General features: G+C 41.5%; 7 protein-coding genes and 2 long non-coding RNA genes across 15 annotated transcripts in view; 4 read left to right on the forward strand and 5 right to left on the reverse strand.

Annotated features, from left to right (window-relative positions):
* Nucleotides 1-6,799: 6,799 nt before the first annotated feature.
* Nucleotides 6,800-484,696, reverse strand: SUGCT (succinyl-CoA:glutarate-CoA transferase). Of its 3 annotated transcripts, none has more exons than XM_006124080.4 (14): nucleotides 484,527-484,696; nucleotides 477,003-477,054; nucleotides 476,832-476,905; nucleotides 465,578-465,663; nucleotides 465,046-465,096; nucleotides 456,860-456,980; nucleotides 421,262-421,353; nucleotides 398,298-398,441; nucleotides 379,740-379,835; nucleotides 285,204-285,275; nucleotides 275,987-276,084; nucleotides 248,485-248,587; nucleotides 70,104-70,167; nucleotides 6,800-8,847 (listed from the first exon to the last, which is right to left on the reverse strand). In XM_006124080.4, the coding sequence occupies exons 1-14, from the start codon at nucleotides 484,624-484,626 to the stop codon at nucleotides 8,684-8,686; spliced, it is 1,317 nt and encodes a 438-aa protein (XP_006124142.3). In that variant the 5' UTR covers nucleotides 484,627-484,696; the 3' UTR covers nucleotides 6,800-8,683. The 3 variants fall into 3 exon arrangements, with proteins under 3 accessions (XP_006124142.3, XP_006124141.3, XP_089632665.1); XM_006124079.3 differs by having other exon boundaries at nucleotides 484,265-484,651; XM_089776539.1 differs by lacking the exon at nucleotides 379,740-379,835 and having other exon boundaries at nucleotides 484,265-484,652.
* Nucleotides 268,099-269,567, forward strand: LOC142827264 (uncharacterized). Its single transcript, XR_012901871.2, has 3 exons — nucleotides 268,099-268,223; nucleotides 268,982-269,126; nucleotides 269,438-269,567. It is a non-coding gene; the product is annotated as an uncharacterized LOC142827264 (long non-coding RNA).
* Nucleotides 484,697-489,215: 4,519 nt separating the features above from the next.
* MPLKIP (M-phase specific PLK1 interacting protein) lies at nucleotides 489,216-498,991 on the forward strand. The gene is made up of 2 exons (XM_075921729.2): nucleotides 489,216-489,680; nucleotides 498,372-498,991. The coding sequence occupies exons 1-2, from the start codon at nucleotides 489,327-489,329 to the stop codon at nucleotides 498,573-498,575; spliced, it is 558 nt and encodes a 185-aa protein (XP_075777844.2). The 5' UTR covers nucleotides 489,216-489,326; the 3' UTR covers nucleotides 498,576-498,991.
* A 26,807-nt stretch (nucleotides 498,992-525,798) lies between these two features.
* CDK13 (cyclin dependent kinase 13) lies at nucleotides 525,799-598,615 on the reverse strand. 2 transcript variants are annotated; one of them, XM_075921730.2, is made up of 14 exons: nucleotides 596,824-598,615; nucleotides 577,120-577,755; nucleotides 572,227-572,397; nucleotides 570,719-570,858; nucleotides 569,403-569,573; nucleotides 556,599-556,788; nucleotides 550,783-550,839; nucleotides 545,478-545,579; nucleotides 545,290-545,367; nucleotides 540,349-540,465; nucleotides 539,391-539,522; nucleotides 535,838-536,043; nucleotides 531,992-532,537; nucleotides 525,799-530,717 (listed from the first exon to the last, which is right to left on the reverse strand). In XM_075921730.2, the coding sequence occupies exons 1-14, from the start codon at nucleotides 598,029-598,031 to the stop codon at nucleotides 529,864-529,866; spliced, it is 4,608 nt and encodes a 1,535-aa protein (XP_075777845.2). In that variant the 5' UTR covers nucleotides 598,032-598,615; the 3' UTR covers nucleotides 525,799-529,863. The 2 variants fall into 2 exon arrangements, with proteins under 2 accessions (XP_075777845.2, XP_075777846.2); XM_075921731.2 differs by having other exon boundaries at nucleotides 577,120-577,752; nucleotides 596,824-598,613.
* Nucleotides 598,616-620,125: 21,510 nt separating this feature from the next.
* On the reverse strand, nucleotides 620,126-659,858 carry RALA (RAS like proto-oncogene A). Its single transcript, XM_075921732.2, has 5 exons — nucleotides 659,744-659,858; nucleotides 630,732-630,876; nucleotides 629,127-629,335; nucleotides 624,691-624,865; nucleotides 620,126-622,005 (listed from the first exon to the last, which is right to left on the reverse strand). Exons 2-5 carry the CDS (start codon nucleotides 630,843-630,845, stop codon nucleotides 621,883-621,885), a joined length of 621 nt encoding a protein of 206 aa, XP_075777847.1. The 5' UTR covers nucleotides 630,846-630,876; nucleotides 659,744-659,858; the 3' UTR covers nucleotides 620,126-621,882.
* Nucleotides 659,859-675,365: 15,507 nt separating this feature from the next.
* Nucleotides 675,366-700,865, forward strand: LOC106732085 (mediator of RNA polymerase II transcription subunit 1-like). Its single transcript, XM_025185113.3, has 17 exons — nucleotides 675,366-675,538; nucleotides 677,445-677,548; nucleotides 680,516-680,588; nucleotides 681,011-681,065; nucleotides 681,476-681,608; nucleotides 683,915-683,943; nucleotides 685,519-685,590; nucleotides 685,668-685,742; nucleotides 688,937-689,007; nucleotides 690,392-690,457; nucleotides 691,676-691,781; nucleotides 692,582-692,706; nucleotides 693,200-693,312; nucleotides 696,600-696,795; nucleotides 697,152-697,247; nucleotides 697,780-697,888; nucleotides 700,541-700,865. The coding sequence occupies exons 1-17, from the start codon at nucleotides 675,406-675,408 to the stop codon at nucleotides 700,863-700,865; spliced, it is 1,881 nt and encodes a 626-aa protein (XP_025040898.3). The 5' UTR covers nucleotides 675,366-675,405.
* A 2,600-nt stretch (nucleotides 700,866-703,465) lies between these two features.
* YAE1 (YAE1 maturation factor of ABCE1) lies at nucleotides 703,466-712,967 on the reverse strand. 3 transcript variants are annotated; one of them, XM_006124077.5, is made up of 4 exons: nucleotides 712,661-712,967; nucleotides 709,878-710,065; nucleotides 706,686-706,807; nucleotides 703,466-705,818 (listed from the first exon to the last, which is right to left on the reverse strand). In XM_006124077.5, exons 2-4 carry the CDS (start codon nucleotides 709,992-709,994, stop codon nucleotides 705,380-705,382), a joined length of 678 nt encoding a protein of 225 aa, XP_006124139.2. In that variant the 5' UTR covers nucleotides 709,995-710,065; nucleotides 712,661-712,967; the 3' UTR covers nucleotides 703,466-705,379. The 3 variants fall into 3 exon arrangements, with proteins under 3 accessions (XP_006124139.2, XP_006124137.2, XP_006124138.2); XM_006124075.5 differs by lacking the exon at nucleotides 712,661-712,967 and adding an exon at nucleotides 712,490-712,641; XM_006124076.5 differs by lacking the exon at nucleotides 712,661-712,967 and adding an exon at nucleotides 712,337-712,470.
* A 77,000-nt stretch (nucleotides 712,968-789,967) lies between these two features.
* The window catches only part of POU6F2 (POU class 6 homeobox 2), a 402,341-nt gene continuing 38,875 nt past the window's right edge, over nucleotides 789,968-1,153,433 (reverse strand). For both annotated transcript variants that reach the window (XM_075921733.2, XM_075921734.2), the window contains exons 2-10: nucleotides 1,114,956-1,115,127; nucleotides 1,011,963-1,012,054; nucleotides 1,010,734-1,010,962; nucleotides 902,745-903,070; nucleotides 851,268-851,414; nucleotides 820,981-821,187; nucleotides 803,514-803,682; nucleotides 798,201-798,369; nucleotides 789,968-794,828 (exon numbers count right to left, since the gene is read on the reverse strand). In XM_075921733.2, the coding sequence (XP_075777848.2) occupies nucleotides 794,324-794,828; nucleotides 798,201-798,369; nucleotides 803,514-803,682; nucleotides 820,981-821,187; nucleotides 851,268-851,414; nucleotides 902,745-903,070; nucleotides 1,010,734-1,010,962; nucleotides 1,011,963-1,012,054; nucleotides 1,114,956-1,115,121 (2,010 nt within the window). In that variant the 5' untranslated portion in view covers nucleotides 1,115,122-1,115,127 and the 3' untranslated portion in view covers nucleotides 789,968-794,323. The remainder of the gene's footprint in view (nucleotides 794,829-798,200; nucleotides 798,370-803,513; nucleotides 803,683-820,980; nucleotides 821,188-851,267; nucleotides 851,415-902,744; nucleotides 903,071-1,010,733; nucleotides 1,010,963-1,011,962; nucleotides 1,012,055-1,114,955; nucleotides 1,115,128-1,153,433) is intronic.
* Nucleotides 920,253-921,230, forward strand: LOC142826808 (uncharacterized). Its single transcript, XR_012901059.2, has 2 exons — nucleotides 920,253-920,423; nucleotides 920,546-921,230. It is a non-coding gene; the product is annotated as an uncharacterized LOC142826808 (long non-coding RNA).

The raw sequence follows: 1,153,433 nt of genomic DNA on the forward strand, positions 1-1,153,433 counted from the left end.
AAAATGAGGATAACTATACTATTTATCAACTTCTATGAGGTATTGAGAAGATGAGTTTCTTTAGTTAATATTTGTCCAATAGCTTGAAAACCTGAACTTTCTCCCATGGACATCAGTGGAGTTTTGTACTGATTTTAAATTCCCTTTCAAATTTAAAAAAAAAAACACCACAAAAAACATGTTAACTCAGCTCCACTGTTAACTATTATGTAATGGGTCAAATTCTGATCTCAAATGAACCTTTGAACACAAGCTCTTTGAACATGGGCAGCTTGGCAGCAGAAGTTGACTCAATCCATCTGAAGTTAATGAGGTTATGTTTTGGTCAAATCCTTTTGCTCTGGATAAGTAGAGGAAAAACTTCAACACATGACTCAGATTTTAGATAACAAAAGCAATTAAGGACTGATCCAGAACTTATTGAAGACAATAGTATGATTTCCATGCACTTCAATGGGCACTTGGGTCAGGCCCTTAAATTTGGGGGGTTTTGAAGGGTGAAGAGTGCAGGTCAGAATACGTCACCATGTTGTTTTCTAAGGTCAAAGTCAATATTCCACTCCGATCAAGGCAAAAAATTCCAGAATGGGACCTGATCTGACTCTGTACCTACAGGAAGCCAATCTTTTCTTTTTCAAGATTCAAAGAGTTCAGCTTTTATGGCTGTTTCAGTTTTGGCAAAACTCCACACTGCTGGTTTGTGGCTGAAGGCAGAAGTATTTCCACTTGGTTCAGAAAGGTAGCAGTACCCTCACCTTCCTGTCTATTCTCCCCACCCCTGTACTCAGCAACACAGGACACCATGAGCACAAGGCAGTGTCCCATTGAATACAGAATAAATGTCGAGCCTTTGGTCTTGACATTTTAAACCCTCTGTTGGATTAACCTAGACTCTTTCTATAGAATGGTGACCATCCACAACAGCTGGGTTCATGTATTTTCCTTTTCACCTACAAGGGCCACTCTTAAGAAGTGTAGAAGGCACAGCTTTCTCAGTGCCTGGAGTCTCCTGACATCCTTTTTTTTTTTATCTTTAGATATAAAGCCATCCTTTCTTATGTCCTCATTCTAATATGGCAAACTGCTTTTTCCCATAGGGTGGATTCTCTGGGAATATACACTGCAGATAATTCCCCTAGAACTCTGATGTCACCATCCCATTCTGAAAATGAGTAACATTTTTCACTACTAGAAAAAAAAAAGACATTTTGGACTTTTTGCAGCCATTGTAGACAGGCCAAACTCCAAATCCTTGCAATGTGAATGCCAAATGAAAGCACTAATGTGCAACTCTGTTTATATCCAAATGATCTGTGGAAGTCTTTCACAATGAAGTGACTGTAGACTTCTGGGAAATTTTCACTCAGTTTCGGTAACTGCATGGTTTGGAATCTGTGGTTTCTGACATTTGTTTGATGAGCAAAATAGAACGTCTCTATGCTGGGAAGCAATTAAGCATCGGAAGGCAACAACTTTATTTTAAAATCATCAAAATACCCCTCAAAATGGAGACAAATAGATTCAATCTGTGTAGACAGAATGGGCTCCCATTATCAAAGTATTTAAGCATGTCGCAATTTAAATTGGATTTATCCATAAACCACCACTTTACAGACAGAGAGCTACAATAGGGAAACTCTGGGGGTAGGGCTACCCTGCAGTCAGATATGTGACCGACCTATGAGGGAGTGAGAGGAGGACCTGGCAGCGCAGGAGTTAAACAAAGCCTTTTTGCCCAACCAGCCCCTCCCTGTTTTACCTGTAGCCAATGCCAGGCCTGGAAGGGGGATAAAAGAGAGGAACCTGGCTCACTTAGGGGCTGACCAGTGAGGAGCCAGGAGCTGGTTCTGCTGTCTGTAGGACCTGAGCCAGAGCTATCTACTGGGTCAGCCACAGGAGCATGTAAGCTTCCAACCCCTCCGCTTGTTGCATAGCGGGAGAACCTACAAGGAACTCTCATTGAGGAAGGAGAAATTGGACTCTTGGAGCCATCCCCCAAATTTAAGAACCAGACTTAGATAAGATGCCAAAAATCCTAGGTTTGGGACCCTGGCAGCAGGGGCTTACACACCTTAGTCACCAGCTAACTCTGGGACCTAACCATTAGATCACCCTGCTGCCTGGGAGACCCAGTCACACCAACCTTCATCTAACAAACAAATAACAATAGCAGTGAAGCCACTGCTGTATGGGTTGTAGAAATCAATTTGGGAACCACAGTATGTACTTGAGTGGCTATCCTATCCTGGAGTCCATGCTGCCATGACATCACTCTTATTGGTACTTGAGCTAGCTATATCAAAACTGGCTTATGTTTGCCCATATGTGCTTCTGTCACTTCTGGTAGCAGTGTAGAAAAGACCCTACATGACTTGCCCAAGAACATACAGAAAAATCTGTCTGTGGCAAAGCAAGAAACATAACCTCTTTCAAAACTCAAGTTAGCACCCCAACTGAAAAAGCCTTTTCCCCCTCAACTGGTGTAGACTGGTGTAACTCCATCAGAATCAAAGGATCTAAGATTCTGACCCTTTATTCCTTGCAATCTTTTTTTTTTTCTTTGAATGAATCAGGATCCTGGCCCTCTTCCTGCATTCAGGAGGCAAAGAACTGCCATTGATTTCCCCAGGATTTACTTGTAGTCTACAGTAGGAGGTAGACAAAGCAGAGAGCTACAAAATTACAGCTGGTAATATTTTAAGTCAGTCAAGTAATGAACTCCTTTAAATCACATGAGACCTACTTTTGATAGCATTTAATGAGCATGCACCTTTCTCTTTTACACCTAATGCATTCAACTGTATAGTACACAACACAAAAGAGCAGCCATCCCAAGCTCTGGGCACTCCTGAAGATCTCTTAAAAATTACATCTAATAAAATAACCTGACTCCAATATTTATCCACCAACATCACTACCCAAGCAGTAATATAATGCAATACAACTTTATTGAACACTGCTAACTAACCACCACCAGATTTCCCTTCCATTCTTTCCCCAACCTCCCCATCTCCCAATTCCCATCAAGTCAGCTCTCCAATTTTAACACAAATATCAGAATATTTGGTGTTTTTCTTAAATCCCCAGTTCCTGGGATCAAGTCATCACATGAGAATTATCACTTTCATTTAGAAAACAATAACAAAATCACACAATCCATCTATATTTCTTGTGCTTGTGGAGAAAAACTGGAAAATGTGATCTAAGTATACAGGCAGTCCCCGGGTTACATGGATCCGACTTACATCGGATCCCTACTTACAAACGGGGTGAGGCAACCCCGCACTAGCTGCTTCCCCCCAGCAGACCAGGGAGACGCTAAGCTAGCGCCCCTCCCCCACTCCCTCCCCCAGCAGACCAGGGAGACGCGGAGCGGCTTTTCTCAGCAGACACCTCAGCTTGAGAATAAAGGACTGAGGGAAGTGACGTGTGGGAGAATAAAACTGAGCTCTGGAGAAATGTTTGGCTAGAGTTTCCCCTACAATATGTACCAGTTCCGACTTACATACAAATTCAACTTAAGAACAAACTTACAGTCCCTAACTTGTACGTAACCCGGGGACTGCCTTTACCCTAAAGGTTCTGAAACTGAAAGGCAAAGAAAAACATCTCAAAAATGTATTATTTCATAAATATCTCCTATTTTTAAGCTAGTCATGATTATTTTAGGCTTGTCTCAGGATTTCTGAATGCTTAGCACCATGGGGGCATGTCTACACTGGGGAGTTATTTCAAAATAACAAGGCGAGCATCCACACTACCAAGCCTATTATTTCGAAATAAGGGGCTTGTTATTTCGAAATAATAACTCCTGCTTGTGAAGAGAAATAAGTTTATTTCGAAATAGTTATTTCAGGAGTTATTATTTTGAAATAACCCGATAGTGTAGACATGACCTGGGGGTTCTGCACACACTTCAGAATCTGGTATGCTGCTCTTAATAATAGACTTCCTCCCCATTCCCAGAATATATTTATTAGCAGAATCTTCTTGTATTTATATTATTATGACAAGTAGAGTTCATTGCCTCCACAAAATATTTATATGGCATTTATTAGGACTTGTTTTATTTTTAAAATTTAGGAACTATATCTGAAAAGGCATGTTTCCCCACTGACATTGAAAAATCTATAACTCAACAAAGTAGTTGCTGCATGCTCCTGGCAGGGCGGGAGGAGACTTAATTGGCCTGGGAATGGGGGAGCGCATGAAGTTTCCTCAGTCCTGCCCCCGCACCGTGAGGAGCACACAGCACGTTATTGGCCTGGGGGTAGGGGAGCACAGCACGTTATTGGCCTGGGGGTAGGGGAGCACGGGAAGTCTCCTCCCACTGCCAGGGGCATGAGTGCCTAGGTGAAACCTGGGGGGGGGGGGCGCAAAGGGGCTCCTCTACCCCCAGATGAATCATGGGCTGTGGGTGGGGAAGCCCGGATAGGATCCTGGCCCTGCCCTTCTGGCACTACCTAGCAAAAAATTATTGCTCACCCCCGTCCTAGAAGATATTTTTAAAAGCAGCTTTACAATGTCCATATGCAAAATACTGATTTTGAGTCAGCTACATTAACAAACTTCTTTAAAATACTTTTAAACAAAGCAAAAAAGATTCCCAAAACCCTTTTAGCCCTTTTAAGAAAAGAATCCACCAACCTCAAGAAAAGCCTGTGTAAACTGTAGGGCAGCGGCGGCGTTTAAAAGGGGCAGCATCGCAGGAGCCTGGGATCAGCTAGAATCCCCAGCTGACCCTGGCTCCATGCAGCACTGTCCCTTTGAAGCGCTGCGTCAGCATTTCAAAGGGGCAGTGCAGCATTAACGCCTGCAATCAACGCATTAAAAAATTAATGCGTTAATCCTGCCCTGTGTTAATCACAGGCGTTAACGCACATCAATTGACAGTCCAGTAAATTGACAGGCTTGGTAACATGCCCTGAATGATCTCAAACCTAATTTATGTTGGGCCAAAGGAGAAACGCTGAAAGTTCCATCTCCAAGAATGTCTTGAATCCACCCCCAAGCCATCTAGGCTGTGCCCCCAGTTTGTTAGCATCTTTAGAAAGTCCTTCTAGAACTATTGCATGTCACCAGCACAGATAATCAGACAATGGCCTTTACTTCCACTGGGTAATATTTTTTATTTACTTTTCAGCAAAATAAATAAATAAGCAAACCTGAAACAGAAAATTTTCAGCTGAAAACTTCAGTTCAGAAATGTTGGTGCATATGCCTCATGTGACTTGTAATTTGGGTGTCTCATGCTCCCATTTCTCTTTGGATAGGACATTTCCCATGATGCATGACGCTATCTCCCTTTTATGAGTTGCAAATAGCCCTGTCTTACACTCTCTCCTCTCTCTATAAAGCAAATAATCACAAGAGCCTTTTAAGGAGGAAAATTTAGCACATAACTCACACATGAAGTGATGATCACTGGGTTACATTTGGCGTTCCTGATCACAGTACTCACAAGTAGTGCAGTCCTGAATGTCATACTTAGGTAAAACTCCTACTGCCGTGCTTAAATTAACAGCAGTCAGCTCACAGTAGCAGTGTTGTCTTCAAGTCGTCATTGTCAAGTCTCAAGTCGAGTCTCGAGTCCCTAAAGTCACTTTCGAGTCAAGTCCCAAGTTGAGTCTCAAGTCTTAATTTTAAAAATGTCAAGTCGCTTTTGTACAAGCCATCAATATTGGCATTTTTGGACAATTTTTTCACCAAGTCGATTTAACAAAATTAGCAAGTCTCAAGTCGAGTCTTAAGTCACAAACAATGAACCCGAGTCGAGTCACAAGTCGAGTCACCTAGGCAACTTAAGTAGGACTCGAGTTCAAGTCATGGGACTCGAGTCAACAACTCTGCACAGTAGTGACTTGCTGTATTTGGACTAAGTTTTGGACTCAAAACTAGGTAGAGTCTGCCAGCTTTTCTGCAAAACAATCAGGCAGAAAGCTAATCAACTTAAAACAACTACCGCATATATGCACACACACAATCCATCGTAGCAGCAGATTCATTTCCAATGTAAGTGGAGGGAAATAAAACCACAAACAGCCTGGTTGTAAGTGGCTGCGTACAGTCATGACTACCTATGTTCAAAATTGCAGGGATCTAGTTTTATTAACCCTCAATTCCCATGTAATGACTGATTCCTATTTTTGCAGGACAATGGAGAATTGTTTAAAACTATATATCCATTTATTTCTACTCAGAGCTGTATATATTTGAGGATTGCTGGGAAGAGTGCAGCATGTTTTCATAAACAATATTTGTATGCTTGGGTATTACCAAGGCAATTGTCTGATGGAACTTTAAACAACAGAAAGTCTAGGAGCCAGATCTTGCAAGTGTGAGCACAAGGATTATAGGAGCAGACCTCTGAGGATTTATGGGAGCTTTCTAGGCTCCTGCACTTCCAACTACTTAAAACTGTTAGCAACATCGAGGTTTCTAGTGTTCCAGCATGCAGACAGTTAGTTGCAGTCTATTTATTTACAGAACTTCCTGTGACTTCCTCACAATAAGCAGAAGTAACAGGATTAGCACTGTCCTTGTTGCAGTGACTACTGCAAGTATGACAAAATCATGCCTCAGGTATCTGAATGTCAAAATATTGGAGAGGAAAAGAATTCTGCTAATGTCAGTGGAACTACACCAATTTACTCTAAAGATCTAACTCTTAATTCTTCCCATAGCTTGGTACACTCCTGAAAAAGATCCTTTAGAAAACCTTGAATTAAATCAAGTGTTATTTTATGGTATCTTATTTATGTATTCTGTGCTTTGAAAATGAAAAAAGAATGGGCCTCCATAAGTAGAAACAACACATTTATTTATGAACATGATTTGATAATGTAAAATAGTTTGCAGTAATAAACAAAAATTAATTTAGCACTAGATTACCCACTATAATCTGAATCTCACTTCAAATCACTATTTTTCTCTGTAGACCATCTGATCCTCTTGGATGAAAGGTGGATTATAGGGTAATGCCTAGCAGCCCTTCTCCCAAATCCTAGTTCTTTCCATATGGTCTATTCTGTTCTTTTGGTTCTCAGTGAACACCTATTTCTATATTTATTTATTTAGCAGGTCACTAGTCCAGAATCTCCATATGACTTTAGCACATGAGCAGAGTGTTAGGTGTGGTGCCAGGAATGCAAAATAAGAAAAAAATACTAGGAGACTATCTGAAAAGAGTGAATACAACAAAACACCAAAAACAAGCAAGCAAATAAACAAAAAACACAAAGCTTCAAAAAGGAGCCACTGCAATATGCTTGCATTTCAACTTGGTTACGTAATAACTTTTTTTTGTTGTTCCCAGAAAGTAATATACAGTTGTGAAATTCAAATGTACTAAGGGGATGTTGTTTCTTAAAGTGGAAACAAAGTGGCAGGCTAGTTATAATGCCAGGCCTGTTTCCGATACATCGGGAAAAATATGGACATTGTTTGCTGAATGTCAGTTTGAGTTAGTTTTATTTAGTTCTAGGAATAAAAGGATCTTGCCTCGCTGCACTGATACACATAACAAAGTTTAGAACCTCCTCATGCAGAGTTTACTTTAGCTGTAAATTATATTGGATATTGAGGCACCGCATTTCTTCTGTGGCTGAAGAGCTGCCAGATTAGTTTGCATAGAAGAAATGGTGTTAATTTAAATCTCTTGGTTGGTATTCATTATGGGCCAGTGTCTATCACTCTTAATAGTTACTTCATGGGTAGATCTACTGCACTGAATTTGACCAAGGCTGGTAGAATCTGGTCCTTTTAAAATCACAGCCCAAGCCAAAAATTTGGATTAGATCTGAATTTTCTCTCTAGTAAAATGGAATTGAGGTAGGAGAAATTAAAGAGATATGTACCAGTCCTGAGCACGCAGAGCCATACCCAAACTCCAAACTTTGGCACATGGTGTTCAGTTGCCTGGCTCTGGTTTGGATCCATGTCCAGTGAAAAATAACAAGAGCCTTTTCCGAATAAAATCACAAAAGACCAGTATCATTCATTCATGTTTTGACTCTCAACTGTGCTTGGAAAATGCTCTTTACGTAACTGGAAAAAATGCAACAGTGAAGGTTTATTTTTGCTACACACTCCAGGATTGCCATAGCAATCCAATGTAATGTAAAGCAAATATTTACACAACTAAACATGGGAATAGAAGTCAGTTTTACAATAGGCACTTCAACGATGGTTTAAATTAGAGATTAACAAAGTGCTCATGTGCTCAGAATTCTGTTTAAAATCAATCACGGCGGCCATCAATTTGCTCACAACTCTGATTTCATACTAAACTGTTTGAAAAAGTCACTTATGTGCAAATGGAGATCACAGCCCGCAAGTGTTTCAAGGATCTGCTTCTCTTCAAAGACTCTGTCTTCCAGGGGACAAACATTTGGGCAATTAACATGATTAAGATAAGAATTACACTCCCCAGACAAAAATATAAGAAATGATTAGCCACACAGGATTCTGTAATCAGAACACTTATCCCCTAAACATTGTTTTCATGCAGTAAATACTGCATTGCTTTAGTTGGTATGTCAGTGTTAGATTAATTTCAAATGCAAGGAAGATTATTAAGAATTAAATTAGTCTCCTCCTTTGAATTTCCTTGGGAGACCTGAAGAGATCCAAGAGGAAAACAAGTAACGTGAATTCAGCATGACAGCCTAAAGTTAAAAGCTCTTCACTTGACTTCATGTTGAACAGCTGCACCAGTCCTGAGCACTTCCTCAATGGCACTGTCCTCATACCCCAATGCATCCTTCAGTACCTCCACTGTGTGCTGTCCAACAAGAGGAGGAGGCTTGGGCTTTGATGCACTGAATTCACTGTATCTGACAGCTGGTCCTGTAAAAGAGTGGACAGAGGAAGAAACTATATGAATGACCAGTTACATACACTAGCATTTAATGGCTATGCTGGACTATTTTGTGCTGGCTTATGTGACGGTTACCTAACAAATACTGCATTTGAAAATAAGCTTACCTTTAAAAAACACGTTTGTGCTTATTGAACAAATTCCACATTAAAAGAACACATCTATAATTCAGTTTTATGTCACTGACATGAATGCAAAATTAATTTACTAAGAGGTCAGTCCAGAGGCCCACGAATGAATTCAGAGGGAGTCTTTCACTGATTTTAATGGGAGAGGCTCCAAATACTTGCACTTGAAGTGTCACCATTCTAAGGTAACTAAGGGTGTGTCTAGACTACATGCCTCCGTCGACAGAGGCATGTAGGTTAGATAGATCGGCAGAGGGAAATGAAGCTGCGATTTAAATAATTGCGGCTTCATTTAAATTTAAAAGGCTGCCCTGATCTGCCGATCAGCTGTTTGTCGGCAGATCGGGGAAGTCTAGATGCGCCGCTGACGACAAGGAAGCCTTTGTCGACTGGCGCAGGTATGCCTCGTGAAACCAGGTTTACCTGCGCCGATCGACAAAGGCTTCCTTGTCAACAGCGGCGTGTCCAGACTGCCCCGATCTGCCGACAAACAGCTGATCGGCAGAGCAGGGCAGCCATTTAAATTTAAATGAAGCCGCGGTTATTTAAATCGCGGCTTCATTTCCCTCTGCCGATCTGTCTAATCTACATGCCTCTGTCAACGGAGGCATGTAGTCTAGACACACCCTGAATGACTCTGCCAGACTTTGAACACTGGCAGAGGTATGCTGGGACTTTCACTTCTACTCACTGTTCAGCCATTGCTCTCATGATTGGTTGGTGCCTACTGTGAAGTGAAATGGTGCTCTCTATTTTCTTCCTCATGAACAAGTGCCCAAATGACAACTGGTACTCCTATTGGCAGTCTCAACACAAAGACCAACACAGAATAGACACGGAGAATGGATAACATTCTCCCTCTGAGACCTGAGTTGCAGTGTAGTTGCAGAAAATTCTATCTGCTTTATGGAGATGTGTAGGATGGTAAATTTCCAAACCAGCCAATACCAAACTTTTCTTCACCACAAAATTCAGTAATAATTTTTTAGCACGATTTTCCAAACGACATTCAAAACCTTTATTATATCACCATAACAGCTGACAAGCTACACCATGCACAGTTATGTCTCTCTTATTCTGCATGTAATGCTAATGCCTCTTTTTAGATAGGTAAACAAAAGAACGGCAATTTATCAGCCCCGAATGCGATCCTTTTGTGTTTGTTCTGAAAGGAGCATTTGGATGAGAAAGAGGAAAGACATAGTGAACTTTATTTATTAAAACTATTTAAAACCAATAATTAGATGCTGTTTTTATGACTTTCCCCTTCACTGTTTTTTTTTTCCTGCAGAAAGAGTTCATTCTTTGGCATATGGAACCTGAAATCTTAACAAAGGGCGAGGGGAGTAAATTGGCTTGAGGACACTTTTCTGCCAACTCTTAGGTCTGACTGGAGTCTAAACAAGCTCCAGTATAAGATATACAGGCAGTCCCCGGGTTACGTACAAGATAGGGACTGTAGGTTTGTTCTTAAGTTGAATCTGTATGTAAGTCGGAACTGGCGTCCAGATTCAGACACTGCTGAAACTGACCGCCAGTTCTGACTTACATACAGAATCAACTTAAGAACCCCAGGCGTCCCCAAGTCAGCTGCTGCTGAAACTGATCAGCAGCTGATTCCAGGAAGCCCGGGGCAGAGCAACTCTGCCTGGGGCTTCCTGTAGTCAGCGCTGGTCAGTTTCAGCAGAAGCTGACTTGGGAACGCCTGGGGCAGAGCAGCTGGGGTGCTACTGGACCAACCCAGCAGCACCCCATCTGCTCTGCCCCAGACGTCCTGATTCAGCCGCTGCTGAAACTGACCAGCAGCGGCTGAATCAGGACCTGGGGCAGAGCAGCTGGGGTGCTGCCGGGTTGGTACAGTAGTGCCCACGGGCGCTGCAGGACCAATCGGCAGCGCCCCAGCTGCTCTGCCCCAGAGTCCAAAACAAAAGCCTGGTCTGCTGGGGGGGGGGAGCACACTAGCTGCGCCCCCCCCCCCCCCCCAGCAGACCAGGGACACGGGGAGCAGAGCCGCAGCGGCAGCGGGGTGCCGCGCCTCTGAGGCTTTGCTCTGGCAAAGCCTCAGAGGCGAGGGACCCCGCCACGGCTGCGGCTTCAGTCTGGGTGCCTGTGGTCAGTCAAAGCGGCAGCAGCGGCGGTTCCCCGCGCCTCTGAGGCTTTGCTTTGGCAAAGCCTCAGAGGCGCGGGACCCCCCTGCGGCTGCGGCTTCAGTCCGGGGGCCTGTGGTCTGCTGGGGACCGTCCCCAGCAGACCACAGGCACCGGGTCTCAAGGGGCAGCAGCAGCGGTTCCCGCGCTTCTGAGGCTTTGCTCTGGCAAAGCCTCAGAAGCGCGGGAACCCGCCCGGTGCCCCTGGTCTGCTGGAGACGGTCTCCAGCAGACCAGGGGCACCGGAGCAGCTTACGAACGGGGCTTTCTCGCCCCGACTTCCGGAGCGAGAAAGCTCCGTTCGTAAGTGCGGATCCGACGTAAGTCGGATCCGCGTAAGTCGGGGACTGCCTGTAGCTGTTACAGAGCTGCTCTAAGGACTGTTCCCTAAGGACTGCTCCAATTGTCCAGGCTTGCAGAGTGTGGCTTGCTCCAGTCCTGTAGCTGCTGAACTCCAATATGCCGCTACATGGAGTCAGGGCCATAAAGCCTGTTGACACTGTAATCAACTTAGCTATCATGTTTAGTTTAAATCAGTTAAACAGATTGAGCTCTTAAAGTATCTCATTGTAAGACATTTTCTCCAGGCTCTCAAATAATGTTGTTTGTTCTTTTTTGCACTCTACCCAAATGTCAACCTACCTTTTAAAAATGCAGACTGCAGAACTGCATCCAGAATTCTAGCACTAGTCTCATCAATACTGTACACAGAGGTAAACATCAGTTCCTTACTCTTACTTATTTCTCCTGTATTTATACACTTACGGATAACACTGGGAGCTCATGTTGAGTTGTTTATCCACTACAATCCCAAAATCCTTTTCAGAGTCACTGCTTTCCAGGATATAGTCACCTATTCATAGTTCCTAGATGTATGGTGTATCATTTGGTTGTATTAGGAGGTATTTTATTTAACACACTTTATGACTGGCCTGTGCTCACCATTATGTAATACACTCCAATCATTGTGTCATCCACAAATATTACTAGCAATTATATTTTCTTCCAGACCATTGATAAAAACACTGAATAGCATCACATACAGTACTGATTCCTTTGGAACCCCACTAGAAACATCCATATTCACTGATGATTCCTCACTGACATCTAATTTTTAACACCTGTGGTTTAGCCAGTTCTTAATCCATTTAATATGTACTTTATTGTTACTGCATAGTGATAATATTTAATTAGAATCTTTTGTGCTACTAAATACAACATTTCACATTGTTTTATTTCTATGTCCTTACCTTTATCAATCAAACTTGTAATCTCATTGAAGAATGAAAACAGATACACTTGATAAGACCTAATTTCTATGAAACCATGTTGACTGACATTATATTCCTTTAATTCTTTAATAACTGAATCCTGTATCAGCTTTTCCATTATTTTGCCCAGGACTGATGTCATATTAACCAGCTTGCAGTTATATGGTTCATCCTCCTTGCTATTTTAAATACATTACAGGATGGACTTCTCCTTAGCCAACACTTTTGAAATTCCTGAATGCAAATTTTCTGGTCCAACTGATTTTAAAAAATGTTTATCCCTAGTAGATGCTGTTTATCATTCTCCTCAGGACTGGAAAATACTTCATCATCCTCATTTGATATGATATATTATCCTGCTGCTGTCCAAATATAGAATAGAAATATCTTTATTGAATACTTCTGCCTGTTCTGCCTCATTACTTTACTATCTTCTTCTAGTAACCAGCCTACTCAGGTGTTAGAATATTTTTTTGTTACGAATATAGTTTAGAAAACACCTCCTTGTTGTACTAAACCTGCTAGCCATTAATTTTTCCTGATGACTTTAGCTTCCCTTATCAATTTTTTACACATTACTACTTCTGGTATATATTGATTATTATCTGCTTCCTCTTTTCTCCATTTTTATGGTAGCAAATTGCTGCCTTCACTTCTTCGCTGAACCAGGATGGACTTTAACCCATAGTTATCCTTTTTCTTGACTATGCAACTGTGGCTTTTGTGACATATAATACAGTTGTCTTAAAGAACTCCCAATTTTAATTCACACATTTTTCTTTCTAAATTTTTATTCCAAGTCCATTTGCTCATAAGTTTCCTCATCTTTGGGAAAGCAGCCCTTTGGAAGCATCAACCATATCTATCAGTGAATGGGACTGTCCTCTGCCTGCCTATAATGAATGTAACATTCCAGCCCAGTGATTCACTCATTTTTAAGATTTCTAAATGAAGTCCAAAATAGAATTACCTCATGCTAGGGGCAATACCTTTATTATAAAATTATCGTAATAATTGTAGGAAAATCTGATGCTGGCACAAAGAGCATGTCATAAGAGAACTCACAAGCAACCATGCTGATGTAAATGCCCAAACATGGGATCGGAATGTCCATATATGTGACACGTTGCAAAACAGGGTTTTTAATTGTGATAAATTGCAATAGGCAAAAGATATTTTATGGAAGTGAAGAGTGATTATATGTGTGGGCATGAAAGATAACCAGAGAGAACCCAAGGTGATATTAATCTAATATGTTTGATCAGAGAGGAGTATATTGCATACCAATGTCTGCTTTTAATTTCTTGCGCGTTCCAGATGTTAACCAAATGATCAATCCTTAAATAAGTCTTTGAGTTTCAGTAACTACATAATTGTTTGCATGCAAGTATACCCCTCTCCAAATCCATCCCTAAGGCCTTTCTAGCCCCACATAAATCAGATATTTTCACCTTGCATTTTATCAGCTCTCATCCATAAACACAGCAAATACAAAATGTTCTGATATGTATAGCAAGAATAACTACGAAAGATTCTGAGGATAGTTCTCCTCTGAAAAGTGATTGTGAAAATTACATTGGGCTTCCATATTTATTGTGTCTCCATTACTTCCAACAGGACATTTTGTACAGTGGGTTTTGGGATCAGATATGACTAAAAAAGGGGGAGAAAAAATGTAACATTCATTTCCTGACTTCCAGGGCAAACGTACTGAGTTGACAAATAGTGAGGCTTTCATCCCGCCTTCTAACCTTTCAAATTCGACTTGAAACTGAAAGGTAACCAGATTTTTTTCCTTCCTGTGCATCATCACGAGTATTAAAGGTTCTACACACAAATCTTTGGTATCACTGACGCCTATTTAAAACCCCAAACCAGCAAATCGTGTGCAGAGAGGTTGCTGAGTTGCCTTGAAATAGGAACGTAATAAACTATCCTGCTGAATTTACTGAAGAAAGAATAGCACCCGGCTCTACTCTGAAAGGATAACAAAAGTGGAAAGCAGCACTGGACAGAAATTTTAAAAAGGTGGTTTTTTTTTTAAATCAGAACATGCCAATTCATCAAAACTGAAATGTTTTGTGGATATGTTGCAATTTTTTCACAAACATTCACTGAAAGAAAGGCAAAGATTCCAACAGAACTCTTCCTGCCTCATGGTTCCCATCAGAAACTTGCCTAGTTTCCTACAGCATGTTTGATGAACTGTTGGAGAACCTGGAGATTCTAGGATCCACAGCTCTGGAGAATATCTGCCAGGTGGACTGCCTAGAGGCTGGGGCCCCAGGGCTCATAAGCTCTCAGTTATGGAGCTGGGAGAACTAGACACCTTAGCAGGGATCTGCAGTACATACTGGAGATCCTGAAAGCAGTGAGAATCCCAGCCAGAGAGAGGAGTCCAGGTAACCCGGGGTCTCCGTAATGACTGCATCACTTAAAAAAAAATCAACACAAAACTCTTTGATTTTTCTTAAATGAAACTATTTTGATATTGGAAATTTCATAATGGCTAGTTTAAATTCTGAAACCAAACCAAACTTTCTTTTAAATGTCAGAATTTCCAACAGATAGGAAGTTTCATGTTTGGACCAGAAATAATTAAAAGTAGCAAAAAAAGTAGTTCTGTCACTTATGCCAATTGCTCTGTTTCTGAATAAGCACATGGAGAAACATAGGAAGACAGCACTTTTATACAGTACTTTTACAGAGCAAAAATGCCCTATGAACATTTTCTGAGCTAAAAACATTCAAATAAATACAACTGTTAACATAATTTCTGCACAAATGAAAAGACAGTTATAAATGTTTTCAGAAGGCCTGAACTCAGCCTCTAAATTTGTGCCTGCAAATTTCTTCATGCACAAAAATCTGAAAACACTCAGAGGATCTACGTAGTTACAGGTCTTCTGTTTGCACTTGATTACGCAGGATTTTGGCTCTGTAAATATTGAGGATATTTTAAAACTGTGGGAGTGTTTGTAGTGACATCAGTGGGCTTTTCATAAGAATCATGAAAAAGAAGTGAAAATGCATTAAATACAAACGATTAATTATTAATTATTATTCTTATTATTTCCTTAGTGCCAAAGATCCACAGTCATGGAACATGCTAAGCACCGTAGAAACAAAGAACAAAAAGACACTGATTAGTTTAATGACAAAGGAGTTTAAGGGTATCCTCTTAACTCCGTACACAATCTGGTCACCATACTACAAGATATAATATGCTTCAGTGCAAAAAAGCCCCATTTCTGAGCTACTCTTAAAAGTTATTCTTACTCTGATTTCAAGAAACTGTATAAATGCATTTATTTTACATAAAACAAATAATAAGCCTAAAAGTGCCATATGATTCTGCAAATTACACTAAAAATAGTGGTACCAAACCAGAAGTTCTAAAGACAAACCAGATATAAGCAACTCAAAACTGTAATGTATACCAAGTTGTGTGCTGTCAAATTGTAATCTAAAAATTTGTAGAAATCAAATGTATTGTATATAGAAAACTAATATATTCCAGTATCTTTTATAGAAAGTTACATTACAAATGAGCACCATGCAAGAAAATTACATAGAAACCATAAAATACATATGTTCCTTGATCATTTATAGTTTTATAGTACACCACTAATGGTTACTGCATTTCATTCTTATATTGTTCTAAATGTAGCTACATTCATCCATAAGGCCTATTTATAATCCATCATTAATTATCCTCTATTCTTTCCTAATGTAAAATTCCACTTCAGTGTTAGTTTGGAGTAGGTAAAGGCTGCAGAATCAAACTTTAGTAATTCCAGACTCCTAGTGGACATCACTTCAAACCTTTCAAAGAGCCAGATTCCAGAAATCAGACAGACAAAACATGCAATTAAACACAACTCACCTCTGAGGCAATGATTGCTACCCCTTGAAGCACAAAGAGATTAATGGCCTTGATCAAGGTTAACCGTGGTACGGGGGTGGATTGCTGTGACCCTGCTCTGCCCAAATGCAGCAGTATGGGCCCTGGATTGGGGTCCAAAAGAGAGCTGCAAGTAAAATGAGCATCCCCAGTCTCAGCCCCTTTCTCTAATCACTACACTGAATGCAATCGTGTTGTGTAATTAATGGTCAAGACCAGGTGAAGAAAATACTGATGTAAACAACAGCTCCTTAGATTTTTTTTTACTTTAAAAATTAGGATTTAAGTGCCACATTTTCAGCCTCAAATAAACACAAACTAGCCATTTCTTTTATTACATCTGAAATTCTACACTCCAGTGGTTTTATTTTGACTTCTTTGGCACATTGCTAAGATACACACTGTAGATACTGCTTAATCTTCAAGGCTTAATAATGCAACAGTTAGTCAAGCTTTGTATCAGTTAAAATTATGATAGCTACAGTACTAAGCTGTCTCACAGTCCTCCCCAGTACTTGAACTCAACATCACCATAATAAATTGTATTTATTTGGCGCCTCTCTGCCATAGAATTCCAGGCGCCAAACAAAGCAATAAAGTTAAGACACATCAAACACATTATAACATAAGATAAAAACAGATAAAACTCCTGAAACATCATCATGCCATAAGAAGGGCCTTAGAGAATTAAAATTAAGTGTCTATTAAAAAGAGGCTAAATATGTGGCACGCCTTGGAATTTGTCATAGTGCATTTCTGAGATGAAGGTCTGCAGAAGCAAAGATAAGACCTGTCCAAGTCATAGTTTGAGCACCAAAATCCCCAATTACCTGTATTAGTGCAAGCACTGTGAGATAAAAGCCTTTTTGCCATTCTGTGAGTTGGTACAATACATAGGCTGCTGGAATTTCAGTAAGATATTTCTGACTCAATTTATTATGGGTATTAGAAGTTAAAGTTTAACTGAAATCCCTTCAGAGATGTAAAGTACATAGTAGTTAGTAAATGGAATCACCTTCATTTCTTCCCCATAAATAATCATGTTGTAGCATTTTGCACTAGCCTCAGGCACTGAATCAGAGTTTTTCTGTTGCCCTGAACACAGCACATTGAAGTAGCCCAACCTCAATTGCACAAGGGGAACCATAGCTGAAAACCACAGTGTCACAGCACCACAGCAAATTATATTACAGGTCTGTAACACTACGGTGTTACTCAGGAAAACAGGCCTCTTCTAAGGAATCATCCTAATGTCGGGTTTTCGAGTTGTGCACTCAGACAAATAACTTCATAGCTCAACAAATAACTCACATTGGAAGGTGGATTCCACTAGGTCCAACCAAGGATATAAGAGGAGTCAGAGTGTCTTGGAGGCAAAGCATATTAGTGACTCAGAAAGCAAAGTTCAGGAAAATATTTAGTTTGAGGTTCATCATGATTATCTGTAATTATTTAAACAATCAATAAGGATAAATGCAAGAGAGGAGAAAATCTGGACATGAGAGAGAGAGTTGCTTCTCAGGATGATGAAGGATCATGGAAAATCCTCCAAAATCAAATTATCAAGGACTCTACAAACACAGCCACTCCAACACAACCTTGATTATTCTCATCCTACTCTCCAAGATGTTTCAGAACACTTTTCTTCAATTCAGTGTGCTCTTCAGATCTTGTCTGGAAGGCCTTCTGTTGGCCCACTAGACTCTCTCATCCTACTTCCCGCTAAGGGCTCCGCTATAAGGATTGTCCCAGTTTCAATCTGCCCTGGGCTCCAGCTCCTCACACTCTGCTGGTTCCAGCTGCACTGTCCCCAAGCTGACCTAGTGAGAGGGTCAGCAGTGGCCAGAACAGAGGGACACAGGCTCTCCTTTCCACCAACTCCCAACCCATGGCTTTGACAGTGGCAGGGTTTCCCTTCCTCCAACTTGGCAAGGATTCTCCCAAAACACACCCAGCTGCTCTCCACTTCTATAACTGATTCCCTGAAAAGTTTTCTTGGGTCAATTCCTACCCATTTCTCCATGTTGTGCCACTTCGGGATTCCTGTGGTAAGTCCTTCTTGTGGTGCATCCAGACTCTGGGGTTCTTGAGTCATCTGTCCTGTGTGTCTTGAAGTGGCAGTAGTCTTGATTTGGTAGCTCCACCACTCCTCCTTTAGCTCTGAATGATCTGGCTTGTTCCCTTTTATACCTGGTCTCCACTGGAAGCATGACCAGCAGGGCCAAGGGGTCATGGTTTCCTCTGCCCCGAGACAGGAATTGACCCCTGCAGTACCAATGCAGGGCATGTATGCCCCATCACAATATGGATTCCCTGAAGCAGGTTGATATATGACCTCTGTCTTTTTTAGACTGTCATTTCATATCTTACAGACTCTAAAAATGTGTCTATAATCAGTATCTCTTCCTGAGTATGTGCCTTTAGAGCACAGCCATATTATGCAGCAGTTCATGAACAATTGCCCCAAACATCTTCATGGAAGATTCCAGCTAGCTCAGATTAAATCATTTTTCACAGGCTCAGAAATACATCCTGATATTGACATTTTGGTCTCTTTTTGCATCATTGGGCATTGATACATAGCTGAGATTAAACAAAAGTGGACCACTTATGCAGCCGTACTATGCACCATTAGCAACAGGAAATGGGTCAGACAGAACATCATCTATGCAGACTTGTCTGAACAGTCTATCGTGGAATACCCCAGACTATTGATGAATTTTTCTGGACAAACTCGTGCAACCATTGCCAAATCCCAGGTCTACTGACCATGTCAAATGCTTTATAAAGGTCCAGAAAGACTATGTAAAGGTCCTATATTGCTGTTCTCTCCATCTCTCCTGCATCTCACAGGCTACATATACCATATCTGAAGAAGTGGGTTTTGCCCGTGAAACCTCATGATACCATCTACATGTTTTGTTAGTCTTTAAAGTGCTACCAGATTATTGGTTGTTGTTTAAGTTTTTCCTGTTACAGACTAACTCGGCTACCCCTCTGAAGCTTTCACACCATATCTGTTGTTTCTTATGTTAGCCTAAAACCACATTGTGATTCCAACAGCCCGTGATTAGCAATGTTATGAAGCAAAAGAGGATATGAAGGATGGGTCAGAGCACAGAAGCTTCTCCCACCCACCAGGCTCTCCTGCCACGAAGTATGGTTGGGATGTGGGGGCTTGTCCCAATCCATCTGCCTGGCACACCTGCCGGGGAGCAGGGGCACCTATTTTTCTGGGGGGGGGGGCTCCAATTGCTGATCCCTCTGGGCTCAGACTCTATCGCCCAGTGGCTAATTCACCACAGCACTTGCTGCAGCACTGTAGAGTGTAACACCCCTATCCCCTGAAACCACTGAGGTTTTTGCTACAAACCCTGCATCGAGGGGCATGGGCTAATGGACACTATGATTTTGAAAAGTGGTTAGTCCAGGGATGTCAATAAGCCTCCATGGGCCCCTTGAGCAAAAAGGGGGTGGTGGCTCCCATGCTTCCAGAAGGGGTGGAACCTAGGACAAGGCAGCCCTCAGCACCGCCCAGAGTGCAGCACTGGCCACCCACCCACTCTCAGAGCAGCCTGGAGTGCCCATGTGGAGCACCACTGCGGCAGTGATTTAAAGGGCCCAGGCCTCCAACTACCGCTGCTGCCGCAGTAACAATGGTGGCAGTCAGGAACCCCAGGCTTCTTTGAATCACTGGGTCCCAGGGCAACTGCTTCCTTCTCCCCCTCAGCAGCAGGCCTGAGTTAGTGATTTTGGAAGTCTTTGCTTTTGCATGCCCAATCCGAGATTCATGATAGGGAACTCATTTTCAAATAGGGCTGACCACCCACCCACTAAAAATCAGTCTCCTTTACAATGTCTCAAGTTGGGCATTGAAAGATTGAGGCACCCAGAATTGTTAGTCACTTGTGAACATCTTGGCTCAGGGTTTCTTTTTTGTTAGTCAAAATACACAAGATGTGATAAAGTCCTTTGATTGAGCAAGCACAATGAAAAAGCACATAAGCAGTTCTCTCAGACAGCTTGCATACCTTCTATTCCAAACAATCATCTGTTTTATTTTAACTTTAAATTCTTAAAAGAAGACGCAGCATTTGGATTTGAGCTTTGGGAGTATGGTGGGGAAAGGGCATATTCCAGATTTGGTCCAAACTCCCATGAATTTATAACTGACAATTTGATCAATACTGTCTCAGTCCAAAAGAGAGAATTATTTTGGCTTTCCATTGCCTCCTGCCAATCCTTGACATGTGATCGCCCACTCATCTAGTAGAAAGCAATATTGGAGGCTCTGTCTCTCTCTCTCTCTCTCTCTCTCTCATCAGACAGGGATTTCAATGTTACATTCTGCCCTGCAAATAGTGAAAGAGTCAAAAATCATCTCTCTTCATTCACAAAAGAGTATAAGGGGATTAAGAGATGGAAATTTAAGAGCCAGATACACCCGTTAAGTGGAATGAAGCATAATGTTAGAAAGCCATCCAAAACTCCATTGCCTATCCCCATATTACAACTAAAAGACTCTTTGTACTCAAGAAGACAAAAATTTGGGAGCACAAATTAAAATCAGCCACCACGCATAAGCAATATCCCATCTCAAATACATACATATCAGTTTCATTAAAACAACTCCCCATCCTCTCTGGGAGTTTTTTTCTCCATCTCCTGATATTTTGGCCATTTCCCTTACTCCTCTTTAACTGTGTAGCAAAGTGCTTTCACTTACTTGTTTTGTAATTCTGAAGCTCTAATCTTAAACAGCAGGTGCTGGTTTTTAATAGAATTTTTCCACCACTGAATGTCTGGGAGTATCAGCATCACCTTCCTCCCACACACCCCATCACCTTTGATCCTTTTCCACTTGCCCTTGTGGGTTTTCATTTTATGGTATTTCTTTTGCTCTCAAGAATCTGCTTTTTCACTGTAATCCCTTCAATCTACACCCCCACTCCTACCCCCTACTCTCACACAATCGACAAGTGCTTTCTCTTAAAAGTTCTCATAAATATTATTAAACGCTTAATGTCTCCTGCATGAACACTAAAGAACTAATTCACATTTGCACTAAGGCTCCTTTTCACTGCTCTGGTGATGTAAAGGGCCCTTAGAATGGGTGCAAATGAACTTGAATTGCCAGCTGTTTATGGCTTGTGTACACAAAACCATCAAAGAAAGCAAAATAATTAATCTGTTTTATTTCAAACCTTTAGTTACGTCAGTGCAAGTCAGCATGTGGACACTTGTTTTGGATTAAGGGTGCCCTCTTTTTAAGTCAGTATAAAATCAATTTACTTTACATTGAAATAGGACAGTCTTTATCCAACTGGAGAGTGTTCCCACACAGAATGCAAACTGAGATACCTAAAGGTGTAATTAAAACTAAAATAGTCATTTTGGTCCCAGGTTACATGGCACTAAGGGTATGTCTACACTAGCCCCCTAGTTCGAATTAGGGAGGCTAATGAGGGCAACCAAAATTGCAAATGAAGCGCGGGATTTAAACATCCCACGCTTCATTAGCATGTTCCCGGGCGTTTGCCATTTTGAAAATTGACTAGCCCGGAATAACTGCTCGCATCTACACACGGCAGTGAAACGGGAGTTCAAAGTAAAGCCCTTAATTCGAATTAGTTGTTAAACCTCATTCCAGTAGAATAACAGCTAATTCGAGTTAGGGCTTTACTTCGAACACCCGTTTCACTGCCACGTGTAGATGTGGGCAGTTATTTCGGGCTAATCAATTTCCAAAAATGGCAACCTCCCGGGAACATGCTAATGAAGCGCGGGATATTTAAATCCCACGCTTCATTTGCAATTTCGGTCGCCCTCATTAGCCTCCCTAGTTCGAACTAGGGGACTAGTGTAGACATACCCAAACAGTTTACCCAGCATAGAAATAAAAGACTCTACAATAAGTGAACTCTAAGTTTGAGGGACAATTTAATTTTTGCCTGTAGGTTCCTTCCAAGTTAAGTATTATTCAATGCATTGAAGAGCCAAGTATTTACCACAGTCCAAAATTGTCTCCCTAGTCCTGTGCTTTAGTTAGGTTTCCAACTTTAGCTTTTCAACTTACTAGGCTCCTTGTTGTATCCAGTTACTATAGGAAAGCTTCTTTCTCTCCACAGAAACATGCAAATTGGAACATAGTTTTTGTCCACAAAGAAACGACATGTTGCTGAAATGACCATATCCTTTCCCCCTAATAACCTGACATTAATTTGACTGAGAACACAATACTCAGCATAATAAAATGTGGACCCATATTGTGAAGCAGTAAATCACAAAGACGTACACAACTTTCTACTAACAACATTTTAATTGAGTTTCTCAGTCTTAACAAGGCAGCCCCACTCCAGAAAGCCATACCAACTGCTTTCTTAATTCATGAAGCATAGAGCCTGTCTTCTGCACTGGGAGCACGCAAAAGTGTTTAAAGCTAACTTAAAGACCTTTCATAGATTATTTGATTCTCAGGTTGATTTGTAAGACAGCTGTTTTCTGCCTGATTCAATGCGCAGATTTTATTTTAACACACTCAAAATTCCCTGGTTACTTGCCATATAACTGGATCTTACAGGTGTAGGGCATGTTTGTAATGCTTGTTCATCCACTTGCAGGAAAAAAAATCATAAAACAAAATACTTTGTGTAGTTTTCCTGGATTCTAATGTTTTCTCCCTAACTTTTAGATATTGTATCAATTGGAGAATGCCAGAAATTACTTCACCCCTTATGTATGTACCTGTTACAGATTATATTCATTTTAAAATTAATTTCAAAGACAGCTGTTCTTTTTGTTTAAAGTAATCCTTGATGGTATTCCTTTAAAAAATCTTGAAGAGGCACTGCTTTCTATGATAGGAGAGCATTTAAATCTACTCTGAATAGTTATCTATCACAGTTTTCCTTTGGAGACTTCATTCACACTTAATATAACTCTTTTTAATGGGGGGGGGGGGGGAGGAGACACCTCTCTCTCTCTCTCTCTCTCTCTCTCTCTCTTCTATGTAGCAAGCTGGATGCACAAAGAGCACCCAATATTAACAGCAAAATAAAGACAGCTATACCAGTACAGTCAATCTGACCTTAGAGATTGCATGGTCTAGACGCTGAATTGGACTAGGACTCAAACGACCTGGATTCTACATGTAGTCCTACAGCTGACCTGTTTTGTGACCATGACTAAGAGAGTCACTTCACCTCTCTGTGACTCTGTTGCCTTCCCCCGTTTTGTCTTGTCTGTTTAGATTATAAGATTTTTGGGATAGGGGTTTCCTATGTGTTTTTTACAAGTGCCTGTCACAATAGGCTGTGATCTTTAGTGGAACATTTAGGTGCTAATGTCAAGTACCTAAAATAATAATAATCAGGTATCCTATCTCCCAAAGTGGCCAGAGGAATGCAAAGCACTTTCCCAAGCCAAATCCTGTTCATTATTTCTCCAAGGCTGTGTCTAGACTGCATGGTTTTTTCGAAAAAAGTAGCCTTTTTTCGAAAAAACTTCACCTGCATCTCGACTACAGCCGCGTTCTTTCGAAATTAAATCGAAAGAACGCAGTTTTTCTTTCGACGGCGGTACTCCTAATTTCACGAGAAAGAACGCCTTTTTTCGAAAGTGCTCTTTCGAAAAAAGGCATTCTTGAATGCAAACAGGGCTTTTTCGAAAGAGAGCATCCAGACTGCCTGGGTGCTCTCTTTCGAAAAAGCGGCTCACTTTTTCGAAAGAAGAGATTGCAGGCTAGATGTTCTTTTTCGAAAGAAGCTTTTTCGAAAGAGGCTTGTAGTCTAGACGTAGCCCAAGAGAGCACATGTCTTTCTGATCTCAGATGGTCTGTCTTGTCTATTTGTCTGTAGCTGATGCAACAATTGATAACATTTGGGCAAAGAACCTGTCAATGCACTATCAACTGCAGAATCAGGATCTTAAGACTCTATGTTCTTTGGCACAGGGCTGTATTTCACTATTTTGTAAAAAATGTATATTTTATTATTTTTATGGTGTCAGCTGCAGCAGTGTTCTTATCCCCTTGGTAGTCTCTAAGTGCTCTGTAATACAAATCAAATTCAAATTAGAATAATAGCAGTAAGGTATTATGGAGCAGTTAGCGATACCAACACTGTAAAGGGTCAGTTCAGTTGTTCACTTCATACGCTGATTCATACTTTTTGTAATGAATGAAGGCAACAGTGTCTCTTCTCCAAATGAGCAACACAGAATCTGTGAGCAAAGAGTAAATCTGCTAGTTTATTAAGCTAAATAAATGTAGAATGGGCCTTTTAAGAAATAGTTCTGTTTGAGTATCCTGTTTTAAGGATCATCTAGCTAATATATGGCTAGTTACTAATCTGTTAAACTTTTCATATTTTTAAAACTCATTGAAAGCTCAGGGAACAGGCACATTAGATTGTATTTAAGTGAAGTTATTTATGATTACTGGGGTATTTAATATATTTATAGTCGATAGATTGTACATAGTTTGACATTGGCAGCAACTCATTTAATCATCTTCATTCCTGTTGGCTAATTTATATACCACAATTCTTGGTTGAAATACCCAGCTCCAAATGCCAGAAAGTATCTCTAAGGACTAATCAGCAAGACTGGCTGTGGAAGAACATAGAGGAGGTTGGGGAAATAGGTAGGGGGAGGCGTCAGGAACAGCTGGATTGTTTGGGCAGGCAGAAATCTGTAGAATGAGCATGAATTCAAACAAGGTTGTTGCAACTGCCATGCCTCCACTCCCTGTATTCACAGAACCATCTACTACTGTTCCTGCTCTACTCTACTTCTTATCTTCCCATATCCCAAAACTGCCCTACCAATCCCATGCCTCCTGCAGCCCTAACAAAGCTTCTCCTTCTACCCAAGGCCCCTGAAATCCCTCTGCCTGCCACCTAATCTTCCATTCTTCTTCTGTGTTCAAAAGCCCCTCCTTCTCCATGCAAACCAACGCTCCTTAACTGTATTCTCCCACATCCCCCTGCATTCCTCTCTACTTCCCCCAGCCTCACCAATACCCATGGTATCCTGAGATTATATTTTTCCACCTTCATTTTCAAAGCCCTACTTCCTTCTCCCTGTCCCAATATCCAGACCATGTCCTATCACCAACAATATCTCCCATAATTCTTGCTCAGTATTTCTGCTGCCTCAACCCTGACACCTACCCCTGTCACCAACCATCACTCGATACTCTTCCTTATCCAGAATGTCCAACAATCTCCCTTTCTTCCCTTTCCATCCAGCATCAACTTCTGTGCCCTACTACTCTCCTGATCTCTCTCACATCCCATCCCCACTTCCTGAATACTCAGCTGGCAGCCAGCACCCTCTTCTGTCCATACCTTCCCATTCCCACACCATTGCCCTGCCATACACATTGTTTAAATAAGCTAACCAGTTTCCCATTGCACATTCAATGAGACAGAGAAAGACAAGCATTTCCGGTTCAACTGAATCTTATTTTCTTCATTTTTCTTTTCTGATCTACTTAAGTCTTTGTGTCTTGGACCCATCTCCATTGTTAACTAAACAGGCTGTACTTTACAGCATGTACTGTAACTAGCATGTCTTAAGTAAGCATGGGCAAACTCACTAAAGAATTAGTGACCCCTAAAAGTGTCAAGATCATCTGAATTCATGCTGCAAGACGGAATGCCAGCTGAATTTACCAATGCATGCTTTGTCATGTAGAATTCTTAAAGGCTGACCTCAAATGCAAGTAAAAAAAGATTCAGATCAAGAAATGAAATCAAGGGGAAATAATGGGTGCATGGATTCAGGCTGGAATGATTTTCATGCCTGAGAGTTTTGTTTATATATTACTAGAACATTTACCCACCATTGCTGAGGTACTTCAGGGTAAAGGGCTACAGGTGTGGGTGCAGAAGTAAGAGTTATGGGATGAGGATGGGCTCAGGGCAAGTAGCTGGGGGCACACAAGCATCAAGGCTGGAAATGAGAAGGAGCTCAGGGAAGGAGAGGGGGTGCAGGAGTCAAAGCAGAGGGTTGGGGGCTCAGTGAAGGGAAAGGGTGCAGGAGTCAGGGCAGGGAGGTTGGAGGGTCTGAGGGCTCATGGCAGGGGATGAAAGGCTCTAGGTAGGAGGTGGGAGCATCTGGCGTCAGCTCCCTGGGTCCAACCTAGGGCAGCAAGGACTGTAGTGCCTGGCTAATGGCTACTCCCCAAGGATGGAGCACTTTCTGCCCCCTGTGGTCATTTAGGAATATTACTGTCTCTGCTATCACAGCTCTTCTTTCCATTTGATAAACAATCTCATTCCAGGCACATCCCATTGTCTTGGCATAATCAAATCCTGACCTTGCTTTAAGTTGTGATAAGAGCCTGCTGCATATAAAATGTGGTGGTCCTAGCTCTTACTGTTTAGGACAGGGGTGGGCAATAATTTTTTGCTGGGGGCCACTTCGGAAATTTTTGAAGAGGGCCTGAGCCACACAGAAAGGGGCGGGACATCAAGTGGAAGGGGCAGGGCAAAGATACTTCTGGGTTCCCCACCCCCAGACAATGACTGGTCTGGGGGTGAGGGAGTGCCTTTCTCCCTGCATGTTCCCCTACGTGCCCATGCCCCTGCGTGGCATAGGAGGAGGCTTCTCATACTCCCCTTCCCCTAGGCCAAATAGGACCCGGGGGTTGGGGAGGACACGAAACCTCCTCCACTCTCCCCCCAGCCTGTGAGCAGTGTGTGGCGATTCAAAGCACCATGTGCTCCTGCAGGACGGGAGGAGGCTTCACGTGCTTCCCCATCCCCAGGCTCCGATTGGCAGACCCACAGACAGATGGATGGACATACACAGACAGACAGACTTACAAACTCTTTCAAATATATAGTAGATTTTTGGATTCTTCACATAATAAATACTGTAATGAAATGCAATTATTCCAGATGGCTCAAGCAACAATCTGTTGGTGGTACTGTAGGACTTTTTTTCCCCTTTGATGGATTGGAGAAATAATATCACCATCTCATCAGATTAATCTGATTGTTTTCATCTATGTGACTCAGAGCAAAAGTGAAACTCAATATCAGTCTGAGTTTTCTTAGCCCAGCAAATTTGCTAATTTTCAATAAACTAGTGGTTATATCAGCTGCTTTTAAGCACAAAGTCTTAGGGCCAGATCCTCAGCCAACATAATCTCTCATAGCCCCACTGAAATCAGTGAAGCTGTGAGAACGAGTAACAGCTGAGGATCTATCCCCCAGGGCTCTATTCCCAATAGCCTCTCCTTTACTTTAACTATTTTCACACGTTTTACCTTAAAGATAAACTTTTTAACCTGTGTGCCTGAAAATAAATATATATATAGTATATATATAAAAGTCTGTTTAACATGATCAAAAATTAAAAAGGGAGATGTAAATTGTATTACTTTAATACAAAAGATTTAGTCTCTATGGGTATGTCTACACTTGCATCCTCTTTTGAGAGAGGCATGCAAATGAAGACATTTGAAATTGCAAATGAAGCCAGGATTTAAATATTCACGTTATGCTTCATTTGCATATTCACGTTATGGCATTATTTCGAAATAGTGCTATTTTGAAATACAGATGCTGTTAAGATGCTGTTAAAACCCTTCTCTTGAAATAACCCTTATTCCTCATACAATGAGGTTTACTAGTTATTTCGAGTGAAGGGTTTTCTCTCGAAATAACAGAGACTGTTAAGATGCGGGTATTTTGAAATAGCACCATAACGCGATTATGCAAATGAAGCATGGGATATTTAAATCCCAGCTTCATTTGCAATTTCTAATTTCTTCATTTGCATCCCTCTCTTGAAAGTGTAGACATACACTTTTTCATCAAGTTAAATGAAGAACAAAATTAGCCAAAAACAAATGGAAGGGACTGAGATACATTAACACATCTATATTCAGATCTCAAGATTATTTTTTGTGATTAATAGAGTTTCAAAATTGATTAGTAATTATGATGCTGTAATAGAATCTATGTTTCAGAGAGGTGACAAGGATTTCTGAAAATCAGGATCCTTCTAAGATGTCTCAAATTGAACACCCCAAACTGAGTGACCTCAAAACACTAATCACTTTTTAGCATGATATCTTGCTATTTCCAAAAGAAATGCTCTTGACATTCTACAAGAAAGGCAATCTCATGGTATTTGCATTCTGAATTGGCATTAACACAATGACGCTGTTTCAGGGAGATCCTGCCATTGCAGGTAGAGAAGTATGTGAGACTGGTAAGAAAAGAAGAAAAAAAAATGAGATACTGGTAAGGCAGAAGCAAAGAGAGAGTAAAGAGAGAGTAATAGCTCAGTAGATTAGATTTTAGAAGTATTATTGTTGATGTTCATATCTGAGTCCTGATTCCAAAATGTGAAAATGAACAGGACTATCATCGTATCTACTGTGCATATTAGATCATATAGCCAGCTTCTCTATCTGCAGCTTGTACGTAGGACTGTGAACATATGCATTTAGCCTCTTTCCATGATTCAGAAATCTTGAATTAAGTGAAAGTATCAGAAAGGTCTGTGGTTTATGAGGCGATTGCCCTGAAAAATGTGATATCACTTGTATGTGTAAATCAAATACTGTCTGTGATGGGTCCCTTATACCAACTCACTGCCTAGAACTGCTAAAAAAAATCTTAGGGAAAAAGTAAACATTGAACATAAGAATGAGTAGTAGTAAAAATTGTTGTTTGTTGTGGGATGCAATCGGTATAGTTCTTTGTCCCAGTACTTCAAATGCATTTAGTAAAGATTTTACATTCAGTTTTGGCATAAATAAATGGTATGTCACCTCAATTTTAGAACTTACATGGGGTGTATAACAAAGCTTTAATGACAATGGAACTGAAACTAATAATGTCACAATTTTAACAAAGCATGTTTTCTTTAGGGAAGGGAAAATGGTGTGTCATAAACCTTGGCTAGATTAGGGAAATAGACCCTACCTAAAATTGTGTTAGCCAACAAGTTTCAAAACCATACAGTTTTAAACACAACCTTTTTGCCTAGTCTAGATCTGATAATAGTGTGTGAAGAGTTGATTGTGAGATGCATTGAAAGTTCTACTGAACACACTTGCGATTGAGAGTAAGGGCTTGTCACTACTTCCTCTTAAATCCGCAATGCTGCGACTGATGCAGCAGTGTCATTTTAGCAGGTCTGGTGAAGCCAAGCTCAGTCGATGTCAGAGTGTATTCCCATTGAAAGCTATAATCCGCCTCCCCAAGAGGCAAAAGGTAAGTTGGGGGGAGCGTGTCTCCTATCAATATAGTGCGGTATAGACACTTATGTAACTGACATAGCATAATGAAAGTTGACTTACAGCTGTAGTAGAGACAAGCCCTAGGATTCTGAAGGAGTAAGGAATGAATCTATAAACTAGCAATAGTAAGTCTCTATATATTCATGCTGAAAGTTAAAACAATAAAGGGAAACCTTTCCAGACTGATCTAATTCTGCATGTTACAGTTAGGTTTTTGAACACCTATTTTACAGAGAATCTTCCTTCATGCAAGGATGCATAAAACATATCATCGACTTCAAGGCAAGAAGCTTGCAAGGGATTTGCAACAGGGATTTATTTGTAACAGGTAACTTTCATCACAGGAACTCAATGCTAGTCACTACTTCCACGGCATTTTCTATCACAGGGCCAGCAATAGGCACTTCATGCCAGGATTTCCTAAAATTAATAATTCTGCTTCCATAATCCTTGCTGCTTCCGCTGACAAATTTAATAAACTACAGGATGCAAAACTCTGGAATACTACTGGGATTTAAGTTTTTTTCTTTTTGCTTGACCAGCTTTACAGAGTAGCACTTCTGAGACATGTTCAAGTGGAATAAACCTAATCCTTTGCAATTTCCTCTTTTCTCAAAAATCTTATGAATAGTGAAGGGTTTCATATATCAGACAAGAGTTGCCTTTTTTGTCAATGCGTCATTCTCAAGGAAATGCACTTTGATGCAATTGAAAACTCTAGCATTTACAAGAGATTCATAGGACACATTTCTAATTAAACCTCTTAAAATAGAACCAAGAGAGGGTTTCTTCAAATCTGAAGTATAAGACACAGCAGTGGGAGAGCTAGAGAAGAGAAGAATTGGAAAGTTTTGTCATTAACTTCAGTGCAGCTGAGATTTCTCTCCTTGTTTTTCTTCCCATCTCTGCCAAAGATTTCTTGTGTCAATTTAAACAAATCACATCCAGTTTTCAGAGGTGTTCAACATCTCCCAATAGGCCAATAGCATTTTCCGTCCTTAGCTCCCTTATTCCTTTAATGTGGGAAATGACACTTAGGCCTGGTTTATACTAGAAAACTATAGTGGGAAATTTTGTATTCTGTTTTCATAGCCTAGCAAGAGATCACCCTTGGTCTTACCCACAAAACCCTCACATCTGATGGCATGATTACTCCTCTTTCAGATGCAACATAAACCTCTGGCTGGTGTTATATTGTCACAGTGTACCACCACAGATGTACATATACTCATACGGATATAATCAATCCTTCAGCAACAATCCCACAACGCAACATTCCCTTCACCAGTGACCTGCCCTGCAAAAGTTCTGAACTCTGCTGCCCCAAGGTCATAGTGCCTGGAAGCCAGACCCCTAATAGGTTCCTGTTAGCTTTCTCACAGACACTGAAAATATTATTTCACCTCTTCCTTGTGCTTCTGCAGGGTCCAGTAGGGAGGTGCTTGATTTTTTAGGATTGCAGAGAGAGGAAAACATTTAGGCATAACTACACTATCATTTTGTATTATCCCAAAAGTAATAAAGGGACAAACAAAACCCTTTGCTCAAACAGCTGAATACAAATGACTGAGTCCATTTGTTTTCTAAGATTTAGTTGTCTAAAAGGAAATATTGAGAAGATCTAATATCTATCCCTCGGCAGGCAGAAAAGCTGCCCCAAATTCCTCAAACACTGTCAAGCAACACTTAAAAAGTTGATCACACGGGGACAATTTTCATTTTGCTGCACATCCAGATCCAAGAACAAATATTACACAAGCTCCAGAAAACTTAAGAAAATGCCCCAGGACACAGAGGAAACAATTAGTATGTGTGTATGTGGGGAGATGAAAAGGGGGAGGAAAAAGAGATGGAGTATTCAGGGGAGGTCCCCACGTCCAAGCCAAATACAGTAGAAGTAGTCAGTGATTCAGCACAAAAGTTCCTTGGCAGACCAGTGAGGAAAGGCAAGACTCCAGCTGAGCCACACAGAGAAACAAGAATGCTATGCTGCTTCAAAAGGGCAGGACTTGAGTTTGCAACCTTTAGAAAGGGCACTCTCCGTTTAGTTCTCAGCTTTCTGAAAATGATATTGTTAATTCACGTTTCCTTATCAGATAATTCAAGCTCAAGCTGTTTTACTCCTCAGCATTTTTTTCCCACCCAAAGTGGTATGTTACCGTAGGGTTGATCATGAGTGCCAAATACTTTTTAAAGAAAAAGAAGCAGCCGGCCGGGTTTTTGTAATTGATTTACTTTTTTTTTTTATGAGGGGGGAGGAATAAACAATGCTACTCAAACAACAACATATCACTGGAGAGGAAAGATTCTGAGACCTAGGGATGTGAATAGAGAACAAGCTAAAATGTCTTATTTGGGGAATTTGGTATGTGAAGAGGGACGGGTGAAGAGAGACTGGAGATGTTCTAGAATGGAGTGGATAGCAGTGGATAATTATGTTCAATGAGCTAGGAAGCATAATTGAGAGGAATGTGATGTGAGAAAGACCAAAGTATGGATGTGGTGTGATAGGAGGGACTATAAGGAGCGTGAGAGGTTTAGACAAAAGGTAATGGAGGGGTAAGAATGGGGGAAGGAAAAATCAGTGGCTAGATACAGTGGTTGGGACCCACCCTGCCCACAAGAGGGGCAACTGCCCCAGAGCTGAACAATTCAAAAGGGGTCAGGGCTCCTGGTCACCTCTACTACAGCAATGGCAGGAGCCCTGGGCTCCTTAAATCACTGCCAGAGCCCCCGGCGGCATGTTTTGGGTGGCACTGAAGGACTGGCAGGGGGAGGCTAACCTTGTCCCTTCCTCGTGAGGCCTCACCTGTTCCAAGAGCATGAAACTGCCCCCCCCCACCTTGCCCAGGAGCCCAGCAATTCTATCGCTCCCTCTTCCCCCCCCACACAGTTGGGCCAGATAAAAAGGTAAAGGATGAAAGCAGTATCAGGGAATGTGGAAAAGAAGATGGTGATAGCGTCAGGGTAGAATAGATTAAAGGTGTATATCAAGTCAGGCACCCAAAAAAATCACTTTAGAAAATGATGACCACACTAAAGTATATTATCAAATATTCATAAACTTGAGGCAAATAGAAAAATTAAATTTACACAAACAATGGTATTTATTCAAAATTTTGTTTTTGACCGTAGATCTGCATTAGCTCTTTCATATCCCGCAAGCATTAAACTTTCAATTGGAAGCAAATGAGAACAATTCTCAGCTACCCCTTTATAAAAACCCTTCAATCATTTGTAATGTTTTTTGACCAGTGAATAACAGAGCTGCTTCACTGAACTATTTAATTCATATTACTTACAGCTGGGAACAAATGAGGAACAGTCATTTTCTAAATGTAGGGAAGCCAAAAAAAAAAAAAGCCCCAAAACCTACTACTCTCATCCAAACCAAACTAGATTAGGATTTCTCCCCATTGGTTGGAGGAGATAAAAGATAACCTTTTCAACTATTTTGCCTAGCACCGCATTTATATTTTCAAATGGAAGATTTTAAAAATTGAACTTTACAAGTGTTAATAGGTTTCAGTCCTATCTCCGGTGCACTGAGACTAAATACAGATGGAACCACTGAAATGCTGCTAGAGTTGGAATGTCTGTGCTGACTTTAAAGATAGCACACAGTGGCACTTAAAAAAAAAAAAAAAAAAAGATCATATGGTGCCAAATTAGGCATCCCTGCACAAAGTCTGGGTAAACAGGCCTATGAGAAGGAATCTCTGCAAGAGGCTGGGATGGGGGAAAAGACTCAAAATCCACCTCTTCCTGAACTTGCCAGCCATTCTTCCCTCTATCTCCCCCCCCCCCCCGTCCTTGTGCACTGAGCACCCATTCAGTTGCAATACAGACCATGGGATGCTGTAATAATGGCACCTCACTACTCTTGTTGGGCCTCAGGCTACTCATAAAAACATTGCCCATGTTGATATCCCAAAGTCCTTCCTTCTCAGATACCATGTTCAGAACCTTCTGCCTTTACTTTGCTCTCTCCGTTTCAAACATACTGCTGTCTGATTTTTCATGATTATTAGTTGATGTATCATTTCTCCTAGGATTGTGCTCAAAGATGTAAATCCAGACTGAGGCTCTCCAGTGATGACCACTGTGCAAACATGCTATATGAGATAATCTACATCGTGAAGAGCATACAGTTTGAATGCTGTATTGTTGGGAGGCAAATAAGATATAACAATGAATGTAACCAGTGGTCTTAAACAGATTGCTTTAAATGAACACTAGAAAAAGGAGGAAGTGTAGTTCAAACCAAAGGAACTAATTCAAAATATCAGATGGAAGCTGCTCACAAAATTGCTGCTAGCAGGGATTTTCTTGCTAGAATTATGTTTAACAAATCCTTTAATTCTTTGGTTTCTTGAGCTATTCTCTTTGGTCATGTCTACACAACAGGGCAAAAGTCAAATTAAGCTATGCAACTTCAGCTATATCAGTTGTATAGCTGAAATCGAAATAGCTTAGTTCGACTTTTGGTGCTGTCTACACAGCAGGAAGTTGAAGGAAGAACTCTCTTCCTTCGACTTTCCTTCCTCCTTGTGAAATGAGTGATACAGAAATCCGAGTAAGAAGTCCTCTAGCTCACCATTTTTTAAAAATAATGGCTTGCTATGTAAACATGCTCTTTGTTATTTTGGAATAACGTCAGGTCCCCCCTGACCCGTGCTGCAGGTTACACCCTGGCTCCCTAGGAGGGGGCCTGAGGGAGCCTTGCTGTTCCCACTTCTGAGAGCCTTTGCTGAGGACTCTGCAGGATGATGCTTATGAAAAAGCTTTATACTGCAGAGTCTGCAGCATCTGTAACCATGTAAGTGCTAGGATTTTTAGCAGTTACACAGTTACATTTTTAAATGACTTCTATGTCCCTAGTATTCCCCATCTAGCTCTCCGTATCTACTCTGTTGTCTCTTGTTTTGTACTTAGACTGTAAGCTCTGAGGGGAAGGGACTGGCTTTTTCTTCGATGTTTACAAGGTGCCTCACACAGTGGACTTCTGAACCATGACTAGCACTCTTTGGTGCAATGACCATACAAACAATAAATAAGCATAAATTCACATTTTTGTGCTCTTCATTTCAAGACCTGTCAAGTCAGTATGTGACAGGGCGCCTGCCCTGCACTGGGCCTTTAAGCCCAAGGCTCAGGCCTTGAGCCTTAGGGTGGCTGGAAGAACCCAGCTGAAGCGGTTAGGCTAATGAGACCCCAGCTGTCAGAGATCCAGGGAAGCCCGGGTGGCTAGGCGAGCCCAGCTGTCAGCTATAAAGAGAGAAGCACAGTTTGCTGGGGGAGAGCCAGTGGAGGGCTGACTGCAGGGGAAGCAGGAGCTCCTTGGAGGGAGACAAGCTGGGGAGGGCCAGCAAAGGCTGGAAGTAGGCCAGCCAAGACGCCCCTTGACTAGGGGCTGGAGACAAAGGCTCTGGTTTGTGGGCCAATCAGGAGGCCAACTAGGTAAGCAGAGCCGTTGCGACAAAAGCCAATGATGAGCACCCATACAGACTGTAACTTGCCCTGAGTGGGGCTATATGAGGACAGTCAGGGGGCACTGAGGCACAGTGGGGGGCTTGCATCCCTGACACAGTACAATGAAATACATAACAACTGAAATGGGACCGACTAAGTCTTTCCACTGTATTCACTAGGCTTAGAATCAAGCCCTGAGAGAACTCCAGAAAACTTCTAAGTGATCCCATCATATAAATATTATTTTCTAATGCCTAACTAGAGAACTTAAACTCTAGAACTAAACAGGTATGTGCAAAATCTGGCTTGCTCAATGAAACACCCAGAAGAGGCTGGATATTGTACTGTACAGGCTGCCTAAAACAATGCAAAAACATCTATAGCCTAATAATAATAATACACTAAAGAAATCAATATTAATACACTACACATTTCTCTTGCTTCTTACCTCCCAAGGTTCTCAAAGCATATTATGACCATAAATTACTGGGCATCTCACTATATCAGGGTGTCAGAAAAGTAGTATTATCCTCATTTTCAATATTGATTACAGAGGTTGTGATTTTCCTAAGGTCATGAGAACCCAGAAAAACAGCACAGATAATCAGAACATGGTGACCAGCTTTTCAAAAGGCAAAAACAGGATACATGCAGGAGCTCCATTGCCTCTGTGGTCCTGCTCCTGCTCCTCCTCTGCCTCCTGAGGCCCCCACCCAATATCCAGGCTTAAAGCTGGAGCAGGCCAGTGGTAAAAGCCAGCCCGAGAGCCCAAACCCCCCACTTGCCCCAGGCAGGGTCCCAGGTGCTCAAGATTAGCCCCCCTGACCTATGCTCCTGTCCCCTGGTGCACACACCCCAAAGCAGGTGGAATAGAAAGTTGAGGCCTACCTATAGTGGGATAAGCTTTCTGAGTGGCTCTTATTTCTGGCTCTGGCTTCTGGCCTGTCTGGAGTTGGACCTCAGGGGGAAGAGGAGAAGCAGAGGGCAGAGTTTCATGGTGCCCAGAGGACTAAGGCCCACCTCAGCTTCTCAGCCACCAGGAAGAATTTGGTGTGACCCCTGCGCCTCAGGCAAATGCAGAGCTGTGCCACAGTAAATCCAGGACAAATGCTTTCTTGGAGTCATTCAGCCCGGGACCAGGACTTAAAATGTACATTTCAGGACTGTCCTGCTCAATTAGGGACAGGTGGTCACCCTACTTTTGAGACCCGTCCAATTCTTTATCCAAGAGACCATCATTCCTCAGAATATACAACCAAAGGGCATGGAAGGAGTCTTCACTTAAAAATAATTGGGGTATATTGATTGTAGGAATTAAAGACAAAATTTCAGCATTGCAAGGCTTGTAACTAAAATTACAGTGAGTTCTAGTGGTTTTGGATAACTCCAGTCTGAGTGTTTGAACAACATATAAAATTATATGAGAGCATATACTACGTGCATCTCCTCAGATAACTGTGTACATCAGTAGAAAATTAATCTCTCTCAGCTGTGGTGCTGGCTGTGGTTTTTGTTTGTTTTGCTTTTCCATTAAGGAACCTGGTATTTGTGGCTGACATTTTTATTGCATTAATGGCCAGAAACAATGTGAGAAGAATGCAGAAAGAAGTGGAAAACATTAACAGAAACATTTAAAACTATCACATGGACACTCTAATTATGATGGTGAGTAACACAGATGGAGCTGAACAGGCCACATTCAACGAACTGTTCAAGGGTACTTCCACATTTGAATTTGAATTTCCCACTTTGAAAAACTACAAATACCTATCTCTTTCTGAAAGTGTATTGTTTGAAGTTTACAAATGTATTCTATATTGAGTATTTCCACTCAGTTTTGCAGTTTACACAGTTATACCGCCTTTTATGGGTCAGATCCTCAAGTGGTGTAATCTTAGAATCACAGAATCATAGAATACTAGAACTGGAAGTGACCTCGAGAGATAATCAAGTCTAGTCCCTTGCCTTGTGGAACTCTACTGAGTAGTCTAATTTTCAAAAGTACTGAACACCTGAATGCTCCCGCTGCAGAGTTGTTGGATGACTTAACAGCCTACCTTTGGTCTTTGCAAATTCTGACAAGTTTTCTAGACATTATGGTTAAAATCTGAGGCACAATGAAAATTTGGGGTCAACATGTGATGATACATGTTGACAAATAGCAAAATAAATACTGAATTGATTGTGTTGATGATTCATTGCCACACTTACTTCCCTACAATCCACTACTTTTGAATTTACTTGAAGATACAGTAGGATTTTCAGTTTGCCATAAAATACAGCAGTGGTGTGTAACAAAGACCTGAGAGATTTGTCACAGAATTTGCATATAGTTCGCCAGAGTATTCACAGCTTTGCCACAGTCAATGAGAACTTGAGCCAATAACTCTTGGAATCAATAGGAGACTTTTCTTTGTCCACAATGGGCATTGGATGAAGCCATGGTTTTTGGGAGATCACCATTCTGGAGCATCTGAGGTTTTTACTGAGAGAGTTTTTTTAGGGTTTGGTGAGTGGGGGAGCATTGGTGGAATGGGACCATGTGTGCTTGCATGATGAGGGTATCTGTTTGTACCAGAAAGTAAACATCTCCACTGAGGTAGCTATCAGAAGGAGAATACATGGAGAAGAAAGAAATAGATGAGTCATGAAGATGCAAAAGTGATTTATTAATACCAGAAATCTAGCCAATGACAAGTGCAGAAGAATGAAATTAATACCAGTGCTTCAACAATGCTATCTAACTATTTGCTTTTGTCAACTTATCGCAGGAATTATTTCCTTTCCTCCCTTTTTGGGAAAATTTATTATGCAATTAAATGTCACTTTAATAAACTGCATGCATGCTTCTGATAACTGTTTGCTCAAAATGTTTAGAACTTTTCAGTTTTTGTTTTAAAAAAGAAAAACACTAGGAACTTCAAGTCCTGCCAAATTTTCCTCCCTGCCAAGTCCTATTAGCATAAATGAATGGTTTATTTTAAGAAATGCCTGATAAATTACTCTACACAATCAGTAATGAGGGTACTGTCAGCAAAGGAGAATCATTTCCAAAATTTACTTGGCACAAATGAGTGGTTGACTCTAGCTCACAACCATGTTATATTGGCTCTAGCCCCTGTTTTATTCCATAAATCTGTCTGACCTCTTCAGGGTGAAAAAAAAATTCTACAGAAAGGAAAGCTGGGTTAAATTTGCTTTGTTTCTACATTTGCTTTTAAAAAAATGGATATATGCAAGCTTCCTTTGTGCAAATATTCCCATGCCTTCATCTATTAAATAGCTTGGGATTGTCCTCCTAGGCCTCTAAAATACCTAGCATATTAAGTACACCCATCCCTGTGCTCTTATGAGTCAAACCAGAATGCTAAGAATGATATACTATCTAGAAAATGAAGGCATAAGGACTTCCAACTTGCTTTACTTAGACTCCTAAAATATTACAGCAATAAAAGCCAATAATCTTTCACCATTTCTTACAAAGAGTTTCTAGTTATGTTCCTTAAATGATTTATTAGTCATTGCTGTGCAATTAGTTACATTATGGAAAACCTTTCAGATAATTATAGATATTAAAAAGACTTACTAGATCATTTGTTCATCCCTCTTATCAGGGCAAGAGTTCCTGTTTTGTATTTTATTTTTAGGTCTTTGTCCAGTCAGGTCTTATGGGGCTTCCAACACTTTCCTTGGAAGACTATTCACAATCTTATACATTTCTATTTAAATTTGCAAAAGATTTCTAACAAGGTTTGCATAATGTTTGCTGCCACACTGCATCAAAACCTTTTGCACTTCCTAGTATGAGACTAAAGTGTCTAATGCAATTTATGCCTCTCATATTTTGTGTTTACTGTGACAAATTCTTAATGGTTAGCTATACATTAAATATCTGGTTAAACATTAAGATCCAGATAGTGTGTCTAACACAATACATTATGCAGACAAGCCGTGTAAAGTACAGATGAAGAAAAAAGTCCCAGAAGCCTTGTGAAGTTACATAGTAAAAGGATACACACCAACTGCTTCCCCTGGGATACACTATGAATCCCATCTTGCTTGTCAACACACAGCTGTGGTATTGTCAATTAGAATCTACCTTTCTATCAACAACAATGAGAAAGGCCCACAGAACTACAGATAGCCCTGATCTCCAGGAGACTGTTGTGCAAATAGAATTCTGGCACTGACGTGCCACGCTGACTGACAAATCCAGACTCTGAGCTCCCCCATCGGTGTCAGGAGATACCCAAAACGTCTATTAAATTGGTGACTGTAGAAGAGAAAAGGTCCCCCACAAATTACACTGTATTTGCAGTCCTGCCACCACAAAGCTTTTGTTAAATGTAGCAACAAGGTCAAAGGCTGCCTCCCATACTAGGGCCCTGTGATTCATAATAATACTCTCTAGCAAGGTTTGGGGGAATGGGGTCATTTTTTCTGTGCCTGGGATTTTTAGGCACATAAACATGCTTGTTCACAGAATGTATACAAATTAAAACATGGCCTGACTTTTAAGAAAAACTCATCTCTGCATAAGTGTAGCAGTGAGAAAGAGCAAGAAAAGCCCTATTCAGAGAGACTAAATTTTCTCAGATTTTTTCCCCTTTTCATATGAAGCAGATTCCAGGCAGCTTTCTAATGAACTGTTTCTTTCTCCAGAGCAGGGTCCTGAACATGAAACTTTCAGTTAACCTGCTTGAAACATATACCACATTTTTTCCAGAAAGTGCGCTGAGGACCAGGCAAAGCAAATCTGCCAAATCACACACCTTCCTGGGAGCGGCCTGCCTCTGATCACTTGGGACTAGAAACTAGTGTTAGAGAAAAAACATTGTTTTTCATTGGTGTAGTTTATTCTGATGTTCAGAAGTGCATCGTGTGAAGGTAGAAGTAGATCTGAAGAGCCTATGGGGAGAATTTTTTTATTTTCTATATGTTTTACATGAGGCGGTTTTAACTAGCTTAAGGGTGCATAGTTTGTCTCTGAATCAGGGTAAATTGGGAGCCTCAACTCCTGCACAAAACCCCAGTGCTCCTATGAGAAGCTGTCTGATGACAGGCTCTGAAAGGGGAGGTTTAAACTGCAGAACACCATAAAAACTCATTAGTTTTCAGCTCTGCATTGGTTTCAATGCCTGAGGATCTTGTTCACCCACTGGGGCTATGTCTACACTGCCATCTCTTGCGCAAGAAAATATGCAAATGAGGTAAAGCGGTGAATATCACCATGCCTCATTTGCATACTTAATGAGTCGCCATTTTGCACAAGGGGCTTTTATTCTTGTGCAAGAGCCGTTCTGCCGTTTTTTTTTTTTTCAGGAAGAACGGCTCTTGCTCAAGAGGGGGGTTTTGCGCAAAAAGGAGCAGTGTAGACAGTTCATTTTTGCACAAAAGTCCCTTGAGCAAAATGGCAGCTCATTAAGTATGCAAATAATGTGCGGCGATATTCACTGCTTCACCTCATTTGCATATTTTCTTGTGCAAAAGAGGGCAGTGTAGACGTAACCAGGGTATGATCTTTCGCCAACCCCATGGACTTCAATGAGCTTTAAATTAGGTCCTACAGAAATGGGGCAGGATTTGTTATAATGTATCAAAGGTACAGATTTTCCAACAATTTTAAATGATTTATGCAGAAAATTCTGAGATTATTCTTTGAAAACATCATAAAAATAGCATATAAGAAAAATCACGGAAAAGTAAGTCCCTAATAATAATGCAGACAACTTTATGTTACTCAGTAACACTACATATTGGCAGGCCTCCTGAGGTTTGTCTGAGATTTTCATGGTATTGACCATTAACAGCTTTTAAGGTAAGAAAAAAAATTGCCTTTTGCCAGATATTTCTACCAGAGTCTTTCCATGGGTGATGGTGACCTGTTTTTATAATCTCCCAGTCTATCTAAAATTATACATCTCTTGCTGGCTGGAAGGGCCATTTGCTAAGCAAATGTAACATCTTACCCACTGCTGGTCCTGGGTAAGTCTCTACAGTAGTGAGAGGAATAGAGTTTTGTTTCTTGGATTGAACTTGGATCAGACTGTTGCACAGCTCAGAAGGATACCACTCCCTCAGAGAACCAAAATCTCAGAATGCCTCCTCACAGGTGGTAAATTACTGATTTCCAGCAGGCCTTCTTGTTGCAAGAGAATGCACATCCAAAGGTGGTGGGCAATTAAATACAACAGATAAAGAGTCAAATCTGAAGGGATGTAAATAAAGACCTTGTATATTACTAGAATAAAGGAAGAATTAGAAGTTTAAAACTCTCAAAATAGAGAGGCAAAACATATCTTCTCATTTAAAATAAACTACTTTCCTGTTGACTAATTTGCATGTTTGTATGTCACTCAAAGGACCTTCAGTGCTTTCCCAGGTATAATGATGGGTTTTGCTGTAATGGAAGTAACATAGATGCAGTGTGTCTGAACTACAGATGCTAGAATGGAAGGGTTGTGTACAACCAATTTAAAAACAAAAACTTTACCCAAAAGGTTGATAATATAAAACTTTTTTCAATCAAGTAGTTAATAACAAAACAAGCATTAAGGGTCAAATAGATCCATCTGTGAGAAAAAATAATATAAGAACATGTTCTGTTCATTGAAAACTGAACCTAAACGTTATATAAGTTCTGGTTATAGACACTGAGAGAAGTATAAATGACAATCACGGCTGGTGACAGACTTCGCTAGGTCCTGGGCAATGGGGAGGAGAGCTCATTTCTGAACCCTGGGAAGGGGGCAGGACCTTGGGCAGAAGGGGTGGGCTACAGCAGCCAGCCCTCAGTGCTGCCCAGACCATTCACTGCTGCCCCCAGCCAGCCTTTAGCTGCCGTACAGGGCTTCAGAGGTGATTTAAAGGGCCCATGGGTCTGGCTGCTGCTGTTGCCATGACAGCAGTGGTGGCGACAGCCCAGAGCCCTAGGCTCTTTTAAATCGCTCTGTCCCAGGGCAAAAGCCCCTTTCCCTTCCCTCCCATTGGCAGCCCTGACATTAGTTCACACTGTATGTGATTTAGATTTCTCCCTAAATATATATATAGCGGGGATAGAAGAAAAAAACCATTGATAGTAATTGGATGTAGGTTTTTACCATTTCTGTGCAGCATGCCCAGTAGCATAAAAACATACTGTTAATGCCATGTCCCAAATTTCATTGCATGGCGAGTAGTCACAAAAGAGTGTTAAGTACTCTAGTAAAATGTACATTATCTTAATGATTTGGCTTTTTTCCACTGGAAAGCTTTTCACTATTACGTAGACATGAATCAGTATAGTTGTCTCTTTTTTATTGCTGGCTAAATGTTACTAGTGGGAGAGCACTGCTGGCAAGCAAACTGTATATCCATTATATCTTGAAGTTTAAGACAAATTTGCATTCTCTGCCAATGTGCCTCAATCATTATGTTTCAAAGTTGCAGTATTTAGAAAAGATTGGAAATACGAACCTTGTGGAATAAGCCAACATATATTCAAAACTCTAAGTATGCACAATATAATATACTTTCTCCCTTAAAATGAGGGTGGGGAGCGGAAAGAGTTGGGTACTGATTATGCTATGTAGATATAAATCTAAGTGTCATACAACAGAGTAATATTAGTGGACTATTAAGGTTGAAAAACTAAATATTCAAAAACTGAGAAATTTCCAAAATTATGGTTGAACATTCAAACCGGAACTCTTTTGTGTGGTGTTTTTAAAATATGGTTCCTCTTTATATCATCACATAAATATCAAACAATATCATATATAATGTAATGTATATTATTTTACCCTGCATACTGTAATATATGTACCATTCTATACGAATCAATTGAGCTGATCACTACATATTACTTCTCATTAACTTGTAGTTAAAAATTCAATCATATGTACACAACCATTGAGAATGATACCCTAACTTTATCATTACCTAGCCAAGAATTAGTCTACTGAAGTTTTCACACTTCACTGTAGTCAAAATATTTTAAAAAAATACAATTACAGGTTGAACCTCCCTGGTTGGCAGCCTCAGCACCTGACCGGTCCCGAAGGACGGAATTTGCTAGACCGGGGAGGTATGTCCCTTGGGCTCTTCTAGGGCTCCCCAGGTTCCTGACTGGGCTCCCCTTCTGGCTTCCAACCCTGCTACTGGCCCCGGCCAGGCTCTCTGCCCCCACCAGCCACCAGACCTGCTCTCCTCCTGGCCGTTTGCCTCTGGCCCCCCAAGCTAGTTCCGCTCCTGCTTGCTGGCCACCAACTCAGCTCCACTCCTGGTCACTAGTCTCTCTGCTGCTGGAATCCCAGCCGGCCCTGGCTCTCTGGTCCAGGGACTTTCTGGTCCAGCAACATCCACAGTCCTGCTTCAGACCCTGGATGTTGCCAGACCAGAAAATCCCACACCAGAGAGGTCCAACCTGTAGCTTGATTTTGAAGCTTACTTAAAAATTCTCAGGCATTTGCCTTAATAAAGCAATCTTCAGAAGTCAGCAGACAGCACATGTACATTCCCTGATGCTATACGGTGGTGAATATTTCAGACATTGTTTGTAAATGGAACTAGGTGGATCTATATGATGAAACTAAATCTAACAGGATTGTTGAGGTCAAGTGCACCAGTTTCACAACTCTCTTCATATTTCACACACATGAATGCTGAAAGACTCAAAGAAAAATGTAGACCCACCAGTAGTAGGTTGAAGAACTGGGACACGAGTCTCAGGCCTGGTCTCTGCCTAAAACTTAGGTCAATGTCGCTACATCCCTCAGGGTAATGAAAAACACCATGCCCTGTGAGACTTTGTTCAACCTAATCCCCTGCTGTAGATGTGGGGCCTAGCACAATTTTTCCTTTGTCCTAGCTATCACCTCTTGGTTGGGTGGATTTATTACAATGGGGAAAACCTTTCCATCACCGTAGTAAATATTAACCCTGCTGCTGAAGCACTTGCAGCATAGATATCTTCTGTCACTGACATTCAGTGTGACTTCGAGCAAGTTATTTCATATTTCTTTGCCTCTAGTTACCCCTCTCTAGAAACAAGGATAATTATATTAGTGTTTCTTTATAAAATGTTTTGTGTTCTAGAGATGAAAAGTGCTATATCTGATATAAGAACTAAACACTGTTATTATAAAGGTAAATGTAATCTTTTTATGTAAAACTTTTATTTTTATATGATGAAATAAATAAAATAAAATAAAATGCAGTTCTTTATTCTGAAACACACAGCTGTCCCCATTAGGAATGTTAACAAACATGTATTTATTTAAACATGTAACCGCTGGATTTTTTAGGGGTTGCATGTTTATACGCAGGGGAGCAGGCAGGAGCTAATACTTTCAGGGACCCAGCTTGACAGCCAGCTTCCCACAAGCACTGGCTTTCCCTCCTTCCCCCCTCTTTATTCCCTACAACACAGCAACTGCCTGCAAGCTATCCCCATTACATCTACTATATAGGTGCACCTCTAAAATCCGGGATTCTCTGGTCCAGCAACATCCGTAGTCCTGCATGACCACAGATATTCCAGGATCAGAGAATCCCGGTGCACTGCAGGTGGTTGCTGGAAAGAATTTGTTTCAGTTACAGATCGACAGAGCCAGACGAGTACTCAGGCATCAGCTTCTTTAAGACAGGGCCAACAAACAAAACAACAGAACACCACTAGTCAGCACCTGTAGCCCCCAATTTAAACCCCTCCAGAGCATCATTAATAATCTACTATCTACCCTGGAAATGATCCCTCTCTCTCACAAGCCTTGGGAGACAGGCCAATCCTTGCCTACAGACAACCCCCTAACCCAAAACAAATTCTTTCTAGCAGCCACATAGCACACCCTCCATCATATTTGCCCAGGAACTTACCCCTACATTCAACTCTGGTGCCAACTCTCTCCACACATTTACACAAGCAACATCGTCACAGGACTTAACAACCTAAGCTTCTACATCAGAGGCTCATACAGCTGCACATCCACTAATGTGATCTATGCCATCAAGTGCCAGCAATGCCCCTCTGCCGTGTATATTGGCCAAACTGGATGGTCTCTACAACAAAGGATTAATGGATACAAATCAGATATTTGAAATGGTAACACACAGAAACCTTTGGAGAACATTTTAACTTGTCTGGGCACTCATTAATGGATTTAAAGGTAGCTATTCTCTTACAAAACTATTTCAGGAATCAACTAGAAAGAGAATCTGCTGAACTAACCTTCATATACAAATTTGACATTATCTCACAGGCCTGAACAAAGACGAAGACATCAAAGGCTAAGTATCAGGCACTTACAGCTCACTCTATTAGCCTCATTTAGCATGGACACTTTAATTGATAGGGTTTTGTTTCCTTTCTCTTCCCCCTTTCCCCTCTTTTTTGGCTTTAAATTTCAAAATCCATGCCCCTTGCTCCATATTTGTCATCTGAAGAAGTGGATTGTGCCCACAAAAGCTCAAGTTACTAAGTAAACACCATATCTAGCGGGTGGTGGAAGGGGGTAATGGGCTGACCAATTTGGCAATAATAATCTAGTTGTGTCAGAGCACAACAAATAGTGTAGATTTTCTCTTCTAATTTCAGTGGGAGTGTCACAGGGCAACTTGGTACTATACTTCACTGCCTGGCCAGTTCATGTGCCATCAGTCATAAACACTCACTGGGGCATTACTTTTTCACCACGTGTGCATTCATTCTTTTTTTCTATAAAGTATCATAAAATCACAGGACTGAAGGGAACCTCAAGAGGTCATCTAGTCCAGTCCTCTGCACTCATGGAAAGATTAAGTATTATTTAGACCATCCCTGACAGGTGCTTGTCTATCTTATAAACATACAATAATGGAGATTCCATAACTTTCCTAGGCAATTTATCCCAGTGCTTAACAGTTAGGAAGTTTATCCTAATGTCCAGCCTAAACTACCCTTGGTACAATTTAAGCCCATTGTTTCTTGTCTTATTAGAGGTAAAGGAGGATATTTTTTTCACCTGCCTCCTTTTAACAACCTTTTATGCTCTTGAAAACACTACTCCAGACTAAAGAAACCCATTTTTTCTGGTCTTTCCTCGTAGGTCATGTTTTCTAGACCTTTCATCATTTTGTTGCTCCTCTCTGCACTTTCTCCAATTTGTCCACATTTTCTGAAATGTGGTACCCAGAACTGGACACAATACTGCAGCTGGGCCCTTATCAGTGCAGAATAGAATGGAAGAATTACTTCTTTTGTCTTGCTTACAACACCCCCACTAAAATACCCAGCAATGAGGTTTGCTTTTTTTGCAACAGTGTTACACAGTTGACTTACATTTAGCTTGTGATCCACTGTGATCCCCTAAATCCCTTTCTGCAGTACTCCTTCCCAAGATATCCCTCAAATTGTGTCAACCTCTAGAAACTCTGAAGTTAGATTGGTTTGCCAGGTCTCAGGCTCACAACTCTCTGAAAGTGAAGGGTTCCCAGGGAAGTTTCAAGGATTAATCACTAAGTTCTCATGCTGTGATAAGGGACTCCCAAGGCATTACTCCCAATTTCTGTGTTTGTTTTCCCTACTCTGCTTCTCAGATTTCCATACAACAATTTCATATTTAAACAAAGGTCAAGACAGAATGGCATCTCCTGACTCTAAACTATTGTCCATCCAGACTAGAGTTTCCTCAATCTGCTAATTTCTAATAAATGTCTTATAATCTGTAAAGTGTAGAATCAATGACTGATATGCAGGGGGAATGGGAGGGGCAACTCAAAAGTAAAAAATTCTCTGATGATTGCATGCTTACTGTCAAGGAAATCCTAGCAAAAAGCAGGATTTGAGGAGCAGGCCATTACACTCCTGCTCTCAGGTTTGAAATAAAGCAACTAATAAATCCTACAACAGGATTTATAGGGACATTTGATTTGTGGGCATAATCAAAGTCAGGAAGTATAAATTCCCTTTCAGGAATTAAACCACTAATCCTTGACTAGCTAGCTAGGAAAGTAGCAGAGGTAAAAATACTACTGCTATTAAAAACCACGTCTCATCCTCAGCTTCTGTATTCCCTGGAGTGGCTGGGAAGAGAGAAATTGGAATACTAGCCAGAGCTGCCTCCCTTGTCAAAAATTAGTGAACCCAAATATGACTCCTGTTGGGAGATTTGGGCCAGATTTTAAAAGATACACATTTACAAGTGAATGCACAGAATTGTGCACTGGTCTTTTGTGCACATAAATACCATGATTGTACAGGTTGGACCTCACTGGTTTGGCATGCTCAGGACATAACCGGTCGCATACGAGGGATTTTGCTGGACCAGGGGAGGGAATTTCTGGTCTACCCCATCACTGCCCCCACAACCCTGTCCCAGCTGCCGGCCTCCCAACCAGCTCCTTCCCACCACCGGCCCAGCTACCCTGCCAGCCCCACCAAACTTGCCAGCCCCATGAGGCAGCCTCACTACCATGCGCCAAGCTCCCAGCCTTGCTGGCAGCTCGCTGCCTGCAGTCCACTGCCCTGCTCGCCCACAGAGCTCCTAGCTGCCAGCCCTCTAGTAGAATAGTGATAGAAATGTAGCCGTGTTAGTCTGGGGTAGCTGAAGCAAAATGCAGGACAATGTAGCACTTTAAAGACTAACAAGATGGTTTATTAGATGATGAGCTGAGGAAGTGGGTCTGGCCCTCTAGTAGGACTCTCTGATCCTGGAACATCCATGGGAGAGTCTCAGTTTAGAGAGATTCAACCTGTAGGTGAAAAATAGGTGCATGTACATGGTTAATGACTTGTTATGTCATTAAGGAAAAGTCCAATAGAATTTAATAGAAAATGCCAAACTAATCTGATAGCTTTCTTTGATAGGATAACGAGCCTTGTGGATAAGGGAGAAGCGGTGGATGTCATATACCTAGACTTTAGTAAGGCATTTGATACGGTCTCGCATGATATTCTTATTGATAAACTAGGCAAATATAACTTAGATAGGGCCATGATAAGGTGGGTGCATAATTGGCTGGATAACCGTAGTCAGAGAGTTGTTGTTAACGGTGCTAAATCCTGCTGGAAAGGGATAACAAGTGGAGTCCCGCAAGGGTCTGTTTTGGGACCCGTACTGTTCAATATCTTCATCAATGATGTAGATATTGGGATAGAGAGTACGCTTATTAAATTTGCAGATGATACCAAACTGGGTGGGGTTGCAACTTCTTTGGAGGATAGGGACATAATTCAAAATGACCTTAGCAAGTTAGAGAAATGGTCAGAGGTAAACAGGATGAGGTTTAATAAAGAGAAATGCAAAGTGCTCCACTTAGGAAGGAACAATCAGTTCCATACATACAAGATGGGAAGTGACTGTCTAGCAACGAGCATGGCGGAAAGGGATCTAGGGGTCATAGTGGACCACAAGTTGAATATGAGTCAACAGTGTGATGCTGTTGCAAAAAAAGCAAATATGATTCTAGGTTGTATCAACAGGTGTGTTGTAAGCAAAACTCATAAAGTCATTCTGCTGCTCTACTCTGCACTAGTTAGGCCTCAGCTGGAGTACTGTGTCCAGTTCTGGGCGCCACATTTCAAGAAAGATGTGGAGAAATTGGAAAGGGTACAGAGAAGAACGACAAAAATGATTAAAGGTTTAGAGAACATGACCTATGAAGCCAGGCTTCATGAACTGGGCTTGTTTAGTTTGGAAAAAAGAAGATTAAGGGGGGACATGATAGTGGTTTTCAAATATCTAAAAGGATGTCACAAGGAGGAAGGAGAAAATTTGTTCCTCTTGGTTTCTGAGGACAGGACAAGGAGTAATGGGCTTAAAGTGCAGCAAGGGAGGTTTAGATTGGACATTAGGAAAAAATTCCTAACTGTCAGGGTAGTCAAATATTGGAATAAATTGCCAAGGGAGGTGGTGGAATCTCCCTCTCTGGAGACATTTAAGAACAGGTTAGATAGACATTTGTCAGGGATGGTGTAGACGGAGCTTGGTCCTGCCTTGAGGGTGGGGGGCTGGACTCGATGACCTCTTGAGGTCCCTTCCAGTCCTATTATTCTATGATTCTATGATTCTATAAAATTTTTTAAAAAATCTCTTCTGTGATTTCATGAAGAATTGCATTCCGGCCATATAATTCTAGAAGGTTAAAAAAAAAACCCACTGAATAAAATTTTCAGATGTGTATAAGTGATTTGCGAGTCAGTCACATTTTCAAAAGAGATTTGGGCAATTATGAGCCTCGGTCTCCCTGTAAAACAAGGAAAATAAGTTTGGGCATAGAAGGAGACCTAGGCACCTAAATCTTATAAAAGAGAGTTCCGGGGGTTTGTTTTAGTTAGGAAACAGTAGGTGGGTATGTTTGTTTTCTGAACTTGTTTCTAACATGTCTACAATAGGAAATAATTTTGAAATAACTAAATTTGAAATAACTCCTGAAATAACTATTTTGAAATAAACTTATTCCCCAAGGAAAGCAGGAGTACAGATTTTGATATAACGGGCTTGGTAGTGTGGACGGGCTGCTTATTATTTTGAAATAAGGAGGGTTATTTTAAAATAACTCCTTAGTGTAGACCAGGGCTTAGTTTCTAAACTTTGTCTTTTTAGGAGTCTGTTAGTTTTAATTGCAAGTTTCAGTCAGTCAGTTAAATTAGCTTAAATAGCTTGTAGTTTTTTCTTCTAAATATGACACCTTTCACTCAAGAATTGAGGAATCTGGACCTGAACTATCCTGGCAGAGGTGACGCTGGTCCTTTGTCCCTTACCCCTGGTTCTAAAGGAAGGGTGTGAGTATATTAACTGAAGCTTCATAGCAATAATACAGTATGTACCTTTATATTAATAATACTGTATTAGCAATTCTAATTTATTTTACCATTTGATTACTATCCCATATATCTTAATAAAGTTTTAAACTATTTTAGTCTCAGTATGAGCATCCATCACATCTCCAAGAGCCCTTCCCATATTCTGTGTAGCCTAATTCTGGGATGGGAATCTTATTATCTTCCTATCAAATTAACTGGTGAGCCTATAAGCCATACCATCCAAAGTAATATGGCTAACTTCCTGAAACAGGCAACAGCTCTCAAATGACTAGGTTACCAGGTCACCTGAGCACTTTTAAAAATGTAGTCTCTAAATCCCATGCATAAGTATAGTACTTTCTTTTAAATCCTTTTAAATTAGTATAAAGTCCCAATTAATTTCTGTTAGATTTTCTCAAAAGGTTGTGCTCATGCAACAAAAATATCTGCATTGCACACAGCTGTGGTCTTTCTGTGCAAAATGAGGTCTGATCAATTGCAAATTGGTATTTGCACATACAGGCAGTCCCCGGGTTACGTGGGTCCGACTTAAGTCAGACCCCTACTTACGAACCGGGGCGGGGTGCCTCCTCCACTGTCGCCCCACTAGTGCGGGGTGCCTCCTCCACTGTCGCCACCTCTGGCGGTGTGGGGGGCGCTTCCCCCCAGCAGACCAGGGAGACGCGGAGCGGCTTTTCTCGCCGCGGAGGACGCGGGCGGTGGGACCGCCAAGACGCGCCGCGGTCCCGCCGCCCGCGTCCTACGCGGCGAGAAATGCCGCTCCGCATCTCCCTGGCCTGCTGGGGAGTGGGCGGGGGGGCGCAGCTAGTGTGCCCCCTCCCCAGCAGATCAGGCTTTTCTCGCCGACGCCTGGGGTAGAGCAGCTGGGGGGCTGCCGAGTTGGTCCCACAGTGCTGAGGTGCGGCGCTACTGGACCAACCCAGCAGCACCCCAGCTGCTCTGCCCCAGGCGTGTCCGATTCAGCCGCTACTGGTCAGTTTCAACAGCGGCTGAATCTGGACACCAGTTCCGCCTTACCTACAAATTCAACTTAAGAACAAACCTACAGTCCCTATCTTGTACGTAACCCGGGGACTACCTGTATACACCTTTGAAACTCTGTCACTTAATGTTTTTTCAAATCAGAAAGCCTCTACTGACAACTGTTCTTTCCTCTATTGTCTCTTATTATGTTTTGGAAAACAGTTGTTCCCCCTGTAGGAGATACTAAAATCACATTCTGTTTTACAAGCTCCTTAGTCTAATTTAGTCTTTACATTTAGTTCAAAATACAGTAAAGCAAGTATTGAAGTAAGCCCTATTTATAGAGAAAAACTGCCACAAAACTTTTAGGTGAAAAAGACATAGGCCCTAAACTGTTTCAAGTTTAAATGTTTCAGAGGGGTAGTTGTGTTAGTCTGTAACTGAATAAACTTAAAACACCACGAATAGTCTTGTAGCACCTTAGAGACTAACAAAAAATGTAGATGGTATCATGAGCTTTCGTGGGCACAACTCACTTTCATCTGAAGGTGCTGCAAGACTATTTGTGGTTTTTTAAGTTTATTCAATTTTAAATGGTAGGTGGATATCAACTTGTAAAATGCATTTCCCTCAAATGGCCTGAATTATCTGTTTTAATTTCAAGGATAAATTGTTTTTACCATTTCTCTGTCATGCTTAGTTTTAAATGTGTTAAACACACTATTTCATAACCTAACTAATTTCTCTATTAGGAGAAACATTTTTTTTTCTCATACAGTCTCTGATCCAATGCCCAATTACTTCAACCAACTTTGGCTCTGGATGTTACATTTTCTGTCTTGACTTTATCCCTTTACCTATACCTCCCTTTTACAAAGTTAAGTAAGTCTTCCTCATTCTTTGGTATGGCAATACTTTGAATATTAGCAGAAGCTGGTGCCCAGAGTAACTGGCAGGGCTGAAAGCTGCCTTACTCATCTGCTCCTATATTCCCCTCCAATGTCCTGTCTTCCTCTGCAGGATGGTCATGTATTCAGAATGGAAAAACTGGGCTATTGTTCAAGGTATTCCTTGGAAACATTTGGTGAGGGATAAAAGGGGTTGGTGGGGAAACAGGAAAAACAGTCCTGCATCTTTGTCCCTTTTCCATTTCATCCTCCTTTCAACATGAAGAACAAGAACACTTTAGCATAAAGGGCAGCCTAAGAAAAAACACTATTTATCCCTTTGTCTTCTCTTCACTATCTCTTCTAGCTTCAACCCCTCTTCCTTTTACCTAACTTCCGCACTATAATTCTCCATCACTATCTCTCACCACCCCAAATCCCTACACACCCTTGTTCCACAATTGACTCCAACACCCCCCTGTGTGCTCTTCAAAAGCCCCCAAAAACAGTAAATAGAAGAACTGAAGACCCCAGGAATTCTGTTATGGGTCTTGCTCAATCAATCTAATTAACGTAGGAGGCACTCAGACACTATAATGGTAGGTGTTATACAAAACTGGATGGCTAGATGGGCAGGCACAAGTATAATACTTTGGATTTGGAGTTGATAGGTTGGGGAGGGGGTAGAATGAATAGATACAACCCGATAAAAATAAAATAATCAAAGTTCACTGGACCACACAAAGATTAGAAGTATGAACATGGGCTCTAGCCTTCTATTCATATTCGAAAAATGCACATCTGAAGAAAAATAATCTGATACACAAAAATTTATGGGAAAGAAAAATCCAGAAAATGAGGACATTGTGATGACACTGGCAATCCATTAAAAGTGAGTGTGAAGTACCACGTGATAGAAGCACAATGCAATGCAATTAGTAACCATGCACATGGAAGGATATAATGTCACTATGCTTGGAAACAATAGTTTTTCTTAACACTGCTTTTATGCAGTCACACCTTGGACTCAATTTCAAGTACAACATTAATAGAAAACAAACCAACCAACCAACCAACTTGTGGTACAAGGAAGAACAGCTAAAATGATTAGAAGATTGACTGAATATTAGGAAGAAAGATTTCAGAAGTTAAATATGTATAACTTGGATAAGCAACAAGAAGGGCATAAGTATTATGGAGAAGTAACAATTAAGGATAAAATTTCAGCTTAATTTATATACTTGAGATTGCCTCCCTCTCCTCTCATCAACCAATTTCTGCTAAAACCACAAGTAAGGAATATTGGCTTAAAAAATTGAGTAGGTCAGGTTAGGGGATGAACATTGTTTCTATCGCTCTAAGGGTATGTCTACACTAGCCCCCTAGTTAGAACTAGGGAGGCTAATGTAGGCATTCGAAGTTGCAAATCAAGCTCGGGATTTAAATATCCCACGCTTGATTTGCATCTTCCTGGACGGCCACCATTTTTGAAATGTACAAGCCCGGACTAACTTCCCATGTCTACACGGGCCCTAGCTCGAACTAAATAAAGCCCTAGTTCAAACTACCTGTTATTCCTCCTGGAATGAGGTTTAACAGGTAGTTTGAACTGGGGCTTTATTTCGAACTACCAGGTCCCTGCTGCGTGTAGACGCGGGCAGTTAGTCCGGACTTGTAAATTTCAAAAATTGGCGACCAGACAGGAAGATCCAAATCAAGCACGGGATATTTAAATCACAGACTTGATTTGCAACTTCAAATGCCTACATTAGCCTCCCTAGTTCAAACTAGGGGGCTAGTGTAGACATACCCTAAGGTAGTTACATGACCTCATCATTGCAGTATGTGAGTGCCTCACAGTCTACCATATTTATTCTCAAAATATCTCTCTGAGGTAGGGCATTGCTATTGTCCTCATTTTATAGATGGGGAACTGAGGCATAAGGGGGAAAAGTGACTTGCTCAGGGTCACAGAGAAAGTCTATGGTGGAGCAGGAATTGAATCCAGGTGCTAAGTGCTATTCTAGTACCCTATTCACTGGAATAGCCTTCCTCGTTTCCTTTTAAATGTGAGATGAGTTAACCTGAAAAATAGAGCAGTACACTATACTCCAAATGTCTTTTATATTGAAAAGAATAACAAAAAACAGAAAGAAAAGAAATAACCTCAGTTTAGTGAACTTGTCCAGTCAACAGTAAATGCAAACTGATGAAGAACAGTCATTTAAAATAATAACCTCAGAAAGAAAAACTGGATCCATTAGTTTTAATTGGGATGCTAAAAAACCTGCTCGTGACCTAAGATTTCATTTTTCAAAAAAAGTCTCCAAAATTATTTTATCAAGAGATAAACCTAAAAATATAAACCAATCATTACAGAGCCCTGTCAACTGAAAATATTAACATCAAAATAGAATTTAATCAATAAAGTTGTCTGTATGTCAAAACACAAAAGAAAGTGGTGGTCACCGCAGACAGAAAATTCTTCTAATGCTTTTCAGTCAGATTCTAACGACAGAGAAAATTAAAATCAAGTTTATTTAGATTCATCTAGATGTCATGAAGAACACCTTACTGTTTTGCTGCCTGATTCCAACTTCTCTTATGCCTCTCCTGCGATCTTCCTAACATGCTCATTTTGCTGCTCAAATCTTTATACTGTACCTCCCTATTAGGTAATTTTTGTATAGGAAAAAAACTCTCTCTCCACTGATACACTGTAATTATAAAACTTTGTGCAATTATGTGCAAAAATAGGTGTATGGGGATTATACATACATTCTGTATGAAATTTAAAAATGTAAATCAGTAAAATGAGCACTGTAGGTAAGTTTTGGGGGAGAGAGTACAAACACACAAACTTCTACAGCAACTCAATCTATCTTGCTTTTCCACAAGACGGATAAGAAGTGCTTTTTTCTCATTAAAGAAAACAATCCTCTTTAATCCAGAGGAGAAAGCCATGAAAAAAATCAATTGCTGAAAGTTAAAGCCAGACAAATTCAAACTGGGAAAAAGGCAGACTTGGAATATGTTTACAAAACAAACAAAAAAATCAACACCTCTCCCCAAACCCTGAACATGCCAGTGAGTCTCAGAGCCTGGCTCAACAGACCTTGGCTTGCAGTGTGGGGCCAAAAAAACTGTGCAGACATCCAAACTCAGGCAGGGGCCCATATTCTAAACCACACACCCCCACCTTGGTCTCAGATCCCAGGTGACAGCCCAATTCACAGGGTTCTTTTCTGCTGTAAAGCTGTACCCATATTTAAGAATGAGCATGATTAACTATGCACAAAAACTACCCAGGGAAGTGGAGGAGTCCCCCATCTTAAGTTTGAATGCTTTATTGCAAGATATGCTTTAGTCAAACACAAGTGAGTGGGCCAGTACAGTGGGTCATTGGATGAAATTAGATGATCTAATGGTCACTTCTGGCCTTAACATCTATAAAAATATGCTCACTTATTATAATTTAAATCTATAAATTCACTCCACTCCTGGGATAGGTAGGGCTCCTTTTGGAAGTGGGGCAATTGGCTTGTTTGTTAGGAAGATACGTGACTTGTACACTCATCCCCAGTGTCCTAGGGATTAAGGAAAATTGTCTAAATGTTTAAAACATATTCTGACATTTAATGATACTACACTTTCAAATTGACAGTGGATTCCTTTTCTTATCCAATAATTATTAAAGATCATAAAGATATACTTGCAATTTATGAGCGCTGAAGTAATTTGGCTGTTTTACAATGCACCCGAGGCACACATATATATCTTTACAATCACACACCATGTACTATGTGAGCACCTGGCTGTGCTTGGTCACAGAGGAAGGGATAGGAAAGTGCTCTGTGAGATGTTTGAATGGGCAGAGGTGACGGTTGTTTTGTGCAAAACAACAAAAATATTGTTTTTATTCTTAAACCATACTGAATTCCAAAGACACATATCACAGCTGCAATAAATGTTACCTTTAGTAAGAGGATAACACCTTAACCAAAATAATTGCCTAAATAATTCTATTTCTTTTGTTTCATGCACATTTATGACTGAGTGTGGAAAAGTGATAATTTTTGTTTATTCATATCATTTGAAAAGTGCACAGTGTAAAACAAAGAAAGCCAGATAGTAACCCACTAAGAATGGAGGGAAAAAAAAAGAATCTTTTCACACTAAAATGACTGACTACATGAAATGCAGTTACACTCACTCACAGTTTTTATTTGTACTCAGTACTGCGTTGTACAGAGTATGTGGGAGTGTTCTCTCTTTTTTTGAAGAAAATATCGTCCTGTCCTTTTGACTTCAGCATCAGAAAGAAGCATATGTTATAACAGGCCTGGGCAAAATACAGCTTGGGGGGCCAGATCCAGCCTGCCAAGCCACCGGATCTGGCACACGGAGGCAGTGAGGAGTCTCGCAGCTCTGCACACCATTCAGAAACACGGCTGCGGGGCACTTTTACTTTCTGAGTCTGGAGAGGAGTGGGGAAGATTTAGATGCTGCTCCTGCCCCCAGCACAATTCTACTGTCAGGTTTCTGGACAGAAACTGGCCAACAGGGACTGCCACCCTCCTGCTCAGTTACTCACTCAAGCACATGGCTGAGCAGGCAGAAACATTTTAAGCTCTGCAAGCCTTTAGCTCTGCAGGCAGACTGGTTTGGCTGCAGGCTGGTAAGTCTCCTGGCCTGAACCTTCCTCTGGCATCCCAGTCGCTGCCTTCCCAACCCACTGCCCCCCACTCCTGCCCTGCTACTCCACTTGCACCCATACCGCCTCCCACATCTGGCACCCCAATCTCCTGCCCGAGATCACAATCCCCTGCTACCCTCGGTCACATCCCAAAACCCTGCACCCCTGTTCCCTGCCCTAGGTCACAATTGTCTCCTTCACCCAAACTCCCTTCCAGCCCATATTCTCCCTCCTGCACCCCAATCCCTTACCCCAAGCTCCCTTCTGCATGCAACCTCCATCCCAAATTCCGCACCTTCTCCATTAATATCATGGAAGAGTGCAGCCCTCGACCACTTTCCAAATTCTTGGCATGCCCCCCCCCATCAAAAATTATTGCCCACCCCTATGCTATAAGAACCCTGCTTTGACTACCACATATATATCATAGATACTCATTCATAAGCTGAATTTTTTTGGCAAAAGAGTAACACATCAAACAGTGGGAGTAGTCTTATCAAGGGGTCTGCATTGCCATTGCAAATTAGGTGTTGACAAACTTCAGTTCCCAGCCAATCAGATAAGCTGCTGGTGCGCCAGGACATGTTGTGTACAGGCAGTCCCCGACTTACGCGGATCCGACTTGTGTCAGATCCGCACTTACGAACGGGGCTTTCTCGCCCCGGAGGTCGAGGTGGCAGATTGCTGCCTGCGAGCTCCGGGGCGAGAAAGCCCCGTTCGTAAGCTGCTCCCGGTGCCCCTGGTCTGCTGGAGAGCGTCCCCAGCAGACCACGGGCACCGGGACTGAAGCCGCAGCCGCGGCGGGGTCCCTCGCCTATGAGACTTTGCCAGAGCAAAGCCTCAGAGGCGCAGCACCCCGCTGCCGCTCTGCTCCCTGTGACCCTGGTCTGCTGGGGGGGAAGGCGCAGCTAGTGTGCCCCCCCCCCCCCCAGCAGACCAGGCTTTTGTTGTGGACCCTGGGGCAGAGCAGCTGGGGCGCTGCCGATTGGTCCTGCAGCGCCGTTCTGGGCACTACTGGACCAACCCGGCAGCACCCCAGCTGCTCTGCCCCAGGTCCTGATTCAGCCGCTGCTGGTCAGTTTCAGCAGTGGCTGAATCAGGACGTCTGGGGCAGAGCAGCTGGGGTGCTGCTGGGTTGGTCCAGTAGCGCCAAGGAGCGAGGAGCGGTGCTACTGGAGCAACCCAGCAGCACCCCAGCTGCTCTGCCCCAGGCGTCCCCAAGTCAGCCGCTGCTGAAACTGACCAGCGCTGACTACAGGAAGCCTGAGGCAGAGTTGCTCTGCCCCAGGCTTCCTGGAATCAGCCGCTGATCAGTTTCAGCAGCAGCTGACTTGGGGTTCTTAAGTTGAATCTGTATGTGAGTCAGAACTGGTGGTCAGTTTCAGCAACGGCTGAATCTGGATGCCAGTTCCGACTTACATACAGATTCAACTTAAGAACAAACCTACAGTCCCTATCTTGTACGTAACCCGGGGACTGCCTGTACTTGGAGTGTCCGCAGGCATGGAGCCTCTCAGCTCCCAGTGGCTGTGGTTCGCTGTTCCCAGCCCACGGGAGTGGCAGAAAGTGGTGTCCAGCACATCCCTCAGTCCATACTGCTTCCTGCCACTCCCATTGGCTGGAAACGGTGAATCTCAGCCACTAAAAAGTGAGGGGCTCTGTGCCTTTGGACGCTCTATGTACACAAAACATCCTGGCACCCCAGTGGCTTACCCAGCTGAGCCAAGAACTAAAATTTGCTGACCCTGCTGTATTTTAAAAGTTGGAGTCACAAAAAACATGAAAACGTTTTACATTTATTTTAATGTAATGTGACAACGCTCCTATGAAAACTCAGTGGTCCTGTGCTTCCTGCCAGATTTGCTTGCCTCAGAGGCTCACAACAGCCTACAGTTTTAGGTACCATGTCTCAGGCTTTAGTTTGCTGCTGTTGAGCTCTTTTCATCATTGGGCAGCGTATAGTAAAACAGAGAATAAACTCCACAGTCCTTTTCACTGAGTGGAAATGGAGAGATGGGTATTGGAAGGAACCCGGGCCCACCCTCTACTCCAGGTTCCAGCCCAGGGCCCTGTAATAGTAGCTGCCAACACTGCTATAAAACAGCTCCAAGACCCCTGGGCTACTTCCCCACAGCTTCCCTCGCACCTTCCTTTTCTCGGTTCATCCTCCTAGTGTTCAGTTGTCATCTCCTTTCCTCCTACTCCCAGTGGCACTCTCCTCCATCCTCTCAGCTACACATGCACCCCAACTGTAGGCTAAGCTTCTTTTATACCCAGTTTGAACTGGTTCTCTTAATTAACCCCAGGTGTCCTAATTAGCCTAGGCTGGCCTGACTCTGCAGGCCTGGTCAATTAGCCCAGGTGTTCCACTGCTCCTGCTTGCGTCTGTTGGTTCTAAACCAGTCTCTCTCTGTTAATCTGGGAACAGAGATCTCCTCAGTCTGAGGCTTATAGATCTCCCCTCCACTATTTTTTTATAGCCTTCTGTTCTGACCCTGTCACAGTACACTAACGAAAACCTTGTTATAATAATTGAAAAAAATATGTATTTACATACCTTCAATATTATAGTCCATAGTCGCATATCATTATATTGAGCATATTTTAAAAAAATCTTAAAATCCTTCCAAGTCATAATCAGTCTTCAAGTCATCAAACAGTTCGTTAAACTCAGCTTCAGTCACAGCTACTCCTGCATTGTCATTGTAGATGACAGCAATGTTGTCCTCAGACTCAGATTCCTTATCAGCCTCCATTGTGCTATCAGCAAATATGGCGTCATCTACTGATCCACCAAGTGCATTACTGATAGAAAAATAATTTTGGAAATGCTGTATCATTTCCAAGGGAATGAGCTCCCATGCAGCCTTGACTCACTGGGTAACCACATTGATTTCAGGCTTCATAAAATTCCCACTTTTTGTCAACTTCGCCTTGTATATCCAAGTCAGACCACATTTTACATAGGCTATCTTTCAAGGGTTTGTTGAACAGACTTCAAGTTAAACCTCCGGAACAGAAGTTAAGCCTCCAGATATTACAGTCCAAGTAGGTTTGGGGTTTTGTTTTTTGGCCACATATTTCACCTCATCTGTCTTGAGTGCCCTGAATATATCCCAAACAACTGTAGAAGGTTTCTTGAGACATGCTCCTGGTCTCTTATTCACTTTTTCCAGCAATAGTCCCACTTTCATCCGTCCATCCGTTCTCATGTGTGCATATGACGACACCCACAGGAAATTTTTCTTTTAAAATAACAGGAGGGAGCTTTGATCCATTGGCCAAACATGATAAAACCACTGTAAAATATATTTTTTTCATAACAGGTGGTTACTTTTTCACCAACACCAATTACCATTCTGTTTTTTGGTAGATCAAATGTCATCAGTGTTCTATACATATGTCTTATTTGTGACAGCTCAAATGCATATGCCTTTAGATGTTTTATAATAAACTTTTGGAAAGATTTTATTTTTAATTCCAGGTCTCAGCAACATTTGTGCTATTTTTGTTTGCTGATGAAAACAGAGACTATGATGGTTCATGAAGTAAGTCCACAAACCTGCTGATGTGGCAAACATTGATGACTTTACTTTGTATTTGTTGTCTTTCCATATTTATGGAGCATGCAGATGAATTCCAGTTCAAGTGATGAAGTACCCATTTTGTCACATTCAACAACACGATCATTGAGATATTTATCCAGCCCAGGAACTGAAACGCACTTCATTGAACATTTTTTCTTACTTCTTGGCATATATTTTAGTGTTTTTTTTTTTTTAGCCATTCTCTTACCTGCTTTTCATTTATACAGAATTCACAAGCAGCAGTGCAACTACTGTTTGCTTCTGCATATTAAACAACTTTCAGTTTGAACACTGCATCATAAGCAGACCATTTTCTTTTGATTTCACCATTGTTCATTTTAAATATTGGTTCAAAAATCTCATACAATAATTTATGTATAGATTTTGTAGGACTTTATAGAGGAATGTCACCAGCTTTATCACTGTCAAATTATAATAATTCTTTGTTTATTTCAAAGCAGCCTTGTAGATTGGCATGTCTGTGATGATAGCAGGCTATTTAAATTTTGATACATATTTCATCGATTCTGTGCATTATATTTCCAGATTGGCTAGAGACTTAGGCGGTCCAGCGGTCGATGTGCAGGAAGAGATAAAATTACACAGTAGCAGACCAACACCAGTACTATCATTCATTGTAATTTTTTTTGATTGACTTGTAAGGTCTACATTTTGTGAAATGGGTGAGTCAAATTTCATGCAGATATAATTGAAATAAAAATAAAAATTCAGTACATTTAGATGTGAGTCCAGAACTGACATTCCATCATTGCTGATTGACAACAGGGATCAGAAAACTTTGGCCCTAAGCCTGTCAGGGTAAGCTACTGGTAGGTCGGGAGGTTTATTTACTTAGAGCATCTGTAGGAATGGAGCCCGTCAGCTTACAGTGGCAGAGATTCGCCATTCCCAGCCAATGGGAGCTGCAAGAAGTGGTGTGGCTGAGGGACGTGCTAGTCGGCATTTCCCGCTGGTCCTGTTGGCGCAGAATGGAACCTGGAAGTTGCAGAGCTCCATGCTGGCAGGTAAACAAAACTTCCTCACATACCAGCAACTTATCCTGATGAGCCAGGAACTGAAGTTTGCCATCTTCTGATATATAGGATCAGCTTATGAAATGGTCATAGCACTTTGCCATTTTTACCTTTTCATCATGGGCTAGTGAATGAGTATGGGCTTATAAATGAATGGGCTAGTGAATGAGTATTTGCAGTACGTAACCTAAAGAGAAACTTAAATAAAAACTCTCTAAGATCTGCGAAGAGCAGCTTCCAGCTGAGACCAGCTTAGCCCATGGGCAGACTCACTGTTGGCTCAGTGGACGCAACAGCTGTCTGCAGAATACACAATTCCTGGTTCCAGTCCATGCTGTAATGATGCACAGGATGCATGCACAGCCAATCTGGATTCAGGGAAAAGTGGGTGTTCCTTTTGTGATAGTCTCCAAGAACGGAAATCACAGCATTGGTAAGAAGCAGGTTACCACTTCTTCCCTAGTATGTGGGGAAAACATTGATTAAAGTAAAAAGGCCATTGCACCTTTAACAAATAAAAACCACTTTAAAAAATGCAAAGAAAACGCATACTAGAGGAGTAAGGAGATTTGCTATTTATTCTTCACTTTAAAAGAAATGCTATCACATTCCAAATTGAAAAAGAGAGTTTTACTTTTCTGAATAATCCCCAAACTTAGAATATTTTCCTTACCATTCCCACTACTTCTTTTCTGGTTTTGCAATCAGTACTAATCTACTGTTTATATATATTTTAAAGATTTTTTTAAACTATTTTGAGGCTAGCCAAGTGAAATGACATACATCATTTCTGAGGCGTTCTTGCCACGGTACCGAATTCCTCAAAATTGAAATCAGCTCTGCAAATGTAAAAGACATAAACAGTCAGTGCTGATGACTAAAAAAGGTGAATGAGGTAACAGTAATGCTGGTGAAGCTGTTTGTCTCCAATGTGCCATAAATAGTGAAGTGAAATTAAAATTTTTCAATCAGCATCAGCTATGCACACGCGCGTGCACAAAAATACACCAAGAATGTGTGATGAGAAGCAGACAGGATCAGAAGTTCAGGCCTGGGCTCTTGCAGAGAATTGCTGGGATTTTTTATTTTGTTGTTGTTCCTGTAGCGCGAGATCTCCTAGCTGCAGGAAACAATGTATTACAGCGCAGATTGCTTTAATTTCCTGCAAAATCCCCCAATGCAGGAGAACACTTTTCAATGAACAATCTCCACCATATATCTAGTCCTACTGAATCTCCCTCCCCCATTCCTTCTCAACATGAAAAAACTGAAAAAGAGATGGAATAGTTAACCACAGTCTGTGGTTTCTGGCAAGTTGAGTGAATACAAAGAAATCCCATAGCAGTTCTCTCCTTTATAATCAGCCTGCTCTGTTTTCCTGGGCAAAATAAATAAATCAAAATAGCATTTGATACTTCAATAACACTTTCCTTCTGAAGATATCCAAGTGTTTTTCAAATGTTAATAATTTAAGACCCACAACACTCCTATTAAATATGTAATTGTTATTTTGACAAAGGTCATCAAAGATGTTTGTGGCACAAAAATGAAGACAATCCGGATTTCCTGACTCCCCATCCTGTCCCTTAACCAGGAGTCCTTTCTTTTTCTGTAACTGTGGGGTTACAGAAAAAAAGCGATCAGAAAAAAACAATATGGTGTCATGGAAGCAATGCTGATGTAACCCTTCCTAGGCTATAACAAGCAAGCATGGGATGATTCTGGAAAAAATCTTCTGTTCACATAGCATATTTGTAATCCATATGACAAGATAGGAAACACAGGAAAAGGGGACAGTTCTACAGTGTGTGTTGGGTAATCAGTGTACATAGCCCCAGTGTACATCAGTTTGAACATAGCCCCAGATTCAAGTGTTGCCTGCTGGGAGGAGTATTTGGCCTGTTTCATGGAAAAGATGTCCCATGTGTAAAGTGACTTGGTTAGATAACAGAAGCTGAGTCTGCTCCGAAAGGGAATACTGAGATGAGTTTGGATACATCATAGAATACTAGAACTGGAAAGGATCTTGAGAGATCATCAAGTCCAGTCCCCTGCCCTCACAGCAGGATCAAGCACTGTCTAGAACAGTGGTCACCAACCAGTAGATTGGGATTTACCAGTAGATCTTGGAGCCTCTGACAGGTGATCCTGATTGGTTTGGCCTAGAAGCTATCAAGTGTTGGCACTTCAGTTGCCCCTCCACCCACTATCATGCTTCTCCTGCCCTCTGCCTTGGAGCTGTCCCCTGGGAGCCTCCTTCTTGCTGTGCAGGGTGTGGGAGGGAGAAGAGGGTAGGGGAACTGATGTCAGGGTATCCCTGCTCTCCCACTTCTGTACCCAATCTCTACAGAGAGAGAAGGGGAGGGAGGGAGCATGGCAATGCAAATCTCTTGTCACTCTCACACATTGTGTGTGTGTCTGTCATTCTCACAAACACACACTGTCCTTCACTCTCCTCTCCCAACCCAACACATACGTATGTGGGGGTGGGGGTTGTTAATTCCACTACTGCTTGCAAAGTGAGCTATTTTTGGTTTTTGACAGGTCTGTGCATTTCATAATTTTCATTTCTCTCTATGCTTACATATAATTCTTTGAGTAGTGAGATCTAAAATGCCTAACCTGTTGTGTCTGGAGTAATTACCCATGTGGTTATTGCTGCTCCTGGAAGGGGCTGGCATGTCCCTGCAGCCCCAGAGAAAGGCAGAGCAGGGGGTCTCCAAATGCTGTCCTTGCCTGCAGACGCCAGTCCTACAGCTCCTATTGATCAATAATGGGGAACCGTGGCTAGTAGAAGCTGTGGGCTCAGTGCCTGTAGACGAGGGGCAGCACATGGAGCCATTGCTGTATATGCCAGCTGCTTTCAGGAGCAGTGCAGGGCCAGGGCAGGGGTAAGCCTGCCTTAACTGCACTGCTCCACCACTCGGAAGCTGTCTCAGTTAAATCATACCCTGGCAGAGCCTGCTTCCTGAACCCCTGTCCTAGCCCTGAACCTTCTCCTGCACCCAACCTTCTCCCCCAAATGTGAGTCCCCCTGCACCCAAACTCCTTCCAAGAGCTTGCACCCATAAACCCCTCCTAGACCCCAATACCCCACCCTGGGCTAAGTCAGGAGCCCCTCCCACACTCCCACTCCATTGGCCCAAGACCAGAACCTGCACCCCAACTCCCTACCCCAGCCTGGTGAAAGTGAGGGAGGAAAGGGGATGGAGTGAGCAGAATGAGGCCTCAGAGAAGGGGGGGAACAGAGGCAGGGCCTGTATGCATTGTTCCTTCCTAATTAGGGCACGTCTAGACAAGTGCAAAGTACTCCACTTAGGGCACGTCTAGACTACTTCCTCCCTCCCCCAAAAGAAGATATGCAAATTTGGTGCTAATTTGCAAATCTTCTTCTGATCGCATTTTCGAAAGCGGGTCTTTCGAAAGTGCAAGTAGTCTGGATGTGCTTTTTTCGGGAAAAAAACACCTTTTTTGGCCAACAGCATAAACCTCCTGAAAAAAACCCATGTCCAGACTACTTTCACTTTCGAAAAAACCACTTTTGAAAATGCGATCGGAAGAAGATATACAAATTAGTGCCAAATTTGCATATCTCTTTTTGAGAAAAAAAACCTGTGGTCTAGACATGTCCTAAGTGGAGTACTTTGCATTTGTCTACATTAAACTTCATCCTATTTACCTGAGGCCATTTCTCCAGTTTGTCCAGATCATTTTGAATTATGACCTTATCCTCCAAAGCACTTGCAACTCTTCCCAGCTTGGTATCACCTGCAGACTTAATCATACTCTCTATATCAGTATCTAAATCATTGATGAAGATACTGAACAGAACCAGTCCCAAAACAGACTCCTGTGGAAGTCCACTTGTTGTGCCCTTCCAACATGACTGTGAACCGTTAATAACTATCCTCTGTGAACGGTTATCCAGCCAGTTATGCACCCACCTTATGGTTGCCCCATCTAGTTTGTATTTCCCTTGTTTACTGATATAAAGGTCATGCAAGACCATATAAAATGCCTTACTAAAGTCTAGTTTTACCACATCCATTGATTCTCCCTTATCCACATGACTTGTTTTCCTATCAAAGAAAGCTATCAGATTGGTTTGACAGGATTTGTCCTTTACAAATTCATGCTGGCTGTTACCTATCACCTCATTATATTCTAGATTTTTGCAGATGAATTCCTTAATTGCCTGCTCCATTATGTTCTCTGTCATAGAAGTTAAACTGACTTGTCTATAGTAGGGATGTTAAATTTAGTTTAGTCAACTAATCGACTAGTCAACGGATTTTTCATTGACTAGTCAATTAGTGTGGGAGCCGCAATGGGATTAGCTCCTGGCCCTGGGAGCTAACCCTTCTGTGGCTCTGCCTTTTAAATGCATTAAGAGCCGGCGGACTCTTAATAGATTTTAAAGACTTGAGTTCAGTGTAGGGGATCCAGCACAAGCTGGGCCAGCTGATTCCCGGCTCGCACCAGGTCCTCTCCCCTCCTCCCCCCCTCACCTCCCCGCCGCTGTGAAACAGCCTTAAATGTAAAAAGGCTGAAGTGCAGCAGGAGGATCCGGTGCGAACAGGGAATGAGTTGTGCTGGCTCATGCTGGATCCCTCCTCTGTGCTTCTGATTTTGAAATGTATTAAGAGCTGGCAGGAGCAGTGCTGGCACAGGTGTTGCACGTCTTCCTAACCATATTGGGACTCTCCCTCTTTTGAACTCCCCCTCAAGCTCCGCTGTTTGCAGCCCCCTGTCTGCTTTACTCCCCTGGTCACTCTGCCTCTGGCTTTTAAAGCCTTCTCACCTAGGTCAGACCTACACCCTTGTTAGCCACACGGGGGAGGCTGATCACAAGACCGAGTGAGGTTAATCAAAGCAATCAAGGGAACAAAGAAACAAATGCTCCTAGACACACAATCCCAACTGCCACAGTAACTGAAATCACCTGATATGAGAAACAAAATGCAAACAGTCAAGCAAACTCATTCATACCAAAGCTAGTACATTCACCTGCTGGCCTGTTCAGTGGCAGGCTCTCTTGCGCTCCCTCTCAAACTCCCATCCGCAGCCCTCTGTCCACTTCACATCTTTCAAACACAGATAATCTCAATATGCTAGAGGAAGCCTCTGCCAGAATGCAATATATAGGACCACTCCCCTTCACTCTAAATGCAGCTCACTCAAAACTAAGTTGCCATTCTTTAAAGTTTCACACATATGTGATGCATGATATGTGCAGACACAATGGGACTTAGTGTTAAACATAATGCAGGCCAGTGTTTACTGGAAATTCTCTATGGCAGTCCCATGTATTTTGACTACAGTAATCACTCCTTGATATGTACCCTGGACACAATGGACATATACTTCTGACATGTCTCTTCATTGCAAACTCCATCAAACTAATCCTCTTGGTACACAATTGCACATGTTCTCCACATCCAAAAAGACCACACTCAGTTGCCTTCTTTTTTCCCTGAATGCTTCCATGAGAATTTGTAGCACAAATAAAGCATCAATTGTTACCATTCCACTTATAGCTCATGACAGGGATTTTCTAGGCAAATAAAGACCACCTTGAAATAAATCTTTCTGGGTGAAGTAGAGCTCATCAGTCTTGGCAGTAAACTCATCTAGGAAAAGGAAAGCTCCAACTTCAAGCCAATGGTGTCAGGATTGGACAACTGACCTGTGAAGCTCATACAATAGAGTGCTCATGAGTGTTTCTACCTGAAAAGTTTAATAAAGTGGACTATATATGTTTGTCTGTTAAGTTTATATTTTTGTTGGTTTTAAAATGATTTTGCAACTTTTTAGGTAAAAAGGCAAGTTTTTAAAGGCCCACACTCTATCTTGGATAATGGAGATGCTAGAAAATTTGTTATTTAAGATTTCAAAGTCGCATATGAAATATAGCATAACTTGGCACATTTTGACAATAATTCATGCCATAAAAACAAATAAGATATACTAATACCCCAACCCCTATATCGTCATTAAAAATACATTGCCCAGTAGCTCTCACAAATCAAGAGAAAAATGCTGCTGTGGTGGAAAATGAATTGATGTTCTTCACCAGAAGATTATAGGATTAGATCAGATTCCAAGACTTCCTGAACACTGTTCACTACTTTAACTTGACTGCCCAAGTACCATCCAGGGAGGTCTGGGTTTTCCCCTATAGCTCACCTCTCTCTGCTATTATTTGTTCTGTCCTCAAAGGGTTGTTAGTATTTCTCTGTGTATCCATCAAACTCGCTAGGATCTTAAATGGCATATAGTTGTGGTATCTGAGTGCTGCACGAAGGTCTTAATTAAGACAAGATGAAAACAACCAACCTGCAAAAATCCAAACATATTTCGATTCGTCTTTTTTAATTCTATTACAGCCTTTTGCACACCATCTCTTCACTCAGAACTTACTTCTTCTGTAGCTAAGATCTGTAACAAAATCTCGAAAAAAAATCCTAACAATACGTTTATTATAGCAGAAACATGTATGCACAAAGATCCCCTTAAAAAGATAGCACTACCAGCCTTCTAGAAGTAGAAAATACCAAACTAGTAAGTTATATCTTGACTAAAAGCAACACAAGTGATTACAAATATATTTCTGATAATGCACCTCCTCCACCAGCACTTGATGTGTGGTTTTAATTCTTAGGTATGTTAAGAGCATTAGAAAACATACAGAACTAAAGCCCGTCATCTCTCATTGACATACAGTACATCTCAAGCTGAGGACTACAACAAGATGGAAGAATTCAGAACCTTGCCTTTAAATGGATGGAAACCCAAATGTAATCGCACTAAGTAATAATCAAGAGATAATTAAGATAGAGAGATGAGCTTACATCATAAAATTCACAGGAAAAACCTGGTTTCACTGAAGTTAATGGCAAAACTCCTATTAACTTCAATGGAGCCAAGATTTCACAGCACATGAGGACTCACATCTCTGTGTGCACTCATTCACAATCTGAGGGTATCTGAATAAGGGTGTTGGTTCAACTTACTATAATAGACAGAAGCTAGCCACAAAATGCAATGATAAAAGTCTTCTAGCACGAGTACTCATACCTAATAAATGTGTTGCTACATTCGGAACTTTACTTAGGAACACAAAAGGTTAACCTCACTCAAGAACTTCAGGTGTGATGTCTGCTTCACCTATTTAATCTACTAAAATGTGTCTAGATGTGGACCAGAGACAATAGTTGTAATGCTGACAGACCCCAGGCTGTCTGCAGGGACCTTTGGAGCATGATGAGTCTTTATGGAATGAGTTAAAAACCAGCTGGCTATTAGCTAAGACTGTAGAGCAGACTCATTCTCTCTGTAAGTGGTCTCAGTGCCATTACATGGGACAGTACACTACCCCCAATAGGTGTGTATGTTACAGTGTCACTCCCTTTTGGTCTTGATTCATAGCCTCCCCAATACTATTATGAATATATGTTTTTGAAATATAAAATGCCTTGTCCAGCATCTATATTGAAATCTGACTTCAGCAACTTCAGGTAGAAACTAGTCACTTACTCGAAGTGGTCTCTATCTAACAGCAGAATATAACTGCACTGGAAACTACCTGAAAATACTTTTAAATTAACGTTGAGGATGTTACTTTAGTGCAGTTTTCACCCTAAGTCAAAGATATATCACTGACATCGAACCAGAGAATGCTCCTAAGGTCTATCATCAATAGTAATCAAGCTCTTAATATAATTTCCAAGTTATGGGCAGAGCTGTACAGTGTTATTCTGTTCATCTGCCTTCCCCTGCTCCATGCCAAGATAGGAATTAATTCTGCTTTTCCTGTTCAACTGTCCAATGATCATTTCAGCCATCTGCTTTAATACAAAAAGCCCTTCATAGAAACCCATCTAAATGGCAAATCATTAGAGAATAAGAAGATTTATTTCAGTTTTGCTGCACTGTCACAAGTTTTTGAGTTTTAATAACGTTAAAAAAATGGGTTTGGAAGTACTGTAGCCTACCTATGTGAAAGCTTTCTTTTCTGCCAGTGCTTTCTATCTCTGCTGAAAGACATTAGAACATTCCTTTCATCTCCTTTCTCTTCTTGCAGTGTAACTGTGCCCCTTAAGGAGTATTTTCTTTCTAAAGATAGATTATATATTGCATGCAACATGAAAATTTACACACTTTTCCTGTTGCCATCTGTAAGGCTTTTCTACCTGTTTTTTAATTGAAACCAAAAACCTTGCTTGCCTTTTCAATTTAGATAGACAAAAGGGATTTTAATTTTTTTCTGTCAGAGTATTTTTCTTCCAGACTTCTCAATCCAGTGAGACCCAAATGTGGGGGATAATGTGTGACAATGAGTAAAATTGAAACATACCAAAAATAATTCATGCGGGAAAATATAAAATGCTATGGGGTTCATTCCTCTCAGAAAAGTCTTTTCTGAAACGCTATGTGACTCCACGATGTGCAACTTAAGAGAAACTTTATGAGTCAAATTCTTCCTGCAGGTATGTGTGTTCAACCAAGCTGACTTTGATGGGAATTGGGTTCATGTATCAAAGGATGGCATTTGGCTCTAACAGTTTTTACATAAGGACATGACATTATAAAAATAAAGCTGAAAGATGCTCTGCACAGAAGGGGGAAAAGTAAATTTGTAAGAAAGAAAGGGGTAGGAAATCATCAAGATTTGAATATTCAGCATGAACCTAATGGTTCCTATTGAAATAGATGTGTATCATTAACGTCACTGGAAGAAGATTTAGGCCAACTATAACAGCCTGTCCATTCTCAATCAAGAAATATATAAAAGGCCTATTCACATCTCCTATAGAAGATGGTGGAGAAGTAAGAAAAACTAGCCTAATAGATGGTTTAATAGTAATATTTCTTACTGTGAGGGTTTTCAAACACTATCAAATTCATATTCATATTTTAGGAGACACGAAATTTATGAACTGGTCCAATACATACTCATTGAGTTGCTATTAGAACAAACATGAGAAGAGACATCAACTGAAAGTCAAACATCTGCTCACAAGACTAAAATGCCACGATACATTACTTCATTTTTTATAGTTATATTTGGAAAGAAAAATTAAATATTCCAACCTGGAACAGCAATCTTCCCTACTGTCGGATGATCCATTTCCATGATAAGTCCATTGTGCAGCACCTAGAAACACATACATAAACCGGGTATGTAATTAGTTTGTAGAGTCAAGAAGAAAATGGGCAATATCAGTACTATGACAGTTACAAAAAGACATTATGGAAAACATATATTCACCAAAAAGTGTCAATTAGCTTCAGTCCAACATTGTCAAAATGGGGTACCTTATTGTTAGATACCTAAAATATATTTATGTATCCAAATAAGTGCTTACATAGGGTAACTTGTGCCTCATGTTAAGTACTTAAGTTTGCAAATGTTGACCTTGTTTTTTGTTTAGTTTATTCCCTGGGTTGTAATATTATAGGAAATCACCAGAAGCCTTTACTACAGATATTCTTATTGAATGTACAGTCATTTAGATCTTGGCTCCAGATGTACAGGGTTAATTCCCAGTAGACGAGTTCCCACCCTCTTTAGCTTTTAAACCCTTCAGGCACTAGAGACTGGTTCTTTTCAGTGTTTGTATAGCACTCATCACAATGGGACTGTAGGTCTTTGTGAAATCTAATACTTTACTATTAATAATAAATAATATTAGGCAGGGAGTGGACAGTAAGTGGACAAAGCCTTAGCTCCATCCTATCAAATATGCCAGCTAATAGGACTAAATCTATACGGAGTAGTAACTTGACATGATGGGCCATGGATTTAATAAGTGACTCTGTATATTTACAGATTCATTGGCACTCTCCCCAAACCATCTTCAATGCAACCATAGATGAAAGCCCCAGTAAGCATATTTCTAGCCAGAATAAATATTGAATTGGTTCATATGCCCCATTATTGGGGTATTTTCGGCTTTAAAGTAATTATTTTCAAATAAAGCATATAAATATTACAAAAGATACCAGTAAACAGCACCAATTTTTTAATCATTTACTTTATATAAAAGATATTAAGACCTATGGGTAACATATATCTATCCGCATTTAGTGATTCCTTCCATTCTTCCTTGATGATATCCAAAAGCTGTTGCTCTTCAGAAAAATGTTTCCTCTGCCATTTAATTCTGAGTGACTCTGAGATAACTGAATTGGTATGAGAAACAGCATAACAAGACAGTGACGTTGACAATGATGGTGACAAGGAGGGGGAGGAACACCGATTGCTCTTGAACTTAATAGGGAACAAACTACCCAATGTTCCATTATCCTTTAAGAGGGCTAAATGTGTAATCTATACATTTTTGGTCTATGTGCAGGTGTTTTAGAAGGAGTATCTGACGTATTTCTGAAAAGGGTACATCTTCAGTGGATCTGTCATCAAACAGAATTTTTTGCTTTTCCCTTTTATTTTTAATCAAAAAACAAATATTTAAGTAACATTAACTTAAAATATTGATGGCTTGTCTAATGCCAAATCCCAGGCTGATATGTATATTCCCTCTGGCTACCAATTTATATTTTTCCCATTGTTCTAACACTGGTATGTTAATGACATAATCAGAATCTTTAAATCCTTTATTTTGTTAATGAAGTCTAAATATAGATAAGCTCCTGCCAACCATTTTTAAAATTTCTTATGCAGTGATCAGTGTGGTAGTGGATTACATTGCTATTATAGAAGAAGGAATCAGTAGAGGAATGCAAAAAGAGGGATGATGTGGTCAAAGTGACAGGTTAGGAAAACTTTTGCCTTTTTTAGTACTCTTCTGCTTGCATTTGTGGGACTTGCTTGGTGTTCCTTCTCCCTCCTTGTCACCATCACTGTCAATGTCACTATCTCATTATGTTGTTTTTCATACCAACTCAGTTATCTCATGGTCACTAAGAATAGGGTGTCTGAGCCCATTCTATCCACATTTAGTGATTCCTTCCATTCTTCCTTGATGATATCCAAAAGCTGTCGCTCTTCAGAAAAAATGTAGCTGATTTATTTCTGTCTGATGATAATCATTTTCCAAATTTTCTGGTTCATGTGTTACAATATCTGGCCAAAATGCAGCTCTGAGCCGATCTAATGCCAGGACTCAGCACAACATCTTTGTCAGAGCTTTACAAAAATCTGTGTAAGATTCATAGTTCATTGATCCCAGTAATAATTGACATAAGAGATTTTGCTTGTATCAACATTTCATGTTCTCCGGGACACCTCCATCCATTAGCAGAATGAGACTTGTGATGTTTGGAGGCAAACTGCTTCCATCTTCCATCAATAGATTTTCAATGGCAGGATGAAAATGATCTATCAGTAGCACAGCTTGGACAAGTAAAGATTTTGATGTAAGGCAATCTTTCACAAGTGGAACAACGTGTTTAAAAACCCAGATGTAGAAAAAGCCTTTTTTTCATCCAAGCACTGGCTGGAGTAATGAACAGGTAGAGCTTCTGTAATGAGGTCTGCAAACGCAGTGAGATGAATGAACAGCAGTCGGAGACAGAAATCCCCACCTGTATTAGCAGTAGCCATCAACGTGACCCGATCTTTACTGTATTTGAAATTGTTTGTCTGTTTTTCTGAACTGTCTGACAGAGTCTTGTTTGGAAGCAGGGACCAGTACAGGCCTGTCTTGTCGAAGTTAAACACATGGTCCTGGCTAATCTCATGCTGTTCAATAAATGATTTGAAAGTGTTTTTAGATTCACAAGTGGCATTTGAGTCAGCTGCCAGAGACTCTCCTTGCATCCCCAACTGCTCTGTTCCATGCCAATTTTTGAACCAACAGAGCCACCCTGTGCTTGCTTTAAAATGTTTCTCACCTTAGTCTGGATACATTTCTTGGTAGAGTAACTTTGACCTTTTTTTTGCAGCTGTCACACCACCACTTATCGGAGCTTTACCAAAAGCAGCAGCAGCAGCAGTTTTGCATACAATACATCTGATTTTTTTTTTTTTTTTTTTGCACTACTGTTTCTGACTATTTTGCAAATTTCTTTATTCCTGGATTTTCTGAATATGGTTGATTTCCTGATATCAGAGTCTACTGCTATTTTGCTGAGGTGTCCCCCCCCCCCCCCCCCATATTTCTAGCTTTGTGTGAACTAAAAGTGTGACACATTTGAACTTCCTGCTGCTTGCCATTTCACTTAGTCAGACAGGACAATGCCTGAGATCATTTCTGAAGCCAGTGAAACTGCCCTCAAATGTGCTTGTACTTCAAGGTCGATAACATGGCACATAAAACTTCCCAAGAAGCCTCCTTGTGTGATCACAGCTAAATACATACTAAAAAGTAAGGATAAGAATGTCAAAGGAACCAAAGAGGTTGAGTCACTTGAGATGTTCTCCCAATACTACCCCCTTTGTTTTTATACACCCCTACAGTCAGTGCCTTCCAGCTGCGATTGAGAGTGCACTCTGCAAAGGCAGACCTGGCACAAAGAAACCTGGCAGCAATGCCTGGTTTGCAATCAGCTTCCTTCTCTGCTCCTGATACTTGACTTTGGGACTGAGTTGGGATGGGACTTGCACTTGAACCCTTGTCATTACAAGCCCCAGCCCAGAGCCACCTCCCCAGGAGATGTCAGGTCAGAGTCCTCACCAATTTTCATCATTTTGTGGTTGAAGCTAGTATCAGGAGGAAATCCACAAAGATGATGACTCGGTCCGTGATGGATTCTGTTGTCATCTTCTGGCTTTTAGCATCAGCCATTTTATCCCACCTCATTTTCATAGATTCGGACATACTAAGGCCAAAAGGGACAAGCGTTATCACTTAGTCTGACCTCCTCCATCAAGCAGGCCATAGGATTTTCCCCCAAATAATTCATTTTAAACCACAGCCTTTAAAAAAAATCTAATTTTGATTTTTAAATTGCCCATGATGGAGAATTCACCAGAGCCCTTGGAAAGTTGTCCCCAATGCTAATTTCCCTCACTGTTAACCGTTTACACCTTTTTTTCAGTCTGAATTTCTCTGGCTTCAACTTCCAACTATTGGATCTTGTTATACCTTTTTTGGCTAGACTGACAAGCCCTTTGTTAAGTACAGTAATTCCTCATTTAACACGGTAGATACATTTCAGAGAATGATCGTGCTAAGTGAAAACGTGTTATGTGAGGTCAATTTTCCCACTGAAAATAATGGAAAAGGTGGGGGGGGGGGTATTTCAAGCGCACGTGCCCTCGCAGCTCCAGCCTGCACTTGTTAGCAGCTGGGACTGGGACATAAGGTTTAGGGAGAAAGGGGACTGGGTTATAGCAGGAGGGGAGGTGTTTGGCTCTGGAGAAGGGAAGAGAAGGACAGGGGAGGGTGCTTGCAGCCAGCGGCTGGGTGTCCCCAACTGGGTGGTCACCGACAGCTGCGCGGGGCTTCCTCTGCCTCCTTACAAAGTGGCAGAAGTTTGCCACTCGCCGTGCAGTTCCCCGGTGATCCCCTCTGGCCAGATGCCTTGCGTCCGGCTAGAGGAGGTCAGGGGGAACAGCGCTGCAAGCGGGAAACCTCTGCCACATTGCAGGGAGGCAGGGGAAGCCTCGTGCAGCTGCCAGCCACCCCTAGGAGAAATCATGTTATTGCGGGGATGGGGTCGTGTTGTTTGAAAAATGTTCCCTAAAAAAAAAAAAATCGTGCTATCGTGAAAACATATTAAGCAGGCACATGTGAAGTGAGGAATTACTGTACTTGTTCCCTATGTAGGTCCTATCTAATGGAAATGTGGCAGTCTGAGAAATTCAAGTGTCATCCTCCCGTCTCTCACTAAGATGAAAGCATGGCGTCTACATGTTTTGACTTGTGTCATTTGTTGTACCATTTGTCCTGTATCAAAAGCAAGCTTTGCATCATTGCTATTTTTGCCTTATATTATAGAAACATGACCATTCTTTTTCTTTTAATATGAGGTTTTAGGTCATTTGCAGTGATATAGATAATTAAGCCTATCCCAGTGACTTGCAGCCATATGATTAAAAGTGAGTTTGGCCTATTAATTAGCAAAAACAAGCTTTGAACTTAGATAAAATATACAACAGATCATTCAACTATTCTGCACATACACATTGACTTCAATGGAAGTTGGGGTTCCTGTGAATCTCTGATAATCAAGCCAATTACCAGTACAATTCCTAGCTTTTCTGTATCATATTTGTTTTATTTTGATACATGCTCCTTATCATTGTACAGTCTGAGGCTCTCTCTACAATTAGAACTCGGGGTATGTCAGGAAGTGTGGGTCTAAAACCCTGTTCCACAAAGCTCTTTAGAGCCAGTAAGTGCCAATCTTCTTCCCAGTGACAAAGCAAATGCTGTCAGAATAGGAACTGAGCTCTGACAGAAGACCCCAGTCCTGGAATCCAATTGGCATAATGCTCAGCATCCTGATTGGTTCACCCTCTGGGGGCATCAAAAAATCCTCGATTGCCCTGAAAGTGGACAATTAATCACTACAGGTCCATGTCATCCAGCTGACCTCAGAGAACTATTTTTGTAGGACCAAGTCATGCAGTTGTTTGCTGAAAAACCACTTGAAACATGGCTTAAGCAGACATGCTCCCCAATACCACAGACATATAGGGTTATCAACCCTCCAGGATTGTCCTGGTATCTCCAGGAACTGAAAAACAATATTTATTTAAAGATCAAATCATGTGATTAAATATCCAGGAATACGTCCACACAAAACTAGCAACATTATTGCCAAAACAGTTTGATGGTCCACCTCCGGCAATTCCAAGTTTTATAAACTCGTTCTGCATCCTGTTCGTGATGCCTCACAGTCCCATAATACTCATCATGCAAAGGTGAGTCTGGTTATCAGTCTTGCTGTCTAGAGAAGCCTTACACTGGACCTCCCCCTTTCTTGTGGTGTGATAGCTCAGTAGTGTCCAATGGGGAGGCCTTCCTCCAAGGCATAAATGAACAGCAAGGTCTCAAATTTTAGTGGCTTTTTACTTGAGACACACAGTAGCATCTTTCCAACACCAACCACAGGAGGTACCAGATTCAGACAAATTTGAAAATGTAATCTCAGAAAGAAAAGCCCACGTTTAAAAACAACAAAACAAAAAACCCAGTGTTCAATAAAGAGTCATATACGCCAAATATGCAGGAGCTCTGATATTACTAGTTTATAGTATTGTAAATGTAAGAGAAGGCACAAAGGAAATGATGTAACAGCGTACTCCATATTTCTGTAGCCACAAAATAGCTGGCTGTAGATAACTGTAATTATTACTCCTAGCTCCAAACCACAGGGAAGTAATATAATTCATGTTCCTGTATCTGCTAAATGAAGAACAATAGTCATAATTACCCTGGAAACAAATAAGGTGGGTGTGGTCTGATAACATCATATTCTAAACAGGGGGTTTAACTCGTTTGAAATTAAGAGGTTTAAATGTTTTTGCCTCGCCATTTCATTCACTGGCCCCGTTCTTATATTTTCACAAAGAGTCAACAGAAACACGGTTGTTTGGTATATTTCTATCAAGCCCCTCTCTTTGTTTATGCAATAGTCCTAAATATTTCAAATCTCTATGTAAATATTCCTATGCCCCTAATCATGTTACTCACCTGTCTTTAAATCTCCTTTTTGTCATTTTTTAAATAGCTATTTTTATGAGATTGCACATTTTTGTTAACTGCTGGCTTCTTTAGTAAGTTCTTTTGGAGCTCTTGAATGCAATCTGGTCTCTTTGCTTGTATCTTGTTGCTCTTTATCAGTTATTTCCACCACCTCTTATAATTACATACCAATTTCTAATGATATCTCATCTACATGAACTGAAAAGAGTAGGTGTAAACTAGGTATTTTCCTAATATTCTCTGTGGTACAAACTAATGAAAAAAACATGTTTCTCTGCAGCATCCTTACTCTCTCCTTAATTGATCCATGTTAGTCCTACTGATGCCCTTGCAGATTTCAAGTTTCTGATGTATTTTGTTATTTTATTTTCTTGGGGGTAGGGACTAGGATCTCTTTCTGCAAATTGATCTTTACACTCTTTCTTTGCCTTTCTATAATCCATCTTATATTCCATTTAACATCATTTATGCCTCTTTGGCTTCACGCAGTTTGATTTCTACTTTCTGAAGGACACTTGTTTGTCTAAAAAAAAAAAGCCACCCTGAAAGAATCTAGATTATTTCCTGCTTCCCGACTCCCTTTCTTGTTTTCTTCTTTTGTGCCTTTGTTCTACTATAGAATACTTAAACTTCTACCCATGCAGGAACTGAGGATTTTTGTCTTTTATTTTTTACTGTAAACTTTTGACTAACTTTTTAATTTTGTGCATCCCTCAGATAACATAGAACTTACTCATTCAGTGGTCCCCACTTTGACTTTTGGTAGCCTGTAGTGACCATTGTGAGTCAACATCAGTTATTTTAGACAAATCCCTATGTTATACATAGGACTAAGTCAAGAATAGCCACTCAATGTGTCTGCTCTAGAGCTAACTGTTCCAAAGAAGCAATCATTTAATGTGATGACTTGAGAAACTATTTCCCTCAAAGCTTGTCCCACTTGACCAGCTGAAGTCACCCTTTATTACTGCCATATTAGACTTAGTTGATTCTTTGATCTCTCTCAATATTGTGCACTCAATATCCGTTTCCTGACCAGAGGGCCAGTAGTGTAACCCTTATGCTACTCCCCCAGCTCTATGACCTAATCTGTCCTTCCTGTATACTTCATAGCCAGGTATTACAATATCCTACTGGTTTTTGTCTTTCTACTATTCTTCTATAATGCTACTATGCCAAAGTCTTCTTTCCTTGCCAAGAATTCTAGATTTTTTTATTTTATATATATATTTTTTGTTTTACACTTCTCACCTTGGTATGTGAACATCTACAGGATTTGTATATGTACAGGGAAAGTGTGTGATGAGAGGAGAGGTAGAGGTTGGCCATCTGCTTCTGTTTTATTTAACTCTTTAGTCTGACACACACCCTGTTATAGCTTTCCAGAATTTCCCTTTGTGGCCATGTAGAGGGGTGGCCTAGTGGCTAGGTCCTGGTGTTAGCTGGAGGCCCGGGGTGTAGGACTTCCAGCCACTTACCAGAGTCTATTCCTTCACAGTTTGGGGCATGGCCCCAAGAGTCCAATTTCCCCCTCCTCAGTGGGAGTTTCCTTCTGGTTCTCCCCCTTTATGCCAGGAGGAAGGGTTGGATAGCTCTGGCTTGGGTCCTGCAGATGGCAGAACCAGCTCCTGCCTCTTTGCTGGTTAGCCTCTAGTTGAGCTACGTTCCCTCCTTTTATTCTCCCTCCAGGCCTGGCATTGGCTGCAGGTAAAACGGGGCAGAGCTAATTGAACAAAAAGACCTTGTTTAGACCCCACACTGCCAGGCCCGCCTCTCAGTCCCTCACACTCTCCTTAATTTTTTGCTGTAATTTCTGTCCTACAAGCACTTTAATACAAAGATACCTTTTGCTGCTGACCTCCCTAACGGAAATCTTTGTGCAATCTGAGTGCTCTTTAACCTTGTCAGCTTTCCTCCAGCTCCTATCTTAAATAATCTACAAAACCTTGTTAATTTTCTGTGCTAGCCATCTCTTTAAGGTGCAGCCCATATCTGTATTTAAGTTTTTTCTCCATTACAATCCCCTTTTCTGAACACTACCTCCTCATCCATGACCGAAGGTGCTGAATTTCCCCTTGTGAGGTTAAACCTCCACTATTAGTCCAGAAGAATTTCAGAGAAATTTACCATCAAGGTCAAGAACCCAAGAATTCTCCATGTTTCCAGGACCTCTCTCCTATACACCCCTGCTTTATTAGTCATACATATATATATATATATATATATATATAGAGAGAGAGAGAGAGAGAGAGAGAGAGAGAGAGAGAGAGAGAGAGGACTAATTAAGGAAGGCTGAAAGAACTGGGTTTGTTTAGTTTAGAAAAGAGAAGACTGAGGGGGGACATGATAGCAGTTTTCAGGTATCTAAAAGGGTGTCGTAAAGAGGAGGGAGAAAACTTGTCATCTTGGCCTCTGAGGATAGAACAAGAAGCAATGGGCTTAAACTGCAGCAAGGGAGGTTTAGGTTGGACATTAGGAAAAAGTTCCTAACTGTCAGGGTAGTTAAACACTGGAATAAATTTCCCAGGGAGGTTGTGGAATCCCCATCTCTGGAGACATTTAAGAGTAGGTTAGATAAATGTCTATCAGGGATGGTCTAGACAGTATTTGGTACTGCCATGGGGGCAGGGGACTGGACTCAATGACCTCTCGAGGTCCCTTCCAGTCCTAGTATTCTATACCCCAGCTGCAACCATGAACACCTTCCCAGTATTCATTAGAAGTTTATCTAGATGTCTCCTGAATTGCCCACCTTTGCACATGATAGGTAAGGGTATGTCTACACTACAAAGTTAGTTCGAACTAACGGACGTTAGTTCGAACTAACTTTAATAGGTGCTACACTAGCGCTCCGCTAGTTCGAATTTGAATCGAACTAGCGGAGCGCTTAGTTCGAACTAGGAAAACCTCATTTTACGAGGACTAACGCCTAGTTCGAACTAGCTAGTTCGAACTAAGGGCTGTGTAGCCCTTTAGTTCGAACTAGTGGGAGGCTAGCCCTCCCCAGGTTTCCCTGGTGGCCACTCTGGCCAACACCAGGGAAACTCTATGCCCCCCTCCCGGCCCCGGACCCCTTAAAGGGGCACGGGCTGGCTACGGTGCCCGTGCCAGGTGCAAGCCTGCCAGCACTCAGCTAGCAGACCCTGCACCTGGCACGGCACAGAGCCACCCACCCGATGCCCCCCAGCCCACCCCCTCTTGCCGGGACCAGGCTGGCGGCTCCCGGGAGCTTGCCCTGGACCGCAAGAGGCGGGCACCTTCCTGGGCTAGTGCGGACATCGTGGACCTCGTCCACGATCTCCGCACTAGGCACAGGAAAGTGGCCGTCTAGGGCAGGAGAGCTGCCAGCCTGGCCACCCAGGACCAGGTGTGCATGAAAATCAAGGGGGTCCACTGAGACCCCCGACACTGAGCCCTGAGCTTACAATGGCCGTACTGGGTCAGACCAAAGGTCCATCTAGCCCAGTAGCCTGTCTGCCGACAGAGGCCAACCCTAGGGACCCTGGAGGGGATGGACCGAAGACAATGACCAAGCCATTTGTCTCGTGCCATCCCTCTCCAGCCTTCCACAAACTTTGGGCAGGGACACCACTCCTACCCTCTGGCTAATAGGACTCCATGGACCCAACCTCCATCACTTTATCTCACTTCCCTTTCAACTCTGTTCTAGTTGTAGCCTTCACAGCCTCCTGCAGCAAGGAGTTCCACAGGTTAACTATTTGCTTTGTCAAGAACAACAACTTTCTCTTACTAGTTTCAAGCCTGCTACCCATTCCTTTCCTTTGGTGTCCTCTAGTCCTTCTTTATGGGAACTCAGGAAGAACTTTTCTGAATGCACCCTCTCCACCCAACCCCTGCTTTTAGAGACCTCTATCCTGTCCCCCCTCCGTCTCCTCTTTTCTAAGCTGAACAGTCCCAGTCTCTGTAGCCTCTCTTCATCTGGGACCTGTTCCCAACCCCTGATCATGTTAGTTGCCCTCCCCTCTCCCAGCCTTTCTCTTCCCCTCTCCCACCTCCTTTTCCCAGTCTCCCCCAGTTTTTTTTCAATAAAGACAGAGTCAATGTTGGAAGAAACGTTATCTTTATTTTGTACATCAATAAGAAGGGGGGCTAAGGAAGGGTAAGTGGAAGGAGGTGAGGGAGGAATGGGGTATGAGCCCCCGATGGGGAGGACTGGGCTGGCTCTGCGGGCTTCTGGGGGTGGAAGCTCTCCTGCAGCCCCCCAATTACTCCCTCTCCCCAGATGGCAGCCTGCGGCAAGTGCAGCTGGGCTGATGGCCGAGTGGTGTGATGTGCCCAGTGTGGGCACTCAGGGCACTCCAAGCCAGAACTTCTTTGCAAGCGGGGCACCCCTTAGAACTGTGTGTCCGGGGTGGGGGTCGGGACCCTTTAAGCGCAGCCCTCGGCTAGCCTGAGACAGCATCTCCATGCTCTAAGTCCTCCTTTTATGCCCTGCCGGCACTGCTTCCGGCCATCCTTAAGCCCTGTTCAGAGTCCACTCAATGTGGACTTGCTAGTTCGAACTAGCAAAACGCTAGTTCGAACTAGTTTTTAGTTCTAGACGCGTTAGTTCGAACTAGCTTAGTTCGAATTAACTAATTCGAACTAAGTTAGTTCGAACTAACTTTGTAGTGTAGACATACCCTAAGTCAGCAAGGGCTTCTCTCAGTCGACAGGTACCAGTAGTTATTATTTCTAGACATTTAATTCACTAATCCTTTCAAATTAAATTGCTGTGGGAATATTTGATAATGACGATATTTAAAATGTTTTCTGGTTTATTTTTAATTTTTCCTTTGTACTCACTTCTACAAAATAAAAAAACGAACAAAAGACCCAACACCCAACCACCTCACCAACCAAGACAAAACAAAAAAGTCAGATTAAAGAATGAAAACAGTATTAATGAAAATAATTTCTAACAGTTATGGTAAAAATGCCTTTACCATTATCTAATGGGCAAACATTCTTAAGAGGAAAAAGTCCCAAATTCAATTTATCCCTAACAGACTAAGTAAATATGAGACAGCTGCTAAATACGTCTATATAAATCTCAAATGTTTTCATCAGCTGTATTGGAAAATAATGAAAGCAAAAAGAGAAGGTGTTTTTATTCTAGCAGCGGATGGCATACAAACAAAGGGCCAGTTGTGGAATTCTTTTAGAGAAGGAACTATTTCAGAAGGTTCCATTACAACAAGCCATAATTAGTATCTATGGGGAATTACAGTGGGATTTGGAAAACAGGAATTCATAATTTAAGCCAAAATTTTCAAACCTCAATGGCTAACATTAGGCTCACAATCCATAATTAGTTGCCCAAATAAACTGGCCTGATTGGTGCACACTTAGCACATCTGAAAATCAAGAGTACCAATAAGGTACTTAAATTTAGGTACAGGCCAAGACTTTCAAAAGTAATTATTACATAAGGTGTTTTATTATTCAGGGATCCCAACTGGACAGACTTTTAAAATGCTTGGTTTTCAGATGCACTTTTTGAAAATTTGGCACTTTTAAAGTATCTCCAGTTGGACACCCAGCGATGGACACACACACACACAAAATCACTAATCACATTTGAAAATCTTGGCTTTGGAAGCCTAATTTTAGGCATCCAGGTTGAAACTTTATAACAAAAAGAAAATTCTCTGTCCGAGTCTTCTCCTTTACTAAGACTTTGGTGGTACAAAGGTGAAACATCCCCAGGTGGGAGTATCTAGCACAGGATTTTCCACAATGCAGTCAGGACTCCGGAGAGGTAAGTGACTGTTGGGTGGGATGGACGCATGGCCAGAGTATTCTGTGCTCTAGCTACCCTCGACTGACAATCTTCTGAGGAAGTAAGTCACTCTAACTTGAACCAGGGAAGGGTAAGAAGTTAGGGGCTCTAACAGGGTCATTGATGGACTGGCACTTCGTAGCACAGAATGGAAACCTGGTATAGCAGAGAATCTGGACTAATGAATTTAAAATATTTTAATTCCCCTTTGTTATCAACACTACCTTGAAAACAAAAACCAACATGTGATTTAAAATCACATGTACTTCTCTAATTGTAAATTTTACATTCATGGTAGCATTTATGCAAAGCGAATGGGTTTGAAACCATCCTGAGACTTTCTGGCTCAGGAGTGCCAGCATGAAAGGAAGGATGTATTTGACTTCAAAGCACAGGACTGACAGCCAAAAGATCTGAATTCTACTCCCAGCTTCCTCTGTGGCTTTAGGCAAATCATTTAGGGACAAGCTAAATCCCTCTTACTCAGGACTGCCGGGGGTTGCGGTGGGGGCAACTGCCTTTAGGGGAAGCGGAAGGGCAGCGAGTCAAAAGAGCTGGAGCTCCTGGTCACTGCTAATGCGGCAGCAAAGGTGGCCAGAGTCCTGGGCCCTTTAAGTGCCACAAGCAGCATGCTCTGGGTGGCACTAAAGGTTTTGTGAAGGAGGCACAATGTGGTGTGGGTGGTGCTGAGGGCTGGCTGTCCAACCTCCTCTCTTCCATCTGAAGCTCCACCCCTTCCACAAGCATGAAGCCACGCCTCCATACATATTGCCCAGGAGCCAGAAATTCTGTCAGTCCTCCCTGCTTCTATTCCATCTTAAGTAGTACTTATACTGGCCATACTTGTACTAAAATTGGAAGCCAGTGGGAATTAGGGTTTACTCAATTAAGAGTTGAATCATCTGGTCTTTAAATCGCTCTCTAACTCATTTTCCCTACCTGTAAAAGATTGATGGTGAAACCTAACTACCTCACCAGGATCTTGTGAGAATTACTTTATTAATACACATAAAGTACATTGAAAGCCTTGTATGAAAGATGCTATAAGAGTAAGCAGTTGTTATTACTGAGACAAACAGGAACAAATTCTGGTCAAAATGTTGTTTATGCCTCCTTGAGTCATAAGAACTAATGATTTACTGCCACTTCTGTTAGTATGAATCACAACTTTCTCACTTTCCATCACCTGATTTAAATCAGTAAAAATATCACATTTAAAATTCAACGTTTACAGTTTGTGTGTTTAAAGAGATAGTCAACAAATCTAATGTAAATGGTAAAGAAAATAACAAAACACTCCCCCCCCCGCAAGCCAAGCAAAGAAATACATGCACACAGATGAGCTGGAGTGGATGAATGTCAAAAAAGCACCACGAAAGGCTTTCATTTTACTTCATTTTCATTCAGATTTCATATGAAACAAAAAAAATAATTTTCCAGATGTTTTCCTTGTGGAAACATCCTTGGAAAAGTAAATGGATACAAATGTATTGCTAAGGCTGAAAGGACCCTAGGCTCCAATTGGGCTTTACTCCTGCTGCAGGAGACTGTAAAGAAAGGAAGATAAAGAACCCTGACACTACCACCACCACACACATCCTCTGTGTGTGCTATGTGTCAGTTGCATCTGGGGTGTAGCCCGATGTTTTATAATGCTACACCTTTCCCAATCCTCTAACCAGCCATGTGCTGGTCTAATAATGATGGAGATGAATTTGTTATGGTTTTTACAGTGAACAGGGGTTTTATATAAATGAGGTTTTCTGCAGTATCTGCAATGCAGGAAACATCACATATTGTTGTGACTCTGAAATGCAAATGTTGAGGTATCTCTCTGTTAGATACAATTTAGAATAACCATTATATCACAACGTGCCTGATTTTCCAACCTTTACTCACATTGAGTAGTTTCACTTAGTAAATATTCCTCTAAGAGCTGTGCTGTTAAAGAAATCATATGCATTTTCTTGTATACACATTTATGTTATGGAAAAATGAATTCATAGAAGAAAAACAAATCTCAATGGTCAGGAAGTCCTGAACACTCACAAACTTACTGCCTAGGCTAATAGTAAGCAAAGGAACCATTAACAAGAGCACTGTACCATTCATGCTAATATTTCACTCAGTTTTTGACAGTCCATGGGGGCCTCACCTGTTTCTCCATGCACAAAGTACATAATCAGTATATGTTTTCCAATCTTATACACCACACTGAGTTCCCAAGAGCCTTACTTTAAGTTCCCCATCCATCTTTCACCTGCTCTGTAACTGCTGTGGTTTATTTAAATATCATTCATTGTTTTGCTGGAGCTGGCCTGTCAGCTGAAGGCACTCACCCTTCCCTACAGCTATAAAACTTGTTCACCCACAGAGGAATGCCACTTAACACTGGCACTGGCTTTGGGTTGTAAAGTACATACAGATGGAAGTGTCTCCCTGCAGACTATAGTCCTGCTATGAGGAGATGGATTCTCTACCTTCCCCTCAGAAGCTGCTCATTCTTATAGAACTTTTAATACTGATCTCAACATAAACAAGCCTTAAGAGAAAGGGACATCTGTCAACCTCATGTTAGGTTAAGACCCAAGAGAGAGAGTCCTGGCAAGGTATCTGCTAAGCATAGACAAACTGTATAGGACTTATAATGGACCAAGGAAAGACAGGAAATTATTACACACACCTTCATTTTTTGAGCCCTCAGGCCTCTTGATGTTTTACATGTTTACATGAAAAGTCTCTCAGAATTCTTCTGTCATAAATTCAGATATGCAAATTTTATGACCATTTGATTGTTTTTGAAGTTCAGAAAGTGATGATTAAATTGGGTTTATAATGAAAAACCACCTACAATTGTGATGATGGAGACACTAGCATCTCTTCCTAATATCACAGCTAGGCCAAACACTATGACCAGATAAAATAAATGAAACTAAATGTAATCTCTCCTAGTGAAAGGATTTTTTTCACAGACCCATCCGACGTTAAGCAGATGTTCAACATAACTAAAATTGCTATCTGCATCTTGCAATTTTGAGACATTTCAGAACTTTCATACTTTGGTATAACTAGGTTTCGCAGAACTGAACTTTTATTTTTGTATAATTTTTATTGATAATATCAATGTTTATTTAAAGCTTTTTTAGATTTTTATCAATTCAACTTTTCCTAGTTGCAGGAAATTATAGGGGACAGACAGTTATTTAATGAAATTGATGCTAAGATTCAAAAAATTATTTTTTATAAACTGTTAAAACACAAATTGTCAATATCACGTCAAAATATACAAAGTATACATCCTTATGTCAACAAACCATAGCTATCTTTACTATTCATTTGCTGGTTCATTTGTAACAACTCTAATTCAAAAGTCTAACGGTCTGTTTTTTCATTTCAGTAGGTCTGTAAGTAGCATTTTTCATACTTTGTTGATCTGTGAACTTCTATCATTATTGATGGAAATATATTTTTTGTCAGTTTATGTGTGTCTGATTAAACTAATGTTTACCAAATATTACAGATATAAATCTAATCCTTACAAACCTAAGCAAAACAATGTTTCACTACATCTGAGTTCACTTTAAGTAGATTCCACTGTAATAAATATTTAGAGCATCTGCCAGAAATGGTTTATCATGTCAAGTCATATGCACATCTTTAAAAATTTCTGTTGCATAACAGCTTTTCATTTTAAACACTGCTATATGGGTGGAAAATAATAAAAGAGAATGGAACTGTACAAATTTTATAGAAATGAGATCTCATTTAAACCTGCCAAAGTAATGGAAATTTAAGATCCCAGCCTTAATTCTGCAAATTGTTTTATGAAAGAAAACCTCTGCTCCACTGACGGGAAGGGTCTTTGGAGCAATTTGCAGGATTAGGGTATATGACTGAAATTTTACAAGCTCAGCTTGTTGTCACAAAGTACAGTAAATATCATCCCTAAACAGTAAACTTAGATACTTGCCTCTGAACCTGCAAAATGATCCTTGTACATGGATATATATGAAGTCCCTTTAACTTAAGTGGGATACCAGGTAGACCACAATGGCTTGTGCAGGTTACCACCTTTTAATTCATCCTTGCAATATTATTTGAAACTATGGTTGTAAAACTGTTTTAGTTTATCAGATTGATAATCGACTACTAAAATTTCATAAGGAAATTCAAACATTAAAAAATATATCATCTCTAAGGGGAAGTTCAATAGCGCTTTGAGATGTGTGCAAGTTTAACTCTGTAACAAATATACTACTACTGGAAGATTTCCCCGGAATTGCTCGAGTCCTTCAGGGTAGGAGATGGAGAGTGTGCGGAGTGCAGGAGTCAGGGTTGGGTGGTGAGTAATGAGCCAGGGATGGAGGCAGGGGGAGAGAATGAAGAAGGCAAGGCATGAGGTGGGGGTGCAGGAGTCAGGGAGGGAGTGAGAGATCAGGAGTCAGGGGCGGAAGCTGGGAGATGCGGATGAGCTCATAGCAGCCACCAGGTGCTCCCCGGGGTCGGCTCAAGATGGTGGGGGCTGCATAGACCAGCCACCCACTGCTTCATAGGGCCGAAACAGGGTGGCAGAGGCTAGCCACCTGCTGCTCCCCGGTGCCAGCCCCAGGTGGCAATGGCCAGCAGGGAGCTGTACTGCCTGGCTGGTGAAGCTCCAGGGCTCTCCACGTGGCAGAAGCACACTTGCTTGCTTACCCCTGTGGTCTCTCACAGCCCTCCCTTTACACTTGATGAGAAACAATCACATTCCAGGCACATCCCATTGTCCTGGCACAACCAAACCCTGAGCTTGCTTTACATTATGATAAGGGTAAGCTGCATACCAAATTTGACGGTTCTTACCATTTAGGAGGTATACCTGAAAAACCGATTCAGAGACAGCCAGACATACAAACACTCTCAAATATATACTAGATGATAAAAGTGTTCAATTATTAGAAATCATAATTTTTAAAATGCACCATCACAAGACACTTACTCAAGAGAAAATATATTTGAATTGTTTATTTGTATTTACACAGTGACTAATAAACATTAATTACTGGTCAGAAAATATTGTTAATATAAAATATGCACTAACACATTATAAAAGCTCAATATGACATAAGCAGTGGGTGGTTCACATGGCACACAGGCCTCTGCTGAAATCATTCATTCGTAGCTTACCAATGAATTCCTAATGAATAATCAGGGAAGTTTGTACCCTGTAAATGCTTTACATGACTCTCCCAATACTTCTTATTGCATATACTCTTGGATCATATACATGCTTCCAAAGAGTTATTGAATATTAGATGAACATATAAATGTCTTGGTAAGACTGAAACGTCTTTTGGAATTTTTCTTCCCAAGGCAACCATTTTCAAAATTCAGTTCAATTTCAGAAAATAAATATTTAGGCTCAGATTTTCAAAGAGGCCTAACAATGATAGGGGCAAGATTTTAAAATACATTGAGGTGCTTGATGCTGCAGATCGGCTTCTGGTGGGACTGTAACAGGTGCCTTGTATTTTCAAAAGCACTAATGGAAAACTACAAGGCTCCTATCCACAACTTTAGGAACCTAACTACCTGTAAGACATTTGTCCCTAGGCACCCAGCTCTCAAGTGGGATACCTAACTCCTTTAGTTTCCTCTGAACATTCCAGCCTTATTCATTCATGTCACTAGGACACAAGAATAGTCAAAAATGTTCAGCTCTCCTGCAGATTTCTTCCAGAAGAGTCTGATCATTAAACCAAAGGGAAAAATGTTAAATTAAAAAATGATTTATGGTCCACTAACTGAAGGATGCTTTAGCCAATAACTCAAAAACTCATGAAGAATGGGAAAAGTATCTTAATTGATTTTTCAGATTTTTTCCTGAAGTTGTCAGGCTTCTTCTTCATTTACATTTTGGACTTACATCTAACTAAAAATATCAAACTATATGTTATTGTCAGTGTTTAGGTGATATTGTAATGCCAAAACGACAAGGTAGAGTTTCTTTGCATTATAGTAATGTATTGTATTTCTCTTTCGATGGTTTTTTTCACAGTCTCCTGTTTGATTTTTCTTTTCAATTCTTTTTCAAAGATCAGGGGAACATAAGGACTCATGAGAAGTGTTGACATGACAAACTACAAAAGAAGGTCTTTTGTTTCTTAAAGAGGCCAATGGCTGCTGAGGCAAAACGAGAACCAACTGAATCTTTCACTCAAAAATCGCCAGGGACCAAAACAACTTTTGGGATTCAAAAGCATTTAGTTAGTATTTTGCTTTTTTAAAATTTTCAGATGCCTCTGCTCCCCAGTGGGGACTAGAAAGCAAAGAACCAACCAACCAACAAACAAACAAAACAAATGCAATGCAATTTATTAAAGACTAAAAAAAAAAAGACTGACTTATGAGGAAAGAATAAAAGAGTTGAATTAGTATGGCTTGGCTAAGCGACAGCTTTGGGAACAACTGTAGTTTACAAATACTCAAGGAGTGTCAACACCAAGGTTGCAGAGGAATTATTTACTGTGCTGCATTGGCAAATAGCTAAAATGAATGGGAAGAGAAAGGGAAAATGTAGGCTGAATATTAAAAACTTCCTGATGCTAAAACCGACTAAGCTTATTAGTTACGTCCCGTCAGAGAAGTCATGGGAGCCCCAATGATTTGGATTTTTAAAACTAGAGTAGACAGAACACTATAAAACATACTATATAAAATAATCCTGAGCTGTCAGGATCTGGATTGGACAATCTAATAAATTGTTCCATCTCTAATTCCTGGGGTCTATGATTATATGAAAGTTCAATATCACACTCATTCCAATCAGGCTGAATTGGGATGCATCAAAAATCTTGTTGGAAAACATCTTCCCATGAAATTCCTAGCCTAAGCGCCACACAAACAGGTTCAAATGAATTTTGGATAAGAATAGCTTTTGGGGTGCTTATCAGAAACAACTGATGTTCATCCCAACACCCATTGCTACTATTTACCATCATAACTGGTAAATAACTGCAAATAGCATCCTTACACTGCCACGGTCAGGGAAAAGCATCTTCTCCATGGTCATGTATTCTCTGGTGTACCTAATGAGATTGCAAACATAAATGTTGGGCATTTCGCAGCATGGATTACCATTAATGCAGACCATCAATGGTAACAACTTCCATTTATTACTAATGTGGGCTGCATCTGAGTCAATGACCTAAAGATCCAGGCATGAAGCGGAAGGTCAGTTTTGTGACTGCTTTGTAGCTAAGGAAATGGACTGCGACTTGGATCCAGGAGATCCTGGGTCAACTGCTGGCTCCATCATAGGTTTCCTGCATGACTTTGGGGAAGTAATTAAATTTCTGTATGTCTCACTTTCTCATCTGTTCAAGGGAGGGAACACCACTTACCTACCAATGAAGAACATTGTGAGGATAAATTAATTAGTGTATGGGGTCCATGTAAATATGGAGGTGGGTGGGCCTGATTCTCTTCTCGAATGTCTCAATTTCATGTAAATCATCTCACTGAGTTACTCTTGTTCCTCAACAGTAGGTATGAGAGCCCCGCCCTCCCCCAAAACTGGTGAAAATCAGTGCAAAAATCTATTAATAATTTTGGGTGTACAGAGAGACAAGGGGAAAAATATTTATTAGATTAATGCTTTGAATTCCGTTCATCAAAGTAGTTTGCTGTGGAACTAAAACAGAACTCAAAACACGACACCTCTAAGTTTAAGAAAACAATATCTCTCTCATTCCCAAATAAAACATTTCATTTGAATAAACAGTTTACTGTTACAGGCTTAGAAACATTAGCCTATAAATATTTACACTGAACGACTGGGCCACACCATTTGCAGCACTTACATTCAATTTAATCCTTTTTTTCCTGCTTTGTTTTAAATTTTTGAATGCTTCCTTGTATTCTGATATAGGTATTCTGATATAGACTTTTGTTTTCTTCCCATTTTTGAGAGTCCAAAACCACTAGTTGCTAACAGCTAGAAATGTGTACCTATGGAGGCACATGCACTTCAGAGCTTGCTTGTGTGCCTGTTTGTTTATTGTGCATACCTTCTACGCCAGGCTTGGGCAAAATATGGCCCGCGGGACAGATCTGACCTGCCAAGCCATCAGATCTGGCCCGCAGATGCAGCAGGGAGCCCCAGGCAGGCTCCCTGCTTGCCCTGCCCCACTTGCACACCGCTCAGAAAAGCGGCTGCTGGGTCATTTTTCTCTCAAAACTGTGAGCGTGGAAGAGGGAGGGAAGGGGTCAGGCACTGCCCTCACACCCAGCACAATCCCATTGGCTGATTTCTGAATAACAGATAGCACATGAAGCATCACGGCACCCTCCCCTCTGGCTCAGTTATTCATGCACACAAATGGCCCTCCAGCTTTTGTGGGGGCAGGCGAGGCAGGTAAGCAGCTTGAGAAACTGCTGGGCTACTGGTAAGTTTCTCACCCAGGTAAGTCTCCTAGCCAGAGCCTGCCTCTGGCACCCCACCACCTCCTTTTCCCCAACTCCCTGCTCCTCCTCCCCTCCACTCCTGGCCCCCAACTCCACTCTCTGCCGCCCTCCTGCACCCATATCTCTACCCAGATGTGGAACCCAAATCCCCTGCCCCAAATCACAACCCCTTCCTGCCCTAGATAACATCCCAAACCCCTGCACCCCAGTCCAGTGCCTCAGGTTGCAACCACCTCCTTTACCCAAATTCCCTCCCAGACCACATTCTCCCTCCTGCACCCCAATCCCTTACCTCAAGTTCCCTTCTACACCCAGCGTCCATCCCAGACACCACACTTCCTCCATTAATATCATGGAAATGTGTGGCCATCAACCACTTTCCATAATCTTGGAGTGGCCTCCCCTGAAAAAATAGCGTCCACCCGTCCTACACTGACACATAGCCTTACTTTAACACTCATCTTTGCATATATATACAGACTAACACCGTATTGTAATACATATAATCACATATAATCTCATGCAATCAAGTTTTGTGTATATTTAAGGGACACAAAAGTGGGTGAAAATAAAACTGCGTAATACTTTTTGTAAAACCTGGGAACTTTTTGATAAAAAGAACTTTCAACTTAAAATAAAGGGGTTTAACGATCTAAAAAACCTCCATGTATTACAGACTTTCACTATCACTTTTTCAGTGGCATAGATATTCCTTATCAGCTTTTCTTTCTACAGATTGCAAAATATTTCAACATTTAAAAATAGCATGCAAAGGATGGAAAAGGAAGGCAGTAATACCTTTCAGAAAAGGAAATTCTGGGCTGAATAAGGTAGATTTTAAAAAAAAAACAGCTCAAACATATGTTAATTCAATTTCCCCTTGTAGCACTGAGAAACATCCCATCTTTAGTCAGGGCTTTCTTGGTTATAGGTAACAGACAGCTAGGAACTGTCTGACTTCTCTCTTAATATTCCAAGAAATAAAAGAGCTCTTACTGAATGCGTCCAGCAAAAATCTGTCACTTTTTCAGGCAGGGATGATGGAGACAGCCCACTTATTTGTCTTGCATAAACACTTCAATGCAACAAAGAACATCAGATAATCCGGTTATCCTAAGGCTGTATTTTTTCTAGCTTATACAAGTATTTAAAACAATTAAGCTTTGCTGAAGTTCATGCAGGTAAACCATACTAAACTGAAAAATTACCAGCCTTAAATCACATGGTAGGAAGGGATAATCTTGGTGGAAACATATTTAAACATGGTACCACATATTTAAACAATATCTGTGTATTTATATACAGAGGTGAGAGACAAATTTCAACTTATTTCTACAGACTTTTTGATAGTGTTTGGGTGATTAAATTACGAAGGCTTAATTTTGATAGTTGCTTCGAATTGAAGGAGGAGAGAGTGGGCTGTTCTTCCTATTCCTAAATTATCAGGCCTTAACTGGGTCCAGTGTGAGTTAAAATGCCCTAATATCACACAAACAAGGAATGAGGATTGGTACCTTAGCTAAACCTCTCCTACCAAATTCTTGATTGTGTCCACTGCTTAATGCCTGAGAAGGAGGAGGAGTAAGGATACAGATGAAGAGTATTTCCATTTGTGAAAACTTCAGAAGTATCCTCCCCTAACAAAGTCCATCAGTACTTCTTTTGGTCAGTGCTCAAGTTTACAATGGGACCTGGTTTCTAGATGCCTCTTGCACTGAACACCACCACACTGAACAAGACCCACAAATTACTGCAATATTGATGTTTTATTGTCACATCCTCATTTTATTTATTTGTTTGGCTATCTCTTAGCATTGCTATCTCACTACTTATGTATGGCTTCTATGAAGGAGGTCAAAACCAGGGGTGGGGAACCTAAGGAACTTCTCACTTATGTGCGGCCCCTGACTGATTCTGATTTTGTGATGGGTGGATACCCCACCAGACCTGATCAGAGAAAAAAACACCCTCCTGATTCCAAAGTGATCTGGCAGATCCATAGTGAATCTGGAAACGCAGATGGAGAGCAGGGAGAACTGCACCAGGCCTCTGAGATCAGGGGAGCCCCCAAAACATCTGTAAATCAGGTGAAATATGGATGAAATGGGAAGTGGTGAGTCCCAGTGAATTAGGTACCAGGGTCTCAATTATTCTTGCCGGGCCTGGTGACACCACCACTACCACCTTTTAAGACAAGCCAGCTGAGCAATGTGAATGGTTGCAACAAGCCTGGGTATATTTAACCAGATAAGGAGGGGACATTTGCTGGAGTCAGCTGACTCCATCATTTCTATGAACGGTCCAATCAAGCTAGGGGAGGCACTCTCCCCAACCATATCTGCAAGCTCACACACACAACTCGGTCATATGTTTTGCGTAGGAGGAGGGATCTACAGGGCAGAAAGTATGCCATGCTTGAACCAAGGTCCTGAGGCTAGCTGTCCCTCTACCATCTGATCAAACCCCTTCCCCACCCTTCAAACATGAGGAGGAGGATTTCAGAAAAGAAGCACACCCCAAAATTGTTTTTGCTACTTCTTATCCTGTTAATCCTCTTTATATGTTGGGGTATCTATAAAACATACTTTATATGTTGTAGTCTCTGAAACTAAGTCATCTAAGTTCCTTAGCTACTTAGTCAGGCAAAAATAAATGCATAAAGTCAGATATTTGCTTAAGAGGTTACAGTTATAAAGCAGTATACCTTTATGAAAAGGGGGATTATGGATAGATAAAGGAACTGAAGAAGTAGAGTGTAAACCATGTAATGTTATTCACAGTCTGCCAGTTGACCAAACAAAACAACAGGTCCAATACTGTTTCCATTGTGGTAAATGGGAGCACGAGCAAGTCCAGTAATATGCCGCAGTTCAGTCATGTTTTGTAATTTAGTGTGATAATAAAGAATATGAGATGGGAATTTATATCTGTATTTTAAACATTCAGAGTCATAAATAAAATAGATCAGAAGTTCCATTTCATTCATTAGCAACCATGAGTTTTAAGTGAAGAGTTAAAATCAGGGCATGTGGCATGGAGAATATTTGTATCTAGGTTGGCAGGTACTGACATTAGACTGTAGTGATTCCTTCAGACTGGTCTAAACTAATCATCACCCAAGTAAAATGACTTAGCAGCCCAAATCCTTTTTTCAAAAGTACTCCTACTTTTATTTTTTACAGAAGCTGCTGAAATGGTCAGTGCTTGAAACCAGCATTGAGCACTGAAAAGGGTTATCCCAAAGTCTAATTAGATCAATATTAATTTTTCAGGGCTTTAAGCCACCCAGCTATTTCAGCTTGAAAAAATATAACTGCAGAATCATTTGATATTTTAAATGGAAAGAACTCAAGAAAAATCACAGCTGAAACTCAAATCTACCAATTAATGAGGACTGAGAAGCAGTCTGAAAGCATAAAGCAAGGGGCTCTCTTTTTTTCAATCACTAGAAACTAGCCAGAACTGCAAAAGTTTCATTTTTCAGAAGAAAAAAATATCATTTTTGATGGATTGTGATTTGGAGAAATGTTACCCACTATATTTTGAAAATGTACACATTTACATACTGAAACACAACACACAATAATTCATAAGCCTCATATTACTGCTCTGTACTTGTGACAACTTTAAAAGGACTTTTCTTCCTTCTTGTTAATTAATGCCAAAATTTTCAAATGAACCTGAGAACAACATGAAAACCATATGTTAAAATTTGACACTTGTGCTCAAATTACAATACGTAAAATATATATATTTTCCCTTTAATTTTGTAATCATCTGTTTAAAATATTTCTCAAAAGCATCACAAGTATCAACAAAATATTCTAATTCATAAAGGAGACAGGGCACTAGAAATCAGCAATGAAAATGACATTAATGCATTTAGCAAGCAAAAGCAGAAAATCTCTAATAGAAGGTGTGCACTCTCTCAAAGACCATGATTTAAACACAAACTATATAACCAAAATTCAACAACTTCATTCATTCATTTCATTCAATTACAAAATATAAGTACCAGCTAATAAATTTAGGTCAAATCCTCCATTACTAAAGCTATAGATTCCAGGATTTGGCCTCCCGCTTTTTTTAGCAAAATCTTTTCTTGCTCTCTAAATAACTTCCACAATTCTTGAAAAATCTCCACTGTCATGTCCGCCACCTGAATACACTGATGCCTCTTTGGAAAAGTCTTATTAGCCTGACTTAACATTTGAATAAAAAAAGCTCTCTCTGAATTCTCAGCACACATTCCAAATTTAAGAGGAATTTCATTCTTGGGGAAAAATCTGACTTAGGCGGCAGTCCATGGCAAAATTTCCACTGAATTTAACAAAGAGGATTTCACCCTAAAGCAGTGGTTCTTCCAGTGGTGGTTCAGGATCCCATTTTAAGGGGGTTGTCAGGGTTGACTTTAGACTGGCTGGGACTCTGGCCCAAAGCCTGAGCTTCAGCCTTGGATGGCAGGGCTCAAGCTACCAGCCCCCTTCCTAGGGCTGAAGCTCTTGGGATTTGCCTCTTCCCTCCTCCCCCACCAGGGCAGTGGAGCTCAGGCTTCAATCCCCCCCTCCAGAAGGGAGTCACAGTGCAATGAAGTTTGAGAACATCTGCCCTAGAATCTCTGATTATGTGAAAAAAAAATATTGCAGTATTTCCAATCAGGATGAATCAGGTTATATCAGAAATCTGACCTTACTAGGTCAGCTCATCCTTGTTTAAATAAAATATATCTATCAATAGTTGGGCTTTAGCATGGCTTCCTTGAGAAAGTAAGGCATGTATTTTCTTCTGGGAACCAAGAAAGATCTAGAAGCTTCTGGGATTTTTGACTTACTCACATACACACATCCTTTTGTATATTTGTAATGTTCCAAATAGGATGCTTTATGCACAATAAATTTAAAAGTTGCATTTAAGACTAAAACAGGATATGTAGAGATTTGCGACCACTGTGAGAGAAGAAAACCAGTAGCTGTCCCTTTAGCAATTAAGAGTGAACATTTCTATGTCTCTCATTCTGCAGCACTGTAATAATGAGGTCAACAGCCATCCATGACATCTCTTAGAGACAGAGAAGGGACTTGCAATATTGGCAGATGCTCCCCTGACTCCTGCTTGACTGTTATCACAGTTTTATGCACTAGCACACCATGGTCACAGAGGAAGGCCATGGTTCTTTTAGAAATCTTTTCCTCTTGAAGGAAAAGTCATTAATGCCATTTAAAATAATTTGGATAATGTATAATAAACATACGCTGAAATTGCCAGTACTGGAAGTATTCAGGAAACAAATTCAAAATCAGTTCTTCTATTCTTGCTTTATATTTTTTTTAAAGAGTCAAACCACACTGGTTTCATATGTGTTCCTTTACTTAGGGCTAGTCTCCCTGTGCAGCAGGAAAGATCATTCTAATGCAGCTTTCCAAACTGCGTGAATGGAGAATCTACCCACGAACCTTCACACATTCCACTGGCATGTCCCACTGTAAACTTGCCCATATTTCAGTTTGTCTGGGGAGGCAACCAGTTGTGTTAATGTGGCCTAATATGTAGCAGATTGCGTTAATGGTGTTGTTTTAATTCTATAAATTCCTGCAAGATTCTTTAAATCAGAGAGAAGAGCTCTGAGGTAGGGGGTGAGGAGGCAGGAAGAAAGAAAGAGGCACATGTTTTTCATTTTTGGGGGTTCTGTTATGAAATTCACTGCTGCAGGCAATACTGGAGATTAAATGGAAACTGGCTGAACCTTACCTTCAAGTTCATAAAGAACATTCACTCTATAAAGTTTCCTTATGGCACCTTTTTATATAATGAGATTTAAATTCTGTCAGCACGGAAAGCAGTTCATATGTTTTAAGATGTGTCTTATTTTCATGACTTCAGATGCCTTTGCTCCCAAAAGGCAGAGATTCAGCTTTGAAGGAAGGTTTGTTTCTGAAGGATGCAGGAGGATTGCCTGGGGAGGAAAAGGGTGTGCCTTTTCTGATGCCTCATGCTTGAGCCTGAAGAAATCTCTGGCTGGAAGGCATCATGAGGCATCGCAGCTTATTTATATCAAACCCCAGTCTTCCTAAGCCTGAATCTACAGACAGTGCTGAGTACAGTGCTCAATGTCATGAGTCAGTGGGGATACTCGTGGTAGAAAGCACTATATTTAGTCGCAAGTGTTGGCAGGATTGGGCCTAATAATGGGTTTTCCAGCGTCATTTATATTTCTGAAAGTTTTTACTGGCATTTTATAGGTTGAACAAAAACAGTTTTAAGTGTAGTGGCCAAGACTTCTCTTTCCACAAATCCACCTGACTCACCCACAGGCAGCCTCTTCCCTTCTCTTCCTTCTACAGCCCTCCAACAATTCTCTGAGAGCTCAGTTCTATTGGGTGCTGAACACCCAGTGAGGACAGTGGGATGTTAAGGTGCTCAGCACCTCACAAGATCATGAACAATTTAAACCAGCTTTTTTTAACAGATAAAGCATACAAATGCCACTGCTAAGTACTGTTATTAGTTATGGTTATTATGGTAACAGCTGGGGACCACACCAAAATTGGGCCCCCATTATGCCTGGCACTCGACAAGCGTAGAAGAAGATGGACCATGACCCACACAGATGCTGACACTCTAAACAGACAAGAAAGCAACGAGGCTTAATTTGACAACTTCTTCGTGTTAGCAACTTTACCAATGTGAGCTGTTTACTGGGACATTAGTAATTTACAGTACTTCTATGTTCATGTGAGACTGTGTTCTTGTTTTTAGAAGAAATACAGAATAATCAAAAGAGTTACACAGAATTTTTTTCTCAATAACTTTTTTTTCTAAATAACAACTGTGCAGATTACGAAGCATTCACTGATGAGGGTTAGTGAAAGCTATTTCCATAGGAACAAAAGGATCATATTAATGAATTGTACATATTAATGAACAATGCTCTGCTACATTTATAAGATTAATATAAGGAGCCTGTGTAAGGAAGAACTTCAGCTTTTATCTTTACAAATATTTTATCTCTGTTTACAGTTGTGATTCAAATGAATATTTGGTATAACAGAAGAGTCACAAGGCATTGTCTGGCTAAGATTTAAAGTGCAGCATTGCACACCTGTGGTCATTAAATATTTTTACAAGAATACAGGTGCTACTCCCTGGACTAATTCCAATTTTGGCTATTACACTAAGCTGACCTAAAGTTCCACCCATTCTTCAACTGGCTGTACTTTTCTTCACTTCACTTCCTGAGAGAAAAAAAAAAAAAAAGCTCTCTTAGGGGATGTCTACCATGCAATTAAAAACCCATGGGATGAAAAGGGATGCCAGTTGACTCAGGCTTGGGCTAAGAGGCTGTTTAATTGCAGTGTAGATATTTGGGCTCAGGCTGTAGCCCATGCTCTGGAACCTGTCCCACTTCTCAGGATCCTAGAGCAATTAAACAGCCCCCTCACCCAAGCTTAAGTCTGTCAGCATAGATAACCGTGAGTTTTGAATTTCAGTGTTGAAATCCCCCTAGTGTTGATATAGTGTTTTGCACCAAAGGTAGCTACAATTCAGTTGGGGGTGAAGTGATCCTCCACATGCAGCATCTAGGGCCTGATTCAGGGAAAATCCAGCTTCAGAACAGCACTTAAGCACATTTTTCAAGTTAATCCTAGACTTATATCCAACTGAGATCAATGTAATGTAATCAGGTGCTTTTAGGTGCTTTCTGAACAAGGATGTGCTGAAACACATGCTTTGCTGAACTGGAATCTTAAAGCACTTTGGGATTTCTTAAAATGAAGAAATCTCCATAAACATAAGGAACTATTATTATCAGGTATCAAAATGAGCTCTCTGAAGACCTGTGCATATCTGCACACAATACATTATTCTGTGTATGTTTTTACACAAATACCGAAATTATTGATAGGACTACTCAGAAGCAATATAAAGATTTCAAACTACAGGAATATTTGCACTGCCAAGCAAAACAGTTAGGGCTCTGCTTACTCCTTGTAAAAATATAAAATCAAAGGGCCTGGTTCTAATCACACTGATTCACACTGCTAGAAATTGAAAAGCATGACAATGGAGTTGCAAACAACGTAAACCAGGTGAAAGTGAATATGGAATCAGCCAAAAAATATTTTAATGATCCATATAAACATTTTTTTTAATTTGGCAGTCTCAGAGAGGGATAGTCATATTAGTCTGTAACAACAACAAAAAAACTTAGAAAACATCAATGGTTCTGTAGCACCTTAGAGATACTATCTATATATATTTGTGGTTAGTCTCTAAGGTGCTACAGAATCTTTGTTGTTTTTTTAACTTGGCAGTCAGAATTGTTTCCTTCAGCTGCATCACACAATTAGAAAAGTTTCTGGCATGCTACATCAATGAAGGGAGGAAGTTTTTGGGGGAAAAAGGATTTACAAATGTCATGTAAAATGTAACAGTTATACTGCTTTCCAGTAGCAATCAGCACGGTGTGATATGCAACTAATTTGCTGGGTGCCAAAGATGCTCATGTTTGGCTAACACTTGCTGGCTGATTTTACTGAAAGCTGCATGTCATACCAGGAATCTGGTTGCTTTTAAATGTTTGATGTGGGTAGGTGGGTAGATTGCTTCTAGAGATTGAATGAACAATGGCTCCTCTCAGCAGCTATTTTCCTCTCTTTAGTGGACTTCTATATTCTGAGAGACCCTCTTGTTTACAGTCGGGGGAAGCATGAGATGCTTTATGTCTTTTTAAAATATCTCAGTTCCCTGATAAATTATCCAAAGGAAGCAGAAGACGACAAAACAATACTCACAATTCAAATTATTAAACAATAATTCTGAACTAAGTAAGAACTGCACTTTGCCCTTCTAGACTTTCCTCCTTTCCTTATCCTTGACTCAGCTGGTTGGCACACTGGAAGGAGGAGGGGGTGAATCTAAAGCTCATTCACTCCCCATCTCTCTTCATCCCAACTCTACCGCTACCTGCTTGTGGGAAGGAAATGCTGGGGAGACAGCTGCTATTCCTGTCTCTTTCCCACTCTCCCACCCCAGCCCCCGGAATTGCACTGAAGGGAACAATAATGAGAGGAAGGGTTGTCTTAGACCCTAGTGTGGATGAGAATGGACAGGGTCATAACCCAGCCCTAAATGATATACCAGAGGCCACACAGGAAGTCTGTAGCTGAAACTGGAATAGAATCCAAGCCTCTTGATGCACAGGCCTAACCCTTCACAAGACTATCCTTCTTTCCTCACCCGAATTCTGTGTGTTAGTTTCAGCAACATGATAGATTCCAATCTACTCTGTGACCCCATTAGTGCTGCATGCCAGTCTCCCACCCATCTGCACTCCCAAAACCGCTTCAGATGGCACTTTTTCAAGAAACACTAATCAAAATGAAATCTCTCTCAATTAATTATCTCTCTAAAACCTGCATTCCGATCCCCTTTCCCCCCTTTCACTAATTAAAAATTACTTGCCCTTTGTTCCTCACAAAGCCTGGAGTAAATTGGGTAATTTTAGTATTCAATTTATTTGGAGTACTCCTAAATTTAACGTGGGAAGCTCCTTTTCCCTTTCTTCCTCTGTTTTGTTAAAACAAGTTAAGTAAGAACCAACTCTTTTCAATCAGATTTATATCAAGAATCTAGAAGATGAGTGGCTCAACTATTTTCTGATCTCATTATTACAGTGTGTGTGTGTGGTTACTTCCGATGCCTATTTCTGTGCCTTACATTATTGAAACAGTTACGATACAGCATTTAAAGTGAAAAGAGACAACGGTTTCTTCTCCAGGTTCCTCCAGATCAACATGCTTCAAAAATCTTTCCCAGTTCTTATTAGATGCACATGAGAGTATGTGCACTCATGATTAGGAATCAGTTCTTGACCTTACAAAGTTGTATTGTTCCCCGAAGAGTGCTCTCCCTCAAATTCCCCAGAAGGCCATGACCTGCTGTCTGCCTTCGGTCATTTAACATTAAGGCCTTCAAGCTTTTTCATATGAATTCTAAGATGTTTTCTGAACATCATCGCTTCAGATTTAACCCTTTACTATGTAATATCTTTACATTATAAAAATTTTAGCAAGCAGCAGAGCAGGCCACATTATCTACGGCTCTTTCCCTTCATAAAACAGTCCTTATGGCTTCTCCTCCATTTGTGTCTCTCTCTCAGAATCACAGTAGAGAGGGTAAAGAGCAGTTCAATCATCCAGTATGATGGCTTGTTCCCTACAGCACTGTTCATATTCTGGTGTTCTCTCCACCTCATTTTAAGTGTTCCAAGTGATGGGGCTTCTATCACTGCCCTTGAGAGACTGTTTTGCAGACTGACAAGGCACATTGTCAAGTGAATTTTTGATATTCCGTATCAGTTTCCCTGTTCACACTTTAAGGTCCCTGCTTCTGGATTTACCCTCTTAAATGCCCATGTTATCTTTCCCCTTATAACGTTACCATTCACATATGTGTAGACAACCACCACACCTCCCCTCTAAGAGTGTGTGAAGGAATTGGAAAGGTAACTGCTGAGCAACTAGAGATGAGAGTAGGCGGGATGAAGGAAGTGAAGAGGTGTCCAGCTCAGAATCTATGGAAGCTCAAAGGAAAGATGCCAGAATTTGTGTACCCAGCCCCACTAGGAACAGCATATATGAGGAAACAGGGGAAGAGCTGGACAGAAAACTGCAGGAATGGACGGTGGAGTTCTGGAGAGAGGGAGCTGAAGAGACTATTGGCCTGGGAATTGCAGAAGCAGTTTGTGCACAGGGGTTTGAGATAGGGATGTAATAGTGTAGCCAATTAACCAATAAGGAAAAGCTTATAGGTTAATGCTATAGACCAATGTTTTTCCATGAGGAACACCAAGGATTTTTTTTTTGTTGAGCAACAACAACAACAAAAGGGTCAGAGGAAAGTTATTGAGCAAAAAAAAAAAAAGTCACCTGTCATTTTGAACTCCGTTGTTCAACTGCTTTCCAGCACAGCAGTATGCCTTGGAAGAAACACTCCTATAGGTTTAAGAAACACTCCTATAGGTTTAAGACCTACCACAGCTGCAGCTCTGCATTTAATGTGTATTAGGAGTCAGACAGGCAGGCAGCCCAGGTCAGTTCCAGCTTGTGCTGTGTCCAGGAGCTGAGATCCTGCCTGCCCCTCCCCCGACAAGGGGTGCTGCCACCCCGTGATGCTGCCTTTAATATAGTGGCTGCTGGCCCTGCCAGCAGGGGGACTAGAGACTAGTCGACTAACCGATAAGAATTCATTAGGTTACCTGACTATTCAATTAACCAATATTTAACATCCCTAGTCTGAGAGAGCTCATGATCATCCTTGTCCACTCAAAGAGCTGCAGCATTTGAAGGGTACTGCCCTGAGAATAAATAGCTTGGTGAAGTGGTGGATCACGTGAAAGGTTTACACCACAAAACACCCCTAAGAGCAAGTGGTATTATTTCCATTTTTCAGACTGTGAAACTGGATCAGAGAAAAAGCCACAGGCTTTCATTTTCAGAATTGGGATTTCAAATCAGAAGTGCTTTATTTAGATGGTAATTTCATAGGATTAGAATATAAATCACAGGATGTACTAATTAATGTTGAGTTTGTGTTAACACGCGGCATGGAGTCCGCACTAGCAGACATTTAAAAATGGCGGCGCCCGGCTTTATGCAAATGAAGCCCGGGAAATCCAAATCCCAGGCTTCATTTGCAACTCCGGTTGCCTACATTACCACCCTAGTTCGAACTAGGGTGGTAGTGTAGACATACCCATAGTGACATTAGTTGCCATCTGCAACCACAGATACACAAGATTCAGACAGAAGTGTGATTTTCAAGTAACAGGTGATACTTTCATGTGGAATGACATTTTAAAAGATCAGTTTTAGTTTTAATCCCTTGCAAGACAACATTAACATTACACAGAAGAAAACACCTACCTATTGGTTGGTATATTACACTGTGATTTCAGTTATAATCTAGGTTGGCTGTAGCAGTTCAAATATTCACTTATGTATACAAGTATTCAGCTGGCACACAGGTGTTTGACTTTCTATTTGCCAGTTAGACACAAATCTACCAGATGCTTCTCTTTACTTCTACAAAACAGGAGCATAGAAGAAGAGAGAAAAAATCCACTAATGCTGGTAAAATGTAGCATTTATTGTTTTGCTTCACACTGTGAGAAGCATTTCTTCTCAGGTTAAAAGTGTAAATGTTGCACATACTATATATTATATACAGTATATGAGCCCTTCACCTAAGACTCTGAAATCAGTTTACAAAAATAAAGCATAAATAAAATATTGCCCCTCCATAATGTGATAGTTTTATAGCTGGTAAATCGAGTATTACAGCTGGTAAATTGAGCCACGAAGAGGTTAATGGCAGGACTTTCAAATGTGCTGAGCACCCATTGCTTTCAATGGGAATTTTGGGTGATCAATACATATGAAAATCAGGCCATCAGTGACTTGTTCAATGAACCAGAAGCAGAGCTTGGAACAGAATTCATGGACTGAGTTCTGAACTTAGTTAGCCACCAGTAACTCAAATGACATGAACTAAGTCTTAATTTACACTGATATAGCTAAGAATCTAGACCCCCTTACCTCCTGGCTCTTGAGCGCTTGCCAAACACAACCCTTTTATGCAGTAAACTCTCAGGGTACATCTAGACTACAGGCTTTTGTCAACAGAGGCTTTGTCGACAGATATTGTCGACAAAGGTTCTGTCAACAAAGTGTGTCTAGACTACATCCAGTTCTGTCGACAAAGCAAGCCACTTTGTCGACATGAGAGTGTAGACGCAAAGAACAGTGTAGATCCATCTACACTGAACAGAACTCTGTCGACAAAAGGCGTTATTCCTCGTAGAATGAGGTTTACCACCGTCGACAAAACTGCCAAGTTCTGTCGACGTTATGTTGACAGAACTCGGCAGTAGTGTAGACACAGATATAGTTTTATCAACAAAAGGCCACTTTTGTCGACAAAACCCTGTAGTCTAGACATACCCTCAGTGTAGATCTATGATCTCTTACGACTGAACTCTCCAATTGTTTCTATTTTGTTTTAGTATCTTCCCTTCACGTGCCTCATCTCAGGTGCTCACCTGTGTGAGGCTACACTGGTAACTGTGGACTTCACTGCAGCTAGAGATTTTCCAGCACTGCGCAGGTGACTGCAATTTCCATCACATCAGGACAATTGCTTAGGAACAGAAAGAACCTTTTCTCCTCCCCTCCCCACTTTTTTCCTTTACCTCTCCCCTAGCTTAAGTTTGCACATTGTGATCCAGAAATGTTCAGATAATACTGTGGCTGTGATTCTCAACACAACCAGTGCTACAGGAAATTGAACTGCAAGACAGCGAAGTATTTTTAAAAGGAAATACTATTTGAAAGCTAAGCCTGGGAAATAGATCATGGAAAATCTTATGAATAACCTCTTGATTCTTTACCTCTTGAGCAGGGAGATGGTACTGTGGTCCCTGTAGAATAAGCTTTCAGAAACAGTCCTTAAACCATGTTAAAATGTAAGGTTTAATTTAATACCAGTAACACCCTTCCCTGAAAACAATGGAAACTGAGAAGTAGGAAAATTGAAACATGCAGTTAAACTGTGTGCACTGAAAACCTCCAGAACATCACAATGGAATTTATTCTCAGGGCATTTTCAAAATGCAGGAAAGGTTTTCATTTCCCTGAATCATCTTCATCTTCCTAAGCCAAAACTGAGCAATAAATCATAACTGAAACCATTTATATCAAGAACAAAAATCTACAAATGAACATGGTAAGAGAAGGGCAATATACACCAGGCATCCAAATGTTCCAATTATTGGTCTGTCATCTATGACTGACCTGACTCCGTTCCTTCACTATCATTTGAGACAGATGTGCACTCATCCAATCCATACCTGAAATACCACAGTAAAAAGGATGGCTTGACTACTGGGATCTATTATTTCTAACATTGCCACTGCGTGGCTACATAACCTTGACTAGTCCCTGGATCCCTCTGTGCTTTATCTTTCTTATCATATAAGAAGTTGTGACATCAGATGTCACAATTGATTCTTGTATAAAAGGCACAATAATATTGTGATGTACTGTATTATTTCATGCTGGACAACAGAAGATTTTAATGTCTTCAAAAAACTGTCCTAATAAAAAAACCAGCTACCATGTGTTTATCCTGGGATTTCTTAACAGTCTTTGCACAAATATCAAGCTGCAAAACACCATATCTATAAAAGAATATAATGGTGCCCAGAGGTCATGCCCATATCGGAGGTTTCTTTGAGAAGTTAATTTATAGCCCTGACATCTGGCTGTCACAGAGCGAGTAGCAAAACTCATGCCAGCTTGGATGGATGTGGATTTACATCTCTGAAAATCTTGTAGAACAGGTTACTACACAGTAGTTGACCTTACAAAATGTGCATAGGGATGTGTTCCCCATATTGAACAGCAAGAGACAAGCTGCTAACAGTATTCTAAAATACATCCATGTGGGAAAAATGGGGGAGCCCACAGGGGAAACAGCACTTTTGTATTTAAGGTCACAGACCGGTTACTGGTAGACGTGTGTCACCTTCAGGGAAACCATCAGCATTACATAACTGGTACCATTGGCTGTCTCAGCAGAGATTACAAGTATCAGATGAACTGGAGATATAACAATCCTATCTTTGTAGTGGCCCTTCCAGAACTGGATTGAGGCCCACTGATGGAGTAGCACTGGAAGACTCTCCCTGCCATTAATTGTGTGATATCTGTATTGCATGTAAACGTGGGACCTTTCCAAAGCACTGCATTATAAAATATTGTGACATTATACTCCATAGTTTTTATAATAATTTGATGATATGAATTTGCAATAAATAAGATAGACTTTAGGCAAAGTAACTCATATAAGGTGTCATTGGAAAGGTTGTGATTTACTGAATACGATTATCCAATTTGTATGCATGTATCATTTTTAGATCTGAAGTTAAGAATACTGACCATGTATCTGTATTTCAACTATGCTACTCTGTGTAATGCCTAATGCTAACACTTTATGTACATTAATGGAAAAGCCAGACAGGGCTGATGGCCCATCAGTGAGGAAAGTGGACTGAGAAAAAGTTTGACTTCCTGAAGATCCTCCATACTTCCACTGACTTATAGATGCTGTGATACTTCAGAGTTAGGTGACCTGGTGTATTGATACTAACCTCCATTTTGTTTTGCTAAACCTTTCCACTGGAAGGTAGGGGGGAGATAAAGGATTCCTGTCTTATGAAAATCTTATATATGCTGGGAAATAAAACAATCAAGGTCCTCAGTTCGCTTCTCTTCTACCTTCCCTTTTCAAAGAGATTCTTGAAAACACTTACTTTTGGATACTTTGGGAAACAAAAGGATTGGAACTAAGGGGCGGGGAGAAGAACTAATTGACCCAGGCTGGAAGATAGCTGGCCTGTGATAGAATCTACCTAGAACAATATCTACGGTGAGGAATTATTATTTATAACCAATTTCTTTCTGAGAATCAAACTTATTTTGCATGCTTCATTTTCTTCATAATCTGCTATGCTCTGTTAGCTCTTTAGCAACTTAAAATCTAGTTTAATAAAATCCATCTAGTTTATATTATAACACAGTTTATATAATTTCTAATTGGGAAAAGGGCAAGAAGTTGTGCATACCTTCCTCCATTCTGAGGGAGGAGGTGAATTTCAAATAATTTTGGGTTTGCACTTCTAGGGCAGAGAACACCTAAGTGCTGTGGCAAGTCCCTTAAGCTGAGCTTTCCCAGAGCTGATCTCAGCATCTGTACAATTCTGCAGTTGAGTGTGGACCTACCTCTGTGCGTGCTGGAGGAGCCTTGAGAGCTTAGCTCAGCAAGAGAGGGATAAATGGTGCCCAGGCTGGCAGAAAAGTCTAGTTCAGTGGTATCTCAGCATACCAGGTGGCATCCCAAAGGGTCCAACCCATAACAAATATAAAAGATTTACATTTAAAAACAGTAACATAAATTTAGCCTATGAGCAAATTCACCTGTTGTCCTTTTGCCCAAGTACATATAATGCTTCCTTAACTCAGAGGAGTACTCAGAAAGGTAGTCATGTTTGTCTACTGTGAGGCATAATTAAATGGCCTCCCAAGACAATCCTTTTACTAGCCAATCTTCCAATATGTTTAAAACATCCCTTGTCTTCTTATATATGCTGCTACCACCGTTTTTACATTTCATAAACACTTTGGGTACCATAGTCCACCCAAAAGAGAGGACCATGTATTGAAAACGGTCTTGCATAACCACAAAACAAAGATATGTCTGTTGATAATGTCTCACTGACATTCAGAAATATGCATCTTTTAAATCCAAAACTGAGAGGCTGTGTCTAGACTGCATCCCTTTTCCGTAACAGGGATGCAAATTAGACACATCGCAATTGCAAATGAAGTGGGGATTTAAATCCCCCCTGCTTCATTTGCATAAACATGGATGCCGCTTTTTTCTGGCTCGGAGCTTTGCCGGAAAAAAGCGCCAGTCTAGACGGGGATCTTTCGGAAAATAAAGCCTTTTCCGAAAGATCCCTTATTCCTCTTAAACAGGTCCTGCTGGTGGGGGAGTGGCACTATATGTGAAATAAAATGTAGAATCAAATGAAGTAAAAAACTTTAATGAGCCTAAATGTTCCATAGAATTCAATGCTCCAATAATAAGAATATAGCAGTAGGGATATATTATCGAACACCTGATCAAGACAGCGATGGTGACTATGAAATCCTAAAGGAGATTAAAGAAGTTATCAAAACAAAAAATCTATAATAGTGGGGGATTTCAACTATCCCCATATTGACTGGGTAAATGTTACCTCAAGATGGGATACAGAGATCAAATTTCTTGATACCTTAAATGACTGCTTCTTGGGGCAGCTGGTTCTGGAACCCACAAGGGGAGAGACTATTATTGATTTAGTCCTAAGTGGAGCACCGGATATGGTTCATGAGGTAAATATAACTGTACTGCTAGGAAACAGCGACCATAATGTAATAAAATGTAACATCTCTGTGGTGGGACAAACACCTCACCAACCCAACATTTTAGCATTTAATTTCAGAAAGAGGAACTACACAAACATGAGGAAGATAGTTAAACAGAAATTAAAAGATACAGTGACAAAAGTAAAATCTCTGCAAGCTGCATGGAAACTTTTCAAAGACACCATAATAGAGGCCTAACTTAAATCTATACCCCAAATTAAAACACACAGTAAGAGAACCAAAAACCAGGTAAAAGAGGCAGACACAGATAAAAAGATATCTTTTAAAAAGTGGAAGTCAATCCTAGTGAGGAAAATAGAAAAGACCATAAACTTTTTTGAATTAAAATGTGTAAAAATATGGTAAGAAAAGCCAAAAAGGAGTTTGAAGAACAGCTAGCCAAAAACTCAAAAAGTAATAGTAAAATATTTAAGTACATAAGAAGCAGGAAGCAGTCTAAACAACCAGTGGGGCGCTTGGATGATTGTGATGCTTAAGGAGCACACAAAGATGATAAAGACATAACGGAGAAGCTAAATGAATTCTTTGTTTCAGTATTTATGGCTGAGGATATTGGGGAGATTCCGAAACGTGAGCCATTCCTTCTAGGTGACAAATCAGAGGAATTGTCCCAGATTGAGGTGTTGTCAATAACACAATATACCTGCCAGCAAGTTAAGGGAATGTGGATTAGATAAATGGACTGTAAGATGGATAGAAAGCCGTCTAGAAGTCCAGGCCCAGTAAGTAGTGATCAACAGCTCGATGTCAGGATGACGGTTAGTTTCTAGCGGAGTGCCCCAAGGTTCGGTTCTAGGACCGGTTTTGTTCAATATCTTTATTAATGACCTGGATGAGGGGATGGATTGCACTCTCAGCAAGTTTGCAGATGACACTAAGCTAGGGGGAGAGGTAGATAAGCTTGAGGGCAGAGATAGAGTCCAGAGTGACTTAGACAAATTGGAGGATTGGGCCAGAAGAAATCTGATGAGGTTCAACAAGGACAAGTGCACTTGGGACGGAAGAATCCCAAACATTGTTTCAGGCTGGGGACCAACCAGCTAAGTAGTAGTTCTGCAGAAAAGAATCTGGGGATAACAGTGGATGAGAAGCTGGATACGAGTCAACAGTGTGCCCTTGTAGCCAAGAAAGCTAACGGCATATTAGGTTGCATTAAGAGGAGCATTGCCAGCAGATCCAGAAATGTCATTATTTCCCTTTATTCAGCTCTGGTGAGGCCACAAGTGGAGTATTGTGTCCAGTTCTGGACCCCCCACTACAAAAAGGATGTGGAAATATTGGAGGGGGTCCAGTGGAGGGCAACCAAAATGATTAGGGGGCTGGAGCATATGACCTATGAGGAGAGGCTGAGGGAGTTGGGTTTGTTTAGTCTGCAGAAGTGAAGAGTGAGGGGGGATTTGATAGCAGCCTTCAACTTCCTGAAGGGAGGTTCCAAAGAGGATGGAGAAAGGCTGTTCTCAGTAGTGATAGATGGCAGAACAAGGAGGAATGGTCTCAAGTTGTGGTGGGAGAGGTCCAGGTTGGATATTAGGAAAAACTATTTCACTAGGAGAGTGGTGAAGCACTGGAATGGGTTACCTAGGGAAGTTGTGGAATCTCCATCCCTAGTAGTGTTTAAGTCTTGGCTTGACAAAGCCCTGGCTAGGTTGATTTAGTTGGGATTGGTTCTGCCTAGAGCAGGGGGCTGGACTTGATGACCTTCTGAGGTCTTTTCCAGCTCTATGGTTCTATGATTCTATGAATGGCCCCCTCCCTCAAGGGGTCCCCGTGGGAAGACAGGTCAGCATTGAATATTGCCAACGCTGTTGCAAGTATCGCAGGGCATTTTGGGGAAGGGTCAAAGGTGTGAGTGTGGAGTGAATGAAGGATTCCTTTGAAGGTAGCGACAGGCTAAGGGGGGGGGGAACGAAGAGAGCAGAGAACGGGTAACTCCACACTTCTGCTAGGCCCGAAGATAAGATGTTGGCTCCAGCCAGCTCAAGGCCACAGCACAGATCTGATTCTCGGCTGCCAGCCAAGAAAAGAGGGGCCTGGAATCCATTGGCCAGCCATAAGAAAGACATTCAACTGAATAAATCTGCAGAACCAGCCCATAACAAGCAAAACAAGCAAAGGCCAACACAGAGGGAAGCAAAGGGAATAACAGAGTCTAGCTGGTGCATTTTGGGAAACTCAAGGAGACCACAGAAAGCCGGTTTGGATGGTCATGAAGAGCACCAGGACCAGAGGTTGCAGAACAGAACACCCCCAAAAGGAGCCCAGGTATTAAAACCCTCCTGAGAGCTGGAACAATTTGGAGAGATCACAGGGGATCCTGGATGACCTGTGCGCACAGGACTGAACTCCCGTCCACCCTTCTGTCATTACACCCAAGCCTGGCTAGCCTCGGGTAGTGAGTGTGTGAGTATGAAAGTGGGTTAGGGCTTTGCGCACTAACGCTTTCTTCCTTCCTCTGAGTGATGTGGGAAGCACCCATCACTCTCTGCTGTTATTTTATTATTTTATCAATAAAGCTTTAACATTTAGACACTTGGTGTGTTCCGTCATCTCCTCTCGATCACCTGACGCCTCAGGCAGATTGGTAACAAAAATCTGTCACAGCATCATTACAAGAGGTTTTGGAACAAACTGATAAACTTAACAGTAATAAGTCACCGGGACTAGATGGCATTTACCCAAGAGTTCTAAAGGAACTCAAATGGGAAATTGCGGAACTATTAACTGTGGTTTGTAAACTATTCTTTAAATCAGCTTCCGTACCTAATGATTGGAAGTTAGCTAACGTGATGCCAATATTTAAAAAGGAGTCTAGAGGTAATCCAGGTACAGACCAGTAAGTCCAACGTCAGTACCAGGCAAATTAGTTGAAACTATAGTAAAGAATAAAATTGTCAGACACATAGCTTAATATCATTTGTTGGGCAAAAGTCAACATGGTTTCTGCAAAGGGAAATCATGCTTTACTAATCTGCTAGAGTTCTTTGAGGGGGTCAACAAACATGTGGACAAGGGGGATCCAGTGGATATAATATACATAAGATTTCCAGAAACCTTTGACAATGTCCCTAACCAAAGGCTCTTAAGTAAAGTAAGTTGTCATGGGATAAGAGGGAAAGTCCTTTTGTGGATTGATAACTGGTTTAAAGACAGGAAACAAAGGGTAGGAATAAACGGTAAATTTTCCGAGTGGAGAGAGGAAACTAATGGAGTCTCTCAAGGCTCTTTCCTGGGACCCATTCTATTCAACTTATTTATAAATGATCTAGGAGAAAGGGGTAAACAGTGAGATGGCAAAATTTGCAGATGATACCAAACTGTTCAAAATAGTTAAGACCAAAGCAGACTGTGAAGAGCTTCAAAAAGATCTCACCAGACTAAGCGACTGGGCAACAAAATGGCAAATGAAATTTAATGCAGATAAATTTAAAGTAATGCACATTGAAAAACATATTCCCAGCTATATATACAACATGATGGGAACTAATTTGGCTACAACTACTCAAGAGAAAGATCTTGGGGTCATTGTGGATAGTTCTCTGAAAACATACACTCAGTGTGCAGTGGCAGTCAAAAAAGCAAATAGAATGTTAGGAGTCATTAAAAAAGAGATAGAGAATAAGACAGAAAATATCTTGTTGACTCTATATAAAACCATGGTATGCCCACATCTTGAATACTGCATTCAGATGTGGTCGCCTCATCTCAAAAAAGATATATTGGCATTGGAAAAGGTTCAGAAAAAGGCAACAAAAATGATTAGGGATTTGGAACGGATCCCATTTGAAGAGATTAAAAAAGCCTTGGGTTTTTCATTTTAGAAAAAAGGAGACTAAGGGGGGGGGGGGACATGATAGAGGTATATAAAATCATGACTGGTGAGGAAAAAGTGAATAAGAAAAAGTTTATTTACTTATTCCCACAATATAAGTAGTAGGGGTCACCAAATGAAATTAATAGGCAGCAGGCTTAAAACAAATTGAAGTTTTTCTTCACTCAGTACACAGTCAACCTGTAGAACTCCTTGACAGAAGATGTGGTGAAGGGTAGAACTTTAACAGAGTTCAAAAAAAGAACTAGACAGATTCATGGAGTTTAGGTCCATCAATGGCTATCAGCCAGGATAGGCAGGAATGGTGTCCCTAGCCTTTGTTTCTCTGGAGGTGGGCAACAGGGGAGGGATCACATGAGGATTACCTGTCTGATCACTCCCTCTGGGGCATCTGGTATTGCCCGCTGTCTGCAGACAGAATACTGGACTAGATGGACCTTTGGTCTAACCCAGTATGGCCATTCTTATGTTTTATAATACTCCTTCCACAGAACCAGGCTCCAAATCAAATTATTTCACTGATCCAAAATTGCTCTTTGTTCTGACATAACTGGAGATAAAAATTCCCTTGTAAGAACAAGAGAACTAGAAATTGGAGAAAAGTTTTTTTTCTGGGAATCCAGAAGTTCTTAGAGGTGAAGGAAGAGGAGACTCTCCAAACTCCTCTCCATGTCCTTTCTCTTCTGGACACAGACATATTTGAAACTGTTGGGAGTATGGTTTCTCCTTGCTCCATTAACATACCTAACTCCACACCTGGTAGATCTGATGTATGAATCTGTGTCTGAACAATTATGTGCTGAGGTGCCATACTGTAAGTTACTGGTATCACAGCATACCCTTGCTTGACTGGTTTGCTCAGACCCAAGGGTGAAAGGTTCAAGGAAAACAGCATTGCCTCCCTTCAGTGCTCAGTTCATTTAAGAGAATCCTTCACTCAAAGATTGACTCTCAAGTGAAGCTGATACTGTTGAGGGCTGACTAGTCACAGCTTCCTGGGTAGATAAATTATCTAGAGGGTTGGCTAGACATAGAGGCTGACACCTCAGAGGTTTTACTCTGTTTCTGGTCCTTCTCACCAGTAATTATAATCCAAAAAGATGATTCTCTTTTTTACTCACAGAACTATCCTGGGCCAATATTGGTCTATGGATCATCTCAGTAGCCTGTTCCCTGACAGTTCCAGATAGCTTTTTCCTTTGTTCTTGAGGTAAACATAGAGCAAATTGAGCACATAGAGGGTGAGCGTCCTTCCTCTAAGTATGATAGGTACAAAGAATGTGTGTCAGACACTGGGAGCACTGCTGCACAAGATACACGATTTAAACCCAGGTTCCTTTTTTTGGTCCATCAAAACCTGTCTATACACTATTACTAATTATAATACTAAACTAGCTATAACTACAACTAATAACAATTAAGATTTTAAATTATATAACTAATGACAGATCCGAAAGGATTCCTGAGCTCTTTCTAACATCTCTGCAACAGCACACATATTTTAAAAATTCCCCAAACCTAGAACTTACAAAACACTAGGGGGGAAGAGGCTGATAGAGGAGCAGGCGATAGATGTTAGTCACGTTGCTTAAGAAGGTGCTCGGATACTGTGGTAATTACTGTGGTAATAAGTGTAGAACAAGAACCGATATAAAACAGAATACATGGGGTAGCAGAGCAAGTTTCTCCATACTACAGGTGTGTCCCATCTCACTTTTGATTTATTAGTCTAAATGCACTTTTTAAAAAAAATCTGCATTCCAGCTTTAGCTCAAGAAAGGTCCCAGGGACATTCCCTAGAAGAGAAGCATTATGTGTTTGTCAGGTGGGTTTGGATCTCATGACTTGCACACCTTTGAACTCTTGAAGTTATACTGCACAATCGCTTGCAAGCTTTTGTTTTTAGTTATTTACAACTACATCTTTATACCACCCAAAACCAAAAGTCTGGTAGTGCATTAGCTTGTTCTTGTTTAAAAAAATAGTGATGAAGGTGGCCCATATATCTATACATATATTTAGATATTTGTGCATCTCTCTGCCTGTGAGTTCATCTGTCTATCTATGAGACCATTTGTTCAAAAATCCCTCCTAAACAGTAAAAGCTAGCGCCACCTAATTCAATATGAAGCTTCCTCTTACCCTAACAAAGCAAGATCGGGGTTTGGTTATGCCAGGAAAACAGGAAATACTGGGAATGGGGCTGTTTTCTAAAACATGGAAAGAAAGGGCAGAAAGAGGATACTCTCAGTCATCACTGGGGGCAGCAAGCATAAGGGACATCTATACTCAGAGTGACCACTGAAGGCATCTGCATCAGTAAGAGAATGGCCAGATGGGGGTGAGACTATGCAGTGGAGTTGGTAGGAGCCCCTCCATCCTGAAAACAGTGCCAGGGAGAAAGCTCCACACCCCCAGTCTCTCCAGCTCCAGCCTCCCCATGCCCTGTCCACATCCAGGAGCCCACCCTTCAATGAAGAGAGGTTGGGCTGGGAACAGGCCGGGTGGGTGGGGAGCAGGCCGGGTGGGTGGCGGAGTGGCACTGTATGTGAAAGATAATGTAGAATCAAATGAAATAAAAATATTAAGTGATTCAACATGTTCCATAGAATCGCTATGGATAGAAATTCCATGCTCCAATAATAAGAAATTAGCAGTAGGGATATATTACCGACCACCTGACCAGGACAGCAATACTGACATAGAAATGCTGAGGGAGATTAGAGAGGCTACCAAAATAGAGAACTCTATAATAATGGGAGATTTTAATTACCCCCATATTGACTGGACACATGTCACCTCAGGAAGAGAAGCGGAGATAAAATTTCTCAATGGCTTAAATGACTGCTTCTTGGAGCAGCTAGTGCAGGAACCCACAAGGGGAGAGGCAATTCTCGATTTAGTCCTGAGTGGAGTGCAGGATCAAGTCCAGGATATAACCATTACAGGACCGCTTGGGACTAGTGACCATAATATAATAACATTCAACATTCCTGTGGTGGGAAGAACACCTCAGCAGTCCAGCACCCTGGCATTTAATTTCAAAAAGGGGAATTACGCAAAAATGAGGAGGTTAGTTAAACAGAAATTAAAAGGCACAGTGACTAGAGCCAAATCCCTGAAAGCTGCATGGAAACTTTTTAAAGACACCATAATAGAGGCCCAACTTAAATGTATACCCCAAATTAAAAAACATAGCAAGAGACCTAAAAAAGAGTCACCGTGGCTTAACCACCATGTAAAAGAAGCAGTGAGGGACAAAAAGGTATTTTTTAAGAAGTGAAAGTCCAATCCTAGTGAGATAAATAGAAAGGAACATAAACACTGTCAAATCAAGTGTAAACATGTAATAAGAAAAGCAAAAAAAGATTTTGAGGAACAGCTAGCCAAAAACTCAAAAAGAAATAACAAAATGTTTTTTAAGTACATTAGAAGCAGGAAGCCTGCTAAAAAGCCTGTGGGTCCCCTAGATGATCGAGCTATAAAAGGAGCAATCAAGGACGATAAAGCCATTGCGGAGAAACTAAATGATTTCTTTGCTTCAGTCTTCACGGCTGAGGACGTTGGGGAGATTCCTGAATCTACACCGTCCTTTGTGGGTGATGAATCTGAGGAACTGTCCCGGATTGAAGTGTCATTACAGGAGGTTTTGGAACAAATAGAAAAACTTAATGTTAACAAATCTCCGGGACCGGATGGCATTCATCCAAGGGTTCTAAAAGAACTTAAATGGGAAATTGCTGAGCTATTATCTGTGGTTTGTAACCTATCCTTTAAATCGGCTTCCGTACCTAATGACTGGAAGGTAGCCAACGTGAAACCAATATTTAAAAAGGGCTCTAGAGGCGATCCTGGCAATTATAGACCGGTAAGTCTAACTTCAGTACCGGGCAAATTAGTCGAAACAATAGTAAAGAATAAAATTGTGAAGCATGTAGAAGAACATAATTTGTTGGACAAAAGTCAACATGGTTTCTGTAAAGGGAAATCCTGTCTTACTAATCTATTAGAGTTCTTTGAAGGGGTTAACAAACATGCGGACAAGGGGGATCCAGTAGATATAGTATACTTGGATTTTCAGAAAGCCTTTAACAAGGTCCCTCACCAAAGCCTTTGACAAGGTCCCTCTTGTGTAAATTACATGGCCATGGGATAAGAGGGAAGGTCCTTTCTTGGGTTGAGAACTGGTTAAAAGACAGGAAACAAAGAGTAGGAATAAATGGTACATTTTCAGATTGGAGAGGGGTAACTAGTGGTGTACGCCAAGGGTCAGTCCTGGGACCAATCCTTTTCAACTTATTCATAAATGATCTGGAGAAAGGGGTAAGCAGTGAGGTAGTAAAGTTTGCAGATGATACCAAACTGTTTAGGATAGTCAAGACAGAAGCAGACTGTGAGGGACTCCAAGAAGATCTCACCAAACTGAGTGATTGGGCAACAAAATGGCAAATGAAATTTAATGTGGATAAGTGTAAAGTAATGCACATCGGGAAAAATAACCCCAACTATATGTACAGTATGATGGGGGCTAATTTGGCTACGACAAATCAGGAAAGAGATCTTGGAGTTATCGTGGACAGTTCTCTGAAAACTTCCACACAGAGTGCAGCGGCGGTCAAAAAGGCAAATAGGATGCTAGGAATTATTAGGAAAGGGATAGAAAATAAGACCCAGAATATCTTACTGCCCCTGTATAAAACTATGGTACGCCCACATCTTGAATACTGTGTACAGATGTGGTCTCCTCACCTCAAAAAAGATATTTTGGCCTTGGAAAGAGTTCAGAAAAGGGCAACTAAAATGATTAGGGGTTTGGAACGGGTCCCATATGAGGAGAGGCTAAAGAGACTGGGACTTTTCAGTTTAGAAAAGAGGAGACTGAGGGGGGATATGATAGAGGTCTATAAAATCATGAGTGGTGTGGAGAGGGCTGATAAAGAAAAGTTATTTATTAGTTCCCATAATAGAAGAACTAGAGGACACCAAATGAAATTAATGGGTAGCAGGTTTAAAACTAATAAAAGGAAGTTCTTCTTCACACAGCGTGTAGTCAACCTGTGGAACTCCTTGCCAGAGGAGGCTGTGAAGGCTAGGACTATAATAGAGTTTAAAGAGAAGGTGGATAAATTCATGGAGGTTAGGTCCATAAAAGGCTATTAGCCAGGGGATAAAATGGTGTCCTTGGCCTCTGTTTCAGAGGCTGGAGAGGGATGGCAGGAGACAAATCGCTTGATCATTGTCTTCGGTCCACCCTCTCTGGGGCACCTGGTGCTGGCCACTGTCGGTAGACAGGATACTGGGCTAGATGGACCTTTGGTCTGACCCAGTACGGCCATTCTTATGTTCTTATGTTCTAACCATGCCCGGGCCTTGGACAGGCTGGAGGCATGCAGGGGGGCTGCTGCAGGCTAGGGCTGCCCCCTGGAGTTCTGCCTCTCTCCCCACCCCCACAGAAAGCCTGCAGTCTGTGAGTCTGTGGGGAGGGAGGGCTCTGGAGGCCAGGGATGACCCCTAGAGCCTCTCCCTCTTCTCTCTCCTGGACAGACTCCAGACCATAGTGGAAGGGGGACATTGGAGGCTGTGGACAACCTTTGGAGCCTGCCCCCTCATCCTGCAAACAGCCTACAGGCCGTTAATTTTATTTTCCAAAAAAAAAAAAATGAATTGAGTTAAGGACCTGAGCCATGCCAGGCAAATCTTCTAGAAAATAAATATATATGCTCCTTTGACAGGATGGGCATACGCTGTACTAGAATGGGAGGTGTGAAACCCTGTGGGCGGAGGAAGTCCCGCCCTTCCAACCTGACTGGGCATGCTCCAAGTGCTCATGAAGTATAAAAGGCCAGAGAGCAGCTCAGTCTGGGCTGGGCAGCGAAGGATCTCTACACAGAGCTCCAGTACTAATGTAGCCCGCATCCCAGACAGAGGGAGCTGAAGTGACAGGAGGCTGCCACTACTCAGCCCCTGCGGAGACCTAGAGAGAAACCACTGCCAGGGAGATGGGAGACCCAGACACTACGTGGGATGATGCCCCCGCAGACCCAGTAGAAGTGACCCAGGGAGGATACAGGAACATGTACCTCCCACCCAGGTATTCTCAGCCTGTTTCGGCTGGATTCCCCGCCAAGAGGGAATGGTAGGCAGCCCTATGGTTCACAGGACCCTGCAGGGTGGGCTCAGGTCCTCCCACCAGGAGCTAACCCCAGACTTATGGACTCTGGCTATTGGCCCCTATGCCCTGAAGTAAGGGACACTTATTGACTTCAGCCAATAGGCCATTTTGCTCAGCGAGTAGGACTATTTATGGACTTAGAGTTGCTCAGGGAGTAAGTGAGTTATGAACTAACGAGTTGGCTGTCGGTTCGGCAACCAATGAAGCGGCGACCGCACTCCAGAATAGCCATATTCCAGGGATGTGGTGGGCATACGCCACCATAGCTCCACAGTGTAAACTGCTAAATAATCAATTTGAAACATTTGTTGGCAAAGTCCAGAAAGTGTGCAGATTCTATATGGAATTTAGAAGGAGACAATGATATGTGCAAAGCTTCATTTATGAACATTAAAACTATTATAGTAGAGTGGAAACAAAAGAGACATCCTTTAAGATCTGACAGCAACATTACACAACCCTAGCATTGAATGTAAATATGTTTGTAGGGCTGACACTTTACATATAATAGACTAGGACAGTATTGTAAGCTAATGTCATTTCTGGTGGATGTGTCCTATCAGATCATCCTGGAAAGACTATGCACAAAGCCCACCAGTACTATTAATATTAGGGGGGAGTTAGCAGAAGAGGTTTAACAGAGATCTTACAACACTATGGAATGTTTCAGGTGAACTTCCCAAAGGCTTAAACTTAGCCCTCTTTTGCAGTATGCAAATATATCCTACTCTGCTGGGTTGGACAGATGCCCTCCTTTGCTCACACTATGCAGCCTGTATCTAACTAAAACTCTGATAATGGAAAAGGTGACTGCAGTGAATAAAGGCCACATATTGGATTTTTACAACATCTGGAGGCCCTCCTGAGAACAATACCTGACAGAGGAGCTGTAGTGCAGAGTCTGTGCTACATGAACTTGTGTGGGAATTTGTGAAATGCTGGACAATATATCTTACAGAAACAGATGTAAGGATACTGACTTATTTATCAGAGCTGAGCAAGGCCTTCGGGGGTCTGGAAGCAGGTAGGAGATGAGGTTTGCAGTTCTTTATCAGGAAGGAAATTATTTTAATTGGATACACGATCTTGATCAACTGCTATGCACCTCAGTTAGGAGACAAATAGTAAATATGCAGGATATATATGTACTAAGAATACAGGGAGGTTAGACAGCAGGTAAATTGTTTTATCAAGAAGACTGAAATTGACTAAGAAGAACATGTACAGCTGTGTGTGTGCAGAGATTAGGGTAATCAGAACGCACGGTTCACCTCATGCCTCCCAAAAGAAGGAACCGCACAACCAGCACATATATACACAGAAAGGCATTCTTGTTGTGATTCAGGAGAAAGGTGACCAGGAGAAAAAGGGGAGTGTAAAGGAAGCTTAATATGTTGCTGAAATTAGCTAAAGGGAGGAAGAGTGACTATGATTCCAGGAATAATTTATGTTGGATTAGGAACAAGGCTTGCAAAATTAGACTAACTGTGTGGGAGAGGTTGCCCATAGGGCTGGACCAGGCACCATAGCAATGTGCATGCCCCTCAAAAGTTTTATTTAGCCCAAGGCAATGAATGCCCATCTCTATACTCCACCAAGGGGGAAGGCCAGGGAATACAGGCACCTGTGGTGTGAGTTTAGCAGCTGAGCTCTGTAAAGCTCAAAAGCTTGTTTCTTTCACCAATAGATGCTGTACCAATGAAAGATAATATTTAACGCCCCCCGCCCCCATCTTGCCTCTATTCTGGGACCAACATGGCTACAACACTGCAAATAGCCACAGCAAAAGCAGAGTTATAATGTCCTTCCTATCTGAATGCCCAGCAGCATCCTTTCCCAAAACATTCCCAAATGTGACCTGTGCTGGGGTGAAGATATGTACATAAAATCTTAATAAAAAATAAATACTGTGGGGAAGGCGCAACAGCTGCTTACCACAGATGCTTCAGATAATAATGTGAGTCTGAGTGATAATAGATCAGAATTAAAGTAATGGATAATATATAAAACAATATTTAATATATAAAATTAAAGTTATAGGAACCAACTAGAAAATTAAGTTCTCTCTCACGCTCTCTTTCTTCCTCATGTACAGGTAAACAACATTTCTGGTGCAGTTAAATACAGTGTTGATCATTTAATAATAGGGATGTGATGTGATAAGGTGGTCACATTCCATCCTATTAAAAATACAATGTATTTTACATTTTCCAATGTTTTCGTTCTCAGTTGTGACTGTCAAACTACAATAATACTTTCCCTTTCCTCTTTAAATAATTCTCGCCCTTTTTTAGGACTATACGACTGCTTCTTGTATAAAGACCTGTCATAAAACCTCTGCATTACTAGTAAAATTACACAAGACCAGACAGAAAACCAAACTCTCCAGACATATAAAAATTCCGACAGCAGGAAAGCCTACATCAAAAAAGAGAAGAGGAAATTCAGTTCAGATAAGCACAGAAAAATTGGACTCTCCTCATCTCAGCCATCTGAACGTACAGAAGTCACAAGGCCCAGTCAAAGAAACGTCTTGTTCACACCTACATAGTACTGAGTCTGGAGAGAACAGAGCATTTGTTTACTTTTGTATCTTGGTAACACAGAACTTTACCTGTATTTGCATCCCTCGACCCCCATTTCTCTGTATTGTCTCCAGTCTGCACAATCAAAGACTTGGGGAAAGGTATGGAGTGGGGAAGGAGGCAGAGCAGGGGCAGGAAGAGGTGGAACGGGGTTGTTTCGGGCCCTGAAACCTCCCCCCCCTCCCCCGACAAGGGATGGCCCTGTATATCCCTACTGCAACATTCTTTTTATTCAAGCAGGGAATTCTTATCCATAGAAATTCTATGGGAGAGTTTAGTTCATTTAAGATTTTTATTTCATTTGATTCTATGCTTTCTTTTAAATATAAGGACCTCCCCCACCAGCACAACCTGTTCTGTTTTTCTGATATATTTTTTACCCTGGTATTACTGTGTCCCATTGACTATCTCTATTTCACTATTTTGTGTGATGCCTATTATATCAATATCCTCATTTAATATCAGGTGCTCTAGTTCACCCATCTTATTATTTAGACTTCTATGATTTGTAGACAAGCAGTTTAAAAACTTGATGCGTTTTAGCTGTCTGCCATTACATGATATAACTGGACTCTTTCATTTGACTATTTCCCATCAAATACTACCCATATATTATCATCTTCTATCCCTTCCTCTTTACTAGGACATAGATAACCTCCATTAATAGCTCCTTCCCTAAGGGATGCCTTTGTCTAAACCATGTGCTCCTCGGCATGTGTTGGCTTTCTCCCAGCCCTTAGTTTAAAATCTGCTCTATGACCTTTTTAATTTTAAGTGTCAGTAATCTGGTTCCATTTGGTTTAGGTAGATCCCATTCTTCGCATATAAGCTTCCCCTTTTGCAAAAGTTTCCCCAATTCCTAATTAATCTAAACCCTTCCTCTCTACACTATAATCTCATCCTCACTTGGAGATTATACAGTTTTATCTATCTAACTGGCCCTGTGCATGGATTGGAAGCATTTCAGAGAATGCTACCATGGAAGTCCTCCCCAGCACTGCATGTAAGTCTACCTAGATGTCTGAAGAGATCTGCAAACTTTGTACCACGCAGTCACATCAGTGTGTGATTCTCCCAGTCATTGCAAACCCACCTATCTATGTTTCCAGTGATTGACTCCACAATAATTACCTGTTTCTCCCTAATAACTGGAGTTCCCTCTCCTGGAAAGGTATTCGCAGTAAAAGAACACCACCACGTTACCCAAGTGTGCCAAAGGAATGCAAAGGTGAAATTGCAGAACCACTCACTAACTGTGCTATGTAAATTACAGGAGGTTAATTAATGACACACTAATTTTTAAAAAGGGCTCTAGAAATGATCCCAGCAATTGAAGGCTGGTAAGCCTGACTTCAATACCAAATAAACTGGTTGAAACTAAAATGAAGAACAAAATTGTCAGATACCTATATGAACATGATTTGTTGGGGAAGAGTTAACATGTTTTTGTAAAGGGAAATCATCCCTTACTAAGCTACTAGAATTCCTTGAGGGGGTCAACAATCATGTGGACAAGGGATACCCAGTGAACAGGGTACTCAGATTTCAGAGACCCTTTGACAGGGTCCCTTACCAAAGGCTCTTAAAGTAAACTGTTGTGAGATAAAAAGAAAGGTCCTCTCATGGATCAGTAACTGGTAAAAAGGAAACAAAGGATAGGAATAAATGGTCAGTTTTCAGAATGGAGAGGTAAATAGTGGTATCCACCAGACGTTTGTACTGGGACCAGTTCTATTAAAGATATTAAATAAATGATCCGGAAAAGGGAGTCAACAGTGTGGTTGCAAAATTTGCAGATGATACAAAACTACTCAAGATAAGTCCCAAACAGACTGCAAAAGGATATCACAAAATTGGATGACAAATTGGCAGATGAAATTCGATGTTGAGAAATACAAGGCATCGCACATTAAAAAACAATCTCAACTACACATATCAAATTATGAGGTTCAACTTAGCTGTTGCCACTCAAGAAAAAGATCTTGGAGTCATTGAGGATAGTTCTATGAAAACATCCACTCAATGTGTAGCAGCAGTCAAAAAAGTAAACAGCATGTTGGGACTCATTAAGAAAGGCATAGAGAATGAGACAGAAAATATCATATTGCCTCTATACAACTCCAAGGTACACCCACGTCTTGAATACTGTGTGCAGATATGGTCATCTCATCTCAAAAAAGATATATTGGAATTGGAAAATATACAGAAAAGGGCAACAAAAATTATTAGGGGTATGGAATAGCTTCCATATGATGAATAAGACTGGGACTTTTCAGCTTGGAAAAGAGATGACTGAGGGAGAGGGGGCGGTACGATAGAAGTCTGTAAAATCATGACTAGTATAGAGAAAAGATAAGAGTGTTATTTACTCCTTTTCATAACGTAAAAACTAGGGGTCACCAAATAAAATTAATAGGCAGTAGATTTAAAACAAATGAAAGGAAATATTTTTTCATATAATACACAATCTGTGGAACTCCTAACCAGCAGATGTTGTAAAGGCCAAGACTATAACAGGATACAAAAAAGAGCTGGATGAATTCAAGGAGGATTGATCCATTAATGGCGATAAGCCAAGATGGGAAGGGACAGTTTCCCTAGCCTCTGTTTGTCAGAAGTTAGGAATGGGTGACAGGGGATGGTTCACTTCATGATTATCTTTCCTGTTCCTTCCCTGGCACTGACCACTGTGGGAAGACAGGATACTGGGCTAGATGGACCTTTGTTCTAACCCAGTATAGCTGCTCTCATGTTCTTATTCTTTAAAACACCAAAATGATTCACAAGAGATGAATGGACACAGCTCAGAATACTATCTGATCAAATGTTACCTTTTGTGGTGTTTGGCAATTCTCTTTTCCTTAAGTCTTTATCAGATAAGCAGCACCCATATGTGCTTGTAGGCACATAAAAACAGACATTCACAATTTTCAGTCCCACAAGTTAGCCAAAAAACTGGTTTATTTCTTTCTGGATGAATATGGTTTATTTCTTTCTGTGTTTGTGATGGTACATTTAGCTGAACATGATTAAATTGAATGACTGAATGTGATACATGTTGATTGATAAAATGTTTTCATGCCTCGTTAATGCTGTGTGGAGGGCTTCTTTCTTCCTGCTGAAACCTGATCTCGACTAAACCTTCTCATGAGGAAGGAGAACTTTGTATATGAATGTCTCAGCAAAGTGAGAATGTCTTACAAATTGCATCTAGTGAGCTATTAGCCTGTTTACAGCTTATGTTTGAGTTCCCATCTGATATTTATGAGAAAACATGTTTTTAAAGGGCTAATACCATTCTTAGGTCAGAAGTATAATAAGATTATCATTTGCCTCCAAAAGGTAACACTATTATACACATATATGAGGAACCTAAAAAGCTGTGGCTTGACTAAAAAGGGGAGATTTTAACCCAATACTCCAGTTATTCACATAAGGCCTAATACAAAGCCCATGGTATTTTGCAGTGTTGTCTTCGAGTCGTCATTGTCAAGTCCAAGTTGAGTCTCAGGTCACTACAGTTCAAGTCTCAAGTAGTGTCTCGAGTCCCTAAAGTCACTTTCGAGTCAAGTCCCAAGTCGAGTCTCAAGTCTTAATTTAAAAAATGTCAAGTCACTTTTGTACAAGCCATCAATATCGGCATTTTCGGACAATTTTTTCACCAAGTCAATTTAACAAAATGAGCAAGTCTCAAGTCGAGTCTCAAGTCACAAACAATGAACCCAAGTCGAGTCTCAAGTCGAGTCATCGAGGCGACATAAGTTGGATTCGAGATCAAGTCATGGGACTTGAGTCAACAACTCTGGTATTTTGTGGCATTATTGTTTTCATATCACTAAGTAATAAAGGGAGAAAGATTGCCGCACACCAAAGACTACGATCAGGGGTAGCCAACAACCATGCTTCATGTCTCAGTTAAATATATAAGTCCAGATAACAGAATGGATCAATGGTCTACAATTCCATTTCAGAGTTTGTGTTTCTCCTGCACAGGAACAAAACTAAGGATGTTAAGTAGCAAGTAAATGAATAAATAAATTTGTATCGAGTACACGATTAGTCAATAAGAGGCCGCTGTGGTTCAGCAGTTTAAATGTAGTAGGAGCCAGGCGTGTAGGCAGGGCAGCCCAGTTGCTACTACATTTAAACTTCAGAGCCTCAGCAAGTATTTCCCTAATTTATTGATAAGAAGGTCATGTGAGACCATGTCAAGAGCCTTACTAAAGTCTAGGTGTACCATGTCCATTGCTTCTCCCTTATTTTGCTAGGCTTGATATCGTATCAAAGGAAGGTAGCAGATTTGTTTGACATGATTTGTCCTTTACAAACCCATGCTGGCTGTTACCTATCACCTCATTATCTTCCAGATGTTTGCAGATGAATTCCTTCATTACTTGCTCCATTATCTTTCTTGGCACAGAAGTTAAACTGACTGGTCTGTAGTTTCCTGGGTTGTTCTTATTTCCCTTTTTATAGATGGGTGCCATATTTGCCCTTTCCCGGTCTTCTAGAATCTCCCCTGACTTCTATGACTTTTCAAAGATGATAGCTAACGGCTCAGATACCTCCTCTATCAGCCTTTTAGGTATTCTAGGATGCATTTCATCACACCCTGGTGACTTGCCGACATCTAACTTTTCTAAGTAATTTTTAACTTGTTCTTTTATTTTAACTTCTAAAAGTTAAAGGGAATGGATTACCAGGTCCATGTCTTTGCAGAGGTTATCTCTTCATCTCCACACTCTTCTTTCCGTGGTTGGAAACAGCTTATCCTTACCTGTCTGCACAGTGTCAAAAAGCAAATACGTCCAAGGGTGCTGCTGTTCACCTACATAACCCAGCTGCCTCCTATCCCTCAGCTACAGTGCAGGAAGGAAGGGGTTAAGCCCTAAGGATGCATTGTGCACCAGGGCCCAGGGAATTTGCCTTGAAGGGCTTCGGTCAACAGCCAGAAAAGTGGTTCAAGCAGGAGAGGGTTGCTAGGGGATGGAGAAGCCCTATGCTCCTTGAGAACAGGACCCACAGCAAGGAGAGAGAAGGGGGAAGAGGTTGTCAAGCTCCTGCCTCAGGTGCTCCTATGAAGTCTGCAGGATCAGTGTGTCAACTGGCAATTACTTCCCTGCCACTCCAGAGCTCAGCTGAGGGGAAAGAGGCTTCCACGTACCAGTGCGGGGCTTTAGCACAGGCAGGTCTCAGCACCTCCTGGCCAGCGCTTGAGGCCAGAGAATTATACAGTTTCCAAGGGTGCCTGCCCAGCCACAGGCAGTGGGGGAAGGAAGGAGCCTGCCAGCCAGGTAGTGGGTGAGCTGAGCTCTCCAACCAGGGGCTGGTCCTCCATACAGCACTGGGAGCAGGACACACCCTCACATTCTACTCGGGGAGGAGAATATGAAGGAGCAGTAGGGCTGGGATGGGAGAGTGGAGGGGTATAGCAGGGAGAAGACAGCAATAGGGGAAGCACAGAAAGGCATGATGGGTGTGCAAATGAGGTGACAACTGGCCACTGCTTGCACCTGTCCACACTCACCAGCCACCACAGCTCACAGCGTGTGGCCAGTGCCAGCCAGAAATGATACGAGTGGCAAGGCCCTGCTGGCCAAGCAGCGGCATGCAGTGGCAGATGTGATGATGGACCAGCACGGGGAGCAGCTGGCCCTGTGCATTGCATCTTTACCCCACCACCAGCTTTGCAAACCTACCTCTATTATCAGCCATTGGAGCCTCCCATTCCTCCCTTCTCCCCCCCCCCGACCCTCCCTCCACACACACACACACACACACACACACACACACACACACACACCGCTGTTGAGAGGGTGGCTGGTGATCTGGCTAGCAGCAGGAACTGCTAGCACTAATGTGGAGAAGATAGAAAATAAAAGACAATTTGCCCATTTTTAAGAAAAAGTCAGGATATTTTCAGGAGGGCTTAAATACAGGACTGTCCCTTTAAAAAATGGGATGCCTGGTCACCCTATACATGCCCCATTACTAATGCCGTAATTATCTGAGTTTACTGAATGAATGAAAAAAATACAAGTTTGAAAATAAAAATCCTATATGCAAGAGATACTCTTGGCAAAACAATGAGGGCCTCATACGAACAGCAGGGGTAGATGTGGATAGCCTGTTCTATTAAAATGATTTACAATACATACAAAATGGTCTTACGGTTTATGTACAATACATACATAAACAGTCTTTGTCAATAAAAATAAGTTACTTAAATAAGCAAACGTCCAATGAAAACTATGATGGACAGAGACAGACAATTTTACAATGCAATGCAGAACAAAGAAGGATTTATTGTGGTCAACTTTTGCATGCTCTGATAATCTTTATTTAGCTCTATGCCCAACTGCAACATAGGCAAATGTCTTAATGTTTTCATGAATAGAATCTTAAATTCTTCAGTTGTACCTACATATGTGTGTGCAAGAGACCAGAGTGGAAAAATGAGAGACAGTGTTATAAAACAACAATCATAAAGACAGCCAAAAGGGAGTTATTCCACGGAGTTAATCAGCCAGACTTTCATGCCAAGCTACACATGTTTCTGGTCTCTCCCATTCACTCAACAGCAAGGGATCAAATATTACAGTTCCTTTTCCATAGCTATCCCAAACAAGCAAAAGCATAAATCCAAATAAAAAAGGCAAAATGAAATTAAAAAATTGGAACTCTTGGGTTGTATGGTGACCATATGCATCAAATCTCAAAAACACAAAGCAAAATATTCATTTCCTTTTTCTGTTGGAATACTTTCGATTTCTGACATGAGGAACTGTTCCCATTAAGTGGTAATTTACAGTGGCTTTTTATTGCTTAAATGTGGAAAAATCTAGAGAGGTAAAATATGGGAGTTTAAAGATATTATTCCCAGTAATTTGCAAAGTTAATCCTAAAAATGCAAAAGGTCTGTTTTTTAACAATTAAACAAAGAATGCCATATGGAGTTTTAGTGTTGGGTGCAACATCACCACCGCAGCTAAAATGTGAGAAAAAATAATATCCTACCTCATGGATGACTCTTAGTAATTATGACTTTCAGATAACAGAAACAGTCTTTGTTATGGCACAAGGGAATGGGATGTTTTGTCACAGAAGGATTTAATCTTTATTAAAAACCAAAAGACTGTGCCAATAAGATTTTTTTAAGCTAGCTTTTCCACTGAGATTCCCAAGCAACATTATTTTTTTCTTTTTTCCCCCTGCTTTTCTTTTCTTTGCTTAGACTTTGCATAGAAGTTAAACTTTTCTTCTGCATGACAACAGAGTTCTTGGAAAAACCATATAATTCTTCTTTCACTGGGAAATCTGCATTTCCATCTGACTAGAGACATAAAGCAGATATAAGGAATTAAGTATTCATCCAACTCCCCAAACCTCTCCCTCCCCTTAGACTGAACTAAGTTTTTTGGGTACGCTGTTTGCCATTCAGTGCACATCTGAGCCTTCAGCTCCAACAATGAAGCCTATACTAGATGTAACTGGATTTTCAATCATTCAGTATGCTGAAAATGAATAAAAACAAGAAAAAATGCAATATGAAATGATGGAATATGTATTAAAGTAGTTCACGGCCTTCACCAAATGTCCCACTTACAATGAGTTTTAAAGAAGACTTGAATTTGGGTCTCAACACCATGGAATAAAAACAGCTTATTTTTTCCCCTCTGGGTTGCCAAATGTGAATAAAGCAGACACTATGTAAAAATCACATTTCAGCTCTAGTGCTCGTCATGCTGACTCTCTAATGAATCCCTCCTTCAAAGAATATTTGTCACAAACACCCATCACATACACTTGGTTTGTTTAGCAATTTTGTTCTAAAACGCTAGCCTTAGGTTGTTTGATTTTCTTCTTTACATGATTATAATATTGATTTCTCCCCAAATAATCCAATTCAATTAAATCAGACAATTTATCCATCACTTGGAAAAGACGGATTATATTTCATTTGGTGAAATACTCCATTTCATCTGGATTCGAAATCCCAGCTGAGAAGTGAGTGCATCTGTTGTAAAGAAAGCTTCTCCCTTCTGCCACTCAAGAGGTCTAAAATGATCACACACTACTTACGCCAGGTCTGCATAATGAGGACTTTTTTTTGTAATTAGGAAAGTTATAATTTAAGGTCAGCAAGCAGCTAATGAAAAGGGAGCTTTTTATTCCCTTTTGCAAACTGTATGGCAGCACTGTGTACAAAAATAGATTACTTTTGTTACTTGATTTACTTCTCAAAAGGAGAGGACAAATGTCAAATATGCAAAGTATATTGCTAAAGGCCCCATCAATTTTTTAAGGAATAGAGCATAGGCTTTTGGGATGGGAGGATTTACGCCACCCTCACCCCCTTTTTTCCTATTTCTGAGGAGGCAAACTGAATATTGCTGTGAATAAGGGGCGCAACCCCAGTTCTTACATTGTCTACTTAACCCTGTAGCCCTATTTCTTTTTAAAGCACTGATTCAAAGATTTTTTATTTTGTTTTGTTAAATTCTGATGACATTTTACAGCTTTGTTCTGTTGTTGTACTGCATTGGCTGACATCTTGAGCATGGTGCCAGCAGTCTAATTAAGAAGCAATCTTTTTTCACTTTCTTCTTTATAAAGAAAGAGCATTCAGAGCTTTTGGCCTCTTTTAGAAACCCACTACACTCCAACAGTCCTAGCATTTTATACCTCTGAAACATGAAAAAAATGCTTGCAATTGTATTGATCATGCCACACTAAAAAGAGAGAGCAAGTGAGCAAAAGGACTTATGTAACATTAGCAGCAACAGGAAGAGTAGTATTTTATTGGGCCAAACATTTACAATACACAATTCTTTCAAAGAGAACATGTCCTCCTCTCACATGATGACAAGCTTGTTTAGAACTGGATTCCATTTGTCACTGTAAATCAGTAATTTTTAGTACTATACACTGGATCCGCTTACACAGCCAACTAGCTTGCTAGATGGAGAAATCATTTTCTATTTCTTTTACTTCTACATTATTGAAGTTGAAAGGTGGACTACATTCTGGTGCAGGAAAGACCTTTACAGTTATCGCAACACACACACCTACATACGAAAAAGACACCGGCTGATTTCCAAAATCTTTCCTACTTGCCAATAACAAACATGGGACACTAGTATTGTCAATGCACCATATGATAATCTGGTTTAATGTCTGTGCTTAGTTCCATTTTAGGAGTGCCCCTCTCCAAGACATATGAACTTTCCAGGTCAGATCAGAAGGAGACCTGAGTTTGTCATTACTCTCACTAGTGCCTGTAATGCTTTACTTATAAAGAATTAGCTCCACGAACCTTGCTAGATTTTATGTATTCTATGAAAGATCAACATGTCATTATCATTAATGATTAAGAATATTACTGTGTATCTCTTAAAAACCAAAAATGCTTCTAGCTTCTTTGAAAGCCTCTTAGAAGGACATGTTTGGGATCAGGGTGTACAAGAGTCTCTTCATGAGTACCACGAGGATGAAAAATATTGAGGAATTGCACTCTCTTTCAGGTGTGAAGAAAATGCTATGCTCACCTGCCCATCTGTTACTAAGAAAGCAGAAGAAAAGCATGCTTTAATATCTCTCTGTAAATCAGCAAGAGGCATGTATCTTAAGGTAGTCATCTCAGCCAGTTTTAATTTGAAGACAATGCTAACAAGATACAGGGGAAAGTCACAAAGACTATTTGCCTCCTCTTGTCCTGCATCAGCAAGTTTCATACATTAAAATTACAACAAAAATAAAAAATAGTTAAGCTCTTTGGGGGCAAGGATAATCTTCTTCTTCTGATTTCGTACAAAGCCTAGCACAATGGGGTTTTAGTCTGTGACTGGGGCTCCAACCTCCCACTGCAATGCAAATGATAAACACTACTACTACTACAGATATGAGCACAAGGACAGATTTCTTCTCTGTCAATAAGTTAATTAGATCTAGCTACAATACAATTGTGTACTATGCTGATACACTTCTAAAAGGGGTCTCTACATATCCCTGATGGTGACCTGTGAGGTCTTTTGTCAGTTTGGAGGCTATAATAAAAAAAGAGGACCCACCACTATGACTGCCACTCTAGTGGAAAATCGCACTGATTGAACACCTAGTTCTTCTCTGTTCCACAAGACAGTAGAACTTTTGAAGCTAGCCAGATTACTCCAAAGCTGGCCCCAATGGATCTACTTCCTATCTCTCTTCAATATTTTTAGGTACCCTAATCCCACTGTCTAAAATCTAGAATCGGTGTGCATGTGTAAAACTCTATTGAAGTCAATGGAGTTGCACTCACACAAACTCTGAATTTTTTCAGGTTAGCCTTGTCAAAGTAATAGGTTATTTTCCATGAACTCCTGGAATGAAATCTAGGTTCTACTGAAGTCAATGACACAATTTCCATTGACTTCAGTAAAGCCAGGACTTCACCCTGGTAACCAGAATTTGCTGCACTTCCAATGAACCTCGAGTGCTGAACCTTTTATTCAAACTATCCCACTCATGACGCTCTAGAGCAGAGATGGGCAAAATAGGGCTAGTGGGCTAGATTTGGCCTGCAAAGCTACCACATACAGTATATAGCCCAGCAGGAGCCTGGGGCAGGTGCCCTGCCTTTGCTCGCTACTCAAAGCGGGATCATGTGTTTTCTGCATGCCACGGTGGGTGCCACATGCTGCCTTTGCCCCAAAACAATCTCACAGCTGCCTCAGCTCAGTGAGTGTCTGGACACAACCTTATCATTATCTGCAAATGCAGATTATACTTATCCGAGGGCTGCTCCACAAGGAATATGTGCTGTAACATCCATCAATCAAAAGAAAAAGTTAAAAGAGAGTCTGCACTTCAGTGACTCTTAATCTTTCCACATCAGAACCTCCTCCTCCCATCTCACTGGGATCTAGTCAGCTCAGGTGACCATATGGGAAAGCAGAGTGACTGAGACCACCTGACACTTATTCATGAACCAGAGGGTCATAACTCTCAGCTGAGAATCTGCTGCACACAAAGGTCAAACTACCATTGTTTTACAAAACTGGGACAATACATTAAATAAAATAAATTTAAAAGTATCAACATATTTTCATTACGGTAAAGGCATTTTCACTCCATCAATGGGGGAGCAGGTGGCACAGTAGGCTACCCTACTACCTTTTCCACAGAAGGGGATCTGGATTCAAGTCTGAATGCAGGAAACAAGCAAAACCGAACATTACAGTCACTATCACTAGTAGATATGTATCTGTATCAGAAAGTCACCAGGTAGCTTTATGCTATTTCATGCCACTATCAGCCTGTGCTAACAGATTTGACCTACAAGCGGCACAGCAGAAGTACTATAGAGTGTCATTAGGAAAGAAGTTGCATGGGGAATGTGGCACAGGGACTGACTGCTTCACATCTGGCTATGTTCAGTGCTATTGTCATCTCTTGTTCGTCATGAATGTGACAGACCTCCATTTCGCTTTGTTTTGTTTCATCTTAAAGGACAGTATTTTATAACCATCTATATGTTGTGTTCAGTAAGTGGCTTTCTAACTTTTGGGCCTGCAAATGGAAATGTGGCCTTGGGAGGGACCTGAAGAGGTCATCTGTCTAGACCCCAGGTTGCAGCAATAGCATGGTGACTGTGCTACCGAGATACCAATTTGGAAGACTGCTCATGGCTATGTAGCCATTAAAGATCACATTGTTTTTGCTTAGCATGCGTTCGACCCCAGTTTCCCTCCCAAATCTAACTCAAGTAATTATATTTTGTTTCCCTGAATTAGTCCTGCAATTCTACTTGGATTTGCTATTTTCTTTTATCTCTGCTCCTAAATCATTGAAGATGACTGCATTTTAGTAGTGGGTGAAATGGTTTCCATACATAAGCAGGAGGATAGTCTTGGTGCAAGGAATTAGAGCAAAGAAATCTGAGTTCTCTTCCCAGCTTTACATGGTTTGTGTAACTTGTTCCAAAGTTCCCTTAACTGCTCTGTGCCTCAGTTTCCCAAACTATTAAATTCTACTTATTTGGCTCTTGGGAGCCTCAAGGAAAGTTAAAAGCAGTAAGTGAATTCAAAGGCATGTAACAGAGTATGTGACATTTCCAGTTATTGTATCAATACATGGCAGAGTGCTCAACAGCCCCTTTACTCATAATGAAAAAGAATTTGCCATTCAAAATCTGATTTTTGCAAATGGACTTTCTGTTATTTTTAGTAATAGGAAGAACTGAAAAGGGATGTAAAAGAGTAGTCGAAACCACTACTGGCATTCCCTCTACCCTCTTGCTGCCTCTATATTAGAGGCATCAAGGGGCGGGAAGAGGAAGCAGGAGCCGGTGCTGTGGGGAGCCGGTTAAAAGCCGGTTCCCCCCAGCACTGTCTCCACGGTGCAGGGGGTGAGGCTGGGAAGAAGAGGAGCAATAGTGCTGCAACTCTGCCTTTTAAATGTAGTAAAGAGCCACTTGGTACATTTAAAAAGCAGAGTCACAGCAGTCTGGACCTACTCCCACGCTGAGTCCCAGACCTACTCCCACTGTTGAGAGAGGGTGCCAGGGTTCTTTTATGTCCTCCATTTTGATTTTCTCTTCAAGATGGCGGCCAATCTCCTGGTCACCATCTCCTGTCAGAAAAGAGCAGGAAAAAAGAGAAAAGGCGGGAAAATGGATCACGGGACTCTAATCTGCCTCGTAACCAGAGGGCTCATCGGGGTGTTCTCCCATCCCTCAGGGCTGTGTGTGTGTATCATCGGAACAACCCAGCGGTGCTACCGCGACAGCTAGCAGGCTATTTGTCTTAGTAAGCCATCTGGGGCAAAAGCAAGTATGGTTGTTGATACCCCTTTGTGGTGTAGCAATCCAGTTTTACAGCCGTAACCACTGCTATCTTATTTGTTTTTAGTTAGGGAGTCTGCAGCAGGGCCATTCAGACACACATGCATATGTACCATCTTGTCTTCCGATCCACACACCGCACACAGGATGGCGTGTCAATTATAGAAGAAAGAAGATAAGATGCAAGACATCTGTCTACCTAACTGGGTCTCTGCAACTCCGTCCCATATCTGCTTGTTCCCTTTCCTCAGCCTGAAGACGTTCACCTACCTCTCTTTTCTGGACTTAGAGACAGTGGTACGACTGTTTAGACTATTCCCATTTTGGGTTCTGGTTTCACGCCATGTTTAATTTGTGGCAACTGGATCTATGCTTGCTTTCTAAGTTTAGTATTTTGTTAAAAAAAAACAGTTGTTACTTCAGCCACTTCTGTTTGACTTGATTAATTAATGCTGATACAGATACGGTGCAGGTGGACGATCTGCGTTCCAATAAGCAGGATTCAGTCCTGGTCTAACACCGCTGCATCTCTGCAGTTTAAATGTAGTAGGAGTTTAAATGTCCGGCTCCTACTATATTTAAACTGCAGATCCACAGCAGCCCATCATTGACTAATCGTGTATGTTATACAAATTGTATCATGCAGACGATTAGTTATTTACTCGATACTTAATATCCTTAGAACCAAAATCTCAAATGCAAACTTCCAAAACTCTGGAGTATCTGAAACCAGTATCCAGATACACATATTGCAGCTTAAATCCATTTCTAATTAACAAATTTTACAAACAGCTGACAAGTTCTGCTCCAAAAAAACAGCCTATTACGTTATGATGTTAAAATATGCCCTTGATATTTCAAGGTAAAGGTATTGGAGAACATTTTCAGCCTTTTTTTTTTTCTCTGTGTTTTGTGAGTGCAATATCTTTTCTAAACATTTGGTCTGCATATGGAGAGACCTGTGAGTTAAAATTGGTTAAAATGCATCAGACAGGCCTCCAAGTAACACACACAGAGAAAGGAGCCAGGGCAAGGACATAAGAAATCTTAAAAATCCTTCTTTTCTTTCTCCATTGTCCTCTGGGCATTCAGTTATTTCTATGTATGTTAATTTAATGTACACTGAATATTTTGCAGTTATTAAATAAACAGAATATTCCTGAACAAACAACAAAACCTTCATCCTTCCCCAATCTAATCCAGTAAATATAGCTAATTAATGTCAATCCTTTCAAAATTATCTAGTGTTTCAGGTGCCTGTATTTTAAAAGCCATTATTTTCAGAGAATAGGTGCTCAGAATGCATAGCAGAGAAGTGTGAGTTCAGGGACCATGTGCTTATTATCATCATCATCATCATTCAAGCTGCTTTGTTTCAGGATTTCTCAAATTTTATTGCACCATAACCCCCCAAAATTACTACACAACCTGGGGGAGGGAGACTAACGCCTGAGCCCCACCACCTCAAAAAGGAAGATCATAGCCAAAGCCCTGCCGCCATGGGGACGCAAAGTTTGAAGGCTTCAACTCTGGGCAATGGGGCTTGGACTTCAGCTTCAACCCCAAACTCCAACAAGAACGCAAGACCTGGCAACCCCCATTAAAATGGGGTTGGGACTGACCCACAGCACAGGAATGGCTACTTTATATTAGTAGCCTCATACTGCAATTTCCTACCCATTTCTTGAATATGAACTGTGATTCTTTTTTTAAACCTGGTAATATCCAAGAGTTGTGTATGTATGTAGCATGAGGTAGCAAAAAATCAGGGTGGAAGGAATTAGGACTACAGCCTAAGCCATTACGGTTAGACTTTATCTATGGGAGAAGTGAAAAGGTTGCATTTATTAAATTGCACATATATTCCCCTCCCTCCTGAAAAAAATACCCCAAACACCAAAGAACCAGCTATTAACAATGCACAAAGTTCTGTAAGTGGTCTATATTTTTAATATGTAATTTTTTAGAGGTCGCTGTGGTCACATGATTGCCTTCCTCTGGAGAACAGGGCTACATTACCCCCACCTTTACTAACTTCCTAGCCATCTCCGAATCCAATTCTTAACTGCTTTCCTTGTTTTTCAAAACTCTCCAAGAACTCACTCCACCCTTCTCCCTGACCTCATATTCACCTACTTCCCCACTCACTCACGCAGCTTCTCTGGTCTTGGCCTCCTCTCTATCTTCTCTCTATGGCCTTTCACAGTTGTATGTCTCTCTTTTGCGTGCACTGATCCATCCATCTGGAATGCTCCCCTAAACCACTGAGTCACTTCCTCTTTAAATCTCACCTTAAAAGCCTTCCTTTTCTCTTTAACTCATGATTGAAGCATTTTGTGATTCTGTGCATTTAAGACACGATATAAATAACATTATTGTCCATCAAGATTTCTACTGCAGTAAAACATACAAATGCAGGATGTAAGTAGTCACAGGCAAATTTTGCCATCATATATCACAAAATAAATGTGAAAATTAAATGTAAATATTGTCTTAAATGCATACTAATCATTCCACGAGGATGGTACTTGTTAGCCAACTGGCTACTAGTAACCAAAGTCCAAAATGATACATGTATTGTAAACCTGCCCGTCTTTGCTCGTAATCAGAAACCGTGAGTATGTCTGCACAGCAAAGTTATTTTGAAATAACTTTACTAGCGTCTACACAGCCAAACCGCTATTTCAAAATTAATTCAAAATAGCGGAGCGCTTATTTCGAATTTGGTAAACCTCATTCCACGAGGAATAATACCAAATTCGAAATAGCTATTTCGAAATAAGTGCGCTGTAGACACTTATATCAAAATAGGGGGCCTTCAGCCTTCCCAGGGTGCCCAGGATGCCCACTCCAGCCTCAACCAAGAATACTCCTCTCCCTCCCCCCTCTCTGGAGCCCTTAAAGGGGTTGACTCTGGCCACAGTACCTGTGCCAGCTCTAAGCCTGCCAGCCCAGAGCCAGCAGTCACTGCCCCTGACATAGTGGCCCCAAAACATAAGCCAGAAAGCCACTGGCAGCCAGCCTTCCACCGCTCCCCAGGAGCAGTCTGCCAGCTCCCAGGAGCCTGCCAGGGCCTGGAGAAGGCGGGCACCTTCCTGTTCCAGGGTGGAGATAATGGACCTTATTCAGGTTTAGGGGGATGACCCCAACGTCCATGATCTCCGGACTAGATGGAGGAACGCGGCCGTCTAAGGCAGGATAGCTGCCAGCCTGGCCACCAAAGGCCACATGCAAACCCAGGAGCAGGTTTGCATGAAAATCAAGTTGGTCTGGCGAGACCCACCCCCCCCCAACCCTGAGCTTCCCCTGCTCCTTCTTCCCCTTGCTTCCCCCTTCCAGCTCCCTCCTCCCAGGTTTCCCCCTCCCCTTTCCCACCTTCTCCTCTCCCGTCTCCCACCTCCTTTCCCCAGTCTCACTAGAGTTTCATTCTCCCCCCCCCCCGGGGGGTTAGGTTAAATAAAGAGAGTTTGTGTTCATTTAAAATACATGTATTTTGTTTGACATCAGGAAGGGGGGTTAGGGAGGGGTAAGAGGAAGGACATAAGGGAGGAATGAGGCACAAGCCCCCAGTGGGGCAGACCAGGGAGGCTCTTAGTGCTCCTCAGGGTGGAAGCTCTCCCACAGGGCCTCCTGGATACTGACAGCCCCCCAATGGACCTCCCAGATGGCAGCCTGCAGAAAGTGCAGCCAGGCTCGCAGCAATGCATCCACGAGAAGCACCAGAGTGCCCAGGGGCAACTCTGGCTCCATGTTGCAGAGTGCTGTGGTGTCCCGAGTGAGGGCAACCAGAGCACGCAGAGACAAAATGCTTTGCTGTCCCTCATCAAGGTTGGCAAGCAAGCAGGGAAAGCTGAGAACTGGCTGTACGGAGGGGGGGGGGGGGTCCCTTTAAGCACAAGCCTCAGATAGCCTCAGGCAGCAGCCATACAAAGTAACTCCTGACCTGATGCCCTGCTGGACCTGGTTCCAGCCAGCCTTAAATGCGATTCAGCGTCCACTCAGTGTGGATGTGCTATTTCGAAATAGCAAAACTCTATTTCGAAAGGCATTTTGTATGTAGACACATTATTTCAAAATAACTTATTTTGAATTAACTATTTTGAAATAAGATATTTCGAAATAACACTGTAGTGCAGACATACATACCCTCACTGTCAAAGTTAAGACATTTTCTCTACCTTAGAGGATATTGTGAAGACCACAAACATTAGTTTTGGGAACAGTGGGAAATATGTAAAGATTCTTTTAAATGCTAAAAGGGGTTCATGACAAACAAATCTGTCCATAAACACTAAATTAGATTCAGTGGAATCTATATTTAAAAATCTTATTGTATATTTTGGTGTGGGACTGGGGTTGGGATTTTTTTTAAGTTTGTAATTAGCTGTCAAAGAACAAAATGCCATTTGTGTCCGGAAAGTATGTGTTACTTACAGAAAGTGACTGCTTAAGAAAGAAGCTTTCATCACAGGATATATTCTGTGGAAACATACAGCTTACCTTGTAGCCTGAGCTGTTTTACTGCAACTCGATTCCTGTCTTGACACTTTGCTTTCAGCAAAAATTCCCCATTACTACCCACCACACATACAAATAAAACCCCAAGCCCCTCAAAAGAAATGTGCAACTATTTTTAATTTTTGTTGAATTAATATAGGGCAAAAGCCAACAAGTATTATTTTCCAGTCACACCACATCATTCAAATACTTACTTGAAATAATAGATTGATATTAACATGTAATTAGTGACTTTTTACAGGTCACGCATAATATCTAAAGCATTTTAAAAAAGCAACAAGCATTATGGTATCAAAGTGTTAATTTCTAATAACTGACCCTTGAATACAGAAGAGAATACAACTAGGGAAAATACCCATCTGCATAAACATAAGCATTTTATATTAGGAGGAACTTAACTTATCTGAATTTCCATTTAACCTGGATACAAGAGAGTTATTATAAGTGCAGTTATTGGGGTAAATTATGTAATTTTCACTGGCTAGGCTGATGGCTCCCTATCCTGCCATCTAACTTTCCCCCTTGCTCTCACAAATATTATGGAGCACACAGCAGGCTGCCACCACAATGGGAATACTGTACTGCATTCTCTGAGGTTTAACCTAATCAGTAGACTGTGGAAACTTCCTTTTAAATGCCCAAAAGCACATTCTACCACCATTCTGCACTTGCTCAGCCTGTATTTGAACTGCTCCTTACTGCAATCCAGGCTGTCTGTGTACAAATTCGTGAGCCATGGCAGCAAAGGGTAGGCTGGGTCGCCAAAGATCACTTTTGGCATTTCAGTGACTCCAACGGTAATTTTCCAGTCTGGGGGGAAAAGTTACAGCTTTCTGAAGAGTCAGGAGTTCCTAAAGATACACGTGTCGTGCACCCTTCCTGACCATTCCACGTTAATGTTACTGAAATTGACCTTATGATCCACCAACATCATCGAGCAGTTTACCTACTCTTTGGCAAGGTGGTCAGGTGCCAAAATAGGGATATGTGTGTTCCAGCTATTGCCCTACCGCAGTTAGGGAACCCCATCACAGTAAAGCCCTCCACTACGTCCTCCGTATTTCACAGGATTACTATCAGAGTCTGCAGTAGAAGGGTATTGATTTCCTTGGCTTCTTGGTTCACAGCAGCCCTCTCTGTAGATTTACCCACTCCAAATTGATTTCCAACTCACCAGTAGCTGTCTGGTGTTGCAAACTTCTACAGGGCAATTGCTACTCACTTCTCCACTGTCAGAGCAGGTGTCATTCTGGTACTTTTTCACTTTGTGGCCTTACACATGCAAAAGTTTTGCAGCCATACCAACATAACTATGCGGTCCCACCATTCCATGCTTCTCTGATGGCATCAGAAGATGTGTTGCACTGTGTCCAGAGGATTGAATGCCAGTGGCATGTGCCAGTTATTCAATTCAAGTGCTCACACAAGAGCATGTTCACGGCTTCCTGAGATTCTTCCTCATTCCATCAGACCTTGGATATGCTCTGGATATATTCCAGCATAAATCTCAGTGTAATTAATAATGCTTTGATGCTCAACGGGACCCATGATAGGTTCCATGCTTATGATACTATGGCATCTGTGTCCAGAGGATTGAATGCCAGTGGCATGTGCCAGTTATTCAATTCAAGTGCTCACACAAGAGCATGTTCACGGCTTCCTGAGATTCTTCCTCATTCCATCAGACCTTGGATATGCTCTGGATATATTCCAGCATAAATCTCAGTGTAATTAATAATGCTTTGATGCTCAACGGGACCCACGATAGGTTCCATGCTTATGATACTATGGCATCTACATAGATAACCCAGGTGAAAAAGGGCACAAAGACATTGTTTGCCATTGCTTTCAAGTGGTGGGGGAGGAAGTAGCCGAGTGCATTATGGGATGCTGACGGCATGTACTCAGAGCCACCTGCTTCACAGTTTTGGCCCCAGCATGGACTGGGAGCATAGCCCAGAAAGCAAAAAAGCACAAAAACTGTGGGATAGCTACAGTGCATCACTCTCATAGTTGACAGTAGCCACTACTATGGATGTGGAATTTCAAACTGCCTCAAATTCTTGCACACAATGGGGACGTGCATGTTTGACTACAAAATTGGGTGCTAAGAAGGTGACATACATTCAACCTTATCTTGTAGCGTACACATGGCCTAAGCCATGCGAGAATAAAGACGACACAAGGTTTGCAATCCATGGGGAAATAACCATTCCCCCTTTCCCTTAAGCATCCAGTTTTACAGGAGCAGGGGTTATACATACATTGGATTTCCAGTTCACAGAGCTGTGTCAGGGGGTATGTGTCTCATGAAGAGCAATGGGCAGTTGCCACACCAACTGCTGTGACACCAGGCATTCTTCCTTCAGAGAACACATGTAGGGAGAATGCCTCCTGAACCATTGGTGTGCACATGCAAGAGCTGCAATTGTCAAGTGCTTCTAAAGGGTTTAGTTTGCATTCCCTACCAAATCAGTCCATCACCGTTTGGGGGTGGCTAATGCCAATGAAGTCCCTCCCTGCCCATTCAATCTGGATAAAGAAACCCTTGTGTAACTCCTCCAGCTTCAAAATACAGCAGACTTTGGCCCAGAAAGTTAAAAGTGCAAGATTCGCAAGGGACAGGACCCTGTGTCCTTTCTTCCCCCCTTGGGCATCAGAACACAGACCTCAGAATTGGAATAGTATGGCTCCAAATAGTTTGATTAGCTAACTAGCCCACAAAACACCCTTTGGTGGTAACTCCAATAGTTACTATTATTATCCCGATTTGACCTACAAGGAACTGAGATAGAGAAGGAAGTGACTTGGACAAGATTACACCATAATATCAGAGCCAGGGCTAGAATTTAGGAAGTCCTGGTTCTCAGACTTGTGTGCACAGAGTATAATAGTAACTGGGAAAGTCAGAATTATGCAATGCAGTGTACCCAAAATGAAGCAAACAGGACCAAATCATGCCTTTCTTTTGTAACTTCATGAAATCTTAACACAGCAAAACCCGATTAAGAAAAAATCAACACAATAGTTTAACAGAGTAAAATTCATATAACAGAGTAATATTGTCTATTTCTGCCAATTAATTATGTTTTTTAAAAAGACTAATCCAAATCTCTTTATGTAATAGTTAGTTTGCCAATCAATCTATCTTAGAATACGACAAGCATGTACAGGGCATAGAAACCACAAGCATAAAAACATAAGAAAGTTCATTCTACAACAGACCACAGAGCTATCTAGCCCAGTAACTTATCTTTCAATAGTATCTAATGCCAGAGGCAATGAACAGAACACGTAACATCAAGTGTTCCTTTCCCTGTCACTCATTCCCAGCTTCTGACAAACAGAGGCTTAGAGACACCATTCTCGTTCATCAATAGCCACTGATGGACCTATCCTTGCATTAATTTATTTTTAAAAAAAAACCTTAAAAAACAACCAATAGTCTAGTAGCACTTTAAAGACTAACAAAACATGTAGATGGTATCATGAGCTTTTATTAATTTATTTAGTTCTTTTTTGAACCCTATTATAGTCTTGGCCTTCATAATAGCCTCTGGCAAAGAGTTCCACACGTTGGCTGTGTATTGTCTGAAGAAATACTTTTTATATTTAAATTTCCCGGGTTTTTTTCACCCAGTTGATATAGCCAATCTTCTTTGCTACATCTTCTTTACTACAAAGCTTATCACTTAGATTAAATAAGACTTCAATTGAATTTAGTGGGCTTTGGATCATTCTACATGCTTATCAATAAGTTAGTTACAGAATCTGGCCCTAAGTCCGCCTGTATGAAGCTTCTCTAGCTACCTCTGAGTATTCAAGTCTGTATCATTACTCGCTTCCTGTTTCACTCAGCCAAGTGAAGTATCTCACAGCACTCTCTGGCTATGTGTATACTGCAGTCTTTTGTTGGCAGAGACAATGCAAATGAAGCGCTCATTAGCATTTGTCGCGCTGTCATTTGCATATCTCTGCCGATGCTTTTTGTGGAAGACATTTTTGTACAAAAACAAGCAGCATAGACAGGGCCATTTTGTGCAAAAAAACTCTTTTGTGCAGGATGCTATATACCTCCTTTTTTGAGGCATAAGTGATCTTGTGCTAAAGGTCCTTTTTCCGCAAAACGGCTCCGTCTACACTGCTTGTTTTTGTGCAAAAACCTCTTCAGCAAAAAGCATCAGCAGAGATATGCAAATGATAGCACAACAAATGCTAATGAGTGCTTCATTTGCATTGTCTCTGCCAACAAAAGGCTGCAGTGTTTGTGTGTGACACCTGATGGTGCCGAAAATATATGCAAGAAACACAATACAATGGCTCACAACCTGTCGAAGGCTCTGTAGGTAGTGGTATATTTTAATTTATATGCACTTTCCTTTTGCCCAACTTGATGTTGATTCTCTAATCTGAGGATTCCTTTTCAGACAAAACAGTTTCGGAAGTTCATTATTTTGATCATTGTACAGGAAATAATTTAGATTTGTAATTAAAATGTTAAATGCACCTCATGGTGTGTGAAGTTAGTAACAACATTTCACTCTTAAGCTGGGCTGTGACCTGTCAAGGGAACACGTCAGACAGAACTTTTACCTCAAGTTAACACCACTGGGCAAAGAAAACAAGTAATTATTTCTGCAATAGCCATACAGTAATGCTTTCTCACTGAGTCACTCTACAAACTTAAGTTAATTTTCTGCATACAAGTTATGCTTTTTACTCCTAACTTTTTAGCTCCATCTAAAAAGGAACCAAAAACTGGGCAGACAAGATCCATACACTCTCTGCCTTGCAACATCCTCCACAACTTGCTTCATAAATAAAACTTCCTTGTGAAAGCTGAGATAAGGTGCAGTCGAAAGGGTGTGGGGACGGGGGGAAGGGAGATGACATTTAAAAATGCTTTTTAAAACACCAGATGTTGCAGAACCAACAGAGTGGAACAATGTATTTGATTTATCAAAAGAAAGGGGTTGTTTGTCTACATTTTTAAAAACTCATGGGATACTTTTAAGGCACTTAGTTGTGGTCTTTCTGTGTGTGAAGAACATAGCAAACGCCCTTATAGATTTGATATTTAAATGACATGCACGACAAGGGAACCGCTTGATGTGGTTCAGCATTTGCTCTTGTTACACTCTGTTCTGTCTATAAACATTCCAGCTGTGTGAATAATATAAAAACTATGTACAAGCCTTTTGCCATTCTTAGTACATCTCTCTCTGGTGCATTTTTGAGTTCTATAAACTTGCCATGGGCATGTCACAAAGCACCAGTGAAAACATACTACTGTACAATTCCAAGGGCAGATGTGGGCAGCTAATGAGAAGATTCTGCTTTCTAAAGGTATTAGCTTGCGTCTACAACTTCAGGGTAAGAGAATTTTAGCTGGAGGCCTGACAGTCATTTAAAACTTTACCTCTCAAGAGTTCTGAGGAGAATCATCTCACATTTTTGTCAGGGGGAGAAAACCTTTCTACACACATGCACGTGCATACACAGCCATTCCCCTCAGTCAAGGAAATAACACGGCCATTTAAAATCAATCCATTCTTGCAGGTTTACAGAGCTGCGGCTGACATTTCATGAGAAACTGACAGATGTTTTGTTTGGAAACAATTCTGCTTACATATTACATCATTTCTATATTTCTGTAGGAGGGTTCTGAAACAGTTAGGAGACAAGAGTCATGAATTCTGAGTTCTATGCCTGCTTTGTTATTAACTCGCTAGACACTCTTAGACATTTATTTAATCTATGTGCCTCAGTTTCCTCATCTATAACACATAGATGATAATAAATACAGAGCTCTCTCATGGACATGCTGTGAATGTCAAAGTACAATTCAACTCTGAAATGGGATTATGAAGAAACTGCACCTTTTTGCTCAACACAGTTACTTCCTAAGTGAAATTCACAAGACTTCATATGGACTAGGCACCACAAAGCCCTATTCTAAGGGATCGAGAGGGATTTAGGTGGTGCACTGACTTTATGTCTGGAGCAGTGAATTTCACCTCCTGAAGGCATTAGTCACATGCACCAACTTTAGCGACAAAAATTACTTTAATCTGATTTTGCTCCCAATAAAAGTACAGAACCAACATAGCTAAAACAGAGTTAGATGACGATTCCATTCCGTATTATACTAGGGATGTAAAATTTCGATTAATCGGCTAATCGAATAGTCGATGCAATTGTCATTGACTATTCAATTAGTCAATAAGAGCGCCTCCAACTTTGAAGTGTAGCAATCCCAGGGCTGTTGCTACACTTGAAAGGCAAAAGCGCTGCGAGAAGCATGGGGCCAGTGGGGGGAAATCAAGCATTCCCATGCTGGCCCCATTCTCCCCGCCGTGTTTCAAAGCAGCAGCACTGCATGGAGCCCGGGGTCAGTGAGGGAGTCCCCAGCTGACCCCAGGCTCCACGCAGCGCTGCCACTTTGAAATGCCACATACAGCTGGGGAGTCCCCAGCTGCTTTGAAGCACCTCCTCCTCTTCCCCCCTTCCTGTCTCTGATAGAGGCAGCAAGGAGGGGAAGTGACTAGTCCTTCACATCCTTATCTTGTACTCTTTCAAAACATTTATTTGTTACATTTCAATCAGTAACACTTACAACTACACTGAAATTAAATTGGGATTTCACAGGTATCACTGAGGACATCGCCTGAAAGCATTCAATGAAATGAAGAAAATGGTATGGTGCAAATGAGGGCACAATTTGGCTAGCTGGCCTTTTTTTACTGAATGTTAGGGCAGCACCAGTTTTGAGACAGAGCATCAGAGACCTGGGGGCTGATTCTCACTTCCTCCTCTTTTCCCCACTCCTGAACTATGCTGGATGGCCGCTTGTGGGAGAAATACCATGCTTTGGTACATTCTCCTCTCCTGCTCTGTCTGGGCTCCTATAGCTGATTAAAAACCAGAGTAGAATCTAGCTACTCTCTGCTCTGCGATTCAGTAGGCTGCCATCAGGGGAGTTGCTAAACAGGTGGAGCATGGTGGGGGAAAGCCCAGGTGTGAGGGGAAGGATGTGATTGGTATATGAGGGACATAGGTGGGACAGGGAGTTGCGAGGGCCTGGCAGACCATTAGCTCCACTAGTGTAAGATTCCTGCTCCCTATAGGACTTCATGCTAGTGGTATAAGAGAGAGATCTGCCCCTGTGCAGCTACAATTTGCACTGACACCAAATGGCCTCCTATCAGAGAGTTGGAAAAGGTTCCATGCATCCCATCCTATCATCCCTGCTGCCCTGTTCTTATCAGAGAATCAAAGCCATAATGTCAGAACTTGATCCATCCCTGTATGAGTGTGCCAGGGAGTCCAGGGGGCTTAAAGCCACTGGCTTACCTGGGGCCAGTTACAGTTTTGGCACTCAGGAATTCCCTCCTGTTATCCAAAAGTCACCCCAAAAGAAAGAGAGAGGAAATGGAGTCCCAACTTCCTTCCATACCCACTGGTGGAAATGACTGGGCACAAGGGGGAGCATGAAGCACCCAGTTAAGAGGATGGTGCAGCAGGATTGTTCTTTTTGTGGGAGAGGAATTTCCACAGAGCACAGTTGGTCCTAGAGCCCAGACACAGGGCAGCTCCAGCACAGACCTATACACACATTATCCAGTCTGGCATCCAATTTCAGCTTCTACATCATATCGTGTCTCTTTTCTTTTCCTCATTATTAAGGTAGAAGATTTTTATTAAAAAAACATCCCCAACTTCTTTTGTTTCCCAGTTTTTCATCAGCTCCTTCTTATATCCCTCATCTCAAGCCACCATCCTTCTATTTTTCATAGAAATTCTTACGCTACAAATACAAAGAGTTGGGGACATAAGAAGATGATCTCTTAAGAAATGAAGACTATTTTCATGCAAATGGACTACACACAAAAGAAGGGCCATAATAATACATTCTGCAGTTCCTTTGATCTCAGAATTTCACCATATTTTACAAATGGTTAAGTGCAGTCGTACTCTGAAAAAAAGGATCATAAAAATGGTGCTGGGAACTTTCATGCTTGTTTCCCTCAGCGACTCCTCATCAATTGTATTCACTTTAGAAATAACAACATGTGGGGTCTTTTCCTTGATAACTGAACCTGTGCTCTGAGAGCTATCTGGGTGCTTTCCATCTTATCCATCACTAGTAAGAAAGGTTTCAGCAACTGGAACTACCCCCTAGGGACATTATATCTACTGAGTAAAACTACAGCACATCAAACTCCAGCCATTTCATAGAATCATAGAATACTAGGACTGGAAGGGACCTCAAGAGGTCATCAAGTCCAGTCCCCTGCCCTCATGGCAGGACCAAATACTGTCTAGACCATCCCTGATAGACATTTATCTAACCCACTCTTAAATATCTCCAGATATGGGGATTCCACAACCTCCCTGGGAAATTTATTCCAAGTGTTTGACCACCCTGACAGTTAGGAACTTTTTCCTAATGTCCAACCTAAACCTCCCTTGCTGCAGTTTAAGTCCATTGCTTCTTGTTCTATCCTCAGAGGCCAAGATGAACAAGTTTTCTCCCTCCTCCTTATGATACCCTTTTAGATATCTGAAAACTGCTATCATGTCCCCCCTCAATCTTCTCTTTTCTAAACTAAACACACCTAATTCCTTCAGCCTTCCCTCATAGGTCATGTTCTCTAGACCTTTAATCATTCTCGTTGCTCTTCTCTGGTCCCTCTCCAATTTTTTCACGTCTTTCTTGAAATGCGGTGCCCAGAACTGGACACAATACATTATGAAGACCCCTGAGTGGATACAAAACTTTTATCATCATCCGCATCTGTAAAAATGAGCTGCAGGACAGCCACATCTGTATCCAGGGATGAGTATACTCGTGGATATCTGCAGATTTGCAAAGCTCTTGCAATATGGATTTGGAAAGGCCTATTCTTCCATCAGTGTGAGAAGAGATTTACGTAGAAAACTCCTGTTAACATATGCCAGTCACCTCTGGAAAGGAAAATAGCACTCTAAAGACTCTCAGGCCTAATAATACAACTAACAATCCAATCCCTATCTGATGCAGTTATGCCTGTGAAAGCTCTAATACAGGTGTACAGGCAAAAATGTCCTTTTGATTGTGTAGCTTATTCAGTTTGGGGTACTGATACAAACTACACCAACAAAAGAATTCTTCTGCCAGTATAAAGTGCATCTCTGCTAACAGGATGTGTAGGTATAGCTATATATTATTAGACAATCTCTAGGACATGCCTTAAGACATTCCACTGACAATGTTAATTAAAATGGAAAGAAGTCATTGGGAATTTTGCCATGGGCACTACCAGGGGCCAGGATTTCACCCAAAAAGCCCCACTAACAATATCAACACCTAGCTATCTAAGTAGTTTGGACCAGAAATCCTTGCAATGACACGTGCCAAAATATGCCATATTTGAATGGCTGCATTTGCCCCATCTGTGATCAGCAAGAAACCACATATGTATGTATTTTTGTGCCCTTTGCTCTATGTATCGGGCCCTTAATATTCATACAACCCTTTGAAATTCCAATAAGTGGCATGTAAGTGCCATGTATAGTTGTCGTTATGTTGATTTACTGTATCCAGGTCTGAAAGATACCTAATCTACTGTCAGTGCTTCACAAAAAGGTAGTTTCTTGACTGATGTTTTGTTATGTGCCGTAATGTGGGTGATTTTCACGTTGGGTATATACTGAGTTAAAAGTAGATTTTTTTCAATTGTAAAAACAAAGATAAATTTCATGTCCACTACCTCCACTTTCCAAAGAAATCTGGGCAAATAATTTCTCCCCCTAAAAGGTTTTGGATGTGAATTTTATGCTTTAAAGGGGCAATATTGTGAAAGCACTGTGAGCTGATGGTTTTTATTTACTCACTAAAGAGAACAGGGCACCATATTTGATTTCTCCGATTAGTCTGCCTTAACTACCCACAAAATTAAGGACTCGGTTTCTAGGTAGAAACTAAGTTTTAAACAGGAAATTCCAATTGTAGTGTGGACACCTGTTTATTCTATGCTGCATGGAGGCCATTTCACTTAAGCCCCAGACAGATAACTTTCACTTACTACTGACTCAGAACGTAAGCTTTGTCTCTGATGTAAATGAGTTTCACCATTGGCTTTAAAGAAGAATATGTTTAGAGTTGCATTGCTCCCAGTCACCTAGAAGTTAGTAGCTCCATATCCAAGTCATCCTTAAACTTCCAGTAGTGTACAAAAGATTTCAATAAATCATAATCCTTTTCAAAAGATATCCTTGGGTTAAATCACAGGAAAGGTGAGCTATGATTAAAAATAATTCTGCTGGTATCTTTGAAAATTTTAACCTGGTATGTTGGGAAACCAAACATAACTGAACTTGTGTTTTTTAAATAAATAAATAAAGCCCTTAACATCAAAAAGACCTTTACATTTATCTTCAGAGTAGTGTATTACAGGTGACCTCTACAGATTGGAAATAGGATTACATTAACAAACCTTTCCTTTTAAAGTGGTGGATGGTGCAAGATGAAAGGGTGCACCCACTAACATTTTGCAGTGCTACTGGCTCAGGTTTAAAGAAAGTAGGTAACCAGGTATTTGTGTCATAGTCTAATCTGTGATACTGACATGGCTGTGAAAAGCAAAAGCCTTTGAAAATGATACTTTCATATGATGAAAAAAATCTGGAGCGCTGTGTGCAAAAGGGTGTGAGAAATGTGAAGGGGAGTACAGATAAGGAGATAAAGGGAAATCTTTACAATGAACACTGCTGCATACTTATACCATCAACAGTAACTCATGTCTGTAACTGTGTGGATTCACATCAGATAAACTGATATTGGGGTTTGAGGTTTTGAATTAAATACCAGTGCCTTTTTATTCCTGTAAACATTTAAAAAACGCAGTTGTGTTCACTCCAGGGAAAACATGGTGTTACATGACTAGACTATGTTTGATGAATTCATTACTTATTTAGGGGTATAGACAAAAAATTAAATTATGTTCAACACTGATATTCCCTCAAAAAACCTGGCTCTTTTCCCTGTTGTGTTGGCTTACATGGCCATGTGTATTAATATCACAGAACTCAGTATACTCTCTTGTATGCAAGTTTGTTGATTTCCATCACCTGGAAATGAAGGACGCATGACCTTGCATCTGTCTACCTTAGGGTTTATAGAATCATAGAATCATAGAACTGGAAGAGACCTCAGAAGGTCATCAAGTCCAGCCCCCTGCTCTAGGCAGGACCAATTCCACTCATCACCATAGTATCAAAAGGCCTTACATTTATTAGCAATTTGCAAAACCTCAAATGAACTTAGAATCATAGAACACTAGAACTGAAAAGGACTTTGAGAGGTCTTCAAGTCCAGACCAAGTATCTTCATGGAGTTGCTGGCACATTTCCCTTCTCAGAGAGAAAAAAACTACTTGAGGTAAGATTTCTCTCCCTCGTGGCTTTCTGGGGCTGCTTTTGGAGGACAGCGTGAGTGAAGGAGTTGGCGTAGGGTTGCAAACAGAAGTGGGTGATACACATCTATTCCTAAACTAATTCTGCTCTTGATTACACTCAGTTAACCCTACTGAATTGACTTTTGATTGACTTCAGTGTTGTAGTGGACCGGAGTGGCCGCCCGCTGACCTGGAGGCGGAAGAACCCCTTTGGCAGCCATTTTGGGCAAAGCCTAACCCCTTCCCATCACTGGACCAGAAACCAGGAGGTATGGCCAGGGCTATAAAAGCCCAGCCTGGGATCTCAGTCTGGGCCCTGCCTCCGGAGGAACTAGAGGCCTGCTCAGTGCTCCTTGCCAGGGAGGCCGAGGCTTGGCCTGGACCTCCGAATGTGCTTGACCCAGAGGACCAGCCTGAACACCTGCACCTGGGAACTGTGTGGGACCGCCGGAGCTGCCAAGGCCAGAAGGTCCAGGGCTGGGATGCAATGGAGTGGGCAGGCCTGCGTCTAGTGTTGCCAGATAGTTGAAACAAAAATACCAAACACTCCCCTCTTCCCCCCCCCCCCCACCAAAAAAATCCGCAACTGCAAGGAGTACCGGTGCTGATCAGGGGCACTCCCTGCATTAAATGTAGCAGGTCCTTACTAGACCTGCTAAATTAACCACCAGAAGATTGATTTCAGCACAGAAAGTGGAGACGTGGTCTAACACAGAATTATCCAGATACCCTCATTATCCTCTCCACAGAATAAAAAGCATAGAATAGGTTAAACCAACAATAAGAATCAACATAAGCTCTTCACTGTTTCCCAGTTATATGGAAACCAGTTCTTTGCAGTATTATACAATACTGTTCAATATTTTTAGCGACTTTGTAATGTCCCCATGCTCCAGGTTCCACATAACTTGGCAGAAAACCAGTCTCTGCTTCTCTCTGAAAGGAGATGGAACCCTGCGTTGCCTGATGCTTCCTTTATTCTTCATAGCTTGAGTTTCCCTGGCAAAGATTTCAAATATGACCACAACAGTAAAGAAAAAAACCTTACATTTTACTATAAAATATACAAATCAGGAAATATAGACAACTAACAAAAACAGTTTCAGTACTACTTGATGAGAGAATTTTTTTCCTCTTCCAACATTCCAGTAATGTAAAACCACTGTATAGAAAATCATTTTTCAATTTCAGGAAACATCGTTACTAGCTGCCAAAAGTCGATCCATATAATAAGAACTATTTGCTAAAGCTGAACACCTGCAGTTTTATAGAAGGCCTCTCAGGACAGCTGTAACTAAGTATTCCAGTCTACAGCAGCCAATTACAACTTTAAACTTTTGTCTAAGAAACAATGCCTTTTCCTTGCTGTGGAAGTGTGTTTGTGAGTGTGTGTACACAAGTGCATATACACAGACTTTCTGAAAATGACAAGTGTTCAATAAGTGAAAGTCGAGGTTAGTGATGGAGGATTAAACTAGTCCTAAGAATATGATTGCTTGCTCTTGGAAGTATGCCAGAATTCTAAGAGTTCACACCCTACAAAAGAGGCTGTCAGATAAATATGAGTGCATTACATGCATTCCCTATGCTAAATCAGGATGTAACTGTAAGAGTTCAGGTGAAAATGACTAGCCTAAATTAAACACCTCCCCACAACAGACACAAATCACATGATCAACCACTCAAAGTAAGTCTATTGGCTTCTACAAGCAGAATCTTGTTGAGCTGAATCTTTAAAAATTCACAAGACTCATTTCTGATTTAAGAAGTGGGTGATTACACTGGCACAGAAAACTATTAGTAAGGATCAGGTACTACCACTGCTTCTCACAGTCTGAGAAACACTATTTCATTTGAGTGTGCTGCCTAAAATTCAGTCCCAGATATCTAAAAATCCTTATGCGTTATCAAAGTGCTCCCAAGGCAGGGAGCGCACACATGCTCACTTGGACAGATGCAGCAGTATAGGGCTGAGATAAGAAGAAGCAGTGAGAAGTACAGCTCCTGTTTCTCACCTTGGCAGGGGAGCAGTGACCCTTTTGCAGCTCACCATCCTCCTTGGCTGGCGTGGTGAGAGTTCTCTCTTCAGTTTCAATCTACTTTCACCATCAGGCAGAAAGTATTTTGCATGCACTAAGTGCCTGCACACTTGGCACACAGATGTTTAGAAATGTGGTCCTTGTTGCTCTCTGAGTAACTAAGCCAGACAAAACCAATACTTTTAGACTTGCCAAGAAAGAGACAGATGCATAGCTAACTAACAGAGACACTTCTCTTAGATTCTGGTCCTGCTCTTTGGAGATGAGCTGAAATGACAGATGCCACTTGAGGCATCTGCTCGGTACACTCTCACCACCTGCATAGGAAGAGGTCATAAGTAAAGAAAAACTGCAATACAGAGGGTTATTTCCCCCTCTCCCACAGGGTAAAGAAAGCAAACTAGCTTTGAAAATATGTTCCTGAGAGCATACAATTTTTGCCAGCTGCAACAAGGCTGCATGCTACACAAAGGACATTTAGCATGGATTTCAGATAAACTGGAATTCAACACACTGCACAGAATTCCCTGCAAAGAGGAGGGTCTGGAAAAATCAGTTGAGAAAAGCACAGAGACTGTCGTTAGACTTCGACATTCACATACCATGGTTTGGAAGTGGAAACAAAGAAAAAGAAACCCAAGGCGTTCAAACCACCAAATGGCTTTAACGGGTGTTTACAAAACCATGAATAGCATTCATTCCTGAATTAAAAACATAAATTCTCCACAATTTTACTTTTATGTAAATAAAACCAGTTCAGCTCTTATCTCAAGTTAGCAGACTGAACATTATTCAGATCTTACTAAGTTAACGGCTGAAATGAATGCTGTTAACTGCACTGAAAATAACATGCTTGTCTGGAAATCTGAAACTACATACGCTTGCAGATCTCAACAGCGCTCCATGAGCTATGAGGTCACTTGAGCCCATACACATGGTTTGGTTAATGGAAGCATTTGAAGCATGAAAACAGTTTCGAGGAAAGTTTCAACACGTTCATACCTTGACTGAAGGATTGCCTATCAGGATTTGCTCTGAGCTGAACCATCAGCGCATCTGCATCTGAGCAAACTGATAGATAGTACAGCGAGGATAAACTGTGATAAATTGAAATTTGCACCAGAAAATCTTTTCCTAGTTTCAGGCAGGGGGAAATTTTGTTTATACTATGAAGTGGTGGGTTGGATCACAGGGGTCTCTTCCACAGTCAGCTAGTGTACTGGTCATGCCACTGAGCCCACCTACCTGCTTTCTGAGGTACCCCACTATCCTATCCTGATTGGCCAGGAGCTCTGGTCTCCCACAGCCAAGGAACAGAGTTTGGGGTAACAGATCCCTAGCAGTGCAACACAGATACTGGACCAGCTCAGCTCTGGGAGGGCTCAGCTATAAGACTGTTGATAGCACTCAGGAACACAGCCCCAAAGAGGACCAAACCCCCAAATAAATCTGTCTTATTCTGTATAGAAGTTTTATGTAAAAAAAGTTTTTACATAAGTTTGCCCTCTTTATCAATTAAAGATAGATATGTACAGTGGTTACACCTTGCGCCCCCCCCTCCCCCCCGTAACAATTATCTACACAGGGCTTGATATTAAACCAACTTGTTTTATTAAGTATAAAAAGTAGAATTTAAGTGATTGCAAGTTAAGACAGACAGATCAAAGTAAATTACTAAGACAAAATAAAAAAAATGTCAGCTAATTCCTAATACATGCAAATTCTTACCCTAACAGTTGTTCTAATAATCTCTTTCACAAGCTAGACAGCCTCCTAGCTTGAGCCCAATCCTTCCCCTTGATCAGTATTAGATGCTTCCAAGCATTCATCTAGGGCGGTAAGTGGGAGTCTCCTGATGTCTGGAAACTACCTTTATTGTTTGGTTCCCTCTTTACATCCTTTTTGCTCACCATAGAAATTCTTTGTGCTCAGTCAAATTTGTCTCATTTTGAGTGGAAAAGTACCAGATCCAAAATGGGTTCCAGTATCAGGTCACCGGGCCACATGTCCTGACATGACCAACTATAATCCAATCTTACAGGAAAAACAAAACCATTCAAAGATTATGACCTTGAGTACTAGGCCATTAAGTTTCCAGAGAATCAGTAATGGCCCTCATTAGGAGCACATTTAGAATTATAAACACATCCACACTTCATAATGCTCAGCAACTGTTCTTAAGCTGAATAATGCTTGTGCTTTTCAAATAATGTCAGATCACATGGTCTACGTTTCAGACTAATCCTTTTGGATGAAATCCTGGCCTCCCCTGAAGGCAATTGCCATTTTCCTCAATAGGTCTGAGATTTCACCCTTGGTAGTTAAGAAAGGTTCAAATTCAGGTTACAATGCTGCTCCAGATAAGCACTGGTGTAACAAAGCACAGAATCTGGAATTCAGCATGCATTAAATAAATACCTCTTTTTTCATTGTACTGTACAAATCAATAGTTTCTTGTGACTTCTTTTTTATAACTATTTGTATGTACATTTTCAGAATTTCGGTAATTTAGAACCACACATTTTTCTTGAATGTAGAACTCCTCTTGACCCCCAGCTCAAGAGTTGTATATGATCCCAATTTGTTTTTATTCTGATATTTCCATTTACTTCCATAATTAAATCCAATAAGAGACTGAAAAACTAGCCCCAATATGAACAGTCTATTGATGACAGTTGTCCTGTATTCCCACCATAGATTATTAACTAGTATCTAGTTTGTCCATAGAGTTATTAATTGTAAAGCACTATCAAAGGGTTCAGCACTGTACAATACAAAGGAAAGATACAATCCTAGCCCAAAGCAACTTACAATAGGTAGCCAATACTGGTCAGATACATAATGGTCTGGAGACCAGGGTTCTTGAGGGCAGATACGTCTGGAGAGAGAGTGGAGATCTGAGGTCTGAATCTATTAACATCAATGAGCTTTGGATCAGGCTACTGTTAGACAAGGGGAAAGAGGTTGTCCTAGGTATGGAGAAAGGTATGAAGACAAGAGTACAAGGAAAGCCAGTAATCAGGAAGGAGACATAAGCAGAGAAAAAGGAGAAGAGGATGCCTAGGTCTAGGTACCTCAAAGGTAATTGGGACCTAATCATAAAACATCTAAGTATCATCTCTTTGCCTGTTCCATCTTAGATAAAGTTTAAGTATCAAATAAGATATCTGTAAACTGAAGTGGAACAATGAGGCCTACTTTAAAAATATTTTGATAGTTACAGAAAAATGTGCATGTGTGTGTTTTCTCTGTGGTGACAGTCATCATTTTCTGGTTTCCTGAAGTTAATCCAATACTAAGTCAAAATCTATGCAACATCACACAGAAAGGAAGCAATCAACAACATTTACCATTAAAATTACACCACCACCTGTAGAACACAAACTATTCAAAGAAGGTGGAACAATTTAGTAATACCCAAATGATTCATGCTTAAAGGATCAGTACCCTGTTTTGATTCTAAAAATACAGAAGGAGGTTATTTTTGAAGTACAGAATTGTTTCGTTCCTTCTTTTATATTCTTACTGATATCTCTGCCCTACACTGGCATGTGCACATGGATCCTTTGTAAGTAGTTGTAGCATAGTAGGTTCAAGCTGGATGTGCTTCAAGTAAGTGAGAGTATCTGTGGACCCTACTAGTATCTAAAAACTCATGTTTAATAGATAAGATAAAATACAGGCATGGTAGAAGCCACTAACAAGTTCAGGCAAAAGTATATCTATGTTTTTAGAGATCCCAGAAATGTAGTGAGGTATTAAATGGGCCTATAGATCAAAAACTCAAGGTCCTTACTCAATATTAATGTTAAGCTGTAAAACTAAGTAAATACTGAGAATTTGACCCATAAAGTGAATCCTTTATCTAGATAACATACAGGCAGTCCCCGAGTTATGTCGGATCCGCAGTTAAGAACGGGGCCCGTCTCCCTGGTCTCCAGCAGACCAGGGAGAGGAAGCAAAGCGGCGGAGCACGCGGGCAGCGGACAGCCCAGACGCGTCTGGGCTGTCCGCTGCCCGCATGTTCCGCGGCTTTGCTCCCCGTCCCCCTGGTCTGCAGACCAGGGAGACGGGGAGCAAAGCAGAGCAAAGCCACGGAGCCCGAGGGCAGCAGGATAGCCACGGCGTGTCTGGGCTGTCCCGCTGCCCCCGTGCTCTGCGGCTTTGCTCCGGACGCCTGTGGTACAGCAGCTGGGGCGCTGCCGGTTGGTCCCGTAGCGCCGCTCTGGGCGCTATTGGACCAACCCGGCAGCACCCCAGCTGCTCTGCCCCAGGCGTCCTGATTCCGCCACTGCTGGTCAGTTTCAGCAGCGGCTGAATCAGGACGCCTGGGGCAGAGCAGCTTGGGTGCTGCTGGGTTGGTCCAGTAGCGCTGAGGAGCGGCGGCACTACTGGACCAACCCAGCAGCACCCCAGCTGCTCTGCCCCAGGCGTCCCCAAGTTAGCTGCTGCTGAAACTGACCAGTGGCTGACTACAGGAAGCCCCTGCCCCGGGCTTCCTGGAATCAGCCGCTGATCAGTTTCAGCAGCAGCTGACTAGGGGATGCCTGGGGTTCTTAAGTTGAATCTGTATGTAAGTCAGAACTGGCGTCCAGATTCAGCCGCTGTTGAAACTGATCAGTTTCAGCAGCGGCTGAATCTGGACGCCAGTTCCGACTTACATACAGATTCAACTTAAGAACAAACCTACAGTCCCTATCTTGTACGTAACCTGGGGACTGCCTGTATTGCATTATATCAGACTCCTTACTTTGATCTGTAGGTTTCAATTCAATTCAATTTAATTCAATGTATTGGCATGACAAGCTCCACAAGTATTTCGAATGTGTCAGAAAATGACATACTCTCCAATTGGTTCCAACTACTGAGGATAAAATCATAGACAGATTCATAAGGGTGGAGTCATCAGCACTGGATCAACTTGATATTGAGGGGATACATTCGCTGATCTATTTTTTTCCTTACCTCTCAATTTCAATAACCATGGGTATTTCCCCCCCAAAAAAAAAATTGGGTAGATACATTCGGACTTTGAAGACTGAATTCCTTCTTAGAGACTGGCAAGAGGATTTGCTTATTATTAAGTCTATTGAACTGAAACTAGATATATATTTCACTGAATGCCAAAATTTATATTAAAATCGCTATTTACTATTAATTTACTCCTACTACATTTTGACTGACCTATGAAACTCCAACTGGATTCTATGTATTGGAAACAATGGTGAATGCAAGGAGGTGCTGATTTTAGTGGCACACCCAGGAGGAATTCTAAGTGCTCATGTAACATTGCACTGGTTCTGGTGTGCAGGTATGTACTCATGTGCCCTCTTTCAAGACTCGAGCTAGCAACTGAGTCATGTGAGTACCACAAGGAATACAACTGGGAAGCAGCACCAGAGACTGTCACAACTCTGCCTCACCCCATCCCACTCTCTTTACATGGATAGCCCGTGTGTAGGTAGGCAGCAACTGTGTAGAAGGCAGAGTAACAGGGAGCAACAGCTGTTATTTCCTAATGGGATGCTGACCCTTTGTGCAGGGGTGCAACAGGAAAAGAAACCTGCTTGCCTCTGACACAAGGGCTTGTTAGACTCTGCTCCCTTAGAAAGGGTGCAAAATACAGCAATCAAAATTCCAATGAAAGAGTACTTGAGGAAATCACAACATAAAAGTGCATGCTATTCAGGGAAATACTTAAGATGACACACAATGACACAGTTACTCAAAATCCCAAGGAAACTGGTGAAAGTGAAAAGCAATAAACAGTTCATACTGAAAATTGAGTCAATCTACAAGGTAAAAAATAAAGCACTGAAGATTAATTAGGAAATTATGATTTCAAACATTAAACAGGTGAAGTAGGTTGGCCAGTGAAATAAAGTAAATGATACAGATGAACTTAGAAGATACTCATACCTTTTTTATGGAAATTGGGAGTGGGAGTGAGGACTGAAGGATATAGATATAAAATAAGTAAGTCGGGTTATACTAGGCTTAAATGAGAGGCTTCTTGTACAAATGTGATTCTCCTGGCCAGAAATTCTATTTGCCCACTACCAATGACTAAACAGATACTACCTCCAAATAGGTATTACAGCTGCATTGGCAGTAATTTCATTAAAATGAATGGAATTATATCAATGGTGGGAAGCCTGTGCACAGCCCATCAAGGTAATCAGATTGCAGGTTGCAAGATGGGTTACCTCTCAACTGTGGGACAGCAGAGCTTCACATGTGATTAATCAGCCCCGATCAGTCATCAGGGCTCCCTGCACTGAGCAGACTGACTGGGCGGGGTTGATTAATCACCTGTGAAGCTGTACTTCTGGGCAGCTGAGAGGAACACTGGTCACAAGACAATTAAGACCTTGACCATCTGCAGGCACCACCCCCTACAGCTCCCAGTGGCCCCAGTTCATTTTTCCTGTCCAATGGGAGCACCTTCCTGTGGCCCCTTTGCCTGGAAGCACCACCCCTATAGCTCCCATTGGCCAAGAACAGCAAACCACATCTACAGGAAGCTGGGGGGGGGGGGGTGAGGAGTGATGCCTGAAGATGGTCAACATTAGCAAAATGTCTTTGTGGCTCACAATCCACAATCAGATTACCCTGATGGGCCATATACAAACTGGAGGTTGCCCACCACTGAGTTATATTGATGCACAACTGGTTTGAGGCAAACAACTATATGCTCTGTTTTAAGTAAAATAAGTGAGTAACTTAACTGACAAAGATCCCACATTCGTCTTTCAAACACACAAAGAACAGAAACAGTGGAGTGTAATACAATTATGCCAGAGAGTAAAAAAAAATTGTATATTAAAAAAAGTAAAAGCTATAGAATTTAACATATATGATTACACCAGTGGTATTTCAGATTTTTGCTTCAGCTTTGTTAAACAGCTTCCCAATACTCATATATTACTATGTAGCATTTCATGCTAAGGAACAGCAGAGCTTCATGAACTGTAACATCTGGTCCTACATACAGGCAGGATTTCTGATAGCTCTTAATTGATTCAAAATTGAAAGCAAAACCCATTCATTGAGTCTCAAGAGAATGTTCTGTAATTTCAGGGCATGAGTCCTAGTTGTCCTACTGAAGCAGAGAAAGTGCTGCTTTCAAAGGATACTAGAGAAATGGAGGATGGATGAAATAATAAAACATGTAGTCCAGCTGAATCCCCCGTATTATAAGACATGTATGGTTGCAAATCCTAAGTACAATAGATTAGATGGTTGGTCGATCATATCTGGTTTGCTATCCCTAGCGGACAACTTCTGGTAGTTCATAGGAAAAGGAAACCTATCACACCTCCTACCCAATAATCATTTAGGACAGTATTATGGTCCCACAAGGGAACCAGCTCTTTCACATACGGAAGGAGATGAATGATTCCCCTTTAAAAAAATCACCACCATGGGGTTTCATAAAATTAACTTTCCTTGTATGGGTGGATGAAATGCTGAGATCACTCCCAACTGAACCATCAATGAGCTGATGGAGAGACCAAATGACTAAAAGTACAATAGATATTCCAAAATATCCTGAACACAGACCAGCAATAGCTGAATTCCCCAAGCAAGTGACCAAACTCAAGAATCCTTCCATTTGGACAAACAAGTTGCCCTAGTAAAGGGCTTTCTGTTGCTAAGCAACACCTGTCCAACTGCTTCAGAACACTGCTCCTCTTCCAGCCATGTACCATCTACTCTGTGAGATGTAGAGGGCTAAGCCAGGGATGCAAAACTCAATCATGGCAGTGGGTCGGGATGAAGGGTAAAAGATATGGAGGCCAATCTGATAGATCATGAAAAAGCTGGAGAAACCACACTGCCTAAGCTGGAACAATGAGAATCAGTTTGGCATGAGCCAGCTTTGACTTGAGAATGACCTGTGGGTATGATTGGGATTGGAGAGAAGCCATACGTTGGAGCTGACCCGCAATTAAAGTGGAAAGCTGTAGTTAAGGAGCCTGGACTGAGACCTGTTTGACAGCAAAACTGATGGCACCTCCTGCGGTCATTTGTCACAAAGGGATTGATAATTGGAGTGGCCCATTCTACAAGGACGGACGTCAGCATACTGGACTTCAGTGACCTCTTGTGATTCTGGGAAAAATTCCTGTTAAGGTGATCTGTCTAGTGATCCTTGAGCATAGGCAAGTGAGTGGCTATGGGAATGATGTTCTTTCTGATGCAGAACTGCCACAACTTTATTGCCTCTGGACATATCAGTTTGAAGCAGGCTCCTCCCTATTAACTCACATAGTACATTGTGGTGGTACTGTTGGGGAGTACATGAACTGCCATGTCCCTAATGTGATCCCAACAGCATTGTAAATGGCACAGAGTTCTAGTACATGAATATGGAGGATATGGAACTTCCTGTTCCAGCCATAAGCCCTGAATCTTTAGTTCACTTGCATACATTCCCCAATCTATTGAAGTGGCATCAGTACTACTGTTTTGGTTGTTAAACAACACATAAAAGTGCTGCAGGGAGCACGGGGCCAGCAGGGGACTCAAGCAGACCCCACTGGCCTTGTGTTCCCTGCAGCATTTCAAAGCGGCAGCACCGCATGGAGCCCAAGGTCAGCTGGGGAGTCCCCAGATGACCCCGGGCTTCAGATGGTGTTTCAAAGCAGCAGTGTCGCATGGAGCCCAGGGTCTGGCCCCAGGCTCCATGCAGCACTGCCACTTTGAAGCACCCCCTCCTCCATCCCCTTCACTTCCTCCCCCTACCTCCACTTGCTGCCACTTTCTGAGAGAGGCAGCAAGGGGAAGGAAGTGACTAGTCAACTACTGTATTGCCTATCTGATAAGCATTTGCTTATCGGATAGTCAACTAGTCGTTCACATCCCTAGCAAGTAGTCATTTCCCATTTTGAATGTGTGCAAGTGATTGCTTCTTCCTAAAGTAGAGAACTTTGCATTTGTCCTTATTGACTTTAATTCTGTTTACAGTAAAACCTGTGTTATCCAGCACGCTCGGGGATTAGGACGTTCCGGTTATCTAAAAATTCCAGTTATCTGAGGGTCCCATCAACCTAGGAAAAACCAATGCACAATAATAGTAAAACTCAAGTTTTTAATATTGGTAGTTTTGTAGTGTCAGGCAGTTGGTCTCACATTTCTATTTTGAGTGAAAGATAATTAGTACTTCTTAAATAAAAAATTGTTAAGCCAATCATGGTAAACCAAGCCAGGACTGTGCACCTGAAGATGTGACAGTATTGTAGCTGGGGGCAGTGCAGGATAACAAAGGTTTCACTGTACTTCAGACCATTTCTCCACTTTGTCCAGACTATTTTGAATGTCGACTATCTTCCAAAGTGCTTGCAACCCCACACAGCTTAGTACTGTACACAAACTTTGTAAGTGTACTCTCTATTCTTTTATCTAAATAATTGATGAAGATACTGAACAAAACATCAGACCCAGAACTAATGCCTGTGGAACCCATTTCAGCATGACTGTGAACCACTGATAGCTACTGTCTGGGAATGATTATGCACCCATCTTGTAATTGTCCACCTAGGTTGTTAATGTGAAGTTTATTAATGTGAAGATCATGCAAAATTATATCAAATACCTTATTCAAGTATAGATATACCACACATACCCAATAGTTAGTTTGACATGATTTGTTCTTGACAAATCCATGCTACTACTTATTTTATTATCTTCAGTTTTGGCAAACTGATTCCTTACTTATTTGCTCCATTATCTTTCCTGGTACAGAAGTTATTATGATTGGTCTGTAACTCTCTGTGTTGTCCTTATTTTCCCGTTTAGAGACTGGCACTATATTTGTCTTTTTCCAGTCATCTGGAATCTCTACCATTATCCAGGACAGTTCAAAGATAATAGCTAATAGATTCAGCTATCTCTTCAGTCAGTTCCTTGAGCATTCTAGGATGCATTTCATCAGGCCTTGATGACTTGAAGACACCTCATTTGTCTAAGTAACTTTTAACTTGTTCTTTTCCTACTTTAGCTCCTGATCCTACCCTTTTTCACTGGCATTCACTATATTAGGCATCCAATTGCCAGCAACTTCCTTGGTGAAAACAGAAACAAAGAAGTCATTAAGCATCTCTGACATTTCCACATTACTGTTTTTCCATTTTAACTGAGTAATAGCCTACCCTGTTTTTGGTTCTTCTCTTGCTTCTAATACATTTGTAGAATGTCTTCTTGTTACCCTGTATTTCTCTAGCTAGTTTCATCTCATTTTGTGCCTTGGCCTTTCTAATTTTGCCACTAGACACTTGCATTATTTGTTTATATTCATCCTTTGTAATTTTACTTTGTTTCAATTTGTTGCAGGACTTTTTACTTTTAAATCATTCAAGATCTCCTGTTTAAATCGGAGTGGTCTTCTGCCATCTTTCTATCTTTCCTATGCAGTGGAATTCTTTGCTCTTGTGCCCTTAATAATGCCTCTTTGAAAAACTGCCAATTATCTTCAATTGTTTTTCCTCTTGGATAAGCTACCCATGGGATCTTACCTAGGAACTCTTGAGTTTGCTTAAGTCTGTCTTCTTGAAATCCATTATAATTATTTTGCCATTCTATCACTTCATGATCACTTTCATCCAAGATGCCTTCCGCTTTAAAATTCTCAACCAGATGCTCCTTATTTGTCAAAATCTAACCTAGAACAGCCTCTCCCTTAGTAGCTTTCTCCACTGTCTGAAATAATTCCCATACATTCCAAGAACTGGTTGGCTAATCTGTGTCCTGTTTTATTTTCCCAACTGATGTTTGGGTAGTTGAAGCTAGGGATGTTAGCGTACAGCCGTTTAAATGTTTAACTGATAAGCCTATCCTTATCAGTTAATCCAAATGACTATGCACAAACTTCCCCCCGTTGCTGCCTCTGTATCAAAGGCAGCAAGAGGAGAGAGGCTTAAAAACTGTCTCCCTACAAATACTGACTATGTGGAGCCACCACTCCTCCCCTCCCCCACATTGCTGCCTCTGTATCAGAGGCAGCAGCACAGGGCAGCAGGCAGGAACCGATCTGCACAGGGTGATGATTTTTAAACCAGCTCCCCTCAGAAATTGGCTTCACCTGCTGCCCTGTGCTGCTGCCTCTGTTACAGAAGCAGCAGTGTGAGGTGGCAGAGGGCACCCAAGAGTGGGGCTGGGAGCCAGGAGCACACTGACTGCTAGCCCCACCCCCCCAGGAGTATTTTAGTAACTGTGTAACCACTAAAAATTGTTGCAGCTACATGATTACTACTATCTAACATCCCTAGTTGGAGCCCCCAACTCTACCAAGTTCTGTGTTTTGGATACTTTTTTAAAGTTGTTTTAAAAAAGAAATTAAAGCAAATTAGAAGAAATGAAAAACACTCAGACCCAGCACGGGATATAATACCATTTTTCAGAATACTTAGCAGCAGATAAAAATGAAGCTAGGGTATTCCAAAGAGACTTGCCAGAGGATCAATCTCCGGAACGGAAAGTGGACATCTGCACTAGCACATTGAGCAGGGCCAGCTACCCCAGAGTCACACACCACGTCTTTCCCTTTCATCCTCATGTGCTAGCAGCAACACTGAAAAGCTCACTTTTCCTAGGTATCCTATCTTTCAGTGTACCTCCCGTATGGCACAGTCCCCCACCACTCCTCTATATAGGGCTGTGCTTTAACACCCACAGTTTTGCCTTAATATTCCATTAGAATTCACTATTTCTACAGACATTCCTACCACTCAGCTCACTGAAAACAAACACTGAATGGGCAAGGGAATTTTTTGTGTTTCCTTTGGACAAATATTTTTTTCCACTGTCCTGCAATGGCAGCCTCCAAAATATCTGAGAGATTCTATCAGAAACACTGGAGCTTTGCAGAAATGGATGAAAAAAAATCCAGAAACTTCCATTTCAAATAGCTGCTCCGTTTCATGTGAAACTGGCAGTACAATAAGTTTAATCCCTCCAGTACTTCAGTGGAAAAATCACAGCATGCAGCTGGATGCAACATCCAAGGCCGCCCCTTCTTGTGTTTTTTCCATTTCTGGCAGCAGACTGTCATACATACAGCATCTGTCCATTTCTACAGACCATAGCTGTATGCTCAATTTAAGAAAAGAAAAGAAAAGAAAAGAAAAGAAAAGAAAAGAAAAGAAAAGAAAAGAAAAGAAAAGAAAAGAAAAGAAAAGAAAAGAAAAGAAAAGAAAAGAAAAGAAAAGAAAAGCCAGGACTCCTAGAATGTTGCAGGTGTGGAACTCAGCTCACAGCCAGCTATCCCTGCTCTAGGAAAGACTAAAATTAGTTGCAGAATTCTCATATCTGTCTTCTTCTATCAGAATGACATCTGAATTACAAGAGTTTGATTATGCTACCATAACAGGCTATATAAAAGTGATCCTCAATCTGGTGTATGACCCTGAGATTTGTGGATAGAAGGGGGAGGAACAGTTATCCTTCAGGAAAGGCATTATTATTAAGACAGCAGCATGAATGTGGGTTAACTAGGCACTGAATATTGTATTCAAGACATATATGAATGCATATAAAGCAAAATTTTGCTTTTCATGTGACAGGCACATTTTTTCCAATCAATATCCAAATGTCATATAGTCTAGTCAAAAACCTCCTTTTGTGTACTGTGGAGCTCTGACACATTTGAGAATTATGTTCAATAACTTGCAGAAAAGTTAAAAAAAACACAAGAGGAGAAAAGAGGTCTTTAAAAACGTGTTAATTATCTTAGAAAATAAACAGAAATTTCCAGTTATTCTAGTAGCAAGTAGAGAGATGCCAAATAATTATCATCCCTGTTGTGTGAGGACTGTGCAAACACACAGCAAGAGACAGCTGTGACATTGCACCCCATATTCTTTATGGAAATATGCTTTTGAATATGAATATACCTAAGTCAAATATGCCTTACGCAAAATGTGGCATGTGACCTGTCATTAAAAAGCTAGTAATCCACTGAATGTGTTTATTCTACTTGTGTGCATGTATCATCCATATATTTGAAGTTATAAATATGAAGTATAAACCTGTTCATATATCTAGATGTGCTAATGAAGTCCATTAATAGTACTCAAGGAGCTTAATGTCCTGGCACTCATGACAATAGTCTAGCTTTTCCTATAATCCTGCACTATAGCTGGTCCTGCCAAGACATGGGGGCAGGTCACCTGATGCTTGAACCCATTTTGGATGTGTTACTTTTCCATGGGACTGTGAAGAAATTGAACTGAACACCAAGGATTCCCACCTTGGGCAAAATCTATTTTTAGGCAGGGATCCAAACAATAGGGACAATGGGAACATCTAAAACTGAACAGGGGAAGGATTGGGCCCATGCTTGGAATGGGCCCAGGCCTAACTTGTGAGAAAAGGTCATTAGAACTACTGTTAGAGTAAGAAATTGCATGTAACAAGTTTCTTAGAGTATTAAGCTTAGCCAGCGTGTTTATTTTCTTTTGTTTTGTAATTTACTTTGATATGTTATCATTTGCAACTATTTAAATTTTACTTTTTATACATAATACAATCACTTTTGTTTATTATTAAACCCAGCGTAAATAATTATTACCTCGGGGTAGAGGGGGGACAATAGCTGTGCATCCCTCTCCTCCACTGATAAAGGGGACAAAAAACTTATAAGTATAAACTTTATGCATAGTGAGCCAGATCTATCTGGGGTTCTGGTCCCACTGGGACTATGCACTTGGGTGCTGTGACCACTTCCTCTGACTGAACCGTTGGAAAGCTCAGCTGCTCTCGATGTCTGTGTTGCTCTGCTTGGACTGTGACCCCAACTCTGTGACTTTGCTGGGGGAAAACCAGAGGTTCTGGCTCAGCAGGACAGGGTGGTGGGACAATCTCAAGGGATTCTCAGTGAATGAACCCATCACAACAGTCTCTTCTCTGAAGAGGTGCCAGTCTAACTCGTAAAACCAACAAAAAGGAGGGAGAAAGGAAATAGGCTTATCCCATTTTTTCCAGTGAGGAACTGAGCCACAGAGAGAGTAAAAGATTTGCCCAAGGCCACAGAGGAAGTATGTGGCAGAGCTGGGAACAGAGCCCAGGTCTTGGTCCAATACCATAACCATACTACCATCCTCCTTCCCTAATGTCCACCAAATTCATATTATTTCCTATAGTGAACTTCTCATGGCTCTAAATGACTAATCCAAGTTAGAAAAAAAACCCTGGAGCTAATGCAATGACAGCCTCCTGTTTAGTATCCAGCAGCAGTCTAAATCACATACCCACTTTTGCAGAGAAATCAGAATATGAGTGTTACTTTCTGCTCAGAGTTAATGGCTGAATGTATTTCTGCAAACTTAAAAGCTCATCTCACTGCCTTACGATAATGAATAACAAATAATACATTTTATTTACGTAGTGCCTATCTGCCAATGGCATTCTTGGCACATGCATTAAAACAAACATACAGAGTAAAGAGACAAAGAGTCACACATTATTAAAAACAGACAGCCAATTAAATGCAATTTAAAACAAACATGTAGCCATTGTGCCACGGTGAAGGACTTTGAAAGGTTTTAAAAGTTGATTTAAAAATCCATGATTTTTCATAGATCAAGAGGAAACAGAGATATAGAAACAAAGATGCAGCTACTGCCCACTCTGCTCGTGGACTGGTTGCAATAACCAGAAACCCTTTGACCTTATACAGATGGAGCAAATCTAAAGCTCAGAGAGGTAACCAGAAATTAGTCCACAGAAGGGGTTGGAAACTGTACATTTGTGTAAAACTGGCATCTTCTCACTCAACAGATCTGCACCCTGTATATAGGCTGATCGTATCAATTTACTTTAATGATTAATTAATCTTGCACTGTGTTTTTACTGCTGCTAGTTCAGCAGAGACACTACAGCTAAGAGTGGGTCTTCTCTACAGTTATACTAGGAGACTGTCACCTGAGCCTGAGCACCAGGTTAACCTAGCTCAGGTATGAATAGCACTACTCCAAAGCCACACCCAGAGTTACTGTGCTTCACTGGTGCTGCTCTCACTCACATGGGTCACTAGGACTTCTGGGGGCATTCTTGGGTTCTTGGTGCTGTAGCAAGTTGAGCTGCTCTATGAGTCCTTCTCAGAAGACATACCCTAAGAACGTGTGGGCTGGGGCTCTTTATTATGCATCATTAACAGAATTGATTAACTAAGAGACAAGTAACAAGTGAAATCCTGCCCACAGTTCTGAACATTGTAAACAGTGAGGTTGCAGATGTGTAACTGAGGGGAAAATTTGAAGACTGAGCCACACCAGGTCCTGGAGAATCCTCATCATTTGTGAAAATGGGATGGATGCAGAGACTCCAGATTGACATTCAGGACCCACTTTAAACGCTGCCAGATAAGGGGGGAGAAAATAATCTTTTTACTTCTAAAACAGTGTTCCTTAAACTGTGTTCCGTGGGACACTGGTGTGCTGCAAGGCAGTCGGAGGTGTGCCACGGAGAACAACAGAATTCAAAATGGCCACCCTTAAAGGGGCAGGAATCCTTTTTTTTTTTGGCTCAATAACTTTCCCCCCAACCCTTTTTCCCTCCAAAAATTTTTTTTTTGGGGGGGGGGGGGGGGGGGGAGGGCGCTCGACAAAAAAAAGTCCTTGGTGTTCCTCATAAAAAAATATTGTTTGGTGTTCCTCGGTCTTAAAAAGTTTAAGAAACACTGTTCTAAAAGAAGCACCTCTGAATAAGCCACAATAAAAACCAAGCCTCCCAAAGCCATTTTATAATTTTCAGAGAAGAACAACACTTCAAATGTTCAAATTTAAAACTTAAAATCAATATATGAACAACCAAGTAAGCTAGTAGAGTGATTAGCTACATGTACCCCTACTAGATAAAAAGTTGCACAAATGTGATCAAACAGAATCCCCATCTGGAATAAGGACAGATGGTCAGGAACATTGTTCACCCCCCAGTTCTAGTTTTCCCTTTTGCACATCTCATTAACCAACTTTAAATGTTGACTGGTCTTTAATAATTCACTACATTTTCTTCCACATTAAATCTTATTTCACAATCAGCATGTTTTGTATTAGAGCTGCTTTAAGGAAAGTTAAGGGATCGTGGGACTCAGAAATGAATAGTTATTATATATTTTTCACTAGAGGAAAGGGGAGGAATCCAGTCTACTGCGTGAGACCCAAAGGTTTATAAAAAGGGCATAAAGGATCACTATTCTCCTATTACTTAGGAAACTACATCCCATAAGTTAACTTATTCACCAGTGCTAAGTAGAAAAAGAAAAACTCATATTTTACTCAGAAATAACCCTGGGTGGTTGCCTTGAGTAACCCAAGGTCTGCAGAGCGCTATCTTTCCTGTGTTTGCAAAGCCGCTGAGTTTGTTTTAATTACTGAAAGTCAAAGAAACCTGATACTCAAGCCCAAGCAAAAGGTGAAGCCTTATTTCTCTGGCAAATTGGGAATTATTTTTTTGCACCATGATTCTATGGGCCTCCCCCCTTCATTGCATTTCCAATATATCATCAAACTATACAAAAAAGACAATAAATTCCTCTGAAAATAAACTTTCTAAATAAAGCAAAGGAAAACAAGTTTAATCTTACAAACAAAATCAAAAAGGTTAATAACTAAACAGGACAATTACTACGTTTGGCTCATTCCTACCAAGACTTGTACATAACTAATGCATTGGTAAATACTTCAAGAAGGAACCAGAAATTCACTTCCTGACAAGTCGTCCTGGTATTTTCATAGGTACCTGAAGTAATAAAAAATAGTAATAAATAATATTTTGTACTTCTGTAATGTCCTCCATCCAAGGCTCATGTCATCGATAACTGTAGCTAGATTTAAAAGGGGTCCGGATATTTTGATAAGCAATGAAAACGCTGAGAGTCAAATTTCAAAAAAGACTTAGCAAGGTCTCATTTTGAGCATGCAAATATTTTAATGCATATTTTTGAGAACTATCACCTGCACACAGATGCTGGATTCTATCATTTGTTATGTGTGGGTGAGAGAAAGCATATTTATCAAGCCCACCTGAACAAATGGGACTTGTATAGGTGATCTATTTCTCCATCTTTGCAAACATGTGTAGAAGTGTACCTGTTCAGGTGTTTGCATAGGCAAAGCTACAAAAACACAAAAGGAGAGTGACATCTGAAAATCAGATCCTAAGAACCATGCACTCTAAGAAAAAGGTAATCAAATCTTGCATGTCTGTGTGTCAGAGATGATCACAAAAGTCATCAAGAAGAGATTCCTCCTCTCACATTCTCAAAAAATTATAGTAACATATGTCTGGCAAACTCCTGTGAAAGGAATTATCACCTTCACCTGGATCACGCATTCTATCACTGTCATAGGCAAGAAACCAAATTCAGTGGAATACAGGTGCAATGTGGTGTAACAAACCATAGCTCTGGCCAACAAATCGTAGCTCTCACTCACACTGGTGTAATAGATTTACATCACATCAGAATCAGGAAGCTTATTTTCCTAACAAGTTAACTTTTTCACTTGGGAAAAAATTAGACTAAGAAGATGATTTAAATTAGGAAGCCCATATACCCTTCCTGGAGCTATCTGAAAGTATTTCTGGTGTGAGAGCTATTGCTTCCTTCTTCCAGTCTTTTCCATTCCCTATGGATAATGGTGGGCAATAAATTATTTTGTTTTAATGAAAAATATCGAAAAGCTTAACCATAAAGACCAGCTTTTTATTCTTTTCAGTGAGTAGCTGTATCCGTGTAAGAGGCAACAAAGGGGCACTGTGGAGAAGAGTTTAAAGAACTTAAAAAACCCAAAAGAGAGAAATATATCCCCTTTCTTTTCTTAAAATCACCAATGCTTCAGAAGTATAAAGCTGTGGTACTGTATTGCCTCCTGATAGCTAGACACTGTTTCCAAAAAGTGCTGCTCACTGAATTGATTAAAAAAGTGACTCTTTTGTAACCAGCAAAAATAAATGAACAAGGGATACTGATTATTTAAAATAAATGAAGACAAAGAATAAGATCAGTATAGTGGGATTGGGTCACTTGCTTCCATTAGTAAACGTATCTCATATCACAGGGCTCGGAGTGGAGATGGGGATCCCTGCTCCCCAACCTCTGTGAGTGAAACAGAGAAGAAAATGTAATTGTTTCCCTTCTCATTGTACTTGTTGCTAAGCCAAGATGCCAGCCACATGCTGATTGTATCTTGTGTTACATAAAAGTGCTCTCCTGCGGTGCCAACTGCCTTCCGTGTTGTCCGTATCCTGTTACATAAAGTATTATCCTGTACTGCCATGTGTTGTGCCAAAGTGCTGTTCTTTGCTACCATGCTCCCTGTCTTCAAAGCTCAAATGATCTTTGTTTCTTCTGCCCACATCTTAGCAGTCGCCTAATGACTCAAGTCAAACACAGCAATTTCTCAACCAATAGCGATTTTTCTGTAATGCTGAGAAATGAGGAAGAACAGAAAATAGCTATTGTTTGGGTACAGGAGGGTTTGTTACAGTGGGGAGACAGCTGTAAAAAAAGACCTATAAAAGGCAGAGTCATTGCATTGCCCTTATAATTTAAATAGATACGTTACTAGCAATTTTGTATAATTTAAGGACCATTCTAGAGTTATTATGCTATCTATCCCAGCAGTAAACAAAGCCTGTTCACAGATCAGCCATTCTAGGTCTGTGAGTTTGCCATTTAATCAAAATGGCACAGAAGGGCTGGTATGTTATGGGAAAGATAGCATCATCCAAGAAAGAACACATCTAGAAACGGATTTCACCTGACTATAGTCAAAGAGCAAATTCACACAGTGCAATACAATGCAAACTGCTCTTTTGGGTGACCTAGAGAGAATGAGACTGCTAAATCAGCTGGTCTGGCACTACAGTTTCTGGCAACTTAAAATGGCAAGTCAGATGAGTGTGTGTTAATGCATCTCATTCACACAAAGAAGAAAATTAGGCAAGCTGATTCTCAGTTGAGGAGAAGTAGAGAAATCACATTATCAATTATTATTTTTGCTAAGGCCATACAATATCATCTCTCATTTTACAATATCTTCCAGAGCCCAGGTCCTCTTTTATAGGGCTCAGTGTGCACTGACAGAGGACTGACCTTCCAAAATGCCAAGTTTGGGAGGGGAGGGTCTCTTTAAGTGAATATGTTCAGGAGTATTTTGGCAAATCTTTCAATCTATAATTACAAGTGTTTTTCTTTCAAGTATTAAAACATTTTTTAAAAATCACCTCTGGATTGGAATTGGTATGCCAAGTTTCAGCCTGACAGAGTTCCAAATTGCTCAGCTACCAAACCCCAAAACCTAGGATGGTAAGGAACATCTTCACACAAACTTAACAATAATGGTGATATGTTAAAACCCTGGCCCTACTGAAGACAATGGCAAAACTCCCGCATTAAAAAAAACACTATGTAACTTTGCATTGACATAGTGAGTGGATGAGATGGACCAGCACAGAAATATTGCCATAAAGGCCCTGATCCAAAGCCAGGTGAAATCCATGAGAGACTTCAACAAGCTCTGCATCAAGCTCAGATTTTTCAAATATTTATATTGCACATACTACTCCCCAGACTAACCTGAAAAAGCATGGAGGGTTTGGACCAGTTTGTCAGAAAAAAAATTATTTATAATTACGTAGTAGCTTCGTGGTGCATAAATACCATGCCAATGACTTTTTTAAAGTGGAACTAACATAACGTATCTGTCTGTTGCAGAGAAGCTTCCTAGAATCAGCAAATCAGAGAAACTTCGGACTGAAAGGTACCACAAGAAGTTAAGTCCAGCATCTGAACTTTAGTAGGACCAAGTAAACCTGGACCATTTTTGACAGATTTGTCCAACATCTTTTTAACAACTTCCAATGATGGGAATTCCACAGCCTCACTTGAAAGTCATTTCAGAGCTTAACTATCTTTATAGTTACAATTTTTTACCTAATGTCTAACCTGAATCTCCCATGCTGCAGATTAAGTCTGCTGCTTCTTTGCCTACATTTTGTTGGAGAAAAGTGGAAACTTGGACAAATGACCAGGGAGGGGTTTAAATGTATAGCTCGAGAATGCCGGGGAGTTATCAGGAAGGCGAAAGCGCAAATGGAATTGCGACTGGCTAAGGATGTGAAGGATAACAAGAAAGGTTTCTACAGGCATGTTAACAAGAAGAAGGTGATCAGAGAGGGTGTGCGGCCCCTACTGGATGAAGGAGGTAACCTAGCAACAGATGATGTGGGGAAAGCTGAAGTACTCAATGCTTTCTTTGCCTCCGTATTGACAGACAAGGTGGGCTCCTGGACTAATGCGCTAAGTGACGCAAGATGGGATGAAGACGGACAGCCCTTGGTGGGTAAAGAACAGATTAGGAACTATTTAGAAAAGCTAAACATACACAAATCCATGGGTCCAGACTTAATGCATCCGAGGTTACTGAGGGAGTTGGCAAATGTTATTGAGGAGCCTTTGGCCATTATCTTTGAAAAGTTGTGGAGATCTGGAGAAATCCCAAATGATTGGAAAAAGGCAAATGTGGATGCATTGGAGAGGGTCCAGCAGAGGGCAACCAAAATGATTAGGGGGCTGGAGCATATGACTTATGAGGAGAGGCTGAGGGACTTGAATCTGTTTAGTCTGCAGAAGCGAAGAGTGAGGGGGGATTTGATAGCAGCCTTCAACTTCCTGAAGGGAGGTTCCAAAGAGGATGGAGAAAGGCTGTTCTCAGTAGTGATAGATGGCAGAACAAAGAGGAATGGTCTCAAGTTGTGGTGGGAGAGGTCCAGGTTGGATATTAGGAAAAACTATTTCACTAGGAGGGTAGTGAAGTACTGGAATGGGTTTCTTAAGGAAGTAGTGGAGTCTCCATCCCTAGAGGTGTTTAAGTCTCGGCTTGACAAAGCCCTGGCCGGGTTGATTTAGTTGGGATTGGTCCTGCCTAGAGCAGGGGGCTGGACTTGATGACCTTCTGAGGTCTCTTACAGCTCTATGATTCTATGAAAAGTTGATCCTCCTCATCTTTACAACAGGCCTTAACATAATTGAAGACTTACAAGGTCCCATTCAGGCTTTGTTTCTCAAGACTAAACATGCCCACCTATTTTAACTTCTCCTCACAGTTTTCTAAACCTTTCATCAATTTAGCTGCTCTCCTCTGGACTCTTTCTGATTTGTCCACACTTTTCTTAAAATGTGGCACTCAGAATTGGTCACAGTACAACAACTTAGAACTGAGCAGCACCGACAGTCCTGTTAATATACACCAAAATGATGTTAGCCTTTTTTGCAGATTCATCACATTCTTGACTCATATTCAATTTGTGATTCACTATAATCTAAGATAATTTTCAGCAGTACAGGTTGAACCTCTCTAGTCTGGCATTCTCTGGTCCGGCAACATCCATGGTCTGGCATGATTTTAGTTAGCCAGATGTCCACATCATGAGTGTGGCCAAGCTTCCCATGGTCCCATAAAGTTTGTTTACAGCCACCAGTCCTGGCTCTCAGTGTTCTGTGCTGTTATTTAGCTCTAATTTACCCATAAATGTCTTCTAAGAGCTCAGTAAGCAGTGGAAGTGTTAGTGATGCTGCTACACAATATTGACTTCCACCATTTTGGCAAGTTCTGTGGGTCAGCATCAGTCAGGTCCCCAGGATGCCAGACGAGAGAAGTTAAACCTGTACTACCATCTAGCAAGTTATTCCCCATTTTGTAGTGGAACATTTGATTTTTTTCTTCTCAAGTACTTTGCACTTTGTGTTTACTAACTTCAGACTAACTCTCCAGTTTGTCAAGGTTGTTTTGATTTCTGATCCTGTTCTCCAATGTGCTTAGAAAATTGCTTTTCCTGTATGGAATATTGGAGCATGGCAGACTATACATCCTTCATTCCTCTTTCTATCACATCCCATGAGTCAAAGGTAGAATGCAAAAGAATTCCTGAAATACGATCCCCAATAAACTACTACTAACCATTATAATGCAATGTGGGCATATAAATGGCACTTTAAAGAAAATTGAATTTGTTGAAAATTAAAGCTAACCCAACATTACTTTGAACAACGGTCTGGCTGATTGTTTTCAGATTTGCAGCATAAAACAGGCTTTTTGGTTTATATGTTATATACCCTCTGAGGAAAGCAGTTGTACCTCAAAACATATGGGCATTCAAAATTTTTATTTTTGAATACAATGCACCATGCCTATAAAACTTTGCTTGGAAGCCAAGGAATTTATAAAAGGTGCATAACAGCAAAGCTTAGTAAAATCTATTGCAATAGGAGCCTTTGGATAAAGATGAAGTGTGCTCATATTGATTAACTGAATTCAATATGAAGAGAAATTCCAAATGAAAATCCCTTTACTTTGGAAAAATGTCTGTATTTTAATTTAATGTCACTTAATAGCGGTTTGTTAGTTCTGAAAAAGTGTTAAAATGCTTGACAAGACAGATCATGTTTGTAAATGTATATTTATAGTGAGGAATAGCCACATCTTTTTAACAATCTACTACATGGTGTTTCTATTTTATTTTACTGCAGCAACATATTTCACAAGGACCACAGACACAATCAGTCCTAGTAGGATTTTAAGAAATACTTTAATACAAAACTTTGATAAAGCACATGCTCTTTTAGGACAAGTATACACACTTTTTGTTTTAAACTACTGTACTATATAAAGAGAAAGTTATTAAATATTCTCTATTCTTATAGCATAACAAGTGACAGAGTGCGTGTTAGTAAAATGCAATGCATGTCTTGGGTATTTTTAAGCTTTGTGTCTTCAAATGCTTGGGAAAGCCTGCTAATGCACACCCTAGAGTATTAGTATATTAGGGTATGACTCACTGAATTTTACATTTTAAAAAAATGTAAGTATACAGTTTTGTGTGGGCTTATGCAACATATCCTTCCAGTACTGAAAGTAGTTTCCAGTAAAAGATAAGAACAAAGAGGAGGTGAAAGAGTACAGCTGTCTTCTTGCTAATATTTTTAATGCCTTTGTGAGCTAGTTTTTTTCAAAACCTTTTTCTAATGACTTCCTGATTGGTCACTTTCCCTACTGCCCTTAGTCCCAGAAGTTTTACTTCTCCTTCAGCAATAGTTGTTCGTGACACAGTGACCGATTTTGTATCATTAAAGTTTTTCATTAGAATTTGAATTCAAAGTGCTGAAAAGACCACAAATTGCAGCTGAAATGTGAGCCTCACATATTGGCAGAAGGGGCACTTAATGTCACTTTCCCCTACAGCTCTCTCTTGCCCCCATTCTCTGACACAGCTGACTCATTTCATTTCTTCAAAAAGTCTCCAGCATGCACACACTTAATATACTGGGATGTGGCAGAAATTGTTTCTCTGTGGTGCAGTGTGTGACGAGGCATCTCAGCCCCGTACTGGAGAACAGACTGGGCCTAGCTGTCTGAGACAGCCCCTCGCCCACGGCCCTGCTGGGCATGCTCACAAGCAGGCCTGAGTATAAAAGGCCCTGAGGCAGCTCACTCGGGGCGGACCACAGAAGGGAAAGGACCTGCTGAGAGTGCTCCAGAGCCAGAGGAGCAGGTGGAGCCCGACCTGCCGCAGCAACCGCCATGGCCCCGGAGGCAGCCTGGAGCTACGGCGACGGGGAGACGCGCAAGGTGGTAGGAAGTGGCCCAGAGTCGGGAATTGAAACCCCAAGTGCTCAGTGTGTTGCGGTGGGAATCCCCACTGAGCAAGCAGTGGACCGAGCCATTGCCCACAGGGCCCTGGGCTGGGAGCCGGTGGAGTGGGAGGGCCTAGGTCCCCCTACTCCTCCCTCTGCAGCGCTCCTTGGCAGAGATAGTTTCCCTTAGGCCTGTGGACTAGGCCTCAGAGCCATATTTACCCCTATAGAGGAACATGCTACAAGGATAAGGCCTCCAGGCTGTATTTACCCCAGTAGAAGGGAGTGATACAAGGACTAGGCTGCAGGGCTGTATTTACCCCGATAGACAGGAGGGTTATGAGTATTTGGGCTGCTGAGCCATATTTACTCCCACAGAGGGGAATGCTATAAGGACTAAGCCCCAGGGCCATATTAACCCCCATAGAGGGGACTGGTATTTGGGACACTGATGGGTGGGCTATATACATCCTGGTAAAGGACAATTGAGACTTGGACTCCAGGCCTTGGCCTGTATGGATACTGATAAGCGGACCTGTGGGGGTCTTTGAACACGGGAGCCCGCCCGAGGGGAGCACACCCCTTGACACAGCACTCTACTCTGCTCTGGTTAGGCCTCCATTGGAGTACTGTGTGCAGTTCTGGGCACCGCATTTCAAGAAAGATGTGGAGAAATTGGAGAGGGTCCGGAGAAGAGCAACGAGAATGATTAAAGGTCTTGAGAACATGACTTATGAGGGAAGGCTGAAGGAATTAGGTTTGTTTAGTTTAGAAAAGAGAAGACTGAGGGGGGACATGAGAGCAGTTTTCAGGTATCTAAAAGGGTGTCATAAGGAGGAGGGAGAAAACTTGTTCATCTTGGCCTCTGGGGATAGAACAAGAAGCAATGGGCTTAAACTGCAGCAAGGGAGGTTTAGGTTGGACATTAGGAAAAAGTTCCTATCTGTCAAGGTAGTCAAACACTTGGAATAAATTGCCCAGGGAGGTTGTGGAATCTCCATCTTTGGAGATATTTAAGAGTAGGTTAGACAAATGTCTATCAGGGATGGTCTAGACAGTATTTGGTCCTGCCATGAGGGAAGGAGACTGGACTCGATGACCTCTCGAGGTCCCTTCCAGTCCTAGTATTCTATGATTCTATTCCTGACAATATCAGTTAAATATTAATACATTCTAAGAGAGGTATGAAACCTATGAGGTAAAATTTCTCTGCAACGATTCATTCCCTATGCACCACTTAGATGCTACAAGAGGCATGCATAGTAGTTCTCTGCTGTTGCTTCTCTGCTGCCATTTCAAATGCCACCATTCTTGCAGTCTCTGAAGCAGAAGGAAAGGGTGTAGCTGGAGGGCAATGTTCTCCAGCAATACTCAAACTTTAGAAATGGATAGACATTCAAAAGTCTGTTTTCAGGCACTAATATGTAGTGTGTGCATACAATGAAATTAATTTCACAAGCAGACTGCATGCTCAAAAGTGCACACACTTCTATAAACAGCCTTGGACTTCTCTTGTTTTGAAAAGAAGCCCTACAAGTAAAACAACTTATACACTTGACAAATGCTAGTAGCATAGGAAACAAACTATAATTAAAACAGAATACAATGTACTATTTTCACTGCTTTTTAGACTTACTTCCCTAGAGCTACAAAATGAGCTTCTAATGAGCTTTGGGTAATCACACAAATAGAAAACCTAATGTTACAATGCTGGATAGTGATCTCAACACTACTTAGATATGTTTTGTATTATGCCACAAACAGTGGTTTGTAAATGAAATGAAACAAAATTTCATGTGTTACTTATACTTCAGCCCTAGGCATGCATGTGTTGAAACCATAATCCCCAGTGCATTTCAGAATATGTTTAGACAACCTACGTTGCTCCATGAAAGCCACCCAAAAGGAAAACCCCTATTCCATTAAAAACACAAATTGCCAGTTCAAGTGTAGAAATAGAGATTTCCAATGTACTGCTTATTTCTCAGGTTTTTTTAAAGTAGAGGACAATGCATTCAGACTCACCATACAGGAAAGCTGCATATTAGTTAAATGCTGATCTACTGCATACATGTTATATTATACTGTCCAAAAGAAACAAAATAGTCTCCGCCGAGACAGGAAATCTCTCCACTAAAATGTCTTTGCACAGAACTCTACTGATGTGTCCAAAATACAGAAAAGGGGTCTTTCCCCAAGGTACACAACAGGCATATTCACTTTTTTTCTTTTGGGGAGGTTAGGACCAAAAGCCGTAGGTGAGAGGTGCTAAAAATAAAATATATTGGTTTCCCCTCAGTAAGTAACTTCTAAATGTTATCTGTACCCTGGTATCACAAACATTAATGGGGCAGAGAATAACTGGAACTGAGGCATAGGGAAACAAAGTCACTTGTCCAGAGTTTGAGGGAGTCAGGACTTGGACCTAGATCCCCAAGTTCCAGTGCACTGCTTTAAATACAAGAATATCCTTCCAAACCAATATTAACTTACCAGATGTTAACTAATAAATTTATACTATTACTTGTTAGCCTAAGATTTTATTTGCAGCCACATGAGCTTTAGGAGACAGTTGTGAAGCCTGAGAGGAACATTTTCTGCAGATAAGGGTCCAGAGATGGATGTGAACATTCCCCAAAAGTCTGACTATTCGAAAAAATTGAGTTTTCATTCAGGTCCACCTTTTCCTTCATGATAACTTTATCTGAAATTATTCAATCTTGTATTCACGTATAAATTTCCATCAGTGAACAATAAAATCCAACACTTAACTATAACCCCAAACAAAACAGAAACTAAAGAAATAATATTATGTACAAATGACTGGACTAATTTCTTTTGCCGGTGCCATGAGTGATTCCCTTTGGTGAAAATGCATTTCACAGACCAAACATCTTGTTGCACTGCTTGAATGAGCATCGGTAAGGAAATAAATAAAAAAACCTCACGCACGTTTTAATAGAAATTCACTGAAAGAGACGGTAACATTCACAAACTATAATATGATCATGAACCACACAAGCAACCAATAAAGCTGGAAGCAACAGAATTACTCTAGAGAAAAGTCGTCTCTCCCCCATAAAAAAAATTAACTAGCCCTTCACAGAGTATTTTATTATATTACATTAGCAACAAGGCATGGTATTAATTAATGAAAAATAAGAAACAAGTTACCATGAGAAATTCTACTGTATATTTACAATGAAAAAGGTAAAAAAAAAGGAAAAATTGAAATGGAAATGTCACTTGGATGTGCATACATGGTGGCTGATTTTCGTTTACATTAAAGCCTCTTATGTGGCTCTATCTGTGTAAAAGGATCGTTAGTGTAATTACATAGATTTTAAGGGTTACCACAGCAATACCATAGTGTAAATGAAAATCTGGTCCATAATGTGAACACTACTTAAAAGTAAAAACTTTATCATTTAGAAAATTATGTGAACCCACTATAGAATATAAAACATGCACTTTGTAAACACACTGTACCCAAATTCAAATAAGTATGCACAACCCCAATGACTTCAAAGGAACAAGTTGTTGAATACAGTATGAGGCTAGATGACAGAACATAACTAACTGAACATCTATGTCAATTTAAATAGGATTGAGGTGTAAACTAATATTCATTATCAGGGTGGTAGATTCGGGCCATCAATAAATTCCTGTAATAGCTATCAAATAGTTCAAGTATTAGGAGAGCCATCTCTGCATTAAAGAGAAGTAAAAAAAAGAAGAGGGGGTGTTGCAATTCCGAAATGTCACATCAAAGCAAGATGGACCACCATCAATAAGACAAGACAGAAAAGAGAAATCCAATATTCCACTCATCAACATTTTCTTTCTGGAAATAGGCATGCCATACAATCAAAATATATTTATAGAACTGCTTATAACACAAAATACAGTAAAAGTTTTGTTATCCAGTATATTGGGGATGGGAAGTGTCAGTCAAATATTTTGGTTAACTAAGAGTTAACTGAAATAAGTGCAGCAGGGGATGAGGGCTCCATCTGGGTGTACAGACTTCCAGGAATGAGAGTCTGGTGTGCTGGAGGGGTGTGTGGGAGGGAGTTTGGGTGTGAGATGGGACTTGAGGGAGGGAGTCGGGGTGGTTTTGAGGTACCAGATCTGGGCAATGCTTACCTCAGGCAGCTCCCTGCAAATGGAGACAGGTTCCTGCTGCTCCTTGTTGGAGACGTGGCTAGACAGCTCTGCATGCTGCCTTTGTTCACAGGTGCCACCTCCACAGCTAAATGGGGCTGCGAACCAGTGCTCAGGGTGGGCTGGGGTCATCACAAAGAGCTTCTATGGCCGTTTCTCCCTTTATGAGCAGTGGATACATGTTGCCATTTCTGGGGACCTAGTTAGGGAGCCTGCTGGCCCTGCATGGACTGTACTATAAATCAGACTTTCCAAGATCAGAAATGTCAGTTTATAGAGCTTATCAGTTGGTGACATGCAAGATAAAACAGTTTTTACTGTATGCTAATAGTATTTAGTCCTGCCATGGGTGGGAAGGGTCCCTTCCAATCCTACAATATATGAGTCTATAAAAACTAGAAATGGACTTTCTGACATGTTCACATGTAACACTAGGTTCTCACCAACGCAGCAGTTCTTACACTATGGACATTTGGTCTGCAGAACTCTTACAGGTGGCGTGCAAATTATGAGTCCCCTTTCTTGTTTCTATTTGAGAGTCTACATGCCAGTACAATACTGGTGAGAGCAAAAAAAGGTGGGAGCAGCCTGGTAACCTCCTTAATTGCCTAGGGAGGTAGTAGAATCTCCATCACTGGAGAAATTTAAGAGGTTAAATAGACATCTATCAGCGATGATCTAGATGGTGCTTGGTCCTGCTTTGAAGGCAAGGGACTAGACTTGATAACCTCTTGAGGTCCCTTCCAGTTCTACTATTCTGTGATTCTATAATGTTATTGGCTGCTAGCAAACACACTACTGGACTAGATAGACCACTGCTCTCTTCTGATATTGCAATTAGTGTGTTCACATAAGAAGGAAATAAAAAGGTACAAGCATAACAGAGAAAGGAGAAGGAGCCCAGAGCCAGCATAGATAGGAGCGGAGTCAGGGAATGGAAGAAAAAGATTAATCAGCATGTGCAGAGAGGAAGACCAGGAAATTATAGACAAGGGGAAGACAATACTAATCTCACATACTGTTCGGCTATTAACCACTAAAATGCAATTGCTTTCCTCTTGTGAGGGAAAAATGAATTTTTCAAATGATCTCTGCTCCACCTTCCAACTATTCTGAGTTTTAAGGATAATTAACTGTATACTTACCAATGAAAAGTGATTTTGGAAAATATGTACAAATGATAGTACGCAAAGACAGACTGAAGAAAACAGCTACAAGTTACATTTTTCTTTTTACCAGGACTCTTCATAAAGTCTAGAATCATCTGCGGGTAACAGATGTAGAAAACTGGTAGCCTGAACCAAAATGTCAAGGAGACTAAGTGAAACAAACCCCAGGCCAGCGACTTTGCTGGAAAAATATCTTCAATAGTGGAAGAAAATATAAGTGGCAAGAAAAGAAGCTCTATCGCATAAACTAATGGAATCTCCAGATGAGCCACACCTCAGGTCTCTATTCTTGAGTATTAGCCAACAAAAGCCTTGAACCAGCAAAGTTACTGCAACATTGAGAATCAAATCTTTCTTCTGTGAAGGACAAACATGCATGGATTTTTTTTCTGCTGTACAGATTAATAAATTATAATCAACTCTCCAAAAATTCCAAGTCTTTAATCTCACAAGCTTTGGAGGCTTCTTATTTTGTGATTCTTCAAATTACAAAAGCATTCAAACCTTATGATTCTTTCAGCAGCAAAGGAATGTAGGTGATTTTTAATGTCAGGATAAATAAGGGACTGGCTCAATATTGTACCTCTAACAAATAATACAAGAAGAAGAAGAAAAATCTGTGACCTGGCTGAAAATGCAAAATAATGTAAAATAACAATGTTCTCTAATTCACTGAGGCCTTTTTGCAATTTAGCTTGGCAAAGCCAAGAAAATGGCTTCAAATCCACTTCTCAATGACAGATATAATTCTGTTGACAAAGTGCAGGAAAGCCCAGTATTTGCCACTTCCATAGCTGCAAAGGCAATTTCCCCTCCAAATTCCAGATGGATTCATGCAAGAGAGTGGCCTTCAATGGCTATGCTGTGCTGGGATTTCCACAGAGCAAGCATAACATATGCATATGTCTAAATGGGTGGGAAAATCTGCCACCTCCTGTCTTGCAATGACATTTGTTCATATCAGGAGGGGAAACACTGGCGTGACTATTTGACTGTCCTGAAATACAATCCTTGCTGTCTGATCACTCATTTGTGTGGTCCCATTCTTTGAAGGCCTCTCATGGCTTGTACAGCTGGCTCACTTATTGGCTCCTTTTGTCAATTTGAGTGTTGTGAGAATGTTCAATCCGCAGGACAAGACTGAAGCCATGCTTTTAAAAATTGATCTTATGGACAAAAATGAAGATCATTTTGACAGTTTCCTGCCTTGGATGGATGCCAGTGGACATTTTCCATTCAAAATGAATGCACATATTATTCAGGAAAATCTGACACTGCTGAAATAATTTCCCTTTGTATACTTCTCCAAAGACTAATACAGTGATGGGTAGATTAGACAGTCATTCGCTGCAGCAAGGAGTGAGATTTAAGGCTTGTCTTCAAAAGAAGTCAATCACCTGTGAAAGGTGCTAAGGGTCTCCTGCAACAACTAAGTTCTAAAATAAAAGGCTGCAGCTATAGATAAATATCTAGTACTTACAGATCAAGCTCTGAAATGTGTGATGCCTTTCATATCAACATATCTATGTGACAATGAATTTTCAATGTTTGTGGCATGCAAGATAATGTACAGATCCAAACTTCAGGCTGGCAAAGATGTGTGATCACAGTCCACTTCAGCATCACAGCACTATGTGCAAGAAAGCAATCCATTAATCATATTACAGATATCCACTCATAAAATGATACTAGTATTTTTTCATGTAAGTGATTTCTGTAGTTTCCACAGGGAAGTTGAATGTTCACAAATGAAAGAGTAACTGGGAGGATGGAAGAGACAATTAGTATCCATTTTTGAGATGCGTGCTCTGACAAATAGACCTACATTCAGTTAAGACTTTAGATGCTATATTATAACATTGAAACTGCTGTAACTAGAATCCTGTGTATGAGAATAGCCTGCTTAGAATCATAGAATACTAGAATTGGAAGGGACCTCGAGAGATGATCAAGTCCAGTCCCCTGCCCTCATGGCAGGACCAAGCACCCTCTAGATTATCTCTGATATGTGTCTATCCAACCTGCTCTTAAATATCTCCAGAGATGGAGATACTTCAACCTCGCTGTAAGGTTAACATCAAATACTAAATACCCAGTAAATCTTAACTTACATTTAATTAAGATTCACATATTTTGCTATGTGAGAATGTATTAGGAATTTGTATTTTTATATTTATATTTTGACTGCTTATGCTGAACCCAGCCAATAAATGCCCCACTCCCAAAGACCAGGTTAAAAAAGTTGCCGTGGCAGCAGCAGCAAGTGTCTTGAAATATTTTAATACTAACGCCTATGAAAGAGGAATACTGGGAAAAACAATGAGATTTGTTCCTTTGAAATGCACTGTGTTGAATGTTTCTTAAGATATTGGTTCAATTTGTAGAAATCTTGCTTGAAATCTAAGGTATCAAAAGAGTTTCTAGCTTTTGAATAGCAAAGGAAACACAGAAGTGATCTTTTCTCTCACTGTTGACAGTAATAAAGTAAATAGTGGTCTACCATATGTTGGGAGTTCTAAGGCCTTATTTTGAAGGAACACAAGTGGAGAGATTAATGTAATTTGCAAGATTTTAATCTAAGATGATTCTACATCGTGTTTAGCTTTTACATTGCAGACCATGCCCTAAGAGGGAAAAAAACTGAAGAAATTAATTCTTGTTACTACCCGTTCCTTGTCTAGGGTAGTCGTTTCTGAAACCATTTCAATATATAAGCTGTGTTGTTCAGGCCATAATCACATCCATCTTGAATGCGCAGGTAAGGAACACGGTGTTATCACCAACAGCAGATAGTCCTAAGAGTGCTCATCACATAGAAGATACATGGGAATTACTCACCTCATACTCTCCCGGAAGGAAGCCTTATACATTGCTCTTTCCAGCAGAGGGCGCACCACCACTGGTATCTAGTGTACATGCTGCACCAGGAAAAGCAAGCCTGGCTAGAGTTAGAGCACTAGTTCAACAAGTTACGCATGTTAATCTGGGTCACTGCACTGACCTTCTGTCTTCTTGTGTTCTATGTTCCTTTGTAGAACAATTCCAGCTCACAATGAGGTTACAGTCAACTTCTAGATCTCAGTCACACAGACTTTGGAAAAGGAGGGAAGGAAGAAGGAAAATGAGGGGGTTTCACTTCGGGTATAGAATGTGGCTATTTCCAGAATGGGGAAACTTTAACCCACCTCTCTCTCCTGAACACTGTGATTATGCCAAATCCAACATATAAATTCCCTAACCTCAGATGTACACCTTAAAAGCAACAGCAGCAGCCCTGAAAAAAGTATGCTTCAGCTAGTCCCTGCTTCTATAAGCAGATTTTGCTGTTAAAAAAAAATATGGGTTAAGCACCTCTAAAAACCAAACACACCATCCAGGCATCAGCATTAAAGTCATCTAACTTCAGCTAAGAAGTTGACTGTGCCAAACTCTTCTGTATAAAAATAATCCTCATTGAGCTGGAACTATTAGAAGCAAGGAATGGAATGGAATAGTGTTTAACCTCTGATCAGGGTCCATAAAGCCAGAGGCAGGAAAAATATCCTGAAACGTTGATATCCGGTAGTGTGTCCCAGAACTATTTAAAGTGTGTTTCAGTTTTATTTAATGGGCATTCTTACTGCCACAGTCACCATTGATCTCAAAAGTCTTCCACCTCCCAAGAATATACTTTTGAAAATACTTAAACGGGAGCACTAGGCTTGTGGAAAATAAAACACCTACATGGCACTACGGTGCCTTACCTGAACGCGGTTCTTTCAATGAACACTCCTTTTAATTTCCTGCATGTGCATTGGGTTCATGGACAAAACGAGAGACGTTGTCCTTCACAGGAGGAGTGCCAAGGCAGAAGCCAAATTATGTAATGTCACAAAGTATGGCAAAAATATTAACAATTTTTGCTGAACTACACTTGAAAGACTAAAGATGGGCCAAAGTCATCACATTGTACAGTCCAAGGATTTTGCACAGTGCAAGGTTCAGAGATGTCCAAATTTGGATGTTTCCTTTAGGCCTTTTTAAAGATGTGTCATTTGCAAAGCTCCGGTCAATGTCTGGATTCAGAACTTCATGGTATGAATGTTTAGAGCCAGAGTTTTGGTTCAGGCCCCACCTATGTTAAAAGGAGAGATTGTGCACTGTTTAATGTGGTTACAGTGGAAATACACTGGCTTTATTCAGAGCATTTTTAAACAATTCAAGTCACTGGGAGTATCAGCTCTTATGAGAGCATCCCACAGTATAACACTTCTTGCTATTAGTATTTTTTACTTGACATTCAGCAAAACTTGAATTCCTATAATTCCTTAAACCACCCTAAACAATTTATCTTGTTTCTTTATGTTTACATCCTTCAAATACTTGGGCTAAATACAGCCCTTCTTAATGATCATTTGGTCAAGCACAGTGCAGCAGCATTTCTAAATACTTTCTCACAAGTGTTCTCGAGGCAAGTCAATACCGGCTAAGAGAGAGGTATAACCTAAGATTTGCAAGCAGACAGCTAGGGAAAGCCATCTGTCTCTGAAGAGTTTTGTTGAATCTTTAGGGATGAACCAGTTAAGTCTCAAGAGTCAGCTCCACCACCTAGGGCATGTCTAGACTACAGGCTTTTGTTGACAGAGGCTTTGTAGACAGATACTGTTGACAAAGCCTCTGTCGAAAAAGAGGCTAGACTGCATTACGTGGATCAAAAAATCGATCCGCTTTGTCGACAAAGAGTGTCCATAGAGCCGGACACGCTGTCAACAAAAGAAGGCACCCAGAAGTGCTTCTGGCAGATCACAGGGGCAGCCTTAAATTCCAGGCACTGCTTCATGCTCTTTGCAGAGATGTGTGCTTAAAGGGATCCTCCTGGACTGCTATTGCTCTGCTCCTGCTTCTGGCTTGCCTACCTTCTAGAGGGAAAGCAAAGCGGCTGCAGTTTTTGCTCTGGTTGCCCTGCTTCCTCAGACACCACAGCAGTTTATTTTCAGGTTTGGTTTTTTGCTTTGCACTGTGGTTTTGGCCATGGAGCCTGAACTGCCCCTGGGCAGGCGATGGCCCCACACTGTGATGATGGAAGTTCTGCTGCATCTCCATGAGAGCATCATGATGTTTGTGGCAAAGCTTGATTCAGAGCTCAGCTTTGAGCCCTTCACTCAGGCTGCAGCCCTACTGCCTTTGCCCCTGAACTTATTCCTGGAGAGGCGAGTTTGGAGGCTGGACACCAGTTCCGACTGGTGGTACTAGCTTGTTATGCAGCAGTGGAACGACGACCAGTGGCTCCAAAACTTCTGGATGCAGAAGTCCACCTTCCAGGAGCTCTGGCCTGGCTTGCCCCTGCCCTGCAACACCAGGACACCTGCTTGTGGGTCATCATTCCCCTGGAGAAACGCGTTGCTATTGCTCTGTGGAAGCTGGCCACTCCTGACAGCTACCGCTCCGTGGAACATCAGTTTAGCATGGGGAGGTCTACTGTCGGGGCCGTCTTGATGGAGGTAAGTCACTCTCGGAGGACAGTCCGCGGTGGCAGGCAGATAAAGGAGATGGTCAGGACCGGGCACACGGAATGGGGGATGGGGTGGGAGTGGTAGAAGCCTGCCTGGCCTCACCCTGCGGTGGTGCGGGGGCTACAGGAGAGTTGCCTGAGGGGGGATTCTCAGGGTCTGGGAAGGGAAAGGGTGGGGGAGCACCTCTCATCAGCTCACGCAACTCCTCTAATGTCCTGTTATGTGTGTTTGTATTTGTCCCTTTCTTCAGGAGGTGACAGCCATCAATTCGGAGCTGCTACACAGGACTGTCTACCTCAGAGTCCTGCATACCATCTTGGCCGGGTTTGTGGGGCTATGGTGGAGCACTCGACGGGACTCACATACCGATCCACGCACCACCCCATCGAGCAGTACAGTATATTAATAGAAAGGGTTACTTTTCCATGGTGCTGCAGGCCCTGGTCGACCACCGGGGACAATTCACAGACATTTGTGTCGGGTGGTCAGGCCGGGCACGCAATGCCCATATATTCCGGAACTCCTACCTGTACCACAGGTTGGGGCATTCTTTCCGGAGAGTAACTATGCAGTTGGTTATGTGCAGATGCCTATGTGCATCGTGGTCGACGTGGTGTACCCCTTTATGTCCTGGCTCATGAAGCCCTACACCAGCCCCCTGGCTGAGAGCAGGGAACTGTTTAACTCACACCTGAATTGGGCTCGCTTCCGGGTGGCCAGTGTAGGGCTTCGTGAGTCAGGGCATAAGGAGGTACACCGCATCGGTCACGATGCACGTAGGCATCTAAATATGCCTGTCTGAAGGGCATATTTAGATGCTGGACATGGGGGAACACAACATCCCCGATGTGGTTGCAGCATGCTGTGTGCTGCACAACCTAGTGGAGAAGAAAGGGGAGGCCTTCCTTCCTGAGTGGGGGACACAGGCTGATATGAAAGGGAGGCATTTTGAGCAGCCCTGCACAACTGCCATCCAGCAAGCCCACCAGCTGGGCTAGCGTATTCAAGAAGCCCTGAGGGAGCAATTCTCCCAAGGAAGTCGATATTTTTCCCAGGGCCTTCCAAATGTGGGATTGCCCCATGCCCCCAGTGCCTTCCTCCCAAAACCCCTCCCAGATCCACATTCACAAATTCTACTCATTCATCACACACTGAAAACAGAGACAGGAGTTGGTGAAAAAAAATGTTTACAGTTTATTTCATTAGAGAATAAGCAAAGATTTCAGCCCCCTAAAGCAGCCATTGTGTGTCATCTGGCAGAGTGCAGGGAAGATCTAGTGACTACACTTCCAGTTAGCTCCTTCCCCACCTCATTCATCCTGTAATGGATCCATGATCCCTTCAGATCTTCATTTTGTACGACAGAAAGTGTCTTGGAGCCATCAACGGGGGTTTAAAGCTGGTTCACCTAGTAGTGACTTGAAATCCACTGTTATATGAAAGGAGCATGGCAAGAGCACAGTCTACTCACAGCTCCTTCCATTACTTTCAACCAACTCCACCATCTACCTTCCTCCAGAGCATACCACACACAGACTTCTGTGCATATCTGTACTCCAGAAGAGAAAAATGCAGCAGAGCTGATGCTCTTATCCCACTATGTGTTGGAGAAATACCTGGCCAACATTTACTATCTTCTGCCTGCAAAAGCAGAGGACAGAATGACAGACAAAATGAGGGCTAATATGAAATATTTAAACATGGGGGGAGGGAGATGTCAGGGAAAGACAAACATTTCTGGTCTATGGGGTTATTTGAATGTCTTGAGACCACAAATTAACTGAGGGTGTTTGCATGTGTATTCTGACAGTCACCTTTTATGAGAGTGAATTCAGTGAAAACAAAAGCTGTTAGACTGGCAGCCATGGACTATATATCCTCCACCAACCAAGCAGGTGTAGCACAGGCAGCAGCAGTGTAAACTCCCCAAAATGTTCTGCCAGGGTTCTGGAAAAACCATTTCTAAAGGTGGAATGATGTGCCACCCCACATGATTTTCTAATCAGCAGGTTTTCTGTATCTGCATTGCCATTGGATGGTTACTGTGATAGTAACTTTTGTTCTATGGACTCTAGCTCACTAGAATTTATCAAAGTCCACCATTTCATTTCACTCTAGTCCCCAAACATCCACCAGATAGTAACATACTCCACCTTAACACGGAGTATCAATCTATTAGCGGGTGTCACTATGTTAGGCCTGAGCAAGGGGCCTTGAAGAAAATTGCCATATCATTATCAATCCTCTAGTACGTAAGTCAGTATTTTATGACCAATTGCTCAGGGCAATAATAACGTACTGGCCAGCCTTGCATAAAGTGAAATTTACCACTTAAAAAAGGAAATTTACAGCGCATATTTCACTCTGAAGGATACTCGGAAATTATGGCTGGGCCATGCACGGGATGCAAAAGGGACAACACCTCCTTTTCTCAGACACTGCTGTGGGTGCCAGTCACAAATGGCCTCTTCTGCAGATGGGGAAAAGGCAAAACTATTTTCAAAGAAATCAACAGAATTCCTTCTGAAATGAGAAACAGATCATATCTGCATGTTCTACTCTGTGTTAGGAATTGGTTTTCCTGAAACTAAAAGCTGGATGTTCTTAAAAACACATCATAACAAAATGACAGGAGAATAATGAGAAGTGAGAAATGAGGTAAACTCTTGCCAGATCAGTATCTCAAACTGGCTTAGTGAACGCTCATTCTCTAACCCACATATGAATGAAAATACAGAGAGACTGCTGAGCTAAAATAGATCTCAGGAGAGGCTTATGCCTGATAAGATGTTGCTTGGTCATTTGTGGATACAGAACAAAGTTTGTTTGCAAATAGTAATATCATTTAGCTATAAAGTTTAGTAGATACTGACCTGTGTATCTTGCACTCAAGTAGCCAATCTGTCCCTCTCACACAGGATAATGAAGGGAATTATTTAAAATAAAATTAAATATGAATGATTAGAGAGAAGGAAAGAGATTTAATCATTGCTACAGTGAATGTGTAATTTATTGGTGAATTCTTAAATCACTGTAAAAGGCTTTTCTTGATTGATTGGTTTGGGGGTCTCAGTTGAATATCTTTATAATAGCATCTGTCTTGTATCAGGGACACATTCTGTCTCCTGCCTGACGAACTGTATTAAGAAAACATTGTCAAAGTCAAATCACTATTTTGTACGTGTATTTTGTACATTAACCACTTACGATGTTTGTTTAGTTTTGGCAGCTTAAACTGTAAAACAAGGCAAACCAGTTAGTTTCACTCACCAGTTAGTTATTTTCACTTTCTGGTTCTAATACTCTGGCAAAACAAGGTTGTTGTCTGTGCGTTTCCAGTACTGGATGGGAATATTTACATTATTTTAAAACACCAGTTTTAATTATCTTGCTTTAAAATAATGTAAGCAGCAGGTGGCTAAGAATAAGGACTCCTGCCCCCAGTGAAGTCAGTAAGATCTTCTACTCCCAAATCTACTGTGAAGAGGTTGTATGATATCAGACAAACCACTTAACTTGTTAATACATCCGGGGTATTCACACTGTCCTTGGTACAGACACACAGGAAAATGAGTTTCCTGCTCCAATACACTTACAACGGAAGAGATGTACAATATACAATCTTCAATAGTGTTGCACATCCAACAGTGCTCACTGACATCAATGAGTGCGGATCAGCTCTCAGCACTTTTGACAACTTTGTCAATTATTTAGATACCTAATTTGGTGATTGAGCAGCCAAACTTTAGCCTCCTGTTTTTGAACAGAGAAGGCTGAATAAACAGACTTGTCTAAGGAATGACAGAGAGGAGAAGGGCTGGTTCTCCAGTCTTATGGTAACATAAATAGCTTGCCTTCAGGTCACACCAGATCCAGACATTTACTCCTGAATCCTAGGAACCAGCTTTTTTCAAAGAAACTCAGCATTCAGGAGTTCTAAGTGTGAGCAGCTTGGTGAGCAGCATTTTTGAAAATCTGCCCCTAATCTCTGAGCTATATGCTGATGTACCCAAATATACCAGTCTTTTACAAATTAATCTATAGTACATTTAGAGAGAGACATTTAAAATGTATTACATTGAAAATTAACACTATCTTATTTTTTTATTCTACCATAATTATTGTCTAGCCTCTCACAAAACAGGCTATGTGGATACTTTTGATCATTCTCTTCCTTAATTACTAGTGATCAGCGAGAGTGATCAGCTTGTATCTAACTCCTAGGAAAGAGTTTAACTGAAATACTCCACTTTACCCGTCTCGTTGAGTGAAATAAGGAAAGTATGCTATGTTGACATTAATGTATTCGGCTTCCTCCCAGAAGATTTCTATGGATTGATCTTACAAAGTTATATCAAGAGGAAAAGTCCTATACTGTCTCATAGTTTATTAAAAGAAAGTTATGGATCATATTAACTTTATTCAGCACAATGATGTAAAAACTCTAGGGAATACACAGATGCATGGAGGTTCTCACATAAAGCTCTTAATGCATTTGAGCTAACAAAACTGAATTTCATATCTTGGGCACTTATGGGTTGATTCTACAGTCCCCTTCTCATGTGATCTCCTTGACCATTGCACAGGCAAGGGCTATTCCTGTAAGAATTTGCAAGGCTACGCATCTAGAGTATGGTAAAGTAAATCAAACCTCTTAGACGGTGGTACCCTCCTATTTCTCAGAAAGGGAGGGCTGACCCATAAATGATAAAGCTAAATTATTTCCAGTTTCCACACAGGAAATTTTGGAGACTAATGCACGTTTATAAAATAGTTACAATCCTGAGATTAACTTCAGCACCAAAGAGGCCAAATTAGACCTCTAAAGGCTTTTAAGAAAAAGTTAAACAGCAGCGATTGTGCCAATAGTCCTAATATCACCTGCTGATTTCCCTTCCACAGCAAATTCCCTCATGAAAAGGTTTTACTCTACAATTTACAGAAAATAACCTGTCTTGCTTCTTCCTAGTCAACACAATAATGTAGTGAAAATAACAGAAAGCTGGCAAAATAATTATAGTTTAATAGAATATAAAATATCAGCAGTCAGGCTTCAACAGTTGGTAGGAATTATGGTCTAGATTCCACCTCAGGTATGTTAGTAGAAGTCTAGAGTAACTATTAACTTTAAGTTATTCCAACTTAAATGGTGTATCTGATCAGAATCTGTCCCTCTAGTTTTGAGAGTTATATTAATCATAACAATATACTGAACTTTTTGTAGTGCCCATCACTATAATTTCTAACTCCAGAAGAATATTGGCTGTAACTAGTCACCATTTCAATTATTAAAACACAAATATTAAAGGCACAATGTTGGCCCAAAACTTAAGTTTGTGTGTTGCATCTGCGGAGTACACCTGTTTTGGAACATCTGTATGATGAGGTTTCTGAGATAGCCAGATGAGAGAGCCATTCGCCCTTTTAACTTTCTGGGATACATCCAAGAGGATGAGAAGATCCCCTGTAGTATTATCTCATTTAATCCTGCTGGTCAGATATAAGCAGCATATGAGCTTTAGAGTCAATAAATGTCAAAGCCAATGAGAAAATTAGCAATATGAGCGTGGAAGTTTGTATTTTATCCAAAGCCAAAAGAAGGTCATATGTCAAAGTCAGTAGGCAATCTCTGCTATGTGGTGGTGTGAGATCCTTCTCAAATGGTTCAAGGATGTTGACAGAAGATGGATACTATAGGAGTTTGGTTGCTCAACAGGCTAAGTACATCTTGTGAGATATCCTGTGGAAACTCATAACCTGCTCATCAATACTGTTTTGATAAAATACACTTGGCAACATTGTATGTAAAGTTATAAAATTCAACTGTACGGTGTTACTGAAATCTGGGAAGTGGCTAAACCAGTTCCTCCGAGGGAAAAGACAAGCTTACATCTCAGCCAGTGGATTTGGATGCTAGCTTTTTTATTCTGGTTCTTGTTTCCTTGGTCCTAACAAAATACTCTTGTAAAATCAGATGAGATAGAAGGTCTGAAGAGAGGTATTCCATGTTAAATGATCAATTTCTGTACAGAAGTGTTTGATCCATTATGAATTAATAGCCTCAAATGTGGCTTTTATAAGCTTACTTATGAAGCATTGTAAGTATTACAAAATGGAACATGTATTTATTTGGAAATGGTGATAAAGTAGCTCATTACTACACAGCTTGCAAGTACATCCTAGACAACTGAGTAAATCCTACATTCTTGATTGTGTTTCACATTTTTTAAAATTTAAAAATAAAACAAAGAAACAAAATACAAAGAAATATTAATGGTGCAACACAGACAAACAACTGACTCAACTCCTTAACTCAAAATGCCCTGTTTTCTTTCCCCTTGTGGAATGAGCTAAGAAAGGAATTAATTTAACTATACCTTTTTGTCAGTCAAAGTCCTAAAGTTACTTACATATGGAGAGTTATGGGTGGGAGCGTGCATTTAATAGTTAATGATAACTGATTTTCCACTAAATGCAATGACCACAGCTAAACAGATTGAGGGACCATGCCTTATGGTAATCATTTATTTTCTATCAGCTCATCTAAACTCATTTAACTACACCAGTTTGAAAATTAGCTATGTACTTGTGCGTATTTATACACAGCACAGCATGCACAATTATTTGTACCAGCACAGATATACTTTCATGCCAGAAATAATGTTAGCTTTCTGATACAGAAATAAGAGTTTCTCCAGTTGATGTGAATTACTTATTTTAATACAGGATACTAAATCATGCTATAGGACATGACAGTCATCAGTCGACAGCTCCTTATTATGTACTGGAAAGGCCAACCTAATAAAAATTACTAATATACTATAACAAGATTGTGAATGAATAATGATTGCACAAGGCAAGTGCTCTGCAGTCAACCAAAGTGAAAACCCAAATCAGCTGAATGAAATCCAACCTTTCAGGGTTAATGCACACGTTTTAACCAACTTGTATGACAGAACACATAAGGCTCTCAAAGTCACTTGTGACTTTTTTCATAGATTCCAAGGCCAGAAAGGACCACTGTGATCATCCAGTCTGACTTCCTGTTTAACACAAGCCATAGAACTTCCCTAAACTAATTCTAAGAACATGTCTTTTAAAAGAACATCCAATCTTGATTAAAAAAATAAATTAATGCTAAAAAAAACCCCTCTTCTCTTTGAGCCTTTGCTTCATTCTCATATTTTCATGCTAATAGAAAAGGCTCAGCACTTTCATATTTACATGGAGCTCTGCCTGCTCTCCCTGAGGCACATGCTTAACACAAGCTGTGAAGGACGGCTGACTTTCTCAAATTAGGACAACTTCAGGGCTTAGATGTTTCCGCTTATTTTCCCTTAACCTAAGGAGCTAACTTCCCTCCATAGATTAGGCTCTTTGTGTTATTAACTAAGTCCCAATCACACCTAAAGACTCACTTCTTTGGCACTGTATTTTCATATCCTGTTTGGTTTAATTTTTTACATTTTTTTGTAAAGTACTACAAGATGTTTGCAAGAAGGGCATTCAATAAATGGGAGTGTCTCAGATATATTCTGCACAGAGCATAAATACATGCACTCATATTCCACATATGAAAATTCATATGCACATTCTACACTTAATGTAAGCATGGAGAAACATTTGTATTTGGAAAAATTACTAATAATATTATAAATAGCTGCTGCAATTCCCAGCTATTTTTTGTGTTGTAGCAAAATATACCCCTTATCTGCCCAGATGAAAGTGGGGGGTGGAGGAGAGAGAAATGGGGCTCCTTTAAAGAAACCAGCTCCACAAACTTATAAAACAGAGAAGATATAAGCGTTTAATTCAACACAGAGACAGTATTTCCAAGTGAAAAAAGCATCCTGGCAAGAAAGCAGTCCCCAGTGCCTCAAACTCTCACAAGACAATAACCATCAGATCCTGAGCTACTTCTTATAAGCACAATTTCCTCATTGTTAGCAGCTGTTCATTGGTTAGCATTGCACAATTGGCCAGGTGCATTAAGAAGGGGGGGAATGAGAAGGGAAAGGGATTTTGCCTTCCTCTGAAGCCTTAGATGGACTAATCGTTTGCTCCAATACAGCAGCTATTGGCAGACATCCTGGGCTGCATGTGAGTCGTTCAAAGGTGGCTTTAAGCCACCTGTAAGCCACCCACAATCCTGGGCAATCTGAGCACTATCCTTAGTGCTGCTCTAATATGTGCCCAGTTGCTTATGGCACCAAGTAACATTCTGGAAGTTGGGGATCACTGAGATGTAGGACACATTTTCCTTCCAGACACCTAAGACATCTTCTCACGCCTGCGAGTCTCTCTCAAGCCAGATCCAGAGTATCCATTATGAGCAGTGGGTGAAGCTCCCACTTTGGGAGGCAAGCTGCACAGCTTAAGGCCCTGCCTATATGCCATCCCTGCTCTGCCCCAGACTCCCCCCTCACTCTGCCCTAACCCCATCCCCTCCCTATTGTCTCTTCTCTTCCCTCCCCTCTCCCAGCTCACCCCCATCCAGCCAAATCCCTGAACCCAACTGTAGCAAATGAGATTTGGAAGAAAAAAAAACAAAACCCCACACACTCTTCTACAATTTCTTTCTAAAGAAAATGGAGTCTCTTTTCCAGTGCATGCCAGATTGTGAAGACTGGATATGCAAAAGGTACTTTATTAAAAGTACTACATTTGGAAATAAAAATTGTCACTTGTGGGTTTTGATGTACCGTGAAGTTTGTCAGATTTATTTACAAAAACTTTGTAGGAAGGGCAAGTCACTGGTCTTGCTGAATACAACGTTAAATATTATAGCCTACATGATGCAGCTCTTCTCTGTTTTACATTTTCTTAATTAGTATTTCTAAGACTATTTTATATTTTACATGGACTCTTAAGTCTTTATAAAGTAATCATTCTAGATTACTATATATTTAATGCACTAAAACAAAGACATAATTTTAAATTAATCAGACAGAGCAGTTTAGTGTGTTTATAACAAAGTTTACTGCTTTTAGAAAAAGGGAACTCTATTTTGTGTGATCTCCAGAGCAATACATTTTTATGAAATTTCACCAAGTTTGTTAAAAAAATGTTTCAACAGATTTTAGGCATAACTAAAAACGTAATATCTGACTAAGTTACTGATTTTGGTGGAGGGTTCTCTTAAAATTAGTTTATCACTCAAGTCAGAAGTAAAGAAAAGGAAAAGAAGCCTATTTGTCCAGATATATGGGGAAAAAGGAGAAGTGTTATCACTTTAAGGGGTCTCTAAGGCTACGTCTAGACTGTAAGCCTCTTTCAAAAAAGAGCGTCTAGACTGCAAGCAGTACTTTCGAAAAAGCAAGCCGCTTTTTCAAAAGAGAGCTCCCAGGCAGTCTGGATGCTCTGTTTGCATTCAAGAACGCCTTTTTTCGAAAGAGCACTTTCGAAAAAAGGCATTCTTCCTCGTGAAATAAGGAGTACCGCCATCGAAAGAAAAGCCGCGTTCTTTTGATTTAATTTCGAAAGAACGCAGCTGTAGTCTAGACACAGGTGAAGTTTTTTCAAAAAAAGGCTACTTTTTTCGAAAAAACCCTGCAGTCTAGACACAGCCTAACAGGAGGATGAAGGAATCACAGTAGGAATGGACAGAAAGGACAGGAAGAGATTGGAAGCAAGTTTTTTGTTCTATAGTTATTAAAAATTAAAATGTTTATTGTAGATAAGGGTGGTCTTTAGAATAATTTATTTAAAAGATTATATGTCTGAAGATCCAAACATTTAAGCCTAAAACTGAATACTCAGATTTTGTATCTAAAAATCTATGCTTGGATTTTTAGAGATGTGATTTTATAATCTTCAGTAACTAATGAAATATTTCCAGCAACTTTTAAATTAAGTTCTGTAGACATTACAATAACAGGAATCCAGAACTGTTTTTAATCAGGAAATTCAGAAACTGGCAGTATATACCTCTAGGTTGGCACATGCCTGTTAAAATGCTTCATTACCACTTAATGGCTCTTTCATAGGTTCAATGTAGTGCTAATAGGTCTGCAAGCTGGAAGGCTTTTCATTTTTAAGTTAATAGAACCACTCTGGAAGAGGACTCACTAGGCTGCAACAGCCTGCCTTGGGGCCTTGCAGAAAAGGTCAGAATAAGGATAGGAAAGGCCCAGAGGAGACAATGTCCTCTCTTGCCTCTTAAACCCACCACCCATGGTTTCCATCTGCTTTGGAAAACTGAAATCCAGCTTCTTATGATCAAAATTATCATGATTACACACGCTGGATAAATAAAAGTTATTTTAATTTAAAAAACTGTTTTAAAGTCCATGATCAGATTGTTGGTGGATTTTATTTTCAAGTCTTTTGCACAACATTTAACAGATTACATGTGACAATATCCAAGGAAAGGAGAGCAGCAAGGGTTAATGACGCTCTGCAATAAAACTATGTAGCATTTAATCTTTCTCACAGAGGTTGAAAAGGAAAAATAGAGCATTTTTAGAAAAATGTTGCCAATGTCCATGGGTTCTCAAATAAAAATGCACCCATTTTCATTGGGAGAGCCTTTGACAGATGGTAACTTCTGCTTCAAAAAATCAAGATTTTTTAAATTTTGAAAATATCTGATGTTACAAAAAATGAAACAAATGATGCAAAATTAAGAACATAGAAATGGAACATTTTGACACAAGTTTGTGAAATAAAAAAGTTTACTCAGCTCTTGAGTTTGCTATACGACCCTTGGAACTGTCAGTTCCTGATTGTGGGAAATGAACTTTAAACTTTTCTTCTCCCTGTCAATTACACTTAATATTAATTTCTGTAGGGTTATTGTGAGTCAAAGGTAATGCAGATGTAGGGTTAGTACTCAATGAATTGTTATATAAATGATATAGTAACTAGCAACCATACTGATTTCATCACAAAATCTGTACTCATTGAACAACGTAGTGAAAAGAATAAAGATAACACAGAGTGGGGATGAACAAAGGTCTCCTGGGTGAAGGTTTCAAATAATGGAGCATTCATATGACAAACTTCATTATATACATACATATTTTAAACCTGTTGTAGTGCTTTGATCAATACATACATTAGGATTTGACAGTTAACTGCTATCCCACCCTATAATTGAGAGTCCATAATTTATTAGCCTCTATTAATATATTTAAGAAGTCTGAATTAAAACCTGTCCCCTGTGTAACAATGTAACAGTGATAAAACATCCACCCTCTTCTTGTTCTCTATTTCACCCCACAAGTCAAGCATGTGAAGGACAAAATGTCTAAATATACCTGTAATAGAAGGAGCATCAAGATGTCCTGATACGGTCTGATTTTTATTGGAGATTTGGACAATTTCCTATTTGAATTTCCCTGGTATTTTGTTTTTAAATCCTTTTCGGGACATGTTTAAACAACTGGCTCCCACTGCTATTACTGAATGATTAATGATTCTGTGTTCAAGAAATCCCAAATAGTGATTCACCGGTGATGATAACCGATACAAGACTGCTAACAACAAGGAATTGATACTTTTAAGAAGTAGATAAACATCTGATGGCTATTATCCTGAGAACAATAAAAGCACCGGGGAGTATTTCCTTGCTGTAATATTTGTTTCCACTGAAAATGCTGGGCCAAATTAATCCTCGAATACAATGAAGTTACACCAGGAATTGTTTTGGCCCATTGTCTCTAAAGCAAATTAAACATTAGTAAAACATTTTCCAACCCAGGCTTAGGCTCCTGAATTAATATTTAGGCACTTAAAATAGTCTGATTTTCAGAAGTATCAAGCACAAATGCTACTGAAGTTCCTGTTCAGCAATTTCAAAATAAATAATTTTATTATAGGATTTAAAGGTGGACGACTTAGCCTAACTTTTGACATCCTAGTTTAAATATTTTCAATTTTATCTTTATTTAAGACAAACTGCACCTGATTCTGATCTCACAATAGCTTGCAGTACTCCTCGGTGAACAATATCAATTTGTTGTGAGTGGTTCCAATCACTGAATCTCATGGGCCTCTAAGCCTCCTGATTCTGGATAGTACGTAATTGCTGTTCCTAGCTTTGGGTCTCTTAAGCCAACTCCTGAGTCAAGACCCCGTATTTGACACCCATCATTGAAAACCCACAGTCCGTCTACCGAGACCAGGGTTGGGGAGGTTTTTTTTGGGTCGGAGGCTGCTGAACCCCACACACACACACACACACACACACACACACACACACACACACACACACACACACACACACACACACACACACACACACACACACACACACACACACACACACACACACACACACAGAGTCAGTCAGTCAGTCAATCACTGCACACAAGTGAAAAGGGAAAAAAAGCACCTCACTGACGTGGACCCCTGACTGAGAAGAAGAAAGACACTCCCCACATTCGCCTCACACACCAGACCCTACAGGGGCCCAGCCAAATAGATTTTGTGTGCTCCAACTCCATGGTGGAGCAGCGGGGAAACTAGAGTGCCAGCATAGGCATAGGCAATGCTGGGTGGAGGCGGCCTGAGCCTCGGGGGCCGGATTCAGGTGAGCTGGGGGCCACATCTAGCCCCTGGAGCTGAGGTTTCCCACCCCTTACCTAGACTCTCCACGCACTCGAGTCTGATCTCAATCCTTCTGGGAGTCCTGGATTTGATCAATGTCCTTAGGGTAGGTAATCCTTCCTGTCTTCTCTCACCCTTTCTTCTAGTATTCAACAATATACTCTTCAAAGAGAGGGTTACCACTGAAAATAGTGTCTGACACCTTTTGGTATATGTTAGTATTAAGACAGTCCAGACGCTGTGCTCATCCAGGTTTCGGTGTCAAGTTCAGCATGCTATAGATTGACCAGTAGCTGAGAGACAGGGTTGATGGCCTTGGATTGCTCTGAGCCAAGTCCTCAGACACATTCATTCAACAATCCGCTAATGCAAATCCTTTAATCCACAATGAAGGCTGCAACACAACATGAAGGTCATTCTCCAAAATGAAGACTATAATACTAAGCTTGGAGCCCATGAAACAAAATGGCATTTCCACATTGACAAAGACATGTCCCCTAATTGGTTATAAAATTTTCCACATAATTACCTCTCTTACCTCTACAATCATGCTACTTTACCAGTCTTCCACAATTGTATTTAAAAATTAATACTTTTTGTACAAGCTGGTAGCCACAAAGACAGTACGTGAAGCACTTATGTCTGGTGGCTCAGCCCAACCTGTAAGAAAATCAAGTTTGCCTGCAAAGAAGTCTTTAGCAGCCTAAGGAAGAGAGACAACCTTTGTTGAGGATTCAATAGCCAGAAAAATCAAAAGAATTTTGCAAGGGACAAGCAGACAACAGGACAGTATATTGCCTACCAAGAGCCAAGATACAGGACTTCATTCTCTGACTAAATAAGCATCTGAAATCAACAGGCAATGATCCACTGGTTTGTACCAAAACTAACAATGTTGCATCACATGACATGTTGCAGATAATAGATGACTTCAGGGAACTTTGAAGCATGCTAAGGAAGATGAATGTCTAAGCAATCTTCTCTGGGATCCTGCCAGTCTCATAAATTAAGAAAGACAGAGGGAAGAAGATTCTGAAAGTGAATCACTAGTGGCCTGGATGTATAGTATTGAGTTTTATGAACATTGGTTGACTTCTATGGAGAGAGGAGGCTGTATAGTTTCAATGGCTTCCCCCTCTGCAGGGTCTCCTAGGAAACATGATGGCTAACAGTGTCAGGAGTAGATATGAACATTCAGTTAGCAAATCAGGATGTTGTGAATAAAATTAATCAAGGAATCAAAGGATATGAGGAGAAGAAACTCTTGAATTGCTTCTAAACCACTGCCAAGAGCCTCAATAACAAACAAGAGGAATTGGAACAGTTCGTATAGGACCATAAATTCAATATAGTAGGTATTATTGAAGCTGTCAGGATGATTTGCAAAACTAGAATGTAAAAATCAATGGGTATAATCTATTTAGGAAGGATCAAGTGGGGGAAAGGGTCAGAGGAGTGGCATGCTATGTAAAAAATGGTATTATCTGTTTACAAATCACTGATAACTTGGAAGAAAATGATGCTGAATGTTTATGGATCAATATACAGATAAAACACAAGACAGAGTATTAGATGGTGTCTGCTTCAGACCACCAAAATACACTAGGAAACAGGAGAATTTGTTAATGCATCTCTCAAATGTGTAGGAAAATCAAACTACATGGTTATTGAGGACTTCAATTTGAGTGATACACACTGGAGGTCTTATGCTACCAGTGCTAAAACAGCCTTGCAATTTAACATTATAGGAAATTGTCATCTATTCTAACTTAAGAAGTATACAGCTAACATGGGGAAAAATAGACTCTGTACTAACAGATATAAAGGAACTCATCACGGAATTAAAAATGAATGGTAGCTTTGATGCAAATGATCTTGACTTAATCACATTTATAATGTGAAGCATGATAAAGTCCAGACAAGTAAAATTATTTACACACACACACACACACACACACACACACACACACACACACACACATATACTTGGTGCTTTAATGGGGCCAGTTTCACAAAGCTGAAAACAATTATGAGCCAATCAGCTGGGAGGAAAAATTTAATCAGAAAAATGTGAATGGTAATTGAGAATCATTTCAGAACACCTTGGGAATCATTTAAGAACACCCTAACAAAGGCTCAAAAACCCCACAATCAAGGAAGAAGCCAGTACTGGTTAAAAAAAGCAATCTGATTTAGAGGGGAAGTGGGGGCAGCTGTAAAAAATAAAATTATATAAAAAACAAATGGACGAAAGAGGAAGTTGATCATAACAAATATAAATCAGAAGTTAGGAACTGTAGAAAACTGATAAGCAAAGCAAAGGACACAAGAAAAAAAATCTATGGCCAGCAGGACAAAAAACAATAAGGAATTTTTAAATGTATTAGGAACAAAAAAATCTTGTTAAGCATAGAGGTCTATTACTAGATGGAAATGGAAGAATTATCAATAATGTGAAAAAAGCAGAAGCATAAAGTGAAAATTGCTGTTCTGTATTTGGGGGAAAACCAATAATGTAGTCTTATAATATAATTATGACAACACTCTTTTCATTACATTAATATCTCTGGAGGATGTTTACCAGAAGCTATTCAAGTCAGACATGTTCAAATCAACAGGTCCAGATAACTTGTGTACCAGAGTTTTACAAGCTGGCTGAGGAGCTTGTTGCACTATTAATTCTGATTTTCAATAAGTCTTAGGACACTGGGGAAGTTACAGAAGGCTAAAAGAAAATTAACATTGTGACAATTTTTAAGAAGAGTGAACAGAATAACCAATATAATTATAGGCCTGTCAACCTGACACCAATTCAAGACAAGATTTGCATGTCATGGTGGATCTCAGCAGACCATGAGTTCCCAGCGCAACACTGTGGCCAAAAGAACTAATGTGATTGTGGGATATATAACCAGGGGATTTCAAATAGGAAGAGAGTTGTTATTTTATGTCTGTATTTGGCACTGGCGTGATTGCTGCTGAAATACAGTGTCTAGTTTTAGTGTCCACAGTTCAAGAACGATATAGACAAAATGGAGAAGGATCAGACAAGAGCCATGGGAAAGATTAACAGAATAGAATGCATGCTCTGTAGTGAGATACTGAAGAATTTAGCTTAAAGAAAAACTATTTAGCTTAACAAAGAGAAGGATAAGGTGTGACTTGATGATAGTCTATAAATTCTACATGGGAAACAACTATTATAATGAGTTCTTCAATCTATCAGAGAAAGGTATAAAATGATTCAGTGGGTGGAAGATAAATTCAGACTGGAAATAAGCCATACATTTTTAGTGGCGAGATTAATTAACCATTAGAACAATTTACCACGGGTCATGGTGGATTATGTATTACTACAAATTTTAAAGCAAGAGTGCATGTTTTTCAAAAGATCTGCTGTAGTAATTATTTTGAGAATGTTCTGTGTTATACAATATCCTCAGATTAGATGATCACAATGGTCCATTCTGGCCTTGTAATCTATGAAGTAGTAATGTATTTTTAATAAATGATATGTAATGGGGAATAGGCAGATCAGATGATTAATATGGCAGCAATTAATGTCACCTATAAATCATTAGTTGTAAAATAGCTCATAACTATAATGACTAAAAGCTGCTATAATTTAATGGCTGTTTGATGTCCTTATGCTTTGATGTTCTCAATCAATCTCACAGTGGATAACTGTCCATGTTGCAAAACCACAACAGGTGTTGATTAGGGTGCCAATCTCAATAGGTAGGCCAGGGACTGAATGTATTTAAGAAATGTCACTGCACTCTCAGTCAGGGTTCTGAGAACTTGAACAGCTGCTGCCTGTGTTGTACATGTTTGCATGGCTAAACCAACTGATTTTATTATAAGGAGCAGGCAATCTAGCACCTGCTAAGATCACTAAATTCACCTGAAGAAATGGAACCTGGAGTATGTTTTAATGTTTTATGTGGTTATGCTAATGTTTTCACCAAGTTGTGGATAGCCCCACAGGTATACAAGGGAGGGAGAACTTCTAGAACAGTATTTCTTAAACTTTTTAAGACCGAGGAACACCAAACAATTTTTTTATTTTTTATGAGGAACACCAAGGATATTTTTGTTGAGGATAAAAAAAAAAAAAAAGGTCGGGGGGGAAAAAGGGTCAGGGGAAAGTTATTGAGAAAATAAGGTCACCTGCCCCTTTAAGGGCATCCATTTTGAATTCTGTTGTTCTCCATGACACGCCAGTGCACCACGGAACACAGTTTAAGAAACACTGTTCTAGAAGATTTCCTTTCTTTTTGGACCCTGTACCTTGGTCCTGTCATCCTCTCAGAGGGCAGAGAGGAGCCTGGAAATGATTTTTCTCTTCCTGGTTTGGCAGCAAAGTCTTGGAGGGGAGTGGGAATACTTCCCCTGTAAACCTGGGAGCACAAGGCTTTCCAGTGCTCCGATGCCTCTCACAAATACAACCCAGCATGTGTCTGATTCAATTTAAGGAAGAACCTACTATTTGTTCTCTCCAATTCATGTCAAATAAAATCTCCATTCTATGTTTGTCATGATGTTTCTACAGAAGCATGTTGTGACACCGCACAATGTTATTCAAATGAAGAGGAAGCAAGACAAAGCAATGCTGCTATGGGGAAAAAACGTTAAGAGGAATTGCATATATTTTATATAATCATCATCATGAAAACACACAATCAATGAATTAATGACAAATGGAAGACAACTGAAAAACCTTTTTAAAGTGAACAGGTTCAAAACCATTGTACTCAAATAATCTTCAAAACAGGATGTTCTACCTAAGGAATAATGTAATGTATTTGTCTTTCACAGACCAATTAAACACTGGATGATGGAGTTAAGACCCAATCAAAATGTAAAGGTGTTTATGGCTGCAGCTGGTCATGAAATTATTTCTATAAAGAAACTTAATCACTGGCTTTTATTACAGATCTGCTCCTATAAAAATACTTTCAAACTTCCTTTTTTATTGTTTGTGGTTTAAGTTCTCATACTTCTGTTAATCAAGTTTTTCATGTGAAACATCAATGGACCTCCCTTCCTCCCAACCAAAACAAGAACAAGAGTATGCCATTCCAGTATCAGTGGTGGAATTGTGACAAAGAGAAGGACTTCCAACTGCAGGAGCAAGTTGCACTCACACAGCTATATGTAATACTGGTCTTTTCAACACGTGGCAAAGGTCTTAAATGCGAGACATGACTCAACAATAAAATGGTGTGTGGATAACCAATTTAATCATTGAGAAATACTGTAACATAGACCACAACAAAGATAATGAACCTAAGATGGAGATGCTGCACAAGATTCTCAACATTCTCTTATAAGAAGGCTGGATGACAATAGCATAAACATGATTTTGAAGAAGTTGATCCAAGCTATGGTATTACAATCCAACTTCATGTCCAGAGCTGTACTGCCTCATGTAACCCTTCAAGACACACAATGCCTCCTGGAGATTCCTGGGGGTACAATCCCTATTACTTTCTAGGAGGATACAATACAAATGTCCTCTGCAACAAGACATATTTGCTCTCCATTTAGAAACAAGGTTGGACAAACACCCCTCCTGCACCTCAAACCACTGCCCTAGCCCTGAGTCTCCCTGCACCCTGGACCCCTCCTGCACCTCAACTCCCTGTCCCATGCTCAGCTCAGAATCCTTTAACCCAAGATCAGAGCCCGCATCCCCCTCCCTCGCACCCCAGCCCTCTACCCCCAGCCTGATAAAAGTGAGGGAGGATAGGGGAAGAAGGGAGGCTGGAGTCAGCAGGGTTGGGGCCTCGGAGAAGGGATGGGAAAGAGGTGGGGCAAGAGTCTTCAGGTTAGAGAGGGATCCTGGACTACACTTAAATTCAGAAAAGTGATCTTGTGCTTGAAAAGGTTGGAGAGCCCTGTTTTAGAGGTAGGTGCTAAGCATCCCCAATCCTGTTGAATGTGAGTTGAGGTTGTTTAGCCCTTCTCGCAGGTGCTCCACACCTTGCAGAATCTGGCCTTTGGTGCCTCTTGCTGCTATGTTTCTTTGCATTGACTTTGTATTTTTAGCAGTGAACTTTTAAAATGAGGAATCACCTCAGTACTGACAAACATTAATTTTAGGAACGCTGTATAAAATGTCATTTTGTGGGGAAAAAAAACGTAACATTTTTACTAAGCTCCTATTTTAGTAATTAATCAGCATTACATTTTAATTGTTTCTATATTTTCACAACCAGAACTGCTCCTAGGATTACAATCTGTCAAAGGTAGATCATGCAAAGCTTGCACCAGAAGAGAAAGAGAATTTTAAAAAACGGTAAAGAAAGACCAAACCATTTCTCTACTGTAACAGCGAAATCATCCAGGCATCATTAAACCCATTGTCTTTCCCAAGCACAGAATTTTACTCCAGTGATCATTCCAACACCTGTTGGGTGCTGCCATCTTCCTCAATAAACTTGCTTCAAATATCTGACTAGCAGTGGATGGATGTTGCTCAACAAACCACCATGGATTCACACAAGGTGATATTTTTATTTCCTTCAAGGCTGGGTCTAAAATGACAGTGTTATGATTAGCTTTTTCCTTTTGCTAGTAAGACTGTTTCATGGAGAATTACAAAAAAATATACACTGCAGATCAAATGTATGCCACAATTTGTGTTGTCGTTATCAAAACTCCATTAAGCAAACCCAAAGAATTTCACCCAGCTTTAATCATGAGAAACCACACACATATCACAGGTGGTAAACTAGCTAAGCTAAGGTATTATTTAATACTAGACAAATTTAAATAACACATTTCTGCCTAAAACAAGTTTTGGATACTTACTTCACCCTCACTGTGGTTCTTCCTTATAGATGGTCTGGCTTCTCCCATGGGAGAAGATCTAATCTAAGTTAGTGATAGATGATTATAAAAGGTATTATTTTTCTCTAGGTTTTGCAACATCATGGGGAAACTCCAATTAAAAAAAAAACTTTACTGTAGTATTACAAAACTATGCACATACTAGTCAACTATCCAAGAAGCAAATGCTTATTGGATAGTCGACAGGCTAGTTGACTAGTCCGTGTGGTGCTGCCACTTTGAAATGCTGCGTGTAGCCTGGGGCCAGGTGGGGTGTTCCCAGGCTCCTTATGGCATTTCAAAGCGGCAGCACATGTGGAACCTGGGATCAGCTGGGGACTCCCCTACTAACCCTGGGTTCCATACAGCACTGCTGCTTTGAAACACTGCAGGGACCCCAGCATCAGGCTGCATGCGGCGTTTCAAAGCAGCATCACTGCGTAGAGCCCGGGATCAGCAGGAGTCCCCAGCTGACCCCGGGCTCCACACAGTGCTTTCGCCTTTGAAGTATAGCAACAGCCTTAGTGCTGTTGCTACACTTTCAAGGTGGAATCGCCCTATCGACTAATCAAATAGTCGATGCAAAATGCATCAATATTCGATATTTAACATCCTTAGCACATGCATAATTGCCCTCTTTTTGTTTTCAATAACAACTAAATCTAGGTGAATATCACATGCTCTGTATAAGATCGATTGCATGTTTCAAACCAAAGAGAAGAAGGCCTAATAAAAGTACAGGTTGAACCTCTCTAGTCTGGGATCTGACCAGTGCCAAACCAGAGATTTTGACAATATTGGTCTATACCTGGGCGGGCAAATTCCAGCCGGTGGGCCAGATCTAGTCCACAGCATTAATCCCTGGCAGGCCCCCACCTCTGTTTGCCTGTGCCTCTGTAGGTGCCAGACGATCACAGCTCTTGTTGGCCACAGATTGCCCATCACAGCCATCGTAAGTGGTGGGAAGCAGCCTTCCAGTCTGCGCCGCTTCCTGCTGCTCCCATTGGCTGCCAACAAGGACTGCGATCATCCATTATCTGAAAAGGTGCAGGTAAATATGGTGGTGGCCCACCAAGGAATAACTCTGGAGGGCTGCTTTTTTTTTTTTTTTTTTTAAATTGCCCACGTATATTGTCTAGCAGAATTACCAATACTTCTACTATTTACTGACAAGATGGTTTATTAGGTGATGAGCTAATATCATTTATTAGATCTGAGGAAGTGGGTCTGGCCCACAAAAGCTGATCACCTAATAAACCATCTTGTTCGTCTTTAAAGTGCTACATAGTCCTGTTTTTTGTTTCAGCTAGACCAGACTAACACGGCTACATTTCTATCACTATTCCACTGTTTACTGACCTCTTAAAAAACATTTAGAGGTAAATTAGAGCTAAATAACAGCACAGAACACTGAGAGCTAGGACCGGTGGCTGTAAACAAACTTTATGGGACTGAGAGAAACTTGGCCACACCCAGGATAAGTTGACATCCAGTTAAAATCATGCTGGAACACAGATATTGCCAGACCAGAGACTGTCAGACTAGAGAGGTTCAACATAGGTTAATTTGCCTGGCTTATTTCTCTAGTATCCTAAGACCAACATGAGAACACATATGCTGTGGGTAAGTCTAGGAAATCTTTTTTATTGATAAATGACTATTGCTTCCTATCTTCTTTCAAACTGATCTGAGTTCTATGCACACCTAATCCAAAGGGTGCGATTATATCCTCAGTAAGGAACCAACATTGCAAACACTTACTACTGAGTGTCGAGGTTCTGAAATTTAATGGAACTGCTCACTTGAGAATGTTTGCAGGAAAATCAAAATTGAAACATAATTTGCTGAAAAATAGATTAAAAATACAAAAAAACTAGAGTAGAAATTAGAACTATGCAGGAGTCTTAAAGACTGCATTTACTCTGGTACACTTAATACATATAATTTACTGATGTTGCACTCTATCTTTAGTAGCAATGGTGGAGGGCTGCAACGTAGAAAGGACCTGGACATGTTTATCACTGTGTTGTCTAACCTAGACTACACAAAGGCCTTCACCTATTATAAACACCAGTTGAACTGCAAGGGTGGAAGTCATATTTTCCTAGTGTTGACATGGCATGAGAAACTGGACTATGTTACAACATTTCTAACATTTCCAAGAAAGCCACCTGGCATATGATATAAAACAAGACCATAGTCATTTTTCCACATCCTAAAAACCTTGACAATGCCCCAAATTTTAATTAGGATCTGTATAAATAAAGCCTCTGGAACTAGCTGAACAAAGTTAAACTATGGGAGATAACTAGTGAAAATGAATTAGTTCTCTATAGTATTTGTCTTCCTTTTCACCAAGTGATTGCACCTATATTCCTAAACCATCTGGACTTCAGGAAATGCTATTTTTAACCACTATGCCTCAAAATCAGCACTCTCATATCAAAATATATTTGCCCAGCCTGTAGCATGGGTGGTTAATGCACTACTTCACAGGGAGCAATTAGCTTTTTGGATGCTGTTGCTTGCATAAGAAGAGGACAGAGCTTTTGGTGAAAAGAGGTGGCAGCCAAGGGTAAAGGTTGTTTACAAATTAACAAAAAGGAACGGATAATTCCTGAGTTATTGCCTCTTAAAGCCAGAAAGACAAAAGGTGGGAAATCTGGGCATGAATGGAAAAATGTTTTCATGTTGTATTAATAATTTCAGTAACTTCTCAGATAAGCTTACACGCTTAATGGTTTCAGTGTGGTCAGGAAATGAACAGTAATGAACAGTGTTGAATTATTTCATCTTTAAATACAGAAAGAACAAAGTACAATAATTATCTAAAGCATCTTAAATCCTATAAACCGCAAACAGATTTGCCATTAGAGAGAGAAAAATACATATACAGCAAAAGCTGAAAGAGTTAATTTGCGGGGGATGGTATCAGAACCCCTGCAATAAGCACTAGTTCAAGAGCTCTTGATTCAAGTTTATGGTAGAAAAGGAAACACGCTTTTATCAAACATCAGTGTTTATAGAAGCAATACAATACAGCATTTTGTTCAATGTACATACTACATCAGATCAAACTATAAATTGAAACATCTGTGGCCCAAGTTAATCTCAGATATAGCATAGAGATTATCTGAATTGCATGTTTCCTTTTGTGACCTTTTTAGATGTGGATTTTTAAAGGTGGGGGAGGGATAATTTTTGTAGCGCTTTTATTCTTGTACAACAATGCCAATAGTTCAACATAAAAGAAATATCTTTAAAATCACCCGGATGAATTGCCAAAGACTTTTAGTTTTTTTCCTCAATATTGTTATACTGGGAGCTCTAAAAAAAATAAATGATAGTGATATAAATTGAGGCATGTGGCGCTAAGCAAGTTACAGGTCATTCATGATACACATTCAATTAAAACTATTTTATTAGCAATACTCACATTCTGGAAAAAAAAGCGAAAGGTGGCTCATAGATTAAATCATACTGATTGGAAAATTAACTTTAAAAATAGATTAACATAGCTTGGATTCTATGCTTTGTAAAGAAAAGATTTTGAAAATCCTTTGTTCCTGTCTGCAGATTACAGAGTAAATAAAAGAAAAGTGAAGACTAAACACTACCTCCCGACCCCCCCCTCCACCCACTCCCTTTTTTTTTTACTCTATGGGATCAGATTATCTATACATCGGTTTCATGTTCTACTGAAACAACTGTTTCAATATAGATGACTGGGAACAGCTGACTGTACTGGGGGATTGATAATAAGTAGAGCCCTGCAGATATAAAATTTATATGTGCACCCGTAGCCACAAAAATGAGCTGTGGGTATCCGCATCCACATCTGCAGATGCAGATATAAAGTGTAGATCTGCGGATTTGCAGGGCTCTAATAATAAGGTATCGAAATTTAAGTTTACAGCTCTACTTCACATTTAGTGATGACCCATAAGTAGCCTATGACACATACATTTAGTATTAGTATTGACTACTTGAAATGCATGTAGCATTCTACAAACTATTCTATGCCTCTAGAACCATGGTTCTCAGACTTCTTATCTTCAGGCTTCACCATGAGCATCAGACTCAGGCTGGCTGATGTTCCCTTGCTAAGATCTAACTGGTGGGATCTTACTTATTCTCTATTTCAAAATTAACCTCATTTGGCTGAAACAGAGCATCTCTGTACTTGGATATACTTCCTCGCATGGGGGGATTATGGTGTTGAGGTGCATCTTCAGGGTGGCAGATTGAGGAAGACCTCTGTGAAGTGATCTTGATAGGTTATGCTGAATAATATGGAATAAGGCACCATGGACTGACAGTAACTAGGAAAAGGGAAATTCTGATTTCAAAGAGCTTGCTAAGCATTTTTAGGCACGTCCATCTAGGAGTCAGCAACTCTGATCCCAAACCTGCCTTCTCTCCTTATAGTGTGCATGTAACAGTTCCTGTGCCTGGGTACAATGGCTGGCATGAGAAGATAGAGTGTGGTTGGAACTCCCAAACCAGCCCCACTTAAATTCGTTCATATGTGAAGTTCTCTCTCTTGATATTAGATTTACCTCTCATTGACAAATGTCCTACAGCAATGGGCAAGTGACATTGGATGCAGGCGGAAGATTACACTCGAAGCATCTAGCCTCAAACCTGCACATAGGCAGCCCGGGTGTGATGGCCATCTGTCTGCTGAACTGGAACAACAGCAAATCCCATCATCCTGCCCAGGTAACAATGCAGTCCTATTTAGGTACAGCGCTGCTTTCTTCAAAAGAAAAGGAGGAGAGAAAACAATCCCTAAACATAGCTTGTTCAACTGCAATAGACTGGCTATCCGGTTTTGCGGTCATGAGAGAAAAATCAATGTCTAAACAGAAACTATGCTCTGCATCCTGGAATATACGCACAGTTCTTGACAGCGAGGATCCCCATGAATGCATGTTACAACACCAATGTCACAGCCTTACGCGAAACATGCATCTCTGGTCAGTTCACAGAGATTGGAGCAGGCTATTCATATTATTGTCTGGGCTTTTCTGAGGGGCATCCAAAGCAAGCAGTATCTGGCTTCATCAGGAAGTCACTACTTCCCCAGCTTGAAACCCAGCCACATGCCATCAGTCCTCACCTCATGACTGCAAGGGCAGTGCCTTGTACTTGTTAGTGGATATGCACCCACTTTGTCTGATACAGATGATGAAAAGGAGGCTTTTTACATTACCCTGAATTCAGTGATCTCTTCAGTATCTTTTAAATCACAGCCATACGTACTGAGTGATTTTAATGCTAGAGTTGGTAAGGGCTACACCACGTGGCCAAAGGTGCTTGGATATCATGGTTTTGGAAGTGAGAACTCAAACCAGGGAGGCTCAGTGAGGGACCATATATCGCTGCCATATTTTGAAACTCAATCAGTTCCATTTGCACTGCCTCAAGAAGATTGCCCACATGAGTTGATGGGACAAAATTCCTAACATGGAGATCATTGAGTTGTGTGGTGTTATGGGTATGGGAGCAATGTTTATGAACCAACAGTTTTGCTGCACTGGTCATGTTTTGAGGATAGATAATGCACGGATACCGAAGATGGTCTTCTACAGCCAGCTTGTTCATGGAAAGCACTCTATTGGTGGTCTGTATAAGCATTACAAAGATATCTTAAAGGCCAAGATGAAGTTTGGTGGCTTAGCTCAGGCCAGATTGTTCTGGCAGCAAACTATTGTACAAGCTCTCAAACACTTAGAGAGTCAACATATCCAGGTATTACAAGTAAAGCACAGGATCCAAAAAGAATGAAGTACCCACAGATGGTGGATTTTTATCTGACATCTGTAACTGGATTTGCCAGTGAAGATCCATCAATCAACAGCTCTGTCCATATTTTATATACACTCACATACTTGGATTTGACAGAGAACAAAACCACATCTTTAGAGTCAGCCGTTCAAGAAGAGATAAAGTTCCCATTTCCTCAAAATGCAGCAAAAAGAGGAAGCAGGAATTAATTCAGAAGAGTCCTGTGACCTGCATTATGAAGGAGTTCAGAACAGATTATTACTATGATCCTTTCTGACCCTATAATCTATGAAACTATAAGTACTGTAGGTGGCAAACTGTGGTACTGTGACAACAGTGTTGGCATAACAGCTTTAAAAAAGTATATAGTTTAAGGGATGAATATCATAAATAGATCAACTGGCAGTTTGGTGCTGACTAACTTGGGTAGAACAGTTCAGATTTGCATCCCATCTCCTCTCAGTTGTTTCCTTCTGGAAACACTGCATCACCAGAGGAGCAGAGTGCAACCTGTCACCTCCTCTCAAAGAGAACCTGATGCCGGAGAGAAAAAGAAAAGTGAGATCATCATGTTTTTTGCACCTCTTGTTGGTAGGAGTATCTCCCCACTCCATCACCAGGTACTCTTTGTATCTTTGGCAGAGCTGATAAGGGGAAAACAAAGCTTTTTTTTCCTTCTTCTTCCATAACAAATGACAAATTCTGGTGAAAAGTAACACACACAAAAATAATCTACTCTGTTGGATGCCATTGATTTGCAGAGGATATGAAAGCATTGATTGAAACTAGAGCAGATGTTAGGGAAATTTTCTTTAAAGAAGGCCCAAAACCCTTCCCTCTATCTTTTCAGGGATGTCAGAGAACAGGGACTCAGTTGAAGCCCTACCGCTATGGCAAAAAAAGTGGCTATTGCTGAAACTCATTTCATAGCCCCCCGCAGAGGATTGATTCCACCAATCAGTGAAGAGATATCTTTGGGAAGGAAGTCCCCTTCGGTTTAGAGGATTGCATCACTGACAAGACTGCATCCATTTTAGGTAAAGCAACCAAGAATGTTTTTAAATTGGCAGACGTTATAGATATTTTGGGCTCCGAGTCTGATGCTTGGCCTTCCTCGGCTTTCACATTATATCTTGGTGGCCCTAAGCTGAGCCTGCAAGATGAGAATGTGAAAGTCAGGTTTAGAACTAGTTGGAAAATATTATTGGGTGTTTTCTAAGTCCTTGAACTCCTCCTCATTCTGCTTTTCATGCCTGTTTGCTAAATGATCAGGAGAAATACCCAAGAAAGAAACCCTATGCAGGGAACAAGAATTTGTGGGTTTCCTCTGCATCAGTGTCAGAAAGTTTACCATGATCCAAGGATGAAGAGTCTTGTCTAAGAGGAACTGTGGCTTTATATCTGTGCTAGTGACCTTTACTCCACTTAGAGCAATTAGTACCAGGAGAACGAGAGCCAGAGATCCAGAGTAGTAAGAATCTGAGTGAGCATGCCTATACTTGTGCTTTCGACTCTTATCCCTTTTTGCAGGGTTCGATCAAATCATAAGCAGAAGAGGAGGGGAATAACTCCGCAGCTAGGCTCTCTCTCTGTTATGATTCCTTGGGGATCTGTTCCTGCAATCTGGACCCTTTTTTTCCCTGTTTTGACTCTGGAAATGGGGAAGAGGAAGTGGATGAGGAATGACCTCTGTCATTTTCTCCTGTGCCTTATTTTTTAAATTGGATGCCTTTGTGGAGACTAGAAGATGACTGCCGAGGAGGCAGTGCCAGGGGGCTGTGGTAACACAAGATCCTGGCTCCAAAATGTCCACTATGACCCTGATGCAAAGGAAAGAGGGGTATTGGCAGGAAACTGGTTCCTCTGGACAGCTGGCAGTTCTCAGGACTCCTGACCTCAGCTTGGATGCTGCCAGGAAGGGGAAGTCCTCAGCAACTTGCACAGCTACTGTTGTGGGACTTTAGCTGGCAGAGAGAAGGTGACCAGAAGGTCCCCTGCACCAGTCCTACTGACTGGATTTCCCAAGCCCCCTGTGGTTCAGCTTCCTGGGTGGCTGTCATGACCATGAAGGATGGCCAGCAGCCTGGGGAATAAAGGGTTAACTATGTCCTTTACCTAGCCAGGTATCTGCTCAGCCAATAGAAATTCAGATAGGGATCTCAAACTGAGAAAGGATTTTTTGGGTTTTCCCTCCTTTATCTCAGGGCAGTTTCTCTCCAGATACTGAGGGAGACAGACATCTCTCTCTCTCTCTCTCTCTCTCTCTCTCTCTCTCTCTCTCCCCCCAAGAAAAGACTCTTCACTATCTGTAAGTAGCGTAACATTTAGATAAATCTGTTTTATTGTTTGAGAATGGGAATCTGATGTCTGTGCATTTAAAAATGGCTTTTCCTCTCCTTTGTAACTAAGCTTTTGGCCCATGGTGGAATTCCCCATGAGTTTATTAATTGGTGACTTTTCCATCTAATCATTATGCTTGTAACAGGAGTGTTGTGGCGATACTAAAAGTTCTCTCTCTTTCTTTTTTATTAACCTGGCACTGGTTAATTTTGTGTGTGTCCTGGTTTTACTTTAGGGCTGAGATTTCCTAAGTGGTCTCCTCCCTGCTTTCCTTATTACTACTTGGGTGGTGGCAGTGGATTTTTATCCCCAAAATCTAGGTTTTTAAGATTTTGGGGGGAAGCTTTATACCAAAGCCTGGAAAGAGGTTTTGGGGTACTTTTGCGGGCCTCCCACTCCTGCATTTATCATGCCAGAGTGGGGATTTAGGCCTTGACAGTGGCACACCCAGTGCTGGTGCCAGTCCACAGTGGCCATGGATTGAATTCCCAATTTCTTGGGTACTTGATTCAGAATCTTGCCTTTCAGAGCCTCTTGCTCAGAGCCTCTTCTTCCCTGCTTGCTAAGAGTAGAAGTCACTGGCAGCTCAAATAATTTGAGACTTATGGGCAGAAGTAAGAGCCAAGAAGTGGATGGCAGCGGATGGTGACAGAGCCAGCAGGAGGTTGGCAGAGAGATGCAACGAGGAGCTGACGGAGCGGCGAAAAAAGGCATAGTAAGCAGTCAGCAGGGTGGCAGCAAAGAGGTGAGACAAATGGCCAGCAGGGCAGCAGCAGAAAGCAGCAAGCAGGCAGATGGTGAGTAACTAGCAGAGTGAGTAAGGTGCTTCTTTACCTCCCCCACTCCGATGCACCTCTGATCTCTGGTTGTGCCCTGACCAAGGGCAGCGACGGTGAGTGGGCTGCCAAGAAGCATTGGGCATCTGAAAGGGAAATTCAGATTGCTGGACTTAAGAATCTGAGAGGAAAAGGACATTGCCCAACCTACTTTGGGTGGGACGTTCACTCCTGGTTTTTGTTTAAGAACTCTGTGAGGTTTCCCAAATTAATGCCAAGTTACTTCCCTCCCTTTTATTTAAAGTTTCTCTTCTACACTCAGGCTCTGTGCCTGCGAGTAGGGAAGCATTGTCTCTCAGAGGCACCTCAAGGTGGTATGTGAATTACCCAACTTACTGGGTGGGGCTCAAGCCCGTTCTGTATTAGATGGAGAGGAAATCCTATATATCGAATCTTGGCGTGGCTGCTGCTGGCTACAACTGGCAGAAGAGTTACATACCTTTGATACATTTGGTCAAGTAATCTGAGCACAGGGTGCAGAACCTAGTCTTCTGCTTTTTCAGACATCCTCAGGGACTAAGTGGGGGAAAGAACTAGAAAACCCCACAATTGGCCCAGCACTCTGTTAAGTAAATTTTTATGAGCCTTAAAAAGCCAGTACCACCTACCAAAAAAAAAGAGAGAGAGAGAGAGAGAGAGAAGTGGGGAAAGACCTAGGAAAAAGGAAGAAAAAAATAATCAGGCTATGGACTGTCTACAGGGGATCTAACTCTCAGACCTTGCTACACCTTTGTAGGCTAAGAAAATTCTGGAGGGGCTCTGCAGTGGGAAGAAAGTCAGCCTAGTCAAACAAAAACATCTGACTGCCTCCTGGAGAGTGGGGACTGAAGAACTCATCACTACTGAATTTATGGGACATGTCCTGTTATAAGAATGTTTAGGAGGATGTTTATATCCTCAGTCTCTAAAGAGTTAAAGGAAAGCCCCTCTTAACTGCTAAAAATCTGAGTTGGTAAAAATATTTTTAACACATGTTTGTTTATAACTGACAAGCTTTTTCTTCTGACTTCAAAGGAAAAAAATCGCTAATGCATTGCTTAAATGTTTCCCTTTCCCGTCTGTACTACTCCACTGCTAGAACTATATATCATAACTAATTCTATCAAGATTTGGAGACAAATAAGGATCCAAACTTTTAATCATAATAAAATAATATTTAATACTTATTCTTTTGAAGGCATGAACAAGAAATTAAAACATACCAAGGAAGAGGAAAGTTGAAAAACAATGTTTCTTAGTTTTGATGCTAGGTATGAATCAAATAAAATAATTTTTTAATTATTTTAGGGTGCGCTTTTTTGTTTGTTTGGGAGAAGGGAGTTTGAGGTATGTGATTTTTCTAAAAATTCTTTGCACTGACATGGAGATACTAGATTAGGGACTTTCCCTTAAAATGATTAGGTTACTCAGCAGTTGCAAATATGATATGCTTCCTAATTTGCAAGGGCAGTATTAGGATCTGATTTTTTGGAAGGACCTAACTAAGTCTCCATTTTTGTATCTCCAATTTTGTGAATGCTAAAAGATTCCTGGGCAATTTGGACAGCTACATATTGATTGCAAACTACACCCAGAGTTTAAAAAATAATTAAACGTGTTTAGAAATCTGAGCCTTTTTGGTGGCTCACAATCACCTCAGCATCATTTTTAAAGAGACCATGGCCAGATGATAACAGGATCTTTTAGTCTGATGGCTCAGATTTGGAGGCCAGATAATAGAGGAATCGCACAAATACATGCAGACACACATCCACAAAAGCCCAAAGAAAGAAAAATTGCTCCCAAACCATACAATAGTAACGGGGGAGGCAGTCCCCTTCAGTACTCCTCAGTGTCAGAAAGAGGAGAACTTCCTTTCCTCCACGAACCAACATTATTGTTCTGTTGATGGTTTTTTTGTATGTTACAATATTTCTGCCTTTCAGGTGGTCCAGACACACCTTCCCACATTCACAGGCCTGAGGTGCACTAATCAATCCCACAGACACTTCAATTTCAGTGTTTGGAACTGGAGGCAGAGGTGAACCAATGAAGTGTGGGCAACTGTGTTGCTCAGAAGGCAATAGGTTCTTTTGTATTAACTCCCTTCACTGCCTCAACTCCCAGCAGTTGTAGAATATCCTGCCAGCACAAAACCCTCTTTTGCCTTTCCTTCCACCACATGACGACCTTTCACCTGGCCTGCCACAGATTACAGTCCCCAAGGCCTACTGAAGCTTGTATGGCTTGGAAGGCCCTATATGATTTGCTGGATCAGACACTTAGCAGGCAGAGACACAACAACAGGCTGTCAGGATAGGGGAAGAGAAGAGGATTACACAGTATTTATAGGGATAAGAAAAAAACAAGAGAAATCATGCTTCGTTACAAATATGCTACTCAGATTAGCCAAACCTTACATTCATAACCCAACCAATTCCTTGTTGGACATTGTTTCATAAAACAGAGCACCCCTCCTTTATATTTCTCTATTTATGATACAAATGAGGATAAACTGGAGCTTTAGAGGGGGGTGGAAAGAAATCTTAACCAATATGTGACCTTAGCAGATGTAATCCAATCTGATCTCCACTACTTTAGCTTACGGATGCTTATGCAACTGCATAGCACAGCAACTGAGAGACAAAACAATGGAAGTTTTAAAGCTTTATTTATTGCTGGTTCTCAAAACATTCAATCGCCATCATGCTTCAACTGCCAAATCTAAATTGGAGAGTTAAAAAAAGTGTTCTTCAGGGGATCATTAGTGCTCTACAGAGAGGTGTTAGCTCAAAGAGATGGAGCATCTGGCCAGAGACCAAATTGCCTCTGAGTCCAGACCAAGTGGACACATATGGATAGCTTTTAGAAAATCGTAAATGGTAACAAGCAGAGAAAACTCCCTCCCTTGCATGTCCAGTCTCCGTTTGGCATGAGCAATTATACTGTACTTGCTGCCATTTGCAGATTACAGTAAATTCTGCCAGACTCTAAACAATTTTCATTTAATCTAATCACTTCCTTATTTATTCATGTTTATCTGCAATTTTTCCTCCTCCTTCAGCTGCATCGCTATTTGATATTACAAAACATTCCAACAGCAGTTTTGCCACTAATTAAGTGCCTCAACGCAGTACATTCACCTCTCTTCCTAAAACACAATAAAATGTGGCAAATCTTATCTTAAAGGTTTAAGGAATGTTAGGATTCGCAAAATATAAAGTGAAAATCATTATTGGATAGATTTTCTACACACAAAATCTACTAAGAGTGGAGAGTAAGCCATGTCACCATCTAAAATATCTGTACTTTTGACTTCTCTATAAATGGCCATCTACTAGTTATAAATACATGCTCATGTCTTAGTATTCTCTAAAGTAGTTCTGGTACAGATAAGTTTCACAAATATTCTTGCTGTCATACCTTAACTGCTCAGTACAAAATTATGCAGTGACGTTTGCTGTTATCTGTCCAATGCTTCTACCCACATAAAGCCCGCTGTAATTGCTACTCAGAAATCATCGACATAAATCTCTCAAAGATTTATTATTAAATACTTATTTTGCACCACTGAATTCTAGGATTTCTCAGTATTTCTAATGTGAACCTTTATTAACAAATGTAAACCTTGACCTTGACTGTAAAAATTCACATTAGTTAAAACTTAGCATAGGAAGTAATAGAAATGAGCCTATATGAATCCTACTCCTGTTTCAATCTCTGCCACGTGTCTCTTCCATTAAACAGTATATTAACAGACTGGTATTTTTCAATTAAGTTTTGAACAAAATATTTTTCACTTGCTGGATGTTTTTATTAAACAGCAATTTTGCCAAAATTCTATACACTGAAAAAGGTGCTGAAAGAGGAGGATGAGAAGGGATAGTAGGTACCCTCAAAAAGCAGATTTTCTGGTGCATTCAGCATGAACCATGAGTCCAGGATTCTTTCCCCTCCACCACTGACTGTTCTGACTTGCACCTGCTACTTATGTAGCTCTTTCAAAAACACTGAGTTATGAACTAACTAATATAAACCTCATCCTACACATGGGGAACTGCAGGCTGGGCCTTGTGTATGCTACAAACGAAGATGTGTTCTTAGCTTGTGTTAGCAAATACACATTAACCAACCTGAAGTAAAATCCTGGTGAAGACTAGGTAGCTGTAGTGCTAACACATATTAGCAAGATAAGGTAAACTCGGAAGTTTACCTTGACCTACAAAGAATATGAAAACTAGAAACTTGTCTTGAAGAATTAGAATTCATGTTTTAGACTGTTTGGTCCATGCCTAATCAATTAGATGTCAGTGTCACCCAGGCAAACTGGCACAACAGAAAAAGGCATGCACTATTCATCTGTTCATAAGAGACACAAGAACAAAACACAACTGTCACATACAAAATAACAGATATGACTATATGAGTATAAATTCCTCATTTATACTCAAACTTGTTAGGCACAAAGGGGTAAGGATAGGTTGAAATTAACATTCCTAAGAAATGTCAGTCCCTGAAGTCTCTGAATAATGGACTTTGATGGGCTGAGGAAGAAAAGCAAAAATAAAAAAAAGTGGTGGAAAATAAACTCAGCGAGTAGCTAGGTCATGACTGAGAATGAGATGCTCTTCTCCTACTTTGCACACTCTAAAAAGAGACTATTGCAAAAGATAACATAGATAGTAGGCCTATACATTAGGGTGAGTTCTAAGTTATCATTGGATGTCTTGCTACACTTTGACTCATTTAGCTATGCCGACAAGAAGGAAAAAAAATAGAACAAACAGGCAAACTCCCATTATGCAAGTTCACCAAAAAACTATACCCAAGTTCACCAAAAAAATTATCGCAGACTTTTCCAGAGTACTATGTTTGCAACACACCAAGAAACTAAAGATGACAGGAACCAGTTTTAAAACTACAGACTTAACTCCAACACATGCTAGAAGGTTGAAGTGTGGCAAAAGAGATGTTTATGTACACACTTTAGACAGAGGAGAAAATGTAAAGCACTGTGATTTTCTTTTATAATTTCCCTGGAAAGCTTCCATCAAGTGGTGTAGAGGGGTGAAAAGCCCTTGGAGGCCCCTCAAATTTACTCTCTTGAATGAATGACCTAACAGCCATCCAGTCTAGCCAATGGCCTCAGTCAATATATTCTCCTCTATTTAGGGTATTATAGCCCAAGAAGCCTCAGTCACTACGTACGTCCCTCTATTCAGGATATTATGGCCCAGTGACTTCAATCAATATGCAGCCACAGTCGATATATCACTGGAAAAGCTCCCCCGTGCAGGGGTATCTAAGGTGGGTGGAGGCAGCCCTCTCTCCTCCACTGGGTCCAGCCCAGGGCTCTATTGGTAGTGGCACGGTCCACTGCTCACACAGCAGGGAATCCTGTCGCAACATGCTGAGCACTTGGGGAGCAATTCCCCGCTCTGGGCTTCTTCCTACCAGATCTTGTCAGAAGTCCTCTCCAGCCATCTGTAATAGCTGCACTTCCTTCGCTGGAGCTCCTGCAGAACCTCCTTCCCTTCGGGCCATCAGCTCTGACTGAGCTGCTCCAGAAGCCTTTATAGTTAGTTTCTAACTAGAGCATGCCCAGCAGCACCATGGGAGTGGGACCCTCTCAGCCAGCTGGGCCCGGGTAACTCCATCAGCTACAGGGAGGGGTTGATATAAAGGGAATTATAATATGCCTTGATTTCATGTTAATTTTTAAAAAAATTGTTACAATTTTTCTATTTTATATGATAGTGTTTCTAAATTAGAGAATTTGACTTGGCTCAGAGCCCTGACACTAAAAAAGGCCTTTCTATATCCAGTCTACCATGTTTTACATCAAAAGCCTCAAGGCAGATTCGCACAGCAACTGAGCTTTTGCAAGTATGATCTTGTGCCTTGACAACTTCTATATATTTGGGATCTACGTGTGAATCGGATGAACTGAAAACAATTGACTTCATTCATAGGTGACAGAATGCCATTGGTCAGCTTTGCCTTCCTTTACTTCCACAAGTAAAGGAAGTAAGGGTATGTCTACACTACCCCGCTAGTTCGAAATTCAAATCCCGGGCTTCATTTGCAAGTGCGGTATGCCTACATTACCACCCTAGTTCGAACTAGGGTGGTAGTGTAGACATACCCTATAGGATTAATATATCTTCTCCAAAGGCATTGTTATATAAGGATGCCCCTTTCTCCTCTTCCTCCTCCCCGTCAAGTGACAAACTTATTACGCATAAAGTTAAAAAACAACAAAAGGTTTGGTAGCACTTTATAGACTAATGAAACATGTAGATGGTATCGTGAGCTTTTTTGGGCACAGCCCACTTCTTCAGATGACCGGAGTTCAGATCCAGGAAATAACCATTACAGGACCGCTTGGGAATAGTGACCATAATATAATAACATTAAACATTCCTGTGGTGGGAAAAACACCTCAGCAGTCCAGCACCCTGGCATTTAATTTCAAAAAGGGGAATTACACAAAAATGAGGAAGTTAGTTAAACAGAAATTAAAAGGCACAGTGACTAGAGCCAAATCCCTGAAAGCTGCATAGAAACTTTTTAAAGACACCATAATAGAGCCCCAACTTAAATATATTCCCCAAATTAAAAAACATACGAAGAGACCTAAAAAAGAGTCACCATGGCTTAAAATCACCATGTAAAAGAAGCAGTGAGGGACAAAAAGGTATCTTTTAAGAAGTGGAAGTCCAATCCTAGTGAGATAAATAGAAAGGAACATAAACACTGTCAAATCAAGTGTAAAAATGTAATAAGAAAAGCAAAAAGATTTTGAGGAACAGCTAGCCAAAAACTCAAAAATAAATAACAAAATGTTTTTTAAGTACATTAGAAGCAGGAAGCCTGCTAAAAAACCTGTGGGTCCCCTAGATGATCGAACTATAAAAGGAGCAATCAAGGACGATAAAGCCATTGCGGAGACACTAAATGATTTCTTTGCTTCAGTCTTCACGGCTGAGGATGTTGGGGAGATTCCCAAATCTTCACCGTCCTTTGTGGGTGATGAATCTGAGGAACTGTCCCGGATTGAAGTGTCATTAGAGGAGGTTTTGGAACAAATAGAAAAACTTAATGTTAACAAATCTTCGGGACCGGATGGCATTCATCCAAGGGTTCTAAAAGAACTCAAATGGGAAATTGCTGAACTATTATCTGTGTTTTGTAACCTATCCTTTAAATGGGCTTCCGTACCTACTGACTGGCAGGTAGCCAACGTGACACCAATATTTAAAAAGGGCTCTAGAGGCGATCCGGGCAACTACAGACCGGTAAGTCTAACTTCAGTACCGGGCAAATTAGTCGAAACAATAGTAAAGAATAAAATTGTGAAGCATGTAGAAGAACATAATTTGTTGGACAAAAGTCAACATGGTTTCTGTAAAGGGAAATCCTGTCTTACTAATCTATTAGAGTTCTTTGAAGGGGTTAACAAACATGCAGACAAGGGGGATCCAGTAGATATAGTATACTTAGATTTTCAGAAAGCCTTTGACAAGGTCCCTCACCAAAGGCTCTTGTGTAAATTACATGGCCATGGGATAAGAGGGAAGGTCCTTTCTTGGATTGAGAACTGGTTAAAAGACAGGAAACAAAGGGTAGGAATAAATGGTAAATTTTCAGAATGGAGAGGGGTAACTAGTGGTGTCCCCCAAGGGTCAGTCCTAGGACCAATCCTTTTCAACTTATTCATAAATGATCTGGAGAAAGGGGTAAGCAGTGAGGTGGTAAAGTTTGCAGATGATACCAAACTGTTTAGGATAGTCAAGACAGAAGCAGACTGTGAGGGACTCCAAGAAGATCTCACCAAACTGAGTGATTGGGCAACAAAATGGCAAATGAAATTTAATGTGGATAAGTGTAAAGTAATGCACATCGGGAAAAATAACCCCAACTATACGTACAGTATGATGGGGGCTAATTTGGCTACGACAAATCAGGAAAGAGATCTTGGAGTTATCGTGGACAGTTCTCTGAAAACTTCCACACAGTATGCAGCAGCGGTCAAAAAGGCAAATAGGATGCTAGGAATTATTAAGAAAGGGATAGAAAATAAGACCCAGAATATCTTACTGCCCCTGTATAAAACTATGATACGTCCACATCTTGAATACTGTGTACAGATGTGGTCTCCTCACCTCAAAAAAGATACTTTGGCCTTGGAAAGGGTTCAGAAAAGGGCAACTAAAATGATTAAGGGGTTTGGAACGGGTCCCATATGAGGAGAGGTTAAAATAAATAAATTAATGGAGATTGCCTATCTCCTAGAAGGGACCTTGCAAGGTCATTGAGTCCAGTCCCCTGCCTTCACAGCAGGACCAAGTACCATGCCTGACAAATTTTTGCCCCAAATCCCTAAATGGCCTCCACAAGGATTGAACTCACAACCCTGGGTTTAGCAGGCCAATGCTCAAACCACTGAGCTATCCCTCCCCCCTAAAGAGATTGGGACTTTTCAGCTTAGAAAAGAGGAGACTGAGGGGGGATATGCTAGAGGTATATAAAATCATGAGTGGTGTGGAGAAGTCTGATAAAGAAAAGTTATTTATTAGTTCCCTAAATAGAAGAACTAGAGGACACCAGAAGAAATTAATGGGTAGCAGGTTTAAAACTAATAAAAGAAAGTTCTTCTTCACACAGCGTGTAGTCAGCCTGTGGAACTCCTTGCCAGAGGAGGCTGTGAAGGCTAGGACTATAATAGAGTTTAAAGAGAAGCTAGATAATTTCATGGAGGTTAGGTCCATAAAAGGCTATTAGCCAGAGGATAAAATGGTGTCCTTGGCCTCTGTTTGTCAGAGGCTGGAGAGGAATGGCAGGAGACAAATTGCTTGATCATTGTCTTCGGTCCACCCTCTCTGGGGCACCTGGTGCTGACCACTGTCGGCAGACAGGCTACTGGGCTAGATGGACCTTTGGTCTGACCTAATACGGACGTTCTTATGTTCTAAGTGCTACCAGACTATTTGTTGTTTATGTTTATCATGTACAGACTAACTTGGCTACCCCCTGAAGCAATTATTAAGTGGTGAAATGCACTGAGAAAAGGGATGATGATCTTGGGAGTAAATCTGTACTATAAAGGCAAAATGTAGGATATAAAAGAGAGAAGTTTCATGTGCCTTTACCCAAATCATCTTTTATCTGAACATGTCCATCTCTTTTAATCTTTCCTAATTAGACCTGGCCTTATTTTTGAAAGGTGCTGAACACGGGAAGCTTCCTTTGAGCTCAACATTGGATTTGTGTGCATTCTTCTCCTTTTAAAATCCAATTTTAGTTTTTTTACTCCTCTGAATGCTAATTATGTTCTTTTCAAAATGTAGACGTTGGCTAAGTTTATATATGCAATGGATATTCTACTATCTAACCAAAATACCAGTCTCCTGAGCTTCAAGGATATGCGTATAAAACCACATACTATTGTATCTCTGAGACAAATGGTAATTCTTCTTCCCTCCTGTCCACCCCCCACTCACCTAGTCCAAGCTCCAATTTATCCAGAAGATAAGAAGCTAAACTTTATAATTTAGCATGCCCTGCACTCTGACCAGACAGAGCAAAAGGGGATGGGGTCTTGCTTTTATATAAGGGTGCGTCTAGACTACATTCCTTTTTCAAAAGAAAAATGCAAATGAGGGAAATCGAAAATGCAAATGAAGCACCGATTTACAAATCTTGTGCTTCATTTGCATAATCCCTTCCAATTGCTTTTTCGGAAGAGATTAAAAAAAAAGCAGTCTAGACATGGTTCTTTCGGGAAAAAAACCCTTTTTTGAAAGAACCCTGTAAACCTCTTTTTTTTTTCTTTTTTTTAGGAATAGGGCTTTTTCGAAAAAAGATTTTTTTTTTTTGAAAACTCCATCTAGACTTTTTTCCCCCCCGAAAAAATCTCTTCCAAAAAAGGAATTGGAAGAGATTATGCAAATGAAGCACGAGATTTGTAAACCAGTGCTTCATTTGCATTTTCGATTTCCCTCATTTGCATTCCTCTTTTGAAAGAGGAATGTAATCTAAATGCACCCTAACTGTAACAATCATAATAGTGCACTTGATTCGGATCAGAGGACTATTTACGGTGCACTGTATACAGTGGTAAACCCCATTCCCACAATGGTCACACCCTGACCTAACACAACACAAGTTACTTACCTCTCCCATCCACAAAAATTCACCTCTTTCGTTTTCACACTTTCTAGATACAAAATCTGGCCCTGACCCAGGAAAATGTAAATCCCTCCCTGTTCAGGAAAGGACTCCAGCACATACTTGAAGTCTCACTGAATTTATGCACATGCCTAAGTGGTGTTTCTGAATAGTGATGCTTTCCTGAACAGGGGCCTGTCAAGGAGCAGCAAGCACTTAGAGGCTCCTCGGCTTGTGATTCTCTTGGCTGAGTGATCTCACAACCTCCAAGTCTATTCACAGCATGGCCCAACAGCCTCAGTCAATATCAACACCCATTTACTCAGGGTGATATGGCCTCCATAGCCTCAATCCAAAAAGTCCACCCCCGTGTTCAGGGTATTACCTCCTTGTGGCCTCAGTCCACTTACACGAGTCCCCCCTCTTCAGGGTAATACGGCCCAGCAGCTTCAGTCCACATACACGAATCCCCCCTCTTCAGTGCATGTATACACCCTTTTAGTTAGGGTATTGGGGACCCGTGGTCTAAATCAATACAGCTTTGGTAAAACTCTCCACAACCACACGGGGGAAAGTAAAGAGGGGGTAAGAGACCACGCCCTCCTTCTCCACCAGGTCCCAGCCCAGCGACAAATTGGCAGTGGCATGGTCCACTGCTTGCTCAGAGGGGAATCCTGCCATCACACGCTGAGTGCTCGGGGCTACCTCCTACTGGTACCTGGCAGATGTCTTCTCTGTATGCTCACTCTGAATCTGCAGCTTCTCTGGTAGCAGCTTTCGACCTGGCTACATTTCCTATATGGAGACCTCTCAGCACCTCCTTCCCTTCAGCAATCAGTCCCTGCTGAGCTGTTCTGGAGGCTTGTATAGTCAGGCTCCAGTTGGAGCATGCCCAGCAGGGCTGTGGGGGTAGGGCTCCCTCTGCCAGCTGGGCCAGTGTAAATCCATCAGCTTCATTAGGCTTGATAAACCCCATCAGAGCGCTTATAACAGTATTTTAACAGCTAGTGGGCTCCCCACTTGTTAGAACACAACCAAGAACAACATGAGAGTGGCTTTTTTTAGGGGGGGGAGGAGGGGATTTCTGCAAACACCACAGCAAAAGGAAGAGGGGAACAGAACAGATTTAGTAATAAGAAATGTGCAAGAATAATAACAATTGTCAAATACACTAGACATAAACACTTTGGATAAATCAAATAAGAATTCAGACAACTTTGAGGTAATTGTAACTTTCAATCTGTGGTGGGTGACCTACTAATGAAAGGCTATGTGGAGTCCTGTGGTACTTTAGAGACTAACATATTTATCAAGGCATAAACTTTTGTGGGTAAAACCCACTTCATCAGATGAATTGGAGTGGAGTTTACAGAGGCATGGCAACAAAAGAAAGAGAGTACTTGTATAAATGAGGATAATCAAGTCACAAGTGGAAGTGGCTCAGTTGAGTCAACTGCTGTGAATGAGCACTTCCACCTTGACTTGATTAACCTCATTTACACAAGTGTCTCTTTCTTTTGTTGTCTATACACCCACACTCACACCTCTGTAAACTCTACTCCAATTCACCTGATGAAGTGGGTTTTACCAACAAAAGCTTAGGCCCTAATAAATCTGTTAGTCCCTAAGGTGCCACAGGACTTTTTGTTTTTGCAGATACAGACTAACAGGGCTATCCCTCTGAGACTAATGAAAGGCTATTATGCATTTAGTTCCCTAAGCATGGCACTGGATTCTATAGAATCCGTGAACTCCCTCCTACCTTATCACACCTATCATTAGGATGATGGAAGTTGGGGGGAAGGAGATATCATATGTTGTATTTCATAAAAAGTGAGAGTGTAATAAATCCTTTAGGGAAATGCAATGGAGAGTGCAGAAGATGCATGCTACATGTGTGTTCCATGTAAACTCCTTGCACAGCAGCATGCAGGAGGCAGATCCCAAGTATCCACCAAACTATGAATCTACTTGCACTGACCCTCAAGGATGTCTGCATAAGAGCTCAGGGAGCCTACTATGTTTTCTGGGAAGAAGTAGCCTCTACAAAGCGGCTACCCCCATACATCAATGTTGTATCCCATACAACTAGACAAGCCAGGTGCAGGGTCCTGGATTTGCTCCACTGCAAAAGTATATAATGAAACCCCATTTCAAGTCAAGAAGAATAACTGTCCAAAACAGTTACTATTCATTACAATGTGCAAGTTGCTATTGTGAACCTCTCTGTTCACAGCAAAGTTATGTTAAAAAACAAACATCATTACAAGAGGGTTCCACCACATTCCTTTGTCCAATTACATGCTGCCAATTTAGGTTTATGAGCCCTGGCAGCTGAATAAGAAGGAAAAAACAACAACAAAAAGTGTTTCTTAAAATATGTAATTTTTTCCTATCTTTACAGCAATCAACTTACCGTGTCAGCTCTTTTTATTTTATAACAATCATCATGATCCACCCATTGGGAATATGCTTAAATAAATATGTGTGCATGCATGTTTATCTACATATACACACACATACTACATTCAAGTCAGAATACATGTGTAAACTTCAGCTGTATTTACTCATTTGTTGTAAGCACCATCCCTAATGGAAAATAGACCATGTCTCCTTTTTTAAGGGGCTGATTAGGACCATATGTTTTACTGTGTCTTATGTATTTGAGGACTTTGCAGATATTTTCAAAACCAAATTACTAACAGTGGACTAAACTTATTTCCCCAGTGAAAACTGTTGGCTACTAACTTAGTGAATCTGAACACATTTGCCCCTAAATATGCAGGTAATCACCATAGAGCCATATGTCTAAAGTGAAGGGGCAGAAGGGAGGGAATTTCATATGTGATGGTAATGTATTTTGTAGTCAAATGACTTTGTTTACCTAAGTAACCCGGTATTACATCACTTTTCCTACAGAGATAATAAAAAGAGTAATTTTTTAAAGAGACAGTTACTTAATGTGCAACTTGTCACCACTATCAGCTTTAGCATAATAAAATACATGTGGAAACTCCCCTGCAACAAGCCTTCTGCAACACAGATTCTTCTCCAGTCTGGGTCAGAGGGTGTGTATGTCTCTGAAGGAAATGCTATCTCGTCTTCTTTCACACACCCACTCACTACAGACCATGAAGCAGATAGCAATTTTGTGATTCATCCGCTGCATGCATGGCATGGACTACATGAAGTAAGGGAAATTACTATTGTTTCTTAAGGACTCATCCCTTAAAAGAAAAAAAAGAACCCTCAAATAAATTTATATAAATTAATAATAGTATTGACTTCTATAGCAGTCTCCAACTCAGGATCATAAATTGCTTTGCGCAGACAGTGAATTAAAGCTTACCTCACACATTCCAAATAGGTAAATATGATTAGCCAACTTTTACGAATAAGAAATATGAGGCAGAAAGAGGTTAAATGATTTGCCCAAGATCAGCCAGAAAATCTGTGGCAGAAGCAAGCTGTCAGAAGCTGAGAATTGGATTTGCCTAGTGGTTGAAGCAGGAGCACTCAGTTGGCCTAGGGATCAGATCCAAGGTCAAAGTAGAAATCAGGAACCAACAGCAAGCTAGGAATAAGGCAGAAGCAAATGCAGTCTGTCAGTAAAACCAAGCATTGGGGGATACTCCCAGTAAGGTAGCAACATTGAGCAGATTAGAGTGGCTACTCTTGTTGGGAGAAGATCTCTCTTGCCTTGGGGTCACCACCAGTTGGACCTTCACCTGTGTATGGGCTAAGCTCTGGTTGATTGACATGGAGGCCTCAGGTAATTAGGCTCCAGGGTGACTCTTCAGATTCAGCCTCTTTGATCAGGCTCAGGTTCAAAGAAGACATAGTATTGGAACTAGGGGTGCTGGAGGTGTGGCTTGAAGTGCTTTTCAGCATATATTAGGTTTACAGTTTGGTTCAATGGCTGTCAGCACACAAATTGTTCCAGCTCCCCTGAATCAGGCTTAGGGATGACTCATTTTACTGGCACTGAAGAACAAACTCCAAACCACCTATCTACTGCTTTAACCACAGAATCGTCCATCCAGTGTTCAATGGGTCATGTTTTGTGCTCACTAATGGCCTGGTCTTGCAAGCATCTGAGTAACTCCTGAGTGCAGCTGGAGGACCTTCAACTCCCTTTAACTTCAATGCGAGGTAATGGTGCTTGGCATCAAGCCCTAATGTTGAGACTGAATACACTTTCTAAAGCTATGGAAATTGCTCCCTAGCACTGTAAAGATTTCCTTGCACAGCTCTGTCAATGCAGTTCATGATTTACCCACATAACTTCTACCACTTGTCCTGGGCTTCTTGCATGCAGATATTGCCAATTATGTTGAACAGAATTCAATCAGAGGGCCTGTAAAACTCCAGCGAAGACAACAGAATTATGTCAGGATAAAACCAGAGAGCATTATATAGGAAATAAATATATAGTAATGCACTGGGGAATTTTATCTTCACCTGGTAATTACAAACAAGTTTTCTAATGCCTAAATCGGAATCTTCTTCTATAAGTTGAAAAAGTTATTTTTCAGTGCGCTTACATATTAACGAACTCATATTTCTTTTCAGTAATGAAGACTCCTTCTGAAAACTCCTGGCAAAATACATTAATGGGCCAGCAGCAGCACCTGGATTAATAAAAGAGGATCCACCAGTACATAAACCTTTTCCAGTTTGCATCTGAAAAGCATCATATAACCTTTTATGTGACAGAAGGTGACAGAAGATTTTCACGGCAGAATTCTTGGAACTACAAGATATTAAACAGATGTACTGTCTGTAAAGTCTTCAAGGTTTAAAGCATGAAAAAGTGTTCTTGCAGTATGTGCATTGTATCCCCAATTTTTTAAAAATAAAATGTGCGTACTATAACTATATTAAAATAGCTATATGATCCGCTCTTTTGGGAAGCAACACATTTTAACAGGATTCTCTCTTTACTAACAAAATTATGCTTTTAAAAATAAGTCTGATAGTCACAAAAGCTACTCTCTTCCTCCACATACTGCAGGTGCTAGCAACCTGATCCCAGATGTTAGTGAAAGGAACCATCCATTATAGATAAAGGCAAGACTGGTAGCAGAAAGCAGAAATAAATAAAAACAGAACTCCCGACATTTCAGCTGATGTATGCTTCTAAAATGTTGGAAATATTTTTAATCCTTTCCCTCCACCTCTACCCTCACTGATGACCTCAGTTTTGACCACGGTTTGTGTTCCGCCAAATCCCATGGCTCAGAATGTCTGTCCTGCTATATATAGATGAGCTGTACTGATTGGGCAGTCATCACAAGCCTGTACCCTCTGAAACATACAACATTCCTTATGTACATTTTTTCTATAGAAAGTGTCATACATTTCAGGCAATGCTGCATGCATTAATTAACAGGGGCACAAGAAGATTCTCAACACAATATATACTTCATGAAAACATATAATTTCAAACAGTTCTATAGTAATTAATATAACATAACTACTAGAAATCACACAACACCATGGAATCGTTTCTTAGCATTGATGTATATCTCGTACCTGACATGACTGAGACTATCATTAGTTATAAAGTGGTGTAGAGATCCATGATGTGTTAAAAACAGTAGGTAGGAGAACGTGTTCCGTAGTCCAAAGAATTTAAATCTAATCTCAGCTGAATACAGAACATGTGACAACAGTTTAGGCACCATGTTGAGAACTTAATGCACCTAGACATTAACACCGAGCCCTTGTCAACAGAAAGTTTCACAGAAAGTGCAGAATTGAAAAGGAAAAACAGAAAGATGGCGTCCGAAGCATGGGAAGTGGAATAAATGTCTCTATGTGCCTAAGCACTCCGATGATGGATCCATTAAAAAAATCTAAAATTATGATAATATCCAGTTCTTATACAAGCAGAGTCCAGACAAATTAAATAAGATAGATAGCTGCTATAGAAAAGAAGATGTGAAGCAAACACAGAGAAGGTAGCAAGGGCTGTAGGGAGAGAAGCTTGATGGGGGTACATAAGGAGAGATAAAGAATGAAGGAAGAAATGAGAACAGAGTTACAGGCATGGTAGAGTTGTGAAAAACCTTAAAGTGGAGGATATGGATAAGGCTTTAAAGGGGAAGGAAATAAGCCAAAGACATTCCACTTACATAACATCACTTTATTTTTCCAGATACACTTCCTTTTGCTTTTTATTGAAGGGAAAACCCTTATAAAACGGGCAAATCTTTTACACCTCCAGCACTACGAAACAACAAGAGTGTAAGTAATCCCGATGTAGTCAATGGAACGTCTCAGGATAAGCACATGCTTAAGTGCTTTGGTGGGTTGGGGTCAGAGCGCTCAGCACCTTGCAAGTTCAAGACCTTTGAGCTGTTCCATTTATGAAAACACAAAGTAATTGAACGCAGGTGGCGTTTCTAATTTGTTCGGAACAAAACATACATAAATTGTGTATTGCCATACTTACCTGTCTCATGGCATGCAGCTCTGCTGACAATTCAAAAACAAGAGAACAGAAACTAAAGTCTAAACTTTCTCCCCAAAGTTTGGCTCTTCCAAGCATTTTCCCTGCAAGACCTCCACTGTCCTAACTTCAAGTTTCCTCTGCCTCTTCTATTCCCAACCTCTTTTATGCCCTTCTGGCTGGAGTTAACAAGATGCACCTGCCACTGTGACTCAGCTGCAATTTCCTTGCACTTTTCTGAATGACTCAACAGACAAGCCTTCGATCCCTCTGCAGAGTCTTAAAGTCTGCCAGCCACTCTGTTACAGTAATAAAGAATGAACCCTGTGAAGAAAGCAACTTAGCCCAAACTGTCCACAGCTCTTTGCCTACAAAATAGATATAAACTATAATATTTTCCTCTTCTGCCATTTACTATTACTAAAATAGCTCAAGCTTAATCTGAGGTTTCCAATCATTTGAACTCTTGCTAAAAATCTACTCCTTGCTATTTGTTATAGAAAACTTATATTAATTGCTGCTTTCTTCCTATTATTACATATAAAATATCTGTTAGTAACTCTGAGCATATTAAATGTGATAGATGAACATTAAACCCATCTTGACATAAAAGTAAAATATACTTAGAATAAAATGTATTAGTTAACATGATTTTAAAACATTTGCAATTATTAATTTGATAGACTCCAGTTATTTACCCAGTACAGAATAATGGTCCGCTGATGTATTCATATTCTTTTTAATACTAACACCTACCTCTTATACATTATTTTTCATCAAAATAATGATCTCAAAGCACTTCACAATCAAGGATATTACCATGCACATGATTAATAAATATTTTGCACAATTAAGTATATTTAATCAATATTATCGAGAGACCAGACCTGTAGCATAAATCTGTATTAAGAATTATATGTATGCATTATCTGTGTAGTAACATTACTAATACAGATTATCTGAACTATAGATGAACACAAATTTCCAAAACATTGAACTTCCTGTTTTGGTTCTTAGCTAATTTTAAAATGATTAAACATAACTTGGAAATGAAAAACAAAAGTTGAGACACCATATGTAAAAAGGTGTTCAAAATCCCCAACAGTAACAGCATTTCATCTTGACTAATGCCACTGCTACATTCTCCCATTCGCTATAGGGGAGAAACTTCATATAAACAACTCAAATAAATGACTATCTTGGCAGCAATGAAGAAAAGTTGATCTGTTGGATGCTTCCGTGCTACAAAGATGAACTGAAGTGACTCACTCAACAAGTTGGTTTGGGGACATATATATCAGCAAAATGCTCCTTTGGTTTGGCCACTGAGGGCACTTTTAGCTCAATGCAAATATATTCGGCATTTCATTTCCCTGTAAATGGTTGCAATGAGGTTAGTACCAGAAAATAAAATGGGAGGGTGGAGTTACAGCTTCGCTGAAATAATTGCCAGATAGCAACCATCTGCAATGTGGGACCACTAGACAGAAGGAAGAGAATATGTATTTTCCACACAACTACCTATCAAGAGATTTCAAGCAAAGATCAGCACTTAGGAACATGATATGGATTTGGGACATAGCAGCTTTGGGGGAAAATACAGTATATGCATTTACTTCACGTTAGCATGCTGACATTTTAAAAGCTAGACATTTGTCAGCCTGAATAATTTCTTAAAAAAAAAAAATCTATCAATTCCCTATCACCACTACAGAGATGATTACATCAAGTTACAATGCATTTTCAATAAACATTTAGATTGCTTCAGAGATAATAATGCAAATATGGCCATTTCTTGACTACAAAATCTTACAGGCTGGGATGCTGTGGTTGCACCCTGCAGTGCTATATTATACTGAAATATTTCTCAAATATGCTTTACAGTGATGAAACAAATACATTACAGGTTTAAAGTCAATATTTTAGTTAACACTCCTCCCCCCGGACCATTTATTCAAATTGTGCAATATGTCCTACTATGTGGATTTAGGCATGGTACTAAATGAAGGTTTTAGATAAACAGTTTATCTACTTCTTTAAGAGAGAGGATTTATCACATACTTATTTAGTTCTGTTGTTACCTGTTGAAATCCTGCCCTGTTCAGTGGTAGCACTGACCGAAGCTATTACCATCTAAACTAGTGAGAATGAGTTAGTGGTCTCCAGTCAACTCTTTAGACATGTCTACACTGCAGGCTAAAGTCAAAGTAAGATACACAACTTCAGCTTCAGCTACACTAATTGCATAGCTGAAGTTGAAGTACCTTAACTCGGCTTTTGGTGCTGTCTACACCGCAGGAAGTCGAATGAAGAGCACTCTTACTTCAACTTCCCTTACTTCTCATGAAATGAGGGATACAGAAGCTGGAGTAAGAAGTCCATTATTTCAAAATTATTTCAAAATAACGGGCTTGCTGTGTAGACGCGCATGCTGTTATTTCAACATAACATGAGTTATTTCAAAATAAGCGTGCAGTGTAGACAAAGCCCTCGTGTCCAGGTTTACAGTGACAACCAGCATAACTGGCATATCTGATGGCATTTCAGCAGAATGACAAGGAGTTAACTGGAAGGGGACTGAATTGTTCTTTCAAGCCTAAAGCTGGTCCTCCTGATTTAGGGTTAAGGCACTTTGGCAAAACAGCTCGGGCAACACTGCATTGCTATTTCCTAAACTGTACCATAAATATTTTGTTCAGGTTCAATAGGATACTTTCATTCCCAAAACCAGTCAGCCCTTTCACTGAATCATTCTACCTCTCAGTGTCACTGCTGTTGTTTTTTTAAATGCTTAGATCATGTAGTTCTCAAATTCTCTCTCACACACACACTTCTTAATGTTAAATAATAAAGCAGGTAAGCAAATATAGGCTCCATTACATACTTAAGTACATGAGTGGTCACACTGACTTTAATGGGACTACTTAGGAGCTTAAAGTCAGAAAGATGGTTCAAGTACCCTGCTGAGTTATGCCAAAGGACCCTTTTTGCCTTTAAGGGGCCCAACAGGTAAAAATTCATCGAGTTCAATAAAGTTACACTTATAACAGGATGAGCGCCTCTTCTTCTCCTAACGAAGAAGTGAAGACTCATGCCCACATGACTGGGCATGCTCAAAATGAAATTATTTAAAACAGCTGTGACACCTTTTCTAAATTTCCTCTATTGTGAAATGACAGCAGTGTCTGTTTCAACATTGTCTTTCAGTCAACTTGTAAAGAAATAAACCATCTCCATATGTTTTTATTTAGTGTTTGTTTTTCCATCAGTAGTCTATAATGAGAGATAGAGAAAGTGTGTGCAGTGAGAGTGTTTGTGTTTATTTCTAATACAACAAGAGAACAGACAAAACTGAAAAGAAGAAAAATTTTATGACAGCAAATATTATCAAAGTACCACAATTTGCAATTATATTTGCAAACCCTCTTGTCACATGGGTCATAAACCCACACATTTACTTGATTTAAAAATTGCTTCTCATTTTTTGCCTTTGATTATGGCTACATTTAGTTAATCACATTTAATTTTTATATGGTGGGAGAGCACATTTAGGGGATAAAGATATGATATTGATTTCCAAGTATTTTAAACTTTCATACAAGAGATGATGAATGTCATACTGCTTTGATTAGTATAAAAATATTTACCAATGATGCTATTGAAATAGACTAATTACTGGGTATGTGGAAGCATATCAGAAAAAAAAAGGCAATTCAAGAAATCAGTCTTTAACTTCAAGGCCAGATATATGTATGTGCATCAAGCTACAGCATCAACTCACTGCAAAACCTTAAGGCTGTGTCTACACTGGCATCCCTTCCGGAAAAGGGATGCTAATGTAGCACTTTGGAATAGGCAAATCCACGGGGGATTTAAATATCCCCCGCGGTATTTGCATTAACATGGCTGCCGCTTTTTTCCGGCTTGATTCTTGACAACCAACCGGGAAGTCACACTAATAACTTCAACACAATGACTGTTGCCGTCCTGCTTTGCACCTTTCAGTAGTTAAGAGAAGTTAACAACATTACAGCCTCCTTTCTTAGCCATATTCATGAGTCTGTCTCTCTTTCCACTGCTGAACTGCGGTCAAAACTTCTGAAACATCATCTTTGCATCTTCTCTCTTTCATTCTCATGTTCCTGTTCTAGTGCTATCACTGGTAGGGTTTTGTTTGCTGTCCTCTTCCTAAGATTATCTGTGAATTATGGGAATCCCCTTTCATGAGTCATTACATATAACACAAATATGTTTTGCGACAGACCCAGACTAGCTGGCTGCTGCACACCAATGGAGGGAAGACATGCTGGGGGGCTTGGGTGAACCACTTTCTCTTCCCTGAGTTTAAAAAAAAAAAAAAAAAAAAAAAAAGCCCAAGCCTAACTGCAGCATAACCAGGCAGGCACCTGGGGTCAATTAGAGCTTGCCAGAAGCTAGAGGCTAGACACCTGCCACCAATTAAAGCCTGTAGTGATGCTTTAAAAGGTCTCTCCACTCCCCGCCACCCCCACCCAAGGCAAAGAAGAGGGAAGGAAAAGAGTGAAGGACTGGAAGGAGAAAATACAGTGTGCAGGGGAGCCCTGTGGGTGAGCATGGAGTACTGATGAGCAGGTACCAAAGGAAAGGTACTGAAAGGGATTGTTTGGGAAGTGGCGCAGGGAAAAGCTGCCGGATTGAGAATGGCAGTGATCCTGCCTATTGCCGCTGCCTTAGCATCTTTGGGCCAGAACCCAGAGTAGTGGGTGGGCCCAGGCTCCCCCCAACCCTCCCCAGGTCATCACAAAAAATCTGCCCTGAGAAGTGAGATGAGGACTCCAGAGGGGAGTTTACCCCAAACTTATGAACTAGCCTGTGAGGAGTATGACTCCGTAGGCTGTGGCTCCTGCCTCTAGTAAAGAAAGAGGCCGTGTGGAGGGCCACAGTGAGCCTCTGAGGCTGAGCACTATCCACCAGTAGCATGAGACCCCCAGGAAACAGTCGGAGCTTTGCTACAGTATGAAATGCAAACACTTAGCAAAGTGCACCTCTACAATGCACCTCTAGGGTCGTTGTAAATATCTGAAATTCATCTGAGGCATCCCCGAGGACTCAATCATTGATCAAATATTTGTGTTTTTTTTTAAATGAGCTTCATATCTCTTTTGTGATTTTTAGGACTCAACAAGCATTGTTTCAAAGAAGTGCTGATGGTAGCAACAATATTAACCAAAGCAAGCATGCAAATCTTTTTTTGTTCTTGCCAAATAAAAATTAACACAACCTCCCATTTAATTTAGATTTGCCAACTAGACAATTGAAGTAAGGTGGAAATGACATCTGTAGGTTTAAAAAGCTTGGTGTTTTACGAAATATGTCATCATTGTTCCTGGCTTTACTGATTGTTTCTTTAAAACTTATTTGCTGGAATCAAAATGAAATCTTCACACAATGCACAGTCAACTTGTGGAACTCCATGCAAGAAGATATTATGAAGTCCAAGACTAAAACAGGGTTCAAAAAAAGAGCCAGATATATTCATGGAGGATAGGTCCATCAATAGCTACTACCCCAGAATAGGCAAGAATGGTGTCCTTGGCCTCTGGGAATGGGCAACAGGGGATGGATCCCATCGTGATTACCTGTTCTGACAGTGGCCAATGCCAGGTGCCCTAGTAGGAATGAACAGAAGACAGGATACTGGGCTAGATGGACCTTTGGTCTGACCCAGTATTGGCCATTCTTATGTTCTTATGAAACATAATTGAAGTCACTCAGGATGAGAAGGAAAATGGCTACAATACAGAAAACCTGCCTTACTTATTGATGTTATTGTGTGGTATTTGGACATTCAAATCTCTAGCGTCCCCTTCCATAAACCTGTAGGTCTCCTCTTGTGTGTCACTTCCTCATTATCAATAAGAAACACACAGTTAAACCAGTATTTTTGCTACAAAACTCGTTGGATAGGTATAATACAAGATTGAGTAGATGAAGCTCACAACTTATGAAGGGGTAAAGCTGGGGAAGTGGTTTGATTTTAAGATTCATAAACTGAGCTGAAAACTCCAGAAAAGGCATCTGGAGAGTAAAGACACACTATAGCTTTGTTCACAAAGTTCCTGTACTATGATTTCAGTTAGAGGTGTGATTATTTTTTTAAATCAAAACAGAAAAAGCAGTACATTCCCTAGTGTGAATGCAGCTATAAAGTATTAAGATGCTTTATCCCTATTATATCTTATTTCCCCAAATTTATAGGAATAAGCTGTAATTGTATAAACACCTTTAACCCAGTATAATCCCATCTACATTTCAGTGGAATAACCTTTAATTATTCCAGTTTCAGCTCAATTTAGTTAAAGCCGTACAAAAAGTGTGAGCAGAGCCCCATTTCAGAGAAGAGGCCCAGACTATCTATTTTCACAGGAAATTCCTGGACACCGTCTGGCAATGAAATTGAGAAATTCAAAAACAAGTCAAAACTCAAGTACAGTTAACTGAAATAAGGGACTTAAAGATGTCTGAAAAGGGTTTTGAGAGTCCAAAGCTTTTGCCTTGATAGCCATGGAGACTCCTTCTGTCCTAACTTCACTTAATTCAGTTGGGATATATGTCTACTTAATTCTGATATTTTGAAAAGGAGAAATAGAGGTTTTTCTTTACCTAACAATAAACAACCCTGTTAGGATGATAAGAACTACACATATTACTTTCTATAACTTTTAGGGGAACAGTGCACAATATGGGTGTGTCTAGACTACATGACTCCGTCGATGGAGGCATGTAGATTAGACAGTTCGAAAAAGGGAAATGAAGCGGCGGTTTAAATAATCGCCGCTTCATTTAAATTTAAATGACTGCCGCGCTGAGCCGACAAACAGCTGATCAGCTGTTTGTCAGCAGATCTGCGGCGCGTCCAGACTGCCCCGATCTGCCGACAAACAGCTGATCGGCAGAGCAGGGCAGCCATTTACATTTAAATGAAGCGGCAATTATTTAAATCGCCGCTTCATTTCCCTTTTTCGAACTAATAAATCTACATGCCTCTGTCGACGGAGGCATGTAGTCTAGACGTACCCTAAGTGAAGAACACCATCTTCAACTGAAATTTCTGGGGGAATTTAAGTTGGTAAAATATTATTTCTCGTCTGATCAGGACACTAATAATATTATTAAAAATGCCTCAGGACAGGCCCAAAAAGGAAAACAACAGAACACCACTGGTTATTAAGGATGTTAAACTTCAATTAATCAGCTAATCGAGTAGTTGCCCAGGGCTCTTGTATATTTCCAAGGGAGAGACGCAGAGGGAACCTGCACCAGCAGGGAGCAAAGCAGTCCCTGCTGGCACGGGTTCGCCTCTGTGCCTCTTCTTTTGAAATGTACAAGAGCCGAAGGCAGCTCTTATACATACCAAAGGGAGAGGAGCAGTAGTGGTACCTGTGCGAGCAGGACTGTTTTAATCCCCATTTCCCCACTGCCCGCTGCCCCCCATGGAGACGATGCTGGAGGGGGGAGAGGAAATGGCTTTTAAGCTGGCTCCATCTGGTACCAACTTGTGCCCCTCCCTTTGCTGCCTCTCTTTAATATAGGCAGCAAGAGGGTGGGGGGGGGGGAAGTGTCTAGTCGACTAGTCGCTTACATCCCTACATCCCCTAGGTAAAACCCTTCCAGCACATCACTGAGAATGTACAACCTATCCTGGAAAATGATCCCTCACTCTCATGGAACTTGGGAAATAGGCCAGTCATCACCTCCAGACAGACCACCAACGTGAAGCAAATAGTCACCAGCAGCCACACAACACACTGTGGAAAATCTTACCCAGGCATCTATCTTTGCAACAAACTCTGTTGCCAACTCTGTCCACATATCTATACAAGTTACACCATCATGGGACTTAACCACATAAACTACATCATCAGGGGCCCATCCACTAAATACATGCCATCAAGTGCCAGCAGTGCCCCTCTGCCATGTACACTGGCTAAACCAGACAGTTTCTATGTCAAAGGATAAATGGACACAAGTCAGACATCAGGAAAAGTAACATACAGAAACCTAAAGGTGAACACTTTAACCTCATTGGACACTCACTAATGGATTTGAAAGTAGCCATCCTTCTATAAAAGGATTTCAGAACTAGATTACAAAGAGACCGCTGAACTGGAATTTGTTTGTAAATTCAAACTATCAGTTTAGAATTGAATAAGGATCTTAACTTGTTAATGTATTACAAAAGCAATTTCTCGTCTCGATATCCACGCTTCCACATCAACTGCTGTGAATGAGCCACTTCCACCTTGACTTGATTAGCCTCATTTACACAAGTATCCTCTTTATTTTGTTGTCCTTACATAAACCTCTGAATCTGTAAACTCCACTCCAATTCATCTGATGAAGTGGGTTTTACCATGAAAGCTTATGTTCTAATACATGTTAGTCTAAGGTGCCACAGGACTCCTCGTTGTTTCTGCAGATACAGACTAACCCGGCTACCTCTATGAGACTTCTCAGGATGTTTAGTAACCAATAGTGCACATAACTTTGAATGCACAGCACGTGTAAATGACTGCTTTCCAGCAGCACAGCATCTATCATCATTACGCAGTGGCACTGGTTCAGTACAGACTTTGCAGGAAGCATGTCACTTGCAGAGTCGCCAGCATCAACTCCTCTGAGCATTTAGAAATACCTTAGAAGACAAAGGATAAAACTGCTTACCTTGCAAAATGTAATGGGATTATAATGTAATCATTCAAGGATATGTTTATGGGTTTCAGTACACATAAGAATATTCACCAAACTATGAGTAACTGAAATTCTTGGAGTAATTATAGCTCAGTTATGACTCAAAACTGCCCTGTACCCAAGAACAAAAATGCTGCTTAGATTAACATGCTGTTAGGAACTTTAATTAGGAAATTACACACAAGCACAGCTCCTTCCAAGCTCCACAGCATTGTCTTCAGATCATTGCAAGTTTGCGGGGCCTTAAGTATAGACTATTTGAAACTGACATATATATGGTTCATGCCCCTAATCCCTCACATGTCCTATCCTCCTTCTACCCCGCTATATATGTCCTGCTCCGGATGGCAGCAAGGGAGAGCATCAAACTTTTCTCAGAAGAGACAGCATCCCGGCTTTCAATTCCTATGCCTTGCCACATAGTATCCCTCAGCAGCCAGGAGCAATCGCAGGAAAAATCTCATATGCAACACATGCTTACAAGCAGACTTTCTAGAGCAATGGCTCTCAACTGAGAATATTAAAATGGTTAGCTAGTGAACTTGTTTTAACCTAAGCTCCACTGTGCCTGGTTACTACTGTAGTTAACTGGCAAAGGCCAGTTAATAAGTAAGCATAACAGTAAGCCTCATATTTACTAGTTGGCTTATGGGTTAACATTCCTATTCTCAATCAGGAGCATGTGTAGATCTGGGGACATACAGAGGTTTTCCAGGATGTACATCAGCTCATCAAGATGTTTGTCTAGTTTTAAAACAGGCTACATAAAAAGCACTGACAAAGTTAGTAAAAGTTAAAATTTCATACAATGAATAGTTTATACGGCACTGTATACTATACACTGAAATGTAAGCACAGTATTAATAATATTCCAACTAATTTATTTTATAATTTCAAGGTAAAAATGATAAAGTAAACATTTTTTCTGTAATAATTAGGGATGTCAACAGATTAAAAAAATTAATCGTGATTAATAGTACGATTAAAAAATAAATCATTAATTGCGCAAATAATTGCACTGTTAAACAATAATAAGAATACTATATATTTAAATATTTTTGGATTTTTTCTACATCTTCAAATATATTGATTTCAAATACCACACAGAATACAAAGTGTACAGTGCTGATCCCAGGTTCTGCATGGCGCTGCCCCTTCGCAATGCTACAGCGAGACCGGAGTCAGCTGCGCAGCGCTACCGCTTTGAAATGCCACTGCGTTTCAAAGATGCAGCGCCGCACACACAAACCTCCTGCAATTAATGCGTGTTAACTTCTTTAACACTCTAATTCTGCCCAGCATTAATCGCAGGCATTAATGCGTTTTGACAGCCCTAGTAATAATATGCTGACATTTCTGTATTTTCTCTTATTTTGTATGCAAGTAGTTTTGTGAGTGAGATGGGGGTATGCAGGACAAATCAGACTCCCTAAAGGGGTACAGCAGTCTGGAAAGCTTCGGAGCCACTGCCATATAGCAGCAATAAGCAATCTGCATGAGTGGTCAATGTTGTGTCCAATTAGCACATACCTCACTTCACATACCCTGGCTTTGTGTGTGTGTCACTTTAATAATACAGGTTGGGGGGGGGGGAACCTACAGGGAGAAAGAAATCAGTGGAACCTGGCAGATCTGCATGTGGGCAATGATAAGCAAAATGCCACACACATTACTCTGATGGGCCACAGGATTGCCCACTACCGTCCTAAAGTGTTTTGGAACCATATTTTTATTAGAAGGGGAGTTGAATAATTTGGAAATCTTTTTCATTTTCAGAACAGAAGGAAAACAAAAAATTCACATTGTACCACAAATCAAATTTCTTTAAACAATTGTATTTGGGGGCAATCAACATGTTGACAAAGTTGAAATTGTTCAATGGATTGCAACTGATGTAGGATTACACTTAGCAGTACAAAATTTTAAAAATTAAAATGAAAAGTAATTCTGAACTTGAAACATTTCATTTGGAAAGGGCTTTTTCTCCAATTTTCATTTCAAAACCATGTTTTCAAAGGCTCCATCCATGTGCTTACAAAATGCTTTGCTTTTAACACAATGGCATTTTATGGAGAAAAAAAATCCATTGGAAAATTTAAATATTAAATTTAAATATTTAAAGGGATACATGCAACATTTAATCAATCTCTTTCACTTATCTACTAGAAATTACTTCCAGAAACAATATATAATCTAAAGGCTTTCATCAACAATTTCAGTTGCAGGAACCACTGTATATAAGAAATTTCCTGAAGTATTACAGCAAGAATATAATTTCACTTGACTTGAATAGTCTTAGTGGACTGCAAAACTGTTTCAGTAACTATTAACCACTAAAGTGATTCAAAACATGGTCCTTTAAGTGCATCCATTAAAAATATATATATATAAAACACATTAAAATGCACTTTGTTTCTTGAGTTGCTTTTTGCGTTCATAACTTCAATTGTGGAAGCTTTTACCAGATGCTAGAAAAAATTGTCAGGATGTGTTCAATTGAAATGACTTACAGAATATTATATATCTAGAGGTTAATAAAATTCACCAATTTCACAGACTTTCAGAAATAATGAGATGAAAATATCAGATAATTTTCAACTATCAAATATTTCAATCCTTAATTTTTTGTTTCTAAGGCATTTTCAGAAGAATGGCTAACAGAACTGTATTAGTCTTCTGGGACAGGAAGAATAAGGTTTCTGTAAAAATGTTAAATTAATTTTTATAGTGATGTAAAGTCAGGGAAGGGTTGTTAAGGGATGGCCTTCTGCCACAGGGTGGAGTTTTGTTTTGGTATCCTTTTAGAGCTTGCAGGTGTTTGGCATGAGCTGAAATCAGAGCCAGCTGTGATATTTCAACTCTGATATTTCCCTCCCAATATTTCTCAGAAGTGATGCATCAGAGTGATGTCTTACACCTGATGTACTCAACTTGTGTGGTATGTCTGTAACTGTTCTGCTAAAAAAAATACCATTTTGGGATTTTCTGCTCACAGCATTAATATGCTAAAATGTATCAAGAAGTGTGGTTTACACTGGCTAACCATTAATTATTAAATTATCCATGATGTAGCCTCATTTTTTTAAATCTGTGCCAGCCATTCAGAAACAACGGCAATATATGGTGACTATAGTAGGCAGTACACTGCATAAAGAAAAGTAAGAAGAATACTTTTATTTCCCTTCCTTAACAACCAGAGAGCTTTATGCTTCATGGCCTATCGGTAGTATGGTGCATACCTGTTTTTGTTTTATCTTTTTTCAGGAATTTGAATTGATTCAGTAAAAAAATATATTCTCTTTTAAGTTCGTATTGTTTGGAAAACCTCAAACCACATTATATTTCATACACATGTTCCTAAGGGTGCGTTAAATAGGACCATAGTGAGGTCATCCAGTGAGTTTTCAAAACTTTTAAAGAATTCCTTTAATGTACTATATGATCTTGGCCTGATTAAAAGAACATATTTTAGAAAGAGGGAACTTGGAAAAAGTCTCAATATAAAATGCTGCAAGCAGTCAGCCTATAGAGTATCTTTATATGAGCTTCTATAAATCTCTCTCTCTCTCTCTCTCATATTTTAAGGAAAGCAAGTTGTCCCTCTAACAGGTTTGAATATTTTCTTAACTATTGTATCAGTGACCCTAACAGAGCAAATGACACTCTCTCTCCTCCCCTCCCACTCCGTTTTTTAAGGAAAGCAAGTTGTCCCTCTAACAAATATTAACTATTTGAATGTTTTCTTAACTATTGTATCAGTGACCCTAACAGAGCAAATGACTCTCTCAGCCCTTTTAACCTCTGTCTCTCTTCTCTTCACACACATGCTGATAGACTTAGTAGTGAGAATGCATGCATGCAGTTTTCATTTTAACACCACAAATGAACAAAGGACTATAATCAACTGGGGAAAGGTATATAACATTTCATTCAATTGTGGAAAAAATATGTCACCTGCTGATCCAGCTTAGTCAAAAACTTAATGTGTTTTGGAGACTGAAGCTGTTAATGATGTTAACAAAGCATCCCAAGGTCAGAAGAGTTATTGTTTTAGTGTGAGCTTGCAAAAAAGTGTACAGGCCCTTTTAGACCCCCATGCCTCCAAATTATAGGGGCATTTGTTTACTAAAATGGGGAGGAGGGAAAGAAACATGCCTACAGTTGATAAAACTATATATAATTTCAATCCTCCCTTTTAGACTTGCTTCCATTCCTCTTCAGTTATACCACATGTTCTTGGTCTTTGGCTACTAAAGGTCTTGTAGTGCACTGTAAAGTATTTTGCAGCATTGTTAACAGCTGTGCTGGCATAATGCTTTGATGGCTACTGAAATGCACTACATTGTAAAGCCTCAGTTACCAGTGGTGTGTGCCCACATCTTACAATGACTACTGAATTATATTAGACTGCCACTCCCCCCCCCCCCAAAAAAAACCAACAACAACAAAAACACCCACCCACCCCCAACCCTGAAGAGGTTTAGGAAACAATGGGGGTGAAAAGGGAAATCTATCAAAAGCCGCTGGTTGAAGCAAGGCAAGTTGATGTTAAAAGTGCGTTAGCTGGTTATGATAAATCCCTGGCTACATCTAGATTGCATCCCTTTTCCGTAAGGGATTGCATGTAGGTAACTGTATGAGTCATTGGAGCCATGTGTGTACCCATGCATGGCCCCACAGTATGCTAATATCTTTATGGCTGACCTAGAACACCGTTTCCTCAACTCCCGTCCCCTTTTACCCCTTCTCTACTTACGCTACATCGATGACATCTTTATGATCTGGACGCATGGCCAAGAAACACTGGAGACATTCCACAGAGATTTTAACAACCTACACCCCACCATCAATTTCAGCCTGGACCATTCTACACGAGAGATCCATTTCCTGGACACCACAGTACAAATCAGCAATGGAAAATTAGACACCACTCTCTACAGAAAACCCACTGACTCATACAGTTACCTACATGCTTCCAGCTCCCACCCAGAACACACCATACGATCCATCATCTACAGCCAAGCCCTTCGATATAACCGCATCTGCTCTAATCCCACTGACAGAGACCAGAAACTTCAGGATCTCTACCAAGCATTTATAAACCTCAATTACCCACCCAGAGAAATAAAAAAGCAAATTAAAATAGCCAGACAAATACCTAGAAACCACCTACTTCAAGACAGACTCAAGAAAATCAACAATAGAATACCACTTGTCATCACCTATAGTCCCCAACTTAAACCTGTCCAACACATTATCAATAAACTACAGCCTATACTGGAACAGGATACTAAACTCCAAGAGGCTCTGGGAGATAGACCCATAGTCTCCTATAGACAACCACCTAACCTCAAGATGATTCTTACTATCAACCACAGGACATACCACACTAATACCAACCCTGGTCCTTCCCTTGCAACAAACACTGTTGCCAGCTGATACCATTATTGGACCTAACCAAGTGAGTTATAAGATCAAGAACACATATTCCTGCGCATCCAGAAATATAATTTATGCTATCATGTGCCGAAAGTGTCCGTCTGCTATGTACATTGGACAAACGTCTCAGACACTTCGCCAAAGGATCAATGCCCACAAAACAGATATTAGACAGGATCACAAAGAAAAAACAGTTTCTTGCCATTTCAACCAGCAAGGACATTGTCTCAACGACTTGCTTACCTGCATCCTGCTTTAAAGGCCTTCTAAGACTACACTTGAAAGAGAATCCTCTGAACTGTCATTCATGCTTAAATTCGACACTTTACATCTAAGTTTGAATAAAGACACTATTTATCTTACCCATTACAAAGATAGCTTCCCCAGTTATCACCTCTAATATCATTAGCTCACAGACATTTACCTCCCCCCCATCCTCCTTCTGTTCTGAAATTTGATTTGTCCTTTTTATATTTGTTCATTTTTTTAATTGTATCCTTTGGTATATATGGTTGTGACTATTTTCTTCCACTATTTGATCTGAGGAAGTGGGTCTGGCCCACGAAAGCTCATCACCTAATAAACCATCTTGTTAGTCTTTAAAGTGCTACATAGTCCTGTTTTTTGTTTCGGCTACACCAGACTAACACAGCTACATTTCTATCTCTATTAATAGAGGCAGCAAGGACAGGATGTAGGAGTGAGTACTTCAAAGCGACAGCACCACACAGCTGAGCCCAGGATCTGCTGTGCTGCCACTTTGAAACGCCAAGGTGGAGTTCAAAGGGCCAACGCCTCACAGCTGATCCCCACCTCGGCATTTCAAAGCAGCAGCGCCGCATGGAGCCAGAGGTTAGCAGGGGACTCCCCAGCTGATCCCAGGCTCCACACAGCATTTCTGTGGAACCAAGAATCAGCTGGTGAGTCCCCATCTGACCCCAGGTTCTGGGGAAATGCTATCAGAGCCCAGGATCAGCTGGGTTATACCCCGCTAACCCCAGACTCCATGAAGGCTCTTCTGCTTTGAAATGCACAGGATCCTCCATTTGGAGACTCTTGTGCATTTCAAAGCTAGCACGCCCACATGCAGCCCAGAGTCAGGGGGGACTGTTGTACATTTCAAAGAAGGAATGCGGAAGTGCCTATAGACTAGTTGAGTAGTCTATGGAAATTCTATCGACTACTCGACTAGTAAATTAACCAGTATTTAACATCCTTTGATCCTGAGCAACTGCTGGATTTTCAGTTTGTCTTGTTCCCAGTCCATTGTAGTGCAGGAAGTACATTGACAAGACAGTCTATGAAAGGGTAAAATTGTTGAAGAGTGAGAAGGTATTTAGCAGGTTGATGGTGTATGCAGGCATGTGGATGTGGTTGAAACACAAGTACAGTGGTTAGAATGCACAATTGAAAACTGGCATCCCCTCCTCTCCCCCAAAAGGAGTAGGTGCAAGCCCATTAACTTTTTCTTAAATTGGCCCTGAACTTCTGAGTCCAAGTCACTCTTTGTATAGTGGATCAGGAAGGGCAATGAAGGACCCATCTGCAGATGTTTGGAGTACTCACCACAGAAATATAAAGTGCAATTCAAAATGTAAACTAAATATTCAACACAAATGGAAGACAGTTTACTGCTCTTTGCATTGGTGCTTTCTCTTGGAGTCACCTCTCAGAGGAGATAAGGGGTGTAGAAAGTATATCAAACCCAGTGATGTGATGCTAATATTTCAACAGGGGATTCTAAAACACATTTCTAACTATACGAGAAACCCTGAGTCCCAGGAGAAATGGGGACTTATTCCCTTGTTTTCCCATTTGAATACAAGCATGCTCTCAGAACTATAAAGAAGGGAAGGAGACAACACCACTCAGTAAACAAGCCCATTAAGCTGAACTAGAACAGCTTATATTGTGTTCCCAAGTAGTGATGAGAGCAGAGTGACAGTGTCATATTGTGAAAAGGACACCATTTTCAGGAAGTTCTATAAAGGAAGTTGTAAAGAAGCATGATCCTTAGTGGGAAAACAATCTGAAAAACCTGACATTTGGTGGAATCTGGTCAATTTCAAAGACAAAGGCATCAGTATGCGTCCCATGGCAGAGATGATTTAACAGTATCCCTCCAGGCAGGAGGAAAACTTGGTCAGAAGCAGGGAAGCCACCAGAATCCTCCCTGCAATTTGGTATGCAGTTCTCCTGGAGCATCTTCATGATACTCCTTCTTTGCCCTCATTAACACATCATTGCTTTAAGCTCTAAAAACCCGTCTCTCATATCATCATTGGATTTTTTTAATCGTGTGGTGCACAAAACAAAATGTGCGGGATCTTCTTTTCAGTATCACCCTATGTATAACTGCCTCCCATCTAACCCTTTAGTAAAAAAAAAAAAAAAAAGCCTCCTGTAATGTAGTATTCAAAATCCAAACTTAATCCCTATGAAAATTATGATGTGAGAAAGTTGGCTGGTTATCTTCCATAGGCAAAGTCAGCATGGTGCTACCTCATTTCAAAGAGTAACACTGCATTAATCTACCAAAACTTCCACTTTTATGCAGCAGTAGTTTTATAAATACAAGCTCTTGCTATACAATAAATATGTTCTTTGATCACACACTCATTTGCTGTTCTTTTTATATTTCTGCACACTTATAGCATGTACTGGTGCACAGCACATACAACATACAGAATAGCTTCATTTATATCAGTAGTCAATCCTATTTTACCATTTTCAGTGGTGCATTTTGATCCCTTGAGCAATCTCATTCCTTTATCAGCTAGTTGATTCAGAGCATGTTCACTGTGCATGCATTTCCATTCACGCACAATAGATTTATAGCTTCATTTAAATAAGATTCACTGAGTAGCAGAATAGGTGCAAATAGCCTGTATCTTTGACACAAACTGAGCTGTTGTATGAACAAGCAACCCAAAAAGCTCCTGTGGGGGAAAAAAATCAGTCAATACCCAGCTTTCCTAAGTTTATGGGCATAAGAAAGGGAGAATATTTTAACTAAATGTATAGTATCTGTTATGAATAAAAGAAACATTTAACTTTGTGAAATACCAAACACGAAAGACAAATTCTTCTTGATTCTTGGAAGTTGCTTGGCAAGAAAAGGATCAAAATATTTCTGCTTTAAATTCTCATTCAACTATATTTAAAGCTTCATCATTTTTAAAAATATACATAATTTGTAGTGATATCTGCTCTATAGAACAGGATGATTGCTTCTGAGAGTGAAGAATTATTTCCTTACACTTCAGTATTTGCCTAGAAAAACATTACAGATTTTTCCCATTCTGTCCTCTGAAGAATCAGATATTGACAACTGAGGACAGCAATTGCGTAAGACTTAATATACCCATGGTCTGATGCAACATGGAAAAGTCTGTATTTCCAAATGTGCAATCCATTTTAGGTTTAGCAGTTAATTATCATTTGCAATGATACCATGTTACTAGCTTCATAATTAAAGCCAATGACTTAAATCCCATTTTTATAGGTAGCTGAAAGCTGTTGTGGAAGAAAGCAATTGTTATTTAAGATTTGCAAAACATGTTACTCGTGTATCAAAAAGGCTCTGTGAGAACTAACCTGAGGATCTGAGAACACTTGCTGCATACTGTTGATTGGACCATATGGAACACCACTACCTTCAAAGAGTTCGAGCCATTTGGTGGTCATTTCTTCTGAAAATCTAGGAACAAACAAGGAGCATGTGGTTTAAACTCTCCATTTTAGATTCCAAAGAATGTAGAACACCCCTCACTGATTTCTTCCCAGGCAGTCAATAATACAACAAAAATGTGCTGCACGTGGTCTTTGGAAATGCAAATACTAAGCCTTAGGGCAAAGATCCTGGTTAGACTGACTTATAATTCTCTCTGATTGTCTGATGCAATACACCATTGATGCAAACTAAAATTATCAACAGTTTCAAATATGGATCAATGGGTTTCCTCGAGACCTTAATTACAGTAATAAGCTGCATATTTTATTTATTTAACAAACGAATAGATATGATATTGGTAAGAGTCTAATGTACAAAAGTGTTCTATTTTTGATCATAAAAATCACTGATTTAAAGCAGCACAATGTTTTTCCTCCATTACATTTGAAACATATGTCAGAATTAACAAAACACAATTGTTGGTCAGATAACAACATCTACTACATATTTATTTGCTGTACGATTATATAATCAGTCCTCAGGACATCCGGCTGAGCATATGTGTGATCTGCTTATCCTGCATAATACAACATTCCAAGTCTTTTTACATCGTTTATAAAGCTTAGCTCATTTCCTTGAAAGCATTCAATTTTCAGAATCAGAAGTCCTTGTCTCTACCATAGTTCCCTCTTATGATACTTGCATCCTATTTCCTAAGTGCAATTCTACGTTTGTCGAGGCAGAGTTTCCTATGTCCAGTTAATACAAATGGTCCTGAAGCAAAGGCAGTAACTAGCAAGTATAAGGTGATATTTTCTATTGGTTTCTGAAGCAGAATAAACTGATATGGCTTCCAGGGGCAACTGGTGCCTCCAGAGGCAGGGAGGAAGTACAGGGAGGGATGGAGGAGTATGTGAGGACACCCCATTTAGCAATTCGATTTTTGGCAGGGGCACAGAGGGGCTGTGCAACTCCAGAGTGCTACGACGAGTCACCGATGATGGATTTCACCTCCCATAACATGATTATGTTACATAATCCTGAAGATACATAACATGATTGTCTGCTAAGATACTGGTCACATTAAAAAGACCGAGAGAAGTAATTGTCATGCTATAGTCAAACATGTGAAGGAACTGAGATGTAGTATGTTTCCTTTGTTTTCCTGCCTAACTGGCATTTTCTAGCTCACCATTTCCAAGTTCCTGATCATCAACATTATCAACACTACTTTTAGTTTAAAAATGCACTGTACATGGACATCTCTGGATAGCTAATACAAATGTTAAAATAAGTATTAAACACAATTGGGTGTATCTACACAGCAAGGCTTAATTCAAAATAAGCTATGTCAATTGCATAGCTTGTTTCAAAATAGCTTATTTCGAAATTGGGAGATTCTACATAGCACTTATTTCAAAATAGAGCACTCTTCTTTCGACTTTGCTTACTCCGCATACAATGAGGGTTACAAGAGTCAGAATAAGAAATCCTCCATCTTGACAGTATTTTCACATTAAATTTTGAAATAACTGTGCTGTGTAGACACGGACTGACAGTTATTTCAAAATAAGGCAAGTTATTTCGAAATAATGTTGCTTTGTAGACGTATCCAAAGGCAATAGAAGCAAAACTATAGCAAAAAATAACCTATGGATAACTTGTGCACATTACATATATTTTCATGTATAGACTGTAACTGGCTGTACAGTATTCTGTGATACTCTGGGATGAAAATGCTATGAAGATAAGCCATGCTACAATGTACTGTATTGCATATTGTATAGGCACCTATCCTAGCTTCATTTATACTTCTCTTTTCTGTACAGAAGGGATTTTATCCAATTTTCATGAAGTATATTGAATGTATATTACAGGCAGTGATAATTATCCAACATGATGGGGAAATTCATCCTGGTGCACAAGGCATTTGCATTTCAAAGCAGTGAAACAAAAGATGATGTTACTTACAGTGCACTGTAACTAGAGTTCTTTGAGTTGTTTTGTTCCTGTGGTACTTCATGCACATTGTCCCTTGATGAGAGATATTCTCAGTGTCCACAGGATGACACCTGTTCCCTATACATCATTCTTATGCTCTGGTATGTGGAAGGCATCTGCCACCTCTCCAGTTCCTTCTCAGCAATGAAACCTTCTTGAGAAATACAGGTTTCTTTATGGGAAGTTCAGTGAGTCTCATGGTTTGAAAAACGGGCAAAACCATTGAGCTGTATGAGACTTGCTGTGTTCCCTTATCACAGGTGTGTAGATGCCAAAGTATCGAGCAAGTCTTTGGTGGGAGCAGAGAGATCTGTACATGAACCTCTCAAGAGCTTCAGCCCTTCAAATGCAAAAATCCTCCACAGTGTTTTGTATTTCCCAGGGAAGGCTGGAGGATTGCAGTCAAGATACTCTATGCATGAACAATGGTGGTAGCTACCGAGAACAAAGCTCCATCAGCCCTTCTGAGTTAATCATGAAGAGAAGCCTTGGAAAATGTCTGTGCTTCTGTGATAAGATCCTAGAACTGCTCCTTCTGGTTCTGTGAAAGACGTTCACCGAAATTAGAAAACCTGAAATATTTTTTTAGAAGTCATATTTTCCCATTGAGGCCTACCAGTTAGTTGGACACCATGAATTGCAGAGCAGCTGAAGAGTAGTTTTGTTACCAAGAAGGTTTATGCATTTAAGTTGCTTGTGAAAGAGGGCTGATCATGACCAATACAGTCTAGTTCTTAGACTGATTGCTTCAATGACTAAAGAGTTAGAGACGGGGTGGGGGAAAGGATACGCTGAACCCTTGGAAGGAATATAGTATTTATCGGTCTGCTTAAAAGTAGGTGGGGTAGGGTTGCTAGTGTTTGCCACACCATGCAGGCTGCTGCTAACTCAAGTGAAGGGCAAGGCAATTTTCTCTTGAGGGAAAGTATGTAAAACATTCATCAAAGAACATTGATCTCCTTTAGCAGGAGCTGTAAGGACTCTCAGATCTTGTGCTTGAGGCCTTGAAACATCTTGAAATCATCTCACAGGATAGCAGGGTGAGTGGGCAGGCATAACAACCTCATCTGGTGAGGAACAGGACATGTAAGATGGTGGCGTCTCCTCCCCAGTGCCTAGCTCCTGCTTTTCTGGAGGTTCTTCCTGTGGAAGGTGTCCCAGTGGCAATGACTGTTGTTCTTGCATAAGTGTAACCATAGAACTGTTCACATACAGAGCCCCACAGTTCCAAAAAGCCCACTGTACTGGGCCATAAGGAACAAGGCAGGACTTCAGGGTGTCTTTGCCAGTAATCACCTGTATCCAGTCTAGGAGCAAAAGGCATCAGTACCAGGGGTCATGTCACTACTGGAAGACAGGAGGAGACAAATAAGTGCACGGTCTCCCGTGGTCAAGTCTTTGTAAAAGGCTTTCCTACTCCTCAAAAGAGGATTCATGTTCTTTTAGATTAGGAGGTCCCCCTCAGAGGGAAGCCTGGATGAGACTGAAGAATCTGGATAATTGTGAGGTACTGGAGATAGTACTGAAGAGTGGTCCGCGTGTTCTTTACTGTGACTTGAGACATTGAAGACACTGACTTTAAGACCTTGGACTTGGATGAGTCCCTGTGTTCAGAAGGTTCCATTTCTGGTACTGACACCAGTGCTGCTTAAGGTTACCTTCCAGGAGGTCTGTCAGTCTGTTGAGATCTTTTTTGATGATGCTGTAACCTCACTACCTGAGGAGGTAGAATCCTCAGTGATACCCCTACTGGGATGGGCTCCTCGTTTCCGAACAAGTGAATGACTTTCTGCTTCTCTGGGTCTCCATTTCCAGCAAATATAATCTCTTCAATGGTCTCAAAGAATCTGATAGGCCCTCATGTCCTTGCTTAATGGAGCTGGGGCAGTGACCAGCACATTCTGAACAACTGAGGGTAAAGAATAGGGGTGGGACAGATACCATGGATGTCAGAGGGCACTCTGTAAGAAGCAGTTTCAATCTGTCCCTTCTCAGTTTTCTGGATCTACTTGTGAATTTCCTTTCACTATGGGAATGTCTACATTTGCCCTCTACTTCGAAGTAGGGAGGCAAATGAAGCATACCAAAGTTGCAAATCAAGGCCGGGATTTAAATATCCCGCGCTTGATTTGCATGTTCCCAGCTGGTTGCCAATTTAGAAATTCACTAGCCCAGAGTAATTGCCCACGTCTACACACGGCAGTGACACAGGAGTTGATTTAAAGCCCTAACTCGAATTAGCTGGTATTCCTCCTGCAATAAGGTTTACCAGCTAATTCGAATTAGAGGCTTTAAATCGGACTCCCGTTTCACTGCCGCGTGTAGACGCGGGCAGTTACTCCAGGCTAGTGAATTTCTAAAATGGCGACCGGCCGGAAACATGCAAATCAAGCACGAGATATTTAAATCCTGGACTTGATTTGCAACTTCGGTATGCTTCATTTGCCCCCCTACTTTGAAGTAGAGGGCAAGTTTAGACATGCCCTTAGAGAGGACACGAGTCTCTCCAAGGCAGTTGGAATGCCTATTGCTGAAGGTGAAGGATCTGTGGCAGGTCTGTCAAGGCAAGAATCCCAGGGTATTGGGCATGCTCTGTCAGCAAAGGTTGGAGATGTAAAGGGTTGAATGGAGAGTAGGCCTTGACCAAACAAGGACTGGGGGAGCACAAAGTTGTCCTAAATTAAATAGAACAAGGTTTCTCAATCTCCATTGCACCACAACCCCCTAACAACAAAAGTTAATATATGACCTCAGGGAAAAGGGGACACACTGAAGTTTGACCCTGCCTGAGCCCCACTGCCCTGGGTGGGGGACCATAGCCAAAGACGTCAACTTCAGGCAGGGGGCTGTAACATGAGCTATGCTGCCCCTGGCTGAATCCCTCTGCCTTCGGATTCAGCCCAGGCAGTGCAGCTTAGGTCTTGACGCTGGTGCCCATTGGGTCCTGACCCACAGTTTGAGATCTGCTGTAATAGAAAAATACCAGTAAAAGGAAACCATTAAAGAAATAAAAGATAAATAAGAAAAATAAGCAAGATGTGGTGTCCAGTAGGCAGCTATACAAGCTGAACATGACAGAGAAGGAATTTCATCAGCAGCAGCTTTACCACCCTCTCCCATTAAGCAAAGACATGTGTAGACAGACCAACTGATACTGCTGACAAATTCTCCAATCAAGAGTGCCCAGGTGTGTGCACAACGTCATGTGGAGCACCTATAGGGACAATAATATGAAGAATACTAGTGCAAGGGCTTGTGCTGGCCTTCTGAACAGGAGGAAATTTTACTAAATCATAATGTTAGAAATTTAGAAGTACAGATAGTAATGCTAGTACTACTAACAGAACTAATTTATGGTCATGAAATCCATATCATATGATTAGCTGAAACTACCTATTTTCAAGCACAACATGTGATAACACTTTTAAAATCTATTTTAAATTGTATCATTTGATTAATACCAAAGATATTTCAAAGCGAATCTTAATCCAGATCAGTATCTCCTCTGACAGTATCCAGAAAGAACCAAATGTTTTAGAGTAAGAAACCCCCCCCCCCCAAAAAAAAAAAAGAGAAATGATGACTCTGTATTCCTTTGAAGGTCACATCTAATCCCTAACAGAAACTTATTTAAGATCTGATGTACAGGATTTCTCTCTTCCAATATACTTTTTTTTTTTTGCATTAACTATTCTAATTCTTCACATTCTTGTTATCCACTTTAATGGCCAATTTTTCTTTGGATCTTACTACATTCTTGGCCTTAAAGACCTCCTGTAGCACTCATTTTGCAGACTAATTACATATTGTATGAAAAAGCTTGTGTATCAGTTTTTAATTTTCTATCTTTCAATTTCTCTCTCTCATGAATTCAGAGAGAAGAGAAGTTACAGATCTACCTTTCACAGACCCTTCATTATTTTGCTTCCTTTTATCATGTCCTCTCTAAAGTAAACAATCCCAGTGTCATTAACATTCATACAAGTGTTTAGCCATTTCCCTTTTCATTTTTGTCCCTCTTCTCTGGACCTAATTTTATACTGTCCTTCTCTTGCTTGGGCAACCAGTACTGCACACAATAATCAAGGTAAGGTCCCACTACTGATTTATATAATGGCATTATAAACTTTTCTATATTATTTTCGCTCTCATTCCTTATGCATCCTAATACGTGGCTAGCTTTCCTGACCAGAGTTGCACATTATCAAAGGTATCCATTGAACTTTCCACCATGGAGGTCCATGTCCTGAATTGATAAGAGTTAATTTAGAACCATATAAGGAATATAAGTTTTTAAAAGTTTTTCCTCCAGTGGGATTACTTTGCCTTTATCAACATTGCTTTAACTTGCTATGGTGTTGCCCATTCACCTAGTTCAAGTATCTTGAAATTCCTTACAGTCTTCTCTGGCCTTTATTGTCAGGAAAAAGATCCCTGGGGCTTATCTTTCTAATATCCGTTGTGGTGAAGCCAGTGTTCCCTCTAAGCTGCGCGCAGCAGAGTTTCACAAGTGATTAATCAGCCCTGCCTTGTCAGAGGCTCAGGGCTCCCTGTATGGAGTTGACTGACTGGGAGGGGTTGATTAATCACCTCTGAGACTGTGCTGCTGTTAAGCTTAGAGGGAACATTGGTGAAGACTGATGCAAAGAAAATTTAGCTTCTCAGAAGTTACCCTATCTTTAATTACTCCCTTTAGTCTTTGGGGATCCAGTGGACCTGATGATTCTTTCGCAGGCTTCTGGCATACTTAATGAATTTCTTGCTGTTCTTTTTAACAAAATGAATATAGATGTGCCTCACAGCAAAACATGAATGGTTACTGAAATCAGAATCCTTTCAACAAGAGTGTCAATTATTTAAGGATGCATAAACATTATGCTCCCATGACAAGTCTGATTAATTTTCAAGGCAAGTATATTTATCATCACCGGAGTTACACAAGTGATCTTGGATAGTCTGTGAAATAAGTGTGTGTCAATTATAAAACATACTGCCTGGGCCGAAGGTCTTCCAGCAGCAATCACAGAGGCGCTTTTGAGAAGTTTTATTATTTGTCTATTCTTTTTTTTGTCAGGCAACAGAAGAGAGCTGAAATCTTTTGAAAAACAAAAGGGGCAGTCTTTTAAAAACATATGCATTAAAAGAAAATCACATTTTGATCACTCTCTGGATCTTCTTTCTTTCTTTGGGGGCTGGAGAGAAGTCCTAAAAGTATTACACTCAGTCAGAGATGTACCATCTTCTCATTCCATCATCCCTAAAGGAAACATCCATCATTTTCTTCTGCAATTGAAGCTCTTGACCTAAATCTGATGTGGAATATCATCCTTTGTCTGTGCTTAAGTGCATGCTTTTTAAAGACAGACATAATTTTTTTTGAAAATAATTAAATAAATAGCCGTTGACATTCAGATTACAGAAGCAAAAATATGTTCTTGCTTGTGTCCTCAGGCTCATTCTGTTGTCTCTGGACATTCTAGTACACACTTTTCAGCATGAAAGAAGTGTTCTACCAATACCTATCTATCTAGATGAAACAATGTGAATTTTAAAAGAAGAAGACCACTAAATCTATATTTCCAAACTTTGGAGTTCAGGGTTTCACATTAGGCCATTTATTTTTATATGGTAACTTGGTTTGTAGTTTTATCATCAGTGATTGCCTACTGTGTAGTAAGTGCAATTTTGTATTAAAGAATTTAAAGTGATAAATGATATAGGTTCTTCCAAGCTGAAGGACCCAAATTGTCAATGAGACTGTTGATGTTAAAAGTTTGAATATAATACAGTACAGTCATGAGATAACAGAAGATGACAGTTTTCTCCCCCAGGAAGCCAGAATTGTGAAATTCTCTCCCCATAAAAGTACTTCTGTGGTAATCTTCAGGACTATGTGCAAATTTTTTTTTCTTCGCACCATTTAAAAAAGTTCCCCAACTTCAGATAAACTCCAATTTGTTAATATTTGCCAAACTACAGTTGGTTGGTTTTCTTTTCTTTTTTTTTTTTTTGGCTTTTTATTTTATTATTAGGGCACCCAAACTCTTTGAAAATGGGCACCAAAATTTTTTTTTATTTATTCTGTTTTCTAAGAGGAAAAATGGCATTTATGAAAACACAAAATAGTCAATAGTCCACCTTCATCAGTAATTTAAAAAAATCCAATGATATAGAAGCATAAACACCATACTGAATAATGTCACAGTTCTGAAATGCAATTGTGAATATGAACCCATCCTTTGCAACTAGGAAGAGCTTCACTGACTTTAAATGATACTTGGTGTGGATGTATTGCCCACACAACTGGGTTCACAGGGATAGAGTCTAATTGTGTATTTAGAGAGGGTTGGGTTGATTTTTTTTAAGCTTGTTCTGCCTTCAAATATATGCAACTTCAGGTGAATTTTTTTCTTTTTACAAGAGACTCAATCATGTAACATATAAATCTGTGGTAAGGAGCCTTGGCTGAAAGAAACAAAGGAGATTTAGACCCCTTACTATAGAACCTGTAGGTCTTTACCCTACCAGAGCAAGAGCTAGACTGTACACTCTCTGGTAAATTTTTGGTTTTTTGAGACATCTCCAGTCCTCTCTGCACTTCATCACAGAGCAGTTACAAAGTTTCTACAGCCATGATATGAAAGAAATGCATTGTAACCTGCATTATTTAAAATTAAAGATATTTCAGATTTTAAAATAAAAAAAAAAAATCTCCTAGCAATCCTAGGTGAAACAACTCAACTTGCACTACAAAATTCCTTTGATATTTGATAACCTGTAAGTTAAAATCCTCATCCAGCAGCTTTAATGCACGTGTGCTCTCCTTGAACTCATGCAGTTATGTAATCATAATTCTACATTTATAAATTCAATAAATACACTAGAGTAAGAAAACCATTTCCGCATGCAACACTGCATCCCAAGTTTATAGCCTGGACAAAAATATTCACAGCTTAGCTGTACAGTGAATTCCTAAAACAAAAGGCAATTCCCCTTATATCAGTATGAGCATGTCTCACGATTTTTTTCAGTTATTCACTCTGCGAGCCAGTATTTCTTGTTTCAACACTGTAGAAGAAATATCTAAAATTCAGAGTACAATTGACCAAATTGGATTATCAAACAAAAAGGATTATAGACATCACCAGTACAGATTGTTCTTAAAATAAAAACCTCTGCTTACCATTTATTTCTACTGAGAGTCATGAGGTAGCTTTTGCCTGTCAAATCTCTAGTCATTAAAATATCCTAATTTCCATCTTGATTCTTGGATAGGAAAGGGTCAGTAGTGTTGCAGAAACACACAGCCCCTGGAGAATGTAGGGTGGGAGAAGCTAGGGAATTTTCTGGTGTACTCCTTTTGCAGCCAGTTAGAAAACAACATCAGTGCTCTAAATAATGAATTATTAAACTGGGGGTTGCAAACAGGTGTCTCTATCTCACAGCCTCTCTGCATCTCCCATTAATTTCTTAAATGCATGAAAACATTTCCATTGCTATTAGGTTTTGTAAAAGTTTACTTCTACTGTATCCATTCTAGATTGTATTGATAATGTGCCCTTAAATACAAAACATGTTTTTAACAACGAAGGACAGAAGCAGAACTACTAGCACAACAAGCTGGTTTCAGAGAGGGGCAAGGCATACACAAGCAAATCATGAATATCCACCACAGCCATTAAAAATTCAGAGCTTATGATCACCTACTGATCATTTGCTTTATTAACTATCCAAAAGCATGTGATAATGTTGTTGGCTACGTCTACACTACGAGCCTCTTGCGGAAGAGTACATGCAAATAGATCACTCATTTGCATATGCTGCGTCCTCATTTGCATTTCCTCTTCTTTTCCCTTTTGCACAAGAGGTTTTTGCTCAAAAAAGCACTGTGTATATGGTGCCTTTCTGTGCAAAAACCCCCCTTTTGCACAAAAACAAGAATGGCTCTTGCGCAAAAGAGGGTTTTGCGCAAAAAGGCGCCGTTTACACACCATTTTGCACAAAAACTCTTGGGCAAAAGGGAAAGGAAGAGGAAATGCAAATGAGAGCATGACATATGCCAATGAGCACCCATATGCATTTGCTCTTCCGCAAGAGGCTCGTAGTGTAGATGTAGCCCCTCTGACAGGAGGTACCAGCCCTTCACTGTGAAAGCTGAGCCTAACCAGCTCACCTGGCTAAAGAAGCCTGCTCCCACAGCCCTGCTGGGCATGCTCAGACTGAAGCCCAGGTATAAAAGCTTGGAGGGAGGCTCAGACTGGGGTGGCTGCTGAGAGGACTGGTGTATTACTTGAGCTCCTGCATGTAAGCTGCCAGACTGGGAGGCCAGCCATTAGGGAATAGCCAGGGAGGCTTCCAGCCCAGAGGAGGAGGAGGAGGAGCAGCAGCAGATGGATGCCGCAGAAGAGGCCAACCAGCAGAGACCAGATGTGGAAGGGCCCGGCTCAACGGATGCAGATTGGTAAGGTGCCGGAAATCCTGGACAGAGTAGGAAGTAGCCCAGGGTGGGGAACTGGAGTCCCCGAGAGCTTAGTGTATTTTGTGTGAGCTCCCTGCTTACCACTGACAGGGCCCTGGGCTGGAACCCAGTACAGAGGAAGGGCCTGGGGCCGTGTACCTCATTATCCCCCAAGGGGGACACTACACCTGGACTACTGATTTGGTCACTAGGCTGCACTGCCCTGGTAAAGAGAGCTTTTATAGAGACCCTGGCTAAGCCAAGCCACACTGCCCTGGTGAATGGGGCATCTACTATAGACTCTGGATGGGCGGGGGAGGCTGTACCTGCTGGGGAAGAGTGGGCTTTGGGGTATATCTGTATCTGTTGCAGAAGACATGGGGTGTGGTGCCAGGAAGCCCAGGGGCTCAATAATGCTCCTTGGGTGAGGGACAAGGAACTACCCCATGACAGTCCTATATGACAGTCTTTGGAGGACACTGGCAGACATGAGTATCAAGCAAACTCAAATGCTCCTGAATTATATGAGAAGGGTGGAAAAACAGAGGGCTTACAGTAGGTTGCAAATGCACAGGGCATTGCAGTGAGCTTGTTTCTCTCCTCTGCACACTGGCATTTGCACAGATGTTCCAGCTTCTCTCTGAGCTATTGCAACAGAAGCCAAGGGTATGAGGTCTACCAATGTTTGTTTGCAAATTGTGATAAAACTATCTTTAATCCTTCTCAAATGTAATAAAGCTTTCTAATAGCACGAACAAAACTGCTGAGTAGTTTGTTAATTTGGTTTGTAAATATTTTGTTTCTTTTTTCCATATTTCCCATTAACTATGATTTGACTATGTGAATAGTGCTAATAAATGCTATAATTCCCTGATCACATCTTGATTTAAAAATGTATTCTCCCAGAGCATGACTCAGGAGAGAACCACAATCTTTCTGATCCTGCTGCTAGAAAGACAGCATAGTGCTTAAAAACACCTGACTCAAAGAAAACAGCACAGACATTAGAAAGATTAGGGAACCATTTCTCCCTAATCAAAACGAACTTAGATTACACCATTGAAGCAGACACTTGAGTTTTCCATGCTGTGTCATTTGGCCTACTACTGAAGTGTAGTGTTGCTGGACCTAGTGTCTGACATTTACTCTATAAAATATTTTTAAAATGCAAACCATTATCTCTAAGGGTATGTCTACACTACCCTCCTATTTCGAACTAGCGGGGTAATGTAGGCATACCGCAATTGCAAATGAAGCCCGGGATTTGAATTTCCCGGGCTTCATTTGCATAAGCGGGGCGCCGCCATTTTTAAGTCCCCGCTCGTTCGAACCCCCTGCCGCGCGGCTACACGTGGAGGGAAATAAATCCAAATAAATTAGCAAACTCTGGTTGGGTGCATCATCCGGGATGACAGGCCCGGCCAGCAGAACTCTAGGCACAGCCAGCAATGTGAGCTCTATTGTGCCTATCTCAAAACAGCAAGGCTGAGGAAGGAAGTCCATTAAGAGGCAGCTTGGGGGTGGAAATGGTGCATTTTCCATGTCAGAATCCTGTTTGTACTATATCTAATACAGCGGGGAATGAAAAGGTCATTTTATTAGGAGGAGGAGTGAGCTACTCAATTGGATTTCCTATTTCCAGAATGATGAGTGCTGTGGCAAAAAAAATTATCTACCTTTGAAGTAACAAATTGTATCAAAGGAATAGTAAATGCCTAGACAAGCACTCCGAGCGTCCCCCTTCAAATTTGCACCAAAATTACCTCAATGAAAATGATCTGTATTAGAGAAATGGCAACACTTAAAAAAAAAAAGAGAAAAATTTGGACCTATTCTGTATTCTTAAACAGATGAAAAAACGGAAACGTAATGCATGCAAAAGCTGAAGTATTTTCTTTTCCATATGTGTACATCAGCGATCATTCCAATTTAACAAAAGGACATGTTCAAGCTATTCTACTTGAAAGTACGTAAAAAAAAAATTCAAGAGCAGGATGTTCGGGGAGCAGGGTTGGGGACTAAGGCTGACAGACTGCATACCTTATTCTAAAAGTAACTCAGTAAACAGCTTTATGGAGTTTGAAATATGTCCAGCCAGGTTCACTTTTTTTCTATTCTTCCATATACATAATTAGGATACATACATAATTAGGATTAATAGTCAAATGTGACACTAATTTAAATCTCTGAGAGGAAATTATGGAGATTGATATATTTTATTCTCCCCCCTTCCCTCGCGACTATCAGTTTTGTTGGTGATGCTGAAAAAAAAAATCAAAACCGTCTGGTGGTCCATCTATTTTTATGGCACCTACCATCTGAATATCTGTTTGGGTAATGACCAGGAAAAGAAGGCTGGAATAGCTGTTTTACTTTCTGAACATCCAACTGATAGGCTACAAAGATTCAGTAGCATCTGCTGTCCTCTCTCCAGGACCTGGAGAATATGTTAGTTACAGGGTCCTAGTCAAGAAGAAAACAGAGGAACAGTCATTTGTTTTCACCTTCCAAGACACTTAGCTACCATGGTGATAGCAGCTTTAGGAAATGGATTAAATAAATCATCATCAACTTTGCCAGATCTTCATAATGCCTTGCACCATGAGCATCACTACTGCCTTACATGGACTGCATTGACCAAAACTGTCTCATTTACAACAGCATAGACAGACTGGTGCACGGGGTGGGGGTAGAGAGCTGAGAATGATTTGGAAAGGCCAGTACTATCAAAGAAAGGATGTTCATGAACAAATATACTCTGCCCGACACCAGTAGGTTTGTGGTGTTACAGCTTCTGGGCCTCATCTCACTGGTGTTCTGGACAAATGTTGGATTTCTGATTAGAACCATTAGGCTTCATGGCAGCCAAGTAACTTTTATTGAAATTATGCAGACTCATGTGTTAACAGACAAGTTACCAACACTGACAATATGAGTAATGGCCATATCTTCACTAAGCAGAAGATTGATTGTGGCAGCATCAACAGCAACAGTCTTCTGCAGTTCAATTTAGTGGTCTAGTTAAGACACACTAAATCAGCCATTTCCAACCCGAGGCTTGCAAGCCACATGCGGCCCCTTTTCCCCCCAGGTGTGGCTTGCAAAGGCCCCCCTTCCCATGGTTCAAAAGCCGCTCTGTGCCCCCAAAAACGGCCCTCTCCTCCCGGCTCCCTGTGCTGACCTGGGCAGGGGAGCCATCCGGCACAGCCATGAAAGCTGCAGAAATAAAGATAGCAGCAGGAGTTGTTGCTTCATAATTTCTAGCTCTTGGACACAAAGCTTCCTTTGAAGAATGCTTCACGTGATAATTGTTATAAAAATTGTAGTATGGTTTATTAAGCAACACCATAAACAGTTATGTAAAACATGCACTAATTGTTAGTTTCTTTTATCAAAATGTTCCATAATTAGGTTTTTTTTTAAACACTTAAAACTGAAAACACAAAAGCTAGAAATATGCCCCCTTCTCCAAGTCTCCTTCTCCCTACTGTTCTAACCAAGAAAGAAGACTGCAATTCTAAGATGAACTTTTCTGTGTATAGAAAAGAAGGAAAATAAGAGAAAATAAATGTATTTTGTGTTTACAAACAGTACAGGTAGAAGCCAGTTTGAAGTTTTTCAGCATCCTCGACTCAAGAGTCATGGAAAGGTTGATAAAATTTTTGTTACTGGTGTTTTAGGACTTGTCTATGCATGGGGTTTAGTGCACACTAGCTCAAGATAGCTGGTGTGAAAATTCCTACAAACATACAATGCAATTCCTTACAGTGCATTAACTCCTGCACTTACCACAAACTCTGGAGGACTCTGTCAAAATGTATTTGATTTCAAAGTGAATTGAGTTAGTGTGATCTACTATTTCACGTGCATGCAATGTAGCTTCATGCTACTATTGCAGTCCTCAAACTTCTATCCCACACTGCTTTTCAGGCATCTGTGACTAGCCTGTTTGTTTACTGGGGTACCCTTCATGTGAATGCCGGGGTGATGACCTATTTGCACCTGGATTCTAGTACAGATGAACTACAATGATATTACTCCAGCAGTCTTTGTAACATACCTCAAGCAGCCACTTGAAGCTGTGCCGAGAGCCTAGATCTCATTGCCATCTGGGAAGAAGCATCAGAGCAGCAAATTCCGGGGGCCAGCTACCACACTAAAGATGTGTTTGTGAGCACTGCATGTCTGAGAAAGAGGTCATGACTGGGACATCAACCAATCCTGGATGAAGAGCAAACAGTTCAGGAAGACTTGCATTAAAACCACAGTATGACTGTGGAAATATAGCCTGTCCATTTGTCGAGGAGCTGGTTGGGATTTTATGTAATTACACCACTGTTGAACCTTCCAGTCTAAAGTGGAAACAGAGAAGATTACTATCCAGCTGGTCCCCAGGTGCCGCCTGCTAACTCAACCAATCCATAGAAGCATCTTCAAGGTACAACCTTAACTGCAAAGGCAAACCAGGAATAATTCTCAATCCCCCAAAAAGCTCCGAGGCACAAATGCAAACCCAAACTGCACACTCTAAAACCCCAATGTATCCCTCCTCATATATGCAGCACTTAGCAGGTCTGAGGTCTCCCCAAGACTCCAAAGATTCTCATGGAGAGGAAAGCAGAAATCATGTTAAAAATCCACTGTACCAGCCCCTCTGTAAAGTGCACAATAATTATCTTTTTTTCCCCTACTCCTCCAAACACAACATCTGCAGTGGTCAAGACCCTGAACGATGGGGGCTTCAGCAACAGCTGAGCAATTGGCTAACCTAAAAGGGAACTTGGATGCGGAACTTGGATGAAATATTTGCAAACCTAGTGGCAGAATCCCCCTCCAAAAATGAAAAAAAAAAACAAAGAGCTGACAGGTGTATGTGAAACCAGAGAAGGAAAAAAGACAGTGAGCTATCCAGAGAGAGTGATAAAATGGCCATATACAGCATAGAAATTACCAGACAGAACACTGCCATGGCAAAAGATATTAGCAAGTGTGAAAAAAATCAGAGTAAGGGATGGGGGGGACTGTTCCTATAAAATCAGGACATCTGGTCACAATAAAAGATACTGTAGAGAAACACTGGGTCATGCAAAATCAACTCTTGTAGGTGATCCAGCAGCAGAATGCTCAGCTGCAGTGCATGCTGCTAGCAGGCACACAAAAACACAATGCCCTCAAACAGTTGATGGATGATACAGGGCAATGGGACACCTGTATATGTTCCCGGCTGTATATGTATATGTTCCTGCAACCATGCTCCCAGATGCCATTGCCCTCCCTGGCCTAAATTCCAGACAACAAGAACTGCACCTGGGAACTCACCTTTTTCAAGGCCTATAACAACGCCAATTAGTGTAAGTCCCAACACTGTACACCAGAATGCAGCTTCAAGCTGTATACTTGACTGCAAACTGGATCCCGCAACTCGTCCCCAACATTATTGCATGGCACCCTCCATTGCATTGTGTCACTTTAAAACTGTTTCACTGTTGTTTCAATCAAAGGTTTATTTCTGGATGCTTTGGAACAGATTGAATTTTCAACTATTTTAATATTAAACAACATTCATACAGAATCTGCAATGCATAGAACAAGAAAATGGTGGCTTTTCCCTACTTATATAAAATAAAGAATGCCACAATGTTTCATTTTTACCACCCATCAAAAACCTGCAATGTCCACAATCCAACTTATCACCACTTCCCCACCCCTCAGGATAACAGATGGATGTGCAGCTGTACAGTTTTGGGCCTGAGACAAAGTAAGAGCAAAAAGTAACCCTACAAACACTGCCCTGGCTGTTTCTATTTTCTAATGGGTGCCTTAGTGGCTGCTCAAACCACTAACCAGGTCCCCCACCAATTGTTAGGCCTTTGTCTCTACTCACAGATATTGTGCAAAATACGACATGCAACTATAATCTTAGCCATTTTTTCCTCCTGCTGCTTCTAACCTGGCCCACAGACAGTGCCAGCTTCCTTTCAGATGGCCAAATGCACGAGTCACTATTATTCTGCAATGACTGAAGCAATAGCTAAATAGTTCTTTTGTGCAATTTGTTCTGGTGGCCTTTCAATGCCTTCATTAGCAAGGGAAGCAGAGAATACGACAGGTCTCCCAGGATAATCAGAGAAATCTATGTTCATAAAGATCCTGGGGGCAAAGCCTCCTTTATTTCTTATGGCAAACAGAGCTGAGTTCCAAAATATACTAGCATCATGGACTGTACCAGAACACACTATATTTCCATTTGTTAACCTGCATATAAAATCAGGCATCAGGTCATCAGAGGCATCACAAAGAAATGCTACTTTCTGTTTATAAACTCTGAACCTTTGTGAGAGTGCAAATGATAGGTCCCGTCAATTGCCCACACACAGTTTGAGGACCCTTTAATTATCTCCTGAGATCTATAAAGCTTTCTAACCCAGTGACACAATACCTTATGCACAGTCCATGCTGAACTGGCTAGTTATGGACTGGTAACATTTGAGTGTGGCTCACTTCTTAGCTTGTAATGGTGAGCTGCTCAACCAATGGTACAGGACACCACCTGCTGCTATACTTTCACTACAGCTTCAGGACTCGTTTGACACAGGTCTCAAAAAGGCTACCTTTGCCATCCTGAAATTCTGTCACTAATCTGATTATCTCAGGTCTGCAGAATGATGCCTTCCCACGAATCGATGCTGATCTCCTGAGCCTAGAAATGATTGCATTGTGTGAAACTGCTCCAGAAACTGCTCATGAATAGATGCTGCTTGATAGAATCCTTCTCTTTCTCATCCTTGTTTTCCTGCCTCTGTTAATGCTGGAAAAGTCATTGATGCAGCCATATCATCTGCCCAGTGATGTGGCGGGCTAAGTCGAAAACCAAAGCCCTGAAATCTGAGCGCAAAATAAAGCCCCAACAGCCTCTGTGTATTTGAAGTTGCCAGCACAGTAGGGCACTGTTGGGTTCATACAGGCTAACAGTAATTCAAATGGTGCTAGCCCACCCAGAAAGAGAGAAAGCATAGGGCAGAAGAAACAGAATCATGGGATTTTTTTTTAAATTTAACCCAATCTACCAGAATTCCACTGGCTTTCACAATGCTTCCCACAGTAAGAAAAATTCCACAATGCACACAACTCAGCAGCAAAGGATAATGAGCTTTTATAGCAGAATTCCACATGCTTGTAACATACCAAACTCCTGCCATGTATACACAATTATGTGAATTACAGGAGGGCAGAGCTCTTAGTGCAACTTACACACTGGACTCCAACTGGAATGCGTCAACTCAGTGTGAACTAAACCACCTGTGCATAAGAATGGCCATACTGGGTAAGATCAAAGATCCATCTAGCCCAGTATTCTGCCAATGCCAGATTTCCCAAAGGGAGTGAACAGAAACACGCAATCAATCAAGTGATCCGTCTCCTGTCATCCATTTCCAGCCCTTGACAAACAGAGGCTAGGGACACCATTCCTACCCATTCTGGCTAATAAGTATTGATGGATCTAACCTCCATGAATTTATCTAGTTCTTTTTGAACCCTGTTAAAGTCCTAATCTTCACAACGTCCTCTGGCAAGGAGTTCCATAGGCTGACTGTGTGCTGCATGAAGAAAAACTTCCTAGTTCTTATTAATAGATCTCAAAGTCACGTACTGTTTCAAGCCAATTCCACAAGCCAAATACACAGGGAAGCCTTGGAACGTAACTTCATTTACAGGTTTAATTCGTATAACAAAGGTATGAATAAAGTCACTGGCTGGATGGTCCACTACATTCCACATCCTAATGACATAAAAAACCAAACAATGGGTACTTAAGAACAATTTGCAACCTCTCTATCAGCTTCATGTAGCATGGAGACTCTAATTGAATACTTCTCTCCCCCTTTTCCCCTTCCTCTATTTATTTTGAAACCGGGCCTTTAATAACTCCATTCATCTGAAGAAGTGGGTTGTGCCAAAAGCTCATGATACCATCTACAGGCAGTCCCCGGGTTACGTACAAGATAGGGACTGTAAGTTTGTTCTTAAGTTGAATCTGTATGTAAGTCGGAACTGGCGTCCAGATTCAGCCGCTGCTGAACCTGATCAGTTTCAACAGCGGCTGAATCTGGATGCCAGTTCTGACTTACATACAGATTCAACTTAAGAGCCCCAGGCATCCCCAAGTCAGCTGCTGCTGAAACTGATCAGCGGCTAATTCCAGGAAGCCCGGGGCAGGGGCTTCCTGTAGTCAGCCACTGGTCAGTTTCAGCAGCGGCTGACTTGGGGACGCCTGGGGCAGAGCAGCTGGGGTGCTGCTGGGTTGGTCCAGTAGCGCCGCTGCTCCTCGGCGCTACTGGACCAACCCAGCAGCACCCAAGCTGCTCTGCCCCAGGCGTCCTGATTCAGCCGCTGCTGAAACTGACCAGCAGTGGCTGAATCAGGACGCCTGGGGCAGAGCAGCTGGGGTGCTGCCGGGTTGGTCCAGTAGCGCCCAGAGCGGCGCTACGGGACCAACCGGCAGCACCCCAGCTGCTGTACCACAGGCGTCCGGAGCAAAGCCGCGGAGCACGGGGGCAGCAGGACAGCCCAGACGCGCCGTGGCTGTCCTGCTGCCCTCGGGCTCCGTGGCTTTGCTCTGCTTTGCTCCCCGTCCCCCTGGTCTGCAGACCAGGGGGACGGGGAGCAAAGCGGCGGAACACGCGGGCAGCCCAGATGCGTCTGGGCTGTCAGCTGCCCATGTGCTCCGCTGCTTTGCTCCCCGTCCCCCAGACCAGATGAATTTTAATGAATTGCAGATGAATTTTAATGTTGATAAATTCAAAATGAAAACAATACTCTACCGCAAAATCTCTTTTTTTGGGGGGGGGGGGTGCCCCTGCTCTGCTGGTGCCCTAAGCACATGCTTAGTCTGCCTATTGGGTAATCTAGCCCTGGGCCAGAGGCCTACAGAAGACTGCTAGAAGGGAAGTATGTTATCCCTAGATTAAGCAGGTCTCTGTTCCCTTGGTAAACTGGCAGGGGCTGGCCTAGAACCAGCAGGAACGTTCCAGAATCAGGTTGGACAATCAGGCCAGTTGGAACACCTGGAGCTAATGAGGAACGTTCCAGAGCCAAAGGAGACAAGCTAATCAGAACACCTGAGGCTAATCAAGAACCAGTTGAGACTGGCTTAAAAGGGCTCCTCTTCTGTTAGTTCAGAGGCATGCAAGGAGTTTGGAGGGGGTAAGGAGACAGAGATCTGTTGCTGCTGCCTTAAAGTCCCTGGCCTGGAAACCAGACTAGTGAGTGGGCCAAGGTTCCCTCAACTTCTCCCACACCACTACATAGTCTGTCCCTGGGTAATGAGACCAGGACTCTAGAGGGGTTCCATCCCATACTATGGACTAGCCTGTGGTGAGTATGGCTCTGTAGGCTGTGGCCCGGGCCTCTAGAAAAAGAAGAGGCCGTGTAAAGGGTCATAGTGAGCCTCTGAGGCTGAACGCTGTCTGCCAGAAGTGCAGAACCCAAGGGCAAAGCCAGAGCTCTGCTATGCTGTACAATTTCTACTTTGTTCCCTATGCCCTCTAATTTACTTGTCTTCTCCGAGTAATAGAAATATTCAGAGATCATTTTTGTTTTGAAGTGTTTGCATAGTTGTGCTGAACTGCAGAAAGATCTTATAATGTGTGAATCTAAGCCACACAGGATGAGGGGGCATGTGGCGGGGTCACCAGCCCCTTCCCTTTTAACACCAAAGCCAGGTCTTTTCTGCGCGAGCCCAGCAGCCCAGTCCTTTCTGGGATCCCCAAATCATCTGGGAGGAAGGGGTACGGGGTCCCAGGCCCTCCCTCTCCACCGAGCCCCAACCCAGGGCCCTATCAGGGGCGGGTGGCTCCCACCACTGGCTCAGCGGGGAGTTCTCCCTGAAACTCGCTGAGCCTACCGGGAGCTTGCCTGGTCCCTGCCCTGGGTTACTTCCTACCCCCTCACCCTGTCCGCAGCAGTCCCACCTCTGGATGCGGATCCGGCGACAGCAACAACCTTGGCAGGCGTGGCTTGGGAGTCTGCAGTGGCTGGGGCAGCAACAGCTTCTCGGGGGGCTGCACAGCACAGGTGGCGGTGCAGTCTGGCTTGACCCAGCGGCAGGTACCTGGTCTAGCGCCTCTGGTTCCAGCTGCAATGGCTGTGGTTCCATTGTCTGGAGAGGAGCTCCTTCCTCTCCAGTGGCCAGCCCCAACTGAGCAGCCCTGCAGCCTTTTATACCTGGGCTGCATTGTGAGCATGCCCAGCAGGGCTATGGGGGAGGGGGTTTTCTACTCAATAGATGTGCTCTCCTCCCTCCCTCTCCCCCTCCCCCCCCCCCCCCCCCAGTTCAGTGCGGGGCTGGCCAGCCCCATCACAGGGCAGCTTTATGGAAACATTCTTCTGCATTCTCCAATTAGTATTTTCACACCTAGATACCACAGTGATTAGGAGCTTTTTAAATGGAGAGAAAGAGAGAGAAGACAGACACCAAATGTTTGAGAGCATTCAACTCCTTTCACTTACAAATGACTGCAAGTATCATAATGAACACCAGAAGTGTTGATCTCCTGAGTTACCTAGGTCAACAATTTGTACTGCTAGATATTTATTGTTTTGTTTAAATGGAGCCCTGAGACTTAAACACAGACGTTCAAAAGGAGAGTCCTGCAAAATGTTAAGACGCTTCCCAGGAAATTGTATTTGAAACTTTTTAGCATTTCATTCTGCACAATTTCACACCCTTAAAATCTCACAGTTTCTCTCAATTTTGGAGCAATGTTTTATTTTGTTTGTTAATCCCTGAAACATGAAAACATTAAAAACCCCACTTCTTACTTAAAGTCCCTTGTGACAAGAATCCTGAATTTTCACTTGCAACATCTTAACATTCTAAGCAAGGAGTTCAAGATTGCTATGCTCCATGACAACCACCATCCTCAAGATCCTATGGTAAAAAATAAGGGGAGGAGGATGTTGTGGAGAATAGGTATGTCTCATCAAACGTTGACTCTAAATGTGCTCTTCAACATGAAAATGAGGCACTTCAACATGGACTTCTCCCCAGAGCCTTACTTCCTGTGACTGAGTGGGAATAATTTAGCAACCTCTCATTAATGGAGGATCATGTTCCCCTGTACTTCCTTCCTGCTCATTTCTTTTCCTCTTGCACTTTTATATGCAACATTCCACAGCTGTGGTGTCCAGGATTAAGACTGAGGTGACTAGAAGCTTAACAATATAGTGTTACAATGCATGTGCTACTACAGTACATTCCAGACCTTACAGCTCTGATTCTAAGTCTATAATATTTCTAAGTCTCCAGATGATGTGAATTTGTTTAGTGATTGCTGTGGGAACCCATATCATGATGAACTGATTTTCTTTTCATAAAGATTCTCTTTGGGTATTTTTTTTAAACACAAATGGAAGGCCTTTCTGGATTGAAATTTTCCAGTACTCATGAACAAGACCTGTTTATTTAACTCTCCTACATTTCAAAGTACCTACATTTCAAAAGGTTGCCATATCAAACTTGGCTACTTTACAAATAACTATCCAATAGCAAATAAATGCAAAGTTTCCATGAAATGTGTATAGAAACTCATGCCTATGTTTTTTGTTACAATCCATGTTTCAACACTGAATGCCAAATTAATTTACAATAACATCACATAAAGTAGTGTTGAAGGGATCTACACTCAATGTGTGTGTACAAGCAACAGCAGAACTTGCACATAAATATTATGGAAATTCAGCCTAAGACTACACATACTATGAGGTAGTGTCAGTTTGCCTTTTTTCCTCTGAGAAACTAGTTTGTGGCTACTTCTCCTGATTTGGAACCTACCTTAGTCATATTGGCTCCCCAGCCTGTGTACTCACACATAGCTCAGTGAGAGATGGCATGGATATAAAAAGTAGCATACCTGTGGTAGCAGAGGCAACAATAGCACTCCTTACCAGTGCCAAGCATAAAGCTTCCCAAAACCCTTAGTTCATAATGTAGACACAGCCTAAGCAACATGTAATAGAAAAAAACCTTGGCAAGCAAGATGTAAACACCAAGGCGGCAATGAGATAACCGATGAAATAATCACTAAGGTTATACAAAGGAATTAAAAAAGCATCACTGAAGCAGATCACAAGTAGGAAATTTGCAGGAGAACCAATGGGTCCACTACTACCCCCAGAATGTATTACATGTAGGAAACCAAAGAGGATTCAGAGATTGCAGAGAATATCATTATTTTCCCTGTAGTCATTTTTATCACTGAAGTAGTGGGAAAATACCTGCGTAGAAGTTACTCTCTATATTAACTGAATGTGAGAGACAGTCACAAAAAGAGCTAACCAGAAACAAAAAAAGCTAATAAAACAATCTGAGAAATTAAATTGTAAAACATGAGGACTTTTTGGCATTCAATAAAGACTTTGAAGAGAAGAAACACCTATTAACAAAAAAGGAAGATTACTGGAATGAAAACAGCTGCTGGTACTTAGACTGCCAATCCAAATGTGCCCTTCATAGGGAAATACATCTGCCTTCAGTGCCAAGCCAAACACTGTAAAACTCTAGAAAACAACAATGCCTGGGGGGGGAAAGGGGAGGAGATGCAGGAACCAAACATTCATTATGAAATTATATAAGAAGTCATACAGTCCCAACTCTATATCAATTGCTGTCCACTTAATCTGTATTCAGTTGCAAACGAGATGTCAAAAAGGCAGGTGGGAAGTATAAATCATCCCAAAGAACAAGCATACCTTGAATACCAGCCTTCTTTCTTTTTCAAGTATTATGTTCATCGAGCCTACATTCAGGAGCAGCTACCAGCAACAGTCCATTTAAGAAGCAAGTATGAGGATTAGCAATTAAACGAAGATGGTAGAACAGCACTCCCAAACTAAGCAACAGATCTAGCCACCAAGACAAGCTACTGAAGATATCAACTGAACTCTAGGTTATTACCATACATATATATCCTTGTAAAACCATGAGACTGTTAGTTTTGGATGCACTAAAATTAAGTCCCAAGAAAGGAGTGGCTCACAAAATAGGTGAGAAAAAATGAACTACTCCATTTTAAAAACATATTAATGATAGTGTGGTGACATCTTTGCTGTTTCTTTAAATCTTTACCAGGAAGCCTGGCAGAAGAGGGGCTAACGAAGTTTTAAGTCAGAAGTGAAAGACAAAGATAGAGGCATGCAATGTAGATAGTATTCTCTTTTTTAGTCTCAATGTCTTTTGTTCAGGGCTTGTGGCTGTTCGGAGATTCTTTACTAAGGTCTCCCAAAAGAATGTACAAAGGTTGAAAATCTTTGCACTGAAGCTGATATGGCAGCCAGATGAATTTACAAAATCCTTGTTGTCAGATTATATGGCTGCCATATGGACTTTGACAGCGCTCCAGAATAATTCAGGGTGCTTTAGTGGTAACAAATATTACAAACTTAGGGTATGTCTACACTACCACCCTAGTTCGAACTAGGGTGGTAATGTAGGCAACCGGAGTTGCAAATGAAGCCCGGGATTTGAATTTCCCGGGCTTCATTTGCATAAAGCCAGGCGCCGCCATTTTTAAATGTCCGCTAGTGCGGACTCCGTGCCGCGCGGCTACACGCGGCACGCACTAGGTAGTTCGGACTAGGCTTCCTAGTCCGTGCCACGTATAGCCATGCGGCACGGAGTCCGCACTAGCGGACATTTAAAAATGGCGGCTCCCGGCTTTATGCAAATGAAGCCCGGGAAATTCAAATCCCAGGCTTCATTTGCAACTCCGGTTGCCTACATTACCACCCTAGTTCGAACTAGGGTGGTAGTGTAGACATACCCTTAGAGAGGCAGTGGAAGCGAAAAGCTAACAATGCTCCTTAAAACACAAAGTAAAACTGGAGTCATAAGTCTCTCCTTCTGAAGGCTCCAAGTGAGACATGTTAAGCTTCCTGGGAAGAGCCCAAATGAGAACTCAACAACAAGCTATAACCAAAGTCCACCAAGAGTAGAAATACTGAATCTGGATGAAGAGCCTCTTTGAGAACTTTTAGGGCTCACATCATGGTAGTATCAGATTATCACGACTTTGGTGTTCTGGACAGGAGATGTGTCAGACCTAGGAAGTCTGAGATTGAGAATCAATGTACCAAGCAGAAACTACTGTATTAACACTGCAGGAACTCTGCGCTGTTTGAACTTCCTGATGACCCAGGTACTGGAAGGAAGACACAAAATCTAGTCATGAAGAAGAACAGACAGACTCTCAACCACCTCTGAAACACAATCAGAGAACCTCCATCTTCTCTTTTGTTGCAAAGAGTCTAAGACATTTTCCCTACTCGTGAAAGACAAAAGTCCTATCGCTCGCTTGAGAAACTATCTGAGCAATGAATTTTTCTCAGAATAAATGTCAAGATGATGTCCATCTTCCTGGAAAATGGCAGAGTTGTGACAAGATGACACACCTACCATTTGCAGAACCTGACATCCCCTCCCCCTCAGTAGCATGGTTAAGAAAAAGCTCTCATCCCTGCCAGTTCATACAGTTACATACATTGTGGCTTAAGTATTGTCCGAAAAGATGTGCATTAGCCTGTTCCCTCATTTAAGCAAAGAAATCATTGCAAGATAGCTGAACTTCTCTTGACAATTTTTATATTTACATATTATTTATTATGATACTTATTCTCTTCAGATTTACAACATGATTGTACTGTGGGATGATCTAAGCAAGCCCCATGCATTCTAAGCATTACAATGAGAGACAATGGATAAAAGAGGATTAAAGGCATCCTTGCGAAATTGTCTACCGCATCTTGACTGTTTCAGGGTATTATCAGAGACCGTTGTGATTGATACCCTATTCATATTTTGCTGCATAGGTATCTGAACTTGACAGAGTGAGAGTCACAAAAGGACTTCTCTCCACCTCAATGAATGGTTCAAGCATGAGTATGTATACCTCAGAAGTGGGTTGAAAGTATAGCTAGGCAATTAGCAAATATGGTTGGAGCTGCTTAGTGTCCAAACAGGAGAACTCTGTATTGGCTATGATCCTCACCCATACAGAACATCTGGAATATGTGCCATATCAACTTAATAGATACACAGAAAAAATAATAATTTTCAAATAATAGCCCCAAACCAGCCTTGGAGCTTTACAGAGGGGAACACAGAATTTGAACCCTCAGTTATACATGCTCAGCTTTCTTAGCATTAGTGAGGGATGCAACCCCATGGGTATGTCTAGACTACATGCCTCTGTTGTCAGAGGCATGTAAATTAGACTACCCGACATAGTCAATGAAGCCAGGATTTAAATATTCCTGGCTCCATTAAAATAAAAATGGCCATCGCACTGTGCCGTCTCAGCTGATCGTCGGCACAGCATGCAAGTCAAGACACGGATCAGTTGACAAGGGAAGCCTTTGTCGACCACTCCTGTAAACCTCGTTTCATGAGGCATAAGGGAGTGGTCGACAAAGGCTTCCCTTGTTGACTGATCCGTGTCTTGACTTGCGCGCTGTGCCGATGATCAGCTGAGCCAGCACAGCGTGGTGGCCATTTTTATTTTAATGAAGCCGGGGATAATTAAATCCCAGCTTCATTGACTATGTCGGGTAGTCAATTGTGATTCTGCTTTCAAAAGCAGAAGCCCCACACTCCCTACAGGATTTCCTTTTGAAATGTAGAAGAGCCTCACCATGGCTCTTGTACATTTAAGGCTCAGTTGCTGCAGGGAGGCAAGGCCAGTGGGGGAGTGCCCCGCTATCCCTGTGGAGCTTCCTTTTGAAATGTACAAGAGCCCTGCCAGGACTCTTATACCTTTCAAAAGCTGAGGCGCTGCAGGGAGCGCTGCTGCTCCCATGCTCCCTGAGGGGTTCTTGCTAAAGTTCAAAGGCCGAGGCACCCTCATAGACTAATCGAATAGTCAATGGAAATCCCATTGTCTATTTGATTAGTTAATTAATCAAATTTAACATCCCTATTAATTACAATTTAAAAAAAAAAGAGAGTTGGTACCAAAACATTCCGTAACCAGGTGAAGTGGAAAGGAGGTTTCTAGTGCACTAATAGAGAATTATAGGGACTGACACATGCCCCATCTTTAAAAAGAATCAAAACTGTTGCAGTGCCTTTTCTTGGATCACTGAGGGCTCAAGACTTAATGTCTCTGCTATTCACTCCAACAACTTCTCAGACCTGGTGAAGTGGGCTGTGTGTTTGGTTATACAGATGAGTAGCCCACATTCTTATTCAGAACAGCACACAAAGCAAATAGATGGCTCTAGCAGTATTCCTCCTTCTATTTTTCATTATCATCATCTTGTTCATCTAAGTAGAGGAGGGTACCACAGACATGACATTTTAAACATACTAGGATGATCTTCAGGGCATTTAGAAAATCTAAAATAAGAGATCACAAGTCTTTCAGGAGCTTTAAGAGACTTTTTCTTAGGAGGGTGACCCTTTATTTTGTGTTCCACATGGACCAATGAGGTCAATGAGTGTGGTGTTCAAAAACATAAGGACTAAGCCAAGAAGGTGACCAGAGACGCACAAGTTAACTTACTGTAGAAACAGAAGATTAAGATCTCCACAGCAGAAGATCCCTTGGGACTGAGGGCCCTCAGAACAAACTTCTAATTCCAGCCCTGAAAGCAGCAAATTCAACACCAAGAGCATTCTGTACAAAACTGACCCTTATCCACAACTCACCAGAAGTGCAAGTGGAAAGCACAGCCTTCCTAAATGAGGTCCAGGTTACTAAAGGCACTCAGTAATAGAAATGCAAAGCTATTACTTAGTGCCTTACTCACCTACTAGTCAGATACTCCTCTTAAGAATACGGTTCATGTAAGTGTCTAAATAAATTACAAAAAGAAAATACTCCAAAAGATTGAAATTTGAAAATGATGAGACATTTACTGTTACCATGTTGATTAGTGTACTACAGTAATATTCTCCACTTTAATAAACTTACCGGGCTGATAATATTTCAATAAGCTGTTTCCTGTTCTGCACTCGGAGTTTGTTAGTCTTATATCTAGGATCTTTACTAACTTCAAGCAAATTCAGGATCTAAATGAAAACAAAAATATAGTGAATAAGAAATGCATTTAGCAGGCAAATGTAAAGATCATTTGTGCAGCCAAGCAAACTCATAAGAGTATACGGTAACTTGCAAAACACCTTCTCTTTTAGGTGGCTGTTTCATTTTAAAAATGTTACGAGGAAAGAGGGAGAGGATACATTACCCAAGCAATGTCATGAGCAAGTTGGGAAAGAGATGGGAACAGAATGAGATTCCCGAATTCCAGTCCATTGCTCTTTATAGTCTCTAGGCATCGATACTATACATTCTAGTACAGTACAAATATTGCAAGTAACTGTGGTCGTAGCGGGGAAGCAGTAGAGACAGATACAGACACATAGCAGTGTAAAAAAAAGGCATCAGTTCTTTCTATGGGACCATGCTACTGAGTTATGTGTCACAGAATCACAAAGAAAGATATGCTGATTGTATTTGATAATTCTGGTAAATAGTGGAAAGCTATGTCTAAGTGAGTTTTTTCTATTTCAGTATTTTGTATTAAAACAATGATTAAAAGCAAGCATTTTCCTCTGAGATGTCATTTTTTCTTCATTATTATTTAACGAAGCATTATTGAAAAAAAAAACAAAAAAAGGTAGTGTAACCTAATAAAAAGGAAAAATACCGTATATTGTCTAAAATAACTCCCATCTGACATCTTGGAAATTTAACTATCATGCACAAAGTGGAATTAGACTGAACAGGGACATTTTAAAATGTGGCAACAGGAATCTGGCAGTTTTATGGGAACTTTAACAGGATAGAAGAAGGCCACTGGGCTATTAAGACCTATCTGTATTAACCCCAATTGATTTGTGTTCCACAAGAAAAAAATCAAAACAAGTCCTATATCATTATAAAGGGGAAAGGGAGAATTCCTAAAAAAGAAAAGGATAATACATGTTCTCTCTGTCTTGCTTAGAGAGAGAGAGAGAGAGAGATTCTAGTTTGCTTATCTTGGTTCCAACTTGGCCATTGTAAGGGGTCACCATCTAAACATGAAAAGTATGTCCACAGGTGACTCATGTCTACTACCATAACAAAACTGACCCTTGAGGATGGCAGTGCTATCTCTAGATCTGGTCTCTAACCTTTAATCTCTATGAATCTGTCATAGATTGACAGCAACTAAGAATCATCGCTTGCGTGTGTGAATGAAGTGTGGTCACAGTCCAGCTGTGAATGAATGACTGCTCAGGTAAGTGATAAACACAAGTACTAGCAATTATCCTATTATGGGTCCCATATGAGGAGAGGTTAAAGCGACTGGGACTTTTCAGTTTAGAAAAGAGGAGACTGAGGGGGGGATATGACAGAGGTATATAAAATCATGAGTGGTGTGGAGAGGGCCGATAAAGAAAAGTTATTTATTAGTTTCCTAAATAGAAGAACTAGAGGACACCAAATGAAATTAATGGGGAGCAGGTTTAAAACTAATAAAAAAGAAAGTTCTTCTTCACACAGCGTGTAGTCAATCTGTGGAACTCCTTGCCAAAGGAGGCTGTGAAGGCTAGGACTATAATAGAGTTTAAAGAGAAGCTAGATAATTTCATGGAGGTTAGGTCCATAAAAGGCTATTAGCCAGGGGATAAAATGGTGTCCTTGGCCTCTGTTTGTCAGAGGCTGGAGAGGGATGGCAGGAGACAAATCGCTTGATCATTGTCTTCGGTCCACCCTCTCTGGGGCACCTAGTGCTGGCCACTGTCGGCAGACAGGATACTGGGCTAGATGGACCTTTGGTTTGACCCAATACGGCCATTCTTATGTTCTTATGTTTATGTTCTTATCTGAAATTCACCCTATGGACATGTCTCCATGGCAGCCGAAATCAACATTTTGACCAGTCCACCGGGGATCAATTTAGTTAGTGGGTCTAGTGAAAACCCACTAAATCAACTGCTGATCACTCAGACATTGACTCTAGCTCTCCACCAGAATGAGATGAGTAATGGGAGTTGACGGGAATGGGTGTCTGGTATAATAGGCGGGGAAAGGCTTTGCCTTCCCAAACCGCCAGCCTGGCCCCGCCCATACTCATACTGTAGGCATTCTGGGGGTGGAGTGTTGCTGCCCCCAGCGCCCACCCTCCCCATGCTCTAGGGCTGGAGAGGCTGGGGCTGTGTGCCACCCACCTTCTCCATGCACCAGGCCATGGAGGCTTGAGCCATGCGCCACCCTCCCTATCCCTGCTCCAGGGTCAGGGAAGCTGGGACACATGGTGCCTGTTCACCATCCTGCCTTCCTACCCCATGCTCTGGAACTGGGGCGGCTGGGGATGCATGCTACTGCCCTCCTCCCCTCTCTGTAGTGGTGGGAAGCATGGCATGCTGCCCAGCCTCCCCCTGGTGGGGCAGTGGGGAGGCAGCTTGGCTTCCATGGGGGGGCAGGACCTCAATGTAAGGGGCAGAGATGGAGGAGGGGTTTGCCTCCCCCAGCCCTACCTTCACTGACCACCCATGTCAATGGGAGAGCACAGTGTGAACACTATGGTAAGTAGATCTAAGCTTTGTCTACTTAAGTTATGCTACTGTCATAACTCAAATTTCATATCTTAGATAGACTTCATCTTGTAGTGTAGAGCAGCCCTTACTGTGCCATCTGGCCAGTGTTGTTTTACTTACTTCACTGTGTTTATTTTGAAGCTGGACTATTTCTCTTATTCCCTAACCTCTCAAGAACACTTGCACTAGAACTGGCTTTTAAAATGCCTAAGAAGCAATATTTTGAGGTTAATAATTTGGGCTATTCTTTTCCAAAAGGTGTTCATTTTCTTTTGTTATATATGTTAGCCCAGTGGTTCCTAAATGCTGGTCTGCGGACTGGAACTTCTGCCTGCCAGGCCATGCCCATGCCTTGACAAGCCCATACATGGGGTAAACACCTCCCCCCCCCCCCCAGTCTCTGAGCTGGTCTCTCCCACGGTCCTTGGACACCTCCCCGCCTTTGCCCATCTCAGTGCCGGGCAGTGGCTTCTGGGGGAGCAAGCAGGAGGCTGGCTCGCAGCACTTCGCCTGCCCTGTGGCGCACTAGGTGCTGCAGCTCTGCCCCTGTGACCCAGTGTTTACTCCAGCTCCTTTCCCCTCGGCGTGTAGCAGCGGCATGGCCTGGGCGGGACAGACGCAACTGTTGCTGGGGCAGCTGTGGAGGGACCTCCAGGGGGACCCTGGCTGTTGACCGAGACCCCCTGTGGAGTCAGACCTTCTCACCTGCCCCGTGTGTGTCCCCCAGTCCTGGAGGTGAGTGGAAGCATCATGGCTTCTCATGCTGCAGCTGCTCCTGCCCTCCCCAGGGGTGCCAGCTAGGCAGGAGCCACTCTGCCCAGTTCATGTGCAGGGCATACAGGCTGGGGGGGCCTAACTGTGCGTGTCTTCCTCTCTCCAGGGGTGGGGACTAGTGCAATGAGGGGGGGGACAGAGGGGAGTTTGGTGTCTAACTTGTTTCCCTCTGGCCAGAGTAACAGTTGAAGAAGGGAAGTTACTTTGTGTCTCAATGTTTTGGCAGGAGCAGAACAAAAGGCCTAGCTCATGTCATTTGCATGATAATTTCAAAGCTTACAGAGGTGTTAATGGCTCAAGATAAGAAAGGAAAGGATTTTTTTTAACAGACTCTTTTTAGTGTTGCAGATATCTGCAAACTCTGATCTGTTACACCAACATGTATTGTGTGCGTACAGATGCAATGTAAAACAAGACATGACCTCTTAAAATTAATTACCATGATGAATGTGCAAATATGCAAATAAAATGCTACCCATCCGCCAGAAGTTTGTGAAAGGGTTTGACGGTTTGTGGTATGAAAAAGGCTGGGAACCACTATGTTAGCCCATTCCTGAGATGACTCTTTGTTTTAGAATTCACATTAAGATCAAAGTCGCCCCACATTAGAACACCGTTTTTTAAAAAAATTGTTGATAAATATGAAATAGGTTGCTTCTGTGTTCACGTATGGAAAACAGAGAAGTTACAAAGAAAATCTTTAGCAATTAATCAAATATCAAAAGATCTAGTTCAACAAATAATTTGTGGGTTTTCTTCTCTTTTTAAGATTACTTTTCAAAAGCATATGGTACAGGCAGAAAGTCTGCAATCATTTACAGCTCCTGGCTGGCTGCTGCATCTCTGTAAGTGAATATCTTCACAGGCAACAGCTTCCGTATGTTCCATATTTTAGCACTGACCCTTCACAATAAGGCTCTTTGATACCAGTTCAAATATTTGAATTAATGTTCTGTGTAGTTGCTGAGGGTCCCTCTTGCAGCCTAAGTGTTTTGAGCCTACTGGCAATTAAAGTACTCTTAATTTATCGCCTCTTCACTTTCTCTACATTTTTTTAGTTCCACAAGTTACCATCATCTTAAAGTGGGACAGACCTTTAAGAGTTTTAATATTGCATCTGGTTCACAACCAGGCATTCCTACTGAACTTCTGAGTTTCTTAACTGCTACAGTCTGTGTCTATAATTATTGTTAAAGAGTAGCAATGTTAATCTTTCTAAATAAGGATATGCAAAACTGATTTAGATTAAAAAGCAATGAGAACTGTTGCTCAAAACCTGAACCGACATTTTTCCCCTTGTGTACAGCATAATTTAATTTTTGCACATCTGTGGTAGGTATATACTGAAATGCCTTACAGAAGCTGATTCTAATAGTATTGATCTTTTTAGATTGGCATATAAAAAGAAAATCTGGGCCATTTGTTACAATTGATGTTCTCATGGCACTTTTCATATAAGTAATAAGCCTGGTTTTCTGGCTTAGCTCTGCCTGCAATGCGCCTGGGCCCACCATGGTCAAAAGTAGCCATGCTCACTGCCCTCCTTTAATTGGTTAACCAGTTAAACATCATGTTTAACCAGTTAACCAATTAAATGGGATTTTACATCTCTAATGTTTACCTAAATTCCCACTACTACTAAATTGGTTGAACGCTTTTTTTTTTTTTTTGGTCTCCCTGCCTTTAACTTTTCTGTAGTTTTGCTGTGCTCTGTTAAAACACCTGTCATTTTATCAACCTAGAAGTAGGAGGACTGATCCCTCTTTTGCCCTTATCTATTTTACAGGGATGTTGTAATATGTAAGTAACATAGTATAACCTTGATTATTCAAAGATCTCAGAAGACTCAAAAACCTTTGACTAATTGGGGTCTTAAGCATAGGTACTAGTTTAAGTTTGAAATCTATAGTCTACAAGCCTATGTTCAGGGTCTTCAGAGCCTCCTGACTCTATACACAGATTTCAAAGACTTCTGAATCATCTCGTTTATTAGAGAATGCCATGATGATGAACTCAAGAATGGCCAGCTACATAGCACTTCAATGTATAATTCTTTAACTGCTGACACTCACAGTGACTGAGCTCCCCCACTCTGCTATGACAGTCCAAGACCTTCTCAAATGTAGCTCCATCTTCTAGGACAATCAGATTGAGACAAGTCGTTGCAGAGACATTGCTGCCAGTCACTAGAGCTGGGCAAAATTTTGCAAGTAGTTTATTCATTTAAAAAGGAAGTTTAAGGACAACCAAAATTATTAGTGAATTCCATCTGAAATTGGAAAACAGTTTCAAATGGAAAAAAAAAGATTTTTTTATTGTCAAAACATTTCATTGCAACACTTTTGAAATTATACATACTGATTTTTATTTATGTTTAAAAAGGCAAAATGCAGGTTAAACTCAGCCAAAAGCCAGAACATGACTACTGGAAAATAGAGGAGGAGCAGAAAAAAACATTTTGTTTGAAAGGTTTTTTTTTGGGGGGGAGGGACAAAATTCCATTTCAGGTTAACCTAAATCAAATATTGAGAAAAGGGGATTTTTCAGTTCAGTTACCAAATCAAAAAATCAATTATTTACTCAGCTCTATTGGTCACCTAAAACACTGAAGTGTGTTGACTTAGACAGCTGTCAGTCTTCTCCATGAGGTTTATAAATTTTAGAACAATGAAGAGATTACAATACACAGACTCTTGTGCGCTGAAAACCGGTTGAGTTGGCCAACCATGGGCCAGCTGTCTGCAACCAGGAGAACAAACTGAAACAAGAGGAAGCAGTCCACAAGAGAGCAATGTGCCAGCCACAGCCACAGTTACCTGGAATTCCTGGGAAATAAGACCCACTTTTTAAGTAGGAGGAGTTTTAGACTATTGAGTTTCAGATAATTGTGACTGCTTTGCACTTTGAGATAACTGAATACGAGGCATTAAACAAGTGCAAATTATTAATTAGTCCAATAAGGTCAAAGCAGAAGAATAATGGAAATCTTGTGATGACGCTTATTCTAATGAGAATGCCAAACCCAAAAGTCTTCAGATAAACTACCAAGTTTTTTGGATGTTCATTCAAATTGAATGTGTAGAGGTTCATAAAACGTTAACTTAAAATTGATTAAATTAGCCATAAACTTTGTTTGTGTAGTCATTCATAATAGGAATGTGGAAACATGTTGAGCCTAATTTCTAGCCCATTTAGACATCATAGATCCAGAAATTTGACTCCAAAACTGATGTTACTTGTTTTGCACTCTGCTTATGAAAGACCCCAAAAAGAGTGAAGAACAAGCAATGACAAAAACAGACTAAAAAGGAAGCAAAGACAGTAAACAAAATGACAAATAAATAAAGAGACTGTGAAAAAGGGGGAACGAACACTAGCCAAAATACTGGTTAAAGGATATTTCGATGAATCAGATATATTCAAATCACCTTGCCAGAATGAAATTCACCCTACAGCACTAGAGAAATTAGCTGAAGCAACCACCAGGAACTCATGGAGAATGGATGAGATTTGAGAAGACTAAAGAAGGGCAAATATAATATTTATTTTTTAAAAGGGAACAAAGGGGACTTGGGGAATTATAATCCAGTCACCTGAACTTCAATATGTGGAAAGATAATGGAACGTATAATCAAACAACCAACTTGTAAGCATTTGGAAGATCACACGGTGTTAAGTAATAGCCAACATGGTTTACCATAAGGTCTGTGCATGAGGTATTAAAAAAAGTATTCAAAGTAGGGATGTTAAATACTGAGTAAGCCCGGGGTCAGCTAGGGACTCCCCCGCCAATCCCAGGCTCCATGCAGTGCTGCTGCTTTGAAACTCCACTGGGATCCCAATGTCAGGCTCCTCGCAGCATTTTAAAGCGCAGTGCCCCGTGGAGTCCTGGTTCAGCTGGGGACACCCCAGCTGGCCCTGAGCAGCATGCAGCGCTTCAAAGTGGCAGTACCGCATGGTGCCCGGGGTCTAGTCCCATGCAGCACTGCTGCTTTGAAGTACCCCCACCGCTTCCTCCTCCCTTGCTGTCTCTTTCTGATAAAGGCAGCGAGGTGGGGGAGCGACTAGTCGACTAGCCTGTCAACTATCCGATAAGTATTTCCCTAATTCAAAGAGTAATAATCAATGGTTCACTGTCAAACTGGGAGGCTATATCTAATGCAACGCACGGGAAGGGGATCAGACTTGGGTCTGATATTACTCAACATTTTCATTAATGATTAAGATAGCAGCAAAGAGCTTACTTATAAAATGTATGAATTGACACCAAGTTATCTAGGGGTTGCAAAGGAGTATAGTACTAGAACTCAAAACAACTCTGACACTTTGGAGACTTGATCTGAAATCAACAGCATGAAAATCAGTGAAGGCAAATGTGAAGTAAGAAGGAAATGCACAAACACAAAATGAGCAATAACTGGCTATGTAATAGTAATGAAGAAAAGAATGTGCAGTGGATCACAACGTGAATATGACTAAAAAAAGTGATGTAGTTGCAAAAAAGGCTAATATTATGCCAGGGTGTATTAATAGGATTGTGGTACGTAAGGCATGGGAGGTAAATGACTCACTCTACCCAGCACTGGTGAAGCATCATCTAGATTTCCGTGTTAAATTTCGATCAAAACATTCTAAGAAAAGTATGGACAAATGGGAGAGAGTCCAGAGGACAGCAACAAAAATTATAAGATTTAGAAAATCTGAATTATGAGGAAAGGCTATAAATGGATATGTTTGGTCTTCAGAAAAAGAGTGAAATGGGACCTATTAACAATTTTCAAGTAAGTTAGAAAGAAGGAAGAGATAAATTGTTCTCCATGTCTACTGAAGGTATGAGAGGAATTTATCAGCTTAATCTAAAGCAAAGGAGATTTAAGTTAGACATTAGGAAAATGTTTCTAACTGTGATGAAAGTGGAACAGGTTGCAAAGGGAGATTGTGGAATCTCTACCACTATCTATCTTGTTCCTAAAAACTTCCAGACAACTGTCAGTAATGGTCTAGGTACACTTTGTCCTTCCTCAGCATGGGGAGTAGACTAGATGACTTCTTGAGGTCCCTTCACGCCCTACAATTGTATTATTCTAAAGGGGGAGGAGGGAATTATAATGAAAACAGTCTCTAACACATAAAAGCCACCATTTCTGCTAAATAGATTTTACTCCTGTTCTTCCTTCTTTAACACTTTGCTGTGGCACAAACTACTCTCTAGATAGAATAACTTTGCTTTCTTTTCTTTGTTCAAATGTATTCATTTTGGTAGTGCTGTATTTAAAGACAGGGTAATAAAAGGCTTGAATATGCAAACGTTAATCTAAGATTCTCTTTGGCACTTCAACCAAACCAGGATATAGAAAATGGATGTACTTTTTCTTAGGCCCAGATTCAGCAAGGCATTTGACCCCATGTATTACTTTAGGCTCAGTTCAGCAATGTAATCCAGCATATCTGTAACTAAGTGTGTGACTTCAGTTGGCCTGCTTTTGTGTTCATAGTCCTGGAAAGGGTGACAATGCCCCTTTTTTAATGTTTTCAGGCTGAATAGTGTTCCAGAGGAATCTGAACTAAACTATCACTAGAATGCCACAAGATTCTCCCATTTCTAGCTGAAAATTCCTACCTGTAGCATACCTGTCGCTGAATTAAGCATTAATTAAATAACACAACTATCTGGTCTTCAGTCTTCAAAAGGGCTCAAGTGTGTGGCTTATATGATGCCCACAAAGCTAGGAATATTTTGGTCAATTTAAACCATCCAAACTTTGAGGTCTGGTTTTCAAAGGTATGCAGCACCCACAGCTCCCACTGGCATTAATCTTAAGCATCATTACCTTACACACGGTGACAAATTGCTGATCATTCCCAGCTCCCACCACCAGGTAGCCATCCTTAGTTTTGAAAGCCTACAAAAACAAACAGAGATATCAAATTATGACTAAAATATACTGCATGTGACTATCTTTCAAGTTTTCACCCTTTAATAAATTTCCAAAGATCTTTCTCAAGTGAACCATTATGCTCAGATTCAATTTATGGTTTTATAAAAGCAGTTCAAAGTGATTGATGGAGAAAAAAAAAAATCAGTAATTTAAAGAAATTGTCCGTTTGATTTCTCCCATTCTGGCAGGTCTTCTTTCAAAGTCTCACAACACATATAGATTTATTTTACATGTTACTCATCTCCTTAGTACAAAGATATGTAGCTTGGCTGTAAGACGGTTGAATTACACCTATGATTTGTGCAAGTATGTGGAAAAACCTTTTTCACAATGTATATGACCTCTATGCAGAACACTAGCACAAACTTGGGGCTTACATGGTACATAAACCTTTCTGATGATTCTATACATAAAAGTAAACTTCACCCTCTGTTCTCACGGAACAATTTTCTTATGCAATATTATGGTCTGGTCTATGCAGATTTTATATCAATGTAACTATTTTAGTTAGGGAGGTGATCTTTTTAACCAAAGTAATTACATCAGAACATCCTCTAGTGCATCTAATTACATCTAATTACATCAAATTATAGGTACCTTACATCAGTGGTTTTCAAACTACAGGTCATGACCCAGTACTGGGCCATTGAATGTCAGGCACTGAGTTTCACTGCTGCAGTAGGATCAGGTGACCAATGGGAGTGCTAAGGCTACCTGCCTTCCTGGCACCTAGGCTTAGCTCCTAGGTGTTGTGAGATGGGGGTGACAGCGCACAGGACTCTTCATACTGCCCTGGCCCCAAGCACTAGCTCTGCACTCCCATTGGCTGGGAACTTGCTGCTTGCTGCCTCTGGGCCACAACATGATCTGTGGTGCCAGGCGAAACAAGAAGCCTGCCTTAGTATCCTGCTGCACCGCTTACTGGGAACCGCTCAAGGTAAGCCCCTCCTGCCCCAGCCCTGACCCCCCACAAAGCCGGCTCCCACTCCTACACTCAAGGCTCTCATCCTCAGTCCCACCCCCCGAGCCAAACTCTAGTGAACTTATATTGGGTCACAAGCATGAATAATTTTTTTCAACTGAAAACCACTGCCCAATACTGATGTAGTCATGGGTGGTCAGTAATGTAGGCAAGGGAAGGCCTTCCCAAAACTGCCTACATGACCGACTGCCTAAGGCTGGGGTCACTGCCAGGGAAGGCTAGAACTGCAAAGCAGCAGCTCGGCTCCATCTGGCCACCGAGGAACTGCAGCCCAGCTCCCTCCAGCCCCCAGGGAAGGCAGCCCAGCTCAGCAGTTTGGCTACTAGGGGACGAGGGAGAGGATGGGGCCACGGTGGGGCAGCGCAGCTTTCCCCAGCTGCTGGGGAAGGCCAAGCTGAGAGCATCATGATAGCCCCAGCTTTCCATGTAGCCAGGCAGGTGGGTGGGTCTTGATTCAAGGGGCGGGGCCTCAGGCAGAAGGGGCGGGGCTGGGTCTTGCCTTCCCCAGCTGGGCTTTCACCTGATGCCCATGGGTATAGTTTATTCCCCACCACACAGAGAAACTAGTTATAGTTGCATAAAGCTCCCTTATACTACTGTAATTGCATACTTCAGGGGATGTAGCACTTCAACTATAACAATACAGTTAAAAGTGTTATAAATGTGTGTAGGCAAAGCGTAAACTGCTTAGACACAAGGGACAACAGAACCACACTTGCTTACTGTCTCTATAAAAATTCACTTTCTAGCAGAAAGAATTAGACAGATCAAAGAGAAAAGTATTATAAGTATTAATCAACTTTTTAGTTGGATAATTAGCCACTTCGCTGTAATATTCTCACTTATAAAATGAGGGCCAAATGCTGTAGGCTTACTTGGTTTCAAGCATTCAAAATGCTGATTTGGCCCTAAACTAATAAAAATATCCAGGCATGCAGAATATATTTAAACTGTTTTTACTGCATGTTCAGCCTGAGAAACAGACAATGAACATAGAGAAACTTTGGGAAAAAGAACATAGAAAAGATTGTCAGGCTTCACCGTTCTTTAACATTTATTATGTTAACATTTATTTATGCAGATTTTAGTCTAAGAGAAACAACATACTGCAGTTATCAAGCACTACTTTTTTAATACAAAAAAACAATAACTAAGATTCCGACTTTTTTTTTTTTTTATCAGCAGTTGTATTTATTATTTGGAATACTACTGTGATTATAAAAAACACACACCCTTCAGTGACAGGATGAGTCTATTTTAGCAATCTCTCCATCCACATAGCAATATTTCTTGGTTGATGCCATATACGTTTTAAACTAGTCACACACCCATTACACAATTTAATGTTTAATTTCTATGTGCTCTTTGTGTGTATAGAACCCAGTCATTTGTTTTATACAATCACACACTATTTCTCTATTAATGCAAACCTTAGTTCTTTGCGATTTCTAATCCTGAGGTCTCCCCTGGTGGCACCATTAGATATAGAATACATACATGCACACTGAAAAGAACTTTTCTTGTAGAGAAAGGTACACATTGCATGAAAGATGACATAACTGCTATAAATACATATTTCAAAATATTCTAAAAATCAGCATTTTGGCTAAAACAAAGAGTTTAGTGCTTATCAACTATTGTCTCAGATGCATGCAATCTCTGTAAGAATTGCAGTCACATGACAAACCATACAGCAGTATTAAACATGCATTCATACCCATAAACTGCCAAGACAGCGGAAGTCACTCAATATTTAAGGGGGTACAGTCATTGGCATTTATGCTTCAGTGGCTTGATGATATGTGTGGGAAAACTGATAATTCTTAATTGTATTGTATCTTTAAAAAGCAAAAACAACAGTCGTGTCATCCTTACCCAACAAAAAATAGTGTCATCATAAATGCAGCAGTGTCTTTTTGCATGAAGCTTACTCAACTTTCTTCAGCAGCTATTTCTGAGCATCCCATTACACAACAGCTGATTATTTGCCAGTCATTGTTGCTGATAAAGCAGAAACTTTCAAATGTTATTAGCACAGCACTGATGCCAACATTTAAGAATGTTAACAATGATTTTATTCATTGCTCATAAATGTACACACACCACAGGTTACCGCAGGTTACCGTCTGGTCACAGGAAGCTTTACTATCGTATTATACAAAGGAGATTCAGGGCAAAGTGCAAACAGATTTTAATGAGATTTTGTTTTGTTAAACTGCTGTCTATCACATTAAATCATTTCAAATTAGTGCAATAAAAGGCATTTCATACAAGGCACACAAGGCAAAAGTCTTTTTTCCTCCCCTATTTTTGGAAGAATGAAGGCTTGTGATAGGATACCTGACAGCATGACATGAATTACATGCAAACTACTACTCTAACTGTCCTGAGTTCTAGGATATATAGTAGGTAAAGACAAGAAGAACAAAATTACTTAAAAAAAAAAACAGGAAAATTATTTCACAGAATCAGTGGAGACAGAAGATGGGAGGGACATCCAAATGCAGGCTTCTCTCCATTGCTTGCAAGTCCAAGGAGCTTCTGTGAAGACAATCTACTTGATAAGAGATTTATGTTCAATGAGATATTTACATTGCACCAGCACATGCAAGTTAAAGGCCAAATTCTAAAAGGTGATGAGCATGAATTCACAACTCCCATTGACTCAGCACCTAAGTTCCTTGTAACCTTAGAGCTTGGGTGACCATCCAGGAGAGATTCAAATGCCATCTAGCTGATTAACAAAGCTCCCTCAGCACCCACAGCTGGCAGCATGTGTTTCTAGTGGTGGTGCACATCTGCACATGCTTTGGTGCACATAGCAAAATTTATTCTGTGCACGGATGGAATAATCAGAGGGAACACTGCTCAGAACCTTTCAGAATTTGACCCTAAATGCTGGTTTATGCTATGAATATGTGAGAATGTGTGTGCTTTCATTGCTCTTTCTAAGACATTACAAGAAAAATTCTAGACCAAAGCAGTTTAAGATAAGTTTAGATAAACATCTAATTTTTGCATGTTTTCCTCAACCAAATCAACAAAACTCTTGGTGACTGACCATTATTAACCCTTACTTGTTTGTAACTGGTACTTTTTAAGACAGAGATATCTACATGATTATGCTGAAATTTTTAATTTTTTACGAAATTATTAGTTACTATTACTGAGCACAAAGTTCTTGCAAAGGTTCCAATTCAGGAAAGCACTTAACTAGATGTTTAAATCTGTTCCTATTCAGGACAAATCTTAAGTACATATTCACATCTCACTGACTTTAAATGAGAGATGGAGATGCAGTCACAGATGCAGTGGCAGCTCAGTGCATAGGTGGCCCCAAAAATCAGGATCAAAGTCGTAACGTGTCACCGAAAGGAGACTAGGAGAAGACACATGAAGAAAAAGGGGATGGGGGAAACATACATTACTGCAACCTATCCTGCTGAGGTGGCTGCATTCCGCACCAGCTGGGTCACAGCAGTGCTTCCACATTCAACGCGGAGTATAGTAAATCAAGGTAATCTAGTCTAGAGAGGAGAAACACATGCATTTCAGGGTTCAAATCTTCATCAAAGAGGAAGGGGCAAGGTTTCTAGCTAGAGGAAGATGGAAGAAAAGTATTTGAGAGCCAATGCTATCTGTTTGTTTAGGAAAAACATAAACAACAAATAGTCTAGTAGCATCTTAAAGACTAACAAAACATAAATAGATGGTATCAAGATTTTCGTGGGCATAACCCACTTCTTCAAATGACAGGAGTATGAGAAGTCCAGATACAAGAATAAATAGGGGAAGGGGAGAAGGAAAAAAAGGAGGGGGGGAGAGAGACAGCCAGTAGCTAATTTGATAATTACAAGAGGCTGAGAAAAACAATTAGCACCTCCATTGGTTGGTTGGTTAAGTCATTAGGATGTGGAAGATAGTGGGAGAGCCAGCCAATATCCAGGTTAGTAAGTCCAGATAAGGCCATAACACTTCACAGTACATATATATTCAAGAAAAGATGCCTCAGATGGAAGGGGAGGAGAGTGGCCCAAATCACAAACAGAACTTCAAAGGGTCTTTCCCTTCTGACCTACACTACTTAGTTCTTGCCCAGGATAAGTTTGACCCAGCCAGTGTTCTTATTTATATTACAGTAGAATCTACAGACCCCAACTGAAACCCTAGCTTCATAGAGCTAGGCACTGTATATACACATAGTAAGGGACAGCCCCTGCCTTAAGCTATGGCTACACCACAGAGTTTACAGTGGTGCAGCTGCATCACTGCAGCGGTACCACTTTAAGCTGTTGAAGGTAGCTGCTCTATTCTGATGGAGAGAGCTCTCCAGTTGACTTAATTAATCCAACCTCCTCCTCCGACCCCCAGTGAACAGCAGTAGCTGTATCAATGGGAGAAACTCTCCTGCTGAAAGAAGGCCATCCCCACCAGCGCCTAAATCACTCTAACTTATGTCACTTGGGAGGGTGAAGGGGCTTATTTACACCCTAAGCAACAAGTTATTCTGGTGCAAGTAGTAATGTAGACATAGGCTCAGTAAGAGGCACTGGCTGTGTACATGAATGCAGCACTTGATTAATGCAAACGGTTTGCTCACAAATTTTGCAATTTTGGAGGCTCCTTTGAGAATCTAGCTTCAAGTGATTTGGACCATAGGAAAAAAAATGACCACTTTGTCTTCAATTTATTGCATAAGCTGTCTTCAACTGCAGTTTTAAGTTACCATTGTGGTATATTTCAGCCAAAGCAAAGGTCATTTAAGGACTAGTGTTCTCTAGTCACAGTACTTCATAAAGGCTGCAATTAACAAGAAGGTGATGTATTCAGAAGTTGGCTGACCTATGCAGAAGCCCTTTTCAGCTGCCAACCAAAAGGATCTACAGCATGTGTTCTTTTTCCTCTCTCCCCCTCAGCAACTTACATTTCCATAAGTTATTACAGAGCAGAAGTTTCCCAGTCACACTTCTGATCCAGAAGTACAGTAGCCCCTTAAAGGGGAGAAAACCTGCCACATCTTTTCCACACCTTTACACATTTCTTTGAATGAAAGCTCCAACTGTACTTCAGCATCAAGAAACTCCCTTCTTTCTCTCTAATGGAAAGGGTACCCCTCTTGCTGCTAAGTGATACCTAATTACACTGTAGCAAATGGGAATGAGACCAAGAAATCTGGCTAATGGTAGTTCTGAGCAGTGTATATAAATCATGCGGACCACACAGTTTGAAACTCTTTGCCTACATTGTGCTCTCTTGTAGTAAAAGCAAACAGACAAAATAAAAAAATGTAAATTTCACAGTCTTGAGCAATGTAGGCTGAATGCCCTCACTTAGCAGACTAAAGCAGGGCATTTGGCATATAAACAAAGAACTTACCTTTTTTTCCTTTTTAGATTTCATATGCACCACTTGGCTCTCCCTCCCCTGCCATGTTACAGCATGAACTATTCTGTCACATCCCCACTAACAGCATAGTTTCCTGGACTGTGCAAATCACTGAGAATCAGGAGGCCTTAACTGCTAAGAATCAGATCCAATTACTTGCTGTGTAGCCATCAGGCCCACAATTTCATAAGAGTGTACTCATTTGATGGGCCTCAATCTTTGGGTGCCCAGCTTGATACACATGTTTATCAAGAGTTAGTGATCACCACAATTCCAAGTAAAGTCAGTGGGAACTGCAAGTGCAAGGAACCTGTGAAAATCCGGTCCTACATTTCCTACCAGATAGTCTGCAAAATACATGATTATGTAAGATCCTTTCCAATACTAAGTCTGGTTCACCCTTCACCCATTGCTTCCCACCATCTTGCACCACTGTCATTTTTGTGTCTATTTTTACACATCCAGAGTTTGGAGAAAGAAGCATAAAAATCAATCTTTCCACTTGTGTGTATAGTTGTTTAGTAGTATCTGTAGCCATATTCTTATAATGCTATGTATGGATAAGATATTAACGTGTGTACACCAACTGCTGTGTCACATGCAATTTTTATTACTGTTAAAACTTTACTAATGTTTACATTGCAAAAAGGGATCACTTGCATTCAGGATTACAGCACATATAGAAAGAACAAGAAGAAAAAAAAAAGAGAGGGGAACCCCAAGCTCCCAACTAAGATGTCCACTCAATATTCCTTTTTGTGTCTACCTTGAAAATATACTGCCAGCCCCAAATATTCAAAAATCATGAGTCACGGCCACAAAATATTCAGAAACTGGCTTAAAAATTAAGAGATTGTTTAAAACAAATACATTTGGGGTTCTCTTTATTTGACCTCTTAGTTTCTGAGTGCATAGGATTTACTCGGTTCACATTTTCAAGCATTTCTCCACCACTATGAGGAACATTTGTTTATTTAACTAAAGCTGAGATTCTCTGCTCCAGGAGCTTTAAGTAAAACAGTAAATACCATGAGAATCACAATAACATCACAAAAGTTGGCAATGCTACACATGTAATAACCAGACATGTGTTTGAGTCAAACTGCTCAGATACAGACCTGATCTGAGCAAGATCTGAGGTTTTAGTTTAGGCTCATTTCTAGCAATAACAGAGATTAAATGTGGTGCTATCAAGACAAATAATTTCAAAGAAAATGTTAGAGATAGGAAGTGAGGAAATCTAATTGCCATCTCTGTTTTGTAGACATTGTTCTTACATTTCAAAGTTTGTGCAGAAGAGTTTCAACATGAGGTTTACAAAATTAGTTTTCAATGCCCTAAATGATTTCATCTCAATCCTTTCCTCGGTATTATAAACAGATCAGTTAGGAAACCTGCTCAGTGAGGAGAATTTCATAATGGTTACTTTATAATAGTTTTATTCATGAAATGGAGCTATGTTTCAGGCTGTCTATATGGTTTTAGGCTTGAACAACCACCTCGGGGAGAAATCTGTTGGCTTTTTTTTAATATTTCATTCATAAAAAAAAGGACAAATACAAGAGCCCAGCTCTAAACATAGATAAAGAATCTCATGTTCATAGCCCAGATTTCTCCCTTTCTGAATGGAATATAATACTAAATTCATCAGACACGGTACAGTGCTGCCAGGTATAAACACTATGTGAAAGAACAGTGAATGGCTTAAAAGTGGAAAACCTGTTCAGTTTCACAATTATTTCTAAAATATGAGCAAACCTAAATTGTGCCCAAATTAAAAATAAGCTCTTGGATATTGTAAACATGCACCAACTGTTTTCGATGGCCAAGAAATAAAACACAGTGCATAGGATCACATTCTCCATTGCAACATTAGTTTTCCATTAGCTTTTCAACAATAAATTTACACAGACACACATGCATATGCAAAGTAAATAAACTTTAATCACAGTATCACGCTGGAGCCAATGTAATTAAGGTTATGTCAGCATTTCCATTTAAGCAACTATTTTCAGGAGGTTTATGGCATGGCCATAAAAATTCAGTTAGGTTGAAATTAAGCAAACAGGGTCTTATACAGTAAGCAATATTTAAGAAAAAATGGCAGACACACATACAGCAGGCATTTGCTACTTATATGGGAATTAAAACAGAAGTTTACTGGTTTTACAGGGCCCGGCTGAGCTATTTTTAAAATAATATTTTCTGCAGTGTTTACAGTAATCTCTCTCAAGCCTGAAACCAAACTCTGTTCTTTACCTTTTTATCTCTCATACAATAGTTATTTTAGAATTTCACATTACATTGTGGATTGCTGATATTGCTCTTTTTGCTTTAGAAGCAAAACAAAGAACAGTGGAATATTCATGATGAAAAATAAAACACATACAAGGACCAATCCTGACTGAGGCCTTACGTTTTACTGTAATGCAAATAATATATCGTTCTTGGACCTTTTAAACAAGTATAGATATAATCCTGGTTGGTCAAAATTGAGGTCATCTTAGTATCATTTGGAAGGCAATTCACCAAATTCTGCTCTCACTTTTCCTAGTGTAAATCTGTAGAAACTTGACTGATTGGATCTGAATTTATACAGGTATAACTGAGAACAAAATTTGGCTCATTATTTTTGCTCTCCACCGCTGTTTCTTGGCTTTCTATAACTGAGTTTGGAATTAAAGGACGTTTGGAATGAATTTTAATATTGAATATGATCCAAACAACCCATACTCCGCCAACCAGACTGGCATTTCAAGGTGGGAACCAGATGTCCTAACACAAGCAATCCAAAACTTACAAAATAAGCCAGCCAGTTGAATTACTTTAAAGATCCTGCTTAAAACAGACCTTTTAAGAAGAATCAAAATGCAGGACTATGTAGCACTTTAAAGACTAACAAGATGGTTTATTAGATGATGAGCTTTCGTGGGCCAGACCCACTTCCTCAGATCAAATAGTGGAAGAAAATAGTCACAACCATATATACCAAAGGATACAATTTAAAAAAATGAACACACATGAAAAGGACAAATCACATTTCAGAACAGAAGGGGGATTTGGGGGAGGGGAGGAAGGTAAGTGTCTGAGTTAATGATATTAGAGGTGGGGAAAGGTAGATGTCTGTGAGCTAATGGTATTAGAGGTGATAATTGGGGAAGCTATCTTTGTAATGGGTAAGGTAGTTGGGGTTTTTGTTCAATCCCCCCGGAGAGTGTAGAATTTTAGCATGAATGACAGTTCAGAGGATTCCCTTTCAAGTGCAGATGTAAAAGGTCTTTGTAGCAGGATGCAGGTAGTTAAGTCGTTGAGACAGTGTCCTTTCTGGTTGAAATGGCAAGAAATTGTTTTTTCTTTGTGATCCTGTCTGATATCTGTTTTGTGGGCATTAATTATTTGGCGAAGTGTCTGAGACATTTGTCCAATGTACATAGCAGATGGACACTTTCGGCACATGATAGCATAAATTATATTTCTGGATGCGCAGGAATATGTGTTCTTGATCTTATAACTCACTTGGTTAGGTCCAATAATGGTATCAGCAGAATGAATATGTGGACAAAGCTGGCAACGGGGTTTGTTGCAAGGGAAGGTACCAGGGTTAGTATTAGTGTGGTATGTCCTGTGGTTGTTGGTAAGACTCATCTTGAGGTTAGGTGGTTGTCTATAGGAGACTATGTGTCTGTCTCCCAGTTATCACCTCTAATACCATTAGCTCACAGACATCTACCTTTCCCCACCTCTAATATCATTAACTCACAGACACTTACCTTCCTCCCCCCCCCCCCCCCCCGCATCCTCCTTCCGTTCTGAAATGTGATTTGTCCTTTTCATATGTGTTCATTTTTTTAAATTGTATCCTTTGGTATATATGGTTGTGACTATTTTCTTCCACTATTTGATCTGAGGAAGTGGGTCTGGCCCACGAAAGCTCATCATCTAATAAACCATCTTGTTAGTCTTTAAAGTGCTACATAGTCCTGCATTTTGATTCAGCTACACCAGACTAACACGGCTACATTTCTATTACTTTTAAGAAGAGGTGTGGAGTGCTTTGTAGTCTTCTCTGACAAATAGCCAATCAAAAAGAGTGGCACATTAAATCATACCACTGCAGGAAGGCAGAGGAATCAGAAGATAGTGAGGCTCTTCTCAATCTCCCTAATTAAATAAGTGCTTAGGTCTGCTACATGAAACCTCATTTACGTTCACACCAAATTTACATGAGTGTGTTTTCTAATCTGGCCCTTTTACAATCTGGTCTAGGAGATTTTTAAACTAAATAGTACTGAAAACTGCAATCCTTCAGTTAACTCAGGGACAGAATGAGGAAAGGCAGAGCAAGAAACGTCCACATTACCCTGTAAACGTACCTCTGACCTATTTTGTCAGTCTCTCAAACAATAAATGATCTTACATACCATTCCATAGACACAATATAGTAAACTAAAAATGGATGCTCATAAAATTCAACCTTGACTCCAAATTTCCTTGATTTGTGGTTTTAAGTCAGACTCATTGGCATTTATTGCATTGTAGTTTGTTGAGGTTGAAAATACTTTATCTTTAATCAAGGATTTCAGAACGGCATTGGTCAGACATTCAGGATACACATTATTAAATCCTGAATTTGTGCTGAAAAATCACTGTCAGACCCAAGCCTCATGCTAGTGGGAAGGATCAACACTATCTAGGTGAGCTGTCAAAGAAACCTTTTTGAGATGAAAATTAATTATTAAGGCTGGATTTTCATATGGATTTTCAGGTAATTAGATGCTTCTCTCTATTGCATATCCAGCCTAACTCACTGTATCTCTTTTCCCCTACATTATTTCATAGTATTTTAATAAATATAATTTTGAAAATGATATTATGGATTATCTTGCCTTTGCCCTGCAATATCCATTTCAAATCCTATTTTATTTTAGTGTCCAATAACTGGGGAATCACTGGAGTTAGAAACCAAGGTGTTATGCAATCTGAAAATTTAGAATGCCAGCTTCCAAATATTTAAAGCATTGATCTTTAACTCTAGCATTTAAAAACTGAAAAACCATTTTAAAATGAAGTGGAGGAAAAATGCATATAGATAAGAAAGAAATAGGCATTTACACAGTTCTTTCCATCCATAGATCTCAACAAGCTTTACATATATAGTTAAGCAGTATTTGACCCTTTTTACAGATGGAAAATTGGGTTACATGGACTGAGACCTTGTCTATGGTAGGTGTTTTTTGCCAATATGGTTATGCAGGTTGAACCTCCCTGGTCCAGCACTCTCTGGTCTGGCAACATCCATGGTCTGACATGATTTTAGTTAACCAGATGCCTTCCAAATGATACTAAGATGACCTCAGTTTTGACCAACCAGGATTATATTTATACTTGTTTGTACAAGAATTAGATATTATTTGTATTACAGTAGAACGTAGAGGCCCCAATCTGGTTTGGTCCTTGTATGTATTTTATTTTTCAACACGAATATTCCACTGTTGTTCATTTTCTTATTAGTGATAGCTTTTGTTGTATCTCCTACAGTCTCCAGCTTACAAGTGGTCATCCTATTTTCCAAGATTTGTGGAAATTTGCCTTTCTTTGCTGAGCAATTTCTTCTACGGCATATCCCAGGAGTTATTTTCTTCATCCATATGGTCAACAGCATGTGAGGCCATTATGGGAGCAAGTGAGTTGATCTGGATTGTGATGCTATCACCATACAGAAAACAAGCAGACCTGGATGAACAGTCTACTTGTCTCCCCAATGCATTGCTGAAATGATGGCATGGGTAAGAGCGAAGTTAATCCAGATAAAACACGGGGGACTGGCAATGTGTTTCAGGAAGGATCTTGAGGGTCACAGATAATTTCAGCGGTAATTTTTTAGGGTTTTGCCAACTTTTATCCTTCTGCTCCTGAAGTTGGGGTGGGATCTGTGGAAGACTGTAATTGTCCCTTAAATGCTAACCCTAAGGGAGAGGGCTTGACAGTCTCAGTGGCAAGATTTTTGACACTGAGAATCACTTTTTGATTGGTCCAACAGACTCCGCACATGTTGACATTTAGAGCGCACAGACTGCAGAGATGTATGACTGGTTAAAGAAAGACAACTAGGAAACTAAAGAAGCTAGCCAGCTGTGTTCAGAGGAGAAAGGCAGCAAGATTGGAGGGCTTTTGTTTTTGTTTTCTCCTTTTAACTTGCAGATACTTTACAATGAAGAACCCACAATGGGAGGAAAATGGTACATCGCCAACAACACTGCTAATTCTTCTTCTGCCTGTACCTGTGGGGCCTCTTGCCAGGCAGGCATCTGGATCCTAGGGACTTCTACTCAGATCCTGGTTTGCACTTTCAGGGAATGCTGCCTGAATGTGCCTGCCACAGCAAGCCAGTAAGGGGGAACCAAAGTGAGGGGTTCAGTGTGCAGGAGATGGTTGCTAAGGAGTGGGATAAGGATTGGGGTGAGGTGGGACTTGGGAGGTAGGGTGCTGGAGCAGGCTGGGAGTGGAGGTCTGGCCAGGAGGGAGGTGCAAGAGCGGGCTGAGGGTGGGGTTCTGGAAGGGTGGGAGAGTGGACCGGGGTTGGAAGAGCTAGGCGGGAGGGAGGACGAGAGGAAGGGATAGGAGTGTGGGGACTGACCTTCAGGGGAAGTGGGGGGCACTTACCTAGATCTGCACTCCCTGAGACTCCCCGCTGCTCCCATTGGCTGAAATCTGGCCAATGGTAGCAGCGGGGAAACCCTCCCATGAGCGGTTTCCAGCACCACATTCCCCCTACCAGGGGGCAGGTGAGTGGCAGCACTTGGTGCCGTGCTTCTCCCCAACACACTGGATCTGGCCCACAAGGCTCAGGGCTTCCCCCCACATAGATAATATATTTGAATGAAAAGGGGTTGATGTGGCTATTAAAAGGCTTCTTCACTGACAGAGTCATTGTGCTTGTTGATTGGTTATTTTTTTTAAATTATCACAGCATGATGATTGGATGCTTTGCACATGCAGCTGGGCTTCAGCCAATCAGAATCCTGGCTGGTTCAACTATCCATGGGGTGCTGAAAGTAGTGAGTAACTAAGCGCTTCCAGAAATGCGAGGGGAGTAAAAAGTACAATATATTCTTAAAAAATGACTTGAGTAAAAGTCGAACTACCACAAAACTAAATTACTTGAATAAAGTACAAATACCAAAAAAAATGTACTTGAGTAGTGAAACAAAGTATTTCCACTTGGTTACTTTCCAGCTCTGCTCCCAAGGCTGAGGAGCTCCCAGCCACTGCATCCCAGATGAAGAGATAAAGGGGAATGGTGCTTGGGGACGTTCTGAGGGGCAAGGATGCACACATCTGCCAATGTGACCCGATGTTCTGGGAGGTGTGTTGCCTGCCTGGAGCCCCCATCCAGGACATCCTAGAAAGGCTACTGAGTCTCATCTGCTTCTTTTACCACTACCCTAGGCTGCTCATCAGCGTGAGCACTAATGATAGTGACAGGTATGACCCAAAGCAGATCAGCAGTGATGACGGGGCTCTGGGAGTCAGAGTGAAGGAGATGGGGCTGTAGGGGGTGTTTTGTGCATTGTCCAGGTAAAAGGTAAGAATAAGATGCACATTTCTCTGCAGGCAAAGAAATGTGCATCCTGGAGATAAATACATGACTATGCAGATTATGTCACCGAGGGGGCTATGGCTTTGTTAGCTATGGGATACTGTTCCAGGAAGGAGGACTGCTGAGAAGACATGAGGTGCATCTCACCAAAAAGAGAAAGAACATCTTTAGATACCAATTCACCAACCTATGGAGGAGAGTCCTAACCTAGGCTCCAGTGAGTGGCAGGTGACAAAAGCTCACAAGTAAACATTAAAAAAGTCAACCGTAACAAGGGTTAGAGGTTAGGGAGGGGGTGAATGGAAATTAAAATATAGGAAATTAATAGACTCTAGATTAAAAAAATGCAAAGAAGTATTTCTTCACACAATGCATAGTCAACCTGTAGAAACTCATTGCTAGGGGATGTTCTTAGGGCCAAAAATATAACTAGGTTAAAATAAGAAGTAGAGAAGTTCATACAGGATAGGTCCATCAATGGCTTATTAACCTCCAGAATAGGGCTTTATTCTGGAGGATCGGGCCAGTCTAGACGCTTTTTTCCGGCTTTTCCCCAAGCCAGAAAAAAGCGGCGGACATCTTTATTTAAATCCCGCGGGGGATATTTAAATCCCCCGCGGATTTCCCTATTCTGAAGTTGAAAATTAGCATGCCCCTTTCGGAAAAGGGGCCAGTGTAGACGTAGCCGTTGTGAATATGAAAACAGGAGACAATGTGAGTAAAAGTGATCGTGAAATAACAGATGTCATGATTCTAAGGAAACAGAACAAAAGCAGCAGAATACAGGCAAGGGACTTTGAAAAAATCAGACTTTCACAAACACAGACAACTGGTAGGTAGGATCCCCAGGAACATTAGCTAAGGGGGAAAAGAGTTCTGGAGGGCTGACATTCTCAGAGAAACAATACTGTAGGAGCAACACCAAACTATTCCAAGGAGAAGGCAAAATAGGAAAAATCAAAAAAAGCTACTATCCCTCGAACAAGAGCTCTTTATTGAAATCAGAATCACAAAGGAATCCTACAAAAAGGTGATACACTGCTAAGGACAAGTACAGAAGAATAGTACAAGCCATAGTGACAAATCAGAAAAGATGTGGCGGAAAGAAAAAAAAAAGAGAGAGAGAGAGAGAGAGAGAGAGAGAGAGAGAATGTGAAGTCCACTACTTACTGGAGAAGCAGAATGACTCATGAAATCAAGAAGTTTAGGTAGTCTATTACCAATTTTCCTTCAGTCTGGACTAAAAAGGTTAACTGTGACCTAATGCTTAACACAATATTAACAACAAGGAGGAAGGAACATAAGACAGACTAGGGAAAGAACAGGTTAAAGCAGTGTTCCCCAAACTTTTCAGCGTTTCCTCCCCCCTTAAATCTGTCCAGTTCTCCCTGGGACCGTGACATAGACAGAAGTAAGGGGGACAAGTCTGGGGCTGGGTTTGGTGTTGGGGCCAGAAGCTGAGCCATGGCTAGAGGCAGAGGCTGGGGACAGGGCCAGATCCATGGCAAGGAGTTCGGGATAGAACTGGGGTCATGGCTGAGTAGCTCTCATTCCCTATGGGGCTGGCTCAGGCCCACCATGCTCTTCCCCAAATACTCCTTTGTATCCTTTAAAGGGGGTGCACCACAATGTTTGAATATTCTTTAACCCTGTAGTCCTTAATCTGAAGGGCCTGACAAGATTCACTCTTCAGTGCTCGGAATCATTAGCTATTATTTACAAGAACTCAGAGCATGGATGAGGTCCCCGAGGACCAGAGAAAGCCAATCATAGCACCTATTTTTAAAAAGGAGAACATGATGGCCCAGGGAATTATAGACCAGACAGCCTAACTTTGACACATGGAAAGATACTGGGACTAAACAATTTGTAAGCAAATAGAGTAATAAGTAATACTCAGCATGGATTTGTCAAGAACAAATCATGCCAGAACAACTTAATTTTCTTCTTTGACAGGAGTATTAGCCTACTGGATGGGGGGAAGCTGTGGATGTGATATGCCTTGAAGGTTTAGTAAGATTTTTGATACAATTTCATCTGACATTCTCTTAAGTACACCAGGGAAATGTGGTCTACATGAAATTACTATGACAGATACGACAATTTCCTGCAATATTCTTGGAAGACCTATTTAATAAAGTTTAAGCATCTTTGAGGTCCACTGTATTAATTAAATGAACGAGTTATGTATTATTGTGGGCAGGGCTTGTACGTAATCTGCTTATTTAGAAAGAGCTGTGTGGTAATTTGTAACTGTGAGTAATTATGCTGTTGATAGCCTCTGGAGAGAAAGTAAAGTGCAGACACTGGCCTTCTAGGTGGTCTGGCTTACTGGAGATATCCAGTTTAGGCAGGGAATTAAGCAGTCTGGAAAAATCCTGGTCAAATGTGAGAGAGATGTGGGTTTTACACAAGAGAGGTTGACAGCTGAGGAGCTGAGTATCGAGAGAGCATAGATGCTGGAAGTAGGAGTACTGCTATACCCCTCCACCCCGGCTCAAAGTGGTTTACAAAGTTTACAGTTTGGTTTAGTGGCTCTCAGCACCCCTGCTCTACAAACTGTTCCACTGCTAGAGAGGCTGGCCTTAGTCAACCATGAGAGAGTAAAGGTCAAGGTGGAATGAAGGTGCAGATACTCTGGAATTGTGACAATTACTATAAGGAGGGTGCATGACTGCTTTAAATAAGGGACATAAAAGGATAACCAGTTAACTGCTTACCAGTATAGCCAGTTAACCAGCACCTGGCCTGACTGGAGCACCCTCTCCCTACCCATGGCACACTGGGTGGGATGCTGCTCCCAGCCTGGCTGTGCCCTCTGCCGGTAGTACAATGCAGCAGGCCAGTTAAGTGTTTAACTCATATATTGTTTAACTCATTAACATTCTAAATGAGATTTTACATCCCTAGTTAAATAACCAGACTCAAAGAGAGTTATCAATGGTGCTCTGTCAAAATGGGAAGACACATTTTGTGGGTCCCACATGAGCTGCCCTTGTCTGCTTCAGAGATAAAATGTGCTATTTATTATGTATTTTGATGTGCTGAATTCAAATATGACAATTAAAACAACTGATTGGCTACTGTTTCCAAGATATTTAAGTTGTTACATTTTGTATATCTGTATATTGTGTAGATAGAGTTTTAATCATAAATTGTAAACCTAGGTCTTTTCATGTGTTTATGGTTGCTTTACATGATAATATTTCACCTGTCCTGTTTATGTAACACTTTAAAAATCAGCAAAAGGGTTATATAAATAAAATTTATTATGAAACAAAAGGCAAAAAACTACTATGTACATAGTTTAGTCCTATTCAGTGTCTACTCGGCGCTTCTTGGCTTGTCTCTTGTATTCATTAAATGGAGCATCTCTTGTCACTGTACAGCAATAGTCTGCAAGCATTGATGGGCTCCAGTTGCCCTGATAGCATTTCTCCATTGTTGCAATGTCCTGGTGAAATCGCTTGCCGTGCTCGTCGCTCATTGCTCTGCAGTTCGGTGGAAAAAAATCTAGATGAGAGTGCAAAAAATGTATCTTTAGTGACATGTTGCAACTAAGGCTTTTGTATGCCTTGAGGAGGTTTTCCACCCACAACCTGTAGTTGTCTGCCTTGTTGTTTCCGAGAAAATTTATTGCCACTAACTGGAAGGCTTTCCATGCCGTCTTTTCCTTACCATGCAGTGCATGGTCAAATGCATCATCTCGAAGAAGTTCATGAATCTGAGGACCAACAAAGATACCTTCCTTTATCTTAGCTTCACTTAACCTTGGAAATTTTCCATGGAGGTACTTGAAAGCTGCTTGTCTTTTGTCCCTGACCTTGACAAAGTTCTTCATCAGACCCAGCTTGATGTGTAAGGGTGGTAACAAAATCTTCCTTGATTCAACAAGTGGTGGATGTTGAACACTTTTCCTCCCAGGCTCCAATGACTGTCGGAGTGGCCAATCTATCTTGATGTAGTGGGAATCTCTTGCACAACTATCCCATTCGCAGAGAAAACAGCAGTACTTTTTGTATCCAGTCTGCAGACCAAGCAAGAGAGCAACAACCTTCAAATCGCCACAAAGCTGCCACTGATATTGGTCATAGTTCATGCACCTCAAAAGTTGTTTCATGTTGTCATAGGTTTCCTTCATATGGACTGCATGACCATCTGGAATTGATGGCAAAACATTGCCATTATGCAGCAAAACAGCTTTAAGACTCGTCTTCGATGAATCAATGAACAGTCTCCACTCATCTGGATCGTGAACGATGTTGAGGGCTGCCATCACACCATCGATGTTGTTGCAGGCTACAAGATCACCTTCCATGAAGAAGAATGGGACAAGATCCTTTTGACGGTCACGGAACATGGAAACTGTGAGGGGTGAGGGGTGCGATCACCCCCTCTCAGCCCGAGAGGGGGGGTCTGTGGATCCTCTTGTCCTCTTTTGGTCCTTCGTTGTACCCCGGGTCCCTGCTATGGGGCCCGAGTCCTTGGGTGCGATCACCCCCTCCCAGACGGAAGGGGAGGTCAGCGAACCCTAAAATAGTCACCCATCCCTGTGGGATGGGGCCGAAGCCCCTAGTCCGGATTCTCCCCCCTCGCGGGGTCCCGACTTGCACTTCACTTTAGCGAAGTTGTTGGGAGCGGGATGCTCCTCTAGGAGAGGGAGGGGGACCCAGTCCCACCCTCTCTCCGGGTCCCAGCCCAAGGCCCTGAGTGTCGGGGCCTGCTAGCGCCCCGGCACGGTGGACAGGGGGTCACTCCCTCCGTAACCCGTCCACCCATGGACGCCAAAAGTGTCCTGCCCCAGGCTCCTTCCTCCCTCCTGGCGGCTCTTGGAGGCGCCGCCCCAAACCCCAGAACTTACCCTGGCTCGGTCGCTCGGATCCTGGGTCATCCGGGCGAAGTCGCCGGGGAGAGCTCCCTTGGCCGGGTTTGCTCTCGGCTTGGCCGTTCCCTCCGGGTCCGGCGCGGTGGGGTTCGGCCGTCGTCAGAGGAGGGGCTGGCCGACCACTGGTGGCGATGGCTGTCCCTATGGCCCCGGGGCCAAGGTCTGGCCGACCGCCGGCCTGGGTGGCGCTCGGGGTCCGTCCTGGGTTGGGGGCCGCTCCTCCGCCGTTGCGGGGAGGCCGCCCTCAACCGCGCCGGTGGCGAGCCTTTTCAAAGTGGCCCGCCGTGCCGGCCGCTGCCCGGGGCCCCTCCCCTTCCGGCAGCATGCCGGCCTCCGCCCCCGCCGCACACCCGCCTCGCTCCGCCCCGCCCCCGCCCCCGCCCCGCGAGGCCTCGAGGGAGGGGCCAACACTCCCTTGCCGGCGCAGGGGCAGCGGCAAGTGGTCCTGCTGGCGCCTCCGGCTTACGCCGGGGTAATGCCGGGGGGCTCGGGACTGGCCGCCGGTTCCCGGTGGGGGGTGGCTCCAGCCGGCCTCCCCCTTGGGTCAGTGACAGCCCGTCACAGAAACCCTAACATCACCTGCCAGGAGATTCCACTGCTGTAGTCTGGAGCCCAACAGCTCTGCCTTACTCTTGGGTAGTTCCAAATCCCTGACAAGGTCATTCAGTTCACCTTGTGTTCTGAGGTGTGGTTCAGAGGAGGAGGATGGGAGAAAATGTGGATCCTGTGACATTGATGGTTCAGGACCAGAAGTTTCATCCTCTTCCTCTTCCTCGTCTGACTCAAGTAAGAATGATTCTGGTGCATCAGGAACCGGCAGTCCTTCTCTGTGGGGTACTAGGCATATAGCTGATGGAATGTTTGGATAATACACAGTCCACTTTTTCTTCTTTGACACACCTTTCCCAACTGGAGGCACCATGCAGAAGTAACAATTGCTGGTATGATCTGTTGGCTCTCTCCAAATCCTTGGAACTGCAAAAGGCATAGATTTCCTTTTCCTGTTCAACCACTGGCAAAGATTTGTTGCACAAGTGTTGCAGCGTATGTGTGGGGCCCACCTCTTGTCCTGATCTCCAATTTTGCAGCCAAAATAAAGGTGATAGGCTTTCTTAACCATAGTGGTTATACTGAGCTTTAGTGATGCAAAAGTCACTTCACCACAAACATAGCAGAAGTTATCTGCACTGTTCACACAAGTACGAGGCATCTCTGCTCACTTTGGCTAAACAGAAATGTGTCCCTTTGCAAAATCAAACACTAACAAATAAGAGAACACGACACTGTATGATTTCTAGTGCTGATATAGGGCAATTTGTTCAGCAGAGTGATGTAAACTTCATTATGATTGCATCATCCATGACTTCTAGGAATAACATGATGCAATTCATATCATGTATGACGCAATACCAGCTTCAGATTGCATCATTCATTGTTTTGCCTAAAAAGCAAGTACTGTCAAACCCAGTCATAGATTTATTCATAGATCCAGTCAAAGATGTATTTTAGTCATTTCTGGTTTAAATTGAGATCCCTTCCCTTTATAACTCACTTATCCTCCGCCACTCGCAAGTCAAGGGTCGTATATACTGACCCAATAGCATATCTTGAAAACTAGAGCCAATCAACAATTTTAAGCATCATTTTCATTCTCAGTGACCCAGAATTAGTAAAGTTTGACTACATTTATTTCAGAAGCATTTTGGCTGTAGAGCAGTGTGATATTCAATATTTTCATGAATGACTTGGATAATGCACTGAAGAGTGTACTTATAAAATCTGCAGAGGACACCAAGCTGGGAGGGGTTGCAGGAACTTGAGAGGACAAGATTAGAATTCAAAACAAGCTTGACAAATTGGAGAACTAGTCTGAAACCAACAAGATGAAATTCACCACAGACATGTGCAAAGTATTATACCATGTAAGACAAACTCTAAAGCACAAATACAAGATGGGGAATAACTAAGCAGGAGTATGGCTGAAGAGTATCTTGGGGTTACATTGGATCACAAATTCAATATGAATCAATAATGGGATGCAGTTGGAAAACATTCTGAGGCTTTATAATGGGGTCTAATCATCTCTCATGAGCACCTCCAGGCTGAACGTGTATGCCTGTACTCTCGCTCTATTTGGGTTGGCTCTTCAATGACACAGCCCTCCAGATGAGTCAGATCGTTTACATGTAAAATAAAACAAAGCAACCCCTCCTGGGGCACAAGCCTAACAGAGGCCTTGCTCACCTGTCCTCAGTAATCTACCTCTCTCTCTCGGTTCCCGCTCTGAAACAAAGCAGTGCCCCAGCACACCTTCCCTGGGGGCATTTCTTTGCCCTCACAGGGCCTTTCAGGTCCCAGCTCTTCAACTAGTTCAGTTCCCACATCTGAAGTGCTTCACTGTTCTGGCCACTTCACCCAGTGGCAAATCCGAGTTGGGAGGAATTGGCCCCACTTTCCACTCTGCAGATAGCAGCTGTCTGCAATGTCCCTTTCAGATAACTGTGAGGCTGCTATAATTCCCCAGGCCATTTCCTCATGGCTCCAGCACATTCTTCACACTTACCTCGGGCTTTGTCTCAGTGGAGTCTCAGCAGCCAGCCTAGAGCACCATCTGCTCTCCTCCAGCTCCAGCAGAGTTGTACCCCCCACCTCCCCAGCAGCACAGCTCATCTTATGCTAGGCAGCTGGACCCTGACTAGTTGTATCCCACAAAGCTGCTCTAGGCAGCTCAGAGGACCTCTCTATTGCCCCTTTCTGCCCATTTTCTGGCTCTGGTAAGGCCACGTGTATTGTGTCCAGTTCTGGCTGCCACCCATTAAAAAAGTTGTGAAGAGAATCCAGGGGAGAGCTACAAAAATGTTAAAAGATTTAGAAAACCTGATTCATTAGAAAAGATTTATTAAAAGGTTACAAAAAAAACCCCAGAAGGCTGAGGAGGGACTTGACAACAGTCTTCAAATATGTTAAGGAATTTTATGAAGAGGACAGTGAACAACTATTCTCCATATCCACTGAAGGAAAGACCAGCAGTAATCTTTTTAATCTGCAGCAAGCACCCCCTCCACTAACCTCTCAAGTTGTCTGAGGAGTGACTTTTTCATTAAGTTAAACAGAAGTAATGTTGTTGACCCTTGCCTACATGCAGAGACTGATGCTGATTGCAATGTTTGGGGGTTGATAGAGATTCTTCTTTCCATTGTTGGTGAAGTTAAGAGTGCTTTACACCTTCCCCTGGACAACTGTGTAGGGATAATCTGATGGAAATCTGAAGCTGAAGAATAATACAAGAAAGTCATACTTGGAGAGCGATAATGAAGCATTGAGGTGGTTGGTCATACTAATTACAGATATGCAGGTGATGGCTTTTTTAAAGAGTGGCATACAGGCAATTTCCCTTTTTGACATAAATTTGCTTTTGTTGTTACAAAGCTGGAACTATTTATTGTCCACTATTAATAAAACATTTCTTAGGAGAAGCCATCATTGTTTGTGCAAATCAGCTATTCTCCACCATATCAAAGTCTGTACTCACAACCTGATTGTAACACAAATGCTACTTATACTCACAAAATGTTTGTTGAGAAGCTCAACTCCCACCTGCCTTTTCTTTCTGAAATCTATCCCAAGTTTAAAAAAAAATCTAAACTGCTACTAAAATCTAACTTCAATGTCATCATGGATTATGATTTCACACAGAAACCACCTGGGTATAGGAACCAATTTGAACTAATTTTGAACAACGGGCCTGAGCAAGATTACCTACGTCGTTTCTCTTGGTCACTTTAAAAAGCAGTAGATAAACCTGAGAGTTAGAAGAGCTGTATTAAATGGAGCAGGGAGAAGGAGAATTACATAAGAGGGACTGTAACACGGTGTCTAACCCCCAAAGGGCTAGAGGCCTGGGACCAACCAACGTACTAAGGCCGACTGAGCAATGTTCACCTGACTTCCTCTATAAAGGGCAGAAAAGTTGTACAGAGGGACCTGGGATGCTGAGGCAGACCCAAGTGAAGCACAGAGGCTGTTGGATGTCAGGAGAGAAAACCAGAGAGAAAGCCAGAAACTAATATGCCATTAGCCTTCTTGGCTACAAGGGCACACTGTTGACTCATATCCAACTTCTCATCCACTGTCATCTGCAGATCCTTTTCTGCAGAACTGGTAGTCAGCCATTCAGTCCCCAGCCTGTAACAATGCTTGGGATTCTTCCGTCCCAAGTGCAAGACTCTACATTTGTCCTTGTTGAACCTCATCAGATTTCTTTTGGCTCAATCCTCTAATCTGTCCAGGTCACTCTGGACCCTATCCCTTTCCTCCAGGGAAACTACCTCTTCCCCCTAGCTTAGTGTCATCTACAAACTTGCTGAGGGTGCGATCCATCCCCTCATCCAGGTCATTAATAAAGATGTTGAACAAAACCATTCCAAGAACAAATCCTTGGGGCACTCTGCTAGAAACCGACTGCCAACCTGATATCAAGCCGTTGATCACTACCCATTGGGCCCGACAGTCTAGCCAGCTTTCTATCCATCTTACAGTCCATTTATCCAATCCATAGTCCCTTAACTTGCTAGCAAGAATATTGTGGGAGACCGTACCAAAAGCTTTGCTAAAGTCAAGGTATATCACATCCACCGACTTTCCCATATCCACAGAGCCAGTTACCTCATCACAGAAGCTAATCAGATTGGTCAGGAACGACTTGCCCTTCGTGAATCCATGTTCACTATTCCTGATCACTTCCCCTCTTCCAAGTGCTTCAAAATGGATTCCTTGAGGATCTCCTCCATGATTTTTTTGGGGACTGAGGTAAGGCTGGCTGGTCTGTGGTTCCGTGGGTTGTCCTTCTTCCCTTTTTTAAAGATGGGCACTACATTTGCCTTTTCCAGTCATCTGGGATCTCTCCCGATCTCCATGAGTTTTCAAAGATAACGGCCAAAGGCTCCACAATGACATTTGCCAACTCCCTCAGTACCCTCGGATGCATTAAATTTGGACCCATGGATTTGTGTATGTTTAGCTTTTCTAAATAGTTCCTAACATGTTCTTTCCCCACCAAGGGCTGTCTACCTCCTTCCCATAATGTGTTGCCTAGGGCATTTGTCTGGGAGCTGACCTTGTCCGTGAAGACAGAGGCAAACAAAGCATTGAGTATTTCAGTTTTTTCCACATCACCTGTCAGTAGGTTAACTCCCTCATCCAGTAAGGGCCTCACACCCTCTCTGATCGCCCTCTTATTGTTAACATGCCTGAGGAAACCTTTCTTGTTATCCTTCACATCCCTTGCTAGCTGCAATTCCATTTGCACTTTTGCCTTCTTGATAACTTCCCTACATTCTCGAGCAATATATTTATACTCCTCCCTAGTCATCTGTCCAAGTTTCCACTTCTTGTAAGCTACCCTTTGTGCTTAAGCTCACCAAGAATGTCCCCGGTAAGCCAGTCTGGTCGCCTACCATATTTGCTTTTCTTGCTGCACATCGGGATGGTTTCTTCCTGTGCCTTTAATAAGGCTTCTTTAAAATACTGCCAGCTCCCCTGGACTCCTCTGCCCATCCCAGTTGCTCCTGTATTCCCATCCGTGGTACACAAGATCACCCTCTTAAGGCTCCCGGCTCTTCAGCCATCACCTTTTTTGGACGGAGTCCCACATCTCTTTCCCTCCTGACCAGAGCTAGGCTGCAGATCCCTGCTTATACTGTGCTATTGCCGGCAAGTCAGACTGCCTAAAATGTCAGTGTGTGCACTTTGCTTTCTCTCCAAAGGCAATAAAAAGCGTAACAACTCTGCTGTTACAAGTTACCACACAGCTTTTTAAGCAAGTACATTTACTCTTAAAGTGAATGCATTTCACCTTATTAAAAACACTAGATGATTTATCCGGCATTGCTCGGGTCAGGTCTGAGGATGTTGAGGGTGTAGGAGTCAGGATAGAGACTTACAAATGCAGGGGGCTCAGGGCAGGGTTATTGTGAGGGAGGGTGGGATAGTCAGGTTTGATGTGAGGAGGGGCTCAGAGAAGGGGGCTGGAGACAGAGTTGGAGGATGAGGAAGAGATCAGGCCAGGAAGTTGTTGAGGAGGTGCAAGACTCAGGGTAGGGAATGAGGAGGGGCTGGGGGCAAGGGATTAGAGGTATAGGCAGTGCAGGGATGGTGGCTCCAGTGGCGGATGCACTGCCCAGGCAGCAGGTCTCCATGGCTGTACATTGTAGAAGAGAGGTGCTGGAGGGGTAGCAGCTCCTCAGGGCTGGCTGCAGCAGAAGGTTGTGCTGTCCATAAGAACATAAGAACATAAGAACGGCCGTACTGGGTCAGACCAAAGGTCCATCCAGCCCAGTATCCTGTCTACCAACAGTGGCCAGCACCAGGTGCCCCAGAGAGGGTGGACCGAAGACAACGATCAAGCGATTTGTCTCCTGCCATCCCTCTCCAGCCTCTGACAGACAGAGGCCAAGGACACCATTTTATCACCTGGCTAATAGCCTTTTATGGACCTAACCTCCATGAAATTATCTAGCTTCTCTTTAAACTCTATTATAGTCCTAGCCTTCACAGCCTCCTCTGGCAAGGAGTTCCACAGGTTGACTACATGCTGTGTGAAGAAGAACTTTCTTTTATTAGTTTTAAACCTGCTACCCATTAATTTCTTTTGGTGTCCTCTAGTTCTTCTATTTAGGGAACTAATAAATAACTTTCTTTTATTAGTTTTAAACCTGCTACCCATTAATTTCTTTTGGCGTCCTCTAGTTCTTCTATTTAGGGAACTAATAAATAACTTTTCTTTATCGGCCCTCTCCACACCACTCATGATTTTATAGACCTCTATCATATCCCCCCTCAGTCTCCTCTTTTCTAAACTAAAGAGTCCCAGTCGCTTTAACCTCTCCTCATATGGGACCCGTTCCAAACCCCTAATCATTTTAGTTGCCCTTTTATGAACCCTTTCCAAGGCCAAAGTATCTTTTTTGAGGTGAGGAGACCACATCTGTACACAGTATTCAAGATGTGGGCGTACCATAGTTTTATACAGGGGCAGTAAGATATTCTGGGTCTTATTTTCTATCCCTTTCCTAATAATTCCTAGCATCCTATTTGCCTTTTTGACTGCCGCTGCACACTGTGTGGAAGTTTTCAGAGAATTGTCCACGATAACTCCAAGATCTCTTTCCTGATTTGTCGTAGCCAAATTAGCCCCCATCATACTGTACGTATAGTTGGGGTTATTTTTCCCAATGTGCATTACTTTACACTTATCCACATTAAATTTCATTTGCCATTTTGTTGCCCAATCACTCAGTTTGGTGAGATCTTCTTGGAGTCCCTCACAGTCTGCTTCTGTCTTGACTATCCTAAACAGTTTGGTATCATCTGCAAACTTTACTACCTCACTGCTTACCCCTTTCTGCAGATCATTTATGAATAAGTTGAACAGGATTGGTCCCAGGACTGACCCTTGGGGGACACCACTAGTTACCCCTCTCCAATCTGAAAATTTACCATTTATTCCTACCCTTTGTTTCCTGTCTTTTAACCAGTTCTCAATCCAAGAAAGGACCTTCCCTCTTATCCCATGGCCATGTAATTTACACAAGAGCCTTTGGTGAGGGACCTTGTCAAAGGCTTTCTGAAAATCCAAGTATACTATATCTACTGGATCCCCCTTGTCCGCATGTTTGTTAACCCCTTCAAAGAACTCTAACAGATTAGTAAGACAGGATTTCCCTTTACAGAAACCATGCTGACTTTTGGAAAGGGAAAGGCTCACTGGTGCTGGCTATGGTGGGAGGCCATAGTGGCTGGGTGACAGGTGGGAATTTTACCTCTACCCCTGCTCTCTGCTGCCCCAATGGAGTTATAGCTGTCCATGTCCCTATCTCCAGCCCCTTGCTGCCCCCTTGTGTTCATTACACAGTATAACTGTCCCTGCTAACAGCTCCCTCCCTATCCATGTTATGAAAAACAATCACATTCTAAGCACATCCCATTGTCATGGCACAAACAAGACCTAACCTAGTTTTAAGTTACAGTAAGAAAAAGCAGCACACCAAATTTGCATCCTCTTAGCTCTTACCATTTAGGAGGAGCTCTTGAACAGTCAGACTCACTCAATCACAAACTCTCTCAAATATATCACTAATATTCCAAACAATTGAAGAATCTACACACATGCTAAAAAGTTTACCAGTGATCACCCCAGTTCTAGTCTCAGTCTCTGGTAGGTCAGTCCTTCAAAACCCACAACTGGGCTTTCCCCTTACGATAACTTTCTGAGATTCAGAATCAGAAATCTTTTCCTTTACATCGTGCAAGCTTTTGAGCTTGGCTTCTCATTGCAGGCAATCAGTAAACAAAGGCCTCATCTAAGAGCATAACATCAAAAGGCTGTTTTTATATCATTAGAGGTGGGGAACTTGCTATCATCTCCCCCTAGATATTCCCCAAGAAACCCACTTGACACCTTCCATTCCAAAAGTCCACTCTTGTCTGGCACATTGTCCATTGAATCCACGGGGTTTCACCTCTGTCGCATCTCCTCCCTTGAAGTTCTGTTCAATAATCATAGAATAATAGGACTGGAAGGGACCTCAAGAGGTCATCGAGTCCAGCCCCCCGCCCTCAAGGCAAGACCAAGCTCCACCTACACCATCCCTGACAGATGTCTATCTAACCTGTTCTTAAATATCTCCAGAGAGGGAGATTCCACCACCTCCCTTGGCAATTTATTCCAATATTTGGCCACCCTGACAGTTAGGAATTTTTTCCTAATGTCCAATCTAAACCTCCCCTGCTGCACTTTCAGCCCATTACTCCTTGTCCTGTCCTCAGAAACCAAGAGAAACAAATTTTCTCCTTCCTCCTTGTGACACCCTTTTAGATATTTGAAAACCGCTATCATGTCCCCCCTTAATCTTCTTTTTTCCAAACTAAACAAGCCCAGTTCATGAAGCCTGGCTTCATAGGTCATGTTCTCTAGACCTTTAATCATTCTTGTCGCTCTTCTCTGTACCCTTTCCAATTTCTCCACATCTTTCTTGAAATGTGGCGCCCAGAACTGGACACAGTACTCCAGCTGAGGCCTAACTAGTGCAGAGTAGAGCGGCAGAATGACTTCACGAGTTTTGCTTACAACACACCTGTTGATACAACCTAGAATCATATTTGCTTTTTTTGCAACAGCATCACACTGTTGACTCATATTCAACTTGTGGTCCACTATGACCCCTAGATCCCTTTCCGCCATGCTCCTTCCTAGACAGTCGCTTCCCATCTTGTATGTATGGAACTGATTGTTCCTTCCTAAGTGGAGCACTTTGCATTTCTCTTTATTAAACCTCATCCTGTTTACCTCTGACCATTTCTCTAACTTGCTAAGGTCATTTTGAATTATGTCCCTATCCTCCAAAGAAGTCGCAACCCCACCCAGTTTGGTATCATCTGCAAACTTAATAAGCGTACTCTCTATCCCAATATCTACATCATTGATGAAGATATTGAACAGTACGGGTCCCAAAACAGACCCTTGAGGAACTCCACTTGTTATCCCTTTCCAGCAGGATTTAGAACCGTTAACAACAACTCTCTGACTACGGTTATCCAGCCAATTATGCACCCACCTTATCGTGGCCCTATCTAAGTTATATTTGCCTAGTTTATCAATAAGAATATCATGCGAGACCGTATCAAATGCCTTACTAAAGTCTAGGTATATGACATCCACCGCTTCTCCCTTATCCACAAGGCTCGTTATCCTATCAAAGAAAGCTATCAGATTAGTTTGGCATGACTTGTTCTTCACAAACCCATGCTGGCTATTCCCTATCACTTTATTACCTTCCAAGTGTTTGCATATGATTTCCTTAATTACCTGCTCCATTATCTTCCCTGGGACAGACGTTAAACTGACCCGTCTATAGTTTCCTGGGTTGTTCTTATTCCCCTTTTTATAGATGGGCACAATATTTGCCCTTTTCCAGTCTTCTGGAATCTCCCCTGTCTGCCATGATTTTTCAAAGATCATAGCTAAAGGCTCAGATACCTCCTCTATCAGCTCCTTGAGTATCCTTGAGTAATACATAAACCACGCTTTTAAAATGATGGGCCCAAGCGAATTACATTGAATTCATTCAGGCCTCCCCAGGAGATTACAGGAAATGACCATATATGTCACACTGGTCACATGGAGAGCCACACTGAGGCTGTGCTTGTAGAACTTAGTGCAACACTAAGAACTACAGGATATGCCCGCTGATATCCTAGGCTATGTCTATACTGCGCTGTTTAGTGCAAGAAATATGCAAATGAAGCAAAGCATGGAATATCGCTGTGCCTCATTTGCATAATTAATGAGCGGCCTCTTCCAGAAAAAAATGCAAAAGTACAGATCTTGCGCAAGAGGGGGGTTTTGTGAAAAAAGGAGCGATATAGAGGGTTCCTTTTTGCGCAAAAGCATCTTGTGCAAAAAGCAGCCATTCAATTATGCAAATGAGGTACGGCAATATTCCGCGCTTCACCTCATTTGCATATTTCTCGCGCAAAACAGCACAGTATAGACATAGCCCTAGTGTCTAACCTGGGTTAGTACGATACCAGTCTCGAGAATGGTTCAGGAACTTGGGGTTAGGTAATCAGGTTCCAATACCCAGATGCCCAGAGCCAGGTTAACTCGAGAAAGAAGACAGACCAAAGAGAATCAGCATGCCCTCACCTGCCTCTGTAGTAATAAATCAAAACAATTGAGCAAACGGAAAACAAATATCACGGCAGGCAAAGCAATGAGTGAAAGCATAGAAGAGTCCACTCTGATACAAATGGGAGAGTGGCAGAAAATGGGAAATGGGGAGTAGCAGAAAAATAGTGGGAAATCCTTGGTCATGGAATTCAGGATTAGAGGAAAGAAAAATTGAGGAGAGGAGGGGGAGAGGGGAGGAATTTTAGCAAAAGAAGCAAGAGAAGCCTTAGTTTCCCGGCACCCTGCACTCAGAGGGAAAACACCAGGATTACGCAATCTATGCTTTATTGAGTGGGTTGCAGGAAAGCTTGGCTCCAAGATGCAAAGGGATCTGTGAAATTCCCAGCACAGCCATTCCCAGTTTCAGCAATTCTTCACAGCAAAACCATGGTGCATGAATGGTGCTGTGGGTCATCCAACAGCCCCCAGGATTCACTCTACACACATATGTACAATGTAAAATGTTTCTCTCTCCTCTTCATTTTTTTCTTTTTAAACTCATCCAGACATTTCAATTTCATCTGTAAATTTCCTTTAATGACACATTCAGTCAGACTGCAGAGTGAAAGATTTATTATTGAACACTTAGACTTTGTCTCTTTGGCTAGAATTTTTCAGACTATGGGTCAGCGGCCTTTCAGTTTCACCGCAACACTCATGGGACCAGTTTATCTGGAATCTGAGTTTCCCATACCTTCAACAACCTCTACTAAGATAATATCACCACCATTCTTGAGGGAATTCAAACTATCATTCGGAACTGGATAGGTCTCCATCTGTTACAGAAAAACAGCATAAATCTTTGCAATATCAATGCTTTGTCTCATGATCTTTCTCCCTTTCCCAGTGCATCGTTCTCTTTCTCAGTTAACATAAAAAGCTTGCCAATGACTTAGGCACTTGGTTTGGTTTGGTTTTCTTAAAGAGACAAAAACACAGCTGGGAAAACTGCAACCACCCTCTTCTCAAGACAGTCTCATATTTTCAAATATTAGATTTTATTGGTAGGCAGACCAAGTCAAGACCTTTTCCTGACTTGACCTGGAGATTAGCAGAGACATATGAATCTCTCTCTTTCAATTCCATGCTATAATGTACTTTGGGTGCAATCCCAAGATATTATCTCATGTTATTGCCAGTCCTCCTCTGCATGCTGCATTGACAATCTGGTACAGTGTTGGATATAGCATTTTTGCTACCCACCGAAATTTCAAAGAACGTGATTCTGAATAATGAGACTGAATTCTTTAAGCAAAGCATGACAAAATTTCAATTAATGACAGACATACCTAAGACCAAAAATCAAAAATCAGCTGTAGCATCAGTTATTCAGTTTCACTAATGTGTGGGGTTTTTACCTGCAATTGTTTGCAGAATCCAGGCTCTCCCAAAGTACTTAGAATTTCTGAATACTCCTGAGGTCCAAGTATGACATTGAGTACTCTTCACAATTTCCTATTTTGATTAGGACAAAAGCTTACATAGCACAGAGCTTCAAGTGTAACTTTGAAAGTCTTATTTATTAGGGATGTGTTTCATTTCAGTTGACGAGAAAACATAAAAGAAACACAAAATAATTCTAAAAAGTCTATTCACCAAACAAAGACAAACATTAAAATAAAATTATTGTTCTGGCTTATACTCATATGAGCAATGAAACTCATAGTTCAGGATCAAACCTTCAGTATCTATTCACAACTGGGTGCAGTTGTGTAAAATTAAGGTTGGCACTACACTGTGCCCAGATATTTGAGGTTTGGATCCTTAGTTATGAATTTCTTTGCTTGTATGATCTTGGGCCAAAGAAAAACAGTTGTATTTTAATCTTGCCTTTTGTGAAATTCTTTGGACTTTAAGTGTTTACATACCATACGACATTGAGTATGGCACAAAGTAACACATCATCCACCAATTCCAGCTGCTTACCACACATGCTATGATATCATTCTAGGTTGAATAATCAAAGTTTTCACTTGGAATTAAAATACAGAATCCACAACAAGGAAGTGAGATTTAAAGAAAACCACGTCACACACCACATCAGAAAATACTGCATGAAAACCTTCATGGCTAGAATTTAGAATGTGATTCCCCTTGCTTATTTTAAGTTATTTTCAAATAGAGGGAGACGATCAATCAATCTCAGAAAGAACCTCTATCAGGATCATCCAGTTTGTTTGGCTTTGCCATTTTACAAATACTGTAAATTCTTATGGGCAGGAACTATGAAACCAGATCTTCACCTGGTGTAAACTTGTTTCCCTCCACTGAAGGCCACAATATCTTGTAAGTATTTACATGGCTTAAAGCCATGAATTTGCATATTAGCTCTTCAAAAGACTTTGCTGACTTCAATGGCGTTCAAACAATTTACACCAGTTGAGTATCTGGCCCCATGTCATCTTTTGTATCATCTACAGCACCAAGCTCATTTTTAGTACTTAAAAAATTAGCAAAAATAAAATTAACAAATGTTAAACTAGGATATAATCTAATCAGTTATCGATGTTGAAGTATGTCGATCAACAAGATTTTAGAATTACATGTGCAAGGGGGAATGGAAAAAGCAAAGTTTTTGGAAGGAGGCTCCATAAAACTTGATGAATTTTCTTTTTAAATTTTTGGCTGCAGGGGGTGGGAGGTGTAGACCAACTCCAACCTTGAGGCAATGCCCAGCTTCATCTTCAGGGAACATTTAGGGCCAAGAAGCAGACCTCTGAAAATAAAATTTTATGATGGAAATACTAACAAACCATTAACTATATGGCAGTTTTAGCAGATACTACTATAATATTTCTTCATCTTTTTATTACAGACATTAAATCTATTGAATCTGTTTCCCATATTCTTCTGAATGCATGTGTGATGAATGGTATGTAACTTTCCTTATTCTTGGCAATGCCCTCTTGTCTTATGAATTTGGAACCAAACTGCCGGTGGTCTTCAACATCATGTTCTCTCTTGCTCTCTCTCTTTGTCTGATAAGTACACCTATTAATAACTTGGGAACAGCTTCCCATTGTTGAAACCCTGTTAAAGTAGCACAGAGTCAGATTTGATACCAATACTAACTGTGAATAACAGACTTAACTTCATGAGTGGTCCAATGTGTCTTAAAGGTATTACAATCAGGCTTTCAATTTAGATGAGAATTTCTTTGTTTTGTAGCCAGATGAATGTGCAGGCCATATCGTTGGAATCATCTGTTTAGCTGGTTTCTATTGTAGTTGAAACATTCTTCATGGAAAAAACTGTTTTGTTAATCAAGATGATTTTGACAGGCACTTTTAAAAGTTACATACTGTGGCTATGTGTTCCTTTCCAGTACATGTAAGAACACATATTCATTTTTGCATGGCCTTTAGTATTATATTACTTTATAATACAGAATGAAGGAGACTCTTTATTTTATATACTTATACAGATAAAAAAAAGTGAATTTGGAGTTTATGAAAAGTGCCAAACCACAGCCATGGAAATGAAGACTACTTTATGTCTACAGAGCAGATGTCAAATAGGCTGCAACAGTGATAGGTTTCCCACACTACCCCACCAATGTGTTTCAGCCAAGAAGGACCTGGAGGTATTGTTTCCATGACTGATATGACAATTCAGTTTCCATAAATCTTTGGTATGCTACTAAGACTATTAACAGGGGGTACCAATGGTGGTAATGATGTTTCTAATGTTATCATCTGACCTCTAAGAAGTGTGCCAAGACCACCAACCTTTTGCACAAGCTAAGCAGCTGTCAGACTGTTATCATTAATTCAAGTAGCAACTTAAGGATGAATATTCCACCACATTCCGGATTCTCTTTAGTGCAAACAAGTATTTTGTAAGATGCTAATGTTCTCACTTAAAATTCAGTATTTTCCATTATTAGAGTCCCTGGTTATTCCAAGAACCCTCTGAAAATACATTAAACAAAGAAGAGGTGATCAGCCTCTCATCAATAAATTCTAATCTAACACAGCCTCTCTCCCACTCAACTCCACTTCAGGATAAGCTTTGTTCACTCATTATTCCTAACAGGCACAACCAACAGTACATGTGGTAATTAAAAAAATGGGCAGGAAAATCTAAAACTATTCTCTTTATTAAGATAAATAGTACCATGAACAGTTGGTGGTCAGAACAAAGAAAAATATTTAGGAAAAAAGTCACTTCAAAATTCCTTTAATATCAGTTTATGCTAATAATAATTTTACATTATACATAAAGATACAACATTCTGTATAGCCTTCACCAGAATGACCACTTAAATATTTTTTTAATTACTGAATACTTTATAATTTTAAGATGGTAAGTTCCAAGATATTTAAAACATTGTTTTTGAAATGGAAGATGTCTATTCTTTAGATTGCAAGACTTACAAAGGCAGAGATTGTCTCTTTTCTATGTTTGACTGGGGCCTTCTGGCACTACCATAATATAAAATATTTACTACTAATAATATTGTTTAAGATATAGGGCCAGATACTCAGTGGAAAACAGTGTTGGCCCACTGCAGTCAAGAGATATACTGTATGTCAGTTTGCACAATCTGAGAAGTTCTCCCCCAAAGCTTTTGTTCCATAGTTAGCATAACACAATAGACCTATCTAAACTACAAAAGGTTGGAAATGAAAATCTGGCAAAAACTGTAGTGGAGAGTTCTCTTATGGGCATAGCTTATATCCGTTTCCTGAATGAAATAAAATATACCAGGAAGAAGTTTTTTTGCTAATGTAACTCCTTCTATAGTAAGGTTTTTGGGGGTGTGGCTTTATCAGTTAGAACTGTGAATTTTCAAACTCCTGTGTCAGCAAAATTTAAGTATAAACCAGGTTGAATTTGTGATGCAACTGTAGAGACTATATTTTCCAGATACCCATGCAGTGAGACAATTCTGGTGAGATAGAAAGGTTATTAAAAGTCTCTCTTAACTCAAGTCACCTGTTTATCAACTGTTATAAAATAATACACAAGATGCATGGGACAACAGTCAGATGAATGTGTCTCATTTTCACCACACTGGATAAATGGGAATAAGGTTGTGCCTTGTAAAAGATATTACAATGTCTTGGTTGCATTAATTACAAGAACATTTGAGTCAACTGTTCCTGGCTTGTATTAATTTCATGATTCAAAATATCCTGACGTTATAACACATGTATATGTGTTTCATATTGGGACAGTTTTCATCTAAGTAAATTAAGAGCTGCAACGTGTGTTTTGTCTTGTTGTATTTCATTACACTTTGTTCCCATATTATAATTACCAACCGGGATTCAGAAGGCTTACCATATTGGCCAGCCGCTTAAAAATAAGAAACACTGGCTTCATTAGGGTACATTACACAGCTGGAATTCCTGGTCCTCTTTGTTCACTAAGGAAGTGCAAGTGTAGTCTGGGGGAAACTCTGGTTTACACATTTGCACCAGCCTTGATGGAAAATATTCTGAGTGGTTTTTTCCCTTCAACATGTGTCAGATACAGAAGGAGTGGGAATTGCTCAATACAAAGGTAAAATAAACTGTCTGCAGCTGCACATAACCCGTTCGTAATAAATACAGAAAGGTCAGAAAGTAGCAACATTTATCTGTGTGTGTAGATCTTTCCTTTGAATATTTCCATTGGTTTCACGTATGCTGCTTCCACTATTTCCCATAATATGGTGACTATGACATACCATTACTAGGAAATTAGAAGTGTGCATGTGGAAGGAAAAGATGCAGTGGAGAAGAGCAGAAGCTTATTTTTTCATGCTAGTTCCTGTATTCCTAGAGAAACTTCCATAGTAAAATTCAGCCTCGGAACATCTATGTTAAAATGTTAAAATTCTACTTTGGGGAAAAAAAGCCAAGTTCAGCATTGAAAAACTTCAAATGGCAATAGACCTTTATGTGGCTGTGATAGTTTAGGGAAAATGTCTTCAATTTGTGAATTCCTTTTGTTTTGTGAAACACCATTAATGATTGTGACTTTTGGTGTGGATTGGAGCTTACACGTTGTAGCAAAAATAAGGGCCTCAAGGAATCACACAATAGCTGCATAGTTCTACCAGTGTTGCTATCAGAAGAACCACTGGCTTCCACAGACTGGACGCCCATTAGTCCAATGGGTGGTTGGAGCACGGAAAAAATCACAGTGGAAGAAGAAAAGCAGAAAAAGGTGTCAAAGACTGCTCTTGGAAGGGATATGTTCTGTAAACAAGGAGAGGCATTACATCACTGAAAAAATTTTACTGGGGGAGTAGGGGAGGAGAGTATTTGTCTTCCCTCAGAGGTACTGACTAAATCCAAGGACTTTCAGGAGTCATGAAGATTCAGCAGAGGGGAGATTCAGCGGCAAGAGAGAAATCGTATTCAGGCAGATATTGTTTTACAAAGGTCTGGAAATCTCCTTTACGGTCTAAGGCTTTGTCTCCACTACATGATAGATCGATGCTGCAGCAATCAAACCACTGATCATCAATTTATCACACCTTGTAGACTTGATAAATCCATCTCAGAGAGCACTTCCATCAATGCTGGTACTCCACCAATATGAAAATATCTGGCATCAACAGGAGCACAGCCCCCACCAACCTTATCACAGGCAAGACACCACAGTGAGTATGTTGACTATATTGACAGTGCAGGTAAGTGTACACACGGCCTAGGAGTAAAGCATGTGCTTTCAATGTAACCCCCAAAGAGCTGAACTGTAAACCAGAATGTCTACTGAAAGGAGAAACTCTGAGGGAGCATGCATAAGTGAGTGGGGGAGACTTGAAAAGTTCAGCTCCAGTTTCAGAGGGTTAGGATGATGTTGGACTGCAGGCTCCCACTTCCTAAGAAGGGCCGGCCAGAGCATGAAAGGGGCTAGAAGCAGAATCAGCAACTGGACCCTTCCAAGATCCAGGTAGCTTCTAGGCACTGTTGAATATGATTAACAGCTCCTAGTGACTTTCTGTTATAGGGACTCATCCAGGGCTGTAACAGTGATACCTCAGTTTTAGACCTAACCATTTCTCCTGCCGTCATCATCATTTACCAATTCGTAAATATACATAAATATGTTTAAAAAAGAAGGCAGATGTTTTCTCTGAATTTCTTTTATTTAAAAAAAAACCTCAACAACCCTGAAGTAGTATAAGATAATCCCTCAAAATGATGCCTTAGCTCTCTGGAGAGATATAGTGGTTTGAACTGTTATTGTAGAGTCAAAGTTCAAGGGCCAGCAGATCATCTAATCTGAAATTCTTCATACCACAGGCCAACAAACCCCACCAGTCACATCTGCCCCTGCACCCGCCCCCCTCCCCCCCCGCCCCCGCCAGGACTGAGCCCAGTGACTTGCATGGATTAAAGTAGCACAGCCATAAAGAGACTAAACTGTTGTGTGCCATAGGCAGGACCAAGGCACACCCCTATAAAACATGCTCCAATGCTTCCATGATGTGGAACATAACTGTGTTCAGGCAGTCCCCAAGTTACGCGGATCCAACTTACGTCGGATCCGCAGTTACGAATGGGGCTTTTCTCGCCCCGGAGGACGCGAGCGGCGGGACGCCCAGATGCGCCGCGGTCCTGCTGCCCGCGTCCTCCGGGGCAAGAAAAGCTGCTCCGCGTCTCCCTGGTCTGCTGGGGGGGACCTCCCCCCAGCAGACCAGGGAGACGTGGAGCAAAGCCGAGGAGGACGCGGGCAGTGAGACAGCCCAGACGTGCCACGGCTGTCCCGCTGCCGGCGTCCTCAGAGGCTTTGCTCCCTGTCTCCCTGGTCTGGGCTGTCTGGGTGTCTGGGCTGTCCCGCTGCCCGCGTCCTCCGCGGCTTTGCTCCCCGTCTCTCTGGTCTGCTGGGGGGAACCCCCCCCCAGCAGACCAGGGAGACGCGGAGCAAAGCCACGGAGGATGCGGGCTGGACCGCGGCGCGTCTCGCCACCCGCGTCTCCCTGGTCTGCTGGGGGGGGGCGCAGCTAGTGCGCCCCCCCCCCCCCCCCAGAAGACCAGGCTTTTCTCACCAACGACGCCTGGGGTACAGCAGCTGGGGCGCTGCCGGGTTGGTCCCGCAGCGCCACTCCTCGGCGCTACTGGACCAACCCGGCAGCACCCCAGCTGCTCTGCCCCAGGCGTCCCCAAGTCAGCCGCTTCTGAAACTGACCAGCGGCTGACTACAGGAAGCCCAAGGCAGAGTTGCTCTGCCCCGGGCTTCCTGGAATCAGATGCTGATCAGTTTCAGCAGCGGCTGACTTGGGGACACCTGGGGTAGAGCAGCTGGGGTGCTGCCAGGTTGGTCCCCGCGGCGCTGTGGGGACCTACCCGGCAGCGCCCCAGCTGCTTTGTCCCAGGCGTCCAAATTCAGCCGCCGTTGAAACTGATCAGTGGCTGATTCCAGGAAGCCCAGGGCAGAGCAACTCTGCCTCGGGCTTCCTGTAGTCAGCCGCTGGTCAGTTTCAGCAGTGGCTGAATCTGGATGCCAGTTCCAACTTACATACAAATTCAACTTAAGAACAAACCTACAGTCCCTATCTTGTACGTAACCCGGGGACTGCCTGTAGTGACATGGATTGGGCAGCACATCCAGGGAGCCAAAAGCCTCATGAAGTCTTTTCACATAATAGTCAAGGATATTCCATAGCCCCTAAGATTTGATCCTAAAATAATACTGCATATCCCCACTCCGGGAGCATTCTGCAGTGACCCTGATTAGCTTTAGCTTTGGCTCTTTTTCTTTGCTGTGTAAACTGAAATGTATTAAGAGGCAGAAATACAGAGAGTTTGTGGGTGAGGAGATGTAGGGGGGAAAAGAGAGAAAAGACATAGCTGTTCCGATTTAAAAGTGAAGTTGTCTAAAATCAATGCCATACATGAGATTTGCTACGAAATGTTTTAAACAAAAAGCTGAAATAGTTTCTATTTTCCAAGTAAACATTTTCCATGCTAGCTGGCAAATATTCTTCCTTAAATTTAATATATTTTATATTTTGAACATTGCCTCATGTTTTTATTCTTCTCCCTTCTGTGTAGTAATGGCATAGAAGTCACTTAACAATACATTTAAAAAATGTATCTACTTTCTGACCTCGCGTGTTCCTAATATGACCTAACTCATTCAATTACGTCAGATAAAAATCAGAGTTTTTACATGCAGATTTTACTTCACTTTCCAGTACATATTTTTAATAAATTGCACCATGATATACCGGATAATGGTTCACATGCAGTTTTGCTCAAGCTGACAGGTCCTATTTTATTCATTAGTGAAAAAACCTTGCATGGGACTTCCTAATTTTAGACAGAAGGTTTTTAATGTTGTTTGGCTTATCCACGTCTTTACATTTTCTGCCAGGTCAGCAGCTCAAGCACTTGCACTTTTGTACAAAACCTAATAAAATTATGGAAAATGACAGCAGAGAGAAAATTAATGCATTTAAAATGTATTTTATAGTCTAGCACAGCCCAAAGGGGAAAAAGAAAATGGATGTAAGAAAAAACACAGGCCACAAGGAACAACAAGAAAAAGTATGCTTAAAAATGAATAAGCTACACAGACATACAGACCAGATACATGATTTGTGAACACAATCATTTCTTGGGCTGCAGCTTCCTGAACACAGTTGCCTCTGACCTATTGGAAAGCAGTTGAAGTCCAGTCTGAGGTCTCAAGTGGAAAGACTGTGGTGTTCTCACCTCGGTCCCTAGAAGACAGTAGTCCTCAACACTAAAACCACATATAATTCAGAAAATTGGCAGTCCTTGTTCAGGAGAGACCAGGTCTTAAGCTGTTTGGAAATTGAACTTCCTCTCACCCTAAAGAGGTTGAGTTGTGTCAGATGAAGGTGAATCAACATGGAGAGCTTTTACAGCCTGTCATTTTTTTTTTTATTTCTTTCAAACTAAAAACCTCAAAATGGACTCATGCTTTCAGCTCTACTTACTCTCCTTTCCACAATCATTTACCATAGCTATTAATAAACTGCACCTATATTTTTTTCTATATGAGATGTTTTAGGCCAATAGACAAAAGCCAGATGCACTTGTAAAATGGTTTTTTAACTAGAAAATGAAACACGTGTGTGACAGTAAGAGACCTATAGCTGGAAAATAAAGCTCATTGTTTCAATGGCTGGAAACAAGTTAAAACTGACTGCTTGTTTCACTAGGGATTGGTGTTGGGGTTTATAATCTTGCTGATAAAGTCGCATTGTTACTCTTGGATAATTTTCTGCTAAAAATTATACAGCTTACTTCCTATTTCTAGCTACATGCATGTGGAAAAAGCAGTCCAAATTTTTCTGGCAATGTTTTTCCATGAGAAAATGCCAATTGCCAAGAGCAATGTAAAAAAAATATATTCTGCCTTTAAGAAACAATTCCATTTCAAAACAAAAAAAAGTGTGCCATTTTGACTTTTTCAGAACATCATTCTGATTTTCCATTATGACAAGATTTGTAATTGTATTTGTTTTGATAAATATAAATATGATCAAATATAATATAAAATGAAATAATGTCAAAATCGGAACACAACATTTTAACACGAGATGTTTCAATCCACTCAAAATGAATTTTTTTTGGCATTTGGCTTGTGGGAAACTTCTTTTTATTTAAGTTAGTTAGTTTGTTTCTGGAACAGAAGAAATATCAAAATTGTGTAACTCCTACAAAATTAAAAATCTGATATCCACTCTGCATTCTGCATAAAAGGTTACCTCCTATGGGTCAAATGCCGTTAAAACCACTTGTGCAAAACCCAAGTAAACGGGCTTTTAAAAAAAGACATAAAAAGGTCTCTCAGACACCTAGAAACTGCATGTGGAATTACGGTATAGCCCCGGAAGAGCCCTTACATAGCAGCTTAGAGGATAGAACTGCTTACAATTCATCTCCATCTCTAGCATCCAGTCCTACAAAACCACCAAGCTCTTCCTGCCTGCTATTATAGAGGAGAACATCTCAGACAAGATCTGTAAGATACACAGGGATTGCGGTACCTTGTACAGCCTGCCTTCATTAATACAGGGAATTGCAGCTTCCCTGCAACATCCAGCACCACCATACTAATGGCTCTCAATCATTTTGTGTTCAGGATGCACGGCTATACTGGAGAAGCAGCCTGACTCACACCTCATGTAAAAGCTGATCTTCCCACTTTATTGCATTTTATTGCAAAGGGCAGGAGTCACCGTTACTTCCCATTTGTTCTCTATAAAGTCTCAATTTAAAAGTGCATTACTGCAGCATATTCATGGAAACCCCAAAGGCCAAAACTTCAGCTAGGAAATACAATGAAATAAGTTTATAAAGCTCTCTTTGGATCAGTTTTGTGCAGAAATACTATTGTATACTTAATTGCTGTGCATTTTCAGGAACAGCCATAGTAGAGCTCACTGTTGACTAGAATGAACTGTTACCAACCTTGTTTACACAATATGAAAACATCTTTCTAATTAGGAGGATACCAGAACCAGCTTTACATTGTCGCCATAACTCATGCAAAAGCTGCTCTCCTGTAGGGTTGCCAGATGGTTTCAACAAAAATACCAGACACACTTGACATTACATCACATTCTACATTACATCTTATTTACAAAATACTGGACATTTATATTTCTCATTTATATTTTCTCAATTTGTTTCCCGAACAGAAAGCTCAAATACTGAACTGTCTGGTTCAAAACCGGACACCTGGCAACCCTACTCTCCTGTGACAAGTCAGACCCATTCTGGTCCCTCTATAATTAGGCCAACTCTTTTCCTTTTACACATATGAATTATATCATCGGAACTACCAGATCAGATCAAATCCAAAGTCTGCAAAGTCCAATATCCCATCTCCAACAATGGCTTGCACCAAATGCTTCACAGACAAGTCTAAGAACTCTGCAGCAACAAATGTGAGATAATCTTCCCCAGACCTCCTGGTCTCTAAGAACACAAGTATCTTACAAGTTAAGGGAATGATTCGTACGCTCACCTACATATGTTTGCATACTTGCTCAAGCCAGTGGACGGACATGTAGTTGGCTCAGCTCCACCTTGTCTTCATTACTGCTACCTTCACCTATCTTGGTGTCTCTTCATGGATTTGTTGATAATCAAATTAAAACAAAATAAAATATAGATTTTTTTTAAAAGTTACCTTTTAGGGTGCTGGCTTTACCCTTCCCACCCATATATACAAATATAATCCCACTGTCTCTGCCTTCATAATGGCCCTCTCAATCATCTTTCCTTTCTCCCACTTTTCCATATGCTGTTATCTCCGCATTTGCTCTCATTTTAATTAAAACTCCAGGATCAGCGTAGGTACACCTTTTATCCATGACTTTGATAGGACTCCATGAAAACATTCAGGCCTCCAAAGACAAGGATCTTAGGTTGCAAGCTCCTCAAGGTAAAGAATTTACCTTTATCCATACTGCAAAGTTCTAGAGAGATCTCCAGCATCTTCAGTGTGTCTTGTGGACAAAATGCTGGTCTGGGACTTAGGAGACCAGAGCTCCATTCTAAGAATACTTCTGGCCTGCTGGGTGATCTTTAGCAAGCCATTCTGCCATTCTGTGCCTCTGCTTCCCCATTTGTAAAATGGGAATAATGATGCTAACCTCCTTCATAAAGTGCTCTTGGGGTTAACTGATGAAAACTGCTTTATAAGAGCCATGTATTATATTACTATAATAATAATAATAATACATAATACATAATTTATAATCATATCATGAGTTTCCAACACAGCTGTGGTCACCTCTACATGAAGTGGCCTCTAAATAAATCTTGTCAGTAGGAGCTAAGCTTTTTTTCCAATCTCAGATCCCTCCTGAATGAGATGAAATTGTGAAGGCCTAAGCATAAGCCTTCCCACACATTAGCAGCAAACTAAAGCCCTTTTCATTCCTCCTACCCTGGAAGAATCCAAGGGAGTCTCGAACTTTTCATTGCTATTCTTTATGTTTCAGTGCCACTGGGGGAAAAAAAAAAAAGGAGAATCAGCATTCCCTTGCATGTGTCCATCCTTAAAAATGTGTGTGTTAACCTGGTGTTTTAAACCCAACATCATGAATAATGTTACAACATATTGTCTGCTGACATTTTAGTGACATGTCGGTCTTCTGGTCCAATCCTTCAGCATGAGGAACAGATACAATACAATGTAAGGTTTCACCCTGCAGGGGGTGTAGCCAGACACAAACCCCATCTTGTTTTTCCACAAACCCCATCTTGTTTCCCCCCCCCCCCCAAAGAGCAAGAGAAAGGCAGTCAGCCTTTGATGCCCTGGGAACACAGGTGTGCTGCCTGTCCCTGACTCTACCATAAACAGAAACCAGACAGTAAATGGGCTAGCTGACGACCCGGGACCTCCCGTCGCCCTGATGGCTAGTACCAGTAATTGACACGCCTGCACTGTCCCAGGAGAGGAATCTTCGCCCATCACATACCAGAGGTGCCCATTGTCTGCATTTTTCCCAGGTGTAAATTATGCTTTGCACCCTTCGTGGGAAACTTGGTGTTCAAAGCCATTTTTCCTAATTGGCCACTTGAAACCAGGAAGAAGCCTACATGACCCAAGGGGTATAAAAGAGATTCAGCAGCCCACCCCATTTGAGCTCCAATCATCTATACCTGCTGGCAGGTATTGTCTGTCTCCCGAGGTCTGTGGGACGCCCAACCTCGCCCTACTTCTTCCCGAGGGATTGAGAGAAAGACGCTGGCCACGCCAAGTCTGGAACGCAGGGGTGAGAATATATACCTGCTATGTGTCTATTTTGCATGCATTTAATAAGAGCTCAGAGAACCAAAAGGTTTCATGGTACCTGTAAGTGACTTATTAGTGTAATTTCTGTCCTGTCCTTTGTAGTGTCTGTGTTATCTGTAACACAGCAGTAGCATTTAACAACTAAGTTTACCCTGTAACAATAAAATAGTAACTGTTTAAGCTTTAACCTGACTCCTTCAGTTGCTGTAACAGAACCAAGCACAATTTAAAAGAACTTCAGCCGGTCATAAGGGACTCACTGCCCTGACCTTCGGCTGACAGGGGGGTAAACTGATCATGCTCTAAAGAAAATGTTAACCATTTTACATGCCTGTGATGGAGTGCTCTCTCTAGACCCGAGAGGCCCGGAAACACCTCAGATCCACAACTCCCTACACTGTCTACCCTTTCAGAATCAGGCTCACCCTCCTGAGTCCATAAACACACATACAGTTCAGGCTGGCCCCTTAAGGTAAGGTCTACAGGCCTGAGTGCATGAGCAAAGTCGCCAAACACAGTCTAAAGAGGGCCCTTTAAGATAAGGCCCCCTGGCCTGAGTCAGTAAGCAAAGTCTTAACAACCGCAGTTCAAGGAGGGCCCTGTAAGGCTGGGCCCATCGGCCTGAGTCCACAAACACAGCCTCAGTGCATCCCTTTAAGACAAGGCCAGCGCTGGCAGACCAGGGTTATAGTGGGGGTGCACTCCAGGTAGGGGGACCTGAGCCCACCCTACTCCACCAGGTCCCAGCCCAGGGCCCTGTGAGTGACAGGACGGCATGCCGCTCCCTCGGCAGGGAAGTGCTGCCAAAACGCGCTGAGGTTCCCAGAGCAGGAGAGGCGGCTCCCGCTCCTGCCCTGGGCCACTTCCTACCTGGGCCACTGGAGCTACTCCCCACGTACTTGTCGGGCTTGCTGTCTTCCCTGGGGCGATGTCTCCTCGGCAGGCGGCCTCTGTGATCCCCCAACTTGCCTCGGTGTCTCCGCTGACTTATTCTGGAGACTCGAGTTGCTGCTGGTCAGGAGCTCCCTGCATAGATTCTTCTCCTCCGGCTGCCAGCCCAGACTGAGCCCTTCCCCAGGCTTTTATAGTTGAGCTGCAACCTGGGCATGCTCGGTAGGACTCCGGGGGAGGGCCCTCTGCAGCCAGGTAACCCTGGCTGGGCCCCGTGGATTCAGTGCAGTGCTGCCTAGCCCCATCAAAACGCCCATATAGAAAACATTTGTTTCTCAACTGACAACCAAGGTATCAGCTAGAAGCCATATGAAGCAGTAAAAATACTCAATGACGAAACAGAGCCAGTGAAACCCTGGGAAAAGTTTTCCGTTAAAAGCATTTTCAGAAAAGAGTGTCTAGATTGGCACGGACACTTTTCCGCAAAAGCACTTTTTGCGGAAAATCGTCTGTGCCAATCTAGACGCACTTTTGCGCAAAAAAGCCCCGATCGTCATTTTCGCGATTGGGGCTTTTTTGCGGAAAACAAATCGCACCTGTCTACACTGGCCCTTTTGCGCAAAAGTTTTGCACAAAAGGGACTTTTGACCGAACAGGAGCTGCATAGTATTTCTGCAAAAACCACTGATTTCCTACAGTAGGAAATCAGTGCTTTTGCAGAAATTCAAGCGGCCAGTGTAGACAGCTGGCAAGTTTTTCCGGAAAAGAGGCTGATTTTCCGGAAAAACTGGCCAGTCTAGACACAGCCTACCAGAACATTTAATACAGAATCACAGTTTGAGATTCTAGAAAGAATAAACAAACACTGTTCCTTCACTATAACACACTGTTTTATAAGTAGGGTCTTAACAAATTCATGGTCCATTTTGGCCAATGTCAGAGTCATAGGATTTTAAAAATCAGACATTTGACAGCTTCAGATATTTAAATCTGAAATTTCTTGGTGCTGTAACTATTGGGTCCCAACCCAAGATGGGGCCGGCCAGAGGGTCGGACGTATAGGGTCATGGAATTTCCACCCTCATTTCTGCGCTGCTGCTGCCTATGACAGTGCTACCATCAGAGCTGGGTTCCCGGTAAATGGGAGAGGTTTCCAGAAGTGGCCCCTGTAAGGGAGCTGGAAGCCCTATATCTCCCCGGCCCATCAGGGACCAGTATCCGGAGACCTGCACATGGTAAGAGCCTCCAACCCTGCCCTCCCCTAGACTAGCCAGATTTCATGGGAGAGATCAGATTTTGTGTTCCATTATGTGCTTTTCAGGTCCGTGAATTTGGTAGGGCTCTATTTATAAAGTTAACACTGAATGTAGGCTTATATACTCTGATTCAAAAATCTAGTGAACTACACTGCATAGCTTCTATACCATTTATGTGTGCAAACCTAATTACAATACACAAATAACTTACCTCTAAGGCATGTCTACTGCATGTGTGAATGAGTGCCTCATAATCGTAGGCATCCTTCGATCCCGAAGGATCATGGGTTTGCGCCCCTGTTGGACTGATTCGAGCAGCGTCTTCTGTGGCTGTGCAATCCAATCCGGGAATGGCAGTCCCTTCCTCACTGTGAGCAGCAGTAGGCAGATGTCACTCTGGTATCACGGGCATGGATCTTCCTGAGGGCTCTCTTGTCTTCCGCTTCCTTCACCAAGGTAGTTTCATACATAGCAAGAGCTTCCTTCACTCCCTTTTTCCAGGCATACTTGTCTAAGGCGAGCAAATGCCAGGTGTTCGCACTGATAGAGAGAGCGCTGAGGTCACACTTGCACGTATCCTTATAGAGCAATTTAGGTCACCCTTTCGTCCTCTTTCCAGACGCCAATTCGCCAAAGAGAAGGTCCTTCGGCATTCGGCCATCCAACATGCGTGAGACATGGCCGAGCACAGCCTCTGTTTGAGAAGGGTGAACATGGAGACGGTGCCTGCCCTCTCAAGCACTGCACTATTGGGGATCTTGTCCTGCCATGAGATACCGAGTATACGCCTAAGGCAGCGCATATGGAATGTGTTGAGCCGCTGCTCTTGTTTTGAGCACAAAGTCCAGGGGGCTGCTGCAGAGCCTGGGCATGGAGAGGCTGGAAATAGCTTCCTCCTCACCACTCCAGCTCTTAGCTGAGGGACAGAGATACTTCCCTGTATCAACATCTTGCAGGACTTTAGCACACACAGGGCTTGTCTCCTCCTGGCCAACACCTTAAGCTGTAAGGTATCGAGCTTTTGCTGGGTGCTAGCCCAGCTACAGGCAGTGGGGGAAGGAAGGAGCGAGGCTGTTGGTGAAGCAGATGATCTGACCTGGGTCTGGTTCTTTTCACAGTGCTGAAAGCAGGATGCGCCCCACCGAAAGGGGGATATGGAGGAGCAGTGGGCTTGGGAGAGTGAAGGGCACAGCAGGGAGAGAACAGTGAGAGGGGAAGCATATAAAGGGCAAAGAACAGGCAGCAGAGGTGACAACTGGCCGCCACTTGCCCACACTCATCAGCCATGGCAGCAAGCAGCCAATTCCAGCTGGAAACAGGGTTGGAATGAGGGGGGCCTGCTGGCCAAGAGCCGGCATGCAGCAGGGACAAGAGTAATGGACCAGAAGGGGAAGCTGCCAGCCCCACATGATTCAGATTTGCCCCAACCACCAATCTTCCATACTCATCCCCATCATCAGCCAAGGGATCCCCACCATTCACCACTTGTGGGTGGCCAACTGGCAAGCAAGAATCCAGCAAGCTTTAGGACCCATTAGTACAGATAGAAGGAGAGAGACCAAAAATATAGGACAATTTACCCATTTTTAAGAAAAAGTAGGGACACCTGCAGGATGGCTTAAATAAAGGACTGTCCCTTGAAAAATGGGACATTGGGTCATGCAAATCAAAGGTAGCTCATCCAAATAATGAGGAGCCAGTCTCACCCTGCTTCGAATTTGGCAGATTCAGGGCAAAAGTTCACAGCTGCAGGCTTACATCTATTGCGTGTTCCAGTAGGAAAACATACAGATCCAGCTAACAAGATAAGTAAAATGTCAGACTGACCATACTGTCATGAGAAAACGTTCATGTGAGAACAAGGATAGGAAGAAATGTAGCCCATCATTTTCAAACTACAGTTAGGCACCTCAACAAATTTTCACGGGCTTTTCATACCCATGCTCCCAGGAAAGTCAGTGGCAGCTTCAGGTGTTCAGCATCTCTGAAAATCAGGCCAGTTTTATTATGGTGCATATATGTGATAATTGCCTCTGACAAGGCTGGTTGTGACATTCCTACAAATAGATCAGTTCAATTCAATCAATAGAATTTGGACAAGTGAGAGCACTAGGATAAGTTTTTCCCCAGAGAAAATGGTGGAGAAGGGGAGTGAATCTAAGGAAACTCAGGAGCGACACCCAGAAAGACATGGAAGAGGAGAGAGAGGACTTGGGCTCCAGCCAGCTATTAGTTTTTGCTTGAAACTAGGTGGGAGGGTGCATGGGGGAGGAGAGTGCGTGCGCATGTGCTTATGCAGGCATAAGAGGGAAATGAACAAATAAAACTGCAAAGCAAATGCTAAATGTGTTTCTTCCCTGCCTCATAGAAGAACATACAATTCATCCTGCTACAGTTCTATTATTTACCTTCTTTACGCCTCACTCAGTGGGGAAGTGAAACCGTTAAATTTTAATGTCAAGGTTTAAAGGAACTGTTTCATTATGAGTTCAAATGCTTCAGTTTGGTGGTGGAACTTCTGCTTCAAATGCTTCAAAAGATCCTGACATTTACTACAGCATGCCCCCAAAAATACAAGTAACTTTAGACCATTACTAAGCACACTATAAAACTGAGCATTCTTTGTATTCTGTGTTCTTTCTCCGTGCTCGTCATCCAGGTGCAGAAATGACAGTAAGAACTTTATGTCATCAGTCAGTTGTAACACATCTTTTATTAAGCTGATAAAAATAACACTTGTTTCTTACTATAAAGAAAGATGACTGAAATGGGCATGCAAACAGGGGTGAGGGGAATGTTCAGAAAATCACGCAACAAATCAGTAAAAAGACTTCACTGTAGACCACTTTTTGTTTTTGTCATGGTTGGACTAAATTTTAATACTGTAATTATTTTCTGATGAATGGCAATGAAAAAAAATCTATTCTAAATCACACATTTTTCCATGTGTTTTATGGAGGTTTCTTAGAACATGAATCAAATAATAGCTGTAGTCAGAAAAGGAATTTTCTCTCATTGTATGGCCTTGCTAATTTCTTTATTTTTGGACTGGGAAAAATGCCAGCTCTTCCCTCCCCAATAAATAAAAAACTATAGCATTTTTTAAAATTGCATCTTTAATGCAACAAAAATTATCCGTAGGATCCCATCATCAAAGGAAGGGAAAGTCTTTTCCAGCAAAATTTACTGAATGTGCTTAGATTAATAAAAACCATATTGTGGAATTCCTTGTAATTAGCAGATCACAAATGCAAAGCACAAATCACAACAATAGCTCAGACCAAACTATTTACTAATCTGGCAAACAAATGTAATATTAAAAGAACAATACACTTCTCAAATTTACACAGTCTGCTCCAACTTAATGGTCTAGAGAATAACTAACAATATATGGGTTATTCAGGTGTCATGTTGAAGCCACAGTGAAAAAAATCCATGGACTGAAAACCACCACCTACCCTTCAAGCTCTTTATTGTGTGTTAACAGAAAATTCAAATTATCAGTGAACCTGGATGTACATTATTAGGAGGAATGAAAAGGGATATTTTGATATACAGTAGACTTCCGATAATCCGGAACCTATGGGACTTAGGTGGTGCCAGATTATCAGATATGCCGGACTATCAGGAGGTACTATAAGCAGGTTATATATATACTGTACACATTATATACTGTATATAAAGTGTTCTTAACCCTTTTTATTGTACATACTATATACAGTATACTGTAATGTTTTAGTTTTTTTAAGCCTTTTTTACCCTTTTTGCTCAGTTCAGCTGCTGCCGCTGTTACCTTGTGACTCCTTTTTTTGCTGAAGCTCACTTACTAGGCTCTTGCCATTTTGATGCCGGATTATCAGGAGTGCCGAACTCTTGGATGCCGGACTCCTGGAGTTTTACTGTATTCATACAAATATGGGAGTAAGTGAAAGAGTTACTGAATGGAGCTGACTCATCTTTCCGGGGAACTTGTAAGCAACATGGTTAATGTGATTTCAGTTTTTCAAGAATATTTGCTACGAGGAAAGGGTAAAGAAGTTGAATTTAATAAAGTTGAACTAACAAAAGTTCTGTGTGCTAACAGCTCTATTATGGCTACCTAATGGGTGTGTTAAGAGACAGCAGAGCGAAACAGACCTCTCCATCTCCTCTTTCAGCATAGTTACACAAGGGGCAATCCTTATGCTTCTATATATGTGCCAAAGGTGTCATTTTAGATGGGCTGCGATCACCAAATATTAGAAAAAAAAGCATGCTAGACCTCCTGTAAAGTTCTAGCAATCATTATCAAACTCTTCTCATAACCTAAGGTAGCACTGTGTCTCCTTTTCTAGTTTTGGAAACCGAAGAAACTCCTACCCCTTTGCTTTCTTCCCCCCCGCTCAGCACCCAATAGCCAAAATTTGGCCTTAAGTTATAACTGTTGTTAAATAATAGGGCGCATTGAACAGCTTCCTCTGGTTAAGAGATCACACACTGCAGATCCCAAATTCTGTATTAGGAAATGAAAAGCAAACAGTGCCATAAGTGTTCCATTTTATTTCTATATGGAACATGGTGAACCAGAGAAATATACTAGTATTTCAACAATCTGACTCCAAAGAAAATACAGAGTTAAACAGTTGTTCTTTTAGTGTACTGCTCAGTTGTTCATTCAAATGGGCAAAGTGCTTAACCTCAAATAAACTGATTCATTTTAACAATTTTTGAAATTGTTTTAGGAAATATAGAATTCAACCAAAGCTATTTCTCTCAAAGTAGAGAGAAAATAGGCTTTGGCTTCTATGTTGGACTCAGTAGTGTTCCACAAACTCCCAGGTTCTGTACATTTTAAAAGAGCAAGTAGCATAAGCGATCATCTCTTTTCAGTTAAAATCTCAGTAATTCCCAGACAGCTTAGGTCACATTCAATTTGGGCAAGCAGATACACCTCATCTAGAAAGAGAGAGAGAAAATTAAATGGGTGAGGCCAGCCACAATTTTTTCTATGGCACGAACAGGTAGAATGTGATTATTGCGACAGAAATTCCAGTTTACTTTTCTCCAAGTTTCCTTTGTCCTTCTAACACAGAAAAAGTGTACAGGAGAGTGATAAAACGCCGTATTTTATGTGATGACGCCTTTTCAAGATTTAGTAGTGAAAATGATAACATTTCATAATGCCCAGAATTTCCCAAGGTTAGGCATGTACATTTATTTTCCTCTCCTTATCACAAGACAATCTAGAAAGACTCTATAGACTGTCAAAGTGTGCACCACAGAAGTATCAATTTACACCATCAGACAGCAGTTCATGGGACAGCAACACAAGTGATAGCATACGAGGAATCTCTCTTTGGCCTGAAGCCAATTTGTCCACTGCTTTAATAATAACTATATTGTTTTTATGTGGATGAATATCATTCCAACATAGAAAATTTAAAAAGATGTTTCCGTTTACCCGTATTTGGATTGTACTCACAATCAAACACTTAAGAAATCATTTTCTATGGATACGTATTTCTGAGATTCATTTGGTTGAAAAATTCATAAGTGGTCTAGCAAATACAAATAAAATATATCCATATAAATCAAATGGTAAACTTAAATACGTAGTTATTATTAATTTAACAATAATGACTAGCTCTTAGTGCTTTTCTTCCATAGATCTCCAAGTGCTTTACCAAGGAAGCCTGTAACTTTACCCCTATTTTACAGATGGGGTAACTGGGGCACAGAGCAGCTTGGCCAAGGTCACCCAGTTGGACCATGGCAAAACCAGGAAAATCCAAGTGTCTCAAGTCACAGCTCACTACCTTCGTATTGGTTGGAGGTACTCTGACTCTAACGTAACCTCTGTTGCTAGAAAAGTGAAACTTTTTGACTATTAAACACCATGGAAAATGAAAACACCCCATTCATTGCATGTACAAATATATGATTTGAAGAGCCAGGTAAAACCATTTGCCCATAGACCTGCATGAACTCTCTCCAGCAGTGACAACTATCCAGCTTCACACAAAGCTGGAAAATTCCTTCTCTAACTGTCACAATCAGCTATATCATGGGTCAGAGATGTGAGTAAGAATTGTACAAGATGCAATTATATTACAGTTGAATTATCTCAATAGCCTTCTGACCACTGGTAGATTTAGAAATCTAGAAATGACTAACAAAAGCAGAACATTAGGCAAGCTTATACAGAGCTTGTGTACATGACAAATTAGTGTGCACCAACATTTTGTATGCTGATTGTCCATGTGGACCCTGCTGGTACACATAAAAGCTCCCTAATCAGCATTGACAGGGCCCCATTTCAAACAGTACTACATCAATTTACAATGGGGGAACTTTTAGTGTGTGCCAGCAGAGTCTACATAAACAATTAGTATGCCACATATTGGTGTACACACCAGCAGATGAGCCCTAAAACACTGTGCAGAGAAGCCCATAATGACAATTTAAATCAAATCTCCCATTGTCTGCCATATGAAGGTTATAGGTTCCTTAGTTATTATCCAGTCACACTACAGTATTACATCCCATTCCCTAAAACTGAGGGATTAAAACACCTTAGAAGGACGCTCTGTATAGGAGAATTCACATTTCAATACCATTGGGGAAAAATAAGGTCACATTCAAAATAAAACCTTTTTTCTCAAGTTTTATATATGCCTACTCTGTATAAAGGTCAATTTCTATTATAGTATATTATAGTCAAAGAAGATTGCAACATCTCAGGTCCTGATCCTTCATTAAACTTGACTCCCATAAGCCACTTAAGCTTTGCATAAGTTTTTGTAGAATTGAGACCTAACTATGAGCACATGAGTAGTCCAATGGAAAATAAACTACTCATGTGTTTATGTATATATACATGATTTGCAGGAATGGGACCTTCTTTGTCTTTAAGAATCCTTTCAAAATTGAATTTCTCACTATGGAAGCTTTTCTGTTTTAAGAAGACAATGGATTCCAGCAACATCTCATTATTCTAACTATTGTAATATAGTGGCACTTTCTTAAACTGAGGCCTTCTATTGTTGTTAATAGTCAAGTTTCCTACAGTAGTTAGAATAATGAGATGTTGCTGGAATCAACAAATCTTAAAACAGAAAAACTTCAGTAGTGAGGAATTTAAATTATTTTGAAAGGATTCTTAAAAGCAAAGAAGGCCCCAATCCTGCAAATCATATATACATAGCACATATATTCATCCCTAATTATTTCAACGGGATTTGAGCACACATTTAAAATTAAACAATATCTCCTGAACAGTAATATTTTCTTGAACTACAGCTGAAGTACTGCCATTCTTCAAAGAATTTTCTAGTTGGCAATTCAACCTTCATTATAACATAGAAGGCATAATACTTTTAGATTTTTTACTGGAGCATATTCAGACCAGAGTACAAGCACAAATACCATATTTACATGTCAGATGTGGCTTATAAGTGAAAAGCTCAGGAATCAATCTTTTGCATTCAGAGATGTTAATAAACTGAATTCAAATGTTTCAATTACTAATTTTCAGGCCCACAGAGGCCAAAAAGGAAATAAAGGCATCCAACAAAACGATTTTTGGCTCATAGGAATACATATTCACCAAAGAAAATACTTTGAAAAAATGTTCAAACATACAGGTGCACGAATTAATTTAGATTGAGGAAAAACGTGTTTGCATTCAGTAATCTCTATCAATGTTGTCCTTCAAATTCTTTTAAGGTCCAAACATGCAAATATTGTATTAGTTCCCTTACATGTCTAATCTATTCAAGAAAGTGTGCATAAATGTTTGCAGGACTAGAGCCTCACAGTGCAAACTCTGGGCTTGAATTGTATCTTTACAGACATTTGTACTGCACTCATCTTGGATGGCATCTGAGAATGTTACAATTGCTACATAAAAGATGGGAATGTACCTGATTTTGAGAAGGACAGCTATGTTAGCCACGTCAGCTGGCATAATGACAAACAATACAGCAAGGTATTTTGTTCATCTTACTATTCAGCCATAGCTAAATAAAATAAAATTTGTACTGGAAAATGTATATTAAATTTCATATATCATTAACCAGTATCATTTAATCAGTGGTCAGTTCAATACAAAACTCACTTTATGACAGCATATTGGATACTTATTACCCATACATTAAAAGAGACAGACAGGTAGGCATGTTATTCTGTAATGGGAAAAACTAAAAAAGAACATATAGTCTTGCAGCACATTAGAGACTAACAAAAAATGTAGATGGTGTCATGAGCTTTCATGGGCACAACAAACTCCCTTCAACTGAAGAAGTGGGTTGTTCCCACAAAAGCTCATGATACCATCTACTTTTTTTTTTTTTTAGGCAGTGGTCCCCAATGCGGTGCCCGCGGGCACCACGGCGCCCACTGGAGCATTTCTGTGCGCCCGCCTAGTGACCAGGGCTGGCCCGAGCCATTCTTGCGTGCCCCAGGTGCGCGGCACATGCATGGTGTCACCCCGGGTGTGTGGTACATGCGCTGTGCTGCCCTGGGCGCACAGCGCATGCACGGCCCCTGCCCCGAGCACGCAGCGCATGCGCGGTGCTGCCCCCATGCACGTGGCGCATGCGTGGTCCCTCTCCCAGGCGTCCGGCAGCCCCAAAAGATTGTGGACCACTGCTCTAAGGTGCTGCAAGACTATTTGTTGTTTTGGAAAGAGACAGTTTGCCTTACAACAGTAGTTTTCAAACTCCTAAAAATATTCAAATGGATAATTCCACTTTGGAAATCTTAAGACAAGGTCTGCAGACCCACAGGGATCAATGGACTACAGGTTGAAAACCACAGACTAACAACAGAGTCCACCACCACTGTCTTAAATGGTTGTAATTATTCCATTATAAACCACACTTTTCAGAACTCTGTAATTCAGCTATAAAAACCCTACTCCAGGCTGAAACTTGGCCTTCAAAAATTTCAGCCCAAAAGCAATTTTTTTTTTGTTTAATTTAGTTTAAATTACTCTTTTTTAAGTTAAAGAGTTAAAAAAAGGTTTGTGGTTTTATTTTATGTGCTCTTGCAACTCAAAAACAGCTTTGATTTTTATCCCCTCCTCTTTGATTTTTTTAAGAACGAACACAAATTAAACCAAGCAATGTACAGCAAAATAAAGCGGTCCTTAATGTCCTTTCTGTTGGTTTAGTTCTCATACAAACTCAGTGACTTTGGTTACATCGGATCTAAATCAGCACAAAATGGGTACTAAAAAGCATGTGTGGATTAAAACACTTACATAATGATGAAATTCAGATATATAAACACTGTTGACCATCTATAAAAATTTGGACTCCTTGGATCTGGACTTCTAACATTCCAGTCATCTGAAGAAGTGGGTTGTGCCCACGAAAGCCCATGAAACCATCTACATGTTTTGTTAGTCTTTAAGGTGCTACTAGACTATTTGTTGTTTTTTAAGTTTTTCCTGTTACAGACTAACTCGGCTATCCCTCTGAAGCTTATCAAAATTCTCTCTCTCATAAGTGTCTACTACACATTATTGCAAATATTCACAATGTATTAAGTATGCCTTCTCTGACTCAGCTGTAATCCACCATCTCAATTATACCAATCAATAGACACAAGAAGGGGTTACCACCTCCCCAGACTAGACCATCAGTCTGGGAGGCTATGTCTTTAGTTGTTAAAGACACATGTTTTAACCTTAGAATAACCAGGGCTCGCCGAACTGCGGCGAGCCCCGCTCGCCAGCCGCACTGTCCGGCGATCTGCACATGCGCAGATCGCTGGAACCCAGCTCTTCCGGGTTACAATCTACTTGCCACGGGCGAATAGATTGTATAATTTGTCGAGCCCTGAGAATAACTATGTGCATCAGCTAGTTCCCTCTAAAATCTTCATGGAGACAAATCACCATCCTTTTACTGCAAGGTAAACTAGGCAAGGTCCACCACAGGTAAGGATAAACTTAAAAAAACAACAAATGGTCTGGTAGCACTTTATAGACTAACAAAACATGTAGATGGTATCATGAGCTTTCATGGGAACAGCCCACTTCTTCAGATGACCAGAGTAAGCGTTAGTTAACTTCGCTGTACTGCACGGTGATAAACAGAAGTGCCTTGTGTTCACTTAGGATTTTACAGCAGGATCACTATTAGGTGTTCCTTATCATTCTGTAAAAAAGCAAATCACTTGTGCCAGCGAAGACCAAGCCTGAAAGTATACATTGTATGCAATGGCCCCATAGTATGTAACTGCTCTGCAGGTCACTTTATAGTGTGTTTTGTGACTATGTTGCAGGTTAAATATCACTGAGATCACTGTGGTTCCTTCATCTGAAGAGCTAATGGTTCTATTAGAAAGAGGGTGGTTTCATGGACAGCCGCTCAAGTGCAATTTAAGAAAGTTTAAAAAAATATATACAATTTAATTCAAAAGTAAAGCCAATGTTCTTTGTTCATAACTCTATCCTTTAAGCATTAGGAAGGGCTCAGCAACAGTCCCTAATCTACTATATATCTGAGAGATATTTGTCTGTGAATTTGTCTGTTCAAGAACTCCTCCTAAATGGCAAGAGCAAGGCCACCAAATTCAGTACACAGCTTCCTCTTATCATAACTTAAAGCAAGGTCAGAGTTTGATAGAACAAGGAAATTGGGATGCACTTGGAATGGGATTGCTTCTTATAAAACCATCCAGAAAAAAAAATCCCAAGGCAGGTGAGATGGGCTTGTTTGGGACTGCCCCAGCCCCAATCCTCCTACTCAAGTGCCCTTTAAGGAAGGCAGAGAGGACGGAAGCTCCTCCTTACCCCCCTCACGTCACACAAGAACATTGCTAGCCGTTGCCCTTCGTCAGGGAGGGAGGGAAAAGTGCACAGTTTGCTGCATTCTTCCCTCTGGCTAAGAGCACAGGAGGCAGAGGAACCTGGACATACTCCTACCCGGGCACATGCACTCCTCCCCCAGCTGTGCCAGCTGGAGCTCCACAAGGCATGGAGAAGCACTTCCCACCTGGCCCCAAGTTGCTGCAGCGAGAGAGGGCTGTGGTAGTCCTGAACTCCTCATCCCCAGAGCAGTGATTTAAATGAAGCATTTTATTTTCCAAAAACCAAAAATTTAGTGAGGACCTGAACAACACTGGGTAAGTCTTTTAGTTTTAAGTATTAACTCTAATCCTATATAGAGGGGTGCCTATAAAAGGGTATAGTCAGGGCTTTCATAACAACTTCACAAAATCTTGTAGTATGCCTGTATACTCTAACTTGTGTTTTGCATTTATACAGGACTCAATGATACATTTCTTGGCAGAAGTCCCAATGAAATCAGGGTTGTGCCAGTCAGGATTACAGGACCAGGCCCACATAATGTTCTACCTTTAGAATAACTTAAACATCAACCTACACATCACCTTTTTCTTTATTTTGTGAAGAAATGAGCTGGCCCTCTGACATACACAGAAAACGTGTTTCCTCCTACAGAGAACTTTTTCAGAATGAGGACCTAACACAAATGATTAGATCTTCACTCCTCCTTCTAGTTTTACTTTTGCAGCTAGTACAATTTTTGTAAGCACCTGTTTCCACAGGGTTCTGCCCAAAATAATCAGTTTGGACTCCCATATATTAGAAGAACAAGCCTGTCTATATGCAACACTTTTGGTACCATATTGTGTAACCTTCATATTTTCTTCAATAAGAATGTTTTGTTTTCTGCTAAGCTATATAAAAGCATTTAAAGCCAATTAAGCTGCCCTATGCCAAGTGCTCAGGGCTGGCCTGGCCCCGGGCACGTGGCGCACGGTGAGCGCCGGCCCCGGGGGCGCCGCGGATTGACCCCCCGCGGCGCGTGGGGCAGGGGAGGGGAGGGGAGGGAGAGAGAGCTCCAGCGCCGACCCCGGGCGTGCGGCGCTTGAGGGGAGAGCGCCGGCCCCGGGAATGCGGCTATGGGGGGGCCCCGCCCTCCGGGCGCCCGGCGGGCGAACGGCCATGCCTCCTGGCACCCGGCAACCCCAAATGGTTGGGGACCACTGGCTTATGTTGTATACGTATAATACTTTGCTCTTGTGGTTTTTTAAAACCACTGTACTTATGCTTTTGTAATTTATATTGACCTACATTTCTCTGAATATATTTTTCTACATACATAAATATTAGTGTGAATAATTAATAGTTATCAAGCCAATCAAAAACAAAAGCAGGCCCATAGAGTTCCTGATTAAAATAATAATAAGAAAAACCATCTGCTGACAAGGACTTTATTTTTTTAGGCTACGTCTACTCTGCAGTTATTTCAGAATAAGCTATTCAAGAATAGTTATTCCAGAATAGCTTATTTCAAAATAGCACGTCTACACAGCAGGGAAACCTCAAAATTAGTCCGAGGCAGGATTCCCTAATGTAGACGTGCTATCGTGATTTAGAGACCCAGGAGGAATAACTTAGCCCCTCACCAGGGCCGTTCTATTTCCAAATAGCAGAAGTGGAGCGTCTACACATGCCTTATTTTGAGATAGCGATTTCAGAATAGGCATTATTCTTCATAGAATGAGGTTTACAGAAGTCATAATAAGATGTCCATTATTTTGAAATTATTTCAAAATAATGGATTTGCCATGTAGATGCTCACATAGTTATTTTGGAATAGCTTATTCCGAAATAACTGTGCAGTGTAGATGTAACCTAAAAAAATAAAGTCCTTCTCAGCGGATGGTTTTTCTTATTATTTTAATCAGGAATAATGGCTGTTATTCTGAAATAACTTTGCTGTGCAGACACGCCCTTACAGAGTACATCAGAACTGCATAAAGAAAAGGGGAAAAACAAAGTAGGTTCATTCGCCCATAGCTTCCTAGAGACCTCTCAGACAACTTTCATGTCTCCCTGGTCACAGGTCCCATCAGTCTAGCCCCGGCCCTACGACGGAATACACTTCTCAACAACCATTGCTCTCCTGGATCTCAGGGAGAAACTGAGCCGGAAACTTCTCTGAACCAGCCTTGTCCCTTACTATGGTGGGAAAAGAAGAGGTCTGGCTCATCCTCCACATAGAACTCTGTTCTCTGACACAAAAAACAGTCAGCAGCATGGATGTTCCCCAAGCCACTTATCTGACACCACTTGCTTTGTTTCAGTGAAAGCATCCCCTGGCTCAGAGGCCTTGTTTTTTAACAAGATATTGGTGGCTACAGAGAATTTCCCTCTTAAAGGGCCAATACACCTGTTACAAATATGTAAACATCTACGCCCCTTTACTAATCTTGCTTTTAGTGAACTCCCATGTTAAAGGACAGAGTTAACAATGATATGCATCTGAAATAGAACAAGGAATTACATTACAGTGGCGCAGGAGAAGATTTTTTTCGGATTCCCTTTATTATTTTTTTAATGCACAAATAGCTAGCAATTTTTAAATGCCTTTTATGATAAATAATGTGCTTAGAGATGTCATTGTTTAATGCATTTTTAAATAAATATATCAAACTCTGATAAAGTGTCTATTTTATGAAGTCATAACACTTGACTGGAATAATAAAGAGGCTTCCTGTCAAGCAATATCTGTAGCCTGTCTTGGTTTTGCAGCCCACCCAGGAACTTGGGAAAATAATATTTTGGTCATGTCTGCGCAAATATAAATATTTTAAGAGATGCTTATAAGTAATATTCATAGTTATTATTACTGCTTCTTCACGCAGTTATGTTAGGTGTATTTTCCACTTTGTATCCTTTAGTTTTTGACAATACAATAGGAATTATGATGTCATAAGTGAAATGACTGATGTAATGACAGCTCTCTTACATCTTTTACCCAAACCTGACACATAAAGCTTGTCCATTTTCCCTTCATTTGCTCCTTCCTGTACACCTGGGTCATATTCCCATCATTAACAGAGAAAAAAATGATGAACTGCTGACTTATAAATTCTTTCTATCCAACAAACAAAAGTGAAAGTCCCAAGTCCTTCAGTCTGATGACCTCTCCAAGGGTCAACTAAGAAGATGGATAAACTCACTTCCACTCTAAAATATTCCTTCCTTTCTACTTCACAATTTAAAAAAAAAACATTTTTTTCTTTTTATAGCTCCAGAGACTACAGCTGCAATTTTAGCATGACAAAAATCTCCTCTTCATAAGGTCAATATATTCATGACTTCTTTTTTAGGTCTATTTTTTGCAGCTTCTACTGGCTGCTTCAATGACTCCTTCAATCTGTCCTCGAGACAAATGACAGACTCGTCCCCACTTTGTTTTTCATTTACATCAAATTACCGTGTATCATCTGTCTTGCTATGATTCCAATAGCCAAAGTTCCAAAGGAGGCAATAGCCACCTAGAGAAGACACAACGCAATTTCCTATTACAGGGCTTATCCATAATGGTGGGAATCATCAATCAGTCACCAGTTTAAAAAAAACATCCAGCTCAGCCTAATCAAAAGGTGAGAAAGGATCTATTTATTGACTCTACATCCCAGAATGCCACAACCAGAAACAAATTTCATATTACTAGCATGCTGGTAACATGACTTAAAAGGTTGAAGAATCATTACACATAACTCAAGTTAGTGCTCTGTGGAGCAACACTGGGAACTTCAGGCAAGTGATTAGCATTCCATATTATTATAAATCTTACTACACACTGTATCACACTTTCCTGATATTTTGGAGAGTGCATGTGTATCATAATTGATCAGAGAAGGAAATCCAGGCAGAACAGTTAAATTAAACTGCCACTCTCTTATACATAACGAGTTTAGCTGTATAGAAAGTTTTAAGAGACCATATATACACCTTTGTTTACAAAATAAGATCAGTAGATAGAATGACACTTTACTGGAACTAGCTGAATCATCTCCGTTCTTGCTCTGATTTACCTGATAAAAGCTAATCTGATTAAGCTAAAACAATTAAAAACACACCCTCTTTGGATATCAAAATAAGGGCCTAGGTTTTCAAGGCATTTAAACATTGATGAAAATGTCATTTTAACAACCATTGTCTTCACTTTTCCAGCTTTGCCCCCATTATATGTTTCTTATCTTTTTCCCCTACAAACAATGAGCAGGTAACCAATAGCCAATCCTAAAGCTGTGAATTCTAGTTTAGCAAACAGCCTGTGGTGTTCAGACCAACTTGCAGAGTAATATCACTCAAAAGTACCAGATTCATAAAAGAATTAACAGTAAATCTAAAACACTAAATCCGATCATATTCAATATAACACCTAAGCAGCAGTATTTGAAAGAGACTAGTTTCATGATTGCAATATGTATCTAAATTAATATAATACAAAAGACCCAGAAGGAGAAAGATACTTTGACACACAGAGATATACCATATGTATATAGAAAATATATACAGTGTGTAGGAAAGCTTTTGGTGATACAGAAAAAAACGCATGTCATGTGATACAAAATTATAGTATGTACTGTTCCTGTAAATCAAATTAGTAAATTTAACATGATACGTTGGCAGGAAATTTACAGTACTCCTAACCCTGGATTGCTGTCACATTAAATAAAACTATGATTTATCAAATACGTCAGACTGACATGACTAAAATCATAACATCCCTCTCGTCAATTGGGTCCACGTATTTAAGAACAATTTGCCCTTTATGTGCACAACTGCTACATACCATGAACAAATTTTATGACTAACACAAAAATGCACTTACAACGGTTTGAAAATATACATTCTATAAAATGTTATTTAAAAACGAAGCCATTAAAGAAACAGAATCTGAGTGCAAGTTGAACTTGTTTAATGAGTTTCTACTGTTCCATCAAAATAGTCACTACAGTCCTGACACAGCAAGATAATTCAGAATGTGCATAAATACCTTGATGAACTGACACCGATAGTTGCCTGAAGCTGGTTTTGGCAATTTTGCTGCCAGTAAAAAAGCAGTTTTTTACTAGTAAAAACATACCATCATGTGTGCATCACAGGAGAAGCTACCTTGACTCCACCCTTTTGTGTTTCTAATTAGAGTTCTGTAGAGTTTCCTTTATACTCAAGTTTCTGCAGGGCCCCTGGTTTTACTTGAGGACTTTTTACAGAGTAAAAGGAAACAAAGAGAATTATAGATATACAATAAAGGTTTGATAGATTTCCTCCCCCTCCCCCTTTAATTTATACACAAAATTTGCTGAAGTCAGAAACTTGGTAAGGATATAGAGGGTCTAACTTAGGAGTGGGAAGTAAAAATGTGGTGACACACCAGGCTTAGTCCCTGGTGGAACCCACTGCTATATTTACCTGCGCCTCCACAAGTATCGGGCGATCATAGCTCTCGTTGGTTGTGGGTTACTGGTCATGGCCAATGGGAGTGGCGGGGATAGGAGTCCCAGTCCATGCCACTTCCTGACACTGTCATTGGATACCTGCGGAGGTGCAGGTCAACTCAGAGGTAGGGACCCATGAGGGACTAACCTTACAGACCGGATCCAGCCTGCAGGCTGGTATTTGCCCACCCCGGTCTAAATCTTTGCTGAACTATTAATTGATGCTTGCAGTATGAAAGAACAGAACAGAAAAATTTTGATTTCTAAGGGGGTTTTCAAGGCAGTAAAATCTATATCAAGTGGCAGCTGTGGGATTGTGCCCTTGTGTTCGACCAAACTCCTAATGAAGTCTCTGGTCAGGTTCACAGTGCTTTCTGTAGAAGACGGATCAGGTCAGTAGCCCTCCCAAGTGATCAGCACCTTTCTTGCATTGAGGTTATATAAGTTCAGAGGGTACTTCCTAAGAGTTAATTTTTAATAGCTTCTAAACATAAGAGGTAAGACGTTATAGCAAAGAAAGGGAGTATTAAAAAGAAAGCACCCTCTTCCCAAATACTGGGCGAGAATGAAATCCTTGTAAAACCAAGCTATGTCTACGCTACAGTTTACATTAGCATAACGACTCCCTCCAAAACAGCAACCACCATTCACAGAGGCTGGACTAGGTAAGCAGATGGGAGAGCTCTTTACTATCGGCTTAGAGCGGCTGCATTAGAGTGCTTACAATGGTGCAGCTGCTATGCTGTAACTTCACCAGTGCAACCTATATCTGCTGAAGATTTTTTTAAAGCAGAATCTAAAGAAACTCCATCTTTTTCAATATCACCAGAGCCGTCCCACCCATAGTAAGGTTTGGGGTGGCTGCCTCGGGCCCGGAGAGGCCCAAGGTGACTAGGGGGATTACCAAGGAGGCCTGGTGCCAGCAGCAGGGGCCAGGCCCAACCCTGCACTCACCAGTGGCGGTGGTAGCTGCAGAAAGCAGAGCAACCCAGCAGCTTGCTTCACTCTGCTCAGTGATCTGACCAGAGCCCTTCACCATGGCAGTGGAGCACCCCTGCCCCATCCTGCTCTGCTTCCCTGAGCAACATGGCTGAAAGCTGGTCTCAAGGGAGTAGAGTGGGCTGGAGCCAGGTTGCTCTGATTCCCCCCGCCATGCTGCATGAAGGGCCAGCCCATCCTTGATCCCACCAATAACCCCCCTCCGCCAGCCCCGGGGTCACATCCCTTGAGGAAAAAGCAGAAAAGGGAGGAAAAAGACAAGGCTTAGGGAAGAAGTGGAGAGGGGGTGGAAAAAGGCAGGGCAGGGGCAGGGACTGAGGACAAGTGGGAGCTGTCCCGGGACCTGAACCCCCGCTAGGGACAGCACTGTGGGGCACAATCTTAATGCCTCTTCTGACCAAAGACTCAGCAGACAAAAGAGATTCTGCTCCCCAGATATTGTTGGGACAATTTGCATGAGGGAGATTGTAGCAGAAAGAGGAGAGACTCTCCAAGGTATAGCCTGTCACCCCATGTGGGCTGGGTGCATACAAGAACCATCAGAACAATCTATGGCTAGCAAAAGTGGTGTGTCAGAAATGGAGAAATGCAGAGGAAAGACATCCTAGAGCATGATACTCATTAAAATACCTAGACAACATAAACAAGAACTCATGAATCAAAACCACTTTGAGGATTCTGAAGTGAAATTATCTGGAAAAACACCCGAGGACCAACAGTCATGCTGGATCCACAGTTATATCGGCCTCCCTCCTTGTTTGTTTTTTCCTGACATGAGATTTTAAAAGGGGAATTCTTACCCCCATCATCCCGCCTAACAAAAACATTCCTTCATTAAACATCTAGGAAGTTACAAGATTCTCCTTCTCCTGCCTGCCTTTTCTTGGCACGTCCAGAGAAAATCTAGGGCAAAATGGTTATAATCCAAATAAATCCCTGGAAACTCCACTGGTTCTAATTGTTACTCACGGATATGCTTGGCTCTATGTTAACGCCTACGTGCAGTTTTACGTGCCAGTTTCATTCCATACAGCATAGCCAAGATCCTTGACTAAAATGACTTTTCATGGATTGGTTTACATGTAGAGAAAAAGAGTCAAGTATTATTGTTGTATTACATAGGAGGTAGAGTCTACACTGCATACTCCTTATGGCAGCATGTAGACTACACTGCACACACTCCTAGCATGGATATAAATAGCAGTGTAGATAGTGAGGGGCACTGCTCCAGTGAAAAAAACACATGCCCAAATCCCTAGAATATGTGACCCTAGGATCCCTTTAACACCAACTGGCAGAGATCCCACCACACAATATCTAACTTGGCTTTCTCACTATTCTCAACACCCTGTTGACATAATATATATCAAAAAGGTGTCCTGTGAATTAGCGTATGTAAACTGATGACACATTGGTCCTAAAAATCACTGTGCTTTGCATGTTTGAGTTGTGTTCAAAGCATTATTTCCAGCTTGCATATATATGTTCTTAAAATGTATTTGGGTGGCAGTGCACAAAAGAGGCCTGCCCTAGGCAAATAATTTTCCTGTCTTACCAGCTTGACTAATACAAGTCTCAGAGGGGAAACCTCGTTAGACTGTATCTCAAACAAACAAACAAACAACAAAACAAGGAGTCCTGTGGCACCTTAAGGACTCACAAATTCATTAAGGATTTGCAAAAAGCAAACAAACAAACAAGAAGAGGAGGAGACCAGGAGATAAAGTCTGCACCCCCAGTTGACTTTCTGTCTCTTGAGGAAAAGCCACTGGACTTTGAGCAATATAAAGAGAGCCAAAAGACATTAAGTTATCCATTATGTAAGAGACAAAAAAGGACAGAGCTCTTGGAATCTATGAAAGATGGATACTTCAACCGTGTATGTTAAAGTCTCTGAGATCTGACATATTGACAGATTGCACAGACCAAGGACAGGTCTACAATGGTGGGGAAAAAAATGATGCAAAATACACAACTCCAATTATGTGAATTGCATAGCTGGAGTTGACATACCTTGCATTGATTTTCTGGGGTAGCCCCACAGTGGGAGGTCGACAGGAGAAACACTCCCATTGATCTCCTTACTTCTTGTGACAGGAAGGAGTACTGGTGCTTTACCAGACCCGCTAAATTGAACCCGGGAGGATCGATCACTAGACAGTCCATCCTCCAGTAGGTGGAGATGTGACCCAAAACAGTAGTCTGTTAAACTTCGGACACCAGAAAGCATGTTTTGCTTTACTTTGTTTGTAACCATATCTGCCTCTCTCTCTCTCTTAGTCGTGTCACTTAAATATCTGTTCCTTATTAATAAACTCTTTCTTGTTTTATTACAAAATCATTTCAGTGCTGTGTATTAAAGTGAAGAATGAGTCTTCAACTAACTTAACAGTCTGGTGTATTCTGGTTTTTTGGAGGCAGGGAACTTGAATTTTTGAGAGTATCCACTGAGAGAGATTGGCCACTTCAGAAACTCCTGATACAGAAGCAGCAGCATAGGGTGGCAGTAGCCCCTGGCTGTGGGGAGCTCCCTGTGGGATGCGGAGCAGTCTCTGTCCGCAGGGAGCTCAGACCCCTACGGACAGGGGCTACCGCAAAGCAGCCTCCACCCACGGCAGGCCCAGGCTTGCCACAGACACAAGCAGCTGCGCAAGGGGAGGGGGGAGGAGAAGGCCACCCCATGCTGAGGGGAACTGGCTTTTAAGCTCCCCCCCCCCTTGCTTCCCCTAATACAGAGGGAACAAGGAGGGATAAATGCATGTAGAAATCCCTAATTACAAATCCCACCCATGTGCCAGCCAGGAAGGGTGGGTACGCGGGCCCCTGCAGTTACAGGAATGAATGAAATTAGAAAATGCAATACTAAATGAACACAATATGAAAAAAAAAAGTTACAGACCACTGTATGGTATCTTAAACTGTTTACCCTTAACAACGTGACCTCAGATAGGCAAATGTGTTATTAATCTAACTCAAATATGACTTCACCATTCTTAAATTTCAAACTGTATTCCACTCTCATGAAAATATTCTGGCACTGCCAACTTTCCTAGATATAGCTATGTAAAAAAAGGATAGTGTGTAACGTCTGTAGGTAGCGGCCACACAATAAAAAATATTCTGGGGTTTACATGCTAGTAAATGTCTTTAAAAATGAGTATTGGTTAACTTTGTTCCAATGGGGTTAAAAATGCAGAGAAATGCTAACTATTTTCATTGTTATTGTTATATTAACTCAGTTTTCCTGTAGATAAACCAAGGGAAGAAAGTAACTTAATTTTCCACTTGAAAGTAGGATCTCCTAATAAGTTTAGTGTTAACATTTCTTCTAAGATAATCACTGCTTCCAGTTTTCCCCTCCAGCTATGACTGTTCATGGCCACAGTCTATTAAAAGGACATACTGAACTTTCAACTTTTATGAAAATGCCACAAACTAATCCAAATAAAGTTATTGTGCACCTGCTCCAAAACAAAATTCTTCTTCTACATAGTCTGTGATGCTGTCCTGTTCTCTTGCTAGCTATTAGTCTGAAACACATCCTGTTTGGTGGTCAGGGGGTTGTTTTGGGGGTTTTTTTGGGGGGGGGAATTTTTTTAAGTCAACTAATGGTACTCAAAAAAACTTCGAGTTTTTATTTCCAAAACGTTATCACTAAACGGGGCTCACTTCTTTGCATACCTCTATAGATTTCTTTTTAAACAAACCCCCACATAATACACACCAGTTTTTGGTGTACAATTCAGACTTAAAACAAAAATTGGTAATGCTGTATTCCAGCTCAGAAACAAATCAACAATATGAAGTGTAGAGTTTATATTAACTCCAGAGAAAGCAAAGAAATTCAATATATCTTCATTAAAAAGTGAAATATGAAAAGCTAGAAAAGAGCAGGACAGGAAGTGCAACCTTTAGCTGAACTATTACAAATGGCAAAAATAAATTCAGAAGTGGAAGGGGACAGTAAAGGGAAGGATGTGAGAGCTGAGATCCTGCAGCATTCTTCCAGATAATTTGTAACGAATTTTCAGACAACGCAAGAACACCTGATGGAGGATATTACAAAGTTATTCTCACTGTGAATCTGTCATCTCTTCAGGTCTTACTTCCATCATTGAACTTGAAAGAAAACAGGAAGGATGTCCAAACAACAACAACAAAAACAGGATTTTAAAAAACTCTGGACAATTAAGACCTTGATCAAAAAGAAACATTTTATTTGAAACACATTTTCCTGGATCCTATAAGTTTTTTTTTTTTTATTAATCTACACTATTTTAACACACACAAAGAAAATAATTACTTTTTCTGTTTATTTAAAATAATTATGCAGGACTTACTGACAATATGATTTTCAAATTAGGGACAAACCAAACCAATCTGAAGATTCTCTGTTTCCTTTATCACAAGAAATGTAGTGGATTTCTATTTAAGTATCATTTTAAAATCTGGGAGTTCTTATCTGTGACTGAGCCATGGCAATTAAAAAAGTTGAGGAAAGCAGTATTCATACATGTATTTAGCTGTTGAAAATATCTTTTAGAAACATTACATTTAATGACTCTCCAGTGCAAGTCTGAGATTTCTTTGTAATCTTCTTGAGCAATGTGTAATATTTTGGCAAGATCCCAATCCTGCTCAGCTAGCAGTAGTAGAGAAAAAGAAAGTCAATAAAGGGAATTTGTCAGGGTTTTTTATTATTAGTTTTAGAAAATTTACACATAAAAAAGGAAATCTTGCTGTACCTTAACTTCACTCTGATGCTGCATTCCAGAAATTTAGCACAGATTTGCATGTGATTTTCTTCCATATCAGTGCTTACCTGGCCTAAACAATTATTATGCATGTGCTGACCAGATGCGAAAGGAAGGAACTTGAGGGGTGGGGAGAAGTTACAGAGTTTTGGATTTGGAAAGCAGAAAGCTGAATTTCCTGGCTCACCCTGTGGCCCAATTAATGTCTTGAGTCAGATGACCAGCAGAAGCAACTCAGTTACACAGGAGCATGTACTGAATGTCAACTCATATATTATATCCATACCCATCCTCTCTTTCTGATCATGATTGTCTTGATTTAAGAGAACTGCATTCTGACTAAACAAATCTTAGTTTTTAATTCTCTCCATGGTCATGTCAGTAGAAAGACAGATCTGTGTATGCAGCTAAGAGCCTGCATAAAAATGCTCCATTTTAGAAAGTTGGTATTCTTCCTTTTAGAGTTTACAAAACTGACAACACAATACTAACCTTCTTTCATTTTAACATATAACTGGGATCATTCTCAATGTATCTGCATAATTAGATAAAAAAACTGAATAGATATACAGCTAGATGAATAGCTTTTTTGTGGGTTTTTTTAAATATAAATTTATTTTAAAAAGTCAATGCTATGCTAAATGAGTAATTTGTCTAGATTGTGTAATAGGATATACTTTTCCAAACATTTGAACCATTATTTTTTAGCATGTGTTTATAAGGAGATGTGTTCTCAAAGGGAGTCTCAAACTTTAGCTTCAGAGAGGTTACAGAATTAGAGAAAAACATATGGTTTGTTTTTCATGTTTGCTCTAATTTTTAGTACATATATCATTAGGAGGAAAAATTATACTTTACAACTAGAATGGCTGAAAACAAATTCTTAACTTATTTCATCTTTGGATGTTATTGTTTCCAGATTTGCTCTTCCTTTAATCCATTTTCCCATCCCATCTTCTGTTTGTTTGTGGCTAATGCTCATGGCTGGAGCACACCGTATTAAATGAAAGAGGAGGATACCGTACGGGGGAGAGGAGGGGAGAAATACAGTTGCTCATAAAAGCCTTGCCTAAATGGCACACAGACTTTCTAGTATCATCCCCCACAAACCCACACGCACTCTCTCTCTCTCTGTCTCTCTCTCTCTCTCTCCGTTTGGAGGTCAGCATTTTTACCTGGTACATTAAAGCCCTGTCACATTCATGGCTAGTGTTATAATTCCAGATCTGATGCTTCATAGTGATGGTAGATTATGAATTCACTGGCTTGTAAAGCAGCTGTCTGTAATATGGGTTGATCCACTGTCCTTGTCTTATACTTCAAATTAAAAAAAAAACCCTGATAATCCCCCTACGAGTGAAATTGAAAAGCAGCTATGCTAACTCACATGTGGCAAGCACAGCATATCCCCTGCCTGTGCTGAGGATGCCATTAAGCCATTAATTTAACTACTCACCAACTGCAGTCAGTTATATTGTGCTCTCTTTCACAATGGTGTGGAGACACCCAGTCTGTGCTATTTTTATTATTATGACAACTATTCTTACATATTTACTTTAAAACTCTGCCACAATTGCATCTGCATGACAAACAAACTGGTTTAAACAAAAAAAAATTCATGAGATACAGTGTCTATGACACTTGCCCCACATTGCCTATTTACCCAAGTTTTTCTTGGGAAGCACTGATTGGGGAATGATGGGGCTCCTGAGGGGTTGTGATGGAAAACTGAACCTTCTTTTGAAGGAATTATAGTAAACTTTGGAAACAATCCTCTGTAGATGGGGTGCAGAGTCTGACTAATACATGTCCAGTCTTTTGCCTTTCAGTTGTACTGATGTTTTGTTTTTAACAGTGTGTGGAACACTGTATGGATGCTACATCAATATCAAAACAAATTACTGTGGTGGACATTGAAGCATATGGCATATGCATCTGTTGTGGCCACAGAGAGAGAGCAAACTTACAAACTTTCCTTAAAATTAGCGATCTCTCTAAAACCACCAAACAAAAACATTCAAACTGAAGGTCTGTCCTCTTCCAAGCATAACACAGTGTTAAAGCTTATATACTCCTCTACTAGTGATCTCAAAAGGAGCAGAAGATATTATGGAATACAGGGCACACAGAGACACGCAAGAAATACAGAGATTAAAGATGGAATAGTAATTTCAGCTATGAATTTTCTTCCTTCAGCACAGTAAAGGTGGACCACTAACTGTTTCAGATGTTTGGGCAGTTGAATTTCACTATGATTTTTTACTTATTTAGTTTTGCTATAGTATAAAAGTGCCATATACCAATATAGTTTATTTCTCTTCCTTTACAGGTGTAATCTATACTTGTATAGCTTTAATTTACAAGTATAATTAAAGTTGTACAGTTTTTGTATTTAGACGAGCACTTATTTACAAGTGCAAGACAAACCAAAATAAACCAGATTTTATATATGCACACACACACACACACACACACACACACACACACACACACAATGGGTGTTTGACCAGGTTTAAAAATCAGATCTTTAGTTAACCGGTAGAATCTTGTACATAAATTAAGCCCTTAGGGAGCACTGACCAGAAATTAATTTGTGGTGAATGCTTCTCAGCTCTAAGTATTGCTCTTACTATCATTAGAGTAAGAAAAGTCCCTTTGAAATCATAGGTACAAGAATACTATCTAGGCTAGATATAATAAAAATTAACAGAGATATGAAAACATAAAAGCAACCTGTTGCCAAAACTCACAAGTTTATCACAAATCTCACAATATCTGGAAATGTATTTAAAACCCCAGGGCTGAGGCTTATTACGTGAGAACTTCAGCTTTTATTATATTTAAAAGTACTTTCTATCTCTCTTGGCTGTGGAGAAAAGCATGAAAATTTGACTCCTCCCTCCCAAAAGCTACAACGGCAGAAGACCAGCTGAAAGACCCAAAGGTTATTTTTAAAACTCTCTTGATTTTAAGTCAATCTCGTGATTTTTAGGGACGTGACAAATGAAGTTTGAATGCTTGAAGTTAGCAATACCAAAGTAGAAAACTTGCACATCAAAATTTACTAACAGGATTGTTGTTTAGTAGCTATTTTTCAAATATCTGAACCTACTTTCACTATGTCTTTAGTAAGGAGATCAATTGTCACAGAGGTCACAAATTCTGTGACTTTTGGTGACGTCTATGATTTTAGCTCTCTCCCCTTCAGCAGGGGACCTCTGCCTCTGCAGCAAGAGGGCTCAGGCTGGAAGACCACTTCTCCTGGGCAGCAGGGCTTGGGTTTCCATAAATTGTTTGTTTATTGACCATAACCTGTCTGAGACATTTACTCAAAATGATCTTTAAAAGTTTGAAAAACACTTTTTTTAGGAACTGTTCTGGGTTTTTTAGATTAGATTAGATTAGATTAGATTAATAGACAGATTTTTCCCTTCCTCTTTTACTACGAAGAATATTTTCTATAAAAACTAGAAACTGAAACAGTTTTTTTAGGAGAGCAGGTGTCACTACTCATTCCTTGGGGAAATTCAACCCTGTGACACTCAAATCCTTACATAGTACTCATGTTACACTAAGGCCCTTTTTTAAAATCATCCATGAGCTCTCTAGGGGAGGTCCTGTCTTTTCATCATTTGTGTATCACGTAGCACAATGGTCCCTTAACTGAACCCCCGAGGACTCTAGGCATAACAGCAATTCAAATATTATAACAATAATAACCACCATAGGCACTGAGTTCCCCTCTAATTGGGGGGTGCTCAACAACCACTTTGCCTCAGGCCTCACCCCCATTCCATCCCTTCTCACAAGCCTCCGTCCCCACCCTGCCTCTCCCTGCCCTACCCCCATCCCTGCCCTGCCAGTTGGTAATGTCCTGATCCTGGTGTGTACATCCTGGTTCACCAAGGAATGTCCTGAGAGGTCTTAAACGAAAGCCAGGGTGACACTGCTCAGTAATACGATCGCTAATGTTTATACAGGGACTACATAAAGTGTTAGGTGTATATACTGAAAGTACATTCTCAATGTCTGCATGAAGGTGTGAGCCACCAAACAAAGTAAAAAAAACACAAACAGGTTTTTTATCAAATGAGGGATATTTATTTACCTATCTCTGCTGTAAGCCAACACACAGGATGCCCATTTACATACAATGTCAACAAAGAGATATGAAATCAACAGGTAAGCAGCACAATGTAAATTTAAGCCATGGAGAGTTATCCTGTCTCTGAGTACAGACAATGAGCTCTGGAGAGTAGAAGTTGAAAGCAATGACAACTGCTTAAAGCAAACTGACAGTGTGTTTACATTCATGAAAATGGGATGTCAGTCAATCTTGGTTGAAATACTGCAGAGGAATCTCGGGGTGGGGGCGTGAAATAAACTTCTTTAGGCAGAAAGTTAACCTGATAATTAGTACCTAAAAAGTGTGTTATGATGTTGTAAAATAATTGGAAGTCATTTGTTTCCAATATTCTTACTCACTACCACACGTGTGTGTGTGTGTGTGCGTAAGGAACTGGATACTCCATGGGAACAGTTCAAAGGGACTTGAAGGACTGAGGTATACCTATTGGTAACCAGCAACGCAAAGTAAGGGTTGGCAGAGTCCAGACTGCTTGGGTGGTTAACATGCTGGTGGTGCCAGGGAGCTGACACCCAGTTCAGCACAAGCAAAACTTCCTCACGCTGATGAGGGGCAGTAACAAGGTTACTCATTGTCCTGGGTATCCCAAGACCTCTCTCACAGAGTTACCACCATAATAATTACTTCAGGGCACTGAACAAATCGATCAATACAGTTCCTGACCTGAAGAAATACCATTATAATCTAAACAGACAAGATAGGTTAAGAGAACAGAATCATTATCCCCAATTAATATAAAAAGACTTAAGTGATTTACCCAAGGTCACACAGAGAATTTGTGATAGATATAGGATTTGAGCCAATAGCTACTGAATTCTAGTGCTATCCCTTAACCACTAAACCAGCTCTTCCTCTCCCTCCTTCTTAGTGCTCAAGAGACGTACAAGGTTTTGCCAAATCAGCATTTTCTGGTGAAAAAATGTTCCATCAGTAAATTTTCACCCAGTTTGACAGGAAGAGACAATTTTTGTCAGTTTCACTGCTAGTCATCACTTAATAGCAGTCATGAAACTATTTCCAAAAACTCTAATCATTGCAGAATGTACATGAGGTTTCCTGACTAGAATCTTCTCTTGCTCACTCATATACACGGTCACCTATAGTGAATAAACTTCATTCTTTCATGATTCACATAGAAAAGCTATTGTCATTTTCATGTCCCCCCAACTTAGAATCATAGAATCACAGAATCATAGAATAATAGGACTGGAAGGGACCTCGAGAGGTCATCGAGTCCAGCCCCCCACCCTCAAGGCAGGACCAAGCTCCGTCTACACCATCCCTGACAGATGTCTATCTAACCTGTTCTTAAATATCTCCAGAGAGGGAGATTCCACCACCTCCCTTGGCAATTTATTCCAATATTTGACCACCCTGACAGTTAGGAATCTTTTCCTAATGTCCAATCTAAACCTCTCCTGCTGCACTTTAAGCCCATTACTCCTTGTCCTGTCCTCAGAAACCAAGAGGAACAAATTTTCTCCTTCCTCCTTGTGACACCCTTTTAGATATTTGAAAACCGCTATCATGTCCCCCCTTAATCTTCTTTTTTCCAAACTAAACAAGCCCAGTTCATGAAGCCTGGCTTCATAGGTCATGTTCTTTAAACCTTTAATCATTCTTGTCGCTCTTCTCTGTACCCTTTCCAATTTCTCCATTTTTAACTTCATTTAAGGATATGAATTAACCAAACAAATCTTTGTCATTTTAACATACTATAATATCATATTACAGAAAGAGGAGAGATGCACACTTAGGAAAAAAAACAAAATTCATTATTAAGTTTAGTCTTCCAGTAGAGCTTACAGGTGCTAGATCAGAATTTTGCTAGGCATGGTACAAAATTAAAAGGCAGCCCCTTATCCCAAAGAGCAAACTTAATTACTCATATACTACCAACAAAAAAAAGTTGCTCTGTTAAAATTATTATTCATGGCCAGAAGTCTGTACTAACGGTCTTAACCACATAGCCCAAGGATAAATTTGGCAACGTCAGAAGAATTCTCTGTATTGGTATGAAAGATTTTGAGACAGGATGACTTTAGCATGCATCATATAAAATGGTTACTCACCCTCTTGTAACTAGTTCTTCGAGAGATGTTGCTCTTATCCATTTCAAATTGTGCATGCGTGCATTCACAGTCATTGGAAAGGTTTTTTTTTTTTTTTTTTGCTTCACACCTCCCATTGTGTTGGCTGTGTAGTGGCCTGGAGTGGTGCTGAATATAGATTCCCTCCCAGCCTGGTGCCTCCTCAATTCCTTCTAGCCAACTGCTCCAACAGAGGGGAATGCGGGTGGGTATTGGAATGGATATGAGCAACACATCTCACATAACAGTTATGACAAAGTGAGTCACCATTTATTCTTCTTCAAGTGATTGCTCATATCGATTCCAATTAGGTGACTTCAAAGCCCCAGCTCTGTGGTGGGGTCAGAGTTACGGAATCACTGACTGGAGAACCACTCTGCCAAATACTGCATCAGCCCTGGGATGCTGGCTAATGAGAGGTGAATGTATGCACTGAGGACCAAATTCCTACTCTACAGATTTCTTGTACTGGGACCTGGGCTAGGAATGCCACTAATGTGCCCTTGTGAAGCGTGTGGAGTCTGGGATCTTGGACAGCTCGTAGCACATCTAGGTGCAAGTCGTGATCCAGGAAGATATTCTTTGAGATGAGAACGGGAGTCTTTTCATCTGCTCTGTTGCCACCACAAACAGCTAGTTCAACTTCCTGGATAGCACAATGTAGAAAGATAGTGCTCACTGGACATCCAAAGTGCAGCCTCTGATTTGCGGCTATTTGCATGAATCTTAAGATAGAAAACAGGCAGAAATACATCTTTACTAGTATGGGAATGAGAAATACCTTAGGAAGAAAGGTCAGGTGAGGTCTGAGTTGCACTTAGCCTTGTGGAAGATGTATAAGGTGGGTCAGAAGTAAGGGCCTTTAGCTCAGACACTCTCTTTGCTAATGTAATGGTAACCAAGAAGGCTACCCTCCATGACAGGTAGATAAGGTAGCAAGTTGGCAGCAGTTCAAATGAGGGCCCCTTAGTCTGGAGAGGACAAAGTTAAGGTACCAAGGAGGAACAGGTTGTCTAATCGGAGGATGTAGTTATTCCAGATACTTGAGGAACTGGCCAACCATAGAGTTGGCAAACACAGAGCATCCAGATGCTCCTGGGTGAAAAGCAGAGAGAGCAGTGAGATGTGCTTTTATGGATGATGCTTCAAGGCCTTGCTGCTTCAGGTGCAGAAGGTACTTTAGGATGACAGATATAGGTGCCTGTAGTGAAGATATGTGATGTTGGTCATATCTGCAAGTAAACCTTTTCCACACTGCTAGATATGTGGCCCTACTGGAGGGTTTCCTCCTGCCAAGTAAGACTTGCTCTTCCTGTTCCAAGCACACAAGCTCTATGGGACTCAGCCATGTAGCTTCCAGGTTGTGAGATGGAGGGACTAGAGATTCTGGGTGATGAAGATGACCATGGTCCTGAGAGGTCAGGTCAGGGAGGAGTGGCACATGATCAAGGCATCCACTGACAACTTCAGGAGAATTGTGTACCAGTGTTCCCAAGGCCATACTGGTGCCACCAGAATTGGTCCAATCCATCCCTGAAGATCTTGAGTAGGACCTTTTGCATGAGGGAGATCAGGAAAAAGGCACACAATATGCATCCTCCAGGAATACATCCATAATTGACCCTGGGCTGTGTTTTCTGGAGGAACAGAACACTGGGCACTTTCTATTGCTCTGGGTGGCAAATAGATCAACCAGGGGAAACCCATAGCTTTGGAAGATAGAGTGTATGACATCTGGCCAGATGGACCACCTGTGATTGGGGAAGAATCTGGTGAGGTGGTCCAACAGTATATTCTGGACTCCCGAGTATATAGGATGCTTTTAGGTGAATGGATTAGGTTATACAGAACTCCTACAGCTCGAGAGCTTCCCAGCATAGAGGAGAGGAGCAGGCTCCACCCTGATATAAAGCATGGCAGTGACGTTTATCAATTGCCATGCGCTGTCCTTATAGCCAGATCAGGAAGGATAGGCACACAAACTGCACTGCCCTCAGCAACTGGATATGGATAGAGAGAGCACTCACCCTGCCTACAGAGGCCCTGCATTTGAAGGTTTCCCCCATGACAGAGATGACATGTCCATTATCAGGGATAAGAAGGGCTGGGGGCTGTTGAGAGGAACTCCCTTGTACACTGTCCAGTGGCGAGCCACCATTGGAAGGACTCAAGTACTTGTTTTGGCACTGTGATCACGGAGTGCAAATTGCAATAGTCTCTGAGCCTCAGTCTGGCATGCTGGATCATGTAAATGCAGGCTGCTACGTGGTCGAGAAGATTCAGGTGTCCTCGTCCTGGAGCCGGAGCCTGAGGCCTTGGATAACGTCAGTCATGGCTTGGAATTAGGTCCTCTGGCAAAAAGTCTTGCCTGTAATGAGTACAGCACTGCCCCCAATTAACTCTATTCTTTGAGTCAGTGACAAAGTTGACTTCCTCATGGTAAGGAGGAGGCCCAGTCTCTCAAGGGTGGATCTGACTAGGTGGTCTTGACACTTCACCTGCTCCCTAATGTTCCCCCTGAGCAGTTAGTGATTGAGGTGAAGCATACCTACACTTGTCTCCTGTGGAGGAAGGCTACTCCAACAGACATGCACTTGGTGAACACTCGAGGGGCTGTTTACAGGCAGAAGGGGAGGACCACAGACTGATAATGTTTGTGGTCAACCACAAACAATAGGAATCATAACTCTCCAACACCACATTTTACAAACCTCTCTCCTCTTATCCCACCTCGGAATACCAAAAGAAACTACACTGTCTCCTTAAAGGCCTTCCTACAGCTACTCGGGAACAAATCCACACAGAAACACCTTCTGAACCCTGACCAGGATTGTTCTATTGGCTTCCCAAAATCCATAAACCTGGACAACCCGGACGTCCCATTTTCTCAGGTATCGGCACGCTCACTACTGGTTTATCCAGCTATGTAGACTCTCTTCTCAAACCCTACGCAACCAACACCCCCAGTTATCTCCAAGATACTACTGACTTCCTAAGGAAACTACAAACCATCGATAACCTCCCTGATAACACCATCCTTGCTACTATGGATGTAAAAACTCTATACACCAACATCCCACATGAAGACGGATTACAAGCAATTAGAAACACTATCCCAGAGGACACCACTGCCAATCTGACAGCAGACCTATCTAACTTTGTTCTCACCCACAATTATTTCCAGTTTGAGAACAACTTATACCTCCAGATCAGCCATGGGTACTCGTATGGCCCCACAGTATGCTAACATCTTTATGGCTGACTCAGAACAACGTTTCCTCAGCTCCCGCCCCCTCTTATCCCTTCTCTACTTACGCTATATCGATGACATCTTTATGATCTGGATGCCTGACCAAGAAACACTGGAGACATTCCACAGAGATTTTAACAACCTACACCCCACCATCAATCTCAGCCTGGACCATTCCACACGAGAGATCCATTTCCTGGACACCACAGTACAAATCACCAATGGAAAATTAGACACCACTCTCTACAGAAAACCCACCGACTCATACAGTTACCTACATGCCTCCATCTCCCATCCAGAACACACCATACGATCCATCGTCTATAGCCAAGCCCTTCGATACAACCGCATCTGCTTAATCCCACTGACAGAGACCAGAAACTTCAGGATCTCTACCAAGCATTTATAAACCTCAATTACCCACCCGGAGAAATAAAAAAACAAATTGAAAGAGTCAGACGAATACCTAGAAACCATCTACTTCAAGACAGACTCAACCAACCATAGAACACCACTTGTCATCACCTACAGCCCCCAACTTAAACCTGTCCAACTCATTATCAATAAACTGCAACCTATACTGGAACAGGATACTCAACTCCGAGAAGCTCTGGGAAACAGACCCATAGTCTCCTAGAGTATGTCTACACTACAGCGCTAATTCGAACTAACTTAGTTCAAATTAGTTAATTCGAACTAAGCTAATTCGAATTAGCACAGCTAGACCTAAAAACTAGTGCAAATTAGCGTTTTGCTAATTCGAACTAGCATGTCCACATTGAGTGGACCCTGAACAGAGGTTAAGGATGGCCGGAAGCAGTGCCGGCAGGGCATCAGAGTAGGACTTAAGAGCATGGAGCTGCTGTCTCAGGCTAGCCGAGGGCTATGCTTAAAGGGACCCGACCCCCACCCCGGACAGACAGTTCTCAGGGGTGCCCCGCTTGCAGAGCAGTCCTGGCTTGGAGTGCCCTGAGTGCCCACACTCGGAACATCACAGCACTCAGCCATCAGCCCGGCTGCACTTGCTGCAGGCTGCCATCTGGGGAGAGGGGACAATTGGGGGGCTGCAGGAGAGGTTCCACCCCGAGGAGCCTGCAGAGCCAGCCCAGTCCTCCCCATCGGGGGCTCGTACTCCATTCCTCCCTCACCTCCTTCCACTTACCCCTGCCTAGCCCCCCTTCCTGATGTACAAAATAAAGGACATGTGTGTTCAAAAATAGAATCTCTCTTTATTGAACAAAACTGGGGGATACTGGGGGAGACTGGGAAAAGGAGGTGGGAGAGGGGAAGAGAGAGGGTGGGAGAGGGGAGGGCAACTACAATGATGAGGGGTTTGGAACAGGTCCCATATGAAGAGAGGCTAAAGAGACTGGGACTTTTCAGCTTAGAGAAGAGGAGATGGAGGGGGGACATGATAGAGGTCTATAAAAGCACGAGTGGGGTGGAGAGGGTGCATACAGAAACGTTCCCATAATAGAAGGACTAGAGGACACCAAAGGGAAGGAATGGGTAGCAGGCTTCAAACTAATAACAGAAAGTTCTTCTTCACAAAGCAAATAGTCAACCTGTAGAACTCCTTGCTGCAGGAGACTGTGAAGGCTAGAACTAGAACAGAGTTTAAAGAGAGGTGAGATCAATTCATGGAGTTTGGGTCCATGGAGTAGTATTAGCCAGGGGGTAGGAGTGGTGTCCCTGCCCGAAGTTTGTGGAAGGCTGGAGAGGGATGGCACAAGACAAATGGCTTGGTCACTGTCTTTGGTCCATCCCCTCCAGGGTCCCTAGGGTTGGCCGCTGTCGGCAGACAGGCTACTGGGCTAGATGGACCTTTGGTCTGACCCAGTACGGCCATTCTAAGCTCAGGGCTCAGGGTCGGGGGTCTCAGTGGACCACCTTGATTTTCATGCAAACCTGCTCCTGGGTGGCCAGACTGGCAGCTCTCCTGCCCTAGACTGCCGCTTTCCTGTGCCTAGTGCGGCGGTCGTGGACGAGGTCCACGATGTCTGCACTGGACCAGGCAGGTGCCCGCCTCTTGCGGTCCTGGGCAAGCTCCCGGGAGCCGCCAGCCTGGTCCCGGGAAGAGAGGGAGGACTGGGGGGCATCGTATGGCTGGCTCGAGCCGTGCCAGGTGCAGGGTCTGCTGGCTGGGTGCTGACAGGCTTGCACCTGGCACGGGCACCGTAGCCAGCCCGTGGCCCTTTAAGGGGTCCGGGGCCGGGAGGGGGGCAATAGAGTTTCCCTGGTGTTGGCCAGAGTGGCCACCAGGGAAAGCTGGGGAGGGCTAGCCTCTTATTAGTTCGAATTAAGGGGCTACACACCTCTTAATTCGAACTAGTAAGTTCGAACTAGGCTTAGTCCTCGTGGAATGAGGTTTACCTAGTTCGAACTAAGCGCTCCACTAGTTCAAATTAAGTTCGAACTAGCGGAGTGCTAGTGTAGCGCCTATCAAAGTTAATTCAAACTAACGTCCGTTAGTTCGAATTAACTTTGTAGTGTAGACATACCCCTATAGACAACCACCTAACCTCAAGATGATTCTTACCAACAACCACAGGACATACCACACTAATACCAACCCTGGAACTTTCCCTTGCAACAAACCCCATTGCCAGCTTTGTCCAAATATTCACTCTGCTGATACCATTATTGGACCTAACCAAGTGAGTTATAAGATCAAGAATACATGTTCCTGCTCATGCAGAAATATTATTTATGCTATCATGTGCCGAAAGTGTCCGTCTGCTATGTACATTGGATAAACGTCTCAGACACTTCGCCAAAGAATCAATGCCCACAAAACAGATATTAGACAGGATCACAAAGAAAAAACAGTTTCTCTCCATTTCAACCAGAAAGGGCATTGTCTCAACAACTTGATTACCTGCATTCTGTTTCAAAGACATTTTAACACCAGACTTGAAAGAATCCTCTGAACTATCATTCATGCTTAAATTTGACACTTTACGCCTAGGTCTTAAAGACATTAATTATCTTACCCATTACAAAGATAGCTTCCCCAATTATCACCTCTAATATTAGCTCACAGACATTTACCTCCCACCACCCATCCCTCTTCTATTCTGAAATTTGATTTGTCCTTTTCATGTGTTCATTTTTTTGATTGTATCCATTGGTGTATATGGTCACGCCAATTTTCTTCCACTATTTGATCTGAGGAAGTGGGTCTGGCCCACGAAAGCTCCTCACCTAATAAACCATCTTGTTAGTCTTTAAAGTGCTACATAGTCCTGTTTTTTGTTTCAGTAGGAATCATCTGTGTGCCGGCCAAATAGCTATATAAAAGTACACGTCTTTCATGTTGAGGTTGGTGCACTAGTCTCCTCAATTCAAAGAAGGGATAATTGTACAGAGGGAGACAATGCGGAAATTAAACTTTACCACAAGCTTGTTAAATCCTTACAGATCTAGAATGGGTCTGAGACTTCTGGATTAGAAAATAGGCACAGAATCTCTTGCCCCTGGACTCCTCAGGAAACCTCCTCCTCCACTCCTAAGGCAAGGAGAGCCCGCACCTCCTGGATAAGGAGTTGCTGATGAGGAGAGGCCCTGAAGAGGGATAGGGAAGAAAGGAGGAAGGGAGAGGTGGGAGCAGAACTGGAGAAATCATCCCACTTCTATCATGTGAGAAACAGTGGCCTGATGTTATTTGGGATCAAGCACAGAAGAAATGGGATGGATGGTACAAAAAGTATAGGGAAGGATCCAGTATTGAGACAGGTTCTTGGGTTTTGGGTACACCTTCAAAAGGTCTGCTTTGAGCCTGTCGAAGGATTGGCAGGCCCAGGACCACCAGATCCTCAGGTTCAACAACATCCTCAGGTTCAACAACATTTTCTACCTGCAAAGCAATGTTATGGTCAATCCTCCAAAGAAGGTCCTGGTGGACCCTATGATCAATTGGGGTGAGGCCCTGCAGTAGAAGTCCCTGCCACAGCTCCATCCAGAGACAAAGATGAGGTGGAAAGGCAGCACAGAGCTCACCTGATCCTTCAGCTCTGATCTCCTCCTGGCTAGTGCCAGGGGCCTCTAAAGTGACCATTGTTGTGGTGGCAGTAGCCTGCCCCTGCAGCAAGTCTTGCACCCGAGTCGTCTCTGCAGTGACCTAGACAGGAAGTGGGGCTTGTGCTGACATTGTCTTGCATCACTGAGGTGTAGGCCAATGTTTGGATTGCTGAGGTGTTTGGGCCTAAGAGGCCACCAAGTAGTATCCCCTGGAGATGGAGTCCTGGGCCTGATTATAAGTCAGGGAGGTCCAAAAGGGCCACTGAGGATGCCATGCTAGTAATTAACACCTCCCTCGGTCATCAGTCCAATCTATTCCTACTGCAGTGGGAATAGGAGGAGTCCCCATCAGAATCAGACAAGACCAATCTCGACCATGATGGCACTGAAGGACATTGCACTGGGGACACGTGACAAACTGATGATGGAGGGGAACATGCCACTCTACCCTCACAGCTGGGGACTGGTGCCGCTCCACCCTTGGTGATAGTAAGTCAGTGGCAGGGAAAGGGAGCTTTGGCCTGGTGGAGATGGGAAGCCATGCCTAGAACCCAGTGCCCGAGATCAGTGTCTTGGCAACAGTGATTAGGAATGGTGCCAGGGCGAACTGTGCCAGAAGGTTAATGTTTATTTTCTCATGATGGTCAACTTTCCTATAGATGGTGCTGCATGATGCAGCACTAGAGGTTTTATCTCTGATTGCCATGGGTTCATCATCGCAATATGATCCCTGGCAGCATTCAAAAGCATCCAGGGTAAAGGGCAGTTCCAGCTCCTCCACTAGGCGCTGCTCTGGGGAGTCACTTGGCACCAGACTTCACAGTCCCCTTAGGGGAACCGAAGTCAGCAGTGCTGACTCCTGATGTTTGAGCACTGAAAGTTCTTCAAGGGACGCACTTGTCTGCCAGTCCTGCTGCTTCCGGCACCAGGAAGCACTCTGTCAATCTTCCTATGCTGCTTGTATAGCACCAGTAAATGAGAGCAGTGCCAGGAAGTGCTGATGTTGAGGGTCTCAGACTAGAGTCCTTCTTTGGCACCATGTTATGTACAGAGGCTGGGGCACTCCATGCTGATGTGCTCACACCAGACCCTGATGGTCCGTAGCAAGCTGGGGGTGAGGAGTAGATTCCATTGGAAATTGCTTCATTCTAAAGTCTCACTCTTCTTTTGTTCTGGGGTGGAAAGCTCTACAGATGTTTGCACCTGCCTGTTTAGTGTAGGGATGTTATATACTGTGTATTTTAGTAATCATGCCATTGCAACAGTTTTTAGTGGTTACACAGTTACTAAAATATTCCCCAGGTGTGGGGCTGGCAGTCAGTGCTCCCCAGGCTCCTGGCCCCACACTAGGGGAGGCCCCTGCCACCTTGCGTTCCTGCCTCCATTTAAAAATCAGATCCCCAGGCAGACCCGTTTCCTGCCTGCTGCCCCTGTCCATGGGCGGGGGGAAGCTCCCACAGCAGTGGGGGGCTGGCAGGCGGCTCCACGGAGCCTGCCGCCCGCCCCTGCTGCCTTTGAGAGAGGCAGTAAGGCGGGGGGAAGAACACAGAGGGAGTCAGCTTAAAAACCCATCTCCTTGTACATACCAACTCCTGATCCCTCCTCCCCCTCCTCCTCCTCCTCCCTCCTTCCCCCCAGCCCTGCTGCCTCTGATAGAGAGGCAAAAGAGCGGAGAGGCAGGCGGCTCCACAGGAGCTGATATGCGTGGGGAATGACTTGAAAGCTGGCTTCCCCGGTGTACCAGCTCTCGCCTGCTCTCCTTACCCTCCTTCCTGCTGCCTATGTGTCAGGCAGCTCTGTGAGATCCAATGCTCGTGAGGCACTGGCTCCCACCTTCCCCCGCCCCCTCCGCTTGCTGATACAGAGGCATCAAGGGGGGTGCACGAAAGTGTTTAGATTAACTGATAAAGCTATATGCTGGGCTATATGCTAACATCCCTAATTTGGTGCACCTCTCCCAGACGAGTTAGACAGAGATTACTGGCAGAGATTTGCTGCAGAATCTACAGGATTTGAAGCCTTAGACTCACTGCAAGTCCTGGAACCCAAGCGGGGAGGGTTAGGGATTGGGGAAAATCCTACTCCCAAACCTTAACACTATATACATTATTACCACTAACTAAGAATTAAAGTGCAACTATCAGTATGTACACTAACGGAAGCACTTGCTAGGAAGATGACTGCAGTTCCCATGACTATCATAAGAACGGCCATACTGGGTCAGATCAAAGGTCCATCTAGCCCAGTATCCTGTCTGCAAATAGTGGCCAATGCCAGAAGTCCCAGAAGGCAGGGACACAACAGGTAATCCTCACATGATCCCTCTCCTGTCACCCATTTCCTGACAAACAGAGGTTAGGGACACCATTCCTGCCCATCCTGGCTAATAGCCATTGATGGATCTAACCTCCACGAATCTATCTAGCTTTTTTTTTGAACCCTATTAAAGTCCTAGTCTTCACCACATCCTCTGGCAGGGAGTTACACAGGTTGACTATGAGCTGAGTGAAAGCGGTTTGAAAGAACTGAGGCGGCACTGGGTTAGCAGGGACCTATATCCAGAGGCACAAAGGTGTAACTCCAGGGGGCTCCACAACCAACACGATGGGAGCCGCTAAGGGAAAAACTTTCCAACAACTCCGCAGATGGCATACACACACCTAACTGGAATTAATGTAAGCAATCACTCAAAGAAGAATTTCTATTTCTTATCTTGTTGAAACTTTTGAAAATGCATTATAACTTAACAGATGCTGCTCTACCTAACATTATAACAATGCGTTTGTTCATACTGTGGTTAATATACATCACAGTGGATTACTACAATGTAAAGTCATATTTAATAATTCATTATAGAACTAATACAACAAAGATTCTATTAAAGAAGATTCTATTTTGCCCATGTTGCTGTTTTATGATATATTTAAAAGGTCTGCTTTTTAAAATGAACTTAAATTGGGGGGGGGAGGGATGTTATCCAGGTTGATTTTTAAGATTATAAATACAATGAATATCAAGCCTGCTCTTCCATAATTTTGCTAGAGGACCTCTTTGGTGTCTTAAGAGATGTGTAAGTCTCACATATTCATTCAAGACAGAGTTATTTAACAAAAACCATTCCAAATATGCAAAATGGTCTGGAATCAATTTGTTATAAATAAAAAGAGTTTTCTAATTTGACTAAAAAAAACCTTTCCCTCTCTCATGGCCTTTGTGTTCAGTTTCTGCACTCTTGAAGTGTCATAATTTTACAGTTTTTAAGCCAGAATTTCACCATAAAGTCTTCCAAGGACGACAGAGCCTGGATTTTTAATTTTTTTTAAAAAAGCAGAAAAAAAATAATATTTATGGTGCCAAAAATCTTTCAAGCCTTCTTTATATAGTTTAAAGAAACAGAAGAGGCATAAATAATTTCTTTCCCCTTTGTAGCTCACCTGCATGAGTCCTTAATGATCCCACTCTAATGTGAATATATCTGGGATAGAGTAAGACTACTATGGTTGTATAGCGATAAAACCTTGCTTCATCTAGTGCTTTTCACTCAAAGCTCTTTACAAAGGAGGTCTATATCATTATCCCTATTTTACAGATGTGGAAAACTGAGGCACTGAGCAGTGATGTCACTTGCCAAACACCAATCAGGTATTAGCGTACTAGACATCAGTGCCTCAATATGTTGCATATCTGTGTAATCTGGGCATGTGAAAACACTAATTACGCTAGGAGTTAATTCTAGGGTTGCTAGGTGTCTGGTTTTGAACCGGACAGTACAGTATTTGAGCTTTCTGTTCAGGAAACAAATTGAGAAAATATAAATGTCCAGTATTTTCTAAGTAAGATGTAATGTAGATTGTGATGTAATGTCAAGTGTGTCCGGTATTTTTGTTGAAACCATCTGGTAACCCTATTTAATTCTCAAACAACTACAGATTAAATATTTTAAAGAATTTTTAATTTTTAAAAATAAGGCTGCCTCCCTTTCCTGAGGAAATGTGTTGTCCATTCTCAGATCTTGCAATACTCCAATACCTTATGGTGCACTGGCAATGTCTTGACTAGGAAAAGAGATTTTTTTTTTAAAGAAAATCAAGTTAGCTAACCAGATAGAAATGCCATCCACCACTAAGCTTAGATACAGTTTACCTTGACAATGTTGTTGGTTGGTTGGGACTGACCCTCAGCTGCCCCCTCTTCTGCCAACTGTCATGGTTGCAAGGGTTTTTAAAACTCCATCTAGACCTCTAGACTAACATGGGTCATGTCCTCAGCTAGAATGTCATAGCTCCACTGACCCAATGAACTACGAAAATATATACAAGTTGAGGATTTCTAGCCCTTGGGGTATGATGGATTAGAACTTTTTCTCCAGTTGCAACTCAAACTGCTTAATACCTTTGTACATCACACACACAAGCACCTCGCATGGATGCAGTTACATAAGAATATACAGGCCACTTTATTTTCAAAAACCCCACCCTTAAGAAGTATGATGAGTTTAGAAAAGAACATATTTCTGGTGGGTAGATACTTATTACAAGGTAATTTGCCCTTCATTCAGTGCTTCATAGTCCTTATGCAGATCAATATGCATTGTCTATATTTCTAAATTCAGCTTCCCAACAGCAGAATTAGAGAATATACAGAGTCCAGTTGGTTGCAGTTATATAACCAGAGAGCTCAAACAACTGGATAGCTTACAAGCAAAAACATAAGAAAAAAGTTTATTAGACAAAAGAAAACTACACACTGTGACTAACAGGATGTTACTTTGAAAAATCCCATAGATACTACATGAAAAAATACCTTATAATTCTGATAATTTGCATCATTCATCCTAAACAGCAGCTAAGAAATATATGCTGCAACATTACTAGATTACGTGAATGACATCTAGTGGACAGATCTTTTCATAACCATTAAGAGCTTCTACACAGGCTTTTCAGTCTCCAAACAGTCAGATAGCAGACACTTGAAAAGCAGTTAAAGTGAGGTCAGACCAAATTCTCCTGTTATTCATTATTATTATTTTAAATTTTTCCTTTCCCACATACACATTATCACCAGGTAGACATCTACCATCCCTCTCTGGCCCTACAATACAAAAATACTTGACATAAAATCAGTGTGTTACCAGCTTCGTACATTCTTATTATGAAAACTGAATACCATACAAAACATTTCTACAATTGTGTGCATTCTTAGACTTTGAGATGCATCCGTTCATATTCATTTCAGTATCTCATTTTTATTTTATTCTCTAGTATTCTTTCAAGTTCTTTTCTCTTGGCGTTTGAGCAAGATTTGACTCTTAGGAAGACACGGGTGTGTGGCATCAGCAAAAGGGCAACAGGACAGTCATTTCAGAAGGCAGGACAACAACGTGCAAGGACTCTAATTTCTCAGTGGCTACATGTACCATAACAAAAAAATGATAAAGAACTTTAAGCCATTATAGGGCCCTGTAGAGTTGCATCTGGATCGGCACATGGATTTGTCCTCCTCTACATGCAAGCAGATGGCAGTCAGCTACATCTGCAGCAGTAGTCGCTACCCAGCATCCTATCCTGTAGTCACTGCTGAGATTCTTCCATGAGTTCAGAGAGCCACATGTAGAAAGGGCCAGGGCCAAAGGGATGTGCAGCAACCCACTCCACCAAAACTCACCACAATCATGCAAGCAATCTACAAGGGTATATTGCTGGAGAGAGCAACACATGGGCATGCACAGGACCTGCATGGAAACAGCCTTCTACTTCTGTGAGATCTCCAAGACCGTCAGATTGGGAAGCCAAACCGCTGACCTTCTTCAAGGGAGTGGGAAACATGGGAGGGACACAATATAAACCCTGTTATTTACCCTACTGATGGAACAATTTGGGTGAAACTATGAATGATATAGTATAAGAGGAGGTTTTGATCTAAGAGAGGAGCTGCCCATCACCATTTGTAGAGAGAGACAGGGGTGGGAGGGACTCTATCCAGCCGGAATTGCTGACAAACCTCAGACTCATAGAAGGGGCGAGATCAGACATGTTTAGGGGAAAACCTGTAACATTATTATTTTTCAAGGATCTGTAATTCTCAAGTGCTTTCCAAAGGTAAAGTTTCTGTGGTCAAGAATTCCTTTGCTAAACCCGAGGTCCTTGCTTACTTGATATGATGTCCCCAGAGGAGCTAAATTAGAAACCCAGAAAGTCCACAGTCTCAACAGAAATCTAGGGGAGTATATGAAAGTGTTCCAGAAGTTTGGGAAAGACTGGCAGTGGTTTCAGAGTCTAGGATTGCTGGATTGCAAAGTCCCAAGTTCCGAGGAAGGGGATCAGACAAGCAATTCTAGCACAGGGACATGGCCTATAGACCCAGAATTAAAAACAGTGACTAGATTCTACTCATACTCAGTTGACTTGGAAGCACATGGGACTCCCTGAATGGGTCCAACTGGAACAGATCAGCATCTATAGAGAAGGGTACTAGGACAGGTTGTAACAACCTCTATATACAACATGGTAACATGACTTCCCAAGAAGAGAAGGGAGGTTTTTCCACAAGCTGCAACTGCTGTGAGCTCACTAAATATCTATACAAGCTTGTGTAAGAACTACACAGAAACTTGTGGTCATCCCTCCTCATTCTCAGAGTTAAAATTCTCTCTCTGGAAAGTTTCTGTAATTCCTAGTTTCAGCTTCTGAAACTAGAATAAAAAGACCCTCAGACTCAGAGATCAAGGCGGCAAGCTAGAAAAATGAAATCTGGAGCATTCACAGAACAAGAGGAGACATGTTTGGGATACCTAAACTGTTCATTAGTGACAAAAACATTGTGGGGACAAGAGTACATTTTCCAGGGGAACAATGTTTCTACTCACTCCATCTTAGTCTAAAATGTATTTTATTGTGAAATGGGTAGCTTTTCAAGCAGTGAGGTTTTTCACTGCCCAGAAGAACATCTGAAGTGGAATGGGAACTACTGGTCTCCAGTAGTAGTTTAAATAGCCTGAAACTGAGTAAATGTCTGGACTAACCAAAGGTTACCTAAGAAAAGTTCTATACAACTAAGAGAAATTACCTTGTGTTTCCTACCTCTAGAATGATTATATGGTTCTTTGACTCTAAGCAGGATTATTTCCTCTGAAAAATTCTATTCCATATCAGACCAACTCAAAATCTTTTGTTAGAATAGTCCACAGAGGGTCAGAAAGAGGTATTCTAGCTGATTCTAGCTCAAAGTAGTAAAAATCTGTAGGGTCGTGGGATGGAAGTGATCCCAGAGGGGACCACCTCAAAACAGAATAGAAAACAGCTGCATAGCTACATTTTCTGATGAAGCAAGCAGAGCTGCGCAATTTGAAATTTCTGAATGGTTGTCATCACTTTCATTGTCGAAGAAAGTCATACGAAGTGTGAAAAACTGGTCTCAAGGTAAACAGAGTTCTGGGGCAGGGTCTAACATAGATTTAGCTGTGTGCGTCTTCCGGAAAGGACTGTCCTGACAAGTCAGTCTATGAAGTAAGGGACTGTTCAGTTTCTTGTGGCATGAGGCTACAGTACAATTGAGAAGAGTGTTCTAAGATCTCTTGAGTTGCAAGACATTCCATAGCACAGAAATGGAGATACAACTGCCAACTGAGGAAGATGTAGCAATGCTGAAGATGTAGATGGCTGGTATGTGGTGATTACTGCTTAGGCTGATCATAATAGCCTCACTGTTACTTGTACCTTTCATCTGATTGTTGTATCCATTTGTTGACTCTCAAAATATACAGACAATATATATTTAGACAATTTATATACAGAGCTTTGATTGTGAGCTCTTTTGGGACAGGGACCCTCCTTTTTGGATTTGGAATGTTTACAAAGCTTAGCACAATGAAGTTCCAATCCATAACTGGGTAACTGAGCAATACACATAACAACTTTGATCTTGAGGAGTGATCAGAATGCACAAAGAAATAGCTTCTAGATCCATAAAAGACAAGTACTTCTGTAAAGCAGCAAACAGAATAACTGACCAAACCTAAGGCAGCTAGAACATTATGGGGCTGAGAGAAAATGTGGGACAATACAGACTATTCTGAAAATTGATACAGACTGAAAACCTCTTATGAACTTCCCATCTGAGGGGAATTATGAACAGCCATACTGGGTTAGACCAAAGGTCCATCTAGCCCAGTATCCTGTCTTCCAACAGTGGCCAATACCAGATGCCTCAGAGGGAATGAATAGAACAGGTAATTATCAAGTGAGTCATCCCCTGTTGCCCATTCCCAGCTTCTGATAAACAGAGTTTCAGGACACTATTCCTGCCCATCCTGGCTAATTGCCACTGATGGACCTAACCTCCATGAATTTATTTAGATCTTTTTTTGAACCCTGTTTTAGTCTTGGTCTTCATAACATCCTCGGGCAAGGAGTTCCACAAGTTGATTGGGCACTATGTGAAGAAACACTTCCTTTGTTTGCTTTAAACCTGCTGCCTATTAATTTCACTTGGTGACCCCTAGTTCTTGTGTTACAAGAAGGATAAATAACACTTCCTTATTTATTTTCTGTGTTCAAAGACAAATAAACAATAGGGAATAAAGGGAAGTTTGGGGAAATCTATGCAATAACAGCTTGTGAAACTGACTATTATACAACAAACTAAAGAGAGAATGTTCCTCTGGATTTAAAAATGAAACAGGGTTTACTGATTAACAGAGTTTCAAGGTGACTGCAATGGTCTCGGTAAATCTGTGATTGCATCCTGTAATCCTAGCCTCTAAGGGTATGTCTACACTGCAGTGAAACTTCAGGGTTAATAGAACTTGAGTTATCAGATTGTAGGTTTGTTAACATAGGGCTTGCACATCCACACTCTTGTAAACCTAGGTTCGGAATTGTTGGACCCCGAATCCCAACCTGAGCATCCACACCATATTATACGGATCCAAGTCCCAGACATTCTAATCCTGGCCCAAAATGAGGCTGCTCTAGTTCCTTCTTTGTGGTTCAGTGGGGGAAAACCTGACTGGCCACCACAGCTGACTGGCCAGGTGAACACTCCTTTTTCCAAAGAACCCTGTATACCTCATTTTTTAAGGAAGAAGGGTTTTTTCGAAATGGGGGGGGTCTTTAAAAAAAACCTGTTTAAACTGCTTTCGCTTTCCAATCCAATCTTCCAATAATGCGATTGGAAGAAGATATGCAAATTATCTCTGAATTTGCATATTTTCTTTCGACAGATGAATGTAATCTAGATGTACCCTCAGGGAACACATCACATCAGTGCCCCAGAAACTGCACTGGTTGCCACAAAGTGTATCAGGAGAGAACAACATCTTGGAACCCAGTCACCTGAGAAATAGTCTCCTTCCATAGAACGTTGTTATAGTACTGATCAGTGGAGGTGCTCAAATTGGAACCCCAATCACTTTAAATGGAAGAGGGCTCATGGCAAAGCATTCCCCAGGAAAGACCCTCACATCTTTGGAAGTCACTTCCCTCCTTGGTCCACTACAGACTGTATATTTTTAGGTATGCTGCAAAATGCACCTCATTTGCAAGCTGTTCAAGTGGATCAGGGGACAGCTAAAAATGGGTTTGATTCAAGACTGTTACTGGGGTTGTCTGGTGGCTTTGTTCTAATACTAGAGTGTTGGCAGCCCATAACCTTGGCCATTATCTTAATATTTGTCTGCTGTGGAAAGACTCCCTAGATTAGCATTATAGAATCAGAATTTAAATAAACATTACTGAAAGTCTTGTCAGCATATAGAGAGGGACCATTAGCTAATAAAGAGCTAAAAATCCATTCCATAAAGATGCCAGTGGACAGCAAGTAAGACAGAACTTAGACACTCATGCTGGTCTCAAAAAGGAAAGCCTACCTGAGGAACCTTAAGGCAACATGTGTTTCCCTAAAACTGTTCACCTGGTACATATTTCCTACTCCCAACACATTTGCTCCCTCTTCCTCTTTGATAAATGAAAACTTGAACACAATCGTTCAGTGGCCAAACGTGCTTTCTTTTAAGACTCTATACACAAAAAACTCTGGGTCAAATCACCCTTTATTAGCAGCTTTGGAGGTGACCTTTAAAAAAAAAAAAAAACCTCTCCCAGTCCTCTCTCTATTTTGTCCTTAGAGAGACCAATTTGCATTTTGAATTACAGAAGCATTTGAATCAATACACAAATCTCATTAGTAAGTGAAGAGATATTTTCCAGTTAATACTCTGAAAATTAACATAGCATGTCTTTACTGCTCACTTCTATCTCCTATATTATACCCATTAAGACCCACCATACATTTCCCCATAAAACATGCTAAGAAGATCACATCTAGGCCTCTGGCTTTTTCTTTAGCTCCCAGGAATAATTTCAATATGTGCTGCTAATGTGCACTCTAGTTAAAGTAAATCATTGAACTGTACTGAATTAAAATATGAAGACATGTATAATAACCTTGTGTATTAGAATTAGAACAGAAGACCCCTCATTATAATTAAATATTGCCTATTAATATATTACAATTAAGGAAGTTGGGTTTTTTTTAAACACCACATTTGGGGACAAATGATGATCTGAGTTACAATTCAGAAGAGACGCTGGATTAAGCAGTATTATGCAGGCAGTCTCAGAGTAAAATTTCACCATGTACATAGTAACAAATAACACCACTTGCAAAGGATACACTGGCCAAAATCATGAGATTTCAGTGTAAAGACCTAGAACTCAAGAGGACACTTGGTACACATGGTTGAATGCATTCACTAAAGAACTCCTACAATGCACAGGCATAATTTAACACAAATAAACTTGCTTATTACTTGCATGTTCAAATGTTCTAATTAAATAGTGCTTGCTTTGGTCAATACTGTGGTGTGACTGTGGTCAGAATTCTGTCACGCCTAGAGATGCAGATGTTATAAATTGTTTACATTCTGGCTTTTTAAAATCCTCAACATCTGTTGAAAGAGAGAGTCCCAAGGTTACCTAATCTGCCATGACTTAACAACATTTTGACTTTTTTTAAAGCAGTGTAGCAAACTCCACATCACTTCAAACTTGTAATTTACTGCCTGTCTGAAAACTCACGTATGCAAAACTTAAAAGAAAAAAAAACACAAGAAAATAACAGATTTTTTTAAACAGAATGAAATTTTCTGGAATGTCCTTTTTATTATTTGACCAAGTTATGTTTAATTAGCTCAAAATATCTGAAAACAAACATTTCTCTGCAAGGATTAATACTTCAAAACTCTGCATATTATTCTAGGAAGTGAAAGAGTATAGTTAAGACTGGGGACCAAGATTCCAGGTTCCAGTATTCTACTCTAATCTCCACTCTTCTTACCTGCAAAACCTAGGTCATTTAATCTCTATGTGTCCCAGGGTGTCCATCTGTAAATAATAGGTAAAAGTATTTACCTCATAGCAGTGCTGAGTGGCATAATTAATGTTTCTAAAGCACTTTGCAATCTTTGGATGAAAGGAGCCATAAAGTGCAAAAAAAAGTTCTAGAAAGTAAAAATTCTCATGGTTAAAACCACTATTGTTCACCAATGGAAAGTCAGCAGATGATTCATCCAAAGCACTGGAAAACCGTACTCCTACCATAAATTACTATCTTAAAAAATATAGAACTCTAATTAGATTAAGATTTCTTATAATATTAAAATCTTATTCATAATTACCCTTAGTCAGTCCACAAGAATATTCCCAATTACTTTTTTTAAAATTGAAAGTAGGCCAGAATATAACTCTTCCACTAATATTTTAGACCAAATTTAAACAAAATCCATATTTATCCTACAATCATTACATCCTAAATAGATTAACTCTGTGGTCATAAATGAAGAAGGGGGTAATAAAACATCTTCTAGGCTTTGTGTTCTGGAGCCATGTTTGTGTGTTTTTTTTCAAGATCACAGGTTTTGGTTGTGTAAAAGCAATAGCAAAACTAGGTGAATCGATCCAAGTTTCATTTTATTCTAAGGATGTTAAAATGTGTTTATCTGTATAAACGTGAATCTGCTGAAATTTTCAGCAGACGCATTTACACACTAGGGCTAACAGAAAAGCTGGACCAGGGATGTTGCCGTACCAGAAAGTGCCAGACTAGAGAGGTTCAACCTGTATCATTCCTCCCACAGAATACCACCTTTACAAAACAATAGAGAGTAAAACCTATCTGTGCCTTGCACATGCCTCTGTTTTAGGTTGCCGGATATGCCTGTGTTTGGTATTGGAGGCCTCTACTGTTTCAGCTACCTGATTACTTAAAGGAGCTTAATAGCTTCTTTCAGCTGCTCTAAATGGAAGGTGGTAGTTACACTTCCCTGTATCTAGGAGCTATAGCCCAACCCATGGCAATATGAACTAGAGTTCAGAAGGGGTTGGATCAAAAGTTACAGGTTTGGCCTAGCTCTATAAAAATACAGCAGGATGTACTAATATGGATAGGTTAGTTTATCCGTACAAAAATGCTCATATTTCTGGTTTTTAAATTTTCCATGTACAGTGGATGAATGCTGGAAAAAGTCTTAAAGTTCACGCCTCTACAAGCTTTTAATGCATCTACAGTTACACCTCAACTACAGAATTTGTTCCCGGAAATGACACAGCAGATCCTTTTGACTAAATTTAATGTGCTGATCTTTACATTAGTATTGGCGTTAGGGATGTCAATGGTTAAGCAATGGCCTGGCTAGGCTGGAGCAGTCCCCACCCACCCCATTTAAGCAGTCAACCGGTTAACTGGATTAACTGGATTTTACATCCCTAATTGCCACTAAAAAAAATAAATGATCTACTGACAAGTGTAGTCTGTGATCACTGGCAGACTTTTCAGTACTGTATAGATGCAATTTTTAGAAAGTTCAGAGTGTGCTCATTTACATAAATAGCATCATGTTACTCCACGGATCTAGCAAAGTATCAGTAGCTTCTGAACTCCAAGTTTAAAAAATGCCACAACTGGATTCTTCTTCCTCTTCTTCCACCTCCTCAGAGCACACATAAGTTAAGAGAAGCTGTTAGCAAAGTCAGTAGAAGCAACCTAAATGTTGTGGGACTTCTGGACCACACTAATGCACTCATATCACTCAAACAGAGGCACAAGGAAAAGGTACTGGCATTCAGTGGTGGTAGTTTGGTTCAATAATTAGCATGCAATACAAACCATCTTTTTTTTTTCCTTTTAAATAGCTGTACTCAGTGCCTCTCTCGGGTGAAAAATAATCAAGCTTTAAAGTCATTCAATTTCAGTAAATGCTTTTGATCTTTTGTAGTGTCCTGTTACTAATCTTCCACTGATGAAGATATATGCAAAATCTTAAAATGAACAACAGAGCCTTGTTCTAGTCAGACACAGATGCATTACAGAATCCTATAGGTCACAGCAAGAGTAAATCATTTCCCAATCTCATATTATAAAAAAAACACTGATTAAAAGCACAAAATACATCCACTGTTATTTTCTTACCTGATAAGGAACAATACTGCCATGAGCAGTACCCCACCGCTTTCCTTCTATTTTGCAATTAAGATAATTAGCTGCTATATGGGTAAGACACGCAACCTAGAAGAAAAGGTAAAGGACAACACTTCAGGGAGACATCAACCTTTCCTGGCATTTTCTTTGATTTTTAAATCTGTCAGACAACTGTCCTCATCTTACTTTAATTCACATTTCACATACATTCCATACATCAATTAGGACTTGTGTGAGTGAGTGCTATTCCATGAACAGGCCAAGTAAACAGCTTCCATTAATTCTAGTCAACGTCACTTAGCACATCTATAGCACTTCAAAGTAGTTTAAAAGCGTGAACAAAGTAAGCATCAAACAACCTTATGAGGTCAAGAAGTATTATCATGACTATTTTGCAAAGAAAGACAAAGACAAACAGGAAGGAGTGACAGATCTGGGAATAAAACCTACATTTCCTGACTCTTATTCTTAGGCTTAAATCACAAAATAATCCTTCCCTATTACAGAATTATCCTTTTCTATTCCCCATCCTTCTCCTTCTACTATATAGGCTAAGCCACAGAAAACATTTCAGGATACTATAGCTCACCACATGATCTGTAATATTAATGATGCAGCAAACCTCAATAAATCATTTGCCATCAGAAGATGAAGAGATTTATTAAGTTGTTACTCAAAGACAAAGTTGAAAAAGGTTAATTCTATAAAAATATGTGATGCTAAATTTAGTAACCAGAATCTAAGGGGGTGAATCTGAAAGTAATTTGCACTTTACAATAGCAAAACTGTACTTTAGAGGGAAGAAAGGTTAACATCTATGATGTGGTCATGCCTGAAAATCAGAGGTTCTCTTGCAATTAATGGCAGATTTGCCACTAATTGGAAGAACGCAGGATGTGACTATTAAGTTTGTAACTATATGTCTGCAATCCAAACAATACATTAGATCATTACTTTCATCAAGGTAATGTGAAGGCTATGTAATTTTAGACTAACTTTCTAAAAAAATACTCTTTAAATTGCTAATAATGAGTCATTTCATTTTAACAGCAACTATTTATTTTAGACAATATTTTATGGGGCAAATTCCAATTTTCTTCAGATTTCTTCCCCAGATGTGTGCAAATTAACACTGTTTTCAAAATGGCCTGTATTCCAATGACCATGAGGCCTTTGCAACTACCCATACAAATTACAGCTAACAGAAGCAACAGGGATTAATGGGGTCTGCACTAAAGCACATAGTCCATGTATTTACTTTAAGCACCTTGCAATATAGTGTTGCGCAAGACCGTGAATTATAAAGCGCCTCAAAGCAAGAAGCCACAACTCTCTCCTAACTTGGCTCTTTTCCCACACACACTGAAAGGACAGCTAATACGGTCTCTCTATATTTAAAGAGAAAAGCAACAGAATGGTGGAACTGCTGCCCACACAAGACATGCAGCCCTAATTTATTCATAATGCAGACCATCAGAACACATAGAAAAATATAAAACAACTGAGTATTCAGTTACTTGCCAAAAGCTTTGGTAACCCACATAAACCCAACTCCAAATACAATACAATTATCTATATCTTTTGTAAAATACACTGTTTTTATTATCCGTGTACTGTCCAGAAAGGATACAATAACTAGATTTCATCTGAACCTACCACATCTCTCTGTGACTTTGACATGTCCAAGAGGTAAACAAAACCTAGCCACAGGGGGGTAGTTGTTAAGTCTGTAACTTAAAACACAAGTAGTCCAGTAGCACCTTAGGGCACGTCTACACAGCAGGGCAAAAGTTGAATTAAGCTACGCAACTTGAGCTACATCAACTGTGTAGCTGAAGTCGAAATAGCTTAATTCAGCTTTTGGTGCTGTCTACATAGCAGATGATCAAAGGAAGAACACTCTTCCTTTGACTTCCCTTACTCTTCATAAAAGGAGTGTTACAGGAGTCGAAGAAAGAAGTCCTCCAGCTCACCTTTATTTCAAAATGGCTTGCTGTGAGGACACATTCTTTGTTATTATGGAATAACATTAGTGTAGACATACCCTTAGAGACTAACAAAAATATGTCTATAGCATCATGAGCTTCTGTGGGCTAAATACTTCCTAGTTGGTATTTCATCAGGAGACACCTTCCCCCAGTGGAAAACCTAGGTGATGTACAAACTGACACCGGTGATTCAGAAGTGGTACTCTTCACATACTGGTGATTCAGTAGAAACACTGTATTGTTACAGGTGTCTTTTCAATTAAATATAAAACCAATGTCCTAAGGACTTGTGATAGTAGGTGTTTTAGCTCCAGTGCACTAAACATTTTTCCAATTTCCCTAGCAAAATTCCCCCTGAAACTGCACGATTCTGGAATTCTTCCCCTATTCCTGTCCCAAAGCATTTTCTTCGTTATAGTACAAAGTTAGACTCCTGCAGTGCTTCACACTGAGAAGTGATTACATTTTATTGTAGAGGAGATGTATAGTATAGGCCATGACAATTAAGCTCGCAACCAAGATTTATTTTACACATTTATCTTTTCTCAGGAATAACATTTTCCCCAAGAAACTAACTTGCTGAAGTCTAAGAAAGAGATGGAGGTGAGGGGTATTAAATCCTGGACTTGTTGAAGTCACCAGTAGTTATGCCATTGCCTTTAATAGAGCCAGGATTTATATTCCCCATAGAAGAAATATTTTTCAAGAACTGGATGTTAGAGGCGGGGGGGGGGGGGTGCTTTTAAATGTTTTACAGCGTCTTCCAATTTTTCCCAGCCTCCCCTAACAGATTAGTAGAAATGGGGCATTTAACAGTGAATGTCAATGAAAATCAAGTAGGATCACAGACTAATATTGGGAAAGAACAAGTTAAAAATTACTTAGACAAAATAGAGGTCTTCAAGTCACCAGAACCCAAAGAAAGACATTCTAAAATACTCAAGGAGCTGATTGAGGAAATATCTGAACCTTTAGCGATTATCTTCAAAAAAACATGGAAAATGGGAGAAATTCCAAAGAACCAGAGAAAGGCAAATATAATGCCAATCTATAAAAAGGGGAATAAGGACAACTCGAGGAATTATAGACCAGTCATATTAACTTCAGAACCCAGAAATATAATGGAGCAAATAGTTAAACAATCAAAATTTGCAAATAACTAGAAGATAATAAGGTGTTACGCAATAGCATGGATTTGTGAAGAGCAAATAGTGTCAAACCAAATTAACAGCTTCCTTTGACAGGATAACAAGACTTGCAGATAAGGGAAAGCAGAAGATTGGTATATCAGATCAATGGTGGGAAATAATTTTTTTTTATATCAATGGTGGGCAATAATTTTTGAACAGCTGGTGGCTCCCTCTAGGTACCCATGCCCCTGGTAGTGGGAGGAGACTTCACATGCTCCCCCCCTCTTCTGCGCCCAGGTTAATCAGGGCCCTAGGAAGGGGAGCACATGAAGTGTCTTGCTCCCTGCCCTCACCCTGCAAGGAAGCACCAGGCTTAGAGTTAGCAGCAGTTGGTGGTTGACTTTAAGTACTGAGCCCCTTCAGGGCAGGAGAAACTTCACCCGCTCCTCCTTCCCCCAACCCCTGACTCGCCTGGGGGCAGGGGGAGCGCGCAAAGTCTCCTCCCACCCTGTCAGGGGTGCAGTGCCTCGAAGCACTGTACACTCCTTTCAGGATGGGGGCAGGAGACTTCACATGCGCCCCCACCCCCAGGCCCTGATTGGCCTGGGGGCAAGGGGAGCAGCAGGGCCGCCGCTAACCAGATCAACTTGTTTGGCAGGCCACATCCGGCCTGTGGAGGCCCTTTTTCCCACCCCTGCTTTAGATAAACTCTAGCATGACATTCTCACAAACAAACTAGGAAATACAACTAGATGGAGCTACTATAAAGTGGATGCATAACTGGTTGAAAAACCACACGCAGGAAGTAGTTAGTGGTTCACAGTCAAGCTGGAAGGGCATATCAAGAGGTGTGCTGCAGGGATCAGTTCCGGGGTCCAGTTCTGCTTAACACCTTCATTAATGATTTACATAATGGCAGAGACGGTACTCTTATAAAGTTTGTGGATGATATCAACCTGGGAAGGTTGCAAGTGCTTTGGAGAACTGGATTATAATTCAAAATAATCTGGACAAACTAAAGAAATGGTCTGAAATAAGTAGACTGAAATTTAATAAATACAAAATTCAAAGAACTCCATTTAGCAAGGAACAATCAGTTGCACACATGTAAGAGGGGAAATGACTGCCTAGAAAAGAGCAGTGTGGAAAGGGACAAATATGAGTCAACAGCGTAATACTGTTGAAAAAAAGCAAACATCATTCATGAGGCATTAGCAGGAGTGTTGTAAGCAAGACGCAAGAAAATTCTAATGCTCTAGTCCACAATGATTAGGCCTAAAATGGAATACCGTGTCAAGTTCTGGGTGCTATATTTCAGAAAGGACGAGGACAAACTGGAGAAAGTCCAGAGAAGAACAACAAAAATGATTAAGGCCTAGAAAACATGACCTATGGGAGAAGACTGAAAAAAATGGGTTTGTTTAGTCTAGAGAAGAGAAGATTGAAAGGGGATGTGATAACAGTTTTCCAGTACATAAAGGTTTGTTACAAGCAGGAATGAGGTAAATTTTAATTAACCGCTGAGGATAAGGCAAGAAGCAATGGGCTTAAGCTGCAGCAAGGGAAATTTAGGGTGGATATTAGGAAAATCTGAAATACAAGGATTACTGACAGTTTCTCTCAATATTGCCTGGATCTTCATCAGCAAAGCTGCTGGGAAAAGACTTTTGTGTCAGTCCAAAAGGGTCCAGGAACTCTGTGCAATTTAGCAGAGCTTTCAATGTACTTGAAGCTAGAAGTTGCCCTCATCCCGACTGAGGCCCTGACTCAGCAAGAGACTTAAGCATGTGCACAATTTTCACCACTGAATTCAATAAACTATTCTTAAGGGGAACGTTGCACACATGCGCAAATATATTTGCTAAATTGGGGCTTGAATTACATGAGGGGGAAGTTTTCAAATGGGGCCTAAGGGAATGAGGGAAAGTCATCTCCCACTGACTTTCAATACAAGTTGGGCACTTAACTCCCTGAAGCCCCTCAAAATCCCAGTTGAAAGTTTTATGACTTTACAAATTAGGCTGGTTTAGAACACAACCAATTCATCGCTTCTATGTTTTATCCATAAACGTAAAATGCTTAACTGGGAGAGTTTCTAGTCACTTTGCTATTTCAAGCATACTTCTTTAATTACTTCATTAGACTTACTACTCCTCTCATAGAAATGTGGGGCTGAAAGGGAACTTGAGAGGCCATCAATTCCAGCTCCTTGTGCGGAGGCAGGATCAAGTAAACCCAGATCATCACTGAAAGGTGTCAGAATCAGTCTTGGGGTGGGTCACACGGGAAACCACCAGCGGTGCCATGGGGCAGTACAGAAGTGCTCGGTGCTAGTATAATGCCAGAAAGTGCTGCTGGCTGGCAGGGGAGCACCACATGGAAGGTGGGCCTAGAAGCAAGCTGTGATGCACAAATATTGCTCCCCTGCCAACATTTTTCTGTTCCCCGCTACGGAGCTGTGAGAGAGGAATGAGGAACACCACCAAGTGCTCCATGCATCCCGATCACTTTCCTGACCTGGGCTTTATTATCAGGTGAACAACAAGAGCTGCTGTTCTCCTGCCTTCTCCTTACTCAGCCCTGCTGGAGTTAATAACCGGAACTGCAGGGAGCACTGATGTCACATCTCACCCTTCCCTCGGCAGAGTAGTGTTGGAAGGGGAGAGCGAGAAGGAATAGCAGCTGCTTGATGCATCTCGGTCAGTCTCCCCACATGGCTGCAGGCAGGGATTGCAGGGATGGGTAAAGAGGACATAGTGTTGGGGTTAGGGCACAGGCGGGGACAGATATTAGAGGTGTAGGGTCTGGGCACAGTGCTGGGGTTGAGGCAAAGGAGAAGAGGGCAGGGATTGAGAAGCTAGGGGACTAGGGCAATGGGGGAATGACCCACCCACAACAGCTGGGGTGCCAAATAACAAGTTAGCCCAGGATGTCATTTTCCCTACAGTTGGCCCTCTAGCCTGTTCCTAAAGATCTCCAGTGGTGGGGATTCCACAACCTCCCTTGGAAATCTGTTTCAGAGCTTAACTATCCTTATAGCTAGAAAGGTTCTCCTACTATTTAATTTTCATCTCCCTAAGCCCATTAGTTCTGATCCTACCTTCAGTGGACAAAGAGAACAATAGATCAACATCCTCTTTATAATAGCCCCTAATGTATTTTACGAGAATTATCAGGTTCCTCCCCACAGTCTCTCTCTCTTTTTTTTTTTTTTTTTTTTTAAGATTGAACATGCCTCTCCTTCCCTTTTTTAACATTTCCTCGTAGATCAGGCCTTCGACCATCTTGTAAAGCTGCTTTGCTTTGCATGGTCTCCAGACTACATGGCTTTTCTACACATCTCTCTCCCCCTCTTGCATACCTTAGCTCTAACCAACAAGACCTACTCACAGAGTCTTTCAGAGTATACATTGTTAACATATGACTTTATGTAAAGCATATAATTAGGTTGGAACAGTATACCCATTTATCTTGTTGATCAGAGTTAAGGCTGTTACTAAGTACATAAAGTGAATTTCCTCATTTATATTATTGCTAGCCAAATGATGAACTCTAAGCATAATGGAATAATTATTTAAAATTGCTTGAACTCAACATTTCCATACATTTTAATTTTCAATTTTATGTGTTTTGTATAAACACAACTGTAGTTGCCTTAACAGTATGCTATCGAAGTATTTTGTGGAGACTCACTGTTATAGATGCTTCATGCACACAGAATGGCTACACTAACATATCTGTATGTACAATACTTCGTAATCTTTACTTTAGGATGAAAGGTTCTGTATCTATATTACGTATTTTTGTGTAGTCTGTACTTAAAGCTGTGTTCTTTAAACAATATAAATCTGTTTAAATTTTAATAAGGAACAAACCCTCCAAAGCAAGCACTCTACCTGTAAACCCTAAACGAGATGTAATTCAACGATAAAGTAATTTCTGTATTCATTTGCCTGCACAGACAGATCTACCTACTGTAAATTATATTATCAAGTGTCTATACACAGACTTATTTTTTAAAACTCAGAGACAGGAACACACACATTTACATTCCTTTGCAAAATTAGTAATGATGGTCAAATCATGTGTTTACTTTACATGACTACCTAAACCAGAACAAAAGATTGCTGCATTAAGGATTGAGAAAAAAAATTCCATCAGAGACAATCAGACAGATGGGGAAACTGGATATTAAATGCCAGAAGGTAAGAGCAGACAGCAAAAAGAGACAGAGTTTCAAAAGATATTTTTATAAGACAGCACATCAAACAAAATTTATTACAATGAGTTCACTGACTCAATCAATCATTTATGTGTAAGCTCGATAAGTGAGCAGGAATAACAGAAAAATGTGATGAGTAAGCAGAAAGATGAAAAAATAACATTTTCAGTTAGACTGTTTCCTTTCTTATCCTTCCAAAGTAGTGTCTATTTTATTTTCATACATCCTTATCAGGTTTTGATTCATATCCAAGTTAATTTTATTTCCTCTCAGCCTTTGTTGGGGGAAAGTGTAGCCTGATTTATAGAAACTTTGATACAAGATACAAAAAGCCATATATGTCTTATTAAAGCACTTCCCTCTGTGTGGCACAGATATCCTTTTACAACACACCGTACAACCTGTTTATAGAATACTCAGGTTTTAATTTACAGTGTTGTGGAACAAAAGCCCTGAATTGTTTCAATGTGCTGCAGTGCACAAATGCTAGTGACTATGCCTCTATTGTACTACACGGGAAAAGGGATCTTCTTCTCACTTCCTAAAAGGCTACTAAAACCATCCAACTGTGGGCCTGATCCTCAGCCAGTGTAAATCAACATAGCGTCTCTGAACTGAAACATGGTAGAATGATTTACACCATCCATGGATCTGATCATTAAGGTTTTATTGATCGTCATGGTGTTTTTCCCCATTTCATGCTTCAAGAATGGGATCTGAAACCAGTCAACTAACAGACAGATTTGATTCTCCTGGGGGCTATGGGTTTGGGGTGGGGTTTGAGGGTTTTTTGGAAGGCAGGAAGGTGGGAGGGTTCATTCCTTTCTCTTCTCCTTTTTCGAGTCTCAGTTGTGCTTTCTTGTGGAAAAAAAGAATCCTTTGATGCATACATAAAAATGTTTCTCCGGAAAGATCCTGGAAAACCACTCAAGCCAGCAGGAGATTTTACCATGGAATTAAAGGAGAGCAGGAAGAATCTCTTAAAAAAGAATGCGGTCATCCCACTGTTTCCACGCAGAGTACCCTTGCTTAATACTGCTTTATGATTCTAAAGGAGCAATGTATTCTTGCCTATAAGGCTCATTTCTCATAATACGGATATCAAGTTGATCCACACTGAATTGCCTCTTGCATGCAGGAAACAGTCCCAGCCACGGAGGTGGTCTTCTCAAGATGGTAAACACATTAACACAGATTAGACCATATCTACACACAATAGAGCGAAGAATAAGGGGGCCTTTTTCAAAAGGCACAAAAGTCAGGCCCATCCAGCCTCTGTAAAAGTCAAAGGGAGTTGGATGTCTAACTCTCATTTGTGCCTTTGAAAATCTACCCCTGGAAGTTTGAGGAAAATGTTTAACAAATTAAGGACAAAATGTTGCAAGAGGTATGCTTTGTTTTAACTGTTTAGAGAAAAAGAAAGATACCAATACATCAGAAAACTTTATTGGAAGTCCACAGGCCACAATGAAAACTGTCCCAAAGTCAATAAAAGGGTTTGAGGCAGGGGGTGGTGGCTGAAAGCTAATGACTGCTATCTAATGACTGTCTAGCAACTTGGGAGAAGTCAGTTAGTGGAATACTATAAATAGTATTATGAGCTTTCAGGGGCAAAAACCCACTTCTTCAGATGGCAGCCATGTGCTTAATTATCTCACGGAATTGGGCCTTATTTAATTATCTCCATTTAATAACCTGGAGGTGGCAGTAAACAATAGTTTAATATATTCACAGAAAATGCTAATTTGAGAGGTGCTATACAAACTGGCTGGGGGTACACACCCCCTGGGGCTGACTGAGCGGGGAGGACCCTAGAGTGCAGGGGTACTGAACTAGGACAGCACTAGGAAGAAAGGGCACCATGGGCAGATAGGAGGCACTCCAGGGCTAGAGAGCTAATTCCCAGAGTGACCCACTGGTGGTGCCGTGGGGGTGAGTGCTTGCTCCGTGGCACGGTCATACTATATATAGTTTTTTAAAATAATTAAGTTAGTATGCACAGCAATGTTTAAGTATATATAAGTTTTGAGTTGAATTTATAAGTAGCTATTTTTAGCAATAAAAAAAAGGGTTATGTGAGTTGTATGAATCCATTACAGCCAGACTGCTGAAAAATCAGCAATTATCCTATGGGAAAGGTTGTGGGAGTTTACAACACTCTCATTCATTTTCAGCAGGAGGATTGTGAATTCCCAAAAGCTATCCCCCCAGGAGTGCCTGGCATAGTATGGAACACTTTCAAAAGAATATTTGCAAATGTGACTGGTGTTCTTACAGGGCAGCACAGAAAAATTAACTCGAGACTGGTAATAAAACAACTAGTGAGTGATCTCTAAAGATTCCATAACCATAATGTTTTCAATACATATAACAACTTTTGCAGATTCCCTTTGCAAAGGATGGGTTTGCTGGTATGATGGGACTTGTCCATAAATAAATGATAAATTTAACAGTGATAAGTCACCAGGATTTAATGGTATTTGCCCAAGAGTTCTGAAGGAACTCTAACGTGACATTGCAGACCTACAGCAATATGATTTGGAAGAAGGAATAAACAATGAAACAGCAGTTTGTAAACCATACTAAATTGCTCAAGATTGAGTCCATAGCTGACTAAGAAGAGTTGCAAAGGGTGCCTAGGCAACAAAATGGCAGATAATGTTCAATATGAATAAGTGCAAAGTAATGTGCATTGGAAAAAAATAATTCCAACCATACACAGAAAATGAGTTCTAAATTAGCTGTTATAATTTAGGAAAGAGATCTTGGAATCATCATGGATAGTTTTCTGAAACATCTGCTCACTGCAGTAGCAATAAAAAAAAAGCTAAACAGAAAGGGAACATTAGAAAAGGAATAGATAATACAATATCATGATGCCACTAAATAATGTCATAGTATGTCCACATCTTGAATCTTATGTACAGTTCTGGTCACCCCATGTCAAAAAAAGATATATTTGAATTGAGAAAAGTACAGAGAAGGGCAATCAAAATGGTTAGGGTATGAGACAGCTTCTGTACTAGGAGAGATTAAAAAGACTAGGACTGTTCAGCTTAAAAAATAAATGATTAAAGGGGGATCTAATATAAATCTATAAAATCGTGAATGCTGTGAAGGGAAATGTTATACACCCCTTCATATAACTCAAGAGCTGGGGGTCATCAACATGAAACCAATAGGCACCAGGTTTAAAAGAAACAGGATGTATTTCTTCAGAAAAGCAAGGTCAACCTATGAAACTCATTGCCAGGGATGTTATAAAGGCCAAAAGTGTAACTGGATTCAAAAAAGAATTAGGTAAGGTTATGAAGAACAGTTCCATTTATGGCTATTAGCCAAGATGGTCAGGAATGCAACATAATATTCTGGGCATGCTAAAACCTCTCTTCTAGAAACTGGACAACAGGAGATAGTTCACTCACTATATTGCCCTGTTCTGTTCATTGCCTCTAAAATAGTATCTGACACTAGCCACTATTGAAAGACAGATCGCTGAGCTAGATGAACCACTGGGCTGACCCAATATGGCCATTGTTCTTCTTTATGTTCTTATAACTTAAAATATCCATTTACTATAGCAAAACAACTTTACGGAGATTAAGAAAATGTGCAATCAGCATACAGCAGGTGGTTATATCTACCCAGCAAGTTTATTGTTCAATGAAGCCAAATACTTTTTCTAATAGCAGAGAGCTGAAGTTCATCAAATAGCATTTTACTAGTAATATCTTCTTAAGTAAATCTTACAAAAACACTTTCAGAAGAGAGGCCTGCTTTTAACTGTTTTGGCATAGAGTGCTCTAACACAAACTCCTTGTTCACATACCAGGGGAGGAAAGAAGGGGGAGGAGAAGAGGGGAGAAGGGAGAGAGAGAGAGAGAGAGAGAGAGAGAGAGAGAGACCTTCATTGTGTTATCTCAATGGAAGAACACTAACGGAGTTATAAGGCTAAAAAGATCTTAGAAGTAGCCCATTAAGTTCTTTGTTGCTAATGCAATCTGGGAATGACATATGAAATAAACCTCTGCAGGTGAGAGGAATGATCAATATAGCATAAACTTTTTAAGAGTGCTAGATTACATCTATGTCTCTGCAATATTCATTCATTCACCGTTCATTCAGCCACTGTGCCTTCTTTGAACTCTTTTATGTTGTCCTCAGCGCAAATGGGGGTTCATCTATTGAGGTGTCAAAGTGTATAGCTCAAAAGAAAAATATGGTCCAAATTTATGTTTTATTTGGGAAATACACGCAGTTCCCGGGTTACGTGGATCCGACTTATGTCGGATCCGTACTTACGAACGGGGCTTTTCTCGCCCCGGAGGACGCGGGCGACGGGACCGCCCAGACGCACCACGGTCCCGCCGCCCGCATCCTCCGGGGCAAGAAAAGCTGCTCCGCGTCTCCCTGGTCTGCTGGGGGAGGGGGGCCCCAGCAGACCAGGGAGACGCGGAGCAAAGATGCGGAGGACGCGGGCAGCGGGACCGCGGCGCGTCTCGGTCCCGCCGCCCGCGTCTCCCTGGTCTGCTGGGGGGAGGAGGCACAGCCAGTGCGCCCCCCCCCCCCCCCCAGCAGACCAGGCTTTTCTCGCGGACGCCTGTGGTAAAGCAGCTGGGGCGCTGCCAGTTGGTCCCGCAGCGCCGCTCCTCGGCGCTACTGGACCAACCCGGCAGCACCCCAGCTGCTCTGCCCCAGGCGTCCCCAGTCAGCCGCTGCTGAAACTGACCAGCGACTGACTACAGGAAGCCCGAGGCAGAGTTGCTGAAACTGACCAGCAGCGGCTGAATCAGGACGCCTGGGGCAGAGCAGCTGGGGTGCTGCCAGGTTGGTCCAGTAGCGCCGAGGAGCGGCGCTGAGGGACCAACCGGCAGCACCTCAGCTGCTCTACCAGCTGCTCTGTTCCAGGCGCCCAGATTCAGCTGCTGTTGAAACTGATCAGCGGCTGATTCCAGGAAGCCTGGGGCAGAGAAACTCTGCCTCGGGCTTCCTGTAGTCAGCCGCTGGTCAGTTTCAGCAGCAGCTGAATCTGGACGCCAGTTCCGACTTACGTACAAATTCAACTTAAGAACAAACCTACAGTCCCTATCTTGTACGTAACCCGGGGACTGCCTGTAAATGGGTTTGTATTAACTATCTGGATGCTTGGAAGCAAGATATGGCACTTCCTGCTGATTCATTTTGCACTCCTGATTGGCCCTGAAATTTCTGGTTCCCAGCATGGGAAACGGAATGAACCTAAAAATATAATTAATTTTGATTCTAAATTTAAAAGATTTGTGATAAATTATTTGTATTTAACTTAGGAAGAACCTGAATGGATACAAAACACAGGTGTATGGTTCTCTATGTAAGAATGATTTTCTTAAGTTAAACCCAGAACTGAGTTTCAGCTGCAGTTATACAACAAGAAACAGAACAATACACAATTATAGACTGGTTTTAATCAGAGGAGTCCAGTTTGGATAATAATTATTCAAAAGCTTTATCATATTTTATTAAGAACTACAACCTACACCTCTCTCTTTTTTTAGCATGTTTATTTTTCTTTTTAATTCTATAATAAATTCTGATCACTGTTACTTATTAAGATTGTATTTTAACAGATTGTGTACCAAACACCAGGTCTGTGAGAGAAGATTATAATTTAACTGCTGAGCTGGAAACAATGCAACACAGAAAAATACAAATACAGAGTGGCATATGATCACTGCATAATTTCTTCAATAGACCAAAGTAATAAGAACATGATGTTTGAGCATCATGTTTTTCCCTCACCCTCCTTGAAATTATTCCTATGGGACACATTCTAATCAGAGCAACACTGATGCTACGGAACTACTATAATAGCCACTACTCCACCCCTGCCAGCATTCCATCAGCATCTCTGAAGGGACAAGCTTGTGGCATTTATTAGACCTGCCGAACATCAGCCTCACACAGAATTCAGTTATTTTACTCACTTACTGGAATTTGGCCTTGGCACCTTCCTCCATCAAGTTATAATCTGTTATCTCATTATTTATATAAAATTACTACACCATACAGGTCTCACATCAGTCAGTGGAAAGATTCCCATTGACTTCATGGATTTGAGATCAGGAGAACATTATAAATCAGTTTATTGCACTGTTGGTTACTTATACTTCTTGGCTGTGTCTACATTGGCAAGACTTTGTGCAATAGCGGCTGCTTTTGTGCAAAATCTTGCCGCCTGTCTACACTGGCCACGAGTATTTGCAGAAGAACACTGACGTTGTAATGTACAAAGTCAGTGCTTCTTGCGCAAATACTTTGACGCTCCCGCTCAGGGATAAGCCCTCTTGTGCAAATATTCTTGTGCAAGAGGCCAGTGTAGACAGGCAATGTTAATTTCTTGCGCAAGAAAGCCCGATGGCTAAAATGGGCATCGGAGCTTTCTTGTGCAAGAGAGCATCTACACTGGCACGGATGCTTTTGCGCAAAAGCAAATCTTTTGCGCAAAGGCACATGCCAGTCTAGACGCTCTCTTGCGCAAATACTTTTAACGGAAAACTTTTCTGTTAAAAGTATTTGTGCAAAATCATGCCAGTGTAGACGCAGCCCTTCTCTTCTTTTCATCTCTTGGCCAGAAACACTTAGTTTACAGTTTTGAGGGTTGCACTTTTTCTTCTAATCTATAGTGATTCTGATACATGATACAGTGAAAATTTTACTATAGTTTGTTACCAGCTTCATATCCAGAGTCATGTCCATAATTCAAAGATCCTCAAAACAATAACCTCACTGTAGCAACTGAAACTAATGTCTAACTTTATCTTCAAGATCTCTCCTTTTACTGCTCTAACCTATCCCTAGGTTTTACTATGTTTTTCCTTTATACTTTTTACTCATCTTTTTTTTCTCCTTCACTGTTTTCCCTAGCTAACAAATCTTCTTCAGCGAACATTTGCACAACTCATTAATCCATTCAATCCAAGATCAAGGTGAAGCATAATTTACTAATGACTTTAATATGTTACTAATTATTCGAAATAGCAGAAACAGTATATAAGCTCTGAGGCCAACTCAGCTTTTCTTCCAAACACTTTAATATTGCCCTCTCAAAAATCTATGTAGCTCAAGCAGAAGAATACAAATTCAGCTGTATCTTATGCTGTAGAGCTTAAAAGAATGAATCACAAGTGATAAACGTGTAGCAAAGAGTAGTATTTAACCCATATTTTTAAAACCATTAAAAGTAACTCTTTTTTTCTACCTCAGAGATATGTAATGAAAGAGAAAACATGTTTCTGTGCACTACTTTTTTTACCATGGGCAAAAGACAGAGAGGAAGAATTTAGTGCTTTGGAAAGCTCATGTTAAATAGCCTTGGAGACTGAATTTCTTGTTCATCCAGAGGCTAGATAAACCCTGGATAGGAGTGTGTAAGATTTTTATCTCCTGTCCTACTAATGTGTCTCAACTTTCACCCTAGGTCAGGTTTATCCTCTATGTCCATTCAAATTATGATCTCTCCTGACAACGCAACATGACCTAGTACAGAGGAAGGAGGAGCTAGAAACTAGAGCAGTAAGCAGAGAGTTAGGGGACCTGGATTGCATTCTTAATTCTGTCACTAATACTCATCATGTGACCTGGGGCAAATCAAAAATTTTGTTTCTCAGTTTCCCTATTTGTAAAAGGGGGGATAATGTTCACCAATGTTGTTAAGTGCTTATAGATAACAGAATGAAAGGTACTATTCAAACTCAAAAGTATTATCAGCAGAAGTTTATGGTTATGGTTTGTGTGATACCTGCCATCGAAGACCTGAACAGGTCATCTCACATAGATGACCATTACATGCTGTCAACATGGTGGGGGGGATGTAACTGGACACCCAAAAGGCACATGTTTCTAAAGCTCACCGCTAATACCATAGGCCAGGAGCAGCCAAACTGTGGCTCAGGAGCCATCTGTGACTCTTTTACCCTTAAAGTGCTACTTGTGGAGACCCCACACCTCCTCCCAGTCTCTATCTTATAGACGGTGGGGGGAGAGGCAGCTCTGGGCCCTCTGCCTTGCAGTGGGGTTGTGAGGTGGGAGATTCTGCCCAGTGGGAATGGAGGTGTTGGGGCTTCAGCCCTGCAGAGCAAATCTGCCACAGCTTGGGGCTTCAGCAGGAGTGGGGCTAAAGCTCTGAGCCCTGTCAGACACTTACTGCAGGGCTACAGTCTTGAATCCCATGTCCTGTCAAAGTGCTGAGGTTTGTTGTCTGAGGCTCAGAGAGCCAGCCATAAGCTATCCTGCAATTTAAACCACATTTACTGATAAAAAAAATTAGTGAAGAAAATAATGTGTTCTAATTTGCTAGATTTTCTAGAGTCATTTAACAATTATGAGAATATATTGTGTATCTTTATAACAAATATAAACTGAAACTCTAATTAGAAGCAGAGAAGTGGCTTGAGAACAATCATACAATATAAACAATATTAACCACATTATCCTGTCTGTGGAATCTGAGACAATACATAATAAAAATTGTTAAATGTTAAAGAAGTATAACACTACTTGCAGAATTTCGGTCCAAAAGAAACAAGCTCACTACATGTTTTTCTGGAGGGAGAGCGAGATGGAGTGGGGTGGGATTTGTTTTTTTGTTTTGTTTGGGGGAAGGGTGCCTGGTTGCAATTAAATACAGGAAGGATATTAAAACTTCCAAGAGATTTTTTTCAAGCCACAACAGAAGAATAAGCACAGTTGCATAATTGGAACCAAATCCAAAACCCACTTCCTTCTTATTTACAAAAAATCATCTAACAGACACTATTTAGATGCTGATGCTAAGAGGTCCAGAGTTGACAACTGTAAATCATCTATGGGGGAAAAGTTTTCAAAAGAACCTTTTGTCAAAGGTTAAAAGTTTATAGTTGACAGGCAACAGAAAGTTAGTGCCCACTGCAAAAACTAGTAGTCAGCCTGCCTCTCTTCAATAAAGTCCTTGAATTTTGTTTTGTTGTGGGGAAAGAAATCTTCCCTATTTAATAATCAGCCAAATTCTGTTACAGCGTAATTTGGTGCAGACACAGAATCAGACATCTCTTTTTACTGGATGCTAAGTTAAAATGACATTTTATTTTACCGGCACACATTTATCATCTGTGCAAAGCAGAACTAAAATTCAAAAAAATATACAGTACTATACTTCCTACTCATCATGCTATATCTCAGGTTTCGGGGGGGGGGATGTTCCATTAACAGATGCATTTCAGTTCAGTGTTGGCTTGTTATCACTGAAGATCTGTGCAGAAAGTTTAGTATTTAAGGTGATCGCTGAAAAAGGTGGACTTTTGCATGGCTTTAAGAATAAGATGTTAGGACAGTGATGGAAGCTTAAATGTTAGACCGTACAGTTGGGGGGGGGAGAGAATGGTTAAAACAACCAAAAGATTATTTTCAACACTTTCAAATTATTTTAGATATTTAAATACCTCTGATTCTTCATGTTCTTAGACAAAGATCCTATACATTTTATCTTGAATACAGGGAATGGAAGAAAAAAGGCAATACTGTGCTCTGAAAGATGTAGTTTAACTCTGCCTTTGACTTCATATCCTTAAATGCTGTTTGTGTTAAATGGAAGGGTAGATATTTTAAATAAGGCAAGGCTGAGGAATGGAAGAAGTATTATGAACAGGCTGTAACGTTAGCTGAATGCCAGAAAGTGTTACAGTTGGATGAAAACAGTTCTCCATAAAGGACACTGTTGCCATAACAACATTAGCAAGAGTGTACTTCAAGAATACATTTGGTTTACCATCAAGGAGAAGCTATCGCTCCCTTCACACTAGAAGAATTAACTAAATTCTAGCCTGACAAATTCTAGCCCGAGTCAATTTAGAATGAAATTTATCATTAATCTGTTTTGGGATTGCTATTTTAGGACTGAATTCTGAAGTCCTCTCAGACAATTTTCACATCTGAACTAGGGATGTAAGCAACTACTTGAGTAGTCAACTACCTGATAAGGTAGGCCTGCTGGTGTGCAGAGGGGTGGAGTGGAAGGGGAGGCAGAGCTGCAGTAGGGAACCTGGCATGAGCTGGGACTCAGCAGTTCCAGCTCATGCCAGGTCCCAGACCACTGCAGCTCTGCTTTTTAAATGTAATAAGAGCTGCTTGAGTGGTCTGGGACCCGGCATTAGTTGGGACTGCTGAGTCCCGACTCACACTGGGTCCCCTGCTGCAGCTTTGCCTTTTAAATATAGCAAGAGCCTGGCAGCCCTTACTACATTTAAAAAGCAGAGCCACAGTGATCAAGGACTCGGCGCAAGTCGGGACTGCTGTGTCCTGGCTTGTGCCAGCTCCTGGACCTCCCCCAACTGCCACTCCGCCGTTTAAATGCTGTAGGGGCCGGGCTGCCTGCTCACCTGGCTCCTACTACATTTAAACTGCAGAGTCACAGCTTATCGATTAATTCTGTACTCAATACAAATTGTATCAAGTACAGGATTAGTCAGTTACCCACTTCTTAACATCCTTATTCTGAACCCAACTGAGCATTTGGCTGAGAAAGGGCCTATGGATTTGACCATTATTCAGGATAGAGTTACAAGGAAACAAATGCGATCTCTGAAATTTTCTACACTGCAATTAAATATCTCCTTAGCTGGAGCCCTGCTAGCCTCGAATCAGCCAGAATGTGCTAGCTGCCATTTTTTAATTACATTGTAGATATACCCTGAAATTATATTACTAACTCTGACTTTCAGGGTGATCCTGTGAAAGTAACTTAGAGCTGAATGCTCAAATGGAGTCAGGCTTCCAATTTCTATACTTGTTGATTGAAATTAGCACCCTAAATAGAAGTTAAAAGCCTAACTCCTTTTGAGCATTCATCCCTTAGTCTTTATGGAAGAAAAACTCCAGTGCTAAGACCCCACCATACTGAGTTGATTTCATTATCTGTGTTTTCCCATACATCACAGAGACATTAAAAACAATTAATCAAGCCTTAAAGTGCTTTGAGAGCCTCAGTTAAAGATGCCATTTAGGTGGCAGACAGAGGTCCTGTAGTAATAATAGTCAACCAAAATAAATTAGTAATTTCTACCAAAATATAAACTAGGAAATTTGTTTATAGTTTCAATGTCATTATATAAAGGAAGTACTTGACCTAAGGCACAAACCCAATAAGAAAAGTAAATCTTCATCAACAAATTAAGAAAAACATTCTTTAATGTCGTACCTGAGATGACAATAGATTGCAGTCAACGTGCAGTCCCTTCCCAGTCTTGTATCTTCGAATCAGGCCAGCCATGATTGCTCCATACGTGTACAGCCCTGTGGCAAGGTCTGTCATGGCAACTCCTGGTCTAACTGGATCACCAGCCTAGCAGAAGAGAAAAAATGAGAATGGGGAAGAATTAACATCTTGTTATGATATATTCTATACATTCCATGCATTACAGAAACTTTCTATGAAGCTAAAATGTCTTCTGAGTGAACTACAGTGAAAAGCCTGAAAATGAAAAAATATACTTTCTTACAAGTATCTGCAGAACTGTTCCTAGCAATTCTGTAACATTACAAACAGTGGCAAACTGGGAAAAAGTTGTTGTGCTACTCTACCCTCTATTAACTTTATCAATTTCATTCAACAGTTTCAACATATCTTTTAAAAATAAGAAATTATTACAGGAAAAATATTCTAAAGGAAAACAAAGTTTAATATACCTGAAAGACAAGGTACCATAGACTTGTTATACATGTTGGCAGTGGCACATGTCTGATTGAGGAGAAAGGAAACTGCCCTCCCCCGTGCCATGAGTTTTATTACTGCATCATAAGGTTTCATAGGTTTTTATAAAAGGTAACAATTTGAGACTTGCTTTGCATGAATATTTAATCCCCAACTCCTTTTTTAATTAACTACGCATAATGCTGATTATGGTTGAAGAATTTTTTGATCTTCCACCACATGCTTCAGGATTGTGCTAGAAATGCTCTTTCCTGACAAGGTTAATAGTGTCCTGAATACCTGTATTTCAAGCATGAAATTGTCTCTCACTAAGTCAATGGCAACATTCACACTGATTTCAACCAGACCAGACCAGACCAAGATTTCACCCCAGAAGTTTAAGATCACCAGATCCAATAATCTCTCACTTTGCTGCATTTTATTTTTGTTGTCTGAGCAAAGAGATTTTCCAACATCACAGACTAATTATAAATATCAGCTAGGGAATGAACAAGTCTAGCAACCAAAAAGATGAGAAAGATTTTATCAAGTCAACCATTACTCCAGAAGCTGCAGTACTTTTTACACTACGAAAGAAAAAATGTAAAGGGTCAGATTATGATGTCATTACTTACAGAATAAGTGTATGTGGTGGCACTGAAATGAAGGCAACTACTCTTGGAGTAAGAACATCAGAATCTGGCCTCAAATCAGTACGAAAAAGGTAAGCATAAAAGGTTGCATCTCATTAAAAAAAAAAAAAAAGAGGAGTGTTCCGTTAAACAGCACACAGACAAGACACCTTTAAGCAATTCTGATAATTCCCCACTGTAGACCAGGGCTACTTGGAAATAACCTCCCTTATCATATATATATAGTAGCCCATTGTCTGTGCGTCTGTAACACTGACATACACAGCCACGCCCCCTGGCCATGTACGGCAGAGCCCTGTTCCTCTTCCCCTCCCTCCCTGGCGGTTCGGCCAGCCCCATGGCCCCCCGGACATGCCTCCTCCGCCAGTGCTGCTTCCCTCCCCCCTTCCTCCAGGCCCCCCCATCATCCTCCCCTCCAGCCCCACAACCCCCAATCCTCCCCCAGCTCTGCTTTCCACCCCCCTTACGGCCAGCCCCGCTCCCTTCCCCTTCCTCCGTGGCGCGCTGCGCCGCTCCCAGATGAGCAGCACTCCCGCCAGTCCCCGGCGGGGTAGCAAGCGGCAGCAAGTGACCCTTTGGGGTCCGCGCTCCCCACGCATGGGGAGCGCGGACCCCCAAGGGCGCTTGCCGCCCGGGCCCAGCTGAGCGCCGCTCCCGCCGGGCCCACCTGACCAGCGTTTGCTTCCCCGCCGGGGCCTGGTGGGAGCGCCGCTCATCTGGGAGCAGCGCAGCGCACCATGGAGGGAGGAGAAGGGGGGGCGGGGAGCCACATAGGGAGGGGAAGGGGGCAGGGCTGGCCAGAAAGGGGGTGGGAAGCAGAGCTGGGGGAGGATTGGGGGTTGTGGGGCTGGAGGGAAGGATGAGGGGCCATTACTCATCCATAACAATAAACCCCCTGCTCATAGCATAGAGCAGGGATGGGTAAACTAGGCAGAGAGACCATGTCCAGCCTATCCGAGCTTTCAATCTAGTTCTCAAACTCCCATTCCAGCCAGGGAGTGGGGTGGAGGGTTTGCAGTGCCGTAACTAGCTAATTTTGCACCTGAGGGAAGAATATAAAATTGCACACCTTCATGTGTATATATTCATAGTAGTTATTTCATAGAAAAAGGGAAAATACATAAATAACAACACCACAACATTTATTTATTATAGTTATAAGAGCAGCATAAACAATCTATACATATATATACATAATTATAAAATTTCACCATATCAGGAACTACTAAGTATTTGTTTACAATTGTACTTTGCACGCTTTTAATGAGGCAAACTCATCGATAATTGCATTGAAATTAAGATTATTTGCTACCTCATGTTCTATTGATAAAATTGATATATTTGATAATCTCTCCTGACCAGTGGATGCTTGAAGGTAGTTCTTAATTAATTTTAGTTTACTAAAACTTCTTTCACAAGAAGCCACAGTCACTGCCTTGTCCCCTTGGTTTGTGTAGCACATTCAGAGCACTTAGCAAGGTGGCTCAGCAGCATGGGCTCCAGTTTTTGGAGGGGAAACCATGACTCCAACAGGGTAAGGGCCTGGACCCTGACCCAGAGAACCCAGGGATCATACCTTCCAGACCCCAAGCTCTAATCACATACCCCTAAGACCTAGAGCCACTCTCCTGGCAGAGGTGAGACAAGACCCAGGAGATCCTGGCTCCCAACTTGACCCCCACCTCATCCCCTGCACCTCTGCCCCTGTGTAGGACAATCTGAGCCCCTTCTCCTCCGGCCCCGCGCCTCGCACCTGGGAACTGCACTAGGACAACTTAAGGCGGCGCTTGGCACGGCTGAGCCAGTGCCCAGCCTCCCGCGCCACTCAGAAGCAGCTGACGCTCTGGGCAGCCGCCAGGGCTGGTGACTGTTGGATCACAGAGCAGCAACGTGCAGCCTGACATGAAAACTGCGGGACAGCCGGTGCTAATGGACGAGGGAGGGAAGCGGCACTTTCTTAAAATAAGCAGCTGTCTTAAAATAATTTGTGTTCTATATTATTTTTTGCACCCCCTCAGCTATGTGCCCAAGGCAAGTGTCTCACTCACCTTTCCCTTGTTACAGCCTGAGGTCTTGCCTCTTTCTGGCACTCTAGCCAGGGAGTAGGGTCAGGGGCTTGCAAGCTGAACTGTTCATATGAATCAAAAGGGCATAGAAACGGGCTAAGTTAAGTTTAATTACTGTAATATATTGGTATTATGGTATATTTAGAATAGTAAGCTTGCTTTTATGTTTATTCCACTAAAATGTATCTTTATTGAGTAACATTCATTTAAATATCTCCTCTTCAAAGTTAAATTGATTAACAGCAACATCTCTTAACTATGGTTCACTTTGAAGCTAAAATGGTTTGCAAATATTTTGATTATTGACACAGCCAAATGCAGAAACACAGATGACTCAAATTACAGATTGGTCAGAAGTCGGCAATAATTGTGAAAACTACCCAACTTTTATGCAGTGCAATACACTGGAAAGTTTAAGCTAACATTCAATTTGTTTTCAGATGGCAACAAAATCATATGCTAAAATTAACAACTGCTCAGTAATATAATTTTCTAATAGCACATTGTTCAACACAATTATTGTACTAGTGTTGATTTTGAAAAAATGTTGTGTTGTCCCTGCCTGAACATGAATTGTTAATTTCATGAGCATTCATGGCCCAGCATACAATTTCCATACCCAGAGGTAGGCCTCTGGTCAAAAAGTGCCCATCGCTGGCACAGAGGCTTATATTAGCACTATGTTAGAGCCCTATCCACACCCTCTGCTAGATATGTAACTCTGGTCAGCCTCTACTCAGTCCCCTTCCCACCAAGAACTTTGGGGAGGAAGCAAGCAGGCAAGTTTTCACGTGCACTTCTGTGCATATAGGCTCAACAGCCAGGACTGGATAGAACCAAATCTGTGCATAAGAGATTTTATTTACTTCCCTGTTCTATCATATAGTTCAAGATATAATGTACTCTAAGTTGTTTCATAGACAACATGAAACAAAACCTATACCTCTTGAAAGCCTTCAGCACATTAAGCAAAATGTATCCATTTTAATCTTAATCAAGATGGCTCAGGTGATAACACAAAATTTCACCAGTTTGCAAACAAACGAGATAGCAAGAGATTGAATCTCCATTTCAGACCTGATGGAGAAAATTACAAAATGGGAGATGATAAAACCAGAGACAATTTTAGCAGATACTCTATCACATGAAACACTCTTGGATCTTAGTACCAAAATCTGCATCATCAAGTACTCCGTTTTCCAGTTTTTGCTTAACGAGACCTCCTTAAGTAGGTTTCCTTAGTTTCTGCACATGGTTAATGTGCAATTTTTTATCTGTGATTCATGAAGAACAAAAAATTGTTGAACATTACTTAAACTTGCACTCATTAATAAATCAAACCATGAAAGAATTTTGTATTTCCTCAGTTAAGGATTAAAGGGTTGCGAAATCAAGGACACTCAAGTTAGGGAAAGCCAAGATGTCTTAACTCAGCCCCCTTGTGCATATGCATTATGACAAAGCCTTTAATGATGTGGTCCTTTCTCATCACCCCTCAGTTCATTCAGAGCACAGGAGGGACCTGCTCAGGACATGAATAGAGGTTGAGAAGTGAAGGACACTGTTGTCTATAGAACCCATGCCTCCTTTGTTGCAGAAACTGGGAAGCTTGAAGTGAACAAGGCAGGGAGCTGGCTAACAGGAACAAGTAAGTGACCCTTGGGATGAGTTTATTGTTTGTAATTGTAGGCTTGCTTGAAGTTGACAGTGAGATCTGTTTTTGGGACTGCGTACTGAGAGAAGCAGTTTGCTAGGCTAGGCTGAGAGTTACTAACAAGACTCTAGCATGCTACTCTTTGATCCTTAATACCTAGAGCCCAGAGCAGATAAACATTTTTGTATCTGTATCTGCATAAATGAGCCACCAGTATTCTGATCAACATCCACAGATGCAGATACCCGTGGATATAAAGCAGATATCTTCAGGGCTGTACAAATCCTTTTAGGGTACCGTGAGAAGTGGGTGTCAGAGAACAGGAATTGAAAAAGCCAGCTCAGAGGCATTCAGAAAAGCTAGTGAACGGGAGTTTGGCAAGAGAATTTAGAGAAGGCATGGAAGTGGCTGGTACACCTAACAAACACACTCTAAACTTAAGCCAATATACCACTCTCTTGCCCCATCACCACAAAGAAAACAACCCTGCAAGAGTTAAAATAATGCAGACAGCTATTCTGTAGCACAGTAGGAACTATCCAGTTTATTGCAGTGAACACAATATATATATATAATTACCTGCCATGTGGGCAGGTTGTATACGGGCATATAGGGCATAAGCAGCTCATGGCCCTCAAACACACAGTCCAGGCTCTTGAGATCATAGGAAGACAGAGAGGCACACAGAGGAGCTTTCAGGGACACAGTAGGAGAAGCTCCATCCCCAGTCTAACAGCCTCTGTGCTGCTGAAAAAAGAAGAAAGTCTGAGGGAATGAAAATACCAAGCTGGAGAGGATGGAAACACACCCATCGCTCCTTCCAGATGATGTCATGGTATCCTCTCGCACTGGCAATACCCCTCTCAGGGAGGGAACCCCTGCTACAAGGAAGAAACAGGTAACAGTAAAGGTAGATTCAATTATCAGAGAAAGAGATGGATTTTCAACGACTGGGAGAACTCTGTGGTGAACTGCCTGCCCAGTGAAAAGCCTTGCAGACCTCTTGAGACCTCTAGGTCAGTGTTTCTTAAGCTTTTTAAGACCCAGGAACACCAAACAATACTTCTTTTTTTTTTCCCTCAACAAAAAATCCTTGGTGTTCCTCATTTAAAAAAAAAAATAATCGGGGCGAAAAGGATCAGGGGCAAAGTTATTGAGGGGAAAAATGGGTTGGGGGAATGTTATTGAGAAAAAACAAACAAACAAAAAGGGTCACCTGTCCCTCTAAGGGTGGCCATTTTGAATTCTGTTGTTCTCCGAGGCACACCTCCAACTGCCTCGCGACACACGGGTGTACCGCGGAACACAGTTTAAGAAACACTGCTCTAGGTAGACGAATGTGCAGAACTGGGAAGGAAATGCTCATCATGATACATATATGTACCGTAACAGAGAGAAAGGTAGAAGAGAAGCCCTGGAAGCCAAATTTACTGCTAAATAAGAGATTAATGCCAGGACCTCCCTGGTAGCAGTCCCTGTCCATGTGCAGGGCCAATTAAACAGGGAGAACTGCAGGGTCTCGTTTTGTGGATGAGGCAATGGATCCAGGAGGAGAAATGTATTTATTAGGTGTATTAGGAAGTGGGGAACCTTTGAGAAGGAAGAATCCTATGCAGGAAGGAAGGGCTTCCCTTAAACCAAAACAGAACCAGATTAGTGGCATGTAAAATTTAAGAAATCACAGAGGAGTTTTTAAACTAAGGGTTGGGAGAAAGCTGACAAGTCTGAAGGAGCACATGGTTCAAAGAAAGACATATCTCAGGGAAAGATTCAATAAAGGGGGGCCACTATATCTGAGGACAGGATAGAAATTGATTAAGCACAGGTCACAATTAGAAACAGTCAAATGAAAAAAAAAAAAGTCCCATTCAATCATATGAAGGCAAAGAACTAAATCTAGTACTGACCGGTTTCGTAAGTGCTTGAATAGAAATGCTAGAAGTCTAAATATCCAGTGCTACTGTACACATTTTGGTCCTAGTACATTAGAAAGAAGTAACATTTTTATAGAAGTGAAAGAGATTACTTCACCCACCTTGTCTCTCTAGAAGTCTAAATACTAAAATGGGGAAACCTGAGTGCCTGGTATTAAATGATGATATTTATATAAAAAGCATCACAGAAACTTGACAATCAATGGGACACAGAACAGGATATAAAATATACAGGAATGACAGAGTAGGTCACACTGGTGGGATAGTGGTTCTATATGTGAAAAAAATTTTACATGAGTCAAGCTGTACCACAGAACTTACATTTAAAGAAATTCCATGTTTAAATAATGCGAGTAAAGCAGCGGAAATATACTACCTGACTATGACAGTGACAGTGACTGTGAAATGCTCAAGGTGATTATAGAGATTACAAAAACAGAAACACCAGTAATAATGGGGATTTCAATTATCCCCATAAGGACTAGGTACATGTCACCTCAAGATGAGATTCAGAGATAAAAATTCCAGACACCAAGAACCACTGCTTCTTGGAGCAGCTGGGCCTGGAACCCTCAAGGGGAGAGAGAACTTCTGATTTAGTTCTAAGTGGAGTATAAGATCCAGTCCAAGTGATGAATAGCAGTGTTCCCTCTAAGCTGAGCCCTGAGCCTCTGACTGGGCACAGCTGATTAATCACCTGTGAAACTGTGCTGTCGCGCAGCTTAGAGGGCACATTGGTGAATAGAGCTGAATAACTCACCAATGGCAACCACTCATAGGCCTTGGTGGAAAAGGCAATCCTCGCCTACAGACAACCCCCTAACCTCAAACAAATTTTTTCCAGAAACCACGCAGCACACCTCTATCTTAATCATCCAGGAACTCACCCCTGCAATCAGCACCAGTGCCAACTCTGTCCATACATCTACTCAAGCAATTTCATCACTGGAACCAACCACATCAGCTAATACATCAGGGGCTCATTTAACTGCACATCCACTAATGTGATTTATGTTATTAAATGCCAGAAATGCCCCACTGCCATGTATATAGGTCAAACTAGACAGTCTCTACAGGAAAGAATTAATGGACACAAATCAGATATCCAAAAACACAACACACAAAAACCTGTTGGAGAACACTTTAACCTGCCCTTGTACTCATTAATGGATCCCAAAGTCACCGTGTTGTTTCAGGCCAATTCCACAAGCCAAATACACAGGGAAGCATTGGAACTTAACTTCATTTACAAGTGTGATTCCCATCACCGAGGTATGAAGAAAGACATTGGCTGGCTAGCACACTACCTTCCACATCCTAATGACTTAACCAACTAAGCAATGGGGCTGTGTCTACACTGGCCCCTTCTTCGGAATAGCCATGCTAATTTAGAACTTTGAAATAGGGAAACGCGCGGGGGATTTAAATATCCCCCGCAGGATTTAAATAAACATGGTCGCCGCTTTTTTTCCGGCTTGGGGAAAAGCCGGAAAAGAGCATCCAGACTGGCGCGATCCTCCGGAATAAAGCCCTATTCCGGAGGATCTCTTATTCCTATTTTCAATAGGGCTTTATTCCGGAGGATCGCGCCAGTCTGGATGCTCTTTTCCGGCTTTTCCCCAAGCCGGAAAAAAAGCGGCGGCCATGTTTATTTAAATCCTGCGGGGGATGTTTAAATCCCCCGCGCATTTCCCTATTCCAAAGTTCTAAATTAGCATGGCTATTCCGAAGAAGGGGCCAGTATAGATGTAGCCACAGTGTTTAGAGAAGATGAAAATTGTTCTTAACTGTTTCTTTTAACTTGAACACTCTAATTTGCTATTTTTCCCCCTTCCCCTTTTTATTCTTGGATCTGGACTTTTAATACTCCATTCATCTGAAGAAATGGGTTGGGACCATTAAAGCTCATACCACCATCTACATGTTTTGTTAGGCTTTAAGGTGCTGCTATACTATTCATTATTTAAGTTTAACCATAATGTAATTCACTTTAAAATCCTTGAAGGGAAGAACATACCAAAGAAACCCAACACAGTATCATTTAACTTAAAAAAGAGGAACAAAACCTAACAATGATAATAAGAGGAGAAGGCTAGTTAAGTGGAAATGAAAAGAAAGAGTGAAAAGTCACAAGAGTGAAAAGCCTGAAATCTGCATGGAAACTATTTATGAATACCATAATGGAGACTCAAAGTAAATATATAACCCAAATTTAAAAAAAAAACAGTAAGGAAAACATAAAAGAGCATGGACTCTGGCAAGTCATGTGTAAGGTATAAAAATATATATAAAAAAAACGTTAAGAAGACAGTCTTTCTAAAAGTGCACCAAAAGACTAAAAATAAAGTTTACAGCTAGCAATGTTGGAGAAAGACTGGATGGCTAAATACGATTCAAAGTAGTTGCTAACTATTAGCCATCCAATCTTTCTCCTGCATTTCCAGCTGCAAACTTTATTTTTAGTCTTTTGGTATGCTTTTAGAAATACTGTCTTTTTAAAAAGTTTCTTTTATATAATTTTTTCAATCTTTTTGGTCTTAAATGTAGTGTGCCTCAGTGATCTCTCACACACACACACTCACTCTCTCTCTCTCTCTCTCTCTCTGCAGGCAACGGTCATCACACACACACACACCCCACAGTGATCTCATACACACACATGCTGCAGGTCATGGTCATCACATACACACACACCACTCTGCAGGCCATGTGATCACACACACACACACACAACCTTGCTGAGGGACGTGCGCACAAGGCTCAAGGTTGGAGCTGGCAGCCTGCTGGCGGGGGCGGAGCTGCTTCAGGGGCAGGAGGGGGCAGCCGGTGCATGCACAGGAGGGGCAAGTTGAAAATCCCATGATAGATAAGAACAGTGACGACTTAATAGAAAGATTGTCTAACTAGGTAGGCCATGGGATGTCCCTAGCAGTTCTGGTGCCCACAAGCACCTGCATCTCCTCCCCCCACCCCTTCCGCTCATCCCCCACCCCTGCTTTAGCAGGGTGCAACCATCCCTCTTTTTGTGGAGAATAATAATCTATTAATCCTCAAAAAGCACTGGTGAAACATGACAATACAAACTCAAAGGAGCACAGCAGATGCTTATCTAAACCCATTCTGCTTTCCACTACTGTTCTTCCTATGACCCTTTTTTGTAATACTGAGTCTTCTGAGGTAAATCAAACTTGCAAAGGCAGCAACTGCCAGGGCAACAGTGATTGTCCGCAAATATACTCATGAACTGGATAGAGTGAGTAATAAGTGACTCTGATATCTGTGATATCACTGTATTACTGTTCAGAAAGCAACAGAGGGCATTAAATGTGCAATGTGTGAAGAAAGAAAATCGGGTGCTCCATGGTTCCCAAATTTCCTGAAAAAATTCCAATGTGAAAACACAAAATTAGCATTGGAAATATTTTCACACACATTAATGAATGTCCAAAATCTGAGATACTGACATAGATTCTGTAAAACAGAAACTTTTGACACTCCCAGAATTACTGCCTTTCCACTGCAAGACCATACTAAGATTGGAAATAAATATCTTTTTTTAAACAAAGCATCACCCCATGATATCAACATTGTTCCTGGAACCAACCACTGAATTCAAATGTCGGGTTTCCTTCCTACTTAGCACAGAATCAAAGACAGCAACTCCACAGTGAAGCATGTAATATATTGCACATTCAGTTGAAAGGCTGACCATGTACTCTTTTTTTTTTTCATAACATCAACTAAATAGCTCGTTAGCCAAAAAGAAAAAGAAATGTATGACAACATTTGGAGAGGCTCAAACAAGCAATTTATGAGATATGAAACATTATTAAAAGGTAGATTTTCAAACTTAATTCTATACTTGAATGGCTTGCATTTAGAGATATAAATAAGATATGGAAAAGTCTACTTAGTTCCTAGTATATATATGATGCTAGTATAAAATAATTCCGTACAATTTAATTTTCTAGTTTAAAAATATTTCCAATACTTCCTTTGGGGGAATTTTCTAGTTTAAAAATATTTCCAATACTTCCTTTGGGGGAATATGACACAATTTAAGAGAACTAGACCATTAATTTATTTTTTCTGATGTTTTTTCTGATTATTTTTTCTAAATCAAATGTTAGCTTGATTTACCTAATTTCATTTCAGTAATCCAAGTTATATGTTTTTATCAGCCCAAGTCATTCCCTTCCTTCTTCGGCATTTACAATGAATTTTGTAAATAGGGTGAAAACTTACAACTATCTCCATAAGCCACTCCAACCCAAACTATCCTATTTATTTAAATTTTCATCCTTGCACATAAACCTATCTCTGACAGGATGCTTAGTTATTACTAGTATATGAAGAGTTAATTTCAGCTTCCTTTTCCCTCCTCATAGCTTAGACCAGTTCTCCAAGTAAAATAAACTTTTATCCTGGGCTTTTGCCAGTATAAAAATGTAATAAAAATATACTTGCAGCACCAACCAACAAAAGTTTTAAGTGTAGACCAGCCCAGAAAGAGAATGCCTAAGGCTTCTGCAGCCAAGCTCTGAGGCGGAGTTGATCCCCATTTTAGATGGGTATTTATTTCTTTTTTGCTTATGTTAACTTGCTGGACTGGATCTTTTTGTCCATCAGTTTCTACTAATGCTTGCATTTCTCTAAATTCCCTGTTACTTGTCAGCATCTTCTTGACACTAAGCTACCTACATTGAACATGGTTTTCTAAAACCCTAGTCACCTGAGTCCAAACAGTGAATGATCATCACTTTCTTGTTCCCTGACAAACTGCTTCTTTGTGGTGATTCCAAATATATATTGACAATATAAGAATAATCAGTTCTAAATAGAAATCATTATGTTAAATGATATGCTTCATAAAATGCTTTAATTCCAGTAGTATTTAAACTACTTTGAACAGGCAAAGGATAGGAAAAAATAAGCAGCCAAAACTAACAGAAACCAGTCATGGCTAGTTTTAACCATTCTGAGCAATATACTATGTGTAGCCTTTTGATGAGCTTGCATTTTGTTTGTTTTTAATCTGCATGATAGCCCCTCTGGTACTGTAGTTCCAAATCATGCCTGACTGTCTTTAATTCAATAAAACAAAATCTTTCTTCAATAACAAGAAATGCCTAGTGACTACACACACCACTACAAAGATTCTCTTAATATCCAAACTGTATGTAATGAGTCACTAAGGGAACTCTTATCTGAATTGGTTTTGAAATTAGACTCGAGTTATTGCCTTAATTAGTCAGAAAAAAATCCTGCAAAGGAACATTCATTTGGCATTGCTGCCTCTGAGTACATCAAGGTTTTTCCCCCAAAATACAAGACTTGAATGTGGTGAGTTTCTATTAATTACGTCTTTGAAAACAATAAATATGTCAGAATGAACGAAGTCATTTTAGCATGTTTTAAATTTGAACAGAGGTATCCACATTAAAGTCAGAAAGGCTGTGTGGTATGGATTTAGACAAAATTAGACACCATTTCATTGTTTTCTATATTCTATAAATACATAATGAAAATACTACCTCAAAAGAAGTACATCCAGAACTCTACAGTTAACTTGTCTAATTCATCTTTTTGTTCCTACTACTAAGGTGATCTAATGAAAGTGTGGGACTCTGAATTACAGGTGTGGTTCAGCAGCTAAGCAAGGCAACATAGACCCAAGATAACATTTCAGCCTCAACACTGAATGTCTTTGTTTCTGCACAATAAATGACCCTTATTAATATTTGGTGTAGTTTTGTGATCATTTGTACATTTGTAATACTATTGTATGATTTTGCATCTAACAATTGGATCTCACATTTCCCAGACAGTAGATACTCAGCAGGAAGCACTAAGTCATTTTAGTACAGTAGATAGGCATTTCTTCTTACTGAAAAACTTCAGGATTTCTTTAAATACAGATATTTTCAGCAAATGCAAAGATTTTTAAATGTGAGGTTCCCAGTGTGTGATCGTCTCTTCTTTTCAGTTCCCTTTTCTTTTCACTTTCTTCTGTACAGCCAAATATGATATTGTACTATATCTCTGATGCATTAGATGTTTTGTATTAAATGTTTTCCTTCTGCAACGTGTACCACTATTTCCTTAATAAAAAAGAAACTTGCAGGGGGAAAACATGCACTACATTTTTACCTAGATTTTCATCTCTCCCGCTGCAGTCGCCTCACTCCCTCAAAATTATAATTTTATAAGAAATTTGAGTATACAGTGTAAAGGAATGCAACACAAGGGACAAAAGCCTTAATTAAGGCTTAGGTTTTGTTCAAACTTCCCTGCTGTTTAAGCCATAGATTTCACGAGCCAATAATAAGAAACAGTTCACTAAGGCACTAAAGCTGCTGTTCAGTGCACAGCGAAGTTCCAGATCATCTGTACCAGCAAATCTTTTTATTCTGGGACAGCAGCTAGATTGTTGGAGTGCATTAAAATTGACCATAAGAAGTACACCCTGTAAGCTGAGTTGGACTATAACTTTTGCTATTACTTCCATTACTGCTTCAGAAACATTCTAGAGTTCTGAATACAACTTCTGAAATGTACTATTAAATGTATAATTAAAATGGCTTGGGTCCGAAATTGAAAATTTGTGTTAATGTTGCTTTAAAATTGAACAATTTTCAGGTGCTTGAAGATGGTATGTGGATATTCCTAAAATTCTAATTTGTGTACATTAAAATCTCCAGTGGTGCTTCCAGCACACTCAATGACCTGTTCACGAGAACTTTTAGAAAATTATAATTCCACTGTAGCCATACTGTGATTTTCTGTGGATATGATACTACATAATACAGAGACTCGCATCTCTCCTCATGTCTCACCCTCACTAGAATTTCTTATAGCCAGAATAAAAATATTTGTAGTTTATCTTAGGCTGTTTCTCAGGATAAACTACAAAGGTTCACAGTCTGGAACAAATGTTTGGAAGTGTCCAGACTGGCTGTTCTTTACAAAGGTATTAATTATAGTGAATTATCTGGCAATCAACACAACATAAAAAAAATTCCTGAGTAAAAATACCCGAATGCCTGTCACTTCATCATTATCAAGATGTTAGCAGAGTAAGAATCCTGCTAAAATTATCAACTTTAGGAGAATCAGAAAGTGTGTATCACAGCCTCTGAACATGCCAGTAAAAGTTTTACTGATCATGTATACAAGCAATTATTTGATTTTACTTTAGTCTAAGTCACACATGGTAGCCTCTTCGGTGAAAGCTTTACATTCTAAATAAACAATACATAACCAAAAGAGAGAAGGAAAAGCCAACACCTGATTTGTTTTGCTTTTTGGCATTTACCCTACCTTCTACATATTTTTAACACTGAAATTTTTACCACTAGTATAAACACAGCTGATAGCACTGTCTCAACTTTACAAAATAAAGCAGGCCTTTGCACATCTACCTCCACATTGCCACTTGGATTTTAGTGTTGTTCAAAATTCCATAGTTCTATTACTTCTCCATAAACAGTGGCATGGGAATCTTGGGAGATTTATTTTAAAGAACAGCATATCAGTAGTAAATTTTCAGACATGTGAAGTACACTTTTAAACCACTGCTTTAAACCAGAATTTCCCATATGAAAAACAGAGATAATAGCGACATCCTTTTGAGATCTGCTGGTGAAAAAGCTCTAGATAATAGCTAGAAATTATTAATTATTATCATCATCATCATGCCAATTCAGAATGGATTTTCATGGCAACACCTACAAGTACATTATGTCTTCGGGGCCACAAAATTCACTCCAATGCACAAAGCCTGTATATCACTTAAGTCTTCAAAAATAGGACTTAAGTAACACTTAGGCACTGTGTTTGCCCTTTGCACATGAGAGAATGTGTCTTCGGGGAGCACTTATGGAATAAAATATGAACCAAAAAGTTCAGATGAAGAAAACTAAGAGCTAAAAGTTAGCATGTTTATTTTAATCAGGCTAGAGAGTGACTGAATCAGAATAAATTGTTAAAAGCCCATGGTGAATACACAGAGCTGTTAGCAACAATGATTAAATGATTCTAATGATCACACTGCCTCAAGTACTGGTGAGGTGATGTGAACATCTGGGTTTCCAGTGTAGATCTTAACATAACCTTTTAATAAAATCCATCTTCATAAAGGCCACTGAGGAATATTACTCCCATAATACAACTTATGTCCAATTATTCAGTGTAACACTTGTTCATTCTGTCATTCACATATCACTGAAAAGTTTTACTAGAGTTCTATTTTGTTAAAGTTTAACCTGTTAAATGTGTTTCCTTTAACTCAGCCAGTATTAACATCATTTGCCCCTTTCTAACAGTTATTACTTCCATGGAATTTAGCTGGCAAAGTTTCAGCTCAGGAAGTTTTGTTTGCAACTTCTGCCATTGTAATGGAAGCAGTGCAGCTCTTCACTCCCCAGGCACTGGGTCAGAATGTTACTTATCCTACAGAAACTGTAGTTCCTTGAAATGTTACAACTAAGTCCAAGGGATAGCGCTGGACAAAGATCAGTGGGGCTAGTCAACACTGCTGCATTACAGATCTCTGTGACTGATGAATCCCTAAACTGGGTGGAGGATGTTACCCTGAGAGAAAGACCTGCAATGTTCAGCGGAACAGACAGAAACATCAGACAGATGATAACACTGAAAAATATATGGTGCTCTCCATTTTGATATTTTTTGCAAGGAAGTGGCGTGACTTTTAGAATGTCTGGTCAAAGCTATAAACAGATAGGGCAACACTGAGTGGTTTGGTCCTGTCACTGGAATAAAGCAAAGTCCTGGATATATGTAGTGTTGGAATTTCATTTTTCCTCATGCTGATTATGTCTCTGGGAAAAAAGGAAAGTAGGTTGATTTGGCTGGTTCTGATTAAAATGTGAGATCTCTTTGGGAATTAACTTTGGGTGTGGATGCAGCACCATTTTGTCCTTTAAGCTAGAAGTGCCTGAAGCTCACTCATTTTCCTTACGGCCAATAGAGAGCCATTCAAAAGACAGAATTCAGAGTAAAGTGATCAAGAGAACATTCTGAGAGTAGTTCAAACAGAGTCTCCATGAGATGAAGAGCACTAAATTGGGGTCCAGGGCAGGAGCTGTTTCTCTGAATGGTCTGTCACTATGTAGCAGCCCCTTGAGAAACTTCAGAAACATGTGGTGAGAAGGATCAAAACTGTATAGACAAATGACAATTGGAAGACTTTAATAGAGATGAACTGAAGGTTGGCTTGTTTTTAATAGAAATAAGCAGTCAATGTATTGTAGCTTGTACCAGACCTAGATCATGCTGGCTATCTATGCCAAGAATCTCTTCCACTGAGACAAATATATATCCATCTAATAGATATTTTCCTATTCTGAATCAGAATTTCCAGGACCTATTGGGACCAGTCTCTATCCATGGTACTTAATCACCCAACAGCCACTTCATCTGGTGGAATAACTCTAGCTCTAGATGGCTTATCTGGTCATGGTGCTGAGAGACCAGGCCCAGTACCTGTACTGGAAGCCGAATGGACATTTGTAACAAGCTTGCCAGCCAGAAGTCTTGACTCACACAGCACAATTTCCCACTCCTCCCCTCCGCCCCATCTCACAGGTACCACCAGGAATGAGGAGAATCAGAGGAATTGCATAAATCAGGCTTCTGTTCCACTGAAGAGGGAAGGAATCCAGTAGCAATCCTGGGCTCAGTCCTCCCCTGAAACAAAAGTTCTGACATTTGGCATTGTCCTTGATGGCAAACATATCTCAATGGTAGAATATTGGGTCTATGACTGATCTGCAAGAGGACCATTTGTGTCAAAGAATTTAAGGTCAGAGGAGACACCAGATCCATAGTCTGACCTAGATATATTTCAAAGGCCACCATCACCTAACACATGCATACTATGACCAATGACCAAAGTTAGACTAACCTATTAAGGCCATCGGGATGCTAAATTATTATGTGTCATAGGCAGAAAAAGAAGGTGCACCAGTACTCAAGGCCTTTCTAATGGCAGGGTATATTTGTTTGGCTTCATGACTGACTGTCTACTCAGGAAATCAACCAGGTTGTTTCTTAATCCCAAGAACTGAAGGGCCATTGGAATTACCCTATAAACTGTGCACTGGTGCAGCTGCTCAGGAGAGATTCAAATGCCACCCAGCTGATTATCTGAAGGCCCACAGCTAGGTTTTCTGTTTCTACTGGTGGTGCACATATGCACATGCCACAATATATACAAAAAATTAATCTGCACATAGATGGAAAAGATTAGACAGAACAGTGGAGTTACTTCCATTCAGAGAGCACGAAGTACAGACTATGATGCCTTCCAGGGCAGGAAAGGGTATCTTCTTGTTGTTCAGCTATCACATTATTTGTGAAGATTTGTATTACCAAGTTCCTACCAGTCTTCTAGAACATCTTTCAGGCTTGTCTGAAGTTCCGAGCTTCAGTGCATTTATGTATAACTCCATGTCATCTTGGGGACAAAGGACCTTGCATCTGTAGGTGATCCAATTGGGCTCCCTAGTGTCTTCTTTTTCAAGATCTTTGGGAGGGAACTGAAAACAGCATCTCTTTCCATATATTTGTGGGATCCAACCACCAACCATCTCTGCCATACAATGCAGGGACACTGAAACTTTGTTGTCTGTTCAAGATTCAAGAATAGACCGTCCTTATTCAGATTTGAAGAAGTCACAGGGGAAGACTGGCAAGTAGCACCACACACATGCATGCCAACATGTGGCATAACACTGCAAGACAAGTCTATACGGTCATGGTCAGGTTTGATACAATTTGGAGGAATGCCTATAGCCACTGGAACCTATCCTCAGGAAGGTGTGCCCTTTCCAATCTGGAGTCAGAGTCCCTATGAACTCTGCAAAAGCGGCGAGGAGTCCTGTGGCACCTTATAGACTAACTGAAGTGTCAGAGCATAAGCTTTTGTGGGCAAAGACCCACTTTGTCAGATGCATGTAGTGGAAATTTCCAGAGGCAGGTATAAATATGCAAGCCAGAATCAGGCTGGAAATGACAAGGTGGATCCAATCAGGGAGGATGAGGCCCACTTCTAGTGGGTCTTTGCCCACGAAAGCTTATGCTCCAACACTTCAGTTAGTCTATAAGGTGCCACAGGACTCCTCGCCGCTTTTTCAGATTCAAACTAACACGGCTACCCCTCTGATACTTGACACTATGAACTCTGTCGTCTCGTATAGTGTGAGTGACAATTTTTTATTGTTCACTAGGCTAAGAGGGGTGAGTAAGAATAGCACACGTTGCAGTCAGAAATGGTAGCAAGCTGGAATCTGGCTCTAAATAGCCAAATGCCCTATCTTCTCAGGTGGGCTGACAACACTGCTAGGCATTTCATAAAAACCCTTGGTGTCATGAAGAGCCCAAATGGCAATGAAGTGTACTTGCAATGATGTGATCCTATCAGGAATGTCATGTGTTTTCAGCAGACCAGTTGGACGACTATATGAAAATACATGTATCGTAAGACAAGTGACACAAACTAGTCCTGAGACTGTAGTGAAGGAGGCGAGCACTACCATTCAGAATCTGAGGCAATGAATGTATTTGTTTGGTGTTCTCAGCTCTAGAATAGGACAAAAATCTCCTTTCGTCTTCAGGAAAAAAATAGCAGTGGTCTTTTCTGTACTCCTTAGGAACATCCCAGATGAATCAATAAGGCCACTTCTTGTTAAAATAGTTTATTGTAAGAAGGGTCTCTAAAGATTTAGGCAAAGGGATTAGGTAGGGAGAAGGATATGGAAAATACTGGAACATCCATAGGCAACCTCTATTCAAACAATAATTGTCTAAGGAGATATTGGACCAAGCCTGATGGAAATGGGCAATACAGACACCAAAGACTGGTTCCCAACTGGCTGAAAGGCAAATATGGGTGACACAGGAAATAGATACTAAATGTCTCTTTCAGTACAATGTCTCAATAAACATCTTGGCTCCTGTTCCCATGCCCAGTGGCCCCAATGCTGAGGATCATGACAGTTTTATTAGGGCATACTTTGGTCCCATAATTGGAGCAAGCAGATCAAGACATGTCAACCTACTTTGCACACTCCTTTGACACTGAATGTAGACACCGATCCTTTTCCATTCTCAGAGGTGGTGCCTTTTTATGCCTGGAGTAATGTCCAGTTTCCATTCCGTGCTGAATGCCATGGTGCCAGGATGGTCAGCATCAGTCTAACCAATAATCAATTTCAACAGAGTTTTCTTCCCTGACTTGTTTTTGCTGCTGAACCCTAACTAAACTGGCACCCAGTGAGGTCATCCTCATGGACATCTCATTTGTTTCCTTGGAGGCACATGTCTCCTCTGGGCCTGAAGTGATACATATCAATTGTACCAGGAGATGATGTTTCAGTTGCACATCCCTCAACATGCAGCCTTTGCCAAGAGAAATTTACACACCAACCATTGGAAACCAAAAATGTAGACACCGTGCAGATTTAAGCAGGAGGGTTTATTACGCACAGCACTGGCGGAGTGTCACCTTGCCACTTGGGCTCAGAGAGCACTGCTAAGCAATTGATTAGAATAGATTATATAAAGAGCTAATGAATGGAGAGCAGCAATGGGGAGAGAGTTTCCAAGCCCCTGGATAGGTTTTAGCAGCAAGACATACGAGCACGGTAAAACAATAGTTTAATTGATTACATAGTAGCTTTGCCCATAGCTCAAGTTAACTTTTCATGGAGGCAACTCTCTGATGGACAGAAAAAGTATTTGATGGGCCCATCAACCAGAAAAGAGCCCATCCTCAGTCTCACAGCACTTAAACCCAAAAGGTTAAGAGTCCACTATGAAGGCTGTTGCAAGGCACCTTTCTCTCCTTCACAAAGGGGATATATTTCTGTTTAGATTGGGGTTTAAAGAATCCAAATTTTAAAAAATAGCAAAAGTACAATAAGCAAAGTATTTCCTCACAGTCTAATCTAGGAGCTGAGTTTGAACCTCGGAGAAAAATGACAGGTGGGACACTCCACAGGTTTCATATCTCTGACATGGATGGTATGAGGAAACTAAGGGAAAGTTTAACATGCTCTGTTCTTTATGCCCTCATTCAGACAATGAGCAGCCCCAATGAATACTATTTTTTTAAAAAAAATCCAATCTCCCGGGCACAAGGCACATACGCAACTACACTGGAATCCAGACTGAAACATACTTCAAGGAAAACCTCCCTGCCAGTGATCTAGCCCACATACTGCCACAAACCTCCCTGCCACATATCTAGCCCATATAAGTATTACATAACAAGCATAGAGCAACAAGGCATATGATCATTGTTATATGAACTAGAAAACCATTCGTTTCCAGGATGCCTTTCAGTATTTATTCTACCTCCTTGTTTCTTTTTAATTCTGTGACCTTTTCCTTCCCAAACTAGCCAGAGTCAATATAAGTCCTTAGGCAGCATGCATATAAAAGCAGCCATACTGGGTCAGAACAAAGGTCCATCTAGCCCAGTATCCTATCTTCCAACAGTGGCCATCATCAGATGCCTCAGAGGGAGTGAGCAGAATAGGGAATCATCAAGTAATCCTTCTCCTGTCACCCCTTCCCAGCCTCTGACAGAGCTAGGGACACCATTCCTACTTATCCTGGCTAATAAGTATTGATAGACCTATTCTCCATGAATTTATCTAGTTCTTTCTTGAACCCTTTTCAAGTCCAGGTCTTCACAACTTCCTCTGGCAAGGAGTTCCACAGGCTGACCATGTGCAGTGTGAAGAAAAACTTGCTTTTGTTTGTTTTAAACCTGCTACCTATGAGCTCCCCACTGCCTGCCTACTACAAGTTACTTGTATTTGAGTGACATCTACAGGCCCTAACCAAGAGTGAAAACTCACAGAGCAAGATGCTATACATACACAGTCATGGCCCAGAAGATATTACAATTAAAATAGCCATGGCAGGCAAAAGATGGAGGAGGAAAAGGAATTTTATCCCCATTTTACAAAGGAGCAAATAAAGTATAAGGGGGTTTCTCCACAACCACATAGAAAGTCTGTGTCACAAAAAGGAACCTAATCCAGATTTCCTGCGCCTTAACCTCAAGGCCATCACTCCTCTCACCTGTTTTTCTTCCTCTCTCATTTTCCCAAAAAATTGTAAGTTTGTTGTTTTTTCTGCTTGTTGGTTGTTTTTCCTGCTACAAGAATTTTGCTACTACCACTGCAAGTACATCAAACCACTACAGGTTTATGTGACTTCATACTCCTGTTCTCAGTCCAGCTTTCACACAGACACTTATTTGTCTGTATTTTCAGAAGTTTTTTAATCTTCATAGGTCTCATGTCAATGACTCACATCTCCAACTTGCTGTCAAACCCTTTCCTATTCAACATGTACTTTTAATTCTGAGTCTCTATTTTCAAGTCAAAATCTTCTCAAATTTCACTGCTTCCTATGGCATGAACCTTACTTATAAGTTATTACTGTAGTTTTGAAATTTGCAGTTTCATCCTGGTATTAATTCTGCACAGTCTTATTGATTTTATTTACTCAGTACATACAAAATCCAGGCCTCTCAACAACTAGCACGAAAGACATATTGGGGACATTCCCAGGAACTTGATGACTTAGTCCTTTTATTAAATGTCAGTGGTTTAGGAGAATCTATATTACCCAATTACCAACTATCCCCCTCACTTGCTGGGAAAGTAGAGGAAAAAGTTCTTGAGATGTGGTTGGACAGTTGAGGACAGATGCTTCTGAGATCTTAGCCAGCACGAGCAATGGTGGTGCCCCATCTGTAACAACAGCCTCATGTACGAATAGGGCTTGGGCAGAGTTAGGAGGCACTTAGTTCCCACCAATCGTATTTGCACATTGCAAACTGGCAGCAAGAAGGGAAGGGTTTTACCTTCTTCAGAGAGACAGGAGATTTGGCCAGTGGGGAAATATTACAATACTGACACTTATTTGTCACAACAAAACAGCACATTTCTAGTACAGGTTAACCGAGTCAGCAGAAAATCATGAAAGGAACCCCCTACTATGCAACACAAGGAGGGTTTCGATGTCTGGTGCAGAAAGAAGGACCCTTCGCTTAAACCTTCACCCACTGCAGGAGGAAAAGGTGTGGAGGGGGAAGGAAATCTGCAGCTTTCTTGGTCTTGATCCCCAGATTTTGCAGGAGGGGATTAAAGATAGTAAATCCTTCATGCTGCCTTTGCTTTTGCAGTCATTTGTTTGGGAATTGTTCTTCACTTATCCTACCACAGAGCTTGTGTGCGCAGAAGAGGCCAGGCTGTTCCTTCCCTACTTCTGTTACATCATAATTAATACAAATCACAGCCTCTGAACAGGATATTTGATTCACCACTGAATACATGGTGTCTAAGCCACTGACAATGCATTAAAAGTTGTGCTGAATACTTGATATTTCAATGTCACTTTTCATGTATATTGTTCACATAAATACCAAGGGGACAGAAATACCTTAGAAATACTTTAGAGATGTTACTTAAATGCCTTTGTTTTGTTAAAGATTTTGAATATGACATTTAAGGCCCTTCAGTCCAGAATGCTTTTCTAGCTGTACACACTCCATTCACACATCAAGGACCAAGGTCACTTTCTAGCTTGTCTCCAGTCCGTTATATTTTATATGATAATTCTAAATGCTAGGCTTTTTGCCAATATTGTCCCATTGTACAGTCTTTCTTCAAGAGATTTGTTTTGCTGACTAGAGCCGGCCCAAGCTACGGGCTGACCAGGCTACCGCCCAGGGCGCCCCATTGTAGGGGGCACTGCACAGGGCTGCCGGGCCAGGCAGGGGGCAGCACTGCGCATGCTCCGTGCACCCGGGGTGGTGCCACGCATGTACCAGGCACCTGGGGTGGGGCCACGCATGCGCCAGGCACCCGAGGTGGGGCCGCACACCCAGGGGCAGGGCCACGTATACATTGCACTCCCAGGGGTGGCACTGCGCTCCCGGGGCGCATGAATGGCTCAGGCTGGCCCTCTTGCTGACTTATTCTTCCATCTTAAATCAAAGCTTACATTTCATTTTTCTTGCTACCAACCTCCTTAATTCTTTTTATTTCTACAAGCCATTTTATTAAGCATACAGCTTCAGTGCATGGGAAAAGCTCTTTCTTATATTTACAACAAAGTTAAGTACCTCCGGCCCTGTGATATGCATAAGACCAGAAACAGCTGCTGCAACAGAGTCATAACCTGCTCGCTGAAACGCTGGACCAGTCTGACCATAACCTAAAAAAAGAAAGAATTATTTTAAATGCAATCCATGACACATACCATGGAGATACAGTTTAGTACTTACTTATGGAAGGAAAATATTGATAAAATAAAATTTCTCATCAGTTTATATGCATATGTTGCCTAGGTTATCCAGATAAGAAACAAACAAATACTGCAATCTTATATTTACATGTGCTTCCTTAAATAAAATAGTGGTTTCTATTCTGTGGCTTAATAATGTATCTTCATAGGTCTTGAATGATAGAATTTTTTAACTATATGGTGAAATTCTGGCCACATTTAATTTACTAGTAACAGTCCTATGCTATTCACTATGGGCCTAATTCTTCCATCCTTACCTCACAGCAGTACTTTGCCCCCACCTGATTTCACTGAGGCTGTATCTACACTGGGCCACTTATTCCGGAAAATCAGCCACTTTTCCAGAATAAGCTGCGAGCTATCTACACTGGCCCTTGAATTTCTGGAAAAGCAACGACGCTCTACTGTACAAAATCAGCCGCTATTCCGGAAAAGCTACGCTGCTCCCGCTCGGGCATAAGTCCTTATTCCAGAACACTGTTCCGGAAAAGGGCCAGTGTAGACAGCCCAGTAGTCTTTTCCGGAAAAAAGCCCCGATCGCAAAAATGACGATCGGGGCTCTTTTCCGGAAAAGCGTGTCTACATTGGCCACAGATGCTTTTCCGGAAAAAGGGCTTTTCCTGAAAAGCAGCCTGCCAATGTAGATGCTCTTTTTCCGGAAATACTTATAACGAAAACTATTCTGTTTTAAGCATTTCTGGAAATTCATGCCAGTGTAGACACAGCCTGAGTGACTCACAGAGTATACTATTTGATGTGATTAAGGCTGAAACAAAACTGACCCTTTAGTAAGAAAATCTACTGTTTATTGTCACAATGAGTTAAAGATGGTTGACATTTTTTGGAGTTTTGATGGGAAACTATTTTTCCTAAGCCCTACAAATAATTATAAATAATTTATGAACACTTCGGTATTACAGGTTAGACCTTCCTGGTCCAATACCCTCAGGACCTGACAGGTTCCAGGCAAGGGAGGAGGTCAGGGCTCTCCCAGGAGCACTAGCCTCCTGGCTGGCTCCTTCCTGCTGTCACCCTGTTCCTGGCCTCCGGCAGCTGCCAGCAAGACTGTGCTCCCAGCCCAGGGACTGCTGAACTAACCAAGCTGCAATCCCTACTCCTGGCGGCTGCCAGGATGGCTGGGATGCTGGCTGGGCTCCACTTCCAGTCCCAACCAGCAGTCTGTGGTCCAGGGTTCTCTGGCCCAGCAACATCCATGGTCCTGCTGGACCACAGCTATTGCAGGACCAGTGTTTCCCAGACTAGAGAGTTTCAACCTGTACTTCTCTTTAGAAGCAGCAGAGAAAAGATACTTGGCTCAGCTTCCCACATAAATTCCTCTTTCCACAATCACAGAATCTATACCTCAAATAAGCTTGTTGCACACCAATTATCCACGAGAACCTTGCTGCCATGCACCAAACATTCCCGTGTGCACCCTGCTGCCTTATGCTAAACACTCCCTAGCGCACTTTTTATCTATTCCAGTTTCCAAGCAAGTTAGATCAAAGTGCAGTAGGAAATATTTAGCGTAAGGCAGCAGGGTGCACACAGGCAGCTGTTGAGCAGCAGAATGGTGTGAAGTAAAATTGACGATCTGTTTGACTAACCAAGCTCTTCCAGGGATAGCACATCTAAAGACTATCTTTATCTGCTATTTCATTCTTTCAGAACAGACCTCACTATCATGCGAGGCACTGGAAGGGAAGCATTTATTATAGGCAGGGTGGAAGCACTGCCCATTAAAGTTGCTTGACACTTCCCATTATCTCACCTTCTTTCTGTTTTACCATTCATTATGATTATATACTACTAGCAGATTTACGCAATGTTGCTCGGTCATTATTATTTTTTGTTTTTCTTCATTTAAATCAATGCTCTGAGGTAGGGTTGGGGATGAGGGGCTCAGTATGCAGCCTGCCCTGTGGAGAGAGCGTTACCCAAACCCCTCTCACCACAACAGCATGGAGCCAGGTGAAAAGCGCCTGTCCATAGCTGCTGCAGCTTCAGTGACGACAGCTGGGGAAAGGGTGCATGTTCCGCAGCCAGGACGTTCACTTGCCCCCTGTGCACACCAGCCAGAGTGAGGATGGCAGCAAACTGTGCACTTTCCCTTCACTTCTTGACCCAGGGGAATAGACAACAATGTTCCCACACAAATCAGGGGCTGAGGGGGAGCTACAGCCTCCCACACTCTAAAGGGCACCTGGGCGGTGGGAGGCTCTGGTCTTGGGCAGTTCTGGACTGGGAGGTGGGGGGGGCTCCCCAGCCAGCCACTTCAACTTGCCTGGTGATTCTGTCTCTCTTCTGTATGATTTTACGAGAATCATTTCATTCTTGCCATAACCAAACCAAGCTATGATAAGAGGAAGCAGTATACCGAATTTGATGGTCCCAACTCTTACCATTAAGAGAAGTTCTTGAACAGAGAGACTCTCACACAGACATACTCTCTCAAATATATAGTAGATTGTTAGAATAGAACACAATGAGGTATCTCTGTTGCTGCAAGACAAATGCATCCTTTTAAATGCCCACAATTCTGCCTTTTACACCTACATTTTTAGGTGCCAGGCCAAGGGTCTTTACAAATTGAATCTGTATGTAACCCATTTATAGTTCTAACAATAATAATAATAAAAAAAAAATCACACGCACACATCATCCCAACCAACATAGTAATCGTGGTGCAAAAACTATGACTATGTCTACACTGCCCAGTCTTGCACAAGAACATGTGCAAATGAGGTGCGGCGATAAAAATCGCCATGTCTCATTTGCAAACTTAATGAGACACCATTTTTGCACAGGGGGCTTTTGCGCAAGAAGAAGTAGTCTACACTCCTGAAAATAAGCGGTAGAACAGCTCTTGTGCAAGAAGGAGCAGTGAAGACTGCTTCTTCTTGCGCAAAAGCTCCTTGCGCAAAAATGGCGGCTCACTAAGTATGCAAATGAGACGCAGAAATATTTACCTCCACGCCTCATTTGCATATGTTCTTGCGCAAAACTGGGCAGTGTAGACGTAGCCTATGGGTAGGCCAAAATGAATTGTCCTTTCCAAAAATGCTGATGAGAGATCCTAGACTAATCTCCATAGCAGCCTAAATTACCACTGATCCAGCAGGACTTCTACAAGCCCTCTTACAACCAGCTTCTTCCAGATGTATTAGCACTTCTGCTGAGCTGCTGCTACATCCTCTAACCATAATGAAGCAAATCAGTAGCAAAGCAGGAACGTGGTCTAGAGAGAATCACCCTGGGATGGACCCTCTATTCAATCCTATCTCTAACATCGATTCCATTTGTCATGACCTTGCCATCTTAGTTTCCACATCAGGGAAATGACAATGGTAATATTTTTGATAAGCCAGCCTTTTCAAAGATCTGCAAACATGCACAAATTCAACAGAGTGTACTCAACATTCACTTCATGTGAATTGTGCCTTTAAAAATATTTTAATGTTTGTATCTATACACTGATGACAGCATAAGCAGATTCTCTATAGCAGCAGAGTAGTAGGCATAAAAAGCTGGGAAGTGTTCATTCTCTCTCCCTATCTTTATCTCCCCCTCCAAAAAACCCCCCACAAACACACAGTTTAATGTAAGAAAAACAATCATTTACTTTCTGAACATAAAAACACACATTCTCACAATGCGATGACAGATTCCAACAATAAATGCTGTTATCTCCTGAACAGTAGCATGAAAATCATTTCAATGTGTTTGGGTGTACTTCAAAAACAAAAAGCCTCGCTCAATAGAAAAACACTCAAAACAACACGGAGTGACTGGACAGTGAAACACACTGAAATAAGTGAGAAATCTTGAAGAACAAAAAGCACTGACCTCAATTATTAACAAAGAACAGACATCCCAAAATGTCTATTAATACAAATATTTTCAAAAACAGGAAGTGTCTGCAAATTAAACATTTAGCATGTAGAACAAGGCAAGCATAAATACTGCTTGCAATGCTATTCTGTTGAGGACAGATTCGCAGACCACAAAACATTCATTCTTCATTTTAAAAAGTAACCAGTAAAGATTTTTTTTTAATTTCTCCAAAAGCTTCTGATATTAGAATATATATTTGGAAGCTCTCCCAACATTTTTTTTACATCTATCACTTTATTTCAAAACATTGCTCATTGCTGTGCTAGCTGCAAGGTTAAAACCAGCTGGTGCCATGTTAAGTTTAACTACTTGAAAGATTTATTACAATAAATCTGGAATGTTAGTATAGAATTATATTTTAGACTTGGATTCTGAATTGGAAATGCCAATATATAACCAAAATCCATTTTCGGTGGAGGAGCTTTGACAAACCACAGGAAATCTGAGGTTAGAAATTGTCTGGAAAAGAGGCAGTAGAGAGGTTAGGGATGTAAGCGACTATCAGAGGCAGCAAGAGAGGGGAACAGAATCCGGTGTAGGGGGAGCCAGCTTAAAAGCCCCAGGCTCTTGTACATTTCAAAAGCAAGGCTCATGAGGCCAGCAGGGACTGCTTGAGTCCCCTGGTGGCCATGTTCCCTGTGGCACTTCTGCCTTTGAAATGTAGCAAAATCCAGCAGGGCTCTTGCTACATTTCAAAGGTAGAAGTGCCCTTATCCACTAATCAAATAGTGGGTGCAAATTACATCAATTATTTGATTAGTTGATTAATCTAAATTTAACATCTTTAAGAGAGGTATCCCAAATTTGAGAGTTAAGGGATGAATAACTAATTCTAAGGTTAAAAGGTCTCGACAAGAGGCAATGGTTACATGTTTTTGTCTTAGTTAACTGCACAGATCACAAACAAATGAGGACTTAGTGATGAGCCTGAACAAAGGTGTGTGTATCTGAGCACGTGCCCACTCAGGAAATTTTGGTGTGTTTTTTTAATGTATAGGGATGATTTTTCAAAGCTGGGGCCCACATCTGAGCAGATCTATAGCATATACACATCATCAGTTTGACCATGTGTTTGCCCAAATACTCAATGCACATTTCCCTACAAATTCACACATACATGCAACTGCACATACTTATTTCTGAAAATAGCTTCCATGCTAATATTACACAGTCTTGAATGCACAAAGTGTAGACACAGTATTACAATTGTTCTAGGCATTTAACAAATCAACTAAGTTTCTTTTTATTTTGTCCATGTGTTTTTGGGGAGGGGAAGGGCTTTTTTTAATTAAATGTAATGATTTAGGGATTCTCAGCGTTACATAAAATTTAAGAAATAATTATACACTGCACAGTTACTGAAGTATTGGTTTCTTCACTGATTTTGCTTTAATACTATGGGTGTCCTTAGAGTCCTGTCAAATGACATTTCTAATAAAATGGGGGAAGGATGTTTCACAACTCCTAAGTTCACCCTACAGGTTATAGTAGTAGGACCAGAGCCTCCAAGGCATTGCACATCCTCCGTTCTCACTGTGCTCCCAAACAAAGCTCAGTGCCTTTCAGGACCATGGCATTATAGGCCATTTTTGTTTCAGTCACACATTTCTAAGTCAGTCACATTATCAAAATGGGGATGAGAAAGTAAGACAGAGAAGCAGCAACCGTTGCCAGTCTAGTCCCCATCCCCAACTACTGTCCCTTAGTTGTCACTGCCAAAGCATTATTTAATCCGACTTGTACAATACATACCAACTGTGTGACACTGCACTGAACACAAACCGGAGAACAGCTTGTATATCCAACACTGCCACTTACATCAGTGCTGGCCACAATTTCCTCTCTCCAGGCTACAGCTGCCACTGTCCTGATTCGTGATGACAAGCCATTCTCTATTCACCGAGGAGCCTGTTATTAATTTTTGTCTTTCCTCTCTTGTGAGCAGGAAGAGAGACATGGTATGAAACAAGTATAAAAGAACAAGTTCACTAGACTGCTGGTGTCAAATACGGCCTGGCGCTCATCTTGAACCACATGTAGAATACTTAAAAAGTCTGGCACAGTTTACGGCCTGCCCTCAGCTGGGGATGGACTAGATAACTTCTTGAGATCCCTTCCAACCCTTCTATGACTCTATATACTTCGTGAACTCCATCATACTACTCCTGCAATCTCAGCTCCCTCCAGATGGGATGTGCCAAAATGCCAGTGGAGAAAGCCACAGATCCTACTGGCTACAATTAGCACTCTTTTCTGCAGAAACTTCCACACAATTACATTCATGCAGCAGGAAAAGCAGAGCATATGACTAAACTGTGTCTCACATGCAACGTTCCCATCATCTCCAGGACATGAAGCCAAGGTGAAAGATACCACAGTCAGCCATTCATCTATCATCTCTCTTGATTTTTGCAGACAGCTAGTACAGTAAACTTCCGATAATCCGGCACCTTTAGGACCCAGGGAGTGCCAGATTATCAGATATGCTGGACTATCGGGGGGGGGGGGCCTATGAGGGGTCTGGAGTGGGGTGGGAGGGGATGCCACCCCAGGCCCCTCATAGCCCCCCCCCCCTTACAATAGTCTGGCTCTGCCCCAGGCGTCCCTGATTCAGCCGCTGCTGGTCAGTTTCAGCAGCAGCTGAATCGGGGATGCCTGCAATAGAGCAGCTGGGGTGCTGCCAGGTTGGTCCCGCAGCGCCGAGGGGTGGCACTACGGCACCAACCCAGCAGCACTCCAGCTGCTCTTGGGGACGCCTGGGACAGAGCAGCTGGGGTACTGCCCGGTTGGTCCCCCCTCGGGGCTGCGGGACCAACCCGGCAGCACCCCAGCTGCTCTTGGGGACGCCTGGGGCAGAGCAGCTGGAGTGCTGCTGGGTTGGTCCCGCAGCACCAAAGGACGGCGCTGAGGGACCAACCTGACAAGACCCCAGCTGCTCTGCCCCAGGGGTTCCCGATTCAGCCGCAGCTGAAACAGATCAGCGGCTGATTCCAAGAAGCCCGGGGCAGAGCAGCTGGGGTGCTGCCGGGTTGGTCACGCAGAGCCGAGGGGCGGCACTTCGGGACCAACCCCGCAGCACCCCAGCTGCTCTTCCCCAGGCGTCAGGATTCAGCCTACTCGTGAAACTGACATTGCTGGTCAGTTTCAGCAGCGGCTGAATCCCGACGCCTGGGGCAAAGCAGCTGGGGTGCTGCCGGGTTGGTCCCTTAGCGCCGCCCCTCGGCTCTGCGTGACCAACCCGGCAGCACCCCAACTGCTCTGCCCTCGGGGTCCCCAAGTCAGCCGCTGCTGAAACAGATCAGCGGCTGATTCCAGGAAGCCCCGGGCAGAGCAGCTCTGCCCCGGGCTTCCTGGAATCAGCCGCTGATCTGTTTCAGCCGTGGCTGAATCGGGGACCCCTGGGGAAGAGCAGCTGGGGTCCTGCCGGGTTGGTCTCGCAGCCCCGAGGGGCGGTGCTACGAGACCAACCCGGCAGCACCCCAGCTGCTCTGCTCCCGGCTTCCCTGATTCAGCTGCTGGTCAGTTTCAGCAGCAGCTGAATGGGGGAAGCCTGTCCGGCTGCCCCAGCACTTCCGGGTTCCTGATGGTGCCGAACCATCAGGAGTCCCGGAGCATTGGATGCTGGACTAATGGAGTTTTACTGTACAAGAGTGTTCAAAGCCACATATGCCTACTGTGCTGTGTGGAGGATGTGGCTGTTCCCGAGTCTGATTTTCTTCAAGTTGTGAGGAGCCATTATGCTGAAAGCAACATATGGTAGGAGGATGAGATGAAGACAAGGCTATTAGGAAATAATAAAGCAGTCCAGTCAAAGTTGATGGAATTCCAGAAGTTAGTAATACTACAAGCCGAAAGGTGTGCATGGGTCAATATTTCAGTACAAAACAGTAAGAGAATGCAGGTGTCAAGGCAAATTCCCCTAGCCCAAGTGAAATATAATTGCGTTAGGTAAAACTAGTGCACTTCCCACAAGTTGAAGGAATTATTGCAGAAGCAACTGAGTATGACAGCCTTTGTCCAGCAGTAGGCTTCAAATCAGATGCAACAAAAGTGAACTCATATCAGAAAAAGTTTAACCTGGAGAATGCACTGCGACACATCCTGACAATCACTAGAACCAAGAAAAAAAATTTCTTCTCCCCAGATTTTTCCAGATGAATTAGTACAGAAAATTATTTTCTAGGTATTTGCCTGGTGGGTCTTACACACTGCTAAGGGTCTAACTAATCAACATATATTGGGTGAGGAAGCAGTTGTCCTCTGGCAGAGGCACTGGGAGGGGGAGAATGTTCCACCTTCCTTGGCAACATGGGGCATGAGTCATTTGCAGGCACCCACTAGTGTAGATGGTGGAATCTATAAGTCTTTAAACTATGATAGAGACTTCAGTAACTCAGCCAGAGGTTAGGGGTCTATTAAAGGTGAGGATGATGCTCTAATCCAACCTCCTGCACATTGCAGACCACTGATAGCCACAATGATCCCTTCTGATCTTAAAGTCTATGAGCGGGATCACAGAATTCAAATCAACATACAGCAACTCTTGTCTGAAAAAACCCGCATGTAAACTGCTTCTGATGAGCTGAGGTGACATTCCTTTTCATGTGAGATGGAGGTCAGCCAGTCAGGGACACAGAGATCTCATCTGGCCTATCCTAACAAAAAGTGCTCATATTGGACCATAGCACAAGAGATAGTAGGATAACAACATTTGCAAACACAACAGCAAAAACGTTTTGTCAAAAGAGCTATTACCAAGAGTCCACAGACAAAAAATGTTCTAACTATGGTCACACATGTCAAATAGCAAGGCTGCTAGAAGGACTTTTGTCACCCAAGACAAATTTTTTTTAAACAATTCTGTTAACCAAGTAAAGGAATCTTTTAGAGTGATCTAAAAGGGTGAAATTATGACTAACAGGACAAAATATTAGGAAGGGGGAAATTTAGTGTGAAAAAAAAAATCAAGAAACATTTCATGACAAAGAACATTATTAGAACTACAAAGTAATCTCACAAGTGAGGTGAAGTTGCCAAAGATCTGATGTTCTGGAGTTTAATTTTAAATATCTCAAACAAGGTAGGAAATACTTTCTACAGTAGAGAAATCTCTACACTTGTACAGCAATTATATTGCATATGTCTTTTCCATCTTTAAATGTATGAAGCCATGTTAGCCATGAAATAGCTTTTCCTTTTTTTTTCCTTTTGCACCAAATGCAAGTGGCATTTTTGCTACAATTATAACAGCCAGACTCTTCATAAATTTTAAGAAAGCTGGCAAACCAAAGATCTTTGCCCCAAACAAAGCCCCATGTGTCATCTGTGGATCTTATGTTGTTCCCAGATGTGTACTGCAACCATATTTAGACACTCTTTATTTGTTTATTTAAGGGTTCCCAAGGGTACGATGAGAAAATTCCTTACAGATGTGTTAAAAAAAAAAACAAGTACTCTTTGCCTACAAGTTGTATGTAAGCAACAAGGGCAAACAGACACTAGAAAAGTAAAATGTTTAGCAACACATCCATTTAAATGGATACCAACTTAAAGATCACATCTACTGAAGTTTATTCTTAATCTACTATTGTTACAAGTAACATCTACAAATATGATACCAGAGAGAGATTACAGAAAACACACTTTCCCTGATTTTTCAGTTTTGTATTATTTAATCTTTTGTAATGCCGTGTTTTGTCAAGTTTCACTGTTTGCCAAGCAAGGTCAGTGATAGACTGTTTGAGTTTTTAAAAAAACAACAACCTTGGTTTCAAATTGATGTCCTTTTAATTAACTGCTAGAGGAAACTCTAAATAGGATATACCTATAAAAATGAGTGTCAGCATTTTTATGCCAAAATAACATGCAAATATTAATATCTTATGCTAAACAAAACTAAAACCACCGTTTCTGCACTTCTTCACAATCCAATAGCAAGATAAAATTTTATAAGATTAAATATAAAACACATTGTATTGTTGGGGGAGGAAGGAAAATGGAGACATGCTGACAACATAGAACAATTCCCTGTAGTTAGATTCCCACATGACAAATGACATAATGTCAGTCTATATAGGATATTCTGAGCAAAACACAGAAAATATGTTCAACACAGGCATTTCTACAAATAGGAACTAAATATCATCACAAATTCAATCCAGATAGATGGATATCCCTACTGAATAACAAATTAATGAGAAACACCTTTAGACTTGTTCTACTGCCAAAAGAAAACATTCAATTAAATACAGCCTACATCTTTATTTAATAAAGATTAATGAAACAAGCAGAAGAACACAAGCAATTCTCTCTTATGAGAAAAGCCAAAATGTAAGAGACACATTATATGAATCTTTGTAATGTCAGAGCTGCCAGATATGTTAGCAGAACAAATAATGACTTTCGGAAAATGCCTGCCATGTGTTGGTCAGAAGAAAAGGAAGTATAGCTTCATGGGCAGGCATACTTAAAGCAGATCAGAACCGATATGAAAGAGGTGTGGCCAGAGCAAAATGTCAGGAGAGATGAAAAAGCAAAAAGTCAACTTGCGAAAGCAAATACAAAAATCTGACTGACAAGCTTGCAAATAAAACTAATTTCATCTCCCCACTGATAATTCCAAATATGTATACAGTCCACGCCCTGTCTGTATCCATTTACTATTAGTAGTCTTAGGCTGTAAACACTTTGGGGCAGAGACTGGGGTTTTTTGTTCTGTGTTTGAACAGTGGGTAGCACAATGGTCTATGGTTAAGGTTTGCAGTCACTACAGTAATTCAAATAAATAGCAATTACTTTATTCCGTATATAAACGTTAACTGAAATACTGTAGGTCCTGTTATAAAACGAGAGCATTGTTTTGTTTTATAAATCTGTGCGCAAAGATAAAATATGATGAGCAAAAGAAATTCAAGAGTACAATTATAAATTGTATTGTGTTTTAGCTACATACAGGCTCAAGAGAGATTTTTTTCAAAGAGACAAATGCCAGTTAAGTACTCAAAGCCCACTGACTTTTAATAGGCTACTCCCAGCATCATTAGGTGCCTTTGAAGTCCCCAACCTCATTTCTGGGCTTGAACCAAAGCCATTTAAGACAATAGGAATATTTCCATGCTTTTCAGTATGCTTTTAATCAGATCCTATAGCCTTCCAGATCATGAATTTTGGCTCCTCAGCAGCCTGTTATAATTGCAAAGACATTTCTAGGACAACACAAGAAGTTTTTTCCTCTGTACACAGTCTAGGGTGCAATGATCTACAAGGATAGAAAAACGTATGCTAATATGAGCCTTTATCCCTCAGCTGGCATGCATTTTAATCCATTACATATTGAATCTCAGCCTGGGAAGCTGCTTGTGCCTTGCCTTGGAGTAGCTCCACTACATGACCTTAGAAAGGTAATGAGATTCAGTGGGCCATCTTTTGAAAAGCATTATTTTTACAATAAATATCTTGCAGAGATTAGGCTTGGTATTATCACAGATTTGTTAAGGTACATTGGAAATAATTTTTCCACTCATGGTTATTCTAAATATTAAAAAATATATTCCAGAAACACACACTTAAAACTAACAATCCACTCCTGGGTTAATAAAGGTGAACTCTATATACCACACACATTTGTAATTACTATTAAGATCAGTGGAGGCAACTGTCTGTCAAACAGCTGGCTGAAGTTGGAAATTGGACATCTATTGAGGGACTCAGAGCACAGGGTCAATGGACTATAACAATGCCTTTGTTACTAGCTCAGTTATCATGTGACAAGAATAAAGCACACTGGCTAGGTGAGTTTCCTAGGGATCCAAGACCAGCAAAATGGTGGCAAGAAGGGCCCTATGGAATCTTTGAGAAATAGGGAATAGAATTACTGAGGGCACCACTATGGAGCTAAAAAGCTCTGCCCAAGTATGGTATCAGAAAGTAGCACTTTGATTCAGTAACTAATTTAATGGGTCATAAAAACAACTCCAATATTTAAGCTCAGCGCGCAAACACACACACACACACACACACACACACACAGAGAGAGATCTTCAGATGGTGTAAATAGACATAGTTCTGTTGACTTCAGTGCATTCCAGCTGTGGCTCTGGCCCAGTAAACCATGCTGTTAGAGATGATGAGCAATGCATTGATTTGAGCCAAACAACTGTGAATTCCCCCTCTAAAATCAATCATGAATATGCATTCCCTTGGAAAAACAAAATCTTGGGAAAGTGCATCATAAACCCTGAAAAGCTGAAGGAATTTCCTTCATTTTTTTCCAAAAAAGATTCTAAAGCATAGCCAGGGTCAATCCCAAAGAGGCACTTTTTCAGTAAGGTGTATGAAAATGTAAGAGAGGAGCAACCATTTTTACCACTTTAAGACTTTTGTTACTAGCACATAACCTCAGTAAACCATTAAAATGTTCAGTGTTTCTTTTTTTCAACACACACATGGAAAATGGACTCTATAACTTAACCTTAACACAGCTCCAAGGTCAAGCATGATACCTCACTTTTTTGACCTGCTGAACTCTAAACTAGATGCCACCAACATTAATTTTGCACCTGTTATGGTGAAGGTATATATCTCCATGTCTGAAGCTGCAAAGAACTATCGATGAAGATCAGACAAGTGCAGATTTGGAAAATTTTTCCAGGATGTAAGAGCCCAGAGAATTTTAGGGAGAGTTCAAAGATCAATTCTTAAATGCACACAATTAAGTGACGTTGTAAATGACAGATATAAACTGCTTTCCTCATAATTAAATATTGAATATTTATAGTATTATTCATTTATTGTTTATAAGGTGTGATAGCACAGTGATATTAAAATGGCCTATTTATTTTATTTATAAAAACATTCAATCTTCATAAGTGATTGCTAGAATTCTCCTATTTTGCACAATTTTTCTAATCACAAATTTAGTTAATGGGCCAGCTAGCAAAATAAATCATATTTCACAGATCATGTGGCTATAACATAATGGAGAAGATCTGAATGGGTCTCAGCTTCAGTAAGTTTATCAAACATGCTTAGCATTAGCTTCCGTTGTACTTATTTTAAACCCGCCTTTATCCCATTTATTCATTTTCAATTCCAGTGGGAATACATTTAAAACAAACAAAATATCTTGAAAGCATGTGGGGGCATAAGAGGACACAAAGTGGAATATGACCCCCCTGGTGGCCAGCTGTACCACCTACTGTTTCACACCCTGGACCACCTAAAACAACACAAACTTTACACAGTATAAATAAACTTCCCAAGCAGTGCATAAGCAGAACAAATCTTTGATGAACATTGTCTGTAGCAGATACAACTGCCATTCCACATCCCCAAATGTTCCTTTTTCATAATGGTATTCTTAAAAATACTTACGTTATCCTCAAATTCTCTCTATCTGGTACAACCTTGAGGAGTGAAGGCCTCTTACAAGATAATGAACTCCATTAATTTTCACTAACTTCTACCATGGCTTGGGGAAACAAATCCCATTTAATTCAAGGCATAAAAAGACTGGGAGAGGGGGGCAGGAGGGAAGAAGCTAATGTTTGAAATCACTGCCAAATAATAAGGCCTTGTTCTAACAAAGTTACGAGTGACTTTGGGACAGATTCTCATTTTCTGTAAACTGTCATAGCTTCATTAATGTCAGTGGAGCTACAACTTTCAGCAGCGGAGGACTTAGTACCTTCATCCTTTATTTTATTCAATGTCTTATATAATGAAGGGTTAAGTATACCTCATGGTAACTACTTAGAATTAAGGTCCTAGCCTTATGCTATCCTAAAGAAAATATAAGAACAATAAGATTGGCCATACTGGGTCAGACCAAAGGTCCATCTAGCCCAACATCCTGTCTGCCAACAATGGCCAATGCCAGATGCACCAGAGGGAATGAACAGAACAAGTAATCATCAAGTGATCCCTCTCCTGTCATCCATTTCCAGTCTCTGGCAAACAGAGGGCAGGGACATCATTCTTACCCATCCTGGCTAATAAGTATTGATGGACCTAACCTCTACTAACCCTTATTCATTTATCTAGTTCTTTTTTGAACCCTGTTAAAGTCCTGGTCTTCACAACATCCTCTGGCAAGGAGTTCCTTCTGTTTGTTTTAAACCTGCTACCTATTAAAAGCACTGATCAAAGTATAGTGTTAAATCCTTTTACTAAATGGGATTTCTTCAAGCTACAATTCTTTCCCCCCTTCCCCCGAATAGCCTACAGTAATCCTTTTCTGTGATGTTTACATAAACAGCTTTCCTGCAGTGTGACTCAATTATGTTTGAAAATCCCATTAACAATCAGGAACTGAATTCTGTCCTGTGGTAATCCATTACAGCAAAGCTGAATGTGACCAGTTTCTCCATTGCGGCCCTTTATTAACTTTTCTCAATGAAGGAAATTTTTCAATTCAGTGAGTGTCCTGTGGCAAAAGCTTCATACAGTCCTTTTAATATGTACCCTTAAAAGGTATTATGAATTAGTACTTCACTCAAACACAGAGTAAAGGTCACTGAAAAAACTATTATACTGTGATTGGTGAATACAACAAATGAACATCAATGAATAAACATCAAGACAAAGGCATTGAACACATTCAGTGAGCATACTCTCTATCCCATGCTTGGATTCTCCTCTTCCTTTATAGAATCTCTCAATCTGACTCATTTTAAGTACAATGGAAAACAAAAAGACTGTCAGTGTTGCTAACAACTCTGCAGCATATCCACGAATGTGTTCTTATTAAAACCTTATTTTGCAGGAAAACCTACAGCTTTTGATGACAAAATTTTCTCCACACTGCGGTATAAAATGTTTTTAACGTTCAAACAAGGGGCAAAATGCCAGACGCTTCCATCATCTTCACTTCCAAAAATGATAAAAAGTTCTTTCTTCAGTGATCACTGTCTTTCTCCAACACCCAAAACTTAACTTTTTTTGTATTGGAGAAATGTTTTATTTTACCACATTATTTTAAATACATAGAATTAATGTAGACCATATGCACATTGGTTTACATTTTCAGGTCAAGAGCAGCTTTATACAGCATTCCTACTAATTTAATATACTACAAAAATATAGTACATGGACTTATCATGGACATTGCACTACAAATCCATTTTGATAAACCAGATGTATCAAAAAGTGATCAGCATAAGCTGAAAAAATTGCTATTCAAAACTGAAAAGCTTCCCACACCCACATTGTGCAATTCCATCATGCAAAAGAGTGTGAGTATCTTAGACATGTAAAATAAACCAAGTTATAGTGAGGGCTTGTTTCCAGAAAAGGAAGATTTTATATTTGGTTTCCCAAAGAATGGTAATAGGGATTCAAATGTTTGTTGATTGTTTTCTTGAGTCATTCTTATAAGAAACTACTAAAACCCAAGTACAATAAGAGCTGTTTCACAAAATTTATTGCAAAGCTTTTAAAGCTGCCTAAAATATTTCCGCTTTTTTTTTGTTAATGTAAATAGGCAATAGTCCAAGTAAAACAGCTACTGAAAAATAAACATTAAGCCATCAGTAAGAGTCTCCATAATTGTAGTGGTTGCTATGTTGCTCATATCCATAACTTTAGTGTTATAATCTAGTTTCATTCACTGTAAACTACACCAATGTTAGATTCTACCACTCATTCTGCTATGGTATTCTTCATTAGGACTGGAGCCAGCAGCCTACAACTTAGATTTTGTATCAAATAGTGCTCACTGCAGGTCACTTATATTTAGATGAAGGTTAAGCTGTGACTGTCAAACCTTGAAAAACTAGTGTCTCTGGGTTTAAAATTCAATATTTGCTTTCAATGGAAGAAAGTCATAATATAAAATATTGAATTTTAATGGAAGAAAAAGTTTGATTAATATTTGTATATACATTTTATTCAGCAAGGAATGAGAGTGCTGACAATGAGTGATATCAAAGTTGCACAAATTCTCTGATGTTTCTTATTCCTAAACTCTCACACACCTTTTTCTGCTGTTCCAAGTATGTGATAGTTGTGGCTGCATAAGAACACAAGGGTGGAAATGCCATTCCTAGGAGAGAATATCAGATGCAAGTTTAAAAGCTAGCTCACTGACTTAGGGTAAAGATGTGCCCTGCATGTTGATGGTGTGTTAGAGAGAGATGTAGAAAAGCTAACTGCAGATGGAGCCACTTGGTCAAAATTCCTCCTGAGAGTTGTACAAGCACATACAGAAAATCAGCATTGCTGCCCATGGAAAAGGTGTAGAGTGCACCCTGCTCTGCTTCACCTCACCTCCTTTTAGACAGTTTGCACCCACTGTGGCTCTGGGAGGGATCAGGAATTATGCACCCCAAAGCATTCATACGATGCACTCTCCGTTCACTACCATACTACTGCAGAGACCAGAGTTTAGCCTATAATTGGTACACTGTGTTATCAGCACCAGCATCAGAGACTCAGGTTCAGTTGTCAAAAATCTGTCACCACACTAAACTTCACAGGAGTGGCCAGATTTGAGTAGAGTTGCCTTTGATTCTGTAAAGCTACCTGTAACTTCGCAAGACCAACAACAAAATAAAAAATGCACTTAGCATGAATTTAATTTAGACAGGAAGTACTCCTTACGTGCACCCTGACAAAGCATCAGAATGCCATTAGTTCTGTTCCATGGGATAAATTTCCATAAGATTTGGTTTTATTTTGAAAAGAGACTCTGTAAAAAACCATGTTGTAGGGTTCCAATTTATAGTGCTTCAACGACATCTAATTCAAATGTGCTCAATTTACGAACATAAAGATACTTTTTCTTGCTGTCAATACAGACTCTCAAAGCGATGTCTGAGTCTTCCCACTTCTTCCTCACATAGAATAAAAGATTCTATTTCTACAAACTAAATTGCACCCATATTTGCACCTGTACAATATCTCTACTTTTACATTCAGCCCTTCACGTTCTGTTTTTGCATGGCTTTTTTTTTTTTTTTTTTTTTAAGAGTACAAACATGCTGGTTTCAAGTAAGAGTAGAGAGTGCTCAGACCTTTCTTACAACAGCATGTAGGAAACCTGTACATGTTTCAGGTGTACAGATAAAGAATGTACCTTCCTCACTGAATTACAACTCATGAGAATTTTGTGTAAAACAACCGTACTGCCAACCCCACACATTCTTCAAGTATGGGTCATACCACCAATACTGTGATAGTTGTGATTTAAAAAAACATTTGAGGTTTCATTCTTCGCCTTAAGATTTTTGAGCCTTTAGATCATACATGGGCCATGCTGTCCCACTTTCCTCTACAAGTGCAAGGAATAGACACTTTTTAAATTAATGTTTCTCTCCCACCTCCAAAAAACTGCAATTCCGGAAAAACACCAAATATTGTGAGATTTGTATTAAAATCATGAGAGTTGGTAACATTGACACTACTACATCCGATAGCATACACACAGGATTTTTCCATATATTTGCATCAAGAGAAGGTAACAGCCTGCTTCCAGATGGATCACTGAGGATATGAAACAGATGGAAAGGAAAATCTGCCTAAAGAGCAAAAAAGAAGATCAAGATCCATGTGCAGCAGAAGGAACATCCAGGTTTATAGCTACTGTTTCAAAAGGAAAACAACTAACACTACTGGTTGAGAATGAATTAAAAAAAAATCTCACATCTTCACTTTTTCCAGTTGAGACCATGACAAACTCTACAGAATACAATTCAGCTTTACCTTTAAAGCTTTTTGCTTTCTTTCCTGTCATTTAATTTTGATTACTTACATTAACAGTAAACTAAGGAGGTAAAAGTGTTTCACATAATTAGACTATTAGGTTGGATTTTGTTAATACTAATAATTTTACCTGGGGAGGAAAGATTATTACAGGGCCACCAGAGTCCGGTGGGTCAACTCAACTTCCATCAAAGGAGAAAATCGTGCCACTTAGTTGGGGTATATTTTCTTAGGTTGTGTCTACAGTGGCAAGATTTTGTGCAAAAGCACCTGCTTTTGCGCAAAAACTTGCTGCCAGTCTACACTGGCCGCGAGTTCTTGCGCAAGAACACTGACATTCTAATGTAAGAAATCAGTGCTTCTTGCACAAGAACTATGATCCTCCCACTCAGGGATAATCCCTCTTGCGCAACTGTTCTTGAGCAAGAGACCAGTGTAGACAGGCAACATGAATTTCTTGCGCAAGAAAGCCTGATGGCTAAAATGGCCATCGGAGCTTTCTTGCGCAAGAGAGCGTCCATGCTGGCAAGCATGCTTTTGCGCAAAAGCACATGCCAGTGCAGATGCTCTCTTGCGCAAATACTTTTAACGCAAAAACTCTTGCGTTAAAAGTATCTGTGCAAAATCTTGCCAATGTAGACATAGCCTTAGTGTTTACTTACAAAATGTATACAAGTCTTTCAACCAGGTGGCCAAAAGTGGCACACAGACAAGTTCCACCTTCAGAAAAGGCACTACAGCCCTTTCTCTTTGGGGTCTCTCTTGGACCCTCTGGAAATCTCACAGCTTAATCACAGTTTCCTTCTCCTCCATCAGCCCCAAAGCTGTTCACCTAAGATCACATGGCCTCAAAAGAGAAGTCTGTTCTTTGGACCTCCTTTGGTCAAGCTGCTTTGCAATACAAAGGATACTCAGGATTTGTCTATGAAGGGAAACTGATCTGTAGAACTAGAATGGTATAATTATACTGCTATAGCTACGATGCTCAACTTCACCCTGTACTCAAGCCCTTAAACATTTCACCACCCTAACCATAACTCTTGACATGGAAGTTTACATATCCATGACTGTTAGGCTAGGACTATATGTGGAGCATATGTGTACAATCTCACAGTGTGAATGCAGTTTTAAAGTTATTAGCACAATTGTGATTTATACCAGTGTCTGGGAACGGAAATACACCACATTGGTATAAGCTACCTTTGTAGTACAGGCTGGACCTCCCAAAACCAGGACTCTCTGGTCCAGCAACATCTATGGTCCAGCAGGAGTTCTGGCTGAGAGCCCCAGTGGCAAAAGGGCTGGCGGTTGGGAGACCGGCAGGGCTGGAGTCCTGGTAGCACATCTGGAGCTGCAGCAGTCCCAGAAACAAGACACGGCAGCCGCAGCAGCCCTGATTGTGGGGACAAGGACGCAGCAGCAAGGCACGGAGGGCAACTGGGGCCAGCAACGGGGAGAGGTGGTGGGCTGCGGAGCTGGTAGCAGAGGACCTCCCACTGTCCAGCAAATTTCCTCCTTCTGGACTGGTCAGGTCCCAAGGTCCCGGAACAGAGGGGTCCAACCTGTAGTGCAAATGCATCTATAGAAAGGATGCATCTCTGTAACTATTCTAGTTACAAAATAAGATTTGTACTCCTAACCAAAACTGTTTATGCCAGGCCTTATTGAAATTTTAAAAAATCATCACCCACTTGAGTAGTCCCGTTGACATAATTTGGAATCTTCTACTCGTGTGACTAAGGATTTCAGACATGCACTAAGAGGCTCTTCAAATTCTACCCCTTCCGAGTCTTCGCACAATTAATTAAAATGTTGTTATAAACAGAAGCAAAAGATGTCCATGGGTCAGGAATATCACGTCAGTTTTTTGCTTTTGCATTTTCTGAACACAAAAAGTAAGTACTAAGGTTTTTGAAACTGTTATTTCCTGGCAGTAAATAAAAGAGCTTCTCCCTTGGCCTTGATTTACACTAAACAATAACATGTAACCATAACCTATTTTGACTAACCACTTTATAACAGCTTTGTGACTACGGCCCTACATTTTTGGTCATGCTGAAGTGCAAATTAAAGTTCTATTTCCAGAAATTCTGAAATACACATTGAGAGTTGCTAGATTTCTCTCTTGAAAAACAGGTATTTGGAACAATTGCACTGTCAAGATACATTTGATACCTGAATTGGTAATGTTTTATTTAAGAAATGGCCCCATTTATTATCAGAAATATTTTAACATTTTGGAAACAAACTGTGGCCAAACATTTTTGTTTCTACTTAGTGTGAGTAGTATCATATATTTCTAAATCCACTGCTGCATGCCAAACAAAGTTAGCCCTTAACTACAACAGGAACTATGTTTATCTAGCTGTGCCAATGTATATTCCCACATGTGTGGTTTCATTTAGAATTGCAAAGGAGCACTCTAATGCAAGGAAGAAAAGCAGCATGATGTGATTCAGAGTTAATTTCACTTTATTCCCAATACGGAATGTTTATTTAAAATTTAGAAGCACGGCAGTGTCTTCTGAAGTTCTTAAAATGAATGGCAGACTATTCTTTGTTCAGTATATACAAAGGACATTTTGCTGATTGTTCTCTAAATAAGTTTTCAATTCTCCTTATAAACTAATGCTAAATGTGACACTAAATTCCTGTGCATTGACAAACAAATTTTGAAACTCTGTTTTTACCAAATGTGTATTCTATTTTTAAAATGGTCTCTCACAATGTCTATTTTAGACATAAGGCTTCCCACTCATTCTCTTGAACTGCAATTTCCTAATAAAGCTTTTTAATACGTTGAGCTCACAATGTACAAAGGAGCACAGGAATGACAACATTAACCCATCTGGTCTGGTACTACAGGCAATTAATGGCTTGACCCAAAGCCCAATAGAAAGATTTTTATAAATATCTGATCGTATCTAATGTACCTGTGAATGTTCGTGTTATTTATCTGAATGTCTAATCCTTTGTGTTTTTTGAAACCTGCTAAAGATTTTCTCTTTTTTCCCCTTCAACAGCATATCGTGGCAGTGAGTTCCAACAGGTTAATCATGAGTTATGCAACAACAAAAAAAATTTCTTTTCAGCCGTTTTAAATATACGGCCTCTCTGTTTCACAGAACGTCCCTTTGGTCTCCTGTTTTTGTAACACAAAGTAGGACTGCTTGATTTACCATTTTTTATTGTATATCCTTCTTCTGCATCCCCAATTCTTTTTCTTCTCTCTACACTAAAACAGACTCATCTTTCGCACTTTCATGGAACTCTTCCATACCTCTATTCATTTTTGTTACCCACCTCCATACCAAACCTCTCTGTTTTTACTAGCTGTGCTGGGGTTTATGAGATGGGGTGATAAAAACTGAATATGTAGCCCAGAGAAAGGTATATAATGATTTATAATATGACATATATTACGCACTAACACATATCCACACATTTATTTGGTTTTTGGTTATTCCTACACACTGAACAGAGTTCACTAAGTTTCAGGAACTATTGGATGACAATCTATGGTCTCTATTAGGCAAGAGGTCAGACTAGTTAATAATGGTCCCTTCTGATGTTAAAAATGTATGAATAATTCTATAACTTGACCCCAATCTTTTTCCTTTGTGGCAACAGTTAATTCAGAAACTAACAATTTATATGAGAAGTTCAAATTATTCCTTTCAATGCATCTTACATTTGTAAACATTGGATGTCATTTACCTCTGACCCCATGCCAACTTATTTTCTTAAACAGCCCCATGATAATCCTTGGACTGTCAAAAAATCTGACAGTCCAAATGAATTATGTCCTTCATCGCTCCTTTAAGCAATATTTTACTGACACTCTCAACGATTTGAATTAGAATTGATTTGAGAGACATGATTTTCCTTCCCAAAAGCTATGCTGAGTTTTTCTATCACGTCAAACGCATTGAGATGGCTTATGTTGTTTGCTTTTCTTTCAACCAATCTGCCTGGTCTTTATGAGTAAGTAAGGCTCACTAGCCTATAATACCTAGAATCTGTTTTAAAAGAGACAAAATATTTGCTCCCTCCACTTCATTTGCTGTCACATATGCTCAAAGCTGATCAGCAAAATCCAACGTCTTTTACCTCTGGGAACAATTCATTTTATTCTCTTAACTACACTGGAAACCAGCTTCAAGTTGTGATGAATAAACACTGCTACTCCAATAGCTCAGTTGGGTGCTAAGGCATTCCTATTTAACCTACTATGGCTTGAAGATGCTGCTAGGTAGGCCTGGTCCTCTGCAAATGTGCCCACAGGAGAACAAATTCCTTCCTGATCTCCTCAACAGGCCATTAGCTGAACCTACAGCATCCGCCAGGCTGGATTCCTATTCCTAGTTTATGTGGATAGGAAGTGCTGCTGGACTGGAGGTACAGGAGTCTCCACCAGGTCCTTCTACTGGACTAAGTTCTAGGCCGGGAATGCTTGCAAATCAGCACCCATCACCCCCCGCTGGCTAATAGGGCAGGAGAACTTCTACCTATTTGTCCCCTTCTGGGACTGTCCCCTTAAATGGCCAATCACATCAATTTTTCCTATTCACAGATGTGGGTGGATGGTATATATGGTATACTTAAGCTAAGGATTTCAATTTTATCTCTTATGGCTTTAGGGTGTTTTTAATTCCTCAAGTTAAAAAAAAATCCTCACTCTAAAGTTTAATGCCATCATGCTAGTTTTGGTATAATTCCAGTCATGGACATCTTCAACTTACATTTTTTGTGGGTATGTTTATTTAGTTACTCAATTATATTTGTTACTTGAACCAACTTCAATACTTTATCCATCTATCTACCGATCACAGAGGTGTCTGTCTGTCTGCAAGTCCATTTGTTCTAGAATTCCTGCTAAATGGTAACAACTAGAACCACTATATTTGATATGCAGCTTCCTCTTATCCTAACTTAAAGCAAGGTCAGGGTTTGGCTGTGGTGGGAAAAAGGGATGTGCTTGGAATTTGAACGTTTTCCATAACATGGAAAGGGAGGGGGCTGACCAGACGGACATGATACTGCCCAGTGACCACTAGGGGCAGTGAGTGCAAGGGAGAGCTATACTGCAGAATGACCACTGGAGGCCGCCGCACCTGGAAAGGAGTGGCCAGCTGGGGAAAGGGCTCACCATTTTCCCGGCCACCAGCTCAGGTAAGTGATTTCCCTGCCCCAAACTCTTTCCTTCTGCGATCCCCTAACCCTCTGGAGCACCACTGGGACTGGGCTGCGCAGCCCCGCCCGCCCCAAGACCCACAGGCCAGTGTGGCCACCCTGGCAGGCCTGTGCAACCTCCCCTCACATGCCCAGGGAGTGCCGCTGGGTGGTTCCACGACCTTCCCCGGTTCTATGTCTCTCCACCCTCCCCTGGGCAACACCAGGTAAATGTTTTAGTTTAGGACTAAATCAAGGGTTCCCAAACTTTTTGACATGGGGACCAGTAAATCCATTCACGAGCTTTTGGAGGACCGGTAAAATTCATTTGCATATTTGCATATTCAATAAGCAAATGATGAATATTCAAATAAGTTGTTTCTGGTCCTCCCAAAGCCCCCAGTGCCAGTGTTAGCAAAGCTTTTGATAGAGTCACCCACAATATTCTTGCCAGCAAGTTAAGGGAATATGAATTGGATACATGGACTTTAAGATGGATAGAAAGCTGGCTAGATCAGGGTTTCCCAAACTTTTTACTTTAGTTGGAACCTGGATTTTTCAGTACTGTTTTTTGAAGCCCAAAAATATAAACGCACATTAAAAAAAAAAAAAAAGAATGAAAAATGAATAAATATTCAGTGTTTCACCCGACTACATTCTCCACCCAGCCTGGGTCAGGGCTTTGAGGACCCGGCGCCTCATGAGCACTTCAGGAGGCGGGAGCAGGAGCAGATTGTGGGTAGGATATCTGGCTAGGAAGGAGGGTGGACGGAAGGGTAGCGTTGCCAGGTGTCCAGTTTTGTACTGGACAGTCTGGTATTTGAAGGTTTTGTCTGGGAAAGAAATTACCAGACATATAAAATGCCTGGTATTTTCTAATTAGGTACATTTTATTATAATTAGGTGTATTAATCCTTAGCTGCCTGGCTGGTAGATGTGCTCACGCTGTCTGAGTCTGTCTACCTGCCAGGCAGTTCACAACTACTCGAGGGAGGGCAGTGGGGGAGGGGGCAAAATGGAATCTCCAGGCTAATATAGTCTGACAGCTCTGTGGTTGAGGTTGGTTTAAATTTATGAAAAGTGGCCAGCTAAAGTAAACGTCATGTGCTGGTCACAGAGGAGTGACCATTTGATGCCGTTGGCATGGTCTTGTTTAGCCAGACTCACTCATCTGCCACAGTCTGCATGTGCCCAGATCAGTCCCGCTCCCCCCCTCTTTCTCTCCCCGATCTCCCCAGTCCAGCCCTGCTTTCAGCAGCTGGTTCCTCCCCCCACCCCAGACCAATCTCCCCCGGTCAGCCTCACTCCCCCGACGACCCCCCCTCCCACCAGCCCCTCTGCCCCCATCCAGCCCTGCTTCCGGCAGCTGATTCTCCCGTCCTTCTCCTTCTGATCTCCCCCGGCCAGCTCCCCCTCCCGCCCGTGCATCCCTGGTTCTGCCGCCTGCCCTCTCCGATCTCCGCCACCGGACAGCCCTGCTGCCCCCAACCCTGCTTCCGCTGCCCGCCCACCCACATGCCCGGATCTCCACGGGACAGCCCCACTCGCCCAGTCCTGCTTTCATCGCCCGCATCTCCGCGGGACAGACCCGCCACTCCCAGCCCTGCTTTGGCCTCCCATCCGCCCGCTCGGATCTCCACCGGGACAGCTCCGCTGCCCCCAGCCCTGCTTTCGCCACCCGTCCGCCCAGATCTCCGCGGGAGAGTCCCGCCGCTCCAAGCCCAGATTTGGCCACCCGCCCACCTGCCCGGATCTCCACTGGGACAGCCCCACTGCCCCCAGCACTGCTTCCCGGCGGCCGGTTCCTCCCTTCCTCCTCCCAGCCCACCCCGCTCTGCTCCCCTCCTGGCAGCCATGCTGAGGCCCGGTATTTTCTTCCCGCAGCCCAGTACCAGGCTGCGGCCCATACTTTGGGAAAGGCTGGACTAAATCAAGAGTAGGTTCTCTACTTGTGTGTTCCTAAATGAGCTGTTCCAAAAAATAATCACTGAAGGTGTCAAGGAATTACTTGTCTAAATAGTGACCTCTAGTGAAAATTGTTTCATTGTGTGATTATTACTGTATTAGATTCTGTTACCTCTTACACCTTCCAATTGCTACTGCCATCTAGTCTGCCCCATAGAAAAGGGGCAAAAACTTAACAAAAGACCTGTGCAGGTTAGCACCTGTCGCAGATCTGCCCCTCCCTATAATGTGTTAACCAGTTGAGATCCTTATTCAGTCCTAAGTTGATAGTGTTGAATTTGCAAATGAATTCCAGGTCAGCTGCCTCCCTGATTAACATATTACAAATGCAATTCCCCCCCTCTCCTAACATTCACATCTCCAAACCAAATGCTACGAATGACCCACTTCCACTCTGACATGATTAGCTTCATTAACACAAGCAACTTCTTTCTTATATATATACCTCTGCTTCTGTAACCTCCACTCCAATTAATTCGATGAAGTGGGTTTTGCCCATGAAAGCATAGGCCCCAATAAATCTGTTAGTCTCTAAGGTGCCACAGGATTCCTCATTGTTTCTGCCATATCCAGAGGTTGTATATAGTAATCTTATACAATCTCTTGGTCAAAACCAAAAAGTTGTGGATGTGTCAGTTCTGGTCTGGCATCTAATTACACAAGACATTTACCTATCATCACCCTAAGCACTTTGCTTATAAGTTGTATCCCTTTCCCCCACTCTTAAATCAATTTTTCTGGCAATTATTCAGGCAAATTATTCAGGCAAACAGCCTTGTCAATAATTATGCACAGGAATAACTTTCATCATGTGAGCAATGTCATACCCTGTAAAGTAATTATCATCCATAACTATTGGCAGCATCACGGCTTTAAACTGAAAGCTGTTTCGAGCAGAGAGTGTATTTTCCTATAGGTCCTTAATACAACTTCTCTACAACTATAGTACAAATGACTTCTAATAATAAATCCTGACTATCACCATATTAGCATCTCCCAGGGGGTTCAATAGAACTTTGGTCATTGAAGAAGGGGACTCTTGAAAGAGATCTCATACTGGCCCCTTAAATAGCACAGAAAATACCTATACATGAAGCAGTGAATGTATCCAGCCTTCCTTGAAAAGAATTTTAAAAAGATGCAATGGGAATACAGAAAATGAAGCTACAGCTTCAATCACCTTTACACAAGAGAAAGGCAAGTACAATTCAGACTAGAAATCTAAAAGATAGAAAATGTTTTAAAATTAATATCCAGGTGATTTACAGGAGGAATTAGTTCTAAGACCAAACAAAAAAATCAAACTAAAATTTTCAGAGAACGCAAGCAGATTTTCTCTCATAGACATGTGAGTTAAAATAGTAATAATAAATCTTAGCAGTTGATCTGAAAGCAATACTCAGTGGTGATTGTTGTCCTTTTAAACATTGCCCCCTACCGTTCAGTAAATGGTTCTTATAAAATGTTCTCATCATCAAGTGCTAAACAAGACCATGCCAACAGCATCAAATGGTCACTCCTCTGTGACCAGCACATGAAGTTTACTTTAGCTGGCCACTTTTCATAAACTTAAACCAACCTCAACCACAGAGCTGTCAGACTATATTACCCTTAGAACTCGTTTAAGGTTACTTCATTAGCAATGAAGCCAACTTGTGAGTAAGAACAGACAATCTGGGTCTCAAAAGTGCTCAGAAAGCAGCAGGAATGTTGGGAAATATCACGAAAATTCCAGCACTATGGCAACAGCCAGAGCAACGCTACACAGATTCAATCAGACATGTTTAGATAAGCAACTCAATTTACTAATCAAGAGTTCCAAAATTCCAAAAAGGAGTTAACATTTGGCTTGCCTATGTGTAAACTCTTCACCCATACATGGCCCTGGCTTTCAGTTAAGCTACTTGTCTCAGAAACTATTAACAATTGCTACTTTAAGCACAGCAATCCAAAATTTTAAGAGAGGCAGTATCAAAGCAGTGTACTGCTTTGTGTAAAAGACTGCATTAACTCAAGACTAGTTACAATACCTTTAATTAATTTAGAGTTGCACTTTCATATCTCCTGGTTTGTTTATACTGTCACTTAGTGTATTCTCTTAATGTTTCTATTGTCCCAGGGCCAAATAAAATGACTCTTGTGGTGACTTCTACAGACCTGGAAATAATATTTAATTAATATAGAAGAGAGATAAAATAACCAGGCTGGGGGCACACCTTCCCTCTCCCACCCCCCACCGCTGCAGATTCATACAAGGATATTCCCCTTCATCAGGGAGCGAGGGGAAAGTGTGCAGTTTGCCACACAGGGGACAGGCACACTGTGCACTTTGCTCTCGCTCCCTGAAAAGGACAGAAAGGGGAAGAGCATTAATCCCTGGTACAAAATTCAGGAGGGGTGAGGTCCGGCCCCCTGCCCATCCTTACACACAGTTCTTTTAACCCTGCCCAAAGCCTCTCCTCACCCCCCCAATTCTGACTTCAGCACCCTCACACACTCCTTTCTTAAAGAGCCCCTCCTTAAGCACCCGAGCAATGCTAGGTAAAAGTGCTAGTAAACATATTTTATAGCAGCAAGCTACAGGAAATTCTGTAAAATTTGCACATAACATCTGGCTGACCCAACTACTATACATGCCTATTCATTTAACACATATAATTTACATTACTAAGGCCCTGAGTCTGTTAACTTACAGGCAACTCTGCTCACATGGATAGTCCCATTGACTTCAATGGGATTATCCAAAAGGGTAAAGTTACATGTGAGCTTAAGTAATTGCAGATTTCAGACCTTAATGTAAAATATCTTTTCTCACCACTAACGTTTTAGCAGAATATTTTTTATAAACAAGGCTTTATGAGAATGGACGTACAGGCAGTCCCCGACTTACGCGGATCCGACTTATGTCGGATCCGCACTTACGAACGGAGCTTTCTCGCCCCGGAAGTCGGGGCGAGAAAGCCCCGTTCGTAAGCTGCTCCGGTGCCCCTGGTCTGCTGGAGACCGTCTCCAGTAGACCAGGGGCACCGGGCGGGTTCCCGCGCTTCTGAGGCTTTGCCAGAGCAAAGCCTCAGAAGCGCGGGAACCGCTGCTGCTGCCCCTTGAGACCCGGTGCCTGTGGTCTGCTGGGGACGGTCCCCAGCAGACCACAGGCACCCGGACTGAAGCCGCAGCCGCGGGGGGGTCCCGCGCCTGCGGCTTCAGTCCGGGTGCCTGTGGTCTGCTGGGGACCGTCCCAGCAGACCACAGGCACCCAGACTGAAGCCACAGCCACGGCGGGGTCCCTCGCCTCTGAGGCTTTGCCAGAGCAAAGCCTCAGAGGCGCGGCACCCCGCTGCCGCTGCGGCTCTGCTCCCCGTGTCCCTGGTCTGCTGGGGGGGGGGGCGAAGCTAGTGTGCTCCCCCCCCCAGCAGACCAGGCTTTTGTTTTGGACTCTGGGGCAGAGCAGCTGGGGCGCTGCCGATTGGTCCTGCAGCGCCCGTGGGCACTACTGGACCAACCCGGCAGCACCCCAGCTGCTCTGCCCCAGGTCCTGATTCAGCCGCTGCTGGTCAGTTTCAGCAGCGGCTGAATCAGGACGCCTGGGGCAGAGCAGATGGGGTGCTGCTGGGTTGGTCCAGTAGCACCCCAGCTGCTCTGCCCCAGGCGTCCCCAAGTCAGCTTCTGCTGAAACTGACCAGCGCTGACTACAGGAAGCCCCAGGCAGAGTTGCTCTGCCCCGGGCTTCCTGGAATCAGCTGCTGATCAGTTTCAGCAGCAGCTGACTTGGGGACGCCTGGGGTTCTTAAGTTGATTCTGTATGTAAGTCAGAACTGGCGGTCAGTTTCAGCAGTGTCTGAATCTGGACGCCAGTTCCGACTTACATACAGATTCAACTTAAGAACAAACCTACAGTCCCTATCTTGTACGTAACCCGGGGACTGCCTGTAGTTGAAGAAGATTCCAAATGCATAGATATGTCAATGCAGCCATCAACTATCAGCCCACTGTTCACAAACAAAATGCAAACGTATTATAAAGAGCAACAAAATAGTTCTTGAAATACCTGAGCTGAAGCACACTGAAGTCAACAGAAACTTTCCATTGAGTTTAACAGACTTTAGATCAGGCTCTAAATTAAAAGTGGCCCTTGCAGAGGCTTTTTTCAGTTCCTTACAACTCTGCCAAACTTTAACCATTTGGGCTGAAGTGTTCTACATTGGGTATTTGCCTCCATCAAAATTATTTTTTAAAGCTTCCACAAAAATGCTTCCACAATGTCCAAGGAAAAGATGGTCGGGGGAGGGGGACCGGTATTGCCATGTAACATACACACAAATTGTTTTGCTGAGAATGGCTACCACGTCTTTGCCACAGACTTGAATTGTGGCAAGGCATGGAATCTCCAAAGCACGGTCCAGCCCCTCACAGTTTCTATCTATGACTGGATCGCACAACAGCCATCTCTCCACAGAGCAACTGAGCATGCTCCAGTTTAGGGCTACAGGGGCTGAAGATAAGACTTTCCTTGCAATTATTGGTCGTGGTTATTGTGGGCCAGAGTGAGGCCAAGCACCAGAATCAAGAGTAGGAACTGTGTGTCTCTGGTGCTATCAGTGACCTCAACTTCCTGGCAGTCAGGATGAGGATGGGGCCAACTTCAAATACAGAGAGGATAAGAGGTGGACTAGATGTGGGAAGCAATAGATTGTGACAGGAGTTGAGATGCAGCAGGACTGGGACTAGGAAGCCGGAAGAGAAACAACAAGGAGAAAGGCTAAGAATGGTGCACAAATGAGGAGAGTGGGGAGAGACTGGCACTGACTGAACAAGGATACTAGGTCCAGGAACCAAGCATATGAGGGAGTGTAGTGAGCAGGGGTGGCCGCTCACTGACCCCCAAGGAGAAAGACCCCATCTTTCAGCCTGGGTGGGCCTAGACGGAGCCTGCCCCTTTAATTTCAGAGTCCCAGGGATGGGGCAGGAAGCATAAAAACCCAGGCCAGGAGTTCAGTAGGGGCCCAGCTGGCGGAGGGAGCAGAGGACTACTCTGAGCCTCTCACGCCAGTGGGACCCAAACGATCTGGCACATGTCGATGACTGGCCTGGACCGCTAGGCCCAGGAATGGAAGAGACTTTCTTTACCCTATTCCCAAATGCAGCTTATGCAAATCCACCAGTGACTGGAAGCCAGGTACAGACCGAGGGGGAGTTCGGAAGTGGCCCAAGGGAAACAGATGATGGTCAGGCTGACCTAATTACTCTTTGACGTGGCTGGCGTGTTGCAGATCAAATTCCCCACTGACCTCAAGGCTGCCACTGCTAGGGCCCTAAGCTGGGACACAGTGGAATAAGGAGGGCCCTCGTAACCCCCTGCCACCCACAGACTGGGTGACAGTCTCCTCCTCCCCACATATGTTGGGAAAATGTTTGCCTGCCCCACCCTGAACCAGGGCCCCGGGCTGAACTGACTTTCGGGAACTGTTTGTTGGCCTGTTCCACCCTGAACCAGGGCCAGGACTGTACTGACATTGGACTAGTGCAGACATTGTGGCCTGCCCCACCATCTGGACTCACAGCCTGAAAGGGGCCACTGGACCATTACTCAATGGCCTGAGCACAAGTCAGGGGCCCAGGATTAAGTGACATTGCTTACAGGGAGAAATTGAAGAGGGGAGATAGAGCTGACAGGGATGTGGTCTACCTAGAAAAACTGTGGTCCATGTGGTCTACCTAGAAGAACTGAGCTGGCTGATAAGTCCAGTATGAGGACCAGGGTGAGGGGGACATTAAGATTGGAAAAAAACAACCTGAACTAGGCACAATTGCGGAGGGGGGAGAGGGAGTGCTGAATGAGGACTAGAGACACTGGAGAAAGGTAACAAGAGACAGATTGGATGAGAAGTCAGAAGGAAGGAACTGGAACTAGCTGCAGATGAGGCTGGGATTCAGACTGGATGCCCAGAAGATAAGACTCGGATTAACCATACAAGGAGAGTGGGATGAATACATGGAGGAGTCAAGACAGGGACTGGCTATGTGAGGGGAATCAGACTGGGATGGGACAGGGATAGATCCCATGACTTTGGGAGACCGCAGATGGAGCATGCAAGATTTAAGAAGTGCAGGGTCAAAGTGCAGCTGGAAGCTCAGGAAGAGGTTGCTACAAAAGGAAAAGGGGCAGGAGCTGGAGGATTTTTTGAACAGTGCCAGAAACACATCCATGCTCACGGCACCAAGGAGGAGCCATCAACTGATATCTCTGGCAGGCCATGAAATCAGAGCAGATTTACAGACTGGCCCCCGTGGTTCTTCCTGCAGGTCCTTCTTTGGTATCAGGGCAGGACACGAGAGCAAGGAAGTAGATAGTATGAAACACGAGTGCATACACATTCGCTTGGCGCAGCTCAGAGGCAAACCAGCTGACTCAGGTGGCAGGCTGGGGGATAGCCAGAGGAGAGTAGAGGGGAGCTTGTCGGGAAGGGCCAGATGACAAGTTCCAGAAGACCATGGATGAGGTGTGGGCAGGGAGCACTCTCCTACAACAGTTGCGTGGTTCTCCCTGCAGCTTCAGATCCTTGCACACTCCTTCCTTGGCCCCATAAACTTGCAGGATTTCACCACTGACTCCCTTCTGGCACTAGCCAATATGGCCATCCATCACCCCAGGAGAAAGCAGATGAAAGGAACAAGAGGCAAGTCTGCCCACATCTCCTGGAACGTACACACGCTAGACAGCTCCATGTGGTCTACCTAGTCCTTATAACCACAGACCAGAAGATCTCCACGTCTAGTGGTACCAGCCAGGACCAACCTCTGACATACATACTAAAGAGCATTCCACCACTTGCATATAAATATGGAAGCTATGTAGCAGGGGTTCCATGAAGAGGTTCCCCCCTCAGCAGTTATTGTGGACCTGGTCACTGAAACTAGCTTCCATATCCTGATAAAAGACCAGCAGGTGAAATCTCTCGAGTGGAGATAACAGAACTGCTGGTCATGTTGGAGCTCTTAGAGGTGGTGGAAGATGACATATGCTGGTTTATCTGCACTGCAAAGGAGTCTCTGCAGGACCTGGAGGTGAAAGGTAAGGACCTGGCTGTGGAGGAAGACCAGCTCCTGGCCACTGGCCCAGAGTTTAACAGACCTGCTTACTCAGCAATATACAAGATCCCCAATTCTGCAACTTCCTGGACATCTCTGCCCCATGCAAGGCACAGTGAATTGCAATGGGGCGCCATGTTCAACAAGTTTGAAGGAGCCACCCTTTACAATCTAGTGTAGCCGGGGATGAGATAAGAGACAAAGCATGATCTCTTGCAGATGTGCAGACCAATGTTCTTCTTATGTCCTTACAACTTCTAAATTTTAATGTGGATTCAATGTTAAGTCCTTGCACTAAATCTCCATTTTTAAGAGAAAAGGCTTTGGCAAAATGATTACCTTACATGGCCTTAACCAGCTGAAGTTGTGCAGAGCACCACCAGCATTATAGGACCCTTAAAAAAATCATACAAATTGTCCTCTTGCAGATGCATAGACCAGTGTTATTGCTTCATTGTTGTCTAAGTTTAAACATGGGAAAAGATTGTCAACAGAATACAAGTATCATAAGTATTCTGCACTGATTAGGTCTCAGTTGGAGTACTGTGTGAAGTTCTGAGCACCACCCTTCAAGAAAGATGTGGAGAAACTGGAGAAGGTCCAGAGAAGAGCAACAAAAATGATTAATGGTCTAGAAAACATGACCTATGAAGGAAGACTGAAAAGAACTGGGTTTGTTTAGTTTAGAAAAGAGAACACTGTGAGGGGACAGGATAGCAGTTTTCAAGTATCTAAAAAGGTGTTAACAAGGAGGAAGAAGAAAAATTGTTCTCCTTGACTTCTGATGATAGGACAAGCAGCAGTGGGCTTAAATTGCAGTGAGGAAGGTTTAGTTTGGACATTAGGAAACACTTCCTAGCTGTCAGGGTGGTAAAACACTGGAATAAATTGTTTAGGGAGGTTGTGGGATCTCCATCATTGGAGATATTTAAGAGCAGGTTGGATAGACATCTATCAGGGATGATCTAGATCAGCGTTTCCCAAAGTATGGTCCACGGCCCAATACCGGTCCTTAGAAAAAAATACCAGTCCTTAAAAAAATTCACACACAATCCTATTAATTTGTGTGACGGGGTAGTAGCACCCCGCACTACCGAGTACGGCGGCGTGGCCCTCTTGGGAGAGAGCCCACCGCTGAGGCATCTCTGCCGGGCATGTTCCCGGGCGGCAGGGCAAGATCCGGCGGGCACTAGGACCCAGGGAGAAGGCCAGGCACCGTGTACACCAACACAGAATGCCTGGCACCAGACGCAGCCGGGGGAGCTGATGCCGACCAATAAAGTGCCCAGGATTGGGGCCGGGAGGGGGGAGGGTAGAACAACCCACCAGGCGCCATGCGCACCGACACCGAACACCCAGCGCCGGACGCCGCTTTGGAGCCAGCAAAGGCTGATAAAGCGACTGGGATTGGGGCTAGGAGTGGGGGCGGAACAACCCGCCAAACAGGTAGGGCCAGCGACACAATTTATTTGCGTATTCATCATTTGCTTAATGAATATGCAAATATGCAAATAAATGTTACTGGTCCTCCAAAAGCTTGTGAATGGGTTTATTGGTCCCCAGTATCAAAAAGCTTGGGAACCACTGATCTAGATGGTACTTGGTCCTGCCATGAGAGCAGGGGACTGGACTTGATGACCTCTTGAGGCCCCTTCCAGTTCTAGTATTCTATGATTCTATAATCTTGGAGTGATCATAATCCAAAACTGAGGCACTTTTGTGACATTACTATTTGTGATCATGGAGTAGTCACACAGAAGGCTAACGTATACTTCTGTTTAAAAATGTGTGTGGTGTCAGCACTGCCAGCTTCCAACTCCACAGCAACACATGGATATTTCTTGGACTGGAAAATAACAGTAAGCTGCCATCTAAACTAGTTTATAAATAAATAGTGAACAAGTGTTAACATTTACTTTGAGCAAAAAATAGCACTGATAATCTGTAATCAGCTGACTTCTATCTTCATTCCAAATCCTGCTCATAATCAAAAATGCTCATTTCATCAGTTTGTAGCAATGTCCACGTGTAGTCAACTACACGATTAACCAATAAGCCTGTATTATCAGGCGGCGGCAGATGCATGTAGCCTACAGCATTAACGTATAAGCTTTTGCTTGTCAGTTAATTGGTTAATCAACTATACTTTTACATCCCTACATTGAACTCCTCATTTTTGGCCCCACCCTAGAGCCTAGGAGTCCCACAAAATCCACTAGCCCTGGAACCCCAGAATTGTTAATCTTGCCTGAGGCTTTGAACCTCAGGTCTCCCTCTTCCTCCAGGGCTGGAGCACCAGGGAAGTGAGGTGTTTCAGTTGGGGGCCACATCATTGAGGGTTGAAGGGCTTTTGGAGGGGCTTTTTTTCCTTCTCACTTGTGTGGTCCCCAACTGATTTTTCTATGGATCAGAGGCCCGTGACCCAAAAAAGGTTCCCCAGCCCTGCTATTAATCAAGACAATGTTGAAACCTTTTTGTGTTGGACAAAATATTTTACTTTATTTAAAAATGAAGCCTGGTCTACAAGCCCCCATTTGGGGCCCAGCAGGCATCGGGCCACAGAAAGGGCGGGGGCGGCATGGATAGAAGGAGAGGCCACAATCCAGCTGCAGCTGACTGAGGGGGGTTGGTGAGCTTAGAGAGCAGGAGGGCACAGACTCCTAGTGTATGTAAAATAAATATCTTAACTGGTTAATGCACTACAAAGTCAACTTCCATGCCCTTTGATATTCACATTTCCACATCATATGCTATGAACTAGACACATCCAGCCTGACTTAGCTTCATTAACACTGGTCCTACAATTCATAGATAACTCCTTTTGCTGTTGTATATACCCTAGATTCTGTAATTTCCACTCCAACTTAATTGATTAAGTGGATTTAGCTCATGACCTAATAAATTTGTTAATCTTTAAGGACACATCTATAATTAACAGACGATTGACATGCCAGAGGTTGATTTTCTGATGTTCGATTTAGCAGGTATAGTATAAAGTCCTAAACTGAACTCTGAAGGCAATCCCTGCCAGCTGCAAGGAGTAAGGGAAGCTGATGGGAGCATTTGCTCCCGTCAGCCTCCCATTATGTGGACACAGCCAAGGCGCATCTTAAGGTAAGCCAACTCCAGCTACAAGTATTGCATAGCTGGAGTTGCATACCTTAAACTGCCCTTCGTGGCCTAAGGTGCCACAGGATTCCTCATTGTTTTTAAAGTTACAGACTAATGTGGCTGCCCCTCTGAGATAGTATGTAGACTTTTATTCCACATCTGATTATTGTGGTGTTTCTTGCACCCCCTCTGCCTCCCGTACTGCCATTGCTAGAGGATTTTAAGAACCGTGGATCTGACACACTATAGCAATGACTATATTGAGCAAATTATCATTAAGAAGTGTGCCCAGTTGCCAACTGCTATCTTCCCTACACCAGCTTTCAGGATACACAGAAAATGTCAGTCTCCAGAAATATTACTCCATTAATCTAAATGAGCATAAATGAAATAGGAACGTTTCTATAAAATGGCATGCCTTCTGTTGCAGAATTTTGGGAAGAATAAATTAAATTATGAGCCTTCAAACACATCTGCAAAGTTAAAATACCTGTTATTGAACAGTACACGATGTGAGGAGCAATCTTGCTAATGTCTTCATACCCCAGGCCCATTTCAGCCAGTTTCCCAGGGACATAGTTTTCCACAAAAACATCAGACACAGCTGCAAGCTGAAAGAAAAGACAAAGATGAGTCAGACTTCTTAATCAACTTCTGAAAGTTCAACAAGTTCCCCACATAACTTAATTTAAAATTTCAGTAAACAAGATAGTTCCTGGCTTTCCTTCAGTACAGAAGTCACAAGGCAATTGTGACTGGTTTAAATAACCTTTGTATTCTGAACAAATGGCTTCTCTACTCTGATCTGTTACATACTATAAGTATTGTATGCCTAGGAATGGATTCAGTATTAAAATACTGAATGTGCTATCTATGTTGTTATATGGTGTAAACATGTCAATTGGCCAAGAGCAGTCTACATTTAACAGGACAAATACTGGCATTTATGTGTCTTTCCTAATTTTGGGAATGAGTAGGGAGAAGAGGAAGAACCCTTCATCCCTTGCAGGTTTTTTTCTGTGGCAGAAACTGATACTTTTGGCAACAGTGATTTTAATTTCCAAACTATCAGTTTCACATATAGTATCTTTTAATAGATTTCATGACCCCGGTGCTGTCTTAACAACTATCTGCTCATGTTACATGAAAATCCTAAAGGCAGCTTCAGGAATAGAACATCCAGCCCCAGAGCCTGACTTTCTGTACTATGGCAGAAATGACAATGCTTATAAACAATGTGAAAGGATGCAGCTGCTTTCTAAACCTGGAAAACTCCAGGTCAGCGGACTGTTTCTCAAGATAGCAAACAAAAGACTACCACTGTTTTCTCAGGTGTATCTGTTTCTTATTCTCTGCAACTAAAGCTTTTAATCTGGATATATTCTCAATATGCCTTTTTAGTCAACCCCAAGGCTCTTGCCAAGAAAAAGCAACTTAAAGATACAGAGATACTCTTATTATTTTCACCTGTTCAGTGAGGGGGAGAAGGTGAGATTTAATACATGTGAATACTCAAAAGTTAATCCTTGGATTTCAGCATTTCCTTTATACTTTATATATTTCCACATAAAGAAGCCTTGCACCAATTTAACTAAAAGTGAATATTGCTAGCTTGTCTACACATAAATTGTATCAATTTATCTTAAATCAATTTAGTTAACTTGGTGTAATTTTCGTGTGTGGATATAGGTTTAAAATGAGTTAAAAAATTTTATACAGATTTAGCTTATGCATGTAAATGTACTAACATAAATTACACAGTAAGCCAAGTTTAAATGAATACATCAACATCCACCCTGAGCTTCATCAGGTAAATCAGAATTTTTAAAAAAAAAATCACATATTTATATTTAAACCACTACATGTACGCTTATAGACCAACCTTAAATCAGTCTGAATTCACACCTTTTATTTTAGTGTCAGTTTTTATGTAAACTAACCCTCTGTTGTACAATATAGGAAATATCTTCTGTTTAGGTATTCTCTGGTTTGGAAAAGGTCTGATCCAAAGCATACTGAAAGCAATTAAAAGACTGCTATTGGTTTTAATGGATTTTGAATCAGAGCCTAAATCATATCTTTATTCATCCCCACAAATGGAAAGCTATATCTGGACATATTTATAAATGGTTAGGTCATGCAAAGTTAATTATGAACCTCTGGAGAAACAGGTTAATACCTAAGAAGATGGTGATGGTCATTTTAAGGAATTTGAGAAACAATCCACTGACATGTACATGTATACACATACATTAATTAAGCACAGGCTTTGTGCAAAAGTGGACTGTTTTAGATTATTTCAAGTTGACCAGAGTCATACTTCCTGGAGCTATCATGTATCTGGCTGATTACTATGTACAGTACACTGGAACTGTTTCCATAAACTAGTGTCATCATATCAGCAATCACAACCATTATTGTTCTAGCATGTAGGCTGTTTTACTGTATCTAAAGCCAAAGAAGAAGTCAAGCCAACAAACATTTAACCTCTCATTTAACTGATTCTCATTCAGACAACAAGGCATGTAACTGATGAATGATTGGATTGGCTGAAAGGTGGAGATACTAATAACATCCAAGATATTCTTTAAGTTCAACATAAGGTAAAAGAGTATTTTAATGTCATGGAGTATCAAGAAAATCTAGGTCTACAATGTGACAGGCTTAAAATTATTACAGTCTTTTGATGAAACATCTCTAGATTTTTAATAAAAAAAATGTTAATGGGGGAGGTTTACAGTTGTTTAATTCACCATTCCACATACTATTTCGTGGAAGCTATAAAAAAGTGTGTGACTGGCATTAGAGGAATCCTGTTTCTCAGAAACGGAACAAGGGAGAGCCAGGGTTCCACAGAATTAGCGTCACTGTCAGCACAAGCCCGCGAGAAGGTAGGCCCATATCCCTCCAATATCTTTGCACAGGTTAGCAGAGCCAGTCCGGTAAGATGAGGCGCATACTTTGAACACTCTTGAACGGCATTTTCACAATCAGAATTAACTCAGGATCTTAATTGGTTGTTGCCTACTCCTTTTTACCCACACACAAATGCATCTCACCAGGGTTTGGTTGTACTTCAGACTTAAGCTGGCTGATCCAGCCGGTATACAGGCAAGAGCTCAGGTACCACTCTCACTCAGGATCACTCATTTTGTAGTGTGGTTGTAGGCTAAATTTTTCAATTGCTGATAGCCCTCCAATGCTTTCTCCTATAGTTTCCTCCCCCTCTCAACCCAAAGTACCCAGAAAGAGAGACAAGTTATCCCACAAGGTAAGAGTCACAACAACTCAGTGTACAGCAGCACAAAGAACCATGGGAAATACCCCCAGGGGAATGCAGCATTAGCAAGCCCACAGTAATTCAGGTTTGGCTTTGCAATGCGGATGCTAACACCTGAGCTAGATTAAGGCTGATTACCTGAAAAAAAATCAGCCAGGTCCCGTACCACACACGTGAGAAGCAAAAGAAAAAAAATCCTCACTGGTGTGGCCCCCGTCTGAGAAGGAGAAAGATACACACACATCAGACATCAGAGCCTAGTGGGACCCAGATTAGTAGATTTTGTGTGCTCCGGCCCCGTGGAGAAGAGTAGGGAGGGGCTGGAGCACCAGTGCAGGCTCCCCAGTGCTGGGGGGAGCCCTAAGCCTTGAAAGCCAGATCCAGGCAAGCCGGGGGCCACATCCGGCCCCTAGATCTTAGGTTTGCCACCCCTGTGTTAACTCAGCAGTGAAGACATACACTAAGGGTGCAGCACTGGTTATACTCTTCCGAGCTCTAGGGCTTGGTCTCACCCTGATGCCTTGCTGGTGCAATCAGAACATCATAACTCCCAACACTGGGCTGAGACTTAACATCAGTGTAATTCCACCACTCATGGCCCCACGTTAGACCTCTGAATACTTAGTCTGGTTCTCTTACTGTGGTGTCCAGCAATGAATGGGAACAAAAAAGCACATGCTCTGGAATTGTACTTAATACAGCTAGTACACTATTTTGTTCAACTTTTTAATCTCAGAAAACGTTGTGATACGCATACAAAAACATAGATTGTTTCTATTTCGCTCTCATAATTACACTAGCTATTTGGAAAACACCAATATTAAAAACAGACACTATTTTATTTAAAGAAGAACATTTTTAGAAAGTAAGACTGCCAATTTATCCTTTTGGGGGAGAGCTTTTAAAAGAATTCCATAAAGATAACTTGTACCTCACTGTGTCTATCAATTTCTCTTCTCTGATATAGACATCAATGTGTGGGATAGCTCTGCTAAATTCAGACAAAGAGACAGCTAGAGATGTCAGGCTAGGACAGCAGAAGAAAAAAGGGCCTCCCCATTAACTTCCTGTCAGAGAGTTCTCCCAAAACTACTGTAACTAATACACATTTTAATGTAACAATCACTATAAAATTATTTATAATAAATGCACAGCAGGAATATATTCTATAGACTTAACCTCTGATGAGTTTTGATGAATTGATAAAAATGACTGCAAAAATATACGCAGACATATCAACACAAAAGGGTGATAAGATATCAGATAAATAGACTTACTACTTTTAGAAGAATGGAAATGACAGCTAACTCACTACTGAGCAGTTCAGCCATTTATCCATCACATACTTAGGAAGCAGCAAGTAGTAACAGAAAATATTAGAAAGGGCAAGTGGAGATATAAACTAAGTAAACTAACAAAGAGCAGGATGAGTTACTGGGACACCAAAGGGTGAATACCTTGTGACTAATTATGTGAGATCGGGCTTTTTTCTGTATATTATCCCAGATAAGTCTCAGAATTCAGCATGGAGCATGCCAGATGTATTGACCACTAAGGTAACTGCCGGTTATAAATCTGCCACTTAAGAAAACAAGTATCTATACATGCACACCCATTTGGCCACCTTTAGAACCCATCTTCTGGTTCCAGTTTAGATCCAGCTAGGATAAATCTGGAAGATTTTAGCACCATATAATCCAAAACAACCAACCTTTTAGCCTCAGACTATAAATTTTTCCTAAATCTAGTTTAGAACCAAAATACACCTCCTTAGCCCATCTCTACTGATATAACACCAGAGCTTTGGTTATCATTGACCGGGAGAGAAAAGTTGCATCTGCCATAAAAGATGGATGCTATGGGAAACTAGTCAGCAAGGCCTATGTGCTTGCTTTTTAAATCTGAGGTGGAGGAATATTCAAATACTGAATTTGCTTTTTTATTTCTTCTCTATTAAGTTTGATTTTTGGGAATAGGGATGTTGGGGTTTATTTTTTGATCTTCTTGTTTTGATTTTTGAGAGGAAGAAATCAGTCTTCGCTGGAATGATTGGTCTCTTTCATTTCCAAAGCCAGGACTCTGTTATCAATTTCAAGCATCTAAACTAGTGGTTGGTTCTCCCAAATCATGACCTGCCTATTAAGGAAGACTGTTCCAATTCAGACCTATTTACTTCATCAACTACAGCACTGAGAGGAAAATCTACACTTTTTTGCTGCTGCTAGGAAACTGTTTGCGTGTAGGAACTTGTTTGGCTTCCTCCAACTAGAGTTCCCAGGCCAAGAGAGGCAGGATGACTAAAGAATGCAGTTGAAATACGCCGGAGGAAAAAACCTGGTTTGGGGAGACCTATTTAAAGTTGTCAGATTCCTTCAAGGGATGATGAATCCACAGACAAGTAGGACACTAAAAAGGATAAAACCACGTTTCCTGAACATATGATTGTTAGCTTTTTTAGTGTTTCCTAGCATTCCTTCTATTTTCTAGATATTTTGTGGACCTTATCTGAAGAATAATCAATTAGTATTGAGGTAGATGGGACGAAATGAGCCCCACGTGTCTTTTTTTAAGCTTTTCGCCTTTCAGTAAAATTATTACTGGGGATCTCAGGAATGATCAATATTTCACCCTAACTGCTCTCTAGACAACAGAGTCACTTGGAGTTTGCCTATATTAGAGAAAAGTGGTCAAGGTAAAGTTAGGGGTCATCCTCATCCTGCCATCACCTGTGTTTACCTAAGGAAAATTACTGTAGTTAAGTTGGGGTTATTTAACATGTTTAGCTACCTCGCCCTAAGCTAATCTTGATAAACCCTGGAACAGGAAGAAACACCACTGTCATAGTCATCAACTGCAGTTCTTGAGAGAAGAGGAAGAAGTGCAAAGACCTCTCTCTTATGCAATTTGATGGATTTCCTGCCCTGCCACTTGTTACTTAAAGAGTTTGTCCTGTTTCCTAGAATCTGTGCATTTCTTGGCAGATGGCTGCAGCTATTATGACTACTAGTTAAAAACTCTCTGCTAACTCACTAACAGTCCTAACAAATTTTTGCTAGTGCTAGAGCTGTCGCCTGGGGCTGGGGAACAAAAGTGTCAGTTGTCCCAGGACCCAGCAATTAACAACAGCCTAGAGCCCTTTAAATTGCTGTCAGAGTCCCATGCCACACGCTCTGGGTGGTGCTGAAAGCTGGCTGCCCTTAGCCCTGCCTAGGGTTGCCAGATGGTTGAAACAAAAATACCGAACACCCCCCCCCAACAAAAATGGGAAAAATTCTGTTGAAGGGGGGAAAAAAAAGGAGGGGGAGGGGATACCAAAGTTGTTGAGAAAAGAGAAAAAAAAAAGGACCATGTCCCCTTTAAGAGTGAGAGCACTAAGACCCAGGGGAAGCATTGCTTCCCCTAGGTCTTTTGGCCGGCAGCCTTGGGGAACCAGGTAAGCATGAGGGCTGGGGTCGGGCGGCTGGGGGTGAACTCAGGGAGGGAAGAGACTGGGCGCTGAGTGTTTGTAGGGTTGCCAGGTGCCCAGCATTTTCGCCTCCTGGCCAAGGAAAATTTCAGAAAATATCAGACATCTCAGGTATCCGGTATTCTCTGAATTTTTTTACCGGACAGGAAGCAAAAATACTGGACTGTCCAGGTGAATACCGGACACCTGGCAAACCTAGTACCTGCCCCTTCCACTCAAAGGTCCCGCCACACATTCACATGTGCCAACCTTCCCACATGTTTCTGTTGAGGTGCTAGGTGCTGATAATGTGGGATGGCAGATGGTGGGAGGGAAGTGTCTGCTTCATCTTGGGATTTGGCTAACTTCTGGCTCTGGTGAGCAAAAACAGGTATTCAAGCCTTGAGGAGGAATGGGAATCTGTACTGCCACTATTTTTAAATCACCAACCATCCAAGGTCTTTGAAGAGTGGAAAAAAACTTCATGCTGCAGGGGGAAGGGCATCAGTAAAAATGTAGAAGGCCGCAAAATAATACATATTAGAAATAGAGAAGCAGCAATAAAAAGATTTCACTTCTGAACTCCCAGTAAATGTTAAACAGGAAAACCCTCTACCAGTTTCTAAACCAGAAGTATTTGACAGGAAGCTCATGCTAGATTTTTTTTGTACTCCAACTTATCCTGACACACAGCTCCAGTTGCCTTAACCTCTTTTCTGAAGTGGACCAGTGGACAGTCCACTTAGTGCATCAGTTTACATTTTTCCAAGATATGTATTTCTAAAAATCAAATACCAACAGTTAATAGCAAAATTAAAGTTACTGGTATGATGGAAATCATTCTTTTATATACTAATTTAGGCATGATTATTTAGCTAAAATACATCCATTTTATATTAAGCAAAATTATTTTAATTGCATCATTTTTCCAAACCATCCATGGTTGGAAACCTATGAAGTTAAAGAACAATCAATATTTCAGTTCTATTATGAAGTGTCTCTATGAAAATTACACTATAGGATTCTTGGTTTAAGGACTCCAAATAATTTCCATATTAAGTGCACTCACTTCTGCATAAACAAAAACAAACAAAAACAAAAAAACCAAGGAATATGTCATTATAAAAATCATTGCCAGCAAAAAAAAAAACAAAGCTGCTCGTTGCTCTTTGGTCCTGCAGGGTTAACAGAGGTAACAAGCAGCAAATCTTTTCTGTCACTATATTAAATAGGTCAGACATAAATAAGGAATAGCTCTATTGAATATAAACATTCTCTTTTTATATAATTTCTTTTCAGAGTTAAACCACATTTTAAGTTCTAAAATGAAAAACTGAAAGAGACACAGAACAGACATATGAAGCCTAAGCTGGCAACTCAACAAACGCTGTGGTAGCTTTGCTATTCAGCGGCTCTGACCAACGGTAAACACGTGAAAAACACTTCACATGGTGAAGCCCAAGCCTGCTCCCACAAACTTAATTGGCCCTGGTGAGCAAAGTAGACATATGCAAATATTTGTTATATAAATACAACAATAAATATAAAGAGAAAGAGATGGATCACCATTCCTAATACAGTGAAATATTCAAAAAGAACTATTTTTCCCCATAAAAGCTTTTCCTCTAAGCACTATAAACGGAGGAGCAATTTCTCATTGCAATGCACTGAAACAATTTGGAACTTAATTTGACTTCACTTTAAAGTAGATTTCATACTATCCAAACTCACTGTCACTGAGCTGCACTGTATATTGAGTCATGTAGATAAACGTTTAAGTGTATAAAAGAAAATCAGCTGTATTGCTATTTAACACTAACTATATCAGTGACATACATAAATCATTAAAATCAGTGTTATATAGTTAATCAGCCATCATATTAATATTTATTCTTTGCTATTACACCAAAGACAATGAAAAATGCATGATTTACATTATACCAGCACATACCTCTCTGATTATCTTTGCTCCTTTTGGATTTTTCATATTGACAGCTATACTCTGGTAACAAAAAAATACAATATTTTTAGTTACATGGAAGTCCCTGTGTCACCCTGTTACCTTTTTCCAAAAGTAACAAATTATACATCCTTAATTGTTCAAAATATTCATTCTGGTTCTTTCAAAGAACTGTTTAGTTTCATATTGCAATTTAATGCAATTTTAATCTGACCACCTTTACTTACAATAAGGATTCCATAATTGTGAACAATTGTATTTAGGGTTTGTATCCTCTTTGTAAAGCATGGTTAAGAAAAACTAGACAATTAGAATTCTTGCTTTTTTAGTTACTGGATTATCCTGAATTGTCACAGTTACCAGATTAGACAAAAAACTTGCTTCTGGTTCACTATAGTCCAGTCTCTAGCACTGTTACAAATATTACCTAAAGAACTTAAAAGGGTTATAAAGTTTGGTCTGAGTTCTTTGTTATATGGGGAAAAAATTAATCACAATTCACTGTAGCGGAGTTTCTGTTTACCTTTTTATTTCGATTTACACTGAGAAAATAAACACTTTCTGTTCCAACAAAAGGTGGTCCCCAGGTTCTTGTATCATCACCAACGCCTGAAAATAAGAGTCACATATTTGTATCTGTCCAGTATGATACTGCACCAAATATACTGACAAATATGCAGAAAATGAACACAATGTTCTTCTCCCAGTTTACCTTTAAAACGGCTTAAGAAACAGTTAGGACAGCCAAAACATCACCTTTAATCACCATTGATAGGCAATGGTTTAGTATCATACATATTTTAAATATGTTTCATTATCTGTGTAAAGAAAAACTCGTAAACCCAATTAAGCAAAACAGACTTGTTTTTGCCACTGCTGTGACTATTTGAAAAATACTGTTGTTGTATTAAAAAATGAAACAAATGAAAAAGGATTATATGAATATAAAAACAGTTCACTTCAAAATGAATATTAACTCTTAACATGCTTTAAATAAATAATAAGAATCTAAATAGGACTGTGTTGCATTGGGCTGGCAATCCAGTACCTCTTTTAATTGGACCTCTTGTCCTTCGCACTCCCAATTTCATCAAAAAATAAGAACATCAATATCTAGCCTTATGATTGTGAAGAAAACCTTCACATTGTGAAGAAAGCATAACCAGTGTTATAATGAGTTTGCAAACAGCCTGAAATATTTCTGGAAAGAACCAATTGTCCTGCTTATCTGTTGCTTAGATGTCCAATCACAATAATGTAAATGCCAACAATATTAACTATTTCATGGGTAACCAAAACATATTAAAAAAAGGAAGGGACGATCATAGGACGAAAATATGCATAATCTACTGAGAGTGACATTTTATGTTGATGACACAAGTTTGAGATGCTTACATGAGTATCACTTTTTTCCCCAGCAAGAAGAATAAAAACCAGGGGGAATGCTAAGTCTTATCAAGAGGGACTGGGATAAGCCTGAAAAGCCCAGCAAGACATCCAACACCCCAAAAACCCACAGTCCCTCAGAGTAATGGGAACCTGGTCTCCTTTGACAGTGCATGAGAGACCAGGCAGCTTCCTCTCTCATTCCAGTGGCTGCTGCTCCTTCCTCTACCAGAGGATGTCTGGAGCGTCAAGCAGGTATCGCTGCCCCTGTTATGCCTGGATTTAATTTGCAAGCCCTTCTTCAATCATGAGTGCTAAAAACATACTTTTAAAATGAAAAATTAGATTCAGATGTAATCACATGACAAGCCCCTACACATGTGCCTACTGTGCTTAGACTTTAAATTCTCACTATCTATGAATAAATCTGAACTGTATAGAAGGGGGAACCAAGCCTGAGTTACCCAGCAGAACTTACAGCAGCATATATTATGGTTATTTCACATTTATACAGCAATAACATCTAAAAGCTACAACAAGGTTGAGCCTCACTGTGCTAGGCATTATGGAAAACATAAAAAAATTACAGTCCCCCAACAGCTGCACATTTTGGTGTCTCCAATGGAAGGAGTTTAGTCTGTGGGTGAAGCTTGGGAAAGTATCATTACACTTTTTCCACACACACCTAATTCAAGCCATGTTATCAATACATTTCTACAGCACCTTCCTTTATAGATCTAAAAATTGGGTTACTAACATCAATAATGGATTTGGTCTAGCAAGAGCCCTGTGAAGTAGAGCTTTTGTCACAGAACAAGTTGATTAACCCACTTTCCAGATTTTGGAAGCGAACATTGAGAGATCAAGTGACACAAGGTCTGTATGTGATACAGCTAGGAATAAAATTTAGGTCTCCCATATCTTAAGTTTGTGCTTTAACTACAAGATCCTGCTTCCTCCTTATGCCCATTATACAGTGTAGTTCAAACCATAATTTTCAGTTTCACCTATTAGTATGGGGCTATCACCTTTCCCAAATTAACAATTTAAAACCTAGTGAACAAAGTTGCAGGAGCAAATCTGAGACGATGATTTGCTGGCTGAAGTGGTAGAATCTTTTACTTAGGTCAGTGGTCTCCAACCTTTTTACGCATGAGATCACTTCTTGAATTTAAGTGCAACCCAAGATCCACCTCAAACCGAAATACCCTTGCCCCCACCTCCTTTGTGCCCCTTCTCCGAGGCTCCACCCTGCTCACTCCATCCTCCCTCCCTCTCTTCTCCATTCTCCTTCACTTTCACCAGGCTGGAGCAGCAGGTTGGGGTGCAGGCTCTAGTCTTAAATTAAGGGATCTGGAGTGCAAGAGGGGCTCTGAGCGGATCTTGGGGCAGGCAGTTGGGGTGCAAGAAGGGGTTCTAGGTGCAGGCTGGGAGGATGTTTGGATGCAGGGGTGCTTGGGGTTAGGGCAAGGGTATGAGGGGCAGGAGGGGGTTCATGACTGGAGTAGGGTTTCAGGACATGGGCTCCGACTGGGCCCTGCTTACCTCAGGTGGCTCCTGAGTGGTGGTACAGTGGGGCTAAGGCAGACTCACCCCTGCCCTGGCTTACCACTCCCAAAAGCAGCCAGCAAACTCTATCCCAAGTCCTGTTGTGCCCCCCCCCCCCCCGGCCTGCTCTGTGGATATAGGATACAGGGTGGGAGAGTGCTTGACATCAGTGCTCCTCTTTCCCTCCCCTGCCCTGAACAGCAGGAGGCTCCCAGGGATGGGGGAGGCAGCTCCAAGGCAAAGGGCAGGAGTTGTGCAGCAGTGGAGGGGTGCAGCTGAAGTGCTGATACTCAATAGCCTCTTGGCCAAACCTGTCAGAGGATCCAAGATCTACCAGTAGATCCCGATCCACTAGTTGGTGACCACGGACTAGGGTGTTCATTGTGGAAAGATTTCCTATTAAAGCATAATGCATGGGTGTGTTGTTTGACTTTAGTGCGGCGGGGAGGGGAGGGTTTCAAATAATAGAAAGAGAAAGGTTTTTTTTTTTAAATGTCCGGAAACTCATGTAGGAAAAACACATGATATAATGTGCAGCTGCTATGACATATCTGCATGCCTCAAGTGCGTAGTGAGGCACAAAACTGGAGACCAAATGTGGAAATACCTCTGAAACAATTAACTCCCTGGAGTTGTTATTCTATTTGTATAATTTTAAAAGAAGCTCAACTAAACAAATGAAATCTGCAAAATTTAAGAAATGAAGCTATTACATTAGGACAAAACACTAGTTATTAGCATCAGAAACAAGAGGAAAGTTCTTAAGAAATGTTTTTCAAAACTAAAAAATGCCTGTATAAAATGGGAAGAGAATATTAGTTGTAATAAATGAAAAAATACCAACGTAGCAGCTTGCTTGTGATCCTACAAGACAGAGCTAAATTTAGGCCATAACTATCATGGTACAACAAACTGTACCAGGCTCAGAGGGATCCATACACAAAAAATGCTCTTTTTTGTTATTTAAAAATTCACTTCAGAAGTCTGTTAATGACAGTTCCAGGGCTAGATGTGTTCTGAGGGAAGATGAAACACTCCCTTTTCTGAAGGAATAAAAGATCCCATTTCTATCTATGCCTGGATATAAAATACTAAACTTTAAAGCTGTCACCATTTTATATATAGAAAACCTTTCAGTAGTACAAAATTGAATTCGACACATAGAAGAAAAAGGAAGAAACATTACTCTAGCAGGTTGTTTTTTAAGTCAGCTCCTTGAAACTGCTCAGTGATTTGGAATATTTGAATTAGCCTCAAGAGAGATGAATCAGAGAGCAAGGATACCTTTTAATCCACAAACCCAAGTGTTTGCAATCCCCATTTCAAGACATATGTAACCAACAAAAAGTGATGAAAATAATTACTGTAATCTAGACATTTTATTTTTTTTAAATGCAGCTCTAGTCTCTTGTTCCTTGCATACCAATCTGTTTCATTCTACTTCCCTATCTCTGACTTATGTGCCTAATTGTGGCCAACCTCAAGAGGCAAGTAATTTGCTCAGTATTCTACCTCTGTGTAGCAAGATGTACTCCTGCTTAAGTTCACACAGAAAAGCTTTAGCTCAGGGCGTATTAAACTACTGAAACATAATACCGTGATGGGAAAACACCTGCTTGTTCTCTACTGGAATGGGATGGGATACGTCCTATGGGTGGTTACTCCACCACAGTGCAAAATACACTTAACAATTTACAGTGTCAGGCTAAGGCAGTATGAATCTCTATCAGTGATTTTCAAACGTGGGCTGCTTTTAGTCCAATCAGCACACAGCTGCAGCCCATGTGACATCTTCGAGACTATACAGGTATATAGTGTGTAGATGTGGACCATATTACACACAGAGCACCAGATGTGTCCCTCAATCATAAATAGGTTGAGAACAGGGATGTTAACATGTGTTTAACTATGGAATCACTGGAAAGTTTCAGTGATTACACGCAAGCAGGCAGCTGGTTCCTTGTACATACCAGCTCCTGCCTTCCCGCATCCCACACTGCTGTCTCTAATATGGGAGAGGGGGCTGCTCTGGTTGGGCCAGGTGCCATTTAACCAGTCACCCAGTAAGCCTCACCTGATACGGTGATGGTTTCCTGTTTACATCCCTAGTTGAGAACCACTCATCTATATCATTTCCTTGGTGGGATAAGGAATTCCCATTTTTAAATGCTTACCGCATTTTCATTCAAAGATAACAGTGTCTCCTTCATTCACAGATAAAACGTGTATGTAACAAACATTGCCAAAATTTTAGATTTTTAAAAATATGTCATTAGAAATATTTATAAATACAGCCTAATAATATCCTTTTGCAATCCAAACACTGCAGCATATTCAAAAAAGTGGGAAAACAACAAACAGTGGAAGCAATGGATTTAATTCATTCAGCTTTGCTTAGGGATGTCAGAATTTAACGGTTTAAACGGTTGACCAATAAGCATCAGCACACTGGCTTTGGCTGCCTACCCTGCGCTCCTGGGAAGCCAGCTGCTGCCCCACGGTGAGGGGTCTGCAGTATAAGGCTTATATTGCAGAGCCCACATCACAGCCAGTTCCCTGGGAGCAGGGCCAGCAGCCAGTGCATGCTGGGAGCTGGTTTATAGTATAAGCAGCCCGCTGCAGGAGCAGCCTGGTGCAACGCTAGCCCCAGTCCCACAGGGCGGCCCAGCGCAACCCCTGCCCCAGCCACGTGGGGCAGCCAAGTGGGATCCCTCGCTGTGCCCCAATCCCAGCAGGACGGCAGAACCCTGCACCTCTGCCATTCTGGAGCGACCCATACCATGCAGGCGATTAACCATTGCAATTTTAGTCATCTAACCGGTTAACTAATTAAACAATTATTTACATCCCTAATTTTGATCATCTAGGCTTTTATTTGTTGTGAATGGGCATGCATCCCCCCGTTGCTTTTCCTTGGCCACCACAGGAATAGGGATGCTAATGGGTGATGCTTGCCAGGGAAGTTAACCAGTATCCGGGGAGCAGCCCCCTGCCCACAGCCTGCTGAAAGCGGAGGGCTGCTCCAGTATTGTTGGGCCCCCATGCAGGGCTGTCACCTCTGCCCAGGAATGGCTCAGACTCTTATTTTAGTATCCATTCTGTATAATTTACTCAAGTTACCTCCACTAACCACTGCATAGTGCAACACAGCAGTTGTAATCTCTATGATCCTCAGCTCCTGCTCATCAGGGCTCTTGGAGGCAATGAGATCTCCCTGCAATCTGGGCTCAGCTAGCCCTTTCTTCTATGCTCTAGAACTTCCTTTCTGCCTTTTATCAAGTGAAGCAATAAATCACCTAGCTTCCTTGTCTGATGAGCTACTTCATCCCTTTTTTCTCAATCAGTTATCGCTGGGGAAACTAACTGAGGCCACAATAATCAGAGTGGTGACCTACTATTAGATCTCAATACTGTCACACCGAACAATATAAATTGGCAATGTCTCTTTAAAATCCATATACAGGTCCTAATAAACATACAATTTCCATTCGCTCCAGGAAGAGCTGAGTTACACATTCAGCTGAGAAATGGTTGTTAACCTTAAAGGATAAATGTTCACATTGCTCCTAAAATAATTGTTTTTTGAAAATATCCCTATAACATCCTGTCCTATACCTACTCAGAGTTTAAGCCAATGTTGGTCAACTTACCATTATGTGTTTCCCTACATGTTATTTGGATGAATTAGTTATATGTATTCTAAGGATGTGTCCATTCTGGTTTTCCCCTCAGAATTACATCTGCATATCACAAAGATCCATATTGCAATCACACGCTACTTACAGCCAAAGGGGACAAGGCTAAAAGTTCCTATTCCTAACCGAGGTAACTCCTACACTTACCATTATACTCATTTTGATCAGTCTGTCCAGACTCTCACAGAGGCACCTAACAAATGATGGAAAAACAAACCCCGCTCCTGTGCAGCAGGGCTCCCTCTATGTTCCTTTTAACAGATGGGCAGAAAGGAGCTAGGACTCAGAGATGCAGCACAACCATAATCTTCAAGGTTTGGGAGTCCTGCAGAGAGGTCCTGGGAGACAGAGCGGGAGCGCCTAGGTAGGAATCGTAAGAGATGTGCAATGCAAGGTTCTGAACCCCAAAAACATCAGCATCCATTTTGTTGTCTTCTTTTGAAATACCACCTTTACTCGGGCAAATATAGTTACATCTAGTGACATTTGAAAAGGACCCAATTTTCCCACTTCCAAAAAATGTCTACCCAAAATAATTAATACCAGTCATATTTCACCTTCGTAGAATTATAATTGAATATCCTGTCAAAGTTTTACAGAAGCTTTCAGCCACTGGAGAGTTTTTTTGAAATGAGACTCAATCATGGTTTCTTCCAAATGTGTAGTGTAAGACTACGTCTAGACTGCATTGCATTTCACAATGCTGCTGACATGTTCTTTCGCCCTGTAAACCTCGTTCTACAAGGCATAAAAGGATCTGTTGAAAGAGCACTTTTTCTGAAATATGGCGCTGTGTAGACACGCCAATTTTCAGAAAAGCCTCTTTCGAAAGTAAATCGGAAAAAGATACACAATTTGTTGTATGCAAATTGTGTATCTTTTTCCAATTTAGCACTACAGTCTAGACGCAGAGAGGAAAGAAGAAATTGGCACATTCACTTGTTAGAAATCAGTAAGAAAGAATTAAGAAGTTTTTATTTAATCTTGGGGGCTTAGTTGCATCAATTTATGCAAACAAGGCGTAATGAGGTGCCTTCTTTTGCATCCCTATTTTGGTGCCCCAGTAACTATGCTCTGACAGACCCATGACTAATAACTGTAACAACAACAGATCAGATTATCTCAAAGTAAATATTTTTTTCATTGTATCAGGAACCGAATGCTTAAGATTTACACAAGCCTATAAAATTCTATTGCATTAATGGCAGTTTCTCTTGGAAATCCACTGTGTATTGATGGGAAATCCACTGTGTAAAGAGCCTAGAGTGACCAGCTAGAAACCTGGTGTTTCAATCACTAACAGATGTCTTGATTAAGATGCCAGAGGCAAATGATTCACTAAATCCAGCTGTAAAAGCAGATGGTGTATTTTATTTCCAAAGGTCAAACAGAATGGGAGTGCTTCTGCAACACTCCCAACCCCTGCTTGAGAAGCAAGTGATGAGACCAGGAAATCAATCAAAGGTCTTTCATGTGGTAATACAGAACGCTAATCTCAGGGCCATCAGTTTATGAGATCTAACAAGGTCACCACATGAAGTGTAAATTCAGTGATGCCATCAGTCTGGTTATACATCTCTAGGTACAAAACCTATTCTGGATTCAAAGCAACTACATTTAGCATATGCTGCTCTGAAACTTTGTAGTAATTTTTACCTTTTCTGTATGTTTTAAATAAGCTGCTTTATTCACAACTGGCTTTGCAGATAGAGCAGAGCATGTTTTAACTACTATCCTGAAACTATCCTCTGAAGCCACCAATAACAGTATATAGGAATCATAGCAGTGTAGAAAAAAATTAGAAGTCACAATATTTCTTGTCCTGCAATAAGGTTATAAACTCCCTGGAACAGGGACCATTTGTCATTAAATGTTTGCACAGCACCTAGCATAGTGAAGCTCTTTCTCCTCTTTGACTGGTGCCTCTAGGGATTCTTATAATCAGGGCTTGACAAACGGTGGCGAAAGCCGCTCGCCAGCCCCGCACTGCGCATGCCAAGCGCCGCCGGTAAACAGGGCGCGCGGCTGAAATCTACTCACCACGGGCGAGCAGATTCTATAAGTTTGTCGTGCCCTGCCTATAATAATAAACAACAGATATTTTCCTGAAGGATTCTATTTGTATAATTCAAACTGCAGCACTCTATCTAAATCTTATTTTAACAGACTTTTGACATGATGAAAAAAACTTTGTAGGCCAAAAATATTTAGTCTGAGGCCAAAGGAGAATCTTTCTAAATAATTTACAGGAAAACAATCTAAATTTTGAGTCACACCTTGATCTTAGAACTTTAGACTTCTCTTGCCACTTCCTCTCTAAGGGCTATGCTTCAGAAAAGATCAACCCTCAGGAAGTTCATCTTCTAGCACTGAATTTAGCGGTTCTACTGTACACTCCCAAATAAAACAATCAGGACAGCCCCCACCAGCTTCCCATAGTCATTCTGTGAGGAGCAAGGCTTCTGTCAGCCTCCCACAGTGTAGTTGCTGTCACTGCTCGGCTTAAGGTAAGCCAAATCCAGCTACACATTTTGAGTAACTGGATGGTTTACCATAAGCCAATCTACCTGGTCTAGTGTAGACCGAGGCTAAAAGAATTAAGAACAGTTTTCAGAGTACGCTGTCTGCAGAAGCTCTAGTAACTAGACCAGCAAGTGTGCCAGCAATTAGTTCTCCAACTGCGAGTCTGGAGGAAACTGAAAATAGAATGATGTCCAGAGACGCTAAAAGAACAAAATCTGTAGGCTGAATAGAAATAATTTTAAAATGAAAGTTTTCCCAAGAGCCTCGCTAGACACACACCACTACTCATTCTAGCATTTTCTTTCACCTCACTTCGGAGGGGAGAGGAAGGAAAAGTGGGCAAACAAATTCCATTTTATAGAATCAACCCATACTGCGCTCCCCAATAGGGATAGTGATAGAGATGCAGCCGTGTTAGTCTGGTGTAGCTGAAACAAAAGACAGAACTGTGTAGCACTTTAAAGACTAACAAGATGGTTTATTAGGTGATGAGCTTTCGTGGGCCAGACCCACTTCCTCAGATCAATATGTGGAAGAAAATCGGCACAACCATATATACCAAAGTGATACAATCAAAAAAATGAACGGGGTTTGTTGCAAGAGAAAGTTCCAGGATTGATATTAGTGTCATATGTCCTGTGGTTGTTGGTAAGAATCATCCTGAGGTTAGGTGGTTGTCTATAGGAGACTATGGGTCTGTCTCCCAGAGCCTCTCGGAGTGTAGTATCCTGTTCCAGTATAGGTTGTAGTTTATTGATAATGCGTTGGACGGGTTTAAGTTGGGAGCTATAGGTGATGTACCAAAGTACCAACCCTGGAACTTTCCCTTGCAACAAACCCCGGTGCCAGCTTTGTCCACATAGTTACTCTGCTGACACCATTACTGGACCTAACCATGCCAGTTACGAGATCAAGAACACATAGTCCTGTTCATCCAGAAATATAATTTATGCCATCATGTGCCTAAAGTGTCCATCTGCTATGTACACTGGACAAACGTCTCAGACACTTCGTCAAAGAGTCAATGCACACAAAACAGACATAAGACTCTCTCACCGGGAGAAAGCTGTTGCCTGCCATTTCAGCCAGACTGATCATTCCCTTAATGACCTTAAAACATGCATATTGCTTCAAAGAGACTTTAGCTCCAGACTTCAACGAGAAGCTTCAGAATTGTCATTCATGCTTAAATTTGACACTTTATGTATGGGTTTAAACAAAGACTCTAATTATCTCACCCATTACAAAGATAGCTTCCCCAATTATCACCCCTATGTCATTACCTCACAGAAACTTACCTTCCCTCCTCACTCCCACTCTGTTCTAAAATTTGATTTGTCAATTTCACATGCGTTCATTTTTTTGATTGTATCACTTTGGTATATATGGTTCTGCCAATTTTCTTCTACATATTGATCTGAGGAAGTGGGCCTGGCCCACGAAAGCTAATAAAATATCTTGTTAGTCTTTAAATTGCTACATAGATCTGTCTTTTGTTCCCCAATAGGGATGTTAGATATCATGTAATTGAATAGTTGTGTTCAATTCTTATCGGTTACATGACTATTCTATAGTTCCCGGGCTTGCAGCCAGTGTAATCTGGCCCCACCTCCGGGGAGCCCCCTGACACCTGCACTGTTCTCTCTGTATCACAGGCAGCAGCGCGGGGTGACAGACGCAAGCCAGTCCAGGAAGGGAGCCAATTTAAAAATGGACAGAGGCTGCTGGGGGTGGGACGGAGATGGGGAAGGCTGCCACAAAGCAGCCTCTGTCCACAGTGGCTCGGGCTGACCATGGACAGAGGCTGGTCCAGCAGTAGCAGGGCCAGACTGAGGCATGGGCAAGCCGGACAGCTGCCCAGGGCGCCAACCGATGGGGGGGGGGGGGCGCCTGATGGCAGCTGTAAGGGGCGCGCGGCGTCCCTTACAGATGCCATCAGGCGCCGCACGCCCGGCTCCTGCAGCACTGGCCCGCCCGCATCCCCGCGGCGCCGGCCAGCAATGCCACGGCCGCAGGGCATTACACAGCCCAGCACGCGCGCCAGCAGCAACAGCCAAGCCGGACTGGGCCGCGCTTTCACCGTGCACCCTAGGGGCGGGCCCCGGGCTGCGCGCCAGCGGCCGTAGCTGGGCCGCGCATGAGCCGCGCACCCAGGAGCGGCACCACATGCCCGTGCCCGGGGTGCCAGAATACCTCAGGACAGTCCTGAGCAGCAGCCTCTGTCCGTGGGGAGCTTGGAACCCCTGCAGACAGGGACTGCTGCTGGAGATCAGCCTCTATACACAGCAGGCCTAGGAAGCCTCCCCTAGCCCCCCTCACCTTATTTGATAGAGGCAGCAGCGTGGGGGAGAGGGCAGGCAGCACCAAAAAGCCAGTGCTGAGGAAAAACAACTTTTAAGCCAGTACCCTCCAGCTCCTGCTCCGCCTAGGTTATTGGATAATCATTTAGTCGACTACACGTTGACATCCCTACTCCCCAAAACTCTAATGGATCTTGACTATAAATTAAAGTGCCCCCGAGGATTGCAGGATACCCTTTAAATCATGACAGAGGAAAAAAAACTATTCAAAAGCACATAGACAAACAATGTTTAAACTGATTCTCATTCTGATTAGAAACCTTACCTGGTTTTTCCACTTTAATAATTTCTGCTCCTAGGTCTCCTAAATTCATTGTTGCGAAGGGTCCTGCAAGTACCCTGAAATATGGAAAAAGCAGTGGATGTTTGTAGTAGTTCTGCCACAGCATTTCAATTTCAGAAAACTATTTCTGAACTTCAAAGAGCAAACACAAACCTTGTTAGATCAAGAATTTTCACACCTTCCAGTGGTTTCACATTATTAGCATCTGGTAAGAAAGCAAAAACAATATTTTACTTATGAATCTCTTTTACTAAGGAGATTGTTTCTCCCTAGAAGTTTGAAAACTTTTCTATATCATTCTCTGCTTTGTTGTGCCCATGCTTAAAACGGGGATAACACTAGCTTCAGGTATATAAAGTCAGTTATCATTTGTAAAATGCCAAATAAATTATTAGTATTGTACAGCCTTTTTAAACCCCTTATAATGCTACAGTATACTGTTGTTTGCTATTTTTAAATATGCCTGTTACATATATACATACACAGACATTAAACTTATAGGCAGCAGCCTGTAGAAAGAGCCAATAAACTCATAGCAGTCAGTGTCAAGAAGATATATGAATTAAAACTAATGGATAACAGACTGATGTGAAGTAAAGACTCCCAGCTGCAGAGTGGTTTGACCTCTGCTGACAATCAAAAGTAGGGTCAGCACTTAAAACACACACACAAAAACTGTCTCTTCACATTTTAAAAGGCACTTGAAAACTGAAGCAGACGAGTTCAAAATATTTGTTCTGTCTGACAGCATTCCTGATAACTATATGTTCAAGAAATTGATCTATATATGTTTTTCCTTCCTTCTCAACCATGACCATCACTGAAAACTATATGAAAGATATTAAAACCCAAGAGGAAGTAACAGACTTGCCACCTAGGTCACAGGTGTCCACGGCTCTCCTGGGTGATCTTGAGCACTTCACTTAACCGCTCTGTAAAATGGTGGCTAATAATAGTTTGCTACAGTACAAAAAGGGATGTTGTGAGGCAGCAATGGGCAATTTAGACTGAGTGGGCCGCATGAGTGGTTGTCCATCTCAATTAGGGATGTTAAAATTTCACCAGTTACAGTTACACGCATAGCAGCAGTCGGCTCCTCGGGAGCATGGGGATCCTGCATGTGACTGTGAAGGTTAACAAGTGAGCCCAGACTCATCGATTAACGCTGTACATGGTTACACTTTCACATTCCTAATCTCAATGTGCTGCAAGATTGTTGTAACCAAGACTGTCTCCTGAAATAGAGTAATTTTACTAACAGCACTTGTGTACCTAGAATCCGTGGTAGCAGTGCTTTGATTGGATGCAGAGGGAACACAGGGCTCTTCCAGTCAATGTTCAGTGCAATGAGCTCACCCCTCGCTTCCGGGGCCCTTGCTTTGTGTGTGTGTCACTTTAATAATACCAGTAGGAAAAAAACAATGTGAACAGAAACCAGCAGAATATGGCAACCCTGACTATGGGCAAGAGGAAACAAAGTGTCTCACAGGCCACATATTGAAACCCAATGGACTGGATGTGACCAATGGCCACAGGTTGCCACCACTATTGACAGGGGTATCTTCCTGAGTATTTTAGAAACATGCCTCTGTCTGTTTGCCCCTTTGTGAGTCCATTTGTTCAAGAACTCCTCCTAAACAATAAGAGCTAGGACCACCAAATTTGGCATGCAGCTTCCTCTTATCATAAGTTAAAGCAAAGCAAGGGAGTGGTTGTGCCAGGACAATAGGATGTGCCTGGAATCTGATTGTTTCTTATAAAATGGAAAGGGAGGGATCTGGCAGGGGAGACAGTATAACTATACTACAGAATGACTACAAGGGAGCAGCAAGAGGACAGAGATGGCGACCAGGACAGCTATAAGCCCACTGGGCCAGCAGGGGGCAGTGGTAGAGAAAGGGACAGCTATCTACAAAGTTTGTCTGTTTGTGCCTGTTCTGTCCCTCTGCTAGGAAACATACACCCTTCCCCCAGCTGTGCCTGCTGCAGCATCCATGGACAAGGGCTCTTCACATGGATCCAAGCTGCTGCAGTGAGAGAGAGCTGGGGTTGTCCTCTCTCCTGGTGAGCCAGCATACTGACACCCACAGCCCCACCCCAGAAAAATTATTTAAATTATTTAAATAAAAACATATTTGAGTTAAGGACTCAAGCAATGCCAGGTAAATTTTCTAGTTATTTAGTATCTATGAGATGTTCAAATACTGTACTGATAAATCCCACAGTAATTTCAATAAACAAATAAAAAATATAAATCAGACTGCTGCTAAAACTAGAAAGGTTACATAGCAGCAGCCAGGAGGAACTCATCTTTACTAATGAACTTTTTCAAACAATGGGAAAAGATATAAATCTGAAGAGAGTGCATTGTAAGACTGTCTCACTCTCTAGCCATCAGTTGCAAAGTATTAGGATGGGTTGGGAGTTTAAGGCCCCTGAACAAATATTTTAATTCACCGCATGGCACTCAAAAAAAAAAAAAAAAAAAAAGTGTCCTCTCCCCCTTCTGCACTTGCACGATATTTTCCCCAATTACCACCAATCTCTCCAGAGGGATTTGGGTGATTTGTTGCCATGGGAAAGTGTGATAATCAGACTAGTGAGCATTTTTTAAAAATCTGTCTAAATATTTGTCTCATGCTTTATGTCGTTTCCCCTTGTCTGAATAAGTACATGAGTAAAGATGAGTTCCTCCTGGCTAGTGCTATGTAACCTTTCTACTTTTAGCAGAGGTCTGATTATGTTTTATTTATTTATTGAAATTTCTATGGGATTCATCACTAGCATATCTGAACATCTCACAAATATTAAATACACCGCCTCTTCCCAACATCCTTATGAGGTAGCAAAATATTATAGGAGTTGGTTTGCACTTCTTAAACCATTCACAGAAGTTAGGTACTCTCACATTTCACTGTAAACACTGGTGAGGTTGGAAAATAGCTACAGTAAAACTCCAATAGTCCGGCATCCAATTGTCCGGCACTCCTGATAGTCCGGCATAAAAATGGCAAGAGCCTAGTGAGTGAGCTTCGGCAAAAAACGAGTCACAAGGCAACAGCAGCAGCAGCTGAACCAAGCGAAAAGGGTAAAAAAGGGTTAAAAAACTAAAACATCACAGTATACTGTATACAGTATGTTCAATAAAAGGGTTAAGAACACTTTACTGCATACATTATATACTGTGTATATATATATGTTATATATATATGTAACCATCATTATAGTACCTCCTGATAGTCCGGCATATCCGATAATCCGGCACCACCTAGGTCCCAAAGGTTCCGGATTATCGGAAGTCTACTGTACTAGGAATTATGTTGGATATCAATGTAAAATATTTGGTTGTACAACCTTAATAAAGCCAACATAGCTTGATGGTGCTTTATCAGCCCCCCATCGGTAAACTCACTCAGACCCCAGATGAGCATAATTTAAGCATTTGCTTAACTTTAAGCAGCTCAATTGTCCCACTTACTTCATTAAGACTGACTACTCTTGTGCTTACCAGTAAGCATATGTTGTTTACATGGTGTTTTAAGTGCTGAATCAGGGTCCTACAGAAGAACACAACTGCAGAAGATGAAAGGCCTACCTTTCTCCAGTCCAACTCCCTTTTTCTTTCCATCCTCTCCAAAGCTCGCAATCTTGTTACTATCCCAAAGACCATATGTAGCCTAGAGCCTGATTCTCTTCCTTTCTCATACATATACTACCCAGCAATAGCAGATTTCCAATTGAAGTTCTCTAGCTGGGGTTGCCAGACACCCTTCCGGAATCATCCCAGGCTTCTAAGGTAAGTCTGCAATGTATTTAGCTTTCCCCTGTAATATATGCATTTACATAAAGCCATAATTAACATGAGGCAGTGTCCCTGCTATTATCATAACATTTATATGATGGTATTATCAATTAAGGACCATGGTTCCACTGGGCAGGAAGCAACGTAGGAGGAAGTGCAGCAGTATTTGCAGGAGAAGTAATCTGTTGGGAAGTTGCATAGTGATATTGTCCCAGTGATAGAGAAATAGATATGAGAGGGAAGTCTGTGGACGACAGATCAAAAGTGTGGTTCAGAAGTCTCAGAAACAACACTATGCCCTACTGAAACATACAATGCTAGCAAGCAGAACTACTCTGGCCTAATCATCTCTGAATTTACATCAAGCCTATTGTGCTTTCTGATAGTTAGCCAATGAGCTGCAGACTAGTTTTACATAATACAAAGCTCATGCCCATTAGATCACCAGAAATAACATATGAACGTGGGAGTCAAAACTGCCAAAATCATTTCCTGAGTCCTACTAATCCCAGCGTCATTGCCCATCTTCATCATCTTCTGAGCTGGTTACTGATTTCTTAAGGAAACCACATAGTCCCAACTTCTCTTTTTATTGAATTAAACCTAGTGCAAAACTTCCAGGTGTAACTTTACCATACTTGCAGATTTGTTTAGCCCTGTAATAAACTGGACAAACACATGCATCTCTATTGGAAGTTGCTCTGATTGACAAAAAAATACAAATAAAAAAACCATGCCCACCCAAAATTTTTAGACTTTGAAGGCATTTTGAACTGAAGAGTCTCCCACGTTATGTTTAGTACATTTTACATAGGCTGTGTAAACACATCTTAAAACAACATTAACAAAAAGAAAACCAGAAGCTATTTCATTGAATCAGAAAGAGTAGCCGTGTTAGTCTGTTTCAGCACAAAATAACAAGGAGTCCTGTGGCACCTTAAGGACTAACACATATATTTGGGTATAAGCTTTTGTGGGTTGGAGTCCACTTTCACGCCTCTGACAAAGTGAGCTCCAGTCCATGAAAGCTTATGCCAAAATTAGGCATGTAAAAATCCATTTAATTAATTAACCAGTTAAACGTTAAATTTAACCAATTAACTAATTAAAATGGGGATGGGCAGGGTCTGCTCCAGCCCTGGGTGAGGGTGCCGATTCCCAGCGCAGAGCCAGAAGTGGCAACCGGATCCCACCCTGGCCGCAAACAGAAAGCTGCTCCCAGGTAACAGTTAACTGGTTACCCACTCACATCCCTAGCCCAAATAAATTTGTTAGTCTTTAAGAGCGGCGAGGAGTCCTGTGGCACCTTATAGACTAACTGAAGTGTAGGAGCATAAGCTTTCGTGGGCCAAGACCCACTTCGTCAGATGCATGTAGTGGAAATGTCCAGAGGCAGGTATAAATATTCAGGCCAGGATCAGGCTGGAGATGACAAGGTGGTAGATGTGCAGGAGAACACCATCACAGAACCTAACCAGATCAGCCATACTGTCACTGGTACGTTCTCCTGCACATCTACCAACGTAATATATGCCATCATGTGCCAACAATGCCCCACTGCTATATACATCGGCCAAACTGGACAGTCCCTACGTGAAAGAATCAATGGACACAAATCTGATATTAGGAATGGCAACATACAAAACCTTTTGGGGAACACTTCAATTTTCCTGGACACACAATTGCAGATCTAAAGGTAGCCATCCTGCAGCAAAAAAACTTCAGGACCAGACTTCAAAGAGAAACTGCTGAGCTACAGTTCATCTTCAAGTTTGACACAATCAACTCTGGATTAAACAAAGACCATGAATGGCTTGCTAACTACAAAAGCAGCTTCTGCTCTCTTGGAATTCACACCTCCAGATCAGCTGCTAGAAGTGGGCCTCATCCTCCTTGATTGGATCCACCTCGTCATCTCCAGCCTGATCCTGGCCTGCATATTTATACCTGCCTCTGGAAATTTCCACTACATGCATCTGATGAAGTGGGTCTTTGCCCACAAAAGCTTATGCTCCTACACTTCAGTTAGTCTATAAGGTGCCACAGGACTCCTCGCCGCTTTTGCAGATTCAGACTAACACGGCTACCCCTCTGATACTTAGTCTTTAAGGTGCAACAAGACTCATTATTTCATAGTAGAATTGATTTGTATTACTTTTAAGCATGAAGATGCCTTTGTTTAAAAAAGTATCTTGCTCCTAAGAAAAGTTTTTTTGTTCATATCTACTCAATTCAGGCAGCCACTAGAGAAAGAGGACAAAAGGAAGCATTCTGCTGGACTGATTTTCTCTCACACCAATTTTACACCACTGTTGCACCACTATTTTCAATTAAGTTACTTCTGAGCTACATCAGAGCAAGAGAGGAGTATCAGGATCCCCACAAAATGACAGAGGATACTCTCTTTCATGTAGATTGCCTCCAGTGGCTACATGCACTCCTTGTGTAAGTGAATGCAATGTCAATGCACTCACTTACACAAGGAGTGATTATTCCAGTTCAGCTGCTTATATTTCTATTTGGTATTTCAAACAAACAGATCAAAAAATGAGGACATCTGTTCCCCTTATTACATGACCACCAGAAGTTAGATTTCTTTATTAAAACTAAAAATAGGGATTACAGTATAGGAGTAAGTAAATCCATCATAAAATCCCCAAACAGTGGAAAGTTTTATTAAATAATAGGAGGCTCAGGTCTAAAGCTAGACCCACAGAATGACTGTTTACCCATAAAATGGAAATAAACAAATAGCTTTAGTAACTGAACTAGAAGTGCAGCACATTATCTATACATTGCTGTTAGTAAGTAGTTCTTCTAGGACACCGGGCCTTCCCACCTGGACATATTCACTGAGCATTCTAGAAAATCTACATTAGAAGCAGAAACTTTTGTGTTCTTCCTCAGCCAGTGTGGAAAAATCCAGATGAGCATTTTCATTTAAAAAAATAAGTCATTTGCAATCAAGAGTTATAGAACTGGTATTGCTGCAGCAAAAACAAAGCATAAAGTCCAATTTCAGATAAACTTAATAAAAACTAAATAAACATCCTTAAAATGCTGGGGGGAGGGGCAACAACGTGAATTTTGTTTGCTATAGTTGCAAGGCACATTATTATTAGTGTCATAGTCTCATGTCCTCCACAGACACTAAAATATCACATTTCAAAAAGCCAAAGTTTCCCTCAAGTGTCCACTGTCCTAGAGGCAATTGTATTTCAGTGTTTGCATTGTGTGGTACTTGCAGAGCCTTTAGGGGGATGGATACATCTCAGAATAGCATAAATCTCAACCAAGCAAATCTTTGTGTTGGATTGCCATAGACCCACCATAGAGCTGGAAGACACCTCAGGTTGTCCCTTCACATCCTGCTCTGTAAAAGCCTGTGTTTTTCTAAACTAAGACCACTAGGCCAGGACACTTGTTGATTGCATAAATAATAAGATGAAGAGACGTTTGCTCTTCCCTACTTTTAAGTAAAACTTCTGGACTTTGGCTTCTTTGCTCCCCACTGCACACCTGCTATGCCGCTGAGAATTAAGACGCAACCGAGGTTTCCATGCCAGATAAAGCAAGGGGTTTGTTACAGTAGGAGTTTAAAAGAAGTGGCTACCTGGCTGGAGATAGCTTCCCTGCGCCCCTCTGCTGCTGCTAGGTGAGGAGAGGAGTCTCAGAGGTCTGGGGCAGAGGGGAGAGGCAGGACAGCTACTGCTGTTAGGAAGAATGGGGCACAGACTCCCCCTGCGCCTGACACAGGAGAAACTCCTTCTTCCCAGCACAGCGCTCAGCATCGCTGCGGCTTGCCAGCCCGAGCCGGGGCAATCAGAACCTCAGAGGCACAGTGGGCTGGGGACGGAGGTGCAGGCGAGACTCACTGCGAGAGGTAGCGGCCGCGCTCAGAGCCGCAGGCGCTCGAGGAAGAGGACTGGAGGAGGCGCCCCAGCAGCGCCCAATGGGACTCGGATCCTCCCCCATCTCCGCGCGTGTGAAAAAAATGACCCGGGCCTGGGTGCTGCGCCGGCGCGATGCCACCCAGCTCCCCTTCTCCCCTTCCCTCGCGCTGCGAAAATTCCCCCCCCCCCCTTTGCATGGCGCGTCGTTCTCCACGGCTCTCCCATTTGTCTTTCGGAGAGTGAAAATGGTCCCAGCTGTCCGCACTACGCAGGCGCGCCGCTGAATCTCTGCTGGTCCCGGTTCTCAGAGCGTCCTTTGCAATAGATAGCTGCAAGGGAGGACATTTCTCCCAGGCCCTCCAACTCATAATCATCCTCAGAAATATGTTGCAACGGGATGGTAAGAGGAGCGTTCCACCAGTTGCACTGAGTCAGCCGGAATAAAGAGCTATAGACTATGTTTTTTCTGGATAAAAGTTTACTATGTTTACCTTTTTGTATACCTTTGAGGAGCAACTTCCAGAGCTGCTTGTATGGAGGAGAAAACAAAACGGTTGTTACAGTCACTTGTACTTTTATGTGTTTGAGAGGGCAGGTATTACAGGGATGAAGCTAAATCAGTACACTGGTAGAGGTATGGGTATGTAAACCTATTACTAGGGATGTAAAATCCCACTTAAGTAACCTGTTAAGTTTAACCAGTTAACTGATTAAAGGGTGATACTTACTGGTTACCTGTTTACATCCCTACTTATCACAGAACATATCTACTGCTGAATGCCACAAATACTTTGTTGGAAATCAACAATTTGAGGTATTCTGAGAGAAATGAAGAAACAAGGTACTAATTTAATACAGTCTCAACTAGGCTGTAAAGGTAGGACCTCATGTGGAGCAGAGTTTAAAGTTCATGAGCAGGTTACTACCTATTTGTCTTTACATTGTTGTCCGCAAGGCTGACATAAAATACACTAATTTATGACTTGCATGTGTAATTTTTTTGCTTTTTTAATGCAAAAAATTAAATTAACTTCAAGATTGTGAATTGTAATAAAAAGTGATAGGTTTTCATACTGACGCAGAAATGGGAGGGGTGTAGGGATGGACAGGTTCACCCACACATAACCAGTTAAAACACTTAGGCCCTGGTTCTCAAAGCAATCTTATGGATCTATGAATCTATGATATAATGAACATGGCTTAACACTTAACACTGTAGACCACAATAGCTCAACAGAATTCTTTTACCTACCTATTTCCTCTCAGGAAGGTGTATTACCTACATCAATGGAAAAACTCCTTGCTTCAGTGTAAGTAGTATTTACAACAGGGGTGTGCAATAAGCGAGGCCAAATGTGGTTCCCAGAGTTAGCCTCTAGCAGCCCACCAGATGCTATCTAGCTACACGTCTGAAGGTACAGCCACTCAGAGCTCCTATTGGCTGCCAGTCACTGTTCCCAGCCAATCAGTGCTGTGGGAAGGGGTGTTCCCAGCCGTGTTGCTTATCGCCGCTTCCATTGGCCAGAAACAGCAATCTATGGCTAATGGAAGCTGTGAGTGGCTGTTCCTGCAGACATCCAAGTAAATAAAGTGTCCAGTGGCCCACCAAGGGCTAGCCCTGGTGAACCATGTCTGGCCCATGAGCCACTTATTTCCCATCCCTGGGCTGTACCATTTTAAATGTAGACAGGCCCCAAATTTGCAGAGTCTGTATGTGCAAACAGCCCTATTCAGCTAAGTGGGGACAGTTTACATCTCCGATATTCAGATTCTCAATGACAATGATAATTTAAAAGTCAACATTGTTGACTATTACACTAATTCAGGCATACCTCAAAGAACAAGAATAAATACTATAAAGACTGGATTTCACTAGGGACAATATCACACACACACACAAAAAAGCTGATCTAAGCAGCCAAAAGGCCAGAGAGCCTCAGCAAGTTATTTCAGGGGGTTGCCAAGTTAGTCTGTTACAGAAAAAACAACAAATGGTCTGGTAACACTTTATAGACTAACAAAACATGTAGATGGTATCATGAGTTTTCGTGGGCATAGCCCACTTCTTCAGATGACCAGGGTTATGAGTTGAGGATATGAAAACTCGAAATAAATAGGAGAGGGAAGAGAGGGGAAAAAAAAGGGGGGGAGACAGAGCATCATTAAGTATCTGGAGAATGGGTACTTAAACCTAAGCAGATAAAAATCAAAGTCAATAGATAGACTCCTAAAACACGAAGGATACCACTCAGGGAGCTGTTAGCACCTTCAGTGGTTATTAAGTAGACAGAGTCCCCACCAGCTCATATCACAATTAAGTCCATTAGCGTGTGGATGAACTGGGATTCCAGTGTGTGCATTTGGCTTGTAGAGCTTGTTTGTGATAAGACAGCTACTTGCAGGTCTGTCAGACTGTGATTAGGCAAGTTGAAATGCTCACCAACAGGCTTCTGTATATTCTTTACATATATCCAATTTGTGTCCATTGATTCTTTCCCGCAGAGACCGTCCAGTTTGTCCAGTATCTATAGCAGTGGGGCACTGCAGGCATTTGATGGCATAGATCAAATTATTGGATGTACAATCAAATGACCCTTTGATTTTGTGGCTTATGTTGTTTGCTCCAGTGATGAATTCGCCAGTGTAGATATGTGGGTAGAATTCTCATCTTTTTTGGTTACAAAGCTGAGTTCCTGGAGGTTTATGATGTGGTTGTGTGGTATGGTTATCAGAAAGAATATGTTTCAGGTTAGGGGGTTGTCTGTAAGCAAGAATAGATTTTTCTCATAAGGCTTCTGAGAGTGAGGGATCATTTTCCAAGATGGGTTGTAGATTGTGTATAATGCATTGGAGGAGCATTGAGTTGTGGACTGTAGGTAACAAGAGGAGTTCTGTTATTTTCTCTTTTGGGTCTGTCTTGAAGTAGTTCATGTCTGCGTTTTTTTGGCTCTGTCAGTTTGTTTTTTCACTTCCCCAGGCGGGTATTTCAGTTTTAGGAATGCTCTGTAAAGATCCTGTAGGTGATTCTCTGTCTGTGGGGTCGGAGCAAATCTGGTTGTAACGTAGGGCTTGGCTGCATACAATCGACTGAAGAATGTGTCTGGGATGGAAGCTGGAAGCATGAAGGTAAGTGTAGCGATTGGGAGGTTTCCGATATAGGATGGTGGAAATTTGCCCATTATTTAACTGTACTGTAGTGTCCAGGAAGTGGATTTCCCTTGTGGACTGGTCCAGGCTGAGGTTGATAGTAGGGTGGAAGTTGTTGAAATCCTTGTGGAATTCTTCAAGAGTGTCTTTTCCATGGGTCCATATGATGAAAATGCCATCGATGTAGCATAAGTAAAGTAGGAGTGTTAGGGGGGCGAGAGCTAAGGAAACGTTGTTCAAGGTTAGCCATAAAGATGTTGGCATATTGTGGTGCCATGCAAGTGCCCTAGGATGTGCCGCTGATTTGGAGATAGAAATGGTTTCTGAATTGGAAGTAGTTGTGGGTGAGGACGAAGTCGCAGAGCTTTGTAAGCAGGTGTGTACTGTTGTTATCGGGGATGGTGTCCCTGATGGCCTGTAATCCGACTTTGTGTGGAATGTTGGTGTAAAGGGCTTCTACATCCATGGTGGCTAGGATGGTATTTTCAGAAAGATTATTGATGTTTTGGAGTTTCCTCGGGAAGTCAGTGGTATCGCGGCAGTAAGGTAACTAGATCGCAAGTGTGAAAAATTGGATCGAGGCTGTGTGTGTGAAGGGGGGGAAGAGAGGGTATAGGTGCCTATACACAGCAGTAAATGTAACTTAACATTTCTTACAGGTACTATTCCATTGCAACCTGGGTTCCTGCCAGCTCTTTAAATAGCTCCCTGCTGGCTTTTGCTGCAGGTCAGCCAGCTCTTGCAGGAGCTGTGCACCAGGGTTCACACACTTACTTTCACCCTTTACCTATAAAGAAAAAGCTCCAAATATCAGGACAGCCAGTCACCCGACCAACAAGGAGAAAGCAATCTTGAAGGGCCGGGGCACTGAACTTCCATCAAGTGTGGAACCTAGCTTGAGGAGGAGGAGGAGATCCTACTTTGAACCAGTGATTAAAGTAGATTGAAACAGGACAAGGGAAGGTCTCAGCATGCCAACCAAGAGCAGCCAGAGTGGTGATGCCTACCCAAATCAGGGGAGTGCTTCCTTTGGTCCTTTTTCTTCTTCCAAACTCTGTTCATCACAGCGGTTGATCTGTGTCTCTGGGGGGTATATTTATTAAAATTGATAAAGCACAGCTGTTTGGGTGTGTCAAAACCCAGCCGGGGGCGATGCCCCAGATGCGGGACACCGCCCTACCCTTGAGGTGGGGTAATGGCAACAGTGCGCTTTGGGGATGTGATTTCACCGAGCCCGCGGGGCCAGCAGTGAAGACACAGGCGGGGGAGACTTACACCAAAGAGGATAACTTCAGCTGCGACACCCTCAGCCAAACCTTGCCCTCCCCCTGCGGGGGCCCCTCTGGGCGCCTCTTCACTGGCGGCGGCAGCTGCCGCCTCCCTACGGACCCGGTGCCCAGCTGCGGGGGGAACGCTGGGCTGGTGCTCTCTGTTTCCCCTTCCCCGGCCTCCCCGGAACCAACGCGCCCGGAACCTCCCGGCGGCGGCACGGCGCGCAGCGGCCCCTAGCGAGCAGCGGCCCGCATGCGCGCTCGCGCTAAGCGCAGGCGCCGTGTCTCCTGCCGGCGGGTAGGAGGGCCCGTGGCGCAGTTTCCCTTTCCCGCTCGGTCTGGTCTCTGAGGCCGGAGCGGGGCCATGCACCGGCAGAGCTTCCGCCCCCCGACGCCGCCGTACTCGGGCGGGGGGCCCTGGGGCGGCGGGTTCCGGAGCCCGCCCTCCCCGCGGGGTTACGGGAGCCCCCATCACACGCCGCCGTACGGCCACCGGCCGCGGCCCTACTCGCCCCGGGGCCCCAACTTCCACGGCGGCGGCGGGCGGTTCGGGAGCCCGTCCCCGGGAGGTCAGAGCCCGCGCCGGCCGCAGAGCGGCAGCCCCAGGTTCTCGGCTCCCTACAGCAGCGTCTCCCCGGCCGCGGCCCAGCAGCGTCCGCCGCAGCAGCATCCGCAGCAATACAAGTCCTCGCCGGGGGGCTACCAGAGACACTACCAGGTATGGGAGGGGGAGCTGGCCCGGGCTGCTGGGCGCCTCGGTGTGTGTGGGAAGGAGATTAATGGCGCCTCGGAACACGCAGCAGCAGCCCTGACTTCCGCGCACACCCTTCTTAGGCTCCTTCTTCACATCCCCGGAAAAGAGGGACGGTTATAATAGTGAAATCTCCCCCACGCGGTACTAGAGAGAGGAGAGAGATTGAGTCACACAGCCAACGCCTTCCACATTTTATGAAAGGCTTGGGGGAGGGGGACCAGGCGCAAAGCAAAATACTCACCAAGCTCCTTGGAGACTGAGACACACACAAGAACCCCAGGAATATTCTCTCCCCCTTTTCCTTGTTCTGGCATTTAGGGTTCTGGGGGCGGTAAAAAAAATCAAGGTGCAAAAAAAAGCTCATCCCTCTCCTTCCTTATATTAGCTTGTTCTTCCCCCTCAATTTTATCAAGTTGGTTTTTGTTTATTTAAAACTCAGATGAATGTGAATATTTGTAGCTTTGGACAGGACGTCTTACTTGATGTGTTGACATAACTGGGAGATTGAGTACAGTCTAACATGGGGTGTTGCTGAAATGACAAAAAACATTTTTGGAGTTGAAAAAAACCTTTCATAGTTACAAAAGGAACTTTAAAAACAAGTTTGAAATACTGTCTGATTAGAGGTTTTAAGTTTCCAATTTTAAAGTGGTGAATTGCTGTGCTAATCTGTGAATTGTAGCTAGTCTCTGTATTGGCCTAATAGTTAAAGTAACAACACCTGTGTGAGTGAAATATTACTTAGCTAGTAATGTCATAACATTTGAAGTAAATAAATTCAGATTTTCTTTTTAAAAGAGACAGGGGTACGGAACTAACTTTACCAGAATGCATATGCACTGTAGAAGTGCCATGGTCATCATCCCAAAAGGTGATATGCAGATGTAGATTAAAACATTTAGCCAAATGTTTACTACTTAATCAGGTACAAAGCAAACAGCATTAAAGCATACAAAATCCAGTTCTGCTGAAATGAGTATTTGTTTTCAACTCAGTTAAAAACTTTTCCATTCTACCACTAGTACTGATAAACTGTGCTTGGACCTTCATGCCAAATCGCTCTGATGTTGCCTTTTCAGAGTGGTTATGGGCATGGGACTATGCTTACAGTATTGGACACTATGGCTAGTTTGTTGAATTTCAGTAAAATTGTTGTTGGTCAAGTTTTGTTCACAATGTATTTTTTTCTGAGAGTAAATTAATAAAAGGTAGGAATTTACAGTGGAGGAAGGACTGAAATCTAAAAGATGGAGGGGAGAGTTTGTGATCTTGAACTGCATTCTGGTAGATACTAAAAATATTGAAGTATCTAAATTTAAACTATTTTTTGAGTTGCACAAGTACATAACTAGACACAGGAAAGAAGTAATGTTTTGGTTAAGTGTAACTGCTCATGACTATGTCTCTACAACTTAGTCTTTAGGGCTTTGTCTACACTGCCAATTGAGAGACAAAATTTGTATCTGTTATAGGTGCTTAATCACCACCACCCCTGAAAGACAAGTTTTGCCACAGTGAGTGGCAGTTTAAACAGAGTATTGCAGCATTTCTTAAACTGTATTCCGCAGCACACCAGTGTTCCCTGAGGCAGTTGGAGATGTGCCGCGGAGATAGGGTGACCATATGTCCCTTTTTTCTGGGACAGTCCTGAATTTAAAAACATTCAGAGCTAGCGCGGTGCAGCAGCAACTCCCCGCCTCCACCCAGCACATAAGTGGCTCCCTTGGTGCTTTGCGCGTGCAGCCAGGGCCAGTACCGTGCAGTGTCCAGAGCTTGGAGTTCCCATGCAACATGCTGCTGTCCGGTAAGCCCCTCCCTTCCTCCCCCCACCATGTGGCCCTTCCCACCTGCTGTGGGACTGCCTCCACCATGCGCCGCCAGCCCAGCATCCTCCATCCACAGGTGGCTGCCATTGCTGCCAGAGGGGGAGGAGTGCTGGCTGAAGCCGGTGAGCCGCTCCTGGGAGCTGCCACCAGAATCCCAGCAGAGACTTCACAGAGCTCGGCTGGAGTACTGCAGAGCGGGGTATGTCTGGGCTCTGCTAGTGTGCTCTGTGCACGGCCCTTCCCCCCCGCTCCTTCCCACTCTGCTGCGGGAGCGATAGTGCACGGACCTGCTTGCTCTGTCACACTCTGCAAGCCAGACCTGGGAGGCTGGGGGCTTTCTTCTATTCCTCCTACCCGCGCTACTCCTAACGGGAGCCATAGCGGGTGTGGGGACTGGAATGTGGCACTAGCATTAGCACCACGGGCAGCCCAGCCCAGGCCCGGCAAGCGGTCCTGCCTGGGAAGCAGCTGGGGCCAGGGCTGCGGGGACTTCTGGAGCCCGACCACAGATTCCAGCCCCGCAATCAGGAAGGCAAAAGGTAGGGGAGGAGGGGCTTGGAGAGAACATGGGGGAAGGAGGGTGTGAGAGGAAGGGGCTTGTGCTGAGGGCAGGAGGACAGGACAGGGCAGGAGAAGAAAGGGGAAGGTGCCAAGGGACAGAGTGGAGGTGAGACAAGTGGAGACAATGAGGAAAAGAGCAGGAGGAGGAAGGGGAGGTGTCAGTAGGGGTGGGAGGGTGGAGGGGTCAGGGTGATGCTGGGAGAGGGGAGGAGAAGAGCATTGAGCGCAAGAGGAACAGAGGGGCATGAGAGCAACTGGGGAAGAGGGTGGTGAGGGAATGGTCATCAGGGAGAAAGAGGGCAAGGGGACGGGGAAGGGAGGAAGCACCAGGAGGAGACAGGGGTAAGGGAAGGTGCAGGTGCCAGGGGATTTTGGGGGTGAAGCAGAAGGGCAGAGATCTGCAGGGGAGAGGGTAAGGAGTAGGATGGGAAAAGTTCTTAGAGGGGGCTACTTTTACTTCTGGTCATGTGTCCATCTTGACCCTGAGAGTCAGGGACTTAGTAAACAGAGGTCAGGGGTTGTAGGTAATTTGTCCCTAATTTTGGTTCAGAAAATATGGTCCGCATACACAGAGAGAACAGAGTTCAAATGGCCATGCTCAAAAGGCAGCAAGCTTCCTTTTTTCCTCCCTCTCTCTTTGCTCAACAAAAATCCTTGGTGTTCCCCATAACAAAATATTGATTGGTGTTTCTCAGCCTTAAAAAGTTTAAGAAACACTAGCGTATTGTCTAGGGTGCTCTCTTGTCAACAACTAAAAGACCCTGCTCAATAGTGTTTTTGCTGCCCATCTTTTAACTACACAGTGGTAGTATAGTGTAGACTAAGCCTACTAATAAGATCCCTGCGTTCAAAAAAAACAGCTATTTCATAATGTCATCTGGATAAAATGACTTAAAACAGTGCCATAATGTGAGTTCTGGAAGAGTTAAGTACAGGTTGAACCTCTCTAGTCCAGCAACTTCAGGACCTGACCAATGCCAAACCAGAGAGTTCAATGAACCACAGGAGGTCAGTATTGTTTAAGAGCATTACCAACACTTCCACTTCTTACAAGACATTTAGGGGCAAATTAAAGCTAAATAACAGCATAGAACACTGAGAATTGGGACTGGTGGCTGTAAATAAATTGTATGGGATGGTGGGAAGCTTAGTCATATCCATGATAAGTGGACATCCAGCTAATTAGTCATGCCAGACCACAGATGTTGCTGGACCAGAGTGTGCTGGACTCAAGAGGGTTCAGCATGTAGTTTGATTCCATCATTGTTCAAAAGTGAGAGTTACCATTGGAGTGTTGAATTTTCTCTGTCCTATAAATCCATCATTGCTGATGCACAGGGATGTCAAAATCTCCAAAGCTTATAATACAGAAATTTTAATAACCCAGAAAAACATGTAAAATCTTTTGTTTAACGGGATTGAGAAAAGGCATTTCTTATTGACAGCGTTTCTTAGAGTTTTTATTTAACATGTAATACTGTGATTTTCAAGCACAAAAATGAGCACAGTTGAATTTTTGTGTTAGGTTACCATAATCTTATTTTAAAAGGACAAAAAAGCTTAAAGGAAAATAGTGTTATGTAGATTTGTTGTAATTATGCTATTTTTCAAAACAGCTTGAATTAGGGGAGTGAACGGGTACCCAATTAACTTTAATGGGTGATGCTTATCGGGTAACAGTTAAACATTACAGTAAAACTCCATTGGTCCGGCATCTGATGGTCCGGCACCATCAGGATCCCGGAAGTGCTCCGGGCAGCCGGACCATTGGAGCTGCTCTGCCCCCAGCTTCCCCGATTCAGCTACTGCTGAAACTGACCAGCAGCGGCTGAATCGGGGACGCCCAGGGCAGAGCCGGACTATCGGAAGGGGGGCTATGAGGGGTCTGGGGTGGCATCCCCCCACACCACCCTAGACTCCTCATAGCCCCCCCTTCCAGTAGTCCAGCATATTTGATAATCCGGCACCCCCTGGGTCCTCAAGGTGCCGGATTATTGGAAGTTTACTGTACCTGGGAGCAGCCTCCCTACCCCATGCTGCCAGCAGTCAGTCTACATGGGCTGAGAGTTGGCAGCCTTGCACAGTTCTAGAAGTGGCAGTTCTGGAGAGAAGGGAAGTTGCTGGCTCACAGCCTGGGCATCCGCAGCACCCTGCCCTTCTTCTGGACCCATGCATGGGCGGTGAGCTGGTTAAACATACAGTTTGACCAGTTAACATTTAAATAGTAATTTACATTCCTAGTTCTAATTCACTAAAAACTTATTGCAAAGCAGATACTTACCCTAAAAACATGTTCGTGTTCTAGGCATAGTCTTCAGGTCAAAGAGGATCTTTTACTCTGACCTGAGTCCCTAGCCTTCATTTGGAGTGTCAGGCCAACAGAAGACAAAGACCTGATAGCTTCTCATTACTTAAATAGTCTTCTCCCCAGGGCAGGAAACTTTTGTTCTACATTCCCTCTTCCATTGAAGAATACCTGGATCAAAATAGAATAGCATTTATGCTGCCCAACTTTAAAGTGCTACCAGATTGTGTTGTTTTTTAAAGACAAACAAAGTTGTTTACAAGTTAAGTTGATTATCCAGTTGTTAAGGCTTCTGGGGAGGCACTGATATGAGTCTCATTAGCATATTCAAAACTAAACAGTTTGATACTTCATATTTCTGACTTTACAAACAAAATGATTCATGCATTAAATAGTACATACAAATACAGCAGTTTGTAACATTAAAATTGATAGGCTGCATGAATGTTGTGTAAAGCATCTTCAGTTATACATATTTGTATTCATAAACCAAACTTCATAAAGCATGTTGGGAACTGTCTCAGAGGTGACGACAAATTTCTGCAATATTATAGGAAGTGCAAAATCTGGTAAAATAGTGTCATATCCTGCTTTCCATAAGTATCTGAAAACCCTGGGCTCTTTGGAGCTGACAGCTAAACTTTTTCAGCAAACTGAAAGGATAGCGACAGTGACAGTATGTCTAGTCATTATTACCACATGTAAAATCATGGTATTAAACCATGTCATGCTAGAGACAGTTTTCCGTGTGTGGACAGTCTTAGGCTTTCTATTAAAAGGACGATAGGTGCAAGGAATAGGTTCACTATATCAGCAAGACAAATTGCATTAGGTAGTGTTACCCACTAGGACAGTGTTAGGAAATTTGTCTCCTTTTTCCCACACACTCTCAGTAATAAAATAAAGAATTAATATTTCTTTATGTTTTGAAATACTTGTTGTGATAAATATTTTAAAGTATAAAGTTCTACATAAACAGTTATTTCAAAATAGTGATTTGTGATTAGTAAAATGGGAAGCTTTACTTCCTGAATAAGTGCTTTATTACACATTAGCTTAATTCAGAAAGGTGCTCTTATTCCAAAATAGTCAATGCAGGGAGTTAGTCAAGAGTAGCTGGCCCCTTCTGATTTCACACCCCCACCTTATTCCAGATTGTTTCATCTTTAGATGAGTCCATTTGTATTTCTCCAATGCGATCATCCTTTCAAAATATTTACAAAACATCCTGTGACATCAGAAATTCTGAGCTTGAATAAATTGTCTTCTGAGTGCTGTGAATTATGGACAGAAGGTTATAAAAAGAATAAACATTTCCCGTGTGTGGTGATGGAGAGCTACTAAATTAGGTTACAACAATTTTAGAGAAATGAAACATCTTTGATCAGTCTTCTGAAAACTAGAATATGCACCTTTACTCTTCAATATACATATTTAATTACTGTCTCTTAATGCCAGTCTTTTTTGCTAGTTTTTATTGACCTGATCTGGGGAGCACTAATAAATCTACTAATGTCTCATGGAAGACTTTTTGAACTATAATTCTTGTTTTTCTTCTTATAACATGGGGCACTGATAAAAATTGAGACATCACTGTTCTTCTACTTGTAGTCATTTTTCTGTTGGTGAGATTCTAGTCCTATCCAATAATTGTGGATATGACAGAGAGAAATAAGGAGGGAGGTGAAAAAAATCTTTAGATGTTCTTCAAAGTGTCTTCTCCATATTCCCATTTGTGGGATTTTACTCTCCATGCCATCAATCTTTGGATGCACTCTGGAACAAATAAGCTATTGTGACCACCCCTTTTGCACCACCATATTTTTAGAATTGAGATTTTGAGCAGATAGATGGGTCCCAGGATCCTCAATTCCTCTGTGACTAGACCTAGGAACCATCCCTGCGTGGAAGTAAAACTAGTTGCTATCTAGAGCCTTTAGATCAGTCATGTCAAACATACAGGCCGCATGCAGCCCGCAACTACATCTTTATAAATCTAAGTGCAACCCTCCTGGTTACGTTGTTTATATCAGGCGTGGCCAACCCAAGGCTCTCGAGCTGCATGTGGCTCTTTGATTAAAGAAATGAGGCTCCTGCTGGTTCTGAGCCATGCAGCAGGACTGCTCATCGCTGGCTGCTCTGAGAATGCGTCCCAGCGCTTGCTCACTGCTGGCCACTCTGTGCGCATATCCCAGCACCTGGAGGGAGAAGCGCATGGCGGTGGCGGCTCCAGGACCCAGGCATTAGGTTAGAACAGGTGGGCTGGGAGTGCCTGGCTCTGGGGGAGTGGAGGGAGATTGGGTTATAGAGTGGTGTGCCTGACTCTGGGGAAGGGGGGGCATTGGGTTGGAGCGGGGGGTGCCTGGCTCTGAGAGAGAGGAGGGGGGATTGGGTTAGAGCAGGGAGTCTGGGCAGGGTTAGAGCGGGGGAGGGGGGAGCTGAAACACCTTAAACTCAATGTCTTCATGGATGCAAACAACAGTTTTACACATCAAATTATTGTATTATATTCAAACAAGACCTGAACAAATATTATAAAATATACCTAAAACATAATCTATAATAATAAATAATTACAACTTTCTAATTACACTTACAAATAAGTACATTTTTTTTGGTGTCCCTGAAAGCTATCAGTTTTGGTTTGTGCAGCCCTCAGTAGTCTTCAAGTTTGACATGCCTGCTTTAGATAGATAATTTCTGTGCTAATGTTTAGATTCATAGACCATCCCTGAGCAGCATGTCTAGTTCCAAGTTTTTATTGCCAAAGTTGAGTTAAAATCTTATCTGTTGTTGCTTGAAGGTCCCAAATATATACAAAAAGAAACTAACCTTACAGAGGAAAATCTGAAATTTACATCCAGTACCCCAGGCTGTCAAATTGGTACAGAAAACAAACTGGGGGATGAAGTGAGAAATCTCTTATGTTTGTTATAGTTCTCTTAGATTATGTACTTGCCACAGTAATCAGTGAGGATAGTTAAGTTGGCGTCCTTAAATGTTGTGATAGCACAGACAAGAAGTTACATTAAAGTTTCAAAAGCACCAACAGACACATACTTAGTCCCTTGTTAAGCAGTTTGTGCTGCATTTAATTCAGATTTATGTAACAACAGTGGAAGAAGGGAATCCTTTCTGTATAATTTGAAAAACAACTGTTTTTTATCCAAATACCATGTTCTGTACTGTAAGCTTCATGGGTTAATTGCATGTGTCTGCTTTGTACAGCATAAATTAAACCTTCTGCCTTAATTATTTTATAGTGTCTAGATTTTGATGTGTGTAAATTAGCGATGACAACATGTAGTTGACTATATGATTAACCAGTAAGCATAGGCTTATCAATTAGTCCTGTATCAGTGAGGGGGAGCAGACAGGAGTCCGTGCCTAAAAGTCTGCTCCCCACAAGCACTGGCTCTGCAGAGCTGCTGCCTCTATCTCTGTGGGGTGCCGGTGCAGCTCCTTTCCCCAGAGAGCTTAGACCTCCCACCGAAAGGGGCTGCTGCTGCCCCTTCCTGCTACCTCTGTATCAGTGGCAGGGGGCTCCACGGGAATGGGGCTGAAGTGCAGTGGCTGCCAGCCCCGCTCCCTGGGGGACTATCAAGTAATTTATGTAACTGCAAAGTTTTGATGCAGTTACCCAATTATTCAGTTAATAGATATCTAACATCTCTATTGTGAATAGCTCTTTGTAAACTCTTTCCTGACCCTAATCTATTTTTCTTTTGTTACGCTGTTTTTAATTAGACATGTTTAAGCCTGTGTAGTCTGTCAAAAATAGTCTTAGTGGTTTTTTTCTACGGTTACATGCCAGTATGAAGTGAACATTTTACTCTAGATAAGCTTACTGTTGTATACAGGCACATCACTGTTCCCAAGAAAAAATTGTGATGAACCTTGTTATACAAACTAAAGTCTTCTGAAGAAGATAATGTTTCTTTACCTGATGGTTTTCTTCCAAAGGGATCACCCAGGACATCTACTCCATTTGGTACAGCGCATGGCAGAGAGAAAAGAGTGTCTAATGATGTGGAAAACTATTACAGACCTTCAATGCTTGAGGACCCCTGGGCTGGCCTAGAGCCAGTTTCTGTTACAGACATAAACCAACAATACAGCAATGAGCAAACAACATATACTGGTAAAAAAGGGAGGTATTTCAGTTAAAATTTCTAAAAGCTAAATAACTCCATCTGTCAGGAAAACTTTTGGACAAAATCTTTACACTTACACAAAATGAACAATAATCAAGACCCTAGCTAATGCTTATATTTGAACAAATGTCCACCCTTTTATCTGACTCTTTTTTACTGCATTGGATATTTTTATGTATGGGGAGGGAAAGGCAGTGATGGAATAATATACATTTCTGGCAACATGGAAGTGCCTACCAGCTTTGAAGAACAGTGTTCTTTAATCACCAGCGATTGATTTGTCTGTTAAAACAGGTTTCCATATAATTACCTCTTCCATGCCAGATTAACTTTTATTGTTTAACTCCTTTAGTAAGTGATATTTTTTTATGTTTCAGTATATTTTAGAATTAAGTGTGGAAACACAAAAAATAAAAACCTTTGTAAATCCTTGTTTGTAATGTAAAAATTATTTTTGGACATTTTTGTGAAGGTGTATTTGTCAAAGAATTAGTGAAATTAGTCATATTCTGTAAATATACCTGTATGCTGTGGTTAAACTGATTTTTGTACACAATTTTCTGTTAATGCTAGTGTGATAAGTGAAACATGATTTTTAGCCATCTCAGGAAACAAATGTATGTGGAAGCTTTAGTTTGTTAAACCAACTCTTTAATGATAAACATTTGTAATGATCTTTGGGTTGGGTTTTTTGCTTAAGCGTTTTTTTTTGTTTTAGTTTTTGGTTGCATTTTAAGGGATTCATATTTGGAAACAATATGAAATTTATGGATTATAGCAAATCTGTTTTAGAGCAAGTAAAGTTTAACCTGCACATAAGCATTAGATAATTAAATGAATGCAAAGATGTTTTCTTCTAATTTTTAAAATAGTGTAGATCTGGTGATGAATCAAACTCAATTTGTATGATTAGATTGAGTACAGTACATACCATAACAGTTTCACTCTGAAATTGTCCGTTAGCATTTATAACTCTTCCGACTATTTTTTTTTTTTAACCAATCTTTGCCTATAAGAGCCTTTTTACCATTGTTTGTCTCCTGATGGGTAATGTGTATATGAAAGCTTTTAAAAGGTTTTTCTACACATGGAGTTATCCCTAAATCAGGGCTACTCAACTTTGGAAGCTCTGGGGGCCACAATGATACTCACAGCACATGCCAAGGGCCGCAACAAGTATGGTTGCAGATAGCTTCTTTCACACTGACAGGCAAGAATACACAACACACAGGCCCCCATTCAAGTCAGTTCTGCTGATATTAATAAAATGCAATATTTACCTGATTTAGACCCATATGACAGCACTTTTAATGAGCACTGACAGCCCAGGAATTTAACTACTAAAACACATATCAACAGAAGACCATTATATTGACTACTTTTTTATTTTGGCTCCTACCCGTGGGCCACATGTTGAGTCCCAAGTAAATCCAAACTACACCGTGGTCTGCAAGCAAACATGCATGTTGACTAGCCTTTCCCTAAATAATTCCCCATATGAATTTATTTATTTTCAGAATAAATAGTGGATAACACCATGTTTAGACAAGCCTTTAGTAGAGGGGTGGGCAATAATTTTTGACCGAGAGCCACTTCAGAAATTTTAGAAGTGGCCCTGGGCTACCCTGGAAGTGGGTGGGGTCTCAGGCGGAAGGGGCAGAGCCAGTACACTTCTGTGCTTCTCCAGTCACAGACCCTGATTGGTCTGGGGGTGGGGGAGTGCATGAAGTCCTCCCTCCACTCCTGAGAGAACCGCCAGGTGTTCGGAACAGCTGACGGTTCCCTCTACATGCTCATGCCCCTGGGAGTGGGAGGAGATTTCACATGCTCCCTCCTCCCTCCCCCCCCCCACCCTTCGGTCAATCAGGGGCGAGGGGAGCATGGGAAATCTCTCAATCCCTGACCCCACCCTGCAAGCAGCAGCTGGTGGTTGACTTTAAGGGCTGAGCCCTAGGAGACTTTGCACTCTCCCCTACCCCCATCCAGCAAGGAGTGTGTGGTGCTTAGAAGCACTGTGCTCCTTGCAGGGCAGTAGGAGACTTTGTCTGGCCCTCCCTGTCCCCAGGCCAATCAGGGCTTGGAGGCAGGGGGAGCATGCCTAGTCTCCTCCTGCCTTGCCAGGAGCGAGCAGCACTTCTAAGCTCTGTGCACTCCTTGCAGGATGAGGGCAGGGCAGGAGGAAACTTAGCATGTTCCCCTAGGCCCTGATTGGCTTGAAGGTGGGGGAGGGAAGAGCAAAAAGTCTCTTGCTCCCTGTCCTCTGATATGCAGTGCTTCGTCAGCCACCATGGTTGTCTCTAAGGGACTTACACTCCACTGTCCCAACACCCTGATTGGCCTGGGGTTAGGGGAGCAGCAGGGCCTTCATGGGCCAGATCAACCTGCTTGGCCCTTTTTTAATGTCTCTTTACCCCTGCCTTAGTATGACTTGTTATGCTTTTAGTAAATCTGTAAATTGCTAAAACATGAGACGTGGTTGGAAATATCAATATTTGTTTCTAATGTTATACTGGATTTTAAATATAAATTATGGGGAGAGCTTATTAAAGTAAAGGAAGTCTGAAGTCAATTTTAAATTGTAACATTTAATCTTTGGGTGCTTTATATAATTCAGAAAAATGACCTTGTTAGTTGTAAGATTCACATATTCATTGATTTTGTGTGTATGTATATTCTTGCTTGCATTTATGATTTGCATCTATTGATGCCATCTTTGGGCACTACTCAATACACCTTGCTAAGTTGTAGTCTCCAAATAATGCGAGTTTTGCTTGAATGAGGAATGTGAAGTAGCCCTTAAGTGTTTGCAGAATTCTTCCATACATCCTGGCTTGATGTCAAGAATACTTAAACCCTCAGTTCAGAATCAAAATTGGTTCTTTGTTAACAGGCAGCTATTAGTGATATAGCATTAGATTGAGCTTGTTTTTATCCACAGTGCACACCAGCAGGACTGAGATGACTTAAAAATAAACAAACCATGGAAAATTTTATGGAATTAAAAACAATTAAATGTACCCATCATGAAAAGTGAAATATTATGCTTTACTTTTTTTAATCTGACAGTGACTGGGATGCTTTAATGAGTCAACCTTCTTTTACTGTGCTATATGTACTTCAGTGTAGTTTCTTTTTAATATGATTTATGCTCTTGAGAAACAGATTTGGTGGCATCTGATACTCTTCAGAGACTCAGATAATAAATGTTCCCAGTTACAGACATGAGAAGAAAAAGGTTTGGGGAAGGGAAAGGATTCGTAATGGAAGAGACTGTAAGAGGTGAGACAGTAGCCCAACATCAGCTGCCATTGCATTGTGTAAAGATGCATTTCGTTCCCTTTGACTTCACCGCTAACCCAGCTACTTTTGGATTTGAATCTGACTTCACAGAAGGTAGATGCTGTTCCAGAAAAGAAATTTTCAGATAAATATCTTGACACATTGTTAAACTAATGCAGGCCTTCAGCAGCGCCATCTGTTATGCTCCTGCACATTTGACTCTACATTTATTGTAAAAGTACATCAAATGTCAGATTCCAGTAACTCAACCAAGAATCAGCAAGGAATACAACCATAAACATAATCTTTTGCTAAACTCCTTCAAGTACAAGCTATTCATATTGTAAGGTCGTCTTACTCTACAATAAACTGATCAGTGTATCAAAATGTCATTATTAACTAGCTGTGACTAAAATGCATACATTCTTGTTCATAGCTGTAAATACAAAGTATTTAAAGCCAAACACTTGTTTTCCCATGGATTTTGCCATTTTTCCATGTGGCAAACATTCCTTCTCCCACCTGCTTCTAATGGAGCTGGAATATAGGCATCCTCATTTGTTTTTGAAGCTTATGTATGGTATCATCATGGCTCTGGGAATAGTATTTGATAGGGGAAACACAGGTGCATCATGTCTTTGTGAGCTCTGTAAAAATGGTGTTTGTATTTTGCTGAGGAGTGGAATCTTCATTAAAGGAGAATATGAGGATATAGGGAATGTTTGTTTCCTAGCAGACTTCAGACATTTTAAGGTAAGTTATTCTTAGAGCTGTTTAATTTATGGTGAATTGATAAACTACTACTGTTTGCCCTCAGTCCTTTTGTTCATGGAGCTTTCCTGTTAACTCATTTTTTCAAGTCTCCAAAGCAATGCAATTACTTTTGACAACCTGTGAATCAAATATCTAATTTGACACATTGAAGTTTACTATTTTATCTCATTAAAGTTAAATTGTTATTGCTTTCACTTGCATATGGTGCAGATCCTCATCTGATTTAAATCATCTCCTTCATTGAGCAGAGTTATGAAAACTTACACCAACTGAGCATCTGTCCCAAAAGTGTATGTTACTTAGCTCTCGTGACAGGAATTCAGTTTTTGATTTTAGGTAGGTAGATTTTATTTTAGAATATTCGTATCTATTTTAGGTTATATTTTATTATTAATAAACATAGGTTAAAGTAACACCCAAAGTGTTAGGCAATTTATAGTATTGAATTCATTTCATGTTCATTGTGAGATCACCAGAATGTGACTATTAATTTACTCTTCCATGTCTAAAATTGTTATTGTTTATATATGGGTGAGTAATCAAACATATTAAATACGATATAAGAGGTATTTTAGTTTAGCACTTATTAAAAATGTTAACACTTTGCAATAGGGAAAAAACTTGGACAGCAGAGTGAAGCATCTGTCTGGTTCTGTTTTTTATTTTATTAAAAATACCATGTGGAAGGAAATGGGAAGGAATATACAAAACTTCTTGTCAGTTACCATTTTTGGGGGACTGTTAAGCACTGAATGTATGTCTTCACATGCTGCATCAGAGATAGGGATGTTAGCTATTGGTTAATTGACTAATCAAGTTGTTGATGGAATTTCCATGGACTGTTCGATTAATAGGGGATGGGGTGTGCTCCTGCTGTGTGTCTGCACTTTAAATGTAGTAAGAGCCCGGGAATTAGAGCATCCCCAGGGTGGCATGAGCCAGGATCTGGAGCTAACTCTGCTATGGCTCTGCACTTTTAAAAGTACATTTAAATCTGTACATTTAAGTGCAGAGCCACAGCAGGTTTAGCTGCCCGGGACCGCTGCAGCTCTATCTCTACTGTTGTCCCCTCTGGCCACCACATGGCAGAGAGGGTGCTAAGGGGAACTGGCTTTTAAGTTCCTGCTCTTCCCTCCTCTGTCCCCCTCCCTGCCTCTGATACTTGATTACCTGACAAGCCTGTGGTTATTTGGAAGTCAGCTACTTGACTAGTCATTTACGTCCCTAGTCGGAGGTCGACGTTCTGGTGTTTGATTTAGCAGGTCTAATATGGACCTGTAAATCGAATGCTGAGGGCAGCTCCAACTGGTGTGTCTAGTTCTTCCAGTCGCAAGGAGTAAGGGAAACTGACAGGAGCGTTTGACCCCCATCTGTCTCCTGCAATGGGGACGCTACAAGCTTGGCTTAAGGTCAGTAGAGTCCAGCTATGACCTGACCTTCCAGTCTAGTGTAGATCTGGCCTTAAAATGTGGCTAACTGAAATTGTTCCCTCCCATACACATCCCCCAAAAATCTTAAGGCCTTGATTCTGAAAAGGTTTCTGAGTGTGGTTAGCTTCTTTACGCAAGAAAATAGACTCATTAACATTCAAAGGGATTGCTTATGCAGGTTAAAATTTAATCGTGTCACGAGTGTTTGTGCCCACAAGCTCATGATACTACTTATGTTTTTGTTAGTCGCTAAAGTGCTACAGGACTATTTGTTTACGTTTTTTAGTTACAGACAAACATGGTTATGCCCCTGTAGCCATGATAAATTTAGTTTAATCAGCTAATCGACTAGTCAATGGATTTTCCATCGATTAGTTGATAAGCAGGGGAACCGCAGTGGGGTTAGCTTCTGGCCTGTGACCTAACCAGGCTCTTATAAATATTTAAAAGGCAAAGCAGACCCTACTTTAGCTCTGCCTTTTAAATGTTTATAAGAGCCTATCGCCTCTTAATACATTTAAAAGGCTAAAGAGCAACAGGAGGGACCCAGCACAAGCTGGAAAAGCTGATTCCTGGCTCATGCATGGCCTCCCTTCTCCACTCCCCTCCCCTCACACACAGTCCTTCTGATTTTTAAATGTATTAAGAGCCAGGAGGCAGAGGCACAGCTTCTGGGACTGGGCAGGAGCCAGGAACCAGCTGACTCCCAGCTCAAGCTGGGTTCCCACTACTCCTCTGCGGAGACCATGCTGGGGGGAAACCAACCTTTAAGCTAGAACCCAGCTCCTGCTTCCCTCCCCTTGCTTCAGCAAGGGGGTGCGGGGAGTGACTAGTTGAGGGACTAGCTGACTAGCTGATAAACTTTTAGTTATCAGATAGTTGACTAGTCACTTACATCCCTACCACTCTGAGACTTTTAGGCATGTGTGTAATTCCCTAGTTTGGAAATTGTACTACTCACCTGTGTTCTAATGGTATTAGTTAGTTCGCTTTTGCTCCTATCTTTCCAGCAAATAATCTTTAATAGTAACAGTTGTTCTGTATTTGACATGGCTGCCTAGAATAAAATTAAGATTACTTAAAAATATTTCTTCAAATGTATAATTAAATTAGTCCTATTCTGCTTTCCAGCACTTCCAGACATGCTGCCTTTGGGGATGGAGGAGTCCACTATATTATAAAGAATCATTTGTTGGATTTGTTTTTCTTGTATATAATTCACACAAACTCAGTTATTTTTGCTAAAGTAGGAAGGTTTGTTTTCTTTCAACATGAACATAAAGGCAGGAAAATATTAAAACTATCGCAACATTCGTGGTTAATATAGTTCTCCAATCCACTCCCAAAATAAAAATGTTACACCAATTTGTTTTCAGTTTAACCATATTCTTGCTGTCAGTGTATACAACATAAAAATATTTCATTGCCTGACCTCAATTTTTGCGTGTAACTTTTGTTATGAATATACATTTCACTAATATATGTGTTTAAAAATATGTAAATATGGAAGCAGAAATCCTAAGGTTAGAAATAGTTGTTAGGGTATCCAGAGCAAGAATTAATTATATTAATAATTAACCATATATTGTTATATCATTAGCATTAAGAGTAAGAGAACTTAAGTCAGTTAGACTTCTATATCAGAAGTGTACAGTTTGGGTGTGGAGGGGAGATTGTTTCCTTAATCCTAACAATTTTTACTCCTGAAATCTTTGGCCAACGTTCTTCATCTGCAATAGGGCTAGGCAGGTGATTCCTGCATTGCAAACCTATAAGCACAAGTTTTAAGCACAGACTTCTGCTGTTACATTCAGAGATGAGATTTTCAAAATAACACTCATTGGGCTAACTCTGCTCTTAATAAAGTCAATAGGCATTTCAGTGTATAATGGGAGCAGGATTAGGCTGATACAATTGCTTTTAAAAATCCGGTCACAGAAATTGAATACTAGCTTTTTGGAGAGGGAAGTTATTAGGATCGCTAGCAAAACAGGTAGCCAAAAGGCCAGGAAAGCACCTCACGACCTACAACACCCCAGAGACCGAGTTCTCCTGTAGGCATCTCATAGTTGGAGACAAGTTCTAGGAGGTAGTTCTTGCTCACAGTTAGGCTACGTCTACATTGGCAAGTTTTAGCGAAAAAGCAGCAGCTTTTGCGCAAAATCTTGCCACCTGTCTACCCTGGCCGTGAGTATTTGCGCAAGAACACTGACGTTCTACTGTATGAAATCAGTGCTTCTTGCGCAAATACCCTGACGCTCCTGCTCAGGGATAAGTCCTCTTGCGCAAGTGTTCTTGCACAAGAGGCCAGGGTAGACCGGTAACATCAATTTTTTGCGCAAGAAAGCCCGATGGCTAAAATCGCCATCGGAGCTTTCTTGCACAAGAGAGCGTCTACGCTGGCATGGATCTTTTGCACAAAGGCACATGCCAGTATAGACGCTTTCTTACTCAAATACTCTTGTGTTTAGAGTATTTGCGCTAAATCTTGCCAGTCTAGACGTAGCCTTAATGTGGTGAACTAGTGAACATTATTAGTGACAGCTATAAGACTGGCTGTTGTTTTAGATGAAAAATGTTCTCTGCTTCTCCAAGTTCAAACCATTACATTTATTATCTCATTGGCAAAATAGTGGATTAACTATTTATTTTACATTGAATAGTGGCATGTTAAATTTAAAAGCCATTTTACACTGGAACATTTAATGTACTGTATATGGAAAATGGCTGTGACCAAGGTCCCCTGTAAGCTGTGCGCCCACTGTTTTCTGAGCTCCACTCAGAAGTTCAGACCTCCAGTATGGGGAGTTCAGATGACTTACTGGGGAGGTGAGGGTAGGGCAATTGCCCTCTCACTGAGGAGCAGCAGCTGCTGTAGCTGCTGCTGCCTGCTACAAATAGAGAAGCTGGCTCAAGCCTCTACTCCAGTCCTCCCCCCTTCCTTCTGTAAGGTCTGTACTCGCTGGGAGTACAATAAGGGAGACAGGAAATATTTGGAGGATCGTGTGACCCAAATAGTGTTGGACCTAGAGGAGCTGCCAGCTGAAGGGGACAAGGGATCAGTGCTTCATTTCCTACCACCGGCCCTGTGGAAAAAGCTGGGTAAGTTATAGGCGCTGCCAGGTCCATTCAACTTCTCTGCTTCACTCCCAAATCCTCCTCTGCCCTGTGAACTGCTAACAGGGCAGCAGTCTCCCCACCTCCCTTTTCAGGAATTTCAAGTACTAGGTGTGATGCTAGCTATTTTGTAATATGAAACCTTATTTGAAAGCTCTTTGAAATGTGGATCTAGCTACAAACCCTGATGCCATGTGTTAATGTGCTCTGGGACTTATATTCTTTGTGCTGATAACACACACAGTGCAAGTTTAAAACCAGGAAAACTTGTGTTTTGTAGAGGTCTGTTTCACTTGTATATGGGGATGTAAATGACTAGTCAGGTATCTGATAAACAAATGCTTATCAGTCAACTAGTCACTTCTCCCCGCCCCCCCCCCCCTTTGCTGCCTCTATCAGAAAGAGGTAGCAATGGGGGGCTGAGGGAGAAGAGGTGCTTCAAAGCGGCAGCACTGTGTGGAGTCTGGGGTCAGCTGGGGACTCCCCTCCTGACCCTGGGCTCCGTGCAGCGCTGCCACTTTGAAAGGTCACATGGGACCTGAGGCCAAGCATCCCATGGCGTTTCAATTCAGTGCTGCCACTTTGAAATGCTGCAGGGAGCACGGGGCCAGCGGGGCACTGCTTAAGTCCCCCTGCTGGCCTCATGCTCCCTGCTGCACTTTCACCTTTGAAGCGTAGCAACTGCTCTGGGGCAGTTGGTACACTTCAAAGGCAGAGGCACCCTTGTTGACTAATTGAATAGCCAAATCGCATTGACTCTTCAATTAGCCAATTAATCTAAATTTAACATCGCTAATTTGTATAACATGAATCCTAAACATTCCCCAGATAAACTGAAGTAAATGCTTTTTAACTCTCTCTTTTCTAGTGGCAGTAAACATTGAATTATATTTTTGCAAGACAGCATGATTTATTCTGGTTGACTCAGGTTTCTTTAGCATCTTAAAGCTGAGCTATGTGTGGAAGATATTCATTTTGGTGTGTTTACTGCTTGAATTGTTAAGATAATACATGTAATCCAAGGGCAGTGTTACTTTTTCTTTTATTTGATTTCATATTAAACTAACACGGAGCAAGGCTTGTGATGTCTATTATCCATTGTTTTAATGGACTGTTTAAAATATATATTTAGGGTTTTTTGTTTGAGCTGGTGGGTGCACATCCATACACTACCTCCATATTGGTGTTGCACATAAATTTCAACCTACCCAAAAGAAAATTGTATCGGCCCAAAGATGGAAAATGTTAGAGGGAACACTTGCCATGACTATCACTTGAAACAACAGCTTATATTTTCTTCATTTAAAAATAGCATAACTTATTTTTAGAATCTACAATACAACTTTTAAGCACCAAAAATCATTCTTAGAGTTCAAAATGATTACTCATTCCCCCACTCCTTTCCCAGAATTCTAAAATTACAAGATTAACTTGTAACTACAGAAAAATCATTCTTCAGTTAGTGTTGCAAGATTGTGAAGAATAAACTAGAATACTTATGCTGAAGTAAAATGTTTAATTACTGCCTTAAATACAAGTCAACACAACTAGACTGTTGTTGCGTAGGCATCTCCTTACGTATAATAATACTTATCCCATTTTAAAATAATTTCAGCCTCATTGTGTGCTCCTTATTCAAGCAAAGTTTCCATTTACTTCAAAACAAACATTAATTCAGTGAAGAGTGGTGGATTGGTTATTTTACTGGTAGAACATTTAACCTTCAAAAATGTACTGAGACAGTAATCTTGACAGGCTCATTTTAAGGCTTAAATCTAGGCTATCTAAAGAATAAAAATGACAATGAGTTGTATCCATATCTTTTAGGGAGTTCAAGTGTTCAGTGAAAGATTTCATGTGATGAATAATCCACCGTCCCAATTGAAGTTTTTGCAGTCAGTAACCTTCACTATCAAAAAGTTTGCACTTTATTTCTAGCCTGAATTAGGGATGTAACAGTGTAGCCAATTAACCAATGGGCAAAAGCTTATAGGTTAATACTATAGACTATATGCATTTTCCTCCTCACCTCCCTGCCAGTAAGTTTTTACCAGGCTGGCCAGCAGCCCCACTCAGTCACAGCTTGCTCTCGGTCTGAGACCTACCCCTGCTGCAGCTCTGCATGTAAAGTGTATTAGGAGTCAGGCGGGCAGGCAAGCCCAGCTCAGTTTGGTCCAGGAACTCAGACTCACTCCTGGATGGGCTGCTGCTACCCTGTGCTGCTGCCTCTATCAGCAGGTCTGTAAGGGGAGCTGGTTTTTAAACTGGCTCCTCTCATGGACCAATTTCTGCCTGGCACCCGGTGCTGCTGCCTCTGATAGGGAGGCAGCAGTGCAGGGTGGCAAGTGGCTCTTTGGGAATGGAACCAGAGCACACTGGCTACCAGCCCCACCCCCAGGCACTATAGAATAGTCAAGTAACTGAGAAGAATTCACAAGGTTAATCGACTATTCAATTAACTGATATTTAGCATCTCTAGCCTAAATTTTCCTAGCTTCTGATTTCAACTAGATGAGTCATGTGCTATCAAGAAATCTCTTCCTTGTATTGGTACATGTAGAGGTGATCGAATTTACCCTTTTCTTTTCAATAAGCTAAATAGAGGTTAAGTCTCATTGATGCATATTTTCCAGACCTTAAATAAGGCTTGTAGCTCTTTTCTGAACCTATTTCTTTTGAGATATGGATACCAGAACTAGACCCATTATTCCAGTAATGATCTCACTAAAGCAGCATACTAATGCTAAGGTACTTATCTTGTCCACACTCCTATTTGACATTCCTATTCTTATGCATGCAAGGATCACATTCACCCTCTTTCACAGCATCTGACTGGTGTAACTCATGTTCAGTTATGTATTAACTCCTTTTCAGTGTCACTCCACTCCAGGATACTAGGTCCAATCTTGTGTGACTTGCATTCTTTGTTCCTAAATATGATCTTGCATTTGGCTGTATTAAAACGCACGCTTAGGCTACGTCTACACTGGCAGCTTCTTGTGCAAGAACTCTTTTGCAGAAGAGTTCTTGTGCAAAAACTCTTCCACAAGAGAGCGTCTACACTGCCATGTGCTTTTGCACAAGAGCATCCATGGCAGTGTAGATGCTCTCTTGCGCAAGAAAGCTCTGATGGCCATTTTAAACATAGGGGCTCTTTGCACAAGAAATTCATGTTGCCTGTCTCCACTGCCCCCTTCTGGAAGAGCTCTTGCACAAGAGGGCTTATTCCTAGTGGGGAGAGGAATAACTCTTCCGGAAGAAGCCCTGTGTTACAATGCTGTACTGTAAATTTACTTCTGGAAGAACGCTTGTGCAGTGTAGACAGCCGGCAAGTTTTTGCAGAATGGCCGTTCTTGCGCAAGAAGCTGCCAGCGTAGACGTAGCCTTACAGTTTCCCTATTATCTGACTTTTCCCTATCCAGCTCTTAAGATGTTTTTCAGGGTTTCATCTAAAATAAACTAAGATTAATATTCCATGGAACAAAGTTGCTAATGGAATGGGGCCCCCCCTTTTTTTTTGAGTCTTTATCAACTGTTCCTCTGTCGTCTCTATGCAATTTGTATCCTGGCAAGTAGCATTCATAATATCCAGCTGCTCAGCAGAGGATTTGGAGCAATTAGTAGTTCTTTGAAGCACATGGCCTTTCATCTCAATTCAGTGACAAGGTAGAGATCAAACCAAACCCAGAGTTCACTCTGTAAAAACAGCATATAAACAAAGACATCTGCTTACCCTTTCTTTGTTCTCCCCTTCCTTCTGATAGAGGAGCTTCACAATTCAGTTTCAATTAGAAAGATCATCTTGAAAAAATAATTTTTCAAAATATTATGCATGTGAAATCATCCAAGCCTTGAGAGCTGACTGCATTAAGGATGCCTATAGTAGAGGTTTAATATGCTTGATGTGAAGACAGTTGAGCTAGATCTGCCTCTAAGAATGAGTAAGACAATTACATAAATTTATTCATGGCTCAGGAAGCATTAATACAGATTAGATGGTAGGACTTCAGGTGATATAGTTGGATGACTCTTAGAGGTCTTTCACAACAACTAATACTTAAGTCCACATGGATTTATTTTACATGCACTACTGCTCTAAATGATTTAGAAATTGAACAGAGAATGGAAACTTAGGGCAGAATTTTTCAAATGTGCCTACAGAGATTAAAACAATTCCCATTAGCTTTCTGTACCTAATTTGCCCACTTTTTAAAATCCCCACCTTAATCTTTTAGGAATAATCTGAGGGAGAGGGGGTGTTATATAGACCATTTTGCAAAACTGACTTGGAAATATTTATTCAATTTTATATTTGCTTCCTCCCCCAATTATTTTATTGGGGGAAGTATAAATTAGTCTGTTTAGGACAATTTTTTAGTTTATCTGATAAGCTAATCATAATAGGAACTTGAGGGAATGATAAAAATAACATGTGCTTTGAAATGTGGCCAGAAGATTTACCATGCTAATCAGCTACGACTGCCTGCAGAGCAAAAACTACAGAAAAACTAAATGTCTGGAGCACTATAGTAAAAATCCAACTTACAGCCACAGGTTTTGCTGGTGGTCCCTTTTCCCTGCCCCCTGCAAGAAGTAGGGAGAGCCATAGGGTAGAGTGGGGGGTGGGGAGCCTTGGGAGGAAGAGGCCAGGAGGGGTGGGACCCCTAAAGGATTGATCCAGCCCTGCAGGTGCTGAGCACATCTTATTGTTTTTCAGTGGGTGCTTTGAGCCCCAGAGCGCTTATGGCATCAGCCCATATACTTACAGGTAAGGTTCTGGTTTTTCTTGCCTTTTCAGCAGACAAGAAGTTCAATCTGGGATTCTACATGAAAAACTCTTGATATGGTAAATATTTAAGATACAACATGTAGAATATTGTTATTACAACAGCTTGAAAGTTCTGAATTGAGAACATGATGGAAACAAAAACTAAGGTGTCAAAAATCCAGAAATACTTAAGTAACAGCATCACTCCCAACACTTTTCTTCCTCCTGACCTCTGTCATTCTCTAATTAATCTTTCAACTACAGCTGGAAACTACATCTCATTGAGTATGTCAACCTGATAGGATCTGGGATGCTGGCTCCATGTATTTCCCACATCATAGGATGGATGCCCTATCTGAATATTCATTAGAGACTGCTGCACACTTTGTAATAAACATGAAAAAGTTCCCTTTTTCTATATTTTAATTCAATCTCCCCAAATCTTACTCTTGCAAATACGCTGAACCTTAGGCTTCTAAGTTCATATAATATCTAGTTCTTCTAGGGGATTTTTGTTACTGTACACAAATCCCTGACCCACAAGCCAGCACACCATTTCTGATTCCCTGTCTGATCCACTTGATGTCCATGCCAATTGGTATTGAGAGAAAATTAACTACTCTCCCAGTTCTCCATTGGGAAGGGTCCTATATGGCTCAATTTTTTGCTTGTTAAACTATGCGAATTGGTCATCAGAGGCAAAGGAGTTGTAGGAGATCAAGAGGGAAGACAACTTTTCCACCACCAAAGCTATGAAGTTGCTCTCTGGAGGCTACTTCAGCAGTTTTCATTCCTTTAGCAGCTTGCACCAAAGCACCCCCACAAAGGTGGGTTGGATGTAGTGTGTGCATGGTCCATGCTGGCTCTCTTTCCAGGTAAAATGCTTTTCCTTCCCTTACCTGGTGAAACCACATTGGGGTGCATTGCCAAGCTTCAGCACTGCAAAGAAGGAGTGACTTACTCCTGGGTTCAAGATGATTTTTTTTTTGGCAGCACCAATTAAGATACACCGACTAAGGTCAAGAAATCTTAAATTGATATTCCTTAAGCAAATCCTCTATTAGAGGAGATGTCTCGGGCTCATGGGCTACCAATGTCTTTATTCCTCTGACTTACAGATTTAAAATCTTGTAGGTGATATTTCTCCTCTGTGAATGAATTATGAATAATGGAATTTCTCTCCTATACTGAAAGAATCACAAGGCAATGATTTTTTTTTTGTTGTTGCCACCTTTGGCTAGCTAGTGCAAGAAGGATATCAAAGGTTCTCACAGTTAATGGGTAAAATCCTGTACAGCACTAGAAATAGTTAATGTTTTAAGCATCATACCGTCTTTTGAGACAGGTCAAATCTATTCCACCATATTACAGATGGGCAATACGGTAACAGCTTTATAAAGATACTTAAGTCTGCGTGCCTCTTTGGTATCCAGTCCAATATTTAGGTAGGTGCCACTGACATTCACAAAACCACTGCACAGTTGCCACCTACCCCGTAATTGCATACATTCCCCATCATGCATAAATTTCTGCCAGTAAGTAGGTATAAGTCATCTTAAAACCTAGTGTTTCCTACAGAAATGAACTGCTCACAGCCCTAGCTCCTATCTAAGCCCCAGTAGCATTCTTGTACTAGGCATTCTTTGGTTTCTTAGCTACAGGACCAATTCTAAAGGTGTGTTCTCAGCACACACAGGATCAGTTTCCACACAAAAGACAGTATATTCATCCAGTAACATACTGATTAGGGCACTTACCTGGGATGTGAAGAGAGATTTGATTTGGACTTGACTCCAGATCTCCCATGTCCCAGTTAGGCAGCCTAATGGATAGCCTGTTGGCATTGCTCCTTAAACTTGCATAGTGAATTTTTTCTAATATAATTAATTGGGCCCCAGAATGAGTGACTCCTATAGCTCAGTGGTCAGGATACTGACCTGGATCGTGGGTAGTCCCAATTTCAAATCTCCTACCTGATCTTGAAGTAGTGACTTGAAATTTGGTTGTTGTAAAACACATTTGACATGTTCAATCTATCTTTAGACAAAGGTTTTCCTATGAAAAGTGTCCTGAAGTTGTATAGCAAACATTAACTTGAGCAACAAAGGATTGCTCTCCCATATCTCAGCTTGCTGCCCTAACCACTGGGTAAGTTCAGAAGTTTAGGTTGCACCATAACTTTTTCAAAGGAAAGTCAGAAATACTTGTGAGTTTTACTGCACCTGGAAATGATGTACACGGAAATCTTTTAATTATTGTAGTTTCCACTGGAGGATTCCCAAACAATTAACACTGAATAAGCTAGTCATTAGCGGTATTAGTCATTAATTTCAAGGGGCCTTCTTTTTATAACTGGTAATTTTATAACTGAAAAAATCTGTAGTGTAACCAACCAGTTGCTCTGTTTCATGGAAAAAATGTTGCTTTCCTATTTTCCATTAGCCTGGAAGCAAAATCTGTGTTTTCTAATATATTCCATAGTCTTGAGTGTTTGCTTGGCATATATAAAAATGTTGCTAACATTCCAGCAATATAGTTTGATTACAGTTGTTAACCATTTAATTGGCAGACACACCTTTTTAAAATAACTGTTCTCTGTACGCCTTTGTTGCTCAAGTTAATGTTTGCTATACAACTTCAGGACACTTTTCCGTAGGAAAACCTTTGTCTAAAGATAGATTGAACACATTAAATGTGCTTTACAATGACCAAAATATACCATGAACTGTTGCGTTACCAGGATGAGTTATTTTATATTGGACCACCTTTTTCCCCATGTCATAACAGTAAGGGTATACAGCTGAAATATACAAAATGTCCCCAATTCTAAATAAAAATGATAGTTTTTCTTCTGTCAAACCTTTATTTTCTTCTAGTCACCAATCCTTTAAGTGATACATATATGGAAGTTAAATAAACAGTGAATGGTTATACCTATTCATAGAACTGGAAGGGACCTTGAGAGGTCATCAAGTCCAGTCCCCTGCCCTCCCAGCAGGACGAAGTACCATCTCTTGACATGTTACTTTCTGCAAGCCATCTAAAAGGAATTTACAATACATGTACACTAACATCTTAGAAAATATTACACATTTTTAGAATGCACACAAAGTTGCATGTGTAAAATTGAATGCACAAATGTCCAGTCTATGGCTGTCAATGGATGTGAGTTAACACCTGCAATTAACGTAGGGAAGGATTAACACGTTAAGTGCTGGCATTAATGCTATGCTGCCCTTTGAAGCACCACTCCAGCACTTCAAAGGGGCAACACATTAGCTGATCTCAGGCTCCTAGAGTGCCCCTTTGAAGCATTGCCATGGTGCTTCAAAGGGGCAGCGCTGCACCAAGCTGGGGTCAGCTGGGGACTCCAGCTGATCCCAGGCTCCTGCCATGCTGCCCCTTTGAAATGCTGCTGCTGCATTTCAAAGGGGCAGCTGCACTGAGCCTGGAGTCAGCTGAAGACTCCAGCTGATCCCAGGCTTCCACATCATCACAGTGTTTCAAAGGGCAATGCACACAATCACAATTAATTTTTTTAATCGCTTGACAGTCCTAGTTGAGTCGTATTAATTGTATGCAGAAATTTAAAAATCTACTCTAAATAGCAAGTCATCTGCATGAGAATAAAAGCTGTTCTACTTTTATATAATGAATATAAAATTAATAACAAGCACTAGATATAGCCATATATATAGGATATACTAAGACCTTGCATGAATGTTTGTTTTGTGTACATTTTTCAGTGTATATTGAGGGCCAGATGCCCTTAACATGAGGTTCTATACTCAAAAGGAACTGTAAAAATTGTCGTTTTACTCAACAGACTTGTTCCATGTCTTTTTCAGTAATATCTACCTGTCCGAGTAAGATGAATTTGTAATATGTTTTATGTCAGTATTACAGAATTGTTAGAGCAATTTAAGAATTCCATACTGGCTTGGGGCATAATCAACAGATTTGTTAAAGGCGAGAGTACAAGATTATGTTCTCACCTTGCTGAGGCCAAAGGAATTTGTCCAGGGTGAAAGAAGGTGGAAGATAACATTGGAATTGCACATGTGTAACAGAGGAAATCTTTCTGCACATGTCACTGCTGACCATAGTTAAAGTTAACAAGAAGGAAAGAAAATACAACTTGACTTTCAGATCTCAGGTTGTTTCCATGCTGGGGAGGATTTAAGCTTGGTAAATTGAGCGAATTTTACATGAGTTATGGAGAAACAAACATGCAATCTCAGGGTAAGATTTAGATCAGTTCTAGAGTAAAATGTATATGGGTTAAATCCTTGGAAGAGCTTATAGAGGTAAGTATACATTAGCAGCTTAAGCATTAACTGTAAATATTTTTATCTTATTTAGAAAAAAACTCAGAAACAAAGTAAAGAAATTATATTATTGAACCATTAAGGTTGTTTGCTTAAAGTCACTTAGATGGAAAGTGCAGAATTTAAGGCTCCAAAAGCCACATGAAAATAGTTGCATTGCATCTATGTATTCTATTTTATGACCATTTTCCAATTCTGTATAATATTAACATGATATAAAAAGATGTATATTATAAGAGACACAGTAGGTGTAATGAAGCCGAGTTCATGTTATTGTTGAAAACTTATGTATTTCATTTTTTGCTTTTAATCACTGCACAGCTGTCATGTTGCACTAATTTGAACTTATTTCCCCTCACCTCATTTAATCATTTAAGAGGAACTTCAAGAAAGAGAAGTGCAAGCCACCTGCTGTTGAAGCTCTTGTTGAAAAAAAACAAACCCTTCCTAATTGCAATTACTAAAATTCCTAAATAAAGCCATAATTCATGTCAGGATGACTGCTTACTTGTTTATGTACCCTAACTGATTCAGAGCCTAAAAGAATAATTTCTCTGAAAGTGAGCAGTGGATGTTTCTCTCCAGCCTATGGAAACCTACAACATGACAATAAAGCTCCAAGCAAACCAATGACGCTCTGATGAGTGAAATCTTGGGTTCACCTGAGTGACTCAGTTTGTCAGAATTAAAACTTGGAGATACAAGGTGAGTGAGATAATACCTGAAGAACAGCTCTGTGAAACCTCAAAACCTTGTTGGTTTCCCCAATAGAAGTTGATCCAATAAAATATACTCTCACCCCCCATTATCTCTGTAATAAGACCAACAAGAACTAAAACGTGTAGTTTATATTACTGATATTGGTTGTGCCTTGTTAAAATTCTCAGTTCCATTATAATATGTATTCTTCATCTTTATATTTCCCATGTATCTCATTGGTGGCAGCAGCAGCAAGATCTTATATATATGGGTACTTATCTTACTTGAGATCTGTAGATTTTACCATAGTAAACTAGCTTCTGTTGAAATATTTTAATTGAATATTGCTAGTTCATGCCTCAGGTATATAATGATATAATCACAGGACTTCACTTAACTAATAATAAAAAGTTTTTCAATTTTTTTTTCCTTTACTGACATGCCAGTTTCATGAAATCAGTGCATGGGATTATGCTGCTGATATGCAGCCATGAAGAAGGGTCGGATTTCATTGAAACTTTTGGTCAAAATTAATAAAACTTCCTTAATCTAGTACTCTAAAGGTTAGACCAACTGCAGCTGAAACTACAGGAATGGCTTTGAATTTTCCTCCATATGTTACAACATTGGGCATACAGAGTTACATTTACAACTTTATTCAGTCGAAGACAACTCATTTGTTCCTCAATACATATTGGTCCCCTTTGCAAAATGAAGTGTTCCTTGGATACTTTTAAATTGTATCATCTAACTCTACAGCCACTTATCCCTTGCTTTAATAGTATCAGAAAAAGCACCTGTATTAGAAATCCCCAAATCCCCTTTTTAAGTAACTTCTACTTTTTGTCTACCAACAGTTCTCAAACTGCAACCCATTTTAATGAGGTTGCCAGGGCTGGTATTAAACTTGCTGGGACCCTGGCTTGAAGCCTGACTCTTGCTGCTCAGGGCTGAAGCCCTGGGGCCAGGGGTAAGCAAAAAGGCCTCCGTGGCATGATCCAGCCCACGGAGGCCCTGCCGCTCCCCTGCCCCCAGGCCAATTAGGGTCTGGGGGTGGGGGAGCACGTGTGAAACTTTCTCCTGCTCACGAGGAGCACGCTGCACTTTAAAGTGCCATACACTCGCGCAGGGCAGGCGTAGGGCAAAAAAAGCCTCCTGCTCTGTGTGAGCGTACAGCACTTTGAAGTGCTGCCTGCTCCTCGCAGAATGGGGGTAGGGCAGGAGGAAGCTTTGGGCGCTCTCCCTGCCCCCCAAGCCAATCAGGGTGTGTGAGCGGGGGAGCTATGTGAAACTTCCTTCACCCTGCGAGGAGCATGCAGCATTTCAAAATGTCACGTGCTCTTCACAGGGCAGGAGAAGGCTTTGAGTGTTCCCCCAAGGCCTTATTGGCCTGGAGGCAGGGGGAGCACACGTAGCCTCCTCCTGCCCTACCCTTGCCCTACGAGGAGCACGCAGCAGGGCACAGTGGGTGCCTAGTGGGAAGGGAGGGCAAAGGGTTTCCCCCACCCCACAGATCAATCATGGTCTGTGGATGGAGAAACAGGGAAGTATCCTGGCCCCGCCCCTTCAGGTGCAGCCCAGGACCACTTCAAACATTTCTGAAGTGGCCCCCGGCAAAAAATTGCCCACCCCTGGTCTAGAAGTACAGCTTTCATTTCATTGTCTCTTTTGGAGCAAAAGATTAGGATGGTTTCTCTCATACACCCTCTCTTGAACAGCCTTTGTAGACTCCTATTTACATTTTATGAAATCAGCTAACTGAATGGAAGCAAACTTCCACCTTTTTATCTTATAATGCAGGTTGGACAAAGGATGAGTTTTGATGCAAATAAATATGGTTTGCAAAGTTTGTTTTCATGTTATCAAAAGGCATTCCATTTTCTATTACAAATTATCATTTAAGTACAAGAGTCCTTGCTACTTGCCTATCTTCCTATGGCATGGTACACCAGGATCCTGCGTTGATCAACGATGGCTCTGATAGTGCCAGCATCGTGTATGCTTGAACATCTCAGAGCAGGAAGATGGAATCCACAACTATAAAAGGGATCTGACAAGATAAAAATGAGTGTCAAGTACCATTCTTACCCTTGCTGCTACAGTATAACCTGAAAGCACACTTTAAAAAAATGCAGAACCCTTTCATATGGACCAATAATGTACTACATGTATAATAGATTTCTGTACATTTAGCTTCATTTTTGCATTTTTTAGTTTTGGGAATGCACTTTTTGTGAAAATAGAAGAATTCTCCTGGTTATTGTTTGCTTACCATTAACCAAGTGTCAGAGACATGTTTTCTCCCACAGTGAGCTTGCCAGTCTTAATAAACTTGTAAATCCTTCACTTACTTGTGGCCTAGATAGAGGGGAAGTTTGCTCACACTGACTACAGGCTTTATAAAAGAATTAAGTGGCCAGATGGAGGAAATACACTTAAGTGTGAATCTGACTTCTAGACTACGCTGTTGTACACCCCACTCTACAGTCACCTCCCAGCAGCAGCTTCTATGACCCGAATGCCATGCAACTTCCTGGGCTTGGTTCCTCACTCTGGGCATCGCCATCTGGTGCACTGGGTTCTAGTACTGCTCAGGTTTGACCCAGTTGCCTCCCTGCTGAATGAGTGATGGTGTAGCAACAATGCTAGTCGCAAATTGGTAAGTTGTGCTCTGAGTCCAAAGGCACAGTGCTCTGAGCAAAGAACCCACACATTCTCATGGGACAGGAGCCCCAGAAGCTGTCCCTATGGTATGCATAGTGCAGTTATTTAATACACATGTTAATGTAGATATTTTAAATTTTAGGTAAGAAATATTTAAGCCAGGTTTGGATTTGTGGGGAGCAGGAGAATTGGATTTTGTTTTCATTAAGCTATTTACTGGAAAGAAGGGTGAACTATTAAGACCTCTTTCATTGAAAGAATTAATGCTCACTTTACAAGAGAGATTTTTCTGTTCATTTAGTTTGTTTTGTTTTTTTGTGGGAGCTAAGACAGACTTTAAACTTATTTACTGTAATAAAAAGCAGCAGTTTCCCATACCAGTGGGGTCTTTGTTCAACAATTAAGTTAATGGACTCATTTGTGATTAATTTAATTTGTAATTAGCGGGATTGCTCATGCTGCGTATCATGTTGCAATAGTAATGTATCAAGAGCTTGATTTTAGGTATGAAACCCAATCAGAATCAGTGTCCACTTCACTGCAATGTGTAACATGAATTTCTTGACAGAATTCTTGTTTGTTCATTTTGGCAATCGCTTTTGTGAGGCTGGAATCAGATCCCGCTTAAGATTTGTCTTCCATAACGGTGGTGCCTTTTTTCAACTATGGAAAAAATGTTATTAAATATTTCAAACCTTAGATTGTTTTATCATTGGTGTGCAGAATCCTAGGCCTGTTGCATCTGCTTTGGGCTTGACGGAAAAGCTGTAACAGATTAACCATAAATTGTAGTTTGAGTAGATTAGCTCATAGGGTTGGACAATTCCTTTCTGGTGGTTTCTTCATGATCAGAGGATTATACAGTGAATCCAACTGGGGGAGAAATCAAAGTGAAGAAAAATGCCTAAGAAGGTCCAATCACTGGAACAGTCCCAAGACAGGAACTGAAGTATCTATATAGCCTAGGTACTCGTGTGTCCCTATTACCGTAGTATCGTGAGTACCCCACAGTCTTTTAATGTATCTATTCTCTCAATACTCCTGTTAAATAGAGTATTATCTCAATTTTACGGGTGGGGAACTGAGGCCCTGAGAGGCCAAATCCTCAAAAGGATTTAGACCTAAGTGACTTACCCAAAACTGCATTACCCAAGGTCACAGTGTCTGTGACAGAGCATTCAATTGAATGAAGATCTCCCAAATCCCAGGCTAATGTCCTAATCACTAGATCATCTTTTCTTCTGCATGAAAAATGCCTTCATGTACATCTGGCATGAGGAATAGAAATTGTTGAATGCCCAATCCTTCAAAAGGAACAATAAGATCAAAGTATAAAAAAAGAGTCTAACAACATTGACTTATTCTGTCATTTTGGGCGAGTCCCTTTACAACATAATTTCGGCACAAAAGTATTACCACCCAATATGTTAAGGCTGTTGGCTTAGAAGAAATTCTAAAAAGAACCAGCCTTTTTAGAACCATTAAGAAAAGGAAATCCCCAGAAAAAGAGACTCCAGTTTTGCCTCAGCTGTTAAAAATTAGGAACAAATTAATCAGTGCCCAATAGATGCCTCAGAAGAAATAAAAGAAACATACACGAGTTCTCATCCCTGCACTGAGTCTCACAACCGGACAAGTAACCACTGAAGTATTCTTACTTTGGGTGCTAGTCCCTGACTTTAATTGAACCTGGTTCTCTGTGCAGACTGCATTTGCCAGAGGTACATCATCTCCCTGCACCTCCTTTCTGAAGCTGTAAAATGGAGCAGCACTTTTCCCCCCCTCTCTTTCTCTAAAGTATTTTGAGGAAGACTAGACATGATTGTGAGGCATTCTGCTAAGTGGTGATCAGGGTCACTTGAGGAAAATAGTCTCCCCTGATTTGGTTGATGCCTCTCCAGCCAATAGCTAAGATATTTGCAACAATCTTGTGATTCTGAAAGAAAAACACCATGCAAGAAAAGTGATGTGGTTGAAGAATAAGTTGACATACCTTTCATGCATTTGGAACTACTTTACAGTGGTTTGAATGAGAACAAAGCATTTCAGTGCATCATTCTGCAACTTCTGCATTCTACCTTCTGTACAGAGCAATAGCATTTGCTTACCTAGATGTCCCTGATCATCTATCTTACCCATTACCAAGATAGCTTCCCCAATTATCACCTCTAATACCATTAACTCACAAACATCCCACTCTCCCCACCTCTAATATCATCAATTCACAGACACTTACCTTCCTTCCTTCCCCCCCCCCCCACACATCCCCCTTCTGTTCTGAAATGTGATTTGTCCTTTTCATGTGTGTTCATTTTTTTTAATTGTATCCTTTGGCATATATGGTTGTGACTATTTTCTTCCACTATTTGATCTGAGGAAGTGAGTCTGGCCCACGAAAGCTCATCATCTAATAAACCATCTTGTTAGTCTTTAAAGTGCTACATTGTCCTGCATTTTGCTTCAGCTACCCCAGACTAACACAGCTACATTTCTATCCCTGATCATCCAGTTACCTTTATCCTTTTACATGTATGTTGTATATCACATCACACACTGATAGCTTTTTATGCCACCTAAAAAGATTTTATCTCTAAACATGTCTTAGAAAAACATGATGTTCCCTAATTGTTAGGCAGGCTAGCTATCATTCCCAACAAAGCTGTAACAGAACCTTACAGAGGACAAAAACTAATATAGTGAGAGCCAGTATTCTTGCAGACATTATTGAAATTAGCTGCTCAAACAGTTCTGCCACACCAGTTCCAGGAACACAAAGCAAATGCCTGTCCTCAAGCCCCATAGCCAGCCTCAGCCTTTCCTCTAGCCCTATGGCCCTCAGTCTTTGGTACTTGCTTACCTGGCCAGGACCTCAACTGTACGTTCATTGTGGAAACACTTCCTTTTGGAAAAGTATACTACCTTGGGCCAGGCTTGGACTGCATCATGGGTAAGCTGTGAAGTTACAGCAGACACTAAAGGTTGAGGGGCCTGGCACAGGATCAGACACAGAGGGTTGACGACTCAAATAGCCCTGTGCAGAAGCATGGAGAAAAATCCTTGTGGAACGTCAAGGCCATCAAATGTTACTTTTCCAAAGTGAACCTCAGTATATTGCAAGAGGAATGCTTCAGCCCATATCAGTTCATGGACAAAGCTGGGCTAATTACAGCAACAGGTGCAGAATCAATGGTAAGTTAGAAAACAACCAGTTTTGAAATTTATAAAAAATTGCAGAGCTACTTGTGATGGAACAGGAGGCAGGCAGTCTGTGACCATGTTACAAAGGTTTTTCCAGTCATTCCAGGCTTTCCACATTTGGAGGACATAACACTTCTTACGATCCCCACCAGGCAAAAGGAGATTAGTTCAAGCTGCTGGTGGGAAACTGTAGTGTATGCAGTCAGTGTTTTCAAGTATGTTAAAAAAAACCTTAAAAAACAACAAATAGACTAGTAGCATCTTAGGGTACGTCTAGACTACATGCCTTTGTCACCAGAGGCATGTAGATTAGGCTACCAGATTTAAATAATCGCTGTTTCATTTAAATTTACACAGCTGCCCCGCTGAGCCGACAAACAGCTGATCAGCTGTTTGTCGGCTCAGTGTGATAGTCTGGACGCGCGGGTGTCGACATCAAAGGTATTTGTCGACCACCCAGGTAAACCTCATCCCAGGAGGCATACCTGGGTGGTCGACAAATACCTTTGATGTCGACACCCGCGCGTCCAGACTATCACGCTGAGCCGACAAACAGCTGATCAGCTGTTTGTCGGCTCAGCGCGGCAGCCATGTAAATTTAAATGAAGCGGCAATTATTTAAATCGCCGCTTCATTTTACTATGTCTGGTAGCCTAATCTACATGCCTCTGGCGACAGAGGCATGTAGTCTAGATGTACCCTTAGAGACTAACAAACCTTGTAGATGGTATCATGAGCTTTCTTGGGCATAACCCACTTCTTCAGTCACTAACACTTCTGTCATCTGAACAGCACAACTGGAGGGCCCCGGCCACCTACAGCTTTCTAAAATGTAACTACTTATCTGAAGTTCATGCTGCAGTAGGAATTTGTATCTATCAGCATTTGGGTCAGATTTCATCAATGAATCAACAGCATAATGTGTTAGGTTCCACTGCCATTCCACCCCTGCACATTTCTGGACACATTTGCAAATCCCAGTATTTCTGCAAATTACGGTGTCACCTATAGACTGTCAGGATTACCTGTACTTGACACGGACTAGATTTGTGATGGAACCTATTTCCCCCACAGACCATTCAGTTCCTAAGTGGCTCATTACACTGCTAAGTGGGTTCAGAGTGGTGTATTTACAAGGATAGCAAGGGAAGGTTAGTATTTTTAAAAAGCAGGAGCAGCTTAGCAAAAACCTGCCCCTTTTCACTTTCAAGGCTTTTTTTGCTGTTTGTATTTTCCAGTTGCCATTTGGAACTCCACATGAGTGGAGGGTGGGAACCATGCCAATGGGATACAATCTTCTGTTAGGTTAGTGGATAGATGCTGCCATCCAGGACTTCTTACTACTTGTGTTGGTGCATAGAATGGAAGTTCATCCCAGTGTTATTTTAAATGGAGTCAAACTTCAGAAGCCACCCAGAGCTACAGAGCTATGTCTGCTGCCGGCTTGAGGCAGACTGTTCCTTGGACAGGAGGCATTGAACTGATCCTCCCAGTATAGCCCTAGGCCGTGCAGCTACTGCTCCTGCAGGCAGAACTTCCCATTGATTCTGTTGCTGAAATGGGTCTTTTTGCTGGCCTCTCCGCATAGTGCTCAGCACCTGGTCGAACGTCTCATAAAACAGTTGCCAGCACTGCAGTTCTGATCCCTGGTTTTCCTGTATCAACTTTTGAGCTGTTCGAGCCACTCCCTGTACGCGTTCTCATATTTGCAATGCCGCCAGCTTCTTCACTATTTGTTGGTATGTTTGGTCATTTTAGTCTCCTTACTGTGGTTTTGCTGGCTTTGCTCCAGAGATTAATCAAAATCTGGCTGTGCTTCCATGGCTATGAAGCAGTATGCTTTGAAAAAGGCTCCATTGCAAATGCAGAAAGCAGGGCTGCATTAAAGACAAACTTGACATAGCTTAGGGCTTCAGCGTAAGAGGACCCATTGCGAATCAGAAAGTGTATTATTCTAACTACAACAAAAATACAACTATTAAAGTTTTATATTTGCACTAGAAAACTTGCCCAGCATTGCCCAGGCTGGGAGCTGGCAGTGTTCAGGGGCAGAGAATGAGGAGGAGGGGCTGGCAGGGCAAGGAGGGACTCAGATAGGGGAATCCCATCACACAGGTGCCTGTTCTCTACCCCAGCCAACCCAGGGGAGCAACAGTCATCTAAATCCCTGAACAGATCTACTCCTCTCCCACCTTCCTGCTTTGAAGTGTAAAATAATTTATCCTTTGATCTACATGCCAAACCTCTCTGGTCTGGTAACATCCAAGATCTGCCTGTTTCCAGACCAAATAGCCCCAGTCACTAAGGTTAACAGCAGCTGGCAGCTTGCAGGGCTAGCAGCCAGGGGACAGGAAGCCCTGCTGCAGCTGGAGTAGGGATGATAGCCTGTACAGGAGCAAGGCCATGCCAGGAGAGCCCAAGGCCTGATCTAGCCGGTCCAACAAACTGCCTTGTTTGGGACTGCTCAGGTTCTGAGGGTGCTGGCTCAGAGAGATCCAATCTGTACAATAGATTCCAGCCCTTCTGGCATTTAAAAAAACCCAAACCTGCAGTTTTCTCTTGTGGCCAGCTAACTCCAACTAAGGAATTCCCTTTTTTCTAACCAAACCCCACTACCTCCTGATTAGTATTCAGTTTCATTATGTAAAATAAGTTGAAAAATAAATTAGGTTCTCTATTCTGACAGTTGACAGTTCACCTGGCTTTGAATCCTGTGAACTATGTGTTAGTGATATCAGCACTGCAGTACTAATATTCCATTCCCATTATCACTAATTATGAAGTGGTGACAGACCTTGAAAAGCAAAGACTCCAACAGGTAAGCACATGTCAGCTTACGGATTTTAATATACTGAATATTACATAAAAAGTGTTGGCTTTCAAAATGAATGACGAATCAACCTACTCCATCAAAATTAAAGCTAAATAGTTGTGTTGGGCCATTTGAGAGCCAAGGAGGGAAAATAAGGATAAGAAGGCTGACGTTCTCATGGTATTTTATTTTCAGGCTACTCAATACATCTTAGATACAAATGGCTTAAAGAAATAACAGTAAGTAAGCTGAAGTAACAGTTTCAGTATTTTCAATTTTGTTGCCCTAAAATAGTTCCTATGATAAATTCTTAAATTCAAACTAATTTTTGCTGAACAAGGTGAAGTTCAGCTATATGCACTTAATTTTTAAATGTAAAACCCAGTTTAGCTCAATCAGTTTTCTTGTCTTTTTTTATTTAATGGCATATACTTAATGACTGCAGAGAACACAAAACTGTTTGAAGCAGCATTAACCAAGGTTTTTCCATCTCTAATTCAGTTATAAGACTTTTCAGCCTTTGGACCAGGTTTATTTTCCTCTTCAACCCTAAACTAAAAATTAAAGTTTGGCTGAAGCTTATTCCCTCTATTGTAAATCCTGATCCTGTAATTTGGGGACCCAGTGGACTTTTAACCTAAATAATAACTGTATGAAAGTTATCTATGATAGTTTAAAAATTAGTTTTACTGCTTATTTATAAAATCTCAGCAAATGATGGGGTTTTAATAACTTTCTTTAAACTGGCACTAACTCCCAATACAAAGATAATAGAGCAAACAAAGCATAGTCTACATTAAAATTCCTTCCTGCTCTGTTCTGTATTAAGCATCTGAGACTGAGGGTGATGAAAGGTAATAGTAATTACATGTGCATAGAATAGATATGAAAATAAATATGCATCTATAAGTAGTTTTTTTCAGAAATTACATTGTGATCTTTACATACAAATCAATTACTTTAGAGGGGCTGTTCTGAGGATTGCTTTATCTTTTATTAATTTGTTTTTAATTATTCTCTCCTTTTTTGTTTGGTTGAAGCTATATAATACCCTATTATTGTAAACTTAAGCCATGTCTTACTAGTACAATGTGTTTTTGATTATTTTATTCTGAGTAACGTTTAAGACCACTTACATCACAATTAAACTCGTTCATCTGTGATAGGTCCTGGATTAAAATAGAAACACTTTTTGATGTTAGTCCAATTCTCTGCAGTACCTCTAAGTAGTACTGTAGCAGAAATAATCTCATGGAGAAAGGGGGAAAAATAAGCCATTTTTTTTACTGCCTATATTCTATCCCATCTGGGGGCTAGCATAGCCTCTGGGCACATTTTAGGAGTAGCATACAAAAGCAGCCTAGGGCTCATATCCCAGAATTATTGTTTGGCTCCTTGCAGTGTGTTTGACATTTCATGGTAGCAAAATGTCATACGTGGGCTGGAAAAGGGAAGATCTCTCATGCATAGATTTTAAGAGGCAAGATTATTGTGGCTAAGTAACTCAGCTTGACTGACTGACTTACTTAAATAGTGTGGACCGATAGTTTTCAAATTCTAGGCCAGTATTGCTCAAACTAAAGTTAAAATCACTGTGTAATATATATGCCAGTAATGGCATGTGAACAGACTTATTAAATATGAATGCATCTGTTGCCAATCCATTTGGAAATCAGCTTTTTATTCTAATTGCTCATTTATTCTTCCTTCAGAGTAACTGATTAATCTAGTCTGTTGAATATCTTATGTCTAAAATGATTCAGATGTTTTAATATCAACCAATACATTAACATACAAACATTTCTAACTACAGGGAACATTGTGTCTCAGTATTTCAGTTCATAAATCCAACTGCTTTATCACTATTGATGCATACAAGAGAGACTGGCTTTTTACAGAAACTTGGGTGAAATGTGTGTTATCTAGTTTGAAAGTTTATCTCTATGCAAAGATGTAAAAGGTTTGATTGCTTCCTTACATTTATTGTTGAAAGTCAAAATTACTTATTCCTGATTTGTTCTTTATCATCTACTTTTCATTTGGACTTACCTGCTTAGTGAAGTCTTACAAGGCTGTATTTTTTTTGAAGTGCAATACATTAATAGTTAACCACGCATTTCTTGCCACAAAGGTTGTATATGGAAAATCTTTTGCCAGCTTAACACCTAGATTCTGCTAGATTTTATTTTTTGACCCTTGCTTTTTATCTGAGCATACATTTATAAAAATGGTAAGATGCTATAGTTGAAGTGTCCAGTCAAAACTATTCTGCTTGTTTTAATTCTCGCCTGCAAAAATATATTAAGATGTGTGTAACTTATGAAAAATTATTCCAACACAGTGTCATTTTATATAAAGTGTTTAATTTCATTTAAACACAGGCTATTCAGATCACAAATATTTGTTTCCAACTTAGCTGCTTTTATTTTCAGACAGCAGGATTCTTTAATGCAGCTGATGAGAACTTGGATAACTTGAGATTTATAGGGAAGCCTGAAGCAATGAGACTCACCATGATTCAACTGCAGATACTGGAACACTGACTAGTTACTGCTGCATAGGGTGTGAAAAACATTAAAATGTAGCTAAATAGTCAGAAATTAGAACCAGCATTTTCAATGAAATAGATAACTTTTAGCTTCTAATCTGAAAATCCAAGAAGTCACTAACACGACTAAACTGGTAATAATTTATGTGGAAATTTTACCTTTTTAAAAGTAATTAAACACTTACTTACATAATGTACCAATTTATCAACTGGATAATCAGTTGGAAAATTGTTTCCAATATGGGCAATTAAACATTCTTTTCAGTACATGGAAAATATAGCCTTATCCCCTCTCTGCAGGAGAGAGGGGCTGCTGTTTTCAGGAAAACATGCTGGAAAGTGTAACTAATATAAAATTGGAGTGGTGGCTTCTGGTAGCAATTTTAACTATAATATTTTTTTTCTATTTAAAGACAGATTCAAATAAAGTATTACAATGATCAATGGAATAGATGAATACAGAACAGATTAACTGGCACAATCCAAGTTTCTAGAAGATTTGACCTGCTAATATTTCTATGTTGCATTAAATACTTGTCTTTAATATGGGTAGCTTTCCATAACGCTTTAGATGTGGTAAAGTGTCAGCTTTCCACACAAAATGCATTAACTATTATCAATGACACTGAAGAATAGGATTTCTCTCATTTTCTTCTTTGACATCTATGGTACCATCCAATAGCTCAGTATAGAGTAGACCGTATTTGGCAGAGGGACTGCAGAAGTCAATACTGCTTTTAGAGGAAGTTGACGGAATCCTTATTTTCTTTAATGTCTTCACAACTACGTTTTCAGTAAATTTGGTTTGGGAAAAGATCATTTCTTCAGTGAGAAAACTAGGTACATCTACTAAACTGGCTTAGCTGGCAAATATGCCATTTTAAAATGCACTTTATCCAAGTTGCCTATAATTACCTGTCTTGTAATGTAGTGTGTCTATATTTAAGAATTAATCTTTGAATCAATCTACAAAATAACGTTAAAGAAAGGGAATTTATCAGAAAAACGTAGAGAATTTTTGCAGACCTTAAACTTACATGTTAAGGCACTTACCATTCAAGTAAAACAGTTTTTATACAAACATATTGAGGGGTGGACATTTTACTACACCATTTTTTAAAGAAAAAAATAACATTGACCAAATATTTATAAAATTGTTGCATCAAGAGAAAGGTTGTGTTTTATTATCTGAAATGAGCACAAAGTACACCTTCCACAATAACACTGAAAGCAGTGCAAAGACTGACAGTGACCTTTGACTAAAGGTAGTTTTGTAAAAAGAAAAATACCAAATAAATCAGTGCCCTGCTTTGATTGTTGTAAAATTTTTTACATAAAAGTTGGTCCAAACTTACAAAAAAAGCACAAGTGTGCATAGTTCAGAAGATCTGAAAGAGTGCCATAAAAAGCTGATGTCCCTAAATTTAGCATCCACTTAAAACTGCCAAAATACAAAATAAAATTCAGAACTAGAATTTGTGAACATGTACAATCAATTAATCTAGTTTCGAGACAGCATGAGTTTTAAGCAGTTTAAATTTTCCTACTGTTTGCAAGACCCTTTTCCACATAAAAATAAAGCTGTTGAATTAACATTATTCAAGTCTGTTGAATTGCTGCTTTAAACTGCAGCTAGAAAAAGTCTTTCCAGATAAAAATGATGTGCCTGAGGAAAAACAGATACTCAGTACGGTAATCCTCTGCCTCGCCCTCTGACTGTTGATGTGCTAATGTGTCCCCTATATCCTTGGGAATATCCAGGTCCTTGGGCTGGAGAAGTCCAAGTTTGTCCATGTATGTGGCTAATACCACCAGGGTTTTCTTGTAAATTACTTCCATAACTATAGCTGTGCATCTTTGTGGACAAAGAATGAGTACTTTCTGACCCTGTGGATGTGTCACCACTGTTTCCCAGAACTGCAATAGGGCCATGGCTATATTCAAATCTATGGTCCTTATCGCCACTAAATAGCATGGGACCAGTGTTGAGGTAAATGTCTCCATAACCAGTTACTGAGCTGGAAAATGGCTCTGAAAAGGCAGAGGGTGGAGGTGCACCACCAGAGTGAGATGAAGCAGTACTGTAGTTATCCAAAGACTGAATATCTGAGTTTCCAATGAAGCTTCTCCTTTCCAGTGCCCCAGATGATCCACTTCCTATTCCATCACTACCACCATAATGGGCAGAAGAGAAGGAAGATCCAAAATTATCCTTGAAATCAGTTACATAGGAGTCTCTTGCCTGATAATCCACATTAGTTGCTACTGGTTCTTCAGTTGTCTGAACCTGATGCTGAGCAAGCAGTTGTAGAAGAGCAGCTTTCACCCCAGCATGAGGATCCATTGCTGAAGAGCTAGAAATAGGCAAATGCTGGTTTTCTGTCCGATAATCTAGGTCCTCGTCATCTTCTTCGGTGAGAGGTGGTGGTTCTGGTGGCTCTGGAGGACGCTGATCTGGGGGCAAGATGCGAGGGCGTTCTTGTTCTGGTGTTAGATTTAGAACCCTCCTATCAGGCTGTCTAACCAAATCATCTTGACCTAAATGTTTTAAAAACAAAAGCATTAGAATAAAATCTGAAATAACTTTAGACCATTACAACAACTGCAGAAATACATAGCAAGATTATCAAAGTTTTGCTACTACATTTCTTCACAAAAAAATAAAGTTTAATCCATGAAGTTTAAGAGTAACTAAGAAACGGCATTTTAGAGAAGCAAAGACATTGCCCTGTGTCACAACCGAGAGTTCCAGGATCCTCTGGCAAGCATGCCTGATCATCCAACTTATAGACAGAGGAGGAGGAAAATGGCACAATACCCTTGTGGAATCTGGTAGCAACAGATGTTATACCAGAAGAAGAGGAAAGAGTGCACTTTTTAGAGAGGTGGGCCAAAGCCAATACTAAGAATGGTTTTGAGAAAGGGACAAAAAGGCTGCTCCATATGTTAATGCTGAGATTTTACGTTCCTTTACAATATTCTTCTACAGAGTAGAAACATTTAGTAATAATTAAAACAAAAATACACTGAGGACATATGGCCGAAGTACTAATCTCACGATATTTAACAAAAAAAATTAGAACTTCGAGATGCCTTAGGAAGCCATTAATTAAACATTTCATGTGTGTGCCTCTCACACTGTTTAAATTAAAACACTTAAGTTGACCATACTCATTTCACAACTGAAAAATTGGCACACACTGGTTAGGTAACTAAAGGAAACAAGCATGGACAAATTCTGATGCTGTAGTTCATTTAACAAAAGGAGTTTACTTAAAAGAGACTGCTGGTAAATCAATCATCAGCAGTTAACTAAAGGAGTCCATCTATTTTCCTCAATTAAAAGCAGTTATTCTTTACACTGAAACCCCCATGAAGATTCTATCAGAAAAGTAAACGGGTATTGTACTACTAGACAAGCAAACTTTCAGCAGAGCTTTTTTGCTGTTTTTTACTGTTTGTACTGCACCTATCCAATGAGGCCCCAACTTTGACCGGGGCATCTAGGTGCTACCATAATATGCACAACAAAGGGACACTATAACTGCATCTCTGTCAGCCTTAAAGAAAACTATATACATGCACTACAATCACAATTAATTTCAAGTTTTATCAAGATAGTGACAAAAGAAAATGAAATTAATTCACACATCCTTGGAGTCATCACTCCCCTGCGTATTTTGCTATTGGGTGTGGAGTGCCCGTGCATAGACAAAGGGTATAAAAGCACGTTGGTAGCTATTCCTCTCCAAGCCAATAAAACTCTCTGGTGATCAAGATACCTAGTTATCAATATTCAAAACTGTAAGTACCTGCACATGAGTATAACGATTTGATCAGATGTGGGTAAACAGATGCTGGAGAATCCACGTCCTCCTGGTTTTCAGATGCAGGAGTGCAGGGCTCTGGAGGCTGCCTGAGTTGTAACGACATTTCATTTCCTGATCCATTCTCCTTCTCCTCTAGCACAAGATCTTTTTGCTTTGTTTGCTGAGTCTTTATTAACTGAGACAACAAAACAGCAAATGCACTCTGCACAGCTGCCTGGGCAGCATCAGTCTCGATTTTAGGCTGAGTCAGCTGAGCAGGTGGTACAGCCGGCTGAGTGACTACTGGCTGTTGTAAAGGCTCCTGTTCTGGTGGTGGTGGAGGCGGCTGTTGTTCTGGCTGTTTTTCACCTGCTGCCAAAATACCAGCAGGAATGTTTATTTTATCTAGTTGCTGATGAGTCTCTGGGTTTACCTTAATATTCAACACTTCGGCAAAATGTGCCATACTAACACTTGTTTTAGACTGAAGAAGATTTAGCAGGATTGCCACTTCATTCTGGTTTAACTGCTGTCCAGTGCTTGTTTTCACTAAAGACAAAAAAGAGTTTTAAAAGCATTATTTAGAACTGTCACACTGTAGACACTCCAGATCAAGCTTAATATACAATGGCTAATATTCTTGGCAGAGCACAGGTTTCTGAGACAATACAGAAATGGACTGCTTTTACAAATTAATTACATTTGGAAGAATAGTAGGAAATTGAATAGCATGATCCAATACAGAGAAAATTATTTGAAAGGCATGCACACACTTTAAGACAGATGAGAAATATCATGTTTGAGCTGAATTTTCCACAATACAGTGAAGCCAAGGTTTAAGGCCACCTGCATTAGACAGCTGTAAGATTTCCAGTCACCATCTATCTCTGACATAATACACCACTTTGCTTAAAAAGGGACCATCTGCAAAACACATTTCCAGTCAGAACCTGACCTTTCAGAAGCTTAATTTGCATGCTGTGACACCTCCTAAAATGACCAGACTGACAGAGAAATTAATAAGTCATCTGAAGGTAATGGCACAAGTGCAAGACAACTGAGAAAGATAAGTTGCTAAGTAAAATCAAAGATAGTTCTGTTGATTTTTGAGGTGAGGAGAAATATGGGTTTTCAGTCTTCTGCTCATTTAAGAGCTGGAGAAAGTAGTCCAGGTTTAAAAGGCACTTTATGGTGAAGCTTCTGATTTATGAGATTTAAGAACGCTGCACAATCAGAACAGACCAAGAGTCCACCCAGCCTAAAAATATAAAGGAGGAATGGAACAGGATCCCTTATTCATGGTTTACCTACCGATTCATCATGAAACACAGACAGTACATAAACCTAGCAGCATGACTGGTGACAGAAAAAAAAAGGTTGCTAATTGGGAATACCATAAAATACTAATAATTTAGATTTCAATTCCACAATGGAATATCATCTCGGAGAAACTTTTTTATATAAAAATTATACAAAGGCATCACATCTTCCTATTTACATAGACAGCCTCCAACAAGTTGATATCAAATATCCGATATCAAAATTGAACTTTCATATGTGAAATTAGAAGGCTTCCAATGTAATGTAATTTCTGGCAACAGCCAATGAAGTCTGGACAGCTGGTATTTTAAAAAACAAAAACATTTGCCCAGAGCATTTGACTCACTGCTAAAGAGGACACAGTTGTGAGCAAACAGTTGTTGCAAAATTAAAATCAGCCTGTTTGTTGATGTAAGCTGGAGCACTACCAGCTGAACGTAGTGAAGACAGTGGGATTTCAAAAACAATTAACTTTTTATTTGGCAATGCACAGAACTCTCTCAGATGTTTTGCACTGCATTCTCTTGATGTATTAATTAGCCACATAACAGATGTCAAGCCTGCTGCAAATTACATGACATCTGAAAATGGTCTGTCCAAGACCAAGAACAGAATTTTTCAAAATGCAAAATTGTAACTCCAGTAGACAATTTGAATAGAGAGAAAGGAAACTTGCAGCATCTTTCTTCGCACCCCCAAACTGTTGATTAGTCAACATTAAAGACATCCATATCATTGTGGAATTCAAATTCTTGGTGGAAATCATAACCGATACCTGCACATATGCCATGACAAGAGCTTCACATAAGGACTAAAATAATAGCAAATAACCCATAACAAATGGTTTTACCCAAAATAAGAAATATTAATTCTCTGTGCATTGTCATATGTGCAGTGATTTAGTTTAGTTAAATTTGGATAAAGTCTGCACCCCCCATGACTTATTGTACATAATTATTTTACATTTGCTCATTCAACATGTACACACTCCTAAGTTTTGGAACATAGACATTTTCCATTTTATATAAAATATGTGCAGTTTTCTATCATACACTAAAACCCTGCTTTCCCATCCTGATTAATGTTTTATATTCTATACTTGCACTTGTTCCAAGAATGACATGGGGCTAAATAATTAATTCTTCAGTTCTTTCGTTAACTTTACAAACATAATACAAAATTAATAAAGTTAATACTCAGATAAGTGGTTAACTTTTATAACAGCATAACCAACATAACTTTAACCACCGGGGCTCTAATAAATTATCCCATATTGAAGATTAGCATAAAATGTTTAGGATATAAATGGAGTTTCAAAGTCATATCAAGACTTGAGACTACTGTTGCCAAAAGTGACAAACATACAGATGGATTACAATGAGAAGTGAGATGATAAGGAGCAAGAGGTAATAAACTATACTGGGCAGGAGAACTGTATCATTACATTTCTACAACATATATTTGGACCTGTGGCCTACTGTTGGAGAGACCCGATTTGAGATTTATTGTCCATTCAGAATTTAAATGGAGGCACTACACACTTGCACACTTAATTCTAGGAGCTCTCACTTTAATGACCCTACACTTTCTAATGTGCCATGTTAGAAAAACTGTCCATGTCAAACTCTAGCCTGTTCCTTTTTCAGAAGTTTACAAACAAACAATCTATACTTTAGAATGGAAGTTTAAAAATGCTTTGCTTATGGTAAGGGAAGAAGTACCACCTGTTTCAATAAGAAGATATCTCATTTGATTATGGTTATAAATTGACATTTTCTTCCTGATGTCTTCAAAGCAGTTCTTTGTACCAAGGCAGACACTCCAAGCTTGGTTTTCTGCTTTAATGGTTGGAATAACATTGAGGTAGCTCGCTAATTTTCTTGTCATAATACAAGCAGCTCCCTCATTAGCTAGTATCTCAGCTCAGCATTACCAGTTAGAGAGACATGCTAAGGCAGATCTGGGCAGATTATGTAACACAGGAGAAGAATCTATTTGTTGTGAAGATGATGTCTGAATTGAAACCCATGTCCATCAATTTATGTCATGATCAATGAGGTTGCTCCAGACCAGTGCTTTTTTTGTGACAGTACTGCCCAGTACACAGTACTGGCACCTCCAGTCAGAGCTCAATAACTTTTCCCCTAGAGTATGGGCACTTTTTTTTTTTTTTTAAATAAAAAAGCACTGCTCCAGACTATGAAGAGTTCTTCAGTGAGAGTTGGAGCAGCTACTCATGTGCATGGTGATAAGAAACCCTGAGGGGACAACATAGACCAAAAATAAATTAATAAACAACAATTATCAGCAAGATATTTAAATACCAAGTGAAAACTCGTTATTCAAGTCATACTGGGAATGCCTGATTACTAGGAAGAAGATGCATTTTTAAATTTTACACTTTTGCTTCCTTTATCAATGCCAAGAGGTTTCAGGATTTTGAAAGTGTTAACATCTACATTTCTATATGCATACTTAGCAAAGTAACAGACAATTTAATGGGACAAAACTACAAAAAAGTTTACTGACCAAGTGCTACACTAGAGTTGCCCTGAGTAGTGAGTTTGGAAGAAGTCTGCATTCCTTGTGGGGTGTTGGTTCTGCTGTCATCCAGGCCTAAAGACAAATCCTTCCTAGGAATTTTAGCTGCTGTTGTGTCATCTGTCATACCCATCTGCTTCTGCCTTCTACGTTTCTTACTCCACAGTTCATGACAATCTTGCCACAAAGGAAGGCTGTAAAGAAATATAGTAAATATTCAGTATTATTTGAGTACAAAATGTGAAATTAATGCTCAATACATAACAGTCAGAAAAGGTTGGTTTCTGTGAATAAATAATTGTAACAAGTGTGTAATACAATCAATCTCAAAAGGGCTTCTTAACTGAAACTGTGTCAACTGACCTTTTACAGAAAGGAAAGTTACTCTAATATAACTCAGCAAGTTGCAATCCTCTAAACTAACCCAGGACTTTTGCATTAAAATAAATAGTTCAGATATGCTGTTCATTCAATGAAGTTAGGAACAAGCCAGATTCTACTGCTTATCAGGACAGGATCAGAGCACATGAAAACCAATGGTCAGACACTTGGGTCCTGCCTCAGACACTGGCTGGAATCCTCAGACAAAGCTACATACACCTCCTGGCCCCTGTGATCAGAGGCAAAGCCAGCTTGTCTATCAAATATCTATTGAGGTCACATAACAGAAGAGGAAGGGAGCACACACAATCTTAAGTAAACCACTGTTCTTTTCCATTTCCCTTCAGAATGACTTATGAGTTTCAAAGCTGGTTTCAGTGCTGCCCCACAAGCAAGTGAAGCTGGAGATCAACTGTTTGACGAGCTTGTTTTCTAGCTTTAACAAATAGAACTGCTTGGGTTTTTTCACATGCTATTTTTCATGTTGCAGGGTTAAAAGAAAGAAGGAAGCCCTTAGATGGCACTCTGTTACATCAGTAGATATTTTAAACATAAGAATTGAGCATCTGCCATGGCATCATCATTCAATCTCTTACATTTAGCTACAAATATAATGTAAAAACAAATTAACTACTTGCTTGTAACATTCTTATATAACAGAAAATCTTCAGACATGTAAATCAAGTGATTAAACTATTCATTGGTAGGGTGCTGAACAGCTGTTGGTTAACATCCAGGATAGCTAAATAAAAAATATTTTGTGTATCTATGTACCATCAAACACAAGGGACTATGGCTTAAGTCAATTTATTTTTATCAAGGTACAGTTTGGACCTCCCTGGTTTGGCACCCTCATGTTAACCTTTGCTCCTGGTCACCAGCCTCAACAGAGGTCCTGGCCCATCCTGTCACTGGCCCCTCTGCACTCTTGGCTTGGCCAGGGGTCCCAGCCACTTGCAACTCCTTCCCCTCCTGACCCTGGCTAGGCTCTTGACCATCAGCTCCCGCCCCCACCCCCGCCCCCACCATCTACCAGATTCTCAGCCAGTGCCTGCTCCCATCCAGCAGGGAGGGCCCTCTCTGGACCATGGATTTTGCTGCACCAGAGGGTCCTGGATTACCGAGGTTCAACTTGCAACATTATAGGAAGGAGTTCTTAAATCTATGCTCTGGCTACAATGACTTTGATGACCTACCCCACTTTTTTATTTCTAATGAATTAAATAACCAATAAAGCCTAATTTTTAGGAGCAAACCCCACCCTTTCCTTCCTGAAATCTCTTAATTTTAAGAAAAAGGGAGTATGGATAGCAGCAAAAGCTGATTACATAAGCACAACAGGACTAGATGCCCAATACTTGCAGTGCTTCCTTTAATATTTGTGTAGACTGGGCAGCCAGGAAACATTCCCTTTTACTACCACCTCTGCAAAAAGAACAAACCAGTGATGAAGCACATCTGCTCTATAATTTGGAGGCCAGGAAGAGATGCACAGGAGAAACCCCCTAAATCTTTAAAGGCAATGGAAAGTATATAGTAGAGCTTAGATGGTGGGAGAGCTCTGTTGAGACTTGACCATGATTCCCATCTTCCCCACCCTCGTCTGTAGAGTCACTCACTCACTCTCTCTCTGATCTTCTGACAGGACAAGAGTGCCTGGGTATTGTAATGATTAGGTACTTTCATAAATACCAAGAGTGATGACTAAGTTTTTCCATGTGTTTTCCCATCACCTACAGAAACAGAGTAGGAAAGGGGAATTGTGGCTGTGCCATGGCCTCCCGCAGAACTACCTGCTTTCTCTTTCCCCACCCCCCGCCTCTGATACAGTAGTATCAGAAATTTTCAGCAGTTACACATTTACTTAAAATGCGTTTATTAAACATCTCTACTTGCAGTTCACTTTTAAACCAAACAGCTTAATTCTGAAGCGTACCATGCCCCTAAATTACCATGTTTGGACCACATTCAGCACACTGATCCTGTAATGCTTACCCATTTTATTTAGTAAGTCCTGTTACAACATGAAACTTTACTAATAACATGAGAATCAACCCAAGCCATCCCTGGAAACTGAACCTTATTACAAGAGGCACTCCTTTTTTAAAAAAACCACTATTTTATGTTTTAATTTTCTCGGAACTGCACATTTGATTTGTTCAATATTGTTGAAGATTTGACAAACTGGAACTTGAGCAGACCATTAACACAGACAAATTGGGGCTTCATATATTGAGAAGGAAACAGCAATCCCCTAATGAGTGTAGATACTGGAGTCCAAGGAAACGAAACAAAAAAAGTGGAATAAATGTTTTTATCCTTGTTATTTAGGGACATTCATTCTTCTAAGTACATTTGGCAGGTCACTAAAGGTACATCTACACAGCAGCGTTATTTTGGAATAACTGTGTGTGTCTACGCTACAAGCTGTTATTTTGAAATAACATTGAGCTGGAGGACTTCTTACTCAGACTCATGATATTCCTCTTTTTACAAGGAGTAACGGAAGTTGAAAGAAGAACATTCTTCCTTTGACTTCCTGCTGTACAGACAGCTTAATTCAGCTTTTGGCGCTATTTCAACTTCAGCTACACAATTAACATAACTGGAGTTGTTTTGCTTAATTCGACTTTAGCCTCGCTGTGTAGATGTACCCTAACTCTAGGAAAGATATACAGAATGCCTAACCAACCAAACATGGAACTATTGTACAGTCCCCTTGTTCACAGTACAGGAGCTACTCAACTTGATAGCTCTCTTAGGCCTTGTCTATATTTACATAGAGATCCATGCTCTAGAGATTGAGCTTCAGTAGTTTGATGTAGCAGGTCTAGTAAGGACCTGCTAAATCAATTGCTGAGTTCAGCAAACCCTGGTACTCCATAGGGTTGCAAGGAGTAAGGCAAGTCACAGTGGGACTGCCCCATAAATTAAATTTATAGACTGCAGCTATGCAATTCTTGCAGCTGGAGATGCACATCTTAAAATTGGATTTATTCCCCCACGACCCGTGTAGACTTCTTTAATGGGGCAATTACTAATATCTAATACCTTTGTGTTATGCTTTTACTATCTTTATTTACACCACTACCCAAACATTAAACACATACTCCCACTTTCGTATCAGGTAAAAGCTAACATGATCACAGAAGTAACTTACTCTGGTGGAGGCATTTTAGAAGGTTCCACATCTCGCAGAAACTCACACTGAAGAGCCTGCTCAGCTGTGCAACGCTTGCTGGGGTCCAAAGCAAGCATATAATCAAACAGATCTAATGCAGCTGGTGGAATACTAGTAAGAAGAGGAGAAAAATAGGGGGCAGAGTTATGTTTGTTATTTCAGATGCCATTTCTTTGTGTTATAAAAAACTTACACTTTAATTTGGCTTACTAGATTTTAATTATATTATTTAAAATTGGGATTTTTCATTAATACATTTGTTTTCCTTTTAACAAGGTTCTAATATTACTATATACTTTGGAATTTAGCAGACAGATTTATATTTTTAATTGGACAATAATTCTATTGCTTTAAAGTTACCCAAGTAGGCTCCACTAATATAAACAGGATAATACATTTTCCTAAGCCCCCAAAATTGTTGAAGGAGAAAAGGCAGCGTAAGCAGTCTTACAGATGTTTTCTACAACCTTCATGTTTGTTATTTCCATGAGACAACTCCACTATCATTATTTTAGGAGACATGGCTTTAGAGAATTAGTCTTGCATACTGTATTTATGACCACCAAGTCCCTAATGTTAGTCACTTTTAATTGTGATGGGCTAAGTCTATAAAGCTGCTTTTAGCTATAGGGACAATGAGCACATGCACCAATGAGCAAGTTTCACCAAGGTCTGAAGAGCAACCATTTCACAAGTACAAAGCTGTCAGGCAGATAACATACTTGGGTCCTTACCCCCTTCCTTGATACATGTACACAGGTCCCATTAACTAACATATCTAGAAGCTCAGCATGCATATCAAAGAAAGGATAGGGTAGGTCACTTCTCTCTACCTTTGACTGAACCCACAAACAAATCTTTGAAAAAATAATGAAATTCTTAGAAGAACTAAGAAAACAATGCAATGCAGATGATTAAATTAAGTCTTCAGCCTTACAAAGCAAACTCTTCTCGCAACTTTCGACGATACTGCTTCTTTGGTTTCATGGTGTTGAAATAGGCTAACTTTATTACATCAGGCCAGACTGCAGGACAAGGACTCCCACAAATTCGGCTGTACACCAAAAACAAAAACAAAACCGTCAATGTATGAGATCAAACACCAACAAGGAATGTGGTTTTACAATCATCAAAGGCATTAACAAACAGAACAAATTCTAGTCTCAAGATCATCTTATTTGAAGAAGTGGGTGTTTGTTGCCCATGAAAGCAGGCACCAAAGGACTATTCATTTTTAAAGTTACAGACTAACACAGCTATCTCTCTAAGACTTCTCATCTCCATGAACGTGTTCACAAGCCTCCTGTGATCCATGCCATGAAGTTTTTCAAGAGTTGGGAAGGAAGTGTTGGTAAATATTCACTCTTAACACTCTATAAACTATATTATTTCATCCACACTTCTCCAAAGAAGAGGCTCTTTATAACCAATTACTGTGTTCTTGAAAATGATAGAAAATCCCACTTAGGGATGTGAAGGTTTAACTGGCTAATCAGTGCACCCTTCCCCACCACACCTAGCCACGGGCCGGGAGGGGAGTGCTCCAGCTTGAGTAGGCAAGAACGTCTTCCCTCTCCCCCCAACATGGTGGGCCCTGCCCAGCTGGAGCAGACCTTCGCCTGTGGCATACCGCAGGCAGGGGGCTGCTCCAGCCCAGCTCTAGCCCACCCCTCATAGTGCCACAGGTGGTTAACTGGTTAAACCTAAAGCTTAACTGGTTAACAATTTACATGGGATTTTACATCCCTAACTCCATTTGGCACACTAAGGTAGTGTCCCATCTACCCTAATCAAAGGTTAGTTTCTTTCATGGATGGCTAGGTGTGAGAAATTTAAAAGATAGGAGTAAATTTGGATGATGGGCACTTCCTACATTTAGGGAGCTATTAGGTTTCTCTCTTACTCTTGATGTGGAAAGGAACTCTGACAAATGACTTGAGTTAAACACTTCATTGCTAAGAATGTAGTTACCAGATGAATGGAAAGGAGCCTTGTGAGGACCAAAAGTGGTGGCAGAGGTGAAACATGGTACTTGATTCTTAAACATAATAAAAAGGACCAGGGATTGAATTAAAAAAAATCAGAACTATCTTTTGGCTAAAGAAGGTCACTAAGCCAAACGCACCTCTCTACCTGTGGTTGCACAAATCCGTCCCTTCACCTGGCCTTGTCTAGAGTAGCATTTAAAATGGGGTGTTCCAATAGGTTAGCTACTACACTTTTCAAAAGTCTGTTGTGGATCCATCAGTGTAGATGTTAATATAAGCAAACCTGACTGAGTTAAAACCCAAACTCTCCTCAACAAATATTGAAGGCAATGGGTCTTGTCCACACTAGGCTTTTGAAAAACATATTCTATCAGTAACCTTTTCATCCTAAGGCAGACAAAGACACCTAATATGAAAACTAGGGTATCTACTTGTGGGTTTCACAGCCAGAAAGCTAATTTTACATAAATGCCAGGTGAACCGTTACATGTTTGTTTTCAAACTTCTACAGGAAGTTTTTCCTATAGTAGGCTCTTGGGCAGAAGAGCCTACGTCCTTTATTGTCTCTAAGTTCCAGAAAGACTGGAAGTATTTTCTACATCACTAACAACTTATCTGTAGACCATCTTTAAACCACTGTAAAATGCTTTTATACCTATTTGTGTGAGGTACACAAGTACACAAAAAAGGCCATACTGGGTCAGACCCAAACCAGGGGAGTGAACATAACAGGTAATCATCAAGTGATCCCTCTCCTGCCATCCATTTCCAGCCTCTGACAAAAGAGAGGCTAGGGACACCATTCCTACCCATCCTGGCTAACAGCCCTTGATGGACATACCCTTCATGAATTTATCTAGTTCTTTCTTGAACCCTCCTAAAGACAGCACAAAGGTATGAATAAAGACATTACCTGGCTAGCATACTCCCTTCCACATCCTAATGACTTAACCAACCAATGGGTACTTAGAGAAGATGCAAATTGTTCTTATCAGCTTCTTGTAACACGAACACTCTAATTCACTATTTCCCCCCTTCCTTTCGTTGCCCTCCCCCGCCTCCCATCTCCTATTTATTTTGGGACTGGACTTTTAATATTCCATTCATCTGAAGAATCTGTACAGGAAAAACTTAAAAAAAAACCAAATAGTCTAGTAGCACTTTATAGACTAACAAAACATGTAGATGGTATCATGAGCTTTCGTGGGCACAGCCCACTACTTCAGATGACAGGTAGTGCCCACGAAAGCTCATGATACCATCTACATGTTTTGTTAGTCTATAAAGTGCTACCAGACCTTTTGTTGTGTTTTAAGTTTAGCCTGTACAGACTAACTCGGCTACTCCTTGAAGCTTCTCGTAGATTAGTAAGGCATGATTTCCCTTTACAAAAACCATGTTGACTTTTTCCCACCAAATTATATTCATCTATGTGTCTGACAATTTTATTCTTTACTATAGTTTCAACTAATTTGCCTGGTAATGACGTTAGACCTACCAGTCTGTAATTACCAGGATCACCTCTAGAGCCCTTTTTTAAATATTGCCATCACATTAGCGATCTTCCAGACATTAGGTACAGAAGCTGATTTAAAGGATAGGTTACACTTGGGTGAATGCCATCTGCTCCCGGTAATTTGTTACTGTTAAGTTTATCAATTTGTTCCAAAACATCCTCTAATGACACCTCAATCTGGGACAATTCCTCACATGTGTCACCTAAAAGGAATTACTCAGGTTTGGGAATCTCCCTAACATCCTCAGCCCTGAAGACCGAAGCGAAGAATTCATTTAGTTTCTCCACAATTATCTTATCTTTGAGTGCACCTGTAGCATCTCAATTGTCCAGGAGCCCCATAGGTTGTTTGGCAGGCTTCCTGCTTCTGATGTATTTAAAAAAACATTTTGCTATTACTTTTTAAGTTCCTGGCTAGCTGTTCTTCAAACGCCTTTTTGGCTTTTCTTATATTTTTACACTTAATTTGACAGAGCTTATATGCTCCTTTCTATTTTCCTCACTAGGACTTAACTTCCACTTTTTAACAATGCCTTTTTTTCCTCTCACTGCTTCTTTTACTTGGTTAAGCCAAGCCACGGAGGCACTTTTTTGGTTCTTTTACTAATTTGGGGTATACATTTAAGTTGGGCCTCTATTATGGTGTCTTTGAAAAGTTTTCATGCAACTTGCAGGGATTTTACTTTGTCACTGTACTTTTTAATTTCTGTTTAACTAACTTCCTCATTTTTGCGTAGTTCCCCATTCTGAGATTAAATGCCACAGTGTTGGGCTGCTGAGGTGTTTTTCTCACTACAGGGATGTTAAATTTAATTAAATTATGGCCACTATTTCCTAGCAGTCCCGTTATATTTACCTCTTGGACCAGATCCTGCACTCCCCTTAGGACTAAATCAAGAATTGCCTCTCCCCTTGTGGGTTCCAGAACCAGCTCCTCCAAGAAGCAGTAGATATCAAAATTTTTTATCTCTGCATCCCATCCTGAGGCAACGTGTATCCAGTCAATATGGGGATAGTTGAAATCTCCACTATTATTAAGTTTTTTATTTTGATTGCCTCTCTAATCTCCCTTACCAGTTCACAGTCACTATCACTAGCCTATTAGCTGCAGCATATTCTGGAAAAGTAGTTAGACTCTGCTAATTTTCCTTCTAGACCTTTTTCTGGTCCAAGTCTATCTGTAGTCTTGAAATATTTGGGGGAAAGGCCACGGAGGAAAATAAAACAAAATGCTGATAGCCACCCATGATACTGATAGAGGCTTTAAATTAAATTAATTAAAAGTGGCTTACAAGCTGAAAATGTACAATATGACATGACTAAGAACTGATTCCATTATGGGTAGTTTATGTTCAAATTAAAATATTCTGGGAATGGTCCCAATGTATTAAATTTTACAAATTATATCAATTCACTCTTTACAAAACTATGTCCAGTTCTGGTAAAGAAAGCCAGAACTGGAATTAAAGTGCAGTGCTGCCATCTCGTGGTTAAAGCAAAAACATTCACACAGCATGAGTTTTGACTCAAAAGTGAAAAAATGACAAGATGTTTTGCACCTTCTAAAAGGTGGTTGTACTTTTACAGACCAACTTTCCTACATATTACATATAGCTTTTACCGCCCACATAGATTTACTGCTTTTCAGAATCAAATATTTCACACTTGAAAAGTGATCAGGGCAAAGGAGCAATTCACTGACTCATTCTCTTTTTCCTTTTCCAGAAAGACGTTTCCTTGCCATTGCCTAGGTTGATTATGATATCAAAAGCAGGAGACATCATTAGCCACCAGAATAAAGAAAAGAGTCTCTGACTAATTCAAGCATCTACTGCCCAAGAAGATCCACTGGGGCAGAAAGGGTCTCTCCCTCCAACATATCTGACAATTCGTTACAGAAAGTAGAGAAACCCTCCCTATGGCAGAACAAATAAGTATCATAGGATCAGCAGTATGCAGAGAACCTAGCCCTAAGCAAAGCTTTCCATTTTAGTCATTCTTTAGTCCCCTATGGGGCTTTTTTCCTGCTTGCTGATGAGAGAATGGAGTAAGGAAGCTGCAATCTCACCTGATTAAAAACTGGGCATGTCAAATGCCCAGTTATGAGATGAGCTTGAGTAAGGTATAACTCCCACTACGCTATAAAAAGTTCTACTTACCACTGCACTGCTATGCCATGGAAAGCTACGAGGCAATTTGCAAATTCATAGTGATTTGTTTTATATTGTCCCAAAAATCTACCACATTTTTATTCTGAGAAGCAACTGTGACAACCTTTTAAATGTTAATATTGTAACTCCATTTTTTCAATGCTTATTAAAAAGTGCTATGGATTTTATAAAGTACCAACTACACTGTGTTATCTAAAAGTTACCTTATTAGTTCCAGCTGAGCAAGTTCCTGATTTGCTTGAAATATTGGTTTTTTAGTAAAAAGTTCACCCAGGATACAGCTGTAAAATAAGATTACATAATTCCATCAATATCATTTCATATAAAATTATTTAAGATTTATTTTGTTTAAATGATCTATACTCAACACTTATGTATTATAACTTCTTACCCACAGCTCCAGACATCTATGGCTGGTGTGTATCTTTCCTCCCCAAGCAGAAGTTCAGGAGGCCGGTACCATAAAGTAATAACTTTGTTGGTATATGGTCGACTGACACACACACACACACACACAAACAAAAAAAAAGACAGATTCAATATTTCTCTTAAAATGAGACTGTAGTTAACTAATCAAAGTTGAGGTTTCATTATTATAATTTTATTTTTAAGATGTTCCAATTTTCATTCCTTTTTACTAATATGGAGGCTGCTGCCACTATCGCATGAAGCTAAATCTTGTCATCTGCCTAAATCTACCAAAGGACAGTGTGAAACAGTATCTCAAAGATAAATGATCATCACCATCCTCATAAGTATTAAATATCATCAGGCTTCAGAATTAAATACCTATACTGCTAACTATCTAATTGCTGATCATTTCAAAGATAAGACATTAGCTAATATGTCCATCCACAGCTGTTAGGTGCAGTAACTGACACAGTAATTTGTTTGCTTGACTGCTAAACAAAAAGAGTTCAACAGTGAAAATAATTCAACTCATCATGCCCACAAAGAAGAGAAGCACACATGCAGCTGTTCCCTACTATCACAAGCTTCAACTACCTCTTGGGTTTCAAAACTCACAAATCTTCATTGATTCCAATAGCCCCAACCTCCCATTCACAAGCTATAAAAGCTTCCAGGCCTCACTGAAAGACTTCTGCAGTGTTTTGGGGCATCGCCAATACAAAAAAAATATATAGTTTAGTTTTAAGTTTGAAGACAGTATAAATAATGAAAATATCACAACAGAACAGTGCTATTGCCAAATCTATTCCAATAGAAGTTTCTATTTTTGCATATCCTTAGGAGATGCCATAGAATATCCAATGTTCAGCAGCCCTTGCCACAGAACACAGTCACTGATTGTTAATGTCCATCACTACATCCCCAATAACCAGCATGATTTTAGCTATTAATATTATGTAACTTGAAATTTTTACACAATTTGAAAGCTAAGATTCCAGTAAAATGTAAGCAGTGAATAGCAATGTTTCAGCATTCATAGTTTTAAAACACAACAGCCAATACTACTGAAGTTACCTCTCCTAGCTTTCCTGGTAGAGTTTATAGATAACTGAAAAGCACCATTTCATATCTGTCATCGTTAATAAAGCATTAGGTTAGTGCCAACAGTTAGGTTTGAACTGCAAATGCACAGAGGTATAAAGTGAAGTATTTCAATAACTTATATATGCTTAAAAAAGAAAGATACAAGGAAACTCTACCTTCTACAACAGGTGAACATTCCACATTGCAAATTACACCATTGTTATGTTCAATATAATTGCCTGATCAACTAAACACAGTGATCTATAATGTAGACTTCTGTATTTACTGAAAAGGACATAAAATTGATAACCTTATACTAAAAGAATCCACTCGTAGTGGCTCCACAAGCATGCACAAACACACACAACTGGTAACATATTCATAAGTGCTAAATGACTTTGGCTCTTAAGTCACTTTTGAAAATTTGACTTCTTGGAAATTTTACCTGTCCCTCCACATATATGCCAGGTTTATCCAGACAAGATTATTTTTTTCAGCAGTATTTAGACAGATTTGACTTTTTTTGTTACTGAATTTCTCTATTAATATTCAATTGTTAACGATTTCTCAACAGAGCTTTGTTTCAACAGGTACATTCCTATGTAATGTCTCACACTTTTTAATCTGGAAAATGTTGTATGTTCATAAGTGATTTTTTTTAATAGTCAGATGCACAATTGTGAGTGCAATTACCACAATACTGACAGGAAGCTGGGTAAATATGTACAGAAATGTACATGCTAATGAATAATTATGGCTAATTACTCCCTTTGTACATTGAAAATCTATTCATGCATGTTAAGTACACAATTACAAGTATGTTTTACCTATGGCTTAGTTATAAAAAGCTTACTTTAAGACTTTTCAAATATACCGCATATTTCGGTTAATTTAGCATTAAAGTAATACTTAAAAATGTTGCTGCAAGGTCCCAAATCTTTCTAAATGCTGTTTAATCAAATCAGTAAATTGTCAAAAAATATAATTCAGTTAGCAAAAACATATGGAAAAACTGTTGCAGCATGCTCCTTAATATTCATTAAATCTCTCTATTACGGAGAAGGAAACATGTACTCAATGAGAAGCTGAATCAGAAATGAGATGCCATGCAGCTAACAAGATTACAAATACCCTTCCAAATGTAATATACGGATATGGTAAAAAAATTAATAAGTTTTACTACTGGATATAGTGACATACAAAGTAATGATGCTGCTTGTGTGTATACTAAAACTAGCTGTTTAGCATTAAAATTGTTGAAAAAAAATTGGATAAATACATTTTTCACAATCCCAAAGAGCAATCTGAATTTTACCCCAGCAATATATTTTAATTAATTGATAAAAAGAGCTTTTAATAAGCTGATATCATCTGTTAATGACAGTCAGTCAGGATTTAATGGAAATTACACACAAAAACTAAACGGCTACGTCTATACTGGCCCCTTTTCCGGAAGGGGCATGTTAATTTCAGCGATCACAATAGGGAAATCCGCGGGGGATTTAAATATCCCCCGCGGCATTTAAATAAAAATGTCCGCCGCTTTTTTCCGGCTTTTAGAAAAGCTGGAAAAGAGCGTCTACACTGGCCCCGATCCTCCGGAAAAAGCGCCCTTTCCGGAGGATCTTATTCCTACTTTTCCGGAGGATCGGGGCCAGTGTAGACGCTCTTTTCCGGCTTTTCTAAAAGCCGGAAAAAAGCGGCGGACATTTTTATTTAAATGCCGCGGGGGATATTTAAATCCCCCGCGGATTTCCCTATTGCGATCGCTGAAATTAACATGCCCCTTCCGGAAAAGGGGCCAGTGTAGACGTAGCCAACAAGTGTGGGGCACATTGAAAAAACTGAGATAAGATTGTATTCATTCACTGTGAGCAAGTGAAAGTCTCCATTAAATTTGATGGAGCAAGTGTCTCCATTACATTTTCTAGCTGGTGCTTCGTTATCCAATCCCACATTTTTCCTTTAACATGTTAGAGATGATTAAATACAAACTTTCAAAATCAAGTATGAGCAAACAAATTGTTTGCGCAAAATGGCCAGATATGCCACTGAGCTCCTATGCAAGTATCCAAAATGAATATATGTTATGGTATAATGGTATAAAGTTAAAGGTGCACATTCAGTTTTGGAAACCAGATTCTGCATGTTACAACATTAGAGGAAAATGACTACAAGTAGGAAACATTAAAGTACAATTTTTTTACAAGTTGCTATACCATATTACAGTCAACAACTATTTGCTTAGATACAGGCATGGTAAAACAGTAAAACACCAGCATCAAACATTTTGTTAAATTTCATCTCCGTGTATTCGTTCTCAAAAGTTTTTAAACACCTCTAGTTAAAAATGAGATGTCGTAAAATCTACTTTTCCCTTTCCATTTGAACCCCTCCCAGATGTACCAACAGGCATAACAATGTCCACATTAGGGATGTTAAATTGCATGTAAACAGCTAATCGAGCAGTCAATGGAATTTCCATCGACTAATCGATGAGTCAATAAGGGGGGAAATGGCCCGGACAGCTAACCCCACTGTGGCTCTGCCTTTTAAATGAATTAAGAGCCATTAGGCAGCTGGGGGGCGGGGGGAGGAGGAGACGAGAGAGACCGGGAGTGAGTAGGGACTGCTGATTCCCACCAGGCTCTTAATACATTTAAAAAGCAGAGGCCCAGTCCCCCACTATGCCTCTGCCTATGCCTCTCCTCTCACTCCCCCTCCTCCCAGACGGTGCTGGGGAGAACCAGCTTTTAAGCCAACTCCTCCTCCCCCAGTGCCAGCTCTTGCTCTCCCTCCTTGCTGCCTCCCTCTCTGATGGGGAGAGGGGGATTGGAGCAACTAGTCGAGTCACTACTAAACAAGCATATGCTTATCAAGTAGTCAACTAATTGCTTATATCCCTGGTCCACAATGGGTCAGACCAAAGGTCCATCTCACCCAGTTCCCTGTTGTCCAAAAGTGGCCAATGCCAGGTGCCCCAGAGGGAATGAGCTGAACAGGTAATCATCAAGTGATCCATCCTCGTTCACACATTCCCAGCTTCTGGCAAACAGCGGCTAGGGGCACCATCCCTGTCCATCTTGGCTAACAGTCATTGATGGACCCGACCTCTATGAATTCGTCTAGTTCTTTTCTGAACCTTGTTATAGTCTTGGTCTTCACAACACCTCTAGTAAAGTGTTCCAGAGATTGAACTGTGTACTGTGTGAAGAAACACTTCTTTTCCTTGTTTTAAAACCTGCTGCCCATTAATTTCATTGGCAATCTCTAACTGTGTTATGAGTAAATAACACCTCCTTATTTACTTTCTCCATAACAGTCAACATTTTAGAGACTTATCTTATTCTCTTGTATATATTTTCCAAGCATTTTAATTTACAGATGCAGGACTAATATTGAAATGGTTATGGACACCACATGCTAAATGTAAATCTGCATCCATCTTGCCAGTTTAGACTTAAAATGAAACTATTAACTGTGATGTCACTAGTTAGAGGTCTTTATTAAAAAATAATGTAATGTACTATTACTGCTAATAGAAATTATCCTTTAACTCAAGAAGGAAGACTCCCTAATGGCATTTTTGAAACCATAAGGAAAACATAACACCACAATTAACTTAAGTTCAAAGTTTGAAAGGAAATGGGGTAAAAAATGATTCTCTTCTCCAAAAAGTTATTTGTCCCTAGTATTCTGGAGACACTATAGCTTCAGTATTGTAGAGAGGACACTCAATACTTTTTAAGAGCCAGGATGAGAAGTACTCCTCTTTCCCTCTGCACACCAATCATTTACACATTAGTATTATGTTTGCAGATTTACTACTATACTGCACATGTACCAGATGACTGACCTCTCTTCTTCGGGGAGGAGGAGGAGGAGAGGAGAGATCACAATTTTTTATTCTAGCTGGTTAAATAGCCTGTCAAATATTTAACAACATACAACTATTATACTTTGACATATCAACTAAAATTGAATTAAAACCTGAATAAAACTGAATGACACAAACCAACCAATGCACAGCTGCGCAGTACAAACCTTTACTTCTATTAATTCAGATATTTAATCAGAACAGAGGATGCAGTATTTAAAAATATGATTTGATTTAAAAGCTTTCCTCTACGGAAAAAGCATCCCTAAGCTCTCAACCACAGAGACATATGCTTTAAATATATAACAGTATGTAGCCATCTTACCTCTCTTCTGAGCTATACAGTCGAGCAAGCCCAAAGTCTGCAAGTTTAATCTGCCCTCTAGTGGAAAGAGTAAAGAATTTTTACTGATTCATCTTGTCAGATTTAAAAACCAAAAATATGTTTAAAATGCTTAAGCTCATCTATAGTTTAACTTGACTAATACACTAGTCAGTAGGAACACCATTACAAATTTACTGCATCTTCTCAATATGCATGCTAACCAATGCCATTTGAAAATCAAACCGTTAGGTATTTTAAAACGTTCTTTTTTCATTTGACAAATGCAGATATACACTTCAAAGAATACTAATGAACAGTTCAGGTATACTTTCTAAACTAATCAAGTCAGTAGTGCATGACTGCACTTACTATGTTGATAATACTTTGAAGAACAAAAACTGCCATTTTTGTACATTTTAAGCATAGTTATAGGGCTGTTGAGATCACCAATTCACAGCTCAGTAAAGTATTACTCATTGTAGGATGACCTATTTACAGGTTGGTAACTGCACCGATAATAAAAAATAGTAAATAATGAATATTTGCATAGCAACTGACTATCAGCAATCATACCTTCCTATGGGAAGCATACAAAACTAAACACTCCATTTGTACCAAAAGCTTAAGTTGGGATTTTAAGGATGATTCTTCAAAAGGCAAAAATAAAGGATGTTGCTGCTCAACAGGCAAAATACCATGCTTCCCTGGAAGGTTGGATGACTTACACTGGAAAAGACATTCGTAAGTTTCTTTAAGAAAGAAAAGGACATGGTGCTTTCACAAAGTCTAGTAATTAAAAAAAAAAAAACCCTTTACTTTTAAATATTATGGAAGAAGTTTATTTTTCAAAAGACTTGTTCAAGGGTTTAAGGACAACTATGGAACAAAAACAGTCTGAATTTCAGTCGAAAGGGTCAATTGTACTTACTCCATGACACACACGGAACTGCTCTATATGTGATGTATGAAATGTAGCTGTACCCTGGTCAGTCCCAGGATATTAGAAAGAGAAAGGGTGCGAGGGTAATAGCTTTCACTGAATCAACTTCAGTGGGTAGTACCACAGATATGTATGTAAACAAACAGTGCATGCATGAAACTTGGATTATCACTGCCCTTGTAAGCAAGAGTATCAGTGCGTATCAAAATTGTGTGTTTGAACACACTTGGTAGCAGATTCTTTTAAATCAAAACACTGTACTTTATACTCCCAAAAGATTAGTTCCTCAGTATTATTCAACATGATAGATGAGTCTACATGCATTTGACTGTAAGATCAGATAAGCAAGAAAACACAAGATAAAAATCCTGTTTTCACATAGTATAATGTAATATAACATACAACAAAAATATACAGAACGTAACACCTGGTTGAAATGGCATACTAACTACCCATTGGAAAAATAATACAGAAAAACATAAGATGTCTAATTATTGGAATGTGAGAGGAATAACTTGTTTTAGAAGAAGGGGGAAGAAACCAGGGAAAACAGCCATCCTACACATTATTCTGGTGGACAAAGAGAAACCAAAATTGTGAATCAGAAGGATGCAGCCAATTTGTGTGGAAGTGATGATAGAAATGCTTCATGATTCTAAGAAAAGGCTGGAATGAAAGCTTAAGGACAAAGGACTCCAAAAAGGCAGACCAATAAACTCAGAAATGGTAGGCAGAGCCCCATAGGAAGGAAATGTAAGGGAAAAAGGAATACAGAAGAACTGCAATTTATCTGAGAGAAAAATATGACAGAAACTATCTCCATGAGTGACATACATAGAAAGAAGCTGGAAGAGGCCACTACGGGCAGTCCCCGAGTTACGCGGCTCCGACTTACGTCGGATCCGCAGTTACGAACGGGGTTTGCTCCACGTCTCCCTGGTCTGCTGGAGACCAGCAGACCAGGGAGACGGAGAGCAAAGCCTCTGAGGAGGCTGGCAGCAGGACAGCCGCGGCGCGTCTCAGCTGTCCCGCTGCCCGCGTGCTCCGTGTTTTGCTCCGCGTCTCCCTGGTCTGCTGGTCACCAGCAGACCAGGGAGACGTGGAGCAAAGACGCAGAGGACCCAGGCGGTGTCTCCCTAGTCTGCTGGGGGGGGTGGGGGGGAAGAGGGCAGCGCAGCTAGTACACCCCCCCCACCCCCAGCAGACCAGGCTTCTCTGCCCCGGGCTTCCTGTAGTCAGCGGCTGGTCAGTTTCAGCAGCGGCTGAATCTGGACGCCAGTTCCGACTTACATACAGATTCAACTTAAGAACAAACCTACAGTCCCTATCTTGTACGTAACCTGGGGACTGCCTGTACACTATGGCTGCATCAGGAGTTCTTGAATAAGCTGAAAATCAAAAAGGAAAATCTTATAAGTGGAAACAGGAACAAATTACTAAGGATGATAACAAATAAACAGCCTATATGAACAAGAATAAGAAAGGCTAAGGCACAAAATGAATTACACCAAGGAAGGGACAAAAGGCTATTTAGAGAAAAGGTTCTATAACTACAGTAGGAGCAAGGAAAAGAACAGGGCCTCATGAAATTACCTTATGGAATGTAAAGAACTAACAAAGCAACCTCAGAATCATTAGAAATGATCTTTGTCAATTCATGGGGGAGGTAAGTTCCCAAAGAATTGGAGGACTGCGTTATCTTCAAAAAGGGAAACAAAGTGTACGTCTACACAGCAGGGCTGAAGCTGAAACAAGCTGCACAAGTTGAGCTATGTCAATTGCGTACCTTAAGTCGAAATAGCTTACTTCGGCTTTTGGTGCTGCCTACACAGCAGGAAGTCTAAGTTAGAGCACTCTTCCTCTGACTTCCCTTACTTCTTGCAAAATGAAGGCTACAGGAGTCAGACTAAGAAGTCCTCCAGTTTGACATTATTTTGACATTAGGTTGAAATAATTGCTTGTAGTGTAGACGTGGATTATGTTATTTCAGAATGTCAGTTATTCTAAAATAATGCTGCTGTGTAAACGTACCCAAAGAGTACCTGGGGAAATATAGGCCAGTCAGCCTAACTTCAGTACCTTGAAAGCTACTGGAACATATAATTAAATAATCCATTTGTAAAAGTACCAATAGCAGGGCTGGGTAAAACATGACCTGAGGGCCAGATCCAATCCACCAAGTAATCGGATCTGGCCTGTGGACCATCCTGCCGGGACCCACAGGCACACAGCTGCAGCAGTTTAAAGCGCAGCCCAGGTGGCTCTCTGCCCTGCAGGGAGAGGGAGGCTTCATGTAATCTCCCGGCCTCCAGCCAAATCCTCAGTTCCTATAGGCTGGAAACAACCAGCCAATAGAGGCTGAGAGATTGGCCTGGGGAATGGGGGCAGCACAACCCCCTTTTCCTTTCCAGAGGTGAGAGCCACGAGGAGGGAACAAGCCTGCAGTTTCAAGTGATCTGGGGCTGCAGCAATCAGGGATCCCAGCCTGTACTGGAGGTGCTGCAGGGCTGCTGGCTTAGATAAGCACCTCCCAATCAAAGCCTGCCTCTGGCACCCCCGTCCCTCCCGCATCCCAATTCCTTCCCCCAGGTCACCATCCAAACCCTCTGCACCCCCTGATCCAGGACACAGTGTCCTCCCAGACTGTGTACCTACTCCTAGAGCCCTTTCTCCAAGTCAGAATCTTCTCCTGCACCCATACTCCCTCCATGACCCTGCACCCCATTCCCCTGACCAGGTCATAACCCCCTCCTTCACCCAAACTCCTTCTCAGACCTCACATCGTCTTCTGCACCCCAGTCCCTTAACCCATGATGCCTTTCTGTACGCAACCTCCACTTGAGGCCCACCATCTCCTCCACAGAAAAGTGTGGCCCTTGATGACTTTCCAAAATCTTGGGAGTGCCCTCCACCAAAAATTATTGCCCACCCTGACCTAGAGGATAACAGGGTAAGTAGTAATAGCCAACATGCATTTGTCTACAATAACTCATACCAAACCAACCTAATTTCCTTTCTTTGATAGGGTTACTGGCTTAGTGGACTATGGAGAAGCAGTAGATAACTTTAGTACAGCTTTTGAGTATATCACATGACATTTTCATATAGCAACTACAGAAATGTGGTCTAGATGAAATTATTACAGTAAAAGCTATGTTATCTGGCATGTGAATATCTGGAAAATTCAGTTAAACAATATTGCCCCCAGACATCAGACTCCCGTATCTTGGGGTACATGTACCTCATTCCTGTCTGTTCAGCTGGCTGGCTTGATGCCTCAAGCAGTTGTGCAGCTTCTGACAGCTGACACTGGCAGCCTCCATCATCCTTGGGCATGTCCTTCCCCCTCAGCCTGCCTTTTGCTGTCGGGAGCCAGCTCTGCTGGAGGGCTCCCAGACAGCTGGCCCATCTGTCTGCCTGCTGTGTAGGACAGCTCAGTGGCTTGGGGGGTAAAGGGAAAAGTCGCCAGGTGTTCTCAAGGGGAAGGAGTTGGTCATTGCTGTTTCCTCCAGGTAGGGGGCTGGGGCAGAGCAATAAGCTCAAGTACCTTGCACATTCGATTAACTGGCAACCTCCATTCCCCATGAGTGCCGTATAACAAAAGCTTTTACTGTATAAAGGTGGGAACACTCTGGTTGAAAACCCACACCTGAAGTCTAGTTATAAATGGTTCTCTTTCTAAATGGCAGAACATATGAAGTAGTACTATTCAATGTTTGTGTTTATGACTTAGGTAATAGAGTGCAAACTAAGCTTGGCATTAGCAGATTCGAAAGCATAAAGTGGTTGTAAACAATTTAAATAAAGCTATTAGAATTCAAAGTGATCTTGGTATTTTGGAGAATCAGTCTGCAATCAACAAAATGAAATTAAAAAAATTCAAAGTGCTAAATTTAGGAAGGAAAACGTCAAGGAAGGCAGAAGTATTGCTGAACATTATCTGTATTATAGTGCATCATAATTTGAATATCAGTCAACATAAGATGCAGATGCAAAAAAGACTAAAATCATTGTGGGGGTGTAATAAACAGGAGTGTTGAAAGTAAAACACAGAAGGAAATTCCTTCATTTTAACAGGCACTGATGAGGCCTCAGTTGAAATACTGTATCCAGTTCTGGGTGCCACATTTTAGGGGAGATATGGATAAATTGGAGTCTAAAAGAGAAACAAAAATAATAAAAGGAGAAAAAATGACTAATGCAGAAATGTTAAATTAGTATGTTTAGACTTGAGGAAAGGGAGATTTGATAACAGTCTGCAAATATGTTAAGGGTAATCAAAGAGAACAGTGAACAAATGTTCTATGTCCACTGAAAATAAGACAAGAGGTACGTAGCTTAATATGAATAGAAGGAGACGTAGGCTAGATAGGACAGCTGTAAGCAGCATTAAGTACTGGAATAGGTTTCCAAGGGAGGTTGCGAAATCCCTATCTCTTCACTGAAAGATCACACAAAAACAGATCAGACAAACACCTGCCAGGGATGGTCGAGAAACACACGATCCTTTCTGCCTAAGCACAGGGAGAGACAGACTAGATGGCCTAGAGGTCTTTGCAGACCTATTTTATGATTCTATGATTTAACTCTGAAAGTACATTTCTTAGTGCTAGCTGCTCAACTTAAGTCCTGACCTTGGTTTTTCCACACAGATAAAGAAATAAGTTAACTGCAGGATCAGCTCCTAAACTGAACGTTACTAGGCTCAAAGTTGAAGCTAATTTTAAAAGTAGCAATAACACATTCTAAAAAATGAAAATCTATTTTTCTAATGCTAGAAGAAAGTGACACCAATTGCTAGAACTAAATTAAACATTTCTTGGCTAGGCTGTTATTTTATAACTTTGCATACATTTAAAGTTGTTTATATCCATACCTATTATTTAATAGAATATTTGAACATTTAATATCTCTGTGCAAGAAGTTCTTCTTATGGCAATAATCCAGTCCCTCCATCAACTGTCTCATAAATGATTTTATGTGATTTTCATTAAAATGAACCAAGCCGGATTCCAGGAGTCCCATCAAGTCATGATCCATATATTCAAAGACCAGGTAAAATGCACCTATAGAAAGAGAGGGGAAAATTACTAACTTTGTAATATCCCAAAATACTCTATTATTCTACATTTCAAACTATAGCCTTCACATACATTAGAGAGTTCATATTTTTGTAAGTTGTGGCTCTTCAAGAATATCCAGCTTATTTCCCATTTCTCAACTGCATTTAAACACAGCTAAAAATGTTACGTTATACTTTCCTATTACTTTTCCATGTAAGTAATTATCAGACACACATTATAAACAAAATCCTAAAGTAGAACCTCAAAATTATGAACACCTCGGGAATGGAGGTTGTTCATTACTTCTGGAGTTTTCATAACTGAACAAAACATTATGGCTCTTTCAAAAGTTTACAACTCAAATCCAGCTTTGAAACTTTATTATGCAGAAGAAAAAACTCTGTTTTTCCTTTATATTTTTTAGTATTTTACATTTAACATTGTACTATATTTTCTTATTGAGGAGTATCAGAGGGGTAGCCGTGTTAGTCTGAATCTGCAAAAGCGACGAGGAGTCCTGTGGCACCTTATAGACTAACTGAAGTGCAGGAGCATAAGCTTTCGTGGGCAAAGACCCACTTCGTCAGATGCATGTAGTGGAAATTTCCAGAGGCAGGAATAAATATGCAGGCCAGGATCAGGCTGGAGATGATGAGGTGATCCAATCAAGGAGGATGAGGCCCACTTCTAGCAGCTGATCTGGAGGTGTGAATTCCAAGGGAACAGAAGCTGCTTTTGTAGTTAGCAAGCCATTCACAGTCTTTGTTTAATCCAGAGTTGATTGTGTCAAACTTAAAGATGAACTGTAGCTCAGCAGTTTCTCTTTGAAGTCTGGTCCTGAAGTTTTTTTGCTGCAGGATGGCTACTTTTAGATCTGCAATTGTGTGTCCAGGAAAATTGAAGTGTTCCCCTACAGGTTTTTGTATGTTGCCATTCCTAATATCAGATTTGTGTCCATTGATTCTTTTACGTAGGGACTGTCCTGTTTGGCCGATGTATATAGCAGTGGGGCATTGTTGGCACATGATGGCATATATTATGTTGGTGGATGTGCAGGAGAATGTACCAGTGACAGTATGGCTGATCTGGTTAGGTCCTGTGATGGTGTTGCTGGTGTAAATATGTGGGCAGAGTTGGCACCGAGGTTTGTTGCAAGGATTGGTTCCTGAGTTCGAGTTATTATGGTGCGGTGTGTAGTTGCTGGTGAGAATATGCTTCAGGTTGGCGGGTTGTCTGTGGGCAAGGACCGGCCTACCTCCCAAGGCCTGTGAAAGCGAGGGATCATTGTCCAGGATGGGTTGAAGATCACTAATGATGCGTTGGAGAGGTTTTAGCTGGGGACTGTAGGTGATGGCCAGTGGTGTTCTGTTGGTTTCTTTCTTGGGCTTGTCCCGTAGCAGGAGGCTTCTGGGTTCACGTCTGGCTCTCTCAATCTGTCTCCTCACTTCCTCGTGTGGGTATCGCAGTTTACAGAATGCTTGTTGATTCTTATTGAGGAGGGGATTTCTGCTGCTGCCTGATTGTGTACATCTGACTCCAAAGGGTGATCAGTCAGTTCGTAACTCTGGGTTCACAACTCTGAGTTTCTACTATACAGAAGATACCTGGATAATGTTATGGTGGCTTCTCCTCATTTTAAGCAAAATGGCTTAAGCTAGATGAGTATTTCTTTACATGAACCTTGTGGTGAAATCCAAAAATGCTAGGATAGAGATGAACTTTCATCTTCAGATTTATTTTTCAACTTGCACTGTGGAACTGTGTCAGGAATGAGCCTATTACTCAGACTGGCAATGCTATTACACGTACCAGAACATGTCAGAAGCAGCTCTGCAGAGGTCCAGATTTCATGTCTGAAGTTAGTTCTCTCACACCTGGAGTGTGGCAGAATCTGGCCTTTTCTCATACTGAAAAGTATATATCATTCCACAAGTGATTCCATTAAAATCAATGGGACTGCTTGCGCAACGAGGTGCTATTCCTTGTGAACCTGATACTTTGAATGTTGAATGCATTTGCTCATTTGTGGCACTCAAGCTCAGGGAGGAAGGAAGAGGAGGATAGAGGGATGCTGGGGGAAGAGGCAGGGTGGCTGCAGAGCCTTCTGGCTGGGGGCCAGGAGGTAAATTAAATCACATAAGAATCAACTTATAACTAAAAAGCACAAATGATGGAGATTAAGACTTCCTTAAATCACCATTACAATTAGTGACACAAATCAATCTCCCTATTTGCAGCTGAGGCTCTGCACTGCTGCAAAACAGATACCAAGATCTCAAATCAGGCACCCAGAAAAGAGGAACAAACAATTTGTAAACACGTATGATAAGTTTAGGACAGAAACTCTGAAACAAAGGGAGGGATAGAATCCAACCATCTAGGGCAGCATTCAGCCACCTTAACCATAACACCCTTTCTTATCCTGTGATCCCCTGCTTAAGTCATTTCACATCTTCCAACTTCCACAACAAAGGAAGCAGATAATCTTTCATTATACAGCCCTGAGCAGGTCTATGCTGTGCCCTGAATGAGGTAGGGGACCTATGGAAAAAACAGTTTTTAATTACATGATCACATACTATCATAATGCAAAGGCACAAGGGAAATGAATTAAGGTTTCACAGGCATTTCTGTCTCCAAGAGAGAAATCATTTCTCATACCTTGCACCTTCTTTCATATAATACACAACAACTGGTATATTTAACAAGCAAAAAAGCTTCTTTCAAGCCAAGACATTTCACATACTTCTTCAGGAAGGAGGAAAACCGACCACCATGTAAAGAAGTGTACGAAAGCTGCTTATACACAGTCAACCTGGGGAACTCTTTGCCAGAGGAAGCTGAAGGCCAGGATTTTAACAGCTTTCAAAAAAAGAGCTGGATAAATTCATGGAGGATAGGACCATTAATGGCTATCATCCAGGACTAGCAGAAAGGGTGTCTCTAGCCTCTGTTTGCCAGAAGCTGGGAATAAGCACCAGGGAAAGGATCATTGTTCTGTTAATTCTCTCTCAGGTACCTGGCACTGACCACTATCTGAAGACCGAATACTGGGCTAGATAGACCACTCTTATGTTTACTATAGAAAAAGCACATCACAGGGTTTTTTTATTTATAAAATGAGGAAATCAAATTAGAGAAAAAAATTAATCTTGACTAGCCAAAGAAAATTGATAGCTGACACATTATTATTCCATCCAGATAGAGGAAGCCTCATTTCCGAGATATTTCTCTAAGAATGTCACCTGTAGTGGTGTGTAGTTTCCAATCACACCAGCCCTTCACTATGTCAACGATCCCTTAGGAAAAAGCAACGGGGAATGATGTTCTTCATTACGTAACCAGATCCATAATTCATGTACCTGTTATATGCTAGCCCACTCCCATTACCAGTACGAAGGGGAGCATGAAAGGGCTAATATAATGACCAGACTGCAAAAACACACTTTTCCTAATAACCCTCCAAACACCACACATTGACTGAGTTCTGCAGTTCGTAACAGACTTCACATTAGCCCTGGAAAGCCTGGTTCAAGTTACTTACAATGGGAACAGAGTCACAGCTCTGCAGTGAAGTATTCTCTGATGATTGCATGACTTCTGTCAGAAAACCCTCACAAGCTTTCAGAAAGACTACAGAACTGCTTGACAGCTGGAAGAAAGTAACCAGTCATACAACCAAGTTCATAGGGACTTTGTTCTGTAAGTCAAAAATCAGAACTGAGAGGTAAAACCTTTTCAGGAATGAAGTCACTTACTACCTGTCTAAGTAGGAGCAGCAATAAGTCCACTGCCACCATGAAGTCAATATGTTTCAGGTTAACTTATTTTCTAAATGGAGCTTCCAGAAGTAAGGACTCTGTTAATCGGATCATCAAAATCTCTCAAACCCGGATTCACTCTCTTTGGGATATTACTGTGGGGCTCAACTATTTAATCTTAATTCATCTTGCATTTTAAGTGATTTAATGCAAAATCAGAATGCCTACTGGTTTCTAAATGCCTAGCATGATCATCATATATGATTCCTGAAAGCTAGTTAAGTCTTAGATAAGGAAAAATCCTAAAAGCTACGAATACTCCTAATGCAAGTAGACAGTAACCCTATAACATTACAGATTAGTAAAAACAAGAACCTATAATCCCATCATATGTCAAAATGCACAATGACAAATACAATGGTTTAACACTTGGTATGGACACTTTCTAACAGATGAAGGCTTCTAAAAACCATTTGAACTGAATTCCATGAAAAATGAAGACCATCATCTTTGAGCTGTGATGGAAACTCATAGCAGCAGAAGATAATTCAGGCAATATTTTACATTTTATGGCAACTGAATTAAAAAAACTCAATGAAGACCATAGTCTGACCCCCTCCTCTGCATTCTTCAAAAAAAGTGAAGTAAGTATATGAACCAAGAAGAGCAGTATTATAGCTGAGTTAGACATCTGAAAGTTATCTATTTAATTAAAGGGTTTTTGTGCTCTTAACAGCCCATCTGTTAGAAAATACAAAGATTGTTCAACCCCTACTATATGCACTAAGTAGAAAAACTGATTTGAAAATTCGGAGTGGCTACACCGGGGAGGAAATAGCATGCGTTTCAGGAGCTGGTTGAGTGAAAATGACTAAGGCAGCCTGACATGGGGATGTCAGAGCATGCAAATGCTTTTAGGCTAAATTTAGGTCACCCTAGCTAAATCACTAAGGGCTAACGAGACACACAGTTAACTCAATGTCAGTCAATGGAAGACTTCCTCTTTCAGCCCAATTACTGCCTCTAAACTAAGGGAGTGGATTTACTTCATCAATGGAAAAAGTTTTTCCATTGCTGTAGCGAGTCACTATATTACACCCTCATAACTATAATGTTGAAACTGCACCATTGCAGCACTTGTAGCATAGACCTACCCTTTAGACTGACACACAAGATCTCTATTTTCTCTGTAACCAAAGCTATAGACTGGTCTACTTGAGAAACTTAGGTCCACCTAACTATGCCTCTTCTCAGTGTGAAATTTTTCTGTCAATCTAGTGGCCATCTCTCATGGAGGTGGAGAACTTACGAGAGAACCCCTCTTATCAGGGTAGCGTCTATGTTGAAGAACTGCAATAGCACAAGTACAGCAACAGAAAAGGTTTTTCCATTGCGGTAGTAAATCCACCCCTATGCGAGGTAATATCTAGTTGATAGAAGAATTCTTCCATTGATCTAAGTCATGTCTACAGCAAGCTTTGGTCAATTCAACTACCGGTATATCTCTCAGGGGTGTGAGCCTAACATGAGAATGCCAGATGTTGGAACTGAAAGTTTTTATTCTTTTTATATTTGTATTTTAGGTTTAGTAATATAGTCATGTAGTTTAATAATGTAATATTAAATTAAGCCCTTTTAGTTAAATGTCTATTTCCTTGCCCTAAAGTTTAGTGAGTTTAGTAAATGGGCCCAAGTAAAAAGATAGTTTTGATACTGTATCTGTGTTACTAGACTAAAGGGTTGTCGAAGGCTAAGGCCTTAATTGCTTGATTTACAATGTCTCTTTGCCTTGTCAATGCAGATGTTGATGTTGTGCCACATAACCTTGAGAGCCCTTGTAACATTGCTTATGTGTGTGAAAAAGGGTATGAATGTGTTGAGATAAGGTGCTAAAGTTATTGCTCAAAACCAGATGGCCAAAGAAGGAGGTTGAGTGTGGGCGAAGACCATACTACAGACTACCCGGCATCCTTACCCATAATAAGGAAGGACAGGACTATTGGCAGATTGACGAGCCTTGAAGCAGAGCAGGCACCCCCAAAAGATGACTGATTACAGGATGAGCCTTCAAGAGATGATTAGGAAATTGACATTAACAAGATAGCATTCTGGTCACAGACTGACAGAGGGGAATCCATTGATTTCAACAGAGAAAAGGATTATAAAAGCAGAGTGCTTTGCTATGGAACTTTGGGTTCATCTTGCCACCAACTCCAGAGGACCATCAGATCGATCAACCGACAAAGGCCCTGCTCCCCCTCTGTTCAATCTAGCTGGCCCACTAGACTGATACAGAATCTGGACTGGTAACTATGACATCGTCTGGCGGGATTGTGTGTGTGTGAGTGATTGAAAAGCATATGCAACTGCTGTATTCTCAATATATGCAGTGTACTGCCTTTTCCCCCATAGAAGATTTTGTGTGCTTCATTTAAGCATAACACAGATCTAGTTTAACTTATAAGAAGTGAAAAATCTAGAAGCATTAAGCAAATACTTTGTCTTAATTCTCTGTTTTAAATACATTTTGTTTTTAATAATATTATTGTTATATGGGTATTTTCACACAGACATACCCAAATATAATACTCTCTTGAGAGATATCAAGGGTTAATGGCTTCTGGAGCTTGCAGCAGTCAAACACAAAGAGAGAAGCCAAAAAAATGAAGATGAGAGCTGGCTGTAGTTTTTAATCACAAGGGCCCACAAAGTCAAATCCATCTGCTTCTGCTATAGCCAGAAGTTGTGACAGCCACAGTTTCTGTAGCCTATTGATCACAAGACAAAAATCTTCAACATAAGGAGGTTCTCAGATGCAAGTTGGCAGCTGGAAGGCTCAGGTACTAAAAGCTACCCAAACACTACCTTCTGCACCAGAAATGTAGCTCTATATCCTGCAAAAAAAGAGTGACTCATAAGAACAGATAAATTTTTCAGAGTGTGTACACACACACACACACACACACACCACACACACACAGGGCTCGACAAATAATACAATCTACTCGCCCGTGGCGAGTAGATTGTAACCCAGAAGAGTAGGGTTCGGGCAATCTGTGCATGCACAGAACGATCTGCGCATGTGCAGATCGCCGGACAGCGTGGCTGGCGAGCGGGGCTTGTCGCGGTTTGGCGAGCCATGCACATACAGCGGTTGCCGAACCGCAGCGAGCATGTGCAGATCGCCTGAACCTGGCTCTTCTGGGTTGTAATCTACTCGCCACAGGCAAGTAGATTACATAGTTTGCCGAGCCGAGCGTGCGTGCGTGTGGGGTCATCCAATCCTATTTGTGTAGAAGAGCAGTTTAATCTTCTTACCTTTTCCCTCCTTGGACATAGATCAAATCCTCAAAAGAAGCAGGCCCATTTCAGAAGATGGAATAATTCACATCAGCTTTTTCCTATTTAATACCCCAGATATCACCTTTAAATATTTCTTCGCCCAGTGATTCCCAACATGTATTTTTCCTTTACAGGTACTGACATATTAGAAATACACTTATTAAATGAAATATTTTCAGCTTTATACGTGTGACCTGGTTTATTTCGGTTACAGGATGTGTTTCATCAACGGGGCAGTAACAACCCTTACAATAAGATTGTCTAACACTTTCCATTACACAATTGACATTTTGTTATGTTTTAAGAGCTCTAACAACTCAGTGATATGAAGCAGTTATTGAAATTTGGTAAGGGGATAGTTCTGGGAGAAGGAAGATGCCTTTTACTGTGTCCATGCAAATCCATTTGGATTTGGCAAAGTTAAAAGATGTGACATGGCCCTGTTCCATCAGTATTTTGCTTAGTACAACTTGCTGAAAACCTGATATAAAAATTCCTTAAATTTTCCATTAGCAATGCAAATGCATCAACTCAACATTTCCTGTCAGCATGTACACAGACCTGACTTCTGACAAAACAAAAAAGTGTATCCTCCTATTTCTCCCCCCTGTTTCTGAACTAGGGATGTTAAATTGTGTTTAATCAGCTAATGGAGTAGTTGATCGAATTTCCAATTACTACTCAATTAGTCAATTGGGGGGATGGAGGGAGAGGGGGAGACCTGCAGAGCTGCAGTGGAATTTGCTCAAGGCTCCAGGAGCTAACCCTACTGCAGCTCTGCCTTTTAAATGTATTAAGAGCCGCCAGCTTATGCTTATGGGCAGGGCTTGATGAACGGCGGCCAAAGCCACTCACCAGTCCCACACTGCGCACGCGCAAGACCCACATTGCACATACGCACACCGCTTATGAACAGGGCGCCTGGCTGAAATCTACTCGCCATGAGCGAGTAGATTCAATACTTTGTCGAGCCCTGCTTATCAGATAGTCGACTAGTTGTTATATCCCTAGTTTGAACAGCCAACTGCCTGGCAGGAAACATGACCTGGGATGGAAACCAGAAGGCCAGGAGCTTTAGATTTCTTCTGAACTGGTGTTAATAATTTGGTGTCCTTGATAATCATTATTGAACAAGGCCTCATGCTCCACTGACAAGTTACAAAAAGTGGAAACCCAACTCTGACCTTTGATATGGCTGACCCAAGTCTCACCCACTTCAGCATATAGCCTTTTAGAATGTTAAATCTATATTCTTGGCTATGCTGTCTAAGATGGCACTATTAATATAAATGCAATCTTTACATGTCATGCAGGTGGAGTTAAATTTTAATCTAAAGAGACAGATTACTACATATGTAAAAATAATTATGTTCCCATCAAAGCAAGATCACCTGTTTTTAAAAACAAATATTTAATTTTATCAATAATCTATTTGACATTTTCTCTAGTTTGACAAACATTCAAACCCAAACTTGTAAACTGAAGTCAGATGGCATAAAGAGCATCCAAAATCATCTGCATTTTTAAATCTAATTTTAACCCAAAGCAGTTTTAGATGATAAACATAGTAGGACTATTACTAGAAAAGCAAATTCAACTACTATACTGTACATCTTGAACAGGGCACAATTTAATGCAACTCAATAATGGCTATTCTTTTAATTTAAGAATCCAGGTTAAAAATATAGTTTGTGACAATGTATCATAAAAACTGAGGCAGAACAATGTACCTGTTTCTAGCTCCTTGCTCAGTCAGGACTGATTTGGCTACAACTTCTCACCAATAACGTACCTCTCTCAAACTACAAACCATGAGGAAAAAGAAATGCTAACCCAAAAGCAAAAATGTTTAATTCAATCTCTTCTCATACAGCCTGCAACAGTAGGAGTGTTTTCTATACCATTTCGCCAACAATGTCTGTCTGCGAAGAAGTTGTTGTCAGACTAATTCTGTTCAAGCCACTTCACAGAAATGCAGTATTAGAAGACTGTCCAAATTCACATTAGTATTTTAACAACAGATGAAGGCATTTATCTTAATAATAAATACCAAATGTAAAACAGAATCAGTAGCACAAATACAAACCCATCCAAAAAGAGGATTCATTAATTTGACAGTACTAAAACATGTGCTAGGCACTTCCAGGGAAAAAAACAGACAGAATGTAACTGTGTGTGTCCTAAAAAGCGTACAATCTAATTTTAGATGTAGCACAAGTGACAGCAGAGAGGGAAGAAAAAGATGCTTTCAGTAGTAAAATAGTAACAGTAGATCAAGACACATTAGGCTAATCACACAAACTGTCCTATGAGCTAAGCAGGGACTCCCGGGCAGACCATCCTCTCCTACAGCCACCAGTCCAGCGAGCAGAGCATGACCCCCAGAAGCGTGATCACCACATCTAGTGGTGCTCTCACGGGGTTGTGTATGCTCAACAACCACCTCTGTAGGGGTCAGAGCTTCAGTCTGGCGTACCTTATCACATATGTACATGCTGCCATATGATTCAGCAGCTTCATATAGGTTCTTGCTGTTGTGATGGGGGACCTTTGTAGGTCCTTGATCAAGGAACTCAGTCATAAATCTGGCCCTCGGAAGAGATGCTCTTGCCACAAAGGAGTATAGGTGGGACCTCGTGAATTCTATTATCTGCGTGGAGTCGAGCATGGATTTCTCCGCGTTTGTTCTCCAGCCTAGGCTCCCTCAATCTCCTGGTCAGGGCTATATAATCTAATTCTTGTTCTCTGGACAAGATCATTATCAACCAATCGTCCAGGTATAGAAAAATCTGGACCCTGTGCCTCCTCAGGAAGGCCGCTACGACAGCCATGCATTTGGAGAAGACCCTTGCGGCTGTGGAGAGGCCAAACGGTAGGACAGCAAACTGGAAGTGAAGTGATCCTGACCCACTGTGAACCTCAAATCTCCTGTAAGCGGGGATTACTGCCATGTGAAAGTATACGTCCATTAAATCGAGCATACCCTCAAAATGAGGACTCAGGTTGCTGGCTGGAAGGCACGGCAGACCCTCTTTCCGCGTATGATCTTGAACCTGCAGGGTGTTCTGGACCTCAAGAGGAATACATGAAACCTGCAGCCCGGTGCTCCTCCTCATCACCACACCCGTGGCCATCATACAGGCTGCTGAGCCTGCAGCAAGCAATGCTGCTTGCAGCGCTGTATGTGCCACTATCCTACCTGGCTCCACTAGGACACCATATTCTTGTCTTGAGAGAGATGGTCTTTAAATTTATCCATAGCCGACCACAAGTTGTAGCTGTATCTACTCAGCATCACCTGCTGATTGGCAATGTGGAGTTGCAGGCTGCCCATGGCATAGGCCTTTCTCCCCTGAAAAAACAAACTTCCTGGGATCCTTAGACTTAGGTATGGACCCCTGTGGTACTTGGTGCTCTTTTTGCCCTGCAGCCTGCACTACCAATCAACCCCCCACTTGGGGGACAAAGGATTACTGAGGGGGCACTTCCTGTGAACGATGCCACTGACATTGATCTCAATAGTGGCAGGCCCTGGGCCTGGTAGTAGGTCAAGCGGCCACTGAGGCTGCAGTTCCACATGGGTGGCCATGTTTGGCTGATGGACAGGCTCCAGTGCCGCGGTCTATGTCCGGAGCAGGAACGGTGACAAAATCTGGACCTATATGAAGATGCCTTAGAACGCACCGACTCCTCTTACAAGTCTAAAGAATATTTGGACATTGACCTCGGTGGTGCTAGTGATCTTCGTGAGTGTCGGTACTGGGCCATGGCCGCTGGTTTCAGTGCCGGTGGGGACATCATCTGGCCGTAGTCACAGCAGGAAGTGACTGGTCTGGAGGCACTAACTGATATGGTGCCGCGGTACGCCATAAGATGACACCAGGGGCCCAGACTGAAAGCCCACTCCTTGCGCCGCCAATGCCACTCTGAGCCCCGGTGCCCCTTGGGCCGGTGCTGTTAGGAGTTGCAGTGTGAGAGCTCCAGGTGCCGAGGGGATAGGCATGGGTGCTGGCAATAGTCCCCACATGTGTGTCATCAAAGCCAGGTGCTCCTCCACAGGGCACACTTTGCGGCTGCGCCTCTCTGAAGATTTCCCCCTGCAGTACCTCTCCCTCCTTGGTATTGGGGACAGCGAGTGGTGCCTCCAGGACTTTGAAGAAGCGGCAGCTTGTCTGGTTGGTGCCATTGAGGACTTCTGCACTGAGACCAGTACGCTTCACACTGATGTAGCCCGCTCTAGTGCTTGAAGCTGCAAAGCGGACTCCATGAGAATGAGTCTGAGCCTAAAGCCTCTTTGTCCTTGGCTTGAAACTCTTGCAACTGCCTGTACAATGACCTTCGCTCAGATACTTTAGGCAAGAGTAATGCGGGTCGCGGCAGGGCATGGACTTCAAGCACTTCGCACGCGGTCTGGGCATCCCCTCCCCTCCCTTTTCTTATCTAAACTATAACACTATGGTTGAGACTAACTACCTAGTCAGTAGCTTCAGCTACTGCCACTGGCAGTAAGAAGGAACTGAGGGGGCGAAGGGCCAGCAGGGGTATATATGTACCAACACAGCAGCACCACACCAGGGGGCTCCCTGGCTGGCCCAAAAGGTACTGCTAAGGGAAAAAAGCTCTGGAATCTGTGTACATAAAGCGCATTACTAATTGGAATGGACATGAGCAAGTACTCCAAGAAGAAGAAAAATTATCACAGAACAGACTAAATCTCTTTAACATTCCCTATTAGACTTAGAGAGAGGAAGACAACACCACAGACACTCAAATTCACTCAAGTGACATTTTCTAACAATTTTGAACAGGAGGACACATACGGCTAGGAGACAGATTACTGGCTTGAGAACAACCTGATGTATTTCATGTGATAATTTATCTCCAAAGATGCAATGACCAGCTCTACTGTCAGTTTTACATTCCCAAAGAGCACCACAAACAGCCCGGAAAAATTTCTCGATTACAGTCTTACTCTTCTCAGCTTAAAGGCTGCTTTAGCTCAAGAGCAAACAGACAAGATGAAAGTCTGTGGGCCTCTGACATAAAAAATAATCCATTTTATTTTCATAAAGCTGTCCTTTGCCCTTCAAAGGTGGCCAGTTTATACATCATTCTGGTGTTTGCACTCATGCAGATTCCAAAAAGTGAAATAAGTAAAAAATAACAAAGGTCTGCAAGAAAGCTTTCCTTAAAGGAAAAGGCTTCAGTATTCCAACAAGGCAGAAAATGGAGAGGAGAGGAGAGTCTAAATGGGATTCCAAACTGACAGCTTCCTATTGTATGTTAGCCTATTTTATCAACATATAACAAGCATCTTTACAGCAATACTCCAAAAAACAATGGTATTTCAGTGTTTATTAAATAAAGGGCTTGTACAGAGAACAAGTCACATTAACCTTCCAACAAGGATTATATCTGTATATGCACTTAAGTAAAAGCTTGTGGATACTGAATTAACATTAACTTTAAGAATGGGATTGCAGAGAAGCAGTTGTCCAGTGCATGTGTACATACCTTTGTCCTTCTTGAAGTCCAAAGCATCTTCCTTATCTGTCACTATTTCCTTCATGTTGATAATGCTTTGGTGGTTCAGCTGTCGAAGAATTTTAATCTCCCGAATAGCTGTAATTGGAAAACCTTCCTTTTCGTTATCCAACCGTACTTTCTTTAATGCCACCATTTCTCCTAGGAGAAAATTTAAATACAAAAACTTGAAGTTCATTTTTCTGTCACAATACATTTTTTAAAAATTGTAATTAAAAAATGTCAAATTATTCATGTTCCAGCGTGTGCAGCTGCACTATAAAGGTCCATGTTAAGAAAATTCTCACGGCTCAGACATCTAATCTTTTGCAGAAGTGAAACTACATGATAACTTTCTCGCAGCTACTAAATGGCTTTCTTCCTTCTCTCTCATCTGCAATCTGATCTGCCTCCTTAGGTTTCCAATCAGTAAGATCACACATAAGAGCTTGAGATTCAACAGAATCTCTATACATAAAGACCTATGCATGTTACAGACTTCATATTACAGGATGCCTGAGGGATTGGAGGAAAGTTCTTTCTTGCATCTTTTTTCCTTTTGATAAGCAATACATCTAGCGCATTTGTAATGTAGCCAAGAACACTAAAGTAAAGCGAGACAATCAAGCAAATAAGAAAATAAAACCATACACATCAAGAAACAATCTCAAAATACTGCTCGTTTAACCAAAATGTTCTTTAATACCCCATGGCTAGTGTTCCAAAAACGCCATAAAACAGACATGCAGCTAAAGGTTCTGCAATATTTCAGCTTTTAATTAAACTATTATGCCATACATGAGAATTATCTGACATACTACAGGAAAAGCAACCTTAAGGCCACATCTCAGGATGCCATTGTACAGGAAAAGCCCCCCCTCCATTGTATCATTTCAGGTAGAAGCTATTACAATGCAAAGAGGAGAACCTGCAAAGTTCCGGAATATATCCTTCATTCAATAGCTTCTTCCATCAACAGTCCTACAAGCATTATTGCTGTGCCTCTCGCTCTCCTTCTCCATTTTAACTGCCCTTTAAGGCATGAAAGCTGAAGTAGAAAATTGGCCAAAATATGCCTACCTTCTGTTTCTAGCAATAACATGCAGTTAACATGATTTTAAACAACACAGGGAAATTACTACTACTATCAACTACCAGGATTAAAAACCCAACACAATTCTGAAGGATTTTCCAAGATGAGGAAGTGAGCAAAACATAAGCATTTTATAAAACACACCAAATTAAATCCATGTAATACTGAAATTCTGTAGTTAACATACTCATTCATTATATATTTTTGCTCTTACCCGTATCCTTATCCCTGGCTTTGTAAACTTGTCCATAAGTTCCTTCTCCAATAATGCCAATTATATCAAATTTATCCACACAGCGTTTTCCCCAGTCAATGTCTTTCTCTTTTGTTTCACCATGGCGTGGTCCACATATTCTAGTAAATAAAAATTAGCTCTAAGAATACATTCATAAAAATATCAAAAAGTTCAGAAACAAGTTGTCTGTAAGAAGTAACCATTTCCATATTACAAGGCATCCCCATTATAAGTCGCTCCGGTACTCATCCATTCCATACTAAAGTTGTTGATGCTTGTAGGAACTGATGTATTAAAAAAGCCCTCCCATTCCCTGCTTTTAAATCGCAAAAATAAAAAGCGCAAATTTTTGGAACGTATCTTGGACTTACAGCAAGGATGGCCTGTACTAATTTCTTAGAACATCAGATTAGAAAGAACCTAATTAATTCAACTTTCAAAATTTATGTTTTTGATTTCACTCAGTCTGGATATAAATCAGGCTAGTTAGTTTCAGTTTCATTGGCAGTCTCTCTTTCCAAGCAGTTTCATTTGCACTTCTCCTGTCATAGAAGGAAGCGGCAACATTTGGAGTGCAAACACCACACAGGAATGCTTATTTGTTTAAAAATAGTCTCCACTGAATTTTCATCTCAGGAAAAAAAATTTTTTTTTGCTGAACAATTATTGCAGCAGACCACCCAAAACATTTCCTTAATCTACCAAGAGATACATACCAAAATGTTTGTACATTTAATTATCATGTGAGATATCTCATTCAATCTCTACCTTCCTGAAAGTAATATAGATACAGCAACCTCATTGGGAAAGGGTGAACAGGTACAAAGAAAGGAACAGCATGAAGCCTTACATACTGCTCCATTTCTTGACAGTTTACAAACAAGGAATTTCAAGAGAAGGTTTTTAATGTGATGCTTTAAGGGAGGGTATAAATCCAAGAAGATATAAAATCATGGAACAGTCTTTACCCTACTCTACACGTTTCTTTAGTTCCACATCTAAAGAGGATCTTCGCAGTTGCTCACCAATAGACCTACCCCAAACCACTTCTTTTTTACTGCAATTTCTGCTCATTTGGTCCCTCATCACTACTGCACATCAGAAGGATGGCACAAGTAAGGGACTAGAGTTCAGATAAATTTAGTATAAATGAGACAGAGAAATGGTGGGCAGGTGTACAAGTCATCTTCTCAAATGGTGCCAGTGCACCTATGGACCGCCTTGCATTTCTAAGACGACTCTCAGAAATAAAACATTGAGTGATTTAATGGCTAAAAAACTGGCTTAAATAGCACAAAGTGGAAGTAAATTGATGCATCTCGGTTCACGCTTTATTAAACCCATTTCCAGTATTTCCTATATTGAACTTTTACATACAATTTCCCTGGCTTTTTATATTTCAAAGTTTTATATTTTGAAGAAACTTGTATCACTTCGTTTTACAAGAAGTTACTGGTTTGTTTTTAAAAAGGAAGTAGTAAACATACTTCGGCCTCCTTTTGCTGTGTGACTGAACTGTTGGTTTCTTTTCTTCAGGACTTTTGGATAAATCATCTCCTCCAGGCAACTCCGGTGGGAGTGGCAAGTCTGCAAGCAGATGACGGAGTTTCTTCTCCACTTCTTTTTTAACTGCCTTTGCTGAAAGATTCCCTCGCAAACTATAAACAAAAGCAATGAAAACAGACAAACATTATTTTCAGTTTTGTGACTGCAAACCTCATAGGGGTGTGATCTCAGTGGAATTTACAAGTGACTATTTCATATAGTCTGCTTTTGCATCGGTCTCTCCTTTTACAGTCTGTTGGGTGTTTATGTTTTACATGTGACTGCTGAACAGAGTGATTTGAGAACTACTCTGCTGACTGCTGAGCTGCTGCAGAGCTATGAACTAAGATGAAGTGTATCTTTAGTTTTTTCCACGGTGAATGTTAAAGTTAGTAATAATAGCAAGCATTAGTGGCCAAGACTGGTCCTAAGGAAACCTGGGTTAAGTCTTCCACACACTTTGTGTGTGAGCTCATACAATTCAATTAGCCTGCCCTTTTAATATTACCCATCTGTAAAGAGAGGATAGCACTCATCTTACAACAGTGTTTCACGATCCTTGTATGAAAGGCACAGTTAGAAGAGCAACATCTCTTTCATTAAAAACATCAAAGACATAAGAAGCATAAGACAACTGCCTGCCTCCATGTAACTACATGTCCTATATTGCCTCAAACATCTTTTTGATCCATATGACTGGCACTGTTTGACTCTCTGCTATTCACTACCACAATTTTAAAAATAAGTTCTCTAAAAATAGTCTTATGGTGGCTTTTTCCACTGTCAGACTGGAACTTTTCAGTTACTATAATATTATTTCATTGTCAAAACTGGTCTATAAACATCATTCTGACATTGATTTAATACAGATCTCATGTACAGGTCTCATCATTCTTCCAAGTTTTCAAACTGCACTGATAGCAGTTTGAACCCAAAATTGGCCTACGAAAATAATATGAAAAGTCTCATATAGAACTTTCAATCATATTTCCCATCATCTAGTTATGTCTTTTTGTACTGTCCCTTACAGTGCTCCTTCTGCTACACTGCTTCACTTGCTTCTAAATCTAGAATGATGTAATACTTATCCTGGAAATGTCACAGGGCCAAAATAGTCTATTCACCCACCCATCTATGAGTGTCCCGGTAGTTGGAAACATTTTTCTAAAAACAATAATTTTGAAATTAAGTGCACAGCCTTATTTTATGGAAAATGAAAATATAATACTGGAAAGAAGGCTTCTAACCAGCAGAGGCATCAGGCTCTGAAATTCTCTCTCAATAACAGTAGTACAGATGTAAACCTAACTGGTTTTAAAATGCAGGTTGGTAAATCCATGAAACTGATTATATGTGGCTGCTTGCAACAGCAAGCATCTGGACTCCATGACCCCGGATGTTCCTACCAAACATTATGCACACTGCACACAAATATAAGTTACTTATATAATTTAACTGTATACTACAGAATAAATATTCTCCAATTAATTTTATTGCTCAAATTAGATTAAAAAATAGAGAGATCAGTTCAACTTTGTACAGTGTCACTGATACTCTTGGCCAGCAAAATGTACATGTGTTTCACCATGTTGTTTGGATGTGCTTGGCTTATTTGTAGCTGTCTTCATAAATGTTGTTTTTAATTATTTTTCTAAACTATGCGAAATGTTTAATATTCATAATGAGTTAATTATGTTTTGTTTTAAATATGGGATCTAAATTTCTTGATAACATTACTTTAAGGCATATATTTCAAAACCAAAAAAAATTTAAGCCAGAAATTTATACTTATTCTCTGCAAGATTGTGGAGCCATATTCTAAGTGGAAGTTTTCCTATTACAAGAGTCAAACCTGATGCAGGCAGCCAGCCAGTTTGGACTGCAAATAGCTTTTATTATCTTGCTAACATTTACTGAGGTATGTATCGAAGTCTATTCCATGATTAAAGAACTTCTTTATTTGCTACTAAGAAAGTCTATTAGAGAAGCATAAAATTGATGAGATTTAAGATTTAGCTACCTAGATAGTTATACAGTATAAGGATGCAAAATATTAAATGGTTAACAGGTAAGTATGAGTCTCACCATTAATATTTTTGAAATTCATGTTTAAAACAAATTGGCAACATCCTCTAATACTGGACCTTGACACCGTCTCACTCACTCACTCACTCACACACTCACACCCCTTGTTCTCTGATCCCTACTACACAGGGCGGGGCAGCAGCCCCTGTTTCTGGACCCTGACCTCATCATGACAACAATTAAATAGTTAACCAATATTATTTAATAGCTTAAACAGGTACTTCAATAATTACATCTCTAAAATGTAACCTATCAACAAGGAGCCTAAGCACCTCAAAAAATACAGACAATTCACTGGTGCTAATAATGACTAGACTGGGGGTCTCTTTTTTCCAGCGACCAGATTCTTAGTAGCTGCACTTCATTAACCTGGTTCTTCTACTTTCTTTCCTGCAACTGCCCCCCTAAAGTATAGTCAAGTTTTGTACAGCATTTGGCTGTAATTCTTTGCACTAGTTATATAGTAGTTTTATTTTTCTTATAGTGACTACAAGGTAATACATCCAGTACTGATTTCTATATCCACCTCTTTCTTATTTTATGAATCTGCAGGGCATTAGCTGCAATTTGAACTGTCAGAATATCAACTTTTTAAGAGATCACATGACTATCCGAATGCGCTACAAGTAGACAGTGCTTAACATCTCAGATTACCATAAATGAAAGACAAATCCCTTTTTAGTTTGTATTTAGTCAGTTTCTGGTTTGTCTTTCACACAGTAGGGAAGAGAACACGTTTCAACAGAAAATTGTTAAATAAAATAAAGGCCAAAAAATTGCTGAAGGGAACCAAAACTTTTTTCAAGAAACAGAAAACTGACTAGATTTTGAACTGACAATGTCCTTAAAAATATTTGGATTTGAATTCTTCTTCAGCTTCTAATAGTGTAAGTACTAGCTATTTTTCCTTTGAGTTTCAATAAGATCTCTGATCATCACCACAGAAATGATTAACATAGTTAAAAGATACAGTATTTGCCATATTTTATCTTCGTAAATATGTTATTAATTTACGAAGATAAAATGAATTGGTAAAACTTTTCTCTAAAATCTAGTTTGTAAAATATTGTGTACATATGGCTGTCCTAATTTTTCAGACTGGTAACAACTATTTCAGAATAATAAAAATAATCTGAATTTTAACTGGCTAAAATTATAATGCATATTAAGCATTATAATTCAGGCAGAAGCTGTTCATCAGCTAAAATCAGGAAGCTTTTATTAGAGTGAAAAAAGAAATTAAGTGTTGCTCAATTGACCCAACTCTTTAGGTTTTGGGTTTTTTTTTTTTTGCTTTCCTCTCTACTCTAGACTAATTTGCAGTAGATATTTGTGGCTGCGAGTCTTATTCTCATTACAACAAAAGGCAGTTTTGCCATTAATCTTTAAAGGGAGTATGATTGAGCCATGCGTTCCTATGTTCATTACACAAATCCATAGTTTTTGGAGGAATGGATTGAATTCTGCTGGCACTTCTAAGGAAAATAATTCTCTTTCCCACAACAAAGGAAGTTTGTCAGATGTTTCAAGTGTATTTCTTTGATGATCTTTGCACTTTCCTCATGATTTTTATATTTACCCAGCAATTTAATTAAGAGAAATATACAGGTATGAATTCCTAGCAACTTTTATTTACATGCAAGACGCACAAATGGGCTGCTGTTACCTAATTTAAAATGATAAAGGAAAGCAGACCAAACAAAAGGAAACACTGCTAAGTTTGAAAGATTATGATGCTACATAAACCACTAGAGAGCATAAAACATTTAAGTCAAGGAGTTTCTTTATGCAATTGTACAGAATCTTTAAATCATCTTATCACTGCAGCATCAATATTGGGATGTCTCACATGCGGACTTTTTTTGCACTATTTTTTTTTAAATCTTAATTTACAAGCTAATAGCAGCCTGAAAACCTTAACATTTTAATGACATAGCATATGAAATTATGCTTTTGGTAATACATCCTCCAGACTTACTTTTCCCCCAACAGTTATAGAAAGAGTGACAAGCTATAATTTAATGGTTATTTGCTATTACTGACTATGTTTCTCTCTCAGAGCTAAAAAGAAGTCTAATACGGTTTCTATGCTATAAAGTGTTTGGGGTCTATAAATATTTTACTATGAACATAAAATATTTCTGTAGTTTATATTCATTTCAAACATGAACTGCTAGGTGCTTTTCTTGCTAAAACAGTGTTCATTAACACTGCAAGCATTTAGAGTGTTGCTATGCCTTTAAAGGAATAGAGAGTTGCATTCATTATAATGTGGTAGGTGTTGGTGCTGTTACTAACCACCAGAGAGGAAAAACAAACCCTGACCTCAAAGCCTTGGCAAGTAAAATTACGGAGGAATTACTTGTTACCAAATGCATTTTTCTGTAAGTCTAGTTGTATGTAGATGAAATTATATGCAGCTGATTTGAAATCTTAAGTACTTTTTGTCAGTGTGCATTTAAAAAAAGCCCCACAACTTTTCAATCTACCTCTAATTTTCAGCTTGTCCTTTTCTAGCAGAACTTTTATGGACAAAATTACCTGAGAACAAACCCTTCTCACACCTTAACTGCTGAGCTACACAAGTAAATTATTCTTACTTGTAAGTAATGTCACTGCCCCCATAAGTTTCTAATATCAATTTAAGATAACTAAAAAGAGAAACTGCCTAATGTGGAGCTTTTTTGATAAATTTTATGGAATTGTGCATATTTTTATTTCTTAAAAAATATACATACGTCATTACTCACCTGTCAGCATCTTTATCTTCAGGCAGCATGGGAGGGAAAGGCAAGGGTGGCAGTGTGGAGGTCAGTAGTGCAACATTTTTATCTTTCTCCTTGGCTCCTACATTTGGTGTATGTGGTTTGTTTTTCTCTTTTACAGTGACTGGTTGCTGTTTTATAGCAGCAGATTTATTCTCTTTTACTACTGTTGTTACTACTGCTGCTGCTGCTGCTGCTGCTTTCTGTTTAGCAACTTTGTCTACAATCAAGTTATTTTCCACCTTTGTCTCCTGAACAGAAACCTTTGCTTTTGCCTTCTCATTTTTCAAAGCTGCACCACTTGTAGGAGAAGGTGTATGTTCAGTTTTTATTTTCTTCTGATCCTTCACATTGTTTGTTTGAGGTGCACTCACACCAGTGTCAGTGTTTCCCTTAGTAGGCGTAGAGGTGTTTGAAACTTTTGCATTGGCTTTGGCTGCTTCTGCAGCTCTAGCTTTTTTGTTCTTGTTCAACTCAGCAGCCAAGCTACTTTTCAGAGTCAGCGTGCTAGGAGAAATACTTGAGTGACGACTTCTAGACCTAGATAATCTGTGCCTGCTACGAGACCTTGAGTGTCTTGATGAGTAAGGACTTCTGCTTCGGGATTTTGCTGATCTCCTGCTTCAAAATAGTAAAGATTTGGTCAAATTAGGTTTAAAAATAAAAGTGTCTTTTTATTTAACCCTCCCCGCCTTCCTTATTATTGAACCGCTTTTGCAATTACAGGCAGTCCCCGACTTACGCGGATCCGACTTATGTCGGATCCGCACTTATGAACGGGGCGTTTCTCGACCCGGAGCTCGCGGGCGGCGGGACCGCCCAGAGCACAGCGGTCCTGCCACTGCGTCCTCTGGGGCGAGAAAAGCTGCTCCGGGTCTCCCTGGTGTGCTGGGGGGGACTCCCCAGCACAGCAGGGAGACCCTGCTGCCCGTGCGGCTTTGCGACTTTGCCCCGGAGCAAAGCCGCACAGGCGGCAGGGTCCCCCGCCTCTGCGGCTTTGCTCCTGTCTCCCTGCTGTGCTGGGGGGGACTCCCAGCACAGCAGGGAGACAGGAGCAATGCCTCAGAGGCGGGGGACCCCGCCGCCTGTGTGGCTTTGCTCCGGGGCAAAGGAGCAAAGCCGCACGGGGAGCAGGGTCCCGCCGCCTGTGCGGCTTTGCTCGGGTCTCCCTGGTCTGCTGGGGGGACGGAGGGGGCGCAGCTAGTGCGCCCCCCCCCCCCCAGCAGACCAGGCTTTTGTTGCGGGATGCCTGGGGTACAGCAGCTGGGGTACTGCCCGGTTGGTCCTGCAGGGACCTACCCGGCAGTGCTCCAGCTGTTCTGTCCCAGGTGTCCAGATTCAGCCGCTGTTGAAACTGATCAGCGGCTGATTCCAGGAAGCAGAGGGCAGAGCAACTCTGCCTAGGGCTTTCTGTAGTCAGCCGCTGATCAGTTTCAGCAGCGGCTGAATCTAGAGCCAGTTCCGACTTACATACAAATTCAACTTAAGAACAAACCTATAGTCCCTATCTTGTACGTAACCCGGGGACTGCCTGTACTGTCACTTCCAGTACTATATTTCAAAAGTGAATATGAATCTAAATAAATGCATGCAAAAAGATTTTCAGAAATAATGAGAGCTTTATCTCTGAACATAATATCCATGGCACAGATATAAACCCATTAGAACCTTAGGATATATTACAATTCTTAATAAGCATAGATTCTTTGTAAAAAGTAATTGGAAAAAATCACAAAATGTAAGTATTCAGGAAAGACACATTACATGCCTTCTGATCAGATCTTCATTTCCACCCTCAGTGTCAGAGCACTCATTTACTTTTGAAAGGTAACTTGATACTAATACACAACTACTTTTTAAATAGCTACATATATACACACACAAGGATAAAAAAATGTATCTGTTGACAGGGAAAAAAAGATATGGAACTACAGTAATATTAATTCTGCACTCCCGTAAATGCTTCTACAGGTTTGATCTCCTTGGTCCAGCACCCTCCGGACCTGAGCAAACCTGAAATAAGGAATTTGCCAAATATGGGGAGGTCAGGCCGCAGGCTTTCACAGGGCTCCCCTTCTGGCCCCAGCCCTTGCCAGAGTGCTGCCCCCACAGGCTGCCTGCCTGCTGGGCTCTGCTGTCTCCCCCCTCAAGCTCTCTGCTGTGGCTTCTCTATAGGCTGCCAGGGCTCCCTGCCCCTGGCCATGATCCTCTCTGGACCCCCAGCCCAGATCTAGCTGGCGGGGCTCTGAGCCATAGTCATTGGGGTTTTTTTCCAGCCAGCCTCACTCCGACCACAGCAGGGTTCCCTGCACCTGGCCGGCAGGTCTTTTCCCCAAGGTCAGCTTCGTTGCAGCTACAGCAGGTTTCCACCCTCAGCTGCTGGCCCCACTCTGGCTGGCGAAACTCTGCACACCAACTGGTGGGGTCTCATGCTCCTAGGCCACTGGCAACCTCTGCAGCTGGGGCAATCTGGTCCTGCAACATCCATGGTCCAGACCAGAGTGTCCTAGACCATAGAGGTTCAACCTGTAGTACATATGTAGCAAACCAAAATATTAAGTTACAAATTTAAACAAGAAAAAGAAGAGGAGAAAATGGTATTTATTAAACCCATTTTGCTGTAGGAACCTTAATCTGTGCATTTTCTATTTTATAAAAATGCATGGTATTAACTATTATTACAGTAACTTTTTATCATTATCTTATTTGAGGAATACTAAATACATAGATATTATTCTGATGAGCAGTGCACAAACTGAAAGACAGCATTCAATCTTAACTTCCATTTCTGAGGGCACAATGATGCAAGCATAATGTTGTATTAATACTTTTCTTAGACAATCCTCCATGCATATCCCTTACATTACATCACAAGCCTATGTAACCCACAATCTGTCATACTACAGTTCGTTATTTATTTACACTGCAGAAAACGGACAATGAAGGAAAAGACGAATGTGTCTAAATCAGTGATTCTCAACCTTACTGCAGCCTGCACCCCTTTTCTCAAAATATGTTCTCACACCCCTTATTAAAAATTGTTGAAATAGGTCAGTTCTTTAAATCTAAGATATATCATAAATATCTGGCATGTCTTGCACCCCCAGAACGGGCATCTTGCACCCCCAGGTTAAGAACCGCTGGTCTAAATCATCTGGAGTTCTGCTCATGCATAGAGAGCAGAAGGGGACATAAGTATCGGAAAATATCCAGAAAAGAGAATGTTGGTGTTTCTTTATCCACTTTAGTGTGCATATTTATCACCAAATATATTCACCATATCTACAATTATCCTAAATTAAATGTACTAGAACTATACTGTAATTCTACTTTTCTTTATTAGATTATTTCAGGAGGAAAAGTTATTTCGGCGGGTCCATTTATCTGGATTTTTTTTTTAAGAAAGGTGGAATTGTGAGGAGTTCGCAGTGTGCTGTACACTTCAGATCATAACAAATGTAAATGCTATAAATGAAACAAATTGAAACTAGAAGCTATACAGATCTCTATTTCATTAGATGTCACAGACCAATGTAACAGTTAAAAACACAGGAAATCAACCAAAAATCTGTACTTCCAAAATAATTTTTAGGAACTAAGCATATTTAACATAACCTGTGCCAGACAGAAGGTTTGATTTTACAGAACCCCTGCCAGAATGGGTATAGGTCAAAAGAGAAGAAAACTAGGGGGAAAATATCATTGTACTGTACTGTACAGCATTTCCAACGGACACTAAAATTATTACATAAAATGCACTTATTCATATAAGTACGCTGCAGTTCTAGCACATATAAAATTAAGGAAAATACTTATTATACCTGTAAGCTTGTATTGTGTTTCCTCCCCCATATTTTTTTCTGCTTGTTTCTGACCTTGGAAATGTAAGAAATCTTCTGGAAGACTTTAGAAACTGGCCTACACTAAAATAAAAGATGTATTTTGCAAAAAATATTGACTAAAATGTTTTAGAACTCAAGCATAAACACCACAAGCAGTTTTTTAAAACTAACTGGTAGAGCTAAAACTGCCAATTAAGGACGTTAAGGAGTGGGTATTTAGCTATTCATGTAGTCGATACAAACTGTATCGACTACACGATTAGTTAATACAGGGAGGCACTCTGCAGAGCCACAGTAGAGATAGCTCCCAAAGCTGGCTCAAGCTGGGACTGAGCAGTCCCGGCTTGTGCCGGCTCTGGAACACTACAACTTTGCATTATAAATGTAAAAGCCACCCAGCTCTTACTATATTTAAAAAGGCAGAGCACAGCGGGGTTAGCAAAATCCCTTGTCCGAGACCGGTCAGGTCCCGAAGGTGCCAGTCCAGACAGGTCCAACCTGTAGTTAAGTACTAGTCTAAAGTTCCAAAAAGCATAGTCACCATGAAGTTTTCAAATATTTCAATTAGGAGTGTCATTTCTTTCCTGAAACATTTATATTGGTACAACCCATGTAGTGACCAACCATACAAATACTTTGTCTTGCCCTAGCTTATTTTCCATCCCATATGGAAAAGGATTTAATGTCATGAGCTAGGGATGTAACAGTATAGCGGTTTAAATGGATAACCAAGAAGCATGAGTTGACTGCCACCTCGCGCTGCTGCTTCTGATACAGAGGCAGCAGAGGAGGGTGGCGGGGGGAGCCGTAATGCACACAGAGCCACCTGCTGCCCTCCAGGAAGCAGACCAGCAGGTGGGAAATAGCTTTTAAGCTGGCTCCCAGACTATCCCCTTGGAGCCAGCTGCTGCCCCGCGCTGCTGCCTCTTATACAGAGGCAGCAGCATACACTGCGTCCCGGAGAGTTGGCTGCTACCCAGGCTGCAGGTCCATGTGCTCCTGGCCCCACTGCAGCAGATCACTGCTCCCACTAGAGCCGGCTGGCATTCTGGTTGCCCTGCCACTGGCTCAGCCAGACTCCCGTGACAGGACTATCTGCCACTGGCCTCCCTGCAGCCAGCCTGGGTTCCCGGCCCCCACAGAGCTCCTGCCTCTGGCCCTCCAGCAAGTCTCTCTGAGGGTATGTCTACACTACCACCCTAGTTTGAACTATGGTTGTAATGCAGGCAACCGGAGTTGCAAATGAAGCCCGGGATTTGAATTTCCCGGGCTTCATTTGCATAAAGCTGGGCGCCGCCATTTTTAAATGTCCGCTAGTCTGGCACGGACTAGGTAGTTCGAACTAGGCTTCCTAGGTTTCATGAGGAGTAACGGTAGTTCGGACTAGGAAGCCTAGTCCTAACTACCTAGTTCGTGCCGTGTGTAGCCGCGCGGCACGGAATCTGCACTAGCGGACATTTAAAAATGGCGGCACCCGGCTTTATGCAAATGAAGCCCGGGAAATTCAAATCCCGGGCTTCATTTGCAACTCCGGTTGCCTACATTACCACCCCAGTTCGAACTAGGATGGTAGTGTAAACATACCCTGATGGAGCAACATCTGTGGTCCTGACAGACGATAGGTATTGCTGGACCAGGGAGTCCCAGCTGAGAGAGGTTCAACCTGTAGTGCAATTAAAATGGTATAACAGTTGTCTTTAGACAAGGCTTTTGTCTTGATAGATTTAATGGGATATCACAGAGATGTTTGTGAGCTAGAACATCTAGATCAGAGGCGGGCAAAATCCGACCTGCCAAACCACTGAATCTGGCCCACAGCCCAGCAGAAGCCGCAGCCATGCTCCCTGCCTGCCCCTGCCCCTGCAAGCTTCTCAGAGAAGGTACTGCAGTGGCCACATGTTTCTCTGAACGTCACAAAAGCCAGGCGAGAGGGAAGAGGAGGCTTTGCATGCTATCCCTGCTGCCAGCACAATCTTGCATCTCCCATTTCCTGGAAACCAGACAATGGATATTGCCTGTTTGCAGAACAAGTAGGGCAAAAAATCTCTCTCCAACCTTCTCCTGGTCTCTCAGCGTTCAGAGCAGCACATGGTCTGCACAGTTTGTTCGAATGGTGTGCAGGGGCATGAAAGACATGGAGCCTAGCTAAGCGACCTGCTGGGCTGCTAGCTGGGAGCTGCCCAGTTAAGCACCTCCTGGCCAGAGGCAACCTCTGGACCCCCTTCCCCTGCCTTACCCCCACCCACTTTAACCCAAACTCTTTGCACCCCTGCTCCCCTCACAAACCCTGTATGCCAATCTCTTGCCCCCAATCACATCCCAAATCCCTGCATCACTGCCCCAGGCCTCAGGATGTTAAAATTAAACAACTAATTGAATAGTTGATAGAATTTCCATCGACTATTCGATCAGTCAATAAGGGCGCTTCCGCTTTAAAATGTAGCAAGAGCCACCCAGAAGTGCCACATGGCATTCAGCCTTTGAAATGTACAAGAGCCCCAGCAGAGGCTCTTATGCATTTCAAATATTGAAACACATGGAGCTCAAGGCCAGCAAAGAGTCTCCCACTGGCCCCAGGCAGCACTTCTGCTTTTGAAATATACAAGAGCCCCAGTGGGGACTCTTGTATGTTTCAAAGTTGGAACATCACTGCTGCCCCCCTACCTCCTCCCACGGAGCTGGAGAGAACCGGCTTTTAAGCCAGAACCTCCTGCTCTTCCACCCCCCTTGCTGCCTCTGATACAGTTTGCAAGGAGGGGAGGGGAGCAACTAATCGACTATTGTGTCGACTAGTCACTTACATCCCTACCCAGGTTATTATCCATTCCCAGACCCTGCACTCCCTCTTCCATCCCTCCTCCAGGTCACAACCACCTCCCAGACCCTGCATTTCCTCTTGCACCCCTGCACCAGGTCATATTCCCCTCCCAGACACTGCACCCCCCTCCTATACACCCTTCCTCCAGGTCAGAACCCTCTCCTTCACCCATACTCCCCTCCCTGACCCCATCAGTACCCCAGCCCCCTTCCCCAGTCAACAACCCCCTCCTTCACCCAGACTCAGACCCCACACCTTCTCCATTAATATCATGCAAGAGTGCGTTCCTTGACCACTTATCAAAATGTTGGAGCAGCCTTCCCATCAAAAATTATTGTCCATCCCTTATCTAAATGAATGGGACACATGCTGAATCTTTGAGAAAACCTTATTTTACCCCAAGTATAGTCATTCAAGTTTCATAGGTGCTAATCAACAAACAGTTTGACTAAAATACTCTTCCTCTTTCAAACACTTAACTTCTACTCTTTTGACTAGTAGTTTCATCATTTCCTTAATTCACAAGTCATGACAGACTAACAGCCTAGAGCTGACTTGAATTCCTAACAATAAAAAGACTAGCAGGAAAGGGGAAAGAAACATAAACCCTTTTTGATATCCCAAAGCAAAGAAAGATGGGCACAAGAACAATTTTCTCTCTTTACACATTACCTTTCGGGAACAAAAGCCTGCTCTCATATGAGTATGCAGAACTCCATTTTTCCAACTGAGGGAAGAATTTGGTCCCAAATATAGAGACTACATCAGTTTAAAAAAGATCATGTCACAAAGTTTTTAAAATGGCCTCACACACGATGTACACTCATTAGCCAGATAAAGTGTTGTTCTGAAACCACCATTCTGATAAACATCAATTTTGTGTACTTTATAATAGGGATGTTATGTAGTCAACTACGTGATTAACCAATAAGCCTGGGCTTATTGGTTAATCCTACTGACTACACGCACCACCCCAAATGCCTCTATCATTTAGGGCCCCCTGAGGACAAGGGATGCTGCCACTCCATGCTGTTTCCTCTGTATCAGAGGCAGCAGCATGGGGGGCAGGAGGCTCCCCAGGAGTGAGGCCAGGAGTGTGCTGACTGCTGGTCTTGCCCCCAGGGACTACTGAATAATTATGTAACCACTACATTTTGATGTGGTTACATGATTATTAAATTGATATCTAGCATCCCTACTGTAAAAGTTAGTAGACATCATGACAGACACCTGACTTTTTAGTCTCCCCAGTGCTTATATCAAAGTCTGATCAATTCTTCAAAGACTATTTCCAGTAGAAAATATATACTGCGTAAATACTGATGCATTTTAAAACCATCTTTGGTTCAGTGTGAAGGGATTAAGAGGTAGTACAAGACTAAAGTATCACATTCAGTCATCCACAACTGAATGAAGTTGCCACAACACTAGCTAATGTTCTTCCATGATTATGGCCAGAAGCTGACATACAGGCAGTCCCCGACTTACCCGGATCCGACTTATGTCGGATCCGCGCTTACGAACGGGGCTTTCTCGCCCCGGAGGTCAAGGTAGCTCCGGTGCCCCTGGTCTGCTGGAGACCGTCTCCAGCAGACCAGGGGCACCGGGCGGGTTCCCGCGCTTCTGAGGCTTTGCTCTGGCAAAGCCTCAGAAGCGCGGGAACCCGCCCGCTGCTGCCACTTGAGTCCCGGTGCCTGTGGTCTGCTGGGGACCATCCCCAGCAGACCACAGGCACCGGGACTGAAGCCGCAGCCACGGGGGGGGAGGGAAGGGTCCCGCGCCTCTGAGACTTTGCCAGAGCAAAGCCTCAGAGGCACGGCACCCCGCTGCCGCTGCTGCTCTGCTCCCCGTGTCCCTGGTCTGCTGGGGGGGGGCGGATAGTGTGCCCCCCCCAGCAGACCAGGCTTTTGTTTTGGACCCTGGAGCAGAGCAGCTGGGGCGCTGCGGATTGGTCCTGCAGCACCCGCTCTGGGCACTACTGGACCAACCCAGCAGCACGCCAGCTGCTCTGCCCCAGGCGTCCCCAAGTCAGCCGCTGCTGAAACTGACCAGCGCTGGCTACAGGAAGCCCAAGGCAGAGTTGCTCTGCCCCAGGCTTCCTCGAATCAGCGCTCATCAGTTTCAGCAGCAGCTGACTTGGGGAAGCTTGGGGTTCTTAAGTTGAATCTGTATGTAAGTCAGAACTGGCGGTCAGTTTCAGCAGCCTGTACTTTGTTTTGGTGTTTGTCCATACACAGGCACCTTTTGTCATACTTACTTATCAAATAGTTCCACAGATGCCCCTAACAAAGGCACCCTGCATTGCTATAGCACAGCCGCACTTGACACCTTATTATCAGCATTTATAAAACACTGTTTTGAAACATCACAAAAGTTCATAAAACTCTTCTGAAGTAGAGTAGGACTACAAGCCCTATTTTACAGAGGTAGGAAAATAGACAAGCAGCTAGGGAAAGCAGAAAAAAGGGAGACAAAAGGGAAAAACACAAAAGATAGCAAATAAGATTTTTTTTAAAATAGAGGAAGTAGTAATAGCAGAGATCTTTCTCCAAAACAATCAAATCCAGCATGCTTTTGTGCAATGCTTTGACCAATAAGAGTACAGGCAGTCCCCGGGTTACGTACAAGTTAGGGAATGTAGGTTTGTTCTTAAGTTGAATCTGTATGTAAGTCGGAACTGGCGTCAGCCGCTGCTGAAACTGATCAGTTTCAACCGCGGCTGAATCTGGACGCCAGTTCTGACTTACATACAGATTCAACTTAAGAAACCCAGGCGTCCCCAAGTCAGCTGCTGCTGAAACTGATCAGCAGCTGATTCCAGGAAGCCTGGGGCAGAGCAACTCTGCCTCGGGCTTCCTGTAGTCAGCTGCTGGTCAGTTTCAGCAGCGGCTGACTTGGGGACGCCTGGGGCAGAGCACCTGGGGTGCTTCTGGGTTGCTCCAGTAGCGCGGCTCCTCGGCACTACTGGAGCAACCCAGCAGCACCCCAGCTGCTCTGCCCCAGGCATCCCCAAGTCAGCCACTGCTGAAACTGACCAGCAGCGGCTGAATCAGGACTCCTGGGGCAGAGCAGCTGGGGTGCTGCCGGGTTGGTCCGGAGCAGCGCTGCGGGACCAACCCGGCAGCCCCCAGCTGCTCTACCCCAGGGGTAGGCAAGAAAAGCCTGGTCTGCTGGGGGGGGCACTAGCTGCACACACCACCCCCCGCCAGCAGACCAGGGAGACTGGGGTGGGGACGCCCAAGTCCTCCGCGACTTTGCTCCGTCTGCCTGATCTGCTAACCTGGGAGACACAGAGCAAAGCCGCAGAGCACGCGGGCAGCGGGACAGTCCAGGCGCGCCGCACTGTCCCACTGCTGGCGTGCTCCGAGGCTTTGCTCCCCATCTCCCTGGTCTGCTGGTCAGACCAGGGAGACGGGGAGCAAAGCCTTGGAGCACGCCCGAAGCGGGACAGCCCGGGCATGCTTGAGCTGTCCCCCTGCGGGCGTGCTCCACGGCTTTGCTCCCCGTCTCCCTGGTCTGCAGGGAGACGGGGAGCAAAGCCTTGGAGCACGCCTGCAGCGGGACAGCCCAGGCACGCCTGGGCTGCCCGAGCCCCTCCGCGGCTTTGCTCCACGTCTTCCTGGTCTGCAGACCAGGGAGACGCGGAGCAGCTTTTCTCGCCCCGGAGTATACGGTCGGCGGCACCGCGAGGTCCCACAGTCCGTGTCCTCTGGGGTGAGAAAAGCCGCGTTCGTAACTGCGGATCCGACATAAGTAGGATCCGCGTAAGTCGGGGACTGCCTGTATAGTGCTTTACTCTATCTGCTTAAGTATGATATGACACAACTTTTGCTTAACTTCTTAAATTTTTCAAAGCAAATTGGTTGTCACTATCTCTGGAGAGCTTTCACAACAGACTACTATTTTGGACACACTGGATTTATCAGATGCATACCTCAAAACTTCTTCAAAGATTCTAATATACCTTCAATGTTAATTATACAGACTGAACCTCTCTAATCTAGCACCTTTGGGACCTGACTGGAGCAGAATCTGAAAATTTGCTAAACCATTAGAGGTTGATATTATCTAGCAGCATTATCAACACTTCCACTGCTTACTGAGCTATTAAAAGACATTTAGGGGTAAATTAGAGCTAAATAACAGCACAGAACACTGAGAGTCAGGACTGGTGGCTGTAAACAAACTTTATGGGACCATGGGAAACTTGGCCATACCCATGATAAACATCCAGATAACAAAAATAATGCCAGACCACGGATGTTACCAGACTACAGAGGGTCAACCTGTAAAAGTTGCATATTTAAGAATTAATGCAAACAAGTTAATGTAACCTTACAGTTGAAAAATCAAGCACAATGATGTCAGAAAATTGCAAAAATTAGTTTATAATAGAAACGTAAAACGTAATGGGTGAGGCTTACCGGTTCCAGTTAACCAAAAAGTGGGCTGCCAAGCATCGGAACCAGCCCATGGCCACTTCACCAGGACCATTAGGCACAGAGCACCTCACGCTGCTTTAAAACAGCTGGCTGCTCTCTGCTCTGGATGCTGGAAAGGGAGGGGGAGACTTCACATGCTGCCCCCATGCCTACAGCAAAATCTCTCAGCTCTCAATCGCCAGTTTCCAGCCAGTAGGAGCTGAGAAATTTTGCTGGGGGCAGGGGCAGCATGTGAAGCCTGCCTTCCTCACTCCTTCCTCCTACACTCGGAGCAGCCAGCAGACCAGCTTGGGACTACAGCAGACAAGCAGGGAAGTGAGCATGCCTCAGGTTCCTGCAGGGCTGCTGGCTGGAGCTGTCGAGGCAAGCACCTCCCAGCCAGAGCCTGCCTCTGTCACCCCCTGATCCTCTCCCCTCAATTACCTGCCCCAGGCCACCACCCCCTCCTGCCCACTTCTCCCTCCCTCTTCCATGTCACAACTCCCTCTCAGACCCCGCACCTCCTCCTAGTGCCCCTGCCCTAAGCCAGAATCCCCTCCTTCACCCAAACTCTCTCTCAGACCCCACTCCCCCTCCTGCAGTCCAGTCCCCTACCCCAAGTTCCGTTCTGTACCCAAACTCCATTCCAGACCCCACACCCCCTCCATAGAAGTGTGCCCCCCTCATTAAAAATTATTGCCCACCCCTGGGTTAACTAGTAAGGGCTGGAGCAGGGCCCTCCCCCCCACCCTTAGGTTACATGCTGGATCTCCTGGAATGGGCTGCAAAGCCTCCTCCTCAGCAGCAGGGCCATCCTCTACCAGCTCTACAGTATAAAGCTTATTTAAGGATTTTTAGCGGTTACAGAGTTACATTATAAACTAGGCATGTAAAAATGTAACATTAATTGCTACATTGTATAACCTGAATATTTTAAAGGTACAGAATAAAAAAACAGCAATACATTAAGTAGCAATTAGGGATGTTAGTGTGTATTTGAATAGTCGTGTAACAGCATCAAGTTTGAGTGGTTACATGACTATTCAATAGTCCCCAGGAGCAGGGCCAACAACCAGTGTGCTCTGGGCCCCATTCCCAGGGGGACCTCTGCCACTCTGCACTGCAGCTTCTCTCTCTCTAAAAACCAGCTTCCCACACAGAGTAGCCATGTTAGGTATCAGGTAATTCAATAGTCGAGTAACCACATGGATTCTTATCAATTACTTGACTACTCTACAGTCCCCGGGAGAGGAACTGGCAGCCAGTGTGCTCCAGTCCTACTCCCAGTGAGTCCCCAGCCTGAATCAAAGGCAGCAGTGAGGGGGAACCAATTTAAAAAACAGATCCCCATGCAGACTAGCCACCTGCCACCCCACACTGCTACCTCTGATACAGAGGCTGGCCTGGCAGCAGAGAGGCACCACAGACAGAGGCTTCTCCAGCAACAGCTCCTATCTGGGCGGGTATGAGCTTCCTGCACACAGAGGATACTTTGCCTCCTACGGATCAGCCTCTGTCCGTGGCAAGCTTGGGCCCACCCCAGACAGGTCTGCTTCACTGCAGCCTCCCCTGGCCCTCCCCCCCCCCACGCTGCCTCTGATAAAGGCAGCAATGTGAGGGGGGAAACAGGCAGCACGAGCTCCTGCCTAACCTATGCACCCACTGCCTATGTAGGAGGTAGCAAGCGGGGGTGAGGGGGACAGGCTGGTCCATAGAGCTGGCACACACAGACAGCTTAAAAGCCATCTCCCCTCACGCTCTGTACTACTACCTCTCCATCAGAGGCAGCAGCACGAGGCGCACCGACTCCCACCTTCCCCCACTTGCTGCTTCTTATCCCGGGAAGGAATGCATGTAGTCAACAGAATTAACTGGTAAACTCAGGGTTGACATCCCTAGTAGCAATAACCTCACATCTGTAAAAAGTGAAAAATTTATAGCAGGAAGTCTTAAATTTAGAAATTTCTTGACTGGAGTATTTGACTTTTTTGTTGCATCACACTTTTCCACCTCACCCCCCTTTAATTGTTAAAAAGAGGATTAAGTGCTTTAGAAGCATATCACTATTGTTAATACATGAGTAACACAAAAAAGAAAATTTAAACTGATAAGCAAAAATGCTAGCTTTTTGTGTTCATAACCTTTGAAAACATTTACAAGGTTTTGTTTAACCCTGAACAGTTTGTCCTTTTACTTAAACATTCAAGAGAAAGCCAAATTTGAAGTGCTGATTTTCAGCTGAGTTATGCAAGAGCAAACATTTTAATTCTGAAATTATCAGGATTTTTTCCCAGTGTTTGCAGAGTTGAAGAGTATCAGAATTAATTTTCCCCAATTTCTTCATAAAATATTCACCTTTAGGCCAAAATGCAATAGTACACAGACCATAACAAGAAAAATATTTTTGAGAAAGTTATGAGTAACCAAAACAAAGGGAGAAGTTTAAAAAGGAATGTGAAGCTCAACTATAAAATACTATAATGGTATACCAGAACCATACGCTCCCTGTATACGTAATTATCTGTTGTTATTTAAAATATTGGAAAAGGCAGAACCCTAAATTTAATCAATTATCTCCCAAGACACTATATACCTATGTAATTGACTCATTTTTAAACCACCTGTGACAGGATATTTTGGTGAATTACAATTTTAGCTTAAATTCTCTGTGCATTAATATTCAAAATTCATCCTCCTTACCCTTGACAGGACAAACTGTATCCCATGCGATTTATACTGTTAATCAAGCTTTAGTCCAGTTTTCAGTTAAACATCTACATTTGCATAGCAGACAAGTTAATCAAGAAAATAGCTATTTAGTAGTGTTATTTGAGCAAGTGCCTCATGTCTTAATTTTATTCAGTTATTCAAATTCTGTACCTTCAGTATTTTGAAGCCATTTAACAAATCTAAACAAGTCTGGAATATAGGGTAACTTTGAAATTTAGTAATTTTATTTTTCTTCCTAATTTAATGTTACAGCTGATGTGTCCTCAATAGAGAATCCTTGCTTATGGAATTATTTACTAACAGACATCAGACTGACCTCAGGGCTACTTTTACAATGCTTTGCAAAAATCCTTCCCATAAAAACCTAAGATAAGGAAAAAGAAGAAGAGAGCCACTGAACAAAACAGGTAAAATCCAAAAATTCACTACAAGTAACTAGGGATGTAAATAGTTAACCACTATGCATCACCATTACCAAGTGACACTTAGAGATAACCATGAGCCTGAGACAGGCAGAGGGCTGCTCTAGCCCACCTGGGCCCACAACACAGCACTCTATCCCAACCCCACCTGAGCTTATTTGAGTTTTGTTAGTCAAGTCACTGGAACTGTTGTGTCCCTGGACCTCACTAGTTTGTTCTCCATCCCCAGTTCAGTTATCTAGCTGAAAAAAGTACCTCATCTTTTTCTCAAGCCTTGAAAACCAAACTACCTAACGTATGTTCACCTTATCTTCATTTTCACCCACCCTGGAAACCAAAATTGGTAGTCAGTTAACAATGTAGCATTGCTACAAGCACATTCTGTGCAGTTCCAGGGCATTACTATTAATGAACAGACCTCGAGACAGAGAAAAGTAAGCTTACTACCTTAACACCTAACCATGAAGCTTTGTATCACACAGATCAAGGTGGTAGATCCCCTAAGAAGCTGGTGCCCTCATGAAATCATTTACTTGTCCATGCAATTATGGCCAAAGCTGTGAAGCAAAACCTTTCAATTCATTTAGCACAGCAACATTAATTTATGCAACAGACTAAAATACGCACAATGTTAACTGATTGAAAATTCATAGAATAACCTTCAATTTTATTCATGTAATTCCAAAAATGTCCCTCAAAATGAAAACATAAGTTAGTGCATGCTATTTATATTTGGCTATAAATATAAATTATAAATATAATATAAAGTATAACTATAAATGAAAACTGCCCAGTATTTTGATACGTCCACAACAAGCAAACCTTCAAAAACAATGGAAGTTTTCTTCACTAGGGAGGCAATAATATAAACATTTACATGGTTAACCAATACGCGCAAGTTTATCAGTTACGATAATGATTACAGGCCAGCTCCCGGCCCTGCTCCCAGGGAGCTGGCTGCCGCCTCACGCTATTGCCTCTATATCAAGAGGTGGCAGAGCAGGGTTGGCAGTACATGCCACGAGTCAGCTTGAAAGCCAACTCCTGGTGAGCATCAGCTCCCGGTGAGTCAGCTTGCCACCCCTGCACTGCTGCCTAAGGATGTTAAAATGCGGTTAGTTGACTAGTCCACCTGGGCTCTTGTACATTTCAAAGGAGGAATGAGGAAGTCCGCATCCAGTCCAGGGCCAGCAGGAAGTCCAGCTGACTCTGGGCTGCACGCGGGTGCCTGCTTTGAAATGCACAAGAGTCCCCAGCAGGGATTGCCGCTGCATGCCACTAGGAGCCCCTGGACTCCCCCACTGACCCCAGGTTCCACTGCCCCTTCGAAATGCTAGAAGCGGCATTTTAAAGGGGCAGCCACCGTACAGCTGATACACGGATCAGCTATTGGCGGCTGCCCCTTTAAAACACCGCCTCTGACATTTCAAAGGAGCAGTGCCATGGAGTCCGAGGTCAGCTGGGGACTCCCAGCTGATCCCGGGCTCAGCTGGGGACTTCCCAACTGATCCTGGGTTCTAGGGAAATGCCACACAGAGCCAAGGATCAGCTGGAGAGCCCAGTCGACTAGTCAAAAGACTATCTGATAAGCAAATGCTTATCGGACAGTCAACTAGTCTTTAACATCCCTACTGTTGCCTTTATACTGAAGAGCCTGCAACATGGGACGGCAGCTGAGCTCCCTGGGAGTGGGGCCAACAGGCGGGAGCTGATACATGCCAGGAGCCGGCTTAAATGCCAGCTTCCAGCATGCATCAACTCCCAGGCAGCCAGCTGCTGCCCCATGCTGCGCACTCCCCAGGAGTGGAGCTGGCAGCCAGAAGTCTTTGAACTTTTGGGGAAATCCAATTAAAATGATTACCTAATTAACTGCTTTTTAACATCCCTAACTCTTCACTCTTTTCTCATGAAGCAAATGAGATGACAAACAAACTATATCCAGAATCCCAGAGATTTGTGAAGCAGGATGAACTGGAAAACACGCCAAGGTGTATTCTCAAAACTATCAATGCACTGGAGTGAATGGATCTTGATTTCTATATTTCAGTGAGATTAACTTCCATAGTCCCCTTTGAAGCCCAGTCCTAAACAACAACTGCTTTACAAACGTCAAAATGAAGACAGCTTTTATAACCTCCCTGTCAATACTGTGGCCTGTTCTGCCATTTGTTGGCCCAACTGCTCCAGCAAGCAACTTAAACAGCTATCTATCCCCTTGACCAAGACAATAAAACAGACTTTGTCCACACAAGGAAGGTGCAATTTTAAATTAAGTTACACTGGTGTCAAACTTTATATGGCTATTTCCATTTAGCTGATTAGAAATCAGTTTAAATTAAATTGAAATAAGTCACTCAAACTAAAATAAAGATGCCTGAACAGGGGCTTAAAGTTTAAAATGGTTCAATATTTTCTTTTGGGTAAGGCCCAAACTGAAATCTCTATTCGATGTGAGAGAAACAGCCTCCCCAGGCTGGCCATCACTAATTCTTGCAGCTATCCTCAATATGAAGGATGGATTTAAGAACAGAATCATGGAAAATCCACTCTACTTTTTCCCAGCAATAGGCAAAGAAAATGAAGCATTTTAAATGCATTTAAATGGGGTAAAACAGGATTTGTCAAGGCCAGAGAGGAGGCTGCAATAGCAAAGACATCGGTAATGTGGGCTTGAACATGAGTTTTAGTAATGGTAACAAAAAGGAGAAGCCAGATATCACAGATGCGACACAGAGAGAAATTGGAAGATTTAGACATGCCCTACATGTGACATTTTAGAGAGGGATGAATTGAAAAGAATGTTCTAATTGCATACCTATTGTGTTAAAGGCAAAGAACTCCCAGTAAAGAAAATGAGTATTTTGGGTAAGTTTTCAATTACAATAGGAACTGATGGAAAAGCAGACAGGTGGAGTTGACTCAAGTATACCTAAATATGCCCCTTTATCATCACAGCATATGAGCACTGCATAAACATTAATGAAAGTATCTTCATATCCACTTCAGAAAGTATCATTCCCTTTTTTACAGACAAGAACCAGTCAAAAAGAGTGTAAGAGATGCAGCCAAAGTCAACTGTAGAGCCTAGAATGAAATCTAGACCTCCTAGATCTAAAGCCCTAATTGGAAGGCCACCCTTTTCTCCCTCAATGCCTCTATAAATCAAGTCTCCCAGTGGTTGCTCCAACTCTCCAAGCAAGTCAGAACAAAGACATCTTCCAGACATATCTTTGCTGTGCAGTCTGTTACTGTATACAATCAGAAATCACAGATGAACTGGAGAAAAAGCCAAAGGTAAATCCTAAAAAACAAGCCATCAGATTTGCAAATTCAGAAAGGTTTGGACATTTATATGACAAATTAGGTAATTTTTTAAATTTAAGGGATAGAAATGTTCATGTTTTGGAACATAGTAGACTTTTGGTTTATTACTGTCCACTACAAAGATTCTTGCACCTTCTTCTAAAGCAGTGGTCCTCAACCAGAGATCTGGGGCCCACTGAGGGATGGAGGCACCATCAGGTTTCAGCAAGTCCACCAAAAAGGGCCAGCATTACACTTGCTGAGGCCCAGGCCAGCAAATTGGAGCCCAATCCCTTGAGGATGAAATCAAAGCCTGAGCAACTTAGCTTTCTAGGCTCCCTGTGGCATGGGGACCCAGATTACTACCCTGCTTCCTACCCCCTAGTACCAGTCAACTTTTATATGCAGAAAAACAGATGTTGTGGAACAGACAGGCTGTAGATTTTTGTTGGGGGATGCCTCGGGGGGGGGGGGGGGGAACGACCCCCTGCTCTAAAGTACGTCTTCCTGGCAAAGGTGTAAATCAGGATACTGGGCTTTATGGAATTACTGGCCAGGTATGGCACTTCCTTAGTTGAAACCTCATGGCATATTACACTTCGTTACTGGAATATCCAAGAATTTTATTCAGTGCACACCATCAGCTCATAATTCAGTTGTTTTCTTAAAATTATAACAATTACTTTAACCAATTTATAACACATTCTAACAATATTTTTTATCCTAACGATAGTCCTTGTTCCGATTATGAATACTTTTTCCTGTTTTGAAACATTCTGAAGTTTACTGAGATGTTTCACAACAACTGCAACTTCAAATACAACTTTCTTTTTTTTCAAAACCACCTTGATTTTATCCCCCAACATATCACAGGATATAAATCATTTTAATCAACCACTTGAATGTCTCATGCCCATGCAGAAAGTATATCTTATTGACAAGCCTCAGCAGAATGCCAAGATGGTCAAAGGGTTAACTGACACAGAATCATCAGAGGGAGCATGATTTCCCCTCCATGGAGTCTACAGGATATGACTTTTAAAACAGAGTTAGCACCAGGTAAAAAACTTAAATATAAGAATACCTTTACACATCAGTTTGTAACAAATTTAAGATAAAAGAACCTCATGATAGTCTTGGATCAATACTTGATTTATTACAAAAATAGATCTTTTGGAAGTACGCACAGCTAAATATACACCCCTCCTACAAATCCAATTAATTAAAAACTTTTTTATATATATAAAAACATTACTTCTGCAACACATAACCAAAAGGTAGAGAGTGGCCGAATACTGTCAGGTAGAGTTATGAAAGTCATTTTTTCCAGCGTATACAAAAAACAAATCTCAGCCATCAGATAAGCATATCCATTATACAGGGTAAGACCCTGACTCTGCCAAAACAGAAACACAACTTTTTGCACTATAAGCTCCCACTGATGTCAATGAAACAACATGTACTGCATAAAGCTAAGCATATTGGTAAATCATTTCTGGATAAGGATCTAAACAGAATATTAATTACTCAGTGAAACATACATAATTCCTTTGTATAATTTAAAATTGCCTCTTTCTACAAAAACAATTAGTTTGTACTAACAGTTTACACAAGTACAAACGCTAAAGGCTCTGTTGTTTATTCAATTTCATTTTTAAACTCAATTTTTTTTTTATTTTTTTTAGAAAAACTCATATAGAAAAGAATTTAATATTTCTTTCCATGGTTCTGAGAGAAATCTGATGACTACAACATTTTAGCAAGAATTGAACAGAAAGTACTTTACAGGTCTTACTCTCAGTGTGGGATAGTGACTTCCCACTTCAGATAACATTATATGAGAAATTCATAACTGCTCCCCTTACAATATCACCTCACAATATCACCTCGCTTCTCTACTATGGAAAAGGGAGTTGACTCTGGATGTAAGGCAGGAAGTGATCTTATTAATTAGTCTCTCTTCCTCCATCCCCTCAAAAGTATGTGAGGACAGAAAACTTTTTTTTTTAAATTAGATGTACAGCTCCCTGCTTCCCCACCCAAATTATTCAACGCAGAGCCTCCTGATCTACATCTGTAGAGAATATAACCCCTTCCCACCCCCAACACTCTTCTCCAAAGATACTCAGCATCGTGACTTCCCAACAACTCACCTGATATTGGGACTGTAGGGGCTCCGAGAGCGACGCCAGTTACTGCTGTAGGGACTGGGCGACACATCCCCGCCGCGTTCGTACGAGCTGTGCCGGCTGTAGCTAGGGGATCGGCGGCGGCTGTAGGGGCTGAGGGAGGAGCGGCCGCCGATCGGGCTGGGCGACTTGCGGCTCCTCTGGCTCTGGGAGGCTCTGTGCAACGGGGGGCTGTCGTCCCGGCCGGGGCTGGGGGACGATCGCTGCCGCCTGTAGGCCCTAGGCTCGGCCTTATCCTCCCGATAAGCCTTCGGCGGGTCCTTGTAGGCCGAAGGCGGCTCCTTGGCCGCTTTAGTCCGGCTCTTGTGCGTTTTGCCCTCCCGCTCCTTCCTGCCACTGCCGGGGGAGGCGGCCGGGCCCTTCCTGCGGCCGTCGCTGCCGCCGCCACTGCTGCTCTTAGGGCCCTCCCGGTCCTGGCCCCCGGTGTGATTGTGGCGGCTGCGGGACTTGGAGGAGGAAGAGGAGGCCTCGGCTCCCCCCCTGGCCACCGCCGCCCCCTCCTGCTGCTTCTCCTCCCCCCGCCTGCGGTGCTCCCGGTGCCGCTCTCTGGAGCGGCCGCTGCTGCCGCGATGTTCCCGGCGCGGTCGGCTGCTCCGCTCCGACTCCCCCCGGGGGCGTTGGCTCCCCCCGCCGGAGGAGGAGGCCGGGCTCCCCCCACCGCTCCCCGCCCCGCCGGGTCCGGCCGCTCCGCTTCCCACCAGCCCCTCGGACTGGGAACTCACGTCGTCGTACTCCTCCACCAGAGTGCTCAGCCCTCCGCTACCGCGCCGCTTCTCCGGATCCTGGGCGCCGCCGCCGCCGCCCCCTGCGCCTCCCCCGCGGCCCCGCCGCCGCTTGTGCCGGGACCCCGAGCGCCGCTTGCCCCGGGGCCGCTTCCGCTCCCCCCCGTCCCCGCAGCAGGAGGAGGCGCTGGTGGCCGCCAGGAACAGCAGAGACTGCGGCGGCAGCGGCGGCTGCAGGAGCGGCGGCTGCAGGAGCGGGAACAGCAGCGGGTGAGGAGCCGGCGGCGGCGGAGCGGGAGGCTGCGGCTGGGCCGCGAAGCGCTTCCGTCTCCGATGATGCAGCCGCTTCTTGTCCGCCGGCGCCTCCACCGCTGCCGAGCCGCCCCAGCCCCGGCTTCCCCCGCTCCCTCCTCCGCCTCCAGCTGGCGCCGCGTCCGAGGTGCTCGGCATCGAGATCACTCAAGGCCGGGGACGAGGACGCGGCCTGCGAATCCGCCGCCGCCGCCTTCAGGGCGCTGCCGGCGCCATGGAGACACCGCACCGCGCACAGACAGACCCCGGCCCCACAGCCCGCCCCACAGGCCGCGCCTCACATCGGGCCGCGCGCCCCCCGCAGCAGCAGCGGGGGGAATGGGGGGGGCTCAGTCTCCAACGGGCCCCGCCTCCCGCTGTCCCCGCCACACGGAAGAGTCTCACGGCGGCGGCCTCCTCACTCCATCCCGGCCCACGCCTCCTCCTGCTCCGGCGGCTGCTCTCCGCTCTCGGCCCTCCCCGGCTCCCCCTTGAGTCCCAGGGTCAACGTCGCGCTGTAGGGGTCCAAGCGAGGCGCGCTCCCGCCGCTCGATCCCGGCGCCTTCAGTCCCTCGCAGCCGGGCAGCGATCGAGCGGCCTCCGCGCGGTGCGACTGACACACACACACAGGGGACACGGCACGACGCGCTCTGCGCACGCGCGTAGGCGGATGGGGAGGGGAGGGGAGGGAGAAAGGGAAGGAGATAGTCTTTCTAGCGCGAGCCTTCTTCCCGACGCCGGCCGGGAGACTTTCGACAATCACGCGAGAGGACTCCCATGAACGTCACGACCGGAAGGCTTCATGCGTAGCTTCCGGATAGGTCTAGAACCGCAAATCCGCGTTCAACGCAGGGAAGGCGGCAGCAGTTTCCGGCTTGTCAGGTGAAAGGTCACGCTAGAGTTTCCTGTTGGGGCCGGGTGTTGCTAGGAGGATTCGCTTCTCCCCTCCACCCCCCCGCCATCGGTTCCTGCTGCAGGCCCGAGCCTGTGTCGTCCATCCCGGCTTACAGGGGGTAGGGCCGGCGCTCGTTACCCGGCAACCCCACGTGCCTGAACGGCCGGGGATGCTAAGGCGGGGGACGTTGTGCCGGGCGCTGTGCGGTGTCCTCGAGCCCAGAGCTGAGCCGAGCGGCCCGAGAGCGTCCCGCGCTAACAGCTCTGCCCCAGGCCCGCTGGCTGCCTCCTGCGCAGTTCCCTGCCCGCTCAACCTGCGAGCCAGCACAGCGCCCGGCTGAGTTCTTTCACCCAGTAGGATACGATTTCTCACTGGCATGGGCAGGGAGATGCCCCCTAACAGAGGGGACATTGAATTATCCGTGTGGAGGTACTCATTTACATTTTCAGTACAAACACCAACTCCTAAGGTTTTTCCAGCTCTGGTAACTTCGTCATGATTGTTGCAGTACCTGGGGGTTGTCTTGAGCGCCAGTTGTTCAGGGCCTCTGCAGGGATGTGAAGGGTTGACTGGTGGGGTTGGAGCAACTTGCCACCTGCTGTGGGGCCACGAGGGGGGGGGCACTACAGACAGGGGCTGTTCCAGGGTCCTGCGGAGTTACTTCTGTCCACCACAGGCCCGGGAGCCCCAGAGACAGAGACTGCTCGGATCAGGGTGCCCTAAGCCCCCATATGCCTCTCTTCATGTTGCCTTCCAGAGCTCTTTATTCACACCTCTGATCTTACTCACATTCCAGTTATATTTTTAGTTGTCCCCTCGCCTACCTCCACCCCCCATATTTAGTTGTCTTCAGAATTTATGGTTTCTCCCCTTCTTTGGGGAACCACGCTCCCTCCTTGGAATTCAGTCAGGCTCGTCTATGTCTCTTCTTGTTTAGTAAGTTATATTGAGATAGAACATAGATAAAACATGTTGGCTGTGTCTACATTGGCACCCCTTTCCGGAAAAGGGATGCTAATGAGACACTTCGGAATTGCAAATTCCATGGGGGATTTAAATATCCCCCGCGGCATTTGCATTCACATGGCTGCCGCTTTTTTCCGGCTCGGGGTTATGCCGGAGAAAAGCGCCAGTCTAGACATGATTTTCCAGAAAATAAACTTGAAAGTAGGAATAAGGGATCTTCCGGAAAAGGGTTTATTTTTCGGAAAATTGCGTCTAGACTGGTGCTTTTCTCCGGCATAACCCCAAGCCGGAAAAATTTGCAATTCCGAAATGTCTCATTAGCATCCCTTTTCCGGAAAGGGGTGCCAATGTAGACAGCCATTCTGTTTAGTGATGTTAAAGGTTAACTGGGTAATGCTTATCTGTTCCAGATAACTGGTAATGGGAGGGACGGACTGTGGGGCAGTTCCTGCTATGGGAAAGAGGCTACTCTGTGGACAGGGGCTGCTATCATCCTGAGCAGCCTCTGTCCACATTGGGAGCCCAGGCCTGCTGCAACCAGTGGCTGTATTGGGACCTGCCATGGACAGTGGCTGCTTTGTCGGAGGGTTGGGAGCTGGTGGCAGTCCCAGCCCCTCTCCCCCGTGGGGTGGGGGTGGGAGCCCCATGGGCTGAAGGCTGCTCCAACTGGGTTTGGAGCAGTCCCCAGCCCAGGATCCCACTTTTAGTCAGTTAACTGGTTAAATACTAGGTAAATCTAACCTTTAACCATTAACTGATTAACTGAGAACAGATAGAGCCAGAATTAGGGATCTTATAATCAGTTCTGAAGCAGAAGAACTATTATGGTTACTGCTATAGCAAACGAGCCATGCTCAACCAGCCAAATAGCCACATTGTTCAAGACAACTAGCCTCACTTAGCCAGCCAAATAGCCACATGGCTAGAGTGTTGGACACCATGCCTTTAACACATGCTATGTCAATTTACAGCCCTAATTAATGTTTCATAACTGTATATGAGTCCATGACCCCATTCAGTCTTGTTTATCAAGTCTAGATGTTATCTTTAGAGGATCATAGCTAGTATTGTACTTCACCCTATTTTTTCTGATTAATGTTCAGTAGTGGAATGGGTCCAATTAGCAGAGGCATTAATCAGAAATGCCATCACATCAAATAATCTAGAGATTCATTCTTTGAGTCTTATGTCATTTCTTGACCTCTCTTCAGAGAGGTCATGTTGTAGTTCAGGTAGCCAGTTCTGCTCTCCTCTTAGCCATAGAGGTTTTTGGTTCATTAGAAACTTAGTAAATTAAATGCCAGAGTAAAATTTTAAGGCATAAGTAAACACATGACCATATATCTGGAAAGTGCTCTGACTGATTTTACAAAATAAATAGCAGCAGAGAGCCCTGTATATTGAGAACTGCAGCCTGCTCCTAAATCTTTCTTGTATTTATAATTTATTTTAACCTGTTCATTTTTGCAAGCTAGTACAGTAGGTGGGAATCCTGGCCAATGTAACTGTATTTTCCCTATTGTTATATTCTATCATCTCTCGTTGCCCAGCTCCCCTCTGAAGGTTGTCTTGATTTCAGATTGAGGTACTAAATAGGGAAGTTGGTTGCCTCTCTTTTTTGGGTACTACAGGAGAACAGTTTAGAATACAGGCAGTCCCCGGGTTACGTACAAGATAGGGACTGTAGGTTTGTTCTTAAGTTGAATCTGTATGTAAGTCGGAACTGGCGTCCAGATTCAGCCGCTGCTGAAACTGACCGCCAGTTCTGACTTACATACAGATTCAACTTAAGAACCCCAAGCTTCCCCAAGTCAGCTGCTGCTGAAACTGATCAGCGGCTGATTCCAGGAAGCCTGGGGCAGAGCAACTCTGCCTTGGGCTTCCTGTAGTCAGCGCTGGTCAGTTTCAGCAGCGGCTGACTTGGGGACGCCTGGGGCAGAGCAGCTGGGGTGCTGCTGGGTTGCTCCAGTAGCACCGCTCCTCGGCGCTACTGGACCAACCCAGTAGCACCCCAGCTGCTCTGCCCCAGGCGTCCTGATTCAGCCACTGCTGAAACTGACCAGCAGCGGCTGAATCAGGACCTGGGGCAGAGCAGCTGGGGTGCTGCCGGGTTGGTCCAGTAGTGCCCAGAGCGGCGCTGCAGGACCAATCGGCAGCGCCCCAGCTGCTCTGCCCCAGAGTCCAAAACAAAAGCCTGGTCTGCTGGGGGGGGGGCACACTAGCTGCGCCCACTCCCCCCCCCCCCCCAGCAGACCAGGGACACGGGGAGCAGAGCCGCAGCGGCAGCGGGGTGCCGCGCCTCTGAGGCTTTGCTCTGGCAAAGCCTCAGAAGCGCGGGAACCCGCCCGGTGCCCCTGGTCTGCTGGAGACGGTCTCCAGCAGACCAGGGGCACCGGAGCAGCTTACGAATGGGGCTTTCTCGCCCCGGAGCTCGCAGGTAGCAATCCGCCACCTCGACCTCCGGGACGAGAAAGCCCCGTTCGTAAGTGCGGATCCGACATAAGTCGGATCCGCGTAAGTCGGGGACTGCCTGTACACAAAACAGAAGGTCTATGTCTACACTCGCGGCTTCTTGCACAAGAACATCTTGCGCAAGGGTTCTTGTGCAAGAAGTCTTGCGCAAGAAAACATCCACACTGCCATGTGCACGCTGTGCTTTTGCACAAGAGCTCCCATGGCAGTGTGGACGCTCTCTTGTGCAAGAAAGCTCCGATGGCCATTTTAGCCATAGGGATTTCTTGTGCAAGAAATCCCTGCCGAGTGTCCACACTGCCCTCTTGCACAGGAGCTCCTGCACATGAGGGCTTACACCAGTTAAAAAAGAGTGTAGCTCTTGCGCAAGAAGCCCTCTCTTACCACGCCATACTGTAAATTTCCTTGCGCAAGAGCAGGCGGGCAGTGTGGACGCTCTGCGGATTCTTGCGCAAGAAGCCACAAGTGTAGACATAGCCAAGGACTGAGAGTTGCGCTTTAAATTGCTATTCTTAGATTTTGATTTATTCCATCCTATAACCTACTGAAGACTGTTAGGAACAGATCCTCAAAAGATACGTGGGCACCTATTTTCCATCACAGTCCGTGAGAGCTGTGTATCTAAATACCTTTGAGGAACTGGACCAGAGGCTCTTGTAATGTGTGTGTTTCCCTTTCAAGGAACAGTGAGCAGATTGATCAGTGAGTTCAGAATCAGAAGAATTGCTATTCTAACTCTGTTACTAATTAGCTTTATGACCTGAGACAAGATACTTAACCTCAGTGCTTCTACTGCATCTTCTGTTGAGATTTTGAGAGTTACAGTTGAATGTCAATGTAATGTATACAAGTAGTTACGTATTATCTATGTGGTAGGCAGTATTTGATAATAATGGGAAGGCTTTTCTTCTGGTCTAACAAAATGGTTCCTAAGAGCTCCCTCATAGGGTACGTCTAGACTACCGGGTTTTGTCGACGGAAGTTTTGTTGACAGATACTGTCGACAAAACTTCTGTCGACCATAGAGCGTCTAGACACATTCAGTTCTGTCGACAAAACCCTGTAGTCTAGACGCAACCCTACAGGCAATAACACCTTCTGTCGACAGAACTCTGTCGACAGAAGGTGTTATGCCTCGTAAAATGAGGTTTACCAGCGTCGACGAAACTGCTGAGTTCTGTCGACGTTATGTCGACAGAATTCAGCGGTAGTGTAGACGCAGGTATAGTTTTGTCAACAAAAGTCCACTTTTGTCGACAAAACTCAGTAGTCTAGACACACCCATAGGCTGTTTTCTGAGTAAGTTAAGACATCCTCTGAATTCTACCTTTCTATTCCCAAGATGCACATGTGCATTTTTACATAGGGTAATGCAGCTTCATATTTATGATATTTACTGGAATTAAATAACTCTTATCTAAACCATTACAGTTTGCATCTCAGGAGCAGATGGGGGCAGGGGAAAACCAGGAGAGGGGAATTTGGCAACAACGGTAATATCCATACAGTGTCCAAAAGGGATACTTGTATGATAAATTGGATGGCCAAGAGGATTATAACCTTGACCATTGCAATTGCTTAGTAGTAACTGAAAACTGTTGCCAGATTGGTCTCCTTTCCTGTTTTACAAGAATGTAAAAATTGCCGTAACAGATCAAACACTGATTCCTCTGGTTCCTATCACCCCTCCCCCCCCTGTGATCAGATGATGTAAGGGGAAAAGAGAACAGATAATTGTGGAATAACCTGAACATAGAAGCTTTTCCCTCCTCTACTCATATGCTTTGAAGTAGGATGAGTAATGTTGTTGGGTTTTTTTGTGCCAAAAAAACAATAAATATTTTTATTTATACCAATCTCTAGTCACTTGGTTCCTGCTAAGCTCTCACCAGTAATGATTATGATATACTGTACCTCAAAGTAAGACCCTGTAGCAATCATATCTATTATTCATATCTGGTCAGATGAAATATCACAATGCATGACCTGTAATACATCAGATGAAAGGTCATGCTCTGATTAAACCCATTGTTCTGTCAATAGGTACAGCATTAGTATGAATGAAGCTATGAGATTTTGTTGTATGGCTGTGAAATATGTTGAGAGTTGCCCACAACGAAGAAGTTGCCCTTACCTCTAGACATGCATTAAATTACTATTAAACAGCAAAGATGATGTAAACAAAGGATTTACAATTCTGTAAGAGTTGTACAAGCATCTCAAAGGGGAATGGCTTAATTGTGATTCAGCAAGGCCCACCAAGACACGTCTGAGCTAGTATTAAAAAAAAAAAAAAAAAAGATGAACTATAAAATGAAGGATAGTGGCATCTCCTCCCTCATCTGTACTAAAGGCAACAAGAACAGGAGGCAAACAAAGATCTGAACTGAGGAGACTGGTTTCAGGTTAAGAAGGAAAGTCAATGTGTGCATTAAGGACTGTAACCTACTAGCAACATTCAGCAGAGAAAACTGCATTTGCCAGATACTGCTTAGTCTAAGCAGTGACTCTCACATTTTTTGACTCACCATGGACCACCAGCCAACCAATTATAATGATAAAATGCTTATTTCTAAATACCTTAAATACTGTTTTTGGTGTTTTTCTTCTAACTTTTTTGTGATTCCGTACTGATTTCTCTGAGGGTCAGTGTCTCCTGACTAAAATAAAGTTCCCCACCTCTGCCATAAAGACAACATTGAAACCTGTAAAATATTTTACTTCATAAAATGAAGTTTAGTAAACTATCATGATAAAGTTAAAGCACTTAATCTATTTAATGATTCAGATTAATAATATTTCCTTTCTTAATATATGGCCTCTTACATTACAGTTGCATATTTACATGATTATGATCAAGTAGCCCTAATATGAATAAATTAAGTATTTAAGGTATTTAGTGATAAGTGATGGCATTTTGTCATTATAGTGGTTGGCTGGCAGTCTGTGGCTTGCGTTGAGTGGTGTGGGTCAAAAAGTTTGAGAACCACTGCTCCTATACAAATTTGAGAGGGGTAGTTGTTAGTCTGTAACTTAAAAAAAAACCTTAAAAGAGTGGTCCTATAGCTCCTGAGCCCTGGTCTACACAGGAGAGTTATTTTGAAATAGCCCCCCCCCCCCCCCCCGTTTATTTCGAAACAACAAGCAGAGGCTCTTGCTACATTTCAAAGGCAGAGGTGGTGCAGTAGGAACCTGGGGTAAGCAGGGACTCAAGCAGGGCTTTTGCTATATTTCAAAGGCAGAGGCAGAGCAGTCAGACCAGTGTGAATGGGGACTGCTTCAGTCCCTGCTTCCGCTATTTCCCACTGTGCCTCTGCCTCCCCAGCCACCCCACTGACACACACCCCCCCTCCACTAACCCCGCAGAGCTGGTGTTTGGGGGAAACCGGCTTTTAAGCCAGCACCCGGCAGCACCAGCTCCTGCTCCCCCCCCCCCTTGCTGCCTCTGATGGGGGGGGGGGAATAATTGAATAATTGGGGAAGCGACTAGTCGCTTACATCCCTACTCCCCAGAGTCTTTCATTCAAAGTAATTACTCCCCAGTGCTTCCTGGGGCTCTGAGGCGAGATAACGCATCCACATTAAGGGAGCCTTCCTCAGACTAATTTTGAGGCTTCCTTGTAGTGTGGACATACTATTTCAAAATAGTTATTTCAGGAGTTATTTCAAAATAATTTCCTAGTGTAGACATGCCATTATAGACTAACAAAAAATATAGACAGTATCATGAGCTTTCGTGGGCCAAATCTACTTGCTCCATTTACCTGTCATCTGCACTTCTTCAGATGACAGATAAATGGCCTCTTGCTCTATTTCTGTCATCTGATGAAATGGGTTGTGCCCACAAAAGCTCATGCTACCTATATATTTTTGTTAGTCTCTAAGGTGCTATAGCACCACTCGTTTTTTATGCTCTATACCAGGGCTACTCAACTTTGGAAACCCTAGGGGCCACAATGATATTCACACCACATGCCAAGGGCTGCAACTTAAGTGTGTTTGCATATATATGCAAATAGCTTCTTTCACACTGACTGGCAAAAATACAAAGAAAAACTACACAACACACAGGCCCATTTAAGTCAGTTCTGACAACACTTTTAATGAGCAATGACAGTCCAGGAATTTAACTACTGAAACGCATATCCACAGAAGACCATTATATTGATTCTCTGTTGTAGAGCCTGTTCCCGGTGGAGGCCATGTTGAAAGGATCCCACTCGTGGGCTGCATGTTGAGCCCCTGCATAAATCCAAACCACACCGCAGGTTGCAAACAGGCCGCATGTTGAGTAGGTCCACTCTATACAATGTTTCTGACACATGCTTTACTGAAACATTTCTCTAGAGGTCAGTAGAACAAAGAAAATGAAACTAGGGTATTAAACTCACGTTGAAAGAAAGTTCTAAAAGCATTTTCTATGCAATTTAATCGAAAGTGATTCGTTCTTGGAATTTTAACACTTCTGTTTTAACACTTCTGTTACAACAAACATCAGTATGTCTGAACCTCCCTGGGGATGGAATTTACAATGTATCTTAACAATGTATTTTTACCTCCAGAAAAGTAAAAAGTGTCTGTGATCAAGACTATACAGGGTCTCGAAGTTCTGGGGCCTGATTTTTCAGAAATGCTAAGCACCCAGAGCTCTATAGCCAGTCCCCTAATTACGAATGAGTTACGGACCAAACACTTGGTAGTAACTCAAAGTGTTCATAAGTCGGACCCCATTCATTTACGTGCTACTGCGCTGTTCGTAAGCGCAGATCACGTTTGTAACTCAGGGACCGCCTTTACGAACGCTTAATGGGAGGTTTGGTCGTAAGTACAAACAGCCGTAAATCGACCGTTCAGAACTCAGGGACCGGCTGTATTTGGAATGCAAAAGGAGTCACAACTGTACCACAGATTTCCCACTTGTTCTTTGAGAAGTCATTTACTTGGTGCCTCAGTTCCCTCCTGTAAAATGGGATAAAGGACCTATATTTTCAAGCATGACAAGTGATTTTGGGTGTCCAGGCTTTATAGGGGCCTGATTTTTAGAAAATGGCCCATGTAAGTTGCTACTGTAGAAAATAGCCATGTAAGTTGCTTTTGCTAACTGGATACTCGACTAGTTCCTCGCCTAATGGCTTTCCCTCCTCTCTCCCGCCAGCCCCACTGCCTCTTTCAGAAGCAGCAAGGTGGGGAGCAGGAGCCAGTGCTGGGCAGGAGCCAACTTAAAAGCTGTCTCTGCAGAGGGGAAAGAGGAGGCAATGGAGTAGTGAGGACTGGGAGTGAGCAGGGCATCAGCTGTCCCAGCTCGTGTTGGGTCCCCCCTGCTGCACTTCAGCCTTTTAAATGCATTAAGGTCGGCTCTTAATACATTTAAAAAACAGAGCCGCTTATCTCTGCTGTGGCGCTTCCTGCTTATCTACTAATCGATTAGTCGATGGAAAATCCAGCAACTAATCAATTAGTTGATTAAACTAAATTTAACATTCCTAGTCCCTAGGCACTTTTGAGAATACAGGCTGCAGATTCTTTCACAGGGGATCACCACCTCACACAAAGGTGATCACCATATAAGCCTACAAATCAATACTGCAGTAAAATAACTTTTTAGCAGCTGTGGATATATAACCTGCGCAAGTACATTTTTTTCTAATTAGTATTAAAATAAGCTAAACTATGTAGGCAATCAATACAGAGAAAACACCTTTTGTAAACTTCAGGCACCATTCATCAAAACTATGGACCAAATGAAGCCAGTGCATCTGCAATGGAAGTTGAAGCCATATTACGTAAGGACAATAAACAGCTGTAACTGACAATACAGTGACTGTGCAGATCTAAGGTATGGACTGAGTGGAAGCATGTATGCATGGGTACATGATGGGAAGGGTGCAAAATAGTATTCCTAACTTTGCACCTTGCCTAAATCAGTCTCAGTATTCCTGAGGACAAATTAAGTTCTTGCATAAACTTCCCATCGGAGTCACATACATGTCAAAGCTGAATTTAATCCCCACTGAACACTAGATCAGTATATGGTACACATTTTACAAACATATGAGAATGCACCTTTGGTAAACGTTACATTACTTTGCCATTCACACTAATTTTCTTAACTTATACTGTCTCATTTACACCAACATCACTAGCCCCCAAAAGTCAAGTTCCTATCTCCTGCTTACCTGTACAAATAGCAGGTACTTTCTCAGTTTGGATTTAAACCAGTGCATCCAAGTTCAGTGTCTGGTCTTTGGCTCTTTTTATTCAGATATACAACTGAATGATTCAGCGGTGCTCTCCTGTGCTTAGGACAGGTGCTTTGATGAATGGATTCCCAGGGTCTTGAGAAACTAGCTGTCTGATCTTAGGCAAATTCAACACACACACATGCACACCCTCAAATATCTGTACCTCAGTTTGTCTATCAGCAGAATCAGGTTAAATAGTTTCCTTTGTCAGAGTACTTTGAAAGTTAGTGTTTGTAAACTTCCTCAGATAAGAGAGATTATAGCATTCATCTATAAAGACTGTCTTGTTCACAGAATGTTCAGCACAGTTCACCAAAATACTACAACCATTTTTTTGAGATCTTGTCTTTCTGTGGGGCTGAGATACGTTATCTGTTGTTCCTTGACTCGTCGGTTTTCTCTGTGGAGAAGTATTTTGAGTAAGCTTGTTTCTTTACCAACAGAAGTTGGTCCCAAAAAAAATCACCTCCCCTACCTTGTGTCTCTGTGGTCTGTAACTTGCAATACCTCCAAACAGCTAAATTTATCTCAGTCCAATGCCAGTGAGGACAAAGCTAAGGGTTTCAGATAAAGAACTGTTAAAGTTATGGAGCAATGGCAGAATCAACCCAGGCCTACTACCTAGAAAGAGAATCAAGTTCATTTTTCCTTGACCTGCAAGAAATACTTCAATCTTTACTAGTTTCTCCACTTTTCCCACTGGCTCAAACAGACAATACACAGAATTATTTAGTTGTCTCTTTCAAAAGTAGTAAGCATTCAACATTGATCATGTATGTTTGTTTCCCTGTTCTTATAACTGACATCCTTTCACAAGTGCTAGAAAATTTATTGCTCTGGAATTATTGTTTCACATTCATCTGCATGCTTTTTTTCCCTCAGTTGAAAAGAACCTGAAAGATTAAAAAAACCTATCTTAACAGCAGGGCTTGGAAGGTCAGGTATATGCCATTTCTAATCAGCAGTATTTATGTGGAGTCTCATTAAACCAAGAATATTTAAGTTGTGACTGTCTAGTCTGCATCAGTACACACAGATTTCTTGTTCTGAAGCCAAAATAAAAAATGCACTTTAGAACAAAACATTTAAGAACAATTTTTTCCTGCACAGTTAGTTCAATATGAGCACAGGCTCAAAGACTAAGTTCATGTGTCAAACTTATTTTCCTTTTCTAAAAAGGTTTGATAGACACACAGAGCAATGCTTACAGCTCTGCGCAGATACAAAATGTGTATCCATAAAAATGAGCTGTAGATATTATTGACATCCACAGATGTGGATCCCCTTGGATATAAAAGCAGATAACCACAAATTTGCAGGGTTCTAGATACAAAATTTGTATCTGCATCCGTATCCGTACAAATGAACTGTGGCTATCTGCATCCATCAAAAGTGGATGCGGATACTCATGGGTATAAAGCAGATATCCATGGATTTGCAGGCTCTACCAATGTGGGCAAAGATCCTACAAGGAACTGTTTAGCTCCAGTGTGAGGATTTCTGATAGATTGCGACTAAGGGAGAAAGAAACTTCAGAGGTAAAACAGAGGAGACTGAGAATGCTTTAGTATATGTGTAACTAGGCAAACAAAGTTGGATGCACCTTAACTGGGAAAACAATTTTGAAAAATATGTATGGTCTCAAAGCATCTCAAGTCTGTTCTTTCATCTGTTTGTTTTACATTGTTTCCTGACTAGGGATGTAAAAATGGTTTTAAAACAGTAACCTGTAACCATTAAAAATACCAGTGATTACACGATTAATCATTTTTGGCCGGATGGGACTAGGGAGGGAAGGATGGTAAAGGGGTGCTCCTGTGGCTCCTGGGGAGCTGCCTGCCATCCCATGCTGCAGGCTGAAGAGCCCAAAGTGCAACTAGCTCCCTGGGAGCAGGGCCAGCAGCTAGTGCACATCAACCAGCTCCCAGGAATGGCTGCCATCCCAAACTGCAGAGCCTGTAGCACAAGGCAGCAGCCAGCTCCCCAGGAATAGGACCGGGAGCATGCATGCACCTGCAGTGCAGAAGAATTTAACCACAACAGGAACAGGCTGATACTTATTGGGTAGCCGGTTAAACACATCACCATTTTTGACCTCTCCTCCATTCTGACACCATTTTCCTTTTTGGTAAGGAAATGAGGCTTGTAGCCTAGAGTCACTGCAATATTTTCATTTAGCCACAAGATTCTGATCTAAATGACAGAGTAAATCCATACTAAGGAAATCAGTGCAGTTACACTGGTGTAACCAAGAACTTCATCTGAATGTGAAAAATCCTAGGCTGGTGTTAATATAAGCTTCAGGTAAAAGATCTGGACTTATGGAGTTACCTTACTGTAAATCTGGGTGAAGAAAAACATCTGGTTCTGTGGTGCCAGATTTACATGTATGTGATCAATGCTGCATTCACATGCTTTTCATTGGTATAAAAGCACCATACCAGACTTTATACCCATTCATCTAATATACTCAAAACCACTGTATCCAAGGTGCCATATCCAGAACTGAACATCTCTGACCTAAAGAATTATACAGCAGTTAGAGTAGGCAGCTAATTAGACACTGCAGCCTATCCATCTTCACAAGAGCTGTGGCTTCAATGGATGCCTGTCAAGGTGTGAGCATTCCTTGCATGTCTGTGTGGCCTTATGGCTGTGGCCACCTTAATTTCCCCAGTTAGGGAAGCAAGGGGTTCACTTTAATTTGCAAGGAGTAGTCAACGGACAGTAACAAATGGCATGCATCTTTTAACAGGGTTTCACGACAGTTCATATGGTCCTCCGCTTAGAGACCTAGCTTAGATCCCAAACTAACAATTCACAATGTCTCTAGTTAGGACAGCCTGAGAGGAAACACCACCCACTGCAGCCTACATTGTCTCTACTCTTATGTCTTATTCAGCATCCTCTTCCTGTTTATACAGCATAGCCTAGACCATAGGGGATAGGACCTTCTGGTTATATATCCCTCAGTCTATGATATCAAGTCAAGCTTATCCCATAAAGGAATATTACACTCCTTTCTCAGTATTCAAAAGGAAGAGGGACAGAATGAAGAAAGCTGTTAGGCAGAGAGCAAATCTAATTGTTTCTTCATGCTCCCTCACCCCCATTTGTTTCTTCCCTTGTTTTTGTTTTAAAATTGCAACTGTGATAAATGATTTGAGCAAAAGAGGGTTTGTCTAATTCAACTGTGTTAGGATTACATACTTGTGTATTTAATCTCCCTTCCCAGACAAAAGGATCAAGGATTTAACATTAAAATAAACTCTGTTTAATGTAACCCCAAAGCAGCTTTACAATCCAGCATTTTATTCTGCAACCTGTATTCATGGAGTGCTCACATGACAATGAGCTGAAGCCTTAGGTCTTCAGTTGGTAAATAAAATTGATAGAATTTGTTTCAATCAGGGATTCTTGAGCTTTTTCACAATATGGATCACAGTTTAATAAAGAGATTATCTTCAGGACAATCACCTCCCTTCTTTCATGCAGAATCACATACAAAATTGTTCTAATTGTCACTGGGCTATTAAGTGCAAAAGGCCTAGTAGGAAAGTAATGATATTTTGAGCTGTTGTTAAATGCAGCTTAAACAGATGAGAGAAAAAGCTAAAGTCCGCACTACATAACTAACCAGGTCACCAGCACAGTGCTCCTTGGATTGTGCTCACAATTTAAGAATCACTGGTTTAGATAATTATGGGTGTTGTTGCACTAAAACGTGCATAACTATACTTACTTTCCTTTGTAAAGTTGAGATCCAATGAAGTCGTAGGGTTGCCAGGTGTCCGGTATTGCCCCTAAAATGTCCGGTATTTTCTGGTTTTTCTCCCTGCCAGGAGGCAAAAATACCCAGTGCTTACCTGGTTCCACAAGGAGCTGTCTGGCCCGGAGCAGGAAGACGAGATGGCAGAAGGCTGCCGGCAGCCTGTTAGCGCCAAAAAGTCTCATAGGCATTTCTTAAAGGGGCCATGCTGTTTTTATTTTTTAATTATTTTGCTTAATAACTCTCAGGGTCCTTTTCTCTCTCTCTCTCTCTCTCAGCAGCTTTGGTCTCTCCCCCCTTTTTTTTCCCTCAACAGAATTTTTTCCCCAGTGGTTTGGTTTTGGGGGGGGGGGGAAGGAGAGGAGGGGGTACGGTATTTTTGGTTAAACCATCTGGCAACCCTAATGAAGAGAGCCAAGTACTATTATTGGTTCAAACAGACACACACACACCCATAGAAAAACTATTGCATGTATTTTTGTTGTCAGTTTCTTTAATAAATGAAAACCAGCTACTCAGTAAGCAGTAAAGCAGCCTGTGAATGCATCTTCCCCCCTCCCCCCTGCCCTCACCCCAACCTCCATAACAATATGCGCCAGGGAAGTTCTATTACAGGCTTGCTGAGAGTTTTACTACTGATTTCTTCCCTCCATCAGTCTTGAACAAAGCAGCCCTTCTGAAACTCACAGTAATTATGCAGCCCACAGTCCAACTGCTTTCAAAAAAGGACTTTGGTTCTTTTTTAACTGCTGCATTTGAGACATCCAACAGCCATTCTAGCAGTGATGAGGTAGAATGGAAGGACACCTATTCTGGGATCACTGTTTGGGTTGGTTAGTACTTTTTAGGACACCAGTCCCAACAGAAGTGATTGCAGGGTATTCCACTCTACATATAGAGATTCTCTCTCAGTAAGCTTTTAGTTTCAGAAATGAAAGGAAAACAAATTACATCTAAAACTCCACCAGCTGAGTTCTACTCCATAAAAACTAAACAGCAATTAGTTGGGAAATATATTTTGCTGGGGCTGAAGACTACCCAGTCTTTGTCCTGGCTCAGTGATTTGTCAAGAACATTGAGTTCCAATGAAGAGAGCTACCTAAGTGCCAGGTTTATTATTAAGGATCACGTACAATACATGGACTGGTGTGCTGCAGTTTATAATCTACATCTTGTGAATGAGAAAGCGACTAGGTAGCATACCATATATAGGGTAGGTTTACGCAGGGGAAAAGGAAAAGCAGTGAAGACAATACCCAAAAACACATGCACAGCAGCCTTAAACAAACCCTTGCAACAGAATTACAGATTTCCTTTCAAAAATGTTTCTGTGCTTTCTGGTTTCAAATATATTGTTTCATCACTGTGCCATCTTTCAGCTGTGATTTAGGAAAGATCAGGGGAAAGATCAGGGCTGAAAGTAGTGAATGGGGGTTCAGCCTCTTGACTACAACGGAGTATCACCTAGAGCACAATTTTTGTAAGTGTTCTACACGTAACTTCAATTTTGGGGCACTGAATTTGAGAATTAGGTACACATTTGGTTAAACTGGACATCTGAAAGCTAAGCAACCTTTATTGACATTTACTGTTAACAATTCCCCAGCTGTAGAATAGGGATCTCATTGCAGAAATCATCCTTTTCACTGATTGGGAGGGATTGAAATTGCTCCCCAAAAGGAAGTATACAGCAAATATTTTAGAACATTAAAACAGTTGCAATAAAAAAATCAAAATGTACACATAAAATGTTTGAAGTTGGAAAATATTAAGGGGACACTGCCCAAAACTGCCAGTTATGTACAACCTCTTTTGTAAGGTTTCAAAATTCCACAGAAGAGGTGAAATACCAAGTTATTACAGAGCGATTGGATACAATGTGGGGAACAGGAGTGAACAATGCCAACTAGAAGCAGTAGAGTTGAGTAGCACCATCCTCTCCCTCTGATTCTGGGTTTGGATTTGGATCACTGCTGTAGAATACTACAGTATTGTGTTATTTTAAATGGCAGCCTGCTCTTCCTTCGGGATAGACCTGGTTAGGCAAATTGCACTAGAGTAATTCCTTTTATATAATTTGTGCCCCAAAATGTTAAGTAACTCACTTGTCACAGATGCAAGAAGCTTAGTTTCACTCTTTCCATAATAAGAGGTAATAGACAACAATTGCTTTGCAGCAGCTCATTTCTATAATCCTGATCATCCAATGAGTTGCTTCAGGATGTATATATATGCTAGCAAGTTAGTGACCAGCAGATGGCAGATTGCTTGCTGCAGACACACTGAACAATTTCAGGCTGCCACAGGATCAGCCCCTTGCTTTTACTGCAGCCACCACTTTGTAGGGATGTGCTATGATGCGAAGCTCTTGTGAATTATCCACACTGCAAAAAGAATCAGGAGAGCGATAACAGCAAGATGCCAAAGAGTAGAGAAGGCAGTGTTTTGAATGGCATTGTCTTCCCATTCTGGCCCTATCACTTCTTTTGGTGGGTGGCATTAAGGGAACTAAAAGATCACAGGCCTTGAAATTCTCCTGCCTGAAGCAGGAGCCTCATTTGTGCATTCAACAGCTAGGCTATGTCTAGACTGGCATGATTTTCTGCAAATGCTTTTCATGGAAAAGTTTTTTCGTGAAAAGCATTTGCAGAAAAGAGCATCTAGATTGGCACGGACGCTTTTCCGCAAAAGCACTTTTTGCGGAAAAGCATCCGTGCCAATCTAGACGCGGTTTTGCGCAAGAGAGCCCCGATCACCATTTTCACCATCGGGGCTTTTCTGCGCAAAACAATACCACGTTGCCTACACTGGCCCTCTTGCGCAAAAGCATTTGCGTAAGAGGGCTTTTGCCCGAACGGGAGCAGCATAGTATTTCCGCAAGAACACCGACAATCTTACATGAGATCGTCAGTGTTCTTGCGGAAATTCAAGCGGTCAGTGTAGACAGTTGGCAAGTTTTTAAACTTGCCAGTCTAGACGCAGCCCTACAGTTTTGCAAACTTCAGAAAATAACTTCAAGTCAATTCTGGAAAAAACTATAGCTAATTTATTTCAGTAACAAAACAACCTGGCCCATTTTTAGCCATGTTAATTATCTGAAAAAGTGTGATTTTTGTACACTGCTATCTGGTGTGGCTAAAATCAAAGAGAACTAAAAGTTTAGTTTGATACAGTGGAGTTCTGACTGGATTCTTAAAATAATTCTGTTGGGTGGGGAGAGCAGGTATAAGAGTGGACCATGGACTGACTCATGAGGGCCAAGAACTCAGTGTGGGAGTCCTGAGATAGCAACTCTGTAAATGTTACTATTGGACTGCAATTACTGAAGCAGTATCTGGCAACAGCGGCCTGTAGGTTAGAAATATGGAGTTGTAATCTGTCCATCAATTAGACCTTTATATCATACTGGTCTAATTGTTTTGCCTCTTTTCTGCTTGGGGGGCAGGGGGAGACACAAGGAAGGAGGACAGAAAGAGAGGGGGTTGGGTCCTAGAATCCCCATTGCTCATTTATGCAGGATGACTGCATTTATGAACTAATTGGGGGAAGGGACATAAAGAGGTGTTCATACCCTCTAGATCAGTAGTCGTCAACACGTGACCCAGGGGCCGCATGCGGCCCGCAGCCCGTTTGTTTGCAGCCCATGGTGCAGTTTAGGTTTACACAGGGCTCAACACGTGGTCTGAGGGTGGGATCCTTTGAACATGGCCTCCACTGGGGAACACACTCCACAATGGCGAGGTGTCTCCTAGGTGGGGTGAACATTGAAAGATGCAGACGGGCTGGCTGGAACAGACGGCTACAGGGTGTCAGTGCCTCTAGCCTCCAGAGATGAGGTGCTGTGAGCACCGGGGCAGTGTGAGAGAGAACTATTTGCATATATATGCAACCACACTTAAATTTCAATCCCCAGGGCTTCCAAAGTTGAGTAGCCCTGTTCTAGATGATACAAAGTAGCATCTCTCACTGTGCTTAGCTGTGGGTGGCAACTAGGCAAGCATTTGCCACAACATCTTTGATGAGTCAGAAATTGTCCCAATGAGGCAGAGTGATATAAGCTGGGATAGAGGAAGCAAGGATGTCCATGGCAGGCTCCGCGTCCTCTACCCTTCTGCGTGGATGCCAAGACCCTGCGTAACTCTGAGGAGCTGCTGTAGGACACTTATCTTTTGGAGGCAGGGGTCATACTTGCTAACACCTCATCTGGGAAAGATGAGAAGATGCTCTCAAGGGGCAAACGATCCTTGGTGGCTACTTCATTGAGGACTACCAGTGCCCTGCTGATTATAGGCCCCTTTGGTGCTGAAGAGAGGGCTTGCTGCCAAGAGGGGCACCAGCAATGCCTTGGCATATGGCCCTTGGCTCTGGTGAAAAGAGTCTAAAAGGGCCACTGGGCTGGACCTGATGCTGTGTAGCTGTATCTGGCATAGGTGGCTGTAGGCCTCCTGCTGTGGCAGGATTGATTCAATGTGACTGAAGGTAGAGCAGGAAGGGTGCATGGATCGAAGCCTGAGCCTTTGTGGAAAGTGTCACTCCATTCCTGGTGCGGTGTAAGAGTGGTGTGTTTGTATAGATCACCTACTTATAACACATCTCCCCCCACAGGGTGCCCTAGACAAAGCCAATGAATAGAAAGGTGTTGTGGTCTGCATCAGGTCCTGGGCTGCTTCAAAAATCCTCCAGCACTGAGGACACAAAGTTCACTTGGTGGCTTTGGAGATCAGGCCAAAGGTGGGCTTTGTGGCTCTGATTCAGACTAGAGATTTGAAAGGTTAACAGCAGTGGTATAGCGAAGTGGGTGGGGGTAATTGCCCCCGGGTGCCATGCTGGAGTAGCCCTCCTCCACCTCCCCATCATCCCTCAGCTTGCCTGCTCCTCCTCTGCCTGCCACTGCTGGCTGAAGCTGCCACCTCTCCACCCCCAACCTGACGTTCCTCCATCTCCAGCAGTTAATACATGCGAGGGCACAGCCCCCAACTGGAGGGGATGGGGGAAGACAGTACAAGCCACCCATAGGGTCAAGTTCAGCTGTGTGCAAAGTTCAGGGTCCCACCAGGCAGCAGTGCGGGGGAGCCACACATTTTTCCTTTGCCACCAGGTGTGTAACACCCTTGCTATGCCTTTAGTTAATGGTGGGGACTGGAGCAGCTTCGCACCTGCTGCAGGTACCCGAGACCCGTGTAGCTTGTCAGAAGCAGATCTGCTCAGACTATTTGGAACAGCTCAGGTTTTTTTGGGGGGGGGGGAAGGGGGTGCAGAGGCATGCACAGGGCAGGAGAGCATTCAAGCTTGGCTGGGGTGGAGTAGTGCCCTGCCTGCTCCCTTTTTAATCTGTTAAACATTTATCCAATTCAATAGGATTTTACATCCCTATTGCAGCTGGAGGTGGCCTCCATTAGCACTGCATGGTCCAACTCAGGTCTCACCAGAGGCTTGTCTTGCTTAATTTGAGGAAGACTGAAGCCTAGTAACTACTCAGTGGGCACTGAGAATAGCTTATCTGGTGGCACACATCTTTATTAGGCACCGGACCAATGCACTTTGGGGGCGGGGGGGGAGAGGAGGGCAGAAGAGGAGTGGTACTTGGTGCTGCATCCTTGAGTATGGGGCTGATTGGGAGCAGAGTGCTGTGTCCACTAGCAAGATCTTGAGCTGCTGAGCTCTGGCTTTAGCTGAGAGACTTGAAGGTTTTGCAAACTGCACAGCACTCTGATGACCTGTCCAAGCAGGAAGGGTGCAGTGTCACTGCTGAGCCTACACGGGTCACAAGCTCTAAAGCCTAGAGACCAAGGCATCAACTGAAACTTTATTATAGTTAGCTATTATTCTTAGTGTTTGTTAACTTAGTTTTCTCTAAGTATGAAAGCTGCTGCACTTGCAAACAAGAGCACAGTGGAACTCCAGCTAACACTAGTAAGAAGGAACTATGTAACAGTGTGCACATGTAGGAAATATCAGGAGGGTGCTATATTGTGTGCCATAAGGCATGACTCTAGGGAACACTGAGCCTGATCCCCGATGCTGGGGCATAAGGGGAAAGAAGCAAGGGACCCACTTTCCAGCTAATATACACCTATGCATACTTGGAATGCACACAAACACAGACTCGCAGAACCTGGCTGGTTTCAGCTTTAGCACTTGCTGTAGTCCAGCCAGAACTGAAGATAGCAAGTCAAAGTAGGTTTTTCCAACAAGATACTTAAATTGTTATTAAAGACCACTGTTATAACTTTCCCTCTGCCCCTCAAGTGGTTTCAGTAATTTAGTGACTGCTACTAGATTCCTAAAGTAAAATCCAGTATCTTACTTCAGAGTTAACTAGTTGGAGACTACAGGGGCTATGAACAAAGTAAAAATGCACTTTTAAAAAGTGCATTTTAAAAGGCAGTGATGAGGGCTAAGATTTTATTCCAAGGCTGGCTTAGAGTTTTATACATTGAGCTAGTTAATAAGGTTTGATTGTAACAGAAGTATCAATTAGCTGGCATTCTGAGATGTTGATTGTGCACATGACCCTGCTGTAATGATTCTGCATGAAGGGAAGTTAACTAAAATACAAACATCACTTCTTAAGACAAGAAACTGATCTGAAGTTGTCTGCTGATAGGCTTTGTAGATCTAGTGGACTCTGCCTCCCACCATTCATAGGTGTTTTAGAATGTAGTAGGTGGGATTGTCAAAAAGTACTGAAGTTAGATATTGTCCAGCCCTGAAGAAGAGTTAGGGCTGTCAAGTGATTTAGAAATTTAATTGTGATCATGTACACCTCCCCCTCAAAATACCACCACCACATTTCAACAGGGTAGTGCTGGATGGAGCCTGGGATCAGAGGCTGAAGCTGACCCCAGGCTCCATGCAATGCTGCCCCTCTGAAGCACCGGGGCAGCATTGCATGGAGCTGAGGGCAGCTCGCATTAATGCCTGCAATTAGTGTTAAAAATGTAATGATTTTTAATCCTGGACTACATTGTGAGTGTTAACTAGGGCTGTCAATTGATGTGCTATTAGGGCTAGAGACGGGACTTATGCCAGCAACAGGGATTATAGTCAATAGTGGCAGACTGAAGCCTCATCACATCAAGCTGTAGTATGTCTAGCTGCATGGGTTAGATAGTCTAACAGCCAGCATTAGAACTAGGTGTGTTCATGTGTAGACAAACTCAACTGAGATTAGAATACTACTAATCCTCCCCCATGGAAAATTAATGTAAGACAGTTATTAGAATATCATTAGATCGCCTCAAATCAGTAGATAAAGCAGCAACAATACCTAATAGGAACAAAATGGAAGGATGCACAAGGGTTTAAAAGCCAATTGCCTTAGTCCTTTACACTTCTGTCATGATCTCCTCTGCTAGAGAAAAGGCTAGACTTCATGCAAAAAAGTCAGCAACACACCACTCGTAACAGGTACAGAGAAGTTAAGCAACGTGAACAAAGTCTGTGGTAAAGCCAAAGCCAAGAGGACCCAGATCTTTGTGCCTGAGCTCTAAGCCAATGTCTTAATTTTTACAGAAACAGAATTAGACTTAAGCTTCCACCCTTGCTCCCCCAGTTATGAAATACAGGCACAATTTTAGTATACATTGTTTACTCAGATTCTAGCATAGATCATCCTGTTTTCTTGGTGGTCTTGTCCAAAGCAAGATTGTTTGTATGTTCTCTCGCTTCCTGGAATTCCTCTGACATCAAAAAGGTAAGTGCTATTACACAAAATGCAATAGCAAACATTCAGGTCTGTTCTCCAGTCTTTTCATGTGTATTACCCAGATTAACACAGCACTAAGACAGAATTCAGTTTGGTTTACATATGGTACAAAAAACTCTTGGAGTACTCAGTTTTATGACTCCATGAACTGAGGGTATACTAGAACATACCCATTTGCATTAATTAACATTGCACGAGTGCTTAAAAAAAGGAAGTTTATTTCTTTCAATGGCTCAAATAGCAAATAAAAAGAATTGGGTAAGGTATCAGCCTCAGACAAGTAACATTTCCCTATGTCCATTGGCTTCATTACACCTCAGTTCCCAGTACACAGTTCTCAAAGCAAAGTCAAAGTTAGTGGTTAGACTCCCTCATTAAATAGACTGAAAATGACTTGAGTACACAGTAAGATGAAAACTGGCCTACTTGGCTATAGTTACATGAGTAACTTTAATTCTGCACATGGTAGTTGACTAAGTTTACATACAAAATTCCTTACAGATAAATATTTAACATGACAACTGTCATTTTTAAAGAGCTGAGTCCCTCTACAATATCTATTTGTCAGCATGTAAAGTACACATTTGTTACCTAGTTTTCTTGAATGCATTTTGGACTGTCAGTTATAGGTTTACACATGTAAAAGAATAGTTTGTGGACTCCATCTACCCTTCCTACTCAAGAGTCCAAAACCTCAGATCCTGGTTTATTTTTAGTAAGATACTGAATACTAACTGTGCTAGTATTCTTTTGTTTTCGAAGCAGCTGAGGCAATACCTATTTGGAGAATTTGGATACACATAGTGTCTCTGTACTGCAAAGCATAGATTTGATAAGTTAGAAAAAGTTGCTACAATGCTCCCCATTATGAACAAACTAGACTAAAAGGTACAAAATCTGCAAGCAGCTTCCGAACAACCACACCATGTTCCCATAGCTTAGTATCACAAGGACAAAGGAAGTTAAACACACTTGAAATTCCTAAACACCCCAACCACAAAACATTAGCTCTACTAAGGGAGCTCCTCTGCCCAACTTGGAGTTAAAAAGTTAAAAAACCCCAACACCTACAGACATTATCTACTTGCAAAATGGTAGTTCCAAAGTGCCAGCAGGTTAAGTGGTAAGTGCCCATCTCAGGCTTAACTGCCATACAACCTTGTAATCTCAACCATCCATGTAGATTCCAACCCCTTTTAATTTTAAACTACCATATTGTATACTAAGTCACAGGTGACAATATGCTCTGGACTATTCAAAATAACCAGAGTATGGCACACATTAAGATCAGACACTACTAGCTGAAAGCTAGTTAGCAAGACCATTCACATAACTGCACTCCATACTAAAGGATATTCTCCCACATTGATGCACAGGGATGCATCAGACTCCATGCATCAAGATGAAAATATAGCCTTAACTACATATCTGCTATTTAGTTTCTTCTTTAATTAAGGCATATTCAAATGTTTCTAAAAATTTAGACCACTTTAAATTAACCTACATAGGAAGGACTCAAACTGTATGCAAATACATTGCCTGAATCATTTTCTCTTCCACAACTGTGTAATGCAGTGGCAAAAACAGCTATCCCCCAGTTTCATGTTCACAATTGTAATTTGCAAGGCAGTCAAAGACAAGACAAAGTTGAAGATTTAGTGATATAAAATTTATGCTTTACAAGAAACCACAGAAAGGAATGCCTCCTGTTTACTGTTAACGACTGCCTATGAAACACTACATTCAGAACAATGATAGGCAATTATGAAATGGGTTGAACTTTGCTTCTCTTGAAGCCATATTAAATTCAGTGAATTTAACTTGGTGCAGTTCCAATTCATGCTTTTAGTGATACATTACAGTTTCCAAAATGTTAAATTTCAGTCATTTAAGCCTTGGGTGGCATGCTTATAAATTATGATTAGCATGGTCAAGGAAGAAATGAGTTGGGCCTTTGATTATAAAATGCAACATCTTTCTCTGATCCTCTTAGCTAGGCTTTTCCTTTTCTTCTTCCCATTCTTCTCTTTGCTGTCTTCCATCTTTCTGGCTCTAATTTCTCTCATTAAATCGAAGAACACCTAAAAGAAAATAAGTGACTTTACATGCAAGTTCAATTGTACTATGAACATATGCCAATTTAAGTAACTTTAAATAGGATACTCAGATCATGTGTCTGATGACAGCTAGCTACACATACTAGTTTAGGGTTGGTTTACCCTAATCAAAATCCTGAATTATGCTATTTTTTCCTAGTTTTCCAAGGACATGCAAGTTTTGTTAAGAGCAAGTAAGGCTAGCTGCCACCCTCCCCATCATTTCGATTAGTGCTCTTCACATGAGACCTCCGTCTAGAAGCTGAGCTTCCTTATCCGATGTAAACTGATCAAGCCTCAAATGAGTTTCCTTTAAAAGAACTAAACCTTAGTTACAGCTCAAAATCAAATCTTTCAGAAGGTGACTAGAATAGAATGTTGGATACATTTGAGACCTCTACAAGTGGAGTTGCATACTCAAAGTCCATTTGTCAATTCAGGCTTGGTAAGACACTACTTCATGAGGAGTTTATTTTGCATCATTGTTGTTGCTCATTTCCACAAAGGGGTCAGCTTCCAGGTGCTGTTATCACCTTTGCAATAGGACTTCAAAAAAGACACATTAGAGCTGTGGTGTCCAACTAGCCACACTCAAGCAGCCAAATAGCCGCGTGTTGGACACTATGGCATTAGAGCAGGCAATTATGCAAGTTTTCCTTTTGTCAGATCCACCTTTACTGGCAGTCTAGAGAGTATTTGACAGCCATGTTGTAGAAGAGTAGGCTAGTCTCCTGAAGGTATATACAGAACTATGGTTTTCTAGCTCAGTGTATCCTGTTACATTACTTTTGTTCTACAGCTACAGTCTACAAAGGATTAGATTGAAGTTTGTTTTTCATCACCTGCATTGCATACTAAGACAGTTACCACTTGTGTTGGAGGAAAGAATATTCTGTTTTGTCAAGGAAACCTAGATCACATATTACATGACATTCTCATTAAGATAGAAGTAAAGGCCATGTCTAAGTTAGCATTTGTGTGTGTACACAGTTATGAGAGAGTTTGACAAATTCTCCAGTTGGAGTCAGTAAGGATAGTCCTTTACTGCCCAAGATCCTTAACCTACTTGCACAAGTACACTTAGGAGTGAAGAGACTTCCTGGCATTTTGTCAGTGCCTCAATTTTGGACTGCAGCATTCTGACTTTGGGTAACTAGAATTCCATGTGACAGATACCAAGCTACTCCTTTGATTTGTCCACACCATGGGCTATTGTAATTTCAGCTCTCATTGTGGAGTGGTTGCCATTTCACCACCAGATCTGAAAATCTTCAAGCTTATAAGGGCAATGGCTTACATGCTAAGAGAGATGGAGATGACAAATCACATGTTGAATTTGACAGTTAAGTAAAATTAGTTGAATTAAAGAATGTGCAGGTAGATTGTGTCCTAACTGGCAGTTTGGTAAGGCATGGATACAAGCTGCAATCGATGCAATCCATCAAGAACTAGTACATATCAATTTCTATCCTATTGAAGTCTGAGGGGCAATTGTGTTTAACTTTAACAAGCTGTTTGTTATTTTACTGAAGTGTGACCCACTTGTGTTTTGCTGCATGTAAATAGACTGCACTCGGTCAGACTGAAGATACTGAATTACCATTTGAAAAACAGTTGCAGAAATAGGTTCTCCAGTTAAGAGTTAAAAAACCTGATGGCAGACAATTATTCCAAAAAAAGTCCACCTCTTATATTAGGTTATCAAGTTGCAACCTGACTTCCCATTCTTAGCTGCAAGGATTTTCACTAGGTATTTTTCTAATACTGTAGCGTGAACAGATTTGTATATAGGTCAGAGAAGTTAGCACATTAAGCTACTTAACCCCCTTGTCTTAATATTCTGCTTTCCACAAGGCAAAATGCTGTTAGCCACTCAATACAGTGGATTTCAGTAGTTATCGAAATTCAGTGCAAGACATTAATCCTGAGCATGAAGTTTAGTCTTACTTTTTGGAGAGATTTCACTTGTCCATCCCATTGATCTCAAAAGCAATGGTGATTGGAAACGGGCAAGAAGAGATGTGTAAAGCAGGCTGCTTCTCTGCATCCCTGAACCTTAAGCTACCACTCTCACCTTTGAGACAGTCACTTTCCTCTTGTCCATGTCCAGATATCATTTGTGACTGAGGTAGATCAAAATCCTTTCCCAATGAAGTCATTCAGCATGTCAATGACCAGCCTAGCCCAGCACTCTTCCCTTTCTAAAGATGACCCATCTTCCAATCACATTCAATATTTTAGGGAATTACTGAAAGAGCTAACCGCCCCCCTCAAAAAACCCATCTCATTTCCAATTCCCTGAGGCAGCCTGTCTCCTCCTGAGCTACCCCCTCAGAATCTAGTCAAGTTCTAGATTGGTTAGGGAATTGGTTAACTGTTCAGTTTCAAACTGCTGAGAAAGTAAAGGATCAAGAATCAATCAAGACTCAGGAATCCACACTTGAGGATGCCTCTTTAGAGCATGGCTGAAGCACACTGAAGGGGTGAACCAGGAGAGTTCCACTGTCATTGTACTAGTTCCATAATTAAAGGTTCTCCACAGCAGTTGGTCCAGGGTTAAGTCAAAGCATAAATTTGCCATGACGAGACATAGAAAGCACTATCCCTGAAAGAGGGTTCAGGCCTTTTGTAGAACCTTTAAGCGCAACACACTAAAACGAAGTTCATTACCTTGTCAACATTAGCTCGCGTTTTAGCAGATGTTTCCACATAGTTAACATTCCACTGATCAGCTCTGTTTTTTGCTTCTTCAACTGAAACTTGCCTTTTATCTTCCAAATCTGATTTATTACCAACGAGCAGAAAAGGAACATTTTCATCTTCTTTTACTCTTAAGATCTGTTCCCTGATGAGGATAAAGGAAGAACGTTACAAATCTGTTCGGAAGTATTATTCCCAGAATAATCCACAAAATAGATATTTTTATCTTTATTACAGTGAATTCTTTATTCCTTTAAGATTTACTGGGTGGGACTACACATACCCAATACATTGGGACTATGCAACTGCATCATGGTCCACCCATCTGAGTGAACATCCACTATAATTCTATAGGGGGTTAGTACTGCTGAAAAGGATCCAACTGGTTATTCCCATTTTGGGGGGGGGGGGGGGAGAATCCAATGTCCGTGTTCTACTTCACACTTCTTGACCTTCATCTTGACTACAGACCAAATCTCCAATTTGTCAAGTTGGTTTTGAATTCTAGCCCTGTTCTCTCAGTCTTTGCAACTCTTCTCAACTTGGTGCTTCACAAGCACTCTCCTCCACTCCACTGTCCAAATTAGTAAAATATTTAATAGTATGGCCCAGAACAAACACCTGATCTCCAATTTTGGGGAGCACCATGGGAAGATCTTCAGTCAGTTCTGACCTCACCACCTAATTTCATCATGTACTTGATTTAAAGCAGGCATGTCCAAAGTCCGGCCCGCGGGCCAATTGCAGCCCGTGTTCTGATTTAATACGGCCCCCGCTTCCTCCCCTCTCCTGGCTCCCCGGCGCTCTTTTGAACTGGCGCGCCCAGCGCGCCGCTTCCGGCCGCGCTGCCGCTGCCCATGGCCTCCACGGTCCTAGAGCCTGCCCTGTAGGGCACATCCGCAGCCCCGCTCCCCCGCGGGTTCGCCCTGCCCCCGGGCCGCCGTGAGGCCAGCGTGCCCTGCACTCTCCGCCCGCCTCCGACCCTGCGGGCCCTCCGCCTTGGGGCTGAGAGTGCGGGGACGGCCCTCACGCATGTCCACTTCTTCAAATCTGGCCCTCTTTGAAAAAGTTTGGACACCCCTGATTTAAAGAGTTAACCTACAAGCAAGTCACACCAAACCAACATTGTGCTCAAGTGTTCTGAAGGCTTAGTTCTAAATAGTAACTTTCCAGATGAAGGCATATGAGATTAAGAATGTGGAGTTCAACTATGCCTCAAAGACATTATGCATATTAAAGCGAACATCCACTGATTGCTAACAGACTCAACCCACCAATAGAAAAAGCACAGGATAACCTGCATGCTAGTAATCTCTAAAAGCCTACCTAACACAAATTTCCAGTAATTCCTCATTTAACACCGTAGTTATGTTTCAGAAAATTATCATGCTATGTGGGGTCAATTTCCCATTACTTTCAATGGGAAAAAGTGGGGGTTGCATTTCAAGCAGTGGTGTCGAAGTCAGTTTTCTGTTGGTGCTGAGTCGTCATCAACAACATTTTAGGTGATGTACTGTACAGTAAAACTCCAGTTGTCCAGCATCAACTGGAACCCGGAAGTATTCTTAGCAGCCTGGCCGAGAGCAGCTGACATGAGCCACATGTGCGCTTGCGGCTCCAGCCTGCACTTGGCTAGCAGCTGGCCACAGGCAGCTGCCTTGGGACCAGGACATAAGGTTGGAGGAGAAAGGGGACTGGGTTAGAGCAGGGAGGGGAGGTGTTTGGCTCTGGGGAAGGGGAGAAGGACTGGGTTGGGAGTATGCCCCATGATGGGTCTGCCAGGTCCCACACTGCATCCAGCCGGGGGGGGGGGGGGGGGGGGGGGGGAAGCGAGGGGGAGGAGACACAACAGGGATGGATGACAGCAGTGAACCCTCCGGCGCTTTGCAGGGAGGCCCTGCGCAGCCACCAGCAACAGGCCTGCTGCAGAAACCCAGCAAGTGGGGGTGGGGGAGAGGCGTCTGGGGACATGGGCGGAAGAGGGGGTGAGGTGTCTGGGGAGCCTATGTCCCCGAACACCTCTTCTGCCCCCACTTGTAGGCTAGTGGCTGGGTTTCCCCAGCCAGCCTGTCACCAGTAGCTGCATGGGGCTTCCCCACCTCCCTGCAAAGTGGTGGCGAGTTTGCAGCTCACCACACTGTTCCCTGCCAACCCCCCCTCCCCGCCAGACACAGCGCAGGTCCTGGCAGACCCGTCACAGCCGCCTTATAATACCTCCCAGTATGCTGGATTATTGGAAGTCTACTGTATTATTGCTGTTTTCACAATTTGTACTGCTGCATGAAGTAGTCCGCCACTTGTTTTTTCGGGGATGGTTGTGTTATTCAAAAATGTTCCCTAAAAAATTGTGCTACTGCGAAAACGTGTTAAGCAGGCACGTGTTAGTCCTTACTGTAGACAGCTTCTTCAGAAAAGTCAAATCAGTAAGCTAACATTATGGGAAAACTGCCCTGTCAGAAGCTCTGATCATAGTTTTAAAGACCAATGAAGTTTAAGCTTTCCCCATCACAATGGCCTTCTTTGGTGTTCTGCTGAATAGTATTCCCTCAGATTGATCAGTAGCACTAAGGATCTTTACAATACTCTAATTAGATAGAAATGGCTCCGAAACAGCACAGTTTTTTTGCATACAAGTATTCAATCCTGAAAAGGATTGCTTTCTTCTCCCCTCACCCAAATCAAAATATCAGAAATATCAGGGGCTGGCCTTTCATTTCTGCTGGCTATTTCAACATGTATAAGGCACACTCACCCTATCTTAAAGGCTTGTGTTGTTTTAATCATAACATTCTTTGACATTAGTTGTGTAACTAGAGATTACACTAAGATGGTTCTGATTACATATCTTCCTTGATCTAAATCATCCATCATTGAACTAGTTCAGAAAATTTTGCAGAAGACAATCTGAAATTCTAATTTAACCAAGTTTAAAGCCATTCAAGCCTCCTTTATCCATCAAAGCAGCAAGAAGGGATAAGCCTCCTATCCCCTTCCTTACTTCTAGGCCACCTTAGAGAGTTCACATTCTGATTTAGAGTAACAACTGTTGTGACCAACGAACACAGGTTTAGTAAGCACCTACTGTGTTGTTACAGGTAAGGAACAACGTCTTAGCTGCTAGAGACCATTTATGATTTTACAGTGCCTTGTACAATGGGGCCCATAAACTCCACCACAACTGACAGCCAACTTCTGCTGCTTCCTTGGGCACTTCAGACACTTTTCAAAACATTAAATTTTTAAAAGGTTTTTAAACTTTGACTTGCCAGACTAGTAATAAGTGCTCAGTTTAGTATAAACATTTCACTACTGATGTAGCTCACCCTCAGTTTGTTGTGCTACATGCCCAAGAGCATTCTTAAATTGATACATGTCATATGTTAAGTCGTTTATGTTAAGTCATTTATTGGTTGGTTGAAATGTAACATCCCTACAACTAACTTGAGTAATGGATGGAATTTCCATCCATTACTCAATTTGTTGGTAAGGAGTGCTTGCTAGCTACCCTGCTGTGCCTCTGCCTTTGAAATATACAATGTACTAGTAGCAAACCTTAAAGCCATGGTGTACAACCAGTTCTGAAGCAGTAGTTACTTTAGTAGCTATTGCTATAGTGAACAAGCCACACATCCAGCTAAATAGCCACATGGCTAGCATATTGGACATCATGGCCTTAAAGTATAGTCAGGTTGTCAGCCAGAGTGCGGGAGTTTGGAGGACAAATCCTGCTACATTCTGTTCTCTAGAATACTCAGTTTCACAGATACTCCTTATGTATTACACACATTCAAGCACAGAGGCCAGTGATTGCACATCTGGCTGTATAAGCCAAAGCAAATAGCTTCACAGGTTAAACAGGGAAGAGAATCAAAAACCATGGCAGAGCACTACAGTGGGTAGAACAAGCAGAAAGTAAACCAACAGCCCAGGAACAAATGCAGTTTGATCCAAACTGCCCAGCAGCTGTGCAGCCTACAAGACAGTCAAGTGCTTACTATGGTCCTTAAGTATGGTCAGAGCCATCAAATCTGCATGGCAGCATGCCTGTTTACAAGTCAGTTCAAGTGCCAGAAAGCCACTAATTATAGGCAGGCAGTTTTTTGAACCCTGCCAAGTACCTGCTCTGACAGTACTAAAGTTGTTTTGTAGCATCTTAGACTGTGCCAAAATGCCTCATCAGCAGAGGAAAGCAACTTCACAGCTGCCAAAGTGAGACTACATTCTAACTATTCCAACTGCTAGAAGTCAAAGTGTCAGGCAACACCAGGGTGCAGTCTATACAAGCCACTTCATATCTGAAAAAGTACCCTATTACGATAAGTTATTGTAAGAACAGTCTACCTGATCATCAGGACTTATTTCACAAGTTCACTAACAAATAAATGTGCACTTTCCCTTCAGCTTACCTGAAGTCTGCTGTAGCTGCAAAGGATTCCAGCTCTGTGATAGAGAAGACACAAAGAAATCCCTCTCCACTTCGGAAGTAGTTGTCTCTAATAGCAGCATAGTCCTCCTGGCCTGCTGTATCTAAAATGTCTATTTGGACTTCTTCCCCATCCAGAACTACCTTTTTTCTATAGCTGTCTGCTTTGGTAGGTTCATAATCTTCCACAAACTGAAAACAAAGTACAGGATAGAAGTAAATTAAAAAAGCAATGCTAAATACCTGCATCTAGATTTAATATCAATGAGGTGAAATAGGATTTTCTGGGTCAATAGAAACTACATTGCTCATTTATCTAGGCCATAAGAATACCTTCAGTTGTCAAGCCAACTCTAGCGTAATAAGAAATGAGTCATGTCCATCTCATGCTGGTGAAATAAGAGGCTCTTGTGAGCTGTACTGTACCTCACTTTTGCTATTATCTAATAGTGAAATTCACACAAGTTAGGGCCTTGTCTCCATTTCTAGAGGGAACTGTAATACTCTTACTTTTGTTGCCTTGGATAAGGTCAGAATGTCAACCTGATTTGGATAGTTAGAATATTGGTTTACTCCTTGCAAGTATTCAAGATGTAACCTGCGGTGACTTTACATTGTCTTCCTTACTATGGCATTTAGAGTATGCACTGCACTCTCCCTTGAGCCTCAAGTCTTGAGGTAGATAGAAAGCTATATAGGGTAACAGAGCTATATTTAGAAGTATAGCGTCCCCAGCCTCCTTGCTGCCAAAGCCTTTTCTCCAATGTGTACGATGTACTGTGGATGCAGCTGGCTTTTCACTAGGAGTAGTGTTACAACTGGTCAGTGTCATCAGGTGTATGCCCTATAGAAGTACTCTAGGTCTACTTAGCCCATCCGTGGTAATATTTCCCATTGACAAGGGTTATGAACAGGAATCCTGTTTACTTTTTGCCACTGAGAGATTAGAAAGAGGTTGTGCAGCAGCCCCAGTGAAGTGCTGATCCCTTCTGAATCAAGTCTCCATGATAAAGGTTTAGAGTCCTGTGCAGATACAAGTTTTGTATCTGCAGCTCAACTGATTATAGTATGCAGATCTTAAGGATATTACAATTCACAATAGTTTAAACAAGTTTGGGAAAGATTACTGAATACAAAGAAAAGTACACTTAGCTTTTGTGCTGTTGCAGAAGCTTGAGTTACCTAAAGTATGCCTGCAAGTATGATCAAGAGCTTTAAGTGCAGAGATTGTTAAAATCAAAATAGTCAAAAGCAACTAAAAATCTGTAGTTCTGATAATGGGAGAACCCAAGCTTTTTGAAGTTTAACACTCGAATAATGTTATGCTACAAGATTCAAGGCAGGCAATACTACTCAGTGACCTCAGAGCTCATCTCAAAAGGAGCAGTAATTCAAGAAATCCCAAGTTTAAATATAAATGTTTAAGGGAAATTCATGTAGAGCTTTCCATTCAAGGTAGTTTACTGGGACCTCTTCAAAAGCAGCTTTACATGGCCATACCAATAAGCTTGATGCTATTCAGCAGCCATATTGTTTATTTACATAAAATGTTTCACATACTACTTTGTTAGAAAAGTTAGATTCTTACCTCATCATACATGAATTGCAGTGTTAAAGCAGATTTTCCTACACCACCACTTCCCACCATGATTACTTTGTGTAAAGCCAAAGAATTTTGACCTTTCGGTTTATTTGCAGCCATCTTTGGATTGCAGCTATGACAATTAAACAATCTAGAAGGAGAATAAAGTAATTCCAGTAGTTAATGCTCATGTACTGTTCAATTTTATAGACCTTTATATTCAAGGAACTTGTTACCCTTACCCCCAGTAAAAGAAAACTCTGGTTCTTACTATTGTTGTGTTAATCTATAGGTAGCAAGGTAAACCCATGAAACAGCAGCACAAATTAGCCAAAAATTAGAGATTATAATCTGTCATCTGCTTTTATCATGCTCAAGAGAACCTAGAGTCATTTGTATGTTTGACAAACTAAAGCAAGATTTGACAAAATCATAATATAGCACAAGAAAAGCTATAAGCACATCAGCAAAGAAAGGAAGTGAGAAGTCTGAGGCTTTACAAGTTCTATAATAAGCCCATAAAATATACTCCTAGTAAACTAAAGAATGCAGTTAGTGCAGTCTTTAAATGGAAATTAAGCCCAGATCCAAGTGCACTTTGTCATTTGAAGTCTAGGTGTAATTGTGGCAAGGGATTGAAGTATTGTAGTTTAGAACCAAATAAACTTGCAGCCTTATGATGCTATTACTGTACATTTGAGTACTAGATGCAGAATTCATGCCTCCTCAAGTCCACATCTTGTTGCATGCATGGAGGCTACACTCCCCTCGTGCATCCCACTGACTTCAATGCATTCTGTTCCTGCATGAGAGGCAAGATTAGGGTGCAACTATGTACAGTAACTCAGATGTTTTATAGGAAGCCAGCCAGCAGTCATTTGAGCACCAGTAGATCTTTATTCCATTCAGTCACTTCTGGACAGTTTATTCTGGACCCCATTCAAGGGGGATGAGTATTCCTTTTGGAGTCTACTTCTAAAATAAGGGGTCTAAAACAGAAGTTCCCCCCCATTCTTCTAAATCTTAGTGTGGAGACACTCACTCTCCTTTGCTCCTTGGATTAAAATACCAAGTCCCAATCATCTTCAGACTGCTACAATTAAGAGCAAAGATCTAGCACTTTAGACCTTTCAGTTCACAGTAATACATGTTAGTTTGTAGTTAGTAAGTTCTGCTAATGAGCAAAGGTACACAAGTTACAAAGAACTTAAATTGTCAAGAGTAATTATACAGAGTTGTCAATTACACCAAATACTGCACTGAACAAAGATTTAAGTCTTAAGGAGGATGTGAATGGGTAACCAGCAAGCATAAGGACATTAAAGTATATTTAATCGAGTAAAGGTGTAACCCTGAAAATTTCAGCAGGGGGGCAGAAGGGGGCTCCCCAGAGAGCACAGGCTTTTAAGCTGGCTCCCCACACATTCCAGGAGAGAGAGTGTTTAACTATTAAGGTGACCTGATGAGCCTAGGCTCATTGTAACTGTGTACATTAACACTTTAACATCCCTAATGCTTACCAGGTAACAGTTTACCAGTACCTGGGGAGTGGCCCTACATGCAGTGAGGGGAGGAGGGCTGCTCCAGCCTTTCCCAGCACCCACATTGGTTGGGAGCCAGCAGCTCTGCATGGGGGCAAGATGCAGAAGTGGCTCCCGCAGCTGCTGAGATGGTGCCACATGGGGCTGGAAGCACCTGGGCTGCAGCAAGCCTCCTTCCTATGTGCCCATCTGTTTAGTCCGTTAATGTTTATCCAGTCAAATGGAATTTTACATCCTTAAAGACAACAATGTTTGTGTTGCTATGCCAGTGTGTTTGCAGTTATACCTTAGCAGATGAGCAAATGTTAGTTTAACAATTTCCATAAGTGCATACAAACTCATTGTGGCTAGGTACAGAGGTGATTAAAAGTGTAATATGCTATTTCATGTGTCATGTATAGCTTTATTCAAGCTGTCCTAAAATCTGGGAGCCTCTCTGGATCATATCAACCCCACTATTCATTATGTTGTCAAAGTTTTGACAACACAATTGAAAGTCAAGTGGCTTAAACTTTCACCCATAAAGGTTATCTAAATGAATGAAGTATGAGCAAGCTGCTGTACTAATTATAGACACAGCAGAGATGTATAGCAAATATATTCAGCTAATCTACACAATTAAGTCATTTGTTACCCTTCATGTGCAAGACTTTCACAAAGATTTAGAAATTGTTTTAATATCCAACAGCTAGTGACTTTTCTATAAAGATTTTGGATTAATACATCTATATTCACACACATTTAAAACCTGAAAGTAAGAAGACACTTATGCTGACATGGAACTAAGTGTTACATGCTAAGTTCTGTCCCTCAGAGCTGTGAAAAGTCAACCTTTCCCCTGTGACATAAGGTACATTAGTATGCACAGTATGCTGGCAATTTCTCCTGTTGACCTAACTCAACTATGGACGCCCTAGGCTAGTGAGCAGGCTGCATGAGTGGCCCTTCATCTCAATGGGCTGCTAGACTGCCTTAACCAAGACTGACTTGTAGGAAAGGGCAGTTCATATCAGGGATGTGAAGAACTAGTCAACTATCCAATAAGCAAATGCTTATCTGATAGTTGACAGGATAGTGAACTAGTTGGTTGTCTTCCCCACCCCCTCGCTGCCTCTGATAGAGGCAGCAAGGGGAGGGACCAGGCTCTGTGCTGCTTCTTTGAAACATCACCACAGCATTTCAAAGAGGCAGCATTGACTAACTGAATAATCGATGCAAAAATGCATCAGCTACTTGATTAGTCAGTTACATGATACTTATCCTTAGTTCATATCTAAAATTGTGAGGGTGCTAATCTGTAGCAGAAATCTGATTGATGCAGAGCGAGTGTATAGCACAGTTGTTCAATCAGCATGTGCTTTCACATGCGTGTCACTTCAGTAATACTGCCAGCTACATGGATGGAAGACAGCACAATCTGCCAACCTCACATGGCATGGGCAATGGTAAAAAAAGTGTGTCAGGCCACAGAACCCTGATGGGCCACATGGTCAGACTGAGTGTTGCCCACCAGTGATTTAGCTTCTGCCATTCATGGATTTTTTTATGTCAACAGGAGAGCGCTTCCATTAGGGAGGTTAACTAGTGATTAATTTACTAGTTGAGTAGCCAATGGAAATTCCATTCATTACTCGACTAATTGATAGGCATTTCCAGGTTCTGCGAGGCTCTTGTACATTCTGAAGTAGAAACACCATGGAGCCCAGGGCAGACTCTGGGCTCCATGCAGGTGCTTCTGCTTTGAAATGCAGAAGAGCTCCTGTACATTTCAAAGCTGGCATGTTGCATGGAGTCAGCTGAGGAGTCACCAGCTAACCCCAGACTCTACCTGGTGCTGCCACTTTGAAACATGGTGGCAGCATTGCAAAGGGGCAGTGCCACACAGCACAGAGCCCGGGTCAGCTCTGTGCAGCACTGCCCCTTTGAAGTACCCCCCCCCCCCACACTTGCTGCCTCTATTAGAGGCAGCATGGGGGACAGTGGGAAGAACCTGTCAACTGTCCGATAAGCATTTGCTTATTGGATAGTCAACTAGTCTTTAACATCCCTAGGTCCCATAGGTACAGGGTCTCTTACCAGATGGGTGAAGCACAGCTATGCCATAGAGCAAGAAATATGGGACATCTGATCTCGTTTCTACGGAGACTACATGTGAGTAGTTTAGATTCATTTGATGGGGGCTACTGAAATGCATGATTCTGCAGAATCAAGGCTACACCACATACCAATATAGGAATTTCTATTGACTGTTAGGCTGTGTCTGTTACCACTTTCAGCACTCATTCAGGGGTGCTTACCAGTTAAAAATAAAGTGAAATCTTACTAGTGGGGGCTGCAGCAGCTCCTTCACTGCCAGAGGGAGGAAGCCTGGCATAGACAGGGGCTGCCCTGTATACCAGAGCTGCCCTGTATACAGCAGGCCCCAGCATCCTGCAGGCAGGGGCTGCGAGCAAGTAGCAGCAGCACCAACCTCCACACAGGGATGCTCCAATTAGGCTGGAGCATTCCTCAGCCCTGATCCTGCTTAACCTAACATTTAATGGAGGAACTGGAATTTTACATCCTTAGTTAAGAAAACACTGAGTGACAAGAGTTCAATGCTCAAGAGCACCAGTATAGACTGTGCTTTACCACGAAGAGCCATTCTTATGGCAATAAAGCTACCCCTCCTCATTCAGGGTGAATTTTTTTGGCTAAGGTCTCCAGGAGTGCTCTTCCCAAGCCTTACATGCAACTAATCCACCTGTGTCACATGCACTATGATTGGTAGTATAGATATACCTCAGACTGTGTGGTCTAAGGGTATCTGCAATACTTCATGACCATTAACTAGAACAGTGTTTCTCAACTTCTAATAAGTATCCAATGCCCCTCCCCTCCTCCAAAGCCAGGCACTCTCAGCCCCCTCTGCCAGGGGCACAGTGGGGATCAGTTACCCCCAGGTGCCACCCTGGGGGTTGCCAATTTAGTCCCTACTCTGCTCCCCATCATACCTGGGCTCACCTGTGCCTCTGCCCACCACCACCAGCTAGAGCCTCTGCCCTGCCTCTCCATCTCCATCCCCACCCTCCTCCATCTCTGCCAGCAGGTTAGTGTGAGCAGGGGCCAGGCCCCAAATTGGAAGGGATGGGGAAGGCAGTACGAGCTCCCCTGGGTCAGGCTCAGCAGTGCACCAGGTTTGGAGCCCTGTTGCACAGCAGTGGGAGGGGTGGGCCCACAAAAATTTTGTTTTGCCCCCAGGCGCATAACACCCTCCCTGTGCCTCTGCCTCCCCGCTCTAACCCAATGCCCCTCTCCTCCCCAGAGCCAGGCACTAGACATATGGTAAACTGCTCAAGGTAATTAAGACCAAAGCAGACTGAAGAACTTCAAAAAGATCTCAAACTAAGTGGCAAATGAAATTTAATGTGGATAAATGTAAAATAATGCACATTGGGAAAAATAACCCCAACTATACATATATGATGGGGTTAATTTAGCTACAACTAATCAGAAAATCTTGGAGTCATCTTGGATAGTTCTGACGACGTCCACACTGTAGCGGCAGTCAAAAAAGCAAACAGGATGTTCGGAATCATGAAAAAAAAAAGGATGGAGAATATTTTATTGCCTTTATATAAATCCATGGTATGCCCACATCTGGAATACTGCATACAGATGTGGTCTCATCTCAAGATATACTGGCATTAGAAAAGGTTCAGAGAAGGGCAACTAAAATGATTAGGGTTTGGAACAGGTCCCATGAGAGGAGAGATTAAAGAGACTGGGACTTTTCAGCTTGGAAAAGAGACTAAGGGGGGGATATGATAGAGATAAAAATCACGAGTGGTGTGGAGATAAGTAATAACTGCTTATCCTTATTCACAGTTCCCATAATAGAAGAACTGGGGGCCAACAAGTGAAACTAATGGGCAGCAGGTTTAAAACAAATAAAAGCAAGTTCTTCACACAGTGCATAGTCAATCTGTGGAACTCCTTGCCTGAGGAGGTTGTGAAGGCTAGGACTGTAACAGGGTTTAAAAGAGAACTAGATAAATTCATGGAGGTTAAGTCCATTAATGGCTAATAGCCAGTATGGGTAAGGAATGGTGTCCCTAGCCTCTGTTTGTCAGAGAGTAGAGACGGAAGGCAGGAGAGAGATGGCTTGATTCACTCCCTCTGGGACACCTGGGATTGGCCATACTGGGTCAGACCAAAGGTCCATCCAGCCCAGTACCCTGTCTGCCGACAGTGGCCATTCTTATGTAACGGTACCTTTGAAGTGCTTGCTCCAGCCACCTGGTGCTGCCTCAGCAGCTTAACTGCAGGCTCTCCAGTGCTGGGCTCTCCATGTGGGGCTGTGCGCTTGGGGTGCCTGGGGCAACTGGCCCCGCTAGTTCTCTTCACTATGCCACTGATGTGGGGGTGGTCCTTTGGAGCAAAGCTTATTGTACCACTTCACTGCCTTTTAGCAGGGCCGGCCCACAACATTTTGGCACCTGAAGCAGGGAACTCAAATGATGCTCCCATATCCCCCTCACTTGAGCCAAACCCTTCAAAGGTCTCAATTCTGCCTTCCTGTTCTACTCCTCTCATGGTACTGCAGGGAGAATATATATGTACCAGCAAATGACAATTTTCTACCCTCTGGGTCCTAGTGGTGCCCCCCCCCACAGTCTGGCACCTGAGGCAGTCGCCTCAGTTTGCCTCACAGTAAGGCCAGCCCTGCCTTTAAGCTTCTCTCCACAGTGCCATGGGGAAGGGGATGCATTGCACTGAGCTGCTGACAGGGGTAATACACATCTCCAGGTTCAGCTGCCCTCCCTGCTGGAGCACCCCAGGGAAAGCTGCCAGAGGAAAACTAGCCAAAGAAGTGATTTTTCCCCCCTTTCCACCCAAACTCACCCCCCAACTTGGAACTGCCCTGGGTCTCACTTGAGCTGCTGCAGACACGAGTGTTTCCCCACCAGTGCTGGGGCACATGTCCTAGCATGTGGCTCCAAACATTCAATTTGACAGGCACATGCCACCTCCCTCATCCACTTTGCAGGGCAAAATCCTGGACATTTGCCAAATTTCTCTTGTCGATGTACCCCCCAGACTTCTCACATACCCCACCCCTAAGCATACGCATACCACTGGTTGAGAAACACTGAACTAGAAGTCACATTTGTCCTCAACTTTGTCTACTAAAACTTGAGTACTATATCTGGAAGTATGAGAAACTTAGCTTCACATTACTGTAATAAAATGGTTTAAAAAGCCATTAAAGCAAACAGAAGCAATCCTTAAATGTTTTCTGTTAAAGATTTGTGGAATAGAGTAGTTTTCAAAAGTCTTGACCATGTTCCTTTAAGGAAAAAGGCACAACAGCTTGAAACAGGAAGTTGGCTGGTCAATCTGATTTAAGTTTGCAACTTTAGCATGGTGCTCTTTGAGTCATGCCAGTTTACTTGAAACCTGCTGCAGTAAGTAGTGATTTGCATTCTGACAAATAGGTGAGGTGTTAAACATTAACTTACATGTACTTTTGCTATAAGGACTATAACTACCAGGGCTACTCACACAAGCCATTTGTTTGCTGCCCACAGTGTGGTTTGGGTTTACGTGGGGCTCAACATGCCGCCCACGTGTGGAATCCTTTGAACACGGCCCCCAAAGGCAATATGCTTTACAATGGTGAGGCATCTCCCTCGCAGGGTAAGCTCTGAAAGACCCAAGCATATGGGCTGGCTAGAATGAAGGATGTTAAATTGCAGTGATGACTAGTTGATAGAAATTCCCCAGCAGGGGCTCTTGTATCTTTCAAAGGAGGAATGTGGAACTCCACATGCAGCATGGCGCCAGTGGGAAGTCCCGCTGACTCCAGGCTGCACCCTGTGTGCCTGCTTTGAAATGTACAAAGGCGAAGTGCCCCAGAGCCCGGGGTCACCCCAGTGGACCCTGGCTTCTGGAGAAGTGCCATGCAGAACCCAGGATAAGCTGGGGAGTTCCCAGTTGACCCCAGGCTCCATAGCACTGTCCCTTTGAATGCTGCTTTGGCATTTCAAAGGGGAAGTGCTACACAGCTGAGCTGCAGATCAGCAGTGTGGCAGCTGCCCATATGAAACACCAGCTTGGGGTTTCAAAGCAGCAGCACTACAGAGCTAATCCTGGCTCAGCTAAGCCATCCCCCCTTTTGCTGCTTCTGTGTGTGTGTGTGTGCAGGGGCATGAGAGAAAGATAGACTAGTCAACTATCCAGTGAGTCCTTAATATTGTTAGCTGGAACAGATGTCACAGGGTGTCAGCTTTTCTAGCCAACAGGGAGGAAGTGCTGGGAGCACCAGGGCATTGTGGGAAGTGCTTTGTATTCATGCCCAGTGTCAAAGAGGCCATTTGCATACACACACACCCAATCACACTTCAGTTTTGGCCCTCTGCACATGCTGTGAGTATCATTGTGGTCCCCAGGGCTTCCAGAGTTGAGTAGGCCTGCTTTTACTATTACAAAATATCAACTTCTGCTAGGGAAAAAAGTCTAAGGTCAGTGTGTTTATTAAAGTCTAATTCAGCTGTATTCTGGATCACTAAAACTGCCACAGGCTGAAGACCTGTAAGGGTTGAGGGGATATGAAACAAAATGAAGAATCAGCTTGAAAAAAATGCAAGCTAGATTGTGGAAACTATGGGACAAACATTCCATGAGCTGAAACACAAATATCCAAAGAAACCATGAGAAACCACAGCAAATTATGGAGGTGCCTGGTAGCAAAATTTGAAAGAGGCCTTGGGATGTTTCCTCTCAAAGTAATCTGAGACACTTGTCACCTTATTTGAATTCATGTAGTTAGGTTTCTGTATACAGTAGTAAATTAATCAGGGCTCTGGCTGAAGTGATTCCTTGTTAGCCCTACTTTTCATAGGCATAGACAGGAATCTACACAAGTGACTGAAGAAGTTTGTCCCAACTAGATCTGGTATTTTGTGTTGGATTTTGGTCACCTTTAGCTATTGTAAAGAAATTCAGTTAGCATGAATTTCTTTACACTGCACAAACCTGTTTGAGGGCTGAGTATGCAAATCCTGATTAGAATTAAATTAAGTGCAATTTAATTTAATTCTAAAGACAAAAAGTTCGTGTATCGCTCCTGATGGAAAATAGTCAGCAACTACATTATCCTAATGTTTGGGACCACTTTCCCATTCATTCCATTAAGAACCCACTACAAAAGCTTCGTTTCAAGCTTTTAGAGTGGCAACACAATGTACTTGGTGGACAACACTTAAGCTGTCGCCTTGTGGATGGAGGAATGGTTACCACCACAGCCATGCAACACAACATGTGGTGTGTTGTCTACCACAAGGTTAGAGAACCTATGGCTTGGGGACCAGATGCAGCTCACCACAATGCCAGGAAAAGAGTCACAAGCTGGAGTTCAGGAACAAACAGAAAATAGGATCTAAACCAAACCTAGAATATATGAGTGAGGGGTTCAGGCTCTGGCCAGTAGGCACCAGTGTAGTATGGCATTCCTGCAGGCAGCCTGCACCTTGGGTAATGTCTATGCACTACCTATGCTTGTGTACTGCCCCCTAGCAGGTCCCATGGGAGTAAACAGGTGAGTTTTCCTACTGTACATTTGTAAGAGTAGGAGGAAACTGCCTTCTCTTACTACCAAGCATGCTGTTCAGTCTCCCTGCTCTTCCCAGCACACCACACTCCCCCCAGAAAGTTTAAGGATCCCTCAAAGTTGGGTGAAACAAGCTAACCATCTTGCAGAAAACTTCCTCTGTCCTCCTTACACTTAATGGTATAGAACAGTGTTTCCCCAATTTTATTTGGCCACAGAAGTCTTAAAAAACCACCGGGCAAAACTGGTTGACCAAAAAAGAAAAACTGTCAAGCAAAGACAACCAAGACCGCGGTGGCCAGTGGCCCCTTGAAAAATGTCAGCCCCAGGCGACTGCCTCTAGGGTGGGAAGGGAGGGACTGGGTTCTTGCAGGACCCCAGGATTCCACAGAGCACTATTTGGGAAACACTGGTATAGAGTAAGTGCAAAACAAGAATAAGCTGAGAGGGAATCAACAGAAGACCCATACATACTCCAGAATCTCTGGAACAAAAAAGCGACTGCTCTATCTATGCTACTGTTTTATTCATGGATACTACACAGGATTTAACACTACTATGCAACATTGCAAGTCACACAATTAGAGATATTAATTCAACTGACATCTTTTGTACTAGGGATGTCAGAGGCTGCAGCATGGGGCAGAGGGGGAAGTGTGGCAGATCCAGTGCTTGTGGGGGAGCCACCTTGAAAGCCAGCGCCCCACAGGCTCCCCCCTCCACATCAGAGGAAGCAAGGAGAGTGGGAGAAAATGCACGAGTTGACAGGATTAAGTGATAAGCCCCGGCTCAGTTGATCATGTAGTTTACATCCCTATTTTGTACTGCATGAAACTAAATGTAATCCTGGAATTAGCACAAGCTAAAAACCTTGATTTACTGTATGCCTTATTTGATTATGGACTAGTTTTGTTCCTTTCTGCACAGCTCAACTGTAACATTCTAGTTACTATAATCCCATTACATACAGTAAGGAGTAATTTTTTGGAATTTAGGAAAACAGTTTCTTGTATTTAGTATTTTTGTAGGTGTAGACAAACAGTTAGAGAACCTACATTATAGTAGGTCCGTTCCTCAGTGTGTTGGCTGTTCAGCCTACCTTCTTACAGACTCTGGAAATGAACTACAGCCTGCTGCCTTCATAACTCCAATTTTATATTGGAAGTATCTTCACAGGAACCAGTAAATTATGACAAGGGATTAAGTAGTCATCCAGCCAAACCACCTTTGTAAAAACTACCATTCATAGAATTTCACCTCATTACTCAGTATTGAGTACAAAAACTTGGACTAAAGCACATGGCATTTCTTCATGCTGAAGTCATGTGTTGGGCTGTGAAGCAGTATTTCTTTGAAGAGGTTTCAGGTTAGTATACTATATGAAGTGAAGTTGGAGAAGCCCTCAGATAAGAGGGGAAAAGATTTCCCTGGGAAAGGGGAAAGGGTAGCTGTGAGAGAATTCAAGTGGGTTCCAGACAAACTGGCTTCAACCCTAACATCCTCCTCTGGTACTGCTAGTTCTGATTAGTACATGCAAATCAAAGCATTGGTTCCTAAGGGGTTTCTGAAGATGGGCTAGGCAGACAGTTTGAGCAACAGACAGACAGACAAGCAGCCACATTTAGAATAGCTGTTTAAATATGCTGTTCCAGGGCAAGTTATGAGAACCAGAGACCAATGAGAACCAGAGACCAATTAAGGGGAGCAGGCCAGATTGGATTAATCAGTAGTATTCACCCTGCTTTAAGTATTTTGCACTCATGGTGTCTTAAAATGTGACTAAGGTCTTCAGTTAACAAGTTTACCAAAACAAACTCAAATTAACTTGGAGCTGTTAAAATAGCTTAATGAAATTGAGATCTATTCAGTATATGAATTACCATCTCAGAGATTGTCTGTCATCCTAATTTCTTGTAAGTAACTAACCAGTCTCAGTCTCAGACTGAGGGCAAAAACAATGCATCAAGATAGAAAAGTCGACTTCAGAAAAAAATTCTAAGCCTATCTACTTCTCAGCTGCATTCCGCAACTTAGTCCAGTGCCTCAATTCTACCATTCCACTCATTTCTGCAGGTTTTTTGATCAAGTCTCATGAGTTCTGTTTTCAAAGGAAGTTAAAATTCAGGTACTTAAGAGGGCAAGCCTTCTATGATCTCTTATCACCTTGAAGGAGGGAATTCTGATGTGATAACATGTAGTGAAAAGTTCACGGAGACTAGTGAAAGCATCTACCTTCACAGAAAGTGACCAAGCACTGTGTTCTGCCATACTTACTTTAGTATGCAGTATGCAGTCTAGTCATGAACCTACCAGGCACAACAACCATGTCATTACTGTGAAACTTGTTTAAGTTTGGGGTTGCTAAACAATTTCATTTACACATCCATAGAGGATGTGTAATACTACTGAATAGCCTTAAGATACATTTTACAGTTAAGAGCTGTAGTAAGACCATACCAAAGGAAGGAAACAAGGCAGAACAGATGCCACTTATCACTTAGGCTACGTCTAGACTGGCCCCTTCTCCGGAAGAGGCATGCAAAGCAGGCAAGTCAGAATAGGGAAATCTGCGGGGGATTTAAATATCCCCTGCGGGATTTAGATAAACATGGCTGCCGCTTTTTTCCCCGGTTTGGGGAAAAGCCAGCAAAGAGCATCTAGACTGGTGCGATCCTCCGGAATAAAGCCCTTTTCCGGAGGATCTCTTATTCCTACTTGCAAGAGATAAGAGATCCTCCAGAAAAGGGCTTTATTCTGGAGGATCATGCCAGTCTAGATGCAATTTTCCGGCTTTTCCCCAAACCGGGGAAAAAAGTGGCGGCCATGTTTATCTAAATCCTGCGGGGGGATATTTAAATCCCCCGCGGATTTCCCTATTCTGACTTGCCTGCCTCTTCCGGAGAAGGGGCCAGTCTAGACGTAGCCTTACTGTATACTTCTAGAAAAGCCTAACTCGTAAGCCTATTAGAATGAGTGCCTTATAGGTGCAGTAACTTTAATTGCTAGTAACTCTGCTCTGTTGCACACATTTGAAAGAATCCACACCAACTAAGCTTTTCAAATTTTTATTCTAAGTTTGGAAAACCCCATTAACTAAAAATCTAGAATTTGGCCTCACTGGAATTAGAGGAAGGTAGAAACTTAAGTGTAATTTCAGTGCCTAAAGTAAGTTCCAGATCAATCTGCTAGTCTGCTCTCACATTTAATTAAACTGATTACATCCAAAAGTAGCTGCATGTACTTTAGCCATCAAGACTTCACTGCAGAAGTTTAATACATGGCATGTGTAGAATGATCACCCAGAACTTTGACCATTTCTGATTCACAGCGGAGTTAGAAGAAACTGCGTATTGTTGGCCAAGCAATGCAAGGTCTTAGATGCCATCAAGTTTAACGTAATATGTTAACTTGAATGCTGTAATCAAGTTGAACATGTTAGGCAATGTTCCAGGACTCATTGGGTAGAACCCTATTAGTTTTGGTGACAACCAGAAGATTGAAATTGCAAACATGGAATACCTTGAACCTCATTAGAGCCAGCAGCTTCAGCCACCTCTTAAGAATGGGAGATATGGAGGCCGAGGAGATGGAATGCAAGGAGCCCCTAGAAGGTGCCCTGAGCTTAGTCTGCAGAAACAACTGACAAAGGTGCTTTACCATTGGTCTAGCTCATTTACTGGCATAGAGTACCTTTATCCTGATAAAAGTGGTCAACTTTGTGCAGTTGTACCACTGTACTTTAAGTTGTACAGTTAGAATTTAGACATGCCTTAAAAATGCTTGCTTTCTGAAACATGGATTTAGCAGTTCAATTTTGGATGCAGGATTTCAGCATTTGAGGTTGACAGCTACATCAACTATGTAGTACTCATTTAGTCAAATTGGTGCAAATCCCCATAGAAGCTTTAGATGTAGCTTCATTATGGTCCTAATCAATTTAAAATAAACCCAGATCAGCCACTCAAACCACAATAAGTGTCCACATAATGTTTGTCAGCTCAGCGCAGTAGTCTGGATGCGCCGCAGTCGACATTAAAGGCATTTGTCAATCTCCCAGGTAAACCTCATCCCAGGAGGCATACCTGGGAAGTTGACAAATGCCTTTGATGTCAACTGCAGAGCATCCAGACTACCGCGCTGAGCCGACGAACAGCTGACCAGTTCAGCATAGCAGCCATTTAAATTTAAATGAAGGGGCGATTTAAATTGCTGCTTCATTTTCCTATGCCAGGTAGCCTAATCTACATGCCTCTGTTGCCAGAGGCATGTAGTCTAGACATACCGTAAGATTCTAAAACTGAAGGCCTACATGTGCAAAGTGTGTTGATGCGGGTGCAAATTACATGTTGCACTGTACCTTTGGTAGTAGCAGCTCAAGTTGAACAAAACATTTCCCAGTTAGCATGGCTTCAGATCAGGGTGGACAATAAATTGAAAAATCTTGGCATGGCCCCCTCTATCAAAGAGGTCAAGATATTAATGGATGAAATCAGGGGCCTGGGAAGGAGGTTGAGTGCAGAAGGAAGCTTTGGGTACGACTGGGGCACAGGAGGGAGAATAGGGGCTGGGAGGGAGCTTGGGTGGAGACAGTTGTGACCTAGGGCAAGGGACTTGGACGCAGTATTTTGGGATGTGACCAAGGGTACAGGGGACCCTTGATCTGGGGCAGGAAATTGAAGTACCAGATCTAGGAGGGGGTTGGGTGCAGTAGGGGGCACAGGGTTTGGATATGTGGAGGGGTGGCAAATGGTTGGGAGGAGTTGGCTGGGAGGTGTTTACCAGCAGAAACCTGAGACATACTGACTGCTGCAGGCTGTTCCACATGACTCCAATTTAGTGGACTACACATTACTTAAACATCTTCAACCCAGAATGAACAGTTGATGCATTTTTGCATCAGCTATTCAATGGGCGACACTGCCCCTTTGAAATGTTGCGGTGGAGTTTCAAATGGGCAGCGCTGCACTGAGCCTGGGATAAGCTGTGAGGTGCTGCCCTTTTCAAATGCTGCCAGGGCATTTCAAAGGGGCAGGGCCACACAGATACCTGGTTCCATGCAGCGCTGTCACTTTGAAGTACCCTGCCTTCCCTGCTCTTGAGGGGGAAAGAAGCAACTGGTTGACTATCCTGTTGACTAGTTTTTAACATCCCTTCTCCAGGCATGAGAGGGAGGGGAATCTAGGAGGGAAGGAGAAAGCTTCCTACACTGCCCCTGTTCCCAGCAAATATTCTCAGCTCCTATCAGCCAATAGGAGCTAAGAGGTTTTGCTAGGGGGCAGGAACATCATGAGAACTCTCCCTCCCCAGCCATCCAGAGTGGAGAACAGCTGGCTTTAAATGTTCTCTGCCTAAGGGATCTGGCAAGGCAACTGCAGGCCAGATCTGGCCTGTTGGCAGCCTCTTGCCCACCCCTGCTTCAGATGTTCAAATGTATAGCAATTCTTTTAAATATGGTTCTAAGTTCTGTTGATAGCCTTTAAGTATATGGTGTTGGCCTTTCTCCTCGCATTGCTTTTGTGAGTTGCCTTGTAATAGGGATGTTAAGTTTGGAATAATCCATTAGTTGATTATTAGTAGATGGAAGTTCCATCGATTAATATAGTCAATAAGGGGAAGACTTTGCTATTCTGCTGTGCGTCCACCTTTTGAAGTGGTGAAGAGCCGCAGGTGGTTCTCGTACATTTCAAAGGTAGAGAGGTGCAGCAGTGCTGACTTCTGCCTCCCCTGCCCCCACGGAGATGGTGCTATGGTGCTGGGGGACTGGCTTTTAAGCCAGCTGCCCCCCCAGCACTGGCTCCTGCTCACTACTCAACTACCTGACTAACACTTATCTGGTAGTAGACTAATTGCTTACATCCCTCATATATGTGCCTTTTCTAACCAGGTAAAGGATATTCTGGTTATCTAGGATGATCAGTTACTTTCAGAACAAGCTTTATATATAGTGCATTTGAAGTGGACTCCATTTTCAACTGAAGTTCCAAATTCTGTACCATTAGGATATATTAGCTTAATTGGTAATGCTTGTGATTTGAGGTCAGCTTACAGTGGTAACTGAAATGATCAAGTGTATCTCAAGCTTTGGCAGTTCCCATGTCATGCTACAGTAAATAAGCAACATTTCAATGGATGGCAGAACGGATTGGTTTGCCAGGACCTTTGTCAGAGTGCCCCACAAATGCCAAAAGTGCAACAGTTCTCAATGCAGCCAGGCAGCAGTTAGAACAAAACCTACTTAAGACATCAAGTGTGAAGTGACTGACTGATGTTACATAGAATGGGTGCCTACAAGTCCTAAGAGTGTAGTTTGAGACCAAATCTTTAATGAAGCTATAAAAAGCATAACCCTAGCTGAATCTGTGGCATTTCTAACCAGGTTGTCAGATGTATGACATTTGTACAACCATGTTTATAAGAACTAAAATAAATCAAGTAGGACTATGGTTAATTCTAAGATCAAGCTTACTTTAGCAGCCCAGGCAACTTTAACACACCTTAAGACATGACAGTTTATATGCTGCTAACTTGTTTGGATCTGTGTGCACATGAGATAATATTGGCTGTGTCCTAACTTCCATGTAAGTTCAGCCTAGAAGGCAGCACAGTGCTTTTAAGGCATCTGAAGATTGACTGGGCAAGTTTATGCTTGCTTTAAGGCCAGACCTACAAATAAAAATCAATAGTGTCATCACAACTAAGAACAATTAATGATTCCTATCATGTAGGACAGTATACCATGTTGGGGCATGAACAGTCACATTAACCACCATATAAAAGTGGAGTCAACCTATTGTTCCCAGGTGCCTGCTTGCAGGTATAGGCATCTAAAGAGATTTATGGTGCTCACATGAGTGGAGAGGGAGGGAGATCCAGAGCAAAGAACTTTGAAAATAGAGGCATCATAATGATAAGAGAACATGACAGACATCAGTAAGAAGATTTCCACCTAGAAAACCAGAATTCTAGGACACGCATAAAGTACATCATGTGATACTGTTAGATGCACACACCTGCACTAATCCCCAGCTTTTAAATAGACCCCTCAAAGCTTTCCAGTGTCTCAAACCACGCAAGGGAGGAGTGTAAGACCTAATGAGCAACCCCCTCTGATAGCCTTAAATTAACAATTGAGTAATTTTGTATTCTCTGCAACTTTGCCCCCACTCTACTCACTAACATCCCTAGTCCACTGCCTGATAAGCTTTTGTTTATCAGGTAGTTAACTGGAGTATTGACTACTCCCTCTGGTTTTGAGAGGAAGGAAGCCAACTTAAAAGCTAGTTCCCCGCAGCACCATCTCCATGGTGCTGCCTGCTTCTCTCCACTCCCTCCAGAAGAGGAGACTCCCATTATCTGATATAGAGGCTGATTTCAGTGACAGCATATGTATCTGTTCTGCAATTTATTTTGAATTCCTTTAGAACAGATTAATTCTCTTATTGCTGTTTATCAATTTGTTCCAAAGCCATCTTTAACCTCAATTTTGAGACAAGTCATTCTTTCTAGGTGACAAATCTAAAGTAGTATGTGCATCTCCTCTATAGCAAGGACAAATGCAAAGATTTGCCACAGCCCTTGTCTTTCATTGTTCTGTTAGCACCTCAATTGTCTAAGGGCCCCTCCTTAACTGTTTAGCAGACTGCTTCAGAAGTATAAGGAGTGTAAACTTGGTGTTCTTAGCTAGTTGCACATGACACTAAGCAAGCTGGACCTGAAGCAGCTCAGTCTCTGCATGTAAAGACAACACAATCATTTAATTGGTCATAAGCCTAAGAGGAGTGAATTCTTCAGAGATGCTGCTTAAGAGTGAACAAGGTTACACCACTAGTAGCACTGCTAGTGCATATCACTGGTCTCAAATCTTGCTGTTTACTTATTAGAAAGTGCTCATGTTACTCTGCCTAGAAACAAAACAGTTCATGAGATAAGCAGCATTAGAGTATAACCCCCCCACCCCCAAATACTTTGTGGTGTTTGAGGCATAAACATAAGATCCTACTTTGTGTGCTAAACCTTTAGTATTGGTGCTGAAGAAGGAATGAACACTAGTTGAATTTCTAACTAGGCTTCTACATGTCACTCACCCAAGTGGTGGTAACTTTGTATTAAGCCAGTATTGCACATGGCTAAAAACTAGCTTTCCCCACTGGGTTCATTTGAGATCCTTGTTCTGCAAAAAACATTTTTACATGAAGTTTGGAAATGCTCAATTAAACCCACTTCCATGAGCAAATCAGATCTCATTCCAATGAGAAGAGGGACATGTTTGTGAAGTAGCTTCAGTTTCAAGAGACGAAAGTGGTTTAGGTCAGTTCTGATATTTAAAACGAGATACAGTAGAATACCAAGAAGTTGTTTTAGAATCAGTTCTACTTGTCCACCATTGAAAATTATGCTTTTCAACAAATGCATTGCCTCCTGCTCAGTAAAACCTTCCAAACCACCCCAGCCTGGACCTTAGAAAAAATCTGTTAAGACATAAAGAGGTTATTGCAACGTAACTATGTGGCTGTTTTTCCAATAGCAGAAGCTATTTGCTTTGAGGAGATACAGGCAGTCCCCGGGTTACATACAAGATAAGAACAAACCTACAGTCCCTAAGTTGAATCTGTATGCAAGTCGGAACTGGCATCCAGATTCAGCCGCTGCTGAAACTGATCAGTTTCAACAGCGGCTGAATCTGGACGCCAGTTCTGACTTACATACAGATTCAACTTAAGAACCCCAGGCATCCCCAAGTCAGCTGCTGAAACTGATCAGCAGCTGATTCCAGGAAGCCCAGGGCAGGGGACGCCTGGGGCAGAGCAGCTGGGGTGCTGCTGGGTTGGTCCAGTAGCGCCGCCGCTCGGCGCTACTGGACCAACCCAGCAGCACCCAAGCTGCTCTGCCCCAGGCGTCCTGATTCAGCCGCTGCTGAATCTGACCAGCAGTGGCTGAATCAGGATGCCTGGGGCAGAACAGCTGGGGTGCTGCCCGGTTGGTCCAGTAGTGCCCAGAGCGGCGCTACGGGACCAACTGGCAGCGCACCAGCTGCTGTACCACAGGTGTCCAGAGCAAAGCCATGGAGCCCGGGGGCAGCGGGACAGCCCAGACGCGCTGTGGCTGTCCTGCTGCCCTCGGGCTCCGTGGCTTTGCTCTGCTTTGCCCCCTCCCCCACCCCGTCCCCCTGGTCTGCAGACCAGGGGGAGGGGGGGCAAAGCAGAGCCAAGCCGTGGAGCGCACTGCCAGCTCAGACACGTCTGGGCTGTCAGCTGGCCGGGCGCTCCGCGGCTTGGCTCTGCCTTGCCTCCCCCCCCCCGTCCCCCTGGTCTACAGACCAGGGGGACGGGGGGGGGGGGCAAAGCAGAGCCAAGCCTCGGAGCGCGTGGGCAGCGGACAGCCCTGTCCGCTGCCCACGTGTTCCGCCGCTTTGCTTCCTCTCCCTGGTCTGCTGGAGACCAGGGAGAGGAACGCCCCGTTCGTAACTGCGGATCCGACATAAGTCGGATCCGCGTAACTCGGGGACTGCCTGTATTTTCCCCCATCCCCAGGTTTTGAATGTAAGACCTAATAAGTCCTCATTTTGGACAGAATGAAGCAGGAATGAGTAGCTTTACTTTCATATGCTGTCTTAGAATTGGTGATGTATTGCTCCAAAGCTGACAAATTTAACATTTCTAATACTGAAGCCTAAAGGCAGTATATTAAAGAGGACCTAGTACTCTCACTGCAAAAGCTTGAGGCAACAATGTCTCCCACAGGACCGATAACACTAAGCATCATCTAACTTGTGACCAAGTCATATGCTATTGTACAGTGACAAACATGATTGCTTTCTCAGTTAAAGCTATAATCTACCTGGATACCAGAGTGACTGAGTTTTACACCCAAGCACATCACTACACTTTGAAAAGTGACCCTCATGAAGCCACAAAACTTTTAACAGGCCTATTCATTAGCAACACTCAAGTGTTTGAGTTTCTTGCCCTCACTGGTTTTTTGAAATGTGAAAAACGTTTGCAAAACAGATCCCTGAACAAAATAGGGTCATGCAGACTATATTTCAACATTTGCCCTTAACTGACTTAGCACACTGATGCCCAAGTTCAATGCTTTTTGCTACAATTCATAAACCTACTCCCTAGGTAACATTCCAGTTACTATAAATATTTAAGGCACATGCCATCAAAACCTGCTTGTGCAAGCACTTAAGAATTCCAGTTAAACAAAAAAAAATTAAATTAGACCAAGAACTGTAATCAAGTTCCTCCCACATAGCAAAATGAAGCAACCAAGATGCTATTCTGACACTTCTCTACTTAATGATGCATTAGCTTCCAAGGGAATGCTACATTTTACATTATTCAAACTCTAAATGGTATGATATTTGGCTCAAACTATTTCCTCAGAGTAGACGGCAAAAGTCAAGCTGAAAAGTGAAATCATAACTTCAACCACTTCTTGCAATCATTTAACGTGTTGCTTATATGAAAAGGCTTGAAAATACAAACATGTCAGAGCTCGTTTGAGTCTCCAGCAGTCATTTTTGGTTAGATTTTCATGTTTGGAATTTCAGGATTTTCCAGATTGAGACTAACATTGGGAAAAAGTTAGTTTCTTCTTTCTGAAGAAGAATCTTTTGACACCTGGAAGGAATCAGTTCCCTCAGTTTCATCATTTGACTTACCATATTATACTGTCACATCTAGTTCTAATTGAAGGGTCATGAGTTGCACATCTACAGAAAAGTGTCAATGTTTTGGTTTAAATTTAAGAGGTGTTTTAACCAATTACAGTAAAACTCCAGATGTCCATCATCCAGTGGTCTGGCACTCCCAATAGTCCAGCACCAACTGGAACCTGGAAGTGTGCTGGCCAGCTGAACAACTGGAGCTACTTCCAAGTCTGCTGCTGAAACTGACCAGCTGCAGACCTGGGGAAGCAGTGCAGAGCAGATCAGCTGGGATGCTGTCGGGTTGGTCCTGCAGTGCTGCCCCTCACCAGCACCTGGTTTGCCCCATGCCACACTGTTTCCTGCCCAGACTCATCACATTTCCTGATACTCCGGCATATCCAATAATCTGGCACCCCCTGGGTCCCAAAGGTGCCAGACAATCAGAAGTCTGCTGTAGTTGCAAGTTTACATGTAGGTGAAGAGACTGGGTTGCTTTTACTAGGAGTCTCCCAAACATCAGATGTTCTTCCCCTTCCTCTACACTACAGTAAGCATGTAGAAATACAATTATCTAATTGTAGAGTCAATACAATTTGTATTGACTAATCAATAAGTACTGCTGTGCAGAGCAGCTGCCAAGGTAGCTCGAGGAGTCTATTCTGGAGCCACCCCTGCTGCTGCTCTGCATTTTAAGATCTAGTAAGAACTACTGGGCTCTTCCTACATTTAAGATGCAGAGCGGCAGCAATCAGCATGAGCTGGGACTAATAGGTCCTAGTTCACTGTGGACAGGAGCTACTGGACTCAGCACGAAGAGGAGGATGGTGGCCACTGCAAACCAAGACTGCTTGGGCACCAGCCCGTTTCTGGCAGCCAAGGATGACCACAGGCAGGGGCTAGTGGTTGAGCAGCCCCTGGCTGTGAAAAGGAGCTGCTTAGTGGCAACTACCCTCTGTGGGAGGCCCAGCTTCCCGCTCGGAGGGGGACTGCTTCCCAGCAGCATCGTCTATCCCCTCCTGCCACTTCTGACTGACTGCACCCCAGAGATGGTGCTGGGGGACTGGCTTTTAAGCCAGCTCCCCCCATACTGGGTCCTGTCCCTTCTATGAGCACCTCAGAGAGCATAGGGTGGGCGGGGACTGCTTGAGTCCCGCTCACCAAGTACTCCTTGTGGCACTTCTTTTGAAATGTAAAAGTCCTTTTGGGCTCTTGTACAGTTTCAAAAGCACAAGTGCCAGCAGTGGGAACCAGCTCCAGTGGGGATTAAAGCAGTCCCCCTCATGCCATTCCCCACTGTGCCTCTGCCTCCCCTGCTCCTGGCAGACCAGCTCTAGCACCAGCTTGCACTCCTCCCCGACCTTGCTGCCTCCAATAGAGGCAGCAAGGGGAGAGGAAGCAACTAGCTGAGTGCTTACTTGACTATCCAATAAGCATTTGTTTATCAGACATGACTAGTCACTAACACCCCTATGCTACATCAAGGGTGGTGAAACTTTTTGGGGTCAAGAGCTGCTGACCCTCAGAAAAAGATTTGGGGGCCATACAAATAAGCAAAAAACCCCAGAAAACTCACCTCACTCTCCCAGCACTTCAGTCCCACAGGGGGCAAGGGAGGCTCAAGGCTTACCCCTAGAGCCGGACTAATAATTCTGGGGGCCTGTGACTAGTAGATGAGAGGCTGGGCTCTGGGGTAGGGCCAAAAGTGAGTTCATTATGTAGGAAAGAGCTACCAGGGGACTTTGGGTGTAGGAGTGGGCCTACAGGGAGACAGGTGCCCCAATCCTGTGCCCCCTTGTGAACCTTACCTGGCACAGCTCTCAAGGAGCCACAAGTGGTTCCAAGCCACCATGTGCTCAAGCACTGCCCCCTACCACTCCCCATTAGCCACTATTCCCATCCAATAGGAGCAGTGCCTGCAAGAGTGCTCCCCTGTGCTGCCATTCCCCCTAGCTGCGGGGGGGGGGGGGGGGGGGAGAGAAGGGAAACAGCTGCACAAAGCTGTTCTCCACCCCCAGCAGAGCTCACAAGCCAGAGGCTTCCTTTGTTCTGGCCCTGCAAAACTCGGCGCTCCGCCCCCCCCCCCCCCAAAGCGGGGAGCTGGCACAGGTACTCCAGCCTGAAGTCCAGCCCTGGGGGGGTGGGGCAAGAGTATCAAAGTGCAAAGACTGGCAGACTAGAGTGGTTGCTCTTTCCTAAGCCCTCTATGGTGGAGAGCCCCAAGGCCTGGATCTGTCAGTAAGTCAGGTTCCTCATCCCTGCTCTACAGTCATGGTAGAGGAGTACTGATACTGCTGATTCTATTATACATTCAGGCTATTGTCATGCCTCTCCAACATTGCTGCTAGGTTTCATCTCCATGCTAAACAGTAATTTCCCCATTCAAACCACAAAGTTTAAGTTGATTTAAAAAAAAAAAAAACTTAGGCCCAGGTAAGTGATATTTGACTTGAAACTATCAAGTGCTTTTTAAAAGAGTCAGTTATACTAATAGTCATATAAAATTGACTATAGAGACAAGCCAATAAAAAGATGGATTTTACAGAAGCTAGCCTCATTCAAGAAGGCGTTTGGTGGGGTATAAAGACTTGTTTGTGCTTAAAAGTTTCTGAAACAGTGCTAAACATTCAGGGAAATATATTAAGCAGTATGTGAACATGACTAGATTTTTTTCCATTGTTAACTTGCTCTAGTGACTTAATTCATGCAAAGATAACTCACTAGCTTATTTGTAATAGTAGCCGTAGTAACAAATGGGAAAACAAAGGGAAACAAGGTCCCCTCACCAAAGGCTCTTATGTAAGTTACATTGTCATGTGATAAGAGGGAAGATCCTTTCATGGATGGAGAACTGGTTAAAAGACAGGAAACAAAGGGTAGGAATAAGTGGTAGATTTTCACAATGGACGGGTAACAAGTGGTGTTCCCCAAGGGTTAGTTCTAGGACCAATCCTATTCAACTTATTCACAAATGATCTGGAGAAAGGGGTAAACAGTGAGGTGGCAATGTTTGCAGATACTAAACTGATCAAGGTAGTTAAGACCAAAGCAGACTGAAGAACTTCAAAAAGATCTCACCAAACTAAGTGATCAGGCAACAAAATGGAAAATGCAATTTAATATGGATAAAGGTAAAGTAATGCACATTGGAAAAAATAACCCCAACTATACATACAATATGATGAGGCTAATTTAGCTACAACCAATCAGGAAAGATCTTGGAGTCATCTTGGCTAGTTCTCTGAAGATGTCCACGCAGTGTGCAACGGCAGTCAAAAAAGCAAACAGGATGTTAGGAATCTTTAAAAAAGGGACAGAATCTTATTACCTTTATATAAATCCACGGTATGCCCACATTTTGCATACTGTGTACAGATGTGGTCTCATCTCAAGAGATATACTATCATTAGAAAAAGTTCAGAAGAGGACAAACAGAGGTTTGGAACCAGTCCCGTATGAAGAGAGTAGGACCTTTCCTGCTTAGAAAAGAGACTAAGGGATATGATAGAGGTATATAAAATCATGAGTGGAGAGGAGAAAGTGAATAAGGAAAAGTTTACTTGTTCCCATAAAAGAAGAAGAACTAGGGGCCACCAAATGAAGTTAATGGTCAGCAGGTTAACAAAAAAGAAAATTCTTCACAGCATGGACAGTCAGTCTGTGGAACTCCTTGCCTGAAGAGGTTGTGAAGGCTAGGACTATAACAGGGGTTTAAAAAAAAGCTAGATAAATTCATGGAGGTTAAGTCCATTAATTGCTATTAGCCAGGATGGATAAGGAATGGTGTCCCTAGCCTCTGTCAGAGGGTGGAGATGGATGGCAGGAGAACGATCACTTGATCATTACCTGTTCAGTTCACTCCTCTGGGGCATCTGGCATTGGCCACTGTTGGGAGACAGGATACTGGGCTGGATGGACCTTTGGTCTGACCCAGTACAGCCATTCTTATGAAAATGGATGAAGGGCCAGATCTTGCCAGCCTTGGTTTGTGTCATCTCAGGTCACGTCTACACTATTAATTTCTACTGACAGAGTTAGATCAGTCAAAGTTCCTCAGTACAAACAGTTGCAAACAGTTGCACCAGCAAGAGTGCTTTTCCTCAGAGCAGTATGTTATGTGGGGGATGAAATAGACTATATTGGCAAACCTGCAGCTTTGGGATCTAAGTTGTATCTGCACCTTTAAGTGCTTCACCAATTTAGGATACTGGTTTAGCTACCTCTATTAAGACTACATAGGCCTGGTTGTATGTTTGGAAGGGTACTGGGCAAAGCCTCCCATGTGTAGACCTGGCCTTAATATAGTCTCATTGTCTTCCACAGGGTCACTAGTAGAAGGGACTACTCAAAGACAAGAATTGTACACTTAGTCACATTCTGCAGCCTTATTTTCTAGGTATGTTTTTATGAGAGCTCAAGTTTGTACTATTTTCTGTACTCCCTATCATTTGAATAATTATCTCCATCTATATTGTTAAAAACCTATACATGCTCTTAGCTGAATAGTCTTCAGCACTTGAAGACTAGAACCAAGATCAGAGATTAAGGCTACCAATGTATAAAAGTCTACATTTCCTACAGCAAAAGGCAAATGAAACAAAGGGTTTCAATGCATACTTAACACTTATCCCAGAGCCAGTTTACTGCTACACCCCTTTGATACAATACAACTAGCAAAATGTTTATGCTCCACTTTAAACTGCCACTTTAAATCTTGATGTGTCAATTGAATTATGAAGGTTGCTGGTAGTGGCCCAATAGGTAGGATTGCAGATGGAGGGTTTAAAGAGGTATTAAAAACCCAATTTCTAAGACTGTTCAGAGAGCAAGGTGTCTGAATTCCAATGGCACTAATCCAATACATTTGTTAGTAAAATAGTTGGATCAAACAGTCAAATAATGCTTTCAGAGTGCTAAGCACGCAACCAACCTTTTTACTACATCTTATATTGCAGAAAGGTGTTGCTGACCATACTCTAATAAGGGAGGGGAAGGATAGAACCTTTTCTCTCCAGTACTTGCTTCTGTTACTCTGAATTCTCAAGACTCAGAAGCACAAAGCTAACTTGCTGCAGCGGTGACAAAAGTTTTGAAAAACTAAACAAATTCACCTAATCAGGATTTTTTTTGACTTGTGCCTTTTACTGCTGCTTTGAGGTTCCATAAGAGCCAGCTCTTTGCAGACCCAGAGAGGCTAAGGTTCCCTCCTTCTCCCACAGACATGGCTGGTTGGCCCCCCAAGGGCCAGAAACACTTACATCAGATGTGAGATCCTCCAGCCCCCAGCTCACCACTGTGGGGGAAGCCCCAAACTTCATGGGCTGTGTCAAGCAGCTAGAGCCAGATCCAGATCCAGCGAACCAGCTCTGGTGGGTGTGTGTTTGGGGGGGGGGGGGGAAGGAATGCTGCCTGAAGACTTCCTCCCAACCCCATAACTGCAGCCAATAAGAGCAACAAAAGGCAGTGCCTGGGAGTAGCAGAGTGACACAGCCATGTGCATCCCTGGGGAGCTGGGCAGGTAAGTCCCCCCCCCATTGTCTACACCTGCTACCCCAGCTCACTCTTCCCTTTCACCCAGCCTCTTCCTGCACAACTCTACCTCCAGCCTGCTCCTGCAGCCTACTAGACACTACCCCACTCTGCCCCCAAACCCTCCCACACTGAACCTCTCATTTTTGGGCCCACAAAAGTCTACTAGCCCAGGCACCTTAGGCTCAGAAGGTGTGTGTGGGGGGGAATGTAGGCAGCATCTTCTGCCCATTAATCAGGGGCTGTATCAGTGAGATGTTATTTATTTGCTTCTCGTGCACCCCCCCACCCGTTTCTGTCCACATCCCTGACAAGTGAAAGTTAACACTGCAGCCAGTAGTACTTAGAGATTTTATTACTTGTCAAGAGTGGATTTTCCAAGTTTGCAGGAGCCAGAGTAATCATCAAATAGCTATTTTCTTTTCTAAAGAGAGCACTGCAAGTAGCAGTTCATTTTTGCAGATCTGGATACAAAGTTTGTATCTATACAGGACTCTCTCCTATAGGAATTCACAAGGTATGAGATGTTTTGGGTAGAAGCAAGTTTACTAAGCATAAATTTGCCACAATATTATTTTAAGTTTGTTAATATGTTATGAAGGCTAATTTTAGAAGACAGTGTAATTGTGTCACAGTAGGCTAGTACATTGCTAATAGCACTCTAAAAATTTATATTTAGCCACATCAATTGGCTAGTTCACATGGAAAATAGCATATTTTATAGCTTAACAATCAAATGTCCATTAGAAGTTTATCAAGCACATACGAATACACAATCTTGCTGTCAAGTAGATTTTAGTTAACATACGTTAACAATTACTTACCCCAGACCAAATCCACAAGTTTATTTTGCCAAGTTAGCACACTGTTTAATAGCCCAAAAAAGCCATAGGCTTTAGTCCAGTTACTTCCTCTGTTAGAATTCTGAGGCTGCTGAGAAATAATGTTTCCAGTTCCCAAGAGGTCCTTAAGTGATTTTTAGCATGTAGAACAGCATAAACATGCTAATCCTCAGTTTTAGTTTGCTGTGCCTCTGTTTAACAGCTATTTGCACCAATGATTTTACATATTTAAGTATTTAAGACAAGGGGAACATTCCATTTCAGTTATTTTGGTAAAAGGGCACATTTTCATAGTTTTAAGAATAAACTCATGAATACTATAGCGCAGTACATTAAGCAGAACACTTAAGTTAAGAACCAGTTTTCATGATAGTGAACATGAACACAAAAGTGAAATTTGGACTGTACCCATCTCAGTCTAACAGTTGCTCCAATTTTGCCTTTCCACTAATTTGCTTCTTTCCCCCCTCCCTCCCCATGTTGTGAAGGGTCTGCTCATACTTATGTTCCCATGAAGAGTTCCTTCCCTTGTTCCAGTGGAGTTTATGAATAGTGATACCATGAGATTGCCAGTTGTGATTGTAGCAGTCAAGTTTCTAGCAGTTTCATCAACTAAGTAATTTGTTATCACTTGAGAAAGAAACAGCAAAGCAACAGCTTTGATTCTCTCATTAGAGAGACAGGTTAACTAGGGTATTATCATGCTTGTTAAAACATCCAGTTCTTCAGATATGCATTGGTGCACCCTGAAACAGCATCTATCCTCCTCCATTAAGCAAAACAAGCTATGAATGCAAGCTCAGATGAGCCAGTTATTTCACTCTACCATTGGCTTTGTTTGCAAGGTATTTTGGGGAGAAGGAGCAGTGGGGAGTAATTTATTCCTATAAAGATGGGGTATAACAGGCCAACACTAATGCACAATTCTGAAGTATTCTGAATAGTGGAAATTGATACCTTTAAAAAGGCAAGGTCACCAGAGTGAAATATGGAAGTAAATCTACACTTAGGCACTTCCTTCTGGAATTTTAGGAGTCACTTTATTTCCTCATGCTATTGTAACTAAGACTTTTTGCAGAAGCCATGTAACTTGTTGCAGTACCTCTTAAGAGCATGAGATGAAGGGGGGAGAAATCTACATTTTTTTAAAGCTACTAGTCTAATCATAGCCATTGCTAAACAAACTAGCATCCGCATTTGTTCAGCTACCCTCTTCCTCCTAAGTTAAGCAACTCACTGTTCTGGATGGACCTCTTCCCATTTCAACCTTGATTAACCCCACACAGCCTAATTTAACATCTTAGATGTAGTGTTGCTGTGGAAACAGAGCTAGAAATATTAACAGAATGTTTGGCTGTTAGATTGAGATGTTCTTACAGAAAGCCAGATGTGAACATTTCAACTGATGTCGAGCACTGTAAAGGACTGCTGAGTAAGACACAGCCTCTCCAATTCTCTAGTGAGGGCATCTCCAGCTGTGATCATTTTCCTGAAGTTAAAGAGGAATTCTGAGGTAGTTTTTAAACTCAGAAGCCATGAATTTCCACCACTATATTTCAGAGATACTACACACACATCTTGTAAAAGAAATGCATACGTTGGTGATCACAGTATTCAAATCAGATTATTACAGTAAGAGAGTCAGTGCTCAGTGTTAATGTACAGAACCCTCAACATTTTGCACATATGATCACTAAACGTGTGCCAGTAAATAGGATACATTTCTGGATAAACAAATAGACAAAAATTCAGAATGTTGGGTGAAGTTATGCAAGTTGGTTCTTAAATACATATTATATAGATACAAGTGATTAACAGCCTAATCAAGCAAAAAGTGTAAAGTTTTATGAATTTAAAAGCCTCATTAATGCACATTATTCCTTCCTGTAGTTTTAGTAATGCAGAACATAAACAAAATGAAAACTGCAAACATAACATGCACCACCACACAAAAGTATCATTGGAAATGAAGTTTACAGTATATAGCTCTTGAATGCAGTTTAAATTGGTGATCTTGACACTAGAATTCCATGTCAGAGATCTCAGTCACTGACTAAGACAAGAGATCAGACAAATTAACAGCATATCTGAAGTACACTTAGAACAAAACAATTCCTGCCATGGATAAGATAGGTACTCTCCACTGTTAGAATCGAGGTGTGGCCCGCTGTTTAAACACTAGAACAATAAAACTTGAGTAACCTAGGTGGCTGATGTACAAAGACAAGCTTGGCCGAAAGCCATTTTAAAGACGAGTTAATAAATCTAGACTAGCGTTACAGCCAACAGCCACGATTTCAGGCGCCTCGTTTCCAACCTCATCCGAGCTCACTGGGGCTCCCCAAATTAACACGATCAGAGTTTCAGGGACGAGGTCTCACCCACTCCCGCAGCGGGCGGCCCAGCAGCACATTCACGCCCAGGCCGGCAAGGAAGCGCTCAGCTCCGGACGGCAGAGGAGAAGCAGGAGGGAGCGGCCCCCTGAAGGGAATGAATGAGCCTTCCCGACAGGCAGCCCCAGCGCCGGGCAGCGGCACCGGTCGGGAAGTCACCCGGGCAGGGCGCCGGCGGGGAGAGGCTGTTAACCTTCAGGGAACGAAGATCCCAGGTCCCGCCTTGCGGGAGGCGTCGAGCCCCGGCCGCGGCCACAGGCGGGCTGGGACCGGGACGAGCCGCCGCGGCTCCCCAAGGAGGGAGCGAGCCGGGCGGAGCGCGGAGAAGTCACCCGGGACCTGCGCTCTGGCGCGTGTGGGGAGCCGGGGGCAGCACAGAGCGGGGTAGAACCGGGGGGGGGGGCAGCCCGTGGCCCCCCCCAGCACCCGGGCGAGGTCAACACCGCCCAGCAAAGCGCCGCCCGGACTCACCTGCCCGAATCCGCCTCCCGCCGCCGCGCTCCGAGGCGGCTCCGCGCTGGGCTCAAGCGGGCGGGGGAAGCGTCCGCCCAGCTCCCGAGAGACTCTGGCTCCGCGCAGGGGCCGGGCCCGGGCGGGGGGCCGGGCCCGGGCGGAACCTGCTTCCGGGGAAGGGCGGGGCCAGCCGGACAGCAGCTTCCGGGAAAGGAGGGGCTGCGGCGCTCTGATGGAAGGCGGGGGGCCCGCGGCCTCTCTAATAGGGTGGAACGGGGGAGGGGGGCGGGGCTATGGGAGGTGCCGGGCTCGAAACGAAAGGGGAGGGGCTAATTGTGCGTGGAGGTTGGGAGCAGCTGTGAAGAAGAGAGCGGGTCTGGTGTGGGCGGGGAAGGGGGCGTGGCCGTTAAATGGGGGCGTGGCTTGTGTTCGCATTTCCCCCCTCCCCCCATTTAGCTGCACTGTGGGGTGGAGGGAAGCACGTTCCCTTTCTCTCCTTTTTCACCCAACTCTTCCAGTCTTTTAATACATTCTTGCAAAGATGTGCCAGTCAGGCCCCTCCCTGCAAATTTTGGTGCTCAGTGCACCCCTCCCCCATAGGGGGGTCACTATGCAAAGCGGTTGGCCCCTCTGAGGGGGGAACTGTGTTCACTGGCATGGGGGCAGGAACTGGGGGGGGGGGGGAGAGGCCCAGAGCTTCAAGAGGCAGGGCAAGGAGGGAGCAGGGATTGGACTTGCCCCCCACACTCACTGGAGTAGAGAGAAGGGGAGCAGCCCTTCTCCAGCCCATTCTGCTCCCCTGGCTCCCAGTCACAGCACTCATGAAGAGACAGAGAGGGGAGTGGTGTAGGGGTGGGGATTTATGGGAAGGGGTGAAGTGTGAGCAGGATGGGGGTGAAACGGAGAGGAGTGTCCCAGTCCCCATAACCCCTAGGGTCCAGCCCTCAGCGGGGACTAGCCAAAGAATGGGGCTGACTGCCGGACTTCAGTACTGCCCCATATACAGCACCCAGCTACCTAAGGCACCACAGAATTTGGGTGCCCTACGTGGCTGCGTATTTTACATATTGGTAGGGACAGCCTTCATACTGCCTTCCTAACTCTGCAAATGGACTGTCAAACTTGCTCTCTGCAATTTGTGGATTGGGGAGGGCTGGGGATGAGTAGTTCAATATTCAGGATGCACCTTGCAAAAGAGGACTACCCTAGCGCTCTCTCACCACAGCAGCTTGGGACCAGATGAGAAATGCCTCTTCTACTGTAACACCAACAGGCACAGCTGGGGGAGGGGTGCATGTCTCCTGGCTAGGCCAGGTCTGGGTTCCTCTGTCCCCTAACCAGAGTGAAGAATGCAGCAAACTGCACTTTGCCATCACTTCCTGATAATGGGGAACAGCCAGGAATGTCTCTGTACGTTAGCAGGGGAGGTGGGAGGAAGTTTCAGCCCCCGCCCCATCTTCTTAAAGGGCACCTGGGCAGTAGGAGGTTCAGGGTAGGGGAAATCATGAATGTGTGTGGGGGAGAGGGGGGGACCCAGCCAACTCCCTTCACCTGCTTGGTGATTCTGTCTCTTTTCTGTATGATTTCATGAGAAGCAATCCCATTCAGGCACATCCCATTTTCCTGGCCCAACCAAATCCTTTCCTTGCTTTACATTATGTTAAAAGGATGGTGTGTATCAAATTTAGTGGAACTATTCTTACTGTTTAGGAGTAGTTCTTGAACAGACAGACAACACATAAACTCTCTCAAATATATCGTAGATAGTGAGAGACATCAACCAATTTGATCAGTAGGATTCATAGTGTCAGCAATCTTCTGTTTCCATTCCTGGATTACTTTCTTAACTGTGTACATGTCTAAGATGCTGGCAGTCACAGTGAATATTAGTAACTCTCTTGATTTCTTTGTATTTTTCATATTCAAAGTTAAATTCAATTTCTATTAGCGTGAGTACTGATGCGGGTGTTTGTTTTTTTTAAAGGAACCTGCCTGACTCCAATGGTCAGCCAGAAATCCTACTATGATCAGAACAGACTTGTCAGTCCAGAGAGTTAATCGAGACTACCATGATCTGTCTAGACACTTCTGTTTAGAAAAGAAGGATCATATCTAAGAAGGCCACCATTTTAAAAACCAAAACCTGTGACATCTTTCATTAAATTGCCATTAGAGTTTGAGAACGTAAGTGTGTGTGGAGCTCATTTTGAGGTCTGGAGTGCGGTTGAGATTAGCAACTGGGAGGAATAGGTTGAAACACGTGACTAATTTAAAAATAAAATACTATTTTCACTGAGGGCAAGAATAACCAGAGCTTTCCTCACGGGGAAGGCAGATCAGGGGAAAGGTATTAAAAAGAATGAATTTAAGAGCAGTGACAAGGTAAGAAGGAAAGAGTTAGTCAGAAGTTGAGATGATTCTATGTTTTGTGGTTAGTGTCCAACCAGAGCAGAATGATTTAAAGAGTGTGTCTAGACTACAGGGTTTTTTCAAAAAAAAAGTAGCCTTTTTTCGAAAAAACTTCACCTGTGTCTAGACTGTAGCCACATTCTTTCGAAAGTAAATCGAAAGAACACGGCAGTTTTTTCAATCACGGTAAACCTCATTTTATGAGGAATAATGCCTTTTTTCGAAAGTACCCTTTCGAAAAAAGGCACTATGGACTGCAAACTGTGCTTTTTTGAAAGAGAGCATCTAGACTCTTTTGAAAAGGTGGCTCGCTTTTTCAAAAAATCTGCTTGTAGTCTAGATGCTCTCTTTGAAAGAGGCTTGTAGTCTAGACGTACTCAAAGTGGCCAAGTGAAATACAGAGATAATAGGAGACCCCATTTCAATGTTAAGCAGTATCTGAGGAGAGCTCCTTGTTAATGCCTTAATAACCATATCATGTTCAGAAATACGCTTCAAAATGAAGTACAGCACAATTTAGTCCCATTACATAAACACTGTTATATTATTAAAAATGAGTACCTGGTCTATGTGTTTGGCTTATCAAACTGTAACACTTCAGTAGTCTAGTCACAGGATATTGCTGGTAATTAGAGCTGGTTAAAATAATTTCAATATTGCCTTAACAAAGGATGCAGAGGATGGTGATTTCTGAAAAAATAATGAAGGGAGATTTGCAACAACAACAACAAAAAAGTATTTTGACCAGCTGTAGTGTTGTTGAAAATTGTATAGTGATTTAATGCTGCTCTCTGTGCTCACTTTTCTCAAAAATGTCAAGTCCTAGGCATTTAGCCAGTGTTTGGTCAATTTCTCCTTGGGATTTTGCTTCTTTGGCTTCTCTGTTTATGATGAGCTAATTTTTGCATCTCACACAGACCTTTAGAAAATTCATAGCACAATATCACAATATGAGAATGTTCCAATTAAATCATTTCAATAAAATGCTCAATCCTATGAGCACGTTCATCCACACAAACTGACCTCTCTTTGACCCAGCAAAACTAAGTCAGAGAAATTTGATATCACCAAATCTCTGGTGGAAGAGAAAAACAGATGCAAAACATTCTACATGTTTCACTCGGGGGAGAAATTAATACATTAGCTGCTTCTTAGGATTTAATCATAATGATAGTACTCGGTAAGGATGTTAGTTTAGCATGGAAGGATTAGGTGTATAATCTTGTACAGGTACAGAACCTAAGGATCAGCAGAGATCCTGTTCCAGGCAGCAGGCCTACTGATTTTGGACCACTGGCTTCATTTGGGACAATCCCTGTTGAACAAGAGAGAAGACTACAAGATGAGGGGATGCAGGGCATCCTGCCCAGTCAAAGACTCTAGCCACTCACTCACTAGCTTGGGGAGGAAGGGAACTGTTTGATCTCTTGCCCTCCTTTTTCATTAATTTAAAACAAAGCCAAGGCCATCTAAATTCTCTTCTGGCTCTGGATCTGCAGCTCTACCCTCCTTGACCTGGACTGATAGAACTCGGACCTGTTTTACAGATGCTGTGGGTTATCAATCACCTATTTTGGGGACAGAGAATTTTTTCCCCAATGGGGTCAAATTGGCAAAGGCCTAAGAAGCTTTAATTTTCCTTGCCAAATCCTCTAGGTGCAGTTTAATAGAAATAGGATTTAATCATTAATGATAGTATTTGGTTAGGATGTTAGTTCATTGTGGCTTGTGGCTGGTTTCTAGTGTGGCTGAAATGAAGTAAAAGTCCTGGGATTTCACTAATGGCCTCAGGAGACAGAGGAAGATATTGTGGTCTTTACCAACAGAGGTCCCTCTTTTTAGTACACTCTATCCCCCTTGAGTAGTGTGTGTGGTGGTGGTGGTGGTGGTGGTGGGGGGGGGGGGGAATAGGACTCAGAATAGTGAGTTTAGTGGTAGGCTGAATAGAACTACCCCAAGTTAGATGGTAGGAATCCTGGAACCCCTGAACTAGAACCACTTAAAATGTCTGGGAGGTAACAATATGGGGTCAGGATGGGTACCATCCTTCCTCTGTGCTAAGTTTAATGAAATGCAATGCACCACTGTGTTTGTCCTCATTTGGCACCGTGTCTCTATCACTAAATCCAAGTTCTTCTCACCTGGAACTGTGGCTGATTCTGCACTGTGCTATTCTTGGTTCTCTGGTCTGCAGCTACACACTACCTCCTGGTATGAAACTGGGAGAAGTTGTAAATCAGGTGTTAATCCTTCTGAGAGTGACTGCTCCCCAACTTTATTATCTCCTTCCAATCAGTCACCCTGAAATCCCATGAAGCCCCACATTTGCACTGTTGCAGTGAGAGGGCTACTACCAGTAAAGCAGAGCTGAGAGTCAGCATAGTATGCTGTGCCTATTCTCCTTTTGTTATCCCTTACCCTTCTTGACTGGTAATCATCCGCCTTCACTTTCTGCTGCACAGAAAGAAGGGAACTCTCCTACTGAAGTTAATGGAAATCCCATTGAAGTCGGTGGAAGCCTTTTAATTGATGTTAGTGGGAATTGGATCACATCTAAAAAAAGCAACTACAGTGTATTTTCCCATTACGTAAACTTCTATTACTTTATTGATTCTTTTCCCAGTTAGCTATCATCATAGTCCTGCCAGCTCTCAGTCATTTAAAGATGACAAATGTCATTTTTGTCCTGAAGCCCAAATGGAAAAGTTTAATATTTTATGATAACAAAACCTATTTCATATTGTGTTTTTCTCCATTTTTTATTTAAAACTGCATATTTTTGAAAAATGGGAAATGTGAGCACAGCTGACTTGCCATCTGGTCACACATTAGAAGGGGTTGTACTTCAGTGGCTCATTAAATATTGGGAAGCATGCAAAACAGATTATAAGAGTTTACTGTAGTTCTTAAACAGAGACAGAATCTTAAAGGAAAACATGGAGCGTCCACATTTGCACCTGAATTCAGTACCCAGCTCTAATGTTACAACTTTAAATTAGATTCATACTTGGATTAATCTGCTCCGCCTGCTTTTTTTTTTGTAAACCTTCTTTACTTATGTAACAAATATTTTTTCACTATTTATGTTTGTTTAATTTCTGCATTTCAATCAATTTATAAAATTAAAAATAGATTAGTCAATTTTATGTTTATGTAATTTAATAATCAATTTCACTTTCAGGCTCTTATGCAAACATGGGGTTCCAAAAGCTTCAGTGGAATACTTATTAGGTTGGTTGTTAAATTGTTCCAGTGGGATTTTTAAACGCTTTAGAAATATTGATCTTTGGTTTTGTAAGAGCTTATTTCTATAAAACCAAGGGCCTGATTCTCACCACCCCTGTAATTATTTACACCTGTGATCGGTAAGTGTAAAAATAAGCTTTCAAACCTAGGATAAACAGAAATATTTCTATGGACTCATACCATTTTATATTTTTCAGCTTTGATATTGCATAATAATTTAAGAAGTAAGAATGCTAAACTGAAAACTTGGTTGTTTTAAAGAATTTGATATTATGAAAATATAAAGATCATTCCATAGTGCCTATGATAAGCCCTGCTGTGCAGTTCCAGTAAAGAATATGAAAACCAAAGCAATAAAAGCTTTCCTTTTTTTCAATTTCTCCTTGTATTATAATACAGAATAATGATATATACAAAATATATATAATTTAAGACTGTAATTTTAGCTCAGAGTTTTTGTGATATACCTGAATGAGTCATTCTCATCAGAAAATGCGGTCTATGAAGCTTTACCATGCAAGAAAAGCCAATTTTCCCTGTAAGATTTCAATAAAGCTATGCGGATTGAATAGGCTCCATTTATCTAGGGAGCAAAATTAGGAAGAGGACAGAGCCACTCACTACTTTTGAGGGCAACCTCCTATTTCAGCAGAAAATGTATAAAATGGGGATCTGCATTGTCTGTGTGCGCGCAGGCACTTCCACTGGAAAGTAAGTTGTGTTGTTGAACTGCAATAGTGTATTGTTGAACTGCAATCAGCATGGGGGTGGTACTATTTCCTATGAATGCATTGCTTTTCCTTTTTTAAGACTGGTGCACAATTATATTAAGTTTAATATGTCAGTTATATTGAAAGTAATAAATGTATAGGAGATTGACACCTTAAACAACAGTATTGAAGGAAATAACCCACAAGTCACAAGGACAACATGCTTTAGAGCAGCCTTGCCAATGAAAAATATAAACATCTAGAAACTTTCCACTTTCTCTATTCAATATTATACATTAATAATAAATAAAAATGTTGCTTGTCTAACTATGAACATTGTAATATTTCTAAGCAGTGTGTGAGAGAGGCAACATGGCCTAGTCACTAGGCTGGATAAGGCTCTACAGTGAAACTGAAAAGACCTTATTTCTGTTCTCTTGCTCTGATGTAGGAACTTGACAAGTCACTTCAGCCAAGAACTTCAGCAGTATTTAGATATCAATAGGCACTTGGCACCTAAATATCTTTGAAGATGTTGGCCTCCATCTCTATGTTTTTGTTTTTCTTCACAACTTTTTTAAGTCTTATCTATTTAGAGTGTAGGTCCTTTAGAGTAAGTCTACACAGCAGAGCTAAAGCCAAGTTAAGATACACAACTTCAGCTATGTCAATTGCACAGCGGAAGTCAAAATAGCTTAATTCGGCTTTCGGTGCTGTCTACACAACAGAAAGTACAAGGAAGAACACTCTTCCTTCGACTTCCCTTACTCCTTGGCTACGTCTACACTGGCCCCTTCTTCGGAATAGCCATGCTAATTTAGAGCTTTGGAATAGGGAAATGCGCGGGGGATTTAAATATCCCCCGCGGGATTTAAATAAACATGGCCGCTGCTTTTTTTCCGGCTTGGGGAAAAGCCGGAAAAGAGCGTCCAGACTGGCGCGATCCTCCGGAATAGGGCTTTATTCCGGAGGATCGCGCCAGTCTGGATGCTCTTTTCCGGCTTTTCCCCAAGCCGGAAAAAAAGCGGCGGCCATGTTTATTTAAATCCCGCGGGGGATATTTAAATCCCCCGCGCATTTCCCTATTACGAAGTTCTAAATTAGCATGGCTATTCCGAAGAAGGGGCCAGTATAGACATAGCCCTTGTGAAATAAGAGTTACCATGAATCAGAGTAAGAAGTTCTCTGGCTCAACATTATTTTGAAATAAAGGCTTGTGGTATCATTGCACACTATGTGATTTCAGAATAATGTCAGTTATTCTGAAATAACGCTGCAGTGTACATGTAGTATTAGAGCATGGCTAATCTCTTATGCTATTACACAATGCCAATAATAATAGGTAGGTCTGTCAAGAGATTAAAAAATTTAAATGCGATGAATTGTGCGATTAAAAAAATTAATCCATAGATCAGCAGTGCAGCAGATGGCCCTTTAAAATGCCACCTCTGGCATTTCAAAGGGGCAGGTGCCATGGAGCCCAGGGTCAGCTGGGGACTACTACTGATCCTGAGCTCCCCATGGCATTTCCCCAGAACCTGGGATCAGCTGAGCAGTCTCCAGCTGACCCCGGGTTCTGCTGCTGCCCAGAGCCTAGGATCAGCTGGGAAGTCCCCAGCTGATTCTGGGCTCCATGGCAGCTTCCCCTTTGAAACGCCAGAGATGGCGTTTTAAAGGGGCAGCCACCCCACAGCTGATCTGTGGACTCCCTAACTGATCCTGGACTCCCCACTGCATTTCCCCAAAACCTAGGATCAGCTAGGGAGTCCCCAGCTGGCCCTCGGCTCCACTGCCCCTTTGAAACATGCAAAGGCAGCATTTCAAAGGGGCAGCCACCACATAGCTGATCCCTGGTCAGCTGTGAGGTGACTGCCCATTTGAAACACCACCTCTGCACATTTCCAAAGGGCAGTGGACCCCGGGGTCAGCTGGGGCGTCCCCAGCTGATCCCAGGCTCCACATTGCACTGCCCCTTTGAAGCGCCGGAGCAGGACTTCAAAGGGGCAGTGCAGCATTAACACCTGCGATTAACGGGTTAAAAAATTAATGTGTTAATCCTGCCCTGCATTGATCGCAGGTGTTAATGCATGTGAATTGACAGCCCTAATAATAGCATGTGAATATTGATCAGCTGGGGTGCCACTGAAATGCAAACAAACAATAAAGATATATTCAAGATTCAAAATTCAAGTCCAGATTGTGAATGTCCGAAATCTATGTAGTGGTATTACTGTAATAATTTGCAGGGTAATGAAATACATTGCATTTACTGAATTCATCTGCACTGTGTCCAATAATATCTCTCACCTGTATGACTTCTACTTCTAGAATTCCACAACTTCAGATACACTTAAAATAAAAGCCATTTTTCCTGACCCAAAATTCTTTTCTTCTTTGAATTTATAGAAAAGCTGAAAAGCCTGAGGTGCAATATACGATTAGTCCTGGAGCATTAGCAGGTTTTAAGTAGCTATTTCATGAATAATCAGGGCTAGGAGTGATAGTTTCATCTCACTGGTTTGCTAGGAATCCTCTACTTTCAATGGGGCATATGTAGTACTTGATAGGTAGTGAGAAATCAAAACAGAGAAATTGCAACATTATTATGACTATAAAAGCTGTATGAGAAAATGTTATGAGTTTCTGGAAACAGTTAATAGTTCCTCTGTAAGATTGTATCATGTAGAGATGACATGACAGTGAGGTATGGTATAAAGATTTATTGGCACTGGTTTGGAGTGACGTATTTCTCACTCATGGCTTCATGACTCCTGAATAATGTGTCCATCCCAAAATTATACCAAACAAAACATTATATATATCACATACAGTTTCTCTTTTTCCCCCTCTGTGTATAAAGAGAGAAAGGATTCTAGTCAAGTTTAACCGGAACGTTTCAGTCTGAAGGCTCCCCTCCAACCCACTAGCTTAAATCCACAGGCTTAAAGTAGATCTTCTGTCCTTTCAGCTGTCCTTTTTTTTTAACCAAAATCAAAACCATAAAATGGTAATTAAAATAAATACATTTTGCTGCTCCTAAATTTGTATGTATTTTCTTGCTTTTTTCCTTTCTATAGTTTTGTTTTCTTTTTTTCTGTATTCATTTTTCCTCTTCTACCTTTTCATGTTTTCCCTTGTTACTAATTATTTTACATCCCTTTCCCTTGTGTTGTTCCATTCTTTTTCACTCTCTACCTTTTTCTTCTTTTATGTCTTCCTTACCTTAGCTCTATTTTTGTATGGCCTAATAGATTGGGTCCTGAACTTAGTCTCAGGAAAGCTGGGTTTAGCACCTACCTCTACTACTGGATGACCTGGAGCAAGTCACTTCCCTTCTTCTACCTCCATTTCCCCATCTGTAAAATTGGGATGATGATACTTTTATAAAGGACTGAAAGCTAGAGATGTAAGCACCATGTAAGAGCTAGGTATTATTATTCTGTGAGTGTCTCTTCAACCTAGCTCCTTCTCTCTCTCACCCACGCCATCTCTATCCCTCCTACCTCTTGCCCTGCCCGGATTTCCTTCTCAGTTATCCCTTGAGCTCCCATTCTTTTTCCTTTGCCAGATGTAACACTGCTAATTTTGGACCTTCAAGATATTCCGGCAATTTTAATTCTTATCAGTTTTGCACTTATACCTTACTTTGAACCTCACTGAATGCCCACTGCATCAGTCCATCAGGCCATCTATGGGTTGTTACATTGGTTTCTACTGTATAAGGTATTACTCAACATGAATAAAGTAGCAGAATCTGGCCTTTAATTATTAAAATGCCTTAGTGAAGGTTAAAAGGACGGAAGATGGGGGATGAGCAAGAAAATAATTCCGGTACCAGTAAAATAGATATAGATATAGATATAGATATAGATATAGATATAGATATAGATATAGATATAGATATAGATATAGATAAAGCCTGGATGATCTGGAGGAGCAAATCACTTCCCTTCCTGCACCTCCGTTTCCCCATATTATATATACTAAGGGATGGTAGTGCTACCATCATGGAAGAATGTTTGACACTCCAGTTATTCCTAAACTGAAAAATGCCTATTAGATAAACTAGTGTAATTTTATTTTTATATCCATGATCGTTTGCCATAAAGCTATTTTTGTTCCATGTCTGCTTATAACACATTGCCTGCCAATATATGGGATTGTGATAATGATAGGTGAGAGAAAAGGAAGAAGCCAAAGCTTAGCAGTGTTAAGTGGCTCACACTGCAGGCTTAGAGTGCTAAGTGTCTGATTCTGTAAGTTATGAAGTTAAATTGAATCAGCCTTTATAGTTCTAGTGAAGTGAAATACAGGCATCGAGATTTTGATACTGTGTGGAAAAAATCCTTTCTCATGTACAAAATCCATATATATTGTAATTGTAGATAGGAGGTAGTGAGGCAAGGAGTAAAAGAAGGATTAAAAGCTAAAGTGTAATGTTCATGGCCTTTAACCATACCAGTCTGGGTGGTGACCTTGCTATTGAAAGCTAAGCAGGGCTGTGTTTAGCTAGTGCTAAAATGGAAGATTGGCCAGGCTCTGTTAGGAAATGGTGGTGTTGGTTGAGTAGTTTTGGTAGATATTGACCAGTGCTTCAACAAGATGCCAGAGAATAATTTTCTGTCTTTTTTTAAAATGAGATTTAAAACTAGGTTCTAACCCTTTCTGGTTATTTTATGTTCCATGACACTTTTTGAAAGAACATGGTGTTAACCCTTATGTCTTAGCCAAATATCAGTTTGGCCAATCATTTCTCTGGTAGTTTCAAATGTACACAGTGGTTTTTACCCGCTGTCTTAAATTATTTGTGTAAAGCTACAGTGAACTGTTATGCAGCTGTTGTATTCTAATCCACCACCATTCAGCTGAGGACTTTCATATAGATGAGTTTTTTTCTAGGGCTGTCAAGTGATTAAAAAATTTAATCGTGATTAATTGCGCGATTAAAAATTTCAATCGTGATTAATCACAATTAATCGCATGAGCCTCCCCTTCATCCTGCTCTGCATTAATTGCAGGCATTAATGCATGTGAATTGACAGCCCTACTTTTTTCCTCTCTTGGGAAAAGAACTAAGAAAGTATTTGAACAAGTCTGATAAGAAATGTGTTACTGATTTATTGTTTACATGCAAGCTTCGTATGCAAAGTTTCTATATTGGGCATAATAGCAAAACATAATCCACTAATTATATAAAAATCAAAATCTCAGAACATTTTTCAAATGGCTCTTATTAAAAAAATATTGTTGAGTGTGAACAAGAGGCCAAATTTTGCCCCTATTGCACTGTCAGAAACTTGGAGTAACTTCACTGAAGCCAATAGTTATTTTGGATTCATGCTGGTGTGTTGATTGAGTATGGGCATGGATCCTTTCACATGAAACAAAAACAAGGGGACAGTCGATAAAACAGGAAAACTAATACTTTCAAACCTGATAAAAGAAAGTACTTTTTCATAGGATTACAGTTACCCTGTAAAACTCATTGTCCCACGAGATCATCAAGGCCAGGAGCTTAGCAGGATTTGGAGAAGGATAACAAGACTACCAGAGTAATAACCTTGTCCACCTTGTGTCTTTCATATTCTGGGACCAACATGGCTACAACAACACAGCAAACAGAGTAATATTAGTAATTACTAATTTATAGAAGAGCTCTGGGAAAGATATAACCTCCTAAGCCTTGGAACATTAACCAACCTCTAACTATTTCGATTTAGGAAGATACTTTCCTTCGGGGGAGGTTATTCCACAACTACTCACTTTCTTCCTCAGAAGCTGCTGGTACCTACCAGAAGTCGTAGACAGGCTGCTAGGCTAGATGGATCCATGGCTGTGATCAGCTATAGCAATTCCAGTCATCTCATGTTTTGAGAATAGAGTTTGGCCTTTTGCCTTTAATTTTTTTAATGACACAGCTTCATCATTTCATCTCTGTAACTCTGTAACTAGCTTCTTTTTAATTATTCAACATTTCTAACTCTTCTCTTGAGTATGATAACTTGATACGATAGTTCTGCATATATCTGAACAATACCCTAATGTGAGGAGCTTTCAAGCAGTAAGCTTGCCTTACTTGTCTATAATGATAGCACACGCTATTATTTTTATGTAGCCAAGCAGAAAAGCACTGCTATGAGACAAGAAGCATCCCTACAGAGGGTCGGCAATTAAACATCCATATTCAGGCAACAAAAAATATAATAAAGTCATGAAAATACAAGGCTATTAGAAAAGATTCTTTTATCCTCTTTTACAAAATGGTCTAAAGTGATTTTTATGAACAGTGATAGACTGAGAGTACTGGAGGTCTAAATCCTCTATTCTCAGAGTAGCTGCTACCCAGAGAAGGCAAGCAACACAAGCCTTCTCACTCTGTTTTGGAGGCATTCTCTCAGGGGTGGCCTTAGGGAAAATGGCGCCCTGGGCAAACTTGTGATGACCCCTGTGGGCATAGCACCACCCATTTCCCCTGGCACTCATGGGCTTCCCAACTGCTGTCCTCTCCTGTGCCCTCTTTACCACTAATTCCTGCATTGTGCCCTTTCCAACAAGCCTCTGCACAGTGCCCCCTTCATCCCAACCCCTGTACTTTCTTCCTACCTGTGCCCCCACCCCAGACCTGCACTTCCAGCATGCCCTGCCACACTGCCCTCCCTGCCTAGTACCCATCACCCTCTTTGCCCAGCAACACCCAAGCCCATTTGCCCTTCACCCTCTGGCTACAGCACCCTGGGCATGGGCTGAGTTTATCAGGCCCTAAGGCCAGCCTTGCATTCTGTCCTGCAGAGTGAGAGGGCAATGCATTCTGCACTTCCCTTCAAGGCCTGATCAAATCCCATCAAAGTCAAGGGAAAAATTCTGTGACTTCAGCCGGCTTTAGATTGGGTCCAGGATCCTTGGCCTCTCTGAAAAAAAACCAAAAGGTCTGCTAATTGGTGCATTATGTGATGTACCTCTATGTTCAGTAGAATTAGATTGAGATTGCAACTCATTTCACTCAGGCCATTAATCAGTTTTGAGCTAACAGGAGGCCTGTTTTTCAAGAAGAAATTCAAACAAATCTGAGCCAAAGAATGATGATTTGGAATTGCTGAAAACATACTGGCCTAAAATTGACCTAAATTTTCAAACAGATGCCCAATTTTCCACAGGTAAAGCTGGCAATTATATTGGAAGTCATTTTAAAAAATTCAAACTCCAGCTCTTCAGAGTCTAAAGCTACAAGATACCTAATAAGAATACAGAAACAATTCAATAGCTTCCATGTAACTGAGCACCTCATTTTGCAAACTGTTACTTGAGCATGTAACTTCACCCTGCTGAATGCTTAAAATTCATTTGTTTGTATTCTGTATGTGTGTGGGATAACGCCTTGATTTTCAAAGGTTTGTCCCACTTCACACACAACTGTTAGGCCCTATTGAGAAGCATAGTTTGACTTCTGATTTGGGAGGGCAATGTGCCCCCTGCATCCTCCAAATGTCAGCCATCGCGCTGATCCTGCAAACACTTAGGCTGTGTCTACACTGGGATGATTTTGCGCAAAAACATGCTGCCTGTCTATACTGGCGGGGAGTTCTTGCGCAAGAACACTGACGTTCTAATGTGTGAAATCAGTGCTTCTTGCGCAAGAACTATGATGCTCCTGCTCAGGAATAAGCCCTCTTGCGCAACTGTTCTTCGCAAGAGGCCAGTGTAGACAAGCAACATGAATTTCTTGCGCAAGAAAGCCTGATGGCTAAAATGGCCATCGGAGCTTTCTTGCACAAGAGAGCGTCTACACTGGCATGGATGCTTTTGCACAAAAGTACATCTCTTGTGCAAAGGCACATGCCAGTGTAAACGCTCTCTTGTGCAAATACTCTTTAACGCAAGTGTTCCTGCGTTAAAGAGTATTTGCGCAAGATCATGCCAATGTAGACGTAGCCTTACTGCATAGCTTTATGAGTTGTCCTATTGAAGCCAGTGGAACTAATCACATACTACTCAAGCACTCGTGTTTACAGGATGGATCAGGCTTATATGTTCTGACTCTGATTTCACCGAATATGTGTGATGATAATGGTGCAAAGGAAAATAGTGCCATATGTCTAACCAATACTATATGATGTAAATAAGACTCTTCCAGGCAGTACTGCATTCCTTTCAGTGTTGGGCTGCCCTTCAGAGCAAGCTCCATAACTCTGCTTAGGGAAGAGGTTTCAGGATCGTGCTTGAGATTAAGCCTTGTGTTGGGAGACCACAGCCCATCCCATGCCCTCTATAAGACTGCGAGATTACGTCAAAATTTGTTATTTTCAAAATAATAACTCCCAAAATAACTATTTCAAAATAAGCCTATTCCCCAAGGAAAAGGGAGTTATTACATCAAAATAACCAGCCCTTTATTTTGAAATAACAGGCTTGGTAGTGTGGATGCTCTGCTTGTTATTTTGAAATGGTAGACATGCGCTAAGGGAGCCGTGAGGTCCTTAAAGTCCACAGAGGAAGTAATGAAGAGAAATAGTGGAAGCTGGCTGGGGGAACAGCAATTTGGTGCCAAATCCAACCATGCAAATGGCCTCGAGGGCTACATCCTTTACTCCACCTCCTAGACTGGAGGGACAGCGCTGGTGTGGGAGTATAATTGCTTTATTGAGAGTCCCCCCTCCCATGTGTTTATATATTCTCCCTCCTGGGTGTAAAAGGTTGGCAGATGTACTTTCTCCAGGAATTGAAATTAGAGGGATATTTGAGTTTACAGCAAGGAGCTGGAAGATGACTAAATGGGCAACTCTGCTAACCAGTTGACCCCTGGGAGGAGTGGAAGGCAAGGAGGTTAGGGAAATCCCTGAGTGGGAAGGAGGGTTGCTGGGTGTATTGCAATCAGTTACCTCTGGGGTGGAACAAATAGGAAGGAAGAGTTTTTGCTTTGTGTCTCCTCTTCAAGGGCTAGGCTAAGGGGAGGGCATTGTGCTGTCATTAGTTTCAGTTTCCCCCTTCTGAGACTGAGATGGAGTAGATAGTTGGGCGGGGATTTTGCTGTATGTTAGGAGCTCTCTGGGGCATGGATGGGATAAGGTTTTACTGTGTGCATCAGTGAGATATGTAAAATCTCCCTGGTTCAGCTTGTCTGCCCTGATGGAGAGAGCAGCAGCCCCTAGCTTGGGTTGGGGAGGTTCCTGCTCAGGCTACTGTGCTGGGTGAGGAGGAGACTCACTTGCTCTTCATGTGCCCACTGTGGCTCATTAGGGGCATTTTTAGTGAACGAGCCCCAGCTGCTGCAGAAAGTATCCTGGAGTCTGAGGCTAAGGGCATAGGCCAAACAACAGCATGGAGATACAGAAGGGGTTGATCACACAGCTTCTCTCCAGTCCAGAGGAGAGAAAGAAGCAGGGGCAGACCTCTCTCTGCTCCTGGCCACAGCCAGGTTCCTGTGGCAGTGAGGCAGGCTCCCAGCAGGCTGGTAAATGAAAGTGACCTGGAACCATGGTGCCCCAGAGAGGAAAGCAGGGCAGACCTGTGGTTCTCCTCACCCATTAGGTTTACCCAGTGTGGGGGTCAGGTATCAGCTCTCAGGGGGTGTAGCTGCTGTTGCCCAGCTTCTTTCCTTCCCCCAATGGCTAGATCCCTTTTGCTGCTTGGGGGGAGGGCTGGCCGGCTCTCCAGAGGGGAATGAGTGACTCTACCATTTCTGCCAGTCATGGGTCTCTCCTGGCTAGTTGGCTGGAGCTGCTGTGCAGGCTACTGCTGGTGTCCTGGAGGAGAAAAGGGAACTGTGCCTGGAGCATATGGTACAGGGGTATTGTTACTGGGCTGAGTAAGTCTGTCTTTTCTACACATGTGGTGGCTGTTGTGGAAGGGGGGGAGTGCATGAGGATGCCAAGTCATCCCTGGCACCCCAGTCCGGCTTCGTAGATGGCTCCTTCCTATACCCAGCCTTTGACCCCCTTTGTTTAGTCAAGTGGCAATGCACCCTTCTGGTTTAGTTGCTAGGACACCTGATTCTAGCCCTGTTGCAGTTCCTTCCTCTTCCCATGTCACTGCTGCCCCTGGAATTGACTTAGTTCCTTTTTCCATTGACAGCCCCTGGGAGGTGTTGTTTGTTTTCTCTTCTCCCTCTCCATCAGGGGCTGCCTTTCTCCCTCTGTTGCTGCTTCTTGCACCAGGGACTGAAATGGAATATGGAGAAGGTTTGTGCTTTGCTCTTCTGATGTGGATAGACCTGGAGCGCTAGCTGGCAGAAGTGTAGCTCCCTGTGAATACGAAGGTCTGTCCATGTGGAGCTCAAGCCAGGGACGAGGTCTTAATATTTGTACAGGCTGGGCCTCCCTGCTCCAGCACCCTTGGGACCTGAGAGGTCCTAGATGAAGGAATTTGCCGGACCAGGGAAGGTCCCCGGCCACCAGCCCTCTCAGCCTGCTGCCCCTCCCTGCCGCTGGCTCCTTTGGCCCCACTGCCACTCGGGTGACACAGTTGCCCCAGTCCTGCTGCCAGAGCTGCTGCTCCAGTCCCACTGCCAGCACAGAGGCATGCAGCCCCGGCTGCCATGGCATCAACCCCGCTGCTGGGTGGCACGTGGCCCTGGGTGAGCTGCCCTGTTCCCAGCTGGGTTGCCATGGCAGTGCCAGCCCTGCTGCTGGTCTGGCACGCAGCTTCAGTTGAACTGTTGGCCTGCTGTAGCCCCAGATGGGCTTCCCATGGTGGGCTGCAGTGACCTAGCCTTGCTGCAAGCCAGGCTGCTATGGCCCTGCCCCTGCTGCCAGACTAGCATGCAGCACTAAACAAGCTGCTGCGGTACCAGCTCTGCTGCTGGGCCGGCACGCACAGGCTGCCACAGCCTCACTATCACAGCTCTGCTACCACCACTGGGCTGCTGAGGCTCTGACCTTGCTGCCACCAGCCTTGCTATGCATAGGGCTCTCAGCTGCTGGCCTTCCTGCCCTGGGGGTCTCTCATTCAGGAACATCTGGACAAGAGAATCCCGATTTAGAGAGGTATGACCTATAGTGTCAATGTGGAAAGGGAATACACATGCCAAACTATGCATGGATATAGCAAGTCACTTGAAAACAGTGGAGACTTGACCAGGCTTTTTTTATTTGTAGTTCTTTTGAAAGAGAGTCTCCACTTGCCTGCATGCGAGCCCTGAAAGATACAGGAAAATACCCTAACACACTGAAATGCACCCTGAGAAATTTCAACCCTGTCTATTATCACAAAATAAAAATCCATCTTTCCTCTATTTCCTCACCTGAAGTGCAACATCTATAAACTTCTCTCTGTATAATGAACAAACTTTTTTTTTTTATTGATGAAGTAACCTGTAGAATACAATGTTGTATGTTAGAAAATTTCAAAATATTTTCCAGATCCTGTGAAACTTATTTCATCAAATGTTTTAATGGACAGACTGCATCAAAAATATGCACAAAAACCATGGATTGAAACTGTGAAATGTGTACGTCTTTGCATGGTAAGAAATATCAGCAGGTTTGTTGGTAGCTGGCTAAGCTGACAATGTTTGACCATAGGGCAAATAACAGAAGTGTCTCCAACTAATCTGAAATTTTTCTGGAACTTTTTTTTTTTTTTTTTTTAAACCAAAGCTTTTCCATGGAGCTTTCCTATATCTATGAGAGTCTGGCTTCTGTTTATCCTACAACAATCGACATGGATTTGTTTAAACAATGGAAAGTAGATCCTTGCACTAACTCTTTCCGGCCAATTGCAAGCGTCATTTGATAATCTTAGCAATGTTCATAATACTACTCAGGGGCTTGAGGGCTTCACTCAGGTTTTATCCTTTAGTGGGACTTAGCCTCAATAAAGAATGAGTGAGCCCTAAGGTTGTGATTCAACAAAAGACTTAGACACATCTTTAACTCTGTGCAATGTGAATAGTCCTGGTTAAGCATGTGCATAAACTATTGCTGTCTTGAGGCCTGCAAAAGGAGCTCAGGATTTGGCCATTCAAGAGGGAATGAGCATTAGTAGGGAAGCTCCTATTCATTATCTTTTATAATGTAAGTGGGGTATGAATCAATGCTTCTGTTCCAGCCGGCTGGAATGAGAAAGCAATCCTGGGTGTGTAAATGCAGTTTGCCCCTGCTTTGCTTAGATGTGTTAGATATTTGGTTGTTACAATAGTGTTTTGCTCATTGTAATCAACTTGGCTGGTGTTGGGTCACAAATTGTGTTCATACTAATTGCAATGTAATTATTTGGGGGAATTCAAAAGAAGAGAGTCTGTGCTTAACCTGGCACAAAGGAGGGAAACATTCTCAGTTTAAAGAATGAGATTCTGGGCGTGTGCATGTAAATACAGAACACTCAGTTTGCTTAGGACTGCTAGATAATCAACTATTACAAATGGTGTTATGCTCATTGTCACCAATTTGGCTGTTGTGGGGTCACAAACTGTGTTAACACTAAATGCAGGATTTGTGAGAGATGATCACCAATGCTTGCAGCTATTGTGAGAATGCAGAAAAGTCAGACTGTGTTTAACTTAGCTCAAAGGAGACTGTCAGTGTAAAGAACCTCAGATAGACAAGGGTTTCCCTGCCAAGCCCTGTGAAGTTAACTGGGGAGGGCAGGAACTGGGGAGGACAGGACTCTGAATCAGCAGGCTGCAGGCTCTCCAGGCACGAGCTGTAAGACTGGTTCGACCTGTTTCGCCCCACTGTTCTAACGATAGAACTAGAACAGACTGCATAAGGAATATCTTTTATTATTTTAAATTCACTCCAGTGGCTGCTGGAATTTTTTGTGACTGGACTGGACTGTGTTTTGGGACAAGAGCTAAAATCAGAGAACAGAAATCACCAGGTCTGGCCCAGAGCCAAATCTACCACAAGCCAGCAGAAGTTGCAATGAGCAGCCAGCAGAAAGGCGATGGAAAAGTGTAATGAGCAGCTAGCAGAGTGGCAGCAGTAAGATGAGACAAATGGCCAGCAAAGTGGCGGCAGGGAGCTGGTGGATGGCGAGTGGCCAATGGATTGAGTAAAATGCCTCTTTCTCCCCGCCCCTCTCCACTCAGGATGGAAGGCAGATTCTGCAGATGCACCTCTGATCTCTGGATCTGCCCTGACCAAAGGCAGTGACTGAGAGTGGGGTACAGAGAAGGGTTGGGCATGTGATGGGGACATTTAGATTGCTGTATTTAAGAACCTGAGAGGAAAAGGACGTTGCCCAACCCACTTGGAGTGGGACTGTTATGGTTTTGATTATGAAATCGGTTTGTGGTGTTTCCCTAAGTTTAATGCCATGTTACTTCCCTCCCCTTTTATTAAAGGTTTTTTTTTTCTACACTCAGACTCTGTGCTTGTGAGTGGGGAAGCATTGCCTCTCAGAGGCCCCCAGCGGTGTTATGTGAATTTCCCAGATTACTGGGTGGGGACTCGAGCCACTTCTGTGTTGGATGGATAGGAACCCCTAGATATTGAACCTGGTCCTGGTTGCTGCTGCTGCTGCTACCTGGCAGAAGGGTTACAATAATTTTAGCTTTTAAGGTACTAGTTGTTTTGGTTCTTCACGTTGGTGACTGAATTTGAGTATCTCTTTGTATAAACAGTGGTGGCTCCTTCAAATCGTGATTACTTTATAGAAAGAGCAAATCACATTTGTGTCCATATCCTTCCTCTAGCTTCTTTATTAATATTTAACATATCCTCTTAACAAAAATGAGGACACAATCTTGCTGATAGTTAAACCTATGCCAGAGCAGGATGAAGAATTACAATGGCAGACTCTGTACTTTCAAAACTGCTACTGTTTGGAAAAAGGAGAGATTTTTTGGAGGCCTTTACACAGTGCCTGTGAATAAGTAGCTTGGAGAGCCTAATTTCTAATTAACTTCTCCTTTACAAATCTATCTTGGCCTCCAATCCTGTAAATATTTACACAAATCAGTCTTTACTTAGTGCTCATTCATTTTTTTTGCTCGGTCTGAAGCCAAGAATTCAGTCAAGACTTCTGGAATTTTGGTGAAAGTAACCCATGTTCCCAAACAAGGCCTGCATTTGGCCTAAAAGAGTTCATAGACAGCAGTCTGTGTGCTATTTTAAGTACTTGGATTGTATCCTCTTTGGGCCAGGAACCATCTTTGTTCTCTTTGTTTGTACAACACCTAGTACCATGGGGTCCTGGCCTATGATTGGGGCTCATGGATGCTATGGGAATACAATAATTCAAAATTCTTATTCTACAGTATTCTGCTGGGTATTATTATTATTACTCATATGCATAAGCGTGTAAGTGTTTGCAGAATCGGTGCCTTCATGAACTGCTTTCAAGTGTGTGAAATTACAGAATTTGTGGTGTAGAATAGCTGCTTTTATTTTCTATTGAGTTTGAATCTTTCTAATTCGTACACAGAATCCAGTTTCCTTTTAGACTACTGATGTTTGAAATGATATTTTTGTCTCCCCTATTGTGCTAGGATAAACCACCTCGAAGTACCCCTCATCATCCTTTACAGTCTTGCTTGGAGAAGATACAGAGGACTTTAAATGGTAACAAGATGCGAGAAAAATCCTAATCCATTGTTAAACATTTTATCGAAGTTGCCTGTATTGGGGTGGGGAGCAAGTGGGTGGAGAGAAAAGGGGTGGGTGATTAGGCACTACCTCAAAATTAAGAGATTTACAATCAGGTTTAAGATTCCATTGTGCTAGGAAGTGTATAATACAGAGAAAGACACAATCCCAAAGAGATTACAGATTTAATATTTAGGCTGAAGTTGGGTTAAAACTATTCTAAAAACCTGCCCTTGAGAATTAACTCCTTCAAATAAAATATTGAAGCATTGTTCACTTTTTTCATTAATAATAAATATTAATCTTATTATAAATACTATTAAGTTATTCTTTTTGAAGCACAATAATTGCCATTTTTTCCTAGTACAATGAAACGTGATTAAATTTCCTCTTTTCAGCTAAATCTTTGTCTACTGTGATGAACAGATTGGAATTTTTATCCAGACAAAGGGGGTAAGTTTGTTTATGCAGCGAATGCAAATGAAACAGAACTGCCTGAAACCCAGTGAGAATTATCATATTGGTTACTTGATATTTTATGAACTTTATTGGATTGGCATTCTAATGGACAAGCAGAGGACATGTAACTATCTCCTCTAGTTATTTGTGGCATCCTTAGAAGTGGTTGTTCTGGTGAGGTTGAGGAAGCCATGAAAAGACTAAGGTAAGTATTTGCTAAACACATTGATAATTCAAACCACAGAAGAGTAGATGACAAGTACATTCTCTGGTTGGCTAGTTAGATGCTAAACCAAGGAACAACTAATTTAGAGCAGTGGACATTCTCAAAATATAATAAACTGGCCTTTTTTCTTCATACAACAAAACTTCCAGGTATACGATACTTTTTCCTTTTTCTATAGGTTGAAATTTCACATAAGCCCCAGTGGGACAGCTTGCTATTTGACGTCTGACATGTTCTATATAGAAGTTGAGTTGGAGAAAGATGGAAAGGTGATAGATGTAAAATTGGCTTACCCAGGAGAATCTCCAGTGGTAAAGTTCATCTGTTTTCTTTCTTTAATCATGTTTCTGGTGTAACACAACAATCTTGTTTTTATGGCCTCCCCCTCCCCCCCCCCCCCCAGAAAGTAGCTCAAATTGGATCCTTATAACTGGCTAGAGAAATACCAACTGAAATATTTCTTTGCTACTGAACAAACTTCCATTTGACTGTTACACTAGCTGGCATAAATATACCTATATACAGGCAGTCCCCGAGTTATGCGGATCTGACTTATGTCGGATCCGCAGTTACGAACGGGGTGTTTCTTGCCCCGGAGGATGGGAGCGGCGGGACGCCCAGATGCGCCACGGTCCTGCCGCCCATGTCCTCCAGGGCGAGAAAAGCTGCTCCACGTCTCCCTGGTCTGCTGGTGGTCTCCCCCCCAGCAGACCAGGGAGATGCTGAGAAAAGCCGCGGAGCACGCGGGCAGCGGGACAGCTCAGACGCTCCGCGGCTGTCCTGCTCCGTGGCTTTGCTCCCCGTCTCCCTGGTCTGCTGGTCTCCAGCAGACCAGGGAGACGCGGAGCAAAGCCGTGGAGGACCCGGGCGGCGGGACCGCGGTGCGTCTCGGTCCGCCGCCCACGTCTCCCTGGTTTGCTGGGGGCAGCTAGTGCGCCCCTCCCCCCTCAGCAGACCAGGCTTTTCTCCAGACCCCTGTGGTAGAGCAGCTGGGGCGCTGCCGGTTGGTCCCGCAGCGCCGCTCTGGGCGCTACTGGACCAACCCGGCAGCTCCCCAGCTGCTCTGCCCCAGGCGTCCTGATTCAGCCGCTGCTGGTCAGTTTCAGTAGCGGCTGAATCAGGACACCTGGGGCAGAGCAGCTGGGGTGCTGCTGGGTTGGTCCAGTAGCGCCGAGGAGCGGCGCTACTGGAGCAACCCAGCAACTCCCCAGCTGCTCTGCCCCAGACGTCCCCAAGTCAGCCTCTACTGAAACTGACCAGAGCTGACTACAGGAAGCCCGAGGCAGAGTTGCTCTGCCCCGGGCTTCCTGGAATTAGCTGCTGGTCAGTTTCAGCAGCGGCTGAATCTGGACGCCAGTTCCGACTTACATACAGATTCAACTTAAGAACAAACCTACAGTCCCTATCTTGTACGTAACCCCAGGACTGCCTGTACTTTAATATATTGATGTTAATTTAGATCCTAGAACACAGGCATCCACATAGCAATTGGCACTTCTTGAATCTTTTGTAGCCTTCTAAATGACAGTGATTCAATAGGTAGGATGAGCAATTCTCCTAGTTAAACATTTATACTGTTTTTTACATTTTCTATAAAGTGTTGGAGGGATCTTTGAGTTGGTAGAATTTTAGTAAACATCAAGCATAAGGAAAGACCAAGGTGATTTATTTTTTCTGCTTTTTACTTCTTCTTTAAATGTTGCTACATCCAGAACTTCCACCTCTCCGTAAAGCCCTAAAAAGTTGAACACTTATGTTCAACATACTAAATATATTCCTCCGGTGCTACGAATTTCAGTAAAGTGTAGCTTAATATGTATTTCCATTGGAGGTGTCTTAATTATTATATGAGAGAATTTCTCAATCATCTTCCCTACATGTGCATAGATTCACCAGGTAGGCTTTTTTTTTCTTCTGGGAGTCCCTTGATAAAATATTGACAGTACCTCACTGTGTAATGAAAGTGTTGGTGCTGTTGTTTGATACTAGGTGAAACAACCTAGTGGGCAAAATGTGGAGAAGCTTATGCTGCCACCACCAGTGTTTCTTTTGTTCTGTGGCTAAAGGGAAGTGTGGAGGACTTCAGGGCTGTCAGCCCAAATATCTGAAAAGAATACAAAATTATCTGGAACAAACACGCCTTGTGAAGGAAATCTGTCATTTATGCTGGCTGGGTTATTGTATTAAGATTAAAAATGCATAGTTAGAGAACAATAGTTGCCAGTTGTTTTTTTTTATTGGCAAAGACGCAATGGATTTTAGAGTGATCAGATAAGTTGCTTGTATCTTGGGTAATTGTCAGTCACACAGTCCGACAGTGTGAAAAATTGGGCTGTCGGTGGGGGAAATTAGACACCTATGTGAGAGAGCACTCTAAATATTGGGACGGTACCTATAAAATCAGGACATCTGGTCACTCTTGTCACACAGCCACTGTATTCTCATATTAAGATTCTGGCATAACCATAAGTATATAATCTGGTTTTGAATTCTTGGAGAAAATCTTGATGAGTAAAGTAATGAATAATAATGTTACTATCACCAGTAAAATATTTAAAGAGGTATTTCATAAAGGGTGCCAGGAAAATCTGATCTTTCCATTTTATTTTTACTTTAGGTTTGTGATGATCTAATGCAGCTTCTAAGGTATAGACTTGATTAAGAATTTGTTGGCTAATTTGAAGGGAATTGTTTACTAATTCTAAAGCTATTCCCAAAATGATTGATGGAACATTTAAATTAGTATTACATTTTAAAGGGAGTAGAACAAGAATTTTCTCTTCTACATGTCCTAATATCAGGAAGCTACATATTGCTGAAAGCTTGATTTTTTTTTAAAAAAAAAAATTTTTTTTAATTTTTAAGTGTGAAACCAGAAAGTGAATGTCTGAATTTTCTCTTCTTATCAATGTCTGTTTAAAAAATTATTTTTTCTTAAAAATAGCATTAATGCTTTTTATTAGAAGTTTTTTTTTTTGTCTAAACTATTCCTGTTCCAAAAGTGACCTTCATATTTTTTTTAAGCCAGCTGAAAAGCTACTTGGATTTTAAAGTATACTAAAAACCAAATTTGGTCAACCAAATGAGTATATTTCAGTGACTGTGGTATCTCTTACACGTTTCTTACTGGAATACAAAAGACAAAGATGGGTAAGAAATGGAAGATAGAGGATACTTCTTGACCTTCTCTCTGAGGGCCTACATTGCACTTTGGTCATCTTAAATGTTGTTAGTTCAAAGTTTGAAACAGTTATTTCTAATTTGATCAGTATAGTTAGCTGAATTCAAACCTTTCTTTCTCCCCTTCGGTACTGATACCTTTTATAATGTGTTTCAAATTGTTTAGCTTCCAATTATCTTAAAAGGTGATGTTTAGTAAAAAGGGGTATCATAAGTATCACCCCTAACCCAGCTACCCCCTGAAACCTCTTTACAGTATGCCATTCAATCTGTCTCCACGTCATCTATTCATTACTTTATTATCTAATGGTAGACCCAATTGTAAATGTAATAATACTTTTCTGTTTTATAACACCTTACATTTGTGGACCTCAAACCACTAGTGAAACATGATTAGCAAATATGCCTATGAAATATGGAAGAGTTGCTATCCCTATCTTTGAGCAAGGAAAACAGAGGCAGAGATAAATAAGTGATTTGCTTGAGTTTCTAGTTGGAGACAGATTTTGGTCAGCTCCCTGGCCCTAACACTGACTTGTGTATCCTTGGAAAAGTTGCTTATCCTCTGTTTCATTTTAACCCTCTATAGAATTTTTAAAAAATTGTCTAACTGGGTGTTGTGAGTAGAGAACCTGGAGATGTTTTGATGAAAGAATTATCCATGGGTTCATTGTATTAAGGAGTGTTAGTGCACGACTGACTGTGTTGAAATGTCAAGAAGTGCTGTTTCTAGCTGATAAGTTACATCTCCAGCTGTCAGATACATATACCATGCATGTTCATTGCTTTCAGTGATGCATCCTTTAGTAATGTCAGATTTAATTACATTGCTTTGTGCATGAGTCAAGACTTCACATTTCCTGACAGATTTCTTTAAAAAAATCTTTACAACTTTGTTGTGAAGTGCCAAATATTATAACCAGGTTTACGTCATTGTCTCTACGCACTATGAATATTTCCACCTCACTATGTAAAGCTGTATGCTGTGTTTGTTTCATCATCCTTGGTATTTTGGCGGTAATAATTGTTCTTTATTGTTAGGATGAAGAATTATGATGCTTTTGGAAAGATTCTAGAAGGCCTGTTAAATCTGTATCAAATTCCAGGAAATAGGTTGTATCTATTAAATATAATTAGCCTTTATTTGCCAATTATTTAATTTTAATAATAATTGGTATTCTCTTTTCTAGTGACCTGAAATCTAAGGTATATCTTGCCTTGCAATCTTTGGAAAAAGATCTCTATTCAATGTCCCTTCTGAACAGGTAATATTCAATACATGGTACAATTTTGGGGTTTTATATATATTTGCAGCATGAAATTATTAAATTGGTATAATCATAGAATAATAGGACTGGAAGGGACCTCAAGAGGTCATCGAGTCCAGCCCCCCGCCCTCAAGGCAGGACCAAGCTCCATCTACACCATCCCTGACAGATGTCTATCCAACCTGTTCTTAAATATCTCCAGAGAGGGAGATTCCACCACCTCCCTTGGCAATTTATTCCAATATTTGACCACCCTGACAGTTAGGAATTTTTTCCTGATGTCCAATCTAAACCTCCCCTGCTGCACTTTCAGCCCATTACTCCTTGTCCTGTCCTCAGAAACCAAGAGGAACAAATTTTCTCCTTCCTCCTTGTGACACCCTTTTAGATATTTGAAAACCGCTATCATGTCCCCCCTTAATCTTCTTTTTTCCAAACTAAACAAGCCCAGTTCATGAAGCTTGGCTTCATAGGTCATGTTCTCTAAACCTGTAATCATTCTTGTCGCTCTTCTCTGTACCCTTTCCAATTTCTCCACATCTTTCTTGAAATGTGGCGCCCAGAACTGGACACAGTACTCCAGCTGAGGCCTAACTAGTGCAGAGTAGAGCGGCAGAATGACTTCACGAGTTTTGCTTACAACACATCTGTTGATACAACCTAGAATCATATTTGCTTTTTTTGCAACAGCATCACCCTGTTGACTCATATTCAACTTGTGGTCCACTATGACCCCTAGATCCCTTTCCGCCATGAACTGCTGACCGCTATATACATGGATACTGGATGTTATCCCAATGGAGAACTAGAAATCTTTGCCATGATGTGCACTGCTCTTGGTGCAGACTTTCTAGGGGTCCCAGCTTTCTCCTAACTAGTCCCCTTCAATTCACCTATAATTAAACCAGTCTATACCCTTATTTGAGTCTATCAACCCTTAGTGTCCCAGGCTTTTGGGCTTCTTTTGTCTCATCTGTTTCTTAGAGGCAGACTGGCATGAGCACCATGAGCAAGCTGCTCTTCTGCTATCCCAGGCCTTTCTGCCTCCTTTATCATCTCTGTTCTTCCTCTTTGGGCTTGCTTTCTTTATTAGTCACAGCTGTGGTAACATGTGTCCACGACTGGGAATTCTGACAACTGTACTAGTGATGCAAGTTTTCAATCTCCAAATAAGACCTAAGATCATGAGAAATGCAGAGAGCACCACCAGGAGCCACTACTGTCAGTTTTCTACCACATTTCACCATCGTAGCAGTCCAGCTAACTGATCTAACCAGGTGTAACACCAACAGACCTTAGTCATCGGTGGGAAGAACCAAACTATCTAAATCTCCTTGCAGATGCCTGTCCTCATTTATTGGTAGAGTAGTGTCCAGGAAGTGGATCTCTTGTGTGGATTGTTCTTGGTTGATAGTGGGGTGGAAACTGTTTAAATCTTTGTGGCACAAATCTTTAAATCTTGCTGGTTTTACTAGATTAAGTTTTAGACTTTTAGATGCGTGTTTTCACTTGCTGGTAACCATTTCTAGCTTTCTCTTCTACTTGACTTCACTTAACACCCTGTCTTCTGTTAATAAACATCTTTCATTTTTTTAAAATCGAACCCAATCCTGTACGCTGTATTTAAACTAATCTGTTTGGCAAGTCTAGGAAAAGTGGTAGACTGAAAGCTATTGACTCTTCACAAGAGTAACAGTTATTAATATGTAAAACTGTCTAGGAAAGTGCTTGATGGTGCAGAAAAGATAAGTGTGGGTAAACTCAGGACTGGGAGATTATTTTGGAGTCATTGTGACCCTGCAAATAGTAACCAAAGCTGTTGGAAGCCACAGTGTGACTGGTATTCTGCTGATAGATACTGGGGCCAGGGTGGTTGGGACAGAGCTTCAGCTATACTCGGACACTAAGGACAGGTCCATATTAGACCCGGAAGGTTGGCTTAAGGTAAATAATGTAGCTGGAGTCGATGTACCTTAAGTGAGCTTGGTGCCATCTCTATGTCAGGAGGTCAATGAGAGAAACACTTCTGTCAACTCTCCTTACTCCTTATGAGGAGTAGAAGTACTTGTATTGATGATGGTGTCCTCAGCATTCGATTTAGCGAGTCCTTGCTAGTCCCGCTAAATCAAATGCCGGAAGATTCATCTCCAGAGTGGCAAGTGGACATGTGGCCTTAGCGTATGAGTTGTGGTATGCTGGCAGGCTGTCTGTGAGCTACAAGAGGAAAGCATTGTGAGGCACCCAAGACTGTGGAGAGACAACTCCTCACTGGTCTGGATTGCATCCCAGAATGTGACAGTCTCTCTTTTCTGGAATACCTGGAAGTTGAAGAGACTTTTCTGGAGACTTAGACTACGTCTAGACTGGCATGATTTTCTGCAAATGCTTTTAACAGAAAAGTTTTTCCGTTAAAAGCATTTGCGGAAAAGAGTGTCTAGATTGGCGCAAGAGGGCTTTTTCCCGAATGGGAGCAGCATAGTATTTGTGCAAGAACACCGACAATCTTACATTAGATCATCAGTGTTTTTGTGCAAATTCAAGCGGCCAGTGTAGGCAGCTGGCAAGTTTTTCTGCAAAAGTGGCTGCTTTTGCGGAAAAACTTGCCAGTCTAGAAGCAGCCTTAGTGTTTCCTTACTAAGAATAGTCTTTCTTTTTGAGTGAACATACTGTGTCTTCACTAGTCACAAATCTGTCAGCAAATATCTGGAGCAGTTAATGATGAACAGATGAGTAAGTTATTTGCACAGCTGAGCAGATCTTTTTCAGTCTGTTACCATTTTGCAGCTCTTCATTTAATTCTTGAATTTCACATGAGCTGAAGTGTGTGTCTCATTTGAGTTCCAGTTAATCCAAATCCCTTCTTTCCACTTTCCCTTGCAATAGTCTGTCATTCCAGTACATTCATCACCCTCCCTTTTAGGGTAGACCAAACCAGAATGTGTCAAATTTTAAATAGGCACAAAGCCTGGACAAGGGAGCAGAGATGACCCCAGCTGGAAATCCAGCATTAAGAGTAAGACTATGCATGATGCCACTGAAACATAGGGCAGTGGTGAGTTTCTGAAAACGATCACAGAACTGTAAAAACAAATTTGAAGCCAAGACAATCAAAAGAGAAGAGAGACTGTTTAAAGATTTAAATAGCACAGTCACTCTAGAACTGATCCAGTCTGTATTTTGTGAACATTTAGAACACCAGATGTAGACAGAGTTACTGAAGTTCTGCATGGAAAAATAGGACGCCTTGTGCTAAGAACTGGAGGTAATTTATTTTTTGTTTAGATTTTTAAAAATAAACCAACTCTAACTTGAATACCTAGTATGTCCCCCACACAGCAAAGATTATTCAGTCATAAGCTGCATTACTAGCTAAATGTATTATTTGTACTGAAGTAATGCCTAACAGGGGCTCTGTATTCTCAGGCACTGTACAATGAAAAGATGCTCTAGGTCCACAGGGATCTTTCGGAAAATAAAGCCTTTTCCGAAAGGTCCCTTATTCCTCTTAAAATCAGGAATAAGGGACCTTTCGGAAAAGGCTTTATTTTACGAAAGATCCCTGTCTAGACTGGCGCTTTTTTCCGGCAAAGCCCCGAGCTGGAAAAAAGCGGCAGCCATGTTCATGCAAATGCTGCGGGGAAAATGTAAATCCCCGCTGCATTTGCAATTCCGACTTGTCTCATCTGCATCCCTTTTCTGGAAAAGGGGTGCAGTGTAGACACAGCCAAAGTCTTTAGCACATTGTTCTAGATTAGTGTTTCTCATCCTTTCTTTATCAAGTACCTCCTTTAAAAAAAAAAAAAAAAAAAAAAAAAAAAGGACCTCCCCCCCGTACCTACAGTTTTCAGACACAATTTTTTTCTACTATTGCAACACATTTGTTTAAAGAACTTAATCATGTCCGGGCGGGCGATGAATTTTTTGGGTATAAAAAGTACAAAAATAATAAAGCGGTATAAAACTTTAAACAAAAATTCAGTTTTCTCCAAATGTCAGTTGTGTTGATGTACCCCCCCCAGACTTCTCTCGAGTTCCCCTAAGGGTACTCATACCACTGGTTGAGAAACACTGTTCTAGATCTTCATAGATTGTAGTCGATCGTGGCTTTGGGCTTTAAATCTCAGTGAGAGACCCTTCAGAATTCAGACATTTTCACAAAATGTGTCTTCAGTGCACACTGTTGCTGGGCTGAGCTATTGCTCAGCTCCATATGAAAGTCTTTTGTCTATGTATTATTGCTTTCTTCCCTCCTCAGAGCTGAGTCACTTTAAGAAATTGTCTATTTATGTATTTCAGTTGGATGTTCTCTTCAAATTCTAACATTTAAGTACCAGTATTAAGAAAGAGTAAAATATTGCTATGTTAAATCCTTTCAAGTCTGAATGAGCTTGTGTAACAATTGAAGTATGATATACCTTTCAAAAGATTCGATTAACTAAATTGATGCTATACATCTTCTCCTTGAGACTTTAGCAGTAAAATATAATCCAACACAATGATGTTGTGAAAATTACTTTTTTGAAGATTTTGAAGATTTTGTTTTTGTATGTACAACCAGTCCTTTTGGGGATTTATTTTGAATTGCCAAGTCATAACTGATGATGTCTTATAGTAAGCAATTGTCACTCTCTTTAATTCCATTTCAGGAACCCCTATGAACATTGAATATTATCTGTCTCCCTATCAAGTTCTGGAAGAAGAGCTGAACCCTGGTAAAAATGGAAAAACATTACAAATCAAAAAATAAGCTCGCAATATTTTAAAGCGGTCTTTAATTTTTACAATTGTAGTCTGAAAAGAATCTAGTGATGTTAAGAAGGTAATTTGTATAGTCAAAAGTGGCGAGGAGTCCTGTGGCACCTTATAGACTAACCGAAGTGTTGGAGCATAAGCTTTCGTGGACAAAGATCTACTTCGTCAGATGCATGTAGTGGAAATTGTATAGTCAAGTAACTCTCAAAAGTACAAATTCTCTTTCAAGCAGACGATCGCTAAAGGAAATGAGAAACAATTTAGGGCATAGATTCTACTTCTCTGTAAGAGTGTTGCTACATCCAAGTTTGTGTGCAAGAAGGTTCCTTGTATGTGGAACAAAGTAGACTATTTCTATATCCTTTGATTCTTCCTGGCACTGAGGTGGGAACAAATTAACTTGTAAATAGCTTGGTTAGCAGACTTCAGAAAGGTACACGTAGTTTGTGGTAAACAGAGCACTGGGATGCACTTATTTCATGTAGGGACATGATCTTTCAGAAAACTGGAAACTGTCACTTCTAGGTAGCTGGTATTAATACCCAGCATGGTAGCAATCAAAAGTCATTCAGTGACCCATGTGAAATTCAATTTCTGGTCCTTTGGTCTGGCTTCTTAACGCAGAGATGTTCATGTCACAGAAGAATGCCAGCTATGATGATCAAACTGATATAGTTGGCAATCTGGGTTAAGGCAATCTGCAGCAGATGATGGCAATATTGCATTGTAATGGTCAAAGTTGTACCTGGACTATAAGGGTATGTCTACAGTGCAACACTATTTCAAAATAACTAGCGCTATTCCAAAATAACTTAGTCTGTGTCTACACAGCAGTCATTTATTTTGAAATAGTGTCAAAATACTGTCAAACTAGAGGACGACTTACTCTGATTCCTGTAACCCTCATTGTACGAGGAATAAGGGAAGTCAATGGAAGAGTGCTCTATTTCAGGATAAGTGCTGTGTAGACGCTCCGAATTTCAAAATAAGATATGCAATTGACGTAGCTCAATTTGCGTATTTTATTTTGAGTCCCGCCATGCAGTATAGATGCACCCTAAATGACTGGAAGATACCGGGCCCTCCAGTATGGCACCATTTTACCAGCACTACGTTCATCTACATTTTCATAAGGGGAAAACCGCAGTGACACAAATCTGTTTTCTCTGTTCCCTTAGGCTCCCAAGTATGTGGAACAAAAGTATATGTAACTGTTGGAAGTTCAAACACGTCACACAAACTTCCTATTTCTCCATTAATTGTGGATTCTGAGGCAGGAGATGGGTGAGATTCAAAGACACTATTGACATTTCTGAACCTCTAAATGGACTTTCAAATCATTGACATTCAAACCTGCTGACATCATCTATATTGACCTTACGATCATATAATGGAGATGCAAGCCCACTGACAAGGGCAACTCTATTGTACTGATGGCATTATCCCTCTTTGGAGTACTCTGTATAATCTCTGGCTGCGTTTTCCCAAAGGAGTTTAAAATTGTCCAAATTCATGTTAACAGTATGAATTCCACGGGATTATAGATTCCTCCCCACCCCAAGACCAGAACGTGGTGATCACCAATGTGGTGATTTCATCTGACCTCCTGTACAACACAGACTTACGTCAAGCTCCTAACTTTAGATTGAATTAGTATATATCAATTAAGTGTATTGTATTTAAATTGTATAATATTTTAAACAGTTTGCATGACCTTTCTTAGAACAGCACCGTTTAATTTGGCTGTTTTAACAGGTAATATAAGGGGTAAGAGTGAGGGACAGCTCCCCTTATCCCTGAAAATGAACCACAGTACACTGACTTAAAGCAAGAATCCTGGTACAGTGCTCTGTATATTTTTGTGAGTCACCTTCCTTCTGTGCTAGTCTTTGTAGACCTTGCCTTATGATGTGTAATCTGTACTTGCATTTTCCAGAAGGGGATTTTTCTTGAGATGGGAAGAATATCCCATATTATTCATTCTACACCATATGTGTGTCTTAATTTTGCCTAGGACACTAAGAATCCCTGTCATACTAGCATTGTGTTTGACAAGCTTGCCTTTCTACACTTTTTTCCTTCAGCAACCCTGCTTTTTTATCACTGACTGATGAACTCAGCATGGATTTGTCAGCTTGCTTTTTCTTGACATTTCATCAGCCTTTTCCTATGTCCTCATCCAGTATTCAGGAGATACAGAAGTTAACAGGCATGTTTATCTGTAAGATTAAATATTTGTGAGTGCTCTAGCTAGCTGGTTTCCTTTTCACCTTCCTTATGCTAATTTTGCAGGAAATGTGTGCAGATTTTCTGCCTTCTGTGAAAGAAAATCTTCTAATCAGTATTCCTATCAGCTCAGGTGTGACTAGCACATTTTTAATGTGTTATCATGTAAATATGACCTGACATTGGGGAAAATAAATATACAGAGGATCAAGTAAAGCAATGACAATATAAGGTGGAAGGATGGTCTTGTGGGTGACAGAGACATGAGAAATCAGAATTTAATATAAAGCTATGACTGACTTCCTGTGTAATCCTAGTTGTTTCTGTGCCTCAATTCCCAATCTGTAAAATGGGGGTTAGTACTTCCCTATCTTCTTTATGATGACTCGGTTTGTAAAAATGGAACTGCCACTTTGTCTCATGAATAACTACAAATTAAGCCAGAAATATTAATCTTAAAAATTTCCTGGCTTTAGGAGTTCCAATGGAGGGACTGAAACTAGCTTCTCTTCATTCATTGATTGTTCAGTTTATCCTTAATGAGGAGTACAAGGAAGATCTGTCCATGAATAATTCTTGTTTCTTTGTGGTACGTATGTTGTCGCTTTGCATATGTGCAAGTCATTTTGCTTTTATTCTTAACCACATAAATGCAGGCAAAGTTAGATTTTTTTTTTGTCTGTCAGTAAACAATTAATGATTATACATACATTTAACTGATTTCTTTTTGCAATTTTTTTTGTTTTGTTTTGTGGTACATAGTGGTTTCAAAATGTTTGTGTTATGACAGCTTCTAGACCAAGGCTGGTTTCCATACTTACAAATTACTTGACAATAATCTTAAACATAAATTGTAAAGATTGCAGAGTTTTAATACTGGTGTAAGATGTTGTCTGGACAGTTCTGGTCGGTGAATACCTTTTGCCACTGCTCTGTAGACACAGGCAAATTTCCCACATCCTCTGTTCTGCCTTAATTTTGAAATGAAGACTGGGGCAGTTGGGGGTGGTCACTTCTGTTATAGGTAACAGGTATGACTTAGTCACTATGGCCCATGTTAAGCAGACTGACATAGGGATGTAAGCGACTAGTCGACTAGCCAATAAACAGAAGCTTACTGGATAGTCAACTAGTCCCTCAACTAGTTGCTTCTGCCCCTATCAGAGGCAGCAAGGGGGCAAGCAGGAGCCAGTGCAGGAGGTAGGGGGGAGGGAACTGGCTTAAGTCAGATTTCCCCCCTGCACCGTCTCTGTGGGAGGCAGGGAGGTAGCGGGAATCGGACACGAGCCGGGAATCAGCTCATACCCAACTCATGCCAAGTCCCAGATGCTTTTTAAATGTATGAACAGCCTGCTGGCTCTTACTACATTTTAAAGGCTAAAGTGCAGTAGTAGGAACCCAGTGCGAGCTGGGACAGCTGATTCCCAGCTCATGCAGGGTCCTTCCCCCTGCTGCGCAACTAGCCTTTTAAATACTAACCCTGCTGAGGCTCCCCCACTAATCAACTAGTTGATGGAAATTCCATTGACTAGTCAATTAGTTAACTTAACTAAATTTAACATCCTTACTGTGAAGAGCTTCAAAAAGATCTCACCAAACTGATTGGGCAGCACAATGGCAAGTGAAATTTAGTGTTGATAAATGCAAAGTAATGAACATTGGAGAAAATAATCCCAACTATACATACAATATGATGGACTAATTTAGCTATAACGACTCAAGAGAGATCTTGGAGTCATTGTGGATAGTTCTCTGAAAACATCCACTCAGTGTGCAGCAGCAGTCTTCCCCCCCCTCCCCCCCAAAAAAAAGGGCAAACAATGTTAGGAATCATTAAAAAAGGGATAAGGAATAAGTCAGAGAATATTTTATTGCCTGTATATAAAACCATGGTATGTCCACATCTTGAATACTGTGTACAAATACGGTCACCTCATCTCAAAAAAAGATACTGAGCATTGGAAAAAGTGCAGAAAAGGGCAACGCAAAGGATTAGCGATTTAGAAGGGGTCTCCTATGACAAGAGACTAAAAAGACTCGGACTTTTCAGCTTAGAAAGGAGGAGACTAAGGGGGATATGATAGGTCTATAAAATCATAACTGATGTGGAAAAAGTGAATAAGGAAAAATTATTTACTTGTTCTTATAAGAACGAGGGGTCACCAAATGAAATTAATAGGTATCCGGTTTAAAACAAACAAAAGGAAGTATTTCTTCACTCAGGGTATGTCTACACTGTGGAATTTTTTCTGGGATACTGGAGATATTTTGGAAAAACTCCACCATGTCCAAGGAATGTGTTTGCTCTTCCGCTTCTTTTTGCAGAAGAGCAAACATGCTCTTTCAGGGAGCCCTATATTCCTCGTTCTAGGAGGGATAAGGGCTCTGCCAAAAGAAGAGGCTGTTCTGCAATTTGGCCCCATTTAGACTGGGCCAAATGGCAAAAAAGCCTCTTCCGGAAAAGCAATTAAAAAAAGCTACGCACATTGCAGAATGCAATGTGTATAGCTTATCCCAAAAAAACCTATAGGTTCAGGGCAACCTGTGGAACTCCTTGCCTGAGGATGTGGTGAATACTAGGACTTTAACGTGGTTCAAAAAATAACTAGGTAAATTTATGGAGGATAGGTCCATCAATGGCTATTGGCGAGGATGGGTAGTAATGGTGTCCCTAGCCTCTGTTTGTAAGAGGCTGGAAATGAATGACAGGAGAGGGATAATGTGATGATTTCCTGTTCTATTCATTCCCTCTGGGGCATCTGGCATTGACCACTATTGGAAAACAGAATACTGGGCTAGATGGACCTTTGTTCTGACCCAGTATGGTCATTCTTATGTTGTTCTTGGTCTTTGCAGTAAAGTTATTTCTACCGTGAAGGTGTTGTTTGTAGGGCAACAACCATGAGGACAACTGAACTGACTCCAGTGTGAATTAATAATCCAAATAGGTCCCCGAAGAGCTTGTGCTACACTCCCACATCTTTACTACCACTTTTATCCATGCTAGTGTGGGTTTTCCTACCCTTGCTACAATCACTCCTTGGTTTGCTGCATACTTTAAAACTACAAGATTAAAACACATCCTGACATCTAAATAAACTTCCAAATGCAATGTAAAATCATTTTGGCAATTATTCCAGAGTCCCTGTATTAATTTAAAAGGTCATATCCCCATTTTCCTCCCTCAAATGAGTAACTAGGTTGGTTTGAATCCACACCCATTGTATGTGTTCACAAATCTCTTCTATTTAGCTGTAGGAACAAACAGTGGCAGAAACAAGTTAGTTGGTAGGCAGACTTACCCTAGGTGGTAGATGCAGTACATGCTCTGCCAATGGGTTACATGACTATTTGTCAGATAATATGGAACATTGGTTGTCAGGATTCCTGAGTCTGGGAAAATTGGTAAAGAAGAGACTACACAGGTAAGCATGTTCCCTCTGAAAGGAAGTATGGGATTAGGGTCTGCCAGTTGAGAGCGCACTCTGTTCATGGTTCAGCCTGAAATGTTCTCTTTGTCTGTTATAATACCTGTATAATGAATGAATGATGCTTGCTTCTCCTAAATTAAAGATAAAGGGCTGTGACAGCCATACAAATATTAACAACCCTCACCAAACAATTGAGACTAGAACTCATGTCTCTTGGCATGAAGCTCAGTGCAGATTAACCTGTTAAAAGGTATTTTGCAGAAGGATGTTAGTGTCAGTTGACTGCTTTCTGAGTGATATTTTCAGTGAGTCATGGATGAGGATGACAGACTTAACAATTGTTTCCCACAAGATTTTTTTGGTACCAGATCCATTATAACATTTGGGTATCATGACTAGCCATCTTGCCTTTCATTCCTCAAAAAAATAAATATTTCTTGGTCAGTCTCTTCCAGGTTGCCCGAAGCACTGTTATTTCATAAGTAAGGGCACAGAGAAATCAGATATAACAGGAGCTCTCATCAGTAAAATTCCATTTACCCATCCAAAGTGTGTGCCTCCTATAATTGAGATTCTTCGTCATCAAGTTGCCTATAACACTCTTATTGGCACCTGTGTCTCTAAGAACACTGCAAATGAAGGTAAATTGTATGCTATGAAATGCAGTGTGTTTTTCTGTAATAGTCTATTGATCCATTTTGTATTTGTAAATAAGGATGTCACCAACACAGCAGTTGCATTCTCCAAATGCATTGCTAGTTACAAATTGTTTTAAATGTTTGAATTCATATCAGCATCCTTAACTTTTTTGTATAGATCTCTCTGTATGTTGAGAGATCTCTCTGTATGTCTCACCCAATGTTTAGTTTCCAGAGGCACAAATTACTGAGTTGCAATAATTAAATTCTGAGAAGTCAGTGTTCTGAATATCTAGTATATAATTCATTTCCATGGGGTTAAGTTTAAATAACTTATTACATAAGTTACTGCCTTGCAGGTTGTTCAGAACTGCTTTATTTTGAAGTTACTCCACAGATGGACACCAGCTTTTGTATCTCATTCCAGCATCCTATCGGGGAGAGTTTAGCCTGTGGTAAGTGTGGAAGATTCAACCCTACTATTTCTTTGTACATGTTTACGAATATCTTCATTCTAGCAGGACATGACTTTCAATTGTAAATGTGCACAGTGTACTGTGAATCTCAAAAATATTCCTAAGCATTACTCTTCTCTGTGTGTATGGAGATAGATAAAATGTAATGCTTTAAGGTTGTTGACTTCAAAACAAGTTAGGAAATGTAAAAATTTAAGGCTCTGGTTCTTCTATGCATTGGACATTGGATAGGCAGACTCCCATGCCGCTGTGAAACCCTACTGAAATCAATGGGATGGAAGCTTGTAGTTCCTACTCAATAGTAGCTTAGCAATATGAGCTACATTTTCTTTATTATGGTAAAGGTTAACCATAAATATAATGGTTATATTTACCATGGTACCATTAATATTCAGTGATGCAGATCTTAATTGTCATACATGGACCAAAGAGAATTGTTCAGTGGTTATAAATACTAGTGCTAGAGCCTTACAAATATAATTTTGAAGTATCCGTATCTTTTCTCATTCAGTGGTAGCTGATGTCTTGAGCTCCAGAAAAATCAAATGCAGTCTTTATACAAATCCTCAAGATGTACCTCTAAATTGCAGCAATGACTTTATCACAAGAGTCATGGAGCGGTAAGTGTTCTACTTTCATATTCAGAAATAGTAAAACTACCATTCTGATTATTATAAAAGGTTGTCTTTAGTAAATACCAAGTATATTTTTAGTTCTTAAAGAGAGATGTCACTTTTCTTTGCACAATACTGATATGTTCACTTACACACACAGTTCTTGTGTCTGTAACTAAGACTTTTTTACAGTAGAAAGTAGGCATTTATTTTTATCCTCTTGACGGGGTTCTGGTGATCAGCTGTAGATACATCTGTTTAGTCACACAACACAGGTACAACAGAAGTAGCAGTAGTGCAACCTTTCCTATGCTTAGCATCATGTGCCTCCTGTTTTCTAGAGGAAACCACTCTGGGAAGTGAGCAGATCACTTTCCATATCTATTAAATTCTTCCCTTCTCTACTGAGATGAGGGGCCCAAATTGTGTGAGGGTGCTGGGGAATGGACATGCATACCCAGTGGACTGAGACCACTAATTCGTTTCACATAGGCCAGAAAACAGCTAAGGGCAGTAAGTTGGATGTAGGCTGAATTTGAATCCATAATTTAAGCACCAAGATATGGAAAACTTGCAGCTGCCGCCAGAGCACTGTACATTTGGGCTCCTGTTATTGCTAACTGGTTCAGCTGAATTAGCGAGACAGACAGTAGATCCCACTCTACCCTCTTATTTTTTTTTGTAAAGTGGCCTTACGGTGGATAAGACTGAGACTCTGTATTCTTTTAAAACTTCATATAATGCATAAGAATTGCTCTCAACTAGTTTTTTAAATTGTAAGACGAATGTTGTCAACTTAAGGTTTTACTTTTAATGAGCTCATAAGTCCCAAACTTTGGAACTATAGAAGGGGATATCCTAAGATTTGTCTGCTCACCATTACTTTCATGCAGCCTTCAGTGTATCTAACACGATGAGAAACAATATTAGAGTTACACGCTCTTTCTGATCTCAATACAACTTCAGCTTCTGATGAGGGGGTGGATTGTGGGGGAAAAATCCATATTTTGCAACAGGAAAATATGGCTTCACTTCAGACTAGTCATCTTTTATATAGTGGCTGAGACGGTGTGGTTAATGTTGGGGATGTTAAAATGCATTTAATCAAACGTGTAATTGCTGAAAACTTCAGTGGTTACATGTGGGGGGCAGTTGAGGCAGCAACTTAGAGCACAGAGGAGGCAGCCTCAGGGAGAGGGAGAGGTAAGGCAGCTCCTCGGGAACTGATGTACACTGGGAGCTGGCTTAAAGCTTGTTTAAACTCAGCTCCCAGTGCCTATCCAGAACCTGTGTGTATGTTAACCCAGTAGTTCTCAATGTTGGTTTTTTTTTTCTTTCCCTCCTATACTGCGAACCAACAAACCCATTCACAAACTTTTGGTGGACTAGTAACATTTTATTTACATATTTGAATACTCGTTATGTAAATAATAAATATGCAAATAAAACTTAAACAGTCCACCAAAAGCCCTAGGGCCCAGAGCTGCCATGAACAGCCAGCTTCAGCTCTGCCAGACCCACCCCATCCCTTAAGGCTTAGAGCCCCCCACTAGTGCCAGCTTCCTGTTTCCACAGCCCCACTACACCCAACCTCCCAAGAACCCCTGCAGTGCCAGACCCCAATGCCCAATATTAGCCCCATCCCTAGAGCCTCCCCAGTGCCAGCCCTGCCTCTCCACCCAGGATACTCCATTGCTGCCCAGTCCCACTGCACCCAGCCTCCCAAGAACCCCTGCAGTGCCAGACCCCAATGCCCAATGTTAGCCCCATCCCTAGAGCCTCCCTAGTGCCAGCCCTGCCTATCCACCCAGGATACTCCAGTGCCGCCCAGTATCAGCCCCTTGCCTCTTGGAGCCTTCCCACCCCTTAAGACAACTCACAATTCAGCAGCCTGAGGGCTGGATATAGAGAGCTGGGAGAGAGGAAGAAGGCTGCCTGGAGTGACCTATGCAGGGACGTGGAGGAAAGTGGCAGGTCCCAGCATGTGGGAGTGGTTTCACAGGGATTAATGGCTTGGCATTTGTGCGACTGCAGCTTCCAGCAGTAGTGCTGCGTGGGAGAATTGTGCCATTAGTCCTGGGCTGCTCCTACCAGCCCGTGCAGACTCTGGGGTCGGGTCGGACCCAGCAGCACCTGGGACTTCTCTGCTGGTTGGGGCTCCTTCACACTCAGCATGTGCGGTTCCAGCAGTGCAGCTCTGGCTTCCTCTTTGGTGCTGGTGGTGTCCTGTGGCAGCTCCCTCTGCACATGGGCTGCATGCCCATGTGACCCCCTTCACCTCACTTCCCCAAGTGCTGCACCTGACTATGGCGTGTTGCATAACAACTCCATGTGACCTCTCCCTTAGCTGCCCCGTGGGAAGAGCCTTGCTGGGATCTGCATGGCCCTTCCACCGACAGGGAACCGCCTCCAGGAGTCCCTGATTGGTGTTGGTTAGCTGAGAGGTGGGGTAGGATCTGCCTCTCTCCACTTCCCCTCTCACTGTGGCTGGGCAGCGTTCCCCAGTTGCCAGTGGTTCTGGTATGCAGACTGGCATTTGGGAGCAGCTTGGTTAACCGATAAGCTCAGGCTCATGAGTTAACAGTGTACATGGTTACACTGTCACATCCCTAGTTAATGGTGTACTGAACAATGTTCTCAATATCTGCTTTCTCTCAGCTGTATGTCTGTCCCCCTCGTCATGAGAACTATTTTCAAGAACACTGTTACACTGGAAGCTGATACTAAGAAACAAAATAGGAATGTTCTCTCAGAGCAAAATCATGAAGTGACCAGCAAGCAAACTGCATCCTCTAATAGTATCAGAGACAATCCTTCTGGAACCAGCATGCAAAATTCTGAACTAGCTAGTGAGCAAACTTCAGTGCCTACCAGTATAGAGAGAAGCTTTTCTGCAGCTAGTAGGCAAACTTCATGTGATAGCATGGAGGCAAGCAGCTCCATAGCCAGTACTGAGTGTGATCTATCACAAGTCACAGTATAACTAAAGCAAATACCTACCCGTTTGATCATGCTACCACATGGAACCACAGTCAACAGATACTACTTCAAGGAACAGTAGAGGAGAATTTGACATGATCAATCTGTCTAGCAAGATTTCCTCTTGAAATTAAATATTTTGAATCCTGCATATTGCTAAATGCAAAAAAGGTTAACACTTGAGTTGGAGTACAAATTTGAAAAGTCAATCACTGAAGTAGGAAACTTAATTTAACTCAGAGCAAATATAGGCATGTAATTGTTTAGGTTGCTGTTTGTTAAATATTTGTAGGTATATGTATTATGCAAGATGTCCACATTACATTGCTGTAGCACTTACATTTTTGATTTCTTACTTTGAAGTTGTTTGTTAAACCATAATGTTGTGCTAACTTTTTAAAAATGTAATTGAAAAAATCTAAGATAAGTTGAGGGGGAAAGGAACTATTGTTTGAAACTGTCTGCCATTTTGTGCACTACTGCAACTAATGAGTTTTGACTTGTTTGCACCGCTCCATATGTTACTACACAGTTCTACTTGAGTGAATTTAAGTGAAAAGCTTTTCCTCTCCTGCATAGATTTAACATCCTCTTTTGGCAAAATAAAAATAAAATAAATAAAATAAATATCTTGCAAACAAATAGCTGTGTAATTTTCTAATTCCACACAATGACTTGTCTTCACAAAGGATAAGCCTAATATTAGGTTTGGAACTTGTAAAATTAAGGTAGGAGTCCGAAAGTGTTATAGCAGAATTGGTTTTAATTCTTTCAAATGTATTGGGCCTCTGACTAAATGTGCTTTCAATCAGCTGAAAACTGTTTTAAGTTGCCACTACATAAGGAAGAGAGAGTGTGGCAGGGTCAGTCTCCCTCCTGAGATCCTGACCACTGTTCTGTCCACTGTCCCACACTTTGAGGGCTGCAGTAGGGCCCTCACCTGCAGAGTTTTTGTCCCTGGACCTTAGCATAAAGGAGGGCATATTGGGCTGACGTCCTGGGCCAGTCACTGCTGACCAGGAAGCCCTTTTCTTGCCCCAGGGAATAGGGGTAAGGGAGCCCTCCAACACTCCCTGCTCAACTCCTCACCTCACCCTGTAGCCTTTAGCAGGGCTGGTGGTTCCTCCTGCTCCTCCACTCTGAGTCTCCTTAACACTGGGTTGTTTACTACTCTCCATGCTCCTTCTCGCTTTCCTTCCACCAAGTCCTTTAACCTGCTCTGTCACAACAGTGAGAAGTCCTACTCAGCATTCTTGCCTGGTAGGTGCTAGAATTGATTTATATAGTGAGAAATGTGCATATGACAGTACAGAATAAATAAATGCTGACTTACTAAACAAAACCAGCCTTCATGCCCAGGAGTTTGTAGTCACTTTAAACAAGATGAACAGAAAGTGACAAATGCAGGGTGTTAGGATAAATAAAGAGCCAGCCAACCATATGTTCTTATGGTTAGGCAAGTAATGTGTAGAAAGTTGTGGCTAATAATGCCAGTGATATACAAGGCCTACGTAAAGGGTCCTGTTTAACTTATCTACAACCTGACAAACTCACTACACCAACTATATTGCTTACAGTATTTGTCCACAAGTGTAAAATAAGGTTTATTTTGAGAACATGCAACTTATCAATGTTCATAATCACATGTTGAGAATGCAGGTAAGTAACAAATATAACTGGCAACAGAACTGATGGAGCAGAAAGCATTCCCTGAAGTGTCTGAAAGAATGTGATCAATCATGTCTCTAGAACCGTGGTCATCAACCGGTCGATCTCAAGGCCTCAACCAGTTGATCATGAGGCATTCAGGCCTCCCCACCTCTGAGAAGCCCGACTACCTACTTCCAGCATAGTGCCAGCTTCCCGCGGGATGGATGGATGGAAGTCCTGCCTGCAGCTTTGCGCCGGTTCCGGAAATGCGCTGGCTGCTCCCCTCCCACAGCTCTGTGGTGTGCTGGGTGCACTGTGGGAGGGGGAATCGGCCCCAAAGGAGGAGTGCAGCGGCTTCTCTGCGCCGCAGGAGGGGTGAGTTAAGCGCAGGGGCCATGTGCGCATGGGGGTTTGGCTGTGCCACAGGAGGCATGAGCCGGCTTACATCTTGGGGGCAGAATCCTGGGAGGAGGCAGGTTCAGGGGACTCTGCCCCCCGTTCCCTCTCCCCAGCCTCAGATACCTGTCCCCATTGGCACCCTATTCCCTGTCCTCCTGGCACCTTGTTCCCTCTCCCCTGTCCCCAGCCACAGAAACTTGTCCTCACTGGCATCCTGTCCCCTGCGCTCCTGGCACCCTTTTACCACTCCTCTCTCCCTGCTCCCTCTTCCACTCCCCAGCCTCAGAAACCTGCCCCCACTGGCACCCTGTCCCCTGCCGAAGCACCCACTAGCACCCTTCCCCAGTACTATGTCCCCTGCTCCCACCAACACAGTTGGGGCCATATTAGTGAGGCAGGCGGGAGGGGGAGAAGAGGAGGAGGAGAGTTGGAGGAGGGTGTTTTTTTTTTTTTGCATCTCACTTGTGTGGTCCTAATTAACTTTTCTGTGGGTCAGTGACCCCTGACGCAAAACAGGGTGCCTGCCCTTCTCAGAAAAAAAGACAATGCAGAAACTTTTGTGTTTGACATAGTATTTTATTTGAAAATGAAGCCTGGCCAACACAACCCCAATTGGGGCCAAACCCCCATCTGACCACAGCATCATAACACTCTTGCACTCCCCTTTACCCCAGACCCTATATCTGAGCCTATCATCCATTGGAACCCCCTGCCCTGAGCTCCTCACATACCCCAACCCAAATTCCTGAACCCTCACATACAGAAGTCTGTGGCCTGCTTAGTACCCTAACCCTACAGCTGACCTCAACACTGCCCGGCCTGGAGCCCCCTCCACGAGTCAGCATCTCCTTCTCCACCTCCTCCTGCATCCAAATTTCCTCCCAGAGCTTGCACCTCTCACCCCTTCCCACACCCAAATCCCTCATTCCCACCCCAGAGCCTACACCTCCTGTCTCAACCCAGTAAGGGTACAGCTAGACTGCAGAAGTTTTTCAGGATTCTGGAGACATCCCAGAAAAACTCTTCTGCATCCAGGGATGCATTTGTTCTTCCACTTCTTTTAGTCGAAGAACAAACATGCTCTTTCCGTCACCCCATGTTCCTCTTTCCACAAGGAATAAGGGGGCTTCCAAAAGAAGGGGTTTTTCTGACATTTGGTCCAGTCTAGACAGGCCAAATGTAGGAAAAACTTCTTCCTACAGAAGAATTGGGAGAAAAAAGCAGCAGTATAAGGGTTGGGGAGAGCAAGTGATGGAGAGGAGGAGAACAGAAAGGGCGGGGCTTCAAGGAAGGGGCTGGGTGGTAGATCTTGGCTTGTTCTGTCATTTAAAATGTTATCTTGGGTGTAAAAAGGTTGGAGACCACTGCTCTAGAAAGACAGGAGCTAGAAAATAAATATGGCTTTTTTAACAGAGGGGCAAGGACAAGTCCGGTTTCAGGGAAACTTTTATTCCAGGCAAACAGGAATAGACAGTACCTTATATTTAGTCAAGAAGGAGGAAAAGATTAGCAATTGCAGGCTGTTTTTTTTAAAACTTACAGAACACTAAGTTTTGTATTGAATTAAATAGCTTAATTTTAGCCTCATGGTAGGCCTCTTTCCATCCACTAGACACTCTGGTTCTGTAATAACCTTGTTACAATACTCTAGTTTCCATTTTGGCTTTTCCATAAGTAGGGATGTAACCAACACCCAGCCTGGACAGAGTAGTTCCCTGCCCATGATGCAGGACTGATCCTGCCCAGGTGAGTTCACCACCCCAGTTAACAGGCTAAACATATAGGAGAGCATTTAGTGTTTGTGACCATCTGCTTTGGATAAAGTTTTGTCCTTAGTACTCCAACCAGTTTCAATGAAGGTGTGAAAGTAGAGCAAACTACACCAGTGAGCTGTGCTACACGATTTTACATAATGCAAGGCTTTATTTTGTTCTATTTTGAACTAATTAAACTGGCAAAATACTCAAATATTTAAATAGGCAGTACATGTTCCTTTGTTTCTGTATGTGCAGTTCCCACTTCAAAGAACTTCTCCACCCAGACTAGCTTCTGAACCCAATAGCAATGTTTACTTTCATTTTCAGTACCCAAGTGACTGATTTCTAAGTTTAAAACCAAAGAAGAATTCAGTTCCTTTTCTGAAAGAATAATAAAAAGATCAAGTTAAATAAATTACACATTACTGCTGCTGTAGAGTTAGACAGCTTTGTCATAACTCAGTTCTTGACAAAAGAATAAATTGCTTCCACACCCAATTTTAACTCTCAAGGTAAAGAGTATTTCATATACAAAATTACAGAGTATGATGACAGCAAGGGATGTTTTATTAGAGTTTTAGAGGGAAACATTAAAATGACGTCACATTCCTATGAAATTAAGTGACTAGTATTACTATCACCCCTTTGAATGGCAAAATATAAGCCTGTTAATTTTGGTCTTAGAATTGGATTCCTTTTGCCACAAGAGAATTTAACTTTCCAGTTGTTGGATGTGCTGTAATATGTCTTGTGACAAGCCTAGCTGCTCTCCTAAAGAGGCAGTCTCTTCTTTCAGCCAAGCAAGGGTTGGCCTTTCACAATCTCTGTGTTTTCTTGTCCTTCTAGAACTGTCAGACTGCAAGAAGTCAGCCTCACTGTTACTCCTGCAAGAGTTTTCATTCAATTCAGAGTCATTTTCACAGTGTCTTCTAGCTTCAGTTCCATCAAATTCATTCTCCACTGAAACAGTATGACTAAGATCCATATCCTGAACAGAATCCAACAACTCTCCGACACTAGGCTGTGAACTGATATAATTCATATATTTAAGCACACATTCTTCATACTTGCCAACTGCATCTAGGAGGTTATTTATCTTGCTCGGCAAAGCAGAAACTTGTCCATGAAGTTGACACCAAGACAAGAGTGCACTGAAGAGGAAAAAAGAGGTAGAAATAAGTGATTCTGAGTAGCTGCAGAGCGTTGCATGTTTGCTTGAGGTTGAGTGAAAAGGTGACAAAGTTAAAAACTCATCCTGCTTGTGTGTGTACATTTCATTCGTGTGTGTTTCAGGTTAGTTCAACAGGAAAAGCTGAATGCTCAGCCAAAAGTATGGGTTCAAATAGTCCACTGAACCACTAAAATCTTGTTAACTTTAAGGGAGGAATGGAAGGTGGGCTAAGAATTACTGCACTAAATTTTTCATTCTGAAGGAGAATTATAATAGCAACAGCCAGTATCATATAAAATGTTATGTTGCTCTGGTAGTGGTTCCTATACCCAGTGTGATGGTTGAATTGGGTTATACACTCTTGCCTCAAACAGGAGCACAACTATGCTCTTCAAGGATGTCTCACCAAACAGAGCCAAGGATAAGACAAATGCTGAGGCAGTGGTCTCAGTGACAGGACCATGGCCCTTACCAAAAAATAGCAGATTGGTCTTGCATTTTAACCTGAAGTCTGCCTGGAGAGCAATCCTTTTGTTGAAGCTCTCTCAGGTAACAGCATCTTTCTCCTGGACAATTTTCAGTTAGTACTAACAAAATATTACGCCTAATTCTCATAGCATGGTGATAGGTATTTTAAGAATATTTTACTTCAGATTATATTATGTATAATTTTCCAAAGCACCCAAATGACTTGTCTAAATTTCATTTACTTTTAGTTCCTAACATAGGACTTCAGCTCCAAAGTCACTTATGAAAATGTTACCCTGAATCTTCCCAGCATCTGACAAACAATAGGTCCAGATTTCCATATAAACACACCCCACAATCTCAAAGCTTCAAAATTTACCTAAGGATCCCTTTGAGCTGGCCACAGCTCATCATCATCTCAGCACCTTGTTTGTAACCTTGATTGAAACCCTGCTGGAGTGAAAGCTCTTTCCCAGCCTCAACACCATCTCTATAACCTTCCTGTAAAGGAGATAAAAGGTTACTGGAATCAATTATCTAGCTATAAGCAAAGATTATTTTACAAGAGTTCAAGTCTATACAAACATTCAGTTTCTTGGAATGTGGCTAATTTGGCTAAATCAGGGGTGGGCAATAATTTTTTGTGGGGTTGGAGTGGTAGTGGTGGATGGTCATGGGCCAGCTCTGAGGCTACCCAGAAGGGATGGGGCCTCAGGTAGAAGGGATGGGCTGGGGATTAGCCCTCCTCCAGCACTGCCTGGCCGGGTTGCTTTAAATTAAAAAAAAAAAAAAAAAAAATCAAGAAATGGCTCTGGTGCTTCCATGTTGCTTGGCACCTGCACGTGGTTGCTGCAGTTATTTAAAAGGCTTGTGGCTCCAGCCCCTGCCTGGATAGTGCCTTGAGTAGGAGGCACGAGCCCTTTAAATAAGGTCCTGCTGCCTGAGCCACCTCCTGGAAATTATGTGGCATCGGACAGCAGGACATAAATAGTAATTGGCCAAAAGCAGTCCATGACCGGCTCAAATTGTTAGGCGGGCCAGATCTTGCCCGGCCCTGGGCTAGATGCACGTAAAACTTGTTTACTGTAGTGTTCATCAGAAATGAGAGATTCATAAAACTAAAGGAAATCAAAAGTTTTCTTGGTGTTTTATAAAACATGGCCATTGAATAACCATGAGGTCAGAAAATAACTAACTACAAATATTCTACACACATAGGCTATGTCTACACTGTAGCCTTCTTGCAGAAAAGCTTATGAAAATGAAGCCAGGCTTATGAAAATGAATCTTGCCAGGCTTTCTTTGCATAATTAATGAGCAGCTGTTTTTGCGCAAAAGCCTCTTTTGCAAAAACAGCTGTCATTAATTATGCAAAGGTGCAGCAATATTCCAGGTTGAGCTTCATTTGTATAAGCTTTGCCACAAGAAGGTTACTGTGTAGACGTAGCCATAGTTACATGGTCTAGAACAGAAATTCCTCTTCCATACTGAAACCTCTATTGGAAACTTTTTTGCTGTTTAAAATTCCTCCTCTTCTAGCCACAAAAAAGAGATAGTAGTCATCAATAGGGATGTTAAACGGGTTTTTTTTGTAAACCTGTAACTGCTGAAAATTACACACAGGGGGAGGTGGCTCTGCAGGAGACAGTGCTCTAGGGTCTAGGGGATACAGCAGTGCAGGGGGAGGGGAGGAGGAGAGGGATGCAGGTGGAAGCTGGTGCTCAGGGGAGCCAGGTTTTAAGCCAGCTCCCTGCAAGCATCACCTTTGCTGCTTCACACAGAGGCAGTGAGGGTGGGGGCCTAGGAGGGCCTTGCATGTAACTCTTTAAACATACACTGTCACACTGCTGGTTGTCACCCATGTTCCCTCTAATTTTTTCCATCCATGTGCAGAAAAAAAATTATGTACACTGAGGCATAAGCAAATGTGCACCACCAGTAATAACACAGGCTGCAGGCACTCTGCTAATCAGCTAGGCAATATTTGAATCTTCCCTGGGTGGCTGCCCAAGTGCTTAGCTTTCAGAGAACACTGGATCACAATACCCACACTGAAAAGCTATGAATGAAAACATGCTCTGAGATGTACTATCTTCTGCTCAAGCAAATTGGAGATGGTGAAATTTCAGCTATGAAAATATCACGATTATACATGGAACTAGGGGCATCCCGAAACAGCAGACTATAGTTTCCTTGAAGCAGCCAAAATCCAGATTCCTTTTTCAAAGAACAATACTCTGTCTAGTCCAGTGGTTTTCAACCTTTTAAAACTGACGGATCTCTAAAAAATTGCAAATGGAGGTGCAGAACCCTTTGGAAATATTATATAGTTTGCATAAACCCATGCATCTGTGGACCAGAGATTGAAAACCATTGCTCTAGTCCTGCAGCAGAACTATCCCTAATCAACAGCCCAGATTACAGCTTTTTTTCCCTCCATTATTCTGATAAAATGTTGATCACCCAAGAGTGAAAGTTTAATGTTCCTGGTATGATGACTCATAGTGATGCTACATTTATTAAGAGCTTGATCTAGTGCCCATTAAAGTAAATAGCATGAGATCATATCCTAAAATTCTAATACAATACTATTTGAATTTGGAGTTTTGCCCTTTGTATCCACTGCAAAGGATTTTAGGATTTCTTTTTGAAATGAGCCTCATAAAAAAGCCTTTGAAATGAGTCGTCATAAATGAGTCTTCATTTTTCACTGTTATTTTAAGTTCAATATGAAGACAAATAGAGGAATTACTATACATGGGATGTTAGAGAGCTACAATGAACTACTGATTTTTAATCACTCAAAATTTACAAACCCAGATCTCCTAACATGATACAACTAGGATGATATAACTGAGTCCAGACTTCGTTTTGATTAAATTCCATCTCTCTCTCTCTCTCCAGCCAGATGAACCAAATATCTGATAATACATTGCATTTATATGGGCATTTTACATGTTCAGTGTAATATACAATACTCAGAACACACTTAGGAGATGCATATTATTTCATCATTTTATAGCTGAAGCAGATATACCCAAAGTCAATGAGCAGATCAGTGGCAGAACTGAGATTAGAATTCAGAAGATTGTTCCAGCCAAGCTGACCTTCCACTTCTGACTTTTTTAAAGGGAGACTGTGGAAGGTATCAAGGAACTGTTTTGCTATTGCTGAGATCTCTATCAATAAAGTGATCAGTCACATGACTAAATTTGCATATTTCTGCCTCTGAGGATCTAAACTCCCATTAAGGTTCAGGAATTTATATACAGCACACCCATGAGTAGTTGGGGAGTTGCATACATTAATACATTATGCACCAATAGCAGATTAGAATTTTGGCTACAATTTCTCAATTTTCATACTCTATGCTCATAGATCAATCTCAAGTATGTTCTGGTTGGCAGTATTTCCTTTACAATTTACTCAGTTACAGAATAAATTGATCCACAGTAACTTTTAAACAGCTATCCTCAATTTGCCCTTAAATCACTCATGCAGGTATCAATGTATGTGTTAAAGAAAATGGCCAAAAGGCTACTAAAAATAAAGTAATGGTTATAAAAATTACTTTGACTCTTTTATCCATGGTACTTTTCCATTCTTTCTGCACAAGATGCAGTTCATCAGCATCTTCATCAAACACATCCTCACTGGGCCGGATGACTGCAGCTTGCATCCACGACATTGCAGCAGTAATAAGGATTCCAGTATATATGATACAAACTAGTACTGTGAAAATCTGAGCCGTTCTTCCTCCTGAGCATCAAGTTAAAACCACAGGCTTTACAAGTACAAGTTTTGAGGAAAAGTAACTTCAGTAATCAGAGATTCTAGTTTTATGTTTTTCATATAGAACCTTACAAGGTCATAAATTCAGCCATCTCAATTTTTTGGTTGTTTTTTCCAATAACTGAGACACACATATAGGCTATGTCTAAACTACATCCCTCTTTTGAAAGAGGGATGTAAATTAGGCAGATCGAAAGTGCAAATGAAGCGGGGATTTAAATATCCTATGCTTCATTTGCATAATCACATCATAGTGTTCTTTCGAAAAGTGACACCGCCGTCTAGACTTGGTTCTTTCAAAAAAACCCCTTTTTCGAAAGATCCTGTACTCCTCAAAAAATGAGGCTGGGCAGCTGGGGGCCATTTGTAGGGGCGCATGGGGCAGCTTTGTGAGCCACACTTGCAGGGGTGAAGAGCCGCAGGTTGGCCACCTCTGGTCTAGTGGTTGACTAGCAAAACTGGGGATCCAAGAATCCTGGTTCTTGATCAAAGTCACATACATCTCCAAGCTCTCATTTAATTTATTTATGCCTCAGTTTCCTCATTTGGAAAACACAGATAATACATATATTGCCACCTCACTTAATTATCGGGTGTAAGGAATTAATGTTTGTAAAGCACTTTCAAATCACAGAATGGAAGGTGATATATGAGTACCAAATATTACAGTTTAATTAAACCACTACTACTATATGACTTATTTTTATTGGAAAAACTTAAATAGTCTAGTAGCACTTTAAAGACTAACAAAACATGTAGTTTTTAAAGTGCTACTAGACTATTTGTTGTTTTTAGAAGTTTTTCCTGTTACAAACTAACTCAGCTAACCCTCTGTTGCTTTTGTTGGTCCTTGGGTAATTTTACAGCAGTTTCCAAAATGGGAAAAGCTAGTAAAAATATGCAGGGGCAGATGGAAAGAGCATGTAAATAGGAAGAAAATAAGTCCAATACAGGTCATATTGCAGCAGCTCCTGTCCTGGCTCCAGAGCAGAGGGAGCCCATTTTGGGGTGGGAGGGTGGAGGTAGAGCAGAGTGGGGAGGTGGGAACAACAGGGACAGGGTGAGGGGCAGGGGGAGGCAGGCCTCAGGAATCTGGTGACCAGCAATTAGAAGGATAGCACATGGTAAAATTCTCTAGAGGTGGCACCAACACTCATATTTGTGTCTGGTTTTTCCCCACTGCCAGTCCCCAGGGACCACCTAATGCCACAAGTTGGTCATGGAGCCCATGGTTTAGCTCACAGGGACTGTATGAGGGATCATGAGGCCTTTGAATTGTCCACGTGGAGTGCACAGTGCCTACAGCCAATGTGGGGGCGCTTCTGATGCTACTTGCCATTGATTTATTAAATTTGCAGCATAGAACATTTGAAAATACTATTCACTGAATAATCAATGTGAAAATCATAGTGGAAACTGGGGCTAGAACAGAATCACTTTGTACCCAGCACTGTGTCTATGAAATACCTAATGATACAACAAAACCGAGTAGGTCCCATGGCACTTTAACACAAATATGTATATAGTATCATGAGCTTTCCTGGGAAAACCCATTTGGCCAGATAAGAACTGTGACGGCGCGTTGGGGGGGGTCCCCCGTCTCCTGCACCCCAAAATGGCACAAACAGACTGCACCAGCCGGTGGAATAGAGGACGTTTATTGCCTCTCCAGGATACAGCACAGCACAGATGTAATCTGGTCTCAGAGCTGGGCTAGGATGCCTCAGGCCCCCTTGAGATGGGGGGAGACTGGGCCCCTAAACTCCAGCCCCTTTCCCTAGGCTGTCTCCTCCATGCTCCCAGACAGCAACTAAACTCACTCTCTTCCAGCCCTGCCCCCCAGCCAGGGCAGCCTCCACCTTCCTTTGTTCCTCTCCATGGTTCAACCGGTTTGGCATCACCTTTGCATAGTGAGGTTTCCCCTGCTGGGTCTTGCTCCAGACAGCAGAGGTCACCACAGCCCAGCAAGTACCCCCACTACGTCACAAGAACCATCTGACCAAGTGGGTTTTGCCCAGGAAAGCTCATGATACTATAGATACTAAAGCGCCACAAACCTACCCAGTGTTAGAGGAACACGACTACCCCTCAGAGACGGGTGACACAATTCCATTCCCTCTCGAATCAGCAAAAATTAGACCTTGCCGCGCAAAAACAAACTCCTCCCTCCCCCCAGCACACTGTGACACAGGGTCCAGACACCCCAAACAATAAGCAGCCGTGACCCCTGGGCAACACCTGAAGGACAGAAACACGAATCCCAGTCCAGGGCCCCGATCCCCAGGCTGCTTCTGGGACAACGCAAGAAGCCAGCCTGGCAGGCGACGGAAGTGACCTTTCGCTCCCTCCAGCCCCTCCTCGCTCAAACCTGCTGCCCCCGCCCCGGCTCACCGCTTTCCTGCCCGGGCTAGCGGCCAGCTACCCTTCCTCGCGCCGCACCTCGAGCACGGCGCGCGGCCATTTTGACTCAGGGCAGGCTACCCTCACACCCTTTGGAAGCCTCGTGGGAACAGCAGCCATCTTTGCTAAGGGAGGCCTGTTTTACCCCTCCCCCCAACTCACCGCATGGGCGGAGGGTGTAAGGAAACGGCGGCCATCTTAAGAGAGGGCTGCCTGCCTTCAACCCGCTTGCGGCAACGGGGAGGGTGGGGGGAGGTCGGCGGCCATCTTTAGTAAGGGCGCACTCGAGGCTTAAAAGTCGCGGCCGTTGGCGTCGCCTTTCTGCTCAGCACCGAGATCGAGGCTGAGGCTGCGATACCCGCGCCCCGGCCTCCCACGGGCTTTGATAAGCCTGGGCTGGGGGTGTGTCGGGGAGAAGTAACTATGACAACAGGGCGTTGCCAGCGAGCGCTCGCCCTGCCCCGCCCTTTTTGCGTCCAAAACCCAATTACTCCCCCCCTCCCCCCACGGCCATGAGCACCGTGTGAGCGCGCGAGTGCGCCCAGCGCGGCTGCGCGAGGTGGTTCTGGCAGCCCACGCGCCTAGGCCCGCTCTCCCGTGCAAGCGCGTGAGGGGCCGAGCGGGACGCTCACCCTGCGAGCCGGACGTTGCTGTGCGAGCGCGCGCGCGTGTTTGCGCAGCTCTCGCGCGCTGCCCAGAGTCTGGGCTGCAACATTCCGCTCCGCAGCCCAGCCAGGCAGGGGGCAGCCGCGCTTCCCATTGTACAAACCCGGGAACAGACAGATCATGACCCATCAGCGTGGCTGGGCACAGACCGAGACACTCTGGCTGGCCTTTCCCCGCTCTGCATAACCGTGAATCATCATAGCCAGAGAGCAGGAGAAATCCTTTTTCAAAAGAAAGGGGGTTGAATGGAAGACTATCCAGGAACTGGTCTGCATTACTCAGATTGATCAAAAGCAGCTTAACATTGACCTAATTGTGTCAGTATATACAAGGGGTAGGCAAAGGGGCCTCTGCAGGCTGGACTCAGCCCACCAAGGAAGTTGAACTGGCCCGTGGAGGCCCTCATCACTGCCCCCAGGCCACTCAGGGTCTGGGGGAGAGGGGGAAGCAGATGGAGTCTCCTTCCACTCTGCGAGGGGTGCAGCTTTTAAGTACTGCATGCACCTTGCAGGATGGGGGCAGGAACTTCACTTGCTCCCCCCACCTCCAGGCCTATCAAGGTTTGGGGGTGGGGGAGCAGTGAAGTCTCCTGCCCTGCAAGGGGCTCAGGACTTAAAGTCAACCATCAGCTGCTGCTCAGCTGGTGGTTGACTCTTAACTGCTGCACTCCCTTGCAGGACTGGGACAGGGAGCAAGAGACTTCCTGGGGGTGGGAGGGAGCATGCAAAGTTGCCTCCTACAGCCAGGGTCATGGGTCCCTAGAGTGTGCGCGCCCTCCCTGACCCATCAGGGTCTGTGGGTGGGGAAACTCAGAAGGGTCCTGGCCTTGCCCCTTCTGCCAGAGGCCCCACCCCTTCTGGGGCAGCTTGGGACCAGTTCAAAAATTTCTGAAGTGTCCCCCGGAAAAAAATTATTGCCCACCCCTGGTATATACATTACAGGCTTGTCCTGCTGCTGTAAGGTGTGTCTACACGGCACCGTAACTTGAAACAAGATATGCAATTTGAGCTATGCAGGTTGTATATCTTATTTTGATGCTCTTTTGAAATAGCTTATTTGGCCATTTGGCATTTAGGTAGATAGATCCAAGTTTTAGGTATAGTGCAGGCCTGTGATTCCCTCCTGAGCTTGTTCCCTCTCTAACCTCAGCCTATTTATTTTTCTTGTACACTGGTGATGATGGACCTTTCTACTAGCCTGAGTAGTTCAGTGACCTATTGTCTAGACCCTTTCTCTCCAGCCCAGTCAGGGAGGATGGAAGATAGCCAGCAGGTTAATTTGATTGTCATAGTCCTAATGGGGTTTTAATTACAATATCTCCTTGCACAGCAGGCAACACCTTACATTGACCAACAAAATGATTAAAATTGAATCCCTGGACTCATGACATATATTATCCAACTTTTCCATAGCGCCTTCTATTCAGGAATCTCAACATGTTACATAACCTAACCAAACCACACAACACTTCTGTGAGGAAGGTAAAGGATACTTAGGAAACATTTCACTCATCTTTGTGAACAATGACCTTGCTTAATAGCACCTAGCACCATTCACAATAGTTTAGAATGAAATATCCCATTGAAACTAGAAGGAGTCTATAGAGATGTGGAATTTAGTTATTAGAGCTGGAAGTTTGCCTGGACACCAGGTCTATCACCCTAGAACATAAGGACGGCCGTACTGGGTCAGACAAAGGTCCATCTAGCCCAGAAGCCTGTCTGCCAACAGTGGCCAGCGCCAGGTGCCCCAGAGGGGGTGGACCGAATACAATGATCAAGCGATTTGTCTCATGCCATCCATCTCTAGCCTCTAACAAACAGGCCAGGGACACCATTTCTATCCCCTGGCTAATAGCCTTTTATGGACCTAACCTCCATGAAATTATCTAGCTTCTCTTTAAACTTTGTGTTTAACTTTTGTCATTACACTATGGTCTTGAGTATCAGAGGGGTAGCTGTGTTAGTCCGAATCTGGAAAAACAACGAGAAGTCCTGTGGCACTTTATAGATTAACAGATTTATTGGAGCATAAGCTTTTGTGGGCAACGACCCACTTCCTCAGATGCATCTTGATTTACTATGGTCTTGATTTACCAATGACTCAAAGAGAGCAATGTTTCCTTCTGAATCATCGTAAGTATTTGTTGCTTCACCTACATTAGCTTTCTGGTCACCCATATGCTGACCCATTTGTTTTGTGAGTCATAGTAGGAAACAAAAGCTACTTCCTCTTTCTTTTCTATATTCCTTTATTAAATATCTAAAATTAGGCATTTACCTTATTTGCCTCAATTTTCTACCATTTCCCGTCCCAATGTTCCCAGTACAAACATTTTAAAATGAAGGGGAAATTGTTCTTTCCCCTTTTCTTCATCTCACAAAAAATAGTGAAATTTGCCAGTCTATTTTAAACACAGGTAGGGCATGTCAACACAACAGGGCTAAAGCTGGAATAAGCAACGCAACTTGAGCTATGTCAATTGCGTAGCTGAAGTTGAAACAGCTTATTTCGGCAGGAAGCTAATTTAAGGATGTTAAAGAGTCATTGCATTTGCTTATCAGATAGTCAACAGGATAATCAATTAGTCGCTTCCTCCCCCTTGCTGCCTTCATTAGATAGAGGCAACAACGGGAGGAAATCTGGGGTAGTGCCGCACAAATGATCTGGACTCCTCAGCTGACCCTGGGCTCTGCCCGTTTGAAATGCCACAGCAGCGTTTCAAAGGGGCAGCGCCGCCCTATTGACTAATTGAATAGTCGATGCATTTTTTCATCGACTATTCGATTAGTCCAATACTTAATACTTGGACTAAAATCCTTAGTCCAAGTTAGAGCACTCGTCTTCCAACTTCCCTTATTCCTAGTATAATGAGAGTTACCGGAGTTGTAGTAAGAAGTCCTCCAGCTTCACAGTATTTTGACATTGTCAAAATAACTGCCTGCTGTGTAGGCACGAACTATGTTATTTCGGAATTACATCAGGAGGAGCAGTGGGGAAGGAGCAGAATGCTGGCAGCTCCTTTGGCTGCCAAAGCATTCTCAGCCCTGCCCCCCAGATTGCAGAATTGTACGCACACAGCCAGTGGAGGGGTCGGGGTTGGTCAGCAGGGAGTCTTTCTGGTTTGCTATGCTGGCTAAAAATATTTTGCTAGTATGGCATACTTGTACCACTGTTTATTCATCACTCAACTTCCATATGAGGAACAAAGTAATTCTGTATTATCAAATGCAAATATGTTTACTGCCCCATAATGATAACACTAAATGACTAAAATTAAGAGGCCAAGTGTTAAGTTCTTGATGTTATTGGTTAGTGGGTCCAATGGAATCTAATCTGGGGCTATGTACACACAGAAAGGCTGCAAGGAATAAGAGTATGTAAGGGCATTACTTTAATTTATACGTTCATACTCCCTCATTAGTTGCTTTTCTTTCTGCTTCTCATGTATGAATCATGTTTAAGTTTGCCTCGTGTTAAGCTAACACATGGTAATGTCTTTAGCTGTATGTTATAAAGGAGATGAAAAAAGGGGTTTGCAATGGGAACTGTGTTGTGACCTTAATGATGTAGAGAGATTCCAAACTGAAGGTGCTATTGGATTAAAATATCAGAATGTCATGTGCCTGTAAATTAAAGTCCATGCTCATGTGTATTATTTACATATGAAATATCATGGAAGATTGGTGTTCAATTCTGCTTGGGAACTGCAGCAAAAATGCATGAGTGAAATTGTCTAGAGATGACTTAGGGTGTTTGAAATAGCATGAATAACTTAATTCTCTCTGCTTAAGAGTTCTCGTATTCTATTCAAGAACATCCTTTCAGGATTTTTAGCAGAAACATTGCCATTTTAATAAAAAGAGTGACTCAGTAATCAGATAAGCTGTTTACCAAAGTGCTACCATTGTTTTTTCTAATGGGATGAGAGCAAGCAATTTATAGGTATATTACAGATGTGCCGATGACTACTCTGTCTCTCCATGGAATGCTATGTTAAAAGAAAATTCTTAGACTATACTAAGGCAGTGAAACAGTGTGTATAGTTTCTTGGAAACCTGAAATATTTATCCGTTTCTCACACCCACTCATTTGACAATGTCTGCTTTCCTGGATTATCTAAACATCACCAAATTTCAATTCTCAAAGGATGACCCCTGAAGTTTGTGTGTGAAAACAATAAGACTGTGTCTAGATTGCATCCCTTTTCCATAAAAGGGATGCAAATTAGACACATCGCAATTGCAAATGAAGCGGGGATTTAAATCTTCCCCGCTTCATTTGCATAAACATGGCTGCCGCTTTTTTCCGGCTCGGGGCTTTGCCGGAAAAAAGCGCCAATCTAGACGGGATCTTTCGGAAAATAAAGCCTTTTCCGAAAGATCCCTTATTCCTTATTTTAAGAGGAATAAGGGATCTTTCGGAAAAGGCTTTATTTTCTGAAAGATCCCCATCTAGACTGGCGCTTTTTTCCGGCAAAGCCTCGAGCCGGAAAAAAACGTCAGTCATATTTATGCAAATGAAGCAAGGAAGATTTAAATCCCCCCTTCATTTGCAATTGCGATGTGTCTAATTTGCATCCCGTTTACGGAAAAGGTATGCAATCTAGACACAGCCTAAGTATATACTCACATGCTTGTGTTTTATAGGCATGTATTTTTACCCTGCTACTTATGTGTCTCTTATAGAGACTCCAATAAGATCAGTGGTATATTTCAAATTCACATCAAGAAGGACTCCAGGCTCTGTTATAAGGATTTCATACAACTCCATCCCTTAGAATCTTGTAAGTAATCTCTTGGATATCCCACAGGCTCTCTTTCATAAAGCTTTCAACTCAAGAGGCGAGCAGGCTGTGTGTGTGAAAGTGCCTGATTGAAATGCCAAAATTCTACTCTCTGTGCTCTGAAATTTACTATCACAATAAAACAGATGCATTCTCCTGCATACAAAACAGAACTGGCTATGAAGAACAACGATTGAAACTCCTCTTGGATTTCATGGATCTGGTTTAATTGACATCAGTATTCATTCCTTTATACTGTCTTATTCCATTCATTGTCTCCCTCTCCTGGCTGTTCAGACTAAATTTACTGGATAGCAAATCCTACACTGAATTGGTTTAAATCGCCATCCTGCAAAGGAGGTCTGTCATGAGGTGGTGTGTCCATCCCTCCCCCCACCCCCCCCCGGGAGAGGAGGGGATGGCTGTCATATCCCGGGGGCTCTTTAAATCTCAACCCAACCCCTCTCGTATAGTACCTCAGTGACTATCCTAAACACTCGGCCAGAACGGCGAAATCGCCAAAGTCAATAGCAGTCACCCCTCCCACTGGGGCAGTGCGGCCTAGCAGTCAATGTCCTTTACAAACACTTAGCAACCGAAGTCAATAGCAAGCACCCCTCTCACTGGGGTAGTGCAGCCTAGCAGCCAGAGGCCCCACAGGTTGGGGATTGAGAAAAGGTTAGAAGGACCTGGACCCTCCCTACTCCACCAGGTCCCAGCCCAGGGCCCTATTAGTAGTGGCACAGTCCACTGCTTGCTCAGAGGGAAACCCACTGCAACACACTGTGGGTATGTCTACACTACCACCCTAGTTCGAACTAGGGTGGTTAATGTAGTCAATCGAAGTTGCAAATGTAGCCCGGGATTTAAATATCCCGGGCTTCAATTGCATCTTGCCGGGCGCCGCCATTTTTAAATCCCCGGTAGTTCAGACTCCGTGCCCGCGGCTACACGCGGCATGGAGTAGGTAGTTCGAATTAGGCTTTCTAATTCAAACTGCCATTACTCCTCGTACCAATAGAAGTGTCTGAGACGTTTGTCCAATGTACATAGCAGACGGACACTTTCGGCACATGATAGCATAGAGTATATTTCTGGAGGCACAGGAATATGTATTTTTGATCTTATAACTCACTTGGTTAGGCCCAATAATGGTGTCAGCAGAGTGAATATGTGGACAAAGCTGGCAACGGGGTTTGTTGCAAGGGAAAGTACCAGGGTTGGTATTAGTGTGGTATGTCCTGTGGTTGTTGGTAAGAATCATCTTGAGGTTAGGTGGTTGTCTATAGGAGACTATGGGTTTGTCTCCCAGAGCCTCTTGGAGTGTAGTATCCTGTTCCAGTATAGGTTGTAATTTATTGATAATGCGTTGGATGGGTTTACGTTGGGAGCTATAGGTGATATACCAAAGTACCAACCCTGGAACTTTCCCTTGCAACAAACCCCGGTGCCAGCTTTGTCCACATATTTACTCTGCTGACACCATTACTGGACCTAACCATGCCAGTTACAAGATCAAGAACACATAGTCCTGTTCATCCAGAAATATAATTTATGCCATCATGTGCCGAAAGTGTCTGTCTGCTATGTACATTGGACAAACGTCTCAGACACTTCGCCAAAGAATCAATGCCCACAAAACAGACATTAGACAGATCACAAAGAAAAAACAGTTGCTTGCCATTTCAACCAGAAAGGACACTGTCTCAATGACCTACTCACCTGCATCCTACTTCAGAAGACATTCAAATCTGCACTTGAAAGAGAATCCTCTGAACTGGCATTCATGCTAAAATTCGACACTCTCCGTGGGGGGCTGAACAAAGACTCCAGCTATCTTACCCATTACAAAGATAGCTTCCCCAATTATCACCTCTAATACTATTAACTCACAGACATCTACCCTTCCCCACCTCTAATATCATTAACTCACAGGCATTCACCTTCCTTCCCCCCGCATCCCTGTTCTGTTCTGAAATGTGATTTGTCCTTTTCATATGTGTTCATTTTTTTAAATTGTATCCTTTGGTATATATGGCTGTGACTATTTTCTTCCACTATTTGATCTGAGGAAGTGGGTCTGGCCCACGAAAGCTCATCATCTAATAAACCATCTTGTTAGTCTTAAAAGTGCTACATAGTCCTGTATTTTACTTCTTACCCTGTATTTGTAGAGCACTTATCACACATCCTGGTCCATGTCTCATACCCCAGACTTTACAACAAAAACAAAACAAAACAAAAAACAAAAAAAACGCTCCAATAATCTTTGTTCAGACCTAAAAATAGCTCTTTTTTTTTTTTACTTCTAACACACATGCAAGTAAAAACAATAAGTTCACTTCATTAATGAAGAAATCTTAAAGCTTGTTGTCCTCTATTTGGCCTGAACCACCATGCCCTCCTCCCATGGCATTTCATGGCAGTGGTCACATCACAAGTATAGCGCATACCAGGCTGCAAACATCCCGTATGTTGGGAACCAGCCAGTGTATATGTATATGTCAGGAATTGCCAGATAAACAAAAAAGGTCTATTAGTTACATGCTGGAGTCCACTTCCCTTCCTCATTCAGCATTCAAATCTGTGACTCTGAAGCTGCTGAATCTTTTTCTAAGTATTTTCAGGCACTCCCGTGAAGAGGAGTACAGATTATGAATAAGATTGTCTACATGTCATAAAATCCTTTATAAGAATATGGTAGTATGTTATTCACTAACATGCTTTACACTTGATTACTAAATAATCAGATTATTCATTAAACATATTTTTAAATGCGTTATCCTTAATTTAGAGTGCTACTGAAATTACATCCCACTCTGCATATACCGGGGGAAGATTTTTGTTTAATTTCTTATTTCTAAATTCCTAATTACAACTGGAAGCATTAAACAAAATTGAAGAATATGGTTAAGTCATTATGTATTTAAACTTATTTTATCAGGGAAAAAACCAAAAACGTCCCTTTGAGGATTCAAATTCTAGCTAGACTGTTCTTTAGCTCTTGGATCATCCTGATAAAGAAGGGGCAATATTTGCTCCTCCCTGCAGCCAGCTGGCTCTAATAGCCAGTTTGTCAGGAATCAGACCTGGCTTTGCTTCTTTCCCATCCTCCTTGCAGTGTTGGCCAGGTTCAGTCCTTGGATGAGATCCTGACCTCATTGAAGTCAATGGCAAAATGTCTTCTGACATCAGTGGGGCAGATTGTGCATGAGGCATGATCTAGTCATTATTTAACTGCAAAGCATTATTTGTATAGGAGTACAGCAGCACCCCCAACAGCTCTAGTTCCAGCACCTATGCTGGGCTGTCTCCTTTTGTTGATCCCATCCACCTGCAGCATGCACAGCAGTAGTGAGAGAGCTTGGTCTTTTGGGCCCACAGTGGTTGGTGAGTCTCTGGTTGGCCCAGTGAGGCATTGATAAACGATCACACTTGATATGTATCATTTCACAGCTTAATTTATATCAGACATTTGCTTTTGGTATGGTGATGTATGGCCTGATTCTTCTTCTGCAGGATAAGTTCTTTATATTTTGAAAGAGAAGAGTGAGTGTAAAAGTTACATTATTAATTAAATTAATTAATAATACCCATTGTAGAGTTTATGGTAGAGTTCAACCAACAGAATATATGGTAGAATTCACCCTGGACTGAAATCTTTATGGCTGAATTCATGACTGTTCTGAGACATGGTGACACAGCCTTAAGTATAAAGTTACATACACCATTTTAATATTAACTTTTTGATATTCTAAAGCTAAGAACATGGACATTCATTTATTAGTATGATACAAATGTACACACCATGGTGCAGTAAGAAAAAGTGCAACAAAGGTACTGAATGAAATGTAAAGACTTATGCTGTAAAAGAAAGAGTTCCATAAAGTGTTTTTGAGGAGGAAGAAGTCATTAGATTGTGTAAATTAATTGCACTGCACAGTGTCCCATTGCCAAAATGTCACCTAGAGCAAAATAATTCTGTTTTGTTTTCATATATAGTAGATTAAAAGATTTACCTGGCATTGCTTAACTCAAATAAGTTTTATTTTTCTTCATTTAAATCGTTGCTTTGGGGTGGGGTTGGAGATGAGGGATCATGTATGTGGGCTGCCCTCGGAAGAGAGGACAATCCTAGCCTTCTCTCATCGCAACAGCTTGGGGTTGTCGCAACTTGGTTTGGTGATGTGATGGGAGCCCCCAGAGGTAAAAGCCGACTATCCAGTGAAAACTACTGGATGATGGTGAAACAAATGATTTTTTATTAAACAGAATGGTTCTTTTATCAAAAATCAAGTGACTTTTAAATGAATTTTAAAACAAGCAATTGCCTAATGCTTTTACAGGAAGGGAAAACTGAACCAAACAGCACTTAACTGATTACAAACTTTGTGATTATAATTCGATTATATTAAATCACTATTTCTAATTCGCTTAAGGCAGCGCAGCATGCAAGCAAAAATACAAAAACAAAGCCAATATAATTATAATAAAAACTCCGTCCACAGCCAGCCCCTCTATAGTTATTCTAGGGCAGCTGGTGGAGTTAGTCATTAATCTACCTCTACAACTTAACAACTCCTGGGTTTCTATTTCTAACACTTATACTTGGCCTAAATACAACACCACTACACAACACAAGATTATACAATTTACACAGTGTTGTTAACAGAACTCAGTTACACTCTACAGAATTACACAGTGAAATTAACACAATTCAACTATTAACTAAACCAATAACTAATATATTTAAGCAATACTTACAAATCCAGCAACGATAACAGCGTAAAGACACACTAGAACTCGGAGCATGCTCAGAACTCGCGCACCCCTATCTTTGACTCGAAGGGTGGGGAGGCAGCCTCAGGGTGATCAATCCTTCAGCCAGGCAAAAAGACACGTGCCCTCAATACACGGAACCTTGCTGAACAAAGGGGTCGAGGGTCTTTTATAACATAACCTGATATCCGGTACCTTATTAGGGTCTGTTCCCTGGCCGGGCCTGATAGGCTGGTAATGAGGTCATGTGCAATATTGCCTTATAGGATTTTTCATGGTGCCTTCCTGATGGCCCCGTGAACAGTGCTGGGTGTGGACATGGTCAGTGTGCATGGCAGTTGCGTCTTATGTCCCTATGCCTACCTCCCTACCTTCAAAGACCAGTCAAGAGAGTCTTATTTATCTCTTGCAGCTGTGCTTTATCTTTTCATGCTCACCTCCCTGTTCTTAGATGCCTACAAGGTTAAATTCTGTTCATAGAAAGCTGCATTGTGTGCTTACAAGTTATGCTTTCTCAGAGTGTGTCAGTGGCCTACATTTTCCGTGAGGGGCCTTTGTGTGGCAGAATGGGCAATGTGTGCATGAGGCCGTGGTCAAAAGGACCTGCTCTGTGACAGGGATCAGGTGAGAAGCACTTGTCCAGGGCTGCTGCTGCAGTGGCTGAGTGAAGGCGTGCATGTCTCCTGTCAGGAGGTTAGACAGACACACAGACAAATAGACACACTCTCTGAAATATATAGTAGATAGCTGTCCTTTTCTCCACTCCTGCTGGCCCAATGGGGGTATAGCTGTCCTTGTCCCCATCTCTGGCCCCTTGCTGCCCCTCTGTGGTCATTCTGCGGTATAACTATCCTTCCTGCCAGAAACAATAAAATTCCAGGCACATCCCATTATCTTGTTACAACCAGATCCTGACCTTGGTTTAAGTTATGACAAGAAGAAGATGCATATCAAATTTGGTGGTCCTACCTCTTACAATTTAGGAGAAGTTCTTGAACAAACGGACTCACAGACTGAGAGATGTACATTTTTAAAATGTATAGTAAGATTGAGATTTTTGGCTCATTACTCAATTGACTTTATCCGTGCAAGATAGTCTTCATTTGTCAATGTGCTTTTTGGAAGTTCCTTAATCATGGAGGTTTGTGAATATAGATGATTCATTACAGGAGACCTTTGCGATTCATGGAACCACTATTTGCAGGGGTCTTCTGGCCTGGCCCGGGGGGCGGTGAGGACCGGGAGCAAGGGGGAACTCCCTGCAGCTCTTGCGGTGAGTTCCTTGCAGCACTTCAGCCAGTTTGGGAGCTGCAGGGAGCTCCCTGTGATGGCTGGAAGCCCAGGATTGCAGGATTTGTGCTTTTGCCTTTTGTGGTGTATGCAAATTGCTCATGGTATGATAAGGAGAGTATAATTAGAAATAGTGGGATTAGGGAAAGACCTGAACTGAATTTTCCCAAAGCTTGAGGATGTTAAGATCTACAGCTTTGGTTCGTTCTATTGGAAAGATAGTGGTCAGAAGCAAAATTTGTATCTGGGAACTTTCCCAAATTCATTAATGTTAAAATTAGGGGGGTTGGAATTAAGCTAAAAGAAAGTTGAAGGTGAATTTCAAGGAAGTTTCCTAAAAGTGAGGTTAATCTTCATGTTCAAGGAAACTGAGGGAAATTTAATTGCATGGGACATTTAAAATGAAAATGGCCAAAGTTTAAGATACTATAAGGAGTAGCGGGGGAAATGGAAATGGCAGGGAAATGGAACCACTGTATGTGACTGAAGCATGCATAATCCTCGGAATATGGTGCTCTGTTCCTATCTATATGAGACTTTCTATATATTTTTTGGTTAGTCTCTAAGATGCTTCAGGACCATTATTGTGTCCCTATCTAGTGGGGGCTGGGCCACATATAGAAATTGAACAGTTTTGGTTGACAGACCTGGACTTTTTCAGTCTAGGCAGGAGATGCTCACATTAGCTCCAGAATTCTCAGATTCAATGCCTACTGCTGGCTACCCAAGAAGATGGTGTAGCAAATTGGCTCCCCCATGGAGAACTGAACCCTGGTTGTATACATGACAGGTGGGCATACTAATCACTATACCACTGGGTAGCGGCAGGCCTCATTTCTTGCCTTTTCTTCTTGAAGGCACTGCTTGAAATTGGTAAGGTCAAACATTGGTTGCCCCAGCAGTGAAAAGTCTTTTAGAATTTTAAAATGGAATAATTGTAGTAATCTTTAACTATTATGATTTTATGAATAGGAGTCTGATCATATGTCCTTCAGGGATATTGACTTAATAGATTTGCCAAATATACTGACATGTGGTCCAGCTAATATCTGTACCTGTCTTGTTTCTGTTTGTCTTGCATGATTCGGCTAGTGGGAGCGCCAACCAGTCATACCAAGGATGACAAGAAACAGAAAACAGTTAAAAATTAACATGCTTGAAAATCTGTTCCCACTGTTTGTATATTATCAGCCCATCCATTTAGTTTAGACTAAAGCAGAAAGGCTTGAAGCACGGCCTCAAAAGTTTAAACATAGGATGGGGGATTATAGTTCTTGTAGAAATACGGAAGAGGTTAAACACATTATGGAATCTAGGTGACATTCATGGTTTGGTACATGTTTTGGAAGCAAAATCGAAACTCCCTAGCAATTCTGTTCAAGTCACTAAGCCCTGGTGTACACTAGGAAGTTATTTTGAAATAACTCCCCTTATTTTTTAAACAACAAGTGGAGTGTCCACACTACCAAGCCCATTATTTTGAAATAAGGGGCTGGTTATTTCAAAATAACTTCTTTCCACGAGGAATAACACTTATTTAGAAATTGTTATTTCAAAATAGCAGTAGTGTGGACGCTCCAATACTGCTATTTTGAAATACCTACTCCCCAGAGTAATTCAGAATAATTACTCTCCAGTGCTTCCTGGGGCTCTTAGTTGAGGTAGTATATCCACATTAGGGAGCCTGCCTCAAACTAATTTCAAGGCCTCCCTGTAGTGTGGACACACTATTTTAAAATAGTTATTTCGGGAGTTATTTTGAAATAAGTTATTTCAATATAATTTCTGAGTGTAGACATGCCCCAAGATAAATCTGGAGTAACCTTACTGAAGTTTTGTTAGTCTTTAAGGTGCTGCTTAGCCATTAGTTGTTTAAGTTTTTCAAGTTTTTTCCAGTTACAGACTAACTCCGCTACCTCTCTGAAGTGGTAAGTAGAGTAGTTCTGTACTGAAAGCAAGAATAGGAGCAGAGTCCAACCCAGTTTCTAATGATAACATTGGGTTCAGTCTGCTTAAGAGTAATATACTAAAAATATATTTAACTATGCCTTGAGCTCCCACCTCTCCTGAATTGTACTTTAATTCTGGATCTAGGGAGTTGAAATATAACTTGCATGGTCATATTTCTAGGTTACTCTTCCCCACTCACAAGAACTCAGAAGTCCTTGAACTTACAAGTAATTTACAGGGGCAGATTAGGAGGAGGAAGGAAAAAAACCCACCAGGAGAAACAACCATAGAAATATTTACATAGAATACAATGAGCAAATCCCATTCAGTGCATCAGGAATGTGATCAACACCAGAGTAAGGGAGTCTTTACTGTTCTTTAATAAAATCTGATTTTGTCAGCCTTTAAATGGCTCCTTTTTATATTTAAGTAATCTTATTTGAACTGAAATTTTCGAAATGCTGAGCCCAGTGACATAATGATAGGTTAAAGAACCCTGCTTAGCACAGGCATGAAAAAACTTTGGTTCACCCATATATTTTGCACACCACTAACATTTTAGTGCATCTATGCCATTTCTTGCTGACACCCTTGCTTTGATGTGTTTAGGTTCTTAAATTGGGTGAGTGGAGAACAGGGAATGTTGTTATTTTGTATTCCATAAAACTGATTCACCTCAGTTAAAAAAGTTTTACAAAACAAGTGTTTTATCTCAGCATGTTAGCAGGAGAGGAGAAGCAAGCTCCAGAGCAATTAAAATCCACTGTTTCTACAAGGCAACGCCATCCAAAAGTTACAGCACACCTTGCCCCATTACAAATGCTTATTTTTTAAATGTGTACCATAAAAGTAGTCACCTTTACCTCTAGGCTCTAGTTTTTTCAGTAATCATGGGCAAAAAACACTGTATTTTAATATGCACTAATTCTTATATGGAACAATACACTTTTAGGAATCTGAGCTTTACAAGAAGTAAAGTCTCTCTCACCAACATGCAGTTCTGTTAAGGTTAGCTTCAGGAAGACTTGGGAAACCTGTTATGCTCCTTTAAGTAAAGGAGACAATGTTAAGTCACTGCTCTGCAATACACAAACTTTAAGAAAATGTTAAGTCACTGCTCTGATCGTCTTAGTATAAAGACAGTCTGCACAGTCACAAATAATTGCACCCCATGATTAGACGAGGAAATACTTTCTTTCCAAAAATCTTATTCATTTAGCTTGCAGAACTGTCTTCTGGCCTGCAGGTGTCAGTCGAATTACAGAAAAACAAAATTAGTTCACATGATATTTCTGCAGAACAATGCTGTCTGTAGTGAAGGGCTGGAGATGAAGCAACTTGGACTTGCTGTATGAATGCATATGGTGAAGAGAATCTGCTTTACTATATTCCATCTCCAGGAAAGTGCTGATTTCCAAAATCCGCAGCCTCTCTCCCCCTCCCCCCCCAAATAATTTGTCCTGAAGCACCCTGGTTTGATCTTCCTTGGCCTGATCCTGTTCTCCCTTCCCTTCTCCCCCTTCCAGTCTCCTATTTACACTTCTCACTCAAAACAGGAGTAACTAAAAATATTAGCAGAACACCATGTTCCTGTTCCATTGCAGGAATGCTGTGGCAGTAACGTGGCCACACGATAAAGCCACGATGAACATCATGATGAGCTAAACTTGGAGGCATCAAATAATAATCCTCAGACTGTCTCAGGAAAACAATTGGGACAGAATTCACATGATTCTACAGGATAGATGATTAGTTTCAGACCCTCCAGGATGAAGGCACTTGATAGACTGCTTACACAGAGAATCTTTAACCCACCATTGATAGGCAACCATCTGTGGTACAGCACACCAGGCATTTGTCCCTGCCATGATACACTACAGTTCAGCTAGAGGAGCAAAGTTTGAGTGAGACAGAGGTCAGTAGGATGGAAATATCGTAATCTGGAATTTGTCTGTCACTTGTGAAAGTGTGACATTTGGAAGCAACTTTGTAGGCAACAGTTGAGAACTCATTTAACAATGTGCTTGAAAAAAATGGGGCATGCCTTTCTAATTAGAGAAGTGCACTGACTGAGCAATGCAGAAAGGAGCTTTTTGGGTTATATTAAGTAAAAGGAATAAACAATCTAGCTGTCATATAACTAGCATGATTATTTTCTCATTAGGAAAGTTTATTTAAGGAATATTGGAGATCTATGGATTTTTGAGCTCTATACTAATCATTTAAGCTTTTGCTATAGAGACTAGCTAAAGAGACTGCTGTCTACATTTGAAAATGCAAATAAAAGTTTGTGTATTGCAATTTAATTTTTAGACTGAGTTGCAGTGGTTTGAGTGCAATGTTCTGTTCTGGGCCAAATATTTAATAATTCCTAGCATTCAAACAGGCATAACTTGATTTGCAAATCCATTCTCTGTAATATTTTTCCTTGATGACTTTGCTATACAATGAAGCCCTTTACAGTGTCATTTAACACTTTAGCTGCCTCACAAATCTATCCCATTGTGCATTGGTACAGCAGCCTAAAATACTCTTCATTCTAGGATTTCCCCAGCTGCTACTACATACCTTGGTTACACCCAGACCTTACACTCTCTCTGAAAAGGAATTGGAGAAGGTCAGATGTCAGCTGGTGATGCTGTCCAATGAAGCAGTAAGTGCCTGCAACTTGTGCCCTATCTTGCGATACGTAGAAGGCCTTGAATTTCCACTGAATTCAGATATGTATTCATGTTCAGTCCTATGAAATAATTCAAAACATTCCCACGGACTTCAGATCAGAGAGAAGTTTGAGACTCTCCCCTGTCTCAAGTTAAAGTTGGAGTAGAACCTCCAACTTTATTCTGTATAAAATAGATCAGCTGGAGTAGAGTAAATACCATCATGGAACAAGTCTTAACAAGAGAACAAACCTGAAAAATCACTTTGCAAGGAAATTGGCAATAAAATCAATTTCAAAATAAATGGCATTACCTTACATGGCTTTTGAACCATTTGATATTATGTGGTGAAATCCTCATTTAGACTGATGAACAGAAAAGGGAAAGCCTCATGGACAGGCTCATCCACAGGGTGGGCAACGGGGAGACTGTCCCAGAACCTGGCGGTTCTAAAGGGCCTGGGGCCTGGCAGCAACAGTATCGGTATCCCCAACCTCTTTAAATCCCCACCAGTGCCCTGTGCAGCACCCCCTTGAGCAACTTTAAGGGCTGGGGGACTGGCACTCGCTGCCCTGGTTCTGACCCCCCACATCTTGCCCAGTGGCCTGGAGGGGCTGTCAGCTGTCCTACTCAGACATATATACTCTAGAGACTGAACCCACATAATCCTTAGAAGTGTGTGGGCTCCTTTTCTCTGCAAATCTAGAAATTTCGTTTGCAGATATTTTAGTTTGCCTTCCTTTGGATAGATTATTACGTATCTGATACAAGGTGCTCTTTCTCTGGATGTGTGAAACTTACTGTAGCAATTTGCAGAAAAAAATCACACAGATTTCCTGTCATAGTTTCCTCCCATTGCCTAGGAAATTCTATTAAGCAGAATAGAATTCTAAACTTTCATGGTTAGAAAAATTCATTTTTCCCTTATCAAAAAGCCCCCTCATGTATAGAGCAGGACTTTCAAGACTTCATCATAAAAAGCCAGCTGAGCAGGGATCTAACTGAGCATTCCTTACTCAGGCTGGTAAAAAAGTAGCCCCACAAGTCATCCCCTACTTGGAAGCTGGGCTACTCACATGAACATAAATTGAAGAATTGTGCCCTGAGATTTTCCTTTTACGTAGAAAAAAACCCTACCATCTGAAATTCTGCAAACTCAAAAGCACCTATCATTTGGGAAAAATTAAAGTGACTAATTAAGAGTTGCTTTATTAAGGTCTTGTGTCAGATGAAAAAAAAAAGGCTTACTAATATGTGCTCATGTCAGAAAATTGTCTGGTAAGGGACACTTAGTAAGGTTCCTTTGTGACCATCAATAATTTCTCACTGTGAAAAGGGAAGAAAAAAAATCACTCAAAGGCATTTCAAGCGACCCGTAATTTATGATTATTTTTAAATGGTGCTTGGAGTAAAGATTGTGAGTTGCAACATCTTGCTCATGCTTTTATATATTTTTGCTTAATATTCCTGTAAGCAGCAAGATATATGTTTGTCTTTGTCAAATTATTATTTAAGTCTTTTCTATGGTTTAATGATACTCCCAGGTCCTACAGACAGAATTTCAGAGCTTGCTATTTAGATGGGCTATATTTTACTAGCCCAGAACAGTCCCCAGTGTTGGTCGGCCGAAGACAAATTCAGCAATACACCAAGGCCTCTGCTCAATATAATGCTATGACATGTTATTTTATTTGGAGCTGTTTTCTAGGTGCTTCTGCTGGCTAGCTGTTGTATAAGTTTCTCAGTATAAACAAAGGTTATAGAAATGTGGATCCCAACTGGTCTCCAGCAATAGGGATGGACATGGATTATATTTTTTAAATTATTTACAGCTGCCTGTGTCTGTGGCTTTAAATTATTGATACCAGTGACAGCAACTGTCAATGAGACAAAGCTTGCACTGCAAGCAAAAGCAGCAGTAAAGTATGTATGTTGGGAACTGGTTCAATTCCCCTTCAGTTCTTTTTAGGAAGTGTCATTGTTCCTTCATGTGAGTGCACTTTATAGAGAGAAAGATTGAGAAGTTTCCACTATAGTTTCTCATTACAACATGACTTCAGAATACTGGATGCAACAAGAATGATCTAATGGATTGTCAGTGATGTTAAACTCTTGTAAGCAGTGGCCCAGGAAGTGACCTAATAATGGTTTTCATCTTTTTAATATGCCAAGTGATAGAAATTAAGTGCCCCACTGCAGAGAAAACAGTAGTGCAGACTTGCTCCCTTTATGTCAGAGTGATTTCTGGAGCATGATCTAGGGCACTTCCTATAAGGCAAAGAAATTAGTTTTTCCAAAATTTCTGGAAGCTCATTTAATGATTTGGCAGGAGGGACTCGCGTCTCAGTTTGTAGAGCAGCAGCAGCAGCAGCAGCAGCAGCAAATGCTGCAGATAGTCTGTCTTCTTTATTAGTGCCTCTGACCTGGGCTGCTGTATCCTCCTGAGACTGTTCCTGCGTCTGACGGCTTTAATGAAGTTCAGTTACTTCAGCTGCCTGCCTCTAAATATGTTAAAAAATGAGTAATCCTGCGGTGCCTTAGAGATGAACAAAAATATATATAAAATCATGAGCTTTTGTGGGTAAAATCCACTTCATCAGATGAGTTGGAGTGGAAATAAGAGAATTCAAGAATATGTTGGCATGGGATCTTATCTGGATCTCTCATTTTCCCTTTGGAAATTAGAGATCCTAGAGAAATTATGCAGTCCTGGAAAAGGTCATGAAAGAGGGAATAGATAATCACAGTATTTTGATCTGGAGTTTTGCTAGGGCACTTACTACAAAATGGGGAGGGGAGGCGGTGAGGGAGGGAAAGATTCCTTCTGAGAAAACAGTGAAGTATTGGTGTGTAACTCTTACTTGATGAATGGAAAAAAAAGTGTGAAATCGAAGATTACATCCTATACTAGGCCGGGGATCAGGTGCTATACTGGACAAAGACAAATGCTGTATTAATAAGGGAGAAGTGATAGAATGAATTGGAGTCAATGTGTATGTGTGTGGGAAGACACTTTTCCGATATTCTTTTTTATATGTTGAAGGGAACCAGGAGTATTTCCTTGAGCTGTGGTATAGCAAATGTAGATAATTAAGTTTTTAAGCTGTTCATTGTTAGAACACATCCACACTTTTTTTAGAACTTTGACTTTCCAAGTTTCAGGATCCAATTCTGTTTGCTTCCGCCATGACCGTGTCTCCCACCACCAATTCTACTCTTGATTATTGATACCAGACTCTTATTTAAAAGCTGAGCTATTTTTGGCAGGACTAACCTTTCATTTCCCACTGCTATAAAAAGTCAACTGATAGTAATCCTCTATGAAATGGGGCTTGCCCGTGAGGTTGCAGAAATTAAGGGATGCTTTGTTTGATCACTAATCATCAGCACCATGACAGCAAGCAATGCATAACAACACTATCAGGGAAATCTCATTGATACTATGATATTAGAAAAGTGTGTGCTAGTAAGGCATCATGTATTGGTATTTGGATGCTAATGAAACAATGGTATTGCTGTATCACACAGGCAAAGGAAACGTTTTAAAACTGCAAAAAGATTGATCATTTGGCTAAACTGACCTTATGTGCCACTTCCTTTTTATGTATTTTAGTACAGGCTCTTCTAAAAACCCTCATCAGCATTACCTGATGCAATATCATTTTTGGGGTCAGAGCTTGCCAAGCCAATCTGGGGATTGCCCTTCCTGACATGGAGTGAACCGAGGCACTTGTGTGTGGGGGAGTGGATCACTTCTTCTGCAGGTGCTCTGTAACTCCATCCACTCTAACATGGAGTGATGGCACCAATGGACCTGATGGCTCTGTGGATGCCAAATAATGTGGTGTACTTATGTCATTGTGTGTCTGAGTCCCTCACAGTCAGACAGTCATCCCCATTAGACAGGCAATACTACTAGATCCCCTTTATAGGCTAGAGACTGAGTCACAGGAGGATGGAGTGACATGCAGGAAGGATGGGGTGACGAGCATGGAAGGAACTGAACCTAAGTCTCCCACAGCTTAGACTAGCACCCTAAGCACTGTCCATTCTTGTTCTCTAGGGAAGAATTGATATAGGACTGACCCATTTAAAGCCCTGAGGAAATAGTTTGATAGAACACAACTGCAGAGATAACTGGTCCACTGGGGTACGTGAGATACGTACCTCTGCAGTATTCAGAGGATACACGAGACCAAGGTATTTACTTTGATTTGGCTCAGGAAACGAGATCTGGGGCACCATAAATGTAACATACTTTGTTTTCAGTTCATTGTGGTGCATGATAGTCTCATGAAGATGAAGATTTGTTGCATGTCCACGCAAATGTGTTGACAAACCATGCTTCTTTCCTAAGTAGACTTTTTGCGGTCTATAGTTCTTAAGGGACTCACAAAAAATCTTTATATACCGTCAATTGTGACTATTTAAATTTCACACAAGATGGCGCTGAAAGACTTTGGATTCGACACCTTGCTAAATCCAGAGCAGACATCACCACACTTGGCTGAAGAGTGAGGGGAACTTGCTGAGCTCCATATTTGCATGTGCTAAAAAGGGCTGTAATGAGATACAGATATTATAACTTTCTACAGTGTTGCAAGTTAACCATTATACCAGGTTAAACAAGTGGATAGTTAATTGCATGCAGATTTGTGGGTAGGGTTGTCAGCTTTCTATAATCACAAAACTGAACAACCTTGCCAATGCCCTGCTGAGGCCCCTGCTCCCTACATTCCCTCTCCCTCAGTGGCTTGCTCTCCCTCCCCATCACTTTCACTTGCTCTGCTAGGTCCGAGATGTTTGGAATGCAGAAGCAGGCTGTAGATACGGGGAGGCAGGGGATTGGGGTTCAAGCTTACCTTTGGCAGCGCCTGGTCACTGGTGCAGCAAGGCTAAGGCAGGCTCCCTACCTCTCCTGGCTTTGTGCTGCACCCCAGAAGTGGCCCTGTTATTCCCTTCCACCCACCCAATTCCTCTTCTCTGGGTTCCTGCTTCCCTCATTACTACCACTCCCAGCCATCCCAGTTTTCTTATTGGTCCCTGCTTTGCCTCCTCTTCAGCACTGCCAAAGCCACTTCTCCCTACTCCTCTCCAGCTCTCTGCTCTCCCAGCCTCCACTTGCTTTCAGTCATCTCATGGTCCCTACCTCCTTCATCCCTCCAATACCATTCCTCCCACTTCAGGACCTTACTTCCCTCATAACTGCTGCCCCATCCCTCCAGTCCCTGATGCCCTCCCCCTTTCTGGATCCCCACTCTCTCCAACATTATTTCTGTTAGTCCAAGTGACAAGTTTCCTCATGCAGCAGGTTAAACTGCTGGCTCTGATCTGTATAGGCAGCAAGAGAGATTCTTCTGTCAAGATCACCAGACAGTCTGTGTGGCCCCTAATTTTCCTCTGAAATGGGCTTTTCTAGTGTTCTGATTTACAACAAAATCAATAGGGCACATATAGACACAACCAAGAACACTCTCTGCAATTTTGGAATTGATCGGATGTGGCTTTCAAAAGTTATTGAATTACAGACAAGCAGAGAAATGACATTGAACTGAGCATTAGACTGTGCTTCATAGATGGTAGAGCCAGCATAAGTTCTAGAACAGCGCTCTGGTAATAAGAACTTTTTGGTAAATAGCAGCCTTGAAGAGATTGTGCTGGCAAGCTAGTCAGGTGAATAGCTCTACCACCAGTCTCCGGAGCCACCCAATCTTTAGGTTTGCCAAGGTCATGCTTTCCCAAACTGTAGGCTAAAACTTGAGCAAGTTTGGCTGGCATTATTCCAGATCAGCTCTAGGTTGATCTGTTTTGGAATATACTTCAGCTTTTTTAAGGCAGTGATTTTGGCATCTATTTTACTCCTTATGCAGTATTCCTGTCACAGCCCTGTCCCCAAGAAGGTTAATTTGTTTTTAGACGGGAGCAAAGACAGCATGGTCATACCTATGCAGGAAAAAGGCACTAACAAATGTACCATAAATTAGAGTAAGTGCTTAAACATTTTATATGCTAGAGACTAACTCATCCCTGGAGATAAGTGTGCATCTGCTATGGACAGTTGGGCCTGGTGATATACCAGCTTTACCACACTTGCCAATTTTTGTCATGAAGAAGTCAGAATAAGACATTAAACATGTTCACCAGTATGATGCAAAGTTAAAAAAACTGCACAGAGCAAACATGCAGGACCACCACTGGGTTTTTTTTGCCAACCTTATCCTAGCGCCTATATTTGCAACTGTGGAAATCCCATAGTTCACAGGGTTTAACTCTGACCAGCTAAGCTGTCTAGTCCTTGGATGGGACCCTGTATTAACAGTTTGCTTATTATATAAAGGGCATTTAGTGTTCCTTCTGTTGAGTGAGAAGAAGGGTGTTTGGCACACCCACTGGTATCAGCAGGCTCTGTGATTGTCTTTGGATCCAAAAGTCCGCTGCTGGCCAGGAATTGGCATTTCTGTTTGCAGGAAGTGCTAAAATTAATTTCAAAACGGAACAAAACACAATTTCATTCTGTCCATGTAATCAGAATTCTAGAGTCTTGAAAGTCACTTCTGAAGCTTCTTGAATTGCCAAAAAGCTGGAAGCCCTGGCTGCAGAAGTCCATTCTGCTGGAAGCCAGAAGCCTGGCTGGTAGCTTAGCATCCCCACCCTGCATCACCCACCAAATGGATTGCTGTGGTATTGGGAGGATGACACAGCAGAACCCTGTCTGCCAGGGCTGATTATATGAAACCTGCCTGGTTTCCACTGAAATCAAAACAGTCTTGTGATGGGGTGTCGGGTGCTCTGCACTGGCACTGTGTTGGGACTGCTCCGTGGCCGCTGCGGGCACCTGTTCAGTAGCACCATGTGCCAGCTGGTGCCTGCGTCAGCGTCCCAGTGGGAGGACAACAGCTTTGAAAAGCAGGTGGCTCTTCCGGGGAGAGGAGGACGACTGGGAGAAGGAGGGCAGCAACTCTGGTGAGAGGGAGAGTGGAGAGACGACCCCACGCTCAGGTCTGGAGCAGACTGGCGAGGGGGTTGACAGATGGACCCCACCGGCGGGAGATGACTGGAGTCACCCGAGGGGGGCGGTATTCTGGAGACCAGCAGGAGGGCAGGAAGAAGCCCAGGACAGGGTGGAAGGAATGCCTGCGGGTCGGTGAGTTGCGGGCATGGCTCTACCGACCGAACAGGAGGTCATCGACCCTGTTCTTAGGGTCCTGGGCTGAGACCTGGAGTGAGGGTGGGCTCAGGTCTCCCCTACCCTCCCTGCACTGGGGTGGCCGACTACACAGAGTGAGTAACTCAAGCACCGTAGATGGACACAAAGGACTAATAACTAATCAACGGGTAAGGGTCACAGGGTGAAAAACCCTCCCCCCCAGGAGGCAGACTGTAACACAGTCCCACAGAACATTGATTTCTATGAATCAGCATTTCCAATAGGGGGAAAAAAAATAGGTAGAATATTCCCCACCAGATCCAATTAGCATCTTTCAGCATAATATAAAGCAGTGGCTCCTAAAGTATTCCCTTCAGTGAAGTCTTTACAAACTCAATCTTGCAAGCATTTACTATCATGTATAGCACTTACTACTGTCAGTGAATCCAATGAAGTCAACTCTAAGTTCAACATTAAACAAAAAGTATCTTGAAGTGAGTAGAATGGAGCTACATTCCATGGAGAAGTTTCTTGAGTCTAGCTCTTCTTGGCACAGGATCTAAGGGACTTCTAAGACACCTAATTTTAGGGTTGGTTTCACGGGGCAGACTCATCACCATAGCGCCTCCAGACAGCAATCCATGGCTGTGTCTACCCTGGCATGATTTTCCAGAAATGCTTTTAACGGAAAACTTTTCCGTTAAAAGCATTTTCAGAAAATCACGTCTAGATTGGCAGGACGCTTTTCCGCAAAAGCACTTTTTGCGGAAAAGCGTCCGTGGCCAATCTAGATGCGGTTTTGCGCAAAAAAGCCCCGATCACCATTTTAGCCATCGGGGCTTTTTTGCGCAAAACAGTGCTGTGCTGTTTACACTGGTCCTCTTGTGCAAATGATTTGCACAAGAGGGCTTTTGCCTGAACGGGAGCAGCACAGTATTTCCGCAAGAACACTGACAATCTTACATGAGATCGTCAGCGTTCTTGCGGAAATTCAAGCGGCCAGTGTAGACAGCTGGCAAGTTTTTCTGCAAAAGCAGATGATTTTGCGGAAAAACTTGCCAGTCTAGACACAGCCCTGGAAATTAGCTTGTTTGGCTGGCTGGACACCTCCCTTTAGCTCATGTTTCCACGTGTTCTTCTTTGACCATGGTGTCCTCTTCAGGACACTGCCCTCCGGCAATGCCCACTCCAGTGTCTGAGCCCCCGTTCTGGGGGTTGGTGTTTATCATGCTTGCACTCCTCCCTTCCCTAGGGTACCCTGTTCTCCTCCAAGAGGGCACCCAGTTCCCCTGTGACCACCTTGCCTCAGTGACCCACTGCCAGTCTTCATCTAGCCCAGGGGTGGGCAAAAAGGCCTCTGTGGGGTGGATCCAGCCCATGGAGGCCCTGCTGCTCCCCCGCTCCCAAGCCAGTTAGGCCCTGGTAGTGGGGGAGCACTCAAAGCCTTCGCTGCTCTGTCCCAGCCCTGCAAGTAGCATGCGGCGCTTCCAAGCACTGCGTGCTGCTCACAGGGTGGGGGTAGAACAGAGAAGGCTTCAGGCATTCCCCCGTCCCCAGGCCTTAATTGGCTGGGGAGCACATGAAGCCTCCTCCCGCCCTGGCAGGAGCACTGTGCACTGCTCACAGGGCAGGGGGGGAGAGCGGAAGAGGCCTCACACACTCCCCTGCCCCTGGGCCAGTCAGGGCTTGGGTAGCTGCACGAAGGTTCCTCCGCTCTGCCCCGGCCCTGCGAGTAGCCCGCGGCACTTCAAAATGCCACATACTCCTCACAGGGCGGGAGGAGGCTTCTTGCAGTCCCACGGCCTGATTGGCCTGGGGAGCATGTGAAGCCTCTTCCAGGGCATGGGTACCTAGTGGGAAGGGGGGCAAAGGGGCTCCCCCACCCCCATCATGGTCTGGAGGCAGAGTAGCCCCACCCCTTCCAGGTGGCTCAGGGCTACTTCAAACATTTTTGAAGTGGCTTCCAGGCAAAAATTATTGACCATCCCTGATCCAGTCTTTGTCTTAGGGGCAAACTGCAGTCTGTAATGGCCACTCAGCACTGGCAAAAGGGTGTAGACCTGCTGCCCCTGCCTACCTCTACAACCCTTCTAGCCCCAGGCCTTGCTTCAGGACCTGCAGCCTGGGAGCTTGCTTGGCCAGAGCTTCCCCAGCTCTACCTTCCCTCCCCTGCCCTGCCCTATCTCCAGAAAGCTTCTTACTTCCCTGGCAATCAGATCCCTACTGCTCTCCCCCCACAGCAGCACTCAGATCTCTCTCCCCCTTCAGGAGTCCTTCTTATATAGCTCCTGCTGGGCCCTCATTAGCAGAATTGCCTCAGCTGGGGCTTTGCTCTCAGCCTTTGCTCAGGGCTGGGGGTTTGCCCTTAAAGGGCCAGTGCAGGGCAAATGCCCTGTCACAGTTGATCAAAGGCCAGTCCACCCCCAGTACATTTTGGAGCAACCTCAATGCTGCTATAACCTGCAACAGCCCTCAATAGAGCAATAATTTCCATGACTGGAATATTAGTTTAATAGAGTATAGCTTGTTTAAGAAGAAGCAGGGAAAAGAGGGAGGAGGGTTTGTCTTGTATATCAAGGATATAAATACTGATGTTGAGATGTAAGCAGGAGGCAGACCCTCTGAAATCCTCTTGGTAAGGATAACAAGGTGTAGAAAATAACGGTGCTGGCAAGATATAGGTTCACTACAGGTCACTTAATCAGGAAGAAGAGGTGGATGAGGCTTTTTTAAGCTAAAAAGTCACACAAAGAGGCCTGGTGACAGGGGGACAAATGAGGTAACTGCCCTGGGACCCAGTAATTCAAAGCAGCCACCAGAAACCTGGCTGTTTAAATCACCGCTAGTGCTCCAGATCCTGCTGGAGGATTGGGGAGCATGCCTGGCACAGAACACTCCAGATGCCAAGTATCGGGCTTAGGCCAAAGCCTGAGGCAATGTAACTCCAGCCTTAGTAACTCCATTAAAAAACAGAGTCATGACTCACTTTGCAGTCCCAATACACAGTTTGAGAACCTCTGTTTTAGGGAAAACAATCAAGACAGTGGACTTAACAATTTTAGCAAACTCAGAACTGGTAGGTAAAAATCCCATGGGAAGCAAGTCCAATGGGAGGTGGGAGAATTCAGGAGATTTAGCAGGGTTTTTTTAGAAAAAAATCATTTAAGATTAAAAAAAAAAAGTAAACTATTCCAATGTTTTGGAGAGATAGAAAGTATATTGAGACCACTCTGGCTTAACCAAGAGATCTTTAATTAGCTGAAATAAAAAATCATACAAAAAGTGGAAATTAGGTAAGTATCTGAAGGATGAATACATATAAAACAAGGCACAAAATGAGATCAAACTAGCTACAGGCATAAAGGGAAACAAGAAGACCTTTTATAAATACATGAAAAGCAAGAGGAAGACCAAGGACAGGGTAGGCCCACTGCTTAGTGAGGAGGGAGAAGCACTAACAGGAAACTTGGAAATGGCAGAGATGCTCAATGACTTCTTTGTTTTGGTCTTCACCGAGAAGTCTGGAGGTGTGCCTAGCGTAGTGAATACAAGCAGAGAGAGGGTAAGTTTAGAAGATAGGATACACAAAGAACAAGTTAAAAATCACTTAGGAAAGTTAGATGTCAGCAAGTCACCAGGTCCTGATGAAATGCATCCCAGGATACTCAAGGAGCTGATAGAGGAGGTATCTGAGCCTTTAGCTATGATCTTTGAAAAATCATGGCAGACAGGGGAGATTCCAGAAGACTGGAAAAGGGCAAATATTGTGCCCATCTATAAAAAGGGGAATAAGAACAACCCAGGAAACTACAGACCGGTAAGTTTAACGTCTGTCCCAGGGAAGATAATGGAGCAGGTAATTAAGGAAATCATATGCAAACACTTGGAAGGTAATAAAGTGATAGGGAATAGCCAGCATGGGTTTGTGAAGAACAAGTCATGCCAAACTAATCTGATAGCTTTCTTTGATAGGATAACGAGCCTTGTGGATAAGGGAGAAGCAGTGGATGTCATATACCTAGACTTTAGTAAGGCATTTGATACGGTCTCGCATGATATTCTTATTGATAAACTAGGCAAATATAACTTAGATAGGGCCACGATAAGGTGGGTGCATAATTGGCTGGATAACCGTAGTCAGAGAGTTGTTGTTAACGGTGCTAAATCCTGCTGGAAAGGGATAACAAGTGGAGTTCCGCAAGGGTCTGTTTTGGGACCCGTACTGTTCAATATCTTCATCAATGATGTAGATATTGGGATAGAGAGTACGCTTATTAAGTTTGCAGATGATACCAAACTGGGTGGGGTTGCAACTTCTTTGGAGGATAGGGACATAATTCAAAATGACCTTAGCAAGTTAGAGAAATGGTCAGAGGTAAACAGGATGAGGTTTAATAAAGAGAAATGCAAAGTGCTCCACTTAGGAAGGAACAATCAGTTCCATACATACAAGATGGGAAGCGACTGTCTAGGAAGGAGCATGGCGGAAACGGATCTAGGGGTCATAGTGGACCACAAGTTGAATATGAGTCAACAGTGTGATGCTGTTGCAAAAAAAGCAAATATGATTCTAGGTTGTATCAACAGGTGTGTTGTAAGCAAAACTCGTGAAGTCATTCTGCCGCTCTACTCTGCACTAATTAGGTCTCAGCTGGAGTACTGTGTCCAGTTCTGGGCGCCACATTTCAAGAAAGATGTGGAGAAATTGGAAAGGGTACAGAGAAGAGCGACAAGAATGAATAAAGGTTTAGAGAACATGACCTATGAAGCCAGGCTTCATGAACTGGGCTTGTTTAGTTTGGAAAAAAGAAGATTAAGGGGGGACAAGATAGCGGTTTTCAAATATCTAAAAGGGTGTCACAAGGAGGAAGGAGAAAATTTGTTCCTCTTGGTTATTGAGGACAGGACAAGGAGTAATGGGCTTAAAGTTCAGCAGGGGAGGTTTAGATTGGACATTAGGAAAAAATTCCTAACTGTCAGGGTGGTCAAATATTGGAATAAATTGCCAAGGGAGGTGGTGGAATCTCCCTCTCTGGAGATATTTAAGAACAGGTTAGAAGACATCTATCAGGGATGGTGTAAACGGAGCTTGGTCCTGCCTTGAGGGCGGGGGGCTGGACTCGATGACCTCTCGAGGTCCCTTCCAGTCCTATTATTCTATGATTCTATGATTCTATGAAAACCCCACCACAAGCATATCAGGACAGTGTTAGAAAGGCCAAGGCATCACATGGCTAGTTAAACTAGCTAGGGATATTAGAAATAAGTGGAAGGCCAATGTCAAGGTAGGGACAGACAGAATATATATCAGTGAGGAGGGAAAGACAGAATATATATCAATAGCTCAACTTAAATGTCTTTCAATTTTTGAATGCCCCAAGTGGAGTATTGTGTCTAGTTCTGGGCACCACATTGTGAAAGATGTGGAAGAACTGCAAAAAAACCAGAGGAGAGCAACATAAAGGATTCAAGATCCAAAAAACACTGAACTACGAGGAGAGAGTAAAAACTGGGTTTGTTGAGTCTATAGAAGAGAAGATTGAGCAGAGACACGATAGAAATCTTCAAGTAGGTACAAGGTTGTTATGAAGGACACTGTTGAACTGTTCTCCTTAACCACCAGTGACAGGAGAAGTAGTAATGGGTTTGAATTGCAGCAAGAGAGATTTAGGTTAGACATTAAGGAAAAACTTGAACTGTAAATTAGTTAGGTACTGTAATGTGTTACCAAGGAAGATTATGGAATTGTGTCATTGGCGGTTTATAAGGTCAGGCTAGATAAACGGGTTGAACTGGTCCAGATTGTACAGTCCTGCCTTAGTGAAGAGAACTGGACTAGATGACCTATCAAGGTCCCTTCCTTAGCACAGAGGGATCACAAGATTACAGAAGCTCTGTGGCCAGCGGAATTCAGGTGTTTGACAACTTGACTGAGCTGTTTTGCTCTGACAGTCATTAACCTCCGGGAGGAATAAGTTCTGATTTAATGTATCAGAAACATCAAAGCCAATTACAAGTTAACCAGAATCCTAACATAGCCCTCCTCAAGGTAATAAGCTCTATATTAGGCAGATGTATTCACCTGATCTGATCCTGATCTGATCAAGGTTGTCAGGCAAAGTAGGAATCTGTATGCGACACATCCAATAATAGGTTTAAAAGAAATTCCTCACCAAGTCCTTTTTGTATAGCTCTGCAAGCCTCCCCTCTCTGACTTCCATGGTTCTATCCACATTGCCATCTTACTTGTGTCTATTTTCAGTCAACACTGGATCACTTTTCACTTCAGCAGAAGGACAGAGGAGTAGCCAAAAGCATACTTTGGCTTTCTGCTTTATTTTATAATGTTACTAGGGTGATATTTCCATCACTATAAGTTAAAATAATCATGGTCAATAGAAATTCCAGAAAAAACTTATGAAAGGTATATTTCATTATGTGGTACATTTTTCACCCTCTCCCCCATTACTCCCAGGAGCTATTCGTGCCCGGATCTTGTAAAGATATAGGACCAAATTGATCCCATCTGCAATTCTGCTGATATCATTGGAATTATAGAGGATTAATTTAGCCCGTTGACTCCAAAGGAACTATTGGGGTACAAGTCAAGTTGCATGAATATCCATCAGCATTTGGTTGCTGTTTATAAGGTAAGATGAATATTTTGGTATCATCCAGCAGTGTCAATGTGAAGCAGAGAAAGTCACTCCACAGGATAGTCAGAACATATGAATTTTACTTTATGAAGAGATGTTAAGAGTACTTTCAAAATCTGAAAATAGAAAAGTGCAACTACTTTTCACAAATATTTCCACAATTTTTGTGAGAAATGTGTTTGTGACATACTTCCAAATAGGAGCTAGATTCTGCCCAGACATATTCATCAGCAAAAAATGTGGCCCTAAATCATGAGAAAGATATTCTTAACAGTGGAAAGAGGTTTCTTTTTAAAGTTCGTAGATTTGTCATCTAGTCTGCACATAGATTTTAAAAGAAAAGATAGAACCTTGGGTTTATACATTTGGGTGTCAGTATTCTAAATGTGCCTATACTGGTAAACAGTACACATTAAGTAACACATTTAGATTCCGCTTTCATGTTACTCATGTAACAGTGAGTGTTGCAACATTTCCTATCAGATTGTGCAAAGTAAGGGGAAAATATTGATTGAAAGAGAATGCCACATTCTAACACTGAAATTTTGGCAGAAAATCAGCAGTTAATAATACTAGGTGGCATCTATTACTTAATCTGTCCAAATAGACTACATGGCTATGTCTACACTGGCATGAATTTCCGGAAATGCTTAAAACGGAACAGTTTTCCGTTATAAGTATTTCCAGAAAAAGAGCGTCTACATTGGCAGGATGCTTTTCCGGAAAAGCACTTTTTCCGGAAAAGCGTCCGTGGCCAATGTAGACGTGCTTTTCCGCAAAAAAGCCCCGATCGTCATTTTCGCGATCGGGGCTTTTTTGCGGAAAACACTACTGTGCTGTCTACACTGGCCCTTTTCCGGAACAGTTATCCGGAAAAAGGACTTTTGCCCGAGCGGGAGCAGCATAGTTTTTCCGGAAAAGCAGCTGATTTCTTACAGTAGAACGTCAGTGCTTTTCCGGAAATTCAAGGGGCCAGTGTAGACAGCTCACAGCTTATTCCGGAAAAGCGGCTGCTTTTCCGGAATAAGTGGCCCAGTGTAGACACAGCCCATGTTAGTTCAACTGATGTCATGTTCTACAATTGTCATACTGCATGTTTGCGGGGGACTGTAATACTACAGTGAGCCTCACTGAGACTGTACTTCCTATTTTTCTCTTGACCAAGTGGTGCATAGTGTACAGAAAACTACAGAAATTGGATTGGCAGTGGATAGTTTTGAAGCCAAAAACTCTTAAGTCTCCATTAAGGTCTTTCAGCTGGTCTGGAACAGTCAAAGCAACACCAGATTGTGTTGCTTATTTCCTCTAGTAATGCCAGTCCCCTCCTCTTATAGGACAGGAAGGCTGCTGTGATTTGCTTAGTTGTTTTGTCTGGAATTTCCCTGTGAATGATTGCCAGAACACAGAGTGCGGGTTGGGGGATCGTGAGAGAAGGGTTGAGCTGCTCAGTATGGCTTCTTGTGTTATGTAGATCTATACAAGTTAATTGGAAATCAACACTGTTCTCCTCCTTTTTCCGAGAGAATGTAAACTAATCCTGCTCAGATATTCATCCTGCCCAGATGCCAAGGTGAGAAATCTTCCCTTTTTAGCCTTTGGAAATCAAGCATAACTTAGGCTTCCAGTAGTAAGTAGCCTCAACTAAGTATTCCTCTGTTCGGTTTAATCTGTGACTTACATTCATAGAGTTATAGAAACTGGAGAGGGAAAAATACATGCTAGACTAAGCTGTCCATTCCCCAGGATTTTCCCCTGCAGCATATTTGTACAACTTTGACTAATCTAATTCAGGGAATCTCTCCTAATAAGCTAATCACAGCTCTTTAATTTCCCTTGCTCTTCTCTCTCCCCATTTCATTTTGAGTGACATCTTTCCAATTCTGACCTCACCATTCAACCAATCTGCTCTTGCTAGGGGGCACCAAGGTCTTAGAGGGCAAATCCAAGAGTCTTTTGTCTGTTCTCAACCTTTAATTTCTTGTCTCCTTTTGACAGCTGCTCAGTCCCCCTTCCTTAGGAGTTTGTGTTTCTGGCTCTATTTTTCCCTTGCTCTTTTTAAGCTCTCCCTCACTCCTACATGTTTTCCTTGAGGACTCTGGTTTCTTCCTCTCCTCTCTAGATGTTCTACTCATGTGTGGTGCCATTGATGCATTCTATCCTTCAGCTTCATCAACTGTGTTCTACCCTTTGAAATAGATTTCTGCAATTAATAGCTATTGGATTATTGCTGAACATCTCACATATTCATCCTAGTAATGTTCTTACTTTTTCTAAAACATCTTTATTGGGAGTGGGGGAGGTAGGCAGCATACTTGAACTTCTTGCCTGTGGCTTTCAGGACTTTCACCTTTAGTCAGAGCAGGTAGCTGGGAACATGGACATGAAGAAAACAGGCACAAACCAAATCATGGAAACAGCCTGCAATCTTGTTTATGTGCATCTAGCACCTTTGCTTCCCATTAGGTGCACAGGGAGTAGGACAGGAGCTTTTAGTTATCCTAATGAGTCCTTGGTCTAGATAGTAACATACATTGTTTAAATTTTTTAACTGGTTGAAAAAAAATGATAGATTGAAGCTTTTGAAAGCACCAAACTGGCATGAAATTGTGAATTAAACATTCAGACTCCCATATTTTGACCCTACTTTTTGATTGTTTATCTTTTCCATTTTTTTTGGAAAAAAACGTGGATTTTAAATGCAAGATTTCAGCCAACTGATATGATTATTTAAGAGGATTTTTTTTACTGAAAAGTGTTTCTCTTTAATGGCTGTAGCCTCTCACTAAATACAGAGTGTTTTTGTATTAAAAATCTCCCGTCTCCCTCCACAAGCACCACTTCCTGTATCAGCACTGTGTTCTCCTGGAACAATGAACCTGTCAAACAATGGATGGAAGCTCATGTGTAAGAGACAATTTGCACCAGAGCTGGACCTATCTTATGTAAATCGCTCAAGAGAGATAAGAATGTGCACAGACCTCATTACTTTCAGAGCAAAATCCAAAACTCATCTCTCCAGTTCAGCTTTCCCTCAGTAAGTTTTACACATACACATAAAACTAAATCTATAAACTACTCATGCTATTTATCCTATTGGATGAGCAGGAAGAGGGAAAGTGATTGATATTGTTATTTCTCTTTTTAAATATTTGTGAGGAGCTCAGATATAATAGTGATATAAAGCAATATAAATAGGAGGATAGATAGCTCTATATTGTCTGTGTGATTGAGCGAAGGAAATAGATTAGGCACAGACATATATTACCTAGTGGGAGTTATTTGTACTTGCTAAGGTTAAGGATTTAAATTCCTCCCACCATAATTTTTAAAAAATCTACATAATTTACTGAAAAATTCAACTTTGGGCCCAAAGTTTCCCATGCTTGAAAGATAATTGAGGAGGTAATGAAAGAATTCATTTGCAAACATCTGGAAGAAAATAAGGTGATAGGTAACAGCCAGCATGGATTTGTAAAGAACAAATCATGTCAAACCAATCTGATAACTTTCTTTGATAGGATAACAAGTCTTGTGGATAAGGGAGAAGTAGTGGATGTGGTATACCTAGATTTAGTAAGGCATTTGATACGGTCTCTCATGACCTTCTTATCAATAAACTAGGCAAATACAACTTAGATGGGGCTACTATAAGGTGGGTGCATAACTGGCTGGATAACCATTCTCAGAGAGTAGTTATTAATGGTTCACAGTCATGCTGGAAAGCCATAACAAGTGGGGTTCCACAGGGGTGTGTTTTGGGACCAGTTCTGTTCAATATCTTCATCAACGATTTAGATGATGGCATAGAGAATATGCTTAATAAGTTTGCAGATGATACCACGCTGGGAGGGGTTGCAACTGCTTTGGAGGATAGGGTCATAATTCAAAATGATCTGGATGAACTGGAGAAATGTTCTGAAATAAACAGGATGAAGTTTAATAAGGACAAAAACAAAGTACTCCATTTAGGAAGGAACAATCCATTTCACATAAACAGAATGGGAAGTGACTATCTATGAAGGAGCACTGCAGAAAGGTCTCTAAGGGTAATAGTGGACGATAAGCTAAATTTGAGTCAACAGTGTGACACTGGTGTAAAAAAAAGCCAACATGATTCTGGGATGCATTAACAGGAATGTTGTGAGCAAGCCATGAGAAGTCATTCTTCCGTGCTACTCTGTGCTGATTATGCCTCAGTTGGAATATCATGTCCAATTCTGGGCACCACATTTCAAGAAAGATGTGGAGAAATTGGAGAAGATCCAGAGAAGAGCAACAAAATGATTAAAGGTCTAGAGAACATGACCTATCAGGCTAGGCTGAAGGAATTGGGCTTGTTTAGTTTGGAAAAGAGAAGATGGAGAGAGGACATGATAGTAGTTTTCAGGTATCTAAAAGGGTGTCACAGGGAGGAGGGGAGGAAGTTGTTTTCCTTGGCCTGTGATGATAGGACAAGAAGCAATGGGCTTGAATTGCAGCAAGGGAGGTTTAGGTTGGACATTAGGAAAAACTTCCTGCCAGAGTGGTTAAACACTGGAATAAATTGCCTAGGGAGGTTGTGGAATCTCCATCTCTGGAGATATTTAAGAGCAGGTTAGACAGACATCTATCAGGAATTATATAGACTGTGCTTGGTCCTGCCATGACGGCAGGGGACTGGACTTGATGACCTCTCAACGACCCTTCCAGTTCTAGTGTTCTATGTTTTTATGATTCTATGCTTGGTTTCTGCTTAGAAGTGACTAGGTGGATGTTTGCGTGTGCAGATATAAGCGAGAAACAAAAAAGTGTTGCCAACTCTCCCCATCTTATCAATAATCTTGTGGTAGTTGGTGTTTTTCTTAAAGCCTTACCTGCTGGAATCAGGTCATTTCTGGTAAAGCTCAGCTTTCATTTTAAAGAATGAGGCTGTGTCTAGACAGGCAAGATCTAGCGGCCGGTTTTGCGCAAAAACTTGCCAGCTGTCTATACTGGCCACTTGAATTTGTGCAAGAGCACTGACTTTGTAATATACTTTGCACAAATACTTTGACGCTCCCGCTTGGGAAAAAGCCCTCTTGCACAAGAATACTTGCGCAAGAGGGCCAGTGTAGACAGGGAAGGACTGTTTTGCACAAAAAAGCCTCAATGGCGAAAATGGCCACCGGAGCTTTCTTGTGCAAAATCGCGTCTAGACTGGCCACGGATGCTTTTGCGCAAAAGCACTTTTTGCGCAAAAGCATCCGTGCCAATCTAGACGCGCTTTTGCGGAAATACTTTTAATGGAACAACTTTTCCGTTAAAAGTATTTCCGCAAAATCATGCCAGTCTAGACGCAGCCTAAAAGTTCCTAGTCTTCATGTTTGCAAAGGGAAACCCCTCAAAAATCCAAACCCTAGGGTCTCACTTTAAAGCTAACCTTATGTGATTGTGATAGAAATGTAGCCGTGTTAGTCTGGTGTAGCTGAAACAAAGTACAGGACTATTTAGCACTTTAATTTTTTTAATTGTATCCTTTGGTATATATGGTTGTGACTATTTTCTTCCACTATTTGATCTGAGGAAGTGGGTCTGGCCCACGAAAGCTCATCATCTAATAAACCATCTTGTTAGTCTTTAAAGTGCTACATAGTCCTGTATCTTATGTGATTGTGTGTCCTAATTTATTTTTGACTATTTCAAGTTAGCAATGCTGTAAAAATCTGAGCCTAAGCCATTTTTACATTATCAAGATTAAAAAAAAAAGTTTCTCCATTGTAATATTCTAACTAAGGGTACATCTAGACTACAGGGTTTTGTCGACAGAAGTTTTGTCGACAGTTACTGTCGACAAAGCATGTCTAGACTACATCCAGTTCTGTTGACAAAGCAAGCCCCTTTGTTGACATAACAGTGAGGACGCAAAGGACAGTATAGATGCAATAATGCCTTCTATCGACAGAACTCTGTCAACAAAAGGCATTATTCCTCGTAGAATGAGGTTTACAAACGTCGACAAAACTGCTGGGTTTTGTCGACGTTATGTCGACATAACTCAAAGGCTGTGTGGACGCAGGTATAGTTTTGTTGACAAAAATCCACTTTTGTCGACAAAACCCTGTAGTCTTGACACACCCATAATGTTTTCAATAGGCCTAAAGCAAAAATAGGTAAGTTTTTAAACTGTTGCACGGCTCTTCTCTTTTAGAAACCAAGGAGAAACACTATTTCTCAACACAGTGGTGAGGGTGCATATGTGACTTCAGAGCTTATGTAGGAACAAAGGTTTTGAGACAAGTCTGGGTAGGCTTGTCTGTCCAAGAGCACTCCCTATCTCAGTTTGTCTGTCTCTCCAAGAGGTTCACATAGTTTAGCCCCAGTTTAGTCACTTGTTAAAGTCCAATCACCTTTAACAAGAAGATGCATTCAAGGAAAACCAAGAGTACTTTTCTCACCACACACCTCTTCAGTCCACTTTTCAGGCTTAATGCTCAGTTTTTTCTGAGTTACATTTAAATTTCAAGGATACAGTCCTGACTCCCAGACTCCTGAGGTCCTCTAGCAGAAACAGATTACCTCTTCCTCTTCCCCCCATGCCCTTACAATTTTTCTAGCCTTTGCATTTTAACACCCAGATACCTTCCACAGACCCTCATTCAAAACCCTTCTCCACTCACTAGAAATCCTTTCTCAGCCCTTTTAAGAAATCATCCAGTTGCTCAGGAGCAGTTGCTAGTGGTAGTGGTAGTTAATCAAGCATAGGTGATTAGGCTAAAGCACCAGCTAGCCTTTGAAATCAAGCTTTTTATGGGTGTACGTTGTTAATCAGAACCAAATAAGGTTGCAGAGGGGTAGCCATGTTAGTCATCTGATGAAGGGGGTTTAACCCATGGAAGTTCATGATTCTGTCTCTATATTTGCTAGTTTCTAAGGTGTCACAGGACTACTCATTGTTTAAAATAAGGTCGCACTCTCAAAGAGTGACATGGCTTCTATTTGCATTAAGCAGCATTAAAATAAAAATTAATCATGCCTCACCCCTTTTTGGATATTACAGCATAGTCTCTTTGCCAAATGTAAAAGACACAGGGGCTATTATTGGGACAGTTTGCATCAGAGACAGTGTATGTGCCTCATTGAAAGTTATACAGCAAAAATTTGCCCACAACACTTGCTTTAGCATCAAGGAAATCAGAAATCCATACAGTGTAGAATTTTAGAGACTCACAGCCATTTTTTGGGTCTGTATTCTACAATCTGCAGCAGTCTCAACTTTCATTTATAAATAAATATTGTTTCTATGTTTTGCTAGTGGGCAATTACAGGCATCACAGATCACAAAGGAAACAGATGTGCTTTCGGCCTGTTAACAGCCTAGCAGAAAACTGTCATGAGCCAAACATCAGTGGCTATCAATTTAGCCCCTCCTCCATCTTATTACCCCAATAGGGTATGAACCTTAAAGGCTAGTTAGCAGCATTTAGAGGTTAATATTACTAAGTACAAAACATTTTTTTCTTGGGGGAAAAACCACATTGAAGGCAATTAACTTAATTATTATGGCATTTAGACTGCAATTAAAACCATGAAGTGAGGAAATAAAAATATATGTTTCCAACAGCAATAGCTATTTGGCTGCATTGTGCGCTGTATACTGCACACAAGGCCAGATTCTGAACTCAGTAATATGGAAGTAAAAGTAACTCCACTGAAGTTACTTGCATTACTCCAAAATTTATCAGTATTACTGAGACCAGAAAATGGTCTGTGCTTCTATTCCTGTGTTTTTCTGGCTAAATGTGTGTACAGCTGTATACTGAGTTGTCTAAAAGAGGCCACACTTATTACGTGACCAACTGTTTTAAGAGACCACTCTAAAGTATCTACCCCTACAGTGTGAAAAAAGTGAGCCCTCTGCTACAATAGAGACTTACTGTCAATCACTGGCCAGCTGCTTGTTAAACAAACTATTCACAGAACTGAAACAGTTGACTGGGACAGACATGTTGTAGATTTACTGAAACAGAAGATGAAAAAGCTAAGAGTGAAAATGAATAATCTTCAAGTGGATGATCCAGTGTATTTAATGAAGTGTTAGTCTATGCACCTATGTGGTATTTAAATGCTGAGACAACATTTGATCTCCTGAAGAAACAAAACATGGAAGTATTGGGACTATTGAATGAAATCGGAGATATTTTAGTTGAAGTGCTCATAGAATATACTCTGAAACAGTTTTTATTCCTAGGGGATTTCTCATAAACAAATATGAACAAAAGAATAAGGCTGGATTAGCTTCCAGTTTCTACTGACAGAACCCATTGTGCTGGTCCCTGGAGGTAGCAAGTCTATCTAACTACATGAGCTTCAGATGGGTAGCTGAGTTAGTTTTGCCCACGAAAGCTTATGATACCATCGATATGTTTTGTTAGTCTTTAAGGTGCTACTAGACTATTAATTGTTTTTAAGTTTTATCTGCATGACTACCCTCATCATGGTACCTCAGTATTCCTTTTAAATAATGGTGCAGTGATATTTTGCTCCCAAGCCTTGTTTTGCTAAGGGTCCAGAGCCACTCAAAGTAGTCTGTTAAGTGGGTGTGGCTGGCCATAAAGAGGATGGGGGCATGGGTCTGCAATGAGCATATCTCCAAGGGAAATGTGAATTTGCTTTCTAATGAAAGAACCCCTGGGATTCTTCCACTTTGTCTCCCCCAGAAAGTGAATCTCCCCTCTAGCGTGGTATTATCAGTGGATATTAGATCAGGCAGCTCTAGCCCCAATCAAAACTAAAGGCTCACCACTTCAGCTAAAGGCCCCGGGCCACAAGTGAATATGTGGGACTGTGAAGGCAAAAATGGGAACAGGAGTGAACATAAAGGTTGAAAATCAGGGATCTAGAGGAGATAGTAAGCAGAGAATCCCAGACAGCATCCACTGTGCCTCAAAGACAACTAAGAAGCCAATAGATACTGCCCAGATGAATTCTGATCAGAGACATGTTGGGATTAGGGACTGGAAATAGGCCCCACAGTCACTAACTATGCTCCTATCCAGCTTCCTTCTCCTGGAGTGAAGGATGATCATCATGACCAGTGCCAGGAGGAAGTTGACAAGGAGGTCCCATGGGGCAACAGATGGATAGGGCAAGAATTAGGAGGTATGGGGAAGAGTGCATCCAGAACCTCAATAAGAGGTGCTAGAGGAGTCAAAGGAAGGACTGCAACACGACACATTCCACATGGGTATGTGGTAGGGTCTCCATCTCACTACTGAAGGGACAGGTGAATGAGAATTTGTGAGCCATGCTAAGTAATACATCCATAACCACAGCTCTGTGGAGCAGTCGCCAACTAATATACCTGCTGGGCCATGGAACCAAGTATGGAGTACAGACTGGCCCACTCCTCCAGCTCATTTTGTGTGTGTGTGTGTGTGTGTGTGTGTGTGTGTGTGTGTGTGTGTGTGTGTGTGAGAGAGAGAGAATCAAACCTATAATAGCTCTACATTCTGGTGGGTGTTAATGAATTTTAATTTCACTAATTTAATTTTAGCTCATCTACTTGTGGATTGCACTGTTGTGAGCCTACACACACTGTTTTTGAAACTAGAGATTTTACAGAGATTTTTTTCAGATGCATTAAGTGGAAACTTCCAGATGTATAGAGTGGAAACACATGCAAAGATGGGAGTGTTACATTACTCTGTGGAAGAGCAGTGCTAACGAGGCCAATTCTATCAGGGTGGATGTAGCTCACTCCAAACAGTTGATGAGAAGGGAGAATACCAAAAGGGGAAAAATTACTTTTTGTAGGGAGCTAGCCATTCCCAGGCTCTATTCAGACACAGTCTGATTGTGCCAAATTTGCATATAAATTCCAGCTCTGTGGCTTCAGGCTGCAGTCTATTTTGAAGGTTTTTTCCCTCAAGTATGGCAGCTTTCAAGTCTGCTACTGAGTGTTCAGGGAGGTTGAAGTGCTTTTTTGCTGATTTTTGAATGTTGCTGTTCTTGATGTCTGATTTGTGTCCATTTATTCTTTTATGTAGAGACAGAAGAAACAGATGGACAGAGCCAGGTGGGTACCCTGAAGTCATCTATTACAGGACAGTCCCAACAAATAAAGCAATAGAACACCACTGGCCATTATCTACATCTCCCAGCTAAAACCTCTCAGCACATCATCAAGGAGCTATATGTACATTGACCAAACAAGACTGACTCTTTGTAAAAGAAAAAAAAATGGACACAAATGAGACATCAGGAACAGTAACATTCAGAAACCAGTGGGAGAGCGCGTCAGCCTCCCTGGACACTCATTAACAGGCTTAAAAGTTTACATACTTGAGCCACAAAACCTCTAAAAATAGACTGTAGCATGAAACCGCAGAGCTGGAATTCATATGCAAACTTGAATAGACTGGGTCTGAATAGAGACTGAGAATGGCTAACTCACTACAAATGTAATTTCCCCCCTTTTGGTATTCTTGCCTTCTCATACATGCCAAACTGACATGCATATATGTATCTTTTTCAATGAATTCTCTGTAAAACTCTTTTTATGAAGTAGGTGGTTCTGTATTAATGACCAGGAAAGGGTGAACTCTTAAAATGTGCAATACTTGTATTAATGCTCATATATGATTATTAATACAAGGAAAGGTTCTTAAAGCTATTAGCTAATAATAGTACATTCTTCAAGGCATCCTTAGAATTAATTATGTCAATTATTTAGTAGGTGCTTAATTTGCTACTGAAGCAGTAGAAAATTGCAAGGTTGATTCTAATTATTAAACACTGTTTTGGTGGCGTTGACAAAGCAAATAGCAAGATATTGACTGGAGTCATCATTGTACAGGTAAATTGTTGTAGTTTTCCTTTTTATCTTTTTATGTGAAATTGAAGAGAAGAAAAATGTCATTAACTATTATGAACTGTCTGTGCAAACTGTGATTGGAAAGCATATTGAAAGTTCACCTTCCTTTAGATTATGCTATAGAAAAGCCTATAACAGAGTCATTTTAAGAAAGCATTTAGAAACTTGATTATAGCGCACATCAATTTTCTGGAGACTACAAGGTTTGCTCTTCTGCTGGCTTTCTGTGTCTATGTTAGGCATTTTGAAAGCATTTTCTGCAGCTTTAATAGCATTCTAATAAAATGGAACCTAGATTTCTAGGTTTACTCCAATTTGGTGGCTTTTGTATGTTAATTCGCATTTCAAGTGGTCCAGCAGAGCACCATATGTCTCATATTTTAAACCCAGATGTCCAAAGAGCCCAAAGGCTGGGTAAATGATGGGGGCTGGTTTCTTCTTATCAGACTGTATGTGGAAGATAGGGGAGAATTTTACTCTGCATAGATAGGTTCTTATAGGAAGATGTATCTTGTTCTTCTAGACTATTACACTATGAGCTGACTTGTCAAGGACAGGGGCAGTCCTACTGAAGGCTCACTGTTGTTCTCTGGAAGGCTTGGGAGACTATTGGTATGTGAGAGAAAATCTGGAGAAAACTTTGTCCACATAAATGGCTTAGGGCTTATCTTTACTACATAGGAGATCGCCATAGTCGTGATCAATCTTCTGGAGTTTGATTTAGTGATTCTAGTTAAGACTTGCTAAATCCCTGCTTTGGCCACACCTGGGAATCTCCACTCCTCCCCTACTTCTGAGGAGCTTAAAAGTTCCAGCAGCAGGACAAGTGATTGTCCCATGTGGCGAGCTATGAAAGCCCTGTATGAGACAGCAGCAACCGAGGTAGCCATGAGCGATCCAAATGCTCCCTCCCACGGCTTCCAGCACTCCTGCTGCTCATCAGCTACAATGTACCATGGGAGGGGGGGAACCCTTCATTGGTTAGAGTGCAAAGGCATTTTACAGTATAAGTATGTGTTAGTTTAGAAGAAGTAGTTTGTTGTTGCTGGAATATATGAATATAGGAAAACATTCACATGTAGTATTTTGTCAAGTAAATTAGAATGATTACCAGTAAACAATATACTTGTGACTTAATACAATGTTCAGTAGATAACCTTAACTGAGAATCTCTAAACTGCCGCCTGTTTACGAGTTAATTGTTATTATTGTTTTTAAAGCAGTTTTATAAACAGGGAACATAAGAATGGCCACAGTGAGTCAGACCAAAGGTCAGTCTAGCCTAGCTTCCTGTCTTCCAACAGTGTCCAATGCCAGGTGCCCCAGAAGGAATGAACAGAACAGTTAATTGTCAATCCATCCACTGTTGCCCATTCCCAGCCCTGACAACAGTTGCTAGGGACATGCTCCCTGCCTAACAGTCATTGATGAATCTATCCTCCATGAATTTATCTAGCTCATTTTTGAATGCTGTTAAAGTCCTGGTCTTCACAACATCTTCTGGCAGGGAGTTTCATAGGTTGACTGTGCACTGCGTGAAGAAATACTTCCTTTTGTTTCTTTTAAACCTGCTACCTATTAATTTCATTTGGTGATCCCTAGTTCTAGAGTTATGGGAAGGAGTAAATAATTTTTCCTTATTTATTTTCTCCACACCCGTCATAATTTTAGAAACTTCTATCATGTCCTCCCTTTAGTCATCTCTTTTTCAAACTGAAAACCCAGTCTTATTAACGCCTCCTCATATGGCAACCATTCCATACCCCTAATAATTTTTGTTGCCCTTTTCTGAACCTTTTGCGGAAAAATTTGTCAGCTGTCTACACTGGCCGCTTGAATTTCCGCAAGAACACTGACTTCCTACTGTCTGAAATCAGTGCTTCTTGCGGAAATACTAAGCTGCTCCCATTTGGGCAAAAGGGCCAGTGTAGACAGTTCAGATTTGTTTTGCGCAAAAAAGCCCTGATTGCGAAAATGGCTTTTGCGGAAAAGTGTCCGTGCCAATCTAGATGCTCTTTTCCGCAAATGCTTTTAATGGAAAACTTTTCCGTTAAAAACATTTGCGGAAAATCATGACAGTCTAGACCACAGCCTTAGCTAGAGCAAAGCTGTCTCTTGCTGAGGCAGTGGGGTTACATTTTTGAATGTTCTGAGGAGTGTGTCACAGTCATATAGTGTAATAAAATATAAATTTCCTTCATGTGACTGAAATTTGAATTAAGTATATTTTTAATACAGCCTGAGCAATGCAAAAATACATATATAGTAATAGGTAGAGGGGAAAGCACAACTATCTCATAAGGGTATGTCTACACTACAAAGTTAATTCGAACTAACAGCCGTTAGTTCGAATTAACTTTAATAGCGGCCTTACATGCAAACTGCTTTCGAATTTAATTCGAAATAGCGGAGCACTTAATTCAAACAAGGTAAACCTCATTCTACAAGGAGTAACGCCTAGTTCAAATTAAGTAGTTTGAATTAAGGGCTGTGTAGCCACTTAATTCGAACTAGCTGGAGGCTAGCCCTTCCCAGGTTGCCCTGGTGGCCACTCTGGGCCAAACCAGGGAAACTCTTCTGCCCCCCTCCCGGCCCCGGAGCCCTTAAAGGGGCACGATCTGCCCACAGTGCCTGTGCCAGTTGCAAGCCTGCCAGCATCCAGCCAGCAAACCCTGCACCTGGCACAGGATGAGCCAGCCACCCACTGCCACCCAGCCCTTCACCTCTTCCCAGGACCAGGCTGGCAGCTCCCAGGAGCCTGCCTGGGGCCGCAAGAGGCGGGCACCCGCCTGGTCTAGTGCGGAGATCGTGGACCTCATTGAGATTTGGGGGGAGGCCTCCAATGTCCACGATCTCTGCACTAGGCACAGGAATGCAGCCGTCTACATCCGCATGGCTGCCAGCCTGGCCATCAGAGGCCACACGCACAGCCAGGAGCACTGAGTCTGCGAGGATCTGTGGCTGCGGCAGCAGAGCTTGCAGGCACTGGAGGAGCAGGGCCATGCCCTCCGAGGTCACCTCCAGACCCTTGTGGACAGGTTCCTGCCTCCTCCTGCTCCAGCCCCTGCAGCCACCCCAGCTCTTGATCCTCCTCCCATCCCTGCTCCTCCTCTCGCTTCCTCCGCACCCCCCATCCCTCCTGCCCCACCCTCCACACCCAGTCCCCCCCGATGTCCCTGCACCTGCAGGGCTGCGAGATGGGAGAGACAATAGGACCCTGAACCCTGAGCTTTCCCTTCCCTTCCTCACCCTTCCAGCTCCCTCCACCCAGGTTTCCCCCTCCCCTCTCCCACCCTCTCTCCTGCCCTCTCCTGCCTCCTTTCCCCCATCTCCCCAGAGTTTCAATCTCCCTCCCCAGTTGTGTTAAATAAAGAGAGTTGTTATTTTTGAAAATACGTGTCTTTTATTTGACACCAGGAAGGGGGGCTAGGGAAGGGTAAGTGGAAGGATGAGAGAGAGGAATGGGGCACAAGCCCCCAGTGGGGCAGACCAGGGAGACTGTTAGCGCTCCTCAGGGTGGAAGCTCTCCCGCAGGGCCTCCTGGATCCTGACATCCCCTTGATGGTCCTCCCGGATGGCAGCCTGCAGACAGTGCAGCCAGGCTGCTGGCAACATGTCCACTAGATGCAGCAGAGATCCCGGGGGCAGGTCTGGTTCCTTGTTGCAGAGTGCGTGATGCCCCGAGTGAGGGCAAGCAGAGCGCTCTGAGACACAAATGCTGTTCCTCAGCGAGGTAGACCAGCAAGCAGAGAAACCTGAGAACTGTCTGAGATGGGGGGGTCGTGTCCCTTTAAGCACAGCCCTCGGCTAGCCTGAGGCAGCAGCCCCACACACTAAGTCTGTCCCTGATGCCCTGCCAGCACTGGTTCCAGCCACCCTTACTTTCGATTCAGGGTCCACTCAATGTGGACGTGCTATTTCAAATTAGCAAAATGCTAATTCGAATTAGTTTTTAGGTTTAGATGCACTAATTCGAATTAGCTTATTTCAAATTAACTAATTCGAATTAAGTTAGTTCGAATTAACGCTGTAGTGTAGACATACCCTCATAGATTAGGGGAATAACTTTATGCCATTCTTGTCCCTTTGTGGAATTTGTGGAGGCTCCTGCTGGTGGCCAGTCAACAATAGGTCTCAGAACTGATAATTTTAAGCAGTCAAAAATCATGAGTTGCCCTCCCACCAAACCTTGAGATTGAGTTAGAAATTGAGATTTAAAATATGCAGTGGTCTTTTTATTTGCCTTCTGGTTCTTGAATGTCTTTAGGGTTTATTTTTTTTCAAACTCTTCTCTGCAATTGTGAGGGCTAGAAACTTCCTTTTATACGCCCTCTGCCCACAAAACTCCCCACCCGAAACAAAAACAAAAGATCAGTCTCATGTCATGACTCTGAGAATTAGGGCTTTAAGATAATAGCATAATATCATAAGACTTGTGAAAAAAACTGACAAAACTGACTTCCACTGTACAGGAAGGAAGGAAGGAAGGAGGATGCTAATCCATGCTGATGGTCTTCATCTCCTGTATAACAGATAAAGTAGGGCTGTGTCTAGACTGGCAGGTTTTTCCGCAAAAGCAGCTGCTTTTGCGGAAAAACTTGCCAGCTATCTACACTGGCTGCTTGAATTTCCGCAAGAACACTGACGAACTCATGTAAGAAATCAGTGCTTCTTGCGGAAAAACTATGCTGCTCCCGTTCAGGCAAAAGTCCTTTTGCGCAAAAAGGCCAGTGTAGACAGCTCAGATTTGTTTTGCGCAAAAAAGCCCCGATCGCGAAAATAGCGATCGGGGCTTTTTTGCGCAAAAGCGTGTCTAGATTGGCACGGACACTTTTCAGCAAAAAGTGCTTTTGCGGAAAAGTGTCCATGCCAATCTAGATGCTCTTTTCCGCAAATGCTTTTAACAGAAAACTTTTCCGTTAAAAGCATTTGCGGAAAATCATGCCAGTCAAGATGTAGCCTAGTAGTGGACAAAGCTTCCTTGCACCAATGCATGCTGGTGGTGTATCAGCCCATAGAAGCCACTAAAAGGATCCATCATCATATCTAATCAGAGGAGGTAGAGTCTGCTCCTTCTGGGCTGGGGTAGACCTGTGCACACACTTTGGTTATCTGTGCTATACACTGGAGGTAGGATTTTGCCAAAAGGAGGGAAAAGGGGACAGATTAGGCAGTTTAACTGGAGGGTAGAAACTCAGCAGGCCATCTGAAGAGTACTGTAGCATCATAGCTCTATCAGATGAGATTTTGTTCTTTTGCTGTTTTGATTCTCTTTTCAAGACTAACATCATTCTAATTTTCTCCAGAGGTTCATATCAAGAAAGAATGAAGACTAAGGGCTTGTCTACCTGGCAAGTTAGACTTGCCATACACTAACTGAGTGTGTAGACAAGTCCTAAATCAATGGAAGGTAGGATTCGCTTGTCTTGATTAAATAACAAGTTTTACTGTGCCTTGCAATCATTGCTAACACTGCAGTGGAGTAATAATAAAGGTTATTGTCCTATGGGAAAAGGTTAACTTCTTTAAGCTGCAAATATTTGTTTATGGAGATAACTAAGTCAGTTATTTCATTACAGTACCAGAGTAAAAGGAAATCCCTGTTATTTCCAATATCAACCATCATTAACAACTATTATTAAGATACTCTACTAGGAGAAGACTTTTTTCACCCTGCTCCAGTTGATCATGCTGACAAGTTTGACTGGAGCTATAGCATACTTGACCTGATTAGGGATGATGATGTTAGCCAAATCCTTTCCCCCCAAAAACCCTTAAGAAACTGGTTGATCATGCTAGGGACAATCCCCTTGAATAACCCATTGGCTACTTCTAGACTGGCATGATTTTCCGCAAATGCTTTTAACGGAAAAGTTTTTCCGTTAAAAGCATTTGCGGAAAAGAGCGTCTAGATTGGCACGGATGCTTTTCCGCAAAAGCACTTTTTGCGGAAAAGCGTCCGTGCCAATCTAGACGTGGTTTTGCACAAGAAAGCCCCAATCGCCATTTTCGTCATTGGGGCTTTTTTGTGCAAAACAGTTTTTAGCTGTCTACACTGGCCCTCTTGTACAAAAACATTTCTGGAAAAGGGCTTTAGCCCGAACGGGAACATCAAAGCATTTGCGCAAGAAGCACTGAATTCGGACAGTAGAACATCAATGCTTTTGCACAAAATCAAGCGGCCAGTGTAGACTGCTGGCAAGTTTTTGCACAAAAGCGGCCGCTTTTACGGAAAAACTTGCCAGTCTAGACTCAGCCACTGTGTATGAAATATGACTTGAAAAACTGAGTCCGAATACCACTGGAGGTGGGCATGAATAGGAAGTTCTGTGGTGATATATAGGATATTATTGAACATATGAAGCAGGTAAATTAGTCGCTTTTAGTGCTCCCTCAAAAGCTCTATAAAATGGTGTCTCTGCTCTTGACTATATGAAAAGAAATAATTATTTTAGTCTTAGCAGTAAGTGCAGGGTTAGGTCCTATTACTCAGAATTTAAAGTTCAGGGGTCACCATTAAAAAGCCAACAGCTATCGCATGATGATGTTAGATACCAGTGATTTCTTATTTAAGTATAGGGACCAAGATTTTCAAAAGTCACGAGTGATTGGTGGGAGGTGTGGGAGTGGGCGGTGGCAGTGTTCTCAATTTTGGGGTCTCTGAGTTGTACAGGGTGGGTGCTCAGCTGTGACCATATTAAGTAGATTAGATTGCAGCAGGGTGTTGGATCTGAGAGACATATCCTGTGGTGATTTTACTCACATGTTCCATGCTGCTTGCACAGATTAGACTTGCTTTGGGAACAGAGGTCCCAGGTTGTTCTGAAGCAGAAATGCAGCACGTAGCTCTATAGCAAAGTGAAAACGGAAGAGCTAGCTGGCCGTCACTCTCCTTGGTTCTGAAAAACCAACACCTGCTCAGCAATTTGGCTTTTATTAATACAGGCTTCAGAACTATCGTCTGCATCTCAGTTTACTCCACCGTAAGAGGATTCTAATCGAGTCACGGTGAGTGACAAGGATAAGCTTCTCCACTGCTCTGACATGAAACCTAAATCTGCTGTCCAATAGTCAGCTGTTGTAACAGATGTCTTTGTCTACTAGAAAAGTCTATCCACCGAGAGGTTAGTTTCTACACCATATAAATAAATACAAATATCTAATGTCGCGACCCTTCTGTTCCACACATTCAGCATGTTTGTTTTGACATTACAAGCATCCACAGTTGAGGCCCAGAATATATAAACAAAGGATTAAAATGCTCTTTTGTCCTAGAGTACCTTGCAAGGAGGGGCTATGAATGGGCTAACCGTGATAGGAAGTCAACACAAAGGCCATCTGCACGGTGCATGGCCTGAATTGTATTATTATTTCACATATCAGAAGAGGCCTAGAAACAGTGAATAGCACAGTCAAGCACATGCATTTGTCTCTTGGAAAGTTTTTATAGAAGAAACTGGTAGGTGAGCAGCGGAGAAGGGAGTATTGTTGTATATAAGGCAAACAAATTACACTGTCATTAATATTGCAAGTCTTTTTTGCAGCAAAAAAAATCTCTGCTTTATTTTAAGATTTTTAGTATGGTTTATTCTGAGATTTAGAAAACACAGGAGAGTAAGGCCTTCCAGACAAATGCATTTACCTTGACGGAATGCATTTGCAATAGCTTTACAACAATGGCCTAGAGAATACTTACAATTCACATTGGACTTCATTTTTTTTTTTTAGTGCTTAGAAAATGGACCAAGTTCGCGGGCCTAATTCACAGCTACCACACCTACTCTTTCGGCGCAGAAAGCGAAGAGAATGAATGGGTCAATCACCTGACATATTTCCATCCAATTTCAAGGGTAGAATGTGTTCATTTTCTGACTAATGGCATGTCATTTTGCAGAAGCCTTTGGTCGTGAATTAATCCTGGAATCAAAACAGATTTTCCAGGGAGCAATCTTCCATCAAGTATTGATTTTTTTACACTCATGGAGTCTGTACTCCCTAATTTAACCTGACAATGATTCTGCACAATGGGCTGAGAGCACCTTGGCAACTCACAGAAGGAACTTTTACTGTCTTTTCTTTCTGCAAAGTAGAAGGTGGGGGTGGTTGGGGGGGGGGGAGAAAAGGGAAGAAAACGGCATAGTCAGTCACTAGGGGGGCATTTACTATTTGATGTTTTATTTCTGATTACTTGGAATGTGCAAAGAGATGCTGTCTAACTTTAGAAGTATTGTTAGCTGGCAATGTCTCTGAAAGAACACATGACTTTGTAAAATCCTGTTTATAGCAACTTCCCCCCCCCAAAACGGCTAACAATGTACAATGTGTAATTGCACACAAACAGTTATTGTTTTCATGTGATGCCATTTTACTCTCCAATAAATAAATAAAAACTATAAAAATGCTTCCTTTACCAAAAGGATTTTTTTTGGCCTTAAAAGTCTAACTTCTAAGATCTATGGGGTTTTTTTTAGCATCTTTAAAGCACAACTCCTTTGTGTTTACTTCTCCACGTGCTGTGTATTACACATCTGTCCTATTTACTCTGTAAATATAATGAACAGGAAAGATGAAATGTCTATCCATTGTGAAGCCATAAAAGAACAGAATAAAAAAAGATAGGGTATGTCTACACTACCCCGCTAGTTCGAACTAGCGGGGTAATGTAGGCATACCGCACTTGCAAATGAAGCCCGGGATTTGAATTTCCTGGGCTTCATTTGCATTTCACGAGGAGTAACGGTAGTTCAAACGAGGAAGCCTAGTTCGAACTACCTAGTTCGTGCCCCGTGTAGCCGCGCTGCACGGGGTTCGAACCAGCGGGGTTTTAAAAATGGCGGCTCCCCGCTTATGCAAATGAAGCCCGGGAAATTCAAATCCTGGGCTTCATTTGCAAGTGCGGTATGCCTACATTACCCTCCTAGTTCGAAGTAGGAGGGTAGTGTAGACATACCCATAGAGATTATTTGTGGGCAGGAAGATTGATGGGACTAGGTGTGAAGAAGATGCCATCAGAAATCCAAGGAAGGATTTTTTTAAAGTAACCACTGCAAAAGCAAAATAATACAGTATCATAATTACTCCCAGATTAAAGCTCCATTCTCATAGATCAGAAGCAATACATATATTTAAAAGAGACTAGGCAAGGCACCAAACCTGTTGCTTTATCCTGAAACTGAAATGGAAGAGGTTTGAGGCATCTTGGCTCTCTGCTGATGATTTCTTCATTAAAATTGGCATGTTGTTGGAAATATTGCGGTATGACCTGAAAAAGAATACATTCTCCCCAGTTCTCTGTCATTTTGGAGGGGAGAAACCTTGTTTTTGCCAACAAACAAATACAAGATTTCAAACAAGATACTGTTCCATTTTACATGGAAGAAAAGAAATAAAGCAGCCCTAATGAGCCTAACAGAGAAAAACTACATAGAAAATGTATATCCATCTCTTCCTTACCCCAACTCACAAACAACAATAAATATGGGATAGATTAGTTTTTAGAGTGCATCATACAAAATTGTTCTGAACTAAAAATTGTAGACCTCCTTTTTGCACTTTTTGGGTGCTATAGCTCTAGCACCGCCCATGTAAAATCAAAGAGAAAGGAAAAAGGGGAAAATGACTTATTTGGAATCTGATTCTGCAGGCACTGTTAGTAAATACAGTAGGAAAAACTTCACAAATCTATTTGATAACTTAGTCAAGGAATTAAATGTCTTTGGAGGTATTTGGGCTTCATTTTAAACGGTTAAAGGAGGAAGTTGCTAAAATACTTATCCATGTCAGACTTTACCAATTTGTTAAAAAAAAAAGCCTGCTTATGTCACATGGATGTAAAGGCCAAAAGTATGTCTTAATTGCAGTTAACTTGCGTTATCTACACTAGTTACTGCTCCTGAGTTAGCCTTGCTAGTGTGTTAGCAGCCACATGGAAAACCATACTCAATTTGTACTCATGTTGGCACTGTGATCACTTATGTATGGTGCTAAGACTTTTGGGGGATACACCCCGAGGTTTTAGTAGTACGGCCAGCTGTGTTACTCTAGGGCTTGTTTCCAGGTGCATTGGATGAGAATTTCTCTCTCTGTTCCAGACACATGGGAGGTATTATGGGAAGTCACTGCAAGACTAGTGGTACTCTGGGAAAGCTGGCTTGTATCCACCCAAAAGAGTGGACATGATAGCAGCTGATGAATTGTGCTCACTCAAGCTTTGATTTATATCCTTGCTGGGCCAGAGAACTCAGGTTTAAAAGCACTACACTACACAGGAGTTATGATTTTTTTGTGTGTGGATGGGACTTGAGTTAGGGGCAACACTTCACTTATAACTCATGTTAACTTTTCAGCAAAGACAAGCCCTTTGTTAATAAATGGTTTTAAAGCATTTTTACATTCTTGGATGAAAGATGGCATAGGAGTATAAACTATTGCAACTAGTGGCCCATTTTTCAGATCCCATGATAACCTCCCGAGAGGTTTCTTTTTTGCCTCTCTTCTGATTCAGCAAAGCACTTACTTGACTTTAAGCACACAAATAAGGCCTTTGACTACAATTGGACAACTCACCTGCATAGAGTTAAGGATATGCTTACATGCTTTGCTGGAAAAGGGCTTCCGTTTCTAACAATCACAATTTCAGGGCAGATTATTTTGGAGGGCCAGATACCAAACACATGTAGTATCATTGCCAATCATGGCACAAAACTGGAACGTAAAGGGGTAATGTAAATGGGGCACACTTCCCTCTCACCCCGGAGTGGCACACAAACAATATATGATGTTTTTAGTTGGTTATTACCTCTTTGAATTTTATTTATTACCTTTACTCAACTAACATCATGCTCCTGTGTTGTCAATTTACAGCTTTTCTGGGTCCTCAGACATTTTCTCCTCTGGACTCTGTTAGCCATCTGCTTTCAGTGCCTTCCCTGCAAAGGGGATAATTAGTTCCTTCACTGATCACCTCTCTAGTCTGCTTAAGCAATTAAGTATTCTTCTCCATCAGGTCTTTCCTGGTGTAGATAATTAATACTTAGGTGATCAGAGTGCTGGGTCATCTATTAGCTCTCAGCACTCTGTCACAGGTATCCAGGTGCAAGAGGTCCAAATTCAGCTTCACTAAACATTTAAAAAAACCAGTCAGTGTTAGTTACTTTAGCATACTAGCAATGCTATCATATTTCTGCATGATACTATTTTTGGAGTTCTTTGGAGACAACAATATACATGTTTTCTGGCTTCAACTAAAGGATTAGGGTGAAGGACTCTTGTGTAAGAAGTTCTGAGTGACAAAATACATTTAAATGGTTACAGATGTTTATAAAAGTACTTCCAGCCATAAAGTGAGAACTGAAATCATACATTGAAACTGTTTAAGATAGCTCTCTCTCATTGTTAATGGCCTCTTTGCTTTGCTACATTTTTCTACTTTCGTTTCATTTCATTTTCCAAAGACAGTTTGAAAGAGGACAGCTTCTCTCTCTCTTTGTTTTATGAAAGCCCTTCTGTATGTTAGCAAAGAGCTTTAATAATACAGGCTTTATAAAAGTCAAAGTGACCACTGTCAGAAAAATGAGTCACAGTCTTTGAATGGGTAGCAAAACTCAAATTGATCCCAGGTTTCAGTTACTTTCAAATGCTTGCCAGCTGTCAAGTGGGTAAAATGCTAACTGGTTAAGAGACTTACACCTTCTCTATATACCAAAGTTGTACTGTTGAGGTAAACTAGTTTAGAAGTTGATTTTGTTACATTGAAGCAGTCCCTTCCATGGAGACTGTTAATAGTATAAGAATGCCTTCTATTTAACTGGTTTCTCACCAACTTATGTTACATTGGAATAAAACACTCTAATACCTGTTTAAGAGTGTCATCAAAGGTGACAGGGAGGAGAAAGCTTTGTGCTGATGTAATTAATTCATGGTTAGTTTGCATTTACAGTGACAATTTAGTTGAATTGCTGCAAGTTTAGTAATGACAACAGAGCTAAAGAGCTGGGTTAGCCCCAGGCCAAATGGAGTTAATGCCATGCCTATTTCATTTATGTATTTGGAATGGGAATGAAGGATAGGTACCAAACCAGTAAGAAAATGAAATTAATGTAAGAGCTGAACTGGTTCATGACTGAATTTAGTTTTCAATAGTGAATAATAATGCTATTAATAATAATGATCCTGAGGGAAAAGCCCCTGATATTTTACTACCTGTCCTTTACTACACTTGGTAAATCCACGTGGGTAAAGACTAGTTACGAAAGATTTGGTCCATAGCCCATTTCTAGCATCTTCATTGGCTTTAAAAAGATAAACCTTTCTTTTCAGAACCTGGATTTGCTGTCTGTTGTTATTGATTTATATTATGGTACTTGCTAGAGAATTCAGTCAGCATAGGGGCTACTTTGCACTAGCCATGTTGGGCTGCCTAAATGATGGCAGCCTATGCCTGGCTGCCTACGGTCCTGTCTACACTTACCCGTAGATCAGCACTGCTGTGATCAATGCACCAGTGTTGATTTAGTGGGCTTAGAAAAGATGCACAAAATCAATGGTACTCCAGCTTCCTGAGAAGAGTAAAGTAAGTCAGCAGGAGGACATCTCCTATTGATGTTGCATGGTGTAGACACACTGTTAAGTCAACCTAAGCTAACCGAAGTAGTGAAACTTAATTGTTACACATTGTGGCCCAGATCCTGACATGCTCTTTACATCAGAGTTTGCAGCTGGAACCTTGATGAGCAACATAAACGCCTCTTATGCAACATTTGTATCTGAGGGAATTTTCTCTTGATGGGCACTGGAGCTCTACTGACTTTTAAATATGGCACGTGTAAAAGGGTGGTAGTTGAGAGGAGTCACCCTCCCACAAGAGAAGTGAAGTAACTTGCCCAAGTGTAGGCCTGGCTTGACACAAGTAATTTGCCTCATGTCTTCAGGGGAATAATTTGGAGGTCGAATGAAAAGTTAACTTATAAATGGGGATGAATTAACAGTATACTGGAGTAAGGGTATCTGTTTTAGCTGAGTCAGCAACAATACCCTAATGCTAGAGACTATGGACAAGATAAATCTAGATTGTAAAGGATTACATGAACCACATATGAACAGAACATACTTATAAGGACGGGTTCCTGCAAAGTAACCAATTCTGTCAAAAATGTGTGACGTAATATATACAAATGCAATGTAATGTATAAATATGTATAAAAGAAGAGGCTTTCTGTGTAACTTTGAATGTGTGGTACAGCTTATGTCCACCTCCTATTCTTGAGCGTGATCAACTCAACTTAGCATTGCTGTATGCCAAATAAAGGAACCTGCAATGAAATCCAGACTTAAACTAAGTGTTTTGGATCCCAGGGAACTGGACAAAGTGATCTGGATAAGCCAAGTGAAAAAGGTCTTAGAGGGAATCTCAAGAGCAAGGTTAGACAGCAGGTATTAGCGCAGCTGAGATTAAAACTTCCAATTCTGTATCTTATCTACTCCTCACCACACTGTCATCCCCACACTCTGTGTGAGAAAGAAACAATAATTAATAACTCATATCATCACTAGCGTGGAGACTCTAGAGCAAACTGTCATTCATTCTTTAGAGTCAAGATTAAGTTGATAAACAGATTTCCTCTTAAGAAGAATTGCTATCTCAGCAACTTCCTTAGTCTCCTGCTGATTCATGGAACACCTCCTACTCAGGGCTGGATTAAGACCTTTAGGGGCCCTAAGCACTGAAAAGACTATGGTGCCCCCCCATATGTAATTCAAAATAAAAATAATACTGTACCGTAACATCTCTTTTTTTTTTTGGTGCCCCTGATTTGCTGGTGCCATAAGCACGTGCTTAGTCTGCCTATTGGGTAATCCAGCCCTGCTCCTACTGTCTGAACTGTGATGTGAGTAGTGCGACTATATACTCTAAAAGTGGAGTGTATGTGTGTATGTATATATATATATTCATGTAAAATATAGGCAGTAGAGATGGCATTCTCATTCCACTGTTGTATATTGGGTTGTAGATATAGATCTTGTTGTTATGGTAACTGAGTAGGTCACTGGGGTCAGCCAAGCTAGTCTGGGCTTGTTCTAGTGAGTTCTGTGCTATTCAATAAAATGGACACTTGCACCTACTCCAGCTCTCTGCCTTTCCACTGATTTCTTCCTATGCTGTGAAACTCCCCACGACATAACATCCACTGAAGTCAGTGGTGACATCCACTTATCCTCTTTCCACAGAAGTCAATGGCAAAACTCTTGTGACTTCAGTGGGGCATGGATTTCACTTTAGACTTCTCGCAGAACCACAAAGGGTCTCATGACTGGAGAAAAATCCCTGCATCTTTAAGTTAATTGGATGAGGAGTGCATGGGGTGGGATAACCAGGATGTCCAGGTAGTGTCAGTATCTAAAAATACATTCTTTCACTTCCACTTTGCTAGGAAACTGCACACTCTTTCCTCTGTGATGAGAATCTGCCCATGCTTTTGTCATCTCCAGGCAACAATTCCCTGGATCTGAAATGAAATGTGGTGATTATGCACAGGTTCTAGCTGGTACAGAATGTAATTTTCTTCATTGTCTAGCTCCCTCTCGCACCCTTCACGCCGCCACGAGCACATCAGGCTCATGTGACATCCCCTCATTGGCTCCCAGCCACTTTCCGATACAAATGGAAACACTAAGTCCTAATCTTCAAATAAATGAATGGCTCAAGCCCCACCTATTTTAAAAACCACATTTTGATCTCCATGGCAACTTTACACCCCTGGGACAATACTGATCTCAGAGCCAAGGGCAAAGAACATGAGAGCTGGGGATACGGCATTCTGTTGAAGTGATCCAGCTATGGAATGAACTTCCAGCAGTGATCAAGTGAATCCAGAATCATCTGACCATCTTTAGGAAACTGCAAAATCGTCAAAAGGGCCTTTCCACCATAGCAAGAATAATATGACACTGACACACACCCTTATATACCCAAATACCACCCCCAACAAACAGAAACAAACAATTCAATCAGCAAATAAAATAAAATAAAATACCCCCAAGCAGAATTTTTACCCCTAAATGAGGTAAAAGAGCCAGACACTCCATGAAACCCATTGCTATAGATTTTACATAGTGTCAAGGTTGTTCCCCACTCTGGCGCTCTGAGGCTACATCTACACTATAGGGGGTTTGTGCAAAACCAGCTGTTTTTGCACAAAAACCTGTGGAGCGTCCATACCTCAAGTGTGTTTTTGTGCAATAAAATGTACAGTGAATTGATAGAACAGAGGGGTTTTTGCAGTGTAGGTATTCCTCTTTCTATGAGGAATAACTCCATTTTGCGCAAGAGCTCTTGTGCAAAAAGGTGTGTGTGGACAGGAAACAGGGTTTTTTTGCACAAAAACAGCCTGTCGGAAGAAGCACGGGTGTCCTGGTGGCCATTCTGTAAATGGCAATCAGAGTTTTCTTGCAAGAGAGTGTCCATGCAGTCTGGACACTCTCTTGCGCAAAAGCACATCGCTTTTCCAATGTGCTTTTGCAGTGTGGATGTGCTCTTGTGCAAGAAGTTCTTGTAAGATCTCTTCCGCAAAAAGCTTCTTACGCAAGCCTAGATGTAGCCTGAGTGCAGAAGGTATGGGGTGTGCAAGAGACCTTAGAAATACCTTTCCTCTATAGGCTTCTGCTTAAAAAACTCACCAACATCACAGATTTCCTGGCCTTTGGAGATAGGCTTTCACCATCTAATGAAAATCCCCTTCTTCTTGGACCAAGCAAGAAAGTACTGGAACTTCTTCCAGAGGACTACCCCAAGCTCTTTTTTTTCAGAGCTTGAAAAAAAAAAAAAAAAAGAGAGAGAGAGAGAGAAAACAAACTGCAATCTTTGATAGCTGACCCCTCACATTCACAGACCTCCTGTTACCTTCGGGCCACAGCAATCAAATAATAGCCTTAAAAAAGGTGATTTTATTAACAAAACACAAAGATATACTTGGTAAAGCTTACTAGGTTGCTAGGTGTTATAAAACAACTAAGAACAGATTAAAACACAGAGACTTGTATCTCTGGGATTTAGCTTAATTCAGTGTGTGGGGTGGGGTGGGTGGGGGAAGAGGCATATGGACTTGGCACAGAGAAGATTAACTAAACAACAAAACAGAAAATAACCTGATCATGTCTAAATAGACATTTCGTTCCCTTTCTACAGGGAACAGGGGGGACGGTTTTTAAAGAAGAGGCCTCCAGGTGCCCTGGTGGCCACTCCGTCCAAACTAATCAGAACTCTATCGTTCTTGTCTCCTCCCAGCTCTTAAAGTTGCAGGCATCCGGGGCAAGCCTTGTGGCAGTAAGCCAGGCCTGAGAGCTGCACCTCTCCACGTGACTCTGACTGCCTCACAAATTTGGAGCAATGGCCCAGGATCAAGCCCCCCAACAACCCTCTGGCCCTCACAGGGAGCAACACCAGGGCTCCCAGGACCCATCCAGAGGCATCAAATGGCGTGCACCCTCCTGGTCCGGGTGGAGATCCTGTCCCTCCTCAAGCTGCGGGGGGAAGAGGAGACCCTGTATAAGCTCCACTCCTGGTGAAGAAAAGCTGTCATCTATGGCCAGATGGCTGAGGCTCTGGCCGAGAGGGGGCAGTCCCCCCCGACATTAAAACAGGGCCAGAGTAAGATGAAAGAGCTCCGCCAGGGCTATGCCAGGGCCAGAGAGCTCAATTCTCTCTCTGGGGCAGAATCCCAATTCTGCCCCTACTTCCAGAAGCTCCACCAGACCCTGGGGTGTGGGAAGCCCTTTCCCCACCCATGGTGGTGGACCCAGCGTCCTCCATCACCTACCTAGAGCTCCCTGCTGAGAAAGAGCAAGAACAGCAGCTACAGGAGGAGGACATGGCCAGCCAGTCACCCTCACCCTCGAGCCGGTACCCCAGACCCTGGAGATCTCCCAGGCATCCTCTGAAGGTGGGGAGGGATAATCAGGTGAGTGTGCTCAGTTTTCCACACACACAGGGCAGGGGAAGCGGGTGTCCAGCCTCCAAAGTCATCTCTCCACCGTGGGGTATAGTTTCAAGGGCCTTGCTCCCACACATAAGGAGAGGGTCTCAATGATGAGCTCCATGTTGAGGGCCAGGAAGGCACCCTGCAGAAACTGCAACATGGAAGTGTGGGGCCATTGCACGCCCAGAAGCAGCTCCGGCTCCATGGCAAGAAGTATGCTGTGGTGTGCAAAAGCTGGGCAAAAGCTGGGCAACCAGATCATGCACTGCGAGAGCTTTGCTGTCCCTTGGACAGGTAGGCAAGCACACAGCAGAAGCAGAGAAACAGCTGTCCAGGGGGATCCCTTTAAGCACGTGTCTCAGCTAGCCTTAGGCAACAGCACTCAGAAGCAACTGCTGACCTAATGCCCTGCCTGAACTGGTTGCCTTATATACAAGATAGCGTCCAATCAATGTGAATGCTCTCTTCCGAAAAAGCAGATCGCTTTTTCGTTGCACTTTTGCTGTGTAGACGCTGTCTTTCAGACATTTTTTCCCACAAGATCTCTTCCGGAAAAGCTTCTTCTGAAAGAAGTTTGCAGTCTAGACATAGTTTTAGTGTTCACATGGGCATTGTATTGGTGTAACTATAGCAATATAATTATGTTGGCAGAATACTGCTGGTAAATTTCCCTATGTAAACAAACTTGCACACTGACTAATATCTTACTCTATGAGCAGTCTCTGTGGGAGAGGGAGTTACTACTCAGCATGAGGAAGGATAGAACTTGGCCTCGAAATACGAATACTGTATACAAAGTTATACTGGAGGTGAGAATTTGCCTGGCCTGTAGGAAAAGTGTGGAATAGACAGCAGAAGATAGTGATGAGGCAGAAAGAGATCCATGAATCATTTTTTATCTCCTGTTTTGATTGTTTAATTCTCTCTTCTAGCACCTGGAGAATCCTCCACTCTTTGTTTTTTGGTATTTTACTTGCCTCTTATTTTCGTGCCAATGCTTGAGATTTTCTGCTTTAGATGAGGGAAGTGAGAAGACAGCAGCATCTTTGTTGCTGGCAAACAGCTTGAAAATTATGACTTGAGTCCATCAGAAAAGAGGGATCATACTAAGGGTGTTAAATTTAGATTAATCAACTAATCGAATAGTTAGTGCAATTTGCATTGACTATTTGATTAGTCTATAAGAGCACCTCTGCCTTTTAAATGTAGCAAAAGCACTGCCAGCTTTTGCTACATTTCAAAGGTGGAAGTGCCATGGGGAGCATGGAACCATTGAGGGACTCAAGCAGTCTCCTGCTGGCCCACGCTCCCTGCTTTTGAAATGTACAAGAGCTTCCCCACTCCCGGGCTTTTGTACACTTCAAAAGCAAAGTGCACATAGGGAGCATGGAGCCAGTGGGGGACAAAAGCCCCTGGGGCTCTTGTAGATTTCAAAAGTAGGGAGCGTGGGGCCAGCAGGGGACTGCTTGAGTCCCCCACTAGTCCTGTGCTCTGTGCAGCACTTCTGCTTTTGAAATGTAGCAAGAGCACTGCTTTCGCTACATTTCAAAGGCAGAAGCATGCCAGTTCCCTGCTACACCTCCGCCCCCCCCCCCCCGCAAGATGGTGCTGGAGGGAACCAGTTTTTAAGCCTGCTCCCCCAGCCCCAGCTCCTGCTCCCCCCTTGCTGCCTCTCTCTAACAGAGGCAGGAAGGTGGGGGAAGTGACTAGTTGAGTCGGCTAGTTGGGTACATCCCTATATCATAGTAGCCAGTGAAACTAGGGAGGTTTGTATAATCCTAGGGTTATCATATGTCTGGGTTTTCCCATACATGACCATTTTTGTTGTCCTCTGATCTTCAGCTGGGTGGATTTTTTAAATATGAAATTTCTATGATTTTTCCTTCCTCATCCTTTGGATTTCCCTGCACAGCTGGGCAGCCAGAGAATGGTACCTGCTGCCCAGACACTCAGCGCTGACCACTTTGCAGCAGTGCAGAAATAAGGGTGACATGCTATAGTATTGCTAGAGAAACGGTATCTCTTGTGTCCCCTACAGCTCCTCCTGCCCCTGGCAGTGTCCTCTCTTGGGAACTTGATATATGGAAATCCCATAGTTCTGTTAGGGTATGTCTACACTAGCACCCTAGTTCGAACTAGGGTGGTTAATCTAGTCATACGAACTTGCAAATGAAGCCCGGGATTTGAATTTCCCGGGCTTCATTTGCATGTTGCCGGGCGCCGCCATTTTTAAATGCCGGCTAGTCCGAACTCTGTGCCCACGGCTACACGCGGCACGGACTAGGTAGTTCGGATTAGGCTTCCTATTCCGAACTACCTGTACACCTCGTGGCGTTCCACTAGTAGCGTACAGGTAGTTCGGAATAGGAAGCCTAATCCGAACTACCTAGTCCGTGCCGCATGTAGCCGCGGGCACAGAGTTCAGATTAGCCAGCATTTAAGAATGGCAGCGCCCGGCAACATGCAAATGAAGCCCGGGAAATTCAAATCCCGGGCTTCATTTGCAAGTTCGTATGACTACATTAACCACCCTAGTTCGAACTAGGGTGGTAGTGTAGACATACCCTTACAGAGAAATACCCATCCACCGACTATGCAAATGAGGCAGCCAGTCAGGGGGCATTTTATAACAGAACAACAGTGGTATTGTGCTGAAACAGCAACTGTACAGTATCTGCAGCCTTAGACTGACTGGGACAATAAGTTATTGGGATACTTATTTGATAGCTTATTAATTTGTTTCTATGTTGCTTATACTGAAGGCCAACTGACAAAGCACATACTGTGATGAAATCCTGGTTTCACTCAAAACAATGGAAGAAGTCCCAGTGACTTCTGTGGGCCAGGATTTCACTCTGTTAGCTAGAACTGACAAAATTCTGCCATTTCAAAAATGACTGTTGTCATACCTTCAGTTGTGTTATTTCCCATGCTGTCACCCTCCCCCCCCTGCTATGATACTCTCCCAGCTTTGACATGCCTGTCACACATCTAACTCTGACCTATCTTTACGGCTATTGCTAGGGCTCTACCAGATTCATGGTCCATTTTGGTCAATTTCATGGTCATTGGTTATAATAAAGCATAAATGTCATTATTTCAGCTATTTAAATCCGAAATGTCATGGTGTGATAATTATAGGGGCCCTGATCTAAAAAGGAAGTGTGCAAGGTTATTGTAGAGATAGCGTAGTGCTGCCTTCAGAGCTGGGCAGCTGGAGAGTGGCAGCTGCTGGCTGGGAGTCCACCTCTGAAGGCAGAGCTGCTGCCAGCAGCAGGGCAGATGTAAGGTTGGCATGATATGGTATTGCAACCTTTTCTTTTGCGCTGCTGCTTGCACAGCTGGGCCCCCAGTCAGCAGGTGCCACCCTCTGGCTGTCCAGCTCTGAAGGCAGCAGCACAGCTGTAAGGGTAGCATGGAATGATATGGCGCCCTTCTGAGCTGCTGCTGGCAGGGTGCTGCCTTCAGAGATGGCCTGCCAGGCTACAGCGGTTGCTTTCTGTCTGCCCAGTTCTGAAGGCAGCACAGACTTAAAGGTGGCTATACAGTGACCCCTCTAAAATAACCTTGTGACCCCTTTGTAACTCCCTTTTGGGTCAGAAACCCCCAATTTGAGAAACTCTGGTCTCCTCCATAAAATCTGTGTAGTATGGATTAAATGCACAAAAGAGACCAGATTTCACAGGGGGAGACTAGATTTCACATTCTGTAACATGTTTTTCATGGCCATGAATTTGGTAGGGCCCTCGCTATTGCTTATATCATATATCCTGTTTCTGTGTCTGAAATGACAAGGGAGAACTTGTAAAACTGGGTCTTTCTTCAGCTTTCCATTTATCTGCTGTTAATAAATAATAATAATAATAATAAATAACAATACCATGACTAATATAAAATTCCTCCCAAGATAAATGCTGAACACCAGAACCCTAGAGAATTGTCAGCATTGAGAAACTTTATTTTCAAATATGCAGACATCTATGTTGGTTATAAGAACTGGAGCTGGCATGTTTTAAATGTCAACACCATTTTAACATCCGTAGAAGTCTCTAACGTTAATGACGAGAGCAGATCTTACTATAAGTGTATTGGAAATGGCAGCATTCAGATACCTGTAAATGTTAAAACATGGTCTCCTAAGAGCTGACAAAGAGGATCAGCAGATGCATGTTTTAGTTTGTCAGACATTCGGCCCCAGAAGACCTGTTCCAGCTTGCTTTGTGTTCATCTGAACCTTTTGTTCATGGTTCCAAGAGGCCAGATTTGGCTTGAGACTTTAATGACTTTTGCCCTGGGGAAGTAGGGCGAGGAAACAGTAAAAGCCTAAAGATGATCTAAAGGGAGAGATACATTTGCTGGCATCATGGGTGGCAGTTGCTGTCTGAGTGCAGTAAGAGGAGAGCCTGTGGTGAATCCATATTACCTTTATTGGTTGAAGCTACAGAAAATTATCTGAAAGGACTTCAGAGAAAATAACAGGGTACTATGCCCTTATGGAAAAGTCCTATAGAATGTAATGAAGATGAAAGTACAGAGCTCTATAGTCGTGTGACTGAATTCCACAAAACATACTATGAAAATGTATATAATTTAATTGGAAATGATAAAGTTTTAATAGATTTTATAGACCATATAAATTTCTATCACAAAGATCTGTTTCTCTATTAAATTCTATAGAATGACTTAAAAACTATAGAAAGTTTTGTTTTCTATTAAGTGTTATAGACTTTTCTATGAGGGTTGCTTGCTAAGATATAAACACAAACAACATTTGAATCCTTTGGATGCTAGGGATATAAACCTATAACCTTCCAAGCACACATTTGGCTGCCAGTATACAAAACGACAGAGTTCTAAGAATTAAATTAAGTCATTTATGTACCCCTTATGTAAATAGCCCGATTTTATTAGTTTGTATTGGGCAGAGGAAAATGACTAAAATTATCCAAGTAATTTCAAATAGCGATAGGCTACTTTGATAGGACAATTTGTTTTGATTTTCATACATTTCATAGTATAAAACATGGAATTCACTGATGAGCAGGAATTCTTCCTAATTGCCAGAAGCCCCTGATTTCTAAGTCTCACAATGATACTGATTCCTTCTAAACTTTGAGTAAGTCACTTATCTTCTTTGACTCATCATTTGTGCCTCAGAAGACCACCCACCAAGTAACTAATAAACACAGCGCCCATTGTGACTTTCATAATGGGTGCATCTAGACTGCAGGTTTTTTCGGAAAAATGGCAGTTTTTCTGAAAAAACTTCACTTACGTCCACACCGCTATTGCGTTCCTTTGAAAGAAAATTGAAAGAATACAGTGGGTTCTCTGACATTGGTAAAACTCATTCTACGAGGAAAAACGCCTTTTCCAAAAGAGCTCTTTCGGAAAAAGGTGTGTGTGGATGCAGAAGAGGGAGGTATTTTTTGAAAGAAGAGACCTCCATGAAAAAGAACAGGTGCCCTGGTAGCCACGCGTTCATAGTAATCACTGTTTACATGCGAGAGAGCAGCCAATGACTGTGGACGCTTTCATTTGAAAAAGCAGATTGCGTTTTTGATGTGCTTGTGCTGTGTGGACGCTCTCTTTTGGAAGAAGTTTTTTTGGAAGATCTCTTCCGAAAAAAGCTTCTTTCGAAAGAAGCCTGCCGTCTAGACGTACCCATAATATGAACTTTGCTTGTCATGGAGAGTTGAGCGTAAGATGTAGAACTATAGTGGACATTAAAGTGGAAGCCCATGACTGTTCACAGAAAACAAGCACCAAAGGATCACAAACAAAATCTAATTATAATTTATCTTTGAATTTCAACAAACGTATGTAGAAGCAGGCCCAGCGACAAGGAGGGGCAAAAGGGGCAGGTGCCCTGGGGCCAGCCGATTCAAAGGGGTCTGGGATTCTCAGCCGCTGCCGCTGCTAGGATACCAATGTCAGAGGACAGAGCCCCAGGCCCTTTCAATTTCCATGGCACTGAGGGCTGGCTGCCTTGGCTCTGCCTCTTCTGCCCAAGGCCCGGCCACTTTTGGGAAAGCGGAGCTGAGCCGCCCTCCACTTTGCCCAGTGGTTCACAGAGGCTGTCTCTGCCCCTGTGCTGAAATAATTTTTCCACTGTTCACTCAGCTTTAGTTTATTTTTACTGTCATGGTTACTGCTTATAGTATTATGTCACAGACTCAAAACTACATCCACATCCACTCACTCATACACATATTTCCTTGTTTTGAAAATGTGATCATGGTAAGCAGCTGTATAAAACTCCACAAAACTCTCACAAAACTCTCAGTTAATTTTCTTCCAGGAACACGTATCAGAAAACACTTTCTCAAAAAGTTGTTAGACTTTTATGTGGTTATTTTATGTGTGCATTTCACTTTGCTGCAGGCGAGAAAAGAAGAAAACCCAATCTATATTTGTGTGGGATGAAAAGATGAAAAGAAAAACCTACTTACAAAATAATTAGCTATGTTGTTCAAGGAATTAAATCAGCAAAAAGCAAGCAAGCAAGCAAACAAGCAACAACTCCAGAAATATGAACTGGACCTCCACTGTTGCAGTTCTGCTCTTAAAATACACATTAAAACCAACCTTTATTAAGGTTTAATTGGGGGTACAGTCTGCCTTTATTCTGAAGATTAGTTGTAACTAGATGAAGACTGGAACTTCAGGTTTTACATTCCAACTTTTAAAATGCATCTATAGCCAAAAATAACATAGTAAAACCATTTCTTTTTAGAAGAGTAAGTAGGTCAACCATCAGTGCAGGAATGGATTTCTGATTTAACTCAAATGCCTGCATCTGAAAAGGTCATATATATATATATATATTACTCATTCTCTCTCTCTCTCTCTCTCTCTCTCTCTCTCTCTCACTTTGGCTACGTTTACACAGAAGCATTATTTACATAGTGAACATCTACACAGCAAGCCCATTATTTCAAAATAATTTTGAAATAACAGGCTTCTGACTCCTGTAACCCTCATTGTACGAGGAGTAAGGGAAGTCGGGGGAAGAGTGCTCTATTTCAAAATAACTGCTGTGTAGACAGCGCCAAAAGTCTAAATAAGCTATTTTGACCTAAGCGACGCCATTAGTGTAGCTCAAGTTGCGTAGCTTATTTCGAGGTTAGCCCTGCTGTGTAGATGTGCCCTTTGAGAGACTTTAGAGAAATCTGTAATCCACCATAGTTTAAACATGTAGTCATACCATGACGGTGCATTAACAGTGCCAACTTAAAACACACCTCCAGCAGAAAGATTCATCTTATAAAAAGGCTGGTGTAGAATATTTGTTGTAATGCCAAGAACACACCATAGCACGTGATTTTTTTAGTCTCTGACAATGATTTTTGCACAATATACTGAGTAATCATTGTCTACAATGCCTTTTTTTCTCCTATAAAACCTCTAGAAGGAATAAAAATGCCCCTCATTTTTCCTCTAGTTTCTGAGGTCAGCTCTAAAATATCTACGTCATGGCAGTAGCCCATAAACTCCAGTTGTGATAGAGCAGTATGCAACCTGAGGCTAGCAATATCAATATAATTATTGAACCAACAAATATCCTTATAGTTAGTCTTTTTAGGGAAAAGTTGAGCTAAGCCTATATCTATATGTATGAAATACACGAAGAGGCCTTTACGAGTAAAGGCCTGAGATACTCAGCGAATACATTCTGGATTTATACTGCTACACCATTAGAGCTAGGATGCTCAGGGTTTGGTGCTATTTCAGTTTTGATGAAACACAACACTTCAATTCCTTTGGCTAATATAACCAACCATCACTTAATTTCTTGTTCAAAGAAAACCCTCAATGAGCTTCATTAGTGATACTTCATTTATTTATTGACACTTCAAATTTTCCCTTTGGCTTGCTGAAGAAGTTAGGCATAGAAAGGAATCTCCCTCAAAAATTTTTAAAATTCCATTGTCTTTTTGTTACCAGAAGAAAAAGTATTACTAAGTGTATTTAACTGAGTAGCAAGTTTTAGGCTCCCTGCCCCCTGCATAGGAATGCAAAGCTCTTCTGTTGAATTTCCCTACTTTAAAGAGTTAGGACTCTGTTAATATACAGGCTGTGTGTAGACTGGCAAGTTTTTCTGCAAAATCATCTGCTTTTGTGGAAAAACTTGCCAGCTGTCTACAATGGCCACTTGAATTTCCGCAAGAACACTGATGAACTCATGTAAGATCATCAGTGTTCTTGCGGAAATACTGTGCTGCTCCCGTTTGGGCAAAAGCCCTCTTGCGCAAATCATTTGCGCAAGAGGGCCAGTGTAGACAGCACAGTGCTGTTTTCCGCAAAAAAGCCCCGATGGCTAAAAGTGCTTTTGCGGAAAAGCATCCTGCCAATCTAGACGCGCTTTTCCGCAAATGCTTTTAACGGAAAACTTTTCCGTTAAAAGCATTTCCGGAAAATCATGCCAGTGTAGATGTAGCCGCAGTGTTTCCTGACTCTTCTTGACAGGCAAATCTTTTTAGCTCCAACCACTGTCACCCTCTAAGGCAGAAGGAGGGACAGGCTGTGACAGGAGAGGTCCTGTGAAAACAGCCAAGGGTGAAGGAAACACATCCAGGCTTATATTGAACTTATGTTGAAGCTGACCATTAATAAATAAAGGATGGTTCATTACAAACATTTGACATTCCCATTCCAGTACAATGGTAATCAGGATAATTTTGTATTTTCCTCTACCTACCATAATGAATTCAGTCAGACTCCAGACATATAAAACTAAAGAATGGGAGATGGGTGCATCTTTATAAAAGCTCCTTTTAAATCCAAGAGAAACCCATACCTGCAGGATGGCATTTGCATATCACAACACAAAAGTGGCTTTAGGACTGTACTAAGTCTAAAGCTCACCTATATCCTTCAGCTATGAGCATATTAAACAATTATTTCATAATGCTGCTGTGTTATTTATACCCTGGAATGCATTACGGCAGGAGGGATGGCACTCTTACCTTCTTGGAAAGATCACTCCTGCAGTGCATCCATTCGTCTCATTGCCAGTGGTTGAGGAGTGAGTGATTGGATCCTTTCTTAGATCATCTATGCTGCTGCATAAAGTGGTACTACCACACTGGAATAGTCTTCCCTTTCAAGAAGCAGGAAATTAGAGCTGTGGAGATATAGCGATGCATATTCCAGTCATGGGGGTTATCATCAGATTGCCATGGAAGATATACTTCCAATTCAGAGAGTTGTTTTCTAGACCTGTGGCCTCTTCACATACATTCACTACGGCTGTGCCTTGAATAACCCATTGGCTACGTCTAGACTGGCATGATTTTCCGCAAATGCTTTTAACGGAAAAGTTTTTCCGTTAAAAGCATTTGCGGAAAAGCGCGTCTAGATTGGCGCGTCTAGATTGGTGCGTCTAGATTGGCAAAAAGTGCTTTTGCGGAAAAGCGTCCGTGCCAATCTAGATGCTCTTTTCCGCAAATGCTTTTAACGGAAAACTTTTCCGTTAAAAGCATTTGCGGAAAATCATGCCAGTCTAGACGTAGCCAAAATGTTTAAATATTGAGGACTCTTACACAATTTGGGAAGGAGTATGTTTCCCTACATGGATGGCTGGATTGCTGATGACAGTGGTTCTTGGGAGATTAGTAAACCTGGCTGCCAGGGGTGATCAGCCTTTAAGCTTATACATTAAACTGGGCATGGACCTTGCTGCTCTAAATTGAGCTATTTAGTACAGACCTATGAACAGTAGAGAGGTTTATAGCTTTCCTCAAGTATACAACCAACACTAAAAGGAGATGTACAAACACCGTCCAATTCTGGAATTCATACGGAGGCTAATCCAAAGTCAGTCAGCTGGGCAACCAAGCTGAGGTAAAACCCCTCATTTGCTCAAGCACATTGTTATAGGTGGCCATACAAAAGTAAATTGTCTGATTCAGTGTCTCAGATTCAGCTGACAGGTGTTCAGAGATGTGGCCTGAAACAGACCTGGATTTCCTGAGGTTAATGGATACAAATCTGATATGCTGATTTTGCTCCTGAATGTACTGTTGATCTAGAAATTTTGTGATTCAACCTGAGGTCAAACTACACTAGGCAGACAGCTGTTCTGAGTCAATATGCCAGTTCCTAAACACTTTTGAGTGTGCATGTATAGCCCAAGAGAAAAAAAAGGCTAGTTAGAAATTTAACTGTGTGCAAAAATGATTACTTGTTTGTACAATTGTTGCAACTGCATGCACCATCCTGGTGCACTTTTTTGTACAGGATTGGGTCTTTGCTTCTAGAAAATAAATGTCACAAAATTGCAACATCTAAGTGGAATTAAAAACAACTAAATGTAAGTTGAATATTCTATAAAAATAGAGGAACACTCATCAACCATCTGAGTTTTTGAAAATATAACTTTTACCTCTCCTGCCCTCTTTTCTCCCCTTTTGACCCAAGAGCTAGACAAAGTTCAGGGCCCTTAGATGTCCAGAGCTGGTAACAGAACATGATGATGGTGGCTGATATGTTCTTGGTTATTCGTAATTTAGTCTACGTCTAGACTGCAAGCCTCTTTCGAAAGAGGCTTTTTCGAAAGATACTTTTGAAAAACTCTTTTTCGAAAAAGAGCATCTAGACTATAACCGGTACTTTCAAAAAAGCAAGCCACTTTTTCGAAAGAGAGCATCCAGGAAGTCTGGATGCTCTCTTTCGAAAAAGCACAGTGTGCATTATATAGCGCCTTTTTTTTAAAGAGAACTTTCGAAAAAAGGCGTTATTCCTCGTAAAACGAGGTTTTCCGTGGTGGAAAAAACTACCGCATTCTTTTGAATTACTTTCAAAAGAACACAGCAGCAGTCTAGATAGAGGGGAAGTTTTTTTCAAAAAAAGGCCACTTTTTGCGAAAAAACCCAGTAGTCTAGAAACACCCTAAGGGAATGTCTACACTACAGCGTTATTTAAAAATATTTTATTTTGAAATAGTTATTTCAAAATAACGCGTCTACATACAAAATGCATTTCGAGATAGCGTTTTGCTATTTCGAAATAGCGCATCCACATTAATTGGACACTGAATCACATTTAAGGCCAGCTGAAACTGGTTCCAGCAGGGTATCAGGTCAGTAGTTGTTTTGTGTGGCTACTGCCTGAGGCTATATGAGGCTTGTACTTAAAGGGAGCCCCCCCGGACAGCCGGTTCGCAGCTTTCCCTGCTTGCTTGCCTACCTTGCTGAGGGACAGCAAAGCTTTTTTCTTTCTGCTTGCTTTGGTTGCCCTCACTCGGGACACCACAGCACTCAGCACCATGGAGCCAGAGCTGCCCCTGGGCACTCTGGTGCTCATTTTGGATGTTTTGCTGCAAGCCTGGGTACAATTGCCGGAGACTGCCTGGCAGCATCTGCTGCAGCCCAACCCCCAGGCCTTCTTCCAGACCCCCCTGGGGGCCAGGGAGGAGCAGCAGCAGCAGCGCCTGGATGCCAGCGTGCCCTGCTGCATCTGGCATCTGGACATCAGCAGCGACTGGTGGGACTACATCGTCTTGGAGTGCTGGGGAGACCAACAGTGGACCCAAAACTGCAGGATGAAGGACACCTTCCTCGAGCTCTGTGAGTGGCTCACCCCTGCTCTGCTGCGATGGGATATGCATGTGAGGCCCACCATTCCCCTCCAGAAGCGTGTGGCCATCACCCTCTGGAAGCTTTCCACGCCAGATAGCTACCGATCTGTGGCGAACCAGTTTGGCATGGGGAGATCCACTGTCGGAGCAGTGCTCATGCAGGTATGGCAATCTCTGGCCACTGTGCCAGGAGGGGGGCGGGTGCAAGGAGGGGATGGGCTGCCCTAGGGAAAAGAGGGGGAGGTGGTGCAAGTCCCCTCCCCGGGAGGGTTTGTCTTGTTCCAGCCACACTACAGACTGCCCGCGATGGCCAGGATTGCAGGGGGGTTGCTCCTGGGGAGTGGGGGTGCTGGGGCAGTGGCAGGGAAGGAACACTCTCAGCCACCCAGGCACCACAGTGACTCTCGGTTTTGTGTGTCCCTCTGCAGGTGGTCAAGGCCATCAATAGCATGCTGCTTCACAAAGTCATCCACCTCACTGATTTGGATGCAGTCATTGAGGGGTTTGGCGCCCTGGGCTTCCCCAACTGTGGAGGAGCAATCAATGGGATGCACAGCCCCATTCATGCCCCGGACCACCAGGCCTCCCTCTACATCAACTGGAAGGGATACTTCTCGGTCATTCTGCATACTGTGTCTGACCACCAGGGCCAGTTCATGGACATCAATGTGGGCTAGTCTGGCAAAGCACACAATGTGCGGGTGTACTACAACTCCTCCGTGTGCCAAAGGCTGCATGCCAGGACTTTCTTCCCCGACCGCCACATCAGGATTGGGGACGTGGACGTGCCTGTGTGGTGGGAGATGTGGCCTATCCCCTACAATGCTGACTGATGAAATCCTACATGGGACACCTCAACCCCTCCCAACAGGCCTTTAATGCCAAGCTCTGCAGGGCCCGCATCATGGTGGAGGGGGTGTTTGGCTGGTTGAAGGCCCATTTTAGATGCCTCCTCACCTGCCTGGACCTATCTGAGCGGAATATTCCACACATGGTGTCAGCGTGTTGTGTGCTGCATAATTTCTGTGAGAAGAAAGGGGAGGCTTTCCTGCCAGCCTGTATGGCAGAGGCTGACCACTTGGTTTGCCTCTACACTCAGCCCTCCATGGCTGCCAGCCGGGAGGCCCACCAGGGGGCTGTCCGTGTCCGGGAGGCCCTGTGAGAGAGCTTCCACCCGGAGGAGGAGTGAAGTCTCCCTGGCATGCCCCACTGGGGCCTTGTGCCTTATTCCACCCTCACGTCCTTCCACTTTCCCCTCCGTTACCCCCCTTCCTGATGTAAAATAAAAACACATGCATTGCCAAAAACAAACTCTCTTTATTGACCATAACTGGCGCAAGGGGGGAATGAGGGTGGGAGAGGGGAGGGGGAAACCTGAGAGGAGGGAGCTGGAAGGGGGAGGCAAGAGGAGGAAGGGGGAGGAGAAGCTCAGGGTTGGGGGTCTTGCTGGTCCACCTGTCTCCCAGCACTGTGGGTACGGGGGACTCTGCGTCCCCAGGGGAGAGCCGGTATGGAGGGTAGGGTGGGTGGGGAGGGGGGAGGAAGAAGAGGGAGGGGGATCAGGAATGAGAGGAGGAGCGATAGCTGGGGCAGCCGCAGGGGCTGGAGCAGCAGCAGGCAGCCAGGGTCTGCAGGTGGTCGCTGATGGCACAGCCCTGGTCAAGCTGCTCCCGCAAGCTCCCTGCCGCAGCTGCAGGTCTTCATGCACCCAGTGCTCCTGGCTGCAGACCAGCCTTTGCAGGAGCCCCAGGTGCTGCTGCTGGTATTCCTCCTGGTTCCAGGTGAGCCTGCTGGCCCGGGTGTGGGAGGCTGTCCTGGGCGGGGTGGTGTGCCCATCACTCAGCGCTGCTGTGGCTGTGGAGAAACACACAAAGTGGTCAGTTCTCCCTGGGGACATGGTGGGTGAAGCCCAGCCCCCCTCTGCAAGGTGAGGACGACAGGTCTCTGCACCATCATGTGCTGCTATCCCTGGAGTGTGAGCTGGCCCCTGTGCTGTATATAGTGTGGGTGTGGGGAGGGGGGGAAGAGGAGATGTGCCCTGCTTCTGTGTAGAGGGGGCTTCTGGAGGGAGGGCAGTGTGCAGTGTCCCGCCCCAGGGTCAGGAGCATGCCATGTGCCTTCATACATACATGTGTGTGGGTAACAGGCCAGGGCCGGTGGGGCAGCCAGCCAGGGCCACATGCCCCGGGTGGCATGGCACATGCACAGATTGCTGTGTGCTCTATGGTCAGCAAGGGCCACACACGCGGTCCCTGGGTTCCCTCCCCCCCCACACCCTGCATAAGGGGACAGTGATGGCACTCACATGTTGAGGCCTCCCCAGCTTTGGCTGACACTGGCAACAGGCTTGCTGCGATGGCTCGGGGGTCCTGGGTGCGGGGCACACTCCCGCCAGGTTCCTGCGGCTCCTGACCATCTTCCTCCTCCTCCTCTGTCATGAGCAGGGCCTTCTGCCCCAGGGTCGATGACCACCTGGGGGCACGGATCATCTGAATCCCCCAGGATGCAGTCCAGGGCATCATAATAGGGGCAGAGGTCTGTGTCAGCCCCTAGTTGGGAGCTGCCCCCTGAGACCCTGGAATAGGCCTGCCGCAGCTCCTTTATTTTCATGAGCACCTGCTCCTGGGTGCACATGTAGCCTTTGGTGGCCAGGCTGTCAGCCATCCGCCTGTAGATGGCCATGTTCCTGCATCTAGTGCGGAGATCGTGGACATTGGAGGCCTCCCCCCAAACCTCAATGAGCTCTACGATCACTACACTAGACCAGGAAGGCACCCGCCTTTTGCAGCCCCTGGCAGGCTCTTGGGAGCTGCCAGCCTGCTCCTGTGGAGCGGTGGAGGGCTGGGTACCACTGGGTTGCTGGCTCATGCTGGGCAAGGTGCACAGACTGCTGGCTCTGGGCTGGCACGCTTGCAGCTGGCACAGGCACTGTGGCCAGAGTCTACCCTTTTAAGGGCTCCAAGGCTGGGCGGGGAGCAGAAGAGTTTTCCTGGTTGTACCCAGAGTGGCCTCCAGGGCACCCTGGGAAGGGATGGAGGCCCAGTATTTCAAAATAAGCATCTACACAGCGTTTATTTTGATTTAGCTATTTTGAATTTGGCATTATTCCTCGTGGAATGAGGTTTACCAAATTCGAAATAAGCGCTCCGCTATTTCAAATGTATTTCAAAATAGCGGTTTGGCTGTGTAAACGCTAGGACAGCTATTTCAAAATAACTTTGCTGTGTAGACATACCCTTTAGTGTCTCCAAATGAAGGAAGAACCAGAACCATGGGATGACATCTTTGCTTAAAGCTCATACCTCTTTCTGCCAGCAGCTATGGCCTAGAACTTTCTCCTAGACTTCTGCCAGGGCAAACCTGTTAATTAGCTTTCTTGCTGCCTCTGTGGCTATTTCTTGCTCACTGGTGCTGTGTTCTGTTTGCCTTCCCTCACACTTGCCCTTCCCAAAACAGTATGCAGCAAGACCCCCTTCACCCATATTTCCAAATCTCCTGAGTGGGTTCACATAACTTTTGGGTTGTATGTGGGAATTTATGCTTAGTTTGGCTTTACAGTTCTGTAAGTTGAAAGATGTGTGCTCATGCATCAGTCTCAATATGGTTTTAAATCTATCCATAACAGGTTTTAAGCCTTCTAATAAAACTTCTTTACAAACGATGAGAGCGATTAATATGAGGAGAGAGTAATAAGACAGGGACTTTTTAACTTGGAAAAGAGATGACAAAGGGGGAGGATATGATAGAGGTCTATAAAATCATGACTGATGTGGAAAAGAGTGAATACAGAACAGTTATTTATTCCTTCCCATAACACAAAAATTAGGGAGTCACAAATGAAATTAATAGGTAGCAGGTTTAAAACAAACAAAAGGAAGCACTTATTCACCCAATGCATAATCAACCTGTGGAACTCCTTGCTATAGGATGTTATGAAGTCTAAGACTATAATAGGATTACAAAAAGAGCTAAATTCGTGGCAGTTAGGTACATCAATGGCTATTAGCCAGGATAGGCAGGGATGGTGTCCTTAGTCTCTGTTTGCCTAATGGTGGGAATGGGTGACAGGGGATAAATCTCTTGATGGTTTCCTGTTCTGTTCATTCCTCAGGAGCACCTGGCATTGACTGCTGTTGGACGACAGGATACTGGGCTAGCTGGATCTTTGGTCAGACTCTGTGTGGCTGTTCTTATGTTCTAAAAGAATGAATTATGGAACATGGGGCAGATCTGTATTTGCTTTAGGAAAAGTATGTATGGTCCTCTGAAGAAATTCTAAGTCACAACGTTTAACTTTTTTTTTAATATTAACATCTTTAGAAAGGGCAGGTTTCAGTTTTATTATGAAATTCAAGACATTTCCTTGTCATTGTCTTGTCTTCAGTTGATATATAGGGCCATGGGACTGGCTTTTGATATCACACCTCTAACCACGGTACAAGAAAGTATGTTATAAATAATACTCACTCTTCATAAAATTGACCTGCTGTGACCCTATGCTCTGTTGATACCAGATGCTTTTGTATTACAGTGCAGAGCTGGGCTAATCATTCAAAATAAATAGCTTATTCAGTTAATTTTGTCTTTTTTCCTATTAACAAAGGACTACAGATAATGACTTTCTCAAATATAGTCTTTATTCAATATTACTCTCTGAATAATTGCAGTGAAGCTTTTTTGATTTCTCAAGATGGTGTGTATCATTTCAGGTTTTCAATCCCTGAAATATGAGCTGTTTTGCTTCGGAACATAGGGAACATTATTTAATAGGGGTGGGGAGGTGGGTGTAGTAATAATTGGCATCAGGTTGTTGGTGCAAATACCTATGATTTTTAAAATTCTGTTTCTGTGCATTGGCTGTCCTATTCATTTGAAATCTGAGGTGTCTGTGAGCAGTACTTACCAGTAAACTCATCTGCTAGAATATCCAGGAAGAATAAACACAGCAGGGATGTGAATGAAATTGAAGCAATTTTGTAAAAAAAAATAAAGAAATATTTGTGGTTTTTGTTTTTGTTTTTGCCAGTTCTTCCTTTTGTATATGATCTATTGTTTCCCCAGAAATACTCCTTCAGTTAGCTCTTTGTACCCTATGCTCAGGGCTGTGAGTTACCATCCAAACAGTGAGAAGTACTTTTTTGTACAGGAAAGTACACGTATGTAACTTTTGTGGAAGGGTATAGTCTCCCCTCAGGTTGTTTGTGTTTTAAAAATAATCTCTCTCTCTATATAAAAAAGTTTCTCCTGCCGGGCAACAGAATGATGTCATCATGCTTTCATGCCCCCGGCCGTGAAAGCTACCAGCGAGAGGTGGGTGAGTATCGCAAACAGGGGGCTCAGCCCCTGAGAAAGCTGCCAGAGAAGGGGACAGGGGGGATTTGGCGAGTGTAGTGAGCAGGGGGAGCAGCCCCCTAGTAAGATATGTAAAAAAGTTATCTGGTGAATGTTATACAAAGTCAAGAGAACTATGAGCATTCATCTCTGAGTGCCAAAGTCATGGCCTGATCCTGGAAAGACTTATTCATATGAATAACTTATTTATGTGTGTAGTGCCAAAACTTTGGTTTGGTAAAACATCTTTGATTTTTACGTGTGTGTGCATAAGATTCACTGGAGTGAAATCCATAACCCATACTTTGGGGTTGTTTGAAATCTAGATGTTAATTTTGTGATTTAGGCCCTGCTCATGTCAATGGTCATTGGATTGGTGCATGGAGCAGTACAGGAAGGTATCTTGGACGATGAAGTGATGGAAATGATTATTAGACACATGAAAATTTAATACCATACATGCCATAGTTGCTATCAGTCTTGTACAGGCAGTCTCTGCTACTGCTTTGATGAGATGTGTATGTCTGTGGCAGATATTGAGCCAGTTTGGTATGTTTTCTCTGAGCCACCTGGTTCTGAGTTTAAAATATGTGGGAGCTAGGGAAATGAAGAATTCTGACTACTTGGTCCTGAACCTTTCTGCACAGAGCACTGTACAATGCAACAGTAACGGATTGTGACTGAGACAGAAGGTATGTGAGTGTTTAGAGCAAAAGAAAAAACCTTAATCCTCAATTATTTTCAAGAACTTTACTATCCCATACAGGAACAATTCATTTTGAGACTACTGGCTTAACAAGCTTCTTTATGGACATTGTGAATCCCCAGATAAAAAGGTAGGCAGGTCTCCAGAGAACACTCCTTCCTGACAATTCTATTTTGCATCCTGAGCTTTCACATCATTGAAGTTAAAGTCAGCAGACGAGAACGTCTCTGCTGCAAAAAGAGGAAGTCACACATGGTCATTTCTCACACTAGCACTTTGTTTTTTCATATCTAGTGCTAGAATGTGACTAGTTCCAATATGGCGGTGGAGGAATAGAGTGTGTATAGATTCTCCCTCCCTTACATGGCCACCTGGTCTTACCTCTGGGTGCTGGGGCAGGAAATGCAGAAGATGCATGCCAGCTATTCCCACCATGAAGCTAAACTGCAGGGAGGGGCAGGAGCATAGGCAACATCTATGCATTGTCAAGAGCAAGTGTTACAAATGTCTCTCCTCCTTGCCTCTCTACAAAGTGCAGAGCTTTAGGAGGAATTGTGTCTCTGGGACTCTTTGCCTCCCGGGTCTCTGCATAGGGCTACTACAGCTATAATCAAGCACCTAGGAATTTGTCTTTCAGTGAAAACTGACTCAAGTTTTTGGCAGCCATTTCAGAGGTTTCTACTGATCCTGGTTTGGGTGATTATTTAATGTTGATGAGAGTGTGTGAGGAAATATCCTTTATTGGACCAACTTTTGTTGGTGCCAGAGACAACCTTTTGAGCTGTACACAGTTCATATCCTGAATATGATAAGGTACTCTAAGCATCACAGCTAAATGCAAGGTGGACCAGATGGTTTAGCATATATTCTAAGGGACCATTGAAAGTAGAGTGGCCCATTAACACTTCTGCAGTCATAGGGCAAAAGGAAGGGGTTAGTGCAGGAATGGGCAATAAACAGCCCGCAGGTCAGATGCTGTTTGCCAGGCTTAGCCCTTGGCGGGCCACCAGACATTTTATTTACCCGTGTGTCTACACGTATGGCTGCCTGTAGCATCCGTTGGTTGCAGATTGCTGTTCCCAGCCAATAGGAGTTTCAGGAAGTGGTGGCCCAGCCCATGCCACTTCCCCAGCTCCCATTGGCCAGGAATGGTGAACGGTGACCAATAGGAGCTGAGAGAGGCCCATACTTGTGAATGCTCAGGTAAATAAAGTGTCTGGCTGCCTGGCAAAGGCTGATCCCAGCAAATAGCAGGACTCATAGATTCATAGACTTTAAGCAGAAGGGACCATTATGATCATCTAGACTGACCCGCTGCACAGTGCAGGCCACAGAATCTCACCCACCCCTCTTAGGGTACGTCTAGACTATATGCCTCTGTCGCCAGAGGCATGTAGATTAGGCTACCAGACATAGTAAAATGAAGCGGTGATTTAAATAATTGCCGCTTCATTTAAATTTACATGGCTGCCGCACTGAGCCGACAAACAGCTGTTCGGCTGTTTGTCGGCTCAGCGCGATAGTCTGGACGTGCGGGTGGCGACATCAAAGGTATTTGTCGACCACCCAGGTAAATTTAAATGAAGCGGCGATTATTTAAATCTCCGCTTCATTTTACTATGTCTGGTAGCCTAATCTACATGCCACTGGCGACAGAGGCATGTAGTCTAGACGTACCCTTAGAATAAATCTCTCACCTATGTCTCAGATATTGAAGCCTTCAAATACTTTGAAGGCCCCAAGATACAAAGAATCCTCCAGCTGTGATCTGTGCCCCATGCTACAGAGGAAGGCGAAAAACTTCTGGAATGACTATGATATACTTTAGACATTATATCTACCCAACACCCACTTCTACCTTTATACATAAATTAATAAAATATTGCTAATGCTAACTTAGATGCCCACTCAAGATGTGAATATTTTTACATGTGCAGAAACATGCTGCAGGTAAAGGTGTATCCAATGGCCGTGATTGCATTTTTTTTTCAAGCATTTAACAATTTTTGTATCGAACAATGTGAAATTACATGAGCTCTGATCATGTGCATAATGCATGAGTTTTTAGACAAACACGATACAAGCTTATTTTTCATGTCAAACAATTCTTTATTTTTTATGGTACAAATTAAAAGTGACAGATCTGAAGCTGTTAAGAAATACACAAAGTGCAGCTTTACTGACCATACAGATATTGCTCTAGATTAAGTACAGTTTTTGTCAGTTTTTTTAAAATGTTAAGCAACCTGTGCAGATAAATCAGCTTTGGTTTCAAAGTCAGAGCAGTAAGGAGCTTTTAAATATCCAGTTTGGCTTCTTGGTCACAAGTCCACCAAATCAACTCCTTTTAAAATTATTTTTTTAACAACATAATACAGTCCATTTCGTACTGCCATCTTTCCTGCTGCATGCGCCATGCATGGAAAAGCAGATCTCTTTGCAGTGCTTCATAAGTGACCCTGGTGACCATTCTGTAGATTATAGCACATAGGACAAAAAAAGAAATAGTAATATCACTTCTTTTAACAATAAATAAACTAATGTGCCCCACATAATCTCAAGTTGGAAACAAGCAAACCACATGACAAAAAGCTCATTACAAAATGTTATCCAAACAGATTTTACAGTCAAACATTGACATGGAAATCAATTTCCTCTCTTATTTTATTTCTTATTTGAATGTTGGTCATTAACTGGGTACAAGTAGAGTGCTGAGGTAAAACACTGATGAACAGTTTTATTTCTGTATTTCTTTTTTTTAAATAGTAACAGTTTAGTATTGCGAGATTGTCAGCAACATTTAGCCATATCTATACAATGTGCATATACCTACATACATTGAGCTTTGGTCCAGCATTGAGAAGACGAGCAAAGGCATTTTACATATTTCTTTTTGGTTATAGCTTGAGTTCTTTGATACGCCTCTACTTGTTCCTTCCTAGCTCCTTTTTGCTTTCTTGTTCTCTCTTTCTCTTTGTTTTCTTTTTTTTCAGTTATAACATAAAGAAACCAGAACCTTTTGAATGCAGTTGATTTTTTAAACTGTTCAAAGTAGTTTTTAGTGAAAAACATAAAAAGACAAAAACAGAACAAAAATTTAACTTGTGATTCATTAGCCAAATAATATTTTTTGAAAAAAAATTCTCTTTTAAACCAATGCAAAACTGATATACAATCATACATTGCTGGAGAGTCTCTTTTTTTCATTTGTGGGTAGCAGCCTTCCTTTTTGTCATACAGAAACTTAAAAGGTATTCAAATGTCATTGATATATGAAATTTGTGTACAAATGGAAATGTAGCTTGTAACAAAATAAAACAATATGTATGGCCCCAAAAAGTTTTATGACACACACATAATTTATCTTCCTAAGAATCTGTTCAGGCACCATATATGCCTTATAGCAAAAATCTGTTCATTAAAAAAATTAATACAAGAAGCATTACAACACTTTATAAATAATTTACAAAACATAATACAAAATTAGAAAGCTGTAAAAAAACCACTGCACATGAATGATTTTAAGACTGTGGGATGAGCTTCATTTTTTTAAATTCCAAGCTGGCAATTTATATTTATTTTACATTTTCACTGTCCTACTTATATCCTTCCAGTTCTTTGGAACAGACCAGAACTTATATAACCACTGCCAGCATGTTTTTAAACACTTAGAATCCGTTATATGATATTTGGTTAACTTTCCCTCTCAGGGAACATTTTTCTTTGAAGAATTTAGAGCAATTCCTGCGAGATATGAACTCTAGTTTTTAGACAGAGCAAGGATGACAATTTTGTGTTGATTTTGTGTGTGCGTGTGCGTGGAGTTTCAGAGGCAGTGGAATGTGTGATCACGTTGCTGGTATTAATGATTGGATAAGCTGCAGCCCAATTAATAGCATACCGAAGAGACAGGCATCCGCTTCCAAACACTGTCTATTTTTCATAGTGTTCCTGCTGGTTGCTAGGTTGTCTCCTGATCACTGTATAAATTCAGTTGTAGCAACAAGTATACATACCACAACTTTATCTTAATTAGTTAACTAGCTATATAGGTGTGCTGGGGGAAGAGAAAAGAAGAAGAAAAAAAGAAGACGATGACCCAGAGGGGCAGATGTTACTATGAAGTTATTTCGCTCATCACTTCAGATACACAGCGTGAGTTAGGGATTTTTATTTTCTATTTCCCCTTATAAAAGTTACCTGCACATATTAGTAGGATTTTATTTTTCACAGATATTTACATTTCAACAGCAGGAAAAGTGACTATCATAATCATTTCCTCCTGCAGAAAAAAAAGAACAACAAAAAATATCCTTATACACCCTGCTGTAGTTTAAAGCCTAAAAAGTATTCACTAAAAGGAGCCTAGTTTGGGACATTGAATTCATACCACTCTTCACCTTTGAGCAGCTCAGATCTGGATGCAAGGCCAAATCTGAAAGGTGGTCTCTGGAGCCTTAAAATTCCATAGGCCCTGCAGAGATTTTTTTCATACTGCAGGGTGAATTCTATTAATAAAAATAAAGAGACTGAGATCCAAAGCCCACTGAAGTCGATGGGAGCATCTGTATTGCTTTCAATGGGTTTTGGATCAGACCCTGAGTTCTTGAAAAAAATAATGCTGCAGGTGTAATGTGAAGGTTCCAGAGTTCTGGGACCTGATTCAGATCCTACCCAGACTCATAAAAATCCAAACCAACTCTGCTGAAATCAGTGAGTTAACTGGGATTTATAGCAGTATAATGGAGAGCAGCATTGTGCTCTGCAGTTATACATTAGACTGAAACCAATTCCCAGATGTGAACCTTCAGGAAGCCCAGATCAGGATGTGGCCTCTATTTTTACAGTAGTCCAACCCACAACCCTGGTTTAGAATGCCATGGAGGTTTGGATCTACATATGAGCTTTGCAGGTTTGATCCAATGAACTTAAAGTTTTAGAAGTTTAGTCCAACTCCTTCAGGAAATGAAGCCATGGTGTGAGATAAGTTGCCTTTAATTTTTTTTTTCAAATGAAAAATGTCACAAGTGACTCCCTCCTTCCCTATTCCCAAAGGATATTCAATGCATTGTTCCCAAATCCTGATTGTTTAGGTTTTTTAGCCTGCCATGGCAGTGCACATCCACACATACTTGAAGAGTAGCAGTTGACAGGGCAACCGTCAGTGCTAGGAGAAAAAAAAAGGCAAAAAGGATAAAAGTAGTAAAACAGTCCACAAAGTTGTAATGATCAAACTTTCGTCATTACTTGTTGGCCTGTCCATTTGTTTGTTTTCATCAGACTCTCACGAAACTTCTTTGGCTAGCAGGCTTTGGAGAGAAATTGCTTCACACAGAACTGTAACATAGATGCAGTATGAAACCAAGTGTGCAGTTCCTATTACAAAATTATTTTGGTAACCTCTCCAGGTTCATGGCCAAAGGACAGAGAAATCAGGAGCCATGCTGTTGACAGTGAGCACAACGCTGAGCATGTGTGCTACACTGACAGTTCCTCAGACATAATTCTAATCCTTCTTTGTCCTCCTATTGCATTTCAACATAATCTATATTAAAGTGTTTAGGTTTCACTTTTCTTTAAAAATCTTTTAACATCATTGGGATAAACCGGGGAAGGCAGGAAAAGTGTTAGACAAATCAAAACAGAAATCAATACTTTACACTTTCAGGGGAAAAATACCGAACCCCACAATACACAATAAAAATGTCATTTTGGCACACAAACATTTGGAGATTGCAAACTGTGTAGATAATAAAAAGATGTGTGTGTGTGTGTGTGTATGTGTGTGTGTGTATGTGTGTTTGTGAGCACTACGGAATGGCTTTAACATCTGTTATATCCATCTGCAAGGAATGTGACAAAGGGTGGGAAATTAATCATTCTTTTTTCCTCTTTGTAAAGTACAAATGTAAAAACTCATAACACAATTTTACGCTTGTAAAAGAGTAGTAGTAACAATCTAGTTTGCAATGCCATGTTTCTGACTTTGGTTAATAGTTTTCATAGTGAATCAGCACTTGATACCTGAAAGGCTACAATCACTCCTCCAGGTGGCAGGCTTGTATTCTCTTTTAAACAGATAAAAGTTTTTTTTTCTTTTTTTTCTTTTTCCTTAAAACATATTCACATTTTCATAATACACAGAAAAAAGTAAGCAGTTATTTGGTTTGCTTTAAGTCCATTTAAAAAACTGGCTTTTTTTTTGGATGGGTGGGGGTAGCTAATTCTACAACACACACACACTAAGTGCTGTGTATTTTATTTGTTTTTGTTTGGTGGTTTTTTGATTTTTTTGTTTTTTTTTGTTTTTATATAGGAAAACCCACGGACATTTATAAATTGTTCTGTCCATCTTGTCGTTTTCTCAGTCTTTTACTTACAAGGGTGACGAATAGGCATTTTCACAGAGTCCAAATGGTTAATTTTTTATTTGTGTGTTTCCTTTTTTTTTTCCTTTTTCTTTTTCTTTTTAGGAGTTTTCTTCCAGAGAGTCTGTTAAAGGCTCCATAGGGACTGCTGTCGCAGGCTCATGCTGTTTTAAACGTTTAATTGTGTTCTTCAGTGCTTGCCTCTTATTGCAGAACCAAACTCTAACTACTTCCCGGTCATAGTTCAGTTTCTCTGCAATCTCTGTCATTTCCTGCCCAGAGGGATGAGTGTTCTTCTCAAAGTGGGCATTCAAGATCTCAAGAGCTTGTGGCGTGAATGAGGTACGCCTCTTGCGCTTTTTGGATGGTTCACTTCCGATAAACTCAGTCAGGTTCTGCATACCTGCTCGATGGCGGGCCTCAGCCTCAGCCATCCACCGCTCAAGCACCGGCTTTATCTTCTGGGCACTTTTAGGAGTGATGTCCAGCTTTTCAAACCTGGCAGGATACAAAAGGCCAGGGTTCAGTTTGGCTGTCAGACTGCTAGCTATAGTGTTCTCTTGGGCTTCCTGTGGTAGGAAAAAGTGGCTTCTCAGGATGGTGTGTCTGAGGGAAAATTGAGAAAGAAGAGTCTTACACTGATGCTCTGCCAGGGTGGGACTTCCTGCCTGCCTGACTAATTGACTGGCAGAGGTAATGTACAATGGATTATGAAAGCCATCATATATCTAGGTATATATAGCGAGATACTTAGAAGCAAACACAAAATGAGCACTGTAACACAATACCAAGAATTCAGTATGCTACACAAAACAGGCAATGAGTTCAGTTATCATAGTTCAATATTTTTCATGATTGTCAAACACCTGAAGGATAAACCCAATTACAGGAAATGATATCAAACTGATTCATACCCTCTCTTAATCATAATTAATTATCTTGTTTATTCTTCTATCCCATATTGTTCAAATGCCTCTGCTTTAGTAATACAAAGCAGTAGCGGCTGCTAGCCTCTGAATTTCAGGCTTCTTTTCTCTTTATTTTAAGCAATTTTCACTGTATGCAAGTTAACACTATGCCTCTTCTCTGGGTAGGAAAAAACCTCCCATAGCTACGGTAGTGTTCGGCTCAAGCAGCTGGACACATTGTAATTATCTTGAATGCCCCCACAACGTGCTAAAAGAGACTCATGCCTTTCAGATGAAACCCAGCATAATAGTGCACTAATATGCTCTGGCACCAAGCTGGGTTTATTGTGGGATATCTGCAAACTGTGCTGGAATGATATCATTTCCTGTAAATGAGATCTGCTATCTATCGTTTTGCCATCAAAAGTCCTTTGCTAGATTTCAGATCAGGTTTTACAAATATTGCCAGATATCTGGAGAAACACCACACAGAGCTTTCATTCTTTCTGAAACAACCACAAGAACTAAGATCACATTTTACGTCTTCATTGTCAGTCCTCATGACTTTGATTTATCATTTTGTCTACTTTACATTGAAAATTCTTAAGCAAATTCTGAAACATCATTCATTTGTATTTTCCCCATCCCCCATTTCCACCCTGGATATTAAAATATTTGATCCTGTCGAAAAGCAGCATTACTGGACTATCCAGTCCTCATGGTATGGAAGTGCCACTGCTCTTGGTAATGAGAAGATGCTTTAGAGAAGAGGTAGACTGAATCCATGCCTTTATGCCTCAGAACCCAGCGTCTGGAAGCAGCATTCTTAAGCTACTGGTACAGCATCAAATACAGAGAATTCTGGATGCCCCAAGTGGCAAGCTTAGAAAACATCCCCGGAGCAAATACAATATCTCACACACAAACAACTGAGGGAAATAACCAATGCTCCAGAAAATTTATAATTGCTGCTTATGTTCCTGTAGCAGTACTGACTGCCACGTTTCCTTCTCTTGCTGCCCAGTGATAGTTTAATTGTGTAATTTAGTTTTATAACACTGTCACAGGCTAGGAAAGTGACAATATTGATATGTATTTTATTTTAGTTTAGTTTAGTTTAGTTTAGTTTAGTTTAGTTTTGCATGAAAAAGTGGAATATTGTATTGCATGCCCTGCAAATGGCACCAAGGTGTTCCAATAAGGCCAGTGAGTTGGAAATGCAACTTGCTTATTTTTTCCCCATGAAGTTTGTCTACCGGCTGCTTTGTTATCATTAATGGAAAGACAGAACTTGGCATTTTTGAGGAAGGGGTAACTGCTCTCCAGGAAGTGGCCTGCCTTTGTGCTTAACAAGAAGTGCACAGTCATTACAGATTATTTCATCCCTATGGGGTGTCTCAAAAAGTGGAGAGGAAGAGGTAAAAATTTTAACTTGTAAGCATTTGGGTTCAGATTCTGAACCTGTTACTCAGATTCAGTAGTGATTTGCTCCTCAAATACTCCCACTGATTTCAATGGGGCTAATGAGGGGAGGGAGAAAATAATGTCCGGGATCCCCACTTCTCCCTTACTTATTTATCTACTTCTAACTAAATCATAGCTGTGTTATTTATTACAATCATTTAGCAGGAAATCTTTTTTTCTTTTAATTCAAAGCATCCCAACCATGTTCCTGGGATCTGCATGTTAAATGCAGGGATATAGGATGGGGGAAGGGGGGAAACAAGAGGAAAATAAACCACACATAAGCGAAGCAAAGCTCAATATATAAACTTAAAGCGTGGTATATTTAAAAGTAATCGATAGCTACTACAAACTGGCAGCTGCTAAAAACACTTCCTGGTTTAGGTGTTCCTTTCCAATTGACTGGAAAGAAGAAATAAAATTAATATTTGGGAACAGGCAGCAATAGCATTCATATCATTGGTGTTGCTTGTTAGTGTTGATGCTTCAGTACACGTTGTTTGGTATAACAATATACAAGTCTTGAAACAAATTTCCCAGCAGTAGTATCCTTGTATAGACTGAATAAAGGTTATTTTCTACAGGGAGGTATCTTATAAGAAAAAACAGTAGGGGAGACCATAGAAGTGAGAGGATCCTATGGAGCTTTTTGTATTTAACAACAATCAATGGGTTTTATGGAAAATCATTGAGCAAAATGTGAGCTGCAAGCTCAGTACCCCATACTGATGTTATTTATAACCTTAGTCTTAAACTGCAGGAAAAGTACACTTCCGTTCTATGGGGAATACATTAAAAGTATAAAGAGCAGATAAAAAGACAGAGCATTTCATGGATCACCAAGAACAAAATCCACTTAAATGAGCTTAGAGTTGGTTTCTTGGCTTTCACTGATGGAGGAGGACTATACGGCATTGCCCAAGAGGAAAAAGCTGTTACCTAAGTGTGTTTGTTACCTCATGCATAAACATGGGATTAGTGTAACATACATACATGTATACATGGCATTTGCTTTTGCTTACTTAACTTTAACTCCATCAAGACTGCATCATATTTTTCCTTAATAAAGTAGATTCATTCTCAGTTTATGGACTTTTTTTTAATACTCAGATGATAAAAAGATTAGCGCTAGAAAGTTGGCAAGATACCATGTAGTTAATTTTTTCTCCCTTCTGTGTTGCCTAGGTAAATCATCATTAACATCCTGTATGTGAAGTGCAAACCACAATAATACAGGCTTTAACTTAGCAGGGATGCAGCCATGAAATATCTGTTCAGTAACCCTATCTGTAGAAAATGGCACAGTATGAAGAGGGTCAGCTGGTGTTTATACAGCATCAGCAGGGTCTCCAGCTCTACTCCTGAATTAAGTCTTAATGCCGGGAACATATTTATTGTTTCGTGCTTGTTGTTAAAAAAAAGGAAAAGACCAAAGCTGCTTTAAAGGCACTCCGTAAGTACAGTTTATCTGCCAGATACCAACATTATTAGCCAGTCAAAGTAAGCAATCTGTTCTAAGGACACATGGTTTAAATACTCACGTACGCCAGAATAACAAATAGTTACAAACAAAGAGGCGAATAGAGCTTATTATGTAACTTGTTACCTGCAGATGGCAGACTGGCTATAGGCTGGCCCTTCTGTGGCACTTAGAGCTTGGCCAACTTGAGTCTGTGTCAGACCAAGAGACAGGCGCCGGATTTTAAACGCTTTGGCGAATTCTCGGATTTCCTCCAAATTCACACCGTCCACCTCGCCAGTGGCTGTTTGAGGATCTGTTGAAATATTTTTTTAAAAAATTGTGTAAATTTGTCACACTACCTAAGAGTTCTTCCAGAGTACTGGAATTTCTTTGGAAGTACAAAGTGGGTTTTTTCCCTAACAGAGAGAGATTGGTGCTGTCAGGAATTACAAAACATTCTTAATTATTTTCTTTACTAAAATGCTAGCAAGTTTGTGGACCAAGGTATTTACAGTCCATTTCAAGGCAGTGGGGAAGGTTTTCAAAGGTACCAGATAGAAGTTAGGAGCCTACATTGTAGTCAATGGGATTTAGATGCTTCACTACCATTTGTGCCTTTGAAACTCTCCAGTTTCAAAAAATAACGCTCACCGTCTTCTCTGATTATTTTTGTTTCATGGAAGGGGCTGATTCTTTTTTCCCTTTGGGAATTAAAATGTGCACAACTAATGAAAGTGGGCTCAGTCTTCAATTTGAAACTAAGGCTGCTCTGCGTTAGCTGGAACAAATACAAACAAACAAACAAACCAAAACACCTCCTCCCCGCCCAAACAACTCCGGTCCAAACATTTGTGTTTGAAACACCTTTATTTTATAATCAGTTCTTAAAACGTGTCTTTGTGGGAAATGCCCTTTCAGGGTTTTACAGTCCGCAAGCCATCAGGCTGCCAACCAAGCAGCAGAATATTTGCCACTTCAGCCATCGGGTTTTAGATGTTAGTGCTGCACAATATTCTAGTTTTACATTAGACCCTCAGAAGATAATGCTCATGAAGCTGTGAGAATAAATTTGTCTTTTTTCTCCATGGCAATTTACTGACACAGAAGCCTTTGTCCCTGAAAGGGCACATAATAAAGGACGTCTACCATAAGAAGGCTCCTTCGGTGCTGGATAACTCGGTCAATTTAGGACTTATCAAGGGAAATGACACAACAGCTGGAGAAGGAAACTTCCCTCCCCCCCTCAAGCTACTGATCCCCGGCTAAATGAAAGTATTCACCAAGCCGGAGACAGCATGGGACTGGGATGGTGGAAGATTTCAAAGTCTTGTTCAATCCTGCGTGTAGTGAAGCCATTCTCCCAGCGAGACATCTCTATTGTTCTTCACCTCATTCCTGAGACTTCTTAGGTGAAAAGTTTTCAGCACAATAACCCATCAATTTCTGTAAATACAAGTAGTTGTCCGAGGTCTGTGCTAGACTACATTAGTGTGCTGAACTTCATATTATAGTGGCTCCTGCTAGTTCTGCTATAGTTAAAGACTTGTCAGCATTACAGTAATAAAGCTTTCATTTGCTAGGGGTTTATAACCTGATACAAACATTCTCTTAGGATTGAAATTGCCTCTAAAAAAGTCTTGTAGCCCAATAAGAGAAAAAGAGAGAGAGATTTTAGTATATAAATTTAGCCTACATCGATTAGAATGTTGAAAAATATAATAAAAACCTCTATGGTTTTTATCAGAAACAATGCCATTTCTCTCTCTATAGTTGCAAAACAGGTTGTATTTTAAATATGAAATTGCACAGGTTTATATCCCATACTGTGCGCTATTGTATATGTGTGTGTGTGTATGCGCATTGGGCACTCAACCAACTCCTGTTGAAGTCAGTGGAGGGTTGAATTTGTTCTGAACATAAGATAAATTAGGACCTACATATATTTCATGAATGTATGTGCATATGCATACCCCCGCATTTGTGTGTATATGCAAATTGTATATCGTCAGTTAGTGTGTGTAAATATAACCAAGATCATTCAGGTTTATGAAGCACAATTGTTCATACAAAGTAACTGTTAGCTCATAAATAAAATATTTTTACTTACTCTACCCACATGATTTACACACCACATTGGCTATAAGGGGGCGAAGGGGATTTTCGAAGATACAGGTGGGAGTTGGGAGCCTAACAGTGCTTTTCAAAATCTTTTCAGAAATGTATATAACCCCACTGACACAATATCTTGTAAAGAGTCCCTCGAGTGAGACAAAGGATACAAGGCATTACATTGTTGGTCTCACCCATTTCTTTCCTCTAAGAATCTGAATCTATAATCTATAAATCTATAATGGCTCAGGCCCATCTATGCTATTGCCTGGTTAGATTAGCATCTTTCTTCCTAAATCTGCAATTTCCCTCCTCTATTAATTCAAATTTCTCATTCAATAGTGCAAAAAAGGTTGTTGATTTTTAAATCCAGTTTACAACATGGAATAGCTAGTACAGTGCTAATGTGGAAAAAGGGAGATGCCTCCCTTATGGAACTGTCATGGTGAATAGTGTCAGTGTTTAGATTAAAGCTCTACCATGGCTGTATAGCTACCAGGTTCTGATGATGGGAGAAGGACCCATTTGGGATCCCTACAGGGACACACAGAACTGTTCCACTTGAGGAGACAGAGAGGATGCCACATGGAATTTCCTCTTTGGTGCTGAGGATATTAATAGGGGAAAAGGAGAAAGAATCTGGTGTGAAACCAGGGGATTCCAAAGCTCCTACAGATTCCTTCCTGTTCTTCTGCTTTGGAGAGCTCCTCCTTCTGCAGTGATGTCTCAGTGTTAGCTCTTCAGGGATTAAGTAAGACCTGGGTGCACTCTGCTTTCTCCTGCAGAGTGCAAATCTGTTCCAATCTGTGCAGTAATGGACAAGACACAGAGCCAAGCAAACTACAGAGTTTCAGGGAAACTAGAACTCTTGGTGTGAGGAACACCAGCAAGGGGGAAGCTGCGGAACATGATTTTATCACTCTGGGGGACAGAAGAGAGGGTAGCTGGCAAGGTGACAACAGAAAGTAAATACAATAGGGAGAGGCAGAACAAGACAGTGCTATTGGGAAACAGGCAGGTGCAAAGGAGAGAGGGAAAAGGAAGAGAGCAATAGCTTTGTTTATCTGTGAGAAATGCTCAGATACTATAGTATAGTATAGCGATGGGTGACAATATAAAAACTTTGATAGATAAAAGAGGGAATGGGATTCAGGGAAAGATAGGTCCCATAGTGTGAGGAAAAAGGAGGGATATGGTATCAATAGAGCTATGTGGTGAGAAAGATCAAGAAATGGAGGGAAAGTGGTTAGGGAACTGGAAGAGGAAGTAGGAGAAAAATATGGCCCTTAAACATGTTTTCTTTTGTGGTAAGTGAGAAAGAAAGAAAGAAAGAAAGAAAGAAAGAAAGAAAGAAAGAAAGAAAGAAAGAAAGAAAGAAAGAAAGAAAGAAAGAAAGAGAAAATAGGTGAAGTGAATTATCTCACAGAAGAGTACACACACAGAATAAGAGAAAAGGGATGATAAGTGCAGTGTACAGGAAAAGGGACAACATGGAAAATTTATTTCACTGGAAGCTATGTAGGGCCAGATTCTGTCATCCTTACGCATGGTGAGCAACACATTAGTCCAGTAGTTCCATGGATTTCAGTCGGGCTACCTGTGGAGCACGTTATTACTCAGTGTAACTAAGAATGGCAGAATCTTGATTAGATTACTATTTAGATGTCACTCCTAAGTAACTTGCCACTTTTACTTATAAATGGACATGAGTGCCTGGATAGTTGCAGTATTACCTGAATTTCTCTATTCTCACTAGTTATATCTGAAATAAATACTGCAAAACCCTATTGAGGTAAAATTATATATGGCTGAGCTGTAGCTCCAGGCTAGACAGAGCTTTTAGAAAATGGATATGTTACTGTCTCAGGAGCAGCACAGTGACCAAATTGTTATTTAAAGAACCACAATTCCTCCCTTGCACCTCACATGAGGTACTAATTTACTGCTTGCCGGTTGGCACAGCAAGGGACTGATCCCACTGAAGTCCATGTGAGCCTTTCAATTGACTTCAGTGGGTCCTAAATTATTAAGCTGGGTGTATTATCTCAGCTGTTCTGGCCAATGCATGGGTAGGGATGGAGTTTTTTCCTTGCCTACTCTCCATTCATTTGCCCAAAGAGGAGTGCAATTGGGCATACAATGCCTTCAACACCTTGGGTCCAGGGTCTAGGCAGCTGATGTGGGGAGTAAAGGGAAGTCTTACTGTCCTGTTACTCCCCCGTTCACACACAAAGTAGTCAGTTCACACACTTAGTCAACACATAAATTAATCTTTAGTTATCTAAGTCCACCAGCAAGTTTTAAAGGTGTTACATATTTTGTATATTTTTTGCATTTTTTCCTAATGTTGTCCCTTTGAAGCTGTTGGAGGAAAACATATATCTTACTTTAAGCAATCCCAGAAACCAACAGGCAGCCAGTACATACCCTGGAGCACCGCTGTCATGTTCCTGGAACGAAACACTATTTAATAAGCAGGCTGACTGCTTGATAATGGCCACCACCACAGGCTTCAAAGGAAGGAGCATAAACCCCACAGTAGGCAGAAGTTGAGATGTCTGTCCTCCCCACCCTAAGGGTGTGTCTAGACTACATGCCTCCTTCGACGGAGGCATGTAGATTAGCCAGATCGGAAGAGGGAAATGAAGCCGCGATTAAAATAATCGCGGCTTCATTTAAATTTAAATGGCTGCCCCGATCTGCCGATCAGCTGTTTGTCGGCAGATCGGGGCAGTCTGGACGCGATGCGCCGACAAAGAAGCCTTTCTTGATCGACACAGGTAAACCTGGTTTCACGAGGCTTACCTGTGCCAATGAAGAAAGGCTTCTTTGTCGGCGCGTCGCGTCCAGACTGCCCCGATCTGCTGACAAACAGCTGATCGGCAGATCGGGGCAGCCATTTAAATTTAAATGAAGCCGCGATTATTTTAATCGCGGCTTCATTTCCCTCTTCCGATCTGGCTAATCTACATGCCTCCGTCGAAGGAGGCATGTAGTCTAGACACACCCTAAGTGTTATCCTGATTTCAGATACAGACTAGCATAATAGGAACTACCTTTTGGTTTTCAGAATGAGGATAAACTACCACTTTGTTCACTACTCAAATAATCACTTAAGGGCGTCCACAGTTTTATGACAGTTTTCAGTGATGTTTTGGTCTTCTTATGGAATGTTTATGTCCTACTCCTTAAATAACAGCACTGAGCATTTCTTCTTGGCAAAGCTTACTCCAGTTGGCAGCATTCAATCAGTTATATGAATAAAGAGGGAAGGTAGCTAAGGAAGCTAAGCAAGGATGGAAACAAAAAAGAAAGGGGAAGTAGAGAGAGCCAGGGAGCAATACTTACTGCTGACTAACTGGCCAACACTCAAAGCTGAAGAGGAGGAGGATGAGGAGGAAGAAGAAGAAGGCTGACGCACTGGACTTTGAGACATAGACGCTTGACTGTGAGCCAAATGCAGAAGGTTTGATTGTGAGGCTCCTTGTCCCACTTGCGTCTGGGAGGGCTGATGGAGCTACATGTTAAAACGTAAAAATAAAAATTTAGAAAATGGACTAGTAGTCAGAAACGTTCAACGTACCACATGATCCTTCTACTCCCCAAACACAGTTGATGCTGAAGGAGCATATAAATACCATGTGCAAAGTTTAGATGATAAAGGGTTGACAGGGGAGCCTGAGCTGTGTCAAACCGTCACCCTTCCAGTTTTGTTTATTGAGATAATTTCTCTACACCTACTACTAAACACTTGACAGGTTCTTTATATATTTTCTTTATTGAAATGAGTATCAGTGAGGCTCCTGCTATGTCCAGCCGGACTCTGATTTTATATGTATAAGCCCACAAACTGATCCCCAAAGACAAGGCCTAACTCCCTATGCAAGTCAATGTGGTTTCATGAAGATGGAAGAGTCCTTTCATGGGACCATGGGTGCTAGCATGAAAAGAATAGTCCACCCTATGACAGTAGCCAAGGATACAAAATGATTTGTAATGCCTTTTTATTCCTCACTCCAAAAAAACCTGTTCTTTCTTGGCAGCATACTGTGAAACTTCTCATATATGGCTACTTGCATTTCATATACAATGATACATTATGGATCTGACTCTGATCTTCCACCAACTTTCCAATGGTATAGCCCTGTTAACTTTAGTGGAGATACTTCTGATTTACACCAGAGGAAGCAAGAGGAGAATCATGTCCTTTCTTCTCATAACAGAGGTAAATGCAGTCCCCAAAAGCTAAATACCATTGTCTGGGCTTGCCAGGAGGAGTTCAGGAGACCCTGGATGTGGTTTAATTAGACTGCAACTTCATACCTAAATGACTCGGGAGCACCCAGTAGATAAAAGTGTACAGCACAAGTCATTTGATAAACATTTACACATGCCAAAGAGGGGAGGGCTGCTGTATTGTATGCTCTCTCTTTACTCCTCCTTGTCCCACGCCAGCTCATTGCTGGGACCTTATCCTCTCCTCAAAGGAAAGTTAAGGAGGGACTATAAAGGAGTAGCGGGATGATCCCTGCCATACTGGTCATGAGAGCCATGAGCCCCCTGTTTCCACTCCTTTAAAAATATCTTCTTTAGTGAGGCATTTTATCTGATCTCTGTATCCTTTCCCTATGGAATACCTGCACTGGTCATGCCCCCCCCCTCCAAATCCCCCTTTTCTTTTGGTTACCTGGAAGCAGGGATGGGTGAGCATCCCCACACTGACCTGATATGGAGCTGCTGCTGCATATCATTCTCTAGCCCTTAAAAAGGCTCACACCTTTTCCAACAAAGCAGACAGCATCCTCACTGCTTAGTGTTCAGTGAGGTCATTCTGTCCCATTGATTTTACACATCACTTACATCAAATTCAAGAGGAGATCTTTACCTGGAATGAAGGTGGGCAATGGATCCTAGCACCTAAAATAGCTTTATTATATCCTAATGTTATAGATTTCTTATAACCTGGCACAGCCTTATTAGACTACAGGAAAATATCATAATATATTATCTTAAGATAACAAGTCCTTATTATCTCTTTATGGAATATCGATTCTTTTCATAGCCCTAAAAAGATACAAAAATGAACAAAAAGGGTTCCCCAGTCATGCTAATTGTTAGGCATTTACAGCAGGGAAACAGCAGGTGTTGTTCAAGATGAATGAGTTATATTTGAATTTTTAAGATGAATAAAGAAACTTGTTTGATTTTACTGAACAAGTGTCTTTAAGTAAAAGGTCTATTTGGTATTGTTGGGAGCTCCAAAATTAGGACTACAGTTCATGCCCACACAAAAAAGCCTGATGATAAACAGAAACAAAAGGTGTCTGGAACAACTGATACAGGTTGAATCTCCTAAATCTGGGACTTTCTAGTCTGGCAAAATCTGTGGTCTGGCAGGATCACAGATGTTGCTGGACCAGAGAGCCCTGACACCCAGGAATGTGAGCCGGTCAGTAGTCCAGTGGCAGGGAGTCCCATCATCAGGACTGGCGAGCCCTATCCCTGGGAATCCTCATCCGGGCACAGTAGAAGTGTGGCAGCTGTGGAGCCCTGCCCCCAGGAAGCCCCAGCTGGCAGGGCAGAAGCGGGGCTGCGACAGCTGGGGATCTCCATCTTTGGAGAGCCCCAGCTGGCTGGCAGCAGCAGGCTGGAGCCAAACCTGAGCCCCGTAGCAGCAGGGCTGGAGCAGAGCCAGCTGGAGGGAGGGGCAGTGTCCTGGGATCTGGTGGCAGGTGACCTCCCCTGATCTGGCAAATTCCCTCATTCCGGATGAGTTAAGTCCTGAGGGTGCCAGACCACGGAGGTCCAACTTGTATTTGTTACATATATTTGATGTAATCTAAGGTATTTTACCATTTCCTTTGTACTTTTTTAAAAACTTTTACTGTACTTATTCCTATTACAGATCAATTTAAAAATTGGGGATGGGGAGAAATCAGGCCACTATATGCTGTTTTTTAATCATTAATTTTATTCACTTGTGTAAATCGGTCTACCAGTTCAAGTCTATTATGATTTTCACATGGACAAAACTCAGAATCATTTATCTTGATGTTTAGTCAAACAACTTCAAAGAACTTCAAGCCCTATTAGAGTTATACTGGCCAAAGACCTGAATAAAACACTTGCGGCTGTCAGAGATCTCGATACGTCAAATACCTGTAAAGGTTTTATTTTTTCAGTTGGAAAGGATTTTACCAAAGGGAAAAATGTCTCTGGAAAACCCCCAACCCAGCAGAACTATTGAGATAATAGTGGGCGGTAGAGAAGGAGCTCATAGAAAGGAAATGTCATAGTCTCTGAATGTGGCAGAGCTCTGCATTCCATCCCTTCTATATAAACTGCTACAGAGTGGTACGTCCAGGAGCAGGTCTGGCAATGGGCAGGTATGTGATCTCTGGATCTGTGATCACAGAGATCCCTTGACAAAGCACTGCAATAAAACAGATGCTTCTGAATTGTTGGCTCCTATTCCAACCCCTGCTAAAAGGCTGTAGAATTACCCCAGATCATACCCACTGTAGAAGGGAGATTCCATCCTCTCTCCCGCCCATATAGTTTTCTGCAAACCCCCTGTTTTACTGGTGCGATGGGTGGGCAGTAAATGTCATGCTTAAAGAACAATGATGGTGTTCTATGACATGAAATTGCATTAAAGTACTCTCTCTGTTTTCATCCACTATAATTTCCATTCCAGAAATAGGATTTAAAGAGAGGTGATGATTAGATTGCGAAAAAGGCAGTTTGTTTAACTTTGACTTTTCCAGATGACACAATCAATTCAAGCTAATGCAAGAGTTGACGTTTTTCCAATTTTGGACATGTATGTAAGCTATGAGCTATATTTATGACTATTCTACAGTTTCCATCCAAAGACAGAAGGAAGTATAGAAATTATAGCACTTGTTGCTGTATGTAGCACTCTGTGTATATGAATGCATTGGGTACACAGCTATGACTACTATATGCAACACTGATCAGATTCTGGCAGGGATACATATGTGTGCTACAGATACAGAAATAAGATAAGCAGGAAAAACATCATAATAGAGCATAATATTTTACAAGAATAATGATTGAATTTTCACAAAAGTACATAAATGGAAAGTGGAAGATTTTTATCTCTCTTCCACCAATTTTCTACATCTATGAAGTAGTCCTCATTTATGCCAGCATAAGTGAGAACTGAATTTTGTCATTCAAATGTTTGTGTGTTATGTTTTACTACATCTGGGACTGTTGACTGTAATACACAATAAGGCCCACAAGTGAAATTGGTGATCTTCTGATCTGCACCAGAAAGTGCTAAGTCGGTTGTGGAATATAAATTGTAGGGCTGTGCTATGATTTTACATAGATTATGAGAGGAGAAGAGTGAGAAAAGAATATGGATAAAGATCTAGGGAAAATATGGGCCTACAGAAAAGAACAAAAGGAGAAGAACTTTGAGGGTGCGTCTTGACACCACACCCGTTATTTCGAAATAGCTTTTTGAAATAACGGGCGCGCTTTTCTGATGTTCCTGTAAACCTCATTCCATGAGGATTAATGGACATCTTGGAATAGCATTCTGTTTTGAAATACACTCAAAATAAGCTAGGCAATTTGCGTAGCTCAAAATGCGTAGTTTATTTCAAGCTATGGGTGCAGTATAGTTGCACCCTGAGAGAAGAGGAAACAGACATACAGTCAAGAAAAGAAAGGGATGAGAAAGGCAACAAGAATGAGAAAAAGCAGAGAATAAATGACACTAACAGGAATGACAGTATGGGTATGACAAATTTAAAAATAAGCCTTTTGGGAATAAAAAGAGAGGCTTGTAGTTTTTCTGATGTAAGTACTATTTTCTGAGAAATATAAGTAAAGCTGGTCAGAAATTTTTCCCCAATAGAAAATTTGACAAAAATGAAAAACTAATTAATTTTTGTCAAAGTTTTTCATGGACAAATTGAATTTTTGTCACAAAATCCAAAGATGGATCATCTTGATCCTGAAATGTCACCATGATGCCTCATGGGAATTGTAGTTTGGGTGACTAATGTTCCAATTCTCCTCCATAGGTGACATTCCCTGGTTCGACTACATATCCCATGATGTACTACAGCCTCTCTCCTCTTGGTGAGGGAAGATGGTACATCATGACAGTGTCATGAATATAGCACATCACGAGAGAAAAAGACTAGATGCAGAGTCCTGCTCATAGAGGTGACTGGGAGCATAAGATACCTAAAATACAATTTACATGAGACCACATGGCATCACTTCAGAATTGAAATATTTCAGTTTTCCAGGGAAATATTTTGGGTTTCAAGCATCCAGTATTTTGATGTAAAGTTTAATTTTTTGAGTGGCAAGCAGACACTTTTTGTGAAGAATTTCATTTAGTCAAAAACCCCATTTTTTCATGGAAAATACTTGTGATTGATTTTTGATCAGCCTTAATAAATGTCTATAACACATTTTCTACTCTTAAAGATCTGTTCTATTTTTATTTTCTTTGGGATCAGAACTAGAGATATTGTAATATTATTCCTCACATAAACAGGCATTTAAAAAATTAATCTAGCAATGCTAAGCAAAACACATCTCTACATGCTTGTACAACATACAAAATGCCACTCACATTCAAGCTACACCAAAGCATGCACACTCAGACCCAAACACTGTACTCACAACCTAAATTTAGCATACATACAGGAAGTACAAACACACAGCATCCCACTCTTTCCACTCTCATAGGGTCCTGTCCTGCAAATAGATGTATGCCAATGGCACTTCAGTGGTATATGGAGTTCTTGATAGGCGTAAGATTTTACACAAGTGGATCTGAGTGCAGAATGAGACCCATATTTGACATTTCAAAATATTCTTATCACCATATTATGTCTAGGAAGCATGTTCTATGGGGACAAACACTGAACAGCTGAACAGTGTGTGCATGAGTGGAAAAATGGCATGGGGTGCTCAGAGGGTCCAGACTCTGTGCATCCTGAGCAAGCCTTCACCCAGGGAAAGCAGTAGGGCACTGCCACTGGTACAGTCTGTAGCACCCACACCTGTGGATCGGGCATGCAGGTGTACTAGATCCTACACCTGAACTGGGAGAAGGAATGAATCACCACAACATCTGCCCAGGTCCCCTGTGCAAAACCCTTTTCTTTCCGCTTTGCTTGTGGAATCAGAATTGCACTCAAAGTCTAACTTGTTGACTAGTAAAATGCAATCTATGGCCTCCATAAATCAGGTTGAGGAGAAAGCTGATCAGTAGCCAGATTTTTATTGCTGATGTATTACAAACAAACAGCAATTCCTCAAGCAAGGTATATGTATGTATAGGTATGTAGTTGTGAATATATATATGCATATATACATAGGATAGGTATGAGTGTGTATATCTATGGATATCTGTCCGTCCAACCACATACATATCTATACCTATGCATACACATATCTTTCTTGTGGAATTCATTGGTTGTTTGATTACACACAATTATTTTTTTGCACAAAATATAATTTTATATACAATATTCAGTCTCTTAGCCAGCAGTACAGAAATAAACACACTATTGTGTCAATCAGACTTAAATATGTACTTACACGCTTCACACAAAAGAGATGAGAGAGAGAGATGTTAAGTTGATTGAGACCTTAATCTTTCTGTGCCTCAGGTCCTCATCTGTAAAATGGGGACAATCCCTCACAGAGATGTTTTGCTGATACACTGTGATGTTGTGACACACTCAGATGGAAGCCAGTACATATATAGGTAATACAGAGTTCTGCAAGATTACTAGTGGTATTTTTGCAGTCTTTCCAACCACTCTAAATAGTGATAACAGGCAAAGCTATTTCTATGCCAAAATTACACTACTGTTTCACCCTTGTAACTGACTGAAAGATTATGGAGAATGTAATTAATGTGCCAGAGACATAGATGTGCAATGATGAAGAAATGAGAACAACTGGCATCACTGACATCATTAAGAAAAATCAGATACTATGAAACACAAGAGAAGAGAGTCAAGTTAGACTGATGTAGCACTAGTTAGTGGCTATGCTGAAACACACAGACAGAAGTGTCTTTATAAAATAACAAAGCAAAAAGAGCCAAGCTGAGAAGAAATGATTGAGCAAAAGTTAAATTTTAATGAGAGAGAAGAAAAATAAGGGATTGCAGAGTTGTGATAATGTGGGGAGAGAGTGGTTGTGGTGCGAAGAGGCTATAGGAAGAAAACTTCCTTCGCCTGAAATTTGGAAAGCAGATGTACAAAGAATGAACACAGGCCCATCTGAGAGCTGTCCTCAACCTTTCAGCAACAGCTAATTTGGAACATACAGGCAAGTGATAAGAGGTGAAGAATATGTAGGAGAATGCTGCCTTGCAGCACATTTTATCTTGTTAGAGTTTAGGAAAACCCCAGGGCACTAGTGCTGTAAGACACAATGAAATATTAAAAGTTCTGGCTGGCATTGTAGACAAGACAAGCCTAAGTACAAGTCAGACTACATACCAGATTTACTGAATCTGCTATGTAGAAGGAAAGGGGATAACAACAGCAAGAGAATACACTGTATGCAAAGGTAATGATTTCAGCTATACCAGACAGGACAATAACAGCAGTCCTAGAAGGTGCTTCTATGTGCTGTGAAGGAGCATGTGATCATGATTGTGTCAACAGTTAGGAATGTTGGGTTAAAATGACACCTGAATTGGAGAGTGTTTTCAACAGAAGTGATACATTTAAAGAACTAAAGTTCATTGGCCAGCTTCTCCTGTCAGTTAAATTGGTGCAACCCCATGTCAGTCAGATTTTCAGAGAAGAGTATTCTGATGACTAGAGAAATGGTAAGCTACAGAAAAGGCTCTATTATTGTGAACCTCCAAGTATGGAAATATATTACAGTGCTACCAGGCTAGTACAATAAGTTAATTTTTAAAAACAAAAGTTGCAATTGTTAGTATAGTATGGATTTCGATAAAGTCCCTCACCAAAGGCTATTGAGCAAACGAAGTAGGTATGAGGTGAAGTTCTGTCCTGGATTCTGAACTGGTTAAGAGAGGAAACAAAAGAGGTCAATAAATGGTCAATTTTCTATGGAGGGAGGTTATTATAGGGTTTCATATGGGGTTTCATAAAGATTGATATCAGGATAAGTGTTGTTCAATGGTTTTAATAAATACCTGAAGAATATAGTGAAAAATGGCCAGGTAAAATCTGCAAGTGACACAGATTATTTAGGTTAATACAGAAGACCACTAGGAACTTCAAAAGGAGCTACCAAAGATTCATGGTTAGAAAACACCATGCCAGATGAATGTATAGATAAATGTAAAATGATGTACATTAGGAGGAATAATTTCAGTGACACACACATTGTTGGGTTCCAAAGTAACTGTAACAACTCAGGAGAAAAATGTGTCACAGTGGGCAGCTCAGTGAAAACACCTGGGCTATGTCTACACGATAGCCTTTTCTGCAAAAACATATGCAAATGAGGCAAAGCATGGAAGATCTCTGCACCTCATTTGCATAATTAATGAGTTTCCGTTTTTGCGCAAGAGGCTTTTGCACAAAAAGGAGCCATCTACACAGCTCCTTTTTGCACAAAACCCCCCTCTTGTGCAAGAGCCGTTCTTCCGGAAAAAAATGCGGAATCTGTGTAGGCAAAAACCTCTTGTGCAAAAACGGAGCCTTGTTAATTATGCAAATGAGGCACTTTGATATTCCATGCTTTGCCTCATTTGCATACATTTTTACAGAAAAAGTTATAGTGTAGACATAGCCCTGCTGAAAGAGCATTGGTGAACAAACAAACAAAGTTAGATTGCATTCAGAGGACAGAGAAACATTCCAGAAACATTATAATGCCATTATGTCTGTTGCTGATGCACTTTGCTATTATTACTCTGTTCACTTCTGATCACAGAATGTCAAAAGGGCTATTACAGAAGTGAAAAGGGTTCAAAAGAGGACAATGAAAATGTTTAGATACACAGAAAGAAATGTATTTATGAAGATACATTAAAAACATGACACGTACAATAGGTGCATTTTAAACAGTCTTAATGTTCTGAAAGATATTATTAGTTGTAGTAAAATTCTCATGTGCAGGAAACTGTCTACCCGTAAACTGATAAGCTTTGAAAACAGTAAAAACTTTGAAACAACAACTATTTCACATAGCTTGGAAAAGAAATGAATAGGTGATGATATGACCGAGGTGTATATATATATAATAATGAATAGTTTAGAGCACATAAACTAGTAGTTGGTATTTATTCTGATAATAGAACACAGTGACATCCAATTAAATTAAAAAGCAACATATTTAAAATTGATAGACAGAAACATTTTACACAAGACATAATTAACCTGTGGAAGTCAATGCTACATAGTATCACTGAAGTCAAGAATGCAGCAAGATTTAAAAATTGCTTATATAAACAATTAAGCCAACCATAGATAAACCCTCATGCTCCGAGCACATGATACTTACTAACAGTAACATTTTCAAAAAGTTCCTAAATGACTTAGAAGCTGAAGTCCTAATGACTTTTATGTGGGACTTAGAAACTCTGGAAAATTTGGAAAATCTTCATTGCCTGGAGTTAGAAAAGAAATTCCACTAAGAGTACTATATTTCATACTTATTCATTGTTAGGTTTCTTGCGTCTTCTGCTGATGCATCCAGTGCTGACCACTCTCAGGCTACATCTACGCTTCAGGCTTCTTGCGCAAGAAGCTTTTTGTGGAACAGATCTTCCGCAAAAACTTCTTGCTCAAGAGCACGTCCATACTACAAAAGCTCATTGCAAAAGTGATGCGCTTTTGCACAAGAGAGCGTCCAGACTGCATGGACGCTCTCTCAAAAGAAAGCTCTGATTTCTATTCACAGAATAGCCACCAGAGCACCTGTGCTTTTGTTGACTGCCTCTTTTTGTGCAACCTCCCCCCGTTGCCCATCCACACACACCTTTTTGCGCAAGAACTCTTGCACAAAAAGGAGTAATTCCTCATAGAAAAAGGAATACCTACACTGCTAAAAACCCCTCTGTTCTTTTGATTTACTGTAAATTTACTTGCGCTAAAACACGCTTGAGGTATGGACACTCTGTGGGTTTTTGCACAAAAACCCTGTAGTGTAGACGTAGCCTCAGAGACAGGATATTGGGCTAGATGGGTCACTAGCCCATTATGCTATGGCAATTTCTGTGTTTCTGTGACCTCCTCTGGAAGATTTTAAAAGTGAGGATTGATGTTTTTCATTAATCCGGTTGCTCTTATGAGAAAGTTGAAATTTTAAAATAAAACAGAATAATTTGGACCTATGTTCATTTGGGTTATAATCTAGAACTGGATGAATAATGAATGAACATATTAACAGTATCATGGCATAGACTCATAGAAATATAGGCTGGCAGAGATCTTGAGAGATCATCATATCCATCTCTCCTCCCCACTGAGGCAGGACCAAGGATACCAAGACTATCCTTGAGGAGTGTTCCTCTAATTTATTCTTAAAAACCTACAATGAAGGGGTTTTTACAACCTTCCTTGGGAGCCTGTTCCAGTGCCTATAATTATATTTTTATAATTATGAAGTTTTTCTCAAATGTAAGCTAAACCTTTCTTGCCCATTACTTCTTGTCCTATTTTCGGTGGATATGGACAACAAATGCTCACTGCCCTCCTTTTGACAACCCTTAACACATTTTAATACTATTAGGTCTCTTTCCAGTCTTCTCAAGTCTAAACATGCCCATTTTTTAAACTTTTCCTTGCAGTTCAGGTATTCTAAACCATTTATCATTTGTTGTTGCTCTCCTCTGAATTCTCTCCAGTTTTCCACATCCTTGCTAAAGCACGATGCCCAGAACTGTAGGCCAAAAGAGTGCAACCACCTCCCCTATCTAACATATGCCATTCCTATTAATATAACCCAGAATGATATTAGTCTTTTCTGCAACTGCATCATGCTATTAGCTCATGTTCAATTCATGATCCAGTATAAGCCCAAGCTCCTTCTCAGCAGCACTACTGCCTAGTCAGTTATTGCTCATTTTATAATTGTGCCTTTTGATTTTTCTTTCCTAAGGGTATGTCTACACTACAGGTTAAGGTTGAATTAAGATACAGAACTTCAGCTACGTTAGTTGTGTAGCTGAAGTCGAAGTACCTTAACTCAACTTTTGGCGCTGTCCATACTGCAGGAAGTCAAAGGGAGAACACTCTCCCTTCGACTTTCTTTACTCCTTGTGGAAGCAGGGTTACCGTCATCAACCAGAGCGCCTCCTCTCAGTTCAAATTAATATGTCTTCACTGACCTGCTAATTCAAACCCTGGAAGATCAACAACGGTCTATTATCTCTGTAATGTAGACATACCCTTTGTGAAGTATCTTGCAGTTGTCTTTATTGAATTTCATTTTATTGATTTCAGACCAATTCTTCTATTTGTCAAGGCTGCCTTGAATTCTAAGCCTGTCCTCCTGTCATTCTAGACATATAATAGTCTTTATAGGTCATAGGACAAATAATTGTCATTCATTTAAATAATCCAGAAAGAAGCTAACAAGGTATGTACTTCACAAAGGCTACAAAGATTTTTGAACTATTTAGCCAATAACTGTTTTCATAATTTGTGCAGCACAAGTTATGAATATAGTTAAATCAAAGTTCACTTTTGACTGTGAATAGTCACAAATAAGTTTTTCAGTACAGGTTGGACCTCTGTGGTCTGCCACTCTTGGGACCAGACCAGGTGAGAGATTTTGCTGGACCAGGGGAGGTCATAGCTGCCCCCCCCCCCCACTGGTTCCCCAGCCCTGGACTGGCCCAGCTGGGGCGTGCTGTGCTCCCGGTCCTGCTGGGCAGCCCAGCTGGGTTGTGCCTACCAGCCTAACTGCAGCAAGCTGGGAAGCCCAGATGTGGGGAGCCCAGCTTCCAGCTTCCCACAGGGCAGAGGATGGAAGTTCTCTATTGGGAACCCAGGGTGGAAGGACATTGTCTCTGAAGGACTGAGAACAGCCAGCACACCCAGGACACAGCAGGAGCCAAGGAGCAAGAGACAGCTCCTGGCTGCCAGCAGACTGAGGCCCTGACACAAGGGCAATGACGGTGCTGGAGCCATGTGGGAGATGGCGAGTAGTGGATTTCAGGTAGCCACTGAAGGAAGAGGCTAGACAGTGGATTGCAGTTGGCCACTAAAGAAAGTGCACAGACAGTATACTGCAGGTTCCCTGGAAGGGAGGAGCATAGTATGTGGCACAGCCAGAGGGCTGTGTTGCTGAAGAGGATGCTGCAGTCTTTGGAGAGATGTGGGTCCTAGAACAGAGGTAATGGTGGTGAGGTACCCCCTGGAGAGGGCACAGAACCATACAAAGCTAATTCCTAAGACAGGGACTTCCCAAGCAGGCCTCCCTGCACTTCATCGAGATTGAATTTCACCTGCCATTTTGTTACCTAGTCACCCAGTTTTGTGAGATCTCTTTGCAACTCTTTGCATGCACCTTTGGGTTAGCTATCTTGAGTAGCTGTATATCATCTGCAAATTTAGCCCATTTCAGACCCTCTTCTTGTCAACTTAGACTTTAAGTTCTTCAAAGCAGGACCTCACGTCTTATAGGAATATGAGTACAGGGCCTCACACAACGTGTCCCTGTGTTACTGTGATGCTACTAATAAAATAACTTTAACCATGAGCAGAATTTAGGCTTGTACCTTTTACATAAAAATATGCAATGGGAAAAGCCTAAAGGTTTTTTTTTCGGAAACACAACAAAATAGCATGTTACTATACATGATTTTGATAAGAAGAAAAAATTGCCCACAGTGGCTCAGACTAATGGCCCATCTAACCCAGCACCCTGTCTTCTGACAGTGAAAGGTGCTAGATGCTTCAGAGGGAATAAACGGACTATGGCAATTATCCCATCATTCAGTGCCGGCTTCTGCCCATTATGGACTTTCAGATCAGGAGGAACCATCAAGATCATCTAATCTGACCTCCTGCACATTATAAACCACAGACCCTCACTCACTCCTGAAATGGACCCCTTATCTCTGGCTGAGTTACTGAAGTTCTCAAATCATGGTCTAAAGACTTCAGGTCACTGAGAATTCACTATTTACACAACAGGTTGAACCTCTCTCTTGTCTGAGACTCCCTGGTCCAGCAACATCTGTGGTCCGGTAGGTCCATGGTTCTAGACCAGAGAGCTGGGTGGCCATGGAACTGGCCACAGCAGCCCCGAGGCAGCAGAGCCTTGGCAGCCTCAGTGGCCTCAGGGAAGTGGAGCCCTGGCAGGGGGAGCAGAGCTATAGCTGCCCCCGTGGCCCCGGGGAGTGGAGCCCCAGTGGCTCCAGGGCAGCAGAGCCACAGCAGACAATGCTGTCCCAGAGCGCTGGAGCAGTGGAGCCCCAGCAGTACCGGGGAATGGAGCTCTGGCAGCCCTGTGGAATGGAGCTGCAGCAGTCCTGATGCCCCAATGAGTGGAGTCCTGGCGGCCATGGAGCTGGGAAGTCCCGGTGGCCCTGGGGCTGTGGAGCCTGGGTACCCCATCAGCCCTGGGGAGCCAAACCCTGGCATCTCCAGAGCTGCAGCAGCCCTGCTTTTGCAAAGCCCCAGCAGCCCTGGGACAGCAGAGTCCCAGTGGTCCTGTGGCAACAGAGCCACGGCAGCCCCAGGGAGCAGAGCCCAGCAATGGTGGCCAGGACTGGCCAGTAGAGCTGGGAGTTGGTGGCCTGGAGGTAGGAGAGCTCCAGTGGGTCTGCTAATGGATCCTGGGAGAGCCTGGAGTCCGTCAGCAGAGGGATGGAATTGACCTTCCCTGGACCTTCAGGACCAGTCAGGGAAGTCCAACCTGTACTTGAAACCTGCAAGTGACCTGTGGCTCATGCTGCAGCTGAAACCAAACTCCCACGCATATGTGTCAGTCAATTTGACCTGGGGGAAAGTCAGAGGCTCAGGAACACACAGTGCATGGGATTGTAAACCTGATCATCTTGGCTAATAGCCATTGATAAACCTGTCCTCCATGAACTTATCTAATTCTTTTTTGAATATTTTTGGTCTTCACAACTTCCCCATGCAACATGTTTCATGAGTTGACAGTGTATTGTCTGAAGAAATACTTCCTTTGTTTGTTTTAAATATGATGATTATTAATTTCATCAGGTGACTCTTGGTACTTGTGTTATGTGAAGGAGTAAATAACACTTCTTTATTCACTTTCCCTCCTTAGTCAACTCTTTTCCATCCTCATATGGATGCTGTTCTATTCCACTTATCATTTGTGTTGCCACTTAACGTATCTTTTAGGAGATGGGGCAACCAGGACTGCAGGCAGTATTCAAAATGTGGCCACTATATTTCTTATATAGTGTCACTATCGTTCTTATTTTAGAATCTATCCCTTTCCTAATGATTCCTAATATTCTGTTAGCTTTTGTAACTGCTGCTGCACATTGAACAGATATTTCCAGAGAGCTATCTACAAGATCTTTCTTGATTAGTAAGTGATAATTTTGACCCCATGGTTTTATATGTATAGTTTGGATTTTATTTTCCAAGGTGTATTACTTACTTTGTGGTTATCACAATTGTTACACAGTTATCCAGTTTTGTGAGATTCCTTTGTAACTCTTTGCACCAGCTTTGGGTTAGCTATCTTGAATAGTTTTATACCATCTGCAAATTTAGCCACCTTACTGTTTACCCCTTTTTCCATAGTATTTGTGAATATGTTGAACAGCACTTTATATACTTTTACATCTCACAGTGGGAAAATATGTAAGAGAAACATAATAGAAAAAATATTTTAAATTAAATAAAGCTACTGAGGGCTAGAGGCTTTCTGCTACACCAGTGGTTTTTTTGCTCAACTATAGTTTACAATGGATTCATATGTACCTAGAGAAAATCCTGCAGGCTAAGGTGGCTTACATAACCATTTGTGGGCCTGCTGAAAAACTGAGAGGAAACCTCAGAGTGACTACGATGACTGACTGGGATAAACATTGAATGAATAATCAGATCCGACTGCAGAAGAGAATCTGATACCATTGCTGAGTTTCCAAGAGGCTGGAAAGTTGCACGCTGAGTTGTAATTGGCTGTAACCCCATTTTACAACACCATTTTTACTTCATTGGTTTATTTTGACATTCTCAAAACTTAAAAAAAATGGTTTGTAATTTTTTCCTCCCCAATACACTTTAAGAAATTTGAAAATTTTCTACCAAATACTGGTACCAAATACCAAGCTCCTGAGTATCTGCAGCTCCTACTGAGTTTAAGCAGAATTGTTGCAAGTCATCTCTTCTGAAAATTAGCCTTTTATAGCAGGGGAATAAAGATGAGTTGAAACAAAACATTGAAAAATCCCTCTCTTATGGGAAGCTTCATATCTACAGTAAAAAATTGTGACTTGGGTTTATATTTGGCAGACAACAGGCTACATTCAGTACAGACGTATAGCTTGTGTGATCCCATTTACTGTTCAAATGGCCCAACCACCAGTATTGTTATATTACATTTGATTTTTCACATGAGCATCGGCACTATGAACTTCTTATGCCTCAGCTTCAGCTGAAACCAATGCCAAAACGTCACTGACTTTTGTTGGGGGCCTTAGGAAAAATCATGACATGCCAGTAGAGGGAGCACAAACACACAGAACTATTTTTCTATAGCTCTGATTAAAATAGTGATTTCATAGTATTTTTAATATATTGGGAGTTTGTATTAGCTTTTTTTTTTACATCCACATAAAGGAGGACATTCTTCATCAACTTAACATAGACTTAAGAAAGGGAATTTTTTTGGTGCTGAACTACTTGGGGCAACTTATTAAAATCCCGGCATTTGACCGAATAGGGTCAGCGGGATTGGGTTCAGAGCACCTGGTCTTTAGAAAAACCTCGCCTTAAATAAATCTGGAAAAAATTGTTAATTCTCTTTTAAAAATGAAATCCCTCTAAGGACTCATTTTTTTGCTTTTAAAGATTCAGCTTCCTACTCAATAGAATATGAAGCAAATACACTATTTAACCTATATCCGTGTCTCCTTCATTTATTGGTGGGCAATTTATAGTAATTCTTCTTATTTATATGATACAATACGTAGCAGACCCTCAGCTGGTGAAAGCTGTCATAGTTCCATTGCCTTCCATGGAGCTGTGACAATATACATGAGCTGATGAATTGTCCCTATGTGTCTATAGTATCCATGCCGAGGCACTTGGTTGGGATGAGGCTTAACATATAATACGTTAAGGCCTGATGTGACTCTTCAGTCACTGGACCATCCCATTGCAACTAGTTGTACCACCTAGCAATAGTTCGTAGAGCATTGTGCTTCTCTCCATGAAAGCCTGACTCCGTGGGAGAGGAGAGGATGAGGCCTTGAATCCACTGCCATCCACTCCCTTCTCGCCCACTTTGGAGGGTCTAGTACCACAAGGAGTTCGAGCAGCAGCCAGCAGCGATCCCATAGGATACTGGCTCAGAAGACTGTTGTGATGCTTTTTAGACCTCTGCTAACAGGTTGTTGTGCCCCATGGTTGTCCTAAGATCTATGGATTTATTGAAGGATCTCAGGAGAGCAAAAATTTTTGTGAGTTTTATCCTCTGCTTGCTCAGAAAAGTGAGAAAGCCCTGTCCTCTCAGTGGGACAACCAGACGGAAACCATGGGATGAAACCTGCTGCATTTCCTATCTCATATGCAGATTTTCCATTACAGGGAATATATGGCTCGGGCTCTTTACATTCCTATTACTAAACATCTGAGGGTGGCATTTTCATAAACACACATCACTGGCCAAACTCTGCTCCCACTGAAGTTAATGGGACTAGTGACAGCAAAAGGAGTAGAGGTGGGACAATGCTGAGTACTTTTGAAAATTCCTCTCTTAAATAACCAAAAGATGATGCTGGCAAAAGAACAGTGCAACTATTTTAGAAATTCATTAGCTTTTTACATCTCCAGTTAAACAAGTTGAGATTAACTTTACCTTAGCATCTGCAAAAACATGGAACAGCTAACTAGTATTCAGGATGCATGGTTTATGGAATAGACTTATTGGTGTATAAAAATAAACTAAGGATCCATTATACCACCATCACAAATAAGTTGACCATTGAAATGGCAATCATAGCTTGGTATCATTGCACAGGTCTGTTCTGTATTTGCCTTTTTCTTTTTTCAGAGGAAAAGGTTTTGAATCATACAGCATTTCATTTTTTACAAACACAACAAGAACAAATTAACCTTGCCTTTAGAGTATTAGATGGTCGTGAAGGACTTAATGAACTAAGGAAGCCTTTTCTGAACTATATGAGGTTGCTACATCCATCCTGAAATTTGTGGATTGCATAGCACATTATACTGAATGATATTTTTTCACAACAATCTTTGGGTTTGCATGTGTATGTGCATATGCTCACCACATATTTCTTTCTTTTTCTTTTCTTTTCCTCAGTGACTAGCCTGTTTTTTAAAAGAAAAATGAAAAATACTACTGTATATTTTTGCAATTCACTATTATGGAAGTGCTTGCAATATAAGTCTCTCTATTCAGCTTTAGACAACAATTTTTCCTTTCAGATTCACACATAACTGGTTGAAGCAGAAGAGAGAAAAGTAAAACTGCTTATTTCAATTCTTTCTTTCCTGCTGAATGAGTCTGAATATAATTAAAATATACCTTTCATTAAATGCACAGAATGGTACTCAGGCTATGAAAGTGAGTAAGAAGCAGATGGTTATTTCTGTTGTGGCTGTTTTTGAAATCACGGAAGCCATCGATTATTTACCTGTTGGCCTGGTTTGAGTGGTGACAGTGTTATTCCTTGGGTGTTGATCACTGGTAGTATCTGGTTTCCAATGACTGTAGCAATGATCTGACCCTGGGCATTGGTCAATAATTGTGGGGTAATTGGCTGCACTTGAAGGCCCTGAGCTCCTCCTGCAGCTTGATTGGTTGGAACTGGATTAGGCATCAGAGGAATTGTTCCAATAATCTACAAGAAACAAAACAAGAGATGAAAATCTACACATAACACATATTTATTATATTTAACTTGTTTTATACACACACCTCTGGCTGTGTAGGCAGACAGGAATAGGCATTCTATATCTGGTGAATCAAAACTGTCCTTCTTTCCCCCACAGGTTCACCTACATAGCGCTTTTGATCCCAAATTGCTTGATAAATTGTAGGCTTGCGCTTGAAAACACACACACACACACACACACACACACACACACACACCGGAGGCATTGACATTTTGGCTAATGAAATGGGCAAAACCTTGCTGCCATAAAAATGTCACAAGCAGCCAAATCTATATGTGATGAAGAGAACAGAAAGAGCTGCCTTACTGAGTCAGACCATATTCCATCTTGCCTATATCCAGTCTCCAACAGTGGCCCATACCAAAGCTTCTGGGGGAGTGTACAGAAGTGGACAATTACAGAGTCATTCACTCCTATATTCCACACCCAGTTTCTGACAGTCAGTAATTTAGGGTTGCCATGAGCATGGGGTTGCCTATATTGTTGAATACCCATTAATGGACCTATACTGCATGAACTTATCTGGTTCTTTTTTGAACCACGGTGTAATTTTGGCCATCACAACGTCCCATAGCAATAAGTTCCACTAACTAGTTGTATATTGTGTGTGGAAAAAGTACTTCCTCTTGTTTGTAATAAGCCTGCTTCCTATCAATTTAGTCCAGTGAGTCCTGTTTTTTATATTGTGTGAAAGGATAAATAATTTTTTGCTCGCTGTTCAGGATTTTATAGACCTCTAACATATCGCCTTGAGTTGTGTCCCTTTAAGCTGAAGAGCTGTTTCTACGGTCTCATCTGAAAGAGCCACACATACAGAAACTTGCACCTAACTCCAGTCAGATACCTCAGAAAGAAGAAGAACTAAAGAGACCCCTTTGGCATTTGAACCTGTGGTTTTTGGATACTGAGGCATTTGAAACCCAACCAAAGAGCAGTAAGCAATCCCCTGAAATATTAACATGCACGTAAAACTGAAATATAGATAAGATGTCAGATGTGTCCTGAACAGTGGGGCCAACAGCCACCACAGGCCCCGGGACAAAGTGTGTGGGGGTTCAGCTACATCCCCCCCAAAAGGGTGGGGTCTCAGGTGGAAGGGGTGAGGCCTTGGGCAGTCAGCCCTTATCACCGCCTGGAGTATTTTGCACCCCCCCCCCACAGCCCTCAGAGCTGCAGGGAGAGGGCAGAGCGATGCTCTGACAGCAATTGAAAGGGGCCCAGGGCTCCAGCTGCTGCCACCGCTACTGCAATAGTGACAGTGGCAGCCAGGAGCTCCAGACCTCTTTGAATCTCCAGGTCCGGGATATTTGCCCCTTTTGCCTCGACCTGTCAGCAGGTCTGATCCTGAATGAAAGACAGCAGCAGAGCCGTCCCATCCATAGGATGAATCGGGGTGGCCGCCCTAGGCCCCAAACTTTTGGAGGCCCTGTGGCAGCCGCCTCAACAATCCTATGAATGGGAGGGATGTGAGAAACCTGGAGGATTATGGGGCCCTGACATGGAGGCAGCAGGGTTCACCTCCTCTCAAACCCCACTCATAGGTGACCCCACACATAGGTGACCCAGCAGCCTGCTCCACCCCACTGTCCTGCCCTCCCGGACCACTATTCCTGGCTTCTGTGTCTGGTTCCCACCACTGCGGAGAAGCTGAGCACAGCAGGCCAGGAGGGCAGTGAAGCAGGATGGAGCAGGCTGTTGGGCCACTCTGGCTCCCCTTGCTTGCGTGGTGAGTGGGAGGGAGGTGAACTCTACTGCAGCTATGCCAAGCCCCCATAATCACACGGGCTGTGTTGCTTGGGGGGTGAGAGTGGAGTGAGGCAGGCTTGCAGCAGGGGGTTGGCCCTCGGCTCTACACCTGGGACACTGGGGTGGGTTACCCTACGCCCCACATCTCTCTTGGGACAGCCGTGGACAGCAGGATCTTTTTACAAATCAGGTGAGGCTCATTAAAAAAATAGTTTTTTGAGATAGTGAGTAGCCAAAGTTATCTCCAGCATAATCCCACTGACTTCAAATGGCTCTTTTAAAATACATCCATGGAAAATAATACTAATAGCACTCTAGCACTCACACCGCCACTCTCATCTATAGATTTCAAACCCTATGAATAATGTGGCAGGAGTTTAACACAGCTCACTGTAAAAATAGCTTAGTCAGAATACCAGTGACTTGGTGGTCAGGTCACAGAAATATTATCTGGGACAGCAAGACTAAAGAAAGACTGTGGGTCTATTGAAAATTAAAGGGGATACACATATGAACTCCAACAGAGAAGAATGACAGGCCTGCATTGAAAGTGCTTGGACATATCATTCAGTGGCATTCAGGACTGTCCAGGGTGATGCTGACATGCCTTCTTTCTTAGACTAAACATTCTGAGACAAAACCAGGGGTTGGAAGCCTGGGGTGGGAAGGACAGAAGGATTAAGAGGAAAATTGTAGTCCTCAAAATGAAAACAGAAGAGAATGTAAAAGTTCCACCCTGCACTAGCTTTTCAGTGGGATGGCCAGGCGGAGTATTGAACCCACCGGTCTGAACTATGTAATGACACCAAGAAACATTTTCCATGCTGAAAGCGCTGTACAAATATTATCTAATTTAGCCTAACTACATCCCTGTCAGGCAGATAGTTAAATAACCAGACGGGGGAAACTGAGAGAGAGAGAGAGAGAGAGAGGTGAAGTGACTTGCCCAGGATCAAACAGCAAATGAGTAGCAGAGTCAGACTCAGAACTGCCCCAGCAGTGTATCTTTCTCCAGACCACACTGTTTCAGGCATCCTCATTTGGGGATAGCATAAAGCACAGCGTGTTAGTCACCTCACATGTCCTGGAAGGTTTATGGGCTAATACAATATATTATTTCATTTTCAGCAAGTGTTAACAAAAGGGAAGAAGAACCCTTCTTCATTTCATCAGCAGAAACTTTGCATAGGGATCTCATTACATCACCATGTCAGTAAAGGACATGGCCTTGAGATGCTGCTATTGGGCGTATAACTTTAAGCATAAAGATTTGAATCCCTGTAAGGCAAAAAATGCTGCTCTGCTTTATCACTAATAGCTGTGTTTGCATCCATATTTAAAAGGCATTTCTTTACACTGCAGCTTGGACTGCATTTCTAGACAGACAGTATTGAAGAGGACACTTCATAAGGTCAGAAGCAGAAGGATATTGATGCGTGTTAATGTGTGTCATACTATACTGTAGTCTGTTCCCTGTACACACACAGCCAAAGACACTGGGGAAAGGATATATAATACTGAGCTGTCCTATCAGTTTAGGCACACAAACATGTTGAAGGTGTTTAAAGTTACCTTGTTAATCGTGAAGACTAAAGGTCTCCTTACTAAGTCAAGTATAGGAATCGAATTCCTAAACAACTCCTGGAGACAACAAACAAAAACTAAAACTCTTGTTAGTAATGATCATACTACAAAAGCATAATTTAAAAAGCTTTTTTGGGGGTCTATTTCACAATCTTTTCCAGAATCCATGCAATTCAAAGCCAGCACAAAACATTGGCAATTGGACTGTAGGTAGAGCCAATATGTAACGTAACATACAAAGCAGTTCTAATTGTGAGAGAGTTATTTATAGAGCCTCCATCTTCTCTTTCCTTTTAGGGTCTGTGTTTCCCTTACCTTTCAATGGGCCAGAACATCAACTGAGCTCCATTGACTTAAATGATCGACACCAGTTGAACATCTGACCCCTACCATTGCTAGAGAAAGGCACAAAATAGAGAGCTGAACTAAAATGAGAGATGCACTTCAGATGTAAAATTTTCATTTGTCTCCTAACTTTCTTGGCAATCCATCATTTTGGTTTGGACCTTTCTCTAATTAATATGCCAAGGATGAAATCCTGTTCCCATTCAAGTCAATGGGAGTTTTGCCACTGATTCAATAGGGCTTCAATTTTTTTAGTGTGATTCTAGTATTTTTGCTGAATATTTAGTAGACTCATCAATTGCTTCTTTAGTGAACAATAATTATCGGCAGTTGTTTGCTTCTGTATGCTTCCCAAACTCAAACAGCATTTTTGTTGAGCAGTTCATTTCTAACATCAAAGAAAAATTACAATCATTTTAATTTGTTTGGTTGCTTGGCAAGATGTCACCTGGTGTGACACATTAAACTATTTGAGCACTCTAGGATTCGGCTGTACTAAAGAACTGGGATTTTTTTTTCGCCAGCAAATACACTATAGTAATTTTGCCCAAAATGCATTTTTTGCTTTTCAAAAAATTCATTCAAACCCTTGAAAACAATAGAGGGTGAGAAATAACTTTCACATTTCAAATTGATGTGATCATTTTTGTTCTCCTATGAATTCAAACATGACTTCATTTTAAATGATTTTTAAAGACACAGTTACTACTATGATATGATTGTAATTATCATTATTATAGGTGGAGCTTGTAGGATGCCTATTATTAAGGTTGTTTGATGCTTCTCATTATAAAACCCTCTTTTCAGTTGCTTATAATAAAGGGTTTTGGTGTCTAACTACATATTTTATTTAAAAAATCTTTTTCAGTTTAGTTAGAATGCTTATAGAACTTGTTTTAATCTATATCAGGGCTACTGAACACGTGAATGCAGCCCACGGCCCATTTGTTTACGGCCTGCGGTGTAGTTTGGGTTTACACGGGGCTCAACACATGGCCTGCAGGTGGGGTCCTTTGAACATGGCCTCCACTGGGAACATGCTCCACAACAACGAGGCATCTCACAGGCGGGGTGAGCACTGAAAGATGCAAGTGGATGGGCTGGCTGGAACAGATGGGTACAGGGCGTCGGCGTTTCTAGCCCCCAGAGAGGAGGTGCCGGGAGTGCTGGGGCATTGTATGAAAGAAGCTATTTCATATATTTGCATATATATTGGCATGTACATAAAACCACACTTAAGTTGCGGCCCTCGACATGTGCTGTGAGTATCATTGTGGCCCCCGGGGCTTTCAAAGTTGAGTAGCCCTGATCTATATGATAACGTAAGTTCCTTTCTTATGTTTAAATCATGATGCTTCTTGAATGTGACTTTTTTCTAGTTTAATATGAATATTAAAATAAATGACATTAAAAGAGTGTTAAGGTTGCAAAGTAAAGGTGCTGGGGAAGGATTGTGTCCAAGGCTGGAACTACTGCCTAGTGCCTACTCTGGGCTAAGTGGCCCACTCATGAGAGCTGGTGGTCTCTTTGCCTAGTGGCTAGCATCAAGGGCAATGTCACCCAATGGCAAAAGTCTGTAGTTGAGGGGAGGAGAACTCAGGCCCATCCTGCTTCACCAGGTTCCAACCAAGAGCTCCTCAAAATAATAATCCTGATACATGGCCTAGAGATGGGCACCCTTATACCTGTTCTCTGGGTCACTTTCTATCCCTCCTTCTATTCCACCACTGTCTGTATCATGGCTCTGTGTTGGAATCCCCCTTGGAATCTTCTCAGGTCACCCTCTAGAACATCTTCCCATATCAACAGCAGTTCACCATCCCTGGTCTCTGCAGTTAAAGGGACTGCTGTGCCTTGACTGTGCAGCACAGTCCTGGTTGCAAGGAGTCCCGTGGCTTCTCTAAAGGAAGCTGCAGCACCCAACTGCTTTACTGATCAGTCTACACAGACTGAGCTGAGTTGCTTCCTTTTGAACTCTCCTTCCATTGAAAGCTTGTCCAGCAGGGGCAAAGGGGTATGGCCTTGTGTCCAGAGTAACTGCTTAACCCTTGTCTTACCAGTGTGGGGTTGGTGCACCCTATCCCATAAGCACTCAAAAGTAAAGAAAGGCCAGAAGTAAGGCTGCTTGTGCAAATTATATGAAATCCCTTTGTGCACAGCTATTAGGATACATGTTTAGCTACCTGCCTCCCTCAGTGCACAGGATGGATAGTGCTTAGGAAATGAGTCATATATTCAGAGTTTTTATGCTTGTCATTCAATTAGTGGTCCTAACTTATTTACTGCAAACCTTCTCAAGCCTGCAATGTCTCTGGACCAGAGAGTCCCAGCAGCCAGAAGTTGGGTGGCAGGAGGTCCTGCAGCTGGGAACACTGCTGAGGCCGGGAGTCCAGCCAGGGCCAGTAGCAGCAGTACCAGCAGCCCAAGCAGAGCCAGCAGCCCTGCTGGCGCTGGAAGTAGAGCTAGTACAGGTGGCTGGCTGAGGGGCTGGCAGCTGGAGCTAGGAGCGGAGCTGGGCTGAAGGGCCAGAATTGACTTCCTCTGCTGCCGCAAACTCTCTCTTTCATGTCCCGAGGGTGCCAGACCAGGAAGTCCAAACTGTATTCATTTCCTCGGGGCTTTTTTATGTCTCTTATCACTATAGAATTTGAGTTTATCACATACATTAATTTATCTCCATTGCAAAACAGGAGAGCATTATCACCCCCATTTTACAGATGGGGAAACAAAGAGACTTACCTCAGGCCACAGAGTGGGTCAATGGTAGAGCCAGGATAGAATCCCTGTGCTCATTCCTCTGAAGCATAACTTTTAGCATCTCTAGGCTATTGTGTAAATGTTTTTGAAATTCCTCTGCCAGTGCAAAGAGAGGAAGCCCTGCAGACTGGGGTGGCTAATTGTGTACCTATTTGTACATTAGCTACAGAATTGTGATTTTGTTTAAATGGATAATATTAGCTGTTTGTTTCCCAACAGTGGATCTGTTCTTATTGCTGCTGTTACATTTATTGAGGTTTGAAATTTGTTTAAACATGTTCTAAAATGTATCATGTGTTGGATTTTTTTATTAGTTCTTCTCCAACAAGCATTCATCTTCAGTCAGAAATAGACATGCTGTCTTGTTTGGCTGTTTCCCCAGCACAGCCAAAGGCAGATGGCAAATTGTGGCTAAATGAATGGTTTAACATCTGCCTTTGTCTCTGTTCATAAACAGCTGACACAAGGCAAAGACGGGCTTCACTGGACTGTTTCTGATGTAAACCAAAGGCGGCTGCCAAGCAAATGCTGCTGCTCATTTTGAAAACGGGGTTGTGAAGTATTAAAGAAGGGAAAGGCTGAGATTTTTTTCAGCAGTAGGGCCCCAAACCATTTATCGCTTGGCTTTATTAGTGTGTCACTTTGCACTTGAAAAAACTTATCCAGTTTTGATCTTTTAATCAATGGAAAAGCTGTTCTAAAAACCAAAAAGCCCATATGCACATGAAAACCATTTAACATCCCATACAACAAGCAGAGGATGTGTGAAAGGTTTACATTTAAAGTAGTGAACATTGCTAAGTTGGCGGTAGGGAGGAGAGATGGCCACTAATACAATAGAATGAAAACCCCAAATCAATACTAAAAGGAAACTACATTTTAACGGAAAATAAAGCAGCTTTATTAATAAACAAACACAAATATTTAAAAAGAGAAATAATCGTTTTTAGAATGAAGCTCAATGCTGTATATTTTCCTGGAGTTCACAATGAATTCAATCGTTGTCAAATGGAGAAATTATTTGCTTGCTGCTTCCCATCACATTCTGTACCAACTGTACAGAAAAGGACTCTTGCTCTGAGCGAGTCTTCCAAGGTTCAAGCAACCAAGTTCAGTGGTCAGAAGGGCTCTCATGGGTAGAAGTGAACAGCAGCAGTCAAAATGTCTTTATTCTTGGATGTGAAACTCCTGATCCCAATTGCTAGAAGAATCAGTACCTTAGGGACCTTATTCCCCAGACGATGAAAATTGGTCCACCTGCAGTAACATATGTATTGCTCACGTAGTAGCTAACACATAGAGGTTATAGAATACACTGGCCTGCTTGCTAGTAGACTCTTTCTTCTCATGCCTAGGTCCATATACAGCCTCTTAGCCTATCCATTCATAGCATTCTCCACACCATCAGGTCTGGTCTGTGCCTTCAGTTAATTTTCAAAGGTACATAGTGATACATGGTGGCAATTCCAAAATCTCATCTCATCCTGGTAATCCTCAGGAACAGCTTCATTGCCCACCAAGAGCAGTCTGGGTGTCACTGAGTACATATTTTCTACATGTGTGACTCTGGTCACTTCCATGCCCTGTGGAGGATCTGTCTGGATGCAGGGAAACACCTCACCTAAGACCTTCATCTGAAAGGTAATGTGTCAAGGGTATTAATGTATGCCAAAAGATAAAAGCAACAGCAAATACAAAACTACCCTGTCAATAATCTCCATCTCTGATAACACAATTTCTCCATCTTACTTGGCTAAGAAATTTGATGTGCCATGCACCCCAGAGAAAATAACACCCATTGCATGCCGACTGCACAGTGAGTTATATTATCTCCTTACCAATGGCATTCCAGAGAGGCTTTGAAATACTTTGGTTATGTTATGCTTCCTTGGCAAGGCCTGCATTTTTGTGCTGATTTCATCTGTCTTCTTTGGCAGATCCTTGTATTTTCACCTCCATCTCCTTGTATTTCCGCTGAAGCTTTAACTCACCTTTGCTATCTGTGGAATTCAAAGTAACTTATAATTTTTAGAGTGCAAAATAGCTCCAATGAATACTGCCATCTAGTACATAAAGGCACAAAATACAATACATTACTTTCCATCTTAATCATCTTAGTCACAAAGTCCATCCCTTTAGGTTTTCTTCTCAATCCCTTGCATTGCCACTGAAGTATCTAGTATTAATGATGTCTGAGACAAAACCATCCACTCAGAGTGACACAGACTTTTAGCAAGAAGATGGTGAAATGTTCTTGGATTAAGAGTAGTATGAAAAGATTATTAGCCACATATGTGCACATCCTCTAGCTGGTCTTCAGTTTGATGATCCTTAGGCATGAATCAAATATTCCTTAAGAATGTCACACTTCCCCTTTCTGCAGACAGTTCAGTGGCTATAATAACATGGTTAGCAGTGCATAACTTTGGGCATCACAACTTTGTGGGACCAGAGTCCTTACACTCTACAATGGAAACATTACAACACACATGATTCATTCTCTGACACAAAAGGAGATTGATAAGCTTCTTGAAATGTTTAAAACTAATAAGTGAAAGTTCTTCTTCACACAGCACATAGTCAACCTGTGGAACTCCTTGCCACAGGAGGCTGTGAAGGCTAGAACTATAACAGAGTTTAGCAGAGGTCAGACTCAGGAGATGGGGAGAGGACAGTGGCTTAACAATATAGAGACACATCTTCAGGGTAAAGTCGGCTTAGGAACATTGCTCTTTATTCTTGAATTTTTTAAATAAGATCTATTATCTCGATGTTTATTTAGTGGAACATGAAAAACAATAATTTTAACAGACAATGGATTTTTCTCAGGTGCTGTTTTCATGCTACCTGTGTGACATTTCCTTTTAAAATAACAATCACTAAGTTTTTGCCACTTATGGGTGTATGTATAGGGGGACGTTTTTGATGCTGCTAGTTTATTGTTATCTTCTGGCTTGTCACCACAGTTCCAGACGGTGTGGAACTGAATGCAGGAGATCAAACACCAGCTCGCTTTCTCAGTGCTTGGGCTAGGCATGTGTGTAATCAGTGCCTCAAATTTGATTTTCTATATCATCCTAGCCATAGAAGTTGTTCTGCAAGTGGTTTAACTTTCAGGTGAAAATGTGTTGAACCTAGAGCTGAGAAATCATATTTAGTATATTTTGCTTTTTATATAGTAGTGATTTTTGTGATTTTGAAATGAGCTTTAAGTCTGATCTAGACTGGCCACCTCTAAGGGCTAGAGGCTATTTCATTCTTCAATTATATTCTAATTTTCTTGACCTGTCTATCAAGATAGATAACATGGGTGCCAATTAATAGTAAGTGCGTATTTTGTTATTTGGGCACTCATCCACGCAGGAACTGGGCTGAAATCAGAGCCTGAAGTTCATCTCAAACACAAGAAGACATTCAAAAGATAATAACATTCAGCACAGCAAACCTGGGTCAGAGACAGTAAGCTAAACCAATAATTTCAAAGTGAAATGGTGGGTAGCCCATCACTAAATCCTTGAGTCATCTAGTTTCACTTTCCTCATTATCAATTTATTCCACACTATGTAAAATACTTACTGAAAAACATCTTGAAATAATTTTCAAGTGGAAATTTAGAGTGACATAACTCAATAGATACAGAGAGGCAGGAATGATGTCTGAAATTACACTAAACTCTAGTTCAGAGAAAGCGATTACAGGTTCCAAATCAGCAAATGTGGGACAAATCAAGAGCAAGTGATGCACGAGATTATGTCATTAGCTATTATAAAACCATCTTCCCAATGCCCAGATACTATGGTGATAGGTGCATTAGAAACGTATTGTTGACAGTCAACCCATCCATGCATTACTAAAATGACTATCAATATTGTATCTGGGCACCAAGATGACTGTTTTAAAAGTTGATGACAGTCTTACTCATCACCTGCTCCTGAGCTGTCAAACACCATAAACCCATTGAGTAAATAAGAGTAAAACTGTTGGTCTTATTATTTAATAATAATTTATATAGTGATAGTATCCAAAGGCCCAAATCAAGATTGAAATAGATGCTAGGCAAACACATTGGAAGGCACGTTTCCCTTCCCTGAAGAGCTTACAATCTAAACAAGCTTAATCTTATAGCACAGAAATGGCTTTAGCAATTGATATATAAATTGTTCAGAGGAATCACTTCTCCAACCACTGAAAAACAGCCACCTGTAGGGTGGGATTTGACAGTCACAGAAAACCTATGTAAGAGTTTTAGGACAAAAGAAAAATGAACATTTCATTTAGTTGAAAATGGAAGGAGAATATATATATATATATATATATATATATATAGGCCAAATGTAATTAACAGAGTTGGAAAATGGCCACAACTTCAGGGTCATAACCCTAACAATTGCAAAAAAAGTGCCACCTGAGAACAAGTGTGATAAAGCTTTCTTTTATATCTCATTTGCCATACAGCACCTCCAGTGCCTCAACATGCTGCGGTACTAAGGGATGATTGTTACTTATGTTAGTACCTGCACCGTTCTTAAAAAGAATCCATCCAAATATCAACCTCACATTACCTTGCTTTGCTTGTGAGATTTGACAGGACCACACGAGAAGGTAGTCTGGCGGCAAAATAACCTCGAAAAAGAGTTATCTATTTGCTGAACTGAAAACCAGGATCAACCTCTTAATTGAATGAGTATTGGACATAGGAGAATATCCTAGCTAAATATAGGATATGCCATGATGTCACTTGCTGTTTGATTTGACCCTGTGGCTATGTCTAGATTACAAGCCTCTTTAAAAAAAGAGCATCTAGACTGCAGCCAGTACTTTTGAAAAAGCAAGCCGCTTTTTCAAAAGAGAGCACCCAGGCAGTCTGGATGCTCTCTTTCGAAAAAGCACAGTTTGCATTATATAGCACCTTTTTTCAAAAGAGCACTTTCGAAAAAAGGCGTTATTCCTTGTAAAACGAGGTTTTCTGTGGTAGAAAAAACTGCCGCGTTCTTTCGATTTACTTTCAAAAGAACGTGGCAGCAGTCTAGACGCAGGGGAAGTGTTTTTGAAAAAAATCCTGTAGTCTAGATATACCCTAGGGGTACGTCTAGACTTCGAGCCTCTTTTGAAAAGGCTTTTTCGAAAGATACTTCCGAAAAAGCCTCTTATGAAAGAGAGCGTCTAGACTACAGCCAGTACTTTTGAAAAAGCAAGTCGCTTTTTCGAAAGAGAGCACTCAGGCAGTCTGGATGCTCTCTTTAGAAAAAGCACAGTTTGCATTACATAGCGCCTTTTTTCAAAAGAGCACTTTCGAAAAAAGGCATTATTCCTCGTAAATCCCTGTACTCTAGACTCACCCTGAGTGTGTAAAAATGATATAAAAACAAGATAATAGACCTGAAATGCACTTTGTTCATTTATTTGACAAAAATAACTTTGTTTTAATGAATATAAAATAAGGAGTATTCTGTAGTATAGTTTATAAAAGTACTGAAGTCTTAATAATATGAAACTTCACGAAAGTATCTATTACTAAATCTAAGCTCATAAGTGGGGACAAATCACTGTGTAAGGGCGGGTGTGTGAGAGACAGAAAGAGAGAGATAGAAATTATGAGGTGTGAGGATGAGTGAAGTGCAAATTACCACAGTTCTACCTCATTGCAATTCATGTGCAGAGCATTTTAATTATGGCTAAGAGTAGATTTCCAACTTCACAAGTCATGAAGTCTACTCACTTGTAAGATACAGCAGGATGTATTAACTACCCTTAGAAAACTATCAATATTTCTGCCTGCTCAAAAACCAGCTCAAATAAAATGCATTAAGAAATGAGAGCTCTTTGATGCTTTGAATACATAAAGAATATAAAAAAGGTTGCAAATAAGTTTGTAGGAAGAAGCAAGAGAGGAAAAAAAAGGTCAATTAATTGCCACCATAATACAGGATCCAAATATAAACATGTCAGTGAAGTAAGCAAGGAATATAAAAATAATTACCACTAATAATTCTGTTCATTGCTTGTTTCAAGCCAGAATTTTACTTTCTTCATTGAGATAAAATTCTGTGCACACATATTTGGCTCTGAAATGGTGGGTTTTTTTGTTTTCAAAATATGAGAAATAAAACTACTCTTGGACCTTTACAGCATGAGGCAGGCTAAATAATTGAGATCCTAAAAGTCTTTTTCAACAGCCATTTCCTTTTACTAACAGAGCTATCATTATGCTGCCCTTTAGCAACAAATATCTAGTAGGGAAATTTCATAGCTCAAGGAAGCTCACAAGCCTCCAAGGAGAGACGCCAGCACGTTGATCCAATGTCTACTCTGACTGGATACAAAGCTATTTTGGGTTTAAAATCATATTAAGTCATCAGTCCTATTTCTGATTTCACTTATATTGTACGTAAATCATGAGTAAATGCATTGACGTAAATGGAGTTAAACTGGGTAAAACAAATGGTGAGATCAGAATCTTATAACGTTGATATAATGCAGTATGACATTAAACCTCAATCAATTATTCATGATCTTTTATCTCAATTTTTCCATGGGCTTCTTTCATTATTTTTGCAAAAGAAGTCAAGTTTTGACCAAAACCACATTGGTCCTGATTTTCAAAAGCTCCTCAACCAGGCCTGTGATTTTGCATCCTCACTTAATTCTGTGAGCTACTGAGACATGCAACTAGCTGCATGTTACTGCAAATGAGATAGTTGGATGTATTACGGTAGTGATTAGCCGTTGTTTATTTGAAGGCATAAAAACCTGACACCAAAATTGGAGTTCACTTTTCAGAATCAGGCCTATTGCTTTTGAAGATCTAATTTAGTCAGTAAGTGCAATGTAGTACAGTTGGCCTCCAACATTTTACCTTGTGCCTTTTTTTAGCTCTATCTGTGGCCTGCCCCTACGTAGGAGGCAGGGACAGGAGCCCTGCGAGTTGGGACATTGGCAGAGGTAAGGAGGTCAAGGCTGGGACACAGACAGGCTGGCACCTTGAGATCTGGGCCTGGAGCCCTGGCCATGGGGACTGGCAGCCTATGCTGTGGTCCAAAAGCAGAGCTCTCTCTCTGCTCCCCATGGGGTCTGACACAAGTCTCAGCTGCACTCGCCCCAAATGTTCCTCTGTGTTCCCCTCGGGGAGCATGCCCCACAGTTTGGGGACCTCTGATATAGTAAATTAATTAAGTAAGCCTTAACATAAGATAAATCAACCAGATTGTAGGATTTCCCCCCATCACTTCAGAAACCCCATTGCCGAGTCAATAATGTTTCACTTCACCCTTCAAAATATGAATTGCTACCCTGGTGACACTGTAGTTAATGCCCCAAAATAGTAATATTTTTATATGATTTTTCTTTTACTTTGTCTGAAACTAGGTTTCAATTTCCACTGAAGCTAGAGGAATTTGGGGAGAGCATTTCTTCTTTTACTTGATGTACTTGGTTAAATACTACTTACATTATTCTGGTGAGAGGTTCCATTGAAGCTACAGATATGACTCTCAAATAGAATTTCATCCTAAATTAATTTTAAATAAGGAATTTAAGTTGACCCTTATTCTTTAGTGTACATTTGATTGCCATGCAATGGCAATTTCTGGAAGCCTGAATTAATCTTCTGGATACTTGTGTTCAGGTTTCAACCTTTATGGCTCCCACTTTCATTGCTTTATTAGTATTATTATTTGTATTGTGTTAGCATGTAGGAGTTCCTGTAATGAACTAGGACCCCCTTGTTCAAAGTATTATACAAACATAGAAACAAAGAGCTTACAGTTTCCGTACATTCCTCGAGTGCCCAACATGCCCATTTACTTTAAGACTGATGTTCAAGAGAACCTATTTGGTGCTCAAGAAATTCAGGATACAGCATCTCAGATTTGAAATCCATTGCTCAGTGCGGAAATTTTTTAAAAGAAAATATTCTCTATTTAGTATGATTCCCAACCCCATTCCAGCCAAATAAAAACAACCATGTGAGTGTCTCATACATAGACATATCTTGGGAGAGGAAACACAACTACAACTGAAATCAACGGGAATTATAGGGTTCTAAGATTCTGCTGGCCCCCAAATAGTAAATCCATTTCTACATTAAAAGGGGGAGATCATCCAACTCCAACCTACATAAGGTTTGACACCTGCAGCACTCAGATCAGAAATGAAAGTTAAAGAAGTGTAAACAACAAAGAACCTCGACAAAGAAAGAGAGGTCTAAAAAAGAAAAAAAAAAAAGAAAAGAATGTTATCTAATATCCATTTGTTTATCACAATCAAGCTTTATGATTCAAAGCTGATTTATATATATTTTATGAAGAGAATATCCATTGTAGTGGCAAAATTAAATGTATTTTGAAACTTGTATGTGACATTTATCTATCTGCTCTATCAGAAAAAAGTTGTCATATTCATTCAAACACATATTACTTTTTCAATTTCCTGCCAGTAATGTTTTTTTAATGTTCTTTAGGGCGAGACCACAGCATTTCTCATTTCTCACAACAAAGACCATAACTCATTAGAATTATGCTGATGAGTTTATCCCATAAAAATTGCATCACCCTTTTCATAGATGAACAATCTGCACTCTTATCCATGACCATCATGGCTTTTATTTATTTATATTTTTAAATACAGAGGCAGGTAAAGAGAGCTAGGTGCAGCCTTTCAAACCACTCACACTCTTAGTTACTTGTCCACCCAACCTTCTTCAGATGTTCATAAGACAAAATATAAAGTCACAGTGCATTTTTATCACGTTTGAGATTCTATGCTAAGCCACATGAGATAACTAATGTAGCAAAACTATTGAAACACCTTATCTCCTGTCTCCTCTGCCGAAGGTTTGATTTTGATTGTAAATGTGTCTAAACCAAATGCTCAAGAATAAACCATAGTGGTGTGCACCAGACAGGGACAGGGGATCAGTAGGTATTAGTAGTTAGAGTTGAAGAAAATGCCTATTAGATTGAGTCAATTTAGAACAGAGAGAGAACATTATGGGGAAGCTTTTCAGAGGCAGAAAGGGCAGTCTGGCACCCAAGTCAGTAGGAACTGAGCTAAGTTCCTTAGGACCTACCGAAAATCCCAGCCTTACTTTTTAAAAGGATATCATAGTAAGAGCCTGATCCAATGTCCAATGAAATCAATGTGAGTCCTTAAATTGACATAGAAGAGCAATGTCCTATGTCTTAGCAAAAAGGCCACATCATTCCTTATTGGTCTAGTGATACTGTATAATAATGTACAATTAAGAGCCAAATTCTCTGCTGGTATAAATGAGCACAGTTCTATTGACCTCACTCATTTACACTGAGAGAGATTTTGGCCCTAAGTTACAAGATGAATCTTTCATCCTATCATAAATAACAATATAAACATAATAAAAGGATTTGTTCAATCTTTTTGGGTATTAAAAACCAAGTTCCCACTAATCTTTTCCATCCATGTGTGGAATGAATGTATGTGCACTGATGCATGTGTGAATGTGCACCACTTATAGAAACAAAAAACCTAGCTGGAGGTACACTGCTAATCAGGTGGGCGGCATTTGTTGTAAGCAAAACTCGTGAAGTCATTCTGCCGCTCTACTCTGCACTAGTTAGGCCTCAGCTGGAGTACTGTGTCCAGTTCTGGGCGCCACATTTCAAGAAAGATGTGGAGAAATTGGAAAGGGTGCAGAGAAGAGCGACAAGAATGATTAAAGGTTTAGAGAACATGACCTATGAAGCCAGGCTTCATGAACTGGGCTTGTTTAGTTTGGAAAAAAGAAGATTAAGGGGGGACATGATAGCGGTTTTCAAATATCTAAAAGGGTGTCACAAGGAGCAAGGAGAAAATTTGTTCCTCTTGGTTTCTGAGGACAGGACAAGGAGTAATGGGCTTAAAGTGCAGCAGGGGAGGTTTAGATTGGACATTAGGAAAAAATTCCTAACTGTCAGGGTGGTCAAATATTGGAATAAATTGCCAAGGGAGGTGGTGGAATCTCCCTCTCTGGAGATATTTAAGAACAGGTTGGATAGACATCTGTCAGGGATGGTGTAGACGGAGGTTGGTCCTGCCTTGAGGGCGGGGGGCTGGACTCGATGACCTCTTGAGGTCCCTTCCAGTCCTATTATTCTATGATTCTATGATTTGAATCTCTCCTGAGTGGCTCCACAAGTGCACAGCTTACAGGGAACACTGATTAGTAATATTTGTGCTGTTTGAACTTCAAACAGCTGGCCAGTTTGGCTCAGATGAGAATCCAAAGCTTTCTGGAATACAATCTATTTAGTGTATTATTTTGGGATGGAATTTTATATGCTAAGATGCTCTCATGAAATTTCTGATATTTGCTGATTTCAACTATGCTGGCACTACAGTAAAACCAGCCCTTTCTGAAATTTAGTACAGTAATTCCTCATTTAACACTATAGATGCGTTTCTGAAAATATTCATGCTAAGCGAAAATGTGCTATGCAGTGTTAAATTTCCCATTAAAAATAATGGAAAAGGTGGGGGTTGTGTTTCAGGTGGTGGTGGCAAAGTCCATTTTTTTGTTGGTGCTGGGTCATCAACGTCCACGTTAGATATCTAGCAACACAAGAAAACTAGCAACACAAGTCGCCACGGATTGCTAAAACACAAAGATAAACATGTGAATGAGCAGAATGCTGTGTCACGTGTATTCATCCGCTCATGCGTATTACCACAGTTTTCACCAACTTATACCGCCACACAAAGTAGTCTTCCACTTGATTATTTTCCTGTTACTTCAGGGACGGTCGTGTTATTCAAAAAAGGTTCCCCCCCCAAAAATCGTGCTATTGTGAAAACATGATAAGTGGGCACATGTTAAACGAGTAATTACCATACTTCCCTTTTCCTGTCTAAAACAAAAAAAAGCAGAGGTACACAGAAATTTAAAAAGTGATTAAAAAAAAAGGATTGTGCCCTTTTCCATTTCTTAATGTTTGATAATGAAGGCCGCATAAGAACATAAGAAGAATGGCCCTACTGAACGAGACCAAAGGTCCATCTAGCCCAGTAGCTTGTCTTCCAACAGTGGCCAGTGCCAGGTGCCCCAGATGGAATGAACAGAAAATGCAGTCATCAAGTATTCCATTCCCTGTTTCCTATTCCCAGCTTTCTAGCAAACAGAGGCTCAGGATGCCATGCCTGTCCATCCTGGTTAATAGCTATTGATGGGCCTAGCCTCCATGCATTTACTGTTTTATTTTTTATTTTAAATTGTGACTTATTTTTAACCACAGAAATCTCGGGAGTATCAAGTGTTCTTTATTTTATTTTACTACTGATATTTGTTTGAAGACCAGATAATGGTTGGAACAATTTCTCAGATCTTAACTTGGCTAGTAATATCTTGATACATTTCCCTGGCAAGGCTATACCTTAAAAAACTCTTAAAATTAATTTTGTTGATATTATTTTAAATGCTCAGGAATGATGCAGACTGAAGACTTATAAGAAAGAATCCCTAAGCAGCTCTTGGATGTCAAATTTCCATGTTCTGTACAAACTCTGTGAAGGAAATTGCTTTCTTGACATGATGCTCATTTATCTCCTCTTCTTGTGTATTCTTTGAGGGCTCCTTTTGCATCATTTTTCTGGATAGTACAATGCCGATTTAAACATTTTTACCTTTGTGTGGTTGCCAAAGACTACAGTGATCGAGGAAACCAGGCATGCATCATTCATGTTTGCTGTCTTTTTACTGCATGTGGTTTTAAGGAGAAATAAAAGGCAGGAGGAAGCCCTGGGTGCTACTTTCTACCATAAATGTTGTTTACCAGCTACCCTTTCCATTGCTGAATTTGCATTATACACATTTGAGCTTGACTCAATAATATTTCACCTGTGTTTTCATTTGTATTCAGAAAAACGGGAATTGTTGTACTATATTTACTCATGTGATTTTGTATCTGAAATCCTGGATACATTATACTGTTGAGTAAGAACTTTCCCATAAAGTTTGGCTTGCATTCCTGTGTATGCCAGACAGATATACAACATTGTTCAAACCTAACAAATTTGTTTACTAGCATAATATTTAGTGTAGCAGTGTAAGCGTCAGGTTTGCAAATCAAGGCCCTCCTTGGTACAGTCTACTTTGCTTTGTGGCAGGGGAAGGGAGAGAGATTTCATAAGACAAGAGCCCTAACAGTTGTGTTTAACGTGCAGGGCTGTGCACACTGGACAGCCTGTGATGTACAAGAGGTCAGACTGGATGATCTGGGGATCCCTTCTGGCCTTAAAACTCTGTGACTCTACAAAGAGGGTCTTGCCTGAGTTCATGGTTCTACAGTGGGACTCGTTTAACTCTTCAATGGACCCAGCTAAGTGCCGGGTGTGTGAGAGGAGATTGGCATAAACACTCCTCCCCATTGGTAAGTAAATGAAGTTGTGGCCTGGTTCATAACACCATCCCTTATGTCACAGCCTAGGGAAAAGTTGAAGGCAAGGGCTGAAGTGGGGAGGATGGCAGAGAGGAAATGGATCAGGCTTCAATTAACCAGGGTTGGTGCACTTGAATGTGGTACTCATCCCCAGGCCCTCCCAACCACTGAGGGGGAATGCTGTCTATCTGCCCCCAGCAAAAAAAACCCCCTAAAAACAAGAAGAAACCACCCAAGGCCAGGAAAGGTTTGGGGAGATCCTGCCTACATGCTATGGTGTGGCTGGAGCAGAGAACCTGGCCATCCTCGCACTACAGGAGCTGCTCTAGAGTGAGTGTACTGTGGCCTTGTACTCCAACCCTGTCTCTGTCCCCACACTTGCCTTCTACCCTTTGGGGCAAGAAAGGCAGTAGGATCGCAATTGCTGTTGTGCACAGAACCCTAAAATTCTTTAATCTGGCCCTGATCAGCCTATTTTGGAACCCAAATGTCCCTGAGAAATATTTCAGCAGAAGGCTGGGTATCCACTGCTGTATTTAAAGGTGCACAGCGTTTTACTTTTCTCCTTAAAGAGGGAAATAACGAAAGAAAAGACAGAAAAGATTAAACAGTGAACTACAAGTAATCAAATTAACAAAGCGACTGAGTAGGACAAAGAGGAGAAATCTGGAATGAAAGCCAGGAAAAGGATAGTTAACTTGATGGGCTCTGTCTGATGGTTGTAACACCATATGCCAAAAGGATGGTACTTCCTGCTGTGGGCTACTGTTTTATGTGAGTCCGATATCATGGGCTTCTACGTTCAGTCTGTCTATCTAGGCCTCCATCGCATCAACTAGGCTGTGTCATGGCTTAACATATGTGTCTTGCAAGGAGACACATATGTCTGGGGGAGAGGATCAGGTCTCTGGAGAGGTTAACATGTTAAAATTAAACTTTATTTTCCCAGTTGGGCTGCAATGGCCTATTTATACAATTTCTTCCTTGATAGCTAGCTATTTTTTTAACATTATAACTTGTACCTGGCCTCTCTCATCTCCTGCTCAACTGTCTCCCTGATGTCCCAATCACTCTCTGATCTATTTTTCTTTTCTCATCTGTAGGTTGGATGCTAATATGACACATCCAACCTCTAAGACAAACCATTTATTTTGAAAGTTGGCTGTCAGAGTATTTGAAGCATCAAAAATTAAAATGAATGTTTATTTGGCTACTGGGTGTGTGGTGTCTTGGTATTAAATTATTTCTTGAGAAGTGGATTTTTAGACTGTGAGGATGTGTGTATTGTTTCCTTAAATATGCGGCAGGAAGCCAGAAAGATTCCGTGTAGAATCTCCACAGTGAAGCAGAAAGGAACAAGACAGTAGTTTAAGGGATTCTACTGTTTTCTTTGTTTTAATTAAATCTATGTTGTACCCCACAGAGGGAAACTCTTTCTTTGAATTTTTGCCATTGTCATATAACTTTTCCTACATTCATTTTCTATAAGAAATATCAATCTGCAAATTTCACTGAAAAGGTCTTTTAAAAATTAGATATCTTGAACAGCATCAGCAAAGGTACTTTTAAACCCATATTTCTTTGGTGCATTCTCAATTTGTATACACATGCACACAAAACTCCCTTTGATACCCGTGACAATTATGCTTTCATGTCAAAGAGCAGACAAACCCTTATGCTGCACTCTATAACAATCTGATCCAATGCCCAGTGAAATACAGAACAACTAGGATGACCCCAGCTTATTCTGCTTTAATGTTCTGTACAACTTTTCCAAAAGCTTCAGAGGGTTAGCCGAGTTAGTCTGTAACAGGAAAAACTTAAAAAACAACAAATAGTCTAGTAGCACCTTAAAGACTAAGAAAACATGTAGATGGGATCATGAGCTTTCGTGGGCACAGCCCACTTCTTCAGATGACACGTTGTGCCCACGAAAGCTCATGATCCCATCTACATGTTTTCTTAGTCTTTAAGGTGCTACTAGACTATTTGTTGTTTTTTAAGTTTTTCCTCTCCCCCCAGTGGAAAAGAAATAGAGGAATTCTCTAGGCCATTTCTAGATCTATGACAAGAGCATGCAAAACCTTCCTAATGGAGAATTGTCATGGTGTGTGATGGGGCACCTACCCTGCTGTGGCCCTGGGAAAGGGGTGAAAAGAGCCTAGGGAGGCTGGTTGGGAAACAGCCATTTAGGATGGGGGAAGAGAGGTTTGCAGACAATGAGGGAGTTGGCTGGAACTGCCAGTCAGGACCCAGCCAGCTCAGATAAAAGAGAACTGCAGATCAAGGTGAAGGAGTCTGCTGTTGAGAGACACCAGCCACTAGGAAAGGGGAAGTGTTAGCAGGGACAGGGAGAAAGCTAGGGGGAGCTCCTGATGTGCTGTCTGGACTTGTAGGCTTGAGACTTTGGGAAGAGGGCAAAAGAGTGGAACCCAGAGGCAGGAACAGAAGGAACTGGGACAGTAGAGAAGTGGCCCAGGAAATGGATAACAGTGAGTGGGAAGGAAGAGGCAGCAAGAAGCAGCTGTTTGCAGCGTCCCTGAGCTATGCCTAGAGTAGTGGGTGGGTCTGCCCCCCATTAGTTGCTGCAGTTTTCCTCTCCTTTAACATGAAGAGCTTTCAAGGATGAAAAGGTTTTTCTCTTCCAAGTTCATCAGTTGGGCTGCCTTTCTGTGGAGCCAAGATTTCATTCCCCCTTGACTGTGATGTATGCCGCTGCTGTTGTGTTCTCTGTCACTACCAGGCTTCACCTGTTTGTGTCTCATCCTTTATGTTTTCAAATGCCAGTGAAATGGTCACAAACACTAGTCAACTGATGCTCTCTATGCTTCCTTGAATAATCACTGGCTCTGAGCCAGTCCGTCACACAAGCATTTCCACTTTGCAATACGCATATATCCATGGCTTATACTTTCCTCTTCGCCTTTTTTTCCAGGAGAAGACTATCTTGAACATTCTAGGGGCAGCTACCTCTGAAAGTCTGAGATGATGTGCCATACTTCAAGTGGATTTGCATGTTATGGTATGGACACTAAAGGTACATCTACAATATATAGCTATTTTGAAATAAGCTATTCTGGAATAGTTATTCCGAAATAGCTTTTGAAATAGCATATCTACACTGCAGGGAAACCTCAAAATTAGTCCGAGGCAGGCTTCCCTAATGTAGACATGCTATCTCGATTTAGAGCCCTAGGAGGCATTGGGGAGGAATAATTTAGAATGGCCCTGGTGAGGGGTTATTTCAAAATAGCAGCAGTGGAGCATCTACACGCGCCTTATATTGAAATAGCTATTTTGGGATAGGTGTTATTCCTCGTAGTATGAGGAATAAGCCATCCATTATTTTGAAATTATTTCAAAATAACAGAATGGCTGTGTAGACACTCTCATTGTTATTTCGAAATAAAGCTAGTTATCTTGAAATAACGGTGCAGTACGGACTCACCCAAAGAGGCCTGAATTCCCAGAAGTCTCACTGTGACCTCTGAACTGGCCTCTGATTATGACCTTGGTGATCTGAGAACCATCTAAATGGTCTGATATGGGTTTGATATGCTTTTCCTTAAATATGAAAATGGCCTTTACTGTATTATTACCCCTCAAGGTGCTGAACAGATTGATTGTTCTTTGAGTTATGGCTGTGTTTCCAGTACTGATAGGAAAGCCAAGCAGGTAAGCCAGTCTCGTCTTCTCTTCTGAGTAAACTCAGATTAGCATCTTACTGAGGAAGGAATAGATAGATGTGTACTGAGTGTTCTGCTTGAGAGAGAGAGAGAGAGAAAGAGTACTCATTAGATCAGGGATAAAATTTGAAAAAAACACCTATGTAAGTTAGGCACTCACGAGGCCCTCTCTCACTGAAAATAAATGGCATGTAGGTTCCTAAATCCCCAAGGTTATGTCAACATAACAAAAAAGCCACCATAGCCTCTAGTGACAGACAGATACATTTGGGCTTATGGCTCCTGCCTAGACTCTGAGATTCTCTTGCCTTACAGGATTTCTAAGACTTGGCTGTAGGACGAGCCTGAACATCCATTTTAAGGCCTGCAGTGAAAGCCGTGACAGCCCGAGTCAATTCACCTGTGCTCTGAGACTTGTTGCAATGATGGGTTTATTTATTTATTTATTTTTGCTGCATAGATTAACCCTATGCTTCTTCTGAAAAGGGGACAAAGATATTTTTGAAAATGTTACCCCTCACTTATAAGCACTTTAGTAAACACTCAGGCCAGAGGTCATAAACCCAAAGATCAAATTTTATACTGGAAATAAGATTTGTAATGAGGAAATATAAGGGACACTTTTGATAGGAGTATATGAATACTGACTACTTTCATGTTGATAGAATCTCCATATGGACCTTTCCTTTCCTTTCTCTATTTAGAGACTTGACTTGAGATCCTATACGGTTTTCACTCTCCCATATCTTTTGGTTATCAGAAAATTGAGTAAATTCTATGCAAATTCACTTCCAAGGGTATTCCCTCTGTACCTCACAATTTTCAGTATGTGTGATTTAGCTTCCCATATCAGCTTCTTTGTTTGGGCCTTCTTTGAGAGTAAGAAGAATCTGCTCCGGGAAATATGTTTACATTCCCTTCAGTATCCGATCTATAGATTAACACCCATTTGTCTGAGGTTTTGAAGGAAAGAGTTGCAGCCTCCTCTTTTAAAGCTGACCTCTTCCCCAGAGTGCGTGGGTATCCAAACATGCTGAGTGGTCATGGTGGTGGGATGCTCATTTGGATAGTGTCCTTCTAAATTTTTCTTCCCTTTTCTGAAACTTTTTTTTTTTCCTGTGAGGAAGTTAGAATCTTTTCCATGAAATATGGGATATCTGTGATCCCAAAATATCTTTCTGTTTCAATTGGCTTATCTGAAATTGCTCATTTATTTGAGGATCATTTTTTTCAAACATCCACAAGTTTTCTGTTATAACTATCCCCGAGCCAAAAACACAACCAGTGTACACAAACTAAAGATCTTGACCATATATATCACCCATTTCCTGCTCTATATTCTTTACAAGCTTAAGGCAGGATAGTAGTAAAAAATACACATTCAGCAAACAAAATAATTCCACAAACAAATGTTCCTTTCATTACATAGTTTTGAGGAGAAGCCAATGGAGCAAATCTCTCTTTCAGTTGACCTTTCTTGACAGGCTGAGCCTCTTTTCTGCCCAAAAAAGCATTCAGAGAGAGATGCACCCCTCCTATGGTCTCCAAGAGCTGTAAATGCGCAGTCTGATCAAATTTGGAGGGGAAAAAAAGAGCGTGACCAATGGGAGCGCCAATCCGCAGTATCTTTTGAAATACACAGTAGAGTATTCTGGCAGTGGGCTCCCCAAGAAATGGCTGTTAGTCCTAACAGTGGCACAGCGTTTATCAAAGCAAACCAGCCAGTGGTAATGGTAGCATAGAGAAGGCAACAGTGTTTTAGATGGCTGTGACCAGTGTGAGATGGCCTGGCATTTAAAACACTGATGGCTAGCACTAACAGACACGAGTGTTCCCATCTGAGCTATCAGCTGTGCTGATGGGAGCCGACAGCCACGATGGGACCCTGGTCAAGGTGTGTGTGTATGTGGGGGGGGGGGGAGGGGATGGGTTTGCTCTGCGCTCCTAGAAGGGTTGGGACTGGGCCCTCAGTGCCACCCAGAATAAGCTACGCCAGCCCCACAGCCATGCCAGCCCTCTCCCCCCAGTGGCGATTAAAAGAGCCTGGGGCTCTGGCTGCTGCTGCAGAATCTCTGGCTGATCCTGTAGAATCTCTGGGCCCTGGGGCAGTTGTTTCTCCTGCCCCCTCAGCAGGCCTGGATGTGCAGCTCCAGCGGTGGAAGCCATGGTGGGAAATTTTAAGAAAAGGTGTAGTGTGGACACAGAACAAGGCACTGGCACATTTGGAGAGTGATGTGAACTGTAAGGCCTCAGAGGCAGCTCTGATCGACATTGTACCTCACACAGTCATTGTGGCTCCAGAATTCCCTGAAGAGTAACACATTCATGCTTGCCATTAATTAAAGAAATGGAACATGCACTTGCTCTCCTCCACAGCCAATCACCTCGGCTGGCTGGTGCACAACAGACGCTGGGCAATGGGAAAACTTCACAACTTCTTTGAGATCACTAGTACGACTAAACGTGCACAGTCCTTACACTGGGGTAAGCAAGATTGTCATTTTCACAAGGACATCATTTCCACCAGACCCTTACACCCCTGTTCACTAACTAGTAGTGTTATAGTTTAAAGGTCAGAAAATGGAAAAATCCATTATATTGTTTGTCATGCATGAACAATTAAGATATTGTTTATTGAGAGAAGTTTTGTCTACTCACAGATCTTAATTGAAAATGTTTTGATTTAATTTTAAATCAGTTTATACTGCTGTCTGAACACTCTTACTTCAGTTTAAGAGCAGTGTATTTATGTAAACCAACCCAAAATAAGCCTGATTTTAAACCAAAATAAGAATGTCCATTTGGACTTTTGCACCAGTTTAACTAGGCTGATTTGAAATCACACTTCAAATTAAGCTGGTGCAACTTCTTTATATAGACAGGCTCTGTGGTTAGAGGCAACTATAGGGCACATATCTAGAACAGAAATAAAATGCTGCAATTAACTTCTAGCATATCTTGCTGCAGACACTGCATTTTTCAAAAGAAGGGCATTGTATGGTCTTTCAGAAATAGAACACTTATAACATTGTGCCTTATAATTTATAATCCAGTTTAGGACTAAATACATTAATGTGATGCTTATACTAGTCCCAAAATTTTTAAGAACAAAAGAGATTCATTAAAACTGAGGGTTAGTTTATAGGCAAGTGCTTGACATACCAAGGGGAAAAAAAGTTGTAAGAGAACACGAAAATAGCAATAACACTTGAACAAAAAGTGCATTGAGAGAGATTCTTTTTGAATGGGAGATACTTTACTATTTAGCAAATCAATCTACATAGAGTCGCAATCCTACTCTGCTTTCTGTCCCTGGTTTTTATGGCTCACGACATATTAGACTGTGCCATATATAGCACACAGTGATAAAAATTCCCCATCTTATTTAATTGTGACCCTTCAATGGATTTGAAAGGGAATGCTTTATTTCCATTTCTTTAATTTATTACTTTTTTAGCTGATGAAGTGTTTTATTTTATTAACCTTTGTGTTTGAGAGTTGATGCTTAAAAAAAAAGGCCCTTGGCTGTATTGTGAAGGCCTGGAACTGAATAATGCACTTTAATAATGAGGGATAGAGCTATGGCTTTCGCTGATGGCTGTGACCGGCTCTGTGACCTGATTATGTCGCAGAGTGTCAGCAGCTGAGACACTACAAAAGCGAGCGCATCCCATCAAATCTATCTCCATTGTAATCACTCTCACTGCTGAGAGCCTTGTTAGGAGCAGAGAATCCATCAGGCCTCATTAGCACCATTTACTATCAAGAAGCTCAAAGAGCAAATGTGTGCGCTCATCAGAATAATGAGAGCCAAAGTACCTCTATTATTGAGTTGGATCAACAATGCCACGCTCTTTGTTTAGTTTTGCAAGCTAATTGCAGATTAAAAATCTCTACAGATAGTTATGTATGTTAATTTCTGTGAACTGCACCTAAGACTCTCTACATGTAGATGGTTTTCATATCTAAGAAGATAGGCACATGTTCAATGTAGACTGAGTCCTTAAGATGGTATTCTTAAATGACACTGAGATCATTCTTTAAATCCACTGTATAATTAATATGTTCATAATTCATGTATATTAACACTGACATTATTCTTACATTAATGCCAACAAAGGAATATTAGTGCTTTTTGTTCTCTCCTAATCAGAACACAATTTTATAATGTTATTAGATATCACTTTTTTATCATGCTATGTTCTTCCATTTCTGTTTCACAATCCCTCAGGTTGTCAAAATGAGTATTTTTCCTGTTAAAAAGCTTTTGCCTTTACTATAAAATGACTGAATTTCCTAAGCTGCAGTGCACCCTCACTTAAAACCCATGTAAATCCTGCTGCAGCCAACAGGATTGCATGAGTGTAGTTGAGGGCGGAATTCAGTTGTGTATTTTAGTCAAGTACAAAAACAAGGTTGGGGTAGCCTTTTGTAGTAACCATCAGAATAAGAATGCTTTTGTATCTGTTTCTTTTATCTACATGCAGTAGAGTAATTAAAAATCTTCTATTTTTCTGCATCTGAAATAATTCCAAGTGTGTAAGTGACACCAGTAGCCTAGTGGTTTTGAACAAATGGGCTTCTTAACATTGAAGACAGATAACCTAATTTGCCTGTTAATTTAGACAATTAACATAGACTTTTCTACTTATAGGATAACAAAGTAATCAGGTGATGTAATTTTTTTTATCCAACTGATAAAATCTTCTGATATTTGGTTGTGGAAAAACTCAGGCTTCTCAAAGGAGAAGTAGTGGCATAAGAAAAGAGATCATACCAACATTTTTAAATTCCAAAAATAAACAAATACAATTTTGCTGCATAAAAGGTGGTCATGCTTGTATAATCTGGACAGTCTGAACATAAAAATGGAGTTAAAGGTCAAGCCATACGTCACCCATAAGGCAGTTTTCCCCTAGATTTGCAGTAGGATCTCAGATTTGACCAATATTATATTACTGTGTTACAAGGGATAAAGGGTCACCATGTATTTAGTCGACAATTATACAAGACCTATATCTTTAAAAGATAGAGGTATGCAATTAAAATATTTGCACATATGAATGATTACTTCCCTGAGCCTAAATTTTCAAAACTTTGAAGGAGCCTGATTTTCAGAAGGCAAGTACTATACTCTGCACTTTCTGCAAATCAGGACCCCATAAAAGGTTTCAGATTGAGCATTAAGTTTTAAAAATCAGACCCACCATTTTTGCTAGGATGTAATTCATTTGAAAACAGAACTCCTCAGTCTCAAATCCAATATGCCTGTCACATGGGCTTAAGAAGCATGTTTTAAGCAGTAGACTAATGTACAGATGGCTTCTACAGAAAGCACTTTCCTTATTTTTATTATTATTATAATTACTATTTATTTACAATTGTGGTAGTGCCTGGGAGTGCCATCCATGAACCAAAGCCCTATTGTGCTAAGCACTCTACAGACACATAACAAAAAGGCAGTCCCTTTCCTCAAAGAGCTGAGTAGACAGAAAGACATTGTAATTTTATTTAACAATAGAAAAAGATTCTCTTTTTCTCTGAAACCTGTGGAGTTACTGGATTTTCCTTTACCTGTGTGGACTAGCTAGCAGTATCTTGGTCTGATTATATAGTTTCATTCACTGATTAAAGAATTAGTATTATGTTTATATCACGTGGCTTACATACATTCTTCACTTTTTTGTTTTCTGGAGAGAACACGTAAGGAAAAAGTACTGAAAAGCTGGTGTGAATGTATATCTTCAACTCTCACAATTAACATCTTAGGAGCTAAGTGTCTCTTGTGAGAGAAGGATATGTACTATTTCTGGAGCATGGATATAAAGAAGCAGGCCTTCTAGATGGAGGTGATCTGACTATGAATTATAGGTATTATAACCAACTTTTCTTCCATACCAATACCCCATGCCTCCAGAAATCTTAATAGGCTTTTGAGAGCCTCCATTTAAAGCTGGCTGCATAAAATGATCCTTTGATGAAAAGGGATTGAAACAAGGGTTAAAGTAGACATTGAAAGGTTATTGTAGAGGGCACATTGTTCATACAATCCTCCTTTAATATGTGTGGTGTGCACCTGCGATAAGATGATTCATTAGATAAGGCCTCACTTTGACAAGCTCCATCGTTCAACCCTCGGGGTAGTGATGGAACAATTCAGCACCCACCCAGTAAATATAACAAGGTCAGCATTTTTTCTGGGACTTAGATGGGGGAGACCAAAGCTCAGGATGCATCTTATGCTTTATGTAAAAAAAAAATCCCCATAAAGTTTAAGGATATCATTTTTGTTTTCTATTGTTTTACAGATCCGAAAAAATATAACCTTTGTCTCTAGTACAAAAAAATCAGTGACATAAAATTATGAGGAAGAAAAGAACAACTTACAATTGGTGCTTTTTTAAGTTATATGTCAAAAACTGTAACTTATAATTACTGATATCCAGGGCTGTATCAGTCTATCAAACATCTATTGAAGTGTCTGTTATCAGACTGATTTTTTTTCATTTTACTAGTGTCTATTCAAATAACAGGTTTGTTTTTATGGTACAGAGTACCAAGTGAGCAGTACTAATCTTAAACTATATTATTACACTTACTATAGTGATTTAATTATATTACTATTTGCAGTGAAACAAAGAGTCTCATGACTTTTGTTACTGACATGATAGAATAAAGCCAGTCAGTGCTCATCATTCAGAAAGGTATTTAAGAACATGAAGGCAATGGGATTACTCATGTGCATACCTTTCTGAATTCCAGTTTATAGCAGGACCAGAATGATATCAACTTCAATAAACACAGATAAACCCCTCTGTATAAGTATGATAACATGAAACTTCCCTTTTAGACAGTTCAAAAATTTACAAATTATCATGTTTAAAAACACAGTAGTAAAAGACTTTTAAAAGACAACCGAGCCTCTTGAATTTGCACTGATGACTGGCAGACCCATTTCAAGTCGCTGAATTTTGGGAGTCTGTAACCAATGAGCAAACAATCGTACTAAATCTAAGATACTACATTACAAAATGTGCTTTGTTCATTTATTTTGACTACTGTGGAGTATTTTTATATACACTTGATAGCATACTAATGAATGTTATAGTTTATAAAAAATAATGCAGTCTTAGTATTACAAAACTTCAGTATTCATTTCAGGTATTAAATCTGTGCTTAGAAACAGGGAGAGACTTTTGGGGGTGGGGGTGAGAATTATCAGGTTCTTGAATTAGCATAGTGAGACTCAGCAACAATCTTCACACTTAAAAATACCACATGGTTACATGATTGTAATCTCTTCCCAAGTTTGTAATATAAAAAGCAAAAGCGGAACCATTTTCACTGTAAAAAACCTCCTCCCCAGCCCTAAACATTTCTGTTTCTTATCTTTCCCGGTAAACATTACTTATTTATCTTCAATATGTGCACTTACAAATTGCTGTCATGCAAAAGAAATTCATTTTTCTCCAAAGATCAATCTGCCATAAGAATTCACTGTTTTCTCCATCTTCCACTCACCTGTCCTTGTGCATTAGTGACTAGTTGACCTGTGACCCCCTGAAGACTGGAGAGTGCATTGCCAAAGGCCTGTGAGCTTGCTATTGAGCCCATGGCTGCGGCTGCTGCAGCCGCTGCTGCTTGACTTGCTAGTGGATTATTAACCAGCTGAAAAAAAAAAGAGAAAGAAACAAAAGATCATGGTAAAACCACTGATGAACATGGAGGCACACAAAAACACAGCACTAAATGAATATATAAATGCTACCATACTAACACGGGAATACTCTAGTTTATCCCTAGTGCTTAAGCACTTCTTCAGAGAGGTTTTTATTTCTGATGCACTGGCCGCTTTGAGAATGTATGTGTCTAAGAATCCCAAAGGAAACTCTATTGTCTTGAAGAACATAATTGCCCCATCGTTTGGAGTTATGCTTGTATTTCCTTCTTAGGTGCATAAGAGTGGCTCAGGTCTAGGTACCCTAATCTTGCCTCTATGTGAGGACAATGAAAGTTCAGTCTTTGATTTTAAAGGGAATGGGATCAAACCTCTATTTTGGCTGTTTAGATTAGAAAGATACCTTCTTGCTTCATGCTACTTCAGCTCAACTGGTATTTAACTACTGACCCCAAATATGAGAAAAAACACACTGCTTCTACTGGTTCGTAAATTCAAAGAATAGGCAACAAAACACAAATCACAGTCTGGAACTTGACCCTATGATTAAGTTAAATGGATGTCAACTGAAAATGAATAACAATCTCCACAGCTTTCTGTTTGCAAAACCATGGGAAATGTATTGATATAGTTATTATTTGTTCTTTCCTGTGAATAATTAATTCCAGGGTTCATGTACAATTCTCCAGCTGTCTACAAATTTCACTTCTTCTGCCATAATGACATGCTCAATATACAATATCACATGCATTAAGCATTCTTACTGATGGACCAATTTTCAAATGGTCATTTCAGCAGGATGGTCAAATCCCTCATAGCGATACTCCGAGTCACACTTGGATATGTAAAAGAACAATTATGTATCTAAATACCGAGGGAAGATTCTCACTCTGGGAATTCAGATGTCCTGTGGGAGACTGCTCCTGGTTGTATAAACCAAACCACACGTGCTAGGGAGCATGCTGGTGCTGAAGAATGGCTGAAGGAACAGACTGACACAAGAGATTAGAAGATATCCATCAGAAAAAGGATTCCTGGAATGGAGCATCTCTGAAGCCAGATGAATGGCTAGTTCAGGCAGTAGACAAGATCCACATTCAATTTCTTGCTCTGTCAGGCTATGTTTACACTGCACAGTTATTTCGGAATAAGCCATTCTGGAATAGTTATTCCAAAATAGCTTATTCCAAAATAGCATGTCTACACTGCAGGGAAGCCTCAAAATTAGTCCGAGGCAGGCTTCTCTAATGTAGAAGTGCTATCTCGATTTAGAGCCCTAGGAGGAATAACTTAGAATGGCCCTGGAGAGGGGCTATTTTGAAATAGCTGAAGTGGAGTATCTATATATACCTTATTTCAAAATAGCTATTTTGGAATAGGCATTATTACTCGTAGAATGAGGTTTACAGAAGTCAGAATAAGCCATCTGTTATTTTGAAATTATTTCGAAATAACGGAATTGCTGTGTAGATGCTTGCATAATTATTTCAGAATAACGGCTATTATTCCAAAATAACTTTACTGTGTAGACACACCCTCATAGACTTAGGCAAGATACTTAGCTTCTCAGTGCTTCAATCCCCACCTTGAAAATGGGGACAATAGCACTTCCCTATCTCACAGGGGCATTGCAAAGGTAAAGACATAAAAACGGATACAATGGGTTGTATGATAACCTACTATGGAGATGGGTGACCTACAAGATGGGAAGGGAGGGTTTACTCTGTACCTAAAGGGAAGGTAGCCAGATGGTGTTAAATTCCTTCAGACAAAGACGGAAGAAACATAGGAGTTTGAGTCGGCTGTATTGTACTGTGAGAAGGAGGTGAAGAAAATTATCTTGGAAAAGGTGGCAAAGAAAGGCCAGGACCTGGACCCATAAGTGCTGGAACTGTAAACTCTGACTTGAAGTGGTTTCCATTTTATACAGGGTTTACAGTTTGGTTCAATGGCTTTCAAAACCCCCACTACACAAATTGTTCCAGCACTTCTATAAAGACCTGAACCTCATTTGTCTGTTTATGGGCCAAGACTGGAAGCTCCTTCTCCTCATCAGTTCTGAAGAGATGCCCAGTGACACAGTGCCCAAATTGTTCTATTGTGTTGAACAGAAAATGCAACTGCCATAGATGAGACAATAGATGAGGATACATCATATTTAGTCTTCATTCTGTTTTATGTATATTTGAGTAAGGTTTATTCAAACAAAACAAAAACCCTCTTACAAAGGAGTACATGATCTATTCTGGTCTTAGGTATGTGCCCCCAAAATATGTTCAGGAAGGAAAAAGGATACAGATTTTTTTTTCTCATCCTAACTGGAGAGAAAATGTCTCCTAAACCCCTGGAATACTATTGTTAGGAACACTGAGCTAAATTCTTTTGCTGTGTCAGATGAGGCCTTAATCCACTATGCAGTAGATAAAAAGTATGTATAATGAAGTTTCTTATAAGCATTGAGGATAACATTTCATTTATGAAAAATATTTCTACAGTATGGGACCAGAATATAGACAACTTGTTTACTTCAGTAAATTACTGGAAGACTTATCTGGCATTGCCTGGGTCCAGCCTTGGGTCAGAATAGGTGGGGGGGGAGAGGCTGCACAGTTCTTTCATTGGCACTGCCTGGGACCAGGGTGGGGAGATGGGACTGTAGGGGAGGTGCTCGACCCAGGGCCAGAGTGGTGCACCCAGCCTAGGGTCGGAGGGCAGTGGGCGAGCGGATGGGGGGAGGGGTGGGCCTACACAAGCCTCCGGCTGGCTTTCCCCAGGTCCGGGCTGGGTGCAGCGGGATGCCAAGCAGGCCAGCCAACTGCAGCTGAACTGGATGTCCTGCCGGCATTGGGTGCAACAATGGCTGTGGCTGAATTGCCTGGCTCCAGAGGTGCTCCCGTGGCGGAGGGCATGGCACTGGGGCCCAGGAGTAGGGCTTTGAGGTGGGGAGACACTTATCTGGTCCATGGGAAAGCCCCATCCCCAGCTGGCCACTCCTTTGGTGGCACATCTGCCCCCAGTGGTCACTTTTGCTGTATAGCTCTCCCCTGTGCTCACTATCCCCAGTAGAGGAGTGGTGAGTGAACAAATGGACTCACAGACAGACAGTTGCACAAATCTCCCTCATTTTCAATGGAGTGCCCTTATCACCAGTCTATTTTGGAGTGGGTCTTGGTCTTGTTTCTTGTGAAACACTTCAGAAGGTTTCTTGTTTTGTCTTGGTGAGAATAACAACACATTCCAAAACCTTGCTTTCCCCCCTCAGGATAGAAAACGTGTTTTCAGAACAGCTGCGTAGGGTTCTACCAAATTTGAACAGGGCTATCCCAACCTTTCCTAAATCAGATTAAAAAAAATAGATTTTCCTTTGAATATTTTCAGGATACATTGCAAGCTGTTGATGGGAGATTCAAATGTTCACAAAATGATTCCTTCTAAACTTTGATGCAACTTTGGGAATGGAGAACTCAAGCTTATCTTAATTATTTGGACAACAGGATAACATCTGACATATTATACCTTGCTCTAATTTTAAAATTATACCCATTAGCCTCTTTTAACTCTGGCTTGAAAGATTTCTGCTATTTCTGAATGCAGGCTTTAGCACTTGGGAGCACTTATTGATAGAAATATATTATGAAAGATCCCATTAAAGGACTCTTCAGTATTAGTTTCAGTTTTTAAATAGCGATTTAATTTAGAATGCTGAGGCTCTTTAGAGCTGTCATTTCTAGTTCCTGAGCTTCTGCTTCCACTCAAAGCAGCGTCTATAGCAGCAGGTCATGGAGATCTTACTTTAAAATGACAGGCCTAACTTCTCAAGAGTTCCTCAGTGTCTATTAATGTAATTATCTTGAAGTTCTTATGAGGAGGAGCCATGAAGTGCCTGAGTTGCTTCAACACATTTTCCCAAATCTAACCTCAAAGAAAAAAATCTATAGATCTGTATTCTGAGCTCTCTTTTCCTCTCAAGTCAATGGAACTGCATTATTAAAAATATGCTGTAAAATTAAGACAATAAACCAAAATAAAATAAAAAACTGGGATTCTTCTGCAGTAACAGTTTGTAGGTTTTGAAAATGCTCATTAAAAAAACATACTTTAAAAAAAATGTGTGCTGTTGTTACCATCAGCTTTTTACTCAACAACAACATGTATATATTCTTTGTGAAGAAGTATTATTGTTTCAGTAATGCAGTGCCTGAATGAATTGATCAAGAAAAACTGAACAAGTGTTTACATTTACATCAGGGATGGGGAACTTTTTGGATCGGGGGCTGCTGACCCGCAGAATAGGGGGCTATGGGCAGGGAGAAGGCCGAAGTGCTAGCACAGGCTCCCCATTGCTGGGGGAGGCCAGATCCAGGCAACCCTAGGGGCTGCATCCCGGGCCTTAGGTTCCCCGCCCCGATTTACATTAAGAAAAATAACAGATGTGAGAGCATGTACACTCCAAAATGTTCATCATGTTGAAAATTTGTTCCACTGGACTTCCAAAAAAGATCACATTTCACTAAGTAAAGAAATGCCTCTTTAACAAATGTAGTCCCCTTACTAAAGGTGCCTCTGCTTACTTTCTGGGAAGACCCTGTGTGCTGCAATGCAGCCTCACAGACTACAATTTCCATGAGCCCTTGGGAAAAACAGGAAGGAAGTGACTCTTGTGTGGGAGATCTAAGTCTCTCCCCGTGTGTGGAGGAAGACTCAGCAGTCTGTGGACTCATCTGTCTGTTTTTGGAGCAGAAAGGGAGCTAGGCTGCTGTGGAGGAGTTTGATCCAGTTCGGGAGCTGTTATGTGGCAGTTACAGACTGGGACAGCGAGTCTTTAGAACTGGGATCTAGCAGGCTGCTTCTGATTGCCCTAGAGGGGAGGCCGTTTGGCTGTACTTGTGTCTAGAAGCTACTCTGCATCCAGCACACAGAAGGAGACTGTGAGTAACTGGGCATCTTTGGGGAAATGCTGCCTGGGACAGACCACAGAGATACAGGCTAACTCTGGGTTCAAAGAGAGACAGAGAGGCCAACTCAGTGAACCAGAGCTGCTGCATAGCTGGGACCCACATATTTACTACCTACAGAGAATCTCCATTCCAGCTGCAGTTCTTCAAGCGTGCCCACGCAAGCAAGAGTCTGGGACTCTGAGTCCAGGGGTGTGCACACTCTGGGGTGGAATAAATATTGGCAGGGCAAATGGCAACTAGATAAGTTCCTTTTACTTCTGTGTACTTTGTTAATTGATGTTATTCACTGTTAATTTATTAAATCCTGTTTCTTTAAGTTAAGTAAAGGTTGTTCATTCTAATGCAATCTATTAGATGTATATTAGTATTCATGATTTGTAATTGTTGTTCTGGAGTTAGATCCAGTTTATTGTTGGAATAAGTTTATTCCTGGAGGTTCTCAAGGCACACCAGTAAGTGTGTTACGGGGCCAGCCAGGTAGGCACTGCCATTATATGTTCTTTATGAGCAAGGGACAGTAGCAAGGGGGTGGATACGGTTTCCCCAACTAAACATCATCATCAGTGGGTTGCTCAGGATCTCCTTTTATGTTAAAACCATCAGGCGCCCAGGCACACCTGTGAGTGTGACCTGCTCCCAAGTAACCCGGGGGAGGTAAAAGACAAACATTAAGAAGAACAAACAATCTGATCAATTAAATTAAAACCCAAGACATTTCAAGACACCAAGGCATAGTATAGAAAACTAGGCTTGTTAATTTTATTGTATGATCACTTTATGTAATGTCAGTAGACTATGAGAATAAGGATTTGTGGGTTTTTCAATGTAGGAAAGGGTGAATTTCACTTGAGATGCAACTTTGAAGGTGTGGGTATATTATAAATTGACAGATTGAATGCTTATTCTACAAAAGCCTACTTGTTTGCTAGATGGACTTTTTAAACTCTCACATTTCTGGTCACTAGCTAAAACTGAAATTACTGTAGAAACTTCACAAGCCTGATAGCCATTCTCAATAAGAATTCTGTGGCAGGGTCCTATCTGTACAGTCAAGAAGTTTGAACTGAAACTTCTGGCTGACAGCCGTCACTAGTTTACTACAGTAATAGAGATGTAGCCATGTTAGGTCTGGTCTTGCTGAAACAAAAGACAGGACTATGCAGCACTTTAAAGACTAACAAGATGGTTTAGTAGGTGATGAGCTTTCGTGGGCCAGACCCACTTCCTCAGATCAAATTGTGGAAGAAAATTGGCATGACCATATATACCAAAGGGATACAATCCCAATTGTTATTGCCCACGTCATCACTGCTTTGCTAATCAGTAACAGATTCCTAGGAACAATATCATTCCTATATTCTCATATACCTTAAACAGGAAGGACAAGATTTGTCAAACCTCTGAAGCTTAGCGAGCGGGGTGGCTTCAGAGCCTGAGCTCCAGCCCAAGCCACAACTTCAAAGCACTGTCTATTCAGCTATCGGTAGACTGCTAATGTGAGCCTTGCTAGCCCAAGTGTGTCAGCCTAGGCTCGGAGGCTTGCTCCAAAATGCTGTGCAAACATAGCATACCTTTGACGTTAGGCTCCTAAATAAAAGTGACCTCATTTGCAGAGGTACTGAGCAGCTGCCACTTCCTTTGAAGTTGTGTGACTTCCATTGACTCTGCTCCCAAATGCCTCACTAGAGAATAGATTTGTACTTATTAATTTTTTTAATGTACACAGCACCGATACACTGCAACCTGCCCCCTATAAAATCTAAAAATCTCTGATAGCATCTCATGAAGACACTAAAGGTTGGCTCAACATAGACCTTGTAAGGTACCTCCTTGTCACAGGAATGAGCTCCAGATAAATTATTGTAATACTAATACTACCACTTATAAATAATAATAAACAGAAACAAGCTTTACAGTCAAAAATTTTCAAGCTGGGTGCCAAAGCTTACTTCTCCTTTAGGTTCCTATACAAAAGTGATCTCATTTTCAGAGGTGCTGCATAATACATAAGTACACTGAACTCAAGAGAAAATTATTGTAAATCTAATCAAATAAAATAAGTTAAATGTAAAAAATACTCTAATCCAACATGTGGGACACTTGAACATTTTAAATCTCAGCAAAGTCAGTGGAAGTTATTTTTATTCTTTTTATCCTATATATCTATAAAATGGAAATTGCCATCTATCCTCCTGGATAAAATGCAGGCACCTTTCTGCATATTGTATAAGGGGATAATTACAGCATTTTATGTTTGTAAATGAAGAATGGTGTAGAATGTCTAATAAAAAGATTGCCATACCATTTAATCTTGCACTACTTTTTGAAAATAAACGGTGGCTAGGTAAATGTTGGAAGCAAGCTTTACCTTCTACCCCAATCTAAAAACCATCTGTCAACACTTATTTTAAAAATGTCTGAATAAAGATTTACATGATAGGCCTGTAACTATCCTATATAACTATACTGCTAAAGTCCATCATGGAAAACACATTTTAAAATGTTTGAATTTGTATTTACAAGTTACTGTAGACAGCAACAATTCTGTACAGGCAAAACAGACATTTAAACATATGCACATATCTATAAATATTTATATGTAAATATACATTCAGATATGTGCAATGGCATGAATGGTAGCGATGTGAGTATTAAATATCTGAAGGCATAGACTTGCTAGGGATTTTTAAATATCTGGTTCTCACCGATACTTAATCTGCTCATTATATACAATTATTGTGGCTGGGATATTTGCTGTCCAAATCAACGCTGAATTGCCTATCAGGAATAAGTACCGATAGTGGTATCGCTGATGTGACATGACTTGATTCAATGTAAAGCGACACGACCTGAGGTGCTGGAGAGAACACAGCTCTAATGTGCATCCTGGTCTCACTTATGCAGCATGGACTCTGGAGTGTGCCTCAAAAATGCCCACGCTGTCTTTTATAAACAAGGTGTAGAATATCTAATGTGGTTCAATTGGAACCATAACCCCTAATCCACAACCAGAGTTTATATTATCAAAGAAGATGTGTATGTGATATCAACAGCAAACCATGAAACAATAGGCACCATTCCCACAACTCTGCACCTCATTATAGAGATCACCAGTGAAGATAATAGTGCATGAATAGGGATGTTTATGAATGCAATTCCAGCCATGTTGATCTCTGCTCCTTTAACATGGGAGGGGAAAGGGGATTGGGAAGAGTCATATTTGAATCCAATCCTGCCACGGGAAGTCAACAGGAGCTGATTCAAATATGACTCTTCCCAATCCCCTTTCCCCTGACACCCTTAAAGGTTAACCCCTCTCTTCACAACTGAATTTCATCCTTACAATTTTATACTTTTTTCTGAAGTAGTTGGCATACACAGTAGGAATATAGAATCATAGAATAATAGGACTGGAAGGGACCTCGAGAGGTCATCGAGTCCAGCCCCCCCGCCCTCAAGGCAGGACCAAGCTCTGTCTAGACCATCCCTGACAGATGTCCAAGGGAATTTCCCAAACTTTCTGAAGAGGGTAGAATCACTTGAATTCAGCTTATTTCAGTTCCTTGATTCCTATTTCTATTAATTTTTCTATTCAAGAAAAATGGGTTATTACAGGCCTCCCTTGTTACCAAAAAATGAACCCTTATAAAATGGAAATTGCCATCTATCCTCCTGGATAAAATGCAGGCACTTGAGTCTCAGCAATCTGGATGTAGCAAGGTGTCACATAAGACATAGAACAAATTAATCCCTGTTGTCTAAATCATTTATTTGCCTTTAATTTAAATCCATAAGTGGGACATGCACATGTAAATTTGATCATTTGTAAGCACAAGTGATAATGTGCCAAAAACTAAATGGATGCAAACAGAGGCCACATTGAGAAAATGTCAGCCTTTATATCTAGATGTTTGAGTAAATCTTTCTGAAATGTTTTGCCTTGTCATACAACACATTATTTAAATGCACACACACAGACTCATACACTCTGCACTATTTTGTTGAATTAAAGACTGGTTCACAAAGGAAAATATTTTGGAAAATCCAGGATTCTTCTTCCGAGTGTGTGTGTTATGTGTAAATCCAGGATTCTGTGTGTAAATCCAGGATTCTTCGTGTGTGTGTGTGTGTGTGTGTGTGTGTGTGTGTGTGTGTGTGTGTGTGTGAGTGAGAGAGAGAGATTGTAAATGCCATGATGTGATGAGATCGTTGCTATGTTTTCTACTCTTGGAACAACATGATGTTTATAATTTAACAATCTCATATACTGGATCTGCTACCATATAAGCCTATGGGAAAACTTCTGTTGACTTCAGCAGGAACAAGATCAGATTCTTAACATTAGAGTTATGGGGAATCTGTGCCTTTTATCAGGCTTCAGCTCCAAATTCAGGTTCATCGCGCTTAAACATACTTTTTTCTGCCCAACCTGGGGCAAGATTCAAGCACACTAGGGTTGGGTTTTGAGTTCCCTGTAGGCCAAGTGCTTTTAAAGACAGGGGCCAACCAAAAAGTTCTCATCTGATTTGAAATACGTATACCCTCAAAGCTGAAGTGCATTTTGGATCTTCATGTAATCTGTAGGTCAGACTCTCGGACTAAATAATTTCTCAGGTGTTGAGCTGCTGCCCACAGACATGCCCACATGAATAAAATCAAACAAAGACATTACCTGGTTTCTAAGTCATTAAAAAGTTTCTCTCCAAATTCATAACAAAGCTTGAGGCATGAACCCACATAAAATAAAATGGATAAAAGGGTTTGCCTCAAACCCTATGAATAAAACTCCACTCTGATTAACACATATAAGAACCATGCTGTGGCTATCACATAACTTGTGGTCTGAGTGAAGGCAGGGGGAAAGGAGAGGATGCTGTGAACTCTTTCCCCAAATTATATTCTCACCACTGTTTACCAGTTGGCACTACTTAAGTACAGGGATGGTGGAAGGGAAGTTAGTTCTGCCAAGGTTGTATAGAAAGGGATGGTAGATGACCTTATTCTGCTTCCTTTACATTGGACAATGCTTGGGAACATCTACTCCTTGTTTTCCAAAGATGGAGGGATGAAGGCCTATAAGCATGCTCTCCCCCAGTATCAACAAATGTATTACATGATTGCCTCTGCCATATACAGGTATAATGCCTCCAACCACTGCCTCTCAGCACAGCAACATCCTACAGCCTCCATGTCTAGAATGTTTAGTTTGGCTCTAGCTATATTGCAGGGTGTACACATATCAGAGAGTATATTAAGGTGCCCTGTATAGAGACAGGCTTAATTATAACACAGAGCATCCACAGCTTCTGTACACATACATGGATGGATATGTTATCCTCATCAACAGCAATCTCAGCACATAAAGGTATATGTAAAAATTTCTGAGTGTATCTTTCTTGACAATGACCTTCCCCACCACAGTTTTCTACAGAAGATGAAATGCTGAAGGTTTAATGCTGTAATTGAGCCATATATACAAAATGTTTCTGCTGAGAACCCTCCTTCTCAGTCACTTCCATCCAATTTGGTGTCAGCCAGCAACCTGCCACCAAATTGAGCTGGAAGTCCTGATGCAGCGCTGTCAGACCTCTATTAGGCATGTTGCATGCGGGCTCAGGCCAGCTCAGTTTCATCCTTTAGCAATAAGGTAATTCCAGGTGAAGTTTTGTTAAATGTTCTTTTGAGAGGTGCAGAGAGAGAACAGTTTCCAAACATTTTAATTCTATCAGTGTTCCTACAAGCTTAATATTTTTTGCACAACCGTATCTATATCACATATCTCCTCTAAGAGCTGCATTCTTTTTTCATTCCATTTTATTCCTTTACTCTGGTCTCTTTTTTTCTCATCTTCTTTCCTACAATCTTGGACCTAAGAATCTTGGACCTTAAGTCTGCCATTTAGGAGTTCAGCAAAGACAGCACTAAATCTGTGTTCATAAAGGTGTGGTATCACCATCTTGATTCCTAATTAATTCCAATGTTGTATATGAAACCTCACACATTTTGCATCTGCAAAATTAAAATACCATCTAATGATTTTGGTAATCTGTCAACAGCAAATGGAAATACAGTTCAAGGTACGTAGAGCAACTGTGTGTTGCAATCTAAGACTTTGCAATTAGCACTGCGCTACATACACAACATCACAGCAACAAAGAAGATAAAATGGAGAGTCTCTCATTCCAAAAGCCCAGGTCCTTATCTTTTGAGGTAAAGAACAAGTGCTATTAGCAGTATAAAAATATGACACACAAGGGTGAGCTGTGGAAAATTTGCCATAAAATTCCTGTTCCAAGAATCTTATAGTTTAAGGCTACTGTCCTGCAAAGACTGGCTAATATTAAGTATGATCATAACTCTTTGTGGGACCATATCCTTTATATGAAGCTGGTTCTACTATTATTTTCTGATCATGTTTAGCTAACAGTCAAACAGGCTGAATACATTCAAAATCTAATGATCTCAGCCCAGAAGTAAATTTTCTTGCGTGATCTTAAAGCAGTCACAAGGGGTATAAGTCATGGCAAATTATGGGTCCTTGCCTCTCTCTGTCTTATACAATGTTAAACATAGTGTCACCACTTCAGAAATAATATATGTTATTCAATATTTGTCAATGGCTGACAGCACAGATGGATGAAATTGTAATTATGATTTATAATAATTTCAGCTATGTGCACTACCAAGGAAAATCTACTCACAGATATTCACCCAACAAATCTGGTACATGTGCAAAACTACCTACCATCTTTTTCTGCAGCAGCTCAGCTAACAACCTGAAAAGCTGTAACTTTTTCATTAAATCCCACATTATTGCCTTATTGTATATAGACTCATGTTCTTCCATAAGGCACTGTCAGTAGATAGATAGATGAATTTCTTCATGTTCTAAGTATTTTCTACTTTTATCTATTGACCAGATTCACAAAATATTTATGGTCCCTTCAGGCACTCTTTGTGCGTTACAAAACAAAGGATTTTTGTGCTAAAAATAATATAAGTTCCAAGCTTCTGAGACCAGATTCTGTTTTTCCTCATACTGGAGTAAATCCGGAGTAATTCCAAGTAAGTGAGTAGACTTACTCTAATTTTAAACAGGTATAAATGGAATTAGAATACAGGCCCCTGACTTTCTGTACATACTACAGATTTTGTAGAATAGGGTGGAATTTTCATTTAAAATCCTGGGATCAGCTGATTACACTTGAATTACACGTGAATCAAGTTTTCCTTAGGTAAGACCAACGTTTCTACACACTTACGTCAGTGTAAATTAGAAATAACTCCAATGAAGTCAAAAGAATTATGCCATTATAAAACCGAGTAGTCCTGTAGCACCTTAGGGTATGTCTAGACTATGTGCCTCTGCCGACAGAGGCATGTAAATTAGACTACCCGACGTAGTCAATGAAGCGAGGATTTAAATATCCCCCGCTTCATTAAAATAAAAATGGCCGCCGTGTTGTGCCGGCTCAGCTGATCGTTGGCACAGCGCGGCAGTCAACACGCGGATTGGTCGACAGGGAACACTTTTGTCGACCGCTCCTGTAAACCTTGTTTCACGAGGCATAAGGGAGCGATCAACAAAGGCATTCCCTGTCGACTGATCTGAGTCTTGACTGCTGCGCTGTGCCGACGATCAGCTGAGCCGGCACAACACGGCGGCCATTTTTATTTTAATGAAGCAGGGGATGTTTAAATCCCCGCTTCATTGACTATGTCGGGTAGTCTAATTTACATGCCTCTGTCGGCAGAGGCATGTAGTCTAGACATACCCTTAGAGACTAACTATATATCCATATAGTATAGCTTTAGTGGGCAAAACCCATTTGTTTACACACACACACACACACACACATTTGTGAGAGATGTGAATCACACCCATTGGGTGAAATACTCCTTCCTTTGGCCCCTTCTATGAGGGGTTCTAGGGCTGGCGCAGCACAGAGGGGTTTTAAAATCTCTCTTTCCAGCAAGGGAATAATTCCCTTGGCACAGGCAATGTAGAAGAAGGCCAAAAGGCTGGGCACTGTGGACCCCTTTGCAAGGACTGGTATGGGGAACATGCTAGAGGTGGGGCTGGGGCAGAAGTGCCAGGCACCAGATGGACATTCCAGGTAGTCTGAGGAAGCAGCAGTACCTTACACCAAACATCACAAGAGTTGTGACCAGTCTGGTAAGAGGACAAACAAGTGGGGAATTGCTCACTAGGGTTTCAGTCATTATGTGACCATGGGGTCATTGGCACATGGACCACAAAGTATTACTTCCTAAGTTACATTCCAGGTGTATTTCTACATGTTTCTATATCCTGGTGGCTTTTTGGCTTGATTTAAATAGTATTGTACAAACTAGTTGGTTTTTTTTAAATCATGCCCAAGCAGATTCTAGTCCTTTCAGAAAGGACTAGAATCTCATATATAAGAGTCATCATACCTACAAACATTGGAATTACATTATCATCTCCTTATGGATTTTACTCTTAGGAACCTGGCCATAAAAAAAACTTGGGCCACCAGGTGGGCTTTGGCAGAAAAAGACATCTCTTACACATACACAATAGTAAAACTGCTTCCTTTAGAACACAGTATATGCACCCATTTCTACTCTCTAAACTGAGAGCAGATCACGGTCTTGGAAAAACCTCAAGATAACCTTTTGAAAATAGGCTCTATACTCCTATTGTGAGCATATAATGCCCTTTCCAAATCCATTTGCCCAGGATTTTATCTAAGCTATTTCAGTGCTTAACTGTAGAAGGGAAGGGGCCAAATGCAGATTCAGTATAAGCAGACACTGACTTCAGCTGACTCCAAAGGAGATGCACCCATTTTTTACCAGGTGCAATCTTCTGCTAATAACTGCTTGGAAGAATGCTGGAATTGGGCTAAACAATCATTTATTGGATGGGGTTGGCACTGCAAGACTGCGACATTAACTAACTATAATAATTGGTCTAGTGTTAGCTATAGGTTGATTGAACAAAAAATGCAGGTAGTCTTTGCCCTTTTATTCCCCTTCCCCTCTCCAAAATTGATAGGCCAAGTCTTCTGCCTTCCTGATTAAAACATAGATGCAGTTTATATGCTGCTCAAAGAACAGAAATTGAGGCCACAAATAAAGAAGAGTCAGATGACATACACAGCCCCACTAACTTTTCATTCTGAACCACATGCAACTACATTGCCCATCATATAACCCATAACAAGATGCTCAAGGACTCTCTCTCTTTCTCTCTCTCTCTCTCTCTCTCTATATATATATACAGCCGGTCCCCGAGTTGCGAACGGTTGACTTACGACCGTTCACAGTTATGACCAAAAGTGTCGTAAATGGCGGACCCCGAGTTACGAATGCGATCCGCGCTTACGAACAGCGCGTTTGCGTGTATCTCAGTCGGGTCCAACTTATGAACAAACCGAGTTACGATCAATTGCTTGGTCCGTAACTGGTTCGTAAGTCGGAGACAGGCTATATACTCACACACATACACAGTGTATCAGTGGAACACCAATGATTTAATGTTTTCTTATATAGCATCAGGAAAAGTTACATTATAAAACTAATACAAAAGATGTTTTCCTTGCATGACTCTTCACAGCCATGTTTTCTGCTGTGGTCCCTTTGCATTGGCATAGAAGAGAGGCAATTGTCAGGGGCCAGTTATGGCTCCTTTATTCTCTCTTTTCCCTCCGTGTAGTGTAGATGTGCCCTAACTGAAGTGAGATGTAGCCCTCTGCTCTTACATTCAATGGTTCACACAAACTCGTAGAAATGGATTACCTTTCTAAGGCTACGTCTAGACTACAGGCTACTTTTGAAAGAGGCTTTCAAAAGAGCATCTAGACCTCAAGCAGATTTTTCAAAAAAGTGACACACTTTTTGAAAGAGAGTCTAGATGTTCTCTTTTGAAAAAGCACAGTTTGCATTCAATAGTGCCTTTTTTCGAAAGAGTACTTTCGAAAAATGGCATTATTCCTCGTATAATGAGGTTTACCGCGATCGAAAAAACTGCCACGTTCTTTTGATTTACTTTCAAAAGAAAGTGGCTGCAGTCTAGACACAGGTGAAATTTTTAAGAAAAAAGGCTACTTTTTTCGAAAAAACCCTGTAGTCTATACACACCCTAAGAATCAAAGATCAATATAAGTATGCAACTACATGGAAGTCAACAGAATTGTACCCATTTACCGCAGGCTGCGATTTGAGTCCTTGACAATAGCTACTGAAAAATTACAAACTTTACCTACTATATATTTGTCAGAATTTGTCTGCTTGTTTGTTATAAAATCTTAGAATCATAGAATACTATAACTGGAAAGGAACTTCAGAGATCATCGAGTCTAGTCCCCTGCCCTCACGACAGGATCAAGCACCATCAAGACCATCCCTGACAGATGTCTATCTAACCTGCTTTTAAATATCTCCAGTGATGGAGATTCCACAGCTTCCCTAACCAATTTATTCCAGTGTTTAATCACCCTGACAGTTAGGAAGTTTTTCCTAATGTCCAACCGAAACCAACCTTGCTGCAGGCTAAGCCCATTGCTTCTTGTCCTATCCTCAGAGGCCAAGGAGAACAATTTTTCTCCCTCCTCCTTCTGACACCCTTTTATATACTTGAAAATCACTCTTAGTCGTCTCTTTTCCAAACTAAACAAACCCAATTCTTTCAGTCTTTCCTCATAGCTCATGTTTTCTAGACCTTTAATCATTTTTGTTGCTCTTCCCTGGACCTTCTCCAATTTCTCCACATCTTTCTTGAAATGTGGTGCCCAGAACTGGACACAATACTCCAATTGAGGCCTAATCAGTGCAGAGTTGAGTGGAAGTATTACTTCTCGTGTCTTGCTCACAACACTTCTGTTAATGCATCCCAGAATGATGTCTGTTTTTTTTGCAACAGTGTCACACTGTTGACTCATATTTAGCTTGTCGTCCACTTTGACCCATACATCCCGTTCTGCAGTGCTCCTCCTAGAGAGTCACTTGTTCAAGAACTCCTAAACAGTAAGAGCTCGAACCACCACATTTGATATACAGTTTCCTCTTATCATGCATGAAACAAAACAAATGTCATTATTTCAGTGCAGGCCTGTGTGTGAGCCATCCTTAATAGGCACTGCATAGCGCTTGGCAGAAGGGGTCCCATTTTGACTGGTGTCTCCAGGCACAATCTGAATATAAATAATAAGTATAAGCATCATTGATGGAGGCCATGTTCATACAAAGAGTGGAGTGGACGGATTAGCAGCCCAGACATCAGCAAAAATCCATCATGTAATGGAGATGGATATTAACTTAAAAAAATCAAACAAAAATGTAATGAAAACTGGATGTTTCAAAGCAGTTTCCTAAAACAGGAGGGTGCTTATTGGTGACGGCAGTGGGTTTCACATATGATAGACTTCAGTTTGTGCTACCCCTGTATGAATTAGCTGCTGTTTATAAATTAATTGATTTCACTCTGTTGATATATATGTCATCAGAATCTCCCAAATAAATGAAAGCCTTGTATTCTCTCTGAGGCTATCATCTGACAATACAAGTATATTCTCCAGAAAATACTAATTTTACTATTAACACCCCAGGTACTTGCCATAAGATAAACTAGCTGTTCGGCTTACCACTGAATCTTCCTACCTCCACTGAATGCTTTCACTTCTGGCTCTTTGTTTATTTCAATGCTCCGGTAAATGTCAGACACAATCCCTTGATTTTATCAACCCATATGTTTATAATGAATTATCCTGACTCATACTGGCGATGGAAACTGTAGCACTCCTGTTGCAACTTATCATGCAGAAAAGATCACACACTTTATAAATGAGCCTCATCACACGCTGGTATGGGGAACAGAAAGTCAGAAAAACATTCAAATGTCAACCCACAACAGCTGAACTACAGAGTGTCACAAAACCTCTGATAATTAGCATTATCTGGCACCCAGGGGATGGGGGACTTCATTCTCCATAGGGCTGATTCTGTCCCCTGCCCCAATTTAAGTCCAGTGTAACTTTACTGATTTCAGCAGAAGGACGGTGCCCCCATGCTGCAGATTAGCAGCAGCACTGTCGGGACTGGCCCTGTGACCGGAACCAGGAGGATGGGCAAGCAGGAGAAGTTGACCGTGTCTCCAAATCCCATCCATCCCACAGCCCTGGATGGCAGATGAGCTGGAAAAGATCTCCTGCCCTTACTTCCCCCTGCCAGCTGTCCTGCAGTGGAAGATGGCTGTGCATTGGAGTACTTGTAATCTGTACTGTCCATTGGAGTACTTGTAATCTGCACTGTGCATGGAGGACTTGTAATCTGGCATCACATGTAAGTATTGGCCAGAGTCCAAGGGGAAAGAGGTACTTGAACCTGGGACTGAGGAGCCGAGTTAGAAGAAGAAGCTGAAACTGTTTAATCAATGAAGGTAAAATTCCTTTCTGGCATATGAGATATATGCCTTACTCTTTTTAATTGTGCTCTGAAATAAGACTGGTGTTCTCTACATGCTAATAAAGGTGCTGTGATATATTTGTGCATATTTGTGGGGATGTAGACATGAAGAGCCATGCTTTACAGAGAACTTCCCAGCCAGAAAGTTTCTACCCAGGGCCGCTCCTAACCAATTGGGTAAAAAAAAAAAGAGTTGGGGAGTAACCAAGGAAACCTGGGGGAGGATTCGGGATGTCGGGCCAAATTGCGGTTGCGGCCCGCCCCTAAGACCTGTCAGCGGCCCCTTGAAATTCATGCCGGGCTCGCCCAATTCTAAGACCCACTTTGTTTCTACCTTATGAAGCACCCTGCTGTAACCTATTTTGGTCATCTCTGGCAACTGTGGAAGACCAGAAATTCTACAAGCTATTCATGCATTCGAGTGATTTCTGCCTCATCAAAGGTGTAAGAGCTTGGAACAACATTGTACTGGGGGGAGCCCTCCCGCACCACAGTAGTGACTTCTGGCTTACACCAATGTCACTGAGGTCAGAGCCAGGCCCCATAACTACACACGCAACAACTTAAAAAAATGAATAAGTACATAAACACGTGCATGAACAATATAAGAGAACACCTGCAAAGCAGCACAAAGGGGGTAGGAGGCCTGGTTCCTTTACATGTGGAACATATTGGCAACCCTATTTAAAAATATCTTGGAAGCAGAACTACAACAAGTAATGTTAGCAAAAGGAAAACAAACATAAAATCTTATAAATAAATAAAAAGACCTTTGAATAGGAATAAGAATTGGGGTGGTCAACATCCCCAGAAAACTCCAGAAATACTCAGCACCTTGCAGGATTGAGCCCTAAAAGTGCAAGGACAAATATGTATAAAATAACTACACAAGGGCAAATAAAAATCCTTCTGTGTTCAAAAAGCATATTGGATGCAGGTAACTCTATAAATTTTAACTAAAGAATAACAGCCTAATATAGGCCTGTACCTAATATAGTAGATCTGCTATATCAAAGAAGTCACAAAAAGCTTGTTGTATGTACCTTTTGGGATAGTTCCCATTATCCAAGCAGAACACAAGTAAAAAATATTATATAGAGATTAATCTCACCAAAGAGAAAGAAAATTACAGGACTTGAATTATACTTATAAACGCAAAGCACCACTGAGCAAATAAAAGAAATAACTAATTCTATCTCAGCAACATTTGGTGGGAAAGAGAGGGAAAACACAAAGAGGCAGCATCACAGGAATGACTATTGGAATCATTATTTTAAATCAGACTGACAATGCACAACATCAATAAAAACATTAAATCCTGGATTAGGGAAAGAAGAGAGAAAAATATGGATACATCAAAACAGTCATGTATTTCTTACATCGTTCTGAATATCATACAGCCTACACACCTATCCTGCTGTGTGGAAGATCTAGAAGGAAAGATGATAGGCATATACAAGTCAGCTGAATAAGAGATGAGCCTTTAATCTATATGCATGGCTCTTAAAAGCATGAGGAATACATTTACACACGTTTTTTGCCAGTGGTCTTTTTAGTTTTACAAAATAGTGGGACAATTATTCTAAAGAAAAACCTGTGGTGATCCATCACCAAAATCTACATCCTTTTTAAAAACAACCTTTAAAATATATATAATAAGCATGTCTCACTGTTACTGAGCTAGCTGCTAGAGCTGGCCGGGACTTTTTTAACAAAACCTTTTTTTTGGTCAGAAAATGCAGATTCATGAAAACCATTTGTGAGACAAGATCAGTTTCAATGTATTTTTCATAAAAATAAAAAAAAAACAGTTTTGAAGTTGTAATGTTTTGTTTTGACAGTTTTCAAAATAGGGATGATATTTTATTTTGAAATTGAACTAATTTAAAGCAAAAATGTAATACAAATTGGATAAAATTAGAATAGAAAAAGTTACAAAATTACTGAAATTAAACCTTTTGATTGAGCCAATCCACAAATAGTTTTGTACATTTGGTTCATGAACGTTTTTGAGACTTCCACTTTTTATCCCGATTAAAGCTGGGGAAAGTATTCAAAATCCTGAAAATGCTGAAAGCCTTTTTCCTGCCTAGCCATCTGTCCTCTTTCTGGTCTCACTGAGTGCATCCCCTTGGGATTTAGGTCTCATGCTTTTCTTGAGGTGAAATTTTGCAGTTCTCCCATACTTGGGGCTCTCCATATCAACTGTGATTACTTAGCAAGTCCTGCTGAGTTTAGACACTGGCAGTTTGTCCCTTTGGGAATCCATGACTAGAGGTACACAATGATCAGACAGCCTTCTAGAAACCAAAATACTGTTTATAGTGCAGAAGGAACACAGTGTTTAGACAGAAAGGATTTTAAAACAACAAAATCTACATAGGTCTAACTTCCCTAAAGTGCTATCATCCCCTGATGGTAACGTAGGCAGACTTAATTTCACCAGACACCCCCGTGGGTTCCTGTGTTTCAGTCTGGTTTCCCTGAATAACTACAGTGCTCTCTGTTGAGTGGATCCCTTTTAATCCTCCTAGAGTTCTTTAGTTCTTCTGTGTTTCTGGGCCTTTGCCCAGCTGGCCTGTGGGCTCAGCAGGACATTGAGCTAGAATCCACAAAGCCAATAATTCTGATACTGTCCCCTACTGATTCTCAAATGTTTGCTGAGCAGTGGCTTATTTTGAGCCATTCTTCACCTTTCTGTCTCTTTTCCAATACAGTCCACTGTGAGTCCCACGTATTCATCCAGCAAACATGCAGAATTAATATATTACTGTAGAGCAGTTCCAAATCCATCACAACCCACTTTTCAATAAGGGGTCCTTTAAAGGATGTTCAGCTTTCTCACTGAAATGTTCACATCAACATTTGGAAGCATAAAACATACAATTAGTTGCTAGATCCAAAGCCTAGAGAAGTCAATGTGAGTCTGTCCACTGACTTAGATGGGATTTGCATTGGGTCCTAAATGTCTAAGTCCTCAGTTCATGAAAGCACTTAAGCATATATTTAATTTAAATTATTTATTTAATTTAAATAAGTCTCAATGGGAATACTGTCCTTCATACAGATATCCTATTAAGGCACTCTTGTTTGAAATCTCAACTTACATCAAAATGAATTATAATTAACTACCACCTCAGCAGTTAAAAAAAAAAAAACCTAAAAAGACTAGCCTCTGCCATTCTGCATCACTGGTATTCTGTAGTAGTGCAGTTCTGAAAAACTACCAGATAGTCCAATATCACAACCGGAAAGAGGTACAGTAAATCCAGACCCTTGGTCTTTCTGTAACCCACACACCTTCTGGATGTAGTGGGCTGCCCCATGTAGTGGCACTTAGATCACTTACAGAAAGAAAGAATACATGGCTCTACAGCCTTAGCTGAAAGCCAGCTGGATTTTAGCTCATGCACTAAACTCCAGAGGTCCCAGGTTCAGTTCCACCTTTCGGCATTACATTTCCACTGACACTCTACCTATGCTTATAAAAGAGTAAAGAACAGATTTCATCTCCTAAAAAGAACAGCTGAATTTAAACCTATTATGGCTGCTATTACTAACAATAGGACTAATATTTATCTTTCTACTCATCACAAACTTTTTAAGAAGGGGTCAAGAATCTCCCTCTCTGGGAGTTCATAAAATGCTCAGAAGCAAAGCAACAAAATTACACCGAGTAAATCAGCCAGATATAGATGAAATCGTATTCCATTTCAGAGGAAACACAAAACAATCCTGCAATCTTCTGAATGTCTCTTTAATGTTGACATCTTTCAATAACTTTGTAAACTAGTATTCAAACAGTAATAGCCCAAAGAACACTGTAAACAGCTTATTGCAGATAGAAATCACACCATATCTAAAATATGGTTCATGCGCTGATCGGCTATCAAATAGGTAACACTATGGATGCTTTACTTCTGGTTTCTACTTTTCTTAGAGCATTAAAATCTGGAAACTCAATTTGTTTTACTATAATATTACCTTTATACGATGGTCTCTAGCTAGTTGGCCCACCATTGTGTCAACTTTAGCCCTTTAAAAACAGATCCATTTGATATCTAGGAGTTATCAGCCAAAAAAGAAAAGCAAAATCTACCTTGAATTCATAAAAGGTCCGCCTCCTTTCTACCCCCCATTATTACTTGCTGGAAAATTGATTCAAACACTATATATTATAAACAGAACTTGTTTTTATTGAGGAATCCATTAATCAAACTGAAAGGTAAAGAAATTGCCTTTTTACTTTTATAACGTTTTAATATGGGATCTGTTATTAAGAAACATAGTTTAAGTCACTATTTCTTAAAGGGATTGGTCCGTCTTTAGAGACTGGACTCAGGAGAGCTAGGTTCAACTCCAAAGTCTGCCAAAGACTTCCTATGTGATCATGGGAAAAATCAATCTCTCTGTGACTTAGGGCTTGTCTATATGGCAAACTAGCAAAGTATGCTAAAGGGGTGTGATTTGTAAAGTGCTCTAGTGTGTTGCACTTTAAATGCTCTGCATAGACCCTGCTGGAACATTATAAAACATGGTGTTATGGATTACTTTAATGCATTCTAGGTATATTTTAGAGTGCACCAATAGTGTTTTGGGGTTGTTCAGTGTTTAGCACATTGGACTTCTAATTTGTTTAACACAAATGCATCATTGTCAACTTTTTTTTTCAGAAGTGGATGAGGGCTACTAGATAGCTGCTCTGTACAGCCAGTAGGACTGCTGAGCATGGAGAAGAAATACTGACATGCTAATATGTTGAAGCAAACTGAAGGGGGTGAGTACAGCATGCCACTGGGCTGGCAGAAGGGCTGTGCCAACTTACAAACTAAAGCAACAGAGAGGTGGTTCTACAAGATATTCCATGCGAACCTGTTAGTGGCTGGTCCTTTAGGCTGCCTTTACCTTCTGGTATGTGCCACTCTTAGTTCATGAAAAATATATTCAGGCCCACAAATGAGACAGGGGGGCAAAGCAGTGGCACTAGAACAATTTTTAAAAGGGGAGGTGTTAAGCATCCTTCCTCTCATCCACGCCCACCTCCACCTGAGTTCGAGCATAAAGGCCCAGCATGCAGGGCCAGTACTCAGGATCCTAGGTACTGGGTTCCAAGCTGCTGCCCTGCACGCTGGGGGCTCTGCTGTCCCCTGGGATATGGGGCTTTAACTGGGACCCCAGCATGTGTGGCTGGCAGGAGACCCCCAGTGCATTGTGCAGCAGCTAAAAACCCAGGGCACGGGGCTGGCAGGAGGGACCCTAGGAGCCAGGCCAGGAATGCAGGGGTGCTGCAGCACTCCATACCCCTAGTTCCCATGCCTATGAGGGTAGTTGTTCCAGGGGGCAGCAATTCAGAAGGGTCTGGGGCTCCTGCCCATTGTTGCTGCTACTACAATAACAGCGGCTGCTGAAGCCTCGAGCTCTTTAAATCACTCCCAGAGCCCCATGCAGCATGCTCTGGGTGGCTCGGTGCAGTGCACTCCAGGTGACTCTGTGGAGTGGCTGCCTCAGCCCTACCTCTTCTGCCCACAGCTCAACCCCTTCCAGGAGCGAGTACGTTGCATGAGTAAATTTCACTCTTCCTTAATAAACCAAGTTCAATCTTGCCATTGTGCTTTTAGGCTTATTAATTAATAACAGATTTTTTAAGCATCATAAAGTACAAGTTGTTTTGGAAGTGCATTTTATTCTCACTTGGTCATGTTTTTAACATGGTGATTTGTCACTGCTACCAAGGAAAGAAAACAACCAGTGCACAGTATATGTTCCAAGTTCGAAAGTATTTGATATAGAGAGAGTGCCAGCATTTTTAAAGACATTGCCTTGTATGTCAGAAAAATATAATGTATACCTTTCCATTTTAATCACACAAATTAGAGCAAATGAGGATAGCATAGAACGAACTACTCAACATCTCTCTAGCAATGACTGGCCAACAATGAGCTAATTTGCTCTCCCACAATCAGAGCAGCATTTCCAGGATCAAACCCTCTCTTACTGTACCAGCAATTTGATTTTTTTAACACCACGACTAATATATAGTTCTGCACATAATGGTATGCTGATTCACACTAGCTGAGGAGATGGGCCACTGTTTTTACTATGCAAAAAATGTACTATGACTAAGTATCGTAGAGGAGCACAAGCTATAAAGTTTCAGTTCAAGTCTTGATATAAACTTTCTAGAAGTTCAGTGGCATTGAGTTCTGTGTGAGACTTGGTTCCCTTCTAACTCCACGTTGACACTGACAACTTCTGTAGTCCAGCACTCTTGGGATCTGAACGGTGCCAAAACAGAATTTGCCAAACTACAGCAGGCCAATATTGTCTAGCAGCATTAACAACACTTCCACTACTTATTGGGCTCTTAGAAGACATTTAGGTGTAAATAAGAGCTAAATAACAGCACAGACAATGAAGCCAGGACTGGTGGCTGTAAACAAACTTTATGGGACTGTGTGAAACTTGGCCAGACCCATTATAAGTAGACATCTGGCTAGCTAAAATTATGCCAGACCCTGGATGTTGGAAGACTAGAGAATGCCGGACTAGAGAGGTTCAACTTGTATCTCCCGTCTGTGGAGTTACTTCTGATTTACACTGCTGTGATATCAGAAATAGGCCTCTGGGCTTTGGTTTGGATCAGTCTCTAAAAAATACTGGAATAATATTGTAAATACAAGAAATATATATAATTAATGTAGCTTACAATCAATTTTGCAATGAATATTGATGAGTATTGAACATATCTGAAATAATATGTTGCACAGCAGTGCTCCCTTGGCCAATGTGATCCTTTGATCAGTTTTGGTAATGTAGCTGAAGTTCAAATAAGGAATGATTTAAGGATAGAAATGTTAATTAAAATAAGTGTAGGGAATCATGAACAAAACAGAATACTATATAAGGAAAAATGTTGCTTCTCATATTTACTTCCTTTAGGCAGTTGAAGGCAAAGGAATTCTTAGTTTTATTTTAGCTTCCAAAATCGTATCCCAAATTGCAGTTATTTACTAGTGTCAATGTCCAACTGTCTGGCTATTCTAAATCAAAATTGTTCTTGGGTCTGCCAAAATGGCAAGGATTAGATGAAGAAATCAACTGGGAGTTATATAAAAAGGATCAGATCAAAGTGTGTCTGCAATCTAACTTTTCACTAATTCTCAGCTCCTAAGAAAGCAAGGGCCTCTGTGAGTTATAGATCTGTCTGGGTCTGTATGTATTTTCTTAAAAAAATATTTTTATTCATTTTAGGATGCCTGTGTATTTTTATCTTTTATTCCTGGTTCTATGAAGATGACCCTTCTCCCTGCTGATAACACCACAGACAGTAACCTAAATAGGTAGGATGAAGCATTGGCTTGAAGATGGGCTTATACGTCCTTCAAACGGCATTTGGCCTAAAAGACCTGCACAAGGGGACGGAGGCTGAAGCAAATAGTTTAACAGAAAATCCACTATACACAATATATCAATTATTCCCCCACGATGCTCTACAACAATAAAAAGGAAACATTTCTAGCAATTTCTATCATGTCCTTAGTCATAATCAATAGCCTATAGACACAGAGATATTCCTGAACAAATAAACAGGTCGAAGAATGTCAATTGTCAGCACTGTGGAGTGTCATTAATGCAGTGTAGTTAAAAACAAAAGCACAAACAAATTTGGACATTTCCAATTATACTGTGAATTAGACTATTCTATGGTGGTAATCACTTCAGTCTAAGAGTTAGTTTTCCTTCATGTTATTTCCATTTTTGCTACTGAGGTGTTGTGTAACCTTGATCAAATTACTTATACCCTTATTCAGCCCCACACCCCAGCACGTTTATGTATTGTGCTGGATCAGGGCCTCCTATGTCTTAATTTACTCATCTGTAGAATGGGTATAATCATATTGCCTAATTAAATGGGACCTGGGGAAAAATGGTGCTACAGAAATGTAATATTATTATTATATCTAGAACTAATCTGAAAGTTTAGCTTGTGCCACTATTGTTCTTAATAATGGATTCACACTGTATAAGCTTCCTAAAATCTAAATAAACAACATTATTTAGGGTCCAATGGTCCTAAATCTTTGCAACTTGTCAATACAAATATAAGGCCCACATTAAAATGAAATGAAATTAATGGGTATTATTGCCATAGGGATAATGATACTTACTTTTTTCTAAGTGATTTTGAAATCTGCAGATGAGACTACATGAGCATATTATTAATTATTATTATTATTACGGTTATTTCACTAAGAATGGAATTAGGGCAATATGTTTTGAACTCTGATTTCTACTAATGCCTACACTGGGAATCTAGAAAGAAAGCACAAGAAAAAAAAAGATTCTGGGCAAAATGTTCAAAAGCATCTAGTGGCCAGATTTTATAGATATTTACATAGTTAAAGGTACAGATTTCTGCCTAGTGCCATATTCCAAAGCACCTAGGTGCCTAATTCCCATTGACCTCTATGGGAGTTAGACAACTACTTCCTTTGGTAAATTTAATTAAGGATCTGTTAGTTTCTTAGGTGCCTACACAGATTTTAAAAAGCAGCCCTGAAAGAATAAGAAGCTCAAATCTCATTGACTGTCAATGAAACTTTGCCTTCCAAGTCACATAAGCAGTTTTGGAAAATGTATCCTATGGTGATGAATATAATTGCCCCCCCCCACCCACTCAATGTTTGACATTTCAAGATACTCTTAAAATTACATCTTAGTTGTTTGGGGTTTTTAAAAATCAACCCAGATCCTCCAGTCTGACTGAGCTGTGCCTAACAGAAAAATGAAGAGGAAAGTGGCCCTGAATCTGTAACTGACTGAAAATTATACTGGATTTAGGGCTCCTCTTACTCATGGTTGGCTGCCCAAGGAGCCATTCTGGAGCATAGGTCTCTTGTCCTGTAGGGACATATGCTACATGAGGGGCTGAATGGTATGTGGCAAAGGAGATTCTACAACAGCCACCCTGTGATTCTTTTACACAGAGGGAACCCCCAAGGGGTTGGATCCACTGGATTTTTGGGTTGCACTGTGCTGTGGGACTGGTGTTTAGCAGTTGGCATGTGGCTCAAGGTCCAGCCCTATGTTCCTCGTTAGAAAGGACTGAACATTTCAATTAGTGTATTACAGGAAGGCCATAACAACTGCTGTATCTCTAGATAAACAAATATGTGAAATTGCAGGTGTAAATTCTGGGTCCATATTTAGAAACTCGTGACACTAGGGGTATGTCTACACTGCAAACAACAACAACAAAACACCAATCCCCTTAGGGTATATCTACACTAGAGCACTATTTTGGGATACTTCCGGTATCCCGAAATAGCTATGCAGTGTCTTGACAATGTGCCCATTATTTTGAAAAATCTTTTGAAATAATGGGCACGCTATTCTGATGTCCCTGTATATGGTGTTACATGAGGATTAAGGGACATTTTGGAATAATGGCACTGTGTTGACAGCACCGAATTACAAAATAAGCTATTTTGAAATACACTCAAAATAAGCTACGCAATTTGCATAGCTCAAATTGCATTGCTTATTTCAAGCTAAGGGTGCTGTGTAGATGCACCCTTAGAGAACTTAGAATTCCAGGCATATGACGGCACAGACCTGTCTCAATAAAACACCCAATCTGATGCAAAAAGTAAGGAACACACACTTATCCTCACCATACCGAGTAAATATGTAGCTACAAAACCATATTGTCGACTAACCGTTGTTTCCTGTAGTTATTGTGGCACCCATAATGCTTACAGTACTCCTTCATTTTTGCATAAGAATTGGCATTTTATTGAAATATATTTGTCCCATCATTCTCCAGCTGCTGATCCATAACATAGTACAATAGCATCAGATTTGCCGGGCACATTTGGAATGTGTGTGCCCATCTTACTCTCCAAGGACATTTGAGACTGTATTGTATCTTAGCCTTTTAATGAATTTTAAGTTTCTAGAGACCATTACTCACCACCTGAAATAAGTGTTGGAGAGTCAATGAAAATAGCCATTCCCATAAGAAAAAATATACATTCATTTAATGGCCAAAACAAAATGCCATCTCTGTTGTGATGACAAAAGGCTTAAAGTGCATTACTGTCGTTTCTCAATACACTTGCAGTCTGACTACTGGGTCAGATGGTGCAACAGTCCATGTAATCTCCTGAATGGAAAAAAATTAGGCTCAAAGTGCCAAACAGACGCCCACAACATAATATCAGGTAAAACAAACATATACCTCCTATTTCCCCCCTCCTCAAATGTTAGAGAAATAGAGAGAAATTCCAGTCATTTCTCATTACTGTGAAGGTCAGCCTAGCTGGGAAAATTGTTTCTGCTTTACAATTCCCCAAACTGTAGAAAGCAGTTAGAGTTCTGGACAAAAACTAATGTTGCATTCAAAGGGAAAAGAGGCTGATATGGCATTGCTGCAGTAATAAGAGAATTTTTTACTCTTTCCACTTCCCTGTGAACCTAATCAACTGTGACATGAGAAAATATACTGGGCTCACCCAGCCAGAATCTGACTGCCACCTGAAAATGTCCTCAATATTCCACTGTTTGGGACTTTACAATGATCCTTCCGACATCAATTTTGTACATGTACATCAAAATGCCATTAGAAATGCTTACAAACACCTCCTGCTCACAGGCCTGCACTCAGACTCCAATCGAAGCCTGGCTGTAAAGACTCCCCAGTGGTAGACTAAAGGTTTCTTTCGATTACTCATATGAAAGCATTTGGTTATGGAAAAGCATCTTGGGGGAACCTGGGGGATCTAAGGATATCTACCCTGACCTCCCCTATAAACTCCCCTGAATGTCATTAGAAGCAATATAAAATGAATGTGCCTTAAAATCTGCCTTTCACATTTAATTAATATCCGTTGATTTATTACGTTTCTTTGCTCTCTTTAAGATCTAACTAATATGTGGTGCCTTTCAAGCAGTGAAAAAATGTGTGCATGTGTGTGTGTGGGCAGGGGAGGGAGAGGTAGGAGGAAAGAGGATGGGGAAGGGAGAATGAAGGAAAGACTGAAAATATACACTATATACAGTACATATCTCTGATATGTACAGTATATTTGAGTGTATCCACACACAGGTATTGACACACACATGCTCTACATATATGACGCAAGTGTAAATGAAGTTAGACAGTCTTGATAAATGCTTGGCAATTTAATGTAATTCTTGATGACAGTTTTATTATTTCTCAGTGATGAAAAGCTGAATAAATCTAATGTGACTGCACACAATGGTATTATCAGCCTCTTCTTTTGTTCTAATATTTACAGGAAATATTACAAGTGTTTGACATATAAATTGAGCATTTGACTGACTTTAATAACCATGTGATCAATAAGAAGTGATATTTTTATAGTCTAAGTTCAATATTTAAAGGGCCCTGGGTGGAAAATCTTTATCACAGCAATAAGGCTAAAACTTTACTTTCAGAAACTATAATTCCTTTTTTTTACATTCAGTTCAGGACTGGCACCTTCAGAAGTGAAGTTCTATTCATAAATATTACAGCTGCATCGGACATGGGCACCAGAAAGGGTACAGTTAGGGATTTATTTTAACTTTACTGTCAAGAAGTTCAGCCTATAGCTTTATTAAAATGAGTTCTGATACAAAATCATTCAGCACATCTATCAAAGATTATTCTTTATCCTCACCAGAAACCAATTCTTTACAAAAACTCAGTCCAATTACAATTACGTTTTCATACCTGATATCTGTATATCCATTATCCTTTAAAAATATTTCCTTAAAGTAACCTAAGACATTGCATGCAAAATGGAAAACCAAAAATGCCATCCTCCCATAAAGCCTACTGCTCATACAATGCTGAGATTGCAAGATCTCTTGTCCAATCAGGGAGCAGACACAACACCATAAGACCTGCATGTCCAACCAAAACCGTACAGGCTTAAATTTGGAACACTCTCAATGAACTGTTTGTGAACAATCTATAAGCAGAGAATTGACCATCGATTTTTTTCAGCAAGTATTTTAGAATAGGAGCTAAATACGAGATAATGGTAAACTGCTGGCAGCCAATTCTCAAACAGAAATTAGTCTAAATTCTTTGCTAAAGTACTCACTGTGAATTGCTCACTCAAAGCTCTATTTGGAACCCTTTTGTTTGCAAACTGATGATCTGCATTCAAACAAGATGGACAACCATCTCAATGTAAATGTATAACCAAGCTTATAGATTCAATAGTATAGAAAAAGGGTCATCAGACATCTCAGATAGCACTGGATTGTAGGGTAGAGTATGCAGGCCACATACCAAGGATGGTAAGGTGGTTCCCACTGGCCTTTGACAAATTATTGGGATAAATTGTCTTGGCAGGGGGCTAGGTCATTTGATTGGTGTGACTCTCAATGCTGCACAGAACAACCATTAGGCCATCACCTCTCATTAGATCAAAAAAGTCTGGAGTGAGAAATGCACTGATTTATTCTTTCTTCTTAATGAGTAGTCTCCTTCTGAGCTCATTAGCCTTGATAGGATGGAAGATCCTGGGGGAAATTAAGAAACAGCTCTGTACCGCATGGACCATATTCCACTAGTGAGCAGCTTTGGAATCTTATCAGGAAACTGCACAAGATAGCTTTTTCTGTTTAAATGTCTAGGCAGTACTGTATTTGCAATGTCCAGTCTGATTTTCAGGATGGGGGGCCACATGCAGCACGATGAGCCTTTCTGCAAGGAAGCAGGTAGCAAAACAACATGCCCCAAACGATGCTCATTAACAGGGTGAAGCTAGCACTGAAGACAACAAGGACCTTGTTCTAACTAGGGAGCCTGGCCACCTAGCCCTTGCTGTTGCTACTGACACAAGCCTACCTGCCTACAGGAGGCCAAGATCAAGCAAGGTTAACTGGGACATTCTGGTAAATGAGGTAGAAGTGTGATAGTTGACCTGCTTCCAGTCTTACATCCATCTGGACTTATCCAGAAGTCAATGGGGCCTGGATTTTACTCCTCTTTTTTAATCACTTAGGGAAAGAAAACAAATTAGTTAGACAATCAGGCCAGTTTTTCAAAACTGGGTACATAAAGTTTGGCATGTAGGTATTTATTTATGCTCCCTGGTAAGAAACTTCATTTTCAAAAGTGTTATATGCCCAACATGTTTTTCCAAAGAGTGTAAAGCAAGGCAGGCAATACTTCTACATTTCATACAGCTAGTCTACATCCAGGGATGCGTTTGCTCTTCCGTTTTTTTTCCTGAAGAGCAAATGTGCTCTTTCGGAAGTCCCTGTGTTCGTTGTTCTATGAGGAATAAGGGGGCTTTTAGAAGAGGTTTTTTTCCCAACATTTGGCCCAGTCTAGATGGGCCAAATGTCGGAAAAGCCTCTACCGACAAAAGGATTGAGAAAAGCTATGCAAAATGCAGATTATATTTTGCATAGCCTTTTTTGAAAAAAGCTATGCAAAATATACTCTGCATTTTGCATAGCTTTTCTCAATCCTTTTGTCGGTAGAGGCTTTTGTAGCTGTAGATCCTTTTGCAGCTGTAGATCTGTGATGAATTCATTTACAAAGGTGTTATGAGAGACAAAATTGCTCTGAAACAGGTAAGTATGCAGTGGCTAATTCATAATAGGCATAACAAAGGTATATCAGATGAATAGGCTGACGCTTCTGGTAGCTATCCTCATTTTTTATTTTGTAAATAATTGTTCTTTCTGTATATGACTGGCTCTCTTTCTGCTGACTCCATTTTCCTTTTGACCTGTGGAACTGTAGGATGTTACACAGAGATATCTGCTTCTGTTTCAAAGCACTGTAGTTTAATGACCTCTGAAAGTATGTGATTTGATCTCTAAAGAATTTGCATTTCACCATGTTCTTCTTGGCAAACTGTGGGAAGCCTTCTCCCAAAGATTATGAGTAAAATCATCTTCTGTCATGGACTTGATCCAGGAGTGTGTTATGGAGAAAGTTAAAGAACATTTAGTGAACTGTCACATCTTTGACATGCTCATTAATCTTCAGAAAATCAGTACATATTGCTACCACATTAGGGGAAAATTATATTAAATAAAAATTTCCAGCAGCAAGCCAAAAGGCTATCATGTTATCACTCAGGTATAGGGTTCTGACAATAAAATCTGAATGTATTTTACTGGGTCCATCAAGCTTTCTCCTCTTACAGATGTCAGATATGGTCTACACACAGATTTTGTCCCAGTAAATCAATTTCAGTTGGGATGCCATTTCACACACACGCGCGTGCACACACACACATCTCGTGGGCTGCAGTTACATCAGTAAGGTGACTAGTTTATGGGAAGAACCATACCGGTATCAAACATCTTTATACTAATATAACTGCATCCTCACTAGAAGAGTAGCATAGCTGAACTATTCTTTGTAGTAAAAACAGTATAACTTTTATGTGTAGTTAAAGCCTTAGTAATGCAAACACACACATGGTGTTACATAAATCTATTTGAATTACTTCTAATTTTGGAAGTTACAGACCAATCTTTGTTCTCTGTGACATTGATAGCAAATGCCAAGATTTAAAAAAAATAGTAGGCTAAAGTTCTGACGCCTAAGTCCATGCAGAGATTCTTTAATAAGTCACCTGATTTTTAAAAGTGTCAAGTGCCCAGCAGGTGTCACTGAAGTCAGTGGACTTGCTCAGTGTTTAGCCCTTTTGAAATTTAGGTCATTTATTTAAGAGGCTAGCTTTAGGCTTCTAGTTAGAGATTCTAATTTGCCCATATGCCTCTGTCCCAAAAGATATCATGGAAGTATACAAGGACAGAGCAACATTTCATAATGTTACATAAGACTTTACAAAAATTCCCTCTGGTTAGTTTTCTGAACCTCTTTGTCAGTGTCCATGGATCTCAGTCATAATCAAGTGAGAGAGTTCTCATTTTAAATGGCAAATGAACACTGAAAGAACAGCAGCTTACATATGCAAGTTCATAACACTGACACAAAAAGGAGTTGATCTAATGCAAAGGCCATCATTACCTTAAGGTCAGTTGTCTAATCAGATCTTGTCACTATGGGGATTGAATGTGCTCTCTCTGAGGTCAAAGGATGTTTTAAATTGGATTCCACTGTAGCAAATTCTGGCCTTGCTCAGGACCTGATTCTGTATCCCTTCGCCATGCTGCTACCCATCACCATTCTGTCATCCATCACACGGAGTGATCCATTAACCATGAAAATAATTCAGTGAAGGGAGAAAGGGTGGCGATATGGCCAGAACTGTTGCCCATATTCTTGACTTCTCACTGCATTGTTCTGTACCATGGTAACATATATATATGTCCACTTCAGGTTGAGATTTAGGCGGCACCACTGTAACCAAACTGGTTTCTAATTTGATTTAGTTAAATGAGAGCACCTCCCCCCGGATTTTGGTTTAAAAGCATCCTAAAAAAGAGGATGCACTGATTTAACTAAAACAGTTCTCTAAAACAAACATATTTGTTTACACTGGCACAATGTCTGACTGTAAGTATACACTCAGTCAATCCCATTACATGAGTTTAAGTTAGAACACTCTTTTGATCCTTTAAAAAATGGTAAGGTTTTGAAACAATTGTGACTCAAGACGACTGCAATTCTGACTGTACAGCCCCAAAGGGTTTGATCCTAGAAACCCTTACTCAAATGAGTGATTCCATTGCCTTCAATAGCTTAAGGATTACTTATCGGAGAAAGGTCTACGGGACTGAGTCCTAAAAAGTTGCTGCTCTTCCTAGTGACTAATTGCATTTTCAAGAATTTTTAAAGTGAAGGTGTTAACACCCTTTGAAAAGCGAGTGAATATTTCAACATAAATTAATCTTGCATGTAAAATATAAAAATCTCTCTGTGTTGCATTTCAAATCTGATAAATATTTATTATCAATGCTGTTTGCTTTTAATCTGTTCAGGATATCATTCCTCCAGCTTTTTAGTACTTAAACAAAAATGGCATTTACATTACAATATTGCTTGCCAACAATCTCATTTTCTGGTTTAGTCAGCAGCCTTCATGCTTGATTAGTCTTTAATTATACAAATACCTACATATTAAAAAAGTTTTCTTTTTTCCATACTTTGAGCATGTAATTATTTTCTGTTGCATGCAATAACCTTTAATTTTAGGATTAAGCAACTGATTCTCTTTAGTATGGATGGATTTTTTCAAGTGTTAAAGCAAATTTGGTTATTGTATTATGAGTAGGAAAATTAACTTTAGGGAAACCTTTCATTAGAGCACCCGACAGCACACTGATCAGCTACTGACAGAAACTTCAACATATTCATACGTGAAAGGAAAAGGGGGGCCTGATTTTCTTTCCTTTGAAAGCAGTGGCAAAATGTCAGAGGGTGCAGGATTGGACCTACAAGACTATTCTGCTGAATTTTCTAGCTTTTTATAGCAGGAGTATGATTTGTATTACAATAATGCCTATAGGAACCAACTGAGTTCAAGATCCTATTGCATTGCACCAACACATTGTAGGAGACTCTAGTTTTAGAAGAGTTTCCAGATTCTAAATAGATCAGACAAATAGACAATCAGACAAAATCAGGGGGCAGAGACAGGTGAAATGACTTGCACAAGGTCTCTTAACAGGTCAGTAGCACAACTGGGAATACAACAAAGGTATCTTGCTGGCTGCTCCATTGTCCTATTTTCTAGACCACATTGCCTCCCTGTATATAATAGTTTTAAAATGTTACCTCTACAACAAAATGTTTCCTTTAAAATATCAATTGATAATGAGAATAGAGTGAAACCACATTTAATTCATAATCTGTGCAGCAGAAACAAACGTCCCACTCCTGTAGCCTTTAGTCACAAAAAGTGTGGCACTGGATCCATAGGATATATGATTGTTATTGCCATTCATAATTGTAAACTTTAAATACCTATGATTTTCCTATAACACATTCACCACCCCAGACTTCTTTGAGGAGAATCATTAATGATTTTAGAATGGATTTGTTTTCTGTCGTTTTGTGGGTTTTGTATTGCTTTTACTTGTATTGCAAATATTGTAAACTCATGTCTAGACTACAGGCTTCTTTCGGAAGAAGCTTTTTTCAGAAGAGATCTTCTGAAAAAACTTCTTCTGAAAGAGAGAGTCCATACTGCAAAAATGCATCAAAAAAGTGATCTGCTTTTTCGAAAGAGAGCATCCAGACTGAATGGATGCTCTCTTGCATGTAAGCTGTGATTGCTATGGGCGGAATGACCACCAGGACACCTATGCTCTTTCCTCTTTCCTCTTCTTCCAAAAGAACTCCCTCTTCCCTGTCCACACACGACTTTTTGCGGAAGAGCCCTTTCACAAAAAGACTTCTTCCTTGTAGAATGAGGATTACCAATGCTGGGAAAATCCCTCTGTTCTTTTGATTTTCTTGCGGAAGAACGCAATTGCAGTGTGGATGTTCCTCAAGTTTTTCCAACAAAACTCTGTAGTGTAGACATACCCAAAGTGATTATATTGAGAACAAGTTTTGTGGGTAGGATGATGTATAATTCCAATGGTTAGATTTTTATTTCATAATGTCACATGGAGCCTAGTTCTGATCCATCTAAAAGCCACAGGAAAACTCCACCTGAGTTAAATAGAAGCAGGATCACTCCTTAAAAAAGAAGGAAAGTCAGCTACAGAGGGGACTAAACTGACAGCCATCAGGGAGAAGGAAATGCATGGAACTCCTTTGCTGGCAAATTCTTTGCTGTTACTGAGCCACCAGTGCTGGAATCATTTTGGCACTCTGGATTACCTGCATTTTGAAAACTATTTGGCTCTCCTGAGCCTAACTGCTTCTCTGACACCTGTTTTGAGTGTGCAATGACTTTGCAACAGTGAGCTAAACACAAGCCATTTAAAGTTTAAACAAAACAAAACAAAACAAAAAAACCCAAAACCAACAAACCCTGAAACTTCCTTCCCTCCTTACTAGTTCAATGGTTTCAACAGTCAAAAACATTGTGCAACATTGCTATCTAGTGCAGAGGTTTAATGCACTTAATCTTTCATTTCTGGAATTTTGGCTTCAAAGCTTAATTCTTGTCACAAATGTAATTTTTTCCCCCAATCTGAGTCCCTACTAGCCATTTGGCCATATCTACTATTACCATTAGAGCTGGGTGAAATGAGAAATTCTCTTCCCGTGGGAAATTCAGGTAGTTTTACAATTGCAATTGGGATGAAAATGTGTATTATCAAAAGGTTTCACAAAACAAAAAGTTCTGAAAATTTTCAATCAGGAAATGTCAAAATAATTTGTTTCAAGATTTTCTATCAAAGCAAAATGCTACTGCATTCCCAAAGTAAAAGGTTTCGTTTCAGTGTGTGAACTGAATCAAAACATTGTTCTTTGAGTCAGTTTGATGGTAAACTGCCTATACTGGTGATGAGCTTCATGTGAACTGTAATTCAGGTACCTCATGAAGTAATTCTTCCCTCTGGCAGAGCTCCCTGGCCAGACTACATTTCCCATAATGCATCATGCTGCTCAGTCAGAGAGGAAACCACAATGCATCATGTAGTCCAGTTAAGGCACCTAGTTCACAGGAAAGAATGGAGGCATGAAGCCCCTGAACCACAGCTCTCTTAGGCAGACGCTGTTAAATGTTGAATTGACTCAAAAATATTTTGGTTCTGTTTGACAAACTGAAATATTTCGCTTCAGGTTGACCTAAAATTAAATGTGTTGTTCTGATTTTCCTGATGTAAAATCATAACATTTCCTTTGGAAAGTTTTGATTATATGTAAACTGCATTTTTCATTAAAAAACAACAACAACAACGTTGTGACAGAAAATTCCTGACCAGTTTTAAGTGATCATGCTCGCAAAAGTAAAAATTGGCATATTTGGTGGCAACATTTTTAGGGTCATGAAATAATCATACAGAAGAAAAAAATACATTTTAAATTGTGTAGCAGTGTCACAACTACCACCTTCTGATATAATTACATATTTCCTTGAGTGGAGTACTTTTTCTAGCAAGTTAGTGTTATACATGAATTTATCATGAACAAATGTCACTAACAGTCACTTTGAGGAAAATAACAACTTTGATAGCATCTGTGCTTTTCTCTTCATTCCAAACACTATTCATCTCACTGAACACTTGTTCCATGGGACTGTTTATTCTAGGCAAAAACACCAAATTCTACTCAGTAGACTAGTGCAATAAATCTTGAACAAATATAGCCCCCCGATGTTTTAACTGATTAATTAAAAACCCCAAAATGTTTTAGGTATCCTAAATAAGTCTTGCACACTTGGTTATCCAATATATAAAAGTGAGGTGCATGGTCATATTAGTCATAATATAATACTACCACGCAATCTGCAGAGTAACTGTAGGTCAAGACTGAACCTTATTGGAAGGACTTAATTTTTCATAAGCCTTACATTCACTTTCTAAGTAAATTCTCTCTTTACTCACAACTCAGCCTAGGCCTGACATTTTTCTGATGTTCAGCTTCTCTTTTCTTTCTCCTCCCCCATTCCCTTTTTTTAATTGATGCATACTTCTTTACTCCATGCTTCTGGCTGAGATCAGAAGCAAAAATGCGGAAATACTGCAATATGCATTGTTTTAAAAATTGTTCAAGCAGTGCTGACCTCAAGGATGCTAGAAACCTGATGGAAGAAGGCATTCTCCTGAGAGATGATAAACCTGATTTCCAGATTAAAGAGGTTCAGATGGAGTCAGATCTTACCCAATGATTCCTTTGACTTTAATGGAACCAGGAGTTGGTCTCTGATTATTTAATTATTTTTACCTGTTGTATAACACCAAAGCAGTATATGGCAAGTAAATGATTTAAAAATAAATCTTAAAATCATCTAGATCTGGGAGATGTCAAATATGATTATTGATTTATTATCTGCCAGGACTCCCCTTCTCTCACATGTTGCCTTATATCCATTTATTTAACTTGTCCTTGGTTTAACAGCTATACTTTCAGTTGGAGCTTTTAAAAGGACTCTTTTCCTGGCTGCAGCCTTAGGTCGTGTCCTCTGATCTTTTGATTTTTCATTCTACATGTAATCAATTGTTGGTTACTTCAAATGAAAGTAGAAGGGCGGAGGAAGGGAGAAAAAAATGTAACAAGTAAGATTCATACAGCTCACCTTTCCAGTGCAACCACTCAGATAAAAGAAAATTTCTTTTTGCCTTATTTGTTTCGAGTTGCAGTACTAAGGTCAGACTAAGCCAAAAGAACGAATAGAATAAGCGTCCTGATGGGCTGCCCGAAGCTGGCTGGTGTTACGGATCAGCGTAAAGCCAGCTCTTTTTCCAGTGCCTGGGCTGATGTAACTCACTGGAGTGGCAAATTACATCAGACCTACAGCTGTAACCCGACATTATGATTAATTTGATCAGTAATTTCTCCTGTTTTTCATTTTAATCGGTGTGACTATTCTGCTGTGGCAGGTCTTTCAGATCTAATTAAGATAAATTTCAGAGTAAAAGACTTGGCAGAATTTTCGCGTCAAAGCCGAGCGTCAAGTGTGAAGACCTGCAGCACCAGTCAATCAATTCCCAGTAAAGACGGCAGACTCTAACTCAGCAATCAACCCATTAACACTTAAGCAAATTTCATAATCTTCAGGGCTGTGCTTAGTCACTCTCTCAAAACATTCCAGCTTAAAAAAAAAAGGACTTTTTTTTTTTTAACATTCATCCTTCTTTGAATCCACTGCAGCTGCCAAGAGAATCCACAGGTGGACACTTGGTGAGATTTGTGCAGTGCTGCTGAAAAGAGTTAGTTTTAAACTTTTAAAAGGCCAGAGCAGAGTGATTTGCTTTTTTCTTTATGGCACACCTGAAAGCCAAGCAAACATTTTAAGGAAAAGATGAAGCTTCAATTATATGACATCCACAGGGTATTGTTTTCCAGTTAGACTCAGTGAGTTACTCAGAAAATTCCAAACCATTTGCCTGTTTTCACGTGATCTACATGTCACAGATGCTGGAACTAGAGATGCTAGGGATGCTATTGCAATCCCTGGCATGCAATGGTTTTCTCAGATCCAAGGTTTACAGTTTAGTTCAATGGATTTCAGAATGCCCACTATACAAATTGCTCCAGCACCCCTGCTATGCATCTCCACATAAAAGGAAATATTTTTTCACAAGGCTAGAAAAACTGAGAGACTACACAGCAGGCTTCTTGTGCCCGAGCACGTCCATACTGTCATGTGCTTTTGCGCAAGAGATGTGCTTTTGCACAAGGGAGCATCCACACTGCCATGGATGCTTTTGCACAAGGGAGCATCCACACTGCCATGGATGCTGTCATGGATGCAAGAAAGCCCTGTCTTCTGATAATCTACCGTACTTTTTCTTTCACAAAAACACACTTGTAGTGTGGACACTCTGCAAAGTTTTGCACAAAACCAGTAGTTTTTGTGCAAAAACTCTGCAGTGTAGACATAGCCAGAGTTTCCTGGCCATTTCAGTTAACTCCCGAAACAGAAGAAAGTGGGTTTTTTTGGCCCAGTTCTATAAGGTGTTATTTGCTGAATGGGAATTGAAGGCATTTAGCATTCATAGGATGAGGTTCTTTGTTTTTTGGGAAAAATCTTATGTGAAATCCATAATTAGAATGCTTATGATATCCTCAAATCTGTAGGGCATTATATAAATAATAATGAAAATGTTCCTACATTTTTATGCAGTTTCTTTAGTTCATGGAACCACAGAAGTACTAGAACTGGAGGCAACCCATTGTTCATTATCTAAAATGGGACTTTCAAAACCATCTAAGTGACTGAATAGGTCAGGTTTCTATGGCACTTGGGCTGCTACATCGTTTAGGAGTTTTGAAAACCATAGTTCTAATCTCTACTCTGTGTCCTTTAGTTTTTCCCATGACTGTGACATCTCTAGTTTGTCTCTAATAAATGTGCATCAAGAGCTGACTTGGCTATTTCAAGTGACTTTATTCCATGGCCCCTTTTATAAAGTGATGTTATTACCTAATATTTTATATAAAAACACTTCTCTTTCCAGGTGTCAGACTGGAAAGAGGTTTCTTGCATGTAGTCAGCTAGCATATTGCTCATTGGGCGCTTTCAAGTCACATTGTTCCTTGGGTCTTTGGTTTTCTGTCCCTGGATTCTTTTGTAAGGACAATATTATAAAAGATGGTCACCTAAAGAATCCAGGGGCTGGGTGAAAAATACAGGGCATCAGCCACTGGTTCTGGGACACTTGCAGGTTCCGATTAATGTTTTTGACCCAGTGATGAAAAGCAGGTGACATAAGACTAATACATTAACAACAAAGAGAGAGTTTCATTGCCTACAAAAGAACATGGCAGGGCTATGTTGATTTTTCTATCACTGGGATCCCTGAGGCTTGCTGTGCCATAAACAAAAATAGCCATTCTACCACTTAGAGAGGCTCTGGAAATTTAAGACTTCGCGGGATATGGATCACTTCCAAAATTTGCCTTGGGGATTATTTTGCTTTTTTCTCCCCCTGCAGTTTACTAAATACTCTAGTTGCTTTAGGGAATTTATTAAGTACTCTCTTTTCAGAACCCAGGAATTGCTGGGCAAACCATCTCTCCTTTCCCCTGCTTTCAAGAATTCTCCAGGAAATGGTTTCCTATATTAGACTCAGCCTCTGGGGTGTTAATAATGCCAGGTGTTTGGCTTGAAGATTAATTTCTTTCACTTTAAATGTGAGTCAGAGACTGATGCTCTCTGTGCTTCTGAAAATAGCAACACCTGCAGAGTATAGTTGGATGGACCAGGTAGCCAGTGCTCCAACTGAAAGGAGCTCTCCTTAGGGAATGAAGACATTCTCTTATATATTCCTTTTCAAAACTCGTAAACTTCTCTTTGTTCTGTTTAAATACAGCATTCAGCAGCCTTACAATGTGATGATCGAGTGCTTCAACTACCAAAATAGTAGTGAGCTTCTGGGAGGAGGAAGCCAGCTGTGAAGAGAAGAGGACCCACAATCGTGCTTCTTTTGGCATCAATGTACTTTTTGTTGCAGAAACCTGAGCTGTGGTATGTTGCTGATCCCTACGGCTGTGTGCAGACTCAGGGTTTTTTTCGAAAAAAGTAGCCTTTTTTCGAAAAAACTTCCCCTGCGTCCAGACTCAAGCCGCGTTCTTTCGAAATTAAATCGAAAGAACGCGGCTTTTCTTTCGATGGCAGTAAACCTCATTTCATGAGGAAGAACGCCTTCTTTCGAAAGTTCCTCTTTCGAAAGAAGGCGTTCTTCAATGTAAATAGGGCTTCTTCAAAAGAGAGCATCCAGACTCACTGGATGCTTTCTTTCGAAAAAGCAAGCCGCTCTTTCGAAAGTTCCACGTGCAGTCTAGATGCGCTCTTTCGAAAGAAGCCTGCAGTCTAGACATAGCCTACCTATCCATTGGTAAAGACCAAAAAAAAAAAAAAATGCTGTTTCCACATAGGGCTGTAATAATCAGAGCCCCAACTGGGAATCTCAAATACGCTAAAAATATTTAAGAGAACCAAACTGGTTACAAATAAAGGGGTCGATCTTGCACTCCTGCATTTAGCGTCAGGGGAATTTTGTCCGTGTTTTTATTAGCAGTCGAATCAAACCTATATAGCTTCCTGTCATGATCATGAGGGTTAGCCAGCAGCCTGCGGACTAAGGAGTTAACTATGTCCCTTACCTAAGCCAGGTAGATTCAGCCAATAGGAATGCAGGTAGGAATTTCAAACTAGGAAAAAGGAATGTTTGGTTTCTCTCTTTTTTGTCATGGGCAGTTTCTCTCTAGCTACTGAGAGAGACAGACAGAATGTCTCCCTCCAAGAAAAGACTCTTCACGCTTCTGTAAGTAGGGTAAAGTTTAGATAAATCTGTTAGGTTTTATTGTTTTATGGTTTGGGAAATAGGATCTGATGTCTGTGCATTTAAAATGGGTTTTTCTCTCTTTTGCAACTAAGTTTGAACCCATAGTGAGTTTCCCCTCCATGAGCATGTTACTTTGTTACTTTTCCATCTAGTTAGTATGCTTGAAACAGGAATATTGTGGTGATAATAAAAGTTCTTTCTCTTTTCTTTTATTAACCTGATATTGGTTAATTTTGGTGTCCTGGTTTTTACTTTGGGGGCTGAGATTTCCCAAGTAGTCTCTCCCTGGTTTCCTTATTATTATTTGGGTGGTGGCAGTGGAGTTTTTATCCCCAAAATCTAGGTTGTTAAGATTTTGGGGGGAAGTTTTTTTACCAAAGCCTGGAAAGATAAGGTTTTGGGGTACTTTTGCGGGCCCCCACTTCTGCATTTATTGTGCCAGCATGGGGAAGGGGGCATGACACTTCCTCACTCAAGTTGGCTTCCTCTTTGACAGCATCACTGGAGAGCAAGGATTTGTACACTGAGGTGGAGGGTAGTGCTGCAGTGCAGCCTTTCTGGAGGGGCAGCTCACTTCCTTGTGAATGCAGGACCTCCTCTCCAAATCTCTCAATCTGGCAACTTGACCAAAAGGGATAGCATAATGGAGTTCATGCACCACTGGAGATGCCTCCTTATGGCTGCATTTGGGGATTAGCAGATTTGATTGTGCTGCAACTCCTCTTGAGCTTTTGGAGTCACAGCTCTCTTTGTGATGCAGCCCTCAAGCCAGGTCACTTTATAGATTTCCCCATCAGGGTTATTTGAGACTCTCCAAATCAACTACCTGGGTGCTACCTTCATCAGTCCGATGCTATTTTTCCAGCAGCTGGTAAGGGAACCCAGCTCCACCTGCTACTCTGAGTACTAGCCAAAGGACCCTACAGTTAACAATTAAGATCTATATAGTCTCAGTTCTTGCTGCTCTTTCCCTGGGCTTCTTCCTAGTCTGTCTTCCACAGGCTTTCTTCTACATAACTCTTCTGGGTAAACCTTATTCCCAGAGCTTTTGTTCTCCTCCATTTAGTCTCCTCTTACACATATTTTTGTGCCCAGATGGCAACTGCAAACTCTCTCCCTGTAGCCCTTTTCTGCTGTCAACTTCCTGACTCTATACAAGCTCAGTCTGCCTCTGTCCAGTTGGGCTCCTTCTTCAGTTAGTTCTTGTTAGCCAAGAATGAGGCGATGTGTACACTGCCACTTAGACTGGTATAACCTATGTTGCTCATGGGGGTGGGTTTAAGAGGCTATGAGTGTGTATGTGCACATCAATGACAAGAAATTTGTTCAGTAGAGGTTCTGAGACATGGAGCTGGATCTCAGCTGGTGAAAATAGCATAGCTCCATTGGCACCAGATGAGAACCTGGTACACACACACACATTTCAATTTGATCAGAATTCTCAGGAACAGTGCTTCAGCTGAGCATACTGTTTAGCAGAAAAAGCAGCTCTGTGAAACAATGACATGATCTTAGCTATTTGGAATGAGTACAGTATTGTATATATTAGCAGCAAACTTTCAAAGTTTGTGTTTGTAAATGGCAGTGGATGATACCTGTTGGATGTGGGGAAAAAAATCATTTTTAGCAAGGTACGGCTAATTAATTACATTTAACATGGACAAGGCCAGCTACTATTATTTGAATGCAAAAAGCAAAAACTTTGTCAGTTTTTGGAGCCCCGTTTCTGATTGCTGCATCATTTGACAAATTCATTCATGTTAAAACTCTCTGTTGATATCTCTGTTGCCTCTTGCACGGTAAAGCTAGCTTCACTATCTCACTTCTAATCAGTACTAAAAGTGAAGAATCACAGAATCATAGGACTGAAAGGGACTTGGAAAGATCAGCTCATCCAGTGCACAATCATATTTAGAAGAGTGGTTCACATCTTCTGTGGTTGCTTCACTATTTATCTTTACAAAATAGTGTTCTATCAAGCTGCAATCACGTGGGGCCAGATTCTGCCACCATCGCTCCCATTAAGTAGTGCCCTATTCTGGAAGTGATTCAATTAATGTCAATGAAGCTAGCCAGCAAGTAAGGTGATACGATTATGAGCATTAGAATCCAGATCTTAACTAACCTGGAGTATATGAATGGAGTATACAACAATTTGAGAACCAGAAATGTGGACAGACAGAAAGACAGGGCAATAACTACATCCTCTGTAAATTAATTATTTTCCCTGCCTCTCTCAAAGCAATATAAACTTTGTTGTTCCTCCTGGATCTCAAAGATTTGTAATAAATTCCTGGAAATGTCAGTAAATGTTGAATTGAGTGCTTTTTTTTTAATGAGAAACTAACCTGTGAATACTTTTTTGTTTTTTATTTTTATTTTTTTGCCTGTTGGAGCCTCAGGCATTTGTGTACATACTCTCCCTCATTTATAGCTGAGTTTTTCAGTCTTTCTGACTCTCTTTCTTTGTTATAAAAATATCGAGGTGCCAAATACATTATTTAAGATTAGCATGAAAATTTAATCTGAAGAAGACTTTGCTTTTGCCAGCCTAGGGTTTGCTTTTATTTGGAGGGCTTTTGTTGTCATTCACCCCTTCCTCCTCCCCCCACTTTTTTTTTTATCTCCCACCCCTTTTTATTTATTTTTACCTATCATCTTCCTTCTTCAGCTTTAGTTACTGCATGTAGGCTTCTATGACAGAAAGTTTTCCTCCGAGTTCTGAATAGGGTCAGAATAATTTTACAGTTGGGACCTCCATAGGGGATTTCCTGTTTGCCTGTCAAATTTGCCCATGAGTAGAGCAGTGGAAATTAGTTGGGATCCTTCTCCATCTACAGTGAGGATCTTATTTTGGGGATATAGGTATGGATAGGCTCAACTGATCCATAACGCTTGAACACATGGGTCAGTGCCAGAGGTGAAAATAACTTAAAATTTCTTATAGGTACTGTCCTATTGCAACCCAGCTCCCTGCTAGCTCTTTAAATAGCTCCCTGCTGGCTTTTGCCACAGCTCAGACAACTCTTGGTGGAGCTGTGCACCAGGGCGCATTCGCTTACTTTCCCCTCTGATCAGTGTCAACAAGTAGCTTGCCTTGTCTTTGGGACCAGATATAAACATCTGCAGTCAAGATGAAGCCAAACTGATAGTGGACTACTTAATCTTTCACTAACCTGAATTTATAGTGCACATGATGAAGACCTGACAGCTCCAAAAATATTCATGGAATAGCAAATCCTCAGGATTTGCCCATTAAGAGCTGGCTGTTTATAAATTTCAGCTTTGTATCCTCTCAAAAACGGGCATAATTTCTCTTTTATTAGCAGAGACCATTCAGGATCAAAACTATAATTATTTCAAGCTTCCCATAATTTTATAGAGGTCTTTCATGGGAGCATCTACACTGCCCCATTATTTCGAGATATCTAGCGTTATTTCAAAATAACAGTGTGAGCGTCTGCACAGCCATTCCATTATTTTGAAATAATTTCGAAATAATGGATGGCTTATTCCAAAATCTGTAAACTTCATTCTATGAGGAATAACACCTATTCCGAAATAGCTATTTCAAAATGAGACGTGTAGATGCTCCACTTCTGCTATATCGAAATAGCCCCTCCCCAGGTCCATTCTAAGTTATTCCTCCCCAGCGCCTCCTGGGGCTCTAAATCGAGATAGCACGTCTACATTAGGGAAGTCTGTCTCAGACTAATTTTGAGGCTTCCTTGAAGTGTAGATGTGGTGCTATTTCAAAATAAGCTATTTCAGAACGACTGTTCCAGAATAGCTTATTTCGAAATAAGCGTGCAGTGTAGATGTACCCAGGATGTCCCAAAGAAGCTAGATTCACTTCCCTGTTCTGGGTCCTTTGTGCTAGTAAATTGGTACAAAGCAACTGGAATCTGACTTCAGGTATTTAGGGCAGAAGACTCTGCTCTCCTTCATCAATTACCTCACCTTCCAGTCTGAGTAAAAGAGGTGTGTCTAGGATTTACAAGGGTGAGGTTGAATGCAGCTTCACTCTAGCAATTCTCATCTGACATATTATCCTTTTAAGACTAGTGATGGACCTCATTCAACTCTGTTTCATTCTCAGCTCTATTAACTTGTCAGGGCAGAACCGGAACCAGGAAGTGGAATAACCAAAACTAGAATTTTTCCCATACTATTATAAAATAATAAGACCCGATAAAAATATTTTTTGGTAAATGCAATCCAGTCTACTGAATTGAATGAAGGATAGCAATAGAATTATAGTGCAATATTACAGAGCAATCTGACAAGAATCATGCTGAGAATTTTAGCCTGTGTGCAGTGTATCAGTGTTATTAATTTCTGATCAGCCAGAGAAAGCACCTCGCCCAGGTATACCTAAGCAAGTCACTTTCATTTAATTTTCTTTCTGAAGACATGACAGCATCTGTACATTTCAAGATATAATTGTTGTTATCCTTCAGAGTTTTTGAAACAAACACAATCATCCTTCTGAATTACTGGCTTTCCATGACAATCTTTTGAGGTTGCATTGTTCTAAACTAATATCTCTCAGACAGATCCTGAATAATGTAAGAGGATAAAACCCACATGAAAAATCAAGAATTCAGAAATGAAATTTAAGCTGTCAAATTTTAACTTAGTTGATCTTTATTCCCTTAATATTCCTCAAACAAAAAAACCATTTCATTCTAGTTCATAAAAATCATTACCTCAGAGGCTATAATATCTTTGAATTTTGTTCCAGGTCGATATTTAAGTTAAAGTACCAGAAATACAAGCAGGCAAACATACAATCTAAGCATCTATTATAACATAGATATATAAGATAATGTCAACTATATTCTGTATGCTATTGCTAGTTGCTTTGTACAAAAAACTTTGGATACAATCCTGAAACTGATCCATACAGGGGTAAAACAACGAGTAGTCCTGTGTAGCATGAGCTTTTGTGGGCAAAACCCACTTCTTCTTTTCTCTACGCTGTTTTTATAGAAACAGACTAACACGGCTACACCTTTGAGACAGGAGTAAAGGTTCATCTTTGCAGATGAGACAGATAGATTGGGACTTGAAAGATTAAACTCTGCTTAATGAAAAGGAGTTTATCATTATTAGACTACATCAGGGGTGGGAAATAATTTTAGATGGGGAGGGGGGCACTTCACTAATTTTTGAAGTGGACCTGGGCCACCCTGGAAGAGGCAGGACCTCTGGAGGAAGGGGCAGGGCCAGGGCACTTCTGTGCTCCCCCTCCCACGGACCCTGATTGGCTTGGAGGTAGGGTAGCATGTGAAGTCTTTGTCCCCACACTCCCCCACCTAGAGAGAACTGCCAGCTGGCAGCTCTCTCTAGGCACCCGCCCCCTTGCAGGGTGGGAGAAGACTTCACATGCTCTCTGCTCCTGCCGTGCAAGGAGCGCATGGCACTTTCACTCTAAGCACCATGCATCCCTTGCAGGACAGGAGGAGACTTTGCATGCTCCCCGCACTCAGGCCAATCAGGGCTTGGGGGCAGGAGAAGCTCATAAAGTCTCTAGCTCCCTGCCTCCACCCTGTAAGGGTGGTGTGGTGCTTGCAGGTTGGGCGCAGGAAGTGAAAGACTTCACGCGCCGCCCCTCCCCATCCCCAGACCCTGATTGGCCTGGGAGGCAGGGGAGTGGTAGTGCGTCCATGGGCCGGATCCACTTGCTGGGCAGACCACACCCAGACTGCAGATGCCCCTTTGCCCACCCCTGGACTAGACCATATTAAACACATGTCTAATTAAGTATGCCAGTAGTCCTACTGAAGTTATCATAGCACCTTAAAGACTAACAAAACATGTAGATGGTATCATGAGCTTTCGTGGGCACAATTCACTTCTTATGATACCATCTATATGTTACCATGATACCACTACACACAATTAATTAAAAACACATTGAAATAAAAAAGAATGGGTCAGCTATGTTTAAACTTAAAGAATTCAAGAGAGAGAGAGAGAGAGAGAGAGAGAGAGACAGACAGACAGAGTAAGGCAGGTGGTTAGGATTCTGCCCTATAACTGAGGAGATCCAAGTACAGTTCTGCTGTGCTTCACTATAGTCTTCTGGTGTTTCCTCAGACAAGTCACGATTCTCTGTGCCTCTATTCACCATCTATAAAATGTTCCCTGTTGTGAGGATAATTACATTAAAGATTGCAAGGTGCTCAAATACAGTGGTAATGTGGACAATATAAGTATCTCACGCAAAGAGAAGTTCCTGCTGTGACATACTTTTTGGTACTCCGCCAAGTAAAAAAATGACTGTGTTATGCTAAAACTTTGCAGTCATATTGGGCTGTGCTTTTGATCAGAGATGAACCTAGGAGGGAGTGTTCAGATCCAAATTAGGCTCAGTTTAAGATTCAAGGTCACATCAGGGCATGGCTGGGCCAGAACATTTTGGCACCTGAGGCGGGGAGCTCAAATGACGCCCCCATGCCTACTCGCTTGGGCCAAAACTTTGAAAGGTCTCAATTCTCTGGGTCCTAGTGGCACTCCCCCATAGTCTGGCACCTGAGGCGGCCACCTCAGTTTGCCTCATGTAGCCCTGTATCAGGGCTAATTCAAGGATAATATGATAATAATTATAATAATTCTGACTCGATAATGTCATCTGTTAAACTGTTCTCATCACATCTTACTCCTACCTAATGGAAATCTCAGAAGGACATAAGGATTTGGATTCCTCTTTACTAGAGCTGGAAAATACAGCCTTCACAGTTTTGGATCTGTCTGACCTGCAGCCAGCACTCTGGCAAGTGGGTTTGAATCTGAGGAACTGAAATACAAGCCCACACAAAATGTGAAGGCTCCTAGATTGAAACAGCCTGGGTTTGGCTCAGCTGTATTTGAGATACTTTGGAAATTAACAAACAGAATTTTTTAAAAAATAGTTTTTTTTGTTTAGAAGACCAAATGCATGATAACTTCCAAAGCAACTATTTAACAGACATTTTTAGTAGCATATAAAAATGTATTTAGTGCGCAGGCATGACAGCTGCACTGAGACAATAAAATGTAACAGCAACTCCTTTGGAGCTATTTCTGGCTCCATGTGTCAATAATCTGCATATTAAAGAGTCCCAGAGCACTCTCTAACATGATGGACTGTGCACTAAGTAGCCCTTAACACAGTACCCAATAGGAGCTCTAGGAGCATTATGCTTTGCTGCAAAAATGGCTCACAGCGTAGTTTAGCTTCAATGACATGATTGGACAGGCCAATGTCTCATTTAAACCAATTTTGTTAATTGTGTAAAAAACATTTTAAAATTGTTAAGCTAATATAGAGTTAAAGATCCAAGGTGAAACCATCGTTTGGACAAAGCATTAAAAGAGGAATAGCAAAGTTTATAAAATAAAGCAAACCAAAACTTTTGCGGCTGTATTTCTAGCTGTTGTTTGAAGTTCTACTCTTAGAAATGGATGTATAAAAACAACTCTTCTTTACTCCAGATATCTCCCTTTGTGCATTTATAGTCAAAGTTGTGTGTACAGTCAAAACTTCTCTTGTGGGATTTGGATCCAAGATGATGAAATTCAAGTAAGAATGATTGATCTTGAGAAGCCGTTTTTTCTTTTTAAACAAAACTTTGTGGGACTGCTTGCAAGACTTTGGTCCCATCATGCCCAACCCTAATCAGGATTTGAGCACTGCTTCTTCACCAGCCTCTAGCTAAAATACAGCTTCAGTAGACTTCTGATAATCCGGAACCTATGAGACCTAGGTGGTGCCGGATTATCAAATATGCCGGACTGTCAGGAGGTACTATAAACCGGTTATATATATATTGTATACATTACATACTGTATATAAAGTGTTCTTAACCCTTTTTATTGTACATACTGTATACAGTATACTGTAATGTTTTGGTTTTTTAAAGCCTTTTTTACCCTTTTTGCTCAGTTCAGCTGCTGCCGCTGTTACCTTGTGACTCATTTTTTGCCGAAGCTCACTCACTAGGCTCTTGCCATTTTGATGCCGGACTATCAGGAGTGCCGGACTATTGGATGCTGGACTATTGGAGTTTTACTGTATATACTTTTTTCTTCTGAAGAAATATTTTGAACAAAGTTGTAATATCCAGCAATACCTTTTCAAGTCATCAATCTAATTAATTATAAAGTACCCAATGGGATCTTGATGGATTTGTAAGCCTATTATGTCAGTGAGGGTATGTCTACACTACCCCGCTAGTTCGAACTAGCAGGGTAATGTATGCATACCGAACTTGCTAATGAAGCCCGGGATTTGAATTTCCCGGGCTTCATTAGCATAAAGCCGGCGCCGCCATTTTTAAAAGCCGGCTAGTGCGAACCCCGTGCCGCGCGGCTACACGCGGCATGGGCTAGATAGTTCGAACTACGTAGCCATTCCGAACTATCTGTAGCCTAATCCGAACTAGCTAGTCCGTGTCGCGTGTAGCCACGTGGCACGGGGTTCGCACTAGCCGGCTTTTAAAAATGGCGGTGCCGGCTTTATGCTAATGAAGCCCGGGAAATTCAAATCCTGGGCTTCATTAGCAAGTTCGGTATGCATACATTACCCCGCTAGTTCGAACTAGCGGGGTAGTGTAGACATACCCTGAGCTCTACAAATGGGAGGGATTTCCAAATAGCAGCAAACTATATATATTACAATGCAATATTTAGGCACATAGGGTTTGTTCCTGCACTATTGAAGTTAGTGTGAGTTCTCGTTCCCCAGAAGGTAAAGATGTAGAGGTCTGTTTAAAATTTTCGCACACACTAGCTGATATTCATACATTTTAAAGGGACCCTTAGATTCTAGTCTGAGCTCCACTATGACACGGTGTATTAAATTTCACCCAGTTGCTCCTATGTAGAGTCCAATAATGAGTTTGGCTAAAGCATCTCTTCTGAAATGGTATCCAAATCTTAATCTGATGACATCAAGAGATGGAGAATCCATCACAACCTTTGGTCAATTGTCCCATTAATTAATTTCCCCTTACCATTAACATTTGTGTCTTATTTCTAATTTGCATGTCTTTGGTTTTAACTCCCAAACATCAATTCTTGTGTCTTTTTATATAGCCCTCTGTCTGCAGTACTGCATATTCATCTTCTAACACTTCTAAAAATGATGCACAATAACACTCTCTATATGATCATTAAGTGCTGTGGGCATGATTCTCCTTTCGCCCTGGTTTAACTCTACTTTATTTAATGGAGTTACACCAATGTACAACCAGAGTAGCTGAGAGAAGGGTGAGGCGCACATAGTCTGTATTAGTAGACACAGTTAGGTCTACCCATGTGTCTAAAAAAGGCATTATGCAAAACAAAAAAAGAGTCACCAGTCACTGTAACTATTATTGCTCCCAGCATTTCAGACATTAACGGTGAGGTGAGTAGTTAAAGATGGAACTAACCTTGGATTTATAGTCTGCCATAGAATTATCAATATTGCTTTAATATAGCTTGTATTTTTTCATAAGACTAACAATAAAATGTGAAGATGAGACAAAGGATATCTTTCATCCCCTCTGCTTCGAAGCTTTTTGGAACTATTGGAATCTAAAGCATGCTGAACAATTATGTTGACAGCACAATTCTTAATGTACAATAATGATTAATTTCAGGAGCATAATAACTAACTGGCTACTTTCAGAAAAATAGCAGATGGTACAATTGGTGGGCCAAATTGATTCCTGATGTAATATCCACAAACCCAGTGGAGTTACACTAGAGGAGAATTTGTCCTGTTCACCTGAGCGCTTATGATGTTTGTTTCTGGAGCAAGAGATAATATTTACCCTTCAGAAGCAAACAGTCTAGGAATTTCACTTGTTCTGTTTCTCCAGTTTCCCAAGTTACAGGCTTTTGGCTTAAAGCAACATGCACAGAAAGGATTGATTCAAATTAGCTGACACTGATCAGCATGTATGCTTAGAACATGCAGGGTTCATTTTATTTTCCCTGCAGTGAATGGATTGCTGCCTTCCAGAGGAGTGAAATTTACTATTTGTTGCTAGAGTCAAGATTTTTACTTGTCAGGGACCATCGTACCTGCAGTGGATTTGGAGAAGTGAGTGGAGATGGAAGGCCATGTCCCGGTGACTGGTTGGGTTTCTGAGGGGAGTTTGAGGACTGCTGGGCTGGCGGTTGTTGGCTCTGGTTCTGGGGCTGTGTTTGGTTCTGCTGTTGTGGCGGCTGTGGCGGCTGCGGCTGCGGTGGTGGCTGCGATTGTTGGGCTTGTTGTGTCTGTTGCACTTGTTGCTGCTGCTGGCTTGTTTGCTGCTGCTGCTGCTGTTGCCCTTGTTGCTGCTGCTGTTGATGCTGGAGCTGTTGAAGATGCTGAAGTTGCTGAAGCTGGGAATTCAGGGATGAGGTAGCTACAAATTAAAAGAAGTAAACCAAATTATACATAATTCAGCTCATGTACTCCAGTGCCGCTTACTAGGTGAATTGGATGAAATGTGGGTCCTTTAAAGGACATGGCAAAACTCCCACTGATTTTAACCTGGCCAGGAATCAGCCTGTTGTGAATAAAGCACAGCAAGCTCCTGCGAGAATCTAACCAATTTCACCAAGAAAACCAACATTCAGTTCTGAGGTGAAATCCTGGCCCCACTGAAGTCATCCATCCATTGAGCCCAGGGTTTCACCCAGTGTGTAGATCTGAGGCCTGATTTTTTTCAGGTTTTTGCTCAGACAAACCAACAATGTAGTCAGTGAGAATATTGCCCGAGTAAGGACCTGAAGGCAGGGCTGATGAGATGCAGTTTCACATACCCCAGTGTGATTTGGTGCCACTACATAGAGAAAGAGAGAGAATCAAGGCGATACCCATAAAGCATGCCCTGAAAAGATGAACAATGACACAACAAAGCTGTAATATTGACAGAGGGTATCTATATGGTAAGTATGAGGAGATAAAACATTAGGTGTGATGTATTTTGTGCCATTCGTAGGTAATAAAAATATACAGTAAAATTCAGTTGGGCCTCTGAGGTTAGAGTCCACCATATCATTCAGTCTGAAAAGCTGTAAAACTCTTGTGAATTACAACTGGCCTGGTCTATACAGCTCCCATCTGCTGGTGGCAAAATTGTCACTTTTTCACTAGCTTGGTGACCACAAGCAAAAGTATCAAAATTGGGGGCTCAGTTCCCGCTGTTGGCACAAAGAAGAGCACAAGGTATCACCTAGTGCCAGCTGGGACACCTTAGTCAAATGGAAATCCAGTGGCAGAGAAGGGAACACTTCATTTGCACTGGGGACTTCATTAGGGGAGGAGAACTGTAAGTTGCAATCAGGGCTTCCCAGAAGCAATGCCAGCAGCAGCTGCCCAGAAGATTCTCTGAATCCGCACATGTCCCAAGTGTCCGTTTACCTATGTTTGGCCACTGCTTTTGTAGCTGTAGTGGCCGGCAGCGGGAACCCACAAGAAAGGAGGTTCTACATGTCATTCAATGCTACAACCCACCTTCCAGAGGGTCTTTTTGCCACCAGGATGCTCCATGACAAAATAACCACAGAGTGAATCAAAGCCTATTATTTAGAAATATAATATACATTTCATGGGAAGAAACATTGTTCAGCTGTAGATCTGTCAGATAAACAAAGTTATTCAGCTTTCTTTTCATGCTGACAGCCTTATTCCCCCTCTCTAGGCAAGTATGCCCTTCAAATGACACAAGTTTTGGAAAGATTTCTGAAGTCATTGCGTTGGCAAAGCATCGTAAAACAAGAAATGAATGAGGAAGAACAGGGAAGAATAGGATGCAAGATGGAGCAGGCAGCTTTTCATCACCCCATGCCTATGGTCATACTCTATCTGCAATAATATAAAATTATTCTTCAATCAACTAAGATAATCAAATGGCAAATGTGTATTTACATGAATTATCACCATGTTTGTATGACTCACCTCAAAAGCAAACTGAAAAGGAAATTAAATTCCAGCTACATCAAGGGAAACTGAGCACTTGGAAAAGGAGTCAGTCACTAACCTAAGTTGCCAGGAAATGATTTCTGAGATAACAGCAAATTCAACACCTGAATTGGATGTAAGATGTGAAAGAGCACGAGTTGAAAAATCTGACTGTAGCTATAGGTACTATAATGATCTAAATATACACTAGTATTTACTTAGATGTCTAAGCCTCTTGTGTAGGGTAACTGCTGAACGAAGCAAGGGATGATGAACAAAACACAGGATATTTGTTGGAAGATGGCACAAATATTAACAAGATGACAGTACTGAGAAGAGCATTGAAAGTGAAGGATATGGAGAAGAAGGAATGCTGCTGCTAAAATACACCTACTACGGGGCTATTAGAGAGAAAAACAAGTACAATGGAAGCTAACCATGACAAAATAAAAATAGAGAGCAACCATCAAATTAAAGGGGTTTACAATACACCAGGCAAGACACATCAACACATCAGGAGTAACTGCCTGCTCCTACCACTTTAGAGGATAACACCATAAGCTTGATGACTCAAGGTCATGAGGGTTATTTAAAAAATTCTAAGATTTTTCTACCTGCAAATGAAAACGAAGAATAGAGAGTACATGTATGTTAGAAGGCAACTCTGATTCCATTATATGCAAATACAGTTAGCACAGGCTGCAATACATACATTTTTATGAGTTGAAGGCACATTTGCTGTAGGGGTAAGCAATCTACACACCAGCCTGTCAATGTGTACAGATTGCTTCCCCCTCCTGGCCACCAGGAGAACCAGAATCAAGGCCCCCACCACACCTTGTCCCTGCCTACCCTTGCTGTAAGCCTCCTGTATGGGAACGGAAGTGGTGGCTACATGGAAGCTGCACACCCCCCTTTCTATGAACTATGATGTACGCAGCCCCTACAGAAGATCAAGGATGCATCTTACATACCCTTAGTCCACAACTTTTCCCTTGAATGACTGTCCTCCCACCCCACATTTTAAAGGTGTATCTGCAAAGCAAATTAATGGTAAAACCAAACTTTTTGGTAATGCATTTGGGAACAAGAAAAGATGAAGATGGTATGAGGGGAATGCTGTGACTGTTCCTCCCACCCATGCTTTATGAAATTGTCTTATGGTTACAAATATGCATAAGTCAGAGATGCTTTGGACAAAATACTTCATGTAACCTATCAATTTTAAGGTCATTTTCTCCTGGATCTGTATTTCTTATTTGTTTATATATCACTCTTGTATGTAAAGTTAGAAATATGGTGTATGGAATGTTTTAGTTTTAAATGTGCAAATGAAAGCCATTAAGGGTGTTTCTGATGCTGAGTGATCAACTTTATGGGTACGTCTAGACTACAGGCTTTTGTCGACATAAGTTTTTTCGACAGTATCTGTCGACAAAACTTCTGTCGACAAAGAGCGTCTAGACTACATTCAGTTCTGTCGACAAAGCAAGCTGCTTTGTCGACAAAACCCTGTAGTCTAGACACAACCCTACATGCAGTAATACCTTCTGTCAACAGAACTCTGTCGACAAAAGGCGTTATGCCTCGTAAAATGAGGTTTAGCAGTGTCGACAAAACTCAGCGGTAGTGTAGACGCAGGTATAGTTTTGTCGACAAAAGTCCACTTTTGTCGACAAAACTCTGTACTGTAGACACACCCTATGACTTGAGAACAGCCTCCTTTTTCCTTTAAGTCTAAGAGATTGTTGGTTTTAGGAAGACATGTGGCCACCCCACCAGGCAGGGTCTGACCAGGTAATTTTCCGTGGAAGGAGTGAATGTGGAAACAAGGAATTCTCGCCCAAAAGGAAGTCTATTTAAGATGCAAAGTCTTCTGTTTCTTTATCTTTGGCTGGCATGATACACCCAAGAAAATAGCCAACGACCCCAGGGAGAAAAGATGTTCCTTGTCTTGTAGGTTTAGCCAAAATAAGAACAGTTCTAGGGTAAGTTTGCAATAAGTTTTAGTGTGTTAGAACTAGTTATGTGGTTTTTATTTTACATTTGTAATTTACTTTGCTGTCAAGTTTTCACTTGCAACCACTTAAATCCTACTGTTTGTACTTAATAATATTACTTTCATTTACTATCAAGCCTAGTGTAAATAAGTGTTACCTGGGGGAGAAATCACCATATACATCTTTCTTTCATTGTGTAAAACTCTCACACAGTGAAAGACGGATTTATTTGGGGTTTTGATCCCATTGGAGGGGGGGGGGGTTCTGAATTCTCCTTAGAGCAGAAGTAATTCAGTGTGTGCATTGCTCTCGGGTTGTGATGTGCTGGGTGGAGCGGGAAAGTGGCAGAAGTCTCAGCTCTGTGCCTTGTCTGGGGGAGACCAGAAGATCTGGCCCAGCAGGACACAGTGGTTAGGAGCCCCAAAAAACTAGCAAGTGAGTGTCAGCAGCTTTGTCAGCACATTAGGAAGCAGCCCCAAGAGGGGCTGAGTCTTCTGTGATCGCATCCCATCACAGGAGGCTTCATATGTTTCTGACCATATGACTGTAGAACAACAGAGCTGTCCTAAATTTGTGCTGGTGGTTGCTTTATGGTTCAATTTAAAGTGTGGAAAATACAGCATTGAAGGAAAGACACATTGTTAAAGTTAAAAGTGGAATTGCCCGAAGGTCTTAAATAGTCACCTGGCAGGACAGGGAAGAAAAGAAAGAAAACAAAGAAGTGAAGATGTTCATCATAATAAAACAAATGAGGGGGAAGGTTCAGTTCTGGGCCCAAATTACAGGGATATGTCTGTGAATGAGTAATACAAAACAACTGGAATACTAATATTTTAATAAATATTAATACTAAACTTTTTTTTCACAGATCATATTATTTCCTTTCAAAATGCTTCTTTTAATGAAATGTTCCTTGTCGCCAGTGATAGAAGCACAACTGAAGTAACAGCACATGCTCTAGGGAAACAGATAATGGAACTAATGTTAAAACTGTTTGCTTAAACCTAGGAGAGTGACACCTGAAGAGGTAGCATTTCTTTAAATCTATGAATCTTCTTGAAAGAAATAGATTGTTTGCAACTGAATCAGTGACTTGAAACCCTGCAAAGAAATAATTTAATTTGATGGAATGGCTAATCAAGCAGCTTATGTCTTCCTATTCTTATCACTTCCATTAACAAGTTATGCATTAGGCTAGCTTCAGCACAGTACTGTTCGTAGATCTTCTTTAAAGTCTTTTCTTGATGGCATACTCTACAAAACAGTAACATTTATTTTTTTCTGCTTTACAAACATCTCTACCTTCATGTTCTTCCTTTTCCATATCCCAAATAATACAGTGCTGTGATGGGGTGGCGGAGGCTGACGGGGCAAGCCCCGCACCCAGCACCGAAGTGACACTTGGCCCCAGTGCCGCAGGACAGAAGCGGTTGTGCTGAGAGTGCTTGGCAGTCACGGCGCGCGCATGCGCAGAGATTCCCCAGGGAGAGGGCGCCAGCTTTGAAAAGAGGCGGAGTGGACCCCAGAGGGGCTGGCGAGAGTGGGAGGACATGATGGAGGGAGTGTCGGGGGAGGAAAGCCAGGCAGCGCGACCGACGAAGAGAGCAGAGCCCTGGTGGAGGCAGGACTGCCCACCTAGAGGGAAGGAAGCAGCCCAGGACGGGACAGAGAGAAGTCCTCGGGCCGGTGAGTTGTGGTACGGCCCCACTGGCCGAACAGGTTACTGGAATACCTGTTCTCAGGGTCCTGGGCTGAGACCTGGAGTGAGGGAGGGCCCAGGTTTCCCTTCCCTCTTGGCATGCGAGGGACCTTGATGAACTAAAAGAACGCGAAAGGACTGGTGGAAAGTACAGAGAAGTAGGGGTGCACGGTATAGACTGGGGCTCTTGGGATGAGATATAGTCCTCCAGAGTACGGGATGGTCATAAACTAGAACAAGCCCATAAAACCAACCAAATCCCCCTCTTGTCTTATACCTTGTATCTTAGGGCCAAATTCTGATACCTTTATTCATGGGGGATGGCACCATACTGGAGAAGAATGTCTAGTGTTTAGAGTCCGTGTCTGATTTTAGGAGACGCAGATTCAATACCCTGCGCCACCACAACTGAGGCAAGTCATTGGGCTTGTGTACAGTCTGCAGAAGATCAATAATGCCACAGTGAATCTTCCAGGGTTCAAATTTGTGGGTTTAGTGAAGATCTGCTAATTTGAACTGAGAGGGTGCTCCCATCGGTGCTGGAAGTCCTGCTCCTCATGAGGAGTAAGGGAAATCAACAGGAGAGTTTGCTCCCATTGCCCTCCTGCTATGTGGACGGCACAAAAACATTATTTAAGGAAAGTCCACTCCAGCTACATAATTAACGTAGTTGGATTGCGTATCCTAAGTCAACTTTTCCCTTTAGTATAGACCAGGCCTATGTCTCTGTGAGACAGTCTCCTAGCTATAAAATGGCACAATAGCACTTCTCTGCCTCACAGGGATGCTAAGGAGACTGAGGCACTCAGATCCTCTGGTAATGATAACCACATAAATACCTATGATGGATAATCTGTGATACTTCCATAGAGTCTGACTCTTTATTTACCCTGGGAATGGAAGTAGTGAAAACAAGTGGAGATGGAGGGGGCAGTAGGCTTGCACTCTCTTTCCCTACCGGCAGGCTGGCTACGTCTAGACTGGCCACAAATTCCGGAAAAGGGATGCAAATCAGATAAGTCAGCATAGGGAAATCCGCGGGGGATTTAAATATCCCCCGCGGATTTAAATAAACATGTCCGCCGCTTTTTTTCCGGCTTGGGGAAAAGCCGGAAAAAAAGCGTCTAGACTGGCGCGATCCTCCGGAATAAAGCCCTTTTCCGGAGGATCTCTTATTCCTACCTAAAGGAATAAGGTAGGAATAAGAGATCCTCCAGAAAAGGGCTTTATTCCGGAGGATCGCGCCAGTCTAGACGCTTTTTTTCCGGCTTTTCCCCAAGCCGGAGAAAAAGCGGCGGACATGTTTATTTAAATCCGCGGGGGATATTTAAATCCCCCGCGGATTTCCCTATGCTGACTTACCTGATTTGCATCCCTTTTCTGGAATTTGTGGCCAGTCTAGATGTAGCCGCTGAGTGATTAGGATTAATTAGGCAGGTAGAGTCTTGAGAACATGAGTGGATGTGACATTGACTTGAAGGTTTTTTTTCAGGTCCACCTGAAACTGAGAAAGATTGAGTTAATATTGGGGTTTACCTGCTGACACTTTTTAGTCAGCAGGCTCTTGACTAGCGAAGGTCTGGATTCAGAACTGGTCAACATGCTTGTCATTCAACAGTAGAATGGAAGCCCATTTGTCCTTGCTGGGTACCGGAGCTGGTTAGAGAGGGAGATGGCTTTTCAGACAAGTGATTCATCCATTGCCTGCCATCTCACTAGCTATTCAGATAAATTCCTGTCTGTTTGGAAGAGTTCTGATCAAATTATTTCTGATAACACTTAATGTCCTTCTAAGTTATACATTATGTTGAAGAAGTAAATGTAAGGATTTTGGTTTTCTTAATGTGATGATGATAAACAACTTTTCCGCTAACAAACAGATGTGGGATTGGAGGAAGGACTCTTGGAAAAAGACATTGCTCTTGTACCATCTGAAATTCCATGAGGCTCCAACCTCTGAAAAAAGTGACAAATGTCAGAGAGCTATACAAGTCATAAAAGCTAAGGAGCATAAACAAACTACATGAATTAACTGAAAACACAACAAATCCCCCTGTTTATACTACAGATGCAGCTTGTGAGAGGTAGTATGATGAGGAGTAAGCATGGGTCTGGATGCCAGGGCCAGCCCTCACTCTGACAGCAGACTCACTATGTGGCTGTGGGTAAGCTGCTCAGGATACATCTCTCTATACTGCAAACCCTTCCGCTCCCTCATGGTAGTGAGTCTCAGAGCCTTGGTCAATGGACTTGGGATCACACTATATGGGGCTAAAAATAGCAGTGCAGGCATTTCCACTTGGGCTGGCATCTGGGTTCAGAAATCGGGCCACAGGGGAGGATCTCAGAGTCTGGGTTTGAGCTCAAGTGGGAAAAGTTTACACTGCTATTTTTAGCCCTGTAGTAAAGTCCTGCAACCCAAGTCAGTTAACCTGGGCTTCGGGTTTTTTGTATTGTAGACATATAGCCAGAGATCTCTACACTGCCCACTAAGCTGCCCCTCTATAAGACATATAAAACATAACATATATTCACCTACCTCACAGGAATCTTATGATGATTTTGTGACTAATTAGAACTTTGACATTAAGTGTGAAAAATGAATTGATTTCTCCATAACTGTGTATTTTATCAAGATAAAAAAAATTAAACCTCTGCAAAAAGTATCCTGAAGAAGATCCCTCTTTTCTATCATTCACTAAAGAAAGAGTAAAATGCATTGTTTTAAGGAAGCAATGTGGTTGTTTTAAGGAAGCATTTTCCAGATTGCATCTAAACTGTAAACAAGGAGGAAGAAAACTCATGGGAACTGGATAGCATTTCAAATTCTGTTAGTGAAAAATGTGTATTGAATAGATGCTATGTACGAATCCTGAGGAATCTGTTCCAACCCTTTAGGAAAAGGAAGCTGGTAACATGGTTATAGACAAAAAGAAACAAGAAACAAGCCGGCTTTCAAACATGAGTCTCTCCTCTGTGAGTACAATATGACCATGTTATACTACAAACTAGTTATGAATGTGTAAGATACAACTGCAGCTACCCTAGTGAGGCACTGGTGTGTGTAGCAATTATGGATCCTTAATTGTTGCTGTGCTGTGTTAAATTTCCTGAAGGCTGGTCCCACATTTCGGTGATCACTACTTTATACAAAAAGCTAACACAAAAACTCTGCAGGGTAGAAAAACATTCAGAAACAGACTTGTACCTATTTGGCACAGCTCAAAGTGAGGGGTGCTGTGGAACCAGGCTGTGCTAGAGGGAGCATCCCAGTTTTGCCTTTCCGATCTCTTCAGTGCCCTGTCTAGTGGAGGTGCTGGTTCCACACTAGTGCAGAGAGCAGGGAGAGGTCATGGGCTAGGCTTCTCCATGCCTCTCCCTGTTCCCTTTTGGCCAACATAATTTACCTGTCCCATATACTGTTCACATAAGGTGGGGATTGGAGAAGGCCCCTTTCATGCGTATCCACCTCTCAGTTCATCCAAATGTAGGAAATTGTCAGGTGATTTTAGTAATTCAAGGTGATGCAATGGGCCCAATTCACCCCTGATGTATCTATGCCAATGGCAACAGATTTACACTAGGGATTCATTCTGTTCCATGAGTGTAAAGGACAGCCCTCAGTGCTGCCTGGACCATGATATCCCTCCTGTCCCCAGCGCTGACCACAGCATGCTGCGCAGTGCTCCAGCAGCGATTTAAAGAGGCTTGCCACCACCGTCACTACTCCAGGCCCTGCTCCTTTTGCCCCCCCCCCCACACTGGCGGGCCTGGATGAATTCCATATATTGTCTTATTCTGTTTGATTGGAGAGCGAGAGTAAAAAGGGACTGTTGGAGTTTGAAGGAATACTTCATAGTTACTTTTCCCTAAAGCCTCATATTTGCATAATTGCACAGATGTTATACATTGCCTTGATGTGATGTACAATTGACTAAAATGTAATGTGATGTACAATGGACAAAAATAATCATACATTATATCTTTTCCTATTTGACTGAGCACAGAGCTTGGCTCTAGTTGCTTTTAGAGCCTAATGTCTTTTTCCATGTCCCACTTGGAGAATGGAGTTATATTGCCTGAAACGAAAAAGTGTAATGAACTTAAGCATTTGGGCTTGCATCCGAGTTGCCGTAGCCTGCTTTTTCTGTGTGTTTTTTTTTAATGAGGCATATCTTCTTCTTTGAACAGATTTCTAAAGATTGCATTTCTAAAGATTCACAGACTAAATAGTCTAATGCAGGTCTGAGTTTATGCTATCTTCTATTAGGTAATGAGGGGCATGTTAGCCATCTACCCACTACATTTTATGCATATGCTTGAATTTTTCTTTTGAGGGAGAAGTAAAGGTTGTTTTATATATGCTAGCATCTAGTAAGGGAATAAGGAAAGGGTGGCATGTAATGGTTTATAGGATTAGTAATAGAATACAGAACATATTGCTTCTAAATAACTAGTTCAAATCCAGTCTGGGTTGAAACAGGGAACAAAAATCATTGAAGGAGGTAGAGTGCCTTACATGAATTGGACACTGCCTTGTATATATACTGTTTACATTTGGAATAATGCCACTAGATAGCTGTTACATAATGTATTAACAGCCTCAAAAGTATTAAGAGTCAATGTCATAAAAAACACCATCATAGGTGTCACCAGTTGACACCATGATTTGCAGTTTTAGCCAAGAGGCTACAGAATGAAAGAAAAAGGAGACCAAGTCATCGGCTCATGCCTAAAGATGAACCCTCAAGGTAAGGGCAGGGCAGGGGGGAATGCTTGCTTTGCTGATGCTCTCATTGAACCAACTCTGCAGATATGCAGAGGGTTTCACTTTCTACCGTTGTCAAATCCAGGATCTTTCAAGAGCACTAAATTCACTTTAAAGAATATAGGCAATAAAAAGGAAGTATTACAGAGAAAACCATCATAATTTATCAAGTGCCTGTGATGTCTCAGTATTTTGATGTATACTGGAACTTCCCTTAAAAATGAACACTGTATTAAATAAACCTGACATTTGTCCGCCACCAAATTTTAAGATGTACAATAATACAATGCAATCATCAAAAAAGTTCTTCATGGGAGGCGTGACTAGGCAGTAGGGCAAATGCTGTTGGAATAGGTCCTGCTTGGAGATAATCCAGAAGCTATTTTCTCCTGGTTTATGATAATGTTTTGTGAGTAAAGTTCCTTGAGAACTGAAAGTAAAGTTCCTTGAGAACTATTTTAAAAATTGCATTAACCTATTTAAAATGCCCAAAGGCAAGAATGAACTGGAGAAATTAAGATTTTAATAAGCCATTTGCTTCCTTGGCTCAAATCAAAGTTCAGGCATCATGGGGTGCCTGAAACATCATTCTGAATACTGGTATCACCAAGGCAATAAGGATCAATCAGAGAATCATCTTGGGACTTTCATTCGATGATAAAACAATTAAAACCCCTCTAACATTGTTGGAGGGCTATCCAGGGCTGACCAAGGAGATAGACTTGGTTTCAAGCACAGACAGAAAACAACACCTAGATCTGGTAGGATCCAGAGTTTGTGAACATGAAAAATCTTTTGTGAAAATGTAGGCTTCTGACAGTCATCAGCTCCAGATGTTTCAGGGAAAGAAAGGTTCAAGAAACCCTGCAGTGGCAGCGTGTATGAGTACGTGCAGTGAAGAGCAGGATGCATCCGCCATGCAGAACGTAGCTGCTTTGGCCAGAGAAAGTTCTGGCAGGAGAGAGGCAGTGGGGAAAGGCTCCAGCATTGGGGAGGCAGTGGGACAATATAAAAATAGAAGTATAGCTGGTCACAAAGAGAGGCATTCAGGGCACATACCCTAAGGTTCTGGCATATCTATATTCTATACCCCTACATTGTGACTCACCATGGATACTACTATTCATTTCTGTGCTAGGAGAACACATTGTCTCTGTACTCTACACACCACCCTAATAGCTTATTAGGGATCAGGCTGAGATCTTCTGGAGGAGCAGATTACTACACATCTGCCAACTGCAGGATTTCCTGAACCCTTCCCTGAAACATCTGGAGCTGGCTACTATCAGAGACAAGCCACTGGATTAGATGGACCTTGGGTTTAATTGAGTATAGCAATGCCTATGGCCCTACGGGTAGTTTTGTCTTTGCTGTGAAATTGCAAATTGCTCAGTCATTGGACTCATTTATTTTGGAAGACAGGGTATTGATATGAAATAAATTAAGTTTGAAAAAAACATTTTGCTGATTAGATAATGATGATGATGGCTCCTAACAGACTTCCTGATGAGTGAGCAGCACATGCATGCAAAGTGTGTACTCCTTTTAATACCATTGCTTGTAGTTTATAAGTTTTGTTCCTTGCCTGTTCCATGTTATAATGCTGATGGGAACTTGACATATAAATTCCCATGGGATTTACAAAGACTACAGGCCAGACTATGCCTTGAATGTACTGGTTTGTGGTGGATGCAGTACAGTGCCATACCATATCATGGGGATCCTGAGAAGGATTTGAGCTCCAGGAAATGCAGAAGAGGCTCTATAGTTTCATGGGTGCCTAGCTATTTCCACTGGTAGGAGCAGTAGAAAAAGTATTGGCACAAGAGCCTTGGCAAGAGGAACTCATTGAGCTGTCTGGGAATTCCAAAAGAGGATTTTGCATTCTTTTAGGCGGTATTTCTGCAACTGTGAGTTCTATACTTGTCTATGGTACATGGGTCTCCAGACAAAGAAATATTTATCCAGGTGCACTTGTAGTATTGCTTCTTTTGAACATCAGAAATTATTAGAAGTCTCTTCAAAGAGAGTCTTTGAAGTGAATCATGTTTCCTTAACTAAAAGTGAAGTTACCGTAAGTAAAACATACTGTTTTGTACTATACAATGGAACACTAGATCAAAGTGTTTGGGGGGTTTAAAAGGTTGGCCTTGAAGCTTAGCTAGTGGAAGAGTCCTGAGAATGACAAAGGAAGGTATCACTTCCCACCAGACTTGACCAAGATATGTAGCAGAGGCTACTATGCCTCAGAGATGATTTGGTATGATAAGCTGCTTTTATCTAACAGATTTTCATTATATCTGTGTTCTCTGTCACTTCCTATTGTCAATGCAGGAAGCTTCTGAAAGCAAGAAATACTTAAGTATGTGGATCTTTGTTTAAATATGTGCACTGTCACTGGTTTTCCTTCTTTCTGTATACATTAAGTCTCTTTAAAATAAATTATAAAATCTTCAAAAGCAGGAATTGGCTCTGATTAGAAGGTTGTACAGTGCCTAGAATGACAGGGTACTAAGTCAGCAGCATCAGGACCCCCAGATGCTACTGTGATACAAATATATAAATAATCATGTTTTAATATGGAGTGGCTAGACTTGATGGTACTATATGCTCTGATGCATCTACTGAGACACTGTCTGTGCTGATTTTGTCTTGCCAAATAGTTAGGAGACCTGAGACATCTACATGTATGTATTCAGAACTCTTCAAGTTTCAAAAATCTGGGAACTGAATTTCAAGGTGCAAATTTAAGTGGCTAGCGAAGTAGGCTTAACAATGATGAGTGCAAGTCATTGAAAAAGGGAAGGCAAGAAAATGTATCTAACAAGAACAAGAAAAACATTGGTCCGTAAGTGCTTCCATTCTCTCTCTCTCTGTCTGACAGTCAGTTTGTTCAAGAACTACTCCTAAATGGTAAGAGCTAGGGCCACCAAATTTGGTAGGCAGCTTCCTTTTTTTCTAACTTAAAGCAAGGTCAGCATTTGGTTGTGCTAAGAAAGCAGGAAGTGCCAAGTAAAGGACTGTTTCCATAACATGCAAAGGGAGGGGCTGCTGTTCAGAGGGATGTGATATGAAAGTGTCCACTGGGTGCAGCCATCATCTTGCCTGCCAGCACACCAGTAAGTAGTTCTTCAACCCCAAACCTTCCCCCACTTCCCCATCCACAGCATGGGGGGGGAGGGGGGAGGAAAAAAGACCCTGGTGTATAGGGGGCTGGAAGGAAGGGGACCTTGGCAGCCAGAGAGGCTGGCGGGGGGGGGGAGGGGAAGGAAAGGGGCCCTTGGAAGCTGGGGCAGAGAGGAACTGTGGGAAAGAACAGACCCATGCCAGATGGGACCCCCTGCTCTGAGTCCCTCCTCACCCACCAACCCTCACTCTGCTAGGGCAGTCATCAGTAAAGGTGGTCACAACTGATATTATTACGCACGTAATTACTTAGTCCTTTGTTTGGATTGGAACAGTTCTAGTTCTTTTTGCTTGTCTATGATCAGCTTTGGGATGGAAGTTGAAGATGCTGGCCGCATTTTGCCTAGTCCTCTCACAGGTGCATAGTGGGTGAGTGGCCCACTGGTGGCAGGATGTTGGGGGCAGTGACCCCCGGTGTAGCCTGCAGAAGGACACAGTTCTAGTCTTCCTGCACCTGTCTGTCTGCTGGAGGTACATGGTGTCCAATGCACCTGACTATGGCATATAGAGAAGAGAAGCCTGCTCCTCATAAAGGAGTATAGTAGAAGGCATGGTCCCTTTTGTGCACTAGGAAGTTAATGGATATGTTCTGCCTCCAAGTGCTCCCCCTAGACAGTGTTCTATACTACCCCTCTCTGAACTGTGCCCAACAGACACAGAAAACAGGACTATGTAGCACTTTAAAGACTAACAAGATGGTTTATTAGGTGATGAGCTTTCGTGGGCCAGACCCACTTCCTCAGATCAAATAGTGGAAGAAAATAGTCACAACCATATATACCAAAAAATGAACACATATGGCGTGGGGTGTGCCCCCTTTATTTTGTTCAACCTTCCTTCTCATTATAAGATTAGAATGTGCAGAATGGCTGCTGCCTTTGTCTACATACTCACTGCAATACTTAATTTATTGCTTTGTAAACTCTGTCAGGATTAGAACTAGACAAAGATTTGTTGTGAAAAATGTGAAAATATAACACCGATTTCACTGTACATTTAAAAACAATTACAAATTTAAATAAAACCTGAACTGTTTGTTCCAAATTTTCAAAAGGAAGCGTTTTTTAAAATCTCCTGTAATTGTATTAAAAATGCAACATGACAAAAAATTGACATCTTTATCATACATATTGATTTTGTTGAAACAAAACATTGTGTTCAACTTGAACCAATTTTTTTTCTATTTGATTTGCTGAAAATTCTGAAAACAAACATTTTTCATTTAATCTGAATTGGAATGAACTGGAAAATCTATTTTTTGCCTAGCTCTAATCAAGATTCATAGGGTATGTCTACACATCAAAGCTATTTCAGGATAACAGAGGTATCCCAAAATATCTATCCCTTGTCTTTTGAATGCGTCTGCTATTCCAAAATATAGCGGATGCGCTATTTCAGCATCCCGGTAACCTTCATTCCACGAGGGCTAAGGGATGTCTCGAAATAGCACTTAATTTCAAAATAAACTCAAAATAAGGTACACAATTTGCATAGTGCAAATTGCATATATTATTTTGAGTTTACAGTGCAGTGTAGACATAGCTATAGTGTATAAAATTTAACAGTGGGTGTTATTCCATATGTTTTATCTTCCAAGTATATCACAAAAAAGCAATGAGGAATTTGGATGAACAGAAAGACATTACATGCAGTTAAATCTTCTCTCTGCAGTGAATCTAAAAACTTCTTCCACAACAACTTATTAATCATTTTTAAATAAAAAGGGCTGAACAAATATTTTAATAAGAGATTTCAATTAATAATGTATTAATTTGTGTAGACCATTTATGTTAGGGAAAAAATTCAAACACAAACAAATGTCAGGCTTGCATATTGACTCATTATTACTGTACAATGTATTAATTCAGGTGGTTAGTTTTTTACTCTGCATAGATGCTGAGAGGTACCTTATTATGCAAATCAATGGGACTACTTGTGGAAGATAGAACCTCTTAATGTGAGGGAGGCAAAATTGAGTCCTATAGCAATGATGCTCCAAGGACCTCAGAGGGAGTTAATCCTTAATGCACTCCTTGAGGCCATATTGGCTTAATTTTAATAGGATAATAAAGGATGGTTTTAATTAAATATGTAGACAGTACCTGCTGTATGTGCTTTGCCAATTACTGAGTGCTAGCTGCAGTTTGAAAATATTCTTCTCATTGCTGTGTCACTTGTGAGTAGCCTCTATCTCTCCCTCTTCAACAAACTGCCCACACATGTGCACACATATACACACATATATACACAGACATATATCTATAATCCATGGATTTATTAGCAGCCATAGTGTGTACGTGGAAATATATTACAGCTGCTAATAAATATTAAAAAGTTTGTTTTGGTCCATCTGAAATTAATATTACCAATCTATTACGTGAATGCAGTCCTTTTCATATACAAGTCCTATAGAATTTAATAAAGGTGAAACCATTACAAACTTAATAGTCTGTAGAAATTACTTTTAGAATTTATAAAATTGAAAAGAAAAATGAAGCAGGTCTATAGTTTTTTGGCTGTCTTACAGAGGCATATTAGCAGACATATATGTAAATCCTGTAGAGTGTTTCAAAGATCCTATACAAAAGTTAATATTTTCTATTCTTTAGGAATTTTCCAAAAGCAAGGTTAAAATTTAACTTTTTTGTAGACAGTTTAGTTTTTTTGATGATTACTAAAATGGTGTTTGTGGTTGAAAGAAGCTACTAATGTTTTTTTAGTTGGGTGCTGTTAGTTTGGGGAAAATCTCTTCTGGAGTTTCCCCACCTGTAAAAGTGGGAATGGTTATTTACATTAGAAAAAGATTGGAGAAGCACTGATGAAAAAAGGCTATGTAAATATTCGAGAGTCACTATTATTATTATCCTGGTTTAGAATGAAAATACTTTCTGTATCAAAATGGAGTTTATTTAAATGAAAGACCCTGGCTGCTACATAATAATAAAAAAAAAAAAAAAAAAAAAAAAAAAAAAAAAGGATTTTTACAAACAAATTTTGACTTGGATACAAGACAATTTTACATCATGTCTTGATTTGTTTATATTAACTTTTTAAATTAAAAATTAAAGGTATAAACTGTGTTTCAAACCATATGAACTATGAAGGAAGCAAAACCAGGAGCACATGCAGAAATCTGACACCACTACATCATATTTGTTTTGCCAAGTTTTAACTAAATAGATTACAAAAATTTCCCTTCAGTTGCCAAGCATTTCTCTTTACTCTGCTGATTTTAATAGCCTACACAGAAGCCTGGAAAGGAACATTTCTTCCTTTGTAAATTTTAAACTTTTCCATTTGGCAACCTTTGGGTTTTTTCTTCTGGTATGCTTTCAGTGAAGCTGAACTTAATATGGCTTTCTTTGGTTTTGTATAGAAGCACCATAGAGCAAGCTGAGCTTGCTCTCTTTTTGGTATAAAGCCAGGGCTTGACTCCAAGTGTCTTCTTTTACTTCCCTCCTTGGAGCTCATTGTGAGCTGGAGTATTCTATAGAATATCCTGCAGGAGTGGCCCTTCCAGAAAGTCTCAGCTCTCTGGAGGAAGAGTGCTAGCAGCAAAAGTAATGCTGAACTACCCCTCACACAGAGGATATAAGTCCCTACAACCCATTGTAATAATCGTTGCACATGTAAGATATCATTGAGTAATAAATAATTTCCAGGTCAGTAATGTCCTTATAAAATATGTGTGGCAAAATCATATGTGAAATGATCACAGTACCTGGTATGATGCTATTAGCACATGTTCCAAACCCCACAGCTGTGTCCAGGTAGAAGTTGCCAGATAAATCTGTCCTAAAGAAAGGAATGCATGCTTGCCTCTATTTGCATTGAAGCAGTAAAAAGAGTCATCAAGCAGGATGGGAAAATAAAATAAGTTCAAACAGGTGAATAAAACCATTACAGGTGTGGAAGCTCGTTATCTTCCACACAGGATATCCTGTCGTATAGACTTTGTGCCTCCTGGATCTCAGCTGGAAATGTTTTTTCAAGGGGAGGTCTGAAACTATAAAAAGAAGGGGCAAACACCCCAAAACACTTTCTTTTTCCCTGCCATCAAATTCTCTGTACTTAAGTTAACAAAGGAAACAACTGTTGGACTCTGGAAAAGGGATTCTGACCAGAAGAGTTTGGTCAGTAACCTTGTTGGAAGCATATGGTGAGAAACATTGCTTAGATGTAAATATAGCTTAAGAAAGGTGCACTAGAAAGCAGTTTATCTTTATTTTTCTTGTAACCATTTCTGACTTTTATGCCTGTTTACTTGTACTTACTATTCAGGACTGGCTTGAGCAATAAAGACATTCACTTCTGGGGGAAAATTCAGCCCTGGGAGTGTGTTGGGGTCACCTTCCTATACAACAAGGCTGATGAGAGCCAGCCTACAACTGGAGGCTGCAGTTACACAAACACATCTGGGAATGACCTACATGCTGATGGCTGTTTTTGAGCAGTTCTGGTTGGAAGCTACAGCAGCAAGACATTGCAAGAATCCCAGGGCACAAGTGACACAGCTCTCCAGTGGTCAGGATTGTCTCCTCATATGTCACTGCTCCCTTCACTGATCAGCTTTACAAAAAGGTGGCTTCTTTACAACCTAGACAGTCACAATCATGCCAGTGGTTATTGACTCTATGAGCACATGAACAAGAGTATTAATGTGAATACGCACTTGCTCAAATATTTGTGTTCATAAAGTGTGGTTTATGTGACTACCTGAGAACACCATAGTGTCTAATATCACTGATTTGAATTCACTAGTTTTAGTCTTAGGATTTTGTCAGTATTTACCCAGTGCACTGAAGACTCACATCAATGGTAAGCTGTTAAATGCTTATAAGATCAGATCCATACTTCAAGCCGGGCAGGGGTTCTTAAACATTCATAGTGTGGAATTCAGTTTAATGTAAAGATTGTCTTATATGTACTTCAGTGTCCTGTGAACCAAATGACCCCTGATTCACAAGTGTGAAACATTCTACAGGAAACAGCAGCACCTGAGACTATATTAGGGGGAAAAAAAGGATTTTAAACAGTTGCAGAAGTTTAAATGCAGTTTAGCAGCTGGAAATAGAGTGGAAGAGGCAGGAACACATGGCCAGCCAGCCAGCTTCTCTGCAGATAAACTAATAAGTCCATTCATCACCAATTTCTATGAGTTAACAAATGACCTTAGCTTTACAAGTTTATACTGCCTACTATCCTGTTGCCAGGATCATTACTTGTTTAACAGGTACTAATGATGTTAAAATGTAATTATTTTGCTCATCATATAGTCGATACAATTTGTATCAACTATATGATTAACTGATAAGCGCCTCTGCAGAGCCGCAGCGGGGGTAGTTCCACAACAGCCAACTCGAGCTGGGACTGAGGAACCCTGGCTCATGCCAGCTCCAGGGCCACCCACACTGAACAGAGTCTAGCAGCCCCTGTTCATGGCAGATAGTCCTGTTTGTGGTGGCCAGGGTTGGCTGCAGGCACTAAGAGGGGTTGCTTGGCGGCAACAGCCCCTATCTGTGGGACAGGGGGAGGAGAGGAGAGGGGGGCAGCTCATCACTGTGCCTCCCGGGGACAAAAGCTGCCTCGCAGAAACATCTAAGAGAGGCAGCGTGGGGCAGGGAGAGCAGGCGGCACCCTGGAACCAGTGCTGGGGGGAGGCAGCAGGGGGGGAGGGGCACAGCAGAGAGCTCGGGATGAGCGGAGACTGCTTGAGTCCTTGCTTGCCCATGCTCCCTGCCGCACTTCTGCTTTTAAAATCTACAAGAGCCCCGCAGAAGCGCCTGCAGTGGAAAATGGACTGAAGCAGTCCCCCCTCGTGCTGTTTCCCCCCCGTGCCTCCGCCTCCCCGCCTCCTGCAAAGATGGTTCTGGGGGAAACTGGTTTTACCAGTTCCTTCCAGCACTGGCTCCTGCTCCCCCACTCCAGCTTTTCAGTTATGTTCTCACATGATTCAGGCCTTTCTTTGAAGAGTAACCACCGCTTCACATCCCCCAAATGGTGCTTAGTTTGATAGTGTGTGTATTGTAAGCAGGACTGCAGTTCTGCAAGCTGAAAGTCGCTGGGCTGAGATATCCCAGTGTATCCCCCTCATCCTCACATAAGAACCCTCTGGAGGTCCACTAGATAGGATAAAAGAAGAAATGTGTTAGCCACCACCACTCAAATGATCTCATGCATTCTCTCACTGTATCTATGAATACACAAGAACAGCCCTCTCCACCAAAATTCAGAACACTGCTCATGGCTTTCATTATAAATTGAAACTTTACTCCCTCAGTGAAAGAGTTTAATCAGAAATAATTTTCATAATTTGTAAACACTGCCAAATGTTTGATTTGCTCTGAAGTGATCAAGCCTTCTACCAGAAAATAATATAAAAATTACATACCATCTCACAAGAAAAACTTTTATAAATTAAATGTGCTGTAGTGACAAATGCTGTTGTCACTAGGAATGTCAGAGTGTAATTGAATAGTTGTGTAAACACATCACATGTTAGTAATTACACAACTATTGATAGTCCCTGGGGGGGGGGGGGGGGGTTGGCAGTCAATGCACTCCTGGCATCACTCCCAGGTAGCATCTTTATCAGAGACAGCAGCACGGGATGGCAGGCGGGAGCTGGTTTGCAAAGGAAGGTGGTTTAAAAACCAGCTTCCCACACAGACTGGTTTCTGCCTGCCACCCTATGCTGTGGAGCAGCCTCTGTCTGTGGTTAGACTGTGTTAGCCTCCCCTGTCTCCCTACTCCACTCCTGTGCTGCTGCCTCTTTCAGAGAGGTAGGTGGTGGGAGGTGTAGGTGGCTCCCCACATGTATCAGCTCCCGCCTGCTCCCCTTACCCTCCATGCTGCTGCCTCTGTATCAGAGGCAGCAGCGCAGGTGTATCTGTGTGTGAGAGACAGGCACCATCTCCAAGAGGGGGAATGCATGTAGTCAGCAGGATTAACTGATAAGTCTAGGCTTATCGATTAACTGTGTAGTCATTTACATGTTGACATCCCTTGTTTTCACCTCATGAAGCAATTCTGTAATACCAGAAGGTCACAGTGTCTTGAAAAATCAGCTTTTTAATCAACTTGTATCAAAAGGAGGCCATGCCAAAAGCAAGATGGGAGAATGCTGAGAATTAGGGATGTTAGGGTGTAATCAATGGTTAACTGATAAGCTGATGCTTATTGGTTAATGATATCGGTTAAACTCAGCTGACTCCTAGGGAGGCAGGGCAGTGAAGCCTCCTCACCAGGACCAGGTGGGCAGGGGCTGGTGGCTCTGCTCCTGCGGATGCTTCGCCATGGGCTCTGCGGTATGAACCTAAGCTTAAAACTTCATACTGCAGAGCCTGCAGCACATATAACCATGTAGCCGCTGAGATTTTTAGCTGTTACATGGTTACAATATTACACAATTTTTAACATCCCTAATTAGAACTGTACTCTATTCCTGGACCTTCTACGGACTTGATGTGTGACCTTGGGCAAGTTAATTAGTCTTTTGCTCACTTGTCTCATCTGTAAAATGGAGAATAATCAAACTTACTTCTCTCCCCCCCAGAAGTGTTTTGTGTGAGGCTAAATTCGTTAAAGCAAGTAAACTGTTTTGGGATCCTTTGAATGGAACATGGAAGTGCAAAGTGGGAACTATCATGTTATAAAGCCAACTTAGATACCATGCAAAATCATGGAAAGGTGGTTTAAAAGCTCGCATTATTGTCTTATTCACTTATCTTACTTATAAGATGTATATTTTGGGATAAACATTTCTGGCTTCACGAAAATATGTTTCAAGGGAATATTTTATTTCATTTTACTCTAAAATCTCTGTATGACTTTGATGCCAGAAAATTAAACAATTTCTTTTACATTTTTCAAAATGGGAATGCCTTTTAAAACGAACCCTCAACTTAGAAACTTTGCACACCATTACATAACACCTGATTTTAAACTATATCAAATGATGAAACTAAATTCCAGATTTCCTGGAAGAACTGAATTGACAGCCAAGCATATACAAGTAGAGATGCCTTCTTCATGAACTGGGTCACACCAATAGTGCCAGTTAAACCACCCTAGCTAATGACCAGAACAATAAAAATCCATGAGAAAGTTTCACCAACTAGATATCAAATGTTACAAAGTGTTTCCTCCAGCAAGGCCACAGACCAGAAAGATGACAAAAGAAAATGAAGAAAGGAAAACAGATTCAAGGGGAATAACTATGGGCCCCAAGTGGGCTTATTATATGAATAGACTGCAGGTAACTACATCCTTCCACTGCGGTGCTTCATAAATTCTGTCATCTTGTTAAAACTGTGAAGACCACTGACCTCACTTCCTCCATTAATAAGGCTACATTGCTTTCCTCTTAGACTTTTGTTTTGTTTATGAAACTTGAACCACGGTATAAATGTCTCTTCTGTTTGCTTTGAAGCTCATTACTTTTGACACCCCAGGACTAAGGGGAAATGCCCTCCGTACTCTGCTTACCAGCTGAACAAAACTAATTAAAATAAAAAAGCAACTTTTAAGGTTCACTCATTCTAGTTCTCATTCTGAAAATGCTACAATTAAAGATTTTTTGCTTTATTTGTAATATGCTGGAAGAGGTCCAAAATGGTTATGTGCCACTCATGTCGTATCAAGGAATATTTTAGATGGCTCTAACAACCTGTCTTCCTAAAGAAATAAAAATATATTTATAATTTATAATTATCGACAAAATTCAACTCCTGAACCACTGAGGACACATTTGGAGGGACAGGGGATGCAGAGATGGGGATCAAGTGGAGTATTCATAGGACATTCTTCCCACAGAGAGAGAAAGACTCAAAAGGTCAGGTGGGCAGTATGCTGCACAGCACTCTTTATTGCTGCTCAGAAAAAGAGGGAGCATACATTCCATTCAGCACCTGCTTCGGGACAGCAACATGTGGTCAATCCAGTTGCTCACATCCATCTCTGGCTTTGAAACCCCATTTGGTGCCTAGTTTAAGAAAGCATGTAGACTGTGACTTGTCTTGTCCTTGGCCTCTGCACCCTGAATAAGCACAAGACACGGCAGAATTTTCTCCTCACATAAACAGGACAAGATGCACTTGAACAGTATGTCTTTTTTCTGTTGCTATGCTTCTGAGTATTCTATGACTAAGCACATACAAAGTACACATCTTTAAATTTCACAGTATGCAGCCCAGATAAATGTTCAGCCATTATCCTCTGTCTATGAGACTGGGACCTTTACCTAAGTCACAAGCACAGTCAATAAAAAGAATCTTTTCGCTATAAAAGCTACAAAAACTCCCTGTGGTCATCTCTTGTAGCTGGTGAACTGCAATAAAGTTGCTGTTGCTGACTAGCCTTAGTTTTAGTGTCTCAAAGCAAAAATGCTACAAATAAATATATATCCATCACCATTGCTAATGAGAACAAGGGGGCAAATTCAGCGTGGAGTTACCCAGGTATACATCTGTGGTAATGCCAATGAAATTTGTGGATTTACCCTGGATTTATTCTGATGTAACCAAGTGCAGAAGCCATGCATCTCTTAGTTCTAAGGGGTTTCTTTTTCACTGATCCCCTTTTCACTTCACTTGAGTTACATATGATTTCGGTAGGCTCAGTACTTGCTTTTGCCTAGATAACAAGGAGCTCAGTTGTCTACACTTCCCCAGCGAGGGAATACAAAAGTATCATATTGAACATCACAATGAAATCTGCAATACAACAGTAAAAGCAAAAAATCCCACAAATCATAAAGTATCCCTAAAATTCATTTTGCTGCTTTTCTGCACAATTGCTGCATTGGAGCATAGCCCACAGTTACTGTGCTGCTGTTCTTAAGAAGACATGGAGAGTTTATATTCCACAGCTACTATACTTTCTTTTAAGCTTTTGTAACACAGCAATCAGAGATGGCTATAAATATCAGCCACTGTTATGCCCCCTTGCAGCCCAGAATTCCTCTTTCCAAAATGGAGGAGGATCTTTGGTCTCTGCAGCCCCACTCCATAGCTTTATGTAAAAATGACAGCAGCTCCATCCACTTATTTAGATGAGACATCATGTAGAACATGGCACACACAGAAAAAGGGTGCCAGGCTGCTGTTTATTTATGTCAGCCAACCTCCTCCCCCTACCCGAACACATCACTGACATTTGTGAATTAAGTTTTTATTGCTGTTTTTCATCCAATCCACCCCATCCCCAATATCTGCCTCACTTTCTCTCTCTTTCTTTCTTTTCTCCCCAGGACAATCTTCTGTATTGTGTGCTTTGGTATACACCACACTCATTTATCTTCTTGGACTATGCATTCAAAAAAAAAAGTAGTAAAAGGAAATAGTAAAAAATCCAGTCCAATGTGAGTGGCACAGCTATAATTCTTTATGAAGCAGCAGGTAAGATTGATTGTCAAGGGTCAAAAGGCTAGGTCAAACTCCGCTCATTCGTCAGCTGAATGTCATTTTTGTTTTCCCTGTCACCAGATAGCTTTTTAAAAAAATTGAAACTCCTTCCTCATTATCTGGGACTTGGCTCTTTTCCTGCCATCCAGTATTAATCAAACCGTGCTTCAAGCCTGGCCCACATCTTTGAGGTTCTTCTTCATGTACTTCTTCCCTTTCTTAAGCACTACACAGCAAGGACAATTTGAAAGATCGTTTTCTCACACAGAGAATTTGGAAAATTGCTGCTGTGGTAAGAACGATTTGAAAACATGCATGCAGTATAAACGTTTGAATGAACCAAAATTTAATTACATCAAAGCAGGTCCTAAGCCCACACAGCGATGTAATTGAATCATGGTTACATACGTGTACCTCATATGGAATCCTTAAAAAAAGATATGATATTCTGAAGTCCTCTAAACAAAGAATAACTTTTTTTGATTTTGTAGTTATAATCACAAGCTGTGTACCCGTGGAATAATGCTAATAGGGAAGTTATCCATTGATTTACTGTGAGCTTGATTTATACAAGCCTGATTCAAATGAAAATGGAACCAATAATTTCCTTAAAGAGAACTAAATATCTAAATTAACAGAAGCTTAATTACAACCAAGTGAAAGGGAATGGAGATCTATTTACTGGACATTTGGGAATAGATTTTTCAAACCTACACTAGGCAACAAAACAATAAAATAATGATGTATAGAAAATACTCTGCAAGTGCAATTATCTCATTGTGCACACAAATAAAGATAATAATTTCGCATCGTTCACAAAAAAATCACCCAGCAGTTTATAAGAATAACTAGATAAGCCTCCTTATGGAACCAACTTCACTTTTTCTAAAGTCAGCTAGCAGAACTGTAATTGACTTCAGTGGGAATAGGATCAGTAACTCTTTCCTTGTTAGGGAGGCAAGTAATATTCAACTCATTTTACCAACTGATAAACTGAGACAAAGTGATTAAGTGAATTCACTATTGCTACATACTGAGTTGGTGGCAGAGCTGTGAATTAAACAAGACAACACTGCTTTCCTGCTTAGTGTACATAAATTGTTTGCATGTGCATATGTATTATTTGTAGACACAAACTGAAAATTTGATCCATAAAACTTCCTTTCATAACTTTAAAAAATAATCAGAACTCTTTAAAGTTTATTCTTTAAAGCTTGAAAGCAGGGCTAATTCTTCTACATTAAAATCTCTGCAAATATATATTATTGTATTTCACTATGGCTGTTGTGCTGTAGTCATTACGAAAACTTTTTCCATGGCTGTGGGACTATATCTTTAAAGATATAGGCAAACATTTTCTAACTTGAGTGCCTATAGAAAGTACCTAAATCTACTGAGGTATTATTACTAGGAGCAGGAAAAATATTTTAACTAATTTCAAGGCCACATAAACATTTGTGTATCAAAAGTTTGACTAAGACGTCAATTTTATCCAGTTTCTGGTCCACATTGAGAGACTTTGAAAATGAGCAACAAAAGGATAGATATAAAGTAGGGCTGTCAACTGATCTGAGCTAACGCCCGTGATTAATGCAAGACAGGATTAATGCGTTAATTTTTTCAACATGTTAATCACATTAATGCTGCACTGCCCCTTTGAAGTGCTGCTCCGGTGCTTCAAAGGGGCAGCGCAAGCAGAGCTGGGGATCAGATGGAGTCCCCAGGTGATCCCAGGCTTCTAATGTGCTGCCCCTTTAATGCCCCAAAATGGCACTTCAAAGGGGCAGTGCAAGGGGAGCCCTTTTGAAGTGCCGTTCTGGAGCTTCAAAGGAGCTTTGCAACAGTGGAGCCAGGGATCAGCTGGGGACTCCAGCTTATTCCGGGCTCCATTCAGTGCTGCCCCATTGAAAGACCGCCGCAGAGTTTCAAAGGAGAGGCGCACGATTAATCACGATTACATTTTTTAATTGCTTGACAGCCCGGATATAAAGCAAAGAGTAACACTGTTTAAAAAATGACAGACTGGATAGAGTGAAAAACAAATGTGAAAAGAATATAAAAACTAACCTAAAGAGGAGAGACAGAAACACCAATGAAACAAAATAAGTATATATACAAGGTAGATATCTAGACATCTAACTTCACCCAGCTGAAAAGATGTACATTTTACAAAGTGTGCTTCTATCCCTAATACACAAGACATACTTCACTTTAGCCAGAAAAAACTACCTTTATATATATTTTTAGTATTTTTAAACCATGAGTTTAATTTAGATAGAACATTTTATATTAGTTTAAGTTACTGATGTTAATTGACTTCAATTGCACTAATTTTTCATTTTGTTTTGAATTTTTTCATTAGAAAACAGACATTTTCTGCAAAAGTTTTTGAATGCAACTGTTTTGTTCAACATTTTTTTGTAGAAATAAAATTGGATTTCAGCCACTTCTAGTAATGAAAAATAATTCATCCAACTGAAACTGTGGGATGGAATGAGGATGGGGGAATTAAAGCAGGCAGATTCATTAAAAAATATCACTCATGGCACTTGTGAGTTTCATGATTTTCGAGCCAAGCTGCAGAGCGGACATCCTGCTGTGTATGCTGCAGCATGTCAGTATAAAATCTGAATTTGCTCAATCTCACTAATCTGGGAAATGGCATAGTGGGGTTTGGCCAAGTGCAGAGATAAGAGCAAATGCAAACTGGAGTTGGGGGTACTGTCTAAGAGACACTCTTTTCAGTCAGTAAAATGACTGATTATATGTTCCCAGCTGGGTTTTGCATGAGGCCTTGTTCACTAAAATATTAATACATGCCATTTAGCTAAACAGTACAACAAATCCATGATACTGTGCCGAGTACTGCCACAACTGACACATTTCAAATTCATCGCAGATGACTGCCAAACCAGGATGCTTTCTACTGACAAACTACAGCCCTGTCTAGTGGCCACAGGTTTTCAGAATTAAGTTGTTTTCAGTCACATCTATGGCCCCATTTACCTGAGTGATAGTAAATGGTGTATTGTGTACAGGCAATAATAATGAGAACAAAGAGGCAGGTCCTTATAGATATAGCAGAGAAAGGGCTTTATTGAGGTGCCCTGGAAGAGGCAGAGATAGCACAACTTTCAGGTGTAGCAAAACCTATAGTCTTTGCTGCTTAAGGGCCTTCCAGCATAGCTTCCTCACTAAACTCCGGAAACATTTATTTTGAAGAATATGGTGATAATCTTTAATCTTTAATGGAAGACATGGTAGATTTGTTGAATCTCTGAGCCAGGTATACAGGGATCCCTGAAATGAGGTATATGGGGCTCCCCAAAAGAGCGTATTTGCTCTTCCGCAAAAAGAAGCAGAAGAGCAAATGCGTTCACTGGATGCGGCAGTTTTTCCAGGATACCACAGGTATCCCGGAAAACCCCTGCAGTCTAGATGTACCCTCTCTGGTGGACTATGCAAATAGAATTGTGATTTTCACTCATAAACTTTCTAACCTAACCATCATTTTATTATTTATTTAGCAGCGGAAGAGGCTACTCCCATGTATTTTCCCCCAAATGAGGCAATCGGGACCTTAAAGGCGGTTTCCGCCACAAGCTCTTTTCACATGGCAAACAAGCATCCGTCAGATAGCAATGATTCTTGTTTTTTTATCAGGTTGGCGCCAATCTGCAAGCTGTTCTGCACATGTAGACCCCTCATCTAAATCAAGTCCCAACCACACCAGTGGGTCCTTGTGAATGCAGGGTCCACTCATGTGGAGGAGATTATAGCTATTCATTACTTATCCTGAGACAACCAGCTTCTGTTTTGATTTCAAAATCATCTTAACTACATCACCCGGGGACCTATACAAAAGTATCTACACTATCGTCATTTCTTAACACATTTTTATTAGATTAAAATAAGTTTTTATCATATAAACACCCAGCATTGTCTCCAAATCTTTCCAGTTACCAGGCTTTTGTTGAGAGCCCCAATTTGATTTGATCTGCAACCAACAATGTATCTGAGACATTCACTTGGCAAGTCTTCAAAATTCAATACAGGCTCTCTCTCCCCAATGGAAAAAAAAGGCCTAGTCCTCAATCTGAGAGACTCTAAAAGAGGCCTGATTTTCACAGAGTGCTCAGGTCTGAAAATCAGGCCCTTCTAAAGTGTCTGAAATTGGGCATCAAACAGCACAGGCACCTAAGTTCACTAATCATTTTGGAAAATTTGGTCTGAATTTTGTATTCCCCTCCACTCTCCTATTTGACCACTGCTTATGGATTTATTTCAGTTGCACTGAACAACATGATATATTGATACTGGGGTGTGTAAAGTGTTTTTCTACTTCTACACTTTACAACTAGTTGGACTTTCCTCCAGGAAACCTGTGTCTGTCTGTATCTTGGGGAGAAGAAAGCCTTGTGCAACTGTAAGATGTAGATATATGCATCAAAAGGTACAGAGAGAACCAATGTTATTTTATTAAAACATAGTACTATAGTTTTATTGCATTCAATTGAAAGAACCATAAATACTCAGACTATGAGTCAGATGATGCAGTTATAATTTGGGCAAAACTTCCATTACAGGATGGAGCCCAATGTCTACCTTGTAAAAATATTCTTTGTGCATCAGGCATAGAAAGACCAGACAACTACATACAAAATCACTTAGGAAAAGATTGTGGACAGAAACAATTTCTCAGAATTTGTAGGGCTTTATAAGAACTTGAGTGCAGAAAGCTCTGAATTGTATGAATTTGTTGCTTCCATTTTAACATTAAATGGAGATTTAATATGGCTACTTTCATTTGTCATGAATGCACATAAGCAGTGCTGAAAGACTAATACGCAGAGATTTGAAATAGATTTCTTCAAAAGGAAGCTTCAGATTCCTGAGTGTGTAGCAATACCTCTATTTTAAGAAATAAGGATCAAATTAAGTATTTACTGCTGTATTTATAGTGTTGCCAATGGGGTCAGCAAATTTACGAACAATTTATAATTTTAACTGTCTTCCAGACAATGGGTCATATGTGCATTAAAGTAGCCATAATAACCTGTCAGTAAAAATTTCCTGGAACACATTCATTGCAGAAAATGTTTGCAAATGGAACAGCATTCTTAAGGACTGGCAGCATCATTTCCCCAATGAAATGATACAACCAAGGACTGTAAAAAGGAACTCCAAAAAGCAAAGCATATACTAAGTGGAATTTTAAGGATTTTTTTGTTTGTTATTTTGGCTCTATATTCCATGGAGTTCAGGTCAAATAGTTATATTTAATATATAAGTACTGACTGGAAAATATTAATGATGACATACAAACTAGAGACAGCAAGAATAAAATATTATCTGTATTTGATTTCCTGAATTATTATGTATTATTTTGACTATAGTAATGTGTAAAACAAGTGAGGCGTTTTCCAAATACAGAAGGAGATGGTGTCATTTCTTATTTGTCAACTGCTTCACTGTCGGTGTATTTGAAGTGATCTAATTACTTGCGTACCTAATGTCTTCTTATGCTATTTGGTGTTGATCTTGCTCACACTATATTCACTGTGGCTGTGTCTAGACTGGCAAGTTTTTCCGCAAAAGCACGTGCTTTTGCGGAAAAATTTGCCAGCTGTCTACACTGGCCGCTTGAATTTGCGCAAGAACACTGACGATCTAATGTGAGATTGTCAGTGTTCTTGCGCAAATACTATGATGCTCCTGCTCGGGAAAAAGCCCTCTTGAGCAAATGCTTTTGCGCAAGAGGGCCAATGTAGACAGGTAAAAACTGTTTTGGACAAAAAAGCCCCGATAGCGAAAATGGCGATCGGGGCTTTTTTGCGCAAAAGCATCCATGCCAATCTAGACGCTCTTTTCCACAAAGGCTTTTAACAGAAAAACTTTTCCGTTAAAAGCATTTGCGGAAAATCATACCAGTCTAGATGCAGCCTGTAAGTTTTGCCATTGATTTCAGTAGAATCAGGCCCATTCACAGTACACTTGCTGCTCATTCTCTGCTGGCAGAATGCTTTCAAAGGTCTGCATCCACCTATGATGTCACCCAGCATAGTATTGAAAACTTAAATATTACCCATCAGTCATTCTCAGCACCACTTGTCCCTCTTGGGGGTCACAGCTCCAGCAAGGTCAGCTGCAATCTAACTTACAGTGCTCACTCACTAAAATACAGCCAGAAAAACATCTCTATTCCCTTTTCTTGGCATAAGGCGCAAGGCAGAAAATGCGAGTGAAAATATTTTGTTTGAACCCTTCTGCTGTGAGCTGTTATTCATTGGGATATTAAGAGAGGGCTGTCATATATCTGTGCATAACTCCCATGGACTACAGCGAGAATTTTGGACATGTTTCTGAGGAAAGAACTTGAACCTTAATCTACACAGTATACCACATAAATTCAGAATGGACTTGAACCACTATATGATAGCTTTGTATCAGCTCTGGTGAAAGCAGGTTAAATTCACATTGAGGCTACGGATAAACCTGCTGTTTTTTTCTGGAAAATGATATGCAAATAGTGCTCTCATTTGCATATCTTATTCCGATTTTTTTTGCAGAAGAGATTTTGCTGATTAAAGAGCTCCATGTTGATGGGGACATTTGTCAAAAAAAATCCCCCCCTTTTTCACAAGATCCTGTAACCCTCAATTTTTGAGGAATAAGGGATCTTGTGAAAAGAGTTGTTTTTTTCCCCAACAAATGGCCCTGTCTACATAGGGCTGTTTATTGGCAAAACCTCTTCCGCAAAAAGAATTGGAAGAAGATATGCAAATGAGAGCTCCATTTGCATATCATTTTTCCGCAAAAAAATGGCAGTGTTGCCGTAGCCTAAGATAATGGAACTGCACTTCATTACACCAGGGAAGATTTTGACCTAGTTATTTCAGCTAAAACTCTTTCGTATTAACCAGCTAAAAGTTTCCTGCATAATATTGTAACAAAAATGAAGTAACTGTATTTTGATGTTCTCACTGACACAAGTGGAAGGAACTTGCACATGCTTTGAAATAACCCCCATTTATTCCCCCTAAGTCATGCTCCAGAACTCCAGACTTATGCTACTACACCATGATGTCACAACTACGAATTTGTCCCACGGGATGGTGGAAATGGCTTTTGGAAGGGGGGAGGGAGCACCATCTTTATAGTATGATGATTAAATTCCATATCCCACCTGGGAAAAACAAATACCACTACAGCATAAAATATTTTCATGTATCTGATACTCAAAAAGCTAGCTTTAAGACCAAGCAGGACTGAGCAGTAGCTTAATGTCACAAAAACAATGCATTCAGGGCATCACAGAGTAGCTCAACTAACCAAGGAGACTTTGAAAGGACGTATTTTTTTAACCTAACCTTAACTTAAAATCAGCTCTGTGTTAAATGGGCTGAATGCCTCATCTCTACTTTTTGTTTTTTGGCCAATGACCAAATCTCTAGCTAAGATTCCCGTTGAAGTAACTGGGGGTTATGATTGATCAACACCCCTAGAATTCAACTCACTTATCTAATTGCCTAACTATGGATTTGGGATTTTAGCCTGATTCAAAAAGGACATTCCTAAACTACTGGAGTAGCCCTCCTGATTTCAGTGGGACTAATCACAGGCTTAAAAGTTAGGTGCTTAAATAATTTCTGTATTAGAGCCTTTTGAATACCCATGTATGACAATGTTGGCCTTAGTTCTTACTCAGGTAAAACTCCCAGAGGTTTCAAAATGAGAATTTAGCCTAAGGACTGAAGAATGTCACTCTTAACATTTTAAATTTTTCCCTTCTTCATACACCATCTATCTTATTCATCTTTTTTGCTTGCACTGTGTAATAAGCAGACATATCCTTTGAGCAATCCTTAACAATTCCTGAACATTTTAACTGGTAGGTTACATCTAATGTAGACGCTGTCATTAAATATGTATAGTTTAGATAGTTACTGCCAATGTACATTATCTTGTGTTGTCTACATTTAATCTCTTGTTGTGTTGCTCAGTTATGTAGCTCAATTAGTTTTAGATCCTTTTAATGACTAGTTATGAATGTTCTAAACGTACAGTTGTAAAGCGTAGTCATAATTACAGTTTTATGTAAATGGAACTGTATGGAACATGCAACTGTAATTGAGTTTTTTTTGCAAGTTTCAACACTATGATTGCCATAGCTTAATATATTCAAGTTTGGTTCCTTTACAGAATAGAACAAAATCAATACCAAGCTCCATTAGTGTGCCTTCCAGTTCTGTCTTGTTGGCATAGTAAGTTTTATGCAGTATTTAACTGATTACCAGAGTGATATTCATCTCCCACAAGACAGACATCAGCACAAGAAGGATGTGCTCCAGCAAGATGAGATGTAGCTGAATATTTCCAAAACTAAAAACTTCCCAGCAGCATCAGTAGTTTCTTTATAAGGTACTGGATCAGAGAATGGAACCATTCTGCAAGATCATTGGATGTGCTGAATTGTGTTTGTATTGCATGTCTTGAGGACTATACAATATGTAGTTTCATTGATTCTGCCCACTAGTGACTAAAGGAGAAAGGAAGACTCCAAATCCTTTCCCAGAAATTGTTTCCTTCATCTTGTTTTATATAGTTTGTTTTTCTTGGGACAGCTTTTGGTTTGATCACATTTAGGGTTCACACAACTAAAGTTAACATAAAAGTCAATCTATTTTCCTGGTGCTTTCTATCAAAAGGATAATCATAGGGTGCAATAAGGTTTAAAAATATTGCAAAGTTGCTGATGCAGTTATTAAAAAAAAACAAAAAAATTAATGTTAACTATAGTGCTTGACACTTGCTGGCTGTTTGTGGAAGCAACAGCAGTTTTCTACAGTTTAACCCTTTCATGGTGATTTAAAAGGCCTGGAGCTCTGGCGTAGTGCTTACTGCTGTATGTGTTTGCAGGACTGGAGGCTTAAGATTACCAACTTTCTGAGTCAGGGTTCTTGCCTTATAACCAAATGTATATGAAAAGCACTGAGTATGCTATCTAAATAGCAATAATGGGTGTCACATACACTGTATGTAATCTTAGCAGCTGTGTTCCACTCACTAGACTAACTTCAAGAGTGACAGAAAGACATATTCGCACCTGACGAAGTGGGTCTTTGCCCACGCAAGCTTATGCTCCAATAAATCAGAAATCAGTCTATAAGGTGTCACAGGACTCCTTGTCACTTTTGCAGAAAGACATACTGTTTCCAGGTCAGACATAACAGTATTGTTAACAAGTTAGTTAACACGCTTTCAATGTAATTCTTGCTCTTCTTTAAAAACATTAACCTGGAAAACAGTTATATTCCAAGAAATGTCCAGTCAAAATCAAAGATGGAATTTCCTCAACTTCTTACCTCTATTATTATAGTAAATTATTGCCTTCTATCAGAGACAGTACTTTTGAATTGAGAACTCCAGGAATGATACCGATAGGAATTCTGTTGCACTTCATGCAGGTTTCTCCAGCAAGATTAAGAGGATAATGTAGTGATTTTGCTGCTGTGATAATCTGCACTGCCCTACAGAGTTGCACCAGCAGTGTCCCTTTCGCTGGCAGAATGCAAAGTGCTGAGGCTTTTTATATAATTTTATGTCTATAGAATCATTCCCTGGATATAAAAATTGTTCATACCACCAGATGAACACAAAGCAATTCCTGCCTGTTAAATCCATATAGGAGGGTTCTCTTCTGTTTGTTTATACTTGCACAAATGATATACCACCTGGCTGACGTTGAAAAACATCAGGTATTCGGCAGGTGGAAGATGACATGTATTTTGTACATGTTACAACTGACCCTCCACAGCCTGAAACTTTTTTTTGTTTTGTTTATAGTCAACCATGGCAACTAGTGGTAACACTTTCTGCATTAGTCACATTATCGGATGGGGAACAGTGAAAAAGAGTGGTCTAATTAGATGCTGCTATGTCATTCCGCAGGCTGATTCTAAGAAAAAGATCAAAGATTTTGATCTATTTGATGAATGTGATCAGTCTCTTCTCCACACACTCTTCCTGGGTCTTCCTTCACTTTCGACTTCCAGAACTCTTTATTAACCGACTTCCTGCTTTTCATGGCATCTTTCTCTGTCCCTCATTGTTTTTGCAATTCCTTTGTTTAATGCCTCTATGGTATCTTTTTAGGTGTTCTCATTCACTGTTTTGAATTCACTTATTATGCCTATGCTGATGGCTCCCAGTCCTTCACCAACTGTTATCTTTGTCTGCCTTCTCTGGGTCTCCTCATTGCCAGTTCAGTTTCACCAGTGTGAAGTGTATTATTTACACAGAATCATAGGCAGGCATGATGTTGTGCAGAGAAATATACATGACAAGCTTCTGTGTTGAGGAACTTACTGTCTAAAAATGAGATGTATTCCCCTGCCAAATTCTATTCACTCTTTATCAACATTGACAACATGACTGTCCTCCACACTGCCCAAACTTCCAGATTTGGTGTAATCTTTGTCCTTTCAGTGAAATCATACTATGGAAGTAAAACCAGTATCTCCAGTCTAGGGAGTTCAGACACATCTTTCATTAAAATTAATAGAATCATAAGCCAGTTTTTTATTTAATATATTTTACTAGTTGTAATGTGCTTCAGACCCTGCTATGCAATACTATACAGCTAATAATGACAGCCAAAAGGAGATAAGTGTTGCAAAGACAGGAATACTTGCTAAGGCACTTTGACAAAATTTTCTCAATTTTAGTAGTGTGATTCATATCCTTTTGGAAGAGCAAGCAATGAATGGAGAATTGGGTCTAAATTCAACAAGATGAAATTCAGTAAAGGTAAGTGTAATTTATCTTAGGAAAGAAAAATCAAATACACATCTACAAAATGGGGAATAACTGGCTAAATGGTAGTGTTGCTGAAGGGGACCTGGGGGTTATAGTGGATCAAAAATAGAATAGGAGTCAATGATGTGACGCAGTGCACAAAAAGCTAATACGATGTTGGGGCACATTAACAGGAACATCATATGTAAGATATGGGAAGTAACAATCCTTTTATACTTAGCTCTAGTGAGGCCTCAGCTGGAGTACCATGTCCAATTCCATGCATCACACTTTAGGAAAGATTAGGACAAATTGAAGAGAGTCTGGACAAATGCAATAAAAATGATAAAAGATTTAAACCTAGAAGGAAAGGTTTAAAAAAAAACCGGGCACATTTAGTCTTGAAACTGAGGAGGATCCAAATAATCTTCAACTATGTTAAGGGTTGTTAGAAAGAAGACTATCCCACTGAAGGTAGGACAAGGAGTCATGGGTTTAATCTGCAGCAAGGGAGACAGAGGGTATGTCTACACTACCCCGCTAGTTCGAACTAGCGGGGGTAATGTAGTCATCCGCACTTGCAAATGAAGTTCCACGAGGCGTACAGCTAGTTCGGATTAGAAGCCTAATCCGAACTAGCTACTCCGTGCCGCGTGTAGCCGCGCGGCACGGGGTTCGAACTAGCCGGCATTTAAAAATGGCGCCAGCCGGCTTCATGCAAATGAAGCCTGGGAAATTCAAATCCTGAGCTTCATTTGCAAGTGCGGATGATTACATTACCCCCACTAGTTCGAACTAGTGGGGTAGAGTAGACATACCCAGAGAGAGGGTAGATAATAGGAAAAATCTTTCTAACTATAAGCCTAGTTAAGCTCTAAAATAGGCTTCCAAGGAAAGTTGTAGAATCTCCACCTCTTGAAGTTTTTTTAAGAACAAGTTAGACAAACACCAGTCAGGGATGGTCTAGGTTCACTTCATCCTGCCTCAGTGCCAGGGCTGGGACTGGATGGTCTCTTGAGATCCCTTATAATCCAACACTTCTATTGTTCTAAGACTAAATGATGGTGGAATGACCCAGAATTGTGTTCCCAAGCCTCTCAATGTTTTGCTGCAGGAATATACAAACTAAAGGTCACATATTGTCTCTGACTCACAAGTGGAACTGCCATATATGTCACCTCGCAGCTCTAAGCATACTGTGTACAGCCCCTTGTGGATAACGTGCCAGGTAAGCTGCATATTTTACTACTGTTATTAGAATACACAATAGCTATGGGCCTCATTCACCCCTAGCTGGGAATAACTGGCAGAGGGAATGAGAAAGTCCAAGAATTTTAAATCACAGAGTTTCCTCTGAATTTTCCTGTCTGTGGGGAGGTGGAACTAAATTGCTACTAGGCCCGATGCTTTACAACACATTAATCAGTGATCAGGATGTAAATATAAAAATCAGTACTGATACAATTTGTGGATGAGACTAAGGGTATGTCTAGACTACATGCCTCTGTCGCCAGAGGCATGTAGATTAGGCTACCAGACGAAAAATGAAGCGGCGATTTAAATAATCGCCGCTTCATTTAAATTTGCATGGCTGCCGCGCTGAGCCGACAAACAGCTGATCAGCTGTTTGTCGGCTCAGCGCGATAGTCTGGACGCGCGGGTGTCGACATCAAAGGTATTTGTCGACCACCCAGGTAAGCCTCCTGGGATGAGGTTTACCTGGGTGGTCGACAAATACCTTTGATGTCAGCAGGGGAGCGTCCAGACTATCGCGCTGAGCTGACAAACAGCTGATCAGCTGTTTGTCGGCTCAGCGCGGCAGCCATGTAAATTTAAATGAAGCGGCGATTATTTAAATCGCCGCTTCATTTCCCTATGTCTGGTAGCCTAATCTACATGCCTCTGGCGACAGAGGCATGTAGTCTAGACATACCCTAAGATTGGAGAAGTGGTAAATAATGATAACTGGATAGTGACACAGTAATCTGAATCCCTTGGTAAGATGTGCTCTTTCAATCGAAATGTGTTTAAAAACAGCCAAATGCAAAGTTACACTTCCAGGGAATGCAGGCACTGTCCAAAGAATAGAAGGCTGTATCCTGGAAAGCCGTGATGCTGAAAAGCGTTTAGAGCGGGGTGGGGAACCTTTTTACGGTTGGCGGCTGTTGACCCACAGAAAAATCATTCAGGGACCACACACAAGCAAAAAGAAAAACCACCCCCCCCAAACCAAAAAACAACCCCCCCATCACTGACAAAGCCCCTGACTGAGTGGGAGAAAGACACTGCTCACATTCTCCTCACACACCAGAATCTAGGGGAGCCCAGGCTAGTAGATTTTGTGTGCTTCAGCCCAGTGTTGGGGAGGGCCCCTGAGCCTTGGGGGCCAGATCCAGGCAAGTCAGGCGCCGCATCCGGCCCCCCAGCCCTGATATTCCCCACCCTTGGTTTAGAGGCTACAATGCACAAACAACTCAGAATGAGCTCCTAATGCAATGCTATGGAAAAGAGGGCTCATGCAGTCCTTAGGGATTATTGATTGTGAGCAGGGATTTGTCTGTACCTGTCACTGGTGAGACCAATACTGGAATACAGTTCTGGCATTCATGTTCTTACAGGGCATTGAAAAACTGGAGAACTGCAGAACAGAAAATGATTTAAGGGACAGCAAAAATGCCTTACAGTGAGAGACTTAGGGTACATCTACACAATTGCGTGTAGCTCGAAATAAGATACACAATTTGAGCTACACAAATTGTATAGCTTATTTCGAGATAGCCTATTTTGAAATTTGGCACTGTCTACACGCACCAAAATTTGAAATAGAGTGCTATTCCAGTGTCTTCCTTATTCCTTGTGCAACGAGGTACAGAAGAAGTCAGAATAAGATGCCAGTTATTTTGAATCTATTTAGAAATAACAGGTGTGTTGTTAAGATACGCACAATGCTATTTTGGGATTACGGAAGAAAACATGGTTTCAGGATAATGGCTCTCCATCACGGGGAGCAAAAGGTCTTTACTCTAGCAGAGAAAAGCATAACAAGAACCAGTGCCCTGGGTCTGGGGGAGGGCATTGGGTTGGGAGGGCTGGGGGTGCCTGGCTCTGGGGGAGGGATGTGTGGCTATTTGCACTACTATCCACAGCTCTTTTGGCTCTTTGTGTCTAACTAGTTGGCCACCCCTGTCCTTGAGCCATGCTCCATGCCAAGTCAGAATGTTTACACTTCAAATAAACAGCCCTGTAACTTGAACCCCTTAGCCCGAATCAGATGGGCCAACCATGAGTTTGTATGTACAGTGAAGACATACCTATAGTCCTTTATTTAGATGGTGAGACATACTGGACTGGATGGTTTGCCTGAAACTTTTCATGCATCTTCCACTTAAGTAAAAGTGTAAGCCTTCATCTTTAACCTACTATAAATGCTGTTTAACAGTTTGGTAGCTGGCTAGCATCTTTTCTCCTTAGAACAAATGCACCCTTTTTATGATATGCCTGGTTTTCCGTTGGTTAGGCCTTAAGCTCAGATCTCCTTTTCGACAGAAGTAGACTCTATCTCTGTAGTGCTCTACATTGTACATTGGTTTTGTTTCAGAAATCAGGAACAGCCAAGGACTGAAGAAAATAGCTGCTGAATTGGAAGCTGGCAAAGCGCTCTCAAAACCTCAAAATAACTTAAAGGCATGTTAAAAGAAACAGATTTAAATCTGCAACACCAAGGGGCCATTGACTTGGTTGACAGGCCCAAAGCATGGCTTTTCTGTTCACTAAGAGGCAAGCATGTATGTATTTAAGGAAGGCAAATAGCTCTTCCCAATTGTGCTTGTCTGCTCAGTCTTTTCCACTGAAACTTAAAAGGCTCTGCAACAATGGGGAACTCCAACTCGTACTACGTCTGGTGGGTTGTTGTAGGTTTAAGCCCTGCTGAATTTATTTACGTTTTGGGTTGTTTGGTTCAGTGCTCATAAAGGACACTGGCTTGACTGCCCTGCAAAAGGAAGCATTTATTCAAAGACAAAGATGAAGCATTGGAAATGGAAGTGCAAGGAGGTGCCATAACTAAATAAAGTCCATGGTGAAACAGTAACCTTCTCTCTTTTCTGAGACCGCTGATTATTGTCAGCTGTGACTCTGATGTTGTGATGTGCACATCTCCCCACTCAGAACAGATGCACCTTTTTCATACAGGCCAGTGAATAGCTATCAGACTGAAATATGTTTCCCAATTTAGGCTTTGTTCCCAGGCCTGCTGTTGGGGGGAAAGAGGCAAAACGGTCAGTTGCCCCAGGGCCTCTGAATTCAAAGGAAGTGGTGGTTGGAGCCCTGAGCTCTTTAAATTACCATTGGAACACCATAGGGCTCACTCTGGGTGGGTCTGAGGGCTGAGGGGGAGGCGTGCTGCACTCCAGGCAGTGCTGAGGGCTGGGGGCAAAGGCTCAGCATTCTCTGAATGGTGTGGAGGGTTGGCTGTTCCTGACCTTACCCTCTCTTGAGCATGGAACCAACCCCCCTTCCCCCCCAGGCTGTTGGCACCCCTGCTTGTTTCAAATAGATAGCCCAAACTTTGTATCCTGCTACTGAGTATGTGAGCTAGCTTACTTCCTCCCACTCTGCTTTTATTTGCAGGCTGATTTATTGTGGGGATAAGGAGGGGAAGAAACTTGTTCAAAGACTCGGGGGGCTCCCATCAATAAGTTGTAGTATACGGTATGATTAGCCAAAATGTGGACCTAGTAACTCTGATGGCTCCCTTGTTAACAAATAGTAACAAATAATGGTGATCCCCCTGCCTTTGTGATATCTTTAGCTGGATATTTATTTTTGTCCCACTTGAGAAACATACAGTTTGGAGTCCATAAAAATACCACAGATAGCCACATTTTTTAAATTAGTCTGACTTTTTATCTCCCACCATGGTTGCTCATCATGTTTGAAAATCAGGTTATGTATTTCCCCAGTCTCATTTATATTTGCTTAAAAATTAATGTGTGGGAACTCCGGATTTGGTACCCAAAGAGTTAATCAAACTTCAGCTGATAAGGGAGACTTCCTCCCTGCATGTCCTCAGAGACAGTTGTAATTAATTTGATCTTCTCTAGTCATTAACTCAGATTCATAGTGAGCTCTCCACATATCACTCTATTAATTCACTGGAGATCAGTTCTCAGGATTCATTTAGTTAAGCAGCACTGTTGGATTACATTTTAAACCTCTTAAAACTGGTTGTAATTGATGTCTGTTTATGGAAGCTTACTTTAATGGAGTTGAAGTGAGATGAAAATCTAGCATACTAGTCTGAGATAGTGCCTTACTGTTTAAAGCCTGTCTCCAGAGGCATCCAGTTAAATAAGAGACACTGCAGAATAAAATACATTCCTCGTAAATCACTAACTGTCTCTTGGTATTTTTTAAAATGGTTTTTGGCTATTCTGATTGCTGGTTCCTTGGTAACTAAGAAACTAACCTGCAGTAGATCATCACTGTGCAATATGTGTATATGTGCTACATACCAAGGACTTAACCCTGCACCCATTGATGTAAATGGTAAAATTCCTATTGGTATCAGTGATGCAGCATCAGGTTCTAAATGCACAAATACAAAGAGCTTAATATTCTTGTCCATTCAAACTCAGTGAAATTAACACAACGGCCACCCTTCCAATTGCACTGGCAGCAACTTATTTGGAAGCAGCCCTATGGAACTCTCTGAAGTCCCAAAGCACCAAGAAATCAAAACGAGTATTCTGCAGATAGAATTCCGCTGCTTCAGTTCACCACTTAAAAACACAGAGTGGATAATTGGAATTTCATGACTGTTGCGTTAGACAATTTGACTGCTGTGTGTTCAAATTGGCTTTGAATTTCCTCAGTTCTGTTCGTAATTGATAGTTACAATTGTCAGGATTTAAAAAGGCAACACTTGTGTATGGCTTTTGTCACAAAACATACAGCATGAAATGACCTTTCAGGTTGTTTTAGGAAGAAGAGTGATATAGTAATTAAAGTGGGAGATGGGGCTAGGAGTGCTGTTTTCTATCCCCATATTTGCCACTGACTAGCTATATAACTTTGGGCAAGTCACAAAGGTTAATCCTTGGGCAAGTCACAAAAGTCAACCTTTTCAAAAGCATCCATTGCTCTTGGATGTCTTAGCTGACAGGTCACTAGCATGAGACAACTTGGGTCTAATTTTCACAGGTTCTGAGCACCCACAACTCTGGCTAAAGTCACCAGAAGCCACAGTTGCTCAGCACCTCTGACCATCAAGCCCAACGTGTGTTAAGTCTGGAACTTCAAAACAGAGGTACCCCAAATTTTGTATGCATTTGGAAAAAATGTCCATGCATCATTTTCTTTACTTGAGTAAGTGTAGATAAGCATATATCAAATTCTCGGCTGTAATGATATTGACTTCAATTTGGTCCAGTAATGTTTAGCGTTTTCACAGGACTTTTATGAGACTAAAGTCATTAAAATTTGTAAAATCCTTTGAGGTCCTTCGATGGAAGGTATTATAGAAATACAAGAAAGTATTGTATATGTAAAATCATTACAGCTACAGTGGCAGAGAAAGAAATGGGAGTCCCATTTTGAATAATATTTTGTAAGACTAGTATGCCCTTCATACACTTGAATTGTGCAGAAGATCGCGAAGAATAATATCATGATAGAGTCCCTTGGTCTATGAATGATAGTTTTAAAGTTCATGGGAGAAATTCTGTACTGACTTACATTCAATGACTTTAGTACAATTGCATAGGGTGTAAATCAGTACAAGAATATGGGCTCTTGCAGAATAAACATTTTCACTCTATTCTACCTCATAGGGTTTGATCTGGGGGGGAGGGGATTACTTTTTAAACACAAATACTAAGGGAACAGAACATACTGCATGAATTTTATTCTTGAGCCCTAATTGCGACAACATATTTACTTAGCCTACTCTAAGTCCACTCAAGGCTCCATTCCTAAAATACAGCTTGAGTTGTGGGGACTGTATGTGCTTTCACAACAAGATGAGATAAATTGCCACAATCTTCTTTAAAGTGATCTTATGCCAGATGAGCTGAACAATGGACTGGAGGAACCCAATGGTAAACTTGACTGTTTTCTGCCAAATAAAAGTAAGATGGAAATGGAGGTCAGTGATTTTCTTGGGTATAGCGTTCTTCTTGTCATAACAGAAGAGAAAAGGAGTTGGCTACTGCTCAGAGCAAATGGACTGGGTAATTTTGTTAAGTATATGTTATTCACTGCAGTTTATAATATACAAAAAATGTTGCCTGACTCTCCCTGGCTGGAAAGAAATGACTAACATAGCATAAGCAAAACACAAAGTTAAAAGTGATAAAATGTAGGAAAATGCACAAAAAGATATTTTAATTTTTTAACATTTATTTATTTATAGGTATTTCTATGGACCACCATATCATCTTAGCACCCTGTAAATATTAATGAGTTCATCTTCACTACATGCAGGGAAGTATTATCTTTCTATTTTAAACTGATAGGAACACCGAAGCAGAAGATGATTAAGCAACTTGCCCAAGGTCACACAGGAAGTCTGCGACAGAGCAGGAAACAGAACCCAAATCTTCCAATTATTCCTCGCTTGGAAGCAGGTATGGAAATTCTACATATTTCTTTAAGTTCCTTTTAAAGTGTTTCCCAAATATAAATTTCATTTATGTGTGTTTCTGTTATTCACTTTATTCTATAGTTAGAACATAAAAATATCCATATTGGGTCAAACCAAAGGTCCATCCAGTCTAGTATCCTATCTTCCAACAATGGCCAATGCCAAATGCCCCAGCTCTCACAAATAGAGGCTTGGGGCACCATTCCTGCCCATCATTGATGGACCTATCCTCTATGAATTCATCTTGCTCTTTTTTGAACTCTCTTAAAAGACCTGACCTTCACAACATCCTCTGGCAAGGAATTCCACAGGTTGTGTTTTGTGTGAAGAAATACTTCCTTTAGTTTATTTTTAATCTTCTACCTAGCAATATCATTTAGTGACTCCTAATTCTTGTGCAATTGAAGCAAGTAAATCACTTTTCCTTATTTACTCTTTTCACACTAGCCATGATCTTATAAGCCTCTATCATATCTCTCCCTTAGTCTAGTCTTTTGCAAATTCAAAAATCTCAGTCTTATTAATCTCTCTTTATATGGCAGCTGTTTTGCTGTCTGACTCTCCCTCTCTTAATCATTTTTGTTGCCCTTTTCTGAACTTTTTTCAGTGCCAACATATCTTTTTTGAGATGAGCTGACCACATCTGTATGCAATATTCAAGATGCAGGCATACCATGGATTTATATAGATGCAACAAGATCGTCTCCGTCTTATTCTCTACCCCTTTTTAAATGATTCCTAAAATTCTGTTTGTTTTTGTTTGTTTTTTGACTGCTGCTGTACAACGAGTGGATGTTTTCAGAGAACTATCCACAATGACTCCAAAATCTCTTAAGTGGTAATAGCTAATTTAGTCCCCATCATTTTATGCATATAGTTGGGATCATATTTTCCAATATGCATTTCTTTTGCATTTATCAACATTAACATTTATCTGCCATTTTGTTGCACAGTCACCTAGTTTTAAGAGATCCTTTTGAAGCTCTTCACAGTCTGCTTTTGGACGTAACTATTTTGAGCAGTTTGGTATCATCTGCAAATTTTGCCATTTCGCTGTTTACCCCTTTTTGCAGATTTACCCCTCTCCATTCTGAAAACAGACTATGTATTCCTACCCTTGATATCCTATATTTTAACCAGTTACCAGTAAATGAGAGGACCTCTTATCCTATGACAGCTTACTTTGCTTACTCACCTTTGGTGAGAGATCAGGTTTTCTGGAAATGTAAGTACACTATATCCACTGGATCTCCCTTGTCCACATGCTTGTTGATCTCTTCAAAGAATTCTAATAGATTGATGAGGTATGATTTTCCTTTATAGAAATCATGTTGACTTTTTCCCTAACAAATTATGTTCATCTATGTGTCTGATGAGTCTGTTCTTAATTATAGTTTCAACCAATTTGCTTAGTCCTGAGGTTAGACTTACCAGTCTGTAATTGCCAGGATCACCTCTCGAGACCTTTTTAAAAATTGGCATCATATTAGCTATCTTCCAGTCATTAGGTACAGAAGATGATTTAATGGATACACTTAATAGTCTTGCAATTTCACATTTGAGTTCTTTCAGAACTCTTCGGTGATTGCCATCTGGTCCTGGTGACTTGTTACTGTTTAGTTTACCAATTTGTTCCAAAACCTCCTCTAATGACCCCTCAGTCGAGACAGTTCCTCATATTTGTCACCTAAAAAGAATGGCACAGGGTTGGGAATCTTCCCAACATCCTCAGCTATGAAGAAGGATGCAAATGTCCTTATAATCTTTGAGTGCTCCTTTAGCATCTCGATCATCTAGTGACCTCACAGGTTGTTTAGCAGGCTTCCTGCTTCTGATGTACTTAAATTTGCTATTCTTGAGTTTTTGGCTAGCTGTCTTTCAAATTCCTTTAGCACTTTCCTAATTATATTTTTACACTTCATTTGACAGAGTTTATGTTCCTTTCTATTGTCCTCACTGGGATTTAACTTCCACTTTTTAAAAGATGCCTTTTTGTCTCTCACTGCTTCTTTTACTTGGTTGTTAAGCCACGGTGGCACTTTTTTGGTTTTCGTACTGTGCTTTTTAATTTTTAATTTAGTTTGGTTCATTTAAGATTTTTATTTTATTTGATTCTATGCTTTCTTTCACCTCTAGTGCTACTCCCTCACCAACATGGCCTGTTCTGTCCTTCCGATATATTTTGTACGCTGGTATTTCTGTGTCCCATTGATTATCCTCATTCCACCAAGTTTCTGTGATGTCTATTATATCAACATCCTCAATTCAATTCTAGTTCACCCATCTTATATGGACTTCTAGCATTCGTCTATAAGCACTTTAACAGCTTGCCAATATTCAGCTGTCTGAACTGACACCATGGGAGACTATCATACCCAGTTTATACACCTCAACATTTACAGACTGGACAGCAGCAGCAAAAGCTGCCCAGTGGGAACCCCCACTAGAGTGCCTCTACCTTGTTTCAATAGTACTAATCTTTAAGGGAGCAATGAGACTTCAATTGCCAAAGTCATTCAGACTGCCAACAAGAATGCCAGTTTAATGTTGTTTAGATAAAGGTCCCTTGGACCATCCATTTGGTCCAAATATGCAAGTGAAAAGGGACATGGTGAAAAGCACCAAGCACCTGCAACACCTCAATGAAGGAGCTGCAGGTATTCAATACTTCTCAAGTCTAGTACTCAGTAATCAACAGAATATTTCATTCCTGGTAGTATTTGAGTAGCTAAAACAACACAAACTCACCTCAGAAGACTACAGTGTCTTCCAAGTATAAACAATCACAAACAAGGACTAAAACTCCAATGGGCTGATCTCTTTTGCATTGTCAACTACATCTGATCTAACCTTTGATCCTCAACTGTAAATGCTCAGAGAGGTTTCTGGGTTTGAGAGAAAGGGAATCTGATAATCCTGTTTGCATTGCTCAGAAAGATTCGAACAGGATATTTCCTCTCCAAAGAAACTATTGACTTGTAGGGATGCCTCCACATTTCTTTTAGAAAATATAATTTTCACTTAGTAAGGGGGTAACACAAGATGCAGCCACAGTGGCTACATGGCTGAATATCATATGCATGAGCCTCTTTGTGTGGCTTTTAGTACAAGTTAATTCTGTCTGAATCATTACAATCCCAAATTCCTTAGTGTCCTCTGAAGACATGTCTACATTGTATCTTTTGGTGTAGCATCACTCTCACTTTATCACACACACCATACTATGGTGAGATGATAGTCTATATATAGTTATTCCTGAGGCTTTCTTTTTTATTATAAACCTGTGACTTACACACACACCCCTTAAAATAATATCCACTCCACATGTGGTTGTCAATATATTCTAATATTCCTTAGCTCTAACTTTCCATCTTCTTCTACTTCCACTGAGCATGGGGGGAAGATACCATATCACATTACTACCATGTGCATGTTAATATTCCACTACATTCACTCTACATAGGATGATATGGTTGCAAGTGGCCTTTCCCAAGCAGGGGTTTTGTGATGCTGGTAAAGATTCTGCTGCCTTGGTGCTTCAAACCCAGAGGAATGAAGGTGAAGAGAGAATCAGTTCCTTCCGCAAATGTTTGGCATAGGCAAGGCTGCTGTATTGTGTCCCCCCCTCACCCCAGGGCCTCAAGGCAGGGGCTTTTGAGGGTGTGTGATATGACAGTACATATAAGACATATAAGAGTGGAGTGGAGTGAGGGAGGATTCAGGGCAGAAGGCTGGCAGTCATGCAAGAGTCAGGGTTGGAGGTGTGAGGGGCTCAGATCAGAGGTTTGGGGTGCATGTGGAAGGGTGCAAGAACTGGGGCTGCTCAGGGGGAACTCATGGTAGGGGGTTGGACTGTGGGGGGAATTTGGGGGGAGGCAAAGGTGCCCTTTAGGGAGGGCAGAGGGACCTGAAACCACTCATTCCTACCAACACAGCTTGTAGCTTGCTGTTCCCCTTCTGTCACTGTCAGGGAGCAAAAGAAAAGCACTCAGCATGGGTCACTCACTCCTCTGTCCCCCCTCCACATTAGCCAGGAGGAGGAGGAATACACACACACTGTGTTCCGCCCTCTCACTCCCTGACCACAAGGGGAAGGGGAACAGCAAACAACAAGCAGCGTCAGGTAGGAACTGCTGGGGGGGTTTCAGCCCTCCACCCTTCCTGAAGGGTGCCTGGAGGGGCTAGGGGCAGTCCCAGATTAATGTGAGGCACATCCCCATCCAGCCCCTTTCACCTACCTGCTACTTAGCGGGCAGACTGCAGGAGAGCCCTGGGAACCCAGCTGGAACCGTGCTGCTCTTCCTCCTGCTGCTGAGCACCCCAGCCAGTTTTACCAGAGAAGTGCACCAGTGCACACTGCCTTCCTTTCACCTCTTGGCACAGAGCTCGGATTCATTTCCTGGAGTCTTGCAGAAGTGCCTGCAGGGGACCGAGCTCTGACGGACTACATATAAAATTTGGAGCAGAAGGGACTTTTTGGAGGGGAGATTTTTGATGGTGATGGCGAGGAGATGGGGGTAGTATCAACATTACAAAGGAATGCAAGTTTCTGTACTAATGACTGAAAAGCTACTACCTCTTCATAATTGGGTCTCTCTGGGTATGTCTACACTACAAAGTTAATTCGAACTAACAGACGTTAGTTCGAATTAACTTTGATAGGCGCTACACTAGCGCTCCGCTAGTTTGAACTTAATTCGAACTAGCGGAGCGCTTAGTTCGAACTAGGTAAACCTCATTCCACGAGGACTAAGCCTAGTTCGAACTTACTAGTTCTAATTAAGGGGTGTGTAGCCCCTTAATTCGAACTAGTGGGAGGCTAGCCCTCCCCAGCTTGCCCTGGTGGCCACTCTGGCCAACACCAGGGAAACTCGTCTGCCCCCCTCCCGGCCCCGGACCCCTTAAAGGGGCACGGGCTGGCTACGGTGCCCATGCCAGGTGCAAGCCTGCCAGCACCCAGCCAGCAGACCCTGCACCTGGCACGGCTCGAGCCAGCCACCCGATGTCCCCCAGTCCTCCCCCTCTTCCCGGGACCAGGCTGGCGGCTCCCGGGAGCTTGCCCAGGACCGCAAGAGGCGGGCACCCGCCTGGTCCAGTGCAGACATCGTGGGCCTCATCCACGACCTCCACACTAGGCACAGGAAAGCAGCCATCTAGGGCAGGAGAGCTGCCAGCCTGGCCACCCAGGAGCAGGTTTGCATGAAAATCAAGGTGGTCCACTAAGACCCCCGACCCTGAGCCCTGAGCTTACAATGGCCGTACTGGGTCAGACCAAAGGTCCAACTAGCCCAGTAGCCTGTCTGCCGACAGCGGTCAACCCTAGGGACCCTGGAGGGGATGGACCAAAGACAGTGACCAAGCCATTTGTCTCGTGCCATCCCTCTCCAGCCTTCCACAAACTTTGGGCAGGGACACCACTCCTACCCCTGGCTAATACCACCCCATGGACCCAACCTCCATCACTTTATCTCACTTCTCTTTAAACTCTGTTTTAGTTGTAGCCTTCACAGCCTCCTGCAGCAAGGAGTTCCACAGGTTGACTATTTGCTTTGTGAAGCAGAACTTTCTGTTATTAGTTTGAAGCCTGCTACCCATTCCTTTTCTTTGGTGTCCTCTAGTCCTTCTATTATGGGAACTAATGAAGAACTTTTCTGTATGCACCCTCTCCACCCCACTCATGCTTTTATAGACCTCTATCATATACCTCCTCCATCTCCTCTTCTCTAAGCTGAAAAGTCCCAGTCTCTTTAACCTCTTTTCATATGGGACCTGTTCTAAACCCCTCATCATTGTAGTTGCCCTCCCCTCTCCCACCCTCTCTCTTCCCCTCTCCTACCTCCTTTTCCCAGTCTCCCCCAGTTTTGTTCAATAAAGAGAGATTCTATTTTTGAACACAATTTTCCTTTATTTTGTACATCAGGAAGGGGAGCTAGGGAGGGGTAAGTGGAAGGAGGTGAGGGAGGAATGGGGTACGAGCTCCCAATGGGGAGGACTGGGGTGGCTCTGCGGGCTTCTGGGGGTGGAACCTCTCCTGCAGCCCCCCAATAGCCTCCTCTCCCCAGATGGCAGCCTGTGGCAAGTGCAGCCGGTTTGATGGCTGAGTGCTGTGATGTGCCCAGTGTGGGTACACTGGGCAATCCAAGCCAGGACTGCTTTGCAAGCGGGGCACCCCTGAGAACTGTCTGTTCAGGGTGGGGGTCGGGTCCCTTTAAGCACAGCCCTCGGCTAGCCTGAGACAGCAGCTCCACGCTCTAAGTCCTCATCTGATGCTCTGCCGGCACTGCTTCCGGCCATCCTTAACCCCAGTTCAGGGTCCACTTAATGTGGACATGCTAGTTCGAATTAGCAAAACGCTAATTCGAACTAGTTTTTTAGTCTGGATGCGTTAGTTCGAATTAGCACTGTAGTGTAGACATACCCTCTCTCTCATATTGGATCTCTAATTTCTGCTGCAAACATAAACTCTAGCCATACATTCACATTTTTCATTGAAAACACAGTGGCCATTAAGCTGACATCCTTAACCAAGCAAATGCCAAAGAGAGAGCTTGCTTGCAGGAGAGAGCTTGCATGAGAGCTTGCTTTTAAGGAAACATATCTACAAAACCATAGATGCTGACTCTGTGAGTGCTGTCGAACAGATGCACCCACTGGGAAAAATTAATGCGTGCAAAGCACCAATCAGTGCCAAGCTCCCTCCCGTTCTATTTCTCCAACTCCTACTCCTCCCTTCCAGCAGTTTTGGAGTCCCACAAACTGTTGTCTCACTGCATTCAAGTTCCAGGAGGGAGTGGGAGCACAGTGCATGGGCAGCAGTGGAAGGCTTGGCTGGGGAAGGCAAGCCAAAGACTGTTTCTTCTGCTCGAAGTCACACCCCTTCCCCCCAGACCATGGCCCTTCAACAACCTCCCCCTCCCCAACCCAAGTCCTGCCCAACCCCAGTTAGGGGCTAGGACTGCCATGCTGCATGGTCCCAGCTTCCCTAAGCTGCTAGGCAGCCATGAAGCATGACCTCAGTTTTCCCCAGCTCCTGGGGCTGCTGTGCGGCACAGCTCCAGCTTTTCCCAGCTGCTGGGTCTGCTGTGTGGAGTCGCCTCAGGACCACACAGGTGGCTGGGCAGTGTAGGCAGTTTTGGGAAGGCAATGGCTTCCCTTGACTACGTTACCCACCACCCGTGGGAGAGAGAATGGGACACTCTCAGGAGAGAAGATGGAGTAGGATGGGATGGAGACTTGGAGAAAGAATCGGAGTACAGATGGGCATGTAGTAGATGGTGGGGTTTTGATTAGGGGTCTGGAGCATATGACCTACGAGGAGAGGCTGAGGGACTTGGGTCTGTTTAGTCTGCAGAAGCGAAGAGTGAGGGGGGACTTGATAGCAGCCTTCAACTTCCTGAAGGGAGGTTCCAAAGAGGATGGAGAGAGGCTGTTCTCAGTAGTGACAGATGGCAGAACAAGGAGCAATGGTCTCAAGTTGTGGTGGGAGAGGTCCAGATTGGATATTAGGAAAAACTTTTTTACTAGGAGGGTAGTGAAGCATTGGAATGGGTTACCTAGGGAAGTAGTGGAGTCTCCATCCCTAGAGGTGTTTAAGTCTCGGCTTGACAAAGCCCTGGCCGGGTTGATTTAGATGGGATTGGTCCTGCCTAGAGCGGGGGGCTGGACTTGACGACCTTCTGAGGTCTCTTCCAGTTCTATGATTCTATGATAAGGGGATGGTTGGATGAAATAACATGATCTTGGTAACTAATTGACCATTCATTATCAGTTGTAAATAGGTCAATGGAGGGATGATAGGAGTTGCTATAGGGAACTTTCTGGGTGTCTGGCTGGTGAGTCTTGCCCACATGCTCAGGGTTTAGCTGATCGCCATATTTGGGGTCAGGAAGGAATTTTCCTCCAGGGTAGATTGGCAGAGGCCCTGGAGGTTTTTCGCCTTCCTCTGTAGCATTGGGCACAGATCACAGCTGAAGGACTCTCTGCATGTTGGGGCCTTCAAAGTATTTGAAGGCTTCCACATCTGAGACATAGGTGAGAGGATTATTCTAAGAGGGGTGGGCGAGATTCTGTGGCCTGCACTGTGCAGGGGGTCAGACTAGATGATCATAATGGTCCCTTCTGACCTTAAAGTCTATGAGTCTATGAGTGGGAGGGTCAAGAACTCCCTGGCAAGAAGAGAAGTCAGGTGCCTATGTGCAAAACTATTCTCAAGTTTAAGAGCCAATTATTTCTTTTATGAAAAAAGCCTGTCATTTTTACTGCTTATGAAATCCACAGAACTTAGCGTAATAATGAATAGCTCTATCTTTATCAATCTATACAACTCTCGACATCTCTGTCTAATGCTGCATTAGGGTAATCACTGTTTGATAAAGTGATTACCAGATATTGCTATCAAATAACTATCATGATTAAGCAAGTTACACGAGTCTTGAAGCACTGGTGCAATTTATGTGAATAATGAGTTTCTTTTACAAATGGTGTAATAAAAATATATGAAATAAAGTGGGGTTTGAATAGTATGCTGAAGGTAGGACAAGAACAATACATTTATATTTTCTAAATGGCTACAAATATTATAAATTAGTTTTTTCTACAAATAGTACAGTTACCTTAAGCAGATCAGTTATTTTCCAATCTGTTCTCCTGGTACACTAACTTGTTGTATGTATGAAATTTATAGTGAGATAGTTACAGTTGTCCCTATGGCTTCTTGCACACCTAGACTATTTTATAACTTTACAGATTTCCTTTTCTCTGCCCAAAGTACAAGATACACAAATCAGCCAGAAAACAATTTGTAGCTGTTCACATCCAAAGTGTCAAAAGCTGTTAACGATAATTTGAGTCCAAGATCACATGTAATCTGGAGGTTGAGATGAAAGAATTAGCAATCAGCCAGAGTGCTACTGAATCAGACTATATGGGAAATCAGATTGACCTGTGATGTGAAATATTTCCTACCTGCTGAATTTACCAGCAAATAGATAGATAGCTGCATTTAGTATGTACATTTCATAAACAGAAAGCAAAAGATTTACTACAATACGATCCCAGTTTTCATGAAGACAGGAAAGACTTAGAATAAATGTGGATAATGGAGGTTTTGGATTGTTTGGGACTCTTAAATGTAATTAATAAACGTGTCTCCCCTAAGTCACTGCCTTCTTTGTATCATAGTCAAATCTAATGATGAAAATAGGAAGGAGCATCAACTTTGGCAAATCAAGTGTAAAAGTATAATTAGACAGGCCAAAAAAAAAAAAAGTGAAGAGAAACAAGCACTAGACACAAACTAACAGCATTTTTTTAAAGTACCTCAGAAGCAGGAAGCCTGCCAAACAATTAGTGGTATCTCTGTTCTATCAAGGTGTTAAAGGAGCACCAAGGAACAGAAGGCATTTGCAGAGAAGCAAAATGAATTCTTTGTGGGTATGTCTACACTACCCCGCTAGTTTGACCTAGCGGGGGTAATGTAGTCATCCGCAATTGCAAATGAAGCCCGGGATTTGAATTTCCCGGGCTTCATTTGCATAAAGCCGGCTGGCGCCATTTTTAAATGCCGGCTAGTTCGAACCCCGTGCCGCGCGGCTACACCCGGCACAGAGTAGCTAGTTCGGATTAGGCTTCCTCATTCCATGAGGAGTACAGCTAGTTCGTATTAGAAGCCTAATCCAAACTAGCTACTCCATGCCGTGTGTAGCCGCGCGGCACGGGGTTCGAACTAGCCGGCATTTAAAAATGGCGCCGGCCGGCTTTATGCAAATGAAGCCCGGGAAATTCAAATCCCGGGCTTCATTTGCAATTGCGGATGACTACATTACCCCCGCTAGTTCGAAGTGTATTCATACCCTGTATCAGTCCTCACTGCTGCGCATGTGAGGAAGAGTCCCATATCTGAGCTGTTTTTTAAAGGTAACAAATCTAGGAACTGCCCAAGATTAAAGTTTTGAAACAAACTGATAAATTAAGCAGCAATAAGTCTCCAGGACTAGATGGTGTTCAACAAGGACGACTGAAATAAATATGGGTATGTCTACACTACCCCGCTAGTTCGAACTAGCGGGGTAATGTAGGCATACCGCACTTGCAAATGAAGGCCGGGATTTGAATTTCCCGGGCTTCATTTGCATAAGCCGGCCGGCGCCATTTTTAAATGCCGGCTTGTTCGAACCCCGTGCCGCGCGCCTACACGCGGCACGGGCTAGATAGTTCGAACTAGCAAGCCATTCCGAACTATCTGTACACCTCGTTCCACATTCAAATCCCGTTCCAAATTCAAATCCCGGGCTTCATTTGCAAGTGCGGTATGCCTACATTACCACCCTAGTTCAAACTAGGGTGGTAGTGTAGACATACCCTATGAAACTAATTGTGGTATGAAACTTATCGTTTAAATCAGCCTTTCTACCAGATGACTAGAAAGTCTGACTAATATAACACCAGATTTTTTTAAAAGGCTCCAGTGCTTATCCTAGCAATTACATGCTGTCAAGCCTAAATTCAGTATTAGGCATATTGGTTGAAAGTAAAGAACATATTCGTCCAGGGGTAGGCAAAAGGGCCTCCATAGGCTGAATCTGGCCTGCCAAGTGGATTGATCTGGCCCACAGAGGCCCTGCTATTCTCCTGCCCCCAGGCCAACTAGGGCCTGGGGGTGGGAGAAGCGCACAAAGTTTCCTCCACCCTGCCAGGAGCACATAGCACTTTGAAGTGCTGCACGCTCCTGGCAGGGCAGGAAGAGACTTCATGCACTTTCCCACCCCCAAGTCTTGATTGGCCTGGACTTTGAAGTGCCGCACACTCTTCGCAGGGCGGGAGGAGATTTTGCACACTCCCCCTACCATCAGGCCAATCAGAGCTTGGGGGCAGGGGAGCGCATGAAGCTTCCTCTGCCCTGCTCCTTACAGGGTGGGGATAGGAAACTTTGTGCACTCCTCCTGCCCCCGGGCCAATCAGGATTTGGGGGCGGGGGAGCGCGTGAAGTCTCCTCCCACCCTGTCAGGAGTGTGCAGCACTTCAAAATGCTACATGCTCCTGGCAGAGCGGAGGAAACTTTTTGTGCTTCCCCGCCCCCAGGCCATAATTGGCCCTGGGGCGGGGGAACTTAAGAAGCCTCTACCCAACCTGCCAGGGGCATGGGTGCTTAGTGGGAAGTTGGGGAGAAGGAGCTCCCTCACCCCCAGACCAACCATGGTCTGTGGGCAGGGAAGCCTGGAAGCATCTTGGCCCCGCCCCTTCCATTTTAGGCTCTGCCCCTTCCAGGGCAGCCCAGGATCATGTCAAAAATTTTTGCTGTGGCCCCTGTCCAAAAATTATTGGCCATCCCTGTATTAGTCAGACACATAGATGAACACAATTTGTTGGAGAAAAGTCAACATGGCTTTTGTAAAGAAAAATCATGCCTCACCAATCTATTAGAATTCTTTGAAAGTGTCCACAAACGTGTGGACAGGGCTCTACAGTGGAAACAGTGTACTAGGACTTTCACAAAGCCTTTGACAAGGCCCCTCACCAAATGCTCTTAAGCAAAGTAAGCAGACATTAAATAAGAGAGAAGGTTCTCTTATGGATCAGTAACTGGTTAAAAAGATAGAAAGCAAAGGGTAGGAATAAATGGTCAGTTTTCAAAGTGGAGACAAGTAAATAGTGGGGTCCTCCAAGGATCTGTACTGGGGCTAGTCCTGCTCAATAATTCATAAATGATTTGGAAAAAGAGGTAAACAGTTGGGTGGCAAAATTTGCAGATGATACAAAACAACTCAAGATAGTTAAACACAAAGCTGATGGTGAAGACTTAAAATGAAACACAAAATTAGGTGAATGGACTGGCAGATGAAATGTATTGTTGATACATACAGATTAATGCACATTGAAAAATATAACTCCAAATATACATAAAACATGATGGGATCTAAATTGGCTGCTACCACTCAAGAAAGAGATCCTGAAGTTCCCCTGGATAGTTCTCTTAAAACATCCACTCAATCCACAGTGGCAGTCAAAAAACTAACAGAATATTAGGAACCATTAGAAGAGTGATAGACAATATGAAAGAAAATACCATAATGCCACAAATCCAGGTTGCACCCACACCTGGGATGCTGTGCACAGTTATCTTTGCCCCATCTCTAAAAAGATTAGACTTTGGAAAAGTACAGAGATGGGAAACAAAAATAATTAGGGTGTGAAGCAGCTTCCATATGAGGTGAGATTAAAGATTGTGAATGTTCTTTTTAGAAAAGAGATGGCTAATGGGGAATATGACAGGGGTTTATAATATCGTGACTGGTGTGAAGAAAGTAAAGGTTATTTGTCCCTTCACATAGCACAAGAATCAGGGGTCACCCAATAAAATTAATAGTCAAAAAGTTTAAAACAAACATAAGGAAATACTTCTTCATACAATACACCGTCAGCCAGTGATTCTCAGGGGATATTGAAGGCCAAAAGTTCAATTGAAAAGTTAAAGAATTAGACAAGTGAATGGAGGATAGCTCCACCAATGCCTATTAGCCAAGATGATCAAGAATGTATTCCCATGTTCTGGATGTCCCTAAGCCTCTGACAGCCAGAAGGTGGAATTGTATGGCAGAGAATGGATCTCTTGATAATTGCCTTGTTCCATTAATTCTCTCTGGGTATGTCTACACTACAGCACTAATTCGAACTAACTAAATTCTCGAATTAGTTAATTCGAACTAAACTAATTCCAACTAGTGCATCTAGACCTAAAAACTGGTTCGAATTAGCATTTTGCTAATTCGAACTAGCATGTCCACATTGAGTGGACCCTGAACCGAAGTTAAGGCTGGCCGGAAGCAGTGCCGGCAGGGCATCAGATTAGGACTTAGAGCATGGAGCTGCTGTCTCAGGCTAGCTGAGGGCTGTGCTTAAAGGGACCCGACTCCCACCCCAGACAGACAGTTCTCAGGGGTTCCCCGCTCGCTTGTCTAACTTGATGAGGGACAGCAAAGCAGTCCTGGCTTGGAGTGCCCTGAGTGCCCACATGCGGAACATCACAGCACTCGGCCATCGGCCCGGCTGCACTTGCCACAGGCTGCCATCCGGGGCGGCCAATCGGGGGGCTGCAGGAGAGCTTCCACCCCGAGGAGCGCGCAGAGCCACCCCAGTCCTTCCCATCGGGGGCTCGTGCCCCATTCCTTCCTCACCTCCTTTCACTTACCCCTAGCCCCCCTTCCTGATGTTCAAAATAAAGGACATGTGTGTTCAAAAATAGAAACTCTCTTTATTTAACAAAACTGGGAGGGGGGGATTAACCTCTGGGGAGACTGGGGAAAGGAGGTGGGAAAGGGGAAGAAAGAGGGTGGAAGAGGGGAGGGGGAAACCTGGGAGGAGGGAGCTGGAAGGGGGAAGCCAGGGGAAGAATGAGGAGGGGAAGTATAAAACTATGGTACACCATATCTTCAGTACTGTGTACAGATGTGATCTCCTCACCCCAGAAAAGATATTTTGGTCTTGGAAAGGGTTCAGAAAAGAGCAACTAAAATGATCAGGGGTTTGGAACATGTCCCATATGAAGAGAGGCTAAAGAGACTGGGACTTTTCAGCTTAGAAAAGAGGAGACTGAGGGGGGAGATGACAGAGGTCTATAAAATCATGAGTGGTGTAGAGAGGGTGCATAAAGAAAAGTTCTTCATTAGTTCCCATAATAGAAGGACTAGAGGACACCAAATGAAATGAATGGGTAGCAGGCTTCAAACTAATAACAGAAAGTTCTTTTTCACAAAGCAAATAGCCAACCTGTGAAACTCCTTGCCGCAGGAGGCTGTGAAGGCTAGTACTATAACAGAGTTTAAATAGAAGTTAGATAAAGAGGAAGCTGCATACTAAATTTGGTGGTCCTAGCTCTTACCATTTAGGAAGAGTTCTTTAACAAACAGATTCACAGACAAATGGACAGACACACAGATAGATACTCAAACTCTCTCAAATACATAGTAGATACACCATATATATAACATGAAATATATTTTCAATTTTAATATAAAAATTGAAAAAATGAATCAAGTGAAATGAAACCTTTTGACTTTTGTTCTCAATGAATTCGGATTTTCACCTTCCTCATAAATCTATTTTATTTACTTAACTTTATTATGCACCAGCGGTATGTCTGATTATATCAGAGATGATAAGGCATCTTACTTCGGCTGTGAATCTGCAAAAGAATATTCTTGGGCTTATGCTTTCACTCATTCAGAGCCCCCATTGAAATAAAGGGAATAAACGGACAGACCCAGTTACAAGATAATGTCCTTTGTTTGTAATGTCTTTGCTTGTTATGAAGCAGCACTACATAATTTTTTCCACTAAGGGACTTTTTAGAGACAGAAGTGGGCCTAAGTTATGAAGTTTGGAACAAAACAGCTTCAATTCCAAACCGTTCCAAAGATTGAAATGGTATTTCAGTTTAATGTTCAGCATCCTGTTCAGCATCTTGTAGGTTATGTCTACAATTGAGCTAGCAGTGTTATTCTCAAATTGAAGAGACATACCCACACTAACTCCATTCAAGATAGCATGCTGAATATAGAAAGTTGCAGAAGGATGGGAGAGGCTAGCATCCCCTAAGTACATGTTTAGCATCTGTGTTGGTTACATATCCAGACAGCTGCTTTTTGCTTCTGGGGCTACACTCCTATATCTGAATGACCTGGAAATCACACACCCCCATCCCGAAGTATAATTATACCTTAGTGATAGGCACAAGTATGGAAGCTCTGATCTGGATCCAGATCATGACTTCCCAAAAAGTGTTTTACCAGTCTCCAATTTCTATAAGCCAAATTTTGTCACCTTTACTAACGTTAACCTTACTTTGCAAGTACACCAATTGATTCCAATGAAGCTACTCAAGGAGCAAGGTACGTCTCAATACTAGAAAGATGGCAGAATGGGCCCTAAGAGTCTTCAGACTGAAAACCATCCATTTTGCAACTGTTCCACTTGTTTTACATTTGAGATTTTGATTTATTTTTCTAAGAAATTATTTCAAAACTACATGGTTGTAAAGATTGCATAATAAGGACTCACACATTTACATTTTTTAATCTTTTGTCATGAATCAGTACCTCCGACTCTTTAATAGTTTTCTATGCTCTTAAACACCTCCCAATTTGTCAATGCAATTCTTGAAATGCAGGAGACTCTATTAAGAATTGGATGGCCATTAACAACCAGCTCAAATGAAAATAAATTAATGGGACTATTAAATAAAGATTAATTATACTTTTGAATAAGGATTAGATCAGAGTATATTGTTTTGCTGAAAAGCAGTGTTTGCCTTTTCCTGCATAACCAAATGAACCTATTAAATAATTGCACATGCTGAACTTTTACATATATCCATATACATGCAAGACTACTCAGTTTTTGTCTTGTTTTTGAGGCTTGTTTTTTATACTACTTTAGTATCAAAGGAGCGGAAACCTTTGCAATCTGCACAGAACTCCCTATCAATAGGAATGGTGTAATTTAGAGAGAACATGACAAAATAGTATCAGTCAGCAGATAAGTTTTATTTCTGTGGTTTATCGCCTTTGCAAGAAACCATTCTGCTTATCAAACAAATGCTAGTTCCAGGCTTTAAGATTATGTACTAATTGTTGCAGTAACCAGGTTCACAGTAAGGGTATGTCTACACTACCCCGCTAGTTCGAACTTGCAAATGAAGCCCGGGATTAGAATTTCCCGGGCTTCATTTGCATAAGCGGGGAGCCGCCATTTTTAAAACCCCTCGTGGTGTACCGGTAGTTCGGAATAGGAATCCTAGTCCGAACTACCTAGTTCGAGCCCCGTGTAGCCGCGCTGCACGGGGTTCGAACCAGTAGCCTTTAAAAAATGGCAGCTCCCCGCTTATGCAAATGAAGCCCGGGAAATTCTAATCCCGGGCTTCATTTGCAAGTGCGGTATGCCTACATTACCCTCCTAGTTCGAACTAGCGGGGTAGTGTAGACATACCCAAATAGACAAAATCATAAGGAGGTCTGAGGAAATTAAAACATGAAAACAGTCATGATAACCCTTTATACCATCTACTACTGTTCTATGTAATGTAAGGGAAATCTTTATTTTTCACTTCCCTATGTCAGGAATATTTCATCTATGTAGGTTATTTTATTGTCTCCCCAAAATGATGCCCCAAATGGGCTAAGCTAATGCAGGATCACTGGAACCAGAGTGATACTGGTATAAATGAAATCTTACTTGGGTCTGTGTCTGCAGTCTGCTCCCTTCCTCACATCTGTCCAGATCGCAGCAGGAATGGTAACATGGCAGCAAATAAAATTACATCTGATTTCCTGAAAAAGTGCCCTCAACTGTAGAGAGACCCAAAGGGCTTTGGTGCTTACATGGATACCATTCTACAAGCCACGCAAGTGCTGTGTTATGTGGGTATACACACATCAGAATTATATACATATTCTCTGAAAAAGGATTAGAAATCTTACATATGGAAAGACACAGTATTGGTTAGTGTTAGCTCATAGAACTAAGACCTGAGTTATATTCCTAGCACAGTTACTGATCACAGTGAATTTAGGCCAAAATTTTGTGAAAAAAATCCATTAGTTTTTAGTGCCTCAATTTTGGGGTTCTCAATGACATACCTCTCAAACTGAGCTCCCCAAAATTTAGGCTCCTCCACTGTCTTTTACTTTATTGTGCACGTGGTTCCCCAACTCACAAATGTGGCTCTTATCTTTTTAAAGATCTTAGAGAGGTTTGGTTTAAAAGTGCTATGCAAGTGAAAAGTATTCTTAAATCAAGATATTTTATAAAGGTATTATGACTTTACATCATACAAACTGACTTGGAGAGCTTTAGAGCCTTAACCCAGACCTTTTTATAAAAAGTAATGCACAAATACCAACAATTTTAAATCTAGAAGGATTTAGGGTCTTCCTGAAGGGACTCTCTTGGAGGAAGCTCCCTCAAGATTATACTGCAGACTAAATCTGATCCGTTCCATCCCCAAGACTAGCATGTATACTTTATATTCCCTCTCAAATTCCCAGGAAGGTTGAATAACACCACAAAAATCCACGCCTTTATTTTGATCATATATTTTCTATAACATGAGTGACAATGATGAGTTTTAAGCTTGATGTGGAGGAAAGAGGGAATTTTGTATCCATCTAAGCACATATCTAGCTATCCAGATATTGCTAAAGCCACTCAGGCTCCCAGTGAAAGACTTATTTCTTTAAAGGTGGACTATGCTGATCTTAAATTGGACATGTCTATATTATTTCCTGCAAAACTGCGTATCCTTTCTGAGAGGCATAAATTTCTTTTTTACGACTATGATGATGCAAAGCAATTTTAAATGCCCGGAGGAGAGAACTAGAAAAGATGTATGGAAAGAAATTGAATGATTCATTAGACTCAGAAGAGGATTTGATGAGGAATTCTATAATTCTGGACTTTTAATTTAACTGTGTCTCTCTTTATTACTTATTTTTTTCCTTCATGCAGCTTGAGAAAATAGAGTTATCAAGAGCTCCTTTTGTTGCAGCAAATAGTAAGAAATATCGCACTGTTTATGTTGTTTGGCTAGTACATATGGCTTTACAGATTTTAGGGTTGGTGATTTATCAGCCTTTTTAAGTATTAAACATACATGCATGCCTGGAGTATCCTGATGCTTGTTTCAACACAATTATGCCGTTGTTATGAATTTATCATTTTTACAATCTTTAGTGTTTTCTGTACGTGGAATATGAACACTCTGACCTGTCTCTTTGTTCTCTGTGGTATGAACAACATTCGGTCCTCAGTCACGCTAGTGTAAAGCCATAGTAATGCCACTGAAATAAATGGAGTTGTTCTGGATTTGCACAGACATGCAAGAATTTGGCCCAGGTTATTTGGGTGAAAGGCCCTCGTCCAAATCTCATTGAAATCAATGGAAAGACTATCCCTGAGTTTACAGGGCTTTGGATCAGGTTGTAAATCATACTGTGTAATTAATTAAGTTGTAGAATGTTATATAATGTTCTTTTCAGTAATATAGATAGTGCCCAACAGAGTCTCAGTAAATATCAGACTAGCAATGTTGAAGTGAAAGAAACGTCACAATTTACAGTCTGTAAATTGGTTCTAGCCTTGTAAATTACCAGTCAGACATCTGATCCATTCTGGTTGACTTCAATGGACTTTGAGTCAGACCTCCAGGCTCCTCCAATCTGTTTCATTTAGGTGGAATCTTAAACTTGCTTTGTGGGTGTTGGAGAATATTTTTAGGACTGCCTACTGTTTTCTAGATTATGGGCCACTCATACACATCAGATAAAAAGGACAAGATCTTGAAATGTGAAAGTGTCTTGCACAACTTAGAAGTCCAGGGAAAACATATTTACTGTTCAATCCTGCAACGCTTTCACACATAATTCAGGATTACAGGATTCAAGCCATATACTATCAGTTTTCATTATACACTAAAGCTGTTTGAAAAACGTTCAAACAGGGTAAAAACTGCACATTTTTTCCAAGCAGCTCAAAAACTGGTAATGGGTTTCCACTTTTTTGGGTTTTTTTTTTACTATTGTTCCAATTTCTGCACCAGTTCTTGTGTTCACCTTCTTGTGGAACCCATGTCACTTGTCCTTGCTTCAAACGCAACAGTTTTAGAGGTACTGATATCCTTTCTTTTCTTCACTTTACTGGTAACCTTCTTGAGCAGTAAGTTACAAGGGGCATGATGGTGAGTCTGGTTTCACACCCCTCCCATTAAAGTCAAAGATGAAATTCAAGGGGAACAGAAATGGGTCCACTGGAAAATAAATACTAAGAGCTAATAGGTGCAATATTATATTCTTGATCTTTTGTTTACTGAAACATCCAAACATATATTGGTATGTGATTCTTGTTGATTGGCTTTTTGACAGCTTTTGTGGTGGTAGCATCATGGCCTGAAATGTTGTCTCACGTTTTCTTTATCATTATACTTAACCTTACCGAGGTTACAAAGGAGAACCATCTGGGAAGGCAAAATAGGTCCAGATCCTGCAAACAGTCACTCTCTTAAGCAAGAGCATTAGTTCCATTGACTACTCAAATGCTTAAATCCTGCATGTGTCTCTACAGGATTAAGGCATTCCATATTTTTTTAAAAAGATCAGCAGGAATTTTACATGCAATAACCGTAGCATCTAGCTCCTTGGATTAGATTAGCCAACCTACACAGATTAAGGTTCCAATCCTATGAATAATTATGAATATGTTTCATTTTATGGCTTTAGTTGGGCTGCTCAAAGTGTAAAAAGTTAAGCACGTTAAAGTCTTTTCATGATCAGGGCTAAAAGTCCAATCCAAAAGCTCCTGAAATCAAGTCTTATTGACTCAATGGATGTTGGTTTAGGGCCTTAGCTCCCCTAATCTTTCATTGTAAATCCTAAAGTGGTTTCAATTTGTCTATTCATGACCTTTTTGTACAATTTACATTATCTCCTTCACACATATTGTAGAAAAGACCTCCAAGTAATTGGGCTTACACTCTTCTATAAGAGAGTGAACTCAATTTTATAGTCTTCCTTTTTCAGATTTCTATTGTAATTTTGTCCAAAACCCTCCCCCCCCAAATTATACAAAATAAACCTCCTCCCCCAAAAAATATTTGTTGTACATCTCAAACAAATAACTCTTTATGGTTTAATATGTGCTCTCCCATAAACTCCTTTTCCCTGTAAATTTGCACCAAGCTTCCACTAGTTTAAGGAACCTCACATAGCCCTTGAAAGCAGTCGTTCAGTCATTCAACAAATAAACAATTATTTAACAAATTAAACTGCGATTACATTATCAAAGAGAAAAAATGGGTTAAACGAAACCAAATTAGAGTTGCTATCATTTTGCAATAGCATGAAAGCTCAATTCAAAATAAAGGTACAGGAGAAAGTGCAAACACAACTGACAGCAAGACAGATGACTACTGACACATAATGAAGATTTGAGAATCCAGATGTGGGATCCTAATAAAGGGCCTATATGTGGAACCCTGAAATCTGAACTATACTAGCTAGTACAGGGGCCACGACATGCAAGCATTTTAGTACCATTACTGCAAGCCTGAATGACAAAAATCTTACTCCCATAGTACTCCTGCCTCTACTGGTATGATGAAGGCAGAGCCCATAGTTAGCCAGAAACCAGAGTCCTCATTACTTCAGAAGCAACAGCACATGGCAATAACCAGTCTCCCTGGAGTCCATTCTTGGTGTGAATGTAATGCTTATGTCAAGAGCCAGATTATCACTCTTAGTGACTGAAGCTGCATAGAACACTAGGTAGTGGCATTACAAGTTTCACTGCGCAGCCCAGGAGATCCAAAGAGAAATTCACATATTCACTGAACAGCTCTCAAATGGCAACTATTGATGACTATCTGCTCAGCTGGGTTTGAACTAGAAACCTAAAAGTAAGAGGATCCAAATCTTAGCACAAAATGTGCGGAACCATTCCCAGATTTTCCTTCTCATTCTTCATTTTGATACTCACACGTTTCAGAGTTGCCATGGAACTAGCATGGGAAAGAAACACCAAACTGTTTCTGTCCTCTGCTTAATTATTTCAGTCAAGTTTTAAAAAAATGAATGCCTCAAGTTAGGCTTATAAGAATACATCTAGGCATGTAAATAAATGAGCAATTGTCAGATGTGCTGAATACTTAGCAGCTCCCACTGAAGGAAAGAGGAACTGCTAGACTTACAAAAATCAGATTACTTGTTTAGATGCCTAAATATTGATTTAGGAGTCCAACCGTACATTCACATTTGAAAATCTTGTCATGATCGTTTCTATTATTGTTGTTTGTTCCCATTTTAATCCAGGAGCCTTTTATTCATTTTCCACTACAACTTGCATACTTCTTTTGTGTATTTGGGCATTTAAAAATGTGAATAAGAATGTTCTCTCTCTCTCTCCCTCTCTCCCTTTCTCTCTCTCTTTCTCTCTTGCGCACACACGCTGTGAAGCATGGGTGAATGAGTGAATTTATGTCCTTAAACTATTCTGTAAGTAACAAACAAAAAGTTGTTCTATTCTTCTGTCTCTTGATATCCTGTGCTCGTGAATAGGCTCCTCAACAGGAGCTCGTGTTTATGAGTAGAATAATACTCATTACCCTTTTGGAAAAAGCTCATTTCGAAGACTACAGCTGACCTCAGTAGGTTTGGTTTTAAAAAGAAACATTTCCTGTGCTACACTCAACCTGAAATATAATCAATAAAAATTTCATATTTTTCTCATTAAAGACAGGGTATTTTGATTACACTGCATCCTTAGTAAAACAAACCAAAGCAAATAACGCCCCCAAAGTATCCCCAATGACAAAGTATATCTCTTCTTAGCAATGTAGATTCTAATAAAAATATGATCATCTTCCTTTAAAATGCCCAGTGCCAGCCCATGTGCACTCTAATGCCTATCATTTAATCATGTAAGATTTATTTGGGTTCTACATAAAAATAATGACAACTGTAACTGTGTCTATATAGTATCTCTCCTAGTCATGAACAGTTATATTGTTGCATGAGTGTATTGAAATATTTTTACAAAATGAAGAGAATTCATTTGCAGTTATTCATTACAGAGAGACACTCTCTCTTCTATGGCTGTTATTTGAAGTGAAATGGCTTTTTCCTTTTTCGCTGACTAAAACGGTGGGGGTATGTATACACTGCCACCCTAGTTCGAACTAGGGTGGCTAATGTAGTCATTCGAACTTGCAAATGAAGCCCGGGATTAAAATATCCTGGGCTTTATTTGCATGTTCCCAGGCACTGCCATTTTTAAATGCCCGGTAGTTCGAACTCCCTGCCCATGGCTACACGCGGCATGGGCTAGGTAGTTCGAATTAAAGTTCCTAATTTGAACTACCATTACTCCTCCTGCAATGAAGAGTAACGGTAGTTTGAATTAGGAGTAACAGTAGTTCGAATTAGGTGTTTTAATTCAAACTACCTAGCCCAGCACATGTAGCTGCGGGCAGGGAGTTCGAACTACCAAGCATTTAAAAATGGCGGCGCCCGGGAACATGCAAATAAAGCCCGGGATATTTTAATACTGGGCTTCATTTGCAAGTTTGAATGACTACATTAGCCACCCTAGTTCGAACTAGGGTGGCTAGTGTAGACATACCCTGGGCTTTTTTGATTACAGGTAAATTTTCCTGTAGGTCAGTTCAACTTAACTTCAAGAGGTTTCATTGCATTATATCATAAATTAACTAACTACAGACAGCTGATGTAATATGCCTTAACCAACAGTTAATTCTTGCAGTTTTTTTCTGAGAAATTACTCTTTGTGATGTTATTTTAGACTCATGTTAGGTTAGGATTACTTCTTCTGTCGTGTTCCATTGACATGATCCTGTAACAGGATGTAGTTTAAACTGAACATTTAAACAATAAAAGAAGAGGAAAAGAGAGAAAGAGAGAGAGAGAGAGAATATTAATGAGCAGAGGAACTTGTATGGGGCAACAATGAGATGAATAGAATGTTGCTATTAAGGAGTGTTTTCTCTCCTGCCTGTCTATCATGGGGCCGAATCTTTAGATAAGGCCTTTTCAGCAAGATACAAGATGTTATCAAATGCTGTTGTACAATATTTAGTCTCAAGGGCTGACTTAAAAGAAATGGCATCAACTACAAAACAAAACAAGAGCAGCAACAACAAAGAAAAGTAGAAGAGAAGTAGAGGAAGGGGTTCAAGTTTGATACACAGTCATTATCACAGCTTTGCTTTTCCACAAAGCTGATTTTTATCTGGAACGGATATAGTTGATAAGGATATTATATGTATGTACATGTGTGTATGTTCCCCCTCCCCCTTTCTCAAAGGGAGATGTGAAAGTGTAGGAGAGAAATAGAAAATAAAATTGAATGCAGACTGCCAAGATGGAAATGATATTTGTTTTCTATCACACCAGAGATGCACCATCCCAGCTTTTGTCCTTCAAAGCTGTGAGAGACCACGCTTTAATGCCTGCAGGTTGACCATGCATTGTTATTATACAGTCTTCATGTTCACATCATGTGTCATCTGACCAAAGGAGAGTCTACAAAGTGAAAGCCTCATGCAAAATTTATGCTTATATGGCTGTTTCAGTCAGTGGAAAAATCAATACTGCAGGCTTGATGCACAGAAATGACTGAGTGCTCTCTGACTGACACTAAAAGCACCGGGAGATTGAGGGGCTGCATTTGCCGTTCAAGGAATCGAGTGTATTAGAGCTCTTATAATAGTCTGCTCACCTTATATTAGCCTTTCCTTGGGATTATTTTTTGATAACAATTATGATTGTGGGGTTTAAGGCAATTACACTATTACAAAGAAAAAGCTGCTTTTTATGTCCTGTAAAGCTGTCATATATTTCACACCACAACTGCCTTCCAATTATTTTGCTACAATGCACTTTGGAAGCAAAATGTCCTAACTGATATATATTAGTCCTTTATGTTTTATAAATAAAAATCAAAGCCATAATGTAATCCTTCAAAAGAAGCTTCTCAGTTTCCCAGATGTGATTTTTAAAAGAGTAAAATGCAATGTGTGCTGTAAGTCTTAAAAAAGACATACACAGTATCTGTTTTTATATAGGAGGATAACAGACTCCAAGGGTGTTACAAAGATCACGTAGTCAGTCATAGCTGAAAATGCTAATACTGTCTGTTGAAGACGAGGATCCAAAAAGGTGGAGTTTAATGAAAAAGAGAAAAAAAAATCCTAGAAACCATTTTAAAAACTGCTTTGAAGACGCCGTTAGATAGCAGGGTACACATCTTACAAGCTTTATTTATTTTTTAGAGCCAATATAGAAGTCTTTGTATGGGGAAATCAGTATCAGAATTGAGGAACAGTGAAATTCAGTGTTTGAGAGGAGGAACAAACTCTGATAGCTTAGCTTAAGAAGAGAAGGTGCTTATGAACTAAGTGTACTCATTATCATTACAGGTTTCCCGATTAGAACAGACATGAGTTTTGTTTTTGTTTTCTTTTTGATGTAGAATGGGGAACAATTCAATTAAGTGCTATTGTGATGCTCTGATCAATGTTTTTGAGGCTTCTCATAATTCATTAGGAATGAATGAAATGATGACTATAAATAATAAAAAAGGGTAAAGTGAGAAGCTGTATGGTTACACCTATATGGGGATTATTAACAATTGAGAGGGACTTTCTGCCTCCCAGACGTAGGCAGGAGGGGACCATTTTAATGCAGCTCTACCTCTCCTTTATGGAATGGGATGAGACTCAGACACCACTACAACATTGTCCCTTTCCTCTTCCAGACTCTGTGTCATGCACTGTATTGGTCAGGAGTCCACACAGAAAGGAGTGGTGTTTTCTTAACTGCCTGGGGCTATTCTACCCAGAACAGTTTGTATTTGCACAGTGGAACCCAACTTGGTGGCACTAGCCACTAAATTCTGCAAACAGCAGTTCCTAAATTCCCCAGCTGATGTATTAAGGGTATTTCACACTTAATACCCTTAATTCGCACCCATCAATCATCCCTCCCTTCACATGCAAACTTACATAGCCGTGTTGGAGCATACTTATTGATGTGAAATTAATTTCTAATTATTTTCAAGGAATTAAACACATCAAGTGAGGGTTCTTTCAAACACAGACTGCGGAAAGAAGAGGGAGAGAACTCCTCAGACAAATCACATAGGTCTTTCCAAACATGTATCTGGAATAAAAATTAAAATTGTGGTCCACAAAAAACAAAGATGCACTGCCTGGAGAATATAGCATGCAACAATGGAACAAGTATCAGAGGGGTAGCCGTGTTAGTCTGAATCTGCAAAAGCGATGAGGAGTCCTGTGGCACCTTACAGACTAACTGAAGTGTAGGAGCATAAGCTTTCGTGGGCAAAGACCCACTTCGTCAGATGCATCTGACGAAGTGGGTCTTTGCCCACGAAAGCTTATGCTCCTACACTTCAGTTAGTCTGTAAGGTGCCACAGGACTCCTCATAACAATGGAACAATAATTGTATATATTTGCATGAATCTAGAAGAGGGGTTCTCTCACAAACCTCTTCTGACAACAAAAAATGACATGACTCCAGGAGTGGAGACCAACACCTGAGCCCACCTGAGATCTACTGTCTTGCTTCAGTCCCAAGCAGGGGACCTGTAACCTGAGCCCTGCTGTCTAGGGCTGAAATCTTTGGGGGTTCAGCTTTGGCCCCAGGTAGTCTTCTGGTGCTAGGAAGTCAAAGCCAGTCCTGGCGACCCTATTAAAATTTGGGGTCCCAAGCCAGAGTTTGAAAAGCATTAATCTAGAATGATTGCTTACTGGAATTCACTAGTGGCAAAACCAGAGCTGTGTTCTCAGGCCCACTGATGGAGGGGGAGCGAGGGAGAGGGCAAATAGGGCAACTGCCCCAGGGCCTGGTGAGTCAAAGGGACCTGGAGCCCCAAGTCCTTTAAATTGCTGCCAGAGTGCTGTGTGGTGCACTTTGGGCAGCTTTTAGGGTTGCCTGGAGATGCAGGGGGCACCGCACGGCATGCTCCAGGCAGTGGTGGGAGTGTAGAACGGGCTGGGTGGCACTGGCCTTTAAAGGACAAAAAAGGTTACGTGGCACACTGATTGCTACAAGCAGGTGGGCTGAATAATGTCTGCATAGACAGAGAGGGAAGGAAATTCAAAGAATTCTGGTGGAAGGGAAGCTGGCTCTTCATCTGTTTACTCTGAGAAGCAGGGAGAGACAGGCAGTACCTTCAGAATCAGAAGGTAGATAGCTGATTGATGCCTGAGAGGAACTAGTGAATGTGGAGCAACAGCGAAGCCCTACAGGAGGTGGCTGTCAAGCCTCAAGTATAACATCTCTGAACAAATGCTGGGGCTGACTTCTTCCTGCTGCAGAAAGAAAACAACAGAGAAATTGCAAGTTGGCAATATTCGTAGAGTGGGGGTGTTGTCACATAAATTCCAGTCTTGTCTGTCTTCACTTGCTGTCATGGAGGAAGGTAATGCAAACATCTGGCACAGTAGAGGAGTATGTGGAAGCGATGCAGATCACATAGCATACAGATGTCACAACATGCTGCACAGATGGCCAGGGAACACTTCATATGGTGTTAATGAAGTGAACTCTCCTGGGAAGTTAACTTTCTATATCATAAAACTTGTGCATAATTTTGTCTCGCTATTCATTTGCTTTGAGTTTCCTTAGTGACAAAAACAAAAAAGGATTGAGGAAAGGAAGTTTCCATGTAAAAATGTACTGAATCTTTATCATCATTTCTGTGTGGTCTGCGTCAAAGAGATTCATGGCGTGAAAAGGTACTCACCATTTGAGTACAATCAGGCTGGTAGAAGCGAGATGTTCAGATTCCACAGAGATGGAGGCCATGTGAGTACCTAGGCAGGCAGATAGATTTCACTGCCTCAGATAACTCTTTCTGGAAGGAATTAACATCACTCCATTCACAGTCTGATGTTAATCTTCATTAGCTTTCATTCCTTGCCAAGCAAGCAGAATAAAAGGAAAACATCCATGGAACAGAACATTCCCACAGGATAATGGTCTCTTATCACCAGACAAATGCTGAGGTGAAGATAAGGGACTTGTTTCCGACCCCATTTGCTCCACTACAACGTCATGACTTCAGTGCAGCAGTTTCTTATTTACACCAGTGTAAATCAGGGCAGGATTTGGCCTGATGAGGGCATCTGAAGTAAACTAGAGGCATACCTTTATTTTCAAATTGGAAAGCGGGTTCTACTGTGATATGATTTTAGCCTCATGGCTTTCCATCCAAAGGGTTAATAAATAAATAAATAAATAAATAAATAAATAGCACTGCTAGATGTCATTGAATCATAATAAAAAACCAGTTGGCCTGGTTTGAAATGGCTAGGGATTTCCCCAGTAAAGAACCATCACTTGTTCAAAATGGCAATATTTTAAAACTTTAATAAAGAGAACTAAGAACAATAGCAATGATGATTATGATCTGACCATGCCCGAACCCTTACCTCCTGTTCACATTTCCAGAACCTTCATCCCTTGGTTAACTCTCCTCTTGACCACTAGGGCCATCCATTTGACCTGAACACCAACTTGTTCAGCACTATACAAGATACAAAGTCCCTTCCCTGAGGAGTTTGCAGTATAGGCGCCAAATTCTGCTCTCAGTTGCTCTTGTGTAAACTCATGTTAAGTCCTTTAGAATTATTATTTTTCTAGTGTTGAGAAAATTCCCAATCACTTTTTACTTGGCTTGATGGTAAAGTTTGAATCATGATATACACAATCTCAAAGCTGCTGCTCCTGGATTGTGGTTGTGACCTTGCCACTAGCTTCTTTGTGTAAGCACATGGGGACTAGAATCTGAGTCTGTGGAGCCTAGGACAGTGCCATTGGGAGGTTCTGCAGGGAGCAATGGGAAGAATAGGTGGTACAGGAAGTGCTGCTCAACGGAACCAGACTGAAAGTATATTGGGGCCCTCTGATTGGACAGCTATTTTGCTTAACCTTCAAAGCAGTTGTCTGGGCAACAACACAGATTTTGCATCTGCCGCAACTACTGATCTCTGCTCTCCAATCCCAGCCTGACCCTGACTCTAGCTCCTTGACTCTAGCCTAGTACTCCACTCTTATCTCCAGACTCTGGCCTGACTTTGTCCACAGTGCTTGTTTGAACCTCGCTCTACTGGTTCTACCAAACCCTGTACCATCCCGGATATGTGTACCTGAGCACAGTTGTGACCATTAGGTCAGCCCACCTGCTGCCCTGTCCGTTACACTTCACGTCCCTCCACTCAACCTTATCCACCACAAGATTTCTATCTTTATCTTTTAGGCCCTTTATGATTTAACCTTATCCTGACGGTCTTGTCTGTTATTCGACAGTATCAATTTATGCCTTCACTTTGCCAACAATAGCAGCTTTTGTCACCCACCTTTCTGCATCTCATTCAGAACCTCTCTGCTTTCTCCCAAGCTGCACCTTGTGAATGGGAAAAATTCCATGGAGACATCAACAACGCTACTATATAATCCTTCTTCAAATCCCTGTTTAAGATTTACCATCCCTTCAAAGCTTTCTTGGGTAGGAACGTGATGAGCTGAGATTTCTGTTTGATGCACCTTGTTCATCTTACATTGCTTTGTTCCTGAACATGTGTTTGTTAGTCTCACCCACTGCATCTTAACAAACCACAGCTGTGCATTCTTCAGGACAGGGACTGGCTTTGTAATGCACATCTACACAGTGCCCATGTAAGGCCAATAAGCAAAATTGAACCTGGGACCTCTAGAGCTTAGTGCATGAGCCTCTTCGGCATGAGCTAAAACAAGCTGGCTATTAGCTAAGGCTGTAGAGCAGACTCATTATTCTCTCTGTAAGTGGACTCAGTGCCACTAGATAGGAGAGTACACACACCCCCAGAAGGTGTGTGGATTACACCTAGCACATGGATTACTCATGGTGTCCCAAAGTACCATCATAATACAAATAAATAAAAGTTCCACCAATACACCAGTCAAGTGACCCAAACTGTTATCCTTTGTTTCTGTTGGAGTCCTTGATGTGCAAGGTGCTGTACAAATGCAAAGGAGAGCAAGGTGCCTGACCTGAAGAGCTCATACCCTGAAAAGGACAGATCAGATCAGAAAAACAGAGGGTATATCTACACTACCTCGCTACTTCGAACTAGCGGGGTAATGTAGGCATACCGCAATTGCAAATGAAGCCTGGGAGTTGAATTTCCCGGGCTTCATTTGCATAAGCCGGGCGCCGCCATTTTTAAATCCTGGCTGGTTCGAACCCCGTGCCACGCGGCTACACGCGGCACGAACTAGGTAGTTCGAACTAGGCTTCCTAGTACGAACTACCGTTACTCCTCATTGTATGAGGAAATTGTATGAGAAATTCAAATCCCGGGCTTCATTTGCAATTGCGGTATGCCTACATTACCCTCCTATTTCGAAATAGGAGGGTAGTGTAGACATACCCAGAGTGGGGAAAAGGCAAAAAGAAGCAAACAAGTAAATGGACTAGCCACTTACTGATAATTCAGATATAAAGGCACTCATTTACCTTGGAAATATTACACACACACACACACACACACACACACACACACGTATAGACAACCTCAAATTAGTCTAAAGTCCTCCTGTCATGGATAGTTGTGGGTGTTCCCGTCCACTGAATCTCCAATGGTGTGTCTAGACTACATGGCTCCGTTGACAGAGCCATGTAGATTAGGCAGGACGGCAAAGGGAAATGAAGCGGCAATTTAAATAATCGCTGCTTCATTTAAATCAAAATGGCCACCACGCTGTGCAGATCAGCTGACTGTTGGCACAGTGCAGCAGTCTAGACAGGGATCTGCCAACCCCAGAACCCTTCGTCGGCAGATCCTTTATGCTTCGTGAAATGAGGCTTACAGGATCTGCCGACGAAGGGATCTAGGGCTGGTGGATCCCCGTCTAGACTGCCGCGTTGTGCCGACAATCAGCTGATCGGCACAGCGCGGTGGCCATTTTGATTTAAATGAAGTGGCGATTATTTAAATCACAGATTCATTTCCCTTTTTTGTGTAAACTAATCTACATGGCTCCGTCGATGGAGCCATGTAGTTTAGACGTACCCCAAGGGTGATACGAATAAGGAGAGGCCTAGCAAGCAAGGTGAGAAATGGCATGCTATGCATACTGAACAGTATGGAGGAGTTTTCACTGATCTTAGCGAGAAAAGCAGATATATGGCGTATTGAGGCTACACTATTGGAGGCGAGGAGGGGCTGGAGTCAATGCAGAGAGAGAAAAGAGCAGAAAACAGGAAGGGTCAGAATTAAATAGGGCCTCGAAGATAAGCATAAGAAATTCATTGGAGGAGGTGGCAGTATAGGTATTCAAAATAGGAAGGAAGATAAGGTCAGACTGCTGCCTAAGATAAGAGCAGTGACCAAGTTTTGTATGGACCAAATTGAGGTGTTAGGAAAGATAAGGCTGCAGTAATCAAGACAGAAGACAGCAAGGGACTGAACAAGAGTTTGAATTACTTGTAAGGATAGACAAAAAAGAAGAGATGCTTTGTAAGATGATGTGGCAACATCTGAATATGGTTTGGATGTGGAGGATAAGGGAGAGGGAAGTTAAAGACAGACTGTAGGCCTGAGAAAGGAAGGGAGAGGATGCTGGTGTTAGCAGTAACAGAATGGCGAGTGGAGAGATCTTAGGTTTTTGCCATGTTAAATTTAAGGTGGCAGCTAGACATCCAAAAGATGATGCCAGAGAAGTAAGATGCAGAATTGGACAGACTGAGAGAAGTCAGGAGTGGATGGGTAAATTTATAAGATTTCAGCGCAGAGGCACTGGCTGAAGCCATGTGAGTCCATGAGAAATTAGCCTTATTTCCAGTTATACAGATCACTAATGATCAGGTAGCTAAACTATTTAAGGGTGTTTCATGACATCTTTGTAACTCAGGCATGCAAATGCTGTAACGACCATGAATCTATTTTGTAACAGCAAATACAGTGCAATACTGCCGATTAGTGGAGTACAACTGTTGATTTTTATACTCAACATCTTGTGTGTATATAATGTAAACGATACTAGGTATGAACTGAGTTTAGTCAGAAACATCCAATGAGGCAGTTTATCTATCAACACAGAAATATTCTGCTGACTACAGCACCAGATATAAATGGCACTAGTCATGAACATGGAGAGTTCTAACCTTTCAATACTTTCTAATCTGTTTACAATCTACATGTTCCACAATATTTTGTGCTTACACTGAGTGCACCTGATCACCATTTTTCACAGCTCCTCGATCACTCCCTGCTGTCTCCCCTTTCCTCCATACACACTCATTCACTCATTTCCCTTGAGATCTACAGGAAGAAAAGAATGTTTATTTGTCTCAATAACCACTGAAACTACTGGAAAAATAATACCCCAAATACACGGTATCACACCCTTTTTCATTTATACATGTGGTGCGAGCCCGTGGCTTGTTGACAAAGGTCTTAGGCTAAAATCAAGCCTTACAGTTTCATTCTCTTACATCGGGTTGTCCTTCTGGACATTGCATGACTTTGGAACCATGTTCTCACAATGTTCAAGAGCAATATCTTATAAAACTGTGCTCTTAAATTAAACATGCTTCCCTTTAAATAACGAAAATAAATATTGGATGAAAAAAGACCTGATTCTACTGAGTATTGCCTTACTATGGCAGCAGCCTCACTGAAATCAATGGGAAAGTAATATTACATAATAAGATACTACTCAACATAAATAACAGTGGCCAAACTGGGCCCTAATGCAGTATCAGCACATTTGGTGCCTAATGTAAAAAGTCCTCCCAAATCCGATGTGCTCATGTGGAATTAATATTTGCTTTAGAATACAGCCCAATGCACCACACAGACAATCACACCTGAGGATCATCTGAGCAGGAGTGGAAAAGACCTATTGGATTACTAAATCAATCACCCGGCAGGTACGGAATAGATTTTACACTGATACAACGTGTGCTTAGACAAAGAACTTCCGAGAGATGCTCTCAATTTCCACATTGGATCAACAGAGACATTTGGAGAGTTACACAAATTTCCAAGTAGCTCCACACAAAAGCAATCAGCATATGGATAAATCAGTAGGTTTTGATGTTTATTTCTTATCTCCATACATAACTAGCATTTTGAACTCACATTTCAAGGTGGTGGCATCCGAGGGTATGTCTGCACTGGAACTGGAAGGGGCAATTTCTAGCTTGAACAGACATATGTGAACTAGTGCTGATCGAGCTAGCACACAAAAAACCAGAAGTGTAGCTGTAGTGACTAGCCACAGCAAGTATGATCCCAAATGAGACCTTCGGGGCATGTTTGGGTGGCTAGCTTTTACCTTTCAGGGCAGACATACCCCAACAAGTACAGCAGTCTAACCCGTCAATGTCTGCGGTTGGTGGGCTTTAACACAACAGTAGTTCAATCAGCTGGGTCAGGACCTATGAAATTCTCATTACCCACATTGGCTTTGCTGTTCCTTCCTGCACTGGGGAAGGGGCAGAGGACAGCAGAGAAGAATAGATGTGGCAGTTTTTAAAAGCTCGTTGCTACTGAAAATCAGAGCTTCACTAGGCTTGAAAGTGGTTTCTGAAAAAGGCAAGTTGCAGGGAAGTGAGAGCCAGCAATGGGCTGCTGCTACTAATTTCTTTGCATTTTCAGTTTGAGGAAGCAAGTGGTAGTTTGACCGCCTGTAGCTAAAGTGCTAGTTATTTAATGCTGCGTATCTCTCCAAAGATAGATTTTATTTTTTAAGTACCCGTTTGCAGAGAGAAAATTAAAGAAAAGATCTCATTCCCCCTTCCTCCCCTACTCTTCCTGTCTCTGGAATACTCACTCCATCTCTAAAAATATCACAACCATCTACAACCTCTTCATATCTTGCTTCCTCCAGTTCCTGGCTCTCATGGAGACCTGCATCCCTTTGTCTGACACTGGTTTAGTGGCCTCTCCTTCTCTCAAACTCTCTGCCCTAGTTCACACTATGGTGCGGATGTTGCACTTCTTTTCTTTTTCCTGCTTTTTCTAACATCTTCTTCCTTTCCCTTTCCACTTTTTCTACTCTTCTGAATAGCACTGCATCAACTTTTCTCTCCTCTTTCACACCAAGTTGATATCAGCTACCATCCATCAAACTCCTTCCCCACCAGCTTTCTGATTTTGACTCACAACTCATGACTCTCTACTGTCTTCTACTCCTCAGTTTCCCACACACAACCTCAGGCAGACACGTTTCTTGGACACAGCAGAGCTTTTCTATTCCTGAAAAGCTCTATACTCTAGGGCTACATCTAGACTGGCATGATTTTCCGCAAATGCTTTTAACGGAAAAGTTTTCCGTTAAAAGTATTTGGGGAAAAGAGCATCTAGATTGGCACGGGAGCTTTTCCGCAAAAGCACTTTTTGCAGAAAAGCATCTGTGCCAATCTAGACGTGCTTTTGTGCAAAAAAGCCCCGATTGCCATTTTCGCGATCGGGGCTTTTTTTCGCAAAACAAATCTGAGCTGTCTACACTGGCCCTTTTGCACAAAAGCTTTTGCCCGAATGGGAGCAGCATAGTATTTCCGCAAGGAAGCCCTGATTTCTTATATGAGATCGTCAGTGTTCTTGCGGAAATTCAAGCGGCCAGGGTAGACAGCTGTCAAGTTTTTCCGCAAAAGCAACTGCTTTTGTGGAAAAACTTGCTAGTCTAGACACAGCCTAGATGAACGCAGGGACTTCAGCTTCCATGTTGATGACCCAAAGTCTGACCTCTAATTTGTACACTTCCTTGCCTCTTCAGAACTTGAAGCACTGGTTCAACTCTTTTACTTGCCAAAAGAGGCATTCACTTGACTTGGTCTTCACCAAGCATCACACTATCTCTGGTCTTTTTTATTACCCACTCCCCCAACCCTGACCATCACCTGGTCTCTTTGGGTACGTCTACACTGCACGCTTATTTGAAATAAGCTATTCCGAAATAGTTATTCCGAAATAGCTTATTTTAAAATAGCACGTCTATTACACTGAATAAACTGAATACACTGAAGGGAAACCTCAAAATTAGTCTAAGGAAGGCTTCCCTAATGTAGATGTGCTATCTCAGTTTAGAGCCCCAGTTAGCACTGGGGAAGAATAACTTAGAATGTCCCTGGTAAGGGGGTATTTCTAAATAGCAGCAGTGGAGCGCCTTATTTCAAAATAGCTATTTCGGAATAGGCATCATTCCTCATAGAATGAGGGGTACAGATTTTGGAGTAAGCTGTCCATTATTTCAAAATTATTTAAAAATAACGGAATGGTTGTGTAGACGCTCATGTTATTATTTTGAAATAAGGCTAGTTATCTCAAAATAATGATGCAGTGTAGATGCACCTTTTAAGTGTTGCATAACAACCCTACTCCTCATCATTCCAGCCTTTTGATGACTTCTGGTCCATCGGTGCATCTACATAGCAGGGCTTAACTTGAAATAAGCTACGCAAATTGAGCTACGTCAATTGCGTAGCTTATTTCAAAACAGCTTATTTTGAAATTGGGAAAGTCTACACAGCGCTTACTTTACAACAGAGCATACAACAAGGGTTACAGGAGTCGGAGTAATAAGTCCTCCGGCTTGACAGTATTTCGACATTATTTCTAAATACTGTGTAGACAGTGACTACGTTATTTCAAAATAATGTTGCTGTGTAGACATACCCTAACAGACTGTCTGTTTTCATATCTCTCGTCCCTTTCTTCCATTTATATGGCTGTTGATCCATCCTGTCCCCAGTCCTGACTCACTCCTGCTCTGATGCTGCAGAGCATCTGTGATGTAAACCCTGCTGGAGTAAAATAGGAGACCTTTGCCCTTTTTGACCTGAGTACAATGTCCACTAAGTTAACAGAAGGACTTTCATTGACTTCAGTGGACTGTGGACAAGAAAGCATGAGGACTGTTGTGAGGGTAAGAGTGCCAGTGGAATTCACCTTTTCATATGTGGAAGCAGCAGGGCCATGACAAGATGCAGGCAAGAGCACCCATTGGGACTGTGTCTTTGCACTACCTCTGAAAAGGAGCTGTGCATTAACAGAGCACTTTCATGTCTCCTACTGCCTTGTAAATTCTTTCCTGAACTTGCACTACTGGATATCTAGAATATCATCATGGAACACTTGTCTCCAAGGCTATGTCTAGACTGCAGGCTTCTTTCGAAAGAGGCTCTTTCGAAAGCATCTTTCGAAAGAGCCTCTTTCGAAAGATCGCGTCTAGACTGCAGGCGGATCTTTCGAAAGAGAAATCCGCTTTTTCGAAAGAGAGCACCCAGCGAGTCTGGATGCTCTCTTTCGAAGACGGCCTCTTTACATTGAAGAACGCCTTCTTTCGAAAGAGGAACTTTCGAAAGAAGGCGTTCTTCCTCATGAAATGAGGTTTACCGCCATCGAAAGAAAAGCCGCGTTCTTTCGAAATAATTTCGAAAGAACGCAGCTTGAGTCTGGACGCAGGGGAAGTTTTTTCGGGAAAAGGCTACTTTTCCCGAAAAAACCCCTGAGTCTGGACACGGCCCAAGGGTGAATGAGGAAAGCATAGGGGAAAATTACAGTGGTCCTTTAATACTTGATTTGTTTTGTAAAGAAAATGTTTTACTCACTGTTATCTGTGCTTTTTTCAGCGATCTTCTCATATCTCTCCTGAGTATTCAAGCAAGGGGTCACCCTACATTTACTAACTATTACAGGGTAGGCAAGCAAAGGTAGGGAGAGATTGGTTGGTGATTAGAGGAAGGGACTCAGCAGCAGGACTCTTGGGTTCGATGGCTGGCTCTACCTCAGAGTACAATAACATGGGTAGAGTATCTACCTACCAAAGTTACTGTAAACCAATGTATGTAATGCACTTTAAGTTACTTGGACAAAATGCACTCTATAAGAGTAAAGTGTTATTGTTATTCAAAGGAGGGGTAATTTTTTGTGACCACATACGTCTGTAATGGATATCTTTAAATCTGCAAACTCCCCTACAATAAAATCAACTGTTGTACTGATAACCCATAGGAGTCTTCCAAGTAAATATGTGAAAATATCATTAGCCACTCTTTAATCACACTACAATTATGATTTTGTATCACCTGGATGCAGGGTATTTATTGCATTGGTGTTTTATCAGTAGCTAGAGACATGCATGACAAGTGAGCATATTTTACCCTTTTAATGTGATAGGGTAGTGCCAAGTAGTCAAAAAATGGCACGATAAGGAAGCTGAGGTACACTCATCCTGAGAAGATGTAGTCTGAATTTTGGGCAGATCCCACAGTGTGCTTTGCACATCCCATGACTTGCTGAGCACAATCAATGGGAGCTGAAGGCTATATCTGGAAGCCTTCTTAAGGCTTGACGTGTCTCCTTTAATGCCATATGGACACTGTAGATTTTTTTTTCACTTTGCCTATCATACCTTCTTTGTTTTCCCGCAAGTACCATGGTGACATCTACATGGGGGGGGGGGGGGAGAGGAGGAAATCTTAGTGGCCATCCACATATAATAGACAAAAATACACACACACAGTCAAATAACAAAATCTGCAACTGAATACCAAATGAAACCTTCCTGTGTCAGAGTCTGAGTGCCATGATGACAGGGTAATTCAGAAATCATTTCAGGAAAGCCAAACCCCTACACTCGACTCAGGCTTCTCAAACTTATTTGCTGGAATTTAAAAAACCTATGACTTCTGATTTGATAGTAATAACAAAATCTCAAGCACCTCAAATATAATGACAGTTGCTGGTCATTTATGTAGCACAGCACTTTCTGAACACTAAATGTTGCTGAAGTGTTTCCTTCCTTACACTTGCTGATGTGTTTATTAATGAGGGCTCCAATTATTGTTTACATTTAAAATCCAGGAACATTTAGCTCCCGTGTGAAGTAGATGTTGTTCTATAATTTCTCTTCTTTCAAGTCATTCTAGGTATAGTACATAAATAAAGAGTACATCTGTATAGATGAAAATATTCTGGACTTTGGGTGATTTCTGGCTCCAGTTCCTATGATTCAAACACCACAGAGAAGCGGGAAATAAAGAACAACACACTCATATGCCCAAATTTATATCCAGAAGCTATAATAATAAAGTAAGTGCTGTTATATGGTGGCTAGCATGGTAGCATACCTCCTTCTTATAGTTTATGGAATCAGAATACTCAAATGAGGGCTATAGGACTCATGCTGCTTACAGTAATTCTTGTTTAACTCAAGAGGTAGGGGCTTGCCATTCTGCATTAGGAGATGCCGAATTCTCTCCCTGCCCTGTCCATGAAATTCTGAATGGTCACAGTGTGGTGTAGTGACACACATGAAGTCCTGTTCACACAGTAAATTGGTGGGAATAGAACACAGACATCCTCATTCTCAAATCTGAGCTTTAACCATTGCATTTCAAATTGAAAAGAAATGCCTAGTTATATTTTATAAACAAACTCTCAAATTTTCCATAACAGGCCTTCATTCTAGATTTGAGTTTCATATTTAAGTTGCCCTCCTTTTTCAGGCTTGAAGTACCTTTTGTACGTTGAAAATGGTGTAACTTTTCCCAGTACAATGTATGAACATTCAAATACTTTCATACCGATTCAATTTGTATTCTCTTTCTCAACCCCAGCTGTTGTTTTCAATGTGCATTTGTGCACGGTTGTGTATTCAAGGGTCCCAAAGTTGGCAATACTAGCCATAGGTTGCTCATGGCTATGCTGAAACTGAAGTTTCTCAACTCAAAGCAAGCCGTCCATCAGTCATTTAGATTTAGAGACTGACTGAAGCTGCTGGCAAAATGTAATACCAGGCTGAAATCTGCACATGATTCGACACTCTAGGTCTGATGGAAGCCTTTTACACAAGCAAATCAACAATCTGTGAGACTATTTCTGGTCTTCTGCTATGACACCACCATCGAAGTGCTGGGGAGAAGGTATCCCAACCCCAAACACAAATAGACCAGTCAACAGGCCTCGGACAGCTTTGAAAAATGAGGTGTAGCTAACTTAAATGGAACCCACCAAGAACATCAATGCCTCAATGCCTTCATCAACTTAGCTTTCAAACAGGGTTATGAGATGTTTTGGGTAAATAAGGCTCAACTGATGGAAGCTGCGTAGACCAGAAATGACGACATTGCTGTCTATAAAGAACTGTGCAACTTAAAAGCTGGTCCATGGAACAAATCCTTCTTTGTCAAAGAAGAAAGTGGTAACATACTGAATACTGAGGCTGAAAGGTAAACCATGTGGACAGAAGATTTTCAGGACTTCATTAACCACCCCATCAGAGCTACTGACACACAGCTCTAGGAAGATGCAAAGAGCCTGGTGACCGCCCCTAGAAGAGGATGCCTGTTTTAAGGAGAGTCAAAATACAGCCTATAATCTCAGTATCTATGCTATAGTTGCCAAGCTAATGAAGCATAGTGGGGATTCCACTTGAAGCAACTACCCCATATTATCAACAAAGTATGGATTCATGAGAAACCATCCAGTGACTGCCACTATGGGATTATTCTCCCATCTCGGAAAAGGAAAGGCAAATGGTCTGGTGTGTTCCAATCACTGTGACATCACTTTGCTCTCCATTCCATGCTGGTTCTTCTTGAGCAGTTTGAGCCTGCTGCAAGCAATCTACCACATCTACAGCAAGCTGAGTTTATGGCTGGCTGATCCACCACTGAGCAGACTGTTATCATTAGGCAAATTAATGACAAAGCCCAAGAGTTTTAGTGCAAGACAGGTGATGTGTACAAAGCCTTTACTGGTTTAAAAGCTGATTCTGACCCCATCAATCATTCATCACTTTAGCTCTGCTTGCAAGCTGCTCATGAGCCTGGTTTATAAAGCCTCTGAACCTGGGACACTGAGATGTGCATGCACCAGATTTGGATACTTTCAACATGAAACAGCATCTATGTACTGATGGCATAAAGTAGTTTCATGATGTTACAAATGAACATGTTGGGTTTCAGACCAACCAGCCTACAACATCTTCCCAAGTGACTCAATATCCACTCACATGGCTCGGCTATCTGCTCTGTGTGCCAGAGTCCACATGTGCGCACCAGTTTTCTGACTTTTGTTGGATCAAATAAGGGAGAAGGTATCATGTCTCATACATGCAAGTGGGATGTCATGGCTTCCTCAGACTTAATATAGAGCAGGTCACAACAATGGCAGGAGTCTGAGCTCTTTGGAAATGGCTTAGGCAAAGTGTGCAATCCATGCTCTATGGCAGTGTTTCTCACCCAGTGGTACAAGTACCCTTACGGGTACTTGAGAGAAGTCTGGGGGATACATCAACACAACTGAAATTTGGAGAAAACTGAATTTTTTCAGCGCTTTATTATTTTTGAAATTTTTAGAAAAACATTTTGTCTGAAAACTGTAGGTACTGTGGGTACTTACAATTTTTTTAAAGGGGTACTTTATAAAAAAAAGGTTGAGAAACACTGCTCTATGAAATGAACGAATGGTGCACTTGAGCAAATCTCTTCACTTTAGGCCTTTCCAGATCCTCTAAATCTTTGCAAACTTTCCTGGTAAGAATGAGGAACCAACTTACATGTTATACTATCTATGGATGAAAACTCCCTAGATTTCACTAGTTATGATGGCAAATCCTGATCAGGATTTCAATGGAAGATCTCCAAATAAAAGCCACTGTTTTGAAGGAAACTACATTTTCCTTGAAATTTGAGTTTGGTATTCTTCTCCATCTAAACACATAAGCTGTGTTGCTATCCACTGTTAAATAGCAATGTGCCACACCAGAAATGGATACATTTGAATGGTAGACAAAGTGACTCATGTTCAGTTTTAAAACCCTGCAATATGAGAGGCACTGTATAAATGTAAACTGCACTTCCCATAGTCTAATATTTTAGATCCATGTTGTACTTAGCGTAAATACTGCTCAACCTAAATCATCATTTTACATTCAACATTTCAAATGTAACATTTTGATAAGATGTAAATTATTTTATGCTGGACATAAAAAAAAGCAGCTGGCAGTAAATTATTGTAATGATGGTCTGAAGAAGCTTTGAAATCAACATGCAAATAGTTATGGTAGTTAGGAAGACATGCCCTAGTGCTCTAAAAACAGAAAACAAGACCGAGACATTTTTTTCAGTAGACCTCGTTATGCAACACCCTCCCCCGCAATCCTAATGAGTCTCCCTACATGCAGGCAGTGCCATTTAGGTGTTTCTACAAAGCATACTCCACTTGGAGAAGGGGAGCTTAAAAAGACAAAGCTGGCAACAGAGCAGGAGGGAACTTTGTCCCCAAGAGGAGAGGCTGCTACAGACACCTAGGGAGCCCAATGGCCAGGAGAGCCCAGTTCAAAGCAGTGACTAGCCATCCCTTTTCTTTACACCTGTTTACAGCTGACAAACAGTCAGCCCCAAGAGGTGCTCTGGATGTCTGCTCTCTGCCAGCACCTGTAGCTGGCTCTGAGGAGCAGTACCAGGAACTAGAGGTAATTGGGCTGAGAAAGGACTCGGACAGTGAGCACCATGCCTGCAGAGAACAGTGAGCTTGCTCAGAGGTGGGGCTTCTGGAGGGAACCCAGGAGCAAAGGACACAAAGAGATAATGGCTGACCTTGGGCCGAGGGGCATCAGACGACAAAACTTGTTTTTGTTTGTAATTTTTCCTTCTAATTTAAACTTTCCTAAATGCTGGAGGTTTTATGTTGTAAGGTTTTTTTAACATGGTTTTATCTGAGTTAAATTACAAGCAATATGTAGAGGAACACAAGCAAAGCAGGAAATACTAACACTAGGATATTTCAAGCCTATGATTTATTTTGCAATGTAATTCAATTATTAAAAACAGACAGCATTTTTATATCTTTTAATTTTGTTATATACTAAGTCACAAAAGCCAGATATTTCTATTAGTGTTTGATAGCATGTGATAACTGAAGCTATAAAAAAATTAAGGGCGCTTAGATTTTTTAGTATAAAATGATGATTAATTTTTATTAGGATGATATATTTATATATTATCAACTGACAATTTATTTGTAGATTTTTTTTCTCCCCCCTGCAAGTTTAGTAGTTTCCTTTGGTGTGGAATGCAGAATTGTATATGAGATATTTGAGTGTCTAAAACGATGTATGATAAATGAAGTAGCATGCTACTTATACGCTTATCATGTTCTCTGACTAGCAACAGGTTCAGCAAAGGGCACAGCCAGTAAATGAAATTTTCCACCAGGACAATATATCATCACAAGAAATGTATGCGCTGGAAACTTACAAGCGTGCTGGAGATGCGGACAAGGTGTGAAATGGTAAAAAATGAAAAGCAGAAACAGCATATAGTAAATTTCAAATTCAGCTGTATTTCCATATTGGCTGAGCCTGGTGCTTTAACTGTTTAATGTCATGCAGTTCAAAAAAATAACACACACACATACAGACTGGTCAAGTTTAATGCTGGGATACGATTCTTTCACTAAAGAACTGGTAAATTCTTTTACCAGAGTGCAATAAAGCAACAACAAACAAAATCACCAGAATTGTTTTAAAATACTCCTTTCAAATCCAAAAGAGAGAGCATTTTTTAAAATGCATATTTCTTTCTCCCAATTACAGGCTGACAATTTGCTTAAGGAAACCATTTCCATAACTTTTCAACACTCTGAGGACTTCACCCATTTAAAAAAAAAAAAAAAAAAGCACATCTGTATACTTCCCAGTGGAATTCAGCTCACCTACAAAACATGTTTAATAAAAGACATTTCTGGCATGTTACCACTGAATTCTGACATACTCTGTTTTCTTATGACTAGGTACAGCAAAGGAGGAGCCTCTCAATATCTTTGGCTTAGCTGAAATTCCTGTAGAAAATACTCTGAGTGAGTCTGTTCTCATGAGATTTCCTGACTAAAGAGAGTTAGGTGAACTTTGGACAAGCTGCTGAAGTTTTGGATACTTATCTGAATGAAATCTTCTAACCTTCTTGAGACTTACCCACTGCGGCACTGTGCAAATTTATGTATGTGCCCTACATAGCAGGGTGAAAATGACTTGCAATTAAATAACAGTTTGCCTCTGGCAGTAGCCATACTCAAGTGCTTTACAAATTGATTTACAAACTGAGGGGCAAGTCTTGCTCCCGCTTCCATTCCCACAGGCTCAGAATGCCCAATAGGCAGCAGAGCTGATGCAGTTCCATTGTGTGGGCACTCCAAAGGTTACCTTATATGACCATTATTATTCACCAGTAACATTGAATCATGATCAGAGTCAGGGCATAGATGGCAGTAATCCCTCATTACGCCATTACTGACAAAACTAAAATAACCAGTCCCTATCCAATCTGCACCCTCCCCACTTCATTTGAACAAATTAGAAATAAACCATATTAACAACTCTAAGGTACACTTAACACTTCTGTTCATCTCACCTCTATCTTTTCTTTTCTTTTGATGGTGCTCTTGTTCCTGTAGGAAAAATTCCTTTCCTGTGATGCCTACTAAAAGCAACAATTAGGCAGCTAATGCACTGATACCACTGCCTATTATGCTGACCAACATTGTCTCCTTGTTTCCATATATTTCCTCACCCAAGTTGTTTGTTTCTTGTTTTATATTTAGATTACAAACTCTTTGGGGGTCTTTTTATGCTGTTTGTACAGTGAGTGCTCAGTATACTGGGATTATGGTCCATGAGAGGGACCCTTAGGCACTATGATGAGAAATAAATAATAATAAATTATTGCACAAGCAAGAATGCACAATTCTTGCACAAGCAATCCAAAGATGTGCATGAACTTGCAACAAAGAAAAATGCTTTGCTCATGATAAGCCTGAAGTTGCTCCAGTTCTGGGTATAGTAAAACCTGAAATATTAGCTGTTTAAGAGCCTTCATAAGGAAAACATTGGTGAGACTTACCCATACATTTAAATCGCAAAACAGGGGCAGACCACTTGGACTCTCAAGCTTATGAGGAGAATTATTTTGCTTCACATTCAATGGGTTCTCTGCTATACTTTAGTCTTCTGTATGAATTTAGCCGTGATCTTTTCCCTCTCTCAATGAAATCCTGGCCCCACTGAAGTCAAAAGGAATTTTGCTGCTGACTTCAAAACATCCTGGATTTCACCATCTCTTATGATTTAGCCTTCACCTTTCCCTCTTCCTGATTTTTAACTTTATGCTTAGCCTTACCTTTGTTTTTGCCTGGGTCCTTTTCTTTCCTTTCCTTGACTCTAGACTGAATCATTTTCCTTTTCTTCTTTTTCATTATTTTCTTTACCTTTCCATATCGTCTACCTCTGAGTAGTTAAAGATTTTCCTGACCAGACAGCCCACCTTCTTCCTTATCATCGGATCTATCACTGATGGATCAAATTTTGAACAGCTACCAGTGGGTTTGTCTTTGATATAAATCTGAGCAGAACTTGGGTCATTATCTCTAATGCTCCAGTTGGGGCCTTGCTCGTGAACAATGTATGGCCCGAGTCTGTGGAAAAAAAGTTCCTGCTTCTTGACTTCAGCATTCTGCAAACTCTCTGGCGAGATGAATCCTTTTGAACTTAGGAGTAGGACCAAAATGTTTGTTGTTAGCCTCCATTGGGTCTCTCACTAATGAAACACCTGCTTTTATACCTTCTACAAGTTTCATGGTCTCTGAGTATTTCAGATCAGAAGATTCAGTCTGACTGGCTGGTGTGAAAGTTCTGTAGCTGACAAGCTGTGCTTTAAGACTGAATTTGCTATTGAGCGATGATTGTTGTTGTCCATAAGGAGTGCCTCACTAGGATGTGGTGGCCAAACAAATAGAAGTTCATTCTCAGCATTGACACGAACTGACATAGCCTTTCTATAGGCATTTTTACCTACATGTCTCTTTTTGATGGTTCTTTGGATCATTGTCCTCATTCCCATGATCTGACATTGCAGTTTCTACAGCAGACAATTCCACAGTTGTTCACTCTTTTCCCAACATAATCTTTCCCTAGTGCTTTTTCGCTGTACATCATCTCCTGGGAGCAGTCGCACCAGTGCCAAATATACACATAAATTAACCTCTAGATTTCCCTGTTTATCCATCCCAGGAATGCATTAGCTTTTTCGATCACAGCCTCATATTGGGAGCTCATGTTCAGCTAATTCTGTACTATGACCCGCCGATCTTTTTTCAGAGTCATTACTTCCCAGCATGAGGTCCTCCGTCATGAAAGCATGGCCTGCATTCTTTGTTCCTAGATGTATACATTTATATTTAGCCATATCAAAATACAAATTGTGCCTCGTTTATCAAGTGATCCAGATAGCTCAGAATCTCTGACCTGCCCTCTTGTGTCATCTGCAGATTTTATCAGTGGTGGTTTTATTGTTTTGTTTTCTTCCACATGGGATTTTATGTTTTCTTTCTCAAGATTCGGGTTTGGAGGAGCCTCTGGCCCAGGACAAGTGGGGGCCCCCCTTCCATCTGTAGCCCCCTCCACGTGCCAGCCAGGGAATGGAGTCAAAGCATGAGGCTTGCCCCATTCTGCCAGTCTGATGCTCCAGCCGGGGAGCATGGTCAGAGCACAGGGGCTTGCCCACTTAGGGCATGTCTCCACCCTTGTTGGCAGGGGCCATATGGCACAGGCCCTATTGGCCCAGTGGCTAATCCACTACTGTTCTGCAAGGTCACTAATAACCCAATAGATTAAAATGGTATATTTCCCAGAAATTCTTATGTAAATATAACATATAATCAACATTAATTTTAAATCTTTTGAATAATTTGGCTTTTGTCCCCAATTCCAAAAATATGGATCTATTTTTTCTGTATTTGTTTATATTTTAGATTTTTCTTCCCCCAAATGAGTTGGTCTTGACAAAAAAATGTTGATATTTACTCCTAAGTCTCTGTGGTGCCACTACAATTCAGTAGCAGCAGAGATTAAAAACAGAGGCCTGCACTTCTAGATCATGCACTGCTGCCTTTTTTTCCTCTTAGAGGTTAAAAAACAACAAACACACCAGAAAGCGAATCTAATTATTTACACAATAAGTTCTGTAAGGCAGACCCTGCAGAGCACAAATGAGCCAATTGTAGTACAGACTTCACTGAATTTACCCTGTAGGCACTAAAGGTTATTCAAATACCCCTTTTAAAAATCTGTCATAACTGTAATAGATTTCTCCATCAGTGGCTTTGCTTCCCTCACCAGATGGAGATGGCTCCACTAGGCCAGCTGGAGAATAAGCAGCAGCATGTGCTTAGAGGGGAGCCAGATTTATGGAGTCAATTTTTTCGTTTTTTGAGGTGCTGTCCATGGGAAAGGGAGCTAGCTTTCTAGTCTCACCTAACTGCTTGGAGAGGATGTCATCTGACATTGTTAAAATCTTTTTTAAACAAATAAACATTTTTCTGGCCATGGAGGACACCTGCTCTTCCTCCATCCCACCAGATCAGAGCAGTGTCCTAATATTCTGATCTCCACTAAACTACATCACAGTTTGGGAAACTGAAGGGCATGCAGTTCTCTTCACATTTCCCCTCTCCCATTTCGTCTTGCTGGAGTTCATTCTTCAAGCCATACAACTATTGATTTTAATGATACCAGGACTGTGCATCCCATACAACTGTCTTTAGAAGAAGGTTAAATTAGATGTAATGAATCTTTGGAAATTATAGGACTTAGATAGATGACATCTTTTTTTTCTGCAGTACATCTTTATTTTGGTGAGACTGGAAGGGCAGAAAAATCAAGAGACTCAGGCCTAGCATTCTCTGTAAAACAAAACTTTCTAGTCCTTTACTTCCAATGCCTACAAAATGTTGAAGATGAAGATAAAGGTTTTAATTAACTCCAGCAGAAATAGATTCCACTTAACTAGGGGCAGGAAGAAACATAATGGAAAAACTGGCTTTCTTGGTTTATTTAAAGCACAGACTCAAAATAAAACCCTCTTTTTTGCCAGTGCTATCTGTCTGAGGTTACATATACTTAAGATTAACTTTACAAATCAGGAACTTTATGATGAAATGGATCTCTTCATTCGAATATCCCCAACCACTCCTCAGTACTTTGTGGGCTGTAGAGATGATATCTGATCATTCAGTGATGTACTTGTGGTTAGTAAAAATGGGGACCCTAAAGATCATCAGAGCCTAAGTCTCCTCCCAGGGGCCTTTTTACCCTGCTGACACACACTGCAAATCTACCAAAAATACACTCTCCAGAACAGCAATCATTAACTCATACATAGACACCGGAGAAAGGGTCTTGGGTTAGCAGCTATTAATTAGGATAATTATTCCCAGGGCTACAATTACAAACCGCAGGATCCACTTAACATCTATTCTCAGATCTTGTCTTTCTGGAATGCTAATGTTTCTAAAAGGCTCATTTACCACCATTTACTGATTGCATTCACTATGGTATATTGTTTCAGATGGACAGGACGGAAAGCCAATACCTAATATTGACCTTAACAGTATCCTGTGATTAGGAAGGCTGCTCCCACCATCATTAGCCACACAATGTTACTGAAAGGCATACACTGTTTGTGATAGGTTTGTGATATTTCTCCCTTTTCACATATGCTTACAAAATGAATACACTGGAGAAGTAGCAGGGTGTATTTGAAACCTATTTCCATCAATAATGCATTGGCACCAGTGACTGGAATGCTACTATCTGGTGGTTAAGAACATTTTAGTTGAGGCTGATAAGTACACAGTGGATTTGCAAACTAGATTCTCCAGTGTACATTTACAAAAGAAAGAAAGCAGAGAAAAGTTGCAATTATGCAAGTCAGAGCTTGTTTGGCAAAGGCTCAAGCCTATACAACGTTGAGTAACCTCAACTCCCAGACACATTTGGAAGAAATGTCAGTGCTCTGTACTACCTGAGTCAGGCTCTGAAATGTCCTAAAGAGAGACAAAAATATACACTGAAATACAATGTAGTTATGCTTCATAAAGGTTCTAGACCTTCCATCTTGGCACAGGGAAGAGCATGTATTCTATTTTTGACAAAAGTTTGATAGGATAGGCAACCATTCTGCCTTTCAGCAGAAGCTAGGAATAATTTCTTTTCAGACATATCTGATTAATGCCAAGAATAGAATTTTCACTTGTCCTTAAAGAGTTAAGTCTCCAGGGCTGTGTCTAGACTACAATGGTATATCAGAAAAAGGAACGCAAAATGTGCTCCACAATTTGATTACCTTTTTCCAATAGCTTTTTCGGAAGAGGCTTTTCCAAAATTTAGCCTGTCTCCTCTTTCAGAAGAGCCCTTCTTCCTCATGGAAGGAGGAAGATAAGGCTTCTGAAACAGCATGTCTGCTCTTCCACGAAAAAAAGCGGAAGAGCAGGGGCATTCCCTGGACAGCAGTTTTCAGGGATACCTCAGTGTGATGGGGCAGGCAGCAAGGCAGCGCCTCCCCGCACTAGAGGCAGCCCCAGACCGTGGGTTGGCGGTTGGGAGGAGGGTCCGTGTGGCGGCAGGCAGGCGGTAGATAGCTGCGGGGCCGGCAGGGGCGTGCCAGAGGCAGCCGACGGCGCTGTGATCGCGGACTGCCAGGCAAATGCGACGTGGCCGGATGACGCCGCTGGTGATGTCACACGCGAGTCCCGGAGGGGCGGGGCCGGGCGGGAAGCGTGGGGGCGGGGCCGGAAATAGACACTGAGGCGGGCAGTTCAAAAGGGGCAAGGAGCCCTGACAAAGGGGGTGGCGAGCTGGAGCAAGGCGGTGCACACCCCAAGAAGAGAGGGACGATACGCCTGGCTCCACACTGGGAGCCATAGGAATCGTCGGGGAAGAAGTGGCCCAGGGCAGGGCCATGGAACCCGTGAGTGGAGGCTACAGCCCCCTCCACTGAGTAGGGACAAGGATCCCTGCCTTAGGGCCCTGGGACGGGGCTCGGAAAGAGGGAGGGCCCGAGCCCCCTTCCCCGACTCTGGGGGCCCATTTGCACTGAACCCCTAGGGGCTCTTGTGAACGCAAACATGGTCCGGAGTAGGACCGGTCAGAAGGAACTACATATAGGTACCTAAAGCCGTAGACATTTTTCGGCCCGTACGGAGGAGTTGGGGACAATTTGGGGGAATTGGTGACACTCCGGTAAAACCCTGTAGTCTAGATGTAGCCCAGGCTGAGGAATTAATGCCCCTTTCCAGTAAAGCAGTTAAGTGCATAACTTGTATGGGTCTTAAGAACATGGTGCAATGCACTGCTGAATCAAAACCTAACACTTTAAACACTTGCAGTTCCTGAGCATGGAAAATCAGAACCCAAAAACCATTTGTCAGACATGGAGACCACAGAGAGAGGGGAAAATTCACAGGGGACAGCATTGAAACCGAACACCACAATTTCTTTTCCAGTCCTAATCAGTTTATGACACTGAAATAGGAAGGAAACTTTCCCCTCTAATAAAGAGAAGGAAGCGGTGCGAGCATGGCATCCCATTAGGATGACATGCTCCTCTTCATTCTCCAAGAAGCTGTCAGCAAGAGCAAAAATGGATGTCAGACACTTAACATCAGGGTTCAAAGATGGGGAAGAAAACATACAAACAGCAGGATACATTTTCAGGAGAAACTTTAATTCTGTCCCCTATTACTGCACTGATGAGCAATAAATTAAAATGGAAAACACAAACCCCAGTATAGAGGGCAAAAGCTACACTGGCAGCGCTTGCTACTTTAGTGTACATTTTACAGGCGCTTTCCTGGACATTGCCTCAACTATGCAGAAGTAAGTGGAAGCAGCAGTGTTGCTTTTAAATGTGCTGTTAGATTGTATTTGTGAGCATTTGATGTTCTTCTTTAATAACCTCAAGTAAAAGGCTGAATGAATTCAACAACAGTAGCTGAAAAAAGTGCAATGAGTCATATTATAGGAAAATGGAGAAAAGGATACAGGACTCTCCACTGAACACAATCCTATATTGTAGGCAATCTGTGATAACACCCTTTTCATTTCAGTTCAGTCCCATAAAATTACCACTAACATTACAACTCATGCAGAACACAGATAAATGTAAAAATGTCACAGAATTCTTCCAGATGGGACTTTTAGTTCCACTAGATCACCATCTACTTTTTTACTTGTCTAATATTTCATTACAACCTTCCATAAGTTAATTTTCTTTCCACTGACCATGTAAATCACAAATCAATTTTCATTTAAAATGCCTGACTACAGATTGCTCCTGAAAGCTCAAAGCACATGCTTCAGTGAATTCTCCAACATTCTTAATGCACATTAGAAAAATGTTGTGCATTTAAAAAAAAAATCTTTTTAAAGGAATTAATTTTACATTAAAGTCTGGCATAAGATCTGAGTGGTCCTATTTTTTCCTCTTTAAAAAAGGCAGGTGTATTTTTGAAGCATGATTTTATGCATAAATAACTGTCATGACAAAATTAACAAAATGTGTGATCTTAAGCCACAGTTGAGGCAAAGCCATAAATTGCTCTAAATTCACAGAAAGTATATGTGACAGTTTAACTCTAAACTGTGTTTCAATCGCGTACTGTATTATGGAATAAAACAAAATCTAAGTTGAATGACTGGTTATTTTTTAAATGAATCATTTCTGGTTTAGAATTGCAAACAGGCCTGGCACAAATGAAATGTAGGACCAAATCTTGCAATCAGTTATACCAAAGTCAATGGGACTTGTATGAGGCAAGCTGGATTTGGCCCTTTAAAAATAAACCTACAAGAAATACTTTTTTAGAACTATCCAGGGAGTCTTTTGAAAATAGTAGTCTGTGAAATTTTATTTACTTGTTTTCATTTAAGTAATAACACTCCATTCCTCCCAGTGCTTGTGCATGTGTTTAACTTTGCACATATAAAAACTCTACTGACTTTCATTCTGACACCTCAAGTTAAGCATGTACATAAGTGATTGAAGGATCAGGGCTGAAAGCAGAACGATAAGGATTTAATTTTAAGTGTTTCTACTGCCCTTTTTTCAAGGCTGTTTTAGTTTCCCACCACGGACAACCCACGTGCCATCTATGCTAAATGTATTTCCAAACCACCTATCATCATGGTACCTTAAGCACCAAACCTTCAAGTGAGGGACAAAGAAAATGATAGAACAGTTTGGTGTCTGGGAAGGAAGGTCACTGGGTTCCCTGGGTCACACTGGAGACATGAAACTGAAGCATCCTCCACAGTGCTAAGGGTGGAGTAGAGGATGCAATTCCCAGCTTGAGGGAGAGACCTGCGCTAGCTCTTTTTCAGCTAGTGCATTTGAATGCAATGTGGCACTGTGAGCGCCTACTGCCATGGCGACAGTCTATTTTTAGTATGCTAGGTTACTCTGCACTAATGTGTGTATGTCTCCTCAAGGTGGGAATCACATCTCTAGGTGGGCTTTAACTACAAACATGCCCTCAGTCATGAAGTCCAAGGGAGGAGAAACTTGTGTTCCCCAAGTCCCCTAAATGGATCTGGTTCCATCCATGAACAGACCTTTCTTTTCCCTCTGCTATCTCACTTTCCACTACCGTCCTCTTTTCACCTGAGGAAGACCACTTTCTTCTCTGCCCCTCAGCTCTCTGGGTTGTCTCTCTGTCTTCATCATTCATTTCCCTTCTGTTTCACTCCACTCCGTCTGCACTACTAGCAGCAGAGTACAAACTGACTTGAATCCCAACCTTTTCAAGCAGTCTGACATTGGAATTCTAGCTTGGGGGTGAGGGAGAGGGCATCACTTTAAATAAGGCTGAGTGCTTGTGACAATCAAAAGTACAAGTTCTATGTTAAGTAGGGCTCTTTCACCTAATGTAGTGTGTCAGCACTGACCACTGCATTGGGGTGAGGGAAAACCTCCTGAGCACTCTTTTAAAGGGTCATCTTGCTGAACGACTTCCAAGTTCCACTCAGACAGATGACCAAAACCTGAGGTCTTTAACTCAGTCTTCACCCACGCAAGCTCCCACCAAAATCTACAGGCATACAACTCAAGCCTTGCACTCAATAAGAGTTGTTTCCTAGAGCAAAAACTGGGTTTAAAGCCCCAGGATTTGGCTCCATGATTGCATATTATAGATGTAATTCAGAACTGGCTGTTTTCTTATGCCAAAAGAGACAGAGCCTTTTCATTTTGCATACTAGACCAAACAGAAAGCTGAAAAGGAAGCTGCTTGCAACACTAAAGTCTCCAAAGAGATTTTTAAAAAATCTCTACAAGGAAAGGTTATATTTTTGGTGACTTTTGAATGTTTTTTAAGTTCAACCTTTCAGTCTCCAAAGGGGCCTAGGATTTGGTACACACATCCAGAAAATCAAAGTGCATGATCACTCATAAGTCAGAATACAGAGGCTTGCATGAGCAACTTGTTTGGTTTTTGTTTAGCTGCCTGGATGGCTGAAGGCTGTACTTCCTTGCTTTCTTTTCTTTTCCTTTCCTTTTTTTTTAAACTTACTTTTGGAATCACCCTTTAATATGCCCCTGCTCATTCAGCAGCAGACTGACAGATGAAAATAATGATGCATGTTGCATCGACTGATCATACACCTGAGGTAGCTAAAGAAGAACTCCAAAGGTGGTAGGCAGAAAAATAATTGAGGTACCTTCATTTTGGGGATCTGCTACCCCATTATATTGCTCTGTGAGGCCTACTCTACACTAGACCAGGAAGGTCGGTTTAAGGTACACAATTCCAGCTACACAAAATACATAGCAGTGGTCAACTCACCTTAAGCCAAGCAGTGGCGGCATACACACAGTGGGAGGCAGATGGGAGCAAATGCTCCCATTAGCTTCCCTATTCCTTGCAGAAGGAGGAGTACTGGATACCAACAAGGGCTGCCCTTAGTATTCAATTTAGTGGGTCTATATTAGACCTTCTAAATCAAACGCTAGAAGATTGACCTCCAGAGCACTGATCTTCTCGTAAGTATAGATGTGCCCGGAGCTTCATAAAATGATTTTGTGGGATGAATTTGTTGGCTGAAAGCTCCCTGATGAGTGTCTTAGCTCTGATTCAACCGGCAGGGTGAAGAACAGCATAGGTTCATAGATATAAAACAAGAAAAAAAAACCTTAGAACATACCAGGAACCAAAGCTGACATTTGCTAAAACTAGTACGGTCTTCTCTAAATAAATACATTTAACAAATGCAAAGGAGGCTGGATATTTTATCCATGGATGCTTAGTGAAGATTTGTGCCATGTTGTATTTTGTATCTAGAAAGAGTGGAATGCAAGTGTTCCCATGAGACATGGAATTTTCACAATGCATAGACGTGAACATGAATATGAAGGATTAGGTATGCAAGTTAGATTTTCCTGAACTCATCATTTAAAAATTGAGCCTCTCTCTAGGCAGGAAAGGCTACTCTTCCAAGCTATAAATTTTAAACTACCCACATTTTCTTGAGCCCACAGTGCTCATGGATGAAGAAAGTGTGTGAGAGATGAAGTTTAGATAGTCCAGAGTCCCATTGTGAATAAGATCCTAAATGGTATAGGCCAAAAATGTTCAAGCACTCAAATCCACATTTAAACATCTACATATAGATTTTCATGCCTATCTTTATGCATGTCAGTTTGAACATTATGGATGCAGTCACTAAAACATAGTATTGCAGCCTCCACTGCAAAAACAAAGCCATCAAGTTAAATTCAGCTTTGGAAATGTTAGTGGTAGATTCTTGATCATTACATAAGTCACACAATTCTACACATTGGGCATTCAAAGTCTTCCAATGGCAGAATCTACTAATTTTGTTTTACAACATGAGTACACGTGAAATGCATTATATAAGTTGCCATTTCCCATATTTTCAAAGTGATAATAATATTTAAGATACATGTAAAAAAAATCAATAAAAATGGATTCAACTCCTCCTAGGCGTCAGCCACTTCAACTAGAATTTTTCCTTTCTGTTACTGCAAGCAGCTTTACAAAGTTTACAGCTGGGTTCCTGAACAGTGGAGTACTTCCGAATCTCTTCTAGGTCATTTATAAGGGGCATGATCTGATTGGGGAAAAGAAGATAAAATAAATGGAATGTGACATTGTATGAACTGTTCTGCATTGGAAATCCCATCCCATCCCATTCTATTATTTATTTTTTCTTAAGTAAGCTAATTAAATTTGTATAGGAACAGATATGGATATAGATTAGATGCTACATCGCAAAGCCACAAGGGTTCATGATCTTGTTAACATGATGGTTGTCATAGTTTGTTTTGTTTTGCATGAGCCAGAGCTCATTACAGAGAGCCCTCTGTCACTCATCATTGGCTTGTGTCTTTTTAACAAAACATTTCTGAAACGAGTGGCAGGGCATCTGTATTTCAATCCATTCTGTACTTGAGATTTTTGTGTCTGGTCCTGTGCTCACTAATGTCAATGGGACTTCAGGACTTGGGCCTACGAGAGGAGGCACTGTAGGCTGTGACTTTTAAAGGCCCCTACGGGAGTTGGGCACCTACCTTTACAAACCCCAGCATAACTTCCAGATCACTTTGCTTTCAGTCATCCTTCTCAGTTGTCTATTCGGCTATCACTTTACAGAACTGCCAAGGTCTTAATCACTACTAGGCTCAAAACATGCTGTAGTTCTTCATGTTCCTAGCGGTGCAGTAATATGGCCAACTGTAAGCCACATCCTATTTTGGTTAGCTAGACTGGGTTAATTTGCTGTGAAAAAGAGATGAACTAAAACCAAGTTTCCCTCCTGGGGAGGATAACAGCAACTCTGCACTTGCAGCAATCCCCTGCTAGGCAACCCATAGATTGACACTGATGGTTGCTCTGGAAGGAATCACTCACCCTCCAAGCTAGAGGTAAGATGCCAGATAAGCAGTAGCCTGTAAAAAGGAATTTAAAAAAAGAGAAAACCAGGGGAAAGATTAAGATAATTTACCCTTGTATATTGCATCCATCATAAATCCCATTGTCAGTATCTATTGTTCAAGTACCTGACAAACTTCTATTTCTACCCTCTTCATAAAAGCCTTGCTCATTGGTAAAGTTGTGTACCTTTCATGGTTTTATAATAAACTGGAAGTGAGTAACAGTCTGATATCAAAGGAAATAAAACTCCAGTTACTATTGCTGCTGGGGTTGCCTTCTGAATGTGGCTTATACAATATTTCATCTGTGCTGACACCTTTCACTCTCAATTATTTGGCTGCTGTCAAAACAAATCAATCAAATTATAGCACTGTGTCTTCATGTTACCATTCCATTGTAAGTTGGCTGCATTAGCTTTGAGATATATGGAAGTATAAATTGTTATCTCTATTATTTATTTAATACAACTTTCTCCCTTGTGTATTATCTCCCAAACATAGCAAACTGAAATTATCTCATGTCAAATGTTGTGTACACACACACACAGAGCTAAGAAATTTGAAAATAATGGCACGCATGGGAACATAAATGTATGAAAATACACTTGATAACAGTCTTACACATGTTACCAGCACTAACCTACTGACAAATGATACAAATACAATGTGGTTTTAATTTTGGATACAAGTCTACCATTTGTGTACACATTGGGTAAATGTAGTTTAGGAGGATATGATTCTGTACCACCACTTCCAGTAAAATGTTGAAGAAAGATGAAACAAAGGGATTAAAAGAACTGATTCTTTTAGCAGTAAAATGAATAAAGAAATGATGAACCAAAATACTATTTTTTTAATAATCCTACATTGTTTGGTAATGGAATGCTGTCTTCTTTTACAGTGCATAAATACCATGGGTTAGTGTAGGAAAGGAAAGGTTTACATTTAAGTGACAGAATCTGAAAGAATTTTTTTTTGCTGGTACTGTTCACACAGCCATAGTAACAATTTTGACAGCATATACACTATCAACCTCTTCTTGAGCGTGTTTTTTCCATGAAAACACAATAAAAAAGTTAATTTTCAGGTTCTTAGCTGAAGCCCTAAAAATACACCATTTACATCAATTCCATTGCTTTTTAGCGAGAGTGTATTATGGAAGACAGAGACACAAAAAGGGAAAGATACCCACCGGCCACAGTCTGTAAATCCAAAGCAATGTAATTGCACTGAATGGAGCTACATCAGCAGAAATGAGATTGTCATCTTGCTTCTAGATGGGATGAAAGATTTCTCAACTGTGTATAATCTCCTATATGTTTTAGAGAATTTATCTGTCTGTTTGTCTGTACTTCCTAAACGGTAAGTGCTAGAACAGGAGTTGGCAATGTACAGCACGCATGCCATAAGTGGGACGCAGGATGATTTTGAGTGGCACGCTCAATGAAAGCCTGATAGTATTATGGGTATGTTCATCAGAAAAGTCCCCTTAGTCTCTCTCACTCATGATGCGAGCCACTGACCACATTTTCTACACTTAGACAAAATGTTGGTTTCTTAAAAAGCAAAGTTAGATGTTCGCTCATTTCAGACTTCTTGGAGAGACGAATACGGATTTGTTCAACATAAAGACTCTGCTGTTTGTGCTCTATGTCGTGAGAGCGTTGTTTGATGCACATCAAGTGTCCGATGACATTTTCAGAAAAGCATAAGAAACACTTCAAGGAAGAGGTGGACAAGGCTGAGTCAATCAAATGCGCCATCTTGAGGAACTGCAAACAAAGCAATATCTTTACTAACTTCTGTGTCATTAATAATCAAGCCACGGAGGGAAGTTATAAAATCGCACAACGTGTTGCAAAATATGAAATCCATTTACAGATAGAGAATATATAAAAGAGGGGTTTCTCAGTTGTTTGGATGTTTTGTTCAAGGGTTTGCCAAATAAAGACACAATTATCTCCAGAAAAAGATTTACCTGTGTCTTCCAGGTCAGTGGAGAGGCACATTAGTGAAATGGCAGAAAACATTAACAAACAACAGACGGTGGCATTAAAAGATGCAGTGGTATTTAATGTCACGCTTGATGAGTGTATGGATATAAATGACATATTGCGGTTAGCAGTTCTTGCAAGATACTGTGAATCAGATGAAATTTGAGAAGAGCTATGCAGCCTAAAATCCATGCATGGCACAACAGGGGAAGATATAGTGAAGACGTTTGTTAATCATTTTGAAGAAAGAGAAATTGACATCCGAACAATATTTTCTGTGACAACTAATGGTGCCCCTGATATGGTTGGAAAACCAGAAGGGATTTGTAAAGATCATTGAGGATCACGTGATGGTAAATTTTCATGATATTATTCAAGAAAATCTCTGTGCCAAGATTTCTATCTCTGAGCTTAATAATGTGATAACTACAGTGGTGAAGATCGTGAATTTTCTTGTTGCTCGGTCTGCCTTGACACATCGGCATTTTCAAGCTCTGCTTGAGGAGATGGACAATGCATATAAGGACATTCCACTTCACCACAATGTTCAATGGTTAAGCCATGGGAAGGTTTTGACACACTTTGTGGACTGTCTTGATGCAATCAAGATCTTTGGGTCAGAAAAAAGTCAAAACTACCCCAAACTGGATAATGAATAATTACTCATGCAACTAATGTTTCTAATGGACCTCACCAGGCATCTAAATGAACTCAACCTCCACCTGCAGGGTGCAGGCCATACAGTCTTTTTGAAAAATGGAAAGCATTTGTTGTAAAACTTGCCGTTTTTCTCGGGACATTGACACCTCGACTTTCCGCTATTTCCAACATCTTAAAGAACTATTGAAACATCACACCATCAGTGTTGCTGAGATCAGAATGTACATGCAAGAACTTGCATCAGAATTTTCTGTCAGATTTCGGGATTTCCAATGTTTTGGCCAAATGCTTTCCTTTCTAATCAAACCAGACAACTTTGATACCAGCAACATGGATTTGACAGTGTTTCAGTGGATGAGTGTTGAAGATTTTGAAATGAAGCTGATTAAATTACAATGCTCAGACTCATAGGCCTCGAAGTTTAGGGATTTGCAGTGTACATTTGAGCCTACCAAGAGAAAGATCACGAGGTCTCTATTATGACCTGTTGAAATTCCCTGCCTGTGAAATTTGACTGTTTGTAAGGTTTGAAAACTAGAAGACAATGTTATTGATAACCAAACTGACTAAGGCCTTTTTTGTTAAAACAGTGAATGATGAGAGATTATAGGGATGAACAAAATAATTGTTTGAAAATTTTTGAATTTTTTTTGAAAAATACAATCATTTAAATAAAGCATGCCCATTTTCCTTTTTTTTAAAAACAACAACCTTTAATTGAGTTATAGAGGCAAGCAATATCAGGTAAATCTGCTAATATTAAATAATTTATCGCCACAAAGTACAGAAAAGAAATAAGATGTTATAAAATTCATTAAGTCCACACCTAACTTCTATGATTTAAGAGATGTTAATTGGGGATTTGAATGATCCCAAATGCATTTAAGGAACATGCAGTCTGTGGTTATATATGCTTCTGATAGTGGAGATTCAAAAATACTGGCTGATATCCTGACTGCAGTGAAGTCAATAGATGTTTTGCCATTGACTTCAGTGAAATGAGGTTTGCTCCCATGGGTGTCTGTCAGATGGTAATATCCCAAGGGCTATTTCACAAGGCATACCGAGCGGTTGACAAAGACTTCCCTTGTTGACCGCGGCGCGTCCAGACTGCCCCACTGTGCCGCCAAACAGCTGATTGGCACAGCGCGGCGGCCATTTTGATGTAAATGAAGCAGTGATTATTTAAATTGCCGCTTCATTTTCCTATGTCTAGTAAACTCATTTACATGGCTCCGTCGACGGAGCCATGTAGTCTAGACATACCCTTAATGCTCCAGTGTTTCAAGGATGTGCTGATACACATAGGCCATAATGTAGAGTAGAATTTTTAACACTGAATATATGTAAATGTAAAGCTCTGAGATACAGAAATCTATGGCAGATGCACAGTGCCTATTTCGTCTGTTTTACTGTTATTAAGGAAAACATCAATATAATCTGGCATTACTGAATATTAATTTACATACTGAATACACTTAATACACATTTACTGCATGCTGTCAGACAATAGGTGAAATTTTGTTATGGGTTAAGTTAAAATCTCACTGAAGTTCATGGGCATGAACTCACACTTCAGTTATCATAGCTGTAAGGATTAGTTAATTCCAAATCCCCACCTCAGACAAAAGGATTGTTTGAACCTGGCCAGGATTTTTAGAGTAAGTGGAGGGGCTTCTGCTGAATGTTGTCTTTGGGTAGACTGTGTGAGGGAAGGGAGAACCAAAGCAAACAGCAACAAAGCCAAGCAGCAGCCTGGGAGCATGACTTAGGAAAAAGGCCAGAGTGAAAACTTTTGAATCCAGTGTTGCCTAAAAAGGCTCGATGCTTTAATCTACGAAACTATTTGTCTGTTTCTAATTCCTTCTGCATTTGGAGTAACAGGATTTAGTATGCTCCTTGTAAGTAAACAAGACTGCACCAGAGAAAAATCCCAAACTCTATGATCAATTTTTTTCTCCCGACTGGAATGTGCCCAGAGCCCTGAACTTTGACTTAACTGCTGGGGTCAGAAAGGCTACAATACAATATAACTTGCATGAAATTAATGCCTATTAAAGGCCTGAAACAATTGGTGTAGGTCTGACACTCCCCTCGGAAGTCAATGGGAGCTGCTCATGCAGCAAGGCTGTAGAACTGGAGCTTAAACACTTAATCACATTTTGAGATACGTAGGCCTACCTCAGCACTTATAGTTTGCCAAATCATTTACAATCCACTGCTGTCCAAAGTGTATTGGTGTGGGACTGGCGTGGGAAATGGACTTAATCAAGAAAATAACTCTGGAGCACACCACATTAGGAAAAGTAGCTCCCATGCAGCCCCAGGTTCCATTTTTAGTTTGTCTACATGCAGAATTTTTTTCAAGGGCCTGAAAAATGTTTCAAGTTGAATTCATGTGGAGACACTTGTCAAGAAGGCCAGAATACAGCTTCAATGCTTTCTAATACCATTTAAAAAACAAAACATACAACTTCTTTCTCTCCAGTAAATGACACAGAACCAGACAGATTTTCAAGAGATTTCATTAAAAAACATTGGCTCTCAGGCTATTAACTTGTACAATATATGGGTTCAAAATCTGTATTAAAAATGCCCATAAATTCAGCTGGTCAATAAAGACTTTGTTGTATTTATGAGTCCCTAAATATATATGTACTCAATTAGAGTCTTGATGGTCTATCAGGAACACAAGTTTTTAGCTAGGAAGTTTTATAACATGAATCACAGGGACTTTATTAATACAAATTCCACTGAAAAACAAAGGAAATTAAACCATGAAGACAACAAATATCTGAACCTTGACTCCCCCAAAGCAAGGAAATTAAGAGTGAAGGCAGCGAATCCATCACAGTAATCCATCCTTCACCTTGTGTTACTTACTGCAAACATTTAAGATCCTTGCCTATCAATAAGCATGTATAGCATGTGCATGCATTGTTTTATTTGCGTGAGACCCACCAGGCTATGTAGCATGCATGTTACAATGTTGAAGAAAAGCATAAAGTGGCAAGTAGCAGCTGGGATTTTCATTTTCAGTATGAATGTCATTGTTTTTTAATATTACAGTAATTTAAGCATTTAACATGACTCAAATGAATTTTCTCTACATTAAGTTAAATTGTGAGAGCCTGAATTCGAGATGATTAAAGGCCCCTGAAACAGAAGCAAAAACATATTTTGAAAACAGAAAAGGGGAAAATGGGGAGTAGTTATTGATGGACAAAGGGGTATAATCCCATACACACACGTCTCATACCAATGTAATCCTGCAATTTCTAGTCTACAGCACATGCAGTGGAGGTGTGGGCAGATGGCCAAAGCATGGGTTTTGGCTGGAATCAGAAAAAGGTAGCACAACCATTGCCTTGCCCATCTGTTGCTTGGCTTGTGTTTCTAGAGGGCATCTTTCTATACAGGCTGCCAGAATTGGGCTTCAGACATTTCACTAAATGCAATCAAACCAATTTTAGAAAAAATTGTATCAGCATGGCCTTTTTATACCTCACTTACCTTCCCCTATAATTGTTATCAGTAGTGGAGTGAAAGATAGGCATAGGCCTGGTGGAAATCAACAAGAGAGCATGCAAAAATTAATGTTACTGCAGTCTTAGGGTGTGTCTAGACTACTGAGTTTTGTCGACAAAAGTGGACTTTTGTCGACAAAACTATACCAGCGTCTACACTACCGCTGAGTTCTGTCGACATAACGTCGACAGAACGCAGCAGTTTTGTCGACGCTGGTATACCTCATTTTACGAGGCATAACACCTTCTGTCGACAGAGTTCTGTCGACAGAAGGTGTTATTGCCTGTAGGGTTGCGTCTAGACTACAGGGTTCTGTTGACAAAGCAGCTTGCTTTGTTGACAGAACTCAATGTGTCTGGACGCTCTTTGTAGACAGAAGTTTTGTCGACAGATACTGTCGACAAAACTTCTGTCGACAAAACGCGGTAGTCTAGACGTACCCTTAGTGTTTCTGGTGTTAGGTCTTTAACTTACGGGCAGAAAATATAAAGAATAAATCACTAGCCAGTCTGACAGGAATCAATACATAATAATAACTAATAAAGCCCTGAACCTTTCACACTCACTCTCTGAAGCTGCCATTTTGCCATTGTAGAATCTGAGCATTTACCATGGGGCCAGATCATTACTTTCTGTAGGGAAACTAACAGGCAGAACCTCAGGGATGGACAGCTTATTCTCTCTTTGGAGGGGAGTTTTATGACCCTCTCCTATGGAAGAAGGGCCAGATACACCCCTGCCCCCTTCTGCTCCCCCCCCCAAAAAACAGCAGTGGGTCTTGGGAGATCTGCCTGAAGAGAGACTTGCCTGGGGCTATACAGTGAGTCAGTGGCAGAGTTAGGATCTCTTGGCAACCACTCCCATGTTATATATACTGCAATTGTGTTATGTACTACCTTTATATACTAATGGTTGCGTATCTGGGCTGAAAGCTTATTGAAATTGTTACTGAGTGTAACTCTTCTTCTTGGTCCTTGTCATTCTTGTTCTAGTTATGTTAGTACAGTACATAAGTACCTGAGAATAAACTATTCCTCTAAGTGAAACATCATTTTGATTATTACTGACATTGGTGCTCATTAAAATACATAAGTAAAACACAGACATTCTGTAGGCTCTGAAAGCTATTTCATGTTACTTGAAGGGGAATACAAATGAATAGGGACTGCATCATTTTAGTTAAAAGAGGAAAATGTTCTAAAAACTGGAATCTGGACTCTAGATCAGTGAGCAATTGAAGTCCGCAGTTTATTTCTTCTCTGTCTCTTCTTGTTTTTCATACCTATCTTATACCTGACCATTAAGCTGCATGTACATAGGGAATGGAGAGAGTGCACGTTGTTTACATTATATCTGTTCTGCAATTAAAGATACACTTCCAAGTTAAGATAAAACAAGATCTAATAAATGTAAACAATACATGTTGCTTTTTTGGCACTATTATGTCTACACTAAGTGATCAGATCTGAAGGTAAATAATGACTTAAAAAAAATCTGTTATCTACATTTACTGTTACCATATCAGTTCATTTTAATGGCTATCTCCTAGCCCTCCAGCTGTTTAATGCATTTCCTTCTCCATTGTATTGAAGTTAAAAAATATGACCTGCTGCTGTTTAAATAATGTAATTTAATGATTTCACATTTTCAGCCACACAAGGCTTTCTTTCAGCTCTGAAGCTTTTCACTAATGATTTGGGGAGATAGTTCTTGTTTCTTTCAGAACCCAGGACTGAAAACTCAGACTTACAAATAAATTATTGGCATCCACTTTAGAAACACTACAATTTGCAATGAAAATAAAATACAGAAGATTCAGTGTTATGGGGCCAGAATTTCCAACTTGTTGATTCCTCTTGGCAGCTGACTAGGAGGTTCAAGTATTATTCAGCCTCCATAACAGTAAACGACTCCATAACACTGTTGCTTTAAGCCTGACATAACATAGTTGAGATAGATGCATTGGGCCTGAGATTCCCCAAGTGTTGTCTGTGGACCATTGGTGATCTGTGATAATGTGACGATAATTCAGAGAGAGCAGGAACAATGTTCCTTCTCATTTCCAGCTGCTATACTGCATTGAAAGGACAACTAAGGTAATTAATTTCCAACAAAGGCATTGCTATAGGTGCCACATGGATGTTAAGGGAAGGTGAATGAGAGGGGAAGTAAGATCCTTAGCAGCTCCTGGACATTGCAAAGCACCCCCAATTCCAAATTAATTCAACGAAAGTTGAGGGCACTCAGTTGAACCTAACATGACATTCCTCCTCCGAGGATAAGAGTACTATAAAACTACCAAGTGGTCAGTGTGACCCTGCTGCAAAAAAGCAAATGCTGACCTGTGATATCTAAGGTAGATGGACAGGTATAATATTAGAGAGAGTATTTCCTTGCAGAATAGTTGATCCACAAGCAGAATATTACTGAGCTCTGAAGCACCCAGAAAAAGCCATTACTGGATTGGTGAGACCCCAGAGAAGGACAACTAAAATGGCAAGTACATTTAGAAAAACCTGATCCGAGAACAGAATTTTGGGGAACAGCCTACAGACAAGTCTGCTACGAAATAGAGAGATGAAGATCTAGGAGCACCTGCTAGAGGTTAACTGAAAAGGTGGCAGAGGAGAAGATGGTTCTCAGGAAGCAACATAAAGGGGGCTATAAGCAATGGACTAAAATTAAAGATGAAAAATATTGGACTAAATAAGTAGACAATGTCTCCTCTGCTTGTCTAGCATCTACTCCCCTTTCCTCTTCCCACAGTCTCACCACTGTGGGTGTGACAGCCTTCCCTTCTGTGCTTCAGTTCCCCGTCTGTGAAATAGGGAGACTAGCACTGCCCTACCTCACAGGGTTCTTGTAAGGATACTTACACACTCATTGTGAAGATTCTAGAATGATAAGGGGGAGTCATATATGCACATAGATACATAAAAGTTTTCAGCTCTGCTGTTCTTGATGTCACTAACATCACAGAATTTTGTGCTGCTAGGGAAAGTTATCAGGGAGAAAAAAGTTATGGGTGGGCATTTTAATGGAATCTGTGCCCCATCTCCTACTCTATTTTTAAATGATTTTAGTCTAGCATTTGGAGGAAAATGCTACATCTTATCAGGTCAAGTGATTTCAAAACCACTGTTTAAAAGTGATCTCAGTGGATATACGCATTGGCCGAAAATACCAAGACAGAACTCGTTGCTCTTAGACCATATTGTCCAATTTAGCAAAGCAGAATGAATTCATGACGTAAAAGTTCTATGCGCTTATGTTTATTTATAATACCATATACACAGAAACCATAAGCTGGAACACTCTTGAGTGGAGGGGTGGATTTTTATAATGCCTGTTTCTTCATTAAGATTTTATCATCTACCTACACTAAAAGGCCTCTTCCCTTCACTTTGTTATCTTTGCTTTTATCCAGACCTGTTCCTGCATTATTTTTTTAATCTTCAGTTCCCTACTTTACATGCACTCTCAAATTTTAAACAAGCAAAATTTGTGCATTAGTATGTCCTTTTCATCTATGATTTATGAATGACAGGTTCTCAGTGCAGCTTAATGGTATGAGAGAGACATTATTTTAAACATTAAAGTGAAAACCATTTACAACTATGATAAGAGAAGTCTGTTGACATTAAACTTTAAAACACGCACAAGGTAAAGACAAGTAGCTGCACCAACAGGTGAGAGTACTGGGCATACAGTTTTGTTCAACACATTAACTCTCTCTCCTCTTCTCTGTTTCACAACCTGTAGACACTGGTGTTTCAAACAATCCATCAAGTCATCAGCAGCAACGGAAAGTTAATTGCCTAAAAGATACTCAAAAGTGCTTTGTGGAGCATTCATTTAATAGAACTCCTATTTTGTCTTTGGAAAACTTTTTCAGTATTTGAGTCAAGAAAGAAAAACAGGGGAAGGAGATATACAGTAGACTTCCGATAATCCAGAACCTATGGGACCTACGTGGTGCCGGATTATCAGATATGATGGACTATCAGGAGGTACTATAAATTGGTTATATATATACTGTATACATTATATACTGTATATAAAGTGTTCTTAACCCTTTTTATTGTACATACTGTATACAGTATACTGTAATATTTTAGTTTTTTAAGCCTTTTTTACCCTTTTTGCTTAGTTCAGCTGCTGCTGCTGTTACCTTGTGACTCATTTTTTGCTGAAGTTCACTCACTAGGCTCTTGCCATTTTGATGTGCCAGACTATTGGATGCCGGACTATTGGAGTTTTATGGTAGCTACATTTGAGTCTTCACTCTCACACCTTTCTTCATGGTGGTTTATTAGATGATGAGCTTTCGTGGGCCAAACCCACTTCCTCAGATCAAATAATGGAAGAAAATAGTCACAACCATATATACCAAAGGATACAATTTAAAAAAAATGAACACACATGAAAAGGACAAATCACATTACAGAACAGAAGGGGGATGGGGGAGGGGGGGAAGGAAGGTGAATGCCAGTGAGTTAATGATATTAGAGGTGGGGAAGGGGAAATGTCTGTGAGTTAATAGTATTAGAGGTGATAATTGGGGAAGCTATCTTTGTAATGGGTGAGATAATTGGAGTCTTTGTTAATTCCCCTGCGGAGAGTGTCGAATAAACCATCTTGTTAGTCTTTAAAGTGCTACATAGTCCTCTATTTTGTTTCAGCTACACCAGACTAACACGGCTACATCTCTATCACCTTTCTTCATATATCTCTCCCCCACCATTAAAGCTACACTTGCAATTTTAAAGAGGTTTTTTTTTGCTAACAATTTCCCTGTTGTTCATTGTGTAACTCATCCACATTCTAAGAAGCAATGAACTTTGTTGAGAATAATAAGTACATTCCTTCATATTTAATGTAAGATAAACTCCTTGACTGCAGCCCTGCTATTGTTAAGGCCCATGGATGTGGCAGGAGCAAACATTACGGAACATCAACAGTTACATTTTATTTCACTGTGCTGGGCTTCACAATCATACACACAGTGGGGCAGAGATCGAGCTCCAGATTATCTGCTAAGGCTGAGGAGCACACGGTACAGCTCAGGACATGGGGACAAAAGGGATGCATGGGTGAACTTTGTATTCCTCTGGTCCTGAACCAGATGTGCTGTGTGTTTTAAATTTAAACAGCAGTCAGTGGCCATAAGCAGCTGAAATGGCAGCCAGAGAACAGTGTGGAGTAGGGAAGTTCCAGCCACACCCCCTACACTGTCAGCCAAGAGACACCATCTCTGCCACCAGAGGATATCATTGGTGTCGCATTGTGCTCGTGCTATGTAGCACAGCCTATAGCGGTTGCACCACACTTGAGAATCTGGGCTGTGGTTTTGAATTTTCATGTAAAGCTCCATGCACACCTATAGGGCAAAAACAGCCACAGCAAGTGTAACATGCACTTGATGTAACAGCCTCTTTTTTTTTAAACTGACTCCCATTTTGCACTTTATTTCAGTAGCTGTCGTGAGAGAATTAGCTTTAGGAGGAACCAGTGGAAAGTAGGAACTAATTTTAAGTGGAATGTGGACACCACTTTGCTTGGATTGCTCTTAGAGGGCCTGTTAGTTGAAAGGCACACTGTTGTGGTATGTAAGGCTAAAGTACTGCCATCCACGTGATTATGGTACAGCAATACACACCCTGAACAGTCTGTCATCAGTGACAGAAAGGATGCTTTTATGATATGAAAATTAAACAACAGACACTTTTAAATGATCACATCATGATATTAAGCTTTTAGCTGCACCTTTTCATTCACTCTTCCTCCATCTCTCAACTACGCCTCTGCATTCATCCATCTTATTTAAGTTCACAATGCTATTTAAAATGTAAAGTGAACAATGAAATAAATCCATTAGCCAGCATGATTGAACAAACCAATCAGGTATTTCTAGGCTCTCATAGTACGGCAGAAGGAAAAATATGAATACTGACACTCAATGTTCTCCTTTCAATGTATTTTCAGGATTCCAAAATAATAAAGGTTTTGAATTTTCAATCACAATTTGGCATCAAGAATCACATTTTTGTGGGCCTGTGAAAGTACTGATTGATGTGGTTTACCTTGTAGATTTTGCAACGGCAAAGTCATAATGCCTCCTGCTGCAGCTGCTGCTACCAGCCCTTGGATGTTGGTAAGATTAGCTGTAGGCAGAGTTAGGACAAGTCCTTGTTGACCACCCAGTTGTCCAGCCATGTTGAAGGGAATAAGGATAGGTTGATTGAGGGTTGGAGTGCCTCCTGGCATCACCCCCGCTACTGCTGAGGCTAACTGTTGAGCAGTCAGTAGTGGCTGTAATGAAACATACACAGTAAATGTATTTTACTGTACAACTTCATGGGAATCACTGTACCACGTGTGCCTGCGATCATCTGTAGAGTTACAGCACACACATGCAATTACAATGCACTACTTCTAATGCAATAACATATACTTCCTCCAACAGAAAAAGCCTTGAAGATCCTGATGATTGAGGCTAGAAACCCTGGTAATCCTATCCAACCTTCTGATCTCTGAAGTCAGAATTGGACTTGAGTTGCATCAACATTGAAAGAATTTACTGAACATGCCCCAAAGATAGTTTTATGAATTCATGAGGGCCAAATTCAACCCAAATCTACAAATATTTAAGCTCAAGCACTTCCCGCAGCTGAAGTTACAAAATTAATCATGTCTAGGAGCTATGGGATGCAAGGGATGCTTAGAGTGGGCTGGAATATCAAATATCTGCTTCTCTTCCCAGGGCAATTGACTGAATGAAGATATCGCTATACAAAGTGACACAGAAAGTCAAGAACTTTCTAATTGTTCAGAACAACTGTATAATACCCACACCTTTCTATACAAATATCTGGCTTTCTAACATAGTGAATGGATTTCTTTATTAATGCAGGAGCTGTGTGTGACGTCTAGAATTGTCAAACCCAGTAAGTGAAACATGCATTAAAATTACATTGACTGGTTTTATATTAAATCACGACCTGTACTTCCAAGCTAACTGATGTAAGGTTCAAATAATTTTATAAACACACAAACCATTTACATTTTCAGAGGAAAAACACAGAGAACCAAACTTCGTGTGCTTGTTTTTTGTTTGTTTTCAGCAAGACAACATACCGAATTTTTTTTTAAATATGTGTCACATCCATATCCACTCTGTCCATGTTTGTGAAGTAAAAATTTAGCCAATAATTTATCACCATATTTTCCATATTATACAGGTGACTTTCATTCACCGTTAATTACTTTACTCAAACTGCAGTTTTAATGAGGCTAAATGAAAGATACTGACCTGGGGCCCAACAGGAAATGCTGGATGGGACTGAGTGGGCTGATGCTGGTCAGCTGTGCCCGTATCAGACAGCACTGGGTTTCCTCTGGCCCCTAGAATTCAAAGAGAAGCTCTACCTTAATATCTAGCCCAGGGACCAGCACATTACATCTTACTGTGATGTCACATAACATCAAGCTGCAAATGATATGCTAAAGTGGTTTATCAATAACACAGCACTCACATCACTTATCAGCTGCATAAATTATGCTAATGTTCATTCAGGCCAGCCAGCTCATTCAGAGAGATACAGAAATCTGACAGCAGTGAAACTGAAGCTATCGTCAACTCAGCTAATATGGGTTGCACTATACGTCAATTTACATACAGTACATGAATACGCCACGTGGATGTCAACTGCATTTTTTATGCTTAGGTGAACAACAGCTATTCTAATTTCTCAAAGCAAAAATTATCTGGGATACAATCAAGTCTCATCTACTTTGTACCTTAATATAAGTCTCTCTTCCCCCTTTCCCCTTTCTCCCCTCCACCCCCGGCAGAGAAACCTGTATTGCTTGGAATACAAGGTGTTACAAAATCTAAGCACAAACATGTTTCTAAACAGCACTAATTGTACATAGTAAAGCAGAGCTTATCATAACCAAGGCATGTCGGTGCTACGTGAGACAATCAAACCCCAGCATTAACTACTTGCTTGAATTAAACAAGCTGAGCACAGAACATTTTTCAGAATGGCACTATCTAGAGTTTGCTGCAGATCACTGAAGAGATATGAAAACCACCCTAATAACGGTAACCAACGGTCGACCGACTTTCAAACTTAAGTTCCATTCCTACTGTCCCTGCTAGGACAGAACTTCCACTGATTCACAACTCTTTTCAGAAGGATTGCAGGATCAGGCCCATTTTTTTGTTTCTGTGTCTGAAGGAAATGACAGCAAGTAGCAAATGCAGCAGATGGAGCACTAGTTTTAAATAAAGAAAATCCCTGGCTACAATTTTAGGATTTCTGCTCTGTACAGTAGCTTTTGTTTTTTCTGATGGATGGTTGAAATCCAATTCTAAGTAAACCTTAACAAGATCCCCTTTTCCAATGTTTGTCCTATGAATAGCAAGTGCAAGACAATTCAGAACCAGTTTATTGGTGTGCCATGGTCTGCGATAGAAAAAAAGGATATGATTCTGGTCATACTTATAAATTTTAAAGAAGGTAGTATCAGCTCATTTAAAACAAAGTCTTCTATATATTCTCCAAGGGGACAGACTTATAAATAATGGAAATGTGAAAAAAAAAATACTTCATCACATTAAGGTACAAATAAAATTGACTGCTACATATTATTCAATTGACTTCTATCTCTACCACAATGTGTCAATCATAACAGCATTTTATAATGGGATTAGGCAATAAATGTGCAGAGCCATTATGCAGAAATCTGATTAATTTGTAATATTTTTGTGTGCACACAGAAAGTCAGAAATGGACATTGCTTTGGGAATACTTACAAACATTCCATTGAAATTTCTAAATTGATTTGGAAGCAACTAATAAAAACACAGACGTTTTGACATTTTATCAAGTGAAGTCTGTCAAACTATGTTTGGCATTTTAATGACCACTGTCATTTAATAACTAGGGTAAGGTGACCTACTGTAATTGGTCAAGTCTCCAATAATTGCCTAATAACGTGCATGAAATGACTTAGGCACTAGATTTTTCTGTGTGTGATTTATTATGTGCGATATTTGGAAAGCACAGAATTTAACTAGATGTACATGATACTGTAGAAATGTGTACAATCTTGTTTTATATGCATAATAAGCTGAGTCCTGCTGTCCTCACTCAGGCAAAACTCACACTGCCTTCAACTTGACTCCTGCATCTACAGCTCCTGCAGGATCAGATCCATTATGAATAAACACCACTTTGTCTTAGCTTATTTCCACATATCAGCATGCTCTTTATTTATCTTCATATGACAGCTGTGCGCATCAAAGACTCAGGTCCCATGATCCTGATTAGCCCCCACTACACTCAAATTAAATATCGGGTTTTGTTTGCCTGCCTTGAAGAAGTTAGAGCTTTGTCTTGGATTACACTACTGAAAAATTTCTTAATATTGTATCATGTCACTAAATTTGCCTGGAAAGGCTTCAGAGAAAATGCAAAGCAACAACCAGATGTCTATTAGCATATGATCCTATTTTAATTAATTAACGGCTTAATCCCAAATCACTTACTCTCATGAATGTTCCCAATGAAGTGAGCCTGTGTTTTAATACATTTTTCATTTAGTGAACACTATTTTCTGTTATTTATACTGTACGTGATTTGTAATATTTAATCCTGTAAGAAACAGTTTGTACAAAAGGTGTCATACCAAATAAGACAATACTAGAGTGCTATTAAATTATAATTAATTATGTAGTTGCAATTAATGCAATGCAGAAAGAAAATCAAATTTATTTTATTTTTTTATGTTGCTGTTTATTTAAGATGCTGCACCTGTTTTTATTCCAGTGTAACAATGTTGTGCTTGCTTCTTCCAGCTCACTTTCGACACAGTTTAGGAGTCTCGTTGAAATGGCATACAATTTCATGTGTATGAATGAGGTCTTACACAGTCTCCGTATGAAATTATGCATGCTGTCTTTTCAGGATCAAAAAGGCATGTTTCCCCTCCTGCCCATATCTATTTTTCTCATACACATGTAGTGTATTTCGTTTTATAGGCCCATCTTCTAATCTTTCTGCTGCAGCAGCCACTCCAGACTTAAGTTTTCTTTCAAAGTCAGGAGGGAAATCTACAGCTTGTTGGCTCAGCAGTGAATAAATGTGGCAGAGCAAGAATTTCAGGGTGACTGGAAGTTCCACTGTTTCACCCAAGCAAACAGAAGTTGCTGTTTGCCACCTATTATCTTCAGTGAGCAGCCCTGGCAAAGACATCCAGAAGGCAAAAGAGAGCCACAAAAAGGTTTTGTGTGATTCCTTCCTCCCTACAGTATATCTGCTTTATATACGTTGGTGTCTACATCAGCAGATGTGGATGCAGATATCTGCAGCTCATTTTTGCAGAGAGGGGTGCAGATACAAATTTGTGCTGCATAATTCGTGACTGTGACTGCAGACATCCATGGATCATTTTTGCAAATGCAAATGCGGATATCAATTTTGTATCCATGCAGGACTCGAATTATTTCCCTGAATTAGCAGGGCAGAGTTTGTCATGCTAGAAGAATTCAGTTAACAAAACAAAGTACTGAGATCACCTCGTGCTATATTTGCCATTTGTGAGTCATAGGTCATTATCTAGCAGCTATATTTCTAACCTTTTCTTCCACACTAGCTCTGGATTGTCTTCTCCATAACTCTCCCCTCTGTTTTTTAATTCAGCTGCTCTTGAACTCTTTATTATTGTTGGCGTAGTGATGTCCCTAGGGAAATAGGACCTTGGCTAAGTGACCTCATTTATAAAAAGGTTTTCCAAACTCTAACTACATTTTCCCAATGTCTGGATTCATGCCACTACCTCTTGTTAGACCAACTTCACAACTGTACAGGTCCTTTCATAAGGATATCACTGCATTAAACCTCAGAAATCCATATAAGAATAGAAAGGGGCTCTAACATAAATGGTTAGCAGTGTGAGAGCAGCACTGGTTGGTGTTTGCAGTGGATGTGTCTGCATTTGGAAGCTACTAACCCTCCCCATTTGCAGGCAGAACAGACTCAATGCTCCCACAGAAAAATATATTGTTAAGAGGCAGACCTGCTAGCCATTTATGGGATAATGGGATCAAAGTAATCCCTCTCACATGGGGGAGGCTGTGCAATCTAGTGGATAAAGTATTGGCCTGTGAGTCTTCCAGCCTCTGCCACTAGGTTGGCTTGGGTAAGTCATGTCCCAGCCCCGTGTCTTTGTTTCTCCATTTGTTAAATGGAGATGATGATTCTGACTTTCATTGTAAAACACTTTGAAATCTATTGATGCAAAGTTCTAGATCAGAGCTAGGTATTATTATTTTTAGGCCTCACCTTTTTCCTTTGACAATTTTGAAATTCTTAAATAATAATAAATAACAACAATTGGGTCAGCTACTTCCTCTTCCCATGGTGTTTAGGGGAGGTTGTGTCCTCCACAATCTGCAGGAGGTCAGACTAGATGATCATCATGGTCCCTTCTTGTAGTCTTTGAGCCTACAGGTCTAATTACACTTATAGGTGAGTGGATGATCACCCTGTCCCACTTCATAAAGGGTGGTGTGTCTCCTCCACACTGCATGAAGCTGTGTCATTTGAATTGAGAGGGAGTAGGAATGGTGGGGGTGGTGCCCCATTTTGAAAACAGAAATAATCTTGTGCGCAGGAGGAGAGCAGGGGCACAGGTTTCCTAGTGGAGCTGCTTTCACAGGCAGGCTCAGAGAGCATGCTCAGTAATGCTATGCTAACAGTCTGGGGAACTGCTGCCAGGACACAAGTGTGAACTTAGACATGGTTTTAATAATTAATAAATGTTATTATTAATACAAAATTAATTATTAAAGCAGCCCCCCAACATGTGAAGGTGCGTAGAGTGCTTGACAAAATCAGTAAATATTATGGAAACGTAATGTAAAACAACCCTCTTAAAATACCAAACAAAACACAGAGAACAGGGGACAGATGGAAGGGAAAGGTAATTAGCCTAGTGCTGAGTATGGTAGTAATAAAAGGGATGTTCTTGTGGTACTCAAGGGGACTGGTTTCAATTCCTGATTCAGTCAAGGACATCCTGTGTGAGAATGTGGAATTTCAGTTCTCTTCCCTGTATGTCTTGTCTATTTAGATTGTGAGAACTTCAGGGAGAGTCTTGCTATGTCTGTCCAGTGTCTATGGGTTATGATCTCATTTGGGGCCCCTGAGCAATACTAATTGCTACTATTATTATGAATAATAAGCTGTTGAAATAAAAACTTGTTCAACTGCTTTCGAAAAGTAAGGGGAGCCAAGTCAGGGTAGGTGTCAGTGGAGAGAGACTTCCACAATCAGAGTAACAAAGGCCTGCTGACTGACAGGTCTTTGACTGTTTACTACATTAGGTCTTATGTGCCCTCCCTCTTCCCCCCAATACTTTAGCACTGGAGTATCTCACAGTCTTAAATGTATTTATCCTCACAACAGCCCTGTGAGATAAGCAAGTTCTGCTATCATCGTGGCAGAGATGGGGAACCGAGACAGAGAAAGGCTAAGTCCTTGACCTATGGCAAAGCAAGGAAACCAGACCCAACACGTCTCAGACTAACCCTAACCACTGAACAATCCATACTTCACACTGGAACATCTTTTCTGAAAACTTTGGCTTTGTTGATTTTTCAAAGCCTAATTTTTATAATTCAATTAAAGTTTTGCACTAACAGAGCCAAATATATTTTAAAAATAAAAGTTATTTTTTCCTCACCATACAAGGCAGCTACATCTGAATAACAGTGCAAATAAAGAAATTAGTGTTTCAAGCAACTATACATACTAAAATGCCATGTAATCAATTGTAATGGTTCTCACAATCAATGTGACTTACAATCAGAAGATAAAAGCAGGGTTGCTTCTTCTTCACCATTCTGTTTCGCCTTACAAAAATGTTTTAGAAATATTTAATGTGATGTATTTAAATATTCAAAGTTAATAAACTTTAGTACTGCCTCCACTGAGATTGAATATACTCACGTACAAAATATAATTTTACAAAGCTATGAAAACAAAAAATAATCTATGCTTAAACGTGACACTATAAGGCTATGTCTACACTACCACTTCTTGTGCAAAAAGAATATGCAAATGAGGCAAAACATGGAATATCACCATGTCCAGTCATTTTCATAATTAATGAGGCTCCGTTTTTGTGCAAGAGGCTTTTGCACAAAAAACCGCTATTGTGCAAGGGCCGTTCTTCCTGAAAAAAAGAGGAAGAACTACTCTTGCACAAAAGCTTCTTGCGCAAAAACAGAGCCTCATTAATTATGCAGATGAGGCGCAGGGATATTCCACACTTCGCCCCATTTGCATATTTTTTTGTGCAAGAGGGGGCAATGTAGACATAGCAATCTTAACCAACATGATCAATACAAAACACCCTGTAACTCTAAAGGACTCCTGATTTCCACTAGTAACAATTATAAGAGGAATCAGGCTGAGAAATTAAATTAGTATAATTCATCATGCACAGAAGGTCATATGCTTACACCTGCAATGCTTCTAATTAATTTAGGGGCCAGAAACTGTATGTCTACAATGCCAGTAATAAACCTGACCAAGAGCAGACTCACACATGGGCTGGCCTACACCAAAGATTCTTTGTCTTTCATGATTCCGTAGCATTTTCTCTGTAATTAACGATTTGCTGCAAAATTGGGCACCAGATTCTGAGCTTTGATATAGAAAAATATTGTATACATACCAAACAACCTGTAAACATATGAACTGGTGGTGTTACTTCCTGAGTCTCCAGATAGCCTGAAACAATAGGAGTGCAAATTGCCCAATTCCTATCAGTGGCTTGTTAACTATGAAAACTAAAATGACGTTTAAATGCCAATACTCTTAACTGTTTCACTGCTGATCATTTTATTAGAACATCCAACTCAGGTGTTCATTGCACAATCTCTGATTACCTTCCACACCTCACTAGGCCCCATACATCCCAATTACCTCTTTCCCAGTTTACCTCAGAAAACATCTATGATGCAGTTGGGCACTGTCAACACAAATGTCTTTGGCATCTCAAAAACTGAACAAAAAATAAATTGTATGAGATATCCAAATAAATAGCATGGGGTTGCTGTGCTCATTTTATCACTGAATTTTACATTTCATTAATTAAATCTTACATTTAAAAATGGAAATGGAGATAATGCATAATTTCAGATGGCCATAGATTCTAAGCTTGCCACATTCCACATTGCCTCTGACTGACAGGGATCTTCACTTTGTCCTCCTGCTCTTTATGGCAGACATCATGTTCTTCGCAATGCTGCGGTTCAGCAAGGTCTGCAAGTATATGCCTGATTTGGAACATCTGAGTAAAACCCACTGAAATCAATGAGACTACTCACATGCTTGGTACATGTCTGTGAACCTTGCTGAATTAGGTCTAAGACACCGAGAAGCTTGTGATAATGCATATTAGTTGATAACGAGATTCATGTGATGGATAATATTTTATGGCTGGGCAAAATGCAGTCAGGGGACCAGATCCAGCCTGCCTTGTACTTCGATCTGGCCCACGGACTGCATCTGGCCGCTTTCTATTTATATTCTGCTGCCTCTGCCACTGAATTTCCAGATGGTGGCTCAGACAGTAGATCCTATTTAAGTGGCTCGTGGCTCCTAGTTGTGACACTCCAGAGGTAGAGACCGGAGCGGTGAGCCTTTTAAATAGTCATAGTAACCCCACGCGGCTCCAAGGCAACATGGTAGCAATGGCTCTGGGAGCTGTTAACCCTTTAAATTGATGCTATTTAAAGTACTCACAGCTCTTGGCCCCACTGCTGCCACATTGCCTGGGAGTCACCTGGGTTGCTGCTGCTATTTAGAGCCACAGTCCCGCCCTTTTTGCCTCAGGTACCACTCCTTCTTGGCAAGGAGAGGGTGGAGCTGGCCCATGACCTGTACCAAAATTCCTTAATTTTCCCCTACGAAAATTATTGCCCACCCCTATCCTATAGGGTATGTCTATATGGCAATGTAAGCCCACGGTTAGTAAAACTCAAGTTAGCAGATTATGGCTTTATTAACCTAAAGCTTGAGTGTCTACACTTATTTGTAACCTCAGGTTAGAAATGCTGAACCCTGGGTCCCAATCTGGGGCTCAAAAGACTATACTGCATTATGTGGGCCAGAAGACAGCCACCCATATCCCAGACTTCCTAGTGCCCTCCCAAAATGTGGTCAATTTAGCCCTTTGTTCATGGTACAGTGTCCACCATATTGTCTACCATACTGTCTACCAAACTTGACTGTCCAGAAGACAAAGGGTATGTCTACACTACCACCCTAGTTTGAACTAGGGTGGTAATGTAGGCAACCGGAGTTGCAAATGAAGCCCGGGATTTGAATTTCCCGGGCTTCATTTGCATAAAGCCAGGCGCCACCATTTTTAAATGTCCGCTAGTGCGGACTCCGTGCCGCACGGACTAGGCTTCCTAGTCCAAACTACCTAGTCCGTGCCGCGTGTAGCCATTGTAAATGAAAGTGCTTTTTTTGGATTTATGTGTTTATTACATCCTTTTTTTGGAGATCCTCTACTAACTGAACCCCACCCACTTAGCTCCCTTAACTCATTCACCCAGGATTGGGAGGACTCTTGGGTTATATTATATTTTTGGAGCATCTTTTCTCTCTACACAATTATTTTCTTAAATTCCAAACAGAATATTGGAACTCAGAATTTTATTTGCTAGCTTGAATGACACACCAACGTGTAGCCACGTGGCACGGACTAGGTAGTTTGGACTAGGAAGCCTAGTCCGTGTGGCACGGAGTCCGCACTAGCGGACATTTAAAAATGGCGGCGCCCGGCTTTATGCAAATGAAGCCCGGGAAATTCAAATCCCGGGCTTCATTTGCAACTCCGGTTGCCTACATTACCACTCTAGTTCGAACTAGGGTGGTAGTGTAGACATACCCAAAGAGAGTTGACCCATGGGATTGTGGCATAGTGGGCTCCCAAAGAACCAATCCTTTGGGGCTACATCATTCTCTCTCTTCTCCCCGCCTTTCATTCCCTCCGTTTCCCTCCTTCCCCTTTCTTTCTGTAATTGAAGTCATTTATTAAATAAACACACATTTTATTGTTAGACCCTATATCAATTATTTTTGCATTTGACATGCTTCACATGAGAAAAGAAGCATGACAAGGGTAGGGGATATAATTGCAAAAGCATGTTCTTTATTCAAAATAGGTTCATTCCACTTTTTTTCACCCTGTAACTATGGTGCATAAAAATCCCCTGTTAATGGTACATGCATTTTTTATGAATTGGACCCTTCATATTGAGTGTTGTGGTTTCTTCTCTACTGTATGCATTAGCACAAAGATAATCACATTAAGGTCACAAAGATCCTATCAGTTTTCCCTGAATTCATACAACATTTCATACCCACTGCTTGCTGTTAGCGCTGCTGAATGCAATGATGATAAAGGTTACTTATTAGAAGATGGACGGTTGAATGCATTATTATTTCATGTTGGGCAGCTGATCCCTAGCTAAGCAGGGCAGGAGACTTCTTTAAATTAAACTTCCTTTTCTTTCAATTCCTGCAAGCTTACAAAATGCCAAAGAGAGCATATCTATTTGGAGTAAGTGCTACTGTTTGCCTTTTTTTATTGCCATCTTCCACTTCCTTATGATGTTTATGACATTTATATGTGTGCATTTAGTTGGTCTACAGGACAGAAGCACCGCTCCCCCCTATAGCAAGCTCCCAACCTACCTCTAGCTCACCCAAACAAAACAGACGGGATGCTGGTGTGCGACATTATACAGATCTGCACTGCCATTTGTCTGGCAGGACTTGTACAAAATACTCATTATTGGTTTAGCTTCCGGCGTTATACTGCTTTGATATACAACAATTGGTCTATGTAAACATTTGTATTTTGAGGCATGTGTGTGTATAAGATTATTTTACTGCTTCACCTGATTTAGATATTTTGTTTTCAGAAGTTGCAAGGACTGATTCACTCCCCAAAGGGAGAGCCACAAGCTGGTGTGTCATTCAAGCTAGCAAATAAAATTCTGAGCTCCAATATCCTATTTGGAATTTAAGAAAATAATTGTGTAGAGAGAAAAGTTGCTCCAAAAATATAATATAACCCAAGAGTCCTCCCAATCCTGGGTGAATGAGTTAAGGGAGCTAAGTGGGTGGGGTTCAGTTAGTAGAGGATCTCCAAATAAAGGATGTAATAAACACATAAATCCAAAAAAAGCACTTTCATTTACAATACCTACAGACTCACTTCCCTGCAGAAGGTAATCAGATCTGGAGTGCAAGATCCCTGTTATGCTAAGGAAAGTTAAAGAGATACGGTGTTTAACATCAGTTTAGGCATGCAGATGGAGCACAAATGGGTAATATGATTCGGCTATTGGGCTAGGATTCCAGAACAGGGAACAGACTGTAGCAGCAGTAATTCCTGTTGTCTTTTCCATCAGAAGTCACATGCTGTTTTGGAAGAAAACAGGCAAATCCTTGCATGACACCTGAGGCAGTATATTTCCTCTGGGGTGCCACAACCTTATACCTCCCTCTGTGTTTTGCTACTCAGCACTAAAGCTACTTAAAGGAACTCGGTTTAAAAAATGTGATTTATTCAGGATTATAGTAAAGATTAGAGATGGCAAAAAAAGTTCTCAGATATGCTTGAAGTAGAAATCAGAAGCTCTGGAAAACCTTCTAAAGCCTTTTAAAAGATTTACTTTTGTTTGGGAGTGATATCCTTTTCTTTTTCGAATTGATTGACCCTTCACTTCCAGAAGACTGGCCTAACCTGGGATCATGGTGACTTATGAAACTGCGGCTCTCATTGCCGAGTCCACTAGTCTGGTTTCATCCCTGCATTGTTTTTGACAATTTCTCCCACTTTGCTATGGCCTTTCAGCAGCCCTCCAGGGCTGCTCCATCAAGAGTCTCATTACAGGTTGTTCAATTGTACAGACTTTATTGAGACTCTTGAAAGAGCAGCCCCACAGAGATGCAGACTGTAGGAGCCTCGCAGAGCCAGGGGAGCAGCAGTAGCTCTGTAAACATGAAACTGTGCTCCCAGATCTGTCTAAATTACAAGCTGAAAGATTACATTAGAAATAGATAGTCACAAATGCACCACTGAAGATTCCCACCCACAAAATTCTAAAACCTTCCCTGTCTCTATAGAGCAGGCTCAACTGTTTGTTACCCATAGCAAGATTTCATGATGTGTCACAGCAGGATAAGCCATTATTTCAAATGAAAGTGGCTGCAGTAACTTGTTGTGTGAGTGCCGCAAGGTCTTGTAATTCTCAGACTCAAATTAACTCGGGACTGTTTATTACTGTCCCAAACCCATTGCAGCAATTACATTCAATGTGATTTCATGAGGAATTTGCACATAGTTCTAATTTATCTGCTTTTTTAAAGACTCTTCGGTTTGCAGGCTGGGTTTATCCTCTAAGCTTCAGTCTGGTTGAACTGAGGTTAAAAATGCAGCAGGACCTGTTTATTCTCATTGTAAACCCAGCAGCTATAGATATTAAAAAAGCCAAAGAACAGGTAGCCTATGTGCTTCAATAACTGGGGAAGATATTTAAAGAGCTGCACTCAAAAGGCCTGTATGGGAACAAATACAGTTGTGTTTCCTATTCATACACTACCAAAATGCCTAAAATGATGGGGGAGGAGGGAGAGGTAAAGACATGAAAGAAGCAAGTGAGCTACAAACATCTTTGACATCATTCCCATAATTGGGCCCAATCTGGAGTCCTCTTCAGCCAATGATAAAACTCCCAACAACTTCCTTAGAGGATTATTCAGGATTTAGGGAGCACTGCATAGGATTAAAAAGCTTTGCAGAAAGCAAAGCACATTCTCCAACAGTAACCATGCATGAAACGTGTGGCATCACAGTCAAAGATCCCCCAGTTAGTAACAGCTTGTCATGGCAAGACCCCTCTGTAACAACATGTTATGCAGTCAGGAAATATGGGGGGGGGGGGGGGGGGGGGGGAAGATGTACAATCTAGCCTTGCCAAAATACCAAGTGACAGGCAACTTTCTTCAAAGAGTGAGAGAGGGCACCAGGATACTTACTAATGGGATTAAATGCTATGGAATATTTACATTGATATACAGTTTCCAATCCATGAAAATGCCTGAGATCAGATTTTTATATCCCTTTTTTATATATTACTGTTCTGTTTATTTTTTCAGCATTATAGTAATTGAAAAATATCTACTGGTAAAAGATGCTATTAATTTAAGTGCATTCATACTGTGTTATGTCACTAATAGACTTAGGTAACATTATTCTTTTATCCTTTTTACAAAGCATTATTTTATTGTCCTCTCATTTCGAAGATTTTAGTTCCACTTAGAGTCAAGTAGAGTGAGGGCTTCATGGAATTCTATTATATTATTGTCCTGTCATTATTTTAACTCCATTACACAGCAACACAAAACCAGCATCAACTTCCATTTGTCATATTATTTATTTTGAGGATTATGTCAGATCTCAGACTGTGCATACGTGCCTACTAAACATAATGTGAAGTTGGGCAAAAAAAAAAAAATAACTTCCTTGTACACATACATTAGAAAATCTGATTTCAAAGCTGATACTCTTTTTTTCTATTCTATAGCGTGATAATTACTGTATAATCTGAACTTGTACAACATATAATTTTTAGAAGAAAGCGAATCAATGTACCTTATCCCTCTATTCAGAGAAATTAAGAGGTCAGATCTTCAGATATGCCAGAACATTGCTTGGCACACCTGAAATGGGAAGCAAAAATGCTTTCCATCACCTTTCTGCCACCCTTCTTACCCTCCCTGGTCACGTGGTTACATGGAGGCTGATGTGGCATAGTTTTGAGTAGTCTCAAGATTCGGCTCATGTTCTACAGCTTGTAATGGTCAACACTAAGAGAAGCATGGCCCAGTGGTGACGGTGCTCTTCCATGCATCAGAAAACTGAGGTCTAATTTTCAATTCTACCACAGACTTCCTGTGTGACCTTGGGCTTGACACTTAGGCTTAGCCTACGCTAGACCAGGCAGGTCCAACAGCACCCCTCTTCTTCCTCAATATAGTCCCCATGCTACGTGGTAAGGGGAGGTGGCACGGAGTCTCCTCACCCTGGACTTTAATGCCAGGCAGGCCAGGATTCCCCTGTATTGAAGGAAGCCTCAACTTCCAACTTACGACAACTTTATGTCCTCTTTGCATCAACACTGCACAAAGGAGACTTAGTGGGGAGGAGGACCTGGCCCTACATTTTTATGTACTTGTTAAGTAACTTCACAATTTGGGGGAATATAGTGCCTATGAAAGATGCTAAAATTGACAGCTCCCAGGCCTGAATCTACAAACTGATTGAAGAACAGGCAGCTACAAATGTGTGCTTCCCCACCATTCTCCCAATTCTCCACACTGCAGCATCCTTGAAGCACAGCTAAATTCTGCTCACCTTCTCATGTGATCAGCAGGCTAGCTAGTGTCTGTTTAATTCTTTCTATCCAGGCTATGACAGTCATAATGGTGTTTTCATGGTTTGTTTAAAAAAGGCAACAGAAAATCTCTGGTTACCATCAATCTTAAGCCACTAGCAACTTCTGGTCACTAACAAATCATTCTATTAGAAGTTATCCAGTCTGCCAGTTACATTATAAGGTCAGTGAAACATTTTCCCTTAGGGTACGTCTACACTTGCACCCTAGTTCAAACTAGGGATGCAAATGTAGGCGACCGAAATTGCTAATGACGTGGGAATTTAAATATTTAAATACTCCTCATTTTTTTGAGGAGTAACGTTAGTTCGAACTAAGGGGTTTGATTTGAACTAACGCGGCCTGGAGCGCACTTCCTGGTTCGAATCAGCTGGCAATCGGAATAGCATGTGGGCAAGATTATGCTAATGAAGCACGGGATATTTAAATCCCCACTTCATTAGCAATTTCAGTCGCCTATATTTGCATCCCTAGTTTGAACTAGGATGCAAGTGTGGACATACCTTAGATACTAGAAAAGTGCTACGGCAACAGAGATAAATAGTACCTTATTCGCTGGATTAAGCCTCAACAAAAAAAAGTTTAGATTCAAGCCAGACAGATTAAAAAATAAAAATGAGAAGTTACATGAGTTATAATCATGCTAAAGATCGTTTCAATTAAAATAGTATGGAAAACAAGTCCTAGAACCCTACCCCAAACAATCATTGCATATATTGCGTACAATTAACACTCTTTTTATAAATTCCCTCAGACAAAAGGTAAACAGGATGCAATATTACTGAAGATTTCATTTTGTTTGTCATATAGAACATTCATTGTAGGTTTTAGTGTATGCAGCAAATACTCCCTTTGCACTGTTACAATATTTGCTTTCATGTAATGCTATTCTAATTACTTATCTCTAAAGAGTATTTGTGAACATCACAGTTCCCTATATGGTAACAATGGATAAACAACAGCTTGAGAAATGCAGGTCTATTTTATTTATGAAGCTGCAATTCTTCTGTAAATAACCCAGTTGTTAAAATGATATGTATCTATGTAATTGAGTCTTCTGTATACAAATAAATAAGGCTTTATTGCAATGTCAGAAGTTAACAGGCCAGTCAATAAAATCAATAACTCACTTTTTCTTGCTTATATATCTAACTTTTCTCCACCTTTCCTATGTCCTCTGTTTGTTTTGGTTACATACTAACACTCTGAAGGATATATAGCTCTTATGGCATTGGTTAGTAAAAGGCGGCCTGCAAAAAAGTCTTAAGAAACCCACCTCAGCAATTTAACACTCTTCCTATTTGCTGTGTAACTTCACAGGTATATGTCTTATATAAGTAAACAGGAGAGAAAATGTCTCTATTTATGTATCAGAGCACAATATATTTTTAATATGAATAACTCCATGAAGTAGTAAGTAAATTAGGTCCATATTGATACACTTAGCTAAAAGTGCTTCAGACCTGTATTGCATTATTGTATAACTACTGTCAAAACAGCACTGCTGGATTATAGCACCGTGCAGCTCACGCCTCTGTGGGTAAGGCTGTGTCAGCATTTCCATTATAAACCCCATTTTTGGAAGTTTACATCTTGACTGTAAAATTTGTTTTGAGTGGAAACTTAACAAAAGGGCCAGATTCTTTAGGCCCTAGTAAAGACAATAGTTCTATTTTTTTCCCCAGTGGAATTGTTCTAGAAGGCAGGAGGTGCATGAGACGGGCCTGGTGTCAAATACCAAGCTAGGTGGTTTTATTTTTAATGAAAATATTTGTTTAAGATTATTGGTTCCTTTTAAGAGTATATGAATTAGGAAATTACTATCCAATTTTGTTATGTGATTAAGTCCATAACTTGATCAACTTGATTTTTAGTACTCCGGGGGAAAAAATGTAAACAGCAAAGCTGCTGTGATTTAAAAACAAACTGTAGGGCAAGTGTACTAAATTTTACTCCATTAGTTAAGTTTTCTCATAGGTTTTCATTCTGGATCTGCTGTATCCCCTAACTGTGAAAACACTGGGATAGCTCAAAAGGCATCTTTCCGTGTCTATAAAGAACAGAAATATGCCCACAAAAGCTAACTATCAATTCAAAAATATTATATGCATGCCATGAAGAATAAATATAATGAGATCTAAGATCTAAAGATGGTTTACTCATTGCAGCCATAAATTTGAGCAGTCCTTTTCAAACTAAAACACACAGTCGCAGCCTGACTTACACTTAGAGATGCAGCATTTTCTCCATGCACACTCCTTTGCTGGTTGAATGTATGACCCGATATTGATGGATGTCTTCTTATTCTGATGCTGCACTTGGTTCATTGATCGCACATGTTGTAACTTTGCAGTTACCTTTTGGGTCAATTTGTTCTTGAATGCCATTTAACAGTTCAGGGGCAACAGGACTGCTTGACTCTAGGATACCACTCTATCCTTCTTTGCCAACAACTGCATGGCAGCGGAAACCCAAGGGTTATCGATGGGATGGCACTGGCACCCGATGTTGTACTATCATCATCCTCTAATTCTTTCCCAGGTAGGAAAACTGGCTCAGGACCCAGACTTCACAGCTCATTGTGGGACTAATATCAATATTTAGTGCAAATCTATAAAGTTGGAAGAGGCTTTTAAAACATGACAGCATGAAGTCAGTTGACAAGCATTGGGATTCCTTTAGGAAGTCTCTTTAAAGAAAAGGATTGACACAGATAGTAGTTGTTTTCTCTTATTCTCTGGTAAAGAGGAACAAAGTCTAGTTTTTGGCTTGATTTTGGAAACTGTCCTGGTAAGTAAGTTTACTCATGCAAGTAGGCCAATGGAAATAATGAGATCACTTGCATACATAATGCTTCTCAGGTAAATGGTGATAGGCCCTTTCTCTATAAGAGCAGAATTGGGTGGAAAATGGTTTTCCTGACCTGCAAAAATCTTTGAGGTTTTGACTCTTGAGCTAAGACAAAAATGTTGAAATCTTGAAAAATGTTGTGAACTTAAAATAAATTTAAACAAAGATTCAGTTCCGATCAACCACACTTTTTTCCCCTAGTAATTCTGAGATGCGTCACTGTAATATTGATATTTTTAAAACTAGAAATTAAATTCCAAACTGAAACATGGAACTCTTCATTTTGAATAGGGGAAACCAGGCTGTTCTGGCAGTTTGGGAACTTTTCTGAAAATAGGACATTTGTGGAAATAAACCCCTTGCTCTGTCTGTTGCTCTCACTCCTTCCTGGGGAGCTGGTCTTGGAAGGTGTCTCACAGCACCATGCAATGTAGAGGCTGGAATTCTAGCCAGCTCTTACCGAGGCAGCGAAAGGGGTGAAGAAGGCTCCTCACTCCCTCCCTGCCACTCTACAGCTGCATCAGAGGCAACAGCAATCTAGTCTTCAAGATAGACATGTTGGAACAATTTGTATAGTGGGGATGCTGAGAGCCATTGAACTGAACTATAAACCCTGTATATGATGGAAACCACTGCAAGCCAGAGGAGCAGGAGCACCCCTCAGTCTATCACCTATGCCAGTGTTTCTCAACCTTTTTTTTATAAAGTACCCCTTTTAAAAAAAAATTATAAAAGTACCCCCAGTACCTACAGTTTTCAGACACACAGTTTTTTTTTCTGCCATTGCAACACATTTGTTTAAACAACTTAATCGTAGCTGGGTGGACGATGACATTTTTGGGTGTACAAAAATAAAAAAGCACTGTAAAAATTAAAACAAAAATTCAGTTTTCTTCCAAATTTCAGTTGTGTTGCTGTACCCCCCCAGACTTCTCTTAAATACCACTACAGATACTGTACCACTGACCTATGTCTAAGGAATTAAATTGATCTGCAATATAACTCTTAAAACCCTTGTAATTTGAGGGTGACATAGTCCAGTGAGAAAAGAACTGTAAAAATTACTGGCAGTCCCTGAGTTACGCGGATCCGACTTATGTCGGATCCGCACTTACGAACGGGGCTTTTCTCGCCCCGGAATTCGCGGGCGGTGGGACCACCCAGACGCGCAGTGGTCCCGCCACCGCATCCTCCGGGGCGAGAAAAGCTGCTCCGGGCGTCCCTGGTCTGCTGGGGGAATCCCCAGCAGACCAGGGACACCCTGAGCAAAGCCAGAGAGGCGGCGGGGTCCCGCGCCTCTGCGGCTTTGTTCCGGAGTAAAGCCTTGGAGACGCAGGACCCCCCGCCTCTGCGGCTTTGCTCTGGGTGTCCTGGTCTGCTGGGGACCCACCCCCAGCGGACCAGGGACACCCGGAGCAAAGCCTTGGAGGCGCGGCTTTGCTCCAGGTCTCCCTGGTCTGCTGGGGAGGGGGGCGCAGCTAGTGCGCCCCCCCCCCAGCAGACCAGGCTTTTGTTGTGGACGCCTGGGGTAGAGCAGCTGGGGTGCTGCCGGGTTGGTCCACATTTTTCTTTATTTTTTCTGTGATTGATATACAGGCAGTCCCCGGGTTACGTACAAGATAGGGACTATAGGTTTGTTCTTAAGTTGAATTTGTACGTAACTCGGAACTGGCTCCAGATTCAGCCGCTGCTGCTGAAACTGACCAGGGGCTGACTATAGGAAGCCGGAGGCAGAGTTGCTCTGCCCCCAGCTTCCTGGAATCAGCCACTGATCAGTTTCAACAGCGGCTGAATCTGGAGCCAGTTCCGAGTTACGTACAAATTCAACTTAAGAACAAACCTATAGTCCCTATCTTGTACGTAACCCGGGGACTGCCTGTATATCAATCACAGAAAAAATAAAGAAAAATGTGGTTTCAAATGTAAGTGAAACATTGATGGCCTTAACCTTCCATTAATGCTTTTTTTTTTGGCTTATATAAGGAATAAACCACGCTCACTTTTTAAAATTGCATTTTACCAGTAACATGGTCACAATACAGGAAAGCTAGATTCGAAATACTTATTTAAGGCTTTGTTCACATTGTTGAGCTCCTTTTCCCTCCACAGTCATGCAAATTAAGCATAGTGGAGAAGATTAGACCCTCCCATAGGAAAAGCCTTGAAACCTCTCAACTGGGATTGCTAACCCAGGTTGTTCTGGTGTGTTGAGGAATTAAAGATCAGAATTTAATTAAAGACAATGTAATACGATAAAACCTCCAGGAATAGGTTCAACTGAAAGTGGCAATCTTTCTACAGTATAGCATCATGCCCTTTGATCAGGACTTCCTATAGGCCTAGGGCTCTCAGCTACTATAGTGACAGTAGTGGCAGCCAACGCCCCAGATCCTTTAAATCACCAATGGAGCCACACATGGCATTCTCCGGACAGCTCTCAGGGCTGGTGGGGGCGGGGGCAATGTGATATGGGCAGTGCTGAGGGGGGCTTCCCACAGTGTTGGACCTGTACCTTCCCTCCCCACACACTGTCTTATCTGTGGGCCTGGCAATTCTGTCAGCTGCCCTGACTTTGATGGATGGGTTCTGGGAGTTGGCAAAGATGACTAATACGTCAGTGAAGAAATCCTGTGGAGGTCAGGGTAACTACAGAGGACAGTAATGTTCAGGCAGAGACAGTGTCTATGATAGTCCCAACCCCTCCCTTTGCTCAGTTTTATCCAGGGTCACAGGTGGGTTACACTATTCTACTCATTCCTGTTAAGAAGCATCTTGAAGTGCAAGCTGTCCAACTGGAACCAGTGTGCCTGCTCACAGAGGATCTAATCCAAACCCCATTGAAGCAAATGGCAATAATCCCAATGAGTAAAATAAGCTTTGGCTCAGACCCAGAATAAGACACTAGTCAAATGATCTGGGTCCTATGCTTTTAAGTAGTGGAAGAAAGGACTGCTCAACCCATCCCCCACCTTCCCCTTTAGCAAAACATTATAATATTTTAGTATACTAGGTGTGCACTGAGGCTGTTCTAAACAAAAGTCTGTAAGGAGAGACTGCATCAAAGGAATGTGGTGGTCTATTAGCTCAACTTCATGGGCCCTTCTTCATGTATATGCTTTTTTACATTTACAGTGCAACATCTGAGATTCATCCGTTCAGAACGAGTTAGACTTTAGTACATTTCTGCTTTCTACCTGCCTGCTAACACAACTGGCCTCCTTTTCTTTTAAAGAGTACATTTCCTCTTAATAGACTGCTTGAATAGAAAGTAGAAAAATGATTTAAAGGATACTCAAGATGTGAAAAGTAGGCAGAGTGAGTCCTGAGAGGCATTCCTTGATCAATTAACAATTTTACCAGTTTAAAAAAAATCCCCAAATCAAAATGCATAAATTACCAGTTCAATCCACATTTCTCAGAGCATGCATTCTGTGCTAAGAATAAAAATATCCAAGCATTAAAATGTTACTAGGTCAGGAAATCAAATTACTGGGATGATAAGATCCAGCCACCAAAGTTGTTGTTTTCATTATGCAGTTTTCAACATGCTTACTTGTCACTTGAGATAGCAGGCCAGATTCTGCTCATAATTTGATAGATGTAACAGAGGGCAGAATTTAACTCCTGAGGTACAATTCATTTTCCAGACACTCCTCTTCCACAACAAAATAAAATAATCAGGTGGCATTTGCTAGTTCTGTATCATATGCACTCTCTTCAATTGTATTTACCATGAACACAACACATATCTTAATATTTCAACAGTGTTATGAAATATAATTCAATAAGATACAGCACAACAACATCTATCAGAGAGGCCAACTTAAAAGAAAGCATTACATTTTCTTTATAAAACTATATATAATGATCTTTGTCTAGAAATGGATCAATCTGGCAGCTGCATACACATTCAATGAAACAATAACTACAGGCTGTGGTGTGGTAGTTTTCTTCCTAATGTCATACAATTTTATCCCTTCTGAGCAAGGCCAAGAGTGTGCTGAAAATCATGCAAAGACATATTCCCCTCCCCCCACCCTCCAAACCCTGAAGTCCCTTCCATTGTATTAACAATTTTAAATTGTGCTAGCAATTTTCAGCGATCTTGTACTAAGATTATACCTGAACTGCTTGCATAACTAAAGCTAAATGTGTAATAGCATAGCCACTATAAATCCAATTTTCAGTGGGTTTATAGCTTTTCTTGGGAAAGTTCATTGTGGGGCAATAGTAGGTGTACAAAGTTTGAGTTTAAGATGCTTTGTGTTTTAAAATCTCTTTGGCTGTTTATATTTTACAGGTCAGGTGTGGGTGTGTTTTGAACATCTGTAATTCAGGCAAAAGTTTGATTTGCTATTATTCCCTAGGGTGGAATAATGTCTTTGTTTGTTTCAATAAGAAAGAAAGGTTACAAAGCTATAGTATTCATGTGACCATGGGCCAGATCTGAGGACACAAACATGGTTTGCCACTTGCATACACTCCCTCCTCTCTCCCTTCCCCACCATCCTGGGAGCACCTCAAGCCTGGTCCAGAAGGCAAGTCAAAACAACCTTGGGGCTTCTCCAGCTTGCACCAGCTTGTAATGGCTTTCAAGAGGCATTGTGCCACTAAGGACTGCCAAACAGCCATGATATCTCCTGTACCTCACATCAGGGAGATCAATAAGAGGAATATTCAAGGGAAATTCTCAACTGAAATTTCTAGACTCTGTATTGGGGAAGAAGTGCAAAGGGTCTGAACCAAAGAGCAAAGCTCAGTAATGAGGGGCAAATAAGAGACTCCTGTCTCCTGCGGATTAGACACAGAGGGAAACATACAACATCAATTGACCGGAAGGATACAATCAGGTGCATGACTTTTCCAGAGCCTGTCTCCTTCACATCTCTATAGTGATTCTTCTCTATTTAGGACTTTCTGCACAGGGAGAGTGATGGGTAGCTTTCAGATTTGAGGGCATCAAGCAAAATCTCTGTTCCTCCTATTACAGGCCCTCAGGTCAGTACAACTCAGAAGCAATATGAGGAAACTTTCTATAACCTGTATGTGTAAAAGGACTCAGGGTATGTCTACACTACCCTCCTAGTTCAAACTAGGAGGGTAATGTAGGCATACCGCACTTGCAAATGAAGCCTGGGATTTGAATTTCCCGGGCTTCATTTGCAAGTGCGGTATGCCTACATTACCCCGCTAGTTCGAACTAGCGGGGTAGTGTAGACATACCCTCAGGTATCACATGTCACAATACACTGCCTCAATCCCCACATTTCTACCCAGTAATATACATCCCAACCAGATGCTACATGTGACATTAGCAGTGCCGAGCAAGATGCTGCTGGGTCTTTCCTACTGTGCTGCTTCTGATCTCTTCTCTCTTTTTTGCACATAGGAGAACAGACTGTATAGACTGAAAAGGGGCAATGAATAAAACACAGTCCAGCAATAGAGGCCAGGCCTGGCCTTAGGGCAAGGTGAGCAGGGCAGTTGCCTTGGGCCCTGTGCATTCGCGGGCCTGTGCTTGGGCCTAGTGCCTGCCCACTCGGCCACTCACTCATGGCACTGGCTGGGAGCCACCCAGCCACATGGCGCAGCCAACCTCAGCCTGCCGCCTTGGGCCCTGCAAACTCTTTGGGTGGGCCTGACAGAGGTTCAGCTGCATCAGATAGGCATTATTAGTGCAAGGGCAGGGAGCATATTACTAAGCAAGCCTGGTGCAAACTAAAGGTGTGATGTTGCACTGATATAGCTAAACCACTGCAACTGTATGCAGGCCTGTACGCGGGGGCGGGGGAGGGGAGAGAGAGAGAGAGAGAGAGAGAGAGAATGTGTGTGTGTGTGTGTGGGTGTGTGTCTGTGTGTGTGTGTGTGTGTAGTGTGAAAGTACATCTCCCCCATGGTTCCCCATCCGGCTGGATTCTGGCAGCCAGGGGAAGTCAGGAGCAGTGCATTGCCCAAGCCTTACCCCAGAAATATTCACAATAGCCTTGCCTTTAAATTACCCACAAGCACATTCTTCCACTACTCCCCTTTCTCAGAAGTATCCCCAGTGATTTCAGGCACTCTTACCATTGAGCCAACCAGCCCTCCACATCCCCTCTCTGTCTCATGCTGGCAGTCTATCATGCTGCCTGGGCCTGTCATGAAAAAAAGAATTGAGGCTATCTCTCTGCAAGGATGCTGTGCTGTTACCAACTAAGACATCAAGCTGGGCTATTTTCTATCCTATAAAGTAAGAAACAACAATAATAAATGATGGTTGTGTATTTAACAAGGGACAGGATTCCTAAGATTTATGTTAATTACCTACAGTGTGAATATTTTGTGAATTAAGTCCCTACCTCCCCGAAAAATGTTGCATTTCCTTTCCTCAGCTATATTCCTCACGGACTTCAGCTTGTTGATATATGGTTAAATAAGTACCTAAACATTACCACAGTCTACTTCACAAAAGGAACAAGAGATATTTTAATAGAAAATTGAAACTACTTTGTCCCATAAAAAAGTTTTGGACAAGTATTTGTTCAACTGGAAATGCCAACTGCAGTTGCTATAATGTATACACATCTCAGATTTTTCTTTTCAATTGAGACACAATGCACTAAATTCTGCCATTCATTTGCATCCACGAACCCTACAGAAGATAACAGAGTTTCCATGGTGTATCCTAATGGACCAAATTCTGGAAAGCTCTGAATATCCTCAACTCTTTCTGGCTCTACTGGGAGTTTACAGCACTAGTTTTTCCACCTGCTACCTTGCAGGAATGGGGCTTGAGGCCCCAGTCCAGCAAAGCATTTAAAGCACGTATTTAACTTTAAGCATGCATGTAATCTCATTGACTCCAATGAGACTAATCACATGCTTAAAGTTAAGAATATGCTTAAGTGCTTTGCTAGATTAGGGCTTAAGTGAGAGTTGAATACAGCCCTTACTGCATATCATATTGCACATAATTCGATTTAAATGCCTGGCAATTTGGTAAGAAAATCAGAGATTTTCTGGCCTCTATTGCTCCAAAGCATGCATTTATTTGTATTCACAATACAGTACTGTGCACTGTACTTGTAATGGCTATGCACACGATCCTGTGACGTGCGGTGCTGGCAACCAAAAACAAATTACTTAGGCTCAACACAAACCAGACCATTCCTTTGAAGACAGCAGAGTCTAACTTTAACGTTACAATGTCATTAAAGCAGCTGCACTTTGAGGCCCTAACACCTTTTCCATTTTTGCAAAGTACTTCACCTGCTGATTTTGTATTTGGGACTGCCTTCAGATTCACAAGCATATGTCATAAGGAGTGGAATAGCTTGTGGGTGGGCCTAAATTTCTACCAACTGAAGCTTTTGAACTAAACTACTTCTCTAATGCAGGAGTAGGCAAAAGGGACTCTGTGGGCCATATCTAGCCTGCCAAGAGAGTTGATCTGTCTGCAGAGGCCCTGCCACCACCCCGCCCCCAGGCCAATCAGAGCCTGGGGGTTGAAGGAAGTGCACAAAATCTCCTGGCTTGCCTCTGCTCTGCCCATGCACTCCTGGCAGGGTGGGAGGAGAGTTTGTGTTCTACCTCTTCCCCCAAGTCCTGATTGGCCTGGAGGCAGGGGGAGGAGAAGCACGAAAGTCTCCTCCCACTGCCAGGGGCATGGGTACCTAGAAGGAACTGCCAGCTGTTCAGGACAGCTGGCAGTTCTCTCGGGAGGGGGGGCAAAGACTTTGCATGCTCCCCCACCTCCAGACCAATCAGGGTCAGTGGGTGGGGAAGCAAGGAAGTATCCTGGCCTTGTTCCTTCCATCTGAAGCCCTGCCCCCTGTGAGGTGGCCCAGTGTCACTTCAAAAATTTCTGAAGTGGCCCCTGGTCAAAAATGATTGCCCATCCCTGCTCTAATGCAACATCCTTTTGTTGCGAAGAGCACAGAAATACAGATATGCTGTGCCTCACTTCAAATAGCTACAAGATTCTGGGGTGAAGTTTAACCAATAGCGAGGAGAAATGGTTACTCCAGAAACAAAAGTCATTGTTTACTCAGGTTGGCAGAGTATGAAACACGGTGCCTGGGAATGAATCTGGCAGCCAGCCAGGAGAGAAAATCCAAAGTAGCACTGTGTATGCTAACACATGTCTCTGAATCAATGTTAAAAACCAATATAATCCCGACTGATCTTCAGGGCTCCCTTTGACACTCACTTTGTTTGTTGACATGTTGTTGACCAACATATTTCATGGTGTCGGGTATGGGATGGTTGCCAGGGTGAGGAGGAGGTGAATTTGTTCAGGGTTCTGAGCGCTCAGCAGCATTTTAAATGTTCTAGACTTCAATGCTAATTTTCGCAGAAACAAGAAAGGAACACATAGGTGCTTTGCCAGAGGCTCCTTCTAACAAACCCTGCCTTTGACCCATATTAAGGTATCTACCATACCAAGGGAACTACAGCCCTCCATGGGACTTGTAATGGAGGTTACTGTGATGATAAACGGATTGTGATGATTGGTGCTTGATGGAGGTCTGACTTAATGGTTAGGGAATCAGTTCCTCCTTCATGCAGAGAGGGATTGGGAAGGCAGCCGAGGTCTCACCCCACTGGGCTAAGGGCCCTGTGAAGGTTACCAACGATCCAGCACCCAAAAGAACCTCAGGCTGCCCTCCCTCAGCCACTTCCTATCCCTTCACTTGATTATTTAAGCTCTGCCATCTGTAGCAACAGGTAATGAAGAAAAGGTACTAACTGCCTCTTCAGTCCAAGCAGACAAGCTCCTCTTTGCCCAGAGTAGCTGCTTTGCAGCAATTCTTATCAGGAGCTCACAGGGCAGGACCTTCTCCCTGCCTTGGCAGCCTCTTTCTGAGCAGTCTGGCTTCTTTTTAATGTCCACCTCCATGTGAAGCATGCTCTCTAGGTGCGGCTGGGTGGAGTTATCAGGGCCCAGAGCTGTTCTTTAACCCCTTCTGTCTTGGTGTGACTTTTATACTCCCTGTCACATTAGTATCTGGGGAGTCTCCACAAAGGCTGTGGAACTGGCACTTGGGATGTGGGCAGCGCACAGTACCTCCCTGACCATGCCTCTGCTTCCAGGCACAAGGCTACTTCTTAGAGCCACACAGAGCCAGTGCAAGTAGGGATCGTGCCTTAGCCCATGGGCCAAGCTATACCTCCAACTGGACTTTTAACAGCCCAGTTGGGAGTGCTGATCAGAGCCACCAGGGTCCCTTTTTGACCAGACATTCCAGTAAAAAAATAGATACCTGGTCACCCTAATTGGGATCAAGGCCCCAGGGCACTAGCTACTGTACAAATACCTAGTTACAGACAAATGTTTGTCCAAAAATCTCATTGTTTAAGGTCCTGATTAAGACAAGTATAAACAGGAATGTTTTAAGAATGTGTTTAACTGACTTCCTGAATTGAGGCCTATCTAAACAAGATACGGGTTACATATGGGAATCTGAGGCCCTGAGAGATTAAGTGACTTTTGCCTAGAGTGACATAAGGAGTCCGTGTCAGAGCTAGGAGCTAAACTCTCACCTAGACCAAATACTCAGAGCTCAAACCAAATAAAAAACAAGGCACAAAACCAATTCAGAATACATATTATTGCCAACAGAGGAATGGAGAACTGATTGAAAGAGTCAGAAAACTCCACAGGAGATAAATTCAAGCAATTCTCCAACTAATTCTTTCCAAGAAACCTAAAATGACTGTGTCCACAAGAACACAAAACAATAGTACTCTGCTGAAGTACAGTAAGCTTGATGCATAGCATACACAACCTAGGAAAAGCAGGCAAACCTGTTTGTTTTTTTTGAGTAGTGATGAATTTTTTCCCTTCCTGAAGGGCAGAATCAACCCTGTAGTAACCACCATTCTATTCCTGAATTCGTTCTGAATTGCCACTGTTTTCCCTTTCAGGAAATACATCCAGCAACATGCTTGTCTTGTCGTGTCATGGGTAAAACAGTGGCTAAATTCAAACCTTTTCCACTTCACCCTCTCTTTCTCTTAACCTGAGAAGTGCCTGCAGTGTTCTGATTGTAGGACAGGAGTAATCTGCAGTCATCCAAGCTATTTATCAAGGGGATATATTTTAAATATGCATTCTTTGCAACCAAGGAATAAAGCCATGAAAAGGTTTTTTATGTGGAAATTAAACTCAGCTGTAAATTAATTTCTGTAATCACCATTCATTAATATTTAATATATTTATATAAAGGATAAAATTCCTTAATTCCCTTGGCATTCCATATTTAATAATGTGGAAATAGCTTATCTTCCCATCGCAGAGAGTAAATTTGCAATAACTGGTAATGTTAAATGCATTTTAAAAAAAATCAATATTAAATAAATACATAAGCACTTCCCCCCTGAATGCTCCTGATGTTATTTACAAAATTAAAAAACAAAAGAATAGCAAGGGACCTTATAACCATTTCATTACTACCTCCCTAATTGCATATGGTGGAACTGCGTAATCTGTTTATTGAAATTGAAATCTTTGCAACTGATTCTCCCCACAGACATTAACAATAAGCATCCTGTGCAATCACACCGTACTTAATGCAATATTAACATTATTTGCACCAGGCTTTAAATATCCTGTGGCTACCTCTGCTGGAATTGGACATTTTTTAGTTTTCTTGTGTTCTGTTACTGCAGCATATCCAATTTACAGACTGTAAAATACAATATTCACAGATTACAATAAATAAAGAAGGTTACATTCAGAAAACACACACATACACAATTGATACCAGGACAAGCAAGACTACATTTAATAAAGTGGAAATAAAGTTGACTCTTGTAAAAAATCTGAATGGCTTTTGATATCTGATATGAAAGAAATTGCTTCTGTTTTCTACTTCGTGTCCCAAAAAAGCAGGCTTGTAAATAATGGGGCTGATCCAATACGTACTTTAGTAAGTATCGTTTATTCAAGTGAGTAGCCCCATTTGGATTGATCCTATACATAGTTAAGTCCATGAACCCATTAACTTAAATGTTTACCTAGTACTCTGACATCAGTGGAAGTACCATCTAAGTAAAGTTACTCCATGCAGGATTGAGCCTAATAAAAACTAATCACCTGAGTAAGAAACATTCCCCTGAATGACCTGCCTCTAACAATGTTTAGAAGAACTACAAAAGGGGATAATATGGGCCCATATTTGCTTCTTTACGATGTATGAAGAGGGCCTGAAAAGATTTTTATTTTTTATTAAAGTTCTTATCTATTTTTTTTTAACAATAGACTTTTTTTTTTTTTTGCTGGGAGACCATGAGCAATCAACAGCTTTATAACATCACAGATTCCAAGCAAGTGGAACCTGACCAATAAGGGCATTGGCTTTCACATCTTTGGTTTCAATAATATTGATTCATTTTAAATGCTTAATACCACAACAGCTAGGGGAAAAAGTTATTTTGTTAAAAGATTCGATTATCCCTTCAATTAAAGGATGACAAGATGACACTCCTGATATTTCAAAAAAGCAAGCTCAAAAATTAGAGAAACAAAACCAAACATTTCAGGCTTTCTTAAAATATCTTAAATAAGAGGAAACAAATGCCACTTATTTTTCTTCTTCATTTCACCAACAGTGTTCGTAGGTGGCACCTGGAACATTGCAGGATTGAGACTTATATTTTACAAAATTCCCTTTCAAAGGCAAGATTCTATGCTTAATTACTCTAATAATTAGACCTGAAGAGATATTAGATCCTGGGAAGTCCAGTTCGTTTCCTTGTCTTTAGCCCCTACTCTGATGTAACATCTGGATTCTATGGTACCTCCACCACCAAATCCCAGAGGATGTTGGAGCCCACTGAGGGAATGTGTGAAGAGCCTCTTGACAGCAGACTTTACAGTTGTGCAAAGGCTTTTAAATATTACTTATGAATGCTTTGCACAACCATGAGATGTACTTAGAGGAGGCACTTACCTAAGCCTATAAAGGCCAGCATCATACTCCAGCAGAGTCCCTTAGGTAACTTGATGTCCTGCACCTTGCATTCTCCTTTACATCAGTGCAAAGTGAATGCTGCTGAATGCTGCCATTATGATTTGCTATTGATACAAGTGATCTCACAAAGGGCAGGATAACACAGTCATTATACCCCAAAATATGATTAAAGCTTCTTTTCTAGGTCCCACTCCAGCAAGGATTTAGACTTCAAAACCTGGTGCATTCAGAAACGTAATGAAAAGCATACTGAAAACAAAGACCAACTTGGCAATCAAAACAATGCACACCTAAAAGCCTTAATGGAAAAGATCAAATGCATAAGGGGGATCATTCATTTTACTTGTATTTTCTAAGTTTTCCAGAATATTGTATGAATGCTCAGAATTAGTCTGGATGAATATAACAAGTTTATTTTATTTTAAAATGAAAATGTTACCATTTAAAAACTATTTTTTTTTAAAAAGAGTTCTTTCCTCCTTAGGGGGAAAAAAAGATTTAGAAGATTCCTGAAAGGCTTCCCAATGCAAATGGAAAGAAGTATTTTGACTATATGCCAACGACTGTTTTCACTGGTGTACATATCCTTTTACATTTTTTCTAATGCAATAAAAACAAAAGAAATATTCATCTGAAGTGTCAATTTTTTAAATGAATTGTTACATTCAGAAGCTAGATGTTGAATCTGCAATTTGCAGTATTCCTGCCAGCTTGGTTATAAAAGTGAGCGAAAGCACTCATTAAACTTCCTGCACTATATTTATTTATTTATATTGTCTTTTTCACTTTCTAGAAATTAGATCACACCATGAAGTTAGGTCAGCCTCTCCAGCCTGATTCTGGCCTGCATATTTATACCTGCCTCTGGAAATTTCCACTACATGCATCTGACGAAGTGGGTCTTTGCCCACGAAAGCTTATGCTCCAACACTTCGGTTAGTCTATAAGTTGCCACAGGACTCCTCGCCCCTTTTTCAGATTCAGACTAACACGGCTACCCCTCTGATACTTGACACCATGAAGTTAGCTCCTGGAGACTTGGGGCAACAGCAAATTCAAAGTCAGTAAACTAATTAGAAAGGATACAGTTTTTATATACTCTTTGATAGTCTACTAATTTCCTTATGTTCATTACAGCATGTCTAACATCTCTATCAAGTCTGAGAGTGAAGAGACTCCCATAATCTCTGATGTTTTCTGTGTCATTTCAGATATCCCATGTTCTTCCCCAGTCTCCAAAAATCTACTACCAAAATATCACTGTTCCTGTCATAACTGGGGATTTGGGCAGAAAATACAAATACAGGGCAAGTCAATGAATCATTAATGTATTTATGTGTATTTGGTAGAACAGAAAAAGGATATTTTGGATACGTGCAATAAGGCCACATTTATCGCTAGCATAACCAATCTCTATATAAGCTAATTATGCCAGTGGTGGATAATTATCAGACAAAACTTTTTCCTAACAGTGAAAAACTGGATTTTTGACTAAATGAAACTTTGAAGACTGACTGCTAACTGATCCTGTGCAAATTAGGTGCATCCTGATATCCCACCATGTCTAGCAGAACATCAGCATCATAGAACTGAAATGGAAGACCAACAGCAAAGTGGGTATATTGTATATGACGATGCTCAGCAACTGTCAGGTCCTTGATGTTAGGGATTTGAACCCAAAAATAGAGGGGTGGGGGAAGAACTAAAGCAATCATGGTGATACACAGATGTTTAAATTCCCAAGTAAAGTGTAAGTGAGAATTTGTCAGCAGCTGAGCCTTCATCATTACAAGGCCTGATCCTATTCCCAATGGAGCCAGCAACAAAAACTCAAGTGGATTCAGTGTGAACCAGACCAAATAACAATGCCTCATAAACAAAGAGGCATATTTTGTTTTAGAAGCACCTTCTTAACAGAAACCTAGTGTACACAAGTCAATGTGGGAAACTAAGTTTTCTAAAGATATAAAATAGAACTGGTTAATACAAATGTTTGTCATGGGAAGATGCTGATCTAACTTTCTTTAAGTACCGTATGCTTTGTATCGCTCCTTTGTACGAGCTCAACCCTCTCTTCTATTTTTCTTAGTAACTATACCCATTTTGTCAGGAAGAGTGGCAGCACTTCCACAGCAAAGGCCAGTAAAGCTGCTCGCTATTATCTATTGTCATGATGTGCACGGTTACTCAACTTGTTCTTTCCACATTCTTCCTCTTCTAGGCAAACATACACTCTGAAGGGAGGGGGGGGGGGAGGAAACCCAACAGCTCTGTCTAGGATTTGAAAACTAAGGAGTTCCACTTGCTCCTAATAATGGGTTGATTAATTTTTTAAAGAAACCTGGTAAAGGGCTTTATTATGTTTTTAAGAACCAGAGCCACACAGGAGGTGGGGAGCAGGTGCATCACTCTGCAGATAGCTGGAGGCTGTAAAATTGCACAAGCAAGGACAGGCATAAGGCCTCAAGAGATGTAGGAAGCATGTCAATGGGGCAGCAATGACTACCCTGGTTCTACTAGAGTAGATTAGCTTCCACCAATGTTGCTGCCATGCTTCAAGCTGATTGTGGCGGGGTAGCCCCGCCCCTCCCGGAAACCGCCGGGGTGCCGCGACCTCGGGGGAAGGACTCACCCCCCGTAGGGGAGCGGATCCCGGCCCGTCCTTCCCGAACGGGGGGGCCGGCGCACCGGCCGGGTGACGAGCCGGGGCCGGCAGATAGTGCAGGGATGGGGGTGCCGGCACACCGGCCGGGTGACGAGCCGGGGCCGGCCGGCAGTGCAGGGAGGGGGCGGGGCCAAGCTGACGTGATAGAAACGTCACAGGGAGGACGGCCCTGGGAGGGGCCGGAGACTGACGAGGGGGGTGACGTAATCTGCCTGCGACCGGCGGGCAGCTCAAAAAGCCGGAGGGAACCAGCCAAAGGAAAAAACGCGGAGGAGCCGCATCCCCCCCGCGAACCGGCGAGGGGCCGGCATTACTGGAGGCCCTGGGCAGGCCCAGAGGAAGGGCCCAGGTGAGCCTGCGGGACCGGAGGGGGAAGAAGCAGCCCAGGGCGGGGACGCGGACCCTGAGGGCAGGGGAGTTTAGGGGTCTCGACCCCCCCTGCTAGGTGGGGGAGCCTTTTCCCCGACCTTAGGGCCCTGGGCTGGGGTCCGGAGAGAGGGCGGGCCCGGACCCCCTTCCCCCGTCCAACCGCCTATCCAAACCAATCGAAACTGGTCCCGTCAAGGCATTAATAACGGGAAAACCGAGGGGGGCGAACGTAAGCCCCTCCGCACAGGGGGGGATCCCCTACACGTGGTGGAGAATGTGGGTATAGTGGACCCCGAAACGGGGGTTCAGATAAGGGAAAGGATTAACAAAGTATTGATCACCAGGAGACAATGGAAGCCAATAAAATTCTGGAATGGTGGACAGAGACCCAGAAGGTACAACAGCAGCAACAGATGCAGGCGCTGCAACAGCTCCTCAACCAGCTCCAGGAGCGCCAGGAGCAGATGGCGCGAGGCACCCCAACGACGGTACCGGGGGCGGTAGCGGGGTCGGGAGGAGGAGAGGGGGTCGGCACCCAATTGCCCATAAGGCTGACGAAACTAGGGCCGGAAGATGACCCCGAGGCATTTCTGGTTACGTTCGAGAGGGTGGCCGCCGCCGCGAAGTGGCCACCCGAGCATTGGGCCACCCTCCTCGCGCCTTACCTGTCGGGGCCGGCCCAGCTAGCATACCGAGGGATGTCCGCCAGCGATGCCTTATGTTATTATAAAGTTAAAGAGGCTATTTTGGACCAATTAGGGGTAACCCCCGAGACTCACCGCCGGCGGTTTAGAGAGGCCAGGTACGACTCCCGCGAGCGACCACGGGCGGTGGCGCAACGAGTTAAGGAAGCAGGGATGAGATGGCTTGAACCCGAGACTAAGACGGGGGCTCAGGTGGCAGACCTCGTGATACTTGAGCAATATGTCAGCATCCTCCCCGCGGAAGGGCAGCGGTGGGTCCGGCGGCACCTTCCGGAGACCTTGGATGAAGCGGTGACCCTCATGGAACACTACCTAGCCGCAGAAGGGCCTGAGGGGAAAGGAGCCGCTGGGGCACCGAGAGAACACCGAAGGAACGAGGCTGGGACGGGTAAGCCCACGGGAACCCAGCGGGCTGGGGAAAGCGCCGGGAGTTCCTTGGGCCCCCTCCCGACGAGGAGGTTGGCACCTCGGTGGAACAGGCCGATCGGTGAGACCAGGGGAGACCGGGCGACCGAAACGAGGCCGGGCACCCCGCCACCCGAGGGAGCCCCGAAGGTGGTCTGCTATCAGTGCGGCCAGGAGGGCCACTACAAGCGGGACTGCACCCTGATGGACTGCACCTTTGGACAGAGGCGGGCGGGGAGCTCGGACAGGAAGACGGCCGGCGCAGCTCAGGTAATTAAACGACTGTGGGTTAATGGGAACCCGGTGGAGGCTATCCTTGACTCGGGATGCGGGCAAACCATAGTCCGAAGGGACGTGATACTTCCCGGGCGGGCCCGGGGTGCCCCCATAGCCCTCCGGTGCGTCCACGGAGACATTCACTACTACCCTACGACCCGGGTACGGATAGGGGACGGGGAGTTGGAAGGAGACTGTGTAGTCGCCGTCGGCCCCAAGTTAGCGTACCCCCTCCTGCTGGGGCGGGATTGGCCCGGCCTGAAGCGGCTCCTAGGACAGTGGGATAGCGGAGGACATCCTAAAAGGGAGCCAGAAACTGGGCAGGGGACCTTGGTAGCCCAAGGAGAGCAAGATGAGGGGGGGGCCGAGTCAGCAAGGGGCCCGGACGCCGGGACACCACCCACCGTCCGTCTTGACGTAGAAGAAGGGGACTTCCTCACTCAACAACGCGAGGACCCCACCCTACGGGCAGCCTGGGAGCAGGTGCGCACGACAAGCGAGACGCAGGAGGGGGACCAGCCCAATCAGCCGGACGGGCCACGATTTGAGGTAAAAGAGGACCGCCTGTACCGGGTGTCTGCGGGGGAACTCCCTGGGGAAGAAAGGTGGCAGCTGTTAGTCCCAAGACCGTACCGGTGGAAGATCCTGGAATTGGCCCACGAACACCCGTGGGCCGGGCACCTGGGCCGGGAAAAAACCCAACAGAAGATACTCCAGAGGTTCTATTGGCCGGGGGTGTACCAGGAGGTCAAGAATTTCTGTAACTCCTGCCCCCAGTGCCAAAGAACGGCCGGGGGCCGGGTCCCGCCGGCTCCCCTGGTGCCCCTGCCGGTGGTAGGGACCCCCTTTGAGAGGGTAGCATTAGATCTGGTAGGGCCGCTCGAGAAATCTGGGCGCGGACATAATTACATCCTGGTCATCGTAGACTACGCCACCCGGTGCCCCGAGGCAGTGCCCCTGAAAAGAGCCACCGCCCCCGCCATAGCGGAAGCATTAGTTAAGCTATTCTCGTGGGTCGGGCTGCCCCGGGAGTTATTGACAGATCAGGGGACGAACTTAACGTCGAAGGTTATGACGGAACTGTGTAAAGTCTTGCAGATCAGGAAGCTCCGGACGTCAGTATATCACCCCCAAACCGACGGGCTGGTGGAGCGATTCAACCGCACATTGAAGGGGATGCTGCGGAAGTTCGCACAAGAGGAACCCCGAGAATGGGATAAGCTGCTGCCCGCACTGATGTTCGCCGTCAGAGAGGTACCGCAGGCGTCGCTCGGGTACTCCCCCTTCGAGCTATTATACGGGCGGCGGCCGAGGGGGATCCTGGACCTCGTAAAGGAGGGATGGGAAACGTCAGTATCGCCTGCCTTGGGGGCCGCCCAGTACGTACAGAAACTGAGGGGGACCCTCCACGACCTAGCGGGCCGGGCCCGAGCGAACCTAGAAAAGGCGCAAGAAGGGCAGAAGACCTACTATGACCGAAAGGCGCAGGTGAGGGAGTTCGAACCAGGCGAGCAGGTTCTGCTGTTGCTGCCTAGCGGGGAGTCCAAGCTCCTGGCCCACTGGCAGGGACCCTTCCGGGTAATCAGGAAACTCGGCCCGGTCGACTATGAGGTTCGGGTAGACGGGAACCGCCGGGCAACCCAAATCTACCATGTCAACCTCTTAAAGAAGTGGCATCCACGGGAGGCCCTCCTGATTGACCCCCGGGACACCGACATTGAGCTGGGCCCGTGGGGGGAGCCGGAGGTGAGGATCGAGGGCATACGGGTCGGAGAAGAGCTCCCGGGCCCAAAGCGAGAACAGCTGCACCACCTTCTCGACCAGTTCAGGACGGTCCTAACCAGCCGACCCGGACAGACCTCGCTAGTACAACACAAGATCGAGACTGAACCCGGCAGAGTGGTAAGAGATAATATGCGCCCCCTTCCCCGGAAGTTATGGGGCACGGTGAAGGAAGAACTCCAAGCCATGTTGGAGTGGGGGGTCATACAGGAATCTCGTAGCGAATGGCGAAGTCCCATCGTTTTGGTGCCCAAAACAGATGGATCAACGAGGTTCTGCATTGACTTCCGTAAAGTTAATGCGATCTCGCGATTTGACGCATACCCCATGCCGCGGATAGATGAGTTACTGGGACGCCTGGGGAGGGCCGCCTATTTGTCGACCCTCGATTTAACGAAAGGGTATTGGCAGATCCCCCTCTCCCCCGAAGCCCAGGCGAAAACGGCGTTCGCCACCCCCTTTGGGTTGTACCAATTCAAAAACATGCCGTTCGGACTGCACGGGGCTGCTGCGACCTTTCAGAGACTCATGAACCAGGTCTTAAGGGATCATCAGGACTACGCAGCGGCTTATATTGATGATATTGTGATATTCAGTGAGTCATGGGAGAAACACTTAGAGCACATTACGAGTGTATTAAGGGCACTGAGGGAAGCGGGACTCACGGCCAACCCAAAGAAATGCCAATTTGGGAGGGCCGAAGTTTCGTATCTGGGGTACACGGTAGGGAGAGGGAAGCTGAAGCCCCTAGTAGATAAGGTCCAGGCGGTACGGGAACACCCCACCCCGACGACAAAAAGGAAAGTACGGCAGTTCCTGGGATTGGCGGGCTATTATAGACGGTTCATCCCGAATTTTTCCTCCGTAGCCGCGCCACTGACAGACCTCACAAGGAAAGGGCAGCCCGAGAGGGTGAGGTGGACCGCGGCGTGCGACGACGCGTTTCAGGAGCTGAAAGACCGGTTGGTCCGGGCCCCGGTGCTGGCCCAGCCCGACTTTAACAAACCTTTCACCTTACAGACCGACGCGTCAGAAGTGGGGTTGGGGGCGGTACTGACGCAAGAGGAGGAGGGACAGGAGCATCCCATCCTCTATTTGAGTCGTAAACTGTTCCCTCGGGAGAAGGGATATGCAACAATTGAAAAGGAGGCATTGGCCCTCAAGTGGGCTGTCGATTCACTAAGATACTTTCTTTTAGGCGATGAATTTACCGTGGTGACGGACCACGCCCCGCTGCAATGGATGCAGCAAATGAAGGACACTAACCCACGGATCTTGAGATGGTACCTCAGCTTACAGCCATACAAATTCCGAGTCGTGCACCGCCCGGGGTCCGCCAACGGGAACGCGGACTGGCTATCCCGGTCAGCGGCAAACACAGAGACCAGAACCGCGAGTATGGCACCGGACTTAAGGGGGAAGGTGTGTGGCGGGGTAGCCCCGCCCCTCCCGGAAACCGCCGGGGTGCCGCGACCTCGGGGGAAGGACTCACCCCCCGTAGGGGAGCGGATCCCGGCCCGTCCTTCCCGAACGGGGGGGCCGGCGCACCGGCCGGGTGACGAGCCGGGGCCGGCAGATAGTGCAGGGATGGGGGTGCCGGCACACCGGCCGGGTGACGAGCCGGGGCCGGCCGGCAGTGCAGGGAGGGGGCGGGGCCAAGCTGACGTGATAGAAACGTCACAGGGAGGACGGCCCTGGGAGGGGCCGGAGACTGACGAGGGGGGTGACGTAATCTGCCTGCGACCGGCGGGCAGCTCAAAAAGCCGGAGGGAACCAGCCAAAGGAAAAAACGCGGAGGAGCCGCATCCCCCCCGCGAACCGGCGAGGGGCCGGCATTACTGGAGGCCCTGGGCAGGCCCAGAGGAAGGGCCCAGGTGAGCCTGCGGGACCGGAGGGGGAAGAAGCAGCCCAGGGCGGGGACGCGGACCCTGAGGGCAGGGGAGTTTAGGGGTCTCGACCCCCCCTGCTAGGTGGGGGAGCCTTTTCCCCGACCTTAGGGCCCTGGGCTGGGGTCCGGAGAGAGGGCGGGCCCGGACCCCCTTCCCCCGTCCAACCGCCTATCCAAACCAATCGAAACTGGTCCCGTCAAGGCATTAATAACGGGAAAACCGAGGGGGGCGAACGTAAGCCCCTCCGCACAGGGGGGGATCCCCTACACTGATACACAGGTGTATAGCTTTTGGATAGCCAAGGCTGCCTCCATTCCCTGGATTTTATCCAATGTTCATTAAACCTCTGACTTTACTGGCATTGAACTGGACATCCTGCCTACTGCTGCATTGCTGGCTGACTTGATCCCCCTGACACTCGAGGGACATAGCCATCTAAATTGTGTCCCTCTGAGCCTCCCCAGGGGAGCAAAGTGGAAGGATGATTAAATTAGTATTTTTCCATCCAAAACTGGAACCATTAGATCGGTGGTCCCCAAACTTACCTGATTGAGTCCCCCCTTCTTTGTGTCAGTAGTAGTTTGTGCCTCCCCTTCTACCACACAAGTACATCTACCAATAAAAGAAATCAACATGCAATTCTCACTAAATATTAAAAACATGAAGGCACTGATTCAAACAGAGCCACTTAAGAACACAGTGTGTACATTTTCAGTGAGATACTACTTACTTGCATCACACTGTTGTTACTAGTGTGATGTGTGTGCCTGGTTTTGGAGCACATCAATTCCATCCTGGGTTGTATACTTGAGACAGCTACCCAGAGATCCCTTTCTACCTTCAATTACATGTGTATACCGCATCGTACCAAACAGACTGATGTACAGATGGCAATGGCTATGTATAAATGCTATGCAAGCTTAACAGAAATGCCATCTAAATACACAGTGTCAGCTAGAGTCAAATGCACTGTGCCCTATTAGAACTTGATATGTCTGGATGAATCAGCTTTGCTAGTTATTTGTTGCTGCAGGTAAAATGTGTGCATTAAGGTGCCCCCCCAAAAGATTCTCATGCCTCACCCCTCCCAACAATACATTTGGCAGCCTACTCTCCAGTTTTCAAATCTTTGATTTAGACCATGTTGGAATCTTTAAGTAGATGGCCCCAACATTAGACTCCTAAATCCATGTCTAGGCAGAGAGATTCTATGTATGTTGACTGAACACCAGTGACGTCAGGCAGCCAGGTTTATAATCTTGGGGGACAAATTTTGCTTTTATGTTTCATTTTCATGAAGAGGAAAGTTGATCCTTATAGTTATGACACTGGACTATGACTTGGGAAATCTAGGTCCAATTCCCATTTCTGCCATATATTTCTTATGTGACTTTGGACATTTAGGCCGGGACATTACAAAGTCCTTAAGCACACGAGCTCTAAACCTGTGAGTAGTCCCACTGAAGACACTGGGGTGACTCATGGAATTAAAGTTAGGCACATATGTAAGGTTCTTGATGAATAAGGGCCTTTATCTTTCTGTGATTCAGTTCCCAGCTGTTCAACTGGTGTAATGCTACTTTTTGTTTCTCACCCTTTGTGCCCACAGGCTTAAAGTTAAGCATATGTTTGACTTAGGCTGTATGTTGTTTGGGCAGGGATGACTGCTTACAATATGCTGATACAGTGCATTGCATAATAGGGCTTCGCTCTCAATCTCAGCTGGGGCCTCTAGGTGCTACCATAAAATGAACAATGAATAATAACGATACATGACAATGTGAGAGGTGATTATTCCTGCACATTATGGAACACTGCTGTGTTACAATAACGAATATCAATATGTAGCAACTCTAAAGTTCTTCACAACATTGAATAGCTACTAGAACCTCAGAGCAGACCTATGAGAAAGGCTAGCAGAAAGACTTTCATTGTGATTTTTAAAGATGTGGTCCTGTGTTCCAGCACGAAATCTTTCCTCCAATAGCTAAGGAAGCTCCATGCATGTGGCACTAATTTCATCTTGATGCTTGAAGAAAAACAGATCAATAAACTATTCATAGGCTTATGTATAGCTAAAGTATTGGTGTAATTTTTCTCTTGTCTATCAACATCTTACTATTTTATTTTGTTTGCACTTCTGTGTACATCAAATGTATATTATACTGCTGGCTGATGTAATACTTGGATCTTCTCCCTCCTACAGTACTCACTTTTATAAGTACATATGTGTATGCATGTATGAAGGCAAAACAAGAATATAAGAATGGCCTCACTGTGTCAGACCAAAGATCCATCTGTCTCAGAATCCTGTCTTCCAACAGTGGCCAATGCCAGGTGCCCCAGACGGAATGAACAGCACAGGAAATCATGAAGTGATCCATTCCCCGTTGCCCATTCCCAGCTTCTGACAGAGGCTAGGGACACCATCCCTGCCCATCCTTCTAATAGCCATTGATGGACATATCCTCCATGAATTTATGTAGATCTTTTTTTAACCTTGGCTTTCACAACATTCTCTGGCAAGGAGTTCCACAGGTTGACTCTGAGTTGTGGCAAGTAGCCATCCATTTCCACATATAGAGAAAAATAAAACTGAAATCTGCCAATAAAATTGAAGAATAAACCACAATGCTAAGGATACATTTTCCTGGGATTTAAGAGCCCCATCTTGCCCAGACTGAGTCCCTGATGTTCTATGCACATGATAGCCACCCTCTTTATTACCAAGTAGCTGGAAAAGGGATATGTTCCCACCTTCATATCATCAGAACTGCACTGAAAGCAAAATTAATAATTACTGAAAACAAGCAAAATAATTGGCATTTGTCAGCAATTATTTGAGTTACTTATTCTCTAGAGGTGTTGCACATTCTGGGTACATCTACATTTGCTCCCTAGTTCGGACTAGGGATGCAAATACAGACGAGCAAAGTAGTTAATGAAGTTAATTTAAATATCACATGCTCCATTAGCATGATCTCGCCGGCGTGCTAGTTCGAATCACAGCTGATTCGAACCAGGAAGTGCGCGCTGGGACGCATTAGTTCGAACCAAAGCCCTTGGTCACACAAAAAATGAGGAGTAATGTTAGTTCGAACCAAGGGCTTTGGTTCAAACTAACACGTCCCGGCGCGCACTTCCTGGTTCAAATCAGCTGTGATTTGAACTAGCGCGCCGGCGAGATCATGCTAATGGAGCTCGGGATATTTAAATCCCGGCTTCATTAGCTACTTTGCTCGTCTGCATTTGCATCCCTAGTCCGAACTAGGGAGCAAATGTAGATGTACCCTCTGAGATCTTTGGGTATTATTCAGCAAAATCAGCCACGCCGTTCACACTCTTAACATCAGGTATGTATTTAAGTGCTTCACTAGTCAGGGTCAGAGTGCTCAATATCTTGCAAAATCCAGTCCTTGGTTGCTAACAGTTCTGGAGCAGCAGCAGCCACATCAGCAGCTGTGTTTCCTTCAGGCAGCCTGTTGCGGACAGATTTATATAATAGGTGTTGTTTTTAAAGTTTGCAATTCCATATGTCAGCCACATAAATAATCCCCGCTGCTAGGCCCATTGGTAATTCTGCCCCTCCAGAGGAGCTTCTGCCAAGGGGCAGGAATGGCACTGGGACAGTAGCCTTAAGTGGTAGTATCGCGGTTGACTTTGGGGCACATCCAAAAGCTTCCTGAATTTAGCACTGATTGCAGGCATTGTGGTCCCCACTGTGATGATAGGATTTGAGCCACATTCACACCTGGGGTAAGTAGGTGCAACTCCAGTCAATGGGGAGTTGCACTTGCTTAAGCATTTTATCTGCTGTATGTGTGTAGGTGCACAGCATTCTACACACACACACACACACACACACACACACACACACACACACACACACACACTTTATATATTATATACACTCATCCACCTGTTGATAGCAGTATGGGGCCCCAAACATCATGTTCACTGAGTCCCCACCCCTTCCTGTTTTACTTTATTTACAAAGACATTACAGATTGGTTTGGTTTTTTTGCAGGGGAGAGGCCGAGTGTTGGGACAGGGTACAAGTGTCCTCACTGTCAGCTCTTCATCCTTTTATTGTTGTGTCTCTTATTTTCCCTTCTCTGCTCCTTTCTTTGATAGTCTCTAAGGTGCCATGGGACTACTCGTCCTTTCTACTGTGTTATAGTCATCACTGTTGCTTCGTGTCTTAAATTAGACTGAACTATTCTGGGCAGGAATCATCCTTACCCTTTTGGAAATCCACCACAATATAGGAAGTCCCTAACTTACAAACAGGTTGTGTTTCAAAAGTCCGTTTGTAAGTCAGTTGTTTGGAAATCAGAATGTTATTTTCCCAAAGAAACATTGTTATAAATGGTGGTTAGATTCCCACACTAGCCCATAAAAGCCTATTTAACCCATAATGTAGCTGAAATACTATGTATCTGCAATAAAAATAGTAGAAATAGGGGTTGTTGTTTTTTACTTAACCTTGAATGCTGGTGCTTCAGGCAAGGCAGGATTAGTTAGAGGGGAGGAGGTAGGTGGAGATTCTGAAGATGACTTCTGGGCATCCCCCAGATGCCAGCCCCCTTGGGTCTGCACCAGCTCCTGCAGCTAGCCCCATCCCCAGCCCAGCCGCCCTCATCCAGCAGGCTGCACCCAGGAGGCAATGGTGTAAGTGTGAGCTGGAGGACTCCAGAGGAGCAGAGGGCATCTATGCAGCAAGCCTCTGGAGACAAGTGGCAGTTTCCCCTTCAAAGTGCCACTTCTCTCCAGACACTGACTGTTTGATCGCCCCCTGCTCCTCCAAAGTCCTCCAGCCAATACTTGCACCACTGGCTGCCACCTATGCCTCTTGCCTGCTCCCCTAAAGGTGCAGGTGACCTTTCGTTTGCACACTGTGATGTTCATAAATTGGACGTTTGTAACTCAGGACGTTCATAAATTGGACATTCTTGTAATCCATAATCCTTATTGGGCTTCTACAGGATACTGTAATACAAATATTTAATAATAGTAACAACAGAAATAAAAAGATCTATATTGTAAAAACACAATGCATTTATTTATCACTTACTTCCTACTGCATCATCTGCCCCCTGCTTACTAAACCAGCTCGCCTGGAATTCCTGTAACTTTCCAACTTGCTTCAAGCAGTGGACTTTCTTCAAACAAAATGCCAGAATGATGTTTTCTCCTTCTTTGTCACCCTCCAAAATCATGGACTTTCCACCCACAATTCACCTGGTCCCAAGATCCATAGCAAGTTATATCCATTCTTGCTCCAGTGACAGGGTTAAGATCCAATTTTTTTCACAACTCTGCAGAGATCAAATTGAGCACTTCATGCTGAAAGAGAAGAGGCTCAGCTCTCACTTCTAGTCTTAATAGGTCCCAAGATAGAGTAATTTAATGTTATGACAATGTTATATAGAGGAAAGCTATTTTGGGAACTTTATTAGAGGTTTTTATGGTTCCCTGTGAGCCCTGAACACTTGGACTCATGGTTACTAAGGCACCTGGTTTGACAGAATGAAAGATTCAAATAGCCTCAGCAAATAAGTAAACAATATCAAATTATTATCTGCCATAACAACCCTCATTCTGCAGACACTTACGTGCATGTATAACTTTTTGTATGTGAAAGTATTCCTGCTAAAGTCAATGGGCCTATTCATATGAGTAAAGTTATGGACATGTGTAAATGTTCGTATGATCAGGGCCTATCTGAGCTGCTAATAATTTGGTGTTTGCTGTCAGCAAAATTTAGATCACAGATGATTAAATGTTCATCCATTCCTTTGGCAAGTCAATCTTCCATCAGATCAATGCACTGAAAGACTCATTGGGGGAATACTATGTATGTCGAATATAACACCCAATTTCTAAAAAAAAGTATTGGATGATCCTCATGGCTTTATCTTATATATTCTGACAGGCCATGTTTTTTCAGGCTCTCTCACAAGACACGTTAAGCAAGGCTCATATGAATGCAAATTGCAGAGCTAAGTGGTAAAGAAGTTTATTATGAAGTTTGCTTCATGGGTCTATGTTAATTTATTATGGATTTTTTAACTGCTAATAAAGAGCTGTCCTTGAGCAGCCAATTGCTTAAGTTAAGGGAAAACATTCAGCACTAGTCTGTGTAAATAAGCTGTAATAAAAGGTAAACATTTCCTGGACATGAAACATTGAAAGACAAGGAAACCTCACTCAACTGGAAACTCACTCATTTAAAATGTCTCTTGTGACCACAATATACCATTATGATAAGTGCATCGGAAATATCCTATTTTAACTCTATTGTAGTATATGTAAACAGTAGTGAAAGTGATTAAACAAAATCAATACCGTAAGAAGTCATGTTTGATGTCCAACCTGTATTACAAGTCCCAGACTTAGTTTGAGGATTTCATTAAAATTTATAGTGAGAGGGCCAATACTTTAGAACTTAATGTATGTGTTGATGATAGGCCCAATAAGTGACTGCAAAATATTTGATTTCCTTAAGCCACTTCTGTTTCCAATCGCTGTGTTAATAAAAAGCCCATTCCCAATTAATGGTTTCCTCTGGAAATGCAAAGAAGCACTAATATCCACCTAGGGGAAGTTTTCTCTGGCTCTACTTTGTCTCTTAAATTGATGTGCCCCTTACATTCTCCTCAAGAGAAATTTTCACTACCACATGGAAGACTCTTGAAAGTCCCTTGCCTCTTGCTGAAAAACCAATATATGCAGTATAAAAAGAGCTCTCAAACTGGCTGTAACAAATGGATGGGAAGGTGGAGCCATATTTGTTATTATGATGTGGGCTACACTATGAAGACAGGCTAAAGTGACTGGGACTTTTCAGTTTAGCAAAGAGGAGACTGAGGGGGGATATAATAGAGGTATATAAAGTCATGAGTGGTGTGGAGAGGGTGAATAAAGAAAATTTATTCATTAGCTCCCATAATATAAGGACACCAAATGAAATTAATGGGTAGCAGGTTTAAAACTAATAAAAGAAAGTTCTTCTTCACACAGCGCATAGTCAACCTGTGGAACTCCTTGCCAGAGGAGGCTGTGAAGACTAGAACTATAACAGAGTTTAAAGAGAAGCTAGATAAATTAATGGAGGTTAGGTCCATAAAAGGCTATTAGCCAGGGGGTTGGAATGGTGTCCCTGGCCTCTGTTTGTCAGAGGCTGGAGATGGATGGCACGAGACAAATTGCTTGATCATTGTCTTTGGTCCACCCCCTCCAGGGTACCTGGTGTAGGCCACTGTCAGCAGCCAGGCTACTGGGCTGGATGGACCTTTGGTCTGACTCAGTACGGCCATTCTTATGTTCGTATGAGAACTTCAGAGAACCCATTATACATATATAATTTATTCAAGACTAGATAGTATCCCCTAAGCATACTCAACATACTCCCAAAATAATTTTCAGAAGCCTTCCTGTCTATCCTGTGGAAAGACACACAGGAGAACTGCTGTACTTGCTCTGTACACTCAACAGTCTGGCCTGAGGGTTGGCAATTTTGCGCACTTGCCTCCTTCAACAGGAATTTTGTGTTGGTGCCTGTTGAGCTGTAGAACTTAGTTCATACTACCAGTACAGGTGGGTGAAAACTGTGCAAAGAGGAGCTGTTGCACTAGAAGGGAGATTCGCTCCATGTGAAGGAAGGCAGTGTTTGCACTGCTGTACTCTCCAAGGAGATCTTTAGGATACTGCAAGGGTTCCAAAGAAGTCCTGCTAGCAGCGTCTGCTTGGTGATGCATTTATTTAGAACAACTCCTGTGTGACCTTGATTTGCCTCATGCCTTGCCAGTGATGCCCACACTTAAGTGTGTCCTGGCTGACTGAGAACCACCAAAAGAGTTCAGGTTGTAGATGCCTTATACCACTATCAAATCTATTCTCCAGGCAGACTTTCCACCAGTGGGACTCTGTTACCATTGAATCAAGCTGTTAGTGTTCACCTGCAGCCGCAAATTCCAGATTCATATGTGAGGCATTAGATTTCTGAATGGGGTGATATTGTGTGTGTTTCATATTGCCAGTCTACAGACTCATGAGACGAAATAAATGAGGCTGACAGACTTGCTGGGTGGGGATGGAGCTTCTCCATGCTCCCGGAAGGGGTGGGATCAGGGACAGCCAGCCTTTAGCGTCACCCGAAGCATGCGCCACTCTGCCCCCCCAGGCAGCACTCAGAGCTGCCGAAACATGCCGTGCGGCATTCTAGCAGCAATTTAAAGGATCCTGGGCTCCAACTGCCATTGCTTCTTCAGTAACAGTAGTGGCGGTTGCAAGGCCCAGGCCATTTTGAATCGCCAGTCCTCAGGGCAGTTTCCCACTTTGTCCTCCCCTTCCAGTGGGCCTGACTGAAGGTTGAGACTAGATTCTCTCACTGTCTGACCATGGCTTATGAGTCACTTTGCTCCTCAGAGTTTTCAAGAGAATTCAATGACAAGTTCACTTGGTATTCTTGTGGCTGCCCCACTGAGGGGATAGCATGTACTGTACCTTTCCACTTATAAATTTGGGAGGACTCACATTCCAGGAAGAAGGCTCCTGTTTGCTTCTGTAATGTTCCCTAAAGCACAAATGAGCAGCAGAAGTCTGCTGTTGTTTGAATTGAAGGGCTTTCTTTCCCACCTCAAACATTTTCTCAAGCTTTCTGAAAGATTCATAAAACTAAAGGGAGGCTCAGGGCATGTCAACAGCGAAGACAGGATCATTTGCCTCACAGTTCCTAGGACACTTACCATACAACAAATCTTACCATCAGAGCTGTCTTGGGCTACAACAATCCATCATTGCCGTCCATTGCTAACAGTGTTGGCAGATGTTTATTAGCCGACATTTTAGTTAGCTAGCAGGCCAAAAGGTGAAAGAAAAAGATAACAGGTAGGTAGAGCTTTTTGTTGCTCATACTCAAACAGTACTTGCTGTGTTAACAAGGAAAATCAAATATTTGGAATTGCTAACACAATGGAAAATCTCTGGAAAACAAAACAATCAGCAAAGGAGCAAACTGATATGAAAGAGAGAGGTGAGATGTGATTTCTTATGTCAAACAGGTGAAAATTCCTTCTCTGGCATGGTGAATAGTGACAAAGTGTGTTGCTTACAAGCAGTGACTATAAATTACTGGTAGGACATGTATTTATACATATGCCCTGTGACAGAGCTGCCGACTGCAGTATAGTGGTCTAGAAAGTATTAGCAGCTCTGTAATCAACCCCAAAGAAAATGTCTATGACAATAAGACTTAAGCCAGATCTACCCTAAAGGGGAAGGTGGAATCAAGATACACAACTCCAGCTACATTAATTACAGAGCTGGAGTTGACGTACCTTGATTCAAGTTTCCTTGCCATTCCCACAGTGGGAGACCAATGGAAGCAGGAGCAGGAGTACCAGCTGCCAAAGGGAGTGCCCTTTGAGTTTGATTTAGCAGGTCTTAACTGGACCCATTAAATCAAACTCCAGAAGATCAATCACGGCAGCATAGATCTTTTGCAGAGTAAAACATGACCTTAGAACTCTTTGGCATCTATAAGAGTTTTCTTCAAGGAATAATTTCTGGCCCAAGATATTTCGGAAAAAAATACTAAGATATTTGAAACATACATTAGACATTTCTTTATAGCAAGCAAACAAGGAAATTATAACTCATTAGAAAATTCCATACTGTAACAGGCTTTGGCTTCTTACATACAGACATTATGGTCATAAGGTATACTGTACATGCGAGATGGCAGGGATAAAATCCAACACATTTAATTCCCAGAACACAGACTTCAAGTGATGATAGAGGAGAATTCCTCTAAAGCTGTCAATGGCATTTGGCCTTCTATTGTATGTAAACCAGTTACTGTATGTCAATGTGATTGCATACTGAGCTAGTATGATATGTCATCCAACAGAGGACAATGAAGTGCACATACATACTTAAGTCAAATCCTGCTCACTTGCCTCATGCAACTAGCCCAACCAAAGTTGATGTATTATTTACCATTTGTCTTGGTTTACATGCTAACCAAACTAACAGAGAGAGGGCCTGATCTGGCCCTTGTATGAGCTGGCCTATATCCACTCCCTGTAATGATGTTCCGCCTGCTTACAGCTAACTTCTTTTAACGGACTTTTAGCATATATGCAGCCTGACAGTACTATGCTAAATCAGAACTTTAACTGTGCAGGCTAGTTCCCCTCCTCTGTTTCTGACAATGAAGAGGTTAAAGTTCTGAAAGTATTTCTAGACTGAAGAATATTGTCAGTGAAAATAAAAAATTATGTTAGAAGCAGATGGAGCGAATAATTTCCCAACCTTTGCTACATAAACACAGAGTCTAAAGGCTTCAGGCGACTTTTACCCTCGACTCTGTTTTTGTCAGATCAATGACAAGTCACGTTAACAGCGGTGTTTAATTCTATCAATATGTGACCAATTGTGTTAGATTGTTTGGCCATTGATTTCACTTAGTGCTACAGTTGAGCTCTGAAAGGAACTGCTTTCCCTTGCATTACCTCACACAGTGACAAATGCCTAGTGCTGACTTTCTGTCTCTCATGCACACAAGCCCCACTTTAGGAACAGTCTGCTCACATATCACAGGAATACAGCATGATAGGAATATTTTTTTTAAATCACCAGGTCATTGCATGCAAGTCTATTTAGGTTTTAAAGAGAAAATACACAAAACCAGTTAGCAGAGTAGCTAAGAAAGGCAGCATTTTGGCAATAGGCCAATGAAAAGGCAGATAAGGAGGCTACATTGTTGAGGGGGTTGGTGGGTAAGAGGTACAAACTGAAAAACAAATACCTTAAACATGACTGCAAATGGGCCAGATCCTCAGGTCCCTGCTCAACTTTTATATAGTACTTAGGTCCAAGTCACTCTGATTTGATGAGAGTTTTGACTGGTTAAGAACTGAATAAAAATTAAGGCCTTTATCCAACAATTTGATCCCCCACTGCAATCCTTTGCACCATATAGCTTTGACAAGGGCTTTGCACAGGCACATATAACTGCAGCAGGAATCCAGCTATACGATGAGGGTCTAAAGTAAGGATTTCAGTATTTGGCCCAATAATAATTGTAGGGTTGTCAACTCTCAGATTGCAAGAAACAGAACACACTTGCCCTGACGCCTGCCACAAGGCCCTGACCCCTGCTCCACCCCTTCTCCAATGCCTCACTGTCTCACTCATCCCATCCCACTCCCCCATCACTTGCTCTCCCACTCCCTTGCCCATTTTCACTGGGCTGAGGAGAGGGTAAGGGCTCTGACTGTGGGTGCAGACTTTGGAGTAGGATCAAGGATGAGAGGCTTGGCATGTGGGAGGGGGCTCAGGGCTGGAGCAGAGAGTTGGAGAGCAAGGGGGTGAGGGCTCTAGCTAGGCATGTGGGCTCTGAGATGGGGCGAGGGATGAAGGGTTTGGGGTGCAGGAAGGGACTCAGCACTCAGGCAGGGGTTTAGGGTGTGAGGAGTGAGTGTTCCAGTTGTGGGGGGTGTTCAGGGTGCAGGAGGGGGCTTTGAGCTGGTGCAGGGGATTGTGGTGCGGGGGAGGGGAGGTGAAGTCCCTAGGGTGGAGCTCAGGCATGGGGAAAAGGGGGTTGTGGCATGGAGCAGACTCCAAGCAGCACTTACTTGAGGTGGATCCCGGAAGCAGCGACATGTCCTCTGGCTCTAGGCTCAGCGTCAGCCAGAAGAGCTCTGTGCATGGCCCTCACCTATAGAACCACCCCCACAGCTCCCAATGGCTGCAGTTCCTGGCCAATACAGAGCCAGCACTGGGAGTGGGGCAGTGTGCAGAGCCTCCCTGGCTGCAACTGTGCCGAAGGGCCGGAGGAGATGTCGTCACTTCTGGGGGTATGTCTACACTACCCCGCTAGTTCGAACTAGCGGGGTAATGTATGCATACTGAACTTGCTAATGAAGCCCGGGATTTGAATTTCCCGGGCTTCATTAGCATAAAGCCGGCGCCGCCATTTTTAAAAGCCGGCTAGTGCGAACCCCGTGCCGCGCGGCTACACGCGGCATGGGCTAGATAGAGGAGTACAGATAGTTCGGAATGGCTACGTAGTTCGAACTATCTAGCCCGTGCCGCGTGTAGCCGCGCGGCACGGGGTTCGCACTAGCCGGCTTTTAAAAATGGCGGCGCCGGCTTTATGCTAATGAAGCCCGGGAAATTCAAATCCCGGGCTTCATTAGCAAGTTCAGTATGCATACATTACCCCGCTAGTTCGAACTAGGGGGGTAGTGTAGACATACCCTGGGAGCCATGTGAAGCCAGGGCAGACAGGTGAGCCTGCCTTAGCCCCACTGTGCCACCAACCAGACTTATAATGGCACGGTCAGCAGTGCTGGTCAGAACTGTGAGCATCCCTTTTTGATTGGAGGGTCCTGTCAAAAACCAGGCACCTGACAACCCTAATCATCTGTGATGAAAATGTCTATAAAAATACATCTATTCGAAGCTTAGTTAATTTATTTATTATAGAGTAAACAAAACAGAAAATATGCTACTTTCAAATAGTGCTTTTCCATCCAAAAAATCCAAAAGCTAAGGAGATTTCAAATGAATCACACTTCCATAGAAAAGCATCATGTCTTTAGGTCATTAATAGCAACCAGAGGATGCCTGGCATACAACATGAAGCACTACAGGAGGAAGATGGTGGTGGGGGGGGAGAGAGAATTTGCATATGACACTGAGATAAAGCCCCATTCTTTCAACAAATATGGAAGACATTATGGATAGGATTTAGTAAAGCTACTGCCTTGTTGCCCTGTTGGAGGATGCAATTAAGCTAGCACAAATGACCTGTCTATTCATCTCTTAGTAGTGCCCACAAATAACCTGTCTATTCATCTCTTAGTAGTCTCATCTCTAATTACTGATTTACTCTCGCAGTTAGTTGGCCTGGAAGAGGGAGACCAGGATCCCATAAGTATGCCCCAGACAGAACCTCAGTTTTAAGGTCTTGTAGACTGGGTTAATGAGTGGTACTAGGAAAACCTGCTTTCCTCTGTTAAAGCCTTAAATGATACATTTTTATTTAATAAAAGCTCTTCTGGCAGATTCTATGTTCATTTAGAGGTGCAATAGCTCAGCACACTGCACTAGTTATTCTTCTTGATCTTTTAATAGGTTCAGAAGACTAGTGATAGGACTCATAAAAAGCTGAGTTCCCATCTCCTGTGTATTAGAACTTCACACTGGCTATTTACCTACAGAGTAGAGAGGATAGACACTCTCACCATTGAGTGAGTATGTGGAGCATCTGCACAGCCTCCCTGGCATATTAGTCATGGTCTTCTACACGCCACCCATGCAAGGATTTTGGTGAGTGAATCTGTATAACTCACAAACTTTCTCCCTGCCCTCCCAACATGTGACCAATTACTGGTAGTCCAAAACATACCACCGTGCACTACGGTACACAAGGGGTATGACACTATGATTGCCATCTCCCAAGCATTCAAAAATTTACGGGTCAGGGTTCCCCAAAATTAACAATAACCTAAATAACAAATATGGGGGTCTTTTTATTTACATTTTGATTTCTGAGCCTTTCCCGTGTACTTTGGTCACATTTTCAAGCTGTTCTCTGCAACTGTAAAAGTTAGCAATTTAGGTTTTGTTTTAAAATAAAAACTGGGTTTCTGACACAATCACTTGAGGACAAGAAACAGAACATTAAGAAAATCACAACATATCATAAGACTCTCAAAAAAATCAAATTGGCAATGCTCCTTGCATGATCTGCCCAAAGATGTGCTCACAAACTGTTTGGCTTCTTTTACAGGTCACCATTGGGATCAGTATTTGCCTGTAAATGTCTAGACTGCCTATAGTGGTAGGACAAAAAACAAGTGAATGAACTAAGAGTAAACTGTCTGGCTAGTAACATGGTCTGAACTAAAAGCTTGAATTGTTGACTCTAAAAAACCATAGAAATCAGCTACACAAAAATCAGCTAAGGTATCTAGTTCATCAGTTTTCACAAATAGGATAAAAACCTACAGCATAACCAGGGGAATGAGCACGAACAAACTTATCAGTTCAGAGGTCAGCCACAGGCAGTGACATTTTATACATTGGTAATATTCATTCAAATAAAAATGTATTGTAATGTATTGTATGTAACAAGTAGTAGCATCAGAGTCAAAAGCAAAGAATGAAATCAAAATGTTCTGCTCCAAGTAATGTTCCCATAGAAAGCAACTGAAAGCTACAAAGAAAATTTCCTAGTCCCTAGCCAAATTACACTAAATCCCAACCATTATTTGAAAATGGTAGTTTAATGAAGACATACTAGACCTTATCCTGAACCACTGTAACCTATGGGACCTTTCCACGGATTTTGGTACTGCAGGATCAAGCTTAAAGGAAATATACTAATCTTCAAAAAAAAAATCCCCTGTAATGTAAAATATACCATTATTCATGTTCAACAGGGTTTGCTCCAGCTCTTTAAGGGTACGTCTACACCGCAAGTTTCTTTCAGAATAAGCTTTGAAAAGCTTATTTCGAAATAGAGCATCCATACCACAGGGAAACCTCAAAACTAGTCCAACGCAGCTCTCCTAATGTGGACGCGCTATCTCAACTTAGAGCCCCAGGAAGCACTGGGGAGGAATAACTTTAGAATGGCCCTGGTGAGGAGCTATTTCGACATAGCAGCAGTGGAGTGTCTACACATACCCTCTTCGGAAAAAGCTTTCTCGGAAAAGGGCTTATTCCTCATGTAATGAGATTTGCCGCTGTCAGAAAAAGCCATCCGTTATATCAACTTTCTGTCAAAATGACAGAATTGCAGTGTGTGGACTCTAGTATTGTTTTTCCGGAATAACGGCCATTATTCCAGAAAAACCGTGGAGTGTAGATGCACCCTAATTGACCTGGGCCACTATTGTCCACCATTTTGAAACAGCTACCATGCCTGAACTGATTCTGCTCCCATTGAAGTCAATGGCAAAATTTCTGTTGACTTTAATAATTTGGCTATAGCTCTTCAGTCTAAACAAGAAAATGAGCTATTAAAGAAAATGGGGAAGAGTGAAAACATTCCCATGTTGCGCACAATTTCTGTGAAGCAGATACTACAGAAATCAGCTTGAGCTTTTTCTCTCTTCTGCCCCCAATTTCTCCCCTGCATTGGTTGAGTTGCACTAACTTTGAGTAGTATGGACGACAGCAACCACAGGTCAGTTGTAATTAAGATGGTCAGGAGGTGCACACATATTAAAACAGACTCGTCAGTGGGCTGTAGTGTGCAGTTGCCTAAAGCCTTTAGCCCTCATGAGCCTTTACAGCACTCAGCTTATCAATTTACTTGCAAATGGCTCCCTGAAGTATTAACCCAGGTTAATTATTCGTCAAATATGATTATGCAGTGGTAATGTAAAAAAATCGGAAATGCGGGATGGAATTTTTCACTCCAGCGGTTTGGCAATTGTGGCAGCTGGTGGAGTAGCTGGAGTAATTACCAGCCCATTCCAGCTGGTGGATCAGCACTCTGGTTCAGAAGGGGAGGGGGGAGAAAAAGCAATAAAGAACTAGAGGAGCGGGAATATGAGCCGTGCCAATCGACGTGGGGAAAATTTCACAGCTGCTGGTGGTGATAAATGAGAGACGGTGGCCCTACTTCTAATCAATACATGTAAATGCTACTCATTACAGCTTTTATACACACTTCTCAATTAGCCTTTCCTCCCACTGGTAACAAGGAATGTCATGCTTTCTGGACTGTGAAAGTGGTTCAGCACTAAGTTCACCTGCATCTGTAAGACACAGTAACAATGCTCAGTGCTCAGCCTGGCAGCAGGTGGTAGCAGTGAAAGTCTAAATTCCTTCTGTAATGTGAACTAAATGAAATCCCAAGTGTTGTCATTTAATTAAATGTTTTTTAAATACTATTTCCTTTTTCTTGCAGCTATAACAACCGAAGCCAGACACACTGCTTAGTACTCAAAAAGAGCCCAGTAAACATTTACACAGTCATCTGGTTTAATCTTCAGAAAACTAAAATGAAACAGTTTTAAACGCTAATCCCTGGCAGTGCTGTGGTTTTTATCTATATCTATATCTTAAATGTTAGAAGGTAAAAATACCTTTTGAGAGTCATGCCACACACATTAGTACATTTTTCAAAAGGTTACTGGCTTTTTTGTTTGTTTTTTGAAAAGTGACAGCAAATTGTATGACCTCATGCAATGGCAGCTCCTTCCTCTTCTGCAATGATTGTGATCCTTCTACATTTGTTTTTTAAAATTATCTCAACTAAACATTAAGGGTCAGTTTATGAACCCTTTACTAACATTGGCCAACAGTTAATCATCCCAATGAAGTCATGTGAGCAACTGCCCACCAGTTAGAATTAGAGTCTCACATTTGGATCCTAACAGAGTCTGTTAGACTTAGTCCTATCGAGAATAGGTCTTTACGCAGCAAAAGAACCACTAACGTCCCCCTCAAGTTACATTTTTCTTTCATGAGACTTACATTTCCTAGTGATTCAAATGTCACATTATTTCTAATTCTATAGATGCTATTCCCATCAAAAAGAAAAGAAACCAATTTTTCAAAGGAGCCTGAACCCAGTCTCCAAACTTGCATACCTACCATTTTGGATATGTACATGTTCACATGTGGGTAAATAAACTATATCTGAATGTGCAAAAGGCTTTATTACCAACTTGTGATATTTAGAACTTTTCTTAAAGGCTCAGGTGCTGGAGTAATGTGCGTACATGACAATCTCAGCATCGGGGGGGGGGGGTGTTGTTTTGGTTTGGTTTTTTTAGGAAGATTTAAGTTTTCTGGTTGCAGAAAAAAGTTTGAAAACATGAACCCTAAAAGCCTCTAGCCCAAACAGAAAATAAACAGAACCCTAGAATTACCATTTTAAAAATCTCATGATTTTTGAATACTTGGGGTTGGATATGGTGAAATTAGGCAGTTAGCCTTTTAAAGGGCTCAAACAGTATGAGCAAGGGCAGCATGATCATTTCAGGAGCATATTCTTACAAGTTCATACTTACATGTGCAGTTATATGTTTTCCTCCAGCTTCAGACCAAATACTGACCTCAGCAATGCACATTGCCCAGGGTCCAGTCTATCTCTCATTGTAATCAATTGGATTCTTCATGAACACCATCGGCAGCATCTGGCCCTAGAACTTAAAGCACTCCTGCAACCCTGATACATCACATTGATCACTGGCATTGACTTCAGTGAGACTGGAGTATAAAACTGGCAGCATGACAAGGGCCAGAGTAGTTCTTTGGGGGTTTTTTTTAAGTGACCCTACAGAGAAAGTGGAGGTGGAAGTAAAAAACAAAATCTTGACCAGTGTGTGTAAATAAATGTTTCACAGTTAATTATGAGAAACAGATTTTACACGTTTCTCCTCACTTATGTCATAGGTAACATAATCATAGGTCAACTCATTCACAAAAGTTGTTAAAAGCTAATCCAGCAACCAGAAATGTTAGATGTGATTCTGTTCTTTTCCTGTCCTCTCTTGTCTACACACAATGAGCCATTTACTCTTGCTTTGAATGTGGAGTGCATTGACCTAGACTGAAATTTTGCATGAAGACAGAAGTGAGAATTTGACCTAATATTTGCACACGATTGTGTAAGATCCTTTGGCAGAATTATTACTGGTAAGCAATGTTCCTTCTAATCTTTTCCATCCATATGCAGAATACATGTTTTTATGGACACAGATGCATGCGTGAATATGCACCACCAGTAGAAACAAAAAAACTTGGCCATGAGCGCACTGATAATCAGTGAGGCATCATTTGCATCTTTCCTGAGTTGCCGCATAAGCGCCCACCTTACAGGGAACACTGCTGGTAAGTATCAGGTTAATTTAATTTCCATTGATCTGGTATTGTGCAATGATATAAATTTCACTTAAGCCTTCTCTACACAGACTCTTTAGTTGCAACATTTATTCATTTTAAGAGTAGCTTATTTCATATGGGCTTAAGCTGTTCCTAATTAATAAAGTTTGACGAAATAAGATTGGGTTAAACAAAAATAAGACTGTTCACTCTGCCTTTTGAGCTAATTTAATCTAACTGGTTTTTTAAAGTCCCACTTTATATTAAATCAGTGCAATGCTGAAGATAGACACCACCTCAAGGATCCTGCAGTTGGAAAGAGGGAGGACAAAGGGTATGGTCAGTAATAAAGAGAGCATGTCAAAGGGAAAGTCCCATTAATGTCCCTGGATTGGTGTGAACTTTTGAAAACTGGCTAAAATTGGATTGTAAAATAAAGCAGACCCGTGTCAAAGTTATTGCTATCTGCTTGCCTGAAAAGAGAAGCTTAAAGTCATACCCCAATACTCTGTTATTCAAACATTTTAACACAGAAAATAATTAATCAAAACACACTGACAATGCCCATGTATATTGGGAGTACCATTAATTTAAAAATTCCTTTAATTGCTTTTATTAAATAATTTAAATATATTTCCCTGTTTCAATTTTTCACATCAAATATACATATGTAGAAACCTGTTAACAAATCAGTTTAAACTGATTTGTTTAATCAAATATATGACTCCAGGCTTAAGAGTTGTATATTATCACATGTTATAAATTGTAGTTACTTTTTATTACACAAAATTGTTGATATGCAAAATAGTAATTTAAATAAGAGGGTGACCATTGCAAGGGGAAAGGGAATACAGCTGTAGGGGAAGTATAAGTTACATTTATCTATTTAATATTTTAAATACATTATTAACTCAAAATGCTTCATATCTTTTCTGATGTAAATGAAACAAACTTTTTTGGTATTTTTCAGACCAGCAGCCTGTGGTAGTCCTCAACTATCTGGGTGACACTATGAGAGTCCCTATATACAGTATCCTGAGAAGCCTCCTGTAAGATTAACTATTCCTCAGGCTATTAGTCCCTCCCCATCATCTCATTGCAATGACACTTTATAATTTCTGTTGATGGTACCAATGTCTGATGATATTTATTCCATGCACTAATCCAGGGTGATCACAGCAGTTAGATTAAAATCAATCTCACTCATGATTAGAAGTAAGGGTAAGGAAAATGGTCTAAATGACCAACATTCAGAAATGTGGCTTCATTTTTTCAATTGTACTCAATGATGCTGACTCAGATACCCAGGAAACTGAAGCACATAATTCATTGGACCTAACCTTACTGATCATGTTTCTCCTAACTAGGGTGCCTAGTCTTTCCATTGTTATGCAGTAACGCCACCACCACCATTACAGATTCAGTTCACGGTATTACTGCTGAGCAACTGCTCAAGATCACGAGTACCTTCAAGTTTTCACGGTGGTCAATCAGAGTTGAGGGTTTTCAATTCCTCGTTTACTCAGCAAGGTGCAACCCTGAGTCCATAGAAACTATGCACTTTTGTTCCAAACTTATGGTCTGGCCAAGTTGTGCTCCAAACTCAGCACTCAAATGGAGGGAGGCACAGGAGGTCCCCATCCCCATTTCTGAGATTAAACTGGTCAAAACAGAACAAGTTAGAGCAATCTCAAGGCTTCTATATCCTATGCTTATATGGGATTGTTATGCCACCTAAGGATCAACACGGCATCCTTCAACCTGCCTCTTCTCTCTCTCTCCTACTATTCCCCAGAGGGATTTGAAGGGAATGACATAAGCATAGTGGTTTTCCCTCCTTTTGGAGGACTCCCAGGTAATTATGGTCCCATTTCACCAAAGCAGTGCAAAGAGGCTCTCTGGAGGCTTAGCCCTCTTTCTTTTTTTTCCCTCTATACCTGTGACTCTTTAAAACAATTTTTTTTAAAAGACATTTTCACACATATTAACAATCTAGCAAAATCCTTGTTTGCACATGCTGTACAAACATGTGCATAATGTAAAATAAGACACACATTCCATTTCTGAGGCCCAGTGTCCCCCAAATAACACAGAATGTAATTGTCTAGTGCTGTTTTTAATACAAATATAAAATAAATGTAACATACAAAAGTTATTTCAGTCTTAGTTAATAGCTCTTGACAAACAAACATATGATATACTATCAGCTTGCGTTTGCTATTGAGAATCTGGGAATTCTAACGTTCATTTTGCAATTATTTTGGAGAATGCTTGCCTCACCCTGACATATTCTAAACTTTCTGGAAAGCTTTCTTTGTTATGTGCTCACTGTGCTTTGTGTGCTGACACTGGATCTTCACCAAGCAAATGAAGCCTGAAGTTTTCCCAAATTATTCTGGAGTCCAGACAGTAATTGTTTTGCCTCGAGAAGAGCCCTGAGAACCAAGATAAGCTCAAATACACCTTCTGTTTCCCCCGGATATCTAAGATACTACATTTGTTACGCCTGCAACTACATTATTTTCCAGCTTGTCCAAAGGCAGAATCGTAGCCTTCATGAACACAGATTGTGAGCATGCAGCACATATGAAGACGTGATACTTGCTGTCTTGTGCAAAAGCTGTTAATGAGCTGTACTGAAATGGTAGCTGTCACTTTGCATTGGATCAGAGCAAACTGTACAAGGTAAGGAAATTAAAAGCTCCCAATGGCAATGGATCCTGTTTCAGTCATTAGCTGCCAGGGAGTGACAGAGACCATTCAGAGGACCAGACCCCTGTGAGGTTCGTGAGTCCTCAGGGGATTCACCACTAATGCTGTTTTATGCCCCACTTCTTTATGATGCAGCATGAGCACAAATGAATTTTATTTATTTATTTATTTGGGTACAGCTAACATTGCATATGAAACAAAAACCATGAAAACCCCCCAGATGCATTAGACTAACAACTGAGATGGTCAAATACAACCATTTGGGGGTGTATGTGTGTATATGAAAGAGAGAGACAGAGACAGAGAAATACACATTATAATACAATGAATATTAAATTTATACTTCATCCTTTCACATTTTCTTTTGAAATAACTCTACTAAGAATGAATCAAAAAAGAAAAACCTCCAGTAACTCTTACTGCAGTATAATAAGGAATTTTATATACACATATATATTTATATATATGTATTACATTTAACAGAAAGTCTGAGAATGTTTGCTTCAATCTTTGAGTTTCAAAAGAGAGCGAATCAGGCAGAAGGACAGAAGGTTACAGATTAGTCCTGGTCATTGCTCAAAGAGTGTGGGTTATAAATAATAAAAGAGGAAAGGGTGAAGGACACTAAAATGTAACTTGGGGCTCACAATGGAATAATCAAAGCAACTAATCTAAATTTGGTTTAAAACTACCAAGCAGCTTTGGATTCTCTCTCTCTCTGTGGCAGTGTCTTCTGAAATACAGGAACTGATATATAACACACATGTTCTATACATGCATTTTTTTCAAGTTTCCCAAAAACAGCACACAAAACCAGAATGTCATGTTTTCCAGTATACAATAACTAGATAGGCAAAATATATTTTGGTGAACTTTTTTTTATTAAAGAACTGTATGGTGAACTGCACAAATGATGGTCTCAACCCTGCCATCCCCGGTCTCTGTCTTCAATGAGGTATAAGTATAATGTACAGGTAGAACTTATCTGCTCCAGCATTCTCTGGTCCGGCAACATCTATGGTCTGGTATGATTTTAGTTAGCAGGATGTCCACTTATGCTGGCTGTGACCAAGTTTCCCTTGGTTCCATAACATTTGTTTACAGCCACCAGTTCTGGCTCTCAGTGTTCTGTGCTGTTATTTAGCTCTAATTTATCCCTAAATGTCTTCTAAAAGTTCAGTAAGCAGTGGAAGTGTGGGTAATACTGTCTTCTAAACAGTTGGCTTAGCAGCTTCTAGGCCTGGAAAGTGGCCCACTGATTAGGGTTGCCAGGTGTGGCCCCTGTCCGGTAAAAAAACCCATGTCTGGTATTTTCTGTTTTTCTCAGACGGAAGGGCGGCGGGGTCATTTTCCCTCTGCTGTGTCTGGCGAAGGTGGGGGGAGCAGGAAGTCCAGGGATTTAAAGGCCCAACGCTTTTTTTTTGGTTTTTTTTTTTTTGCTCAACCAATTTTTTTTCCTGGCATGTTTGGGATTTTTCGTGAAAGTATCTGGCAACCCTATCACTCATTGCAGCAGGAGCAGGATTGGGCCTTTTGTTTATATAAAGTATAACTCTAGATAAGACCAAAGAATTTAGGAGCCAAAATTTACATACAATTTTCTGACTATGCAGTTCCCCCTCACATTATTCAAGATAATATGTTTTACGCGTGCACTCTTGCTATTTAATCCCCTCAAAGTATAAACACACACACACAAACATACAAACATATGTTAAAAGAACATTAAGGTTAACAAACCAAGCACTCAAAAGTTGGAAATGCCAAAATGAAGGTTGTATGGGCATTTTCTGAAATTTGCTAGCTTTTGAGTGGTCCGCTTTACAACCTTATTGATCTTTCAATGTGGTGCAGTTGTGTGTGTAGTTTTCTAAATTTTAAAAAACAGCAAATTGCAAAAATGGAAATTTCATTCGGGTGAGACACTCTTTTCCTCATACAGGTTGTCATCAAGACAGAAAACTTTGGATTCACATCACAATAAAGGAATTTTGGCACTCAGGGCTTGTGCACACTTGAATTGCTGCAGCTTTGCAGTATAGGCACTACATATACTGATGGGAGGTGCCCTTCCATCAGTGTATCCACCTCTCTGAGAGGCAGTAGCTAGGTCAATGGAACAATTCTTTCATCATCCTACTCCTTCTACATAGGAACTATACAGGTCATTTTAACTGTATTGCTCAGGGGTGTGGATTTTGCACTCCTGAGTGAAGTTGCTGGATCAATCCAATTTTCTAAACCAGTAAGAGCAGGCTCTATTCTAAATTCTGGAAGAGAATATATTCTAATGGTGTCTGGCTCCTCTGTCCCATCCCTGCTTCTATCCCCTTGGCCTGTCACACTTTGCTCCTGTTGTACCTTAGACAGCTCTAGATCCCTCTTCCAGCCTCTCTCTTGCCCACTCCCTCCCCCCTCAGAAAAGACTCTCATATTTTATAGTTCCAATGCCACAGTGGCCCCAGAAACCAAGAGGAGCAATTGCAGAAGAAGTTCTGCTCCATCTCTGCAGCCCTAGTCTGGAGAATCCTCAGTGCAAACTCTTCAGAGAATTTGTCTTCCAGCATCAAACAACCCCCCTCTAAGCATTTGCAAATGATTTTTCAGAAACTGCCAAATCAGGGATGGATTTTCACAGGCCCTGTAAAAGGCAGGGGTGGCACTGCCTATCCAAATTGCAAGTTTCTGCTCATGTGCAACTTCTTAATAAACAGTTTCAATGCTTTTTAAAAATACATTAGCACAAGAAGGTGTTTTTCCCCTAACATCATTCCAGAAACCGACTGAATCATTTCTATTAAAAAGTTTGAAAACATTCAGTCTCAGGCAGTCATAAGACATGGAAAGATTTTGTTCAATTGGCAAAGTTTGGTGAAGCTTTAAGCAACTGAAAAAACAGTCTTCTAATGGAAAGTGTTAGGCAGCCTTCACTAGCGGTGTCAGTCACCCAGCTCTTCCTATAACATATATAAAGCATCACCCTAGATTACTTTCATTTCCCAGCTAAAATTTGCTATTAAGAACACATGCTGTGTTCTTTTGCATCACACCTGCAAAGTTTAATTGTATGCTGCTGAAGTTAATATATAGAAATATGAACACAAACACACATTATAAATCTGGAACAAAAAAAATCAGGATTTTGCTCTGACAAATGTGAGAGAGTACAAATGTCAGTATGCATAGCTGTAAATAAAATAAAGAAATAAGCTCATATTAAATGTCAGATGAAGGAAAGCTTGAATTGTCCCTCTTAGAAATATAATATGGTATATAAAGTTATTACCTCACCTTCAGCACCTTGCATAACTCTGCCTCTGGATACATTTCATCTCTAGCTGCTTATGCTGAACTCAACTGTCTGCAGTACTTTTACGGGCCCATTACTGTAGTATCTAGGTATCTCATAATCTTAAATGCCTCTAAAGTATTATAACCTCTGTGTCACAAGTCAGGAATTATTATGCAGTATAGCTAAGTGAATTGCCCAAGGACACACAGGAAGTCAGTGGCAGTGAACTGGAACCCAGCATTCACAAATCCCAGGCTATTGCTTCAGTCACTAGATAATCTTTGCTCTTCTGGTCTGCTCCCATAAGTAAATGTACACATTTTCTCATTCTACTCTGCCTGTCTGAAGCAGTACCCTAGATCGTGGTAGTCTGTCACATTGCAGAACAGAAGAGGGATGCGGGGGGATCGTGGGTGCTATTGGTTGGCTTTCCTCCTTTGAAACCTCTCTAGTTTTACCATAGAAATTGTACCCAAAGTATTCCTTTTATTCAGTGTGTTCCACAGCAACGCAGTGTACATTCTATGGCAAAGAGACTGAATTCTATCTCACTCAATGGCATTTCTTGAATTAAATATGAAAATGAGCAATATACTTGCATTTTGATTGTTTAATTTGATAACACAATTAATTTGAGACCATTCCTAAGTTTTTAAAATCCAGAATACTACAAAATTTTGTACTAAAAATAAAGATCAGAGGAGTTTTTAAGGGAAAGTTGGAGACTCTGTCAGTTGAACAAGGTCCTTTTGATATCCAGGGAAGTCTGGAGGTCAGTTTGGGACTGGGATTTGTCTGGATGCTACTGCTAAAATGATTTGCAGTATTAAAATGTCATTTACATGGTCAGCATTAGGTTGCAAAGTTTATTCCTCCCTGTGATAAATGAGGCAGCTCATATCTCCTTTAAAGCTGTTGGCTCCCTTGGTTTGCAGACTTAAAACACGTCAGAACATCAATTTATACTATTTTCACATCAGAGGTTTTCTTCACAACTATTAAGACTGGGAAGATTTTATTTAATAAAATCTCAGGACTTGCCTTCACTAGGAAAAAAAAAGTAACTAATGTGGTAAAATTTTAGAGACGACAAGGCAGTTGGAGCCGCAGAAATGCCAACACTCTTCACTAGAGCCTACCTCAACTTGCTAATGTGCGCAAAACTTACAGACTACATTGTTTTTAACAACATGCAAGTTACCACTTTACCTAACACCTTATTTTCCCTCATGTGGACACAGAGTCTGGAACATAATTCTAAACCAGAACATAGAGGATAGTGTAAAAGATTAATTCTAATTTCAATGGATAAATACAATGAATACACCGACATGCCTCTGCAATTTTATCTGCATGTAGTATTCTCCACTTTCTGTTCTAAAATACAGTGTAGCAGTATTGTGTGTTGTTAAACATAATCTGGGTTTCAGAAGTGAGAGAAACAACCCCAAATTATCATTTGCATATCATTATATTTATAAAGCCATTATTATCCTTTGGGCTAAAAGATACTCTGTATGTGTAATGTACTTATTGAAAAGAAACTGTTTCCATTTCACAAGAGGAAGTACTACCTAAAGATCTCATTTAACTGATGCACAGTTGGCAAATTCTGAAGTAACACATTCTTTAGACAACTCATGAATTAAAGTCAAAACTAAATGAGGAACAATCAACTAAAGGAAGTGATTCAATAAAATGAATTTTCCTTTTGACCATAATGCAGGTAGAACACTGGCTCAGAAGCAAACTCCACTATTAGTCTACCTTACTGTGTTCACCTAATAGACCCCTCCAAAAGAGGTAAATGAAACATATCTTTAAAATTACCTCATAAAAAATGTCCACATTCTATTCAACCTGTGGACACAATTTCTGTCTGCCACACTTTGTTTATTAGCATATGTAGGACCACTTTAAAAACAAACGAACAGGAAATACAAATGCAATTTATTGGGTGTGAAAAGGAAACCAGTTGTATTAGAAAAATCTCTCCCTAAAGAGGTTTTAAGACTAACCCAGTTATTGACCCATGAAGGATAAATGCTAAATTCTTACAGTTGAATATTCATTCTAATCCTTTGAAAAAGATGGATGAGCTCTAGCTCCTCTTTAAATTACTATGAGAAATATAACTAGGTACTATCATGCGGAAGGTGATCATCACTAGCAAGATCACCTTCCAGCAGCTAACAATGACTGAATTCTGACAAAGGAGCTTTGTTTACCTAGACATAAAACTACCACAGTATCTCACTGTCTCTCTCCCTCTGCATAGATATAGATATATATTTATAATATCATTTATATGTAGGCTTGGCAGAATTTTATATTTAATTTTTGATCATTTCAACAGATACTGTATTTTATTTTTAAGATTTTTTTATTTATTAATTTTAATTTTCATAGTTGCAGGAAATTGTGGGGTGTCAGACAACAGGGGCAAGCAGACAAAAATAGGAGATGCTGATACTCAAAAATGTATAGCATTTTAAGTCAATCACATCTGAATTCATCTGATGAAGTGGGTTTTGCCCATGAAAGCTCATGATTCTGTATATTTTGGTTGGTCTCTGCAGTGCCACAGGACCACTTGTTGTTTTGAAAGTTGCAGACTAACACAGCTACCCCTCTCAGAGGTAAAATGCTATACATTTTTGAGTATCAGCATCTACTATTCTTGTCTGCTTGCCCCTATGTATGACACTCCGCAATTCCCTGAAACTGTGAAAATCACAGGCTTTCATGGGCAAAGCCTACTTCATCAGATGAATTCATTTGATGAAGTGGGTTTTGCCCATGAAAGCCCATGATTCTGTATATTTTGGTTAGTCTCTAAGGCTAGATCTACATTAGGGTAAGTTTGAATTAAGATATACAACTCGAGCTACACAAATTGCGTAGCTTGAGTTGAAGTATATTAAATCAAATTTTGGCACCGTCCACACTGCGGGAAGTCGAAGGGAGCACACTTTCTCTTCAACTTCCCTTACTTCTTGTAGGAGCAGGACTACTGGTATTGACTGGAGCCCCTCTCATTCTGAATCAGCGTGTCTTCACTAGACATGACTTCACTTGACTAGAAGATCAACTGCGGCTGCTTCCATTTCTGTAGTGTAGACATGGCCTAAAGTGCCACAGGAGTATTTAGTTTTATAACTTCTAAAACAAAAATGGTCCACATCCCATATAAAAAAAAGTCTATATCCTTAAGTCACACTAATCATTTTTGAAGCAGAAGTTTTCTTACTCTGCCTATCTGTGAGTTTTAATTATTGTTGATGAAAATATTTTTTCCTTAGCTTGTGTGTGCAAGATGAAGTCAGCATTTACCAGTAAAAATCTCTGCCTGTCCAACCTATTCATATATGAATGCAAATTTCTGATATTCAAATGGCACGAAGCACCTGGGTGCTTTCTTTCCATGAGAAATAACGCTTATTTTGAAATGATTATTTCGAAATAGCGTGAGTGTGGATGCTCAGCTGCTGCTTTCTCAAAATAATTGGCCTCCTTAACAGCTGTACTTGTGCCCTCTCTAGCTGCCACACCTGACATATCTACTGCCCCCCGCCTCCTCTTGCAGAGGTTAAAGGAGCAGGCTGCAGGAGAAGGGCTTGTGGCACGTGTGGACCTTTCACAGCTCCACACAGCAGCCATCCCAGGAGCCAGGGCAGACCCCAGCACTCCCTCCCCCACCACAGCTGCCAGCACTCCCACAGCACCCTTGGCTGCCCTTGGCCAGAGATGAAAAGGGCCCTGGCTTGGACTGATGCAGAGATCCATCAAAGTCTGGGATAAGGAGACCAACCTCCAGGATCTCTGCACCAGGAGGAGAAATGCTGATGTCTACAATCAGATGTCTGGCTGCCTGGCCAAGAAGGGGCACACGGGGACCCTCAACCAGGTCCATATGAAAATAAAGGAGTTCTGGCAGGCCTACAACAAGGCCAGGGAGCAGAGTGGATGCTCTGGTGCTGCTCCGCACATGCGTTGCTATTACAAGCAGCTCAATGCCATCTTGAGAGGGGGGCCAGTCACCTCCCCTCCCCATTGTAGAGTACAGCCAGGACATGCCCAGTGTCAGCCTCCATGAGGGCACGGTTGTGGGGGGTGATGACGGGCAGGAGAAGGAGGTGGCGGCCAGCCAGGCTACCATACCCACCAGCCAGGAGTGGCTCCTCACTCTGGAGCCAGTCCCCCCCTCCCAGAATGTCTGCCAGGACTCAGACAACACCAGTGAAGGCACTTCAGGTGAGTTTTATAACTTTCCCTGTATGCACATAGGGGAAGGTAGCAGGCTGTGTGGTCCTCACTGGGCCTACTCAGACTGGGGGTTCCACAACACCCTGTGCAGTCCAAAGCACTCAGCTCCATGACGCTCTCACGCAGGAACCTCTTGCTCCTTTTCACAAGGTTCCTGGACAGGACTGCCTGTGTGGTGAGACACCTTCCTGCAACAAGGCACCACTAAGGACGTTAGGATCATGAAAACACATAGCAGTGCCACATACAGCACAGGCTCATGCCTGCACTCGGGCAGCATCCGCACCCAGTAAAGCGCAGTGATGTGGAGGACATTGATCCCATGCATGGGAACCTGTCATGGGGAGGGAGCGGTGGAGACCCCAGTAGCACTCTCTCTGGCAAGCAGCCTCTGCCACTCACACACACCTCGCTTCCTCCTCCAGCGTGCAGGGATAAACATTCTCTGTTTGTGGGATGCCACCAGTGCCAGACCCAGCATGTGTGAGACATAGAAGGCAGCCAGGCCACCCCACCTCCACCCAGGCTCCTGGTCTGGCCGGCACCTTCTCATGCCTGCTTGTCCCTGGGATGTGGGTGTAGTGAGGCTCCCCTTGGACATTGGTGCCCCTGCAGGAAAGTGCCCACTGTCTCGGCAACAGATGGCCTTGCTCAAAACACATCACTTTCATCTGAGCTGAGACCTCTGGTGTTGGCTCAGAGATTAGGACTAGGCTTCATACACAGTATTTCCTGGGATGACTGCCCTTGTCACTTTTCTTCACAGATGGGCAAGCTACAAGTGTTCCATGTCCCTCACCTCCCTCACCATCTTCCCGACTATGGAGAAAGCAAACCTGGGAAGACCTACTGTGGGACCAGATGGCCTGCCTCCAGTCCCTCCTCCAAGGGGAATATGAAGAGTGCTAGGAGCCAGCCACGGACCAGGAGGAGCGCTGGGCTGACTGGGAGCAATGGAAGGCCACCTGGATCTAGCTAGTATGTCAGCATGAGGCCATATGCTCCTTCTTCACCTCTGTGATGGAGTGCATGGTTATGTGCATGGAGCAGGCTACCGGCCACCTCCCAGTCCCCACCTCCACAACTCCCTGCCCCCACCTCCTTTGGCTTCCCCTTCTAGCCCCCCAGGAGCCATTGGGGCCCCAGAACATGTGTTGGTGGGACCTCTTGGGCAACCAAAGCCTCCCGAGCTACCTGAGGCAGGTGCCAGTCCCAGCCCCATCACTGAGCCTCCCTTCTCTCTTCTGTCACCTCCCCCATTCCAGGTCCTTTTCCCAGTTATTTGGGGATATACAAGAGGGGAATAAACAAAGAGAATTGGTTTTTTTCCTAAAAGTCTTCTTTATTTGCTCTGCAGGGGAGGGGGCAAGGTGGGAAGGGAAGGCTGCGGAAGGGAGGAGTGGAGGAGGAAAGGCACACAGAGGGAATGCAGGGGCCCCTTGTGGAGAGGCACGGGGAAGAGTCTCACAGGTGGCCTTGGCTGAAACTTTCCCTCTAGCCCTCCTTGATGAACACAGCCCCTTGATGTGCTTGTCAAATGACACTGGTGTCTGGCTGCTCGTAAGCTCTGGCCAGCTGTTCAGCCTCTGCCTCCCACCCTGGCAGGAAAGTCTCCCCTTGCTCTCACAGAGGTTGTAGAGCACACAGCAAGCCACCACCACGTAGAGGATGTTGTGCTCACTCATGTCCGGGCGGGTGAGGAGACTCCTAAACCTCCCCTTGAGGCAGCAAAAGGCACATTCCACAACCATACAGACCTGCTCAGCTTGGCATTGAAGTTCTCCTTGGTGTGGTCCAGGCTGCCAGTGCAGGGCTTCATCAGCCAGAGGAACAAAGGATAGGCTGCATCAGCCAGAATGCAGATCAGCCTGTCCATGCCTCTGCATTCCCACCTAATCCTGATGGTGTGGTTGGGGAAAAAATGTGCCGTCGTGCATCTTCTGGAACAGGCAGGAGTTCTAGAAGAGGCAGGCATTGTGCCCCTTCCCTAACCAGCTGATTTTAATGTCCGTGAACTGTCCCTCATGGTCCACAAGGGTCTGCACACCACAGAGAAGTACCCCTTTCTGTATATAGTCTGAGGCACAGTGGTCGGAAGCCAGGATGGAGATATGAATGCTATCTATGGCTCCCTGCAGTTGGGAAAGCCCATGGCAACAAAGCCATCCACACAGTCTTGACATACCCCAGAGTGATGACCCTATGCAGCAAGATGTTATTGATGCCCTTGACCACCTGCAGGAACAATGCTCCAAGTGTGGATTTCCCCCACACCAAACTGGTCCCCTTTCAAAGTGTGATGGCGACATGTTGACATGTTTCTGCAGGGGGATGGCGGATCAGTCAGGTGTCCTGTCACTTGAGGGCAGGAGTGAGCCACTTACAGAACTTGAGGAAGATGGTCTGCCGTGTGCAGAAGTTCTGGAGCCACTGCTGGTTGTCCCATCACTGCAGGATGATGCGGTCCCACCAGTCCAAACCGGTCTCCCACTGCCAGAAGCAGCTTTCCAAGGTATCGAAGGGTATGTTATCATTTTTTGAGGAGTAACGTTAGTTCAAACCAAGAGGTTTGGTTTGAACTAATGCATCCCGGCGCGCACTTTCACTTTCGAAACAGCTGTTGATCGGAGTAAGGCACCGGCGAGATCATGCTAATGAAGCGCGGGATATTTAAATCCCCGCTTAATTGACTATTTCGAATGCCTACATTTGCATCCCTAGTTCGAATGAGGGTGCAAGTGTAGACATACCCCAAGGGATAGAGGGGAATTTGCAGGAGCAGGAGCACCAGGACCTGGGGGAAGAGGTCCTCCAGTTCGGGCGGCTCATTGTCATACTGAAGCAGCACGTGGGCAGTTTGGATGAACTGCGCCATGAGGTGCAGCATGAGGCCCATGAGCTGGGCACTGCTATGCAGTGGCTCCAGCTCCATGATGTCAGTGCTGTGACATCCACAAGGGCAATCAAAGCACACAGTGTGAGTTTGATGTCCCATGAGGGGGTAGGCAGTGGAGGAGTGGCATGTTGGATGTGGCCATAGAGAGGAGCCTGTTTATGCACATCTTATCTAGTCTTATCTAGGGATGGTACTTAGTCCTGCCGTGAGGGCAGGGGACTGGACTCGATGATCTCTTAAGGTCCCTTCCAGTTCTATGAGATAGGTGTATCTCCATGGCTATGTCTAGACTGGCATGATTTTCCGCAAATGCTTTTAACAGAAAAGTTTTCCGTTAAAAGCATTTGCGGAAAAGAGCGCCTAGATTGGCACGGACGCTTTTCCGCAAAAGCACTTTTTGCGGAAAAGCGTCCGTGCCAATCTAGACGCACTTTTGGGCAAAAAAGCCCCGATCGCCATTTTAGCCATCAGGCCTTTTTTGCGCAAAACAGTACTGTACTGTCTACACTGGCCCTCTTGCGCAAATAATTTGCGCAAGAGGGCTTTTGCCCGAACGGGAGCAGCATAGTATTTCCACAAGAAGCACTGATTTCTTACAGTAGGAAATCAGTGTTCTTACGGAAATTCAAACGGCCAGTGTAGACAGGTGGCAAGTTTTTTCGCAAAAGCAGCTGATTTTGCGGAAAAACTTGCCAGTCTAGACACAGCGCATATGTTTTAGCCTTAGCAAGCAGCAACAGGAAGTGTCTGCCCTTCTGGCACCCTCTCCAGAGTGCTTCCGGGGGCTATAAATCTGATGCAGGCTCTAATTAATGTGGAGGCACTATTTTGAAATAATCCTGAGCTATTTTGATGCTCCCTTGTAGTGGGGATATGCTACTTCGATTTTGTTATTTCAGGAGTTATTATTTCAATTTTACTTATTTCAAAATTATTTCATAGTGCAGGCATGCCCTACGTACCGATCACACCAATGGTGCCATCCACATAAATACTATCCCACTGAACCACAGTGCTTGTCACATGTGTTACATTGCTGCATAGCCCACAGATGCTAAGATTGGTTCCTTTCCCTTCCTGTTAGCGAAGCTGGCTGCCTTGATGTTGCTAGGTAGCTAATGCTTTAAACATTTTATTAATTAGGTCTGCACTGAGACACCTGATAGTGACCTGTCTGCATGGGAATGCCAAGCACTGGGCAAGATTCTGTTATCCTGACTCATGCTGAGCACTACATTACCTCTATGAGGGTATGTCTACACTACAGCACTAATTCGAACTAACTTAATTCGAATTAGTTAATTCGAACTAAGCTAATTCAAACTAGTGCATCTAGACCTAAAAACTAGTTCGAATTAGCATTTTGCTAATTCGAACTAGCGTGTCCACATTAAGTGGACCCTGAACCGAGGTTAAGGATGGCCTGAAGCAGTGCCGGCAAGGCATCAGATTAGAACTTAGAGCATGGAGCTGCTGTCTCAGACTAGCCGAGGGTTGTGCTTAAAGGGACCCGACCCCCACCCCGGACAGACAGTTCTCAGGGGTTCCCCGCTTGCAAAGCAGTCCTGGCTTGGAGTGCCTTGAGTGCCCACACTTGGCACATCACAGCACTCGGCCATCAGCCCGGCTGCACTTGCCGCAGGCTGCCATCCAGGGGGGTCAATTGGGAGGCTGCAGGAGAGTTTCCACCCCGAGGAGCCCGCAGAGTCACTCCAGTCCTCCTCGTTGGGGGCTCGTACCCCATTCCTCCCTCACCTCCTTCCACTTACCCTCCCTAGCCCCCCTTGCTGATGTACAAAATAAAGGACACATTTGGTCAAAAATAGAAACCCTCTTTATTGAACAAAACTCGGGGAGACTGGGAAAAGGAGGTGGGAGAGGGGAAGAGAGAGGGTGGGAGAGGGGAGGTCAACTAAAATGATCAGGGGTTTGGAACAGGTCCCATATGAAGAGGGGCTAAAGAGACTGGGACTTTTCAGCTTAGAAAAGAGGAGACTGAGGGGGGATATGATAGAGGTCTATAAAAGCACGAGTGGTGTGGAGAGGGTGCAGAAAGAAAAGTTCTTCATTAGTTCCCATAAAAGAAGGACTAGAGGACACCAAATGAAATGAATGGGTAGCAGGCTTCAAACTAATAACAGAAAGTTCTTCTTCACATAGCAAATAGTCAACCTGTGGAACTCCTTGCTGCAGTAGGCTGTGAAGGCTAGAACTAGAACAGAGTTTAGAGAAGTGAGATCAATTCATGGAGGTTGGGTCCATGGAGTGGTATTAGCCAGGGGGTAGAAATGGTGTCCCTGGCCTCTGTTTGTGGAAGGCTGGAGATGGATGGCACAAGACAAAATGGCTTGGTCATTGTCTTCGGTCCATCCCCTCCAGGGTACCTCGTGTTGGCCGCTGTCGGCAGACAGGCTACTGGGCTAGATGGACCTTTGGTCTGATCCAGTACAGCCATTCTCATGTTCTTATGTTCTAAGCTCAGGGTCGGGGGTCTCACTGGACCACCTTGATTTTCATGCAAATCTGCTCCTGGGTGGCCAGGCTGGCAGCTATCCTGCCCTAGACGGCCACTTTCCTGTGTCTAGTGTGGAGGTCGTGGACGTTGGAGGCTTCCCCCAAACCTTGATGAGGTACATGATCTCCGCACTAGATCAGGCAGGCGCCCGCCTCTTGCGGCCCCGGACAGCCTGGTCCCGGGAAGAGGTGGAGGGCTGGGTGGCAGCGGGTGGCTGGTTCATGCCGTGCCAGGTGCAGGGTCTGCTGGCTGGGTGCTGGCAGGCTTGCACCTGGCACGGGCACCGTAACCAGACCGTGCCCCTTTAAGGGCTCCAGGGCTGGGTGGGGGGCAGGCAAATTTCCTTGGTGGTTCCCAGAGTGGCCACCAGGGATAGCTGGGGAGGGCTAGCCTCCAACTAGTTCGAATTAAGTGGCTACACAGCCCTTAATTCGAACTACTTAATTCGAACTAGGCATTAGTCCTCGTAGAATGAGGTTTACCTAGTTCGAACTAAGCGCTCCGCTAGTTCGAATTAAGTTCGAACTAGCGGTTTGTATGTGTAGCGCCTATTAAAGTTAATTCGAACTAACGGCTGTTAGTTTGAATTAACTTTGTAGTGTAGACATACCCTTAGAGAGTCACCAGGGTGCTGAATGTTAGTACCGACTCAATAACTGGGACCAATTCAAGTACTTAAAATTAGGTACCTCACTAAAACTCAGCCCTTGATAGTAACCCTATTGATTTCAAATGGAAATACTTGTGGAATAAGATACTACAAAATATGGGCAAGGGTAACAGAATCTGGACTGTTTAACATGCAGGGAGTTGAACAAAGGTTGGCAGTAGCTGGTACTGTTAGCCTAATTTTCTTAGAGTAGACAAGGCCTGTGTGTCTTAGCATCTCCATGTATAAAGTGAGAGAATAAACAACGATGTTCTGAGGCATAACTGATTAATGTGTATAAACTGCACAGAGATCAGATGTTGTGTGAAGAGCAAGGAATTGCATTTTTAAATTCCAAAGTATTATTTTTGTCATAAAGATACCTCCCCTCTGGGCAATTGTCTGGGGAGCAGAGGGTGGCGGGCTCCCCTCTCCACCCACTGTGAGAGCAACCTGACCTCCAACACAGGATAGAAGGGATGTCCTGAAGGAAGAGTGGTGAGCTGGGTTCCCAAGTGGCATAGGGGATAGGGCATTTGCCGAGGGTGGCAGGTTCAAGTGATTCAGAGTTTAAGATTCACCAATAAGTCCAAGCGAAATTAAAAAAAAATGTATAACAGTCTGAAACATATAAATAAAGCAACTTAAGACCATGCTTTGTGGCATAATCACACAGGGGTAAAATTAAGATTATGCTTTCAACATCAAATCTGCTTTTCCTATATCTTTCAGAGTGCTTGATTTCAACCTTTATCTTGTACAAAAATCGTCTGCACATGGGGAATCACTTTGCTTTTTTCCATCTCATTTTGTCCGTTCATCCATATGACCCTTAGTTGTATGGGTTATAACAAATCTGTTGCAACTCTTCTTATGCTGTGAGAATCTAGAAGCTAATATTTGTGGCGGAAATGGCTTCTGCAGTCTTAATCAGGAACACATCTAAGTAGATAAGAACTTGGGTAGATTTGCTGTACTGTTTCCCATCCTATAAAAATGTAACTTTTTCCTTTAATCACAAAGACCCTACAGAGCCACGGAAACAAATATCAGTTAGTATTCCCTTCTTAAATATATAAATGTGGTGAAGTTTGAAGCTGGAACTGGACATGTTTTCAGAGACTAAGTTTAATTTTGTTCCTGAAAAACTAAATGGATTTTTCTTTTTAATATAGCACGATAGTTACAACTTAATAAAATTCATTGATCAATTTAGACCACAGATTCTATATATTCTTAACAGATTAAAATGACAGTTGTTTCACAAGTACTAAAAGGAAAACAACTCCATAAACTATATCATTGCTTTAGTTTACATTACCCATGTGCACTGACTCACCAGGTCTATAATGTATTTTTCACTCCCTAGTGTTTGCTCAAAGAACCTCAAATACAATATAAATTTCTCTGTCAAATCACACAATTATTTTTACTAATCCATTGAGAATGGCAGAAGCTGAAACATTTGAACTGAGTCAGTCTTGTACAATAATGTAACAGTTCATTCAAGCAGGTGCAGGAAGTGTTATGTAAATTTCAACTAACTTCTTTTTTATGCATGAGTACACCATATTAATATTCCCTGGGCATAAAATTCATCCCTTTGACTGTCACTAACAGCTCACCATAGTTAGATATTATTCTAAGTGTATCAACTGCGAGTATTAGAAATAGAACATGTTTTTCTAACTACTTTAGTTAAAAAGGCAATACAATAATCCTAAAGGAAGAGACTCAGCTTTAATTCATACAACAAAAATCGTCAAAAACTGTACTGCGATGTCCCACAACAACTGCTATACACCCAAATTCCTGGGAAACTATTCTTGCATTTAACTATATATTAATGATTTTCTTGCAAGATTGTTTGGAAAGCTTTTTCATAAGAAACTCAAAGAAGAATCTGTTTAATTCAAAATTCTTTCTTGATTAAAGGTGTAAATACCAACACATTTTTCCAGCATCATTTTCTCACTCACTAGCATATACCATTGCAACGGTGTATATTTTTTTTAATTTGCAGAGAATAAACAATAGTGTCATTCAGAACGTTAATTTCAGAAACAAAGAAATCTTTACTCAAATCTTTAACAACTCTATATTGTCATAGGCCCTTGTCCAGCTCAGTGTAACAGTATCTTCAGAGAAGACAAGCTGCAGTAGGCAGGCTTTGGATATTGAATACACAGCAGGCTAATTGACCCAGAAGAAAAGATTTTCCTGCTGAGTAAGACTGAGAAATCTAAACACTCTGCACACTTGGAAATTACGGAACTGGCTGGCTGGGAGGAAAAACCCTATGCTTGGTTGGGCACTTTACCCTCCCAATTCCCTAAAATGGGCCACAACATGTTATGGAAATAACTACAGCCACAGGGCTAGAATAAACTCCATGACTACGTCTACACTACAAGGTTTGTGCGCAAAAACTGGCGGAGCGTCCACACCACAAGCGCGTTTTTGCACAAGTAAATCGTCAAAACAGAGGGCTTTTGCCGGTAGAGTTATTCCTCTCCCCATGAGGAATAACTCCTTTTTGCGCTACAGCTCTTACACAAAAAGGCAGGTGTGGATGCTCCGGAGGGGGGTTTGCGCAAGAAACCCCTATTGGCAAAAACACAGGTGATCTGATGGTCATTCTGTGAATGGCCATCAGAGCTTTCTTGTGCAAAAGTGTCCATGAAGTGTGGATGCTCTCTTGCGCAAAAGCACATCACTTCTGTGATGCGTTTTGAGGTCTGGATGCACTTTTGCACAAGAAATTTTTGCAGAAGATCTCTTCCGTGAAAGGCTTCTTGCGCAAAAAATCTGCAGTGTAGACAAAGCCCATATGCAATATTGCTGTGTAGGGAGGACTTGCACAATCTAAATGCTAATCGGTCTGAATGGAATTACAATGTCTGGCTCACTGTCTTTTTATCTTCCCATTGGATGAGCTCCAACATTGGGCTCTCAGTCAGGGAAGCCACCTTTGGGCTACAGGTGGGTGTTCTGGTAAAAAACTGGACGGCTGTCAACCCTATCTGCTTTGAATTATTCCTGCAAGGGAAAACAGCCCTAAATTTGACTTAACTCATAGACTCATAGACTTTAAGGTCAGAAGGGACCACCATGATCATCTAGTCTGACCCCTTGCACAATGCAGGCCACAGAATCTCACCCACCCACTGCTAGAATAATCCTCTCACCTGCATCTCAGATACTGAAGTCCTCAAATGATGGTTTAAAGACCCTAAGATACAGAGAATCCTTCAGCAAGTGATCCATGCCCCATGCTACAGAGGAAAGTGAAAAACTCCAGGACCTCTGCCAATCTACCCTGGAGGAAAATTCCTTCCTGATCCCAAATATGGTGATCAGCTGAACACTGAGCATGTGGGCAAGACTCACCAGCCAGACACCCAGGAAAAATTTCTCTATAGTAACTCCTATTATCCCACCATTGGCCTATTCACTCAGCAGGAAAACTCTCTCTTTAAGCCAGGCTTACATCTCATTTTTCATCATGGGATAGTTCAACTAGAGTATACGGAATCCAGTTAAAAATTGACAATTTGACCAGTGTAGGGGCTAATCTTAGAACAATATTGTAGTATTGGATCAGAACTCACCATTAATTCCTACATTATTTAACTTTTCTTTGGAGGCTTCCTCTGAAAGTAGTAACTGGTCCAAACGTGCCTAACTTAAGAGAGGTGACAGATGGGGATTGACTTCTTGATAGTGTTCATTTATCTATCATACCTTAAAATAGTGTGTAATCTCTTTAACTGTGTGTTGTTTTTTTGCCAAAAAGTCAAGTTAAGGTACATGCTGTTCAGTTTTCATCAGCTATCATTCAGAAATAACTTCATGCATTTTACTTTGCTAGATTGTTAGTAACCCACAAAAGCAATTGCTAGGATGTACTCTCACTGGGTCCCAAAAAGCATGGACTACCTGTGCTTTTTATATATGTTTGCTGGGGTTTTCTTCATAAAGCAGGTTTATAAAGTCCTATCCATATGTCTTAAGCAAACCATTAATAAACAGTCACAAAATATATTCTGCTTGTATTTAATCACGAATGTCTTTTTTTCTCTTACCATAATACCCCAGCTCTGTATTTATCACACTAAGTTAAAATGAAAGACTCAGAGTATCAAATAACAAAGCCAAAACAAGCCTCATAGCAGAATATCCAATGCTGATGTGCAAGCTTGCAAAGCAGTTATGTCACTAAAAACTATGTTGGGGGCGGGGAGGGGAGACCATCCTTCATAAAATGGATGTCCACATGGTGGATTAGGGGAATGTCCTACAGAAATACATTACAGCTGTGACCATTCCATAAGCAGTCATAGAGCATCTGGCAATCTCTCTCAGCAGGATGTAGAAAGACAACGGTGGCAGTGCTACCTCTATAAAATGCTTGTGATGAGGATGTCAGGGTGAATAAAAACTGTCTTAACATAAGTCCTGCTGGGGCATGTAGAGTTTATCAGCCTGGGTAGGCTGCTCATTTAGAAGAAGGAAAACTCTGTTTTTAAAACAAAGGTGTCAAGTTTGGACAGCTGACCTGAAAAGCTCATCCAGTAAATGTGATCATACGAACTGATGCCCATGTCAAGTGTACCCCAGAGGAAAAAGGCATCTCCCATAAGCAATGTACAACAGCCTGGCCTGAGTGTTGTAACTGGGCAACAGGCAGCAAATGTTAAAGATGTGAGTGAGTAAGGTGAGAAGCTGAGCTGTGCAAGCTGGAATACAGGAATACTATTTGGAAGCTACCTGAGGAATTAAAGCGTAGAAGATTATGTAGCCCTTCACCAGAATCTTGGCTTTGCAACCATTTCTTTTGGTCTTATGTACATACATCTACCACATTTAATCTACTACTCAAGAGGGTTCTACCTCCTGAAACAGCATTGGCATTAGTCTGGATGGAACTGTAGAAAAACAGGTGATAGAGCAGTGTTTCCCAAACTATGGGCCGTGGCCTGGTACTGCACCACAGGAAAAAAAATACCGGGCTTCAGCGTGGCTGCCGGGGTGTTCCAGTCTCCCCGAATGCCCATGCGGCGCTGGGTCCCCCAGGCCCTGGGCTGGGCTGGGTAGAGGATGCAGCTGGATGTTCCAGGCTCCCAGCAAAGGTGTAGCGAGGGGGGAGCAGTTGCCCCCAGGCACCACACTAGGGAGGCACCAGGGTGAGCTGCGGGAGGGGGAAGGGCAGTGTGGGGCGCTGGGCTCACCTGGGCTGCAAGAGGAGGGAGGTGCCGGGAACTGGGGCTAGACTCAAGGGGAGGGAGGGGCAGGAAATCAGAGCGGGGCTCAGCAGTTCTGCGGGGTTTAGGAGGAGGTGCAAGGAAACAGGGCTCAGCTGTGCTGTGGGGGAGGCATGCAGGGAACCAGTGCAGGTTCAACTGGACTGAGGTGAATGGGGGAGGGCATAGGGAACAGAAGGGCAGCTCAGCTGGGCTGTGAGGGGCTGCAGGGATCTGGTGCTGCACTCCCTTGGATTGTGGAGGAAGGTTTTGGGGGAGGTGCAGAGAACCAGTGGGGGTGGGCAGCTCAGTTGGGTTGCAGGGGAGGGAGGTGCAAAAAAGCCTAGTGGGCAGGGGAGGAACCAGGAGTCCTGAAATGACCTCCCCTGGTCCAAAAAATCCCTCTTTTGGGACCAGTCAGGGTGCCAGACCAGGGAGGTCCAACTCCTACCCAAGTCCCCTCCTTGCACCCTCCCTCGTGCCAGATACCCTACCCCTAGTCTGCTCTGGCTCCCGCCTCCTGGAGTGCCCGTGCGGTGCCAGGTCCCCCAAGCCCTGGCCTGGGCTGGGTAGAGGATGCAGCCGGGTGAAACAGTGAAAATTTATTCATTTTTCATTCATTTTTTTAATATGCATTTATATTTTTGGGCTGCAAAAAACAGTACTGAAAAAAAAACGGGTTCCAACTAAAGTAAAAAGTTTGGGAAACCCTGGTCTAGCCAGCTTTCTATCCATCTTACAGTCCATTTATCCAATCCATATTCCCTTAACTTGCTGGCAAGAATATTGTGGGTGACCGTATCAAAAGCTTTGCTAAAGCTGGCACTGGGGTCTTTGGGAGGACCAGAAACAACTTATTTGCATATTCATTATTTGCTTAATGAATATACAAATATGCAAATGAATGTTACCAGTCCTCCAAAAGCTCATGAATGGATTTACTGGTCCCTGTGTCAAAAAGTTTGGGAACCCCTATGATAGAGGTTTCAGACTGATGAATATTACACTGGGTTGAGAAGAGGTAACTATCTATAGAATAGGTGGGTATGCATCACAATTAGGAGAGGATGGATCAAAGGGTAAAAATGGGTATTTCCTGATGAGATGTTCTGTCTTATTGTAAATGTTATCTTCTCCAATAAGAAGATAATTGCCAGAGCAGATCTAAATGCACACATTAGAACAGCAATGCCCGGATAGAAGCCGTACATGGAGGGCATAGGATTGGACCTAGAAACTCAGAAGGGAAATGGTTCTAGAAACTTGTCTGGTGCTGAACTTTGGTGATCCCACAAATTTTCAGAAGAGGGAAAGCCATCTCCTAACATATGCCAGTGGGAGGACACAAGTCCCAAATTAATTTATTTTTAATAATGAGAGAGAGTGGGAATAATAAATTGTAAGGTAATACCTAGCAAATGCATTGTGAGACACCACAGATGACTTCTTATGGACGTCAGAATGCACAGACCTCAGAAGCACTGAGCCCTAGAGAGGCCTAACTGCTAGAAACTTAAATATGCCTTTAAAGCAGGCATAATGCAGAGATTTCCTAACAATCCAAACGGAGGCGTGGAGGACAGATGATTCAAACTAAATGGTACTGGAAATGGTACATTAAGCCATAAGAGTGATGCCAAAAAGGGGGTGGAGGAATGATAAGAAGGGAGACTTGGTGATGGCATCTTCAAAGAAACCACTGAGATATATAAAGTAACTTTAAAAAATGGAAGGCCAATGGCTTGAGCAGTGATAAGATGGTGCATATGAAGGCAAAAAATGATGCCAAAACAAGCATTGCAATGTTGAAAAGTGTGTGCCATGATGAGGCATATAGTCAACTAGAAGGACATAAGAGAAAGACGACCATCTATAGCCATGGTCCCCAACACGGTGCTGGCCTGGCCCCGGGCACATGGCGCGGCGCTTGCAGGGAGTGTCGGCCCCGGGCGCGCGGCGCTTGCGGGGGGGGAGTGGCGGCCCCGGGCGCGCGGCTATGGGGGGGCCCCAGCCCCGGGCGCGTGGCTATGGGGGGGGCCCCGGGCACGTGGCTATGGGGGGTCCCGGCCCCGGGGCTATGGGGGGGCCCCGGGCACATGGCTATGGGGGGGCCCCGGCCCCGGGGCTATGGGGGGGCCCCGGGCGCGTGGCTATGGGGGGGCCCCCGGCCATGCGGCTATGGGGGGGGCATCCCCGGGCGTGCAAGTGTCCCCACCCCCTGGCGCCCGGCGGGCGAACGGCCACGCCCCCTGGCGCCCGACAACCTCAAAAGGTTGGGGACCACTGATCTATAGACTGCCAAGGTGAGGAAGAAAATGGTGAGAGATGCGAGGGAGTTTTCTTAGTTAGAAATGAGTATGTACATTGCAACCAAATCCATCAACAAAGTTTAGGGTGATTCTTTTGGAAGAGTGATGACTGAGGAGAACCCAAGGGAGGAATTAAGAATGACACAAAACTGGTGATAGATTACATACAGAAAAAAGAGGTTGCTGAGGCACTTAGGAAAATGAAAAAAGGAGAAAGCACTTGGGCCAGAGGAAGTACCAGTGGATACAGTGACATCATTGGGAAATGAAAGCATCAGGTATCTTATAAGTTTATTCAATGATATTCTTAAGAAAGAGTAACTGCAGGATGAATGGTAAACAAGCTTTTAAGGTGCCTATTTTTAAACATATCAAAAGTGTTACACTGTGTGATAATTAAGCTGATGTTGCATGCTTCTGAAAGTATGAGAGAAAAGATTATTGAAAAGTGTCTACAAGGAATGATTGAAATTTGGAAGTCAATGTGGATTAGGGGTGTAAAATCCTGTTTAATTAGCTAATCTGTTAAATATTAAGTTTAACTGGTTAATTGATTAAATGGGGATGGGAGGGTGGGGGGGTGCTCCAGCCCGGTTGCTTCTGGCTCCACATGCCGCTGCTGCTTCTGGGGATTTTTCCATGTGGGGCTGCTGCTCCCAACCTGCATGGGCTGTGAACTGAAAACCCGACACAAGGGCCTGACGGGGTTACCCATTAATATCCCTAGTATGGATTCATACAGGGCAGAACAATTGATAAAATGATTGCTCTATAAAGCTTCATGGAGAAATTCAGAGAAGAGATGGCAAGTGGGTTTGGCCTTTGTAGACCTGGAGAAGACAATGGATTGTGTACCGAGAAAATTAGTTTTGTGGCGTTTACAGCAGAGAGGAGCACCAGAAGGATATGTCCATCTTAGCAAGGAGAGGTATGATAGTCGAAACTAGATAGAACTACACTAGGAAACTTCCAGTAAACATTGGCTTGCATCAGGAGTCAACTTTGGATTCCTTTTTGTTTGCAGTTTGTCCTGGATGCAGTAAGTGAGAATATATGAAGGGAGCAGTCTTTTTTTTAAAATTAGTGTTATATGTAGAAGGATCTTGCAAGTCAGCTTAGGAAAGTGGCAACATAGTTTGGAGTGGGTTAAGTCTGGGGGGAATGCTGGTGAGACTGATGGAGGAAGGAAGATTCACCATAAAGAGAGTCACAGTTAGGGTATGTCTAGACTGTATCCCTCTGTCGGCAGGAGGCATAAGGGATCTGTCAAAAAAGGCTTTCTTGCTCGACAGATCCCCCTCTAGACTGCCTCTTTTTGCTGACAAAGTGCTGAGTCGGCAAAAACGGCTGCCATTTTTATGCAAATTAAACACAAGATATTTAAATCCCCGCTTCATTTGCAATGTCGACCTGTCTAATCTGCATCCTTCTGCTGACAGAGGGATGCAGTCTAGACATACCCTTAGAGAGCTTAAATTCTTTCACTCTTCTAAATAGGTAGGGTGAAGAGCAGCTGTTGATAGTACTTTTCTGAGAGATGACATTGTACTTGAGTTGTATAGTCCAAATAGTGGAAGGTGACCCCACTTCTCTGTGGCAAAACAAAGCTAATACAGTTAAAAAGTAGAGTGTACACAACAGTAATATGACCTACCTCTGCCATAAGAGAGGAAATCAGTATGCTCTCAGCCATCAAAATGAAGATGTTGAGATAGTCAAATGGTAAGACACTTTAAGACTGGGAACTAGATGAGGATGTGAGGAGTCTAAAGCATGTTGCTCCAATTAAAGACAAATTCAGGGTGCCTAGGCAATATCGGTAGGGCAACAGTTGTCCATGGTATATGATACATAATACCAGTGGACCTCAAAGACCAATTTGCATGAGAGCCTGGAATAGGATCATGAGTTTTGTAAGAAGGCCATAGAATGAGAATGATACATTAATGCATGTTTGTGACCAAATATTGCAGTGTTTTTAAATAGATAAAACACTTGATGAGGGGAAGAGGGAGGTGGTAAGGAAAAAGAAGAAAAGTTATGTAAATGAAGAAGAGATATTATTAAACCTGATTCTTCTCTCATTTTTACCAATGTAAGTCAAGAATAACACCACTGAGATGCACACAGGCTATGTCCCCCCCTCTTCCCACACAAAGACAAGCTAGGCATGTGAGCTCCCTGCTTGGGTTCATGTACTGGTGCTAGCTATTCTTAAGCTAGCACAAGTACAAATAGCAGTGTAGCCACACCAGCACTGGCGATGGCAGCAAAGGCATGGCTGAGCTGTGCAAAGTACACACCTCTCTGCTGCCACTCCCAGTGCTACTGTGGCAATGCTGCTATCTACACTTGTGCTAGCTCCATGTGAGTTGGTGCAAGTATCTGTATATGAACAGAGGGAATCACACCTCCAGCTCATGTTGTAAATGTAGCCACCGAACATGTAAGCCATTCATGCTACAACCAGCAGGAGTTATTTGTATCTAGCTCACAGAGAAGTTGGCAGCTCAGTTGCATCAATGGAAAGATGAGAGAAGAATCAGGCCCAGTGCAGATTTAAGCCTTCTGAGGCCAGTTTCTTCCCTGCCTTCTGTAATCATGTACATCTGAGCACAGTGGGGTGTCAAATGCTATCTGACTAGGATGGGAGTGTTTTACATCCACTTTGCACAGATGTAAATAACTGCACATAGAACAAGGCAGGCCCATGGGCTTTTCTGTTTGCGGATTATATTTTTATCTGAAACACAGCACAGGAATATAAAACCCATAAAACCATTTATTTTCATAAGCACGTATTGCTGTAAGTCACCATTTTAGCTGACATTCTCCACTTTTTATTGACCTGCTTGGTGAGATATAGCACACTTTGTAAACTAGCTAATAACCTTTGCTCTTGATGCTGGGAAGTTAATAAAGTACATTATGTTCAAAACTGAAATAAAAAATGGGGCTAAAGAATTAAAAATTATAAGCTTGTGAATGTAGTTCTAGCTATGTATTTTAGAGTGTCTGCCTGTGTGTCTGTCTGTGAGCCCATTTGTTCAAGAATTCCTCCTAAACTTACATTTTACAAGTCTAGATTCAACTTTGCTTGCTCTAAAAGGTGCAAGCTACACTTTCCTAAATCTAGGAGTAAAGGGAATTTACACCACCTCCTTCCCTTTAGGGTTTTACCTAGGTAAAGGAAACTTCCAAGTACGGCCCATGGTTGCTTTGGAGCCCAGGTTGTAGAAGCCCCAACCAGAATCACTGAGGATGCATCTACGTGGCACCATAGGTTGAAATAAGATACACAATTTGTGTAGAGCTATGCAAATTGCATCTCTTATTTGGATCTTATTTCAAAATAGCTTCTTTTATAATTTGGCACAGTCTACACAGCACCAAATTTCAAATACAGTAAAACTCCATTGGTCCGGCATCCAATGCTCCAGCACTCCTGATGGTCCGGCACCATCGGGAACCCGGAAGTGCTCCGGGCAGCCGGACAATTGGAGCTGCTCTACGCCCGGCTTCCCATTCAGCCGCTACTGAAATTGACCAGCAGCTGAATAGGGGAAGCTGGGAGCAGAGCAGCTGGGGTGCTGCCGGGTTGGTCCCATAGTGCTGCCCCTTGGGGCTGCGGGACCAACCCGGCAGCACCCCAGCTGCTCTTGGAGTAGCCTGAGGCAGAGCAGTTGGAGTGCTGCCGGGTTGGTCCCGCAGCGCCGAGGGGCGGCGCTACAGGACCAACCCGGCAGCACCCCAGCTGCTCTGCCCCAGCCGTCCCGATTCAGCTGCTTCTGAAACTGACCAGCAGCTGATTCTCGTCAGCCGTTGGTCAGTTTCAGCAGTGGCTGAATTGGGGACACCTGGGGCAGAGCAGCTGGGGTGCTGCCGGGTTGGTCCTGTAGCGCCGCTCCTTAGTGCTGCAGGACCAACCCAGCCGCACCCCAGCTGCTCTGTCCCAGGCGTCCCCAAGAGCAGCTGGGGTGCTGCCGGGTTGGTCTCACAGCACTGAGGGGTGGCGCTACTGGACCAACTCGGCAGCACCCCAGCTGCTCTGCCACTGGCATCCACGATTCAGCTCCTGCTGAAACTGACCAGCAGCGCCTGAATCGGGGATGCCTGGGGCAGAGCCGGACTATCGGAGCGGGGGGGGGGGGGCTATGAGAGGTCTGGAGTGGTATCCCCCCACCCCACCCCAGACCCCTCATAGCCCCCCCCTTCAGATAGTCCGGCATATCTGATAATTCGGCACCCCCTGGGTCCTAAAGGTGCTGGATTATCGGAAGTTTACTGTAATCTGCTATTTTGAAACGTCTTTTACACCTTGTGGAATGAACTTTACTGGGACAACGTAATAGTGAGCCCATTAGATTAAAAAATAATAGGCTTGCTGTTAAGACACAGGATAGCTATTTCGGTGTACCTCAGGCCACACTGCTCCCCTAGTGGAAAGAAGATTATAAGAACCTAGCTCTACTATGACTCGCCTGGGGACTTGCCAGTTTTGACAGACTCCTGTCGGCACACATCCTGCTGTGAACCTGGCCCAGTGGATTATATTCAGCCCAGTGGAGGCCTGCAGAAAATTGCTCCCTCCATTTAATCTCCAGATTCATTACGGGGTTTATTAGGTGTGGAGGTGAATTTCCCATTTCTCTGCACAGGGGTGAATTTAATTCTCCGATGCATGATCATAGCGTTAATTGGGTACTGGAATTGTGGTGAAGAGGAGGATTGTAGCTGAAAGAATGGTACAAGTACTAGGCTATGAAACCTCAAATAAAGGCTGGCTGAGCATCAAACATCTTTTGCTAGACTTTATTACAAACAGGGCCCTAGTAAAAGAGGTCTGTCTGACTGACAGCTAGGTAGATCTTAGCTCTGAAGGCAAAAAAGAGGCCAAAACAAGTGTTACAACATCTAAGGGTGTGTCTAAACTACATGGCTCCATCGATGGAGCCATGTAGATTAGGCTGATCGGCAAAAGGAAATGAAGCCGCAATTTAAATAATCGCGGCTTCATTTACATTTAAATGGCTGCCGCGCTGAGCTGACAAACAGCTAATCAGCTGTTTGTTGGCTCAGCGCGCTAGTCTGGACACTCCCACGCCGACCTGAAAGCCCTTTATCGACGTCCCCGTTATGTCTTGTAGGATGAGGTTTACCGGGGAGGTCGATAAAGGGCTTTCATGTTGGCGCGGGAGCGTCCAGACTAGCACGCTGAGCTGACAAACAGCTGATCAGCTGTTTGTTGGCTCAGCGCGGCAGCCATTTAAATTTAAATGAAGCCACAATTATTTAAATCGTGGCTTCATTTCCCTTTGCCAAACAAATCTACATGGCTCCGTCGATGGAGCCATGTAGTTTAGACGTACCCTAACAGTGTATGCCATAATGAGCTATATGACTGGGAGCCACTCAAGGTAAACCCATGCTCCATCCTGAGCCCTGAGTCCCTCCCAGAGCCCCCCCTCTACTACCCCAAACACCTCATACCTGGCCCTTCCCAAGAGCCTGCACCCCCAGCTGGAGCCCTCACCCCTTCATTCAGTCCAGCCTGCTGAGTCATCCTGCAGTCCCCTCCTATATCCTAAATCCCTTATCCCTGCCCCCATGCCAGAGCTGGCTCCCCCAGCCAAAGCCCACATTTTCTCAACCTGCACCTCAACCTTCTCTGCCCCACCTGGAGCCCCCTCCAGCATCCTGAACTCCTCTTATTTTGCCCCACACTAGAGCCTACACCCCTAGTTAGAGCCCTCACCTCTTCCCACACCCAAGCCCCCTGACCCAGCCCAATGAGCGTGTGGGACAGCAAGCTACCAAAGAGGGGAAATGAAGTGAGTGAGGCCAGGATCTCAGGGAAGGGAGAGAATACGGAGTTTGGTTTTGTGTGATTGGAAAGTTGGCAACCCCACAAGCAACTATTGTGCACAGGTGAATTTGGTCCTACATATTCAATTAAGCTGATGAGAGTTATGCAGTTCACTTCATCTGGAGCACAACTGGGCTTCATATATGCTATCACATCTCTAAATGCATTTTCATGTCTTACTCCTACTGCCTTTTTAATAAGTCTAAAATTACTGTAGCCTGTTTGTTGGGGAAATTTCGATTTGGATATTATACATACCACTGACATAAAAAAATCCATTTACAGTTTCATCTGGGTAAATTATTATTCATTACTCCTAAAATGGAGGCATATATCACTGGTACATTCACCACAGAGGTGCTTACATTTGATAGTGGAGAAGATATCCCTAGGGGAATGTCTTCTGTTGTCACGCTGGAGATCAATATTTTGGCATTCGATTTAGCAGGTCTAGTGTAGACCTGTAAATCAAATGCTGAGGGCAGCTCCGGCTGGCACTTGTACTCCTCTCAGTCATGAGGAGTAAGCAAACCAACAGGACCATTTGCTTCTGTTGGCCTCTCGCAGTGGGGACGGCGCCAAGCTCGACTTAAGGTAAGCTGAGTGGAACCATGAATTCCACATAGATAGAGTTTCCTACCTTCAACTGACCTTCTAGGTCTAGTGTAGATCTGGGCTAGATGTTCTATAGGTAAGATCCTACATGATTAAAGGAAAAAGAGGACACAGAATCAATAGACCTTATAGCATAAGACCAAGCCAAACTGAAAACCTCCTCTTGACCATTGGCCTGACAGGTTCAATCATTATATTTATTTTAAGTTAATAGACTTTCACTGTAAAGGTCTTATTGTGAAGAACTCAGTTCTCTTGACATTCATTTCAGTCTTTCCCTACTCCTATTTAAAAACAAAAGCCATCACCAAAATAATTACAACCTTATTAAAGGCCAGGGTTTTTACATCTCTAATTGTTACTTTTGTTTCCTCTTTAAGACTCTTCCTTCTGTAGGTTGATTTCTCAGACTTTAACCAGTGTGGATTCCATTTATTAGGTTTGAAATTTTGTTTTATTCTGACATATTCCCAAGTGCTTTGGTGGTGATGGCTTTACACAAAGTAACTATTGGGTTGGATGATGTCCTTGGGTTCCTCCACAGATGGACAGCCCTGCCACGTGCTAAAAATATGCTCAACCACCTGCATCTTCTCCTTCCCCTAGAAACTGTTTGGGTCATATCCCCACTGCAAAACTGAGCAGAAATACAATACAGCCAGAGGTTGCCGTAGATTTCCATGCCCTCTTTTCACAAAGGGATTCTATTTAAGGCAGGGAAGGTGAGCTCCAGCAAACAGTTTAAGAAGGCCCGAGACTGAATCTTAGGGAGCTCTAGAACCTGAGGACATGCAGAACTAACCCTGGTTTGCCATTAATGCCTCAGAATGCCCACTGTGGTCTGTTCCAGTGGGAAACGGCATTGCTCACCCCTCCGGACCCTGGCAGCACCATTGAGGAGACAGCTGTACAAGTTACTGTAGGACGTGTAAAGGAAGAGAGTAAACAATACTTAAGAAAAATAGTAATGATACCAAAATGCAAAAGTTTTATTTCACAGACATGGGTTTCATTATTTATTTACAGGTCAGTTCAATAATCCGACAAGACCAGGACAGCAGCTCCTCTTTAAAGAAAACCCATGAAAGCATTTACACAATAGACTAAGAACAGCATTTCTGTTTGCATTTACCTGACTGGGATTGATATTTTGTGTTTATTTATTGAATTTTGTTTTCTAGAACCTTATTAATGATTTAATTATCTGCTTGTTGGACAAGGATTTTCTGAGTGGTGACACTGAGGCGATGAGCATGGTGTAAAAAAATTAAATGGAGAAACAGAGGCTGAATTATGCTTACAAAAACAGGTTCATGACCTAAGCAAGCATTGACTTATTTGCATATCCATTTAGCCCATCTGGCCTAGGGTAAAGGGACCTGAGCAGGTGCTTAATTGGACATACATGCATCTTCCCATAGACTTCATTTATTAATGCGTATAAAGGTCATTCTACATCCCACAGTCTTTGGAGGATCAAGATTTTTGTATTCCTTGAAGTCAGCATAAATGAAGATGGAATCTTTTTTCCTTTTAGTTCTTTAATTAAAGGTTGTTTTTAAATAATTATGTCACCTAAAATTCTTTTTTAGGTGTAAACTAATTGTGGGTTACTCCACCTTATACCTCTGTATGCTAACTTCTCTCTCATCATGTTATTCTTCCTCAGAACTACTAGTAATACTCATAAAAGCCCTTACACCAGATAAGCCCAGAAATGCCATACTGTGCTTAATATACTCCATACCATTATAAGGACTTTACACTCAGCTCCAATAGATTTTTATTTCTCTATTTAAGAATAGGACAAATCTCAAATAATCTTACTTACACCATCTTCTCTATGATAAGCATTTGAAAATATTGACCACCCTGTATTATAGTTTGGAAAATCCATTTCATTTGCTAGATCCCACTGTCAATTCTGGTAACAGACTACACATGACTTCACTTTAAGTACAGTGTTCAGATATAAATTACTGAACATGTAAACATTTGACCTATTCTCTGGTATTATCCATTTACTTCATCACATGTACTTCCCTCTGTCTTCCCACCAAACTCCCGTGGATGCCAACTGGAGTTTTGAACTCAGAACATGGATTACTGTATATGGCTGTATAGTTTGGTGTCTTCCTGTGTTTGAGGTGAAGAGATATATATGCTGATGCAACAGCACCAGTTACAATAGAAGGGCTATCTTAAAGCAACAGGTCGTTTAAAAGGAGAAAACTGCACTTTGGTATCAAGGTGACAGGCACTTCACACAACGTAAGTAGATAAGGCAGGCCACAAATTCAACATACACACTATAAGTGTTTGCATAATTCCTACAAGTGAGTACTTCCAATATCATTCAAGGGAATGTATCTCAGTATGCCCCTAAGAAAAGATTTTCATGGGACCAGTTTGGCTAATCAAGCAGAACAACAATTCTGGACAAGTCACAAGTACAAGGTTTCAACACTCCCCACAGTAGTGATCATTAGCCAACCATTGGACATAACAAAGAGGAACAGAACAAAAAGGAAGGGAATCACAGGAAAGTTTCAGTACACAATTGTTTAGGTTCCAATTCTTTTTCTACTGACTCAAAAACAAAACTCTCATGAATTCAATACTGCAGGATCCAGTCCTTAATGAACACCAATAAAAAGGACAAATTACCCAGAAAGAATGAAAATGGAAAGGCTGTTTCAAAAATAGAGTGTGAGCTTCAAAAAAATCCGTAGTTGTCAAAGTTCATAAAGAAATGGGACTAAATTGTCCATCAGAGCTGGGTGAAAGGCTTGACAAATAAATCCTGTCCAGTTGTAGACTAACCTTCTCTTGAGAAATACAAACTTTTTATATAGCTCAGCTTTGCATTGGTTTTCTATAATGTTTACCAAGCACTACTAAATCCATGCTGCCCTTGGGTCAAATTTTCCCTTCCAACTTTGCAAAAAATTCCTTTACACTATGATATTAAGAGTCTTGTGTAGAGAATATCACTCTTTCTTCCAGGAGATGCTGGTCCCAGAGATTTTTCAATTGTGGGGCATGCCCCCCTAGAGGGGCACAGGGAAGATTCAGGTGAGGCGATGCCTGGTGACTCTTGTCAACCCTACACTGTGGGACTCAGGCCAGCCTCCATTTGGGTTGGGAGAGTGCACCCCTCTTCCCACTCATCTCAGTGCCAGTGGGTTAGTGCCAACATTTGCTGTGGATGTGTAGATTTCTGCTCCCAGAAGCCTTTGCACACAGCACTGGCTCCACCTTCAGAGACTATCACACACATACCTTCCCCCACCCTGAAAAACCAAGAGGTATGGAGGAGAGGATAGGTATTGGCCTTAGCAATGAAGTATGGTTATATGGTAGAAACAGTGTGTTGCTTAGGAAGACGTGGCTGTGCCATTGGTAAGTATCTATGTATTTGAAATTTACAGGCATAGATAATTTAATTGAAGTTGTATCAAGGTCCCTGTTAGGTTTATGAGTAGACTGTCAAACATTCTTTCTCATGTGTTTATTTTTGCCTGAGATCAGGGAGTGCAACCCAAAATTGTAATTCAAAGGGGGGTGGCAGCTTAAAAAATGTAAAACCCACTGTCCTAGCTTGTCTGAATCTGAGCTCAGCAAAAAAAGAGATGGACATTAACATTAAAACAGCTACAGAGAAATCACACCAAGAATAATTTAATGGAGAGAAAGGCTATGTCTACATAGCAGCGTTATTTCAGAATAATTGATGTTATTCCGAAATAACACAGTCCATGACTACACAGCAAGCACTTATTTTGACTTCATGTTGAAATACTGTAGAGCTGGAGAACTTCTTACTCCGACTTCTGTAACCCTCATTTCACAAGGAGTAAGGGAAGTCGTAAGAAGGGTGCTCTTTCTTGGACTTCCTACTGTGCAGACAGAGCCAAAAACCGAAATAAGCTATTTCGACTTCAGCAACGCAATTGATGTAGCTCAAGTTGTGCAGCTTATTTCGGCTTTAACCCTGCTGTGTAGATGTGCCCAAACTGAGTTACATAAATAGGTACATAAAGGCCTCTCCAATAGCTATCTGCACTTTTTAATATACAAAGTTGTAATAGATTAGATAGTGGATGGTTATTATAATGAACATGCCTACATATAAACTGATGCTTTACAACTACCGGACTACATGAGCATAAGGAAAGAATATATTTATTATATATACACACATAGAAATAGGATAGGACATTCGTTTTAAAAGTGACTGTATCACAGTATAATTACTGTACCATTTCATGTGGAAGTAGTCGATGTAACTTGCCAACAGGTTAGTAGTGATTCCACCTAGCTTTTTGGCAATTTGTTCACAGCTTCCAGAATCCTTTGAGATTCCCAACCCGGTAAAAACTCTTGGACTGCAATACTATTGCCGTCTAGCTTTTCTTTTCGGTGCTGCAAAAAGATAAAGAGTATGGGAGAATTCTTCCATATGGCCAACTGCATGTAGTTATAGTACCTGGCTCAGTATGCCATACCACTCAAAGATGGATAACTAGAAAGTCCAGACAAATTTAGAAAACACGCCCACTGATTTTCTCAGCCTATGAGATGCTAAACACCCTTAACTCTCATTGATTTCAACAGGAGCAGAGGGTACTTGTGTGATCCAATCCATGAAGTGCTGGTTTGTATCCTGTAGCCTGTCTCAAGCAAAACTCATGATGACTACAGGAACTAGCCCTTTTATCTCTGCTACAATGTGAAATGAGCCAGAAGTAAGGAAACCAGTTTCATACCATTCCACATCCTCATGCCTCTCCTTGTCAGTTACTTATATGCCTAACAAAATAAATAGTGAAGTTCTAAAATGAAAAGCATCAAGATCTAAAAGGACATGAATATAAGACATACCACAAACAAATCCTTAGAAAAATTTCATTCATGACATCCAACACAAAAAGCAAAAAACAAAAAATTCCACTGAGCCGCCAACATTATTGTTTAGCCTAAAAAACTAAGGAATGTGAACAGACACTTTGGTTTGTTTATTTTAAAACAATGTAAGTTCATTCAGCTTTTTCAGGAGTTTACTTTCCCTTATATATCAAAATTCTAAGGGACCTCTGTTACCCTAAGGCAACGTCCAGTGACTGTAGGAACGATTTGGTCTATTGACCACAGTAAAATTCTGGACCATGGAGAGCAGAAGCAACTGAACAATGGACTTTCATTTTTAAGCAGAGCACTATTTATCTGAGACTGTGAAGACAACATATGACTAATGTATTTTATAAGACTAAACAATCTTCAAATGTTCTCGTATAGTAATTAATACCTTCCCATTATCTTAAACCCTATAAAACAGGAAGGAGAAAACAGTCGTTGTGTTTGTGTGAGGTATCTGCCTCCAAATCCTCAAAAGAAACAGAAACTCAAAAAATATTAATGAACTGCAACAGATATTGTGAATAACCAAATATAGAGTCATATTGTTCATGTATAGAGGAAACAGTCAAACAGATAGTGTATGTCCATACTGCTATTAAAAACTCATGGCTGGCCTGTGTCAGTTAACTTAAGCTTACATGACTCAGGCTATGAGGCCCTTTAATTGTAGTCATTTCAACTTGGGCTGGAGTCTGATGTCTGAGATCCTCCCCAGCCTGAGATGGAGCATCTATATCACAATTCAACAGCCCAGTATCCTGAATCCAATGAGCCTGAGTCAGATGACATGGACCAGCTTTGTGTCTTCAAATGCAGTATAAACAAACCTATAGGAGACAGATCTTCAACTAATGTAAGTTGCCATAGCTCCTTTGATTTCAAGGGAGCTATGAGAATTTACACCTGTTGAGAATCTGGTCCATTGCAGCTATACTATAAATCTTCACTCTGAGTCAGTTCTGCACAATGATATGCTAGTGAAGGCACAAAGGTGCAGAGAGTCACAAAAGAAAGTGGGCCTCAATGAGAACATCTGTATGCAGGATCAGAGCCTTCACATGTGTTTAAAATTGCATCATCTGTATTCAACTATCATATAAATTACTATTTTACTGCACAAACGTGTGTCTAACCATGCGCTGAAATGTGTCCCTTTCTATGTATCGTGCATATGCCATACTGAACCTACACCTGCAGTCCTTTCTCAAGCAAAACTCCCTTTGACTTATATAGTGAAATCCTGGCTCTTCTGAACTCCCATTGATTTCCGTGGAACCAGTATCCAATCTCTGCACATGTGCAGTATCTGACATCCAGTCATTTCCCCATAAATGGTTCTTTTAAAACTAAGACAATAATAGGGTTTGGTTATGTTTTAAATCTATTTTTAACTATGACTTTTAAACTTTTTAAAAATATATTTTTGCTAAATATTCAAATGTGTATTTATTTTGTGCAAACTTATTTTGCATTTTTTTTATAAAAATCACTTTTTAATCTTGCAAAAGTATATTACTAAATAAACTGATAAAACATCTTGGAAACTAACATAAACGTGCAATTTTAATGCCTCCTAATCACACAAATCAATACAAGATTTTTGTACTTGTGCATGACCTTCTTCAAATTATCCCTCCATTTTGGCTGAATCAGAATGAGCGAAGGCTATTTGATAAAAAAAACACTAAGTGTGTGAAATGAGGGGCCCTCATCGCTTTTGCCAGACTCCTCTTGACAGAATGATGATAGAAGCATCACATCCCTGGGAGAGTAAATGCAAACTGACAAGAGATGAGCCTTTAGATGTTGAATATAATCTTGAATTGTGCTTGAAGTGTCTTATTATCTTGTCTTTTGATGTCTGAAGGGGTGGCTCATTGTTAGAAAAAGGAAAACCCTTGCACATCTTTGCCATCTTTAAAAATTGTTTGGCCTTTAACAACTGCTTTTCCAACTAATGTCCATTTCTCCTGACAATAAATATGGCAGGTCGTCAGCAAGTGACAAACAATTTACTTTACATGCCAGGCTTTTATGGGTTTTGAGAGCTCATGTGGAAGCATATTTTAAAAAGCACTTGGAAATTAGCACCATTACAAATGTTAAGACGACTGAGATTTTGTTGTGTATATATTGCACGTTGCTATTCATTACTTTTATTTCCTACAGTTTCTGTTTTCATGTCTTACCTTCATGGGATTTAGACTGCTGCTAAAGTTCTTTATTTATCATTTACTAAAACAGTCAATGAAAAATAAAGAACAAGCAATTTTCTTCTGCCCTAAAAAGCACTATTATAGATACAGTACATGGGTAATGCATACAAACATATTTATTAATCATAACAAATCAATATCAGGTGTAGTACAGTTTACTGGTACATTCCAGACCCTCACATCACTGTTTTTGTTCCTCCACCCAGCTTGATTTTTTTTTAAACTTAAAAGTTTAACAATAAATAGTATCAATATTCCTTAGCAATTAAAGCACAGTCATGCTAGATTTTTGTCACAGAATCAGTTTTGCGAATGCCAACATATTGGGTTTTTTCCTTTCCAGGTCTCTGTCCCTCAGTGAATCTGTGAGAATTTTCAAATGGATCATAAACTGTTGCAAGTTTATTGTATCATTATAAAACCATATTAATACAGTACAGATGACAAGACATGCATCGCTTGAACTAGTCTATTACAAACACCAAAATACCACTAGAACTATCAGATATACTCCAAATAAAACAGGCAGTGGTAAATTTAATTTTAGGAAAACTAAACAGTTTTTATCAGTTTAAGCCTGTTTTCAGCTGGAGTACCATTGAAAAATCCTACTGTATGAACCAAAAATTCAATAAAAAGATGTGGAGAAGAAAAGGTTGAGCTGAATTACAAAAACTTTTTTTTCCATCTGTTAAATTCTGCTTCTGTTGAAGCTACTGGAATTTTGTCACTCACTTCACTAGAAGTTGGATTAAGTCTAAAAATAGGGGCAAATCCACAGTTGGTACAAACTGACTTGAGTAGAATGATGATACTTTACGTCAGCTGAGGATCTGTCCCATAGGGAGTGAGCCTGAAAGGTGAAAAACATCACCTGAGAGACTTTGACCATCTTCAACTCACATGAAACTGTGGGAGCTTGAGAGAACTAAGATCCAAACCAATACTTCAGATGTGCAGGGCTATGGAATATTTAGGATTGCTTAGACAATGAAAGGGATTTGCTTCATCTGGCCTCTCTCTTATATTCATTATCTAATTAAAACACAGAGATAGCAAAGAGCAAGTGGTACCAACTGATTAAAGTGGCTTTTGTTTGTTTGTTTGTGTCTGTTGGTGACTGTTTTAAAAAGGTTGTTCAGTGTACTGTATCCAGGTAGTTACAATAGGTAGAGACTGAAAGTGATGCATCAAATCATATAAAACAGACTAACAGAAGAATTTCCTTCCTCCTTGTCATATAAAAAAGATTGAAATGACTCATGTGGAGATGTTCTATGATTAAATGTATATACTCTGTGTATATGTGTACTAAACAGATCAAATAAATGGGATTATAAAAAACAACAAAAAGATGAAATATTTCCATGTTCAAATTTTTCCAGTTGTAAATTTTATTCTTCCTTTGGAGAAATTTGTGGCTTGCAGTCCCAGATATGAAATGCAAGCAAGTATAAAAAAGGAGGAGAAATACCAACAGTGTACATTTACAAGCACTGTTAAGATGGTACTTTTTTTTCATTTTCATCTCAATCACATGATTTTTCAAGGACGTTTTGCTTCCACAATACTTATCTTGAAGTCTTAGATTTTAATATCTAAGTTTTTAAAATAATTAATCTCCTCACACCATAAACTCTATTATGTTATAAATAAGTTATCATTTCTGGTATTATATATAATTTCTGCCACACTGTGGGCCAGATCTTATTTCCATTCAAGTCAATGGGTGTTTTGCAATTGTTCGTTATTGGAGCAGAACCAGATTTTCTCATAAGTACATACTTACACAAGAGCCCAGAATATTGTTGTTACAGTATAGTGACTAAATAAATACATTTTGTTTTAGATTTTAACATGCATAAATTATAGTTTATTTGGTTAAAAAGCAAAAGGTTCAGAAATGTGGATTATTATTGGTAAACATTAATGTCCCTATGAACACACAAAGTGAAATTATTTTCATTAATCACTGAAATTTACAGAAAAGGGAAGTAAGAAAAATGCAGCTTGAGAATTTATTAGAGTTTGGTAAGATTATTTAGCATGCATATTTTGAGCTCTGATGTTGACAGTTTGCATTGTAACTGTTATTAAGCTTTACTCTTTGGAATCTAAACGTAATTCAATAATTGTTTGACCCACTTCCTAATTTCCCATAACTGTGAAAATTTAAATTGATTAAAAATTTTAAAAATGCTTAAAATAATCAATATAATCTGTCAGAATTATAAATAAAAATTGAATTTTGTCAACCCTGTGTATGGCATATAACACTCTGGCTAACTATGGGCCAGAGCTCACATACATTTACTCAAATGAGCAAGTTCCACTGAAATTAATGAAACTACATGTAATGACTGTTCTTGAGTAGCTTGCAGGATCTGGCTGCCTGTGTTTACTCATTCTAAAGCAAACATGGTCTCTCTATACAAAAGATATGTATAAATACTTATTACTTGCAAAAGAAAAAAGAAAAAACTGTCCAGAGACTATTTATTTGAGCGGTTAGAATGAATCCGAATTTTCTTCCTCTGTGATAATTACAACTCAATATCTCAAGATAATTATAAAATCTTAATGCTAGTATATTAAAAAAATGCCTCAAGATATATTTACCATGATGCAGTTCGAGTTTCTCAAAGGAATAATGTAAGGTTTATATGCTCCTCTCAATGTTTTTTTGTTCTTTAAACAAAATATGAAATTTTTTTTAAAAGTCAGTAACATGCACAATCTACTGAAATCACTGGGGTTAGACAGGATGATGATGAGGGAAGAATTTGGCCTATGTATGAGTTATATGCATGCCCATACTCTATATTATAAATGCATGTATACACACACACACACACACACACACACACACACAATGATGAAGGAGAGAGGGAGACAGGAAGAAGGAGAAAGAAGAGAATGAAGTGGAAAGGGAAAGAGAAAGCAGTTTTGTTTGTTTTTCACAGAATTTAGTAAACCTCAATTTTTCACTTCTTGGCTTTTGATGCCTTTGCCACAATCTTAATAAGCCAGGTCCTTTTCCCATTATAGTCAAGTGGAACCTTCCCCTTGTCTTTTACTGGAGTAGGATTGACTCACTGTTATTAGTGTTTTAGTTAGTATCTTAAAAAGTATGCAAGAGATTCAAAAAGTGGGCTCATCTGAGATACACTGAATGTAGTGAGAAAAGTAAATTACTTTAACAGCATTATTATTAATAATAGCCATCCAAATTGAACCATTAGAGTATTTTTAAAGCTACTTATTGAAATGACTATAAATTCTACTGCTTGATACAAATTTGTTGAACTGTTTCCTCCTATATTTTTAAAGAAACACTTTTACCACTTCACATATAACAGTAGCTATATGTGATCATTAATAAAACAATATTAACTACTATTGAGTTTTTAATTTCCCCATTTGTTATGCATAACATTTCAACCATCATTGTATTTTATACTACTTTGTGCTTTAAAAATCATGTTTAAATGATACTTTGGTCATAGTATTTAATACTTTCATTTATATTACATTCAATTGAAAAAAAAAATTTGGTGTTGTTTTCAGGTTTTTCAAATTTTGGGGCTTTTTGGCTGTTCCTGGCAGTATAGCATTTTTTTTCTTGTTAAAGTTATAAACCATTCAGAGTCTAAAATGATCGTTTGCCTTTCAGAGAGAAAGGACATCTGATAAAAAAAAATTCTTCCCTCTACAAATTCAAAAATAAAACCAGAAATTCATACCACATTTAAGAATAGACAAGTGGTAGCTTAATGTTAAATAAACCTGTTCAGAGGGTTGTATCTTGATTAGGTAGATTCCTATATCCTTGGAATACTTACAAAGCAAACCCAATTTCAGTCTCTCTGAGAAGGGCATGCTTTCTTTAGCCAGCCTGGATACAGTAGTATTCTTCTCAGGATGACCTCCGCTTTCAAACTAAAAGGGCTTAGTCCTGCTTCTGATAGCGTCAAAACAGTATCACAACACAGAGCAGGAGATGTCACAGTACAAATCTGCCCTTGTTTCATATTGTTATTGAGTCTGACTTCTATACAGCAAAAAAGAGAATGCAGGAATTTACATTAACAACCAGAAAGCCATTTTCACTAGGTTTTCCCTTTTCTTTTTTTGTTGTTGTTGAAGCGATAACCCTTTTGAAACCAACAAATGAACAGTGAAGAAAATAATGTTATTCTCATTTGCTTTTTACTCACTGCTAATTTTGCGATTTAGCTTTTATTTAGATGTAATTTTTTCATTTATGCTACTAATATTTTTAGAAATTATGTTTACATCCAAAGTATGATTGAACCTAAAAAAACCCATATTGGCTAAGAGGTGCTAATTAAGCAGGTAAAATAAAGAAAAAACATTTCCTCTACCCTCTGACTGCCACAAAAGAGAAAGAAAAAGTCACACGGGAAAATAAGCTTGGCAAAAAAAAAAAAAAAAAAAAAAAAAAGGACAAAGACGAACCCACAAGTGTGTCAGGAAAGAACAAAACCTAGGCAGAGTACATAACAACAACAAAAATCCAGGGATACATAGGATATTAAAAGGGGGGAGGGAAATGATCCACAGGAGAGAGGCAACGGTTACTATGAGCTTCCTACAGATTTCTCTGCCTTTAGATATTTTTTTAAAAAATTATTAACCTGACAGCAGGAAACTTTATACAGCTTGCCCCCTGATAGGGTGCCAGTTTGGTATAAACATTTTGCTATCTTTTTCTTCAGCACAGAAAATCAAGATGGGTGTTAAGTGGTGCCATATGTACATTTTGGCAAATATGACCTCTCTTCTAACTGGATTGCTCATTCCCATGGAGGACTTGAATAATCATAAGAAGTCCAATAGAAACATCAAATTCTCTTTCCTTTCCTTCATCATGTCTGCTCTCTTTTTAATGTGTGAATGTCTGATGTATTATTAATCTCAAAACATAAATCGGCAAGGTTCTCAATCAAAGGAAATACCAGTTCTCTCACAAATTATCTGTTTAGTATCTAGTAACAACCAAATTCCCTTTGAAACAACCAGCCACATAAGTCACTTTTTAAAGAAACAAATTTGTTTGCTTATTTTTCCCAAGAAGCCAAAGAGAGGGAAGAAAAAAAATCAACTAATTAAGAATGAAGCATTTCAAGATATGAAGTCATTCAAGCTACTATCCATGGTTAAAGTTTACATACTCTTTACTTCAGTAATCAATTACATTGCATACACAAACACATTATAATTATGTGATGCTCATTTCACAAAACACACAGGACACATACAAACCTTAGCTCACAAAAGTTTTACAAACACATTACTGATTAAAATACCAGGACTAAGTATTTCCTTTAAAAAATTAATTTCTTCTTTTCTCCTCAAAAGCAATGTTATGAACAGATATATCTAAAGACCAATAAGGAGCTGATTTAAAATCAAGGGAATCAATGATTAAGGCTGAAACATTTCTTCATGAGTCCAATCCTGCTTCCATTGGACCTAAGGAGAGCAGGATCAGACCCTATTTCGTGAAAGTCTATTTTTTAGTATTAAGTATAGGTGTATGATTTCCCTGATTGAGTTTCTTGCAATAGCAATAATGAATTAAGGAATCATTTTCTATCTCATCCTTTCCTCCTCCTCAGGTTTTAGTAGACATAATATCTTCTTTAGGGTTAATGAGCATATACACTGTAAATATATGCAACATCCCCCCATTAAGGGATTAAAGGAGTATATTAACCAGATTCAAAACACTAGCATTATTTAAAGATAAGATTTATTTTAAAAAATAATAACATTAATCCACTATAAAAGTCCATGACTGCTTTTAAAATGTGTTTAAAGAACTGTCTTTATATGTACTTGTCCAATATATTCTTTAAAACTAATCTAGTCTGTCCCTTCAATTGTGTTTTAAGCCATCATGTTTATAAGTGATCAAATAATGAATATCAAATCCTATTAAGGCATGTGTAAAAAGTAGAATTTTGAACCTAAATTATGAGCCAATCCTGCAAACATGCACATCATTAACTTTTGTTAATATCACTGGGACTCCTTGTGTTAATAAAGATGGCCACACACTTTAATAATTGAATGAATATTTGTCACAATGCTTTGTCACAAAACACATCAATCCACACTGCAGAAGCTACTACAGATATGATGAGTAAAAAGATATTAAGGAAGGAGTAACCTACATATGGCAGAGTAAACAATTTTCAAATGGTTGGACTGCTTGAAATAAGACTCAATTTTTAATATTGGAAGGAGCTAGCCCATATTCTGACCTATGAGACCGAAATTTTCACTTGAGGAAAGACACTATATAATATTGAGGGGCACTTTTAAAACGTCAAAATTGTCAAAAGGATCTTCCTGAAATAATCTTCAATACTTAAAGGGGGTTTAAAACTTTATCAGAAGATATACCTGCACACAGAACCTTGGCCTACCAAGGTTTCAGTCCAGAAGGATTATATATAAGTTTTAAACTCCCTTTAAAAATACAGGTTCCAGCAGAAACACTGAAATGAACTCTTACATATAGTGATACAAAGGGCAATGCTAGAGTGAAGGTTGCAATTTATCTACAAGCTAGGTACCATATTAATGACTCTAATGTGAGCTTCCTCACAATGACCTCAGCTCTGACCTGCAGAGCCCACTGTCTGAAGGAATGAAAGACAATTTAGACCTTCATCTTTTGTATCTGAAATGACTCTTGTGTCATAAATTCCAATCAGACCAACCTGGGTGACAATTTAAAAAATAAATCACATAATGAATGTTTTTCTGCATTACTCTGAGAGGCTCTGAGGAGGAAGAGAGTTACAGTGGATTTTCTAGCAAAGCAGAATTACTGTTCTAACTTCTATCCTGTTCCATAAGAACTCTGTCATACACCAGCACAGTTACATGTAAAAATGTAGAAAATTTTAAATTCTGCACAACTATACTGTAAATTGAACCAAAATGTTAAAACTGACTTTAAGTGTATAAAAATGGAGAGGGGGAAAAGCCTTTGTTTTACAGAGGTATACAATTAACACACTTACACACACACTATAAAGGCACAATTAGAAAACAAAACTCTAGTAAACCAAACAAAAACATAGGGTCTTTTCTTTCAGTAAAGCAGGCCTAAGATTTTACTTGAACAAAAAGAAGTGTTGCCAATAAAATAAATGTTGGCAATCCATCCTGCTCTGCTGCAAAATTAAATAAGCAACATTTATGCTAAATGAACATGAGGCTTGATCTTGCATTCCCTGAAAAAATCTCTAGTTTCATAGAAAGTTCCAGGTACCTAAAAACACCAAATGTTTATATTTGAATAAGTGATCTTAATTTGCAAATGTGATCCTGCTGTATCTCCATAATCAGCAACTGAGTTATACCAAGAATCCAGCCCATTATAGGTCTGATCAGTCAGTCACTCCATGGCCTTCAGTGGAACTTGGATTATTAGGCTGTATGTTATAGGAAGTCCATGTAGTTACTTGCCGTTGTCTTTCATAGAAATGTATCAAGCCTGTACATGTTATTTTTATGTAGAGTGCATACTGCTTCCATTTCTCCGTGCCAAACACTGAAGCAGTATACTGCTAATAATTACATTTCCCACCCTTTTATCAGAGAGATTTAAACAATAAGTCATCAATAAACACATTGCAGGATTTAAATAATTTCTGTCAAAATCCTCTAGTACTCATTCAATCCTTACTAAGGCAAAACTGCTATCAACATCAATGGGTGCTTCCTCTAGCAAGGACATTAGGATTTGGCCTGGTGTCATTAATTTGCAACAACATAAACCTACTTGATTTAATAACAGCACTCTACCAAGAAGTCAATAACTTCCTAAACATTCTATGCTTCTATTTGGCTCTTAACATAAAGGAGTCATAACAGGAGATAACTTTTCTCCGGTATTTCAAGCATAAATAACGTTTCACTTAATATCATATCTAATTACCTGATCTCATGTTACTCAATGGAATCTGGATTTACATCTCATACGGGAACTGTAGCTTTTATAAACTCTGTAAGTTGAGCAAAATCGTATCTGATGTAATATGTTACAAAACTCTAAAGTCCTTTTCGGACAGTTTGCACTTGCAGCAGCGTCTCTTACCTTGCATTGCCACTGTTGTTTAGCATGAGTTAAACATTTAAAGTTTTGTATATCAGTATTCTCTAAAGATGTCAAAAGTCCATAGACACATAAGCTTATGGGATCCAGTTTAGGTAAGATACATTATATCAAAAGGTTACAGAACGGACGTATTTCTAAAGCAAAATAAAAAGCAATGGCTTTTTAATAAAATTAATAAAAAGTAATAACCAAATTTATCATGACTTTAAGGAAATACTCCCCCATAAAGACAAAGTCGTATCCACAGCTGCTATAAATTGGCAGGTACACCAGCTAAGGGCCTAGTTCTGAGTTTCAGACTGAAATCGCTTAAGATTTGTGACAAAGCTGCCTCTTTACAGACTTGTGTTCCTGATGTCTGAAAAGCTGGTGCCTTCTCCTCCTCTGTCACTGGTATATATTTGAGGAATAGGATTAGGCCAAAAATTCACTGCACATCCTTCACATGCCAAAAATGAGTAGATTCAATGTTAATCCTGTATCTCTACCACCTAAAACTGGACCTGCTGCTGGCAAAGAGACATTTCTAATAGTAGTTGTTCTATGATTTACCAGAACAAGATGTGAATATCCACTGCTCCATTACTATGAAATATTATAATAAGGGGAGACAGAGAGACACACAGAGAGGAAAAAAAACAGAGTGAGGAAGAGGGGAGAGGCCAAAGGTATCTCATTCCCATTTTTCCCATCGCCAAGCACTGAGTTACTATAGAAAACATGGTGTGCATGTCTGTCAAAAGAAAACTATGTGGCAAATAAAGACATTCATTCTCGATGCTGTGGAAAACACTTATTTGTGCCTAAACTATTCAAAATGTTATAAAATCAGTTCACCTATAGGAAAATATGACCCATGAAAAGCTGCTAAGTTTAGCAAGTTATAGGGAGATCAAACGCTGGTCATTCAAAGAACACACATTATTCCAAAATTTGAAAAAAGTCACTCTGGGAAGCTTTCATCTATAGACCAGTCCCTCTCCCCCTCTCCCTCCCCCACCCGCTCACTTCTTAAAATGCTCCTCCTTACTAGGTATTTGGCAAATATCCTCACAACGCATACCAAATACTAGATAAGAAACTCAGAGAATGCTAATTTTGTTTCATATGAAAGAAAATGATCAGAGAATGCCAGTTTTTGCATCAACTTATGTGAATCACAAACACGTAGTATATAAGAGACTACGAAGTAAGGCCCGAAGTGTGCATTCCTAACATGCCATTAACATTTCTAAACAGAGAAGCAGCTCTAGAATAGCACTATATTTTGTGTAGATCATATTTTTCCAAGAAAGCAATTAAACATTGAATCACTTCATAAACTATAAGTGTGGCATCAGCTGAATAACTTCCAGGTGTCTTTAGTTTAAATAAGTTCATTCCGTTTCATCTTGCCCAATAGCCCTTGTCCTGTCTTTTATGTTCCCAAAGCTACAACTCACTGGCAAAGGTTACTGCTTAAAGGTAAAACCGAGATAAATACTATCCAGTTCACTTTGAGGTAGTTAAATTATTTGCTCCTACTGCTATGATTTACTTTGGTGCTAGCTTGTGAAAAGTATGAAAGCAGAGTAGCAGACACCTTAAACAAACAAATAAGTACTTGTTCACAGTATGCTCACTTGCATCTTTTTCATTATGATTTGCAGCTAAGCAAAATTAATAATTTACCATCCAAAAGGGAAAAAAGATTACTGTACATTATTTTTACTCTATGCAGCAACTATAAAGAAACAGCTTTGGTGCTCTACAGGGGTATTTAATCATACAGAAAAAACTCCAGGGACATCCCACCCTTTCTTATAAAACTCGCCTAATCTGAAACATACAACATAACCAAACAAAACCAGACTGGAAAGACGTATTGTTCATCTCAGATTAAATATAAAATATCTCAAGGAATGACAACATCCAGAAAATATATATTAATCTTTTGCTCCCTAAATATCTGATCAAATAACATACATGAACATTATCTAAAATGTTTATATTACCACAATCAACTATGAGCACCTTGAATTTTAGATATCACATTTCTTCTATTGTTGAAATGGACTAAAATTATTATTATATGGAATTTGAATATTCAAACTGCTAATTGAAATTCTGTTTTCCATGGTGGGGGGGTTGCTTAAAATGTATGTTACATTCTGTAATGGTCACTACAAATCTTAACATTTTATTTCATCCGCTCCTTAAGTTACTTAACAAAACATTCTGTACAACACAAGTAGTTTCTAATAATAAGAAAGGACCCCTTATTTAAAAGAAAACAGCATCATTTTCTGTTAGTTCTAGGCTATGGTCACCTGAATATAGCTACAGACTCTGTACAGGTCATGAAATCAAAACTTGAATCTCAGAAAATGGGATTTCTCTCTCTTTCAGAACTGCATTCCCTTGTAAACATGGTCTTTTCCCCTTATAGTTCCAGCTATAAGAATCTGTAAAATGTAAAGATCCTTGCTATTCCGGCTAAGATTTTTATGAAGTCACAAATGGATATAATTAAAAGGAACTCTTTCAGGAGCAACTGCTGTAAAACCAAAATGTCACAATGTACCATGTAGTACTGTTCCATCACAGACATCTATCAACATCTATCACTCAAGCATGCGCCTCAACTACTCCGCTCCCTTTTCTGATTAGAGATCACAGTTGCTTGAGTTGGCTTACAGGGTGTCATCTGTTTGAATGACAGATGTCTATTCTGAAATGCCACTCTCCCTGCTTTTGTTTTGGATATAGACCTGAAAGGCTATGTTTTCATTTCCATAAGATACAATGTAAAACTGTATTTTTGTCCTTCCATACACTTTGAGACAATATTTTCTGTCTAATTTCAATTATAAAATACCTGAAAACAATCCGCATTGCCTCCTTTGTTTTCTATAACATTTTCCAGTTCTTTTCTCTCCAAGCTTTCACTTTATCAGATATAATGACAACTCTTTAAATTTACTTCATCCTCAGAAGGGACTGAGAGAGACTGAAATGCTGGAGGCAGCACTTAAGCAATAAATGTTAATAAAAGATCACAGCATATAAGGATCGCTTATTTGTGTTTATATTAGAGACCATTAAGCAAGAGAAAATACACAATGCCTGAGAGTTTCATGGAATAAGTTCATAGTTGACTAAAGTTTTCAGGATGTGATGCTGTCATTCTGGTACCCAGTTGAAAGTCAGAGCATATGGCTACACACCTACCGACTCTAAACTACTCCCCAGTACTACAAGAAAATTAAGCGAACCAAAAAATAAATAAATAAAGGGGGGGGGGGGAAGGGTTGCTCTTCCGGACAACATGGTAACACTGAAATGAAATACCTAGACAGACTTACCGAAGAGCTTGCTGGGAGTGTCCTCGCTGTCATTTGATTCCACAGGCGCAAGCAGGGGCTCATTCAGCTCGTTGTCTGAAGTAGCTGCCTTGTCCTCACCTCTCAACTCTGCATTCATTTCACTCCGCAGTGACAGCAAGGGCTTACTGACTTGTCCAGCTATCATTGGATCCTAGGATGGGGGGGAAAAAGAATGAGGGGGGGGGAAGTGGCAGCTTTGGTGCGTGTATATTCTGTCCCACACCCCCCTCTCTCTCTCTCTCACACACACACACACACACACACACACACACTCTCTCTCGCTTATCTCTTGCTGCTCCTGCTGTTATTGCTGGCTGCAGTCAAGTGAAGAGCTATTACAGATCCAATGAGTTTTCCATTACTCCCCACCCTATTAAAGCTCAACTAGCATGTGAGAGATTCAGGATGCTTTGGAGAAAAACTTCTATGAAAGCAACACAAGCAACACAGCTTTAATTGTGGGATGTGGTTTTCTGTGTGTGTTTTTACACCTCCCTCTTTCCTTAACATGGTAGGAAAATAAAATCGCTCCAACAACACAGAAGAGTAGCACCTTCTGTATACTCCACAGGGATTTAAAGAAGCATCCTCACTTGAATAACATTAACCAAACCATACACAACAATGTTAATCACCCAAATCTTGTAGTGAAAATACAAAGCAACAAATAACTATTTTATCATATACATTCCATTCAGATAGATTTGTTCTAACTATTCTTGCTTTTGGGACACTATGTTCCAAAAGCCTATATATAATTTTAACAGCAACATATACAAATATAAATTTAAAAAAATAAAATCAGTGAAGATACTTACACACAGTGTTTGCAATTATTCTTGTGTTTGGGACATTATACTCCCATAAAATATTATATATATAGATACATATATATTAGTTAAATTGGTTCTCGATGATTTGGATCTGTTTTATCTTCAGCTCATTCAGAGGGCATTTTGGGGTCAGATATTATTTCCAAGTACACTCTATTATTCCATTTGCAAACTAAGATGCATAATATCATTGCAGCTCAGAAACCAGCCTCAAAAGCAAAAAAAGAAAAGAAACAAGTGATCTTGTTGGATTTCCTGGCAGCTATTTATTGCAAAGTTCATGCCTAAATGGTTCTTATGCAGAGAACAGGTGACCAGCGTGCAAGTAGGTTGGTTAGCATGTTCCCTATGTCCCATCATCACATTGGTCGATGTTTGCCTTTGGGTTTTTTTAATGTATTCATGTCTGAAAAGTGAATTTGATATGACACATGATAATCTATGAAAATGTTAATCAATACAAATAGTTTAAGCTGTCATCAAATGCACTTCTTTAGTCAATACTCATATCGCTGAAAACAATGTCACTGTCACCAGGGCTTAATTTGCACAGCACTTAAATATTGGACTCTGTGCATCAATGCACTCTTCTTCAAATACTGTAGGTAAACACATTTTCTCCCTATTTAAGGCTGAAGCACTCAGCACGCATTTAGCTGAGCTGAATCCTCCCTTTTGAATACCTTGATAGGTCCACTGGAGGGCAAAATTAATACTTAATTGAATCTCACAGTCATCAAAATAATCAATACTTTTTTATTATTTATTCTTTACAGTCTGTTGACTGTTTCAAACCTCTGAGGGAATGGTGGAAAGGATTCATGGCTTTGAAACACTGTCATTTAACAAAGTAATTTTCAGTGGGGCATTAGGGGTTGTGAAACATATAATAAAACAAAAATGGTGGCTTATAATAGGAAGAAAGAAAAGAATTATATTTCTGCCATCTAACAAAACAGGATAAATAAAAAAGCAAGTGCAGGGAGAGGGAGAAAGGAGGGGGAGAGGGGGAGAAAGACTGGCTTTTGAAGGGTTTTATCATATCAAGAGCAGAGCTGAGCTTTCATAATGCTGACATTTCTCATCCTGACAATCCTAAACAAGTGGAAAGGATGAGATCGCAGATATCATCTTTCATCACATTCCCCAGCTTAAGAACCAACATGACAGCTTCTCTCCCCTTTACACTGTTAATTACTAAATAAAATACTGCTCTCTGTCAGCATTAGATTATTGCAGATAGCAACCGCAAACATTACTCCATTGTTTTTTTAAACCAATGATACCTTCCATGAACTCTTCAGAAAATAAATTGGGCGTGTGTCTACATATTGTAAATATATGAAATGTAATCAATTTAATCAATGCGGTCAATCCACATTGTCAGTCTAAATTGCAGGTGATTTATTAACATTTTATTTACTATATTATTAACTGGTAAGATTATGAACATGGATTAGATATTTTCGGGGAGGAAACCCAGAAGTCCATAGATTTTTAGGGGGGCTAATTTTATAAAAACATACACTCATACTGCATTATATACAGAACAACTGCTCTTTTATTTTTATATGCTATATAAGGTATTTCTTAGATGATTCTCAGGTGGATGGTCAAAATCAGATATTTTGTTTCAAAGTATTGGGAAATAATTCTGTCATCAGTTGCATCTGTTCCACCACACTGGGTTCAGTGGGAATGTACAAATGTAATCCAGAATACAATTTGACTGTGAGCTTTTGGGACAAGCTTATGTTCCCCATAGGCCCACACTGCTAATTTGAGGACTGACAACAATTTAGGGAAGAGAACTGAGCCAGTGGTTTTCCAGATTAAAGTTCTGAGGTACCAAATTTTCAAACTGAGTGTATAAAGCATAGGATGGAGAAAAATAAGGAAAATATAACAACATCATTGGGCAAAACCAGATCCTACTGAAGTTATTGGCAAATCTCCCATTGACCTCATCAGGATTTCACCCATTATGTTCATCAATGATACCCTGCAATAATGTGTTCATTCTGGTTAACACCTTTCCAAAAGTTACAAGAGAAATGAGGGAGTTCTAAGAGGTGTGATAAGAGATTGAAGAGATCAGAATTGTTACCTGAGAAAGATGAATAAGATAGGACATGATCAAAGTATACAAAGTAATAGTGGAAAGAAGGTAGAATGAGAGTTACACACTCAGTCTCGTCCAAGAAGAACAAAGAGACACTAAATTACACTGAAATGTAGCAAATTTAGAAGTGATAAAAGGAAATTGTACAGTTAGCCTGTGGAATGCATTGCCACAAGATATTGGAGACCAGGAATTTAGCACGTGTAAAAAATATTAGACATTGATATGATTAACTGGAGTATTCTGAATTCTGAAAGCTGTAATTAAAACAGAAGATTTAGAAATAAAAGCCAATGAACTGTCTAAATGTGATTTGACAACCACTATCCAGTTTGTCTCTGAAGTGGCCTTTTGTGCCAGCTGCTGCACAATTCATGACCTTTTTCATGAGCATAGAGGGTGTACAGGGGTCTACCTAAAACTCCCATCTAGATAAGACCTGGATGAAAAAAGGAGGGCAAGAAGAAAATTTGCTTTAAATTAACAGATATAATTTTGGCTCCAAGATGTCTTCAGGCCTTAATCAAACTGAAATGTGCTCATTCCATAATGATTTTATAGGTAGTTAAATACCATTATGAGGCTATCTGTTACAAGATCAAAGTAATATAGGCAACAAAGGCAAATCCTAATTCCCACGTTCATAGTAACTGGACTGGGAGCTATAAAAGCCTATGGAGGTCAGAGGCAAAACATGATGACTTGTCCTCTAGATTACTCTATGGCTGCTGTTACACCTCAGAGTCACAGGAGTCTCTACAGCTCCTGTGCTTTCCATGGGAGGAGTGGCTAACTGATTGACATAGCCACACTCTCACTAGCCCATTTCTATTTGGTCTACACAAAGCCCCCAGCTTCTTGTGCCACGCCCTAGAACACTGGGAGTCCATGAATAGCAAATATCTATGCTGTGAAGGGAACATGGCTTGAGTGCACTGGGCCCCAACATTTTGCTCCATCAAAGTGCAATCAAAGTGGACCAGTCATGGAGCATGGCTTGGATGAGGAGGGCAGGATTTGCTCCCTAATGTCTTTGGACATTACTTCTGTTCTTCCGCTTTCCAAGGTTCCGGGATAATATTATACTGTGCAGTCTAGCATAGGACATTGTACAGATAACAATTCACACCATATGCCACAAAGTAAGTCTTAGCTTTCATAAACAAAACTGGAAAACCCAGGAATGTAAGCTAAAGCAGCATGAACTGCTTAGTAGATGAAGTAAGTTGGCAGTAAAGAATAAAGCACTGAAGAATTCTGCTAGCATCATAAACACAAGGGTAAAGTTAAAAAAAAAACAAAACCCACCACCACCACTAACCCAACAACAGATTACCCAGGATTCAAAATACACCCACTAGATTTTTTTGTATATGAATGTAAATTCCAGATTCATCTCCTGGACACTCAAAGGCTGTGTCTAGACTGGCCAGTTTTTCTGGAAAATCAGCCGCTTTTCCAGAAAAACTTGCCAGCTGTCTACACTGGCCTCTTGAATTTCCGCAAAAGCACTGACTTCCTACTGTAATAAATCAGTGCTTCTTGCGGAAATTCTATGCTGCTCCTGTTCGGGCAAAAGTCCCTTTTGCGCAAAACTGAGATTTGTTTTCCGCAAAAAAGCCCCCGATCGTGAAAATGGCAATCGGGGCTTTTTTTGTGCAAAAGCGCGTCTAGATTGGCCACAGACACTTTTCCGCAAAAAGCGCTTTTGTGGAAAAGCGTCCGTGCCAATCTAGATGCGCTTTTCCGAAAATGCTTTTAACGGAAAACTTTTCCGTTAAAAGCATTTTTGGAAAATCATGCCAGTCTAGACGTAGCCAAAGAGTAATGATAAAAATGCTTAAAATGATCCCCCACAATGACCCTCCATTACTTACCCTGTGCTACTACTTTCTGTTGCCAGTTCCGTGCACTCATCAGTTCCCTCTACTGTTCCCCCACCACACACACACACTCACTGGCTGCTTATTCCTCCAAAAGCTTTGCTAGCAGTAGATGCCACACCTCTGCTATACTTACTCCTCCTCAGATTTTCTTCTTACAGAGGTTGATGTGGTTACTATATTTATTATTAAATAAAATATGGTACACTTATAAAATATCCAAATCACAATATTTATTACATATAATCATTCATTAGATGCCAAGATATTAATTACTTCCCTCTGCAATGTTACATGAAATACTGCTTCTAAAGGAGAACTTCTACTGCTATTTTAAAAAGCCATTCACCCTTCTCTTCGATGGTAAAAGATGAAGCCACTAAGCAAGAGTGGTCAGTAATCAAAGACAATTTACAAAGGAAACTGTATGTTCTTTGTGTGACTCCTGCCCCAGGCAGAAGGCTAAAGATAGGCCCGTGATCTATTTAAATCCCGAATATAGGGCTTAGGTAGGTTCTCTACACTGGGATGAATTTCATCCTTTTGTTCAGATATTGCTCTAAGTTATAGTGACATAACAACAGACAGCTGCACTATTAATGTTGTTACTCTTCCCATTTTTTAAAGATATTAAAATGTGTTTTGCCTTTATGCACCCCTTCTTTTTAAAGTATTAGCTTAGTATTTCTAATCAAAAGTATAAAAGTCATTTTAGAGTATATGAATCATTTCCTTATAACTTAGCTACATAACAATTTACAATATCTGAACTTTTACTGAAAAAAACTATTCTATTTTAGAGTCTTACTTGTCACAACAAAGCTGAAGTACCTGTTTGCCTCTGAAGTTTAAAAAGAAGCAGCAGCAGCAGCAAAGACTTTATGTTTAATAAACCAATAGCCAGAACCATTATGAAATTAAAACAGGTTTGTCATTATGTTAAAAACTGATATAATGTAAAAATTGACGCTTTTAAAAAAAAAGAGATGTATCTCACTACTTGGTAATCATAACAGGAAGTATAATGTCTCGACTCAGGTCCTGTGCCTGCAATGAGTTCTGTCTGGGACACATTCAAAAGAATTATTTATTCTGACACAATAGCTCCCAAGAAACCTGTTTAGATTAGGAATGTTTATAAACTTAATGGTTTACCACTTTAACTGTACAAAACACTACTACTCTCCTTGTATAGACAAGCTATACCAAACAGACTAGCATAGCTTATTTCTGGATGGAATGGGGAATAAGCAATCATAGTGTAAGGCTTCTTTAAACCTATATAATCCTGTCTACACTAGGGGTCGTCCCAGTATAACTATTTTGATGAAAAAAATCTCTCTAATCAAAACAGTTTATCAGCAGAAAATGTTTGTGTAAACTAGACCTCAATAATGTTAGTAAGGGATAAATGAGTAATATCTTCACTGAGACATAAATGGCTAAAATTCCACTTAATGTGACTACGTTTAGGTGGGGTCTAGTCATTAAACGGTTTGTTAATCAGGTATACCGTTCTGTGCTCGAGGCATTGGGTCTAAGACCATCAACGTTTTAATACAGTGATTCTTAAACAAAATTAAGAAATAAAGATCAAATTCTAAATAAAGTATATTAAAACCAGTGAATCTTTATGTCTGCCTTTTAATCATTCCGTTATTTTATCTCATTGTTTTGAGAATATATTTTTAAATAGCATTTTTAATCAAGACAACTGAAGTCTATAGCCCTGGATAAAGACTATTCCAAGCTAGGGATAAATGGGTTGACCAGGATTTTACCAGGATGTATTTTATAAGTGTTTTCTACAGAGAGGATTAGTTTAATTGGTATTGGACACATAACTTACTAAACCTTGTATCTTATTTTTATTTGATTCACCTGCAACCTAATATCATGGCCATCACCATCTCACTCTAATAAGAAGACCTCTTAGTGGACACTTTTGCAATTGTCACCTCCTGCTGCCTTAAAAACACTGATTGAGATTCATTCTTCCACGCATCCAAAACTGAGACTACAAAACCTTTTCTATTTAAATTCAACAACCTTCCCCCAAATTGCAACTTGCTATATATCCTTACTTCATTAAGCACAGCTATAGAGAAATCATCTCTTATATCTGCCTACACAATGACTTTCACCACTTTTAGTCTGGAGTTTCTGTAAGTAAAACAAGCATGACATTCTCTCCTTCAATAGTGCCTTGAGTAAGATGTTGATGACTCCAACATGTTCATTTTCTGATATGAATTGTACCTTTCAAATTATCCCCTTGTTAGTTCTACTGAAGGCTTTAAATTGATTATCTTTTTTGTCTCCTCCACTATGGAAATTTTCAAGTTCTTTTCTTCTTCTTCCTTTTTCCATCTCCCCTTTCTCTGAAGTGTCTCATTATTAGCTTCAATCTTGGTATCATTTTTCTGCAGATGATGCCCAACTGTGCATCTCACATCCTGTCTGTTGTTAAAGGGGATAGTATTTCTGGTTAAAAGTAATTTTAAAAGACATATTTCCCAAGAGTACCCATGTTGCTAAAAATATCTCATACTATTTAAACAGCACAAATTTTAGAACTATATTTTACTTTTCACTATTCGGGTTGTTTGTTTCCTTTGCTCCATTTCTCTTAGCTTAGTCGGTGAAAAAGAGAGGAATCAATTTCACTTTTGTTTTTCCAGGCAAAATCCTTTAAATAAACAAGTAAAACCCTCATAGTCCTCATTAACTAGTTATACATGGCACATTTTGGATGCAAAAATTGCAAGTACATGTTTGTCTAAAAATACAGTTTCTGTTTGAATTATCTTGGAAACATTAGTTTAGGCTTATACTTTGTAAAAATCATTTAAAAATTAACTTTGAGTTAAATTTGACTTGATAGTGTCCCTTTAAGTGCTATTTCCAGTACAAGATACACTTTCACCTTGCCTTCAATAATAAAAAGTATAGCAGACACACTTTATTAAAAAAAAGAATCCCTCCTCCCTTCCCATGAGAGTAAGTGTGAAAGCCAGAATTCTACACAACAGATGTTACTAACATTGGTCTGGAATGCACTCAGATGCCATGGAGGTGGGCACAAAATAAGAATAGGAATATAATACAAGCAAAGTAATAAAATTCTAGCTCAAAATATAAATCCAATCAGACGTATTAACCTCCCTAAGCCAACTGAGAATAGTTTTGTGTTCCTATGCTGAGTAGGATATGGATGTGACTCCTTTACCGGCAATGCTGTTGACAAAAAAATTTGACTGGTCCCAACTCCAAAGCAGCAAGCTATGGTGCTGCCCGGTGAGGAAAGAACTCATGAAAATGAATGCCCTGTCCTATAACTCTCTGCAGTATGTTCTATCTACTTCTCACCCTGAACCACACAACTTGTAGGCATCACTTTCCCTGACATGCACCTAGTGCCTAGCTGTTTTAATGCAAATGCTGTCCCCATGGAGTTGCGGTAACTACACCTCTCAGTGACTGCTGGGTAGGAATAGAAAACAACTCTAAATCTGGCCTTCAGTTACCTGGGCAACTCTTTTTTATTTTAATTACAATATTTGGGAATAGAGAGCGTTCTCGTGTCCTATCCCAATTATTCATCTTCCTCCTCCAAGTATGTATCACTCCATCCATCCGGTTATGGGGTGTATTAGTTTTGCAAGGTGCATAACCTTATTTTCCTGTCCCAATCTAGCAAGATCCTAATATTTTAGTAGGACCAAGGTCAAAATGTTCAGATCTCTGAGGCCTGCATCACTTCTATAGGTCTACAGCATCCGAACTATTATTCTTTTGAACTGTCATACTCATCAACACTCCTGAAGTGCACCATCTTATCCCAATTTTCTTGAGTCCCACATACCAAGCAGATGCCTCCCTACTTCAGGAACTCTATGCTGAGAGGAGTTTCTTTTATGTTCTTGCTTCCTTTCAACAGGGACTGCTCTTGTGGATAGGGTGCAGGCTTTTTCTATATTCTCACAGTCCCCTTAGGGGTTCCTTGCTGATGTGCATGTGCCTGTCACTGGGCTACCAAAAGTCAGGTCTCATTTACACAGTAATCACATATTTTGGGGTAGGCCTGCTATCCCATTTCTGCTCCCTCCATTTTTCCTCTTTATCACTCCTGAATTCTTCCCTTGTATCTCCATCTTTCTCATTCCGTTTCCTTCAGGTCTTTGAGCCTCACACCCACAATTTTTTCCTCATAAGCTGCTACTGTTCAGGTTCTTCTCTACCCCACCCTGATGTCACTCATGTCCCTTTCCAGATCTGAGTCTGCATGACAAATGCGGTCCTGTTTTTTCTTCCTCTTGCTCTGTCTATGTCCCTGCTTGTCCCTCATGTGATTTCCAATCCCTCTTGTCCTACTGTGCCACTCGCCCAGGTTCCCTTTATTCTCCAGTCAAAAGAAACTTCCTCCTTTCCTTTCTCTGCCAGCTCTCACTAGTCCATCCTCCAACTCCTTCACTATCAGGATTAGGAGGAAATTGGAATAGACACTGGAGTGGGTGATCAAAAGGGGAGATGAAGAGGTAGGCACATCTACACTACCCTTCTACTTGTCTGTATACACAGGCCCAGCCACAGAGTTTGCATGGCCCAAGACAGCATGTTGTGGTTGGCTGCACTGCATTGCCGGGCAGTTCCCAGCCAGCGCAGCGAGTAAGCAGCTGGGCAGGTGGGTGCTGGGCAGCACGGGACCCTGAAGGCACAGGGCTCAAGGCAACCACCTTGCTCACCTTGCCCTAAGGGTGGGCCTGTGTACACAATATAGAGGGAAGGGAAATATTACATTGAATTAAAAGGAATGGCCCTTTACAGAACACACTGGGAAAACTAAGTTAAGTAATCAGTTCATACTCTTCCACATATCCAGATTTTCAGTATTTTTCACTAATCCTTACCAACTCTGATGGGAAAGAAGTGCGGGGGAGAATGGATTCTAGAACATAGGAAGTCAAAGTTGGAAGAAATTTCTGTAGCTAGCAAAGAAAAACTGGAAGTGACAGCTGGGAGATCAGGGAGCTTGAAAAGAGATTGGAAAAACAAAGCTTCACAAAAGAAACCACAAAATAAAATACAATGGAGAAAAAACAATAAAGAAGATACTGTGACCAAAGCCTGACTCTTCCACAGAACAATTTGTATAATGGGGGTGCTTCTAATGGAATACATGGAAACCACAAAGTTGATGTCTGTTATTGCTATTTCAAGCCAGGGGTGGGACAGGATCCCAGAACCTCTAGTTCCAGCATCCCTGCTCTTCAGCTCATGTCACCATCATCCAACCTGAGCTAAAAGAAAGGAGGAAAATTTGGAGAGCGAGAGAGAGAGAGAGAGAGAGAGGTAATGCCAAATATAATAGACCAAATATAAAACTGGATCTGTTTTGTGGTCTTGATTATAAATAAATTACTATTAACCTAAAATTCACAAGAACATGCAAGCACAACCTTCCAAAGTCCCCTGCAGCCCAAACTTATTTAAAAAATTATTTACAATTTTTGTTCTTACTAGCATGTTAACTATGGATTCTGCCTTCAGTAAACATGTGATCAAGAAAGTTTATGCAGTTAGTCATCATTCCTAGAAAAGTTACCCATTCTATCCCGGTATAATAAACAGATGCCACAGTTGTCAGGAAGGATTGAATGAAGGGGCTTTGTTACCAAAAACAGAGGCATTTCACTTGAGTAAAACTGATTAAGCATCAAGCTATTATAGGCTCAGGGTCCTCCACTGCTACAAGACATGATCTTTTGCACCAGACCAGAGCATTACTCACACATGAGCGATCTTATGCTGTATTCTGATGGCTCTGTAGAATAGTTTGGTTTGAGGGTTTTGCTTGCTTGCTTGTTTTTTGTTGATTGATTTATCTTTTGTATCCTGTGCATGATGTCGCTCAGGTTTGGCTTCATCCTCCCTTTGGTCGGTCCTAGAGCGTACTCTAAAAGCTCTTCTTTATGCTCCAGATTGGAGAATATTATCTCTGCACTGAATCTCCTGCCCTTTGTTTTTGAGTAACTAAGAACTACAAAACCTCCAGGGGTGATGAGCATTAGTCTTTCCTGCGGGAAAATTAGGTCTTCCATATTGCCAAACCTAAGCATTTGGAATCTCAGGAGGTTGTCATAACAATCATGAGCTACATACATTTATGTGGCACTTTTTATTTGCAGTGTGGTTTTTGAAATATTAGGGTGCACTTGGATCACATTTTGGATCCTGTTCTCTATAACCATCAAGCATTTTAGGAAAATGAAACCTGAGATTCTACCAAAATTACTGGATTCTAGGATCTGGGGCATCAAGAAAAAAAATACACATCATAGGACTGGCACTAAATAGCTGAGATTTGGTCATATGAGAGGCATGAATGGAGGAAGAGAGCGATGCTAGCAGCAGTTTGTCTGAAAACCACAAGAGGAGCTTAGGATATCTAAGAGCTATATCTAGTATGGCTGGCTGGAAAACAAGAATTCCATTTTGCAAAAAAGTGTCAAGGTTTTATTTTGTTCTGCTTCTGAATGAAACTGAGATCATTCTAAATTATTCACAAAAGGACATGAGAGTCGCACCCCAGAATAGTCAATAGTCGATAACCCCATGATTAAGTCAGACTCTTGGAATGTAGAAGATCCAGTTCAAGGCCTTGATATGACTCTCACTAAATCTCTCCTGCTATTCCACTTGATATAAATAATTAAATATTCATTTGACCAGAAACACAGAGAGAAAATGCCTCTGTGGTTAGAACACTCACCAAAGATGTGGGACACCCAGGTTCATCAAATCCCTGTTCTGAATCCCAAGTACCTTAACTGCTAACCGGCTGTTCTGGGACTGGAGAAGATGAGTGTCCCTCTTTTTTTTTTTTAAACCAGAAATTGTACTGAACTTGAGAAACTTTCCCAATGAAAGTTTTCTTGAAACAAATATGTTTCTACAAATCATTTTGGTTCTGACAAAGCAGCGTTATTCAACAAAATGTTTTGTCAAAACAAAAAACAAAATGAAAGACAACATACTTTAATATATCTAGTACTTGCTAGGTATGAACACTATTTTTGCAAACAATTCACACCCGAATCTAAACCATGTTTGAAGCAGCTATTGCTGTTTTTCTGCATGACTTATAAGGCTGTGGCCACACAACAAAGAAAAGTCGGAAAAAGATATGCAAATTACGAACTGCAACTTGTGTATCTTTTTCCGCTTTTCTTCTAAAAGAGACTTTTCTGACATTTGGCCTGTCTACATGGGGCCAAATGTTGGGAAAAAAACTCTTTCAGAACATCCCTTCTTCCTTGTAAAATGAGGTTTACAGGGATGCTGAAAAAATGCATCTGCTTTTCCGAATTTTTTTTTGTTTTCGAAAAGCAGACGCGTTCCTTGGATGCTGCAGAGCTTTTCCAGGATACCTCTGTAGTCTAGATGTACCCTAAATCATATGCAGGCAGGACCCACCTCAACTTCTTTCTAAACAATCAGGCTTTTACCAAAACCCTATCTAAAAACTGACACAGAATCTAAATCTAGATCCAAGTTTTACAGCTGGCCTCTCAGTCAACAGTGTGTGGAAGGTCCTGGATCTATTCATCCCCAGATATGGTGGCCTTTGATATCTGAATTCAAATTTTGCAGTTCAGGCCCAACTTTGGCTTTTAATATAGTTGATGTGATTAAAGAAGTTGTCATCTCTTGGAAGCTGCTCTTCATCTGTCTCAACCTGCCCATCTCACTATACTAATACACAATGCAGGAATCACAGGGGAAATACTGAAAGACCTTATTCTCATAAAGATGTCTTTCCTAACACTCTGCAGCCAAGGAGAAGCACAAGCCTACCCTTTTTCATTTCCTTTTCTATACTTACTCTTTTTACAGTGAATTATACCAGAACAATGTCTCTTTGTGGGTGTACAAGACTGAAATCCTCTTGTGAACTCAGCCACACACATTTCCATCTTTGAGGCCAAAAACGTCACTTCACTGCAGTTTGTACCACTAGCTTAGGAGCTAGCATCCTGAATCTTTTCTCCTATGATAGGTCTCAAGTCTGACAGCAAAACCTGCTGTTAGAACTGATAAACACAGCAACAAGTACTGCATAACAGTAACACCCTTCTCTTCATATTTCTAAGCATTTCCCATTCATAAATGTTAAATTTTTAATTATTTGGTTTTTTTTTAATCTTTGTAATTGGTGTTCAGAGTTACTTTTCTTTGTAGTAGGTCTATATCAACAGGGAATTCCACACACTCCTTTTCCTTTCTCAAAGTATTAATTAAAAATTTACTATTTCTTTAAATGAACTTAATAGATCATGAAATTTTACAGATGTGTTCATATTATCTGCAAGAGCCCTTACTTTTGAAAATTTAGGCTCATTGTGTTTCATGCTTTTGGAAATGGGTGCTCATCCATCAAATGCTGCAGTATAGCTGCAAATTCTCAAAATATCTTGCTCACCATGTCATGTGTATTATGTCAAATATCACAAAGTAGCAATCCTGTGTGCCAGAAGGTTTCAACAAAAATACTGGGCACACTTGACATTACACCACAATCTACCTTACATCTTATTTAGAAAATACTGGACTTTTATATTTTCTCAATTTGTTTCCCGAACAGAAAGCTCAAATACTGGACACCTGGCACCCTTAAGGCTTACAGATGCACTTTAATACAAAGCAGTGTACAATGCTGTTGAATGCTTTACAACAGCAAGTGCGCGCGCGCGCACACACACACACACACACTAATCATTTTTAAAGGTAATTACAGTGACTCGATAATCAGTAAACAGAGAGTATGTCATTTCTCAGGTATACTAGTATTTTCCCCCACAGATAATGCTATTTCATACAGAGGAACTTAAAAAAAAAGTTGTAATTGCACTTATTGATAGAGCCCTGTATTTCTTTAGATATCTGCTTTAGATCTGCTGACCACTTCTGCAGGTAACAGATGGATGCAGATTCAAATGTTATATCTAGAGCCATGCAAATCTGCAGATAGATGCATCCACAGATCATTTCTGCAGATTGCAGATCGGATGTTGACCCTACAATCTAATTACAGAAAAAGTGTGCTATTCCAGTAGTGATTTGTGTTGCTTGCTCTTGTTCTTGCAAGCTGGTAAACATTGGTTCCAACCACCTCAGGACAATGTTTGGCCTTGAAGGCCCTTCTCTCTCCAAAGAATATGGGAGACAGAAGATTTGCCAGGCTGTTCTCATCACCGAAATATAAAAAAAAAACAAATTAATGTTATTTATCAGAATTAAAAGGTTTTATCAGTTGGGTTAACCATAGTTTAGCCAAACACTAGGGCTACGTCTACATTGGCATGATCTTGCGCAAATACTACTTTAACACAAGAGTTCTTGCGTTAAAGTATTTGCGCAAGAGAGTGTCTACACTGGCACGTTCCTTTGCACAAGAGATGTGCTTTTGTGCAAGAGCATCCATGCCAGTGTAGATGCTCTCTTGTGCAAGAAAGCTCTGATGGCCATTTTAACCATCAGGCTTTCTTGCGCAAGAAATTCACGTTGCCTGTCTACACTGGCCTCTTGCGCAAGAACAGTCGCGCAAGAGGGCTTATTCCTGAGTGGGAGAATCATAGTTCTTGCGCAAGAAGCACTGATTTCACACATTAGAACGTCAGTGTTCTTGTGCAAAAACTCCCTGCCAGTGTAGACATGCATGTTTTTGCGCAAAAGCGGCCGCAAGATCACGCCAATGTAGACACAGAGTAGGTAAAATTTTAAGACTGGAGCCCCAGTGTAATTATTCACATGGTTGTTGGGTTACAAAGAAATTAATATCTCAAAAAATAGTAAGTCATCCATCCATTCATCCATACACTTCTCATCTCTCTATAATTATTCTAAACTCCTGTTGCCAAGGCCCTCTCCCTTCTTTCACTAATAGTTAGGAATTTATCCCTAGAAAATATCAATCACTATTTGCTGTGGCTAAGAACAGAGACTACTAAGTCTGGATAGCTATTCTTGAGTTCTGATTTGAAATCATGCAAAGAGTATGTAATAATGTAAATAATATAAAGATGTTGAATTTTTCATATTTACACTTCAAACCTCTTATTCTGAAATCTGGATACATGGTGGTTCTTTGTAAATCTTTAACCACATTTGATGAGCTGACCCAGGAGCAAAGTGGAACAAAAAGTTTAATTTCTAAGCAATATACAATTTTGATTTGAAAAAGATGTTGATATGAAAACAAGCCAGATAGAAAGATGGGGTAAGGGAGCTGAATACAGAATTGGATCTGGAAAGGGATATATTTCTTCAATTTGAGTAACTTGAATATTTTTTTTTTATAAATTACAGTACAGATAGTTTATGAGATTATCATTCTGTGTCTACTAAAGAGGCATTTGGAAGGAAAAAGGAAACACTCTTGCACATGTGGTGGTTGCATCCAGGAAATAGATGTTTTTAGGAAGAAATTATTAAAGAGATTAAACTTGTGACAAAATGCTGCCTTCCTAGAGATTACTGCTTACTTAATACTCTAATAAAGGATCTACATTCTAAATAGAATGATACATTGTTTATTATTAGCAATAATATTTTGTATTGTGCATTATTAGACAAATGGTGTTCTCCTTGCATAGAGTTGTGGTATAGTAAAACAGACTGGCTTTGTGATGGAAAAAAAGTGTTCACACAAAGTACATACAGAAGAGAGGCATTTAGAAATTTGGTTACCCTTTTTAATGTACTCAGAGAAGAAAAGTTTCCTAGCCAGCAAGGCAGAATCTTTAGCTAGGTTGTTTATTAATGTGATTCTGTATGAGTAACCTGCAATGTGATATGTTCATATTTCATTGTAACTTAACCTTAATAAGAAATTTTAAAAAAATAAAAAAAACAAGTGTAACAACCATCCAAAAACCTACAGAACTCCCAGAGGTCTTGGCCTACCTTACCTCTCTGCCAAGTTGCTGGAGAAGGAGAAAGGAGAACTACTAAGCCACTAGGCAGAGCAAGGGTAAAGCATAAGGCTGTCTGAAACCACAATCCAAAGCACAAGTTCATTCAGTAAATCAAGGCCAATATTTGGGCTCTTCATGAAATCTAGGAGCAGGTGAGTGTCAGCTGCTCTTACTACTGCAATTTTGTTCACATATTCTGTATGGTTCTAATTAAAAGACCTAGCCAGAGGGTAGCTCTGAGGGTTAATGTTTACAAAGGACATTGACTGCCTCAGATGCAGAGGTTATAGCAGTGCAAAAAAGAAAAGCAGCAAGGTTTATCCAGTCTGGCTTCAGGCAGCTTTTCTTCCTCAGTTTCCCCCCTTTCCTATGAAATCAGCCATCCCACCTCTTTCAATGAAAAGCTCCTGCTTTCTTAGTGCAAGGTTTTTAATCCTGTGGCCTTGCTGAGGCTTTCCTCCCACATTCAACCTCCCTTAGTTAGTTCCTGCTCTCTGCAGACTTATATCACCCAGGCCCTCTAATGCAAAGATAGCAAGACCACATCTGTAGGACACAGTCATCTCACACTTTTGGAGTCTCTACCTAAATTCTTCCTCACTGAAGTCAGACTGTGCTTTATCTCTCACAGCAGGCCTGGTTCTGAGTCACTGTGTTCCCATCATGGGACACTCCAGAACACATTTTCTTCACCTGGAGGCCAGCTCACCAGCTGATAAGCAGCTCAATAGGGCAACCGATTTAGCAGAACAAGCACCTTAGAAACCTTTGTATCTATGTGCCAGAGCCTACAAAAAGGCACCTTATTCACAATGCGGGTAGATTTGGCATAAGCAAAACAAATAACTTGTGCACATTTTTCCTTTTCTGTTTGCTCACCTTTTACAAAAGATTCAAACACATACATTTAAATTAACCCAGTTCTGGGATCCAGTGGGATCCATACATGTCGGCTGTGTCTACATTGGCATCCCTTTCCGGAAAAGGGGTGCTAATGAGACACTTCAGAATTTCAAATCCGCGGGGGATTTAAATATCCCCCGCGGCATTTGCATTTACATGGCTGCCGCTTTTTTCCAGCTCGGGGTTTTTGCTGGAGAAAAGCGCCAGTGTAGACACGATTCTCCGGAAAATAAGCCCTTTTGAAAGTAGGAATAAGGGATCCTCTGGAAAAGGGCTTATTTTCTGGAGAATCGCATCTACACTGGCGCTTTTCTCCGACAAAAACCCCGAGCCGGAAAAAAGCGGCAGCCATGTAAATGCAAATGCCGCGGGGGATATTTAAATCCCCCGCGGATTTGCAATTCCGAAGTGTCTCATTAGCATCCCTTTTCCGGAAAGGGATGCCAGTGTAGACACTGCCGTCCTGTACAACACTTCATCTACTTATCAAGGTACTTGTATGGCTCTTATCACCACAGTATGTGATCACTTAATCATAACCCTATGATCACTACATGTAAAAGTAACCTGTGGATATTAAAATGTTCTTTTTACTCCATACATTCAACTTGGGATGTAATTACTGCAGTGAAACACCCTATGCAAGCTTTGACATCGTGTCTTTACTTGAAACATTGTAAGTCAATAAAATTATATCGTAGCCATTGACAACACATGCAATTTTGCCAGTTTGATAGCCCATTACTGCAACAGCAGTTACAACAGTTATGGGGAAAGCTCTTCTCTTTCCCTAGAAAGTATTATAGTTTGTGCTCTCACAACTGGGGCATATTTATAGGGAGCAGAATAATGCCACTTAAATGGCTACTGTATGAAATGGCTATCACAGTGTTTGCTATGTTCCAATATAATATGCACAGTAAGTATTACATCCCTGTGCTTTCATACTGGTTTGCTAGTAAAGCAGGTCCAACATCTCCTACATGGCACCAAATTTCTCCTACATGCCTTCATTCCACCTGTACATCCTAAGAACAAAAAGGGCAAAACACTGGTAGAGTACACACTGAGCTTAGATGTGCAAAAAATTGCAATGCACAAGATTATGCACACAGGTCTTTCACATGAAATATTTTGAGTTCTGTTCCAAGGAAAATGAGATTGGTACCTATGCACATGTGCCAGTTTTTTTCTTGCTTGCCTTCTTCACATATCATATCAATTTTATGACAGAGAATTCCTAAAGCACAGAATTTTCAAATGCCTTAAAGTTTGAAGGAAGGAATATAGGGTCAGAAGATTAGAGCTAGGTGATGCCAGGGTTAAAGGCAAATGAGGACTAAAAGAGGCTTTAAAATATATCAGCGTAATCACTGATATATTTAGGAAATAGATATAGGAAAGTGATTAAAAAGAATAAGTCTAAACCAGGAATGATCCTAAAATGGTTCTGCGGCTCATCTGCTTTTCTAAAATCAGACATTAAACATAAAGGAAGTAGTGCATTCTAGTCAATGTAACAGTTAAAAAATAAGAGCATGGGTTATACTATTACCATTTAGACAAATCAGCAATTTGCTGGAAATCTGAAGCAGTGGTATGTGTGCCTAATGGAGCTCTCCATCCAACTCACTTCCCATCACCCCAGCTAGCAAGCTACCTGACAGTAGTGGTCTAATGTGTATATGATCTGTCTTGCTCTCTAGACACACCCACACAATCTGCCACTCACTCAGAGCACCATTCCTGATTCTCTATCAGAGGTTCAGTCTGATCTGAGCTCCAGTGAGCTGTGGCAAACCAATTGAGAGTAAGAGATAATAAGGATAAATGTCACAGTAATAAGATCATGTAGACACATGATTTAACAACATGAGCAATTAAATTCCAAAGAATCCAGTGTTTTAACCATAAAACGATTCTTCTCAAGGGAAGTCGGCTACCCCGATTCAGAACTGAGCCATTGTAGCACAACTAGTGAAGACATGCTATGCTGACAGGACAGTGTACTCCTGTTAGAATACTCCATCTCACAAAGAAGAGGAAGCTGCTGTGGACAGCATAAAGCTTGTGTGGCTTGGCTTTTTTACACCCCTGAGCGACATAAGCTAAATCAATTTAGGCTGTCGTATAGACCTGTCCTCAATTTATTTTCCACATAATTTCCTCTTCACAATTGCTCCAGAAATTGGAAACTGAGGAAAAGACATTGTTATGCAATAGAATCTTCTCCTCACTCCTAATCCAAGACCATTTCCATTGTTCTCCATGACTTTTGTTACCCCTCTCAGTGAGAAAAAAATATCAAGGGGAATATGCCAAAAATTAGGACAAGAAAGTACATCACAAAAACCAATGTAAAACAGTAACAGCTAATATATCTGGAGCAAATTTTTCAAAAGTACCTGAGGGTATGTCTACACTACCCCGCTAGTTCGAACTAGCGGGGTAATGTATGCATACCGCACTTGCTAATGAAGCCCGGGATTTGAATTTCCCGGGCTTCATTAGCATAAGCGGGGAGCCGCCATTTTTAAATCCCCGCTGCTTCGAACCCCGTGTAGCGCGGCTACACGGGGCTCGAACTAGGTAGTTCGGACTAGGGTCCTATTCCGAACTACCGTTACTCCTCGTGAAACGAGGAGTACCGGTAGTTCGGAATAGGCACCCTAGTCCGAACTACCTAGTTCGAGCCCCGTGTAGCCGCGCTACACGGGGTTCGAAGCAGCGGGGATTTAAAAATGGCGGCTCCCCGCTTATGCTAATGAAGCCCGGGAAATTCAAATCCCGGGCTTCATTAGCAAGTGCGGTATGCATACATTACCCTCCTAGTTCGAACTAGGAGGGTAGTGTAGACATACCCGGAGTTCTTTAACAACCTACATCACATTTGCAAAAGTACCTAAATTGCTTAAGGAATCTAGCAACATAGAAGAATAATAGCCAAAGTTCACATGCATACACATGCTTGCACACAAATGTAAGTAGGGAGAAGATGTACAAAACTGCAAAGCAAAATGCTAATAAATAAGACCCAAAATTATTTCGGGGTACAAGCTGGATACTGGAAATAGCAATGAAATTTCAAAAAAAGTCCATGATATTTTAGATTAAGTTCAGGTATCTTGTTACAGAGGTGGGATGTGACTGTTCCTCTGCACAGTACTACACAGCTGAACCATATAACCTCAGATGTGGATGCCCTTCTAGTAACTTCAAAGATGACAACAAAGTGGAAGGAATTCAGAAATCAAACTTATGAATCAGTTACAGAGGACTAACTTGTGCTATACAGAAAATGTAAAATTTTGGATAAATTATGGCTTACAGATGCATCATAGCCATTTACAGTGCTTATACCATTCAAAAACTTAAAGTCCCAATCCTTTAAGCATCATACATGAATAAATCCATTGGAATCAATGAGACTAATTAATGCTTAGAAATAAGCATTTCCATAAGAATTTACAGGATCATGACCTAACTGTTCAGAGTAGACCATGGGGATAGCCTGAAGGAAAATGATGTAACTAAGAAATGGAGAGCACAGGATGAATATCATAGGAGGAAAACATGAATAGGAAGGTGTGCAGATTACAGCATTTTTACAAAAAACCCTATTACTTGAGTCAACTTAAACCAGACTGGACAAAGCAATGGGGAATGTAAAGAAGGGAACACTCATGCATTGACAGGGTACAATAGTGGTGATGATATCTTTTGTAGTCCTCCAAGAAAGATGACCAAATACTATAGGTTTCTTCCCATCTCTGCTTCTATAATTCTATGGAAGGGTTCTGCACTGTGAACTATATGGGTATGTCTACACTACCCCGCTAGTTCGAACTAGCGGGGTAATGTATGCATACCGCACTTGCTAATGAAGCCCGGGATTTGAATTTCCCGGGCTTCATTAGCATAAGCGGGGAGCCGCCATTTTTAAATCCCCGCTGCTTCGAACCCCGTGTAGCGCGGCTACACGGGGCTCGAACTAGGTAGTTCGGACTAGGGTCCTATTCCGAACTACCGGTACTCCTCGTGAAACGAGGTGTACCGGTAGTTCGGAATAGGCACCCTAGTCCGAACTACCTAGTTCGAGCCCCGTGTAGCCGCGCTACACGGGGTTCGAAGCAGCGGGGATTTAAAAATGGCGGCTCCCCGCTTATGCTAATGAAGCCCGGGAAATTCAAATCCCGGGCTTCATTAGCAAGTGCGGTATGCATACATTACCCCGCTAGTTCGAACTAGCGGGGTAGTGTAGACATACCCTATGAAAGTACAATGCTACTTTGAAAGTGACCGTAAAAAAGATAATGTGAATTTCTTCATCTATTTTCCTCAGTAGATCCAAATCAATTTTGTTCAGTTTACAAGTAAAAAAGGTAAGTTTTTCTTCAGCTGTAAAGTCTACAAACTCAGCCTCAGATCTGAAAATCAAGTGTCGTTCCTTTCTGCTTCATGAACCATATCAGTACCCATAATAAATTACGCTCCAAGTTACACCTATTCTAATCCGCCTCTTTTCAGTGGGTTTCTACGAGTGTAATTTTAGCACATCAACAGAAGTTATTGAAATTTCAAAGATGGCCTATCAAATAGAAGTTAGAATGTTTTTCATGTTGCACTACAAAATCCATTAGCGTCACTCAGAGCTATGTTGGTTATGCAAATATGACAGTGGTAAAATTTGACTTTGTTAAATGTTCATATTTATCTACATACATATACCAAATAGATTTGCTGAATTAGGAGCTGCCATTTTTATCCAGTCATTTTTTAAAGCAGAACCTCACTTGAAGTGCAAACATGGAGATTGCATCTTTCCAAACATATTAAAGAGCATATTCTGGTTCTACAGTCAAGATTCTGAGTCCTATTTTTAGTGTCCCTCCAATTTCCCAAATCCTATTACTTTGGCTAGTAAAAATTGATCTGTCCTGAAAAATGCCAAATACACTCTGAAGATCAAGGTGAAATTTTACACTAAATCTGAAGGAAACTGGTCAAACTCTTTTCAGTTGCAAGCAATGAACTAATTACCGTGATCTGAAATTTTCAACAAGTGACTAATGTCTCTCTAGTTCCCTGAAGCTCAAGACAGCTTGTTACCAGTTCTCCACAATTGACAGAGTTAAAATTCTTGAAATAGTAAAGATAGGCTCTATTTGAAAAAAAAAGAGGCTATGATCTAAGTGTTGTATCTAATGATAATGGTTATAGTTTGCATGTGCGAGAGGGATTTTCATGGGACTCTGTCTGTGGAGGTAGAGACAATAAAGAAAAAAAAAGACTGAGGGAATGTCTGAGGTGAGTGGGTTAGAGTGAAAAGTCTTGACACCAGACCAGTTTGAGAGAGGGTCTATGGAGAATGATCTGTGTGTTAAACCTGGCCTCCAGGCTTCATTTCTTATGGTACATCTGTAAAGTCAAAGCCTAGAGGCACCGCTTAGTGGGGATGGGGGTCAGGTCTGAACCAGAGTGCAGTGTATGTTGTCTGTAAGGGAAAGGATCCCATCTGTTCTCAGTGAGCATATTGCCATCTAGAGGCTGGCTGCTGCTTAGAAAAATCAAGGGTCCTTCATTACTGACCATTAACAGAGAACTTCCTTTAGACCAGGTGGTAGAGGTCTGTGTTTATGAAGCTGTAGGACCGAGGTGCTAGTTCCAGCTCTGCAAGCACATATGGCTTATTTGTAACAGTGGATTTGTTGCAGAATGGACACCCAATTTTTTCCCCACAGTTGAGGAACATTTGTTAAAATGTTCTCATCCTTTACCAATTACCCTGCTCCTGGAACCATGTTATAGTGATGCCTCAGAAATCACAGTGAGTATTGCTGCATAAAATACCTAGATATACAGTATGAGGCTTGCAAACAAGGATCTAGAAGTTCTGTTTTTCATGTCTTGCCCTAAAATTTTGCACAGGCAAGACATTTTTGGGAGGTAGAACTGCAGCCTATGTGTCTAAAATGAATTGAGTAATGGTGCACATGAGGTCTACAAGATGCAGTCTCTGAATTACCTGAGAAAGGTTCATAGAGAACTTAATGGTAATAGTATATCTTCTTTTAAGCCTTCATGGTGGTAATTGGAGCCCATGTAGAGAGCTAGAGGGTTACTGTTTCTATTTTTATCTCATAATCAAACAATACATTAAGTGTAATTTGTGTGATCTGTTGTGTGGTCTGTTGTTCCATCAGAGAGTGGAAATTGCAGAGAATTAGGCCTTTCTTATGTGCATATTGAAGAAGAAAGAAGTTGGTGCCTCTCACCCACTGTTTAAATAGAAAATGGATCTGGGACCATAAATGATGGTGGTTTCTGAAAGTTTGTATCCCATATTTCAAATATAAGGTGAGTGGACATAAAGGGACTTCTAGACACTAGTTTAAGACTAGGAGGTAAGCTGGGGGGGAGGGAGCAGGAAGACAATTTAAGGAAGAGCAGGAATGTTTACATTTAAACTAGTGTTTAAAGTTTTTAAGACGGAAGAATACCAAACAATTTTTTCTTATGAGGAACGCCAAGGATTTTTTGTTGAGCAAAATAAAAAAAAAAGTTGAGGGGGGGGGCGAAGGGTCGGGGGGAAAGTTATTTAGGAAAAAAAAGGATCGGGGGAAAGTCACTGAGAAAAAAAAAGGTTGACTGCCCCTTTAAGGCATTTTGAATTCTGTTGTTCTCCACGGCACACTCTTGACTGCCTCACAGCATACTGGCGTGCCACAGAACACAGTTTAAGAAACACTGGTATAAACCATAAGGTTATTGGAATACTGATTTATCTTCCCTTAACAGATTGTTTCCAAGCTTTAAGGGTTCAGAAGTATTAGTGGCAACATTCCTTAGTATGAATCTCCTGAAATTGACATTAGCTAGTGCTTTAACATAAAAGATAATGAATAGAGAAGACTTTTTGTCTGATGAAACAGTTTAGAACAGGACAAGATTTAACATGTAATATGTTCTTAGCATGGTTTTTCCACAAAAAGATATTCCCTCTCACCTACACTCAGTGCTTTAATTTGTAATTGTCACATTCCTTTCTGTGAAGGCCTGAAGATATCAATGCTACTACTGGCAGCTGATAAACATTTTCTTTTAGCTCAAGAAGTAGACTTATAAGTACCTATAAGAAGAAATTTCTCAGAAATTACTTGGGTGGGAACAGGAAATGGAGGTTTGAAATAATTCTTCACCATCTACCTATGTTTATGCTCCGTATGGTCTTTTCAATCAAAAAGAAAAGTGTTCGTCTCCATATTGTCTGCTGCCAGTGCCACTGAAGACTCTGGAGAGATGGGGAAAAGAGCTCACTTTGGATGAAGATAATCAATCAAAATCTTCCCTGGAACCAGAAGTGTTGTTAGAACAGATCAATAAATGCTACTTGTTGATCTACAGCATTGGAATCATGAAGGAGTCCACTAAAAAATATGTATGTGTTTTTATATATCTAAATCTTTTTTCTCTATCTTTTTGTGTACACACACACACACACACACACATTTTAATGTACACACAAGCTCACACATAGTAAGATCCTGAGTCTCTTTAGTACCATGAAAGCCAGCAAAAGGGAGAAAGAAGAGTCAAATATCAATGAAAAGTAGGATTTTCCTTGCAATAGCCTCAATAAATATATCTGTGGCGGGGGGAGGAATAGGACAAAAATAGAAAGCTTATATGTCCAATATCAAAGAAAAGAATGATTGTGTCAAATACATTGGAGAAATTGCTCACGAATGGTTCATCTGTGTGAAAATATGACCCTTGCAATGGTGCTAAGATCAGCGAGACCTAGGGTGATCTGTTGAGTCAGTGCTGGGTGCACAAGTTAAAAATGCCTGTCAAGAGCTTTTATTTACGTGTCTATTTTCCCCTCCTCAAGATTTTAAATAAAAATACATACAAGCAAGAGAACAAGTGTGATACATTAGCATGAGTTATGTTGGCTGTTTAATGGAAGTTGTGAAGCTAAATCCCCCTGTACTACACTTGAGTTTAGACCACTATGAAATTACTCATTGGAACAGAATATCTTTACATTTACACTTTTGTTTCATTTTTGGCATTTCTTCTGGCAGCCTTTCCTGAAATGTGAACCAAAATCTACAATAAACATCCTACACAGTTGTTACAGACTGTGACAGGGCGCTCGCCCTGCACTGGCCCTTTAAGGGCAGACCCGGCCTGAACCAGGGCCGGGGAGTTTAGCCCAGCTGAGGCTGTACTAGTCCATTAGGGCCCAGCTGGGCGCTATAATAGAGGATGGGCTGCTGCTGTGAAGAGGAAGCAGTGAGAACCTGGCTGCTGAGGGAGGAGGAGGTGGCTCCTTGGAGCTAGGGCAGGGCTGGGGAGGCCAGGCAGGGCTAGGGGAGCTCTGGCCAGCAAATCCTCAGACTGCAGGGCTTGAAAGAAGGCCCGATGAAGGAACATCAACCCCCGGAAGGGGGGCTCAGAGACAGACTTGGGCACTGCCGGAGGGCAGTGTGGCGAAGAGGATGCCGCAGCCGGGAGTAAAGAGGGGAGACACCACCCCAGAGAAGGCACCCTACTCGCCGAGGGAGCCAATTCCTGAGGACAGATGGCAGGGGGTTTACGGTGGTGAGTGTACCCCCTCACACAGACTTACAAATCACCTGAGTTATGGGTAGCAAGTGTGAGGTCTGTTCTTGACACTCTCTAAGGGCATGTCTACACTAAAAAATTATTTCAAAATAACCCCCCTTATTTTGAAATAATAAGCGGAGTGTCCACACTGGCAAGTCTGTTATTTTTAAAATAATGGGCTGGTTATTTCAAAATCTTTCCTGGGGGGATAAGCTTATTTTAAAATAGTTATTTGGGGAGTTATTTCAAATTTAGTTATTTCATCATCATTTCCTAGTGTAGACATCGAGGAAAACAGGAGTACAGATTTCAAAACAACAGGGTTGGTAGTGTGGATGCTCTGCTGATTATTGCAAAATAAGGGGGTTATTTAGAAATAATTCCTCAGTTTAGACCAGGGCTAACATACCTACTCAAACCCCAATCCTGAAACTATTCTATGCATGGAATACTTGGTTATTTCAGCAAGGATTTGGAAGCTACAGATTTAGACTTAAGACCTTACAAAAGCATAAAATCTAATGAAGTTTCGACTCTGTCAGGACAACAAGATTTGACCATCTGTGCCCTGATCTTGCAAGATTCAGAGCACCTCTGAGAGAATTCAGGACATTCATCACCTCAGAGGAGGAAACCTATGGGACTGCACTCCTGATATGCAAGTAAGGGCAAAATAGAGCACCTGGTCCGAATTCCAGTGACTTCAATAGAAGTCGGATCAAGCTTAAAGAACCTAGAAGGACAGACTCTTAATTAACAAAATCAAACTTGGAGTGAATTGGCAGAATTTCCACTGACTTCAATAGTCACTTATATTCAGGCTGAATTTGATTCTATCCCCTTCTTGGTTTTTTGGGCGGGGAAAGTAAGAAAAATAATTCATTACAAGTATCAACAATGTCCACTGAGTGAAAACAGCATTTTCTTTTTATTTATTTTTTAAGTTATATATATATAAAATCTAGCAGCTCATTTTTTTTATTATATCTGAGAGTATAGGCTAGCTCCTGGTCACTCTCCAGAACGTATTTAATAGTGGGATGCAGTTACAACAAGGGATTTTGGTGGCTGGAACATTTAATAAATAAATCAAATCAAGTCAGTGAATTTCCTTCCAGAGATTGGAAACAGTTTATCTGAAAAAAGTTTAAATCAGTAATACATTTTAAAAATTGAAGATTAAAGACTATTTAAAAGGTTTTGTGCTTGTTTTAAATAATAATAATAATATAAACTGAAGTATTCCTACAAAGGGCACAGATGCAAACATAAACAAATCATTTCAGGTGAGCATACATTCTGCTTGAATTGTAAATGACCCTGCTAACAGAAATTACATTGAAGCAGAAGCCTCAGTTGTTCTCTTGCATGCATCTACTTCTGTTCACTTAGTCTTCTTTAGGGCATTTTTCCAAGTTCAGCAGACAAATTTAGGCTTGTGCTGTGCAGAACCTTTGCTTGTCACTATTTTTCCTGCAAATATTCAATTAACCCATATCAAAATGCGTGTTAGAATGAAGAAGGCTGTTAAGGCCTTTGCTCATTTGTTTATTTTGGGGATGGTTTACACTTGCAGTCAGCAATTACAATTTTTTTTCTAATGCCACATAAAAATCCCATTCTACTGGAGGAGGAATGGGACTGAGAGATACAGGAGTTTGGGTTTATTTGTCTGGTGGATATTTATTTGTGTGTTAAGGTGGCATGAGCTGTCCTGTATATTTGAATTTATGGGATAGTTCTAAGGGGCATATGATGGGAGTCCAGAAAGCGGTTGTGGAGAGTTATTCTTAAAGCAAAACATAACAATTATAAATAAATAGTTCCTCTAAAGGCAAATATAAGTAGTCCTTTCATTCACAAAACACAAGTCAATAGCAGACTTGATTTGAAACAGACAGGTGCAGATTCTGATCTCAGTGACACTGGGGAAAATTTGGAATAACCCCACTGATTTGAGTGGAGTTACTTCAGACTTGCACCAGTGATCAGAAACTGATCCATAATGTTAATAAATCCATGCTATCAGTCAATTATTTGTTACTACCTGCTTATTCCAACTGTCAGAATCACTGATCACAGCCTTCCTGATTGTGTCCTTCATTATCGTATGAAATTATTTCTCCAGAAACAAGAAACAATAAACATATTTCAGCCGCTTGAAAACTTTAAAGGATACAAATAATACACGCGGTTCTGTCCCAAAAATTTAATTAAGCATCTACTTTCTCTTTAAAAGACTGTGGCATCTTAAAAATGTTAATCTGTGGAAAACAGAACAAATGTTTTTATGGATCCTATGATATTAAGAAATTAATAGTCCAGTGTATTTTTATATAATGTCCGGAGCCCTACTATTATCTTTCACATCAAATAAATTAGTAGCTGTTGGATTTAAATGTTATCTAAATGTCCAGACAAGTACAGTTTTAAATATCCAGAAAAAAACAATTCATAGTTATTAACATTCAAAGTAGCTGCTAATTTGTCTGCTTATTTTTCTGCTCATAAAACTTCACAATAGAGTTTGCAAGACTCATGTATTTGTCTACCTACCCAGCGTGCCAGCACAGTTATTAAAACAAACAATAGATTTACAATGCATCTTACTCTCAATCTATTAAAGCTGAGCAAAACCACATTTGAAGCTCTGAGACTCACACCCAGCAGTGTCCACTTTAAATAGAAAAATCTCATTGATTGCATGAAACTCAGGTCTCATTTTTGTCCATCGATTCCCTTAGTGACCTTCTGCAGCATCAAAGCCCAGAGCGAACCCAATCTGACCCCGACTTTATGTGTATTATTATATTGAGAGACAGGAGCTACTTACAGTCCATGCCATTGTCTCCGTAGATATGTAATAAAGTATTCTAGAACTGCTCCTGCAGAGAACACTTCATGCACTCGGCATTTCCTTTTCTCTGTCTCTGTCTCTCTCCCCACCAATTTTAAAATTCTTCCCTTTGCTGTATTGAATGCTTTTTTTCCCCCTACAGAGGACAGCTCAAATGAGCAACTTCAGACTTTGACTAATACTCACATAACTCTCAGTAAACAACATCCTTCACACAGATCTATAACTAATAATAATGCTCTTTATTAAGCTCTCCTGTGAAACAATATGTCTAATAAAAGCTGCTTTCTATGCTGTTTTAATTATAATAAATCACCTTCATTATGATGCATACTTCAATATAACATGCCTAATGCTTAGCTACCTATGATACTACTATAATGAGGACAGAAAGTAGACACATCTTGAAGAAAGTTATTTACACAATCCCTGAAAAATTCTACAGTATCCTACTGCTACATGAATTTCAGCAACTTTTATCTTACCTTACTGTTCATAACATCATAGCTGAGAAGAAACACTCCCCCCCGAAACATGCTGTTTACACAAATAATAGTGCCCAGCACACATATACCTTGCATAGAAAAATAAGTTCTTACAATGCAACTATTTCTCTATAAATGTATAAAAGTATTTTATCACCCTGTGCAACAAATCAGCGATGAGACTATAGGCTGTTGTGCACCAGTACCTAGGGATTTCATGTCAAAGTCAACTTCCTTGGCAATCCCAAGGGACCTCCGCTGTGCACATTCTCATGAAAGGTGTGAAAATCTGATTTTCTAAAATGGATCAGTAATTCTCTATGAAGGGGGAAAGGATCGATAAATCTTTGCTAAGTAGATTGTAAAGGAAAAATTATTCTTTCAGTGACAGTACATTAGGATCCTCCAAACAATCTCAATAAACTAAAGACATAGCATTTCTCCACCAGCTACTTTTGACTTCTGATATATTTTTGTAATCTCAGATCATTCTGCAATGCACATACATTTATATTTGCTAAGCAATGTTCCATGTTGATGTTGATTTATGAGCATGTGCCATTATAATGCTTGGCTCTGAGTAGAAAAAGAAAATTATTAGCTGCTTGTAACCTGATAGATGTGATACAAGGAAATGTCATTACACCCATGAACACATATATGATTGTTACTATATCACTCTGAACTTACATTGTCTATATCCTGCAGTCTGCCTCCACATACACATATTTACCGTGCTATGTATAATTACAATACATTTGTGCATCTGTGCATATATCGATAAATTTTCAAATATAGCAAGTTAAGTATAATTTGTGTATTCCCCTGTAACTGTTCTAGGGGCTGTACAGATTTGATAAAATCTTTGCCAAAAATGGAAACACAAACTGGTATTTGTAGTTGTGCTGGGTAGTAGTACTTTTCTCAGGTGTCTGATTTATGCATGGAAATAGCACCATATGAGCATGGTTTGATTATATGGCCCATAACGAGCTGTTAAAACATACAACCAAGCCAAAAGTGGGCCAGAGTCATGGCCAATGGAATTACTGTCATGTTCTTCATGTTGCAAAGGCAAAAAGAGAATCTTGTCAGAAATGTGGTACTGTGAATTCCAGAGTAGCGGTAATACACTTAAAAAGTCCATTCCAGTTGTAAGTACTTTACCCAGTTCCTGTACGTAATGGGATGAGCTGGCCCTTTAAAATGGGTTCCAGGTCCAGCTTCATCCTGTTCATTCCTGTTCCAAGAACAGAGACATGCTAGGATTAGCAACTGTAGGCCTTGCAGCAATATATGATGGGGAAATAGTCAGTTATACAAGGCTCTGATCATTTTCCAGTGTAGCAAGACCTTGAGAGGAAGCAGGGCTTACCTGTCGGGCTCTCTATGGAAGAGATGTACAGAAAGGCAGTTAACTGGGGGGGGGGTCCCTCCAGTAAAAAAATAAGAGAGGGAAAAGGAATGAGACTTGCATGGGATTTTTATGGGGAGTTTGGAACAGACTACAGAATCGAACCTGAGCGTAAGCCTGAGAGAGCCTGAAACAAACTAGGAGCCTCAGGTGAAGGCGTGAACAGGAGAAGTTCCTTGTATATTCATCCAACAACTATTCAGTGTTCGAGTAGATTAAATCATTCCCCCATGAGGTGTGAATTTCAGACCTACATAGAGCTATTCATTCATTCTTCTGCTCATGCAGAGTAAAGTGCACACTTTGGATCACCTGTTTTCAGAGAGTCTGGTCTCCTGCCAGTCTGGCAATCTGCTCTACATTAAGATTGAGGCAGGCAAAGTCAGAAGCCATGGCATCTCTCCAGTATGTGTGAGGCTATCCATGGGATCTTCTCCACCAGCTTTTGTTAGGTCAAATGCAAAAGCTGGCCAGGTGGTATGGACTCAGGCACACATCACAGACGGCCAAGTCACCTGAGCTGGCACTATCACTTGGGAAGACATTGGAGGTTCATTGGTCTGATACCTGTGTTTGTAACATGATGCCTTCAATGCACGATTGCTGTTTCATATCACTACGTTTTGTACAAAGGGCCAAAATTCATGAGTCTGTCATTCAATGAGAGGGTCTGTCTGGGTTTCAGTTTAAGCAATGTTCCATAAGCAGTTCATAGCAGTGAAAGCCTGTCAGTCATCCATCCCGCTCCCAATTGCAGGTGATTTGGGCGTGCTGGTTAACTGGGCCTGCTCCACTCTAGGCTGCCTAAGGTTAGTGGGAAGGCTAACAGCCATTATTGGGGAAATTATTCTTCATGAAATGCTCACCACAACAAGGGCTTTAAGAAAAGTGAAGTCACCAACACAGAGCTATCCCCTGTATTCAAAATGGGGAATATTGCTAGAACCTAGTCCTGGATCATTGCTCACTGAAATAATTAATCGTTTATTGCAGAACTGTGGAAGATGAGACCTTTTATTCCACTTCAGACATGCAAGCATCTTGCCTGCAACACTGGACTTTTCCAGTATACTTTTGTACAAACTGAACAACTCATAATATGGGGAAATGAGTAGGGGTATTACTTCAGGAACAAATTTAGCAGACGGTTTCAGCTGACCAGAATCAATATTGCCTCTTGCTCTCATGTGAGCAATAGCAGATGATTATGATTTTTCTTGTTTTTCTGTCACCTCTACATCACACTCTCCTAAACCCTACCACCACCAACATGCATGAGGCTGGAATGGGTGGGATTGCATAGGAGTGATTAGGGGAGAGACACGAAAAAGGCCACAGAAGCAGCTGCAGCATGCCAAAACCGGACAAAGCTGGACTCATAGGCCCCACCTGCATTCCCAAGTGTAGTGAGAGGGAAGTGGATAAAAAACCCATCTTTTCACTTGTGGAAAGAGGAAGGGAAGAATCTCACTTCTACTAGGAGGAAAGGGTAGAAGGCCCACAACTGCTCCCTGTTGCTTCTATAGGCCTTGTAGAAACTTTCATTGGATGTATCTCAGAGTCCTTTCTGTATTTCAGTTAATGAAACTTCACAATACTTCTGTGAGGCATGGTAGTGGATAAAAATAGTTGACATTTTACACATGGGGAATTGAGGTACACAGAGGTTTTAGCCACTGTTTTCAAAGCTGGATGCCTCATTTTAGGCACCCGAGTTTGAAACCGTTGACCTACATGGTTTTCCTAAAGCCACACAGAAAGTCACTGTCAGACCCTACCTCCCTGTCCTTCTCTACACACACACCTGAGAACTGGTAAGACTGAGTTCAACTTCAGCCAGAGTCACGATGAAACTTTAGCCTTGCTGTAACTTCACTTAAGTCAATGAAGGGTGATTTTGGGCCATATTGTACATCTGAGAATTGAGCAATAGATGCAGTGTGACATAAAATATTGGCTGTCCAAAAGTACTCCGCACAGTTATTACTCTCCCACAAAGAAATAATAGGAGTATATCTCCTGTCCTCTTAGTTCTCTATTGTTTATTGGAAATGTTTTTGAACAGTGATATTCTAATTAAAATATAAAACTATAAAATTCTGAATGGCCAAGAACAGGTTGAACAATCATGACCTATAACATCCCAAAACTAACTCTACAAAACTAACAAGAAAAAGGATCCTACATCTTACTTCTTTTCTGGATTAGAATAGGTATTTGAGCATATGCCTACATGTGTTACAATAAGTCTCTCCTCCTTAGGGTAGCAACCCATGTTCTACTATGTTAGGTTCCTGTAAGTGTGGTAAAAATCACTGTGTTTTTTAACTACATTTTTTACTCTGTATGCTATACATCAGTACATTCTTGTGGCACATAGTGATGGTTGTTTCCTCCCAAAAAGATATCACTAATCCATGCCAGTTCTCTGGAGTATGATGGACTCAGACCCACAGCAGCACGAAACTCATTTGTTTTAGTTTGAAGAGATTCATTCAAACTAGTAATCGGCTGCAACCTACAAAACTTGGAATCCTAATACCAGAGCTTGGGGTGCTGGGTGGAGGATGGGGAAGAGGCTGACAGACTTTCACACCTCTTTTGGTTTGTAGTGAGAGTGTCTCTTTGACTTTAAGTAGCACAGTTTACCTCAGCAAAACTGGATTTTATTTTACATTATAATGGAAGAAGCAGAAATAGAGATGTCAGAACAAATACTTTTTCTGTGTCTGAAATTTGGTTAAGATTTTTTTTGTCAAACTTTAAGCTGCATTTTTGCTTCCCCAAAATAGGTGCATTGCTGTTGAACTAGAAGGGGGGGGGCAGAAAAGAAATAAGAAACTGGGCTTTTAAAAAAAAGTTTTTTAGTTTTTCCATATAAAAGAATAGCTTAAAGTATAGCCGTGCATGTAGAAATCAGTTTAATGCCCTATTTTACTTGTCAATTTTTGGATATGAAAATGTGTCCTGTCAAAAACCACAAAATGACACTTTTGATGGGAGACCAGCCTCTGGCTGGCCCATGGAACTTCTATGATCTTCTAAGAATAGAAATCAGTGGAGGTAAAATTCTGATTCCAGAGGGCATATTGAACATTTGGAAGTATATGCACAATCCCAATCAACCATCTCCTTTTGATTCTGCCTGAGCACTGTTTATGCTCTGGAAAAAACAGACCCAGTCTAGTAGGCTATGATCGTTTGATAAAAAGTAAATATACTGGACACTGGATGAATAGTTTTCTGATCCCTGAGGGTATGTCTACACTACCCCGCTAGTTCGAACTAGCGGGGGTAATGTAGTCATCCGCAGTTGCAAATGAAGCCCGGGATTTGAATTTCCCGGGCTTCATTTGCATGAAGCCGGCAGGCGCCATTTTTAAATGCTGGCTAGTTCGGACCCCATGCCGTGTGGCTACACGCAGCACAGACTAGCTAGTTCGGATTAGGCTTCTAATCCGAACTAGCTAGTCCGTGTCGCGTGTAGCCGCGCGGCACGGGGTCCGAACTAGCCGGCATTTAAAAATGGCGCCTGCCGGCTTCATGCAAATGAAGCCCGGGAAATTCAAATCCCGGGCTTCATTTGCAACTGCGGATGACTACATTACCCCCGCTAGTTTGAACTAGCGGGGTAGTGTAGTGACCAGGACAAGGTCTGCTTCAGAGCCAATCCTGGAATAGAGATCCTGGAGCTAATCAAGAGCTTACCAGAAGCAAGGGAGAGACAGGCTAATCAGAACACCTGCAGTCCATTAAGAACCTTCTGGGGCTAGTTTAAAGGCTTCTGTTCATGGAGGGCAGGAGGCCAAGAACTGAGAGTGAAGAGGTGTATTGTGGAAGAGCAGGAAGGATGTGATCAGGTAGCAGGAGGAAGGTGCTGGGAAGAATTGGCCGAGGAAATGGCTCAAGGAAAGGCTGCAGTTCCAGTGTTGGAGGAAACACTACATGTTGCTGCTGCCATTAGGGTCCCCGGGCCAGAACCCTGAGCAGAAAGTGGGCCCCGGTTTTCCCCAGCCCTCCCCACACCACTACAGAGACTACCCTTGAAAGAGGGAGTTGGGACAAAAGAGGGGTTTCACCCCAAACAAGTTTGACTGACCTATGATGAAGATGGCTCAGTAATCCATGACCGGTCTCCAGTAAAAGGAGAGGGCTACGTTGAAGATCACAGTGCTAACCACTTAGAAGCACAGGACTCCTGATGCAAAGCTGGAGTTCTGCCACAGAAACTGTACTGAGGGACTATGGGCCTGCTTCTGTGAGATAATTGTCTCATGAGAAGGTACTTTGCATCTATCTTGGTAGCCCATAAGGCTAGCTTTCTTTTACTATCTGCATTGCCTTGCCTTTGTTATATTTAACTGTTTTTATTCTATTGAGCAAGGAATGCAAGGAACTGGTTACCTACTATGCAATTTGTACCTGTATTAGTGATGGCAGCTTTAGATCAAGAGACTAGACTTAGAATCACAATTTTAAAAATGCAAGTATTCCAGTAGATCAAATATCAACATGCATGTTTTAATTAAAAACTCTAAGGGGCTAGGCCCTAAGACCACAGAGAAGTCCTCCAGGAGACTAGAGAGGCTCTGGACGAACCAGCCAATCAGGAGCTTGGGAAGACTATAAGAGAAGCTGCAGGAACAGATACAGCTCAATTGCAGCCCAGACCTGGAAGGAAGAAGGTCGGAGGGGGTGGGGGATGGCTGGCAGAACCAGGGACAGTTTAGAGTGGGGAGCTGGTCAGGACACTGTCTCCTGGACGAGAAGCCCTGGAAGCACCACTCTTACAAGGTGGGGAAAGAGACTGGATTGGACTCAGACTCTAAAGAACGTACCAGCCTGGGCCTCTGTTAGGCTATGTCTAGACTGCAAGCCTCTTTCGAAAGAGAGCGTCTAGACTGCACGCGGAACTTTCGAAAAAGCACGCCGCTTTTTCGAAAGAAAGCACCCAGTGAGTCTGGATGCTCTCTTTCAAAGAAGCCCTATTTACATTCAAGAACGCCTTCTTTCGAAAGAGCACTTTCGAAAGAAGGCGTTCTTCCTCGTGAAATGAGGTTTATCACCGTCGAAAGAAAAGCCGCGTTCTTTCGATTTAATTTCGAAAGAACGTGGCTGCAGTCTAGACGCAGGTGAAGTTTTTTCGAAAAAAGGCTACTTTTTTCGAAAAAACCCCTGAGTCTGGACACAGCCTTTGAGGAGTACCCCACAAGGGCATTGTGAATGCACACAAGGCTGTGACACTCAGCCGGAGGGCTGAGTAGCCATAAGATTTTTAAGACTCAGGCAGTGCAGGAACCCGCACTCAGCTGAATGGGGGGCAATCGCAGGAGATGAATGCCCACCCCGTTACAAAAACATACATGAAATAAATTGAAGAGCATTTAAGGGGAATTAAGTGTTTCCAACTGAAGCCTTTTGAATCCAATAACAAGAGTGTCATGAACTCTAGAAATAAAAAAGGCTGACTATAAACTAAATGAAACTGACCCGCTTTATTTTGTTGACCAACCAACCACGGCTAAGATAGGCAGATAGCATAAAAGGGTAGCATGCAACTCCTGACAGGAATTTATTTTCAATGCATAAGAGGTATGTGAAGAATGGCCTTGAAAATGAACACAGCATCATGCCGCACTTCCAAATTATTTTATGCAGAAGCCTGACAAATCTTTTTAACCTTTAGGGCCATGTTCCACCCCAGCTCCATACATGGGACTCCCATTAATATGAATGGGAAGTACACACAAAGAGCAGGAATAGAATACAGCCTTCAACATCTTTTAGTATTTTAAAAAAATGTCAATAAGTTTATTTAATCCATCAGTCTGGCAGACTCAGGCATTAGCTTCCATTATAGTGCTGTCAGTGCTTGGTCGAGCCTAAAAACCTTCAAGCTTAAGCAAGTCTTGACACACCATAGGAGAGGAAGCTCAAGACAGCCCACTGCACAAAGTAAATATTTGTTTAAAAACAAGAAAGAAAAAACAATTACTCATCCTTGTAACTGTTGTTCTTCAAGATGTATTGCTCATATCTATTCCAACTGAGGTGTATGCACAACTGCTGGAAAGTTTTTACCCTAGCTGCTACATGTTGGGTCGGCATTGGAGCCCTCCAGAATGATGCTGGTGCAATGACCTATAGATGATCCTGCTCACCCAACAGCCTCTCAGTTCCTTGACTACTGCAACAGTGGGGAAGCAGGGTGGGTATGGAATAGATATGAGCAACAGGTCTCGAAGAACAGCAGTTACAAAGGCGAGTAACCTGTTTTTCTTCTTCAAGTGCTTGCTCATAGGTTTTCCAGTTGAGGCGATTCACAAGCCTTACCTAGGAGGAGGGGTCAGAGTCAATGTGTAGCTGATGCATGTACTGTGTCCCCAAAGACCGCATCATGTCTGGACTTTTACACAATAATATAGTGAAATGTGAAGATATGGACAAAGGACCCCATTGAAGCCCTGCAGATGAACATGAGCCAGAAAAGCAGCCAAAGAGGCCTGCATCCATGTGGAGTGTGTCACGAGAGGCACTAGGCAGCAGTGGCAACAAGACCTTAGCAAGGTTATAGTGTAACTGCCACCAGGTAGATTTAAACCTGGGACCTCGGGAGCTTAGTATAGGAACCGCTACAGTTTGAGCTATAAAGCCAGTTGGCGCTCAAGCTGGGCTGTAGAGATCTCTTGTTCTTACCTCTTGCTGAGGTCTAAGTGCCACTGCATGGGACAGTGAACCACACTATGTATGTGGGTGATAATAGCACATGCGGCTGCACACGGTGATCCACGAGGAGATGCACTGTGGGGAAACTGACAGACCCTTTCTCCGGTTCCTCACTGCCACGAATAGCTGTGACGATTTCTGAAAGGGCTTAGTTCTATCAATGCAGAATGTGAGAGCTCACCTGACATCCAGGGAGTGCAGCCTCTGCTGCTGTAGGCTTTGAGATTTGGGATATAAAAATCGGAAGGAAAATGCCCTGTCCTGTGTGGAAGGAAGAGAACACTTTTGGGAGTAAAGCTGGGTGAAGGCAAAGTTGAACCTCATCTTTATGGAGCACAGTATATGGAGGCTCTGACATGAAGGCATGGAGTTCTGACACCCATCTGGTGGAGGAAATGGTGATGAGAAAAGCCACCTGCCATTAAAGGCAGAGTAATATGCAAATCACTAGAGGCTCACAGGGAGGACTGGTGAGCGCTGAAAGGACCAGGTTGAGATCCCAAGCAGGGACTGGGTGCTGGACCAGCGAGTGGAGCTAATCATACCTTTGAGGAAGCACCTGACCAGGATGCTCATGAAGATGAAGTGACCAGCCTCTCCCAGCTCCAAGCCTGCCAGTAGTCACTGCCCCGACCCAAAACATGAGCCAGCAAGCCACTGGCAGCCAGCCCCCCACCGCTCCCCAGGAGCAGTCTGCCAGCTCCCAGGAGCCTGCCAAGGCTCAGAGAAGGCGGGTGCCTTCCTGGTCCAGGGTGGAGATCATGGACCTGTTTCAGGTTGGGGCGGGGGGGGAGGATGCTCCCAACGTCCATGATCTCCACACTAGAAGGAGGAATGCAGCCGTCTATGGCAGGATAACTTCCAGCCTGGCCACCAAAGGCAACATGCAAACCCAGGAGCAGGTCTGCAAGAAAATCAAGTTGGTCTGGCAAGACCCCCCAACCCTGAACCCTGAACTTCCCCTCCTCCTTCTTCCCCTTGCTTCCCCCTGCCAGCTCCCTCCTCCCAGATTTCGCTCTCCCATCCTTTCTCTTCCCCCTCCCACCTCCTTTCCCCAGTCTCACCAGAGTTTCATTCCCTCCCCCACAGTTTTGTTAAATAAAGAGAGTTTGTGTTCATGAAAATATGTGTATTTTATTTGACATCAGGAAGGGGGGTTAGGGAGGGATAAGTGGAAGGCCGTGAGGGAGGAACGAGGCAAAAGCCCCCAGTGGGGCACACCAGGGAGGCTCTTAGTGCTCCTCAGGGTCTCCTGGATACTGACAGCCCCCCAACGGACCTCCCGGATGGCAGACTGCAGAAAGTGCACCCAGGCTCCATGTTGCAGAGGGCTGTGGTGTCCTGACTGAAGGTAACCAGAGCACGCAGAGACAAAATGCTTTGCTGTTTCTCATCGAGATAGGCAAGCAAGCAGGGAGACCTGAGAACTGGCTGTCCAGGGTGGGAGTGAGGGGTCCCTTTAAGCACAGGCCTCAGATAGCCTCAGGCAGCAGCCACACAAAGTAACTCCTGACCTGATGCCCTGCTGGACCTAGGTCCGTCCTGCCTTAAATGCGATTCTGCATCCACTCAGTGTGGATGTGCTATTTTGAAATAGTAAAATGCTATTTTGAAATGCATTGTGTGTAGACGTGTTATTTCGAAA

The sequence above is a fragment of the Pelodiscus sinensis genome, chromosome 2, assembly GCF_052426305.1.
Source record: "Pelodiscus sinensis isolate ZL-2025 chromosome 2, ASM5242630v1, whole genome shotgun sequence".
Lineage (NCBI taxonomy): Eukaryota > Metazoa > Chordata > Testudines > Trionychidae > Pelodiscus > Pelodiscus sinensis.

Coding starts and splice junctions, on each gene's coding strand:
- RALA (XM_075921732.2), bottom strand. CDS start 630,845: ATGGCTGCAAATAAACCGAAAGGTCAAAATTCTTTGGCTTTACACAAA. Junction 629,336..630,731: donor TGCAATTCATGTATGATGAG/GTAAGAATCTAA, acceptor CTTTGTTTTCAG/TTTGTGGAAGATTATGAACC. Junction 624,866..629,126: donor GCAGCTACAGCAGACTTCAG/GTAAGCTGAAGG, acceptor TATCCTCATCAG/GGAACAGATCTTAAGAGTAA.
- YAE1 (XM_006124077.5), bottom strand. CDS start 709,994: ATGTCGTGGATGCAAGCTGCAGTCATCCGGCCCAGTGAGGATGTGTTT. Junction 706,808..709,877: donor CCATGGATAAAAGAGTCAAA/GTAATTTTTATA, acceptor TCTCCTTTACAG/GAAGGTTATAGAGATGGTGT. Junction 705,819..706,685: donor CAGCTCAAAGGGATCCTTAG/GTAAATTTTGAA, acceptor TTTCCTCTTCAG/TGCACTCTTGTCTTGGTGTC.
- SUGCT (XM_006124079.3), bottom strand. CDS start 484,442: ATGCTGAGCGCTGTGCTGGGAAGAAGGAGTTTCTCCTGTGTCAGGCGC. Junction 476,906..477,002: donor AAAATTCTTGATCTAACAAG/GTTTGTGTTTGC, acceptor TCCATATTTCAG/GGTACTTGCAGGACCCTTCG. Junction 70,168..248,484: donor AAGTGTTCTCAGATCCTCAG/GTTAGTTCTCAC, acceptor ATGTGTTTCTAG/GTGCTGCACAATGGACTTAT.
- LOC106732085 (XM_025185113.3), top strand. CDS start 675,406: ATGGAGATACAGAAGGGGTTGATCACACAGCTTCTCTCCAGTCCAGAG. Junction 685,591..685,667: donor TATCAAATTCCAGGAAATAG/GTTGTATCTATT, acceptor TCTCTTTTCTAG/TGACCTGAAATCTAAGGTAT. Junction 697,889..700,540: donor ATCACAAGAGTCATGGAGCG/GTAAGTGTTCTA, acceptor GCTTTCTCTCAG/CTGTATGTCTGTCCCCCTCG.
- CDK13 (XM_075921730.2), bottom strand. CDS start 598,031: ATGCCGAGCACCTCGGACGCGGCGCCAGCTGGAGGCGGAGGAGGGAGC. Junction 545,368..545,477: donor ATAGATGTCTGGAGCTGTGG/GTAAGAAGTTAT, acceptor CTTATTTTACAG/CTGTATCCTGGGTGAACTTT. Junction 530,718..531,991: donor ATCGTTATACTCATGTGCAG/GTACTTACAGTT, acceptor TAAAACATTTAG/GTCAAGATGATTTGGTTAGA.
- MPLKIP (XM_075921729.2), top strand. CDS start 489,327: ATGCACCGGCAGAGCTTCCGCCCCCCGACGCCGCCGTACTCGGGCGGG. Junction 489,681..498,371: donor GCTACCAGAGACACTACCAG/GTATGGGAGGGG, acceptor TTTCTTCCAAAG/GGATCACCCAGGACATCTAC.